The 1,145,044-nt window shown below is 35.9% G+C and overlaps 4 protein-coding genes and 1 long non-coding RNA gene across 10 annotated transcripts in view; 2 read left to right on the top strand and 3 right to left on the bottom strand.

The window, feature by feature from the left end:
* The first annotated feature begins 20,210 nt into the window (after positions 1-20,210).
* LOC150099832 (zinc finger BED domain-containing protein 5-like) lies at positions 20,211-21,136 on the top strand. Its single transcript, XM_090403499.1, has 2 exons — positions 20,211-20,384; positions 20,498-21,136. Exons 1-2 carry the CDS (start codon positions 20,211-20,213, stop codon positions 21,134-21,136), a joined length of 813 nt encoding a protein of 270 aa, XP_090259625.1.
* A 112,852-nt stretch (positions 21,137-133,988) lies between these two features.
* On the top strand, positions 133,989-138,319 carry LOC150099831 (uncharacterized). Its single transcript, XR_016549331.1, has 2 exons — positions 133,989-134,124; positions 138,073-138,319. It is a non-coding gene; the product is annotated as an uncharacterized LOC150099831 (long non-coding RNA).
* Positions 138,320-394,625: 256,306 nt separating this feature from the next.
* On the bottom strand, positions 394,626-445,318 carry LOC150099830 (RNA-binding protein MEX3B-like). Its single transcript, XM_090403599.1, has 2 exons — positions 444,959-445,318; positions 394,626-398,026 (listed from the first exon to the last, which is right to left on the bottom strand). The coding sequence occupies exons 1-2, from the start codon at positions 445,182-445,184 to the stop codon at positions 396,732-396,734; spliced, it is 1,521 nt and encodes a 506-aa protein (XP_090259725.1). The 5' UTR covers positions 445,185-445,318; the 3' UTR covers positions 394,626-396,731.
* An 86,962-nt stretch (positions 445,319-532,280) lies between these two features.
* Positions 532,281-1,112,819, bottom strand: Cog1 (conserved oligomeric Golgi complex subunit 1). Of its 6 annotated transcripts, XR_016549365.1 has the most exons (30): positions 1,112,499-1,112,819; positions 1,077,603-1,077,688; positions 1,058,274-1,058,318; positions 1,051,008-1,051,074; positions 1,038,293-1,038,396; positions 1,027,403-1,027,472; positions 1,014,406-1,014,591; positions 1,010,432-1,010,476; positions 994,910-994,996; positions 970,707-970,743; positions 933,728-933,835; positions 927,095-927,151; positions 910,624-910,689; positions 884,986-885,067; positions 866,170-866,275; positions 857,528-857,623; positions 842,904-842,995; positions 804,061-804,219; positions 795,828-796,022; positions 779,139-779,204; positions 751,486-751,630; positions 741,437-741,498; positions 705,009-705,102; positions 684,545-684,619; positions 645,015-645,091; positions 622,867-623,176; positions 602,886-603,095; positions 581,956-582,103; positions 534,708-534,915; positions 532,281-532,707 (listed from the first exon to the last, which is right to left on the bottom strand). XR_016549365.1 is itself a non-coding variant. In XM_090403917.1 (29 exons), exons 2-28 carry the CDS (start codon positions 1,077,683-1,077,685, stop codon positions 581,969-581,971), a joined length of 2,859 nt encoding a protein of 952 aa, XP_090260043.1. In that variant the 5' UTR covers positions 1,077,686-1,077,688; positions 1,112,499-1,112,819; the 3' UTR covers positions 532,281-532,707; positions 581,956-581,968. The 6 variants fall into 6 exon arrangements, 5 of the variants coding, with proteins under 5 accessions (XP_090260043.1, XP_090260045.1, XP_090260042.1 ...); XM_090403917.1 differs by lacking the exon at positions 534,708-534,915; XM_090403916.1 differs by lacking the exon at positions 532,281-532,707 and having other exon boundaries at positions 532,719-534,915.
* A 27,616-nt stretch (positions 1,112,820-1,140,435) lies between these two features.
* The window catches only part of LOC150099828 (U3 small nucleolar RNA-associated protein 15 homolog), a 191,377-nt gene continuing 186,768 nt past the window's right edge, over positions 1,140,436-1,145,044 (bottom strand). Inside the window, exon 13 of the mRNA XM_090404114.1 lies at positions 1,140,436-1,140,723. Coding sequence (XP_090260240.1) covers positions 1,140,497-1,140,723 — 227 coding nt within the window. The 3' untranslated portion in view covers positions 1,140,436-1,140,496. The remainder of the gene's footprint in view (positions 1,140,724-1,145,044) is intronic.

Below are 1,145,044 nucleotides of genomic sequence, written 5' to 3'. Positions count from 1 at the left end.
TCAGGTAAAAGTGTAGTTTGTTCCTAGCTTTTTGTATTTTCTTATCTATTGATATATGTGTTCACCGAGCCAGTTTTCCTGTTTGCAGTATGAAAATGCCCATGTTCCCGTGTAGAAATACTCTATCACTACTATCTGAGACCTGCTCACTCACCTTTATCTTACAAGCCCCGATAAAGAGTCTTCGCTTCTTAGATGTGATTCTAACCAAGTTTTTCCAACCGAAAGGCTTTGTCAATGCTTACTGAGCTACGGAGGCTCGCGAATGTTGGTGAGAATAATAATAACTGAATGTAACTAAGAGGTTTAACACTAAATGACAAGGGGGGAAAAAAAAAGAAAAGGAAAAAATTCTGGAGTGCTACTAGGTTTTTATGTACCTCCACGCTACGTTAATTAATTCGGGAATTCGTGGGCGACTTATAACTTCGTACAAAAATAACGTATGGATAAATTTTATAGCATAATTTATATTATATAACAATTTTAAATAATATTTTCAATATTAATATTTTAGAATTTGCCTATTGTTGCTAAAGAAAAAACAAAATCCGAATATTTATTTATAAAACTAACCTTCAAATAAAAGTGCAGGTGCTTTCTGGTTCCACCATACCACCCTATGAGATTGTTACACGTGAAAAATAAATATCCTTAATGCTGAAGGATGAACCTTAAATTGAAATCTGACAAAAGAGAGCCTTGTTGACACAGGCTAGGAGATACTACACAGCATTTATAGTGCCCTCTATAATGAACATTTGAGAGAGAACTACAAAGCACATGTACTGTGTGCTAAATTTTCACACAGAATACATGCAAAGATCTGCTTAAAAATCAACTCTTACTAAAATACCATTTAAGAAATTAAATTTATTTTGATGCTAAAAGATATGCGAAGTAGTAACGGAATTAATTAAGGGGTCATAAAAGGTCATAAAAGGCATCTTCTTTAGAAAACATATCAATGTTTTCTGAAGAAGATGCAGTTTTTGTGTGAAGAGTATATCAGTCAGTGGAATTATTACTTGACCTTTTTTTTCTTTTACCAATATTGCTTTTTCTCTCTCTGTTCCCATGTGTGTGTGTGGGGGGGGGGGGATGTCCATCTGGTGGTCTTGTCTACACCGTAGCGTGTATTTCAAGTTTTCTTTCTTTTGCTTTAAATACTTTTATTTTTAATTATTTTAGGAAAGATAGGAGGGGAGAATTTAATGGTATTTCTAATGTGGCGTCGATTATTGGAGTTGAATTTGGCATGCCAGAAAGTGAAATATAGAAACATTCAAATAAAAGTTCCCTGAGACGATTTCTAAAATTTAATTATTTTATTATTAAATTCAGGTTATAAACAGCAGGAATAGACAAATTTCAGATGAATATTGAAAATTGGAGATGATAATTTCATCTATTTGCTTCGTATATAATCATGCAACTAAGGTCAAATAAATTCTACAGACCGGTATTGGATGAAATAAATCCAATACCGGTCTGTAGGATTCCTGAACTGAATAACTGCTACAACAAATTTAGTATAGAAATTAGCAATAAAAACATATACTTCGAAAACAAACAGAAAAGTGACTACTATTACACAGTCGTTGTAACAGTTGTCATTGCTCAACTAAGGTCAAATAATATTCTATTTATTCTATATATAACAGAGTTGTACCTACAACAACAACCTGCTCGGTGTCTATCGGTGACTGGTAATAAAAAAAAAAAAAAAAAACACTTCCCTATTTCAAGACGAGAAGCTTTCTTGTAAATAACAGAAACGTCATTTCATGTAACCATGATGGTACAATGGAAATCGTACATCCTTAAAACTTTTTTTGCGATAATGACAAATTATAAGAAGACGGTATGTTAATAACATATTTACCAAAAAATGCGCTCATATTTTACAAAAAATATATAAAATAACTATATTTTGTAGTTATTAATTATTATACATTACATTAATATACAGCAGCAGAAAAGCAGTAATGATGATACTGACACTTCATTGTAAAAGTGGAAAAGAGTGTGACATATCTGGTCCGGCGGTTGAGGAAACGTTACTGTTAGAATCTGTCCTTAATCAGTGATACTTCCAGAAGTACACGTGACGTATTTTTAGAAGCAGGTCTTGGACACCAAACATCGATAAGGGAGCCACCAACCTGATTATATCCAGGCTTTGCAACGGTAGAAGACAAGCATCTTTGATGCATTCGTGAGCAAACTTTCGTACAGGCCATCAACTTATAAGCGTTAGAGTAAAACAGACTCCAAAACCTTCAAATGCATTCCCACTCCACTAGATTGGATGTCAGAGTGATCCCAGAGAGTTCCAGAAGAAACTACCTAAAATGGTCTGAGGGAATCAAAACATAGTACTGGATATATAGCAAAGAAACATATAGGCCCAATTAGAATTCCAAGAGATCCCTAGATATCAGAATCAACATGGGACCTGATCAAGAGGGGGAGGAGGAGAACGGAGAAACAAAGTGACACGTGGACTGAATAATAAGTGATTACATAGAGAAATCAGAAAACACATCTAGCAGGACAAAGACAAATATTATGCTCAGAAATGTGAACAGATAGAGTTCCATATGAGGAGGTACAATTGAAAATGAGTGATTGGATTAGTTCATAAGCTTAAGCACAATTTAAGCCCAAATTTAATGTTATCAAAGACAATAATAGGACAAATGTACAGCAGAGAGGATAAGGAAAATTTGAAAGAGACCCTATCTTAGGGAAACTGTATGTGGAACCGCCTCCACTTAAGCTCCAAGAAGCAGTCATGGAACTTGATAACAATACGACCACAGATGAAGTGGACTGAGTTAATTAAAACCACTGGAGAGGGTCGGATAAGTGTTTCATAGATTCATACTATTGTACAAGAAGACAGAGACGAAGGATTGCAAGATATATTAAACCATTAGTTTAATCACACATGCAGGCGATATTCTACTAAAGATTATTCTTAATAGGATTGAGGTCAGAGTCGAGGCTGTATTGCCAGAGGAACAAGCAGATTTCAGGAAAAACTAAGGTAACAATTATCATATCTTTGCTTTAGGCAGATCACTGAGAAGTATAGAGAGTTTAGACTTTATTTGGTAATGCGCTTTATAGATATTTCCTTGTACAATAATCAAGAAGCCATTTGGATTAAACTGTCTTCAGGTAGACAAGAGCAAGAATTATTCGGACATTAGGCAAGGATACCTCTTTCTCCTCACCTGTTTGAATCTATGCTGAGGGCATCCTGGATGCAGCACTGGATCAGTGGAAGATAGGAATCAGAATACATGGCAGATGACTCAGCAAAATGAAATGTGTCGGTGATGCAGTACTCCTATGTGACGACAGGAACGAGATGGGACGAGTCCTTGACAGAGTTGAGATCAGAAGAATAGAAAACTTAAACTCAATCCAAGTAAAACGAAGATCATGGTTCTTGAAGGAAGGCTGAACAGAAAAGATCCTGGGTGTGTTGGATCGAACAAATCGAACGCTTCCTATCAATCCTTTCAAGTGCTATACTTTTTTCAAGTATATAATATACTTGAAAAAATATCCTTTACAGTATAAATCCTATTCATACGTCAGGAGTCATATTTAAATGATTTGAAAACTACTCTTTGGAGACTGGCCAATCAAAAATATTGGTCTTTTTAAGGTAGAATATTTAGGCAAATTAAAGATTCTGTAAAATCAATATCAATATGGTGTGTTAAAATCGATTAGTATAGAAGCTTACGTAAAACCATTCTATATGCGTGTGTGCCAGAATGTCAATTATATCACAATATAAGTGGAGAAGATTAGTATTTGTTTTATGCATCTTTATACAAACACAACACACCATAGTTTGAAATTCTAAATCCATAACTGAATTGTTCATATTCGGTATCTATTTGGATAGTTTAGTAATTTTTAAAATTCTAATTTCTAAGTGAGAAGTTCAAGATTTTTCAAGAGAATGCTTCGACTTCTTTGTTTGTCCTCGTCTCCAAAAGAAAATCGTATAGATATGAAGTACAAATTAACGACGCAAACGTTTTCTTCATCCATTACTAGATGGAGCCACTATCAAATGTTTTCGCATCTCTGGTCTTTGACCCAGACAAGCGGTTATTGTCCTTCGAACTCCTGGAGGAGCGAAAATGCAATGATTCTTAACAGGTAATAAATGAATGAATTATAGCGAGATATAACACTGCTTCTTTTCAGAATTCTACTAGAAATAATGACCTCAGAAGAAAGCAAAATTGACTTTCTGACACTCATGCACATAGCATGGAATGGTTTCAGGTAAGCTTCTATACTAATCATGAGTCAGTTACAGGAATTTAAAATCGATTAGTATAGAAGCTTACGTAAAACTATTCCATGCTATGTGCATGTGTGCCAAAATGTCAATTATATCACAATATAAGTGGAGAAGTTTAGTATTTATTTGTTTTATGCATCTTTAAGGTTGTAGATATAGATATGAAAAGTAATTAATTCATTTATAAGATTCACAACTGCGATATTGCTGTTAATATAAAGTACATTCCATTGAAAGGTGTCAAACACAATATTTGTATAAATGTATAGCGCACGCAAACATCTATATGCATTTATACTACAAAATAAAGTCTGGGAAACATGTATTACGGGAATCGCTTCAAACGTTTTGCACACTGTGTTCCTGCTGTTCAACGAAACTTCACAAATCATCTGCATTCTTCCTTATCAAATGTTTTGACAAGTTTTTGACTTATTTAAACGGGTTTTTTTTTTCAGCAAACCTTTTCCGTTAATGTGCCTACTGATCTGCTTTCGTTGATCTTCTTACTTCAGCACAGACCTCATCAATGGTAGTAAAACGTTTCTCAGTAAGTGTCATTCCATCATCATGTCTGTTGATATGAAGGTGGAAACTTGCATCAACCCTTTGGCCATACTTGCGCCATGTGCAGTGCTCTTGAAATAACCATCGCAAAAAAAGCAGTTATTTGGCACTCTGTGTCGATGGTTCTGCTTGAAGCAAATTCTTGAAATTTGCTGGATTGCAATTTATTGCATTGCTGGAACCTTTTAGTTCCAGCAACAAAATAATGAAAGCATATTATAAAATAAAAAAGCAATGTAATATTTGTATTTATATTATGCATTATTATGTATTCGGGTTACAAAATTGGCCTATGGGAAGAAAAGGGAGGGGATATGAGAGAGACATAAGTTATTTAAAGATTATTATAGGATTGGCACATAAATATTTTTCAGTACATGATTAGTTAAGAAAGGGTTTAGTCAACAAGAGAGTGAGGGCTAGATTTTTCGCTCGGAGAGTGGAATAAGTGAAATGGATTATCAGATTCAGTTGTGAGTGCCGTGACGATGAATGAGTTCATGAGTTCAAAGAAAATTATGAGAGGTATTGTGAAAATGAAAGTTAGTATTTGATTTATTTCAGGAATGTCGATGGACCTCCGGTGATTAGACTACGAACTTCATGGAGGTGGCTATAAGAATTATAACTGATGAAAGTAGTTCACTACTGAACAGACTAAACATAGTGAAATAGGAAAAGTAAACCTTTCACTCGCCAAGATGGTCGCTAACCTTCGATAGAAGATAGCACAATAAGAAGAAGAAGAAACCTTTCACGTAAACGATTTAAAAAGAGGTCTTCCGTACTCATAATTTGGATGTGTTCTAACTGTGTACTAACACTGGTTACCTATCAAGTTACCTCTACTAAACAGCTACGTATATAGGCAGAGTTGATTCAACTTAATACTGATTTACCTTAATTAATTCATAAAGATCTTTCTAGATACATCGCCAACAAATTAGATTATCTATTTTAATATACAAACTGCATTTTGTAAATAAATAAAAATAAATTCACATCATTCCAAAAAAGCGACTGTAGTTTCCAGACAAATGAAGTTTTGAAAGAATACTCTGGCTGTATAATTATAAGAACAGAATTATACAGCGCCTTATAATATATTATTTATTTTTAAATACAGTACGGAATAGAGCAAGTGCCTAATTATTAGGATCAGGTCATGTCAGTATAATATCAATTTCTCACTGAGTTCAATAAACATAACACTCTCACTTTTCCAGTTATTTTTTTTCCTTTGCTGCTATGCAATTATAACCATTTATGACAATAATGGGTTGCGATATCAATATTCACAAAGTTTCGAATTTTTGTATTGATATGATCCTACGCCTGCCTAGCCGTAAAGTACAAAAATACTACTTCGGATTCATATGGAATTTCTGTGTTTCTGAATATCACAGCTTGGACAAACACCATGGAGTCTGCTTATCTCAAACTTTGATTCGATTCGTTCAAATGAAATCACATTTTGCATAATACATTTTTATATGAAATAAAAGTTAAAATTCCAGCAATCCAGTATGCATGTATATAAAATAATAATTCCAGATATATTTTCTGGAGATACTTTCAAGAAATAGAAATTTGTTGCTCATCCCTAATAGCGATTTAGACCATAAGAGATAGTATAGAAATGAATAGAATAATTATTGGATAACTCCAGTTGAAAACCCTTGTGTTTTTGTTATCCAGGCGATTGTATATCCTGATTTTGTGTCATACCCCTGCACGTATGAGCGAAGTCCACGTTGTCCACGAAACCCAGCACTAGAGTATACTGTATTGTTAGTGGTGGGTTCAGATTCCGACAGACTAAATACATATTCCGCCCTAAAAAGAACGAGAACAATTTCGGCTCATTTTTTAAACAATTGTATTGGAATGAATATATTTTAAGCATGCAAACGAACTTCAGGGTTTATGCAGCTATTCTGTGTTTTAATAACAAACTGCATTATCCTCATACATTTCGATGAGTCTAAATCAGTCCTGATTTCGCTTTTTTACACAGGAATATATCACTAAAATATAATTTTCCGTTTAACATTATTTAATGCTTTAAAACGTGTTTGTTTCTTTAAAACTGAGAAGTTTAATAAGGCATATTTCTTTACGTTTGAAAATTAGCATAATTTTTCTAAACGAATAAAACAAAACTCAAACTGATTAAACCCACCTCCCTTTCTTACATTCTCCTTGTCCTAAAATGGCGCAGAATCTTAATGAATTGCAGGGTGTTCATTGTTTTTCAGCAGCGTTAATTGAACAGTTAAGAATTGTAGATGATAAGGCATGATGAATAGTGACATTTCCTCGACCAAGGCTATTTACACCTCTTCACAGGCCAGTGAAAGAGAGAAGCGTTTCTCCTTCCGCAGCTCCTGATAATTCCGTAAAGCCTGTATCGTCTCCATGCAGGTTTGCGATCAATGAAAGTCAGAGAACGTTGAACTCGCCATCATTACTACCGTATCTTGCTGGACATATTGCAGCATCACGCGAACGCACTGCTCCCCGTCGTCACATTATAGAAATTCTTATAAAATAATAAATAAATAAATAAAAACTTCAAATTCGGGAGAGAAATGACATATCTTTTGACTTTATATTGGAATGAAGGAAAACATACCCTCATTTTGTACGGACATATACGCATCCATGTCATGTTATAGTGATAAATAAAAAAAAAGGAAGCTAAATGGATGAAAAAGGGCATTTATAGAAAAATCAAGTAATCCCATGATAGATTATGTCAGTCGGAAAAAGAAAGGACACGATGTTATACATTATATGAGTTTGTAAGAAGAAGAATTATTGAATAGCGCTCTTTGCAAAGAGGTCAAATTCAAAAACCACTACTTCAGATACTTAGGTATGTACCCATTCAAATATTAAAATACTCAGATATTAAAAAACACAGCGACTTTGCTTCTTGCAATAAAGAATAAAAAAATTTGATGTAACGTTCATCAGGTGTTAATGCCACGGGTGGGGGAGAAGCATAGTGGAACTACTCGGAATTTCAATTGTATTAAAAGCGAATTGCTTTCTACAATGCTGTGAGAAATATTATATTCTTTTTGTTCAGACCGCCAACACAGATTTTTTTTAAGATGTTTCCACCTCTTAATGACGTTATCATATTGTTATCCATTTGATAATATCGAAAATTCATAATAACTTAAATAAATATTAATATATATTAGTAAAATCAGAGATATAAATATACAGAATTTCTTTCTGACCCTCTTCATTGGAACAGACGACACTATTTTTGAAGATTACAACTGCAAATTCAGACGAATCAGCCTGTGTTTAACTTTGTATAACTATAAATTTGTATAACTAATGACTAGAGTAGTAGGCAGGTACACTTTCAAATTTTCGAATCGTATGCAAAGGGTCACATAGTAGCACTGAACAGGATAAAAGTGTATGTGTGTGTGTGTGTAAATAAGGCCGCGCTGAGCGAATTGTGTTTGAAGGAAGCGCTTTTGGTGAAGGAATAAAGTTCCAAACTTGGATGTCTTGCAATATCTCAAAAACATCATCTAGACGATTTCACGCGGGAAAGAATTCTTGAAAAGCTTGAAGAATGCCGCAAAATTACTGATATTGCCATAGAGTTTGGAATCTCACATAGTCTGTATACAGGCTATGGATAGCGTTTCAAACCAATGGAATGTATTCCAGACGTTTGTTAAGAGGTCGCCCTCGCTCTACCACGGAGTAAGAAGAGAGATTTTTGGCTATAACAGCAAAACGTAATCGACGCACTAGGGCAGGTCAGCTCGTACGTCGGCTCCATTCAAGCACAAGTACGCCGATACTTGACAACTGTGGCAAGACGTCTGCGACAGGTAGGCCTATACGCCCGATGATAAGTAAACACCGTACACAGCTCATCATGGAGCACGTTTTCAGTGGTGTTATATCCATAAAAATTGGATAAGACGCCAGGGGAGTAATGTACTCTAAAAAACAAGAGTCGTTTTAGTCTTTCCTCCCGCTGTGGACGACACTTGATCTGTCGTGAAAGTAATACTGCTTACTATCGCGAGAGTATTCTTGAAAGGAATAGATAAGGCGGTGCTGGAGTCATGGTGTGAGGAGGCAGTATGCTTAATGGACGCACAAAGAAACAGGTAAACGATATTGTATCGAAGTTCTTTCAATGTTATGTTCGAGTGTTCCGTGGTGCAGTAGCTGAAGAGTTTATTTTTATGGATGACAATGCCACACCACATCATATACACAAGCAGTAAAGATACTTCTGGAGACCGAGGATATCAATAGAATCGAATGGTTAACATGCTCCGCAGATCTCAACCCTATAGAACACGTATGGGATGCAACAGAGAGATGCATTACAGCTCGAAATTCCTCTCCATTAAACAAACAAGGCATTATCCTTGTTCTGAAGGAGGAGGAATGGGCGCCAGTTTGCCTTAATAACTCTTGAATCACATGATGCTATAAGCACGGTATGATGTCGAGAGCTACATCGCACTTTAGGGTGGACATATTCCATAGTGAATGTTTCTGAGCATAGTTTTCTTTAAGCACCGTACATTAATAATATTTAAGTACGTCCTTAGAAAATCTGTAACTTTTGTTAAAACGTATTGTAGTTTAATTTGTTCGAAATTTATAACAGATATTTGTGTAATATAATTTATTAGTATGCTGGCTGTAGTCATGAAAATGTTTTCATATTCATGTAAAATTGGAGTTCGTGCTTGGCTTTTGGACATAGATGTATTTGAAAACTATCAGTTCATTATACTTATAAATGTTCATTTACATTATGATTTCATTGTAGTCTTATATGTGTGTGTGTGTGTGTGTGTGTGTGTGTGTGTGTGTGTGTGTGTGTGTGTGTGTGTGTGTGTGTGTGTGTGTGTGTGTGTGTGTGTGTGTGTGTGTGTGTGTGTGTGTGCGTGTGTGTGTATAAATAAGTTTTTTTACCTTGGGAATAATGTATCAATCCACTGAATCTCCTTCAGAGATTCTTTCAAAATAAAAACACCTTATAGCAACTTGCATAGGTAAAGTTGATAAGGCTCTGTATTACTAAAACCTTGGTATTTATAGGGTCTAACTACTCACTGAGGAGACCTCAAAAAAGGTTGAAACCGGTCTGGGTAGTGACCCCACTCATAATGTGTTGCAGTATACATCTCTTAGTGAAATGTGCTTTACATTATGGAAAATTCTAAGAATATTAGTAATCAGAGCTTTACCCACCTTTACAATGAGTTTCCCTGGTGTTGCACCAACTTTAGACTTGAACTACGTTCAGGCGCAAATTTAACTGTTTGCTTACTTGGAATTAGGAGTAAAATAACCAAGTATATAAAATTACTTCGTAACCCGTGTGTGTGTGTATATATATATATATATATATATATATATATATATATATATATATATATATATATATATATATATATATATATATATATATATATAACCGGTCCCGTGAACAGAAAGTTGATGTGCATGACTTTCAGTTACTCTTTTATTTTAAACTTGAATTTGTTTTCTTTGAAACATACAAATGCAATAAAGGAAACAGATTTGTTTCTGAAGCCCCTTATACATTTTTTGACGTATTCAGTTTAGAAGCACTTCATGGGAGTAGCCGAAAGCTGTTTGAACTTTCAACCACTCCAATGAGAATCGTGTGTGTGTGTGTGTGTGTGTGTGTGTGTGTGTGTGTGTGTGTGTGTGTGTGTGTGTGTGTGTGTGTGTGTGTGTGGACTCCATACCTCAGTCAGCATAGACGCAGTCCTTTGGTCGGAAAGACCCGCGTTCAATTCCCGCCCAAGACGTGAGGAACTTTTATCTGGTCTCTTTCGACTAAAGGTGAGTTAGCCGGTGTTATAAGGAGGTTTTGAGGGTTTTTTCTCCCGGTAACTCGAGTTTTTCATCCCTCAAAACAGTCAAACCGGTCCCGTGAACACCTCGGCTACAGTCATAAATTTACTTACGGCAAGGCAACGAAAAACCATCTTGCTTCATAATCATCTCCCTGGTATAGTAGTGTATTAATGCCCCACTAGCCATAAGGTTGAAGGGAGTAATATATATATATATATATATATATATATATATATATATATATATATATATATATATATATATATATATATATATATATATATATATATATAACGTGTGTGTGTGTGGATTTAGATGGCGTGAGGATATTTCTTCTTCGAGTTATCCTTTCATATTCATTCTTTCTTTTACTTGCAGCATATCGATAGAATTCTTGTGGGTTGTCTTTAGCACGCTGAGCCAGTTTCTTTCCATACTCAGACTTTGCTTTCCGTACAACAGTTGTCACTATTCTAGCCTACTGCTTATGACGTTCATAACGGACGTCATCCTTATGCACGCGGTATTCCTTCCAGATCGTCCTTTTCTTACGAATCGCTTGCTTAATAAGATTACACATCCATTTGACTCCTACTCTATTTATTCTTTGAACTCTCGGGACACATTCTGATACCGCATCTTCTAAGCGTTGTTTCAATGCTTCCCATGCACTGTCGATATTCTTTCCATCCAGCAACTGATCCCAATCCACTAAACTCAGCATACTCTTCAGTTGGTCATAGAAACTATATATATAGTTTACTATATTCGGAATGAAACTCTTTGATTCCGATCTTTGAGTTTCTCATTCAATTATATACTGCAAATATATATTTGCAGTATATAATTAAGGTTAAGGAAGTTTACTTCATAAGCTTCCGTTCGATCCTTATATATATTTTATTTTAATTTGTTTTAATTTGTAGGTCATTTTCATTCATTGGTTTCTAATGAACTTATATATATTTGCAGTATATAATTAAGGATGTTTACTTCATAAACTTCTATTTAGAAAGTAAGGTAGTTTAGAAAGGATCGAAACTACCGACTCGTAAGTTTATTATCTCCGGTCTATCGAAACATCTCCAAAACAACTATTTCTGAAACTCACAGTTTCTAATAAATGTTTGTAGGATAAATAGCCTAAAAATAAATACATCAATCATTGAATTACAAAAATTAGTGGCACTTTTTAATGTTAAGTCGAATTATTTTGTCAATAAAAATTTCCGATTATAACTAAAACGGAGTAAATGTTTACCAATCTTTTATTCTACGTATAAACACAAACGTTTTGTTAAATTTCATCCATCTAGAGCTGAGTTATATTTGCAATATATAATTTTGACAATATTTGTCCTTTTTGTATTTCTTCAGATGATTCGATTAAAGCAAATATTGGAATGACTCGCCGCTTTCTACAGGTTTAGAAGTTCTACAAAACTTGGAAGCCATTTATTTGGATAATACATGGTAGTATTTTATAGAATGTAACAAAATTTAACTGCGATGATGCTACAAATTTAAAAGTTTTCCAGATGCCAGTTTCAGAAGATATTTTATGCGGCTAAATATAAGAAAGTCACATCTAAACTCTTATCGTAACAGAAAAAAAAAGCAGCATCAGCTGGTTTCAAAAATATAATAGCAAAATTTCTTGGAGACAATAAAGATTTTAATTTCATAGTTGAATACTTCAAAAAATTTTAAAAATTTCTTGAAGAAAATTTTAACCTACAAGCTTTGTTTACAAAACTTGGAAGCCATTTATTAGGGAATTACATGGTGGTTTTTATAGAATGTAACGAAATTTAACTGCAACGATGATACAAATTTAAAAGTTTTCCAGATGCCAGTTTCAAAAGATATTTTCAGAAGAACTGGGCAATTTAAATTTACAGTATTTTTTTCTAACAATGTTGGCTTAGTGAACTTTGGCTCACTGCGCCAACATTTTATATTAGAAAGATTTTCAAATATAAAAGAAATTAGGAAAAAGTATTGTGGGAAGCTGGAACGTCAGACGACGGTGGATTCCTTTTTTTTTTTTTTAACTAATGAAAACTATTGGTGCATCACTTGAAGAATTTCTTCTAAACATTTCAAATAAATATTTACTTTATAAGTTTATAAAATATTATTCATTTTCTTTTGTTTTCGATTCGATTCATAATATTATTTAAAAAATGCTTAATTTGTCATTAAATTGAAATAATTAATTTTGAGAAAATATACGCCTTTTATGCGCTTTCCGTGGGTATGAAAAATCCTCGAGTACGTTAAGATAACATGCATCATGATTTCTTAATCTCTCTCTCTTCAATTAGATGAAAATTATTTTTGAAATCATAGCAAAACAATTGACAGAAATGATCGTATTAGATATTCGAATGCATATCTCATTCACGAGTTTTAATTTGTAGATCATTTTCATTCATTGGTTTCTACTGAACTGAAATGAGTTTCCAATGAAATGAAAATAGAAAAAATCAAGTATGTTTATATATTTGTAAAAACAAATATTCTGCAGCCATTTTTTCTGTTTATGTAAGTGACTGTTTGCAGCTTCATCATTTAAAAAATATGTAAGTACTATTACAGAATTTGTGTTCTGTATATTGTTGAGTGTCATAAATTTGAATTATAAATTTAAAGTTCAGGTATGTTCGATTTCGAGATATTCCAACGCTTCAAATTTTCATAGGTTTATTAACTTATATGTGGAGTAATTTTAACTTCCATTCCATAAACTCGCGGACCTTTTGTAAATTTATATGTACATCTAACTTTACTTTAAATGTACATGTAAAAATGAAATTAAATTCTCAATTCTGAAAGTTATTTCTAGGATTTTAACTGCGTTTAAGCTGCATCTTCATTAGTAATTTATTAAACGTTATTAAATCACATGACAGAACTTAATCTTGTGGTGTGTCATAAGACTCTTAGAGTTTTAAAAATACCATGCTGGAAATCAAGGTTAAACGATTTATTGAACTCTTTTTGATTTACTAAACTCTCCGTACTATAACTGCATCTCTAATCTTCAAACATGAAATCCATTCTCGCCTTCTCAACAGACCTTAACACAAATGTAGCATGCTCCTTCAGTTTTAATTCTGTAATCTCTTTGCCAAAACAGTTGATTATTCTAGAATTATACATATATCGAACCAATACACAAGAATCGGAAGAAACTATAGCACATCGGTACCGCGTATGTAGTCAACTGAAAAACAAAACATTTTTGACTCTTTTTTTTTTTTTTTTGAGAAGCAAGTTCGATGTGTTTGCAGTTGAACTGACAAGGGATGTCAGGCAGCTGCTTCTCCTGTTTCACAGGACTAATAGAAAGTGGAGGAATGAGAATTGCTTGTGTAGTGGGGAAGTGTTCATGGAAATTCTTATAGAAAAGAGAGGTCTGAAACAGTGCGTTCGTGAAACAGAGACTGATGTGTTAGTCAATGAGGTCAAATTGCTTTCCTCTGCCCCACCCCATACATGTGAACAGTATTTTAAGGATGAGTAGATTTGGGATTTTTATAGAGTTAGTGGCTGGGAGGGTGGATGGATGAAAGCGTCTTGAGCAGAAAAATCTATTTTTTTTTTCTGCTCAAGATATTTTAAAAACTAGAATTTATATAAAAAATTCTAGTCTTTTAAAGGTTGAGGAACTATTGATGTGATGCCTGGAAAAGTCAGAGGTAAATATCAGTCCAAGGAGAGAAATCTGATTGTATCCAGTGATTTCTGTGTTACTAAGAGTTAATCAGCTTAGACCCTTTTACGAGAGATAAGGGACAACTGCGTTTTGGTATCATTGAAGGCAACCAGGTTATTCTTATCACATTGAAATGGAATGAAAATTAATGTTTAAGGAACTAGTTGGAGATGATCTTGAAACTTAGAATGGCACTGCATTTGTCGAATGAGTAGAATGAACAGAGTGTACTAATATCAGCAAACTGCTGGTAAGATTAGTGGTGATTGAGAGTAGGTCACATATGCATAGAAGAGGATAAGTGGTAGAACAGATCTGAGGCTCTATTGCTTTGGGAGAGAGTTCTAAAAGAAGAATCCATCCAGATGACACACACAGTAAATGACCAGAAGAAAGATGGATAATCAAGTACATGGGTTGGCATATATAGACTTAAGGAAGACCTAAGTGTCTGCCATCAAGACTTGCAGTCTTGATGGCAGACACTATCAAAAGCTGAAGAAATGTCAGAACGAAGCACGTTTTTCCATCCTGTCTATGGCAGGTGTCGAGTAGTGAGTGTCCTAGAGAACAGCCGTGGATCCAGAGCGGCGGATTCCGTACTGATTAACTGGTAAGCCTCTAGTCAGCGGAGAAGTTGACTGTTGATGACCGTCTCGATTACTTTAAATAGGAGTGAAATGATAGTGATTGGTCGATAGTTTGACGGCAGGCTTTTATTTTCCTTTTTTGAAATAAGTTGAATGTATGCTTGATTCCACGCATTGAGACAGATGCTAGCTGAAGATTATAGAGGCGATACACTCATAGGACAGGTGTTACTTCAGAAACATAATATCTAAGTATATTTGAAGAGATGCTTTCGATACCAGAAGCCATTTCGTGTCTACGTTGTTAAGCAATTTTCTGTTGTCCTTTTGCCGAAACCCCACAGATGGCATATGATGCTCAATTTTTAGGTAATAGGCTATTTTGTCTTGTCATCTTTGCTGCAGGAGTTAAAGGAGAAGAGAGATGCCGGAAGGTCATGCTTTAGGTGCTGTAACAGTGAATGTGGGGGGAAGAGAGAGAGAGAGAGAGGTGGAAATGCATGTGAGCAGAAGTTACGAATGATGGTCTTTGCGACAGACCAGAAAGCACGTCTTCCGTTTGGACCGGAGGTGGGTTTTCTGTTGGTGTTATGAAGTCAGATTTGAATTTACTGATTGTTGTTTTGCATTTATTGCTACTTCAATGTAGGATGAGTATGAAAGTGAAGTTCGTATAACAAGCCACCTGTAGTAAGCAAGCCGATTTTTTTTTCAACCACTTTTGTTAAACCAAGGCTTGAAAAGTGAACGAGAAAGGGCGAGGCATGAAGCAAGTGTTTGGGTCAAAGGAGCAGTTGTCTAACCAAGAGTGAAAGTAAAAGTAGAAGTTCCTGATGTCGCACCTTATAGCTTTGTCTTAGAAAAAGACACGAGTGGGAGTGATTAATGGAGTTTAAAAGGAAACTTGTTCCAGATTGTGATATGACTAACAGAGAGGAGATGGGACGAGTTCGGTATATGTGGAAAGAGAACCGATTAACAAATGAGAAGGTATTGGGAGAGTGAAGAGAGTCATCGTGAGTTTGGGTTGGTTTGCACTAGATCATTGCTTATGGTAAATACTTCAGGCTTAGTCAAGGCAATCTTTCTACTTGGAAAAGTAGGAAGATCACCTCACTATTTATACAGTTGCAGTAAGTCGAGTGTCATGGATAGGAAGACAAGTGAAGAGATCAGAATGGTTTTTCACAATCTGGTGAGTGGTAAATATGACTATATATATATCTTCTTCTTCTTCCTAACATGGATTTCAGGCCAAGTGGCCTGTTCCAGTCTCATGACATCTCTTTCTTGGTCTTCCGGTTCTTCTTTTTCCACTTATTTTGTATTTATATAATATTTTTGGTAGTCTGCTGTTGTCCATTCAATTTAAATGTTCTAGCCATTTTTGTTCGTATTGTCTTATATAGTAGTTAGTTGGTTGTGTTTTCAGGGATTGTAAGATTTCTTCATTTGTTTTATGGTTCCACTTGGTATATCCAGCTGTTTTTCTGAGAAACTTCATTTCTGCTGTTTGAATTGGTTTTTCATCTTTCCTTTTTATAGTCCATGTTTCGCTTCCGTATAGTATAGCTGGTTTTGACAAGACATTATATAGTCTGGTTCTAGTGTATTTTTGTACTAGGGATGGCTTAAATATATTATTTATTATGCCATTTACTTTGACAAAGTTTGATATTTTGGTATCTATATCTTTTTCTTCTTCATATGATAAATCACATCCTAAGTATCTGAAAGTATTTACTTGTTCTAATATTTTATTATCTATCACTATTTTACTTCTTATTGGGTTTTCTCCTTTGAATGCCATTATTTGTGTTTTTTCTTTAGATATTGTCATATTATATTGTTTTAAGGTATCATTTAATGATTTTAATGATCTTTGTAAATCATCTTCTGATGTAGCTAATGCTATTTGATCATCTGCCAATAGTAGTGTATCTATCTTCATTTGTAGGGGTTTATTTGTACACTAAATGGGCTATACTGTTTCCAGATTGTTATATATATATATATATATATATATATATATATATATTGAAAAGCAGAGGTGAGAGGGTACATCCTTGTCGTACTCCTCTTGATATATCTTTCCATTCTGAGATGTGTTTCTAATTTAACTGCTATTATATTTTCTGTATATATTTCTTGAATGGATTGTAAAACTTGGTTTGGTATGTTTCAATCGGTTAATATTTTAAACAATTTTTGTCTACTAATTTCGTCAAAGGCTTTTTCATAATCAATAAAGGCCACGTGTGTTTCTTTTTGGAATTCTCTTCTCTATTAATAATTTTAAAGTAAAAATTGGATCCACGCAGGATCGGCGTTTTCAGAAACCATTTTGTTCTAGTAGTTTGCCCTCTATAATTGTGTTTAGTTTCTCTTTTAATATTCCTGCATATATTTATAGCCTGTTTTCAGCAGACTAATTCCTCTATAGTTATTGCAATCTTCTTTATTTCCTTTTTTACAGATTGGGATAACCGCTGCTTTTTTCCAATAGTTAGGAGTTTTTCCAGACATCCTAACCATATTAAAAATTTGAGAAATCTTTCATTAAATTTTTCATCTGAATGTATGTATAGTGTCTTCTCTTGGTGGTTTCCTATTTTTCATCTTTTTTATTGTATTTTTCAGTTTTAACATTGTGATATTTTCTATTAAGTCATTCTTTGTTTTATAAAATAGCTCACCCATTTTTCTAAATCTATTGTTTGTATTTTTATCTTTCTTTTATTTAAAGAAATATTCATGTATTTTATTACTTTATAGATTTTGGGTTGTGGCTTAAATAAATCCTTTTCTAGTTCTGTTATGAAATTGTTCCATCTCTCTCTCTATGTTTTTTCCTTACTTTTCGTTTTGAATTGCACTGTTTCTTTTATACTCTACTTCTGCTTCTATTGTTTTGGAATTTAGCCATTTCTAGTAACTCTCCTTTTTTGTTTTTATTATATTTTCTATTTCTTTGATCCAGTCTCGTAGTCCTCATTTTCTAATCCATTTGGGCTTTATTCTTAAGGTTTCTGTTGCTGCTTTTGTGAGAATTTGTTTCAAATTTTCCAATTCAACTTCTATGTACTTGATTCATGTGTGGTTTATGTTTTTAAATTTGTACATTTTTGATATTGTTATCTAACTTGAGGATCCTGTAATGAAGAAATTTTGTAGCTTGGCTGGTAAGAATTTTCAATTTTGTGTATTTTTAGCCACTTTGGTTTAAATCGAATTTTTGCTGATCCCACATAATGATCAGAGTTTAATTCAAAGCCTCGATATTCTCTTACGTCTAAAATTAACTCTGCTAATTTAAAATTTGCGATAACATAGTCAATTACTGATTTGTATCCTCTGGCTGACCAAGTATATTTATGTATTTACTTGTGTTTAAACAGTGAATTCATTATTCTCATATTATTATAAATGACAAAATCGCGCAGTCTCCGACCATTTTGATTACATGTATCTTCGCCAAATTTACCTATGTTTGTTTTATATTTTTTGTTTCCTATTCTGGCATTTAAATCTCTTGTTGGTAGTAAATAGTCAGTTTTGTTTGTTTCATCTATCTATCTATCCCAATGGCTTTAACAGGCCTTTAAGGCCCACAACCTTCCAAGCATGCTTGGATTTCGTAACCGAAATACGAGGATAGAATGGTCACTCCTATGCCTCAAGGTATTCTTGGCTGTATCCCTGTGTGTTCACGGGGCCGGTTTGTCTGCTTGCGGGATGAAAAACACCAGGTAAACTGGCGGAAAAAACCCTACTGCCCGCGCCCAAGACCGGCTAACTTGGCTATGGCTGAGGAAGATCCTTCAGCTCCTCACGTCTCCGACGGGAATCGAACCTAGGACACTCCTTCCCCAGGCATATGGTTGCGAAGCGCAAAGCCACTAGGCTAACCGCGCGGACTTGTTTCATCTATGGCATTCTGTAATTCTAATTCTTTATAAAATGTATTACTGTCTTCTTCTTTTTCCTCTTCTGATGCATATGCACTGAATATTGTTATGTGGCCTCTTAATGTCTTGAGTCTAATTTCTATTAGTCTTTAATTCAAATAGTCGTAATTATACAATATTGTTCTTTAGGTATTTATGTACCATAATCATTATACCTGCTTTTGCTCTTTCTTCTTTTTTTTATCCCACTGTAGATTTGTATATAGTTGTTTGTTTCTTTTGTATCTTTTTGTTTTTTTTTTGGTTTAGTTGTTTATCAAGTTCTTCTTCTTTGTGTGTAATGCTTCTCACATTCCATGTTGCAATCGTCATTATGCGTTCCTTTTTTTACAATTTCGTTTACCATTTCCTGAATTGTGGTCTTTTCCCTAATAGTCCGTCCGGCTTTTCTTTGGATGCAACTTGAAAGTATTTTGAATTTCTCTAGGGCAGCTTACTAACCTATCGGACTGCTACCTAACGTCTCTGGACAGGCAGATCTAACAGCATATATATATATATATATATATATATGTACACACACACACACATTGGTGAGCTAAAGGGGCTTGCACCCTTTTTTAAATTTTTCTCAAATTTGCGAGCCCCTTGTTCTTGTTTAATAATCTTGTAGAACTAGAAAATACCACCGTGGAATGTATATATGCTGCTATAATTTATAGTAGCATGTATAATACTTTAAATTCATATGGATTTTCTGATAACTATATAAAAAATCATTTCATTGCATTTTGTTCTGATGGAGCTAGTGCAGTGATTCTCAACCACTGTGCCGCGAGATTTTTAAGTGTGCCGCCACTGCGAATACCCATACATAAGCGGCGTCAAACAAGTGGTTCAATCAGTTCTACCTTCCTAGCGAAGACTGGCTGAACCAATGCGCATGGCTATTATGGGCATTGCTATTATAGTTCTGGCTACTGGCTAGCAAAGCTACATATTAGTTTAGTCTACTAGTCGCCCGCTTGATGTGTGCATATGGTTAGTTACTTATATATTCGTTTTCGTACGTGCAATACCACAATATTGTGTAGTCAGACTTAATTAAAACGGATTCAAAGGCAATATACAATATGTCGTTTTTAATAATTTTTTGGCAAAATTATTTTTATTTTCAATGAACCCCCTAAAATGGATAAATGGATAAAAAAAAAAGAAAGCTTAACGACGATAATGATGATGCTAGCGAGCCCAGTACAAGTAAAGATGTTTCCTCCGCCAAAAAATGTAATGTTCATCGTAAGTATAATGATGACTTCTTAAAATTTGGATTTACATCTACAATGGAAAATGATAAAACTGTTCCCGAGTGTGTATAGTTCCGAGCAAGCTCCAACGTCACCTGCTCACTAATCATCCTTCGCTAGCATCAAAAGACAAAGCCTACTTTCAAAATTCATTATCTGCAAGATCCAAACAATTAAAGATTTTTAAAAAGCAAATTAGTGTGTCTGAAAAAGCTCAGATAGCTTCTGATGAAGTGGCTGAATTAATTGCTCTCAAATTAAAATCTCATAATTTGGCTGAAGAAATTATATTACCTGCTTGTCGTAAAATTGTAAAAAGAATGATCGGTGAATCAACAGAAATTGATGTTTGTAAAATACCACTTTCAAATGACACAGTTCATCGCAGAATTATAGACTTGTCCCCAAATATTGAAGAAAATACTGCTAAAACTCTTGCAAATTCAAATTTTGCTTTACAAATCGACGAAACAAGTGATATTACGGGAAAAGCACATTTAATTGCATTCGTTCGATTCATTCACGAAAATGATATAATTAATCAATTTTCATGTCGTGAATTATCTGATTTCACAACAGGAAAACATATTTTCGATGAAATTAATTTTTATTTACAAGAAATTAAAATTTCGTGGGATTTGTGCATTGGCATTTGTACAGATGGTGCTCCGGCTATGCCAGGATCTATAAAAGGATTTGTAGTACATGTAAGAGAACATAATGCAGATATATTAGTTACCCATTGCTTTGCATCGGGAAACACTCATTACAAAACAATTACCATCAGAATTGAAAGTAGTGCTGGAACAATGTGTTAAAATGATTAATTATATAAAATCAAGACCATTAAAAAGTCGTCTGTTTAGTCAATTATGCCAGGCTATGGAGTCTAAATACGAATCATTGTTACTACACACGGAAGTCAGGTGGTTATCCAGAGGGTAAGTTTTTTCTCGCGTGCTTGAATTAAAAAACGAGATAAAGAGCCAAAGGCTTCAATTCGGCGACATAATGCACATATGAAGAGCCTTTGGCTCTTCATATAATTAATAATTTATTAGGACACCTTCTTGGCAATTCTCATAGTAGGGTATATGTAAGTTCTGTTTGCTACAAACTTGGTATTCCTAGGTCTACCTACTCACTGATGAGACCTCAATAAAGGTTCAAACCGGTCTGGATAGTGACCTTCTCTCTCTCTCTCTCATAATGTATAACAGTAATACAGCTCCTAGGAGCTAGGTTTCACATTATGCGGAAATATCAAGAATAGTGATCGGAACTTGCTCCACCCTTACCATGAGTTGCCTCAGTGTTGCACTCCTTAAAGGGTCAGTTGTAACACTATCCAGGTATTTCCTTACGCTTGGACTCGCCGAACTTTATATATTTACTATATTCGGCATGAAACTCTGAGTTTCTTATTCGGCTATGAAACAATATGGGATGTAATATCCCTTAACTTAAACGAGATAAAGATAATTTTTGAACAAGATAATAATGATTTTGTTGGATGACAAAATATAGTGTGCTAAGCTGGCTTACTTATCTGATATTTTTGTTATTTTTAATAACATAAATACGAGTTTGCAAGGACCGAAAGAAAATATTTTAAACTCAGCCGATAAATTGTTGAGATTTCAAAAAAAAAAATACTTTATGGAAGAATAAAGCACAAGGAGGTAGTTTAGAAAAGTTTGAGTCAGTTCCAAAAGATTGTTATGAAATAATTCATAAAATAGTTATTGATCATTTGACAATACTAGAGCAAAAAATTGTTCATTATTTTCCAAATTTTGAAATAAAAAAATTTGATTGGATTCGGAATCCATTTGTGATAAATGCCACATCGGTGTATGAACTAACTTTGAAAGAAGAAGAACTGATTTCTGTGTGTAATAACCGAGATTTAATTTCAAAACATTCAGAAGAATCAATTAATTCGTTCTGGATTAATCTTAGATACGATTATCCAACAATATCACAAAAACCTTTAAGTGTGTTATTACAATTTTCCACATCTTATTTGTGCGAATTCGGATTTTCGGCTTTGACCGATATAAAAACGAAAAAAGATCCAGACTTTTAAATCTGGATCACGAATGAGAGTAGTATTATCATTTATACGCCCAAATATAAATGAGGTTATCAAAAAAAACATGCTCAAATTTCGCATTAAATGTAATTTATCATTAAATAAACATTTTGTTTACTTTGTAATGCAATTTCATTTTATAGCAAATTATTATTGTATGCTATTTTTACAAAATATATTATAGGTACATGGATTAATTAACCAAATAAAATTCTTTTAAATTTATCTTATTGTTAGCGTTCCGTCAAATTTTAAAATTATTAAAAGTGTACCGTGACGAAAAAAAGGTTGAGAATCACTGAGCTAGCGTAATGTTAGGAAACAAATCAGGTGTCGCAATCAAACTTCTACAAAAATTTCCCAACCTTGTGATTTGGCATTGCGCTCATCGTTTACACTTAGCATTAGAAAAACATTAAAGAAATAAATCATTTTGAAATATTTATGGATAAATTATATGCTTTTTTTATCATCAATCACCAAAAATCAACGAGAATTAAATACGATTGCAAAAGACCTTCGTATCGAAATTTTAAAGATCGACCGTGTGTTTGAATCACGATGGGCAGCTTGCAGTTTATGAACGGCTCTTGCTGTGTGGAGAAATTACCCAGCTTTATTTTGCATCTAATGATATATATACTGTAACGGCTTTTTCAACCGACTTCTCAATTTGGAATTTTTAAAAGATCTAGCATTAATGATTGATATCCTACAGGAATTATCATATCTGTCAGAAGCTCTACAAAGTCGCAATATAAGTATTATAAGGGCTAAGTTAGGGTTTTTTTTCTTTTTTTTTCCATTTGCTCGAGCCCTTTGTTAAAATTTCCATAGCGCACCACTGTGTGTGTGTGTATATGTGTGTGTATATATATATATATATATATATATATATATATTACGTGACGCCCCAAGGAGTACAAAGACTCATCGAAGAAGTACACCTATTTTACAACTCTCCGTCTCTACCAACTACAGCGAAGGCATCATCTACACCAACGCCATCTGTGAAAATACTAGTGGTGCCCACCACTACTAGTATTTTCACAGAATCACAAACATCCATGCCCACGGTGGGATTAGAACCCGCAGCATTTTGGCTGGAGAGCGAATACGCTAACCACTCAGCCAACCAGGTCAGAAATATAATTATACTTATATCATTGCCTATCAAGGATGTAGGCCTAGAATGGCCTGTTCCAGCCTTAGAAGTCATCATTGAATCTTTTAAGAGGACGCCGTGGTTTTGTTTTTCCTAATGGCTTGTATTTTAAGGCCTGTTTTGGTAATCTTTCTGTTTTCATTCTTGAACATGTTCCATTTATGTTTATATTTATTATTATTTTTTAAACTTTCGGGGGACCCTGTAACCTCTAGAGAGCTCTTCCACTGGGTGGCGGATAGGGGAGCCCACCATATGGTGGGCTCCCCTATCCGCTATATTCCCTATATGCTGGGGTAGTCCGAATATACTGAATAAGGACTCGTGGACCCAACAGAGCCATAAGGGCAATCATATTGATTGTAAGGGAAGTGGCACTCCCATGATCCCCTAGCTGGATCTATCCTTATCAGCCAATTATTTTATGTCCCTTATGCTATTAGAGTACTCGAGTGCCATGGGTCTTTCTATTTCTGGCCTTATATCTATGTCCCCTCTATAAACCTCAACCATAATTGTACTCTATCCTACTATGATCTACTCTTTCCCCTTCAATATACCCTATTCCTCCTATGGGTTTTAATTTGGAAGAAGGCTAGTTCAAAAGCCTTAAGATAGTGGCCCTACCACTGGACTATCCATCGCCAGGCTAGTCACCTGACATGGAGAACATTATTTTACTTTTAAACTGACAGAAAAAGGTAATCGGAATGAATCTATTGAAAATGACCCTGAAATTGACAAGGTGATTATACTTACGATATTACAAAATGAGGGTAATTGTAACAATATAATCTTTAATAAATATTTGATTAATATTCGTTAGCAAAATTAATTCGCAGGCCACAATTTTACTTATCTACGCTGAAGTGTTCGTTTATTAAGAACAGTAAAGATAAACAGTGAGAGCATCCTCTACAGGGGAACGGTTCAATTACCAGCATACCGACAGATGCTTTAAAACAACACAGTTTATTATGTTAATATCGTAAATTAGCAATTTTTTATCTGAATATTATATGAATTATTATAATCCTCGAATGAATTCCACACTCCATTTGGAAATGATGTCTAAAACTGAGTATACACAAAAAACTTAATTCGAAATTTTTGAACTATTTGCTCAGATTTTTTCAGATAATGAACAAACCAATTGCTTTGGTTATGTATTTTCATTTTCATTATACTTAAGCAAATATGAGCGACTCACGTTGACGATCGTGAATGATAAGGTAAACGCCTCAAAATAGCACTCACATTCATATTTGATTTTATTACGTAACTCAGGTAATCTAAATTGATGATATAATTCATTGTTACATCTCTTTTCTAAAATCAAGAAGTTTTTAGAGAGAGAGAGAGTAATAATCTAGGCTTTTTTCCTAGTCACTAACATTTATAAAGACGGGACATGAGTACAACAGTAATCTTCTTCAACTTCCAAGTGCCGGCCTGGCTGGTGAAGTGGTTATCATCTTCGCTATCCAACTTACAGGCCACAGTCCGTATCCAAGTGTGGCATGGCTGCTGGTAAATGTCATTTAATGGAAAATGATTGTCATTGCTCGGTGAAAGACGATCAAATTTGTTTACTGAAATAGCTTGAAAAGTTCCAAGTTTGGTCTCTTTCTCGGATAACCTAACTCACCAGTACTAAATGTGTTACGTGCCTACAGCTTTTCTAGGTCTGCAATCGTCATAAAAAAATACAAAATTTCCGCCTCGAAAAATCAATTACAATCAGATGCCAAGTTATGTGAAATGGGTTAGTCCAAATAAGAAAATTAAGATGGAAATCAGAAATGTTCACATTTTTAACACATGGTCTGAGAACGAGAACAAACTAAAATATGAGGCAGCTGAGAAGCATTATACTAAAATCAGTAATATGAATCAAATTTAGTTGAAGAAAACATTAGTCATTGTTAGCTGGCAATAATATTCTACAGTTATTTATTCTTTTAATCTCTACTAGTTTCATATGCATTTAGTATACTTCAGGAGAGTGAAATCAAAAAAATTAAACTAATATTGCACTGATTGAGGTAAGCAACAAGAATATATGGAGCTGCGAGCCTGGCGTGTTCAGTGGGGCACCTGCATCGTGTGGTCCCCGAAAGGACTGTGAGAGGCCCGACCCCGATCAGGGAGACCGAGAAGGAGATGGGCAGATCAGGAGGAGGACCTGCAGGTTGTCGGGCTGGAGACCGAAACGTGGCGGACAGTCGCAGAGGACCGTGCCCAGTGGTGTCACGTGGTGCTTGAGGCCAAAAGTCCCCCCTGGCTAATAGCTCCTAGATAAGTAAGTAAGTAACAAGAATATGCAGAATATATACAAATTTCAAATATACAGACTATATTTGAAAGAAACTAACAATGCTGCGTGCACAAGCGATTCACATTGTATTCTAATACGAAGTCTGCATGCCCCAAGTGTTTGATCGAAGACGTGTGTTCATACCTGCTTTCTTGCTATATTGATCAAGGGTCTTTAAACATTTTAATGCTCTGACAAATAAATTTTAATCAACGTGGGCCATTACTGTACGTTGCCATAGTACACATTGATTTTGTCTCTGTTGTATAAGCTGTTAGTCCTGATATATGTTTCAAATTTCCTCTCCTAACCAGCCTGCTTGTCCTGTCAGCAAATTTCGACGAACATTTAAGTAGTCCAGGTTGTTTGAGTGATGAATGGAGAGGTTCTGGAAGTCGACGAAGACTTGAGACCTTGCTTCGGGAATAAAACCTCTTTCATTTCTTGTTGACGCAATATATTAAGGAGAGTGAGTGATAGAGAGCGACACCACTCCTCTGTATTGATTTCTGTTCACCTGTTTGTCTGAGGTGGCTCCTTTAGGATATTCTCACCATTTTCACCATTTTTCATTGCGACCATAATACTGAGGTATTCCTGTTCTCTGCTTCTTTTCTCCGCAATGTTGAAAATGTTATATGTTGCATCTAGCAAGGTTTTTATTATAACAATTATATGACGGATTGTAAGAGGAATTTGCATAGAGACATCTCCCATGTGGTAAGTTTCTTTAATTTTATTCGGTACTTCCAGGAAAATGGATAAAACGGCAGGGATCTGTTTTATAATTCGTTAAAAATCTTTACATATGAAGGTTGTTGGGACATAGTTTTATAGTTTTGCCGAACCGGGCATATGAAAGATTCAGATAATGGACAAAAAAATGGAAACACTGAGCTATCGGAATCGCGTTATCGGTGTCTACAATGCACCAAACACAGATGTAGTTGATTTGCAAATATACTCTGGACATTTCCTCGAGACTTGTGTATAAAGGCAAACGGAGGTCTACCACCGTTTATTGCATTTGAGAACGGAATTCAAAGAGGATCTCACCGACTTTGAAAAGGACGTGGTTGTTGAAGCCACTGGCAGGTGGTCACCAGAACAGCTGAAATTGCACATGTTAGTCGAGAAATCGTCTCTATTATGGCAGTCGACAGGACAAGCATCACCGGTGAAATGCAATAGTGGACGAAAGCGCTTACTGCAAGACAGAGAAGTTCGAGCGTTATTGCGTTGAGCAATTGTGAAAAATTCAACACCGGTTGTGAGAAACTCACGTCAACAAAAACTCTGCGCCGAGAACTACACTGGATATCATGTTCGGATTGCCTTACACAAGCCATTGATTACTCCTGTCAACGCACGTCGTTACGTCCAATGGCGTAAAGATTACAGGCAGTGGACTACACAACATGTTATATGGTCAGATGAATCGACGTTAAGATCTTTTGCTGCAAACGGATGAATACGTATGTGGCGTCAGCCGAAGGAAGCTTACCAGCCAGAGTGCTTGTTTGCAGCTGTGAAAAGTTTTGGTGGTTCTGTAATGGTCTCATGGCATGGTTTGGGTCCACTTGTATTGGAAGGTAAACTGGATGCTGCATATTATCTTCAATTATAAGTAATAATCTTCATCCCATATTGACACACTTTTCTCCTACGCAGCCAGCCACGTTTCAACAGGTTAATGATTCCATTAATCGAGAAAATGTGGTTGCCCACTGGATTGCCGAAAGTGACGGTTATGTGGGTGTCCTGTCTGCCATCCCAATCGCCAGACTTAAATCCTATAGAACAATTATGGGACATTTTGGAGCGAGCTCTCAGGCAACATTTCCCACCTCCAAAGAACAAAGCCGAATTAGTCCAGTTTCTCTCGTACGAATGGTATAAAATTCCTCCTGTTGAGTTCCAAGAACTGACAGAGTCTCTTCCCAGAAGAATACAAGCTGTACTAGACGCTCACGGCGAACCAATGCCATTTTAATCAAAACGTGTCAGAGTTTCCATTTTTTTTTTTTTTTTGTCTATTACCAGTACATCACTTATATAGCGTAGCCAAAATAATTCGTCGTAATGCTGACTCTGTTCTCCAAACGATTCCATAAGCAGGCTCGCTAAAAGGGAAAACGCCTCCTTTCTTCTCATAGAATGTGTTAAACATTACCATGGGTAGAATAAGGATTTTTTGTATTATTAATTTTTTTTGTATTTTTTTATTCAGTTGTTATCTGGTCAGGAAAGAAACCCTGTTTTATAGAACAAACGAGAACTTATTCAAGCCAGCTGACGCTACCAACAAGCGAGACGGTGGTCTCACACCATGCGATGAAATCCATCTACCACCTAAAGACCATCATATACATCAATGCACACGGCGGGATTGGAACTCACTACCTCTTGGTCGGAGAATAGAAACGCTAACCACTCACTCAATCACGCTGGATTGTTTGATGTAATGTGATAATCAGGCTTTCTCATTGGTCACAAGATTCTATTGTGAAATTCTTCGTTTTCTCAATAAAGTACTGGATGAAGTGTTTCTTACATAGGTGTCCAGCTTGACTATTAGTGCCACTAACAGCTATGCGAGAAAAGATAATTAGTCGAATATCTTGCATCTACTATGGCCCGGAGTATTTCTTGCTTGTCTTTTCTTTCGAAGGCAGTAAATTCTGAAAACTGACAGACTAGATGGAAGACGCTTCTTGATATTCAGAGATTACTTGACATGATCTTTTACTGTTGCTTGCAGGTGTGCCAAGTGGGAGTTATGGTCAAGTATGTAGGTGTTTGCATCCAATTCCCGCCTTATTTTTAGAAACTCCACTAACAAAAGGTACCTAAATGCAATGTTCTGCTACCATCAGTAAAAAAAAATATTATAAAAACTAGAGACCGTACATGGCTGAGTGAAGATGACATAGCCAGTGGGATTGAATGTGATGGGTATAGTGTGTTCAGGAGTGACAGGGAGAGTAAAATGAAATGGAAGGAAGAGTATTATTGATGATAGCTGATAAGCTGCAGCCAAGGAGTTGAATTGCAGGATAGAGAAAAGAGTACACTGGAGGCCATTTGGTGTGAGATTAAGGCTAGCAGAACAAAATATGCACTTGTTAAAGATACCAAGCTATTTTTAACCTGGTTTTACTCCATTTCCCAAGTAAGCAAACAGACAAACAAGTCAAGTTTGCGCCTGCAGGCGTTGCAAGTCTAGCTGACCCTGCACGTAGTGCAAGACCAAGGCAACTCATGGTAAAATTAGAATAAGCTCTGATCACTAATCTTAATATTTACCCTTAATGCAAAGCACATTTATTATACCCAAGGTAAAATACTTTCTACAAAATATACACTTGTTTGCTGCTATAGACCATGTGATGAAATAGATGGTGGAGACAGTATGCATAAGCAAATAGAAGAAATGAGTGGAAGGATGGTAATTATTATGGGAGATTACTATGGTAACAATTATTGGAAGGAGGAGAGGACACATGGAAGGAAAGAATTGGATTTTATGCGGTTATTAAGGGATAACTATCTGCGACAGCATGTAATAGAAAATACTAGGGGTCAGAGAGTGCTTGACCTAGTAATTGCATCTGAGGATTTGACTAACGAATAGGACCATATTGCCACCAATTGGTGAGAGTGATCACGGGGTCTTGATTTGGGAGGTGGCTAAAGATGTTGAATTTACAATTAAGACAGGGTACATGTGGAATTATCTGGCTGGTAAAGTATGACAAGCTTAGGAGTGTGCTTGGCTCAGTGCCATGGCATGTGAAACTGCAAGGGCTGGATGTTGATAGTGCATGGGAGGTGGTTAAGAAGTGTTTGCAGGAGGCAGTGGTTGACTGTATACAAAGAGTCCGAATAATAAATCAAGCAGGGGTTAAATGGATGAATAACACCATTAAGCTTGAGCTGCAAAAAAGAAACTGTGGAGGGAATTTATGGAGAAAGGTGACCTGCAGGCACATGAACGGTGACAAGTGTGGTAAGAAAAGCTAAAGCGGATTATGAAAGAACATTAGCAATGCAGGCTAAAGAGAATCCCAAACAGTTTTTTTCGATATGTTGCAAGTAAAAGAAAAAATGTATACGGCAGATTGATTTTAAAGAATGCCGATGGTAGGGAGGTAACCGAATCATTTGATATAGAAGGATTACTGAGTGAGCACTTTGCAAGAGTATATCATCCAGGTGGTGACATTGCAGAAATGGAAGAACCAACAGCTTATACGGGAATTGTGGTGAACGAAGTGGAGGTGAATAGTCTCTTACAAAACTTCAATGTCAATTCATATGCGGGATTGGATGGTATACCAGCTCGTGTCGTACGAGAAGCTGCTATAGAATTGTCAGTGCCTTTGACTATTTTGTTTAATTTGAGTCTCGGGTATGGGTTAGTCCCAAGGGGGTGGAAAGAGGGGAAAATAGTTCCACTGCATAAAGGAGGTTTCAAGACTGCTGTTGAAAATTACCGGCTGATCAGCATATCAGGAATTGTTGCCAAGGTGTTGAAGAAAAATAGTCAAGAGGAAAATACAAGATTGGATAGATAAAAATGGGATACTGTATGGGGGAGAGCATGGTTTTGTGAAGGGCAGATCATGCCTCAGTAACTTTCTCACGTTCTATAACACAGTGACGGCTGAACTGGATAAGGGTAACGGGTTTATAGTGATTCTACTGGACCTTGCTAAAGCCTTTGATAGGATACCACATGAAATTCTAATCAGTAAACTGCAGTATATGACAATGGATATAGGGTTGGTGAGATGGATAGGAAGGTGGTTGATGGAGAGATATCAGAGAGTGGTTTATTCAGGAGTAGAGTCCAAAAGACGGCCTGTGACTAGTGGTGTGCCGCAGGGTTCTGTTCTTGGAACAGTACTGTTTAATTTGTTCATTAACGATATAGGAAAGGATCTGAGAGGAAGTGTGCATCTGTTTGCGGATGATGCAAAGTTGGGTAGAGCAATAGTGAATGCTCAGGATGTCAAAATTTTGCAGGATGATTTGGATAGTTTGGAGGACTGGGCTAAGGCGAATAGATGTCAATTTAATGTGGAAAAATGTAAGGTTTTGCATTTTTGGGATGAAAAGATTAGCAGCAGTATATCACATTGGTAGAACTGTACTCCAGGAGATTGACGAGGCCAGGGATTTGAGAGTGTTGGTGGATATGCAGTTGACGTTTAGGGGACACATCGCAAAATGGCAAAATCAGCTCATCAAATCACTTGGTTGCTGAAAAACACTTTAACGAGCAGAGACAAACGGGTTATTGTTCTTCTGTATCGAGCCTTGATGAGACCCCATCTAGACTACTGTGCCCAGATATGAGCGCTAGGGTTTCTTCTTGATGGGGAGGAGGTGGAGCGGATCCAGAGACGTGTGACCAAGATAATAGCAGGACTATGGAATGAACCTTATGAGAACTGGTTGAAGATTTGTGGGCTGCAGAAATTGGTCGATAGGCGGAAAAGGGGCGATATGATTGAGACATTCAAATTACTGAAGGGTTTCTATAAGATTAATTCAGAAGATATTTTTGAGAATAGGACTGGTAGTGGGAGGATTAGGGGCCATCGAAGGAAGCTTGGTAACAGTGGTTAGCAAGGGTGTTAGCTAGGTTTTTTACTTGGAGAGTGGTAAATGAGTGGAATAAGCTGCCAGAGTGTTGTGGATGCCATGACTGTAAATGAGTTCATGGTGAAGTATGATAGATACTGTGTGAATGTTGAATAGTTGTTCTTGACATGATGTTGGACCTCCCTCAATGAGTCTAAGAACTCCTTGGAGAAGCCCGTAATAATAATAATAATAATATGACATTTTTAGCAGTAGGGAGAAAAGAATCCAAGTACTCGAATACCATAGACTTATACGTCCAAAATTGTTATAATGAAAAAAAAACCATCTCCCCGCTAGACAAACAGATGAATATAAAAGCATAGATAAAGTGGAGTGATATAGCTGAACTGGTTTTCTCTTCCAGTCGTTTCTGACCGTAGGTCACTTTGTAGGCATTGCCCAAAGTATTTCTGGTTAGATTTATACAGGATAGTTCACCATTGCTTACCCCCCCCCTCCCCAATTTTATCCAGTGTCGGGACCAGCATATGGCCGGGACTTATCATGACTGTAATCCATGTGTGTTCACGGGGCCGATTTGCCTGTTCTGGGGGATGAAAAAGTCGAGTTTCCGTCTGAAAAAAAATCCTACTTCTGTGTGAGACTGCTAACTCACCGAGCTACGGATGCTCGTGGTATAGCTGCCTGACATACAATTAGTTATTGCCAAGATTTAAAATATTTCCTCAGCAAGGTAGAAAAGGGATTTTCTTTCCACTATTAAGAAACTCTTCTTCTATCTCTAGTCTCCCCTTCCCCATTCGCTACTCCAAAAACAGTTCAGTTGTTGTGCACGCATATCGGGGAAACACTCTACTGCCACTCTGCTAGCAATCATAATACAATGCGAATTGCACACCACTATTACAGTGTTTCAAATATTCTGTATTACTGTTCCAGCTAACTAGATTGTTGCTTAACTTATTCAATGTAATAGTTGTTTTTTCTTTAATCTCTAAATAAAACTGAAATATCCAGAATATTCAACTCCAGATTCAGTGTTGTGCTCAAATGTTCCAACTTCAAAATCTACCATGACCAATGCTTTAAGCACTGATCTCCTTAACATTCTCTGCTGAGATATATTAGTCTTTCCTATCACACACAACCATAACTTCTTTAACATCCGAAAAATGTGTCCTTTTCCACTCAAAAATAGAAAAATATTTTTTAATCTGATAACCAGAATATATTTATTGATCTATTAGAAGGTATATATGTTTTCGAATTTACATTACCTATGGGCTTCAAAAAGTTTGGCCCCTTCTGCTCGATACTAAACTGGAATATCTCAACCTGTTAGATGCAGGGTTTCCCTCAAAATCTGGAGGAAACCTACTACCCCGACTCAGAAGAAGGATATCCACTTATATAATTAGTTAATTTTGTCAGCAACCTGTTAGACAATTGGGAGAATTAAGTTATGCTGTTACACAGGAGACAACGTCAATGTTTAAAATAGTCATTAAGCAGCCGTTCGTGTTCATCCAGTATGTTGGCTATCTAGCAGTCCATACTAACTACTTTAGAGAGAGTTTCCTATGAAAATATTCAAAGTCACATGGCTAACTTTAGGTATTCTCAAGCCAGAAATCAAAAATAAAATAATACCCATCTTAACTTACATCGTAAATCGAAGCCTGCTTACAAGAATCACTGAAAATTCAGAAACGTTTGTTCCAAAAAGGGCAAAATTATGATAATGATATAACCTTGAATATTAAAAATTTAATTTAGTTTTTAAGAAAAGATAAAATGATTTTTTATTATATTTCTTAAATGCACTACACTATGTGGTGATTATATAATATCATAGGCAGAGTGGAATTAAGTAAAATAGCATATTAATTTTAAAATCATTTCGTAACATTAAATTAAATAAGACAGTTAATTCTCTCTCTCTCTCTCTCTCTCTCTTTTTTCTAAAAGACTTTTAATTAAAAGAGTATGTTCACGTCATAAGAAATACGTCATCCGCATATGAAGAAACTAAAGTTAAATATGACAGCACGATAGCAAACTACATTTAAGTTCAGTTTCATCCGAATGATTTTTTTTATTTTCTGTGTTAGCGATGCTCTTTACCAAAATCTTATCAAATGAAAATTCTTTTACATTATAATCAAGGTATCCAAAACTCGAATACTGCCTTCTTTTCTTGCAGAATAATTCATTATATGATCATGACACTCATTTCAAGAGGGATTGCACTTCACTGAGTGTTTTTTATTTTCCTTTTCCACCTACCGTTTAGTGTTAAAAGTGATTTGCAAAATTTGTAAATTTTAAAGAAAAATATCTAAAAAATTATACCTAACTTTTATTTCCATTTAATTAAAATACTTTTTCTGTAGTCGAATTTCTTACCCGAATGCAGGGGTGCATTCGGGTAGGAAATATTATTGCTGCATTTGGAAAGCGAAGCGACCAGAATCCCCTCTGTCTCTTTTAGTCCATGAGGAATAAAGAGAACAATGTCGAGGTGGATTCCTCATGTTTTGTTGTTCTTTTTCTTCTTCATCTTCTATTTGAAGATAAAGAAAGAATTTCTAAACTAATATTAAATTCGAAACAAAGAAACTAAGAAATATCTTGTTTCTCGCTAGATCAAATGGCCAAAAGTTCTTACTCGATTTAATAAATAATAATAATAATAATCAGCAATTATTTGCGACAATGGATTAACTAGTTCTCTGGATATCGTTTCGGTTAATTAAATATGGAATTTGTTAATTCCGCACTACTCTTGCTCATAGGTAACATGTAAAATTTCACACAGGTGAAATTTTATTCGGATGTTAAAACCTTGAATAATATTTCAATAATGAAATGCTGTAAAATGTCTTATTTAGTATTGTATAATATTCAATAATAACCTTCATTAACCTTTATTTTGTATTATTGTTTACAACAATCACTGTTTTCTCATTTGTCAGCTGAACTTTTATGATTAGTAGCCCCTGTAAATGTCTCTTATGTTCATGCACGAAAGTCATGCAGCACAAACGAACGTGACAACGCCATGCTCATTTACGAGAGTGGGTAAAGAAGTAGGTCACGGTTTGCTTTCACAACTGAACTTTGCCTTGGTAAAGCGCCATCTGTTATTCGTTTAGGTAATGTTATACTGGAGTTCGTTAATACGTTTATTTTTTCATTTTTAATGATACGTTGCTTCTTCGTAGGATATTGGAAGAGGAACGATTCAGTTATGAGAAACTAGCTAGAAAATCTCTTTCATCCCATTTTCAATTTTCGCGCACCATTTTAAATATTTCTCTATTATGGACTACTTAATACCGCTGTAATTAACAGCTTTTTAAGAGGGAAGATGAAACACAAAAACGAAATACCGTCAATCAACATATGCCATTTGTTTTATATAAAAGATAAAATATATCAATAGACTACAGCGGAAGGTGTGCAAGAGTTAGTCGTGCAAACTGAAGATGCTGTACGCTTTATGCAGTGTATATATATATATATATATATATATATATATATATATATATATATATATACATATATATATATATGTGTGTGTGTGTGTGTGTGTGTGTGTGTGTGTGTGAAAAATTGATACTTTGAGGCAGTATTTAATAACTATTTAACAATTGCTAATAAGTAAACACAACAACAAAATAAAAAAAACGTTAAATATGATGCGATCATTTATGTTTTATTTTTCTTTCAAATGTTTCATTTTTTACAAAATTCTTGAAAATCAAAAAGAAAAAAAAATGACTAGGAAAAGCAACAACGGCCTCTATGCACCACAATTACCGCATCGCGAATTCCTGAGCAGGCGCGAGCATCGAGGCCAATGACACGAACACCAGATTTGGTTCATTGCCAAGATTTCAGCAGCTCTGTCAACGAGCGCTCTCTAACGGTCACTGTACTCTAGAGAACTCATCAATTACCCCCACCTACCTTGGTTGCACTAAGAATTGCAGCAAACAAATATAATAAACGATATATAAATCATTCTGTCGTCCTTCAAATTCGTTTGGTTATCGTTAATATTGTGCTGTAACGCAGTGTTACATGTTTATATTGCGTGCTTGACTACCTCACGAGACTAACAATTACTTAGGGGGCGTCTAATAATTATATGCTATTATCGCGTGCGTAACTATGCTTATGATGTTGGATAATGAATAGCACGTTGTGTTACATGTTGAAAACTATATCTCAGATTACATAAGAAGTTGGATAGAAATTGTCTGAAAATAAGATGTACGAGAATTATATAAAAAAGTAAAATCGAAAACTAGCTTAGCTCCATAACTTCTTCAGCATGTATTATTATTACTTTCATAAATAAATATTCACGTTAGCAGATGCTAAAGAAAAAAACAATTAGCTAAATAGCTAGCTGTGATGAAACACTGCAACTGACATTTGATTTATTCTCTACGTGTAGATAGAATACTTTTTTTAAAGTATAATAATTTTCGTTTCTTATATACGTAGACAAACTCTTTCTCAGTAAATCGCAGTAGAAATATTAATAAGCAAAGTGCAACTGTAGGTTCGAGGATGGAAAGCAGAAAAATAATACTGAATAGATTGAAATGATGGTTGGCAGAGAAGTGTAGTATTATTAAGGGAGAATCATATTATTTTGGTTAAATTTTTTATGAAAATCAAAGTCAGCAGGTAGCCATTTTTGCACTCTTCCTCATCTTTTCCAGACATGAAATAAATTGGATGATGGCGCTACAGTTTCTGTGAGCAACTGATAGCTCCTGTATCCAAGGAGAACTTATACATAGTAAGCAGCAGCATGTCGCTTCATTAACCAATTAACTAAAACTATCCAAATGCTTGCAGACAGTATTTCATGGGGCGAAGAATGCCGCACGTGCCGTAGCCTGCAAGCTCGTGACCGAGAGGTCTGCAGTCAAGCTGCCAGTCGATGATGCCGTCGGTCGTTGACCCAGTACATCCCTGGATGCTGCGGTCCTTGCTCCTTATTCGGCTCGATCGATCCACCGCGGACTTTCCTGCACATCACCAGCCTTGAATCTCGCTGTTCTGCGCGGGAGCTGGCAGCAGTTTTCGTGGCGTTCCACCAACTGTACGCCAGGTCAATAACCGAAAGAGAGGAGAATTTCTGCAGCCTGTTCGATACTTGCATTGATCTCGAACTCTCAAATTGAAAGTCTCGCACAAGAACTTTTGTTCTAGCTCTCGCCCTAAGTAGAAAAGAAAGAAAGTTTTGAAGACTTTGGCCACGAGAATCATCATTAAAGAAAGGTCAAGATCCATTTAAGGAAGGCGATCTCGCTGCTCAACGCATCAGTCAGAAGCAGCAAGTTTATCAATGGCGACTGAAAATATCTTAAAATAAGAGTTGTTAACATTAGAAAATAAACTCCTTTAGAGACACGGTGAGCAAAATCTTGCAAGCAAAAACGACTGAATCCACTATTAATTTCGATTTTCCCAGTTACTTCGCTTGACTTATTTCCATTAGTAGCTCAACAGCCATTTTTACCCTGCATTTCCTTCCTTCATTCAACACTGCATTCTTTTCTTACTTCCTTGAACACATCTCTACAGAAAGTTTCTTTGTCGATCATGTTCCTGCTTAATTTCATTTTTCTTTCTTTACTTACGATTCTCTTTTCATAAGTTGTCCTCCTGAATAGCAGTCCATCCAATTCTTTTCTATCCTCCTCCTTTTCTGTAATTCTTTCTTATTCATTCATCTCTAACCAATTAGTAAAAGACGAATTTTTATTTCTCTGTGATTTATTTGGCTATGTTCATTTAATGTATTGCTAACTGTTCCTTCCTTTTCTATTTCCCTTTAGTTTTTGTTTCGATTATTTCATTATCTGAAAAAGTATTCGTCTGATCGTCACAAAAATATCGAACAATTTTCTGTAAAACTGTTATTTTATTCTCTATTCCTTTTATTCAACTCTAGTTTAGTTAATTTCTTCTATTTTACTGCTTTTCATATATAATTACAGGGTAACCCTCGTATAACGCGGTACTTGTACAATGCGGTTTCGATATAACGCAGTCTAAAATTGTAGTAACCCTTGTTTAACGCAGTACTTATACAACACGGTTCCGATAAAAACACGGCCTACAAATTGTAGTAACCCTTTATCTTTTCATATGTTTTTCACTGCGCGACTTAAAAATCAAATTTTATCTTCGTTAAATTTGTGTCTGCCTGTATCCTGCATATAATTATAAGTAGCAAATTTATATCAGGGAAAAAATATCCTTTAGCACGCATGTACCTCGATTGCTTACCATATAAAACGTTTATTGTTGAAAATTGTCCTCGTTTCTGCCAGGAAAGTGCATTAAAAATCATGTGTGTTCATCTCAAGCTGAGCACTTTATTTTCTGGTGAGTTACATACAATATGTAATGCTTGCTTTTTTTTGTGTAAAAAATTATTTTTATAGTAATGGCCACAAACTGCAACGAAAGGTAAAAACCAACATTGAAAACAAAATGAATTTCTCTCGAAGAAAAATATTCAAAATCTTGGATCGGTTTAAAAATGGAGAAAAACCAGGAGTTTTTGCAGGGACTTTGAATTTAAATGAATCAACAATTCGAACAATCAAACAAAATGAACATAAAATCCGAGAAAGTGTTTATTACTGGGTCAACGATAAGTGCAAAGCGCGTTGCTCGTGTATGCAATACACGAGCAACTAATAGAAAAATATATTCTAATAGAAAAATATAAACTAATAGAAAAAAATATTCTAATAGAAAAATGGCGAAATTTCTAATGATTTCGCTAATGATATTTTGCACCTCAAAAGAAAATTCCTATGGATGGAAATCTTATTAAACAGAAAACTCTCAAAGTTTATAAACATTTATAGTGCAGACCAGGTGTTCAATGCGGATGAATCCGGGTTATATTGGAAAAAAGTGCAAAAACGTACCTATATTTCGAAAAATGAAAGATCAGCTGCTGGATTCAGAGTTTCCAAAGATAGAATTACTCTACTGTTTTGTAGTAATGCATCAGGTGATTACATGACAAAACCAGTGTTTATTAATCAATCCTCAGATCCTCGTGCTATGAAAGATTAAAATATGCACTATTTTATTTTGCCTAAAACATTTATGCATTATGTGCAATGTAGTTTAAGTACAAATTGTAATTTTTATACTTTTATACTATGTATTTGTTTCATAGTTTATATGTTTTCTTAACTTACATGAATTACCTGAATTAAATAAAAATAAATTTTTTGTTGGATAAGTCATTGTTGTTCATATAATTAAAAAAAAGATTTCGAAACACAACCCAACTTTTTCTATGTGATCTGAGACTCGCATAACGCGATTTATATAGCGTGGTATTTCTGCGGAACCTAACATTCGTGTTATACGAGGGTTACCTATATATATACATATACTTTTAAAGTCAATTCAGGTTTACAAACCGACATGAAAAGGATTACTCGAGAGGGTTTTTTAATCACAACTTTCATAAATGAATATTAAAATCAACTTAACCTATTTGATTGAGTTAATAGAGTTCCCACTTTCTAACTAGGCTATGGGTTCGAATTGCGCTTGTTTATGTAAATGCCACTCACAAAAGGTTGTAAACCTATAGTACATTAGTACAGTCGGTGACTGACTTTTTTTTATTAATTTTCTATTTATGATTTTTTTTTACTTTTTATTTATTTTTTCTCTGGAAACGATCCAGAAACCATGAGAACCAACACGAAACTTTATCAAGCTACTTCAAATCTCCAGTAAAGGGGGGGGGGGGCATTGTCGCCCACCGAGTGATAAAATTCGTTTCCTCTAACTAAGAGGCTAAAGCATCCATTTATAAATATAAATATTGTGCTTATATATGGATAAATAAATATATAAATTATAAATATTTATAAATGGATACTTTTGATAGGCCATTCGGTGAATATGGGTAATCCATCTGTATCGAATGGTGTACTAGTTTCCCCTAAAAGTAAACCTATCTTCCTATGAAATCAGATTCTCATTTATATAACGCGGCATTTCTGCGGAACCTAACATCAGCGTTATATATGCCCCCCACAGATTTAATCGGCTGTTGTTGCTTGATTTAAAAGTTGCCCCATTTCACTCATAATTAGTTCTATAATTTAGTATAGCGATGAACTAGGCAAAATTCACGAGTCAGGATCATTTCATTCGCTGATAGTATAGCTTATATCAAGCTCAATCGCTGCGTTCAATTGTATATCAACATAGATCCGATTTCTAACATCTATAACAATGTAAGGGGGAAAAAACTAGAATGTAGTGTTTAACATTAATTTCAGAAACAGTATTTAATGTTTTAAAATCACCTTACAATATTACTTTAAGAAATGAATGTAAATAGAGTAGAACACTCATAAAGTGTCCGCTTTAACAGAGCGATAGTCTGCTATCTCCTACTCATTACTCATTTGAAATGTCAAGTTTTTCAATGTTCAGTGCAGTCTTATTGGCAATCACATTTTGCGTGTATACGTCTTCGCGTTAACCCAGAAAGAATAGTCTAAAGGATAAAAGGGAAATTCTCCTCCCACAAATCCAACAGCTGGAACAGTAAGCTTCATTAATCGGAAATCTGTCGAAAAAATGCGGTATAGATTCACCACGTCGCGTCAGTGAAGGGGGATCCTTCGAAAGACTCTCTTTATAAAAGAATTAAGGTGTCTTTTTACTGAAAACTATCACTGAGCATGAATAGTTCGAATTAATTTCTCCACTAGTCCACATTATATTGTCCAGTGGCGGCCGGTGATAATCAAAATCAAAATATTAAAATTAATATTATAATTATATTAATATAATTTTTAAACTTTTTAATTATTAATATAAAGTTTATAAATTATAAACGAATAGTGTCGGAATCACTTGTAACGTGCAATGAGAAGCGCAAACGAATATTAGCAAGTCTAGCTGCTATTGGCCGAATGTGATAATTCCAACACTGCATTAGATCGCAGTGCATTTGTTTCGTAATCTAAAGCGTTTTGTATTGCATTTATATAATGTTGTAAGCATTGTTATTATTTATAAACGCAAACAAAATTTAAAAATTTAATTTTTTCCTTGGGGCTGCTGCAGTGTCGCAGTGCTTATGTACGAGCCGCCACTGGTATCGTCCTGATTGGAGAACATAAATCAACAAGGTGTGAATTTGAATCTCACTGTGACATGAATGCTTGTGAAAGAAATCGCCTGGTAACCCAAACCGGCCATGGAAATTCTTTTCAACTGTTGCACGAGGTTCAGTCCATAAAATGCTCATTATATTATTCACTCCATTTCTGGTAAATGTTGTTTCATTTTGTCAATAAAATGTACACATAACGATTTCAACTTCAAAGAAAAAAAAAAGAATTCACTTATAATATGGTTCTTCAAAGTGATGTGCTTCTTCCAAATGGCACAAATATAAACACTGTTTACTTGAAACAAATTACTATAATATTCTTAAAACCATCGTTTTGAGAACTAAAAGTTTCCAGGATTGCATTATACTACACGAAGCATGCAGTTTCGAAACTAATGATAAATGTGACGTTCAGACATACCGTGAAATTATCTAGTTTCCGGTAAAGTCAAGAAGAACTTATCTGATTGAGATAGGAAATATCCTTCTGTATTTCTAAACATTGGCTATTGATAATTTTTTAAAATCCCGTGAATGAAGTGGATGTTAGTGTAATCCTCGCTTGAAAACTTGTCTGGCATCTTTTTTATTGTTGTTTGGAATTGTGGCGGAAGCAGATAAAGGATAAAACAACGGATTATGTCTCTTCAGTGCATATATACTTATATATGTTCAGTGCATATATTCTAACCAGTTTTCCTTTTTAGTTGGATAAAAACTCGAGTTCAGTAGGGAAACCCTGCACCTTTCTATAAAAGCACATAGCCAGCTCAACACACAGCGAAACACTGTTTAAGAGTCCTGGGAAAGGTGGGAATAGCTGGACTACCGATCTCGACTATGTCTCGAACACGCACACAACAGGAAAGCGCTGCAGTTACTAGCAGTTAATTCGTAAAATGATGATTATCTCCTCCACACCTATGGAACCGGAGACATGTTGATAAAATTTGTCCATCTAATCGTACCCATTTTGTCATCATTTAAGAAATCAACCACCAAAGTTTCAGAATTCCTAGGAGAAATCTATCAACCTTGAAGATTTTTTTTTTGTAATTGATGGATTCCGACTAATTTATTTCCAGTGCTGTATTCATATTTTTTAGTCAAAATAACACCTTAAGAAAAATAATTATTAGACTTTGTTTTAATTTTACACTACTCAATCCAATTTAACTTTAAATGAAAATTTAAAAAAAAATAGGAAGAGATCTTTCTGCTATGTATTATATCTGTTATTTTCTTTTATATCTTCGTGTTTTATATCTGCGGTTATATTTTATATTTCTTCTACCCGTTATCTCATTGCCTTAAGTATTATACATAAATCCAACACTTTGAATGAACTGCTGTTGATAGATTATTCGGTAATTAAGGATGCCAAAAATAAATCGAATGAGTGGCAATAGCTACCTCCTAAGACTAACCCGACCTTCTGGAACCGAAACTTGCTCAGCTGTGGTTTGTTTCGTGCGGAAGCGGGGAGAGCCAGCACTCTAAGTTCCTGATCAAGTGTGGAACTGATATTTCCCTAAATGGTGGGAGCATTTGCAGATTAGTGTCATGTTAATACGAAGCCTGTTGATAAATTCCTAAAAGAGATTGCCTACGGATATCCACGCAAACTGTAACGCTGGAATTCTGATACTAACAATTTTTAGGATAATGAAATTGTTGTTCATCTGGTTGAGAAAATAAATGTTCAAGTGACGAAATATGACACTTTAAGAAAAATAGTTATCATTAACTCTTCCTGAAATGTTTGAAGACTATACAAATTGCACATACTAGAAAATTGGTACAAAATGTTTGAAAAAATGGTAGGTTGTTCTCAGTTATTACTTAAGCTATTATAATAATTGCAAGTTAACAGGGTTAACCTGCAATTATTATATGAACTCCCAATATCTATAGATTATTTTCATCTAAGAAAGACACATACACACGAGAGAGAGAGAAAGAAGAACAGAAAAGTTAAGAACATTTTCAATTGTTCGACAGAAAGCTGTCTTTCAAGAAAAGGCCTAATACCATAAATTGTGCAACATCGAGAGAGAGAGAGAAGTAGGATAACTGTAACTGATGATGTAACTATGTATCAATGAAATCTAAATGAGAAAATGAACTAAATGAACTGAACAGTAGCGATTTTATACAATATTGCGCTGTATTAGGAGTTTAGTCATAAAATTTGATAAGAACGGGATTATATAATTTTAGTTCTATATAATGATATAATTTTAATTATATAACGCAAGGTTCACATGCAGCTTCCCTCGCTTACATCATCCACCCCTGGACACGCGCCATAGAAAGGTGTGGAGAAACTTGTTAACATTTCCTTGGCATTTGACAGAATCTTGTCATAGAAAAGAAAGATTCCGAGGGAATTGCCATCTTGTACACTGCCGGTCCACATTCTTCAAGGAGGCGACAACCTAATCACTTGACTGCGTTATAAAAAAGATTCAAGACTAGATTCTTGGAATGATATCTAACCGTAACCTTCTCTGACACGAACACATCACTATAGGCAATTTGAGATAATGGGAGTCAACATCCTCAACTCCCAAAGAATTTAACATCCTCTTTTACTCTAGAAGTTTCATCTTTTCATCTGTCTGGAGCAGAAGAAGATGTTAAGGTGGTTTACCAAATACTTCTTTAAAAGTTCTTCATACTCTCCAAAAGGGAGAATTCGGCTAGTTGATGATCCCACTCTCACGGCCTCTCTGCTGTCGCTGTCTCACGGACAGTCGATTCCCGCATTTTATCTTTTCCATGGGCGCTTGCAACTGGAGTATCAGTCTTTTTTCCCATTTCTGCTAAATCTACAATACCATGAATAATAGCTACTAAACATTCCATCTTCGTCTGTTCCCTAGAATGGCCTTCCCATGAAGTGTTTTTTTTTTCTTTCCAAAACTGCGATCTCCGGCTCTTCCAAAATAATATCAAGTGATTCTTTCTCTCTTTCTGAATCTATATTCACAAATAGCATCAATTTACTAAAGGTTTTGCGACCCCTAATGTATACAATGATCAAAAAAAAAAAATCAGCTAACGCCTTTTTATTCCCGTATACGGGAGTAGGCGAGGCCATTTAGCCCTATCTAACTTTTGGAGACTGAGTGGGCAGTTCAATCTCCACTGGTACCCAATCAGAGACAGATGGCCCAAAGCTATCACTAATTAAGCGGTACGCAGTGAAGAGAGACGGCTCAAATGTGCCGCCATCTCGTGGTCCCTAACACAATATATTTAATGTCTGAAATAATGTGGGTTCTACGGTCGATTTTCTTGAGTTTACAGGACGAAAAACCCGAGTTTCCGGGAGGAAAAACCTGCTTGCCCGTGCCAGAGATCGACTAACTCGGGAACCGGTCGAAAAAAGGCTTAGAAAAATTTCCTCTAGTCGCCGACTAGACTCGAAATGAAGTCTTCCTTCGTGCGGCCAAGCGCGGTGGTGTGCAAACGCCACATCCACTGAGCTACACAGGCTCTATACAATGATATAAATATATAATATTAATTAAAATTACATGACTTTAGAACAGAGCTGCTTATAATCACTAAATCACTGTAATTAAAAAGTGTGGGTATATCACGAACACGTTTCAATATCTAGAAGTTTTTTTTCGTACGTTAAATCCATTGAACCATAATAATGAACTACTATAAAGGAAATATTAACATTTAATTATTTCTAAAATATGATGTTTAAATTAAATGCCAATGCTTGAAGCCAATGTACTTGCAATTATGGTTACTTGGTAACCATAATACAGTTAAAATTATCCATAATTAACTTGCAGATGGACTTGAGTATTAAGTATTTCTAAATGTGAACAGCCAACTTAATATTTTATGAGAAATTCCAAGTATTGGTATAAGACCGTTAACCGAGCAGAATATGGTTTAAATTTTTGAAGTTACTGTCGTTGCCAAACAGTTCTTGATAATTTGTTTAAAAATACCTTGAAGAAATATCCTTGAACCAAGAGTAATGGAATTCATGGATACCTCAAACATTGGGTAGGAGAGGAATTTCGTTGTCTCTGTATGAGACCGCAGTCTCACTTTATTGGAAGGCTGAAGTGACTTGGAAGAAAGTTCAGTGTTTCGCTTCTAGAATTATATTTAAAAAAAGAGAGTAATAGAAACAAATGAAAAATACTAGCCTGTCTGCAGTACTAATATAGTATAGGTTTACAGACTTTCGTGGATAGAATTAAAAAAAAAAAAACAATTGAACTAACAAAGTGCTCTCAAGAATGTAGCAAGAAAGTACTGACGTTCATTCCTACCAAGCCACATGCATTGAATTCACATAATTAATTCATTAATTCACGTATTTTAGTTTTATTTTTTAAAATCATTTCAAAATAAACAAAATGTATTTCATGTACTTTTATGTTTCTGAAATTGGAATTATATATTTTGTTACACTTAACTTTTTAACAAAAGGGCAAAGAAATTCCCGCAGTTATTAACTTTTTAACCATAAAAAAGGAATTCCTGTGGTCTCTTATCTGTCTCTCTTTTGCTCTGGAATTCTACAGGTCACTGAAAATTGATTCTAATTTATTAATTAGTACTGAGAATTGCCTGCTCATTCGGCCAGTTTACCTATACAGCTGGTCGTGAGAGAACATCGATATCTTCTTAATGAGCGCCTGTTTCTGAATGTCGTCCTTGTATTTATAAATGTCTGCGACCTAGTTATTTGGGGCCCACTGAGTGAACAGACGTGTGTGTGTGTTGATGTACTTGCTCCACAGAGTTTGGTCCACTATCGGGCTAGTGGTGAATTTACCATGACCTACATATGCGAAACGTCCCTTCTCTACTGCCAATATTATAAATAATATATGTATCGATTGATTCCATCTACACGGTCTTGGTATGTATAGCTTGTTACCATGTGACGTCATGTACGTTTTTAATGATTACTCTGCTTGCCTAAGTATGACTCATGGTTGGTAGCGGATGGGAATTGATTTCCTATTGGTATTTGCATAATGGTAATGGAAAGATTCAATTCGATTCTTGCATTGGAATAAAAAGTAAAGTGACTATCACAAAGGGAACAGTAGTTGAGTTCTTGCACCTGTCTCTGTATACGGTTAGATCAATCTTTTAAGACTAACTTCATTTAACTTAATAGTAATTTTAAGCATTATTTATGACATTATTACACGGTATCTCCAAATCAGTTTTCGTTCATAATGAAATATTACTAGGACAGTCGATGATATAAACATTCGGATATTTTTGAAATAGACCGTTCGCTGTGACTTCTGCGAGACAACTTGTTATATTAGTACGGTATAACGAGTTGTGGTTGGGTTAGAGGCTAAACAAACAAACCTCATATCCACAATTGCTTTGACATAGTCTTAATTGACCATTTAAGAAATGATTTTCTATCCCTGGTGCAGATTTTAAAGTGGAATCAATTAATTCCATTTTTTTTTATCGAATCCGCTCTTCTGAGATCGGTAGGTTTTGATTAATACTCAAGACCACGGTAACTAGTCAACTGTAAACATCAACTGTTCTTATTTACTAGAAAATTGACCAAATATATATTTGTGTGTCTGCACCCACCCAAGCAAAATTGATAACTGCAGTGCAACAGATAAAAGTTATGAAATGGATTTGAAACCATTATTAATTACGTTTAATAAAGAAAATCCACAGCTGCTCTATCCAGTAGGGAAGATTTCGGTTTCAATTTAATCGCGTAAGAAGTTAAATAGGATATACATGAGGTAATTTGAGATAATGGGAGTCAACATTTTCCATAATACTCCATTAGGTTATGTGAAGAGGAAAGAAAGTCGGATGTGACGTGAAAAAAAAAGGTGAAGATGTATGTGAAGCGATCGAACGCCTTGGACTGTACGGAAAGGTTAAATGTGAAATGTAATGAGTAGGGTGTGGTAAGAAAATATAACGTGACCCAGGGTCATATAACATCACGAGAGCATTATATAGCTAATAAGTTTCGAAAATTGCATCATGTTTATTATATTTTTGGATACTGGGGCTACTGAGCAGCATAGTCAGAAATGAGTGTGGAATTATACAGTAATTCCTCTTCATACTGCTAATTAGCTCAGGTAGTACTCGTATATATTCAAATCGCATACGAAGTAATATCATTCTTCTGCGAACGATGAAACAATTATGCTTGGAATATCCGTTCACTAATAATTTCTACCAAAACAATACAAAGTTTACTTTTTTTTTTATTTAAATAACTACTTTGAATACATATTCAGAAACCCACAGTAAAATATGACAGCAGGCATGCGCACTCAGGAATATTCATAAAAGATGCATCTAAGAATTCATAACGCTCGGTTACTTTCACACTTATTGGTGCGTTAACATAGGCTACTTGAAGATGTGCGAGTTATTGACGCTCAATTGTTATACCTGATATACGAGTAGATCATAGACTACGCCAATGATGGATGTGTTTCATTCATTACCATCGGGAGGCAAAATAGCGCAGGCGGAGTTGGGAGGAAGAAAAAGATTGTGTAAGGGCATACATGCGTATTTGCCTGATTGTTATTATTTATTGAGCGTTCTTTTATCATTTGTAAATATATATTTATGTCTCTTCGTCTGTGAATTTCTGCACGATCTCATGTAGATATATTTTTTATTCTTTAAAAATATTTGCTTGTTGATGGTTACTAAGGGTAATAGGAAATAAAACATTTCAAGTTGTTTAGTGAGAATTCTGGAAAAAGTCGTTGCAACCAGGATTTGTTGAAATGGACTGCAAGAAATCTTTTTTTCAGTATATTAATGTACTCGAGACAGTGTACATTATTTGGATATAATCATCAGCTATGTGATAATTTCCTCACATTACCAGTAAATTCCATGTGTAATACAATTTTTTTTAATATTCTCTAAGAATCAGTTTGAGATGCATTAGACCTTTGTTTGGGTCGACAAGACCACAGGAGATATTTAGTTTTTGGCAAACATAGTAAAATCAAAGATCTTATATCAGAATAGGAGGAGAGGAAAGGGCTTCCCAGTTCCGTTTGTTCAGAAGGTATATCTAAGTTCATCTTCTTCTTGCGATATCGTTTGCGACACAAATGTTGATGAGTAAATTTGACTTATCCTAACCACTGTATGGATATCCGCAGTCGCATGTGGTTAACATTGGGGACTGTTAATTAGTGATTCTTCAACAACACGTTTCCCCCTTGTTAATGGAAATAATTTCAAAAATACCTAATATCTTACTTTACTCTTTTTTACATACTTTTAGTAATCTTCAGTTTTAAGCACTAGAAATCATCATAAGGATGAAGTCAAGGTAAAATAAAATTTGCAACATTTACACAAAAATCATCTGCCACACAAAGCTCATTTATTAAAAATTGTATTTGCAGAAATTCATGGAAAGCATAAACATGCTAAATTGGTCATGTAACAACTTAAAAATTGGTTACATTAAATCATTTGAAACAAGAGCTCTCGCAAAACACTGGCAGTAAATTTGTGTGTGGATATTTACTGTACACAGACACACACATAATTGTTATGCGTGCTTGTGGCTTCGTTCATCCATTCGGTGTCATTTCCCTATTTTTCTCATTGATAAATTTTAGTTAGAAAGTAAATGGTTTCAGGAATCAACATTACTCAGAAGCCTGTATTAGCCAATCCACAAAACGTATAACATGAACCAGTACAATCAAATCATAATAGGTTTCATTGTACAGATGGTTTACCTCCTTGTGTAAAGCAGTCTAATCGAAGTGTTTAAGAAAGTCCACGACAATATTTACTTTTCTTATTTCAAGAACTCTTCAAAAAGTTTTAATATTAATATAAAAGTACTAGGGGGGCTTCCGGACTGGTAGACCGGTTCTCCTTGAATTCTGATGACTTAAAGTTTGAAAATTCGACACTCAGGGTAGCCCCTGAGTGTCAAGTCTTCAAAAGAGGGCTCCGCTCCTTGGGACCTACGGCGCCCCCCCCCCCCGAGTTCCGGACTGGTAGGCCGGTTCTCCTTGAATTCTGATGACTCGAATTTTGAAGACTAGAAAGTGGGTTCCACTCCCCTGGCGCCTACGGCGCCCCCCATTAAACATTGAATGGTATTCAATGTTTAATGCTCGTTGAACGAAACAAATACTACAATTGCATCACCCACTTGTGACGCTGTCACATTACAAAAAATTTGCGTATAGCTCAGCACTTGCTTTCTTCAGCAACCAGTAGAGACCTGACAGTCATTCAACGGCCATTTCATTTGCAACAACCCAATATTATCATAAGACGTCATAGCATTTGGCTGACAGTTGTAGACATTATCGACCAACGAATATGTAAGGAAAGAAAGCTTCAGCCAATACACCCAGGACAGGAGTAGTAACTAAAAGATGGTCAGAAAAGTGGTACGGCAATCTCTGCAGTCCAATGCGGAACCGACCACAGGAGCCCAGAGAGTTCGGGTAAGTAGCAGGACACCAACGAACTTGCTTCTCTCTGTCTCTATACATATAACGAACATCTTGAGTGTTCTGTAGAACTTTCTAAGTCTGTGATATGGGGAAATGATCACGATGCTCCCTTTTCGACTGGACGGCAAGTGTGGTTGTGAAAGATGCTCTAAATGTCTTATGCCTGAGTGCGTCACATGAACTGTGAAGCTTGATTTTGGAAGTGCGAAGGCGTTTCTCCTGGTATGAATTCGGATTCTTGGGTGTAATGTCTGGAATGATAAAGCCAGTGGATATGAAATAATTCAATATAGCGCACGAATTTGTGAATTTGCAGATGAAATTCACGAATTTTCATGTACAAACATTATATTAATTTTACATTTAATAGATAAAGAGAAAACTATATTCGCTTTGAAAGGAACATTCTAAGTTTGAGATAAATAATATCTAGAATTTTTTAACACTGCTATTGAAATGCGAACTAATGAAACATATGCAAACATCTGTGAACAATTTTGTTGCATTTTATTCTAAATCGCAAAGGATATTACTCTTTTCACCAGAACTGGTCATTTACGTTTATTATTTACTTCCAGGAAAGGTGTAAAGTAAGCTAACATCTTTTGTTATCAGCGTCTATTACAACGGCAACTGTATTTTGGAAACAAAACAAATACGTTTGTTCTTTCTATTAAGTGTGAGATTGTATAGTCGCAGGGTAGCGGTTAAACTCTTGACTGCGAGGTGGAATGAATAACCTTTAGTAACGCTGCTGACCATATGGCCTTCATCTATTGTTAACGTTTATCATCAGAGTCAGAAATACTATCCTTTTTCTTCTTCTTTCAGCTATCCCACTTTAGGGGAGAACTCGATTTCGCTTTTTTTTCTCATGACTGTTGTAAAAAACTTAAGAATGAGAAAGATAGATTTTGTCTCCATTTTTTATTGCAGTGCTGATGGCATGACATAGTCTATTGCTATTATGAATGATTCGTTCTAAGAATGAATTTCAGGTTTGGATGCGCCATGAAATGATAAATTACAATCGGTAACAACAAGAACGTTTTTACGAGGGGTTTTCACTGGAAGGTTCACTTTTAATGATAAAATAGTGTACGCCAGTTAACTACGAATACTATGTAGCTATAAGATAATATTGAATGTAAATTACCGTAATTTTATGGGAGAACGAAAGCTTTACGTACTTACCTATTTGTACAATTCTACTGACAAATATTTACTTTTATGAGAAAATTTGAATGCTCTCTTTCTTCTCTCTCCGTTTTAATGGACGTGATTTTTTGATGAAAGAGAGAGAGAGAAGCGGATGTGTGCTCTTTGTTCTTTATCTTGAGTAAGAGAATATTCTATTTTTATATTTTATTAACATATAAGTTGACTTTCTCAATGATAATTTTTTTCTAATATACTGCACCATAGTGTGAGGAACAAACAGCCATGGCACCCACCTTAATAAAATATATGACCTCCTTCCGTAGCGATGACTGCAGCAATCCTACGGGATATATTTTCAACAAGTGTACGATAGCAATCGAAGACAATTTTGGACCATTCTTCCTGTAACGAGGTCCTGGACTGTTTGTGGACGTCACTGCAGTTCATCCCAAAGATGTTCAATACGGAGATCAGAGTCTGTGGAGGACAGTCAAGTGTGGTGACATTCATCATGTCTATAAAGCACGCGTTCAATGTGTCTATAAGCAGTAAATGAAGTGATCGGATTTAAAAATAGGAAAAAATGGGATATGATAATATAAATGTTCACAAGCTAGATATTATAATTAACTATACGGTAAACTTCTTTGCACATATTATAAATAAATCTTTTGAACACGGGGAATTTATAGAACGCTTAAAGGTTACTTCAGTTCTTCCGTTATCTAAAGGAGATAACAAAAATGAAATTAGAAATTACCGACGAATATCAATATTATATGAAGTCTCAAAGGTTATTGAAATCTTAATAAAAATGATTAAATAACTACCTAATTCTATAACCTTTTCCCCATCTAATCAGTACGGTTTCAGATCCGGACTTAATAGAAAAAGCGGTATTGGAGTTTCTTAAAACAATTTATGGTAGTATGAATAAAGGAATGTATAGCAGCCCTTTTTCTTGATATGTCTAAGTTCGCCTATGTGCATCATGACTTACTCCTTTTGAATATGTCTAAATATGGCATTAGAGGCGTGCATTACAAATGATTGATTCAAACCTTACTTTAAACAGAAAACAATATATCAGATATGGAACCTTCCATAGTGCAACAAAAATAATAAAATACGGAGTCCAGCAAGGGTCGGTGCTAGGACCTATCCTATTTTTAATATATGTAAATGATCTGTTTAAGTACAAATTTGTTTTGGTAAAGTGATATCTTTTGCTGTCGATACTGCTTTAATATACACTGAAACGTGTATATTAAAGGATTTAGGTTGCAATAATGACCTTAAAATTAAAACTGATAAATCTTCTTCTTCTTCTTCCTAACATGGAATTTAGGCCATGTGGCCTGTTCCGGTCTCATGCCATCTCTTTCTTGGTCTTCTGATTTTTCTTTTTCCACTTATTTTGTATCTGTATAATATTTTTGGTAGTCTGCTGTTTAAAAAAAAACTGATAAATCTAAATACATATATTTCACCTTAAGTTAGATAAGGATATAACTATAACACGGCATGAAACAAATTGTACTGCTACTTAAAATTGCAACCGTAGTTTAATCAAAGAAACAAATTCAATAAAGTATTTGGGTCTTCATATTGACAGCAGAGTGAAACGGAACTCCCATATCACACTTTTAACAAACAAGTTGAGGTTCGTAATTAACAGAATACTTTATGTTAAAAATTTGTCAATTCGGCATTTTTAAGATGCCATTCATGCGTAAATTCTTCACTGCAATATGGTATCGTCTGTTGGGATGGAGATTGCTACAACAATCTGCTTCCTTTGATTCGAATACAGAATATAATAATCAGAGCCACAGCCATTACTAATACCTTCGAATAACATTGTTTTATTATAACTTATATTTATTATATAACTCATGGGACTAAATGATGTTGACTTATTTTAAACGCATATTATAGAAAATTACTCCAAATGTTATATATTATGTCTGAGTTATTTTCAGTATGTAATCGCGTGCCCTCATAGATATAGTCATTTAATTTTTAATGACTGTATCGCCTACATTGCATTTTGATAGTAACCAATATGGCTACTGCCCTTGATATATATATATATATATATATATATATGTTACTTTTTACTAATCTAGAAAGGGTTCTTGATGGAAGATTGAGGAAGGAGGTGGAGATTGCAAAGGAACAATTTGGCTTCATGCCTGGTAGATCAACAACAGATGCTATCTTTAGGTTACGGCAGATGATGGAAAAGTTACGAGAGAAACAACGGGAGCAACATCTGGCATTTATTGATCTGGAGAAAGCATACGATAGAGTGTCAAGGCAAGAAGTCTGGAGGTGTCTAAGGGAGAAGAAGATTCCGGAGAAATATGTCAGGTTGGTGCTGGAGATGTACAGAAATGTGAAGACAAGTGTTCGGACCTGTCTGGGACAGACAGAAAGTTTTCAAGTAACAGTTGGCTTGCATCAAGGGTCAGCATTAAGTCCGTTTCTGTTTAACATTGTGATGGAGGTGGTGACGGAGGAGGTGAGAGAAGATGCGCCTTGGACAATGTTGTATGCAGATGACATCCTGCTGTGTGAAGATTCAAGAGAAGAAGCGGGAACTAAACTGGAAAGATGGAGAAAAGTACTGGAAGAGAGAGGTGTGAGACTGAGTAGAAGTAAGACAGAGTATATGTGTTGCACAGTGGGCGGCGGCCAGGAGACAGATCTGGAGCTGGAAGGAAATGTCATCAGGAAGGTGAGGGACTTTAGATGCTTAGGTTCAACAGTAGAAGAAGATGAAGGGGCTGAGAATGAAGTAGGATGCAGGATACAAGCGGGCTGGAGGAAGATGGCTGGAGTGTTATGCGAGAGGGCGCCGATCAATCTGAAAGGCAAAATCTATAGGACAGTAGTGAGACCAGCTATGACGTATGCTATAGAAACTGTGACCCTGAGGGAAAATAACATCAATAGGATGGAAGTAGCCGAGATGAGAATGCTTAGGTGTATGTGCGGTGTACCTAGAAAGGATCGTCTGAGAAATGACTATGTGAGGGGAACAGTGAAAGTTACGATACAGGAGACAAGGTTGAGATGGTTTGGTCATGTGATGAGGAGTGAGGACGAATATGTGGGCAGAAGGGTCATGCAGATGGATGTGCAAGGAAGGAGGAAGCATGGACGGCCGAAGAAGGAATGGAAGGAGCTGGTAGAAGAGGAGTTGAGGATGAAGAACTTGGATGTGGTGACAACCCAAGACAGGAGGATGTGGAGGAGACTCATCATCTACAATGACCCCACTTAAGTGGGTGAAGCTGCAGAAGACTAATCTGTTATTATCACTTGTATTTTTCTAAATACTTGCTGCATCTGTTGTATTATATTTTCATTTGTAATCCTTATTCAGTGTTTTAATAATAATTACTACTTATAATACAATGTATTCTTGCAATCAGCTACAGCAGCAGCTTTATGACACGGTGCATTGTCTTGCTGAAAGAGACAATGGCCAGTTCAATAGAAACGCCACTTAGAAAGCATGCATTGTTCAGAATGTTCGAATACTTCTCGGAGCTCAATGTTCTTGGCACCACAAACAGAAGTCCGAGGCATAACTAGAAAAAACCATCACACCGCCATCCCCGAATTTTATAGGTTGGATTACCCGCTCTAATAACAGGCGTTCACCGGGCATCCACCATCCTTTCTTCTGCAAGGTAGAGGGTGTAACTTGATTCTTCGTTTCATAACACAGCAATCCAAGCTTCCATGTCCCAATGTACACGCTCATTGCACCTGAAGACAACGCTGCACGTCGGTTGGGAAAATGTAGGGCCTACCACGGAAACTCAAGTTGAGTTGTAAGCCTCGGTTCTGAATGTTTTTATGTAGATTCGCGTTCCAGTCGATGCCTGGAATGCCACATTTAACCTGTTGTCCGACGAATTGAGGTTTTTACGTATTTTTGTAGTACCCTACAGTCACGTTTGGTGAGTCGTCCATTGCGGTTAGCACCTATAGTTGAATTCCTACGTTTCCATCTCGGTATGGTATTATCACTGAATGTTGACCTGGGATGGCCCAATTTGTCAACAACTAGCCGAACAGATAGGCTTGCAATATGGAATCCTATCACAACGCCTCTTTCAAACTTTGTCAGTTCCCTTCTCGTAGTCATTTCACCCGGACACAGTTGCATTAACTTGGGAGAATCATGTTACTCCAATTTATACCGACTGTAAATGTGTTACATGACACGATGCACCTTGGCCATGGGGGTGTCCGTTGAGATCTTTTCAAGCAATGCATATATAATACTACTACTTTTTCATAACCGACGTTAGGAATTAAAGTTGAAAGAAGGATTTAATCATTAAACAAATGAAATATGTTTAGATGATGTACATCTCAAATTTTGACAGTTGATTATAGTTACGCTTTTATTAGACAATGAATCTGATTACGGGTGTTCAGAAATATGTAAACTCCGATGCTGCTATGACTGTAAGCAATTAAAATCATATCATGGATGTTACTCTCACCTCAGAGACACCATTCGAACTCATCTTTTTAAGCGAATGATATTTTCGCCTTAAAAATGTCCTGCAAAATGCATAAAATTCACATAATATAGAAGCAAGTAAAAACAAATTCCCTTTTGTGTTTCAATGATTTGATATTTTCATAGTAATTCATTCAGAACTTTGATTTCTAAAATATGGTTAAATAATACTATGAAGAGGTCCTCAAGGATCTCCCATCAATGACCAAATACAGTAGTGAAAAGTTGGAAGCATAGAAAACACAAGTGAAGCGTGAAAAGATCCATTCTGGGAATAACATAGATAAAAAATAATAACAAGTGAATAAGGAAACAAAGAAAGGTAATAGATTTTACAAAACTAAGAGGGGCAAATAAATGTCGCTGGATAGGACATGAGATGAAATTTCTGACGAAGATAACAGATAAGATGATACAATGAGATTAGAATATATATATAATGGACATTTAATGGCGTAGATGCACAAATCTGCTAAAATGGAAGAAATATCGTTTGCCTAACGGGAGGAAAAGAAAACGATGATGAATAGTAGAAGAGTAAAGACGATTTCCGTCTGGAACAATAATATATAAATAGAGAAATACATTTCAAAAGATCCTCTTCAACTCATCCGTCCCTTAGGAATCCGCTGTTAGGGGTCAGAATTAATGCAGCCGACTCGTCACAATAAAATACACGAATAAAGAAATAAAAGAAAATATAAAAATACAAACAATAGATTTAGAAAAATGGGTGACCTATTTCCAAAATCTCTGGACAGATGAGAACAATGAAATAAAATTTTATAAAACAAAGAATGATCTAATAGAAAATATCACAATGTTAGAACTGAAAAATATAATAAAGAAGATGAAAAATAGGAAAACACCAGGATAAGACAATTTAAATATAGAACTATACAAAAAAATGAAGATGAAAAATTTAATGAAAGACTTCTGAAAATTTTTAATATGGTTTGGATGTCCGGAAAAACCCCTAACTTTTGGAAAAAAGCACTGGTTATCCCAATCTATAAAAAAGGAAATAAAGACAATTGCAATAATTATAGGGGAATTAGCCTGCTGAATACAGGATATAAAATACATGCAGGAATATTAAAAGAGAAACTAAGCAGCATTGTAGAATGTCTTCTACAATGCTGCTTAGTTTCTCTTTAATAGAAAAGAGAATTACTAGAAGAACAAAATGGTTTCCGAAAAGGCCGATCCTGCATAGATCCAATTTTTACTTTAAAATTATTAATAGAAAAGAGAAGAGAATTTCAAAAAGAAACACACATGGCCTTCATTGATTATGAAAAAGCCTTTGACAAAATTAGTAGACAAAAATTGTTTAAAATATTAACCGATTGAAACATACCAAGCCAACTTTTACAATCTATTCAAGAAATATATACAGGAAATAAAATATCAGTTAAATTAGAACACATCTCAGAATGGAAAGATATATCAAGAGGAGTACAGCAAGGATGTACTCTCATCTCTGCTTTTCAATATATATATAAATGAAATATTAACAATCTGGAAACAGCATAACCCATTTGTTATACAAATGACCCCGCAAATGAAGATAGATACACTACTATTTGCAGAGATGAGAGATGATCAAATAGTATTAGCTACATCAGAAGATGACTTCCAAAGATCATTAAAATCATTAAATGATATCTCAAAGCAATATAATATGACAATATCTAAAGAAAAAACAAAAATAATTGCATTCAAAGGAGAAAACCCAATAAGAAGTAAAATAGTGATAGATAATAAAATATTAGAACAAGTAAACTCTTACAGATACTTGGAATGTAATCTATCATATGAAGAAGAAAAAGACATTAGATACCAAAATATCAAACTTTGTCCAAGTAAATGACATAATAAATAATATATTTAAACCATCCATAGTACAAAAACACACTAGAATCAGACTATATAACGCCTTGTCAAAACCAACTCAACTATACGGAAGCGAAACATGGACCATGAAAAGGAAAGATGAAAAACGAATTCAAACAGCAGAAATGAAGTTCCTCAGAAAAACAGCTTGATATACCAAGTGGGACCACAAAACAAATGAAGAAATCTTACAATCGCTGAAAATAAATCCAATTAATTACTACATAAGACAGTACGAACAAAAATGGCTAGAACATTTAAATCGAATGGACAACAGCAGACTACCAAAAATAGTATATAAATACAAAATAAGTGGAAAAATAAGAATCCTAAGACCAAGAAAGAGATAGCATGAATCCAGAACAGGCCACTTGGCCTAAATTCCATGTTAGGAAGAAGGAGAAGACTCGTCACTCCTCTACTGCATCCCCCTAAGGACAAGTATTTATGCCTGTAGATCTGAATGTTCACGGGACCAGTTTGCCTATTCTGAGAGAAAATCGAGTTTCCGGGAGAAAAAAACTCTGCATCACCGTATGAGACCGGATAACTCACCACTTGATTGAAAAGACATGATAGAGGTTCATCATGTCACAGACAGAATTCGAACTGAGTTACGGAGGCTCGATTTCAAAATATCGATCAATTGCTTAGCACCTGCTTATATGCCTTCATCCGATGAGTAGCTGATCATAACAGCTTTTGGGTGTTCTGAAAGGCACAGGAGAACGTTTAATTTACGATGGCAATAAAATATTTCGAATTCTATTTAACTTCTTCTTAAACCTTGTGTTTGGATCAATATTGTAGAAATAAAATTATCTAAAACTAACAAAAGTACCCCGAACTATAATTCAAGATATAAGATATAAATTTCAAGCTACAGAGGCAATAAATTTTAAGAGTACCTCTCTGCCAATTATTTAGCACCTGCTTAGTGGTTTCCTTCAAATGAATCACTGATCCTAAGGGATTTTGGGTGTTAAGCGTAGATCGTTTCGATGGCAATGTAAGATGCTGAATACTATTCAACAACCTCTTCCTCAACATTGTGTTTGGTTCAGCATTTTAGGGGGGGGGGATGAAAATATTCAAGAACCAGAATTCAAGTTATGACCAGTCTTTGAAGTAATTAAATCTTGTTCGTTTTAATTAAGAGCTAATAATAATAATCGTCAGTACTTAGAGGCTCTTAAGGCCCATGACCTACCCACCTTTTCGAAACCATAATTTTAGAATAAGTGGTTGATTAGTCTTATGCCTAAATATATAATCTTGTACGTAAATTACGTACAAGGTTACATATTTAGGCTGCTTTCTAGGCTGGTTTGTCTGGTTGCGGGATAAAAGATTCAAGCTTCTGGGAAGAAATCGCAACCTCCATATGTGACCAGCTAACTGGCCTTCAAAGTCTTGATAAAAATACTGTGTAATTACCATCACCACTATGAAACAGTAAAAATAATTGAAGAGAAGTGCCTTATTATTATGCAGTATGTACAACTTCATCTTTTGATGATATTGATATGTGTAAAGCATAATTACCTTTCCTGGTCATAATTTATATGTGCTTTCGTTATAATAATATTTACATAGTTGAGAATCACATAAATTGCTTTTATGTTTCATTTTTTGCAGACAATTGCACAACATATGTGGCTATCATTTTTTCTTTGCTTTGTAAATTGTCCAGACATCTGCACTGAATGGGAGTTTAATAATTCATAAGGGTCTCCATTGTAATTTGTTCGATATATAGTCGAGATTCAAATGCAAAAAAAAAAAAAAAAAACCTCAGTACGCTACTGCTTTTTTATTCACTGAATTCAAGTGGAAGGTTTGCGTATTTACTGTTCATATTTCTTAATACGATGCGACCTCAGAAGTAGCCATCTAACACTGACTCTCGAAGTATTTAATATGTCAGCATCCATTGCATTGGTCGTATAAGAAGAACGTTTACATTCTCTCAAAAACCACTTACACGAAAATTTACGAAGCCACCGAACTTTGAGAGCTCGGCAATCCTCGAGCTTTTAAAGTCGCGATTATACTACCGGCATTACCGTTGCCTTTTCCGCAATTCTCTTTTAAGTTCCGTATCTAAATATATATTTTCCATGCAGGCGCTGCCTGCCTTCACTGCTCGATCGATCGATCTCGGTGCTCCGGCCAGACACACCCTAGACGCGGCGGCAGCCAGCGTCTCTCTCTCGCTACTTTCCCCTACCTTCCCCTCCCCTGTTCGTCAGCCATTGCCTTGTACTCATACTATCCCACCTTACTCATCACTAGGAGACAAGTTTCATTCAACTGTTACACGAGGGCGCTCGAAACAAGCAGGCGTTACGTCGCTGAAGAAATACCATAAGAGTAATGAGAGCTTTTAATTTTGAGCGATGGCTGTAATTTATGTTTGCCTGTAGAGCAAAGGCCATTTCCATTCATTAACATGATAAGATCAAAGTTTTTATTGTTATTTTTGTCAGAGCTACAACACAGAAGGAATGTTTCTTCTTTGGATTGCGTCTTCTTTGATTTAAAAAATTTTTTTTTAATATTTTTTTTTATTGAACTTTCTAGAATAGGCATACAAAAATAAACCGATATAAAGGATGCAGATATATTTTTTAAAGATTGAAATGCTTCTTGGCTTAACGAGTTGCGCTAATTATTCGTTAGTTTTATTTGGATTTTGTGGAATTATTTCCAGTTTCCTTCTGTGCAGTGATTTGTGTATAAACATTACAAAAATAGAATTGAGTTTTACATGTTTTTATTAGTCTGGTAAGCAAAATGAGAGCTCAATTTCAAAACTTACTTTTGGTTTTATATACAAAAGCAGATGATACGTGAATCGCTGTTTAATGGAAAACTAAAAATAATCCATTACGCAAAGTTAAAAAAACGCAACCAGCAATATTTGGACAACTCATTAAACTAATAAGCATTTTAATAACTTTTAAGAATATAATTGTATCCTTTTATATCATCATCTTATTTTTGTATGTCTATTGCAGAAGATTCAATGTCAAAAATCTGGATTTTTTTCATTGAATAGTAGATAAGTTAGCTGGTCTTGAATGACGTTTTCTCTCGGAGATACTCTGGCTTTCCTCCACAAATGATACAAGCTGATCAGAAATCACGCTCAATTAACGGACACTTTTTCAACTCCTGTTATTTCCCTTCTAGTTTTAAAAAGAAAGAGTCCTTTTATTTATTAAAACCTAACTGAAAAAACAATTGAAGAATCGGTGCAAAAAAGGAGGCCGTCCATTTTATACCTTTTTTCATAAGAAGTTAAAAAAAACTAATTCCTGAACAAAATTTTTATTTTGTATGAATTTTTAATCGCATATTGTAATTTGGTTTAAAAACACATAAATTGTGTTTATTTAGACATTATTTACCAATTGCACAAAACAACAAAAACTTATGGAGCTGTCTCGTTTTTGTGTCGAATTTTGCATTAATCACTTTATATCTGTATATAAATTTACATAAAAAAGAACAGTTTTATGTAATTTTTATGTAATTATGTAAGTTTTATGTAAATTTTATTACAGTTTTCCTAAAAATCGATATTTATTGCTTAATTGAATGTAATATGAAAATATAGGAGCATAATATATTATTCATCTATCATGATTTCATCAGGATATTAAGAATCTTCTTATCTTTGGCATTTCAGATTATTACAACACGTCATGCAGTCCTCTTTGCAATATTTCGCGTTCATTGGCTTCTTTACAAATAAGTTTCTTACAGTTTTTTTCTTTGTTCTTCTTTACAACTTCTGTGTCACTTCCAGGCTTACTCTCAATTAATTCAGACATTTCAGCATTAGCACTGAAAACAGAAACCCTACTTGTAGTTGATACTAGGCAAAAATCAGAATCATTATCGGAATCAAAAGATTCATTTGATCCAACGTCATTCATGTGTATACCTTCGGTAGTTCACGCTTAACTAATAAGAAAGTGTAACACTTAAAGAAAAGCACGCTTTCAGTCACAAGAATTATGACAGTGTCATTACCTTTTTTGCCGGGTTCTGTCTCCCATGGGTAGATGGCGCCTCACTTTAATTTTATCTCCAGCTATTTATCGGTACAAAAACTTGGCAGCAGTTTGTCCGAAGTTCTCGGACATATGAATAACTTCAAATAGAAGAAAAGAGCATAACATTTGTCACCAACAATTTGTAAAAGAAATTATGAATATTCTTTATTGTTTTACATCCAGGCAGCAAAATAATGTTGGTCTTTGAAACAAAGTTAAGAAAGTAAGTAACCGAGAACTCTCTGATAATACAACTTTGACATGCTAGTAAAAGATGACGAACTCTCTCAAGAGTTCGTATATTTCGTCTTTTATTAGAGCTATTGATTACAGTTAAAGTGAGATTTCACTGGCCTGACAGCTGCTTCGAACTTTTTTGGCTCTAATTGAGCAAGATGGAATTCATCAGTTGAAAACAATTTTCAGGTTAGTGAAATCTTAGCCCTAATCAATAGCTCTAATAAGATGAATATGCAAGGCTCTTTATATTGAGTACTTTCAAACAAAATTTTTTTAAGTCCAAAAAAGTTTCAAATATTGCCACTTTTTACGTGAAAGATTATAAAAAGATTATATCAAAATATTTTCATGAAAGATTATAAAAATTTCATTCCGGATATTTAAACAAACGGATCCTTAGCACCCCCACTATATTGATATACTTAGGGAGGCTAAGGCAGATTAACCTGGAAACCATCTTTAGGGACGAAACATGGATATACACAGTTTTTTTTTTTTGTTGTTGTTTGTCTGTTTTGTTTTCAAAACAATTTCGGTCTCTAATAAGCAGGATGCGCTTTTCAGACAGGGCGACGAAGTATATCTGCTGCCTAGAAATTAATAGTAATAGAAATTTATTATCCTTTCATTAAATACATTTAAATACGTTTCGGCAAGGAATTAGCTCAAAACTGAATATTCCGCTAATTAATAGAATTTGGTATTTACTTATCCAAAGCTAGATTATTCAGTATATCCAGTTCTTCATTATAGTTCACGATATAAATAAATAAACCTCCTCAATGCAATAAAAAGTCTATACAGAGAAACAAAAATTTACATCAAATTTGCAGATGGAACATTATCAGAACCTATAACTATAAATAAATAAATAAATAAAGGAGTAAGATAAGGTTGTGGCTTATTCCCAATCCTATTCAACATTTATATAAACAGAATCCTAAAAACATGGAAAACAACTGTCAAATATGGAATTAAACTAACAAATAATATACAGCTAAATACAATATTTTATGAAGATGATGAGGTACTGATTTCAAATTCAGAAGATAAACTCCAAATTGCAACTAACCATTTAAATGCAATAGCAAAAAAAAAAAAATTAAATGAAAATCTCTGAAACAAAAACTATGGCAATGTGTGGACACACCATTCAAAAATTCAAAATTATGCTTAAAAATAAAATAATAGAACAAGTTACAGAATTCAAATACTTGGGAAATATAATCTCGCAATACAATACTGATTCACAATTGGAAGCCAGACTACAAATTTACAATAGAATGAATGGCATAATTAAAAAAAATTTGGAAAACAAATGACCAAAGAAACTCAATTAAGATTACATAATATGACCTCTAAACCATATCTCAAATTTGGAAATGAAACTTTGGTTCTAAAACGAAGAAACAAAGACTGGTAGCAGCTCAGATGAAGTTTCTAAGACCTCTCCTGTGACTCACTAGGTTAGATAAAAAGAAAAACACAGAAATAAGAGAACAATTAGATACAAAAAAACATCATACAAGAAATTGAAGAATATCAGCAAAATTGGCTACACCAGATAGAAAGGATGAATAACAATAGGATTCCCAAACTAGCATATAAATATAAACCTACAGGAAGAAGTGACCGCGGACGTCCAAGATCAACCTCATCTGCAGAGCAAGAACAGGACATAAAAAGCCTATACCTGCATTGCTCAGACGACGACGGAATAATTTGCTGTAAATATGCCAGCCTTGTTAACCGAATAGATAGCCTATTCACTCTCCAACCAACAGGCTTTGGATTGGAATCTGTCCATGAATTCGAATCCGCAGCCTTTGAAGTGCCTTGAAAATTTCAGATTATGTAAAAATACAAATAAAAATAGAAAAATCCTTAGCCCACAATTGTAGTAATGCACTACAGTAGGTTCCACTATTGTGAATGTCACAGTAAACATAAAAATGCGTTTATGCATTTAGAGATAAGCATTAATTCCAGTTATTTTACCGATATCCAGGAACTAAAAAAAAGTAAAATTCTTATTGGTAATAAATGCGCTCTTAAATGAATGCAACAATTTAACAATAATATAATATTAAAGGGAGTCATTCCTTTTTACTAGTAATGCGCACTTACCCCGACGATCTAGTTTATAAGAGGAAAGTTTATTTTTCCAGTTTTCTTTTATATGTATATATATAAAAGATCTCATTAAAGCTTTTCCATAGGATTTAGCAGAAGTATGACGATCATTCTCGCTTTTCGGAATTCCATTTTTGGAACTTAAAAATATAAAAACAATGTAAGCATATGAGGAATAGTTTTATTTATTTTTTTTGTTTTGTTTTTTTTTGTTTAGTCGCAAGAGTGCTAGATGATAAACTATTGCAGTATTTGGATCGTACGTATCAAAAAACTAAAAAAAAATGAATAGAATTTTTAATAATTATTTTTCCCATATTTTGGCATAGAAAATCCATCGGTGAAATTGAGATTTCAGACTAAAGAACAACTTCAGTCCTTTCCGTTAAAATACGTTCAAATTTCAAATTTGTAGGTGTTACTATATAGAAGCTTAGCATTATGCCATAGGATCTTGGGGCTAATGTTTTCAACTCCGTGTCCTGCATGTCCAGCATTATGACTTATTTAGTTCAATATAGGATTGGTGTTTGTTCAGAAATACGTTTTGGGACAGACTGACCTGTTTGTCCGAAATAGAATAAGTTGAATTTACATGGAATTTGATAGACTCCAGGTCTAGCACTGGTGACCACACAACTATTTATTCTTCCTATTATTTCTATCTTTCCATTATTCATTCTTTCACACTAATGACAGTTTAAGAAATTTAGGCCGTAATATTGGCATTTTTCTTTCATCTTAAATAAGTATTTTACTGTGAATATGCGTTATTTATTGTATGGATCATGCACAATTATCACTCTATCATAGCATATACTTACACTGAAGAAAGACCCAATCCGAAACGTATTATTAAAACGTTTTTAAATACAGCCAGTTGTTAACTGAGTGAATGAAATTATTTTAAACCTACCATATTAAATTTTATATGAAGTAATTTGCTGCCTGTAGAATTAGCATTTACTCTCAAATCCTCTATAATGACAAAATTGTATTTTTGCAAAAGGCTTAATATTTTCTACTATAATAAGAAGTGTAAACTGCCGAAATGTAATCATTAAACTTGTATTGTAAGACTTAGTTTAACAACAACCCGATACAGGACATCTTTTCCTTCTATGAAGAACATGATATAATACTTTTGCAAAATCATACCGAAAGTTGTTTGATATGTTTAAATTGCCAAGTACAACAATAACATACATCGATGTCTCCTCTCTTTTGCTTATTTTTTTATAGGGTGCATACTTTCTGGGGAAAAAACAGAGTCGTCAAGCAGAGATAAATTAATCAACTGGAACAAAGCACTTAAATGAAACTATATCTACAGAAGCACTTTTCAAGGAACTTCGACACATTAAATTCACATTTCTTTCTGGTTATAACTCGCAATTCATGGATAAGTGTATGAAAGAAATAGTAACACAGTATTTAAGACTGTTTAGACAAAAAAGAAACATTTCTAATGACATGAATAAATAATTTGTTTTTGTCAGGCATGTTCATAACTCTTTGAAGAGTTACGAACCAAGGGTTCGTAATCGCATCAAGGGTGCGAGAGTGATTTTCTATACGTTTTTACCTAAATTAATCTAACTTATACGAAGGTAGCCAATGTTATTCCTACAAACAGACAAACCTAAAGGTGAACGCACGCAACTTAGAGCATTAAATAACTTCATCTTATGGATGTTAACTATGTTCCTTCGTCACTGGGTTTTCTGATTTGTGGGAGGAAAAATTCTGCAACCTCTATCGAATATTAATGAATTCGGATTCAATTAAGAAGATCGAGAAATGAGCCTCTCATTCCCGAACCAAGTCGAACCCATGTGGTAGCAATATTATGAGCATGACTCATAAACAAAATCGTGTATTCCGGCCATTATAATGTCTGTTTATACCAGTATTGTTTTTTTCTAAAATATAATAGAGTAAAATGTTGGTGTGATGCGCATGGAAAGCTAATTTAATGTATATTGTTTTTATGACTAATTTATATCTGTAATGATTCGTTATTGGTTGTAAAATTAACCAGTAACGAATTTTCTCAGAATCAACCAACAATTTTAAAAAGATTATGTAATAATCCCTTTAAAATTTGATTTTAAATTTTAAAGAGATTGAACTAATGATTGTCATTTTTGCATTACTAAATTTGATGCAGAAATGAGCAAACCGAAATATGTTTGAGATATCCTCCCAAAATACTTCTCTTATAAAAAAAATCCGCTTAATGCCTTGGGTCTTCTATTATAACTTTAGTTTTTAATTATCTTAAAATTTAAATTTTAGTTATTAAGAATGAATAATAGAAAGATAGAAATTCGATTCAAAATTAAGCCAATGCAGTCAGTGAGTGATATTTGTTATTTGAATAACAAGCCAATTTATTTCTTCTTTTACAATGTAAACTTCAACTAAAGTTTTCACAATATTTATCAGTAATTTATTTTTAGTAATTTTCTTCCATTATTGCAAGGAAATTACTAAAAAATAACGTTCATTATTAAAGAACTGGTGATATTAAAAAGATCAACTCCTGACCTAGCCAAACCTCAATCATTCCCCATTCACGTGCCGTTTCTCTGTCAGTTATATTGCAGCCTACACAATTCGCCATTACTGTAATTAAAGGGGTTCATCAATAGTGCGCATTTTTAAATATTTGGCCTTGATATTTACGGGCAGGGGGCGTTACTAGCAAGGTTGCGTTATACCCATTCGTTTCCATAACTCAGGGGAATAACAGATAAATATTTCCAATATGGCTTCCACTTCCAGCAAGCCTCATCTGTGGTTGCTAAGAGCAACTACTTCCCCCATTCATTCCCCCTCCCTCGAGCGCACACTTTCAGCACGTGTCATGGTGCAACGGGGCAGAAACAGGTAGACATATTGATTGTACGTGATATTGTATGCTCGAGCTGCACTGAAAGGAGGCCATGTCCTTGTGCTATTGTATGGAGTGGGGAGAGTTTCGATTTTTTTCCTCCAGTTATATTTACACCCGTGAGGGCAATGAATTAGCATAACTCCCATACTTTCCTCTGTTTTTCTGTGGCTTGTTGCATTCATTTTTCTAGGTCAAGGACTCTTCCATGCCTCTAACGAAAGTGCCATTCCTATTATTTAAAAGATGAACTCGATATTAAACGTTTGCACCATTAAGATGTCTTCACGTGACTGTATTAAAATATCAAAATTTTAGTTCAGTTCGAATAATAAGTTCCTTCGAAAATTTCAGTTTTATGAGATGCTTATGAAACCATAACTCCTTCCTTTACGAGAACTGTTGACTCAATGTGTAGCCACACTTTAATAGACTTGACTTCACTATAAAAAAAGAACTAAATACTTTTAAAAAAGACAAAGTTATGAATTTACATTCGCAGTACAACAACATCTATTCCTGTTTGCAATGCCTCTTCATTATTGAGTACTGAACAAGCGTCTTCATTCTTCAATAATACCAAATCCGTCATTAAAACAGACTAAGATCAGACATGATTCTATCAATATATTTCTGAACTGTGAACCATTTGCGTATATTTAACTAGCAAAACCAAAACAGTAAAAAATATTCTTTGTTTATATGGATATTTGAACAGATGCAGTAAATCTGAAGATTATGGCATGTGTATGCTTATAAAGCAGATCAAATTAATCACTCAGATTATTTATAACAGATTTATAACTCATGTTCTGCGAACAGAACATGAATATTCAAACTGATTCGATTGCCCTTCGAATGGAAAAAGATATGAGTTTGATTCTTGTCGTGAAGAGAGAGGAATCTTTATATGGACTTTTTCACTAGAAGTTGAGTTAACCACTCTCATATGGAGGTAGCGGGTTTTTTCGCTCGGAAACTCTGACTTTTATATCTCGCATGCAGGCAAACTAGCAAGGGAACCCATTCAACTTAGAGACAAAAATACTATCAGTGGGAGGTACGGGCGTTCTATGTAGACGGTGAATAGTACTTTTGTAGGTGGAAGATTAAGTAGTGGAGTGCCTCCAACGATAAGCTTTAGACTCCTTGGAGATGTCCCAAAATAATAATGATTATGATAATAATATGATTTGTGGCTTGAACGATAAGCTAGATCAGAAATGCAACTGACAGTAAGTTTTATTCCATTTGTCATACTATCTTTGAACAGTATTAGTCAGTTATTTTGAAACCATTAGAATGCAGCAACAATACTTTAAACGAAGAGAGTGCTTATAATTACATTTTGATTAAACATTTTGATTAATTGTAATGAAAAAATAATAAAACAATGTTTAATTAAGTTGATTTTAATAGAAAAACAATACGATCCAAGCAACTAAGGCTATGAGGGCTGGCATTATGTCTGTTTGCATGGATTCTTTTGGCCTGTTTGGGTGCCTTGAGGAATAAAAAAAAAATTTCCTGGAGCGAAAAACATTACACCTGTGTATGTGACTAACTCGTCTTCTCTTCGTCACGTCCACTCTGTGGATAGTGGAGATCAAAACATTTTTATTGTAGCCTTGAATATTGCTTCTAAGGAAGATTATGTTTTATTTCAATGATTACGAAAAGAAGTAGAGCATGTTGTAACTAAACCCATTTGAAGAATTTTGCACATATTGAGGAAGTTTTCAATGATTCAGTTTATCAATAATAAATATCGGAGATTTTGTTTTATCCTCTCTTGGTCTTAACCTTGATGAAGATCAAGGGTTAAGACCAAGAGAGGAAATCAGGACTACGTTTGTTAGAATTTAGCCATATACATTTCCCGCCTGTTGGTAGGCAATGCATACGGCTAAATTCCGCCGTGGCCTGGATGTTTGAGATTGCCTTTAGTTAGAAGATGGATTTCACTGTCCAGTGTGATACCATCTCCCAGCACATTGTAGATGTGAAGTGGATTGAAAAGAGTTCCATGTTTTTCCCAAACAAGATTTCCTGACTATATAAAAATCAATAAAAATACAAAAATATATTAAATTAATGTAAAAAATAGGAAGCATTCCTTAGTACTTTTAAGTTTACAGAGAGCTTGCATGGTTGGTATCCACATAAACAAATATACATATGATATTCACATTGTTATGTGATTCCTATCCGCGTTTCGCGGGTCGCTAAATATGGAGTCCATGAGCTGTAAGATGACTGAGTTCCATAGTCATATAAAGTACCACTGCATTCACAATAATCCTCCTGATGAAAGCGAAAAAGATGAATCAAAATGAGTTAAATTAAGAAAAGGAATAATACGAAACTGAGAGAAAAACGCATGACAATTAAGTTCTGAAACACAGGCTGCTGTAATGCAAAAATGACAAACCAATTGAAACTGTTTAAAGTGAAGCTATTTCTCGCGATTATGAGGGTATCACTAATGATTCATTTTCGTTAAATTTCTCAACTGAAGGAAAGGATGGATGCCATGCTACGTTATTTACTGCAATTACATTATTACGTATTTCGAAAGATGAATTTATCTCAGTTACAATGACTTCCATATTTATTTGAACTGTGAACATCACTATCAAAAATCAACACATAAACAGGCAGTCACACGATATGCGTCATTTAATTATTTTTATATTAACAATAAATGAAAGACAGATTTAGTGAATCATCTCGTAAACACATTTAATCATCACTTATAGCAAACTCGTGATGGGTTGGTCCTTGAGATTATTATAATTAATTGGAATGCAAAGACAGACATTCCTAATTAAGATTACGAATATCTTTGCATTAGTAGGCATTCCACGTGCAGGCAAACAACGTTCTTTTGTCGTTCAAATAATTATACGGCTAATATTATGGAGGAAATTGAGATCTCAAAGGTTAGCTTAAAACGTGAAGTGGCATCAAAGAAAATATTATGTAGTAACTAAATACAGTACCAAATAATCACACCGCCATTTTTGCCTGGGTTTCAAATATAATTCAAGAAGTATTAAACTAAGAAGATGATTGCATCAGATAGAAATAAACATTACCGTTTCATAAACAGCTTTCCCCCCAGATGGTGTTATACACAATAAATCTAGAATCTTCAAAATAAAAGGAAAGCTAATGTGATCTGCGTGACAAAGTAACCTATCCACTAAGTTAACTTCAGTCACGAAGACTGCTGGTAATTGAAAATTAATCACACTTGTCTTATTCTTGAATATTTTTGGTTATTTAGTCAATGACTTTCTGAAACAACTTTTTTCCAGGAAAAACTAGCTGAACTAAATCATTTTATTAAGTCTATCAAGCAATGCAACTAGAACATCTGTTGATATTAGTTTTACTTTTATCTATTACATTTCAGACCGAATGCTTAAAGATACTACACATTTGTCAGTCTTTCATATAACATTCATGAAAAAGAAAATAATATCTCGATAAATATAATCTCTTCATCTCATCTTTCCGTTCAGATGTTAGAGTATTGCTACGATAGAGCAGAGTTTCAAATGCTATTTCATTGTCTGCTATACCTGTCTGGCAGCTTCGAGCTCTTCCAATTCACATTGGTTTCATACATTGACTTACAGCCTTAGCTACTTTTGCCGTAACAACAATTTATGTTCTTAGCTTCCTGCACGGGATTCCAACCCAGGTCCCGATTCGAACCAGTTCTAACCCAACTTGGAGCCTTTGTAGCTCCATCTTTAGCGATGGAGCTACAAGGACGCCAAATAAACAGCACGGAATAGAAAATAAAACGTGTTAAGAGTTGAATCGATATTTTAGTGTTAAAGATCCACTTGGTATAATTTTACGAAGAAATATAATGAAGCTACAATAATTTCTTCAAAATAGGAGTGCTCAGCTGTCTCTCTGGATTTCTTATTTGAAATTTGCATTTATAACAAAATTAATATGAATCAGAAAAATACCGAATTTGAAATAAACACGGAAGTACTGAATTGGCTAAGAAAAATTATCAATAACTAAAAATGTAAGGTTTCAGGAAATGTGTTAAAATATTTTATAGAAATTATTTCTTCCGTGAAGTGAGCAATCTTTACCCACATTTTAAACTTATGCTATGTATGCACTGTTCCACATGTCTCGTGGAATGAATGAGTTGCGTGTTGATGTGCATAACTGAACGTTCAGGCGCACGCAAGCATGCGAATGAACGGAAATTTTTTTTTTATTCATTATGGAAACTCGAGTCATAACAGTTATTCTATTATGCACACGACTCGAGAGGGAAAACGACAACGACCAATACCCCATAGGAAAGTTGTCTGTTTTTCAATTGTTTTAACCCTTCGCAGCAACTGTAGATCCACCAGTGTTTGGCATCGTCTCGTTAATGAGATTATTGCTTCCTTTCTAATGTCAACATAATTTCGCTTATCGCAGCAGGCAACCTCACCAACTTAAGGAGAAACTAATTTGCCGCTACCGTTTTAGCCTAAATCCAAACGAACTCGGAAGGCTGCAAGAATTTTTTTTTCTTTTTTGCACAAAGATGAATGAAGTCTCTTGCATTTCGTGTCTTTTCTATTTCTCTATAGCAACGTCCCGAATCGAAACACCATCTCAAAAGGCAGACCTACCTTCTGATGCATTATTGACTAGCCAGACCATTCCGACTACCGGTAGCTTCAGAAAACCTTCGTGCTCCATGTGTGTGGGTACGAGGGGATGATAAAGTTATTTGTAGTCTCATTAGTGTAACGTTCTTCATCGTCTGTGCACGTCCTTTCCTCCAACGTTCAGACTCCAGCAGTCTAGATGGGATGGCTCTCATCTCTGATGCTTTTGAAATGTTTTGTTTAGTTCATACATTGTTTTGACTCATGTAGGTGAAATAATGAATTACGTTCTATCATATAGTTCTGTATGATAGAAAAAACACGTAATATGCAAATACTTTAGTGTACTATACACACAAAATATTAGACAACATCCTTAACATGTTATATTGTGCAGCTTTACAGAAGCATCAAAAATACTGGGAAAATGTGTAATATAATATTTGAACACACCATTTAACAATTACAAGTCCGGCAACGATTTTGCTAGAAACAAGTGCAGTAAATTATGGGAAAATATTCTAATGAATTGATGAGCCGGTAGAGGTCAAAAATCTTTTCAATGCCTTTTTGATTTCATAAAAATGACAGTTATTTTATTACCATTTTTGAAAATGTATTTGCTTTTATCAGAGAACAGTTTTAGCGAAACTGTTCGCAGCTTTAATATATTTAAAAATTATTTAACTCCTTATCGGTATTTGTTGCTAATACTGCTACTTAAATAACATCTCTGTGGCAACGAACGATTGCCCAGAAAAGTAGGAAGAATGCGAGAAGAGGGAGATGACAGAACGCTTTTCGCGTATATAAGCGTCTGATGCGTGTATCCCTTGGTAACTCCTGCTCAGATTCCTGTCTGGCGTGGTGAATTTGTATGATTTCCCCCGAGCCTTTAAGTATAACAACGCAGACGAAAGAACAGGTAGTGCATTGCTTTATACTTCCGTAAACACGGGGAGTTTGAAGTACTTTGAGATCTTTCATCCGCTCAGTAATGATCGCGGTGTTTTCAGAATGTGAAAATACAACCATTTACTTAAGCATTTACACTGCAATCATCTGAAGACATTTCTTAAGTATTATTCGATATACTGAACTTTTTTTTCCATCAAGGGGTGTTTTTTGCTGCGTGCTTCACATGTATCAGATGAGAATTTTGTTCGTTCTTCGGAATATACAATACTTCATATTATAAACAGAGCATTTTGGGATCAGCAAATGAGCGATACCATTTTTATTATCCAGCCAAAAGGATAATGAACGGAAATACTACACCGAAACACAAATTATCCGTATCAACAATAATTGTAATATTTTTGGTGGGTTTAAAAGTAGGTTAAATTATCCAAACTTCGAAAACTGAATAAACACAAATTTGAATAACTCTGTGTGTAAATAACTTCTTTTAAGATTACAAGTTTCGTTTCATGATATTCTAAGTACATTTGTTCCATAGGATTAAAAGTTAACACGCAATTGTAGCAAGGAGATGATAAAACGAAATATATACATTTTTACTATTCAAGAATATCATTTTCGTGAGGTGATTTTTGTGGCACTATCGACAATAATTGTAAAAATAATAACTGTAATATTTTTGGTGGGTTTAACGTTATTTTTATGATATGATGTCGGATGCCATACATAAAACGTTACAACATCTAGAACACTTGACCTTTGTGGATTACGGGTTTGGGTACAAAAGAACCTACCTGATCACATTCGACCAAAGAAGGCTGTTCCAAAGAAATGTTTTATTAAGATTATCAATAGCATTTTAATACCAGGAGTGGGCTAATTATTAAAAAATTCGGAAACCATTCTATAAATATGACACTTTTCAACCTGAACCTTAGACTTTCCGATAAGCAGAATGGATGGTTTTTCTAAGGGCGATGGAATTCTTATAACACCTAAAGAATTTCACAAACATTCATACCACAATGGAATTAGACCCAATTATAACTTTTTTTTTATAATTGGGTCGCTATCTTCCTCTCAGATAGCTTATTTCGCGTCATGGGAAATGATTCCCTTTCCTCAGATTTCCCCATGTGCAGGCGTATCCTAGATGACCCGCTCTCATTGACTTCAGATCCTATCCATAGCTATGCTGATGACAGCACACTCCGCTTTTCCCTCTCACGACAAACCGTTTGGTGTCCAACCACTAAAAAGCCTTAAGGTTGTCCATAACAAATGCGTTGAACTCTGATTTCCTCACTGTTCTTCAATGGGTAGTGATAACCTTCTGAACTTCAACGATGATAAAGTACATTCCTGTATAATTTCCTGCAACAAAGATCTCGCACGTTTCCTCTTTTTTCGATAACACTCGGAATATCAAAACATGATCACATTTCTTTTCTTGGACTGATTTGCACCTCCGGCCATTACTGAAGCAAACTCATCTCAGCCATAGCATCTGGAGACGTCAAAAATATCGGTGTACTTTTACGCACAAGGCGCTACGTTTCACCTATAAATCACCAATTACCAGATCCGCCGGAACATGGAATATTGTTCACACATTTGGGGTAGTGCATACAAATCCTCACTAGAATTACTTGATTCTATTCAGAAAAGGGCATTCGAAATAACGCTACTCTCACAAAAGATAAGGCAAAATCTATTTTTGTCTTATTCCTTTTCTACAGGTAAGGTACTTTATGGTCAGTGGTCTGCAAAATTGGCCACTATCCTTCCTACAGTTTCTTCAAAAGTGTAAGAACAAGAGTAGCTGTTGGTAGATCCGTTTACAAACTCCTCCTCCTCTTTCATACCATCTATCTCTGTTCTCTGGAACAATCTCTTTCGCTCGCTCGTCTTCCCCAAAGACTATAATCTCCAACTATTTAAAAATATATCGACAAGTTTCTTATCATCATCATCATCTTTCCCACATTAGGTGCTGGTGTGTTCTAAGTATTGCGTCCTTTCGTTTACGGGTTATATATATATATATATATATATATATATATATATATATATATATATATATATATATATATATATATATATATATATATATAACCTATTGTGGAATGAACTGGTTTAGTTGTTTGGAATAACTGCTGAAGCAAGCGAAGCTAGTGTGATAACTGCTTGTATTCTCTTGCAGTTCTTCTGGTTTTTAAATAAAACCTTGAGACTTTTATTTTCAACCCAGTCGAGATCGCATTTTTAAACTCAAACGGCTCATAACCAGAACTAATGTTCAGATTATTGAAGGAGTCCAGTTTCGACTACAAAGAGAATTCATTGATTCATCCCCGAAACTCGACGAGAAAAGAAGTTCGGGTTGCAGAATAAGAATTGTAAACCGACCAATGAAGAGATAAAATATTCAGAAAATTATGTTAACAGAAGAGAAAACTTAAGTTTTGATTCAAATTACGTCAAGAATACGTGAAATCTACAATATACTTAGAAGGGCGATAATAAGTTGTTTGGACGCTTTAAAAGAATGACGAAGTTAATCAAAAATTGAGCTTAATCGTTAATGACATATCTACCATCTTGGTCGTGAGAGAGGTGAGAGCATTGACTGATATTTCACAAAGAAAGACGACTTCACTATTTGAATAAATGGATATCAGAAATTTAAAATTTAGAGATAGATTGGTGAAGATTTTAGGGTAAAGATTTAAGAGGCCGCTTATGGGTCAAAGCTAGATAACTGGAAAGAGATCTCCACAATAGCCTTTTAAGGAATGTGGAGGACTGATCGAGCATTTACCATAATATTCCACCTTTCGTGGTGCAACGCCGTCAATAGGTATTTACGTGGATACTGCGCGGTTAGCCTAGTGGCTTTGCGCTTCGCAACCATATGCCTGGGGAAGGAGTGTCCTATGTTCGATTCTCGTCGACGATGTGAGGAGCTTAGGGATCTTCCTCAGCCATAAGCAAGTTAGCCGGTCTTGGGCGTGGACGACAGGGTTTTTTCATCCCACAAGCAGGCAAACCGGCCCCGTGAACACACACGGGTTACAGTCAGGAATACTGACACAGCCATAGGCCTGATTCGTCAGCTATGCCAGTAACGAGCCCTGACAAAATTCGGGGTATTGAGATGGTGCCGTACCTTCCCGTAAAAGGAACTCACAGCTGATGTATCATCATACGAAACTAACTAACTACGTGGATACTGAACGAATGCGAATGGTATTGGATTTAGTCGATTAAATTATTCTTACTGGCTGAAACCAAACAAAATAATTATATAACTTGATGGAATTTCATGCTGGCTGAAGAGTTGCCTGGTTAAATAAGATCCCGCTGTCAAGGAACCAAGCATTATCAAAATAAGTGGAAAAGGAGTGGAGCTGTCAAGAGAATTAGATAAATATCACGTTGACATAATTGGTGAAACAAGAAACAAAAACAAGTGACATTCTTCTAAATCTTTTCGAATGGCGAGAAAATAGAGTGATGTGGACAAACATCGAAATGGAGAATTGGACAACGAGATATTGTGTCTGTAGTCCCTCAGAGGATTCGAGTAATAAAGAAAACGTTCATCCTTGGTGATCTAAACAGCAGGATGGAAAATGAATACTAGACATCTTAATATGTTTTGAAAAAAATATTTCAGAAAAGAGCACATGGTTTGCTGGATTCCTGTTCAAGATATGAACTGGTCTTTACTAATAACGTGAGAAAATAAAGACGTGCATAAAGTCACATAGGAAAAAGACATTACGTATGCTGTTGTTGACAGTGAAATCTTCACATTTGGGGATTTGTAATAGAAAGTTATTACCATTTCGTTTAGTTTTAGTTGGAGTAATGAAATGAACTTCATATCGAAAATAAAAAATACTGTATATACAAACGTTTTAAAAAGAATACAAGTCAAGGAGCGTTGGGAGGTGAGCTATAGACTCAAATATTAAAACATTATTCAAGGGAAAATGAAGGGGTTTAAAAACAAGAATCAGATCTTGGAGATTAAATAGCGGACATGAAATAAAATATTGATTGATACATCCAAGGCAGTAGTTGGTGAAGTCGTCTCCAAGGGTAAGAAAATCAAAACTTCAATAAACTCAAGCAAGAAGTTAAAGAGGGAGTTATAGAAAAGAAGAAGAAGAAAGAGTATCAAAAAATTGCTGGGCAAGGAAGTCATGTGCTTGCTCAAAGAGAACATGAGCTCAGAGGAAAAAAAAGCGAATCACTGTGTAAACCTAGCTAAGCATAATCAGAAGATATTGATAACAATAGAAAATAAATATTAGGAAGGTAGAAAAATATTCTGGAGGCCGTTAAAAAAGCTTAGAAATGAAGAAAAGAATATTGTAAAAGAAATCAGTGACGACAAAGATGACATGAAAAATCGAAGATCATGATATTCTAGATCTTTTTTTTATAATTCTTTTGAAAGAATGGTAGAAAACATTAAATAGGAATGTATATCAATACTTGAGTATTGATATACATTCCTATATCAAACACGAGTATATATCAATACTTGAGATAGAAAAGGCCATCAAACACTTGAAATGTGGAAAGACAGCTAGAGTAGATGATATTCGATCAGAAATGCTCAGACATGGAGGTATAAAAGTTTTACAGTGGCTGCACTGCATAATTCAGAGGACCTGGTCAGAAGGTTGAATTCCCGATGAATGAAATAGTTTTCAGAGTACCTGTTGTTATAGAAAAAGGTTAATGAAATAGAACGTGAGAAACACCGGAATTTCCGGACAGAGTGTTCCAAATATGTGTTATACAAGTGTACTTGAGAAGAAGCTATGAAAATTTATGCAAAATAAGTATGGAAAATAATGAACTAGATTCTGGTCAAACAGAGGTTTTCGTGGTCACATTTTCACTTTTAGACGGATAGTCGAGAAATCATGGTAATACAATATAAATGAAATACAAATGACATGTCGAAGTTTTGTAGATCTGGAAATAGCATATGACAAGGCGCTAAGAGAAAAGTTATTGGAAACATTTTGAAGAAAAAGAATCTTGAAGACTCGAAAAGGGGGGGGGGGGTTCCGTCCCTGGCGCCTAGGGTAGCCCCTGAGTGTCGAGTTCAAAGGGGGATCCGCCCCCTGGTGTTCCATTTACATTATTCAGGCAATATAGTCTATATTTGCGTTGTAAGTCAGCAGTATTATTACTGAAGGAAGTACATGAAAAGATGGTTTAATGCAAAATGAGAGAAGCGGCACATCATCTCCACTCTTATTCATCACCTATATCAATCGCATACATCACATATGAAAAAGTGGAATTAGGCGTGATATCAAAGTTGGAAATATTCAAGGCAACTCTTTACAAATTCGGTCTACAGGATTCCTTAACTAAACTGAACAGCTATTCTAATAAATTTGGTATGAAAATCAGCAATAAAAAAGAAACTATTAAAACAAACGTGAACATTGAAAACATAATCTGCATGAGAAATATACAGAGAAATTAAAACATGTCAACTATTTGAGCACAATTTAGCGAAGTTGGCAAATTAAATATGGAAGTATGGTGGGAGTCAACTGAATAAATTTATATGGAACTAGGGGGGGACTACGCCCCCTGGCGCCTACGGCACCCAACCCCCCGGGTTCCGGACTGGTAGTCCGGTTCTCCTTCAATTCTGATGACTCGAATTTTGAAGACTCGACACTCAGGGTAGCCCCTGAATTTCAAAACACGTGACATAAAAAGGCTTATAATTATATATAGGGTAGATAAGGGAAAAGTTAATAATAGCATCAAACTGGCATTACACAAAATTGTGATATGTGTATATACAGTATATATATATATATTTTTAAAACGTAGATTTAATATATAAAGATTTTAATGAGGGATTTTAATAGGAATAATACAACTAGTTTCGGCTTATAACAGCCTTCCTCAGGTATTCATAAAGGAAAAGAATAGTAATAAACATTGAAGTATCTAAAAAAACTGGAAATTACAGGTAAAAATTGCCACACATAATTGAAACATAAAAAACGTTGTATTTTTATGTATCAATTATATTATTCTCATTAAAATCTTTATAAGTTATCTAGGTTTTTAAGTCATTAAATCTATGTTTTAAAAATGTATCACAACAGCCGAGTAAAAGCCTATGATCATATATATATATATATATATATATATATATATATATATTATTGAAATTAGGATTTACTCGGGATGTATACATTTATAAAAATAAATTTAACTGACTGGAACCCGAGAAAGTATAACAAAAACCTTTAATAAATCACGACTAGTTTCATCGGTGCTCCGACTTCTTCAGGTGAGAAATAAAAAACATAAGATATAAAACTAACAAGGTAAAAAACATGGACTTTCCAGCTTAATAAAAAGCAGAATAGTAACAGTCATATTTGAATAGGTGACCGCGTGCGACAGCTAATTTTAGAGCACCAGTACTGGATTACTGCGCTATGGGAATCAGGCAAATTGTAGCTTAGATTGTTGTTCAAATGTGAAGGGTCCAGAACTATTTCTTTTGATTCCATAATTCTTCTTTCGAATTCATCCGTGCATATATATAAATTAGTAGTGCGTTCCCAGTCAACTTGATGCGGCTGTTCTTCAAGGTTAGGTTTGCCGAGAAGAGGACATGACTGGAAAGGGCGCTCGCTCGTGTTCTACTGTAAGAGATGTCACGTCTATGTTCCTCAAGACGAAGTTAAACAGATTTATCTGTCTGGCCAAAATAAGGTCGACCACAGTCGCACAAAACTTTATAAACACCAGGAAAATGCAGTTGGTTGTGTTTTGGATTTGGTCGACTCAAAAAAGAACGAAGTTTTGGCAGAGTAGTATAGTCGGTCTTTATGTTGAATTTCTTCAAAATCTTAGCTAGTTTTGGGGTAAGAGAGCTGATAAATGGTAACTGTATATGAGTGATAGGGTTGGAATCATCTTCTTGTCGAGGATGTTGGCGTGGTCTCAAACGTTTAGTGATGTTACGAGACGAATATCCATTATTTAAGAAGGTGTTTTTCAGGAAGTTAAGCTCTGTTTGAAGGTCTTCTTCTGTGGAAGTGAGACACCTTGCTCGATGGGCAAGGGTGGAGATGATGCCCAGTTTCTGAGGTGGGAAGTGATGAGAAGAACCATGCAAATATCTATCAGTTTAGGTGGTTTTTCGAAAAACTGAAAATTTAAGACAGTCAGGTAATCTGTTGATCTTTTGATCCAAGAAGGGGAGAATGTCGTTAATCTCTAGTTCTGATGTGAATTTAATGTTCTGATGTTGGTTATTTAAATGGTTTAGAAAGTTTTCAGTTCCTCTGAACTATGTCCCCAGATAACATCAATGTAGCGTAACCACAGTTTAGGTTTCAAAGTAGCTAAGGAAATAGCTTTCTCTTCAAAATCTTCTAGAAAAATGTTAGCTAAGAATGGGGATAGAGGGCTGCCCATAGCTAAACCGCTAGTTTGTTGGTATATTTTATCTTCGTAGCAGAAATACCCGGAATTGATGCAGTGAGTTAGAAAAGAAAAAATTTTTTTAGAAACCTTGTCCTTAAGAAGAGTCAGAACTTCATCTGTAGGTACATTCGTAAACAGAGATACGATGTCAAAACTCACCATTCTGTCAGAGTCTAAAAGATTCAAATTTTTTTATTTTTCAGATGAAATCTTCAGGGTTTTTGATGAAGGAGGAGGAATTGCCAACTAAATGTTTTAAAGAAGCTGCAAGATATTTAGACAGATTGTACGTAGGTGAGTCAATCCCTTCCACAATAGGTCTTAAAGGAGTGTCAGCCTTATAGATCTTAGGCAAGCCGTACAACCGAGGAATGAGGGGATGGAGAGAGCGGAGAGATAGTCTTGTGTGTCTAGGAAGTTCAGAAGTTGATTTCAGAAGATTGTTTGTACGGTTATGAAGTTCTCTTGCGGGATCACTTTCTAGCATAGAATACGTATTAAAATATAATAAGTTGTTAATCTTTGAATGGTAGTCAGCTTTGTCTAAGATTACAGTCGCATTCCCTTTATCAGCAGGTGAGATAATAATGTCATTGTTGTTACGAAGTTGGTGTATTGCTTTCCTTTCTGTCGGCGATAGATTATCTGTAGGACGACGACTGTTGTTTATGGTAAATATAGCATCGATCCTAAGTAGATTCGCCGTTTGTTTTGGTAATTGTGCAGCTGTCTTTTCAACTTTCGTAAGAAAGAGTTCTTTAGGAATGAAGGTCGGAGAAGGAACGAAGTTAAGGCCCTTTGAAAGCATACTAAGTTCTGCAGGAGAAAGTGTCAGATGATTTGTTATTCACAACATCTTTTAAATTTTGTGAGTTGATATGGGATTGGCGAGTTTGAGGAACTGCAAGACTTTCTAAACTATTTAAATAACCAACATCAGAACATTAAATTCACATCAGAACTAGAGATTAACGACATTCTCCCCTTCTTGGATCTAAAGATCAACAGATTACCTGACTGTCTTAAATTTTCAATTTTTCGAAAAACCACCAACACTGATAGATATTTGCATCTCCACCCTTGCCCATCGAGCAAGATGTCTCACTTCCACAGAAGAAGACCTTCAAACAGAGCCTAACTTCCTGAAAAACACCTTAAATAATGGATATTCGTCTCGTAACATCACTAAACGTTTGAGACCACGCCAACATCCTCGACAAGAAGATGATTCCAATCCTATCACTCATATACAGTTACCATTTATCAGCTCTCTTACCCCAAAACTAGCTAAGATTTTGAAGAAATTCAACATAAAGACCGACTATACTACTCTGCCGAAACTTCATTCTTTTCTGAGTCGACCAAAACCAAAACACAACCAACTGCATTTTCCTGGTGTTTATAATTTGTGCGACTGTGGTCGACCTTATTTTGGCCAGACAGATAAATCTGTTTCACTTCGTCTTGAGGAACGTAGACGTGACATCTCTTACAGTAGAACACGAGTGAGCGCCCTTTCCAGTCATGTCCTCTTCTCGGCAAACTCTAACCTTGAAGAACAGCCACATCAAGTTGACTGGGAACGCACTACTAATTTATATATATGCAAGGATGAATTCGTAAGAAGAATTATCGAATCAAAAGAAATAGTTCTGGACCCTTTACATTTGAACAACAATCTAAGCTACAATTTGCCTGATTCCCATAGCGCAGTAATTCAGTACTGGCCCTCTAAAATTAGCTGTCGCACATATTCAACTCATGCCAACGGTAGCACGCGGTCATCTATTCAAATATGACTGTTACTATTCTGCTTTTTATTAAGCTGCAAAGTCCATGTTTTTTACCTTGTTATTTTTATATCTTATGTTTTTCATTTCTCACCTGAAGATGTCGGAGCACCGATGAAACTAGTCGTGATGTATTAAAGATTTTTGTTATACTTTCTCGGGTTCTAGTCAGTTAAATTTATTTTTATAAATATATAAGGGTCAGGGCCAGCGCTCTCTCTAGCCATGTTCTCTTCTCTATCAACTCGGATGAAGGCCGCCAACACCTCGTAGACTGGCCACAAACTTCTAATATCCATGTGTGCTATGATGAACTTGAAAGAATATTGAATCTCGAGAAATATCGCTTGATTCATCTCATATTAATAACAGCCTTAGCTACAATATTTCTGATGCACATATTGCCACTGTCCAATACTGGCGCACTCGTGTCAGCTCACGCACGTAGTCAACTTCAGTTGGAACTTAAGCACGCATTCCTTTTTTTAAATGTACTTGTGTGTTTTATACTAGATCGGTTAATGTATTTTATCATGTCTCTGTTATTTTTTATTTAATTCTTTGCCTGTGATACCTGAAGAAGTTGAATTTTAACGAACCTAGTCGTATCTTAACATTAAACTTTTCTTTCTCGGTATAGAGTCATTTAAATTCATTTTTATATACATTATCTACCGAGTAAATTATGATAAAAAAATATATATATATATATATGAGAGAGAGAGCTGAGATCAACCGCCATAGATTAGAGATATGAGAGTTCTAAAAAAATAGTAATGAACAGATGGCATCACTGCCAGAATCGGTATTAAAATTAAGATATATTTGGAAGGAACCTGACATTGTTAGAATTCAAAAGTGTATGAGAAACAGCAATCTCAGGTAATGTGGTAACTTGAAAAAGGAGAAGAAAAGTTAGAAAAGAGCGTGTGTTTGGCTGAAGGATGGTAGGATTGGCAGAAAGGAAGACAGAAATCTTGGTGGATTGAGATAATAAGATGTGCCTTAGAAAACCGAAATGTAAGAGTAATAATATTGGAACCCTCACAGATAAGATTAATTTTGACGAAAATTATCGATAGGAAGTTAATAATGATGTAAACTTTTCATGTTGTACTATCGTAACACCCCTTGAGGGTACACATCATGAATTTGATCATGATGATGACAATGATACTGCGAAATGTCATCCAGAGATAAAGAGTCGAAAAATGCTAACAGAAAAGAAAATCTTCAAGCTTCAAGCTGTGTAAATTACGTAAATGATAGCTCATGTTTACAATATATTTAGGAGGGTGATAAAAGTTGTTCGGAAGCGTTAAAATAATCGCAAGTATGTAATCAACACTTTGAGTTAAATCGTTAATGAAAGCGCCTCTTCCAACTTGTCTGCAAACATGAATATTTGTAGTTATAAATTTTAACCAATGATTTTACTATTCGGAAACTTTCAGACAATCAAAGATAAGAAGACAGAAGACGAAATGAGAACACAGACTGAAATTTCAAGCAGAAAGAAGTTCACCTCGCTATTTGAACAGACGGATATTAGAGTCGAGATTCGGAGTGACGAAGATTCTAGTGTGGGTTGTGGAGTGCTTGAAGAATGGAAAGGGACAGCAACTGATTTGACTGAATTCACAAAGAAATTTTAGCTTGGTCACCCAATTGCTAAGTCACCCTTGGAATGTTCCAGCTCACGAATGTACGAATAACAGTACTCTTGTAGTAAAACGAATTCCACCGCAAAATAATTCGGGCAGTTAAACTCTACCATGGTTATCGCAGCTTATATGTCGGGTCTGAGTTAAAATGAACACCGTGGACGGAGAATCAGTTGTATTTTTTTGTTGAGACAGTCACCTATATTTCAGAAATTAATGCGATGTAAACTCCCTATTTTCTAGCTTTTTGTCACTTATGTAATGATAAGGAAACTGCATTATAACCGGATGCCCATTTACTTGGATATAATGATAGGCCAAGCACATCGTGGATTAAATTCCAAATAAGTCTTGCATACATATGAATGGAGGCATCGTGTTCTACTCTGAATTATGGAATACATTTTTTTTCCTGCAATCATATGTATTAGATTGAAGACGCGTGTTACATTTAATATCGCTGAATATATACTTGGATAAGATTTGCTTTGCTAGTCGATATATGATATTTAAGGCCTCTAAATAAACAAGATGATTGCAGAATCATGATACACCGAGTTTTAAAAATAATTTTTGACCTATTTAGAATTGTTTGAACCTTAGGTTCATGTTGCTTTTTTAAGGTACATATAAATATTCATAGCAGGTTTTCTGTTTAATGGCACATCCTACATAGCCAACCTTTTTGCCTACGTAGCTAAAAAGTGGTGTGTTTTGTAGGAAACTCCATTAAACAAAGCTTGTTATAAATATTTACGTGTGAGAAGCCATTTGTGTGAAAACGAAAATAATTCTCAGGTTAGAAAAAAAAATCGCAGACTAATAATTCATTATGGAAATTTATTTCAAGGAACCGTAGAGATGTTTTTGAAACTGAAACACCGTTTCCCAAGATTCACGTGAACATTTTCTTTGTTCTATTTCTGCATCCAGTTTTATTCTTTACAGTACTTACTTATCAGAAATATATGATGAGAAGAAAAATGAAGAACTTGGATTGGGATGTTGTGCACACTAATAAATTTAACCATGCTGCTTAAACATTTATACTTGCATAGAAACATCACAGAATACTGATCTTTAATGATCAAGTTACGCTGATAAATTTTATTTTTACAGTTGTAAAATTATCGGAGTCGTCTATCAAAACACATTTTAAAATTGGAACTGCATAAATAAACGTGTTATTGTGAACATTGTTAGGTGTTTTTAGTGAAAAGAGTTAAAAGGAAATAATAGAAGAGCTGCAATCAAATTCCCAGGATCATGGAAATTAAAATTAAGGAAATGTCTGTTGATTATAATTAGGTTTGAAGATATTCTCCGTTCTTTCGCCAAACAGATACTTATCTTTGTCAACACTTAATGATCTTGTATTTATTCATAACGATATTTTCATCAAAATTGCCTCACTGATGAAGAATCTGTTTTGTAGCTAAAGTTCTACACATCATCATCATCATCATCAAATTCCTGCCATGTACCCTCAAGGGGTGTACAGGATATGACAGTACTACATGAAAAAATTACATCATTACTAACTTCCTATCTACAATTTTCCTCCAAATCAGTCTGTTACTTGTCAAGACTCCTACATTATCAGATCTTATATTTCTATCGTCTAAGGCACTTTGTACCGTATCAATCCACCTATATCTTGGTCTTCCTCTGGGTCGTTTTCCTGCCAACCTGGCAGAGAACACTTGTTTCGCTAATCTTTCCTCTCCCATTCTATTTAAGTGACCATACCATCTGAGATTAGCTCTGCTAACGCATTCCTGGATGCTGACAATGTCAAGTTCTTTCCTAATATCCTCATTTTTAACATGATATTGCCATTGATGCCATCTGTTCACGCCTCTAATCTTTCTCAGGACTCTCATATCTGCGGTCTCTAGTCTTTGGTCAAGTGTTTTACTTCTGACCCAGCTCTCAGATCCATAAGTTAAAATTGGTTTGAACACAGTCTTGTATACAGCTAATTTAGTGTTCCGACTAATTTCTTTCTTATTCCATATGAATTTATTCAATTGACTTCCCACGATACCAGCTTTGCTGATTCTGTTGTCTATTTCTATATTTAGTTTACCATCTTCAGTAAAAATTGTGCCTAAGTAGCTGAAATGTTTTACTTGTTCCACAGGTTCTCCATTCACAACACAGTTGACATTTTCAATGATTCTGCCTATTTTCATTGTCTTTGTCTTTTTATTACTAACCTTCATACCATATCTATTACAACAGCTATTCAATTTAGTCAGAGAATCTTGCAGACTTGTAGCGGATTTATTTAGAAGTATAACATCATCCGCATAAAGCAAAGAACTGACATTAACATCTCCAATTTTGATATCAGGTTTAATACCACATTCCTTCATAATGTGATCCATATAGATAATGAATAACAGAGGGGATAATGTACATCCTTGTCTCACACCAGATTTAACATTAAACCATCTTCCTGTACTTCCTTCAATTCTAACTGCTGACTCACAACTCAAATAAAGACTAAGTATTGCTTGATATAATGCTCCATTGACACCATATAACTGCAGCGTATTGAATAGCTTCTCTCTTGGCACCTTGTCATATGCCTTTTCCAAATCGACAAAACTTAAATACAGATCTTTGTTATATTCCCATGCTTTCTCGACTATTTGTCGTAAAGTGAAGATCTGATCCTGACAGCCTCTATTTGGCCTGAATCCAGCTTGTTCTTCACCAAGCTTTTCTTCCACAATTCTTCTCAACCGTTTCTCAAGTATACTTGCATAGATCTTGCCAGGAACACTCAGTAGGGAAATACCTCTGTAATTCTCACATTCAGTTTTATTTCCCTTTTTATATATGGGTACTATGAGAGCTCTACTCCAATCATCAGGAATTTGTTCCTCTGTCCAGGCTTTCTGAACTATGCAGTGCAGCCACTGTAAGACTCTTATACCACCATACTTCAGCATTTCTGGTCGAATATCATCTACTCCTGCTGCCTTTCCACATTTCAAGCCTTTGATGGCTTTTTCTACTTCAAGTATGGATATGTATTCCTGACTGCATGCCTGGTCAGTGTTTTTTATCACTGTGCTGTCATCACTGCTTGTTTCGTTTAGCAGTTTTTCAAAGTAATTACTCCATACTTCAAGGATATCTTTTTCTCCTGTTTTCATTTCACCTTTATCATCTCTAATTCCTTTTACAGCACTCTTTCCTCCATTCCTAAGCTTCTTCAACAACCTCCAAAATATTTTACCACCTTCTTGATATTTATTTTCTATATTCTTGCCAAAGTCCTCCCATGACTTTTGTTTAGCTAGTTTTACACACTGTTTAGCTTTCTTACATTTGTCTCTGTATTCTGTAAGAGACAAAGCTGACTTATTTGCCAGGAACTTTTGATATGCTTTCTTCTTTTCCTTCACTGCCTCTTTAACTTCCTGTGTCCACCAGGGAGTTCTGATTTTTTTATCCTTGCACACAACCTCACCACATGCCTCTCTGGCAGAATCAATCAATGTTTCCTTCAGAGTTTGCCACTGAATCTCCAAGGTTTGATTCCTGTTCTCAAACACTTTCATTTTCTTTTCAATAATATTTCTGTATTTTAGTCTACAGTTCACATCTGAGAGCTGCTCAACTTTTATTCGCTTTAAAACTTTCTTACATGTTATTCTTTTCAATATGAAATTCAATTTTATCCTGCTCATGACTAAATAGTGATCACTTCCAATTTCAAATCCTCTGTACACTCTGGTGTCCTGCACCAGGGAGAAAACATCACTATCAACAATAACATAGTCAATGAGACTTTTCTTATTCCTAGCCTCTTCTCTCCATGTGAATTTGTGCACATTTTTATGTTGGAACATGGTGTTAGTAATAACCAGTCCATGTCCTGAGCAGAAATCCAACAGATATTTGCCATTATTATTAGCTTTGCTCTTTTCTCCAAATTTTCCCAAAATATTTTTGTATGTCTCACAATCATTTCCTACTCTGCTATTTAGATCCCCAACAAGGACCAACTTTTCCTTTTTCATTGTGTCAGTTGCTTTTTCTAAAGCCTCAAAAAATTCCTCCACTTCTACCTTAGTAGAACCTTCTGTGGGACCATAGGCACAAATAAGTCTCATTGTCCAGTTCCCCATTCTCATATTTGCCCACATTACTCTACTTGAGACTGACTGCCATTCAAGAAGATTAGCCTCGTATTTTGTGTTGAATACTATGGCTACTCCTTCTTTTCCTTGATTGTCATTGCCTGAATATAACATTTTGTATTTATGGCTCAGAAAGATCTCACCAGTTTTGGTCTTTTTTGTTTCAGTCACCCCTATTATGTCGATCTGGTACTTATCTAATTCCTCAGCTAGCTCCATTTCTTTGCCATTCAGGCTTCTTACGTTGATAGTACCGATCTTTAACTCTGGTGATGTTGAGTTGGGGTTTGTTTTCAGATTTGTTCCAGTAGCTGACTTTTCGCTGTTCGCCCTGGTTCCCTGGCGAAAACAACGGGGGCCTTGTTTAACCGGGCGACGCCCCAGCCGGCATGAAATTTTGTCATGTTGTACCATCATTTTTTATTTTGGTTTAACCAATAAGAATACAATTTGGTCGGCTAAATCCCAAATTGCCAGCCCATCCTCGTTCGTTCAGTATCAAAGTAGATACCCAACAGGGTGCACCACGAGAAGGTGAGGATTGGACATTAGGTCAGAAGCCCTGGTCGGTTCTCCGCATTCCTTTAAAGGCTATGTGGAGGTCTCCTCTCAGTTATACAGTTCTACACATTGGTTTTCCAAATTGAACTTTCGGTTTCATTTCAAAAATATATTTGCCAATTCACTCCTTTGTGCGACAGTTTACATATAAATACATGCCGCTTATGGTTCAGATTTTAAACAAAGCAGAAGTTCTATTACGATTTTCTACCCAATAATGTAAACGGGGAGTCTCTGTCGTCAGTAATCACGATGTCTTGTACGAAGACCTTTTCAACGGCGAGTTAGCCGGTTTAATAAGGAATGGCAAGTGTTTTTTTTTCATGATTTTTTATTCATACAATATTTTATCGAAATTGTCTTGCTGATAAATATTTTGTTGTAATCAAAGTTCGGTAGCATTTTTCCCCCCTGCAAATTCAACTTTTGGTTTCTTTTCAAAAAAAGTAGGTTTGCCAATTCAGTGGAGTGACGATTGAGCTACGGAGCTCTTGGAAAAGCCCAAGGTAACTATTTGAACTTTTCCGACAGCCCGTAGCTAAATTGCTAAAGAGAAATAGAAAGACTTCGTGAGTTTTTTCAACTGAAAGCGAATGTAATACGGAGGTGGTATGATTTTTTCCAGGAAACTTGGTTTTTCATCCCGAGAGATAGAAAAAAAAACGGCCAGAAAATATACGACACATTTCAGAGACATACTGACACTGTACATGTGATTAATACCCCCTCCCCTTGCACATAGCATTTATTAGGTTTCTACAAAGCCAAAGCTACTTGGTCATGACAGCAAATAAAAGTAACACGTCGAGGAAGTGAGAGCTTTGTTTTTTTCCCCTCCAGCAATTAGGCAAACCTGTCACGAGAGCAGACATAGCGACAGGTATAAAACACCAACCCAAACACAGCAGAGGAATGACAAGCGGGCTGCATTAAAATGCTACGAATTAATTTCATTTCATCGTTTCATCTCCCAGTGTGAGACTACCGCCCCTCCTTACTGAACGCCTGAAGTGGCTTGAAAAAAGTTCCATGTCTAGTCTCTAGAGCAGGGTTTCTGGAGTACGAATCTACTACGGGCTTACAAAAACCTTCAGTGAGTGAGATCCACGTTATGAAAAACTAGAGGGCTCAACCTTTTCTTGGATGTAAGAGAAAGAATGAGCAAAGGGAATGCAGTTATTTTGTAGAAATTGTGGATACAGTTAAGGGTAACTATTTTTTGAGGGGGGGAGGGATTTGAAGTTTGCATGTGGGTTTGAAGATTGGATGAGTTAAATCAATATTGTACCAAAGTTGATCGCAATCTGCATCATCGAAATCAAGTAATTTTGATCGACTCTTTCATTTTAAGAAACGAAATGCAATGGTCTTAAGATTATGTTGCATTTCAACCCTTCATATTAACTCTCGCCAAGTCAAAACTTGAGTGAATACCTTGCTTATCAGATGAGTGAGTGCACCATCTTTCTTCATTCGTTTCCACTGGAAAACGGCTACGCTTTTGAAGTCAGTGAAAATACAAATAGATTTTCGACATTTTAATCAACTTTATGTAAATATGAGCAAATATTATTTTGAAATTACTCTTAATATGGCACCTATAAATATTGAGCACTCTAAAGATTATCTTGGAGCAGGTTGAGGATTAATTAACGAAAGTGACTCATCACTGGGTAAAAACATCATAAAAAGATTGGCGGGATTCAGCTGAAGATCTTTCATTATTTGGCTTCTCGTTACAAGCTACAATGATAAAATAGTCTTACCTTCTTGTAAAGCTTTCTCCTTAGACAGTGTATAGCTTTCACAATTGCTCTTTATAGTATAAATAGCGGCTACAGTATACTTACGAGTATTCAATATACTATGGATGTCTGAAATAATTTTCAGACCAGCCATTGTATATTAAGTAACTGTATTGCGTATTTTCATGCGCAGTTTTTATTTTTATTTTCAAGTATATGTCTAAATATGTAGAAATTGGAGTTTTGATGCTTGTAAACGTGCGAAGAATCATTTGATCAAATAACTAAGAATATTATGACTAAAATAACGCCATCGTTTCTCTAACATTCCCACTTGGTAAGGCAGTTTATATTTTGGGACCTGATTTATCGCTGGAGAAAATCAATGTGCAGAAAAACCAATGATTACCTATCTTTTGGCTGTCAAAAATCAGTTTTTGTTCTTAACAATGGAATAAAAAAACTATCAGTTAAACCGATCTTCTTAGCTTGCTAAATTGCCACGAAGAAACACACACATACACACGTTATGTTATGTTATATTTAATGTACCTAAGGAATTGTGCCTGATAAGCAAACTGATTTCGTTTGGAACCTTTATAGAATTCTGAAAGAAATTGCGAACGTTCATTTTTCATTCTGCAACCTCACCCTGGATCATATCTAAGTAGCCTAACCGAAAACCCCTTTTCTTCAGCCAAACTTTTCCCAGCAATTCACTGACGCGGTTTTGTTTATAAAATATCAATAGAGGAAAGTGTTTTTATTCTCGTAATACTCTCGTAACCAGCTCTGGCGAGCAATTTAAGGCGCTTTCTCCTCATCCGGTTCCCTCCCAACGTTTCTAGAGATGAGCTCCAAGCTCACGGAAATCATAAATACGTTCGGATTAAATTACAACTCTCTGGTGTACGTGATCGTAGCTGCCGTCTGAAGTGTCGTTTTTCTGGGCTGAGCGCGACGCGATCGCAGACGCAATTACACCTGTCCTATCGATTCTAAACCGTCAGGCTGTGCGGCTAGCGGGACTGCTCCGTATTAGGCTAGCGAGATGTCTAACGGTCCTCGCTGCTGTTTGCTTTTCTCCATCACGTGTGCGGAGGAAACTAACGCCGGCTTAGTGGTGTTGTCCTCTCACTAGTAGGTGCGCGAGAGCGTAGTAGTACAAACAACAGTTATAACAATGAGTCAGAGAGGTCGCTGCACCGTTAATGAGACGAATGAGCCGAGTCCTCAGGTTTAAGGAAGTTTGGGAGAAAACAAAAAGTCATCTCCTGAAATCCTAAACGAATTCAATCTGGGAAACGTACATGAAAAAATGGTGAAATAAAATTTATTGCTCTTCACTTCAGGAGCTACGAAAGAGAGTGAGAGAAATAATTTGTTCTATGATTAAAGTTTTATATCAACCAGTGACAAATTTATTTGACAAGATTCGAAATGAACAACCAAGTGAAAATCAAAGAACCATGTACTGCTCTTGTCATCCGAAATTCTTGAAACAATTGAAATAATACTACAAGTCTTCCCATCATTTCGACTGTTCTCTGAAATACAAAAAAGCCAGAAGTACTAGTCGCTTACATAAATTTAAGATAGAAAAGGGGAAAAAAAAACAGAGAATGGCGAACAAAATGAATATGAAAGAAACATGTACTGTTTATTCTTGTTAAGAATTTCGTAATGATCTCCTGATGGCGATTATTACGAAATATAGAAAAATCATTGAATACGAACCATCATTGAAAAGAAACTTACAACTATCCAGTCTTTCGAAGCCTTTGTAGCTTAGTGCTTATCGATGATGATCTTGGGTTGGAAAGACCTTGGTTTGAATCCCGCCTAGGGATGGAATTCAACCTGTTTTTTTTTCAGTCTGAAGTTAGAATAATGTACGTAAAATTATCTCCTTCGTTACAGCAAATATATTGAGAAAAGAAAAATTCGTTAAGTTCAGTCTCCAAGCTCTGTTACACATTACAAATAATAACAAAACCACCTAGATATAATTATAGCTATCCTAAATTAATTATTTAATTGTACCTGAAATATGCTTCTCTATGTTACGAAGTTGCTTCAAGTACGTGCTGAGATTGAAGGGAATCAACTTCAAGAAATCAATATACAAACTTCTTCCGAGAGGGTGCGTTTCAACTGTGCGGTATTATTATTATTATTATTGAGAGAGAGAGACCTCCAGGGAGTCAGGGACTGATGGAGAGAGTCAACATATTACATGCACCAGCTATCATACTTATTCTTAATTCATTCACAGGCCCGGCCCGAGGCAAGGGCGAATGCCGCAGGCGGTAAAGTAAAAGGGCGGAAAACTTACAAAGAGTTAATGTTGCAATTATGCTGGTGGCAGAAAAAATGAATAATAATAATTGAATTGGATATACCATATATTTAAAAAATATTAAGTTTATATATACATATTTATAAAGATAATTATTTTATTCTAATTATATAAGCTCCATATAATTATTTTTATTTTAATAAACCCTGGGACTGAAACATTTAGATCCAATTTCGCTGAGAAACTTTGATTCTCTTATAAATAGAATTTTATTTAGTAATATTTTAATATAAAGAAATATGATATATTAATAAATAATATAAATATGGAACTTTTTGAAAAAATTAAAAATTTTTTTTTAAAACTATATTATAGTCGTATAAGGTGTTATTATCTAGAATTATAAATCGTTCCATGTCAGCAAAATTTTCTTATATGCCAGTTCGCTATCCCTGTATTGGCGTGTATTATATTATTAGCTTGCTGAATGAAATTTGTTACCTCCTATTTATGAAGGTAAGTTTGTAGTTAAATATGTGATTTATCTTAGTAAATGATTTTTTAAATAAATTATTCATTTCATTTTCTTTGTAGCTATAGCGGTGGTTGTTTTTAACTTTTTTATTTTATTTTACGAACTCTTGCATATATTTGAAATTGTGCCCATTGACTACTGGAGTTTTACGTTAATATTAAACAAGGTAATTTTTAATTTTACTTTGCTAACTTATTTGTTTTCTTAATGCAGCAAAATCAGATAAAAATGATTGTATAAAGGGGCGAGACTTGCAAATGACGATTCAATTCTAATTTTTTTACGTTGTTTTTGGCCAATACTTTATGAAAAAGAAATAAACTTTTTTATTATTTCAGAAACAGACAAAAATGACAGACCAGAGACAAAAAATATGAAAACCTTTTCTGGTCATCAATACAGAAAAAGACGAGGAGAACGAGAAGTTACTCGAACTCAACAAGAAGGTCAATTGCGGATTTTTTTTTTTAATTATCAGAAACAAGAGTCAGTGAAAGCGATGTTCCTATGGACTCTGACAATGAGTCTGAAAATTCGAATTTGTGTTTAGATAATAATCAGGCTCTTGATAAACATCCATTAGCTTCGACTAAAAATACAAATACCTCAACACTAAATTGCGAGCATTTTTGACTATCCAGCTTTATGGCCAATTCAATAATTGATATATTAGTAAAACGAGGTCCTCATGCTGAATCAAAAGAGAATATTTTCCACGCGATGAACATAATAGAAGTTTTCATGTATCGCATTATAACAGGATTTTGAGTAACGGAGAAGCCATTAAAAAAGGTCTTGGTTAATTTACTCAAGTTCAAAAAATGTAGTATCATGTTTCTGCTGCTGCAAATTATTTTCTAATATTCGAACTATGAACTTAATTTCAGTAGGAAATAACTATTGGAAACATATGTCCCAAGTTCTTCTTCTGGGCTACGAAAATTACCAAGAACATTTTTATAAGTTTTAAAAATGGATTGATTTGGAAAAGCGTTTAAAAAATAAAACTACAATTGATCAACATCAGCTAAAATTATTCAAAAAAGAACAAGAACACTGGATGTATGTTTTTAAACGCATAATATCGGTTATTAAATTTCTTGCAAAAGAAAACATTGCGTTCCGAGGAAGTTCAGATACTCTATATACAAATAATAGTGGAAAATGTTTGAAACTGATTGAATTATTCGCCGAATTTGACAGCGTATTACAAAAACATGTAGAACGCATAAAAACAATGAAATTCACGTTCATTATTTAGGGAAATGTATACAAAACGAAATCATTAATATATTGAGTAATGAAATTTAAAAACAATTGTATCTAAAAGAATGAATACTAAGTATTTTTCAATAATTGTCGATTGCACCACTGATATTTCGTGGCAGGAGCAAATGTCCTTAATTGTAAGATATGTTTCTATAAAAGAAAAAAAATGAAGAAACCAAAGATATTATACAAATAGAAGAAAGATTTCTAAATTTTATTAAAATTAATAATGCAACAGGAAGTGGTATGACTGAAGAAATTTTAAAATTATTAGAAGAAAAAAACTTAAATATTCAATATATTCGTGGTCAGGATATGACACCGGGTCAAATATGAAGGGGAAGAATGCAGGGAATACAAGCACTTTTAAGGAACAAAAATCCTAGAGCATTTTTTTGTTCCGTGTCGTATGTATTCCTTGAACTTGGTATTAAGCGATGCAGCAAGCTGCACTGTAGGTACGGTTTTATTTTTTGACATTATTCAATCAATTTATAATTTCTTTTCTTCATCGAGTCATCGATGGGAAGTTCTAAACCACGTCCAAATTTTTACTTTAAAACCTTTATGCACGACGAGTTGGGGAAAGTCGCGTTGAAGCTGCAAAAGCAATACGAAATCAAGTAAAAGAAATACATGAAGCTTTAATTTTCATCACAGAAGATGGCAGCTTAATTGGGCAACAAGGCATTAAAACAAAATTGGAAACTAGTTTGTTAGCAAACAAATTAATTCTTTCAAGTTTATATTTGGCACAGTTTGTTCACTTAGAATGTTTGGTATGACATTGACTTCACTTAGAATGTTTGGTATGACATTCTAAGTGAAGTCAATGCATCTAGCAAACAATTGCAAAATACCCCTTGCAATATTATTGAAGCCTTGAAATCATTAGATGTCACGAAAAAATTCTTGACGTCACACAGAAGAGAAAATAATTTTTTGAAAGTTAAACACCAAGCCCATAACTTTGCTCTAAATATTGGGTTAAATGCTAATTTCCCAACTAACGACAGCACACGAACTCAACGTGTAAAAACTCAATTTGATTATGTATGTACTGAGGAATCAATTACTAATTTTGAGCGACATTTTCACATTAATTTTTTAACGTAATTCTTGATTCAGCAATAAGATCAATTACTGAGAAATTTGAACAGCTAAATAAATATGAATCAATGTTTGGGTTTTTCTCTTTAACATTGGTAACTTAAAATTTGATAATGATACAGTAAAAAAAGTTTGTTTCGACTTAGAAATTGTTCTGTCCGATAGTGATCAAAAAGATATTTCAGCAATAGATTTATTAGATGAATTAAAAATATTGTCTCGGCGGATATCAAATAATTATTCTCCCAAAGAAGTATTAAATTATATTTGTGCAAATAACTCCATAAGTCTCTTTCCATCACTACGAATTCTTTTAACAATCCCGACTAACTACAGTTGCAAGTGCAGAGCGTAGGTTTTCTAAATTAAGACTTATTAAAAATTATTTGAGGTCCACAATGTCCCAAGAGAGATTAGATGGCTTAGCCACTTTATCTATTGAAAGTGACATAGCCGAGACATTAGATCTAGAAGAAGTAGTAAAGTCTTTTGCCGAAATTAAGGCCAGAAAGGTTTTTTAAATAATTAAAATTTTAATTCTTAATTTAGACTTTTTTATAATTGTTTTGTCATGTTTAATGTGATTTATGTAATATTTATAAATTGTGTTAAAATTATGTACTTCATATTATATAATAAACACAAAAACATTTAATTTATTTATTATTATTAATTTATTCACTATATATACTTTTTTATATATACATATACAATTTCGACCGAAGGACGGGAAAAAAATCTTGCACACTCACTCAAAAATTTGCTAGGGCCAGCGCTGTTCATACACACTGCTTGAACACACAACATCCAATTACAATCCATTCCAATCACGCACCACCCTATGAAAGAAAAATCTAGCCCTCATCCCCTCCCCTCTTAGCAGCATTCGTTCTCAGCTTCTAAAGATGCCCTCTTGTCCTTTCCCCACCTCCATAAATTGAAACATTCCATCAACGGAAATCCTGAATGACCCTTTCAAAAGTTTGTAATAGTTGGATTTTAATAGTTGCAATGATACACCCTATTATTATTATTATTATTATCGGAAAAACACTTTTTTAATTGAATACGCTTTTTTAACTTTTTTTAGACTGAATGATTGCTTACACTTGAATGCTTATACATATGTGCAACTTTACATGAATTGCTTGCTTGGTTTCAAGAGATTCTTACTGCGTTCAGGATATTTTTATAAATCACACTAAAGAACAATATTCAAAGAATCTTTCTGTTTGGCGAATAACTTTTCCTTGATCACAAAAAAAATGCAAGAATATGGAAGAGAAGTTATCGCTTCTCTTTCGTATATCCCACGGAAGAGACGCAATAACCGAGAACTAACTTATAAAAGGAATAAAAGAAAGTGGCACCGAAAAAGTGATCTAAAAAAGACCACCCTCTCTCATTAGAAGGAATCGAACCAAAGCTCCTGGTGAGTGACAGTAATGTTTTCATTTTCTTTCTGTGCAACTACTGGACTGGAGACGATAAACAGAACTGGATGAACCTCGAGGGTGTGTTTTAGTGGTCTTTACCACAATCCATATGTTCTGAAGAGATTCTTTTTATGGCTTAAGGGTAGAAAGCAAACGTCTTGATCGCTATTGAACAGACATTCATGTTCATACTATGAATTTTAGAATAATTTGACGTGAATTTGATAATGTCCTAAATTTCAATAGTTGTAACGATACGCCCTAAAAGGATGCATCGCGTTTAGAATAGGTGTTCTGACGATGTAAATGTTTTTCTAAGTAAACACACAATTTCAGAAATAGTAAAGAACTAAATGGTGCGTATGATTATTTAAATAAGGGAAAAAAATGTGAAGTTAACGACGAGAAATATCTTCCAAATCTCGAACAGTAAGCAAAAGAAAAGCGTTATTCGTTTGAGTAAATAAATCGAAGCTTAATCATTGTGGAACTAATATTCTTCATTGAACTATCGAGCATTCGTCCTACACTGCTCTATCAAAATATAAGCACCACCGAAAATAGAACAGTTTACTATTTTATACGTGAACAGTTGCACGAAGAATCATATGAGAAGTCTTGAAGCTGTCTGATAAGAAACCACTGAAATTTATACATTCTTTTATATTGCACAAATTACAAATAATTCGTAAAAATTTTAAATGTCTGTTTGTGTATGAAAAAATAGGACGCAAATCATTTCATGGATGTTTATGAAATTTGGCCGCGAAGAATTCGTGAAGAAAAAGTTTGAGCAGTACAGATCAAGTAATTAGCACGGTTTTATTAAAGAAATCATTAGGAAATTCTAGCTCAAAATCGGAGTGCATCTCAGATTTTTTGATTTAATTCATAATTTCAGTACCATCAATGAATCCAAGAATTCGTCGCTGTAGGCCACTCTACACCACGCGATCCACCGTCTACAGCACATGATCCGCAATTCAACACTCCGCAATCCACGCTCCTCATTGTGCCATCTGCCAGCATTTTGTATTAATTAGCTTATTAATATGCTTGAATAAGCTAATTAGTACATCAGTGTGTTAAATGCGTTTGTCAGCCCCCCGGGCACTTTCCGTGTTTTGCAGACGAAAAATCGATTTTTCGGGAGGATGAGGTGCGGTCACCTAACTCAGTTTTCAGTGAGAAAAAGGTGGTTTAATATTTGTTTTTTCAGTGGCTCTGAATTTAAATTAAATCTGAATTTAAATGCTCAGATATATGGCATGCATATCCTTGTAAAAGGTGAAAAAACGGAAATTAATTTTATGTTTTATAATTACATTTTTTCAGTAACTTCGTGTCTGAAATCCTCTTTCAAAAAATACGAAAACTAATTTCATATTGACTAATTCAGCTTGCTAGATAAAATAACTCTGTTCGAGAATACATTTTGCTAGGCACTGCGAATGGTAAACTGGAAGCTTTTCGGGGCTTTCTCAGTTGAATTCAATTTAATATAAAGATTCCTCTCGTCATGAAGAGAATCGAACTTATATATTTTCCAATGGAAGGGCACAATCAAAAAATCAAATGCTCCTTGTTCTTCCAACTGCGCTACGGAGGCGCTAACTCCATACAAGTCAACCCCCACACCACCTTCTATTAAATCGCAATTCTAACCTGGCATCAAAGTTATGTCAGTGATTCCTGACAATATTACTACTCTTATTTTATTAATTATTAGAGCAACACTCGACCAATTCACTGACTACTTTTAGGGGAATCATTGGTTTCTGAAACGCCGCTTCTTAGTTAAATATTGTCAGCTGGCCTGTTTTTATTCTAAGGAAATATTCAAATGGGCACAATATACTACATTTTTGAAATGCAATTAGTGATAGTAAAAAACAGAGAACTTTGTAAACAGCAAAAAATGTCCCCACACTCTTATTTTTCTTCCTCGTCCCTTTTCTGCAGAAGTAGATCGTATCATTCATCCAATTTCCAACCAACAAATAGTGTTGTTAGTTACGCTGCTGTGGGAATACTGAGAATTCAGCTTAACCGGACTAAATGAAGAGGAAGCGCTCATCCTCCAGACAACCTCTACAAATTACATTGCTTAACTGAATTTGACTAAATCTAGAATATGGCGTTTTCTGAACGTGTTTAAAATCCTTTTAAAAATTCAGCCAATCGGGATAAAAATGAAATGAATGGATTAGGATGATAGATTCCTATACCAATTATCGTTTGACTGATTTTGTCAAAATTTGGAATGATGTTGTTTCTTATATTACTAAAAATCACCAGAAAAATTTAGTCTAATCAAACTAAAGTGAAGAGGAACTTTTTAGATGTGGGGAAGCACCTATACAGACAATATTATCAAAAATGATTGAAATATAGTCGTTTGTTACATTGTTAAACTTTTCTACAATCTAAGTAAGCCAAAATAGAGAAAGCGGTTGTTGAGGAGGGTGACGAAATGGAGGCTTACATCAACATAAATCCCATTATTTAACCGATTTCGAAAGGACCAGTCATTTTTCTACTGATTTACTTACTTTATCTAGAAAAATAGCTAATAATAAAATGGCTTATATCTAATTAAATATCTTGTGCAAAAAATTATCCAAGTATTCGAGAAGGCAGAAAGATTGTCTGCAATTTTTGAAACCACTGCTCCAATTTTTTAGTCCAATTGATTTGAATTGCTCGTGAGATCTTAAGCATTATCATTAGCAGCTACTATTCCAAATCTGGTCGATATCGTTCGAATGGTGCAGTTCCCAACTTCTCTTCATTTTGTCCAATTAGGCTAAAATGCTCAGAGGAACAGAACATCCTCAGAAATAACTATCATTCCACATTTGGCAAAATCATTTGAACGATGCGACTTGTAGCGGGAGGTCTACGGAGATAGCGTCCCTAATATCCTCTTCATTTTAGAATCTAATCAAGTTGAATTTCTCAGGAAGGATGATTTTTTTTTTAAATTTTTCATTTTCAGATAATTGCTTTTGATTTCTCTCTCTCTCTTTGCTAATTGGTTTAACGCATATGTTTATGCAGACTGTTGAATAACTTTATAGAATAAAAGTGGCCCACCGATAATATTCACCACATAACTAGAGTTACAGTGGGTCGAAGTTCGGCTATGATGATTCCTGTAATAATAGTACACAGTGATTTGCTACCATACGTGCAGTCACTAATTCCGGAAAGTACTCAGTTACATAACCAAAGGTTCTAGGAAGTACTTAGACGCTAACTTTACTGTATTTTGATGCTTTAAATGGCAGAGCATGTGATGAGGTTATTTATCTCAGCTAAATAAACAGCGAAATTTACAACGACGCGCCTTTCACGGAGTTACAGATAGTATAACTATTTGCTCTAAAGTGGTCTCTGTAAGACTGGTTAGTACAGAGATTATTAGAGCATCTAGTAAGAGAGCCTTAGCTATTAAAAGGAGTCGATTTTAAGCAGCGCATTCTGAACAGTTGAATCGAGTCCTTTTTTCGAGTTGCAAATGATCCAAATAAGACACACTTGGAAGATTCGATTACCTTTGCAAATGTTACATCTTCCATGTACTACCTAAGACATAATTTATGTATGTGTGTGTTGTGCGTGCGAGAGAGAGAGAAGTGGTGCGAAACATACCATACAATAAAAATTGAAGCTTAATTCTAATTTTTCGTATTTTTGATTTTCTATTTTTTGGGGTCAACCCAAAAGTAAAGTCATTTGTACTTTTTTGGGCAGTCCCATCCCAATTATTTCATCACAATAAGGGAGAGGAAACAAACAATATTTGCATTCCATGTACTGGTTATATTTCATCTCCGTTCATAAATTGTACTACTGCATAGTTCATTTTAGCATATATCTATTATTTCGTGCTAGTCGGGAAATGTGGCGAGAAACAGCGTAAACATGGAAAAAAAAGACACAAAAATCAATGTTCTGAAACACAAAGCAATACGTGTCGTTAATGACAAATTTTCGTATCAAGGGAAATAATCAGACCGATTTCTAGTTCCATAAACTGTTCTTGGTATGCCTTCAAATAGCTCCTCTTACCATCAGTGTTACGCTTACCACAGGTTGAGCACCGCTATTACATAGGACGTCCTAACGATTTTTGCAGAGTTTAGCGTACTGCCATCTACGGCTCTTTCAAGGTCTTTCTCCATTGCTGGTTCTTATTGGTTGGTTTCTTTTGCAGTTAACGAACTCGGCGAAGGCTACGTATGACATAGAGGAAACTGATAGCTATATATAGAATTCCACTGCCAGTGTAGTTCTACTCCAGAATGCTTTTTGCGTGATTTCTGTAGAAGTGGTAAATCCGAAACAAGGATATTCGAAGGCCATTTAGGCTGGAATAGTTTTGATTTTATTATGTTTAGTCGCTTCTTGACATGCACACACACACACACGCACTTTGAAAACCAGTTCTTTTGTCGTTAGAGAGAGAGAGAGAGAAAGCAGATACGGTTGAATTGCGCAAAAAAATATGTGAAATGAAAAACAAGCAAAGAGTCGAGAACATATTTTGAAATTGCATGTTTTTACATCCTTATTTTTAATTTTCCACTTAATCTGCATTTCAAATCATGCATCTAACAGTATTTTTGTCCACATTTTAAAGAAGACAATTTCCGTTAAGAGATGGATTCACTAATTTGAATCACAATAAAGTAAGGAAAACTGCTTCATTAATAGCAACTCAAATTGAGAAGATGATTAAGGCGAAAGTAAAAGGCGTCACAACTAATTCGCTAACTTTCCCTTAAGGTCAATTAATGTTCATCGTCAGAGTGAAGAAAGAAAGCATTATCGACTGAACCCCATTCAAATCACATAATGAATTACGCTTAAATTAAAGTGTTTTTAATGGTTTGAACTGCAAATATTTCATTTCACAATAATATACACAATGCTTTAATTCTTAATTTTAGTAGCCCTCTGCATTACGTCTAATTTGAGAGGACATTGCTATCATTCGACTAAATGAAAGTTCACATCAACATAAATGCGATTTACCAATAACATAAAGAAAATGTTGACAACATTCAAGCTCACCTGAATACAAATTATAATAATTATAAGTTACTGAGTTCATTAATAAGTTATTGTTCTAATAAGAGATAACCTTCTTAAATAGAAAGGACAAGGAGGAAATAGGAAAATTGGGGATGCAAGTCTTACGGTAAACGTTTTTCATACTTAATTATATGTCATGGTAAAATTTGGAAAATTGACGCTTTTATTATTACTGTAAAATTTTAAAATTGATGTAATTAATTTCGTCATTTAAACAAAATAATTAAACAATTTAATCTTAAAAATGCGATATTGAATCAATTATATATTGTGTCATGAAATCTTCGTATAGAGTGAGACTTTCTTACAATAACTTTTACTGTACTGTAATTTGCTGCACTGTACAGCAACGAAGTGTTCAGAGAAAGTTCATTTACAGGGATAATGCTCGTAGTGTTATAAGCGACAACGATCATAGTGCCCTCTAGAGGATAAAACAAGTATTAAAACTTTAAACAGAGATTATAACGATAAATTAAAAAAAAAAGATTTTATTTATTTTAAAAATAAGTTATTTCAATTATTATAACGTCAAGGATAAAAACATCAAAATTGTTGTTTATGTTGTTAATTTCGAAATTCATGTAATCAACTAAATCTAATTCTGGCCCCTCTGATAAAACTGGAGGAAAAGTTTTTAATATGAATTTATCGTCATTTTATGTTATGAAATTCAAAGACCCAAATGAAGATAAAATGTGTTTCGTAACCTTCACAAAAGTTCATAAAAGCGAACGGTAGTGGTGGAAAAAACAAAAAAAAATCAGATGCGTTGCTTAAGTGCATAAATTCATGGTTGTTGTGCACAAGAAAAGAAGAATCGTTTCATTAGGCATATCCTTCAGATATATTACTGGTTATTATCTCACGAGATTCTATTAGGGAAACAGGGTGGAGTTCTTTTAATGGGAGGGCGTTTCCCGTGTAGTGCTCTTCTCATTTCGTCGCCAACTCGATCATACGCAAGTGCTATGCTTGCAGTTTATTTTTTGTACATTTTTTGAAGCATTTTAAAATGCTCATGCTTTCGTAGGTTTTGATTTCATAGCTCTAACAGAATAACTGCATTTAGTGTTCGTTTATGTGGGTGAAATATTTATCTTTAGTTTTTCACATGTCTATAAAAATAAATAAATGCGTCTATTTATGTATGTATTTAGGTAATTAATGCTCCAATTCCTGTTTGAAAATGTAAACTAATTGCACTTAAATTGAATATTTAAAAACCCCATTTAAGATTTTTATAGTGATATGACAATATTATTATAAAATCAATATTAATTAAAAATATCAAAATAACAAGAGTTCAATAAGAAACGTTTGGATGTCATCAAAGTTGTTAAATGTGGTTCGTTAAAATAACTCAAGTTCAAAGGTCTTTAAATGATTACTTCAGTAGCAGTTATCTTGTAAAATGAGAATCACTTCAATTAAAATCGGTGTTAGTTGGATTTGGAGGAGTGCAACAACAAGGAGAGTGTTATGACACATTGGCTGCTAGATAATAAATTACGAAACCTTTTCTTTGAAGATAATTTGCACCATTTATTTCATAATAAAATAATATTATTCGTTTCGTCGAAAAGGATAGAGAGAGAGGAGTTGTTTCAATTACAGCCGAAGTAACGAAGACCATGTCACTACTGTATTATGTGTTAATCGTATATAAAAACCATCTAACTTATCTTCAAATACGTAATGAGAGAGAGAATAAATAAATAAATACACAAAAGAGATTTCAGTATCCGAAAGAGTCATGGTTAGTTTATACTGCAGCTTCGATTTCATTCCATCGCCTGTATACTAATATCAAAAGGGAAACATATCAATGAACTTAATTGCATAAATACCTATCGTGGTTTCTTTCTCTCTCTCTCTCTCTCTCTCTCTGTCTCTCTGTGTGTGTCCGAAACTTATTTTCTAAAGAAACATAATAGTCTCTTTATGAATGAATGGAAGGAGGGTAGGAGGTAGGTTTGTGTAACGTATCGGATATATTCTTCAAACCTCTGATAATAAATAAAGCAGAGTACACTAAAATCTCGCAGCATGATTCAAGCTTATGCTTGGAAATATTTTCTACTGACTTTGGTTGGAAGGCTGGTTGGTCAAGTTATGCGAACTATCTAAATAACAACATTTAACTATATGTTTTGGCCATCCATGTTTCCTGTAATACTCCTGTGCGACACGAAGTCATTATCATTTGTTGCGCTACCACGTCATTTTACACAGTTTAACTCAGGAGATGCAAAAGGACGAAAATTCATCCTTAATAATGCGGTTCATAAAGTAACCACGGTTCTTTATGTATACGATGCTTGTGAACGTGCTCCACATACGAAACGGGAGCACGGCTGATGATGAAGCAGCATTTGTATCTATCCTTTGAACTTTTGCAAGCACAATAACTTGTTACAGAAGTTTTCCCTTCAGTAATTTGCAATCCTGGAATTGCTGCTGCTGAACTCTGAGGTTGCATTTTGATATTTGTGTCTGAAAACAATTTATTTTCTACAACGAAATCAAGTTATAGCAAAATACACTACAATATAATACTTTAAGATCGAGTGTGCTGTTTAGACATCTATGATTGTATGGGTATTCATATCTTAATAGCATGACGAAGATTTAAGATAGCCGTACGTAATATATTGACATATGCAACTGCGTATGATGATTTTACATGATCTTAACATAATTATATGCGCTTTATTATTATTATAGCTATATATATAAACTTTCTGATTAGACTGTTTAAGTGCAACCTTTTGATATAGTTGGCATGTCATATCTGGCAACGAGAAAATTGTCTTCAATGATGTTTACCAGCTCTGCTGAAACAACAAAATAGTCCTTGAAATGAAAATTCGAACAATTATTGATTCCAAACTGTTAAGGAGAATATCAATGGTCTGCTGATTTGTCGAGTAGACGGTGTAGCTGCACTCCAACACTGGATGTGTGTTCGAATCCTCCTACGGGCACAGATGTTTGTGAATATTTTTATTGGGTTGCAGATGAATTTCATCGTCCAGTTCGAGATCGTCACCCTCTTTTCGGAATATAATATCTTATTCATATGTGGTCTCTAGAGCAGACTTTCAGGATTATCTGACCTGTTAACCCAGCACGTACTAACGTGTTGTAGGTTTCGACAATTTGAAGGTGTTATTCACATAAAAATACATACTGGTATTTCTCTCTTTAGAGAACATACAAATGGACACATACTTGGTTTTCCCTTTCAGTCATTTCCGACCATAGGTCACTTTATAGTCATTGCCCACAAAGTATTCTTGGTGAGATTTTTACAGTGCAGGGTAGTTCACCACTGCTTTTCCTCCCCCCCCAATTTTTATCGGGCTCGGAAAAGGCATATGGATGGGACGTATTCATGACTGTAATTCATGTGTGTTCACGGGGAAGATTTGTCTGTTCTCCGGGACGAAAAACCCAAGTTTCCAAGTGACAAAACTCCCTACCTCCGCATGATACCGGCTAACTCACCTTTCGTCGAAAGAGACCAGATTAAGGTTCCTCACGTCACTGCCAGGAATTTAATTGAATTGAACCCAGGTCTTTCCGACCAAAGGGCTTCGCCTGTATTGACTGAGATACGGAGGCTCATAATAGACACATTCCATTTGTTTTTCTTGGAACAGAGAAAGCAAACATAAATAAAATCAGCATGCTTGTGTATTCAGACGAAACATTCTTGAATCTCTGGGAAGGAATGATCAACTCCGATCATTGTATTCAATCCCAATACCAATTGCAAGACTGGAAAAGAAATTACTTAAGAAAACTGTGCACTCGGTACACCAAAATGATGCTTAATTTATAGAAAGGATTATGTGGACTACTTCTTAACAGAAACCAGCGTATTTCTTCCGCAAAAAACACACGAATAACACCAAGTATTTTTCTCCACAGTAAGAATAACACTAGAGATATCTGCTCAAACGCAAGCCAAATGTATGGGTCAAAAATTATCATTTCAGTGCAATCTTCCCAGAAAGTTAACGAAGTAACCTTGGTCATTGGTCACTCATTGTTACTTATTCCGTTTAAGCCACATAACAAATCCATCCTTGGGAGCTAACATCGCTGATTAGACTAATCGACTAATTTGTATAAACAAATGCTTCCTCATCTTTTTATGAAAAAACTTTAATAAAACTAGTTTTATTAGGCTTTAACATGCATTTACTAACAATGCATAGTAACATATCAGAAAGCATATAATCCAAGACCTGGTAGCTGTCTCTCTCTCCAATGTTTCCATAGATCATCTTATGGCCGGGTTTTTCCTTAGAAAGAATATCTCTTGGGCTAGATATTCTAGTCTAGAATATCTGGACTATTTGCCTTCATCATGAACTCCTATAAGTTGGACTGGAGGTTTCGGATACAGTCCTAAGTTGTTCAAATGCAACATCATCTTCCAATAAATTCCAGTCCTCATTAGGCTCTAAGGATAGTAAGTGGGCTTTCCGTATAGCTTGTTTGCACATCTCGTCGAAACAAATGCCTCTGAATCTCTCTCCTTGTTAGCTGTCGCTTCATTAAGAAAGAAACAAAAAAAAATTAAATCTTTAGCATTCTAGAAAATGCAAGTGTTATTTTAGTAATTTTCCCTCCATGCCTCCTCCAATAAGCAGTGTGATGGTCTCGCACAGGGAGATGATTGGAGTGCGGAGGTATTATACAATTACATCCATCCGGCCGACAGTGCCATTCCACTTGGGTAAGTATTTCTACTTCAGGATGTGAACATCTCTAGAATTTATTCAGTACTCCGCTCGATCATATTAAATCGGTAGGACACGGAATTTAGATTATTTTCAAAAGTAACACTTTGTAGAGTTACTGATTTTTTGCCTTCCCATAGACAGAAAGTTTCAGCTAGAACTGATCATTCTGGAATTTCTTATGTCAGTTATCGGAAAACCTTTATAAAAGATCTATTTTCAACACTGCAAGAGTGCAAGGCTGTAGTAAAATATCGAGATAGAATCGAATCTCGTCAAGTCATCATCAATTCAGGTGAATGTAAAAAGTCTATCAATACCTGCATAGGGAGTCACTAATGATTGTACAAGCTAATGATTTGTCTAGACCACATCGAGCTCCAGACATTGAAAAACTGCATTCACGTCAAGTGAGTCATCGATACTGAGGTTTTCGACCACTGTTCGTTTCATTTGTAGGAACTTCGGAAAGACGCAGCATCCATTCTCTTGCTAAACTCATTGAAATAAATGCGATTTTAGAGACAAACGAATATTCTATGCTTTCCTTACAAACGTAGGGAAAGCACGCACAGAAAAGAAAGCAACTGCAGACAAAGGACTGAGACAGTGTGTGGTAGTTGTACGGTTGGCGCCACTGAGAAACGACGACTTACAATTAGGTTAAGAAATCAGTCGGTCTGAAGGCTAAGAGGTGGGGTGGTCTCTTTAGTTCGATTTCATTGCAAATTGCGGCCTGCGTTGTGTCGAGAAGTAAATGAAGGTAGACTTATTGTTTCCCTATACAATTATTGTTTCCCGCGTCCTACAGGGCATTCGAACCCAACTGTGAATGCATTCCCATCTATTAAAAATCAAGTATTGAAATGATCAGAGAAAAATCATAAAAAAGACGCATTTCATAATAGATCGTTTTGGCAATAGAAAGAGAGAGAGAGTTTACTTATTGTTTATTTCTAATTTCATACCACTTGGAATGATTATGTCTATGAGCAGCAAAAAAGTCATCAACCACATCGTATAAAGATAAAGGGATCTAAATTTATTGGAATAACACAAGTCTTCAAAGTTAGTCTTTATGATCATCACAAGGCTATGAAGTGAGTATATCACGTCAGTTTAATGCTCATATTTCAGCAGGAGCATCTTTTTTGCAGATAGTGAAACTTGAGGCTCCAATACTCCAGGAAAACTTGTCTTTGAAAAAAACTCACACGAACTCATAATTTTTCAAATCAGTCAATTATCCGGATTATAAATATTCGGAATGAACAGAAATACTTGTAAAGTACTTTAAAAAAAAGTAGGAGCTTATCTTAAGCTTTAGTTTGTCTTTATGTTTTATGTGGCAAATGTAAAATACTCCGTAAAGAGTTTAAAAACTTTACGGAGTATTTTAAAAAAATTTGTAAAACTCTACATAACACAAGGAAAGTTATGAATCGATTCTCAATTAACCGCAAAGTGAAGTAATAATTATTTGGAACAAAGAAAGTGAAACCTTAATGTTTTTAGAAGAGCTTGGTTAGAATAGATGACAAATTTTAGTAAGTCACTTTAGAATTCATAACGTTTGATTTTGTTTTTCTTAATTAAATTTTTTAATATAAGCATTAAATTATCTCCGAATTTCAGTTTTTAAGCAATGTAACATAAATTCGAAAAAAATGCGCTTAATAGTGTACATTTGAACAGTGTAGAAGTACTATTACGGAACACTGCTTTTACTGCTAAATTTACAGCTTCAACTTTTCGCTGAATTTTTTTATAAACTTCAAAGCAAGCTAAAATAATAAATCCGAGCTTTCACTGGCTTTAATGTGCAATTAAGAAATACATTTAAGAGGATAAGGAACACAAAACTTTAAATAACGATGGCATGTATTTCAGAAATGAATGACGAAAGTTTCTATACATTATTGGATAATATTAAAACTTACCGGAGGAGGGATGTTTTTTTTCCTGCTTTAAATAGAGAAAAAATACACAATCAGTTTTTCTTAATTTCTTCTCGAATTGGAAAATCTACATTATGAAGATATGAAAGTAAAACGTCTGACAGTATAAAGTTTGCTTTAAATGTCACACTACGCTTACGTATTAGAAAAGAGGACTTTTAAGAACATCCTAAAGACGAGAAGGGATTTTTTTTTTTTAATGTGGAAGAAGCGCAGGTGATGATTGACAATGAAAGTGTAGCTGCAATGGTTTCTCGATTATGGTACAACAGGAAAAACAAACACTAATAAGTATTATGAATACAACTAAGAAATCACCAGAATTAATGTAGTAAGATTTTTAAAGTATCTTTTATTGAAATTATTTTATATTAAATCAAATTGCGTCCTTATAGAGTTAAACACACCGCATATTATTATGTTCATTCTCGGTACTGTTAAGCTATTTATTTGGCCGGAAATCAATTTTCTACATTTTACACAAGCAAGTGCATTCAGTTCAAACAAATTTTGCTCCAGGTATTAGATTTCTGATTTGACGTATTCGATTACAAGACAAAAGACGTCCTGTCAGCATTTTAACTGAAGAACAGCTTTCTCATTCTTGAAGAGACATAACAAATGGAAATTATTTTATAAGTAGGCATCTTCGTTTTATATTTCTTTGTTATGTAACATATTTATATCATTCCTTTCCTCTTTCTTAAGAGTGGAAGAGAGCTCTTAACCCCGGCCTTCTCCCATATCTTATCATCAATGTCTTCTTCCTATTAATCCCACCCTCTCATATGATTTAAGTGGTTTAGGACCCTTTTTCTCTTTTCTCTAGACAACGCTCAACCCAGCTTAATCTAATTTTTTCCAGGTTAGGTGACATGCAGCACCCCATCCGTTTCCTTAAAATCTTATTTCTGAAGCGTTCGATTCTTCCTAGCCTTTTCATCTTTGGGATTTTATCATTCGTATTTGCTTCCTTTCCACAAGTTTTCTTTATAAGTTGCAGTCTATTTACTGTTTCGAATTTGTCATTTTCCTCATCCAGCTTTCAGTCTCTCCTCTACATATCCCTTGAATCAGTATTTTATCTGTAGCATGATATTTAATTATTCTAGAATGTGCCATTAGTTTTGATCTTTCGATTGTATTCTTTCATTCCAAATCATTATATCTCTTGCTTTTACTTGCTGTAATTTGGTACTTCATTTTTGTGGAAAGATAACCTGGTTGCACTTTTTACATTTACGCAAAAATGAAAATACCCTGGCTGATATTTTTTCTTTTGTAAGGAGAAAAAAATTCGAACTTGGGGAAGAATAAAATTTACTGCTTCAATATTAAACTAATTAGTAAAATTCGGACTTGTGATGAGTGGTAAAGCTGGTGAAAGTCTTGATCATTACGCAGAATGAATGCTCGCTTATACGTATACTTTTAGAACACATTCATACGCATTTCACTGATGTAACTCTAGTGATGTTATTTATTTCTGAAAAACTTGACACAAACTTGCTTTACAAGATTCTTGAAACTACAAAAACATTATAATTTGCCTTCAAACACTAATGTTGTACTTATTCTTTCACTTCGGGCACATTTAAAAAAAATGGATACCACACACAGCGGAAACTTTGCTAATCAAGTCCTAAGCGTCGTCTGCTTCTGTCACGACTTCAGCGCCTCCTCGCCAAAGTACACAGTTTTAAAGAGAATTCGCAAGTCTTTGTGACAAAAATCTTTACAGCTCCCTTTGGGGGAAGCACATCCGTCACAGGAGTGTCGATGTTGCATCTAAAAAAAAAAACTCAGGCGAGTAATTGACTCTAAAATACAAGAAATGAGGTGAGAGCTTTATGGTGCGATGCAGCTCCCACACACACAAAAAAAAAACTATATAATTATCATTAACTAAACATCAAGAAAATATATAATCATTATTAAGAAACAAGCCAATAGCATTAATTAATTATATCAGTTTTTAATCTGGAAAGGGCATCAGCGTTACCGTGACGACTACCCTTTCTATATGTAACAGTCAGATTATAACGTTGTAGGGCTAAAGCCCATCGGGACAACTTGGCACCATGAGGGGCACTTTTAGTTAGATAGGTCAGAGGGTTATGATCTGAAATTACCTGTATTTCAGCACCAAATACCCATGTGTCAAACTTTTTCAATGCCTCCAAGACGCAAAAAGCTTCCCTTTCAATGGTTGACCATTTCATTTGACAGGAATTTAGTTTCTTACTGAAGAAAGCAATGGGCAATTCTTTTCCTTGTTCGTTGTTTTGAGCTAAACATGCGCCAATTGCTGTTGCTGATGCATCCGTATACAACTGGAACGGCTTGTCGAGATCTGGAGTATGCAAAGAAGGCATTTTTATAAGCTCTTCCTTGAGTTTCGTAAAAGCTTCATCAGCATCAGTAGTCCAAGGAATGTTGTTTGGGACACTTTTCTTAGTCAGATTTGTCAGTGGTAATACAATTTGGGAGAATTGTGGTATGTAGTCACGGTAGTAGCTAGCCAGTCCAAGTAGACTTCTTACTTCCTTCTTTGTTGCTGGTGTCGCTAAACCTTTTATAACCTCGACCTTCTCTGGGTCTGGAGAATGTTGACCGGATCCAATCAAATGACCTAGGAACTTCACTTGATTTTTCCCGAATTCGCATTTTTCTAGGTTTACTGTTAAACCCACCTCTCTTAATATTTTGAAGACTTCATCTATGTGGGTGAGATGTTCAGACCATGTTTTAGAAAATATAGCCAAATCGTCGATATAAGATCGGCAGTATGCCTTATGAGGAGCTAGTGCTTTATCTAATGATTTCTGGAATGTGCTTCCAGCGTTCTTCATTCCAAACGGTAAGACATTCCATTGATAGTGACCAGAATGCGTCACGAATGCGGTGAAGGGCTTTGCTTCCTTTTCCATAGGGATTTGCCAATATCCCTTGGTGAGGTCAACTACAGTGATAAATCTTGCTTGTCCTACCTCAAATAATAAATCTCTAGCTATTTTCATTGGATAAGCATCTGGAATAGTAAAACTATTCAGCAATCTAAAGTCAATGCATAGTCTGACACTTCCATTTTTCTTAGCCACACAAACAACGGGATGAGCCCATTCACTGACACTTGGCTCAATGAGACCCATATCTAACAGTTCTTTGACTTGTCGATCTACTTCCTTTTGTAGAGTGATTGGCACCCTATAGGGTTTGAGTCTCTTAGGGGAACAGTTCTCTGTAACTTTGATGGAGTGTCCATCAACTTTGGCATGACCAGGTTTGGAACTAAAAACATCTGCATATTTCCGGAGGATGTCAAAAAGTTCTTGTTTTTGTTCTTCCGTCAAGAGAGCTTCCATATCCTCAAGGTGTTTCCTAATATCTTCAACTGATTTATTCATCTTGTCAGCAGGTGCATAGTGGAGTGTTCCGAAATCTTCATCTAGTTCGAAAACTAGACCGACATGATTAATTCTTTGAATATATGGTCGAAGCTTATTTATGTGGAGCTCCCTGATACTTCCATCCTTCATCTCAACCTTCGCAGAATGTGGTCTAGTAAGTTGGACGACTGTAGCAGGTCCTGTCCAAGTATTTAGAAGCTTATGAGAGGATGAAGGTAACAATACTAAAACCTTTTCACCACCCATGAAGGATTTTTCTTTGGAACGAAGATTATATCTGGAGGAGTATTGTTCTTGAGACCCTTTGGCATTCTCGGATGCAATTTCATGAGCTTTTCTTAGATTTTCAAGAAGCTCTTGTAAATAATTTTCAACCGAGCGAGAGGCAGCAGTTGGGATGACTCGTCCACCAGTCCAAATTTCTTTTAACAAAGATAAGGGGCCTGGAGGTAATCTTCCATATACCAACTGGAAAGGTGATAACCCAGTAGTGCTATGTGGTACTTCTCGGTATGCGAATAGAAGATAGGGAAGATGTAAATCCCAGTTTCTTCCATGTTCCTGTATATTCTTATTCATCATCTCTTTTAAAGTTCTGTTCCAACGTTCAACAGCGCCCATACTCTCAGGATGTCCTGGAGTGGAAAAACGTGGAGCTATGCCTAGCAGATCTTCAAAAGCTTGAGTGAGTTTAGATGTGAAATTCGTACCTTGGTCGGTACAGACCATTTTAGGAAATCCAGTCTGAGTAAATATCCTCATTTGAACGTTACATGTAGTTTTAGCACTTATTTCCTTGACAGGTATGGCTTCGGCCCATCTAGTGCATAAATCAACAGCACATATTATGAATCGATGTCCTCTTCCCGATGGGGGTTCTAACGGTCCGATACAATCCACGCTCCATACCTCAAACGGAGCTTCTGGTCTGACGATAGGTCGTATGGGGATTCTATCTCTATATGTAGCAGTCCTTCTCATTTGACATTCCTTGCAGCTTTCGCAATATTTTTTCACGTCTTGTTTAATGGTAGGCCAAAAGAATGAGTACTTGATTCGCTGACGGGTTTTCTTTTCGCCGAGATGGCCAGCAAGAGGGATTTCATGTGCCATCTTTAAGACATTCTCTCGTTTCACACGCGGTAGCACTACTTGTCTAATATTCTCGCCACAAATATGTTCATTATGAAGCAGAACCCCATTGTCAAACGCATAGGAATTTTTCTGTCTTTTTGCCCATTCAAAACACCTTCGAAGCGTCTCATCATCCTTTTGAAGTTTGCCGAATTCGAATTTTGTTTTTTCTGGTATACACTCATTTTCTTCACCTGGTGGGGACTCTATCGTACTTACTGCCAATGCTGTACTGGTTATTTTCGAAGGCATGTCTTCATCTTCATCATCTTCTGACCGTTTATCGCTTAAATCTTTTGATTTCAGAACCGGTGTCTCCCAATGATGACTACTCTCATGTAGCTCGACGCTTTCGACCAGCATTTCATAGGCAGAGGAGCTCAGTAGCAGATCGGTAACCAGTTTTCTTGAGACAGCACATGTGACTGGAACATTACCATGTAAATTATCATCAATTTTCATTTCAAAAATCCTTAAGGGTGTTATTTCATTTTCTCCGAAAGCAGAAGATATTTCTATCTTACTTTCTCCATCATGGGGCGTATCTGCCACTAAATCTTCGCGCACTACCGATATTTGCGCTCCCGTATCTATTATTCCATTTAAAACCCTACTTCCACATTTGATTTTGACCACCTTCAAATCATCTACATTTCGATCAATGTCCACTGATTTGGATACTGGAATGGAAATTTTGGCAGTCAACACACCTGATTTATCGTCATTCCCAGTGGTAGACGTTTGAACTAGGTTACTGTGTGCTGTAGTAGGAGTACCTTTTGATTGACTATTTTTCATACAAAACTTGGCAATATGACCTTCCCTTCTACAAGTAAAACAAGTTGGTTTGTAGTGAGGCTTGTATGAATCATCATTTCGCCACGGCTGGTACCATCTCGGTGGACTTTGAGAGGGAGATAACTTATTTTTGAATGTTCGCTCAGCAGGTGGAGTATAAGGTCTAAACTTTTCAGTAACCTTGTCCTTCGGAATAGCTCCGATGGGCTTCCTTGATGTACTACGAACACTGTCGTATTCGTCCAATCTGTCAGCTAACTTGGTTGGAGAAACGAATTTTGTCCAGTCGTCTAAGAGATGTTCTCTCACTTCATGTGGTACTTTCTTCTTCAGTTGATCCGTAATAATTAGATCTTTTAACCCTTCAAAATCCTTGATATCAAGGCCACCAATCCACTCTTCGAAATAATTAGTTATTTCATAACAGAAATCCCTCCAAGATTTTTCAGCAACCTTTTGGTGCATCACAAACTTTTTTCTGAAACTTTCAGGATTCAGTCTAAATCTCTTTAGTAGAATTGTTTTAATATATTCATAATCTGCGCAATTTTCTTCTGACTCTCTACCAATTAATTGGACAATCTCAAATGGTAACAAAGTCAAGAGACATGATATCCAGTCTTTAACATCTATTTTTGTTCTCTTAGCTTGTCTTTCAAACAGGGATAGGTATATCACAATGTCATCCTCTTGTAATCTAAACCTAGGCATTAGCTTAATTAGTTCAAGACAATATGGTTTATTGTCACTGGATACTGGAGTTGAGGTTGGTTGAACACGAGCTTCAATTTCCAGTTTCTTCAACTCGAACTCCATTTGTTCTCTTTTCTGTTGGGCCCCCAATTCATCTTTCCGGCATTGGGCTTCTAGTTCTTCCTTCCGCCGTTGAGCTTCTAATTCTTTCTTCATCAGTTCTTCCTCGAGTCTGGTACTAATAATCGTCTCCAACATCCCTTTAACAAATTCTTCTTCATAAAATTTACTTCCCGTAATAATCATTTTAAGATCTATCACTTTCATTTCAACAGTTGGCTTCTCTCCCAATTCTTCAGCCAATTTACGTAAATCTTCCTTTCTACCTTTGGTTAAATAAGTCATGGTGCTAAACAATAACTCTCTTTACTGATAAAAAAAAAATCACCCTAAAAAAAAGAATCAATTGCACTTTTTTTTTCTTTTTTTTTTTTTTTAAAAGCCCAAAAAGAGATGTATACATTTGGCGATTATGGGACTCATAATTAAATTCAACATATCATTTGTAAACATAGATAAATCTTACATTATCAGATAAAAACTTCAACTACACAATTTACTACACTTTCAAATACACAAATATATATATATATATATATGTGGATATATAAAAACAAAACAAAAAAATAATTCCGATTTTACACCTCTACTATATAATAACTGAAATCTCGAAACAGAACTATCAAAACAGTATGCAAAAATTAACTATGATAACACTGTCGTGTTCTTTCTCTGGCGAGAAATCACAAGTTCTGACTGTTCCAAGATGGAACTAACATGCAAAACAGGACAAATCGGTAACTGCAGAACAAAATAAATTTAAAATGAAAAAAAAAACAACTATTCTGAACTATCTGGGACGAAAATATAGCTTGAACACTGGCGTGTTTTTCATTTATCCAAACTGTTGTACTACTGTTCCAGGATGGAACAAAATTTGAATACTGACGTATTCTTTCTCTGGCGAGAAATCAAAACTACTACTGTTCCAGGATGGAACAAACTACGAACACTATTTTTTTTTTTTTTGTTTTGTATTAGAACAGACTTTCGCCCAAATAATCAAAAGAGAACTCTAAAACATGGGAGCATGCATTTACATAACGAATTGCTCTCACCTTGTAGATCCTGTCGACTGCGCCAGTAAAATTCGGACTTGTGATGAGTGGTAAAGCTGGTGAAAGTCTTGATCATTACGCAGAATGAATGCTCGCTTATACGTATACTTTTAGAACACATTCATACGCATTTCACTGATGTAACTCTAGTGATGTTATTTATTTCTGAAAAACTTGACACAAACTTGCTTTACAAGATTCTTGAAACTACAAAAACATTATAATTTGCCTTCAAACACTAATGTTGTACTTATTCTTTCACTTCGGGCACATTTAAAAAAAATGGATACCACACACAGCGGAAACTTTGCTAATCAAGTCCTAAGCGTCGTCTGCTTCTGTCACGACTGCAGCGCCTCCTCGCCAAAGTACACAGTTTTAAAGAGAATTCGCAAGTCTTTGTGACAAAAATCTTTACAATCTTTACATAATTCATTTTCATTTAAAAGCTTATAATAAAGGATTAGAACCCAAATAATATCTTGTATTATTTTGGACTCTTATCCATAATAAATAAATCTGCATTCGGGAAAACCCAGCTAACTGAATGAGATTAGCCGTTGTACAAATCAACTACAAGAAAGAACACATCTTAAACCCTTTAACCCCCCATGTTTCATCTGTGATAAGCAACTGATATAACCATCCAACTGATGGTTATATCAGTTGTTTTAAAATCATTTTTGTTCTAGGTGTTTATCAAAACTTTCCAGCCCCCCCCCCGTACAGGGTGATCAAAACTTAAGTATCCCTGTTTAATTTTCTTGTGAAGCGCCACCCAGTGATCCAAATGCTGCGAAACTTTGCAGGAATATATTACGTATCATGCGTAAGTGATATCTCTGAGGAAAAAAAAAAGTAGTTCCAAAATTCACCACCTGGGGCGCTGTGTGTGTGTGTGAATGAGAAAAGCGACATAGGCATAAAAAAACTTTTTTTTTTTCACTTCCATCATGCATTCATGATCTGTACTGTTCAATATAGTTTGTGGAGTACCCTTTCCGGTACACCACAAACTGCATCCTTTGCACAGCATGTTCAATGGCAGAACGCAGCTAGTCGGGACTGATGTTGCGCACATACTGTCTTTTAGCACTGACAAGTTATCAGGATGATCCCGATAAACCCGGTCTTTGAGAAATCCCCAGGACCAGAAGTCACAGGGGATTAGCTCAGGTAAACGAAACGAGCATGAGGCGGGAAACGCACGGCTGATTACTCTGGCTTCCGCGAAGAACCACCTGTAGGGATCGACCGATGTGCAGAGGGGTCCCATCCTGCATAAAAATGACTGACTCCATGCATTGGCACTGCTGTACACAACAAAACCGCTTATCATATCGCGGTATCACTCAGCAGTAACTGAGCAGGTCACAGGATCCGATTGGCGAATGTCCTCAAAGAAGAATGGTCAAATGATACACAAAAACAGCAACCTGGCAGTAACTTTGGGTTAATTCAAAAGAATTTGTTGGATTGCATGCTGATTTTACTTAGCCCATACAGCAATTGTCGGTATATTTACATCTTCGTTCAGGTGAAAGTGAGCCTGATCTCCCCACAAGATCATCCACGACAACGCAGCGTCCAACTTCACTTGAGCAAGGAATGTTAAAGGGAATGTCAGTCAACTCTCAAAGTCCTGCTCCTGTGTCAGGGTTATCTTGAATGGGTAGAAATGCAGAATCTTCCAGACAGTTGTGTAAGGCACATCCATTTGCACATCCATACAGCACAGGCACTGCAGGAACCAACGCTGTTATTCATGGCCTGCTCCACAACGACAGTAGCAGCAGCCTCATTCACTTGTTAACTGATTGGTTTGCGATCTCTACCAGGTCTAACTCCCAACGTTCCAGTTTCTCCAAAACGACTAATCATTCGTCGCAAAGCACAGAGATAGTGGACCTCCTCGACATGTATTCAGACGACGAAATTCGCGAAGTGCAGCAATAGCATTGCAATTGTTTAGGTAGTACAGCTTCACGAGCAAAGCACGTTGGGGAAAGGTTAGTGCCATCACTATGGGCGGTATTAACAATCAGAATGAAAAGAAAAATCCCGTGTCCATCTTTTTAAATCCTCCTGGCACCTGCCGAGTTGCAAATTGCATGCATTTGGTGTTTACAAAGCCCCTGATGGTGAAATTTGGAACTTTGTTTTCTCAGATATAGCTTCCGCATGACGCACAAAGTTTCGCAGCATTTGGGTCACTGAGTGATGCTCCACAAGGCCTTGAACAAGGATACTTTAATTTTGATCATCGTGTGTGTGTGTGTGTGTGTGCGTGCGCTCGCTTTTTTTTTTTTTTTTTTTTTTTTTTTACAGCAAATGGTCGTGTTAACGTTTTCCTTATTAAGTCAGCCATTCTGCAATTGTTTAGTTCAAGAAGTTCGGAAAAACAACAAAAAATGGTACAGACACTTGAATAATGCGTAATGTTCTTTAAAACATTATTCTCAAGGTGAAATATGATACAGAGATTACAGTGAATTCTGAGAGGTAAAACTGAAAGAAAGATATCTTCATGGCTGATCACTTTAGCCAGAAGTGCAACATTCCCAAATCGCTTCTCTTTCTTGGGCATCATTGCACCAAATTCAAGTATTTTATTAATACTAATACTTTAATAAATAATCAAACATTTTTCATATGACACCCACACTACATATTGATAGCTACAGAAATATACATTTTGGAATTCTAATTTGTTATTTATTTTGACATAGAGCTCTATTCTCCAAACTGTTGTTGTGAATTCTTCGTGACCAGATCATCCAGTTATCAGAAAGAAGGGAAAAATCCTGTTATTATCAATTAGTATATACCTAATAACTTCTGAAAAATTTGAATCTAGATCCCATAGGTAAAGCTTGTTGGTTACTTACTAACAGTTGTTAGATTAACCAACAAGCTTTACCGATAAAATATTTTCAAATCATAATAATCATCAAATCATAAAATATGTTTTTTGAGCTAAATTTATTTATCATTGCAAGAAACCGAAATGTTTGCAACACAAGAGGGAATGCACTACACTACATTCAGTTATCGTTTCTGATCGCTGGGGTAAAGCAAATAAACTTCGAAGGTGTTAAAGTGAGAGTGAGTATGGCAGATGTTAAATTGAGTATCCTACAATGCTGTACAGCTTATTCTCTCCACGCATGCACATAAGAAGTTTATGCTTAATAAATGTGAGATCATCTCATATATAAGGTGGTTATATATCAGTATCCTTCTCGTGACTATATACCGTAAATGATACATACTAAACTGATTCCTAAAAAATATTTTTAATGGCTTTGGATACGTGAAAAACAAAACAATTTATGCCAGATTTGTAATTTCAATACATTTACTGAAACAGAATGACACTGCATATGAATCTAGAACCTGTAGCTATAAAAGATCCCTTTTTCTAGGCGACATGTTTAAAATTTCATGGCAAGTAAATCTTACGTGAGCCCACAAAAACCTTCTCGCTGACTTCATGGTAAGGAAACGTCTTTGGAATTTCTAAGTTGAGATCTTCTGAGGAATCGAAACATTTGGAGCAGTTTAGATTGATTACAAGCGTAATTAACGATCATTCTTAGTTGTTCCTTATAGAAGGGATGACTGAATTTCTGCTGTGTATGTGATTTAACATTCGATTTACTCACCGAGTAAAGCAGTGTTGTCGCATAATAATGGTAATGGAAGTCATCTCCTTGTCGCGAAAACTCTGCTGTAGGGAAGAATTATACGATTCGGGTCATGTTCATTTGCTACTTCCACTACAAGACGCTTAATATACGACTGTGTTTACGTGAGGTTCGGAGACCACATATATCTCCGAAGAAATACTCGCAAATCAAGTCAACAATTTACATCTTAAATTCTGTTATCAAGAAAATTCTAAATTTATTCGCTTGTTGTTTCCGTTTATTCTGAACACATAAGCAAAAACACGTGAAATTTCTTTTCTTGTATTTAATAATTTTGTTATTATTAAAAAAAATAAACTGCAATGGTTCACGCTGTTTGATCTCTAGTTGTTGAAACCAAAGCAAACTTCCTCCGATCCCGCTGAATATTCATTATGACTAGTGGATATATTAAAAAATAATTTCTTAATTTACCGCAGTTTTAATCCTTCCTTTGAGGGCTTAACAAAAGGTTATTTTAGGTGAATTCTTCCCACTTAAGTTGTAAATAACCCTGCTTTCAGTAGCATTCAAATACACAGTCTATTGTTTAGTTTAGCGAGCGGAAGAGCTATCTGATCAGCTGACCGGGCCAGATTTAGTACAGTATGACATCCAACACAAATAATTATTACATTTTACACTAAATAGCAACTAATTTGCAAAAGAGTATATTAAAACATTAATACTAATTCACGTCTCGTTGCACACATCGTAGACAGAGAGACACTCCCGTCCAGTCGGAGTTACTGAACTAGATATTTTAACCGATATTTTCATGATTATATATAATAAATGTGCACCAGAGCTATTGCACAAAATTATCTCTCATGACAGTAATAAGTTCAGAATCGATTTCTTCTAGTTCATACTGTGTAATTTCGTGGCAATGTGACATCCTGGGCCTGATGTCTTCATTCTGGCAATCGTCTCAGAGATAGGATGATCACCACAGCCAAACTCTTCTGGGAAGATCATTCCTTAAAATAGTTCGACTGAGGTCTGAAGGCAATGGATTCCTCCCCCCCCCTCTCTCTAGCATTTCTCCTTCTCGAAGTAGATACAATTCGTGATTATTCAAAAGACTAGTTTAAATATAAAAATGACAAATCGTCATACAAAAATCCCATATCACTTCCTTACATTAAGCGTATGAAGAAGCGAAAAGGAAAGATTCTCAATAAACTATCAAAATGTCTTGGTTGTCTAGTACATATGCTTCTCCGCTAACCACAAACATCCCAGAGATTCAATTGTTCTTGAATGGAGAGGTTCACATACGTATGAATGGAAGTTTTCTGATGCAGAATGAGCAGCATGTGAGAAACGTCATAAAAAGAAATCGTATCTGGTATATCACATCATCATGGAATCGCACACTGTGAACCGGGGAGAGGAGAATTTAACAATTTTGGCTTATAATCACTACAATAACTAAATCAAATATGCTATTCCGAGTGGCAATTTCGAATATAAATTTGACTCCAAACGTAATGACTTTTGGTAAGAACTTTTGTAATTTTAACACCTTTTCACTTACCTAAAGGAGTGCACGCAACTTTTTTCAGTCTTAACAATTAACGATATCCCACTCACTCGTCACTGTTAACTGAGGTCATTTGTATTGACAATTAGTAAACTTAGGAGTAACGGTATTATGGCAGCATAATGTCGTGTTTCTTATCTTAACTAACTGGTATCGCTGTCTGAACTGTTTGGTGTTATTGTCTTAAGTTCTACTACTGACTGTTCTAAATAATGGAATTTAAAAGCCAAGTTTTTGAGGGAACCTCTACCTGCATGTGACATGCATCGATTAACTCTAGAACTGCGAAACTCACCAGGAGCTCCTTTTATGTTTTATAAGTATCTGGCGAATTAGTATAAATAATTATAATAAGATCACCAATCCTTCATACTGTTTTCAACGCCACCTTAAAGCAGTAGGTAGTAACGAAGTCTTTTGTTTGAAAATACCTGGGTTCAAACCCAGTTGTAGGATGAAGAGAATGTTTATTAAGGCTTTCAACTAGCAGCCAGCCAGTTACATACAGAAGTGGCAGTTTATGTCAAAATATTATCTTGGCGTATTATCCACGCAAACACAGACCGGAGGGGGAAATGCATGCAATTAACAAATCATACAGTCGAGTGAATGCATTGTCTTCATTCGTTCGCATAAACAATCAACCAATCATACAGCTTATTTTTAACTGGCAGATTGAGTTTCAGCATGTACATCTACCCGAGTTTAATGCATGATTTTGTTATTTTCTTTAATAACTCTAAATATTTCTATTAACAAACTTCTTGCGCGATGTTTCGCTAAGTATTTCAATTAACGTAGATAGCGAATATTCATTGCTTGGTTCCTTAATAATTCTGTTTGTTTCGGCCATTTCGCTGTATGTTTCGAGGATCCTACCATCATTTAGCATCATATAACAGTTCCGTCAAAAGAACTGGATTATTGCTTCGCTACTATCAGTGACATACAAGTAACGTTCCACAACGCCACACGAGGCTGACTTAACAATTTACACAAGGCAACTGACAAGAGAAATTGACTTTATGTGAACCCGTGCGTCTCCATGGAAACAGGACGTTGTCATTATTACATGCAGCCGCTGGAAAGAAACTGGTTTATAGATATTTAGTCGATAATGTCGATTAGTCCTCCGTATGAGTGATCGAATCCTCCTTGCAGAGTTCTTTCGTCTCGGGAAATAACATTTGATTTTCTAATCTCCAAGCAGCAATTTAAATGATAAAAAGAAAAAAATGTTTCAAGTGCAAGCACATCGGACGATAAGAGACGTGTGGGAATTGGGGTTATTACACTATATAGAAGCGAAACATTATTTCACATTCACTTCGTTTGCAGCAGTCAGTATTACCGATCACCTTTGTCACATCGGTTTCGAAGTTGTTGTAGACTAGTAATATAGTCTATTATTATTACTACAATGCCACTTAAAGGGAGAAACAGTGGGTGTGAGTTTGTTTGAATTGCATCTTACTCAACTCTGTTTTTCTTTCGCTAACTCAGACTTCTCTCTTAACACGGAAAAGGCATTTCTTGGCGATAGCTTCTCTACATTTGGAGTCTGACTACGTTCCTTTCTATTTGCTCGTCTCTTTTAATCCGCTAATCCTTACAGATATCTTCCATGTAGCTCACAGAGGCTAACGCAGCACCGCAGTTGCGTATCGATCACTTACTCACTTCACACTAGCTTTCATCCTCTTTCATCTTTCCTTCTCCTCCCCCGTTACCTTCAAGTAAGCATGCGGATGGTGTTGCATCCCAGTCTCCCCTGGAAGTTATTTGTCCCAGATGAGCACGAAATAATTTTAGTGGTGTATCTACGGGGAAATCGAACCAGAATGGAGATCTCCGTTTGGAGGATAACGGCGGCCCGGCTGTCGGGATGGCTTACCCTTGAACTGAATAAGTTGCATGTTCGCCCATACCTCAGTCTCGGCCTGCCTTTTCTCGTGAAACTTGCATCCAGAGCTAATACACAGAGGAGCAATGTGTACGTCCGGACAACAAGGTCGGGTGGGTGGTTTCTGCGAATTTATGTTCGTTTCGTCACTACGTGTCAGCAACGAGTATCAGAGTCGTGTGAAGGTCATTACATAATGGATATTTGCACTGCCTGCGGTTATGTCAATTTACGACTCTTGCTCACTTTCATTACACATCACCTTTTAATGTAGTCACCTTTTAAGTATTTCGTTGTAGAAATACGTCTAGGAATCAGCGAAAATAATATGCGCGCCGTGAGCTGGAATCAAGATCTGTGTGCCTCTGCTACAGACAGTGAACAGCAGTTGTCCACATGCAGTAGAAATCATTTTGTACCTATACTTTCTTAAAGATGAGATCGCCAACTTTCGTCCAACTGCCAGTATGTGAAACTCCACTGAAAAAGTGCCAAAGAAGAAAACTATTAACGCGTTGATATTAAGATTGATTAAAGTAAACTTCCAGGATGTCACTTTCCATCTAAGGAGGCTCCAGAGAGATGGAAAGATGGAAAGACTTAGATGGAATGACCAGAACAAATTCAGTCTAAAGTGCGAAGAATCATCATAAGGGCTTTTCATATTGAGGTGAATTAGCTAGCTTCATACAGCGGTGGAAGATTTTCCTTCGAAATTCCTTTTTTTTTTCATCCTGAAAACTGGTCAGAACACACGAATTTACAAAAATACACTTATAGGCATAAAACTACACATGCCGGCCACTGAATATGAAACCTTTATGCAGACATACGTGAACATCACTTACCCAGCGTATATGCGCCGTGTGGTTCGTCACATGTTCTAGGTAACTATTTGAGAATGCTGCTTGTCAGTAATCATCAGGAGTGTTGATCACAGTGGAAAAAACAAAGGATCTTTCAGAGTTCAGTAATCGGCTTATTGTAGACGCGAAAGTTATAATACAGTTCCGAGACATTCCGAGACCAAAAAGAATATTGTCTTCACCAAAGGGGATGGCAAGTCAATTACTGTCAGTTGTGTTCTCGGAATGGTTGGTCATACAGTACAAAAACATGTATCCGGTGTTAACCACCCTTAGACTGAAGATGAATTAATCTGGCCCTCTCTGAAAGTCTAGAAAATTCTGTACTTCTGAACGAAATTTCAAATCAGCGTTTTCAGTCAGTCAGTTCTGTGAAGCAAAGGGTACCTCTACACAATGTAAGCGAACGGATTTTAGATAGTCTCAACTGAAGAACAGGAAAGTTTTGTTATTGTTGATCGTCGCGTTTGCTTTTTCGAGTCAGAAAGGACCAACCACATATGATAATCCAAAGTATCATTTATATTCTTAGACTCAAATATCCTCTGAGGACAAATCCTGGAGAAAATTTGTAATCAAGTAACCAAAATATATATACATTTTTACAGATTGCTCATTTAATTAAAGAATACTCATTCTGACCTTGGAAGTTTATTTTCCACTTGGTTAGACTATAATAAATTTAGTTTAATCCTTTATCCAAGTGTAAACAAACAAAGCTTGCGCCTGAAGTATCATCAGGACTAAGGCAACTCATGGTGAAGGTGGACCAAGCTCTCATCATTCCTTGTCTCAGTATCTCCCATAATGCAAAACACATCACATCTCCTTGCAGAGATGTATAATACTATGCATTAAGGGAAGGGCCACTACCCAGACCGGTTTCGACCTTTATTGGGGTCTCGTCAGTGAGAGCCAGACACAGAAGTGGTGATACTAAGGCAATGGAGAGGTCACATTTACTTATATGAGCTGCCAAAAGGTGTACCACCTTATTATTAAAATACTCTGGATTTAGAGAAAGATTTGGAAGGTTATTTTCCACTTGGTTAGATTATAATAAATTTAGTTTAATCCTTTATCCAAGTGTAAGCAAACAAAGTTTGCGCCTGAAGTATCTTCAGGCACAAACTGAGACAAGAAGTGATGAGAGCTTATCACTGATAAAGGTCCACCTTTACTACGAGTTGCCTCAGTCCTGAAGATACTTCAGGCGCAAACTTTGTTTGCTTACGTTAAAGATACCACGCAATTTTAAACCTGGTTTTACTCCATTTTTTCCAAGTAAGCAAACAGACAAAATGTCAAGTTTGCGCCTGCAATTTATGCAAGACTAGCTGATCCCACAGGTAGTGCAAGACCAAGGCAACTCGTGGTAGACGTGGAGCAAGCTCTGATCACTAATCTTAATATTTACTCTTAATGCCAAAACACATCTCCAAGAAGGGGATGTATGATGTTTGTATTAAAGGCAAGGGGCCACTACCCAGACCGGTTTCGACCTTTATTGAGGTCACATCAGTGGGGAGCCAGGCTAGAAATACCAAGATTTATTTCTACATCTGTATCTCCTCCTGAGATTTTTATTTAATAAGGTTATAACACCTTATGGTAACTCGTTTTGGTAAAATACTTACAAGCTCTGCATTACTAAATCTTGGTATTTCTAGCCTGGCTCCCCACTGATGAGACCTCAATAAAGGTCGAAACCGGTCTGGGTAGTGGCCCCCTTGCCTTTAATACAAAACATCATACCTCCCCTTCTTGGAGATGTGTTTTGGCATTAAGGGTAAATATTAAGATTAGTGATCAGAGCTTGCTCCACGTCTACCACGAGTTGCTTGGTCTTCACTACCTGTGGGATCAGCTTGTCTTGCATAAATTGCAGGCGCAAACTTGACATTTTGTCTGTTTGCTTACTTGGAAAAAATGGAGTAAAACCAGGTTTAAAATTGCTTGGTATCTTTAACATAACTCTACCCAAGTTAAAAATACTTTCTACATTTGTTTGCTTACACTTGGATAAAGGATTAAACTAAATTTATTATACTCATTCTGACATAGTTGGCCAAGTGGTTAGCGTATCCACTCTCAGACCACTGACCAAGATTCGGTTCAAATCCCGCAGTGAGTATGGATGTTTATAAATGTATTATCCTTAACCCACCCTCGGCACTAAAGTGCACTTTAGGATTACAACCTTTCATGGGTGGAAGTCACATAAATACATGGAAAGATGTTTAATCATTATTCCGTCATTTTAACTCAACTACAACAATAGCTCATTGCATTTATTAAATGATGTTATTTGAATAAGCCTACACGTTTGCACGTAGCATTACCAACCATGCATACCAGGGAAGTCTGGAAAGTTAGGATAAACACCTAGAACAAAATGATATTAAAGCATCTGATATAACCATAAGAAAGAACATACTAGTAGCAGTTATGAAGGTAATTTATGTTCTTGTAATCTCCTATATATTCTTTCTTGTGGTTATATCAGTTGCTTTAATATCATTTTTGTTCTAAGTGTTTATCGGAACTTTGCAGACACCCCTCGTGAGAAATTGTCCTCAAGTTCAATTGTTTGCCATCTGATGCTCATCAGTAGTAGGGGAGCCACTAGTGACCAAATGCTTCCGGTGGGCGTGGCTTCTGGTAGCCACTTCTGACCAAATGCTTCCGGTGGGCGTGGCTTCCTGACGTCATTGTGAGCGACGTCATGAGTTTGGAATGTTATTAATTTCCCTGTGGGCATATATGTTAATGGCTTCAGTTCTTCTGTTTTGGTTCGCGTATGGGATTATGGGTGTTGATAGAGTTAAGGAATCGTGTCGTAATTGGTAATGGCTTCAGTTCTTGTGTTTTGGTTTGCGTATGGAATTATGGGTGATGGTTGAGATAAGGAATCGTGACGTGATTGGTTGATGACATCATTGTGTGCATGGCTTCATGGGTCTGGAATGTTTGGAATTTCCCTGTGGGCATATGTGTCACTGACTTCAGCTCGTGTTTTGGTTCTCGTATGGGATTATGGGTGATGGTAGAGATAAGGAATCGTGTCGTGATTGGTAATGGCTTCAGTTCTTGTGTTTTGGTTTGCGTATGGAATTGGGTGATGGTAGAGATAAGGATTTGTGTTGTGATTGGTGGTGCACTAGTGACCAGATCAAGATTAAGATAAGGAATCGTGACGTGAATGTTTGTTGTTATGAGATGTAGATAAGTGACGTCATTTGTTATTTGTAAATAAGTGACATTGTTTTGAATGGAAAGGGAAATATATTAGTGTATAAGTAATCGTGTTGTCATTGGTGGACACTTCTGACAAGATAAGATAAGGAATTGTGATGCGAATGTTTGTTGTTATTGAGTTTGGAATTTCGCAGGCCCCCCCCCTTCTGTCAGAAATATCATGTGGTGTTCTGGTTTGGCTATGGAATTGTGGGCGATGTTTTTGAGATAAGATATCTTGTAATTTTCCCAGAGTGACACACATCCGTCATTGTCGTCATGTTTTGTTTGGTTGTCTAATGATGGATGTACTAATTTCCAATACATTATGAGGTATTTCTTTCTTTCCTGTTAAAGGTGGGAATTCTTAGAGTAGAGTTGTGATGGTGTCCGTGTTTCAAGTTTTTCTGAATAATTTAATTATATATACTAATGTCACTCAAACATATAGTTTTTTTTTTCTTCTATAAATGGGTGTACTAATTTTCCAATACACTTTGGGGTATTTTTTTCCTATTAAAGCTTGGGAATTCTTAGAGTAAGTCGTGATGACGTCCGTTTTTCGATTTTTCTGAAATTAATTATACTTGTGTCCTTAAACACACATACACACACATTAGACATGAAAAGTCGTTAATACATCCATGTTGGTACTTTAATATGTATCCTATGATTATTCTTATGAAAAAAAAATATTCAGTATTAGAATTACGCTTACCAAACAACATGCGAGCAGTTGTTATGTTTAAGTTAAAAAAGTACTTACAGCTTTCCAGATGACTCTTCTAAATACGAATATTCCAAAATAGTTCAATTTTATATCCACAACACAAACACAAAAACCACAAAGAATGAAATTTCTGTAAATACTGTAACCTGAACTAGTTACATCGTCCTTTAGATTACAGACCGTAGATGCTGTGGTTTTGTCATTTGCAATATCCCCAGCGAGCGGTTTTCTTCAAAGGGGATGACATGAGTCACATCCTTAAATTGGGGTATTGTTCAAAAGGTAGCATTTCCTCAAGTTTGAATATTTCTCAAATAATTACATATGACTAAGGACTTAGTATCAAGATGTTTGAATAACACATATCCTAAAATTATTCATTCTTCGTTACTGTTGGAATTCATTGGTGTTGTAAATTAACGCTTACATTTAATTTTAATTTAGAGTACTATCCGATTGGTTGTCTGTATTAATTCTTTCCCACTGTTGCCCAACCTTGGTGGGAAGGTCTATGCGCTGTTTTGTTTAGGGTAAGTGTTATTTCCAGTTTCGAATTCCGATTGCTGTTAGAGTATGGAATTCAGACAAGTGAAATTTTTATTATTTTTTTCAAATTGATTCGTTATTTTCTGTATTTTACTTTTACAGGTCATATTCTAACAGAATAACTGAGCAGAATTAATAAATATATAAAGTATATGAGAATTTATTTTCCAACACTGTATATTTCTCATTAAGTCTTACCTTTAAGGTATCTATCTTATCCGGTCGCCTTTTGTTGTACGTAGGTGAGAAATCGTGTGTTTTGTTCTGAACTCTTGGTTTCCGTTGGGAAATTACTAATATAACTATTAATTTTACCTTCGATTCCTTGTGCTCTTAACCTCTTTCTGTAAGTAGAATTTATTTGCGAATTATTTTCCCACACTGTTAATTTTCATTAACCTTGTTTGTAGATAACTGAGTGAGTCATTTCCGATCAGTGGTCATCATTCTTTTCTTACCCGTATAGATATCGGTTACTTCAAAGGTAAAATTTTCTCAGGGATGTGTATTAGTCAACTTTCTGATGGGTAGCAAAGGTTCGTAATTTGACCTTGTGTGATCGTTGAGAACTAAGTTATTCATTGTCACATGATGTGATTTTTGGTTTTCCATTGGTTCTAATTTTTTTATAAATAGACTAAAGGGTCGCTCTTTGGTTCCAATTTGAGTTTCTAGTAGTAATTTTCTAGTAGTATTTATAACAGTTGTATGCATTCAGAAGATTATTATAGTTTCAAAATGAGTTTTCCTGGAGAAAAGGTAAGTTAATTTTGTCATTTTATAGCAATGTCATATGAATTTTAGTGACTACATTAGCGATTTTTGTCTATAAAGTTATAAGGTGGTTTTTGCAATGGAAAATAAAAATCATGTTCATGATATTCAATCTGTTTTGTGTTAAGTGAAATCCCATAAGGCATATATATATATATATATTTTTTTTTTTGATTGGGAAAAGATATTGAGTGTGGTTATTTAGTAATATTGTATTAGTGAAACCATTGTGTAGTACGAAATTGCTAAAAACATTATGATGAGTAATATTTAGTTTTATTTTTTGTTATTAGGATTTTTTGGGTAAAATTTTGAGGGGTGATATTTAGTAAAAGTGTGTTAGTGAAACTCTTATGTAGTATTGAAATTGCTAAAATCACCTTGAGTTTTTATTTCTAAACGATATTTCTGAAATCTAGAAAGTAAATATTATTTTTTTTTAATAGCGATCATCTGTTATTCGGTTCGTTGATGGTAATATATTCAATCATCAACCCATCATTGTAGAGGTTGATTTGACTAGAGAAAATGGTTGCGAAAGTGAACAAACCACAGGACGTGGTTCTAATTCTAATGTAACAATCGCTGGTGTGGCTGGAGGAAGTCGCGACCCTCCCCAAAATTTATATGATTCACATTCAGTTACTGGATGTGAAACTAAACTCTCTACTTCTACAACTATTGAACCCTCACTCTACAGGGACTTTTATACTGTTTCGGTGGCCCAATCACGTAAATCTATAAAGTATCAAACTCGACAATTGGAGTATCAAGTTCGATTTCGTGATCTGGAACTCTTTTCACCAGAGTGTGTTTTTGATATATTTCGAGATATGCTTAATGAGATCATTCAGCGTTTATCGGGTTCTGGAACTTTTTCTCACGTTCGGTTAGGCGTTAGTGCATCCAGTTTAGAAAGCAACATAAACTTACCGTTCATGTTGCTTTCTGAACTAACTATCCAAAGGATAGTTGATGCTTTTTATGCTGTCGCTCAATCAAAACGTGAGTTTCTTTTGGCAAATGATCTTGTGATCGATGTCGTACTTATCAATATCAGTAACAATGGTGGTGGCAGAACCAATGTTAAAAGATGAACGCTGCTTAGCCTGGATGAATTTATGAAAATCCAAAGAGCTGTTGTGGAAATTAACAACAAAGACAATCTTTGCATGGCCTGTGCACTTGTTCTGGGTGTTTCTGCACAAACTGAAGATGCCCAAACATACAGACAAGTGCGTTTAGATCGTAAAAAGTTACAAACAAAGAGGGCTTTAACTTTGCACAAAATTCCAGGGGTTCTGCTCATTTCTTGCAGTATTCCAGAAGCAGATCTCTTTCAAAAGCATTTGACTCCAGAATACCAAATCGTAATTTTTTCAGCAGATGCTGATTTTTCTGTGGTATTTCGGGGCCCAAATGCAAATAAACAGATCTGTCTTTTATACCACAACTCTCATTATGATTTAGTGCATAGTGTGCCAGCTCTGTTTGGGAATAACTATTATTGCCCCAGTTGCATAAAATCATTCAAAAATTCAATCAAATTGCAAATGCATAGATGCCAAAATGTGTGCATCCGCTGTCACACAAACGCCACTCATAGTGTGCGGGACCTTCTTTTGTGCAAATCATGCAAAGGTTTTTCTGAGGCAACGAATGTCTGAATTTGCATGTACAAAATAATATTTGTTCAAAAATCCATCGTTGCGGACAGTGTTTGGCTACTTTCTCTACAGATAAAAGCCACGTTTGTCCACCTGAAAATTTCTGCAACTACTGCAAATTAGTTCACGCAAAACAGAAATGCTTTGTACAAAAATCGGAGGTCTCAAATAAACAGGTTTCTATGGGTTTTTTTGAAACAGAAACTATAGCTAAAAATCATCGTCATGTACCAGTCTTATGTATAGGTGATTTTGGTAGTCACGAACGTGAGTTCTGGGGTGAAAACTGTGTGGGTCAGTTTCTAGATGAGCTGTTTTCTGTCAAGAATATCATGAAAAGAGATCGAGATGGTAAGGTCATTCAGACTGTCAAACCAAAATACGAAAATATTCGTGTGATTGCACACAATTTTCCTGGTTTTGACGGGTATTTTATTTTGGAATATCTTTTTTCAAAAAATTTCCAACCCCGTGTAGTGTTTGATGGTTCGAAGATACTTGCTATCTATTATGACTCTTTAAACATCATATTTCTTGATAGTTTTTCCTACATTAGTGTCGCTCTTAGGAAACTTCCAGCCATGTTCGATCTCCCAGAAGTTCGTAAGGGTTTCTTTCCTCATAAGTTTCACACATCCGATTCTCCGGATTATCGTGGAGTCATCCCCGAAAAATCATATTTCCAGCCAGAATTTATGAATAAAGAAACTCGTACAGAGTTCGAGACTTGGTACGAAAATCGGCTAGACACTGAATACAGTCTGAAAGCGGAACGTTTAGCTTATACGAAAGATGATGTGCGTGTTTTGCGAGACAGTTGCAACACTTTTCGCACTCTCTTCATACAGCTTAGTCAGATTGATCCCTTTCTCCATGACATTACAATTGCAGGAGTATGTTTGAGAGTATTTCTCCAAAAATTTTTGAAACCTAACACATTAGCCATACTTCCTGCTCAGGGTTACATAGGGGCAAACGTACAAAGTCGAAAGGCTTTGGCTTGGCTCAAATGGCAAGAACACCAGAACAACATAACCATACAACATGCACGTTCCGTGGGGGGGAAGTCCGCATCGGACCTTATTTTGTCGATGGGAAATGTGGAAGCATTTTATATGATTTCTACGGTTGCTTCTTCCATGGTTGTCAAAAGTGTTACAGACCAAATACATTCCAACCATACAGAAACACTGACATGATTTCCCTTTTTGAGCAAACGAAGGATCGCGAAAACTTCTTTCGTAGCAAAGGATTCGACGTTATCTCAATTTGAGAATGTCAGTTTAATGCAGAAATTTCTGAAAACACAGCCTTGAAAAACTTTATTGCTGCTCTTAATATTCCAGATCCTATATTACCTCATAGTGCTCTGCATGGTGGCAGAACTGACTACTACAAAATGTATCACAAAATTCAGTCAGAAGGGGAAGTTATTCGCTATTTGGACTTCAATAGCCTTTATCCATGGGTAATGAAATACCAGATATTTCCTATGGGGCATCCCGAAGTTATTATCGATAACTTCCCCTTCTGACTGAATTTTGTGATACATTTTGCATGGCAAATACCAAAGTATACCCCAGGAGAATAGTGGAAGCACCTACCGATCTCTTTTTACCGGTTTTGCCCATCACAGTTAACGAAAAATTAATCTTCCCCCTGTGTGGAAAGTGTGCCTCCGAAATGGCCCCATTATGCTCTCATACGGACCGATCATTTACAGGTTATTGGTGCAGTCCCGAATTAGATTTAACACGTTCTCGCGGTTATAAAGTTATTGAATTTTACGAGGTGTGGCATTTTTCTCAAAAATTTGAAGGGGAAGAAAACTTCTTTGCTCACTATATTGATACCTTTCTGAAGCTGAAACAAGAAGCATCTGGATGGCCTGAAGGTCAAAACCAACAGGCTTATCTGGACGAGTTTTTGCTAAGGGAAGGTGTTATGTTAAATAGTGAACACATTAGTAAAAACCCTGGTAAACGTTCACTTGCTAAGCTTTGTTTGAATTCTCTATGGGGAAGGCTTGGCATGAGAATGTTAAGAACTCAGACCCAGGTGATTTCCTCTTATGAAGACCTCGTAGAACTTTTTTTTAGATAACAGTAAAGTTATCCAAGATGCCAGGTTAGTTTCAGAAGAGCAGATGATGGTTGCCTACTCTCCTATTGAAGGCACTGAGCCTGAAAATAGGAAAGGGAATGCTGTCATCTCATTTGTAGCTGCCTACGGTAGGATAAAGTTATACGAGGTCATGGAACCTTTGCAAAGACGGCTTTTATACACAGATACTGATTCTGTCATTTTCATTGAAAAACCGGGCGATTACTCACCGTCCATTGGTCACTACCTTGGGGAGCTAGGTGACGAACTCGACGGTGACTTTATTACCACAGGCCCCAAATCTTATTCCTACAGAACGCGGGGGGGGGGGGGGGTAAGATTGTTACCAGATGCAAAGGCATTACTTTAAATTCTCGCGCGGCCACTGAGATTAATCGGGAATCTATGATTGCAGCAGTAAGGGGTGAGCCAATAAACATCCAAATTCCTGTACCATTTTCTGTCCACAGAGACAAATGGAGCTGTCAACTCAAAACGACCTCCGTAACAAAAAGATTTGGATACACTTTTGCGAAGCGCATAGTGTCAGACACATGCACTTTTCCCTATGGGTATTTTAAAGGATAATTCCTTACACTCCCATACCCCATAAGCAAAAGATGCCATCTATGGGACAGAAAACTAAACAACATTCTACCTGGTAGGTAAAAATCCATGGTTGTTTCCCAACACGATGATTTGCAGTGTCGCCCTTCTCTTGTACATTCTTTACATCAATGTTATTGTTACTATTATTCCAGAATAGCTTTTTTTCCTTAGAATTCAAAAAGAAAATTCGTCTTGGCATGATTACATGGTGACTGTGATAAAAAAAAAAAAAAAAAAAATTTGACAAGGAGATTTTTTTGATATTAAAACAAGTATCTATTTGTTTTTACATGATCTCTGATTATATAAAAACAATCACAGTCTTATTATGTTATCATTTTCAATATGTTCATACATCCATTTACATGTATAATTTCGGAAGCTACTCAGTCAGGAAAAACAACATTCGTGTTGTCTCTCATAGAACATTGTAATCAACTAATCAAACCACCACCGGAACGAATCGTTTACTGTTACAGTGAAAATCAAGATAAATTTAAAAAATTTACCAATATAGAATTCGTGAATGGTTTGAAGTTACCTGAATTTGATTCTAATGTGAGAAATTTACTCATAATCGATGATTTGGTTCACCAGGCTAAGGACAGCACGGAAATAGCTGATGTATTCATAAAAGGTTCACATCACCGTAACCTTAGTGTCATTCTACTGACACAAAATTTATTCTGTAAAGGTATACATTTTCGTACAATTTCTCTCAATAGCCATTATGTTATTGCTTTTAAAAATCCCCGAGACTCTGCAGCTTCCCAAGTATTTCCAGGACAAACGAACGTGTTAGTTCAGATTTATAAAGATGCAACACGCGAACCCCATTCATATTTAGTTTTAGACTTTCGACAGGAAACACCTGATATTTTACGCTTGAGGTCACGGATTTTGCCAGGAGAAGAACCCAATACAGTATTTATCCCTGAATGGCTGATAGACTCAAACGCTATGAATATCTCATCAAGTACTTATCTCATTCCTCTCCCAAACAAGCAAATGATGCTTTAAAACATTGCACCTCTAGCCAAATCACCACACTCTGTGAAATCTGCAAAATGTTTTATGTGGAAATATTCCACTACAAAAAAAACACAAGTCACGCCTACGAAGGAAAAAAATTATAAGACCACTAAGTAACAAATCGCTTCCCTTTATAACCAGAAGAAAATTGGTTTTACAGCACGGAGGAGCACTGTTCCCATTATTAGGCAGTATCATTGTTCCTTTATTGACTTCACTTATTAGAAAATGAATATGTTTAAAAAATTTACGCTTCTCCAATCACCAGAGGAGCGTGAATTGTACACACTCGATGACGAAATGAGTGCCATTTTAAAAATAAGAAATAAACATGCAGATGAAAAAGTAAAAGCATATTTAAATGTTCTGCAAAAGTATTTAGGGTTGAAAAACCAATTGGCTCACACAGAAGGAGAGCAACAGGAACATAGAATACCACGTCCAGAACCTTTACTGAACAAACCAAATACCCAGAACCATTCCCATCAACCATCAACGTCAGCCAGTCCCAGTGAAGAAAATGCTTCCACTCCAATCCCTCCCCGCAAGAGAGCTCGAAGAAGGAGTACCAAATTCATCTCTCTATCTCCCCGAAAGCTGCGTGGGAATAAGAAACTGGTTTGGAAAAAATGGTAAGTGAAAAAAACAATTTTTATTTTTTTTATTTTTTTTTTATTTTCAGTAAATGATCTGTAACAGCATTAGATACTACAATATCATTTAACCACAAATCCTTAGAATAACATTTGCTAATAATATTTTGCATAGAAAGACCACGACATCTCAATATTAAAAAATACACACAATGCAAACCACACGCGACAGATTCCTTAGCTTGTACAGCTACAGAATTATAATACCATTTATTAGTATTAATATTCAGAAAGTTAACAATATCGTTTTCGGGTGGACGACCGAAGCTATCGAAAAAATCACCGTGTTTGTCTTTAATATAGATAGCTTGCCAATGTTGTCCTGGCAACCAGGTCGGATCTGTGTTCACTACGCATCGACTGTTGTTTTCTGATCGGATATTGTGGCAATTCATCACGAGCACAAACTCCGAAACCCACTTTTCTCGTGCTGGGTTCTAACTCTAGTATGCTTACTAATTGTTCAGTGTTCATAGTCCAGTAACACAGAACGATTATTTGTATATTATTATTTGATAACGTACACTCAAATTCTGCATAAAGAACCACTGTGATGTTTTCAGGAAGAGGTTGAGCAAATTTAACTTCGAGTCGCACACTTCCTCTTCTTAACAGGCTGACATGGGGGGCAACGGCATTTTGATCTGGCGATAAGTATCCATAGAGAACGTTTCCCTTTACGTATTCTTCATAAGAAATGTCATTACCACAGTCTCTGTTCCATTTACCTAGTGATGTGAACAGTGACATGCAACATCTGCTGTAATGCCTTTCTTTGAAGTTCGGAGTCAAAGGTTGTGAGGGATACTGAATACCGTCAGCTGTCACTACAAGAAAATTCAGATTGAAATGATGAAAATTAAATGGATTTCTGTTGAAAGTGCCATTAAATCCATCACTAGCGACCAGTCCAATAATTAATCTAGATGGTATTTCACCTAGATACAGATTGTCTCGTGTGGCATCTGACATACCCTTGGGAATTGAAAAATAAGACACTTGCACACGATTGATGGGGTATATCATGTTTGACTTGTCTAACACAGACAGGTGAGCCAATTGAATCTTTGAATTTATTTTGACTTCGCGGACAAAAAATGTAGCCTCTTCAATTTGCACTTTAGCCTTAGAATCAGCATTTGCAGTCAGTAAACAAAATTCGGGAGAACTGCGAACCATACGAACACGAACAGTAACGTTATTGATCAAGTACCGGTCTTGATGCATGATGTCAGCGTGTATTCGCCCAAGCATCTCGACACTTTTCGATTGGTTAATTCGAGATTGTCGTCTACGCATCCCACATTCACTTTTGGTAAACATATCACTAACATTAGCCACATCATCTTTAACAAATAGTTCATTTGTCAGTTGACTGTTTTTAGCATCTCTGTCATAATTTAGTAGGTTTTCAATATAAGCCCTGTAAGGATACGTGTCTGATGCCACATTCACTAGTTTATCTTGGAGAAAAACGTCAATTTGACTGAACAGGAAATGGAAAAAATTATTCACAACACCAACTGAAGAATCTTCGATAGGTTTATTATCATTGTCAGTGATGCGCACACGAACACGTAGGTATGAGTTTCCCAAATCCAAGTATTCTTCAGATGTACCTGGTATGCAAAATTCCACTGGACCGCCACTGTCAGTACTGGATATTGGTTGGTAGGTAACATAAGAACTTCTTTCCACACACATGTTGACAGGAGGGTGGGAAAAAAGATCTAACTCTGACATCATATCCTCAGCAAAAGATGTCATCTCGCTTGCGTTTTTTAGTATTCGTTTTTTTCTTCTTGCTTCCTTGACCTCTCTGAAGTAATCGACTCTGAGCCTTTTCAGCAATGGTTTTCCCAGCTTCTGATGCTCTGTTTATAAAGGCTCGACGTACAGGTACCCCTTCCAATACATCTCCTATCATATGCTGACCGGCTTTTAAGGCTTGACGACCGACAAATTGAGCTGCAGGTTTTAAAAGTGGACTTAGAAAGGAGAAGGCACTTCTGAAAATGCTACCTAATCCGTACCACGCTGTATTGGGGGGGCCCGTAAACATTTGAGCCCCACCTGCCTGCAATGTGTAATATCTGAGATAATCAGTCATCCTTCACTTGTCGGAACTGTAATTTAACTATTGTCTTGCCACCACGAAAGTGGAACAATTCGCCGCTGTCAGAACGAATTTCAATGCTAATTGACTGAAATGTTTGTTTTCGTAACGGATAATAATCAGGTTGAGCAAAAACGAAGGAACACTTAGTGCTGCACTGAACAACTCGTAACAATGGTGCACATGTATCACCAACTATCTGTTCTTGTATTAAATCAGAATAAACAAAATATGCGGCTACACCCCTCTTTATATCAACTGGATATTTCCCTGTGATTGTACCTTTCAGTTTAACACCAATCTGATTAAAACCCAGTAGAAGGCCCAAACCTGCGGCCTCCTTGGGAAACAAAAGGTTGTAATCTTTTGGGACTGTCAGAGAAATAGTGTTGTTTGTATTCTTTTTTCCAGTAATCACAGAACTCACATAAAACATTGCTTGAAGAAGTTCAGAGGGTGAATTGTAACTGCCTTGGGGAATCTTGTACACTTTGTAAAATCCTTCTTTAGACTTTTCAAAAACTTTATTTCCTGCGATGTTGTTGTTCTCGATATTGACACCTCCCCCAATTGCACGTATCATATGAAACTCATCGTAACCGGAATCGATGTTATTAAATTCTCCCGGAAGATGAATTTCGGCAAGAGCAACTTCCCATTTACATTTAAGTCTGATCTTGTGTGGTAATTCCACTTGAAATTTCGTTTGCGTGTTTGTAGGAAACATTTTCATACTGGCATTACTGGGAAGGGTTAAGTAAAACATCTTCGCTACGAACCCAAGAATTATACGATGAGGGATAACCGAGCCACTTAACAAAATACTGAAGCTTTCTTTTCTGTTTGCGCTGCTTAAGTACTTGTTCGATTAGATACACATCTTCCGGAAGTTCATTGGGTATATTAGCCTTTTTCAGTTGAGGTTCATAGAAAGTTCCCTCCACTATCTCTCCGTTCCGACTGCGAACTCTATATACTACAGGGTTTCTATTAATAACCAGAGCAATAGTGAACAATTCTCGTGTCCAGTTACCCCAATACCCTTTTCTAAATTTGTGGGTATCATCACTTAAAACCACACTATCACCTACTTGAAATTTTGGTTTGGTAGTCTCCTCTTGGGTTCCGTACAAATATTTCCAAACACGATCCTCGTTGTGAAGGTTAACTTGGGAAGGAGCCATACCGATAGTGCGGTGTGGTGTGAGGTTATAAGTATGTACAAGGGTCGGCAATACATTTGTATAACTTTTACTTTGAGTATACGTCATCCACTTGTAGATCTTTGTTTTTTCTGCAATGGGTGCTTTCATTTCGCTCCTGGTCGTGTAGAAATGAATATTATGGTTCTTAAACCATGCACGAACTTTCTTGTTGCAAAACTCTTTTCCTTGATCAGTGTTTATGTAACATGGCACGTCCTCTTTAAAAATAGACTCGAAAGCATTAACAACATCGTCTGCTGATTTCTTCTTCAGTGTTCGAACCCACGCAAATCGGGAAAAACAATCAATGCATACAAGAAGGAAACACACACCCCCATTCTCTTTTACAAGGGATGACATATCTGCCAAATCACATTGAAAAGTGTGTAAAGGTGTCGGGACTTTGATTTGATTGCGTTTAAACTTTCTTCTAATGGGTTTATGTCACATAAGTAGGTTGTGTTGTTAACCAACTTTTCACGGTTTCATGTGGCAAATTTGTATGTTTCTGTAAAGCTTTGACACTTGAAAAACTAACTAATGTATTAGGATTATAGTAATCTGCTAACTTTTCCATTGCTATCAATGAATTTTTTTTCTTTGCAGGTGAAAATCAAGAACCATCGCAAAAGTGGCAGTTACTTGCTTTTATAGCAGTACTGCTAATATTAGTGACATCAGAAATTTCCATAATCATTTGGGAAGTGGTATCAAAATCAGGCAATCAAACTTGCCTCATCAAAGAAATGTTACGCCAAGAAAAACACCATTTGCATTGGTGATATATGTAAATTCCTATTTCTGCATATTGCATTGTAAATAATATCTGTGAAATAAATATGTAAACTTAAAAGAACAAAAGTGTCTTTGATGTGTTATGTATGTTTAAGTAAGAACACTTTTGAAATAACCGTGAATACACATACGATTTGTTTATTTATTTATTTATTGAATTTTAAGATCTTAATTTTAGACAAATCAAAATATTCGGATGAATTATGAATAAAATATGAACTTGATTAGAATATGTATATATGAAAAAATATGAAATATGAAAAAATAGAATATGAAAAAAAACGTATGTGTGTTTGAGTGACACCAGTATATAATTAATTATTCAGAAAACCTCGAAACACGGACAGGATCACAACTCTACTCTAAGAATTCCCTTTAACAGGAAAGAAAGAAAGAAATACCCCATAATGTATTGGAAATTAGTATATCCATCATTAGACAACCAAACAAAACATGACGACAATGACGGATGTGTGTCACCCTGGGAAAATTACAAGATATCTTATCTCAAAAACATCGCCCACAATTCCATAGCCAAACCAAAACACCACGTGATATTTCTGACAGAAGGGGGGCCCAGCGAAATTCCAAACTCAATAACAACAAACATTCGCGTCACGATTCCTTATCTTATCTTGATCTTGTCAGAAGTGTCCACCAATGACAACACGATTACTTATACACTAATATATTTCCCTTTCCATTCAAAACAATGTCACTTATTTACAAATAACAAATGACGTCACTTATCTACATCTCATAACAACAAACATTCACGTCACGATTCCTTATCTTATCTTGATCTGGTCACTAGTGCACCACCAATCACAACACGAATCCTTATCTCTACCATCACCCAATTCCATATGCGAACCAAAACACAAGAGCCGAAGCCAGTGACACATATGCCCACAGGGAAATCCCAAACATTCCAGACCCATGAAGCCATGCACACAATGACGTCATCAACCAATCACGTCACGATTCCTTATCTCAACCATCACCCATAATTCCATACGCGAACCAAAACACAAGAACTGAAGCCCACATATATGCCCACAGGGAAATTCCTAACATTCCAACTCATGACGTCACTCACAATGACGTCAGGAAGCCCCGCCCATCGGAAGCATTTGGTCAGAAGTGGCTACCAGAAGCCACGCCCACCGGAAGCATTTGGTCACTAGTGGCTCCCCTACTACTCTCGTCAAATGAAAAAAAAAAGTCAATTCCTAGGATATATAGAACTTGTGAAACCGTTTTTGCAGCACTGTGAAACGGATTTTGTGTTAATACATGCACAAGCAGAAATAAGTTTTCTAAACTCGTTTTCAACCAGATTTTCTGTTTTCTTTCTGACTCCAAAGTTTCAGAGATAGAAGGCACCCATACACGGGAAAAAAAAAAAAAAAAAAAAAAAAAAAACCTGAAGCCATCGTAGACAAGAAAACGAGACATTCCGAGACCTTTTATAACTTATAATTGACCTCTATAACCATTCTATTTATAACTTAATACTCGGCTTATTTATACTAACCTAAGGCTATTAGGTTAGTATTTTGACTATTAACAGCGTTTCTTTACTGGAGACAGGTTGTCTGTTTGGTACGATAAAAAATGAGAGAAACTCTGCAATCTCGGTATGAGTTAATGCTTGCTAGTTTGGTATAATAACTATAATGCACACAGTTTCCTATAAATTGAATAAGAAATTATAAACCACTTACCAAGTTAAGTTGCCAAATTTATCATAATATCTAGCCATACCATTTCTCTTTTTCCTGTCTGCTGGCATCTGCAGTCCAGAAATTCTTAATCTCACTTCATAATCTACATTTGACAATCCAAATATCATCTTTATAACACTCTCCGATGTATCTGAATTACTTCGGAAACCAGGAGACCAGACCTGCACACACTGGTCCAAGTGACGTCTTATCAATGCCTTGTAAAGATTGTTCTGCATCAACGGGCAAGACTACTGAAATGGTCATATCGCATCATACTTTTGAGATTATCTTACATGTAGTTCAAATGTGCATTATGAAAAAAAGTCTTCATTTTAAGATATGAAAATCCGAGTAAGTAATCAGCTTTTACTTAAAACACAAAGCATGGGAAGGAAGGAGAAGGAACGCTCTCGCTTATGAGGCTACAGTTAAGGAGAAGCGTTGCCCAAAACAAAAATTGTATTTGTTTTCCTCAGATAATATCACAGGCAGGAACCTGTGATATTATCTACTTGTAAGGCAGGAATCTACTTCATTGAGCTTAGAAGCTCAATGAAGTGAAATCCTTAACGGGAATCAGTATAATGCATTATACAATTCATTCTACTTGCTCTGTTGACTGGAAAATTTACTACTATCACCAATATCATCTACTGCGAAAAACCAATAGTTCGAAAATATACCATCTGGCATTGGAACCTTAAAAAAGAACGAATAAAGGTCAGCTATACGGGCACTTTGAAATAGTCCCGTATTATTTCTATAATTGCACTCACTATTAACCTCAAGATTACAGAGTTACCAGCGTGTTGTATTACATCTTATGCTCAAACTAAATACTGTATATGTTTTGGAACCTTAAAAAAGAACGAATAAAGGTCAGCTATACGGGCACTTTGAAATAGTCCCGTATTATTTCTATAATTGCACTCACTATTAACCTCAAGATTACAGAGTTACCAGCGTGTTGTATTACATCTTATGCTCAAACTAAATACTGTATATGTTCAGAAGATCTTCGAATAACAAATGGAACAGTTCAAAGGTGAAAAGAATGATTTATGTTTGATTTGAGGTATCTTTCTCAAAAATGTTATTTTGTCGTGTCGTATATTGTCCTTAACTTGACTTCCTAAAACTTAATTCATACTCTGATTTGAACTGATATTGCATTAAAGAGTTTCTGAAAGGAAAAATCTGCAGTCACGGTATTAAACTCCATTCAGCAGAAAACTTGCATCCCAGATGGAATTCGGTCCGTGTCTTTTCCAGCCATAGGGCATTCTAGGTTTCATTTTATATTCTGAAAAATCGAAGATCAATGAGGTTGAAAACAAATATGAATTCATCTATGGTTGGCTAAAGATTTTGGATTGCACGTGACCTCTGTTAAATACGTTCAGCCCTCTTAATCTCATCTAGTCGAGAATGAGACTTTTACTTTTTTTTTCATTGATGCAAAATTCTAGCTAGATTTTTATTCTTCCTCTGTTAACATTTTTCTCACTAAAAGATTTATTAATATAAAAATTGTTAGCTGTATTTTAAGTCATTTGAAGCGCAAAAGTTTTTATATTATCAAATTAAATCACAAAGCACTGAACAAAAATAAGCAAAGCATTTTGGGTCATCAAACAAAACGACAATTCAAATTGTTATTCTTCGAAAACCGTTTAGGCTACGGAAAACAAGACGCACCAACTCAAGATAACAAAATCATTAACAGCCTGGTATTACAAGTGACTAGTGTTCTTCCTTAGTTATCTATGCAAGATAACTATCAGACACTAATAGGAAAAGAGTTTAAAAAATTTTCCTATGACAATATAGAAAATATATGGAATCAAGGTAAAAAAATTGTTACAAGTACTGCAAGAAACATACTTAGTATAACATCAAGACCAAATCATGAATGAATAACCCCTGAAATTCTAAATACTTTAGAAGAAAAAAGAACAGCAAAGCATATATTAAATATAAAAAATACAGAAGAAAATAAACAACATTATAAGAATCTTAAAAACAAAATTGATAAAATGTGCATTTCTGCCAAAAATAACTGGTTGGAGGAAAAAGCAAAACTCTGCAAAGAAGCTAATAAAAGAAAGGATAATAAAACGGTATACAAAATTGTCAAAGAATTAACTAAGATTTATAAAGATAAACCATTAACAATGAAAGATAAAAACAATCTAGAAACTGGGTCAATACAAAATATAAAATGATTTGGAAGAACTGCTATGAAACATTATTTCAAAAAGAATATGAGGAGGAAAGTATAACAGAAAAGATGATATATGAAAAGGCACCACCCATAACTCCAGCAGAAATTATAAATACAATAAACCAAATGAAACTTTCAAAAGCTACGGGTAAAGATGAAATATCTATAGAACTATGGTGGAAAGGAAGCTATTAATTTCTTAATGAATTTATTTAATCAAATTCTTTATACTGGAGTAATCCCAACTGACTGGAAAACAGGAATTATTATATCAATTCACAAAAAAGGAGACAAAAGAATATGTGAAAATTATAGACCCATAACACTCTTAAGTCATAGTTATAAACTAATCATTCGAATTATACAAAAGAGAACACAGTTGCTTACAGAAAAAATCATAGAGGAAAACCAAGCAGGATTCAGGTCACATAGATCCACCATAGACCATATCTTCACCATTAATAATATAGCAAAAAAATATTGGGAATACAACCTGCCGATATACTGTTGTTTTATAAATTTTAAGCAAGCCATTGATTCAGTTAATAGAAACAAATTGATCACTAAAAAACATAAAAATGGATTCGGATATTTTAACATTTATTACAAATTATTATGGAGACACCAAAGCTTTTGTTAAAATGAACAACATTAAAACCGAGGATTTCAGAGTCGAGAAAGGTGTAATGCAGGGATGCCATCTCTCACCTCAACTCTTCATCATCTTCCTAGAAGAAGTCTATAAAACCATAGCTGATGAACTAGGTGTAAAAATCAATGGTACCAACATTAATCACATAAAATACGCGGATGATATCATTATTTTAGCAGATTCTAAACCACAGCTAGAAAAAACTATTAATATTTGAAATGACTCTTGTAAAACTCATGGTATGAAAATAAATCATCATAAAACAAAAATAATGAAGATAGGTAGAGAAGAAGAAAATAATTCTATAAATTTCGAAAATCATCTGCTGGAACAAGTTAATAAATATGTTTATCTTGGCAATCTTATATCTAGTAACCTCAACAATATGGAAACAGTAAAACACAGGCTAAACCTAGGTTGGACCAACATGAATAAACTAAACAAAATATGGAAAAATAAAAAAATCCCAACGAGTCTAAAATTAAAATTATATAAAACAATTATTATCCCAACGGCTACTTATGCTTCAGAAGCTTGGAGATTAATTCAACAACCAATCAAGAAACTTCAAGCATTTGAAATGAAATGCCTCAGAAAAATTAATAACACCCACTGGATGGTTCATAAGACTATGATCAAGTCAGAACAGATTTAAACTTCCCAGATAATATAATACACACAATCATTAAGCATCAACTGAGATGGTTTGGTCATATTCAGAGAATTGCCCCTCATAGATTCCCATATTTAGTTCTGAATGAAGAAAAAGACCTAGAGGCAGACCAAGAAGTACTTGGATAAAGTTGCTGAAAGAACATTCCTATCTACCCAGCTATAGAGTCATGAGTGAGATGGCTAAAGATCGCGATAAGTAGAGAACCTTTCTTCTTAGTGGACTCAACCCATTATCAAGTGGATGAGATGATGAGTGTTCTTCCTGGCACATTACCAGTGATGTTGACTACGGTCATGGCTATAAACCAGTTAGAAAATGGTTTGCGATTGTTAGTATTATTCGAACATGAACTAAAATATAGGTTGAGCATAAACACACACAATTTTGTGAATATATATGACCATACAAATTTACTGCAATGGGAACTTGCGCGCCCACACACACACACATTCGTCGTCATTCATTTGTTAGAAGTTTATCGATCCCACTCTAGTGGGAGGCACTACACGGGATTGGAATGTCCCTATCGATATCAAGAGTGGATAGTTTGTCACTCTTGAGGAATGGCAAGTCATATTTATCATTTCGTCACGGTCCGAAGGTCATACTAGGATGTATATCGGGGAGGAAAGAGCGACACGCCCTGCTACTACAAAGCTTGCATCGTCCGTACGTTCTGCTAGGTAAGTTGTGTGCGAGAACCATTTAGACACTCAGTACGATGCTGGTGGTTGGTTGAGTACATGGTATGGATTTCCCGGCAAATTAGCCTACAACTCAGGGAAAGAAATCCCGGTTAGGAAGTAAAATCAATACAGTCATTACGGGTTAGGACAATATTTGACATCAGTGTATAAGCTTGGGTGCATACTCTGCCAACAGCGAGAGATGGGAACAGGGAAAAAAAAAAATCACGGACCTAGCGCCCTCTAGTATAGATAAATCAAACTAAATGAAAATCTTGTTTCAGAAAATTGTAGAACTGTTACATTGTTAAACATGTTTCGAAAAACAAGGAGATGGAGAACATAATTGGGATAAAGTATTAGATGTAAACTCGTGTATCTATTACAGGCTCGCACTATTCGAAAAGACCATTCACAGTTCTAATATTCAAAAAAAAATTCTCGAATGAATTTTAATTTTAGAACAAAAATCGTAAGTTTAATATGAAATTGGGAAGTTGATGGAATGACACCCAGGAAAAAAAAAAAAAATTAGAACCAGATTTGATGCCATTCAGTAATATTAATTGTTGATCCATTCATCGATTGCATTTAGTTGAGCATCAAGCACTCTCAATGTCTGCAATTCAATTGAATAGATAGAAGACTAAAGAGAGAGATTGCAAGTTCTAGAGAGCCAGATCACCAGCTCTCTTTTCCAAAGTTTTTGTCTTCGTGAATTTTACTCTAGTTAGGAGGAATACATGTCAGTTCATTTGGCCTAGCTTTCAGATATGCAAACAACTACTGGACTGGGTATTTAATATCATCCAGTTTTTCTGTAAGTTCTGCCAAACGATAAAAAAAATTTACAAAACCAAACTTATCGGAAAAAAAACCGTTTAATTTTTTTTTTCGGGAGAACAAGATAGTTAGATACACACACAAAATAAACTGACTACCGATGAGGCGCTATCTACTCGGCCATTCAGGGAGAGTTGATGGCGCCTTTCTCCGCTCTGCATCTAACAAGCCGTGGGTTCGAATCCACTGACGCATGAATGTTAATGAAAGTTTTTATACAGAAAGTAATTTTTATCAGCCAGTGCGAGACTACAGGCCTCTCCCATAAGTACAAATAAGTAGGTACTTATGGGAGAGACCTGCAGCTTGTTTGAAAAAGTTTCATGTTTAGTCTCTAGAGAATGTTTTCGGATTATCTAACATTTATTCTTCACAATCACAGAGCTAAAATGTGCTATAAGGTTTCCGGCCCTCCATGGTGAGATTGGCATTTTAAAAAACGAGGGAAAACAATTAAAATTCACAAAAAATTGCGATGATCATTATTAGTCAACATGTTATCTCGCTTTACTCTCGTACACACCAAACTTTGGGATGCAAGAGTAAGTGAGAATTAGAATACTGAACAGCCCGAAATAACATATGAGACATGTTAGGTTGGCGATCCTCACTGCGAATGTCTGGAAGCATTAATATGAAAAATTCAAAGTTCCTTTAGCTATGAATGTCATACGTTGCAACAGAATGTGAAACAGAACTTCTGCTTCAAGGTTTTCGTGAGTCTAAATAGAGCTACAACCTTTCTTTCTTAGCAGTCTCACAAAATATTTATATCACATTGGATTATTGTCTTTTAAAAATAGACATTGCACATAGGTGTCGCCAGTTGTCATCGATTTCGTATCCACAAAGTCATGCATTGCATCTGCTTTCCTAGTGGTCCAACGGACCAATTCTCTTCACCAAATTAAAACAGGAGGTTCTCTCTTATTGGAGAGAAAGTCAGGAAAACAAATGACTCGAGAGTCTAACAGAGACATCTCCTTAAGTCTTTCTAGATATATTCGAGTAGCTCTGATCATGTTGCTAACCAAATGAGTTCTTTCAAATTTTCCGAAATCGGAGTAATCTTCATACAAATATGACAACAACTTACTAACGTTTCTTACTTAATAATCTCTATACTGATCCAATAAATCTCAATGAATAATTTAGAAGTTTAAAAGAAGAGTATCTCCAGCATATTCTGGATGTATCGGACTCTATAAACTGTATAGAGTCCGGTACACCCATACAGTTTCTACTTTCAAAAGTTGTATTTCAAAGTCACCTTGGAATATATTGCAAGCACATTTCCCAGGTTAGTAGTCTAGAGATGTTCTGTTTCTTCACAAGTAAAAGTACCCTTAGTTAAAAAATTATTCCACCAATATTCAATACTTTTTCCCCCCTAAATCTACGACTCATGCAGTAATGGATGACGTAAATAATTAGAGCAAATGTTCATATAATAACGAAACTACGAACAGGTTATTCTGTAGTACATGGTTTTGTTGTATTGCACTCAATGAACCCGAAGAATGTCCTTGAAAACTTCGAGTGATTGTCTTTATAGGAAGTGTCCTTCTCGAGAAAGTGTTCATTTTTGTCCCCTCAAACTGCAGATATTCTTATGGTCTTGTTTACGGACTTTATACAGAATCATTTGAAAAAAAAAATCAAGAGAGAAATTCACACTTTTGTTAAATATCAAACTGCAAAAGTAAACGAAATCTTGAAAATAATAATTCAAAAGTGGCTTCTCAGTTAACAGCAATGGTTAGCAAAGTGTACGACTGCGCGCACTTTCTGTGCGTGTTCAGAAGGCTATTGAGCTTGGCATCATGGCCTGCATGCTGGTGTCTCCGGAAAGCAACTACTGACTGCCACTCCCCGAGGGCATTAGTACCTAGTTACCTACAGCGATACTTGCTGTGACCTTTGTAGCTGAAGCACATGACGACAATAGGTCACGCTACTAGTCCGACTGTGTAATCATCTGGCATCCTGCTGCCGTTTGTCTAACTGTTGTGGAGTGTTTATGTCGGTTGCTATCAGAACACAGATCGAGACGGCTTCCTCCCTCCCCCGTTCTCCTGCTCTTTGTAGAACAGTTATTACGGAAATATGAATTTCAGTTTGGATGTTTTTCATGTCTGCTGGGGACTAAAGTAATATCTCAGAGATGCAGGAAGGATCAATCAGATTATGAAGTTTAGTGGCATTCTGATCATGATACGTTGTCAAAATACCGTTACTGATCACAATATGTTGGCAATAATGCCAACGACGTATTGTGATCAGTAACGGTATTTTTATTACAGTTCATATCACCCACTCACTAGCTAGCTATTAAGGAATTGTAATGAACAATACATCTGTTATAGAGTTATAAGAAGTCGTTTTTCTTTAATTTTCTTCCTATTTCTTTGTTCCTTACACTTTTTGCCCTATTTTAATTCCAGTTACACAATCTCAGAGATCTGTGCAATTTATCAAATATCGAAATAATTACCCGAAAGCAAAATAAGATTTTCCTTTCCCAGTCAGAAATAAAAATAGAGTGCCAGCAGTATATTTCTCATACTTAGTCTGAGCACAATGTATGTCAGTACCAGAAAAAAATCACAAGGAAGTTCATAATCTGCAGAGAAGTGACGTAATCTGTAAAACTTTAGTAAATGGCTGAAACTCAGCTACATTGAAATTTGCTGCCTACCTTCTTGAAGTAGACAAGTAGCCATATTAAGGCACATCAGAAGAATTTAACCTTCTTTTATTCCTGTTGGTGATCAACAGTATGTGAAGAAAGATTAAACCAAAGAAAGATATTTTATTGCGATGTTCTTTATTCCATTCTTTGCACATATATTTACACGTGACATATCTGGATCCAGTACGAGGCACGTTAAATATTTTTAAATACATTGTGATTGGATTCACTTGATAATGAAATGGGAAAATTGAAAATAATCTTTATTCTCTGGGGAAATTTAATCTCTGATAAAGAGGACGTTTAATTAGTGTTATTAGAATTAGATTCCCTTTTTCTGGAATTTGGATGGATTCGTATTATGAGATGGAAACTCAAGGTAAGAGGCACGTTTGTAAACTGCGTCGGTTCTCCTGTCGGTTTATCGAATACTGCTACTGGTAGTGTTAATCAGCATCATAACAAGTAATTGTCGCCATTAAGAGAATATATTTTCTGGCTGCGGATATTGTATGGTGGTTTATTTAGGGAGAAAGCTACCGACTTCGTACGAAACTGGTTAACTCACCTCCCTTTGAAAAGATATTACAAATAATCCTTATACAAGAAAAAAAAAATCTTACAAATTCCTTATACATCCTAGCTGGAATTCAACCCACTTTCCAAATAAACGAACATGCATCTTTCGCCTGAGCTACTGATAGTTCCACTAAGGCTTATCAGTATCAATACTAAAAGATAAAATGCCTAGTTACTTTATAAGTAGTGCTATATCTCATCATCTTCAAAGTAAGAAGACAACTGACTAAATGTCAGACATAATCTGGGAATGAATTCCAGAGAATATAAAATAAATGAGCTAATTTAAGGAATTAGCGTCTTTTGTCAAGGGACAGTTACTTAATAACCATCTAATGTTTTCTTGCGCAATTTTAAAAGTGTATTTTCATAAATTTCGCAGTATTTACAACCAGCGTTATGTTTTTAGCGCTGGTTATATTTATTGCCACTAACTTAGCATTCCTTCTCTCGAAATGTTATATTTTTCTCTTTGAAATATCGCATGCCGAATGGAAAAAAATTTCAACATATGCAAGTGATATTTCAGTCGCAACGTCTTTAGAGAGATCAGCTTGTGTGTATTATGGGAAACGTAAGGAAACTTCCTTTTATGTTTGTATTTTACTGTCTTCATATGAATTAGAGAACCGAATCTATTTCTCTTTGGAAAAAAAAAAAAGAATAAAATAAAAATGCAATTTTCTCTTTTCATGTTTTAAGCATGAAGGGATGTTTTTTCCCTTCATTAAAATTTCCAAGCAGCAATATAATAGTAAGCAGCGCGCCGAGCACAGACCTCTTCCATTCTTTCAGCAGGCTGTTTTGAAGCGAGCATTTGTCAGTAGGAAGTAGCGTTCTCTTACAAGGATGCAATGAACTCTGAGCGGAAGGATGGCGGAAACTGTTGACGATCGATCGAAACGCAGTCTGCTATCATCGCGACGAAATTCGAGGTATTTCCTAAGTTAGCTGCTGAAGTCGAGGGAGGAGAATTGCGAAGAAATGTGATTTGTATCATTTTTCTAGACAACTGCTGCGCATACGTTGAAACTGCATTGCAGTACATGCATTTCCTGAAACTCAGAATGTTTTATTTTTATTGCTATTTTTATTGTTGACACCTAAGAATCACATTACAGCCATGCATTTGCTGGGTGGTGGTTAATAAACTAAGTCACTTTGGAAATAAAATGGTTCCAAGAATATTGGAAGAATAAAAACAAAATTCCAGAATACACCCTACGCTTCGTAAAATTCTTTGTGTTTTCATAGCCGTCTTGAAATAAACATCGCCAACTGGATGAACAGTACTGCAGATTAGTCAACGTTTACATTATCTTATTATCACATAAATCCTTCCTAATGTTACATTTTCTTTTATTCCAAATTTTCGAAATGGTTTGGTGCAATGTAATTCCGCTAACTTGTTTGTATTTATTGCCACTAAGATAACGAACACGAAAAATTTCGAAGTGCGTGAGATAGTTTTGGCACACGATTTTACAATGCTGACATCGATGTTTGTTTAGTGTACAAGCATTTTTATAGTAAGCGAAATTACAGAAATACTCACAATAAGAAAACATATATTTAGGAAATATGTCGGCCATAATACAGTAAGCTGTTACCACTGTATTTCTTATTCAAAGAAATAACGATACCACTATCAATGAATGCGCAGAAATGTGGTGTATATATATACAGGGTGTTCGGGATAAATTTGACATATTTATAATTAATTATATTTTTCCGTAAGTTACATGTATTAACACACACTTCTCTTCATTTAAAAGTTTGGACCCTTCTTCATTCATATACAAGATGTCAGAAAAGATGGATAGCTGGAACCCACCTGAATCATGGAAGAGAATAACTTGTATCATGATGATTCGTGCCCGCCATCAAAATAAGGATATTACGACTGCTGCCCAATGCTCCCTGAATACAGTAAAAACAATCAGGCATGAACTAGAGACTTGCAATGGTGACTACGAGGATGTAGCAAGAAGAAAGATCCCTAGCAGACGATCTGATTGCGTTCGTACAGCAGAATTCCTCGCAAATCTGCAGGAACAGGTGTTGAAGAACCCTGGCATTGGAATTCGGGCTTTGTTCGTGGAGTTGCTAACTGTAGTCAAGCCCTGGATAACAAGGGTAGCCAATGGTAGGCCGTATGTATGGCAGCAGGATTCGGCCCCTTGCCACACCTCTGGGAAAAGTCAAAAATGGTTGTCTGAAAATTTCTACGACTTCACCAGTCCAAATGTTTGGCCTCCAAACTCCCCAGACCTTAACCCCATGGATTATTTTGTATGGGGCGCAGTTGAAAAAGACACCAATCGCACTTCCAGTAATACAAAAGCCCAGTTAATGGATAAAATTAAAACAGTTTTTGCGGCCCTTCCCAGGGAGACTGTAGCATCAGCTTGTTCGAGGTTCCGAAGCAGAATTGAAGCTGTGATCGATGCTAATGGTGGTTATTTTGAGTAAATCTTGTTGATAGTATTGTAATTAACTCTGCCTGTAATGTTTTTTTGTCAATTCATTAAATTTAATAGATACAAAGAAGATTTTCTTTTTTCTTACGAAACTGTCAAATTTATCCCGAACACCCTGTATATATATATATATATATATATGGAAACTTACCTAAATTATACGGTTACATAAAATAGCAGATTTGATTTTCTTGCAGTTTGCCAGTAAACTGTCATATGCATAACTTTTAATAAGGGATTGGCTTAACCAATACCAGACAACATAACCACAGATTTATTTGTGGATTTTATTGTAGGTACAAAAGGAATACGTCAAGTTGAAAACTATTTGATTTGAACAACAGATCTCCAGGCCTGTAGTCTAAAAGGCAGTCATTTTCTGATTGAATCAGAAAAGTTGAATCGCCAAGTCTTCTAGTTAACAAACTGCGCCACCTGTGTGAGTGAGAGAGAGAGAGAGAGGAGGGAGGAGAAGATTGCATCACAAAAAGCCATTACAACTACAGCTTCAAGAGAAACTATCACATTCGCTAACTTTTAGCAGACCCAACCTTACCAATGAATGCTGTGAAATAAGAAAAAGAAAACACTAAAGAAGCAAAAATATCGTATGCATTTTTCATTTTTTAAATGTTAAAAAAAACTGAGCACAATGGAATCGATATTGGTTAGATTGCCGACAACTGGTTCATTTCACTCGCGCATTACCACGATTGTAAAAAAATAGTCCGTTTGAGGTAGAATTCACTGCACTTAATAAATTAAATTATAATAAAGTCGATGTGGGACATTGCAAGAAATCATTTAATGTGAAAATAACTTTTGAGATCTTAACATATGCTGGTAATAAAATAAAGAATCCCGGAGCTCGCTCTTACACAAACATGTAAATTCACAAACCTTTGCAATGTTCCAGATTGAAACGAAGAAGCTAGATTTTTTCGCAATAATTAACTATCTAAGTCAAATAGCTAACGATTGCTAGTTTGATTTAAAATTCGTTTATTGTTACACTTGAAATCAAGATTCCGTTTTCTTCATATAAAATTACAGCAAACACAGCATGCAAGTTCCTGACTGAACTTAAAGAATATTTAAACTATTTTTCTTAGAAACTGCTCGGGCAGACTTTCTGTATTCTACCCATACAAGCACTATGCTGCATTTTCATCTTTACAAATAGAATAAAACTGTGCTTAGTTTCTGAGTAGAAAAGCTTCCTGCATACATTTCACGTCTCAGTTCTAGTGCATCATGAGTTTTTGATCTTTCCTGGATAACGTGAAGCGAAAATGCATTAGGTGCACTAAGTGATGCTTGTAGGACATTCGTAACTCACTCAGTTTGGACAAAATCCTTTGGTTACAAAGACCTAAGTTCGAATCCCGTCTAGGACACGATAAACCTTTATCACATCGCTTCAACTGAATGCTAATTAAATGGCCTGTTCCGGAGATGGCAGTTTTACATCCCCTGACCAGAGCAAGCGGCCAGGAGAACACATGCAATTTGTATTTAGACATCACTAAACACTTATCCCAAAATTATGGGATGCCAATCTTGACAGGTCACAGGCTTAACTACCATGGATTGTTATTATTAAATGGTGCCTGCATTAATGTAATAGGAGTTCCTTTTTTTTTCATAATAAAAACAGTGCTTAGTTACACAAGAACATAAAATTGATTAAAATTTGTAACTCTGCTGTTGTTATAACAAACGAAGAGGGGGGGGGGGGGAAGAACCAACTTTTCCATTTGAAATTTTGTGTTTTCCTACTGGTAGATAGACAGGTGAGTAAGAATAACATATCGTTAGAAATTGAGTTCAGACTTTTCTATTCTCTTTCATCGTATTTTACTTTTAAGTACAATTCTGCTTGAAATTTAGAAGCCACCTATAGGAATATTGAATGTTCAAAGTTTACACATTATAGCAAAATAATGTTTCTGACATATTCTGAATTAAATGCTTCTCACCCGATTAATAAAACAAATTCCATCTTATTGCCAGGGATTTTGGGGGAAAGTAGGTTACAAATGAGAGGGTGATATAGAAAGTGGGTTTTCTTAGACGTATGCAAATATTTGCAAGACCTTAATGTCTAATGAGGTCACTTTCATAAAGCAAAAATTGGGACACGAACCAGCACACACGTAAATCTCATCAAATCGTTCTGCTGAATCTCTCAAAAGATTTTGTTTGCCGTTTTCGTCAGCAATAATGTTTGTGCACATGTTTATGCTAGCTGTATAGTTCAGATTCACACTAACACTCTTGATCCTTCAGACCATTTCTTAACATGTCAAATTAAATTAAATCACCGAAATTCCATTAGGATTCCTAAATTGCGTAAATAGATTTAAGTACCAATACTGACCATTATTTTTAATTTGGCGCTAGTGGTTTTTAGATGACTAAGGAATTTGACGCAAATTACTACTGTCAAGTCGTATGATTCAAATTTATATATTCCTGTGAAAAGTTTCATCGCAGTCTTTACTGAAGGTTTTTGCTTAAATTTGTATAAATATTTTTTATGTTTTTAAATCGGTATTTTTAATTATTTTTGGATATTATGTTTATTAAGCGAGTTTCAAAATGCGAAAGCACTATTAGATTTTAGAAGAGATTCAGCAAAACGATTTGATGAGATTTTGTTCGTTTTTAAGTCCTTATCCATAACAAGACCAAAACTGCTCAAGTTTAATTGTCGTGATAACGTCGACATACAAGAATACTATTCCGAAATGGGCATCTTTCTAATATATTTTCTATGATCATTTCTTAAGTGGTTGAATTAATAACATTCGAAGGTTCATGATACTGTGTAAATGGGCTTTTTAGTTTATAGTTGTTTGTGTTGCTTTGTTTATTTTGTTTATAAAATGCATCGCCTACTTAAAGTATTCTAATGTGCATTTGCAGTTTATTCCCCACTTTCAAATGAAACGTCCGCAAATTTGGTTCTACGCTGTACTCAGCAATACAAAGAACATTCCCTGGAGGGAGGGAGTTGAAATATGAAACAAATGAACAAGAGAAAAAAAGGTTAAAAATGCCCCCAATTTAATTCTTTATTAGATATTTATTCAGTATTACGGAATAAAATTTGATAATCATTATATGCATATAGAACACTTTAAAAACCTCTAAATTTCATTCACATATTTACGGTATGTTTGAATGAGATACAGCGATCAGAAAGTTCTGTTAACCGTACCCCATAGCAAATATTTATGTATTTGTAGTTTGCGCTACCGTGTTAATTTGACGTTCCAATATGACCGTATTACTCGAAGTTCAACAACATGACTGCTTAAATTCAACAGCAAAATAGTAAAACACAACAAAATCAGAAAGTGTCAGCCAAAGTTAGTGATATGCAGTATATATCACGATTAAATAAATAATACAGAAATCTGCAGGAAATATCATTGTAAGAATTTTTTCCAACGTATTACATGGCTGTTAAGAGAGGGTTACCATGAATAAATAAAGGGAACAAATATGTGTTCCAAGAAATAGTGACGCTAAGCATTAGAATAGAATAAGAAGTTCTCTAAGAATTTCTTAGAAGAGGAAAGACGTAGCAGAAGATTTGAATTGAGAATGATGAAACTTCAGATTGTGTTAGTAACGCTTGAGGGATGAATGGAAGGACTTGTGGCAGTGCGGTACACACTTTGAGGAATGGAGACCAGTGCTAAGTGTATTCTTCGATCTTAGCACAACAAACTTCTCCTTTAGCTTCCTAGACGTGACTGAAAAGGAACTAAATATAAAATGGTTGAAAGGAATGTAATAAGAGTAGGAATGTTGAGAGCGATCATCTCTCCACATTACATGCATGTCTGAAGTCAAATCAGCAAAGAACGAATGCAAAATTATGAAATTTGGTTATTGAGAAATATTACCTTTATACATTATAGCATCTGAATAGCAGTTTAATCCATTGTGCACTCTGAAAATGTTTTATCCACTCTGTGATACTGCATTACATTACATTGTGCTGCTGTCTGAAACGAAGCTTAAAACTAACCTTTGTTGCAACATACTACAGTCTAATAAATAAAGATTCATCAGAATTAGGTACTGGTGAAACCTCTTTTATTAAAAGGCTTAATACCAAGCATAAAATTCTCTCTCGCTCTCTATTTTATTGAAATAAATCAGTTTCGCACTGAATTCCAATCCGATTATGGGCTTTGTTGTTTAGGAAATTTATTACGATTGTCCAAAATAAGAATTTTATTGACTCGTGTATTACCACCACTTAATAATGAAATATTAAATTAGTATACAGATCACTCATCAGAGCAGGATTTTTTTTACCTTGCAATCAGTTTGTTACCCGACATACCATTTTTGCTATAAGCTACTCACATAAAAGAACACTTCTGCTCAAGAATGTTCTCTGAATTCTGCCTATCTTTATATGCCTACTAATTATCTCTTACGAAGTTACGTCATGGTCTTTTTTCGTCTCCTGATTTTTGCCCATCTCATTAGTTCATTCCCTTTGGTCACCTCTCCTTGAATATCCAAATGGCTGAAATAGTACAGTGTATCATACTCAATAGAAGGGAACTTCGTACTAAGTGTGTTAATGTCGACTACAACAAAATTCTTGTTTACTTTTTTTTAGATATGTGGAGAGGGAGACTAAATCAAATGACAATAAATATCCCAAAGAAGCAAGACTTCGTTTCGTTTTCAGCAAGCTCCAATACTCTAAACTAAGGTAACTATAACAGCCATCAGAGAAGAGTTAAATTAAAGATAAAGAAAAATAATTTATTTTTGAAGGTTCATATTGAATATAATTAGATTCTCAATAGATTTATATATTCAGAACTTGCATGTATACCCACCTGTAGATCACACGACAACTATAGCTCCAAGAAAGAAAAGGAAGCAACAGTTGAAGTGTCATTGGGTCCCTAATGTCAATTAGACCTTACGAACCGGGAGGCGTTCCCCTGATAGCGTTATCGCGATTTTAACCCCGATTCCCTTACACCACTAGTTGTTTCTTGCGTGGTTTGTTATAGGCAATTAGACAACCATATCGTGTTCAGAGGGGGCCCAATGGATCAATGCAACAACATGGGAAGTGTAATGCATCCTCTAGGGGGATGGGGAGGGGAAGCTTAAGTACCCACTTTCGGAGGAAGGAAAGGGATGGGGGTAACGGATCACTGGTCAGGGAGTAAAGGATTAATTACGACCCAAGGTCCTTCCGCACAGATTTATTTGCAAGCTGTGACAGCAATACACACTTCCTCACCAGGCTACTGCATGCTGCGGTCAGTGCCGTCAAAGCAGTTACGATCTTACGTACACACACATTCAGCTAATAAATAAAGAAATGCTATCATTGGCTGTCACATCTGTAGCTCATGTTGCCATAACTCTTATGGCAAAGCAGCTTCAAGACTCTCTTACACAGCGTATTAAAGGGTGAAGTCTATTTATCCTTGTTTAGCATCCCTATACGTTTGATCAACCGAATACGGAGGTCAGTCAGAGTGCAAAATTTAATAACTGCTACATGGGGGAAAAATGAAGCCAGAGAATTTCATTGATCGGACTGACACAGATTCGTTTTTGGAAATATTGTACCAGATGATCAAAATGAAATTTAGCTTTTCTTTTGATTATAAAAGACTTGAAAATCAAATGCGTCATCGTAACATTAGGATATGGAATACAGTTTCAATAGATGTTTTCCCAATCTGCTGTTGAAGTCAGCGTTTAGAGTCACACCGGTTTCAATATTTTCTATTAATGTTCTCTTTTAAATAGTGAAGATGATTTCCGCTCATCATAACAGGTTAGCGAATAAAAAGCCTCCAAGTCCTAATGTAGTTATGGTGGTCGAACATATTTATTAAGATTAGGCTATACTCAATAAGAGGGAAGCTTTTTACCTTATTTCAGGTTTCTTCGGATCATCATTAGTAATTCACGGATTGTTTAAAAGTGTTAATTCCATAACAATTTTCAGGCCTGAAATATACCATTTAGGTTTTGTATAATTAGGGATAATAACATTTATCGGAAACATCGAAACATACCAGTGTATTTGACTCCAACACCGTATGTGTGTGTGTGTGGGAGCCTATTTATTCATTAACCCTAATTTTACACTCAAATTATGTTAGCATTAAAATCTTTGGTAGGGGAAGAAGTATAACTGAAAAATAAATCTCTCTGGTTCTGTGAAAATATTGACTTTTCCAAGATAAAGTTTCTCACCCATGGAGACATCAGTTGTTGTGAAGATAAGTACCATCATCGGAAGGAAAAGACAAAGACGAGTCGATACACGCGGTATTGATCTGCTGCTAACGTGTAAATGATACATCAATGTATCAAGTAGGCCGCTGAAAAGCTTTTCAGAGCATCGAACTATTAAAGAATGCGTAGTAGTAGTATCGTTTCTTACTGAGGAAAAAGGGGAAGATCGGCTGTTTTTCTGACGTATTTCATTCTTAACAACTAATTTGCCCGTTGCAATGAAAGCAAGCAATCCGTCAAATTCATAACCTAGTTTCAATGGATACTTAGCATATTAGTATTTTAAAGGAAGAAAAATTTCAGGGGAATATAAATATAAATGATGACCTATAGTTGTACTCAAGAAAAAGTGTACCATGCTAACCTTAGCATATTATTTTCTTACAATCCAAGGAATGTAAGAAATGGAGAAATTGCAGAGTAGATGAAAGATTGGATGATATGGTAGACCACCTGCGTACAAGATGATTGAGTTATTTTCCACAAATTACTTCGAGGACTCGATCTTTTCTTAAGAATATGTATTTGTCGTTTATTAATTATTATAATTAATGTTTCATTAGCCTTACAGCTGTTTCAAGCTGTGCTTCCTCGTTAGAGATAGACAAGCCCAATTGTTTCACATACTTGGTGTAAAATCATAATTGTTGCTTGTCATTAGTCTCACCTTCAGTGTTTAACTATTTTTCGTGTATTTTATAAAGTCGGACCACTGCAATGCAATCCACTTCGATGCTAGTGGTTATTTTAACCTAGGGAACATATCGAAGTCTGGATGGATCATGTTCAGGACTGTACTGGTGTGCGGAGGTACACTGCACCAGATACTTAAGATCAGATATTTCCGATGACAATGTCCTCGCACTGTCATGTAAATTGCGCGATATCTAACCCGAGTCGGTTTCTTCCCCCATTTCGCAGAACAGAAACGAGATCACATTTTTACTGACAGTTTAGCTTACAACTGATGGGGAGACAAAGTATTACATCATTGCACTTGGCCAAGCATGCACAGAATTCTCTTTTGAAATGACCTTCGAATTTAAAGGTATCATTTGGAAAGAAAATTAATGTAGAGTCGTGAAAGTGGGAAGAATAAAAAAAATCTTAATGAGTAATGTAGCGTGTAAGAGGAAGCCAAGTAAGTAGAGAATGCTGAAGGACATGCGCCCTTTCGATGATATTAGCACAATTTATCTGACAACTATTTATATACAATTTGCTCTTAGCTACCACGGTGATGAAAGCCTCACTCATGATATCTGGATTCAGAAGGAATTTAGCGTTCAGCTTACGAATTAATCAAGCGCTTAATAAGCCACCAGAAACATACCTTCGCAGTAGGGTGAAACGACTCTCGTGCAGGTATAGAGACGTACAGTAATTAATTGAAACATTACTGGGAGAAAGATACTGGAGCTGCAGTGCAATGACGCTAATATGGAGATTAATATTGAGATTGAGCTCGATAAACAACTAGGGACATATTAGCATCACTTTTCAAAAGAGTGGGAAGAAATTCTATAATTAAGTAGTTTCTCTATGCTTAATCTTACTTTTCATCTATGCAATCCGAAAGTAAACCTGTTCACTACAAAATCAGAAGATTAATGCCAAATATAAGTTACTTCAGGACTGCGAATAAACAAACAATTTATTCGCAGCCCTACATGTCTCTTAGAATACAGAAGTTTTTCCCAGCACAGAACGACGCAAGTCAAAAGAAAGAACAGAGAAGTGCAAACTTTATAGATAATTAGAGAGAATATTTGACCGTTAGAGGTTCAGCTCCTATAATATGAGGAGATTCATGTTATTGCTTTCCATATGCATACCCTAATATCATATGGCATAGTTTTATTTCCAGATATGAGGTTCCGCAGTTAGACATCTCTCTCATTCCACACACGCAGATTAATTCGTGTTTTGTGGAATATAAAACTAAGACATGCCTTGGTAGTAATACTAGTCAGCTTGTCTGTTTTTTTTTTTTCAAATCATTCTACGAAAAAAATAATTATATTTTTCGGTATATATTACCCTGAGTTGAAACACACTTGTAAAGTTCTCTGCATCCCAGGAGATTGGAATTCTAATCTTTCCAGCAACAGGATATGTTTGTTCTTTCAACTGTGCTACGAAGAAACATGAAAGATACAGAAGCATATGGACGTTGCACTTTTTTTATGAAAGCTGTACTTACAGTATTAATAATCTGTGAATGTGTATTTATTGTGGCTTTCACTCTTAAGATTGATGACTGATGATGAGAAATAATAATTTAGCAATTCAAGTAGAAGGAGTTTTGCAAAACAAAAAAAAATTAAATAATAATAATATACAAAGGTGTTTAAAAAAATGAAGTAACAAACACTATTGTGCGAAGTATTTTATTCTAACATAGATATTATGTAATGACACACAAGTCGACTATGGTAAGGATCACTTTTCTGTATAGTCGCCAACTTTTTTTGTGCATGTGACTTGCCGTATGACCTAAAGCATCTGTTCAGAAATCCGTGTCAAGTGTCTTTAACGATGAAACGACAATGTTTTACGTGGCTGTCCGTTGCAAATGGCTTACAAACAAGGTGGTCCAAAAAAGGCAGAATTCACCAGGTGAGTGCAAGATCAAAACTGTGCGATGGATAGTTCAGATTTGTTTTGGCGCGGATTTTTCTGTGGTCTGTGGCAAGGACGATGCTATGCATATCGTCCTGTGAGATATTAAACCCCCAGCCTATTATCACTAATTTTAATGAGTCTGGCTTCTTTGATCAAGTCATCTCTACTAGAAACATTTTTATCAGTGGTGGACTTCTGTTGAACATCTCCCATCATAAATGTCATTAGCAAAGATATGACATCAAATCTCTTTCCGTGACATGCTGGATATCAATGAATTTGCGTTACGGTGAACTTCTCATACAGAAATCGTATCACTTTGCGTTCTTCTGCATGTGGCATTATTTCCACTCATCCAGCCGTCTTGCAACTGGCGCAGCTGGACGCTTCGTCTACGTAATGCCATCACGTAGTTATACGAGGAAACTGATGATGTCAACTCACTTTACATATTTTCCCTTCCCTCGCCGAACGATACGCTTTCGTGTCCGATGTGTTTATTACCATCATTAAATGAGAGAGCATCAGCTAACAGTTATGACTGGTATTCCAAGACAACAACCAGTACCATAGAATAAAGGATAGACTATAAAATCCTAAATTAATTACCATTTCTGGGAACCATATTAAAACAGAACTAACGTTGAAGATATGTTAAAACATTTCAACAGAATTTCACCACATAGAACTAAACAAAAAAGAAAGACTGCAGATAAAAACACGAGAACTAATACACTGCAGGAAAATGAGAAAAATGCCCTAATAAATCAGTGCAACCCAAACTCAATACTTCAACATTTGTAGGAAAGAAGAAAAATTGTACATTACAAGAACTAAACAACGAATAGTACAGAAATGAAAATTTTATGAAAAGAAATGAAAATAGCTCATAAAAAATACCTTTTTATGAGCTATTAATGCAGTTGGTAAATAATATACTTGAACATACCCGATAACAAGCTTCCAAGACCGCATAATAATAACAGCAATCATTCGCTGGTATGACTGGCTGAGTGGATACACGAATGCGTGAATGTTCTTCGTAGTGATAGATGTTTTCGTCTCTCTCGGCTTGGGCTACCATCCCGCTTGTTGGTGGCTTGGAAAAGTATTATATTTGGCTTTGCGGTAGGATTCTGGGATTATAGAACACTTAGAAGGCTTTCTTTAGTCTTTCTTTTTTGTTTAGTTCTATGTGGTGAAATTCTGTTGAAATGTTTTAACATATCTATGAAATCCACAATTATTAGCTCATAAAAAGGAATGGAAAAAGGAATAAACTGAAAAAAAAAACCCAACTTCAGCATTTTTTCTGAATTTACAGAAAAGAAATGCTCTAGGCACAGTATTTAGACAAAGCATTTCATAATCCTTTTCTAAAGATATCTTCATTGTTATTGAGTGATTTTAAAGCAGTTTAAAGTGTAGATCACAAACAATTAGCAATCAATAAAAGCAATACCAGTTTCTTTCAGCTAAACTATAGAATTACCCACTGTAATCAAATCTGATTGGAGCAGTTTTGTTTATAATCCGTCGACTTCTGTGACCTGCAATTTGAGGTAAAATTAACACCTTTCCGAGTAACTCCAAATACATTGACCTTCGTTGCAGATTTTTTTAGATGAAATGAAAACTAATAAATTAAATTGGGATCTGCAAATATTGGCAACATGGTTTTGGATTCATCCAGAATCTTAAACCCAAATCCAACGCAGCCACCATCACTTCTCCATGTTCTTCTAAACTCTAAGAATATGAAGATGGTTCAACATCCATTTACTATCCACTTTTAAATCTACCAAACCAACTTTTCTTCTTTCATTCCGTCTACTTCTTTTTCCTAGCTGGTCAAGAGACTCATCAACAGATTCCTGCTTTCCCATTAATCTCTTGTCCAGACGGTAGTGATGTGCTATACGTTTCTCACTTTTCTCTCTCTCTCTCTCTCTGTGTGTGTGTGTGTGTGTGTGTGTGTGTGTGTGTGTGTGTGTGTGTGTGTGTGTGTGTTGATAAAAAATGCACGTTCACGCTAATAAATAATAATTACTAAGAAATAATGAAATATATGCATTTTGGAGACCATGTGGAGGCATCACGACAAATAATTACTATAAAAGTGATTTTTTGACAAATTCGATCACTAATTTTTCGACTTGATCATATTAATGAACTTGATTTTCATAACTTAATGTACGAATAAAAGATGGATCCAGAATATTTGCATTAAAACACTTTCTGCTCTCTGTCTGTTATTACTCATAAAAGACAGAGCATAGAAAATACCAATAAATTATTTGGGGATAAATCAGCGAGAGTGTGGATAATTAAGAATTATGAACATTTTAGATCTAATGATTACATTTTTATAACTATATATATTTTCTTTTTAATCATAAAGAAAAATTCACAATGTTTCTCTAAATAAAGGCAATGTGGATTAATATTGTTTGCCATCAGTTATCAATGCCTAGTGACCTGTTTTTTCGGAAATAAAAGTTCATTGGCTTCTTATCTGACAGGTAGATTGTAGAAATGACTTAAAAGATGGCTTCTTGCCAAATGATCTGTACTCTATCTCTCTAGTTTTTGGAGGCGACAGAAACTGAAGAGTGACAACACGAAGTGTTTTCATTTACATCATAGCCGACATACATGTAGTCAATCCAGGCTTTGTTTGAGATGCTGCGATACCGTGCAGTAGGTATTACAACCGTAACTAGAACGCGGAAGGAGGTTTTTCTGCACTAGGAAAGTGTGAAGAGTTGTTGCTATTGATGAAGCTCCAAGCAAACTGCTTTGTTTTATGTAAGAGAAACACACTTGCAAGCGAGAGTCGCACGAGGCGATGGGGCATAATGCCAGAAGGGTATCGCCAGAGCGAGTCGTACTTTTAAGAACAAAATACCGAGAGAAGGAGGAGCCATAACGACGACTGTGCCAAGAATGTAGGAATGTTAAAGGGGTAAATAGTGTCAGTGCGATGTACCAGGTGGGAAAAAAGTATTAACCCTCTCATGCATGAATTTTTATATTCATTTATAAAAAATTATGATGATACAGTACCATTTAATCTTACAGTATTACCCTGAATTCATTAATTTTGCTAAATTTGTGCCCTGTATATGTTAAAAATGATGTCCTCATCTGAAGACATCATTTTTATGCGTCCTCATAAGGCTCTTATGCATGAGAGGGTTAAATAAACACCACGGTACGCACTTTGTTGTGACTATTATAAGTAACTACCAAAACAGTAGTATTTACGGATATAATTTATTCAAAACATTTACTAAGACATTTGCCATATTTTTCTCCTAACGTCATCATCATAAGGAGCGCTTCTTGATGACTGAGGCTCACGGTGGCGATTCACCTCATTGGAAACTACCTTGCTTTCATAATAAGTAAATTACTGCATTTAAAAAAAGCGGTTATAAACTACCTATACCCTGGGGATATTTAATGCCATACATTTGAAAATTCCCTTATTTTGGATATACTTTCCTATCTGAAGTGTTTAAAAGTGGCTTGTTTCTTCTTTTATATGCGACGCATCTCTTGAAGAGACAAATTTTTCACTACTTGTGCGAGCATATTAGGTCCCGAAGGAAATAAAAACTCCCAAAACAATAATTTCCGAACTTTGATCGCTGAGGAATGGGGTTTTTAACCCTTACTCTCACCCGTTTTTTTTCTTTTTTTTTTCAGTTTACGTTCTCATAGCGTGCAGAAGATGCGACTCAGAAATTTTCTTTATCCTCCTCGCGATCACAAAATACATTGATTTTTATATTAATTTATTATACATTTTCCATATGACTAAGGATTTTATATACCTATAACAGAGCCTAAATCAGTTATAATAATATTAAACATATTTTCTCCACTTACTCATTAACCATCCATACAATTCTTGTCCGTTCAAGATGAGTTGAGTCTCCTGATTAGAGTTTTTAAACAAATTAATGTATTCAAGCTTGCGATTCTTCTGCTGCATCCCTCTAAAAGTAAATAAGTATTTCATATCTGTAGGCATGTTTTTCAGAAAACGGTTTGCCTATTTCAGGGATGAAAAACTAGAGATTCTCAGAGGAAAAATCCTTCACCTCTGCATGAGAAAACTCCTTCAGTTGAAAGCCTATCTTCGCATCCTAAACGGAATTCGAATCCAGGTCTTTCCAATTAAATTATTCATATACGTTACTAATGTACTATAAGTTGATCAACCAATCTCTCATGTATGGGCTCAACATAAAAAAAAATGAAGGGTTTGGTATTTACAGGCTGAGCTATGGAGGCTGTTTACTTATTAACATGTTGCTGTAACATATATTTCGCCTGTAATACAATCATCAGAATACATATTTACCTAGTCTCAACAACTCTTGCGTTACTCTTCTGCCTCGCAATAATAATAAGGAATGTACTATAGATATCGTAATGTTACGATCAACTACATTCTCACACGTTCCGTTCCCGACGTACGAATAACAAATGCAAAGTATTTGAAATGATTTGCTGCCATGACTTTGCCACTGGAATATCTCTGTCTAGAAAACCAAATATTCTGTTGTATGCTGTAAACCAATATCTTCATTATTAAATCAGTATTATATCAATGCTGAGAAATTTTCACGTCTTTGGCAAACATTAGTTAATGAATGATATTGTCCCAATCTCGACTTTTTCACGTCTTTGGCAAACATTAGTGAATGAATGATATTGTCCCAATCTCGACTTCCATAGCTCTATAAGAAGCGTTCCAATGAGCCAGCACTGCATCAAGGTGCAATCTTAAACAGGTAATAATAAGTTTGTAATTTAAAGGATAGTTCTTGCTACCCATGTTCTGAAAGATAGGAGTTAAATATAATAAGCAACTATCAGGAATCGCACCTTTTTCATTTCTAGCAGTTGGTCACCTTCACTTCCATAGTCACATGGGTACTCCTCATGGCAGCTGCCTTCGCATGACCTTGCCTGGATAATTCGCGCTTTGGTTTTTTTTTTTTTTTTTTTTAATTTTATCCAGCTCCTATACTCTCATATTACCTACCCCTCTCTCTCTCTCTCTCTCTCTCTCTCTCTCTCTCTCTCTCTCTCTCTGTGTGTGTGTTTTCCTGTCTGTACTAATCACAGCCTGGATGAAACATTTTAAGTATCTTTGATAGAAGACAGAAATGAATACAGAGAGAGAGATCTTCGAATTTGAACTTGCTGCTGTGAAGAAGTTTTGTCTGGTTCTAAAGAACCCCGTGCCTATTCTCAAGAGCGAGAGAAAAACAAGTCCTGACTCGTCGGATTCGAGGTGTATTTGTTTGAAAAACTTATTACGCCGTGTAAAATCTGACAAGTCTCTTGTAGTAGTATGTTGATGAATAGGAGGGGGCTACATCAAAAGAAACCATAATCTCGTTATTAGTAGATCTTTTATTTTCTTTTTGAAGTCAAGACTGATTTTGACATACTTATGGGCTGTATTTTAAGAAGACCACAGAAACGAGGCAGACGTGCATGATGAATTCGTAACTTCTCAAAAGTAGTGGCATCCCACGATTGTCCAATAATTTTTTTAATATTGATTTTACTTTTTGTTGGATCCCTACTGATAATACTGTATGTTGATCTATCTCTTAATGATATATTAATTTTACAATTATACATACTCGGTGGTATTCATGATAACAGATAAAGATGAAAGTGTGAACAGTTAAGCATGTATGCTAGTTCATAACAGACTACTTAACTGTTCATGCTTTCATCTCATTAACAACTAGAAGTAAATATGCATAATCATATTATAGCTGCTAGAATATGATTATGCGTATTTATTTCTGGTTGTTAATGAGAATATTCAAAGAAGGAAAATAACGAGCCAAGTTATAAAAGTAAGATCAACAGTTTGTTAGTGGCCTATGTACTGATTGATGTATCTAAGAAGAGGTGGATGGCAAAGAGTTTTCCGATGTTTACTATTTTAGGCATCTCGTTTCAAATATCTGGCTAGTGGGAAAGCTGAGTAGAATTAAATTTCTCTTTAGGTGTTAGATGAATTTATCTATCGGTTCAAAATCACCACTCTGATTATGGAGAACTGAAGTGGCTTGAAAAAGTTCCATGTTTGGTCTCTGGAGAAGAGTTTTCGGATTATCAGAGGCTATTAGAAGGCTTTTGCCTATCACTTAAGTACGTGGATGTAAGAATCCGACAAGCAGATTTCACAATACGGTTAACATCTTTTTTGCCGCATTACTTTTATGTATGAAAGTAGAAAAACTTGTCATGGTAGACTTTTTCATTCCAAGCTATGAGGACAGAGAAGTGCTTGCTCGTAAAATAATGTGAATAACAGAAGTCAGATTCTACATGACGAATGAAAGAAACGAATTATTCCTAAGAATTATAGTTTTCTTAACCATTGAGTGCATAGACATTCTATATAAAAATGTTTTAATACTGTTTTAGCTGTCTCTATAATAAACCAATCGCAATCCCTCCAGTGTTCAATATTACTGCATGGAAATTTTTAGTTTCGCAAAGCAGCTTCAGCAAATTTCATTTTGGTAAGAGGCCAGTAAATATAAAACTGGATTATGGCATTCATTCTGAATTTTCAGGGAGACATGCAATCATCTTAAAATCGGCTCTTATATTGACCTTGTTAATGGCTGTTACTATGCGTCGTTGGTATAGCATTTCAAATGGAGCTATGTTGTGAACATCAGATTGCGATGAGATGACTCGCTGTGATATATTTTAGGAATGAATTTGTATTAGAGCAAAATTTTGTTACTTCAGTTTACCACTGCCTTTTCTTTCTTATTAAACTTCCTTTAATTTATTTTTATTCAGTTTTTTAAGCAACAGTATTGATTGACTGGCACTTTTAGCAAATATTATTTAAATCGGAAAAATATTTCCTACTGATAAATTGCAAAATAAATAATTAAAAATCACACTCGACTATATAAAATATTCCTTATGGTAAGCGATATTTCAATTATTTGACAATTATTTGAAGATCTAAATTAGCTTGAAAAAGTTTCACAGTTCAGTTTATGAGTTATCTAATTCTTAGCTCACTCGGAGCACTAATGTACCATATATTTAGAACCTTTTATGGGCAAGAATCACATAAAAACGGTAATGAATAGAATATCCGTATTTATTAATTGAGCAAGCAAAACAAAAATTGCTACTACTTGAAATCTCGAATAAGACATATTTCATTATCATAATAAAATATTATTTTATAATATATTATAATAAAATATTATTATTGCTGTATTATCAGTAATAATGATAATATAATAATAAAATATTAAATTTTTTGTGACTGGATTCCTAAGCGCAGATATTTTATTTTAAATGACGACTTCGATTAACTCAGAAACGAAGTTCACAGACTGCAAATAACGCATAACATCTTACGCTTGGAGGATGCTTAAGATGTAAATGAACACGGCATTTTTCCTAGGGAAAATTGTTTCGAGTGGATGGCGTTCGAACATTAACAGACGCACGTGCGTCAAGTTAACTTACTATTGAAATAATTGTCCAAAGTCTTCCTTTGTGATGTTAACAAACGTTTCAACGATGTATCAGAAGTTTCATTATTCGATTTCAAAATTATTTAATTCCCTTGTTTAATCACTGATAAAAAATACTCTGCAATATAAAATCACCGACACTGTAGGTTTTTGTGATGGAAGTATAATGGCCATTTAAACTTAAATGGATCAAATCCCAGTAGAATATTAAATAACTTTAGCATGAAGGAAGCGAAAACAATTACTTACATCCATAGGTCTGATAAGATCAAGTGAGCAGAAGCAGCATTTAAATTATTCGCGGTTATATGAGAAGAATGCGCTTATAATAATTCGCTACCCGACCTGCTGTTCTCCCCCCCCCATGTATATCAATCAACTGAAAGCTCACAAACAAAATCCATTAATGTTGGAAGTCTGCTTCTTTCTTGTTCCTTATAATCAATCGAGAGTCCAAGTGCCACCAGTTTTCAGCATTGATTGGCCAACTTTCGAATAATTATAGGCGCTCCCGTAGGTGACAAACTCGTTGGAGTGCGTACATTAAAAGCTTCTGTAATTAATTATTCACGAGCAAGACACGAGGGAGATTTGATCACTTAGAAACACAGAAGACATTAACACTACGACCCACCTTTCGCCTCAGCCACACACGAATCTGTAGTGTGTCTCACGTTAATTTGATTAATTGCAGTCGGCTAGAGTCAGTTATGAGCAGGCCCGTAACAGGTAACGACAACAGTGACAAACACCCACTATTATCTGCTTTCTCTGATGCAGTCTCCATGATGTGCTCTGAATTACAATGAAACCAACTCCAAAGAAATCTTATTTTTTAACAACGAAAAGAAATGTTTAAAAAAAATTAAAGAAATTGGCAGAAATGAAATATTCAATATATATATATATATATATATATATATATATATATATATATATATATATATATATATATATATGAAGAAAGTCAATTGAAGAAAATAAATTTAAGAACGTCAGAAATGATTTTGGATGATATTCATTTCTTGCTTCTATTTTCTTTACTTAAACAGTGTCTCGAAACTGTAGGTACGCCCTGCACTGATTATAGCACAGATATCAACAGTAGATAATAATTTGCACACTAAAAAATTCCTAGGATCTTTTTGCAAGCTGTTTTCATTTTGATCTTCAGTGAGAATCCCGAGGCCGAATTTTGCTGACACTTACGGCATTCCCAAATCTTCTGTCAAAATATGCTGACAAGCGCCGTCTCTCTAATCGTAAGACGGTGCAGAATGGGTGAAATCGTCCTTTACAAAAAAAAAAAAAAAAACACCAACGATGAGGATTTCCGAAGCGTTTAAGTTGAAGTTTTAGCAGTGCAGAGATTTATACCAGTAAATGTGTCTAGATTATTATTTAAATATTGATTTTAAAGAAATTTTAAACAATCCCTCGAAATGCCTGTTTTTATTTTCATTAAAATCAGGCAACATCTAATTAGATGAAACTGTTATTTGAATCACGTGGATGACTTTCTGGTGCTGCTAATTCCTAATATTCTGCAGTGTGTTTTGTTTCTCGACACTGTTGTATGTTTTGTACTTGTAAATGCGTGCTTCCATAGCGCAGTCTCAAGATGTGATATTTAGCCTTCGTTTCGAAAGACTTGAATTTCAGATGGAACAATTTATGTTTTGCCAACATCACCCAAAAGTGTTTCTAGATGTTGGCATTTATTTCATGCTTTAACTGTAAAAATTCAGTTAGACATTATTCAAGCGAGAGATCAGTTACACCTGAAGTAGGCTGATAGAATAATTGCCAATAGAAATTTTCAACCCGAAAATTTCTATTCTGAAGCAAACATTTGTCACGATGATAGTGTCTGTCAAAATGCTACGTCTGTTGAAACAAATACTCCAACATTGCCATGAATGGATGTACATTGTAACAATAGAGAAGTGTTTATATTTTATATTGAATTTTTATTTTAATCAATAACACAAAGATGCGTGATTTTCGTTAATATTTTTTAAATTGTAAACTATCGGTTATCTGTCAACGAAGTATAACATAAGATAATCAAGATAAGATTTGAATAATAATCTTAAATATTGATACATTTCCTTATGGGGATTGAAAAACGTGCTTTTTTATTTGCTTTCTTGTTCTCTCTCCTCTTGTAACTATAACAATGAGAATTGCGTTGTGCGTAACAATGCACTTCGCTGTCGGCTACCTCAAGCGACCTAGACTGAGCAATACGCTTCACTGCAAGACACCGGGGGGCCAAGATAATGTTTTATTTCATCAGTGAACGAATGTCATCTTACGCAAAAATTCATATATTTATTTAAACCAATTCTTGGAAACTGCACCTTTACTTCACAGATGGTGCCGCCCTTTAAATTATTCTTAGGGAACGGGGAGATTTTTTCGCAAATGACACATTTTGAATGGCCATTATTCTATTAACCTACTTCAGGCGTAACTGATCTCCCGCTTGAATAATATGTAACTGAATTTCTTAGTGCGTACCAGCTGAATTATCTCGGAACTTTATGGAGAGATTGATGGTTGTCAACTACTACATGCAAGCGACTCCCTCGATGATAATATCGCTCTCGTTAATGTGACCAAGATTAAGATCCACTTTCTCTCTCGTATTGAATGAACGTAAAGTGTAGGTGGAGTAGATTTTTTGTAAACACTAAGTTACGACGCCCGAGCGTAGCGTGCCGTACTTCGCGATCTCTCTCATGCTGAATGAGTCACTGCGACCTTGAAGTGATGCATGGGTATCCGCATAAAGGGGAGGAGACATACTTACTTTTCCTTTGTTTCGCAGAAGTGTGAGAATTTTCTGGAAGTTACGGAACTCCAGACACCAGATGAAGGAGCTCTACATATCAGAGGTTTCATAACTTTCGAAGTTTCTTTTTTTTTTTTTAATGATGATCGAGGGAAAATAGCCACTGGGCTTCAAGGATGCTGCAGTAAATTGTTCGCTGGATGTTATTTTTGTGCGTAGAGATCCCGCCCTTTTCATAGGGAGGCCAAGGTCTACTGCAGCATGTTTTCAGTCAAGTGCTAATCTCTTATTGTGAAGAAAGCTCTTATGGCCCCTTATCTTACCCACTTGTCACCCTTAAAATGCTTCAGGGAACTTTGTAAGAAAAAAAAAGTGGAATTCATTCCCTATTTGGTAAGCATTGACGGGGTTTCGGAATAATTGCGAATTTAACGAACATTTACCAATCGACTTATTTTGACCCCCTTGATGGATTGTAGAATTATAAAATAATGTAAACTCATTTTTTGATTTCTAGACACTTTTTTTTTATTGTCTCCCACCCAGGAAGGGTTGTAAACCTATAGTATATTAGTACTTGGCGGGCTAAAAAAATTTTTTTCATTGTTTTATTTATTATATTTTTCTAATTTATTTTTACATAATCTGGAAACTCTGCTCTAGAAACCAAATGTGAAACTTTATGCTACTTCAGGCCTCCAGTCGTCCCACTGAGAGATGAAATTCATCTCCCACCTAAAGACAATCACAAACATTCATGCCCATGCCAGTATTTCAACCCACAGGTTGATGAACAGGTATGTTAAAAACTGGGCCAACCATTTGCACATAAAGTACACGTATTCTCCAATAAAATAATGAAATACATTTACATTCTTCCTAAGCTAGTCGGAAATCTTATACGTTTATGGGTTCATTTTTCTTTTTTGTTGTTCTCGCGTTACGAAAATTTCATTGAGATAGCAAAGAAACCGAATTAACCAATTAAAGTTCAGTTTCCTGTCTTCAGAATGCGAATGGAACTAGAATAACACGAGGTCGTCATTCGCAAGAAGATTAAAATGTTTATGCTGATCAATTACAGCTAGTATACTTCGTAATTTTCGAGGCGGAGGTGGAAAACCCATAAATTAAGTAGATGGATTTCAGATGAATCCGTTGAACTGTTTCCGAATGTGTTCTTAATGAAAAGTATTGTTTGATTTAGCGCCCTCTAACGATTACAAGTCTATCCAAGCAGAGTTTATTATATCTTTATTTACGCTGATGGCTGCGGGCAGGTCAGTAAACGATTTTTCAACAGTCGGCCAGAAAGGACTGTAATTAGCTCGTTTCCATCGAATTCCGATAGGTTAGCTTCGATAAAAGTCTCGCGCTATTTTCAGTGAGTGAATGTGATAGTCGGCTTTTATGTCTGTCTAGAAACAAAAGACTAAGCTCAATGCATTTTACAGCGAGATAACTCTTGACAACGCCATCTGTCTCGCTGAAGCTCAAGTTCGGAATGGTTTGGTCTGAGACAGAATCTTATTAAAAGGCTCGCGCGGCTGTACACAGGGAAGTTTTCGTTGTAATCACAGCCACCGAATGAACTCCGTCTCGCGAGACAACTCGTTTATAAAAGTTCTCTCGCAGCTGTTATGATCTCGTTTTCGCTGTTCATTGATCTGGAAGCAAATCAACTCATAAGATAGCGCCATTAGCATAAAGAAAATATAAGACATCCAACAACATGTTAAGCCAAATAACTGTGCACTTAGACGAAAAAATTTCTTATTCTTAGCCTTGAAAGATTTTATATTCAAGTTCGAATAAATAAGATGTTCAAAAAAAATTCCGCAAATTTGTATTTCCTCTATAGCTAAGCATAAATGAAACCGATTTAATGCACGTTTAGCTGTAAGAAGGAAGCAGCCAATTCAGTTATTTTCAAAATAAAGTACTGATCATACATATCATAGTAGACTAAGGCAGTTTGGAACAGACTTCGTTTGATGCCGAATAGTGAAGATTAACAAAGGAAACAATTGATGAGCTTGATTAGATCGAAGAAGATGAAGAGAATTTGTGATTGTAAAGTATATATCGAGAAGATTTTATAGTTTGTCGAAGTGTTGGGATTGTGTTCAAGCATGCAGATTCTATTGAGGGTGCAACTACATAAAAACAGAGCTTTCAGAAAGCAGTAAGCGTACCGCCGTGTGAGATTCTCCTTCAGATTTAGGTGGGAGATGAAATTCATCGCCTGGTGTCAGACCCCCCCTCTTATTGGAGGCCTGAAGTGGCTTGAAAAAGTTCTATGTTTAGTCTCTACAGCTGGGTTGCCGGACTATGTAAAAATAAATAAATATTACAAATAAATATAAAATCGATTAAACTGGAAAAAAAAATCCTTAGCTCTCACTCAACTCAAACCTATAGTACATTTGTATTATAGATTTGCTAATGACCTTTCGTGGATGGGAACCACATAAAGAAGAAAAAAATATATGAAAAATCCCTTATAAATGTTCAGAGATATTCTTATAACAATTCGAATGCACCAGAGATGATAACAGTACGAGAATAGCAATATCTTTGATCGGCAACCATCCTTCGCATCATGCGGGATATTAATAAGATACTTCTATTTATTAACCACGGATTAAACTATCATCCCCACACTATTCAAGTAGTACTCGCTTTTATAAGAGAGAGAATAATACGCGTATGTCTAATTTTCACAGGGTTGTTGTAGAAACAATATTAAAGAAATGATCGACTTTTATTTCTATCTATCTACTTTTCAGAAACACTCACATCTCTAAAGAGAACTTGCCTTTTTGCTCTGTTATTTCTTCCTTTCTTCACGTTATTACGGCTTTATTCTTTACAAAAGCAGAGGAATCATTTCATGTTCATGTCAGGATCTTGCTTTATGGAACAGCACATTACACGCAAGAAATAAAAGTTAAAATATCGTTTTATCCTAATATATCCATATCGTTATTTGATTAAGAACGTATTCCATTTTTATTTCCCGTAAAAACAGTAATATTAAGAAATAATAGACTGTCACATTTTTAATCGCATCAACAAAACTTAAATCAATCCAGCTACCTTCCTCAGAGGAGAGGACAACTGAAATTTTACATAAACTTCAAAATATGGCATTAAATTAAGTCTAGCACCTCTAATAAAAATGAAGAACCGATTACTGAAAGTCTTGTCTCGTGCTTCATGTGGCACCACTTCTCTATAAACTGATGTATCGACATAAATAATATGATGCAAAACCACTCGTTATTAAGCAGACCTGAAATTTCAAAAAGACACATGAGACGAATCACACTTAACACTCAGCTTTTCATTGATTTAAGGTCAACGAGTATTCTACTGTTAATCTAATGCCAAAAATTCTCCTCAATAAAGTAGTTGGATAACTTAATATTAAATCGTTTTTTCCTACATAGGTCAGCATCGCTAATGAACTAATCGGAAATGTTTCTTTCTGTTGATCACCATTTCATTGTTATTTTTTTTTACAAAAATTAAGGGCCTAGATTCCTATATTAATACAATGATGAGAGACTTTTCTATAGAAAAAGAGATGATTTGGAATTCATTAAGCTATCATATGAAATACAACACAACAATACAATACAACAAATAAATCTTAATTAAAAAATGAAAGTTCATCTTTAGAATAAATATCAATTTAGTTTGAGCGTATTCAAGATTAGATCACACGTGAAAAGGTCAAACATGAACTTATTCACAAATTCACTCTTTTATCTCGTTTTAATACTTTAAATATGGCGAGGATTATCATACATTTTCGTGTGTGATTTGTAATTATGCATATGAAATTTCGCTCAGTGGCTATGAATAAAACACTGTCGCAAATTATAAAAATATTCCTCAGACGATGTATTCGGTGCAAAAATGCAATTAATAGTAAACAGGGACCACTGAATACAAATAGGAAATAGCTTTCAGATTGTCCTCAGAAGCTCAACTAAGTTTGGGATGACTCGGCTTTCCAGAATTTAAAAACAAAAACTGTCGCCTTAAGAAGAATATTAATTGGTTGGATTAGTTCATGTATTTGTAAGATTCTCGAAGATTAAGCGAGTTTTGAAATCACTAATCTGTCCTTTATTACTCTGAATCATTCCAATAGGAACGCAGCTAATCAACTTAGAGACGAACTCTAGTGGTGTATGGGTGATGGGGAGAATGAAAATTATCTTTAGGAAAGCTCGTATAAATAATCCTATCCTAAACATTTGGGTACAGCAATCAGTGCTAACCCACGGACCAGAAACAAATACTAAATATAAATGCATGTTTCGTTATTATTAGGTATGAAAGTGGAGTCTCCACCCTTGTTCTCTGACGCTTACCAACCTCCCTCACTTCATCGCGTTCAGTGATGCAGCTTCACATATGGAAGGGATCGTTACCAGTTGTCATATTGAATAAGTAAATGAAGTGAATGATAGAAATAAAGTAATAATTTCGTATATACAATATTTTGAATGGTGTTAGCTTCCTCATCAGTGACATATCGGAAATGCCTCAGGGAATGCAATGCAAAGATTCTGGAAGAAGGGGGAGAGAGAATATTGGGAGAAATATCGTTGTAGCGAGTTTTTCATTACTTGGATTTTCATATTCTAAGAAAGATAAGAAAGCAAGGTTGTAAAATAAAATGAATATTATTTGTACATAATCAGAAATATATTTTTATATATGATTGTTTGTATTTCACCAATATAAAAACCGAAATTCCCAATTGTGCACTTTGATCTTCATTGGCCTTACTTCCATATCTGTAGAGGAGTCCTCCCAAGCATGATGGGAGGTCCTTGAATTTTTCGATACGTCATTGCTTCGTCTTAAAATCGAAAACTGAATCTTTATACTTGGCATGTGGTGACATAAAGCCACTAATTTATCATCACTAAACCATTTCTGTTGATCATTATAAAGATTGGTAGATTGCACAATCAAAAATTTAACACTGGAACTTACTGATTATCGCAAATTCCAATATGATGGGGAAACGGCTTAAGATTAAGTACAATGAAATCATTCTTTATATTTTATGTTCAAAGTTATCCTGGGCACAGCTACGATATTTTCTCTTTTTGTCATTTATAAGAATTCAATAACAACAGCGACAACAAAAAATAATTGATATCTGCTTAATGTACAGTTAAAGTTCCACTGCAAAGACTGTCGTTAACAGATGTTTCTGATAAGAAAAACAATAAAAATCGAATAGAACGAAGGAAAGAGATGAAAAAGAAATTAAACTAATGAAAGATCTATGTCATATTTAAACCTCGCCATGCTTGATTGCTTTTAGAATGATTTGTGCAAAGACTTAAGTAACTGTAAATTATGTAAATGCTTAAACACTGTATATCAGTAAGAGTTTCCAAATCTGTAAGAGTTCGCAAATGTTAACTATTCGGAGGGAATAAATAAGAGAATTTGCTTTATTTCTAATTCTGTATTTCAATAAATCCAGTTTTGTGATTATTCTAGCAATGTTATTTCGGACTCGAGATTGTGCTGAAATATTTAGTTTATTTCAGCACAATCTGAATAAGAATTTAGACTTTGTTTCGCAGAATAGTTTCCAATGATCGCACTGTTCTTCCAATTAATCAAATCTGGTTCGTTCTAAGTTATTCCTTCAGCAGGCATATTTGAGAAAGCTGAGGTTTGTAATAATAGAGGAGATGAGATAACCATCTTGGCTGTTTTGATAGTTCTAAGCATGTTTTAATACATTCATACCGGGTTATAACATTATTTGTATGTTGTGTTTATAATATTAACATACCATTTTTAAACTTTTTAAGGTTAACCCTCTCATGAATGAATTAATTTTTATACTCATTTATAAAAAATCTACTGTTGATACAATATCATTTAATCTTACACTATTACCATGAATTCATTAATTTTCTAAATGTGTGCCCTGTATATGTTAAAATGATGTGAGGACATCATTTCTATTTCACTGAGAGAAGACAAGTGTGCATGGAGTCCACAATATACATTAGGCAGAATAGCTTTCCTGCTTATATCTGGAAGCTCTTAAGTTACATTTTATTGGGTGGTAGGCACATGGAACCAAGTTTCAATCATCTGATTATTTCCCTCTTACATCACTCTCTGGTCTTTTCCAGAAAGAGAAAATGCTCCTACTCTAATCTTGATCGAGGAATGTGTAACGCACTCTTGACTGTGGCACCTTCGACATAAATTCCCTGTTATTTCTTCGTAAGCAAATAAACAGATACTAAAACAGCTCCATAACTGTCTCATTATTTGTTTTCTGGGTAGCTAATTTCGTACATAAACTTTCTACGAGTGTGTTAGGATACCACCATGGATTTTATAGGTGAAATCGTGGTAGTGGAGAAAGCGCAAAATCAATTTCCTCTGATTAGGGTTGAGCACAGGGTACACTGTTAGTCTCTAATTATCAAGGAGCCAAACCTAACTGAAACCTGTCAAGTTAAAAAGAACGTTAAGGGGGGGGGGGGAGTCCACGTTATAAATAACCTTATAAATGAAAAATAAAAAGTAAATGGAAATAAATGGAAAATAGTCTAAAATTAATTATTTCTGTAATTCATCTCCGTCCAGATCAAATTACAATACTCAGGTGTGCAGAAAAGTTCTGCTTCCTGATCAAACAAGCCGATGTGCTAAACTAAACATTAAATTAGATTTTCCTCAATGGAACATTACGTTTTGCAGTTGTTCCACCACAGATCTGTGAAATAAAGCAAAGAACGGTTTTATATAACAGTCTGTCTTGAGACAATCATGCAGTCTAGACATGGTTCAAGAAATATTCTCGCTTGTTTCAATGAAATATCTACCTTCGATCCAACGGAAAGAGGAGGAATCAGATATTATTTTTTGCATCCAATGGATGAGACCGCTAGCAGAATGGCTTAAATATGAAACGCATTGCATTTAAAATTGCAATTAATACACAAAAAATACAATAAACAGATTGGATCTCTCCTGTGACTTATCTTTGGGAACGTTTCTAGAATACCATTGCAGTAATTGTGGTGATTTCATTTGCATTAACCGTACAGTACCGTTCGGAATGCAAGTAAATATAAAATACTTCAAAAGAGGGACTGCATGGCTTACTTCGTCTCTTGCACTGATACTTCAACATGAAAAGTTTACATTATTAAACTTCCTAGTCACAGTTTTCTATCTGTCAGAACTCTAAAACTGTCATATCTCATAATTCGGCCTTTTAAGACATTAATCCTAACTGCATTAATCCACTTAGGCTTTTTTCGTTGGATCTTTTTCCTGCCATCACATACCTGTCTTGCTGACGTCTCGTCCCCAATTCTGTTTAAGTGGCCATACCTCCTGAGATTACGTATTCAAGCACACTTGCACATTTGTGAATGCTAACCATCTCAAATTGGTTTCTAATATTTTCACTTATAACATGTGCCAGTACTGATGCTATCTCGTCACTGCCTTAATTGTTCTCAGAACTTTCAACAGCGTCTGTAGTCTTTGATGAACTGTTTTATTTTGAACTCAAATCTCATATCCACAAGTTAAAATTGGTTCGAACACTGTCTTGTGTTAGTGTTTTGACTAATTTCTCTCTTCTTCTACATCCATTTATTCAGTTGATTACTCATCATACATTATTATGTTGTAATATTTCATTTCCCATCTTCACTAAAATATTGTGCCTAAATTGTAATAGCAGTTTCAGTTCAGGAATTCTGTACACCTTGTACTCGATTTATTAAATCTATTAAATGTTAACTATATTTATTAAATCGAGTATCGTCTGCATAATAGACCGAGTTAACAGTTCCGATTTTGCTATCAGTTTTAATGCCACTTTTCACCATGACGCGATAATCAGGAGATAATTCCTACAGATAATGGCAATAAAGATAATTTGATGTCAGGTGTACAACAAGGGAGCACACTATCTTCGTCTATCTCCTTTAATTCTAACTGACTATGTTTAAAGTGTGACTTAATACACTTTAAACATAGACTATGTATTTGCTCCATATTAACGTTACATATATATAACGCATTTTGTTCCATATAATATTTAAAACGTTATATATAATACCATATAATTGTACCGTTTTAAACAGATTTTTTTCTTGGCACCTTGTCACATGTCTTTTTCTATAAAACTTAAATGCGGCTCCTTACTATATTCCCATGGTTTCTCAACTATGTATCCTAAGATCTGATCCTGACAGCCCTATTCGACCCGAACCAGGGTTATTCAAGTTTCTCTCTTTTCCAATTTTTTTTTTTTTTTTTAGTTTCTCCAAGTATGCTGGAAAAATCATGCCTGGACACTCAGTAGGAAAATTTCTTCATTATTCTCACATTAGTTTTATTTCTCTCCTTTATACATAGGTGCAATTTCCAACCATCCGAATTTCAACTTTTTGACCATGTATTCCGAATCACGCAGTGCAGCTACAATAAAACCATTATACCTCCGTATTTGAGCATTTTTCTCGTTGAATATCAGCTAAATGAAGAACAGATGAAAATTGGCGCTTACAGTTATGTTTAAATTAATGGCAGTGATCCACGCTTAAAATTGTTAATCATTTAGCACTCTGCCTATTTAGGGGAGGGGCATATTCGGTTTAAAGTTTAAAATTCGACAATCAGGAGATAATTAAAATATTGAGATTTTTGTGTAAACCAGAAGAGATATTACATTGCGTCTGATCTGTACAGAAAAAAACTTTGTTTTGGTGGATATGATACAACTTTTCCTCACCATCCACACACACATAATCAGGTTTATTATAATCTTTATTTTGGTCCTAAGAGCTTTTCAGACTTCCAACCGTTTTAGTTTTTTTTTAAAAAAAACAACTTTTTTTTAGAAAGGAAAAAGCTACGATTCTTGGTAGTGAGGTTTTATTTATCATTTTTCTTCATGATATATTAACAATTCTGTTGGTTTTAGAAAATTACTACTCTGACATGGCGTATAAACTGACGTATAAACTCTCTCTCTCTGCTTTGCGAACGGCTTATGGCCAAAAAGAAGCTCATGGAGTATAAGCAAAACTATCTTATTAATTCTTATAAAATAGAGTTTACACTCGTCAACAGAATCAGAAAGGACCGATACTCATGAATCACTAAATGTTAGCAGCTTGTTGGACAAGCATCTGTGACTCAGTCGGTAAGGACGATGTCCTTTGAAGAAAAACCTTCATAAAGGCATTTCAGCTAAGGGTGAGTTAGCTGATGTCATGTGGGGGATTTTTTTTTCATGGGAAAAAAACAGACAAAACGGACCAGAGGACATGCAATTTAACATAATACACTATCCTCGTCACCTAAGTTAATTCTGTCGTAATTAAGTGGTAACAGTTTATAACGCACATACCTCTTTGTCTTATGTATAAGGTATATGTACATCTTTTCCTAGAAGCTAAGTTTTTAGTAAAGAATAAAGTTTCAAGTTAATTTGGCTATATCAGATTGTTGTAATCAGTGAAATTAGTGATAAAGTGTCTATACGACAAGTGAATTTTTAATATTTCTTTTAAGAGCATAAGCTGTTCGTAGTGTTAATCGATAGAAGCAGGTTGCACTCTATTACACTTTGGATTTTTGCCAACAGCTTTTAAGCTGTTGGCAAAAATGCAGTGGTAAACAACACGCCCTCCCTAACAGCCACTATACTGCAGAGGCAATAAAAACAAGTACTTTTATTATGCCAGTGAATAAGGCATGAGCAGTCTGTGTAATATATTTCTCAACAAATAGTGCAATTAGAGACAACTGGGATAAAAACGCACTAATTAATGAATCACATGTCCCCTCATACAGAAACTATGCTATATAGACTGAAACAAAACCATATGTTGCATGGGCAAACACAGTATCTAACTAAAAACTATTGTTATTAATTAGATGTGTGCGAGTTCTATTTCCCAAGGCAGCAATAAAATTCAACCGAACGTGTTAAAATTCCTAAGTGTTAAAACTAAGTAATATATATATATAATGAATGTTATGGCAGTTTCACATATGGAATTCGGTTGAAGAGAGTTAGTAGCATTTCAACTCAATTGTCAGTTATGCTTTTATCTTTCGGTTGCGCGATCTTTTGTTAATACCGCACCAATCATATGCACGTTTTAATAACCTGCCTTTTTAATAACGCGAAACAGACATTTGCTGTCTGTTTCGCGTTAGGCTTAATTACCGTAAAGGGAGAAAAGTCACAAAAGAGAAAAATGTTCCTGGTCCAGGGATTCCCTTATTCAGGTAATATTCACTAATTTCATGTTATCAGTCTGTGGTGTGCCAGTATCGGTAAGTGGTGATTATTTGATCTATTCTACGTTAAAAAATTTAACTCTGAGTGGATAAGTGGCTGATAAAAAATTAAAAAAAAAATCCCGCGAACAATCAGAAGAAGCAGAAACAGACTCAAAAAAAAAGGACAGTATTTCATATTTAACCAGAACAGCCCGCATCGTCTTCAGAACCAAACGTTAAGAGGCAAAAAAATGTAATATATGCATTTGATTTTTGCAATATTCGCTGTGTATGTTTTGTATTGAATATAAATACAATAAATATAATAATAATATATCTCTCTATTACGATTTTTTTTCGAGGGGGGGTGTGTGAAATATTTTAATTTTTGCAAAGGGGGCCCTGACATCCAGAAGTTTGGGAAGCACTGGTTTAGAGCATCTCACCCTATGATATGATGGAATAAAATAGACTAAAATAAAAGTATTTTCACCATTCTAAGCATATATATCAATAACATTATTATTTGACTTATTCCCTAAGGAGAAACAACAATCTTTCGCTTTTCTCAATGCATATCAGCTCGCACTTAAGTTATATGAAAAACAACAAAACATGCATTGTGCACTTGACACTAAGAGTGGTTGATCCTGGACGAAAATGTATGAAGAGCTATCGGAGGACAAAAGCAGAAATTCCGTATATTTGAATTTAAAAAAGAAAGGGGGTAAGCAGTTCTGAAGCGTCAGGGCGCATATGAACCGGTTGTTGCTTATCATTTCGTTAGCAGTTGACAAGAATAAGGATCCATCATATAATACAGCAAGTTAACTTAATATTACTTAAAATAGGTCTGTATTCGACAGATTAGCCACTGAAAAGCTGAAAAACCCATTCAATAGAACTGAAGCAGTAGTTACTGAGGGATATTTTTTAAATGACTCCCATCCATGAAAGGTTTCTGAAAACCTACTCTAGAGACAAAAAAAAAAAAAAAAAAAAAAAAAAGACTGAACAATTTTTAAGCCACAGATATTTCAGCCACAGAATTCGTTCTCATTTTTATGAGTGGTGTTGGAATTCGTCCAATCAGAAATTATATCCTTGAAAGAATATAACTTATTTTTGTCTTGTAAAAGTTCTTCCCTAAATCAAACATCGACACATATTTTGAGCAAGAGCAGCTTACTCCGTGATTTTTAGAATCGTATTGATACATTTATAATGCACGAGTTGTTTTGGAAATTAGTAGCAAAACTACTAATTTTGCTGATAAATAATAATACTGAATAAAAATGAATTAAACATTTATCTACCATAAAGGCAAAAAAATTCTTTAGAGTGTTCTATAATGAGGGTTAAGATTTCAGATACTTGCAAGAAACTGTGCAATGATGACTGAGCGTATTAGAAGGCATTTGTAGGAGTGTTTTGGAGTGGGACAAAAGAACGATAAAAATTGCAAAGAAAAATACTTCTGTGACATTTACTAAAATAAAGAGCCAAAAGGCTTCATTTCGGCGATGCAAAATTATAAAAATCAAGTGGATATTATAATTTTGCATCGCCGAACTGAAGCCTTTTGGCTCTTTATTTTAGTAAAGACTTTTACACACAGACCGAGAGTTCGCTTACGAAAAATACACCGCTCTGACATTTCAAGTTCCTTAGTATTGAAAGAAAGTTTTTGCCCTCTTAAGGTTTCTGCCTGGTCTCTGTAGAGAACCAACCAGTTTGAAACAGCTGTCAGCCAGTGAAATCTTATCAAAAATGAAATAATTAGAAAGCGAATATATGGACGCCTGGGCAGCGTTTATGTTTTCTAAATGGTCCCCGCTAGGGCAACTCGTAAATACTGGCGGGTGTATTCCCGTAAGCTCTCTGGTCAACTTACTCTTACGAAACTTTCATAGTTTCTACATTCGGCTTTGAAATAATGCTGGATCTAATATCCAGCTCGATTTTTCTAACTTCTGTGATATTTCATGTGAATACGATCCAGTACCACTGTTGATGAGACGATGTCAATTAACTACAGTAAATTTACTTTATTAGTGTATGTATGTATACGCACACACATACTCAAAATTAATTTACGTGGGATAATTTGTTTTATCTGCCAGTGCGCTCGCGCGCTTTCTCTGGTTTCGACTGCTTTTTCGAGTTTACTCTTCCTCGAAAGTTTCCAGAAAGAGTAAATCAAGAAACTTCTCTACGAACTACATAATTACTTTCTGTTCAAAGTCCTTTAAAATGATTCTGTTCTAATTATCAGGCTGCACTGATTATCAGGCGATAGAGATCTTGTTGAGACTGATGTCATACAGAATATCTGCAAGTCAATAAATGTGCACACGAAACCAGATTTTAAAATAATGCGCAGATGTTTTAGCGCGACACTTACTAGGAAAACTCGAGTGGACTATCTCTATTTTAAGAAATCTTAAATTTCTCGTCAAGCAAACGGAAGTTTTTCTTGGATTTTAACTGAAGATAAGTTCTGGAGGAAGTTGAGTGGCGCATTATCAACCCGCTGCACTAATCGAAATCTTATAACTAGAATCACAAAAAGTAGGGAATAATAATAATAGTTCATTTTTGTAGATAGAAAACTGCGTTAGTCTAAATTATGCTCTCATCAGGATACAGTTATGAATAATAACTCCGAATTTTGAATTTCTATCTGTTGTGGACAACGTGAAGTCGAGAGTTTTATGCCAAATTATAACTTCAGTGTCTACAAGAAACAACTGTCAACCAAGCGAATGCTTATATACGAAAAGGCTGTCTATAAATGTCAGAACTCGGAAATTACTTCTCTCAGTAATTTGCACACCATATATGCAATTTTTGCAAACAAAAGTCAAATTATGCAGTATAATCATCAAGTTTAAATAGAAGAGCAATTCATTCCAAAGTATTATAGATAAATATCCAGAGTTAATCACCATGGATTTAATTAAATAAAAACAACCAATCCCATATTTTCCCGGTCTTTCCTGTATTTTTTTCTATAACAAGATCGGGCTTACACTATACTTTTCCGCAATAGAACAGAGAGAAAAACAATTCAAAGTCCAATTCCTGCTGCATTCAAAACTTTGCTTTAAACTGGAACTGCTGATTGGCTGTTCAGTAACCAACACACTATCTGTTGATATTTTTCTTTAAACATTATTGTTAGAAAAATGAGCACTTTAAATTTCAATAACAGATGTTCAGTCCTAGTAAAAACAAGAAGAAATAACTGGGGAAGCAAATTATGCGTTCTGCTGCAGCTCCAGTGCTGACTTTTCCTTTATATAACTCGCTTTTCCCCTACTGACATCTATAACAGCGATCCGAGCTACAGTGCGCTGTGCTAACATGTGCACGCAGGCGCGCTACACTTCTAGTCTTATTGTTGCATCGTAACTTTCCATTAGAGTAACCAGCTGTTCACGCTTGGAAAGTTCTCACTGCCTTCGCGAACATCTGACTCTACGTACGCAAAACTTTGCGAGATACATTTTGTAGTTTGTCCCGATCGCTAACCGCTCGATTTTAGCATCTACTTAATTGGAGCTTCGCGGACGAACATGCCTTCTTTCTCCTGTTTACATCTCGCTGCAAGAATCGCAGTGTTCACGCAAGAAAGACGTCAGTACACCTTTTGCAAATAGTTCTGTCCGGAAAGCATCCTCCAAGACTACGCTCGACACTAGTGTGATTTCGAATTCTAAGAAAAATAAGGAAAGTGTAATGAACTCCTGCATTTGAGGAAGAGCAACGAGTCTTGTATAAAGGCAACGTTATAATGCAGGATATAAAGGCGCTAGAAGCATTAAATATTCATGTATTCCGGTTCCCATTAATTTGAGGAAGGTCGCTTTAGTATTAAAACTTCCTTTTATGTACAGATATGACAATGACATGTTGACAAAACCCTTCAGTAGCACTGCAGAAAGCTATTTACTGACAACAGGAATTCTTGATCTTTTCTAATAGCGAAGATCCGGCCGATAAGATGCACGAGTCCTGATATCCATTCACAATTGAATAGTGCTGTTGTACATGATGAAATGGAACTCTTAAAAGCTCTGTGTATAGAGAAGAGCAACTCCCCCCTTTTTTTCTCCCATTCTCTCTCTCTGTGTGTGCGTGTCTCTCTCTCTCTCTCGCCGGTAGTTAGAAATTTCACAGCAATTAAATCTAGTCCTGCATATCCCATCATTCAAAATCTTTTAATTCAGAGTATAACGAACTTGATTAGCCGCAGTTTATTTCTAAACAGACTAATCAGATTCAACTGCTTCCCTACAATGTCTTGAAGGACATCTGGCTCACACTTCAAGGTCCGTGTGCAGTGAAAATGACAATGCACGCAATGAAAATAGCGAAATTGCAACGTTTCAAAATAAATCTCCAGAAAAAGAAATCTTATTATAAATAATGAACTTTCTCCATGTTTTGTACTTCTTTATGATGAGAATTCTACAGGATGACAAACTGAACAGTGAAACGAAGAAAGGGCCTGCATTCTTTTCTTTGTGTGCTCTAATGCATTTCCTGAATCATATTCACCCGGTAATCGAGTTCAGTTCTAATGCTTCGTTACTGCTTCGAACCCTCCAAGTAACATTAAACAATTGGCTGATCTGTCTATGTAACCAGTCAGATTACTTTCTCGGCTATTTTTAATGTAGGTATTTGGGCGAAGACATTTGGTAACAGTATTATCATGGAATCGAATGAAAAATGGGTGCTGTAAAGTTACGAACTACTTTCAATAATATAAAAAGGCGTCAGGGAATTTTTTTTTTTTTTTTTTTACTTTTCATATCTCTCGTTCAAAAATGCATATTGAATTTATTGTCTGTAAATCAATCCTTGGCGGATGTCTTTGTTTCCATTTGAAAGAATTTTTCTAAGAAAAGAAACGATTCGCAAGTTTAATCTTTTTTTTTTTTTTTTTTTTTTGTTCAGCTCCACATAGCAAGCCGGGGTGCTTTGCATCTCATTTTTCACCGTAAGGTTTTCCTAGCTGTCTTTATGTACGTACTTCCGAAGCGAAGTCTCGAAGGATACGCAGCAATTACACTTCGATTGAAAATAGCTGAGTTAAAACTAGCTAACTCGCTTCTTTAGTTGTTCTCATCCCAGAACGGATGCAAACAACTAAAGAAACGAGTTAGCCAGTTCTATACAGGGATTGGAAGATTTTCCCCGAAGCTCTGCTTTCCCCTCCTCAGCAAAACACAAATCGACCTGAGGACACACAGTGAACTTCCAGTATTTTGGTCTCATACTCTCAGTCGCTTTACTCGTAATTCTAAATTCTAAACTAATTTTGTATGTGATCGTCGATGCTGATTTATTACATCTTTACTATCCTTAATTAATGTTATTTTTTTATGGCTCCCAATCACGAAAGGTTTTTGTGTAAATATTTTTTTCCATCAATTTTATATTTTTAATTTATTTTAACATACTCTGTAAGCTCCGCTCTAGAGACCAATCTTGGAACTTGTTCAAGTCACTTCACGCCTCCAATAAGCAGATGGTGGTCTCTCACACCGGAAATGCAATGCATCTAAAGGCGATCACAAGTTGCCATTTCGCCTCCGGGATTCGAAAAAGGAGCTTGTTGGTTTAAGAGCGGATACGCTAAACCACTCGGCCAATTAGACCGGCGAAATAATTTGCTATTATCGATTAAAATTAATTAAACTATTTTAAAGTTTTAAAATTTATTTATATGTAAGATACAAATCTAATTCTGTAATTGGAAAACAATACTTTTTTTTGTCTCCTGTCTAGCTTTTACTGGATCCCATTAGAAAAAGCCAGCATTTTAAATCACATTGTCAAAAGTCAAAAATTAAACTTCCGAAAGTCATATAATTTTCAAATTGAAAAAAAAAATATAATAATGCAATTTCGTCAATGGATATGATGGTCGCCCATCTAACAAGTCCCAACTGCAATAATAAATTTTTAATTGTGCTGAATTTAAGATGATTCTCAATTAGTACTTAGTGTAGCGATCAATGAACTAAAAATAGTGCAATGGTTATGAACCAACATTTCAAAAGTAAAAAATCGACAAAGTCATTCTAAATTTAGTCACAGAGAGGAATCCCTTCCTGTCTACCGAGAAGCCCATCAGGTTTGAGTCCAAGGTGACACCCATTTTCCAAAGATGGTCTTCACATTCGGAAAGCCGCATTTGTTTCTACCTACGAAGAGTTAACTGATGAATACAAACAGTTTGACCTCCCGATCCCCACTCTCTTTGTGTTCCTGATTACGATAACCCCTCCCCTCACTATCTTCCCCCCCCCAAAAAAAGAGTGTAAAGTCATCGCTTTCACGGACACAACAAAATATCCCCTCCTCACTCCCACCTCCGTGTTCATTACGACTACCAGAGAAGTGGTTAATCGCCTGTTTTAGCAGTTGAGGCACCCTCGTAACTCCCTGCAAGGGGCCCCTTACAGGGGTCGCCTTTCAAGGTGATTCTTCTGTCTCTTCCCTGCACGTGGAGTACAGGCCGTTTGACGGCGCACGATGGCACGTCCGCTTCTCTGACAGATAAAGAGTTCGTTGGAAGGCATCGAATGACGAACACGGGGAGCTTTTCCTCTCTGTATCATCCTGTAAAACGCGAGTATGTCATATTTAACATTGGTAACGTGATCGCCATGCGCTTTTCACTTTCCCCTCCCCTCTATCTCCGTTTCTATTTTAAATAGACGTGCCCCTTCCAGCATTAATAGAAAGATAGAGAGGGTTGTAGAATGCATTTTTTTCTCTTAGTAAGGCAGTTTAGTTTCAGGTGCGAATATTTTTAATCCTTAGCTAAATGAACACTAATCGCCTTCTTAAATCATTTACTAGCATTGCCAGAATGGAAAATAGACCAACCTTCAGCTCAATGTTCTTTTATAGCTTTACTGGATATACGGATGTTTACCGATGTTTTCCCCAAATTCGGCTACTTATGAGTATTGTACTTCAGTTTCAAAGTGATGCACTACATTACGCAGTCTCTCTTCTACACACACACACACGAAAGAGAGAGAGAGAGAGAGAAAATACAAAGTCTTTAGTGCATCGATGTCATGTGTAGACAAGCCAATTTTCTCAGGATTACCTTACTTGCCTCAATGCATTTTAAACTAACTGATTATGCATATAAATGTAAATATAGTATATTTCAGTTAGAGGGCCAAATTATAAAGGCGAATATACATGATTGGCCAGTTTATTAAGGATATCCATTTAACAGCACGTGGCTCCACTGATTTTTTTTAGAAACATCCCTGGAATGCTGGTATTCCAGAAACACTCCTTTAGGCATCATACCCAATAATGACACTGTCCCACCTCGATTCAATGATTTCAAATGGGATTTAAGATCTAATAGTTGAAAATGGGGGGGGGGGGAGAACCAGTCCCTTAGGATAAAATTACTATCGTATTCATAGCTATTCCTGAATGATGCATTTTGTTAACAAGATGACTTCTTATTCTATAGGAACTGTCAATCACATGCATTCAATAGTCAACCAACATGAATAAGTGTACTTGGTCTGCAATGTTTAAGGAAGCGACGGCACTCATCTCTTCTCTACCGATATCTAGGGATTTAAGAAATACCAGGAAAAGATGCCTAAAGACCATTACTCTACTGCCGTTGCTACAGCCCTTGAATTGTCACTAAATATAACGTATCCATGACTTCGTGTTGCTCTCGCCATACTGCTGTCTTTCCGTCAGAATGAAATAACAGGAATCGGTATTTCAGGCAACTTTAATCCAGTTCTCTGGAGTCCAAGTACCGATGTGTCACCCTAATAGCTTGTTATTGTTAGACAAACTCCAAAGATCATTTACTGTTAATTACCATTCAGGACAGGAGAAGCTCTCTCATAGTCCCAGGTTTCACAGCGGCTATGTAAATCAATCCTTCACAGAGGATTACAAACCTATCCTATATTTAGTATACACTGGTAAGGATTAGATAATTCGGGAACCTTGATCTAGAAACCAAACATAGTACTTCAGGCTTCCAATATAATAAGATGATGGTTCCATACCTGCCTACGATTTCACCAATACAACAAATCTAATTGGACTTGACATCCTCTCAGTAATGTCCAATAATCTACGTATATACACGAAGTCAAATTTATGTTTGTTTTTATCAGACCATTTTCGGTGTACTCCAGATGGCATTCGACCCAATTCTATCAGAGTAATAACTTTAAGCAGAACATCTGGTGGATTTCCCTAACATCTCCCATGCGAACAAGTCGGCCTTGCCCATTATCACACACATCCTTGAACACAAGTATTGCCTTACGTACAAATGTACGTTCTTTGATGATGACAAATGTCGACCGGTGCATGCCGTGTGTCATGAGTCACTTGTTACCGGTGTATTCCATTCAGTAAACGGATATGTGTGATATTTTGGCCAGTGGATATATCACACGTATACATCGATGAATTATGTATGGCTTATTAATAGTCCTTGTATACAAGCGAAGTCATCCTGGATGTGTTAGCGTTAGCACGATTTAGAGAATCATCCTGAATAACTTCAACTCGACTATTATAACCCTTTTAGAGGAGAATCATCACCACTGAGAGTATCTATTAAGGCAGTTGTGTAATGGTTCTCTTCAAAAGGACTGCAATAACAGTTCAACTGAAGTTCAGAGCATTGAAGAAAACTACGACCAAATGTTGGCCACTTCATATCAGTTAACATCATCAAGAAGAGGTTGGTACGAGAGTTCTCAATTAATTTCCAAAACGATTCTCGTCTGCATTTTATATGAATCCAACCCAAGAAATGGCTGAAAATCTGAACTAGGATTGGTGAGCTGAGGATTGCACAATTCGGAAATCCGTATTATCGCACCTTAATATTATGTTTCTAACCTCTAGTAGGATAAGAACTAATAAGGCGTACTTCATATTATACTGCAGCGGATCGAGATTATTATAATAATTATTAGCTTTTCCTTATTTTTTAAAAAGATTTTATCATATCGCTAACTTGGATTGAACAAAACACACACACACACACACACACACACACACACACACACACACACACACACAAAAAAAAAAAAAAACATTCACAGAACAAAATGAATGCGAACCAGAAATTTTTACAATTTCTAACAAACGGTAGATCAAGTAATCACAAACGCAAAGGACTCCCTATGAAATTAATTATTTGGTACATCAGTACCCATTAAGCATCTCTATAGGAGTGAAGTGTGATGGGTAATAAATTTGTCATTTGCTGCATTATGATGATTTGCGTGCCATTTCCAAGAAGTCTCTTAAGATAGACCAAATGAACACCAATGTGGGCAATCAGTTCAGCATACAGCACGCACCAGGAGCGGAAAATAATAAATATAGCAAGAGCTCGTCCCTGAAACATTTAAGCATTGATAAAGTGGTACAGTAAAAGCGTGTTATTTCACCCCAGCAGATTAGGAAAGGAACCAGGACGGCAGAATTGTTACTTGGGTCATACTGTTGATTGATGAATGCAAAAACTGTGTCAACAAAGCGCAGTTAAGACGTCTATATTTGATGTAGCCTGAACTTGATCTCCTTCGCTATTGAATGAAATAATTTTACGACAAATTCCAGTGAAACAAATGTGAAGAAGCCTCCATCGATCCATCTAAGCTAAAACTAATAATGGGTATTTACGTAGGAAAGAGAAAATTTAAATTATCGGGACTTATGCAATGTCTATTAATTGCTACAGGAACATCAATGCAGCTGTTATAATTCCCGTGTTGAATATACGTTCGCTTCGTGTGAATTAAACTGACATTTCATCTATGGAAAGATAATCCTAAACGGTTGACGAAATGAAAAAGGGAATTCCCCCCCCCCCCTCAGAATGAGGAAACATAATTTTCAAATACTGCACTTATTGAAAACTTACATAATATTGTTATGACCTTGTACGGCATTGTCTCGAAACATGAACTTTTATTCTTTGTGTTGCTCAAATAATTCGCGATATCTTTCAAGTTTAAATCTTTTATGGCCCTTTCTTGCCCAAGAAGTTTTCTGAACACCTTTTGTCCAAAACGGGATTGTATTAATTGAGTTTTATTATTTTTTTAATTAAAAGTAAGCAAACTTTGTCGTCCATCCCACCCAAAAAAAAATTCATTTTGTTTTTTAAGTTTGTCATCTTCAGTTTAAATTATTCAGCTCCAAGACTCATTTTAAATTCTGAGGAAAGATTGGGAAGATCGATACATACTGTTGAACAATATTCTCTATTAAACCTTTGTTGTGATACAGAATTCTCAGAAAAATCATTAGAAACAACTTGGATAAACAAAGAAAAGTGAGACATCCCGGACGAATGGAGCATTGTGATAAATTAAGAAATTCAATTGATCCAATCGTCAGACGGTACCGCTTCTATTTGCTGAAAATTTGTCTCCTTTGCTACTCAGAAATCGCAAAGCATTCAAAAGTTATTAACTAATCTCATCAGTATTCTTCAGTCCGCGCGCTTCGCAACCATATGACTGGGGAAGGAGTGTCCCAGGTTCGATTCCCGTCGACGACGTGAGGAATTTGAGGATCTTTCTCAGCCATAGCCAAGTTAGCCAATCTTGGGCAGCGCTGGGAGTAGGGTTTTTTCTGACAGTTTATCTGGCGTTTTTCATCCCGCAAGCAGGCAAACCGGCCCCGTGAACACACACGGATCTACAGTCATAAATACTTAACCCCCCATGCGGGGGCTCAACTCTCCCCAATAGGGACGTGGGAGAAAACTCCATACGAATAAATAAATCAGTATTCTTCAACAATGAGATAGATTAATTGAAATGGACGAGTATGGCAAAAATGCATGTTTAATTATAGAATATAATTTAATATTACTTTTATTATCAAAAGAGCAGTCTTTGTTTTTAAATTTAGAGATTTTTCCCTCTGGCATTCTTAACTGTAAAAATTTATTAATTTTTTTCTACTAATGTGATTTTCAGTCCTACTTTTCCCCATCAAGCCGAACTATTCTACTCACTCGTTACATCTGCTGTCCTAACAGAAGCCTGAATGCTATTGAAAAGACAATAGTGGTCCTCATTATTTTCTTTCATTTTCGTCTGCCCTCTCCCTTCTCAAATTCCTCGATCTCTCTCAAATGATTCCTACATTGTCCAACGACTTTTTAATAACTGTCCTCTCCTTCCGTTTAATACGTCTTACACTCCTATCTTCATTCTTTTTGCATGTTCGTAGATCTGATTAAAGTATCTGCAAAAATACGGGTGTAGGTAACGGTGGTGGCTGCTGCAGTATTCGTGTCATTTGAAATGAGGGAATTTCCGGCCCACAACACACCCTTTATTCTTATACAAAGAAACACATGAAGAGGAGACCAAATTTTATTTGTTGCTTGGAAGATGAGAGGTAGTTTTGAAACTCCCAAAAATAAAGTTCACGGTAATAGGAACTTAGTTTGATTATACTTCTAAGTTGTTACGAAAATTTTATTTGAATTTCGTTTACAGCTCGAATATGTTTACAGAATCATTCACTCGGGAAATCAGCGGAAATCAATTATTTGCCAACAGGATTACAAGAAGAAAATATCTGTCTAGACTGGGAAGGATTGACCGCGTATTTTGGACAATATTGTATGCTATTCAACCAAGAAAAGATAACACCAAATATCCTGTTACCTTTTGTCTGATGCTCGATACTGTATTATAGAGCGGAACAATTCCAAATAAAAATTGAAATATTGATAGAAATATATTGAAAAAAAAATCAATCATCCACAAGAATAGCCGAAAGAATGAAATTTTCAAATGGAAAAATGAGATTAAGATGAAACTCATGATAAATCAAGAGTTAGGAATTCTGCAGACGATCAAGCCATCAAATGGCGGTGATATCCGCTTACTTCAGATTGCTATCGACAAACCCACCTGGTATATGAATTCGGTCATGCAGAACTCTGACGAGTCTCGTGTTTCCACAAATACCGTTAAGGTGCTTTTCAAGACTTCTTGCACTGAAGGTTCCTTTGACGTAACTTCTTCCCCTCCCAATTCTATCAATTTCCCGCCGCTTCCTTTGTAAGAGATCGCCTCTAGTTACTACCACTTCATTTACTGGCCTTCCCGCCTCTCTCTCTCAAGAAGTATTTCATGCTTCACTCCTTCTTTTGTCTCCACTCTGTTCGAAGTCAGTTTTTCGGACCCCCATCCCCAGTTTCGGTGCCTTCTTCTATCTTTCAGGCCTATCGCCTAAGGCGACAACCTAGATAGACGGAAAAGGGGAAAACGGGAATTCTTGTTTGTTACATAGGCCAAAGCGCTCACGTGTGTGAAGGACACGTCAATTTGGGAGGAGGAGGAGATTGGGGGCCCTCACATGTCATCCTCAAGACTTCTCAAGGTCCTACAAAGCAGCAAGGTTTTTTTTTTCACATTGACTAAGCAATTACCTTCTGGAGTGTCTCCAGAGGAGATCCGTTAACGTAAATTGCGTTAGTCCTTTGTTGCTATGGAGATATGGGTGGGAACAGCAGCATAACTTGCGTACGTGAGAAAGATGTACTCGTTCTTCCTTAAACCAGAATAGAGATCTTTATGAACTTCACATCCCATCAGCAACTAAACAGCAAAATTCGCTACATTTTTGTTGCTCAAAAATGTCAGCATTACTAGATGCGGAGAAGGATACGGTACTTGGGGCATTAAGAAAGGTTACTAACTCTAAGTATTTAGGGGGGGGGGATGAGAAGTATAATCACGAAGTTAATAATTGCATATACTGAAAAACAGAATAAAAAATTCAACAGACATTTATCTGTAGACAAAAACTGGTGAAAATTCAATAATTTCTGAGAATATTTACGCTCCCACTTTCTCAGATTTGTACTGTGTCGGAGGATGCATGAATCCACACGTCAAATTCCGATACTTCATTACTGAAATAATTTGTCTTTCAATAGCTTTGATGTTTTCATGGTTGAGTTTTTAAGATTCCAACTCATTTCTTTGAAGATGTTGGATGTCTGATTGGTGTTGTCTGCGATTCCAAAGTAATCAACTTCGTGAAGCATCCCCTTTATTGACCTTGTCATGAATGCTCTCTTCTCTCATATCTGAATAAGGCGCCGTCATTCCGACATTCACCTTTTCTCTAATAGTCTTTTCTCTACTATTTCTTTACTCAAATTTTATCTTGCTACTTTGAATTAGCTGTCTCTGTTAGAGTTTACTCATCACTACCTACTATGAAATTGATATTTTTTTAATTTAAGCTCTTTCTTGTGTGTAAATCGAATGCGTTATTCAGTGCTCCAATAGCCGATTGGCAAGCATTAAGTGCCGATTGGAATATAAGTACACCAATTATAGCAGCAACTTGCTTTCATCGGTATTAATTTCTATATTGTTTGCATTGTGTATATCGAACGCGCATACAACATTTGACAGCACTGTCTCTATACATAAGGACACCAATTATGGCCGGAATTAACACCCCAATTCTGTTTGAACCACGCTTTATTTATTCATGATCAGGTGTCGTATTGGTTGTCGGATTTCGAAATTATGTCGCTTGTCGTTTCAATGCTGCCGTCATTAACACGCCTGTTTTACCAAAACAGAACGGAAAACCTATTTGCTGCTGTCACGCCCCTATAGAAATTCGTTGATGGCGGTCCGATTACTTCAGCTTATAACAGGATCAGTCAAAATAATCCGTAATTAAAACTGTGGATCGAAAGCAAAGATTACGGTTCGTGTTAAATGATTAGGTTTTAAAGATTAACAGATTGCTCTTCGTTAATACCAGTGGAATATTTCGTCATCTCAAGATTTATCCACTTTCCAGCATGTGACGCACCTCCAAGAATCAGTAGGCCTTTGGAAAACTGTTTCAGTGTCTTTATCGAACAGCGTATGCACTTCAGTCACTTGTACTACAGTATAAGCATTCGTTCGATGTTATTCCCTGTAAAATACTTGAGATAAACTGGGAAGTAGAAACTGTAGCTAAATGTCCCTCATGGTGAAACGTTCATACATAAGCGCAGTTTATCGCTTTACAAAAGAAAACCCAATGTTATCTCTTTTGTTAGCTGATGCTATAAAGTGAGATAATGTACTTTTAGAGCTTGAACAGCTATAAAAGAGCGAGGAAAAATAATATTATACATTATTTTCATAAAAGATGTAGCTTTGCTTGTTTTTATGGATTACTATAATGATGTGCTTAGCAATACTACGACAAAGGTATCACCGCAGAAACTGTTAATTGAAGACTGTCATTATAATACTGGCAATAATAAATCAGCCACCGTCACACAGTCTTGTTCAAGTACTTTTCCTACTTAACAAAACTCCTTAATAATCACAGGTCTAAACGGAGCTGTGAATATTAAAAGCCACTTTTGTTTTCATGCCCAACTGTTCTGGAATGAGTGTTCCGATTAGTTCGCTTTTGGAACAGATTGAAATATCATGTTGAGCAATGAACGAAGAATATGAATTTCTCTTTCTGTGGCGTACAAGCCTACAGAAAAATTTAATGGCGACAGATAGGGATTAAATTGCAATTTTTAACTTAATTTTCTTAGAGAGAATTATAAAAATAATAATTTTTATATATTTCTCGTTAAGCAAATAGATTCGTGATACAAAATCATATTCTGAACCCACTAAGCGGGTTCAGAGTATAATAAATAACTATGAAGATTTACATACTTTTCCTAACGAGTACCAATAGGCGCGAAACAGTGCTACTAGCTTTCTGAAACCAAAATGAAAACTAATAAATGGAATATATGCATCCTTCTGAAAGTGGCACTTGTAAGTACAATATTAAGAAACTTTCGGGTTTTTTTTTTCAATAAAGCATTTTAATTATATTACTGGAAAAATAAAGTCCACTTCTCTGGGTGCGTGTACTCTTTGTCATAATAATACTTCTTGGTTTTATATTGCTCTAATACAGAACTACGTTAGTACCACAAGAGTAATGCAGCCATATTTTTTCGGCTAATTCGAAAATGAGATGAAGTATGGAAAAAGGACCAATCAAAAAAAAAAGTTCCAAGAAATGGAGCTATATTAGGAGTGAGCAACAAATGCTTCTCTGAAAAGCTACTACTATTGTAGGGAGGGGAGGATATGTCCCTACATTCTACACCCTTCCACAGTTGTCGGAATGTAGCCGACCGATGCCGGTAAATGATCCGAAGCCAGAAACATCTGTGAGATCAACACACACGCACGCACTGTCTGTGAACAGAGCTACTTCATGTTAGACGGGTATTGACGTTAGGATAACTGCAGCTTATGAGTAGTGTTCCAACAAACAGGACGTAAGTGGCGGAGTCCATTAAACCTGTCTAGGGAGGCCTCCATTTCCATTGTGGTCATGCATTCCACCGCGGTAGGTCGACACAGGAAAATTAAATAAAAAGGGATACCGTGCGTAAATCGAATCCGAAATGTAGAAGAATTCGCTTGCTGATAATCAGGAGAAAACAATAATGGTATGCTTAAAGCATTTCTACAAAAGTACAAATGTTATTCCCCCCCCCAAAAAACAAGAATGCCGTCAATTGCATTTCTATATGTTGAGTGACCTAATTGCGTTCAAACGGCACTGACCAATTACAAGTAGTTGGTTTTCCATCCCCCTTCCCTCGTATTTTCGCTGTCACAGTTATGTAGGTAACAATGGAAAACAAGACTCACGAGTTTGTTCCCTTGGAGCTTCCACACGTGCCATCTTCAGTTTCAAGGTCTCGAGAGCACGAGTGAAACTGGGAAAAACAAGTTCGTAGACCTTGGACGTAGTGATCTAGTCTGGGTGTGCCACGATACGGGGTGATGTTCCTAAAATTACACATACGCACAGACACGTGAAAAAATAGTTAAGGAATATATATATATATACATATATATATATAAAAACCCACCAAACATCTGTCACGTAATGGTAGGAGCGTTTGCCTCACAGTCACAGTGCCGCTGAAGTTTCGTTGGATGAGGGGAAAAAAAAAATCGTAAACACACTCGCCTCCCACTGGTTTAGGGCTTTCAAACGAGTGTTGGTTTTTGCTGGTCTTTTAGTTGCGTATAATCTTCATATTTCTTTACTTTTTCCCCTTTTATTGCAGCCTGGAAATATGCAGCAGTGTACATTCCTGTCTTGTTAAAAATAAATTCTCAACTCCCAAAGATCTTAGGAATATGCCTCAGTTCAGTGCCAGTTACTGACTACAAATTTAGAAAGCGTTGACGAGCATTCCCTCTCACTACTGCATTCTCTTCGAGATGCTTCAGACTCTGTAGTGTCAAAGCTAATTAAAATTATTTACAAATTCGAGCAAGACTTATCTTGGATATGTGAACATGACAAAGACTCGTGACACAATAGTAGTAAAATAGTCTAGCTATGCGCAGAAACAGTTAACTTAGTTCGGTCAAACTGATAAGTGGATACAAAGGCTGGTTTGATATATCATACCTAATTTTAAGCATTTGAGAAATTAATTATTTTATTATTTCGCTTTCTCCATCATTTTCTTTCCCATTTAAATCCGATGGTTGCGATTTCATTAGGCAATCAAACACAAGACAATAAACGTGAACTAGAAAAGGTACGTCTAATCAAACAGGATCATAATTTCTTTCAAATGTCTTTCCTTCTAGTAATGTAAACGAGGTCATCACATTAATCGATGTCTTCAGTTAACCTCTCCGACTGACTTCACGTCTTTGTGTAACCTGGTTACAATGACACAGTCGTCCATTTCGCCCGCCACACCAATGATCTTAATCTGAAGCTCTTTGAGAAAAGCCATGCGCCCTGTTTATTCAACACTGTAATTATTCCTCAACGAATGACAAAAGGATAGCTTCAGCTATAGCCAAGAATGTATATTATTATCAAGACATTCAAGCCTACACTTCTAGCAAGTACATTTGTACTCTGTCAAAAAAAGAGCACTTAAATATTGCAGATATTTAGAAAAATCCAACGGCCTTTAAGATAAAACTTAAGGATAAAATAAGATAAAGTCGCAAACAGGGATAAATAGGACTTATTTCATCAAGTATTTATCTTCATTATTATATAATAGGAAAACCACAACACTCCTGGTGGGATAAATATCTGAGGAAAGTCGCTAACCTGAGAACCAGATTCAAGGAGACTTGTAAGTTCACAAGTAGAAGTGTGGACATTTTTTCTGAAAAATCTTTGACGTACAAAACCGAAATACTGAAACTGTCCTCTTATAGAGATCGAGAAAGAAGACCAAAGTTGTGTATTATATCAACGACGACTTTGAAATTATAGACAGAATAAAATGTGGGTTTGATATACACTGAAATTCTTGTTATGATATCAAACCTTTTCTAGAGCGTATACCATGTTGCTTGGTGAACCACAACTTTAATACTGCCCCCATGCCTTTTGAGAACGATAATAATGAGATGCATCCTGAAGTTTTTATTGTAATTTTTTCATGATAAATTATCATAAAAACCCATTTTCAAATATTATGGAACAACAAAGTTGTCTTCGAATCTGAGGAATGTTACACCGAAGATGAACCACTGTATTTAACCTCGATACTTGCAAGTTTAGTGATTTCTCAGTGCATTGAGATGGCCTAATTGACGATGCTCTTTCATGTGAAACATAAATAAATAATATTGCCATTCATAAAAGTTAGTTTCCCATTATTTCATTAACTAAATAAAAAGTTCAACTACTGCAACGAACGCAATATCCTGTCGCCCATTATTCTGAAAGATAGGTGAAAAACCATCAGAGTAATTTGATTTACTTCTACAACACCCTACTTCCGGATTTTCTAGCGTTGCTTAAGGTCAACAGTCACTCCACTTTTTAGTGGCCGCACTTTATTATACTTGAAGGCATTCGTCTTTAAAATTCCACGATTAGTTTATGTGTTTCTGGTAAAGGGTGTAACGTCTTTCAGGATTTTTTATAAAAGACTTCGGGAAAATTTCAGGTTTTATTCCTTGCAACCTATTTCAAGCTTTGAGGAAATTCAGTAACACAGACAACTAAAAGACGGTTGTTTTGATTACTGTTGCAACCGATGTGAAGATAATAACAAAACGACTTAAGATAATGTGTTCGAAAAGTAGTTGTACTTTCAATACTCCATGTTAAATACAAATATCACCTTATTTTAGATAGGAATAAAAACAAGTAAAACTTCTAATCTTAGCTTAATACGGAATTAACTTAAACTTTATATTTGCTGAGTAAGCCAACTTATCCTCTCATAAAGTCATAAATTCCTTGATTACTCAGCCTCTTTGATGCTCTGAATAATCGATACGTTCTTGTAGTGACTCTAACAAAAGGTTAAGTAACTTAATAATACCAATAGTTAAAATTCCTAACACTATTAATGAGTAGGACATCATTTGTCTTATGGACATTCCTACTCATATCCAAACCTGAGAATGTTTTTCAGGTTTAAATGCATTGCATTTATCCAGTAAACTGCACTGCTCCTTTTAGGAGAGAGAAATTCAACTGGTTGGTGTAAATACAATAGAAAATGGGTTAGGGCCTCCATCAAAAGGTGCATCAGTCATTAGAACACTCAAAATCAAAAGCAGTCAGGACTCTAAGCGCAGACACTGAAGTTTTGAAATATAAGAAACTAAAATTGAGATTACACATATGGCTTATTAAACCTCGATACACTGAGATCTGAGGAACGTAAGAACTAGGAGTTTTAGAAGCAATACCCCCGAGAAGGTTAAACTTGCAAAACTGGAGCAATAATAACAAATGACTGCAATCCAAAAAAATGAAACAAATACTTCCTTATTTTGAGGATGTAATATTGGATGACAACGGACAAACAAATTACAACACGTGATTATACGCACATGCAAATGATCTCGGTATAGAATGCGTGGATTAGGACATCCAGTTGACATTGCTTGGTCCCAATGGAATTCCAAAAGATGTTCTAAAGAGTCATCTGAAATATCAAGAACAGACAAAGAAGCAACTGTGATAATCTTGAACGGCATTTGAATTACTGTTGCTCAAAAGTGGAGGTTGCAGAGCCAGAATATGAGTTTAAGTGAGTGAAACTATGAGATTCCACTCATTTCCCCGTGGCTGTACGGAATTCTTCGACAGGATGAGACGAAAAGTATCCGTTCTTTGGATAGGTTCTTTAGATCTGGATCGCCAGATCTAAGTCCAATGCGACCTTTTCCTTGTGCAGAATTCTTAAAAGAGAATACGAACCGCCGATGTCTGTTTTCCTTATGAAAAAGTATGTAAGAAGAATTCAGTTATCACCTAGACGTTTATCGAGTAACCAAAGAAGATGTTGAACACTTGTAGATACAAGTTAGTGAAAGAGTTGTACGCATTTGTGAGAGCATGATTATCAAACTGCAGCTAAGGCGAATTAATGCGTTACCAAAACTCGGGTTAAATACTGGTTAACACTTTCATTGCCAAGCTGAAAATTGGAATTTCGTGTGGTGGCCAAATTTTTTTTATTTTTTTATTTAGTTAGCGACGTCAACGCGATAACGCGTGATCTGCCGTTTGGTGAGAACTCGCATCGCGCGATATCGCGTGATTGGCAATGAACGTGTTAAGTAGCAGCTTATATTGACCCACGCTCACACCAGTCAACAAGGACGGTGATGAAAAGCCAGAATTACACACAACGCGATCGAAACGACTTGCAAAATCAATAAGTTCAACGACAACGATTACAGCTATATTTATTTCTCTCGCAAATAGCTGAACTAATAAAAATCTGAAGAAATTTCTTGAAAAAATGGAAATGACTGATGAGATTTAATGCACTTATTAAATCATGTAAGGAGTGAAATGCAGCCGAGTAATTGTTGCTTATAAATGCAACCAGAAGGAGGATAACTATAGCTCAACTAGTTCTCTAGCCTTTATAATCAAAGTAGTTGCTAACGTGTTTGCATGATGGCTAAAACGAACGAATGGTGCATACTTTGAGTACATTTTGGAGAAGAGTATCGTAAAGAGCGAAAATCAAATTACCGATATGTAAGCTCGGAGGAAAAAAGCTGGAAATAAAATTCACGAATGAAGTTTGGGGAAACACTAAAAAACAGAAGTATTATAGGTATATTACGAAGTTAGGGGCTTGCCCCTAACATAATTCACTAAAATGTCTTATAGCTATGTTAATACTGATTTATTCTCCTCCTTAAGGCCAGTAAATGGTCATCGTTTGTTCTGACAGTTCCTACAGAACGTTACCGGTAGTGGACTTTTTTGGTGTTGTTTTTTTTACAACAGTTGCTTATCGGAAGTTAATTATCATCTAGTTAGGCTCAGATTGATATTTCTTTCAGCTTTTTCACAGCGAATGATATTTCACAACGAACAAATCTTTTACATTCATGGATAAAATACAGAAACAAAGTAAATATATCTTTCTGATTTCTTTTTGATGGCCGTGAATATTTACTTAATAAGCAGTATGCTCAGAAACTGTTATTCGATTGGTTTACTTAACCGAATAGTAAGATTTAATTTCAATGAAAGCTCTCCGACTGCTCTGTATCTCAAGATTTCCATCAGTCTTTTTGTTGCTGTTTTCATTTAGGAGCGTGTTATATTTGTACATAGCATGCAGTCAACACAATCCCTGAACCTGCGCTTCATTCACTATATCATCATGTAATAGCCTCAAAACAATAACGATCATTTACTAAAAAATTTATTTTTGCACTTCTTATTGGTTTGTTTAAGTTAATTACGCAGTTCCTTTTATTCAAAGAATGCTGTAACATAATAGAACTGTACTCGAAGATAATTCACAAGTTTACTTTGGAGTAAGCGTGTTAAAAATAGTGTAAAACTTTTAGTGGAACATCAAATATGATAAAAAATAAAATACATAAGTGGATTTCGTATTATATGAATATTAAAGATTATTAAATATTTATCACTTAAATACAATATTTTTTGAGTGTTTGTAAAAAAAAAATATTGTATTCGATTCACAGAATAAGAACACAAACAGTGTCAAAATGGGGCTGCCCTGAAGTTTAACGAAGAAAAATCGAAACATGTTATTAAGAAAAAGTAAACGATATTCGATTGCTTGCTAAAAATAGTGCCTATTTCCTTCTCAGCGGAATAATATTTAGATTATATACTCTCGTTAACAACAATTACCAACTACTCAGCCGCCTGGCATACGTAATTCGAATCTATTGTTACCAGGAAAAAATGCAGGTAGTTCTAATTTTTAGGCTTATCAGCAGTCGTAACATTATTATAATATGTATCAACATCCGGATGAGCAACATGAATTGAATTAAATATAAACTTTTGTTTATGCTAAAACATATCAAGTGTAACAATAACATCTTCCAGTATAGTTAACTATTGAAGACGTTAAACAACAAATCAAACAAGTCATGAATACGAAATATGGTAGAACAGCACAAATTTAAAATTATCTATTTAAAAGTTAATTTGGGTTAATATCTCTTAAATCGGAGAAATACATAAAATCATTCTTTTGTTGGCATAGAAAGACTCTTAATAATCATACGCATTTATGGGAGCCTCGATGAAGTGTAATTCCTTGCCATTTAAGACAGTAGCTCGAGTTTAAGTCATGGTCAGATAATCCTGGCATTCTTGAAAACGGATGTAATCGGTTCTTCAACGTCTCACTTCAGCAGTCCGACCAGTTTTTCCTCTAGTAATCATAATTGCATGAGCAAGAAATTCTCTGACTACAAAGGCATATTTTTGTCTTTTGTGGAAGGAAAAACAAAAGGCTACTTTCTTAACGAAGTACAATTATTGTTTTTTCTTTTTTACCTTAGGATAAGAACAATTTTATAACAAACGTTTTACATACGAGATGGTTATTCGATTTCACCTTCTAAACGATCTTTGTCTCCGATCTTTCTGTCAGAAACTTGCTAAATTCCGTGAGATAAGACCACCCATTCCTGTTTCCTCGATTTGTTCACAGATCTTTCCTCAGCTCATGCAGTAGGCTGAATGCATGACAATATATGTGACTTAAAATAATTCCCAGGGGACATATTTAAATATTCGAGAGTATTCTATTATAAAAATATAATCGTGAACAAATTATTTAATTAAATCAGCGTTTGCTATGGGTTAAAACATTATAAAAAAGAAAAATTGGAATATACCGCTATATTCGTCTTAAACCTTTTTTCTTAACGCTATTTGTTCACAATGCACTTCGCTAAAGCTAGAATTGTGCGTTATGGCACACTACTAACTTTCGCGGGAAATAAAACTTATGAAATTGTGAGCACACGAGTGTTTGTTCACAGATGGTGTAGATGTATGAAGGCCGACTGTCACTCTAAATCGCATATTTTTCCAAGGATTTTTGTTTTATTTCTGGAAATATTCTACAGTGTAATCCTTTTATTATGCTCTCTCTCTCCCTCCCTGCGACTTCATTTTAGGCATCCGTAACACGTTTTAGAGAAAACATTATAAATGCGAAAACAATGAATTACGAAAATAATGATGCAATAAAAATTAATTAAAAATTTTGCAGTGAATTTTTTTTTACTGATATAATTTATTATTTTAAGTAGAAAATTTAAAGACGACCTTTCTTTTTCTGAAGAAAGAAGGAACATTATGAACAAAAGGAAAACTTAAAAATCAGGTTCCCTCTCCTAAATTAAAAATAAAACAGTGGAATTAATTAAGATGAAGGTATTAAGGTTCAGCACTATCAGAAACAAAAAGTTAACGAATTGGCTGTTGTAAATAGAAACGGTGAAGTCAAGAGGTGCTGTTCAAAGTTCCTTATAAATAAAACACATAAAATAAGCATACTTTTGCTGTTAAAAATAATTTTAGATATGTTTGTCTTAGGTCTGGCAAACAACAAAAATGCAATTAAATACTCTTCATTGTACTCGATACTTCAGTAATTAAAAGAGTAATTTGGGTAATAAGGTCCACTATTCAATAGTATTTTAAATCAATTGGACATTTAATTGAGTAAACGTTATTTCTGTAAAGAAATCCTACTACAATAAACCTCCGCTTTTACGACCTAATCTATCGCTAATCGAGCCGTCATAAATAGAACCTCGATTTTCCATAGGCCCCAACATTCTTAGAAATACGAACCATATAATATTACACCAAAATGGCCGCCAAAGTAAAAAACGACACAGTAATAACAAAATGATAAACACATTTAATTACGCAAAAGTAAAAATATTACAGGATTTATTCTTTCGAGTTTCTTAAAATAATGTACAATATACAGGTAACCCTCGTGAATCGCGTTATGCGAGTCTCAGATCACATAAATTTAAGTTAAGAAAACATAAGCTATGAAACAAATATAGTATAAAAATTACAAATTGTACTTTAACTTCATTGCACATAATGCATAAATGTTTTAGGCAAAATAAAAGAGTGCATATTTTAATCTTTCATAGCAAGAGGATTTGAGGATTGGTTAATAGACACTGGTTTTTGTCATGTAATCACCTGATGCATTACTACAAAACAGTAGAGTAATTCTATCTTTGGAAACTTTGAATCCAGCAGCTGATCTTTCATTTTTCGAAATATAGGTGCGTTTTTGCACTTTTTTCCAATATAACCCGGATTCATCCGCATTGAACACCTGGTCTGCACTATAAATGTTTATAAACTTTGAGAGTGTTTTGTTTAATAAGATTTCCATCCATAGGAATTTTGTTTTGAGTGTAATCTTCTATCGAAATCATTAGAGATTTCTCCATTTTTCTATTAGAATATCGCGTACACGAGCAACGCGCTTTGCACTTATCGTTGACCCAGCAATAAACACTTTCTTTGATTTTATGTTCATTTTGTTTGATTGTTCGAATTGTTGATTCATTTAAATTCAAAGTCCCTGCAAAAACTCCTGGTTTTTCTCCATTTTTCAACCGATCCAAGATTTTGAATATTTTTCTTCGAGAGAAATTCATTTTGTTTTCAAAGTTGGTTTTTACCTTTCGTTGCAGTTTGTGGCCATTACTATAAAAATAATTTTTTACACAAAAAAGCAAGCATTACACATTTTATGTAACTCACCAGAAAATAAAGTGCTCAGCTTGAGATGAACACACTTATGATTTTTAATGCACTTTCCTGGCAGAAACGAGGACAATTTTCAACAATAAACATTTTATACGGTAAATAATTGAGGTACATGCATGCTAAAGGGTATTTCCCCTAATATAAATTCGCTACTTATAATTACATGCGGGATACAAGCAGACACAAATTTAACGAAGATAAAATTTGTCTTTAACACGTTCATTGCCAATCACGCGATATCGCGCGATGCGAGTTCTCACCAAACGGCCGATCAGGCGTTATTGCGTTGACGTCGCTAACTAAATAAAAAAAATAAAAAAAAAATTGGCCACCACACGAAATTCCAATTTTCAGCTTGGCAATGAAAGTGTTAAGTTCGCGCGACGAAAAACATATGAAAAGATAAAGGGTTAATACAATTTGTAGACAGCGTTTTTATCGGAACCGTGTTGTATAAGTACCGCGTTAAACAAGGGTTACTACAATTTTAGACCGCGTTGTATAAGTATCGCGTTATACGAGGGTTACCTGTATGTAGTTTCTTTGGAATTATCTTTTCTTGATAAATTTCGCCGCAGCATAACGAGGCATTCCTGACTGTGGCTAAATCTTTAGAACTCTCCTCCTTCCAAAATTCGGTTCATCTGTTTCCAGAATTTTCAGGCCAGAGTTAATGTTTTCAAAAACTTCTGTGAGCCTTTATAATGTAAAGGTATGATAAGATTCTTCAACTTCTTCTTAGATGGCCAATTCAAAGACTCGATCAACTTGCCCGACAGTTATCCTGCGACTTCATTCTAGGCATCCGTACACATTTTATGACTTCTAAAATGCTTATTTTTCGCCAAAACTCTGGGTCGTTAGACTAACTTCCGCACCGACTACCTTTATCAATTTTTCAAATGTTCGGCGAAGACAAGGAGGGCTGTACACTAACTCCCCTTATCACCTCTATAGTGATTCGAAGATACAGCGACTTTTTTTTTTTTGTGAAGTAAAACTTAGTTGTTGGATTAAAATAAACCATGTTGATTCAGTGATTAAAAATAATTCGTAATACTTGAAATGTTTTATTCTCAGTTGTACGCTGTGGTCTCAAATCAGTCGATAAAACTATCGTCGAAGGATATGCATCCCGATCGGCTCACTTTCGTGGCTCAATATTTCATTACGCTGGTAGAAAATTTACACCAGCATAAAAGTGTGTGTGTGGGTGGGGGGTGACCTGTATTCTTCACTATCAATAACACAGGATTCAATCAACACATAATGCTATTTAAAGTTCTTGTGGACCTTACGGTAATTACATCATGACAGATCGCAAAGTTATCTATAAAGGAAACTTAGTTGTTCAAGTCAACTACTTGAAGCATGCAACTCCCAAACTAAAATCACTCAAGTTTTTACAGTCAAGATACGTACTGCATGAGTCGCACGCAGAGATCTTTCTTTTTGCATTATTTACAATAAGAACCCAACGCCAGTGGTACTTATGTAGCCTAACCCGCAATCACATGCAGCAGATTTAATCGAGAGATGTAAGCTACGTTTATTTCGATAAATGGTGTGGCAAATTAGTTGAGCAGATCCGTCAAGCGGGTAACGTATTCCGTTCATATACTTTCATTGCTTGATTGCCACACGTTTTATGTGAAGCAATTTTCACGTGGTTTCTGGCATTTGCACCTGAAGCCCTCAATATCGCAGAAATTTCACTAAATGAATGGAAATAAATATTTATAGAACTGTTTTATAATCCGTGTAAGATGCAGTTTTTTTCCCCACTTTTCCAATAAGCCATAAAACTTGATTGAAAACACGATGGGATTACCAAAATTTTATTTTCATTATGAACGTATTCCAGGTTCCACTCACTGTTGTTCAATTGAACGTAAGCAGTATAAGGAAAATCAAACATGCACTTTACTTTTTTTTAATTTGAAGAGTGGCAAAAAATTTTTCTGCTATACGTATCATATTTTAAAATCTTTCCTCGCTATCGCCAAAAAACTACAAAACTATAATCTCTTTCTCCTCCGTGAAAATGCTACGTAATTTATGAATGAACCCAAACAAGAGAAAGAAAGTAAATTTCTACTGCTTGTTCTTGATATTCAAACATTTGTCAATTATACGTTTACTAGAACGTCATTTAAATTATCATGGATTAGAAATATGCATCTGAATCAATAAACATATCTGAAAAGAATTCTCATCAATTTTATATATATTTCAACCCCTACACATACAAAAAAGTTGTAAAAATCTACAGCACATCAGTATTCTGTGTGCATAAACTGTAAAAGAGAAAGAAGGAATTTGTCGATATGCTTCTTGAATGGCTGGAGTTTGGAATCCTTGAAGAGGACTTCTTTGGACAATCTTTCTTACACCGAGGTAGAAAGAGTGAAAAAAGGACAAAGAAATCTATCTTGGTAGATAATTACTGGTATTTTTTTAGGTTAAAATGGAGGATTGACTGTGATTTCGGAAGAAATGAAACGACAAAAACAGATCGTTTTGAGAAAGTGAGCGAAGTAGCTCTAAGAAAAAGGGGAGGTCATATTAATCGAATTACCCTCTTCTGTACAGAAGTACTCTGCGGCGATTTTTTTGTACGAAGATTATTCCAAATGCAAGTACAGTATTCCAAGATTAAGTGGATTGGGGATTTATGCAGGGTTAGGAGTTTTATAAGTTAGAAGTGGTGTCTTAAGAGGAAAAGAACACCAAGCTTTTTTGGAGATTGAGAAGGCTATGGATATGTCTGCTAGTAAAAGACTAAAGATGTAAATCGATCCAGGAAGTTGACTTTACCCAAAGATCTGGGTATTATAACAGGTAAGTCGAAGCGAGGCGAGATCTTTGAGAAAGAGCAGAAATGTATTTCGGTAGTAAACAGTATAGATTTTCCTTTATGCCATGGATATGTGATACTGTATAAGCAGGAATGCCTATAAAGTCAATAAAAGATAATCGTTAATTTCGAAGTAGAAATGGGAACTACCTCAATCAGAAGACTTCTGATGTTTTCTTTCGCTAGACATAAGGGTAATGCAGTGAAATATACTTGGTAGAGGGCGACAGTAGAGGGTAGAGATACCAACGAATGTGTATGTGTGAGTAAGGAAGATGGAAGGGCAAGATGATGATAGAGTCTTGATGGGGCTCTAACTTTCAACTGCAGCTTGAGTGGGAGGCAAGTTTTGTGGATTTGACTTTTTTGCAGTTAGATTTCGATTTGTCGAATATTTTTTATTTACTGTTCTGCAGAGTTGAGTGCAAAGTTAGTTTATAACTTGAGCTACCTTTGATGTGCGTGATTTTTCTTGCGGTGTCTTGGCACGCTTGTTGGAGAATGAAGCTTGAATGACGCGTGTGGCTGCTGAGTGTAATTGTGATTTGAAGGCCAATTTTAAGTATTTAGGTAGTTCATAAATTTGAATCTGAAAAACAGCAATAATAAACAAATCTAAGAAAGGAATATAAATTATGGTGACCACCCCATATTGCAGTATTGTATCACAAAATAACAAGAAATAGCAAGGCTGGGTGAGGAACGTTTAAGACTCATGGATGATGTTACGGTTTAAGTTAATAAGATGAGAGCTGTCGAGTAGAATGTATTGCTTGGGGATTTAGATTGCAGAAAATTAAACAGAGCTAAATAATCAAAGTGGTCGGAGTATCAAAATGTAGAGAGAAAAGCAACAAATTGATCAACGGAATGGAAATTTTGAGCCAGAGAAGATTAAAAAAAATTTTTTTCTTGATTTTTTTTTTTCATTCTCTAACATAAGATGTCAAATCTGACGAGTACACGAATACCCTGTGACGTATGGAATCATCCTTGGCATCGTTCCGATAGTTGAGATTGTTAGAAATAAGAGTTTGGGTTTGCCATCTGCAGTTAATAATTCGCTTCCATGTAATACACTGTACCCGTTTTACCGCTGCCCTGGGATTTAGTGTCCCTCGGTGGATTATAAATCATCTACTACAGCTTAGAGATCTGTTTGCTATTTCCTTCAAATATAACCTTCATAATTGAATTCTTCTTTATAGAGTTCAGGAAAAACTGATGGTTTTTCATTATAAAATTAAAAAATTTACTGAGTCTTCGCGAGATCTTAAAACGTGGGTGACAAAGTACTCTGTATATTAACTAATGTCAGGAAGCCTCTATTGAGAAACTGAAGTTATGTGCTCCTAATTCCATTGAGGTTTTCAATGATAATAATTACTTATACGTACATAGCTAATAGTGATCATTTATATCAGCCACTTATACTGAAAGATAAATGAAATTAAACCATTTACTCTGCTGCAACTAATGTTTACTCTCGAAAACTGAGAGAAAAGCCTTGGTTTCTAAATGATAGCTTTAGGCTTTTCCGATCTCACCCAAACGCACACCTTCCCTTTGGGCATCCACCCTCGCTACCCTCTGCATACTGTAGTTGGACTGCAGTAACTACTACGTGTAATATCCTACAGCAGTGTAGGATATCATATTATTATTTCACTCTCACCGACACAAAAGAGAAAGAAAGAAATCTGTATGTTATTACCACCCGGAAACCCCTCTCAGAGAAATTAGATGCGCCAGATGTTCAGCGTTTCCCGTGGATCGATTTTCCCGGATTTGCCCGTAAACGCGTTTTCCTGTCTTGTGGACGCTTTCGTGTTTGGAGTTAATTATAAAGAGCTGTAAAGTACCGGAAATGACGAAATTCTTTTTATGATATGAGTAAGCGAACCGGAAGGGACCTTTTGAAGCTAGCAGTAAGACTATATTGGTGACAAAGCCAAAATATTCCAGCAGTTAAAGTAAAACAGTTTACCTAACTGTTTTACCACCAATGAAAACACAGAAAGAGGGGGAAGAATTCAATTGGTGTAAATATTGAACAACTCATTATCAAACGAGTAGTTCAATATTTACACCAATTACATTGCCTTAGATAACTTTCACTTACATTTAATTGGATACCCAGTCATTACCTTTCTCACAACACGTCTATTTGCGTATGAAGAGTCAGTAAGCAATGGTAAGCAATCAAACATCAATTTCTCTCCAGCCAAATTAGTCTTTAGTACATTGCACTGCTGAGAGCTTAAAGAAATTGTGGATAAAGAATGGCATCTGAGAATTCAAGGGGCTTCTAGATTTGTAACTAGACATCTTAAACTCTTTTAAATAGATTATGAACTCATTTACCTCAAAAAAATAATCTTAAACCACATTTAATACCAAGACAGAGTTCATTCGACTCATTAAAACATTATAATTAAATTAAATAATATTTTTATTATACAATGAATCCGAGATATTTGAATAATATTCACTTTTTGAAAGTTATTGTTTAAAAGGAGAGAGGCTACTTTTGGCGTTATTTTAGCTGTGAGTGCTCGAAAAGAGGAAGGAACAAAAAAAAATCTAAAAGACAGCGTTATGCAGTTCATGAATGAGTCCATTCAAGAATTCAAGTGACAAGCACTGATATATGAAGCAGTTCACTAGCATGAGATAGGGATGTTATAGCATATTATCTCGAAGATCATTGGTTATCGAGCATGTGAAGCGATCGTACTTCTTTTAACGGATCGTTTCATTTGATTACAGTGACATCTATTGATCATCAGCATTTTCTCCAGATAAGCATAAGTTTACTCCAATAGCTGACGTCAAAGCGATTAATTAAAACAGTGCAGCGCATGAGACATTGCCTGGCTATAAATAGTGCGGACAGCTGTGCCTAACAGTTTTAGTAAACTGTTGCTGGAACAGCTAACATACAAAATGGATCCGTCAGAGGACAAAACTAAAATTTTGAAGTTAGTAATTAGATTCGAAAATGACTAAGTCAATTACTAAAGGGTTTGCCATTCTCTGTCTGTAGCAACTGGTTAAAAGAAAGCAACTAGTTGGGTGACATCGCCACGTATAATTGATGGGTTGGCTTAAGATTGCTGAAATTTTACAGTATTACCCTTATCTACTTCTTGGCTACCAAAAAGTTGCGGATAATCCGTTATTTAAGAACCACTAAAGGAAATTTTTCAAGACTTATCAAATATGTTATCACTACTTATGGTCAACTGAAGAAGACCTCGCTCAATTCATGTTTAAGGAGTCAGTGGAGTAAAAGCTCTTCTGAGAATATTTTCATTGCTTTCTGGGTGATATGAAAATATCGTTTATCAACTCATTATTAGGAAATACTTTTTTGGTTTAAATTAGGAAGAACAATATAGATGGCGTCAATTGCGTCATTTGGAATCGAATATATAAGGATCAAATGTTTATACTTCCACTGAGCTTTCAATGGTGTGTGAATCTGACTGCGATTTGGATCCAACATGTTAACCTTTCGTACTGTTTTCATTATCCGTTGGTACACATTTTTAACGAACTCTAACTTCTTGGCTACCTATAGGTGGCCAGAAGCTACAGAGATTCACCACTGATTATGCTATGTGATTAGAAAACGAATACGGCAGTCCAAAATTTTTACTACGTGACAAAGACGCGATCGTTAGATATACCTGTTTATACTATTTTGATTTTTTTATAACAAGAACTTCTAGAGAAATCCCCCCCTCCTTTATTTGTGCCTTAAAAATTGTAAAAGTATTATACCAAACTAGGAAAAAAGCATCAATTACTAAATTACATATTTTCTTTTTTTTTTCTTTTCAAATTCTTACTTTATAAAAACAAACAAAAAATTCTATATCTTTATGGATTGGAATTTTATATTTAACAGATTTTTTATTAAAACTTTTAGAAAATAATACTTTTAATCTCCATGGTATTCGAAGAACAAAAATTACTAACGAATATAAATAAGTAAATAAACAATGTCTCCATTTTTAAATAGTCTCACTGAGGTATACCAAAGTGACAATCATAATAGATGATTATTTAAAGAATAAAATATATTTTACTAAACGGATTTTAATTATATTAGCTGTGAGAAACAATTTATTGGTCCTTGAGATAATGGCCAACAGTGTATAGTCACACTTGTTCGTTTCCAGATATCTTGAAACGAACACACTGATATCTCGCCCCCTTCTCTGCTGGGCACTTTTGTCACCGCATGATCAATACACTATTAAGCCAATCTGGAAGCAATCTTAAAAGGAGTAGTTGTCATTAGTAGAAAATTGCTCCTTGATTTCTCTCAAATGCCCGTTTTCCCTCATTAGATAAACCTATACTCGATAAACTCTTAACTCGTTCCAGTCAGGTTTCACAGACGTTTACTTTATGTGAGATTCGAACTCACCAGTCCCCAGGCAGATAGATTTCATGAATATATTTGGTTGTATTAAAAATTGTATCTTGATTGCACATATTTTGTAATATATCAAGTCGCAGATGCTACAAACAAGACGTCCCCAGATCTTCCCGTGATCAAAACCCACCAATATCTTATGATTTGTACTGTGGAGAAAGGACGGACGCAAAACAGAAAATATATTCCACTTCTAGGATGCAGTTGCATTTTATTTCACTCACGCATGCTACTAATATGCTTTACATTTTTAAAGAGACGATCCGGGGAAAACACATTCATAGCACAAAAGCTAGTATTATATTCACTGTTTAGAGAAACTCTGCCGAAACAGGTCGACGGTGATTATTTATGGACTCAGGCTGGTTTGTCAATTACATGCTATGTTGTAGGACCGAACTAATAAACTTCTAACGTCACATCATTATTGGGATGCAGGCTCGCCACTGTTTACTACTTCTAATAACGCACATACTGGAAACCCCTTGAGATAACGCACATAAATCTCTCTTATAAGCTTCTTATGAAACATTATTAAAGAGCTCATCCAACCTCCTGTGAATGTGTCACCGCGTATCTTATTAACTGTAAAACTATTTTCTTTTACACGAGCTATATCTCTGAATTCTTCTCCACCAAAGAATTTCTTTTCCAAGGCTGTATAAAATTTTTCACTTATAAAAGTATTAAGTCATTCTCTGTATCTTTATATACGTGAAAAAATAAATCATATACTGTACTTTATTTCGGTCTAGAAGCGTCCATAGTTTCTTATTAAATCAGAGATCACATACTTTCAATTTCAAAAGGTAAGTTTTAAAATATACGAACATCGTTTGAATTTTTTTTTTTTCATAGAACGAACTGGTCATAGTAAGAAATCAGTTTTAAAAACATCCTTCCAAATGTACAAAGATAAATCAGCTATCCAAGACTTATGTCTGGTAGTGTTTATCGGACTTCGTGAAGTGTACGCCGGTGATTATTAGAATGTTCTTCCCCAAATCTTGGAAAACAGAGGCGGTTGTATGCAGCAGACTTTAAGAGAGAGATATTTGGGAGGTGATTGGAAATGGTGAGAGATATCTAAGATCATAGAATGTTAGTGTATGTCGTCAGTTGCGTGTGTGGTTGGTTGGGTAAACGCCATTCACCCACTCACTGTCATTTGACACTAAATAGTACCAAATGAGATGGTCTCTGATTTTACTCTTGTTCTTTGGCTGATTATTGCTTTTGTTCTTCTGATCCAACGAAATAATTTTTTTTGCCTGAATGAAAGCCTTTATTTCACTCTCCAAACATTGGTTTTCCAGAAAGTGTGTCAAGGCGATCCGAGACAAAATTTTGCATACCACAAGTTGCTGGAAACTGAAACCCCAGCTCCACGCTCAGGTTATCTCTGGTGGTAAGCAATGCTACAAAAAAGATAACCAGAAAATCTAAAGTAAGTCTGAAAGCTCCGGGTGCAAGAAACTTCCCTCTTACTCTAAGGGTGAATGCCATCTTGCTGGCAAGGTGATTAAGGTCAAATTCTGTCAAATACAACGTAGAAACCATCAATGAGCAACTTCTTCGCCATTTCCAACTTCTTCGACAACTTCAAGCCCACCACCTGCTTTGTGACTAAAACGGGAACTCCTTCACTCTCAAACCAGCAGACCCGCTTGCCAACAGCACTAATTTATGGATTCAATCTGTGAAAAGGTTGAGAGTGACTTCACGTGGTCGATCTAGACATCTCATTTTCGGAGCATCTAATCAGGTCTAACACAAGGGCCTTCTTACTAAATTACCCTCTTATGGTCATCCATCCACCCTTTGCAACTGGATAGCCAGTTTCCTCTCTGGTCATTCGCTACATGTCATGGATCCTTTCTTCAGATTTCCTTCAGTAGCAAATTAAATCCATTCTTTAGCTGATGACAGTGTACCATGCTTCTCTTTTTCATTTAACGAAGTTTGCAATGCTCAAATATCCCAAACCACAAGACCTTTAATAAACGGCGCCTCAACTGTTGATCTAGACATATTTCAATAAGATGAGTACAACTTTGACAAAGTCGTAGCATCCTATTGAAATATGGCTTTAATGCAACCAAAGTACTGTTCTGTCTCATTTCATATTATATACGATTACATCTCTCATCTTGAACTGAACTCAACCCTTTACTGGCATAAGACATCAGTTCCCAACCTCCTTTGTCTTGAGAAAAATTACGTGTCCTTTCCTCCTTATACATTATTTCTCATTTGTCCAATTTCGAATACTATATAAATTCCAAATCTTCCTTAGATTAGAATACTGTTCTCACATCCGGGGTATGCTGTATGTACAATCGTAAAACTTTTAAAGTTATTCAAAAGAAGTCAGTTCTCGTTAATTAACGTCCTGCCTCTCACAGAGTCACTTTCTCTATGAGAAAGAGCAAATGTGCTTGACTGGGCCATTTAACTTTCAATGGCGGCAAAAATTCGAACGCAATATCATAGAGGGAAAGATAAAATATGTACCAGATGTGGGAGGAAAGTAAAAAATGCCCATGGTGCGCTTCCTAACTCGGAGCTCTGCGAATAAATTTCAAACACTGTAGATACCTCTTTGTCAGGCCATGAAATTGGCGAAACAGTTTGACAAGTTTTTTTACTTCAGCGCCATCGTTGCCAATGTCAGCTGAATCTCAATGTAACTTCCAGCATTGTGGAATTCAATCTGTTGATCAACATTTGCCGTTCAGCTGCTGTTTAATATCTAGTTGATCACAAAGGATTCTATCTTTTGTTTTTCATCGGATATGTTATGTTTATGTTGAATGTTAAGAAATTTCATGAACTTCGCTCTCCCATATAAAAACGTTTTTCTTCCATTCTCGCAAATGCAAGTGCTTTTTTTTTCTTTTTGCTTGAATCAGAAATATTTATTAATAGCTCGATAGTTCCTGCTTTTATATGATGTATAGTGACCACCTACTAAATTGAAATACGACGCTACTCAGCTATAAATCTTGTTCGGAAGCATCAGTCCTCGAAGTACTGCTACTTCTTGAGTTGAGTGAAGTGAGTTAGTTTCACTTTGTGACCAAAGTGGAACTTACAATACAAATAATTTGCTGATTTGCTTATCCCCGTGTAATTATAACAAATTATCACGATCAATGCGACTAATTTCAAAAACTAATTTTTAGATGATACTCTTTGATAAGTAGTGGCTTCTCTCTAATCACTGACTTTAAATAAGATAGGTCTCTATAACATTGTATGTTTGTAACTCCGATCGCGTAGCATGACGTGCTTTGCAAGACAAACACGCAATCTCTTTGGTTAACAGAAAACGCACGAATAGAATAAAAAGGGTGGAATGGCGTTTCGGTGATATTTTAGTTCCTTACAAAGACCTTGGCTGATCTGAAAATAATTCCCGTTTGAATTTTCTTGGATGTTTGCATGCTTTAAACTGAAAAGCTATATTCAGAAACTGTCTTTTGTTCTAGGAAAAATTAGGACTACCATAAGAATGATGAAGTCCCAAAAATGAACGATAATGACAATCTATTAATCATTTTTAGAAGAAAATATATTTAATAAATGTATAATAATTAAGGTTTACAATCTTATTTTTAGTCTGTAGAAGAAGATGTTTCTGGATAACCGATTGAGTAACATCAGTTTCCAGAATGTAGCTACATTTTACTTCATGGTCTTAGAAAATTCACTTTCCCCTCCTCCCTTCTTTTCCTCAGTCGATATCTATGAAGCCTTTTGGCTAGAAAAACTTGGGTTCGAATTCTGCCTACGATGCAAAGAATCTTTATAAAAGTCCATTTTCTTCTGAAGGTAATTTAGCCAGTCTATGGAGTTGATAGGGTTTTTCCCTACCAGAAACTCAGGTTTTACATTCCACAAGATAGAAAAACCGGCAAGACACTGGCCTCATAGATGGCACGTGTATGTTTTGAAGCGTTAATGACATCTCAAGAAAAACAGATGTCTTCCTCCCCCCCTCTTCATTATCAAAAACTTGTCTTCAGGGACAGTTTATTATTTCAGATTAAATAACTGCGTTCGCAGGTTGTACTACTTGATCTTTACTTAATTGTATATAAACCATTGCCAGTGTACGCACAATTATGATTTCTGTAAATGAGCTAACATCAGGGGAAAGATTCAAGTGGGATGGTACAATACAAATCGTTCTTCGGCCTCGGGAAAGCAGAACTTAATATTGCGAATTTAAGTGAAATAACAATTTTGACTTAAAATTGTAATACAAATTAAATTCTTGAAATAAATGTTATTTATTAGTGAAATACTGAATTAACTTATATTAATAAAAAAAAAACTGCTAAAATGCTGTATACTCTCTCTCTCTCACCAGCATCTCCGCTGCCTGGCCTAGTAAAGTCTGAATCCTCCACCGACTGAAAAATAAACAATTTCTCAGGTATTCATAACGACTTAGAAGTGTTGGCAAAACCAACCGATTCCCAATTGCATTTTGAAATAATATTTTAGGCTTTGCACGACTAGTCATAGAAAAGCTATGGAGTGTCTCATATTGTGAAGTATTCCAGACAACTTTGCAAGTTGGATTACTTCGGTTCACTTAAGTTTGTGAAACCTCTTTTGACTTAGATCACTTTCTGCAGTGAGCATGCGAAAATTATTTATCTGATGTAGCCATTCAATTAGTTTCGTAATTTTACGCTTTGTACACTCTGATCTACAATAATTATAGTATTTTACAGGTTTTCTTAGCTTGAATTTTTAAATATACTTTTGATTTGTTTATAGATCGTGCGATCCCATCTACTAATATAAGATTTCGAAATCGCACATTTTAAACGACTGATTTTCCAAGATAAAGTGGATGAACTATTAATTGAACTTTATTTTGCTAAAGTTTTAACTTTTGAAGTTAGATTACAAATTTCTGAAATTAAGAAAATAAAATGTCTTTATCCGTAACAGTAACTTTTCTAGCTTCTTAACGATAGTCTACTCATGTAGTTAACTAATTTCTAATGTAAAGACAAAAATAGATTTTTGAAAGAGGACTTAGATAACATTTAAATTTTTAATTAAAATTAAACTTTAAACTATACTAAACTGCACTGAAAGTTAACAATGAAATTTTGAAACTAAAGGCACTACTGAATTCTCACGCGGGAAACTTGTTAAAATAGTTAACAAGTTTCCCGCGTATTCGGAATAGGGCATATTGGCTAAAAGAAAAGAACTCTTTTTTTCTCATCGAAAAAGTTCAAAGATCTAACCAGGATGTAAAAACAAAAAAACCCTCCACTTCAGGTATTAAACACCACCTTTCGTGTCTGGTTTCATCCATCGGTCGATTGCAACAAAGACAGTTATGATGGTGAGTGGCGTCGCTTCGACTGGAGTTAAAAGATCGCAGCGAGGGATTCTTGATGGGAAAATCAATACTTTCGATTTTTTTTTTTAATTTATAATCCTACCAAGTAACCAGTCCCTCTTTATGGAGAAAGGAAAATTCAACTGCAATTCAGCGACCAATATTTTAGAGTAATGAAGGTGCTGGCATTGACCTCCGGTTGTTACTTTCGTATGCAGACAGCAAAATCATACAGTTTTTGTAATAATTCCTTCTGCAATATGTTAAATCATGCAGAGATATTCAGGAACATTGCAGTTTCATACAAAAAAGGAGCTATTTAACTTTAGCTACAGCGCAAGTAAAGTGCTGAAATTGCGCTTATTGCGTAACATGATTTATTATTAAATGTATAATGCATCTTCAGCCTTGTATATGCAAGCAAAACCTACTGTTGTCAAGGTAGCATAACGTCACATTCGTATTAAAAACTGTTTATTATATGCAAAAACAAATTGTGTCAGTGGCATCTTAATAAGTACGACTCAAATTGTTACTATTAACGATTAATTTGCTGAATAAAATGCAAAGTATAACATCGACTGTTATACTTTGCATAAATTACTATAAAACAAAATACAGTTGCTAATATTTATATACTGCAGCAAGTATGTAGCGTTTGTCTTTATATATAAGTCAATATGCCTTAATTTAAATAAAATATTGTGGAAATAATCCGACAGGATCAAAATAGGCATGTTCCTTTTTTAATTTTGATCCTATTTTAATCTTTTCACACAGAATAAAAATTACATAAAACATATGGATACCCTGTATTCGTTTTCCACTCCGTTCACACTAAGGAAACATTGTCACAGTACATTTTAACAGTACTTAGTATTGGTTTAAGTGCAAAGGCCACAAGTCTCTTCGCAAAAACCAAACTATCAGTTCCGAGAGGAAATGGCTTATTCTGATCCTCTGTATGATGTCCACTGACCTGATATACCTGAATAGAAACTCACTACCGTAATACAATAGCATTATAGCATTATATGCATAGTAATGTCACTTTTAAGTATGTTTTTTCAGTTGTAGATTGACCTTCTGTAATGATGCCTTTTGATTGGAAAGATTTCAGTTCAAATCCCATCTAGGATGCAACGAACCTTTACAAAATCTAACTGAAGGTGTAGCCAATCTCATACGAAGATGCCAGAATATTTTCTCGCGGAAGGAGAACACGACAATCACTAAAATAGCACCCTGTTTCCACGCCATTAGTTGTTTGACGTATTTCCAACAAACGTAGACTATTCATCTTAGATATTGACTAATACTAAGGCATATAATTTAAATCTTTTAATACCATTCTGCATATTTTAAATATTCTAAAACTTTACATATCAATGAAAATTAAAACAGCTGTAGCGGATTGTCGTTGGTTGTGCCCAAATTGTGCCAGGTTTGCTAAGATTATGAGACACCTGCGCATTGTATGTCAGTTGAACGTATTTATAAAAGGTTTGATTGCCATCTAAGGGGGAGAAATGACAAAAGCATGAGTTGAATTAACATCAAAGATCATGTAATTCAACTTTTAAAAACGCACGGAATAAAATTCATCACGACCTTACCTTATCTTCAACTTGAAGGAATTCTTACTCTAATTAAAAACCGTACATTGCGCCACTCATTTTATATAACACAGGCGGCATTACAGTTACCAAGGTTCGTCCTTTAAGTAATCGTATTAAACCATACATAGAATGCTCCTGCAGCTGCCCCAAAAGATTTGCGGGCATTTTCCAAAGGCAAATACTCTCTTTGCTCATGCATAATAAATAACTGCGAAATCATTCAATCGCTATGAGAAAGAAAAGCAAAAAATATTTTTGTAATAAAATTTCGTTTCGTCATACTCCAACTACACGACCTCCGCTGACAAGTGAAACGCAGTAAATTAACATAAAACGGTAAAAATAAGAATTTCAGTCGGAACTTCTTAAGTATTCTACTTGTATATTGATACGTGTCTGCTCTAAACTAAATAACTAATAAATGTATTTTTTCTGTTCATATGTAGGTGGATTATGATGCAACTGTTGCATTTATTTTAATTAAATGTGATATCTTTACAGTCACAGTTCTTTTATCGACCGAATTTCTACATTACATGCAGTCCTGCTTTATAATGTAATGATGCAGTGATCTTTACCACTATTAATTCCACCCCCACATCAGTTTAGTATAAAAAATTCAAATATCTGAAATTTTGTTAGAAAAATTGGCATCGACTCTAAAAAATCAGATTACAATTCCTTACTAATTAAGCTATATGCACTAACAATTTAGTTTTTTAAATCGCTGAAGGGTGAAAGATGAGAAGTACACATCCCAAAGAAAACCTACTTCTTGAAGTAAAATTGGTAGAATGAGAAAGCAACTGTGGTTGAACATGCGCAATTTAAGCTACTAAATGCAACAACAGCACTGTGACCCGTTTCTTCTGCATTCAACCTTTCAAGGACTTAAACTCCCAGCATAACTTTGAAATTAAGTTTATAATTCTTCTATGCACGCACAGTAAAGCATTTTCCACATACTGTACATACATCCCATAGAAAAGAGATCAGAAAACCCATAACGGAACGGTGCCGTTTGTGGGTAAGTGGTAAGAGAGAAGAAAGGAATCTGATCACATGTTTCTTGAAAAGCTGGAATCAGTGGAAAAAAGGTATGAGAAAGGCTATCCAAAGAAAAGCGGTATATTGAATGAAGGACATCAGAAGTTGGTTCAATATACTTGAAGTTTATATATTTGTGGTGTTGTTACATTATTAGAAGGAGGCGGAGGAATGGTAGTTGCCACTTCGGTATAACTCTTCCCATTAAAGTGTCTGTATAAAAGACATAATGCAGAAACTGAGGTTCTATGGGAAAGTGCGTATGCGTGTATGTGTGTGAGAGAGAGAGACGAACTATTAATAAGGATTTCCTTGTGTATACATGCGGGAATTCTCATGAGGGTTTTTGGGTGTATCAACCCAAATGTGAGAACAAGATTCTAAGATCGGGCAGACTTGAAATTTATGAAGTGTTAGAAGTTAAATAGGAGAGAAGTACTGATTTGCACAAAAAAGAATTTCATTATTTTGAAGATAAGATTTGATTGATTATTTGAAGAAGCTATACAAGTGCCAGGATAAGGTGAATGTGAAAATCAACCCATGAAGGAAAACTGATTTTGACTGCAGTCGGAACATTATCAAAAGTAAGAGCTTTCTTCTGGGAAATAAGAGAGGCCTGCGTGTTTAATATAGTATTGAAATTCATCAGATTATCTTCATCCCACTCGGAAATGGTGAAGCAATCCATATTTAAGAGATTGGTTTAGAAGCTCTTAAAACTTTAATCATTTGAGTAATCAAAGATTTGTCGAATGAAGAAAAGGGATTGGGAGTACTCGTTAACAAATCTGCGGAGAGGATTTGAGGTTAGAGAGAGAAAGACAAAAGAAAGTCGTTGATATATATATATATAGAGAGAGAGACCGCAGGTGCGAGCGCAGAACTCTTAGGGTGTCCCAGGATTAATTTTGATACTGTCTTTGAATCTTCAATTTAATGTTTTAACAAGACCACAGGTGGCGCACTGGCCAGTTATTAATGCCATTAAGAATTTAACTAAGGCACTGCTATTGGTATTGCTGAAGAAACAAACTTTCACTCACCGTTTAAGACAACAGCAAGCTTCTTATAGTTGACTGAACGTCGACAGATATCGGAAATTAGGACACGGAGTCATCCAGCATTGTGATGCTCTATTAAAAAAAAAAACGGCAGTCACTGATTCATCGATACATTGTATATCAGAAAACATTAGAAAGAGAGAGAGCCGCAGAACTCGAAAAAAAAAAAAAAGAGAGTAAACTGACCTCCTAGTTAAGACTGTTTTAGTCTTAACTAGGAGGACACACTATCATTTCTTTTCAAGCAATAAAAACGAACTAAGAAAGACAAGAAAAAATTTAGGAACAAAATGGAGTTTTTCGGATTCTGACTTAATATAAAGTAGAAGACACGATGACGTCCATTTAGAATAAACACAAACAATTTTAGTTGACAGAGACTGGGATAAACAGACATTTGGAAGACAGCTAGATGGTTGTTTTGCATTAGCGACAACTGCAGAGATATGATTATACAGTTTAGTGAGTTCAAAGAAAATGCTTGGAACATGTAGTACAATAAAGATTTAAGAAAGTTTTATATTGATCCAGTCTAGTTCATATGCATTCACATGTTAGGATATAAGCGTAATCGCACGTGGGGCTCTAACTATCATTCAGGATTTATGCATTTGATTCCGGTTGTGTATTGAAATTTCGTCATACCAGAAATTTTGAAATTTCTGGGATGACGAAACTCTTACTGACTTAAGTGTTTCCTAGTTTGTTCACAGATAAGTAATCTTCTCTTTAACAAGCTGAAACCATCAAAACTGCCGATGGCTAATAGCCAAATAAAAGACTGTACAGAATGTTTTAAAATGGATCGGGAGCCACATAAATAATAGAAAAAAATTATGCATAAATATGCAGCATATAAATTTAGTTTCTTTTTAAAATTTTGAGCAAGCATTTTATATGTTTAGATATTTTTACTAATTAATGCATAGCCCTTCCCTCAAAAATGAACCAGTTTAAGAAAACATTCTAGTCTTTCATTGCTTAGAAATCCTGCATATTGCAAATTAGGCTCAAACACATTTAAACATCAAAAACATAATGGATTTTCATTACAGGGGAAAACGGCTAATTCCCTAGTATTGAGAATTGCTTCTGAAAACTTAAATACTAAAAACGAAACATGTGAATATTATGTTCTTTTAACTGTCATTTATCCTGAAATTAGAAAGTACGCTCTGACGTACCCATCCCACAACTATGACGCTCCAATCATTTTTTTTTTCTTGTGTGTGTCCCACTCACGAAAGCACATGCTGCTTTCGTACCGATATCCTCCCTCAATTCTTACATCTTATCTGAATCTTAAATTATTAATTCTGACTGATATGTTGTCAGTGTTTTCTATGAAGTGCTATTATTCTGCAAGATTTCTACGATGTGCAGGATGCCGTTCTTCCCAGCTCGGAGTAAGGAGGACTCATCCATCTCTGCAGATGTTAGGCTTAGCTTACCAAGGCCAAGTAACGTGACTTCATATAAACGTAATTAATGCTTTGACAGGGCAGTTAATCTTCTCTGCGTGATCTGCTACGAGTATATCCGTAAGTTGTGTGTATTCTCTGACTAATTTGTCTGTTTTTGCAGGGTGAAAAACCCTACCACCGTCGCATGAGACTGGATAAGTCATCTTAATGTGGAAAATCTTTATAAAGGTTCTTCGCTTCCTAGATAGGATTCGAAACTAGGCCTTAGCAACCGAAAAGTATTGTCGTTAATGACCGAACTTTGAGTTCGGTCATTAACCATACGTAAATAAACTGTCGAAATTGTTTTATTACGAATGTCAATATCATGATGTTCATGATTTGAAATAAATACAAGCATAATGCTCTCTCTCTCTCTCTCTCTCTCTCTCAAGAAGTTACTGAGAAATAATATTGTAATTTATCGGTAAATAATAAAAGACGTACATAAAACGTGGATAAACACATTTAATGTAATCAAAAATCTCTGAAATAACCGTGCTTAAAATTCTGTATTAAATCAAGCTAAATGAGTAAATTTACGTGTGTGTGTGTGTGTGTGTGTGTGTGTGTGTGTGTATGTATATATATATATATTACTTAGTGGCAGATTGAGAGGGAGATGTCTCTCTCTCTCAAGAAATTACTCCAAAATAATATTGTAATTTATCGGGAAATAACAAAAGAGAAAGAAAAAGAAGAAAAGACACCACTTGATATGACCATTTACAATGTTACACTAAAGATATTGATATCTATTCACACTTCTAAATCAGCTGCTTAATCTCTGTGATCTTGTTTTGGAAGAGAATCTTTGGAAATTGTGGGAGGGAGATTATTCAATTATCAAGCATACTATTAAGTAATGAATGCCCAGGGAGATGGATGATGGCCAAAACCAACTCGATATTACTATCATCTTGTCGTTAGCAATACTTGATGCACATACAGACTATCTTCGATCAAGTCACTGCATTGTGATAGGTTCGTAGGTGGAAATTCAAACGCAATCTGTGTGGCCATGGGTTATGTTCCGCTGCTCCCATCTTGAGTTTGCGGTTAATCAGCGACATCTCGCCTAGTTCCGATAACTTCTGCTGGAACACGCACTTTGTCCCAGTGTATCAAGATACGGAGGAGATACAACGAGAGATGAATGGCCGGATGAAAATTTTAAAGAAAGTGGCCGTGAACACAGTGTAGGCTTATCTTTACTCCTTTCACGGGTAGTTCTATCGTGATCTCGCGAGATTTCAGAATTATACACTGAAAGCGAAAAAAGAAAAGAATAAAACCATGTTATTAAAACTCAGAGAGGCACTTAAAAGCCAAAGCTAGATAACTAAGAGAAGACTTCAACGTAGCATTTTAAGGAATGCAGAGTGGCTGGAGCTTCTAAAATGTCCAATCCTTAGCTTCTTGTGATGCACTCCGTTAGTAGATATCTACCTGCATACCGAAAAAAAAGAGAATAGGCTGGGAATTTGGGATGTAGCCGACCATATTGGATTCTGTATTAGTTTAAACCAAAGATAATGGAGATGCAACAAGATTAAATGTCATGGCAGCTCACAGAAGTAGTTTTCGAGTTATTATAGATAATTTATTTATATTTAAATAAATAAATTAATTTAATAATGATGGCATCTACAGGATTCTTTTCCAGGACATGCACTAGTCATTACCATGTTCCACCATAAAAATGAGCACAAACTCATATGAAAAGAAACACAAAAGTCTCATTGAGTATGTTATTGTTGACAATGATATCAGCAGTAACATAGTCAATAAGACTTTTCTTATTTTTGTATATTCAACAGAATAACAGAGGACTTGAAACAGAAAGTGATCACTATTTTTGAGCAGGATAAAAATGAACTTCATACTGAAAATGAAAATTTATTTACCAAAGTTTTACAAAGAATAATGGCAAGCAGTTTTCAGAGGCGAACTGTAGACTCAAACATTTCTCAAGAAAAAATGAAAGAATTTGAAAACAAGAATCAAACCTTGGAGTCTCCTTTGCAGAACCTGAAGAAAACATTGATTGATTCAGTAAAGGGGTCTCTACGGAACGGAAAATTGGAGGCCATATTCGACCGAGGACGTTGAAAACGCAATTCTAGAAAAGATAAAAGCATGTTGATAGTTCCTATCAATAAAGTGGAATATGCTATATGAGAGAGAGAGGTAAAAAAAAAAGTGGAGCAACGTGTAAAAGGTAGCTAAACAAAAGTCATAGGGAAACGGAAGAATACCAAACTTAAATATCAGGAAAGTGGCAAAACGCACTGGAGGCTATTGAAAAAAACCATACAAGCTTAGTAATGGAGAAAAAGCATCCTGAAAAGAATCCCAGATGGTAATAGTTCCATTAAAGCAGGATATAGTCATTTGGGATTTCTACAATAATTACATTGAAATATTATTAAATGAAGTAGGCAAAGATACAACAGTTGTAGAAAATATGCATGAGGAAAGCAATCAAGGATACATATCAATGCATGAGGGAGAAACAGTGTAACGAGTCAAGTGTTTGTAGCTGGTATAAATTGGAGGAATATGACCCTCCCAAATTAGTGCAACTGTGTCTGGGGCGCTGCGAGAAGGCAACTGACGGAGTTTGAAAAAGTGTGTGATAGAATGCCATGTTGCAAGCCTGTCTGTTCATCAAAATGTTGACAAATTGGGCCATCCCGGGTCAACAATCAGTGATACCATACTGAGATGGAAGCGCAGGGAATCAACTACAAGCGCAGTGGACGACTCACCACACTCACCGAAGTAGGGTGCTACGAAGGAAAATATGCAAAACCTCCATCTGTCGGCCGATGCGTTGAACGCGGAGTTCAACGCATCGGCCGTTGGACTCCTGGGGGGAACGCAAATCTGCACGAAACCATTCAGAACCGAGGCTCAATACGGGTTTCCATGGTAGAACCACAATATTCAAGCTCCACATTACACGAACCAACATGAAACGTCGTCTGTAGTGGTGCAAAGAGCGTGTACAGTGGGATGTGGAAGCTTGGAAAGCTGGGTTATGGAGCGAAAAATCAGCTACACCCTCTACCTGGAAGATGGAAGGATGTGGCGGAAGCCCCGTGAACGTCTCTTACCAGAGTGCTTAACCCAACTATGAAATTCGGGTGTGGCAATGAGATGAGATGATCCTGTTTGTCCCGGTTTGGCTTCGGACCTCTGTTTGTGATGATGACACACACATTGAACTTCGAGAGGTATCTGAACATTCTGGATAATGCAATGCTTGTTACTTTGTGGAGTTTCTATAGAACTGACCATTGTCTCTTTCAGCAAGACAATGCACCGTGTCATAAGGCCACTGTTGTAACTGCACGGTTGGCTGACATGAATGCCACCACACTTGACTGGCCTCCACAGAGTCCTGAACTCAATTCTATTGAACATCTGTAGGATGAACTGGAGCGTCTGGTGAGGTCAAGGACGTCCACCCCACAACAGTCCAGGACCTCATTCCTACAGGAAAAGAATGGTCAAAAATTCCTATTGATCGCTATCGTACCCTTGTGGAAAGTATGCCCCGTACAATTGCTGCAGTCATTGCAGCGAAAAGAGGTCCTAACATCTTATTAAAGTGGACGGTATGGCTGTTTGTTCTTCAGGTGTCTGTTGACTTCTTTCCAATCAGTGTATTTGATCAGAAATGCATAAATACAAAAGGTGTGAATGTAAGTTTCACATCCTTTCTGAATTACGCAGTGACTGCTGTGCATAATTCAGGAAGCATGGTCAGAAAGGCGAATTCTATGTGATTGGAATATAGAGATCTCACAGTGCCCATCTATAAAAAGGGCATTACACATGGGTATTGAGTGTTCTTCGTAAGATTTATGCAAGAATACTTCAGAAAAGGCTAACAAAATTTGTGGATGAGAAACTATCTCAGGATCAAATTTTCACTTTATGGCAAATAATTAAAAAAGGTGGGATTATAACAAGGAGTATAACATATTTAGGTTTTGTGGAAAAAGGCATATGACAAGGAAAATCTGTTCAAAAGTCAAAAATTATATTCTCTAAACGGAACAGTATATCGAGCATTATATAGCCTATATTGAAGTTATGTTAGCGATCAGAATTGAAAGAAGTGCAGAAAGATAGCTTGGTGTACAATCAGGTGAAAGACTAGTGTAAACGACTTTCGAAAGAAAGTAGGATTAAACCAGACATCAAAGCTGGCGATGTTATCTCAGTTCTAGTACGCATATGATGCCGTATCTTAAATAAATCTAGTGAAAGTTTGCAGGATTCCTTAAGTAAATTAAATAACGAGTTTGGTATGAAAATCATCAATAAAAAGCGCTATGACAAATGACAGAAACACTGAAGATATCAATTGCATTTTGAATTGAAAAAAACTATGAAAAAAAAAAAGAGTAAAGCATTCCAGCTACTTTGAGACAGCTTTTAAAGGAGAGCAAATTATAAATAGAAATAGACAAAAGAATAAAGAAATCGTGGTGAGGAGTCGACTGAATAAATTTATGTGAAGTAAGAGAATTTATTCAATACACTAAGCTAGCTGTATACAACACAGTTTTCAAATCAGTTTAAGTTATGCACTTTTTAACTAGTGGCTGGTTTCAAAGTCCACAGATATGGGAGTTCAAGAAAAATTAGGGGGATGAATAGATCGCATCAAAGCAAACGCATGTCAAAAATTGGAACTTGACATTGTTTGCATTCAAGAATGTGTGAGCAGAGCTAAACTCGGGCTAATCTCAGTCACTTAAACAGAATGGAAGAGGAAGGATTAACAAAACGAGTGTTTGTTTATTTTTCCCAGGATGACAGGGAAAAGATTCAGAGGAAGATCTAGATGGATTTATGCAGTCAGAAGTACCTTCGAAAACCAAAATATAAGATCCGACAATATTGGAGCGTTTATAATAGATTTTTTGGAATGAAATTATCGATTGCAAGTTAATATTAATATAAACTTTCATGTAATGCTATCAGTGTCTTGAACACCCCTTAAAGGTGCATATCAAAAATTCGATGTAATTTTATTAGTCCAACTATAGTTTTTCAAAGCTACAAAAGATGTTTGTCATTCCCTTCTATTGTAATGGCTATTTATCCGATGATTGGCAGAGAAAGAGGCACAAAAAAAAAGAAGAAAAAAAGAATTAACAGATTAAAAGCAGTTATAGTTGCTCGCTATTTGATTTTTTTAATGTGTCATGATTTAAAAATGCCTATTAGTTGTTTTGACTTTGTGCGTAATGGTCTTTCGATTGCTTAAAAAAAAAAAAAATTACCCCCCAGTCTTGCGTGTTGAGGGGTAGCTTGTCGTGGCATACTTAAAATTCTAAATTGGCGCCATCTCTTTGAACAATTTTAATATTATCAGCTACTTCATATAGTTAATAATAAATGCTTGCTTCGCTGTTTTTTTTTTTTTTAATGTTTTACTTGTTTCAAGTATCTCGTCCGATAACATACGCGAATATAAAATGCTTGTAACCTTGAAATAATTCGTAGGCTGAAAGTAACACGTGACATGAGAAAACACTGCCACGCCTGACTTGGTGTGATGACATTTATCTTTCTCGGACATAGCTGTGAGACCCCATATTTACATCCACCACTGCTACAGTGATAAGAAATTCAGTTTGAATATAGCTAAGTTTCTTTTTACGTTTTTCTTCTCTTTGGAGAGTTTTAAAATTTTCCAATAAATTCCAGACATTATAAATACCAGTATTAACTTAGTATTAATGTGTGTGTGTGTGTATATATATATATATGTGTGTGTGTGTGTGTGTGTGTGTGTGTGTGTGTGTGTGTGTGTTACAGCGCGCGCGCACACACACAGGGCCCGTTGTGGTCATCATTTACCATGCTTGACAGATTTTATCGACTCTTTCCAAGCTAACAGAAGGAACCACCTCTGCGACGCCAACTGTCTGTTATTTTGGAAACAAATATAAAGGCGAAAGACCATTAATGATACAGTCGAAGTTAACGAAAATATTCTTGGAATGTGTCCAACAAATTCGTCTGACTGACAAACAAAGAAATTTGAGGAAGTAAATTTTAAGACGTACACAGGAAGCGCGTTGACATTTGAGGGAGGTGAGTGCAGGGTGTCATAATTACTGGTGCGTTTTGATTGCCTACTACTTATGCCGTCCACATAATGCTCTCTGCGGGATTGCATGTTGCGCCAGACCTCGGCTTCAGCACAGTGTCGTAATCGCCTCTCTAGGAGTATCTAAACACATGTCGCTAGAGCCTCATAAATGCTCTTTAACTACCCCTCCGAGTGAATGGTGGGGAAAGAACTAATTACATACTTGAGATTGACATAATAGAAATCAAGGCCAGTAGGACAGATACAAAGTATCGCGCATATTTACAACATGATCCGTTATATTCCTAAGCGTTTAAAATTACACATTTAAAACGCAGTAGCAATCTAGTTATTTGTGATTTTTTAAAGCAACCAAGCAGTTCCAATGGTGAAACGGGAAAAGCGCTCATTTACTACGCAGGTCGGTAGCAGTGCACACCTATTTTAATATCAATAGCTGAAGGTATGAAAAGAATAATAAACATTAAAGGATAATACTAATATAACAGAGTTTCCAGAGCTTTAAGACGATAACAAGGGTATGTGCGCGCTTACGTTTAACTACATAATGTGCTGTCCCTTGAGAAAATTTTGAGAAACTAAGGTAGAATAAGATCACTGAGTTTTAAACTGCGGTGATCTTGTTGCTCGTGACAGACGCGGTTAAATGAAAGAAGAATTATCATGGAGGATCCATTTTTACCGGTTCATAGACTTGTTCTTTCCTTTTATTCGTTATAAAGGTGATCTTGACTTTATAACATTTCTATTCAGTTCTGAGTTAGTTCGTTACCATTCTTGAGACTGCGCAATCAACAAAATACAAAACCTATATGCACCTACTGAAAATTCAGTTATGAAGAATAGAACTTTCTGACAATAAGAGTGCTGTACTGAACAGAGGATTCTTGTCCTCTTAGGTTTTTACCTGCAGCTCGAAAAAGCTGTCAGGTCACCGAAACATAATCAATGTACCAATAAAGGGCGAATACAGGAAAACCTCACTTAACTCGAATTCGATATGCACGATAATCAGTTGCGCGATTAAGTGAAATGATACTATTTCCCGCTTTAAGCGAGTGATTAATCAGTTAATGCAGTGGTTCTCAAACTTTTTACCTTTGAGCCCCACCTGACAAGAAAAAAGCAGTCAGCCCCCACCGCCGGTTTTATTTATCAAAATAGAAGTCATACTAAGGTTGACGTTTTATTCAATTTATTTTGTGTTTTCTACATACTTTTTAACAGTTTTTGACACAAAAGAATTCAAGTATCACAGGCCTACAATAAAAATTAGTTTTAACACTTGCAATTAACCAAAATATGTATTGAAATGAAACAATATTTAACTAACAAGTACAGTATTTAATTTTTTCTCTGTAAAAATAATCAAACATTTGATTATTTGACTAATGTGATGGATGGGCCTGCTTTTTAGAACAAAGTTTATCAAAACGTTGCGTAATATCAGAAATGGCCACTCTAAGTTCTTTAGCAATATTTAGTCTTGAACGATACTTCGACTTCATAGCTGCCAAAGCAGAAAAGCCTTTCTCGCATAAATAAGTTGTTGCGAAAGGAATAAGGATCTTCAATGCTTTTTGGCTCAAAGTTTTTCTTTCTGTATTTTTATTTGTTGTTATTTTTAAAACTGTTTTAGGGAAGTTAATTTTTTATCTGTAGGAAAGTATGCCGCGCCCCCTTTCAAGCTATTCGCCCCACAGTTTGAGAACCACTGAGTTAATGCGATTTTTTTTTACGTTAAGCGAAATTTTGTCGCCAATCTGCAGCGAGAAGCGGTACTTGTCAATGTGGCCAGTGACACTCAGCATGTTGACTCAAAGCTACCATCGCACGTGCGAACTTTGTTCTCTTGCTCACTTTTCCTTCATTGTGCTTTAATTTAGATACCTGTAAGGATTTATTATATTCAACCCCTGATATGGAACCCCTGAGTAATGAAGATGGGAGAAACTTGCTCGATTCCTTCAGAACAGTTAAGCGAGAATGATCTCCTTCAACAAGAAGAACAGCGTGCATATGAAGAAGATAAGGAGTGTAAACAAGAAGAGAATGGTAACTAAGAAGCTAACTGCAAAAGAACTTGAGCCAATTTTCAATCACATTGAGCATGCTAAGAAAATTTTGCTTGATGCTCCTGATATGGAACGAAGCTTCGAAGTCCGCCGAAATAAAGCGATCGCAAATTGCATTACAAGATGAAAAAGTCGAGCACGATTCAAACATCTTTACTTAATTTTTTTTTTTTTTTGTAAAAAAGTAGCTCAATCAAATGTTTAGACATTAAATAAAAATTGAAGCGATTGATTTTTATTAACTTTGATGATTTTATCATCTAATATAGCTTACAATTTTTTTCCAAATTTACACTAACTGATGGATGAATTATAACCATTCCTATTAGTTACTGTATTCGCTTAACGCGCATTAATTGATGGATTAATTAATCGCGTTAAGCGAGGTTTTCATGTATACCGGCTCCTGGGCAAAGTCAGTGTCTTAAATAGCGAAAGCCAAGCAATTTATATGACAACGTAGTTTATACTCCAACTCTCTGGTAAAATTCAAAACTTTTGTTTTCTGCATTCGGTTTTAAAATAATGACGAATATTTAACCTCATTATATAAAATTATGGATATTTTTCAAGCAATCAATCACTGAAGGCCAAGGCAGGACTTTTTTAAGGCTTCAACATATGCAATCAAGACCAAGTATGCAATTCTTCTGGACATGCTCTAAATTTTTAGCACATGATACGATGATCTCTTTTGATCTGACAAACTCGTTTGAAACGCAAGCATATCAATGAGTCCATTAATGAAAGTTCATATGAACTCATTAAGCATGCATGTTCTGTTTTATTGGATTCATTCTAAAACCCTGAAGACCCTTTTTTCTCGTCAACCACGTGCACGTAATACGCAAAATTTAACTTCGGAAAAATGCCATCATCGCCTCGCTAACGAATATTTCAGCGTCATCTCTTTACTCAGCTGTAATGAAATTGGCGAAGTCAGAAACCATTCGGTAAAATCCAAGTCTTCTAGTCTGCCTTTCAAGCTGAAACGAAACTTCCCATCTCAGATAACGCGATTTACTGAATCTAATAATTATTCGGATAATGCTAAGTGCGAGGAACAACTTGCTGTAAACCTGCTTAGTTTTATTCCTAAATGGACTGCACAGCGAAATGCAGAGCTGAATAAGAGTTGGATTTACGATAAGTCTGGAGATTTGGTTACTCCCGCTACCAAAGTAAGCCTTCCAAAAATGTAATTGTATAGCACCTGGCGAAACGCTCTTCGAAGATTGCTTTCTCCTCCTCCCAACACTTGCCTACTGGAAGGATGTCGTCGTTTATTGTTATATTGTGCATATACGCCTTTTCTACAAAAACCACATGATTCGTGATTCCATCCTTGTTAACCTGCTTTTATTTTTTTAAGAGTGAACAGATTAAATTGCAAATATAAATGCTCCCTTAAGTGCATCAATGGGACCGATTCGTTCGTGAATTATACTGTAAATTATCAGAACCTTTCAAATTAATTTCTTTGTTTCTACAGTAAAAACTGTAAAAAACAGTTTTTACTGTAAGTTTTTTACAGTAAGTTTTTTTACAGTTTTTACTTATCACACCTGGCTAGCAACACGCCCTTGGATTGTATCTCGTAGTCCATCAGAATATCCGGTTTAGTGGTGTATGCTTATTTTTCTGACATTTTTTATAATTAACTTTTTTTTTACTATTTGCTGCCAAAATGACAATTCTTAATTCGACTAGGGTATATCCTTTTTAGGAGGAAGAGGATCCAGACTGCTTGAACCTATCCTGCTTAAGGACGCAATGTGTTTGTTTGGCCTTGAAGTTTTTCTACTTTTAATCATTCCAATTTCCGATGATTGTAGTTTTTGAATACTTCGAATCTTCTTTAACTCCTTTATTTAAATAGCTTTAAGAGATGTTTAACTACTTAGATGGAGATTAGAGTCAGCTGTAGTTGGCCAGTTTATTAATGAACAAATCGAAACGATTGAAGAAACTACATATAAAGAATTAGAATTAGTTTCGAAGAGGAACGTTAAAAGACGACGCTCTGACAAGTAGCAGTTGTCAGTGAGATAGAAATTCTGTTAGAATTTTGTAATTAGAAGATTTAAATCTTATACATAATGCAAGGACCTACGCTAATGAAATGTATTTCGTTCTATTGAAAACTTAGGTTGTTGACCTCACTGAAGCCCGAGTCTTCAGTCGTGGACTTTGTCCTTCATGCAGTACATACTTGACAAAACCCTTTCGAGTTCTACAGCCTTTAAATGAAGAAATTATGTAATAAAAACCCACGAGTTTTATTCCACGCAGTAAAGAGACAGATTTTGACCTTTGTTTAATGGTTCTGTGAGGTAAGAAAGAGGCACGAAGTTTATATCCGTAGATCGCATTACTCCCACATAACACGTACCACTTAAAACAGTCGCGTGAGACTTAATAGACAAACAAAAGAACTGCTACGGTTGACAGTGCGCCAGACTATGCGATGTAACCGGTCAGGAACAGAGGTCAAATACCTAGGTCAGGTACTCCATGTGTCAACCGTTCACCTTGCAGCGACTACTTGCTTAGTAGGGAATCGATTTTCAATTGCGATTCTTCCGCTAGAAATTCTTAATGTTAACTTGGAGTACTTAATTTATATCTTCTCACAATCTCTAATTTTGAGGAATTTCATCTTTAAGTACTTGACAGAATTAACACATTGATATATTATCTCAAAGTTAAGGATATAAGTGAATAAACATATAAAAATAACACTTAAAACGTAAATATAGTCTTCAAACTAAAAATATAATCCACATAGGTAATATACACACACAACTTGAATCACGTGTTCTGTTTTATGTCCTTCACGATTAAATTGACGGAAATGCTACTTCTTTGTAGAATTTCTTTTACTTATTAACCTCAGTAACTTTTTTGGGGGGAAGGGGGGGGGTTTAAAGAAAACGCACGCGTACATATCGGTTCAGATTTAAGGAAGTGGCACTCTGGGGACCACCTGTCGGGAGTTTACCAGTGGACAATCAATGCAATGCGTATACTGGTTTCTTCCTCAGCTATTTGCCAGCGTAACTGACAAATTTTTTTTGCGCGTGCTCTCCCACCTGCTTGTTAGCGCGTGTCTCTCTCATCAGGCAAGCTTATTGCAGCTGCCTCGCTTCGGGCGCGCTACCAGACAACAGCTGCCGTATACCCCCCTAATACCACACCCCAGCCAGTTTGAACAAATGCCACCACGTAGCTGAATGATAATAAAAACTGCGACGGTTTGTGCACAAGAATGGAAATCCGTTATTAACGGAATTGCACCCCCACGCAAACCGACATGGGATGGTAGATTAGTATACAGAAATCGGATAGAAGGAAACGGTGTGCTGTGGCATAAAGAATGGTCAGAATTATTTTTAATGCTATGTTACATGTTCATTAATGTAAATTTGTAGGATTAAAAAAAAGAAAAATAAACGGATTTTTTCTGGAGGAAAGAATTAGGGAAATCTAGTTATCAAGTGATCAGTAGCGATAACAATTAAGGATGTCTATAAGACAAAAATATGTCTTTAATCTTTGCCGCGCGCGCACACACACACACACACAGTCTGTACAGCTATATCAGATAATTCGTATCGACAGCACTCAACGATGACAGATCTCTGTAGCAACAAAATAAAGATTAAAAAACAAAATGAAGAAATTTTAACAGCCAGTCATATCTCAAAAGGTCTATAGCGTAGATAAGATAAATATTGTCGGTGTTTGAAGACGCTGTATATACATGATCTCGAGTTTCTGATAGGAGAGATAGAAAAGCAATTGGGGGAGGTGGGAGGCAGAAGCGTGACATTGCACCAGAATAAACGAATGGAATCTTTTATGTTTTTTAGAATTTCTCTCAAAATGAATCATGGATGTGAAGCATTCCAAATGAGAAAGACGAAGTGGATATTATCTTCCTAGTATTGGTAAACTAGATGCTGGGAATTTTTTTAATTAATAAATTTAAGCCGAACAAAACTTTAATAAAAACGTACTCTTCTTAGATGGAAGATCACTATCCTTTTATTGGATCATTTTCGTCTAGATGGATGATGCACATAAGTGCACTAAAAAAAACACTATCCGTTTTAATTTTCAGGTAAAGGTCAGATTTTGTTGCATGAAGCTCTGCACAGAACATTATAAACCGAAACAATCAGAAACAATCACGCATTTAGTTCCACAGATAAATGGCGTGTAGGACATTTTCAGACTTGTGTTCCATTTGATAGTTGATGAACCAATGGAAAAAAAAGTCAGCGTCAAAAAAAAAAAATATCTGAGGGTTTAATGTATCCATTCTCCAACAAAGGGGCTGCAGGCTCGAATCCCGCAGTAGGCATGGATGCTTGTGATAGTCTTTAGATGAATTTCATCGGCCGGTGCAAGACCACTGCCTCCTCTTATTCCATGTTTGGTGTTTAGAGTAGGGTTTCCGCACTTGCCATAGAAAGAATCCAATAAATACTTCTGTTGAATTCTTTCCATAGCAAAAAAATTTTTTCACTAAAAAAAACAGAATAGCAAGGTAAAAAAACTACATTTGGACATCTGTGGCATACAAAAAGAAAACAAACTCAAAACAAGTTACGGTGATCATCTGGTGTTCGAATATTAGCTGAAACGTCACAGAAATTATTAGAATAACTATAAATAGTTATAAACAGATTAACATAATACAAAGAATGAAATGTTATAAGAAATCGAACTCCTCTCAGCGAGTCGTAATATAGCGAGTGCACTGAATATTTATTGACGGCACATTACTTCTGCCAACATCCGGTTTTATTCTCTCTTATATCTAACATCAGCTTCTGGTCGCGAGTACTTGAACTGTCTCCGTCTGCACATGGGACATTCTTCAATGTTATTCCCAAGAGGTGCAGGATCATGTAAGGTATCAAAATGTTTCTTTTCATAAAGCCAGAGCATTTTATGTTCCTCTTAAACAAATAGGATTTCTAGAACTCGGTACTACTACGAAAACAAAAAAGGTATGTCGACGTTGAATCACGAAAACTGCATTGCTTTTGCATTGAAGGTTTCGACTGCGAGGAATAAAGTTTATTAAATGAAAGACTAGATTGAAGATGAACAAAAAGTTTTCAAGCATTTTTGCCGGAATGAATGTAAAAAACAAATAGACAAATAAAATTTATAAATAACCAAGTTTCTTTATAAATGATGACAAGTCCGACGTAACTCATACTGCCGAAAATGTTTAACCCGTTTTCAATGGGGTTAAAGCAAACACTGCTGCTTGCTCAAATAACTCGCGGTTCAAGTTCTCCAATTAACTAGTGTTATAAACACAAATCTACTAATGATTCTACATTACGATGGGAACAATATCAACTTTAATGCAATTCTGTCTTCTTTTCTGCTAGAAAGACTTCACTTCATCTACTCTTGCCCTCCTTAATATCCAAATTAGGATATTAAGGAGGGCAGGAGTAGATGAAGGGCAACAATTTTCCTCTCAGGATATTACTTTTCACTTATCCAGGCTGCTAACCCTATGCAAATCTCAAATCAGCCAAACATTGTTGTTACTGTGTCGAATTACAGCCCCCCTCCCAAAAGCAACTAAGACTTATGAAGCCAGGGGTGTGTTTCGTAAATTGCATGTGTTGTTCTGACCAGTTTTGCAGAAGGAAAAAAATCCGAGTATCGATCTTCGTATGAGATCTGCTAACTCATTTCCAGATGAAAAAGTCAGCCTTGTTGGAGGTTCCTCACGTTCTGGACAGTTTTTGAACCCCCTAACTTTAGAATATTGTTCTCACAATGGGAGTGGCGTCTCAAAAATCCGTCTGAAGAATGTAATACAACTCAGAAGAAGGTAATTGGACCAAGTGATTTCATTTCTCTCTCTCTTTCACAGAGTTGAATCATATTTGTCGGCCGAGTGGTTAGCGTATCCGCTCTCCACCCAAAAGGCTACAGGTTCGAATCCCGCCGTGGGTATGGATGTTTGCGATTGTCTGTGGAAATGCTAGCGGTGGGCGGTAGATGGCGTTGGTGAAATTATAGTTGGTGGAGACAAGAGAGAGTTGTAGAATAGATGCCCTCCCTCGATGAGTCTTTGGACTCCCTGGAAGTGTCATCTAATAATCATAATAATTCCTAGATATTCCGTTTCTACCTTAAAGTATTTTCATGTGCGCTATTCTGCTGAACTGGCTTTCATTATTCCTCCACTTTCCTGCAAAAACAAGCGATAGTTGTTTCCTTGGCTGATTAGATAACACATCCACTCTCCAATCAACAGGCAGTACGTTCGAATCCCACAGCGACATGGATATTTGAAAGTCTTTATATGGTAGACGATTTTCTTCGCCGATGTGAGCCCACCACTCTGCTACCAGAGGTCTGAAGTGACTTGAAAGGTTCCATGTTTTGGCTCTAGAGAAAGGTAATAGGATTAACCCACCCACAGTACTAAATGTGCGATAGATTTGCATCCGCTCGTCGGTATGATTTCGCATTTGTCCTTCTCGCTTCATTCTATGTTTTTAGAATAGCCTTTTCGCATCGACTTCCCCTAAAAACTGCAATATCTAAAAGTAAAACATAATGTATTATTTTTTGTTGTTACCCATTTTCTCACACAAGGGGCACTGATACTGCAATCTAGTTTTCAGTAGTTAATATATATAAAAAAATAAGTAAAAGAAAATACAGTAAAATAAAAACGATTCGAAACCATTTGCGTTCAGCATGTTTATTTTTTAATTGTTCATTCGTTTTTGCTCTTTACATTTGTTCATCATGCATAACCGAATTAATGTTTATTTTTTTTTCCCTGCAAATGGAGAACACAGTAACACATTTGAAGCTTATGGTTTGGAATATATATGACAAATGGGATACTAGGCTTTTAAATTTTTCTGTAATTACAGGGAAAAAACTACAATCTGAATAGTACACTGCTTGGAAAGAAGTGAATGGACACCCCCATAAGCACGATGCATCGTGTCATGAAGCTGCATTTCATGACACGATGTGTCTGGGTGAAATGACTGCAATATGGGAACTCACGGAGTTTGAAAGAAGCTGTGTGATAGGATGCCACGTTGCAGGCCTATCTGTTTGTTAACTGTTGCCAAACTAGGCCATTCCAGGTCAACAATCAATGATACCATACAGAGATGGAAGTGCACGGAGTCAACTGCAAGGAGTACCTCAGTGGACGACTCGCCACACTTGCCGAACATAATCGTGGGGTACTACAAAGGAAAATACGTGAACACCGCCATTCGTCGGCCTACATGTTGAATGTGGCGTTCCGGGCATCGACTGGAACACGAATCTACACAAAAACATTCAGAACCGATGTTCACAACATTGATTTCCATAGTAGGACAGCAATATACAAGCAGCACATTACCTGAACCAACATGTAGTCGTCTTCAATGGTACAAAGGGCGTGTACAGTGGAACGTGGAAAGCTTGGAATGCTGTTTTATGCAGTGACGAATCACGTTATATCCTCTACCAAGCAGATGGACGGGTGCGACAGATGCCTGTTGAACGTCGCTTACTATGAATTTCGAAAGTAGCGGTGTGATGGTATTGTTCTTCATGGTTTGGCCTCTGACCTCTGTGGTACCATGAACCACCCATTACAGAAGTATGCTTACGACACGGTGCATTGTTTTGCTGAAAGAGACAGTGATCAGTTCCGTAGAAACGCTACAAAGTGGATTTGTGGATCACCACACTTGACTAACCTCCACATAGCCCTGATCGAACATCTGGGGGATGAACTGGAGAGTTGGGTGAAGTCAAGGGACATTCTCCCCACAACAGCCCAGGACCTCGTTGCATGACTACAGAAAGAATGGTCCAAAATTCCCATTGATCGCTATCGTACGCTTCTCGAAAGTATGCCGCATCGAACTGCTGCAGATATCGCAGCGAAAGGAAATTCTACACTCACTCTAATAACATGTAGAATCAACGGACACTGTGTTGTCCGTTGATTTCTTTCCAAGCAGTGTATTTAGCGACTCATACTGTTTGAAAATTTCACGAAATTTTGCACAGCAGTTTTCAGTGGAAAATATTAAAATAAGTGTGTATATTGAGTCGAGAGACTATAATTATATATATATATATATATATATATATATATATATATATATATATATATATATATATTTTTTTTTTTTTTTTTTTTTATTTATTTATTATTTTTTTTTTTTATGTGACTACCTCCCACCTAAGGAGAGTTGTTAAACTTATCTATAGTATCATTACCACATCGATACCACAGATTTATCATTATCATCTTTGGCGAATTTTCGATCATAATGTATTACATTTGTAACTTTTTTCGTAGATTTTGTAGATCTTTTTAGAAAGTGTAAAACTTAAACTTTAGCTATTCTAAGAGAATATCAAGTATGTCTTCTCTTAAAACAACTTCTTCGTACGCCACCTCTGTGGCAGGTATATAATTTCGCATTATGACAATATTTCTTATATTCAGCACTGGATATCTAGTCATTTGCATGTATCTGTATGCATAGATATTTCAAGATGTGGCGAAGTGCGTGAGTAAAGTAAACACAACCGAATGTATTCTTCCTACCTGCTCTGTAAAACAGCATCAATTTTATTACGTCATGGTAAGATTCCACTTCGTATCACAAGAAAAAATTTCAAAATTGCAAATAAGATCATTAGAATGTCAGTAAGGCTAATCTGCTATAAAAATAACGAAAGTATTCCAATTAGCGAACAAGTTGAATATGTTGAAGTTATTTAATTAGGTCTCTAATTAAGATAGAAACTTACGAAGACCAACAACCTCAGCAATTATTATCTATACGATTACTTCACAACCTTTGTGTTATGCAATCCAATGAAGTTTCCGTAAAATGTGACATTTTGTGTCTTTCGGAAATTAACATATTTGAATTAAATAAATCTAGCGAATGAACAAAAAAAAAATAAAGTAGACTTTCCAGTATCTTAATTTTTCCGATAAGAAAAATTGTTAATTCCTCAGTATCTACAAATCGACTTCACATAATTAATTTCCCACTCAGGCGCACAGTATATTTTAGGAGGTTAAATGACAAATCTTCTGGTGTACATATACAAGGTCATATATATGAAGTACTCAAAAAAAGTCGGTTATATAAGAACATAATGGGCTCCATATTAACATTTTTCTCAAACTGCTGTGTAACTAATTACTCTTAAAATACGCTAATTATTTCTCTACCCTTAGCTGAAAATTGTGCGAAATAACTGAGTAGAAGCAGTTGAGACACAACATGAGAAGGCGGCGAGATAATAATAGTATTCTAGCAAACAAGTGTCAGGAGTGGAGGAATTAATTATTCCTGAAGTATAATGTGGTTTGTGTCCTTCACTATCAGTTATCCGATCGCCTCATTCGAAGTTGACACTGATGACGCCATGCACCTCATGTCCAGAAGCGGTGTTATCCTCCTAAAAGGTGGGATAAATAAAAAAAAAAGGGCAAGAGAGTGAATGGAATGAGTAACTAAATCACAATTGGAAAAGCAGGCAAAAAGTATCCCATCACCTGAATAAGACTCCGTCAATGAGCACCATAAATCTGGCACAACACGTCCATTAAGTGAGCACCAAGAAGCACCCTTCAGGCTAGGGACACACACAAGACATTTACAACCTCCTCACTTTTTGGGTTCTCACCTTACATGGAAGTTGTCAGCAGTTGTCCACTGACTGTTAAGATGTTTCCAAAGTACGTCAACAACACCACACCACAGTACACCAAAGCAGGAGCAGGACGAGGTCATAGGATGAAAAGCGAACAACCCAAGGGAGGTTACCTGCTCCCTGAGGCCGTTTATTGTTAAATGACACGGCACTAAAGTCACAATACATGCCAAGACTACTCTGGTGATCTCCGAGAGATCGTCAAACGAATAAAATGTACGGAAAGGCAATAACAAACGATAATGACCCCAAGAAAATAAAGAGAAGTAACCTACAGAGAGACCTGGGATGCTAAAAGTGACGTAAGAGGCTTTTAAAAGTATCGGACGAATGCGCCGATCTCCTTTAATGTGCGTAGGTTTTATTGAATTGGAAAAGTGCAAGGACAAACGAAGGATATAAACTTATCTGAACTTTGCCAAAAATAAAAATAAAATGTAAATAAATAAATGCTTAATTAAAAATAGCGTTCGGAATTTGGTCTAAATTATTACAATTTATGTAACCACTAATAATAACTCCACTGCTGTAATCAGAGGTTGAATCACTCTTGTAACAAAAATTGATTTGCCAGTGTGATATTTTGAAGAACGTGATATATATATAAATATATATATATATATATATATAGTGAAAGTGAAATACAGAATGAGAAAAATATTTTCTCATGCTGTACACACACAAACTCTCTTATGCGTGAACTTCTTTGGAATTTATTTTGACTTATTTCAGACAATATTACAAAGTTATGGTCTTTCAGTGATGCCAAAAATGAAAGACACTTTTCAGATGGATAAGAATCTGGCGGGAACATCGTGAGACCAAATATCTCAATAGTTCAGAAGGTGAAGCTCAAATTTCTGCGAAAAAACTTCATCGAGGAACACCTAGCTTCAGAATGTACTAAGAAATTTTCCTGAAGTTCTTGACAGGTGTTTTAAATCTAAATTTTTCCGTCCAGTGATTATATGTCGTTTCTTCCATCTGCGCTATGAAGATTCCAAAGAACAGCATTGACTATTGCATTTCCCGTCGATCTCGGATGTTAAGAAAACTTCTATTTGGTTTATTTGGATTTACGGCCGAAGCAACTTAGTGTTATGCCTGTTAATTGCGTGTGTTCTAATGGCCGGTTTGCCTGCTTTGCGGGATGAAAAACCCAGTTTCCGGGAGGGAAAACCCTGCCACCTCTATATGAAATCGGCTAATTCACCTTCAGTTGAAAAGCTCTGATCAAGGTTCTTCGCCTTCTAGACGGGATTCCAACCGAAAGGCATCGCCGAAAGGGACTGAGCTAGGGAGGCTCGAAAACCTCTGTACACAAAAGTTGATGGAATGAGAGGAGGAAATTTTTGGAGATTCCATAAATCCTTATCCTGGATGGATAGATTAAGAATTTCAACGAAATCATCACATCACTTATACTGACAATACCAGGTTACTTAACGGGATACAACGTTTTGTCGGTAGAGTCATGTCTCTAGAATCAAACAGAAAAATGATCGAGTTCACCATTTTGAAATTAAACTCCATGAAGAAATGTGCGAGTCAAGTACACTAAAATATGCATAACGTTTAACGCATGTACAAACAAAATTACTGGTTATTATATTTTGCAGCTTGTTAGAATGCAATCTTCAGAAGGAGAGAGAAGAATAAAGAGGGCTAAGAAACTGAAAAATATTATATGCAATAGACAGCATCTCATATCTATGAAAACCTCGTGCTATTTTCAAACCAGTTAAAAACAATCATCCTTTCCGTCTATCACCAACGCCAGATTACTTCCCCTATCCTTATCTAGTTTATCACGTGCCCTTTTCATTCGTTCTGATTTGGCCCAACTGACGACTAATGTAGCATCGCATCCAGTGCCACGGACACCAGTCACATACCACTGGAATCAAATGAAGATACTTCAAAGGTCAATTTAGATTTGATGGGTTTTTCCTCTTCTCTCTTTTTTTTTTTTTTTTTTTAAGAGAGTCTTTGAAACACCGCGTCACGTCTAAACTGTAATCGTTCGGACTATGCGAATATAAAAAATTTTGGCAACTGGTTACCATAAACAATCGCCACATACAATGATAATTTACCATTATATGATTATAAATAATATTTATAATAATTTACCGTGGGGAAGTTATACCAGAAAATTTCATGCCATGTTTTGTTATCTTAAAATAAATAAAACCTCATTTTGGTAGATTTCGCTGTCAGTCTTTTGAACTCAAATGGCGTGTCTCCTGTCCACCAACACTCGAAATCTAAACACAGGACGCGTAAACTATCACCTTTAGAATGATGTTTCGCCGTTTCTTAGCAAACTGTTACGATCCCCGTGTACTCAGCGGCGAAATTCAAATTCCACATTTTCTTTTACATGTGTTAAAGCAGTTCTCCATTTTTTTTTTTATTATTCGTAGTCACTGCGCATGAGGTGATATGTCATGCGCAGTGATAAAAATTAAATGATATTAACCCATATTTTTAAAAGTCTAAACTGATTTTTTCTTTAATTTGCAGGAAAAAAAATAATCCTAAACTTCAAAAAGTTAGACTTGTTTTGACGGTTGTAAACAGTACAATTCATCATCATCTTGTGAACCATAGAGTTCGAAGTTCGTCATTAGTTTTCGTTAATGGAGTGCTTGTGAATGACCCAACTGCCGACTGTTTGGCGACCTTGAGAATCAACAATGGAATGGTTCGGTGAAAACTGACGCAGGGGCAGCACTGATTGCATTAATGCAAAAAAAAGCATTGGATAGTTCGCGATTCACCAGCAACAAAATAAGCCTGCATCAGCTAAACAAATGATGAAAATTCTGTACTGATTCAATTTCTTCGTTACTTAGAAAAACACATTTTTGAACATTTTCATTGTTCTTGAAAATGAGGCAGGGATTTGTAAATCCAGCAGCTGGAATGTGTACATAAAGCATACTCTGTTAGAGGTTCTCTTGTAATTAGTGTTTTTTCTTTCCTGAAAAAATGGATGAAAGGAAAAGCCAGTCCTGTTGATCAAGTGATGAGTCACTGCTGCTGCAGCACAAGGAATTCCAGTGGGTGCGTAAGAACTGGTTTTAAGAGACAAATAAAAAATAATAAAAACCCTTTAACCATCAATTACGTTAGCATTGAAAGAATACTCTTCCAATACTTCAAATGGAATACTCTTCTATTTGAATACTCTCCTAGATTTAAATAAAGTTAATAATAAATTCAAAGTTATCTATCCACAGAACGAACAGATGTGGAAAATAATGTTCTGTTGATATGAAACTGTTTTGTTGGCATGAAACGCTTTGAGTTTCTTATTCGGCTAAGAAACAATATGGGATGTAATATCCCTTAACTTAAATAAGTTCATGTCGCCGAATTGAAGCCTTTGGCTCTTCATTATAATTAGTAATTTAATAGGACACCCCTTGGCAATTCTCATAGTAGGATATGTAAGTTCTGTTCGCTACAAACTTGGTATTAACTAGGTCTACCTACTCACTGATGAGACCTCAAAAAAGGTCGAAACCGGTCTGGGTAGTGACCTTCTCTCATAATGTTGAACAATAATACAGCTCCTAGGAGTTAAGTTCACATTATGGGTAAATATCAAGAATAGTGATCGGAGCTTGCTCCACCCTTTCTATGAGTTGCCTCAGCTTGCACTACCTTCAAGGGTTAGTTGCTGCTCTATCCAGGTATTTGCTTACGCTTGGAATCGCCGAACTTTATTTATATTTATATAGTTTCTATATTCGGCATGAAACTCTGAATTTCTTATTCGGCTAAGAAACAATATGGGATGTAATATCCCTTAACTTAAATAAGTTCATGTCGCCGAATTGAAGCCTTTGGCTCTTCATTATAATTAGTAGTTTTGTTGATATTTTCATTCCGTCATCGTCGAAAGGTAACAGCGGGATTCTTGTAAATGTTCTGTAATAGAGGATTTTCACGCAAAAGTGAAGTTCCTTTGGAGGTAAAATTTAACTTAGTGCTGAGCTAAGATCAACTAACTAGTCCTAAAAATAGAGGCTCATTAAGTAATTAATGAATCCAAAAACCACTAATAAAATAAGTGGAACATTTATTTTATTAGAGCCTGAAAGATGAAGTACTACTCATCATGTTCCTATACAAAAACTGTTTACTACAATATTTGTCTTACTCGCAAAATTATTGCATTTAATTCACTCACACAGTTTGGAAATTAAGATTTCTGCTTGTTTATTCTGTGGAAAATCCAAATTGTAACTTAAAATTTCTGTTTAATTTAAATGACATTCACGAATAATATTAAGGGACGCTGTGAATGATGGTTTAAATGTCAGCTACGTTTTATTACATTTGTAGTTGTTAAAATTGGACTAAAGCAAACAATGTTATTAGTGCTGGACTGTAAATTATATAAAATTATTTGGACAATATTTCACGTTCCTTTTAAAATCTTACTTCCTATTAAAGTGGTCTGTCATGCTTGGAATACGCGAGTTTGGAAAAAGACACTGGCTTTACACTAACAGTAGATCCTGTATTCTAATATCACAATTTAGACAATTATTTGGACAATATTTCACGCTCCTTTTCACATTGCTATGTGGCGCGTAAGACATGTTTTTTTTTTTAATTTTTCATTATGAGAATAAGATATTTTGCTGCCTGAAATCTTGAAGACATTAAAAGTTATGTTGCACATATCGCAATCATGTCGAAGTAGACGGAAACAGGCAGGCAAAGGAAAGAGTAGAAAATAATGGAACTTTCATTTGCTTAATACGCTCATTGAATTGCAATGAAGACAATACAAGAATGGACTCAGCGATAAACGTTACTAATCAGAATCTTTATCACGAGGCACGTGTTGCCACGTCAACAAAAATGAGGATTAAAAAATAAACCGAACCAATAGAATCGAAGAGAAATCCTTTCCTGTTAATGTTCTGAATAAAAATGCTTAAATACTTGGAAGATGTTTGATAATTTGAATTTCTCTAATCTGATAAAAGAAAAGGTTGGTATTGCCTGTACTAACATTGATTACTTCCGTCCTAGAAAAAAATTGCAGTTCCGTTATGGTAGAAGCAATCGTATTGCCCTTCCCACACCAGTTACACGCTGCTTGCTTCCTGCGATGAATTGCAGTGACCCACATTAAGAGACAAAACTTGCCTTGACTAAGGGATTTAAATCTAGTTCGTATATACATAAATAAAGTGCTATCAGATTGTTATAATATTTACAAAACGTTCATCATGCAAGCAAACTCAGCGATGTATGTTCTACACGTTAAAACAATTCCAAGAACTGAAATGTTTGATCTTTTTCAATCATTATTTTTTGCATTTCTGATTCCACAATCAGATTACATAAACGTTTAACCTTTAATGCTGTCTCATTTAAGAAGCAATTCAGGAAAATTTAATTTGGCTTTTCTTAAGTTGTCTTCCAGTGAAAAAGGCAACTTCATTGAAAACAGATCGATCACTAGCGCCACAAGACTGATTCTATTGTTTTAACAAGAAAATCGAAGACGCTTCCACAACCGCACTTTGATTACTCTAGTGGTGTACCTTTACATCATGGCCACCGGAGAAGCCGTTCGTAAATTAATCTTCAGAAGACTCCGAAGATTCCACATCTAATGTGTGATACTCTTGAATTCAAAGTTTGAGTTAATTGATCAATGAAGTAGAAAATACGACGGACTTGTTATTGTTATCTGCTTATTATGTTCCAATTTCGGTTCTGAAACTCTTAATTTTTTTCAGTAATTAGATTTCCATTTAGATTTTTTCTCGTTCCTTAAAAATTGGCATTTTTTTTTTTTTTTTTTTTTTTTTTTTTTTTTTTAAGTACAAAATGTTCGGAGCTGCTCACTTGCCGATCCCTATAATTTGTATTACAGCTTGTTAGAAATCAATCTTCCAATTGGCATGCTTTAAGAGGATAAGTTAGGATAGTCATAATTTATTAAAAATTCATCATCCATTCTCCTCCATCTAAGACGAGAATGGATACCTTCTGTAGTTTCAGTGTATTCAAACCACTGCGTTTTATATATACAATCCAGCATTGCCACGAATACGCTACCTCCATCTTTTGATCGCTAAAAAAATGACAGCTTTGAAATTAAATTTTAAGCAGTCTAAAAGGATAAATATAGGATCTGAAAACTTTATATGAAGTGTTTTTTTGCAATTTAGCCTAGAGGATAAGCGTTGTCATCACCGCAATCTTCTTAATGCGATCTTCAACCTTAACTGCGAATCACTGCTGACTTATTTTCCTAACGTTCAAGGACTGGTTCTTGTAAATCCCGAAAAGCCTGTACATTTGAACATTGCGATTCGAACTTTTTCTTTCCTAATTAATATAAAACGTAATTAGTTGTTTGAAATTCGCATCCTGTAATGACGCAATCACCTAAACGTAAAGTGTGGATAGACTATTGGTTGTGGATAACTTCATAGACAAAACAGAGAATATTTTGCTGTTGATTTTTTTCTTCGTCGATCGTCACCCTCTTGCTGTCAAAGACAATTGCATAGTTCTTGCTGGATGTTCTCATCTCTCACTGATATAGATCTATTGCTCTGATCATTCTTCGTCAATGACACTTTTTGGGCTGTCAAACTATATTTCAACAATGGGGATTAGCGTGATGACAACTCAAATCAAGATGTGTCTGTGTTTTGTCTTCATTGGTAGAGAATATTCTAAAAAATATATATTTTAGGGCTTTTTGTCTTGTGGTCTAAAATGATAAGATGAACAGTTATAACAGAAGTCGAAGTATTTAACGAACTCATACGACTAGGCTTAACTTAGTCATATGAAATGCATTCTGGTTGGTAGCGAGGTCAGCGTATCTGCTCAGGCTGCTGGTTCGAATCCCACCGTGGTCATGGATATTTGCGATTCATATTGGCATGATTAAGTCCATGTTTAGTCTCTAGATGAGGACTTATGGACTACGCAAAAAAATACAATGTATGTATATTAATAACATTTATAGAACGTGTGCACTAGACATTTAAATAACTTTTCACGGCTTACACATGTAACAAATATTATATAGAATTTATTCAAAACCTCCAGTACATTTCCAACGTTACGTGGACATCCTCAGAATGATAAACCGCTAACTTATTCAAAAGATGAATCAAAATAATGAGTCATAAATCATGCGTGTATTAGCTCGTGTTTCAGCTGCAGATGAAGTATATGATGTTACACTATAAGAGTTCAAAGGAGCAATTGTAGTAATTTGCATAGATAAAATATTTAAAATAATTATTAATTAAAACTTATTAATAGATCGTGACTCATTATTTTGATTCATCATTTGAATGTAGTTAACGGTCTATTTATCTGGCGATGTCCACGTAACGTTGGATGAAATATATGGGAGGTTTTGAATAAATTCTATACAATTTTTGTTACATGTGTAAGCGGTGAAAGTTATTTAAAAATGTATGTATACATAAAATTAATAAAAAAGAGAAAAATCCTTAGACCGCCATAGTTCTGCAAAAACCTTTCTTCGGAGGATTCACATAACATATATTTTTAAAATACTGCGATCGCAGTGTCATGGAGTATTATTAATGAGTATAATAACTTGTTTGGAGGGTGCTACAGACTTTAAAATAAGTCGCTGCTCTGTTTCATGCGAAAATATGTAACGGATAGTTTATTTTGCCTTACAACGGGGTCAGGTTCATATAAGAGTACGTGGCAAATAAAAACGAAAATATTAACTCAGTAACAATAAAACCAACTTTAATATTTCCTCAAGTATTGTGTTCCTGAAGATAAAGAATCTGCAGATACTGCAGTTCAGAAGTAGCAGGAAGTAAAAATACAATAAACGGTGCCACACCTGCAGGAAACAGAGGAAGTAGGGAAGAATGAGAGAAAGAGAGGGAGGGATGTGCATTCAGGGTTACGACCGGACTTTGGGGTCGTCTGACATATGTTTCCTCAGGGGGAAGGTGAAGGTCATGTTCATGTTTATCTAGACCAAGGAGAAGTGTATCCTGTACTGGCCACAAACTAAAAAAAAACCTTGGGGGGGGGGGGATGTTTCTGGTAGATCCGCCTTATATTTTCGAAATTATACAGCATATGAAAATTATTAAGGCATAGGTCTAAATATTGTATAGTGAGTGTGGCAGTGAACCCAAAGGGTTCGAAGTCTACAACGAAAATATCAGTCACCGTTGATATGACGAACACATCTAAAACCATGTTCATTTGCAGGATTTGGGGGAGATAAGAAAAAAAAACGATTAAAGATTACAATAACGGGCACGTCGCCTACTTCAAGGGGGGGGGGGGAGAAATTCGAGAAACCACATCAAATTGCTTAAATTCCTCACACACAGTTCACTGTGACTTGTAAAAAGTGTAAATTAAATATCAAAAATAAAAAAGTGCAGCAAGTTATCTATTTAAGCAATTCGGATAACTTAAAATTGATCTGCAACAGCACAAGATCGAACTTGTTGTAATTATAGTTAATAGAATGTAGACTAATCAAAAACTTTCAGATCGTCATAATCTTCAAAATGTGATGATCTACGAATGAAATGAAGTACTTTAAAGCTCTCTGGAAGAACAGACTACAAATATCAACTTTGCTTTTAAAATGCTGAGTGAAAGGTGAATAAGGAAACAGAAATTAAGCATTTTTCAAATTATTATTATCAATTTCTTTATGTTTCATTTATTTCAATTCCGTCAGGAAATTTTATATGAATCAGAAAGACTTACAGTAAGATTCCCGGAAATTACAAAGCTCTCAAGAAGGGAAGTTATGTTGTATATCGCACTATGGAGTAGGTGGTCTAAATGAAGCCATTAATTTATGCAAGTCCTAACATGAAAGTGTCGCATCCAGGAAGCAATATAACGATCACCTTACGTTTCTAAACATTTGACGTAAATGTCAATGTTGGAACTTTGCTTGAAATGTTAATTTTACCGTTTAAATAGCATAGGAACTTGTCAGAAAATGGTTATTAGCTTTTCTGGAAGACAAATCACGCTTCAAACTTTGCTTCGTTTGCAGAAGGCATTTTACAATTCATTATTCGAAAAATTATTTTTTCTTTTTAAAAATCTTTTAATTCATCCCTGGTATTTGCCACCATATAACAGATTTAGTGTGCCCTGCTAATTTTAGTTAGCAGTGACTTGGTATGAAAGTAGATTTTGCAATGAACACCTTTGTTATGGCAACTGTTATATGGTTTACTGTATCGCATGGCATCCATTTCAGAAAATCAGTAATAAAGACAGAATAAGTTGATGAAGTTTCAGCAAAAACAGCTTCAATAAATGAGTCAAAATCACAGAGCTTCACTGTCTCAAGACGAGACGAATCAAACCAGAGGTTTCATCTTTCCTTCGATTGCTGAACTATTTTATTAGTGTTTCTTTCTCAATGCACGCATTTCTCTGTGTATATTAGAATTGCAAATGCTGGATGTTCTGAATTAAGTATGCAATTTGAATCGAAGTTGATTTTCTTAAAGGACTTTTATGTTTGTTATCCACAACTACTTAAACAGCTTATAGTAATTAAGACTTTGAGAAAGGTGCGTACTCTATCAGATCGAAATAAGGTTCAGCTTGTTCATTTTGAGTGAAACGGACACAAAACTGACCTTTCTTATATTTCCTACACATCAGCGGTTGCTTGCAGTACGGTGGTGACCGTTGGCTCTAAACATAGTTGTGAATGACACAGTAAGAAAAAACTTGATCTGATACTGTGGAGCACTAATTTATTATCGTTCAGATATATGATGCTCGACAATAAAGTAACGAGAATGATTTGATTTTTTTCATCTTTATTAGTTGGGAAGCTTGGTTTGAATTTCGTTTACTCGAAAGGAACATTTATATAGGACTTTCTTTTAATAAAGAAAAAAACTGAAAGTGGCCAGAGATACGCTGATAGCTTTAAATCAAGTTTCAAGACAATCCACTCAAGACAGAACACAGATGACAGTTCTTATGACCACCCTTTGATGGGAAATGTGTTGATCAGGAAGCATAATTTGATTGGAGCTTCTTATATATTCAGTTGGGTTTCAAGACGAATAAAACTTATCATAAAGTAAAGAATCACTTCGTACGAATATAACGGAGCCACTCTGGTTGAACGGATTGTGATTGAGTTTTATTTTAGATCCTTATCAACAATATATTTATTTGTGGTTTAAATCGAAAAAGAATTTCATCCCATCCTTGCATGGTTTGGCTCAATTAGCTTCTCATGGCCAAGTAAGTGGGCATCTTAGAAGTCTATCATAGAGGAGTTAATACTACTTACATAGCCTGCAATGTTCCGTGTGTTTTTCCAGATGAAAAAAGAAAAACCTTCCACCATTCACTTGAAAAGCCCCGATAAAGGTTCTTCACTTTCTAGACAGGATTCGAAGTCGTAAGAACCGAAGAGTGTTGTCGATACCGACTGAGCTACGGAAGCTCTAATACTTTATTATGTTTATCACAACTTATGTATTTTTAAATAATCTGGATATCATGCTCGAGTCTCGAACATAGAACTTTTTCAAGCCTCTACATAAGAGGCAGCCGTCTCAGACTGACAATCAGAAGCGCACTCAAGATTTAATCTTGGGAAGGGCCCGAGTTGAGTAGACGCTTTCAGAATACACACTACGCGTACGACCTATGTCTGAGCATCTGTAATGATGCTCAGAAGTAGTATAAGTATTCATAAGTAGTATAGAATTAGAAGCCACGACACAACATAAAAAAAAAAGTTTTAATTAGAAAAAGATTTTTGGAATATTTTCTAGTGTTTTTTCTTTTTTCTTTGGGATTTTAACTCGCACCCTGTTGATTAGAGAACGTCTACATCCTACCAACCAGGATTAATAACATAAATATGCGAAAAAAAGTATAATATTTGGAATAATTTCTATCTATCTAACTGACGTTTGGTGTGGAATTGCATAATTAAAAATGACATCACTCTGCAAGAATGACAAGCTTGCACTCCGACTCATCTATAGGAGTGCAAGTTCTGTTTATTTGCATAGTGGCTTTTAAACGAAGTCTCTCGTGGTTATTATCATCAATAAATAACTTATAATTCGTAATATGAGTAAATAAATAAAAAAAAATCTATGCGACTAAATTTATTTATTCATTTGAAATGCAATGATATCGAACGTATCTCTTATTTACCAGCAGAGTATACCTTATATGTGAAAGTGTTATTCAGAGTGAGATCGCGGTCGAAAAGAATAACTGGTTAAAAGACAGTAAAACTTATTAATTAGGAACTGCTATAAAATCTTGTGATAGTTATAGAGTTTAAAAAATTAGTAATCTTTCGAAAATTCCATCAAGCATATCTCATCATCCGGATGAGACAGACCTAAACAATTTTCGACTTTAAAAATTAAGTACAATTATGAGATTTAATAAAAGGAATATTGTGAGATTAAACAGATTGATTAATTTTAATTTGTTTATTGTCGATTCTCTCAACAGCTTTGAGATGATAGCCTGTAGCGAGTTGGCGTGCTACCGCTAGTGTTCCTCTGTTTAACTACAAATAATGGCAACGGGAGGTCATAAAATGTATACACAGTTCTAGTTCCCATTCAATGACTTCGGATAGCCATGAAATACGTGGACAATGGGGTTAAAGAAGGTTTCGCAAATTACTGAAGTTTGTCTAACCTAGAGTTGTTAAACGATTGGTTTAAGTCTCTATTTTCGGGTGTCCCTAAACCCCTGATTTATTAGCAGGGTTGGAACACGTTTTCCAACCTGATCACAAACAGGATACGTTTGGCCGAAAAGTCCGCAGTTCTTAACGGTTGTGCAGGTCACGTAACCTATCTTAGTCTAATCAATTGTTCAGCGTGCTCGAGCCAAACAAGCCGAGAACAAACAATCCACAAGTACAACGAACTGAGGACTGGATGACGGCCGAGGAATTGTCGTTTGTTCCAACGCCGATGGCAGGCGTCCCGTAGAGATTGGAAGCAGCAACTGCACGTGTCTCCCACACCTCCCAGAAATAGACCCCAGAGGCGTGAGTCATTTCCCCGGATAACAGCAGCCTCGACGTCATGAACGTCGGAGTAAACAAAGTGACCTAGTGCTGCTGTTGTATTTACTCCTCAGCTCATTTACGGACGCGCTACCGCGACCCAAAAAAGAACGTCGGGTTTTCTGCAGGGCGTACAGCTGTTATTATTAGGGAATCTCTCTCTCTCTCTCTCTCTCTCTCTCTCTCTCTCTCTCTCATCGTCGTTCGCGTCCCATTCGTAGACTGTTGCTTCCCGCTTTCTTGTTGGCGATGTACAAATCGTAAAGCGGTCTTTGTCTCACTCCCCATTTTGAATGTTTTATTGCTGTGCTTTTTAGAGGAACACAGGACATTAGATGCGCATAATTAGCAGCTGACCATGGCTTACTTACATGGCATTTTTATAGTGGGATGATTTGTATCCATGTCATCGACCAAGCCCTTTTTACTTGTTATAATTTGGATTTGTGAGCCTTTGAATGCGAAGAACGTTTATCAGGGCTTTTAAACGAGAGATGAGTTAGCCAGTCTCCCCCCCCCCCCCCCCACAGGAAACTCAGGTTTTTCACCCCTCAGAAAAGGCAAACCGGCCAGTAGAATGCACGCAATGTACAGACAAGTATACTTAGAGGCATAGGGCTAACCACATAATGCTCATATTACGATTAGGAAATCCAAGAATACTTGGAAGACCACGGCAACCTGTTACAGTCATCACTGATGGATGGATAGATAGTCTTTAGATAAGTTACAAAGCAGATCCACTGCGAGAAAGACAGAAAAAAGAAGATGACACGCGAGTTATCAAAAAAGATAGGAGTTCTAAAAAATTTAAAACGGTTGCATGGAAATCAAAACATTACACGGAATCCAAAGCAAAAAGTTACCGTTCGCACATTAAACAAGAATTACCACTTACAGATGGCTAATAAAAATACGATCGGATGTTGTATCGATGATCAACAGAATTGACAAAAATCAAAGCCGTGTTGCTTTCTTTTATGCTCAATGTGTGTTAAAACATGACTGTCCAAATTAAGGTAAAGCTATTATCATATTTTAATGCCTGATATCTCAACCAAACTGCTTTGTGAAAAATAACATTATCTTTCAATTCTAATTCTGTTTCATTCTCTTTCTAGACTTTCAAATAAGAGTTTGCTGTGTGGCCAAAGTCCCCTAGAACAGAAATATCAGCAACCATCGTAAGGCATAAAATTTCATCAAAATGCTGTTGGGCTATCTTGGACAGACTGCCCTCATCCTTCAATTTTTGGAATGCGATTTAAAAAAGGGGAGAGATCTGATCTCTTTCTTCCATTCCCTCGCACGTCTCCCAATGACTACCAGTTGCCCTACAAAAAATCTTTAAATTTCTTAATTTTTCTGCTGCGATAGGAGATTTTATGGTTTGCATCACACTCATGTTCAGCTTGTGTTATTCTTGGTCGAGATTATTTCAGGGAAATGAGCAACCATTACAGATGGGGACTTTTTATTTCATTTAAGGAGGAAGCAACATTCCAGGGACTTATTTATGAACCTCATCACTCAGAGAAGGTAGCACTTACTGCTCTTGGTATTCAACAACAGCAATACAAATCTCGGAATTAGAGTAATTTTATGTCCTGTCCCATCAATTCGCCTTAAGGGACACGCGTAATAGAACTACACAGTACTGCTATAGTTTAAGTAAGATGTAACATTCCTTAAAACATTACTCTAGCTCATTGTAAAGCAAAGATTTAATGGTTCTGATAAACATTCAAGGACAGTTTCAAAACGTTTAAGAATTAGATCTGGAACTCCTCAATAAAGTGTGTGTTCCATTAACTGTGGTGAATCGATTTTTTCATTAATAAATATTTCTCTAGAAAAAGATACTCAAAAATAAATGTTATACAAAATCGGTAAAATATCTTCTTTAGAAATACTAGTAAACCGCAGTGTTGTGAGTTTTTACTTTTTTTTTAATCCATCTTGTTAAAGTTATATTCTGTAATGAGTAATCATAGATAATTCTGGAAAAAAAAACAACATCTTCAATACCATTAGTCCAAAATGTATTTATGATCATTGTGTAGCTAAGGATGATGTGCATATTCGGCGTAAATATCAGTGTTTTGATATTCAAGAAATTCGAAAGATGAAAAGGTTTTTTAAATATATTTTTGTTCCAATATTTGTTTTAATACAGCATACGGGTATGGGTGTGTACGATTTCTAAGAATCACACTAGTATTTAAATTTATTGAAAAAATTAGGATACAAGCAAAGTAAATGTGTGTTTGGAATGCAAAGTTTCTTATTGGTTTTTTTAACCTTTAATAAGAAAGATATGATAACAATGATAAGGAGAGCACATTGTACGTTTTAGTTCAGTGTGATCTCCGTGATGGTTTCACGTGTGCCAAGATGACATACATGAAACCGGTAATTCGGATCTTTTAAATATACCGTCTCTATTTCTGTCTTTTTAATTATGGAGTGTGTGCATCTCACAAGCGAAGTCATGTGATGTATACTTTATCCTTCAGCTACTGGCTTTTTTTTTTTTGTCCTCTTCGTGTCTAGTGGCACATAAGGCTTAGATCCTTCTTTTCTGCTGCTTCTGTCTGGCTCTCTCATCCTTTTGATAATCCTATAGGGAAAACAATCTATGGACGTAAGATCGCGACTAAGACAGGAGCGAGGAAATTTTTTTTTTCTGTTGAGTCACCAATGCGGAAAACACTGGGGACATTCAGAGTCATCTAGCGTCTTAGACTTCCGTTTTTCAACACTGCCATGTTTTGTGGTTTTTGTTAATTGATTATATCACCAGGTAGATTTAGCCTGATAGATATATCTTAATTCTGCGTATTTTAAACACACTGAGCTTCATATTACACAGCCAATCGGTATTTTGACGCCTACTGATTAATATGGGTTGTAGTGTATCTGCATAAAACAGTACGATGAGTTAACAATATCGTAACTGTTCTCCTACTCAAAAATTTACAGTAGTTTGATTTTTTTTTTCTGTTGAGTCACCAATGCGGAAAACACTGGGGACATTCAGAGTCATCTAGCGTCTTAGACTTCCGTTTTTCAACACTGCCATGTTTTGTGGTTTTTGTTAATTGATTATATCACCAGGTAGATTTAGCCTGATAGATATATCTTAATTCTGCGTATTTTAAACACACTGAGCTTCATATTACACAGCCAATCGGTATTTTGACGCCTACTGATTAATATGGGTTGTAGTGTATCTGCATAAAACAGTACGATGAGTTAACAATATCGTAACTGTTCTCCTACTCAAAAATTTACAGTAGTTTGAAAACCTCTTTCCTTTAAAATATCAGCCTTCTTTTGTGGAAAGCACGCATACTTCCAGAAGTAAAATAAAAACGACCAGCAGAGATAAAGATTGTTTTTTAATAGTTGAAGTTCTTAGAATGCTATAGCGAATATGAAATTGCACTGAGATTATGTGATAGGAATATACCTGAATGTGCTGAGGGCTACTTCAATCTGTTGTTCATGCTTTCTCACAGGAGAATGAATCGGATCACTCTCCCATTCGCAAGAAGAAATGTTAATGACTTCAGTAGTAGTAATAATCGCTCTTAGCCCTAATATTTTCTTGAATTACCAGAAAATTGCTGGTGTAACAGATTCTTCCTAAAACATTTGGAAATGGAAATTTGCCTCCTCAACAAAAAAAAAAAAAATGCTAAATTTGGATGAGATCACACAAAGTTACTTGTAGCTGTTGAATATTTTCTTGTACAATTCATTGTACTGAGATTTTTTATTTTGGAAAACCTAATCTAGAGAAAAATGTTTCGAAGGCAGAAATTATGTATTTCGTAAACAGCGACCAGTTCTAAAACAAATTATGGCGTCGAGAACTCCAAACACGAATTTGTATATTCTGGGAGAAATGAATGCCCCTGGCCTAAGAAACAAAGCTCTTGTTGTGCCACCTCAAATTAGACTACTTGATGGTAATTGCAGCCGCAGACAGTGAAATTTACACCAGACAAGACTTATTACAACCAGTAAAACATTTCAGCTGAATTCTTGTTCCTTAACAGTAACGAATATTTAATGAAAGCAACACGAAAAAAACAAGCTCATATGAGTCCACTAAGTTGTTTGAGGCATAGCAAAAAAGGTTTAATGTAAACTAGAAAAAGAAAAGTGTAAAGAAAATGACTTATTCCAAATAAGAATAGCAATGCAACACTCAGTATTTCATTATGTCAGTCGAGAAACAAACTAACTATTCTTGCAGTGTCTGTAGGTTTTGCCTCAGAGCTGATGGATAACATTTGGTATTCTCGAATTCGTGTTTCTGAGAAATTGAAGATTATTACGCTCAGATTAAATACATTTTCTCTGTAAGAATAGGTCTTTAAAAATTATTAAAAATTAACTGCTTCATTTCTGGTAACCCAGGATAAGACACCAATTTACATTTAAATATGTGGAAATGCGAGTATTGCATACATCCTTAAATGTTTTGTTCAAGTTTATATTCTTAACTTCAACACGAATCTTCAAAAAGGTACTTGTGAAACTGATGAATAACAACACAAGAAAGATTTATTAATAATAAGAAATAATCATAAAATACACGCAATATTTAGGCATGAACATAACAGTCCTAAATGTTGGGTGTATTTTATGATAATTTTTTATCATTACAAAACCACTTTTTAGTGTTTGTGTCTTGTTTCGGAACATACTACTAAAATATTTAAGTTGAAAGAGAAAAGTGGTAGAACTTTAGAAAAATAAGATGAATTTTGGAAGATGAAATTTAAGACATTTAACAGACTAAAATATCGACCGATTTTTGAACTCTGTTCTGAAAAAAAAAAAAAAAAAAAAAAAAAAAAAAACTCATTGAAGTAATGAAAATTTCTTTGATCAGAAAACAGCCCTGGACGATTTTTTAAAAATGATTTGAAGAATTAAAAAAAGCGACAAACACTTTGTTGGATAAAGTACAAAGAAGCGTTATCTGAATGTCTTATTAAAAAGTTTAAGTAATGGGTCTTTGTGAGCTCAATATACTAAGGAAACAGAACTATACAGAACGCATATACGAAGAAAGCAAGAAACACAACTTGAAACCATATCTTCGCAACTTCCTAATTTGATGTTTCTCTAATACCGAATTCTTGGTAGATTTTCCTTCTTTTTGTGTGAGTTAGAGCTGTAATGCCGAGGGTCAGTTCGGTGTGTCAAAATGAATGATTATTAGGATGATGTGTGACCAAAGCAGCCCCACTTTCCTTGTGTAACACTATCTGCCGATTCTCATTCCTTCCCAGCGATTCCACGAACTAAATCGCAAAGCATTGCGAACCGTGAAAGCGAACGAAGATTTCCAAATTAATCAGGACTTTAATGAATGGGCACTCGATGAAGAAACAAAACGAATTGACATGTTAATAGGTGCGTCCTGTTCTGTTCTTTTCAACTAGACAAATTAATTCCATTAAACAATTTTCCTGCGAATGTTTTTTGCTGCAGACCTGACATTGTGTTCTTCGTTGTTTTTAGAATCAGTGCATCGTCCTCCTTTCATTCCCAAGAGCTAATTTTCTATAAGATTCATTCAAATTTCTTTTTCCGACGACACAATTTTCCTTTGTGTGCGTTTTGTTTAGCCATCTTTGAAGTATAAACTCTTCTTTTTCATAAGCGCGCGCACGCACGCACTATATGGCTGACTTTCCAGACGCTGTCGTATCGTTAATAGCCAGTACCAGTTCCTATGGCAACCGTCACAACCCCGACGTCTAGGTCAAAGGATCATCGGCACCCTAACATAACATGGACCCTATAGAAGGTGTGTGTGCGTGCGTGTGTGAGAGAGAGAAAGAAAGAAAATAATAATAAATAAAATGTGCTAAGACGGCGTACAGCAGTGCAGGCACGGGATAATTTACACGGCAGCTATCTTCTTTGTTTTAAGGAATGTCTGCAATATTTAATGGGGGAGGGGGGAGGAGAATCCAGACGCTTCGGCATGCAGGTGTTAATAGCGGCCACATATTTCAAATCGCGCGTATCGAAGTCGGTTGGAATCTAAAATTCGGTAATTTGCAAATACGTTGCGGTGATTTTATCCAGCACACCTGACAGTTCTATTTGAATAATTACCAGGATGTGAAAATGATATGTAGATGAGATAACATGATAATCTTCCCATTGATAAAATATTCAGTATGCATGAACTTCATTTATAAAATGTCAAATAAATATCACTTATTTAATACTGGAATTTGATCGTAAATCAAGCAAATGGAGAACTTCGTTCATTTCTAATTAAATTGAACTCGATTGTAGCCTTAAAGACTGACACCGTTGAGAACAAACAATGCAGTAAATTAAGGTCTGAATGCCACTCCGGGTAACGATGACCTCTAATTTCGAGGCAATCGAACTGCTGAAGTTGAAAAAAAAAAAAAAAAAATCGGAATCAGTTTGCGAAAGTTAACACTTTTCAGTGTTAACTTTTGCAAAGCGATTCAGATGATGGGGAAAAAAAAAAAAAAACAACATTTGATAAAAATGAAGAGACCCCCAAAAAAATTATAAAGTTGCAATAAACATCTGATGACTATCCAATTTCAAAATGTAAAAACCTTAAAGAAATGGCATACAGATTCTAATCATAGAATTCTATCAGCAAAAATAAATCTTAAATTCTAAACAGCCGTCGATAGAAAAAGACCGCTAAGACTTGACACGTCAAATTTAAAAATTCCAACATACAAATTATGTTTCGTGAAAAAATAATTATAAAATTAATTCTCGTAAACACAGAAGAATTTGGTGAAAAGGAAAAAATGCAGTACTAGACGCAATAAGACAAACATTACAAGAAAAAAACTAACAATTACTTGTTCATTACTGAAATAATAGAGATGTGTGCCATCAAAAGGAAAACGTTTTACTCGGAGCACACATGAATTGCTAGAAAACAAGCGGTTGAAAAATAAAATTAAATCTAAATGTAGAGAAGCCAAATAAAATTGAATAAATCGAAAACTATCCATCATTATACAAAATTAATATATAGTACAATAAAAGAAGCTTCAAAAACACAAAAGCTTACACCACTAAAATGGAACATAAGAGGCAATCGAACTGCTGAAGTTTAAAAAAAAAACTCGGAATCGCTTTGCGAAAGTCAGCACTTTTCAGTGTTAACTTCTGCAAAGCGATTCAGATGATAAAAAAACATTTGGTAAAAATGAAGATACCCAAGAAATATTAAAGATAGAAATCAGACAAATGAAAACAGATGAAGCTTCTGGTGGAGATGAAATGCTAAATCCAAAAAAAAAACATGTTTGAACATGTCAGAAATTTAAATGACTTTGTCTGCCATTAGAATGGCTGGAAAACTATTGTTCGTAATAGTCTCAATCGAATGAAAAAGATTATGAATAAACATCTGAGATCCGCCAAACCGATTCTCTTTGTACTCCATTGGGCTTGAATGCAGGATACTCGCTCGCGCACAAACACGCACTCATTTCTCAGTTCTATCTTCTTGACAGATACCATCGCATCAAGCCACAGCAGCGAGGAACGAACTTATCATTAGCGGATGTCAGTATGATGTACACACCGTGTCCCTCTACTGTTGTTAGGTCGCGATCTAAAAATAGAGAAACCGTAATTGATAGGTTAGCATAGAGATATTAATCCCCCTCTACAACGAGTATCCAGGTGATGCAGCTGGTATTAACTGCAGGGTATTCTGTCTCGAAGTCCATAATGATGAAATTAGTTCGAGTTAATGCACACAACCAAAGCTGTGAATTGATTTTAAAATGAAAATGACAACAAGATGCGCTTCATCTTTGTAATTTTATTTGTCAAGCTAAGCTACCCATACTGCTTTCAGTTTTCACGAGTGGCGTATAAAATAAAGCAGAATAAAACACAAGTCTCAATGACGTGGTTTCTGAAAGAAAATGGAGTTGGATTACAACATATTAGCATTTGAAAAAACGCCGCGTTCATTCTACAGCACAGAAGGATGGAGAAACATTTGAAATTTAGTCAAAATATTCAAAATTTGTCCATACAAATAAAAGTATAAAATTTTAAATGACATAGAAAAATTTAGGACTAAATATTTAATAAAAATCAAAATGCATTTATAAAAACTGTTTAGTTATGAGAACTAATGAATTTCAAATGAAGTTCCAAGCCTGAAAAAATCTTTCGCCCACATATGTCAGCTATTTAATATGGACTATAATCTGAACTTTAGTCGGGGAGGGAGGAGTTCTTGGACTCTTTGATCGAGTTTATCATAAAAAGAGTAATTCATAAAGCATTTATATGATCAGGAGCAACGATGTGCCATCCGATGTGATTGGTGATGACATATAAACATAGCCTGAATAAGGTGTACTTTATTGCCCACAAAAGCAGTGCGATTTTGCATCAGCTTATGAAACGACTATTATAATTTAAACTAAATTTCTCTCTCTCTCACACACACACACACACACACACAGTAGCCCCGTAAAAGCAATGGTTTCAACAGAAGATGAGGTAGTTGATCTCATATGGAGGTGGCAGAACTTTTGCTCCTGGAAACCCGAGTATTTCATTTCGAAAAAGTGGACAAAAACCAACCAAATGAAACCACTCGTTCAACAGACAACACACTAGCCCCATATCTTTAGTTGCTTCAGCTAAAACCAACCTCCTCCCACTCCCATTCCTTAGAATTTATGGTTTGGAAAACTGTTTCACAACACGACGTCCATTATTTCACTAACCCACAAAGTATGCGCGTGTGTACAGACGGAATGTGTTTCTGGCTTTGCACATTTTCTCACTCAACAGCGCCCTCTCCCCTGACTGCCTGTGGGAATGGTGTGATCGAAACAGTTGATATTGGGCTATAAATTCCACGGCTCGGATCCCTCGTAACATATAGTTTAGTGCGTGTCCTCACTTCACCGTATCTCCTCCTAATATCAAGCAAACCACTCATAACATTGCCCTGTGTCAAGAGACGCCATCTGATAAATGCGAGACTTATTAGGATACTTCCCAATGATCGTGTATGAAATAAGCACAGTAACTGTTAATACATTCTAAATTAAGAATGTTAAGCTCGCTTCACGCAATCAAAAATGCAAATTAAATACAAGCCCTTTCAGTCTGATAATATTACACGGCATATTTCATTTTAACTGATTTATTTGTTATTAGTTCTGTTTCGAATATATTAACGATGTAACACAACATAAGCTAAAAAGATTATTACTTTTTAAATCCACTGAGCGTTTATTCAGAATTTATGTAAGTATTCTTGAGATGGAACAGAAGTTCTATACAAGACTTATGTAGCAGCTTAGGAGCAGATTCTAGAGTCGGGCTCACAATATCATTTCTAAGTCACTGTTTAAAGGGACCACAAAATGACTTGATCATTACATTATATATTATATTAGACAATATATTATATTCTTATTAAATGGATAAGAATCCTATTTTATTTTATTTTATATATTTTATAGCCAGTAAGTGAAACTCAAGATCGTGAACTACGATCTAAGGGTTTCAATGCCGAAAAAACTATCGGCGAAGGCAATTCGAAGCAAAGGTGGAGCAAGCTCCCTCACTATTCTTGATATTCTCTCATAATGTAAAACACAGCTCCTAGGAGATGTATTATTGTTTTACATTACGAGGAGAGGTCACTATACAGACCGGTTTCAACCCTTTTTGAGGTCTCATCAGTGAGTAGATAGACCTAGGAAAATATCAAACATAACATAACATCATTGGCCAGAAGGGTGAAGCAAGATGCTTTTATTCCCCGTTGTCTGATAAGGAGGATGAATTGAAGGAAAGATTTATGAGCTGAGAGCTCGCCCTGGGGGGCACGGAGATCAGTCATTGTTGCAAGTATTTAGGATGGCTTTTGGCCTCTTGTATTTGAAGAGGTCAGTCTCTTCATAGTCTGCTGCTTGTTTAACTAGATCGTTGGGGTGAGTAGAGATCTTTGAGAAAAATTTTTCTGCTGTAGTTAATAGGAAGGAGTAGATGTAAGGGATGTTCGTATCTCTATGCAGTTGCACGTTCCTTACGAACCACGGTGCGTCCAATATCATGCGTAAACACCTATTTTGCACTCTCTGCAGTCTGAGGATGTTGGAGTTGGATGTGTGGCTCCAGGCTGGAGAGGCATATGTCAACATTGGGCGGATCGTCAACAGGTAGAGGAGCACTTTGATTCTGGTATTTCTTTTTCTATTTATTAGAGGGTAAAGTTGTGCAATAGTTTTAGATGCTTTCGTACATAAGGCTTTGGTGTGTGGGTTGAACGTTAATCTTTTGTCCAGAATTACTCCAAGATATTTTGTTTCTGTTTGCCAGGGGATTTTGGTGTTGAAAAGATAAAGGTCCCCCATGGGAGTTGCCATTCTTCTGGTGAAAAGTATTGCTACACTCTTCTGGGGATTCACTTGTAATCTCCATTTGGAGAACCAATGTTCTAGTTGTAGTAGGTTTTCTTGCAACTTTTTAGTGACAAGATGAGGTCGTAGAGATCTGGCAAGAACTGCTGTGTCGTCCGCATAAAGTGCTAAGATGGATGACATTGGGTTGTGCGGGATGTCTGCCATATATATTGAGAATAAGATCGGAGCCAATAGGGAACCTTGAGGAACTCCCGCAGAGATCCGTCGCTGACTTGAAACTGTACCATTTATTTTGACTTGTATGTGTCTGTCCTGGAGGTAAGATTTAATTAGGTGGACGATACTTGATGGTATACCTGCTGAAATGAGTTTGTGTAGCAGTCCCAAGTGCCATATCTTGTCAAAAGCTTTCGCTATGTCAAGGAAGACTGCTCCGGTGTGCTGGTGCCAATTGTATCCGGTGGTGATATACTCAATTATCCTATAAATTTGTTGAGTAGTACTGTGATGTTGTCTGAATCCAAATTGTTCCTTAGGAATGATATTTAACTCATTTACTGAGGCATGGAGTTTAGAGAGAATGATTTTTTCAGCAATTTTGCCTAAGTTTGAGATTAGGCTGATGGGTCGATAGCTTTCAGGCAGGTGTGGATCTTTACCTGGTTTATGCACTGGGACTACATCTGCGACTTTCCAATAGCTGGGGAAATAGTTAAATCGGAACATGGCGTTGATTATGGTGGTGAGATGTACAACAGCTCTTCGGGGCAGCAGTTTTATTACTCTATTTGTTATGCCATCTGGGCCAGGGGCTTTTTTATTCTTTAGCTTCTTTAGAATTTCATAGATTTCCGCTGGTGAGGTGTTTGGAGGTATGTTGTTGCTGGTATCGGTGACTTTCAGTGCATGTCTGACATGGAGGTGGATTTTATAGACATGTTTGAAATCCAAGTTATCATATGTAGGGCTACATTGTTTTTCTAGGTTCTTTGCTATCTCTTCAGCTTTTTCTGCGTCCGTGTGTACTAGTCCCATGTCTGACTTGAGTGGGGGAAGAGATTTGCTTTTGTTTCTGAGACTTCTTAATATGTTCCAGATGGAGTGATCGCCAGGTGATACAGAGGCTAGTTTGGCTTCCCAAGTTTTGTTCCTATAAGCTTTAAGTGCTTCTCTAACTTCATTGTTCAGTTTGTTGAGAATCCCCTTATCCTGAGGTGCACAGGTGTTGTGGTACCTTTTCCTTGCTTTGTTTTTGTTCCTAATTAGATCCATGATGTCTTCTGGGAGTCTGTTTGGCTTAAAAGTGGTTTTGGTAGAGGTGACAACCTTTATGGCTGAGGTGATTTGCTGAGTCAGACGTTTGACAGCATTTTCAATTTCTTTTATGGAGCTGATGTGAGGGACAGGTCCAATATGTTCTGATAGTACTTCTGGAAGTTTTTTCCATAAGATAAAGGAGTGGGGAGGAGGCAGCAGTTGTTCTTGCTTACCCAGCTGGAGCAGGATTGGGTTATGATCAGATGTCAGCTCGTTTAAAGAGACTAGGCTATACTGTAGTTTAATATTTTGTAATATAGCAATATCAAGTATGTCAGCTGTATCATACGTACTGTGATGGGTTGGTTCTGCAGGGCCTGCCACCACTGCATAATTTGAACTGGAGTAGCTAAAGAGTGTGTAGCCATTTCTGTTTGTAGTTTTACTGTTCCATGATGGGTGTTTTGCGTTTAGATCACCGGCAATGATGATTTGATCATTATTGCCTAGGACGGCATCTAGATCTGAATATAATAGATTCTTTGATGGAGGGTTGTAAGCTGCATAAAGTGTTAGTTTCCCAGTTGAAGTAGTGGGTACTACTATTCCTGTGAGCTCTAGATTTTTAGTTGAGGGGCTAGTTACAGAGTGGTGATCGATGTGGTTTTTTATGAAAATGGCGGTGCCTCCTCCTCTGTAGTTTATTCTATCATTTCTGTGGAGAAGGTATCCTCTAACTTTGGGGTTGTCTGCTGGTCTTAAGTGGGATTCGTTTATTAAGATGATGTCTGGGTTATATCTTTGTGCAAACTCTTGGAGTTCCAGAATCTTGTTTTTAAGTCCATTAGCATTCCAAGCAATGATCTGTAGGGAAACTGGAGTGCTTTTATTTTTATACATTTATGAGAGCTACTAGGATGGATTGGGTTTCTTGCAGAAATCTTTTTCTGGAGTCCGATGTGGGGTTAGATTTGCTGAAATCTTGCAGCATATTTGCAAGGGAGTTTGTGATGACTGCTGCTAAATTTGGGTTGTATTGCTCCTGAGTGGTTTTTGTTGAGCGGACTACTTCTGCATAGGACTTTGTCTGCCGATTGAGGTTTGCTTCGATCCGGGCTTCTGGTTGCGGCATTTGGTTTTGTATCGTGTTTTGTCGACCTCTGGAGGGTTGAGGAGTTGGAGCTACTGCTGCTGGTTTTTGTAGATAAGTAAAGCTTAGTGAAAAGAACTTACATACCTTCACTATACGAATGCCATAAAGGTGTGCTTGTATTTTGTAATTAAAATGAAAAGCCAAAAGGCTAGTTCTCTGGCAAATTAATAGTTATTAAATGGATAAGAATCCTATTTTATTTTATAGCCAGTAAGTGAAACTCAAGATCGTGAACTACGATCTAAGGGTTTCAATGCCGAAAAAACTATTTAATAACTATTAAATTGCCAGAAAACTAGCCTTTTGGCTTTTCATTTTAATTACAAAATACAAGCACACCTTTATGGCATTCGTATAGTGAAGGTATGTAAGTTCTTTTCACTAAGCTTTGATATTTTCCTAGGTCTACCTACTCACTGATGAGACCTCAAAAAGGGTTGAAACCGGTCTGTATAGTGACCTCTCCTCGTAATGTAAAACAATAATACATCTCCTAGGAGCTGTGTTTTACATTATGAGAGAATATCAAGAATAGTGAGGGAGCTTGCTCCACCTTTGCTTCGAATTGCCTTCGCCGATAGTTTTTTCGGCATTGAAACCCTTAGATCGTAGTTCACGATCTTGAGTTTCACTTACTGGCTATAAAATAAAATAGGATTCTTATCCATTTAATAACTATTAAATTGCCAGAAAACTAGCCTTTTGGCTTTTCATTTTAATTATATTATATTCTTGTTTTAATCCGTGATCCAAGCGTAAGCAAACAAAATTTGTGTGAGAAGTATCTTCACGACTAGGCCACTTGTATATGGAATGATTTCACATCAAATTGTTTTAGTTATCTCATGATGAAGAGGACGCTTCTTTTCGAAGGAAGTGTCCATTGCAAACATTATGAGAAATACTTCAAGCGCAAACCTTTGTTTGCTTACGCTTGGGTAAAAGATTAAAGCAATATAATTTCTTGTCTAGTATGATCTACTTTGTAACTAAAAATAAAAATAAAACCTCAATACAACTATCTCTCGACTATTGCTGACTCGAAAAGTCTGTCGCCGATAAAGAAAAAAAATGTGAGATGGGAAGTAAATTAATTTTGAGAGACATTTGAGATACACGAGATAATTTTCTAGTGAGCAATTTTTGGTTTTGCATCGACTATTATATAAAATACCTTCTGAATTACAGAAACGAATTGGTACCCATTCTCCTTTACCTCGAATTATCAAAACATTATCGAAGTAAATTTATGAATGTCAAAAAACCTCTAAGTTTTTTTTTAGTCTTTCTATAAATATTTTAGAAAGGCTATGTAGTAATTAACCTCTACGTAAGAAATCTTAGTATTTTTTAATGACAGTCTCACCCACGAAATGTTGAAACCCTATATCACATTAGTACATTGGGTGTGCTAAGGGTGATAATTGGACTCTGCTCTGCGACCCCACCAAACACGGTACGTTTTTCAATCCACTTTAGGTCCTCAGTAAGCAAAATGGTACCTCACTCTAGGTGATGAAGTGTATATAAGATGTGGGGGAGGGGATCGGAGAGAGGCGCTGCTCCGAAGACAGATGACATTAGCCACTAAAGGTCTCTAGGGAGAAAGCTGGTGGCATTTCCCCCGGACGATAAAGGTCATCTACTACCTGAATGTATGAATGAAAGAGAAATCTAGCCACATACTGGTTAAGGCTTTCAGCATTCTTTTCATGCAGAAAAACCTATTTTTTCGCAAATGAACTACCGAAACTGAACGGTAATATATAAAAATAGGAAATTAAGTAATTTCAACAAAACCAATAAAATGTGTACTTGTATTTCGACTATTAAGTAATTCCATTGTTTTTATCATGTATTTAGTTTCATTTTTCGTTAAAATCAGTCCGATAAAAACTTTTTGCGCAGTTTAACTTTTTGTTTTTATTATTTCTAAAGAGCAATTAGACTCGGCAATTTTGCAGAATTTAATAATGCTGCCTACAACTTATGATAGCTTCTCTATTATCAGTTGATAACATCCTTTATTGATAAGAAGCTGTTATCAAGTAGTACTAGAAGTGGGCCTACCTCCCTCAGTTATATAAGTAAAAAAGAAAGGAGGCACAGACCTGAATGAGGTGAACCAGCAATCATATTCGTGTCCAAATTTTCTCAGATTGACTTTTCATTAATAAGTTATTGATTTTTATTTATTGCATTTCCTGATATGTTAATAAAAAAAATTTAACGCCTTTTATCCCCATAATGAAAAGAACTTTTAGCTCTAATGCGATTTCTCTTCTTGGAATAACTCTACTGACTTCCCTCGTGTATTTTCTAACGAGGGAAATATATTAACATATTCCACTCTCCACTAAAGTTTCTACCCTTCCACAACTTCTCTTGTATGAAATTACTATAAAATGATTTCTGGGAATCGGCAGCCGGTCCCGATCATTAGTAGCACGTGATAATTGATTCACAATTACTGATGATTCTGAAGAGATTACCTCAGGCAACCGTTGCCATCTCCTGTTCCTAAACTGGTATTATTGCCCAAAATACTGAATTATGAGGTAGATTTTTTATGAGCAACAGGGTTAAAACCTGAGTTTAATGGAGGTTAAAAACCTGCTTGCATGGTTAAAATCCATGTAGATTTCGAAATTGAAATATTCGAAAGGCATTGATATACTCAAAAGGATAAAGTAAGAAATATTTTCGATTCAGCATGGATGTAACAAGCGGGATGATAAATCTGTTGCACTTTGACTTTTTAAGTACATTATGCAAAATATGTAACAGTAATATGTAACACTGTTTTGAAATTAAAAAATATTTTTATTTGTAAACTGTTCTCAAAATTATTTTAATGAAAATAAAAAAACTGAATCTTTTATAATGAAAATAATCAAACGTAGTAGTTTTCTAACAGAAATGCATGGAATTTTATAAATAAAAATCATGAAGTCTAGTTTTCTATTACAAAATAAACGGTTTCTTATGATCTAAATTCTTGGCAGGCGCCTTCAAATAAGTTTACATTTCTTATCTCTGGCAATAAGATTATTCACACGATGCGTAACTATCATAAAATCTGTTACGATCATATAACCCAGATTAAGGAAGAAAAAAAGAAAGTCATATTTTAAAAGTAAATAAGATTTTGTTCTCCTCATCCATATCTATTGAGCAACTTGGGCAAAAATAGTTACCGAATTTAATATTCTTAAAATGGATTTGATGTGATGTTTCTTTACTCAAGGTGGTGATTACGCTGTGTGATCCTAAAAGAATCAAGAAATAATATCTTTGATGCATTTTATCAGAATAAAATAAAAATATCATTGCTCTATGAAGTGTTTTAAACTAATAGTTAAGCTGAATGTTTTTATTATGAGATTAGTCCTCCCCCCCCCCTTTCTATGACTACGTCGGATCACTCTTAAACATCTATTCGGTATTATATTGGCCGAATATCGGCTGCACCTTTTCATGCTAACTGCTTCGTAAGTCTTCTGTTATTGAAACGATTTTTGCAGCTGAAGGATTTCTTTCAGTTTATGCATGCACGTCTTTTTCTTCAATTTATTTTATTCCAAAAGGTGCCGTGAGCAATTCCATATCTCACTGTTACCATTTATGGCTAGCGGAAAAGAACATCGTCTTGTGAATCGATCATTTCCTGTCCAACTTCGACCTTTCTGGACGTTCAACTTAACGATTGTTTTAAACAAAAAAAAAAAAAGAAATGGAGATAAAAAGAATGCGCAGACAAGCAAGAATTTCTTAAGATTCATATTTATGCTGCATTGTGCCAAAAGTTGCCGAGAGGTTTCAATTTATTTACTCTGATTATTAATGTTTGTTGTTGTTAAGGATTTGAGAACTCGTTGTGTGTCATCTATCATTTCAAGAATGTATCTTAGTCTTAGTAGTTCGTTGTTCAGAGAGGGACACAATTATTTGCTTACTATCTCAAAGAGATCTGTCAAAAATACAGAAGAAAGCGACCTCTATCCATGGTGATTGCAAGTTTAACGTTTCTCTAAAATGGAGAATAATATTCCATATTAGTAACGTCGTCTGCATGGCGGATGAGTTGTTTTTCTGGCGATTTGGAATGTGTTCAGAGGATTTCATTTATCTAGATAGCCTCTAGTTTGTGCAAGACAAGATAAAGGATTCTTATGCACAGACTTGTGATATATTTTACGCAATCTAGATGCGTGCGCTACAGAAATTCGACTGCTCTGACGCTTTGAATTTGTTATGGAATGTATTTTGTTTACAGCACACGAAATTCAAATACCCAAGCAATTTATTAAGAGTGGATTTTTTTTCCCCTCTTCATTATTTACCACGTGGTTTAATGTACATTTTTACTGTGAAATCTGCATGCGCTCAGTCAGATATTCTCTCCCTCAAAAAGGAGTATACAATAACTAATACAGTTTTCCATGATACTCAAACGCAAAATACTCGTACTCAACAAAAACAGAACTGAATTTAAAATTCGAAAATGGAAGTGTATTGCATGAGATACTGCCAGTACAGACACGAGCTTAGCAGCAACATCATTTAAGGAATCATTCTCTCCTAACTAATTGGCTCACTCGGGGAGGGATTATCTTTTAGATGCCTGCACACGAGGCAATGTGCAGAAGCGCGATTTCGCTGCATTCGAATCGCACTACTACGGAACTCGAGCTCACACATACACACAATACTGTCGCGATGGAACAATCTTTTGATGTAAAGTCTTCGTTCCCTGTTACAGTGCATTCATTCCGATTTAGAGGTGAACGACACGTGCCGAGGTTATTCGGTGCATGCAGGGATCATTAAACGGTGCTGCCCCGATCGATAACGGCGAGTGTACACAGGAGTCTGCTTGCAGAGCGGCCTCTACGTTCGTATTGAATTTTATGTGGCTCACGTGAGCAGCGGTGTGAAGTGCATTCGTCCGTCATGCGCCGATGCAGGTTTGCATATTTTCACAATATGTTTGCAAGGAATACGGCACTAAATCCAGTTGAGCGAATGATACACGGATGACCCCATGCGATTGGTCATTCGCACTGGTCCCCGTGGCATAACAGTAGCAATGAATTACCTATGATTAACTGGATAGATAATTTATTACACTGCTCATAATGAAACGCACTGACTGATTCTGAACTATCGTAAACAACTGCGGCTTATAATTTTACGATTTCTACGGCGCAATCCTGGTTAGATGTTGCGTTAAATGAAGTTCACATGTTGCGGATCTGCGCATAGCTAATACGATATTTACTGAATTACTCATAACCGAGCATAACTGTGGAATTCCATGCATGTTCTGTAGTAATGTTTGTGAAACACTGAGATGACAGCCAATACATTAGAAAACAACGTAAGATGCAGGAAAGAATGAGATTTAATTACAAAATTTTGTGAAGTGTCAGAGAAAAATAGCATCTCTTAATGTAGTCTTAAAACTCTGACATTATAACCCTAAATAATCCTCTATTTTGGATTCAAAGAGACGAAAGTACACAGCATTAAGCAGATAACGAACAAAAAAAAAATGCTTTGATGTTAATAAGGAAGCAAATGTTAGGTGTTGAATTCATTCCAGTGTGTTCTTTTATGTGGAAAAAAGTCTTTTTCTTGGCCAACACCAAAAGCATTTGTGCGCTAGGAAAGTAAGAATAATAAAGCTATCAGATATTAGAAGAAAGGGATTCTACTTGCTATAACAGGTTCGTAATTAAAGTGAGAATCCATGTGGGCATCAGGTTGTGGTGCAGAGGTTACAGACGCAACTTTGCCACTTGTTTTCAGAAATTTAAGTCCGCGGGGTTAGCCTAGTGGCTTTGCATTTCGCAACTATATGCCGTGTATGGAGTGTCCTAGGTTCGATTCCCGTAGCCTAAGTGCGGAGCCAAAGGATCTGCCATAGCCAAGTTAGCCGATCTTGGGAGTAGACAGCAGGGTTTTTTTCCGCCAGTTTATCTGGGGTTTTCCATCCCGCAAGCAGGCAAACCAGCCCCGCGAACACACAGGGATACAGCCAGGAATACTTAGAGGCATAGGGGTGACCATCCTATCCTCGTACTTTGGTTACGAAATCGAAGCATGCATGGAAGGTTGTGGGTCTTAAAGGCCTGTTAAAGCCATTGATTAGGATTTCAGAAACTTAAGGCATTCTTCTACGAGAAGCATAAAATTCGTATCATTTCGGTCTTTGTAATTGGTTTATTTCCATAGTATTCCAAAATTCCAAAATAAAATTCCAAAATCACGAATTACTTAGGATCCGTCCAGGAAACTAAGTTTTTCATCCTTCAAAACAAACAAGCCGGCCCAGTAGAACACACGCAATTAATAGACAACACATTGGCTTCGACCTTAGTTATTCCATAATTCATAACACTCCAATTCGTAATCCATAACACTCCAGAGATTGAGGTTTATTTACCGAGCAAGAGTGGCTAATCGATTAATACTTTGATAAGATAATCTCCCTGTTTAAACACCGATCATAAGTGGAATGAATACGATAGTTCCTATCTAAACACTGAATTTTCAATGAGGAAAAAAAAGTATCCCAATTCCAGCACAGTTTTACTTTTATGCGTTATACCAGTGACACAGCGAGTTGCATGCCCGTATATCTACAGATGCAGTGCTTTTTCCTCCTATTTCGGATACGGAAAAAAATCTTAACGATTCCACAAGAGTAGACATTGGAACGACTGCTCCTCCTCGTGTGCATACACCACACCTTTGATAGCCGTGTTTATTTAGTTCTGCTTAAAACATTTTGCAAACATCTGTCCGCACACTTTCACTTTTAGATTCCCCCACTAACCTCGGTACACAGCGGTTTTGCCAAAAAACGAACACGTGCTGGAAAGGGATCACACTAGCGCCATCTTGACGCCAGAAGTAATTAGTAGTAGAAGAGCTGTTCAAAGCTACCATAGAAACCTAGAAAACTGGTTCAGGGCCAGCAGTCTATGTGTCTACACGCGATTGTCATGCCAGGTTTTGTAAAGTCATATTTTTCCACTTGCTGCGTCGCTCACACTCTCTCTGCAGTGACAGAAAAGTAAGTCGTTCCGTATGAATTGGCCAGGTGTTGCTAACCGCCGCTTGTTTCGCCTCCCACTCGATCACGGCTTCATTGGCCATGAAGGGAGAAAGTGATGTGCCAACGTCATTGAGGCAAATAATTGTGTTCCATAGTTTTGGGGGAAATGTCAGGAATTTCCGAAAAAGGAACGAGGAAATATGCTGCATTGGGGATCTGCGTTTCGGTGTTATCAGGCCAACTCAGTGTTCAAAGCATGTCGAGGAAGAGACTGTGCCTCCGCTCACTTCGTTGGTTTAGTAACACACAGCCGGGAACTGTTTTGTGTTTCTGTTTGCCCGTGGGTAAAAATTATTTCTTAAGAATTTCCTGAAATGCGATTAAGTTTACGTTGCTTTCTTTAAGAGTGAGGATTTGTAAAGACATCTTAAAGAAAGTTAATTCGTTTCATAGTGGTGGAATGTGTTTGTTTTGCAAAGTTATATAACGAAATCAAAATTAACTCCAGATACAACACGACTATGAAATTTTAATAAATAAAAAAAAAGCCTGCGTGGTTTGGCCTAGTGGACAACGTGTCTTCTCTCTCCAACGAATCGGCTGTGGGCATGGATGACTTGTGAATGTCCTTAGGGGAGATGAATTTTATCTCCCGGTGTGACATCACTGTCCTGCCTATTCAAGTCTTTAAGGGACTTGCAGAAGTTCCGCGTAGAGATTCCGTATTATGTGAAAAACAAACTATGTGTTTAGAAATTTTAATGGATGGAAGTCATGAAAAACTTATTCAGATTGCGACAGCTAGAATGAGGTAATGCTGAGATGGAAGAGTAGATAGATATTGAGAGAGAAAAAAAAATCAACTATTGTTAAGTCAAGATCTATTAGCTTCATTAACGCTATTACAAAATAAGTGGATTCTAAATTTATTTTTGATATAATTAACAAAATCACAGCTGTGATATAGACAAGTTGGTTCACCCTAATAACTCTACAGACAGTTAAGTTTGCTGAGTGATCATCTACATGCAATACTATAGTTTAAAAAAATCCAATTGGTAGTTGAATGGCAAATGCGTTTCTTGATGATTCTAAATAAATTAAACTATCATGTACAAAAGCTAATTTCTTTATCATATTCCAGCAAAAAAAGGAAGCGAAGACTTGGAAATAACTGACGACGAAGTAGGACAGAGTTAAATTGAATGCCTGAAACCCATCTTAACCTGATAGTATTAATTAAGATTAATTTAGTGTAAGAATTTAATATTTCCAATATATTTAGTAATGATAATTATAAACGTATGCTGTGGCAAAATTCTCTACCATCCTTTATGAGGCTTAGTGACTTGTTATGCCCATGTATCTTGGCTCCTTAGAAAAGTAATTTGGGTAATAACAGGATGGTGGAACTTTTTTTCCATAATGCGATATGGCTTGTAATGTGCGTGTTCTCTAATCGGTATTTCTGCTTTACCCACTACTTCGTATAAAGCTTTTATACAATTCCAGCCTTCGCATACGTATCGGCTAGAACTGTGTCAGAAGCAAATAAGAAACGTTTACAAGAGCTTTTGAGCCCAAGGTTGGCTGTGGTTAGCATACACGCTCTCCAACCAACAGGTTGTGGGTTCGTTTTAATGCCGTCATAGACATGGATATTGTTGTTGAGTCTTCAGGTAGGAGACGAATTTTTACCGGTGTGAGACAATCACATTTGTTTAGAGTTGGAATCAAATAGTGTGGCTAGTCGGTTTCATAAGGCAGTGTAAGGTATATAAATGAACATAACATGTAAACAGATCAGATCTTTTACAGACACAGACTTACTTAATTGTTATCTTGTAATCTGAAGGATTTCGATGAATCATTATATGAGATATTTTCAACTGGATGTTAGATAGTCTCATATGGAGGTGGAAGGAATCACCAGCAAAACATACCACAACACACACACAGTATATTTGGCCTGAAAGTCTTATTTGCTTCTTCTGATACAATTCCAGCCGATATCAATGCGAAGTTCATATTCAACGGTAGTTTCAATTTCTAACGTTCCTGCGACAGCTGGAAATATTGTGGTATTTATCTTGGCAGTAGTAATTACTTTCTTTGGAATTCCTAAAAACTAATGAGGTATCGCTTCAATACAATATGTAGGAAATGAATTTAATGAAAGGATTCTCTCCCCACCCCAAGATCTTTCTTTTTCTTTCGCTTTGTTGAAGAAGTAGTCAACTTTTTCTCTTAAACCTAAAATCCCATGATTTTTTTTTTTTTTTTTCGGATTAGCACATAAAGTACAGTTGCGAAGTTCGTGTGCTTCCTCAACTGACATCACCGAGCAGGCACGTTTGTTTCACGACTGTTTTCGGAAATGAATGAATTTATAAACGCACTCTCTCTCTCTCCTTTCAGGAAAACACTGCGGGAAAACACCTACAGAAAATCACTACATTAAAGCTGATCCAAGTGCTTCCTAGTGTCTGACCAGACAGCACGAGGAAGAACTTCAGAATTACTTCCTACACTGAAGTTCTTACCGTAATTGAAGCCGTTTGGGAATTCAAAGAGCCGTCCAAGTACTTTAGGCAGTTGAATCTTAGTCATGCGCTGTTCTCGTTTAACTTTCCTAATTTAGTGGCAGGTAGAAACAATTCCCAACTGGTAACTCAACGAAAATAGCGATATAATATATATATATATTTTACAAAAAAGTTAGGATACATCCAGATTACCTATAAACATAAGCAAAAAACATTGCTAACACATTCTTCCATAAGGAACTTCACTGTTTCTTTTTTAATCAGTTTGTTTTAGCATAGTGCCCATCATTCTTAACGTCAGCCTTGGCGCCATATTGTCAGATTTTCACTAAACGATATTTTGGCATGTATTGTCACAGAAAGTAAAAAAAAACAAAAAAAACCCCGTAAAGTCAGGGGACTGCAATCTGAACAAAAGATAATGTGTCTTGTGATAATTAAGATAATTCGCAACCCAATTGGTTGATGAATGTCTAGGCACTCACAATTACTTGAAGCGACCAAACAATTGTGACACCTTTGAAGCAATTACTTAATTAGCAATTGCAGAAAAGGCTATAAAAATATGTAAATTGTATTTTAGGAGATATTGTTTGAAGAGTGTGCCTTCCGGATGATATTCTTTGCCCTTACGTCAATTTAACTGCTGGAAAACGATTTCAGTAATGTGTTATGGTGGTGAAAAACAGCCAGTCCAGTATTATCTCCAGCAGAATAAATCAGATTAAAGCAATAACAGAAGCAGCAGCAATAACATTACGATACTAATCACTTACAGGAATCAATGTTTAATTATTCTTCAAAATAAACCTTCAATGGCAGAAACGATAGACACACTTTGTCCACTCATTCTGCCACTGCGGGAAGGTTTATCGAAAGCAGATTTGGGGATGGCCAAAACTATCTTTGTCGAATTTCGTTTAATGGCTTCGATCAAATCATAGTCCCTCTCAGAATGTTTCTGCTTCAGAAACCAATGGAAGTATTCCATAGCTAAATCCGATTAACGTGGTGGCGCTTTTACTTTATGGTCTCCATTTTTTGTCCAAACAAACAAAACAGGCACAAGAGAACTTTATTTTACAAGATTTCAGCTTCTGCTCAGATCTTGTAAAATTGAGTGGTATGGCCCTCTGAAAATTCTGTCTCACCCTTAATTTTCAATCATTTAGACAAAATTGCGCACACTTTTTGTAATATCAATACCACACACACAAGACCTATAACATAAGCGCTGTGTGTGGCAAATAGTTAGGGAGAAAGAAGGAATCTCTTCGAATGGCATCCATTTGGGAAGAGGTACGGGGAAGACTGATTCAAAGAATAGCGGTAGATGGAATGAAGGAAAGGATGAGAAGATAATTGCATAAGTCTGAATTAAACTGTGTACATATGTTGTCCAGCGGCTACTTTCGGTTCTTCGTTCTTTAAATTGGGAGAACCTCTCCAACCTGTGTAATCTTCATATTAACCTCTCTCTCTATGCTATATTCAGCAAATCACATGCTTCCCCAGTCGATCTGTAATTTTAAAACAAACACATTACTTCGTACTTTGGACAGCGTAAAATTTTCAGTGTAGATTTTTTTTTTTTTTTTAATGACAATCCCACCACAACAAGTTGCCAATCTACACCAAAGTATAATTAGAACCGTAGATGGATCTATTTGATGGATGATCGGGAAACCTTGTTTTACAGCCAATCACAGGACTCTTCAAACCTCGCAAAGCCTTCAAAGAAGTAAGATGAGTCTAACACAAATCATGCTGTACAGCGACCTATAACTTTGAACTTGCTGACAGGTTCGTTTTACACAGTCGTAATAATAGGTATTCAAGGTTGACACAGAAATAAACGTGCAATTCTCAGAGTTTTGAATCGGTCAGGTATATCCAAATCCCATACACTAAAAGAGCGAGCCAAGTACTGAGGCAGCAGATGGTTGGTGGCTGTTATGGTACTGCTGGAATCTTACTTTCTCAGTATTAGGCTGACTTCTTTACACAATGAGTTGACACCTTTTTTGTTTAGACGAATAGGTTAAACTGTGAAGGAATAAATTGCCGAAATCGGTTAAATGATGCGACCTACACTTTAAGAAACAACCGCGGCGTATATCGATTAAACTGTTCCACCTGTAGAGATGACCAGAGAAGAAAAACAACTCCTTTTAAAAATGCTCTTTTATTAATTGGATCAAAGCTTCAAATGTCTCGTTAAACACCTCTGTTGAATAAAAGGGACAGCTCGATGTCTTCAACTGACAACCGAAATAATAGTTCGAATTATGATCATAATGATGCTTGTAATAATAGTTAGTGGCTGACTAGCTACAGTACTGCCTAGGTTAAGTCTCCGTGATTGTTTATGAATTTCTTATAAGGAGATGAACCAACAATGCAGAATGCATAGAAATTAAGTTGCGTTCTAGAAGCTTTTTTTGTAATCTCCAAAATGATATCAGTTAAAGTGGAGGCTATGATGAGAGTCTGTTTTCAATGCATATTTCACGTCATATGGCATGAAAATTTTGAGATTCCAGGAAGGGTTGTTCCTGGAATCTAGAATTCATCTATTTCTAACCAAGGGATACATAATTGTTTCATTCGGAGAAACATTATCTCAATACATTCGAGACTTATGGGCGAGATCTTTAACCTGTGATGTACTCGTAGATCAATTATATTTCTTCGCACTGATGATGAATGTCTTTCTGAAAAACGCTTTCAGCGTGCTTTTAAGGGATCACGTGCAATCCTAAAGACTGCAGAACTCTGCTGAGGGGTAGAACTTCAATGGATCTCTTCTTTGTCACGAGGACAAACAAGAGATCCATTGAAGTATCAAGGACGCACCGATTGTGTTCGTTAGATACTCATGCTCCACTTATATGAATTAAAGGCATAAATTCACAGTACAAAATTTCAAATGCATAAATTGGTGTACTGAAAATACATATTCCTATTGGTGAGGAATGTTTAAAGAAATTATCAAGTTTCCGCATTAGTTGATTGGGATCATTGTTGTATTACTAATTGCGATCAGGTATTACACTTATCTCTGATCACAGAAATCACAAGTGGGAAAATTTATTAATGCCCCAGCGGAACGTTGTTATCGGATTCAGCACAGATCGAAGATTGGCAATGCTTATCACAAAGAATTGCAGCCAATACTTTTGAGTTAAGGAAGACTGAAGCCATTTTAGAAAGTAAATGTTTACTCAAATTTAATTTTAGTTTACAAAATGTTTCAAATAAACTGTTTTTTAGAGATGAGGCAGGTTTAGAACGAAGACAAATGATTCCTCCCAATGTCATGATTATCAGATATACTGTTCACTAATAGCAAGTTTCAACAAATCAAACTGGGCTTTTTGTTTTCATTTGTTTCAACAAATCAAACAAATCCTTGATGTAAGTCGTTCACCTCATGCTGGCTGCTCGCTATCTCTTATCGATTATCCTTGTGATTCAAATTTTTCTCTATCTCCCTGGAATTTGTGGATAAAACAGGAAGAGTTGTTCCTGGAGTCTAGAATTCAGCTATTTCTAACCAAGGGATATATAACTGTTTCATTCGGAGAAACATTATTCCAATAAATTCGAGACTGGAACATTGACAGTGAAACTAAGGTAGCTGTAGGAATATTAACTGTTCATTATTTCTTCTCAAGGTTCCTAAAATAGCCTTGACTCGTTTCGCAACCTATTCGTCAATGATTAAGATATGTCGAAAAGTTAACCATCAAATTGATCAAGATCATCGAGAAATTATTTGAGTGACTGTAAAACCTTTCCAGTACACAATTAGAAATCTACAATTCAAGTTTCGAGCTATTCAAAGTTTCATGTCTTTTAGGAAGCACTTGAAGTAAGCAACATGAGTGACATTTATTGCTGAACAGATCAGACAGCACATGCGTCTTTTTCTTTAAAGATAAATGTTCAAATTCATCTTGGAAAATTAAACATTCTCGGTGAACAAAAACGTCATTGAATGAATATCCACAGAACTAAGGCAATATAAAAATTTAACGTTTTTATATATTTTACTTAAATTTAAGTAGCTTGAATATGAATAAGAAAAATTTTCAATTACAAATGCTTGAAAGCAAAAATGCCATCGTGGCATATCATGCTGGGTTGTTCTATAAGCTGACGGTGGAACTCCAAGAAATGCAGAATACATTGAAAGAAGTGTTTACAGTCAGAGAGATTGGCGACCTGGGAATTCATATAAATTTTTAAGAAATGTAAGCTGGATATTAAGAAATAAAAGCGCTTCTCTAAGAGCAATTCAGAAGTAATATGAAAGTGGAATTAAGTAACTATGGCAACAAACAAGGAACGGATGCTTGTCGGAAAGGACAATAAATGTGAACTCGAAGCTTGGGAAATAAGGATTGAAATTAATTGCACACAATATGCACATGAACATAAACTATGCATAAGAACTAAGCCGCGATAGTTGGATAACACACTTTGGAAATTTAAATGTCACTGTTATTCATTCGGCACTTTTTAATTGGGATCGTATGAAATTACATTCAGTAATAAATGCTACAATTTCAAATTGTAGCATAATCCTAAATAAGTTCTCATTAACTGTAACATTTTACTGAAGTGGGGGACTATCTTACAATCCGACATTGCAAATACTGCATTCAAAAAGCCCATCCAAAACTTGGTAAGTATCAAGCCACTCAAGTATTAGCGGTAATCAACGACAGAGAATCTTTTGGATCTGTTGTCAAGGAAACATGGGACAAATTCGTTGACTAATTTAGATTACGCCAATGCAACTGAAGCTAAGGCTACGACGTCACTGTACTTGGTCTGAACTGTGTGTTCTGTTGCTAGTTTGTATGTTATGCGAAATGGAAAAAATAAACCGAATATTCTTGGAAGAATCTCCTTATTAGCCTTGCCACCACTGTATAAGACCACGTGGCTATTAAACAATTGACAGCCAGCTTTCTTGGTACAGCTATACACAACAATGCAATCCCTAGAATCCCATTATGCGTCAACTTGTTTTATTTATAATACCGCCAGTCTCACCAACGGCCAATTCCGCCAGGAAACAACACTAAACTACAGCGATCAAAAATGACCACCGAGCTGGTGAGCTGGTGTTGAAGTCTGGAAGTAAGGTCGCTGTTCCAATAAATTCTTATTTCAGTTATACACTCATGAGTCAAAACATAATATTACCACTTACCTACTAGCGTGTTGGGCCTCCTCTGGTCGAGACAACCACTAGACCAAAGGTTTCTAAGGTATTTAGGACCAACTAGATAGAATAAGGTCCGGTCCCGAAAGTCAGCAAACCAGAAACACTAGTTCTCAGGACATGACAGTTGGTAATCTTGCAGGCCGGTAAACGTAGTGTCTAGAGATTTTTTTTATTTTATTTTATTTTTTTTTTTTTTTTACCGCACTTGCTTCTTTAAATAATTGACCACTAATATGGTTCCAAAGTACTGACAATCTTATGTAAACGCTTACTCTGTTTACATACTTCAGGATGATTATTTACTCTTCTCGTGGGTGAATATTTCCAGCAACATCACGAACCACGTCATGATGCTTACCAGAAACTTAAGGCTGTTTAGCTAGTCTGTTTGCTATGTCCACCTGAACCCCACTAAACATAGAGGGAACACCATAGAACAAATAACAAAAACGCACTCAACAATAAATTCAATGCATTTTGCTGCTCTGTCGGGTTTTTGAAAGATAAAGTGTAGCCACAGAAATTAGGTTGATGTAGCTAATAAAGTGATCGACTTGATTACATGCATAATTTGGCTAGAAATCATGCCGATTGCTGGATGGCAATGTAGATGCTTCTCACACTTGAATGAACATCGGGAGATATCCATTAATCACATGCTTGACAGATTTTAATGACTTAAGGTTCCTTCTAATCCCATAAGACTATTACAAGATAGTCTAAATATGTAAAGCTACGATCCAGATCACTTTACGACACTACACTCGATCACCTAATTTCCCTCTGAGTTATCTTTTAAACAACCCTCTGCAATTATTAATCTGGATGATATTTTATAGATGAGCTGAAGTTAGAAGGAAAGCTTTGTCATGCCTCTCACTTAATTTTTTTCAATTTGCTACGCACAAGCGTTAAAGATCTTTTTAAGCACGCCAAACGCGACAGATCCGATAACTAATGCTTAAGAATGTCTGTACGTGATCGGCAAAGAGAATTAAAGACATCAACTGCCTACAAATACACCATGCGAACATTCCAAAACGTCGATGTCAACACAAATGAATGGTCACTGTTAACGGATACCAGTTAGCCTCAGAAAACCCAGGAGTGAGGAGAAAAACAAAACCCGCTTGCTACAAATAATTTTCTCCGTAGCCACTCCACGCAACATCTTTGTCAGTAGCGGCTTAACTTCGTTTAAATAGTTGCTCTCGAACACACTGGTGCATCAAAACGAATAAAGTGGCATTCATGGCGAGAATTCGGGAGCTCGTGGAGAGTTAATTACCCAACGTACGGGCAAAGTTCCATTTTTAGTAGAAATAAAAACCCTCTAAATTAAACCGTATTAATTTTCGCGAATCACAGGCATCAAAACACAGCAAGCTGCCGTGGTTAACGGTAATGAGCAAACAATTTAATTTTCCAGCAGGCCTCAAGGATCTCGCGCAGCTAATCACGATGGTTCTGCCAGTAACAGTGACGAGGGAATGTAGGGAAAGCAAAATTAATTTACGGAACACAATTACTTAGGTTAGGAAACGGATTGGAGGGATATCAATGGCTAGTGATGCTTGCTCGGCGACTTTGCTTGTAACATCTCTTCTGTCCAAAGTACTGACAACTGATTATGCGTAAGATCGATCCCGACCCCGCACACACCTCCTTCCTTACGGCCTCTGTTGAGAAGCTTGCGAGCATGACGCGATTCAAAAGCTCAACAGTTTGCATCACTGGACTGCTTTGTCATTAGGCGAACTAAAACGATTGACAAATGTCAACGAAGAATCTGAAAAGCAAACAGCAGATACATGTTGACGCAGTACACAGAGTTAAATGAATATCAAATAACTCAGAACAGAAGACATCGCAATCGTTTCGAAATGGCATAGAAATTCTAAGCTTATTCCTGGACCAGCACTTTTATCCTCTCTGTACATTGATTAGTGATCATTAGGAGTAACTATGCATTTATTAGAAAACTTAAATTTAAAGAAGCATTTAGAATCAAAATGTTCTAAATTTGGGAATGAAATTATCCATACCTTATATCCAAATAGATTTTTCCTATTTGGCTGTAACGTGTGTTGATAAATAAATTATAACTAATTATTCATTTCGCCTAAGTGCATTCATGATCTCGAGATATTTATAGCTATTTTAAGTGAAAGGGCACAGGATAAAGTGAAAGACCACAGCTTAAAACAGCAGTAAGATGATTCTCAAGAACTGTGAATGAAGTATTTCTTACATGACATCAAGATGTTCATAGATCGGAAGAACATGAATCTGAGGTTGATTGGCTTTATCATAAAGAGTATAACGCGGAAGATGATTTTATGGGACTTGCTTTAATAGTTTCGTAATTATATAATGAAATTCTAGAGTGCTCTATTTCAAGAGACTTTTCATAAACTAGACATTCTCAGATGCAAGAGCGATCGAACACGCATACAATTTCCATAACAATTTCATTTGCTAGATCTCGTTAGATAGTGCATAATCTTGTTGGCTCACACATAACTATTGTCGACTATTATTTTCAATCGAGGATTACAGAACTGTTTCCTAATACTATGTTATCAATATGGTATTAAGTAGACAGTTTGGCTGACTACAGTACCCCACTTCAGCATCACACTTTAGTCACTGTCTACTTGTCCTTACGCAACGACTGTATTTCATGTCCGCCCACCGATCCTTATCCATGAATTATTAGGTTTAATTTAATAATTTCTAATTCATTACAGGTAAAAATTGTAATTAGACAAGCCTTATAGAAAATTACTCTTAATCAGCAGTATCGTATAACCCACCAACTAAGCCATCGCTTCTATAGCCAACGACCAATGCTAGTCCGATGTTATCTCTCACAGTTCTTTGTACTCTACTTAGCCACCATTCTCATTCCTTTTGCGCACAAGTAATCCTTATGGCATTTAGTGTCCGTCTTTGGTTATCTCCCGAGTGTACTCATTGTCCGGAGGTGGCTGGCTTAGACTTGGAATATCTTTTCTTTCCAGAAGGTTATAGCGCTTCCTGCAGCTCTACATTCATGCAATTCTGATTTTCACATTTTTTTTTTAATTTCCATAAAGCTTATTATTTTTCGCTACTTTAATTTATTCACTAATAACTGCACCAACGATTCTGACCCCTTCCTCAGGCAAAATCTGGAGGTGGTCACTCGATATTTCAAAACAGTGTTATTTCTTGCAGTAATCTTTCTATCCAGTCTATTCAGCGGTAACTTCATCTGTCGCACGAAGTTAAGTTTTAGATTCTTTTGGAATGGAAATTATTTCTATAATGTTCCATTCGGAGACGAATTAGTCAACTTCAGGAAGTTGGTTCCAGAAAATTCTAGAGAAATTCAAAACATTCCTACAGAACAGATGGATAACACGTGACCAAAGTTACCTTTGAGCTTGATCGAATAGATTCGAACTGAATTCTTCAACTGGTAGGAATACAGCCTGTCTTAACAACGAAATGTTTCACATCAATCGTACACGAGAGAATCAAATCAGTCACTGAATAATTTTTCTGAAGAAAGCCAATCGATTTTTTTTTTTTTTTTTTTTTTTTTTTAACGAACTTTCGCCTGTTTCACTACCACTCTAGTATTACAGAGTCGCCAATCCAACATGCGAGCACTACATTTACTAATCTGTACCTTGTGTGTCATTCCATATCCAGACATGTTTTTACTTTTTAACATGTTTACGATTTTTCACAATGCTTATCGTTTCACAATCCGGAACTATGCCCTTGTCATGGTGCTGCTATTTATAGCTTCACCCTGACCTTTGCGTTTCTTCATACACTGTGTCGTTCTCAAAGAACAGGTGACGTTTTTCTTTTTATCTGTCAGGCTGCTCCCTTTTTACTAAGGAATTCGACGAGTTGTATCATAAACGTCTAATATGAATATTTTCCGTTTCAAGTTACATAAAAAATTGTTTTTAGGTCAAAAGACAGAAGAAACAATGGTTGATTTCTTTGCCGTCTGTCGCCATCTCCTCTCTCTTTTTTGTAAGTATCGAGTCTACCCGGCAAACAGACCAGTTCGGTTGTTTTGGTTAGCACAAAAGGCCATTTTGCCACAATGTATCTCTGCATTGTGTAGGTCGGTTTGTTTCTTTGTAATGCAGATAAAGAAAAGCCGAAATTTTCGAAGAAATGCCTATGACCTTTTACCGGGTGGGTTCTCATAGGGAGAAAATTCGTGGAGATGTCATTGCAAGGAGAATGAGAATCTAAAGACAGGGATTTCGAAGAGGTATGCTTGCTACTTAGAGGAGAATGAACTTTCTGAATCTAAAAAAATTCTGCTAAATATTACGTGTGCAACAGGATGATGTGTAAAAATGTGAATCACGTCTATTCCTTTAATGCGAATCTTGTCCACGAAAGGATGTACGTCTATCGATATAAGCACGACGGTAGTTTCACACCGAACGACAAAAGTCATCTCCCACCTAAAAACGTTCATAATCATCATGCCACAGTGGAAGTCGAGCCCACACCTGTCGGTTAGAGATCGCATGCCTTCATGCTGCTTCCCTACGCTTTCTTTCCAGGTCTAGCAGCACTGCTACGTAGTTACCGATCAGTTGTGATTCAATTGCGACCATAGGTGATGAAATGGTGATTGCGACAGGTGATGAAAAGTCAGCAGCATTTTCCTCTTGTCCTATCCATCCTCTCCCGCTGAACACACTCTTTTTATTTTAAAAGATGCTTCATCAACACGTATTCTGCTATTCTTCACATGCTTCTGTTGACACATTTAACTGCATATCATTTAAGTGTGTCATTTCAGTTCAATTCAACAGCTGACCTTGGATAATAAAATACAAACTTTAATATTTCTTTGCTTTTATTGAGAAGAGCAGTAAGTAAACGATATATTTCAGACAACGGCGAAAATTTGAAGCAGCAAGTGTTCAACACACTTCGCGCAACATTAAAACTTTAAGAACATCCTTGCTTACGTGCAGTTTTGCCGAGGATTGTTTAAAGTTTTGAACAATGTCAATGTATTAAATTCATTGATGCTGATCTCCTGAAGAGCCCTTGCATCTTACCAGTAACGCGAACCAGCAGAACATTCGTCACCTCACCATCGCTTATTACGATAACGCCGATGTAACGGTTAATTCCGACCAGTCTGTTAAAATGGCAGGAAACGTTTTTCGAGGCGAAGATTTAACAGCCAAACATTTAATGGAGAAACAATTTGATTTCAACAAGAAGAGGATGGGTCCATACAGCACGCAACAGTAATTCAGAGAATGTTCCTAAATGCTATTTCCCGCGTTGGGAACATCGCTCTCCCCCAATCCACCACATCGCCTGACTTAAGTGAGTTAAATTTTTCCTTTGGGGATCCAAAGAAAAGGTTTATGCAACGAGGCTTCGCAGCGTTGCCAAATTAAAGAAATGAATCGAGAATAAACAAACAGATTAAATCTAGATTACGAAAGAGTGTTCAACCTAATGGCAATCACTTAAATGATTTAATGTTTTAAGATATTCTTTCTATTAGACTGCGTCGATTCTTGAAAAAATAGGTCTGATATTATTGAGAAAAACAATATAAGAAAATGATATAATCAACAGAGAACAATGGAGCTCCTTCATAAATGAAATCGATTAGAAGAATAATTACAATCTATGGAACAATACACTGTTTGCATGTTTCTATGAATTGCAGAGGAAATTCATAGAAACACGCAAAACAGTGTGTGAATTGCCGAGGAAATTTTTCTCATCCCAAAATTACTTAGCCACTTCGGTTTACTCTAAACTGCTGAAAATATCCATGGACGCTAGTATTATTTTATTGAATTATACGAGATAATTGCATGAGAAATCCTTATTAGAAAGAAGTTATTCTGTATAATGCGAATAATGTGGAGGCACCAATATTAAATTCAGTACGGTCAGTTTCCAAAATGCAATGATATCAACTTGACTTGAAAGTCTCATCTATAGAAATAGATCGTAAAACTTTTTTTTTTTTTAGTATTTGAATCAGTCTCTTCATCTGTTAATAAAAGCTGCAGCATTTCGCAGGTTCTGTAACCTAACACGCAACTGTGAATGATAAGTCAAAAAATAGTCTTACAATGGATGGCTTAAAATATCATCCGGAGCATTATTAGAGTAACTCAATTGGCCTCTCACTTGGATGTACTTCACAAAACACTATTAATGCTCGTATTTTAGTACCCAGTTATCTCATTGCCGATGAGTATGTGCGTGTATAAACGAATTACACGCTATAAATGGCTTGCTTGTTACGCCATCGGATTATCTCGCGACGATATAAATGGAACTGCTCCATATTAAGCACATACGTAAAAATTTCAATTAAAAATTTGCAATCAAGGATTTCCACCGTGCATACGAAAATAATGAATATACATTTTATTAAACTGGAAAAAAAGATTTAACGAATTAAAAAAATATGAAAAATAATAAATCTTAATTAGCAACTTTAACCTCCTAACTTTGCTAAATAAGATAACATTAGAATCTAAAAATATGCATTAAATTCTTACTCAGATCACAAACCACCAGTAACGGTTTACAAAGACTTCCGTTTTCGTGAACATCGCTAGAAGCTATACGGTTATTTTTTTATTAAATCTGCAACATTTCACACTTTATATTCCTTTTCTCACGCCCCTCACTTTGGCTCGTCTTGTAATAAGTTTCTGGAAACCTCAATTAACGCAAGCAACGACTACTTCAAATTTCGTCGAAATCAGCTGAACGATGCAACATGTACAAATGTCTGAAGGGCAGGTATCATTGTACAATCCCCTTTTTGATTTTGTTAAAATATAGATAGTAATTAACATAAAAATCAGCTAATATTTACAACCTCAGTAGCTACATACGGACGACTTGCACCATCAAGTATTCTTTTACTGCTTATTTTGTTAGGTTTTTTTTTTTTAATGTTGCCACTGTACCTTATTGTGCTTTCGTTGAAATATGCGGTAGCTTACTTGTTTACTGATCTCTGCGGTTTCGAAATAAGAGTGAAAGACCAAAGAGTTTTGTTTCAATGTAAAACTAGTAACAGATCGAAGAAAAATTGTTACAGAGATCTTTGATCTGTTGCTAAACAGCTACCATAGGCAGAATTCATCAACACCCAAATAAGACAAGCAAGTTCGGTCAATGAGTTTAAGAGAGAGAGAATTGGATAAAATAAAACGCTCTCATGAAAGGAGCTATAACAAGCTCATTCAGAGCAAACTTTTACACCTTATAAATGCTGTAAGTAGAAATACCTTACTAGACATTTTTTACTTACAGCATTTGTGAAAATCGCAGTAGGTTTTACAATCTGTATGGCCGAGGCAGTCTGTTTTTCTTCGACTTACATGAATGAGTTACACATCAGGTATTCATTCCTAAAGACCAAAATTTCAACTAACGGTATTTGTACGCCGGTTCCCCCTCCCCCACCCCAAATAAAAAGTATTTTCCATCCAGTATGCTGCAGATTCGAACTCTGCTGTGGCACGAATGTTGTATATCAACTTTATACGAGAAGGTTGCAAAGCTAGCGCATCAACGCCGTGCATGAACAAGGGACGAAGCAGTCATCTATTGACGTGCTTCTTTGAAAGGAAAGGTTGTAACAAAGAAAATATTTTTTTTTTTAAGTTTTAAACTCTGTTTTCAGTCTCACCCAAAACTATTTTGATCGAAATCCATTTGAGTATTGGGGAGTGGTTAGAACTGCTTGAGATGCAACTAAGACTATGAGACCAGTATAGCAGCGTCTGTTAAATGCTCGTATTTCTTGAGCGAAATGCATTAAACGATGTGACATGTAGGTACGCCCTGGAAGAAAATACTCTTTGTACGACTGCGTTTCAGTACGTTTTGCTGAAATTTTCAGAAGTCCTTAAAATAACTAGGAAATAATTATTCCAAATTTTGTTTTAATCAGTTGAGCGATGTGAAGTGTTGCAGATAAGGCAGAACAGAGAAATGAAATTTCCGACATTTAAGTGCTCGAGCGATTCAATATTTGTATTTCATCAGCGAATGTTTAAAGTTGTGGTCTCTTACCTCGTTAAAAAAAAAACGATCCATAATATCAAACCTGTGTCTGTCAATGATTCTTGTAATAAGAGTAATCAATGTGTTCTCTGTGTCTCCTGTACATCTGGAAAGACCTGGATTGAAATCGTCGTTTAGGACATGAAGAATTATTATAAAGGACTATACAAGCAAAGATGACCTCAATTTATATACGGACTGAGTAAGTCATGACAGGATTTTTACTCCAGAAAACGTTTTCATCCCACAAGATAGGCAAGCTTGCCAGAGAACATACACACTCTTTTCATAGCCTTAGTTGACTCAATTGCGATCCCGACTCTCTCACGCCCTACGCTATTTGGCTAAAGAGTCATTGCCATGACTACTGACAAGAAAAATACGCGGTTTGTGGTCAGGAAATTTCCCAACTAACCTCCAGTTGAAATGACACTGCTGTTAATATAAAGTTCCTCCTTCAAAGTAAAGGCAGAATAGCGGTAACATCGATTTTCGCTTGATCAAAAAATAGCAACGTCAAAGAATGATGTTCGTGCATCTAATTACGTTTTAAACTAGAAAAAAAACTTCCGCTGAAATTTAAATTTTCTTATATTTGCCTTTGAGATGTCTTGCTTTTGGTGAGGAAACAATCATCAGAATATGCGATTGGTTTTAAAATGCTCAGAGTTCAAATGTGAACCGTAGAAGTGTTTAGAAGTGTTTGCAGAGAAAGCAGACCAGAGAAACGTCATCTCTGACGTTTAAGTGCGCGATTCAAAAAGGAGCGAATGCCGATTCATTCATGGAATTATCTGAAACGTATATCAAAGGATCAAACCAACATTTCTATTCAGTAATCCAACTTAGTTCATTTATAAACAATCTCTTTTTCATTATTTGATGTCAGTTGATCTTTTTTGTACTTGGTTTCCAATATCTAAATTTAATTACCTTTTAAAAGTACTCTATTAATATGTTTATTCTGTCAAATTTTGTTTTAATTATTTTTCTTATATTTGCATTTCACAAGTGCATTCATCAGTTGTACGTTTCATGTTTCTATTCTTATTTCGCATGCGCCAATTAATATTTCTCAGACGACTAATTTATGGATTCTTAATTGCCACATATCTGTTGGAATCTAAATAATTGCCTTTGGGGTCACCTTCATTTTCTGCAAGTAATACTCCAAGTAATGTAGTTTCAGCAAATAATACTACATTACTTAAATTTAGGGGATATTTAATCCCACATAGTTTTAAAACCGAATAAGAAACTCAAAGATTGGAATCAGAGAGTTTCTTGCCGAATATAGTAAACTATAAAGTATCGGCGACACTAGCGTTAGCCAATGCAAGTGATCCTAGTACGTAGTACAATACCGGACGACTCGTTGCAAAGGTAGGGGAATCTTTGAGTTTCTTATTCGGTTTTAAAACTATGTGGGATTTAATATCCCCTAAATTTAAGTAATGTTTTCATTGCCGAAATGAAGCTTATTAGCTCTTTATACTTAAGTAATACTACATTATTTGCATATCGAACCAAATTTATAATTTTAAGGCCATTTCATTTGTTTCTTAAGTTTGTTATTTCATTCATGTTAAACAAAGATGGACTTCAAAATCGCCTCGTCTTTCATTATAAGAATTTTCACTAGTTGTATAGCGATATTTTATTCATTTTATTAATTTTTTGTGCATATATCTTTGACTGTTTCAATAATTTGCAGTGGTATAATTCTTGTTGCTATTTTCAGATTCAATCGAAATCGTCCTCTAAGTCAATGAAAAACACAAATAAAATTTGATAAAAATTTATCAAATTTTTTCAATTAGTTCGTTTTGATTTTAGGAAAGAATGTTCAAACTTCCAGTCCTCAATAAGTTCCGTTTCCAATGTCGTTTTCGCTGTTTAAACCCGCCTGGACAGCCCGGTTATATAAGCAGGTTGCTAGCCTTGCCTGCGAGATCTCTTGCTTTAGCTAGGCATGCTGGTGCGGCCTCATATCTAGGATGCTCATTTTGGTAGCATTTGCACCAGTACGCATCGTCCGTCCACTCCCTCGCTGCGTTGAGGTCACAAGTAGAATTGAGAGAAACAGAAGAGATGTATTGAGAAGTACAGGCGAAGACGGACTGGAGGGTGATTTCTCTTCGACTACAATGATCCTGCTCACTCTTTGTCCGTACAGAAATTTCCCACTAAAACGAACACGGCTGTTTTTCGTACCCTTCTTATTTCACAGATCGTATCCTTATACCTGCAACTATTTTTGTTTCAAAAACTGAAATGACTGAAGGAAAGATTATGTATAAAACATTACTATCATCGTATACGTCATTCCGTGTTAACAAAATTTAACAATTGCATCAATGTTTGAATAATCTTTAATTCATGCCTTTTTATAGCTGATTCACAATTGAATTTCGAAATGAATATCATCAAATATCATTTGCGAGTAGAGATTTGCAATTTTATAATAAATTCATATTTAGAAGACCATTTGTACTAAATAATGCTTTTAACGAGAGTGAGAAATTATCTTTAAATGCTAATTTTGCAGCTGTTTTATCATTACTGTTCGCGAATTTTTGACTCTACATTTATTACGAAATACATTGCAATATATTCTTGGTTTCTAAAATAAAATTTTCACCATTAAAAAAAAATACGAGTGCGCAAAACATCGGAAAGAGTTTATTTTGAAAGTGATACTAATTTAAAATTGTTAGTTTATCGGACTTTTTCAGGGGATTTTTTTTTCTCTTCACACATCGTATATACAGGGTGGGAGCTGGGGGGAGAGAGAGAGAGAGAGAAAGAGGGAAAAAAAGAGGGAAAAAGCGTAATTATTGATACTTTAAAGGGTAACAATGAACTACTGCGAATTAAAATCTAGAAAAAAAAGAGTAGAAAAAAAAATTGTGTGAACAACCTAATCAAAGAGCGACGCCGGAAAAGTTTACAATAAAACAAAGAAGATCGGTTTCACACGACAAAAGAAAACGCTACGCCACTAAATAGAGAGGGGGAAAAAAGAAAAAAGAAAGAAAAGTCATAAAAATAGATGCTCAAAGCCAACCTGTTAGTGTGTATGTCGACGCAGACAACAAAGCCACACACAGCAGAACAGCTGGTCTCAAACCAGTTCTTCGCCACCTCTTTCTGCCCCGTCTCGCGTCAGCCTCGTTGTGAGGCCCTCTCTAATATGACCTTGGCATGCTCCCCTTCAGATCCCTAACCTTCGTAACTAGGCGGTCTCGTGACTCCGCCTGTAAGCACGGGGAAGGAAGGAAGGAAGGAGGGAGACGTCCTTGATCTTGTGTTTAAAAGATTCTTCGCGTTTTCTTGTTCTCTCCCTGCTTATTTATTTTGTTGTTCTTTTGGCTATTCTTTTATTGTCATTAGCTCCTCCTCTGCAAGCCGATGTAGTTGATCATCTTTCTTATTAAATAAACACGCTACAGCGAACTCCACAGCACGTTTGATTGAACTTTTGATTAGCGCAACGATTATTCAAAAATGCGTTCAAGTTAAGAAAGAGAAGTGCTGGACAAACCGACTTTTTTAAATCGTCTTAAGACAAAGCATAAGTGTGTCTGTTGGTTCATCAAACTGGAGGGTATTTCATACGCAAAATTTTCTTTCCACTAAATCAAGAAATTCCAATTACGATTTATTCAAGACCTTTAAATGCATTTAGGGATAAATGCGCCCTTAAATTTTATTATTCGTACTGCGTATCTTCTCATTCCGACAACAGATTTTACGACGGAGATTTTCTCATAGAAGCTGCAGCAACACAATTGTCAAGCGTGTCTGGCTTCCAATGAGGAGTCAACATCGACCTAGAACTTTGACATGAGATAAGGCGATAGGGAAACGAACGATAATTCAGCTTCCTTTGATGTGAACCTTGGGCTGGATTGGTTCGTCGCGTGTCGCTAAAGGACGAGTTACTTGAACTGGATGTCACATCGGCATGGCCCCGAAGTTCTTTTAATTCCGTTATGACGTCATCCTGTAATACATTTCTTATTTCTAAGAATTTGTTCTTTGTGTATCGCGCTTGTGCTGAGATATTCGTCTGCGCCAAGCAAGTACTAAAAGATAAAATGTTTTGATTACTAACAAGAACTAACAATGGACAAAAAAAGTAAAGCAAATTACAGTCTGTTGAACTCATGCAACGTAATTGGTTCGTATTTTTTAGCAATCACGATTACCAAGAATGTTCCAAAATAGTTGATTCATAAATTCAAACGCGAACATACAAAAAATTGGCGAAACAATTTTTAAGTGATAATTAGAATAAGAAACGTTTTTGTTAGGGTTAAAAAACCCTAACAAAATCATAATATCTTTTATTACGATTTATTCAAGACCTTTAAATGTCTTGAATAAATCCGATATTGACACTATATTTGGTTCATTTAGAAATAAATTTCGTTTGCTATAGTACTATTTTAATGGAAAGTCTGCTTTGCGTTTAACGTAACTTGGTGTAAATTGTTGTTTCAGCTATTTATGACTTACTTACAACTGACTTTCTAGCAGAAACAAAAAAACTAGACATCTCACTGGAATATTCTTTTCATACTGTAAGGATCAGATGGATGCCGCATCAGTAATAAATCATATGTTCCTAAAATGACGGCAGTTTGTGTCCACTTCGAATACAAATGTTTTTACATCAAAAAGGAATCCAGTAATGCACTTGGCACATCTTATGCTGTTAAGTGATCTTGAAAAAATCTCACATTCACTGCAGTAGCGAATTAAGTGAATATATGTTAAACGTTAGCACAGGAATTATTTAATTACTCTCAGGCGTGTAGTTTATTCTAATATTAAACAAATGACATATCCAGAGATGTATTGAAAGACATCCTAAAGACAACAAGAAAATCCGAAAATTAGAGTAAAACGCACTTTTACACGAAGGATTTTATTCTGACATAATGCCCATATGATACCTAAATCATACAGATTTCGTACAAAATAAAAACATGTTTATGTATTTATCCCACATTCAGAGAAGAAATCAGTGGCAGTTTGTCTTGAAATAGGATGCAAGAGCATGTTTCACATTGCTCTAAATTGCACATCGAGCAATTGAGCATCGTGTAATCCAGAAACGCTTTGAGATCCAGCATAAACTAACTTTACAGTAGTACTCAAGATGATGACAAACAATACTGCGACTCTACTAAATGAGATATTCTCATGGGCAGTATCTCTTAGTTTAATATGTCAGGTTTCTGTGATTTAAGTTATATAGCAGATATTACGATCCAATTAGTGAGTTTCACCCGTCAGTTGTAAAGCACGTGACAACAATTATAATTCTTATTTCCATTCATAATGTTACCCAAGCATGAGCAAACATAAGTTTCTGCGTGAAATGTCTTCATGTAAGGTATTTCACAATGCATAGTACACTTCCTTCTCAGGGAGTATACAATGCCATACATTACAGCGAATTACTGCTCAGAACGGTTTCGATCTTTATTGGAAGTTTCACCAGTGGAAGCTAGACTAAAGTGATGAGAATAACAGCAATTAAAGAAGTCTTATTTCTCTTCTAGACTATTATATGAGAAATGTTACACTGCTATACTCTTGTCGGATATAATCACTTTGATAACAAATTGGAGAAAAAGCTCTCTACAACTGCCCTAAATCCAGAGCACTAGTATAGTGGGACACCGAGATAACTGTCGGTGTCACCACAGGGTTGGCTTCCGCTGATGAGAGTTCACTAGAAGCCAAAACCGATCTAGGAAGTGATTCTTACCATTATGGAAGACCTTGTACACTCACAAGAAATGGATTCTTTTATGTGATACATCGAACAACTTATGAAATGGTTACTTGCTCTCTCTATATGAGTAGGGTAGTCTTGAAGATACTCAAGGCCAAATTTTATCTGCTTACTTCAACATAGATAAAAATAATTTCTTGTCAAGTATAATACTATCCTCCTCGATGGGTGTATACTTAGGCTCTCAGATCGCTCTTTGCCTTCGCCATCTGTCCTCTGCAAGCAAAGGCATTACACCAAACTTGACTCGGTTTCCATTGACATCAATTTTTTTTCCATATATTTCTACTCGAGCGGCAATAATTTCCACCATTAACATGCAAACCCGAACCAAGCTGCATATCTTCACATTTCTAATAACTCGTGTTGCCGTCTTGTAACTTATGGTGACTCCAACTTCCATATGAGGAAACATACCATGCAGAAAACCTCTTCTATTCAGATCTCCCCTAGCGAACGATGTGCGGTTTACCTTCTCATTTGAAACAACGTACTTGATGTATATTGGTAATGTTTACAGGCATGACAGTTCTGCATTTAAAACTGCTGAAGCAGAAATCACATCCAAAGTAAATCATTTACAGATTCGTGTCTCTTCTGTAAATGGCATTATTGTTCAAGATGCTGTAGATACATATGCGTTATCCTTCCATAAATCACCTTCAAATGTAATTACATTCAAATAAGTTGCCGAAAGATTCTTTTAATTATTGATTTAACGTAGGGCGAGATGAGTTTCTGATGTCCATAATTGTTTATTTACTTCCATAGTGTTGCATCCAGTATATATACACGCTGATGCCATCTACAGATCGCGTGCGATAAAGAAAATCAATATCGAGAATTTCGCATCCCCCACCGTCAATATTTCATTATATAAATATCTAATATCGATTGCAGGCGGATATCGATATTAATAATACGCGTATATCCTCTATGAGCATAACATGGATTGATTGGATCACGCATGTTGCTACCGACCGAACTGAACACATGATTTATGTACTTGAGAGTGCATTTATGGATCATATACACGTGAATTAACGATGATCTCTAAATAGGCTAGTTTGATAGATCAGATGACCCAGGAATCTAAGGAGACGAGACGAGTGTATTACGCGTATATTTGACAATTTTATTATTTATTTATTTCTATAAATTCAACTGCATAAAACGGATTTGTTGAGGATCGGTTAGTAATGATTTATCACTATGCACAGGACATCAGAATTTTCTTTCAAGTCTTCTCAGATCTGAAATCCTCAGGCAGATCAAAATTTACCTGAATGTTATCAAATGTATGGAAAGGAAAATGTACATTTTAAATAAATGATAAATTAATTTGAATAAAGTACGATTCTTCGATAACTATGTATACATCACTCGAGTAATCCTATCAAAATACCACATTCGCATTTAGAATTTACTATGATTACTTCACGCCAAAGTCGGGATCCGAATTATCTAGTGAAACAGAACTCAACAGCGGGAAGACAGTAATTCTAAAAATGCCTTCCAAGTAGAAACACACACACACAGTATTTATTTCCAGTCGAATCCAAAAATACAACTTGAGCCATGATATATTTGCTTTCTATTGACGACTGACCTTGAAACTAAAACGTTTTATAAACCTCGTGAATCGTAAACAGCACACACCACACACAGCACGAAATGAGTGCAGATGGTAATATGTAAAACGAATAATAAGAAATAATCGTCGCCTTTGTTCTCGTGATCATAACAAAATCAATAAGCAAGAATGAAAAGAATGAAATACAAATGAGTAAGAATGGAAGTCGACCGATGGTTTGTGGAAATGTTGAAAACTCTTGAGAAACGTATAACTACCCATCATATTAATAAAGTAATACATAAATTCCGTAATTAGGGTGTTGCTTATTATAATAGATTGGACGTAAAAAGAAAGTAACTCGATAAAATTAGCACGCCACCTTCAAAGTGACATAATAGTACAAAAGGAGTGGCAGAACTACGTCACAATCTCCACGCTTCACTCAGCGATCAACAATCCCTGACAAGCACTTGAGAAAGTGGTCTAGAATGTACCATCTTCCTTTCACCCGATTTCGCTGTCTCGGTGAGCAAGCATTCTTCCAGCGCACGAGGTGAGGCAAAACAAAGAGAAACATATGACTCCTTTCACTCGAGATGCTACTTCTTCGGAGAAACCGGTTGCTGTGTGGCTCAGGCGCTCGTGCACAGCCAACAAGAACACACGACTGCTTAAAGTCGAAAACTGCAGAACTTGACAGGAAACGAGGAGGGGAAAGGGACAGCATGGGTTGGAATCCACCGCCCACCCTTTCACCCTTTACGGCTGACCCATTTCACTTGACATGTCGTCGGCCCTGGTGGCACACTTCGTAGCCGTCCGTCAGCTCGGAACGTGACGTCTGCGTCCGGTTTGGCGACGGACAGAAAAAACTCGTTTCAGCACTTAATGGGTGATTATGCGGCGCGCGCATGCATTCCGTTGAGGACTGAGGGTCAAGGTGAAGGGAGTGTTCGTTCACTCGAAGTCATTAACCAGCATCGCAGAGAGAAAGTTGCCGGTCGCCTTCATTCACACGTGGCGAAACACACGTGGTTTTAAAGGGATGGGTAAACGGCAGGTAGTGAACTCGGCTTCGGTTTTATTTGTGGAACGAAGCAATAGAATGTAATGCGACGGGGGGGAAAATCGAGCTCTCTTTGTTTTACCTTAATGGAGTTATTTCCGCCGTTTCCTCCCCACTTCCCTCCCGTTAGCGATGTGGCATTTGGAACTAAGTGCCGTGGCAACGAAGGATCCCACCGTACTCAAGGACGACGCAACTGCAGTATGACCGAGGAGAACCAGGATGCTCAACTCGTTTAACGGACTCTTCCCCCCACCCTTCCCCTGCCCTCCCTTTTCATAACATTCGCCTTTGTGATGCGGTCTTTGAAGGAAGGAATGTCTGGTGAGAAGACACGCCTTCTTAGGATCGGGAAAGGTCGAATCCTGGACGACTGTGCGTTCGTTAGTCAGATGGCACGAGGCAGAATATCCGGTTATTGAACGGAGACATTATCGAACAAGTCATTTATATGGATGCGTACATATTGGTAAGACACACAGAGAGAGAGGGGGGGGGTGAAAGATTCTCTGCGTTGCATTCCTTCATGGTAAGTACCAAGTGTGACCAAACAATTCCACAAGATTTTAGTAAATAAATAGATAAGATCACGGGGGCATTCTTGAATAAATTCTTGCCAACACCTGCAAGATCTCGGCACTCGAAAGAATGTTCCTGCTGCCTTTAAGGAGCTTCTCTGAAGATTTCGATCAAAGGAGAAGAGTATTACTTATGCTCTAATTTGAAAACATTTCCAGAAGTGATTTTCGGGTCACCTTACAAATCTGATTGAAGTAAAAATACATAAAAGTGTGTAGAAGATTAAATTTCGAGTGATTGCTTCCTCCAAACCAAAAAGAGTACTTCAATGATAACTTTAGAAAGTATTCCCCACAGTGCGTGCTGCACTAGAAACAGTATTTACGAATATATCATATTATAAAATATGATGTGTGAGTAGTGCTGTGTTCTCAGTTACACTTTTACAAATATCATTCTCAGCTAGCCTATAGAGATTTTTTTTAAAAAATTATTGTTAAAAGGGACTAACTTCTTTCTATATTTGATTTTATAAATCATTAACATTTGGTGTGTACATCGCTAGAAAATAGTCGAAGACCAATTTTATCCTGAAGTTCCAGAAGTGTTTCCGAATCCGCTTGTACTCACCTAATTTTCTGGCTATCTGAGAATCATGGAGTAACAGACTCGGAAAAATTCAGCGGATGCCTTGTTTACCAAATCTTGTATCATCTATCACGCGAAGAAAGATCCTTTATAAAAGGGATTTACAACTGAAGGTGAGTCAGATGGCAGGGTTTTCCCTCCCGGAAACTAGGTCTGTCGTCCAGCTGGTAACATTAGAGGATGGCTGCTGGACAGATATCAAAAAGTGGTATAAGAAGGATCAGAAGCGAGGCGAAAACAGGTGACTACTGGTGTGCCGCAAGGTTCAGTGCTGGGACCATTCCTGTTTAATTTGTACATAAATGATATAAGAAATAACCTAAAAGGAATATTCAGTCGGTTGCTGATGATGAGAAATTAGGAGAGTAATAGTTGATCAAAGCGATGTGGAGAGCTTGCAGGACGACTTAAATGCTGTCAGTATGGACAAAAGTTAATGGGTATCAGTTTAATGTGGAGAAATGTAAAGTTACGCATTTTGGGATAAATAGATTACAAGCTGTGTACCACATTGATGGACCTCTACTCCAGGAAATAGACGAAACTAAAGCTAGAGATGGTGGTGGATAGGTGTTTAAAGTTCAGGGGACATATTGCTAAGGTTGCGCATGAGATTACTTGGCTGTTCAAGAACACACTAACAAGTAGAGATAAAGAAGTTATTCCTTTTTATAAGGTGTTGATACGTCTACATCTGGATTACAGTGCGTAGGTCTGGTCTCTTGGGGATGAAAAGGCGGTGGAGAAGATTCAGAGGCGAGCGACCAAGATGGTGAGTGGTATGTAGAAGGTTCCCTACGATGGTAGATCGAGGATGTGTGGATTGCAGAAATTGGTTGATAGGAGAAAAAAAAAAAGAGGGGATGTGATAGAAACATTTAAGTTGCTTAAACGGTTTTATGGGATTGATATATGGGAAATGTTTCAAGCACTTGACTGGAGGGGCCAGAACAAGATGTCATCCCTGAAAGTTGAATAAAGGTGTAGTTAGTAAGGGTGTGAGGACTCGATTTTTTGCTTGGAGAGTGGAATGGGTTGCCAGAGTCATTTGTGAGTGCTTTGTCTGTTAATGGGTTCAAGGAGAGGGATAATTGATTGTGTGGATAGTTGGTTTCCTGCGATGAGTCTATGGACTCCATGGAATTGCCTGTACAATAATAATAATCATAATAATAATAATAATATTCGTTCCATAAGATGATGGTGTCGAATGGCCGTGATGGAATCCCAGTCTTCGTATCACGAGCTAAATAATGATTGTTGCTGTTGCAAGAGATGTTTCAGAGTTGCAATTATACTGGACTAAACCTAAAGGATGTTTCTACCCCTTCATCTATAAACAGCGATTTTTTTTCTTTTGGATTTAATCTCGCAGTTTACAGCATTTCGCAGTGGTCCAATTGAATGAAGAAGTCAATATAACAGATATCCTTTAAGTACTGTGACATAATTTCATCTGAATCTCACTAATGAAAGAAGGAAATAGAAAATAACCGTATTTTTCACCTGCACTTGCTAATACAGATAATATTACCGCCTGTATCTTTATATTAACCATAGCCGTTATCCAGCACTGCACAATATACATTTTGCTGTTATGATACCAGGCTGTTTGGTTTCTTGCGAACCTGAGGACACGCAAGGACTTATGCTACTCAAATGGCCAGTGTTTTAATTTCTGCATATTCAGATATCGGATTAGGATCCCACACGGCCACTCTGACTCGCTGCTCTTGATAATCGAGGGAATGGTATTTCCGCTCGTAACCAACAGGCTGGATTCAAATACATGTTTATGGAGGTCATTGCTAATAAATGATTTTTTTGGTCCTATACAAGACCACCATCTTGCTTAATGGAGGCCTGGGGCGTCTTGATAAAGACCATATTCAGTCTAGAACATGGTATACCGAAAAGCTATAAATGTTGTTGTTGGTTGGAATTATCACAAAAAAATAAAAAATAGGATGGTCTATCAAATGCACTTGTATAAAGTGCTCATCCATTAAAAAAAAAAGTTAGACGACTTAGTTATATACGATTTGAGGCGCAGTTCTGTACATCACTTCTACCCCCCCCCCACACACACATTTCACACACCCTCGCACTCACAGAATTCGCGACATCCTCACGAAGAAGCACCTATTCTAGCTGTGTTTATGTCTACAATTATGCAAGTTTTTCGCGATATTTTGATAGAAGTCCTGCTCCATTATTACTCCTCCTCCAAATCGAGTGCAAATGCTGAGGAAGAACCTGCTTATGAACTTCATATTACTCAATAAAAATTACTCATTGATGGAGTTCAGTGTCGTGAAATCTCTAACAATTAGGTTAAAATAGCCATACTCATCAACAATATTAATCAGTTGGATCCTTTATTATTCAATAATATTAAAAATATGAAGTAAGCCATACTTTGTTTTACTCGTTACAACTAAACTGAAGTAAAATGAATTATAGAAACTATATAACCTTTAAATGCTTATCACGACCTTTGACCTCTATCTAGGAAAGCAAAATCTCGTTTTAGTAATAAGGGAATAAATTAATGTTTCGCTTATTGCTGCAAAGAAATATTTTGTTAAAAAGAGGTGTGAAGGCCTTCTCAGCACGCACATAACACATTCCCCGAATAAATTATATGCTATGAAATCAGATAAAAATAAACGTAGCATTCTTTAAATATGCTTTGCTACTTCCATGCTGCAGAAATGTCGCTGTGACATTCAGAACACAGCAGGTAACAGTCACTGGAGGTGAACTGGCTCTGCTAAGTCTGCATCGCGGTCTCTGACACCGGATCGATACCGTCATACGGAACTATTCCTACTTAGAGGTAATCCGAAACAGAGAATTGGATTGTTCTTTATATCGAGCAAAGCCTTCTATCTCATCACGATGTACGACAGATTATACACGAAGAAGCACCCATTCTAGCTGTGTTTGTGTCTGCAATTCTGAATATTCTCGGAAAAGTACTCGTGCGATGGGTTAGGGCGTGTCGCATCAAAAAGAACGACACCGTACGTTCCTTATTCTGAAAGGTCTCGCCTTCGTCACAGTAATCTCTTAGAGAATTCACTAAGATGATTCACCTTCGTGAAGATGCAAAAACAGTTTTTGCTAACTCTATAATCAGCAAAACTTATTATTCAAAATATTGAATTTTTACTTCACTGGTCGTGCTTAGTTGCAAGAGTAAAAGCGATGGCTTGAATGTAGCTTCCGGTTGTTTTCATATCCTTGAAAAAAACAAAAAAGGATATCTCTCTCTGCCTCTAAAGATGTATACGAACATCTCAAAATCGAAAGTCATGGAAAAGGGGCAAATGATGAAACTAACCTGGATATCAAGCACTTCCTCGTTCTTATTAAAAAATAATCCGGAATCCACTATCAGACTTTTGCTTCTTTAATTAGGTCGTTCATTTTTATTAGTTTCGTTTTTTTTTTTTCCGGAGGAAGACAGTGAACAACCTTTCGGACAGAGGGGGATGCTCTCTCTCTCTTCCCCTTCAACACACACAAAAAATAGTTTGGCAAAAATAGCTAGGGCAAGTTGGAGACTACCAGATAGCATGCAAGAATATTCTAATAAGGAATAAGAAACACGCAAGAAGCTTCTAGCTTTTCAATTTCTCCTCAGTACGCATGCGTTGTTAAGAGCGAATTTATTAAGCAATCATGCAGAGAAAATGCATGTTGTGCGTGGAGCTCATTACCAAACTCGTTTCGTGGATTTAAACGTTTATCGGCTATTTTAATTACGAGCTTAGGTACACAGGCAATTATTCTCTTTTCTGTGAATTTCGTTAATCAAAGAGGTTAAAAAAAGATAAGAAACCTTAAATGAAGACTATATTCCAGATTGGACAGCTTACTATACTGTTCGAGAATTAAATTGTTTTACCAAAAAACATCAGATGTACTCATCTCATTACTGAAAAAGGATTCATTCGTGTGCATATGAAAAACACCTCAGTGTTAACTTAAACAGCCTTTATTTCAACTCTTAATATTACCACCACTGTTATATGAACATACATAAGCATTTAGATTAGTAAAATGTCTGAGAATTTAATAAAACAATAAATAAATAAAAATATCTCTCTCCCTTTAATTTAAAAATTTAAGGGAGAGAGAAAAGTCAGTTTTACACTAATAAAAAGGCTATGATGATAAAAGAAACTATGTTGGCTATATTGAACGACTGGATAAGGCTTCCCGCTCTCCACTCCACAATATATGGATTGGAATCCTGCTGAGGGCATTGATGTTTGTGATAGTTTTAGGTGGGAGATGCCATTCGTCACCCAGTGTATGACAATTATCACTACCCTATTTACTGGAAGGATGAAGTGGCGTCAAAAGTTCCATATATGGACTGGAATAGGATTTTAGGATCGTCTTATCAGACACCGTACTCATCAGAAAGTAGTATAGGTTTACTACTTCATTGGGTTCTATTCACGTAAAAAAAAAAAAAAAGTCTTCATATTTCAATAGGCGATTTCCAAAGAAGTTTCTGAAGTTAAAGTTCATGTATTCTCTATCATTGCGACGAAAGGTCATTGTATGTTACCCTTGTCTCGATGTGAACCCCCGTCAGCGTGGTTCTTAAAACACATCACCCGAAGAATTATTTTGTAACTACGCCAGAAGGATGTGTTTGGATGTTGATCCGTAGTGCAGCTGATATGTCATCTGTAGTTTTATTGAGTGCATACTTAAGCACACTAACGTTTACTGTTATGCGAGTTAAATGTCAAAAGGTATAGTATAGTTATCGTGTAATTATTAAATTATTAATACAGCAATCCCTCGATTAATGCGCCTCCGATTAGTGCGTCATTTTTTTTGATACCCAAATTCGATTAGTGCGCCTATATACATCTTAAAAATGAATGTTACAGATTTAAAAAATTTTCTATCTACGCATATTTTTATGGCTAACTATTTTAAAAAATCACTCGCCAGAATGAAATAATTTAGTCACTGATTTAAAACATTTTAGGAAGTTATTTTTTAATGGCATACTACACTATTTCCATAACAGCATGTGTTTCTAAATTTACTGCCAAAATTTATTTCGTCTTCTATTTACATAGCATTTTGATGATCACATCTCGTGCCTCCTTTGAAATTGTTATCCTTACTTTTTTTTATTTTAAAGTATTTTCCCAAGCTTTAATCATAAGTAAAAGAATTAGTGTACAAAAAAGTGGAAGTGTGAAAATGATTCGAAAAGTATCTAATTGGAAGAATATCTTGAAATAATAAAGAAAATGAACAAGGCTAGTCCAGAGCAAAGATACGAAAAGAACACGAAAATTGGTGAATGAACTATAAGAGCAATTTTAAGCAAAGCTACTGAATACAAAGAGAAAGATAAGACTGCTTCAAGTTCATCAAAGTATTATAATGATTGAATTAAAGAGACTTCTTTCTACGTGGATCGAAACCAAAAACGGATCCCGCTAAGCACTGACTTCACAAAATCAAACACATTAAGTCTCTTTGAAACCTTGGAAGAAATGGCTATCAATGATAAAAAGAACAATTCTACGCTAATGTTCGGTGGTTTGAGCGTTTCAAAAAAGAGAAAGAGCCTACATAATGTTCTAATCTCATGCGAAGTTGCAAATGCAGATAAGGAGGTGGCTGCTATTTATCCAGAGATTTTAAAGAAATCTATGGAAGAAAGGGGGGCTATTGTGACCAATAAATATTTAATGTCGATGACACGGACCCTGTTTTTGGAAGCGAATGCCCTCCAAGACTTTTCTGGCCAAATCAGAGAAATCTCCGCCTGGTTGTAGAGTCGCAAAGTCGAATGAAATTAGTGCTAGCAATATGCGAGTCGTTTGGAAGCACATTCTTCCACATTGTGCAAATGATTTTAGAATCTTTTCAAATGAATCTAAGTTGATTAAACCTCATTCTGAGAAATTGAGCAGGTCGTACATTGGGAAGATCCTGAAGACTATGAAGAAAATTTAATCACTGACAAGCCAAAAGAGAATTCACAGAAACAATTTGAAAATATTCTTCGTACAATTGAAGTTTTTAAGCAGCAGTGTTTAGAGGCTGATCCTGATGAAGAGTAAAATTTGCAGAAGTAGTAGAAGAGGCAATAGGGTCATACCGTCAGTTGTACGAGAAAAAACAAAAACAGAATACCCGCCAAACTACGCGTTAGCTCAATTCTTTATTAAAAAGTTGAATAATAAATTTATATTCCAAATATGTTTTATTGTCTTTCAGCTTCATGATTTTCTTTTAACTAGACCCTGAGATATACCCTAATTCTTTTATTAAAAAAAAAATAATAATAATAAAGGCCAAAAAAATAATTTGAGGAACAAATTATATTTTTTCCTATAGGTTAGATTTTATTAGATTCGATTAATGCGCCTGTTTTAAAGAACGCATTAGGCCCATTAATCGAGGGATTGCTGTATATTTTAATTTACATGGAAATATCAACTCGTCTGATCCTTGCGTCCGAAAAGCGACTTCGATTTTCAAGAACAGTTGTGATATTTTTGTCAACAAAAAACTGTTCATTCATAATGAATAATTTAAAAAATTACATATTTATTTAATATCGGATAAAAGTCCCTACCAGACGAGAAACCGGTTCCTAGAAATAAACAAAAGTATGACGCTCGCTTTCTACAGTATTGCCATATGCAAAAGGACAATCCCCGCTGGAGATAGCATTTCACTTTCTATTAGAACATATTTTAAGGTTTCATTCACTATACACCTGCTGCAGGAAACAGAATCTCATTGGTAAACAAACTGAAACGAAAATTAACCGATTGTTTTACAAATACATATTTTTTTTTATCAAGTATGAAGTATTCATTCTCGGTTGTTCCTATTTTACGAAAATAAAAAGAGCCCAGAAATATTCTTTATTGGCTTTTAATGAAATATTGGATAATATAGATCTACATATAAAAGTTGAAAGAAGTAGAGGGACACCAGCATAATTTACGATAAACCATACTACGTATATTCCTCCCCACAGGAGCCCGATATTGCTATCTCTATACTATCGGTGTCACCTAGAGAAGAACACTTTCAGACTTCGAAAGCGATGTTATCATAGGATACGCCCTCAATGACTTGTTCATTCGTGACACTGCTGAAAAACCACCCAAAATCAACTGTAAAAATGTGATGAGGCCCATCTTCGTCAAGGAAAAGTCACAGAATGACCGTTGTTGGTCGCAAGAGAGTAAAACACTGCTCAGAAGGGGGGGGGGGGGGGTTCATAACAGTTTGATGTGGAAAAGATCAACCAGATGTTAAGCCTGCAAGGTTCAGGTTAGTAGTAGGACACAACTTAAAGACATGTAAAGTTTTGATTTCTACTTGAGAAGAGCTGCACTTGAGTCAAACATTACCTATGACAATGAATAACGCAGATAAACATAATAAACATTGCGACAACCCAGTGACTTCGAAATTGATTTGAAGGAAGAGAGAATCACGCTACAATCTCTACTGATGAGGTGGGCAACTACAGGTGAAACACATGCCTAAGATTACCTAATGACCAATGTTATCTTCTGAACAGTGAAGTTTGGTAGCAGAAGGAAACCTCTCTGGTCAAATAGTGAGACAATTCCGGGAAAATGATGGTGAAAACATCGGCTAGTCTGTATAGAGAACAGATATTGTCTTATGGGATGAAGTGGAACGTTGGTGAAGGGCAAGACCAGTAAGTCCAATAACTGCACACGGATTCTTGGATATGATGAATGGTCCAAAATTCGGGATCGTTATCAAAAATTGTTAGACAGTGTGCTGCCTACAAGGGTGAAAAGATTGATTAGGGCTACAAGAGGATCCACGTGCTTCATAGAAAATTTATTAAAATTAATGACAAATCACGTGCCGCTAAAACTACGGTGAGAAAAGAACAAGAATACATCTGAATGTATCATCACAATGTAATAAATTCCTTAGAAAAGTAAATTTTCAGATTGAAACGCTTCCCTTTAAAATGTTTAAATTAACAAAGATTTGAAGTTGTTAATTATCATAAAATTAAACATACGAATCGAATCCACTTATATTAACATGAATAACTGCAGTAATTATGAAGGTTGCAAAAATAATATGAAGTAGGGATATAAGGACCGAACTTCTCTCTCAGAAAACTTGAACGGATATCCCCAGACTATTAATGCTTATGTCTTGAGTACATAATTCAGAAGTCGATTTTGGCATTGGACTGAATCTAAGAATTTGATAATGAATTTTTCGTCCGTTAAACTGGAAGCCGATTAATTTAGAAGGTCGGTTAGTGTTTGTTTATTTTTTGGTCATTTTTGGATTTATAGCCAAAGCAAGTAAGGCTAGAAGACCACTTTTCTAGGTTTGTAAATTACTTATGTTCCGGCCGGTTTGCCTGTTTTGCGGTAGAAATAAAACCCTTCCACTAGCGACAGATACTGCTTTCAGTTGCTTGTGAGAATCTAGTTTGAAATTTTGTCGAGGATACGAAGAATGTCCGTTCAAGTTTTTCAATGGAGGCTGAGATAGCTAATCTGAAATGGAACAAGAACGCCCTCCCTCTAAGGGACTTTTTTTTCCCCGTAAAACATGTTGAACATAAAATCGACTGATGATGCTGTTTATTATTCCGGTTCGAAATGCTTATTTCGAATAAATAGATATTTATCTAATAATAATGAAGAGCCAAAGCCATAGGCTTCAATTCGGCGACATGAACTTATTTAAGTTAAGGGATATTATATCCCATATTGTTTCTTAGCCGAATAAGAAACTCAAAAGAGTTTCATGCCGAATATAGAAACTATATAAAGTTCGGCGATTCCAAGCCTAAGCAAATACCTGGATAGTGCAACACCTGACCCTTGAAGGTAGTACAAGCTGAGGCAACTCATGTAAAGGGTGAAGCAAGCTCCGATCACTATTCTTGATATTTACCGGTCTGGGTAGTGACCTTCTCTCATAATGTTGAACAGAAATACAGCTCCTAGGAGTTAAGTTCACATTATGGGTAAATATCAAGAATAGTGATCGGAGCTTGCTCCACCCTTTACATGAGTTGCCTCAGCTTGCACTACCTTCAAGCGTCAGGTGCTGCACTATCCAGGTATTTGCTTACGCTTGGAATCGCCGAACTTTATATAGTTTCTATATTCGGCATGAAACTCTGGAGTTTCTTATTCGGCTAAGAAACAATATGGGATATAATATTCCTTAACTTAAATAAGATATTTAAGTATTTAAAAAAAAGACGCATTAGTCGAAGAAGAGTGTCGAGAGTGCCGGTTACAGGACGTGAATATATCAACTTTGATAAGTTTTGCACCTGAAGCTAACTGATGTTTAAAGTTCAAGCATCATTAATAGTAATTATAATTATATTTTGACAGGAAAAAGGACGTAAAAAATTTCGAATTCGATCTTTTGCGCTTTTATTTTCTGATCTTAGCATTACTTTAAAAAAAAAAAACTTACTGTTTGTCCTGCTGTCTGTTGACTATTTCGCACAATGCAGTTCGCAAATCACTTACACCAAATGCATAAAATAGCTTCTTTGTATCAATTGCTCAATAAACGACAATTTAAATAAACCCTACAAAAAATAATAAATAGCATTTATTACATATTATACACGATTATCTGTTCGAATATCGTTCTTCCGATGAAATCGAAGTCGAAAAAACCAACATCTTGCCTACGCAATCATGTAAAGAGGCTTAAGTCCCGTGCAACCCCACACGATCACTTGTATTGCTTCGACCTCAATCTCTTGACAGATCTACCACACACGAACCCCTTTTTCCCCGCGAGGGAGGGAGCAATAGTGCAGGGAATTTGTCTGGTGGGTTCACTTCTAACAGCGCTATTGTGGCGTTTTATTGACCCCATCATTGTCGGAAGGCTGTTGAATGCCAGTTGATACATCCTTATGGTGTGTTAAGGGTTGTGTTAGGAGATGAAGGGGTGTGATATGTCCCGATAAAGACCATCGTTCTTCGATTATGTACTACGACTGGAGTGAGATGACTTTTTCAACACTGATGGGGGAAGATAGGACAGTATGGGGCCGCTTGATGGGATTTCCTTTCTTTAGGTCCTTCACATCCTGGGGGGTTGCAGTACAGCAAGCCCTCCTTCAGCGCAGTAAGTTACTTAGAAGCCGCACTTATTGAATTAATACTTATAATGCATCCAATAATATGCCGAATGAAATTATCCTAACCGAAATCATGCTTCCTAGAGAGCAATCATAACATTTCAAACCAGCTACCAGGTGACGCCAGAGTTATGTACAGTATTTGATATTTCTCACATGAAACTCTCGACAGCTGAGTTAAGAGGTCAGTTCCACTTGTCGCCAGTTGCTGAACCTTTAATGAAAGGGCTTTTAACTGCTCTTCATCCATGGATGTCTCTCTTTCTATCTCTAGATCAAATTCACTTTGTTGCTTTAATCAGAAACTGATGACATCTTGGAAGATGTCACTATTTCTTCCAAACCCTTTTTCCAAAAAAATAAGTTCAATCCCTAATTTGATTCTTGGAATGAATATTATAAATATCCCAAATTATATTTTCATATTTAATAGATATTTCTTTCTTGATATGAGCCCTCACGTTAACTATCATATATTATTGGTATACCAATATATATTATTGGTAGTTATGTACTATGGAAATGAGCATCAACTCCGAATATATGTGGGCATTACAACAGTGAGGTTTGCATTTGCTAATGGTTACACTATGTAATGTCTCCTGAGATAGCAGAGCTATGTTCAACTCCGGGAGAGAGGAATATTTGGAGAAGGGGCATATCTACACTAGATCTGTTATATTATATTAGTTATATTATAAAATAGCGTATCAATCACTCCTTTGAAGCGTTTATGAATTCCATTAACTTCTGGAAAGTGAGGACCCAATATTGCATTCGAGAGATTTCTAAAGATGCGCCATCAGTTTTTGCATTCTGTTGCAAAAGATTCCATACAAACTTTATCTCTTATTATTGCAATTGGGATAATCTTTTCAGATAATCCTAACACTGAACAAGGAAAGCGTGGCAAACTGTATTGTAATTAAGCATAACAATACTACTGTTTGCTTTTCCGGTATTACTCTTATTTCTCGGAGTTCGGGTCGCAGTGAGACAATTCTTGGTCATTATAATTTTTTTAAAGTCATTATGGTGAGCTTCTTCCAAATACAAAACAAAACAGAAAAGGTTTCGGAAATTGAACTAGTATTAAGGGCAAGGAAAGGGGGAGTAGAATCATTAAGGAGTATATTAAGTACAATTGAAATGCAGTGCCTGAGGCAATATGCAATGACTGGCTTGCAGTCGATGACATTGCAGTTCCCCGATTATCACGTCTCTGAAGATAATAACCAAAAAAAAAGCTTCGAGACACACACACGACGCTGCCTGATCTTTTACTACACTCGTGTTAAAGCTTTACAGATCATTTGATTTACTTCCTGAACCGTATTTGCTCCCTCGTGAGTAATTCTGAAGTTTCTGAATAATAATGATGAAGATGAACAGAATTTCACTAAGTATTAAAATACTTCCCTAATTCTTTAGAGACGTAATACAACTAAGATGTAACCGGGTTGTCATCATTTATATCGTGTATAAATCATTAATGCTAATAGTGGCATCTGCCTGTTGGTTTTTGCGCAAAAACAAATGATTGCGAGATAAAACGATTTAATAGGGAAAAAAGTTATTTCAACTGAGGCTCACGCAATGTTTGTCTTTTCTTTATGTTATTAGTGCCGCAGTGTTAAGTTGAAGAGCGCTCTTGCTCAACCTTCAAAAGTAAAGTAAAGACGCGGTATACCTCTCGCTGCATCACACGGGTAAAGTCATTAACGAAGCGATATGACCCCGTCTAACATTACCGCACACTTTGCAAAGTCACTAGCATCGTTGGTGACATTCGATTCCACAACTGTGATTTTGAAATTTTTTCCTGTGTGAAACTGCGTTGGAGTAAAATACAAGCCAAGGAAAAGTAGAAGTGACCTTCAGTCCGCTAAATAAACAAATGTATTTCCAAATGACACTGTTAGCGGATAAGTTCCTTAATAAAAGTAATAAACCTACTTTCTTCAGACATAACTTGCAGCTGCTTAGTCTTATCCGGTTACCAGCAAGCGTGTTATTTGCCTTTGATGAAGCGGAGAAAAAATAAAATCAAAATCCTGTTGCCCACTACCACCAGATTCGAAACAAATGATGACCGTGATAAACACTAACACAAGTTGTGTTTTTTTACCCGACGTCACGGACAGGTCACGAATCAAGACACACCAGAGACGTTGCATAAAGATCGCGAAGTTTGGCATTTCTCAACACATTTACTAAACGAAGGCGTTAGAGCAGACGAATTATTACAAAATGAAAATAGGGTGCGCTTCCTGACCGAGTTCCTGCCTTCCTATTGGCTAACAGTGTTGAGTGAAAGGGATTCAGGAAAACAACGTTTTGAGGCTGTCATTTTGAAGACAGTTACATGTTTTTACTACTTAATTAATGAGAAAACACGATGTAAGTTAAAATTCGACTCCTTAAACATAAGTTATCCGAAGGGAACATTTTTATAACCAAATCATTCACCCGAAATCCTCTTCACTATTGTTGGGTTACCATACGTCAGTATTTAATAGGGACAGTTTGTATGTTAAATGCATGTCCGTACCGTATTTCGGTAAAATAAAAATGTCTTTTTTTTTTATTTTATTTTTTTTTATAAAATATAACAGGAAAAATAAAATAACACAAAAACGATTTTCGCAGGAATTTCGTTACATAGAAATAAGGGAATCAGCTGATCCAGTTTCTGCACGTATGTCCCTTTCTCTGCAGTTTCAGCTGTATTCGCTGTTGTGCACGGCCGTATTGTGAATATTCAGATAAAATACGTTACTTTGGCAATTCATCCAATTTTATAGGTATTTAAAATAATCCGTGATGTCAAAAGTTACGTCAAAAGAAAAACTTCATAAAAGAAAGGGTCATTTTAATACAGAATTAAAAAATGAAGTTAAATTTCTGAAGTTAGAACTAGAGAATGAAGAGAGTCATATTGTATCTTGTTCTTTCTCCAACAGTAAGTTTTCCGGTTTTTTCTTTTTCTTTTTTCCTCTCCGTATTTTGCTTGCAAGAAATATGGTAACCCTACTATTGTGCAATACATGAACAAGGACAACGGAATTTGCTTCCTGTAAAACGGACCAACTGGCTAGTGAACAAATGCTGCCCGCTGACAACACATGATACAATCAATTGCCTTGACCCCAATGACCTCAAATCCAATCTTCCTTCATCGTATTTGCTTCCCTGGTCGACCGAGTGGACAACATTTCTGAATTCGTCGTCCAGTGTGAGAACACTATTCTTTCTTCTTTTTTTTTTTTTTTTTGAATGCTTGAAACGTTATGTTTGATCTCGTGTATGGAATTTTCGAATTCTTTTTACCCTTAGCCTACGCATAGCACTAAATGTACTCTAGGTTAGCAACCTTTCGTAGGTTACAAGGAAAACTAAACAAATAATGAAAGAATAGCAATCGGAAATTATTGAAATTTTTATCCCATTTGAATTTTTTCTGAGTTAGATTTTTCTTTCCCGTTGCATATGCTGTCGTTACTACTCCAATGAAATTCAACAGAACTTTGTTGTTCTTTTCTCAAACATCCTGTAGTCGGACCACACACACAACGACTTCATTTCCTTCAGTGATCAGCTTTTCACAGCATAAAACACACCTGGTTCCACTATACACAATAATCTTACCTAATTAACACAAGAAATCTCCAGAAGTTCCGAGAAACCTAACCACTGTTTTAATATCGATTTTTCTTAATAGGTTACCCTTTCATTCGCGATACTCTCATCAGTAGCCTTTGCTGTTATTGGTCTCCTCCCCCCCCCCAGTAAATCATGTAATAACTTGGTATACAGATCTCTTCTCTAGAGAAGATGTTTCTCATGGTCATCATCTCCTGGATATATATTTCTCGCTTGCCATCAGACATGTTGTGGACTCGCGTATGTGTGCGTGTTCGTTTGGACGAAATCCTCCAACATTATCATTCCACTACCATAACGATTGCATTTCAGAATATTACCAGCTCCTTTGTCAATAGTCGAACATTATGCTCCTGAAATTCAACAATACTTTAGTCTTTGTTGCCTCCGGAACAAATATCTTTGAATATGCAACATTTTTGTCCCATTTAGTATCCTCCCAAGCACTCGTGTCAAACTGGCGAGCCATGGATTTGCTCTAATGTCAGTGTGCTATAAGCTTTCGCCAGGGATCTCGTTATTCTAATTCAAACTTAAAAACATACGTAAAATGAAGCATACGGTTGCAGTGCAAGTAATGGATTCCATTTGGATATACAGGTAGGCAATGCTACCATTCGGCTTATTTCATACATTCCTTTAGGGAAAAATAAACTATGAAATTCTACAAAACAAGTCTCGAAGAAGTGACTGATGAATAAGCTTTGACACAGTTTCTAGAAGAATCTAACTACATTTAAGATATCTAAGAAAAAGTTTAATTGGCTTCAACCAAAGTAAAAGTATCAGACAAAAAAATACCGGAAGTTCTTTGACATGTGATATCGCTCATTTAGAAAGTACCGGCTAAGAGTAATTTTTCATATCTTCAAACTAGTCGAATGGCTCGTAAGTGGGCTGTCACTGTCATCAATAGTTGTTGATATTAAGTGGTTATCAGTGCTTTCTCACATAATCAATCACCTTCAAGTGCTTTTTCTTTTTTATACATAATTTCTGAAGCACAGTACTAGTACTCGACTTGACTTTCTGATTAACCCTTAATGCTGAACAGTAGAATGTCTGTTCTTCCTCCCTCTTGTGGTTTAGTGTCTTGACTACCCTGTTACGGTCTTTTCTCCCGACCTTGTCTGCTCTTTGATAGTATTTCACTTCACACTATTGAGCTGCTGAGAGGGCGACCGTCTCATTTGAATGACAGCAGTTCTCACTAAATAGATATTTCCGATTATAGAACCTCTGTTGCTTATGATTTGATGGACAGCTGAGAAATCAAACCTACTTACATGTTTATAACGTTCATAATTATTTAAACCCTAAAGTTTGCTTTTGAATACCCAGGCACACGCAAGCCGTTTGCAACGTCGTTGTTACACCCATGTGACGATGTCAGCACGCCTTTTGAGTAGTACACAAGTTGACCGTTCACTCAACAGTAGTTTAAAAAGAAACAGTAAACCCTCGATTAATGCGTCCCCAATTAGTGCGTCATTTTTTTTCGATACCCAAATTCGATTAGTGCACCTATATACATCTTAAAAATGAATGCTACAGATTTTAAACATTTTCTATGGCTAACTATTTTAAAAAATCACTCACCAGGATGAAATAATTTAGTTATTGATTTAAAACATTTTACAAAGTTATTTTTTAATGGCATACTACACTACTTCCATGTACGCTATGTTCCAAATTTTTATGCCGTCTGCTAATTACATAGCATTTTCCTGATCATATCTCATACCTCCTTCGCAATTATTTTAATTTTGAAGTATTTTCCCAACCTTTCATTATGAGTAAAAGAATTGGTGAGCAAAAAAGTGAAAATGTAAAAAATGATTCGAAAAGTAAAGTAATCTCATTGGAAGAAAAACTTGAAATAATAAAGAAAGTGAACAAGGCGAGTCCAGAACAAAGATAAGACAAGAACACAAAAATGGGTGAATCAACTATAAGAGTAATTTTAAGCAACGTTGCTGAATACAAAGTATTATAACGATTGAATTAGAGAGACTTTTTTTGTACACGGATCGAAGATTGTAACCAAAAACAAATCCTGCTAAGAACTGACCTTATTAAATCAAAAGCATTAAGTCTCTTTGCAACCTTGAAAGAAAGGGGTATCAATGATAGAAAACAATAATTCCACGTTAGTGCCGCGTGGTTTGAGAAATAGTCTACATAATGTTCTAATCACAGGCGAAGCTGCAAGTGCCGATAAGGAGGTGGCCGCAAATTATCCAGAGATTTGAAGAAAATTGTATAAGATGAAGGGCTACTGTGACTAACAAATATTTAATGTCAATGAAACTAGCCATTTTTTTTTGAAAGCCAATGCCTTCCAAGACTTTTCTGGCTAAATCAGAGAAATCTCAGCCTGGTTATAAAGTCGAATGAAATTACTGCTAGCAATATGCGATCCATTTGGAAGCACATATTCTTCCACATCGTGCAAATGAATTTAGAGGATTTTCAAATGAATCTAAGTTAATTAAATCTCATTCTGAGAAACTGAGTGAATCTGACCTGCTAAATTTAGATGCACAGCGGGAAGATCCTGAAGAAAATTTAATCACCGACAAGCTCAAAGAGATTTCACAGAAACAAATTTAAAATATTTTTCGTGCAACCGAAACTTTTAAGTAGCAATGCTTAGAGACTGGCCCTTGTGAAGAGAGAAGCAGAAAAATTTGCAGAAGAGGCAATTGTATGAAAAAAAAAGAAACAGAATGCTCGCCAGAATAAATAGATTGATATTTTGAATATGTTTTATTGTCTTTCAGCTACTTGGTTCTGAGACATACCCTAATTCTTTTATTATAAAAAAATCAAGGGTAAAAAAAAAATTTGAGGAACGAATTGTACTTTTTTCCATAGGTTATTATACTCGATTAGTGCGTTTTCGATTAATGCGCCTGTTTTAAAGAACGCATTAGGCTCACTAATCGAGGGATTGCTGTATTTGCATTACGTAGTGGGTACTATGAACTGATTGTCTTTTTCTGGTCAGCATTTCCAATTTTAGAACAAAATCTAAATACTGAGGAATATTATCAGAACATCTCTTGTAACCGATGAAGTGTCTTAACAAATAGTCAAGACCTTCAGGACACAAATCAATTTTCAGAAAATCAATAAGCAGAATTCGAATACAGTCGGCTGGATCGCCATTCGGGAAGCGAAGGAATTCATAGAGCTTTTCAAGAAAAGGCGAGTCGCATACTAGCGGAAAGGATTTTAAAAATATATCAGCCAGAGAACATAGAAGTAATATTAGGGATAACGCTCTCGTCATAGCTGCCTCGGAATAATTCTAAATTCAGCATTTTTAACTAGACTCGAACTGTGGATAGTCTTTTTAAAGAAGAAGGCTGTTCTTACCCACAGACGACGCTCAGTAAAGAGATGACTAATTATAAAAATACTATTAGCGGTTTAGAAAGAATCATCCATTTGTCATGGCAAATATTCTAGTGCTTGTTAAGCTTCAATACAAATGAAACATGAACGTCTTATATATTTTTTTCATATCCGTTCCCTCACCTTCACTTATCTTCTTGGGGGATGAGTAATTCATCCCAACGTACTCCTGCAGAACTTGAAGTCACACGAACTGACTATTTCTATTTCGCGAAACTGCTGTTATCTCATACATAGAAAAGTGGACTATCCGAAGCTCATCATATCTCTAACACCTACGCATATACTTTTTTTTTTAATGCCTAGAGTTACTTTCGCTCTATCACCGTCTCGCGTGACCGCATCCTCTGCCCTTTTTACCTACCGGTCACTTACACTGTCGTAACGAGAATTGCACGCCACACTATTAGCGTTTGTTTTTTTCGAAACATTACGTCATATTAAGTGCTATCCGTCGATGATCCGGTCGGTAGCTCTGGCGTAGGTACGAAACTTCTAATAGATTCCCACGAATATTTCGTCCCCACAGCTGATACAAAGGATGTTGGTCTTACGGCTCGGTTATGTTTCCTTAGGTTAGTGAAAGCTTCATATTTCCCCATCTCTCTCTCTCTCTCTCTCCTCCGTTCAGCTCTGCAAAATTCATAGATGCATTCTGCGTATGCAAGTTCGCAGAAATAAAATGGGGGGAAAAAAACGTATTACCAAGTATACCAGAATGTGCCTTTTTGTTGTTTTGTTTAAACAAAAATTTATCCATATTTGATAAGTTTATAGCTTTTTTTAAATATCGTATTTATTAAATAATATTTACTAGTTTTTTTAATTCATAATTATTACATTTTGAAAAGTGTCCATTCCCGTTACTGTACAGTTGCTTATGAAAAAACAGCACTAGAGTACTGGCATAAGAAACGGAATGGGTATTTACAATTAACCGTGCTTTCAAAGAGCGATCAGATCTGGAATTGCACTCTTATGACATCGAAAGCAAATACGAATATCGCTAAAAAAAAAAAAAATGAAATAAAACGAGCAGCAAGGTAAGCTGAAGCCCAAAAAATCGGGTGTTGCTGTGTCGGAGCACGGCCGGAGGTGTTTGTTTTACGTGAATACATCTCGGTAGACAAAATACATCCAAGTTTCTGGCGAAAGTCAAAACAAGTGTAACCCAGCGTGGTCGCCGTGGTCTGAACGTAAGTGAGATTAAACTCGCGTTCCATAAAGTCCTGCAGTGATCAGTTTTGTCACATCAACATTGAAGTCACCGGTGATTATGATGGGCGTATGCAGGTCTGGGTCGATACTGGAGATTATTTTCTTTATGCTTTTCAAGAATTGCAGCAGGGATTGATAGATACAACATTCTATCGCTGATGATGAAGCGTCTGGTTGAATGTACACAGCTCCGCGGACAAATTTAGATACACCGTTGATCGTTACTTCGTCCAGGCATATATCTCCAACTGATGGTTCTTCGAATCTAAGCTTACGACAGACATCAATGGTAATGACACGTTGACAATCGGTGAAGCTGTTGAGGTTTCTGTATATGGAGACTCCGGCGGTGCGTTCGGACGATGAAGTTGACGGTTAATGCGTCGCTTTTCTGTGGCTGTATTCTTACATGCTTTAAGTTCGAAACCAGATACATTCACAGATGTGGCATCATCCATCCAGGTTTCATTGATGACCAAGTAGTCAGATCTGTTCATAATGGACTCAGTTTCAATATCTTCGGCGTGCTCCACCAAACTCTGTGCGTTGATCGCCGAGACAAGTAAGACTCCCCATCGTGAGTTTTCGCCGTTGTCATGATCATCATCTACGTTTAATATCTAGACCTCCTCTGTGATCGCAGCAGTCGACGATCGTCGACCACAGAAATTGCCAATTCGCTTAACCAGCGTCGGCAAGTGGTGTTTCTTCATTCTCTCGCATCTCCCTGACAGTGGGTGCTGAATTGCCGTAACCGTAATAAAATTTAATCGTCTCTCTCGTTAGTCAAATATAGCCCGTCGATAAAAGTGACTCTGCTCAGTGCAACGTACACCAGTTGATTTTGTTGAGACTTGTCGTACTGAAAGAAGACTCGATCGAAAGTGCCTCCTTGCGACTCGTTATGGCACAAGCGGGCTCGCCGACCTCCAACGCTCTTCCATTGTGACCGATATTCCGAAATCCACATCCATTTCGTTCAATCCATCTTCCGAAGTGGTGGCATAGTCGCTTACGTCATTTACATCCATGGATTCGTGAGCCACCGCCGAAGTGCTGGCGCCGTCAGCTGCACCGCTTCCAATTTCTTTCGCTCCCGATACTTTCTTATTCGTTCCGACCCAGATTGAGATATTATTGGAAAGCTGAAGAGCTGCTCTTTCCGTCGTATGCGTTCGGCGTATTTCTGACTGGCTTTCCGGCGAGTATAGGCGGTCATTGTGAAATTTCTAAATTTTTTTTCAACTTCAATCCACATTTTCTTCACCAACACTGTATTAAAATTTAAGAATTATGCATTAAATCGATAGATCTCAACGAGAGCTGTTGATTGTCACTAAAATGAGCGTTGTACCACGGGAGAGTGCAAAGTTATACTGAGTGGAAGTTTCTGAGGCGCGGCGGATCGTACACAAAATGGCGGGGTCCTCACTGCCACCCGCGGGCGCTATCTGGAGGACACTGACTAATCTTTATTCTCTCAGCTATCGAATGATATAAGTTTGGTTTGGCTACTTTTAATATGTTAGAAATTATTAAACCAAACCTTATCGAATGATTTCGTTACACTCAACTTTTCGTCCCGTACCCCCTAGTACTGTTTTTGAATTTAAAGACGAATTCACGTCAAAGTCTCCAATTATAGATGAGTGCACTGGAAAGATTCGCACAACATTTCCCAATAACAAAACAAAACAAACTGAAAACAAAAGAAACAAACTGAAAAATATTACACATTTTCAGTTTTTTTTTTTTTTTGTAAATTAAGTCTACAGTGATATTTTAGGAAGAAAATCTACTTCATACTTATTATATTCACAGAAAAAAAAAACGTAACCTCGAAGAATAGTCAACAGTAGCAAAACTAGCTACTAGAGATGAAATAGCAAACGTGGAGAGTGTTTTAACTCCTAACATCTGTGATGAACCTCCTGAGACTTTTTGAACGGAAAACTTACTATAATTCTCACCCAGAAATATGGGGGAAATGAAGAGATACCCTCAGAATTGGGAGAATCACTAATCCTACCATATATATATATATATATATATAAAAAAACAATGAATGTGAAAAGTGGGATATCGCTTCAGGCTACAACATTTTATCTAATATTTTACTAAAATGAACCTTACCACATGCCGACAAAAATATTGGCGAATATCAAAACAGATTTAGAAGAAATAAATGCGTACTGATCAGATGTTTACACTAAGACAGACACCAGAGAAAAATGGGAATATAATCATTAGGTTCATATTTTATTTATAGATTTTAGAAAAGCATATGATAGCATTTGTAGAAAAAACTTTGGAAGAATTAGATAAACCAGGAATACTTCGTAAGATAAGATTAATTAAAATTTTCATCACTAACAACCGAGGATATTTTGGCTAATGGAATTAGATCAACCTCTTGATATTAATACTGGATTGAAGCAAGGAGATGCCCTTTCGCCCATTCTTTTTAACTTAGCTTTAGAAAAATGTATTGGAGAAACTGCAAAAGTAATATCAGAATATGCAGATGAATGATATATGCCTTGTTGGAGAAAGTGCTGAAGACATTAGAATAACATTAAGAAAAGTTAAAACTTCTGCTGAAAAACTAGGAGTACAAATCAACCAGGAAAAAACAATATTTACCAATTTACCATCGACAACATGAAACTCAAAAATGCCACTTTCTTCGAATATCTAGAAACAAATTACTAGAGATTATAAAATTAGTACAGAAATACAATGAAACTGGAATACGTGCATCTATAATACGTTCCCAATAAATCTTATCGTTTGCTACATCATTTATTAACTTCTAAAATTCTATTAAGCGGATTTAAAAAAATAAGAACTATACGATTCAATCATCAGGCCTATTGTTTTATATGGAGCAGAAACCTGGAGCATAACTGACCAAGATGATAAAGCTTTGCAAACCTTCAGAAGAAGCTTTGGATAACACAACACGTGAATAGAGAAAACAATCAAGAGCTGTGTGAACTTTATATACCTTTACTTCCATCTGATGAAATCAGAGTTTGCAGACTGAGATGACTTGGACATATGGAAAGAATGGGTGCGAAGAGAGAATAACTAAGCAGGTTCAAGATGAGGCCTGATGGAAAATGACTGAGAAGAAGACCATGGCAAAGAACTCAAGACAAAAAAGGAATGGAACAAATTGGTGCTTGCAGCAAAGAACCTTAGAGGTTTAACAAGCTTAAAAAAGAACCGTGAAGATTCATTCTTTTTAATGTTATATTTGAGATCTTGCAATCTTCCGCGAATCTTAAAGCATTAAAAGAAATTTGTAAAAAATCAAATATTTAAGTTAGATAACAAATTATGTTGCTATTGCTTTTTGTATACTATAAAATTGAAGAAAAATCATAATTATGTACAGATTAATGTTTTTTTATAAACAGGAATGTCATTCAAAAGCTCTCCCCACATAAAATAGTTTCGTTTGAACTGTTTAAGACGGATATGAAGACGTAATGCTTCGATGTCACCATGACAAGTTTTTTGCGTCTACCAGGTGGCACATGGTAGAGTAAGCCATGTGTTTGTTTGCAGTAGCTGTCCATAGGTTGCTGATAAGATGATCTAATCTCGTTTTGTGTTGAAGATTCAGTGTACTCCACAAATGCAAGCAGACACATCAGGTGTGTGTGTGTGTGTGTGTGTGTGTGTGTTTCATACCACGGAAGTTTACGAGTAGTTCTTCTGGAGATTAAAAAAAGGAGAGAAAATGAAATAAAACAACAGCCATCGCTAAAATATTGCTTAAGCATTTATTACATAAAGGAGTAATTTTATTTATTTCAAAAACAAAAGACGAGTATTCGTTCATATCTGCATTTTCCTCTACAATACTGGTGAAGTATTTCAAGTTCTGATTTATCATATTTGATCTAATGAAGAATATATGTACGCAAAGAATTTTTCCTTTCGCTTTTTCCCTTTTACTTGTCACTCAAGCCAAATACTTAATTATATATATTTTTTTCATCTGTTGACCTGGATGCCTCATCCACACTGCTTTAGGAATGAATCTATCCACTAAATGCGCACATAATTTTGTGCAAATTTGAAATGCAATTTATAAAGAGAAGGGGGAAGGTAAGTCGTTTCTCTGTTGCTTTCACTGAGTTTTAACGTGATAAAAAAAAGTACGTCTTTTACATAAACCTGTTACTCAAATGAACAATCAAACATAAAGCTGCCCACCCACTTAATGGAAGATAGAGAATGGGGCTTAATTTGCAAGATTTTTGTGCCGAATTCGGAACAGAACAGCGAGTTTTAAAATATAAAAAAGACAATGTTTAAGTTTCTCGGTACTCCATAAGAAAAATCACATCGCCAGTGAAGAATTTACACTGACAATCATAAAAAATGATGTAATTTCGAGTCTTCTAAATAATTATTGTAATCATAACAATAGCAAATGATTTATCTCATTTTTAGAAATAGACTGATGAGAATGAATTGTCTGCTATCCAAAGGATTTGAGAAGAACTGCAAAAGATCTTCTAATACGACTTGAAGGTTCTTTTCATCTTGTGTTTTCATCTCATAATACAAGATAGAAATGGATCCGTTTTTCAATCTCAACTTCCCTTTGCGTTTAGGCTAAATGGTCTGAACGGCCAAGGAATTTTTCTCCATAGAAACCAAACTATGACAGGGATGGTTAATCCTCGCTACATTGCAGACTATGTCTATCAATCAAGCGTATTCTTTGGCCAGTTTGTCTTGAGGATGAAAATCATGCGACTTCCGTATAAGACTAACTTCTAACTTAGCTTCACAGTTGAAGAAAACAAGAAATAAAGTTTCTTTGCGATTCGAAAGGATTCGAAAAGAAAACCTGAGAATACCGCGAAATAAGACCTAAAATCACAACTACACTGTAAACTGTCAATCTGGAACAGTCCGCTAAACACGAGTGGCCTACACAAACTCGAGTCTCTTCAGTTCAATGTTTTCAAACCAATGTCTTAAAGATCTTAGCAGTACGATGTAGAAACGATCGACCACACTAGTGCAAAGAACATCATGACCGTAGAGCGTTGGAAATCCCTTTATACTCTTAACGATAGAATACGTGAAGCATGAAGAGGATCTGGGGAACCTCTTATGCCTCAGTGATCATCCCAAACGTGCAGTTTGGTGGAGGAGATGTGATGGTCTGGAGAAGTTTTTCTTGGTAACAGGGGCGGAACGTTCGTTGTGGTAACTGGAAGAATGAACGCCGAAGGGTATGCAACTTGTGGATAAAACAGTGCTTTCTACATAATGGTAATTTCAAGGGGCAGACCCATTCGCCTTAGCACGACAATTCACCATACTTCAAGTTGTGTGGCATATTTTGAGGAAAACGACGTGGAACAATTTGACTGGTGCAGTCCAAATCTCAGTCCAATAGAAAACGGGTTCGTATAAGACTAATTCGCCGAACAAAAGGCACTTGGTTCATTATCACAACGATGGAAAGTGTAATTTGGTGCAAAAGAAGTTCCATCTGTTAGGTATGTTATATCTGTGCGCGCGCAATTTATATTCCTCTGAAATATAGCACTGTCCCACTACTTGTTTCAACATTGTGATTATAGATGTATGAGTCATTCAGAAATTTGAATACTTATGTTCTGCAAAAACGAGAGTTCTAAACTTAAACTAAATCATTTCAATCTGCAGTAATTTGATGAGAAATGAAAGGCACTCAAACCAAAGACCTTTTCTCACTCTTTAAGTACCCACCGTCAGTGTTCCATTAGATGTTATTGGTTGCTCGTTTTTGTTGATAGTAGAAGAACTCTACAAGATCATCCATTTACTAGGCATGGTCTAACCTCTATTTTGAGAATGTAAAATCTGCAGTATCCGTGTTAGTTCCGTATGTGACCACTAACATGTATTCAAAGAAGACACTTCATAAAAGTTCCCCGCATCTTAAATGAGAAGCGAATCCGCGTAGTTTCAACGAAAGAAATGTCACATCGGCCACGCTACTTGGGTCCAAGAAGGTGGTAAAATACTTGAACAAGAATATCTGGTGTCAACAATCAGGCCGTGCTCAAAATCACAAAAAGTCATATTTCCCTTCATTATCACGATAAACTGATCTACAGTACTTCACAATGTATGACCCTTTTTAGCAAAATGGAGAATCGCGTTGATTCATTGAGGAGTTTAGTTCAACTGTCCACTCCGTATATGCTATATTATGCCCTTATTATATTCTTGTTTTCATATTTTTGCTTATTTCTTCACAGTTTAGATAATATTCAATAAAAAGTATTAGTCTGAAGATTATTTTCATGATAATTTACCCATGAAAAAAACACGAAAATTATATATTTTTGATTTGCAGTCTTCCTTTCTGTACAGGAAATCAAAGTTTCTATTATAACAATATTAAAAATTCATAATAAAATTTTAATTATTAATAGTCTGTGGTATGCAATTATCGTTAATTTTGTGCCCTAGACAAATACCGAGTCATTTTCATTATGCAGAATGAAAATCATTAAATTATTTCATATGTAAATTCCTCAGAACAGGCAAATCAGTCAGAAGAATTGAACAGACAGAATTCGCTAGCATTCACAACCTTCGTTGCTCCACTGAAACGCGCACAGAATATTGCAAGCGCTCGTCTGTCTGCGATAAAAAAAAATGCAGAATATCTCTTTTTTTTTTTTTCATAACTTGAACCTGGATTTATGAAGTATATCAGACTAACACACGATTATTAATAAAATCATTTTTATAACCACATAATTTCAATTATTGTGGAACGCTCTCTAATACTTCTTCAGTTTCACTATGTTACGAAGTTGTACAGCCTGTACTTGTACAAAATAAGGAATTTCTCACTCAGAGTACTTTGTAACAAAAATATTATTTTATTATCAAGTGCGAGTATTTCGTAATCAGATATTCTTGCTTACAGCTAATTGGCAATAACTTCAGGACATAATAATTCTGTTAGTTTTTACAAATGTCTATCAAAACACATGACTACAACGCAATCTTTTCTCCCTATTTTCTAAAAAAAATCTTTATTTAAAACGAAATTATACGATGACATTAAAGATGTCCAAACAAGCATAACTGAGAATTAATTTTTAGAAACTGAAGTTCTTAAATTACTTTGGAAAGTTGACATCACTGATATTTTTTATCTTCATATATTAAAAGATGTTATGGTAATCAAGTCTTGTTCCAGATACTGCTCAATAGCTACCAGTAAGCTGCAAAGTGAAGCACCGTGTTTGAAGGATTGCAATGGAGCGAGTAATGGAGCAGAACTTCAGTACTGCGAGCGTGATCATCTGCATTTGCTGTAATTTCAACTGAAGCAAAAAGGAACTGGGCAACAGTGTGGTGATAGATCGTTTCGTAGGAGTAAAAGCACCAACAAAATGTGCTTTATAAATAGGACCATGGAACACAGCTGTATGCACCGAACTTCAAACATTTATAATGGAATCACACACAGTTGACAGATGCGAATAATAACTAGTCGTTCTAACAAGTTTCGGAGAAATAAAAATTACGTTTTTTACATTTCTTTTTAATTCTTCCCTGATTGAAACTTCATTCTATGTTGGAGGTTTAGAAAAGATATTTTCATCTCGTCTAATTATAGACTATTTAGAGTGTGCTTCAGTGTTATCTTTATCCTACTACGAAAAGAACTGCACAGGATATACTAATATGTTATTAATCAAACTAATGATTTAGTTTACAACGATGCGTTTGGATCCCTAATCGTTGATGCTTATTCATTTTTCCTCAACACCGGAATAACTCGTCAAAGCAGTTCTGTGAATGGCTGATATTATCATCTTCTATTGTTTCCTCAACATCTTATCTCATTTTCGGTTTTTTTTCTTTCTTATATCGTGACCCTCGTGAGTCATTTGAAATGGAACTAGCCTGAACGTTGTAAAATTTATTTAGGCAGAGATTTTTTCTTAGTTTGGAAGTCCTCAACAAAAGGAGTGATGTAATGAACTTTTTTTTTTCGCTCTTAATGAAACAAGCGATATAATGAGCCATTCTCCGCATTTGTCTGTAATTTGACAAACGCTTCGTAGAGATTACTCAACTATATGTATCCGTGATTTTTTATGATTTATTTATTGAAATATGAAATTGCGTAATGATTAGATTTTGTTTTCTTTTAAAAAGGAGATTTTTCAATATTTAATTTTAAAAGGAGATTTTTCAATATTTAAAATCTTCCCTCATTTATTTTATTCCAAAATCTCGTTCAAACCACTTTAAGCCGTTAATATTTTATGCAGATATAGATACTATCAGGAATATTACTTTGATTTTTTTCTGCTAGTCATACGACGATTATATATTTTTGATTTGCAGTCTTCCTTGCTTTACAGTAAATCAAAGTTTCTATTGTAACAACATTAAAAATGAATATTTCGTGGCTAACCGCTGCTGGCTTTAACTGACTGGTATTTCTGTAAAATTTCTTTAATTCCGTATTAGTTAATTTTGTTGTGATTCTGACTTACGAAAGGTTGTAAGCTTAGAGTTCATTAACACCTAAAGATTTATTTTAATTTTATTAATTTCATAGGGTTTTAATTCAATTTTTACCTAGTCTGGAAGCCCTGCTCTAGAGGCTAAACATGGCACTTTTTCAAGTCACTTCAGGCCTTCAATAAACGGGGGGGGGGGGGGGTCTCACACCATGCAATGAAATTAATCTTTCATCTAAAAGGCAATCAGACAAACAATTTTTTTCATGGTTAATTTTCGAATCTTTAATACTCATCTGGATTAATCTTTCATCTCCAGTTTGGATTCTACGATATGAAATCATCTTTAGACAACTTGCTCAAGATACCAGAATTTCGAAACTCAGAAGTCACTGGCAAATGAAATTTTGATTTAGATTTGCCGCAGTTGACATGTTGTTCAAGCTCTCTTTAAAGAAACTCCGAAATTAGCCTAACAAAGACAGGCTTAAAAATACTAGTCTTGTCATAAATTATAAGAATCTGTTCCCTATTGTATGTCGATCTCTTCGTGTTTACGGTTCACGCACACCATATATGGAATTTCTTGGTTAGGTGAAATCAAATCATTACATTTTTTTTTTTTAAAGTTAGTCACATAACTTAAGTTTTGGAAGCTTTTTTAACTTCCAAACAGGTTGGTCGTTTAAAAAAAATGCCACCGGATGACATCATGACGTAAGCTACTGATAGTTTTAAACTGTCATTCGTCCGAGACGCAAAAGAAATTGCGCTACAAATCCCTCTGTTGGCATTGCAAGGGCCTCTTTTTTTTTTAGTTTTTTTTTTTTTTTTTTTTTTTTTTTTTTTTTTTTTTTAATAGTACTACGGATAGATTCTCTTTTGTGACGTCATCCGCACGTGTGCACAGGGGCCTCACAGCTCTCCCACACTGAATTGGCTATTGAACTAGTGTACAGTTTCAGCAGCGCCCTTAGCTTCCCGCGTGTGGCGCAACATTCATTTAAATGAAAGAGACAAGTTTTAAAAAAATGCGAGAAAAACTCGCAGGAAAGTTGTAAATGGCGGATTAAGAAACAACGTATTTACAACTAGGTTTAGGTCAATTACATTTTGCTTAAATGGCTAAAGTAATTGATTATATTGGCGTATTAAGCTATTTTAACAGTTATTTGCTATAATCTCGACTTTCGAAAGAATAAAACTTGATGCTTTAGTTAATAAGCTATTAATATTTTTAATTCTTCCAAAATTTAAGTTAATCACACTAACATACACATACACCTACAATTTCGTTGAATTCGTTCTAAAAAATTATGCAGCAACTTTATGAGGACTTTTCAGGTGAAGAGTTAGCCAAAAATTAAAAAAAGGTAGCCAGAAATATATTCCTCTATACATTTTTTTTGTTTGTTTAATCAAAAAAAAGTTTTAGATGTTACAACGTCATCTTACGACAAAATCTAATTAGTGGAAGGTTAATATTTTACTTATATTGTGAACATGAGCTTATATTCTAAAATTAAATGCTAAAAATAAAAATCGAGTGACATGTAAGAGGAGAAAGTGTTTTCGAAGAGCTATGAATTTTATGATTTATAAATCAAATTAAAAGCAAGAAAATTACTCAAACTCATAAAATTATAGCATGTCGGGATTTTGAGGAAGGCGGAAAGAACTGTTTTCGCACAACTTGTCAAGGGTGTTCCATTGTCTGTAGTGCAACAGTCTGTAATGCCAACTTCCTTCCGTCTATCTTTTCAGGATGTGTTATACCCCCCGCCCCCTTCCGACTGTCTCGATGACTTCTGTGATTCAACAGAATTCTCCGATGGCCGACATCGAACAGATTTCGCAAACCTTTGTAGAAATCATCGATCTTTCCCTTTCTGCAACAGTTTTGTTTCAGATTTCTGCTATATTCATCACTCCATACCATAAAAAAAGAAACGAATGTTAAAATGATCTGAGAGGATAAAAAATTGCGATTCATTCCAGCTCTTAATGTAATGTTTAAATTATTTTAATGCAGTTAAAAATAAATAGCATGTGGATATCGCATGATTTAATATTGCGGTCATCCTTAACTAAAGTGATTCGTTATTCGCCAAGAAAATTTTATCAGTTGATAATGAATCCAATGAACTTATCAGTTCATTGGATTCATTATCACAACTGCACGCGAAACGTGACAGGGACTGACGCAATCTTTATTGAAATGTTGAAACGATCAACTGTTGAAATGATCAACAGTTAAAACAATTTCGTTTTAACTGTTGATCATTTGGTGCCAAGCATGATCCTAAACCAAAATTCAGATGGTCTGACACATCTCAAAAAAAGGCCCACTGCACGTTTACCAAATTTCGTTAAAATTCAGCCAGAGTGGCACTGTTTTATCGCAAGACGGCGATTTACATCATAGTTAACAAACGCACCCAAAAATAAGGTGAAGTTAATCAAGTATAGATCAATTCCAGTAAGCTCGTTTCTATTTCATATCTTCCTTCGTAGGATCGTACAAATCACTACGTTCGTCACTATATTTTCGTGTTTCTACATTCAAAATGCAGGTTCTTGTTTTTACTGTCTTTCAGCTACTGATTCGTGTAAATTTTGGACAATATGAAAAGCATAGAATAAAAGGTGATAAAATGAGTGCGAGCCCACGATACATTATTTCTGGAATAAAAATTGCACCATTTACTGTAGGATTACTCTCTGAAATGGTATTTGTATATAATATATCACTTTCGAAAATGCAATAAGCTATCTCGAGCAGTGGTAGAAAGAGGAGTCACTCCATAAGAAGTTAAAAAGTATTCTGAATTTTCAGCTAAATAACAAAAGCAAATTTTATTTTATCAATAAAATAAATGTTTAGAAAATCTCGATCTTCTTTACCTCCGTAAAAGAGAAATTCTAATCCTGTTTACAACAGAATTGGAACCCCATAACTCAGTCGGTAATGAAAATCCTTTGGTCTGGAAAGATCTGGGCTAGATTCCCAGTTGTCCAGTCTAGGACGCTCCAGCAACCTTATGAGGACTTTTCAGTTGAAAAAGAGCTAGCCAAAAATTAAGGTAGCCAGAAATACATTTTTCGTTTTATTTATTTATTTATTTATTTATTTTATCATAATGCTATTCGCGCGTGAAACTGAGCTTTCTAATAGTTTAAAATTTTAATGACTACTGCTGATTTAGAAAACATGAATATATTTTCAAACAGAGGTTTATTGAACTTCAAAATTAGCACGTATGCTGCGCATGCTTCCATTAGGCAAATTATGATAACTTCCTAAGTGTTCAGATTAATCACCATTATATGTTCGATTTCGGTCACAGACTACAGGATTTTTTTGCATCGATCTTTAGCAGTAGGCAATTTGGGTTTTTTTTCCCTCCAACCACAGAAACTCGAATCATGTAACTCGGAAATATTCAGTATTAGTATACATACATATAGTTAAGCATAGCCGCGTCTTATCTACCACTACCTCGTGAATAAAACTCAACTTCATCGAACGGTGACTGACTGCCTACCAGTTTCCAAAAAGCGGTTAAAACAGTTCTACATTTGGGGAACTATTGGAAGATATATTTTTTTTATAGATAATCTCATTCAGTACAGTATACCTTATAAACGTAAAAATTTAGTAATGTAAGCAGACTGACGGTTACATAAACCAAGAACTTTGCTCTGAAGTTGCAGGCCTCCAAAATAAGCAGGATATTAGTCTCGCACATGGCGATGAAACTAAAAATATCAATAAATCTCTTGGAAAGCAACAATTTCCAATATGTGCTTTACATAACGAAACGGCTCTTGAAAAGGTAATTAAAGCGCCTATTGAAAAGATTCATATTCCTTTCTAAACGTATACAAAAAACCATTGCAGTGCTGTGCAATTTCAGTAGCACTCTGAAACATGGGCTCCCTAATACACATATCTGTTTTGCTTATTTATGCATTAGATATAGACATCATAAAATTATTGCATAAGTTTCACATGAACTAAGACGGCAAAATTGCTTTAGATATTTCCAAATGTATGCTTTCTTTATTAACAGAGCTTTTGTAGCGTGCCACACATGACGGACGCAGTTTCTTACTTTGAGATCTTTTTCCCAAGAGGAGAAAAATCTCATTCTAAAATTACTAGGATTCTACATGGAATCTTGATTCAAACTCCCCTCTTCTTAAGAAGCTTCCTTGTCTGATAATTTATGAATGCTCAGACGAATGTTCACTTAACGCAAATACAGAAAAGTTACTAACAGAACAAATATTGAAAGATGTAGAAACAAGTAAAGGATATCACTCCTCATGATAAAGAAAATTTTGAATGCATTTACTCCAGAAATGAAAGAAATGGCATGTGTGAGAGGCATGTTGCCAGTCTATAACTTCTCTTCACTGCATGAAGGATGGGGGAAAATATTTCCAGTCTCTTTCTCTCTCCAAAAATGCAAACGCAGAAATAGGACACGCCAGTAGACATTTTAAGTAAGATCAGAAAAGCAGAGTCCTTCCTCCAAATCAAAATAAAAATACAAGATCTAGCCACATAAAATCGCTCACGTTAAGGAGAAGCTCACGAGAAAGCTAAGCATAAAGACCAAGTTCAAGGTAATAAGCCCAAAGAAAAGTATCTTCGCTAATCTCCAAAGTATCATTCATGTCCTAAATTTTCTAACAGAAGAGCCAGCGACCAAAGTTTATCTAAGGAAAAGTGGCTGATTCTAAGGATAAAGTAAAAAGTTTGACAGCTAAGTGGATTTAAAAAAAAAAAAAAATGAAGTCTCCTGAATATAAGAATGAGGAACATTCTAAATCATCTCGACAAACGCAAAGTTCCTTCAGGATCACTGGACTCAATTGGATACATCCGATGTCCGAGATTAGAAAAGCTGTTATAAGAACTTTTACTGAACCTCTTCAGAGACGGACTCCCTTGTACTGCTAATGATAAACCACTATGTACCAGTTTTTAGTACGTGGAGTTTGTTCGCTTCGCTACATTATTGTATTCTTAAAGATGTTAAATACAAAATAATACACTTTCTGCTAATTTGACAGCGTCCTGGTTAAGAATTTCTGAAAGTATAAAAGATCAAAGAGTAATTTGGGAAAACAGATACTCGCTGCAAGATAGGGTTTTGGTTGAGTCCTACGAGTCCAGCATGTTATGTTTACTAATTGCGGGTGCGCGCTCTTCTGGCCGGTTTGTCATTCTGCAGGATAACCCTCTTAATAAGTAACATACCTATTAAGGCGCTACAGCCTACAGAAGGTACAGTAGACTAGGACCGAATTAGAACCTTTCTGAGATTCTAACATAGCCCTAACGCGTTAATGGAAGATAATATGATCTCTAGATCATATGAATAATATCCAGTTCTTTTTCTTTCTTTTTGTCTTCTATAATTGTGAAATATTTTCTAATTGATGTGGCATTTAGGCAGATTGAAGATGCCACGCAGATCATACTTGTTCAGTGTCATTAGTAAAATATTTCTAAAACTGCGAAAATTTTCAGTTTCTTAAGAAATCAGAAACAAGCTACTAAATGGGGATAAATTTTATTACTTGCAATCTAATTGGTAAAAGATTGCATTTTAGTGATACCAGATATCCGTTGGCTTCTTAATAATTAATGACAAATTAATTAATGACAAATCTTGAACTTCAATGGTACGATGAAAATAATAGTCACATGAATGCTCAAGCAGAAACGTGAAACCATTTCAAATTCCTTCTCGAGAAACTTCCCCTGCTGATTAAATAGACATTCAGTAAAGATGTTTAACTAATATAAAGTTGAAGATGATGGCTTTACAAGCGATTCATCGTGTATCTTTCGATTTGCAATGCCTGAAAAACTAGCATACAGTGTCAAGCATAGAAACGCATGTGAGACGATGTAAAAAGAGCGTCCTAATTCGGTTGCGTAATCATTATTTTGGAAACATCCGCTAAAGATTTGTTAGATGGATCCGACTACCATTTAATTTATAATTTGTAGAATCCTTCCAATTACATGCAACTCCCATTGTTTCATATTGCTGGTCAATATCCAATTTTCTGTAGGCGATTTCATTTCTATAGTTGCTGACCCTGGTTGGCCAAGTGGTTAGCGCAACCGACAAGTCGCGGGTTCGAATCCTGCTATGAGCAGGGATGTTTGTGATCGTCTTTATATGAGAGATGGATTTCATCTTCCGGTGTGAGGCTACCACCCCGCTTATTGGAGACCTGAAGTGGCTTGAAAAAGTTCACTGTTTGACCCCTAGACGGTTGCCGGACTATGTAAAAATAAATAAAAAATTACAAGTATACACACACACACACAAAATTGTTAAAAATATAAAATCAAATCCTTATCCTACCCACTATACAAAATCTACTATAGGTTTATAATCACGCATAAACACAAAAAAAAAAGTTAATAACGTTACTTTGATTCTGGAATTCAGTTGATAAGCTGGTAATTAAGCGTCCTTTCATTACCTGCATAACTCAACATAAGACAACAAATCTTTAATCTCTACTTTGAGAAGACCCAATTATTCTTAGGCCTTTTCCATATAAAAATCACGAATCTTGCCGATTGCTTCCAGACAAGCCAGTGTCTTCCTGTAATACGAAGTGATTTTGATTGAGTTCTTGAGAAAAAAGACTGAACATCGCATGAGAACTACAGATATGTCTGGCTGACATAAGACAGTGCAGAACCATCCGAGAGATAAAGGTTGAAAAGAGAGATATGAAAGACCGTTGAGATACCCAGACTGTCCTGTAATCTAAATCAATAATCTCTAAACCCATCACTTGGGGAGGCGTAAAAAGATAGTACTAAATCAGTTGTCGTTATGCAAGTCACTAATTGGCACTAAGAACGAAGGGAATCTACAACTGACTTCCTTGTAAACTTAGCTTCATTGGCCAAGAATTAATTCAATTAATTAATTGAAGTTGGGGTTAGTTATTTAAAATTACAGCAGAAGCAGCTAAGACTATGCGGCAGCGTATTATGCCTGTAAACTGCGTGTGTATTCTTCTGACCGATTTGCCTGCTTTGGTGTGCAATGAAGGCTTCCCGGAAGAAAAACTAATTTCCAAAGGAGAATGAGTTAAGGGATTTTATATGAGTGAAAACAAATCGTAAAGATTTTTCATCTTTGACCAGCGTTTCCCAAACTTTTCCGACGACGGAACATTTCACAAATACTGAAATTTTCACGAAACACCTTGGTTATTTTGCAATGTATTAATTAATTTCTGATTTTTATTATTAATTAATTGATCATTAATTAAACAAACATCATTAAATTAATTTGTGCTGATTTTCATAACATATCCCATTCTGATCACCAAAAATTTATATTATAAGTACTTACGAGTGAATGTAGACTTTTTCTCCTGTGTGCTGATAGTTTTCCCTTCCTTTTGTACATCTTGCAGATCGCTTTGTAGGCTGGTGGTGGATGACTCACTATCTGTTGCGTCACAAACACCTTCAAATAACGATTTCTTAATACCAAAATTAAACAAAGTCCCTTGTCTCTTATTGATATTAAAATTTAAATCTGTAGGCCTATTACTTTTAAAAAATCACGGCACTACGGTTTCGAAACTTTCACCCTACATTACGAACTTGCGAAGAAAGTGTTCAGTATTACTAGATTTGAGAACCGGATACAGACTATCTTGATGTTCAATTTTAGTGGAAAAATTTTCTTTATACTTCCTTGCTGATTGGTCATTAACATTTGCAACACAGATGTTATTTCTTTCAGTTTTGAGAACAGAGGATACATACGCCGTCCATTGTTGTAATCGGCTTGCAGTCAATTTTTATGACCGATCATAAACAGCGGTGTTCCCTTTCCCAAATGCCGAAGGGTTTCGATCTGTGAAAATTAACGATAATTCATGAATACTTCCGCATTTAAAAATACAAGGCTTGGTCACTAACATTTGCTACACAGATGTTATTAGGACGTTCTGGGTCTAAGCTTTTCGACATATTCATAAATATTATTTACCTCGGAATATTTCCACTATAAAATATTTATTCATGAAAAATGCTTAGAAAACTAAAATGACAAATTCCAGGAGACCTTCTCGAGGAACACAGTTTGGGCAACCCTGTCTTAGACTACACTGGTATCCAAAACCTAAGGACGAACACTATTTCTGAAGATTACAGCAGCAAATTCAGACGAATCAGCTTGAGGAAATTTGTATAATTGGCGATTTCGAATCGCGCGCAAAGGGATCACGTGGTAGCAGTCATCAGCATAAAATGTTCTGCTAAGCAAACTGTGTTTGAAGGAAGCTCTTTTCGTGAAGGATAAAGTTGGAAACTTAGATGTCTTGTCTCAAAAGACAAGACATCTATGACTTCATGCGGTGAAAAAATTATTGGAAAGCTTGAAGAAGGCCGCAGAATTACTGATATTGCAACAGAGTTTGAAATCTCAACTTTATATCCAGTATCTGGGCAGCGTTTCAAACGAATGGAATGCGTATCGGATGTTTGCTAAGAGGGTACCCTCGCTCTACCACAGAGCATGAATTCCGATTTTTGGTTATAATACCAAAACGTAAATCGACGTACTATAGCAGATCAGCTCCATTCAAGCAGTTTTGAGGATATTTCGACAAACTGTGGCAAGACGCCACGTAGGCCTATACGCATGAAGGCCTGTAGTCTGCGTCCGTTTATACACAGCTGATTTTAGAGCACATTTTCAGTGTTGTTGTATCCATAAAATTTGGACAAGACGCCAGTGGGCTAATGCACTCTTTACAAATGAGAATCGTTTTAGTCTTTCCTCCGATTCTAGGCGACACTTGATCTGGCATGGAAGTGGTACTGCTTACCATCGAGAGAATGTTTTTGAAAGGGATACTGTACTGAAGTCATGGTGTGTGTTGGGGGGGGGGGCATTATGCTTAATGGACACACCGAGATACAAGTGCTGGAAAAGGGGCCTATGACTGGTGAACGATGGATGACAGTGCCACACGGCATCGTACACGAGCAGCGGTGATACTTCTGGAGACCGAAGATACTAATCGAATCGAGTGGCCAGCACGCTTCCCAGATCTCAATCTCATAGAACGCATTTGGGACGCAATAGGGAGATGCATTGCTGCTGGAAATTCTCCTCTAGAAAACAAACAAGATCGTATCCTTGCTCTGAAGGAGGTGCGGGCGAGTATGCCTCAAGAACTCCTGAATCACTTGGTGCGACGTTGTGAGAGCTGCGTCGAAGTTCGGTATGGACATTTTCCATAATGAAATCTCTCCACATAACCAAGGAATTAATGTACAGTGCTTACAGAAAACTATGTCCTTAGGAAATTTATAACGTTTCCCAAAAACGTATTGCAATTTAATTTGTACGAAATTTACAATGTGTAATATAATTTATTAGTATGCTGGCAAAAAAATTATCTCCACATTTGGCTTAATCGTGAAAAATGTTTCATATACAGGTAAAAATGTAGTTCGTCCTTAAGTTTTATTTTTCATTGAACAAATGTTAAGCATTACGCCTGTAGCGTTAGAATCGTGGCAGTATTTTAATAAGATATCAGACAATCTTGTAAATGGTTTTCATTGTTTAGCTAGTGAAAACATAAATTTCTTTATGAAGATGAAATGTCACTGATTATTCAGGATTCTTGTTTCCCTTAGTCTGAACCGTCCTGATCAGTAAAACTTTGGACTTCTTTCTAAAACCTTCACTTAAAAGGTCTAAATAAATCTTTAAATGCTGCTTCAGCCTTCCATCTTAGTAATAACTAAGGAAAGGAGACTCTTAGTATAAATTATTGATTAAAAAAAAAGTATATAAGTTAAACATGAATCTCTCCTGTCCAGGTTATTCTTAGTATATCTTGGCTATCGTAGCCCATCAAATCAAAAGAAAAGCGAACTTCAGTAAATTTACTCAGCGATGAAAGAACAACGAATTACCGTGTTACCGATATCCGAGCAGGTGCTCTTGTACTGATCGGCTGGATATTGCTCATATCCAGGCTTGCCTCATTTTAATCAGAATAGTCACGGGATCAAAAAGTCCAACAAACGGACTGCCATTCTACCAGATATTAGTTGATAGTGTGACCTCGAGTAAAATTTGATAATACTGAACAATCCATCTCCACAGCATCATGATATCGTTTCCTAAGTATTCCGTTATCTGAAGACATGTAGACTAAAATGGTTCTGTTTTCCCAAATAAACATCTAATTATCCTCTAGAAAATAATCTTATTATGCGATTGATGTCCCAGCTCATCTACTTGAGAAAATTATCGTTCGCTGCACTTGTTTGCTTTCCACTTTTCACACCCATGCCAAATCCTAGAAATCGTGAGTCGCAACGTTGATGAATGCTCTTTCTCAATGGATTTCCATTAAACGACACTAAAACACATCTTGCATTCCCAAACAGAATTTCCTGTTTGGGAATGCAAAACCCAAATATGTGATATATAACTACTTATTTACCTGACAAATCTCGAAGCTTATCGGAAAATGTTTTTTTGACGCATTAAAAATAAATTAATCTATCTTCCACAACACCGCTACCTTGAAAAACAAAATCTCCAAACAATCGTGAAGATCGCAAAGACAGCAAAAAAAAGTCTTTGGAATATGTTTAGTCCATTTCCTCTGATATTTGAAACCGGTCATCAAACCTTACAAGTATCTGCGTGACCGAAGTGGTGAAATTTAGACATTATTCTTGAATAGTTACTTCTAAATCCCGCTCAAAAACGCGTGAGGAAGGCGGGGAAGGGGGTGTTTAATAACATTACGCTGGTATTGATTATGTACGACTGAAAAGAATTTTGTAATCGTTGCTTTCTGCATTAGCAGAAAATAGTTTCGAAAATACATCAGTATCATTTAAGCTATTCTAAGATCGGTTATTATTCTTTAAGTTTTGAAAGATTTGTCAACTTTCACTTCCGTTGGTTTGATTTGCAGAGGCTGGGCATGAAGATTTTCTTATTTTCCTTTCTGAGATGTAGTTTCTGAATCTAAAGTGGAGTGATTTCCATTTGAAAGACTACACATGACAACTTCTCAGGAGTTACGCACAGAAAAGCTTTAATACTTCTGGCGTTTTACAATTTTAGAAAACTTATGTTCGAAAGCTGGCTGGATCGTTTTAGGTGCTTTTGCAAGCGAACAGAATCTACTTTGTCATGTCTGACTGCATGAAAACTCGAGAATGAATGAACCGATTTTGATGAAACATAATATTTCAAGACCGAACACAAAATCAAAAAACACATTTTTGCTGCTCGAGTCACGCGTGAGATACTTATCTCTGGCGCAAAATTCATGTTTTTTTTGTGTGTATGTGTGTATTAAGTAGCACTCATTAAGAAACATTTTTTTCTTCACACGCCTGTAGCGTTAGAATCAACGCACATTTAACATTTTTGTGTGTGCGTATGCATGGCATTTTTTTTTTCTCTTTGTGAATCTCACGAATGAAAGGTTGGGCAAAAGCACATTACGTATTTTTGATAGGCTAAGAAAATCCAGAAACTACTCTAGAGGACAAAACGGAGAGCTACGAAAATTGTCTGCCACCTGAAGACCACAAAAATCCATGTTATAGTGAGATTCGAACCCACTGTTTATTGGATGGAAAACGAACGCATTCCCATCCGATCAAGCAAGTCGGATTTTTACGAAATGTTCCACCTTCACGTGTAAAATAAAAATTGAAGTTTATCAGTTTTTGATGCAGTAACTAGTTGAACAGACTGAATATATTTTATATGTAGGAAGCAAATAATGCTATTTTATGAAATTCAGGACAGACCATTCAATTTATTTTACTGCGAATTCTTAGCATCGTCTTAGTAACATTACTGACAAGTATATTTATCTAAACCACATAGATAAAATATTTACTCCTTTCCTACAGAGAAAATAAAAGAAATAAATATAAATTTATACCTTTATTAAATCAGTAAAAACACGAATTAGAACAGTGATTATTCTTTTCAACTACGACATCTGCGATACATACTCCGAACAACAAAAGTGGGTTAATATGTTATGAACAAATAGATTGCATTTCTAAACTTAAGAGGAGGTTAGGTCTATCATTAATAATCGGAATTCATATAAACCAACAAAAATCCCACGTGATTCGAATTCATGGCTCGTTAACTTGACAATAGAGACGTTATTTATTCCGCTTTGAAGACAGAAAAATATTTGGTTTTCTTATTCCTTCTATGTGATGACGGACAACCATTTTTATGATCTGTGTGTCTTTCATCTGTTTAAGGAACTAATGGTGTTTCAGACAGAGCTCTTGTCTGTCGAAAGTGACGTTTACACCTATTTACATGTACATTATAACCAATGAAATTGTTTATTATGTAACATACTTTCATTCAACATCTGTAATTCTTTCAGTTTATAAAGAATTCTCGGACTGCCAACAGGTTATAAAGTTCAGAAACACCAGAAATCAATGCCTACAACTTTCAAAAATTGATAATTATGACTTATGTACTCAGCGGAGAATGACGAAAGTTACAGAAGAGCCTAAAAAGACGAAATCTAAACATTAATATTGATTAAGCAGAAGATTGAGCACGTTGCATAGGCTGGGTGATGTGGTAAGAATCGTCTAGGGGGGGGGGGGGGAAGGAATTTATTCGTATGGAGTTTCCTCCCTTTTTCTTCCCCGTCCCTATTGGGGCGAGTTGAGCCCCCTCATGGGGGGTTAAGTATTTATGGCTGTAGATCCGTGTGTTCACGGCTCGGTTTGCCTGCTTGCGGGATGAAAAACCGCAGATAAACTGAGGGGGAAACCCTGCTGTCCACGCTCAAGACCGGCTAACTTGAGGAAGATCCTTAAGCTCCTCACGGCGGCGACTGGGAATCGAACCTAGGACACTCCTTCTCCAGGCATATGGTTGCGAAGCGCATAGCCACTAGGCTAACCGCGGACAGAGAAGGAATGATATGCAGTAAATAAATTCGGAGATGAAGGGAGAATTCAACTGCTATCTTATGTGGAGAAGGGGAATCGGACAGAAAGTCGAGGTAGAAAGAGAAAATATGAAAATAATGCGAAACACGGACATAAAAATTTAAAGAGACAAGCACCATTTAAATAGAAACTATATAATAGAACATTCACAGTTGGCCTGAAAGATGTTATTTTTTTAAATTAATGATAACTTCAGTGTTCCAAGAGGAACATTGAGAGAAACTAGTGTATAATACGAAAAAAAAAAAAAAAATTCAATATCTTCATCGCCTCTGGATTCTTTCAACAAGAAGACATTCGTCTTAGCATACAACGGGAATAAAAAAATATATGTCTTCAGAAGTAAAGGACATCAAAGAAGGGGACAGAGAAATGATCTGTTTGTTAAAGAAAACAAAGAGAATGAATATGAACAGGGATGGGATGTAATTAAACGGCCAGAAAAAAGTTCGTTTTTTTTCCATGCTAATTATTATCTAATGACTAGTTGATTGTATGGATTGTATTTCAATATTACTAAACAAGAATTGTAAAAACATTTTAAAAAATGGTCAGTTGTCCTGCTAAATAGCATTTCTCAGAATTCGTGTTCCTCTTTCGTACTCTTTTGAAACAAGAACCTTTTGACAGCCATAACTATCCCGAATTCACTTCAAGAAGGATATTGTATGTTATTAGTTCTTTCCCCAAGAGGATGCAGATCAACGGAATCGAATAAACTGATGTTTGAGTTTTTACCAATGGAAAAGTCATTCTAATTCTGAGAATTGGTTTTCTTCATTTCGAAAATTCTTTAGTCAATATTCTGGACTAGTTTGAAATGACAGAACTCTTAAGAGGTTGGACGAATTGGCAGTTTTTGTAAATTTAGGCTTATAAAAACTTGGCTTTTTTTTTTTTTTTTTTTTTTAATGTGGACCACACTCACGACAGGTTGTAAACCTGTCGTACATTAAACCAGTGTGTGGGTACCTGCTGAATTGTAAGTAATTTGTGTATATATTACAACAAATTATAAAGAGAAAAATTACAATCTACAAAAGTAGCTACCATAAAGAGCAATAAATTATATATACACACACATATACACACACACACACACAGGATGTTCCAGAATTAGCTATCTATTTCAGTGAAATAGGACGAATCTTTTAAAAACTCATTTATTACTGTTTTTCATGTTTACTATGTGTTATAAATGTAAAAATGTCTAAATTACTTAAGAATTTTATTTTCGTCTCCTTTCAAGATTATCCAAATCGAACAGCAAGGTGTGCAGCATTTCTGGATGAGATCTAAAAAAGGTTTATTGGATAACATCATATTCAGTGATGCGGCGACTTTCCACACGTGTTTTTTTTTTTTTTTTTTGTCATTTTTAGTCAATCGACGGAATTGTCGTATGTGGTCCAGTGAAAAACCATCTGAAGTCATAGAATTGCAAAAGACTCTCCTAAAGTTATGTGGCTTGGAATGACTAAATCCAAAAGTTACCGTCTATTCTTTTGGGAAGCATCTGTGACAGGTACCGTATACCTTCATAAGCTTCACAGTTTCTCCAACCACAGTTTCTTGATGATGCCATTCTTGATAATGTTATGTTTCAACAAGATCGAGCACCATGTCATTAAGCACTTTTATTTATTTATTCGTATGGAGTTTCCTCCCTTCCCTATTGGGGCGAGTTGAGCCCCCCCTCATGGGAGGTTAAGTATTCATGGCTGTAGATCCGTGTGTGTTCACGGGGACGGTTTGCCTGCTTGCGGGATGAAAAACGGCAGATAAACTGGCGGAAAAAACCCTACTTCCCTCGCCCAAGAACTTTGTTATGATCCTCAAATTCCTCATGTCTTCGACGGGTATCGAACCTGGGACACTCCTTCCCCAGTCACATGGTTGTTTTGCGCACAGCCACTAGGCTAACCGCGCGGACATTAAGCACTAATTGTCCAAGAATGCCTCAACAGACGCTTTCCGAATCGGTGGATTGGACGTGGAGGACCTCGAAAGTGCAGACATAATTCCTGATAACTTCGAGATGTGTTTCGCAATGATAAGGATAGATTTGAAATTTGCAGGGATACAGTTGAAAGTTTTGAATAAAGATTTGACTTATGATTTATAAATCTGTTTTTGTATCATAATTAGGTAATAAACATGAAATTATGTCAGTTTAATAGATTTGCCCGATTACATAGAAATAGATAGCTAATTCTGGGACACCCTGTATTTTGCTCTTAAAAAAAATTGCCGTTATAATTTCCTTTGTTGAATATGCGACTAATTTTTGTAGATTAGAGCTCTGTTCTAACTCAATTAAATATTACAAAATTATTAGTTATATCAAATAATAATTCAAATAAAAATTGGTTTTATAGCTAATAATAACTACAATCCATAATTTTTTAGTAATACGTGCTATGGCAGATGATTGATTTTGACCTGAAATACTTGATCGGACTCCGCGGTCTGAACGACGGTAAGAAAAAAAAAATTATCAAAGCTTTAATACTGTTTAAATGTAAGAAGGTAATCACAAGAAAAGAAAAAACAGTTCCCAATTGAGGAGAGCGAATGCTCCAAATTCAATGCCTCTTCCCGACTACTACTACAGTGAATGGTCTAGATCAGGCATGGGCAACCTTTCCTAGTTCGGGGGCCAAATTATGATCGCATAGAATTTTCGAGGTTTTCGTCCGTTATTCTTGTCCGAATTTTTGATTTATTGTATTTTATCATCGAAAAAAAACTCTTCACACATATGTGCTGCCGAAAAGACAAATGATTTTTCTTGAAAAGGCGCGTAAATTTGTGTATTTTTCTTCCACCAAATTAAATTTATAAAAATCCGTCAAAGCAATGTTGTTAAATGGTGATTTAAGCACATCCGCCTGAAGCTCAATAAGTTCCATCTGTAAGTTTTCTGGCACATTATTTACATCAGCATCTATCGGACGAGCAAATATAGCGAATGCGGAGTGTTTGAAGTCGGCCAACCTTGCCAAATTGCTCTATTAGTGCCTTCAGTTCATCTCCATAACAATTATAAGGGATATTTTTATGAGTTGCTAGAGTAGGAAAATGATAACTTTTAGCTCTTATCTGACTTTCCAACAATCTTAGTTTATTACAAAAAGCTTTGACATGTCCATGCAGTTCATGAACCAATTGTCCTTGTTTTTGCAATTTAAGATTCAGTTCGTTTTAGGTATCCGGTGACATCTACAAGGAATGCTAAATCACACACCCACTCATCATCTTTTACTTGGTTAATTGCGTTTTCCTTTATGTCCATAAAATCTGCAATGTCACAGATCATAAAATCGTTTTAACATTTTATCTTTACACTTCACAATAATGTGACACATCTTCATAATTCGAAAATAGGTCTGCCAAATACTCCTTAAATTGGCAGTGATTAAGTGCACATGACTTAATAATGAGTTAATACTGGCCACTACAACTTCCATAACATTTGTGAATTTAATCGATTTTGCACACAGATTTTGTTGGTGGATAATGCAGTGAAAATTTGTTAAATTTTCCGGATGGATCTGTAGTTCTATTGCTCTTTCATGTACTATTCCAGTAAATCCCTTCTGAGCACCAACCATTGCAGGGGCTCCATCAGTGCATATGCCAGATAGTGAACGCCCAAATCTCTCGAAGACTATTTTGACTGTTACAAATATATCTCCACCGGTAGTTGTTCCTTTTAACGGCCGAAGCGCCAATAATTCTTCTGTGATGTTGAAATCCGCATCAACTCCTCGAATAAATATTGCTAGTTGTGCTGTATCGGAGGCATCGGTGCTGTCATCCAAAGCAATTGAAAATGCTTCCAATCTAGCAATCTTCTCTTTTAAACTTTTTTTTATATCATCAGCCATAATTTCTATCCGTCGGACAACAGTACGTCTCGACAAACGAATATTCTCTTAGTATTTTTTCTTTTCAGGACGTATTATACTTGCTACATCCATCAGACATTCTTTGATAAATTCTGCTTCACCAAATGACTTAGAATGCTTAGCGATTTTTTCGCTTACCACAAAGCTGGCCTTGACAATGCTGTGATACTACGTTCTTTGCTTGTTGAACATTTGCTGCTGGGTATCCAAGTTCTTCTTCGACTTCTGTATTTCATCTTTTCGTAGTTGTCCACCAATTTTTGGGTGATCCGCATGTCTCGAAGTAAAGTGTCTCTTTAAGTTGTATTCTTTGTTGACGGATATGGATTCGTTGCACAGCAAACATACGGGCAAACCCTGTGTGTTTTGCGCAAGTCATATGACGTCAGCTTAATGTGACTTAGTAGAACACACCATGTTTTCTCCCACCATGAATCACATAAACTTCGCTGAAATAGATTAGGGCCGGATCAAAAGTAGAGAACCGGATCCGGCCTGCGGGCAGGGGTTGCCCATATGTGGCCTAGATGATGAATGCATCACTACCCTTTAATCTCTGGCTCAAAATTAAGAAAACAAGAAACAATACTTGAAATGTTCAAGTCAATGCTATTAAACACATAACACACAATAAATTTCTGTTTTTAAAATGAAAAAAATGAAGTTAGAAATGCCTTAAAATTTGAACTTTCGTAAATTGTATTTAATATCAGTTATCTTAGTCAAAAGGTCCTCGAAATGCTTTGTCATCTTCTTACAGTTCTAAGTCTACAAGACTAAACATATTTCTAATACATACAATAAAACAAGTCTGGTCGTTTAGTGGTAGAGCATATTTTTGTGTATTGCCAATAAATGAGCGCTGAAGCTCCAGTTATAGTAATTATACAACTATTTTATACAACCATTCGGCCATTTTGGCGGAAAGCCAAAAGGATGCGGGTTCGAATCCTGCTGTGGGCATGGATGTTTGTTATTGTCTGTAGAAATACTAGTGGTGGTTGGCAGTAGATGTCGTTAGCGTAGTTGCGGTTAGTTGTAGTGAGTGGTGGTGAGAGAGAGAGAGAGAGAGAGAGAGAGAGAGTTGTAGAGTAGGTGCTCTCACTCGATGAGTCCTTGGACTGCCTGGAGGTGTCGTGTAATAATAATAGTCAAAAATCCGATCACTTGACGAGATTAGAACCCACGTATTTTCCAAACAACAGACACTTGTGTGGTTTATTATGTGCAGTGGAGTAAGTATAACAGGGGAAAAAAAATTATGGAGTACTGCCTGTTCTTGATTCCCTAGAAAACGTAATTTGTATTTAGTAACTACTGAGTCATCTAAAAATAATAATAATAATGAGATTCGAAATGGGAATTTCACAAGTGTGAAATTGTCAATGTGGATGTTCGATTATTTGTTTACTGTCTAAAGAAATATGATGCAAAAAAGATGAGATCCTTTCTTGTTATTTTAGTTATATCTTTACCGGTACTTTTCCTCGTTATTGTCTGAGTATTTTCGAGTCGGCTTGTTAGTTAAAGAGGTATTTTCCAATCACTAGGGAGTGCTATCACACTGACTATACAGTGAGACTGGATGGCGAAAGAAGTGTTTCCAAAAGAATCTTCTCACAGACTATTATCCCCCCCCCTCACAAAAGCACACCATTTCTTGACTGAACTAAAAACGATGCCCATTTAAGGAGCGTTTGATTTCGCAGTTTATTATTTCATCTGACTTACTGTTATTACATATTGAGTAGAAATTAAATTACAGTTAAAGCGGCTTAATAAATGACCATGCATTCTTTGTTACTCCCAAAGACCGTCCTCGTAAAAGAGGATTATTAACAATAACACAGGCTTTGTTTTAAATTTCCATACACGGTACTAATGTACTATAAGTTGGCCAACCAATCTCTCGTTCATGGATCTAACTTAAATATACGCCATTAAATTCATAAAGAAATTGAATCTAAATCAGTAAAAATTATAGCGAATGTAAAGCTCAACATTCGGTAAAGAAATGCACGTGACTTTTTTTTTTTTTTTATTATTATTATTATTATTATTATTCAACACTATAGTGAGAGATCGGGGAGAACGGAGGCAAGCAGCAAGAATATGTTGGGCTAAACACAACTTTACTGCGAGATGACAATCTAGAAACGAGTGGGTTAAAAGGACCTTAATAATCTAAAATTATTAAATACACAGACAGTTTATTCAAAGTTATGTATAATAAATAACCTTTTAAAATGACAAAAAAAATCTAAATAACTTGATACTAGTATCAGAACAGGCAAATACCGAATAAAAACAAAACTTTTCTCTTTGTAAGCGTAAAAATAAATGCGGATATTTTGTCAAATTTTTTAATAAGATTAAACCGCTTTCGACTTCGTTCATACAATAACCTCAGCAACTAGGAAATGAAACAGAACTTAGGCATTCGCAAGTTGAATATTTTCAGATCCGAGTTATTTATTCAAGCTCGGGAGATCGGCTACCTTTCTTCTTGAAAACAGAAACCTGTATTATATTTCAATGTACCATTCGATAGGATATTTTGTATCAGAAGTAAAGCGATTCGAGTGGTTAAGTATTTATTGGCTCTCTGAATAAGATATTTGAGGTCGATATCTCGCCGACTGTTGTTTACTAAGAGCAAACTGACCACCAGTTCCTACAGCGCACAAGGAAATATCCAGGAAGCCCTGTACCGAGGACGTACGTCATACTTCCTGCACACTTGCGAAACGCCCAACATTTGATTAGTACCTTTAAGAAATACGTAAAACTGGTTGCCAATTTTAAGAAACATCGGATTCCTTCTTTACTTGTCCCATAAATCTCTTAAAAGCAGAAAACATCAGAGCGCTTCTTTAAATAGATTATAAGATGCCTGTTTAATTAGTCACTTATCGTACAGAAGGACTAGTTAAGAACTGCTAACGTGTAGGCGATATGGTCATTCACTTGGTAAACACGAGGCGACTTATTTACATCAAATTACTCGCCTCGTTTCAGTTTAAATTTTTTATGATTAATGATTTTTTGGCTTCACTATTAAAGAGAAGTATTAGGGTAAGAGTACTCAATATTATTTCAGTAATAGATTTTTTTTTTTTTTAATATCATTTCATTAAATTGGATGAATTTCATCGCTCAATTTAAAACCACCATTTTGGCGACGGAAGGTCTGAAGTGGCTAACCAAACAGTACCATGTTGATCGCTAGCGCACCTTCATTGATAGATCAAATCAAGATACACTGACCTAATCCAAGTTTCACAGAGCGTAGGCCTGAAATTTGAAAGGTTAGACTATCAAGCATGTACCAGCTTAAGATCTCTGAATTTATCAAATTGGTTCGAGGAAGGAACTGATGCATTCCTGCGATTGTACTTTACTTTGCGTATATTAGGCCATGTGACCTCTTACTTTATTCTATTCTTCCGTATTTTACCACTCCTAGCTTTGGAATATATATATATCTTATCTTCGCACACATTTCTTCTGTTTTCTTTTTAAAATGTACGTGCTGATAATGTCTTTCTTGCATGTTTATTTTACTCTTCCATAATTTCTGCCTTCATTTTTTTTTCTTTTTTTGTAATGCGAGCACATCCATGTAGTTGGAATAAATCTCATTTCAGAATGCTTTGTTTTGCTTTCTGAGTGCCCGAGCAACACTTCAGACGAGAGTAAGTGTTGAGTGACATAAGTTCTTATTCTTGCATACGTAAGAAAAGTGTTTTTTTTTTTTTTTTTTTTTTAATTAACCAGTCTTCTTAAATTCCTGATATTTTATTAAAAGTAATTATTTTGATAAGAATATTTCGTTTTTGTGTTAGCTAAGAAGTATCCCAAATATTCTTAAAGCCTCTCATTTGTTTTATCATGACGCGATCAAGGCGATCGCATTTCTAAAAAAAAAAAAACAGCATTTTGGTTTTGTCTTTTGAGATTTCCAAACTCAAATTGTGTTTAAAAATCAAAGCTCTTCTTCAATGGTTGAAAAAATAAATTTATCATCTGCGAATAATACGGTATCCATATTGGAATTGATTTCATCGAAATAGCATACGGAATGTCAACATATTATCGAATGCACACGTTGCCGACAAAGTGTGATTTGCTGATTGCGCATTGTGGCGAAATCGGAAAATACAAGTCATTCCGCATATGTTCTTTTGAAAGCGAGGGTTTTAACTCCAAAATCATTTCGTGACCAAAACTCCGTTATATGGCACATTCACAGCTAAAAATGACCCCATATCGCTTCGAAGATGCGTTAAAACTTTCAGGTAAGCATGCCTCCTTCCTTCCTCAGGAGCAAGTCTCTTTCAGAAAATTCTTGAACAAATACAGGTTTGTTCAAGAATTAGAACATTTACTGATTATAAATAGAAATAACATGACTTTGTGGCCACCCTGTACATACTGCAGATATTTACTCTAAATTTATTTTCTGTATTTCTTCAAGTCCGCTTTCAGTAATTAGCCCTTCTTAATTTATTGTATAAATAAACGGTTGCTTTGCAACTTTTTTTTTTTTTTTTTTTTTTTGCAAAAATCAACATTCTCGACTTATCATTCCTGTTTCTTTGGTAAAAAGAGTTAGCTGTTCTAACGTTTTATTTTATTCAAATTTTTCATTGGTTAAACACATCTAACTCCTTGTCTCTCTATATAATAAAATAGTTTTGTTTACTTGATGCCGTAGGTCAGACTATGCGATGTTATGATACCGATTTTTCATAAAAACAATAGATTTCCTTGCGTCTATCAGGTAGCATGGCAGAATGAATGCATCATCAACAAGGAATATGCTCTACAAAAGATTCTATTATTCTTCCAAATGTTCCGTTTAATTCCATTTACAACACAAAATACGAGACAGCTTTTTTAAGAATGGAAAAGCGACACCTAGCTGTCGTCACTCGTCTGAACTATTTATAGAATATAGAACTAACGATACCAGGAGACCGGTTGTTTTTAACTGTAGCTTAAAGTCTGTTTGACTGAAAAAATGGGGAGGGGGGGGGGGAGAAAACCTCTGCAAATAGGAGACCACCATAAAGAAGTTATGACCCTTGATTTCCAAACGCGGAAAGACACATTCGATACATCCAGATTGTCCTTTACTAAAGACAAAGTTCCCAATAGAAGTTACTGTACTAGGGTCTCTTCCTTTCTACTTTAATCTCCTAGATTGGATACTTTCTGACATAATGCTTCTCTGAGGCACGTCCACAGTTGGGGAACGTCCCAAGGAGTTACATTTAATGACTTGGGGAAAACGAGAAAAATTTAAGATATCATTTTGGTGAAAAGGAGGAAAGTTTCAGATACAGTACATATAAGGGTGAGCAATGCCAAATATGATATGAGAAATAAAATATATAAATTAATTGATGTAAGTCGTTTAATACTTACAGCCGGTTGTCTATTACATGCAGTAAATTAGGAATAATGGATCCACTTTTAATGGGAGTAAAAACGTAAGGCCAAAAGGTATCAGGTCTTAAGTAGTAAAGAAAGCAAGCCAAAATCAAGGAAATGTGACGATTATGTTTATTGCTTCGTTTCTCATGTTTAGCGATGAGGAATGATCTCAGTGATAGATAATCCTTCAGTAACACTTAGCATGAAGCCTAACAATCTAAGAAAATCGTCTTCCTACGAAAGATTTTTAAGATATTTAAAAAAAAGAAATTGAGGATTTTTCTTTCAAAAATTAAAATCCCATCAAAAGTTATTTTAACACGGTATGAATTAGTTTAGTGTAACGCAATCATACAATATTTTATAATCAAATAAGATTAGAATCCACATTCTCATTACGATTAAATTTAATTATAAAAGCAGATGACGGAAATCAAGAAGGTTTGGGAACTTTTCATGCAAAGACAAAAAACTCGCATTGCTTTATATTTAAATATGCCATTGTTATAATAGGATTTACACGCCAATACAATCATTTAAGGAAAATAAAATTTTTTTTAAAAAAAAAGGTAGTCCGCGGATCACTCGGTATTCAGGACCAGAAAGCATACTCGAGTGACCATTGGCAGCCATGTTCCTGTAGGACAAAGACTTCACTCAGAAATCGCCAAACAACGTGCGTTGGAAATTGAGTTTATGTCTGCTTTACATTCCAAAAAATGTATAAATTGCTATTTTCTAGGAGAGGAAATTTCGGAGTTGTCCAAAATATAAACGAATCACCACCTCCTGAGATAACTAACTCGGACTGCGTCGATTTATTTGTCGGTTGGCAAGTCAACCAAGTACGTCACGGATTGCATTACTAAGGAATACAGTTGCATGCAGGCTCTCTGTTGTAAACTAAGATCGTAATAATGGATGCTTTACTTACAAATGATTTCATTTCTTATTTATAAGCCAATTCTGAAGCACATTTTATTGCCTGTTCATTAAAGGCCGTATGATGAAAATAAAGAAATTCGAATGAGACGACTCGTTACTTTATCAACTCCAATGGGAGATGAAGTAACAGAAAAAAAAAAGTATAAATGTCAAAATTCTGGGCCGATATATAACTCGAGAGATTTGATATAAAAAAAATAGCATTTTATTTAACAAAGTCAAGAAATGAAAGTAAAAGCGCTGCCGAAGCGCACATCGAGGCCAGTCGTCTCTATTCCTAGTGACGTATTAATCGACCCCACGCGAGACGGATGTGACACACTACGAGAGGAACTATTACAGTCGTACGTCTACTCGGATAATAACTAAAGGATCTGGCGATAGAGGGAGGAAGGGCAGTGAACGCCACTAGCTCATGAGCTAGCTAAGGCGCGGTAGTCGGTGACCTTCTCATGCTGAAGGACGTAACTTGCGGCACGGGCGAACAATGCCCTCGCGCAATTTCACGTGGCTAGTCGGATATAAACAGAAAGGACTTTGCTTCTCACGCCTTGTTCTTACTGCACTGAAGATGGTCATGCGAACGTAAGCGTTTGAGGTGTACGAAATGTATCTTACTAATTGGTCGGCGAGTTCCTCCGCACACGTGAGTCTCGTAGAGACGAAGGTTAAATTAAGCGAAATCGCAGCCTTTTGAATCAATGCACTCTGGTACCGATGAGAATTTGCTGATAATCTCACTTTCCCTGGAGTATTTAACGGCGGTAGCAGCGAGAATCGAACGAGATCCGGGAGAAGTTCTAAATAGTCTCTAACCGTACTTGGCAAGTTGCCAAGTAGGGTGCTATGCATGGGAGTTGTGGCCAAGGTTTTATACCGCTACTCGTGTTGAACAACCATGGACGGAATAAAGATTCGTGTCGCCTTACAGAACGCACAAGCAAAGCATTCCCATAATATTACGAGAATTAAACATGAGTCATCACACGAGAAAGAATTCCAGTTCTAATTCTTAGTGCCCTAGACGTAAATCTTCTCTGGATGCTTGGAAAAAATTTCGTAGACAGCAGTCATGACCTGTGAAATAACCTGCATCTTTCACGTCAGCTTTGTAAGCCATTTGATGTAGCGTTTCCAATCCAAACCATACATTGCGGACTGGTAAAAGATCTAAATTCTCTGCCGCAGACCGTTAAATTATATATATTATATTAATTATAAATATGTAATTGTCGGAATTATGAAATTAAAAAAATAATATTCAATCGTTTTTAGTATTGAAATATTTATCACCTAACATTATGAGACATATTTGAAGATTAATACCATGTCAAAAATATGCAACTTACTTGAATAAAAACTGTAGAAAAAATCAGTTTGATTGTAGTTGCTCTTTTTCAGCTTTTATTTTATTTATTTGGTTATGCCCGACAAATTAAACACGGACAATTTACGAGACCTGTTTTCATGCGAGACGTATAGCAGGGCGGACACCAACCATCTCTGCGCCGATTAAATTGTCAATGTAAAAAAGTTCCACGTTTGTAAAAAAAAAAAAAAAAAAAGCAGTAGGAAACTAGTTGCATTGTCATTCCACGGCTTCGGTCTTTTTCAGTTACTCCAAATTGCGTTTATATTTATGAAATTAAAATACTAATTGTAATCATATTTATGATAAGGCCGTACACGTTTTAATTTTTCAATGTCCGATTAGTTTAATGATTTACAACAAAAATAAATAAATAAAATAAACAGAATCCTTGAATCGAAACCAATCGCAAAGGATTAGTTATCCGCAAGTCTCCTGACTGCAAATCATCTTCAACTGGACAGCAATCATCAAGTCTTCGAGGAACTGTTCTCAATCATTCACTAATAATGCTGCAGAACTTAAAAAGATACCACCTTCTGACCAGTAGTTCAGGTAAGCGGTACCTATTCAGAAACACTGGCAGCATCATTGGTGTTGGACAAATTTGACTTCCACGTCACGAATATTTTGACGCTTGGACGCTCATGTCTTCTATATGGAACGCGCTAGGGCAACTCGTAGATGTCGGCGAGTGTATTCCCGTAAGCTCTCTGGTCAAATTTTTTTACTCAACTTTAATAGCTTTTACATTCGGCTTTGAAATAATGCTGGATTTAATATCCACTTGATTTTTTATAATTTTGCATCGCCGAACTGAAGCCTTTTTGGCTTTTTATTTTAATAATAAAAAAAAAGTCATTTCCATTTAAACATGGATTCTGCAGAAAGTTTTTACAAGATACTAAATGACGGAGCTAAGCTCTCAAATACGGCGGTGAAGTAAAGAGATCCAAGTCCAGGATAAAGCCTTCTCTTTTATGAGGATTACTGAAGCCGATCCTACCAGGTTTTTATATTCACAAACTATGGTGCAACAAATTATATTAGGTTTTGGAACTTCTCTCCAGTTCTGTCCCTTTATTTGTGTGTATACGTGAAAATGTAATATTCTTGCAAGAAACGACAGAATTTTTCATGAACATGCCCACAATACCAAGCTAAATGGTCGGGGGAGTAAACAAGATCTCGCTAAGAGAAATTATTCAAAATTTAGACAATGTAACTGAGAAAAAGAAGGGGGAAATGCCCACTAATTCTTGTTAACTTCCCTTATAAGTCGAGCGGAGCATTGTATATATACTACTAAAAGTTACGTCTGCCGTCGTATTTAATGCTTTTCAATAAAATTAGAAGAGCGATTATCACTTCAAAGCTTGAAGATGAGGCTCAAGTCAACGATTTCCTCCACATTCTGATTGGCCGTTCTTGAAAAGTAACAGTTACTTTATAGCCCTAACAATTCTTTTCAATTCGGTTCTTTAAATGATATTTTGAATGAAATATTTTCCCATTCCTAGTGTGAAGTGCAATGACATGCATGTTCTCTGAAACCAAAAGATAACATTTAAATCTTACTTTTAAAGCAAATTACACTTGATTGCCTCATATCCCTAAATAACGCCTTTATCTAGTTTGTTTTCGGAAGAACAATCCGTGCTTTACCACTTCCTTCCCTATTGTGGACAAATGCGAATAATGCAACATTGAAAACTATTTTTATTGTATTTTTTTTGTTCAGACGGGTTTTGGTTTTTCGGTTAAATTATGGTTTCATGCACTTTCGTGCGTTTTGCGAAATGTACCGAACTTGATATTACAACTCGCAGCATCGCATTTCTTGCGTATTCATTAACATTGCATGGATTTCTTCCGTTTGCCTTTCAGAGTTGCTCGAGATGTGGCAGTGACGCAATGAGAACGATTTCACTGTGCGAGTTGCAGAGTGTGGGGTTGCTGGGTGACGAGAAATTTCTACTTGAGACTTGCAGTTGAGTGGATCAGTCTACTGTGAACCGTCATTATATATTCAATGTTGTTGCAAATATACGTGATCATAATTTAGATCACTGAATTAACATTGAACTGCTTTTTGAAACTTGGAGTTTTAAATTGGCACGAATTGAAACTGAAGCAACTGAGATGGTGAATGAAGCGAATACATTATGTCTGTTAACGGAACTACAGCTAGGCCACCTCCTATCTCGGCAGTTCGGCTGGTAAAAACGATACCGTTAATCTTTGTACAGTTTAAGACGAAGTTCGTCAAGTGTAATACCACCGCCAAGCTCAAAAGACCTGAAATAGCTTGAAAAAGTTCCATATTAGTCTAGAATAGAGAAAACTGGATTATCTAAAGGCTCCCCAAGGGTAAAAATGGGTTAGTGGAAAGAAGTAAACGGACACCATCATGGGCAAGGTGCATCGTGCCATGTAATGTCACGTGTTTAACCTGTATAAATTGGAGGAATATGACGCTCCCAAATCAGTTTCAAACCTTTTCAAAGAATTAATCATATGCAAAATTTTTCAAATTTTTTTGTCCTATTATTACAAGATTTATGTCTTTTCTTCTCTTGGTACCAGTGGTACAGATAACAATGGCGACTATAAATATGTGCAAACACCGTAGCAAAAGTGGGATGTGTATTATGAGTACACTGTTGCTGTAATTATACAAATTCAGTTCTCTGAGCGACCTTGCGAAATACTAGTGCTATTTCAGTGAGACATCTGAAGGGTGTTTTATCGTAGGACGTTGGGATGCATTAATATGTAATTGTGTGCATTGGATCACAAGATGCGCATCTCTATTCTCTACAACTAGCTTTTATAGACGAAGCCCGTAACCTAACACTGTCGCGAACCGCAACTTGTTGCAGTTCGTTGTTCTGCTACGTTTGTTCGGCAAGTGTATATACAACTTTTGCATATCTACGAATGCGATGAGTGGTCGGAAAAGGTTTCTCATGACCGTGATGACCGCAGAGCGTTTAAGTGTGTGTGTGAGAGATGTTGGTTTTGCAAGTAAAATGCGCTTATCCTGTTGTTTTATCATTTCTATCTAAACTTCTCCAGTAAAGCAACTTTATACGTATATCTTAATGCTCCAATCATAACATAGCTGCTGCCTTGACGGTAACGTCCTTCAATAATTTATCTCAAATCGAATTCTTCCTTCATAGGAAAGGAAAGATGAAGGCGTACTACAAATTTTTCGATATTCTCCCCGGCGCCACAAGCTTTCAGTGGTTCTTTCGTAGCGTTCATTAGATGCCTGTTGAGCGCCTTCCTATTGCCTCCCATTGTGGTTTCTCAGAGTGGCAATTACTCCTCTCTAAAGACGTGGTGGGCAATTGCAAATCAGAATTGTCCTCCTAGCCAATTAGGTACTCTACCGGCCCATATAAAAGTCATATTTATATGTGGAGACACTCTGTGGATAGTTACTGACGACCAGACTTGAATGCACAAGGTCGTACAATGAATAATAATCTAAAAATAATTACTCTATTATATAATAAACCGGCAATACAGTACATAGTAAAAGAACTGAAGTTTAGGGTATTGAACAAAAAATCGTAATGCATAAAACTTAAAAAGGAACGAGATATTTCCGAGTTTTAAGAATTCAAAATTTTTAATTTAATTCCAGTGCTCTTGAAAATTTGTCATGAGGAGAAGAAAGGGTGAGGAATTAATGATTTTTTTTTTTTTTTTTTTGCTCATTCATAGTCCATTTTAGTTCAACTTGAATCTTGGTTCAATTGTACTTCAAAAATAAGTTGATTCTTACAGATGTTTCGCATTTGGTGTTGTATCAACTTTTATCTCAGTTACGGTCAATGATAGTTGAAAATACATGAAAGTAAAACTAAATCTACAGAATTACTTTTACCTCTCAATATCACGTTTGTGAAATTTAGTTGTTTTCTGATTTCATTAACATAAAAAATTCTTGATTTAGCAAAATATTACGGTTTAGTACGTATTTCGCTAACTTGAAGGATGATAGCATACAAAGAAAGAAACTGTATGCAGTTGTGTCAACCACTAATTCAGTCCAAGAAAAAGAGTTAAGAACCGTATATGCTATAGATTTTAAAAGAACTGTATGCTAATTGGGAGACTTTTCTGATTATTATTACCATGTCTCCAAAACTGTTTAAGATGCAGCGATGCTTTTCAAATAGAGTACAAACCGAATACTGAAGAAGCAAATTTAGGCATCGTACAACAACTGTGTGTGTAGTTAAATATTTTCTAGGAACTCGATTCTAGGGAAAAAAAAACTGAATTTTATATCTTTGGATTTTTTTTTTCTTAAATTCTTGGAGTGTCTGTCATTTCTCTTCTAAGTTTGAAACACTGTCAAACACTTTCAGATGTAGTTACTTGAAGTGTAATACAAGCGATAGAAGTTCACTCCAAGATTGGAAGAGTATAAAAAAAGAGTGAAGTCCAAGTATCCTTAAGAGTAATTAAATTTAAATGAAAACGTCCCGAAAACAAAAGAAACAATGTGACAAACAGTACTATCAAAATTGAAATCTTATTAAATAAGAAAAACTCCAAAATACAATTTCCATAAAAAAAAAAAAGGAGGATAAAATCCCCTCAAATTTGCTGATACGAATTTGATCACCAAATACGAAAGGATTTTTTTAAAAAGTCATTCGGCGGTGTCTGCAGCTTTGTTTTACACGACCTGGCAGCAACAGTTTTTTTTTTTTTTTAGATAAGGGGAAAAAAAAAAAAGGCATAGCTCAGAAAATGTACACGCAGGTGAAATTTTTGAAGCTCTTATTAGCACACACTATATTACAACGTATTTCCGTATAAACTCTAGAAAAGAAGAGTTCTCTAGAACTCCTCTAAAAGACAACAATAATTGGATCAAGTCCTAATTACAGTCCAGCAATAATCTATCAGTATAACCGTATCGCATCAATATAGTATGTCCCTTCGTACCAGTGTCTCGTTCTTGATAGAACCTTTCGCCATGCAGAAAGATGGAATCCTTCCGAATGACGGAATATTCTTATGCAGAGGAACAATAAAAAGGCATTAAGGAAAACTTATCATTTCCTTAATGCATCCTCTTAAAAGATATTCAAACAACTGCTTGGTATCCTTTTTTACGCAAACGAGGATCCGATCCCTTTTAATTTGTAAATAAATATATTTCGTAACCTTTATTAAAAAAAAAAAAAAAAATCGCCTACGCGTTCGTTGTAAATTCTCTACACACAATTGAAAAAGGTTGGTCCGTTTACAAAATTTACTTATTTTTGACGAAGATTTTTTTTTTTAATTGAAACGTAGGTCCTATGGTTTCCTGAAAAACTGTTATATCGATTAAGTCACGGATAAACTACACAAACAGAAATGCACGTTTAGACTCGCGCACATAGATCTTCATTTATAACAAGAGTAGATAAACCCTTTTATTGACTCCTCACATGATTAACGGTTGGAAAATTTACAGCTTCTAATAGTAATTCCTATAATTCACAATATCCATACAATCTTGGAGGCGTTTTAGCTTAAAATTAATGACTGGATCATAAAACGCTTGCATCAGATAATAGTGATGTTTAACTGTAAAGAACTTGTAATTAAATGGAGTAGAAGCTTCCTGTTACCACATGGAAATGGATATTAAATCTACACTCAGTTGTATGGGGTAAACAAAAAACACTTACAGACGAACTGCTTCGTCTCATCTCTTTCGAAAATAGCAAGATTAAGCAAATCTTCTTATTTATACACCAATTACCTTCGACTGATCTCTTGGGTTAGTATTTTTTGGGTCCTTGAATCCAATCAAAATTCCTCTCGTTTCATTCATTATATAAAAAATAGTACATTAACATAATATGCCATAAGAAAACCTTTTGGTATTCAACGTTTTTGTAAGAAAAATATTCAGTTCAATGTTCTTACTGAACTGAAAAATATTCATTTCAATTCTTATAAGTTCCATTTTGCTTACGAACTACGAAATGAAATCCTTCCAAAAGCTGTCTAGAACTAGAAACAAGACATTTAGACTACCCTGTGTTACCGAATAGTCTATGGAAGTGTTGATTGCCTGGGTTCGATAGTCTTCGTATTACTAGAGAATAACATTAAGTGGTTAAAAAAAAGAGTTAACCGGTATGCGGTTACTTACTTCATGAGTTACCGAGTGGAGGATAGCGCTTCTGCTGTGTAAACAAAGAAAATCCAAAGAAAAATAATTCCGTTATTTACGTCCAGTGTTAACCTGCGTCAGTGAAACATGGTCATCAACAAAGGGAGATACCGTATTCACTCGAATATAACTCACCCTGAAGTACATCTCGCACCCCTGATTTTACTTTACAAAAAAAGTTTAAAACCTTAAAAAATAGACAGTGAATGTTGTCAGTTTCAGACATTTTGGAATTCGGTTGAAGAGAGAATCAGCATTTCAACTCATCAATCGTCGACTTGCCTTTATTGTTGAATCGAGTGATCTTTTGTTAATACAATACCTGTCATGTGAGACAGGAAGTAGCGATAACGAATAGAAGATTCTTGATAAGTCATACCTGTTTTCAGCATTTTTTAAATCATGGTGATTTCATGATTTCGAAATGGTAAAAGGTCAAGCAATAATGAAACTGTTGGTTTTGATTTTATTACAGAAGCATTGTTGCTCCACGTGAAGGTGAGCAGCCAATCGCATAAATAATGTTGATAATTAAAATACATTCATTTTAAAATAATATGAGCAATTATAAAGTATAATGAATACTCATTTTAATTATAAACGTCAATTTCTTTTTTTCCTGAAAAACTTTAGTTTCCGAAAATCTGGGCATATATCTCGCACCACGATTTTTTCACTTTGATTTTGGGGAAAAAATTGCGATAATAGAAAACTTATTACATTTCGTATATTGAAAAATATTAAACAATTTTTAGCCATCCTACAATCAAAATATCGAACTTTCACAGACAGAATGAAAAGCTATGAAATATGTTTCGAAAAGTACAACATTCTATCATTTATAAGTAATAAGAGAACTAAATGGTTTGGAGGGCAGATGATGATGATCATCATGCGTATCAAGGATTTAGGCCTAGCATGGCCTGTTCCGGCCTTAGAAGTCATCGTTGAATCGTTTAAGAGGACGTCCTGTTTTGTTTTGTTTTTTCCAATTGCTTGTACTTTAAGTCTTGTTTTGGTAATCTTTCTGTTTTCATTCTTTGAACGTGTTCATTTATGTTTATATTTTTTAATTTTTTCTATTACTGGTTCTTGGTTTAATTCTTTCATAATTTCTTTATTTCTTTTGTGATCAAATAGGGTATACTTTGCAGTTTTTCTCATAAACTTCATTTCTGATGTTATTAATCTTTGTCTTTTTGTTTTATTGTCCAGATTTTGCTTCCATACATTAAGACTGGTAGGGCTAATGTATTGAATACTTTAGTCTGGGTTGTTTTTGAACTAGGTTTGGTTTAAATATAGAGTTAATTACACCTGTTATTTTTAAATATTTTGCAATTTTTACGTTTATATCTTTTTCATATGTGATCATACATCCTAGGTAGTTAACAAGATCTTAGAACAGGTGAATTCATTTATTTATCTATTACTACTTTAGTTCTTGCTGGATCTTGTCCTTTAAAGGCCATAGTTTTTGATTTTTCTGTTGATATTATCATACCATAATCTTTGGCTATCTCATTTAGATCTAAAATAGCTTTCTGTAGTTTATCTTCAGAATTTGTAATTATTATTTGGTCGTCGGCAAAAAGGAGAGTGTTTAAGTTCACAGTAGGAGAAAGTTTAATACCTTCATGTAAATTTTTATTCCATTTTATTATTATTTCATTTAAGTAGACATTAAAAAGAGTTGCTGAGAGGGAACATCCCTGTCGGACCCCATGTGTTTATCTCTCTCGTATATGAGAGTCATGATTTAATCTTATTTGTATATTTTCATATATACTTGATACTTTTTAGGATATTATTTGGTATTTGTCTTTCTTTTAATATGTTAAATAATATGTTTCTTTTAACTTTGTCAAATGCTTTTTCAAAGTCATAAATGCAATATGTGTTTCTAAATTATATTCTCTTCTTTTCTCTATTATTAATTTTAGGCAGAAGGCTGGGTCTAAACATGATCGTCCTTTTCTAAATCCATTCTGTACTTCTAAAATAAAGTTTTCGGAATATTTCATTAGTTTGCTATTTAAGATTCTGTTATATATTTTGTAACAGGAATTTAGTATACTGATACCTCTATAGTTTTTAGGGTCATCTCTATTACTTTTTTTAAAGATAGGAATCAATTGCTTTTTTTCCCATTCTATTGGGGGGGATACCAGTTGAATAAATTTTATTTAAAAATAAGAGAGTCTTTCTTTGAATCTTGTTCCTGCGTATTTTTATAGTACTGAACCTAGCTTATCTTCTCCAGGTGATTTTCCGTTTCTTGTTTAGTTATTTCCTTTTCATTAATTGTTTGCCAGTTGTCTTTTTTAAAATATTTATCTGTCCACAATATGCGAGTAATTTGGAAATTCTTCTAATTTCAATTCGGTGTTTAATTTTATATTTTCTTTGCTATCTGCATTTAAGTGTTTAAAAATCTTATATACATTGGGTCTTATTTTATATACATCATGTTCTAAATTAGAAACAAATTTGTTCCATGATTCTCTATGTCTTTTTCTGACTTCTCTTTTAGCTATGGCTCTTATTCTATTTCATCTTCTAATCTTTTGCTGCTTAACCATTTGTGATAGGCTTCTTTTTTCTTTGATTATATCATCCCAGATCTTCAGTTTTTTCCTTTTATTGAATTTTTTGGTCTTTCCTATGCTTTCATTTACTAATGCATTTAGTATCGTTTTTATATTAAGCCTTTCTATTTCTTCATTTTGTTTTATTTTATCTAGATATTGGTTAATTCTTTGTTCATATAGCCATTGTACATTTGCGTCATTCAATAGTCTAGTTTTATAAACAAACGTTTCAATTTTTCTTTCTGTTCTTGTTACCATTTAGGTGGTAATCTTAATTTTATTTTAAGAAGGAAGTGGTCACTGCTTATTTCATATCATCTGTGAACTCTAACATCCAGTGAAAATTTTGATGTCTTTTCATTTAATATAAAATAATCTAATATTAATTTCCATCCTCTTGCTGCCCAAGTATATTTATGTATGTCTTTATGTTTATAGAAATAATCCATTATTTTTAGGTTATTTTAAACTACAAAGTCAATCAATTTTTTACCATTCCTGTTTAGAGTATGTTCTCCATGTATTCCTATATTATTATTAATTTTCGTGTTTCCAATTCTTGCATTTAAGTCTCCTGCTAAAATTACGTAATCATTTTTATTTATATTATTATAGATGTTTTGTAGCTGATTATAAAAATCAATATTATCCTTCTCTTCCTTCTTCTGGGCATATAAACCAATTATTGTTAAATAGCCTCTATCTATTTTTATTCTAGCTTCTATTATTCTTTCATTCCATAATTTATAATATTTTAACTGTTTTGAAAGGGAGTTATGAATCCAAATCATGACTCCTGCTTGTGCTCTTTGGTCTCTGTCGACTCCACTGTATATCACAATACAATTTTCGATTCTCATAGTTCCTTTTAATTTCTTTTTGGTTCAGTGATTACTGCTATTTTAAAATTTCTTTCATTTAATAGTTGGTCTAATTCTATTTCTTTATATGCTATTCCTCTTACATTCCAGTTTGCTATGTGTATTATATTTTGTTGTTTCCAATTTTGTTTAACCTTTTCCATTCCAGGGTCGTTTTCCATAGATTCAATCCGATTATCTTTTTCTGTCAGCTTACAAGTAGAATTATGTTCTCCATGTCAGGGGACTAGCCTGACGAGGGAATAGTTCAGTGGTAGGGCTGCTACCTCAAGGCTTCTGAACTAGCCTTCTTCCGAATTTAAACCCATAGGAGGAATAGGGTATATTGAAAGGGGGAAAGAGTAGATTATAGAAGAATTATAGCAAGATTTATAGAGAGGGCATAGTTGCAAGGCCAGAAATGAAAAGCCTCCATGGCCCTCGAGTACTCTAATAGCATAAGGGTCATAAAATAAGAAGAGTTGGCTGATAAGGCCTTACAGGAAAGATTAAAGTAAGTGGATCTTCCTCAAAGTAGAAGAGGATAGATCCAGACAGGGGTCTATGGGAGTGCCACTTCCCTTACAATCAATATGATTGCCCCTTATGGCCCTGTTGGTCCATGAGTCCTTGTTCAGTATATTCGGAAAACCCCACCATACACGGTGGGCTCTCCTATCCGCAACCCAGGGGAAGCGCTCTCTAGGGGTTACAGGGTCCCCCCGAGAGTAGATTCTTGATAAGTCATACCTGTTTTCAGTATTTTTTAAATCATGGTGATTTCAAAATGATAAAAGACAAGCAATAATGAAACTGTTGGTTTTAATTTAATTACATAAGCATCGTCGCTCAAATATATCGCGTGAAGGTGAGCAGCCGATTGCGTAAATAACGTTGATAATTAAAATACATTCAATTTCAGGGCAGATGATCAATTTACTAAATGATATTTACAAGAGAAAGAAATATCCTGGGCGAGATGGGTGGGTTTGATAACGAAAGATCGAAGATAACTGGATGAACACTTACTTCAGAAGCTCTCGATTCACGGCCTTACAGTAAATTTGATCAATCTCTTCCTCAAATTATTTCGTTCTTGTAAAGATTAGTCTTGAGCAGCTTTTTGTTGCCTTTAACAGCTGTGGAAACGTCGCGTATTACGTGTTGGAAAAGTCATTTTGTTAGCGAAATCAGTTCAAGGATTCATAATTAGCACGGTAGTCGTCACACACAGAGGAAAAATCATTGTGGGGAGGTAGGTTGCAATCGGAGAACTGGAATACCCTCCCTTTATCGCTCAATCTGTTTGGACGTGATTTTATTTGATGTCAACATCTGAATCACTGCTGGCCGCTCAGTGAAATTTTCAAAGGAAACCGCCTTTTGCTTTTTTGAAGGCATCTTTATATAAGTCATTTTAACAGATCTGTAGAGCTAGTGTAAATGACTGCGATTCCATTCTTTGTGAAAACTTCGATAGGAAGGAAATAATAGTATTTCTAAAATTATTCGATGCTATTCTTTGTTAATAATAGTGAAAATTTTGAAACGTTAGATTTTTGAGGCGATGTTGTTACTCCCGATTATAATCCAGGGCAGCATTCTGCTTTGGATGAATCAACACGAAACCTAAATTTTGAGCCATCTGAAGAAGGTTCCCTTCAGATTGAAGGAGTATTTTAATATGTAGTTAGAAATTTATTTGTTCATTAAAAAAAAAAAAAGGAGTAAAATTGGAATTTCGAAGCAAAGATCATTTGAATTTCAACTTTCTGAAATAGTGATCCAGTTGTTCATGGTTACTGACTCCCATCTCGAAGAACTGACTTTTTGTAGCAGGCGTAAGTGAACTGTCGAATTGGCTAAAGCACAATTAAGCGAATGTATCAGAAATTGCATACAGCCTGACCATCTATCGGCTTTTGCAGGGGCAAAAATTTGCTACTTCCATATCAGACTAATTAGTTCAACTTATAAAAAAACGTTTGTGTCTAAACAGGATTGCGATACTGGTCTTATCAACCAAATGGTACATTTAGCCGACCTAATTGGATAAGTAGTTAGCATATCTGCTCTCCGACCAACAGGCTGTGGGTTTGACTCGCATTGTGGACATCAACGTTTTGTGAAATGCCCTTAAGTGTGAGACCACTATGTGGCTCAAATGGAGGTCTGAAATGGGTAGGGAAAAAAAAGTTCCATGTTCGGTCTCTGAAGCAGCGTTGCTGAATTATTCAACCACTGACTCACGCACACACCCACTAAATCTCTAACACCGCACTAATTAGAATAACAGCTTTTAGTGAATGCGATTCATGTTATAGACAAACATGTGGCATTCTTCTTTCGACTGTGTTACGATTTTTTTTTAATCGGCTCTCTCTCTTAGTTCGTGTGTGTGTATATACATACACACACACGATAGTTGTCATTTGTAACATTTGAAAGATAGCTACTGAAATTTTGGTTTACAAGATGAGAATCACTAATGGAAAATTATTATTACAGGAGTACTTGGACTTAAGAAAAAGCAAGGTTGCTTTTCCTTACGTACTGAGTTCAGGCAATAAATTAAAAAAAAATTTCACATTCTACTATTGACTAAGAGTGGATACAAGAAATGTTCCATTTATTTCTCATCGGCATAATTCAATATTGTGTGCGAAATTTTTTTTCATAAAATCCACCATACAAATTATTTTTCATGTGAATTTTATGCGTGGTATATTTAATTTATAAAGGGGGAGAAACTCCACAAGGATTTTCTCATGTGCAGGTATTAGAATACGACCAAATATCGATACTGATGTTCCTGACGTGTAACTTCAGTAACATAACTGAAACCGCATCCCTCAGTAATGTCACATATTAAAAGAGTTACAATACATACACACAGGAGATTAGGATGTTTAAAGGCCTTTTGTTTCAAGCAGTTTAATGCGGTGTGCAAAGAATGTAAATCTCGATTATCTGAGGACCTTTTCCACGCGTCAGAAATTCAAGTCCTATTACAGATGAAATCCACTTTTGATTTCACATGAAAAATTTTATGAAAAATATCGAGCCTCCCATTTTATACTACTCCGTGCACTTCCAAGTCAACATACGTTGAGTTCCGTCAGCTGACAAAAAGTGAAGGGGCGATTGCATGTCAGAGCTCGCTTTAAAGTGTTCTGAGTGCAGTACTGTATTTGATTTCCGCTAGTTATTCCGACCTGGGTGGATTCTATCTTGCTCACTGTATACACTTAGGCAGTAATATGATATCTGACGATTCAGTAATTGTTTGCAATTGGTAGAAAGTTGGAAACAACCTTCCTAAAAGTTTTTCGAAGAGCCCAATTCCTAATACTAAGAAATGCCAGAAAATAAAAATTCCGTATGCTAGCAGAATATTAAATCTAATTAAATATCCCCCTGAACAGAAAATCAAACTAACTTGAGTTTAAGTGGGGCACAGAAATTCTCCTTGGAACAGGAGTCAATTTATTAGTTCTTTAGATTTCCCTATGATATGGAAAGAAGTTGATAATTCCTTTCGTTAAATGTTATTGTAATCATAATTTCAAAAAAGTTTTCGATTCTCGAACTGTCAAATCTAAAAATTCTTGATGCATTTTTTTAAATCGCTCACTGAAAATTGTAAAATTTGTCTAGATAGCAAGCATTTCTTTGAACGAATAAATGCTTGTTCTCAAGCCTTTGAACGAAGGGATATGTTCCATACTGATACAATGAATAAACCAAATATTAACTGAGCTACCTGGAAGATTTTAGGAAAGCAAGAAAATTTTACAGCCAATTTGGTTAAAAAAAAATTTTCATTATGTAACTAAATTATTTTTAAACTAAAATATGTGGTGGTAAGACTTTTTCGTCCGGAAACTTGGTGTCATCATCCCTAAAAAAAAAAAAAAAAGCAAACCAGACAGAAGAATAACACCACACTTGCTTCGTAGCCTTAGCTGTAATTGAAAACAACTCAATCGTTTTGCGGGGGGAGGGGAGAGGAATCCATTTCATTTCTATTTAAAGGAATTGAAGATAAATATTTTGCTACGGTTTTCTTGTCTTATTATATAACAGCAAAAAATAAGATCTATTAAGTGTAACTAATAATATAATACTCATCGGTTAATTTAAACAGTTGAAATATATTGGTTAAAAACGAAATTCGTCTCCAGTTTGAACAATTGATCATTCGTTAAAAATGAAAAGGGATTTATTATCTCATGAAAGAATACAACCAATGTATTGAATAATTCACAACCGCGAATTCCCGGATGGCATATTGTTTTGGGGAGAAAAAATTAACTGCAGCTTCAAATTTTGAATACTACAAGTATTCTTTCTGCTTCTAAACTTAATAATTTCCATTAAAGGATTAAAATATATAACCAAACGCTTACGTCAAGATGTTGACAATACTAAATTCGCATATGCTACACATTTTTACATTTAACTCGTTTGTATTTCTCGATTGTTTTTCCTACAACTTTCTCCGTGTATTTTGAACTGCTACTGTCGTTAAGAATGCAGTAAAGAAAAACAGGATGTCCCGAACTCAACACAATAAGCATCGTTAACCTATTATCATTCTGTGAAACTTTGACATTAGAAGTTCAGCTACTTCCGGAGCTTCAGGTGATTAACCTGGCTTGTCAACCTTTACATATTCCTATACAGCTCATTATGGATTAAGTGTGCAAAATCCTGCGACGACACTGTCGCTCTTAGCGTTTGGTTAGCTGAGCTGGGGGAAAGAGATTTTTTTTTTTTCTTCTGTCATCATCAATACTTTCGCCGTCTACGCTACGAGGAACTTTACGTTCACTCGGTTAACAGACAGACTACTACGCTGCAGTTTGAAAACAGGTCAGCAAACGTGCGTCACTGCAACCAATCGAAGAGAAATGGAAGTTCCCATTATGCCAGAGGGTATGAACCAGTTAAAATGCTAAATGGCGATTGAAACGAACACAGCGGCGAGAGCAAAAGTGCATTTGCGATTATTTCTTAATTTCCGTAAATATGTTGGGACTCTGGTTTTTTGATGTTTACATTTTCATGGATTTAATAGATGTTTGTAATATATAAATAAATTATGAATTTTTTTATCCGACTTCGTGCTAACTATGGAAGCACACATCCTGATAACCATGAAGCTTCTCTGTAAGAAAAATCTTGCTTTTCCCTCCTCCCCTCTCAGCAGTAATAAAAAGTAATTTCTGTGTTATTAATTTTTGCTGACTAAATGAAGCCTTTTAGTACAAGTCATCAAACGAAAGAAATGAAAACCTTCAATAACTTTGTGATGTAAAAGAATAGCGAGATAAAGCACCATTCAAGATAGCAGTGTGTTATGAGTCCAACAACCTTTCCAGTTTGGGATAGCCATAAAATACCTTTAATTACACTTTATTAATATTAGCTCAGTGACATATACATAATGACTGAATGAGGGATGTAGATGTATATTACATATACTAGGGGGGATACCCCCCCCCTTCTTTCCCCAGCCTCCAGTGCTTTATGTTTATGGTTCTTCAAAGAATTAGAAAGTAGGTGTACATTTAACAGTGAATGCCGAAAAAAGGTATATGAAATGTGGTTTAGAAAAGACCTTGAAAAGCCTAACTAGTAAAATCAGCACAGGAGATGGGGCTAAAAATAATCAAACAACCAAATTAATGATTGATACCAGGCAGAATTTGTATTTTTAAATAACTTGCAAAACTTAGATTAGAATGCGAGTGTGTATGAATTTAGTAAAATCAGAATAAATATGAATATTTATTCTGATTTTACTAAAGCACAAAAAAGGTACTAGAGAACAGTGGCGGATCCAGAGGGGGGAAAGGGGCCCTGGACCCCTTTCCCTAGAAAAATTTCCAAAAATCTTTTCCTAATTGTTTTTTTTAATTTTTTTTTTTATTAATGTTGTGTCGTGTCTTCTATTTCTATACTTCTTATGAATTAGGGGTCACATAAGGTGAGAATATTCCTTAATATTCCTAGTAAGTAGTGCTCGGGCGGACCGAGCGGTTGGGGCCGTATCTCACTTATCTTCCCGCTAAACAACTAAGGCAATGAACAGGGGCAACTTCAGAAGGCGACAAAATAGTGCTTACATAGGGGCGGCATATACTCTAACACCGCTTGCACTGGTGCATTAAGTTGATCCTTTAACACATCCATTTCACAACTGTGATCCGAAATATATCATTATCCGTTAAGTCAGCCCTTTCCTTCAAGACTAAACTGATCTGCATTTTTCAGTAGGTGATGTCAAGAAATGTTGCCGAATATCCTACATGGATGCCATTTCGATGCTAATTAGTTTCCCTACAAAAATTCTGTTTCAGACCATCCCTCGTATAAAGTAACTTAATTATTTTAGAAAAGATAATTATTGCATACTATGATCACCTTCTTCAAGTAAACGAACTTGATAAAAATACAAAATCAGCAAGCCCTACTCCAGTTCAGTAAATTATACAACTGCAGGAAGGACTTTCACAGGGCTTTTTTCAAGGAAGGTCAAAAGTTACCCAGTTCAGAATAGATACAACAATAGCTGAAAATCTGCTCGTACAATTGCCACATGATGTGCAACAAATAAAAGGATGTTTTAATGATATCTGATAGTAATACTTGGTAGTGAGGCGAGAATTGTTCAAGAAGTCTACTCGTTAAGGGCAATCGTCTAACTTTGAATCGAGTTAGATCTCTAACCTGAATTCAAACTTAAGACATCATTCGGCAATTAGTGCGAATTGGCTTTTATTTATTTTTCATTTATTCAATATAAAGTTCTTCCGTTGTTAATTGAAAATATTAACTGTTAACATTCACCTGATTTTTTTTTTTTCAATGATAACGTAATAGTAGGTTTTACTACCACAAAACCGTGAGTTCAACCGCTTTTTCGCCCCTGTTTATTAAACCTAAGAAAAGCTAATAGCTTTTGATTGTAAGCAGAATTGGTCAAATACGAGGGTACCTACTGAGAAGTGATGATCACCAATTTCTTCAAAATTCTGACATTCTTATACATTCTAAAAGAAAAAGAATAACTTTTTGCAATTGGATGAAACATGGGGATTAAAGAGTTCTATGATATGTTCTTTCTTGTAGTTATATCAGTTGCTTTAATATCAATTTTGTTCTAGGTGTTTATCTGAACTTTTCAACTCCCTCCCCCTCGTATAGGAGAGGAATTATTGCACGAATCCCCTTATTCAAAGTCTCCAATTTTATATCATATCAAACTGCTGTCTGAAGGATAGTTATTTCCGATATTTTCCTTTGAGAAACTCTCACTTTCTTTGTGTGGCGACAGCAAGTAGGTTCAGGGAGGGGAAAATATTTACCTTAATTAGTATTAACTTGGAAGGAAACCTGGGCAAAGCAGGCTACTTCGCAAGACATTTTAAATGTCACCCTTCTTAGCGATAACAACATTAAACAAGGAGGTCAGCACCCTTGTGATAAGAAATTTTACCATTAGTATATATATATTTTTTTTTTTTTTTTTTTTTTTTCACTTGGTATACTTGCACACTTCAAACTGCTCCCCTTTTTGTGTTCTGTAAACACTGGCAATAAAAAAAAAAAAGAAAAAACTTCCTAACAGGTGTTTCTTGGTTAATCATCTCGTGGATGCATCAGATATTTTATTACCTGACCACTTTCCTTCTCCCCTATTTTTATAAACCCTAAATATAAGCCCAGCTGTTTTCGAGCCTGGGACTACAATCAACGAATCTGAAAAATTACGTTTTTTTTAAAATATGATAACTGGACTTGAACTTACCTTTCACACTTAAGCATACTGATATACTTGTGTCACAGTCTTCTTGCGCTACTATCCCACCTTTCTTCACTCGAGTATCATCACATCCGAAGGGAACTCGGAACTTCCTGTTTAACAGTGCAGCGAAATTCAAAAAAGGCGTCGAGTCCATCGTTACAATAAGCTTTTGTATCACATGAAACATGTTTCTATTGGTTCACACCTCGACTCCATATACAGCATGCACTGCTGTGAATAATAATGTTGATTATAATCAATAACACTGCAACATACATAATCGTTTCAGTGTCTTATTTCCTCCCTTTCTGGTCAGACTATCGCTTCCGTATGTTCATGTTACACACATTATAACATGTAATGGGTTAATCCCGCAGACAAATAACGCCAAATACTTGCACATATTAAAAAAAAAAAAAAAGAAAGAAAGAAAGAAAACGAATAAAAAAAAATGGCCATTCTGCTGCAAAACTAAACGAGTCAAAAATACATATACGTTCCATATGAGACCTATAAATCAGTATTTCAAAACAGACAACGAAGGTGGGATAAGGGGAAGAATACACGCTCTAGCACAAAACAGCAAACTTTCAAAAAGGGGTGTCTCACTGCGGAACGATAGGAAATGCTGGAACATCTCTCGATAAGACGACGTGCGTGATATGAAAAAAGACGTGGCATCAATAGAAATTACGAAACTGCTTTTCGTTACGTTCACAGACGCTTTCTCTAATTTGCAAGAAGACAAAGAATTACAGATGAGTGTGAGGTAGCTTTGTGAGGTAACTCTTGTTATTTTTTGATCAAAATATACAAGTAGATAAACAATTCTATTCCTCCAGCAATCTCCATTTTATGTGCAGGAAATAAAAAATTGGGAATGTCCGGGGAAAAACTTCTCTTGAAAAAGATTGTACTTCTCTTGAAAAGTGCAATAGTTGGATGCCCGAGTGGAAAGCATATCCACTCTCTCTCTCTCTCTCTCTCTCTCTCTCTCTCCATCAAATGATGCGGGTTCTAATCTCACCTCGGTCACTGGTGTTTGGGAATGTCTTTAGCTGTGAATGATTTTCACTGTCTAGCTTACTGAAGATCTGAAATGACTTTCAGTTTTGCTCTCTACAGAAGAGTTTATATTGATACATTGCAGTACATCAATACTGGTATCATGGATGGTACCAATATTGATTTACTGTAGGTTTACAACCTTTCTTTGACTGAATTTAAATAAGAAAAAGGTAAAACAAGAATGTTGTGTGATTAGATTACGCAAAATATAAAGCCTACAACGCTATGGGAATGATCTACTATGTAAATTAAGTACGATTTGCAGACGGAAAAATAGTCCAGACGGAAAAACAAAACAGAAATATCGAAGAATCTAGAAGGAAAAAATCCTGCCACATCCGACACAGGTCGATCCCATCCCTTTCTAACCAAAGGTTGTCAGTGCTGCCGACTGCGTTACAGAAAAGATGTCTAAAGAAGGATGTAAAAAAATTTCATTTTAATCACAAACATACCAACATACGGCTAATTATATTGTTTGTTCCGTAAACGCGATGGCGAAGTGTGACTTTTCACTATAAAACTCATCAGGCGGATTGGCTCATCACACTCTCACAAAAAAAAAAAGCATCATTTGCTTGCAGTTAAGTAAAGTAATCGATGAGAGTCAGGGGGGTATTAATAAAGAACACCTTTCTCCCAACTTAACAATAACAACAACTTAAACTGTACATATTTGGTCTGAAGTATTAAAATAAAGCACTTTTATTGTTAAAAGACCAGAAGATAATTGATAAAATATACAAAAAGCCAACAAGTTTCACTAGCCACTGTCTAGCATTTTCAAGGCTGAACTGGTGTGAAAACAAATGCATTAAGTTACATGTAAAACATACACTTTAGTAACTGTTAGGCCGTTACATTTGATCATTCGTGTTTGATGGCGTGCATGTGTTCGAATGCTTCAGTCAGAAGCCGGTACATGACCACGCGTTGTGTAGTTTTTTGCATATTGTAGTTCTGTTGAACTGAGAGAGATGATGAGATTTTTCCATATGTCTTTAAGAATAATACCTTGATTTCTATTTAAATTATTGCCTGTGCGTAGTACCACCGCTGCTTCTTTTAAAGTTTTGTGTCTGTAGTCATTCTCGATGTAAGGCATAGAACTGTTTTTACAATCTATAACGTGATTTGATGTTGAGAAATGATGAGCTAAACCAGATGTGATGATTCTATTATGATTGGCATCCCCCACATGTTCCTTCTGTCTTATTTCAAAACTTCTAGAAGTCTGACCAATGTAAGAAAGGCCACACGTGCATGGAATTTCATATACTCCAGGACATTTGAAGAAAGATACCTCATCTTTGGGTGATCTTAAGATTTGTCTGATCATAGTAGTTGGTTTAAAAATCACTCTGATGTTATGAGCTTTTAACATTCTCGCCAATTTTGTGGAAACTGAATTAATATATGGAATGACAGCTGTGGACATATATTGGGGCACCGTAACCCGTTGTTGGTGGTTGTCTTTAAATAGCAATTTGTTTAAAATGTTAGAAGGGTATCCATTCAGAGATAGAGTGATTAGCTATTAGTGACAGTTCTCTCTGTACATCTACTTCTTTTGAAATAGACCTTAAGGCTCTATTACGGAGCATATGAATGATGCTGTGTTTTTGTGATCTATAATGGTTGGACGAATAATGTAGATATCTACCTGTATCTGTGGGTTTCTTGTAAATGGAGAGTTGGAAATTGTTATCTTCTTTCTTCACGAGGATGTCAAGAAAAGGAAGTTCTTTGTTCTTCTCTAGTTCTATAGTGAATTTGATCTTATTGTGTAGTGAGGTGATTTTGTTCAGAAACACAGTTCCACTTACCAAGTCTTAGACAAAAATCCCGTCATGAGTAATCATCTGGAGACCGACGCTCTTATCCGCAATATGACCGGTTGGTCGGATGAACTTAAAAAACAACTTAAATCCTTACATCCTATTACTCCACGCCTTTATGGGACTCTCAAGATTCACAAAGAAAACGTACCTCTTCGTCCAATAGTTGATGGAAGATCCTCACCTACGTACTTACTAGCAAAGAATCTGGCAAAATTAATGAAAGGAACAATTAGACACACAGAGACCTACATTAAAAACTCTCAACAATTTGTAGAAAAAATCAAGAGTATTAAAATATCAGAAACGGACATAATGGCTAGTCTTGATGTAGTGTCCTTATTCACTAATGTACCGATCGTAGAGGTAGTCAACATTCTGAAAGATCTTTTCCCTCAAGACATCACACAGTTGTTTCATCATTGCCTGAAATCAAATTTCTTCAAATTTAACAACACTGTATACAAACAATCAGAAGGTCTAGCCATGGGTAGCCCCCCCTGTCACCACCATGTGCAGACCTGTTTATGGAAAATCTTGAAAAGGATATTCTTTCCACCATTTTATCAAAACCATAAATTTGGTGGAGATATGTCGATGACGTGTTCGTCATCTGGAAGGATACCATGGAAAACCTTCTCGTGTTTCTGAACAAAATCAACTCACTACACAATAAGATCAAATTCACTATAGAATTAGAGAAGAACAAAGAACTTCCTTTTCTTGACATCCTCGTGAAGAAAGAAGATAACAATTTCCAACTCTCCATTTACAAGAAACCCACAGATACAGGTAGATATCTACATTATTCGTCCAGCCATCATAGATCACAAAAACACAGCATCATTCACATGCTCCGTAATAGAGCCTTAAGGTATATTTCAAAAGAAGTAGATGTACAGAGAGAACTGTCACCAATAGCTAATCACTCTATCTCTGAATGGATACCCTTTTAACATTTTAAACAAATTGCTATTTAAAGACAACCACCAACAACGGGTTACGGTGCCCCAATATATGTCCACAGCTGTCATTCCATATATTAATTCAGTTTCCACAAAATTGGCGAGAATGTTGAAAGCTCATAACATCAGAGTGATTTTTAAACCAACTACCATGATCAGACAAATCTTAAGATCACCCAAAGATGAGGTATCTTTCTTCAAATGTCCTGGAGTATATGAAATTCCATGCACGTGTGGCCTTTCTTACATTGGTCAGACTTCTAGAAGTTTTGAAATAAGACAGAAGGAACATGTGGGGGATGCCAATCATAATAGAATCATCACATCTGGTTTAGCTCATCATTTCTCAACATCAAATCACGTTATAGATTGGAAAAACAGTTCTATGCCTTACATCGAGAATGACTACAGACACAGAACTCTAAAAGAAGCAGCGGTGGTACTACGCACAGGCAATAATTTAAATAGAAATCAAGGTATTATTCTTAAAGACATATGGAAAAATCTCATCATCTCTCTCAGTTCAACAGAACTACAATATGCAAAAAAACTACACAACGCGTGGTCATGTACCGGCTTCTGACTGAAGCATTCGAACGCATGCACGCCATCAAACACGAATGATCAAATGTAACGTCCTAACAGTTACTAAAGTGTATGTTTTACATGTAACTTAATGCATTTGTTTTCACACCAGTTCAGCCTTGAAAATGCTAGACAGTGGCTAGTGAAACTTGTTGGCTTTTTGTATATTTTATCAATTATCTTCTGGTCTTTTAACAATAAAAGTGCTTTATTTTAATAACAACAACTAAAAAACCTAAAATTGATCAACAAATACACCGTATTGCAAAATTTACCAGGCATAATAAGGGGTATATACATATGAGTGCTAATCGACTGTACAATACTATTGTGTATAGTAATAAATAGACCACTACCAGCAATGTGCTACCTCTGGGTGTCTCAATCAACAATCGCTTCATCAGCTTGCAACAAATGGAACATCCAAAGATCAGCTGTGGCTGGCATTATAAAAATGGAAACATAACAGTGGGAAAAAAATCAAACTACATAAACGGAGATGGAAAAATAGGAGAATGGTGAAAATAGTTGTGCGTTTCTTCATTCATAGATCACTGAATTCTCTCAACCGTGTTTCCAGAACATTCAAAGTTGTAGACGTTTTTTCTAGAACATTAATTCTGCATCAAACTCCTACAACACATCCCTAACAATGCTCGGTTCGACTTTCTTGGTGTCTACACCACGTTAGTTATTGGTCTCCGTAATCCACACAATGGACAATTGAAAGGATGGTTCATTGTCTCGGAAGGAATGATAACGTTATTTACGGTTATTTACCAGAGTGTAGCATGCTGTTAAACATAGGTATAGTGGTGGAGGGCGAATGCTTCAACTGGTCTGACATAAGTCCTCTTGTCGCACGGTAAGAAGAAATGAACACTGAACGGCGTATTGAATTGTGGATGATGCTGTGCTGTGGCACATTTATGGAAATGACCCAGCTAAGGATCAATATAATAACGTACTATGTCGATAATGACGTGTTCTGGTGAAAAATGGAAGTGCAAAGGACTGGGATTTACGATCCAAACTATCTGGAGCACTTTTAAAAAGTAGTAGCATATTGGTTAACGGTGAAGTCAAATTCACTACACGGACTGCTTATTTTTAACGGAGTGAGCTAAGTCTGTTTATTGACAATTGGTGAAAATACTGCCTAGAAGAGTGGCCTCTATAATCGCATCCCAAGATTAGCCAAAATAAAGTGTTGAGACATTCGAATGTCCAATAATTTTTGCAACATAACTTACTCAAAACTTACCCATAACTTATCATTTATTGGAAGTTTAGTCACTTGAGAAGAAAGCCGGAATGAAACGAGAAACTGATTCCCCAATGCCTATTTTGATTTATATTTATTTTTGTTTTTAAAAATAATGATAAGAATAAGAAGATAAGTTAAATAACATAGTGTTAGATGTATGATCTAGAACTTCATGCTGGAGTTGACAGAACTTAGAATACATAAAACAGTTTAATTTCCAACTTGAAAATTAAAACGTGTAAATATAATTTAAAATATGTATTTACACGTGATGAAACGTCACAAATTTCGCACTTACTTTATTACTATGTAAACTGCCTATCTGGGGTGATGAATCTTTTTGCTGTCTGACGGCAAAACTTTCCACAAAAATACGCAAAAATGCCAAGAGCGGTGCAGTAGTTCTTGATGTGTCCAGTAACTAGCTTGTATTTACTGGATGCTGACGAGATTGCTTGACAGCTCTCCAGTTAGATTTGCATTGGACCGATTTGTTCGAACCAATGCTTGTTTGGAGCAATACGAGAAACCGTCGTGTCATCTATATGATTGTATTGTAGATCTTAATGCATTTAATGCCAGTTGTAGCAGGAAAAATAACAAAAGAAAAAATTATGGTTTCATCGATACAATAATTATCATTTAAACTTGCATTTTCAGAACTGGTTCTGAAAATGCAAGTTTTCAAAATGCAAGGGACTTTTTATTTAAAGGTAAAGTAGCCGATCTCATATGAATGTGGCAGAGTTTTTTCTTTCCTATGTAGTTTGTAATGCTGCAAGACAGACAAATCAACAGAAGAACTCAATTAACACACAGATGCACTGGTCTTATACCTTTAGTTGTACACATTCACAACAGCAAATACAGAATAATACTACATATTGCAGCTGAACCATTTCGCTTTTATGCACGAATAATCCTTATTTCTACAACTCAAACATCATCTAGACGCACCTTAACTAGTGAAAGTTGACTGCGTAAGAAATAATGAAGTTGAGAATTATTGTTAACGATTCCATTACATTCTCAACTGTTTCCACCCTCATACAAAATGCTATTAAACCTCACTGGTCGATGTCCACAGAGTGATAAATAATATTTGATACAATAACACCATTCTGTTTGTGCTAACCCCAAAGAACTCTGATTTTATTTACATCATATTCGAATATTTAAAAGAACACCGGCTCGGTATACAAAAACTGTAATCTTAATATAAAAAATTAAAACAAAAATAATACCTCAAAAAATTAAATATAATTTTTATAAAGTTTCACTACCCAATAACTGATAGCTCCTTTGGAGCCTAACCGTTGAAACTAATATAGAACAGTTGAACACACGTGTTGCAAACTAATCGTTTGTCATCCACCATCTCGTTGTCTTATTAAGTTATTATTGGATAATCAAAGTCTGTAGCAGTTTGAGATATGATCAGATACTTCTGTGTGTCGTACGAAATTAATCTTTGTTCCTGCCGAATGAACTATATGAACGGATCACTTCAGTCTATTCTTTAATACATGCCCATAAGAAATTCTCTTATCGTGACGCATTAAAAAACTGAAAAGCAAAGACTATATTACTGTATAGTAAGAATCTATACGATATCGTTGCTGCATTTCGCTTCATGTTGTGATCAGTAGTAAAATTACATGAGGTTAATCCTGATTTATCTTTCCCGGATAAATCAGGACTAACCTCATCCTAAAATACTATGAATATTTCTGGATAGGTTTATGAGCTGCTGCTCATTTATGAGTTTTGCTCTTTCAAGAACGAGGCGATACAGTCCGCCAATGTTAAGGAAGGGAAATGAGAGTCTCTGTATTGGATATCAATATTTGAGCGTAGAGGATGATTTGCGTCTAGAAGTTTATGAACCGAATCGAATTTTTTAGAAAATCGTTGAGGATAAATTGGTGGAATAATAAGTCTAGTTCTTACTTCCTTTTATTATCGTCTCTTAGGATGTCAACTGCTCTGTTCTTGAAAGTATTGATAATGCCAAACTTCAGTAGGATGGCGAAAGAATCTGGAATGAAGTGTGCAGATTTACGATAGATCTCTAAAAAGACTTCAATTTATTTTATTATAATAAAGACATCCAAAAAATAGATACTTTAAGCCATTTTCCTTAGCTCACTGCTAAATTATTTTTACCTGACTAGAAAAATATTCTCCAAATTTCGCCTCTGTGTATACGTCCACTTCCTGTAATGTCTTCCTGAGAGTCATTCAAAGTCCCATGCATGTTATACCAACGCAAAGAAAATATAGCACTTTGCTATTCATCGTTATTAATTATCTGGTTTTGAATAACTCCGTTATAAATCTTGTTAATACGGAGGCAACCATTTCACATAAAAATATTGAAATAAAAAGATAAATTAACTAAAATTATATCTTATCTTTCTCGAGCCCAGTTTATTTACAAGCAATTTTATCTGTATTTTGATAAATCAGAAAGAACATACAATCTGATTACTGATTACTGGGGGGGGGGGAACTAATTTTAGATATTTAGCATTCAATGTTATTTAAATTTCAAACTGGTATCGACAAAAGTTATAAAATGAAATCAGTAGCGGATGCCTTTCACCATCGCCATGCAGTGCATTTTTAGCATACTAAACACAAAGGAATATTTTTAATTTTACTTAGTACTGTATTTATTTCTATGTACTTATGTACTCTGTGGTCGATTTTGTTCAGTTACAGGTTAAAAACATCAGCTTGTTCAGGAGAGAAATCCTACTTAGCCAAAGAGTGATGGTTTCATATATCAAGAATCCCTACTTCCTCTCGTCAGATGCAACCAAACAAACACGATATATTTCCAGACCACTTCATGCCTCCAAAAAGCAGATTGATAGACACATCATGCAACAAGAATCGACTATCACCTAAAATGCTCACATTTTACACATGTCTTTCGGTCTGTAATATATACAAATGCTTCATTTTTTTGTGACTTTCGTCCACGTAAAGCTGTTAGCCTATAGTGCATAAGTATTAATACGTGGGTGGATTAAAGGTCAAATAATCCGATAACTGTTGTCTAGAGACCAAACATGGAACTCCAAACATGTCACCTCATTACAGTCACAAACGAAACTGCCAATCGAAAACTGTGAGTGAAATATATATTAAGACAATAAGGCATTCAAGTTTGGCCAAAACAGAATTTTACAAAAATCTTTTCCATAAATGGGATCCCAACCTGTATCCTTTGCTAAACAGCCATTGCTTTTACAAATCAGCTACACATTTAGAACACGTACTGAACAGTCTCGAAATGTAAAAGAAGCAACTTTAAATTATCTCTTAGAGAAGTGTACGAATTTTATTAATTTCGATTTGTAAAAATTAGAATATAAACTTAAAACCGAACCCCTGTTTCCATCATATCAGAAGTGCATGCGAAATTTACTCGCAATGTTTAAAGTGTTCCTCAAAGTCGCCCAATTTATATACAATCATCAGTAGTTTCTCTGATTAAGAATCAACAAGCATACTAGAATTCCATTTGCCCAAGTTAGTCGTTCAAGGCATGAAATGTGCTAATGAAATGGTTCTCCACTAACAGCACCTGAGTAGGAGGTAAAAAATACAAATGGAAATGCAGAAAGTGTATCTTTAATGAGATGTTGCATCCTATTGCTTTGTATGCCTGTAAGCATGTCTTCTACGAGATATCTGTAACTGTCACTTTTAACAAACCGTACGATGGCTTTTACCAGTAAAGCTTTAAAAAATTTCCATGCTATAGTATCATTTGAAATACGAAAGAAAGACCTATCCTTCACAAGAGTACCAATTTTGAATCAATAAAAACTAACTTCTTTAATTTTTTTCCCACTTTATTCTTGTGAACTTGTTCTATCAATGTCGAAAATCATTTTGATATCTGAATACATTTTTCATTAAAAAGAACTTATTATGGAGCTGCACAATATAAGCGTTTCCTGGTTCCACAAGGAAAGAATTAAAGTGTTTTTCTGCCATTATTCTGCACTCTATCGAAAACTGGCCATTCTTTACCAATCATAATGGCATTCGACTGTCCCTCGCATAAAAATTATTTCTTGGTGGTTAATTTCATATCCATCAAAAGCGTTATCACTTTGAGTAACCGTAGACGCTTTAAAATGTATTTAACAACCGTTAAGTAACGATTGTTACATAATAAACAAAAGCAAGAATATTGTCCGATTATAAGGAAAATAATAATAAACGTGTTCGACGGTCTTTAATATTTAAGTCTTCCTCCAAAGCCTTAAACGTAGGAGTCGTTTTATGTGGGATCACCGACTAAACTAATGACCGACATAACTAAACTAATGGATTTTGTTCTCACTTGCGAATGCACCTAGAATTCTTTTCTTACACATTAAAAATAATAATTAATTAAATAATATTTATGGTAGTTTCACTCACGAAAGGACTTACACGACCCACCCAGGTAGATTGCGTAACCATAATTTTAGCTGATAATGCAGTTAGTCTTATGCCTAAATATATATTTTAGTGTGTTAATTGCCTGTCTTCTCCTGGCCACGTTTCCGGGATAAAAAAACCTGAGTTTCTGGGAGGGAAAACTCTACTAGTTCTGCATGACTGCCTAACTCACCTTCAGTTGAAAAGTTCCCCTCCCCCCGCCTCAAAGGTTCTTTTTCATCCTACAGGGGATTCGAACAGGCAGGGCTGGCTCTACCGACGGTGCAAAACGTGCATTTTGCACACGGGGCGACAAGTTTTTTTTTTTTTTTTGGGGGGGGGGGGGGAGAACGTCAAAATTGCATTTACTCTGCGTTTGGCGAGTATACTCGCCAAATGCAGAGTAAACTTCGCTTGAATATACTTCGCTTGATTTTAATTACCCATGCAGATGCACAGTTTCAGAACAAAATTCCACCGTCAAAGGGTTAATCGTCTCTCTCTCTCTCTCTTTCTGTAAAAAATATAGTTTACGATCATTTTTCATTAACTTATGAATTTTCATTAGCCAATGCTACTATTTAGAATTTATGAGCAGACATGTTGAAGCTTAGCTTAACATCATGGCTTTTAAGACGTCATTAAAAGAGTTTTTTATTGGGAAGGGACGGAAAAATATGCTATTGCACGGGCCACAAAATTCCTAGGGTCAGCCCTGCGAACAGGATCTTTCCAACCAAAAGCTTCGTCGAAACCAACTGAGCTACGGAGGCTCATTGGGGAGATGAGGTTTATATTATCAGGACCCCACTCTAGAGATCAAATATTTTTAAGCCAATTTAGACTTGCAGTAAGCAGCGCAGTCTCACACAGGGAACGATGAAAACCATCTATCTAAATATAAAGTGTAAAATAATATGTTATTATAAAAGATCAATATGTATTAAAATATATATTATAATCATTGTTTATTCGCGAACCTGAAATGCTATGTTGGCATTCAAACAAACTAAATGCTACAGAATAGGATCGCTAGCCTTTATTCCCATAGTCCGCTATGTCTGTTACCTGCGGGTGTTCTCTAGACGATCTGAGTGTTATGCGTGATGAAGAACCTTAGATTCCAGAGAGCAAACACTTCGCAGGCCTTATGAGATCGGTTAATGCACCTTAAAAACTCTCATGAAGATTCCTGGTGTCATTTTTTTAAGGTCTCAGGTTTGTCCGCTTTTTAAGGACTTTACAAAGCCATTTTGTCATTTTCTTTGGGAAAATACTAGACTAGGAAATAATTATTTACATTTTAAGACAGTGCTATTTTAAAAGTGGATTTTCATTTATTTTTATTTTTTTTCCCAACAGAGAAAGTAAGAAAATCCTCAGTGAATCAAGCTAAACTCGATTCATTGTGTAAAAATATAGCAGAATAATACAATATTATGCTTAATAACATTTAGCGAGAGCACAGTATTTTAATTATTTTAAATACTGGTGAATTTATTTGGAGATAACGTGTTCACTATTTTTTAATGTGAATCCCACCCACCGAAGACTGTAAACCTTTTGCAACATGGGTGAATTAAAGGACTCTTAGAGAGCAAACATGGAACTTTCATTTAGCCATAAGAGGCTCCAATAAGAAAAGTGATGATGTCACACACACACCAGCGACGAAAATTGTCTCTGCCACCTAAAAGTATTTGCAAACATCATTGTCACGGTGGGATTGAAATCCACAGTTAGATTATTAGAAACAGACGCGCTGTCCAACTCTACCAAATTCCGACGAGGACGGGATGCAAGCCCAATGGATTTTCAGTCAATCGCTTGAACATGGATTTTAAATTCTCAGGTATTTGCATGACTTCCGTAAGTCGTTTCATTTTCTCTAATACGACGGTATGAGATGAGATGAGATTTTTGCATGACTTCCGTAAGTCGTTTCATTTTCTCTAATACGACGGTATGAGATGAGATGAGATTAATTTTTGAAAGAGAACTCTGCTGTCTCGTTTCTCTTTTACTGCTGATTTCAATTGCAACAAACAGAAATCGTAAAATGTTAGGTAAGAAAAGTAATGTCATCTAAGAAGTATGATGAGAATGTTGTACTTCATCGCAGTAGAATCCTGATCCGAATATGCTACTGTGGGCAAAATTGTGCTGGTCCCCCCCCCCCCCCAATGCAATGCACTTTCGTGTGGATCGATCTAAAAATTCAGAGTATTACTATTTGTTGCTTTTGATTTAATATTTAAAAACATTTTGGTTTCACGTCTACGACTTTTTTTGGTGCATACTGTACTTGCAAAAACAGTGAGTATTTACAAATGTTTACAATTTTACAATCGCACCTAGAACACGAGGCTACTTTTTTCCTTTTTTTTTTTTTTGTTAAAGATATTACTACTACACACACAAACTGTATAGCTGCAAACTTTATAATAATCAATACAGTGTGCAGACAGGGGTTAAAAGAAAAGTGACCTGTTGACAGTCTTTTTGAACTAGTGTTTGTAGACTTTAAGGAATACTTCATGAGGAAGGCTGTTCGACAGAACAGAGGTAGATGAAATGAAAGATGCATGGAAGTAGTAGCAGCTTTGATGAATCAACAATTCAACTGTAAGAAGATGTTGCGCTGTTGCTCCTGTACCCTTTGTAGAAATGATGGGTTATGATGGATGCTAGTTCTGCTGAACAGAGCCCATAGAAATATCTGTAGAAAATACACAATGAGGAAACTGATCGTCTGTGAGACAGTGTACTGGCAAAATGATCTCATTTAGCCCAACTGTCCTCTTCTGAAGGGCATCAAGAATTTTTAGAGGTTTTATGTGCACCAGCCAAAATGTGAAAGAAGAGATTCCAAGGTTGGGCAGAATTGTGATTCGTATAGAGTTACACATACAAGCGACTAAATTAGAAACCTTCATGCAGGTATAGGCAAACGTCATTTACGCAGCTCATATGCAAAATACTTGGTCACGTGTGTCACCACGTATTCTAGGCATTTTTTAAGAATATTGTTGATCAGTAATCGTCAATTTTGTCGATCATAATGGGAAAACATGGGATCTTTCGGAGTTCAATAAAGGGTTTATTGTGGAGGCCCGTCTAGCTACAGGCGATTTTGAAACACAGCAGAGCGGACTGGTTTCTCAAAAGGTGAGATATCCGGAGTTTTAATCATTGATTAAAATAACCCACATTGCTTGTCTAAGAGGCATAACTATGGTCCTAAGGAACGAGATCGCCGTCGTCTGAGAAGGCTTGTACGGAAAAATAGAATTCCGGTGTGCAGCAATTGACCAAATCATTTAATGAAGACTGTTCCTGCCCATATCTTATCGAACTATGCGCAGGAATTGAAAAGGATCGGTATGAGCAGTCGCATGCCTATATGGAAAGCACTGATTTCTGCGAAGAACCAGAAACTTCGTCTAGAGTGGAATCAGGAACACCGTGACTGAACACTGGAAAAAATCATGTGGTCCGACGAGTCACAGTACAGCTTGTTCTGTACTGATGGCAAGCAGAGAGTTTGGCGGGAGCCGCATGAAGCTAAGAACCCAGTTTACCTTGCAAATACACCTCAAGGTTCTGGAGATGGTGTCATGGTGTTGGGCCTGTTCTGTTGGTAGAACCGGTCCCCCTATTGCTGGCAAGTCGAGTGCCCTCCAAGGAATATTTGAACATTGTTGCCGATCAAAACCATCCTGAAATGTTTACTTTTAATCCAACAGGTGACGCTGGTTTCATGGACGACAATACTTCAGTCCATCAGCAAGAATTGGTCAGCGAGCAGACAGTGACTTCGATCATCTTCCCAGGCCACCACAAATCCCGGATCTGAACCCCATTGAAAATGTGACGTTATTAAGACAGATCGGGAGCAGAGTTCCTCTTCCATCAAATCTGAGTCAGTTAAGGACCCTGGTGAACGCCTGGTCTTGTAGGAGTAGATGCAATCGAACACCTTGTGGAATCTATGCCAAACCGTATATGTTCTGTAATTCCGGCTAAAGGAGGTTCAACATAAAAGTTTCTAATTCAGTGGTCGGTATGTGTAGTAGCTGGACAAATGAAATGTAAAGTTCTAGCGAAAAAGAATTCCAAGTTTCTTTGAATCCGAGGATGCTATACAAGTGATGCGGTTATGCTAGGAAAGGCTAGGAGTAAGAGTCAGTTCGAGGAGAGAGAGAGAGATCTGATCTAGACTGTTAATAAAAAAATTAAAAAAAAACTCCGTTTTGGGGACATTGAAGGTAACTGGATTGTTATTGTTCCATGTAGGATGATGTGGAGTTCAGTATGCAGAGCACTGATAGCAAATGAACTTATATGAGTAGAAGAAATGGAGAGTGCTATCATCAGCAAAACTTTCAGTGATAGACGATTGTTTATGTATGTGAGGAGGAGGAGGGTGGGTAAAATAATAGCATCCTGAGTAATACAAGCATTAATAGGAAAACCTGAATAGAAAACACCCTCTGGAAATCATGCAGTGGAGTATCCGAATGAAAATTGACAATCCAATTAAAAAGGGTGGAAGGAAGCCATATGATATGATAGCAATTTTCTGGATTTCTCTCAATGGCAAATCCTGTCACATGCATTAGAAATGTCAATTGCAACAGAAAGGGATTCTCCGTAAAACTTTCCGTAGCATGTGCCCTCAGGCGAGTGACGTAGGTGAGGAAATCTATTGCAGATCTTGACTAGCAGAATCCATACTGGTGGTGATTGAGTTGACAGTTTTCCAGGGTACTGAAGAAGTTGACCATTGATGATATCTTCTCCATTACTTTAGACAGCATTGGTGTGAAAAGGTCGATGATTTGATAATAGATACTTGATTCCTTCTTTGGTATAGCTGCATATGGATTTGCTTCCATACTGTGGGGTGGATGCCAGTTTGGTATGATACAGTCTAAAGATGATAAAGAACAGATGTTGATGCAGGAGCACATTGCTTGAGCGCAATTAGTAAGATACCTATCATCAAGACATGAAGCATTTTTGGTATCCAGGTCGATCAGGTTTTCCTGATGTTTTTTCTGTTTGAAGACTACAGGAATCACATGAATGCAAATTCCAAGTAAGATTGGAAGCCATTAACCTTGGTAATCTATTCATGAAAATAATGATACTAGGGGACAGCTTTATCTTTACGTGATGTTACAATCTTCTTTCTCTCTTTCACCTTCTGGGTGAAAGAAAAGAAGAAGCACAAGTTGGCAAATACTTGCATCCACATTATGGGGGTGGATGCCAGTTGAGTATGATACAGTCTAAAGATGATAAAATTTGCTCCAATAATTTTTGCACATGACTAGAAGCACGACTGCCACTGGCACAAACGGCTACATTTCTACAATTTGACCTTTCAGAGTCAGTCTTACATCGTTAATGAGTGTTTACAAGTTAATCATAGCAAAAGAAAAGGGAGTTTTTGTCTCAAGCTATTTCTCTGTGACTTCCCCCGCTTTCTTCCTTTGTTGGACCTCTCTGACACACTTCTCAGGGCGGTCTTGAAAAACTGTCGTTTGGATAGGCCGCGGAATTTTGAACAGATTGGGGAATGAAGACTCTCCTTCTAATATGGATAATTCCTGTCACATGATCACAAGTAACAGGATCTGAAAAATGGAAGCATTAGTCTAACTGTGGATAGGAGAAGTGAAAGTCTAGGAGATTTTCCCAGTTGGCTTTGAAGTGTCAAAGGATATGAGATTGTAACTAGTTGATTAGGTATTTTCCACTGGAGATGAGACTTAAACGAGAGGTTATGATTTCAATTACCAAGCGGGGAGGCCATCTCGTTTATCTGGAAGAAGAATTGGTTAAGAAATGATCCAGAGTGCTGGGAGAGTGGGGTGCAGTTTTCTTTATATCATTACTTTAGCAGTTAGATCAGCATCTCTTCCAGCTTGGTCATTGGAATTGAAAAATGGAAACCAGTTGAATTTCCAGTAGGGAAGATCGTGCCAAAAAAGATTTATGCCAGGCGTGATATGGCACGTAAAGACAGTAAACTTCAACATTACTATTTATTAACGTGCTAAACAAATCACAAGATAGCGGGAATGTTTTGCAACTGAAATCATTTCCTAATTAAAGATCCGTGGTCATCATATTTTGGTATGACGTTCTGTGGTACCTTGAACAATTGTATTTTTAACATCAAATTACTTTTTTATAGGAGCTGCTTGGTTTGATCATTTTCCTGTTGGGAGGTGATGCAATAAGTCAATGCACTAACTGAGAAAAGGGAAAAAAAACAATCTAACAGTTTATTAGATTGTTTTTTCTAGTTATATTAGAGTTATGTTAGAACTAGCTATGTTAGAGCTGTTTTTCTGGTTATATCGAAAAGTTGAGAGCTGTGCTGTGCAAATTTTTGAGATAGTTTAGAATCAGTGGTGCGACATGAATTCATCTGTGAATCTATAAGTCGTGTTCTCACTGTAGATTTTGAAAACCAGCAGAAGGTGTAGCATAACTTATCATAAGGAGTCAAGGTCAATCCTGCATAGCAGTGTACTAAATTTGAGATATTTCATCCAATTCACAAAAATCACAAGGTTAATACAGTCGGGTAATCACTTCATTGTCAAATACATAAATGGACAGCGCTGTTTGTATACTTTTTACACAACAGTATTCGAAATTTTTATGCCTATAGTTTTTCGGTATATATATGAAACTCATAGATTCGTAGTTCTCGATCTTAGAGTTTTGCTTACTGGCAGTTGAACAACAAGGGATTTATATCCCCTTAATTATTATTAAGGATACCAGAAAAATAGCAGTTTGGCTTTCAATTTAAGTATTCGAAATTTGTTTGGAAACGATTGATCTATACGCCTCTGATGGATTTTATTACTATAAAGGATGCATTACTCGAAGAAAGTTTTCTATATCTTAAAAGCAAAGTCTACCGAAATCCACATTGTTTATTCAGTTACTTCATAAACAGTTAATGTTTTTTAAGAAAAAAATGTTTTTCTTAGGGTTATTTTAAACTGGGCGTTTTGCTAATGGAACGTATAGTGGGTTGGATTTTCTGTTCGTTACGAAACTACAAGCTGCGAACTCGAGGATTGCATGTTAATGTTTTTATGTTTGCAATTTCAGGCGTAATAATCTGTGATATATTGTCGACATTTAAATAGAAAAGTGTGCATTTTATATGTTATGAACAGAATGTTGAGCCTTTGCTTTAATATCGATACGTGTTGAGATTCGTTTTGCTATGATGAGCAAGTTTGTCCCTGTGTTCGCCGCCATTTAATAGACTGTCCTCCCGGTCAAGTAGATTCTGATGAAATTTGGATCTTTGATAAAATTTACCCAACCACTTAGATTTTAGTTAGCTTGTGATTATTGTTGTTGTGAAAATAAAGACTGTTTATGCCCGTTGTTATGTTTTGCGCAACGTTATAGGCTAGTCACGTGCTCTGTCGGCTGTTATAATTTAACAAGTTTTTGCAGTGATGAAAATCTATTGATTCTGTTAGGAAACTCAACAAAACGCATTGCAAATCAGCGTTATAATAGGACTAAGGAATCTATATGTTTTATAATCCCCTAGATATTTCAATATTTATATTCTCGCTCACGATTCATACTTAAATCTCAAATGTTTCTTTTTAAGGATGTCTAAAAAAAAAAGATGATCTTTCTGCCTCAAAGCTTTCTCAAAATACACAAATCGACCATTCATTTTTTTTTTTTTTTGACGAAAAAAGCGTTATCCATTAAACAAAAACCACCTGGTTCATTGTTCATTGAAACTGAAGTCAGATTAATGTTTATGTCTATAAATGTTATATAACAGAGTTGCATGGAATTTTGTGACAAACGGAAACTCTTAAACACTGGTAATAATTTCTATTTCATTATTTTTGTTAAAACAAAAATAAAAGAAACAAATTTACTACCAGATACACAAAAATAAAGTTGGAATTAAGTCTTGATAATTAATAACAGCAGATGTAAGTCCTCTAAAAGTACAGTTTACCAATTGCAAGCCATTACTCAGTATAGATGATACAAAATAATTTAGAATATTTTATCGTTACCTCCCCACCGCTTTTAGAGCAACCAGATAATAGTGATGTTTCTGCACGAGTTACTGCTTGTGTAGGTAAGGTCGTATGTCAATGTAATGTTTCACTCGGTAGTTGAGCAATGGAAAATCACCATGTTGTAAAGATACCTCTCATTCCGTAATGGTATAAAATCAAGAACGTGTATGCATTAAACTTTGTATAAATAAATGAGATGATGAGGTTGTTAACACATTTAAAATACAGAGAAGTAGCTTTACGGTACTTATTACACACAGAAGGAACCTATCCGCAACGGATATCTCTTAACTCAAAAAGCAGATTGAGTACTGAGAAGCTAGTATTGAGTTTTTCACTTTTAATCATCGATAAATAACTAATAGAATTGTGACAGAGGTTCTAATTAGGCCGGGGAAAATTCAGTGCGGTTAATGTTTTGATTGTGAAGCTATAAGTATTCAACTAATACAATAAGTTGAGATTCCCACTTTACACACACACACACACGCGCGCGTCTTTATTAGTATACAGGTAACCCTCGTATAACGGCGATGTTAGATTCCATCGAAAAGCCACGTTATTTAAATCGCGTTATGAGACTTAGATCACATTGAAAAGTGGGGTTATGTTCATAAATCGTTTTTTATAATTATATAAACAACAATGACATACCCAACAAAAAAAATATTTTTTATTTAATTCAGGTAATTCATGTAAGTTAAGAAAACATAAACTATGAAACAAATGCATAATGTAAAATTATAAAAAATACAAATTGTACGTAAGCTTCATTGCAAATAATGCATAAATGTTTTAGGCAAAATAAAATAAATTGCATATTTTAATCGTCATCACTGTCTTCAAAACGAACATTTCGTAGATGTTCTTTACTTACGAGTGGCCTGATGTCGTCATCATTTGAAATCTCTTGGACATCATTTGTATCATTCTCATACATACTTCGGCTGCTTTAGTTATCAAGTCAGTAAATAAGACCTTGCTTACCACTATGCTGAAAATATTTATTAAGTTCATAATGTGGAGCTAAACAAATATCCGATTGTTTCGTGAATATTCCGGAGGGCTCCATTGACGGATCATCATCCATAAAATACTTCCTAACTTTCTTGCCAAGTCCAATCCTTCTGCTAATTTCTTTAAACTGGATTGTTTAACGGATTCATCACAATCAGAATCTTCGGCAGAAGTTTCCTTGCCATTTGGTTCGACGTCATCTATTAATTGTACCAGTTCCTCCTCATTTAAATCTATTTCCTAATCAATTAATTCACCAATTTCGATTTCAACTATATCGCAAAAGCCCTATAAGTGGCCATTCCTACAAAAATAAATTTTTTACATAAAAAAAAGCATTATATATTGTATATAAAAATAAAGTGCTCAGCTTGAGAATAACACATTTATGATTTTTAATGCACTTTCCTGGCAGAAAACGAAGACAATTTTCAACAATAAACATTTTATATGGTAAACAATTGACGTACATGCGTGCTAAAGGATCCTCTAATATAAATTCGCTACTTATAACTACATGCGCGATACGGGCTGACGCAAATTTAACGAAGATAAAATTTGATTTTTAAGTCGCGCGGTGAAAAATATTTGAAAGGATAAAGGGTTACTACAATCTGTAGACCGTATTTTTATCGAAACCGCGTTGTTTAAGTATCGCGTTGAACAAGGGTTACTCCAATTTGTAGACCGCGTTATATCGAAACCGCGTGGTATAAGTACAACGTTATACGAGGGTTACCTGTATTTTTAAAAGGTCCCAGTGCACCGCCAGGCAGTGGTTTTCTTCAATGGCGGGTAGGTGAGATATCAGTAGCAGCATATGTCGAAAGTTTAGAAATGACCGTCGTCAGACCAGGGTCGATGACAAATTGCATTTTTCTATTAGAGCAAAAAAGCTCCATGCTGAAATAAATAAGCTTCTACAATGCTAAAGCCTAAAATTAGTACCCCTATTACGATATCTCACGTTTTACGCTTTAGTATCTATAGTAAAAGCTGGATGCATGCTTAGATGCAGGATCTCATGCGAAATACGATAATGAAATACATTAGAATGGTTAATGTTAATGAGTAATCAAAACATTGTTTAGAAAAAAACAGATTTCTCACACCTGTCCTCATTACATATACAAGCTGCAAATACAAGGAAATATTGTAGTTTTTTTTTAACCAATCATAAGATGCTAGTTTTGAAAATATGCATCATCTTCAATGTAACTTCACAAGCTTAAGAATAATTTAATACACACTGACGTAACATTGAATTGTGACCAACCATCCGCATTAACAGAGAGAACATATCCAATCAATCATAAAGAAAGTGTAACACCGTACGCCAGTACAATGCACAGTTGCATAGCTGCGCATACGCAACTTCACAATAGAACATTAATGTTCAATGATGGGGAAAAGATAACAAGATGACAGAGTTCGAAAAGGGCATAATAGTTTAGTGCCTCCATCAGGAATAACTTGTTGGTTATCCAAACCTGTGAACAAAATAACGCCAGACAAGCAAAATATCCCCCCCCCCCAGACAAAAATATAAACAGAGAATTCCAGTGGTGAGCCAAGAGTGCCTTGTATTGTGTAATCGACAGGTGATGTTGCTACATTAGCCACTGGAATACATAAACAATATTCTAGATGCACCAGATATGGATTTCCAGAACTGAAGTCCTATCAGATCCCTTCTCCTTGCTAAACTGCCGTGGTCATCATTGTGCCATTTAAATACTGAAGGAGTGGAAGAGACGTACTGATCCGAGTGACTGCCTCTAGTACAACAGCAATAAAACGAGTTAGTGCATCCTCCATGTTTTCCCACTGTCCAGGTGCAATGAGGAATTTTGCTGGTCACAATTACAATTCTTGCTACGTATAGACCAGCGTGGTAAAGGGACAGCTCACAGCATGCACTCTGTCATATTGCACTTCTTAGAGAGAGTCGTACAGGACGATAATACACGTCACCTTTTCCACACTGTTAGAAAATAGTTCGACTAACACAGAAAACATCACCCATTTGATTCCAGGAATTTTACAAGACCTCAAACAAAACTAAATAACTCACCACCCTAGCGCAATTGGAAGAATGACGGTACGTTGCGCCTTTCGATTGGAAAACGCCTAGACTCGATTCCCGTCGTGACGGAAGGAATCTTTATATGGATTTTTTCAGTTATCCGATTTCATATGGAGGTAGCAGGGCTTTTCTCCCAGAAACTCGGGTTTTTCATCTTGCATACTGACAAATCGGTCCTTCAGGATACACGCAATTTACAGACAAAAAAATACTAGTGGTGGTGGTGGGCAGTAGATGGCGTCGATGTAGTGGTGGAGACGGAGAGTAGTAGTAGTGTAGGTATCCTCCTTCGATGAGCCTTCAGACTCCTTGCAGGTGTCACGAAATAATAACTGGAATGTTCTAGAAAGTGTTGCAAGGGACTATGGGATGCCTTGCTTGGATACAAATCCATACAATTAGGAGACATCTACATGTACAGGCTATTATCCGTGCGAAAAAAGGCCAAGCACAATATTAAATTTCTGGTCATAATTTAATGTTATGGCAGTGTATATGTGTGAGATTTCTGATTCGGATTATCAGTATAAATTGTATACAAAATAATGATCACCACCAGATCTCCAAGATCCTATGGAATGTCGTTGCTCTATCGAACACAATGCTGCTTAAACTTATTTCCATTTCAGTCATTGCATTGCACTCATAAATCAAGCAAAGAAATCTGTTCCATATATATATAAATATATATACATGTTAGTTTCTGGAGATTTGACTCGAATATGAATATGCAAAATTACTCCTATCCACGGAGCTGTAGATGACATTTCTTCATCTGTCTTCATACCAAACATTCTGAAATTTGTCAGTCATTCCTTGAACTATATTCAAGGTCTCCTTCCCTCTGAAAATAAATCAGCATCCAGTAACTAACATCCGTTTGATCAAGACTTTAATACAGTAGCTGTAACTTATTTTCATGCCAATGTCCTTCTCATTATTACGATAATCTGTACTGTACTTACAATACTCGCACTGTAGTTCCAAACTGCACACCCAGGTTCCTTATTTCTTCTACCTTCCTCAATATTCCCACCAACTGAATACACAACATCCATCCTTCCGTTCTAAATTTCAAAACATCAGCTTTGTAATAGTGAATTGCATGTAGCCCACTTATATACATTCTATTCAAAATTATGGACTGAAAGCGATCTGGCAAGCCGCATCGCTTTCAGTCCATAATTCTTCATACTGAATGACCATTTAAATCTCTTCCCATATCATTAACATATAATTTAAATAGTAATGACTAAAATAATTTGTGGCATGGTACTACTAGACTTTCCTCTTCCAATATACTGCACCATCACACACAACTTGCTGTTACCTAGATGGTTAACTCACTAATCCGTGATCCAAATGCATTTGTCCCAATTTCAATTTACTTGCAATCTATGTTTTGAAAACCCTTTGAGAATCCACTATATCTGCACCCCTTTGTAAAATACCATGTCAGTCTGTTGTTAAATTACTGAATTGCGAAAACACGACCATCTCAATAAACCCATGCAATCGCATAGAGAATCCAGCTGTAATCAACTTAATCCTGGAAGTGAAGTCCTCTCTAACCTAGCAACTTCAAATTATTCTTGTAGCAAAACTTCTTACCCCTTTTGAAGTGTACCATTTATCATCCTTCCACCCCTTATTGACTTTTCATTTTTGGGAGGTAACAACTATGTAACCTTCCTGAAACACTGGTTTAAAATACCTGTCCATATGGCCTCGTTTTATTAATATATATTTTACTTATATCTCTTCAGAGACGGACTGGCTCGGCAGGCTATCGAGAATTTTCCAGTGGGCCGAAGTGCGAATGGGCCTAAATATATGCTATGATGTTTTATTTTTATTTAAAAAAAAATATATATATTATATATATATTATTACACACATACATACATACACAGGGGTGCAAAAATAGATATACAGGTTTTATTATGGGAAAAAACATGTTGATGATTACAAAGTAAAGATTTATACAACAGCGTTAATAAGTCACAAGGATCACATACAATTGCAATTCTCTTAAGTGCTCAAATTGTCGACCGTCAGTATTTACACTTTCCTGTAGTCCGGTTTCTACACACTATGACAGAGTTCTGCCATCAATTTCTTGGCATGCCTCTCTTATGAATTGAATCATGTAATCAACAGTGCGCGGTTTTCTTGAAAATGCTTTATCTTTGATAACACCCCAAAAGAAGTCCATTAGGGATCGTGGTGGCCATTCAACTAGCCCTCGTCCACATATGGGGTAATTCTTGGTCAAAAAAACCCTGCATGGTTACAGCATAGCGGGGAGGATCCCCATCTTGCTGCAGTCGTAATTGAGGTATGAGTGTCCTTCAGCATGTTAAGATACAGGTGTAAAAGATTCACAACTGTATACCTACTTCTGCACCCCACCCCCCGTATATACTTAATTATTGATCACTGTTATTTAAAAGAATGTGGGCCGCGCCGCTGTCAAATAATTTCCCTATTTTGTTCGCCATTCCGCCGACGTATTGCTGGCTAGTCTCTCCTTTTCCTCACTCAAACTTCGTACGATATCATAATCACCATAACCAGTAAAAAAATATCCCAATTATTTGCTTCTTAAATACCCGGATTATTTCTATACTGAACCCACGTCAGTGCATTTATATTAGTACCATGAGTGGATTAACCGTTAAATAATCTGGAGACCCTAGTCTACAGATCAAGCCTCCAAATAATCAAGGTGGTGGAGGTCTCACACTAGGCAATGACACTCACCGATCACCTAGATATGCACAAAACATGTCTAGAATTCGATTCGCAACCACGATGTCCGCCAGAGAGCGAATATGCCAATAACCTGACCAATCAGGTATCACCATTCATCCATTACCCTTATCCTATGTAGCCTATTAACCTTTGGAATGCATTCATTGGTGTTATTAAATATTCCTTCACCAGTGACTAAACAAGTACGATCTTAACTTTCCATAATCATCTCCCTGGTGGTTACTACAATTCAATGTAGTATCTGTCGTATATCTTTATGTTCAATCCATATTCTCACCAAAACCAACGCACTTCCACAAATTATGATTATTTATAAATTTCAACAAATCTGACTTTTAATCTTAAATTTTATACAATTAAAGAAATTAAATCTGGGTTAAAAGCATGGCAAGCTTTACATTTGATTTCATGTATAATTCGCCATACTCAACTGTTAGTTTTGAATTTTATATTTTGCTGAATCAAATCTTTTACATGTAATTTGCACACGTTTTTCCTCCCATTACTGCAATATCTGATATAAGAGAACAGGTAAGATGCCTTCTTACCTGTTACAGTAAATGATTAAGTATTTATCTTGATATTTTATAATCAATTAACGAAAAACACTTTTGATCCGTGTTTCCTCAATAAACAAAGCCTAATTGAGGTTCACACCATAAGACTAACTCTGTTTTCATCCTAATTCGAATAGAGCTAGCAAAAAAAGATAAGAGAAAATGCACATCTAGGCTACTTGTGAAGAAGAAAAAAAAAATATCAAAAATTTATCGAAATAAGAATGATTACTATTAAATTCACGATATTCTGTTGGATCGCACATATAATTTTTCAATGTTTGGACACCCCCTGCCCTCGAAAATATCCATGCAATTCACGTGACAAATAGATATCCCCACTGTTAAAGGAAAAAAACGGATGATCGTGTAATTTTCAACCTCAATAATTTCGTTGGCTTTTCACATTAATGCTCTGGTCTGCATAATTACACAGTGACCACTATAATATGAGTAACGCATCCCTTTCAGATGTACATATCCCCCCCTCTTTGAACGTTCTATTAGCTAAATGTAGCTCACTGACCTAGTGAGTTTGAATTGGTGTACCACGAGCGTGAGAATCTTGAATGATTTTCGTCATCCAGCGAAACCCCATCACTTAGCTTAATTGAGGTGTGAATAAGCTTAAAAAAGTACAACGTTGAGCATGTAGGGAAGGGTTCTTTAATCAAACCATAAATATATGATTTTATGATTTACAGCCTTTCGTGAGTAGGATTCACTATAAGAAATAAAAAGAAAAAACTTCTTATGTGCTAATTCAGTTTATAGATCCTCAAGCTAGATGGAGGTCTAAAATCAACTGGTGCGTTATCATCTACATTCGAAAGACTCACGCACATACATGACAGTGAGATTCCAAACCTATTTTTTTGCAAGCAATGATGTTATTAGAAATAGTTGTAGGCGTTTTTTTTTGGACATTGATGTAGAGCTGTTCGTGTAAGTGTACATCCAAACATGCCCTTGCAGTAGTGAAGCGAAATATTTTAGTTGGAACCTTGAATACACTCAAAGGCATAAAAATATTGGTTCCGGCATGAATTATTTCTATGCCTTGTAAGACCATAGAAACAAGTATGGAAATAATTGAGGAGCTGTTTCTTGTTCTGTGATACAGTAATTATTACAGTAAATGAACTTGGGTGTTTTAAGTACGTTTCGCCAAATGCATAAGTATTTGGGAACGGATTTTTTACTGAAATTTCGTGTTTGCGATAGGCAGAAAAACTTGTCCAGCCATCAACAATTTCTGTTTCAACCGAACCGGTTGGGTTAAATTTTGGTAAAGCATTTCGCAATTTCAAAATAACAATTTCGATCTGACTTTCTGGATTTGCGGTGGTCGCACAACTAGAAATGAAATTCATCTCCACTCAAAGAAATCACAAACATTCATGCCCACAGGATTCGAACCCGCAGCCCATTGGTTGGACAGGGTAAGTTAACCATTGGGAAAACAGTCCGGTTTGGTCTGAGTTCCTCTAAAGAGGGAAGTAGTGTTTCCGGTCGCTCGGTCTGAATATCATGAGAATAAGGAAAGGCGGATGTTGTAAGGTTATGACACTACTACGGTCAGTATTAGGGATATGTTTGTAGGTGATATCGTGCAGCCTTCTAGGTCTCTTTCGCATAGTGAATTGTTAAACACAACAATTCCATCCTTAATACTCAATGCGACGAACAAAAAAAAAAAAAAAAAAAAAAAAAAATCCACTTTCCTCTTAAGGGAAAGCCAGACCAGTAATTCCCAACTCTGAGCATTCTCCGTTTTTAACCCTTCTTTCCTTCATATTCTATCCGCGAGCTCTCACTGTCCATTTATATTAATATTAAAATAATCCTTTTACTTGCGGGAAGATGTGTTTTTAATCTTGCAAGACAGACAAACAGGTCAGAGGAACAAAGTTAATTAACAGACATAATACACTGGCCTTAAGTCTTGGTTGCTTCAGTAGTAATTCAATACCACCCAAAATTTCTTTTAGCTGAACTATGTCATCAATGATGCCTAAGCACAGGACTAAGAATACCATGCGTATGGGTAAAACGAATAATAGGTGCTTACGCATTTTGCGAAACAAACCTAAAATGTTCCGACCGTATGATTTCGAAGTGTTCAAGTATTTGTTGTTTACAGCAAAGTTATTATTCCTTTATTAAACATATCGTTAACTGTTTATCTGATGTCGGAGTACGTGACACATTAATTGTGCGTTTTTAAGACTAAGATAGCTAGCTAGCGTGTTAATATCCATTTTTTAAATTTCAGTAATTCAAATAATAATCCGAAAACGTATTCTTGAAAACAGTTTTTTAAATAATTCCACCCTGAAAAGTAACAAAAATATTTCTAGAATCCCCTTCTCCCTCGTCACAAAATGACATCTCGCCAAAAAACATTTTGTAATTTATCAATAATTCCAAGTGCAAATATTCTAAGTGAATAATATATCAAAAAAGAATAATATAAAGGCAGAATATTTGATTTGTTAATTAATGAAAAAGCAAGAAATAAAAGAATATAATCAAGATCTTACTCACCTGTTAATCTACCCAAAAGCATTTACAATTTCGGAGCGAGCTGCTTGAGTAGCAAACTGGACAATCAGTTACCTCAGAGCTGTCGGTATACAGCTAATCAAAATCTCATCAATGAAAATTAAAGTTGATTCTATGAATATTAATCATGATGTTTCCCTGAGAAGAAACCTTTATGTAAGCATTCCAAAATATAATGAATGGTTTTGTGACAGTGAATTATATTTCGAATGTGTAAATGTGAAGACCACTGTGAAATGACTTGACACAAAACGACGATCAAGATACTTTATAAACTTTATTTCTAGTGAATCCCTGTTCACAAGTCAAAAATAAAATATTAGCAAACGTGAAAAAATTAACATCTTATTTTAAGTACGCAAATTCACACCAGAGATAGTTATTTGAAATCCAAAATACATTTTGTTCGGGGATATTTAAAACTTGAATAATAAAATATATGGGGGGAATAATTTCGGCATGGAACTCTGCAATTTGCTTTGGAGAGAAAGTACGTGACCGTAAACAAACCAATGACACAACTCCTTCGGTAGAGCAAACAACACATTGAGCCATGTAATATTCTGTAATATTACATTCTGTAATAAGCTTTCTCAAAGAACTCTGATACTTGACAACATTCATACTAATAAATTCATATACTTTGTAACAGGCCATGCATGCACCCATCTAGCACATACGTTAAAAACTGATGGCTTGAAATTTGACTAAGATGGAAAAAGGGGAGGGGGGGGATATAGTTACTACATGTGTATTGGCCACAAACAGATCCTGTGTCCTAGTAAGGCAACATTATGTTAGCAAACCTTTATAAACCTTAGCAATACTGATTATATATATATATATATATACATATATATATATATGCTTTATATATAGGCATATATACATATATACGCATATAACATGTAAGTTATTATATAGCCATATATGCATATATAAATATATATATATATAGATATATGTATATAACACATACATTGTAAAATTGTGAGCATTAAATATCATTCTGTGCCCCTTTATTGAAAAACAAGAAAATTGATTCCTAACATATTGGCATATCGTTAGGCCTAAGATTATACATCTAATACAAGCTTATAATTTGGATATAGTCATTGGACTTGTAAAGTCGTAACATTACATTCTCATATAGGTCTAAACCTCTATACTTACAGTTCATAGAGAAAGTTATAGGATAATGAATTGCATATTATGGGGCTGGCGACTTACAGCCTCCTTATTGCGCATGCGTACGTAACGGTAAAACGGACATGTACAAATAACAGTAACAAAACACACATATTACATACGCAACATATACGCACAGTTTTGACAAGGGGGGGGGGGTATTACAGGGGTAAAGCAGGTGATAGAGAACAATATTTGAAAAATAAAAACTATGGCATAACAAAAAACAGAAAAAGAAGAGAAACAAATGAGGCAAGCAGTGTGCATAGGTTTCGCATGTAACAACAAGGGGACGGGGAGGAGAAATACGAGACATAAAAAATAAAAATGGAAGACTACAATGAAATATAATGGCAACGATATTCCGTTGCGTCTTCAATAGCTGAAAATATAACAATCGACCTCTGAATAATAAAAATGTATTAAGCCTTTCGGCATTTAAAATAAAAAAACCATCACTCTATAACTGTTATATATTCTTACCTACATATACAGAATCACATAAATATATTAAAATAGGAATACTAAACAATAAAAATAAAATAGCATTACTAACCTTATTATTCATTGTGCAACTTGTGTCTCTTGCTAGCACACTATGATAGATCACAAAAAACTTGAGTATGCCGCAAGCGACTATAAAATCTTGGAGGGGAGATAAAATACTCATAAAAGTGGTAAACCCACGGATTTAGGACCTTGCAGATGTTCTTTCAATGGCAACCAAACTGTGTGCAGGTTTACAATTAAAAACTACTACGATATATTCTTTCACTGGATTACAATTCCAGATAATAAGTAATACTTTACTTTCTTAAATACAAATCTTACATTAAAGAATATAAACTTTATTAATTATTATTAATATTTATTACTTTTTAATACTTACTCTCTTAGATATTTAATGAGATTGTGAGGGTAAAGGGGAAATGGGGAAATATATATATATATATATATTATATTTATATATATATATTTGAGTTCTTTCTACTCCTACAGCAAGCCAAATCTCTCTGATGAAGGCTAACTCGAAACGCGTGTAAAGTGATAATGAATCCTCGGAAAACTCACCACATGGGGATGAATCATTTAAAAAAGACGAGTGAAAAAAATTGGCTAACGCTTGTGTAAAGTCAGTCATTACTTTAGTCCTATTTATTAGGCTTAGCGTTAAGTTTAGGAGTAGATTCGTATGGCCTGGGATGCAGGCTGGCGACAGATGGGGCATTCCGAGTCGGGTTTTTCACAAATGCGATTGGCACACTCCAAGCAAAACATGTTGTGACCACACGGCACAAGTGCCGCGACAACTTCACTTTCGTAACAAACGATACAGTCGCGTTTCGGCTTTCTCCCCGATGTCAGCGACTCCGTGGGACTACTTGCGACGCTGCCCGATCCTCCACTGGAACTGGTGGGAAATGTAGTAATGAGTACCCCATTTGTCGCGACGGCGTTTCCGTTTGGCAGTGGGGTAAAAGAAGGGAGAGACGACAACCCATTTGTCAATGGGTCACTACGGATCCGTCGTGCAGGTGGGTGTTCTCCAAGTACTGTTTCTGTCAGGGAGCCTGTGAGACTGTTACTGCGACGTGGTAACGTTGCGAGCGTGGTATTGGTGGATGTGCCACAGAATGGTGTGGCTGCGCTCCTGGAAGTTCCAAATTCGGGCCATGCCGACGTGGGAGGGGGTACAACAGGGGGGTCAAATGTCGGAGATTCGCCAAGCCCTTCATCGACATCATAAAGACCGAAGCCATTTGTGAAGCCGTTCGTGAACACTGGAGCTGCAGTATACAAGTCTGTTAGTTTAGCCGTCCCGTTGGACGTGGTGGGTGGGAAAGTAAAGACATTTTCTTGTGAGGTTGGTGGCGTTATGATGTTATTGCTATCTCGTGGAAAGGGACCAAATGCTGAGTTTACTTCTGATTTGTAAAGATTGTTCACGAAACCATTTGCGGCATTCATGTTTCCTGTGAAAGTCTGGTCAACACCGTTGGTGTGGAAGTCATTGTCCTCCACCGACTCAATAATGCCACCTGTTCTCATTGCAATATGGGCTTCGATTTCCTTTCGCGCGTTCTCCACATTTTCTGGTAACCCTGTAACTTCGAAAATTGGCTCCTTATCTCTACTTGGTGTGACGATGTATGTGTTCGTCTGCTGCTGAATCCGTTTTATTGTAGCACCTTTAGGTCCCACGACCAGTCCGACGACTCGATATGGAACACGGACTTGGATTGTCGTCTGTCCAGGAATGTTTGAGTTCGGGCCTGGGACCAGAGAACCGTTCATATTGTTTTTACGTTGAGCCCTGATTTGGCTGAAATGTTCAGCCGCTGAGAGTATTTCCCGCTTGGCGGCGCTGACGTCTTCTTTCCTGCCGGTAACTACGAAGACAGGTTCCTCACCTCGGACTGGAGTCTTGATATAGGTGTTGGTTTTCGCCCTAAGGGCTTTGATTTTGCAACCTGTAAAATATAAACATACAAAGCACTTAATCATAAATGACATGAATGATTACAAACATGTTATAACTGAAATAGTCCTAGTTATAAATTTGGAAACAATCAAGAAAGCATCTTAATACTGTTACATAACGTTAGCAGGATATACAACAAACATCATGCACAGATAAATCTCACACAGTGAAGAGGAAATGCATAGGGAAAAAATAAATCAAAATAACCGATGTCTGAGAATTACAAATAAAAAACATTCTGATATAATCTGAGGAGAATAATTATTTCCCCAGCAATTCCATTTGAGATCATACGATACACACACACACACAAGTAGAATTGTGATATTGTGACTACAATCAAACACGACTCTTGGCATGCAGTCGGACGCAACTATGATCTTTATATATTTAGCAGATAGGAATGCAATTCGTCTAGTTGGCCCGAGTGGTTAACCTACCCGCTCTCCAACCAACAGGCTGTAGGTTGAAATCCTGCCATGGGTATGGTTCTTTGTGATTGTACTTAGTGGAAGATGAATTTTATGGTCCGGTGTGAAACCACCTCACCGCTTATTTGGAAGCCCGAAGTGGCTAGAAAAAATTCCATGTTTGGAATTTTTTCTAGACATGATTCTTGAACATGTGTGCGAAAATAAATTACACATATAAGGCAGTGCTTCCCAAACTTATGGATGTAAAGGCCCCCTTTGGAAAAATTTAAATATTTCATTTCAATTTAAATATTTCACCGAAAAAAAATCGTAATACAGACATATATTATCATATTTATTATATTTATATTCAAGATTTTGCGTTTATAAGCTTTTTTTGTGCTTTTTATGAATACCTTTGAAATGAAACTTATATGAAGAGCATATATTTACTAATATTCATTAAGCGCCGAAATGCGCACGAAGCAAAATTTCTGAACCAACACCAATGTGTGATTTTTTCCATTAAAATATAAAAAATAACAAAAAAGAAATAATTAATAATAAAAAATTAAATACGCTTCTTTTAAGATTAAAAAATCTACTTAGTCTTAAAACATTTTAAATGTGTTTTCATTATTTCACGGCCCCCAGTTTGGGAAGCGCTGATATAAGGGACGGGGAATAATAATAAATCAATCACTGGCTAGCTCACGATACAACCGTGCTATACAACGTACGTAGATGGATGTGACAAAAAAAAAAAAAAATCGAATAAAAAAATATCCATCCATTGTAAGAAGTGCAACATTTCAACATAACAGAAAAACTAAAAAAAAACGCCAATAATGATAACATCGACTATGGAAGTAATTTGGCAGATGGAGTTTTTTTTTTATATTTTTTACAGGTATCATGGTTAGTTCATCATAATATGAAAATTTACCGAAGCACGCACATAAAGAATTAAATATGTACTTCGAATCTTTCATCCTGGCAAAGCTGATAAAGAAAGACAAAGACAATTAAAGTTAATTAATTTTCATGGATCCCCATTTTAGTTCTTTCAGAAAGCTTAAGATGTCATCGCTGTAGACAATAAAAGATGCCAAGGAGTACGCGTAATAAGGAAAATAATACTCGTGTTTTATTTTATGTATTGACTAACATGACAATTGAAATATACTGAAAGTAACAAACGTTAAAAAAAATCAAAAGGTCCTTGTTTGCTACATAATAGCACAGTCGGTAAAGTCATGTATTTAGGTTACTTAGCCACCATATAACAATGAAGTCAGAAAGATGACGATCGATCTCTCTCTCACACACATAGTGAATAATGTGGGCAAGTGGATAAGAGGAAATAAGAACCAAATGCTTGAACAGCTGGAGGTCGTAATCCTTGGGAGAAAAAGGGTGTAAGAAACACTGTTCAACAGGACAAAGGTTTCAGACAGATTTCAGAAGAGGACAAGAAGTTATTTAGCAGGTTTGAAGTTGAACAGGAAATGATTATTACCAGCAGCTACATATGAGTGTTTTTACAGACCTAGAAAAACGTAGAGGAATAATGAAACCAATTCAGTGGAACACATGCGTATGGAGTTGTCTAACGGTCATTTCTATAAATTTTTATAAAGCGGAGCCGCCTGGGCAGCATCTCCGCTCTCCAACCAGTAAGTCATAGGTTCGAATTCCACTGCGAGCATGGATATTTGCGAATGTTTTTAGGTGGGAGATGAACTTCATAGTACGCAGTGAGATCACAATTCTACTTAGTAAATGCCAGACATGACTTAAAAAGTTCGGTGTTTGTCTCTAGAACAGGATTACTGGAGTTTTTGGCTCATCCACGGTACTAACATAAGATCATTTTACAACCTGAGTGGAATTCACATAAAAAGTGAATACAATTTGCTTGTTCGGTATTTTTACTAGCGTTTCAATACGACTTTGCTACCGTGTTGCCGATTATCAGAGTTCAAGGTTTCACAGCTTAATATGTTTCAATCGTGCAGACTTCGCTTATTTAAAAGTACTTGGTATTTGCATTTGAGCATATTTAAGTGTCAATTCGATGTCATTTAACAGCGTAACCGAATAGTCCAGTTCACAGTTTGTTCCACTATGATGGAGTTATATTCCTTTTTTTTTCCCGTCAGTATACGATCAGATCCCCCCCCCCTCTTCCACCAAATTAAATTAAGGGAAATTAACAGTCTAAACACAGGGTTGCTAGGAAATCATTCGGCATTTAAAAATAACTAACTGTATCACACAGCTTTTATGAAAAGAAGTGCGTAACAGCGGGACGGTTCTCGTCCCGCTGTTACGTCTCAAGAGTTATTTATATACAATAAGTAGCCACTAATCAATTTATTTTCTCTTCTCGCATCCTCCACGGTAGGTGCAAGACGATAGTATAATGAAAATGAAAACAATTGCATTAATAAATGTAACTGTTAATGTAATGTAAATAAACTAAGATTATAAAAAACTTAGTTATAACAATTACATTAAGTTCAGTTTCGCATTATAAGTAGGTTACAAAAGTCCTCCATAATTTCTAAGACGTATTCACACATTTCTAACAGAAACACGAATGGCTGGTGCACAAGCACTGTTACGTCCGGACGATGGCCAGCAACTACTGTACATCTGTCGCATTATATCCGCGGTCTCATAAGCACGATAGTTTAGGTCGGCGATAGTAAAACTTGGCAGACTGCCAGTCCAAATTTCTATTCTCCTGTCTACTCACATCGACTGCACATAAAAAACAGGATATTTAAGTTGTGCAGCAACGCAAAAGGGTAACCGGTACTTCTGAGCGACCTCTTGTGGCAACAGAGAAGTGTTTCCACCAAATATGTTTTATTCTTTAGGATTGCACTTGTGTACTTGGTCTCACTTCATATGCAAGATTGTAACATTATATATAGTATAATCGAAAGTTATATGCTCCAATGTGAAATTATTTAAATTAGGTTATTAACCCTGAAAGTCATCGATTTAAGTACGATCAGTTTTTCCAAAAAAACTCCACTTCTTCCATTTTTCTAAAAGCAAATATTATATGAAATATATACAAAACATCATTTACTGAATCTACTATACGTTCTTCAATACTTCTAGATTAAACTACTTAAATATTTAAACTTAATGATTAAACTATTTAATGCTACCTTAGCATTAAAGAAAACCAGGTTCTCTTTTATTCCACGTTACTTTATTTCATTGATGCAGCTTCCTGAAATCCGCCAAGATTTCTAATACTCCTCATCAGAATTGGCCTTCAGTAATTTCCCCTACTTTTTTCTCTAACTGCTCAACACATTTGCAAACCAAGACTGCTTGAAAGAGTGGATAGCGTTTACGCCCAAGTTGGGGATTTGAATACCATTATAGCATGGATGTCTGGGAAAGTCACTTTTTTGGGGGAGGGGGGGGGAATACTATCCGTGTGAGACAATCGTCCTACTTATTACAGAAGTAATAAGTTAGCAGGGAAAGCGGATTAACCCCTGATCCATTCACGGTATTAAATGTAAGAGATGCCCTCCTCTCTCTTATTTGACCGAGAGAGAGTTTCAGATCTTTAGCAAAGCAACTACGAATTAATAATAAAAAAATCCATTATTGCATTTTAGTTCACTAAGGGGAAAGGCGACAGTTCTTATAAGCCAAACGTTTTTAAAAAAATAAAAAAAATCGGTAGACACAGACTATACCTCTCAACACTGCATACATTGGATATGTATCCTCCAGGAGCATATAGGATACTATTACGGTACTACATGAAAAGTTTACATTATTTCTAATTTCCTATCAACAATTTTCTTACAAATTTCTTGGGAGTCAGTCACAGGAATCTAATATTGTCAATTCTCACTGCATCAGTATTCGTGTTATTCCCCTGGGTCTTTTCCTATCATCCTGGTGCCAAACAACTGTTTTACTACCCTCTCCTTTCTCATTCTCTTTCAGTGACCATACCGCTACCTGAGATGAGCTTTCATCGCACATTCCTGATTGCCAACAATATCAAGTTCCTTCCTAATACCATTTTAATGTGATTCTACTATCGATGCCCATCTGTCCATTCTCCTAATGTTTCTTAGAACTCTCTTATCTGTAATCTTCTCTAGTCTTTGATCAACCGTTTTCTTTGCTCTCTTTTTTTCCCCAACCCAACTTTCAGATCCATAAGATGAAACTGGTTTGAAGACTGCTTTGTATACTGCTATTTAGTGTTTTGACTAATTTCTCTCTTATTCCATATAAATTTATTCAGCTTACACCCTACCATATCAGCCTTATTTATTCGGTTGTCTACTTCCACATTTCATTTGCTATTTTCACTAACAATTATGCCTAAAGAGCTGAAATGTTGTACTTGTTCTATACATTTCTCAACGCAGGATGTAGCTGATATTTTCAATGATGGTGCCTATTTTCAGTCTTTTATTGCCGAATTTCATACCAAATTTGTCAACAGTCATTCAATTTAATTAAGGAATCAAATCCTGAAGCTTTGTACTGGATTTATTTGAGTATAACCTCTGTTATACTCTAGAGGGAAAAACTCGAGTTTCCCTCCTGAAACTCAGGTTTTTCGTCCATCAGAACAGGCAAACCGGTCCCGTGAACATACAGATCTACAGCCATAAAATACTGGCCCTTACGGGATGCACTAGAGAAAGGACATGCCGGCTGCATTAATTCGTCGTGATCCCTAATCAGGGGGACTCTACCCATCCTGAGGGTCGGACGGGTTGAAGAAGAAGATAACGTCTGAGATTAACACCTCCAATTCTGATATTAGATTTAATGCCACTTTCCTTCATGTGATTCATACAGGTGATGAATAGAGTGGAGATAATGTGCCCTCTTGTCTCACACTTGATTTAAGATCAAACCATCTTCCTGGATCTCCAATTCTAACTGCTGACTTACAACTCAAATATAGACTTAAGTATTGCTTGATATAATGTCCCATTTACACCATATAACTGGAGTAACTGAACAGCTTTTCTCTTGGCACCTTGTCACGTGCCTTTTCGAGATCTACAAACCTTAAGCATATATCCTTGTTATGATCCCAGTTTCTCAACTATTTGTCTTAAAGTGAATATCTGATACTGGCAACTGCTGTCTGGCTACTCAGCTTGTTGTTCTCCTAGTTCTCTTCCTCATTTTTTTCTTAGCTTCTTCTCAAATATGCATGCATAAATCTTACCTAGAAGTGCTAATGAGTATATTGCATACTTATTTCTATGTATATATATCTTTGTGTGTGTGTGTGTGTGTGTGTGTGTGTGTGTGTGTGCGCGCGCGATTGATTTTTCCACATTTTTAAATAAATAAATGAAATTTCTTGTAACTGGTGACTAGAATCAAGCCTGTAATTATATTTCTTCTGCAACGGTAGTTTCATGCAAGTAACAAAGAGGCTACGCAGGCATTCCGTTAAATTAATCATATTTTAAGTATGGGAAATCTAAATTTCAAAGTGATCATTAAAAAAAAAATCTAATTCATAATTCGAATGCTCTCGTTTATTCAGAATGAACTATAAATGGGCAGTGTTTATCAAGTTATTGTAATCAGGAGTTATAGCTGGTGACTAGAATAGTGAGTCCATAACAGCCACATGAATGTGTGACATTTAACAACTTGAAGCGGTTTCCATAAACGATGCCATCCTCCCTCTGGGACGGTAAATGAGAGCTGGACTGTGCTCGCTCTCAACTACTCCCAGATGTGCAATTTTTAAAGATAAGTTCATTTATATTTTGATCGTTTCAAAAGAGAAATAATATCCACGCACTTAATTATTATACTCAAAAATCATAAAATGAATCAGTAATCAGATTATGTTCACATTCAACAATTTTTTACATTGTAAATGAAAAATTTTAAGACTCACAAATGACATTTCAAATCTGAACAATTCAATTTATCCTCCTAAGAAAATGCTGGTTTAAGTGTAATTAATTTTACATAGTAACTTTATCGACGGCCTGGCTGGATGAGTGGAGAGCATCTACGCTCTCCACTCATCCAGCTAATCAATCACACTAATCAACAAGTCGTGGGTTCGAATCCCACTACGGACACGGATGTTTGTGAATGTCTTCAGGTGAGAGATAAAATTCATCTCCTGGTGTAAAACCATCACCTGCTTACTGGAGAGAAGTGGTTTGAAAAAGTACCATATTAGTTTCCATAGCAGGGTTTCGGAGTTATGTAAAAATAACTGAAAATATTAAAATAATAATAATAAAACTGCATAAAAACCCCATATATTATCATTCTCAGAGAATCGGGCGTATTACGACATACATAAAATCCAGCATCCAAGTTAGTTCAGGTTCTACTTTCGTTTATTCAGAGTGAACTATAAATGAACAGCGCTTATCAGAAGTTATGGTAGAGTCGATATCAGTGGTCTGTTGACTTCACAGCAATTACTAAGGCAAATGATGTGAAGTCAACAGCCTTTATATACAAGTCGCCCAGTCGTGAAGATACTTCACTCGCAAATTTTGCTTACGCTTGGGTAATGGATTAAACAAGACTATAATTTCTTGTCTCGTATTATTTAGTTCAGATAAGATGATATGCGGCCATTTCTTTGACCATCATCGAATGATAATGAAAATAACTTTCATTTACAATGAAATAATTATGGAAAATAGTGGGGATCTTAACCAAAGACTAACTTTTGAGTAGAGGTTTCTGTTCATGTCTTGGATCTAAATGAGGATAAATAAAATGTAGTTGAAGTATATTAACAGTGATGATAAAAACAACTGCTCATATATCAATATTATTGTTCCATGCACTTATTAACGGCTGTTGGTCCTACGTTTTTTTTTAATGATGTATCTGATTCAGTGTCCCCTTTAATTCTGTATCTTAAGTCTCTCCCTCTCTCGCTCATGATTACTATGAATGTTAGACCAAATTAGCAATAAAGCCTAAAAATCAGGAAAAAAAAAAACTGAAATATATTTCCACCCATTATTAAAGGTAGCAAGCAACTTAACATTAATCGAAATTCAGACATTTTTAGTCAGTGCTCTAAATACCTGGAATATTTTGAATCATCATAATCATCAGGTAAAATTCTAAACGATACCACAATCAGAGAAAAGTATGATTGAGAGGTGAAAGCTGGGACATTTCTGGAAGTTTGAAACATTGGATATAATGTCTGGATATGCAGTAAGTGGCCAAAATAGTTGTGAACTACCTATGCGACTGCAATGACCAAACATGAGGTAGATTGCCAGAAGGGCTTCTGTGCTAATCCGTAGTGGTTATAACTTAAAACGAAAGCTGGAGTCGAGGTGGATTGGGTTTTGAATGAAGAATAAAGCCACTAAGGATATGCAAATTCGGGCCGGTTTGCCTGTTTTTCAGGGAAAAAAAAGTTCACGAACAGAGGATTTAACAGAAAGGCATGGGTGTTTACGATTAGTAAGACCCATGTTTGCATGGGTCTTACTAAATCTTTGTGGAAAGGGCACTGCGACCCTACCATTTCTTCTTCTAGCAGAAGGCTTCACTCCCAAACTCAATGAAGTACAGAAGTGACCATAAGGCGTTAAAATGACTTTACATGACTTAACTTCCACACTCAGTAGCAAAATAGAGAACTATATACAATATTTTGCGTGTGTGTGTGTGTGTGTGTGTGATTGCTACTGCTGCCTTACCATCACTATTACTAGTAAATCGCTAAGAATGGTAGAGCTACAAGATTAAATCAGATGGGAAAAAATCGACATTTCTTTATGAAAAAATATGTACATTATGACATATAAAACATTGAAATTTATTTATAAGAGTTCTGCATAGAACTATAGCATGCTGGAAAACGCTGAGTTCATTTTGGTAAGCTTAATTTTTCATCCCTAGCAGTTTCATGTTAACTATCAAGGTTATTCTCTAAACAAACAAACAACAACAACAACAACAATAAAAAAAAGGCTCATTCAGCCAACAACATGAAAATAAACTAATATCAGAGGTAACACAAGTTAATTTGTTTGCATAACAGAATTTTGAAGGGTTTATCAAACCGAATTTTTTGGCCCTCGTCTTAGTTACGAATAATTTGATAATGTTCAACTAGAATATTAAAATAATAACAATGGTAATAGAAGTTATCGTTTTATCCTTAGGAGGAGGGAGAAAAAGAGAATCAGTGCGCCATCCGGATGCTAGAGAAACTCCAGGCCAGTGACACCAGTGCCAAGCCCCCCCCTCCCCCCGCTGCTTTCACGCCGTTCCCTGCTTATGTGACAAACTTCTGTTCCCCAATAACAAATTAATTTAAAATTATCAGAAGTCTATGAGAAATAACGTCTAATATATTGTTATTATATTTCGAATTAAATCATTTACACAACCAGTATCATATCTTTTCACTATTTAATATACTAAACGCATGGAATATTGCTTTCTCCAGTCAGCAGAAACACATTAGACAATACATTTAATACACAACAAATATATCTAGCAATGACCAGTATAAACTGTTTCTTTCTTATACCAATTTATATGCAACAATTTTCTTATTAAAAAAAAAGTACATTATACACAATAGAAGAACTGCATGTGAATGTCAAAAGCAAGTTTTGTTGATTTATTTTGCGAATTGTATTTACTGGGAGTTATTAAGATGCGAAAGAACTGGATCGACCGGTTATTGTTTTGTGGTTTCTCAGTTGCTAACATTCACAGCGCGGATATATTTATAGCAGTTAACTACAGGATGTACAAGTTTATTGCTAATTGGCTCAAAGTAGTGGCGCCTTTCATTTTTTAATAGAGATTATATTTATTAATAACACAACAACAGCAATGATACCCTGCTTGCTTATCTATCAAGTAGCATAATAATGTAAGAGTACGAGGAAATGAGTCATCTATGTAGATGCTTATAAACAAACTGTGGCAATGAATACAAATTCTCATGAATCTAATATACAGTGGTTATACAGTTATTATGGTCATCCTTAAATGACGTCATTTTTTGTGGACTGTCACAGTGTCACATTGCTCCAAACCTAACTCCTCAATGTCGCATGAAAAAATTTAAAATAAAAATTAAGCCAATATTGCAAATATCTGAAGTTTGCCTTTTCTTTAACAATTTCAGCATAAATCTATATTTCTTCATGTCGTCATTTTTGTGTGTGTTTCAGCATTTTGTATATTAAGATATTGTGTTCCTAATCTGAATTTTTTTTTTTTAAATTCTAAGAAAATATTTCTACTTCTTTGTGACGTAGCAGTACCCCCCCCCCCCCAAATACACGAAACGCGAAGAATGTGATATCGTGTTTGGGATCCATACAGACTTCACATTTCTCGCCTGTCTACATCACTACTAAAAAATAGCAAACACTTTTCAAATATGAAGCTTTTTAAACAATACAGAAAATAATCCTGGTATTTATTTATGAATCATAATTTATCCGTAGCTTAGTAGACAGCAACCGCAAAATCTACTGCGATCGAATTATGCGTAACGCATGTTGCACAGTATGTTTCTGATGGCGAACGTTTCACACTAATTTTTCCAGTAGTTATTCTAACATGGTAATGATACTGCTGAAACATCTTAATTGTGTGTACGTAGATTAAACAACTAGTGAATTTTCTGTAAGTGCAAACGAGAGTGAGAAAAGCAAGCTCCTCAGAAGCGATACGGCGTAGTTTTCCACCTCACATACGGCACGCGAGGTTAAATTAGGACAAGGACAAGGTCAACCAGGCTGCTGCACTGCTAAGATATCTAGAGTTGCTCTGCAAGAGTAGTCTTCATCCGATGTCACTAGAATAAGCGCACTTCTCAATATCAGTAATATTTATATAAATGATTCCCAACAAAGTAATGCGATCGTGAATTAACTCAAGTGAGGTTGTCACTAACTGAAAAGTTAAAAAATTGTCTAACTGAAATCACAGCGGTGATTTCGGTTAATTTCAAAAATGATAATTAAAGAAACCAAAAAATAATTCACTCGATGCAATACATTTAATGTGGGTTAAACGCATAAGATTATTTACATTTTCGTCAATATTCATTAACGAATAAAACGTAAGATTTTAAATCCCAAATTAGCACTAATCCGTATATACCTTCTAGCAACTGAACTAGGAAGTGACCAGTGCTATATGATCCTCTAAAGCTAAACAGTAATAAAGACCTGGAATCAGCAAATTAACAGGTAAAAGGTGAACTAAGTGCAAAATATTAGTCTTCATTAAAAGGAAATCTGCAAAGCATTTTAGAAAAGTATCATAACTCAGAACAGTTTTGTACAATTTTTAAAAAGCGAAAATAATAAGATAGCCAATATTGTCTACACTTTTGCAACTTTCCTTTTGACCACACGAGTCAAGACTCATCGAGGGAAATTAATAATAATATAAACGAAGAAGCCAGTAATATAATAACTGGCATGTCTTTAGTGAACAGACTGCTATCTCTATTTCCTAAAGTGAACCACCAATGATACCATGCTAACTAAAAACCTAAACTTACTTTCCTCGGAAGAAGTGTTTCTATAACAAACGCTGCGGGTAGAGGAAATACAGTGCAGGTGCAGCAACTGCATTGCCATAGCTGTCATCTAACCGAAAAACTGACTCTTTTATAAGGATCTAATCGCTACTGAGATTTCAAACGAGTCAGTTTTTCATTCAGTATAGAAATCTCAAAATAACAAGTTTCGAACACTGAATTCATAAACAATTCAGAAGTTCTTATGCATTGAATTTTCATTCTTCTTTTAAAGTTGCACCAAAAACGATAGAAGTATATGCAGAAAATAGTCATTAAAAATAAGAGAAATCCTTTTGGAATATTCAGTAGCATTACGAAACAGAGGTCATATTTATACATAGCTATGCCTGCATGCCTAACTATGAACGAGTTCAAGACTGAGAAAATACTTTTTAAAGGAATGAAAAAAAAAAAAATACCGGTAAATGAAATTAAAGTGGCTCTGAAGATAATGAAAGCAGTGATATTCAGCAGTCAACCCAGCTTAAGTCATATAAAGGTAAGTTTATTAACCTGCAACATTCCCTCACAATACATCATCTGGCTTTAGTGTTTCAGCCTAGTCAAGACTGAAACATATTTCCAACTAAAACGCGAGCAAGACTTAGAAGAAATCCCCCAATCTGCAATTTCAGATTCGTTCCTCGTTGTCACAAATATCAAGAGTTATTCCAACCCTCGTACAGAAACACTAAGTGTAATGAATGGATAAAAAAAAGAAGAAATTTAACGGTAGACTGTATCTAACGTCTACATTTAAAGTATATGAAAGGGAAGTTGTTCTAAAGAACAGCAGCAGTATAAGAGATGAACAAAGAAAATATGTTCTATGAGTTTCGAGCTGAAATGTTAATGTACACTGGCTGATCCGTGGACGTGTTCAAACAAAGAAGGAAGTGTGAGAATTATTGACCGATTCTGATGCACAGCGACCATCAGAAAATGTATGCAGCAGAAAGTGTACGCCTTTAGAGTGAATAAGAGAGAAATTAAATCAATCTAATTTCACTCTTCTTCACCGAATCAAGAATTTTTAGAAACCTCATAAAGGAACCATCCAGACATAAGGATAGTCAGACGGATGTGTGATATGTCCACTGAAGAGGTATTGAAAGAGGCCTGTACCTAAAAAGGAAACTCTCTAGGGAAACGAATCCATAGATTAGCAATTTAAACTATATAATCTGGCTCGTTTTCTCCCTGTCGACTGCTAATTCATTGCTTTCTGCTTTTAATGAAGTACAAAGAACCTGTCCAGTTGTGCAACATCGTTTTGCACCAACAGTTATAAGAAATGGAACGTAACATAACATAACGTAACATAATCACTGTCTCAAATTCCTTCATATCTGGATCTGCTTCAAGTTTGAATCGTCTTGACTCCGGTCGGTATGATGTTGAAGATCGTTTTGCTTGTATCAATATTAATGTTTTTCTCTATCAGCATTCTTTTATGGCAAAGTAAAAAAGTTCACACAAACACATCCATATTCGAATGATGATGCCTTATGTAGGAGTACCGCCAAGACTAAGTTTCTATTCGTCATTTGACTTTTACAACGATGCTAGTATACTGCACTGCATCATGACATGCACCGCTTCAAAACCAAACACGAATGTTGGTTAATATTTTGGACTTGTAAAACGTACTCGATGCACAACACTCATCACGCATTACCGTGTTTTTACGTGACCAAGCAACAAATCTGTGCAGACACATCATATAGTGAGGGAGGATTTTGATCGGAGCTCATATTTAATTAGTATGATAGGAACATGGCAATACAATTTCACAAGAATTTTATTAATCTTAGACATAACTATAAGCTCAAGAAGCAGAAGGGGGAACATGCGAAGAACTGAATTCCATTCGGTTTGTTCCAGCAGTCCATTATTTTACTCACGATCTGCTGCTTTGTTTCAACTACACAAGAATCTGTAGTCCATTCAAACTGTGAGTGGACTACTGGTTAAAAAAAAAAAATCTAGAAGCTATCTTTTACAAGCCACTTCCAGTCTCCAATAAGCAGGATGGCGATTGCACTTCGTACGATATGGAACGTACCTTTCACCAGAAAATGGTGAAATCTGTACTGATTTTAATTCAAATGGGTAGAGAACAGGGTCCCCATTTGATCCAAAGCATGCTTCTTTTCAAGTTATGTTCAAGTAGCTGTTTTTCATTCAAAGCTAATTAAACCTAATAAAATACCGAGTACTTACGTTATGCTCACTAAGCGCGACACACACACACACAAATAAATAAAAACCGAAAATAATCAGAGGGGTGGAAATAAGAAAACGCAGACGAGTAGTAAACTGAAACCTGAAATTTGAGTTTCATATATATATATATATATATATATATAGAGAGAGAGAGAGAGAGAGAGAGAGAGAGAGAGAGATGAATTTGTCGATTGGAGAAGGAAATGAACATGGATAAGGTTGGAACTAAAGCGATACAGCGAATCTAGAAGGTGTGAGGAAATTTTTCTTTTCTGTATGATTAATCCATTCCTCTTTGCTTGTCTTTACATGGTTTTTTTAAGGTGGGTTGAAATTGAAGGCCAGGGAATGTATAATAATGGATTCTTTACTAAACTATACACATCAAAAAACTCCTCTGCAAAACTGTGGTCTTGCCAGCACCCTCGCAAAATAATGGTAGAAAAATTATTTGCTGACTGGAAGCTTCCTAAAACAGTACCTTTAGGTTCGGTCCAGTATGCTGTTTTCAGCAATATGCTATCTTCAAATTTCGTTAAAAATCCCTTTTACCCCCCCCCCCCAATCAATCAATATTAATAAAAAGTATTGTAACCTACATAACATTCACCGATATCACACGACACCATCTTTACTTATGTTTATTGATATTCATTCATGAGATCCTAAAAGTTAGAAAGGCATCTCTATATCAAATTTCATCTAGTCAGTGACACTATATGGCCATACGGTGCTCGCTTGATTATCTTCTTTGGAAAGGATGCTATATTTTAATTCTCCCCTGAAATCCCTTAATTTTTTATTTAAAAAAAATAAGCCCATTACAGTAAAAACTGTAATAAAGAAATTTATACACCCCTATACACAACCGTAGTGCGGTAGACGTCTGCAGATAGCATACACACGCTCTCAGACCACAGATTTGAATCCCGCCATAGACATGGATTCTGTGAGTGTCGTCAGTTGGAAGATGAATTTCATAGCTCGGTGAGACTGCAGTCCTGTTTAATGGAAGCCTAAAGTGGCTTGAAAAAGTTTCATGTTTGGTCTCTAAAGCAGGATTTCCGGATTTTTTTTTTTAATATATAAAAATATTGTATTCATTAGTAAATATCAAATGTGGTCAACTTCTATAGAAACAATGGTTTGGTAATCGCCCACGGTGGTCATTTTGTCAAGAAATTTCATTAGGTGAAAAGATATTAATATCTTGAATGGCAATGGAAAGGTGCTGAATAACAGAAGAAACCCTAACCAAATTGGTGTCTCAACTCAGAGAAAGGTTATCATCAATACTGGTGGGCGGTTTTTTTAATTTTAATTTTTATTTATTTTTTTAAAGCGCGTTTTGATCTGATCAACGAGCGTTAACAAAGCGGTAGGGATGATTTGCCGAGAAGTAACTGAACAAATTTGGGTCATATTGTTCATAAGATCATATAGTTCAGCATCATACTAGCATTGGCTGGTAACTATAATAGAAAAGCCGGTTGGAGTTATAAATAACTAGAAAGAGAGAGTAAGTGAATATAAATGGTTAGTTAGTTATTTAGATTAACTGAAAGCAAAGTGAATGTACTGTCTGTACACTGCATGTATTTTCTAACGGTCTCTATGTTATTCCACATTAAAAAATGGAGGAAAAACTCATTAAGCATACATGCCCGCGGAGGTGCTAAAAATGAATTGGACAGAACCGTGAAAAGAAACTGCCAAAGGAAATAGAAAGATTAAGATTGCATTATTTTAGAACATATGGAAAAGCAGTCGGATTATCAATTCGACTGTAAAATCTGTCTTCATTTTCCGGATCTGTTATGAAATTAGCTCTATTTGGATGGCTGGTAACAATCCCAAAGTTTAATTCAGCACAACTCTTTCACCTAAAACACAATATGTTTCACTCATAAGTTTGAGTCTGTAAGATTTTTCTGTGGAGGAACCATCTCTTCTGTGCCGCTGTTAAACGATTTAAAAATATTAAAATTCGCAATTAATTGTTTTGTTTCTTTTATCGAACATGCCGATATGTTTAAATGGGGCCAGTCATAAATAAATAATTAAATTCATATAGATGCAGATGCTATATCCAAACACGTATTTCACTAACACTTGGAGATAAAAGTGTGTGGAGAAAAGTGGGGGGGGGGGGGGGGCTTAGCCAGTTATCTCATTTATTTAGCTCATACGCAGTGTGATGAATGCAGTATTTGTGCATGATGGAAACTCCGGATTGAACACACTGAAAGGAAACTAGAATTAATAATAATAATAAGAAAAAATAGTAGTGATGTATTTGTGAAGAAATACTTTAAAGTGTTATACTTCAAATCAAATGAAGTATTACACACTTATTTCACTTCGTACTACCGCTGTAATGGACAATAATAAAATAAAACAATATGAAAAACAAAAAATAAAGTAATTAAATACGCTTAGTATGAGAGTACTACTCCTCTATACAAATATTCTAAAATAATTTTAAAAATTGGCTTTTTTTAAAATCCCAAATTAGCCATGCTAATTTGTATTTAAAAAAATGCTAAAAGCCTTAAGAAAACGCGCATTTGGTAGAATAACGAGAGTAAAGAATGGAATTACTCGATTTTCAATAAGAATTCTTTCAGTAAAACGACCAGCCGGCATTTAACTTTCCAAAGATGGCAAGCAGCAAGACGAACAGACGCCAAAATGCGATCGATACTGATGAACGGAACTCACTCGACGTACGTCGTAGAACATTTCAGTCGCCTTCGTTCCGAATGACGTTTTGACTCCGGTACCACGTGGTTGTCGCGTGTTTTAACGTAAAATAGCTTGATTTTGCTACCCACAACCTTTCCAAATAGAAAAACCCTCGGGAATATTTTCAACAACTTTCATGTATTAACGATATATGAGTGGCTGGTAAGATATCAGCATATGTATAAAAAAAAAAAAAAATGAATATGCAATTTCTGAGAATATTAGGCAGCATTTAAGTTATTTCTTTTTAAAAAAGAACTGTCAGCGTAGCAGTTGTTTTTAGGTATTTCGCAAAATTATCGAGCACCAACTAGGTTCGTAATGTCTATCCATAAGTGCTGCTTATATAATAACTGGACAAAATTTATTAAAATCTAGTATTCAGAATCCTTACAAATATTTGTCGACATCTCAATTCTCGTTTTTAACCTGGACTATTTACAAACCTGTCAAATCACAGCCGGTAAACATAAAAAGGTGGCACTGTTTCTTTTTCCAAAACAGGTAAACTAGGGAAAAGGCAATTAACAGACGTAATATACTGGCCTCAGCTGTTGGCTGAAAGGAATTCAGTGAAATTTGGTATTTAGACATCTAAATTAGTCAAATATCAGCAGTAAGTAAACAAGAAAGGAAATAATTGTAGATAGTCGTAGAAAAATGTGCGTTTCTTAATAACATTCCTGTACAGTGAAACCATTCTATCACAAATGAGCCTTTCATCGCTGACATTTGTACTGCAAACAAAATTTTGTTTTTGCCTAATTTTTATTATTAAAATGATCTCACGGAAACCAGAATTCCAGAGAATCGACAAATACTCCAAAACGCGGAATTGTTAATATCATTTCATCATATTATTAAATTTCACGCAGAGCGGAATTACAACTGTGGGATCTCGGATTCAAATTTTATTCACTGTTATACATTTTGCAAAATAAATTTCTCAACGGAAAATGTCCCAAGAATACACGACATATGTATTCTTGGGACCACTAATGAAATGGTATTTTTATATAAGTTTTGGCTTGTTTACAAATATGGGAATGATTATCAGATAAACACTTAAAGAAGTTGGTGCGGAAATATTATACACAATTTATAAAATTTACAAAAAACAGTGTTAAGATCTCACCAGTTAATGAACAGACCATAAGAGAACTGAGACATAAAGCTTCTCAAGACAACTGGTGATTTAGCAAATAACGAGAAACGTAAACGGAGTGATCCTGTAGTTAAATACGAGGAAAGGTAAAAAAAAAAAAAAAAAAAAAAAAAAAAAAAAAGGAAATGAAACAAGTAAGCCAAATTATATTCAGTGGATAGAACGATTTTTTCACTGTAAAAAACGTCTAAATCAGAGTACCGAGTTCAGTCCAAGAAATTCACTATTCTGTCTTATCCCTACTTCTTTCTCTCCAAAAGCTTACCTGCGTAGAAAGGACAAGAAACAAGTCCAGAAACTGCAACAGGTAACTTCTCTGCAAGTATCCATTAACATATAAGCAACAGAATATGGTATAGTATAGTGAATAAGGTTAAATTATTAATAACGAATATGCTCATCACATGCCCATGATGGGAGTTGCTTCTACCATGAGTGTCATGAATGTGAAGTAACTGATGTCGGATTAGTCAAACAAAATTCTTGTATTCAACAAATTCTTAATCTTACAGTTTAAGTGAACAATTTCTCATATTTGAAAAACTGCATCACGATAGTACATTAAGTGGCCATACAGTCTGCGAACTCCATGAAATGGAATACAATAGTCGTTACTCATCTGTTACAGCAAACGTCGACAACAATACGAAACATTTCTGGGTGTGAGAAGAATGCTGGTCTACAAGAGAGGGAAGGAAGGTAACTGATTAGTTGGTATCGTAATGTGTATACGAAATCAATAACATCGCCTTTAAAGCGATACAAGTGAACTTTGTCTGCCTTCAAAGTCAAAATTTCAGGTGCAAGTTATCTTCAAGGATGGCCCACAACATTTTTTTATTTTTATTTTATATGCACATTCATAAACTTGCACAGAAAACTCCCCAACAACTATTAAGCAATAATAACTCCCCTGTTTAAAACAACTTATTAAAATATGAATAATGTTGTTTTAATATCTATTCTAATATCGTTAGTTTATTACCCCCTACTGAACTGTAAATGGAAAGTTTAAATGACCTCCTAAACAAATAAAAAAACAGCATTCAAGCGTGATTACAAACATAAGTCATCAAGTCCATCCTCGTGAGACTGATGAGTCATGAGCAAGCAATATACCCCTCGAGTCTGACTCCAGGATATATTTAATATATTAACATCTTAGCTTCTGCAGTGATACATACGGCCAAGGAGTTAATTTTATGAAAAGTTTTTCTTAGCAGTGCAAAAACCAAAATTTCTCGAATTTAATTTATTATTTTTATTTTAGTAAATTTAGAAGATGATCAATTACACGTAAATATCTGTCTTTGTATTCATTGTAAATAAAGGTTTTCTTAATATTCCATTTTTAGTGTCAAAGTATATTGTTTCATATGCTAAAAAAGTAAAATAACTTTTTCAGAGTTCAATATAAAGATCTGAAGGTCTAAACTAGAAACTTTCTAACAAATTAAACAACAGTTAAGGTTTAAGGTAATGTCGGCTATTAATGTACGTATTTTTATAGCGTACGATCCTTTCGTAGACTACATTCTATACTATATAAACGAGCTTTCATTTTATTGAAAACAAATGCGCGACTGTGCGTAATGAATAATCCATTGTAGAAAAAAGATTAGGGTATTTTTTAGGTTAAAAAAATTACTGTTATGCAAAATGTCCACAAAACTATAACTCCACCATCCTTCCCAACTTACTTTAGGGAACAGCTCTTATATCGAAATCTGAATCAACAGGAAGATGATGATACTTATGCATTTTGACTTCTCATCCAACATGAATGGCAATCCTTGGTTGAGAAAGCAGACATTAATTATATATTTATAAAACTTTAACTATAGTTATTATCATTTTTACTTATTAATTATTTATTATTAAACACAATGAAGGAAAAATTCTGCAGAGGAACATGCTAAGATAATGATTACCAAGTATGTCAAAGAACAGGCTGCCGGTTTGAATCTTCTGTGGCACTGGTGCTTATGAACGTTTCTATGTGGTTTAATTATTTCCATTATCCGATACAAGACCACCATCAACCCTGCTTAGTAGAAGCCTCAAATGACTTGCAAAGTACCATGACTGTACTTTAGAGCAAGTTTCCAGATAACTGATCATCTGGGCTCACCTATGGCACTAAAGTTTTCAACTTTTTTTTTTTTTTAGGGTAGTATTGTCATAAAAAAAATCAAACCGGATGGGATATTATTGCTTAATGTAACTGCCGACGACGATATGCAACTTTTCTGTTAAACGCTCGGAAGCCAAATTATCAGCAGGGTCTTTCCACGATTCTCAATGTTCATTCAGACTAGCGTTTTTAATTTTTTTATATAAAAAATCATCCTTTTATAAAAATGTCAGCATGACATTTTTATAAAAGGATAATTCTCTAAGTTTTTAGCTTACAGAATATATTTTTATATAAAATTTACTAATAATTGTATTGCTAAAAGAAAAACATAACCCGAAACCCAATGTTGTCATGCCATCATGCCACACCTGAAAGCTTTTCATGAAATAACCAACGATAGGTTCACGGAACATAAAAAGTTTTAAATAAATAATTTCGGGTTGCTTAATTTGAAACCTGCTGCTAGACAAATATTTTACACTACATATAAACAAGTTTTTATACTTAAGTCTTACCCACCTTATTCTAAAACTATTGTTAGGAAAAGCAAGGATATTTGGCAGGTCGTGGGCCTTAAAGAGCCTTAAGTATCATGAATTAGTATTTATTATAAACAAGTTTTAGATTGAAACGTTCTCTCACTTATGAAATAGCTCACACTAGAATTATTTCATTCGAGAAATAAGCAATTTGCATCGGTGTAATAAGTCAATAATCATCCAATATTTTTTTTGGGGGGGGGGGGGTCAGTCATTTGTGAGGCAGTCGAAATTAATTATCAGACTATAAAATTAATACAAACCTCTTATTCCAGGGTCAGTTCCGAAAACTGTGTTTGCGCGTGCTATCATTCCAAAAGAAATAAAATCATACCAATCTGGCACTGAACTCATCACCAGTGGCATTTGAATATGTCACTGATGATTACAGGCACAGTAATCATCAGGGGCATATTTAAAGTTTAACGAGGGCTGTGCCTTTCCTCATAATAAAGAGTTAGCAACTGCTTAGCTACACGACGCCATATATCATATTACGATATTTTCCCTCTCTGTGCACAAGTTTCAAAAGCAGCGGAAATTTTAATATCTATTTTATAATATAAAATAATACCCAATTTTATTTAATAAAATTATTACAATTATTAATATTAATAATATAATTTAGACACCTATTTATAGAGAGTAAATAGTGGAGAAAGTGCAGAATCTGGTAAGTAGAAATGCTAACCAGAAAAAGGAACAATAGCTACGAAGACCGAATGAATTCGAAAGGATTTTATATGATATACAGGATTAGGTTTCATAGCATAGTAGGTAGGGAGAGAACCAGAAGTCATTCTAGGAAGTTAAGAATGAAGTCAGCAAGGGAGTGAGGAGAGCACACAACTAGAATGCACTATCTGGTCAAAAATAACAGCACATCTGCTCATTCCAACTCTCACTCTAATATGAAATGTATTAATATGGAGTTGGTCCACCGTTTGCTGCTACAACAGTCTTTAATCTTCTGGGAAGGCTTTCCCACAAAATTTGGTATACTGTTGGGTAATTACCCTTCCATTCTTCCAGAAGAGCATTGGTGAGGTTGGTCACTAATGGTAGGCGGTTCGGCCTGGCTCGCAATCAGCATTCAATTCATCCTATATAGGTGTTCGATTGAATTCAGATCAGGATTCTGAGCAGGCACCAAGTTCTTCAACACCCATTTCATCCCACCATTCATGCAGAGACCGCGCTTTGTGGACAGTAGCACCGTCATGTTGATACAGGAAAGAGCCTTCAAACTGGTACCGTAAGGCTCGATGAAGACAATTGTATATAATGTCATTATAGGCCTAAGCGCTAAGATTTCCCGTCAATGGAACTAAAGGGCCCAGTCCAAACTCACGAAAAACAGCCTCAGACCACGCTTAGCCCAAATGAATTGTACAAACTTCACAGTTGGCACACAATTGGGCAGGAAGCATTTTGCAAACCAAGACTCGTCCGTCTTATGGCCAGATGGTGAAGCGTGATTTAATCACTCCACAGAACGCACTTCCACTGATCCAGTCCAATGGCGACAAGCTCTACAGTCCTCCACCTGACGCCGCTCTTGTTGATGTTAAGTCTGCATCCGAGGCCATGAAAACCCATGTTCTTCAGAAGCCAACGAAAACTGTGGAGCGCTGGCAATGCTTCCAAGCATTTCGGAACTCGGTAACTAGTGTTTCAATCGAGGAAAGGCGATTTTTTCGCCTCACGAGCACTCTGCACGCCCACTGTGATTTGTGGCTTACTCGACCGTGATTGTGTTGTTGCTCCTAAGCGTTTCCACTTCACATCGGAACAGAAGCAGCAGGGCAGAAATTTCCCGAACCGATTTGTTGCATAGGTGACATCCTATGATAGTGCCATGTCGAAAGTCACTAAGCTCTTCTCATTTTACTATTAATCTTTGTCTATGAAGAGTGTAAAACAGTGCGCTTTCTTTTATATGAGTCATGGCTCATATAAAACCTTTATGAGCCATGGCTGTGATGTATATAGCTATATCCGATACTAGGAAGAGATGTTTGGATATTCGGATCAGACAGTGTACATCGCAGAGAAAGTGTTTTCTTTTTCTTAAATCCCACCAATGGAAGATTATAAACTGTCGTGCGCTGTGGTTGGTTTTCAGTAAGCAGGATGGTGGCTTAACACCGGTTGAAGATAACTTAGCACCTAAAGACTCTTCATAAAGAAGCTAGTGTGATTAGAACCACAGCTGCTGTTGACTGCAGAAAGAGAGAACATCTTATCCACTCTGTCAATCATCCCCGCTAGTGCATTATCGAAGAACGAATTTAATGAGATGTATATTAGCAATTTTGAGAAGAGCTCTACCACTTCATGGAGGTACATCATTAATATAACGAGTACAGTTATTTATCTTAACACCTCAGTTTATTATACATTACTCATCTGTTCGCAGAACGTTTAAAAGCTAGACGATATTATACCCAATATCTAGAACGGAATTTTTTTGCTTAATACGCAGTACTATTTTAGATTGGCCGAAATTTAATTACTTCATTTAATTATTTATTACTGTGCAAGGAAATTCAAACAGGATATATCTGAACTACATAGCTGACCATTATGGAATAAAGTTATTGAAACCTGATCCTGTTTTGGAAAAAAAAAAAAATAGTAAGCAGGCAATAGATGCGGAGTGACATGATGCGATATGAGAAACTTTTCAACGTAGTCAAAATTTCTTCGCAGGACAAATTCCCAAGTTGCATAAGTTACAGAGAGAACAGCGTCTCCGCTCACCAACACACAAGCTGTAGGATCAAATCTAACTGTGAAATGAATATCTCTAAATGCTTCTAGGTAGATGATGAATTCATTGCACGGTTTGAGGCCACAAACTGTTAATTGGAGGCCTGAAGTGACTTGAAATCGCATCACGTATGGTTTCCGCTTTATGCATCAATAAAAAACGGTAGCGCTGGAAATGTTCTTATTTATTGCAGATTGATGATGTCAAGGTATTCTGAATAAAGTATAAATTTGCCTACTTTGATGAGCCATTCTTTACGTGCTTCTGATTAGATGCATAATCATTTAAATCTGAGGAAGTGAAAATTCACTTTATAATAGAAAATCGAACATTTGGCGCATCCTGATTTTGTATTATGCGAGTTTTGCGATCCCTCCAAGAAAAGTAATAAATCTCCAGCAGATTAGGGTTGCAGGTGTGGTAAGAAACGGAAAATCCGCAATTGTTTTAGAGATTGAACATGGCAATTTTTCAAGCCTCTTGTGGTTAGTGACAAAAATTCTACATTTTGAGTAATAATTATTATCATTTCTTTATATTCTCTATCAGTAGTAACACATGCGTGTCCTTTTTAAAGATGCAGTGAAAAACATGGCCCATACTAAATTTCAAGGAATGTTAAATGCATACTATTGTTTACTTCTTTTTATTATAAAAGTATTATTTCATAACCTTTTTTTTCCCTTTTCTGGAGAACGTTAAATTGTAGTTTAATATTCTTCACATAAACATATGCTTCCTAGGCTCATTTGCTCTAGACATTAATTCACCTCAGACTAAAAACTAAGCTTATACAAATCCAAACTACATCCATTGCGTGAAATACTACTCTCACATTTGAGGATTCCTTTAAGCATTACCTAAAATTCTCAACAAAAAAAACTCCGATAGATATGAAAATCCTGGTTCTGAAGCAAAGAATCTTCCCAAGCGCTTTTCAATACGAAGGTAACTGTTTTCATACGAAAGCGACAGGACCCACAACGGCAAATCGGCACAAGAATACGCAGTTATACACATAAATCTTATAGCCTAGCCTCAACTGTATTAGTAATTATAATCTAAATCTCCTGCCATATTATAATCAATACGGCAAAACAAAAGGAGTGTTTAATGGTGCATAAAATTTGAATCCGCGATTCGTAAGACCTGCAGGATTTAAGTTGGGCGTTTTTAGGTTCACTGTCTCCTAGATTCTCAACATAGAAACCGCGCTTTTTTTTTTTTTTTTTGAGCATATTATCACTGAAACTGACAGACAAACCAATTCATTTAGCAACGAATTCATTACTATTATGAACAAAAAGATGGAAGAGGGAAGTTTTCTCAACAAAATGCATTTTCATCAAAGCAACATTCCGCACTTCGACAAATGTAAACATAAACTCATCGAATTTGGAGTTCCAGTTTATGCGTTGAAAGTCTTTGTTGAATATGAATATCGTGAGAGATTCATCAAAAGTGAATCCGGACTTTATAAATGAAGATGAGTTAGCTGGTTTCATAAGGGGATGGTTTTTTTTTTTTTTTTTTTTTAATTCCCGGAAACTCGGGTTTTTCACCCCGCAAAATAAACAGACATATGTTTTAGCCGTCTAGCATAGCAATAACATCCAAAGTGAATGCGTGATGTACAAGAGAAAACAATAAATAGGGGAGAATGTCCTGATATTTCCCAGCGCAACAATTTAACATGTTTTAGCCGTACGCAAAAGCGATAACATCCGAAGTGAATGTGTGATGTACAAAGAAAATAATAGGGAAGAATGTCCTGATATTTCCTGGAGAGACGAAGTTTACCCCCCCCCCCCCTCAGAATTTTGGAAAAGCTGGATGTCTGTTTCCCAAATCGGTCGTTGGGTAAAAAGGATTAATTTCCTGGCCGCTTCGTAATTTCAATCTTGCACAGGTGTAATGCATAAAAATAACTTGAATACAAGATTCAAAAACAGAATTTTTACAATAAATGTTTCCGTTTCTAATACCGATCGTTTTCGGAAATACAATATATGTAGGGAATAGGTAGTAGTAAATTTTAAGGCCTTTAAGATACTATCTAAATGACAGCAGCTTGATATCTTATATATATAACTATGGGTTTTGTATTTTATTTAGTATAACGGTTGTTAATGTAGTAACAAGAAAGATTATTTTGAGAGATGGTTTTCTTGTGAGATAGCATGAAAATCTGATATGGTGATAATATTCGAAATTTTTAATCGCCAAAAATTAAGTCTTACATCAAACCAACATTTTTAACAGAACATTTAAATTAAAATTCACGTAAAGAAAAATGACATTTATAAGAAGATGCACCATTATTTTTATGACGCACAAATGCTGTCATTTGTGATCATATAAAAATGAATGTCCTCGTATATTTCCTAGAGTTCCTTCTTTAATGAAATATGAAAACTAATCCTTGCTATTTGAATATGAAAAGTCATACTTAACTAAAATTTCTTATTTCCATAAAAAAAAAATAAATAAAACGAGTTATTAAAAAATGTTACAATACTAGGTGATGGAAAATTGTTTTATCGTTCAGTGTCGTACGCTTCTTTTGTAGGGCTCAATGCCTAAAACCACGTGATTCCAGGGCAAGTTTGCGCTGCTTCTAAAGCGTTGTTTATAATTCTGTGGGAATTGAGCTATAAGATTCACTCGATGTTTCACCTGTAATGGTTGGGGATTGGCAGGTTTTTTTTTTAATTACATCAATTAAAAAAGAGTTCATCAAATGACCATAAAATTGAATCAGCAGAGAGATGTTATTGAATGTTCGCTACGGGTTGTTCCACAAAATTACCTATTTATGTCCCAAAAGCTTGTTTTGCAAAGATTCTTTCATTTTAGTAAATAAGTCAAAGAACAGCAACTAATTCAACATTTCTCAGTTATGGTTCCCAATCTCTGCAAAACAGGCAAATCGGCCAGAATACACATCTTATAGCCTTAACTGCTTCGGACACAAATTCAAACTACAATCAGAACAGTTGCCACCGTATGATTTCGTAAGATACCAAGATATTATATACTTGGTTTTAATCCTTTTCCCAAGGAAGCTATATATATATATATATATATATATATACAGAAAAAAAAAAAAATCCTTAGCCCACCTACTCATGCTGCTAAATGCGCTATAAATTTACAACTTTTCGTGAGTGAGAATCACAAAACACAAAAGAGAAACATGAGAAATTTTGTGAATCTGACCGTGTATGGACAGGGAGTGTTTCAGCATGTTTAAAGGAGTGGCGGAATGACGAAGGTCAGTTCAGTGAAACAGAGTTCATAAAAATAAGTAAAACAGAATGTCGGTGAAAACCTAGCGTGCGAGAGAGATAGATCAGTTAAGCACACCATCCTCCTCTGACATTTCGTACAGAAGGTTAACTAAGGTTGGATAATCTAGTTTTCTTGTTGAGGCCAAACACTGTTTTTTTTTTTTTTTTAAGTCATTTAAAATCTCCATTGAGATCATCACTCTTGTGTTGATCTCAATCCTGAAGACAAAATTCACCTACCACTCGAGTATTCGCAAATATTTTATAATATGTTGTTAAATTACATTATTGATTAAAAACATGAACACGTTCTTACAAAATTCAACAAAATACCCGAATGAAAAATTCATTCATTAATAATATTAAAGTTTAAAATATAATATTTAAATGAAAAAAAAATTAATTGACGTGAAAGTCAAATCTTCACACCTCTTTTAGCTTGTTTAATGATAGGGAGTTCCATGTTCAAATAAGTACATTTTTATTTATTTATTTATTTTCTTTTGTTTGAAATGAATTCACTACAATCACTTTATTTTGGTGGGCCTCATAATTGGATAAACTCAACAATTCACGCACCAGTCCCAAAACGCTCACGCCTATATGTTCTCTTGCATCCCTTTTTTTAACTAAATTTTAATTTTTTTAATTTGCTACGCGAATGTTAATCTTGCAATGTGGCATAATATGAGGCAAACTCACTTTCTCTCAGAGTTATGGAAAGAAAAAAAAAAAAACCTACAGCTAAGAGGCCAGTGTATTAGATCAGTTAACTGCAGATATTCTTTTGGCTGGTTTGTTTTGCAGGATGAAAAAGGTTTCGACCGCTGAGACTGGCTAACTCACTTTCCACTAAAAAAAGTCTATAAAGGTTCTTCGGGTGAGTCCAACTCAGGTCTTTCTAATCACACGGCAGCTTATAGAAACTGAGCTACACAGGGACCCACAATCTGTGCACCTTCTTAAACTGGATTCAGTGCTTTAATCACAAACGCATAATTGTCGCTGACAGACATTATCAAATTTCACTCGTTTAAACTGAAAATAATAATGCATTAAAAATAAAAATTAAAACATCCAAGCGTCTCGGAAAATCCAGGTCAAGCAGATAAGTTTTTATTGCGTTAAAAAAATAATAATAATAATAATAATAACGATAACATGAACTTAGTAGTAAGTGATATAACAGTATGCAGTCACCCACTATATTGGGATAAATCAGATAACATGAAGATTTAAGGGTCAATAAAAAAATAATAAAATAAAATACAAAGACTAGATTCACCAAATATCAAAAACAAATACATAAAATCTGACTTTCGGAAGCTTTAACCTGTAATCGTTAACAAACGACTTTCACTAGTATATATATTATTTTCAATCTTAGAGTGTAATCGTATCTGCATATAAAGTTCCTAGATCTCAGCATCGTTCATATGCAATAACAATTTCTGCAGAAATTACTGACGAAAAATCAAACTAGTGACAATAAATGAACAGTTTCTCACGCTTTCTTGACATTGCGCTCTCTAGTGCTTGTGTTATCGAAATACTATATCAACTTTGGAAGAGAGTCAACTACTATTTGGACACACTTATAAACACAGCATTTCTGATGTGTTACTTCTGAAACGATGTTTTAACAAAACTATGCATGAACGATCAGGGTGGATAACATGCAAAAGCATAAAAACACGAATACCACTAGAAGTATAGATGGTTTCAAAAATAAAAATACTAGAGGGCGCTAATCAAGGCCCTTTAATACCTCTGCTGCGTTTAGTCCGTCCATGAGTTAGAAAAGTTCAAAGTGGGGTAAAAGCGATTAAATGTTGATTTATCTTATTAAATTATCATACATTATCCATATTCACCAATGTAAGGCAGAAGCCAACATACCAACAGTGTTTGCTTGATTGTTTAAAACGAAGCAAAGTAGTTCAATTTCATGGCAACGGTTTCGCAGATAACAAATATTAAAATTACAGGTACAGCTGCTTTTGAAAGAAACAATCTGACATGCAACAGTTAAGTATCAAATAGATAGTTTTTCATCAACGTAATTTATATGAAGATAAGCTGTTTACTAGCATTAAGTTATTTATAAAGCCAGGTACAAATGGTTAATTTAAAATCAAGGTTATTAGGTTTATATCACTTCATTATTCAAAAATAAACTTACATTATACAAATCCCCAATTTTTTTCAAGGACTTGCAGACAACCTGGGACATTATTTCTGTCAAGAAAACTGGTCATGATCAGCAGCAACCTATGTAGCAGCTGAAATTTCCTTTAAATGACAGTTTTCTATTACTTGCAAGCAGAATACTAAATTAATTTATCCATTTCTAAGATTAAGATCTTAATCTTAGAAATTAAGGTTATAGATTAAGGCATTACATTAATCATTGGTAAATAACTCCAAATAGAGAAGTTAAGGCAATAAATTACAGGTCGTTTCTTCTGTTTAATGAAATGATCCTCATAATCTTGAGGAGATACATAATTTTTAATAGTAAAAATTTAATATAATTTGATACTGTGTGAACACTTCTGTAAATCATAGATACAAGTTTACTTTTTTAAATTATTTTTCGCATAAAAATTCTCATTAAAGCAAGTCAGTTTGAAGACTTTTCAAGTGAATATTAGCCTGTTTTGTATGAAGGTAGCAAGGTTTTCCTACAAAAAATTTGGATTTCTCATCCTTCAAGAACAGGCAAATTAGCAGAGAACACAAGCAGTTAATAGACATAAATAATAAGCTTATCTCCAATTAGACCCTGTATTCATCACACATAGTGTATGCCACTGTTAAGAGAGAGAAGCTAGCATTACTTTCCTAGACTGCAGCATTTCTTTTCAAACTGATGAAAATGGACTCATTGGCCTTTGAACTGTGATTCGGTTATATCCCAAGTTAAAATCCTGTCATGAAATCATGTGTCATTTTTCTTCAACAGCAGCTGAGTGACAGTTACACAGAAGAAGAAACTTTTCTCCTTACTATAAAAGATAAACTTACCTATGAAACCCATGCAATAGTCAGACCAAGGTCATCTCTCATGGTCTAAGCCACCTTCAGAATTAATCCTAACCAATCCAAGCAAAGCTGTGTTTAAAATCACAGGACTTCATAGTTTGTCACATTTCTCTCATACTAAATTACAGCAGATAAAATTACAGATGTTTCATTTTATATGATATGCTATTTTTGTTCACTTATCTGTATTAATCGCAAAGCAGTAACGTATGTATAGTATATACTAAAATGAATACCCTCCCCCATCTCCTAGTCATGCTTAGCCAGTTCTATTTGCCAGATGAAGGCACTTTTGCCAATTCCTGCTTAATGCATAATCATAACGACACATACTTAGCTCCGCCCCAGGCAGCACTTTGAACCTTATGAACTTTTACAGTTAATTCTAAAATACAGTCTCAAGAACTCATTTCCAAACATTGTAATACTACTGTGAATTTTCCTCACAATTGCTGTAAGTGTTGCTAGAGGAGTTTTTCTAAATTAAAATTAAGAATTACATTACTATGAAATAGACTTCACCAATGTCAGTGATGACTTTGCTAACAGAAAAGCAAGAAAAATAACATTTTAGAATGTTGGAATTTAAGTTTTACTTCAAAAATAAACATAGTGTTTTAATTTTTTTCCCTATATGTCTCTACTTTTTATAGTATTTTTTGTGTGTATTGAGAGGGGTGGCAAACTCAAGGACTGCTCTGGGCAGCAAAAGAGGAATTTTTGGGGAATTATCCAATATCCAATGGGGAATTTTTAATAGGAAGAGAGCTAATTTTAAGTCATTCCATCACACAAATGTTTTCTGCTGATTTGTAATGACATTTTGATCCTCTAATAGCAAGCTGAATCCAAAGTAATGTATTAAAAACAAGAAACACATATTAGGGATATAAGGAATATTTATAAGGGCCGCTAGTGTAGGTAACAGATGCTTAATTCTAGGAACTTGGTCTTCACAAAAGTCAAACTGACTTTTTTGACCTTGGCTATAATTCCAACCAACCCACTCCTACACCTTTAGCAGATTTTGGTTTTTATTTGATGCTGAACTTCTTGTAAGTAAAGGAATTAATTTCAGTACTACCAAAAGTGACTCAAATGTTTTTTTTTTGTTAGGCAGGCAGGCTAAGAATTTTTCTATTTTATGTTAATTTCATATATATAACCCAGAAACCCCTGTTCTAGAGACCACACATGAAACTTATAAAGCATAATATACTTTACAAGAAATTATATTCTTATTTCACACAAGCATAACCAAAATTATGTATGTGAAATGTTTTTGACTATGCTACTTATATATAGATAACTAATAAATATATAGTGCATCTATAGTGCAATTGGAAGACTGATGGAATTGCATTTTACAATTGGAAAAGACATGAGTCTGAGTCTCACATAATGAGAGGAATCTTTATATGGCCTTTCCATTGGAAAGTGACTTAGCTAATCTCATACCAAAGTAGCATTTTTTTTTTTTATCCTAGCTACTCTGTTTTTCAAAATATGTAGCTGGTGATGTATAGATAGAGGATCAAATACTGCAGACAGTAGGTTACTCAATCATGGTCTTGAGTGCCCATGATAAGTCATTTGTCTGCTTGGAGATGTCACATAATAATATCTGACTTCACATCAAGTTGCTCTCATATATATCCCAAGTTTTTAATGACTCAACAAAGTTTATTAGACACATATTCACAAGACTGATAATTTTACAAAATGTCATATCTCGCAACAGAAAACTTGTTTGCATGCATGCATTCACAGACAGCATAATCATGAAAATATCTCGTGCACGAACTTTTGTTTACTTATTATTCAGTTAAATAATTATGAAAAACAGAAGTCAAGTATAATATACTTTAACTGAGTGCAAAAAAATAGTCATGTAATAATATGGAGATGCAACATTTTATTTTTATGAAGGAAATATGATTTCTTCCATCAAAAGAGTGTAGATCAACAGGTCTAACTTCAACTAATGAGACCATAGTAAAAGTCCAAACTGATCTGGATAGTTTGGACTTTTACCCCACCATAATGTATGGAATTTATACATGTCCAAGAAAGGAATTATTTTGCATTATGGGATAAAAAAAGAGCAACTTGATATAAGAAGCATAGTCATAAAGATAGTAATATCAGACTTCCATGGAGTCAGTTTCATTCCCATGCAGGGAACCTGCTCCTCACTCCTTCATTCACACTCTCCTTATAGTTTCCAGGGATGGCCTCTTGTTCTATCCCTCTCCCATTCTATGAAAAATTTCTTTCATGTTAATCTGGAAACAACCCTTGACCATTATATGTCTCAATCATATATCCCATATCCTCCTATTTATGAGACATTGCAAATTGCATTCCCTCAATCTGTCTTCTTACTCCACATTCCATGTAAACCTTCTCAGGATCCTTTCTAATCCATCCTCATCACCATGAAAACTAAGTGATCAAATACGTGCACAATAATCCATGTGAGACCTAGTCAAGGCCTTATACAATGAAATCATAACCCCTATTTCTGCATGCTAAGGTCTTCCACACAATTGTCATTATCCAATGTAACAACTTCACAACTTGTACAATGTGGCCCCTGAAATTCAGGCCCTTGTCCACCACCACTTCCAGGTTTCTAACCTCCTTCAAAGTTTCCCTACCAAGTGTATATGTCTACATTCTATCACTGCTTACCAAATTTCAAACTCTACACCAAGCATGTCAAACTCAAAGGCTAACACGGGCCAAATAAATGTTTTCTCTCTGACACTTGGCATCTCTTCTCTGCTATTATCTTTCCTACTTCGGGGGAAATCTTGTTCACAGTGATTACTTTCAAAACTGATCCAAGGTGAATGTCAGTAATTCTGGATCTGACAGGAGACTTATTTCCCTTCATAATTGCAAATAACTGCTCACACACCGATAAGTACTTCCAAACATGGATATAATTTCATATGCGAATTTGAGTATTTTTAAACCTGGCAGGTAAATATTTGTAAAATCCAGGCATGCCAACTTCACTGAATTTTGCCTTCAAATCTGAATCGCACTGGATCTCAATTACCTCCATTTGCATTTGATTAGGTACTGATTCAATATTTATTGAAAAAAATCAAAGAAAACTTGTCTTCCAAAATTTTTAAATCTGCAAACCTTGTTTCAAATTCAGTTCTAAGGCTTACAATTTTTTCTGCGTATTTTTGATACGATGCAGTTTCACTTAAACTTGATTTGTTCATGTTGCATGTCTGAAAGTGCGTTAAATCTTCATTTTTCAACTGCTTTTCCCAAAGAACTAGTTTACATTTGAATGCCTTAACTTGGTCACACAGGTTCATAATGATCTGATCTTTTCCTTGCAATTTTAAATTTAAATCATATAAGTGTTTTGTTATATCAACCATGAAGGATAAATCTTGCTACCACACTGTGTCAAATAACAGACTTGTGTCTTGATTTTTAGTTATTAAGAACTGATATATTTCTTCTTTCAAGTCCCAGAATTGTTTAAGAATCTTGGAGCAGGATAGCCAACGTACCTCAGTATAGTAGGACAAACCAGAATATACTGACTAATTCACTTAAGAAAGCAGAGAACTGTCACTGATTTAAGCCTCAAGATTTTATGAAATTAATGATTTTTTGATAGATGTCAACACATTTTCCATGTTTATTACTTTCGCGCATAATACTTCTTGATGTATAATGCAATGCGTATGATGAATCTTGGATCCATCATAAATTTCACTTTTTTTTTTTTTTTTTTTTTTTTCAGTAATGCCACGAAACCATTTTTTTCCGGTCATAGAAGGAGCTCCATCTGTAGCTACAGAAGTTAATTTTGACGGAGGTAGATTGTATTTTTGCAGAAGTTCAAAAACACAATTAAATATATCTTGTCCTGTACTAGTGTTATGCATTGGTACTAGTTCCAATAATTCCTCAAAAATGTCGAAATCTGTGTCGCAAGAATGAAGAAATACAGCTAATTGAGCTACGCCCCAATGTTCATACTCTCGTCACAGGCAATGGAAAAAGCTTCGAAACTAGATGATTTTGCTTTGATCTGAACACTTTTGTCAGCCAAATCAATAATTATTTCCGCAACTGTATTTCAAGACAAAGAGATTGTTTGAAAAGCCTTCATATTTTCAGGACAAATAATTTCTGCAGCTTTAATTAGACATTCCTTAATGAAATCACCTTCAGTAAAAGGTTTCGAGTGTTTAGCTATCAACTCCGACAAGATATTATCATATTTTGATTTATGTTGCATAACTTTGTTACACTGATAACATATTTTGCAGATTATTTTATTTTTTACTTCACAGCAAAAATACTCCAATTCCCACTTTTCTTGGCAATTTTTTGTTTATTGCTATCACTTAGTTTCGATAGAGACATGCTGAATATTTTAATAAAAACTGATTTTTTTTCTTGAACGTCAACTTACCAGACACTAAATAACTGCACAAATTAATAAGCATAACATAAATAAACTTATTTTTCTTGTTCACCGAAAGCGAAATATTTCCTGTTACGCACACCAAACAAGACTGATGACTAGACGTAGCATTGGCACATGATAGTAGGTATATAATCGGCTGGTAGAAATAGTGGGGGAAATGCATGCAACATGGCTATATGTAGTAATCACTCTCATTGGCAAACATTTGGCTGGGCCGCAAAAAATTCGTCTCAGGCCACGAGTTTGACACCCATTCCCTTCCCTACACTCTGCAACATTGTTCTCCCAAATTTTACATCTGCTCATCAGTTAAACCTGTCCCAATATTATGAATATACAAGCTGAACAACAATAGCTCCAATATGGACTCCTGTGGCACACCAATAGTGACATTTCTCTTTCATGATACTCTCTTCCTTCTGATACCTGTCTGACAGCTAATCACCAACTGAACTTGCCCGTCTGTTATCCAATCCCATTTGTTTCAATTATTTAACAGCTCGTCATATGGTAGTCTATCAAAAGCTTCTACAAAATCTATGTATAAGTATACTACAGTATATGCACCTCCCTTTACTAAACCCCCATGCTGATAATCACAGAGTACTGCTGCTATCATGTTTAAAAATAAATAAAACTGTACTGTGTGTTACTGCACTATAAAATGGGAGAATAATCACCCAAATATTCCTCCACAATCACATCTTCATTACCTTCCCTATGTGAAGGACCAGGCTGCGGCTCTTCTGGGTGTAACCTTTCTTTTTTGTCCGATGTGCTTTGCTTATTCCTCTCCTTCTTTTCATCATAAATTTGTCTAAAGCAAGCAAATGCATCATGTACTTTCCTTTCTACTAATAAGTAGTGTTCAACATTGGGGTCCATGTCTTCAACCATTTTGAGAACATTTCTGTAAGACCCTTCACTGTGAATTGTTTAACTACCACTCCTTGTTTCTCTTTTTCATCTTCCTTTTCTCGTTCTTCCTCTTCTGCAATACATTGTTCCTCCAGTTCTTCATTGGTCAACTCTTCAGGGGCACTTCCTAAGAGTTGAACTATGTCATCATCATTCACTTCGAGATTCAGGTTGTTTGCTAGGCCCACTATTTCTTCATTCAATTTACAAAGGTCTTAATTTTTTTCAAACCTTCCAAAATCGTGCACAAACCTTTTTAATGTCTTTTTCCATATGCCACTCATACATTGAGAAATCACTTCATCCCAAACTACAGCAATATTTTTAATAGCATGATAAACATTGAAGGCTTTCCAGAATTGCATGAGTCTAGTTGTTTCCTTCATTAGCAGAAATGGCTAGTGAAAAAGTTCTCCGTAGACTCCCCAATCCATCAGTTGGATCAATGAAGTAGTGTTTGGAGGGAGAAACATGACCTTGAACTTGGTGAAGATCACCGATATAAGACGGATGACCTGGAGCATTATCTAGAATTAATAAAATTTTAAATTCTACATTTTCTTTCCATTTCACTCACATAACAGTTGATTAAGGCATCCATAACTCTTATTTCTGCTAATGAACTGGAAGAGTATGCTTCTTAATGTGTTTGAAGGTTCGTGGATTCCCACTGTGCCATATCACAAATAGTTTGTTTATATCCAGCCACATTATCTCCTAACAGAATCCTAATATGGTCTTTAACACGTTCATTGCCAATCACGCGATGCGAGTTCTCACCAAACAGCCGATCACACGTTATCGTGTGGACGTCGTTAACTAAATAAAAAAAATTTAAAAAAAGTTGGCCACCACACGAAATTCCAATTTTCAGCTTGGCAATGAAAGTGTTAAGAGCTTTGAAACCAGGCATACATTTTAGCTTTTAGTGGATGAATGTCTGCTCGGACATTTTTTTTTTTTCAAAAACAAGGTCTCATCCATATTAAATATTTGCTGTGGGAAATAACTTTCCTCTGTAATAATTTTATCCAATTTCTCCACAAACTCCTTGGCAGCCTTCTCATCGGAACTTGCAGATTCACCATATATTTTCACATTATGCATTGCAAGATGCTGCTTGAATCTCATGAACTAATCGGAAGAAGCATTGAATTCGTAGTCGTAATCGGGTCCTACTTTCTCCTTGAACATGTTGAAGAGTCTTAGTAGTTATGATCATGGTGCTAAGAGGTATGTGCTTTTCGTTTAGGTCCCCTATGCATGATGGAAGTAGCTTTTCCAATCACTGATAGGACCTTGTTGTTGCTTCGTCACTATAGTTGAACTGCAACTTCGTTTCAAGATCAATTGCCCACCTCTTTTTCTGTGATTCTTCACTGGTTTTTGAACTGGGCAAAACATTTAACGATGAATACACAAATAACATTTTTCAAACACAATCAACAGAGGAACTGTTGAAGCCAAGTGCCTACTGCCAAGGGATTTTGCCATTGCATTGCTGCTAAATAAAAACCTTTTTACTTTATGCTTGCTTGTGTCTTGTTCGAAAGTACAGTCGAAAATGTTGTTCATTCCATTATGGGCTCACGGATGTAAGTCGAGGGATGACTGTATTTTTTTTATGATATTCTATGATAAGTATTGAATATAAATTTCAGAGAAAACATGAGAAAGAAACAAAATGGAGAAAAATGTATGCTTTGTGTGTAAACAGTTAAAAGACTGCATTTGTAAAGAAAGTGTCCTATCTGATCAGGATCAAGTGCCACAAGTATGCATGGAAATGCAACATTGACTACTTAAAGGAGGCTATATATTTTGCTGTAACTAACCACCACCCTACACAATGAACACCTGGGCATTAGCAGCAAAAAGTACAGTCGAAAATGTTGTTCATTCCATTATGGGCTCACGGATGTAAGTCGAGGGATGACTGTATTTTTTTTATGATATTCTATGATAAGTATTGAATATAAATTTCAGAGAAAACATGAGAAAGAAACAAAATGGAGAAAAATGTATGCTTTGTGTGTAAACAGTTAAAAGACTGCATTTGTAAAGAAAGTGTCCTATCTGATCAGGATCAAGTGCCACAAGTATGCATGGAAATGCAACATTGACTACTTAAAGGAGGCTATATATTTTGCTGTAACTAACCACCACCCTACACAATGAACACCTGGGCATTAGCAGCATTTCTGGATTATCTAGCTATTAGCCTACCCATAGTACTAGTGTACTATTGGTCAACAACCTTCTATGAGTATGATAGACAAAAATTAATTTTCAAAAAGAATTAAAAAACCAGAAAAGAGATGGGCACCAGAACAGCCTACTCTGGATAAGCTTGAGTTTATAACACTTGCCTTTTAAGTATACACCTTTCACATCTTGTGTCACTAAAAATCTAAATTATAAACAATTTTTTTTCTCAATTCTCATGCCTTTTATTAGTAGAATTTCATTTCTGTGCATTCTGGATGAGGACGGTATCTTCACTCCCCTTTGGACACAAGCCATGGAAAAGTATGGAGAAATTCAAGCAGTCACTCTTTATATTTCCAAAGCCTTATGACCTTATAAAGCTAACATCTTGATATTCCTCCTTCCCTCTGTGAATAGACTGGCAGCTTCTGCTCTGGTCATACACTAGGGGTCATGGTGGATAGTTCCTTTTTAGATTTTTCAGTCAATGGTGATATTCCCCAGGGTTTTATGTTTTCACCTACATTCTTCCTCCTATACATCAATGATCTCTCTGACATTCAATGCTATTCATAGTTTTGTTGACAACAGTACTCTCCACTCCTCTTTCTCATTTTCTGAACTTTGTAATGCTTAAAGATCTTCAATCACTGCCTTAAACATGATCTCCTTGCTATTCTTGGGGAGAATAACCTAGTGAACTTTAATGCCACTAAAACCAGTCTTATTGACAGAAAGACCTGCCTCACTATCTTTCACTTTCAACAATATTGTTTGTCAATTACAACTAATTTCTCTTCTTGAGTTAATACTTAAATGTCTGAAGCATATCTCTGCCCTTGTCTTCTACCACCAAACTGTGCAGCCTGCACAGTCTCAGTTTAGCCTCATAATCAACATTGTATAGTCTTGATATAATTTTTGTTATCTCTGTACACTCTCCAAGGTTACTTCATCCCCTTCATATCCCAGTGATTAGAACTAAGCACATCAATCTAGATGTGGTCTGATCAGAGCTTTATACAATGGGACTACCACCCTTTTATCTCTGGAGTTCTCCTCAATATTGCAGCAATTCTCTGATATGTCTTCACAGCCTTTGCAATATATTCTTGGAACTTCAAATTTCTATCTACAATCACCCCAAGATTCCTTGCTTCCTTTACCTCCAGTATAACTTCAAGTGAGTATGAAGTATCTCATCAGTGGATCCCACATTCCAAAACCTTACATTTAGTTGTATTAAATGGACATCCCCATTCATTTGTCTGTCTTATTCAAATTCTCTTGAAAAGTATTACTAATAACCCTCCCAAGATTCATATAATCTGCAAACAAATACCTCCCTGTAGTCCCATTGACATAAAGACTGAATAGTAACAGTCCCAGTACTGAATCTTGTGGAACTTCATCTGTAACCTTCCTTCTCTCTGACATTGTTATCCCATATACAACTCTGTTACCAGACAGCCAATTACTAATCCAATTCACTAACCTGATATCAAAATCCATATGTTGCAACATAAAAACAAACTTATGGTGGTGCCCTGTCAAATGCCTTGGCACAATCCTAAAAATGGCAGTGTATACCTTACTCTCAACCAATGCTCTTGTTACCCTATTGTAAAAAAAGTAACCAGATTACTAAAACACAAGCACCCCTTAACAAATCCATGCCAGCTGGCATAAATAATAATGCCTTCATCTGAATGACTTCTTACCAACTGTTTAAACAAGCCGTAGTTTGATACCTTCATTCTGTCACAACCTTTATGCAATGGCACTATCTTATCCTCATATTCTCCAGGAACTTGTCCCATTGCAAGACTTTCATTAAACAGCTAAGTTAATGGCACAGTCATTCCCTTAAAACACTTGTGCAATTTCATCTAGTTCCTCTGCTTTACTGACATATATAAACATACTGAGTAATACCTTCACTTCTAATGCTTCATCCTCTTCCTTACTCCTCCAAGAAAGGCCCTGCTATATACCTAGGTGGGACACACTAATAAAGTGATCATTAAATAGCTCAACTATGTCATTTGCTCTAGTCCTATATCCACCCAGTCATTTTTCCTCTTATCGACCACATAATAAAGAAATTCATTGGAATTCTTGGATTGCAGTGGTAGTTTTGTGTCATATTCTAATTTTTCTCCTATACTAGTCACCTTCTTAGATTGAGCATTATAGTCCTCATGAAACTGTTCTTCACCTCTCTCTATATATGCTTTCCATAATCTCTTTTTCACATGCAATTCCTGTTTAATTTCTTTAGTCATACATTTGACTGCAAATCACTTCATCTTCTCCCTTCCAGGTACATAACCTACCATTGTCAACGTATCTGCACGCACTACTGACCTCTCTTCCTTCAATTTCTTTTATTCATTATATTACTGCAAGCTATGACAGTTGCCTGCCTGCCTGCCTTATAATTCTACATAAATTCCTTCTACCTGAGCATATAAGGCTGAGGCTATGCATAAAGGATAATTAGGATGTGATTCTCAAAAGGTCCCAAATGTAAGCTTATTATTATTATATAATAATGTGCTTACAGTATTATTGCATTAATATGTAATAATTAAGTACAGGATTTAATTATTATAACTATACATCCAAGAATTCAGAAACTGTTGGTTGCCAGCTAATTTTTTTAACCACTAAGATTCTTTCATACACAGGAATTAACAAATTGGATAGGCAAAAGTCAGTTCTAAGTTGCAAATGTATCTTTTGCTCCTTTTAAAAACCCATTTCTAGCAATACAGTCATTTTCTTTGCACAAATATTTTTGTAGACTTGCTGCAATTTGTATCATAAATTGCAGCAGTTCCACATCACTTCCACAGTATCACTGGGAAAGGAAGTATGTGTGTGGGGGGAGATGAAACTTAAAATGAGTGTTATTTAGTAGTAAGTGAGTGTTATTCTTATCAAGTGGGGTTTAATGTTCATAAATTAAATACCAATTGAAGTTGGGTTTTCTTAAATTAATTCTAACCACCCAACTTGTTTTCCAAGCAATATATCATATTACATACTCCATCACTGAGATTAATCTGAAGAGCAAACAGATGTTAACACATTATAACTCTATAGTATGAAGGTTAGTTTATTTAATGGGATGAAAAACTAAGAAATATTCTAGTTTCAGAAAATATCCTACATCTACAAAAACTTAGATAAAATCACAACTTTCTTTGAGGTTTCTTTAAAAGTCAATTTGATTATTTGGCATTGCAATTCTCACTGTAAACCACTGCTTACTTTGACACATCTGCCTTCATTTTTTATTAGTTATAGCAAGTGATGACCTGCAGCCAATAAAATGTTGCTAAAAATGATACTATAAATGAGGTGGAAAAAAATGTTGTGTACAAAATAAACTCCAAATACAAAATATATGAAATTCTTACAACTGGCTGACCTTGGTTGGCTGTGTGGTTAGAATATCTGGTCTCCCACCAACAGGCTATTGGTTTAAATCCCACCATCAGCATGGATATTTTTAATTAGCTTTAAGTGGGAGATGAATTTCATTGCCCAATGTGAGACCACTGCCCAAATTATTAGAAACCTTAAGTGGCTTAAACTTTCATATCTGGTCTCTGGAGCAAGATTTCTGAATTATGTAAAAAATAATATACATAATTAATGAAATGGGGGGAAAAAAATCCTTAGTTCACACAGTACTAATGTACTACACGTATACAACCTTTCATGGGTATAGTCATAAAAAAGTTTCTACAATTGGTGGGTTGATGTTTGTGTCAAGATTTTGGAAAATGGAAAATAATCTAAACTAATGTAAAAATTTGGTATCTGCTTGTACTTCTGAGCAGGCATAATAATTTTATAATGGCTTTATAACTAAAAGGTAAAAAATTTGACTGTTTCCAATGTGCAACAATGTCACATTCGGAGGTGTGTGCGTGATGAAATTTTTTGTTTTTATGGAATGGCAGACGTGCACTATTAAAGAAAATGTAAATGAGAAAAAGTCACAGAAATTACATACTGTGTTATACCTCTTAAATCATAACTTTCTACATGGAACCAGTTAAGAATTTGACATCCTTCACTGGTTATAGCTACTGCACCCCTGAATTTCTATTATGGAGTTACATTAATGGAAACAGCTATGAACACTGTGTGAAATGGAACTCAATAAATCATACAAAGTTGGAGAGATGGAGATCCCAATTATGCCCAAGATAAATGAATACAAAAAAATAGTGTGGAATGTTGTCTATAATTAGCCATAAGCAATTTTGCATCAGATTCACTGGGCAAATGAATTAATGATCTCTTTGCATTGGACTTTCAAATATCCAGAACTAAAACATAACTGTAATCCCCTCCCCATTTCATTTAATACTCAAGTAGTTTTCTATGATTGTAATATATTTAAAATCAGCATGCAAAGGATTTTGTATACTGACCATGCAAGAGGGTAAAAAGAAAGCTATAACACACTGATGCAATGTTTAGGGTTGATGGTTAAGGAGGACCCTACTGATGTTTTTCAGACAGCTGGAGGCTTTAGTCTTGAGTAGCATGTAAGGAAGGACATGTAGATAGAATGAAACATAACAAGAAGTTTGCCCATCTCGTTTAAAAATAAACTGAATAGTGGGTGACCAGCAGCTGTTTGTGCTTTTACTGGCTTAAAAGAAAGTAAAAGAATAATGAAAGTTAGTTCATTAGAATGATACCTGCAAAAGAATGGAGTGTATTTATTAGTAATGTGCTCTAGGGTGGATAAGATTCAAGATCTAGTGATTTTCACTTGCACTTGTACCACTGTACAAAACCTTGATTAGATCATTGCTTAATTACTGTACATATCTGATTATTTGGATTGAAATGACATAATTTAGAAGTCATTTTAATCTTGCTTAGTGAACAAGGAGTACATAAAAAGTTAAATGCGTTTCAGATGGGATATGAAACATTCGGAAAAATGTCTATGTATTATGCAGCAATCACACATTCCCAAGGTTGACCAGGTAGGTAGCTTAAAATATGGACAGCAGCCAACGTTCCTTGAAAGCTGGTTACTCCATCTTGCTATCAGACACTAGAGAATATATTTGGAGATGAAAGCAACTACTAGAAATCCCAATAGTGTTTCCATGACAGACTGCTGCATGCTGAATTTTCAGAGCTGAAGCCTTTGTTAATGACAGTGAACATGGATTATCAATTGACACCAAGTCACACAGAATGGAGTGCAGAACAACAGTCCAATGGCTGTAGTGTCTGAGGTCTTCCAGTTTTATGATAATAGCTGCTTTTCAACATAATGTGTTGTCAATGCTTACAACAGTGATTGTATGAATGTGGTTTGAAGAGAATAACACTGCAGATTCAGCACTCTATAACCCAGAGTGCTGAAGTTGATAAGCCATGTGTAGGATGAAGTGGGACATGGCTCTCATTAGTGGCTTTTAAGAGTAGGGCAGAATACTACCAATTTTTACAAGAAATTCCACAGTACATTAAAGGCTGCTGTTATAATAAAAGAAAACCATTACATTAATTACTGTCAATAAAGGCTTTTTGCATATAACTCGCATAGGTCTCATAACTTTTGGCAGGACTATTTTTGTTACTGGTCAAGTGTGGCTTTCTGTGATGGTGCTGATGAAACATGGAAGTCAATAATACTAATAATCTTTTAAAACGATGTTATTTAGCACTGTACAGGGGGGGGAAACCCAATTTTGATATTTGGCAATACAAATCTCAGTCAGCCTTTATATGAATACACCCCACATAGGAGAATCAGGTGTCGCCCATTTCAGGAATATGAAGATTTCAACTAACAACTCCTTAAAGGATTAAAATTACTTCAAATGCTATTAGTTTAACCTAATTGATCCCAAGGCCTCAAACATCTCAAAGGTCTATTGCAAGAGGTGAAGGGGAAAGAAGAGGGTTAAAGCTTGTTGTTATCACACTAAAAGGTTTCTAGTGACATATTATTTTATATATGTAAAAACATCAGAATAAGATTTGACATCATAAATCTCTATAAAAGTCAATTTAGCATCACTTACAAGCTGTCAAGTTCATGATATCTATCTATCAATCTATATATATAAAATTCAACAGAGACATGGAATATACAAAATCTATACCACAGAGACCAGTCATTCTTGCAGGAACAAGTTCCATGGTTAACTTAGCTTATCATGGTATATATACACACCAAACTTTTATACCAGCCCACAAACTTACTGACAAGGGCTTTACCCCTGATACTTAAGTAACTTTTTTAATGCAGATCTAACTATATGAATTATTGTGAACCAAGGGTATTAGTAAAATACTATAAGTGTAAAAATCTTTCATGATTTGTATCATCTGCATTAAAAAAGTTAGTGTTTGAAGATATAGTTTTAAAGGTAAAGTCCTTGGTTGTAGAAGTCTGTGGGTTAGTATAAATTTGCCATACACAAGCAGCTGGTCTAGATGACTGTCTCTAGTTTAGAGGTGAATTCCTTTTTCATTCAAAGTTAAAAGCTGTCCCCAGGAGTCTTCATCAGACAAACTATTTGCAAGCAGTAAGAATTATATGTGCAACATTATTATTATTAATAAAAAAAAATTGATGGCATGCCCTCATAGCATTACTCACATTCACTAAAGTTAAATAACATTGTTTTTCTACTTTTCATTCCATTTGAACGAGTGTACATTTCCATTCACCTTCTTGTTTTCCATGTTTTTGGTCCCTGTGATTTTCATAAGCTTATGGACTAAAATACAAGTTTAGAATGTTTCAAACATTTTGAATATGAATAGCTGATTTCACCAAATAAACATGAAAAAATATACTGTAGGATATTCATCTTGTCATGTTATATCGGACAAGTAAAACTCAGTTACTTTCCATGCCACCAAAACACAGGTTTGCCTTTCCTTTTGCAAAAAGTATCTCTACTCTCTTTCCTCAGTAATACACAAATCACAAGAGAGAATCAGATATATCTCTCTCTCTCTCCCTGGATTGAGATTTACTCCAGCCTTTCCTGCCAAAAACACATCTCATCAGTAGCTTCCTGATTACCTAAAAACTAGGCATTCTTTTCCTCTTGTGTTTGGTCCTCTTTTCCTGTTTTGGGTTGTGCAACTAAAGCCTCTCTAAAAGTTCTCAAAATTCTCTGTTGAAAGGAGAACTATTTTGGCTAATAGATGATCCCTTCCTCAAAGACTCACTTCAACCTGTCTGACAGATGCAATGTTTCAGCTCTATCTCTGTTAGAGGTACTTCCATTGTTACTGCTCCAGTGAACCAGCAACCATCGCATTCCTACACTTTCTGTTACTACAAGAGCAGAAACTTCCCAACATCTCTTTTCAGTATAACTGCACATATGTCAAACCTGATTCTCCTCCTCCTCTAACTTATTCCATCTACCTGTGTCCTATGAAATAGCCTTCTCATAGCGTGTTTCCCAACAATTACTATTCATGAAAAATGTCAACAGATTTATTCTTTCTCAATCCTCACATGCACCCCACATATGGTACAAATGTGCTATAGGTTTTTCTAACTTACGTATATGGGATAAATATAAAAAGTCATTCTTCAAATACAAATATTAGAACTAAATAATTACACCACTGTAGTTAATATCCACTTTGTCAGCCACATTTCATGATAGTAGTTAAGTTCTTTTATGTTGTCCATTCAACTCTTTTGCAGTTTCCCCCCTCTTTTCATTCCCTCAATCTTCTCCAACATAACTACCTTTGCCAATGATTCATGTGCTAACATGATATGTCCATAGTACATCTTATGTTTAGCGATCATCGTCTCCAAGGAGCATTCCATCTTTATACTCTCTAAAACCATCTTATTATTTGCACTCCATGGGATTCTTAATAGTCGTCCTCCATGCCCATAATTCAAATGAATCAGTTTGCTTTCTGTCTGTCTTCTTAATAATCCAGCTTTCACATCTATATACTACTGAAAATAACATTGTCAAAGCAATCTTACACCTGTCTTTCATAATTTTTGTCAAGTTTAACATAGCTTTTTCTTCCCATGACTAACCTTCTTTTAACCTCATTTTCACATTTACCATAATTTCTGATTCTGGACCCCAGTAAATCATAACTTTCAATGATCTCTATTTTATCTCTCTATTATAAATTCATTTAAATTGCCAGAAGCCATAACTTGTTTATTGCTGATGTTTTAAGCTTGGCTTTGTTACTTTCCCTCTTAACAAATAGAATCAACTGCTTCTGCTATGGGAGGTTGTATCATCTGTCTTAAATGGTTTATTTTTCTGCCACCAATCTTAATTCAGCTGTATGTCTAAGTTGTCTTGTCAGATGTCATCTCCTTCCAGGAAGTTGACTACCATGAGCTTCCACCATGTATGGTTTTGTGCTTTTCTTTTACATTCTTCATAAGTCTAAGTTAGCTATTTTCATAATATATTCACTATAAATATTAAAAAGATAGGGTGACAGTATACAATCCTGCTGAATCCCTTTTTCCACTTGGACGCTTTCTCCAAAGCCTGTTATTATTGAAGCTTCTTGGTTGTCATATAGCTCTTATCAAGAGAATCTGATATTCCCAGATCACAATCCACAGTATTGTGATTCATTCAATAATAAGCTTTCTTATAATCAAGAAGGCCTCAGTATTTGAAGAGGTAAAATAAGCTCAATATTCTCAAGACTACTAAACATGAGAATTTTTTATTTCAGTTCAGGGAGGAAAAAAAGGATTCAATGTGTTATGTTGTGGGAAAACATGATATCCACTAGTAGTGCTATGCTCCCTACAACCACTATTTCCTAAAATAGTGTAATACAGTATTGTAATTCTTTAAAAGATAAACTGATTAATAACATTTTACAAGCATTGTAAATAAAAAAAAAGTTTTAGGACCAAGTGTTCAGAGGTATACATATATATGTGAACAATGAAGATGGGTTAAAACAGTCATGTATGTAGATTTGTATCCCCCCCTTCCATTAATGAAATGGAATAAGTGCTGTTCTTATAATAAACAAAATGGATTTTTTTATGGGATGAAAAGTTTCACAACCTAGTAATACGGTTTCATTATACTGAAGAAAAATGAATTACCAGTAAAACATAGGTGAACCAGTAAATGGATGTTTGCTTATGGGGAGGGGAAAGAAAATGCTTGTAGGAGACTAAATTTTGAATTCTGCATAGTGGTTTGTTAATGCTTGCTATACCCTCTCAAACCGGTACTAAAATATATTTTGACTAGCAATGGTTTACATGATTTCTCAATATATATTTCGCGTTGAACTGGGACCAAGTGATTTATTTCACTTGGAAATGGAAGTGTATATATCTATATACACTTGGCAAGAAGAAGGCAATGAATATCACTGTTTTTGACAAATATGGAAGTGCTGTTCTTAAGTTCACTAACTTTTATAACTTTAATCATCAACTCAGTCACTGTCAAGGATGCACTGTACTGTTAAATCCGTAATGGAGATTATCAATCAGGGAGTTATAAATTTATTATATATATACTTGATATATATAAAGTATATATTTGATACTGAGGTGTATCAAATACCATTAAATGAGTCATCACTAACACAAACATATCCCGATGAGTCTCAACTGTGAAAGGGACAAAATAAAATCAAGACAGATATCATCATATACACATTTCGCATCATGGTAGGATCCAATTAAGATTTAATAATTATAACACAGCAAGCAAGTTTATTGACGCGTCTCAGGAGTACTTTATAACGTTCTGCAAGCAACCGCTTAAAAATTAAACAAAAACACAGTAAAGAATTCTCTCGATTTGCTAAACCGGTCTTTGATATTCCAAGTTTTAAATTTAATCAATAAAAGTTCCGTATAACATGAAATGTTAAACCATTTCATGACTTCGGGGGACCACCGTTTCAAGCACTAATTTTGGGTTGGAACACACGTATTAATAAATTAATTCGAAATATGTAAGAAACATTAATGATATAATATAATACAACATATAATAAAAAGGTATATAAAGAATTACAATTGATACGATAGTCTCCATTATGAATTTGAGTGTGCATAATAAAAGAAAAACACACGGACGCGTTAACTATTTCTTAGACAGTAAACTTCGATTTACACCTCACTACTCCTAATAAGGATATAAGAATTATAATAACAGCTATAACGGGTGAATATTTATCCATTCCCGAAAGTTTGTGGTCACGCTAGCCGGCAACCGCACCGGATGTCACCGCAAACAAAGAGAGGCATGGCGCGTCAGACGCGTTTCACCAGTTCCCGGGGAAACAAAGAACTGAAATATCTTTGACCCCGTCATTTCACATCAGTAAGTAAAATAAGGTGACTTCATCATGATCCTTACCCTGTCTTCCTACAATTTCTGCCACGTGTTCTGAACTCGGGACAGGAACACATTCTGTGGTGTTTTGACTCTTTTTGCTCCTGGATTCACCTTCAAACGTGCTGGTAATGTTGTCGTTTTCGTTGTTCAGTCCGAGCATCGACAGTTCAAGAGCTAATTGTAGCGCTCTTTGGTCTTCTAAAGCACCACCGCTACGATCCATATCAGGGAAAAGACTAGCAGGCATCACAGAGAATAGGGACAAATACACAGAGACAGAAATTAATATAAAAATAAAGATAAACTTTAAAAATTTGACAAGCTAGCTACTCGCACAACTCAAGCCGTGCCGCAACCAGCACAGCACCAACCGCACTGCTCCAAAATACCTTCCTGCCCGGGCAATACTAACCCTGACGTCACCCCCATCTCTTTCTCTATCTCTCTGTTTCTCTCTCGTGCACTGACTTGGGTGGAACCTCAAGCGCAGCGTAGAAACCATCTCTTATAGGTCATTGGGTAGTTTTACACATAGGCGGGTCAGACAGGATGACGTTATTTGATTGACATACTTCGTGACAGTTATTGGCCGAGATTACTCAGTACTAAGGATATGCCGTGTTCCTCGTATGTTTGATAACTTTCGTCGAGTCATATTTTTTCTGTACATATTTCCATTAATGGCAGGTTATTTTCTCAAATGTATTTAAATTTTATGATAAATAATAATTTAATAGATTAAGGGTGTTTAAATGCTCAATATAAAATCATCTTCATCTGGAAAAGATGACCCTACACCATTTGGAAATGAACTTGCCCAAATATATCTCACGCCTTCGAAGAGAAGATGTACAAATCTGTTACTATTCATATAAATACCAAGAAGGTTATCATTAAAAAAAAAAGACTGTAGTAACGTTGGCAAAGTTTCGAGTTCAGATCACACTAATGCTATAAAATGGAATAGGCTGGATTTATTTTCACTACACTTTGTTTTGCGAACTATCACATTTTTGCGCCAACTGTCATGCTTTTACCGCCTTTTTTTAGTCCAACCCTCCAACGATTAGCGTGCGCAGAAAGTTCGCGGCCGAACCATTCAAATAAATGCTCGCATTTTTGTTTGTTTTGAAATTTGTAATAGTAATCGAAGGGAACCGTTCGTGCAGTTGATATTGAAAGTATTTCGTAACTTGTCAAATAACTCATTTCAGCGGGAAAATTTATTAATTCGAATTGTTCAAATTTGATGAGACTACAGATTACACTGATCATCCACAAATACCAAACCTGATAAATATTCAAGATAAAAGTTGATATATATATAAAATTTGAAAATCGATAATTTAAAAATTCAAATGCTTAGTATAGCATTTGATCCAAAAATTACCATATTTACACAGATATAGCCAATATAAATATGGTATCATCGTAATTTCAAAATTATTATTACTAAAATCTGAAAGCCACTCATTTGAGGGGATATTATGGACGATCATTTTTTCCTTATATAATATATAATTTACATCGGAATATATATATACACACACACACATGTGTAAAGAGTTTTTACAGCTGAGTTATTACTAAGTATATTGTACTTGAGAGGAAATTATATTGTTTTAATTCTTTATCCAAGCGGTTGTTTAGGTTTAAAACAAGAATATAATTTCTTGTAAAGCATAATATGCATTTATGACATTACATATGAGATCTCTGTTTCTTCTTTCTTGCGGTTGCTTATTACTGATATTTCCCTCGATGAGTCTTGACTCTAGCAGGTGTTTGTATAATAATAATATTGTGTGTATTATGATGTTATATATGCGAACTTCATTGGAGAATTTTATATAAACGCGCCCTTTAAATTATCAGGGCGCGTTAATTTTAGAGAGCCTCAAGCTGAACTTTTTCGTTGTATAACTCCATGGTAAAAATGGCCATTCGTTCCTTGGCGATTACTGGGACCGGGGGACACCATGTTTAAATGATATATATCTTTATAAACATTTTATTTCTGCGTCAGTTTACAACATACGGGTTTTTACGCCACTTAACTAGGTGAGTTAATTAACAGGAAGCGGAATATTTTTTTTATAAGATATTTGTTTTAACTATCATAACAGCTCGTAGTGACGAAATAAAAAATTTGAGATGAATTATCTGTCACTTTACTCCACGATGAGTACTGATTCCATGGAATCACATATAATAAATTTCGTCTTTCAGCAAAGGAGAAGCGGGTAAAAGATTTTTCTTAAAAAAAAATAAATTATTCTTCTAGTTCTAATAGCCATTTCCGGTTATAGGCTTCCCCCATTTGCTTCTATGTTTCTGTTGAAAGAATCCGGATGCCAACATTCCCCAGCCATCTACGCTTTTATTATTATGGGCTACATCTACTTCATGGAGTCCTTTGACTCATCGAGGGAGGCCCCTAAACATCATGCAAAACACAATCCAACATTTGAACAGTATCTATCATGCTTTGCTTTGAACTGATTCACAGTCATTGCACTCACAACAGACTCTGACAACCTATTCCGCTCATTAACCACTCTCCAAGCAAAAAAACCTAGTTCTAACATCTTTGCTGACTACACTCTTGCTCAGTTTCCCACCACCAGACCTGTTCTGAAAAATTTCCTCTGTATTAGTCTTGTAAAAACCCAGTAATTTGTATGTCCCAATCATATCATCCCCTTTTCCATCTGTCAACCAGTTTCTGACTCACAAATTTTATGAAACACCTGTCATTTTTCATCTGTGTGATATGCCCTGTCCAGTTCCATTTTAAAATCTCTTCTCCTCTATCAAACACTTGTTTCTTTTCTTTTATATAGTCTCTGATATGGCCCTATCTGGATTATTATGCTCAGATTTGGTCATCTGGGTTTCTTAGTAATGTGGAGTTGGTTGAGAGGATTCAGAGTCAGGTAACTAATCCTTTATCCAGGTATCACCTGGTGATACCATAGTATCACCACCTCTGGGTCTGGCTCCTGCTGATGAAACCTCAATAAAGGTCGAAACCAGTCTGGGTAGTGGCCCTTCCCTTAATGCATAGTATTATACATCTCTGCAAGGAGATGTGCTTTGCATTATGGGAGATACTAAAATAAGTGATGAGAGCTTAGTCCACCTTTACCACGAGTTGCCTCAGTTCTGAAGATAATTCAGGCGCAAACTTTGTTTGCTTACACTTGAATAAAGGATTAAACTAAATTTATTATAGTCTAACCAAGTGAAAAAAAAAACTTCCAACCAAGGCAGATAACTAAGATGGTTTCAGGCCTGTGGAATGTTCCATATGAAGACAGCTTGAAGATTTATGGGTTACAAAAATTGGCAGATAGAAGGAAGAGAGGCATGATAGAAACATTCAAGTTACTGAAAGGGTTTTATAGAATGGAAGAAATTATTCACTATATGACAGGTGGGATATAACAAAAGGTCATCATTGAACGTCAAATAATGTCATTTTGAGAAAAAGTCAAAAAGACGTTTAGGAAAATAAATTAAAACACTGTTTATTTTAGTTATAAATATAGTTGTTAAAAACTAATTATTAAGTAATAAAAATTACTTAAGTTAACATAAATAAAAGAATTGTTGAAAAATAAAATTGTCTCACTTAAAAAGTGACACCCAGGGTGGGCTGCTCCTCCCTTGCTACGCCAATGCCTGCCGTGGGTGTTGTTTATCAGCAAATCAGTTTAAGGAGAGGTATGATGGGTACTATGTGAATACTGGTTACTTTTGCCTCCCATTGTGAAATTCTGATTGGATTGTGGATGGTATGATTGGTATATTGGGAACTATGCTATGGGCTTCCCGCAATGAGTCTTTTGACCCCATGGAGATATCCTTCAACAATAATAATAATCTTCTTTATTTTATCTTGTTGTCTGATATTTAGCATTTGCTGTCTAAATTATATTCTCAGTTCTTCCTCATATTGTGCAGTATTTATTTGGTTACTGGACATGTCTCTGATCTGTATATTATTATTATTATTACTACCCCAAGACCTCCTGGAGTTAAAGACTCATCTGGGAGGTCCTTTGGCTCTATTTTCAAATTTTGTTTTTACTACACAGGAGATTTTTTCAGTTTGCTTAAGCTGCCAGCCTAGCTGAATTCTTTTATTTCTTCATAAATGCTTCTTTTGGGGTGGGTTTTAGGATTTTTTTCCAGTAGCTGATTTTTCACTGTTTGCCCTGGATCCCTGGCGAAAACAATGGGGGAGGGGGGCCTTGTTTAACCGGGTGATGCCCCAGCCGGCATGAAACTCTGTCGTGTTGTACCATCATTTTGTATTTCTATTATAGCCCTCTTTTTTCTTGCCTTCGTAACCTACAGACCTTCAATATATCCTTGGAAGGAGTATCCACAGAGCTGTCATATTCTTGATCACTCACCTTTAGATCCTCTCCACCACTTCCTCATCTCCAAGGTGACCAGAGAACTGCGCACAATGATCTAGATAAACCTTAAATAAGAATAACAACATATTATAACTAGGTGAAACATTGGCTCAAAAGTTTGGCTCTATTTTCAAATTTTGTTTTTACTACACAGGGGATTTTTTCAGTTTGCCTAAGCTGCCAGCCTAGCTGAATTCTTTTATTTCTTCATAAATGCTTCTTTTCTCCTAATGTAAAAGTTCTTCCAAGGTATACATATTTTTATGCTTGCTCTGTTTTATTACCAACTGTTGTTGTTCATTCTTCTGTTTATCTAGTTTTCTTTAACATTTGTCATTATTTTAGTTTTTTCATATTTTATATATAAAACGTCTTTGTTATTATTACATCACATCTCCAGGGAGTTCAAAGACTCATTATTATTATTGTTAATGGTATCTCCATGTTCATCTATCCATTTTCATGTGTACCATATGTCCAGCCCAGCACTGGTGCACCCAGGGAGGGGGGGCCAAGGGGCCCTGGCCCCCTCAAAAGAAAAAGGGGAAAAACACTAGAAAAATTTCCAAAAATCTTTTCCTAATTAAAATTCATTGTTTTTTTTTTAATTTATATTGTGTCGTGTCTTCTATTTCTATGCTACTTGTGAATTAGCGGTATAGCACTCAGGAATCCTGGCCGCTGTGAACGCAAGGCAAACAAAGTAGTGCTTGGGCTCTACTTTGTTTGCCCGATCCGGACCAGAGGAGATCACGGGTATCATGTATAACACAAAGGCTTCTGGGAATGATGCAGAGGACATTGATGTGTAGGAGTAGGGAGATTCTTGTTCATTGTATATAAGGCTTTGATTAGAAATTGGGTGACCAAATCTGGGCACAGAAATTGTGCCCAGATTTGGTCACCTGGTTTTCAGAAGGATGAAGAGATGTTGGAAAGGGTCCAAAGGCGATTGACTAAGGTAGTTTCTCACCCCTGGAATGTCGAGTATGAGGAAAGATTGAGAAGATGTAATTTACAGAGTCTGGTGAATAGGAGGAAGGAAGAGGGGAGATATGATAGAGACCTACAAGTTGGTAAGGGGTTGTTATAGGATTAATGGTGGAGAAGTTCTACAGAGAATAGTGGGAGATCGGGGGAGAACCAGAGGTTATCCCTGGAAACTGTGTGAGTAGGGAGTGAGAGGCAGGTTTTTTTCATGCAGAGTTGTAAATGATTGGAATGCCTTGCCAGAGAGTGTGGTGTCTGCAAGGAGTTTGAATGTGTTCAAGGCATGGTATGATGAGCTGTGTGTGTGATAAAAGGGCCTCCCAGATGAGTCTTTGACTCCATGAGGTCTTGGGGTAATAATAATAATCATTTTATCAGAGGATGTAATTGTGAATGGGGTTTCACTTTCCTCCAGTTGGTGAGAATGATCACAAAGTGATCACCTGGGTTGTGGCTAGCCATATGCAGACTTCTGTGAGGAAAGGATATATGTAGAATTATAAGGCTGGTGATTATAACATGCTTAGGAGACAGCCCCAAGCTATAGCATGGAATGAAGAGTTGAGTGGTAAGGAAATAAATGGTGCTTGGGAAATGACAAAGAAATACATAACAGCATCAATGTGTGCATGTATTCTTAAGGCTGACTAAGGTAGGTGCAAAATGGATGAATGAGGGGGCTTAAGCATGAAATCTGGAAAAATACTTTGGAAACAGTACAGGATGATAATAATCAGTTACAAGAAGAGTATAAAGAACAAGCCAAGAGAGTGACTCAGTTAGTTAGGAAAAGAAAAGTGCAGGTATGAGCAGAAATTGGCAAATCAGGCAAAGAAAAATCCTCATTTTTTAGATATGTGGCATGTAGAAGGAAGCAACATAAGATTTTCAGGTGATATCCTCACAGGATGTGGTTATGAATGAGGTATTAACACTGTTGGTGCAAGTGATCAAGAGGTACTGATTTGGAAAGTAGTCAAATAGGAGAAGATCATTGTCAAGAAGGTATATATGCAAAACTATAAAACAGGTAATTATGAGAAGCTCTGTAGTCATCTAGCATCAATACACTTGGTTGATGTATTGATCACTTTGTCCTACCACAGTTTCTCATCCTTATATCCACCTGTCCTTCCATAACCTACTTCTTTTTTTGATAATCATCTAAGTTCTGCTTTTGCGTATTCTTTCTCTCCTCTCATTCTCCGACACCAAAACCATTCAAATGTAGCCCACCTGTTTTAATGAACTCTAAGTTCTCTTGAAAATCTTCATTCTTATTTTTTAGTAGCTATCTGAAATTATTGGCTCTCGGAGGTGAGGGAATGGCAAAAGTTCTTAAGGTCTCTGAAGGATCCATCTATGACTTGTAAGAAATCCAAAACCGATAGTTTTTCAACAGACTGGATTATATAGAAATGTCAGTTTTTTTCTAGCTTTATAGAATTATTGAGAAATTGCAGTGCTGCTACTTATTATTATTAAAACCAAGACAATATTGTTGTTATTATTATTATCATCATCAACAGATCTCCATGGAGTCAAGAGACTCATTACTGGAGGTCCCACTCTCACCTACACAGCTGATCATACCTTGCCTTAAATGCATTCACTGTTCTTGCACTCGCCACTCTCTCAAACAATGCATTCCAATCACCCACCATGCAAAAAATGTACTCCTCACCCCCTTGCTCACACACCCGCCTTACATAGCTTCCAGGATTGGCTTCTAGTTTTCCCCATCTCCAGATATTCTAGTCTTGTAGCTTTAGCTGCCTTGGCCATAATTTCAGCTCATAGCACTTGATACTCCCTTTGGCAGTTGTTCCATTCACTTAACACAAGACATTATATGCTTGTTAACTTCACTTTTGTTTAGCCTTCCAGAATTGACCTTTTCTTTGCTGTATTGAAAAACTTCTTCTTGCCTATAGTATAAAGTAAAAACAAAGCTTTATTCTACAGATCACCTTACATATTAGATATTTTTTGGCTACAAAAGTGACAATTCTCAACTTTCAAAAAAAAAAAATTAATATCAGTCAATAAAAACACATGGGAACACTGTCAATGTTCACCACCCTTACATCATTACCTCTAAGGTTTGGCAGCTTCATAACATCAGTATGCATGCAAAACTTTCCACCTATCAGAACATCATAAATCACTGATACTGTATATGAATAGTGTGCACTGCAACTTCCCCATGTTCTGAAGACAATTATTCCAAAAGGATTTCATTTTGCTCCATAAACTGATTTGTTCACCCTCCATCTCTTTATCATATTATTATTCAGGACCTCCATGGTGTCACGAGACTCACTGTGAGAGGGCCCATTTTAACACAGTTTATCATATCATTCTTTAAACACATTCACTGTTTGTGCTCTCACTACCTTATCAGTCAATGCATTCCATGGTCTAGCTACCCTCAAAGCAAAAAAACAAACTCCTTACCTTCTTACTTATCACTTCCATTCATAACTTCCAGGGATAGCCCATTGTTCTTCCTCTTTCTTCTTGATCTACCATATTAAAGAGCTCCCCAGTGTCGCTCTACTAACTACTCCTCAAAAGTTTAAACGTCTCAGTCATATACCTCTCTTTCTATTGACCAAACTCTGCAGTCAGCATGCCCTCAGTCTGTCCTCATAATTAACATTGTGCAGTCCTGATTAGGTAGACATATGGAGAATGTACGGGCAAGTATCAGGAGGTTATCGAGAAGAGTGAAAGATAGAAACAGTATTATTATTATTATTACATAACACCTCCAGGAAATCCAGACTCATCGAGGGAGGGCACCTACTCTACAACTCTCCATCTCCACCATTCAATCCACCAACTATAACTAACCACAACTACACCAATGCCATCTACCCCACCACCACTTCCACAGACAATCACAAACATCCATGCCCACAGCAGGATTCAAACCCACAGCTTTTTGGCTGGAGAGGGGGGATACGCTAACCACGTGGCCAGGCTGGCATATTGGGAATGGGTGTCTGTTGTGTTGAAAGTGTGTTGCAGACAGGGTCGTCACCAGATTAGATTGTGCCCTGAGGCAAACAATTAAACATCACCCCTGATGGATTATAAGACAAAAATATAAGAAAATCTCCAATTGCTATTTCATTTTTATTACAAGAGAAAGATTAATGCAAAACGATTATATAATAATATTAATTAATTGTTTGCTCTATGGCGATATTGCACAATAAAACTGTTTATAAGCTCTTCTAAATTTAAATTATAAGATATGTCTGCCTCTATCAATATAGTTGCTATACCAACCAATCTTTCTTGGGTCATTGCTGTTCGCAAATAATTTTTAATCAGTTTAAGCTTAAATCGCTCTCTGCACTTGCTACGCTAACAGGAATTGTTAGCTTAGCAACAGCACCTACTGCAATATGGCTGAACAAGCGCCCTTATTAAGCTGCCCCATGAGGGAAGCTGCCTCTATGCTACACCCTGTCGATGGTACTGGTTGCAGAAGTATAACAATGATGAGTTGAGATGGAGAGCAAGAATCATGAATAGCGTGCTGGCAGAGCTGTGTTAGGAGAAGGGAGTGTAATTTGTGGATGTGTGGCATGTATTTGAGAGAAGAATGGAATTATACAGAAGTTACAGATTGCATTTTGAATGGCTTTGGAGTTAGTGAACTAGAGAAACTGCTGCTAGATGGAAGCATAGTATGTGTGATGCAAGCATTGTGTCATGAGATCAGAAGTAAGAGGTGAAATGAAAGATCAGGAGAGTGGAATGGAAGAGGATGAAATGCTTGGCAATGGAAATAGTAGTGGTGGTGTAAGAGATGAGAGAGAATAGGAATGCAAGAGTAACAGGGAATTGGGGGAGCCTAGGTAGACAGGCATGCAGCATAGTGAGAGTGGATGGTAAGTTGTGATAAAGGTGATTGGGCAAGAGCAGGTATGGTGAGAAAATCATAACCAACAAGTGATTTGAGAAGGACTTGTTTTTCAGATCCTAAAAGGTGAACTGCCTTGTTTATTTAGAAATACCTGGTGTAATGCCAGGATGGGTTTAATTGGTGATATATAACTTTTTACAGATGATGAGGAATCAAGCAGATGTGGCCTTACAGGAGTACTTGAATGGATTGTATGAGTGGGCAACAGTATGGAACTGTCAGTTCAGTGTTGCAAAGTGCAAGGTTCTGAAATTTGGTAGGCAACAATGGGATGCAATATATACACTTAGCAGGAAATTTTTAGAGGAAGTTGAGGAGACGAGACTTTGAAGTGGTGGTGTACAAGGATCTGAAGTTCAGAGGTCACATTGGATAATGGTAGTGATGCAGAGGACCTTAATATGTGTAAATAAAGAAGTTCTGGTTCCATTGTATAAGGCCTTGATCAGGCTTCCTGTGGATTGTTGTGCACAACACTCCTGGTCTCCTGATTTTTCATGGTGATGAGGATATATTGGAAAAGGTCTAGAGAAAACTAAAGTGGTAACTGGTCTTTGGGATGTAGGATATGAGGACAGATTGAGGGAATGCAATTGGCAATGTCTCATAGATATGGGGATATGATTGAGACATATAATGGTTAGGGGTTGTTTCCAGATTAACATGAAAGAAATGTTTCATAGAATAGGAGAGGGATAGAACAAGCGGTCATCCCTGGAAACTATAAGGAGGGTGTGAATGACGAGAGGGGATATGATAGAGCTGGTAAATTTAAGTCATTTAAGCTGGTAAAGGGTTGTTACTGAGTTAATATGGAAGAAAGTTTTTGTAGAATGCGTTGGGGGTAGAACAAATGGACAACCATGGAAGCTCTATAAGGAGGATGTGAGCAGCAGCATAAGGAACTAGTTCTTTGCATGGAGAGTGGTTGATGAGTGGAATGCATTGCCTGACATCATGGTGAATGCAGATATATTGGATGAGTTTAAAGCATGGTTTGTGATGGGCTTTGTGTGCAACAGTGCATGCTCCTCCTGTGATGATTCTTTGACTCTGGAGGTCTGGTGTTAATAATATAATTTTTGTTATCTGCCTTTGCACCCTCTCCAATGTTAATTTATCCCATTCAAAATTCTGGTGACCAAATCTTAGTAAAGTAATTCAGATGTGGTCTGATCAGGGCTTTATACAATGTAATCACAACCCTTATCTCTGCTGGTCAGCATCCTTCTCAGTATTGCAGCAATCCTCTGGGTTACTTTCCATTAATCAATCCCAAACTTCAAGACCTTGCATTCATTTGCAATAAATCGATTGACACCACTATTTCTCATCTGTCCAGCTTATTCAAATTCTCTTGAAGGGCTACCACATCAGCACTATTACTAATAACCCTTTCCAGCTTCACATCATCTGCAAACACCAAATATCTCCCTGCAGTCTATTAACAGCGTCATTGATATAGATGTTAAACAACACGAGTCTCAATACTGGTCCCTGGGGGACCCCATTTGTAACTTTCTACATCCTTGATACTGCTCCCTCATACACAAATCTCTATCAGACAGCCAGTCCAATTCACTAACCTGATATCTAAACCCATATATTGTAACTTAAATATCATCTTATCATGTGGCACCCTGTCAAATTCCTCTGTAAATTCCAAAGAAAATGGCAGTATATGCCTTTCTTCATCAACTGCTCTTGTTATTCTATTAAAAAATGTAATTATATTACTAAAACAAGAGTGCCCCTTAACAATATGCTGGCTTTCACAGACCTCACTAATTCCTCCAAAATTTTACTGAAGAAACACAAACTGGTCTGTAGTTTGACACTTCCATTCTGTTACCACCCTTATTCATTGGCACTTTTATACTCCTTCCATTTCTTGGACACCTTTCCCATTGCCAGACTGTCAACTCAACAGGGCTGTCAGTTTCTTAGCACATTCTCTTAAAACAAAAATCCTATCCAGTTCCATTGCTTTATTGATATTCAGAGTACTTAATATTTTAACACTTTCTTCTTGCACTTCCAAACCTTTAACCCTCCTCGTCCCTCTAGTAATAAAATCTTCTTTTCCAAGATGAAATACCCCAATAAACTGATCATTAATCAACTCCACTGTCTTTTGCATCATCATTCTATTCCCATTTTCATATAACATCATTCTTCCACAATCATTTCTCTTCTTACTGGCCACATAATGAAAGAGTTCCTTCAGGGCTAATCTTTTCTTATATTCAAGTTTTGCCTTTCTTGCCATGGTAGTCCCTTTTCTGGCTTGAGCTTTATATTCCTCATGCAAAATTGTTCTCTATCCCTCTCCTTATACTTTTTCCATGATCTTTTTTTTTTCATCTGTGCACTTTCCGTTTCATGTCATTAGTCATCCACTTTACACCAAATTGTGTTCTGTTTTTCACTTGAGGTATACAACTTGCCATTGCTGCAAATAATAATATTATTATTATTATTCAGGCCTCCATGGAGTCAAAAGACTCATCGTGGGAGGTCCTTCCTAAGAACATAAAGTCTGTCAAGACTCATCGAGGGGAGGTTCCCCCTAAGAAACACAAAGTCTATCATACCACTCCTTAAACTCATTGACCGTTCTTGCCCTCACCACTCTATCAGGCAATGCATTCCACGGCTCAACCACCCTCCATGCAAAGAAACCACTCCTCACCCTCTTGCTCACAGTTTCCTTTCATAACTTCCAGGGATGGCCTCTTGTCATCACTCCTTCCCACTATTCAACCAAGTGAAAGAACTCCCCAGTGTCAACCCTGTAACCATCTCTCAACAGTTTAAAAGTCTCAATCATATCACCTCTCCTTCTTCTATCTGCCAAACTCTGCAGTCCACATTCCCTCAGCCGATTCTCATAACTATCCTTGTACAGTCCTGAGACCATCTTTGTCATCCGTCTTTGTATCTTTTCCACAGTTAATTTATCCCCTTCAAATCCTGGGAACCAAATCTGAAAACAATAACCCAAGTGTGGTCTGATCAGAGACTTATACAACGGAATGATAACCCTCTTATCTCTGCAGGTCAGTGTCCTTCTCATAATTGCAGCATCCTCTGTGTTACCTTCACCACCTTTGCAATACGTCTCCTAAACTTCAGGTTTCTATCAATCATCAACCCCAGATCTCTTGTCTCCCCAACTTCCTCCAGTATAACTCCTCCCATAGAGTATGCAGCATCCCATCGATGTTTCCCAAACCTCAAGACCTTACATTCTGCTGCATTAAAGTGACACCCCCATTCATTTGCCCATCTATCTAGCTTATTCAAATCCTCTTGCAGGGCTACCACATCTGCACTATTACTAATAATCCTTCCCAGCTTCGCATCATCTGCAAACAACTGAATATCCCCTTGCAATCCACTGGCAATGTCATTGATATAAAGGTTAAACAATATAGGTCCTAGTACTGAGCCCTGTGGGACCCCACTTGTAACCTTCTGTCTCCTTGAAACTGCTCCACCATACACAACTCTCTGATACCTATCAGACAGCCAATCCTGAATCCAGTTGACCAATCTGACATCCACACCCATGTGTTGCAACTTAAATATCAGCTTATCATGTGGCACCCTGGAAAATGCCTTTGCTAAGTCTAAGAAAATTGCAGTATATGACTTTCCCTCATCTAATGTTCTTGTAACTTTATTATAAAAGGCTAGCATATTGCTAAAACAAGAGCGCCCTTTCACAAATCCATGTTGACTCTCACAGATAACATTACCCTCATCTGCCCAGTGCTGTATACGGTCCCTCACTACTTTCTCCAAGATCTTAACAACTACTGATGACACACAGACTGGTCTATAATTAGACACTTCCAGTCTGTTACCACCCTTATGCAATGGCACTATCTTATTTTCCTTCCATTCCCTGGGCACCTTTGCCGAAGCCAGACTTTCATTGAAAAGCCAGGTTAAAGGCACTGTCAGTTCCCTAGCACATTCTCTCAAAACTCGTGGTGAAATACCATCCAGTCCCAAAGCTTTATTGACATCCAGAGTTCTCAGTATCTGAATCACACTCTCCTCCTGTACCTCTAAACCTTGAACCTGCCCTATCCCTCTAGCATTAAAACTGACTCCTCCAGAATGAAATACTCCAATAAAGTGGTCATTGAACAATTCCACTATGTCCTCTGCATCAGTCACTCTATTCCCATTTTTATCCCACAATATCATTCTTCCACAGTCATTTCTCCTCCTACTGGCCACATAGCTAAAAAATTTCCTAGGATTTTCATTGGATCTTAGGGCCAATCTCCTCTCATATTCCAGTTTCGCTTTCCTTACCACACTAGTCACTCTTCTGGCCTGTGTCTTATATTCTTCACGCATCCTCTCTTCACCTGTCTCCTTATCTCTCTTCCATAGCCTCTTTTTCACATGCAATTCCTGTTTAATATTGTTTGTCATCCACTTTACTCCAAATTGTGTCCTCTTCTTCACTCGTAGTATACAACTTACCATTGCTGCTAACAAATATTCTTTCACAATTTCCCATGTGCTAACGATATCCCGGCCTTCCAATTCCTCCCTCCATGAAACTTCCCGAAGTTGACGTCTAAGACTATTATAATCATTTGCATTATAATTCCACATAAGTTCCCATCTCTTTGATACTCCTGCATGTCTATTCATTTTCCAAGTCAAAACCATATGGTCACTCTCTCCAACTGGTGGGAGAGATGGAGAGATATCATCTCAGTTATTATCAACTCTTCTGATGCTATAACCAAATCTAAAACTCTTGAACCTCTTGTTCCCTCTGTTACATGTTGCCTAAGACATTTGTCCCTCAAGAATTCTAGAAATTCCATTCCACTATTGCTACATGCATCTTCCTCTCTCCAATTTATACTACTGTAGTTAAAATCTCCCATAACAATCATTCTTCTTGCACTTGCCATACTTAGCTGTCTAAACATCTCCTGATCCCCATCCTCCGTGCTCCTGGGTCTGTAGCAACACCCCACTAAATATCCTGTCTTGCCTACCTCTACCTCACACCATATGCTCTCAAAATCATTTGTCTCACTTCCTTCCAAAGCCTCCACTCTTAGAGGACATAGTTAAAATCTCCCATAACAATCATTCTTCTTGCACTTGCCATACTTAGCTGTCTAAACATCTCCTGATCCCCATCCTCCGTGCTCCTGGGTCTGTAGCAACACCCCACTAAATATCCTGTCTTGCCTACCTCTACCTCACACCATATGCTCTCAAAATCATTTGTCTCACTTCCTTCCAAAGCCTCCACTCTTAGAGGACATAGGTCATCACTTATCATAAGCAGTACCCCACCACCATGCTTTCCCCTCCTATCCTGACGAAAAATGCTATACCCAGCGACTTCTATTCCTGTTATTATATCCCCTTCTGTCAACCACGTCTCAGTGATCCCAATAATTTTTGGCCAGGCTGATGCTATCTGCGCCACCAATTCCTCTCCCTTATTCCGGATACTCCTGGCATTAGCATAAAGCATATAAATGCCATTGTTTCTATACCCAGTATTATCCCTTTTCTAGACTCCACTGGGCTCAGTGTTACCTGACATCGTCTCCCTTCTCCCAAGTATCCATTCCCACAAGAGGCCACCCCTGCTATCATCCTCCCTGGGACACACTGACTCGTTCAGATCAGCAATCTCTCCAGATGCCTATGTCCTTCCTCATTCAAATGTAAACGGTCTCTCGCATACAATTCCTCTCTTTCCTCAAACGCACTACAAGCATCCACATATACCAGTCCTCTCTTGTCACACATTCTTGCTATTATGCCATTCAATATCACCACTCTTCTGCTCAGCTCATCATTATCATACCTAGGCAACACATACACTATTTTTCCTCTCTGTCTTCTTCCGTACAGTCTCAAGCAAAAACCTCATATCTCTCGCTGCCCGACTTACGTTACCACTCAAGTCATTCGTTCATACCATCACAATCATCTCATCCACCCTTTCACCTCTCTTAATTGCCATAGCCACCCTTTCTATTGTTCCTCCTGGCAAACACTCCTCACGCATCCTATCTTGAACACCACGGATCATTGAGTCACCATACATTATACCTCTTATCATTCCCTCTCTCCTATTGTTTCCATTCTCTCCTCTTCTTTCATTCCCATAGGTCTCTCTCATTCCCTCTCCTCTACTGCTATTCTCTCTTCTAGCATTCCCATACCTCTCTCTCCTACTGTTTCCATTCTCTCCTCTTCTAGCACTCTCATACATCTCTCTTATTCCCTCTCTCCTACTGTTTCCATTTTCTCCACTTCTAGCACTTCCATATCCCTCTCTCATTCTGTCTCTCCTACTGTTTCCATCCTCTCGTCTTCTAGCATTCCCATACCTCTCTCTCATTCCATCTCTCCTACCGTTTCCATTCTCTACTCTTCTAGCACTTCCATATCTCTCTCCCATTCTGTCTCTCTTACTGTTTCCATCCTTGCGTCTGCTAGCATTCCCATACCTCTCTCTCATTCCCTCTCTTCTACTGTTTCCATTCTCTCCTCTTCTAGCACCCCCATACCTCTCACTCATACTCTCTAAATTCTCTCTCTCTCCTACTCTGATTCTCCTTGCATTTATCTCTTCCATTCTCCTAATCTTATCTTTCATAATTCTGCTCTCATTCACATGACATTCCACCTCCTCTTTCAACTCATCTATCTCCCTCTGCAGGTCAGTCACTCTTAATCTAAATTCACTCTCCCAAACGAAACCATCTCCTAAACTTTCACATTCACTCACACCTTCCATACTATCAACTATTATTTTCTCATTCATATATATCTTTTTTTCATTCTCTCCTATCACACTCTTCCTACATTCATTCCCTGTTCCTGGAGCAACAAAGTCGGATATCGATATTTCTAATGTACTTATTTCCTCCAACTGCCTGCATTTTGCACATATACGCTCTCCGCTCTCTTTCACAAGCCACATATCTAATTCCTGAGATGCATACGTGCCACAAGTACTGCATGCCACAAAGTCCCTTATGATATTGCTAATAACTGAGTTCTTAAATGGCGGAGGACTTGGCGATACGCCACTTGCGACTGCTGCTGAATCCGTCATCATTCCTTACTGCCGAGTAACGTAATCGTTAATTATTCAATTAATAAATTCCGTTACATAAATAGAAAAAAAAGTACAAACAATTACAAGTAAAACAAAACATTTAAGTACACTAAATAAAATGAAATATAACTAAATACAGTAATGAAAACTTAGCTTCGTTTTGTCTTCCACCGTTATGCATTCGATTCCATATTTCTTCATTAGTTCCCATATCTCCCCCTTCCAATTCTTTCATCCATGGAACTGCCCCAAGCTGATTTCTAAGATTATAATAATCGCCTGCCTTATAATTCCACCAATTCTTTTTTCTTGATACTTCTGTATGTCTATTCATCCTCCAAGTCAAGAGTGGTCACTCTCTCCAACTGGGAACAGGGATGACCTTTCAGTTATAATCCAGTCCTCTAATGTCAGGATCAAATTCAAAACTCTTGAGCCTCATGTTCCTTCTATTATATGTTGCTTGAGGCATTTGTACCTCAATAATTGCAGAAATTCTATTCCCTTACTGCTACATGCTGTTTTCTCTTTCCAATTTATAATACTTCTACAGTTAAAATCTCCTATTTTGAAGTTCAGAACATTTGATCCCTGCATGCTTTGTAATACAAAGCAGACAAATAGTGTACTATCCTCAGCAAAACTGTTGATAAGATTTTGGTTACTCTGAGAGAAGGGAATGTATAGAAAGTTAAGCTTAGGTAAAAGTACAGGGCCATTGGGTTATGCAAGCATTATCAGGAAATCTAAAGACAGAAAACCAGTCACAATGATAAAAGGCAGAGAGGAAAGAAAGCATAACTGTAAATAAATTTACTTATATTAAACAAGTGTTTTTTTTTTTAAGTAAAACTTGCACAAGTTAGTAAATAGATGATTGATTGGAATGAGTTGGGTGTATGGCAAAGAGACTTTCTGTGATGCGTCTTTGATTCCATGAGATGGTAATAATAATAATGATGAAACATGTAGCCTTTTGGTTCTTTATTTTAGTAAATGCAGTTTTTATTTCTGCAAAAATTTTTGATGAAGCATTAAGGCTATCTTTTCTGAACAACAATGTGAACAGAATGTTTAAATTTAAGTACAACCACCATAAAGTACATGATATAATTGTTACATTACAAGTTGTGAGCAAAGGTTAACATGAAATAGGATAAATGAGTACTATAAATATGTTATAAAATAATGGATAATATATATTTAAAGAAAAAAAACTAACCTTGTCATTGGTTGTTTAATGAAATCATTTTCCAAAATAGCGCAATTGGAGAAACGATGGTACATTTTGTCCTTTGATTGGAAAAGGCCTGATTTCAATTCTCGTCGTCATGAAAGGAATCTTCATATAGGTTTTTTCCTCTCAGGTTTTTCATCCTGCATACAGACAAATCGACCTTGAGAACACACATAATTTACAGACAAAAAATACCAGAGGACGGTGGTCAGTAGATGGTAGTGGCGGTTCAGTATGGTTGGTAATCGTGGTGGAGACAGAGCTGTAGAAATAGGTGCCCTCCCTTGATGAATCCTTAGACTCCTTGGAGGTGTCGCATAACAATAATAATAATAAAAAATAAAGAAAAAACTCGTTTATTTTCCATCGAGGGAATGCACTTACTTCTACAACTCTCCATCTCCACCACTTCATCTGCCAACCTGCTGAACTGCCACTAATATCATCTACACCAACACCATCTACTGTCCACCACCACTAGTATTTTTTGTATGTAAAATGCATGTGTTCTCAAGGCTGATTAGTCTATATGCAGGATGAAAAATTTAAGTTTCTGGGAGAAAAAACCATGCTACCTCCACATGAGATTGACTAACTCACCTTCAACTGAAAAAGCCCATATAAAGATTCCTCTCATTGCGATGAGAATCGAACTCTGGCCTTTTCCAGTTGAAGGGCACACCATACCATTGTTCTTCCAATTCTGCTATGGAGTCTTCAGAATTAGAGGTAAAAGAATTAGAGGTGTATCAAGTGTGGATTAGATGTTAATAAGGCCATGGGAATGGATGATATATCACTATGTATTTTTAAGGAATGTATGAAACAGTTAGTTACACCCTTGAAGTTATATAATGGAAATGGAAGAAGTTTCAACCAGTTTTTATAGACCAGTCTGTGTGTTCGCAGTTGTGGTCAAAGTGTTGGAGAAACTGGCAAGTAATAGAATACAGGATTGGATTAATGGACATAGGATTCTCTATGATGGTCAGTGTGTGTGTTTATGAAAGACAGGTCTTGTTTTAGCAATCTGCTTACATTTTATAAGTTATCCACTTACTGTTTATTTGTTAATGATGTTTCAAGTGGATTAACTAGAAATCATACAATGTTTGCTGATGATACAAAGTTAGGTAGAATTATCAGGATTATTGCTGATGTTAATTCTCTACAAGAAGATTTCAATAGACTTAGCTTGAACAGACGAGTGGGGATTATAGTTTTAATATTAATAAATGCAAGGTGCTACATTTTGGGGGTGCAGAGATGTAAGGCTATACTGAAGAGTTTTTGCAAGTGTTGCAAAAACTTCACATCATATTGAAACACTATGAGAAATACGTTAACATGTAGGGTTAAGGAGGTTGTGGTGGTGCATCTGTATAAGGCATTGTTCAAACCACACATGGGCTGTTGTGCTCAGATTTGATCACCTAGTTTTCATTTGGATCCTCTAGTGTTTACACTCATGTGTAAACACTAGAGGATCCAAAGATTAATGACCAAAGTAATATTGGGACTCTGGACTGTTGGTTATTTAGAGCAGTTCAGGGAATGTAGATTACAGAGTTTGGCAGATAAGAGAAAAATATGAGATATGATAGAAGCCTTCAAGTTACAGGATTTTTCCAGATTAATACAGAAGGAATTATAAAAGAAGTGGATGGGAAAAACAAGCCATCTATGGAAGTTGTATAATGATGTGGCAAAGAAGAGTGAGGAGTGGATTTTTTACAGATAAGAACACTTTACCAGGGTGCATTGTGATTGAAGGGAGAGGAAATGATTTCAAGGTTCAATGTGATAGACATGTTGCTGGTTGAGTGGACCTCCCACGATGAGTACTGACTCCATGTAGGTTATTGTAAGTCCACTTGTACACTATTTAAGTCTTCTTGTAAGGCTCCTTATATGTGCTCTAATTTTGCATCATCTGTAAACAGTTGCACAACAGTGACCTATAACATCCCGCAAGACACCACTAGTGACTGTCCTGTTCTGGGATACTCCACCCCGTACACAACTTGCTGATACTTAACTACCAGTCATCTTCCCAACTCGTTCATCTAGTATCAAGTCTCATCTGTTCCAGTTTAGTTTCCACCTTCTATCTAAGTATACCAGTGTATGTGCATCTTACCTTATCCAATGCATTTGTTGTTTTCAACCCACTTCTCTATCTTAGTGCTCACCAATCTCTCCTTAAATGCAACTTCAAATATACAGATTGGTCTATAATTTGTAGCCTTATCTCACCACCTTTATGAAGAACAATTTTTACCTTTCTTCTAGTAAGACATTAAGCAGGTATGCAAAGGCTTACACTAACTTACTTAACTACCTGGGGTGTTCTCTTAAGAACATTCCAGGTAGTAAGTGTACGATGTGATGATGATGATATGTCATCCGGTCCCATTGCGTTATTGACATCAAGCTTAACTCCTCATATGCCGGCCTGGCTGGCCAAGTAGTTACTGTATCTGCTCTCCAGCCAAAAGGCTGCGGGTTTGAATCCTGCCATGGGCATGGATGTTTGTGATTGCCTGTGAAAATACTAGTGGTGGCTCTGGTGGGAGATAGATGCCGTTGGTATAGTTGCGGTTCGTTGGTGGATTGAGTTATGGAGACAGAGCTGTAGAGTGGGTACCCTCCCTCGATGAGTCTTTGGACTCCCTGGAGGTGTCAAGTAATAATAATAATATACCTCTTGCTCACGTACCAGAAAGCCATCTTTTCCCACTCAGAGAGAGTGAATTCACGAGAAGTTCAAATGTCAAGGATACTTCAGCTTCTCATGATTTCTTCACACATTGATGAAGATGAAACCCTGATAAATTATTCACTGAATAAATAATTTGATTATGTTCTCAGCAGCAGTTACTAATGTACCATTTACATCCATTAACATCATCTTAACATACTTCTTTCTACTGGCCACATGTTGAAAAACTCTGGGATTTTTCTTGGCCTGATTTGCTAATTTCTGCTCAGACTGCACTTATGCTATCCTGGCCAACTGAGTCACCCTTCTAGCTTGCTCTTTATACATTTGTGCAACTGAATATTATCATGAATATTACTATTATTCGTCTTGTGCAGCAGAGCCTATGTATTTTGGTGGAAGTGGCATTTGCATTTACAGCACTAAGCCTCTCAAAAAAAAAAAAAAAAAAAAAAGAGAGACAAAGTTTAATTCTAGTGCTGAACAGAGGAACCTTTTCTAAGCTAATCTTCAACTGGTTCCTAAGTTAGTCTTTGGCATAAGCAAGCAAATTTTTTTTTCTCCCAGGAACTTTTTTTTTGTCCTGTAAGCTCAAGAAAATCGACCATAGAACGTACAGCGTTTCAGACAATAACATATTGTGATACTTTTATGCCATCTCTTAATTGCATGACACTTAAAATTAGTGAGTTTTGGACCAGTTATCTCTGATTGGTTATCAATGGCAATTGAACTGACAACTCAGTCTGCAAAAGCTAGATTGGATTAAAACAGCCTCATCCTACTCCCTGCAAGGAGAATAAAAGGAGTTAGTGGATAATAAAAATCTTGTGCTGTCTCCACATTACCTTTTTCTCCAGATTTCATCTCAATCTCTTCATTCATCCCCTTTACAGCTACCTTATTCAGCCTTTAGACTTTGTGAATACATTCACACATTGATGCTGTTGAATATCTCTTGGTGAGTACTAAAATTACATTATCTCCTTCTTGCTTAACTCCTCATTCCATGCTACAGCTCTAAACTGTCTCCTAAACTTTTTATAGTCACTGGCCTTGTGGTTCTGTATACATCGTTTTTTCACAGAAGTCTTCATATGGCTGACCACCACTCAGGTGATTACTCTTGCCAGCTGGAGGGAAATGCAATACACCACTTACAATCATATCCTCTGATATCTAAGACTTTCAATTCACTTTATGCAGACATAATTCTTATGCTATTATAGCATCCCCCCACTTTTGTCTTTTCTATCCTCATGAAAAAAAATTGTATTCTTCCATTTCTTCAGGTGATCACCTTCATCCAACCATGTTTCATCACTTATTCCAACAATTTTGGGCAAATAAACTCAAACAGTGAAACAATTTCACCTTATTTTTGATGATCCAGGCATTTGTAAATAAACACACCAGTTCATTTTAGGTCTATAACCAGTCCTACCCATGGCTCTTGTTGGTTGTGAATTCCCTGCACCTTGCTTGTGACCAATTGCCTCTACTACTACAACAGACAAAAGAATTCTGTGCTGCTGATTCTTCAAAACTTTTAAATTCCATCACTTCCTGAATTTGTTATGTTATAAAAGTGTTATGTCAATGATATTTTTTCCATCAAGAATGCCTTTCAATAAGAACTTCAAGAATTTCTACTTAAATAGCCTTTGTCCTCACCACAGTATCCAGTTTGTCAGAAATGGAATCTATTAAATGTAATTGCTATAGTGGAATCTAATAAATTGAATATTAGAGGAATGTCGAGCATTTCCAAGCAAGAAAATAGTAGTAAAGAGAGGTTTTAATTAGAAGTAAGCTGATATGGATAGTTGGTATGATTCACTCGGCTTAAATTGGATAAATCTCTTAATGTTTTCAAACCTTTGAGAACATTAAGAACACAATTGGCTGGATATTTCTTCCCCAAAACTCAGATTATTAATCCTGCAATCAGGCAAACTGTTTAGGAGAACTAACCACTTCATCTAAAATGATCATTACAGAAACCAATCTGGTTAGGTTATTATTATTATTACCCCAAGACCTCATGGAGTCAAAGATTCATCTGGGAGGTCCTTTTATCACACATACACATCTCATCATACCATTTCTTAAACACACTCAAACTCCTTGCGGACACCACACTCTCAGGCAAGGCAAGGCATTCCAATCATTCACAACTCTGCACGAAAAAAACCTGTCTCTCACTTCCCTACTCACACCCTCTTTATGCAGTTTCCAGGGATGACCTCTGGTTCCCACCTGATCTCCCACTATTCTCTGTAGAACTTCTCCACCATTGATCCTATAACAACCCCTTACCAACTTGTAGGTCTCTATCATATCTCCCCTCTTCCTTCCTCCTATTCACCAGACTCTGTAAATTACATGTTCTCAATCTTTCCTCATACTTGACATTCCAGGGGTCAGAAACTACCTTAGTCAATCGCCTTTGGACCCTTTCCAACATCTCTTCATCCTTCTGACAACCCGGTGACCAAATCTGGGCACAATAGTCCATGTGTGGCCTAATCAAAGCCTTATACAATGGAACAAGAATCTCCCTACTCCTACACGTCAATGTCCTCTGCATCATTCCCAGAAGCCTTTGTGTTGTCTTCACAATTTTGGCGATGTGTCCCCTAAATTTCAGATCCTTATCCACTATCACCCCAGATCTCTTATTTCTTCCACCTCCAACAATATATCCTCACCAAGCATAAATTCTGCATCCCATCTTTGTTTTCCAAATTTTAAAACCTTACATTTTGCAAAATTGAACTCACATCCCCATTTCCATGCCCAATCACTCAATTTATTCAAGTCTTCTTATAAGGCCACAACATCTTCACTACTCTTCATGGTTCATTCGAACTTTGCATCATCTGCAAACAACTGAATATCTCCATCCAAATCTTCACCTACGTTAATATACAAGTTAAACAGTAATGGCCCTAAAACAGATCCCTGAGGCACTCCATTAGTGACTTTCCTTTTCCTGGATATCGCATCCCCATACACAACTTGTTGATACCTATCAGATAACCAGTCTCCAATCCAATGCACTAACTAATCTAATATCCAACTCCATCTGCTCTAGTTTGACTGTCAACTTATCATGAGGCACTCTATCAAAAGCCTTTGCAAAATCCAAGTATATTACTGTATATCCTTCTCCTCTGTCCAAGGAAGCAGTCACTTTATTGTAATAATAAGTAGATTACTATAACATGACTTCCCTTTAGCAAATCCATGCTGTCCATCAAAGATAATACCATTGTTGTCAACCCAACTCTGGATCCTAGTTCTCACAAGCTTCTCCAACAACTTAACCACATCACCTGAAACACAGTTATGAGCTGTAGACGTCTCTAAGTGCCATTGATCGTTATGTTTTTTATTATTATTATTGTTATTATTATCATTAAGAGATTTGTGCAGTCTAAAGTGTGATGGGAGTTGATAGTGTTTCATTTGTGATATTAGCAATGATATAATAGCAAAAGTGTGGAAGAGTGTCTTAAAATGCATAGATATTTGGTGTGTATTTGATTATAGAAGAGAGCATTCACATAGGAAAGGATGCATGCATTGAGAGAGAGAGATTGCTGTTTCCTCAGCATGTTATTCAAGACAGAAAGTACCATATTTGCAGGGGCGAATGCTGGTCTTGAAATTCACGCTTGCTCTTGTTATCATTCAAGGAGTGAGAGTTGTGATTGAAGTCTGATTAGTGGAATAATGAATTACTGACCATTTAAAACTATATATTTAGAAATTTATGTACATTTAATCATGCAAATACAACATTCATTTTACAAATGATATTCTTTTTCAATTTAGCTACTTGAATACAAATTCTACCCTACAGTTCTTCTTTATGAACTAGTCAATAACATCGTCATAAAAAGTTGGTTGTAACTTAATTTTCCCAAGCAACACGCACACTTGTAAAGGCTGGCTGAAGCTTACTGGCTAGAGCTACTTTGACTGCGTATGGTCTATGTTTAAGACAACGTGAAGGGAGCTGAAATGGCTGTGTACATGCATGAAATCCCAGTGCTGCAGCGAGGACCTGGAAGCTCCTACAACCAAGCAAGCCAAGGTAGCTTTGACTAGACAAGCAAGCATCAGCCTTCGATACACAATGCAAAGCTCAATTATTGCCGCACAAGCTTAAGACGTCGTCTGTCTACAAAAATAAAAGCCTAAATGGAATGCTTATAAATACATGCATTTATTAACAAATATTACTTCTTTCTCAATTAATGAGCTTGTGCAGCAAGCATGGAGAATTCGCCCCTGCATATTTGGCTTCTAGAGTAGAGTTTCCAGAATATCTACTCTTTACTCCTCCCATGGTAATAATGAACTATAGCCTTTTATGGGTGGGAGCAACATAAAATGTGTTGAGGCAAGAAAACTTCAGTTGTCAGTGTGAAAAGTAGTAGGGATTGTCTCTTGAGGAACTATAGGATGTTCCATAGTATATCACAGGGCAAAGTGGAGACTGAGGAGACCCAGTGATATATGATAATGGGAATAATGATAATACATTGCTTTTTGTGCACACATGCGAGGAGTATCAAGATGTATTAGTGAGAGATAATTGACAAGAGATGACATCCTGTCAGGAATAGCATTTAGAAGTATAGGTACAAAGAACAGAATGGTGAATTGTTAAACCATGAGAGAAATGGCAGTGGTGGCCTTGAGTGAGTGAGTGGGTGGGTGGGTGGGTGGTGTTAAGTAGACATGGGCAGAATGTTTAGTGGGATCTTTGCTATATGCTCATGAACAAAAAGGGTGATGAAGTGCTTGGCAAATTAACATGTGCAGAACAATGTTATGTGAAGATTTCAGTTACATATGTATACAAGGAACTATACTATACACTATATGGAAATAATGAAAGCTCAATGTGCGTGTGTAGGCACGTAATTAAATTAATGGGAAATAATGTTTCAGAAAAAAGAGGTAGTTGGAGTGGAAATAGAAGAAAAAGTTGGTTCACCAAGTTTGAAGTTGAAATACTTGAAGTAGAGAAATAGTGGTGACCAGTCTAATGGAGCAGTGCCCATGGAAAAAACAAAACAAAACATAAAAAAGGCTTAATACAGAAACAGAACATCCATAAGAAGTTGCTGGAGGGAGTCTTTGAGAGAATAGGGGTGGCCATCTATTAAGCAGATTGTCCTCTTCGGTAGATAACATCAAACATTCTTAGGGAGGTTTATGTGAACTATCCCAGATGTGAGAATTGTATTTCATAGGCTGGTCAAATCCAAGATTTATATAGTATTTGAAGTTTTATATATGTGAGAAGTAGTATCTTGAATGGAAGAGAACACAATGTGTTTTTTCTTAAGGTGAAGAGACTATGGATGCAATGTGCCAGGAAAGGCTAGAGGTGAAAGCCAGCCAGAAATGCGAAATCTGATTTTGAAGTGACATCAGAATATTATCCAAAATAGGAGAGTGAAGTGAGGTCTTTCTTACAAAAAAAAAGACTGTTTTAGTAGCATTGAAGTTAATTTTCATGATTATCCCCATTGTAAAAAATTAATTATTATAATAATAATATGGGTATCTCCATGGAGTTCAGAGACTCATCATGGGAGACCACACTTAACTTTTTTTATAGATACAAAACCTATCATACCTCTAACACTCCTTAAACTCATTCACTGTCAGAGCACTAACAACTAATTCTGGCAATCCATTATATTCATTCACTACTCTATGCAAAAAATCTAGTTTACACATCCTTACTAACCACAATATTTCACAACATCCATGGATGACTCTACTTCTCTATTTGTAGTGTATTGAAAAATTTCCCGTGCGTCAATCTTACAAAACCTTTTTAATAAAACTTAGGAAAGGATTTCTAAAGGATTAGAAATCCTTTGGATATGATAGAAAAAAGTTTCTATCATATTCAAAATTTTCCACCTAACAACTAAATTTTTCAACCCAACACACCTTCAATTTATCCTCATTGGGAATATTCCACAGACCTGTCACCTGATTGCTCAGTCATCTCTGAATCCTCTCCACCACTTCCTGATTCCGAAGAAGCTGGGTGACCAAATCTGTGTACCAAATCAAGATGCAGCCGAATCATAGCTTTCAAGAGAAATAATAAACTCCCTATCTTTACTTGTTAGCATTATTTCAACATCCAAGTAATCTTGCTCTATCTTTTGAGTAATTTGAGTAATCTTATGCAATTATCAAAGTACCATCAAATTGATACACAGTATGTAACCTTGTCAACCTGAAGTGCATAACATACATTTTGCAACATTAAATTGATGATCATCCTATAGGATATCTATATTACCTTTATTAACTATTGCTCTGCCCACTTTTACATCATCAGCAAACAACTGAATATCTCCCTTTTAAAATTTTCCCTATATCATTGATATACAAATAAGAGTAGCAACCCTTCTGTAGAACACTGAGGCATTTAACTAGTCAATATCATTCTAGATTTCATTCAGTCATAAACAGTCATCCATGCTACCAGCTTCATATCCATTCCAATTTGCTCCAACTTTTGGAACAGTTTTCTGTGTGGTATTCTATCAATTGCCTTTGCACAGAGGTGTAGCTAGGGAGGAGCAGAGGGGACGGTCTGCCCCGGGCGGCACTTTGAACCTTTTTGAACTTTTACAGTTAACTCTAAAATAAAGTCTCGAGAACTCATTTCCAAATATTGTAATACTACTGCGAATTTTCCTCACAATTGCTGTAAGTGTTACTAGTTGAGAGGAGTTTTTCTAAATAAAATAGATTAAGAATTACCTACATTATTATGAAATAGACTTCACCAATATCATTGACAATTTTGCTAACAGAAAAGCAAGAAAAATAACATTTAAAATGTTGAAATTAAAGTTTTACTTCAAAATGTTGTAATTTATTTCCCTATACATCATTTTGATTTTTGTAGTATTTTTGGTGTATATTGAGAGGAGCGGCAAAAGCTCTAGCTACACCACTGCCTTTCAAAAGTTATTATTATTATTGTTCCGGGCAACTCCAAGGAGTCGACAGAGGCCCTAACATCATGTCAAGAACAACTATTCGACATTGACACAGTATCTATCATACCTTGCCTTGAACTCATTCACGGTCGTAGCACCCACAACAGACTCTGGAAGCTTATTCTACTCATTCACCACTCTCCAAGTAAAAAACCTAGCTCTAACACCCTTGTCAACCACGCTCTTGCCCAGCTTCCATGCATGGCCCCTAGTCCTCCCATCACCAGTCATATTTTCAAAAATATCTTCTGCATCAATCTTATAGAAGCTCTTCAGTAATTTGAATGTCTCAATCATATCACCCCTCCTTCGCCTATCGTCCAATCTCTGCAACCCACAAATCTTCAACCTACTCTCATAATGTTCATTCCACAGACCTGCTATCATCTTGGTCACTCGTCTCTGGATCCTCTCCACTTCCTCCCCATCACGAAGAAACCCTGGTGCCCATAACTGGGCACAGTAGTCCAGATGGGGTCTTATCGAGGCTCGATACAGAGGAACAACAACTTGTTTGTCTCTGTATGTTAAAGTATTTTTCAGAAGCCAAGTGATTTGATGAGCTGATTTAGTCACTTTTGCAATGTGCCCCCTAAACTTCAATTCCCTATCCACCAACACTCCCAAATCCCTGGCCTCATCAATCTCCTGGAGTACGGTTCCACCAATGCGATATACTGCTGCTATTCTTTTCATCCCAAAGTGCATAACCTTACACTTTGGCACATTAAATTGACATCCATTTTTCCTAGCCCAGTCCTCCAAACTATCCAAATCATCCTGTAAAATTTTGACATCCTGTGCACTCATAATTGCTCTACCCAACTTTGCATCATCAGCAAACAAGTGAACACTTCCTCTCAAATCCTTTCCTATATCATTGATGAACAAATTGAAAAGCAGTGGTCCAAGAACAGAGCCCTGCGGCACACCACTAGTCACAAGCCGTCTTTTAGACTCCACTCCTGAATAAACCACTCTCTGGCATCTCTCCTTCAACCACCATCCTACCCATCTCACCAACCCTATATCTATCCCCATCTGCTCCAGTTTACTGATTAGGGTTCCATGTGGTATCCTGTCAAAGGCCTTGGCACGGTCCAGTAGTATCACTGTAAACCCATTACCCCTATCCAGTTCAGCCGTCACTGTGTTATAAAATGTGAGCAAGTTACTGAGGCATGATCTACCCTTCACAAAACCATGTTGTCCCCCATACAATATCCCATTTTCATCTATCCAATCCTGTATTCTTTTCTTGACTAATTTCGCTAAGACCTTGACGATGATTCCTGATATGCTAATTGGTCGGTAATTTACAACAGCAGTCTTGGAACCGCCTTTATGCAGTGGAACTATTTTCCCCCTCTTTTCACCCCCTCGGGACTAACCCAGACCCGAGACTCAAATTAAACAAAATGGTCAAGGGTACTGACAATTCTTTAGCTGCTTCTCGTACGACACGAGCTTTGGACAACTTTGAAGCTCGAACCATGTGAACATTGCAGTGATTGTCAAATAAAGAAGAGGAACAGAATGTTTACCATCTTCAGCAAAATTATGAATGGGATTTGAGTTAGTGAAAGGCCATTGATATATGTATGCAGATGAACTTATTGATAAAATTACAGGATACTGCATTGATAGAGAAGTCTGAAGGGAGAAAATCATCTGCCATCACTCTCTCTCTCTCTCGCGCACACAGTGAATGACCAGAAAGGAAACTTGGGCAGATCATAAGATGATAGTTGGTAAGCCTCTATGCCAGTCAAATGCTCTGGAAATGTCAAGAATGACATTTCCAGATCTTGACTACTGTGCACAGATCTGTTCACATGGGTTTCTTGGGAATGAGAAGGAGGTGAGGAAGGAATCCATAAAGTTGCCCATGTAATAATTATAAGGGCCACATGAGTTTCTTTACATCTTTTCATGGCCTCTGTCCAAAGGTAAGTAAGCTTGGCAGGAAGAACAAGGTTAGTGGAATCAATATTACTGATCACTAATTAATCATCTCCAGGTAGTGAAAAAGTGAACTGTTGATCACTTTCTTCATCTTATCGAGTAAATTATAATAGACAAAAAAAAATTTCATACACAATATATTTTTTTTTTAATTATTCTCTGTCCAACTTTCAGCAAACAAACTTTGTGTGAAGTACACAACTGGCCACTTAATTAGAAACCTTTATGCAGATGTACACAAATGTCACTTGTGTAGCATATATGCAAAATACTAGGTTACATGTTCTAGGCAACTACTGTATTTAAGTATGCTGCTGGTCAGTAATCATGAATAGTGCTGATCACAATGGGAAAAACAAAGGATCTTTCACAGTTCAAAAAAGGACTTATTGGGGTGCCTGTCTGGCTGGAGTCATGATTTTGAAAACAGCAGAGCTGACTGGTTTCTCAAAAGGTGAGATATCCTGTGTGTTTAATCAGTAGAAAAGTAATCCACATTGCTTATATATACAGAAACAAGGTGTACACTGTACACCTTGTTCTGTATTGATGGTACGCAGAGAGTTGAGCAGGAACCCCATGAGGCAATGAACTTAGCTTGCCTTGTAAACACAACTCAAGGTTCTGGAGGTGGTGTGGAGCATATTCTATTAATACAGAATGGTTCCCCTGACACTGCATGGAAGGTTGGGTGTCCAAGGAATATCTGAACATTGTTGCCAGTCGAGTCCATCCTGCAAGTTGACGTTTTATCCAGTAGGTGACAATTTTATGAATGACAATGCTACTATACATCTGAACCCCATTGAAAATGTATGGAATATGTAAGAAAAACATCTGGGAGCAAAATCTTCATCTGTCAAATCTTAACTAGTTAAAGGAGTTCTGATGAACTTCTGGTATGTTGTAGACATAGATGCAATCCAACACCAGAATTGATACCAAATTGCATATGTGCTGCAATTTGGACTTAAAGGAGGTCCAATACAGTATTAAATAAAAGTTTATAACTAATTTAAGTTAAGGGATATTACATCCCATATTGTTTCTTAGCTGAATAAGAAACTCAAAGAGTTTCATGCCAAATATAGAAACTATATAAAGTTCGGCGATTCCAAGTGTAAGCAAATACCTGGATAGTGCAACACTTGACCCATTTGGTAGTTCAAACTGAGGCAACTCATAGTAAGGGTGGTGCAAGCTCCGATCACTCTTCTTGGTATTTACCCATAATGTGAACTTAGCTCCTAAGAGCTGTATTACTGTTCTACATTATGACAGAAGGTCACTACCCAGACCGGTTATGGGTAAATACCAAGAATAGTGATTGGAGCTTGCACCACCCTTACTATGAGTTGCCTCAGTTTGCACTACCAAATGGGTCAGGTGTTGCACTATCTGCAGCATACGAGGCAATGGACATATTCAAGCATAGAAGACCAAACGCTGTATTAACCTCCTATAGCGACGCATAATCTCCATGCCCATTCAGGGCGAGCAAACTGCTCATAAATTTTACCCTCACTGTAACCATAACAAATAGCGGGGAATATGAAAAGCATCTTGCTTCACCCCTAAAGACATAAATGTCAATTGTCTCGTTTTTAGTACCCCCCCCCTTTTTTCCCCAACAGTTCTGGAGGTTCTGTTATTAAGGAACTAGTTATTTTCACTCTCGCTATGGTATATACTATATAGCAGGGAAACCTCCCTTTCCTTTGATTGCGGCATTCTTATAGCGAGTAAAAACTCTCGGGTTCGAGGTTAACACGAAAATTGATAAAAGGACGCTCGCGAAAGTCCTGATAGATTGCGTGGGGTCGGAAAACATTTTCGGATTCACTCCTTACAGGTGGGGGACGATTTCAGATCGTCGTCAAAAATGAAGGAACGCGATCTAAATTCTGTCAAGAAGTTCAGTGTGCCGGGGAAAAACATCCTTCCATGGTGGGGAGTATCCTCAAGACCATTAAAATAGATAGATTTCCCCTAGAATATTTGGAGAAAGGAGATGAAATGATAAAAAAAGTACTTCTCCAAATGGGGAAGGAACAGAGAAGTAACAATATCCGACGACATGGACATCCCAGAGTGGAAGTCAGGGGAGGTTTTCATCTCCATGGAGATGAAAACACCTGTCCCCAACTTCGTTTTTTTTTAGGATCAGTCGGGGTAATGGTTAATTACCCTGGTGTAAAGAAGCAATGCTTCAGGTGTGGCGCCTTCACCTACCTTGGGGCAGACTGCCCTAGACTTGAGTGCAAAAATTGCCTTAAAGCAAGCCATGCGTTAGAACAATGCGAATCAGCTTGCCTTAAATGTGGCATGGATCACAAAGTAGACACCTCCCCATCCAGAAACCAGGCAGAAAGGATGGGAGGTGCTATCACGCCAGCCACAGCAACCAGCAGTAAATATTAATGACAGAACGGTAAGACTTCCCAACCCTGAAGGCTGCATATAACACAATAGCAACAGGGAATCAAAAACGCAATAAGAAGGAAGCGCCCGTAACTAAGAATGCAGAAATGACAAGCAAAGAAAGAACAGAGGAAGAAGAAACAGCCAAGGATCAAGCCACCACCCCAGAATCTGCAGTGGAAGAAATAAAGGAACACAACCAATAAGAAACTACCACTTTAGATACAGAGAAGGAATACGAAGCAGAGGAAGAATGCGAAACGGAGGAAGAAATGGAAACTACTAAAGAAGCAGGTACACAAAAGCGGTCACGAAGCCCTGAAGAAGGGAACATTAAAAAATCAAAACCAGGTAACACAACCTCATCGGAAAAATCAGAAGCTGATGAAATGGAGACCAAAACAACAATACAGGAAGAGGCTGAAGAATTTTCTGTAGAAGAAATCAAACTAGTTATGGGTGAAAATATGTTTAAAAATAGGACTGCAATAATAAAGAAATGGAGTGAACTCATCGAATCCGCAGACAGTGTATTCTTAACAATGCGCAGAGAAGATGGGCCAACGTTCCGCCTTCGGAAAGGAATTTTAAGTGTGAAATGGAAGGATATCTATATCGAGGACATAGCCACGGCCGTGCCCAACCAGGTAACGGGTCATTTGGGCCTGACAGAGGTCGAGAGTAAGTACTTCTGCAGAACTTTGAGAAAGTTAACAGAGTCAGAGATCAAAGAAGACACTGAGTGGTTTGGACGTAAATACTTCCAAAGGTTACGACAGCCAGGAAAGTTGAGTTGGTTCACGCAGGAGGAGTTAGGGGGGAAAATTATAATTTTGTTTCGCCTGCCCCAACAGGTTTATGATTATTAGTCCACAAAGGAGGGGGTAGACCTGAGAACCCGAGCTGCGAAGGTTTACATCGAGGCGGTACAGCTCCTTACGGGCTGCATCACTCGGGCCAGGTTCTTTCCCCCACTGTCAATCGCTTTTTATTTTGGGAGTTTTCATTTAAAGTTGCATTGATTTCTTTCAAAGTCATATCATGTTTCTTTTCCTCAAACCAACTCCAGAATTAATAAATAATTTTTTTTAAATTTTATTTTCCTTTTTTTTTTTTAAAGTTTATTTCAGATATGTTACAGTGTAAACTGCAAAGAACAGACGTCAGGAGATTTTATCTCCCCTCAGTTGCCCTTCAAAAGAATGTATCCCTTTAATTCGGCACTAAGCTAATTAGTCAAGTTCCAAAATTCAGTCCTATATAATTTAAGTTTAACATGTTCATTGCCAATCACGCGATATATATCGCGCGATGCGAGTTCTCACCAAACGGCCGATCACGCGTTATCGCGTGGACATCACTAACTAAATGAAAAAAATTAAAAAAATTTGGCCACCACGAAATTCCAATTTTCAGCTTGGCAATGAACGATACGCGTGATGCGAGATCCCACCAAACGGCCGATCACGCGTTATCGCGTGGACGTCACTAACTAAATAAAAAAAAAATTGGCCATTACACGAAATTCCAATTTTCAGCTTGGCAATGAAAGTGTTAAATTGTCTTTCCGTTTATCTTTCTTGTAGGAACAAGAGACGTCTACAGACACCTGGTTTAATTTAATCTAAGTCACGTCTTTTTTATATAGAGCAATAGGTGTTAGGAGATGACATCTTCAGACACCTGGTTTAATCTAGGGTAAAGCTATGGGGTAAAGTAAAGTAAGTTTAGAGTTTTTTTTTTTTTTTTTAGAACAGGTAAGAAGAGATGACATGTACGGACCGTTTAGTCACAATCTCTTGGTTGCATAGCTAAACAGGTTGACTGAGGCCTCTTTATTATCTCTTACTATCATACTCTACCTTTCTTTAACTTCCCCTATTACTACCTGCTGACCCTCAGTAATCTTTATACTCCAAAGACCGATGAAAGACATGAACTCCCATTCTACCTTCTCACTGATGAGGTCACTACTCACTGTAGTGACCTTCTCTCATAATGTAGAACAGTAATACAGCTCCCAGGAGCTAAGTTCACATTATGGGTAAATACCAAGAATAGTGATCGGAGCTTTCTCCACCCTTTACATGAGTTGCCTCAGTTTGCACTACCAAATGGGTCAGGTGTTGCACTATCCAGGTATTTGCTTACGCTTGTAATCGCCGAACTTTGTATAGTTTCTATATTCGGCATGAAACTCTTTGAGTTTCTTATTCGTCTAAGAAACAATATGGGATGTAATATCCCTTAACTTAAATAAGTTCATGTCGCCGAATTGAAGCCTTTGTCTCTTCATATAATTAATAGTTTATAACTAATTTATTGGCCAGTATGGGTATCTTTCCAATTAAACTACTTGTGTCTGGAGGCTGTTGACTTCAGATTATTTTTCTTAGAATCCCATAATGCAAAGCACACCTGCTTTCACTTCATAGTAAATCAACTGATGCGAGATACTTAACACACAAGCTTTGTTTGCTTATTCTTTGGTTTAGGATTCAAATAAGAATATAGTTTTTTGTTTATTATAATTTACTTGATAGCCATGCAAAAAACTTTCTAGTGCATTACATCCTTCATCCACTTGGGTTCTGACTAGTTTGCGACTAGTTAGATTTAATGACTAGTTTGCATGATAACCTGTGCATAAAGTCATTTGCGATTATGGCCCTCCTTCTAAACTCTTCTCTGTCATACTGCGGCAACAGACGCACTATCCTAACTCTGTCACTCTTTTCTTTCGCTACCTCTAATAATTCCTTCACGTCCTCTCTCATTTCAAATCATTCGGTCTTGGAGAAAGTAGTCAAGGAAAAAATACAGGAATGGATTGATGAAAATGAGGTACTGTATGGGAGACAACATGGTTTTGTGAAGGGGAGATCATGCTTCAGTAACTTGCTCAGGTTTTATAACACAGTGACGGCTGAACTGGATAAGGGTAATGGGTTTACAGTGATACTGCTGGACCTGGCTAAGGCCTTTGACAGGATACCACATGGAAGTCTAATCCGTAGACTGCAATATATGGGAATGAATATAGGGTTGGTGAGATCGATAGGAGGGTGGTTGATGGACAGATACCAGAGAGGAGTTTACTCAGGAGTAGAGTCCAAAAGACAGCCTATGACTAGTGGTGTGTTGCAGGGTTCTGTTCTTGGACCACTGCTGTTTAATTTGTTCATTAATGATATAGGAAAGGATCTGAGAGGAACAGTTCATTTGTTCGCTGATGATGCTAAGTTGAGTAGGGCAATAGTGAATGCAGAAGATGTCAAAATTTTGCAGGTTGATTTGGATAGATTGGTGGTCTGGGCTAAGGAGAATGGATGTCAATTTAATGTGGAAAAATGTAAGGTTATGCATTTTGGGGTGAAAAGATTAGCAGCAGTATACCACATTGGTGGAACTGTACTCCAGGAGATTGATGAGGCCAGGGACTTAGGAGTGTTGGTGGATAAGGAGTTGAAGTTTAGGGGCACATCGCAAAAGTGGCTAAATCAGCTCATCAGATCACTTGGATGCTGAAGAATACTTTGACGAGCAGAGACAAGCAAGTTATTGTTCCTCTGTATCGAGCCTTGATAAGACCCCATCTAGATTACTGTGCCCAGATCTGGTCACCTAGGTTTCTTCTTGATGGGGAGGAGGTTGAGAGGATCCAGAGGCGAGTGACGAAGATGATAGCAGGTCTATGGAATGAACCTTATGAAAACAGGTTGAAGATTTGTGGGTTGCAGAAATTGGTTGATAGGTGGAAAAGGGGAGATATGATTGAGACATTCAAATTGCTGAAGGGTTTCTATAGGATTAATTCAGAGGATATTTTTGAGAACAGGAGTGGTAGGAGGACTAGGGGACATCCGTGGAAGCTGGGCAAGAGTGTGGTTAGTAAGGGTGTTAGAGCTGGGTTTTTTACTTTTAGAGTGGTGAATGAGTGGAATAAGCCGCCTGAGTCTTTTGTGGGTGATGTGACAGTGAATGAGTTCAAGGTAAAGTATGATAGATACTGCGCGAATGTCAAATAGTTGTGATGGACATGATGTTTAGGGCCTCCCTCGATGAGTCCAAGGACTCCTTGGAGTCGCCAATAATAATAATAATAATTTGTTGAATGAAATATCTCTGTGTGCCAGACTAGCTAATAGGTTGATGATGAAACTTCCTGTGCATAAAGTGTGTGCTGGAAAACATATTAATGCAGTTCAAAGCCCTTTACACGTTTGCTTCTTAAAAATTCATCATAAATACTTTAAGTATAAAATAATAGTCAAATAATAAAAGTAATAAAAAGGAATAGTATTAGTCCAGAATTATTTATTGACTAACTTAACCTGAGTTCTAGGAGAGATCAGTAGCCATTATTTGACAGTGGACACTAATGAAGTAATCCTGATGTAATGCTATTCATCCTTTCCACTTAAAAGTTAAGATTTTTAAAATAAAATCACCCACTGTTTTTCAATGAGTTAATTCAGTAGCAGAACATTACTGAATAATGGCTCTGCCTATATTCATAGTTTGTCTTTTTTATTGCTGATTTTCTTATCAATTTTTTTACAATTATTCAATTTAGGCAGAATCACGAAGACATGCAATGAATTTGAATGTGACATCACTCCATAAAGTAAAGAGGTGAGTTTCATATTTACAATTTTGATGTTTAAATCTACTTAATGATGGGAATTGATACAATATGTGTATACACCAGTGGTGGGCAAACTGCGGCTCCCAAAGCTACTCTGTGCCACTCCCGAGACAATATTGGTTTTCATTGCCATTTTTTCTATACTTTATATTAATATCTATAGTAGTATAGTATGTACCAATATTTTATTTTGTAAATGCTTTAAAGATAAGTAAAAAACATATTTTGAAACTTTAAATTTTTAGCTTTTAAATGGTACCGGTCAAAAGGGTTGTTAACTTGGATTTTATTATCGTATTTGGTTGGTAAAAAGTGTTTAGACATTCCATGGCCTGTGTCGCTCCCGCCAAAATTAGTTCCAAAAGTGACCACAATGATCGCTGCATTACCCACCGCCTCTGTTGCCTGGACTCTGCGTCATCGCTCTTCATGCATTACACACAAGTTACCCGCTTGTGGTGGTATCGGAACATAACTAGTGTAGTATAGATAAGCAATTTTCTTATTAATAAATACTTAAGATCAGTGGTGTAGCTAGAGCTTTTGTCGCACGGGGCGGTCCCTGAGTTTGCCGCCCCTCGCAATACACGCCAAAAATACTACAAAAAGTCAAAACGACGTACAGGGAAATAAATTAAAATACTATGTTTATTTTTGAAGTAAAACTTTAATTTCAACGTTCTAAAATACTATTTTGTTGCTTTTCTGTTAGCAAAATCGTCGATGACTTTGGCGAAGTCTATTTCATAGTAATGTAGGTAATTCTTAATCAGTTTTATTTAGAAAAAATCCCTCTCACAACTAGCAACACTTACAGTGAATTGTGAGGAAAATTCGCAGCAGTATTACAATATTTTGAACTGAGATCTCGAGACTGTATTTTAGAATTAACTGCAAAAGTTCAAAAAGGTTCAAAGTGCCCGGGGTGAACCGCACCCCCCCTCCCCCCAGCTACGCCTCTGCTTAAGATTGATTTTAGTCAAAGTTATAGAACCCTTGTTTATAATGACTGAGCAACAGAAGTAGTATAAAACGGAAATACGAACAAGAAAAGAATTTTTAACCAACAATGGGAGAACGATTTTGCCTGTTAAGGGTGAAAACGTTCTGTGTCTTATCTGTCATATACCCATCAGCCACTTTAAATCCAGTAATTTAATGCGCCACCATGAATGTAATCATAAAACGTTTGCAGCTGAATTTTCAAAGAGATCTGGCAACAAAGAAATTTGAGCACTTTTCCACCTTAAATTAAGAATAACTGCTTTCCTGATACTGAAATTAAACACAGCAAACTGAAACAATACGAAGGAAACTTAGAAACACTTTATAATGATTTTGAGAATAGGTTTGAGAAACTAAAAAAGTTCTCAGCTAAGCTAACGCGTTTTTTTTATTCCCATATAGGGAGTAGGTGAGGCCGTTTTAGCCCTATCTAACTTTTGGAGACTGAGTGGGCAGTTCAATCTCCACTGGTACACAATCAGAGATAGCTGGCCCAAGGTTATCACTAATTAACGACATGCAGTGAAGAGCGACGGCTCAACAAGTGCCGCCATCTCGTGGTCCTTAACACAATATATTTAATGTCTGAAATAATGTGGGTTCTACAGTCGATTTTCTTGAGTTTACGGGACGAAAATCCCGCGTTTCAGGGAGAAAAATCCCGCTTGCCGGTGCCAGAGATCGACTAACTCGGGAACCGGTCGTAAAAGGGCTTAGAAAAATTTCCTCTAGTCGCCAATTAGATTCGAAAGCAAGTCTTCCTTCGTGCGGTCAAGCGCCATGGTGTGGAAACGCCACATCCACTGAGCTACACAGGCGCATTACTAAAAAAAAGTTAAAGCCATATTTTGAATTTCTTGTGAATCTTTTTGTGATTGATATCATGAACGATGGATGTCGCACCTTTTACCGCATGTGTTGCTTCAATATAGCTTATTGAGCTGCAGGAAGATGTGGGTTTGAAGCTAGTACATAAAAGCTCATCTGTGACTGACTTTTGGAAACAAATCCCAGGAGTAAAGTATCCCAATTTTCAGAAAATTGGCTTCCGAATACTCTGTTTTTGGGACAACTTACTGCTGTGAATCTCTCTTCTGTCTAATCAAATTTGTCAAGTCAAAACATAACATCGTGCTATCCTCATTAACAGTTACCTCACTGAGCTTCTTAGAACAGCTTTGACATCCTACCAGCCAGATTTTAAACTATTAACTGCACAAATGAAGACTCAAACAAAGCCTTCAACGAGTAGAGATTAAACATATCCTTCTTTGGTAAGTTATTTATAAATACAATTTTAAAATATTTTCTGCGGCTCTTGAATATTTAAAAATGTATTATATGTGGCTCTTATTACCGAAGAACTTGCCCACTTCTGGTATACATTAAGTGAAGGAAAAGCACATCAGTGGGTCTTCCGTGCACTCTTACGATGAGGGTGGTCTGAAAAGTTCTCAACCTAACAATGAAAAATCGAATTTATAATTTCAAAAAAAATTTTTTTCCAACATAATCTCCCTTAAGACTAATACATTTATTCCAGGGATGCTCCAGTGCCATTATCCTGGCCCTGTAGTGGTTCTCAGTAAGATCTGCAAAATACCCCTGCACAGATGCAATCACCTCTTGATTCGAAGAAAAACGCTGACCAGCGAGGAAGAGTTTTAGTTTTGGGAAGAGATAGAAGTCAGAGGGAGCCAAATCTGGGGGAATAGGGTGGATGTTCCAAAAATTCATAGTGCAGATCCCTTAATTTTCCCATTGACAAAACACCTTTGTGGGCAGGTGCATTGCCCTGATGAAAGATGATTTTTTTTCTTCTGCAAACCGGATATTTTCTCACGAATTTTTTCGTTGTCTCATTAAAAGATCGGAATAATATTCCCCTGTTATTGTTTTACCGTTTTCAAGATAATAAAACTAAATGCTTTAGCAACTCAAAACACCGATGCCATGACCTTTCCTGCTGATAGAACCGACTTTGTCTTCTTTGGCGCTGAACAACCGGCTTCTATCCACTGTTTTGACTGCTGTTTGGATTCTGGTGTGTAATGGTGAATCCAAGTCTCATCCATAGTAATAAATCGATGCACAAGATCAGTTTTTTTCCCTCCTTAAAACGCTCCAAGCACTGTTCAGAGATTTTCATGTGAGTGCGTTTTTGATTTGCTGATAGCAATTGCAGCACCCATCTTGTGCAGAGCTTTTTCATTTGTAATTCTTCATGCAAAATATATCCTACACATTCTTTTGAAATGCCTATGGTCCCAGCAATTTCACACACTTTGACTTGCTGGTCATCCAACTATATCGTGCACTTGATCAATGATTTCTGGTGCTGTGTCACGACACTTGGACTGTGGACATCCTTCACGTGGATCATCTTCCAGGCTGGTGCAGCCACGTTTAAACTCGGCAGCCCATTTCTTAATTGTCGAAAACATCGGAGAATAGTGCCCATAAACTTTTATGAACTTCGAATGAATTTCTTTTGGCGTTAAACCTTTTATAAAGAATTTTATCCATTTCAAGGGATACAGACAACACTTCTGCTTCAGACAGCTGTATAAAACAAATTATTTGATACAATGACTTGCAACTTCACTTGGATGCTTTTGAGAGATGTACCAACCTAGAAAAAAATCTTCCGATTGTGTTGCCATCTATGGTCGAGCCGAGAACGTTTCAGACCACCCTGGTATCTTACACCAGATTTTACTTCAAATGATGTTACTGTCTTTTTATACTAGCTGCAGACATAAAGTTCAATATAGGCTGTTACCCTTTGTACCGTTTTCCATTTCTACTGTATAACTAACATTTTGAGCAGTTTTCATTGGTATTTTATAAACCTCATTGCAAAGTATGAAACTTAAACATAATCTTTATTTATAATGTGTCTATCTACCATGAAACTATTAATATTAATGATGCGGGAACCTATTGTTCCCGCATCATTGTGATCCAAAGTAATGGAGAAGTCATATAGTTAAATTCTTCAACAACAGGAGAACTGTTAACTAATTAATGACTTATGGTATGAATTTTGACAATCAAGATCCATTTCAGATCTTCCTATATCACCATCTTCGGGACGTATACCATGAAAATCTAATTCTCAGCTCTGGCAAAGTTCCAAGTGGGAATGGAAAGAGGGTAAGATAGTTCCATTACATAAAGGTGGCTTTAAGACGAGAATAGCAAATTACAGACCGATTAATATCTCTGTAGTGGTGGTTAAAATATTGGGAAACGTGGTTAAAAAGGTAAAATTTGAGAATGGGTGAATAGGAATATGATACTCTATATGGGTACTGGCTTTGTAAAAAGTAGGTCATTCCTCAGCAATTTATTCGCATTTCATAATAAGGTGACAGCAGAATTGGGTAAAGGAAATGTCCCATGATACTGCTGGACTTTGTAATGGCATTTGACAGAATACTCCATGGAAAACTATTACCTAAGTTAGAGCAATGGAATGGATATGAGGGTGATGTATAGTGGAGTGGAATCGAGGCGAATGAAGGTAACTAGTGAACTTCCCCAGGACTTGATACTAGGATCACGAGTTAATTTGTCCATTAATGATATAGCAGAAGATTAGAAGGGGGGGATATTCAGTTGGCCAATGATGCAAAATTAGGGAGGGCAATAGTTGATAAAGGTGATGTAGATGTCCTACAGAATGATTTAAATAAATTGGCAGTGAGGGCAAAGAACAGTGGTTGTCTTAATGTAAAATGTAAGGTAATGAACTTCGAGATGAAAAGATTAAACACGTTGTATCATATTGATGCTACTAGTTTACAGAAAATTGATGAGGCTAGGGATCTGGGAGTGATGTGATGCTGGATAGATTTAAATTCAAAGGACATATTGCAAGAGTTGGAATAACTCAGAAGATTACTTGGATGCTGGAGAACATATTGACAAAGATAAGGAAGTTATTATCCATGTTTATTAAGCTACGATTCGCCACGTGTTAATTGCTGTGAACAGATTTCGTTACATTCTTGGGGACCAGGAGATGGTGAAGAGGATTCAGAGACTAGTGACCAAGCTGGTCACTAGTCTCTATACTATAAGATTGAGAGTGCATAAGTTGCAGAGTTCAGCTGACAGGAGGAGAAGAGGGGACATGATAGAAATTTATGTTACTAAAGCGATATTATTATTATTATTTGACACCTCTAGGGAGTACAAGACTCATCGAAGGAGGACACCTGCTCTACAACTCTGTAGAGCAGGTGTCCTCCTTCTGGTCGCCACCACTCAATCTACTAACTGACCGCTTCTACACCAACGCCACCTATCGCCGACCACCACCACTACTATTTCCACAGACAATCACAAATATTCATCCCCACGGCGGAATTCGAACTCGCAACCCTTTGGCTGGAGAGCGGATATGCTAACCACTCGGCCAGCCAGGCTGGCTGACCAAGTTGTAAGCTATACTATAAGATTGACACAAGAAAATTTTCAGTGCATGGGGAGTAGAGGGAAAACAAGGGACCCCACTTGGAAGTTGTATAAGAGTAGTTAGTAAGGATGTGTGGACTAGGAGGTTCTTTGCTTATAGAGTGGATTGCCAGAGGTGGTTGTGAGCGCCTCCAGTGAATAGGTTTATGGAGATGGTATTGTGTTAATGGATAGAGTGGGCCTCCCGCGATGAGTCTTTCGACTTCATTGAATGCCATATAAATAATAGTTTTGAAAAACCTGTACTGTTTCGACGATTTTAATAGGATTTGGCATCGATGGCTTTCACACAAATTGCCAATTTATGGTTCTCAGGTTGCTCACTGAGTGTGAAGATGGAGAATATTCTGTTATCAGATTTTCTGGCAGTGCAGGTGTTCCTGGGGCTCTGTTATGTCACCCCATCCTCTATCTCATATACATAGTCTTCTTCAGTTTTTGCTGACGATAGCACCTCTTATTTATATGATAAATCTTCAGCTTCCAGATTATCTATAATAAATGCCCTAAGACACTGATCTCTGCACCAACTTTCACCGGAATGAGAACGACCTAGCTACCATCTATTCTTCCGAAATAGTTCCATAAGAAAATAAATAAATAAATAAATAATAATAAAACAACTGAATTCTGCTGTGCTCTTTAATAATGTTTAGTTTAATATTCAAGAGCTTGCTTCTCGTACTGACACTTTCTCCTAGCGGTTACTGGCGTACAAATCTCATCCCCCTCCCAACCTGCTCTCATATTTCGGATGATAATACAGGTAAAATCTCTAAAAATTCCTGATGCTATTCAGAAGAAGGCAGTTCATCTAATTGACTACCATTCTTTCACAGACTCTCTTCAGCCACAATCTAATAACGGCCAATTTCCGCACTGTTCAGCAGCATAAAGCTTTCCATTTCTGTTAAACCTGCAGCAGCAGCATAAGCCTGCCCGCCATCCTTTTATAGTCGAAGTGTTGACTCACTAAACTTGTTACTCCGATTCATCTTACATTCCGTCTGAGTTCTGGGAAGTATTTCCCAACCTAGAACTTACAGCTCTTTAAGAAGTATGCGCAACAAATTACTTTGTTCATAACCCCAGCCTACATACAGCATTTGTTTGCTATAGGCCATAAAGGTTTTGTGTGTGGAAGTAATATTTAAAAAAAAAAAATGCCGATAATTTCTGGATAATTAGTTGTCCTTGAAAAACTCGAATAACTGTGATCTCTCACAAGTACCCCCCTAAATACTTGTGAAATATTTGCAAACCTTATCTGGAGCATTCCAGATTTGTGAAGCGTCCCTCTGTAATATCTCTTTTTATAGTAAATCTTTGTGAACTACTCCAGTTATCTAACATTCAACTTTATGACCAAGCTTTCCTGAAATAGGCAGTGCAGGAACGGAAAACGTTTAGATTGCATATTTGAGTACTTTGATCGAATATTATCTACTTCATATTTTTGACCTTTTTTTGTGACTAACACTGCTCATACTGAATTCCTCTTCCCTCACTACTTGTCTCATTTAACAATCTTTCCAAATAAGGATACTACAAACATCCAGAGTATCCTTACGTTTTTATCTTACCTTTATCTTCTGATACCTGTTGCAGTACTCGCTTTTATTTTTCCTCTTCCTATATCCTCCAATGACTTTTGTATAGCTACCTTTTTATACATTCTATAAAGCTATTTAACTTTGAATCATTTTAAAAATTTAGTACATATTTTTCTTTTCAACATAATATTTTTAGAGGAGGGTGTATAGTCCTGTTGAAATAACACTTGCTTCCATAAACACGAGGCTACCCAATGAAAGACCAATGTATTCTACTTGCTAACCAGAAGAAATTTTTCTAGGACTTTCTTTTGTCTGGTCCAGAATTGCTCGATCTTTGGCACAGACAAATACGGTATCCTCCTGGAAACTGTTTTTTTTTTTTTTTTTAATCCCGCATCAAAAATCAGCTGCAGAACTTATACTGTTACAAACATTAATATACGAGTATTATGGTCTGGGACAACAAAATGGCGGCAGTTATCTCTTTCTCTCTCTCTCTCCCCTGAAAGCCTTGGTTCATTGATAACTTGCGCTTACTATTAGTGAAGGCCGAAGAATGAAGATACACTTCTATCTTCAAAACATAGTGCTAAAACTGCCTACTCTCTTTGGAGAATTGGCGTTAGTGTTTATTTATTTTCTTTAAATTTTACCTTACGCCAAACTGATCAACCATGTCATATTTCATACCATTTTTTGTTGTTTTTAATGTTATTATTATCATCATCATCTGAAACCTCCAAAGAGTCAAGAACTCATCGAGGGAGATCATAAATCACCCAAACAGGTATCATGCCTTTCCCTTAAATTCATTAACACTAGATGCCCTCACTATCACTAAAGACAAACTATTCCACTCACTCACTGCTCTGTAAGAGAAAAATCTAGCTCTTACTCCATTTCTTGGCTGCGAACAAATTTAACTTCCGTAGATGACTCCACGTTCCGTTCCCCCTTCCATATAACGAAAATTTCATCAGACGATAAACTATAACATCCATTCAAAAATTTATAGACCTCTATCATATCATGTCACCCATCTTTCTCATAGTCTGCAATCCACATGCTGGCACTCTGTCCTCATAATTTAAATCCAGTAATCCGGATATAATTTTTGTAACTCTTCTTTGCACCCTTTCCACAACTTCTTTATCCCATTGTAACTCCGAAGACTATATCTGCACACAATAATCCAGGTGTGGTCCATGGCCTTAAAAGAAGCAAAATGGCTTCCTTATCCTTACATGTCAAGGCTCGCTTCAACATCGCAATTATCCTCTGAGTTGTATTTGCAATTTTGCAATGTGACCTTTGAATTTCAAATTCCTATCCACCATTACGCCAAGAATCCTAACCTTAGTTTCTTGTAGCATAACCCCACTAATATAACATTCCGCTGGAAATCTCATCACCCTAAAGTGCATAAGTTTACACTAACATTAAACTGACGGCCGTTTTTCAAATTATTTTTGAATTATATCTTCCCAGTGAAAATAATAATTATCAACAATTACATAGTCAACAATGCTTTTCTTCTCTTGAGAACACATTTCTTGTATCTCTCTCTCCATGGGAATGTATTCACAATAGTATATTCGAACAGTGTGTTAGTAGTAATGCGTAGTCAATGCCCTGAACAGAAATCCAACAAATGCCATTATCTTTAATTTTTTTCCCCCTCCAGATATTCCAAAAGATTTCTATATATATTTAGTATTCATTTCCCATTCTGTTGTTCAGATCTCGAACATGACCATTTTTCCTTTCGTTGGCATTCTTTCTAATAATTCGAGTATTCATTTTTCTTCATTATTGGAACTGTTCGTAGTAATTAATAAGTAATTATCTTTCCAATTTTAAACTCTGCCCACATTACTCTCCTTCAAACTGAATCCTATTTAGGTTTGTCTTCGTGTTTTTTCACTATCAAATATTAGTTATCCCTTTCATTTGCTGATCATTACTGCAAGATAACATTTTATAGTTATTATATAACAGGATATCACTTATTCTTCGTTTTAGGAAAAAGTAATGCAGACAGGGCACTTCTGTAACACAGTTCTGGTGGTTATGTATGTTAATTCATTGTTTCCCCTGTTCGAGTAATTAAAGAGGTGTGTTTAGTTTAAATTTTAAGCGTCTCCATAATTCAATTGGAAGAACAACGTTCTGTTCCTCTTCTAATTGCCTAATGTTCAGGACATTTTCTACCAAAAGTTTGTCCCAAAATTTTAAAATCAACAAATCAAAACGCGAAGATCTTCCCTAAGGTACGTGTAAAAATATCTTTAAGGTTATCACATTTTTAATATATGGCTGAAAATATATATAATCCATGTTTTAATATTTAATCACAGGAATAACCAGTGTTTCCACATCATGGGTGCCCCTTAGAATATAGGCAAATTTGCTGTATTATATTGATATGCATTTTAGAGGAGTAACATGAAACTTTAAGACTGATGGTATTTATCCCCTTTAAAATAGGAAGCCTGTGTAGCTCAGTGGATGTGGCGTTTGCATACCACGGCGCTTGGCCGCACGAAGGAAGACTTGGTTTCGAGTCTAGTCGGCGACTAGAGGAAATTTTTCTAAGCCTTTTTTCGACCGGTTCCCGAGTTAATCGATCTCTGGCACGGGCAAGCGGGTTTTTCCTCCCGGAAACTCGGGTTTTTCGTCTCGGAAACTCAAGAAAATCGACCGTAGAACCCACATTAATTCAGACATTAAATATATTGTGTTAGGGACCACGAGATGGCGGCACATTTGAGACGTCTCTCTTCACTGGGTGCCTCTTAATTGGTGATAGCTTTGGGCCATCTATCTCTGATTGGTACCAGTGGAGATTGAACTGCCCACTCAGTCTCCAAAAGTTAGATAGGGCTAAATGGCCTCGCCTACTCCCGTATACGGGAATAAAATGGCGTTAGCTGATTTTTTTGAAAATAGGAAGCGATTTCCATTTAATTTTGAGCAGGATATAGTGTAGCTCAGTGGAAGTGGCATTAGCATCTTCTGCACTAGGCCGCCCGAAGGTAGACTTTAGTTCGTCTAGTCACCGACTGCAGGAACTTTTCTAAGCCTGTCTTTGACTGGTTCCCGAGTTAGTCGATTTCTGACACAGGCAAGCGGGTTTTTTCTCCTGGAAACTGGGATTTTTTTTTCATCCCATCAACTCAAGAAAATCGGCCGGAATCCACTTTAATTCAGACAATAACATATTCTAGAATGCTTTTACTTGGATATACTATATGTTAAAGATACCAAGCAATTTTATAAACTTGGTTTTAATCCTTTTTTTCCCAAGTAAGCAAACAAGCAAGTAAGTCAAATGTGTGCCTAAGTATTTTCAGGTTTCAGGCAACTCGTGGTAAAGGTGGAATAAGAATTGATCACTTTCCTTAATATTTATGGAAACGCAAAGCACATCTCCTTATAGACATGTATGATGCTATGCATTAAGGGAAGGGCCACTACCCAGATTGGTTTCAACCTTTATTCAGATCTCGTCAGTGGGAGCCAGACCTTGAGAGCAAACAAGCAAGTAAGTCAAGTTTGCACCTGAAATATTTTCAGGTCGGAGACAACTCGTGGTAAAGGTTGAATAAGCTCTGATCACTTTCCTTAGTATCTCCCATAATGTAAAGCACATCTCCTTGCAGACATGTATGATGCTATGAATTAAGAGAAGGGTCACTACCCAGATCGGTTTCGACCTTGATCGAGGTCTCGTCAGTGGGAACCAGACCTTGAGATACCAAGGTTGAAGTAATGCAGAACTTATAAACTTTACCTATACAAGTTGCCACGAGGTGCTTTGACCCTATTAAATAACAAAAATCTCAGGATGAGAGAAAGACGAAATATGGCCCTTCCCTTCATGCATAGCATCATACATCTCCACAAGGAGATGTGCTTTGCATTATGGGAGATGCTAAGGAAAGTGATCAGATCTTATTCCACCTTTAACATGTCCGCAAGGAGATGTGCTTTGCATTATGAGAGATACTAAGGAAAGTGATCAGAGCTTAATTCAACCTTTACTACGAGTTGCCTCAGACTGGAAAATACTTCAGGTGCAAACTTGACTTACTTACTTGGGGAAAAAATCATTAAAACCAAGTTTATAAAATTGTAAAAAAAAAACTTTCTACATCTTTCTCTCATTCTGAGATTTTTATTTAATAAGGTCAAAGCACCTTGTGGCAACTTGTATAGGTAAAATTTATAAGTTCGGCATTACTTCAACCTTGGCATCTCAAGGTCTGGTTCCCACTGACGAGACCTCGATCAAGGTCGAAACCGATCTGCGTAGTGACCCTTCTCTTAATTCATAACATCATACATGTCTTCAAGGAAATGTACTTTACATTATGGGAGATACAAAGCACCTTGTGGCAACTTGTATAGGTAAAATTTATAAGTTCGGCATTACTTCAACCTTGGCATCTCAAGGTCTGGTTCCCACTGACGAGACCTCGATCAAGGTCGAAACCGATCTGCGTAGTGACCCTTCTCTTAATTCATAACATCATACATGTCTTCAAGGAAATGTACTTTACATTATGGGAGATACTAAGGAAAGTGATCAGAGCTTATTCAACCTTTACCACGAGTTGTCCCCGACCTGAAAATACTTCAGGTGCAAACTTGACTTGCTTGTTTGCTTACTTGGGAAAAAATGATTAAAACCAAGTTTATAAAATTGCTTGGTATCTTTAAAAAATAACATATTGTGCTAGGGTTAGGCACCAAGAAAATGGCAGCACTTGATTGCCGGTCTCTTCACTAATTATTGATATTCACGGGCCAGCTATCTCTGATTGGCTACTGGTGGAGATTGAACTGCCCACTCAGTCTCCAAAAGCTAGATAGGGTTAAAAGGCCTTGCCTACTCCCTATAAAGGAATAAAAGGCATTAGATTATTATTATTAAAAATAAGTATTGAAAAAAATTGCAGAAATTTAAAAAAATAACCAAAGTAGGGTGGCATTTAGAGGTAAATTGCATGTTTAAATATACAGTATGATTGGAGGGAAGGGTTAAAAAAAATTGAAAACAAGAACCAAACCTTTAAGACTCGCTTGAAGAGTTTGAATTAAATGTCTACTGAATCATGTGGGGAGAGAAGTAATGTAATTGTTTTTATGGACAGAAAAATCGAAAAGACAATGAGATTAGATTATATTCAAACAGATATGCTTGATTGTAGAAGTATAAACTTTTGCAGTAGATATGGAATAACTCAAGGTTTTGTATTAAGGCCACTATATTTGAATTTGTACACTAATAAGGGAGTGGTTTTCGAACATTTTAAGCAGTTTCCCTAGTCTTGGTTTAAAAAAAAAATATCGTGTCCCTGCACTTTTTATAAAAGAAAAGTAACCTATAATTTTCTCAGCATGTATATCTTTCTAGTAAAAGATGTTGTTATATTTTTTATGATTCTAGTACACAGTTACATTTAACCAAATTAAAATAAAATTGCACACAAAGACATTTATTTTAAAAATTACAACTTTTAAATTTAAAAAAATAAATAAAAATAAAATAAATCAGCTAACGTCTGTTTTTTTATTCCCTTATAGGGAGTAGGCGAAGCCTTTACCCTATCTAGCTTTTGGAGACTGAGTGGGAAGTTCTCTAACTTATTAAATTAATGACCACCTTCTTAGCTTCGTATTAGGCAATTGCTTGCCTGTATCATTTTCAATGGTTTAAAAAGTCTTCTGCCCATCTCCTCCTGGGTGTTCCTTTGATTTATATTAAAAATAACATTTTATATAAAATATAAAATTTTATATTAAATATATAAAATTTATAAATATTATATTATATATAATATTTATAAATTGTCTTCCAGCATGATTCAGCAGTATAATATATTTTATATTATATATATAAAAGTTTATATTAATGATGATAAAAAAATATTTGATGACATGCTAGACGCGTTCATAAGTAGATTTTGTTTTTAAATGTGCAGTATTGTTAATGCTATATTGAAATAAGTGGATTAATAGCTAGTGCATGTGGGAATTTTTCAAAAAATAAACTATTGACTACTGCTTTTTCCTCACAGAAAGGGTTTCTCACCACCCTGCCCCCAGGGTGGTGAGAAATCCCACAGTTTGTCTTTTTCTTCCTTTCCAGGCTTATAGGCCAAGTGGCCTGTTCCGGACTCAGTTCCATCTTTTTAAGGGTCTTCCTGTGCATTGAGTACCTTTTGGGTGGTAATTTAGAATTTGTTTAGGTATTTTGCTTCTATTCATTCTTAGTATGTGTTCTTTCCATTTTTCTCTATAGCAAATAACTGTTTCATTTAGGGAGGTTGTAATTCCAAGTTTTTTTCTGATTTCGCTGCTTTTCATTTTGTCCATTATTGTGACTCCTTCAGTTCTGCGCAGAAGATTCAGTTCTTCTCTCATCTGCTTTTTTTATTTTACATATCTCACTGCCATAAAGTAAGGTTGGTTTAGCTACTGTATTGTAGATTCTTATTCGTGTGTATTTTTGTACATAATTGGCTTTAAAATTTTTATTTTAATGCCTGCTTCTTTTAAAAAGTTTGATATCTTTGGTTCTATATCAGCTTCATTTTAATATGACATTTTGCAACCTAAATATTTGAATGTATTTACTTGCTCTATTATTTTGTTGTTTATTCCTATTTTGCTTCTTATTGGATTAGCACCTTTGAAGGCCATGACTTTTGTTTTGTCGGTTGATATTTCCATACCATATGTTTTTATCAGATTATTTAGACTCCATAATGATTTTTGTAGTTCATCTTCATTATTTCCAAGGATTATTTGGTCATCAGCAAAAAGAAGAGTAGCTAATCTGGTGTTACGGTTTATCTTGAATCCTCCTTCATTAGTTATCTTCCATTCTTTTATGATTTTATCTATGTATATATTAAGTAAAATTGGTGAGAGATGGCAACCCTGATGTACTCCTCAATTTATTGGTTTCCAGCTTGATGTTGAATTATTGTACTTCACAGATATTTTATCTTGATATATATTATATAAGGCTCTAAAGAGTTGGTTTGGTATTTCATATTCTTCTAGCATTTCCCATAGTTTTTCTCTGATAATTTTATCAAATGCTTTGGTGTAATCTATAAAAGCTGTGTGTGTTTCTATGTTTGTTTATTTCTCTGTGTTTTTCAATTAATAATTTTAACGTAAATGCAGAGTCTATGCAAGACCTGCCTTTTCTGAATCCATTTTATTCTATTAATTTTGGATCTACTATACGTTTAAGTTTATATGCTGAGATTTTTGCATACACTTTATAACAGGTACTAAGTAAGCTGATTCCACGATAATTGTTACAATCAGATTTGTGTCCTTTTTTGTAGATGGGAATAACTATTGCTTTGGTCCAATCTTGTGGGCATTTTCCTTCTTTCCAGATCATATTATAACCTGAGTGAGAATTCAAGTCCTGTATATTTGATAAGTTCCAAGTTTATATTGTCTTCTCCTGGAGCCTTTCCTATTCTGCTTTGGTTTAATGCTTCTGTTAATTCTTCTAGAGTGATGTTTTCCAAGTTATCAGAGATGTTTACAAAGGGTAGTTTTCTGTTTTGAATGTTTTCATCATACCATAGATCTTGGTAGTAATTTTGCCATGTTTCTATTTTAATGGTATTAATATCTGCTTTTTCTCTAGTTTCATTGCTTAGATCTTTGAGGATTTTATATGCATTAGGTCTTTTGAGCATACAGTCTCTCTCTCTAATTTTGTTACAAAATTGTTCCATCTGTTTCTGTTTATTCTCCTGCATGCTGCTTTTGCTATTGCTTTTTTTCTGCTGTTCGATTTTTGATTCTATTGTTTTTAGGTTGAGCCAGTTTTTATATGCTTTTTTCTTTTCTTCAATAATGCATTTAATTTCATCATCCCAGTCCCTAAGGCCTCTTTTTCTTTTCCACTTTTTCTTTGTTCCTAAATTTTCTTTTGCAGCTTTTGTCATTATGGTTTTTAGGTTTGACCATTCTTCTTCTATGTTCTGATTTTTTTTGTACTTGTCATCCAGTTCTTTATTCTTTTTTGGTACAGGTCTTGAATACTACTGTCATCCAAAAGTCTAACTTTGAAAGATTCAAAATTTCTATTTTCCTTATGCTTTTTTGTTGTTTTCCATCTTGGTTCCCATTTTATTTTTCCAATTAAAAGGTAATGATCTGATTATATTTCAGATCCTCTGTATACTCTTGTATCTATTATCATTTCTGACATTTTGATATTGCTGATTATGTAATCAATAATGCTTCTTGTGTCTCTTGCTTCCCAGGTGTATCTGTGGATGTCTTTGTGTTTGAAGGTGTTCATTATTTTAAGGTTATTGCTTATAGTAAAATCTCTTAATCTATTTCCATTTCTATTACAGTTAAGCCTAACATTTCTATTACAGTTAAGCCATATAAACCAAACATAGGACCTCCGATAGGTCCTATGTTTGGTTTATATGGTTCATTGCCAATTATTGTGTTGAGATCTCCTATTACCAAAATGTGATCCTTAGGATTGGTCTTATGTTCTGCAGTTGGATGTAGGTTTTCTGAGTCCTCTTTTCCTTCTTCAGGTGCATAAGTTCCAGTTACTGTCATATAGCCTCTGTCTATTTTAATTCTCATTTCTATTATTCTGTCGCTCCAAAAGTTGTAATGGATTATATTGTTTTTAAGAGATTTATGTAGAAAGATCATTACACCAGATTTAGCTCTCTTCTGCTTTTATCCCACTGTATATATAGATATAATTTTCAGTTTCGTCTGTTCCTCTCTGCTTTTTTATAGATTCTGTAATTACTGCTATTTTTACATTTCTTTCTTCTAGTGCTTGGTCCAGTTCATGATTTTGTGGTGGATACTTCTCACATTCCAGGTGGCTATATTCCAATAGGTGTATTTCTGCCTTTTTTTTTTTTGTTTTCGGTAATTTTCTTCTCGAATCCTTATTCCAAGCCGGTTCGTTACCAAAAATGTTTGTCCGTTTACTACCTTCATGAGTTTTTTTAGTGGGTTAAAAGTTTGACTGAGAGGATTACTGGCCATCTGCAGTCTAGCTTGGTGATGGGGTTGCCATCTTGAGGCCTTCAAGCTTGCCTTAAGTGGTAGGAGAGATTTTTAAAGAGAAGATAGAGATAGAATAGAGATAGAAATAGAATGACACATAGCCCTCGATTACTCTAATAGCATTAGGGTCGTGAGTTACAAGAGTTGGGCGAGGAATGCCATATAGGAAAGATTAAAGAGCAAGGGGCCTACCTCAAAGAAGAGGGAAGAGAGAGAATAGATCCAGCTAGGGGACCATGGGAAAGTCACTTCCCTTGCTATCAAGATGATAGCCCCTTGTTGGTCCACGAGTCCTTATTCAACATATTCGGACCACCCTGCCATATCTGGTGGGCTCCCCGATCCGCCACCCAGGGGACGCGCTCTCTAGAGGTTACAGAGGCTTCTGAGAGCCCACAGTTTGTAAACCAGTGATATAGGGAACTGTTTAAGCATGGGGGAGAGTAGTAGTTGCTAAAGGAAGTGCAAAATTCTGCAGGATGATTTAAATAAATTAGCAGAGTAGGAGAATGATAATGGTTCTAAATTTAAAGCTACAAAATGAAAGGTTATATACTTCTGAATGAAAAGATTACATTATGTGTACTACATTGATGGTACTATATTGCATGACATCTAGGAGGCTACGGATCTGGGAGTGATGGTGGGTAGAGTTAAAGTTCAGTAGGCATATGGCAAAAGTTGGCGATAAAGCTCGAAGGATTACTTAAATAAAAATTATTTAAGTAATTATTAATTCCTAAAGAAACAAGACTACGTTTCTTTAGGAGAAACATAGTCTTGTTTCTCCTAAAGATTAGGAGAAACAAGACTATGATTCAGCCAGTAGTGTGATTTGGTTACCTGGGTTTCTTGGAAATGAGGAGGTAGTAGAGAGGATTCAAAGAGGTGTGCGGAATGCTTCATTCTGAGGATAAACTGAAGGTCTATGAGTTGCAAGTCTAGACAGCAGGTGGAAAAAACAGGGCATGATAAACTTGTTACGATAACATTGACAGAACAAATTTTTAATACATAACAAGTAGAGAAAGAGCTACGAGGTCGCCCCTTGAAGTTGTGTACGAGTGTGCTAACTAGACTTTTTGCTTAGAGTGGTGAATGACTGGAATGGATTTCCTGGAAACCCATTTGATAGGTAATGATTAGTAATGAATGAATAATGATAGGTAATGAATAATAGTTAAGTGTGAGTCTCCGGTGATGAATCCTCTGACTCATCACTGGATACACCCATATCAGCTAATGCCTTTTAATCCCATATAGGGAGTAGGCGAGGCCATTTTAGCCCCATCTAACTTTTTGGAGACTGAGTGAACAGTTCATTCCACTGAAAGCCAATCAGAGATAGCTGGCCCAAGGCTATCAACTATTAACACGCAGTAAAGAGATGGCTAACAAGTACTGCCATTTCATGGTTCCTAACCCTAACACAATATATATTTGTTTAATGTCTGAAAATAGTGTGGGTTCGACGGTCGATTTTCTTGAGTTTACGGGACGAAAAACCCGAGTTTCCGCGAGGAAAAACCTGCTTGCCTGTGCCAGAGATCGACTAACTCGGGAACTGGTCTATAAAAGGCTTAGAAAATGTTTCTCTAGTCGGCGACTAGATTTGAACCCGTCTTCATTCGTGCGGTCAAGTGTCGTGGAGTGCAAACGCCACTTCCACTTAGTTACACAGGCTCATATAATATAATAATAAATTTCAATAACTACTGTAAAGAATTTCATATGAATATCAGCACTAACAACGAAGAAAAAAAAGCTGGGACCTGCAGAACCACTAAAGTTTAAATGCAATTTCCACATACCTTGGTAAAAAGTTTATTAGTGGGGTCCGGTCCCAAAATATTTCCAAAAAATATTTATTATTTAATTTTATATATATTTTTTTAAGTTTGCATTTTTCAGTTTGGAAACATATAATATGTAGAATGATATCGTTAAAAGCCAATTGAATAAGTTCATATGGAATAACATAACTAACCAAAATGTGAAATTAGCAGTGTACAGAATGGTTCGTAAAGAAATTATTATGAATGAATGTTTGGCTAGGAGTACTCCAGGTAACCAAGGAAGACAGATATACAACTAAAAAAAATTACAGGAACGAATCGGTGACATCAACGGCAAAATCAAATCAGATGAGTATATTAGAAAAGAACTTGATATCCTTTTCATTCCAGAAGGTGAGTAAAGGTGATCTCAGGTGCTATGGTCACTTAAACAAAATGGAAGGGAAACGGTTGCCAAAGTACTGTATATGTTTCTAACCGTTCTGTCCACTTTAAGGTCTAGATAATAGATAAGAATCTAAAACCAAGATCTCGGTAAATTAATGCAGCTAATAATACCTTGGAAGAAAGAAATGCAAGACCTGCAGGGCGTCGGGAAAAAGTTATTAGTGGGGTCCCAAAATGTTTGCAAAAAAAAAAGAATTTCTTTTATCTAAAAATAATAATTTTATTAAACATAATTTACAAACATTAAATACATAGTCATATTCTAAAATATTTCCCGAATTAATACATCTCTGAAACATCAAAAATTCTATTATCAAATTTTATTAGAAATTTAAAAGTGCCAGGCCCCTCAAAGCGGGGTCTCGGTTTGAGGCCCGAAAAACTGATGTCTGGGCCAGCTCTGAAGACCGGACAAATAGCAGATTAATGTAGAAGAAAACTGTTAATAGAAGCTAGTAATAATGTAAATTCAATTATGGTATATCGGTTGTAATTAGGATGTAATCATCCATTACTTAATACGAGGATGGTCTGAAACGTTCTCGCCCTAACAGAGAAAAAACGAATTTATAATTTCAGAATTATTTTTCAATATAATCTCCCTTAAGATTAATACATTTATTCCAGCGTCATTAGCCTGCAAAATACCTCTCTACAACTGCTATGGAACCTACTTTGTCTTTTTTGGCTGAACAACCGGCTTCTGTCCACTGTTTTGGACAGAAGCCGGTTGTGTTGTTTGGATTGTGGTGTAATGGGGAATCCACGTCTCATCATCGATTTAGTAATAAATCGATGAACAAAATCAGTTTTATTCTCTTTAAAACGCTCCAAGCACTGTTCAGAGATTTTCATGCGAGTGCATTTTTGATTTGCTGTGAACAAGCGTGACACCCATCTTGCGCAAAGCTTTTTCATTTGCAATTCTTCATGCAAAATATATCCTACACGTTCTTTTAAAATGCCTATAGTCTTAGCAATTATACACACTTTGACTCGCCGGTCATCCAATACCATATCGTGCACTTGATCAACGATTTCTGGTTTTGTTACACGTTTTTGGAAGTCCTTCACGTGGATCATCATCAAGGTGGTACGGCCATGTTTAAACTCGGCAGCCCATTTCTTAATTGTCGAAAACGTAGGATAAAAGTGCCATAAACTTTTATGAACTTCGAATGAATTTCGTTTGGCGTTAAACCTTCTTTTAAAAACAGACTTTTGTAACCGCACGATACTCAATTTTATCCGTTTCAAGGGATACAGACAACACTTTTGCTTCAGACAGCTGTATAAAACGAACTACTTGATAGAATAACATTATAAATATTATAATAAAACAAATTACTTGCAATTTCACATGGATGCTTATGTCAGATGTACGAACTTTAAAAAAATATTGCAGATAGTGTTGCCATCTATGGTTGAGGCCAAAAACCTTTCCGACCACCCTCGTATATACATTATGTGACTGTCAAAACAGTCGATCCCAATATTCTGATAAAAGAGTAAATAATTTTGTACTTGTCTCGTGGTAGCTTCATGATGCAGTGTGTAACAGAAGGATTGAGATTTGATTCTAGCCAAGGAGTGAAAAAAATTGTTCTGTCTCCCCTTTCTCTTTTTGTGTATAAAATTTGATGTTTATCCAAACCAATCAAAACTTGATAATAATATACGATTATTTACAATTAGGAATATCTTTATCAAGCACACTCCAGAATGACAACGATGAAAGATCTAGGATTGCTGCTTATCAATCTGCAGTCCACGTAGTCCATTTGGGGAAAACAGGATGCAAGTTATTTTGTTTTTCCTTGTGATTTTTTCCATTTGGCTCTTTTTATTTATTTTACTAATCTTTTAACAAGAAGGCCAGCATAGCTCAGTGGAAGCCACGTTTGCATCCTTAGGACTAGGCCTCCCGAAGAAAGAGCAAGGTTGTTCATTTCAGTGTTAGTCGTCGACTAGAGGAACTTTTTCCAAGTCTTCGACCGTTTCCCGAGTTAGTCGATCTCTTTCACCAGCAAGTAATTTTTTTTTTTTTCTTGTACTATTTCAGACAAAAACCTATCGTGTTAGGAACCACGAGATGGCTACACCTGTTTGCCAGTTTCTCCACTGGATGTCACTTAGAAATTAGTAATAGTGTTGGATTATCTCTGATTGGCTGCTGGTGGCGCCACTTATTGAGTCTTCAAAAGTTAGTGCTACAACGGTCTCGCCTACTCCCGATAAGGGAATAAAAGTCGTTAGCGGTTATTTTAACAAGGAGTAAAAAACGCTCTGTTAGCATGGCAATCTCTGTACCGCATGAAATTAAGGGCAAACAATGGTAATAGAATTCTGCACTTTTCTCTGTTAGTCTTTGTTTAGCTAAACATGGTTAGGAAGCCATTTATCTTATAAATCAAATTTGTACAGGTGATAGGCATTTGGTAAGCGTATCTGATATCAAACATTCCTATGATCAGAAACCTCCCTCTCACTATTCCAAGAGAAAAACTATGGCTACAAACATATTTACAAATTTAATTAGTTAGATGGATTTCTCTTATATAAAGATCTGAAAGTTTGAATAGAACTGACGTGAAACTACGTAATTTCTGCAAATAAGTTCTAGAAAGAAACGGCTGTCCTCCTCCATAGGAGATAAATCTTAACACGTCATGAATGTGAGATATCAAGGGTAGCCTATGCTGTTAGAGCTACAACGAAACATGCATGGTAGATTTGTATCTCTACTTCTCATGTATGGCCTTATGTAATGTAGAAAATCTCCCCAATTTACAGATGTATACTCCATATTACTTTTCATCTTCCAAAGCCCTCTCAAACTATGGTTACAGATAAGGTCTGGTCATAATAACTTATAAGGTTAATTTCTGAGTTTGTCACATTTTTTCTTTCCTATAAAATGCTTTGTTAACAATGACTGCGCATGAAAACGTCCGCCTATTTTACAGTATTTTATTGCAGTCTTTCATCTCAGACATTCATCAGATTCCCTCAGGAATGGGAAACGCAGTAATTTTTTTCCGTTTCCATCTAAGACATGGGATGCAAATTAATGCTGCTTACAACCAGTGCCGTAACGAGGCAGGTTAAACGGGTGCACAGGATCTGAAATTGGGTATATAAAAAAAAATCAGTATTATATTTTCATTTTCAAATTTTAAATTTTGCCGCCATGATGGGGAGGGGAGTGATTCCGTAACGTTTTTGGTTCGAGTTAAAATTAACCGATCTATTTCTATCGTTGTTTTTTTTTTCCCCAGAAAAAGGGAGGCCAAAAATAAAATCGTGCACAGGGCCCATTGAAAAGCTAATGACGGCACTGTCTACACACAGTGTTTCATATGGCGATGCAAGTAAATGTTACAGAAGTAATTAAGTAAAAACAGAAACTTGTATTTTGGTTGTTTCAGGGACTTTTGCAGTTCGAGAGCCTCCGTAGCTCAGTCAGTATAGACGAAGCCCTTTGGTCGGAAAGGGCTGTGTTCGATTCCCGTTCATGATGTGAGGAACCTTTATCTGATCTCTTTCGACTAAAGGTGAGTTAGCCACAGTGGTGCACTCAGGATTTAATCTTGGAGGGGGCCGAGTTGAGTAGACGATTTGAGAATACACACTACGCATCGCATACGACCGAGCATCTGCAAGATCGCTAATTCATAAGTAGTACAGAAATAAAAGACACAACATAAATTAAAAAAAAAAAAAAAAAAATTTGGAAATTTTTCTAGTGTTTTTTTTTTCATTTTTTTTGGGGGGGGATGCCAGGGTCCCCTGACTCCCCCTTCTGGATGCGCCGCTGGTTGGCCAGTCTCATAAGGTAGTAAAGTTTTTTTTTTCTCCCGTGAACACACGCTGCTACATTCAAATATACTCCCCCTCCCACCATCCCAACGGCAGACTCGGCGACAGGCCGGTTCGGAAGTTGTAATAACAAAATCAAATGCAACACGTGGACCCTGCATTGGAAGCGGGATAAACGCGCAGAGGAGAAAGTAGTACTAATGATTCAAATTAAATTCAAAATAATTGGTAAGGTAAAACTAAAAGCGTACTTCTTTCTTCATGATTATTTTTGAATATCACTAAAATATTCTCATTCCTCGATATGTAAACTAATTCAGGTAGCAAGGCATCGAAATTGTTTAGCTTTGAAAATAAAAAATAAAATGCTCTAACCCCTTTTATTCTCTGAATGGAGTACGCAGACTATATAATTAGCTTTTAAAGACAAGTGGTCAGTTAGTCTCCATCTCTCAGCCTTCACTGATCAATGAAACAAAACTTTCAGCAGAAGAGTATGACCAGCTGCTACCGCCATGTCGTTGCCTTAAACCCTAACCCTTCCATTATTTTCTTTAATGTTGAGTTCTATTGTCATTTTTCGAGATGTAGTATTAAAAAGCCAGTTTTCCCAGCCAAAAAAAAAAAAAAAAAACTTACATCAAAGATTGACTAATTCAGAAACCAGCCGAAGAAAGGCCTAGAAAAAGATTCTTCAATCGGCAACTAGAATGGAACCTATAATGGTCTTCTGGCAGCCTAGTGCTGTATTACCATATGCCATAGCCATAAAAATTAAAAAAAAAAAATATGCCTTTTAATTCCAAAGGAATTACACAAAACAAATTTAGCACTACACACTAGGCAACTCCTATAGATAGGAGGAGTTGTGTAGTGGTCCAAAACACCATTATTGTCTGGAACAGTGCGAATCCAGTGATTGATTTTATTTTCGAGTTGCGGAATTAAGAAACCGATTTCTGGAAACAACAACAAAAAAAACACGAACTGTTTGCCAGTGCCTGACATTGGCTAACTCTGAAATCGGTTGAAAGACAGAAAATGTTCTAGTCAGTAACTAGAAACAACAACAAAAGAAAAGTATCCAAGTTTTACATTCAAAGTTTACATACTTTGCTAGGCCTTTTATCACCGGTTTCCCAAGTTAATTGATCTTTGTCAGGCAAGTACAATTTTAAGTCTGCGACTTAAGATCTCCAATTCAGATTAATTAAGATCTCCATTTGAGATATGTAGTATTAGGAATCACGAGCTGGCAGTATCTCCTTCCCAAATGCTTTTGAAAATCATTAGCTTCGGGACAGCTGTCAGTTACAGCTAAAGGATAAAGATTGGCTGCACAACTGGATTTAACCACCTTACCGGCCATTATGGATGAAATACGCATCCTCATACGTTTCGTATCCATCATATATTTCAATGTAATATCAATGGTATTACAATTTTAATATGCACTTCGCATCCAGGATAACCTTGACCGGTAGCGTGGTTAAAGCTGGGGCTAAACAGCCTTGCCCACTTCTTTTGGATTATAATAGTAGTTAGCAGATTCATTTTTAATCAAAGTTGAGCAGCTTTCAGAAGTATACTGACTCAAATCTAGGAATATTATTAGACAAAAAGAGTTTGAATACCAAAACCAAATCTTCAAGACTTGCTGGGTAAAATGTATAAGAGATAGTATCTATACAGAGAATTCATACGACTGCTTGGAGAAGAATATAGAAGAAAAATATTTTTATTTTCGCCAAACTGAAGTTTTTTGCAAAGACAGAAAAGACAGAAAAATTCGAACCTTATGGGTAACCCAATAAATTTATGAAGCAAAAAGTTCATAGAAATTTAGTGAGCATGAAGCATTGAGAATAGTGGTTATTAAAAATTCTAACACTTTCTACTTCCAAAATTAACAGTTGAAATTCTTATCTAGTTTGATATTACTGATCGTTGGGCCCAATACTGTTGTGATTTAAAGACGAACAAGACGTTTTGGTCATAAACCCTATATATAATTGTCTGAAAGATTAATTTTTGCGGTCGGGTTGACTTTCTAGGACAAGAAAATCTTACTTGCCTGTGCAGATGCTCAGCTATCTTGGAAATCAGCCAAATAAACAGTCCTAGAAAACATTCTACCAGTCGAAGACTAAAACTACATTAGCTTCCATAAATCAAGGAACAAAGAAAGATCATGAATTTTCATGCACTTCTGTGAAAAGCAGTATTATATGAGATGTGTAAGAAACACCCACAATAACTGTAATGAATAGTTTAAATTCAGCAACAAACAGTGGCGCACCCAGAGGGGGGCCAAGGGGCCCGGGAACCCCCAAAGAAAAGGAAAAAAACACTAGAAAAATTTCCAAAAATCTTTTCCTAATTAAAATTCTTTTTTTTTATTTATGTTGTGTGCTACTTATGAATTAGCGATCACTGCAGATGCTCAGTTATAGGTCGTATGCGATGTGTAGTGTGTATTCGCAAAACGTCTACTCAACTCGGCCCCCTCCAAGATTAAATCCTGAGTGCATCACTAGCAACAAATGGGTATATGAAGACAATTACCAAAAACAAGAAGTCAAAATCAGATTGTCAAAGTGCCTCAATAAGGAATGCAATTATCCCTCACAACGATGTTTCATACTGTTTATAATAGCGTCCAGGAGCTCAGCCGGTAATGTCTATCGCTACTGGAAAGCTGTCCTAAATCCCTCGAGGTTTTTTCAGGGAGGGGTGGGGTTAATGGCCAGCAAGTCCATATAGAGCATCCCAGACATCCTCAATAGGATAAAGGTCAACAAACCTGCCTGTCCAGTCCATATTTGCGATAGTCTCTTCTTGAAGATATCCGTGAACCAGCTTCGCTCGATGAAGACAAGCATTTATATATGAGAACATTTAACCTTGTAGAATAAATGTCTCCCTTATCGCACCTACATAGGGGTCCAAAATCTTGTCTCTATAAGTTGCAGCATTCATGGATCTGGGAGAAAAAAACAAGCTGGTGTATCCACCCAACCACATGACTCTCACATAAGTGTCCCTTTCACAAATGTTATAGGGATGATAACGTGTCACTGGTTCTCTTCAAATCAAGGTTGCGAGTTTTAAGCACACGTGGTATCACTTTGTAGAGAAGTTCAGACCCTCTGTAAACAATACTGACCTCCCATTGGTCTAGGGTCCACTTCAAACGTTTTCTCCTAAGGAGTGGGCATAGTGGCAGGCAAAGTCACCTTCCTGAAGCCTTCTGCGCACAGTTGAGGCATATACTAATGTTTTTGTAGCATAGTCCGATTCGTAGTTGATTCGGGATGGCACTCCTGTTTCAATGAGAAGGTAATTGAAGATATTGGAATTGGTTTCACAGTCTGTGAACCACAGAACGCCTCACATCCAACCACTGGCTACTACCACCTGAATTTGGTTTGGCTTACAGTCTTACGATGGCATACCATCTGAATTCACTGGTTAAATGCTCTTAGTCATATCCAATAAATTTGCTATCATGAAATGCCTTGTTCTCCCTCCAAAACGCCTGCTTTTATACTGTGGCCTATTTGCATACACATTTGTATATGATAATCAGACTCAGTGTCAACTGTTTTATATATAATCTACATGGCATTATGGAAGTAGTTGTTACTTCGTGACTATAACTTTCCACAGTGAACAGTTTTTGTAATGTCCATAACTTGCATCTTCAAGTAGAATAAAAATCTTGAGTCCATATCAGTGTTGTAGAAGCAGTATATTCATAATGTGTTTCTGCTTCATGCATTAATAAATATCAATCTATTGTCAATATAAAAATATATTAAAATACATTCCTTCCAGTGTTCTCATAGCATATGATTATAAACCACAATTTAGCATTGAAAGTTTGCTATTTTTTTTCTTCTGGTTCCTGAGTTTGTCTATCATTAGTCCTATCCTAAATTACGCTCACGTGTAAACCTACACATTTTATCGTGTAGGCATTTGGAACCGAAATCCTACGGAATAGGTTACTTCTTATCCCTGGAGATTGTAGAAGCTTGTGGTCATGGGGGCTAGTTTGCCTGTTCTGGGGGACTAAGAACCCGAGTTTCCGGGTGAAAAACTCCCTGCCTTCGTATGAGACCGGCTAACTCACCTTTAGTCGAAAGAGATCATTAGTACAGGCTAAGTATTTTTTTTTCCTTCTCAGGAACTCAGGCAATAATACATAGTTATGGACAACAGTATGGCAACAGTCTTCTGCCATACTCTCTTCTCTATTGAAATTCCTGATATCCTTTCGCTTATAATGATGCGTTAAGGTGGAATTAGCTGCCTTGTGATCTAAAAAAAAAAAAAAAAAAAATAGAGACCAAATATTCACTTTTATTCCCTTTTGGTATAAAAGGTGTTAGAGGATTTTTAAGAAAAAAAATGTGTTTCTTTTTTTGCCGCTCCCATTCACAAACGGTTGATGGGAGTCACCTAAACAAATTACATTAATAGAATGAATGGGCTAAGGATTGTTTCCATAGTATTGACTTTTCTTAATTTTTTGTTTATCTGATCCAGAAACTAGACATAGGACTTTGTTAAACCATTCCAGGCCTCCAGTAAGCAGGGCAGTAGTCTCACACCATGAGATAAAATTTATTCTTTACCTAAAGGCAACCATAAAGACCCATGTCTATGACGGAATTCGAAACCGCAGCTGTTGGTTGGAGACCAAGTATACTAACCATTCAGCCAACCAACCCAGCACATTGTCATTTTAGTGTTTTCTAAATTAAGTACAGCACCTCACGTGGACTACCAAATTAATGAATTAACAACAGGTAGCGAGTAAAGAAATGTGTGTACTTTTAGATAATGATTAAAAAAAAATCTCCTAATGTTTCTCCCTAGCCTGATTTTTCCGAGTGGTTAGCTTATTTGCTCGCTAATGCTTACTCAACACATAGTATCAATTCTGCTTTATTATAGGTTCATAGTTTTCGTAGGTGGGACTCGCATAAAAAAAAAAAAAGTAGGCAGTATGAAAGCTTGTCTACTGCCCCCCCCCCCCCCGAGTTACTTGGCAATATGCGTCTTAAAATTCCATACAGTTTAACATAAGAAAAGTATATCAAACAGGAGTATATACATAAATAAATCCTATAGCACATGTAGCTCCTTTAACCCTAACTTCTGAAGGATAGCTGGTTTCAAGCCTTGCATTAACAGTGGCCTATCAATGAATCAAGGGGTTTCAGGAGGGAGCGTAGAGCACTATCGCCACATGGTGGCCCTAAATACACATCAATAAACTATTTTTTGTTCGAAAAAAAAACATGCAATGGAACAGTGGCAAACTTAAACTTCGAAGTCATTTTATGAAATGCTATGTCCTGATTTTCCGTGGTTCATCACCTTTCTTCAGTCCACTGCTGGACGAATGTCCCTCCGTGTTTCACAGGCCAAAATAGAAGTTGTACATCTCTCCACCATAAAAGTCCATAACATCTTGTTATCCCGCCTTACCATCTTACCACTTTTCTACCTTGTTTCTAACAACCAGTTCTTACTACCCATTCTGTTATCTTTATCCATCCGTTGTGAGATGAACAAAGAGAACCTTCATAGTTAATGAAATAATAAGAAAAAATATGACACTTTTATACCTCTGATATATATATACATATATATATATATATATATACACACACACACACACAGGAGTAGTTTCTTGGGCTGAAACACACATTCAAGAACACCAGTGGCGGCCCGTACATAAGCACTGCGACACTGCAGTACCCCTAAGGAAAAAATTTAAAAAATAAATTTTGTTTGTGTTTATAAATGATAACAATGCTTACAACATTATATAAATGCAATATAACATGTTAAAGGTTACAGCTTATATTTCTACATTGATTAAATAGTTAATAATTGGAATGTTCTTTTAACACTTCAGATTACAAAACAAATGCACTGCGATCTAACTCCGATATTCGTTTGCGCTTGTCATTGCACGTTACGTCATTAGATCACTGCCGTCTGGGCAATGTATCTTATTATTGTGCACTTTATTTCTGTGAGATATGAAACGTTTATTATTGGTGTGTGGTGAACTATTTTTTGTAAATCTTTTTTATTTGTTTACATAATTATTTATTTATTATGGATATAAGGCTGAATTATGATGAGTGTCACCATTAAAAATATGAAAATATTTTTTCAATTATCGTTACATGAAACAAATGCACTGCGATCTAACGCCGATATTCGTTTGAGCTTGTCATTGCACGTTACGTCATTAGATACAATGCCGTCTGGGCAGTGTATCTTATTATTGCGCGCGTTATTTCTGTGAGATATGAAACGTTTATTACTGGTGCGTGAACTATTTTTTCTAAATCTTTTTTATTTTGTTAAAATAACATATAATTATTTATTTATTATAGATACAAGGCTGAATTATGATGAGTGTCATTGTTAAAAATATGAAAAGAATTTTTTTTCAATTATCGTTACACGAAACAAATACACTGCAATCTAAAGCCGATATTCGTTTGCGCTTGTCATTGCTATTGATACGAAACTTTTATTATTGGTGTTTGTTCGAGGTGAGGATGAAATATTTTTAATAAAGCAATTTTTTAATATGTAAATTTATTTAGTAATAAATTCGTTACTGATTAGGAAAATTTTATTTTATTTTTTTTATAATAATCCCAACACCACCGCCTCCGAAACCATAAAACACAGCTTCATGAAAGACGCAAAACCTATCCAACAACTAGCAAACGACTTTAACCAATACTTTGCAGATTCCATCCAAGAACTGCACAGAAATATTCCCCCAATCACAAAACGAGACCCTCCACTTAGACCACAATCAAAACAGACATTATGGTTCCCAACCATAAAAGAAGCAGAAGGTTAGAGGACGCTGTGTAGGCATACAAACGGTTGCCTGGTTGTATCGCTGGTCCAGTTTTTATACTTTAATGTGGTTCAAACTCCTGTTGTTAATTTAAGTGTCACAAAGTAACTCTTCTTGTCACGCTGAAGACAGTGATATATAATTCATCGAAATCGGCCAAGTGAAACCCAAATTTTGAGTGTGCTGAAAATTGAGCAGAGTTCACCGGTGTCACTAACGAGCATAGAACAAAGGACGTCGCCATCTTTACAGTTGTTTAAGGGAAGAAAGGTGAGCCATGAAGTGCAACAAGTGCATGAAGGAATTAACGTCCGACGGAAGTCATATAACCTGCAGGAAATGCCTTAGGAATCTTCACTTTACATGTTCCGGATTCTCAGAAACAACATGGCAACACAAATCCAATGCCAAGCGAGAAGAATGGAAATGCCTATACTGCAGAGAGGACAAAGAAACGCAGCAACCCACGACGCAACTGATTACGCCAGAGGTAGAAGCGGACGATGAACTGAACAGACAAAAAAAAATACCGGTGAGTCTTATAATTTGAGTTCCGTAAATTTATTACTAGAAAAAGGTTTAGAAAATATAAAAGCCAGCTTGATAGGTCTTGTCCAAGAACTATTTGATAAACAGAATAAAGAAATAACAAAAAAAATAGCGAATATGAAGAGGTTGTTAAATTTAATAATTCAAAAGCCGAAGACGTCTTACAAACGATTAAAGACATTAAAACCAGCATTAACTGACAGGCAGCACAAATTGATAAAAGACACATCGGAACTCCGTCAAGAATTTAATTCCCTGAAACTACAATACGAAGTTTTAAACCAACAACAACATACAGAAGACCTTGTCATAAACTGAATCCACAGAAAATCTCAGAGACATAGTTTTAAAGTTAGGCCATGTAATTGACATCCCCCTAGAGCATAATGATATTCAGAGACCATAAATCAGTTTCCCAGGAAGAACAAAAAACAAGGCTCGCCACGACCTGCACCAGTCATAGTTCGTCTGACAAGCAAGGCTACAAGAAACAATTTCATAAAAGCCAGCAGACTGAAAAAAAACAGTAGTTAAGGATTTAAATGCATCGCAAGCCAATACGCCAATCTTTCTATGTGAGTATTTAACACCTTTCAATCAGAATCTTTTGAACCAAGCAAGAAAAAAGTATCAATTTTTATGGATCAAAGACGGCAAAATATTCTTCAGAAAGTCACAGACTTCAAAGTCTATACAAATAAAAAGCTCGGAAGATATAGATAGGTTGCCAGAGTGAAACAAAAGACTCCAACTTAGTTCAATAGGATCTCAACACAACAAAAATGAATGTGATATATAATTACAAGCGATTCGAAAGTATAATTACATCAGTAATTGTACTTTCGAATCGCTTGATGCATGGAAACAACACACAGTACAAGCGAGAGGTCTCTCAATCTTGCATCAGAAGCATCCGAAAACATTGGTTATAGTTACAGGCTTATCTGAGGAATTACACTGATATTGATTCTTACAGAAGTATCCATAACTAATGACGAAGCGACTGCTTTCCAAATTCCAGGCTTCCAACAACATAATCATGCTGCCAAACAAAAAGAGGAGGTGGAATATTAATATTTATCAAACAAAAATTAATAGCAAAAGTAACAGCCTATCAGTTTGAGCATGCTGAAACCCTTTGCCTCGAAATCACCAATAGACAGCATCCCATAATACTAAATGCTATTTACAGGTCACCAAACCTAAACATGATAAAATTCTTGCACGAACTCAATTGCTGGCTTTCAAGCCAAGAAATATGCTCAACTGAATACCTAATGATAATTGGCGACATAAACATAAATATTGCAAACGAAAACCAGAACAACACTGTACAATACCTAGACATGCTATACATGTATAATCTAATACCAACAATAACATCGTGTACTAGAGAAGAAATATTCGGAAATACTATCACTGCCTCCTGTCTAGATCATATAAACGGCCGAGCACCACCAAACAGTTACACTGCATCAGTCATAAAGTGCAAAGTAGCAGACCATTACTTCACCGCTCTAAACCTGCACACCAAGACAATATCCATGCAATGTCCCACAGAAGAAAAGCAACAGAAAACAATAATAGACGAAGAAATAGTCAACCACGAAATAAGAAAAACAGACTGGGAACACCTGGCATCAGATATCTTATACAACAACATTAAACTCACACTGGAGGAAATATATAAGAAAGCTACAAAGAAAGTCAGAATTCGTACAAAAACAACACAAAATCCTTGGATAACACAAAACTTAATCCTAGAAATACACAGAAAGGACGCTTTATGGAAAGAATTAAAGCGATATCCAAATAACACAACTTTAAAAACTGAATATAAGATACCAAGGAATCGCCTTATAACACAAATCAGAAATGCAAAAAGAAGCTACTACAGAGACAAACTAACCTCTGCACAAAACAACCTGAAACAAACCAGGCATCTGATCAATGAGATGGTAGATTTTGTTCCCAACACCACCGCCTCCGAAACCATAAAACACAGCTTCATGAAAGACGCAAAACCTATCCAACAACTAGCAAATGACTTTAACCAATACTTTGCAGACTCCATCCAAGAACTGCACAGAAATATTCCCCCATCACAAAACGAGACCCTCCACTTGGACCACAATCAAAACAGACATTATGGTTCCCAACCATAAAAGAAGCAGACTTCTCTCTGCAATACATCAAACCAAACAACCGCCCAGGAATTGATGGTATCGGACCTAAAGATATAAAGCAGCATGCAACTAGTTTGTCCTATCCTACTAAAATTAATAAATAAAATATAAATATTTAAAACAGGACAGATACCAAGTATGCTAAAGCCCGCCATAATCACACCCGTATACAAACATGGAAAAAGAAATTTAATCAGCAATTACAGACCCATAGCAACATCTCTCTTGGAAGACTTTACAGACGTAATTAATACCGCCTTAGACAAAAACAAAATTGCCATGGTAGTATTTATTGATCTAACTAAAGCATTCGATACACTTACACATCAAACTTTGTTAGAAAAGCTGAGGCATGTTGGAATAGACGGGCCTCTTCACAGGTGGCTTACAAACTACCTTCAAAATGGAAAGCATATCACACGTATCGGGTCAAACCGAAGCAGAGAGTTACCAGTAACCTGTGGAGTATCACAGGGAGCTGTAGTCTTCCCAACTCTATTCAACATTTACACGCACGATATTAATCAGCTACCACTCAAAGGTAAGATAGTCCAATATGCAGACGATACAGCAATAATATCCATCCATAAGAACGCAAGCATAGCCCAAACAAATATGCAACATGACATAAATCTGATCATAGACTGGCTCACGGAAAACTCCATATACCTAAACTCAGAAAAGACAAAATTAATGATATTCAGAAATCCACTGACTCGACCAGTTGCTAACAAATATATAACCATCCACAATTCACTTTCCAACATAAAAAACACACAGAACAGCAAAACCACTACAATCACTCAGGTTGAAATAATACGATACCTTGGAATTTACTTCGATGCAGATATGAACTGGAATAGCCACATAAACAATCTACACAACAAACTCCGAACAATAAGTACCAAACTCTACAAGTTAAAAGACAGTTCCCATACGCCTAAAAACACTAATATACAAAGCACTATGCCAAAATATACTAAGATACGCTATAACAACGTATGCTTTCTGTGCACCCTACAAATTAAATAGATTAATGTCGCTTTAGTACATAATGATAAAAGTGATCTTTTGGGAACAAAGAGAAAATAACGACCTTATACACTGCAATGTCAGAACACAAAATACTGACACAAAATATTTATGTCACTATGCAGCTTTGCTAAAACATTATTTCGATGCCAACTACAGGACAGTCAGAAATACATAGCGTATAACAAGACCTCAGACTACTAATTATATCACACATAAATACAATAATCACTACAGAAAGGCCACGCGAAACTTCTACATCCCAGACATGATAAACAAATTACCTGGATGTGTTGAATACAGAAACCTTACAAACTACAATTGCCTGAAAAGAGCTCTAAGGACATACTATGAACAAGAAACACGCACCCAAAATACCATACAAACTTAATGAAACAACATATTCGTTCAGGCCTCCAGTTCAGCGACGCATCAATACATTCCAAGTTAGTGTGTGTGTGTGTGTGTGTGAGCGCGCGCGCAAATTTCTCAATCATAGATTTCGTAGCTTCCCAACACAGCAAAAAAAAAAAAACCAACTGGTGTCATCCTCAGATAAGCTTACATATAAGCTTCGAGGATGAAAGCAGAGAAATTAGTTCTCACCAAGATGTATCACATGTAAACCAAAGTATGTAATGTATTATATGTAAACAAATGTATGTCATGTAAATCTCATATGTAATCAAATGTATGTAATAACTAACAAAACTATGCAATAGACTGATTATATCCATTGATATTGTATATATAGTGTAAAATTGCAAAGAAATATATGTAATAATCATCATTATGAATATTATAATAATATATGTTGTAAACAGTTATTTTAAAAAAAACTATGTACGAGAAAATATTTGCTATGCATAATTGTCTTCATATAATGTATGCAATTTATCTGAGAAATAATAAAATGTTAAAAAAAAAAATATATATATATATATATATATATATATATATATGCAGCACCCCCACTTCAAACCCAGCTCTGTGCTCTAGTTATTGCATTGTGCATAGGGCTAGTTCTATGAAATCTCATTGAAAAGTAATTGTCTACTTTTACACTTCTTTCCTTTTGATGCAGAATGTTATAATAAAAATTCTGTGTAGAAAACGTTAATGAATTATGAATCTGAAAACAATTATTTCAGTTTAAAAGCAAAAAATCCCCATAAAAGTAACAAGTAAAATATTAAATTACATACATACCTTTTAAAAATGTATTTTTCTGTTTAAATTTGTCTCACTATAAATTTACAATTCACACTTCAATGGCTCACTAGCCACAGAGGGCAAACTAACCGGTCACTGTTCACAAATCAGAAAAAGTCTAAACATGAATAAGTGAATTTATGACATAATTTAAAAAAAAAAAAACTTATGGAGAGAGAGAGTATTACAGGAATAAATATGGTTTGAAGGAGAAGCAAATCGTCTCGTAAAATTTGTTGCTCAAGTGTATTTCACTGGTTTGTGTATATTTTGCTCCGTTTTCCAAGAATTTTATTTATTTTTACTGAAACTCAGTAAACATAACATCCGATCATTATCATCCACACTTTCAGGAATCCTAAATTCATTAGTTTTTTTTTTTTTTTAGTATCAGCGGTTCTTCTGTCTTATCAATCTCACATATGCTGGTATTTTGTTGTAGATCAATGTCTCATAACACAGAACATTCATTTTTATTCAGGCAATAGATATTTTTTACTGTCTGTTATTTCCTAAGACTAGAATAAAAATGTCTCTATATACCATTAAAAAACTTTGCGACCTCAACAGATACTGCACAAGCAAAAGAAAAAACAATTAGCATTTTTCTCCTAATATCCACTTTCAAATTTTCACTTCCAGAAAACATGCGTAACAACTGTTTATAATATACATCAGATACGAAAAGCGCATATCTCATGACAGGTGACAACGTTCAATTGGATTGGTTGCCACAATAACCAATCACAGACAGATGCTAGGTGCCGAGTGAGCTCAAAATTTTTGCTCACCTAGCCACGCCTTCTCAGCGGTTTAAAAATACTACAATGATAAGAATTTGACCCACTGCATCCTCTTTACATATTTTCAAAGGTGTATGTATTTTGAAAGCACACCCAGGCTATTAACGCGAATGTGAAGCAATGTTTACGCATCGAAAAGTGCACTCTTCATGAAATACTAATCCTTCATTATCCTCATGAATAGGGCAATGAAGTATTAGTATATTGTGTTTATATTTAGGAATTAGGCAAAGTCTGCAAACAATTAGGGGAGCCTTTAATGGGAATAAGCAAAAATATATATCGGTGATAATGATATTTCGTGGATGAGCACCGCACACCTGGAACATTCGCCCCTGACTTGTAATGAAATTTATTTGAAAATTAGTGTATCTCCAAAACACAGGGATGCCCTGTATATTGTCTGAACCTGTTCCACACAGTCTATTTTTTCTTGAATTGTGGGGGAAAAACTTAGTCCGCAGGAGAAAAAAAAATCATAATTACCTACTGACTAGTCAGACTTTTCCTGATATATGTGTGGACTGTTATACAAATAAATATGAAACAAAACTAGTTATACTCTCAAATGGCCTTCAAGATAAAGAAGTGTAATAAATCAGCCATGCAGAAGCTACAATAAATTTAAAATTGTTTCACATCATACAGGAGCTCGTGAAAAAAAGCATTAAAGTAATAAGCAGGGGTATGGTTTTGAGAGAGAATTTATCAAACCATGTTTTGGTTAAAAGTTTAAGAAGGGGCTCTTACACCTCCTTGTTAAGCGTTTACTGTTATTTAACATCACTTGTTATTAAAGAAGCTGATTTGGAAATACGACTTGCAAAAATGTATTTGATTTCATAATCATAATAACAATAATCAGCTAACGTCCATTATAGGAAGTAGGTATGGTCATTTTACCCCAATCTAACTTTTGGAGACTAAGAAGGCAGTTCATTTTCCACTGGTAGCAATCAGAGATAGTTGGCCCAAGACTACCACCAGGGCTGGTCCGAGAGTATCTGATACCCCTAGGCAAAGAAAATTTAGGCACCCCTATGCATTGTCTCTCTCTATATATTTTGTCATACTCACACAAACCCCGAAGTCTTCGCGCACTTAGGCGATTACCTAGGTTCACCTAATGATAAAACTGGCCCTGACTTCCACTAATTTTAAATGGCATCCAATGAAGAGACTGGTAGACAAGTCTTGCCATCTTGTGATTCCTAACCCTAGCATGATATGTTTATTATCTGAAATAGTGTAGGTTCTACAGTCAATTTTCTTGAGTTTATGGCATGAAACACTAGTTTCTTGGTTTTTTAGAAAAATGCACTTGCCTTTGCCATAGAACAACTAATTCGGGAACCGGTCAAAAAAAAAAAAAAAAAAAAAAAAGGCTGAGGTTCCTCCAGTCGGCAACTAGACTTGAACGTAAATCTGTCTTCGGATGGCCTAGCGCTGAGGATGCAAATGCCTTTTCCACTGAGCCACACAGGTCTTCCTACAAAATTAAAATCCAAAATTTGTGTTGAATTGAGAAAATCGTTTTCAAGAAATGGGATAGAATAATAAGATGCTTCTTTTCCTTATTAAAAAAAGTTGATAATGATAATATATTACTAAGACGACTTCTGTGATGGTTTTAATAGCGCAAGGACACCAAAAGTCATACTTCACCATATCAAAGGTAAGACGATCACAAATATCCATGCCTGCAGCAGGATTTAAACCCGTGACCGGTTGGAGAGTGGGAACCCTAACCAGGCTAGTGACAACTTCACAATAGCCAAAAAATACATATCCCAGTATAGCACAAAAACATCTTGATGTGAAAAAATTGGTAACGAGTATCAGTAGTGTAACAACAATGCTACACATCGTCATCGGTTGGAAATTATTGGCAGTGTTTCTTTTAGTGGTTGAAAGATAAAAATTACTGGGTGTAAGATCGAGACCTCTTAACCGACGCTAATGTGGTATAGCTTTATCATACGGGAGCTGGCAAGCGGCATTACTCCACTGACGTGCACTTATCTGAAAATGCGTTTGGAACGTTTTCTTCTTTACTAGTAGCCTGTTTTGAACTGCTTTTACAGGAAAATGTGTCAGTTAGCATTGATTGGTATGACTGTACAACACTCACGTGATAACACGAGAAAGATTATTATATAAATATATTTTACTAGTGTAAAATGTAATGGGCTATTGACTTGTTTTTTTCGAAATGATAGAGAATTAATATGCCATTAAAAATAAATTTTCTCTTCAGTTTAGGCTTTACAAAAAAAAAAAAAAAGGCTTGCGTAATTCGTAGATGGTGTTACTAGAGCAAGAAAACGTTCTAGCAGGCCGCCAACACACAATGAGGGAGATCGACAAGTTGCCTCTAAATGTTCGAGCATCCGGCGCGTCATCATTGGCGTACCTTGCAGTGTCTGGAAAATGCTGTGGGGACATGTGTCAGCACTAGACTAGAACTGTCCTCAGAGTTGCATGCCTCAGGTTACCATAGCAATTTGCTACACATCATTGGACTGGTGTCTTTTACGCTGTTTCTGGACCTTAGATGATTGGAAAAGGTTTTTGTGGAGTCCAGATCCAAACACTTCGTGTGTGGACGCGCCTGAAACCATGACATGTGACGCTATCTGGAATACTTAAGCAGCGACTCTTGCGTGTTTCAGCACAATGCTCCATGCCATATTGTACTGCGTATCCGAGACTTGTTTCCACATAACGTTGATGTGTTGGGCAAGCCGACTAAGAGTCCAGACCTAAATCCCATTGAACATCTTTGGGACGAATTAGAATGCTGGATTGGCTCCAGACCACAGAGGTTACCATCAGCTGTGAGGGCGACTTTGCGCGAGGATAGGAAGAATGTTCCTGTTGCGACGTATCATTCCCTGAATGATAGTTGCTGTCATTCATGTCAAAGGTTACTCCTACTCGGTACTAGAAATGTAACTTTTTTTTTTTGAACCACAACTAAGTGTCCAAATACTTTTGTCAATATAGTGTATATTTTTAATTGACTAACCATTTAATACGATTGTTAAGGGGGAATTAAGTTATTACATGTGGCAACTCATTCCTCTCAAAAATCATGTGACCATTCCAGACTAAGCTTCACGCGGTAGCGAGACAACGCACATTCCCCAGCGTTCAGCGATTGATTTTATGTACCGCTATTATGCTTACGTGTTGAGATGTAGTGTGTGGTAAAACACTATGCATATTATTATATTGAAATTAAATGAATTATGCAGACCCTTTTAATTGAATTTTAATACATCGTATTTTAAATGATACTCGAAAATTTATTAGGTAAAGTGTATTTACTAAAAAAAATTCTCTCGAGGCCCATACTTTTAGAAAGGCTGTAAAAATATAGCCACCTGTGGCCATATTTAAAACATCTACATATTTTAAAGCTTCGACAAAATCCAGTATTATAACAAACTTGGTTTCGGAGATTTATTGGATTAATTTTTTGAAGTTCGATTTAGTGAAAAACCCACGTTTTCACTGACAAATTTTTGATTAGTTCTTCAGTGTAATATTTACAACACAGTTTGCGGTGAATATGAGAAGGGTCATTGAAAAAAAAAAAAAAAAAAAAAACGGCTATCCAAGATATTTAGTAATATGCAAATACATCCAGATGACGAAACTAGGCATCTCAAACACGCTGGTAGTAATGAGGCTAAGTACTTAAAAATATGAGGCCTTGGGCATATCAGAGGTTTTGTGCGTTCTCCGCTGTCTTCTCCATCATAATTCTTCGAATCTAAGTCTGTCGGGAATGATTTTCAGTTAAAAATGCTGGTTTATAACTGCAGCTTTAAATAATTAAACCTCAAGATAATTATCATTCATAGAAATGGATAGCGAGCCGGTTCATCTTCATTATGAAAAAAAAAACGACTCTACTTTCAAGTACCGTATTATGCACATATATTCAAGTGTGCATAATACGGTTATGCACACTGCACGGATTACCAGATCTGGTTGATTCGCTGAGATAAATTACTTTTTAATGCAAACATTTTACATCATTTTATATGCTCCTGTATAAAATGCATGGTACGCTTTTTTAAACTTCGATATACTGTAATTCTTGATGTTGTTCTTCAGAAGGTAGTTTTCGACGGCAATAAGGAAGTCTGAGTCTACTGAAAGGCTATTGGACTGTACAAACAAACGTGAGTTGAGCACCGGTAGATACAAACACCGGATGCCAGGTGTTACCAGTCCCCAGAAATTATCGATTCCATCTCTTCGTTGTCGGTACTTTGCCCTCCCGATCAATACACGTTCACCTACACTCACATAAGGAAGAACGAGTGATGTTGGGTAAAACGAACGACGCACACAAGCAGACGAACGAGAGACTAAGAAGCCAGACTGCAGAGTTCGTCCACTCTTTCGGCATTTTATGCAACACCATGACCTCGCTTACTAGAGTAACAGCACGGCACAATCCGTTTAGGTGCAGAAGTGCTCACACGGTCAAACACTTGTGGCGCTGAAAACACGCTGGTTGCGAATGAAATATGTAACGTCTTCTCTCTATCTATCTATCTATATATATATATATATATATATATATATATATATATATAGATAGATAGAGAGAGAGATGATGAAAGCAACGAACACCGGCTGCAGAGAAGAAATTAATACACACACACACCATACTGAGTCCTTGGACCTGTCACTTTGTAATAATAATGCTCACCATGAAAGGTTGTAAACCTAAAGTACTGTGGATGGGTTAAAGATTTTATTATTATTATTTTTTTTTATACAGTTCTAATATATATTCTGCAAGGAACAGCATGGGTTTGCTAAAGGAAGGTCATGTTTTAGCAATTTGCTCATATTTTATAACAATTTTACTGCTGCATTGGATAAAGGGAAGGAATGGATACACTATGATAATGTTAGATTTTTTTCTAAGGCGTCTGATACCACACGAAAGGCTCTTGCATAAACTGGAGAATACGGGATTGGAATATAAACTTTTAACGTGGATTAGGGGATGGTTGACAGACAGATACCAAAAAGTGGTATACAGTGGGTGCGAATGCCAGATTTAAGGTGACCAGTGGGTACCTCAGGGTTCAGTCCTTGTGCCATTATTGCTCTATCTGTACATTAATGACATCAGGCAGGCAGGTGATGTGAAGATAGGCAGGGTAATCAGGGATGATACTAATATTCAGCAATTGCAAAATGATTTGAATAGACTGGAAATTTGGGCAAACAAAAATGGCTATCAGTTTAATGTTAGTAAGTGTAAAGTTATGCACTTCGGCATGGTTAGAGTTCCAGCAGCATATTATATTAGCAGGGTTATGCTACAAGAAACTGAAGAAGTAAGCGATCTTGGCAGATAGGAATTTAAAGTTCACATAGCAAAAGTTGCAAATACAACTCAGAGGATAATTGCAATGTTGAAGCGAACCTAGAGATATAAGGATATGGAAGTCATTTTGCCTCTTTATAAGGCTTTCATAAGACCACACCTGAATTATTGTGTGCAGATTTGTTCTCCCGAGTTCCAAGGGAATAAAGAAGCTGTGGAAAAGGTGCAAAAATTATATCTGCATTATGAGGACAGATTGCAAGTATGTGGATTGCAGACTCTGGTTAACAGGAGAAAGAGGGGTGATATGATAGTGGTCTATAAACTTTTGAATGGGTGTTATAGGATATCAACTAATGAAATTTTTTGTTATATGGAAGGTGGGGGAGAGAACACGCAGGCATGGAAGTTAAGGGAAGGTATGATACCTCCCTTGATGTCTCATATAATAATAATATATATTACATCTTTTTTTTTTTTTTACATTAATTATATACATGTGAATCCTAACTACGAAAGGCTGTAAACCTATCATGCATTAGTACCATGGGTTTGAGTTAAATACTAAGAAAAGTCCTATTGTAGAAATGAAACATGGAATCCTTCATGCCACTTGAGGCTTCAATAAGCAGGGTAAACTCACACCAGGAGATGACAATTCTTCTTCCACCAAGACACATTCACAAGCATTCATGCCTGTAGCAGGATGTGAAACTCACAACCAACTGGTTGAGGAGTGAAGATGCTATTCACTCAACTTGCTAGGCCGACTAATATTACACACTAATTAGAGCAAAAGAATTTGAAGAGAACATGTATGGGAAACGTTCAGAATAACATCCCCTCGTATTTGCTAATACTGTATAATTGCAACTTAAACTTTTTGAGACTGCAGAACCCTACATAAAAATATTTTTTTCACAGAACCCATGTTTTAAAAATCGATACATTATCAGAAAGGAAATTATGGCAATGAACAGTTACATGCAAAATATTTTAATCAAGAAAGCATTTGGTACATAATATTACAAATAAAGTAATATAAGTGATCTAGAAGTCAGTCAACTCAATTATTAAAAAAAAAAAAGCCCACTAAATGTTATTCAATAATTAGATCACTTGGTGGTAGTGTAAGCTCTTTGGCTGTGTCAACAATAGTACCACTTATTTTGTCCTTTTATCAAAAGAAATTACCTTCATTTACCAACTCGAATTGGTAAATAAATTTAATACATAATTACAGTGATATTAAGGCTTTCAACACACTCTATTAACTGATGAATCACTTCCCAAAGCTGTGACAGAGATCATTTGCAAGATATTTTCCACAATCAGCAAAAGTGTCTTTACCTCTCCAGAAATTGTCGTGATATATTAATTTGACTAATTTTATTTACTCATTAATGCTGAATAACGAGAAAAAAGTATTTGATCTTTGAAATGATCAATTCTAGCATAAAGAAAGAAAGGCTGCCAGAAGAAAGAGTGTTCTAAGTTCATCTAGTCGGAAACTAGAATCTCACTTTTTTTCCTAAGCCTTTTTACTATTGGTTCCTGAGTTGGTCAATCTCTGGCATGGGCAGGGTTTTTAGACCACAGAACTCACAATTTTCAGGCAATATATAGGGTTAGGGACCATAAGATGGCAATTTAAAACTGATAGATTGGAACAGCTATCTGGGATTGACTGTTCCCTAGTTTACTGAAGTTAGATGGAATTGATTGTCTTTGTTTACTCCTTTTGAGGAAGTGAAAGGTGTTAGCTGATTTATTTTCATTATTTTTTTTTTAATCCTAAGGAGACTTAAGCATTTATAATTATCTTTATAGCTATGCATACCTAGCTTTTTTTTTTTTTTTTTTTTTAAAGGCTAAAAGTTCCTTTTGGCAGCTGCAATCTGAATGAAAGAATTATATGGTATCTGATAATTCTAAATTAACTGATGCACTTGGAGTATTTGGTTCGAATTAATTCTGAAATGCTATCACGAATTCATTCTCAGGAAGAGGACCAGCTCTACACATCAGCAAAGAAAGTAATTGGAAAATTTTCCACTTGGTTATGCTATAAATTAAAGATGCCAAGAAATTATATATTTGGTTTAATTCCTTTATCCAAGTGTAAGCAAACAAGTTTGCACCTGAACTATTTTCAGGACTGGGCCAACTCATATATAGAAGCTGATGACTTCACATCACTTGCCTTAGTATCCCATAATGCTATGCATTATGGGCAGGATTGGCTCCCACTGATGAGACCTCAATAAAGGTTGAAACCAGTCTGGGTAGTGACCCTTATCGTAATGCACAGCATTATGCATATATATCTGTGAGGATATGTGCTTACAGACATACAGGTAACCCTTGTATAACGCGGATGTTACGTTCGATAAAAATGGTGCGCTATATAAATCGTGTTATGCGAGAATCAGATCACATAGAAAAAGCAGAGTTAGGTTCCAAAATCGTTTTTTTTTTTTAAAGATTATATAAACAATGACATATCCAACAAAAATATATTTTTATTTAATTCATGTAAGTTAAGAAAGCAAACTATGAAACATAGTATAAAATTATAAATTGTGCGTAAACTTCATTGCATATAATGCATAAATGTTTTAGGCAAAATAAAATGACGCGCATATTTTAATCGTCATCACTGTCTTCATAAATGTAGTGGTTGAGACAGCTGTAGGTGTCCTCCCGCGATGAGTCTTCGGACTCCTTGGAGGTGTCAGGAATAATAATAATAAATAACATTTCGTAGATGTTCTTTATTTACGAGTGCCCGGATCGTCATCACTTGGACATCATTTGTGTAAATCTCATTGCATACTTCGGCTGGTTTAGTTATCAAGAAGTCAGTAATAATACCATGTTTACCACTATGCTGCAATTTTTTTTATTAAGTTCATAATACGGAACTAAACAAATATCCAATTGTCTCGTGAATTTTCCAGAGCGCTCCATTGAGAGATCATTATCCATAAAATAACTTTCTTGCCGAGTCCAATCCTTCTACTAATTTCTTTAAACTGAATTCTTTAACGGATTCATCACAATCAGAATCTTTGGCAGAACTTTCCCCGCCATTTGGTTCGACGTCATTTATTAATTGTACCAGTTCCATCTCATTTAAATCTATTGATCCAATTAATTCACTATTGAAAAGATTGGAGCACTTATGAAGAAGTTCGCGAAGGTTGAGTCTCATGTGTTGATTGAAACCGAATGTATCTTCAGTCTTCTTCAATTGTTACCTTGGTAGTTTGCAGTGGGAGGGTTTATCCCTATTAACAAATGCGTATATCGCAAAAGTGCTCTAAGTGGCCATTACTATAAAAATATTTTTTTTACATAAAAAAAAAAAAGCATTACATATTGTATGTAACTCACCAAAAAATAAAGTGCTCAGCTTGAGATTAACACACTGATTTTTAATGTGCTTTCCTGGCAAAAAACGAAGACAATTTTCAACAATAAACACTTTATATGGTAAGCAATTGATGTACATGCGTGCTAAAGGATATTTCCTCTAATATAAATTCGCTACTTATAACTACATGCACGATACGGACTGAAGCAAATTTAACAAAGATAAAATTTGATTTTTAAGTCACGCGGTGAAAAATATTTGAAAGGATAAAGGGTTACTACAATCTGTAAACCGTGTTTTTATCGGAAGTGTGTTCAACAAGGGTTACTACAATTTATAGACAGCATTATACGAGGGTTACCTGTATATGTAAGGATATGTGCTTTGCATTATGGGATAATAAGGCAAGTGATGTGAAGTCATCAGCTTCTATATACGAGTCGCCCCAGCCTGAAAATACTTCAGGCACAAACTTGTTTGCTTGCTTGCACTTGGATAAAGGATTAAACCAAGTATATAATTTCTTGGTATCTTGAATTTAATTTACCAGTAAAGAAAGTACACAGTTGGGATAGCATTCCATCAATATAAAAAAAAAAAAAAAAATTTCTCTGACATCTTCAAGGACTGTAATTATATGAAAATTAAAATGATTGCATTAGTAGAGAAAGCATTTATTTCATGAAACTTTTCCTACTAATAAAAGTTGGGGGAGAGGGAACTAGTCATTAACTACTCATTGGTTGTAGTATATTACTGTAGGTATTGTAGTATATTGGTTGTAGTATATTATATGGATATAGGGTTGGTAAGATGGATAGGTGGGTGGTTGATGGAGAGATATCAAAGAGTAGTTTATTCAGGAGTAGAGTCCAAAAGACGGCCTGTGACTAGTGGTGTGCTGCAGGGTTCTGTTCCTGGACCACTGCTATTTAATCTGTTCATTAACGATATAGGGAAGGATCTAAGTGGTGACCTGCAGGCACACGAATGGTATAAAGTGCAGGCCAGAAGGGTAACGAGTGTGGTAAAAAAAGCAAAAGTGGATTATGAAAGGAAACTAACTATGCAAGCAAAAGAGAATCCCAAACAGTTCTTTCAATATACTGCAAGCAAGAAAAAACTGTACACGGCAAAATGATTTTAAGGAATGACGATGCTAAGGAGGTCACTGAATCAGTCGATATAGTGGAGTTACTGAGCGCGCACTTTGCAAAAGTATATCATCCAGGTGGTGACATTGAAGAAATGAAGGAACAATTAGTTTATAGGAATTGTGATGAATGAAGTGGAGGTGAATAGTCTATTACAGAACCTTAATGTGAATACATCTTTGGGATTGGATGGTATACCGGCACGGGTCTTGCGTGAAGCAGCTAAGGAATTATCAGTGCCCTTGACCATGTTGTTTAATCTGAGTCTCGGGTCTGGTTTAGTCCCGAAGGTGTGGAAAGAGGGGAAAATAGTTTCACTGCATAAAGGAGGATCCAAGACTACGGCTGCAAATTACCGACCAATCAGCATATCGGGAGTCGTTGTCAAGGTCTTGGAGAAAGTAGTCAAGGGAAAAAATACAGGAATGGATTGATGAAAATGAGATACTGTACAGGGGACAGCATGGCTTTGTGAAGGGTAGATCATGCCTCAGTAACTTGCTCAAGTTTTATAACAAGGTGACGGCTGAACTGGATAAGGGTAATGGGTTTACAGTGATACTGCTGGACCTGGCAAAGGCGTTTGACAGGATACCACATGAAATTCTAATCCGTAAACTACAACATATGGGAATGGATATAGAGTTGGTGAGATGGATAGGTGGGTGGTTGATGGAGAGATATCAAAGAGTAGTTTATTCAGGAGTAGAGTCCAAAAGACGGCCTGTGACTAGTGGTGTGCTGCAGCGTTCTGTTCTTGGACCACTGCTGTTTAATCTGTTCATTAACAATATATGGGAAGGATCTAAGTGGAACAGTTCATTTGTTCACTGATGATACAAAGTTGGGTAGGGCGATGGTGAATGCAGAAGATGTCAAAATCTTGCAGGATGACTTGGATAGATTGTAGTTGTGGGCTAAGGAGAATGGATATGAATTTAATGTGATAAAATGTAAGGTTATGCATTTTGGGGTGAAAAGATTAGCAGCAGTATACCACATTGGTGGAACTGTACTCCAGGAGATTGATGAGGCCAGGGACTTGGGAGTGTTAGTGGATAGGGAGAAGACGTTTAGGGGGCACATTGCAAAAGTAGCTAAATCAGCTCATCAACTCATTTGGTAGTTGAAACATACCTTGACGAGCAGAGACAAGCATGTTATTGTACCTCTGATAAGACCTCATCTCGACTACTGTGCCCAGATTTGGTCACCTCGGTTCCTTCTTGATGGGGAGGAGGTGGAGAGGATCCAGAGGCGAGTGACTAAGATGATAGCAGGTCTATGGAATGAACCATATGAGAACAGGTTGAAGATTTGTGGGTTGCAGAACTTAGTTGATAGGCGAAAAAGGGGGGATATGATTGAGACATTCAAATTGCTAAAGGGTTTCTATAGGACTAATTCAAAGGATATTTTTGAGATCAGGACTGGTGGTGGGAGAACTAGGGGACACCTATGGAAGCTGGGCAAGAGTGTGGTTAGCAGGGGTGTTAGAGCTGGGATCTTTACTTTTAGAGTGGTAAATGAGTGGAATAAGCTGCCAGAGTCTGTTGTGGGTGCTATGACGGTGAGTGAGTTCAAGGCAAGGTATGATAGATACTGTGAGAATGTCGTATAGTTGTGTGGACATGATGTTTAGGGCCTCCCTCGATGAGTCTAAGGACTCCCTGGAGTCGCCCGAGATAATAATAATAATAATAATATTAAGCACTTATTTAAATAGTTTACATAATCAGATCTCCATAATACAGCAATAAAAGACCCAAGTTTCAATCTTGTCCAGCAAAGATGAGATCTTTAAATGGGGTAGTAGAGCTATCCCTGAGCAAACTTAATTTTTACATACTGAGAGACATTATCAGACATCTCCATGGAGCCTGAGCTTACTGCAAAAGGTCATTATACACTCTGTCACCTATACACTAAATAGCATTTGTTTGTTCTATAGCTAATTTGGCTTTTATGGGAGACAAAACATCTGAGTTTCTGTGGAAGAACCCTCTACTACCTCTTCTTCAATTGAAAAGCCCATATGTGAAGATTCCTCTTGTCATGAAGAGAACTGATTTTGGGTGTTTTCCAAATTAAAGAACATGTCCCATATAGAGATACAACTATTATGATGTTACTTCATGTGCTCATGCTTGGGTAAATTTAAGACAGGATGTTAATTTACTCTGTAGCAAGTGAAAAACCTTACTACAAGGTTTTCTCCCTCATCCAGAGTATTTTTTATAATATCGTGATGGACCATTTTCCTGCTTGTACATGGAAACAAAACTACAATTAATTTAATTCTCAGTATCTACATGGGTCTAGCTCCCAGTGATGATATCTCAATATCATCATTGGGAGCTAACACTTCCCATGCATAGCAATATCCAAAGGAAGTGTGCTGTGCATTATGAGATACTAAGGTAATTGGATGTCTGCTCCACAGAAGTAGCCTATCATGATATTACTGCACATGCTTGGGTAAACAATACAAACAAGAATATAATTTATTGTTAAGTATAATTTATTTCGTAACCAAGCAAAAGAAACTTGCTGCATATTTTCACTTTACTTGTCCATCTGTATACACATTATTCCTGAACTCTGGTTGGACAGATTTATTGAAATAGTGTATTTCGAATTAGCACAAGTTTTTCATGACATCTCCATAATGAATCACATGAACATATTCTTATGCCCATGTGGTTCCATTTTAGTTTCAGTTGGATCATTTTAATGGAAAAATTATTCCAACTCATATTAAGAATTTTGCATTGACCAAATGAAATTTAATAAAATCTGCTGAGTTGTTTTAATCACTCCATTTATAGGAGCAAAATTAAATCTAGATTGTTTTGTTAGCTTTTGCATTTCATAAATGTGCCATAACTTTTACACATGCTTATTTGATTTATATAAAAGCACCACTACTTAATACAGTCTTTAAATAGTGTAAACGTGTCAACATACATCATGATTGTTCTTGCAAAAATTCAACTCTAAACAATTTTAAACTGTACTATATATAATGCTTGCCTGGTTAAGTGAGTAAACAGCATCTGTCTCCAACTAATAGTATATCGATTCAAATTTCTTTATGAAAATCTTGGTGGTAAATTTTTCTTGCTTCATGTGAGACCACTGTGTTTATTAGAACCCCAAAGCTTCCTAAAAATACTTAATCCAATACAAAAGGAAACAGTTTGATTGATCAATACCTATTTCTCACAAACTTACTCTATTCTATTCAACACAAATGTTCAGTTTCTTCTACATGCATTTTCCTCTTCAAATACTCTCATAGACAGTGCTCATCAAAATTAGCATCAGTAATTCCTCTGCTCTTTTCTAAATCTATTTATTTTCTAAAGAAATAGCAGTTATTAAATGTTTCTTCACGGTTAAACTTTTTCTTCCTTTCATCCATTTTTTTTGGGGGGGGGGCATTCTTCCTTATGTATTTCCTGAAGTCTTCAAATCCAATATAAGTTTTTCTTTCTTTCTTCTCATCTTTCTTTCCAACTGATGTACTGTTGGGTGAACACCCTTTTATACCATAAAACAGTTCATAGCATTATTAAAAAATACTACATGACAAGAAACACTTTATTATTGACAATGAGTAATATTATTTTCCATAACAAACAAGCATAGTCCATCAGATCTATATGAAAGTTTGGATGAGTAACACTTTACAAGCTCATACTCTTTCCATAAGAAATTTGTTCTTACATCATGCTGAACTGCTTTTCCAATGAACAAGTGAAAGTGAAGCATGCTCAGCAAGTCCAGACCATTTTAGTTCAGCTATATGATTTGTGTTCTTTGCAACAAATCATGGTTGATCAAATGGATAGCATATCCATTCTCCCACCACAAGCTGTGGAATCAAATCCAATGGGCATAATCGGCATAGATGATTTTTGGTAGAGGCATGAGACTACAATTCTGCTTATAAGAGGACTGAAATGCCTTGCAAATGTTCTATGTTTGGTTTCTGTTTTCTGGATTTATTCTTTTGCAGGTAGGATTCACATATGAAGACATGCTGCAAAAAGGAACAAGCTTGAAAACTGAGTTAAGTTACACTATGTGTGTGTGTATAAATTGCTGAATAGATTGTTGTACGAATAAGGCAACTCCATTAAACCAGTGCAAAGTTATGATTATGATACTTGCACCCTACAACTTTCGCAACTAATATTCATGTTTTCTTCTAAATATTTGATTATAATTTTCATAAAACTGTTTTTTTTTTATACATATTCCCATATAGTAATAAACAGTTCTATCAACACTGTTACTTATTTTTAATTATTTACTTTAGACTAGCATATTTTTACAAAATTTGGTGCAAAAAGGGGAGAGCTCCAAATTTTGAAAATTCATCCAAATCTGAGGAAAAGAGATTTTATCTTAATAATAGTGTTCAAATGTGTATTCATATGTATATGTTGGCAAAATATTTCAAGTAACAATCTAAAAACATTTTTTGGAATAGTTTTTACTTAATTTCCAAAAGTTGATAAAAGTGGAGCTGCCCTTTCTTGCAGCAAAGTCTTCATATAAGAGAAATAGAACTTACCCCGAACTGGAATAGTAAGATAGATAAGGTGGTAAAAGGCATCTGATAAACACCACGGATTTATACAAATAATTTTAATTTTTTATATAATGATCCCACATATGAAAGGTCAATATAAACAGTGCTATGTGTGAGTAAGCGATTAAAGAGAGAGAAGTCATCTTTTTTCTGCTGTAAGCTTGTTGTATTTCCAATACTTCAATGCAGGCAGTATGTCTATAATTTTTTTTAATCTACTAACTGGTCTCTTCATATTTGGTTTCCAGTCTCTTGCTAATTTAGTCTTTTTGGGTTTATTCTATTAACATGGTGATTCTATTCTTGTCTCTTTTTTCCATGTTTATGGATTATAACTGACATTCTTCATTTTTTACTTTACAAATTTTGTTTTTATTAACTATTTATCTTAATAATTTAATATGTTTCTTAAAGAGCTGGGAATTATACTTGGTGTAGGAAAAACAATATGGGGAAGAATTATTATTTTAATGGCTAATATAGCCTACTTTTGTTTAGGAGTGCCCTTTTTTTTTTTACGTCATTGGCTCTTTACCCAAATTCTAGGATATTACTGAAGTGTTATAAAACTAATATATGAAGAATAAAAATAGGGGAAAATTTGGACATACCTTTTTTGGATGTTGTTTTCTGTCTCCTTATTCCAACGATGTGCCTTCATATGCTGTTAAGCTGTTAAAGGAAGGGTTTTTTTTGGGGGGGGAAGTGTGGGGATTATTTGAAAAAACCTGGGTTTTTTTATATATGTATAATAATATTATTACAGGGGTACAGAGCATTTGGGAGGGGAGGGGTGTGAGAAGGATCTGAAGATAGAAATTTTTTTTTGAGGGAAGAAGAGAGATTTAAGTGAAACAGTCAGGGGTGGGAGTAACGGGATGTGAGCCGTTTTGACAACCGTCGTCTTCGGAACTCGTGGGGGAAGTGGATGCTATGTTATGTTGGTTAGATGTTTGTCTTTTGTCTGCAACTCTTACCAATATTTCCTGTAATTTTGGATGGCCCATATGTGCACTTAAAACATTCCTTGTGCTAGTTTCTAGTCTTAGACTCAGTGCATGTGCGTTAGATAGTTTGATTGCAAAGCTTAGCAGTGTTGCTATTTATAATACATTTGTCCAGTCACTTAAATTTAAAAAAATTTGCATTATTTTTCACTTTAACTTCGTTAGTGAAATTTTGAGGGTTTAATGCACTAAAATTGCTAATGTAATATTTCTCATGTTAATGTTGCTTTTTTTTTTTTTTTTTGTCTAGCTATAACCTTTAAAACTGCAAGCACTAAAATCTGTGTATAGATAAATACCCACTGTTTGCATGAAACATGCCTCTGCAACTTGATGTTAGCATCAGTTTTCCCACGTGGTGCAAGCTGAAAGTAACTAATTAGAATGTATTAAGGTGGGATGGGTTAGAGTAATATTGGAATGGACATACTGGAGAAATTACTAAATAAAATAAGTGACAAGTATGATTTATCACATAATTTATTTATATGTACGTTCAAAAATTGACTGTAAATTAGAAATTCTGAAAGCAAAAGTTTTGTGCATGCAGTTACTAAGTGTATGTACACAGCTTAGAGGGAACTTTGCTTATTGCCCTGTGATTTTGTCATGCTCTTCTGAAGCACTCCTCTTATCTTCATACAAAACTCTCATCATCTACTATTTCATACTAACACTCATTCAACCTTCTTGCTTTTTATTTCCAACAAACCTTGCTGACGCCCCCCCCCCATCCCGTTTGTCGTTCAATTCTCCCCTCACCTCTGGCACTCAGTCTAAAACACTTACTATATATGCTTTTGCCAGTCTATTACTACAGCTTACAACTTTTGTCCAAGTTCTAGGCATTATATGGGCCATAATACTGAAAAGGAAATAAAATGTAAATAATGTGAACTTAATACATAGCATAGAAGTAACAAAAATTTTGTAAATTTTACCAATACTGAAGAGAGGGTAGGAGTCAAAAAATATACAAGTTGAATGTAATTAAAGTTCATATTTTGAAAGGCTGTAACTGGGTTAGGTTAGATTAGGTTAAAACTACTCAGCAGAAAGATTAAATATTTAACATAATGATGGGTGCAGCAATGGAATTTTATTTTGTGCAAAAACCAACGTTTGTTCTAAAACTTGCTACTAGGGTGATATATGCACTGCAATGCATGTATGATACTCCTGGTATGCAGTGAAACACTGTGACTAAGATTTATGCAAATGACAACAGTCCCCAATGATGTATATTTTGAAAGAAGGTTCTATAAAAGCAGATAACTGCAGAATGTGTCAGTTAATTACCTGTGAGCAAACAATCTGTTAAAGCAACATCACCATTACCAAAGGATTGCACACTTCTCATGAAGTTGTTTTACCAAAATAACAGCTGTGCCTTGAAAGCATTGCAAAGGTTCAGAAACATTCAAGGGATTAAAAATGGGTCCTATCACTGCAACTAGTTTACACAAAATAATGCTAAAAGTTGAAGAGACAGGTTCTTTAGATGTCAAACCTGGCAGAGAACAGAAGCTCATAGAAGTAGCCATAGTGCTAGAGGAAGAAAAGATGGCAAATGTCGTAAGAAGCAACAGCGCATGGCGTACTGCACACGGTGTTTAGACAAACTTGTAAGTACAGTTCACAAAGTTGCTGTTATCCTTACAAGTCCCATGTTCAGCAATTGCTTAATGCTGACCACAGTGCACAAGAAACATTTGCCCTGCAGGGTTTTGCTCAGACTGAACTGGACAATAACTGGCCATGGAACATTTTTGGAGTAACAAAGCTTACTTCCATTTGCACAGTGCTGTCAAAATGCACAACTGCAGAATTTGGGCAGCTGCAAATCCACATGTCGTGCGACAGACTCTGCTTCATTCTCCGAAGGTCACAGTTTGGCGTGGTTTTACAGTGGAACTCATTATCAGACCTTTCTAGGAACTCGTTCCTGCTAGTCTCATTACTTGCACTGTCAAAGGTCAGTGCTGTGCATCTCTCTCAATCAGGTGATTCCAACACTTCAACAGCATCAGTGCTTGGATTCAACAGTTTTTTATGCAGGATGGTGCCCCACCTCGCATCACCACCCCTGTCAAGTGGTTGCTTCAGACACATTTTACCAAGGACAGAATCATCAACTGCCATTTTCATACAACATGGCCAGCATACTTGACAGATCTGAACATCTATTGTGGATACATAGCCAACTTAGTGGACCTCAAGACCAGCATTACATGCTACATTCACATTTTGAATGAAACTCTACATTCTGTGGTTGAGCATGCAATTTTAAGATTTCAGTATGTTGCTAACAATGGAAGACAGCATATCAAGCATGTTGTTGTGTAACCACACAACATGCCCTACATTTTGTGATGTTTTGACTAACCCACTACAATATTGCAATGCCAAGAGAACACATACAATTGACAGACAAAAAATACATTATAACCAATAGCTTCAGGTTGGCCCATATGGGGCTCACGGCCACTGTATCATCATACACTAATTAATTGCCTGTGGATGAGAGACAGCTTGATGCAACCATGTTTGTTGAGATGGGGTAGTTTGTGAGATTAAAGCTAAGGCTTAAACACAAATTCTACCATACAGAGAAAAAAATTTTTTGTAATTGTTATCAATCTTAATTGCAAAATGTACAAAAATGTTTTCTATACTGTGTAGTGCCATGACAGCAGCATTATAATTGGTTTTAAATTGGGTTTAAAGAATTCCTCACAGAACTGAGCTTACGTAATTGTAATATTAGCACCTATTACTTTTGAATAATCTTATTGGAATTGAGAAATCAATGAAATGTTTTTTTAAATAAATCAGCAGTTCACTGATAAATATTTTCTTCCTTACTTGCATGGAAACAAGACATTTTTTTTTTCTTATTGTTTAGCAAACCAGTCCAAGCACTTTTTATTATGAAGTAGTTCAGTTTCTCTGTATGTAACATTACTTCTATTAATATATCATACACCGTGCATAAAAGGCAACAGGTCAGTTGAATTTATAAATTATTTTCATTGCTTTCACCAGAATTTTTCACTGTAGAGTTGGGACTGACCTATTAAATAAAAAGAATTGAAAACATTTTTAAGTTAAAAATGCAGAAAAATATAAATCAAAAGAAACTTCTTAATAATATTGCAAATCTACAGCTTTACAATAAGACATTTCAGTTATCTGACTTCCACTATAACCAAGGAATGATGGATACTCAGTCATCATTCGATACAGTGGTTTCTACTTAATACAGGTTAAATTAAGGAAGGCTATGGAATTATTACTTGATGCACATAATAATCAGTGAAAATTTTTGGTTGCTTACTAGGATTATGAAAACTGTTTGTGTGTTCGTTTTAACCATGAGTTTCATATTGTCGGTCTCTCCATTATAAAATGGCATCAAAAACCTATTTGCCAAGGTTGTTATTTTAATATGTTACATAATTACTTGGTTAAATTCTTTAATTAAATTCTTATTCCTTAATTTCATGAAAATAAAGTGATGATATTTTATATTTAACATTTGGATTGTATTTTATTGAATGAAAATCAGTCAGGTTGGTAAAATATTAAAAAAAACTTTGGTAGATAATCATCACTGGTGTCATCATCTTCATGATGGCAGTTGATAATCAACCAATATAAAATTCTTGTAATTCATATTATGAGAATACGCAAGAGACTGGCAGTGCCTTTGATCAGAATGTTGAAGTCTTATGTCTCGTGGATGATACCAAGGAAGTGGAAAAAGATTAAAGAGGATCCAAGACATAACTATTAAATTATCACCCAATTAACATCTCAACAGTGATTGCCAAGGTATTGTAGAGGTTGGTTAAGAACAAAATTCAGGAATGGGTGGATTGGAATAGGATGCTGTATGGGGAATAGCATAGTGCCATTAAAGGTAGGTCATGCCTAAGTAATTTACTCACTTATTATGATAAACTGACAGCTGTGTTGTATAAAGGGAACAGCTACACAAAGATTGCTGGACTTCATAAAGGCATTTGACAGGATGCTGCATAGAACTCAGCTAAATAAACTAGAGCGAGTGAGTATGGATATGAAGCTGATGATGTAGACAAGATGGCTAATGGATGGACATCAGAGAATAAGTTTTTGGAGCAGTCCAGTCCAGAAGAGGTATGTAACAAGCAGTATGCCTAAGGCTTTGTACTCAGGCACTGCTATTTAATTTGTACAATGATGATATAAGAAATAATTTCAGGAATATTTAGTTGTTTACTGAGGATGCAAAACTCAGAAAAGCAATATTTAATAAAGATAATATAGAGACACCTTTGCAGGAAGATTTAAACAGACAGTATGGACAAAAGAGAATGCCAGTTTAATGTGGCAAAGCACATGCACTTTGGGATGAAAAGAATATATACAAAAGAATTAGTATACAGCTGTGTACTAACTAATGGAATAGAGCTGAAAGAAATTAATGAGGTCAGGAATTTAGAAGTGTTGGTGGATGAGTTCAGAGGACAAAGTGCCAAAATGGACTGCATGGTTATCAAAGAACACACTGACAAGCACAGATGGAGTTATATAAAAGCTTCATAAAGAAGCTCTGATATAGTTCCATCTCAACTATCTGCACACATATTTAGTTATAGGTTTTATGTAGGTGATGATCAAGATGGTGGTGGATCCATGGAATACGCCTTATGAGAAGAGATGGAAGATTTAAGGTTTAGTGTTTATGATTGAAAATTTACAGAAATCGTCATGTTAATATGTGGAAAAAAGGGGAGATATGGTAGACACATATCAGATGAAGAGGAAACTAAGGTTATTTCTAGAAATTGATGAGTGTGGTTAGCAAGAACATGAAGATTAGATTCTTTGCCTAGAGAATGAGTTGCCAGAGTCAATTTTAAGTACTGTATTATGAATGATATGTTTGGGCTTCTCACAATGGGTCTGTAGATAGACTCCAAGAAGATGCCCATAGAGTAAAAATAACTTTATTTCCAACTAGTCTATTGTTTGTTAGATCTGTGATTTGATCAGTTCTTACATTATAATCTTCTCCAAGGGACACTGCTAACTGCACCTTTATGATGGCCTTGCTCTGGTCCTTTCTGCTGCTATTTTTGCAGGAAATATCAAAAGAAATCCAACCATGGTCCATTCTGCACCATTTATTTTTAACATGGCTCCACTAGTGAGATTAGCTATTCATTCCCTTATTCTCCCCCCCCCCCCACACACACCTCTTATATGTGTGGTCTACAGTCTTTGATTAACCATCATTATTGTAGACTAATATTCCTTCTAATTTTTGCCTGCATATATACACGTGAAAAACATTTTGTGTGTAAGTTTCCAGTCTTGGACTTAATGTGTGCAGAAGCTTGTGCTCACAATAGTAGTGAAAGTCACAAGCTACAAAAACTCTTAATTTGCTATGCCTCATATTGGTAACAACATATTTGTTAAAATAATTTGTACATTGTGTGCTAAATATTTCTATGACTGCAACCTAAATACTTACTCCTTCGGCTGCTTACATACTGCAACATACATGTGTTATTTATAAACAAATTGTCACATTTCTCCAGGTACTCCAGTTCTTTTTTGCTTTTATTTCGACATTGACATTTTGAAGGTTTAATGCACTAATGTAATACTTCTCATATTAATGTTGTCCTTTTTTCATCTAGCTATAACCTGTAAATTGCAAGCACTACACTAATTCGCTTAAATTCACACATCTACAAAAATCCATCACCATTTGCATGAGTTCAAGTGGCTGTACTGTTTAGACAATAAAAAATTATGCCTTCTGCAACTTGCTAGTGCCACTTCACCCATACAACAGAGGGTAAAAGTAACTAATTAGAGTGCATTAAGCTGAAATGGGTTAGAGTAATAATGGAGTGGAGACATTGGAGAAATTACTGGCTATAAATTAAGAACTGAAAGAAAAAAAATTTGTGCTTTCCCCTTTGACTACTGTGCATGTGATGCATGCACACAGTGAACATCATTCCATATCTACATGGAGTCGCAAGGCTCATCTTGAGAGGCCCATCTTAAAACATACAAGTCTATCACAAAACTCTTTAAACTTGTTCAATATTCATTCTTTCACTAACCTATCAGGTAATGCAATCTATAGCAACCACCCTCCATGCAAAAATTAAATTTCTCACCTTCACTTTCTTTCATAACTTCCAGGTATGGCACACTTGTCCTTTCCTTTGTTCTACCGCATAAAAGATCTCCCAGTGTCAATTCTGTGATTACCTCCAAACAGTTTAAATCTCAATCATTTTGACAGAATACAGCATAGAAGACTGTTGCATAAATTGGATAATATGGGTTTGGATTATAAACTATTACCACGGATAAGAGGAATGGCAGACTGACATATCAAAAAAGTGTATACAGGGGATGTGAATCTGCAAAATTTAAGGTAACCAGTGGTGTACCAGAAGGATCAGTCCTTGGTCCACTGTTATTCAATCTGTACATTAATGACATTGGGAAGGATTTGACAGGCAACATAGTTATTTGTTGATAATGCAAAGATAGGTAGGATAACCAGGAATGCAGCTGATATGCAATACTTGCAGAATGATTTGAATAGGCTGGAATTGTGTGCATGGGAAAATGGATGTTAGATCAATGTCAGTAAATGTAAAGTCACTTTGGCGTGATTAGATATACAATGTCGTATTATACCGGTGGGATTATGTTAGAAGAAATTGATCAGATTAGGGATCTTGGAGTGTTAGTAGATAGGAAGTTGAAGTTCAGGGGCCATGTAACAAAACTTGTAAATACATCTTAAAAGATAACTACAATGCTGAAATGAACTTTGACATGAAAAGATGCCTCTTTACAAAGCCTTGTTAAGATCTCACTTGGACTATTGTGTGTAGGTTTGGTCTCCTGGTTTCTGTTGTGATTCTGATGCAGTGGAGAGTGTGAAAAGGAGAGTGTTAAAAATGATATCAGGATTGTGGAATACTGATTATGAAGACAGATTAAAAATTTGTAGACTGCAGACACTAGCCAACAGAAGAGGGGTGATATGATTGGGACTTACAAACTTTTGAAAGGGTTATAGGGGATTTCATTTGATGGAGGGTGGGGAAAGGACACCTACATCCTGGAGTTATTAAGTGATCACTTATCATGTTGTTTATTATTTTAACGGTATAATAGAACACAGAAACTAAGTAAATAATTAATTTATTAACTTGATGCTGATATTTCGCTGGTATTATAACCAGCATCTTCAGAGCACAAAAACACTTTGTCACAATACGCGAGACTAAAACAACATGGTGTACATTAACAAAATTGTAGCAGCAACACAAAGACTAGAGTCCTGATTTTGGCGCCCTCTATCTGAAAAAAAAAAAAAAAAAAAAAAAAAACACGATATCATATATTGCTAGAGTCCTAGAAAAGTGCTAGTTTTTCCTTAATATGACTGTCTCCCAGATCTTCGGCAAGTTAATACAGCCATATTTGTTGAGATTTGGGGTGTGTTTTAGGGCTTCTGTCGCCTCTAAGAACAATCTCTCTGATTTATATGGGTTTCTGTGTAGTACTTTTGTGTTTTTCCAGTTGATCCTGTGTGCAGGGGTATCCAGAGCATGGTCTGCTAGGCCCGACTTCCCATAATGATATTTCCGGACGTATCGTTTATGTTCGCTGATGCGGATATTCACAGTTCTTCCTGTTTGACCGTAGTAGGCTTGATTGCATGAGCAGGGTACTTGGTAGACTCCTGGATGTGATAAAGGAGGAATGCTGTCCTTGGGTGAGCGGATGAGGGTGGCTAATTTGCTACATGGTCTGAATGTAGTGCGTAGTTTATGTTTAATGAGAATTCTTGAGATCTTTTCGGATGTGCCTTTAATGTAAGGGATGGTGACTGTTTTGTTGTAGTTCTCTGTGGTGGATGGTGGGAGGGGTTTCTTAGGAGTGTTTAGTATTTTGTTTATTTTTTGTGGATTGTAGCCGTTGGCCAAGAAGGTGTGGCGTAAGTGAGTCAGTTCAGCAGTAAGAGCCTTGTCATTTGAACAGATTGCTCTCGCTCTATGGGTTAGCGTTTTTAATATGCCATATTGTTGAGAAGGATGATGGTGTGATTGTTTGTGTAAGTATCTGCCTGTATGTGTGGGTTTTCTGAAAATTGAAAATGATAAGGAACCATCTGGGAGACGTGTGATGAGTGTATCCAGGAAGGGCAGACAGTTGTTGGCTTCCGGTTCCATAGTAAAGTGGATTTTTGGGTGTTGGCTATTTAAATGTGCTAAGAATGTTTTCAATGTCTCAGGGCCATTGTGGCCAAATGGCAAGCACATCATCAACATAGCGTAGCCAAAGTGTTGGTTTGAGAGTGGCTGTATTGATTGCTTGTTTTTCCAGGTGTTCTATGTAAAAGTTGGCTAGGGGGGGAGAAAGGGGGGAGCCCATGGCTGTCCCATCAATTTGTTTGTATATTTTCCCTTTCCATGTGAAATATCCTGCATGTATTGTGAATTTGAATAGTTCAAATATATCGGGGGGGAAGTGTGACTTCAGTAGATTGAGGGTTTCTATTAGTGGTACATTTGTGAATAGTGAAGTGATGTCAAAGCTTACTATTAAGTCTGAGCTTTTTAGGGTGAGGTGTTGTAAGATGCTTTTTAGGTGTGCTGAATTTTTGATAAAGGAGGGAGAATTGTTAGTGAGAGTGGCTAGTAGCTTTGCTAAATGTCTAGCCAGTTTGTATGTGGGACTATTTATACTGTCCACAATTGGGCGTAGGGGTGTGCCTGGTTTGTGAATTTTTGGTGATCCATAGATTCTCGGTGTTCTAACATGGAAGGGTTTGAGTTTGTTAACTGTGCAATGGAATTAGCACAATCATATACAACCATCAGCGCATTACGAGAATCACTGCATAATATTCTAAATACGGAACTTTGGCAGATCTTAGAGAACATCACCGACGCAACGGCAAAAAAAGAATTCGACAGAGTCAAAAACTGGCACCAAAAGAAGTTCGAAAATCTACAACAACGGAACACCATACAACGACCGCAATTACAACAAGACCTCGTCATTGTGAATCTATCGTCACTCACCTTAAGCAAAGAAGCCACAACTGCTTTAAGTCGAGGGCACAACTTTGCCATAACTCCCAAGCAAGTTCCAAAAGCCGAAATAATGGCATCCATCAAACGAGGAATTTACGACCTGCCTCCAACAATAGCTAACAACATACGTTTAGATGTGGCCAACATCCTAATCAAGTCCAAGCCTCCAAAAAGTAATATCCCACATAAGGAATTCATTGCTATAAAAGAGCTACACAACAACAGCCAGATTACCATAACAAAAGCAGACAAAGGAAATGCAACCGTGGTGATGGACACAACTGAATATGAAAACAAAATGCACACACTATTACAAGATCAGTCAACATACAAAATTATAGATCGCAATCCCACCAACACACAAAAGAATAAGGCACGAAAATTATTAAAAAAAAGTCACTTCCTGGCCCAAAGACACAGTTAACAAACTCAAACCCTTCCATGTTAGAACACCGAGAATCTATGGATCACCAAAAATTCACAAACCAGGCACACCCCTACGCCCAATTGTGGACAGTATAAATAGTCCCACATACAAACTGGCTAGACATTTAGCAAAGCTACTAGCCACTCTCACTAACAATTCTCCCTCCTTTATCAAAAATTCAGCACACCTAAAAAGCATCTTACAACACCTCACCCTAAAAAGCTCAGACTTAATAGTAAGCTTTGACATCACTTCACTATTCACAAATGTACCACTAATAGAAACCCTCAATCTACTGAAGTCACACTTCCCCCCCGATATATTTGAACTATTCAAATTCACAATACATGCAGGATATTTCACATGGAAAGGGAAAATATACAAACAAATTGATGGGACAGCCATGGGCTCCCCCCCTAGCCAACTTTTACATAGAACACCTGGAAAAACAAGCAATCAATACAGCCACTCTCAAACCAACACTTTGGCTACGCTATGTTGATGATGTGCTTGCCATTTGGCCACATGGCCCTGAGACATTGAAAACATTCTTAGCACATTTAAATAGCCAACACCCAAAAATCCACTTTACTATGGAACCGGAAGCCAACAACTGTCTGCCCTTCCTGGATACACTCATCACACGTCTCCCAGATGGTTCCTTATCATTTTCAATTTTCAGAAAACCCACACATACAGGCAGATACTTACACAAACAATCACACCATCATCCTTCTCAACAATATGGCATATTAAAAACGCTAACCCATAGAGCGAGAGCAATCTGTTCAAATGACAAGGCTCTTACTGCTGAACTGACTCACTTACGCCACACCTTCTTGGCCAACGGCTACAATCCACAAAAAATAAACAAAATACTAAACACTCCTAAGAAACCCCTCCCACCATCCACCACAGAGAACTACAACAAAACAGTCACCATCCCTTACATTAAAGGCACATCCGAAAAGATCTCAAGAATTCTCATTAAACATAAACTACGCACTACATTCAGACCATGTAGCAAATTAGCCACCCTCATCCGCTCACCCAAGGACAGCATTCCTCCTTTATCACATCCAGGAGTCTACCAAGTACCCTGCTCATGCAATCAAGCCTACTACGGTCAAACAGGAAGAACTGTGAATATCCGCATCAGCGAACATAAACGATACGTCCGGAAATATCATTATGGGAAGTCGGGCCTAGCAGACCATGCTCTGGATACCCCTGCACACAGGATCAACTGGAAAAACACAAAAGTACTACACAGAAACCCATATAAATCAGAGAGATTGTTCTTAGAGGCGACAGAAGCCCTAAAACACACCCCAAATCTCAACAAATATGGCTGTATTAACTTGCCGAAGATCTGGGAGACAGTCATATTAAGGAAAAACTAGCACTTTTCTAGGACTCTAGCAATATATGATATCGTGTTTTTTTTTTTTTTTTTTTTTTTCAGATAGAGGGCGCCAAAATCAGGACTCTAGTCTTTGTGTTGCTGCTACAATTTTGTTAATGTACACCATGTTGTTTTAGTCTCGCGTATTGTGACAAAGTGTTTTTGTGCTCTGAAGATGCTGGTTATAATACCAGCGAAATATCAGCATCAAGTTAATAAATTAATTATTTACTTAGTTTCTGTGTTCTATTATACCGTTAAAATAATAAACAACATGTTCGACGAACACATAAGTCTGTCCACACGTTTAAGGATTGATCACTTATCATACAGATGGAAATATTGTAAAGAGAGATGTGATAGAAACTAACTGATTTAGTATGAGGCTATGCAAAGGAAACACAATATATAAAAGTGATAGAGTGATTATGATTAAACTGAAAGCAATGCCTGTGGACATAATGATTATACAGATATATATGCCCACAAGTGACTATGATGAAAATGAAGTAGAAAAGATAATGGAAGAAGACTGAACAGAACTAAAGGTTGTACCATCTGGATGGGAGACTGGAATGCCTTGGTAGGTGAAAAGGTAGAGAAGGGAATAACAGGAAGATATGGCCTTGGAAAAAGGAATGAGAGAGGTGAAAGACTTATAGAGTTTTGTAAAAGATACAAACTAATTATTGGTAATACTTGGTTCAAACTTCCAAAGAGAAGAAGATTCTCTTCTTCTCTTTGGAAGTTTGATATCTGTGTGATATCTCCTGGCATTTTCTCCTGGAAAATGCAAGGAGATATCGCAAGATACTAGATTGATTATATGTTAATACAAAACAGGTATAGAAACAATGTAAAAAGGATATCAACATATCCAGGAACTGATATTGACTCAGACCATAATTTACTTGTTACAGAATTCAGAATACAAAGGTAAAAGAAAGAAACGGTGGAACCTAGAAAAACTCAAAGGAGATGCAAGTAAGAAATTCAGAGAAGAACTGGAGAATAAAATAAGAAACAAAAGATATACCTGAAGAGACCACCATTGATGTTAATGCAAAATGGAATCATATATATACCTGACTGCCATAATAAAGACAAAAGTAGAAAAAACTAAAAAATGTGCGATTGGCAGAGGTGTAAGACAAGGATGCTGCCTGTCACCAATGCTCTTCAATATATTTGCAGAAGAAATGATAAAAGAAACATTTGATGAAGAGAAAAGAAGAATCACTATTGGAGGAAGAACAATACAAAATATTAGATTTGCAGATGATTAAGCAATATTAGTTAATACTGAAGATGAACTACAGCATCTGATGCAAAAATTTGAAAGTATATGCAAGAAATATGGTACGAAAATTAACACAAAGAAAACAAAACTGATGAGAGTCTCTCCAGGAAACCAGGAAGTGTTAAGGTGATGATAAACGGAGAAAGTGTAGAGCAAGTAAGACAATGCAAATACTATTTTAATAGTATTTGTATATAATACAAAGTAAAATGGAAAATGTGACATGGAAATAAAAGACAGAATTAACAAAGGAAAATATGCATTTCGTAGCAAGAAAAATTTGTTTATTAATAAAATGAATAAAAATTTAAAGAAAAGGCTTATTAAGTGTTATATTTGGAGTATGACCTTATATGGGTCAGAAACATGGACAGGGAAGAAAAAAGCTAAAATGTTGGAGGCATTTGAAATGTGGTTATGGAGAAGAATGGAGAAAATAAAGTGGACTGAAAAAATTACCAATGAAGTACAAAGAGTTGAAGAAGAAAGGAATTTACTAGACCATAAAACAAAGGAAGCATAATTGGATAGGACATGTATTAAGAGGAGACAGCCTACTGAAAAGAATGATAGAAGGGAAAATTGAAGGAAAGTGATCAAGAGGAAGTAGAGATGACTAATGATACTTGATATAATCTTCGATGAGTCTGTCGACTCCTTGGAGTTGCCCAAAATAATAATAACATTAATAATGGGCACAAGAGGATATCAAGAAATGAAGGAGGAAGCAAGAGACAGAGGAAATTGGAGGAAGAGAATTTGGTGAGATACCATTGGACCTGTCAAATTGTCAAATGTCTCAAATTACAAATTCTGAAGATAACTTACAGAAAGCTATTTTAAATCTAAATGAGATATCCAAAGATTATGGTATGATAATATCAACGGAAAAATCAAAAACTATGGCCTTTAAAGGACAAGATCCAGCAAGAACTAAAATAGTAATAGATAAGATCTTAGAACAGGTGAATTCATTTAACTACCTAGGATGTATGATCACATATGAAAATGAAAAAGATATAAACGTAAAAATTGCAAAATATTTAAAAATAACAGGTGTAATTAACTCTATATTTAAACCAAACCTAGTTCAAAAACAAACCAGGCTAAAAGTATACAATAAATTAGCCTTACCGGTCTTAACGTATGGAAGCGAAATCTGGACAATAAAACAAAAAGACAAACAAAGATTAACAACAGCAGAAATGAAGTTTATGAGAAAAACTGCAAATTATACCCTATTTGATCACAAGAGAAATGAAGATATTATGAAGGGGTTAAACCAAGAGCCAGTGATAGAGAAAATTGAAAAATATAAACATGGGTGGATGGAACGCGTTCAAAGAGTGAAGGCGGAAAGATTGCCAAAACAAGCCATTAGGAAAAAGAAAACCAGGACGTCCTCTTAAACGATTCAACGATGACTTCTAAGGCTGGAACAGGCCATGCTAGGCCTAAATCCTTGATACGTATGATGATGATGACCATTGGACCTGTCAAGAGACAGAACATGATGATGCAAAGGAAATGGCACTGTCTCTGACTAGGCTGTTTAATTTGGAAGAAGCAAAATAGTTCCAGTGCATAAAGGAACAAAATAAAGGTAGTGAATTGTTGACAAATCAGTATCTTGGGAGTAGCAAGCAGTAAATATATTGGAGAAGTTGGTCAAAGATAAAATTCAGGAATGGATGGATAACAATGATAATATAAAAGAGTAAGTCATGCCAGTAATATTCTACTCACTTTCTACAGTACAGTGACAGAGGGAATGGCTACATAATGATACTTTTGGACTTTGTACTTCACCTGTCTTCAGGGGAAGACAGGTGAAGTACAATGCACTGCAGGACTCTGTGTGTTTGGTCATCATTATTTAATTTGTACATTAATGGAAAAAGGAAATGATTTGAAAGGAAATATTCACTTGTTTGCTGATGATGAAAAATTGGGTAGAGTATTAGTCAGTGGCGGCCCGTGAAGTTTTAAGTGGGGGTGCTGCCTATACAAAATTTAAAAAAAATCATTCTTTTTTCCCAATTAGTAATCAATTTATTAATAAATAAATCTGTAGATTTACTTAAATATAAAGAGCTAATAAGCTTCATTTCGGCGATATAAATATTATTTAAATTAAGGGGATATTAAATCCCACATTGTTTTAAAACCGAATAAGAAACTCAAAGATTGGAATCAGAGAGTTTCTTGCGAATATAGTAAACTATAAAGTATCGGCGAACACTGGCATGAGCAAATGCAAGTGACCCTAGTACGTAGTACAATACCGGACAACTCGCAGCAAAGGTAGTAAAGTTCTGATCACTATTCTTATGTGTTTTTACATTATGGGAAATACCTTTCCTAGGAAATGTATGCTGTTATTACATTATGGTGGGAGGTCACTACCCAGACCGGTTTCAGCCTTTTTTGAGGCTTCATCAGTGAGTAGCTAGACCAAATTAATACCAAAGTGTATAGTGAAAAGAACTCGTATAGCAGAGTATATAAGTTCTTTTCGCTATACACTTTGGTATTAATTTGGTCTAGCTACTCACTGATGAAGCCTCAAAAAAGGCTGAAACCGGTCTGGGTAGTGACCTCCCACCGTAATGTAATAACAGCATACATTTCCTAGGAAATGTGTTTTCACATTATGGGAAATACCTAAGAATAGCGATCAGAACTTTACCACCTTTGCTGTGATTTGTCCGATATTGTACTACGTACTAGGGTCACTTGCATTAGCTCACGCTAGTGATCGCCAATACTTTATAGTTTACTATATTCGGCTTGAAACTCTCTGATTCCAATCTTTGAGTTTCTTATTCGGTTTTAAAACAATGTGGGATTTAATATCTGTAGATTTATTTATTAATAAATTGATTACTGATTAGGAAAAAAAGAATTTTTTTTAAATTATTTTGTATAGGCAGCACCCCCCACTTAAAACTTCACAGGCCGTCACTAGTATTAGTTAAATAACATGTAACTAAAGGGCTTGTGAAATGATTTAAATAGGCTGAGAGTAATATGAGCAAAGGATAATGGATGCCAGTTTAATTTGGGAAAGTGTACAAGGTATGCATTTTGAGATGAAATGATTGCATGCTGCACACTACATTGATGGAACTATATTGTGGAAACTATTGAAGCAGAGATAAGCACTTAGTGTTCCAGTTTTTGTAGAATGATGAATGAGTGGAATGGGTTGCTATAGTTTGTTATGAGCATTATCTTGGTGAATGTGCTCAAAAAGATGCATGCCAAGTATTGTGTAGACAATATGATCTTCAGACTTCATGCACATGTCATTGCACAGACATGTGCATGAACAATTTGCTCACTGTGTGGTTATAATAAAGTGACTGCAAAATTGGATAATGGAAATGTATACCATATTTCTTTTGGATTTTGCAAAGGTATCTGACAGCATTCCACAATGAAGAAGATATTATACAAACATAAAGGGATGGGTATGCAAAATAGGCTTGTGGCTGACTGAACAGGTATCATAGAGTAATATGTGCAGAGTCTGAAAGAAGGAAGGGGCATTGAAGTATCATTGGGTTCTGCATTTGGGCCACTGTTTAATTTGTATATTAACGGTACTGGGATTAGTCTGGATAGTAATATACAATTAAGTGCAATATTGAAGGGAATAAAGAATTTATTCTTCCCCAGCCAGCAAAGGTTGGTAGAGCCTCTGCTACTAATGGCTCAACAAAAAGTTAAGCAAGTTTGAGCGCGGTTAGTAGTTGAAAGGGATTCAATCGTTCGATGCTGTTAGCACACTCTCCCTCGATGAGTCTTTGGACTCCCTGAGGTGTCACATAATAATAATAATGTGTGACTTTGATAAGACCAATACTGACTGTGCTCAAATATAACAATTTAGGTTTGGGGAGACAAACTGAAAAGACCTGCTATAGGATATCTGGGCAATGGCATGAGAGGAGTATAGAAATATGCAAGAAGGTAAGGGAGATCTTACAGTAAAACTTAAAATGAGATTTTAAAGTTTTACAGCTCATGGGAGGTAGGGGAGAGCACTAGTTCATCCTTGGAAACTAAGTAATGGTGTGGTTAGGAAGCATACTGAGATCCAGGTGGAGGAATGGGCTATCAGTGGATTGTGGTGCATCTTTAGTGAATGTTTTGAAAGAAAGATATGATAGGTATTTGGGCATTGTGTGATCTGGAAAAGTTGCTCTCTCTCGAGTCCTTAACTACTTGTAGGATAATGCATAATAATACTTCCTGTTTTGTTGTTTAAGACTCCAGCAAGAACCAACTTTTTCTTTATATCAGTTGCTCTCTCTAACTCAATTTTCTGTACTTTCTTTTTTTTTTTTTGGATCCTTCTATGTAACCATTGTACACATTCTCCAATTTTGCATTTTGAAATTCCCACATGAACTACTTGAAAATATCTGATTTATTTAAGTCTATCTCCGTTTTGAATAATATAGCTTATCCCTGATCTACTGAATGAATTATGTTATGTAGTTCATCATCATCATTTATTCCTTTGTTATCTCCATCTATTTACCACTATTCTAGTAACTGACCTTTCACTGTTCACCCTGTTTTGAGGGTGAACAGTGGGCTAACGAAACCAGTTGGCATCTTATATAACATGGCAATGCTTCAGCTAGTACAGTAACTAATAATGTTGTACCATTATAATGTATACATTGTTTTCAGCCTGTATGGAATATAATTTGGTCAGCACCTGATTCATTCAACATCCAATAGAGTATCTTAAAATGGAGTGCACCATGAAAGATGAGGACCGGACATTAGGATATGGAAGTTCCTGTTGGCTGTCTTTATTCCTTATTGGTTATGTGTAATGCTCTTTCTGGATATCTAAGTTTGGTCCTTAAGTAACAAATAGACAATTACTGATTAACCAAGTGGAGCTTCCATAGCTCAGTCAGTATAGATGAAGCTTTTTGGTCGGAAAGACATGGGTTCGATTCCCATCAGTGACGTGAGGAACCTATATCTGGTTTCTTTCAGCTAAAGGTGAGTTAACCGGTCTCATACAGAGGTGGAGGGTTTTCTCCTGGTAACTCAGGTTTCTCATCCCTCAAAACAGGCAAACCGGTCCTGTGAACACACACGGCTACAGTCATAAAAAATATACTACAGCAAGGAAGGCAATGGGAAACCACCTTGCTCATAATCATTTCCCTAGTATGGTAGCATATAGCTACCCCCACCAGCCGTATGGCTGAGGGAATAGAATAGACTACCAAGTATTAATCATGTTCAGTAAATTATTACGGATGTGGTAAACCATGATTTTGCCAAAAGAGTGAATAGGGCGTGAATCTGCAAGATTCCAGGTAACCAGTGCTGTGCCTCAAGGATCACTCCTTGGTCCATTGTTATTCAATCTGTGCATTAATAACATTAGGAAGGATTCGACATACAGCTATTTGCTGATGATACAAAGATAGATATGGTAATCAGGAGTGCTGCAGACATGCAGTATGATTTGAATAGGATGGAATTGTGAAAATGGCTGTCATTTCAATGCTAATAAAAGTAAGGTCATGCACTTTTGTGGGATTATGCAAGAAGAAACTGATCAGGCTAGAGATCTTGGAGTTTTAGTAGACAGGAAGTTGAAGTTCAAGGGTCATATAGCAAAAATTGTAAATATAATTCACAGAATACTGGCAAAGTTGAAACAAACCTTGACATGTAAAGATAAGGAAGTGATTTTGCCTCCTTATATGGCCTTGATAAGACCTCGCTTATACTATTGCACACAGGTCTTGTTTCCGTGGTGATTCTGATACAATGGAGAAAGTGCAAAGGAGTGTGTCAGAAATGATATCAAGATTGTGAAATACTGATTGTGAAGACAGACTGAGAATTTGTATGCTACAGACACTGGCAAACAGCAGTGATATGATTGAGACTCAGGGCCGCTGAGAGGGGGTGACATCTAAGACTTTTGTCACAGGGACCAACCATCGGGCCCACGTATCACATAACTGTGTTTATAATGCATGGTTTTAATTCTCATAATAATACAACAATGATAAAGAATAATGGCATATCGAGAATGATACTATGTTTTGTTTTAGACAGACGGCTACGCTCTTTAGCTCGCCGTGAGCGTCCAGAAGATACTGATTCTCTCGGTGTGGATCGCTGTAGTTATAGCAGGTGATGACATCAATAGGCGTTCGTGCAGTTGTTGCAGTCAGCTGTGCTAGCTAGTAATTGCATTCGCAGTAATGTTCCCTGCCAGAACGCTTCGCTCTTGTTAGTATTTTGATAGACGAAGGTTTTGTGATTGTTTGTAAAGTGTGCAACTGTATAGTGTAGGTCGTGCACTAAAAAAATAAAAGTAAGTATTCTTATTAAAATTATATTTTTAATAATAAAAATTTAACCAACAGAAATGTATCATCATAAATCTGGAAATCAAAAATGAAAGGAGAAAAGGGATTGTGAGAAGGCAAAAGAAGATTTAAAAAACAAGCATTTATTGTTTTTATTGATGTAAGATTAAACGGCCTAGCTTTGTTATCAATAGAGCATGACCTGGCAATGAAAATTGATTATGACGAGATGATTAAAGATTGCTAACCATAAAGTGAGGAAGTGGATAGGGCAATAAATATTTAAAAATTCTCTTTTTATTTAATGTTTGTATTTTGTATGGTATGTAATGTATCGAATTTTGAATTTATTGTACACTTTTTTAAAATAAATGTTTAATACGACTTTATTTATTAAACAAAAGTGGACTTTTTTAAGTGGGGCCCGAAAATTTCTCTCGGTTCGGTGGCCCTGTTGAGACTTACAAACTTTTGAAACGGTTATACAGAATTTCAAAATCAGGTATAATAGCTGGTGGAAATAGTAAGGCCTCCCTAAATTAAATTTTATAAACAAATGTTTTGGGAGAAAAATGCACTCATTAAAATTTACAGAAATTTTAATCAATGAGTGGAGGACAGGTGATTATTATGGGGGGAGATTTCAACTATGGGAACATAATAGATGGGAAGGAGGAGAGGACACACGGGAGGAAGAAAATGGATTTTATGCAGTTACTAAGGGACAATTACCTAAGATGTCATGCGATGGAATTTAAATTCCATCGTATGATAGCGTTAGAGAGTGCATGATCTAGTAATTGCATCTGAGAATTTGTCTATAACGAATATGACCATGTTGCCTCCAATTGGTGAGAGTGATCATATGGTCTTGACCTGGGAGAGGGCTAAAGCGTGGAATTAAAGGGCTGGTAAATATGAAAATCTTGGGAAATTACTTAGATCAGTGCCATAGCATGTGAAACTTCAAGGGCTGGATGTTGATAGTGCATGAGAAGTGGTAAAGAAGTGTTTGAGGGAGGTGATGGCAAACTGCATACCTAGAGTCAGGAAAGTAAATCAAGTGGGAGTTAAATGCATGAATAACACCATCAAGCTGGAGTTGTAAAAAAAAAGAAACTGTGGAGGAAATTTAAGGAGAAAGGTGACATGCAGGCACACGAACAGTACAAGACACAGGCTAGAAAAGTAATTAGTGTGGTAATTTGCTACATCAGTCTTGGAGCCTCCTTTATACAATGGAACTAATTTCTCTTGTTTCCACTCCCTTGGGACTAACCCAGAGCTCAATCTTAGATTAAACCACATAGTCAAGGGCAATGACAATTCCCTCACCACTTCACATAAAACTTGAGCTGGTATACCATCCAATCAACAGCTGTATTCACATTAAGGTTCTGTAATATGCTATACACCTCCATTTCATTTACCTCAGTTCCCATATAAGCCTTTGGCTCTCTCTCGTTCCTGCAATATCACCACCTGGATGATATACTCTTGTGAAGTGTTCACTTAGTAATTCTACTATTTCGATTGATTCAGTTACTTCCCTACCATCACCATTCATTACAATCATTCTGTAATATACTTTCTTTCTTTTACTTGCAGCATATCGAAAGAATTGTTTGGGATTACCTTTAGCCTGTCTTGTGCCTGCTGGTCACCTTTCTCTTTAAATTCCCTCCACAATTGTTTCTATTTTTGTAGCTCCAGCTTAATGATGATATTCATCCATTTAACTCCCACTTGATTTACTCTCCTGACTGTAGGTATGCAGTCATCTGCCATTACCTCCCTCAAACACTTCTTTACCACTTCTCATGCACTATCAACATCTAACCCTTGAAGTATCACATGCCATGGCACTGATCCAAGCAATCTCCCAAGATTTTCATACTTACCAACCATGTAATTCCACATATACCCCATCATAACTGAAAATTCCACACATTTAGCCACCTCCCAGGTCACACTCTCAATGTGGTCATATTTGTTATAGACAAATTTTCAGATGCAATTACTAGATAGTGCAATCTCAAACCCTTAGTAACTGCATAAAATTCATTTTTTTCTTCCAATGTGTCCTCTCCTCCTTCCAATCTATTATGTTTCCATAGGAAAGATAGACTTCTATTTGGGTTTGTAGGTCAGATTTATTACAACTAAGTTATACCAACTAGTTTTGCCAACTATAGCTGTTGGCTTCATCAGGGTAAAGATATATAGATGTAAAACCACTTAAACGCTAAAACTATTACACTAAAACTGTAAAAGAACCAAATATAATTGCATTTTTACAAAAAACAGAAGAAAACATACATCACACGCATAGAGCGTGTATGATTTCACTTGTTGTTATGTAGGAACGTTCTATAATTTGTAGCAAAATTCAATTCTGGCAAGTTCAAAGATCTAATGAGGATCTTCCAGATCTCAAGCAGAATTAATACTTGGTTTCTATTTAGGTGTTGTTTTGAACGAATAACTGTTGTGGCTTCTTTTATCATTCGGGAGCAGAAATCCTCCTCTAAGTAGGGCATGGAGCTTCTGTCCCATTCTATGGTATGGTTTGTCCTAGAGAAATGAAAGGCTAACCCTGATTTGTCTTCTCTATTATTGTTTACATCTCCTATGTGTTCCTTTTTCCTGATTTCAAAACTTCTATTAGTCTGGCCAATATAGTTCAAACCAATACCGATCTTCTGGCAAGCCTGGACGTTACATCTTTATTCACTAACATTCCAGTAGAGAAAGTAATCGACATTTTAAGAAGCCTCTTCCCCCAAGACATTACTTCTCTGTTCCATCATTCTTTAAAATCCAACTTTTTCCTATGGAATAAAACTATTTATCAACAAGTATCAGGCCTTGCAATGGAAAGCCCTCTTTCACCACCTTGTGCAGATCTCTTTGTGGAGAAATTTGAGAGTAAAATTTTATCTCAACTAGACCCTAAAGCTGCAGTGTGGCAGAGATATGTGAATGACATTTTTATTGTTTGGAAAGACACTAAATTGATCCACAAGATACTTTTCTGTGACCCCCCACAAAGACAACCTGAAGATATACATTATGATTCCACTATCGTAATTCTGTATATGGGGACAGTTTCCAATAAGATTGCCAGACTCCTCAAGCCACATGGAATACGAGTGGCTTTTAAACCTTCAACGACCATCTGCCAACTCTTAAGATCTCCAAAAGACAGTCATCCTTTTTACAAATATGCCAGAGTCTACAATATCCCATGCTCATGCGGTTTGAACTACATTGGCCAGACTTCTAGAAGTTTTGAAATCAGGAAAAAGGAACACATAGGAGATGTAAACAATAATAGAGAAGATAAATTGGGGTTAGCCTTTCATTTCTCTAGGACAAACCATACCATAGAATGGGACAGAAGCTCCATGCCCTACTTAGAGGATTTCCACTCCCGAATGATAAAAGAAGTCACAACAGTTATTCGTTCAAAACAAAACCTAAATAGAAACCAAGGATTAATTCTGCCTGAGATCTAGAAGATCCTCATTAGATCTTTGAACTTGCCAGAATTGAATTTTGCTACAAATTATAGAATGTTCCTACATAACAACAAGTAAAATCATACACGCTCTATGCATGTGATGTATGCATTCTTCTGTTATTTGTAAAAATACAGTTATATTTGGTTCTTTTACAGTTTTGGCGTTTAAGTGGTTTTACATCTATATATCTTTACCCTGACGAAGCCAACAGCTATAGTTGGCGAAACTAGTTGGTATAACTTAGTTGTAATAAATCTGACCTACAAACCCAAATAGAAGTCTATCTTTCTTATAGTTCTTGTGATCAAAAATAACTTTCATCATTATGAATCCCCCATAATAATTACCTGTCTCCACTCATTGAGTCTATTTGCCAATGTATACTATTTCCATCCTCTGGTCTATAGCAGCAGCGAACTGTATATTTTTTTTTGCTGGCCTCAATCTCACACCAGATAGCCTCAAATGGGCTATTTTCACTGGCATGCAAGTTGAACTTCTCTCTTTGGTTACAATTGATCAGCTATCATCAATAACACTCCTTCCCCATTCTTTTTTCTCTATCCTCCCTGAACACAATATACCCTTCACATTCTATCCACTAACTATGTCATCTTCTGTTAGCCATGTCTCACTAATGCCAATAATTCCTCCTGCTTGTTCTGAATACTTCTGGCATTAGTGTGCATAAAGTGCAAACGCTGCTTAGGCACACCTCTATCCTGATGCTTTATACTGTCTATCTCATTCTGGTTTTGTTACCAGTGGAACTAACTTAGGCATATTATCCACATTCTCACACTCAACTGCCTCACTGATGTCTGCATATCCACTCAACAGCTTCCCTGATTCTGCACATCCACTTTCACTTCATTCAACAACACTTTTTCCGGTCTCCAAACACCAAATTCATTCAGATGTAAACCATCCTTCTATAATTCCTTTTGCCTATCAAACTCACTCCACACTACTCCTCCTGCCATAACCTATGCATTGAGTCATTCACTATTATGGCCCTCCTCAGTTCTATTCTGTCATACCATTTCAACAGACTCGCTATCTGAACTCTCACTCTTTTCTTTTGCCACATTCAGTAATTCTTTCATCAGGCAATACAATCATCTCTTTTTGTGCTCTAATCTAATAGCCTCACTAACATCATTAATTTTTGCATCCAGAAAGCAAGATTTTGTCCATCTCTCATCGATCACACCTTTTATAATTGAATTGCTGTACAAGACTCACTCCCTACTTTTTCTTTCTTTCTGTTATCAGCTGATCCAGTTGCCAGACATTTCTGCTTTTGCTCCAGCTCTGCCCTGTGCATCACTCTGTGTAATGAAGCTATCTTCTTCATTACATCCAACTCTTCATTCTTTATATCAGTCAAACTATTCTTTCATTCAACACTTTTATTCTCTCTCTCTCAATCCTATCTGCCGTTACTTCACACACATTTTCAAGTGTATTCTGAGTTCCATATCACAACCTGAAACACACTTTTAATCCTTGCTTTCATAGCATTTTTGGCACACTTTCCCACCACTATTGCTTTCAAACCAAATGCCATTTGCCTTCAGTAATGCATAAATTTTGCAGACATTGCAAAATTTACCAAGTCTCTTTGGTTAAATTCTTTAAAGAATGATGCCTTGGATGCCATTGTTCTGCTTCACATTGGTGCTATGCTATGTAATTTGCCATGTAAAATTAACAATATTTAAAACAAAACTTTTAACTTGAAACTAATTAACTCCACAAACAGTCTACTTCTAACAATGTTTTAACTAATAATGTTATTTGCTGGCCTGGTTGGCCGAGTAGTTAGCGTATCTGCTCTCCAGCCAAAAGGCTATGGGTTCAAATCCTGCCATGGGCATGGATGTTTGCGATTGTATGTGAAAATACTGGTGGTGGTGGGCAGCAGTAGATGGCATTGGTGTAGATGATGCAGTTCAATGTAGTTGGTGAATTGAATGATGGAGACGGAGAGTTGTAGAGAAGTTGCCCTCCCTCGATGAGTCCTTGGACTCCTTGGAGGCGTCACATAATAATAATAATTTTTTAAAAAACTAAACAACTTAGCTTTCGGAGCTCTCCAAACACAATCGCATTCTTCGATAAAAAAGGGTAAATAAAATTTATGCTTTTGCTAAATATAATAACTGTCAAATATTCAAGTATAGGGATGAGAGGCTTCAATTTGACAGTCCGTATATTCTGGCGTATAAGTCGATTTTTCAGCATTGAAAAAAAGTACTAAATTTTTAGGTCAACTTATACATGGGTCAAACAATGATTGCTTTCCAAGAAAAAACTAGTACGTATCATACTCTGTTAAATTTATTAGCACTATACAAAAAGGGTAAATAAGTAAAAATATTAAAGAAATAGTTTTACTTTCTTTCAATTCTACTGTTCTACTCCCGATCATGTCAAACATAACTGGAGTTTCATCCATATTTCCGATTTGAGACAATAAATAATTTTTTTGCTTTCTTTTAATTATAAATCTTTGAAAACTTAAGAACTTATCATCCAAATCCTCAGCTTCTGTGTGATTTTTGTTTTTAGTCAAAGTACTAAATTTTTCCTTTCCATAAACCGGCTACACCACTCACTGTAGCTTTGAAGTTTTTGCTGTCCTTCTTATTTGCTTTGCCCCACTTCAAAGCAAATAAACGAATATTATTTCTCGTTATAATGAGTCCATTTTGGCGATTTTCTCGAACCCAATCTGCAACATTATTTTCCAGAATAGGCCACTTACAAATTCCTTTCCATAATGTGCACTTACTTTTTGGCATTTTCATTATTAAAGTTTCATTTTTTTCTCCAATCGCGAACTAGTTTTTCGTTTACTCTGAACTGATATGCTGCAACACAGTATTTTCTTTCGCAAATTTAATCACTTTGTACTTAAAACTTGCATCATATTTCATTCTTTTAAAAGGAGCCACTGCACTTTAGTTCACTATTGGTCAACTGATCAATATGAAATAAAATTTCTTTTGTCGACTAGGTATTTTATATCTTTTGCGAAAACAAAGAATGGAAGGACTAAAAAGGCAGTTATGATCCTAGTGGTTGACGCCTGTATAAAAATTTTACTTAAAAACTGTCATAATTTTTATTTTTAAAGAAATTTTTCAAGTCAACTTATACGACGAGTATACTATAAAAACTCAAACAAACTCAAAATATTCCAATATCGACTTATACGCCGGAATATATAGTAAGTGAAATACTGAAATGGAGAATATTATGGCTCCATCCATATTTATAGCAAGATATAGAAATAAGCTTAAAAGTTTAAAAAATTTTCTACAGATTATGTGCTCCCTAGGAAATTTTAAACTTAGAATTTCCTAGGGAGGTACATTTGGTTATAAAATACAAATGGGTTGATAATATCCTCTTTTTTTTTTCTTTTTTTCTTCTTATTTTTGAAAAATGTAATCCTCTCAGCTATATACTTTAATATCTTATTATACACTTCCGAGAATTCACTTATGATTAATTTAACTTTCTGGCAGCATTGCTATAAAACCGAAGGAAAGTAATTGTGTTATTTCTGTTGTGAGAATTAAAATTCTTGAGGGTTTATTCTTACAAGCTCTCTGGTCAATTTTCAGAAACTTGCAGTTTATTTTTTCTTCAGCTGTGAAATAAGGATAGATATTTTGTCTTATTTCTATTTGTAACTCTTAAGATTTTCAAGCTTTGACTTTGATGACAGTCAACAGCTAAAACCAAAAACTCTGTATAAAGGATTTTTACAGAGTTTTTGGGAGTACTCTGCATCTGGTTTCTTCTTTGAAAAAAAAAACACTTTTGATGAATATGCTGCTAGGTACTGCCAACAGAAATTTTCTCTGAGAAATAATGCAAAACAGGTTTACTCCTTTCCTTTAACTTTCTTTTTTGAATAGTTGAGTATGGCATGCTATCCAATGCAATTATTTTGCATAGTTGTTATCTACATCCATCCTATATTTTATTTATCTATCTTTTAGATTTTGTGGTTTAATATTTCAGTTTCATTGTTTAGTTTTACCAATTTATTGCAAATTTGCATTTTTACATAAGTAATCAGAGATGTATACTTCCTTTTTCTCTGTGTCACCCAGATATTTTGAATCTGCATCATCATCTTCTTTGAGTGCATCTCCTATCGGAGGTCGGCGACCATCTTGGCAAATTTTGTGCGATTCTCAGCTACTCTGAGCAGTCTCTGAGTTCATACCAGTCCACTGTCTGATGTCCACCAGCCAAGATTTTCTTTGTCTTCCTTGTCCTCTTCTTCCATTTATCTTCCCTTTTATAATCAATTGAAGTATCTTATATTTTTCATTATGAAGTAGGTGACCAAGATATACAGTTTTCCTTCTCTTTATGGTATCTAAAAGTTCACGTGATTTCCCCATTTGTTCCAGTACTTTCTGATTGGACATTTTTGCTGTCCATGGGATTTTTAACATTTGTCTGTATAACCACATCTTGAAGGTGTCAAGTCTTTCATAACACAGGCAAGAAAAAATACCTAAACCACACGACAAACCTTTGTGTGCAGTCAATATATGTGGTGATTCTTGAGAATGCAAGAATCACCACATAGAACTACACTTGCAAAATAATCTGAATAGGCTGGAATTGTGGACAAGTGAAATGGATGCCAGTTCAGTGTTAGGAAATGTAACATTATACACCTGGTGTGATCAGATTTCCAATGGCATATTACATTGGATTCATTCTGGAATGATGAAGCTAGGGATCTTAGAGTTTCAATGGATAGGAAGTTGAAGTTCAGGGACCAATTGCAAATACAATTCAGAGGATAACTGCAATGGTGAAATGAACACTGAATGCAAGGATAAGAAAGTCATTTGGCCTCATACAGGGTCTTGATATGACCTTACCTGGATTGTTGTGCACAAGCTCTGGTGCACAAAGATGATATTGAGATTATTATGACAGATTGAGAGTATGCAGGCATGGATAAACAGGAAATGGGATGATAAGATATAGAACTACAAATTTCTGAAATTGTTGTATAGGATACTTATAGCTATAATTTTTCAATTTAAGATGCAAAGATGATAAGGAGCATCCATCTGAGAGAAAAATCAAATGAAAGTTAGATTTTTCTCTTAGAGTAACTGGAATGGCTTATCTTTGGAAGTAGTGAGTGCAAGTAGTATGAATGAATTCATGAAAAGGTATGACAGTGTCTGTAAGCGATGTCCTTAAATTAATCACTAACTCCCTGCTACCACCTTTTATTCCCCAAAGGAACAATTTCTGAATTATGGGAAAGACAGTATTTGTAGTTCTTTGCATATTTCTATATTTGTAGTTCTTTGTATACTTGTGTTCCTTATTACTATAAATATAGATCAAATTTCATGATTTCTCTTTACGTTATTATATAATACTATACCAAATATTTTGTGTTTTCTTTCCAGTTAATGAAAACATCGGCGACGTCACAAAACGAGTCATTTCATGTTATGGGACAGATGCTTTGTGAGAAGGAAGGGTGGGGGTGAAGAATGGAGAGCATAATGCTTTGAAATTTTAAAATCTGCTTGCCTTAAAATTAAAAAAAAAATATATATATAAATAATAAAATCAGCACTTATAAATGATTTTGTTATGGTGTATTACAATATATGAAATAAATATTACACCATATTACATCTTTCTACTGTTTATCTGGCTGCTTTGGGAAGGAAATTTGCGTTGCTGATAACTGAAGCACAATAAAATGGTGCTTTCTCAGAAGTCAGCTAGCATACAGAGGGTGGATAAATTGAAGGGTTGTTGTTTTGAAGGTCAGATAAATGGTACATTACTGCATATACTAAAACATCTATAGTGTAATCTAAATTATACATTCTAAACTGACAAATTAGAAATTTTATGTATGTTAAACCATAGGCAAAAACTTTCCATAGGGAGTTAATTATGCATTAACAAAACACTGATATATGTTTCTTGTTGAAAACTGATTCCTCCCACCCACACACACTCAGAGAAAAGAAACATCTTACCAAACTTATCTTAAAATTCACGCGATAAGACAAAAGGAACAATGATATAGTAGCAATAACTGAGATGAAAAAGATGGGATCTCATATTCTGGAAGATTGTGATCGTCTCTGGAGTTCCAGAAGTCTCATATGGGCTTCATCTGGAGTTGCAATTTGGATTAAAAAAACAAAAAATGGAAAAACAAAATTTCAGATTATACTTAGGTATCAGATAGAAATAATCAAAGTTAGAATGCAAATTATGAATCAAACATTCAATATTTTTGGAATTTATGTACCAGTAGATGAAAAAGAGGAAGTGACAGAAGAATTTTACGGAAAACTTCAGGATGAAAACATTGACAAAACAAATAAAAATGAAGTAACAATCTTGACTGGAGATTTCAACGCTAGAATGGGAAGTAACCCAATAACAGGATGCATTGGATCAGAGGGAGAATCAGTAATCAATAACAATGGAATTTTATTAAGACTTCTGCATATATAACAATCTAAAAACCAGCAATACTTTCTTCAGGCATAAAAATATACATAAGTACACATGGGAAGCAAGAGGAACTAAATCAATAATAGATTACTTTCTTAATAACAGCATCTAAACTATATGCAAATATCTTAAAGAATTACATTATTATTAACTAAATAATATCAAGGATACAAGGGTTTTTAGAGGGAGTGAAACTGATAGGGATCACATGTTAGTTGAAAGCAGATTTGAATTCATAAGTTGATTATGAATTCAAATCTGCGTTGATTCTTTATCCTTCAAAAGGATAAAGAATCAACGTCGTAATAAACAGTTTAAAAATCACCTTTCACATTCCTAGAACAGGAGTGTTAGAAACTTATAAAAGCAGAATAAGAAATAAAGCCAACCACAAACAATATTGAAACTACTAGAATAATATAAAGGAAACCATACTAAAAGCAGCAGAAAAAAGTTTAGGTTATAAATCAAGGAAAAACAAAAAATGGAACGATGACTTAAAGGAATTAATTGAAAGGAAAAAACAGGCTTTTCAAATATATCTGCAGAGCAAAAACACTGCCCGCTATATACAATATAAGAAACTACAGGCTGAAGTCAGAAAGCTTTCCGATGCAGAGAAGATTGGAGTAAATATGTTGAACCATTAGAGCAGGATATCACTGGACCACAAAGAACAGGTTTTAAAATTTTCAGGCAACTATAAACAGCAGAAAATGACCAATTAAGGAATAATCTAATTTCCAAAGAAGAATGGATAGAACACTATAAAATATTATTATTATGGTTATTATTATGACACACCTCCAGGGAGTCCAAAGACTCATTGAGGGAGGGCACTTACTCTACAACTCTGTCTCCACCCAATTCTCCAACTACAATCATCATTTACACCAACACTATCTACCACCCACAACCACCACTAGTATTTTCACAGACAATCACAAACATCCTGCAGCATTCTGGCTGGTGAGAAGATATGCTAACCACTTGGCCGACCATGCCGGCATCTATGGAATAAAAAACAAGAAATAGAAAAAGCCTGGGCCTGGATGGAATATGTGTTGAGTGCTTTAAATATGCAGACAAAAGCTTAAAAGAAAACCTACTTAAACTCTTCAATAATATCTGGAAATATCAAAAGATCCCAAAAGAATGGGAAACTGGAGAAGTAATAAATAACGTCCCAAGGACAAATGTGGAAATTACAGAGGCATTATATTTGTAATAACAGCATCTAAACTATATGCAAATATGTTAAGGAACTGACTAATTAAATATACAGAAAATTATTTAGAAGAACAGTGTGGTTTTAGAAGAGGGAGAGGATGCACAGATTCCTCTTTCACAATGCAACAGATCATAGAAAAAATAAAAGAATTTAACCTGCCCACTTTCCTAATTACAGAGGTATTTTTCTACTGAGTGTTCCTGGTAAGATTTACGCAAGTATACTTGAGAAACCATTGAGAAGGATTGTGGAAAAAAAGCTTGGTGAAGAACAAGCTGGATTCAGACCAAACAGAGGCTGTCAGGATCAGATCTTCACTTTACGACAAATAGTTGAGAAAGCATGGGAATATAACAAAGATCTATACTCAAGTTTTGTCGATCTGGAAAAGGCATATGACAAGGTGCCAAGAGAGAAGCTATTCAAAACACTACAGTTATATGGTGTTAATGGGGCATTATATCAAGCAATACTTAGTCTTTATTTGAGTTGTAAGTCAGCAGTTAGAATTGAAGGAAGTATAGGAAGATGGTTTAATGTTAAATCTGGTGTCAGACAAGAATGTACATTATCCCCTCTGTTATTCAACTATGAAAGAAAGTGGTATTAAACCTGATAGCGGAATTGGAGATGTTAATGTCAGCTCTTTGCTTTATGCAGATGATGTTGATGAAATCTGCTACAAGTCTGCAAGATTCCCTGACTAAATTGAATAACTGTTGTAATAGATATGGTATGAAGGTCAGCAATAACAAGACAAAGACAATGAAAATAGGAAGAAGCATTGAAAACATCAACTGCAATTTGAATGGAGAACCTACAGAATAAGTTTGTTCTGTAGGTTCATTGTAAATTAAATATGGAAATAGACGACAGAATCAACAAAGCTGGTATGGTAGGAAGTCAACTGAATAAATTTATATGGAATAAGAGAGAAATTAGTCAAAACACTAAATTAGCTGTATACAAGACAGTGTTCAAACCAATTTTAACTTTTGGATCTAAGGAGCTAGGTCAAAAGTAAAACACTTGACCAAAGGCTAGAGACTGCAGTTATGAGAGTCCTGAGAAAGATTAGGGGGCATGAACAGATGGCATCAATGGCAATATCATATTAAAAATGAGGATATTAGGAAAGAACTTGACATTGTTAGCATCCAGGAATGTGTTAGCAGAGCTAATCTCAAGTGGTATGGTCACTTAAACAGAATGGGCAAGGAAAATTAGCAAAATAAGTGTTCTCTGCCAAGTTTTCAGGAAAAAGAACCCAGAGGAAGACCAAGATATAGATGGGTTGATATGGTAAAAAGTTCCTTAGAAGATAGAAATATAAGATCTGATAATGTTGGAGTCATGACAGGTAACAGGCTGATTTGGAGGAAAATTGTAGATAGGAAGTTAGCAATGATGTAAAATTTTCATGAAGTACTATCATATCCTATACACCCCTTGAGGATGCATGGCAGGTGATTTGATGATGATGATTTGCAGATGGAACATTAACTATAAATAAAGGAGTAAGACAAGGTTGTGGCTTATCCCCAATTCTATTCAACATTTATATAAACAGAATCCTAAAAGAATTGAAAACAACTGCCAAAGATGGAATTAAACTAACAAATAATATACAGCTTAGTGCAATACTTTATGCAATGATCAAGTACTAATTTCAAATTCGGAAGATAAACTCCAAATTGTAACTAACCATCTAAATGAAATAGCAAAAGAAATTTTAAATGAAAATCTCTGAAACAAAAATAAAAGCTAATGGCAGTGTGTGGAAACATCATTCAAAAAGTCAAAATTGAGCTTAACAATAACATAATAGAACAAGTTACAAAATTCAATTACCTAGGAAATATAATCTCATAATACAATACAGATTCACAATTGGAAGCAAGACCAGAAATTTACAACAGAATGAATGGCATAATTAAAAGAAATTTTGGAAAATACATGGCTAAAGAAACTCAATTAAGATTACAGGATTCGAACCTGGAGCCTTTTGGCTGCAGGTTTGAATCCTGCCATGGGAACGAATGCTTTGAATGTCTCTGAAAATACTAGTCGTGGTGGTGGTGGACGGTAGATGACGTTGGTGTAGTTGGTGGTTTGATGAGTGGTGGAGACAAAGTTGTAGAATAGGTGCCCTCCCTCGGTGAGTCTGTGGACTCCCTGGAAGTGTCACAAATAATAATCATAAATAATATGACCTCTAAACCATCTCTCAAATTTGGAAGTGAAACTTGGATTCTAAAACAAAGAAACAAACAATGACTGGAAGCAGCACAGATGAAGTTTCTAAGACCTCTCCTGGGACTCACTAGGTTAGATACAAAAAATGTCATATAAGAAATAGAAGAATACCAGCAAAATTGGCTACACCAGTGCTTCCCAAACTTCTGGATGTCAGGGCCCCCTTTGCAAAAATTAAAATATTTCACGCCCCCCCCCCTCGAAAAAAAAATCGTAATAGAGATATATTATTATAATATTTATTGTATTTATATTCAATACAAAACATACACAGCGAATACTGCAAAAATGAAATGCATATATTACATTTTTTTGCCTCTTACCGTTTGGTTCTGAAGACTATGCGGGCTGTTCTGGTAAAATATGAAATACTGTACTGTCCTTTTTTTTTTTAGTCTGTTTCTGCTTCTTCTGATTGTTCACGGGATTTTTTATTTTTTTATTTTTTATCAACCACTTATCCATCTCAGGGTTAAATTTTTTAACGTAGAATAGATCAAATAATATCACCACTTACCAATACTGGCACACCACAGACTGATAACATGGAATTAGTGAATATTAACTGAATAAGGGAATCCCTCGGACCAGGAACATTTTTCACTTTTGTGACTTTTCTCCTTTTACGGTAATTAAGCCTAATGCCAAACAGACAGCAAAGGCAATCTGTTTATTAAAACGTGCATATGATTGGTGCGGTATTAACAAAAGATCGCGCAACTGAAAGATAAAAGCATAGCTGACAATTGAGTTGAAATGCTAACTCTCTTCAACCGAATTCCATATGTGAAACTGCCATAACATTCATTATATACATATATTACTTAGTTTTAACACTTTTACGAATTTTAACACGTTCGGTTGAATTTTATTGCTGCCTTGGGAAATCGAACTCACATACATCTAATTAATAACAATAGTTTTTAGTTAGATACTGTGTTTGCCCATGCAACATATGGTTTTGTTTCAGTCTATATAGCATAGTTTCTGTATAAGGGGACATGTGATTCATTAATTAGTGTGTTTTTATCCCAGTTGTCTCTAATTGCACTATTTGTTGAGAAATATATTACACAGACTCCTCATACCTTATTCACTGGCATAATAAAAGTACTTATTTTTATTGCCTCTGCAGTATAGTGGCTCTTAGGGAGGGCATGTTGTTTACCACTGCAAGCGAGTTACTATATCCCCACATGAACTTGTTTAAGCTTTTTTTCATGTGTGAAGTATATGCGAAACTTTTATTGGTAACAGAAAACTAGCTCGGATGACAGTGATAATATAAAACGAGTTTTGATATGTATATAAAGTCAATATCAACAGTCCCTGATTACGAACGCGTTATGAAAGGGACAGGAAGATTTGGAGCTTCCCTGGAGAGCATTCAAAGTAAATACAATTAACCACTGCTTTGAAATGAAACATATGAATAAGCAATATTTACTAATATTCGTTAAGCGCTGAAATACGCAGGAAGCAAAGTTTGTGAACCAACACCAATGTGTGAATTTTTCCATTAAAATATAAAAAATAACAAAAAAGAAATAATAAATAATAAAAGTTAAATACGTTTCTTTTAAAATAAAAAAAATCTACTTAGTCTTAAAACATTTTAAATTTGTTTTCATTATTTCACGGCCCCCTTCAACAAAACCTATGGCCCCCAAGGGGGACGCGGCCCATAGTTTGGGAAGCGCTGGGCTACACCACATAGAAAAGAATGAACAACAATAGGATTCTTAAACTAGCACTAGAATATAAACCCACAGGAAGAAGAGACCGTGAATGTCCAAGATTAAGATGGAAAGTCCACCTCATCCAGAGAAGGAACAGGACATAAAATGCCTATACCTAATAATAAAATTAGTTTAATCCTTTATCAAAGTGTGAACAAACAAAGTTTGCGCCTGAAAGTATCTTCAGGACTGGGGTAAGGTGGTACAACACCAGGGAAACTCGTTGCAAAGGTGGAGCAAGATACCAACACTCCTATCTCGGTATCTCCTATAATGCAAAACACATCTCCTTGCGGATATGTCTAATGTTATGCATTAAGGGAAGGGCCACTACCCAGACTAGTTTCGACCTTTATTGAGGTCTCTTCAGTGGGAGCCAACTAGTCTGGGTATTGGTAGCTTGCTCCACCTTTGCAACGAGTTGCCCTGGTGTTGTACCACCTTACCCCAGTCCTGAAGATACTTTCAGGTGCAAACTTTGTTTGCTCACACTTGGATAAAGGATTAAACTAATTTTATTATACTCTAACCAAGTGAAAAATAAACTTTCAACATCTTTCTCTAAATCCAGAGTAATTTATTAAAAAAAAGGTGGCACACCATTTGGCAACTCCTATAGGTGGAGATGACCTGCTAATGCTTCTGCCTGGTGTCTCCACTTGGGCCTGGCTCCCACTGAAGAGACCTCAATAAAGGTCGAAACTAGTCTGGGTAGTGGCCCTTCCCTTAATGCATAACATTAGACATATCCACAAGGAGATGTGTTTTGCATTATAGGAGATACTGAGATAGGAGTGTTGGTAGCTTTCTCCACCTTTGCAACGAGTTGCCCTGGTGTTGTACCACCTTACCCCAGTCCTAAAGATACTTTCAGGCGCAAACTTTGTTTGCTCACACTTGGATAAAGGATTAAACTAATTTTATTATACTCTAACCAAGTGAAAAATAAACTTTCAACATCTTTCAATGCCTATACCTAAATTTGTTCAGACGACGACAGACACAAAAGGATGAATATAATTTATTAAAAGGCCATATATTTCAATCTGAAAAGTACTGGTCATCTTTAGTGGCATTAGGTACTAGAATATAAGGTAGAACTAGAACAATAGAACAAAAGCAAAATCTGAGGAAAATTGGTATCATCAGCTAGAACTGGCTGGGTTAAGTAATTTATGATTAGTATCTCCAGGGATGTTGCTTGCAATTAATGCCTATGTTACATTATTTAGAACAAAGTTATATATAACGAATCAAATTAACATTTATTTGTATATGTATTTCATTTCGCAAATCAAAAAATGTCCTACCTGTCATATACGTGAAAATCAAAGCAGTTGCTTTGCTATTAATTTATGTAACAATTTCAGCCTATTCAAATCATTCTGCAAGTACTGCATATTAGATGCATTCTGCATCATCATCAACAAGCAGATGTATTGTCACCCATCAAATCCTTTCCAATGTTATTAATGTAAAGATCAAAATAACAACGAACCAAGGACTGATCCCTAGGGTACACCACTCATCACCTTAAATTTTGCAGCCTCACACATTCCATTCTGATATCCATTCAGTCAGTCATCCTCTTATCAACACTAATAATTTATAATCCAAAACCCTATCCTTGAACTAATGCAACAACTTTCATGCTGCATCCTGGTCTAACTAATATTATAATAAAATGTGAACAAGTTGCTCAAACATGACATTTCTTTAGTAAATACATGCTGCTCTTTGCAACGTATAGACTCACTGTCCACCCACTTTTTGTATGTAAGCTCTTACTAACATTTCCAAAATGCAAAATCTTCATCACCACTCCAGAGATACTGATAGGTTGATAGACACACCACTTTTTGCACCACCCTTGTGCAAATGAATTATCATACATTCTTTCAACTCCTGTGGAATCTTACCTGTGCTGAGACTCAAATTATACAGCCATTCAGATGAACATGCTTTTAGCATCTGTGCTCAAATCCTATCAACCTCTCCTGCAAAATTCTTATTCAGTTCATGCAACAGCTCCAGTACCAACTTCTCATACACCTGAGTAGCAGTAGCATTAATCTACATGTTGCAGGTTGATAATTTTTAACAAAGTGGGCACCCATTGGTTGAACAATCTCTTCTGCATCTGCCATCCACATAGAGTTTGCATTCAGTGTGGTCATTCTGGTTGTCTTTAGCTTGCAGGAAACAGTTTCTTTTCAAGCAATACTTGTCATGTCATCCTTATGTATACAGTATTCCTTCCACAATCTTTTTTCTTAAATATCTCTTCCTTACTAAGATATACATCCAATTCACTCCTACTTTTATAATCAATATAAAAATCACTAGAGTAGTTTAATATAATGGTAGCTAACATTTCCATGACATGCTGGGATTGAGAGAAGAAAAATTGCCCCTATCTCATTTGAATCCACAATTCATAGAATTGCATCTCTTGTTTACACCTTCAAAATTTACTGTCTGTGAAATAATGTTATGCTAAAGTTACACCGTTATGGACTATGTTATGCCCCCCCCCCCTCACACACACACACCACCACCACCTTCATGCATGGATAACACAGTTCAATCTTGGTTTTGATGAAACTGCCTTACAATTAATTTTTCAGTGAAATTTCTCTATACCAACTTGAATATATTCAAGATTTCTGCACACAATGTTAATATTTTTTACTGTATTTTAATAGCAACTTCTCAATTTTCTATTCATAATCATGAAGTAATTTAACCTTTACCTGTCTGCTGAACTGGCACTTGGGGATCAGGTGGCACAGAAAAAAAAATCAATTCTCAGCGTGATGATCTGTTAGTTTAAACAAGCCTGTAGTCTGTAACTACTCAATGTTTCTACAATAAAAGTGTGATATAGTGGCGATCTATGCATATACTACATTGGTATAGTATGGTTTTTGCAATTTCCAGTGCCTTAGAGAATGATCTCCTTACCATTCTCCAGTATGATGAAGTCAAGCTAGTGAACTTTCATTCTGTTTCTGCAATGTTGCCAAAATGCAGTCCTGTCTTATTTTCAAGAAAGATCCTGCCTGACCTCTGTTTATTATTATTATTATTGTTGTTCCGGGCAACTCCAAGGAGTCGACAGACTAATCGAGGGAGGCCCTAACATCATGTCAAGAACAACTATTCGACATTCACACAGTATCTATCATACCTTGCCTTGAACTCATTCACGGTCATAGCACCCACAACAGACTCTGGAAGCTTATTCCACTCATTCACTACTCTCCAAGTAAAAAACCTAGCTCTAACACCCTTGTCAACCATGCTCTTGCCCAGCTTCCATTCATGGCCCCTAGTCCTCCCACCACCAGTCATATTTTCAAAAATATCTTCTGGATCAATCTTATAGAAACCCTTCAGTAATTTGAATGTCTCAATCATATCACCTCTCCCTCGCCTATCGAACAATTTCTGCAACCCACAAATCTTCGACCTATTCTCATAAGGTTCATTCCACAGACCTGCTATCATCTTGGTCACTCGTCTCTGGATCCTCTCCACTTCCTCCCCATCACGAAGAAACCCTAGTGCCCATAACTGGGCACAGAAGTCCAGATGGGGTCTTATCAAGGCTCGATACAGAGGAACAACAACTTGTTTGTCTCTGCATGTTAAAGTATTTTTCAGAAGCCAAGTGATTTGGTGAGCTGTTTTAGTCACTTTTGCAATGTGCCCCCTCAACTTCAATTCCCTATCCACCAATACTCCAAAATCCCTGGCCTCATCAATCTCCTGGAGTACGGTTCCACCAATGCGATATACTGCTGCTATTCTTTTCACCCCAAAGTGCATAACTTTACACTTTGGCACAATAAATTGACATCCATTTTTCCTAGCCCAGTCTTCCAAACTATCCAAATCATCCTGTAAAATTTTGACATCCTGTGCACGCATAATTGCTCTACGCAACTTTGCATCATCAGCAAACAAGTGAACACTTCCTCTCAAATCCTTTCCTATATCATTGATGAACAAATTGAAAAGCAGTAGTCCAAGAACAGAGCCCTGTGGCAGCAGTAACAAGCAGTACCAAGCAAATAACAAGCCGTCTTTTAGACTCCACTCCTGCATAAACCACTCTGGTATCTCTCCTTCAACCATCCTCCTATCCATCTCACCAACCATATATCTATTCCCATCTGTTCCAGTTTACTGATTAGGGTTCTATGTGGTATCCTATCAAAAGCCTTGGCAAGGTCCAGTTCAGCCGTCACTGTGTTATAAAACGTGAGCAAATTACTGAGGTATGATCTACCCTTCACAAAACCATGTTGTCCCCCATACAATATCCCATTTTCATCTATCCAATCCTGTATTCTTTTCTTGACTAATTTCTCTAAGACCTTGACAATGATTCCTGATATGCTAATCGGTCAGTAATTTACAACAGCAGTCTTGGAACCACCTTTATGCAGTGGAACTATTTTTTCCCTATCTTTCCACCCCCTCAGGCCTAAATCAGACCCGAGACTCAAATTAAACAAAATGGTCAGGAGTACTGACAATTTTTCAGCTGCTTCTCGTACAACATGAGCTGGTATACCAACCAATTCCACAGATGTATTGACATTGAGGTTATGCAATAGACTACTCATCTCCACTTCATTTATCACAATTCCCGTATAATCTACTGGTTCATTCGTTTCTGCAATGTCACCACCTGGATGATATATTCTTGCAAAGTGCTCACTCAGTAACTCAACTATATCAACTGATTCAGTTACCTCCCTACCATCGGCATTCTTTAAAATCATTCTGCCATGTACATTTTACCTTTTACTTGCTACATATCGAAAAAACTGTTTAGGCTTCAATTTAGCCTGCATGGCCACTGTTCTTTTGTAATCCTTTTTTGCTTTTCTTACCACACTCGTTACCCTTCTGGCCTGCGCTTTATACCATTCGTGTGGCTGTCGGTCACCTTTCTCCTTAAATTCCCTCCATAGTTGTTTCTTTTTTTGCAGCTCAAGCTTAATGGTGTTATTCATCCATTTAACCACTAGTTGATTTATTATTCGGACTCTAGGAATACAGTCAGCCATTGCTTCATGCAATCACTTCTTAACTACCTCCCATGCACTATCGACTTCTAGTCCTTGCAGTTATACATGCCATGGCACTGAACCAATCAAACTCCTAAGCTTGTCATACTTTCCAGCCCGATAATTCCACATGTACCCTGTCTTAATTGAAAATTCTACACCTTTAGCCACTTCCCAAGTCAAGACCCTATGATCACTCTCACCGATTGGTGGCAATGTGGTCATATTTGTTACAGCCAAATCCTCAGATGAAATTACTAGGTCAAGCACTCTCTGACCCATAGTATTTTCCATTACATGCTGTTGCAGATAGTTATCTCTTAATAACCGCATAAAATCCAATTCCTTCCTCCCGTGTGTCCTCTCCTCACTCCAATCAATGCAACCATAGTTGAAATCTCCTATAAATCTCCTTGGCTGCAGCTCATCAGCTATCATCAACAATACTCCTCCCTCCACTTTATTCTCCCTGTCATTCCTGAACACACTATACCCATCATATTCAATCCCACTAGCTATATCATCTACAGTCAGCCATGTTTCACTAATACCAATAACTTGTGGTCTGGAAGTGCCACCCATGGCCAAAAACTCTTCCTTCTTGTTCCTAATACTCCTAGCATTAGTGTACATGAATTTAAGACCCCCATTAGCCCCAACCCTACCTTGATGCCTTATATTAACTATCCCACTCTGATTTGTTGTCCTTATTTGCTCGGGCATATTATATTCATTCTTGCATTCAACTGCCTCCCTAAGGACCGTATATCTACTCCCCCCCCTTTTAATAAATCTAGTTTCCCTGAATTTGCACATCCACCACATTCAGCAACACTTTCTCAAGTCTTCTTACACCGTAACCATTCAAATGCAAGCCATCCATCTTATATAGATCCTTTCGCCCATCAAACTCACTCCACATGTCCACAAATTCCACACCACTCGTCATACATAACCCACGCATAAAGTCATTCGCAATTATGGCCCTCCTTTTAAACATTTCACTGTCATACCGTGGCAAAACACTAATCATTCTAACTCTCTCACTCTTCTCTTTTACTACCTCAAACAATTCATTCAGGTCTTCTATCATTTCCATTTTGTCTCCTTTCAAATCATTCGTACCTGCCACAACAATCATTTCTTTCACCCTTTCCTTTTGCTCTCTAATAGACTCAGTTACATCCTTTATGGTCGTACCAGGTTGGTACGATTTTGTCAAATACTCTTCTATCACACCTCGTACTAACGAGTCTCCATACAGCACTCGTCCTTCATTTTGTTCATGTTCACACTCATACGTCTATTTTTCCTGTCATACTTTTTATTATTGGCTGGTTCATTCAGTCGACTTTTGCTCATTCGCTCTAGCTGCTGTTTTGCCCTTTGTTTCGCACCATTCAACAACGCGATCTCACTCATTGCGTTTATCTCATCTTTTTTATTCTCAGTAAAACCATTAATACTATCATTCACACGTTCTACATTCACACTCTTACAATTCTCTGGTACAACCTTGCCGTTTCTTGTCATATCCCTATTTTCTTCGTTCTGAAGTTTGACAAAAATATCACACTCACAATCCGAAATACTCTTCAATTTCTCATTCTCCCTACATTTTCTACACACATTCACTCCTTTATTATCATCTAACCACACTCCAAACACCCTCCGCAAAGCATACCTTTTGCAGCTAGTACACTGAATCATCTCTTTTATACTACCGTTCTTTGATAATAATGGCGAACCATCATTACTGGCTGCCATTTTCCTTCGTACTGGAGCCATACTTACTTGCAACGTATTTTATCAAATTATAACACACCAAAAACACACAAAAAGATGCACTAAGAGATGCAAGGCAAACAAAACTACGCAACATTAAACAAATTTATCAACGATAACTGAAAATAATACTTATCTTATCCGGAGCTTTCACAAACACCATACACTACGAATCCCTCTAGCGGTGACAGCCCCAATAAAATTTGTTATAAAGACACACAAAATACTCTAAAAACACGAAAATCGTTCTAATATACTATAAAACCAATTTTCTAAGAACAAACACACAAAAAAAACACCAAAAATCACCAATTTTACACGAGCGCTAAATTACACCGACCACTCACCATATAACCTCGAACCCAACTGAGCGTTAATACTCAGTTGGGTATTAACGTAATTATGAGTGTTAATACTCAGATTTCACTTCATTATCCTTTGTTTCTTGAAAATGTTATGCAGGCTGTAAATGACCCATCCATATCCTGAAGATTCTCAGGCTATCAATCTTGCTAACATGACGGAAATTAAGAATGTCACGCCCAACATCAAAGATTTATTAGTCAATTCTGATGTATCTTCCTTCTGTTTCAATCATGACATGATTCTTCTTTTACATGAAAATTTCCAGTCACTATCATGACTGCTTTTGCCTACATACTTGGTTCTAGTTATTTCATGTAGCAAAATAACTTTAGAAAGAAATGCTGGCTTGGCTGGCCAGGTGGTTAGCATATCTGCTCTTCAGCCAAAAGGCTGCGGGTTTGAATCTTGCCGTTGGCATGGATGTTTGTGATTGTCTCTGGAAGTACTAGTAGTGGTGGTTGGCGATAGATGGCATTGTTGTAGTTTGTTGTAGTTGGTGGATTGAGTGGTAGAGACAGATTCATAGAGCAGGTGCCCTCTCTCAATGAGTCTTTGGCTCCCTGGAGGTGTCAAATACTAAAAAAAAAAGAGAAAAAAAAAAGAAGATATATATATAGTCATAGGCTTGCCATTTTCACTCATAGCTAGCTTTTATTATTATTATTATTATTAGCATCTGATCTCAACAGAATCAAAGGACTCATTGTGGGAGGTTAATATTTTCTCATGCAAAAAGATTGAACAGTGCCTTAAACACATTCATAGTTTCTGCACTCACCACACTTTCAGGCAATGCATTCCACTCACCAATCACTCTCCACAAAGAACCTTCTTCTCACTCCTCTGCTCACACCCTCCTTATACAGCTTCCAGGGATAGCCTGTAGTTCTACCTTTGCCTCTCTCTCAACTCTATGAAAAATCTCCTCTGCATTAATCTGGTAATAACCCCTCATGAACTTAACTTCTTAATCATACTCTCTCCTTCTCTTCTATTCACAAGGCTCTGTAAGATGCATGCCTTGAATCTCTCCTTATATCAACATTTCATAAACCTGCACTGACTTTGTAAATATTACCTGAACCTGCCCCCCAATACACTGTCATTCCCCTGAAGATGACCAGGTGACAAAATCTACACACGGTAGTCCATATGTGGCATGATCAATGCCTTGTACAAGTGGACACATAACAATTTTGCTTCTGCACGTCAATGTCCGTAATTAACATAATCCTTTGTGATGTTCTAACAATAAGCAATAAACATTTACAAAATGTTTATTGTTTTTTTTTTGTTTGTTTATTGTTCATTTACAATAAATGATAGCCCTTTCATTTAACTTTGGTTTCTCTAAAAAGCACGATTCGACATGAGTATGACAGATAGCAAACTGGAAGTAGTAGATGATTTGTCACATAGTCTATGTCACATAGTCACACCCACCTTTGGCCGAGAACACAATTTATATCATGTGTTAAAATCCACAAATGAATTTATTATTATTATTATTTAGGCCTCCATGAAGTCAAAAGACTCATCGCAGGAGGTCCTTCCTAGGAAACACAAAGTCTATCATACCACTCCTTAAACTCATTGACCGTTCTCACTCTCACTACTCTATCAGGCAATGCATTCCATGGTTCAACCACCCTCCACACAAGGAAACCACTCCTTGCTCACAGTTTCCTTTTATAACTTCCAGGGATGGCCCCTTGTCATCACTCCTTCCCTCTTTCAATCAAGCGAAAGAACTCCCCAGTGTCAACCTTGTAACCACCTCACAACAGTTTAAAAGTCTCAATCATATCACCTCTCCTTCTTCTATCCATCAAACTCTGCAGTCCACATTCCCTCAGCCGATTCTCATAACTAACATTGCACAGTCCTGAAACCATCTTTGTTATCCGCATTTGTACCCTTTCCACAGTTAATTTATAACTTTCAAATCCTGAGGTCCAAATCTGAGAACAATAGTTTAAATGTGCGTGGATAGGCTTATGTGTTCGTCAGGCATGTTATGATAGGTTTCACGGTAGAAAAGAACACAGATGGTTAAGCAAATAACTATTTATTAACTTAAGGCTAATATTTCGCTGGTCTTATATCCAGCATCTTCAGAGCACACAACACAAAGTTTGTTACAAAGGCAAGACAACCACAATCCGGTGTAACACAGTGGGGACAGTATAAGTGATTGCAGCGTGCAACACCAGACTAAAGTCCTAATATGGCGCCATCTAGGTAAAAAAAAAAAAAAAAAAAAAAAAAAAAAAAATTCAAGTTTTGAAATAGTAGTCCAAATGATAAAAAATAAAAGTAATAGATATTAATTTGGTCTTAGGATGACTGTCTCCCAAATCTTTGGTAGATTTATACAGCCATACTTGTTAAGGTTTGGGGTATGTTTCAAGGCTTCTGTTGATTCCAGGAACAACCTCTCTGACTTGTAGAAGCTTCTGTGCATTACTTTTGTTTCTTTCCAATTGATCCTGTGTGCAGGGGTATCCAGAGCATGGTCTGCCAGACCCGACTTACCATAGCGAAAGTGTCGGATATATTTTTTGTGTTCACTGAGGCGGATGTCCACACTTCTTCCTGTCTGTCCGTAGTAGGCTTGATGGCAAGAACAGGGCACTTCATAGACACCAGGATGTGATAAAGGAGTGCATTTGTCCTTGGGTGAACGGATGAGAGTTGCTAATTTTTTATAAGGTTTAAATACTGTGCGTACTTGGTGTTTGTTAAGCACCCTAGATATCTTTTCAGATGTGCCTTTAATGTATGGGATGGTGATTGTTTTGTTGTAGTCTTCTGTGGTAGATAGAGGGGATTTATGGGTAGCATTTAGTATGTTATCTATTTTACGCGGATTATAACCATTGTTTAAGAAGGTTTGATGTAGGTGAGAAAGTTCAGCAGTGAGAGCACTGTTATTGGAACAGATTGCTCTAGCTCTATGGGTTAGTGTTTTTAAGATACCATATTGTTGAGAAGGGTGATGGTGTGATTGTTTGTGTAAGTATCTCCCTGTATGTGTGGGTTTTCTGTAAACAGAAAATGATAAGGTACCTTCTGGAAGACGTGTGATCAGTGTGTCCAAGAAAGGCAGGCAGTCATTGGCTTCTAGTTCCATTGTAAAGTGGATATTAGGATGCTGGCTATTTAGGTGCGCTAAAAATGTATTCAATGTGTCTGGGCCATGTGGCCAAATGGCAAACACATCGTCAACACAGCGTAGCCAGAGGCTAGGTTTGAGAGTGGCTGTGTTGATAGCTAATTTTTCCAGATGTTATATGTAGAAGTTGGCTAAGGGGAGAGAAAGAGGTGAACCCATAGCTGTCCCATCTAACTGTTTGCATATTTTCCTTTTCCATGTAAAATAACCTGCCTGTACTGTGAATTTAAATAGCTGGGATATATCTGGGGGAAATTGTGAATTTAGTAAGTTAAGTGCTTCAATCAGTGGTACATTAGTGAATAATGAGGTGATATCAAAACTCACCATTAGGTCTGAACTATTTAAGGTGTGGTTTTCTAAAATACTTTTTAGGTGGGTACAATTTTTAACAAAAGAGGGAGAATTGTTTGTGTGAGTGGTTAGTAATTTTGCTAAATGTTTGGCTAGTTTATATGTGGGACTGTTTATACTATCTACAATAGGACGTAAAGGTGTACCTTGTTTGTGTATTTTTGGAGCACCATATATTCTGGGTGCTTTAACGTGTATGGGTTTAAGTTTTTTGACAATTTCTTTAGGCCAGGAAGTGATTTTGTTCAGTAACTTGCACACCTTATTCTTTTGCGAGATGGTGGGATCTCGATCTATGATTTGATATGTAGACCGGTCTTGGAGCAGTGCATGCATTTTACTTTCATATTCTGTTGTATCCATAACTATAGTGGCGTTTCCTTTGTCTGATTTGGTTATTGTAATGTGGTTATTATTGCGTAGTTCTTTTTGAGCTATTATTTCTTTATGCAGGATGTTATTTTTGGGAGGCTTAGAATGGATAAGGATATTGGCCACGTCTAACCTAATATTATTGGCTATGGCTGGAGGCAAGTCGTAAATCCCACTCTCATCCGTTCACCCAAGGACAAATGCACTCCTTTATCACATCCTGGTGTCTATGAAGTGCCCTGTTCTTGCCATCAAGCCTACTACGGACAGACAGGAAGAAATGTGGACATCCGCCTCAGTGAACATAAAAAATATATCCGACACTTTCGCTATGGTAAGTCGGGTCTGGCAGACCATGCTCTGGATACCCCTGCACACAGGATCAATTGGAAAGAAACAAAAGTAATGCACAGAAGCTTCTACAAGTCAGAGAGGTTGTTCCTGGAATCAACAGAAGCCTTGAAACATACCCCAAACCTTAACAAGTATGGCTGTATAAATCTACCAAAGATTTGGGAGACAGTCATCCTAAGACCAAATTAATATCTATTACTTTTATTTTTTATCATTTGGACTACTATTTCAAAACTTGAAATTTTTTTTTTTTTTTTACCTAGATGGCGCCATATTAGGACTTTAGTCTGGTGTTGCACGCTGCAATCACTTATACTGTCCCCACTGTGTTACACCGGATTGTGGTTGTCTTGCCTTTGTAACAAACTTTGTGTTGTGTGCTCTGAAGATGCTGGATATAAGACCAGCGAAATATTAGCCTTAAGTTAATAAATAGTTATTTGCTTAACCATCTGTGCTCTTTTATACCGTGAAACCTATCATAACAGTTTAAATGTGGTCTGATCAAGGTCTTATACAATGGAATGATAACTCTTATCTCTGCAGTTCAGCGTCCTTCTCATTATTGTAGCAATCCTCTGTGTTAACTTAACCACCTTTGCAATATGTCCCCTGAATTTCAGGTTTCTATCAATGATCAACCCTAGATCTCTTGTCTCCCCTACTTCCTCCAGTATAGCTCCTCCAATAGAGTAAGCAGCATCCCATCGATGTGTTCCAAACCTCAAGACCTTACATTTTGATGCATTAAATCGACACCCCCATTCATTTGCCCATCTGTCTAGCTTATTCAAATCCTCTTACAGGGCTAACACATTTGCATTATTACTAATAACCCTTCCCAGCTTCACATCATGTGCAAACAATTAAATATTCCACTGACAATTCACTGATATAAAGGTTAAACAATATAATTCCCAGTACTGAGCCCTTTGGGACCCCACTTTTAACCCTCTGCCTCCTTGAAACTATCCCACCATACACAACCTTCTGATACCTATCGAACAGCCAATCCTGAATCCAGTTGATCAACCTGACATCCAAACCCATGTGCTGCAATTTAAATATCAGCTTACTATGTGGCACCCTGTCAAATGCCTTCACTAAATCTAAGAAAATGGCAGTATATGCCTTTCTCTTATCTACTGCTCTTGTAACTTTATTATAAAAGGCTAGCATATTACTAAAACAAGAGCACCTCTTCACAAATCCATGTTGACTCTCACAGTTAACATTACCCTCATTTGCACAATGCTATATACGGTCCCTAACTAATTTCTCCAAGATCTTAACAACTACTGATGACACACAAACTGGCCTATAATTAGACATTTCCAGTCTGCTACCACCCTTATGCAATGGCACTATCTTACCTTCCTTCCATTTGGACACCTTTCCCATAGCCAGACTTTCATTGAAAAGCCAGGTCAAAGGAGCTGTCAGTTCTTTAGCACATTCTCTCAAAACTGGTGTTTTGAGACTGAAAACCGATGCAGAGAACATTTTGTTCTCTGCATCAGTCACTCTATTCCCATTTTTATCCCACAATGTCATTCTTCCACAATCATTTCTTCTCCTACTGGCCACATTGCCAAAAAATTCCCTAGGATTTTCTTTGGATCTTAGGGCCAATCTCTTCTCATATTCCAGTTTCGCCTTCCTTACGATACTAGTCACTCTCCTGGCCTGTGTCTTATATTCTTCATGCATCTGCTCTTCACCTGTCTCCTTATCTCTTCCATAGCTTCTTTGTCACATGCGGTTCCTGTTTAATATTGTTTTTCATCCACTTTACACTAAATTGTGTCCTCTTCTTCACTTGTGGAATACAGCTTACTATCGCTGCTAACGAATATTCCTTCACAATTTCCCAAGCACTAATGATATCCTGGCCCTCCAATTCCTCCCTCCATGAAACTTCCCGAAGTTGATGTCTAAGACTATTATAATCACCTGCCTTATAATTCCACATAAGTTCCCGTCTCTTTGATACTCCTGCATGTCTATTAACTACATGGTCACTCTCTCCAACTGGTGGGAGAGATGTCACCTCAGTTATTATCAACTCTTCTGATGCCATGACCAAATCCAAAACTCTTGAACTTCTTGTTCCCCTCTATTGCATGTTGCCTAAAACATTTGTCCCTCAAGAATTCTAGAAATTCTATTTCCTTATTACTATATGCATCTTCCTCTCCCCAATTTATACTGCTGTAGTTAAAATCTCCCATAACAATCACTCTTCTTGCACTTGCAAAGGTCAACTGTCTAAACATCTCTGGTCCCCACTCTCTGTGCTCCTTGGTTTGTAGCAACACCCCATTAAATATTCTGTCTTGCCCACCTCTACCTCACACCATATGCTTTCAAAATCATTAGTGTCACTGCCTTCCAAAGCCTCCACTCTTAGAGGACATGTCGTCACTTATCATGAGCAGTACTCCACCACCATGCTTTCCCTTTCTATTCTGCCAAAAAATGCTGTACCCTGCTACTTCTATTCCTGTTATTCTATCCTCTTCTGTCAGCCATGTCTCAGTGATCCCAATAATCTTTGGCCAGGCTGATGCTATCAGCACCACCAATTCCTCTCCTTTACTCCTGGCATTAGTATAAAGCATAAAAATGCCACTATTTCTATACCCAATATTATCCCCCTCTAGACTCCACTGGGTTCAGCGCTACCTGATGTCTCCCTTCTCCCAAGTACCCTTTCCAACAAGAGGTCACCCCTGCTACCATTCACCCTGGACATTCTAGTCTCCCTGCACTGACACACCAACTCATTCAGAACAGCAATCTCTCTCCAGATGCCTACGTCCTTCCTCATTCAAATGCAAGCGGTCTCTCGCATACAATTCCTCTCTGTCCTCAAATGCTCTCCAAGCATCCACGTATTTCAACCTCTCTTCTGACACATTCTAGCTATTATGTTATTCAATATTACTGCTCTTCTGCTCAGCTTGTCACTATCTTTCCTCTCTGCATCTTCTTTCATACAACCTCAAGCAAGAATCTCATATCTCTCGCTGCCCAATTTACATTACTCAAGTTATTTGTTCCTACTATCACAATCATCTCATCTGCCCTTTCACCCCCCCCCCCCTCATTGCCATAGCCACACTTTCTATCTTTCCTCCAGGCAAACACTCCTCACGCATCCTATCTTGCACACCATGGATCATTGAGTCCCTATACATTACACCTCTTAGCACCCAGTTCCTCGATTGCTCACCTGCATCCCTCACTCTCTCTCTCTCTCTCCTCTAACACTTTCTCTTTGTGCTCCCATACTCACCTGCCTTCCTGACATCACTCTATCCCTGGTTCCAGTGCTCCCTCACATTCTTCTCATTCCCTCTCTCCTACTGTTTCCATCCTCTCCTCTTATATCATTCCCTCTCTTCCACTTATCCTATTCTCTCCTCTTCTATCATACCCATAACTCTCTCTCATTCCCTCTCCTCTACTATTCCCATTCTCTCCTTTTCTACCATTCCCATAACTCTCTCTCGCTCTTACTCTGATTTGCCTTGCATTTGTCTCTTCCATTCACCTAATCTCATCTTTCACACTTCCCATCTCATTCCCTAGACATTCCACCTACTCTTTCAGCTCATCTATCTCTCTCTCTCTCTCTCTCTCTCTCTCTCTCTCTCTCTCTCTCTGCAAGTCAGCCTCTTGTATTTGCTATTCATCCTCCCAACTGAGACTATCTCCGAAAACTTCACAATCATTCAACCTTTCCATACTCCCCACTCCCATTATTTTATTCATATTTCTCTCACAATTCTCTCCCTCTATCATACCAGTCATCTCTCTACATGGAGAATATCCTGCCTCTGACTCAACGAGGTCAGTTTGGTCATCTCTAACTCACCAAGTTCCTCCCATTGCCTGCATATTGTGCATATACGTATTTCTTCTTCTCTCACCTACCACATGTACAACCGCTGGGACGCATGCATTCCACAAGTCCCGCATGCTACAAAATCCCGTATTATATCACACAAAATGGAGTCCTTAAATGGGGGAGGACTCGGTGATACGCCATTTGCAATTTTAACTGCCGCTGTCACCATTATTCAAAATAGTGTCGAGGAATTATTACAACTAAACGGTAAATAAGTATAAGGGAGTATAACTATATAAGTAAAAGTACAAACAAAATACAAACAAAACATTTAAGTATACTAAATATAAATAAAATAAAACTAAATAATGAAAACTTATGTTATCTTCATCTTGTCTTCCACCGTTATCCGAATCCGATCCTGTGTTCTCGGTAACCAAAATACACAATATAGTGACAACAACTAACTCCAAAAACAACCACTGAAGGACACTTGTATTACAGAAAAATGACTTAGCACAAATCTCGACAGAAATCACACTATTCACCGATTAAAAAACACTTTTTTCAGCACAGCTCAAATTCCCTGCAACATTCTCCGGCAACTCTAGTGCCCTCAAATGCTGTAACCAAAATGCTTTAAAAAAATTTTTTTATAATGGTTAAGGCCTTTCATGAGAATTCTCTTCCCCCCCTTCCTTTGTGAATATTACAGATGTTTATCCACCAGCAGGGAAGGAAACAGTAGTATAGGATATGAGAAATCAAAATACTGATGGTTTTTACAATTACAAACAACCTCAAGGCTAACTTTGGTTATATAAATAAATTATAAAACTTAACAAATTCACTTCTTACCTGAAACAGCAAATCAGGTACTTCCAAACCAACTATTACTCATAGCAGTCATGCGATCATAGAAAGAAGCAGATTTCAAAACAGTGCTAGGGCTACTAGTAACAGCAAGATTAGGGCTGGAGCTGTGAGTAGATTTCAGTGGGGAATCCTGAGTTAGCATTCCAGACAAAGGAAGGTGGTTACTATGACAGCTTGGAATGGCATATTTATATTCAAATGTTATTTTAAAAAAAATGCATATTCTAATCAATAGCATGCAACATTTTTAGTTGTTAGTAAACAACTACTTCAGTTACCAGGCATTTTGGATGCAGTGTGCTGATATATATTTAGAAGTGTTATATTAAATAAGTTGTAATATTATTTCAATATTAATATAAGCTATATTAAATAAGGGTCATAAAAGGTTGAAGATATGTAAAACATAGCCTCTCTCGATCAAATGCCAACCCCACCATTTTGTTGCACAACCTGTTCTTGACAAGGGTCTTGGGCAACCAATTATTGCTAGTAAAAGTATAACATCATAAGCTAAAGAAAATGCCAAACTATTTCTCTTATGTGTTTAAATGTGAAGGAAGACAAGTCCAGAGCCTTGCAACTGAACTACTCATTGCCAGGCAAATAATCTGAACATGTGAAAATTTTACCTTACTTTTAAAAGTAAGATAAAATTTTCCCATGAAAAACATTCAGATGGACTTTTAGGCAAAATAATCCGGGAATGGATACAGCATAAGGAAATTGGAAACAACAACATATAAAGAATACTGTGACATGGAATGTAAGAGGAAAAGCTTATAAAGAATTAGAATTAGAATATTAAATACAGGACAATTTAAAGGTACAATAATTACTGAAAAAAAGAAGAAATTAAAAGGAATGAGGGTAACAGAGCTTTGGTAAAATCACAAGCAGACATGATTTGGTTCATGAATCTATTTCAAAACAGATAAATTACTACTTGGAATGAAAGAATAATATAAGTCAGATTAAAAATAAACAGGGCCTGCTTAACAGTAACTGGATTATATACTCCAGAAGAGAGGAGAGAAGATAAGATGGATAGCATTGAATATTATGAACAGTTATAAAACAATAATAAGATAAACAAATATGACTGTTATTAGCAGGTTTAAATGCAAAAATACTGCTATATAGAGGCTAATGACTTTACATCAATTCCCTTAGTATCCCATATAACCAAGCATAACCCGAGTATAACCAGTAAAAAAAAATTTCAGCTAGCTGTATATTTTAGTAATAAAGTGTGACACCTTTTGATTACTTGTATATGGGAAATATGACTTCTGCATTACTTCAACCTAGGTATCTCTTCCAGGCCTGGTTCTCACTGATGAGACCTCAATAAAAGTCAAAACTGGTCTGGGCAGTGGTCCCTATCATAATGCATAGTATTATACATGTTCATAAGGATATGTGCTTTGCATTATGAATACTAGGGCAACTGATGTGAGCCATTAGCCTAATGAAATTAGGCTAAAGGCTCGTGTATTTAACTTCATGAGCAAACTTTATTTGTTTACACTTGGATAAAGGATAAAACCAAGAATATAATTTCTTGGCATCTTTAACTTATAGTATAACCAAGTGAAAAAACTTTCAACAATTCCTCCAATCTATACTGGCTACAAACACAATTCATTACATGGCACAATGCACCTTGCCAATGGGAAGGGGGGGGGGTGTCCTTTGATTTCTTTCCAAGCAGTGTATATTAGCAGTGGTTCATGTACAAGAAGTGGAACTTTAAGAAAAGAAGGCATCATGGATGATTTTAATTATGACCAATGCTGTTTAGCTTGTATGTTAATGATACTGGGAAAGGTTTTGATGATGATATGCAGATGTTTGCAGAATATGCAAATTTAGGAAGAATTATGAGGAATTCAGCAGAATATGAATTCAGATGTATTCTTTCAAGAAGATGTGAATAAACTGGCTGAATGGGAAATAAGTGGGGTTACCAGCTCAACAGTGCAAAGTGTAGAATTTTAAAATTTGGGAAGCATAGATAGAATGCACATTATGAAATTGGTGGGGATATCTCTCTCTCTCTCACTCTCTAGCATAAATTCCTTCAATCAAGTTTTACATAAACAGTCATGGTTCTCAAGTATTTAAACAACGATTTTAATGCCTTATTTGTTTCCCGCTCTCAGGTGGCTTGGCGTCCCCTTTCTCCCCAACATCTGGCATGCCCTAGCCATATAGTTGTGTCCACTTTTTTCCAACAGACGATCTCGATGTTCTCCTCAGTCCCCTTTTATTTCACGTTCTCCAGGACCTTGCACGAAGGGTTGAAAACCCCTGAAGAATTCGGCGCGACTCCTTGATCTTCTGTTAAGACTGACCTGTTCTTTCTTCTCCTGGTGTGCTACAAAATCCGATTAGTCAGACACCGTAACTTCATGTGATCCGTGCCGACCCCTTTTAAGAACGACCTTGACAGTTGGCATATACAGAGACCGTAAACAAAGGTTTTCAAAGCACTTAATTAAAACAAAGATATATAGTTTCTAGTGACACAGCATTTTCCTTTGTTACTAACTTTAACCTTTCTTGTTTACTACAATTTTGGGCAGGTTATGTTTTCCTTAGGATTATTTACATTCTTTTATACACTGTTATTTTTTACAACACAAACTTTTTATATGTGACCTCTGTAAAAATCGATGTAAAGCGTTTGTAAAAATTTTAAGCTAATCGAATTTTACAGAGGCCCACCACCCCTTCATGAAAAAATTTTAAGCTGTGAATGTGGATGAAAATTTTTTTCTTTACAGAGTTTCTCAGTCGAGTTTTGTGCATTCTCTGAGTCGGACAGTACTTAGGTTTGTCATCTATTTTTTAAGCAGGGGAATGCAGTCAGTCTGATCTGTGGGCTTTCTCTGGCACAACTGATATTGTGACTCATGTTTGTCATCACGTCTCGTGTATTTAACCCCTTTATGATACCCTGCTCTCTTTCTATTTTCTCCCATTGCCTGGGCAGTGACTTTTACTACTACTTCTCTCTATAATGTTTACTTCTATCACATTTTTGACATTCTTTATTGTAGCCTCTGTATCTTCCATCTCATTTGCTACCCTGACACTCAAGATGTGAAAGGTTTCTCCCCCCTTTTTCTTGTTGAGTATCTCTAACAGTTTTGGGATCAGACAAAGAATTTTCCTTGTCTTTCTGATATCAAAATTTCTATTTTCCTTTGCTCCCTCCCCCTTTTTTTTTTAACTGGGAACAGTTGTTTCGTGTGTTATTCTCACCAGTTTTTCTGTCAGGGCAACGTTTCTGGGCATCTTTCTTCCGGGCAACCTGCTTAATCCCCATTATGGAAATTTCTTTTGTAGAGAAACTGCAGGAGAACCCGTGTTTCTCTAAAAAGTCAGTTCCAAGTAATACCTTTTCTGTAGCTCTAGAGATTTCTGAGAGAATTAATAACTCTGGTGAGACAGTCAACTCAAAACCAGGCAGCCACATGTTTACTTTCAATTTCTCCGAGGCGTGAACAGAGGGTTTCGCAAAGTAATACAGTCGGGCACTTGGGATTTCAGCTTCCTGAATAAAGAATAATCACTGAAACTTGGGAACCGGTGTGTAGTAAAACTTTGCAATGTAGCCCTCTTATTTTTCCTTGTATCACTGTCACAGATCCTTCATGGTGATTCCTAGTGCTTCTTCGCATTTTCTTTGCTCTCCATGTGTGATGGTGGCGAGTTTTTTCCATATTAGATTCCCAATGCATATTTCTATCTGAGTTCCTCCTACTGCTAAAGCAATGTCTGGCAATGTGCCCAAATTTATTGCATCTGTAGCACTAACGTACTTCTCTCCTGTTTTCCCTTTTAGTACACTCTCATTCAGGGTCCAGTTGTTCCTTGGAGGTTTTCACCTTGAACTCCCCTAACTGGTTTAGAATGGAGTCAAGTCTTTTCATTAAGAGTTGTTGCAATTTCTCTACCTCCCTTTTGATTATAGAGTGTAGTTCCTTCATGTCAATGGATTCAGCGATTGTCAGTCCGTTGTGGTCTACGTTGTTTATTTCTGTGTATTACTTTTTTCTTTAAGATTACCTGGATTTTTCTCTCTCTTAACCTCACTCTTTGGATCTGACACTTCTATAATGCTGTGTATCTGGCTGGCACTAGATGAGGGGTGAAGATTGCCTAGCCTTTCCTCTTTTTCTTTTATTGCCAGATAGCATAATTATTTATCTTTCTTTTTTATATGGTCTCTTTGAATTCCTCTTTTACTCCAAACCTGAATTGGTTAAAGACTGCCCAATCAAGATGGCTCTTTTCATCACTGGATATGCTCAAGCTATTAGCTAAAGTTAGCAGCCTATTATAATAATCTGTGATAGATTCTTTCTTCTCTTGTCTGCATTTTTGCAGCCTCCAGAGGTTCGAACCTACACTTCTAACCTTGGAAAATTGAGATATCAGAGTATCCTTGAATTTATTGTATTCCATGTCTCTCAGTATAGGAAAGGAATACAAAAAATTCTTGGCCCTGTCAATCAATTTATTCCTTAATATGATTAGAAGCTGGAAGTCTGACCAGTTGCTGAAGTTCCTTAGCTCCTCTACAAACTTGAAGAAGGACAACACACCATCGTGGTCCTCGCCAGAGAATTGTGGGATGATGGGGTGAGGATTCGCTGTTCTAAAAAATCGTCTATCCTCATTGTGTTACTGCTGGTGGCTTCTAAATGAAGGCTGTCTGCATTCAAAAGTTTTTAAAACTTTTCTTACAATTTAATTATTTATACACTTTCTATTTATACTTAGTTGCCTGATCTTTTTACAAAACTGTTCAATCCACTATTATTTATTTTAATTACTGTGGATTTTATTCTGTCGGCTGCCAACTATAATAAGGTGAGGGGGTTGTATTAACTACTGGGGTATTAATAATTAGCTGTAATATAGTGTGGTATTAATGCTGCTGCGGCATTGTAATATTTTAATTGTTCTCTATTATTACTACTAATTCTGTTTCTATCTTACGTCCCCTTAGTGACTTATTCTTTCATACAAAATTTATCCACCTTTCGCACTATTTGTCATATGTCTATGAGTACTGCAAAATTTATTTGTTAGACTGTGCCACCAGTAATCTTTTCCACCAGTAAAATTTTCCTTTGTTACTAACTTTAACCTTTCTTGTTTACAACAATTTTGGGCACGTTATGTTTTCCTTAGGATTATTTACATTCTTTTATACACTGTTATTTTTTTCAACACAAACGTTTTAGATGTGACCTCTGTAAAAATCGATGTAAAGCGCTTGTAAAAATTTTTAGCTACATCAAATTTTGCACATTAACTGACTGAGCCATGGAAGCTCATGCAAGAAGAGTGAGTGCAGGTTCCATGAAGCAAATTAGTATGAGAATGGTAAAAATTAAAGCATGCCAAATGTAGTTTCACAGGTCTCAAACAGAAATGGAATAGTTATAAGGACACCATTATTTGGTATTAGGTGTCTAGAGACAGCTTTGTTCACCAAGCATGCTGAAGTGCAAATTCAGGAAAACTTAAGTGATTAGGGTGGAAGCAGATAAATGCATGAGAAGGCACCCACAGATGTGTGAGAATGACCAGCAAGTGTAGAATCTAGTCTCTCAAGCAAAATTATTGAATGTAGAGGTAGTCAAATTGAGATAGTTGGGAGCCTAAAGGGATGCTACAGTTTCTATATACAAATGCCAGAAGTATCAGGAACAAGAGGGAGGAGTTTTGGCATTGGTTAGTGCAACCTTGCTATTAGTTATAGGCGTTAGTGAGACTAGGCTAACAGCAGATGTTACAGGGATATAATGCGATGGGTTTAGTATTTTCAGGTGGAAGGATTACTGCTGATGATAGCAGATGAATTGCAGCCAAAAAGAACAGGAGACAGGTGGGAAGGTAGCTATTCATTTGAAGCTGTCTGGTGTGAGATCAAGTCCAATAAGACAAAATATATGGTTGGTTGCTGCTATAGGCCAGGGGTCTCCAATGATGATCTGGAAAGCATGCATAGGCAAATTAGTACGAGTACAGGTCGAGTGATTATTATGGAGATATAAATTAGAAGCAAGAGATTTCACATGGCAGGCAGGAAATGAAATTTATACACCTATTGAGAGATAATTACTTGAGGCAACATGTGATGGAGGGTATTGGACCTGGTCATAGGATCAGAAGAGCTATCTGTAACTAAGGTGGTCACATTGTCTCCAATTGGCAAAAGTGATCATGCAGTCTTGACTTGGGAGATTGTAAATCATCATCGTCATGTAGCTTCCTCAATGCGAGGGTGGAGCACCATATCCTTCCAGTCCTCTCTGTTGGCAGCTCTTCTTTTTTGTTTCAGCATAGTCACATGATCCTATATCATCAAACTAAGTCCTTTTTTTACCTCTTGATCCTCTTCCTCATAATCTTTCCTTCTAAAACTGTTAGTGTCCTCTGTCCTGCTGATCCCCCTCACTCAATATATGTCCTGCCAGTCTCATCTTTCTCTGGATCATCAGTGAAACGATGATCCAGATTTCTGAGTCTGGATCATTGCAATAAAAATTTCTGTGTTTTCATTCTCTGTAGTACCTCTGCATTTGTCACATGCTCTGTCCATGAGATTTTCAGGGCTCTTCTGTAGCACCACATTTCGAAGTCCTCTATCTGTTGTCTTACTCGCTTCTTGAATACCCAGGTCTCACTTCCATATGTGAAAATTGGCCAAACCAATGTTCTTATCATTCTCTTCTTTGTAGCTATACCCGCAGAACTTTTGAGCAGATCTTTAGTTTACCAGAAGGCATCTTTAGCTATGGCAGTTCTTATTTTTATTTCTTTATCTTTTTTTCCATTTGCAATAAAGTAGGTACCTAATTATTTGTATTCTGTTGTATGCTCAATTTTTATATTGTTTATGAATATTTCTCCACTCAGCCGGCTTGGTTGGCGAAGTGGTTAGCGTGTCTGCTCTCCAGCCAAGAGACTGTGGGTTCGAATCCTGCCATGGGCATGGATGTTTGTGATTGTCCTACAAACTTTGTGTGGAAAAGGAATCTGTGACCCTACCACTTATTCTAGCAGAAGACATCATTGCCAAAACCATGTGAGGTACGGCAGTGACCATACGGCGTCTACAGATGTCAAGTGTGAAACAATTTTTTTTTTTTAATGAATATCTTCTGGCTCGGATCTATTTTCTTTTGAAACTCACAAATTTGGTCTTTTTGGCATTTAAATGTGCAAAAATCTTTACCTTCTTCAATTAGTAGGTGCAGTAATTTGATTAATTTGTTTCTGTTGTCTGCAATTAGAATGGTATCATCAGCATATCGAAGACTGTTGTATTTTATGCCATTGATACTGATTCCTATATTTTGTTTTTCAGTCTTTTTCATCAATGTCTCACTGTAAATATTAAATAGATTTGGTGAAATGATGCAGCCCTGCCTAACTCCTGTTTTTATTTTCACTTCATAAGTTTTAGAGTTAAACAGCTGCATTATTTGTTTGGAGTAAATCATTTTTATAAGTTTATGTCCTAATTTACGCTCAAGCGTAGACCTACACTTTTTACTGTGTAGGCATTGGGAACCGAAATTCTACGGAATAGGTTGGTGACTCCTTATTCCTGGAGGTATCATATGTCTGTAGAGGCGCATGTTCATGGGGCCAGGAGGGAAAACTCCAAATAAACTGGGAAGAAAAACCCTGCAGTCCACACCCAAGACTGACTAACTTGGCTATGTCTGAGAAAGATCCTAGGTTCCTCACGTCAGTGACGAGAATCGAATGCAGGATACTCCTTTCCCAGGCATATGGTTGCGAAGCACATAGCCACTCAGCTAACCGTGTGGACATAAGTTTATGCACATCTTCTTTTTCTAGACTATCAAACAGTTTATTGTGTTTTACTGAATCAAAGGCTTTCTGAAAGTCTATGAAGCATATGTATATGTTCCTGTTCCTTTCAAGTGATCTTTCTAGTAATATTTTTAGTTCCAAGATAGCATTAATGGTTCCCATTCCTTTTCTGAAGCCTTTTTGTTGTTCACTTAGTTTACCAATTAAGGCTCTTTCAATTTCTTTTTATCATTTTAACAGTGGTTAAAATGATTTTTAGATGCATGTGAGATTAGGCTCACAATTCTATAATCCTCACACTTTTGGGCATTATTTTTCTTTGGAATTGGTATGTAGAGCGATGTTGTAAAAGATTCAGGTAATTCTATCGTTTTATAGATGTGCTGAATGTCCACTAAGTAAGTGTTATTGCAACCAGTCAAAGCTTTCAGCAGTTCTGCAGGAATATTATCAGACCCAGGTGATTTATTATTAGGAAGATTCTTGATTATGTGTTGTATCTCATTTCTTGTAGGTAGAGTGGTATCTGTTGCTGCACATAACTTAAGGTGTCGTAAATCGTCGATCATATTCTCTTCATCATCATAGAGATTTGATAAATATTCTGCCCATCTCTCATTTATCTTTTCATCATTATCAATGATTATGTTTCCATCTTTGTCCTTGATGTTGTTAGACTATGTGTGTTTTGCTTTTCCATTAAGTTCTTTCACTTTCAGCAATGCTTCTCTGGTTTTGTTCTTTTTGTTTTGTAACATATCAAAGACTGTTGTATTTTATACCATTGATACTGATTCCTATATTTTATTTTTCAGTTTTTTTCTATCTTTGTGCAATGGTTATTTATCCATTCTTCTTTCAATCTCCTGCATAATTGTTTGATTCTCTTATCCATTGATTTATATCTTAATCTTTCTTCTTCATTTGTTCTTCTTTCATTGATAACGTAAATTACTTCTTGCATAATTATTATTATTATTATTATTAGACACCTCTAGGGAGTCCAAAGACTCATCAAGGGAGGGCACCTACTCTACAACTCTGTCTCTGCCACTCAATCCACCAACTGACCGCAACTACACCAACGCCATCTACCGCCGCCCACCATCACTAGCATTTCCAAGGACAATCACAAACATCCATGCCCACGGCGGGATTTGAACCCGCAGCCTTTTAGCTGGAGAACGGATACGCTAACCACTCAGCCACCCGTGGTTTTTTTCTTTCTTTCTTTCTTCATGTTTACTGATGTGGTTCTTAGCAGAAGTTATGATAGATAGCTGGTTGTAGTTTGTTCCATTGAGAAGGTTCACTTTCATTTAACTATGCAGCCAGTAGTTCTGAAACATTTTCATTAAATTTTGATTTTACTGTTGCATTTTGTAGCATCTGTAAATCCCATTTATGGGTTTGTTTCCTTTTAATTTTTATTGATTTCAGATGAATATTTATCATCATTACAACTAGTCTATGATCAGATCCACAGCCAGTACTTGGCATGACCTTTAAGTTCCATGTTCCACTGAAGTAACACTTACTGATCACAATATAGTCAAACTTATTTTCCTATCTTCCATCAGCACTTTCCCAGGTGTATCTTGCTGTTGGTTTTTGTTCAAAATAAGTTAGTTATGATGATGAGATTGTGTTTGTTATAGAAATCAACTAATTTTTGTCCTCTCTCATTCCGAATTCCAAGTCCAAATGGCCCCACATGTGCAGATGTTCTCTCTGATCCAACTTTTGCATTCCAGTCACCCATAACAAATAACTCGATTTTTCTTGCCTCCAGCTACCTTTATACACCACTCTATTTCATCATACATATTATCAGCATCTACTTCTTCATTCTGTTCTGTAGGAGCACATATCTGAATGATAAGCATATCTCTGGGCTTGGCATTCACTAGAATTGCAATTAACTCTGATTTTTTAATTACATTAGGGACTTTGTTACTAATTTTCTTCTTCACAATGAACACTACACCTCTCCTTGATATTTCTACACCCGAAGTATACAATTTATATGTCTTATCATTTGGAAGTTTTGACTCAAAGTCCGATGAATCCTTCCAAAAGGTTTCACTTATTCCCAATATACCAATATTCAGTCTTTCTATTTCTCTCATCATATTAGCTAATTTCCCAGGTTTATTCAAATCTCTTACATTCCAAGTAGCAATCTTCAAGCAATTTCTGAATTGAGCTTCTTTATAACAGTCATTGATTGATGATGCTGCAGGTTCTGCTACATCACCCTGACACCACTGCTCTGGGCATACTGACACCACCTGGGCTTTATTTCTCTTCTAAACAGAAGAGAAATTGGACCTAGCCAGGAGGCCTACAAAGTAGTGCCATCAACCATCCCCCTCATCCACCAAGGATGGGATGCCCCGATGCACTGTGACAGCCCAGCGACTGGCTGGGCTGTCACAGGAAGGAAATGAAATTTATATGCCTATTGAGAAATAATCACTTGAGGCAGCATGTGATGCAGGGGATTCAAGCTCCAAGAGTATAGGATCTGAAGAGCTATCTGTAACTAAGGTGGCTGCACTGTTTCCAATTGGTAAAAGTGACCATGCGGTCTTGATGTGGAAGATTATAAAACATGAGGAATATTCTGTCAAGAAGGGGTATATGTATGGAACTACAAGGTAGGTTATTATGACAAGCTTAGGAGGAAGCTTAAATCTGTGACATGGCATAAAACTGCAAGGGGGAGGATGTAACATCCTTCCCTTGTGTAATAGTGCATGGGAGACAGTTAAGAGGCATCTAGAAACAATATTAAATTGTATGCACAAGGTTAGGAGGGTTAATCAAGTAGGCATTAGATGGATGAGTAATATCATTAAGCATGAGCTGCAGAAAAAGAAAATGCTGTGGAGTATTTTCTTTTTATAAGAAGAAAGGTGACGAGCAAACTAATGAACAGTACAAGAGTCAAGCAAGAAAGGAGACCAGTATTGTAAGGAAGGCAAAATCAGATTACGAGAAGAAACTAGCTGAGCAGGCCAAAGGAAATCCCAAAGAGCTGTTTCACTATATGGTAAGTAGGTAAGAGGAAGAATGACTATGAAAGAATAACCTTAATGAGTGCTTATGGTGAGTAGTCTGTGGAACATTCCCTATGAAGGTGTATGGACTACAGAAGTTGGTTAACAGGCAAAAAACAAGGGATATGAAAGAAACATTTAAGTTACTTAAAGTATTCATAGGACTGATAGGACTGAAGTTGAGTAGAAGTGTGGTTAGTAGATGTGTGAGGACTAGATTTATCTCTTGGAGAGTTGTGAATTGATGGAATGGGTTGCCAGAGTCAGTTGTTAGCACTTTTTATGTTAATGGATTCAAGGAGAGATATGACAGATAGTATGGATAGTTTGAGTATACAACAATAAGTTTTAGACTCCATGGACATACCCATACAATATTCATTATCAGATCATCAAATTCCTGACATGTATAGGATATGATAATACATGAAAAACTTACATCATAACTAACTTCTTATCTACAATTTTCCTACAAATGAATCTGTTACCTGTCAAAACTACATTATCAGATCTTATATTTCTATCTTCTAAGGCACTCTTTACCATATCAATCCATCTATATCTTGATCTTCCTCTGGGTCTTTTTCCTGAAAACTTGACAGAGAACACTTTTTTTGCTAATTTTCCTTGCCCATTTTATTTAAGTGACCATACCACTTGAGATTAGCTCTGCTAACACATTGCTGAATGCCAACAATGTCAAGTTCTTTCCTAATATCCTCTTTTTTAATATGATATTACCATTGATTATTAAATACTTAAGGAATTGACAGCGTATACTAGAAATATAAATTAAATCAAACTTTAATATATACTTTCCAATATTTCGGTAACGTCAAGTTGCTATCTTCATGGGAGCTTAAGATAAAGACACGTGTATGCAAGTACTACACAACAGCAAATAAGAAACGAAGCAAGGAAGCTACAGTTTTCCTAAAGTCCTGATGGTGCCCCCCCCCCCCTAGCAGGCAATATTAGGTGTTCTTGGCCTTTGGGCTGAAGTTCTCCTGATGTATGCTTCCCAAATTTGGGGAAGTTTCATGCATCCAAATTTGTTGAGGTTTGGCATGTTCCTAAGGGCTGAGGCTGATTCCATGAATAGTCTTTCATATTTGAACTTGCTACGGTGTATTACTGTGGCTTTCTTCCACCTCATTCTGTGGCGAATATCCAGAGCATGGTCTGCAAGCCCAGAGTGGCTATACTGGTAAAATCGGACGTAGATTCAGTTCACAATGAACTCAGGCTATTTCGTTTGGCAGGAAAAATTCTACAAACAGATAGAGGGGACAGCCATGGGTTCACCACTTTCCCCACTCTTGGCCAACTTCTTTATGAAGACTTTTGAAGAGAAAGCCTTAAACTGTGCCCCACAAAAACCTACCATATGGCTTCGCTACGTTGATGATGTGTTCGCTATTTGGTCAAAGGGCTTGGATATACTCCTCTCCTTCTTAACACACTTAAACAACCAACACCTCAGAATCAAGTTCACCCTGGAAAAAGTGGAAAACAATAGCCTCCCCTTCCTAGACACACTAGTCACCCGCCAACCTGATGGAACCTTGGTTTTCTAGAAAACCAAGGTTCCATCAGGTTGGCGGGTGACTAGTGTGTCTAGGAAGGCCAAAGGTTCAAGTTTATAGAAAACCCACCCATACAGGCAAATACATTCACCAACAATTCTCCCCCCCCCACAACAATATGGAGTTATTAAGACACTATTCAACAGGGCTAAACTAATCTGTTCAAATGACAAAGCCTTAACCACTCAACTAAATCACATCCTTAACACTTTCTCAGCCAATAACATCTGAGGCACCTCGGAAAAAATCACCAAAATCCTAAAAAAATATGACTTGACCTCTTGTTACAGATCATATAGAAAATTGGCATCCCTTATCTGCTCCACTAAAGACCAACCACTTCCCCTAGACCTACCTGGTGTATACCAGGTTCATTGCAGCTGTAAATTGTCCTATCTTGGCCAAACAGGCAAGACAGCAAATATTAGAATCTCAGAACACAAGGACTACATCCAATTTCACCAGTACAGCCACTCTGGGCTTGCAGACCATGCTCTGGATACTCACCACAGAATAAGGTGGAAGAAAGCCACAGTAATATACCGCAGCAAGTTTAAATATGAAAGACTATTCATGGAATCAGCCTCAGCCCTTAGGAACACCAAACCCCAACAAATATGCATGAGACTTCCCCAAATTTGGGAAACATACATCAGGAGAACTTCAGCCCAAAGGCCAAGAACATCTAATATAGCCCGCTAGGGGCACCATCAGGACTTTAGGAAAACTGTAGCTTCCTTGCTTCGTTTCTCATTTGCTGCTGTGTAGTACTTGGGTGCACGTGTCTTTATCTTAAGTTTCCATGAAGATGGCAACGTGACGTTGCCGAAATATTGGAAAGTATATATTAAAGTTCAATTTAATTTATATTTCTAGTATACACTGTCAATTCCTTAAGTATTTAATAATCATGTTTAACCAGTATATAAGACTTTCTACAAGAAAGATATTACCATTGATGCCATCTGTTCATGCTCTTACTCTTTCTCAGGTCTCTCACATCTGTGGTCTTTGGTGAAGTGTTTTATTTCTAACCCAGTTCTCAGATCCATAAGTTCAAATTGGTTTGAACACAGTCTTGTGTATAGCTAATTTTGTATTTTGACTAATTTCACTCTTATTCCATATACATTTATTCAGTTGACTTCCTACCATACCAGCTTTGTTGATTCTGTTGTCTATTTCCATATTTATTGTACCATATTCACTAAAAATTGTGCCTAGGTAGCTGAAATGTTTTACTTGTTCTATAGGTTCTCCATTCACAATGCAGTTGATATTTTCAATGCTTCTGCCTATTTTCATCATCTTTGTCTTTTTATTGCTGACCTTCATACCATATCTATTACAACAGTTATTCAATTTATTCAAGGAATCTTGCAGACTCGTACCATATTTATTTAGAAGTATAACATCATCTGCATAAAGTAAAGAGCTGATATTAACATCTCCAATTTTGATATCACTTTCCTTCATAATGTGATCCATATAAAACAGAGAGATAATGTGCATCCTTGTCTCACACTTGATTTAAAATCAAACCATCTTCCTGGATCTCCAATTCGAACTGCTGACTTACAACTCAAATATAGACAAAGTATTGCTTGATATAATGACCCATTGACACCATATATAGCATTTTGAATAGCTTTTCTCTTGGCACCTTGTCAGATGCCTTTTCTAGATCTACAAGACTTAAATACAGATCTTTGTTATAATCCCATGATTTCTCAACTATTTGTTGTAAAGTGAAAATCTGATCATGACAACTTCTACTTGGCCTGAATGATGCTTGCTCTTCACCAAGCTTCCCTTCCGCAATCCTTCTCAACCATTTCTCAAGTATATTTGCAAAAATCTTACCAGGAACACTCAGTAGGGAAATACCTCTGTAATTCTCACATTGTTTTATTTTGCTTTTTATATATGGGTACTATGAGAGCACTACTCCAATCATTTGGAATTCATCTCTCTGTTCAGGCTTTATGAACTATGCAGTGCAGCCACTGTAGGACTTTTATACCTCCATACTTGGGATTTCTGCTCAAATATCACTCCAGCTGCCTTTTCACATTTCAGGCTTTTGATGGCTTTTTCTACTTCAAGTATGGATATGTATTTTCCTGATTTCATACATGCTGAGCATTTTGTGCTGTCACTGCTTGTTTCATTTAGCAATTTTTCAAAGTAATTACTCCATACATCAAGGATATCTTTTTCTCCAGTTTTCATGCCACCTTTATCATCTCTAATTCCTTTTACAGCACTCTTTCTTCCATTTCTGAGCTTTTTCAACAGTCTCTGGAATATCTTGCCACCTTCCTGATATTTATTTTCTATGTTCTTGCCAGTCTTCTCATGAATTTTGTTTAGCTAGTATTACACAGTGTTTAGCTTTCTGACATTTGTCTCTGTATTTTCCTATCCTCACCTCTCCAAGGTTTGGCTCCTGTTCTCAAACTTTCATTTTTTCTTGAATAATGTTTGTTATTTTAGTCGACAGTTCATATATGAGAGCTGCTCAACTTTTATTTGCTTTAAAACTTTCTTCCATGTTCTTCTTTTCAATATAATTTTATCCTGCTCAAGACTAATTGTGATCAATTTCAAATCCTCTATACATTCTAGTGTCCTAGACCAGTGAGAAAACATCACTATCAACAATCACAACAATCGATGAGTCTTTTGTTATTCCATGCCTCTACTCTCCATGTGAATTTGTACACATTTTTATGTTGGAACAGTGTGTTAGTAATAACCAGTCCATGTGCTGAGCAGAAATCCAACAGTTATTTGGCATTATTATTAGCTTTGCTCTTTTCTCCAAATTTTCCCAAAATATTTTTGTATATCTGACGATCATTTCCTACTCTGCTATTTAGATCACCAACAAGGATCAACTTTTCCTTATTCATTGTCTCAGCTGCTTTCTCCAAAGCCTCAAAAAATTCCTCCACTTCTATCTTAGTAGATTCTTCTATGGGACCATAGAAGGGACCAATGGGACCATTCTGATATTTGCCCACATCACTGTACTCGACATTGCCTGCCATCCAAGAAGATTAGCCTTGTATTTAGTTGAATACTGTAGCTACTCCTTTTCCCTGATTGTTAATGCCTGAATATAACATTTCGTCCAAAAGATATATTTCGGTGATTACACCACATTTTTTATTATTCAGTTATACAAAATACTGAAATAATAGTTCCCGACAAGTTTCGTAAATTGTAGGATTTACATCTTCAGGGGGTAAATAGTATAACTTAAAGTTTAAACAAGAGAATTAATAAATACAAATCATAACCGTCTGGCTATTCATATACTCAAATAACAGAATGCAGATATAAAACGTTATTGACGTTAAACAATACTGGATGATGTCACGTGTTCTTGTTCTCGTTCGTACAGTCTGAGCTCAGATTGAGGTAGATTTTTTATTAGAGCTGACCATACTTGATGGAGAATTAAACCTTGATTTTTATTGCATTGGGTTGGGTTTTTTAGCATATTAGCAGCTTCTTTAAATTTTCTTATATAACTGTTGTTTTCTATGTATGACATCGTTGTTTTTTGCTGGTTACATTGTGTCCAGTGGAAGTGGTATGGAAAGCAAGACCCGTTTTTTGTTCTCTTTTGTATCGTACATCTTTTTGGTGTTCAGCCAGGCGTATTTCTCCAGATCTTCCTGTCTGTCCTACGTAGCAAATCCTGCAAGAGCAATGGATTTTGTAGACTCCTGGTTTTTTAAGAGGATGATGAGGTGGTTTTGGTGGATGTAGGCATCTTGAGATTTTTTCCATAGGAAAGAAGGCTACTTTTATGTTGTGTTTGTTCATTAATTTGGCTAGCTTATCTGTAACATTTTTGATATAAGGAAGCGAGATTGCGTTTTTGTAATTCTGTTTTATCGTGTTGTTAGTTGGAGGCATTTTAAGGATTCTCTTGATGGTTTTTGTTTCATATCCATTCTGTTGGAGGATCTGTATTAAGTATTTTATTTCTTCATTAAATCTTTCTTGTGTGCTGGATATATTGTATGGTTTGTCTCAAAGAGTCTTAATTAAGCTTATTTTTTGTGAAGGATGGTGGTGAGAGGTTGGATTTAGAAATCTTATAGTGTTTATCGGCTTCCTATATACTGAGAAGGAGAGTTCACATTCTTCATTAAGTTCTAATAGAATATCCAGAAAAGGAAGTTTTTTATTTTCTTCTTGTTCTAAAGTGAATTTTATGGTGTTGTTCAAATTGTTGAGATAATCTTTGAAATTGATAATTTCATCTGTTGTTCCATTGAATATGATGAAAATATCGTCCACATAGTGTAGCCATATTTTTGGTTTTTTATGGTAATTCTTAAGAGCATTGTTTTCAAATTTTCCATAAATAGGTTTGCTAATACCGGTGATAATGATGAACCCATGGCCAAACCTTCTTTTTGTTCCCAGATTCTGTCTTGATAGGTGAAAAAAAGGGGTTGTTTATTCAATGTTTAAAAAGATTTAAGATGTCCAGAGGGAAGAGGTCTTCTAGGAGATTCAAAATTTCTTGTCTCAGGACGTTTGTAAACAAGCTGATAATTTCTAGATTTGCTAAGATGTCTGTTGGACCAATATGTATATCTTTCACTTTTTCTATGAAATGTTTACTATTTTTTATGAAGGAAGATGTTTTTCCTATATGTTGTGAGATCATGTCGGTGAGGTATTTCGCCAAGTTGGAAGTCGGTCAATCTCTTCCATCTACTATTGGTCTTAAAGGTATATCTGTCTTCTGGATCTTTGGAACACCATATATTCTTGGTATCAAAGGATGTTTTGATTGTAAGTATTTTTTAAGTTCTTCCGTTCAGAGAGGACTTTTTTTTATTAGATCATTTGTTTTTTTGTGTGTATGCCAAGTCGAGTCTCTGTCTAAGGGTTTGTAGGTGTTTGTATCTTCCAGGAGACTTTTCATTTTGTTATCATATTCTGTAGCATTTAAAACAACAGTTGCGTTGCCTTTATCCGCTTTGATTATGACAATATTTTTGTCATCCTTTAACTTTTTAAGGCAAGAGTATTCATTATAAGGTAGATTCCTACGAGGTAATTTTAATAGTAAAGCTGTACTTTCTATATGGATAAGATCTGCCATGTTGTCCGATAGATTTCTAATTTCTTTTTCTATTTGTGCTATGATTTTTGGTAGGAACCATGGGGTTAAGGCGAAGTTAAAACCTTTAAGTAAAAGGTTATTCTCTTCTTTTGTTAGGACTCTCGAAGAAAGGTTAATAACTACTTTTGAATGATCTAGTTGTTTTTTTATGTATTTCCTTCTTCTGAAGGAGTAAGTTGAACTTATGAATTAATGTATGTTTCTTTGATGTTGAAAGTTTATTTTTCACTTGGTTAGAGTATAATAAAATTAGTTTAATCCTTTATCCAAGTGTGAGCAAACAAAGTTTGCACCTGAAAGTATCTTCAGGACTGGGGTAAGGTGGTACAACACCAGGACAACTCGTTGCAAAGGTGGAGAAAGCTACCAACACTCCTATCTCAGTATCTCCTATAATGCAAAACACATCTCCTTGCGGATGTGTCTAATGTTATGCATTAAGGGAAGGGCCACTACCCAGACTAGTTTCGACATTTATTGAGGTCTCTTCAGTGGGAGCCAGGCCCAAGTGGAGATACCAGGCAGAAGCATTAGCAGGTCATCTTTGTTTGCTCACACTTGGATAAAGGATTAAACTAATTTTATTATGTATGTTTCTTCTGTTCTGAGATGCTACAGAATATGATAACAAAATGAAAATTAAAACTCTTCGAGACAGAGCATACAATATCTCCAGCACACAAGAAAGATGTAATGAAGAACTAAAATACTTAACACAAATCCTCCAACAGAATGGATATGAAACAAAAACCATCAAGAGAATCCTTAAAATGCCTCCAACTAACAACACAATAAAACAGGATTACAAAAACGCAATCTCGCTTCCTTATATCAAAAATGTTACAGATAAGCTAGCCAAATTAATGAACAAACACAACATAAAAGTAGCCTTCCTTCCTATGGAAAAAATCTCAAGATTCCTACATCCACCAAAACCACCTCATCATCCTCTTAAAAAACCAGGAGTCTACAAAATCCATTGCTCTTGCAGGATTTGCTACATAGGACAGACAGGAAGATCTGGAGAAATACACATGGCTGAACACCAAAAAGACATACGATACAAAAGAGAACAAAAAACGGGTCTTGCTTTCCATACCACTTCCACTGGACACGATGTACTCTGGCAAAAAAACAACGATGTCATACATAGAAAACAACAGTTATATAAGAAAATTTAAAGAAGCTGTTAATATGCTAAAAAACCCAACCCAATGCAATAAAAATCAAGGTTTAATTCTCCATCAAGTGTGGTCAGCTCTAATAAAAAATCTACCTCAATCTGAGCTCAGACTGTACGAACGAGAACAAGAACACGTGACATCGCCCAGTATTGTTCAACGTCAATAACATTTTATATCTGCATTCTGTTATTTGAGTTTATGAATAGCCAGATGGTTATGATTTGTATTTATTAATTTTCTTGTTTAAACTTTAAGTTATACTATTTACCTCCTGAAGATGTAAATCCTATGATTTATGAAACTTGTCGGGAACTATTATTTCAGTATTTTGTATAACTGAATAATAAAAAATGTGGTGTAATCACCGAAATATATCTTTTGAGCTAATTAGCCACAGAAGTCTACGCCTGCAATAACATTTTGTGTTTATTGCTCAGAAAGATCTCACCAGTTTTTGTCTTTTTTGTTTCAGTCACTCATATTATGTCAATCTGGTACTTATCCAATTCCTCAGCTAGCTCCATTTCTCTGCAATTAAGAATTCTTATGTTGATAGTACGGATCTTGAACTCTGTTGATGTTGAGTTGGGATGTGTTTCAGGATTTGTTCCAGTAGCTGACTTTTTGCTGTTTGCCATGGTTCACTGGCGAAAACAACAGGGGTCTTGTTTAACCAGGTGATGCATCATCTGGCATGAAATTCTGTTGTACTATCTTAAATTGTGGTTTAAGCCCATAAGAATACAATTTGGTAGACTAAATCTCAAATTGCCAGCCCATCCTCATTTGTTCAGTATCCAGGTTGATACCTAACAATGTGCACCATGAGAAGGTGAGGATGGACATTAGGTCAGAAGCCCTTGTCAGTTCTTCGCATTCCTTTAAAGGCTACATGGAGGTCTCCTCTCAGTTATACAGCTTTGATCCTTAGCCCCCCCCCCCATACAATAACAATACTATTATTATTATTATTATTATTTGACACCTCCAGGGAGTCCAAAGACTCATCGAGGGAGAGTGTGCCAACAGCATTGAACGATTGGTCCCCTTCCAACAACTAACCACACTCCAACTTACTTAACTGAGCCATTAGTAGCAGAGGCTCTACCAATCGACCAACCTTTGCCGGCAAAACTTTTGTCAGAAGTGGGATTCGAACCCACGCCCGGAGAACCGGACTGCTACTGCAGTTTGTGTTGATGATGTTAGAGGAATCAGGAGTTATAGTTTTGTTTTTCACATAACTTTATTGAAAATATGACTATATTGTGTAAGAGTGCAGTTTTTTTGTTTACAAATCTAGTAAGACTAGATTTTTGCTTTGAGTATGTTAAATGAGTGGAATAGGTTGCCAGAGAATGAATAAGCATAGATATGGTGGATGCTATGCAAGCTACGGTAGACCTCCCACAATAAGTCTTTGGACTCCATAATAATAATAGGTATAATTTTGAAGATAAAAGAATAGCACACGTACATGACAGAAAGATTGGTAACACAAATATGGAGTTATGAGTGTTGTTCAGCACAGTGTAATTGAAGTGCTTAGCTAGGTTTTAAAAAATGTGTATGTATAATAATAATAATACTGATGAGCAGTGCTAATATTTGAATTAGTCCTTCATAAGCAATGTTAAGCAACACTGCTTGTCAAGATTAATTCTGTTTTTACCGTTTTACTGTATCTTATTAGCAGTCCAGTATAACAGTGCAGCAGAACCTTTGTAGCTCAGTAAGTATAGATAAAGCTGTTTGGGTGGCAAGACCTGGGTTCGATTCCCCTTGGTGATGTGAGGAACCTTTATCTGGTCTCTTTTGACAAAAAGGGAGTTATTTCTCATACGGAGGTAGGGGGTTTTGAAAGGGAAAGACTACCACCACCATAACAGTGCAGCATGAAGTGGAAAGGTCATTCCCCTTTCACCATTGTACTACATTTTTTAAGTAATGCCACCTATTTCCTTGTATTTTTTGAGTAAGACAACACAGAACCTCAGATAACCATAATAGACATTTAACAGCAAACTATATTCCTATTAATAACATGGAGAATTACCTTTGTTGATACCATAGTTAACTCATCACCTCCTGATATCTCCCTAGTGGATGGTGATGTTCTATCTGACACAGGAAGAAGATGGAAGCGCCCAATTACTGAGGAAAGAGGCATTATGTTGTATTTATCTGTATGGCCAGATGGGAGTGTATTACGAGATCCAGCCATGTGAGTCAGGCGATCAGGAGAACCTAATAATCCCAGCAGAAACTAACAGGCAAACAAAACACTTATTTGCATAATACTTATATAATAGTATATACAATTTTCAGTTTTCTTTATGTTCCTTCTAAATTTATGTAACTTATAAGAGAATTATAAAATGGTAGAAAAGTTCAATATTAACCACATAACCACAAACATAACCACAATACTAAATAGGATTAAACGGAGCACATAACTTTGTCATGTGAATTTTTTAAATGATTTATCTAAAGAAATTTTTTCCTGATCATTTTCAACAAGTAATTCTTGTTTAAAAGAGGGGTTTCATTCCTTAATTAGACTCTTCATTTAAATCTTTATTATTTAAGTGTATCAAAGCAGATGGATAACAGATTGACTTTAAATTAAAGATACCAAGAAATTATATTCTTGGTTTAATCCTTTTTACAAGTATAAGCAAACAACGTTGCATATGAAGTAGCTTCACAACTGGTCGTTAGCTTTGTATATAGAAGTTAATGACTTCACATCACTTGCCTTAGTATCGCATAATGCAAAAAGCATTATGGAATAGAAAGGGTCACTACCCACATCGGTTTCAACCAGTTTGAAAGGTTGAAACCAATCTGGTTAATGACCCTTCCCATAATGCATAGCATTATACATGTCCGCAAGGCATGTACACATAATTTCTTGGCATATTTAATTTATAGTATAACCAAGTGGAAAAACTTTCAAAAACTGATTCACTTGTTTTTACATATATTAAAACAGAAAGTACACAAAACAAATTAGATGCAGATTTAATGAAAATTAACAACAGACATTTGTAATGAATATTTTGCAGTACATCAGTGTGGAAGAAACAAGCAATTTCAATAAGACAAAATACAAAGTAAATAAATAAGAATGAATAAAAAGGAAATAAGTACCATGATCCAGAAGGATAATGTCAAACAGCAATTGTTTTTAATATTTAGTAAGATTGAGAATCTCCTAAACTTTCTAAGATAGAGAGGAGTCATTCTGATTTACAATCAGATAATGTAACTTTTATAGTGGTCTGCATGGCATAATTCAGAAGGCATGGTTAGAAGGTCGAATTCTAGATGACAGGAGAAGAGCTCTAATAGTTTCAGCCTATAAAAAGGAGAATAAAGATCTCTACTTCGTGTTCAATGTAAGATTTATGCAAGCATACCTGAGAAGATGCTAAGAAAAATAGCAGAAGAAAAACTTGGAGAAGAACAAGCTGGATTCAGGCCAAATAGAGATTGTCAAGATGACTTTCAATTCATAAGAAATAGTGTGTAGGTGGTCTAGTTGATTAGGGATTTCTTTTTGGCAAAACAAAGGTCATACTGCACCAAACCAAGGGTTACAGCAGTACTCGAAGTAATCACCAGTAAATATGTAAATATCATGGATATTACGTTATGGACATTGATACATGGATATTATGTTATGTACAAAAAGCATGTTTAAAAAATTCATCATCATCAAATTCCTCATATGTATCCTCAGGGGTGTAGGGGATAATTACAATAGTATTACACAAAAAAGTTACACCGTTACTAATTTCTGAAAACAATTTTCCTCCAAATTAATCTATTATCTGTCAGGACTCTGATATTATTAGATCTTCTATTACTATATTTTAAGGCACTTTTTAGTGTAACAATCCATCTTCATCTTCCTATGTTTGGTTTTTTCCTGCCAACCTGGCAAAACTTTTTGCTAATCTTTCTTCCCCCATTCTGTTTAAGTGACCATGCCACCTGAGATTAGCTCTACCAACACATTCCTGAATGCTAACAATGGCAAGTTATGATTATTATTAGGTAACTACCATGTAGTCAATACTCTCATCTTGTGAAGCCTACTCAACCAACAAGTCTATCATAATGATCCTTGAAGCCATTCACACTACCCACACTCAGGCAATGCATTCCACTCACTAACAACCTGTCCACATAAAAAATCTACTCCTCACACCCTTCTTCAGAAGAAGGAGAAATAATTTCCACAAGCTTCTGATGCCAAATGAATTCAAATGTAGGCCATCCCTCTAATATAAGTCTTTTCTGCCATTAAACACACACTCCACACATCTAAAAACTTGTATCCATTTCTTTTACACAGCCTGTGTGTGAAATCATTTGCTATCATCGCCCTCCTTCTTAACTCAGTACTGTCATATCTGGGTAGCAATCCCACAATTTTTACTTTCCCACATTTCTTTCTCACTTTTTCCACCAGACCTTTCATATCTTCTCTCACACTATATTTTGTCACTACTTAAATTATTAGTATCTATCAGAACTACCATCTCTTTTACTTTTCTTTTTTGGTTTTCAATTACGTTTGTCATATTTTTAATTTTTGCCCCCAGGAAACTAGAAGTGGTGACTCCTTCAGCAAGCGCAAATTTTAAGATTGAGTCACCATATCACATCACCTCATTTTTTTCTTAGATTTTAACTGACTTACCTTATTGTTATTAACATTATGATTACCAAGTTCAGTACTTTCCTGCCTGTTCTTGTTCTGATTCTTTTTTCTTATCCAAAGTTTATTCAAAAGTTTTTCCAATTCTCAGGTCGATTTTCTAATAATTTCTTTTAATCAAGATATTTCTAATCTAATGAGGAGAGCATCTCATGATGCTCTCCTCAGTAGTAACAACTTGAGCTTTAGACCTGCTTTGTTGTGATGAGTTTTTGGTGAGTTTTTTAATAATCAAAGGTGTTTGTATAAATTAATTAATATTAAATATTTAAAACCTCATACAGGGTCAAAGCTATATAACTGAGAGGAGACCTCCACATAGCCTTTAAAGGAATCCAGAGAACCGATCAGGGCTTCTGACATAATCCAATCCTCACTTTCTCGTGGTGCACCCTGTTAGGTATTTACCTAGATACTGAATGAACGAGGATGGGCTGGCAGTTTGGGATTTAGCCGACCAAATTGTATTCTTATTGGCTTAAACCAAAATACAAAATGATGGTACAACATGACAGAATTTCATGCCCGCTGGGGCATTGCCCAGTTAAACAAGGCCCCCTCATTGTTTTCACCAGGGAACCAGGACAAACACTGAAAAGTCAGCTACTGGAACAAATCCTCCTAAAACCCACCCCAACTCAACATCACCAGAGTTCAAGATACTATCAACATAAGAAACCTGAATGGCAAAAAATGGAGCTAGCTTATGAATTAGATAAGTACCAGATTGACATAATAGGGGTGACTGGGCAAAAACTGATGAGATCTTTCTGAACAATAAATACAAAATGTTATATTCAGGAAATGACAATCAAGGAAAAGAAGCAGTAGCCACAGTATTCAACACAAAATACAAGGCTAATCTTCTTGAATGGCAGGCAGTCACAAGTAGAGTGATGTGGGCAAATATCAGAAGGAAATTGGACAATGAGAATTATTTGTGCCTTTGGTCCCACAGAAGGTTCTACTAATGTAAAAGTGGAGGAATTTTTTGAGGCTCTAGAGAAAGCTACTGACACAATGAAAAAGGAAAAGTTGGTCCTTGTTGGGGATCTAAATAGCAGAGAAGGAAGTGATTGTCAGACATACAAAAATGTTTTGGTAAAATTTGGAGAAAAGAGCAAAGCTAATAATAATGGCAAATACCTGTTGGATTTCTGCTCAGGACATGGACTGGTTATTACTAACACAATGTTCCAACATAAAAATGTGCACAAATTCACATGGAGAGAAGAGGCAAGGAATGAGAAAAGTCTCACTGACTATGTTATTGTTGACAATGATGTTTTCTACCTGGTGCAGGACACCAGAGTGTACAGAGGATTTGAAATTGGAAGTGATCACCATTTAGTCTTGAGCAGGATAAAATCGAATATCATACTGAAAACAAGAACATATAAGAAAGTTTTAAAGTGAATAAAAGTTGAGCAGCTCTCAGATGTGAACTGTAGACTAAAATACACAAATATTATTGAAGAAAAAATGAAAAGAGTTTGAGAACAGGAACCAAACCTTGGAGATTCAGTGGCAAGCCTTGAAGAAATCACTGATTGATTCAGCCAGAGAGGCATGTGTTAAAGTTGTCTGTAAGGATAGAAAAATCAAAACACTATGGTGGACACAGGAAGTTAAAGAGGCAGTGAAAGAAAAGAAGAAAGCATATCAAAAGTTTCTGGCAAATAAGTCAGCTTTTGCTCTTAGAGAATACAGAGACAAATGTAACAAAGCTAAACATTGTGTAAAACTAGCTAAACAAAATCATGGGAGGACTTTGGTAAGAACATGGAAAATAAATATCAAGAAGGTGGCAAGATATTCTGGAGGTTGTTGAAGAAGCTCAGAAATGGAGGAAAGAGTGCTGTAAAAGGAATTAGAGATGATAAAGGTAACATGAAAACAGGAGAAAAAGATATCCTTGAAGTATGGAGTAATTACTTCGAAAAATTGCTAAATGAAATAAACAGTGATGACAGCACAGTAGTAAAAAACACTCAACAGACATGCAATCAGGAATATATTATTATTATCTAAAGACCCCATGGAGTCACAGACTCATTTGTCATACATGCAGCTCATCATACTGCACCTTAAAGACACTCAAATTCTCTGCAGACACCACACTCTCAGGCAAGTCATTCTAATCATTCATAAATCTGCATGAAAAAAACCTGCTTCTTACTCCCCTGCTCACACCCTCCTTATACAGCTTCCAGGGATGACCTCTGGTTCTCCCCTGATCTCCCACTGTTTTCTTTAAAACCTCTCCAGCATTGATCCTATAACAATTTCTTACTAACTTGTAGGTCTCTATCATATCACCACTCTTCCTCCTATCCACTAGACTCTGTAAATTGCATCTTCTCAACCTTTCCTCATAATCAACATTTCAGAGATCAGAAACTATTTTAGTCAGTCACCTCTGGATCTTTCAAATATCTTTTCATCATTTTTAAATATATGTGCAAAGTAGTCCATATGTTGCCTAATCAGAGCCTTATACAATGGAAACAGAAACTCCTTCCTTCTACAAGTCAATGTCCTCCAAATCATTCCCAGAATTCGTTGTGTTGTCCTCACAATTTTGGTAATGCATCCTCTAAATTTTAGATCCTTATACACCATCACCCTCAAGATCTCTTATTTCCTCTACCTCCAACAATATAACCTCGCATAAGTATAAATTCTGCATCCCATCTTTGTTTCCAAAATTTAAAAACCTTATATTTTTCAACATTGAACTCGCATCCCCATTCCCATACTCATTCACTCAATTTATTCAAGTCTTCTTGTAAGGCCAGAACATCTGCTCTACTCCTCACAGTTCATCCTAACTTTGTATTATCTGCAAAAAACTGAATATCCCCATCCAAATCTTCCTCAATATCATTAACATTGAGGTTAACCAGCAATGCCCTAAAACAGATCCCTGCGACACCACTAGTGACTTTACTCTTCTAAGGTACTGCTCCACAACACAACTTGTTGATATCCATCAGAGAGCCAATTTCCAATCCAACGCACTAGTCTAATATCCAACCCAATCTGCTGTAGTTTGACTATCAACTTATATAGTCATCTATCAAAAGCCTTTGAAAAGTCTAAATATACTACTACTATCCATTTCCCACGACCAATGCTGACACCTTATAGTAATAAATAAGTTACTAAAACATTATCTCCCTTTTGTAAATCCATGCTTTCCATCAAAGATAATCCAATTGTTGACTACATAATTCTTGTTTCTTATTTTCATCAACTTTTTCAACACTTTAACTACAACATCTCAAACAGAGATTGGCCTATAATTTGATGCTTAAGCTCTGTCACCTCCTTTATGAAGTGGTACAATCTTGTCTTCATTCTTATTAATATCAATTAATGAGAAAGAAGGCAAGATTGTGGAAAAAGGCATTATGGATATATAGGCAATATATCCATACTTGAAGTAGAAAAAGCCATCAAAAGCCTGAAATCTGGAAAGGCAACAGGAATAGATGATATTCAACCAGATATGCTCAAGTATGGAGGTATAAAAGTCTTACAGTGGCTGCATTGCATAGTGTTAAATCTTAAATGAAAGGTTTAATTTGTCATAAAACATTTCATTTGGGATATAACTAGGATACCAAAATTTCCCAAAGAAGTACTTGTATATGGGTATAAATGAAACTGTAAATAACGTATTAGTCCTTTGTTTTGTATATTCTTCTAAAATTTTTTTATATTGTTAACTGTCCTGTGAATAAAAGACAAGAATCGAAATTTAGTGAGAATTGTAATGGAACGGGAAAAGTTAGATCAAAGTTCACAGTGAAATAATCGGCTTAAAGACATAACCCGAGGCAGTAACGTATGCAAGGTCCGAGGTGCGTGTGAGATATCCACGGCAAAAACGTAACGAGGAGAAGATAGTACAAAGTGCAAAAGGCTTAAGGGCTGTGCAGAATCAGTGACATAGTAGGGAAAGCAGCTACGCGAGGATACAAGAAGTTAGGCGCCACGAGCTCGGGACTCTTTTTTGCTTCTTCTCCTTTTGGCTTTCGGGTATCGGTGGAAGTCGTTCAAGCGGTCGGGAAGAACGATAGTCAGCTGCGGCTATGCGGTGAGGTAGCAATCCAGTCCAGGCATAACAACGGTGCAGCTAGACTGTCAGCGAGGACCGAAGTTTCATGCCAAACCACGAGGACCTATCCAGGCAGAGTAGTTTCGCCCACATCGGCAAGAAGGTGATTCGTGAATGTAATCACTAGCTGGTCGTATCCGAAGACAATGGACCGTAGAATGAAAAGACTAGCCACGTGAATTCAGCAAATTGATCGAGGAGACGCCAGCGTGATCTGAATGGTCGATAATGTAAAACCTTTCTAGTTACATTGTATTCTGAACAAAGCTAGAGTGTAGAAAAGTGCTGGTATATTATGTGATAGGACTTATTAACTGGTAGCAGGACTCTAGTATTTAATCCACTATCTAATTGTTGTAATTCTAGAGGTGTGCTGTAGTAGAGTTTGATATTGAATTGTTGAGGCATGTCATAGACAAATAGCCTTAGAATGAATGTAATAATCTCTTGCATAATGTGTAAAATGAATGACAGTAGGACATCTTAGATTGATATTGTCTTTTAATGTGAGGTGTTGATTGTGGTGAGATTTTGTCTAGTTAAATAGCATTACATGCAAGTGTAACTCAGCTTATTTACGTGTAATTTTGATAATTGTATAACGTACTAAAGAATGAATAAACATTCATGTTTTCTTTACCATATAAAATTGCCTAATCTCTGAAATCAATGCACCGCTCATTAAGATTAGGACCTGCATGAATTCAAATGCAGGGGGGATTAGCCACGACTGTATTTAGAACAAGGTCATTAAGGGGTTTGAAATTGGGTATATTAATAGCTAAATTCCAGAGTCATAGGTTAGTCTGGTTGTTAACTCTCAGACAAGGAGACTTCTCTTGTATAGGAAATAAGATGGTGCAGCTTTAACAAACAAATTTTTCTTAATTCTAAAAAGGAGTTAATTCCAGATTTGCATCCAAGGAAATTTGACTCAAGCCCTAGACATTCTCTTTGTTTGCTGAGATTTGCACACATATCCAATAGAAGGAGCGGCCACAGAAAGGATAGAATTTAGCTAAAGCAGATTGTAGTAGTGATAGAGGGGCTTAAGAAGGACAGAACACTATAAAAGCAAGAATTAAAGTAATTAATAAAAGGAGAGTTAAGACCAATATAATTAATAAGATACATATATAACAATATTGAAAGTTTATTTTTCACTTGATCAGACTATAATAAATTTAGTTTAATCCTTTATCCAAGTGTATGCAAACAAAGTTTGCACCTGAAAGTATCTTCAGGACTAGGGTAAAGTGGTACAACACTGGGCAACTCGTTGCGAAGGTGGAGCAAGCTACCAACACTCCTGTCTCAGTATCTCCCATAATGCAAAACACATCTCCTTGCGGATATGTATAATGTTATGCATTAAGGGAAAGGCCACTACCTAGACTAGTTTCGACCTTTATTGAGGTCTCTTCAGTGAGAGTCAGGCCCAAGGGGAGATACCAAGGCAGAAGCATTAGCAAGGTCATCTCCTCCTATACGAGCTGCCAAATGGTGTGCCACCCTTTTTTTAATAAATTACTCTGGATTTAGAGAAAGATGTTGAAAGTTTATTTTTCACTTGGTTAGAGTATAATAAAATTAGTTTAATCCTTTACTCAAGTGTGTACAAACGAAGTTTGCACCTGAAAGTATCTTCAGGACTGGGGTAAAGTGGTACAACAACGGGCAACTCCTTGCAAAGGGTGTTGTACCACTTTACCCCAGTCCTGAAGATACTTTCAGGCGCAAACTTTGTTTGCACACACTTGGATAAAGGATTAAACTAAATTTATTATAGTCTGACAAAGTGAAAAATAAACTTTCAACATCTTTCTCTAAATCCAGAGTAATTTAATAAAAAGGTGGCACACCGTTTGGCAGCTCACATATAGGAGGAGATGACCTTGCTAATGCTTCTGCCTGGCTCTCACTGAAGAGACCTCAATAAAGGTCGAAACTAATCTGGGTAATGGCTCTTCCCTTAATGCATAAAATTATACATATCCGCAAGGAGATGTGTTTTGCATTATGGGAGATACTGAGACAGGAGTGTTGGTATCTTGCTCCACCTTTGCAAGGAGTTGCCCAGTGTTGTACCACTTTACCCCAGTCCTGAAGATACTTTCAGGCGCAAACTTTGTTTGCACACACTTGGATAAAGGATTAAACTAAATTTATTATATATAACAATAGTTCAGAAGGACTGGACAGAGGGACAAATTCCAGATGATTGGAGTAGAGCTCTCATAGTACCCATATATAAAAAGGAAAATAAAACTCAATGTGAGAATTACAGAGGTATTTGTCTACTGAGTGTTCCTGGTAAGATGTATGCAAGCAAACTTGAAAAACGGTTGAGAAGAATTGTGGAGGAGAAGCTTGGTGAAGAACAAGCTGGATTCAGGCTAAATACAGGCTGTCAGGATCAGATTTTCACTTCACGACAGGTAGTTGAGAAATCATGGGAATATAACAAAGATCTGGAAAAGGCATATGACAAGGTGCCAAGAGAGAAGCTATTCGAAACGCTACAGTTATATGGTGTCAATGGGGCATTATATCAAGCAATACTTAGTCTTTATTTGAGTTGTAAGTCAGCAGTTAGAATAGAAAGAAGTACAGGAAGGTGGTTTAATGTTAAATCTGGTGTCAGACAAGGATGTACATTATCTCTCTGTTATTCATTATCTATATGGATCACATCATGAAGAAAATTGGTATTAAGCCTGATACCAAAATTGGAGATGTTAATATCAGCTCTTTGTTTTATGTGGATGATGTTATACTTCTAAATAAATCCGCTACAAATCTGTAAGATTCCCACTAAAGTGAATAACTGTTGTAATAGATACGGTATGAAGATCAGCATTAAAAAGACAAAGACAATGAAAATAGGCAGAAACATTGAAAATATCAACTGCATTGTGAATGGAGAACCTATAGAACAAGTAAAACATTTCAGCTACTTAGGCACATTTTTTAGTGAAGATGGTAAATTAAATATGGAAATAGACAACAGAATCAACAAAGCTAGTATGGTAGGAAGTCAAGTGAATAAATTTATATGGAATAAGAGAGAAATTAGCCAAAACATTAAATTAGCTGTATACAAGACAGTATTCAAGCCAATTTTAACTTATGGATCTGAGAGCTGGATCAGAAGTAAAACTCTTGACCAAAGACCAAATATGAGAGTTCTGAGAAAGATTAGAGGCATAAACAGATGTCATCAATGGCAATATCATATTAAAAATGAGGATATTAGGAAAGAACTTGGCATTTTCAGTATCCAGGAATGTGTTAGCAGAGCTAATCTCAAGTAGTATGGTCACTTAAATAGAATGGGAGAGGAAAGATTAGATTAGCAAAACAAGTGTTCTCTGTTAGGTTGGCAGGAAAAAGACCCAGAGGAAGACCAAGATATAAGTGGATTGATACAGTAAAAAGTGTCATAGAAGATAGAAATATAAGATCTGATAATGTTGGAGTCTTGATAGGTAACAGACTGATTTGGAGGAAAATTGTAGATAGGAAGTTAGTAATAATGTATGTTTTCACGACGTAGTACTATAATATCCTGTACACCTCTTGGGGGTATATATCAGGAATTTGATGATGATGATGATGATGATGATGATGATGAAAACCCCATGCATTTTGTCATAGTCTGATAAGATCCACCTAATGGTATATTAGGTGGATCTTAAACACCAAAAAGATTAGCACACAATTCATTCATATATCAAGTGAAGCTAGTACCAGAACATAATGAATGTTGAGATGTGTGTCCATCGTTCACACAACAGTGTGTCATCAGCCTTCAGTAAATTTGAATGTGCAAATGACTGTGACCTATTTTCAGCCTAGAAACAACTTCCTCTCTTCTGTTTCTATGTTGACTGAACTGCCAATGCTTAATTTTAGGCTTAATTTGGATTCTCCATCAAAATTTACATCATGTTTTATTAAAACAATTGATGATGGCTCTTTTTTTGCTGTAGTAACATGAATGACAGCATGTGATGAGTTCCCCCTTTAGTAAATTTATATACAAATATATATATAATAATGAAAATAACTATGGGCTTTAATAAATTTAGTTTAATCCTTTATCCAAGTGTGAGCAAACAAAGTTTGCGCCTGAAAATATCTTCAGGACTGGGGTAAGGTAGTACAACACTGGGAAACTCGTAGCAAAGGTGGACCAAGCTAATATCACTCCTATCTCAGTATCTCCCATAATGCAAAACACATCTCCTTGCGATATGTATAATGTTATGCATTAAGGCTTGGTCCACCTTTGCTACAAGTTGCCCGGTATTGTACTACCTTACCCCAGTCCTGAAGATATTTTCAGGTACAAACTTTGTTTGCTCACACTTGGATAAAGGATTAAACTTAATTTATTATAGTCTGACCAAGTGAAAAATAAATTTTCAACATCTTTCTCTAAATCCAGAGTAATTTAATAAAAAGGTGACACACCTTTTGGCAACTCCTATAGGTAAAGATGACCTCGCTATTGCTTCTGCCTGGTATCTCCACTTCTGGGCCTGGCTCCCACTGAAGAAACCTCAATAAAGGTCGACCCTTAATGCATAACATTATACATATCCACAAGGAGATGTGTTTTGCATTATGGGAGATACTGAGATAGGAGTGATGTTAGCTTGCTCCACCTTTGCTAAGAGTTTCCCGGTGTTGTATTACCTTACCCCCAGTCCTGGAGATATTTTCAGGTGCAAACTTTGTTTGCTCACACCTGGATAAAGGATTAAACTAAATTTATTATAGTCTAACCAAGTGAAAAACAAACTTTCAACTGTGAACTTTGTAGAATGCCTTTATTTTATTATAAAGGCATTCTATAAAGAAACAGATAATTCAAATGCGAGTTAGTGATTCCATGTCTGAGAATACTGCAACTTCAGATTCAGTTTGTTAATCGACTGAGTTATCAATGAAGGAAAAATTTCACTTGGAAATAAAGAAAAAACTGAAGTAGTCAGTGAAACTTCAACTCAAAAAAAAAAAAAAGCTAAAATTCTAGACTATCTGATCAAAAAAATATCCAGATGCCTGCTCATCCCTTTGCTGCTGTAACAGTTTTAATTTTCTGGGAAGGCTTTCCACTAGATTTTGGTGTGTTGAAGCAGTAATTCCTTCCTTTCTTCCAGAAGAGCATTAGTGAGGTCAGGCAGTTCAGCCTGGCTCACAATTGGCATTCCAATTCATCCTACAGGTGTTCAATGGGATTGAGATAAGGATTCTATGCTGCTCAGTAAAGTTCTTTGACACCCACAAACTTCATGAAATCATTCCCGCACAGATCTTGCTTAGGTTTGGGGCCCAGCGTTGGGTTAATACAGGAAAGGGACTTCACCAAACTGCTGCCAAAAAGTTAGTACATTCTAGACAGTTCTGTCTAGAATCTCATTATAGACTGCCCTATCACTGGATTAGGGGTTTAGTCCAAACCATGAACCCTCCTCCACCAAACTTCACAGTTGCCATAACCCTTGGGCACATTGCGTTCTCTTGGTATCCACCAAACCAGACTTGTCCATCAGATTGCCAGATGATGAAGCGTGATTCATCACTGGGATGCATTTTCATTGGTCCAGAGTCCATTAGTGGTGAGCTTTACACCATTCACCCAATACTTCTCACTGCTCTTGCTGATGTTACGCTTTTGTGTGGCTGTGCAGCCACAGAACCCCATGTTCTTCAGTTCCCAGTAAACAGCTATGGTGCTGGCAGAGGCATTTGGGAACTTGGTGGTGAGTGTTCGATAGGTGATTTTTTGCACTGCATGCTTGAAGGTTCTGCTTAGTGATCTGCATGGCCTACCGGGTTGTAATTGTGCTGTTGTTGCTTCTAGGCATTTACACTTCACAGAGCAGAAATTTCCTGAACCTGAATCAAGTTGCTGCAAAGGTAGCATCTTATGATAGTGCCATGTTGAAAGTATCCAAGCTCTTCAGAACAGGTCACTTTATTGTCGATGTTTGTTTAAGAAGATTGTAAGACTGTATGCTTCTTTTTACTCCTGCAAAAGCCGTAGTTGTGATGTACAGCTATATTCACTATTATGAAGAGAATACACAGATATTTTTGATCAGATAGTGTAATACAAGAAAGGAACAGATGTATTTTTAAGAAGAAAAAGATAAAAAGAAAATATTTAAAACTATTTAAAATTTGATTTCCTAATGACAAGTTGCAAAATTCGACAAGAAGCAAAAGAACAATGGCATATAGAGAAATGTATAGAAATAGAAGATTTAACAAAGACTGGGAGATATTAAAGGGATAAAAATCCTATGTTGTTATATAGCCAGTAAGTGAAACTCAAGATCGAGAACTACGATCTATGATTTTCAATGCCGAAAAACTATCGGCGAAGGCAATTCGAAGCAAAGGTGGAGCAAGCTCCCTCACTATTCTTGATATTCTCTCATAATGTAAAACACAGCTCCTAGGAGATGTAATACTGTCATTACATTATGAGGAGAGGTCACTACCCAGACCGGTTTCAACCTTTTTTGAGGTCTCATCAGTGAGTAGGTAGACCTGAGACCTCAAAAAAGGTTGAAACCGGTCTGGGTAGTGACCTCTCCTCATAATGTAATGACAGTATTACATCTCCTAGGAGCTGTGTTTTACATTATGAGAGAATATCAAGAATAGTGAGGGATCTTGCTCCACCTTTGCTTCGAATTGCCTTCGCTGATAGTTTTTTGGCATTGAAACTCATAGATCGTAGTTCTCGATCTTGAGTTTCACTTACTGACTATATAACAACATAGAATTTTTATCCCTTTAATATCTATTAAGTTGCCAGAAAACTAGCCTTTTGGCTTTTCATTTTAATTACAAAGACTGGGAGAATCGATAAGGCTTATAACATTATAAAAGGAATAAGCCAACAAAACAAGACAAGAAGCACAATTATCAAAAATAAACAGGGGAACAAAATTATATATAAGGAAGAAATTTCAGAAAGATGGAAGGAGTACTTAGAAGATCTTTATAGTGGAAAAGATCCAGATGCCAAGGCAATAGAAGATGAAACTGGGCACTAAATGAATTGTCGGTTGATAACGTCCTCTCAAAATTAATAAAATATTCAGGAAACATAACTAAGTCATACCTTTTCAAGATCATAAAAGATATATATGAAACAGGGATCATTCTCAAAGACTTTACACAATGCTCTATCATACCCATTCCTAAATAAATAAGCTTAATATCATATGCTTCGAATATAATACTAAAAATTATACAAAAAAGACTAACAAAGAAGGCTGAAGAGTATATTTCCTGAATCCAAACTGATCATTGCCAATGATCAGTTTGGATTCAGGAAACTACACGGAACAAGAGAAGCAATTCTAGCTCTAAGAACAGTTATCGAAAAAAGATTTGAAAAGAATCAAAATACTCTGATAGTCTTTCTTGACTTGGAGAAAGCCTTCGATAATATTGACTGGAACCAAATATTTCACCTCCTAAAAACAATAAAAGTAGACTGGAGAGATAGAAGGCCCATATTTAATCTTTATAAGTACCAAGAAGCCCTAATAGAATCAGCCAGCAATAAAACAGAAACCGCAATAGCAAGAATATGTAGAAGTGTAAGACAGGGTTGCTCTCTTTCACCCATACTGTTTAATCTCTACAGTAAAGATGCAATAAATAAATTCAAAGAACTAATAGAAACAGGAATTAAGATAAATGGAATTGAAATTAACTGGCTATGGTTTGCAGATGACATAGCAGTTATAGCTGATAACAAAGATAAACTGAAATCCACCCTGACAAAGATGGAGAAAATTTTCACACAGTACAGCCTAAAAATTAATTATAAGAAAGCAAAACTATTAATTACAAGTAAAACAAATCAGATCCAATGAAAATAAACCTGGAAATAAATAACCCAATACAATAGGTATCCTCCTTTAAATATCTTGGAATTCTTATCACAAAAGATGGAAGAAACCAATCAGATATTAAAGCATGAATAATCTTGGCCAAAAAGGCATTCTAGACTAGAAGAAACATTTTCACCAGTAAAGGACTCAGCATCCAGCTCAAAAAAAGGCTAGTGAAAGCATAAATATGGAGCATTGCATTATATAGCTGTGAGACATGGACACTAATAAAACATCAAAAAGTTGAAGACATTTGACCTTTTTCATCATCTTTCTCCATTGCTGGAGAAAGATGATGAAAATTAGTTGGACAGAAAGAAAAGTAATGAAGAAGTTCTAAATATAGTTCATGAAGAGCAGCCACTAATAAATCTCATCAATAAGAAAAGAAAAAGCCTAACTGGACACTATCTGAGGCATGGAGAGACTGATTACAGAAATAATGGAGGGGACTGTACAAGGAAAGAGACCACGAGGCAGACAAAGAATTTTACATATAAATAACATAATGATGCTACCAGTGCTAAGAGTTATGAAGAGATAAAAAGGAGGTCACAAGACAGGATGTCATGACGTGCCACTATAACTAACCAATCTTTGGATTAATGCACCACAGAAGAAGAAATGACAAGTTGATCAATAATTGTCCAATCTGAGAGAACATTTGCCATTGCTGGATTGATTTGCACAAAAACTAGCCACAGCCTTGATAAGCTATGTTTTCTATGCAATCACTTTAATAAAAAAGAACACAATTAAAAAAAGCATATGTTGAGTTATACATGTTTGTTTTCCTTTTTTTAAAGTTACTATTTATGCTTTTAAATAAAAATTTTATTCATTTATAATTTATAGATATAATATTAATATTATATATTTTCTTTAGAATAAAATATTTTTTTTTTCTTGTGTTTTATGTCTCAATAAAATTCTTTTAATTATTGATTGTCTATCAATATAATTTTTTTTTGAAAAAATTAAAGATGAAAATGCAGAAAAAAAAAAAAACTACTAGTGGTAGTGGGCAGTAGATGGTGCTGGTGTAGATGATGATGGTAGTGCCAGTTTGCTGTGGTTGGTAGAATAAATGGAGACAGAGAGTTATAGAGTAGGTGCCCTCCCTCGATGAGTCTTTGAATTCCTTGGAAGTGTCACATAATAATAAAAGTTTAACTTATGTGAAATAAATTTATTAGCTGTAAAATTATTATTTTTTTTAACTATGTCAGCTTACATATCTATATTATAGCAGAGAAGTTTTTTTGGAAATGTAAGAAATTGCTGGTAATTTGCCATTAAATCAGTATCAGTATTATGAAATGTTTTACCAAATCACCAGTAATTGAACAAGAGTAAATTTGAAATCACCATTCACAATTTCCATATAAAAAGCCACTTCCACCTCTTTTACATCTCCTTTAATCATCCCAGGCTCTGCCATTCTTTTGAACTGCTAAACTACAGAAACTTATGCCTACAATCTGCAGTTTATATTTTCATATGTCCAGGTCAAATTTAATAATATTATCTCTGAGATTGACAATGGCTGAGAGTGAGGCCATAACATCCTTAAAATGGCAAAACAACACTTATAGGGCATAGCACATAACACATACTATCAATATGTGTTACTTTCCGAGTATATGGGGGTCATTAATTTAATTTATTCATTGTGAATAGTTTCACTAGGTAGAATGCTACTTTAATGTTGCAACATATGATAAATGTACAACCTTTTGCAGGTAGAATTCATGAAAAACATTCTTCTTAGAGAGAAGATATATCACTAGTGATTGCTTCTATAGAGTATTTGTGATCCCAATTTTCTATAGTGGTGGTGTATGAAAATAACTATGAGAATGAAAATATTTTTCTGGATTTTCTTTTTATCAACACACCCAGAAATGCCAATATTGCTCTATATGTTTATCCCATATACCTGTAGCATTCTGAACAGTTTTCTCTTAGCACCTTCATATGCTTTTTTCATTATCTACAAAACTCAACTACAGATCTTTTTTGTTACATTCCCATGATTTCTCTCTATTTGTCATAAAGTGAAAATCTGATCTTGACAACATCAATTTGGCCAAACTAGCTTGTTATCCTCAAAGTTTCTCTTCCTCAATTTTTCTTCGTCTCCTCTCAAATATGCTTGCATAAATTTTACCAGAACTAAATATTAGTAATATTAGTAACTAAATATTAAATGGAAACCATGAGCTCTGAGCTCTACTCTAATTATCCAGAATTCAATCTCGTGACCAGGCTTTCTGAATCATTTCAGGTCAAATATCATCCGTTCTGGCTGTCTTTCCACATTTTAAGCTTTTTGATAGCTTTTTCTACCTCAAGTACAAACAGTGGTAAAATATTTTCTACCACTGTTCTCTCACTGCTTATTTCACTTAACAATCGTTCAAACTCCAAATTACTAGAATATCTTTAGTTTTCATGCCAGCATTATTTCTGATTCCTTTAAGTACCATTCCCTCCATTTTAAAGCTTTTCAAAAAATTTTTTAACCTTAGAACATTTGCCACATTCCTAATATTTGTCTTCTTTATATTTACCAGTCTTTCCATGACTTTTGTTTAGCTAATTTTACACATAGCTTAGCTTTATATATATATATATATATATATATATTTTTTTTTTCCCTATATTCTCTTAGGGCATTTGCCAATATACCTCTTAAGAACTTTCAATATGCTTTCTTTTTTAGGACTGCCTCTTTAGCTTCTTGAAACTACCATGGAGTTCTGATTTTTCTATCCTTGAAGACTATGCCACATACCTTGCAAGCTGATGTTTATGTAAATGTTTTATTCAGAGTTTACAACAGCAATTCCAATGCTTGGTTCTTGAATTCGAAGTCTCATTTTTTTCTTGAATAATATTTGCATAACTGAGTTGAGTTCACCTATAAAAACTGCACAGCTTTAATTCTTTTTAAAACTTTCCTACATGTATTTCTTTTCAATATAATATTCATTTTAATTCTACATTTTTTAAAATTAAGTGATGACCATTTCCAATTTCAAATCCTCTATATACCGAGTGTGAATATATCACTATCAGAGATAATATAATTTATGAGATATTTCCTTTTTAATGAGTCTTCTCTCTCTCTATGTGAATTTGTGCTCAACTTTATGTTGAAACACAAAACTAGTCATGTTAGTGATGGCTAGTCTTGTGTGTTTAATAGAAATCCAGCAGCACTTACCATCATTATTAACTTTGCCCTTTTCTCCACCCCCCATCTCCAATTTCTGTATACCTGGAATTCATTTCCTACTCTGCTCTTTTAGATCTCCAACAAGGACCAGGTTTCCCATTTTCTTTATGTCAGCTGCCTTCTCTAATGACTTGAAAAATTCCTCCACTTCTTCCTTAGATGAATCTACAATGGGACCATAGGCACAAATAAGTTTCATTACTATTCTAGTCATTTCAACCTAATAACAAACAGTATCAAAATATTTGCATATACTACAATTTTCAACTCCTACTGTTAGTGAACACAGTTCCTCTGCTGTCATTAACAGTACTTCTTTTCCCTTGTCAAATTCCTATCCTTTCTGGAAGATGCTAGCTCTTCATTTCTGTTCTGTATATCATTCTCAGACAATCAAGTTTCTCTTAAACCAATTCTTTTTCTTTGGACATACTCAAACTTATCCCCTTGATTTCTGATACACTTTACATCAGTACACAAGCATAACAATCTTGTTCTTTTTGAGGATATTCCACCAACGCCATCACTTTTTATCCTAGTTGCTACAGTACATTTCTCTCTGCTCTGAAAACTCCCTTTCCCTGGTCCTGACTCATTTTTCTATTCATATCCCTGTCATCTCCACTATTATCCATTCCATCACTCTGCTTCCTGCCATAATCTCTTCTTCATCCTGTCCTTCCACAACCTACTTCACAATCTCTCTGATCATAAGTTCCACTGACCTTTATTTCTATTCTGTGCACTTTCAACAAATAATAGTTGCTCCAAATCTCAAACATCAAAATCTATTCAAATGCCATCCATCAACTTAAACCACTCCACTTTCCTCTCCAGATTTATTTTATACATACACCAACTAAATACAACTCAGTCATCTTGCATCCATTATCTCTACTAGTGATGGTGGTGGTGAGCATTAGATGGCATTGGTGTGATTGCAGTTAGTTGTAGTTGGTGGATTTGAGTGGTGGAGACAGAGAGATGTAGATTAGGTGTCCTCCCTCGATGAGTCTTTGGACTCCCTGGAGGTGTCATGTAATAATAAGAATAAATCTCCACTTTCCTTCTCAACTATTATCATATCTGGGTAGCATGCTAACCACTTTCATGACACTATTATATTTTACTTCCTGCAACAAATTCCTGAAATTGCTTCACACATTCTTTTTTTTACCATTCAATTTATTTGTGCCCACAAATACCACCAATTCTGATGTCTGTTCCTTCTTTTCATGCAAAACAAGTTATTTACCTCAACGTGCCAGATGAAAAACATGTTTTATATACTCTGTTGTTCATCACGCCACTAATGATAATCCCTATATGATGCTTCACAATCATCCTTTGATAATTAATTCATGCTATTAATCTCCCCCATCCCAATCACATCAACCAACAGCTTCTTTAGAAATTAATTTCATCCTTCAGATGCTTCATTTCTGTCTGCATTTTTCTGCCTATTCTTGGCAATATTATCCCCCTTTTTGGAATGCTCTAGTCTGTCATTGCACTTTTTACACTCTAATACTTTCTTTCTTTCATTCACCCCAACAGTCCATAAACCTTTGACATTTTTTGATGAAGATGTAACAATTATCACAATTTTTACCTTGGATTTTTCTCAGTGCATACACTGAGTATATTGTTGTGCATATGAATTTTCTCAGTGTATACACTGAGAAAAATCCAACATTCACCAATAAAATTAAGATAACAAACATCACAAAAGAATACTTATATTCAACCTGAAAAACATTATTATAAGAAGAAAAAAAAAGCTGTGCCATACAATATCTCACCACACCATCATAAGAGTAAAACACACAGTAAATGGATAATTACACAAAGCATGGCTGGAATGAAAACAAATATAGTTTTTCTACTACTCTGAGGCCTGCATATATAATACTATTAGCAAACTAAGGAATAATTTAAATGCAACTAATGGAAAATGGGGGTCATAGGCATGTGTGTGTGTGTGTGTATAACTTATACATAAGATGTGTAATAACTTACCGAAGATCTGTGCAGAGCTTGTCGTAGATTTCTTTGTAGAGGAGCAGTGAATACATCTAAATCAAATGGATCTATCTGGCTTTCCAGCTGAGAAATGATGTGTCGGGCTTGTTGGCTTAGTGGATTACTTGAACTATCTTTAGGTCCCATCAAACCTACAATAAACTGAAGGTCAAACAGCAGCTGTAGAGCTCTGGTTTGAAGAAGATGGGAATTGTAACGGCTTTCATCTTGCCATGCTTTTACAGCCTTGTCATAAAGTGTTAGAAGTTTAGCAAAGAGATGAAGTGTCATTTCCTGCCTCACTGACCTCCAAGAAATTAAAAAATAAAATAAAAATAAAAAAGTTAGAATTTCTCATTTTTAAAATAACTGCTTTTCTTCTGATTTTACCTCGCTACAAGCATTATTCTTTGCATGTGCTTAAATTTTGCAAAATTTCAAATGCACTTTCAGCTCACATTGACAATAAATTAAAGATGCAAGAGGCGCATTGCATTATGGGATACTAAGGCAATCGATATGAAGTTATTAGCCTCTATATATAAGTGTGCTATTAGCCTCTATATATAAACTTGGGAGAAACCACACTCCTACCAGGCACATCCCCTGGATGGAGGATGGGGGAAACCCAAATGGGTTGCTCTGAATAAAGAATAAAGAGCCGTGGACCAAAGGATGTAGCAGAGGCATGGCAAGCTGGCTACATTATTATGCCAGTAACTTTCATGAGCAGGAGAAAGTCTACAAACCGAGATAGTGCTACTGCATACAGGACAACCGACGCGCCTACTCAAAGACCACATAGAGTAGGTGAGAAATCGGCAATGTGGTCAGCCAAGGATGTGAAATATGTAGCCACCCTCAACATAAGATCACTATACCGAAGTGGAAAATTACAATGTCCAGGAAAATTTAAAAAGACCGAAATGGAGTATTTTAGGTTTATCAGAGACACATTGGTGCAGAGATGGATTCATGGATTTACCAGAAGGAAGACTGTACTTCTCAGGAAGAAAAAGATAACATACACAGAGGAGTTGCATTACTAATTGAAAAGAAACTTACACACTCAGTAATTGAAATAAACCCAGTGTCTCCTACAATAATAACAGCCAAACTTCAAGCAAAAGAAAAAGGTCAAACAATTAAAATAATAAAAATATATGCACCAGACAGTAACCATTCAGAGGAAGAAATAGAAAATTTCTATGAAGAATTACAACAGGAAATAGATAATCCCAAAAATAGAGAACTCATGATAGTGATGGGAGATTTTAATGCTAAAATAGGACAGTTCACAGCAGACAAAAAAGATGTGATGAGAATTTGGACACGGAGAGCTTAACGACAGAGGAGAACAATTACTCCACTTCTGTAAAGCAAACGATCTAATGATTACAAACACATTGTTCTATCAACGCCCTAATAATAAATATACATGGACATCCCCAGATGGTAATATAAAAAACTACATAGACTATATCATCATAAACAAACAATGGAAAAGATCAGTAAATAATGTACGAACATTAAGAAGTTTTGATTTTGACACTGACCATGAAATATTAACTGCCAAAGTGAAGATAAAATTCAACAGGAAAAATAATATCAGAAAAGAAGAAAACATCAACCTATCAAAACTAAAAGATAGCTCAAGCAGAAGTCGATTTTTAGAACAGATGTGCTTGAAATTAAAACCCTCCATCTTCCAGAACAGCGGAAAATACTGGGAAGAAGGAAAAGAAACAGTGTTATCAATTGCAAAAGACACTCTAGGTTCCAAACCCAAAATAAACAAACAGTGGATAACCCAAGAAATCATAACTACCATAGAAGAGAAAAGAGAGGCCAAGACGCTTGTGAACCAACAAAACAATGAAGAGAATAGAGAAAAATACAGAGCACTAAAAAATAAAGTTGATAACCTATGCAAAAAAGCCAAAGAAAAATGGTTAGAAGAAAAAGCTAAGAAATGCCAAGAAGCATACCAACAAAACAACCTAAAAGTCTTCCATGATACTGTAAGAGAAATTACAAAGGGATTCTCAGCAAAAGCAGTAACAATGATAAACAACAAGATGACTGAAACCGGAAATATTGAATATATAAGAAAAATCTGGTCAAACCATTTTAAGACTATCTTCCACCAAGGAAACAAAACTACAATGCCAACAATAGAAGAAAATAATGATCACCCAAAATGTTACAAGAAGTTAGATACGCAATAAAACAGATGAAAAACAATAAAGCACCAAGCATTGATACTATACCTACTGAACTGTGGTCATATGGAGGCAGCATATCAATAGAATATTTAACAACCCTATTCAATAAAATACTACAAACAGGAAAGATCCCAGATGACTGGAGAACTGGAAAGATCATCCCAATATACAAGAACGGAGACAAAAGAGACTGCAGAAATTACAGACCAATCAATTTACTCCCTCACACCTATAAAATATTCATAAGAATTATACAAAATAGATTAAAAAACACCTATGAAGAAATGATAGGCATAGAACAAGCTGGTTTCCGAAAAAACTATTCAACCATAGACAAAATTTTCACATTGCACCGACTAGCAGAGCTCAGCTAGGAAGACCATAAAGAACTATATTGTTATTTTGTGGACTTTAAACAAGCTTTCGATAACATCAACAGAGAAATCCTTCTTAAAATTCTACTAGAAAAAGCAATAGACAAATATATAATACAGTTTCTGATAAAATATTACTCTAAGACAAATGCAATAATTAAAAAGGACACACTCACAACAGACCCATACAGATCCAAAAAGGAGTAATGCAAGGATGCCCATTAGCCCCATGCCTATTCAACATATATCGAGAAGTTGTAAAGAAGGCAATAGACAATGAGCCTGGAATCAATGTCAATGGTTTAAACATAAATAATATCAACTATGCAGATGATCTCGTCCTTCTTGCAAGAACCCCAAATGAACTACAAAAGTTGATCAACAAGCTAAACGAAACCTGCAAAACATATGACATGACAATAAATATACAAAAGACAAAAGTGATGAAAATAGGGAGGAACAGAACTACCATCTCAGCCACCCTAAACGGAGAACAAATAGACAACTTCATATACCTTGGATCAAAACTAACAGAAACAATAGATGAACTCAAAACAATCAAACAGAGAATAGCAATAGGATGGACCACCATGGGAAAATTACAGAAAATCTGGAAAACAAACAAGATATCTAAGCAAGCCAAAATCAAATTATATGAAGCAATAATTATACCAACAGTCATCTATGGAGCAGAAGCGTGGACAGTTAAAAAAAAGAGAGGAGAAAAAACTGCTGGCATTTGAAATGAAATGCTTAAGTAAAATAAATAGAACAAGTTGGATAGAAAAGAAAACAAACATCACAGTCAGACATCACAGTTTTATACAAGAACTATTGTATAAAAAGACAATAATAGAAAAAATTAGAAAACAACAACTAAGATGGTTTGGACACGCTGTACGCATGGACGCAGACAGACTTCCTAACATCCTAATCAATACTTTTCCAACTGAAAAAAAGAAGACCCGGAAGACCAAGAATTACCTGGCTGAAATTAATAAATAACATCTCGGGATGCAGAACATATAAGGAACTTTTTTCGAACAACAAGGAATAGAGAAGACTGGAAGATTCTGCTCAAGAGAAGACTCAACCCGTCTTAGACAGAAGAGAAGTAGAAGAAGATATATAAGTATCCCAATCATTAAGTGACTTCACGTGCAAACTTTGTTTGCCTACACTTGGATAAAGGATGAAATCAAGAATATAATTTCTTGGCATATTTAATTTATAGAATAACCAATAAAAAAGAAACTTTCAACAGCTCATATTGACAGTTACAATCATCAGCTGTATAAAATGCTGGCCTGGTTGGCTGAGTGGTTAGCATATATGCTCACCAGCCTAAAGGCTGTGGATTCGAATCTCACCATGGGCCGGAATGTTTGCGAATGTCTGTGAAAATACTAGTGGTAGTGGTGGTTGGCAGTAGATGGCATTGATGTAGATGATGATGATTAGTTGGAGAATTGGGTGGAGATAGAGTTGTAGAGTAGGTGCCCTCCCTCAATGAGTCTTTGGACTCCCTGGAGGTATCACATAATAATAAAATATACTTTGATTATTTTTAAGACTAAATATTTACAGCAGGATGCATAATGCATAAACAGTGAACATTACACTCTAAACAATTCCATATTAAAATATGCAATCCACACACAAACACACTTTTTTAATGCAAATCCCACCAAAGAAAAATTGTAAATCCACAGAACTGTCGTTCTATAAATTTACACAATGTGGTAAACTATTTATTTGGAAATCTTGCTTCAGAGCAAAAACAAAGAAATTTATAAGCCACTTCATTACACCTATAAGCAGGCTGATGGTCTCACTGGGTAATGAAATTCATCTACCACCTATGAATACATTCATAAGCATCTGTGCTTGTGTTGAATTCAAATGAATATCATAGCTGGTTTGCCAAGTAGATAGCATGTCTACCTGTCAACCAGTAGGCATATAATAAGGATTAAAGAGAATAAAAATGAAGGTTATCAAGTGATTGCAGGAAAATCAATCAGTTTAATTAATTAACATTAATTTTGAGATCAGTAATCATTTGGAGACTACCACAGGAAATGAAAAAAAAAAAAATGTTATGTTAGACACATTTAGTCAAGTGGTATTCGCTCAGTATTAGCAATCTACCTTTGCAGTTTTTATTTATTTTTCAGAATTAGTGTAACTGTTAGTCAATTTGTTCTAGAATAAGTATTATATTAAGTGTACTAAGAATGAGAAAATTAATTTGTGGTATGAGGAGCAACTCTTTATAAAAAAAAATGACTGATCTGTATCTATAATTTTTTTAAAGGAATTAAATTATACTATTATTATTCTACCCATAAACACAAGGAAATCACATTTATGAGTCAAGCAAAGAATACATCAACTGTATTCTCAATGAAAAACCTACAGAGCACGTAGATATTTCAGCTATTTAGTTGAGTACATTTTCTGTGAAGATGGCAAACTAAATATGGAAATCAATAATAGAATAAGCAAAAATGGTATTGTGGGTAATCTAGTTGAACAAACTTAATTGGAATAAGCCAGAATTTTATCAAAACACTAACTAGAAATGTACAAGAAGGTGTTGAAACAATTTTAAACTTGTGGATCTGAGAGTTGGATCAGAAATAAAGTAGTTGATCAGACTAGAAAAACAGAGTTTTGAGAAAAATTAGGTAAAGTAACAAATGGCATCATATTAAAAATGAAGATATATTAAGTATATAAAGCACTTCCATAGCATAAATGGAAGAACTAGGGTACAAATGCACCCATTAATTGGAAAAAGACTTCAGTTTGATTCTCATCATGATGAGAGGAATCTTTATATGGGATTTTTTCAAGTGAAGGTGAATTAGCTGATCTCATATATGGAGGCAGCAGTTTTTTTTTTTTTTTTGCCCAGAAACTCAGATTTTTCATCCTGCATACAGGCAAATCAAGCATGAGAATACACACAATTTGGGACAAAATATATATTGGTGGTGGTAGATAGTAGATGGTATTTGTGCTGTGTAGTTGGAGGTGTCACATAATAATACCAGATATTCTCTCTCCTGAAATGAAGAGAGAGAGAAATAAAATAAATTATGAATATAAGGAGAATTTCAGTTCAGAGTGCAAACATCAATAATTTATGATTTGCAGATGACAATCATTACTTATAGTATAAACCAAAAGTAGACAGAACAGTGGTGAAGTGAAGTGAAGAAGTAAAGAGATATGGGTTGATAACGAACATCAAAATAATATATAAAATGATGCTAATCAGAGAGAAGAGGATGATAAAAGCAAATAAAGGTCAACAGGCATGAGCTGGAAGAAGTTAGTAGCTTTGCATACCTAGGGAGCTACATTGCTCATGATTTATACTGTAAAAAAGAGATGCAATCCTGAATAAGAAAAGCAAAATTAAATCTTCAGGCATTGACCAAGATAGGGAAAAGTAAATCTGTGCCACAAAGTTGAGACTGTTGTAAATGGTCCCATATTCACAAGTACTCTACAGTTGTGAGAAACTGAAAAATGGGTAAGAGTCAAAGACTCGGACAAACAATATTGGCATTTGAACGAACATTTTATAGTAAGTTTCTAAGAATCAGATGGCTGCAAAAGGTAATGCATGAAGAACTACAGAAAAGTAAACTGCAAAGAGAATCAAATGCACAAAATAATTTAGAGGGAAACTTCACACTTTGGACATATCTATAGGATGGATAACTGCAGAAAGATCAAAACGTTGATGTTGAGTACAATGGATGATATGAACAGAAGATGGTGGCCAAGACAAGAGTGGGTAAACGATGTGGAAAGAGTTTGCAAGATTGGAGTCACTGTCAAGGGACAGGGGGAGAATGGAATATTGGTGAAAAATGGATGGGACACCAACAGGCATCACACCCATGGGCACTGATGATGATGATGGAGGAAAAAAAACTTTAATGATAGCATGAGCTTACTTTTTCAAAATCAGATTTCACCTTCTCACAATGATTAATGCTCTCCTAGCTTGCTCATCAGCACTCTTCTCATGATACTGAATATACAACATTCTTTTTACAAGTCAATCCAGCTCCCGTCTCCAAATGGTGAATTCTGGAACCTGAGCAACCAAGTGGAAGATTGCATCCTAACCCCAGTGGGATGCTGGGTCAGGTGCAAATGAGAGAAGGGAGACTCAGGGCAAGTTTGGAGGTCCTAAGGTAGCAGCCCCACCACCAAACTAGGCTGCGGATGGCTGGTGACCAACCCATATGAATCTTTTCTTACTCCAGTGTCTCAAGAAAGAAGTAACTGGACTGTCACTGTGGAAACCAACTCAGGCAGGTTAACAGATATGAGCAGGATAAGGAAAGGGGGGAAAATGAAAATAAACAAGAATATCTGGAATGTTGCTACTTGGAATGTCAGAAGTATCCAACACAAATATCATGATCTAGACAAAACCTTAATAGAAAGAAATATCAAATTAGCAGTACAATGATAAAATGATAAAAATGATAAAACAAAACAATGATAAAACAAAAAAGGCTCAGATGAAACAGATAATTACATCTATATCTACAGTGGAGTCAAAAAGGAAGAAAGAGCAAAAGCAGGAGTAATAATTTTTATTCACAAATCAATTTTAAAAAATATCACACATTACAAATACTGGAGTGAGAGAATTCTAAAATTAAGATTACAAATAAGCCATAGCTTCCTGACTATTATTGGTGTCTATGCCCCAGAGGAAAAGAATAAGACAGCAATGCTTTTTATTCAGATTTACAAAAAATAAAAGATAAAACAAACACAAATGATTATCTATTAATAATGGGAGATTTTAATGCCAGAGTAGGGAACATTCCACTAGGTACAAATATAGGAACAAATGGTGAAACAACTTGCAATTATAAATGGATACAGACTTAGGGATTTTTCTGAATATAATAACTTAAAAATTACTACACTTTTTTCAAACATAAAGAATGCCACTTGGGAAAAACTAAAAGAAATCTCCAGGAATCTTTCAGAGTTCAAATCTTGGATGAAAAAAAAGGTATCAACTACTTTATTCACAAAGAATAAATGGAAAAGTAGAGGAAATAAAAGAAAATGATGATATAGAAATAAAATGGAATAATTTTTTAAAAAATATCAATAAATGCAGCAACAGAATGCCTTGAAACAAAAAAGTAAATGGAAGAGGAGAAAGAGAATAAGAAACTGGGATGAAAACATTAAAACAATAATTAAAGATAAGAAAGAATATAAACAATGGATAAACACAAAATCACTGGAAGCAAAAATTAATTATAAATACAAAAGAGCAATAGCAAAAAAGCATGTTGAAAAAAGAATAGAGAAACATGGGATAACTTCATAGCAAAATTGGTAAGAGATCTTAGAGTGAAGAGACCAAATACATACAGAATTCTAAGGAATATAAATAAGGAGGTAAAAGAAAAAGTGAAACTTGAAATAAGCAAGGAGAAAACCTGGCTGAACTTCTTCCAAAACTTATGGCAAGATAGTAACCAATCTAAAACTGACATAATGCTTACTACTAACTATACAGTGGAAGAAATAACATTACAAGAAATCCAACAAGCAATATAGCAAAGAAAATCAGGAAAATCCCCTGGAGAAGAAGGAATGAATATAAAACTTATAAAATATGCAGGCAATCTATTCATCAAATGACTTTTAAAATTATCTAACTATTTAGCAGCAAGGAAAATCCTAGAAAGTTGGAATAAGGCAATTATCATCCCAATATATAAAAAAAAGCAATAAGTGCAACTGTGAAAACTACAGAGGAATAAATATTCTAAATACTGGTTAGTTAAATATATTAAATATAAATATAAAATATATATAACCAGTATTTAATATAAGTTATGAATATTAACTTCAAAACTTAACTAGTCATATGTAGAAGATAAACTTTGTGAAGAAGATAATAGCTTTAATAAAGGATGATCGTGCATTGATCCAGCTTTTACATTAAAAATCTTAATGGAAAAACATTATGAACACAACATAGAAACACATACACAGCATTTGTAGGCTACAAGGAAGCATTTGACAGAGTTTTAAAGAACAAACTATGGACCATACTCAAGAAAAATCAATATTTGCCTTAAACATAAGTGCAAAAAAATTTGCAATGCAAATATCAACAGACAAAACAAAAAAACATAGTTTTTAAAGGACCATTTCCAGTCAGAAGTGAAATCATGATTAAAAATAAAATTTTAGAACAAATTAACCACTTCAAATACCTTGGATATACTGTATCATATACAAAAGAAGCTGACATTGACATCAAAATTTCAAATTTTCTAAAAATAACAGGAATGATCAGTAATATTTTCAAACCTAACCAAGTTCAAAAGCATACAAGAATAAGAGTTTATAAAGTTCTGGCAAGATCTTCTCTACTATATGGAAGTGAATTATGGACCATAAAAACTGCAGAAGAAAAAAGAATAGAAACTGGAGAAATGAAATTCCTGCGAAGGACAGCAAGCTATACTCTCTGGGAGAAAAGAAGAAGCACAGAAGTATGTAAAGAACTAAAAATAGACTCATTATTGGGCAAAGTATATGCATACTGAAAGAAGTGGATTGAACATATCGAAGAGAGTTCAAGACTACCCCAACAAATACTCTGATACCACCCAGTTGGAGGATATAGAAGTCAGGGACAACCAAGGAAAAGACAGAAAGAGACCAGAACAGGCCACTGGGCCTAAATCCCTGAAAGGATGATGATGACGATGATGACCTTCCTCACAATGATTAATGCTCTCCTAGCCTGCTCCATCATCATTCTTCTCATGATATTGACTTCTCATGGTAGAGAACCCACAACATTCTCTTTCTATGCAGGCTTTGGCTTTACAGTGTCATTCATCCATTTGACTTCCATATGAATAATCCTTATAACTCTAAGGATGTAGTCAGATATAATTTTCTTCAGATGCCAACTGTTTCCACGGCACCATGCAATTTCTCATGCCAAGTCACTGCCTCAAGCTGTCTTCTCAAATATTACAATCACTTGCCCTTACAATTTCATATGTCCTTTCTTAGTCAACATCTCTTCATAAATCATGAATTGACACTTCTCAATATCAAAACTGAACATAAGAAATATCTAGAAAATACATGTCATTAAAAATATTACCATTTTCAATCATACATTTATGAATCAGGATATTTGTTCTACAGTAGCAAAAATTAACTTTAGTAGCAGATTGGATGTGGAGGCAGATATGAGACTGAAACCATCACTATATTCTTAAATAACTATCACGTTGAAAATGAAGGATGTCAAAGGATTTTTACTGAAATGAAGTGAGGAATGTTATTAAAGAATGGACTTTTTTAAACTTCATTTTACACACACACACACACACACACACACATATTCTCTAAAAAAATATCAGTTGAAATTATGACTGTCAAAGAATTGTTACTGAAATGAAGTGAACAATGTTATTACTGCACATGGATATGTTTCTTTTTAGATACATATATAACATATGTAAGAATATACAATATTGAAAAAAAAAATTTTTTTTGTATGACTAACAACCTTTGTTGCTGATACCAGTTATAGATTTGGTTTAATCCTTTATCCAAGTGTAAGCAAACAAAGTTTGTGCCTGAAGTATTTTCAGGATGGACAACTCATGGTAAAGGTGGTTTAAGTTCTGATCACTTGCCTTAGTATCCCATAATGCATAGCACATATCCTTATGGATATGTATAATGCTATGCATTATGGAAAGGGTCACTACCCAGACAGATTTCGACCTTTATAGAGGTCTCGTCAATGGGAGTCAGACCCAGAGGTGGTGATACTAAGGTGTAAGTAATGCAGAAGTCATATCACCATATACCAGTTGCCAAAAGTGTCAACACCTTATTATTAAAATTCTCTGGATTAGAGATAGTTGATGGAAGTTTATTCACTTGGCTATGCTATCAATTATATATTTGGTTCAATCCTTTATCCATATCACATATCCTTATGGGTATGTATAATGCTATGCATTATGGGATACTAAAGCAATTGATCAGAACTTATACCACCTTTACCACGAGTTGTCCCAGTCCTGAAAATACTTCAGGCGCAAACTTTGTTTGCTTACACTTGGATAAAGGATTAAAACAAATATATAATTGGTAGCATAGCCAAGTGAAAAAACTTCCATCAACTTTTTTGTTGATATGTAACATGCATAAATACAACATATAATGAGCCACTCACCTGCATACTTGAGGGAAGGGGTTTCTGTGAAAAACATAGTAACTGAAACTAATAATTAAATTTAAAGGAAAGAGAAATAATTAAACAGGTTTAATCATTCTGATATTTCATATCTGTCATAGAGATACCTTCAGGAATAAAATATTAAAATTGCAAGAAACCAAACCAAAACACATGCAACAATAATAATAAGTGGAAGAATTTACTTTTTTTTTAGCCTCAAGTCCTATGAGGGATGCCCTCTATAGATGCTGTTGGGCAGGAGGCCTAAGAATTAAAGTTTCCCAAATCTTGGAAAGTTGAACACAACGATATTTAGGTTAGGCTGTTTTCTTTTCTTTTTTTTAATTTCTTGTTGATTCTGATTCCTTTCAAGTTTGCATCTGCTTTGATGAAGCATAGTAGCTTTTTTCCATCTGACCTTGTGCGAGGTATCCAAGGCAAGGTCAGCTAAACTTGACTGACCGTAGTTGTGGATTGATTGATTTTTTTTTTATGGCTCAAAGACATCAAAGGTCACACTGTACTAGGACACAGGTCTCAGTAGTGTATGTGGTAATTGGCTAGTAGGACAATCACAAACATTCACACCCTTGGTGGGATTCGAACCTCACAGCCTCTTCACTGGAGAGCAGATACGCTAACCACACAGCCAACTTGGCTGGCATAGTTGTGGAGATGGATATATTTCTTGTGTGCACCAAGGCATGTTAGCAGATAAGTTGCAAGAACAAGGAAAGCCAGCTTGAAATTAAGGTTTGAAAGAAGTGCAGAGATTATATCTCTAAGTGTCTGGGTATTTTTTCTAAGGTGCCCTAGATACAGGGAATAGTAATAGCATTACTGTAGTCTCTAAGTTGAACAGAATAGGATGAACAGCTAATTTGCTGATTTATCATTTTGGTATTGTAACCATTAGACAGGAAGGTCTTGTGAATAAAGGCAAGTTCAGCTATAAGGAAAGCCTGGGTAGAACAGAGGTTGAAGGCTCTGTTGACAAGGATTTTGATGACACCACATTGTTGAAAGGTAGGGATGACAGGAAAGTTTATTTATCTCCCTATGAGAGTAGGTTTTCTGTAAACAGAGAAAAAAAGAAAAGGTGCCAATGGACAGCAGTATGATTTAGAGGTGCTAGAAAAGGTAGGCTATTGTTATTTTCTTTTTCTATAGTGAACTGGATTCTGGCTAGCTGTTGAGAAGAAGGAAAGAGTCCAATGCATCTGAGCCAGGTGGTGTCAAATAGAGAACATATGATTAATATATCTTAGCCAAATAGAAGGTCTGAGAATGGCATATTTTTTAAAATACTCCACACAGAAATTGGCTAGAGGAGAGAAGAACACGTGGATGTACTATCTGTCTATATGAGGTGGCCTTCCAAGAGCATGGATGGCAAAATTAAAGAGATCAATAATGTCTGGGGGAGGAGGCATTTTTCAGTAAATTTAAAGCATCAGAAAGGATATTTGTTAATAGAGAGGTGACATCAAAACTCACCATATCATTATTATTTCATAACTAAATTTTGGATTAAAGATTTGAAATGAGTGGAATTTTTTATATGAGATGAAGTGTGGCCAGTAAGTGGAAAATTAAATATCTAATTGTTTGGCTAATTTAACTATGGAACAGAGAGGGTAATTAAATTTTTGAATTTTAGGTAATCTGTAAATCTGAAGTGGGGAGGGGTTGTTTTTTTTTTAACAACTTCAGGAAGCCAAGAAATGAGTTTTTTTAGAAGTATTTTTATTGCCTTTATTGCATTGCCCTTGTCAGCTTTAGTAATGATTATGTTATTGTCTTTGCAGAATTTACATGGAGCTGGCTGTTAGCAAGATCTCCTTTAGGAGGCAATGCTTGTGAAGGTTGTTAGCTACGTCAATCCTGATGTTGTTGGCAATATTCTGAGGCAAGTTGCAGACACTGTGCTCTTGATGAGGTGCTACTTCAAAGTTGTAACCAAGGCTAAGGACATTAATAGCAGTGTCAAGTCTTTTTGACAAAAGGTTAATGATAACTTGAAGTGGCTGACTCTGTGACTGAGAAAAAGATCTGCACAGATTGTTATATTTTTTTAATATGTTTATTTTATGAAATTCTTTGCAGGCAGATTTATTTGAAATAAGTTCAGAGTTGAGAACAGAAGAGAGTTCAGCTTGGAGAGACCTAATAACTGTGTTAATAGCAGATAACTTAGTATACGTGGTGGTCATTTATTCTCAAAGCCAAGCAAAGTTCATCTGTAGATAAGAAGAGATATAAAGTCCGTAGATATGGAGAGGTGAGTGAAATTTTATTTTAAACTTGACACAGGTGGGTATAATTCAGTGTTCCTGTATCTGTTTATGAAGTTAGCCAATTAAGTTTCCTGGATAAATGTAGTTACCACTTACAGTATACTGTTTAGCTTTGTGTGCTATGTCAATGCCATGCAAAATTAATAAATGTATATTTAGGCTTAGGTGCTGGCTTGCACTCAATTAAATTTAATGGAATGAATGCATCATTGAGAAATAACTAAGCAATAGGTTACTCATTCCAATATTTCGTTTCTGAGAAATATTCAGGAATAAATTAAAATTGTAACAACACACAAAAATGCACACAGCAGTAAGTAGAAGAAATTAAGACTATTTTAAACCGAAAGTGCTGATAAAGAAATATATCTGCCACCCTATGGTCCGTCAGGTCTAGCTAACCATGTCTTCGATACTTTGCATGGGATCAGATAAAGAAAAAAAGTACTGCACAGCAAATACAAACCTAATTTTAGAATCAGCAGCAGATTTTTTTTTAAAAAAAAGTCTAATCTAAATACATATGGTTATGTTAACTTCCTAAGATTTGGAAACTAATTATTAAGCCTCCTGCCCAACATCACCCATAGAGGGCATTCCTCACAGGACTTCAGGCTTAAAACAATCTAATTTTCTTAAAGTTATTGTTGTGTGTGTGTGTTTAAAAGTGCCTGTGTGGTTCAGTGGAGATGTCATGTGCCTTCCATGGTACTAAATTACCCAAAGAGAGCATTGTAAATTTTCTCTAGTTGCTGACTAGAGAAACTTTTATGAAGCCTTTTTTTGACCAGTTCCTGAGTTAGTCAATCTCTGGCACGGGCAAGTGGGTTTTTTCTATTGTAAACTCAGATTTTTCATCCTATAAACTCAGGAAAATCGACCATAGAACTCGCACTATTTTCAGAACGGTAAACGTAGTGTCTTGGGGGAGACCACACTCCTACCAGGCACGTCCCCCGGGTGGCAGATGGGGGAAATCCAAATGAGTTGCTCTGAATAAAGAATAAAGAGCCATGGACCAAAGGGTGTAGCAGAGGCATGGCAAGCTGGCTACATTATTATGCCAGTAACTTTCATGAGCAGGAGAAAGTCTGCAAATCGAGATAGTGCTACTGTGTACGGGACAACCGACGTGCCTACTCGAAGACCACATAGAGTAGGTGAAAAATCAGCAATGTGGTCAGCCAAGGATGTGAAATATGTAGCCACCCTCAACATAAGATCACTATACCGACCTGGAAAATTTCAATTAGTACAGGAAAATTTAAAAAGACTGAAATGGAGTATTTTAGGTTTATCAGAGACACATTGGTGCGGAGATGAATTCATGGATTTACCAGAAGGAAGACTGTACTTCTCAGGAAGAAAAGATAACATACACAGAGAAGGAGTTGCATTATTAATTGAAAAGAAACTTACACACTCAGTAATTGAAATAAACCCAGTGTCTCCTAGAATAATAACAGCCAAACTTCAAGCAAAAGAAAAAGGTCAAACAATTAAAATAATCAAAACATATGCACCAGACAGTAACCATTCAGAGGAAGAAATAGAAAATTTCTATGAAGAACTACAACAGGAAATAGATAATCCCAAAAATAGAGAACTCATGATAGTGATGGGAGATTTTAATGCTAAAATAGGACAGTTCACAGCAGACAAAAAAGATGTGATGAGAATTTGGACACGGAGAGCTTAACGACAGAGGAGAACAATTACTCCACTTCTGTAAAGCAAACGATCTAATGATTACAAACACATTGTTCTATCAACGCCCTAATAATAAATATACATGGACATCCCCAGATGGTAATATAAAAAACTACATAGACTATATCATCATAAACAAACAATGGAAAAGATCAGTAAATAATGTACGAACATTAAGAAGTTTTGATTTTGACACTGACCATGAAATATTAACTGCCAAAGTGAAGATAAAATTCAACAGGAAAAATAATATCAGAAAAGAAGAAAACATCAACCTATCAAAACTAAAAGATAGCTCAAGCAGAAGTCGATTTTTAGAACAGATGTGCTTGAAATTAAAACCCTCCATCTTCCAGAACAGCGGAAAATACTGGGAAGAAGGAAAAGAAACAGTGTTATCAATTGCAAAAGACACTCTAGGTTCCAAACCCAAAATAAACAAACAGTGGATAACCCAAGAAATCATAACTACCATAGAAGAGAAAAGAGAGGCCAAGACGCTTGTGAACCAACAAAACAATGAAGAGAATAGAGAAAAATACAGAGCACTAAAAAATAAAGTTGATAACCTATGCAAAAAAGCCAAAGAAAAATGGTTAGAAGAAAAAGCTAAGAAATGCCAAGAAGCATACCAACAAAACAACCTAAAAGTCTTCCATGATACTGTAAGAGAAATTACAAAGGGATTCTCAGCAAAAGCAGTAACAATGATAAACAACAAGATGACTGAAACCGGAAATATTGAATATATAAGAAAAATCTGGTCAAACCATTTTAAGACTATCTTCCACCAAGGAAACAAAACTACAATGCCAACAATAGAAGAAAATAATGATCACCCAAAATGTTACAAGAAGTTAGATACGCAATAAAACAGATGAAAAACAATAAAGCACCAAGCATTGATACTATACCTACTGAACTGTGGTCATATGGAGGCAGCATATCAATAGAATATTTAACAACCCTATTCAATAAAATACTACAAACAGGAAAGATCCCAGATGACTGGAGAACTGGAAAGATCATCCCAATATACAAGAACGGAGACAAAAGAGACTGCAGAAATTACAGACCAATCAATTTACTCCCTCACACCTATAAAATATTCATAAGAATTATACAAAATAGATTAAAAAACACCTATGAAGAAATGATAGGCATAGAACAAGCTGGTTTCCGAAAAAACTATTCAACCATAGACAAAATTTTCACATTGCACCGACTAGCAGAGCTCAGCTAGGAAGACCATAAAGAACTATATTGTTATTTTGTGGACTTTAAACAAGCTTTCGATAACATCAACAGAGAAATCCTTCTTAAAATTCTACTAGAAAAAGCAATAGACAAATATATAATACAGTTTCTGATAAAATATTACACAAAGACAAATGCAATAATTAAAAAGGACACACTCACAACAGACCCATACAGATCCAAAAAGGAGTAATGCAAGGATGCCCATTAGCTCCATGCCTATTCAACATATATCGAGAAGTTGTAAAGAAGGCAATAGACAATGAGCCTGGAATCAATGTCAATGGTTTAAACATAAATAATATCAAATATGCAGATGATCTCGTCCTTCTTGCAAGAACCCCAAATGAACTACAAAAGTTGATCAACAAGCTAAACGAAACCTGTAAAACATATGACATGACAATAAATATACAAAAGACAAAAGTGATGAAAATAGGGAGGAACAGAACTACCATCTCAGCCACCCTAAACGGAGAACAAATAGACAACTTCATATACCTTGGATCAAAACTAACAGAAACAATAGATGAACTCAAAACAATCAAACAGAGAATAGCAATAGGATGGACCACCATGGGAAAATTACAGAAAATCTGGAAAACAAACAAGATATGTAAGCAAGCCAAAATCAAATTATATGAAGCAATAATTATACCAACAGTCATCTATGGAGCAGAAGCATGGACAGTTAAAAAAAAAGAGAGGAGAAAAAACTGCTGGCATTTGAAATGAAATGCTTAAGAAAAATAAATAGAACAAGTTGGATAGAAAAGAAAACAAACATCACAGTCAGACATCACAGTTTTATACAAGAACTATTGTATAAAAAGACATTAATAGAAAAAATTAGAAAACAACAACCGAGATGGTTTGGACACACTGTACGCATGGACGCAGACAGACTTCCTAACGTCCTAATCAATACTTTTCCAACTGAAAAAAGAAGACCCGGAAGACCAAGAATTACCTGGCTGAAATTAATAAAGAACATCTCAGGATGCAGAACATATAAGGAACTTTTTCGAACAACAAGGAATAGAGAAGACTGGAAGATCCTGCTCAAGAGAAGACTCAACCCGTCTTAGACGGAAGAGAAGAAGAAGAAGAAACATAGTGTTAGGATTAGGGAACACAAGATAGCAATAGTTGTCAGTCGCCTCTCTTCACCGGCCAGCATGTATAATTAGTGATAGTCTTGGGCCAGCCATCTCTGATTAGCTACTGGTGGAGATAGAACTGCCTCCTCAGTCTCCAAAAGTTAGATAGGGCTAAAGAGGCCACCTACTCCCTATGCATGAATAAAAAGTGTTAGCTGATTTTGTTAATAACAATTTTAATATTGTATTCCTGAAGATGTCTCTGACAGAAAAATATCAGAATGATTAAACATGTTATTCAGTTATTTCTCTCTGCTGTATTCATTGCACTAAATTTAATTATTTGTGTAAACCAACATCTAAGTCTAAATACAAGTATCTAAAAAAGTGTAATGACAGTGAAAAAAAGTCTGAAAATTCTTTGTCTAGAAAACAGTCAAATTGTAAATATGCATTTCATCAAGAAAAACAAGCATGGCACACTCACTCACACATACATAGTGCTAACTGTGGATCAGGAACTAGAGTAAATATCTCAGTCTTGATCAAATAATGGTGCTGGTTGGTTGTAACAATTCTTACCGTAGTGTCGACTATCTTTGGTTTTATCTCTGGTTAAAGTAACAGTGGGGATTTCAGGATGAGAGAGAGAGAGAGAGAGAGGGGTGGAAGTGCAGGATAGCAAAAACTGAGTCCAATGGCCTTAGCGAGGGACCAGAAGGCACACCTTCCATTTAGACAGAAGGCAAGTTTTTTGCTGTTGGCCTTTATGAAATCAGATTTGGATCTGCAGATGACTGATTTGCATATGTTGCATGCTTTGGTATAGGCAGAGTATGAAGCTGGAATTTTGAAGCGAGCCACATGCAGTTAGCTAATTTTTTTTCTTCAACTGCTTTCATACACTTTCAGTTAAACCAGGGCTTGGAAAGTGGATGAGGATTATGGGTTGAATTGGGGATGAAGGTCTTCATTACAGTGAGAATAATTTCTGTAACTCATTCGTATCAGGTGTTAGAGTGAGATGAGTGGAAACAATAGTTTCCACTCATCTGACTCTAGCCCACTAAGGAAAGGAACATAAATTCAGGAAGTCATCCCAATTGATACTCCTTTGTAGTGCCAAAGAATGCGAGGTTGGGAATGGTTGGAGGAGGGATGTTCTGTGAGCGAGAGGATACCTGTACAAGATTGTGGTCTGTGTTGCCAAGAGGAAAGGTAAACTCTACAATGTGAAGAGGTCTGAATGAGTTATCAGTGTTTGGAGACCAATAAATGCAAAATTGAATGTTACTAAATGGGGCAAGTAAACCTTAAGCCAGAAAAGGTCAAAAGCAGGGGATTCTAAATTAGCTATTCTCTGGCAGGTTAGGTCAGATTTCGGAAAGGAAGTGAAAAGAATTGTGAAGTGTATAATTTGGGCATTGGATGTGGAGAGTAGTAAATGTAGCGGCAATCTGGATTTCTGGATGTATGAAATGTTAATGCTTTTGCTTCTTTAGCAACAGAGTGGAAAACGTAAGACTTATATTTTAGACTCCATGCTGATTACAACTTTTCTAGCATCCTCACCCCAAGCTGGTTCTCAGGTTAGCTGAGACTGAGATCTGTGTGAGAAGTGCAGGTATGTACGGTGAGTTTTTTCTCCCTCAATTCCAAATAACTGACCATGGAACTTCCACTATTTCAGACAGTAATATCACACTATGGGTTCAGGAATAGAAGATGGTTGTAGTAGTCTGCCATATTATTACTTTGGTCACAACATCTTGAACTTATTGGTAGTGCTGAACTCAGCTACTGTCAATGACAAAGGGTGGAAACAGACTCTATACTGATTTTGAAAAGTTTAGATGAAATAGTTATGCCTGCTCACTCAGGGATTATAAGCCATTAACAGTTTTATATTAACTTTCAGAAAATTTCATAATCTTCTGATGTTTCATTTAAGTTACATCTTTTGTTTATCTCCAACATGGACAATATAAGTAGATGTTATGTAAACTAGGGCCACAATGGGGTGATGTGCAACACACAACCTCTCCCTATCAAGTCAGCCTCACCTTCTCATTGCAAGTATTCCCATTGCTTAGGGATGCTTTGCTAGCTGGAAGAAATGCCAACTAGACCTACTAGGTGGTAAATTACTTTCATTTGCCATTAAAATACCACCACCTTGCTTATTAAGGACCTGAAGTGGATGTTGCCATATTTGGTTCCTGGAGGTTCCCCTCCCCTCCCAACCTTCCACATGCAGTGTTAGTGATATCCATCAAGGGTGTACCAAACATACCAAAGAGATCCAGGAAAAGTTAATATTGTTACTTTCTTCCTATCCTCAGTAGTCCATTATCTGTCAGAACACAAATACAGCCAGATCTTAGATAACAACTATCATCTAAGGCACTTCATACTACTACATTAATCCATCTAGATTCTAGTGCTAATGCTATAAAAAATTTAGTATGAAAATCAGATTAAAATTGCCAATACCATAAAGAACAGGAACATGGAAAACATTGGGATATACTTTCAATGAAGAACTTCTAGAAAAGGCAAAATGTTTCAGCTATTCAGGAGCATTTTCTAGTGAAGACGGTAAAATTAGATATGGAAATAGACAATGAAATAAGCAAAGCTGGTATGCACTTGGTCACCTAAATAAATTTATATGGAATATGGGAAATCAGTCAAAATACTAAAGCAGCTGGAGGAAGTGTTCAAACTAATTTTGACTTACAGGTCTGAATGTTGGGTTCAAAATAAAAACTAATTCAAAGATTAGAAGCAACAGATATGAGTTCTCACAAAAATTAGAGAGGGAACAGATGGCATCAGTGGTAGAATCATATTAATGAAGACATCCGGAAGAAACTTGACATTGTTAATATTCAGGAATGTGTGAGAAATTCTGATGTACAATGGTATGGTCAGCAGAGTTAGTGTTTAATGCCTGGATGGCCATAAAAAGATCCAGCAGAAGACCAAGATCTTAGTGGATTGATGTACATAAGGATTTAAGAAGACAACTCTCTTAGCATAAAGATCTGACAAAATTAACTTGCAGGAAATTTGACAGGTAGTTAGTAATAAATGTAAACTTCTTAGATAATATTATCATAATATCCTGTACACCCCCTTGAGATACATATCAGGAATGTGATGATAATGATTATATAGCTGGGATTCTAACAGCAAAAATCAACACTTCTGATTTGTGTTAATTTTACAAATTGTGTCAATTTCAAAATTCCCAAAAAGTTTTGAGAAGAGATAAAAGTCAGAGGGAGCCAAATCTGGGGAAATAGGGTAGATGTTCCAACAATTCATAGTGCAGATCCCTTAATTTTCCCATTGCCAAAACACCTTTGTGGGCAGGTGCATTGTCCTGATGAAAGATGATTTTTTTCTTCTGCAAACCGGGTCTTTTCTCATGAATTTTTTCGTCTAGTCTGGTTAAAAGATTGGAATAATATTCCCCGGTTATTGTTTTACCCTTTTCAAGATAATTAATAAACAAAATGCCTTTAGCATCCTAAAACACCAATGCCCTGACCTTTCCTGCTTATGGAACCGACTTGTCTTCTTTGGCGCCGAACAACCGGCTTTTGTCCACTGTTTTGACTGCTGTTTGGATTCTGGTGTGTAATGGTGAATCCAAGTCTCATCCATAGTAATAAATTGATGCACAAAATCAGTTTTATTCTTGTTAAAATGTTCCAAGCACTATTCAGAGATTTTCATGCAAGTGCATTTTTGATCTGTGGGGCACCCATCTTGCGCAAAGCTTTTTCATTTGCATATCTTCATGCAAAATATATCCTACACATTCTTTTGAATTACACTTTTTGGACGTCCCTCACTTGGATCATCTTCAAGGCTGGTACGGCTAAGTTTAAACTCAGCAGCTCATTTCTTAATTGTCGAAAAACAAATTCGAAGTTCATAAACTTTTATGAACTTAATGAATTTCTTTTGGTGTTAAACCTTTTACAAAGAATTTTATAACTGCGCGATACTCAATTTTATCCATTTCAAGAGATACAGACAATGCTTTTGCTTCAGACTGCTGTATAAAACAAACTACTTGATAGAATAACTTGCAATTTCACATGGCAGATGCACCAACTTAGAAAAAATATCTCTTGCCAAAAGTGTTGCCATCTATGGTCGAGACCGAGAACTTTTCAGACCACCCTCTTATGTGTGTGTATGACAGTGATGATTTTCTTAATTTTTTTTTTGATCATGTGTTTACTTTTTCTTATTGTATCACACTTCAGAATCATAATAAAAAATATATGTAAATAAATATAAATAATATATATAAAAAAAAAATCAGCTAACACCTTTTTGTTCTCGTATAGGGAGTAGGCGAGGCCATTTTTTTTAGCCCTATCTAACTTTTGGAGACTGAGTGGGCAATTCAATCTCCACTGGTAGCCAATCAGAGATAGCTGGCTGAAGGCTATCACTAATTAATCGGCACACAGTGAAGAAGGCAGCTAATAAGTGCCACCATCTGGTGGTCCCCAACCCTAACACAATATTTTTAATGTCTGAAAATAGTGTGGGTTCGACGGCCGATTTTCTTTAGTTTATGGGACGAAAAACCCGAGTTTCCAGGAGGAAAAACCTCTAGCCCGTGCCAGAGATTGACTAACTCTGGAACCGGTCGAGAAAAGGCTTAGAAAAAGTTCCTCTAGTCGGCAACTAGATTCGAATGCCTTTCGTCGTGTGGTGAAGCGCTGTAGAGTGCAAACAAACGGCACTTCTACTGAGCTACACACGCTAATATGAATAGTTTAATCATTCATCAATGAAATATTCTTTTAAAAATAAATTCTGAACCAAGTCTTGTATTTTTGTGTGTAACAGATAATACTTAAAATAAAACCTACCTCCTGATTGCATGACCTCCCCCTTGATTGATTTCAGAACAAATATCAAATAAAGCATTGTGCAGAGATGAGGAAACCTATAAATTAATAATATGCAATAAAGAGGCAACAGATACCAAATTAAAAAAAAATTAAAATTAAATTAATAAAATACAAGGCATATGTCATATATAAAAATTAACAGTAACAATATTAATTCACATATTCTTTATTCATATGTGAATTAATAAAGAATATGGCAGCACTGCACTCTTACCATAAATTATTGCTAGTGATCAACTAAGAGAAAATCATAGTTATGCAGAAAGAGACTAGAGACACACCAATTAGAAACATAAGAATGTTACAGGTAGATGGAGCACAGTGGGGAGGAGGGGGGGGATTAAGAATTCAAAAAGTCTCAGCTGGGTTAAGTATTTATCAAGTATTTATTAAGCACTAGATTTTTCATTTATTGAACAGGGATAGGAGCGTATATTCTGACAATGAAACTTGAAAGATGGTTATAGTGAGTGGAACACTCACTATAACCATCATTACCAGGTTACATAGTGAATGTTACTCTCCTAAATATATATTTCATTTTTAGGCTTGTTTCCTTCTGTCCATAGTGAGGCAATGTTCTGGAACCAGTCTATACTATACAGCAAGCAGCATAAAATTATAAAAACAAGTATTCAAGCTTCTTCGTGTTTTCTGTTAGTCTTCTTTTATAACAGTTCTCAAAGATTTCCTTTGGGAGACTTCTTTCTTTTAGGGTTACACAGTGGTCAGCATTCATAGTGAAGAATTTATGGAGACAAAAACACACTTGTTGGAGTAATTACTCTACTTCTAATTAAGAAAATAATACTTGATGTTTTGATTTCTGTATTGAGGTAATCATCAGGAAAACATACATATGTACAAGACACAAGCTATATGACACAAAAGTAAGAAAAATTTAAATACTTTGTTAATAATCATTTACCCTAGCCTGACCTCTGGTGAAAAAAAAAAACTTTAAATAAAAATAAAATAGAAATATTACTAAATAAAATAGATACAAAATTAAAAATTAATTCACAAAATAAAATAACTTTATATATATATATCAGTATCCTGCTTTAAGCATGTGATTAATCTGTTAATGTGATTTTTTACGTTATGCAAAATTTTTTGTTGCCAATCTGCACTGAGCAGTGGCACTTGTCAATGTAGCAGCCAGTGGGAAGTGGCTAGCGATACTTGGCAGTTGATTCAAAGCTATCATCGCAAGTGCACATGCAATCTCTGTTCTCTTGCTCAATTACTTTTCCTTCATTTTGCTTTAATTTAGATACCTATACGGCTTTATTATATTCAACCCCTGATACAGAAAAGAGAACGACTGATAAAGAGAGTGGCAGTAATAAAAAGAGAAGAAAAATAATTACGTTACAGGAAAAGCTGGAAGTCATTAAGAAACATGAAAGTGGCGCTTGTAATACGATTGTTCTAGATCTGGGATATAGCTAGTCTACAGTTCAGACTATATTAAACAAGAGCAAAGAATTCAAAGAAGGAGAAAAAGTTGCTACTGCTTCTTTAAGCATGCAGATCACCTGAAATAGAGGACATTTAATCATTGGGACGGAATGTCTTCTATCACTCTGGATTGATGATTGTAACCAAAAAAGAATACCTATTAGTACAGGGAATATTCAGGCAAAAGTTCTCGATATTTTTACCTCATTGAAAGAGACCAAATTTCAAGAGGAATGCAAAAGCTTTACTGTGAGTTTAGGATGGTTTGACCATTTTAAAACCGAGCTGGCCTGCACAACGTAAGAATAACTTGGGAATCTGCTATTGCTGATAAAGATTCTGCAGCCAAGTTTCCTGAAGAATTGCAAAGGAGGGTGATTATGACGATTGTCAAATATTCAATCAATGAAACTGGTCTGTTTTGGAAGCATATGCTGACAAAAACTTTCCTAGCTATATATATATATATATATAACTAAAGCATCTCAACTAGGATACAAAGTATCTAAAGATTGTACACTTTTATTAGGAGGCAATGCAGAAGGCGACTTTAAACTCAACCCTATGTTAGTTTATCATGTGCAAAATCCAAGATCTAGCATTATTGAAGAAATCAGCACAATTGGAAAAGAACTTGGATTTAATGAACCGGATAATGAAGACGTGAGAAACTTGCTCGATTCCCATTCAGAACAGTTAAGCAAGAATGATCTCCTTCAACTAGAAGAACAATATGCATATGAAGAAGATAAGGAGTGTGAACAAAAAGAGAATGTTACGATACCTAAGAAGCTACTGCAACAGAACATGAGCTAGTTTACAATCACACTGAGCATGCTAAGGAAATTTTGTTCGATGCTGATCCTGATATGGAACAAAGCTTCGAAGTCCACCAAAATCTTTGATAAAGCGGTCACCAGGTATCGCAAATTGCATGACAAGATGAAAAAGTCGAGCACTGTTCAAACATCTTAACTTAATTTTTTTTTCGTAAATTCATAGATCAATCAAACATTTAGACATTAAATAAAAATTTAGGCAATTGATTTTTAACTTCGATGATTTTATCCTCTAATATAGCTTATACTGTAAATTTTTTTTCAAAATATCTCCGAACTTATCTGAAAATATCTTCGAACTTGTCTGACCGATGTGGGAATTCTCGCCTTCAATATGGTGGTAACGTTCCCTTGAGTGGGGACTATTCCAGCCTCACTTACAATATGTCCCAGGTATAAAACCTCTTTCATGAATAACTTGCATTTAGAGCATTTCAATGAAAGATGCGCTTTGTCCAGCCTATCTAACCCCCCTAAGAGAATCTGTTTATTTGAATTTAGGTCTGGAGAGTAGACCGACAGGTAATCTTGGAAACACGTGACTCCCCTCCCTAGCATGTCTGAGAGAACAGTGTTCATTAGACACTAAAAGATCATGGATGAGTTCCTGGCTCCCTGAGGAAGTCGACAGAGCTGATACTTCTGCCATCGAGTCATAAAGGCAAAGTACTGACTGTCTTCTTTCCTAAGAGGGATCTGGAAATAGCCTGAGTTCAGGTCTAATTTCGAGAAGAATTTTGCTCCCTCAAGACTTAGTAATAATTCCTCGATGTTGCAAAGAGGGAAGTCAATGGGTTTTGTGACCTTGTTAACCTCACGCAGGTCTAAAACAAATCTTAACCCTCTATCAGGCTTCTAAACTAATATAAAAGGGCTGTTCCATATGGAGTTTGACCTCTCTATGATTCCGGCTCTTTCATAATCCTGTAACAAGGTTTGAAGTCTATCTAGGTATTTAAGGGGGGTTTGGTACTGCTTAATGTGCACGGGTGAGTCGGTCGTGATTTGGGTGGAATGTTCTACTTTGTCTCCATGCATGACAATGAGCTAATGTCCTCTGTGAAGACTCGAGGGTATTGTTTGAACATCCCCTGAATAAATTCCCCTATTCCTACTTTATCTTGTTCAGATTCTGGAGAGCTGGTGTCGAGCAGCAACTTCCTTTTCCTGTCACTTAATTCTTCTCTGGGGCTTACCATCTCTATTTCTAGTGTGTCACATTCTCTCTTTTCATTCCCTCTTTTAAACATTGGGTGATATTTCACCCCACATATAGAAATAGTTCCTGTAGCAAAATCACACACGAAATTGTGTTTTTCCAGGAAGTCCAGAACCAAAATTACTTGGTCACTGGTGTCAGCTATTTCCAGAAGGATAAGGAGTTCATGGGAGAATTTTACCGGAAAACAGGGTATGTAGAATTTGACCATTATTTTTTTTATTGTAACTCAACTTTTGCAATTCCAGTAATTTTTACTGGATTTTGCAGTTGGGTAGTGTTATAAGGGAAGTAATTTATGAACTTATTTACTAGGGATAGGGGAATGACCGATATATGAGCTCCAGTGTCTAGTAGTATTTGACACGGAACTTCTTCAACTAGACCTTGTACAAGTGACAAGGGTAGTCGTCCTTTAACTTCTGCCACTGCCACATTTTGCATCCTGTAAAATTCATGATTCAAAGTATCTGGCTTGTGGCTAGTGACATTCGGGGCCTTAATAATTGTCCCTTCGCTTCTACAATCCATTTTGAATTTAGGATTCCCTAGCAATTCGGAATTAGTCACCTTGGGTGGACTTGATTTGGGTGCTTCGCTCTCTTTTCCTCTGTCTCTCTCTGCTGATCCCTTATTCTGGCCTCTTTGTGCAATGGCACCATATCGCCCTTATTGAGCTTCTGACAAATATTCTTATTGTCATGAATATAGTCTGAGAGGCAATTTAGGGTAGATAGAGGTGGCAATTGTGCACAATAGTCTTGCATTAACATTTGTCTCATTGAAGCATTCGGATTCATCTCTTCTAGTATCCTTTCTCTTTTCTTGGCCAATTCATATCACCCTTCTAAAATATTGGCTTTCTTCTTGTATATTACCTCCCTTAATTTTTCATGCAACCCCAACCTAAATTGTTGGAATGTGATCCATTCCAGGTGAGGTCTTTCTTCTGGGGAAATTCTTATGGACCTAGCAATGGTCACTATCCTATTTAAATAGTTAGTTACTTTTTCTTTGTTGTCTTGTACACAATTATAAAGCTGTCTTAAAGCTAGATTGGACTCTTTTTGTAGGAAAATTCTGAGATTAATGATTCCTTAAATTTTTGTGGTCCAGTGTTTCTTTGAGAATTGGGGAAGAATATAGGAAGTTCTTCGCTTTTCCTACTAACTTACTCCTAAGTGAAATTAGTAACTGAAAGACAGACCAATTTGCCAATTTTCTTAGTTCTTTGACATAGGTAAAAAATTCCAATACGTCATCGGTTTCCTCCCCAGAGAATTGTGGGAAGACTTGCTGTGGATTCACTGTTCTGAAAAATTCAGTATCATCCATGCTTGTACTTGATGATAGTGCCATATTGATATATCAGTTACAATTTTCACAATATCCAAGTTCCAACAATTATTAGGCTTGCCTGATTTACTCTATGACCTGCTCACTTTGATTTATTTAATTTTTGTACTTTAGGTCTATAAATCAAATCCTGTCGAACTGTGACGTAAAATTTTGATCTCTTATTCTTTGTTTGTAAAATGTTTGTCTGGATACGTTTGTACTTATTGTTCTTAACTCAAATACTTTAATTAACTTCTCTTATTTTGCCTTACTTTAATTGTCAATTTTACTCTATATTTCAATCAATCTCAATATTTTCTCAGGACCGTTATTCACTCTTAAGAACGATGCAAGTGGTTAGAAGACAAAGGGATTGCTAATGGACAATACCAATTCCTTTGTTTCAATACTGGATCTGATTCCTTTTTTGGATTCAGGGGAAATTTCTATTATACTGCGCCACCCTGAATACTAGATTAACAAAGAGTGCAAAATCAAGGAACCAGAACACAGTTTAGCACACTATCTTAATTCACTATAACTTATTTTGCAGTTGTAGTTTCCCTATTAATTTATCTCCCGCCATGGTCCGAATTTAATGAGAAAGTGCAATAGAAAAAAAAATCGGGCAAGTCATCAATTAAACTTAAAGAAAAAACATTTAATTTCAATTCAGACATCTTACACTTTATGAACATACACTGATATATTAATCCACTAATTCTAAAGGATGAGCATAGTTATTCAAGCTCTCTACTTTTATCATAGCATGCAAAAAAAAAAAAAAAAAAAAAACACCAATTCTAGTAAACAAATTCTATTTTAAGATCAATCATGCTCTTCTGTACACTTCAATACTAAAGGATATTCACTTATTGAATCACAAAGTTAGCTCCACGTGCTTTTGCACTAATTCCTTCACTAAAATCTCATAATTACTCTACTTTAAAAGAAAACAATCTCTAAAGTCCTTCCTATAGTTACAAACTTTCTTCTTAAACACAGTTACTTATTAATACATAGACCGTACATTACCAACTGCTGGGGAACTATTTGGCCATCACACACATCATGACTGGACATTCGTTCTCGACTCCTGGTTCATTCTATCTTATCTGTAATATTCTACAGAGGGTCCGGACTGGACTTATCTCCACCGCCGAAAGTAAGTGCACGTCGTTCTCTGGTCAACTGGCTCAACATGGTTTAGTTATCTCCGGGGAAATTGGAGGCTTCCTTCTACTGGGCTGATCGCTGACCGGCAAACTTTCATGGATATCACGGCATGCTCCCTTAGTCTTTGTCTTGATGACCTCGTTGAAAATGGGAGACGAGAAGGTGCCACAAGGAGGTTCCAAAACACAAGAGCAAGTGAGCTTCCGCTAGGCGCTGCTACGCTTTTTAAATCGCATGCCATCCTTCCTTTCTACGTCATCGCTTTTCTCCTCCCCATTTTCCGTGCCACCCTACGTCTCCCCCTAGCGTGCTCTTCGGTGTATGTGTGTGTGTGTGGGGGGGGGGGAACTGCGTGCTTATCTAACTTGATGCATGCGTACTTGTAGCACGTGTTTAGATTCTGGCCATTTGTACTTAATCCGATTATTGTTTCTTCCAGCAATTTAAAAGTATTTACACAAAAGTAGCAAAGTTTAAACCATAAACAATTTACAATATTTACATCATAACATGAAGTAATGAAAATATCCTCAATTTAGTAATGTTTCTGGTAAGTTACAAGTAATTAGCACATCCGATATGTCAATATATGTTTCAAAATGCAAATCCATGTTAAGTCTGAAGGAAACGTGAATTAATTTAATTTTAGTTTCATTCAGAACTTAACAATCATCTGCTGTTAGCCAAATCTTACTAATGCCTATAACTTGTGGCGAGGTTGCGCTAACCAATGCTAGAAAACTCCTCTCTTTTGTTCCTGATACTTCTGGCATTAGTATATAAAAAACTGCAGCATCCTTTTAGGCCCCCAATCCACTTTACTTCCTGAACTTACTACCCTATTCAATATTTTTGCTTGACAGACTAGATTCCGCACTTGGTCATTCTTGTCATTCTCACACTCACTCGCTTCATGGGTGCCTTCACACAAACTCACTTGCTTCCATCCTAATTGCACTTCAGCATGCTCGGCAAGTTGAATGAATGTGTGCAAGATCCCTTATTCTACCTTCAAGCACATACAGTAACAACGTTAATTTTTTTTTCTTCAATCAACAAATGGTAAATAGCATAACAGCTATTTTAATACTTTCTGCTTGTCACAAAGTGCAATATTTTTATACTGAGTATTTGTTTGGCATAAAGAACTGTATTTCCATGATAAAGAACTAAGTTATGTTCTTGTCATCAAATAATTTTAAAAGGATGCAGATAAGCATAAAATAATTTTTGTACTCTTATAAATTATTAAATTTATTACTTATTAAATCTCACTGAATGCTATTATGCTTGTCTGAAAACTGTGTGCTCTAATTTGTCTCCAAAAAGAAATAAAAATTGGGAATAATTATAACAAGAAATGCAAGTGAATTCAAAGAAAGTTGTGGTCTAAGGAAGATCAATTCCTATTTATATAAGTAAATAACTGAAAAAAAAATATGTGTATGCATGCATGCACTAGGTTTTTTTTTTTTTTTTTTTTTTGTAAAGAGTGGTTTGTGCTATTGTAGTGGTAATTTATTCATGGGAAGAATGAGTAATGAAAGATGTTTACTACTTGATCAGATTTACATTTTGGTGTGTGTATGTTAACATGTACTTTTTTTATAATAAAAAAAAAAAAAAAAAAAGACAAGCCTTATAAACTCATAGAGCCTTACATGCTCATCTGAAGCAGACTTTTACAAACATCCATACACGTGGTGGAATTTGAACACCACAACCTGTCAATTGGAGAATGGGTGTTCTTGCCACTTGGCCAACCAGGTCAGCTACTGCTTGGATTATATGGATAAGTTGAGAGTGTATAAATCAGATGGCAGGAGAGGATTATGTGTGAAGAACAATATGAATTTGCAGACGTAATGGCAGTTTGAATTGCCAAAAATGAGGATAAAAGCAATAGTACAAAAGTATTGTAGCAGTAAATGAAAGTGTATTAAGAGCAGTGAATGCATATAAGCAGTTTGTGAGACAAATACCACCATGATAACCAAAGATCTGAAGTAGCTTCAAAAAGTTCCATGTCAGTCTTCAGAGCATGATTTCTGGATTACATAACCATCAAACCCAACCAGGCACTCAGGTTTAACCTTTCATTAGGAGGTGGGACTGGGAGGTGAAATAATAACAGGATTGATGTCCATATCCTTTTCTCAATAGAATCAACATGTTTTGATGATGACCCAGAAGAGAAAACATCAAGAGGTGGAGAGACATAATATCTAAAAAACAATTTCTCTGAAAATCAATTCCATTAAGAAAAATCCCACCAGAATTCTTCACCCAAGATCACACACTTGAAAAGATGCGCTAAGAATTACCTAAGAGACCAATAGCTCATAAGTGATTGAAAGATGGAAATCTGAAAGGAAAATTGTAACAGATATAGCTTTTGTTACTAATATCTCCTGGTTGAATATTCCTCAAAATTTTACTTTTGGTCTAAATCCTTTATATTACACTACAACTGATCCTTTACACTCTGCAAGAAGTCTCATGTGATTACAGAAATGAATGCTCCAGTGTCAAAAAATACCTTGCATGGCATGCCAGCTATTGAAGCAATTACTAAATTCAAATGTTCAACATCACAAACATTTCATGTGGTCAAAGATCTTCTGTGTAGTACTTTCATGTTTAATGGAAGAGGTTTCTCTTGAAAAATCTGAGTGATTGATTATATTTTGTGTAAACAGAATTTTGAATCACATTAAAATATGATTTAGTAGTATTATGACTTAATCTACTGCCATTGCAATTATCTCTATCCTTGTGAGATTTATTATGGCAAAATCTAGAAGTGTGGTCCTATTTACCACAGTTGTAGCAACCAGTTTTCTTTTATAAAAACAGAGGAATTCTTATAAGTGAAGTATCACTATGAAGATTTCTGAATTAAAATTTCTTCTCTTCTAAAGTCTCTTTCAACTTTCAGATCCTTAACAATAAAGTAAACTGCTCTATCAATCTATTTAATTTAGAAATCTTTTATCAATTTTAGCACTGAATTCTTCTTGTAATCATTTTGTTCAGTTCCTGAACAAAATACTTTGGTACCAAAATCCATATAGCTTAGCGGTATGAGGTTCAACTAAAGCTGAAATCCTTAACTGAAGAAAGATTCATATTTGTAATAAAGCCTCCTTACTTCGAGTCAATTCTAATGACTGTGCAATATTCAATACTTAAACCATATACAGACCTCCTAAGTTCTGTTTTCAGTTTATTTCTAAACTAAAAAAAATATAACTATCAATAAAATCTGTATCCTCTTCATCTGCTTAAAAGTGTATGGAAACTAGTCAGTCTATCATAGTATTGAGATAGTTTTCTTAAGATTCTGAGTATAAGCATTAATTTTCTATAGGTTAAATCCTAAATCTTTCCGAAATATTAACACAATTTTCTTAATAAATTTAGTTTAATCCTTTATCCAAGTGTAAGCAAACAAAGTTTGTGCCTGAACTATCTTCAGGACTGAGGCAACTCATGGTAAAGGTGGACCAAGCTCTCATCAATACTTGTCTTAGTATCTCCCATAGTACAAAGCACATCTCCTTGCAGACATGTATAATGCTAGCATTAAGGGAAGGGCCACTACCCAGACTGGTTTCAACCTTTATTGAATGTTCCAGTACAGGTCAAACTCCAAAAACTCAGCATTGTTCACCTCAGTAACAGGCTCACAATGCCACTGAGAAGAACTCTCAGTGTTGGCTCTACCCCATGGCAGGCTCACCCCACCACCGAGCAGAGCCGCTCATTTGCTCATATGTCATCTGAGGGGTAACAGCAACAGCTGTGCCTCAATTAACTTCATGGGCTACAGCATTGCCATTCATTACCCCCCCCCCCCCCCCACACACACACAGGACCTGGGTGACAGCAACAGCCGAGCCTCAGTTAAACTTTATGGGCTACAGCATTGCCATTCATCACCCAAGCTTCCAACCGGTTTCGATCTTTATTGAATGTTCAAGTACAGGTCAAACTCCAAAAACTCAGCATTGTTCCCATCAATAACAGGCTTACCCTGCCACTGAGAAGAACTCTCAGCGTTGGCTCTGCCCCATGGCAGGCTCACCCCACTACTGAGCAGAGACGCTCATTTGCTCATATGTCATCTGAAGGGTAACAGCAACAGCCGTACCTCAGTTAACTTCATGGGCTACAGCATTCATTACCCCCCCCCCCAGGACCTGGATGACAGCAACAGCCAAGCCTTAGTTAAAACTTCATGGGCTACAGCATTGCCATTCATCACCCAAGCTTCCAACCAGTTTCGACCATTTATTGAAGTCTTGTCAGTGGGAGCCAGACCCAGAGGTGATGATACTAAGGTGGAAGCAATGGAGAAGTTATCTTTACCTATATGAGTTGCCAAAAGGTGTCTCACCTTATTATTAACTTACTCTGGATTTAGAGGAAGATGTTGGAAGTTTTTTCCCACTTGGTTAGATGTATTTATATCTAACCAAGTGGAAAAATTTAGGATTAATAAATTTAGGATTAAACTAAATTTGACAGAATGGAGGTATCAAACTATCGACCTGTTTGTACTTCTGTAGTTATTAAGATTTTGGAGAAATTGGCAATAACTTGTATATAGAATTCAGCAGATGAGAGCAATATTATTTATGCAGGCCAGCATGAATTTGTTAAAAAGTGCACTTGTTTTAGTAACCTTTTACAACAAATGACCAACAATAGTGGATGAGAGTAAGGCATACACTGTCATTTTCTTGAGGGATTTGACTGAGTGTGACACAATTTGATTTCTAAGTTGTAACATATGTTGAGACATATGAAATGGATTGAGAACTGGCTCTCTGACAGATATTAGAGAGTTGTATATAAGTGAGCAGCAACAGGGAGTGGGAAAGCTATAATTGGAGTAATACAGGGTTCGGTACTGGGACCATTATTATTATTATATTATTATTATTAAGAGAGACCTCCAAGGAGTCAGGGACTCATCCAGCGAGGCTACATACACGCACCAGCTATTATACTTATTCTTGAATTCATTCGAACCGCTTACACACACAACATCCAATGACAATCCCAATCATTCATGCACCACTCTATGAGAGAAAAATGTAGCTCTCATTCCTTCTTAGTGGCATCCATTCAGAGCTTCCAAGGATGTCCTCTAGTCCTTTTCCCACTCTCCATAAAATGAAAAATTCCATCAACTGAAATCATGTATGACCATTTCAGCAGTTCGTAAGTCTCAATCATATCACCCCTCTTTCTTCTGTTTGCTAGTGTCAGCAGTGTACAAATTCTCAGTCTGTCTAGATAATCAGCATTCCACAATCCTAATATGATTTTTGAGACACTCCTTTGCACTCTACTATATCAGAATCACAACAGAAACCAGACCAGACATGTGCACAATAGTCCAAGTGAGGTCTTAACAAAGCCCTGTAAAGAGGCAAAATGACACCCTTATCTTTACATGTTAAAGTTCATTTCAGCATTGCATTTATTTTTTGAGTTGTATTTGCAATCTTTGCCACATGCCCCTAAACTTCCACTTCCTATCTACTAACACTCCAAGATCCTTAGCCTGATTAATATAATACGACATTAGATATCTAATGACACCAAAGTGCATACTTTACATTTACTGACACTGAATTGACATCCATTTTCCCATGCCCACAATTCTAGCCTATTCAAATCATTTGCAAATACTGCATATCAGCAGCATTCCTGATTACCCTACCCATCTTGGCCTCAACAGCAAATAGCTGTATATCACCTTCAAATCCTTCTCAATAATGTACAGATTGAATAACAGTGGACTAAAGACTGATCCTTGTGGTACACCACTGGTTACTTTAAATCTTGCACTCACATCCCCAGTATACCATTTTGATATCTGTCAGTCATCATCACGAACCATGGGCTCATTGCCCGTTGGTGTCCGATGCCTCCTTCACTATCTTCTTCCACCTTTCTTTGTCATGCATAGTGTCGCAGTTTCTTGTGCACCCATTTCACTTCTTCCTTTATGTCGGCTATCCATTCTCTGTATGGTCTACCTCTTCTGTTTACACCATCCATAATACCAAACATAAATGTCTTTATCTTCTGGTCCTCACTCATTCTACAGATGTGTCCAAATAATTGCAGCTTCCATTTTATTATCTTCTGCATTAGATTCTTCTTTGGTGAAGATATAGCTCTTCATTTGTGATTTTCTGTACCCATCCTATTCTTAGAATCTTCCTGTAGCAAGTTCTTTCAAATGCCAAAATTCTTTTTCTTGATTCCTTATTTATTATCCATGTTTCAGATCCGTACAGTACACTGCTAAACATGCATGTTTCCAGTACTTTTAGTTTTGTTTGCAGGCTGATCACTTTACTTTAACAGATGTTATCCATGGCCTTCAGATTTGTTCTTCCTTTAAGTCATTTTACTTCCCAAATATCGAATTGTTCTACATTTTCTATATCAATTCCATCCATTTGTATCTTTTGTTTCCTGTTCTTCCCATCGAATACCATTGTCTTTGTTTTTTCCAAGTTCATAACAAGTCCAAATCTCTCCCCTTCCTCATTTAACAGTTCCAGTGTTTTTTGTAGTTCTCTTTCGTCTTCTTCAATAATAACAATTTCATCTGCAAATCTCAGATTTTTAATTCTCATTCCGTGTACAGATATTCCTTTTGCATCTTCCTTCAGTTTTTCCATTGCACTTTCTAAATTTGCGATGAAAATCCTTGGTGATATTGGGTCCCCCGTCTAGTACCTCTGCTTGTTCTAAACCATTTCCCCAAATCATCACCTATTCTAACTGCTGCAACTGCATTCTGATAAACATCTTTTAATATAGCTATTAGTTTTTTATCAATTCTATAGGTTTCCAGAACTGCTAATGTCACTTTCTGGTCAATACTGTCAAATGCTTTCTGAAAATCAACAAATCAAGTATATATGTTTTTATTTTTTCTTCTAGCTTTCTCTGCTATTAACTGCATTGTCAAAATCTGTTGAATTGTAGTTCTATCTTTCCTAAATCCTGCTTGCTTGTCTGCAAGGTATGCTTCCAATTGTGTTCTCAATCTTTCTGTCAATATCATCATCACTTTACCAAGGTGACTTGTCAAGGCAATTGTTCTATAATTTTTACATTCTAGCTTATTTCTTTTCTTGTATAATATCACTAATATTGATTTCACCCACTCCTCGGGCATTTTCCCTTCTTTCCACATCATATTACATAGTTGGTGCATTTCTGTAACCATAGTTTCACCATATTCAATCATTTCTCCAGTGATGTTATCGTTACCAGGACTCTTGTTGTGTTTTAGCCGTCCTATTGTTTTTTTCTACCTCTCCTCTTAAAATTTCCATATCATGTTCATTACCTGGTGGTGATATCTTCAATTCTTCAGTCAGTTTCGCAATGCTATCTATATCTAGTTTTTCTTCATATAACTCACTACAGTATCTTGTCCACTGCTGTACAATTTTTTCTTTATTCATCAATACTTTGCCTTTTTCATCTTTAATTGTGTCTGTTTTGGTTGCCATTTTCTATTAATGGTTCTGATCATTTTATATACCTCCCTTGTTTTATGCTTTCCATAGTACTGTTCTATATTGTTGCATTGGGCTTCTAACTATTTCATCTTATTCATTCTGACTGCTTTTTTCACCTCATTACACTTTCTTCTATATTGCTCCTCTATTTGTTCTGATGTATCCCTTCTTATCTTCAACATTCTTTTCTCCTGTACTAACTTCTTGTCTAATCCATTTCTTCTTGATCTTCTCTTCTTCTGGTACTGTTTCTTCAGCTGCATCTTCTATCGCCTTGATTACTCTTTTCACTCGTAGGTTTGAGTTTTTTTCTTTCTTCACGCTTTTAAGTTTCTCTTCTAACACTGTTCTGTACCTTCTTCCTATTTCTGCTTCCCTTATTCTTGCTGTATCTCTTATATTCTGATGTTGGGGTTGATATTTTTTTTTTAATTTCAACTTGATGTTTGCAATCACTAAACTATGGTCCGAGTCTATATCCACTCCTTGGAAAGTTCGACACTGCTGTACTGTACTGATGTTATCCATCTTCTTTTAGTCGTAATCATATCAGTCATTTGATCCCCATGTCCATTTTATACACTCCTTTGTTTGCTTACACTTGGATAAAGGATTAAACTAAATTTATTATAGTCTAACCAAGTGGAAAAAATTTCCAACATCTTTCTCTAAATCCAGAGTAATTTAATAATAAGGTGGGACACCTTTTGGCAACTCGTATGGGTAAAGATGACGTCTCCATTGCTTCCACTTTAGTATCACCACCTCTAGGTCTGGCTCCCACTGACGAGACCTCAATAAAGGTCAAAACCGGTTGGAAGCTTGGATGATGAATGGCAATGCCCATGAAGTTTTAACTGAGGCTCAGCTGTTGCTGTCACCCAGGTCCTGGGAGGGGGGGGGAGTAATGAAAGGCAATACTGTAGCCCATGCAGTTAACTGAGGAATAGCTGTTGCTGTTTCCCCTCAGATGACATATGAGCAGCTCTGCTCAATGGTGGGGTGAGTCTGCCACGGGGTAGAGCCAACGCTGAGAGTTCTTCTCAGTGGCAGGGTAAGCCTGTTACTGATGGGAACAACGCTGAATTTTTGGAGTTTGACCTATACTGGAACATTCAATAAAGGTCGAAACCGGTCTTGGTAGTGGTCCTTCCTTTAATGTATAGCATTATACGTGTCCACAAGGAGATATGCTTCGTATTATGGGAGATACTAAGACAAATAGTGATGACAGCTTGGTCTACTTTTACCACGAGTTTACTCAGTCCTGAAGATACTTTAGGCACAAACTTTATTTGCTTACACTTGGATAAAGGATTAAACTGAATTTATTATAGTCAAACCAAGTGAAAAAAATCTTCCAACAATTTTCTTAAAAGTAAAATAGTCATGCATTTCTCTAGTACTTTAAGATTTTTGCACAAAAGACAGCCATTTCCTGTAATTTTGACTGTAGTATTATGAGGAGTTGCTTATCAGACCATCTTTCTAAATTTTTGTTACTTCAGCTAAGCTAAAGAAAGCATTATCATTTTCAAAATGATCTCCACTAAAATCCTGTATAAATAGTACCAAGTTTATACATTTTATAAATTCTTCATTTTGCATGCAAACCACAGTCACCACTTGCAGTAGCTATATTAATTATTTAAGCAAAATACAAAATTCAAAAATTATTATGTAAAGAAAAGCAATATATGTATATATGCGTTTTCAATTAAATTATACTGCAGCAATTGTTAATATATTCAACAACTCACGCAGTAATCAAGATTTAGTACCATTTTAAGGAACTTGAATAAGGAATCCACAGAAAACATCCATTTATTTCCTTATATTTATTTTCTTTACAACTCTCCATTCTTCTGTATCTGTTCCTTTAATTCAATGCGTCTCTCTTCTCTTTCTAACAATCAAAAGAATCAAACAGACAATAGAAAACTTAGCTAATCTTGTTCTGGGAACTCAAAATACATGTTCCTCATCCTTAAGTTCTTTAAGGAAAAACAGTATCAATATATTTCCTTGCACATCATTACTAAAGAAATTGACAACTCGCACCTGAAATTTCAACACAAGCCTTACTTCACACATATTCAGTTTCTCTTTAAAGCAGATATCGAAAACATTAAGATTCAATCCAGTAATGGAACAGAATACAACTATTTTGGAATATTCCTGTGTTTTGTCCATAAATACAGAGAATAGCCTTTCTTCCCAATCTTCAATTAAAATAAATCACAACATTGGAAGATACATTAAGGAACTTAAATAAGGAATCCATAGGAAACAACCATTCATTCAATCATGCTATTAAAAAATCCAACATCTTCTAACTCTTGGTTCCCTCTTTCACATGCTGTTTTAGGTAATTATCACTTAGCAGCTGTATATACTTCATTTCCATTCCTGTATTGTATCTTTTCCTACCTTCAATCTATGCCCTCATAGTTGAAGCCCCCTCCACAATTGTTCAGCCTTCACTCATTACGCTGCCAATGCATGCCATCCATATCGTGTGTGCACGGGAGGGGGATATGAATGCCACGCAACTAACAATATATTTTGTTCTGATGGCCTCAAATGAACCATCTCCTTAGATCTAAAATCTTGCTTAGTTTCTATATATACGAGAGTGGTTCTGAGGGTCGGAAAAGTTCTCGGCCTAACAATGAAAAAACAAATGTATAATTTCAAAACTATTTTTATTTTTCAACGTAATCTCCCTTAAGACTAATACATTTATTCCACCGATGTTCCAAAGCCATTATCCCAGCCTTGTAGTGGTTCTCAGTAAGATCTGCAAAATACCTCTACAGCTGTGATCAACTCTTGATTTGAAGAAAAATGCTGACCAGCGAGGAAGAGTTTTAGTTTTGAGAAGAGATAGAAGTCAGAGGCAGCCAAATCTGTGGAATAGGGTGGATGTTCCAACAATTCATAGTGCAGGTCCATTAATTTTCCCATTGCCAAAACACCTTTGTGGGCAGGTGCATTGTCCAGATGAAATATGATTTTTTTCTTCTGCAAACCAGATCTTTTCTCACGAATTTTTTCATCTAGTCTGGTTAAAAGATCAGAATAATATTCTCCAGTTATTGTTTTACCCTTTTCAAGATAATTAATAAACAAAATGCCTTTAGCATCCCAAAATGCCGATGCCATGATCTTTCCTGCTGATGGAACCGACTTTGTCTTCTTTGGCAGTGAACAACTGGCATCTGTACACTGTTTTGACTGCTATTTGGATTCTGGTGTAATGGTTAATCCAAGTTTCATTCATAGCAATAAATCAATGCATAAAATCAGTTTTATTCTTGTTAAAACGCTCCAAGTACTGTTCAGAGATTTTCATGCGAGTACATTTTTGAACTGCTGTGAGCAAGCGTGGCACCCATCTTATGCAAAGCTTTTTCATATACAATCCTTCATGCAAAATATATCCTACAAGTTCTTTTGAGATGCCTATAGTCTCAGCAATTTCACGCACTTTGACTCACCAGTCATCCAATACCATATTGTGCACTTGATCAATGATTTCTGGTGTTGTTACACTAGGACGTCCTTCATGTGGATCATCTTCAAGGCTGGTATGGCCACGTTTAAACTCAGCAGCCCATTTCTTAATTGTTGAAAACAAAGGAGAAGAGTTCCCATAAACTTTTATGAACTTCGAATGAATTTCTTTTGGCATTAAACCTTCTTTTACAAAGAATTTTATAACTGCATGATCACTTAATTTTATCCATTTCAAGGAGTACAGACAACACTTTCACTTTTGCTTCAGACAGCTGTATAAAACAAACTACTTGATAGAATGACTTACAATTTCACATGGATGCTTATGATAGCTGTACCAACTTAGAAAAAAAAATCTTACCAATAGTGTTTCCATCTATGGTCGAGGCCAAGAACTTTTCAGACCTTATATATATATATATATATATATATATATATATATATATACAGTGCTGGCGCTAGGGTCTTTGTCACCTGCATGCAATTTCTATCTAAGAGCCCCTGTAACGATCCGGTCGTGTGTGGTTCTTTTACGACAATAAAAATTTAAATTATTTGAAATTTCTTAAATAAATTTTGACAGAACAGCCACACGTTGGTTCGCTAAATGTAACGAACCAGGGGTGTTGACTAGGCAGGATAATCGTTAAAAACCCAAATATTCAAAAAATTCTCAAAAGTTAAAGCAAATTTTGATAAAGCCACTTCACTTTAATCGTTGAATATAATGATACAGGGATTATAGCCTTCTCACCGACCTGAATCACTAAAAATTAAAATTAATTTTAATTAAAGTTAAAATTTATTTGAACTAAAATTTAAAATATTCTTGCATTACAAGTTACTAAATTCTTAGTAACTTGTAAAAATTTCTTAATAATTTTATAAGTGAAACTATCTTTTAGGAAAATAAAAGAACTCAAGATAGATGAGAAAATAAGAAAATAATTCAGAAATAATTAGAACATTTAATATAAGTATTCAAAAAATACAATGTTTACAGAATAACAGAAAATTAATTAAATTACATAAATATACTTGAAATTTTTTTAAATTAAAATTTTAGGGTTCTTGATCACAGAATTAGAAATAATGGTCTTAATGTCTAATTCCGCACATATATCATTTTCAATAGCTATTAATGCCAAACTAACAAGCCTTTTTTTTTTTTTGTGACATACTTGTTCTTAAGTAGGTTTTAATCAATTTCAACTTGGAAAAGGAATGTTCATCGTTCTCTACAGTAACAGGGAAGGTTGACAGTATTCTTAAAGCAATTGAAAAGTTAGGGAAAGATAAATTATTGGACACAATAAAATTAAGAATATCGAAAGGGTTTTGAATATTTAAATTATCCTTCCGAAAAACATCCCAGAAAGCACATAACTCGTCATATTGTTCTATTGCATTTACGACTTTACTGTCGCCGTCCTTCAAGAGAATCTCTAAATCGTAACAATTTTTTTCGTAAATCTTCGTTATTAATTTGTAGTAATCTATACAAGAAATTGAAATTATCATAATATGTTTTTGTTCAAAACGTCCTATTTACGAACACATTGCAAAGTCTAGAAGTGTATAAAACACATTCACTCTAAATTTATGTTCTGGCGATTGTGGCGTTTCGTCATGATGCTCATAGTCAAATTGTCGTGTCTACTTTCATCATCGTACTTCCGTACCAGTTTTAAATTCTTGTTCTCCATCCACCTCTTCACTCAGTTCTTTTGCTGTTTTCAGAACTTCTTTAAAATTTGTATGTGATCGATACTCTTGTAAGAATATTTTTAAGTTTTCGATAGATTCTAAAGCAAGTGTAATATTCATATTTTTGTCTTGAAGCATTTTACTCACAGCATTTTATTCTGTTAAGTAAATCACACCAAGTTATAAGAGAGCAAATAAATTTGTAGTCCTTTATTTTAGCACATAATTTTTTTGCTTCATACTGAGTTCCTTTATTAAAATTTTCATTATTTAAAATTTCAAAAAGTGCATCATAAATTTCTTCTAACTGATATCGTAGAGGACGGATTGCATTAATTTTACTTTCCCATCGTGTTTCTGATGGCCGTTTCAATGTCAAATTTTTTACGAACTTTAAAAGGATTGCCCAACGTTTGTGAGAAAATGAAAAGAAATTGTATATTTCTTGAATAATTGCAAAGAAACTAATTGTATCTGCATTCACTTTGGCTGCATCGTTAATGATTAAATTTAGAGTATGAGCAGCACATGGCACGTAAAAAGCTCTAGGATTTTTGTTCAAAAGCCAATTTTGGAGCCATTATTTTTTCCCTTTCATATTTGCCCCATTGTCATATCCTTGACCTCGCATGTCTTCAATGGGAATGTTCCATTTTACCAGTTGTTCCATTATTGTTGCACATAAACCACATCCTGTGGAATATGATATATCTACAAAACCTAAAGTTTTTCCAGATCTTGACAATTCCATTGTCACAGGAAAGAAAGCGAATAATAATGGTCATTTGTTCTGTTTTATTTGCATCAGGTAAGCAGTCTAAAATAATAGAATAATAGATTTTCGAATTGATAATAAAATTGTATCCCTGATTGCGTTACTTAAAGTTTCCAATATTTCATTTTGACTGTCTTTACTCAAATAGTGTACTCTATTATTTCGTTGTAGGGCCCCTTTCAACATGATTTTCCATAATGGGATCAAACTTCGCAAACAGTTTTACTAATTTTAAAAAATTGCTGTTGTTTCTTTCATATAATTTATCAGATGATTCGCGAAAAGCTAAATTTTGGCTACCAAGGAATTTCATAATTTCAATGAAACATTCTAAAACACTCGATCATTGTTTCTTTTCCATTTAATACATGCTTTGAGTCTGGCAATCAATAGTAGTTTTGTTTTTTAAATTTTTATTGAGTTCCTTCCATTTTAAGAAATTTTTCATGTGAGTTAAACTAGTCTCATGTCTATGATGCAAAGTTGTACTTACATTTCTCCAATCGTTATAACCTTCTACAAGACTACTTGATTCAGTAGGTGCGAAACGTTTGCAACAAAAGCAAAAAACAGAATTTAAAGTTCCGGAATAAATGAGCCATGTTCTTGGCATGAGATCCCTGTTTTCCTTTTTTTCTATTATAATATGGCACCAAATTTACGACCATATGCATCTCTGGGATATATTAATTTTTCTTTTGAACAGGCCCCATTTCAATTAAAACAATTCGTAATTTTTCATTAATATTTCCCCATTCACCTGGATCTTCTAAATTTACAGAGACTAACAATGTGTTAGTGTCGTGGTCAACTACAACTAAATCATATCCTGTTTTTCACTTAAATCATGAGTCTTGTTGTCTTGTTCAATAGTACTTTCATGCACACTGGATGATGTGCATGGTTCATCAACTCTGATTTCTGATATATCGAGTTGGTTACAATCTGCATCAGAATATTTTAATAAATTTCTCAAGAGCCCCAGTTTGTTTATTAATATCTGCTTCTTTCGCAGCTTGATGCTTATGATTTTGTGCACTGATAACTTTTTAAAAATTTTTGATTCCATTTCTATTTTATACCCACAAGAAATTATTACACAACACGACACAGAGACAAAATAATAGTCCGCACTGCACTACTGTCCGTAGGCTCTTGTTGCTAGGTAACCAGTCATATGATATGACTTTTACCTAGCAACAAATGTTTTGTATGAAAATTCGTTTCTGTGCATAAAACTATTCACCGTTTCACTTTAGATAGACACAACATTCTGCAGGCAAGCACTTAGCCTGCTCTCACTGCAAAATTGTAAACATACAATTTATATACAATTTTTTTTTATTTTTATTCGGTGTATCCGGCCTTATTTATTTTAATATTGATCATTCTAAGAATTTTTTGTTTTTATGATAAAAATTTTGTTTCTTAAAAATGAACTTATGAATCGTACCCCGGCAGTGGCACCTGCATGCACTGAATGCCCACGTCCATTGGCCCCGTATATATATATATATATATATATATATATATATATATATATATGGAAAACCCATTCACAATAGGTTGGTCAAAGCTATAGTGTGCTAGTACATGGATGGGTAATAAGAAACTATTCACATCTGACTTGAAAAGTTGTGTTCGTATTCCTTGAGAAATACATGTGGTAGAAGACTGTAGATAAATGAACAGGAGAAATTTGTTCTATTAGTTTGAACTTGAACTGTAAGTTGGTTATCTGCTACACATGTTTGGATTGATTTGCAAGAGGATGAGAGAATTACTGCTGCCAATTCTGATGAACAGTGACCATAGAAGTATTTATACAAGATGCAAGCTGTGGAGACTGAATGGCTGTGCAAAAGCATGTGGGTGTGTTAGTGGGTGAGAGAGAGGGATCGTCAATCAATCTAACTGCTCTTTTCTGTATAGAATCCAGTATTTTCAGGCAGCTGTTAGGGCACCACTCCAGATATGAGAGCATTATTCAATGGTAAGGTGGATATGTATAGGGTTAGGAGCTGTTTGGAGTTAAAGTAACACCTCAAAAAACAGAAAGCCTAATTTTTTGGATGCAGAGGAGGCAACATTTGTGGCAAGAGAGAGAGATTTGAGGTTAGAGTTATTCCGAGAAGGCAAATCTCATCTTAAATAGAGTTGAGTACTGTCAAGGGTAAGATTGGAAGAATAGGGTTCTTTTTTTTGTGAGAAATAATGCAGAGCTATGTTTTACTAACATTGAAGTTGAGAATGTTATGCAAACCCCATTGATGAATGTTTTGAAAATTGGAATTCAAGGTAGTAGAGGTCAGAGTTCTGGAGGTTATGGTGATTTGTGCAATGTGCTTTCATCATCAAAACTGTGTACTGGAGTGGTAGTCAGCTGGACTAGATTGTTCATATATAGAAGAAAAAGGGTGGGCAAGAGAACAGAGCCTTGTGGAACTCCAGCATTAGTCATACAGATAAAAGGTAAGGTGCCATCCACCATCACTCGAAGTGAGTGCTCAGCCAGAAGTTGGCTACCCAATTGCAGAAGTCAGGGGACAGACTGAATGATGGAGTTTTCTTAATAGACATAGCTGCAAAACTCGGTCAAAAGCCTTGGAGATATCAAGAGCAACCACTTAAGATTTGCCGCACCTTTCCATGGCATTTGTCCAGAGATGGGTAACATAGATTAGCAGATCCCCTGTTGATTGACAGTGATGGTAAATCCATGCTGTCAGTCATTTACTAGATGAGAGTCTCCAAGGTAGTGTAGGAATTCATTGTTGATGGTTCTTTCCATTTCCTTAGAAAGAAATGAGGTGGGAGAAATTGGATGGTAGTTTGAAAGTAAAGATCTGTTACCCTTCTTAGGAATATGTTGTATATGAGGTAGTTTCCAGACTGCAGGATAGATACCAGTGGAAAAAGAAAGGCGTAAATAGATGACAAAACGTGGGAGTCAACTCTGGAGCACAGACCTATAGAACATCCCTCCAGGATGCCATCAGGGGCAGGAGATTTTTTGGGATCCAGTCTGAGCAACAATTTTCTGATCTCTTTCTGGCAAAAGGTCAAAATTCAGCAGCATTTGAGTATTGAGTGTTCAGAATATTGGGGGAAATTTACATGATCAGCTATGAAAGAACTGGAGAAGTAAGAAGCCAGGAGGTTGGCTTTTTCTATGAGTGATGATGCAATAGTACCATCTGGGTGTAACACTAGGGTAATAGTTGTCGAAGTTCCTCATCTATCATCAGTAATACCCCTCCTCCTGTCCCTTTTGTTTATCCTGAAAATACAGTACTTCTTACATTCTATTCCAGTAACTGTATCATCTTCTGTCAATCAGGTCTCGATGATGCCACTTTTTGGCCAAGCAGAGCTATCCAATGCCAAAAAATCCCCTGCCCCCTTTATTTCTGATACTTCTTCCATTTGAGTACATCCATTTCACATTTCAACATTCTCTTAGGCTTCCTTGTATAATGTCCTTACCAACTCATGCAGATTTGAAACTTAGGGAAATTATGCCTGTTGGCATAATTTCCCCATGATGGCCTGAATATTACAGGCTATCATCAATGGTGACAACAATTAATTACAAAGTATGTGAACAATAGATTGATTTGAAAAAGTAAGAGATGAGTGATATTAAGCATAAAACAACGCAATGGTGTAACTGAGGAAATATTAATTATTAATTAGCTATTAAAAAAAACTTTAATCATGTGTGATTAGATTAAGACTTTCTCATGTCTTAGAGCAGTGGTTCTCAAATGGTGCGCCCTGTGGTATTCCAGAGAAATATGTGTCCAGATATAAAAATAAATATAGTTACCCTATTATACCTTTTCATTACGGATATAGCGCTCTTTTTTGTCAACACATCATTATTATGTTAATTAACAGCGGTTTTTCTTGCAAAGAGAACAAGAATATGGTTTATTCTTGTTGTGTATATTACTTATTTTAAAAGTGTTGGAAGTGGATGTTATGTGCATATTACTTATTTTCAGATAAATATACCCAAATAAAATGGATAGATTTCTCAAAAAGAAGCGTGATATTGAAGAATCAGATTCTGGAAGTGAGCAAAAGTTAAGTGCAAGTAAGAAAGCAAAATCACGGCCTACTCACAAATATAATGAAAGTTATTTAAGCTTTGGTTTCACTTGGACCGGAAGTGAAGATCATCCTTTGCTGCTATGTTTAGTATGTGGATGTAAAATGGCAAATGAATCATTGCTTCCTAGTAAATTGAGTAAACATTTTAAAACTATACACTCTAATTTACAAGATAAATCTGTAAGTTTTTTCAAGAGATTGTCTGAACAGCAAACAAAAGCGACAAATTCTTTTAAAAGTATAATGACTGTTTCTGATAAAGCTCAAATCGCTTCTTATCAAGTCTCAGAACTGATAGCAAAAAATATGAAAGATCATACTTTAAGTGAGTCACTTATTTTGCCTGCATGCAGAAAAATGGTCATGCCAATGCTAGGAAATGAAGCAGCAATGAAAATAAGCAAGATTCCTCTGTCCAATGATACAGTTCACAGGCTTATTATAGAAATCTCTTCTGATATCGAGAAAAATGTATGCAGTAATAAACTTCAGTATTCAAATTTTGCATTGCAAGGTTGATGAGTCAACAGACATTACCAACAAGGCGCAACTCTTAGCATTCGTCTGTTTTATTAATGAAGATCAAATAGTAAATCAGTTTATTTTTTACAAAGAATTAAGTGTGTCTACAAAAGGTGAGAACGTTTTTAACATTTTGAATAGCTATCTTGATAAATGGCAGTTAACATGGAAGTCGTGTGTAGGCATTTGTACAGATGGAGCCCCTTCCATGGTAAGCTCTGTTAAGGGCCTTACATCTTTTGTAAAAAAACAAAATGAGAATGTTATCGTAACTCACTGCTTTCTTCATAATGTTATATTACTTTTCTTTTTTCTTTATGGTATTATTCTTATTACTTCTTTGTTAATCTTATCTCTTATTCTCGTATATCCTTCCCTTTTAAAACATCCTATACTTATTCCGTTCTCTACTTAATTCTTTCCCCCTTTTAAATATGCAGTCCTTTGGCCTCTCTATAGTTTAACCGCATGTAGGTTACTTAGTGTTTAGGGCCTTGTCCTTGTGTGGGATGTGACCATTAACACATCTTCTGAGACAGTCCACCCAATAAGCATTGACAAATTTATATTATAACTGCAACAGCCAATACCGAGGATAGATGGGACTCTTACCCAGGATGGCTCTCTCAGAATGATACACAATAATTAAACTATAATATAATCTAATCTCTGTTCACTAAATTCTTACATGCAGTCGTGGCCTGCTTTGTTTAATCATACACGTGGTTTCTTCCCGCTAGGTTCATCAATATTTTTATGAGTGGCTGTTTGAATTCATATACTAAAACAAATCAGGCAGGTACTAAGGAACATGTTTATTAAATAAAGAAATCATAGAAGTAAGCATTACTACTAATTAATCTGAATTATTCTCAAGTAAGATCCTTGGTTCAATACTATTATACAAAACATATAAACAAACTTGCTTAGACTACCTCTATAAGTAACTTAACATTATCTCATTAACACCTATCACACTTTCTACATTTACATGGTCATTAGTTATATCATTTTACACATTACTACTAATTCATACAGAATAAACATGGCCTTGCTAGGCAGACAATTCTCAAACAAAATGGGCCTGTGCCAAGTTGTAGACAGTTCTTAAAGTTCCATAAAATGAGTCTACTTCACAAAATGTTCTTAGGGAAACACACTATTTCTTAACTAGAAAATATAACACAAAAGTCCACCCAAATCATTTCAGGGATGGTAAAGTCTACTTTACCATCCCTGAAATGATACTCTGTCTTTCTTCTTGCCTTGTCTGGGCATCAAGGCTTCTTCATTCTGCTTTTCGTCTGATCACCTCTGATAAACTATACGGCCAGATTCTTTGGCGGGAAGGGCGATATGGCTCATGAGCATAGCCAGAACGGACGGCATCTACTTGGTTCTTCCGTCGCACGACATCGCTCAGCTATCCTAGTCTTAGGAAATAGCTAGGCCCTTTTCAAACACTGCGACAGACAAACCAATGCCTTCCATGGCCAGCCAGGAACTTCTCTGTTGGTGCGGACTAGACCTAAGTCCGAGAGGTCAGGAAACAGGAACCCAAAAAAAGCCTCGAGTGTGGGTTTGCTTGACCTTTTTGTTTTCTTTCTCTTCTCAGCGTTTCTCGGCTATCGCGATGCCTGCCAATGCGGTCACGTGGGTTTACGTCATGGCGTCCAGCTCCCTCTATCACATCGCACGTGCGCTTGTTGTGTTTTTCTTGGAAAGCGCTCTAGTTTCTCTTTCCTATAACTACTTTCCCCCCCTTTTGGTATACGTAACAGAAAACGGTTAAAGGTGACCCTTGGACTCTGGCTTACAGGCTTTGCTACTTTATAATACATGAAATGGGGTTCTTAAATAAATTTAACAGCTTTAATTAATTTCTTTATCTGACCCACATGCATTACAGGTTAGGTCTTACAATTTTTCTTTCATCTGTTATACAATTTCTTGCTCCTAATCTAGAGTTATATACATAAATTTACCTTTCCAGTCTATAGCCAACATGCCACATTCTCTGCCTATGTTTAACTAAAGTTGTGTCCTGAATAATTCATGTTAAAACCTTTCTTAGTTTATTCAGGACACAACAATAGCGAGGCCTTCATGGCAAAAACATTGGGAGAAAAATTAAGAGAAGTTTTAGATCAAGTTCTTCAGATGGCAAACTTTATTAAAACAAGACCTGTCAAATCGCATTTATTCGAAAAGCTTTGTATCGATATGGATTCATATCGATACATATCAACACAGACGGCTGCTTTTACACACTGAGGTGAGGTGGCTGTCAAGGGGGAAAGTACTTATCCGTGTACACAAGCTACGACAAGAACTTCTTGCATTTTTTGAAGAGATGAAAGAATTACATTTTTGTAACCTCCTTCGGTGCGAATTTTGGATTGCCAGGTTACAGTATTTGGCCGATATATTTCAACAGCTCAATATTTTGAATACTAGCATGCAAGGGAAAGATGAAAATATTCTCACATCCACTGACAAAATGAAAGTGTTTCAGAGAAAACTACAGATTTGGAAAAGAAAAGCTGTTGAAGGTAATTTGGAAATGTTTCCATTGGTAAGTAACACTTGCATAAATGAAACAACTTCCAATAATAGTTGAACATTTAACAAGTATCAAAGAAAAATTGAGTTCTTATTTTCCATAAGAACTCAATCAAGTTTCTAATCCAATCGTATTTAACAATACGATTGGATTAGAAACCCATTTATGGAAACTTAAAGTGATTTTGGTTTAACATTAACAGAAGAAGAAGAACTGGCAGCTATATCCACTGATTGTGGATTGATGATTAAACATAAGGAATTGTCTCTTGAAGCCTTTTGGATTTCTATAAAAGAAGAATATGTGTCAATATCATTTCGATTTCAGTAGGACAGATGAAACTTCCAGAAAGTTTATTAGCATCCTAGCCATTTGATCATCCCCCAGAGGATTATTAGACACATTTGACTGCATCCCTAATACCTCTATAATTCTGCTGATTTTGAGCTTCCAATTTCTCACTGAACAACACTTTCTCCAAACATCTAACTCTAAAACCATTGAAACGTAGTCTGTCAAACAAGTCCTATCATCCATCAAACTGATTTCATATATCTAAAAACTACATACCATCCTCCTGCACAATTTTCTCATTGAACTCCTTAGCAATCATGGCCGTTTTCTCAAGTCACTCCTAACACACTAAGGCAGTAACTCTTTCATATCTTCTCTCAATGCATATTTCTTATCTTTCAAATCATTTGATTCCTGCCAAGAAAATCAACTGTTTAACATCTCTATGCAAGCTAATAACTTCATTGACGTCTTTTCCCCTGGGTAACATGCTTTTGTCACATTCTCATAACTTCTTATCATGCATCCAATACCTATCCAATATCTTTCCTTATGAAACCAAATTATTTTTACAATTTTTTTTTCGGGGGGGGGGGAGGTGTTACTGTTGTATAGGTGTTAAATGCATACTTCGTCAAAGTTAATGATTAACATAAAATGCAAAGAGGTTAGCATTTTATGTTAACAAGTAATCTTGACTATATGCAAAACTAAATGCAATGCTACTGCAGCAATTGTATTCTAGGTTTTTAGGTATTTGAGAGGAAAACCTGGAGTAAAACCAAATCACTACCTCAGGACTGGATGAGAGAAAAATGACTGGCAGTAAGAGATAACATGAGCATACAGATAACATGAGGTTCTCAGTTCCACCTTGAATAGGCTGGCCTGGGATTTCTCATTTTAATTTCCTTCTTATTAATTTTTATAGATCAGAACATGACAGTACCAATATGTTCAAAGCTGGTTATATATCAATCAGTCCATTCTTATCTCAGTTGTACTTCTTCTTCTCCTCTCTTCCATCATCTATGTGGATGATGATGAGGCCGAATGAACTCTTTCTACTTCTGTCTGTCCCAGGAGAGTCCAAACAATTCTGTCCAGTTTGGTGTCGCTTGTTGTGATTTGGTTTTCAGGTCCTCTTTTATTTTGTCTATCCATCTAATTCTGGGCTGTCCTTTGGATCCTTTACCTTCTATCGTTGTATTCAGGGCTTTAGATGGTAGTCTTTCTGTTCCCATTCTGGTCACATGGCCAAACCATCGCAGTTTTTTCCCTTGGATTTTGTCTATTATTGTTATTTCTTGTTTTAGTCTTAGTTTCTTAGTCGATCCAGCAGAGTTGTACAATAACATTAATTGTCAATAAACATCAAATTCCTGATATGTACCCTCAAACAGTGTACAGGATAATATGATAGTACTGAATGAAAAACTAACTTCCTATCGATAATTTTCCTATGAAATAATCTGTTCCAGGAGTTTAATACTGTCAGATCTTATATTTCGGCCTTCTAAGGCAGTGCTTCCCAAACTTATGGATGTAAAGGCCCCCTTTGGAAAAATTAAAATATTTCTCGGTCCCCATCAAAAATCTTAATACAGACATATATTATTATAATATTTATTGTATTTATATGCTATGTGTGTTATCAGAGCAGTTGTCCTGCACCGCAAGCATATTTCTTTCTTGCGCATTGCCTGCACCTGTGTACAATAGCAATAAAACATTAATTTAAAGCGCAAAAAACTTCGCTGTTTTAAATGAGCACAAGATTTTGCATTTGTAAGTGTTTTTTTTGTTTTTGTTGTTGTTGCTTCTTATCAATACCTTTGAAATGAAACTTATATGAATCAGCATATATTTACTAATATTCATTAAGCGCCGAAATACGCAGGAAGTAAAGTTTGTGAACCAACACCAATGTGTGATTTTTTTCAATTAAAATATAAAAAATAACAAAAAAGAAATAATAAATCCTTTCTTTTAGGCTTGCACGGTGATCCGAATGCATTTTTGGAAATTATGGAGACAACTACCGTGTTTGAATAAAAACTTTAGTTTAATTTTACTAAAATTTACAATTTGACGTTTCAACCTTTATGTCAAGGTCATCTTCTGGAGCATACAAATATACACAAGAAACAAGCTATACTACAATCAGACTGGTTCGTTAAAGACACTGACCAACTGCTACCACAATTGTTGGCCTGACCTCTGGTGAAAAAAAAAAAAAATAAAATAAAAATAAATAAATAAAAAAAAATAAAATTAAAAAAAAAAAAAAATTTATACATCAATGCTCGAGTCCTATTATTTGTGTTGTCTACTATATACATATATTGACATCATTCCAGCCAGTTGGAGTGGAATGGTTTCTAATACTAGCGGATTGGCTAGAGTCCTGACTTATGTTGAATCTTTCATATTAGGTTGGCTGAATGTGTGCCATCCGGATCCTTGGAATTTTCATACCATCTTTATTGTTGATATTTGGGTGGTTTATCAGGATTTCGAAATCCTGATAAACCACCTAAAAAAAAATATAAATTTTTTTTTAATTTTTTTTTTATTTTTATTTTTTTTCACCAGAGGTCAGGCCAACAATTGTGGTAGCGGTTGGTCAGTGTCTTTAACGAACCAGTCTGATTGTAGTATAGCTTGTTTCTTGTGTATATTTGTACGCTCCAGAAGATGACCTCGACATAAAGGTCGAAACGTCAAATTGTAAATTTTAGTAAAATTAAACTAAAGTTTTTATTCAAACACGGTAGTTGTCTCCATAATTTCCAAAAATGCAATAAATAATAAAAATTACATACATTTCTTTTAAGATAAAAAAAATCTACTTAGTCTTAAAACATTTTAAATTTGTTTTCATTATTTCACGGCCCCCCTCAACAAAACTAATGGTCCCCCCCAAGCATGGCCCACAATTTGGGAGGCGCTGTTCTAAGGCAAAAATACAAAATGATGGTACAAACATTATAGAACTGTCAATAAAAACACAATGCTATAATAGCAATACCGATAGTTCAACAATATTAGTGATCTTGAAACCAATTCCCTTTCATCAGTATTAAGTGCCATTAAAAAATTTAATAATCATTAGAAGTACGGGTGCTAATTTACTTAATTTCTTTAATTCACTTAACTTATTTTTCAAAATTTACAATAATCAGTGATAAAAATTATTGTTAACAAACAATACCAATGTATTCAAAAGCTATTCATTTTAAGCACTGCCATACTTCAATTTATTATTAATTATTATTATTGCACCCTCCATGGAGTCAGCAGACTCAATGTGAGAGTCATTGTGTCGTCATTCAGATGATAACATAATTGCCTAGGTGGTAGATGTCTTATCGCCCAGTGAAATATCACCACCCTTGATTATTAGAGACCTGAAGTGGCTACAACCATGTTTGATCGCTAGAACAAGAGTTCCAGTTTCTTCCCCCCCCCCCCCCCAACTCTTCCCACATGCAATGAGAGTGATACCCTCAAAGACATACAAATCTCACTGTAGGGGACCCAGACCCTCCCCACCATTCGAGGGGTACAGCAGTAAAACAGCAGGCTGGCCATTGGATAGCACATGGGACCAAACCAGGTAGTAACGAACCTGGACACTTCACGATCAGCTAGCAAAAAATCCAGCAGTCAACATATTTTGCAGTTCGTGACTGGAGGAAAACCAGATACTGTGGCTACAGGAGGAACTGTCGCGGCCACGTAATGGACAACAGACTGAGTTCCCTCTGTGTGAGTGATATGTTTGAGAGTCTGTCACTGCATCCCCACTTTTTCTATATCTCGTCATCAAATATAATGGACCTTAATAAATTAAAGACTTAATTCTATATGTTAGTCAAGTAAATATTAGTTTAATATCCAACGTTTCACTGACTAATATCTGTCCAGTATTTTCAAAGGAATACACTGGTAAGCAATAGAAAGTAACAAAAACTAGGAAACTAACTAACAATTCTAAAAATTATATAAAGTTATTACTGTGCATGATACAATGATATAATACGCGTGTCGCAAGCACAACGTTTTTATTTGTTGAGATATTTAATGTAATTTTCATGAAAGTTCATTTCTTTTTGGTTAAATGATCTGATTAGAGTTTTCCATATATCTGGTAAGATTAGGCCTTGATTCTTATTTAAGTTACCTGTTGAACGGGCGACTGTAGCAGCTTCTTTAAATGTAATAATATCAGAGTAACCTTGAAACCTATTGCGACCATTCAAAAGTTTATAAGTTCACCGAAAGATAGCCATCCTTTCTACAAATACTCTGGAGTTTAAGCATCCTTGTTCTTGTGGTTTTAATTACATCGGACAGACATCTAGAAGTTTTGATACAAGAAAGAAAGAACACATAGGCTATGTAAGGAATAACAGACAGGATATATCAGGCCTTTTTTCATACTTTGCCTCTACCAACCATAATATTGAATGGGATATGAGTCATATGCCCTACACAGAAGACAACTACCATTCCAGAACATTTAAAGAAGCTGCTACAGTCACCCGTTCAACAGGTAACTTAAATAAGAATCAAGGCCTAATCTTACCAGATATATGGAATACTCTAATCAGATCATTTAACCAAAAAGAAATGAACTTTCATGAAAATTACATTAAATATCTCAACAAATAAAACATTGCACTTGCGACACGCGCATTATATCATTGTATCACGCACAGTGATAACTTTATATAACTTTTAGAATTGTCAGTTAGTTTCCTATTTTTTGTTACTTTCTATTGCTTACCAGTGTATTCCTTTGAAAACGCTGACAGATATCATTCAGTGAAACGTTGGATATTAAACTAATATTTACTTGACTAACATACAGAATTAAGTCTTTAATTTATTAATACTAGTAGTCAAGAAAAAGGTCATAATAATGGACCTTGTTCAATAATTCCACTATATCCTTTGCGATGGTCACTCTGCTGTCATGAGTACCTGCCAGTGTCAACCTGTCAAAATTATTCTTTCTCTTGCTTGCCATGGAAAGGCTGAGTGATTGTGAAGTTTTTGGAGATGGTCTCAATTGGGAGGATGAATGACAAACAAGAGTGGCTGACTTGCAGAGAGAGAGAGAGAGAGAGATGAGCTGAAAGAGCAGGTGGAATGTCTAGGGAATGAGATGAGAAGTGTGAAAGATGAGATTAGGCGAATGGAAGAGATGAATGCAAGGAGAATCAGAGTAGGAGTGAGAGAGAATTATGGGAATGATAGAAGAGGAGAGAATAGGAACAGTAGAAGAGAGGGAATGAGAGAGAGTTATGCAAATGATAGAAGAGGAGAGAATAGGATCAGTGGAAGAGAGGGAATGAGAGAGAGTTATAGGAATGATAGAAGAGGAGAGGAGAAAATGGTGACAGTAGAGAGAGGAAATGAGAAGAATGTGAGGGCATGCTGGAACCAGGGATAGAGTGATGTCAGGAAGGCAGGTAAGTAGGGGAACACAGAAAGAAAGTGTTAGAGGAGAGAGAGTGAGGGATGCAGTGGAGCAATTGAAGAACAGGGTGGTGAGAGGTGTAATGTATAGGGACTCAACGATCCATAGTGTGCAAGATAGGAGGGGTGAGGAATGTTTGTCTAGAGGAATGACAGAAAGTGTGACTATGGCAATTAAGAGGGGTGTAAGGGTGGATGAGATGATTGTGTGGTAGGAACGAATGATTTGAGAGGCAATGTAAATTGGGCAGTGAGAGATATGAAATTCTTGCTTGAGGTTGTACAAAAGAAAACACAGAAAGAAAAGATAGTGTGTGTGTTGCCTAGGTATGATAGTGATGAGCTCAGCAGTAGAGCAGTAATATTGAATAACATAATAGCTAAAATGTGTCAGGAGAGAGGATTGGAATATGTGGATGCTTAGAGGGTGTTTGAGGACAGAAAGGAATTGTATGCAAGCGACCGCTAGCATTTGAATGAGGAAGGACATAGGCATCTGGAGAGATTGCTGTTCTGAACGAGTCAGTGTGTCAATGCAGGGAAACTAGAATACCCATGGTGGATATTAGCATGGATGGCCTCTTGTGGGAATGGGTACTTGGGAGAAGAGGGACGACATCAGGTAACGCTGAGCCTAGTGGAGTCCAGAGGGGATAATGCTAGGTATAGAAATAATCTACCCCATGTACTGATGATAACTGACTACAGAGCTTCCTATAATCACCCACTTTATACTTCCACATATATGCATTTATGGCAGTAACCTTTTCATGTTTCACCACTTCTCAAACAAGTACCTCGTGTTCACTCTCACCAACTGGCAGCAGTGCCAACATCTCATTACAGTACTTTAGGTGTGTGTACGTTGTATGCAACTGCTTAAGGATTTCTGTCGCTAGTACTATGCTGCTCAATTTAGTTAAGGAATCCTAATATAAGGAGAGGGTTAGCGAGGAGCCGACCACCCCTCCTGTAAAAACCCGTTGGTTATGAAATAAGCACCACAGAAGCCTCGGATTTCGGACGTCTTTGCGACGATGATTATTAATCGTTTTGGGACCTGGAATATATGTAGTTTGGTGAAAGAAGGAGCTCTTTTTAATGTGACGAATGTCTTACGACAGTATAAAATTCGGCTTTGTGCTGTACAAGAGGCGCGATGGCTGGGACATGGCTCAACTCGCAATCAGGGGTACACGCTATGCTATAGTGGTGACGACAGAGGACAAAAAGTACTCAGAACTGCATTTTTAGTTAGTGATAAATTTTTGTGTAATATTTTAGATTTTAAACCTGTGAACAATCGGCTGTGTACTATTATAGTTAAGGGGACGTTTTCAAAATGTGTCTATTGTGAACTGTGATGCGCCTACTGAAGAGAGCTCGGAGGAAGCTAAAGATTGTTTCTACGAAGTGCTTGAGCGTACTTGTGCTAAACTACCGTCCTATGACGTCAAGCTAGTAGTGGGAGATTTCAACGCAAAGCTGAGGAGAGAGCGTGTGTGGCACCCTTTCGTGGGTAGTGAGAGCCTATATGAGGAGTGCAATGATAACGGGATCCAACTTGGGAGTTTTGCCGCCGCTACGGGATGCTTTGTAAAGAGCACTATGTTTGTGCATAAAGACGTCCACAAGCAGACCTGAAGATCGCATGACTGCAGAAAAGCTAACCAAATAGACCATGTACTAGTGTATCGACGTCACCACAGCTCCATCTCGGATGTGAGAAGTTTCAGAGGAGCAGATGGCAATAGCAACCACTATCTGGTAGCCTACGATTTCAGGCATAGAATTGTGGTCCAGAAGCCCGCATGTCCTACCATACGATCGGAATGGGACCTGGACAAGTTGAAAACAGTGGAAGGCAAGCTGGCTTTCCATTTAGAGTTCCAGAATCGTTTTGGGGAGTTACAGGAGGAAGAGGATGATCTGGATGGGGTGTGGGACACCATCAAAAATACGGTCGCATTAGCTGCCTCGAGAACTGTGGGAAAGAGGAGGAGAAAAGCATGGTTTAATAGAGAGTGTGAAGAAGCTGTAGCGAAACGAAGGGAAGCACTATTGAAACTACCTAGTGGATAGCAGGAAGAAAGCTGCATATGAGAGGGTGAGAAGAGTGGTGAATACATGTCTATGCAGGGAAAAGCAGACATATCTTAATGAGAAAGTGGCTAGTATAGAGAGAAATAAGGTGACAAATAATGGATGGGAAATGTACCGGATGATCAAAGCCATGCGAGGTGCCCAGACACAAGCGGCAACCATAAGAGATGAGAGTGGAAATCTATTAACAAACTCAATCTCGCTCGGTGGCGTAGATATTTCGCGAACTTGCTGAATGTCAATGCTGGAACATCAATATCGGAGGATTATACTCCTTATCTAACTGCTGAACCATTTATTGAAGAGCCGACATTTAGTGAGATTACTTGTGCTATCTGCATGCTGAAAAATAATAAGGCTCCAGGAGTGGACTGCATACTGGCGGAGCTCCTGAAGAATGGTGGGGACGTCCAGCTGGAGCAGCTGCACCAGCTCATCTTGATGATCTGGCGAGAAGAATGGCTGCTGGACGAGTGGAAGGAGTCGCTGATCACCCCAGTATATAAGAAAGGAGATAAGGCTCAATGCGGCAACTATAGGGGTATCTTACTGCTGTCGACTGGCTACAAGGTGCTGTCTAACATCATGCTAATGCGCCTCACACCATATGCAGAAGTGTGCCTTGGTGACTACCAGACGGGCTCCAGGAGGAACCGTTCTACAGTAGACCAACTCTTCATGTTGCGCCAAGTTTTTGAAAAGTGCTGGGAATATAACCGGGAAGTTCATAATATTTTCATAGACTTTTCTAAAGCCTATGACTCGATAATACACCCAAAAATATGGCAAGTGTTAGAAGAGCTGGGAATTCCTCAAAAACTCCGAAAAATGGTGCAGGTGTGCATAGATGGTTCGAGAGCAAGAGTGAAAGCAGAAGGTGCCTGTCGGATCCGTTTCAAGTACAGACCGGTGTGAAGCAGGGTGATGGGCTTTCTCTGATTCTCTTCAATCTAGTGTTGGAAAAAGTAATTAGAAACACACAGCAAGTGGCAGGGTGGAGTCGACATGGAGTGCAAGTTAGGATTCTTAGCTACACGGACGACCTGAACGTCATGGCATATCAACGAGACAATGCAGTAGCATTGGTTACTGCTATTGAAGAAGCTGCAGAAGAAGTTGGCCTGAAGATAAATGCAGAGAAGACAAAATACCTTTTTATGAGTCGCCATGCTGCTCAAGATCCAGAGGGAGCTGCACATTTTGAGAGGGTGAAGGTATTTAGGTATTTGGGTTCTTTCGTGACTGAAGACAACAACAAACTTGAGGCTGATGTCCAGAGTCAGGTAAACGTTGCAAGTGTGGCCTATTATCAGGTGTGTCCCCTTTTTGCCTCGCGCTTGCTGTCTTGGACTACAAAGGTGGGACTATACAAGACTTTGATCAGGCCTGTTCTCCTCTAATGGTGCTGAAGCATGGAATCTCACAGCGAGACAAGCCAATCACCTGAGAGTATTCGAAAACAAGATGCTACGACGTATCTATGGAGGGGTCATGGCAGACAGAGTCTGGAGGAGGCAGGCCAATGCTGCCATACATGCTTTATACAACTCGGCAGACGTCTTGATGGAGCTGCGAGCCCTGTGTCTTCAGTGGCTGGGGCACTCATATGGGCCCAAAAGAACTGTGAGGCAAGTGTGGGAGACCTGACCCCCGATCAGGGAGTCTGCAGGCAGTCAGGCTGCAGACCAGAACATGGCGAACAGTCGCAGAGGACCGTACCCAGTGGCGACATGTGGTGCTCGAGGCCAAAAGTCTCCCCCCCCCCCCCAGGCTGATAGTGCCTGGCTAATGTAATGTAATGCATAGAAACAGTGGCATTTTTATGCTTTATACTAATGTCAGGAATATCCGGAATAAAGGAGAGAAATTGGTGGCGCTGATAGCATCAGTCTGGCCAAAGATTATTGGGATCACTGAGACGTGGTTGACAGAAGAGGATAGAACAACAGGAATAGAAGTAGCAGGGCATAGCATTTTTTGGCAGGATAGGAAGGGAAAGCGTGGTGGTGAAGTACTGCTTATGATAAGTTACGACTTATGTCCTCTAAAAGTGGAGGCTTTGGAAGGCAGTAACACTAATGATTTTGAAAGCATATGGTGTGAGGTAGAGATAGGCAAGATGGAATATTTAGTGGGGTGTTGCTACAAACCAAGGAACACAGAGGGTAGGGACCAGGAGATGTTTAGACAGTTGAACTTGGCAAGTGCAAAAAGAATAATTTTTATGCAAAATTTTAACTACAGCAGTATAAATTGGGGAGAGGAAGATGCATGTAGCAATAAGGAAATGGAATTTCTAGAATTCTTGAGGGACAAATCTCTTAGGCAACATGCAATACAGGGGAACAAGAAGTTCAAGAGTTTTGGATTTGGTCATGGCATCACACCCTTGGCATACAGTTATACATTGCTTGTGTCAGTACTGGCTTGATTTGTGATTTGTGAATTTCCATGCACTGTCATCATCTTTTCTGCTCAGCTCATCTACCCCATGTACTGATGATAACTGACTACAGAGTTTCCTATAATCACCCACTTTATACTTCCACATATATCCATTTTTGGCAGTAACCTTTTCATGTTTCACCACTTCTCAAACAAGTACCTCGTGTTCACTCTCACCAACTGGCAGCAGTGCCAACATCTCATTAACTACATCATGTGAAGTTATCACCAAATCCAAAATTTTAAAGCCTCTAGTTGCTTCAGTTATGTGCTGCTTAAGATATTTATCTCTCAGAAATTCAGCAAACTCACTCACCTTGTTTCTGTGTGTGCACTATCAACTTCCACCTTTGTGGACACAATTCTTCTGCAATCATTAACAGCACTCCCCCTGCTTTTCACATTCCTTTTGAAAAATTATATATCCTTCCATTTCTATTCCCGACATCACATCCTTCTCAGACAACCACATTTTACTTATTCCAATTATCTTTGGGCATACTGACTCAATCAATGTAACAAACTAAGTTCTCTTGTTTTTAAACCTTCTTTACATTTGTGTAAAAACATAACAATCCCTGTGTCTTTAAGGCCATTCTACCAGCATCAACATGCTCCATTCTAGCTGCTGTACAATACCTCTCTCTTCGGTCTGACCATTTCTATTTCCCTGATCCTGATTTCCATTCCTACATCTCTCATCCTCCCCTTTATGCACTCCATCACCTTGTACTGCTGCGACCACATCGTCCATCTTCCTGCTGTCATACAATCTGTTTTGTTGTGCTATCTTGCTTCATAAGTAGACTCTGATCATTTACTGCATTAACTTCTTTACTCTGTGCCTTCTAAGAATAACTGTCTTTCTAAATGTCCAACAGCAAACTCATTCAAATGTTATACATCAACTTTAAACCATTCCAATTTTCCTTCAAATTCACTGCATAGATTTACAAACAACTTCCTTTGCCTCACGCAACTCAGACATCTTACTATTCATTATTTCTGCTCTCCTCCTCAATTCACTATTGTCATATCTGGGCAACATGCTAATGACTTTTTCACCAACACTATTATCCTTTACCTGCTGTACCAACTTCCTAAGTCTCTATCGACATTCTTTTTTCCTCCAACTAAGTCACTTGTGCCCACAACTACCACTAATTTTGAATGCCTGATCTTTCCTTTTCTGCAACGCATCAGTTATTTATTTCATTGCTCCACTAGGAAAGCACGTTTTGTGCAATTTATTAGTCAGCACACACACCTCTAATGATCAAGTCCCCATGCAATGATATATCACTATCCTTTGACTCTTTCCTTATAATACTAACATACTAACTTCCTCTTCAGCCAATCTCTTCTTTAGATGGTTAATATCCTCTTCCAGATGTTTCATTTCACTTTTCATTTTCACTCTTGCATAAGCTCTTCTACTACAGTCCTGACTCTTGCTCTTATTTCTAATTGCTATAATCTATCAGGACACTTTTCACAGAAGTTAATGCTTTCCTTTTTTTTGTTTACCAAAACAGCCCACAAATCCTTTGCATATTTCAGTGCATACATAGCAATTTTTGCAATGTATCCATTGCGAAAAATCCAAGGAAGAACTTATCTTTGTCATACCAAAGCTTTCCATGCAGCAATGTGCATTTCTTTACAGACGCAATTTTCAGAGGCAAAAGCAGTAAAAATATACAAGTATCAAAACACAAGTATCAAATGAAGGACACTTGTATCCAGATTGAAAAAATGCAGCACAATTTACGATAAAAGACACACTATACACTAATTAAAAAACTACTTTAGCACAGCTCAAATCTACTACTACGTTCACTCATGACACTTATCTATGATTTGACAAGATACAAAAGATTCAAATGGAAAGGATAAGTTCAATGTTGAGCAAAAGGAATATTCACAACTTTCGTAACCACCTAATTTTTTTTTTTTTTTCATTCAATATAGGTTTTTTTTTTCATTCAATAAAGTGCTAGCATTAATTGAAATGTTTACATTTCAATTAATGACTGAAGAAAGATAAAAACAGTATAGATAATATCTACATGCTGCTTCAATCATAATTTTTAAAACGGAATTTTTCTTCAAGAAATATTCTATCAAGAATTTAATAGAAAGGAAAAGAAGTGCAGTAGTAGAAATTAGGTAGAAACAACTTGGTTTTGTTTTTCTAGAATGTTAAAAACAAAAACTCCTCCAACTTCACATTTCGAAATGGTTAAGACCACAACAGTTCAAACAGTTGCAAACATTGTTCAAAGATTGATGACAAACAATAAATGACTTGTGATATTCAGTCATGAATTATACATAATAATCAATAAACTTATCAACTTACATTCAGAGGGACACAGATAGTAGACTGTACAGGACCCTCTTCAGATTCTTCTAGAATTTCAACACTATCCCACTGCTGAAAGTATGCAAAACAATACATTTAAAATAATAAAATAATGAAGATAAAAATCTCTCTTTTAATTTTATTTCCCTCAGCACAAAACTCACATCTTAAAAGTAAAATAAATGTTACTTTAAATGAAAGATGCAGTTAGGTTTTGGCCTGAATCATTTGCTTCATTATGGCAAATGTTTCGTGTTCTTAGAATATGGTGTGTATCAATCAATTAAATTCATAAATGAATAAATAAATAGAAATAAAGTGCTTGATCAAAGATTAGAGACCACAGATATGAGAGCAGGTGATATAAGAGGGGTGATTAAGGATCAGAGCTGTATAACTGAGAGGAGACCTCCACATAGCCTTTAAAAGAATGCAGAGAACCAACCAGGGCTTCTGATCTAATGTCCAATCCTCACCTTCTCGTGGTGCACCCTGTTAGGTATTTACCTACATATTGAATGAATGAGGATGGACTGGCAAATTTGGGATTTAGCCGACCAAACTGTAATCTTACTGGCTTAAACCACAAATAAAATTATAGTACAACCTAACAGAATTTCATGCCCGCTGGAGCGCTTCCCGGTTAAACAAGACCCCCCCCCTTTGTTTTTGTAAAGGAACCAGAGCAAACAGCAAAAAGTCAGCTACTGGAACAAATCCTGAAACACACATGCCCCAATTCAACATCACCAAAGTTCAAGATCAGTATATCAACATAAGAAGCCTGAATGGCAAAGAAATGGAGCTGGCTGAGGAATTGGCTAAGTACCAGATTGACATAATAGGGGTGAAAGAAAGAAAAAAAAAAAAAAAACTGGTGAGATCTTTCTGAGCAATAAAAGTAAAATGTTATATTCAGGCAATAACAATCAGGGAAAAGGAGTAACTATAGTATTCAACACTAAATACGAGGCCAATCTTCTTGAATGGCAGACAATATCAAGTAGAGTGATGTGGGCAAATATCAGAATGGGGAACTGGACAATGAGATTTATTTTTGCCTATGGTACCACACAAGGTTCTACTAAGGTAGAAGTGGAGGAATTTTTTCTGACACAATGAAAAAAGAAAAGTTAGTCCTTGTTGGGGAAAAAAACAGTAGAGCAGGAAATGATTGTCAGACATACAGAAATATTTTGGGAAAATTTGGAGAAAAGAGCAAAGCTAATTATAATGACTCATTATAATTATAATGAGCAAATGAGGATAAAGAAGGCAAATTAAGTTGTTCCTAGAGTCCTAAAGGTGCTCCCTAGCAGGCTAAATTGGGTTGCCTTAGCTGTTGGGCTGATGTTCTTACGATGCAAGCTTCCCAAATACCTGTTGGATTTCTGCTCAGGACATGGACTGGTTATTACTAACACAATGTTCCAACATAAAAATGTGCATAAATTCACATGGAGAGAAGAGGCAAGGAATAATAAAAGTCTCAGTGACTATGTGACTGTCGATAGTGATGTTTTCTTACTGGTCCAGGACACTAGAATGTACAGAGGATTTGAAATTGCAAGTGATCACTCATTAGTCTTGAGCAGGATAAAAGTGAATTTCATATTGAAAAGAAGAACATGTAAGAAAGTTTTAAAGCAAATGAAAGTTGAGCAGCTCTCAGATGTGAACTGTTGACTAAAATACACAAACATCATTCAAGAAAAAATGAAAGAGTTTGAGAACAGGAACAAAACCTTGGAGATTCACTGGCAAGCACTGAAGAAAGCATTGTTTGATTCAGCCAGAGGCATGTGGTGACACTGAGTGCAAGGATAGAAAAATCAGAACTCCAAGGAAAAGAAGAAAGCATATTGAAAGTTCCTGGCTAATAAGTCAGCTTATGCTGTTAGAGAATACAGAAACAAATGTAAGAAAGCTAAACACTGTGTAAAAGTAGCTAAACAAAAGTCATGGGAAGACTGGCAAGAACATACAAAATAAATATCAGGAAGGTGTCAAAATATTCTGAAGGTTGTTGAAGAAGCTCAGAAATGGAGGAAAGAGTGTTCTAAAAGGAATAAAAGATGATAAAGGCAACATGAAAACTGGAAAAAAAAGATATCCTTGATGTATGGAGTAATTACCTTTGAAAAATTGCTATATGAAACAAGCACTGACAGTACAGTGGTAAAAAAACACTCAACAGGCATACAATCAGAAATACATATTCATATTTGAAGTAGGGAAAAAACCATCGAAAGCCTAAAATGTGGAAAGGCAGCTGGAGTGGATGATATTCGATCAGAAATGATCAAGTATAAAAGTCTTGCAGTGGCTGCACTGCATAGTTCAGATCTGGACTGAGGGATGAATTCTAGATGGCTGGAGTAGAGCTCTCATAGTATAAAAAGGGAAATAAAACTGACTGTGAGAACTACAGGGGTATTTCTGTACTGAGTGTTTTCCTGGTAAGATTTATGCAAATATACTTGAAACAGCTGAGAAGGCTTGTGGAAGGGAAGCTTGGTGGAGAAAAAGCTGATTCAGACTAAACAGAGGTTGTCAGGATCAGATTTTCACTTTATGACAAATAGTTGAGAAATCATGGGAATATAACAAAGATCTGTATTTAAGTTAAATAAAACATTAACAAGTAAAACAAGTAGATATGGAAAAGGCATATGACAAGGTGCCAAGAAAGAAGCTATTCAAAATGCTACAGTTGTATGGTGTCAGTGGGGCTTTATATCAAGCAATACTTAGTCTTTATTTGAGTTGTAAGTCAGCAGCTAGAATTGAAAGAAGTACAGGAAGATGGGTTGATATTAAATCTGGCATCAGACAAGGATGTACATTATCCCCTCTGTTATTCATTATCTATATGGACTGCATTATGAAGGAAAGTGGTATTAAACCTGATATTAAAACTAAAGATGTTAATCTCAGCTCTTTACTTTATGCACATGATTTTATACTTTTAAAAAAATCCAGTGCGACTCTGCAAGATTCCCTGACTAAATTGAATAACTGTTGTAATAATAGTATGAAGATCAGCAATAAAAGGACAATGAAAATAGGCAAAAACATTGAAAATATCAACTGCATCGTGAATGGAGAACCTATAAAACAAGTAAAACATTTCAGCTACTTGGCATGATTTTTAGTGAAGATGGTAAATTATTTATGGAAATGGACAACATAATCAACAAAGCTGTTATGATAGGAAGTCAAGTGAATAAATTTATATGGAATAAGAGAGAAATTAGTCAAAACACTAAATTAGCTGTATAAAAGACAGTGTTCAAACCAATTTTAACTTATGGATCTGAGAGCTGGGTTAGAAATAAAACACTTGACCAAAGACTAGAGACCACAGATATGAGATTCCTGAGAAAGATTAGAGGTGTGAACAGATGGCATCAATGGCAATATCATATTAAAAATGAGGATATTAGGAAAGAACTTGATATTGTTAGCATTCAGGAATGTGTTAGCAGAGCTAATCTCAGGTGGTATGGTCACTTAAACAGAATGAGAGAGGAAAGATTAGCAAAACCAGTGTTCTCTGTCAGGTTGGCAGAAAAAAGACCCAGAGGAAGACCAAGATATAGGTGGATTGATACAGTAAAAAGTGTCTTAGAAGACAGAAATATATGATCTGATAATGCTGGAGTCTTGACAGATATCAGATTGATTTGGAGGAAAATTGTTGGTAGGAAGTTAGTAATGATGCAAGTTCTTCATGTAGTACTATCATAATATCCTGTACATCCCTTGAGGATACATGGCGGCAGGAATTTGATTGTGATGATGATGAGATATGAGAGTTCCGAGAAAAATTAGAGGAGTGAACTGATAGCATAAATGGCACAATCATGTCAAAAATAAAGACATTAGGAAGCAACTTAACATTGTTAACATTCAAGGATGTGTATTAGCAGAACTAATCTACGGTGGTATTGGTCACTTAAACTGAATGGGAGAAGAAGGATTAGCTAAACAGGTATTTGATACCAAGAGGGCAAGAAAAGACCTAGAGGAAGACCAAGGCCTAGGTGAATTGATTCAGTCCAAAGTGCCTTAGAAGAATGAAGTGTTAGAAATGATAATATTGGAGTGCTCACAAGTAAGAGACTAAATCTGGAGGGAAATTGTTGATAGAAGATTAATAATAACACAAACTTAATCATGTCGTGCTGTCATAGTAGCCTGAATACCCCTTGAGGATACATATCAGGAAAATGATAATGATTAAATTCAGAATTTCTGAAGCAACTATTTATTGTTATCACCAAACTTTCATGACATCAAAAGACTTAACATGGGAGGTCTTAACAATTTAATGCAATGCTCATCAACTAATACATTAAACTTGTTTACTATTTCTGCATTCTCTGGCAATGCATTCTACCTACTGACCACTCTCTGAGAGGGAAAAATAACCGCTTTTCAGTTATACAATTTCCCAGAATAGTCTTTTGCTTCTTCCCTATTTCCCTCCACTCTATAAAAAAAAAAATCATTTCTGCATTAATTTGATAAAAATTAATCACTAACTTATGTTTCAATCATATCATTACACGGTCTCTTTCAATTCACAAAGCTCTGCAGATCATTTCATTAATCAGTCCTCATAACAAACAACATTCAGAGACCTGAAACTACCACAGTCACTATTCCCTGGACCCTTTTCAAAATCTTAATCAATGCGAAAATCAGATGACCAAATCCGTGTGCAATAGTCTCAATGCAGCCTAATCAAAACTAGGTACCATGTATAGCAAGATCATAACTTCTTGTAGATAAACTTATATGTCGGTTACACATGACTAAATTTTTCAGGAAATGACAATGTATACTAAAATATTCATTAAAAAAATTGCCAATGTTACATTGCCATCTTCTGGGAACATAAAACTATGATATGTGCACGCAGGCACTAACAATGAGCAAATGAGGCTGAAGAAAGCAAATGAAGTTGGTCCTAGAGTCCTAAAGGTGCCCCCTAGCAGGCTAAATTGGGTTGTCTTGGCTGTTGGGCTGATGTTCTTAGGATGCAAGTTTCCCAAATTTGTTGAGGTTTGGGAAGTTTTTTTAGAGCTGAGACTGATTCCAGGAATAATCTTTCATATTTATATTTGCTGTGGTGTAGTAAAGTGGCTTTCTTCCAGCATATTCTGTGGTGGGTATCTAGTGCATGGTCAGCAAGTCCTGGGTAATGGTGAAACCGGACGTAGTCTTTGTGTTCAGATATCCTGATATTAGCTGTCCTGCCCCTTTGCCCATAGTAGGACAGTTTACAACTGCAAGGGACCTGGTATACTCCAGGTAGGTCTAGGGAAAGTGGCTGGTCTTTGATGGAGAGGATAATGGATGCCATATAAGAAATTGGCATCCCTTATCCACTCCACTAAAGCTCTAAAAAACTTCCCAAACCTCAACAAATTTGGGTGCATGAGACTACCCCAAATTTGGGAAGCTTGCATCCTAAGACCATCAGCCCAACAGCCAAGACAACCCAATTTAGCCCACTGAAGGCACCTTTAGGACTCTAGGACTAACTTCGGTTGCCTTCTTCAGCCTCATTTGCTTGTTGTTAGTGCCTGCATGCACATATAGTTTTATATTCCCAGAAGATGACAATGTAACACTGCCGAAATATAGGAAGGTTTTTTAATTAAATTAAAAAACCTTCCTTTTTTTAATTAATATTTTAGTATGCGTTGTCATTTCCTGAAAAATTTAAAGTCAAGATCATAACTTCTATTTCTATATGTAAATGTCTTCATTATCACTGCTGCGTTGTCTTCATAATTCTCACAGCATAAGCACTAAATTTCAGGTCCTTGTCTAATCATTCCCAAGTCCCTTATTTCCTTCATTATGTCCAAAAAAATTCTACCAATACACAGAACCTCTCCAAGAATGAACTGCATATCTATTTACATATCCAGCTTATCCTAGTCACAGCATCAGCTTCACTCTTCATCTCTCTCTCTCTGTCCAACTCATTTTCAAACAGGTGAATATCCCCATTTAAACTTCTCTCACTATCATTAACTCTCATCCAACCCACTAATCTACTATTCATCTCTACTTATTAGAGGCCTAAAATAACTTGAAAAAGTTCAGTGTTTGGTTTCCACAAGCAGGCATCCCTATTATCTACCAACGTAATGGGGTACTATCACAGGCTAACAGCCTTTTTTATGTGTGTGTGGGGGGGAGGGGAGGAATCAACATAAAAAAACAACAACGACATAATTTATCATTTATGATAAATTATGTCATTAAAATCTGTAAATGATCTCTGCAAAATTCAGATATTAATGTATATGCATACCTTCCCCTGCCTCCTTGTTCAATACATTGATCACCCTGTCGTAATAGGTAAGTAAATTACAAAAAGCGTAACATTCTCTAAACAAACCCTTGTGCACCTTTATTTGAGAATTCTTCTATTATCAATCACCTCCTCTATATTAGCACTTAGCAACTGAGGTATCAAACTGGAGACTAACCTGCACTTTGAAACCCCAGTCTTGATACAGTCTGTCTATTCTATCTGTCTCTCTCCTCCTTTTGTGCAGCAAAACAATATTACCTTTCTTCCACTTTTATGGAAACTCTTTTGGCAAAGCCCTCGTTAAGTATATCAAGGGTACCATTAATTCCCTGTAACATTACCTTAAAACACAAGAAAATAAGTCACATATTAATTCTTTGAATAACTGATACTAACTCAGTAGCATTCACTCCACCACCACACCACATTTTCAATTAGATTTTGTATGACGATTTGTAAATACTAGTGATCATTGATAAATTTACATTTTTCACTAATTACATGAGTTAAATTAACTTTATTATTTTATATTGATCCCATACATAAGAGGACAAAGAACCTATAAGCACATCAGTGCCATGCATGGAGTGCAGATGAGGAGAAAGAAGTTTACTGATATTTTTTTTTGAAGAGTTTCAGGTTGTAGTTGTTTGGGAATACAGAGCTTCATGAGGAAGGCTGTTCTTCCAGAGGACGGAGGTACGTGAAATAAAAAAGAATGAGGAGAAGCATGTTAATTGTCTTTTTCTGTGCACTGTATCATTCCTCTACTTTCTGCTGCTCTTGTTTTAACATACCCAACAAAAAGTGAAGGAATAATGGTTGCCAGCTGAGTAGAGCAGTTGGCCATGGAAGTACCTGCAGAAACAAATAGACACAATGCTGAAACATTGCATCTGTGCAATAAAGGTAAAAGTGAGTATGTAAGGGAGGGATCACCTATAAGCATCAAGAATTTTTAGAGAGGTTTTAAGCACACCATTCCATAAATGCGAGCAGTATTCTAAGGATGGTAGATTTATGATTTGTGTAGAGTTAGTAGCTGGGTGGGTGTAAAACAACATTTGGAGCAGAAGAGAATGCCTAGTTTTTTGGTTGCTGAGGAAGCTATTGATTTGATGTGTTTATGCCAGAAGAGGCTGGAAATAAATGTTAGTCCTAGCAGAAAGATCTGAACCTGTCTGATGATTTGAATATGACTTAGGGTAAAGGTTGATCAGCTGAGATCCTTTTGTGAGAAAAAAGACAAGATTGCATTTTGTGGCACTGAAGGCAATTAGATTGTCATTGCCTCATTGAAGATCAGTGTTTAAGGCACTAGTTAAAGATAATCTGGAAGCTTGGGATATCTGATCACTGCAAGTTTTATCAAATGAATAGGACAAATGAGGAACTATCACCAGCAAAACTGTGGATAGGATTAGTGGTGACTGAAAGCAGGCAATTTGTGTATAGTAAAAAGAGGGTAGGTGATAGCACAGAGCCCTAAGGCATTCCTGCATTGGCAGCAAAGCTTGAACTGGTTTTTATCCTATCCCTCAGCTGCATTGGTTGACTTTATGTTGAATCAGGGCTTTCAAAGTGGACAAGAATTTTTTAGTAAAATGGGGAATGAAAGCCTTCATTGCCAGTGAGGTTAATTTCTTCAATGCACTCAGAGCAGGAATTTGGGTCAGAGGAACAGAAGCAATAGTCAGACCATGGAAAGGCAAATCAAAATTCCAGAGGTCATCTCACTTGTATCTGAGTACATTTATTATTACATTAACATTCTTTTCTGCCAGGGAAGATTACCTATCTAGCACTTCCATAAACCACCTATCTCAAGTCCACATATATATTCTTTTCATACAAACGTATTTATATGGCTGGAAACTAACCAGGTAATTACTTAATGGCCACATTTCCAATGGGAGGCACATTCCACACCTCATTCATGGATCTTCTTCTTCTTCTCCCTTCCATCATCTATGTGGATGATGATGAGGCCAAATGAACTCTTTCCACTTCTGCCTGTCCCTGGAGAGTCCAAACGATTCTGTTCAGTTTGGTGTAACTTGTTGTGATTTAGTTTTCCAGGTCCTCTTTTATTTTGTCTATCCATCTAATTCTGGGCCGTCCTTTGGATCTTTTACCTTCCATCGTTGTATTCAGGCTTTAGTTGGTAATCTTTCTGTTCCTATTTTGGTCACATGATAAAAACCATCACAGTCTTCTTTCTTTTGTATGAATCCCACTTTTGTATGAATTTTGGCTATTATTGTTATTTCTTGTTTTAGTCGTTTCCTTATGTCTTTGTTTCTTAGTCTATCCAGCAGAGATACTGCAAGTAATCTTCTCAGCCAACCCATTTCAGTAGTTAATAATTTTTTCTCTTCAGCCTTTTTGAGATTCCAGCATTCACTTCCATTGAGGAGTATTGGGAGGACCATTGTCTCATAGATTCTTACTTTTGTTACTTGCTTGATATCTCATGACTTCCATATTTTATTAAGTCGTCCAAAAGTTTGGGATGCTTGACTCTTTCGTCTGTTTATATCTTTTGTAATTTCACCATTGTACTCAATTACTCCTCCGAGGTAGGCTAAGCTTTCTACCTGCTCTAGATTCTTACTATCAATTTCAATTTTCAGAGTGGTGTTTCTTTTTCCTATTTGCATAGATTTTGTATTGTCTATATTTATGTTTAATCCAAATTTTATACATTCTTCCTTTATTTTATCAGAAATTCATTGTAGATCTTTTTCCGTACTTGCAAGTAATGCAATGGTCGTCTGCAAATTTTAAATTTGTTATAGTTTTCCCATATATTTTGATTCTGGAGTCTTCTTTGTTTAAGCCCTTACCGGTTGCTTCTTCCAGTGTAAGACTGAACAGGTCTGGTGAAAGACTGCATCCCTGCCTTACTCCGCTCTCTGTATGAAACCAGTTGGTTAAGATGTCCTCCACTCAATACTGCACTTTCAGGTTTCTCATATAGATTCTTTATTATTCATCATCATCATCATCATCAAATTCCTGCCATGTACCCTCAAGGGGTGTACAGGATATGATAGTACTACATGAAAAAAAAAATTACATCATTATTAATTTCCTATCTACAATTTTCCTCCAAATCAGCCTGTTACTTGTCATCACTCCAACATTATCAGATCTTATATTTCTATCGTCTAAGGCACTTTGTACCGTATCAATCCACCTATATCTTGGTCTTCCTCTGGGTCGTTTTGCTGCCAACCTGGCAGAGAACACTTGTTTTGCTAATCTTTCCTCGCCCATTCTGTTTAAGTGACCATACCACCTGAGATTAGCTCTGCTAACGCATTCCTGGATGCTGACAATGCCAAGTTCTTTCCTAATATCCTCGTTTTTAATATGATACTGCCATTGATGCCATCTGTTCACGCCTCTAATCTTTCTCAGGACTCTCATATCTGCGGTCTCTAGTCTTTGGTCAAGTGTTTCACTTCTGACCCAGCTGTCGGATCCATAAGTTAAAACTGGTTTGAACACCGTCTTGTATACAGCTAATTTAGTGTTCCGACTAATTTCTCTCTTATTCCATATGAATTGTTCAATTGACTTCCTACCATACCAGCTTTGCTGATTCTGTTGTCCATTTCCATATTTAATTTACCATCTTCACTAAAAATCGTGCCTAAGTAGCTGAAATGTTTTACTTGTTCCACAGGTTCTCCATTCACAACACAGTTGACATTTTCAATGATTCTGCCTATTTTCATTGTCTTTGTCTTTTTATTGCTGACCTTCATACCATATCTATTACAACAGCTGTTCAATTTAGTCAGAGAATCTTGCAGACTTGTAGCGGATTTATTTAGAAGTATAACATCATCTGCATAAAGCAAAGAGCTGACATTAACATCTCCATTGATATCATGTTTAATACCACTTTCCTTCATAATGTGATCCATATGGATAATGAATAACAGAGGGGACAATGTACATCCTTGTCTCACACCAGATTTAACATTAAACCACCTTCCTGTACTTCCTTCTATTCTAACTGCTGACTTACAACTCAAATAAAGACTAGGCATTGCTTGATATAATGCCCCATTGACACCATATAACTGCAGCGTATTGAATAGCTTCTCTCTTGGCACCTTGTCATATGCCTTTTCCAGATCGACAAAACTTAAATACAGATCTTTGTTATATTCCCATGCTTTCTCGACTATTTGTCGTAAAGTGAAGATCTGATCCTGACAGCCTCTATTTGGCCTGAATCCAGCTTGTTCTTCACCAAGCTTTTCTTCCACAATTCTTCTCAACCGTTTCTCAAGTATACTTGCATAGATCTTGCCAGGAACACTCAGTAGGGAAATACCTCTGTAATTCTCACATTCAGTTTTATTTCCCTTTTTATATATGGGTACTATGAGAGCTCTACTCCAATCATCGGGAATTCGTCCCTCTGTCCAGGCTTTCTGAACTATGCAGTGCAGCCACTGTAAGACTCTTATACCACCATACTTCAGCATTTCTGGTCGAATATCATCTACTCCTGCTGCCTTTCCACATTTCAAGCCTTTGATGGCTTTTTCTACTTCAAGTATGGATATGTATTCCTGACTGCATGCCTGGTCAATGTCTTTTACCACTGTGCTGACATCACTGCTTGTTTCATTTAGCAGTTTTTCAAAGTAATTACTCCATACTTCAAGGATATCTTTTTCTCCCGTTTTCATGTCACCTTTATCATCTCTAATTCCTTTTATAGCACTCTTTCCTCCATTCTTAAGCTTCTTCAACAACCTCCAGAATATTTTGCCACCTTCTTGATATTTATTTTCTATATTCTTGCCAAAGTCCTCCCATGACTTTTGTTTAGCTAGTTTTACACAGTGTTTAGCATTCTTGCATTTGTCTCTATATTCTCTAAGAGCACAAGCTGACTTATTTGACAGGAACTTTTGGTATGCTTTCTTCTTTTCCTTCACTGCCTCTTTAACTTCCTGTGTCCACCAGGGAGTTCTGATTTTTTTATCCTTATAGACAACTTCACCACATGCCTCTCTGGCTGAATCAATCAATGTTTTCTTCAGAGTTTGCCACTGAATCTCCAAGGTTTGATTCCTGTTCTCAAACTCTTTCATTTTTTCTTCAATAATCTTTGTGTATTTTAGTCTACAGCTCACATCTGAGAGCTTCTCAACTTTTATTCGCTTTAAAACTTTCTTACACGTTATTCTTTTCAATATGAAATTCAATTTTATCCTGCTCAAGACTAAATAGTGATCACTTCCAATTTCAAATCCTCTGTACACTCTGGTGTCCTGCACCAGGGAGAAAACATCACTATCAACAATAATATAGTCAATGAGACTTTTCTTATTCCTTGCCTCTTCTCTCCATGTGAATTTGTGCACATTTTTATGTTGGAACATGGTGTTAGTAATAACCAGTCCATGTCCTGAGCAGAAATCCAACAGATATTTTCCATTATTATTAGCTTTGCACTTTTCTCCAAATTTTCCCAAAATATTTTTGTATGTCTCGCAATCATTTCCTACTCTGCTATTTAGATCCCCAACAAGGACCAACTTTTCATTTTTCATTGTGTCAGTTGCTTTTTCTAAAGCCTCAAAAAATTCCTCCACTTCTACCTTAGTGGAAACTTCTGTGGGACCATAGGCACAAATAAGTCTCATTGTCCAGTTCCCCATTCTCATATTTGTCCACATTACTCTACTTGAGACTGACTGCCATTCAAGAAGATTAGCCTCGTATTTTGTGTTGAATACTATGGTTACTCCTTAATTTCCTTGATTGTCATTGCCTGAATATAACATTTTGTATTTATTGCTCAGAAAGATCTCACCAGTTTTGGTCTTTTTTGTTTCAGTCACCCCTATTATGTCGATCTGGTACTTATCTAATTCCTCAGCTAGCTCCATTTCTTTGCCATTCAGGCTTCTTACGTTGATAGTACCGATCTTCAACTCTGGTGATGTTGAGTTGGGGTTTATTTTCAGATTTGTTCCAGTAGCTGACTTTTCGCTGTTCGCCCTGGTTCCCTGGCGAAAACAACGAGGGCCTTGTTTAACCGGGCGACGCCCCAGCCGGCATGAAATTTTGTCATGTTGTACCATCATTCTATATTTTGGTTTAACCAATAAGAATACAATTTGGTCGGCTAAATCCCAAATTGCCAGCCCATTCTCGTCCGTTCAGTATCCAAGTAGATACCCAACAGGGTGCACCACGAGAAGGTGAGGATTGGACATTAGGTCAGAAGCCCTGGTCGGTTCTCCGCATTCCTTTAAAGGCTATGTGGAGGTCTCCTCTCAGTTATACAGCTTTGACCCTTAAGCACCCCCTGTATGAAACCAGTTGGTTAAGATGTCCTCCACTCAATACTGCACTTTCAGGTTTCTCATATAGATTCTTTATTATTCTTATGGTTTTATTGGGAATTCCAAATTCTTTCATAGTTTATCATAGTTCTCTTCTACGGATTGAATCAAATGCCTGACGAAAGTCTATGAAATTTATATAGCAACTTTGGTTGTACTCTAGTGTCTTTTTTATTAGCTGTCTTAAGGTGAATAGTTGATCAATTCTGCTTCGTCCTGGTCTGAACCCTGCTTGTTCCTCTCCTAATGTTAGTTCTATATATAGCTTAATTTGTTTTTGGAGTACTTTCGTAATCTTACTTGGAATACTGAAGAGGCTAATGCCTCTGTAATTATTGCATTCTGGTTTATCTCCTTTTTTGTATATAGGAGTTAAAAATGATTTGATCCAATCAGTAGGCACTGCTTCGTTTTTGTAGATCCTTTCAAATAATGTTTTTAATGGTTCCAAAAGTTGTTCCTTTCCTGCTTTTAAGAATCCTGCATGTATTTGATAAATACCAGGTGCTTTCCTAGTTTTAAGTTTATCTATGCTGTGTGCTATTATTTCTTTGGTAAAAATATTTGTTTCCTCTTCCATTTCAGTGGTTGGAATAGTAATATCTTGAGAGCTGTTTTTATTAAATAAGTTTCTAAAGTATTCTTTCCATCTGGCCATTCATTTTGCTTTACTTTCAATTAGTTGTCCCTCTTTGTTTTTTTTGATCATTATCATTTTTGTTGTCTGTGTCTTGCTAATTTGGTCTATTTGTTTATATAATCCATGAAGGTTATTTTCTTTTGACAGAGTTTCTGCCATTTTGCATTTTTCTTCTAACCAGTTATTCTTGTCTTTTTAACCAGTTTTCTAATTTCTCTGGCTAATCTATTATATTCATTTCTGTTATAGTTCTGTTTTAATTTCATGCTTTTTCTTTGATCGCTTAACCTTTTTACTTCATTCGAGATCCAATCCTTTTTGCTTCCTCTTTCTGTGTAATCCATTGTATTTTCTGCTGATTTTAATATTATTTCCTTTAATTTGCACCAATGTTCTTCGATGTTTATATTCTGTTTTGGTAGTTCCTTCAGCTTTTTATCTAGTTCTAGTTGATATTTTCTTAGAATGTTGTTGTCTTATAGTTTTTTACATTCAGTCTCTTTTTGACTCTAAAAGTGCTTTCAGATTTTAATTTTATGCTTAAGTTTGCTAATACTAGGTTATGGTCTGATCCATAATCTGCAACAAAGGATCTGCAATTTAGGATACTTGATTTACATCTTTGGTTAACAATAATATAGTCTTATCATATTCTTGGTTTGTCTGTCTGATGATATCCATGTCCATATTTTGGGGGGTTTTGGTTGTTTAAAGAGAGTGTTGGATATTGTCAGTCTATTATTTGAGCAGAAGTTTAGCAGTCTTTTGCCATGTTCATTGCATTCTCCATACTCTGATTACTCTTGGCCAGGCATCCCAGTCTTTGCCTACTTTTGCATTTAAGTCCCCCATTATAATTAGGAGATGTCTGCTATACTGCTTTTTGCAAATCTGTATAGAACTCCTCAATGTCTTCTTCTGATGATGTTGAAGTAGATGAGTATACTTGAATAATAGTAAGTGATCCAATTGATGTTTTAAATCTTGCTTTACCCTAGGTGAGATATCAACAATTCATCTGGTATAATCAATGGTCCTTCTGTAAAAACTTGATGTTAAAAAAAATAATAAAATCTCCAGCACATAGATTTTTACTGTAGGAACACACCTTAAAAACCTTGTATATAATGTATCTATGTTTTGTATGTTTAAACTTTGTATAAAGATCAAAATAAGCCCAAAGGGAATTAACTCGCTCATTGTTTAAGAGCAGAAGTAGAATGTTTGAAACCAAGGGTAGTGTCTGTAAGTCGGCAGTTCCTTTAGAAACATACCGACGAGTCCTGTAGCAGGTGTCCTTCAAGATCAGTATTGAAAAGGGACGGCCTCCATCAGTCAGAAAGTCCCGTAGGCCACGTAGCCAGATTAAGGACATCATAGGGGAAGAATAGGATTTGTCGGCGAATGTTCGAGAACCGCCAGTCACGTGCTGTTGTACAGGGTTCTCGTAACTACGCACAAGACATGTATGAGGACATTTGGGGTCCAATAAACATAACCCAAAGTGCAAGGGTATTGAGAATATAAGGCTTGGAATTTTGTTGAGATGGGCTTCCTGTTTTCATCTTGTGTGATATGTCCACAGGAGGTCGAGAAGGAGAGGTGTCGATTAGTTCCGGAGGGGAGAGATGGGAGTCCGCCCACGAAGGGAGTCCGAAGCCAAGGATAAACTGGAGGTTACAGTCTAAGGGGAAATCTTGCCATATTGGTTCAAGCCTTGCCGCTCTGTTTGAGTACGTGCATGCCCACCAACCTACGCAGTTCCTCGCCGGTCAGTTCAAGACACCGGAGGAAACCTATCCAGTATCCCGATGGCTGACACAATCCCCCAATAGTGCCCTGTGACTCCTATCAAGGAAAAGAAGAAAACATGAAACGGAGAAGAACCCCTGAAGTCCCAGAAAAGAAAAGGAAAAGAAACAAGGAGGGAAGGCGTATGCAAGACAGTCAGAGACCCACGTGAGTCTGAATGTTAATTATTTTATGTTTGTGATTTAAGAGAATTCCCCTCAAGGAACTGCTGAACTATTTAATATAGAAAAATAGTGGTTTAAGATACATGAAATGCTCAGATTTGTGAAAAAATTATTGAGTTTAACGTGAGCGTAGTTAATTTCCCTAAGAAAGATTGGGCTAATTAAGATTTCCTTTGATTAATGTGTTTTAATTAATTGCTTATTATCACATCATAGAGCTGTTTTAATCAAAGGGAATGAAATATGCCAATGTGATTATCAGTCAATTAACTAAGTCTTTATGATGAGAATCTAAGAGTCAATGTGTGTGGTGCATGGTTGATGACTAATTACGACTGTTAATGCATACCTAGAAATTTCTTGTTCTGTGTGAATAATATTTAGTATTTGTGATATAGAATGCATTATCTGAGATTTTAATTAGAGAAAAAATAAGAGAGTTCACTAAGTAATGTGTGTTAATTTAATTGCTTATTATCACATCACGGAGCTGTTCTAATCAAAGGGAATGAAATATGCCAATGCGATTATCAGTCAATTAACTAAGTCTTTAAGATGAGAATCTAAGAGTCATAATGTGTGTGTGTGTGTAGTGCATGGTTGATAACTAATTACGATTGTTAATGCACACCTAGAAATTTCTTGTTCTGTGTGAATGATATTTAGTATTTGTGATATAGAATGCATTATCTGAGATTTTAATTAGAGAAAAAAAAATAAGAGAGTTCACTAAGTATTACATTTGAGTAATTATTCAAGATTAATGAATTTCTTGTATGAATGAAGTTTTGAATTCATGTATTGTATAGTAATTATTAGATCAGTAATTAAATTTTGTTTGTATATTAGTACATAATGGTTTGGTCTCATTTTCTTGTCTTTTGCAATGCACTGATTCAAAAAATAAACTTGGATCTGTAAAGTGGGAACATATTATTGGAATTCAGTTTAAGAGAGTTAGCATTTCAACTCAATTGTCAGCTTGCTTTTTGCATGATTTCCGAAAAATATATAAATACTGGAGTTAACTCACAACACATTTTGTCTAAGTATTACTTAGCACTTCTGAAGATATAATTGAGCCTTGGTTGAAGGAGGAAAACCTTCAACAATAAAAATCAATAAACAACAAGCAATTGGTTGAAATGTGGTCATGTGGATAACACATGTTCACTTCAAATCTGACAAAACAGTAAGGGAAGGTGGAAGCAATAAAACCATATTGTTTTTCACTTCACCCCTCTTTTATTACTTGTCATTCTGCCGCTACAAATTAAAAAAAAAACACTATTTTTTTGATGTATTCATTTTATTTTAATAATTTTTACTTACTTATTCAATTTTAATTTGTTTTGTTTGGATAATTAAAATATATAGATTTATTTGGTTAATTTAAGCCTGTGGACCACCTGTCCCATCGTCGCAGACCATAGGTGGTCCGTGGACCATAGGTTGAGAAACACTGCTATAGGATTCTCTCACCTTATATGACCCCTAATTCATAAGCATTTTTGAAATAGAAGACATGACACAACATAAATAAAAAATGAATTTTAATTAGGAAAAGTATTTTGGAAAATTTTCTAGTGTTTTTTAACTTTTTCTTTTTTGGGGGGACCAGGGCCCCTTGGCCCTCTCCCTGGGTGCGCCACTGTCTCTCTCTCCTGTTCTTAAATATTTCCTCTTACTACCTCAGAGCTCTCATTCAACCATTAATTTACTCTCCAAATGGCTCACAACAAACCCATTCATGCAATTCATCACTCTTGTATGACTCCATCCATTCCTCTAAATAAACCCTACATACAAACTGTACTCCATTCTATTCATGCAGTTCTACCAACATACCATTCATCTTCTCTGTCTACAATTTTGTGACTGTCATACTTGAACAGCACATATCCAAGCTTTCTCTTTGCACTATTATCTTTCACTCTCAGCAATAATCTTCCGATATTCACCCTAACATTCTACCCCCCCCCCAAAAAAAAAAAAAAAAAAACCTTTGTTCCTACAACTACCATTAACTCACCTACTCAGGCACTTCTCATATTCAGAGTGGCACATTGCTCCACAGTGACACTCTGATCATTCATTATCTTTTTCTCCTAGCTCTCACTTGATTCTTTGAACTCTTCCATTTCTTTTCACTATTTTTTTTTTTATGTGGTTCCCAATCATAAAAGGTTTTATGTCTATAGTACATTAATACCCTGAATGAAATATGGAATCCAAGCATGGAACTTTTTCAAACCAGATAATGAAATTCATCTCCCACCTAAAGACAATCACAACATCCATGCCCATAGCAGGATTAGAACCTGTGACCTGTTGGTTCAGACAATCAAGCTGACAATGATATTATTTTATGTCCTAACTTTAGTATCTGTGATTTTAATTCTTGGATATTTATAGAGAAGTGTAATAAATGATTCTAGTTAATTTCATGAACATTTAATTAATTGTTGAGAAATCATGGGAATTTAACAAGGATCTATATTTAAGTTTTGTAGATCTGAAAAAGACATATGACAAGGTGCCAAGAGAAAAGCTGTTCAAAATGCTACAAGTGTTATATGGTGTAAATGGGACATTATATCAAGCAATATTTAGCTGTCTTTACTACATCCTTATCTGGTTTCTAATTTTGTGAACTATTCACTTCCACAGAAAAGAGAGGATGGAATGCTGTTGATGATACAAAAGGAGTTGTATCCAAGCAAAGTAGAGATGTAAGAAGAAAATAGCAGCAGAGTTTTTGAGGCAGTATGATGTGAGGTAGATGTGGACAGAATGAAATACTTGGATACTACTATACACCTGGTAATGTGGAGAGCAGAAGAAATGAAGTGAATAAGCATATTAGGCCAGGAAAATAGGAAAAAGTGATCATTATGGGTGATTTTAATTATGATAATATGGATTGGGATGATGAGATAGTATCCAGAAGTAAAGAATTTGAATTTTTAAGGGCAACTACAATACCTTAGGCAGTATGTAACAGAGGACATGCAAAAAACAAGGGTCTTGGATTTAATCATCTCATTATAAATAAGATGTCAAATCTTCTGGCTGGCAACTGTGACTATGAAGGAGTTACTTGGGTGGTTGTTGTATGAGGACTCCTGTGAGGATATATCTAATTGCAAGCCTGGTAATTATGAAAAGTTCAGGAGGCAGCTTACAAGAACTATCCAGCAAAAGCAATGTCTAAATTTATTCCAAGGGTCTTATACGAAAGGATTAAACATACCATCTGGAGGAGGAAGGCATTATGGAGGCAGCATAAAATGAATGGTAATAATTAGTTGCATGAGGAGGACAAAGAACAAATAAGAAAGGTGGCTTGGTTGGTATGGATAGTAAAAATGAAGTATGAGCAGCAGTTAGCTAATGGAGAAAAAAAAACTCGAGGGAGTTCTTTCGATATATATCACTGCAAATATATGATATATAACACAGCTGAGATATTAAATGAACAGTTCATAAAAGGTATTTCATCCTTGTGAATGCGACAACGAGCAGAATTTGAGTGCAGTGTAAGCAAGCAGGAGGCATGTGGGGGGAAACTGAGTAAATGACGTTAGTAAGGCTATGGTGATATATCTTGATGGACTTGATATATCACTGTGTGTTTTGAGGAGAATGTGCCTGGGAGATGACATTTGCCTTGACATATTTGTTTAACACGAGTCTTCTTACACTGGGCAAAGGAGTGGAAGGAAGGTAAGGCTGTACTACTTTATAAGGGAGGTGACAAGACTCAAGCCTCAAATTATATGCCAATCTATGTCTGGTGTTGTGGTAAGTGTTGGAGAGGTCAGTGAGGACTAAGATACAGAATTGGGGTGACAACAATGGCATTTTCTTTGATGGGCAGTATGGATTTGCTAAAGGAAGATCAGGTTTTAGTAATCTGGTTGACAGGTGCACTGAACAAGGGGAATGCATACATAGTGGTATATGTAGATTTTGAAAAGGCTTTTGATAAATTGTCACATGACAAACTGATAGTTAAACTGTAACAGACGAGGTTGGGTAATGTGTGGGATGAAGACTGGCTATATGATATGTATTAGCAAGTTGTGTATCAGAGATATTCAGCTGTTGTAGCTTTAGAAGAGGACTTTGCAAAGTGTAAAGTTTTAAAATTTGGAAAACAAAGATGGGATGCAGAGCATCCAACTGGTGGGGATATATTGGAGGAAATAAGAGATTGATAAGGACTAAAATTTAGAGTACACATTCCTAAAATTGTGAGGATAGCACAAATTCTGACAATGATGAAGAGGACACTGACTGTAAGGAGGTTGTGGCTTCATTGTATGAGGCCTTGAATAGACTACATATGGACTACTACTGTCCACAGTTCTAGTTTCAAACAGTTTGAAAATCACTTGGTTTTAAGGATGAAGAGATAATGGAAAGGATTTAGAGGCAATTGACTAAAGTGGCTTCTGATCTGTGAAGTGCTGAGCATGAGGAATGGTTGAAAAAATGCAATTTGCAGTGTCCAGTGAACAAGAACAGGAGGGATATGATAGAGACATAAGTTGGCAACATTGAAGAGATTTTTTCATAGAAGGGTAAGAACAGAGGCCATCCTTGGAAATAAGAAAACCGAAGTAATTATGTCATATAGAAGGTACAGTAATGTCTTCATTTCATTTCAGTTAATTTTAGTCTTAAATTTATTGTCAGCATACTCCCGATTATGTATTAAGTAGTAGCAAAAAAAAAAAAAAAAGGTAGACTATATAGGATGTTCCATTAAGGAAGGTGTGAGCAAGGGAGTGAGTGGTCAATGATTGAAATGCATTATCTGAGAGCACAATGACTGCAAAGAACATGAATGCATTAAAAGCACAATATGGTGAGCTGTGTGAGAGAGGGACTTAGTAATAATAAAATAACATGTTTTCTAAGATTAAAACTGACCAATTTTTTTTAGCAATCCTCATAATAAGACAAGATGAACATTAATTAAATTATTCTATTAAGTAGAGATGCAAATAACATCACATTTTTTGATATCATATAAAAAGGATAGATCATTTTTAAAAAAAGTTTTGTGCACCAAAACAAATATCTAAGAATTTAAAAGGTGACAATTAGTATTTCCACATACCAATAAAATTTTCAAAAGCGATGTGATAGAAGGATCATTTAAAATCTGCTCCAGCTTGAACATACAGTTTTCTATAAGATGATCTGTCCACATTCTAAAATGAAAATAATGAAATAATTTTAATAAATAATAATAAGCATTTACTAAAATAATTAAAATCAGTCCTCATTCTAATATTAAAATAATGAAATAAACAGATATAGATATTAAAAATTCTTTATATTGCTATTAGAATTATCTGAACCTCAGATTCATGTTATTCCTTTGAAGTACTTTTGATACTAATGTAAATATAACAAGCTTTGTTTAGTGGAGAGTCCTACAGAGCCTCCCTTTTTTGGCTACTACTTAATATATCATTAGGGTAACAAGAATTTCAAATATTTAAAAAAGAAAGGGGGTGTTCGGAAGCCTGATAACGACTTTACTTGCGTAATATAAGTAAATGAAAAATGACTTGCTTATATTACAAAAATGTACATTTATTTATATACATAAGTTAATTTTAGAGTGATGTTTTCTTAATAGAAGAAACAGAAGTAATTATGTCATATAGAAAATAGTAATGTCTTCATTTCATTTTAGTTAATTTTAGCCTTAATTTTTTCAGCAGCATATCCCAATTATGTATTAAGTAGTACATAATTAAAAAAATTAAAAAGTAAAAAATAAAAAAGGTAGGCTATATAGGATGTTCCATTAAATATCTCACACAAAGTCATCCCGTAGCTTAGTTGGTACAGATGAAGCCCTTTGGTAGGAAAGACCTGGGTTCAATATTCCTGTCCACAATGTGAGGAACCTTTATCTGGTCTCTTTCGACTAGAGGTGAGTTAGATGGTATTTTTCACACAAAAAAAACTCAGGTTTTTCATCTCTCAGAACAGGCAAATCGGCCTATGAACAAACACAGATCTACAGTCATAAAATACATACTTAATCCCTCACTAGGAGGGATCAACCTGTTCTATGAGACGGTTGAGGAATGGAGGAAACCCTATATGAATAAATAAAATAAATAAAAAAATGCAAAACTGTGTAGGAGTTTAATTCAGAATACTTGTAAATCTTTAGACTGCAATTAAAAATTTGAATGAAACCTATGTCCATAATCCACACATATCGACTCCAAATAAAAGAGGCTGATTATCTTTCTATTTCTAACTCATAAGTAAGGTATAGATTATACAAAAGTTACTTCTGGATTGCTTATGGCATTGTGGAAAAAACATGAGACGGAATCAAAAACACATGTAACACGAGTATTGCTACAAGGTCATATTTCTATGCTAAAGAAGCATAAAAATTTGACTTTGGCAGTACTATCACAGCCCAAAAACCAGCTGGCTTTAAGGTTTTTTTGTTTGCAAGGATTTTCGTGCATCATGTCTAATGTCACCATCAGAAAACAAAGACTCTGAATCAGTATAAGTTTTGTATAAAGCTGGGGAAAAGTCCATTAAAATAGATGAAATATTGTGAATGGCTTATAGGGATGATGCTCTGTTCAAGTACAAAGGTTTTGACTATGCAGCTTAAAGAGGTCAGAGAAGATGTAGCAAATACCCTTGAAGTGGAACTGAAAAATAATCTCCAATCCCAAATTAATGGAAAAGTGCACAGTGAATGAGGAATCAATAAGATCAATAATTACCATTAACTTAAAGAAAAATTTGCATGAAGTTTGTTCTAAACTGTTGCAAGATTAAGAAAACCTCAGATGACTGGTTGCTTGTAAAGATTTTGTTCAAACAAAATAGGAAAAAATAGGTGACGTGAACCTGATTTCTAAACAGTGTAATTACCAATAGCAAGAGGTGGTGCTTGTGCTTCTGGTTTGATTCTGTGAGCAAATTACAAAGTGCATAATGATAGTTACCTAGCTGACAAAGGTCAAGAAAAAAAAAAGGCAACTGCTTGCAGAAATTGTGTATCAAACTCATGCTGAGAACATTTTTCATTCACAAAGGGATAACCAAATCAGGAATTTGTCCTATACTCAGACAGTGAAATGTCTGTTGGTGAGAAACAAGCATATGTAACAAATATAGAAATGGCTGGTTTGCAGCTGTTGAATGATAATGAGCCTGCTCACACAGTCATCACTAGCTCTCAACTAGAATACAGTGCTCATCCACCCTCCTTACTCTCACTTGGCTCCAGCAGACTACTACTCTGTGATTCCCATGATGAAAGCGAGATTGAATGGATGATGATTTCATAGAAATTATGACATTCAGAAGAATGTGACAGAATAAAACCCACAGATGAGTTTTCCAAGACTTTCTTAAGCCCACAGCATGTGAATACTGACAAGGGTATTAATGCTCTTTGGGAATCATCCATATTTGGCTGAATTAATCTGATTATATTTTTTCTGCACTGTGTATGTAGGTACCAGTGCCAAAACTGAATTTTTTTTTTTTCATTAGTGTGAATCTTTTTTTTATGATTTTTTCTTATTTCTTGAAAAGAAAGAGAGATGCCATTGAACATGCCAATGGCAGATGTTTAAGAAAACTCAAGGTAGATGAGTTTTCCAAGTCTTTCAAAACATGTATGGACGCTGACAAGGGTAGTTGTTTCCTGTGGGAAACAACTACCCTTGACTGTATGAGGTGGGATATTTTATAGGATATCATGCAAGAATCAGGAATACTAAATCATCTAGTAACCCTCATAAAGAACTTATATCAACGAAATCAAACACCAGTAAGAATTGAAAACTCAGTGTCCCCTGCATTCCAATTTGAAAAAGGATCAAGACAAGGATGCATACTCTCACCATTACTATTCAACCTTTACAGCAAAACTATAATGAAACGATCTCTAGAAAAGTGGAATGGAGGCATTAAATTAGGTGGCCGAACAATCACTAATCTACGATATGCAGATGACACAGTGATAATAGCAACAAATGAACAGAAATTAAAATCCATCCTAAATCAATTAGATTGGGAAAGCTTAAGCCATGTAATAAATTTAGTTTAATCCTTTATCCAAGTGTGAGCAAACAAAGTTTGTGCCTGAAAATATCTTCAGGACTGAATATGGTGTTGTACTACCTTACCCCAGTAAGGTAGTACAACACCAGGCAACTCGTAGCAAAGGTAGACCAAGCTAACATCACTCCTATCCCAGTATTTCCCATAATGCAAAATACATCTCCTTGCAGATATGTATAATGTTATGCATTAAGGGATTGGCCACTACTCAGACTAGTTTCGACCTTTACTGAGGTCTCTTCAGTGGGAGCCAGGCCCAGTGGTGGAGATACCAGGCAGAAGCATTAGCGAGGTCACCTTTACCTATAGGAGTTGCCAAAAGGTGTGCCACCTTTTTTATTAAATTACTCTGGATTTAGAGAAAGATGTTGAAAGTTTATTTTTCACTTGGTTAGACTATAATAAATTTAGTTTAATCCTTTATCCAAGTGTGAGCAAACAAAGTTTGCACCTGAAAATATCTTCAGGACTGAATATGGTGTTGTACTACCTAACTGGGCATTAAGTTAGAATTGTATGAACTATTGGAAGAAATGTTTGATGTTAAATCAGGTGTGAGACAAGGGTGTACATTATCTCCACTGATATTTATAATCCATATGGATCACATTATGAAGGAAAGTGGTATTAAACCTGATATCAAAATTCAAGACATTAATCTTTATGCAATTGTTGAAAGTTTTTCATTTGCTTATAAATTAAATTAAAGACAATTAAGGAAATAAAGAAAATTAAGGCAACTGCAATTCATGTGAAGTCATTAGTCTCTACAAGCAGCTATGTTGTGAAAATACTTCGTGTGCAAAATTTCCCTACACTTAGATAAAAGATTAAACAAGTATATAATTTCTTGGTATCTTTAATGCATGTAGATAGCTTCCAGTATTGATAAAAAGTTTAATAAAATAAACAAATATAACCCTACAAGTTCCGTAAGTCATCAAACTTACACCAGGGGCACTAATAAAAGTTATACACACAAAAAAAAGACTAGATATAAATACAAATTAGATGTTATCAGAACTTCACAACTGGTAGATACACATAAGGAACCAGCACAGAAGCATTAAATTCTACAAAAAAATGGAATTAATCCTGGAAAAAAATTCCCCAGAAGGATATAATAATTTTATTAGGTGATTTCAATGTAAAAATTGGAAAAGAAGAAATTTATAAAAAAAAGAAATATTGGAAACCAAAGCCTTCGATGAAGAGACAAATTAATGGAGAAAGATTAATTAATCTGGCCACATCCAGAAATTTCATAATAAGCAGCACCATGTTCATGAGGAAGAATATACACAAACAAGCATGGAAATCTGTTGGTCGTACATTAAATCAAATAGACCACATCATAATAAATAAAAGGCATAGAAATTGCATTCTGAATATCCACCTCAGAGGAGCTGAGTGCGATAGTGACCATTTTCTAGTTGGTGCCACACTTAAGATTAAAATAAACAGTAAATATTTTTCAGCACATGCAAATCAACTGAGATACAGTATTAACAAACTAGATATAACAGAAGAGAGAGAGAGAGAAGAAAATATGAGTGTGAATTAAAACAGAAATTGAAAAATATACAACTGGAAGAGAATGAAAATATTGAAAACATCTGGAATCATATCAAGAATAGAATAAAAGTAGCAGCAGAAAACACAATTGGAATTCAAACTAAAATACAGCATAAAAATGGTTCAATGAAGAATGTGAATGGGCAGTAAAGAAACAGAAAAAAAGATAGAAGCACTTGGCTTAATAACCCAGCTGATATTCATGCCACTCTGAGGTAAAAAGAGAGCAGCAAGGAAGCCAATACAATAATAAGAAAAGATTTTTTTTTTTTTTTTTTTTTTTTTTTTGTGAACAGATTGAAGAAATCCAGAAATACTTTACATTAAATAATCCTAGAAAAAATTTCCATTAATCCCAAAACCAAAAAAGATCAAACATGTTTTCACATATGAAAACAACAGAAATCAACAATAGCAATGGACAAACACTAGACTCTAGAAATGAAACACAAAACAGGTGGAGAGAGTACTTTAACAAACTCTTAAATTGTGATGAGCCTACTGTGTCTTTCAAACAGAATATTTATCATACTTGTCACTCAGAAATAATTAAACTTTTCTTAGCTGAGGTAGAGGAAAGTATAAAGCTGCTCAAAAACAATAACACACCAGGTACTGATGGAATAGTGGTCAAACTCATTAAATATGGGGATACTGAATTAACCACTCATATACATAAGCTGGTAAATTTAATATGGGAAAAAGAAGACACCCAAAAAAGGGAAAGAATCGCTAATCGTTCCAGTTTATAAAAAGAGAAACAAATATGAATGTGAAAATTGCAAGGGAATATTGCCTACTATCAGCAGGCTACAAAATTTTATCTAATATTATACTAAAAAGTATCTTACCTTATGCTGAAGAAAATATTGATGAATATCAAGCAAGATTCTGAAGAAATAGCTCAACAGTTGACCAAATATTTACACTTAAAGAGATACTAGAGAAAAAAAAAAAAGGGGGGGGGGGAAGGGAAACAATCTGCAAGTTCATATTTTATTTGTAGACTTCAGAAAAACATATGATAGCATTCATAAAGAAGGACTTTGAGGATACATGAACTAGGAATACCTCATAAGGTAATTTGTCTAATCAAAATTTGCACCACTGACAGACGAAGCATAGTATTAGCAAATTCAATTAGGTCTGAACCTTTTGAAATATTAAGGCGGGATTGAGAAAAGGAGATGCCCTTTCACCCATCTTTTTAATTTAGCACTGGAAAAATGCATTCGAGAAACTGTAAAAGGTAACAAAAAGAATAGTAATATTAGGATATACAGATGTATGTGCCTTGTTGGAGAAAATGCTAAAGATATTAAAAAAACATTTAGAAAACTCAAAATTGCTGCTGAAAAACTAGGATTACAAATTAACAAGGATAAAACAATATTTAAATGCATGCAGAGTTCATAATCAAAGGGCAAATGGACATTTCACCATTGATAACCTGAAATTTAAAAGTGCCATCTCCTTCAGATATCTTGGAACATTGATTACTCAAGATAATAAAATAATACAGAAATAAAAGTTAGAAGGCATTTCACCAATAGATCTTATCATTCACTACATCATTTTGATTCACAGTGGCTTGATTTTTAATGAAAGCAGACCAAACACGATGTAGGATCAAGTCTCGATTTCTGTGCGGGGATCCTTAGCATTTCAGAGGCTTCCTTAAACTTTCTTGTAAAACAGTTATGATCAATATGATACATTTTTTGTTTGGTGCCAAACTCCCTGTGTTAGTTGTAATGGATGCCAAACCTGATTTATGCTGCTATGTTGGATCTGGTTTGCCCATTGGTCTTACTGCCCACCCAGCTAATTAATGTTGTGAATTGACATGGCTAAATAATGAACACGAATGGAAAAATTACTTAAGACATTTTTTAATTAATAGTGATGAGAAATCGAACCGGAGAGTCTCGATACTCATGAGACCAGCTCAATTTCTTGCATTGCAAGCCAATCTCGAGAGCTTTGGATATTCACTTTGTGAAATGAATTTTGCTGAATGTGAAAGGGGTTTCTCTGCATTAAAAAGGATAAAAACCTGTATGAAGAATCGCATCAGTCAGAACACTCTAAATAATCTGATGCTGATTTCACTGCAGGGACCAGATCCAACAAATTTTAATTACGAAAAAGCTGCTGACAACTAGGCTTCTAAGAAGAAGAGAAGAATTAATGTATAGCATTTTAAGCTGTGAGCATTACAAGGTTTTTCATTACTTAATGAGAAAATATGAAAAATCCCAGTCTTGTTTGTTATAATTACTATATAAAATATTATCCTTGTTTCAAGTAATTTCTAATAAAATTACTATTTTAATTTGTTATGAAAAAGGGTCTTTCTTAATTCATTCAAATTTTTGTACACCTGGCTAATGCTTCATTCCACCCGGCTGGTTAAAATTTCTGGGAAGAGCACTGTGCTGTCTTCTTTTTTTGATGTCTTTTATCTGTTCAGGCTATTGATCTTCCCTGACCTTCCCATCCAGCCCGCACAACAAATGCCACAAGAGAAACGAATCTCATAAATACTGTTTTTTTTCATGCAATGGAATGATCTGCCGGTTTTTTGTGGATGTAAAAAAAACCTGGAGATTTTATACAATGGTAAAAAAGTCACTTTAACATAGTTTGTTTTATACAGCTGTCTGAAGCAAAAGTGTCTGTATCCCTTGAAATGGATAAAATTGAGTATTGTGCGGTTATAAAATTCTTTGTAAAAGAAGGGTTAACGGCAAAAGAAATTCATTCGAAGTTCATAAAAGTTTATGGGCACTTTTATTCTTCGTTTTTGACAAATTTTGAGTTCAAACGTGGGCGTAACAGCTTGAAGATGATCCATGTGAAGGACGTCCAAAAACATGTAACGACACCAGAAATCATTGATCATGTGCACGATATGATATTGGACGAGTCAAAGTGCGTGAAATTGCTGAGACTATAGGCATTTCAAAAGAACATGTAGGATGTATTTTGCATGAAGAATTGCATGTGAAAAAGCTTTGAGCAAAATGAGTGCTGCACTTGCTCACAGCAGATCAAAAACACACTCGCATGAAAATCTGTGAACAGTGCTTGGAGCGTTTTAACAAGAATAAAACTGATTTTGTGCATCGATTTATTACTATGGATGAGACTTGGATTCACCATTACACACCAGAATCCAAACAGCAGTCAAAACAGTGGACAAAAGCCGGATTTTCAGCACCAAAGAAGACAAAGTCGGTTCCATCAGCAGGAAAGGTCATGGCATCAGTGTTTTGGGATGCTAAAGGCATTTCGTTTATTAATTATCTTCAAAAGGGTAAAACAATAACCAGAGAATATTATTCCGATCTTTTAACCAGACTAGATGAAAAATTTAGTGACAAATGACCCAATTTGCAGAAGAAAAAAAATCATCTTTCATCAGGACAATGCACCTGCCCACAAAGGTGTTTTGGCAATGGGAAAATTAAGGGATCTGCACTATGAATTGTTGGCGCTCCTCTAACTTCTATCTCTTCCCAAAACTGAAACTCTTCCTCGCTGGTCAGTGTTTTTCTTCGAATCAAGAGGTGATTGCAGCTGTAGAGGGGTATTTTGCAGATCTTACTGAGAACCACTACAGAGACGGGATAATGGTGCTGGAGTATCGCTGGAATAAATGTATTAGTCTTAAGGGAGATTATGTTGAAAAATAAAAATTATTTTGAAATTATAAATTCATTTTTTCATTGTTAGGCCGAGAACTTTTCAAATCACCCTCGTATATAGCAAGTATTAAGTAGATAACTGGATTGGGTAAAGGTGAAATGGATGAATAATGAAATCAAGCAAGATGAGTTGAAAAAGAATATATTACAGAGATGGTACAAGACACTTGGTGGCAATCAGATCCACGAAGAGTATGAAGTGCAGGCTAGGAAGGTAATAATCATAGTAAAGAAAAAAATTTTGCAGTACGAGAGGAGATTGGCTGGTCAGACCATGGTTAATTCAAGGGAATTCTTACACTATATGGCAAACGAGGAAAAATAATTATGGTAGGTTGACACTGGTGGACAGTTATGGCAACAGAGTGACTGTTACAAAGGATATAGTGGAATTACTGAATGAGCACTTCATCAGCATATATCATACTGGTGTAAGTATGATGAAAGTATGATGTAAGAGGAGAAAATAGTTCCACTGCATAAAGGAGGCTCCAAGACTGCTGTTGTAAATTACCGACCGATTAGCATATCAGGAATTGTTGTCAAGGTCTTGGAGAAATTAGTCAAGAGAAGAATACAGGACTGGATAGATGAAAATGGGATACTGTATGGGGGACAACATGGTTTTGTGAAGGGTAGATCATGCCTCAGTAACTTGCTCACGTTTTATAACACAGTGACGGCTGAACTGGATAAGGGTAATGGGTTTACAGTGATTCTACTGGACCTTGCCAAGGCCTTTGACAGGATACCACATGTTACTCTAATCAGTAAACTGGAGCAGATGGGGATGGATATAGGGTTGGTGAGATGGATAGGAGGGTGGTTGATGGAGAGATACCAGAGAGTGGTTTATTCAGGAGTGGAGTCCAAAAGACGGCTTGTGACTAGTGGTGTGCTGCAGGGTTCTGTTCTTGGACCACTACTTTTCAATTTGTTCATTAATGAAATAGGAAAGGATCTGAGAGGAAATGTTCACTTGTTTGCTGATGATGCAAAGTTGGGTAGAGCAATTGTGAGTGCACATAATGTCAAAATTTTGCAGGATGATTTGGATAATTTGGAGGACTGGGCTAGGGAAAATGGATGTCCGTTTAATGTGGCAAAGTGTAAGGTTATGCATTTTGGAGTGAAAAGATTAGCAGCAGTATATCACACTGGTGGAACCGTACTCCAGGAGACTGATGAGACCAGGGATTTGGGAGTGTTGGTGGATAGGAAGTTGAAGTTTAGGGGGCACACTGCAAAAGTGGCCAAAACAGCTCATCAAATCACTTGGTTATAAAAGGGAAGATAAATGGAAGAAGAGGACAAGGAAGATGAAGAAAATCTTGGCTGGCAGATATCAGACAGTGGACTGGTATGAACTCTTAGAGACTGCTCAGAATAGCTGAGAATCGCTCAAAATTTGCCAAGGTGGTCGCCGACCTCCGATAGGAGATGGCACTCAAAGAAGACTGCAAAAGTGGCCAAAACAGCTCATCAAATCACTTGGTTGCTGAAACAACGGACAAATCAGTGGAAGAGGATTTGTATCCCAACAGTGAAATGTGCGGAAGAATCTTCAGAGGAGCAGAACTCTATAAATAACCCGGGCTCAGCTGGCTCCGGCTGTCAGTACCCGGTTAGGGCCCCTACCTAGGGTTACAAGGAAAAATAAAGGATTCAATCCTCTGACAAAGGGAAGCAGCTTTGTCAGTACTGACACAAGGTTGAAGTCTCATGATGACGGTAAAGCTTGTGATTAGAAAATTGCAGATGGCAATACAGTTTATTGTGTACGTCTGTAATACTGCAGAGCAGAAAGCAAATGGAGAAACTACTGCTCTATTCTCTCTCCAGACTAACCACCATGGCGAGCAAATCTACACAAATGGCCCCGAGTTACCGGTCCCTTAAATGGGACAGGGGTGCGAAGAATCCCCAGGCTCAACATGGTGCGCTCAGTAAAACTAGGAACCTGGAATGTCAGAACCTTGTATGAAGCAGGTAAGCTAAGAAATGCTATCCAAGAAATGAAAAGACTTGAAATTGGAATTTTAGGAATGAGTGAAGTTAGGTGGCCAGAATCAGGCAAAACTCAAGTCAATGACATGACAATGTATCATTCTGGAAGTTGTGAAAACAACCATCAAAACGGAGTTGGAATAATAATAAACAAAGATATCAATAAGTCACTGTTGAGCTTCATCCCTTACTCAGATAGGATGATGTTATTAAAACTGAAAGGACAACCACTAGATGTTAATCTTATACAAGTCTATGCCCCTACTGCTGACAAGAGTGATACCGAGATTGAAGAATTTTATGATCAATTAAAAGAACTAATAAAAAACACAAAAAAGCATGATATTAACATAGTCATGGGTGATTTCAATGCTAAAGTTGGGAAAGGTAGAAGTGGAGATGTAGTTGGCAAACATGGACTGGGCACAAGAAATGAGAGAGGTGACCGTCTTTTTCAATTCGGCCAGGAAGAGGAGCTAATAATCACAAACACATGGTTTAAGCTACCACCTCGAAGATTGTATACTTGGCAATCACCACAGAATAATAATGGGAATATAGTCAGAAACCAAATTGATTACTTACTAATTAATCAACAATTTCGAAGTTCTATAAAGAGTACAAAAACCTATCCTAGTGCAGATATTGCTTCTGATCATAACCTACTGGTGGCAGAGTTACAACTTAGACTGAAAGCTATGCTTAAGAAACATCAACAAAAAAGGTTTGATTTGGGAAAATTAAAAAACACAGAGATAAGAAGCAAATTGAGTCAAGATCTGAATCAAGAGCTAGCACTTATCAAGAATGATGACATCATGAGGGTTGATGAATCGTGGGACAAATTGAAATCTGTCTTCATAGAGAAATGTACCAATACCTTATGTCCTAATAGAGCAGTAAAAAAGAAAGACTGGATGACTGATGAAATTCTTTCTCTCATGGATCAACGCAGATCATATAAAAATCATAATCCAACAAAATACACAAAGGTTCAGAAAATTATTAAACACAAGATCAAAAAAGCAAAAGAAATCTGGATGAATGAAAAATGTAAAGAAATAGAAATTCTACAGGAAAAACATGACAATTTTAATCTACACAAAAAGATGAAAGAGACCACAGGTATATATAAGAAAAAACAATTCTCTATCCTTCGAAACAAAAAGGGAGAAATTATATCCAAAAAGGATGACAAAATACAAGAATGGGTGAAATATATAGACGAACTCTTTACTGATAACAGACAGAATCCAGAAAATACTTATGAACATATGGAAGGTCCATGCATTCTAAAATCAGAGTTAGAATGTGCATTAAACTCAGCTAAAAATGGTAAAGCCCTAGGACCAGATAGAATACCAGCAGAAATAGTAAAGTTATTAGAAGGTGACAATATTAACATATTAGTAAAGCTATTTAATAAGATCTACGATACAGGCATAATCCCTCAAGACTGGTTGCAGTCGACCTTCATCATGCTACCTAAAAAAGTAAATGCGAAAACTTGTAATGACTATAGAATGATCAGCCTAATGAGTCACATTCTCAAAATGTTTCTGAAAATAATTCAAAAAAGAATATACAGAAAATGTGAAGACACCATCAGTGATACCCAATTCGACTTTAGAAACGGCTTGGGAACAAGAGAGGCCCTTTTCTGTTCTCAGATCTTATTTCAAAAATGTATTGACCAAAACAAGGTAATATTCGTTTGCTTCATCGACTTCAAGAAAGCATTTGACAAAGTCCAACATGCTAAAATGATTGTACTATTAAAAATAATTGGATTAGATGGTAAAGACATCAGGATCATTGAAAACTTATATTGGAACCAAAAGGCATCTGTTCAAGTTGATGACATTATTACAGACTCCATTAACATCAAACGAGGAGTAAGGCAAGGATGTGTGCTGTCACCTCTTCTTTTTAACATCTACTCAGAAGCCATATTTCAAAAAGTCTTGGAAGGAAGAAAGGAAGGGATCAGTGTAAATGGTGAAACCATCAGTAACATCCGATATGCTGATGATACAGCTCTTCTGGCTGACAATATTCAGGATCTTCAAAATCTTTTGGAACTAATAAATGCAGAGAGTGAAAAAATGGGATTAAAAATAAATATCACCAAAACTAAATTCATGGTCATAAGTAAGAAACCAATTCTTAATTTAGCACTTTCTTTAAATAGGAAACAAATAGAAAGAGTGGCAAAGTTTAAATATCTTGGGTGCTGGTTAAATGAAGATTGCAACCCAGAAATGGAAATAAAAGTTAGAATTGAAATGGCAAGAAAAAATTTTCTCTTGATGAAATCAACACTGTGTAACCGCAGTTTAAACTTAGAGCTTAAAGTACGCATGGTTAAATGCTATGTATGGTCTGTACTGCTGTACGGTGCAGAAACTTGGACCTTGAAGACAACATCAATAAAAAGACTTGAAGCCTTTGAGATGTGGTTATACAGACGAATGTTAAAAATCCCATGGACAGCAAAAACATCCAATCAGGAAGTACTGGAACAAATGGGGAAATCACGTGAGCTTTTAGATACCATAAAAAGAAGGAAAACTGCATATCTTGGTCACCTACTTCGTAATGAAAAATATAAGATACTTCAATTGATTATAAAAGGGAAGATAAATGGAAGAAGAGGACAAGGAAGACGAAGAAAATCTTGGCTGGCAGATATCAGACAGTGGACTGGTATGAACTCTGAGAGACTGCTCAGAATAGCTGAGAATCACTCAAAATTTGCCAAGGTGGTCACTGATCTCCGATAGGAGATAGCACTCAAAGAAGACTGCAAAAGTGGCCAAAACAGCTCATCAAATCACTTGGTTGCTGAAAAATACTTTAACAAGCAGAGACAAACAAGTTAATGTTCCTCTATATCGAGCCTTAATAAGACCCCATCAAGACTACTGTGCCCAGATATGGGTGCCAGGGTTTCTTCTTGATGGGGAGGAGGTGGAGAGGATCCAGAGATGAGTGACTAAGATGATGGCAGGTCTGCGGAATGAACCTTTTGAGAACAAGTTGAAGATTTGTGGGTTGCAAAAATTGGTGATAGGCAGAAAAGGGGTGATATGATTGAAACATTCAAATTACTGAAGGGTTTCTATAGGATTAATCCAGATGATATTTTTGAGAATAGGATTGGTGGTGGGAGGACTAGGGGCCATACATGGAAGCTGGGCAAGAGTGTGGTTAGCAGGGGTGTTAGAACTAGGTTTTTTACTTGGATAGTGGTGAATGAGTGGAATAAGCTGCCAGAGTTTGTTGTGGGTGCTATGACCATGAATGAGTTCAAGGTGAGGTATGATAGATACTGTGTGAATGTCGAATAGTTGCTCTTGACATGATGTTGGGGCCTCCCTCGATGAGTCTGTCGACTCCTTAGAGTTGCCCGAGATGATAATAATAATAATAATGATATACGCTGATGAATGTAGGTTAGTATGTAGGTCTTTCAATATTCCAGTATCAAATGGAGAAACCATATCGGAGAAATGGTTTCTCCATTTGTCCGATACTACATGCTTGCATTTTAGGAAGATATCTCTAATAGATGAATCCAGCCAGACTAGATGATCAGTAGTAGAATGATATTTTCAGAAGCCAGATTGTTTTCTAGAAAAAAGGTTGTTTCTCTCTAAAAATCATGAAAGACTAGTGTTACTATTTTTTTTTCCTTTTTCTTTTTGCAGAATCTCACACAAGCAGCTGGTCAGAGTAATTGAGGATTTTTGGATCCTTCAATGGCTTAGGAAAGACAATAATAATTGTCTTTTGCCAGGTTTCTGGAAATATATTGCCACATTGCTGATGTTAATCTGGATTTGTTGGAAGGGGGGATATAGTTGCCAACAAATTTTACAACAGAAAATTCTGTTGTAGAATTTGTTTTTCTTAATTGCTATGCTTTTGGGCAAGGAACTTGGGGAGATAAGTTGTTGCTGATGTTTTAGTAAAATCTGCAGCCATTATGTTCTAGGATGGAGAACTGATGGACAGTGTATTTGCCTTTCATATTCTGGATTTTTCCCCATACTTCTTTTCTGTTGGTGGATCTAGTTATAGAAGATTTATATTGGATCCAGGATTTCTTCTGGGTCTGACAATGGATATATCTTTCTCAAGAACATTCGAAAGCCATCAGGTATTAGGTTCTTTGTTGTGAGGGTATCTCAAGAAAATGCCCCACTGCATTCTTCTGGGCTTCTTTAGCTGCTGTGCAATCATCAGTCTGCATTGGCTTAGGAAAATGTGACAACTGACTATTGTTTAAGGAATAGCAGTTGTGAATGCTTCTATATGCTCTGTTATATGAATGTTCACTGCATTACTGATGGGAGATGAACTGACCATTGCAGAATCAAATTCAGCTAATGAGGGATAGGTGGACCAGTCAGCTTGCTCAATCTTCCAACACGATACAGACAAATTGGCCATGAAAAAACACACAATTTACCAACAATAAATACTGGTGGTGGACAGTAGGCAGTTGTGTGATAATGAAGATGATGGTAGTGGTGTTCTGTGTAGTTGGTGGAGACAGAGAGTTATAGAGCGCTGTTGTAATAGAGTGCTGTTCCTCAATGAGTCTTTGGAGGTGTATAATAATGATAATATCTGTGATATAGTACATGGTTGCCCATGCAGAAATGTGGATATCACAGGAAAGTGACCACTCCCAAACAGGTCTTCATCAATTTTTCCACATAAACAATGAAAAACCAGAGGATGAGTAGATAGTTAAGTCATTGTCATGCCTGACGACAATCTTAAACATAGGAAGCAACATAGTCTTCCATATGCCTTTTGAACATTTACTCAATAACTCTTCCTCTCGTGTTTTTTTGGGCACTATCCCACAGAATGTTGCATCCTTTTAGATCCCCCATTAAAAGTATGGGGGAGGGGAGCATTAACTGTGATATGACATCACGAAGGTCATCTTGAGAAATATCTGCAGGAGGAGGAAAGTAGATAAAGCATACTGTTATATTTCTGACTGAAAGTCAGATAGCAACTGTTTCTATGCTGATGTAAATCTGGATTTGTTGGAAGGGGGGATATAGTTGCCAACAATGATGGTGACTCCTCTGTGGGCAGGTCCATCCTCTGTCCTGTCCTTACTAAGAGCCAGATCACTCATTTTCAGGTATATTTCCTGCAGGCTGAAGCATACTATTTTATAATTCTGAAAGAGAACCTTGATGTCATTATGCTTGGTCTGAATCCACACAGAATATTGGTGCAAATTAAAGGAAATAATATTAAATTTGGAAGAAAAAAACAATAGGTTACACAGAAAGAGGAAGTAACAAAGATTGGATCTCTTCTTCTTCTAATCTCTTGTGCTTTTAAGCATTGAGATTTTGCCAAAGAGATTTCCATGCCGTCCTGTCCAAGGCTTGTTGTTTTGCTTCTTTCCAGTTAATTCCCTTCTTTTCCAATTTTTCTTTAATTTCCTTTTGCCAACCTTCCCTGGGTCTGCCTATGTTTCTTTTTCCTATTTTCTGGCTTTCTTCCATTCGATTAAGATGCCCAAACCACCTCATTTGGGCTTGTGTTATGAACTGGTTAAGAGGTGCAACTTGAAGGCTGTCTCTTATAGTTTGATTTCTTATTTGGTCTAGTCTTGTTTTTGTGCCACTTTCCTAGTTTCCTGTTGTTAAACACCAAGACTTGCAACTGTATGTTAAATGTTGGTAGAAACACTGAACGGTATACTGCCATTTTGGTATTCTGGATGACTTCTTTCTTATCTAGAAGTGGGCCTTTCATTGCATAGAATAGCTTTGTTCCCCCAGTTATCCTGCTGTTAATTTCTGTGTCTAGTCTACCATCTTCTTGTATATATGATCTCAAGTATTTAAAGGAGTGGACTTGTTCCAGTTGATGGTTTTCTATTTTTATTATGTGTTTTGGTTGGTTTCTAGACATGATCATTGTTTTAGTTTTATTTATATTTATGGTCATATTCCTTTTATTTGTTTCTTCATACCAAATGTTGATGTCGTACTGCAGATCTTCAGCTGTATTTGCTAGAATCACTAAATCATCTGCAAAAGCCATGTGTGAAATCCTGGTTTCTTTCAGTTTCCTGTATCCTAGGTGGAATTTTTTTGTTTTTGTTTGGCATGCCTTTAAAATTTCATCCATAATTATGATGAAGAGAAGAGGGCTGAGGATACAGCCTTGTCTCACTCCTACATTTATTTCAAATTCTTTTGATCTATTATTACAGGTTCTAATATACTGCTCAATCTTTGGGACTAGGAGAAGAACAAGAAATTACATAATTTCTGTTACTTTTGTAGAGGCTTTATATGGCTGCTATTAAGTGATCTTGTATCTCGTTTTTCTTTAATGTTTTTCATATTAAGTGTCTGGGAACTCGGTCAAAGACCTTTTCAAAATCTATAAAACATGCATGTAGTTTTTTTCCATATTCCAATGTTTTCTCTGATATTTGTCTAAGACTGAAGATAAGATCCTGCATGCTTCTATTTTTTTGAAAGCCATATTGCATTTTGTCCAGTGTATCCTCTATTTGGTTCCTGAGCCTCTCTTCTAAAATACGGGCATACCATTTTGCTGGAACGCTTACAAGCGAAATTCCTCTATGGTTTTCACATTTACAGTTGTCTCCTCTCTTAAATATAGGGATTATTATTGCTATTTCCCAGTCTTTGGGAATAATTTTCTTTTTTCCATGCAAAATTGAATAGATGTAAAAGAAATTTTATGGCTTTCATCGTTCCTAAATTCTTTACCATTTCTGGTGTTATTTGGTCATGACCTGCTGATTTGCCCAGTTTTATTTTATTTATTGCTGCTAACAGTTCATTTGCATGAATTTCCTCACTTTGATCTTCTGTTTTGCTTGCATATCTTGCTCTTAGGGGTTTCCATCTTTCCTAATGTCTTCGGAATTTGTGAGCAACTTTCTATCCTTATTTTTGATAAACTTTATGGGGCATTCTTTCTCTGACCTCATTCTGCTTAAAACATTATAGAAGAGTTTCTGGTTTCCTTTAAAATTTTGTTCTAAAGTATGTCCGAGTTCTTCCCAGCATTTTCTTTTCTCTTCTTTCACTAAGGTTTTAACTTTATTTCTTTGGTTGTTGTATGCTTCTCTATCAACCTATAGCTTTGATGTTATATATTTTTGTTGTTATATATTAGCGAATCTATTCGACTGCAAAAACAGAGGGTGAAAGAGATGATAATCGTGGCAGGAACGAATGATTTGAAAGAGGACAAAATGGAAATGATAGAGGATGTGAGGGAGTTGTTTGAGGTAGCAAAGGAGAAGAGTGAGAGAGTTAGGATGGTGAGTATCTTACCGTGGTATGACAGCGAAGTGTTTAGAAGGAGGGCCATAATTGCCAATGACTTTATGCGTGGGTTATGCATGGAGAGTGGTGTGGAATTTGTGGATGTGTGGAATGAGTTCGATGGGCAAAAGGACTTATATAAGATGGATGGGTTACATTTGAATGGAGTTGGTGTACGGAGACTTGAAAGAGTGTTGATGAATGATGTGGAAGTGGATGTACAGACTCAGGGAAACTAGATTTATTAAGAGGGGGGAGTAGATATGCAGACTTTAGGGGGGGCAGTTAAGTGTATGAATGAGTATATTATGCCCGGGTGAGTACGACGGACAACAAATCAGAATGGGATAGTTAGTATAAGGCATCAAAGTAGGGATGGGACAAATGGGCTTCTGCGATTCATGTACACTAATACCAGGAGTATTAGGAACAAGAAGGAAGAGTTTTTGGCCATGGTTGGCACTTCCAGGCCACAGGTTGTCGGTATTAGTGAAACATGGCTGACAGAAAATGATAAAGCTAGTGGGATTGAATGCGATGGGTATAGCGTGTTCAGGAGAGACAGGGTGAATAAAAAGGGGGGAGGAGTGTTATTGATGATAGCTGATGAGCTTCAGCCAAGGAGTACAGAAGTTGAACTGCAGGATGGGGAAAAAAGCACATTTGAGGCTGTTTGGTGTGAGATAGAATCTAGCAGAACAAAATATACAATTGGGTGCTGCTATAGACCGGGTGATGGAGTGGATGGTGGGGACAGTATGCATAAGCAAATAGAAGAAATGAGTGGAAGGAGGGTAATTATTATGGGTGATTTCAATTATGGTAACATTGACTGGAAAGAGGAGAGGGCACATGGGAGGAAGGAATTGGATTTTATGCAGTTATTAAGGGACAACTATCTACGGCAACATGTATTGGAAAATACCAGGGGGCAGAGAGTGCTGGACCTAGTAATTGCAACTGAGAATGTAGCTGTAACGAACATGACCACGTTGCCACCAATTGGTGAGAGTGACCATAAGGTCATGACTTGGGAGGTGGCTAAAGGAGTCGAATTTACAATTAAGACTGGGTACATGTGGAATTACCGGGCTGGTAAGTATGACAAGCTTAGGTGTGTGCTTGGCTCAATGCCATGGCATGTAAAACTGCAAGGGCTGGATGTTGATAGTGCATGGGAGGTGGTTAAGAACTGTTTGCAGGAGGCAATGGTTGAATGTATACCAAGAGTCCGAATAATAAATCAAGTAGGGGTTAAATGGATGAATAACACTATTAAGCTTGAGCTGCAAAAAAAGAAACAATTGTGGAGGGAATTTAAGGAGAAGGGTGACCATCAGGTGCAGAAACAGTATAAAGCTCAGGCCAGGATGGTAACAAGGGTGGTAAGAAAAGCAAAAGCAGATTACGAAAGGAAATTGGCCATGCAGGCTAAAGAGAATCCGAAACAGTTTTTTCAATATGTTGCAAGTAAAAGGAAAAATGCTCATGGTAGAATGATCTTAATAAATGCTGAGGGTAGGGAGGTAACCGAATCAGTCGATGTTGTGGAATTATTGAGCGAGCACTTTGCAAGAGTATATCACCCAGGTGGTGACTTTGCAGAAATGGAAGAACCAACAGCTTATACTGGAATTGTAATGAATGAAGTAGAGGTAACTAGTCTATTACAGAACCTCAATGTCAATACATCTGTGGGATTGGATGGTATACCAGCTCGTGTCGTACGTGAAGCGGCCAAAGAATTGTCAGTGCCCTTGACCATTTTGTTTAATTTGAGCCTCAGGACTGGGTCAGTCCCAAGGGGGTGGAAAGAGGGGAAAATAGTTCCACTGCACAAAGGTGGTTCCAAGGCTGCTGTTGAAAATTACCGGCCAATCAGCATAACAGGAATCATTATCAAGGTCTTAGAGAAAATAGTCAAGAGGAAAATACAAGATTGGATAGAAGAAAATGGGATACTGTATCGGGGACAGCATGGTTTTGTGAAGGGTAGCTCATGCCTCAGTAACTTGCTCACGTATTATAACACAGTGACGGCTGAACTGGATAAGGGTAATATGTTTACAGTGATTCTACTGGACCTTGCTAAGGCCTTTGACAGGATACCACATGGAATTCTAATCAGTAAATTGCAGCATATGGGAATGGACATAGGGTTGGTGAGATGGATAGGAGGGTGGTTGACGGAGAGATATCAGAGAGTGGTTTACTCAGGAGTAGAGTCCACAAGACGGCCTGTGACTAGTGGTGTGCCACAAGGATCTGTTCTTGGACCACTGCTGTTTAATTTGTTCATAAATGATATAGGAAAGGATCTGAGAGGAACAGTTCATTTGTTTGCGGATGATGCGAAGTTGGGTAGGGCAATAGTGAATGCAGATGACGTCAAAATTTTGCAGGATGATTTGGATAGATTGGAGGTCTGGGCTAGGGAGAATGGATGTCAATTTAATGTGGCAAAATGTAAGGTTATGCATTTTGGGGTGAAAAGATTGGAGGCAGTTTACTGCATTGGTGGAACCGTGCTCCAGGAAATTGATGAGGCACGAGATTTAGGAGTGTTGGTAGATAAGGAATTGAAATTTAGGGGACACATTGCAAAAGTGGCCAAATCAGCTCATCAAATCACTTGGTTGCTGAAGAATACGTTGACAAGCAGAGACAAGCAGGTTATTGTTCCTCTGTATCGAGCCTTGATAAGACCCCATCTCGACTACTGTGCTCAGATTTGGTCACCTAAGTTTCTTCTTGATGGGAAGGAGGTGGAGAGGATCCAGAGGCGAGTGACCAAGATGATAGCAGGTCTGTGGAATGAATCGTATGAGAACAGGTTGAGGATTTGTGGGTTGCAAAAATTGGTTGATAGGCAGAGGAGGGGAGATATGATTGAGACATTCAAATTACTGAAGGGTTTCTATAAAATTAATTCAGAAGATATTTTTAAGAACAGGGCTGGTTGTGGGAGGACTAGGGGACATCCATGGAAACTGGGTAAAAGTGTGGTCAGTAAAGGTGTTAGAGCTGGGTTCTTTACTTTTAGAGTAGTGAATGAGTGGAATGTGCTCTCTGAGTCTGTGGTGGATGATGTGACAGTGAATGAGTTTAAGGCGAGGTATGATAGATACTGTATGAATGTCGAATAGTTGTGATGAATATGATTTAGGGCCTCCCTCGATGAGTGTAATGACTCCCTGGAGTTGCCCGTAATAATAGTAATAATAATAATAATAATAGTAATATATCTCTTCCACAATTGCTTTTTCTTTTTAATTTCTTCTTTTAGTTCTTCAGTCCACCAAGGTGTTTTATGTTTCTTCTGTTTATTATTTAAGGATACAATACACCACAAATTCCTTTGCTTGTTTCTAGAAGAAGTGTTTTGAATCTGTAACCATAGGCTTTCTATATTTGGTCTTCATATATCTCTTTTTCTATTTCTTTCATCTTCTCTTCCTTTTATACTCAATTGTTGTTTCTTCTTTCTTTAGTTTGTAGTTCTTTATCTTAACATTTATTTCCTTGCTACTTTTTCTACATTTTTCAACTTTTCTTTTATGGATTGTTTCCAATACTAATAAGTAGTGGTCACTGCCTATTTCAGGACCTCTATAGACTCTTGCATTTTTTATATACTTCCAGTACGATCTGCTTATGATGGCATAGTCAATTATAGATTTTTCATTTCTGTTGGGCTCTACCCTGGTAAACTTATGGATTTCTTTATGCTTGAACATAGTATTCGCTATTACTAAATTATTTGTAAGGCAAATATTTATTATTCTTTCTCCGTTATTATTCTGGGTTACTTCTCCTTGTGATCCCAACACTTGTTTCGTTTCATCATCTACTTGATTCTCTACCCAGCCATTAAGGGCTCCGAGTAGTATAATATACCCTTGAACTTCTTCAATTGTTTTTTGTAAGAGTTCGAAGAATTCATCTTTAATTTCTTTATTAGCATTATCATTTGGGCCATATGTAACAATCACAGTGAATACTTGGTTATCTGATTTAAAATCTATAGTGATTGTCAACAACCTTTCATTTATTAGTTGCCATTTAGTAATATATTCTTTGAGATCTGGTTTAATTATGCAAGCTACCCCTTGTTTTCCCCATTCTCTTGGGTTTACCTCTGAATAGAAAAGTATATGTCCATCTTTCATTTTCTGGCAACCTTGACCTTTCTTTTTTGTTTCTGTGACTGCTAGCAGATCCAATCTTGATTTTTTAAATTCATCTATTAATTCGTTTTCTTTTCCATGTAAGCTTTTAATGTTCCATGTTCCGTATCTCATGTATCTCTTTCCTCGTTTTGTCATTAACCATTTAGGCAGTTCAGCTATTTCTTTGTTGTTTCTTTTAATATGAGATATTTTAAGGTGTGTAGGGGGATTAGCCTTCAGCGCCCAAGTCTGGTGGTGGGGGCTGCCACCTTTAAGGCACCCAAACCGACCTATGAGAGAAGTGCTATCCTGTTGGTCCACGGAGGTATTTTATTTCCCTCCTACCCTTCATAGTAAACTATGATGAGCATTCCCCGATCCGCCACCAGGGGATGTGCCCGATGGGGGTTACAGGTGTCCCCACACGGGAAGATTGGATCTCGAATGAAGTAAAAAGGTTAAGCGATCAAAGGAAAAGCATAAAACTAATGCTTTTCCTTTAATCTATAACAGAACTATAACAGAAATGAATATAACAGATTAACCAGAGAAATTAGAAAACTAGTTAAAAGAGACAAGAATAACTGGTTAGAAGAAAAATGAAAAATGGCAGAAAAGCTATCAAAAAAAATAACCTTCATGGATTATATAAACAAATAGACCAAATTAGTAAGACACGGACAACAAAAATTATAATGATCAAAAACAAAGAGGGACAACTAATTGAAAGTAAAACAAAAAGAATGGCCAGACAGGAAGAATACTTCAAAGATTTATATAATAAAAACAGCTCCCAGGATATTACAATTCGAGCCAATGAAATGGAAGAGGAAACAAATATCTTTACCAAAGAAATAATAGCACACAGCACAGAAAAACTCAAAACTACGAAAGCACCTGGCATTGATCAAATACATGCAGAATACTTAAAAGCAGGAAAAGAACAACTTTTGGAACCATTAAAAACATTATTTGAAAGGATCTACAAAAACGAAGCAGTGACTACTGATTGGACCAAATCAGTCATAACTCCTATATACAAAAAAGGAGATAAAACAGAATGCAATAATTACAGAGGCATTAGCCTCCTCAGTATTCCAAGTACGGTTTTTACGAAAGTACTCCAAAAACAAATTAAACCACATATAGAACTGGCACTAGGAGAAGAACAAGCCAGTTTCAGACCAGGGCGAAGCACAATTGATCAACTAATCACCTTAAGACAGCTAATAGAAAAGACACTAGAATACAACCAAAGTTGCTACATAAATTTCATAGACTTTTGTCAGGCATTTGATTCAATCCGTAGAAGAGAACTATTGAAAACTATGGAAGAATTTGGAATTCCCAACAAAACCATAAGAATAATAAAGAATCTGTATGAGAAATCTGAAAGTGCAGTACGAATGGGGGACATCTTAACCAACTGGTTCCACACAGAGAGCGGAGTAAGACAGGGATGCAATCTGTCACCAGACCTGTTCAATCTTACACTGGAAGATGCAACCAATAAGGCCTTAAACTACATATGGGCAAACCCCGGCCCGGATCCAGCCCTAATCTATTTCAGTGAAGTTTGTCTGATTCATGATGGAAGAAAACATGGTGTTGTAAAAACTCGATGTAACGGGAAAATAATAAAAAAAACTCTGGTGCATCGATTTTTACAGTAGGAACACACCTTAAAAACCTTGTATAAAGTGTATCTATGTTTCTTATGTTCAAATTTTGTATAAACACCAAAATAAGCCCAAAGAGAATTGACTCGCTCATTGTTTAGAGGCAAAAGTACGATGTTGAAACCAAAAGTAATATGTATGAGTCGGCAGTTTCAAAAGAAACTGCCGACTCATACATATTACTTTTGGTTTCACCTGTAATATTAAGAGCGCAGCATGCATCAATCGTAAAGTCTCATAGACCAAAGCCAGATTAAGGACATCTAAGGAGAAGAATAGATTTGTCAGCGAATGTTCGAGAACTGCCAGTCTCGTGATGTTGTCTGGGGTTCTCGTAACTACGCGCAAGACATGTACAGGGACATTTGGGATCCAATAGCCTTGAAAAAAAGTGCAGGGGCAATAAGAGATATAAGGCTCAGAGTTATGTTAAGAAGGGCTTCCTATTTTCATCTTGCCTGATCTACCCATGAGAAGTCGAGGAGGAGAGGTGCTGTAAGTCCGGAGGGGAAAGATGGTGTCCGTCCACCTGAGGCAGTTTTCCAGTGCGAAGCGAAGGATAATCTGGAGGTCAATCTAAGGAGAAATCTTGCCGTGTGAATCCAAGCCTTGCCACTCCATTCGAGTACATCCATGCCCACCGTCATACGCAGTTTCCTCACCAGTCAAATTCCAGACACCGGAAGAACCTATCCAGTATCCCGCTAGCTGAAGTGACTCCTCATCGGTGCCCTGAAACTCTTGTGAAGGAAGGGAAAGAAGTAAAAACCCGGAACAGAGACGAGACCCCTGAAGCACCGGAAGAAAATAACAAACAAGGAGGGAAGACGTATGCAAAACAGTCAGAGACCCACGTGAGTCTGTAATGTTCATTTTCTTAATGTATGTGATTTTAGATAATTCCCCCAAAGAACTGATTAGCATAAAAAAAAAAGGTAGCAATTTTTCTTATGTGCATGAGTCACCCATAGATCTTTGCTAAACCGTAAACAAGCCAAACGTGAGCATAGTAAATTTACTTAAGATGAAATTGGGTTAATTTGAAATTCTTTTAATCTTTGTATGTGCTGAATTAATTTCTTGTTGAAATGTTTAACTTAGAAGGGATGAAAGTATGCCAGTATAACTGCCACCCATATAACTAAGCCTTTAAAGTTAAGAGTGAGAGCTTAGGAGTTATACGATGTGCGTGTGGTGCATGCTAGAAGATTAATTACTGTTGCTATGCGCGCCTAAATATTTCCTTGTTATGTGTGAAGAATTTTTAGTAATTGTGAAGTGGAATGTACTAAATTGAGTTTAACTGAGAATATATATATGAAAGTCCTTTGAATATCGTGCTTGAATACTTGTTTAAGAATAAGGATTTCTTTTGTGAATGAAGCTTTAATTACTTGCACTGTATATAATTTTTTGACCTGTTATTAAATGTTGATTGTTTTATATACAGTTTAATCTATCGCAATGCACTGATCCTAAATAAAATCGGACCTGTAAGGTGGGAACCCAGAAGTTATTAATGATTTGAGAAGCTTAATAGAAAATTTTTGGCCATGACTGCAAACTGTGGCTAAGTTATGATATGAGTAAATTCTTTGTTCAGCGAGGGTATTAATGCTTTCTTGTGTCATAAGGGGAACTTCTGAGGTGCAGTCAAAATAATTCAAATAAATATCTAGAGATCCCAGACACGGGGAAGAATACTTAAAGTAGAACAAAGATAGAATTAGAGATTGATATAAGCATAGTGATAAAAGTGATTTACAAAGTATTACAAAGATTTACAAACATTGCAACAAACGACCATTACCACCAAGAAAATATTACAGTGTGTTCTACTAACTCACATTAAGCTGACGTCATATGACTTGAGCAAAACACATTATGGTTTCTCCAACCAAGGTCTCTTTCTCACTTTGGCTAGCGGCGTGTGAACGTGTTACAACGTGTCAGTTCGGTACTTGCATTGGTGTTGTGCTTTGTTCAGTGCCTGCATTGATGCTATGTTCGGTTCTGTTCAGTGCCTGCGGTGTAGAAGACAGTTTTGTTTTGACAGTTCTGAATATCGCTTATAAATTTCAGACAAAGTCAGGGATTATTGCAAAAAAAAGTAGATGCAGAGAATCATCAATTTCAAGACAACTGGACGGAGGATTATTATTTTATTCGGAATAAAGGTTTGCCTGTATGTTTGCTGTGCAATGAATCCGTATCCGTCAACAAAGAATACAACTTGAAGAGACACTTTACTTTGAGACATGCAGATCACCCAAAAATTGATGGACAACTACGAAAAGATGAAATACAGAAGTTGAAGAACTTGGATACCCAGCAGCAAATGTTCAAGAAGCAAAGCATGCAGCACCACAGCATTGTCAAAGCTAGCTTTGTGGTAAGCGAAAAAATCGCTAAGCATTCTAAGTCATTTGGTGAAGGAAAATTTATCAAAGAATGTCTATTAGATGTTGAAAGTATAATACGTCCTGAAATGAAAAAAAAGACTTCGAGAATATTCGTTTGTCAAGACGTACTGTTGTCTGACGGATAGAAATTATGGCTGATGATATCAAAACAAGTTTAAAAGAGAAGATTGCTAGATTGGAAGCATTTTCAATTGCATTGGATGACAGCACTGATGCCTCCGATATAGCAAAACTAGCAATATTTATTCGAGGAGTTGATGCGGATTTCAACATCACAGAAGAATTATTGGCGCTTCAGCTGTTAAAAGGAACAACTACCGGTGAAGATATATTCGAAACAGTCAACACAGTCTTCGAGAGATTTCAGCTTAAATGGAGTTCACTATCTGGCATATTCACTGATGGAGCCCCTGCAATGGTTGGTGCACAGAAGAGATTTATTGGAATAGTTCATGAAAGAGCAATAGAACTACAGATCCATCTGGAAAATTTAACAAATTTTCACTGCATTATCCACCAACAAAATCTGTGTGCAAAATCGATTAAATTCACAAATGTTATGGAAGTTGTAGTAGCCAGTATTAACTTTATTAAGTCACGTGCACTTAATCACTGCCAATTTAAGAAGCATTTGGCAGACCTATTTTCGGATTATGAAGATGTGTCTTATTATTGTGAAGTGAGGTGGTTGAGTGAAGGTAAAATGTTAAAACGATTTTATGATCTGTGACATTGCAGATTTTATGGACATAAAAGGAAACCCAATTAACCAAGTAAAAGATGATGAGTGAGTGTGTGATTTAGCATTCCTTGTAGATGTTACCGGATGCCTAAACGAACTGAATCTTAAATTGCAAAAACAAGGACAATTGGTTCATGAACTGCATGGACATGTCAAAGCTTTTTGTAATAAACTAAGATTGTGGAAAGTCAGATAAGAGTTATTAATTATTATCATTTTCCTACTCTAGCAACTCATAAAAATATCCCTTATAATTGTTATGGAGATGAACTGAAGGCACTAATAGAGCAATTTGATACAAGGTTTGCCGACTTCAAAAACAAAGATTCCACGTTTGCTATATTTGCTCGTCCGATGGATGCTGATGTAAATAATATGCCAGAAAACTTACAGATAAAACTTATTAAGCATCGGGCGGATTTAGTGCTAAAATCATAATTTAACAACATTGCTTTGATGGATTTTTATAAATTTTATTTGGTGGAAGAAAAATATACAAATTTACGTGCCTTTTCAAGAAAAATCATTTGTCTTTTCGGCAGCACATATACATGTGAATAGTTTTTTTTGAGGATGAAATACAATAAATCAAAAATTCCGACAAGAATAACGGACGAAAACCTTGAAAATTCTATGCGATTATCCTTTAGTAATATTAACGTCAATATTGATAGTCTCGTAGTTGAAGTACAAGGCCAATCTTATTATGTCATTCATTATATTATAAATAAATGAAATATGAAACAGCAACTTGTTTTAATTCATTTAATATTAATTTATTTTATTTAATAATTTGGTCCGGCCCTTGACTCAGAGACAGAATGATAATTTGGCCCCTGAACTAGGAAAGGTTACCCATGCCTACCTTAAACAATGAACACTATGGAATCAAAATATATGGGGAAAATGTGACAAATTTAAAATATGCAGACGACATTGCATTACTTGCAAGCACAGAAGAAAATCTACACTGAATTTCTGATAAAATAAAGTATGAGTGTATAAAATCTCGATTAAACATAAATATAGACAAAACAAAAATTATGCAAATAGGAAAAAGAAGCACCAATCTGAAAATTGAAATTGATAGTAAGAATCTAGAGCAGGTAAAAAACTTCACCTACCTTGGAGGAGTTATTGAGTACAATGGTGAAATTATAAAAGATATAAACAGACGAATCAGTCAAGCATCCCAAACTTTTGGACGACTTCATAAAATATGGAAATCAAGAGACATCAGACAAGTAACAAAAGAATCTATGAAACAATGGTCCTCCCAATACTCCCCTATGGAAGTGAATGCTGGAATCTCAAAAAGGCTGAAGAGAAAAAATTATTAGTTACTGAAATGGGTTTGCTAAAAAGATTACTTGGAGTATCTCTGCTGGATCGACTAAGAAATGAAGATATAAGGAAACGACTAAAACAAGAAATAACAATAATAGACAAAATCCAAGAAAGAAGACTGCGATGGTTTGGCCATATGACCAGAATGGGAACAGAAAGAATACCATTTAAAGCCCTAAATACAACGATTGAAGGTAAAAGATCCAAAGGACGGCCCAGAATTTGATGGATAGACAAAATAAAAGAGGACCTGAAAACCAAATCACGACAAGCGACACCAAACTGGACAGAATTGTTCGGACTCTCCCGGGACAGACAGAAGTGGAAAGAGTTCATTCAGCCTCATCATCATCCATATAGATGATGGAAGAGAGAAGAAGAAGAAGACGGGATTAAGTATGTATGACTGTAGCCTGCATGTTCATGGGGCCGGTTTGTCTGCTTGCGGGATGAAAAACCCTGCTGTCCACGCCCAAGACCGGCTAACTTGGCCATGGCTAAGAAAGATCCTTAAGCTCCTCAAGTCGTTGACAGGAATCGAACCTAGAACACTCCTTCCCCAGGCATACGGTTGCAAAGCGCATAGCCACTAGGCTAACCGTGTGGACAAGGGGTGCAGTGGTATTCTTGTTATCTATTGACATGCCATTATTTTTTAATAAGAGAATTTTCATGTTATGCAACCATTTTTGGCATATCAGGAGTCAGTCCATAGCAATCCTGACAGGGCCATTAGGAACTGCCCATGTTGCTGAAGCAGAGGTCAAAATAGTGCAAGACTACCAGGATCCTCTTTTCCAGATGTCCACAAGTCAGTCACAATTCCCAGCAAACACAGTGGCAAGGCATTGGATCCCAGTGACAGTGGTATGGATGACAGGATAGTAATAAAGACTCAGGGAAAAAGTAAAGCAAAGAATACAAGGATAAAAGTATAAAAGGAGAATAAGAATGAAAAGGGCTAGTACTATCAATGGGAAGTTCCCTTCACCACAAACAAGTTCATCACATGGAGGGAGTTTATAGATAGAATAGAAAGGAAACTTCTTTAACAGTCAGAGAATTATTTATGACAGTGCACAAACATCAAAGGAAAATAATTTACTCATTCATTCATCAGTGGTTCTAACAGGCACTTAAGCACCCACAACCATCCAGCTATTCTTGGATTTCTAAACTGTAATAATTCAAGGATAAGGTGGTTAAGCCCTATGCCTCCTAGAGTGTCCTATGTCTGTAGGACATAGGACAAACCTGAATTTCAGGGTGAAAAAAAAAACATCCCCTTTCGTATGAAACTGGCTAACTCACCTTTAGTCGAAAGAGACCAGATAAAGGTTCCTCACATCATGGAAGGGAATCAAACCCGTCTTTCCAACCAAAGGGCTTCATCTATACCAACTGAGCTATAGAGTAAAAATAATTTACTGAACCTGCCAATATTCTGCTGGATTTCTAACGAGAATCTTCAGAGCACAAATTACAACTGTGGTAATACAGCACTCTTAAATTGTAACTGAAAAGGAACTAACGTCATAACCAGGTGTCATCTAGAGGCCAGAAGTTAATTCAAAGGAGTGAGGTTAAATGTGGTCAAATATCCTTCTTGATCTTATTAAGTCATATTTCCCCTCTGACATATTTGAATTAATCAAATTCACCATTTATTCAGGTTATTTTTCACAGAAAGGAGAAATACACAAACAGCTAGATGGGACTGCATTTTTCTGATATACATATATATATATATATATATATATATATAAACATATCAGCCTAATCCATTATGGAGAAAGGCCTTTCTGATCATACACTAAAACCCTTCCACAGAATTGACTGGAAAGGCACTCAACTCTTACCCACCACATATGGTATGAAATCAATTTGATTTCATACCATATGTGGTGTGAAACCATTATTATATGATGATAAGTTTAACCACACATTAAACAACCAAATCAACTTTGGTTGAAACACTCATAAAACAACCAACAGAAATGATGGGCTAAAAATCTCCAAGTTTTGGAGAACATATTATAACACTGACAAAAAGCTCAGATAACCTCTATTACCTCAATGATTTTTGCAACAAAAAAAAAAGAAAAATTAACATCGATAATGGCAACACAAAAGTAAAAACATTTTCGAAAGGCAACAGAAAATGCTAATGCCACCAGCCCCCCCCCCTTTTTTTTTCTAATATATAAGACAGTATGAGTGTGTGTGTGCGCACTTGCACGTATATATAAGGTATAAATAAGAATAACCAGATGTCATAAATAAGAATATTCTGATTGGCTGATAGAATTAATTATTAACCTTACTAGTTTTTTAAATCTAAATTTTATGTTAACTATTCTTTCAATTTATTTTTATTATTTATTTATTATTATTTTTTTCTTTATTTTACCACAAATGGTCATGCTAGACAAGTTATGTAGTTAACTACAATATGAATATGTTGCAATTTGCTATAACATAGCAATTGTATATGGATGTTTAATGTTGAAACAAATTATTAAAACTTTTATCTCAAATGGTTCTTGACTTTGTAAATCATATATAATGTTTTCAATTTATACTGTTCATTTTATTCTAAAATTTAGACTATTTAAAGATTTTAATAAAACCTATCTGATGTGTCATAGCCATATGGCCCAATAGCAAACATGCAGCAAATATAATGCAACAATCAGGAAGACTGCTCTAGAAATCCACTCACCTGTTCGCCACAGGCAAGTAAAACAGAGACAAGACAATTCTAAATGCATTCAAAATATTTTTCTTGCATAATATAATTTTCTTGCCAGCCTGGTTGGCCGAGTGGTTAGCATATCTACTTTCCAGTCAAAAGGCTGCGGGTTTGAATCCCGCAGTGGGCATGGATGTTTGTGATTGTCTGTGGAAATATCGGTGGTGGTGGTCAGGAGTAGATGCTGTTGGTGTAGTCAGTTGGTGGAGATAGAGTTGTAGAGTAGGTGCCTTCCCTCGATGAATCTATGGACTCCCTGGATGCGTCAAATAATAATAATGATGATGATAATAATAATTTACACTTTTTCCCCCTTAGAAATCTTACTGACAATTTTATCATGGGTGACTCCCAACATTTCATTAGAGAAGTTTTAGTAAAGAAATAAAACTTCTGGATCTGAAATCCTTAATTTCAACACTAAAGCATTCTCTCTGAAAGAATTGACATAACAGTTGCAATTTTAGTTGCCGGTTTTCCATAAAAGTCATAATGTAAGCTAATAATTTTCACTTTCTTCTCTCTTTTATCTCCTTTAAGGTTTAGAACTATTTTTCTTTCTATATTAAAGACTGTTCATTTTTATCATAGTAATTAAAATCTCAACCAGCTGTATCAATTCCACAACATCTGTTCTCTCATTGTAATAAATTTTAAATGTTTTTCTTTCTATATGAAAGACTTAACAAATATCCACTTTCAAGTTTCAGAAATCTTCCATTTCTATCACAACAGTATTACAGGGTTCTTTTCACTTCATGCATGCTCCACTATGCAATATACTTCCGGTTTTCATTTCAGTCATGAAATAAGAAAAAATGAGTGCCACTACATGTTATAGTTATGCTGCTTTACTTAAAAACAATAGATCTCACACACTTCAAGTGTGCGAAATATATACATTTTTCATATCACATATGCATTTAGATTAACTTGCAGTTATCATTTTCAATAAATAAATTTTTAATCAAATCAATGCATTAATGTAGTTCAATATTAAACTAACACATATATACAGCATGCACGACATATGACATATGTAATGGACAATATCTTTTTTTTTTTTTTTTAAATAATCGAACAATATAATTTCATCAACAAAATAAACCATTATAAACAATTACAATCATTATAAACATAAAAATTAAAATTGGCACAATCTAAATATTGCAGTGCATCTATGTATCTTATTCTTCAAACATCTTTAACCCTGAAGTAGGTATATGCAATTGTAATAGAGTATTGTCCTGATTTTCACAGTTCAGATTGCAAACTAGTTTAGTGTAATTAAATGTGTGAACATTTTTACATAATGCAGATTTTTTTAATTCTGTTATTTAAAAAATGAAATATCTTGCAAAGACAAGTCAGAGTGGATCATCTGACTGAGTGCATTGTGAAAAGTTGGAGTCTGGCTCCAAATTGAGTGTCACCCATTTTCTTATTTTCATTAATTTTATATTTTGTTTTTCCTGTTAAATTATTGTTCATGGATAATTTATATAAATTCAGACTTCATTATGAATAATAAAGGAAAGAAGACACAAACTGAGTTGTGATGAGCTGTGTTTAAAAGAAAGCCTATTTCTGTATAATTATATGTAACGTATAGAGAATTAGAGAATGTATTGCTTTGTTTTGTCAACATAACATTCCTCCTCCCTTTTTTTTTAACAACACCTATAACAACATTTATATAAAGTTATCATTTTCAATAAATAAATTTTTAATCAAATCAATGCATTAATGTAGTTCAATATTAACACGTTTGCTGCCACGCTACTCAGTCATAGTTTGTTCCCGCACGCCAAGCGCTTTTCGCGTCTTCAAGGTCACTACGAGTAATCTCGTAGCCGGCTTATCAGACAGAATTTTGTTTCATACGCCAACTACGAGTATTCTCGTATCACTCCCATCTTCAAGGTCACTACGAGTAATCTCGAGGAAAAGTGTTTTAAAATGTACCATTCTTAATTTGAATAAATTGTTTTTTTTTTATTTTACTAAGTGCTTTTTTATTTCATTGATTGGTTTTTATTTTTATTGATTTTACTAGTTTAAATTGATATACAAATTACGTGTTATACGACGGATTAACTCACGCTTGGCATACGAGGTTGGTAATCAACATACGAGTATACTCGTAGTTGGCTTGTGAAGCTCATATACGAACTACGAGTATACTCGTAGTTGGCATCTGAGGCACATACACAATATACAATATTTTAGTCGAAATTATTTCTCTTCTACCAAGCCCCCAGACATGCTCTCCGCATTATTCAGAATCCAAGGGTCCAAATTAAGGTAATTATACAAAGGGATAACTCGTGTTTGGCATAGGAGGTCGGTAAATCGACATACGAGTATACTCGTAGTTGGCTTGTGAAGCTCATATACGAACTACGAGTATACTCGTAGTTGGCAGCGAACGTGTTAAAATGATACCTTGGGTGTGTAAACTTTTTTCTTGCTAGTAGATATAAGTTGTATTTCTGGAGCCCCAATGTACAAGACTGGAGCTTCTTCCTTAAGTTACTTCAGAAAAAAGTTAGAGAGGAGTAAAAATGGAGAGTGCATAACCATGTCTTTAATCTGAAGACAAATTTTTTTTTTATGCCATGCAAAATAATCTATCTATAAAATAAGTAGACAAGATACCCTGCCATTGTAAACTTGCCTATTATGGACAGCAGCCTGGCAGGTTTGCAGAAAAACACTATAGATATATATTTACAAATTAATGAAAGAACAGACCATGTAATCAACACCTTTTTTGTTGAGAGTTTATTTTTCACTTGGTTAGACTATAATAAGTTTAGTTTAATCCTTTATCCAAGTATGAGCAAACAAAGTTTGCGCCTGAAAGTATCTTCAGGACTAGGGTAAGGTAGTACAACACCGGGCAACTCGTTGAAAGGTGAAGAAAGCTCTCATCACTCCTATCTCAGTATCTCCCATAATGCAAAGCACATCTCCTTACGGATATGTGTAACGCTATGCATTAAAGCAAGGGCCACTACCCATACCAGTTTCGACCTTTATTGAGGTCTCGTCAGTGGGAGCCAGGCCCAGTAGTGGAGACACCAAGGCAGAAGCAATGAGAGGTCATCCCAACCTATAGGAGTTGCCAAAGGATGTACAACCTTATTATTAAATTACTCCGATTCAGAGAAAGATGTTGAGAGTTTATTTTTCACTTGGTTAGACTATAATAAGTTTAGTTTAATCCTTTATCCAAGTGTGAGCAAACAAAGTTTGCGCCTGAAAGTATCTTCAGGACTGGGGTAAGGTAGTACAACACCGGGCAACTCGTTGCAAAGGTGGAGAAAGCTCTCATCACTCCTATCTCAGTATCTCCCATAATGCAAAGCACATCTCCTTGCGGATATGTGTAATGCTATGCATTAAGGCAAGGGTCATTACCCATACCGGTTTTGACCTTTATTGAGGTCTCGTCAGTGGTAGGTTGGGATGACCTCTCATTGCTTCTGCCTTGGTGCCTCCACTACTGGGCCTGGCTCCCACTGACGAGACCTCAATAAAGGTCGAAACCGGTATGGGTAGTGGTCCTTGCCTTAATGCATAGCATTACACATATCTGCAAGGAGATGTGCTTTGCATTATGGGAGATATTGAGATAGGAGTGATGAGAGCTTTCTCCACCTTTGCAACGAGTTGCCTGGTGTTGTACTACCTTACCCCAGTCCTAAAGATACTTTCAGGCGCAAACTATGTTTGCTCACACTAGGATAAAGGATTAAACTAAACTTATTATAATCAACACCCTTCATGAAGTAAGACGGAGAAGAAAACATTATCTTAAAAAGATGTCACTTCAGAAGTAACAGATTATTTTGGGAATCAAAATAATCAAGTCTACAGAACAAGTAAATTTTATTGAAAAAAACTGCCACAGGTTTGAGATGGCCATTCTCTGCCAAAAAAAAAGTAAAAAAATAAAAATAAAATAAAGTAAATAACAGAAAAACTGGCCACCTCCACAAGGCAGAGTCAAGATACTACAATACTAGCTTGAATATTTTATTTTGCACTCTTATTCAATTCCACACTGTGTGCCTTTGCAACCACACTTTGCTTATCCTAACCTTGATAGTGCCTTAATAGCTGTGTAACTGAAGTTGTGATATCCTTGCAGTTTTAGTAATGCAACACCCTAACCTTCAGGTGCTTGTCAACTATCACAATATGATCCCTCATCAATTCTATCTCCTAAATTTCTCATCAACTATATATCCTCCAACTTATTCTTGCCTACCAAATTCCATCTCAACTCACCTGCTCACTCACACAACTTATACAATACCTTATGAAATTCATTATCTTAAAAAATGGAACCATTACCTCTTTGCTTCAACCTTTAAATAAAATATTCCAACTAACTGAATACTATGTATCCCATCCTTGCCTACTAAATTTCATAACCTTACATCTTGTAATTAGCATCACCACTCACACAGTGTATTCAGAACCTCCTATAAAGCCACAAGATCTGCTTTATTTCTTAGTTCTTTCCAAATTTTCATTATCTGCAAATAACTGTATATCTCCAGTCAAATCTGTCTTAATATCATTAACATCTACTGTATGTTAAAGAGTAATGGCCAAAAGCAAAACCCTACAGAGTAGTGACTTCTCTCTTCTGGGATACTGCTTCCCCCCCCAAAAAAAATGGAAAGTCAACTTTTTATCTTCAAAAGCCAAACCAAAATACAAACCAAAGAATGAAAACAATGTTCAAATATTACTACAGGCTATACCATGAAGCACACCTGAAAACGAGGTTACCATTATTAATTTCCAAGAAAATGAAAGCAAATTATTTTTCTCTGAATGCGCTGCAATCAGATACAGAAAAAGAACTTATCTAATCTTGGTATCACAGCAACTAAATAAGATAAATTATCCCTGTTTGAGTTCAAAACAAGTTTTCACTTTCTACTATCTGATTCCAATCTCTCTGAAAAAGCCAGTACACCATCATATCCTTGCTTGTCATGTACTACTAGAGAGTTTCAATTCTTTGTCTTTTAAATACACAATTTTTGATATATTTTATTTTAGGTTTTATGTTATTTTCTGTATTTATATATCATCTTTGTCTTTTATCTTATTCATTGGTTCCACATTATTTATAGCCCCATACTATTTTTGATGCCATTGTCAAATTCAGTACTAAATGTTAACATCTTTATCTTCAAAATCAGGTATGTTCTGTCATTCTTTTTAATAAAAAAAACATTAGCAATTATTTCATTTGTAGTAATTTAAACAATAACCTATTAACACATGTTGGATAGGGGAAAGCTCCATCACATTTAAATCAGCACAGCTATTCTTTTTCTATGCAACAGCTTAATTTTTTTTTTCTACATGATTCTCACAAAAGGTTGTAAGCCTATGTATCTATTAGTACTGTGATAGGCTATAAAGTAAATAAGTTACAAAAACATTATTAAGCATATGTGTTTATTTTGGAAAGGTGCTCTTGATAGAATACTTCATAACAAAAGATGCAGATAATTTCATTTTTATAAATCAAAACTCTCGTTAAAGATTTAGTTGCATAATTTCAAAGAGTTGCATGAATGTTTTATCTGATTAAATTAAATAAATGACTCATAAAGAAAGGAAAAAATGAATTTAACCTACTTCATTGCAAAATCACTTTGTTGAAGGATTTCTGTTTTCATAGTCTCCCATCCAGGATCTTCCTGAAAATTGATTTGAAATATCACTGAAAATCATACACACATATAAAAAGACATTTATAGTCAGATACATGCAAATTTTATCAATAATGATAAAGCCTCCTTGTTTATGAAATATAGGAAAGGGAACTGCTTTAGTTATATTAGCAATTCAGAAAGATGTCATTCCAAGATTTGATAATAACAGCCCATGAAGTTAAAGAAGAAATTATAAAAACTTGATGAAAAACAAAATCAAATTACAGCCATGTAGGTTTCTAACCCCCTCCCCCACTTTAGATGCAATTCACAAAATGCATATGCACCTTTATATGAGGTTTTTTTTTATTTATTAATTTTTATTTGTTTCATTAGTGATACAATCAAGTTATTCTAAGATTAAGAGTCATCAGATTTTATTCATATTTAGTATTCTTAGAATTATATTTCATATTTGAAAAAATTTGTCCAGTCATTCCAATTATTCAATCTATTTATAATAAATTTAGTTAATTTATTATAAATCTAAGTGTGAGCAAACAAAGTTTGTGCCTGAAAATATCTTCAGGACTGAAGCAAGGTGGTGCAACTGTTGGCAACTTGGAGCTAAAAGATGGACCAAGCTCTCATCACTCCTTGTCTCAGTATCTCCCACCATGCAAAGAACATGTCCTTGTGGACATGTATAATGTTATGCATCGTGGGAAGGGCCACTACCCAGATTGGTTTCGACCTTTATTGAGGTCTCGTCAGTGGAAGGCAGACCCAGAGGTGGTGACACTGAGGCAGAAGCAATGGAGAGGTCATATTTACCTATATGAGTTGCCAACTGGTGTACCACCTTATTATTAAATTACTCTGGATTTCGAGAAATTCCAAAGATGTTGGAAGTTTATTTTGCACTTGGTTAGAATATAATAAATTTAGTTTAATCCTTTATCCAAGTGTGAGCAATAAAAGTTTGCACCTGAAAATATCTTCAAGACTGAAGCAAGGTGGTGCAACTGTTGGCAACTCAGAGCAAAGGTGGACCAAGCTCTCATCACTCCTTGTCTCAGTATCTCCCACTATGTCAAAGCACATGTCCTTGCAGACATGTATAATGCTATGCATTGAAGGAAGGGCCACTACCCAGACCGGTTTCGACAGTGGGAGGCAGACCCAGAGATGGTGACAGTAAGGCAGAAGCAATGGAGAGGTCATATTTACCTATATCACCCAGACCCAGAGGTGTCACCACCTCTGGGTCTGGGGTCTACCTCCCACTGGCGAGACCTCAATAAAGGTAGAAACCAGTCTGGGTAGCAGCCCTTCCCCAAATGCATAGCATTATACATGTCTGCAAGGACATGTGCTTTGCATGGTGGGAGATACTGAGACAAGGAGTGATGAGAGCTTGGTCCAACAGTTGCACCACCTTGCTTCAGTCCTGAAGATATTTTCAGGCGCAAACTTTGTTTGCTCACACTTGGATAAAGGATTAAACTAAATTTATTATATTATAGTCTAACCAAGTGCAAAATAAACTTCCCCATCAATCTATTTATAGGAGCACAAATTAACAAAAAAATATTTATTACAATAGAAAACTTAATAAAATTTAGAACAGATTCAAAAATATGTTAATGACAAAGATTTCCAAAAATAACTAACACTGGGTTTATAGGTTGAAATAGTTATTAAATTATTATTATTACTCGTGAAACTCCCAAGGAGCCCAAGGACTCATCGTAGGAGGACACCTACTGTACAACTCTCCATCTCCACCACTACACTGAACCTCTACTACACTACCAATCAACTACATCAGCATCATCTACTGCCCACCACCACCACAACAAGTATTTTTTGTCTGCAAGTTGCATGTGTTCTGAAGGGTCGATTTGTCTGTATGCGGGATGAAAAATCCGAGTTTCTGGGAGAAAAAACTCTGCTACCTCTGTATGAGATCGGCTAACTCGCCTTCATTTGAAAAAGTCCATATAAAGATTCCTCCCGTCATGATGAGAATCAAACTTAGGCCTTTTCTAATCAAAGGGCACAATGTACCCTTTGATTAGAAAAGGGTACATTGCGCCCTTTGATTAGGAAAAAAAAAAAGGCGCAATGTACCATCGTTCTTCCAATTGTGCTACGGAGGCAAATTTTTGTCACAATGACTGACACAATTGTAAGCATTAATCCCTTCTGAAATCACAACTCTCTTCGGTAAAATTTCTCACTACCATCGTTACTGATGCTTTTACAGCAAACATTAAACCTACTAATTTCATCACATATGCTAGTGGATTCATCTGGGTTAGGAAGAACAAACAAATATACAATAAGCAGTAAATATGAATCATTACATTATTAAAAACCAAATATGTAGAAAGCATTACACAAATATAAAAGCAAAAACAGAAAAAAGTGGGGCATGGAAGCTGGCATGGGTCAGTCATTGTTCAGCAGGTGTGTGCACAATAGTTTGCAGAAAAATTAAAGTCCAATCTGTTAAAAGATCTCATAAAATCTTTCCACATAAAATCGTTCCTTGGTTTCTGTTGAGAGTACCTTGTGAATGGATCAACATTGTAGCTTCTTTGATGTTGAGGACATCAAGACTGAAGCTGTCTATGTAAAGCATGGAGCTCTTTTCCCATTCAATATTGTGGTGACTTGGAGAAATGGAATGTCAGGCCTGAGCGGTTTTCTCTATTGTTATTGACATCTCTAATATGCTCCTTTTGCCTTATTTCTAAACTTCTAGATGTTTGCCTTATGTAAGTAAGGTATATGTTATCTCTCTTAACATATACTGTAAGTCCACTCATACAGATAATTTTCTGCATTTCTCTTTGTTGCACCGTATATCACAAAAATTAGGTATTGCACATATACTGAAAAAAACAACAATAACAGCACAATCTTTATTATAAGAGACAAAGGAACACTAAAAGAAGAATTACATTCTCTTCTCCAACTATTGGTCAGCTATGGATATTCTAAAAAACTGGTGCAAAGAATAATATTCTCTACTCCCTCTCCACACCAGATCCATTACATTCACTATAGAGCCTAGGTTTCCATTCCTTATATTGGCAAACTTTCTCTAAAAATTGCCAATCTCCTGAAATCTCACGACATAAGAGTAGCCTTCAAATCCATATGACTGCACGAACTCTGCTATACTCACCTAAGGACCACAACCCTTTCTATAAATATCCTGGCATTTATAATATTCCTGTTCTTGTGGCCTTACACAAAGTTTAGAAATAAGGCAAAACAAGCATATTGGAGACATCAATAACAACAGAGAAGACAGCTCAGGGATGGCATTCCATTTCTCCCACACTCACCACAATATTGAATGGGACAAGAGCTCCATGCCTTACACAGAAGACAACTTCAGTGCCCACAACATCAAAGAGGCTATGATGATGATCCACTCACCAAGTCCTCTCAGCATAAACCAAGGAATGATTTTATGGGACAATTGGAAGTCATTTATGAAATCTTTTAACACATTGGACTTTAATTTTTCTGCAAACTATCATGCATACCTACTGAACAATGACTGACCCATGCCAGCTTCCATGCTCCATGTGTTTCTGTTTTTACTTTTATTTTTGAGTAACAGTTCCTACATATTTGGTTTTTAGTTATGTAATGATTCATATTTACTGCTTATTGTATATCTGTTTGTTCTTCCTAACCCAGACAGCCACTATCATATGTGGCAAAACTAGTAAGTTTAATTAAATAACTATTACAACCTATAAACCCAGTGTTAGTTATTTTTGTTATATTCATTTTTGTTCAAAAAATTCAACATACTTAGCAAAAATTTCCATTTTACAACGTGCCCTTTGCTCTTTACAATCTATATCCTTACAGATAAAATAACCATAATTACTTTGAACACAATTAACCGTGCCAATCTGCCAAAGCATAGTATTCATGTCTTTCTGGGAGCTCCCTGTAGCAATCAACAATTATGTTTTGTCATGCTGACCTCTATCTCATCTAGATATTGAATAACTCATTTCCCTCAGCCTGAAGTTCCTCCTCCTTAATTTCTACTTCTGCAGGGTTGCTCACTTCATCTGATATAATCAGCAATACTCCCTCCCCCAATCCCATTCCCTTTATCTTCCCTGAAAATACAATATCGCTTACATTCTAAACCTATTAATATATCATCCTCTGTTAATCAAGTCATACTAATGTTGATAGTTTCTGGCCAAGGTGAAATGACAAATACCAAAAACTCCTCACCCTTATTCCTGATTTTCTGGCATTTGTGTACACAAATGTCAAGAAAAGCAGGATTCAAATTTGTGTACACAAATATGAAGGTCGAAATGTTGGAAAATTAAAGTAATTATCCCTAACACGGTTGTAGTCTCCATAATTTGTCTGAAATAATGCTGATCACCATGTAACACTAAAGGAAAGGATTCATCATGCTGTGATCAAACACACATCGTGTGTGTTTGATCACAGCATGATGAATAGGGCTTACTCTACAACTACATGATAGGGCTTACTCTACAACTCTCTGTCTCCACCACTCAATGCATCAACTACAACGAACTGCAATTACACCAACGCCATCTACTGCCAACCACCATCACTAGTATATATATATATATATATCTGAAAATGCAGAAAAATAATTTCTTGCTTATTGTAATTTCTTGTTTATTGTTATTGTTTATTTCAGCTTATTGTTCTCAGATGAAAATATATTTTCATATAAAAAACATGAAACATATACTATATATATTAGTTTTACACTTTCAGGCAGTAGAGAATTCATTGAGGGAGACCAAACATCACTCACACCAGCTTTCATACCTTCTCTTAAACTCGTTTACAATTTACATTAGATGCACTCACTACTTCAGACAAACTGTTCCACTTATTAACAGTTCTGTGAGAGAAAAAAGCTAGGTCTAACCCCTCTTCTCTTAATCGCACACAAAAACTTCCACAGATGTACCCTTGCACTCTTCTGCCTACCATATAAGGAAAAATTTTATCAAACGATGTTCTATAATTCTATTTCAAAAGACCTCTATATTGCCCCTCTTTCTCCTGTCTAGCAATGTCTGCAGTTCACATACTCAATAATACATACATGACTTATTTTTCATGGTATTAACAACACCACAAACACTTTTAACAACAAAGATGTTTTATTAACGCTTATATTTCGCTGATTTTCAACTCAGCATCATCAGAGCACAACACACATGTAAACACGATAGTGAGTGAGTGAAACAATATAATTGCAAAAGACAAAAGATCTAAAGTCCTATTTTTTGGCGCCCTCTAACGAGAGAAAAAAAAAAACAGCAGTTATTCAGGAGTTTTTCTTAGGATAACCGTCTCCCAAATTTTTGGCAAATTAATGCAACCATATTTGTTAAGGTTGGGAGAATTCTTCAAAGCCATTGCTGACTCAAAAAATAATCTTTCAGATCTATAACGACTCCTAAATAGCATGTTCGTTTTCCTCTATCTAATCCTGTGTGAAGGAGTGTCCAAAGCGTGGTCTGCCAGTCCCGACTTGCCATAGTAATAGTAGCGAATGTATCTTTCGTGTTCTTCCAGGCGGATGTTCGCTGATCTTCCTGTTTGCCCATAATAGGCCAAATCACAGTCACACGGAACTTCATACACTCCTGGGTGTGCTAAAGGGTGAAGTTTATCCTTAGGCGAGTGGATCAGAGTTGCCAGCTTGACATGAGGTTTGAAAGTGGTGCAAAGGCCATGTTTCAACAATACTTTGGCTATCTTTTCCGATGTACCTCTGATATAGGGAATAGAAATGGTCATGTTGTATTCTTGTGTATTAGGGGAGGGCAGAGTAATGGGCCTATGTAGTATTTTATCTATTTTGTATGGATTGTAGCCGTTGGCTAAGAAGAACGTATGGCACAGGTATTGGAGTTCAGTGGTCAGAGCTGTATCGTTAGAACAAATGGCTCTGGCTCTGTGTGTAAGTGTTTTTAAAATGCCATACTGTTGGACTGGATGATGATGTGATTGTTTATGTAGGTATCATCCTGTGTGTGTAGGCTTTCTGTAAATAGAAAAAGATAGTGCACCATCTGAAAGGCAGGTGACTAATGTGTCAAGAAATGGTAAACAGTTATTTGATTCTTTTTCTACTGTGAAGTGAATTTTGGGGTGTTGGCTGTTTAGGTAGGTGACAAAAGCATCCAAAGTGTCTTGTCCATGGGGCCAGATGGCAAACACATCATCTACATAGCGTAACCACACTTGTGGCTTGTATGTAGCTGTGGTAAGTACTCATAGGCACTATCCAACATCATTGGATAAACATACAGATTAAACAACAATGGTCCAAGGACCGATCCCTTGGGTACACCACTGGTCGCCTTAAATCTAGCAAATATGCACCTCCATATACCACTTTCTGAAATCTATCTGCCAGTCACCCACTTATTATAGTTTCCAATCCCACATTCTCAGTTTATGCAACAACCTTTCATGTGGTATCGTAAAGTCCAACAGCATGATAGTGCATATTCCCTTTATCTAACTCAGCCATAGCATTATAAAAATGAGGAAAGTGCTGAGACATACCCTCCATCTAGTAAACCCATACTGTTCCTTGCAAAGTATAGCTTTTTTGTTCACCCATTTCTTTATGCAAATTCATACCAACTTCTCTAAATCTTCTCCACCACTCCAGAGATAATGACAGGTCGATAGTTAGATGCAACAGTCTTTGCCCAACCTTTGTGAAATGGAATTATCATGCATTCTTTCCATTCCTGTGGGATCTTTCCTTCAGCATATGTGCATCTGTTTCTGATACAAACGTACTGTGTGCAATCAGTAAAGTTATTCTTCTACTTGCAACATAATGATAAAATTTTTCTGTCGTCTTTAGCCTGCATAGCCAATTTTTTTTCATATTCAAACTTTGCTTTCCATACTATAAATGTAACTTTTCTAGCCTGTGCTTTATATATTTCATAACTACTCTCACTCATACTCATGATATTCCTTCCATAGCATCATCTTCTTACAGATCTTTTGCTTATTGCTTAATTAGATTGCACATCCATTTTATTCCCATCCTATTTGTTTTTAGAACTCCAGTATCACATTCAGATTACTGCATCATTTAAGCATCTTTCACAGATTTCATGCACTGCTGATATTCCTGGAACCAAAGATAGTATCCTCCAGAGTTTCTCATAATTTCCAGCTTTGTATTTCAGCATATATCCTGTTGTGATAGGTACATCCACATATTTGGTGACTTCCAAGGTTAGAATGGCATGATCACGCCTCTCCAACTGGTGGCAAAAGTCACATCATTAACTGAGATATCTTCTGACACTATGATCAAAATTAATACTCTCTGACCTCAAGTTCCTACTTTCACATTGAGAAAGTTGTCTGGCAAAAGCTTAATAAATTTTCCTTCATTCTTATAAGTTTTTCTCGGCTACTCAATTAATATTCAGATAGTTTAAGTCATCCATAATAGTTCTTCATTTAGTACTCATCAGGGTAATTTTGTGATGCGCTTCTTCATTCCTAGCAAATGAATTGCCAGATCTATAGCAGCACTACCATCTCTTACTTTTGTTTTTCTGATACCCTTGTCACATTCTTTATTTTAACTCCCTGGAAGCTCAATGTAGTGATTCCATTGTCAAGTGCCAATTTAACTATTGAATCAGTGTACATATGACACCTTTTTTCTTATATTTTAATTGCCTTACCTTGTTATTATTCTCTAATGCTATGATTCATCCCAAAGATATGAGAGTTCTGTGAAAAAATTAGGAGAGTGAACAAATGTCATTGTTGGCATAATCATATTAAAAATTAAGAATATTGAGAAGAAATTTGATATTGTTGGTATTCAGAAATGTGCAAGACAAGAGCTAATGTTAAGGCAGCATAGTTATTTAAATAGAATGAGAGAAGAACGATTAGCAAAACAGGTATTTTTTTTTGCAGGATGGCAGGAAAAAAAGAAAAAAATACAGGAAGACCAAGGGTTAGGTGTACTGATATAGTAAGAAGTGCCTTAGAAGACTGAAATAAAAAAAATCTGATGATATTGGAATTCTAATAGGCAACAAATGAATTTGGATGAAAATTGCTGATAGGAAGCTATAACTTTCATGCAACATTACCATAATATTCTGCACATTCCCTGAGAGTATATCTCAAGCATTTCATGATGACAAAAAGTGCCTACCATCACACAAGAATCCAAGTCAGGTTTTTTCCAATCAAAGGCTGCAACATCCTACTGTTCATCTGTTCATCTAATTTGTTAAAGAGTTACATCTGGTGATATGGCTTGTAAAATGAATCAATGAAAGTTGATTTTTTTTTTTTTTTTTTTTTTTTTACAATCTAATTCAGAGATTTTACTTTTAATTATCATAACAAACAATAATATATATGAAGATGTATCTGCAAGTATACTTTACCTATCATACAGAAGAAATATATACTGCTTATTAAGCATGTTAATAGCATAATAAAATAGATTGGAAAACAGTATTCATCTCAATTCCAAAAAAAATCAGATCCCAGAGATTGTGAGATTTATAGAACCATCGCTTTAATTAATTTCAAATGCAAGTAAAGTTATGCTGAGAGTGATCCAACAAAGGTTGGAGCCATATGTGAATAGAGAAATACCACAAGAACAGGTAGGCTTTAGGAGAGATAGAGGATCTAGAGACCAAATAGCAAACAAGAGATGGAGTATGGAAAGAACGAGAATGCTGAAAGTAAGTATTCATCTGTTTTATTGATTATAGGAAGGTTTTTGACTGCATGGATCACAACAGACTGTGGGTTGTAATGAGATCAATGGGAACCTGAACATCTAATTCTCTTGAAAAGAGAGCTGTATGACAACCAAGAAGCTTCAGTAAAAACAGACAGTATTCAAGTGGGAAAAAGGGGTGCAGCAGGGATGTATACTGTCACCCTACCTTTTCAATATTTATAGTGAATATATAAGAATGACTGATTTAGACAAAGATTTAGTTGGCATTAAGATGATGGCAGAAAAATAAATAATTTAAGATATGCAGATGATACAACCCTCATAGCAGAAACTAAGGAAGATCTGGAGCAGTTGATTCTATTGGTTAAGACGGAAAGTAACAGAGCCAGACTTAATTTAAACATGAACAAAATAAAAGTGATGACTTCTGGCAATTTAAATGAATTTATAATAGAGGAAGATAAAACAGAAATAATTGAAGGTTATGATTTACTGGAGTCCAGAATCAGAAATGATGGTAAATGTTGAAGATAAAATTAAAAGAAGGATAGTCATGGGAAAAAAAAGCAATGTTAAACCTGACAAAAATTATGAAAGATAGAGGTGTGAGTAAGGGCATGAAAGTTAGAATTGTCAAAGCAATGGTATTCCCACTAGTGAAGTATGGGTGTGAAAGCTGGATTATTAAGAAGAAAGACAAAAAGTGAATTGATTCATTTGAATTATGGGTATGGAGTAGACTATTAAGAATCCCATGGACTGCAATCTCATAGAATGACCAATAAGAAGGTTTTAGAGAATAAAAAGACAGAATGCTCCTTGGAGACAATGATCACTAAACAGAAGTTGATGTACTTTGGACATATTATGCGAGCTGATGAATCATTAGAAAAGGCAGTTATGTTGGAGAAGATTGAGATAATGAGAAAAGAGGAAGACCACAAAAGAGTTGGATGGACAACATAAAAGAACTTACCAACTAACTTACAATTACTGAAAGAAAGGACAAGAGGCCAAGTGGGATGGAGAGCCTTTGTTCACAGGATCACCAAGAGTTGAAAACAACTAGATGGCACATAACAACAATGACAGCATAATACATGTTACTCAAATAACTGAAGTAATTACTTTGATATTATGGTAAGTGTTTATTATAACAGAAATAAATGAATATAAAGTGCTCTGTTATATTATCCTAATATGAGATGAATATAAATATCTAAGCATACTTTTATCATGCTGATATGTCCATAGGGAATTAATGTTCTTCTATGAGGTTGTTCTGGGGACATATTAAAACTTACAAAAACACATTCTTTAAGGTGAGGGCACAGCTCTGTCAGTGCACGACACAAATGGCCTAAAAATACAGCCCTAGAAAGAGGAGGGAAAAAAAATACAATATGGTATATCAAAAATTGTTCTTATCAGCTAAATTTTCAGATGTATGACAAAACTGAGCAATAATAATAACATATTTGTATATTTCCTTCCCAGCTCATGCTCTCTCTCTCTCTCTCTCTCTCTCTCTCTCTGTGTGTGTGTGTGTGTAAAACTATGTATATCAATAAATTTATATGATTGGGTAGCCTCAAGTATAGATATGCCAATTTTCTTCCTCTATAGCAATGCAAAGAATAACCAATTGAAAAGTTGTCAAAGATATTTGGAATAATCTAAATTAATAATATAATGTGTTGTAGATTACATGTATAGATAACTTTTTATAAACAACTTTATTTTACTATGCTGAGCTATAACAGCTTTCATCGTAATAAATATCTCACTTACCTAATACTCATTATTACTTATTGACTGTGGGGAAAAAATATATATATATATACATCCTTTCTTTTAGGCTTGCATGGTGATTCGAATGCATTTTTGAAAATTATGGAGACAACTACCATGTTTGAATAAAAACTTTAGTTTAATATAACTAAAATCTACAATTCGACGTTTTGACCTTTATGTCAAGGTCATCTTCTGGAGCATACAAATATACACAAGAAACAAGCTATACTACAACCAAACTGGTTCGTTAAAGACACTGACTAACTGTTACCACAATTGTTGGCTGGCATGACCTCTGTTGAAAAAAAATAAAATAAAAAATAAAAATTTAAAAATAAAAAATTATACATCAACGCTAGAGTCCTATTATTTGTGTTGTCTACTATATACATATATTGACATCATTCCAGCCAGTTGGAGTTGGATGGTTTCTAATACTAGCAGATTGGCTAGAGTCCTGACTTATGTTGAATCTTTCATATTAGGTAGGGATGGCACACATTCAGCCTACCTAATATGAAAGATTCAACATAAGTCAGGACTCTAGCCAATCTGCTAGTATTAGAAACCATCCCACTCCAACTGGCTGGAATGATGTTAATATATGTATATAGTAGACAACACAAATAATAGGACTCTAGCGTTGATGTATAATTTTTTATTTTTAAATTTTTTTTTTTTTCCACCAGAGGTCAGGCCAGCCAACAATTGTGGTAACAGTTGGGCAGTGTCTTTAACGAACCAGTTTGATTGTAGTATAGCTTGTTTCTTGTGTATATTTGTACGCTCCAGAAGACGACCTTGACATAAAGGTCTAAACGTCGAATTGCAGATTTTAGTTATATTAAACTAAAGTTTTTATTCAAACACGGTAGTTGTCTCCATAATTTTCAAAAATGCATATATATATACACATACACACACACACACTGTACTTACAAATTATTACAAATAAAAGCTGATAAAAACATAACTTGCAGCATTTTACTTTATTTAGAGCTAACAATAGTATTATATTATTAATGGAAAGTTTCTGATCAATTATAAACATCCACTCTCCTAAATGAAAGTCATAGGGCATTACCTACTGAGATGATTCGGTTGCTAATTACAAGAAAATGGATGCAATTAAAACTATGGAAAAACTTTTGCCTATAAAGAAGATAATGTTCTGGATGGGAATGACAGTCAGATGTCAAGGAAAATGTCCAGGTGCTGTTACTCGGGAAAAAATATCCAAATCCACAGTTGCCACATATGTTGAAGAAACGGAAGGTGCCTAAAATAATAATACTGACAGGAGCTGATATGTCTTGAGAAGGCTGCTTTCCTTATCTCAATATCAGACACAGAGAATTTGTGGGTTTGGAGGTGTAAGAAGTCATAAGCCATTTCTTTAGAATTTCAATACCATGTAGAGAGCTGCATGCCCCTAAACATGCAATATAAATGATGAGCACCACCACATACAATCATCAAAACCCAGAATTACCATTCCTATCAGAACCCAAAATGGCAACCACTGTCCACCTCAACTGCCCACACATCTTACACAATTCTTTCCTACAAGGGTGGCACTTGTGCATTCATCAGAACTGATATACCATGTCAGAGATTACAAAATCTCAAATCCCACCCCCCCTAGTTTGATCTGCTTTGGCTCAAATTTTCTCTACCAAACCAACCTGCCACTTTCATTCACTATTTCTATCACATTCAAAACTGTGTTAACTCTGACATCTTCAACACTCTCTCTCTAAAGATTGATTCTTTTTACAGTCAAAATATCCTAACAGTGAGGTCATCCTTCTAGGGGACTTCAATGTCCAGAACTCGAATTGGCTTAACTTCTTCAGTTTCACTGATTAAGCAGACAGGGATACTTGGGTGTTTGCCATTAGCAATGACCACACACAATCTCCTAGGAAGAGATCAACACACTTTATCTCTTCCTAACAAGCTCTCTTTTCGAGTATACTGTGGATGCCAGTTCTCCTTTTGGTAACTTTTGGCTACTTCCTCTATACTGGTACACTATGCTAAATTATGGATTAAGCCACCACTTTTTGCTGTATTAAAACTATCTATATGAATTTGTTCAATGATGATGATGATGTTATAAATAGAAATTCTTTGATATAGTTTTTTTTTTCCTACAAGATGTCAGGCCAGTAGAATAACCGTTGATCAAACTGTCACTTTAACATACTGTTTGAAATATAATATAGCTTGTCTTCATATATACACCTCTGAATCAAAAAATTAGAACAATAAAACAAAATGTGTTGAATGATTTGCAATTCTAATTTATTGAATAGAAAATTATTACCAAATATGAATTAGCATCATCTAAATCTATGTACTTTGCAGATTATATAACCATGTAAACAAAAAAAAAAGTAACATAAATTATAAGAAAACTGTTATGTGAAAACATTTTTTTCAATTATTTGACATTCAAATTAATGACTCATTCTGACCACTTTTTCTGACCAAGTTTACAGTTACGCATTTTAGAGTGAGAGTTTTGTAGGCAGAATATTACATTAATGGGAATTTAGAGCAAGAAGTCAAATGAAACAAGAGACTTCGGTGTTATAGAGAAATAATACAGCATTAAAGTTAAGAGGCCAGTTTTTTCCCCCATATGCCCCGCCCGCATGAAAGGGTGTAAACCTATACTAAACTAGTACCATGCACAGACCAAGAATTTTTTTAAAATATTTTTGTATTTTTTATTTATTTTTATTTATAATCCAAAAACCCTGCTCTAGAGATCGAACATATATGAGATAGTGATTTCACAAAGTGGAGATGAAATTCATTTCACATTTCAAAAATACACATTCATGCCAATGACAAAATTTAATCCCACCACCTACTGATTGGAGAGAAAGTAAGTTAAATGCTCAGCTAACCAGGTCAACAAAAAAAAATGTGGACTGCTTCATGATTTTTATTATCATCAAATCAACCTCCATGGAGTCAGCAGACTCATTGTAGGAGATCCATTAAACCAACAACATATTTATTATATTGAATCTTAATCTCCTTGTCCTTTCTTTTAGGCTTACACAGTGATCCGAATGCGTTTTTGAAAATTATGGAGACAACTACAGTGTTTGAATAAAAACTTTAGTTTAATATAACTAAAATCCACATTTGACGTTTCGACCTTTATGTCAAGGTCATCTTCTGGAGCATACAACTATACACAGGAAACAAGCTATACTAGAATAAAACTGGTTTGTTAGACACTGACCAACCGCTACAACAATTGTTGGCCTGACCTCTGGTGGGAAAAAACCTTGACATAAAGGTCGAAACATCGAATGTAGATTTTAGTTATATTAAACTAAAGTTTATATTCAAACACGTAGTTGTCTCCATAATTTTCAAAAATTAATCTCCTTGTCATACCTAGTATTTACAGAGCATTTTAGTAAAACTGTGATTGCTCATCTCTGGACTTTTTACAATGTTTTCACATTACAATGAAAACTAGCACAACTAGTCATATCTGACCACAGTGAACGTGTGACCAATTCTTTATACCACATATGGGCAACCATCGACCCGTGGGCCGGATCCGGCCCTCTACTTCTTTTGATCCGGCCTAATCTATTTCAGCAAAGTTTGTCTGATTCATGGTGGGAGAAAACATGGTGTATTGCACATTAAGCTGACGTCATATGACTTGTGCAAAACACACTATGTTTTCTCCAACCAAGGCTCTTTCTCACTTTAACTAGCGGCATGTGTGAACGTTTTACAACATGTCAGTTCGGTACTTGCATTGGTGTTGTGCTTTGTTTCATGCCTGCACTGATGTTGTGTTCTGTTCAGTGCCTGCGGTGTAGAAGACAGTTTTGTTTCACAGTTCTGAATATTGCTTATAAATTTGGGATTATGTCAGGGATTATTGCAAAAAAAAAGAAAAGTAGATGCAGAGAATCATCAATTTCAAGACAATTGGACGGAGGATTATTATTTTAATCGGAATAAAGGTTTCCTGTATGTTTTCTGTGCAATGAATCCGTAATCCGTTAACAAAGAATACAACTTGAAGAGACACTTTACTTCGAGACATGCAGATCACTCAAAAATTGATGGAGAACTACGAAAAGATAAAATACAGAAGTTGAAGACTTTGGATACCCAGCAGCCAATGTTCAACAAGCAAAGAAAGTAGCATCACAGCATTGTCAAGGCCAGCTTTGTGGTAAGCGAAAAAATCGCTAAGCATTCTAAGTCATTTGGTGAAGGAAAATTTATCAAAGAATGTCTGCTGGATGTTGCAAGTATAATATGTCCTGAAAAGAAAAAAAGACTTCGAGTATATTCGTTTGTCGAGACGTACTATTGTCCGATGGATAGAAATTATGGCTGATGATAACAAAAAAAGTTTAAAAGAGAAGATTGGTAGATTGAAAGCATTTTCAATTGCTTTGGATGACAGCAACAATGCCTCCAATACAGCACAACTTGCAATATTTATTCGAGGAGTTGATGCGGATTTCAACATCACAGAAGAATTATTGGTGCTTCAGCTGTTAAAAGGAACAACTTCCGGTGAAGATATATTCGAAACAGTCAACACAGTCTTCGAGAGATTTCGGCTTAAATGGAGTTCACTATCTGCAATGCCCCTGCAATGGTTGGTGCACAGAAGAGATTTATTGGAATAGTTCATGAAAGAGCAATAGAACTACAGATCCATTCGAAAAATTTAACAAATTTTCACTGCATTATCCACCAACAAAATCTATGTGCAAAATCGATTAAATTCACAAATGTTATGGAAGATGTAGTAGCCAGTATTAACTTTATTAAGTCACGTGCACTTAATCACTGCCAATTTAAGAAGCATTTGGTAGACCTATTTTCGGATTATGAAGATGTGTCTTATTATTGTGAAGTGAGGTGGTTGAGTGAAGGTAAAATGTTAAAACGATTTTATGATCTGTGACATTGCAGATTTTATGGACATAAAAGGAAACCCAATTAACCAAGTAAAAGATGATGAGTGGGTGTGTGATTTAGCATTCCTTGTAGATGTCACCGGATGCCTAAACGAACTGAATCTTAAATTGCAAAAACAAGGACAATTGGTTCATGAACTGCATGGACAAGTCAAAGCTTTTTGTAATAAACTAAGATTGTGGAAAGTCAGATAAGAGTTATTAATTATTATCATTTTCCTACTCTAGCAACTCATAAAAATATCCCTTATAATTGTTATGGAGATGAACTGAAGGCACTAATAGAGCAATTTGATACAAGGTTTGCCGACTTCAAAAACAAAGATTCCACGTTTGCTATATTTGCTCGTCCAATGGATGCTGATGTAAATAATGTGCCAGAAAACTTACAGATGGAACTTATTGAGCTTCAGGCGGATTTAGTGCTAAAATCACAATTTAACAACACTGCTTTGACAGATTTTTATAAATTTTATTTGGTGAAAAAAAAATATACAAATTTACGTGCCTTTTCAAGAAAAATCATTTGTGTTTTCGGCAGCACATATATGTGTGAACGTTTTTTTTTTGAGGATGAAATACAATAAATCAAAAATGCAGACAAGAATAACGGACGAAAACCTCGAAAATTCTATGTGATTATCCTTAAGTAATATAAAGGTCAATATTGATAGTCTCGTAGTTGAAGTACAAGGCCAATCTTCACATTAAATTATGTCATTCATTATATTATAAAATTTATGTAGAGCTTTGCATTATATTATAAATAAATGAAATATGAAGTAGCAACTTGTTTTAATTCATCTAATATTAATTTATTTTATTTAATAATCTGGTCAGGCCTGGACTCGGAGACAAAATGATAATTTGGCCCCCGAACTAGGAAAGGTTGCCCATGCCTGCTTTATACAGTGGCACAACCACCTCCTTATTCCTACTTATCAATGTAATCCTTATCATTGCAGCAATGTGATGTGCAGTATTTGCAACAATTGCAATGTGCCCTCTAAACTTCAGCTCACTGTCAACCATCACCACCAGATCTTGAATCTCACAGCCAATACAGCACACAGCCTTACATCTCAGCACTATCAAGTGTTACATAAAAACTACAACCCAAATCATTTGTATAAGCAAAAAGTCTATTCAAATCTTCCTGGGAATTAACCTCAGCAATGCTCTTTATATTTCTCCACAACTCTGTATTATCAGCAAAGCCAATTTTATTTTATTTTATTTTTTATTGATCCATACATGAGAGGTCCAAGGAACCTACAATCATATCAGTGTGGTGTGTAGGGTTCAGGTTGGGACTGAGAAAGAGAGAAGTTTATTGAATACTTATTTTTGGAATACTTCATGAGGAAGGATGTTCCAAAGGACAGAAGTGGATGAAATAAAAGAGGAAGAGGAGTTGAAGGCTTAGTGCATTTTCAGTTGCACAGTAAAAGAATGCTGAGCAGCTGCTGCTGCTCTTGTATTAACAGATGCAACAAGCCCAGTTCAGTGGAGCAATGCCCATTGAAGTACCTGTAAAATAGGATAGTGATGAAACATTGCATCTCGTATCGAATTGCTCTCCTCTGTGTCAAGAATTTTTAGGGAAGTTTTAGGTGCACTATCCCACATGTGTGAACAGTATTCTAAGCAGGGGTGGATTTGGGATTTGGATATAGGTAAGTCAATCTACCCTCCAACTTGTTCTCTAATGATTGAGAAAGTGACATTCCAATTATAAATGGCAGAAGAAAGATCAAAAGACAGCAATTTTATTAAATGTATTGGAAAAGTTAAGTGCAACACAAGTTTCTCAAAACCTTTCTGTGGTATGTTTGAAAGTGAGTGATTGTAAATGAGGAGATTTCTTGTGGACATCGACGGCAGAATCCATGTTGGTGGTCACTGATTAGTTGAGTTTTCCAAGTGCTAAAAAGTTGACTATGGATAACCTTTTCCAATACTTTGAACAGCAATAAGTTGATAATTTAATGATAACACTTACCCTCTCTCTCTCTTTTTTTGGGAATCAGCTGCATATGGGCTTGCTTCCATGCTGTGGGGTAGATGCTAGCTAAGCATAACATAGTGAAGAGATGATCAAGGAAGGCATTAGTTCAATAGCACATTGAGCTATTGAACTAATGCTTGAGCACAATTGGTGGGATGCTTTATTGATATCTAAGCTACTCAAGATTCTTCTGATGACTTTCTGGTAGAAGGATGCAGGAGGCATGTGATGCAATGTTTCAGGTAAAGCTGGAGGTAATTTATTTATTATATATTACATATATATATATTATTATGTAACACCTCCAGGGAGTCCAAAGACTCATCGAGGGAGGGCACCTACTCTACAGCTAACTGCAACTACACCAACGCCATCTATTGCCCACCACTAGTATTTCCACACACAATCACAAATTTTGGCTGGAAAGTGGATATGCTCACCACTCGGCCAACCAGGCCAGTGCTTTAGTTTAGTAATCTTTGATAATTTACTTTAGTGATCTGTACCGGTAAAGGATATATATATATATATATACAGAAGGCCTTCAATTCAGTGTGGCATAATGCACTATGGAGAATAATAAACCAGTATGGAATAGATAAAATAGTGCACCTAATTAAAGTTCTCTACATTCCTTAGAAATGTTAATAGAAATCAATAGCAACTACAGCAAGTCTTTCAAAATGGAAAGAGGTATGCATCAAGCCTGCATACTTTTGCTGATGCTTTTTAATCTTTATTTGGAACATAAAATAAACTTAGTCTTGGAAAACAATGGTAATGGAATTACAGTTGGTGGAAGAAAAAAAAAAAATCAGTAATCTCAGGTTTGCCGATGACATTGACGTAATAGCAGAAAAGACAGCAGATGAATGATACATAATGAAGCAAAGAAGGTCAAGAAGAGGAGATTAAAATTTAAAGCATCCTCTGACAAGGAATATCAGATTGTGCCAAAGCAAAATTTACCAGCCTTGTGGCAAAAGGAATGAAATAGAGATAATCTGTACAGTTAAGAGAGAGATTGTGGTTGTTGTGAGAGTTTGGTGAAAAATAGGAGATTAGGTTTGAATATCTGTAGGTGATGGTGCACTCGTTTATGTTGGTATTTATGCCACAAATGTTGGTGGAGTGCATATGAAATTTCTTTAAATTTATTATTATTATTATTATTATTATGTGACATCTCCAGGGAGTCCAAAGACTCATCGAGGAAGAGTGTGGCAACAGCATCAAACAACTGATCCCCTTCCAACTACTAACTGTGCTCAAACTGGAGTGAATGATATTTCATTCTGTTCTTTTAGTGGAATGTACTAAGAAATTGTAATGTCATTTAATGAAAATTGTGCAACAAAAAATTTCCCAAACAAGGGAACTTTCTAGTTGCACAATTAGAATGCATAAGAATAGAGATAAAACTGAGGCATGAGACTGCAATCCAGAGTATATTTCTACTGTGGCTGTCAAGATTTTGGATAAATTACACTTCATATACAGAATTAGACAGATAAAGTTAGATAAGACAGATAGGCTGATCTCCATAACATTATTTATGAAGATCAGCATAGATTTGTTAAGGGAGACTCGTTTCAATAATCGAGTCATTTGTGATAAAAAGAAAAAGTGTATTTGATGAGGGAAATGCATATCTTGTAATTTTAATCTTTAAAAAACATCTGATAAACCACCACATGACAAGTTGATATTTAAGTTGTAAAATAGGAGTTCAAATATCAGAACTAGTGGATTAGACTTTTAAATATCTGTGGGTGACATAACTTATATCACCCACCTCTGAAAATGTATCACAGAAAGGCTTGAAGAAATCTTTGCTGTTGTACTTGACATTTAGAAGGCATCTGATTCAGTCTGGCATAGAGGATTGTTCAGCAGTCATCCTATGGTTTCCATCCTTTGTAACTGGATAACAGTTTTTTCTCGTTGTTCACTGCATGTCATGGATGGACTTCAAATTCAAAACATGTATCAAGCACTATCATCTGACCTCTTTCTCCAATATGTCCATTCTCACTTGAACTCAATCCACAGTTTTGCTAACGATACTATGTTACATTCCTCTATTTATCTGACAAGCTCTGTAGTGCAAGCTTCAAGATCTAAAACATTTTTTTCATGACATGAGGTAAATCTAGTTACTTTCAATGTTTATTCAATGTTTATCTTGTTGTACTCGATCCTGGTTTCTGGAGAGCTTCCAATTTTTAAGATGTTAAATAATTCATTTTGTTTAGTTATTTAACTGGCAAGTTCCTGGTGAACCTTTGTGTAGTTTGAAATAACTTTTCTCCTGTAGCACTTTGGGATACTTTTCTTTGCTGCATTTAGGATAGTATTCTTCCAAGTTATATAGTCTTTGTCTAAGTCATCATGGTATGTGTGATCTTTCAGCATTTTACTTACTTCATCCTTGTATTTCTCCCAATTTGCCTTCTGGAAGTTCCAGTGATATTTGCTTTTTTGGATGGGTCTAGTCATTGGGTCCAGTTGGGTTCAGATTGATTAATATTGGAGTATGGTCGCTTCCTACTGGTTCCAAAATAAACCAAATAGCTTTGTTGTGAAGATCAGGAGACAATGCAGTGATATCTAGGGCATCTTCTGTACCATAAGAATGAGACAGATAAGTAGGTTCTCCACTGTAGAGTTATTAGTCCTGTTTCATCTAAGAAATTACTCAGGTTTTCTCCTATTGGATTTATTTCCTCAGAACCCCATAACAGGTGTTTGCTATTCATGTCTCCTAAGATAATGGAGTTTTCTTCAATGAGATGGGATAGGTTGGAAAGATTTGGTCCAGGTTTGTCAGGAGGATGATTACAATTGAATATGTTTAATGGCTTTTTACTTGGTTCCAGTATTTGGATTCCTTGTATTTCAGTTCCTTCTGATACTATGTCTAACTCAACAACTTTATATGACAAGTTTCGGATTAGTGTCAGAAGCCCTCCTCCATTTTGGTCCATAGACCTATCTTGTCATATGATTTCATAGTTTTTAATGTTTAGTTTGTTGGTTTATCGAAGTTTGGTTTCCTGGATGCAGATGCATCATGTTTGTCAGCTAGTAGTAATAGTTCTATTGTGACCCATTCTTGTTTAATTATATATTTCCCTTATATTTTACTTTCCTTTACATATCTTATCCCTTTTCTCTGCGTATCGTCACTTCCATACTAGAAATCTAAGCTCTTGCTCCTCTTAGTATCCTAAAACATTTATTTAAGTTAAGGGATATTACATCCCATATTGTTTCTTAGCCGAATAAGAAACTCAAAGAGTTTCATGCCGAATATAGAAACTATATAAAGTTCGGCGATTCCAAGCGTAAGCAAATACCTGGATAGTGCAACACCTGACCCATTTGGTAGTGCAAATTGAGGCAACTCATAGTAAGGGTGAAGCAAGCTCTGATCACTATTCTTGGTATTTACCCATAATGTGAACTTAGCTCCTAGGAGCTGTATTACTGTGCATGAAACTTTTTGAGTTTCTTATTCGGCTAAGAAACAATATGGGATGTAATATCCCTTAACTTAAATAAGTTCATGTCGCCAAATTGAAGCCTTTGGCTCTTCATATAATTAGTAATTTATTAGGACATCCTCTTGGCAATTCTCATAGACGGGATGCAAGTTCTGTTCGCTACAAACTTGGTATTATATGAAGAGCCAAAGGCTTCAATTTGGTGACATGAACTTAATTAAGTTAAGGGATATTACATCCCATATTGTTTCTTAGCCGAATAAGAAACTCAAAGAGTTTCTTATTTGGCTAAGAAATAATATGGGATGTGTAGTGCCCTTCTCTCATAACGTAGAACAGTAATACAGCTCCTAAGAGCTAAGTTCACATTATGGGTAAATACTAAGAATAGTGATCAGATCTTGCTCCACCTTTATTATGAGTTGCCTCAATCTGCACTACCAAATGGATCAGGTGTTGCACTATCCAGGTATTTGCTTACGCTTGGAATCGCCAAACTTTATATAGTTTCTATATTCGGCATGAAACTCTTTGAGTTTCTTATTCGGCTAAGAAACAATATGGGATGTAATATCCCTTAACTTAATTAAGTTCATGTCACCAAATTGAAGCCTTTGGCTCTTCATATAATTACTAAAACATTTATTTTTTAAAGCTGTGCCATTTAGGACACTTAGTTTATAAAGAAATTTAAAACAAGAAGCAATTCCTAAATAAGTCTAGAAGTGAAATAATCATGCAGTCATAACCTTGACCTCGTAACTTAACTTTTCTCTCCCCCCCCCCCCCCGAGGTTCGTATGTTATAATAAGCGGTGCATCGAATGGCAATCTCAGACAACTGAATATTTGATAAGCAAAAGTTTATTAAACTCATAAATACAATACAATACATTAAATTCTAAAAACTCCAATTCAATACTAAATTAATACAATGTTAATAAGTCTAGCAAAATACAAAAAATGAAAATCTCACACTAGCACATGGGATAAACTGTTATGCCTCCACAAAGACTCTACACCCACAAGATAAAGGGGCTTTCCCATCTATGATTAAGTTGGCTTAAATCTCTCACCCGTTTAAGCACAATAATATGACACAATAATTCAATTAGACAATTGGATTATACACATTAATTTACAAGAGTTATGTGGGCTTAGCGATTCCGTTGCTACAATGAACGCCCGTTCAATTCTTTTGACCATTCTCAGTTAAGGGTAAATCACATATATACTAATATCCATACACATTATCGCTCATTCAGTAACACTGATAAACTAGTTCCCTCTTTCTGTATACTATTAAGTGAGCTAAAGTCCTAGTTCAACTCTCATTCCAGTCCTTCAAATTCCTTAGTAATACAAACTACAATTACAGCCTACAACTACAATCAAATTAACAGAATTAACATAAAATCTTTCACAATACCATTTGATGAAGCTCTTCTACTAGACATTATTGTCTGCAATTCCTGAAGAATTATTCCTTCTGTAGTGGGACATATTTGGGATACTTTGGATCATGAGGGCCATCTCGATTACAGCATATCAGGCTTCTTCTAAGAAAACACGATCTATCTGCTGTTCTGCAGTCATCAGATTTGCCATAAGGATATCCACAATTATTCTATTGATGATCTCCTTCCTTTAGACCAGGGTTGGCTTAGTATACAGTAAATACCTTTCTTCCCGACCATGTAGTGGCCTTTGTTCTCGATGGTAGGAAAACGAGACCTATATCCCACTTACTAATATTCCATGTCATGGCGGACGGAGGGGGACTCCTGACCATCACTCAGGAAACTCATAAGGTAACCTCCAAACGAAAACTGGCAAAAGACCTCATGGTGGTGGTGGTGGTGGTGGGGGTTCCTAACCCTTTTATATTATCACCCTACCGGCACCTCCTGGAATTAATTTTTTGTTTATCGTAACCTGTTAGGGCGGCATCTCCCTGCAGAAACTTCTACCTTTGGTGGGCCATGTGCACGCGACTGACCCGCGACAGTGTCTAAATTGGGGACCGTGACCTTGGGCTTGGTTCTAGTTAATCCTATGAGTTCTAGCTCTTGGTTCTACTTTGGTTCTAGTTAATCCTATGAGTCAGCTTTATCAAACTCTATCAGCTCACCCAATTTTTCTAAGAATTAGCATAACTTACAATCTCTTGTTTTAAGTGCATAACAAGCAAGCCTTTTACATGCAAAACTTTTATAACTAAATACTGTAAATTAATTATCTTATTTTTCTAATATTATACAATCAATGTTCTTATACTAGCTAACAATTATTCTTTTCAATATATTTATTTCATTTATACCTAGATGCAAGCACTATTTTCTCATTAAGGTTTCTACTTGTTAAATTGTGATCAAGTAAATTCTCTTATGAAGTTTACAAGGATCACAAATTTAACAGTTCATTTAGTTACTTAAATATAAAGAGCCAATAGGCTTCATTTCGGCGATATAAACATTATTCAAATTAAGGGGATATTAAATCCCACGTTGTTTTAAAACCGAATAGGAAACTCAAAGATTGGAATCAGAGAGTTTCATGCCAAATATAGTAAACTAGAAAAGTATCGGCGGTTACTAGCGTGAGCTAATGCAAGTAGTCCTAGTACGTAGCACAATCTCAGGCAACTCGTTGCAAAGGTGGGGAAAGTTCTGATCGCTAATCTTGGTATTTTCCATAATGTAAAAACACATTTCCTAGGAAACGTATGCTGTTATTACATTATGGTGGGAGGTCACTACCCAGACTGGTTTCAGCCTTTCTTGAGGCTTCATCAGTGAGTAACTAGACCAAATAGATACCAAAGGGTATAGCGAAAAGAACTTATATACTCAGCTATACGAGTTGACAAACAGGTGCAACCATTAAGTTACTTAAGTTACTGATGAAGCCTCAAAAAAGGCTGAAACCGGTTAACACAGCACTGCAATATTTGGACAAACAAAACCCGATGGAGTTTATATTTTTCATAGATTCCTTAGCAGCCCTTCAAGCTATTAAGAACTGCTACACTTGCCATCAAGAAATACTTAGAGACATAGCAAAAAACATAAACTACGTAAGGATTCCGAAATAATCTTCCAATGGATCCCATCCCATGTGAGATTAAAGGGAAATGAAACTGCAGATGAAGTAGCAAAAATGGCCGCAACATCAAGTGATACCACAGATTTCAATCTTTTTAAAACCACCCAAAAAGAAAACATAAAAAGAACAATTCTTCAGGACATGACTCACCACTGGTACTCAGCAGAAAATCCAGGAGCTACCATCAACTCCAAGTTTAATCGCAGTGCCACTATCATGATCTCTCACCTCAAGACCGGCCACACAAGACCAATGAAGTTTAGCAATAGCATAAAAGTCTTCCCTACCTGCAAAATCTGTAACACCGAGGAAGCATCACCAATGCATTTGCTAAACTGTATGAATATTTCCAAATGTGAACTCTATAACAACCCACAAAAGGTGCTGTATAAAATACATGAACTTGACCTCTATGATCTGGTGTAATAATACCATGGTATAATAATAATAATAATAATAATAAAACTTTCAATGTTAACAAAACCAAATCCCATATTTTTTCTTGAATTGGTTTCTCCCTTTAATTTGAGCAAGTGCTGTACATATTTTAATTTAGGTTTCATTTTAGGTTATGAGTTAATAAAACCCATAACAGGTTTTGGGTTTGATTCTACAGTGTTAAAACCGTGGGTGGGCTAAAGAAGTTTGTTGCTTTCTGGAGTGTCAGGCAAATGCATTTTTTTTGTTTGCAATAGGCGATATGAGGTATGAAATTTCAGATGTGTTGTCACATTGGGAGGTTTCTAAAGATGACCCTTGGGGATATGTAAAGATAATAATTATTATTTACTGAAAAATGATCATCATCAAATTCCCTTGTACCCTCAAGGGGTGTACAGGAATTATAGTACTACATGAAAAACTTACATCATTACAGGTATCCCTTGATTAACACAATTAATTAATCTCCAATGTTACTGCGTATATCAATATCATGTTAATCAAATATAATAATAATCAATGGTAAAAATTGCATTTCGTCCATGATCAATTACTGATTAATTCGTTTTATATGGTACTCTTTTAGGAAAGATAAAAAATGAATGCAAAGTAAATGTTTAATAACTGCTTGTACCTACATTAATTACTGCAATTTAGGATGAATTAAAATCCATCCTAAATCAATTAGAATGGAAAAGCATAAGCCATGGTTTACGAATAAATCAAGATAAAACCAAAATAATGATTTTAAACAACGTAGAAGAGATAGATATAGAAGAAATTGAAATTGCTGACCAGTTCAACTACCTTGGAGTGATAATAACAAAAAAAGATGGATGTACAAAAGAGATAAGAAGAAGAATAGCACTAGCTAAGAAAGCGATGACTGATTTAACCAAGATCTGGAAAAACAAGCACATCTCCAAAAAGACGAAAATTAAGCTTGTAGAAACCTTAGTTTTTATGATCTTTCTCTATGCTTCTGAGTCTTGGACAATGACAAAAGATGACAAAAGAAGAATTGAGGTATTCGAGATCTGGTGCTGGAGAAGATTGTTAAGAGTGTCTTGGACAGAAAAACAAACAAACAAAAGTATCCTAGAAGAAATGAATATCGACACAAAACTGATAAACATAATTGAAAGGAGAATACTGCACTATTTTGGACACATATGTAGAAGGGAAGGCAACTGCATAGAAAAAGTAATCATCCAGGGTAAACCATGTGGGAAAAGAAAAAGAGGACCCCCTTCCCCCACGAACAGGTGGATTGACCAAATATCAAGAATCACTGGACTTAAACTAGAACAAGCAATAAGAGAAGCACAGGAGAGAAAGAAATGGTGAACATTTGAACAGGTTTAGTTTTTTCCCTATCAGCATAAATTCTATGATAAGCAAAATGACTCTCTAGACCAAGGCAAAGCATTCTTCGATTAACATCTGGATCCATATCCATTACTTGCTGCCTACGTGAGTCTAAACTGTGAAATATTCCATCCAGTTCTTTGATTGTTATCTCCTTTGGAACCTCATCTTCATATTCCATTTATTTGTTGTCTTCATATGAGCATTGTTGTTCAATTTCAAGAAGATCATTGTCACTGAAATCTTTTGAATTAAATCCAATAATTCTTTAACATCTTCTGCATCAAAACCAAGGTCTTCACCAATTGCAACAATTTCTTCATCCACATTGTTCACAGGATTCTGTAAACCACCTAAGTCATTAGCGCATTCTGCAAACTGTTTTTCCAAACAGCTCTCATGCAGCTAGAAGACACTTGCTCCCACAAATCATGAATATTTTCAACTGCGTGTTTAATGTTAAAATTTTTCCAAAATTCTTGGAGCGTAATCACATTTCCTTCCATTGTTGTTTCCACTGCCTTTGAGAATGTCTTTTTAAGAAAATAGGCTTTGAAAGTTGCAATGATGCCCATGTTCATGGGTTGTAGCAATGGTGTCGTATTTGGTGGAATTTTGGTACATTTAAAGGCACATTAATTAAAACTCTTGCCACATATATAAAGGGATTGTCGCAATTAATTTTGCTGCATTAATCAAATCCCACGTTAAGCAAGGGATACCTGTACTAATTTCTCATCTACAATTTTCTTCCAAATCAATCTGTTACTTGTCAAGACTGCAATATTATTGAAAAATTTTAATTAAATTAGCATTCATATTCTATACAGTCAAAGTAATAACTGAAACAGCTCATTATATCCCTACTCTAACATTATGGAATTGTTAAAGTGGACCTGTCATACTTCATTTAAGACTCACTGTGTAAAGGCATTTTAACACCCATGTCCTTTGGCAGTGCATTACCCTTTACCTGAACCCCAAAATGCATAAACACAAACATATTTCATGCAAAACATCTACACCCTGAATTCAGAGAGTAACTTAAGTTTTTCTGATACCCTATGAAATTTCTCCCCCATTGAACCAAATTTTCATTTACTTTTGCTAATGACTACATACTCCATATCACTTTTTTCCTCCTATTTGCCAATTTTACAATATACCCATCCTAAAAACGATCATTAGGTCCATACACACACACTTTTTTTTTTTTTTTGAAAATAACCAATTAATTGGGATTTATTGTCATTTCATATAAAAACAGAATACCAACATCGTTTACTACCTATCAAGCAGAATCTTCTTAAGAAAATATTAATATTACTTCTCTGTAAGAAAAAAATTTATCCCTTTCTTAAACATACCCAAACTTAACTTCACAAATAATGCCTCCATATCCTCTCCTCACCTTTCATATAAAAAATTTCATCAAACTGATATGATTTAACACCATTTTTAGTGTTTATAGCCTTCACCATATCACCTTTCTCCTGCAGTCCACATAATCTAAATCTGTACTCATAGCCTGCATTCTATAATCCTGATATCATCTTTGTTACTCTTCTTTGCATCCTTTTGTAAGCATTTTTGAACTAAGAAGACCAAATCTGCACAGAGTAGTCAAAGTGCAGTTATATCAAGGTTATATATAAGGATAAGGAAGTTTGCCTCTTTAAGGCAAACTTCCTTATCCTTACATGTCAGTGTTCAATTCAACATCACAATTATCCACTGAGTTGTATTTGCAGTTTTTGCTATATGACCTTTAAACTTCAAGTTCATATCCACAATAACTTCAAACTCCCTAGCCTCATCAATTTCTTCAAGCATAATCCCCACCAATATATGTTGTTGGAAATCTCATCATGCCAAGGTGCATTACTTTATGTTTACTGACACTGAATTGACAACCATTATTATTTGTCTGCAGTTCCTTAATCAAAACATTAAGTGCTCTATTTCATGCATCCCTCATTGCCCTGCTTGTCATTCCATTAAATATATATAAATGAACATCTCCTGACAAGTCTTTCCAAATTTCCAGGTTGAACAACATACATCAACATACAAAATAAATGACTTAGGTCCAACAGTATCATAATGTATCCATTACCTTCATGCAATTGAGCCATAACATTATTATAAAATTTGAGCAAACTGTTCAGATATGACTTCCTTTAAGTAATGCTGTTCCTTGTAAAGTGCAGCTTGTCTATTAACCCATTTCTGCATGCAGTTCTTACTAGTTTCTCTAAAATCTTCAAAATGAATCCGGAGATACTGATTGGTCGATAGCTGGACACAACAGTCTTTGCACCACCTTTGTGCAATGGTGTACAAAATATATCAAGGACCTAACCAGTTCAGTTGAAGCCTGAACATCCTTTTAGCATATGTGCTAATATCCCATCTGTCTCTATTGCTGAATTCTTATCTAAATTATGCAACAGTTCTAGAAACTCTTTCTTGTGCTTTTATCTTTTTAATGTAGTGGGAGCACTGTGCATAATGTTACATAAATAAGGTTGAAAGATCTTAGTAAAGTGAGTACTCATTATTTGAACAATTGCATTGCATCTGCTTCTGATAAAAGAGTACCATCTGCAGTCACTAAAGTTATTCTTCCACACTCATTCTTTCTTTTACTTACAACATAACAATAAAATTCTTTTAGACTGCCATAAGCAATTTATTTTCATACTCTGATGTAACTTTCAGTACTACTACTCAATTCTCTATCCTGCATTTCATATATTTCATAATTCCTCTCATCTTCATATGGATCTCTTGCTTAATAAGGTTGTACATTGATTTTGCTCTCATCCTATTTGTTCTTTAGAGACACCTTCAGATACCACATTATTTAAGTATCTTTTCAAAGCATCACATACACTGCTGATATACTTCCCATTCACTGGAAAATATATATGGTTTATTCTATGTTCACTCATAGCATATCATAGGAATGAACATAGTATTCACCTGAGTTTGTCATAATTTCCAGCTTTTTAGTTCAGCATGCAACCTGTCATAATTGGAACATTTCATATTTTTAGCTACTTCATAGGTCAGTGCAGCATAATCACTATCACTTACTGGTATGAAAACAATCACAACTTTAAGTGAGACCCCCCCCCCACCAGTGATGCTATGATTAAATCTAACACTCTCTGGTCTCAAAATGCTTCTTTTACGTGCTGCTTGAGAAAGTTGTGTTCTGCTGCTTAAGAAAGTTGTGTTGCAACAGCTCAAGAAATTCTCCTTCGTTCTTTTCATGAGTTTCTGCTGCTACCTAATCACTGTTTGAATAATTTTAAGCCACTCATAATGATTACTCATTTAGTATCCATCGGGGTAATTCAGCAATGCATTTCACCATCCCCAGCAACTGAACTACCAGGTGTATAACAAAATCTCAGGATATACTTCACTCTGTTAGTCTCCATTTCACACTAGATAACCCCAAACTCACTGCTACATTATTAACTTGACTTTCTATCCTAAGTGGTTAGATGATTTGAGTCCAATCATCTAATATTAGTAGCATCCTCTTCTATCTTTTCTGTCCTTTCTGAAATTACTATACCCTCTATACTCTATTCCAGTTACATCTGACTGTGAGAACCAGGTTTTACTAATGTCAACAATCTTAAGCACCAAAATTCATCAAGAACAAAGAGATTGAGTTCTTGATGCTTCTGACAAATCCTCACAATTTCAATACAAATTCTATACCGTTTAGAAAGTGAGGATGCTATGCATTCAGACAACCAGACCAGCGAGGTATTATTTATATCAGATAGGTTGATTACAATATGCAAAAAACAAATCCATTTCCAAAAACTAGGCATCATATCAACACTAGGAGAACAAGCTTGCATAAAGAAATCACCAGTGATCTCAAATTTCTGGCAACATTCCAGAAGAATACTTAAGACAAAAGAACTATTACCAGACTTTTGCTGCATCCACAAACCAACCATGAAATTAATAACAGCAAAATAAGAGGATATGTCTATCTCCCTTTCCCATGTATCAGCTCCACTATTACACCTAATTTAGTAAAAATTCTCAAGAAATATAAAATCAGAGTCACATTCATTCCTCTAACTACAATTACAATCCTTGGTTCATCTATAAATCGAAACACAGCTGCTTGAAGCACTCAATGTTTATCACCTTTGGTCTGATTGCAAAGTCCCAAATTATGGACAAAGAGAATAATTCATCGAACAACACAGAGCACATTAAATAAATACAGGTCTCAGCTCTATCTGGTCAGGTAATCAATTCTGCAAATCCAAATGACAGCCAGTCTATTAGGCATGTACTAAAGTGGATGGGGGGGGGGTCTTACTTAGAAAGATGTTATAAGACTAAAAGAAAGATATTGGAATCAATGGAAATAATACTCAACCCTAACCATGTGAATATAAATGTCAGCTACAATTTATCAAACTGCTATTCAACTATGTGTAAACAAGAACATAACAATACCATACTTAACAATACTAATGTGTCTAGAATAGTTTCAAACTACAGCAATCCATTTTTAGCATGACAGCAGTTACTATATTCTTAACTTTAGCACTTCTGTAGCACAACTAAAAGAACAACAGGACCATGTCCTATAATTGAAAAAAAAATCTCAGTTCAATTCATAATGAGAGGAACCTTATATGGTGTTTCGTAACTGGTGAGTTAGCAGGAATTTTCTCCTAGTGTTTCATTCCACATACAAGCACACAGGTCATAGAATACACAACTAATAAACAAAAATACTGTATACTCCTGATAATGACTATGAGATAAAGCTTGGTATGTGAGTGTTATTTTATGTTAAAGTATAATAAGTGCTTTAACAAGAGTTTTTCATCATAATTCTATATAATGAAAGCTGTTTCGCACTGCTCATTGACAAGCAGTGTGAAAACTGTTTCACACTGCTTGTCAATGATTGATGGAATAGTTTAGAACAGGGGGTCGGCAACCGGCAGCCCAAACGTGCATTTTTGGCAGCACATAAAACGTTGACCATACTTACATGGCATGTGTCCTGTATGTTGAATTATTTAAATAATCCATTTTATAATATGAATAATAAATGAAAAATAATTTCATACCTATACTTCGTGATATCTCTCCCATGCAATTTGGAGATACCAACAAAATGAAACTTTTGCTGGTATTTACAAATGGAATTTTCAACAAGACTTGTGAATTTTCATAAAAATAGCATTGAAATGCGATTATGTTTGAATGCTTTTAATGTTGACATTTTTTTTTTTCTGAGTCCGGAACACCAATCATATCCTCTCCATCCAAAAAACAGCGGCTTGTATCGCCTTGTCATTGACCGTCAGAATGTCATCCGTAGAGCACACATCGATTAGATCTGGGCAACATAAAAGATGTTTGTCAGTTTGGACGTCTCTGCAGTCACAGCTGTTATCATCTGCATAACCCCATTTCATCAGGTTATTTCTGCATCTGGACACTCCCACTCTAAGACAGTTGGAGTGTCCAGATGCAGAAGTGGACACTCCCACTCTAAGATGGTTCAGAGTCCTCCAGGTGCTATAGGGTAGGTGATATCCCTTGGTTAACTCTTCCTTAATTATGGGGGCTTCTTGAAGTTGAACCAATTCCCTCCATAGAACAAGGCATTGCTCAATGCTTACCAAAAAAAAAAAAAAATTGAAGAATTAATCAGTTTCGCAAAGATGATAATCGCACATACATTTGCAAATAAGCATTTTCTGCCATGAGTTTTAGAAAAAATAAAATTTCTTCTCGACTGGCTGATGAACATTTGCATACTTCAATTCAAATTTGCACCTCAGGTTATAAAGTGGATCTAGATAATCTGGCTAAGGGAAAACAATCACAAAAGTCACATCAAGCAGGGAGACATATGTACATATTGTGATGGATACACTATATTACTTTGTTTTTACGTGATAATAATTTTTCATTGTGTTTCATTTTCATGCTTGTTTCATATCTTGTACTTTAAATATTTCTGTGTTTTTTAATATTGACATAACAAAAATTGATAACTTAAGTATTTTTTTTTCATTCACTATTTTCTCTTAAATAAACGCTTGTGGCCTGATTATTAAAAATAAAAGTTAAATGTGGCCTGCGAGTCTGAAAAGGTTGCCGATCCCTGGTTTAGAATAAAAATACAAGATTTAATTAGCAATTTCCAAACATCTTGTAAAATTAGACACTCTTATCCAGAGTCCATGTAAGCAGATTGTTCACTAAATTCTTTAAAATAATATGCTAACAAATTTTCTTCTAAATAAAGCCTATCAAAAGTGTGGTTTAGTTCATGAAATGGTTGAGAGATGTGACGTCCTGATTTTTCTCCTCTTATAAGCCACATTACTATGATGTTCAATCTTTCAGACTTCATAATTTCAGCCAGGTTTCCTTATGTAGGATCTGTTACAGGAGCAGTAGATTTTATAATGAACTGAGTATTTTTTTAAAAAAAGATTAAACTGAAATTATTAGATTATAGATTGTTATGAAGCTCCACATCTATTGTAAAATCAAACAAATTCAAGCATTATCTGGTCAAAAGAGGAAATCTGTTATTTCATAATATGTTCTTATATGCTCCAGCACTGATTAAATGACAAATGTACTTTATGATGACAATCTCTCAAATGCAACCTATGTCTTTTAAGTAGTCTACACTAAGGCAACTTGTGAATGCCAGTGAGTGTTTTCGCATAAGCTCTCTGGAAAAATAAAAAGAGGGCCTTTTTTTTTTTTGTTTGAGAAAAAAGGCCCATAAATTTTCCTGCAAGAAATGGCACAAAACATGTTCACATTTGGTTTCTTTCATGTTCAAGATTTGCATATGGATGTTCTCTCCCCACATATTCTCACACTGCAATGATTCGCTTCACCATTTAAGCAAAAAGTTGATTCATCAGAAAAAATGAGCTATGCTATAAAGGCACTGTCCTTCATGTCATCCAACATTTTTATACAAAAGTCTAACCTTTTTTCTTTGTCCCCAGGATGTAGTGCCTGCATTAACTGAAACTTCTAGCCTTTAATATGCAATCATTTCCTGAGAACATGCAATACCACTATTTGAAGAATTCTTAATTACTTGCTTGCACAGCTTGTGGATTTTCTTGGGCTGCACATGAATGTTTGCCAGATTCTTTCAACATTAACTTTGGAAACACGTGGATGACCTGGACTTTCTCCTTTACAGATGCATTCTGCTCTTTGAAATTTTTTGTGACATGAGTAAATCTGCTTATGACAAGGAGGTCCTTTCTTAAATCGAGGGCAGAATTTATGTTGAACAATGATTACTAAATTACATTTTGCAAATTTGATAATGCACAAATGATTTCTTCTGTGGAGACGCCATTTTTGTTAACTCTTTTAGCAAGTGACTGAAGGATCTGCTTGTTTCAAGCACTTACAGCATGCACTAAAAGCAAGAACCTGGTACTAGAATGTGGAGAAAAGTAAACTCTCATAGTTTTTCTATCAGGCGATGTATAACACGTGTTTGTATCATTGGAAATAAAAATTTCGCAAATAAGTATAACCTGCTCCTTCATTTTGAATAATCTGTATTTTCCTTTCAAAAGTCATAAAATATAATTTCATAGCCAAATATCTTCATATAAAAATGGAGTAATTTTTGATCATCTTAGCTTATTACTGCACACTTCATGTACATGTTTTAGTCAACAGATACATGTTGTAACTGGTAGGGTGGTTAATTCTAGCTAACTATGATATCAACATATTAGAAAATAACATGCTTAAAATTGGTGTGGGATAGTAGTTCCTCCAATCTTTCCTTAAACTGGCAATAATTGTTGGAGGGAGAGAGAGCCCCACTAACTAGGCCATAATGTTGTTATATATCTGAGGGCACTTATATTTGAAAAAGCATAAAGACGACATCTATAATACTCTACTTCTGGCAAGAAAAGATGTTCAACAGGAGTGAGAGATTCTTCACCTGTCATGTTAATGAATAATAAGATCTTATATCAATGTTATGCTATTTTCACAACTTTCCAAGGTCTCCTAAAGCTAATACACTAATTAAAAATTGGTGATTATGAGAAGCTCGAGAGATAGCTTGCAACTGTAGCATTGAATGAGGAGTTAGGTGGAAAAGAGATCAATGCTGTTTGGGTGATATTCAAGAACTACCTAGTAGAAGCAATGTCTAAATGTATTCCAAAGGTCAGAAGGTTAAATAAGGTAAGTATGAAATGGATAAATGAAGAGATTAAAAATGCAGTACAGAGAAAAAAGCATAATCAATTCCATGAGGAATACAAAGAGCAGGCAAGGAGGGTGACTCGGTTGGTAAGGGTAGTAAAAGTTAAGTTCAGTCAGAGCAGCAGTCAGCTAATGAAGAAAAAAAAAAAAAAACTCTTATTGAGTTCTTTTGATATGTAACAAGCAAAAAAAAGAATGATTATGGTAGGATGACATTCACCAGAGAAAATGGTATAAAGACAACTGCTGCAGACAATATAATTGAGATATTTAATGAGCAGTTCATAAATGTCTTTCATCCTTGTGAATGTGATAACATGGAGTTTGAAAACAGTGGATAATGAGGAGAAGAGACTGACTGTGAGTGAGGAAGAAGTATATAGGGAACTTGATATTAATAAGGCTGTGAGACTTGACGATATATGGAACAAGAGAGATATGGAATAAGGCAGAAATTAGTCAAAACGCTAAATTAGCTGTATACAAGACAGTGTTCAAACCAATTTTAACTTATGGATCTGAGCGCTGGGTTAGAAATAAAACACTTGACCAAAGACCGCAGATATGAGAGTCCTGAGAAAGATTAGGGATGTGAACAGATGACATCAATGGCAATATCATATTAAAAACAAGGATATTAGGAAAAAACTTGAGATTGTTAGCATCCAGGAATGTGTTAGCAGAACAGAATGGGAGAGGAAAGATTAGCAAAACAAATGTTCTCCCAGGTTTGTAGGAAAAAGACCCAGAGGAAGACTAAGATATAGGTGGAATGACACAGTAAAAAGTGCTTCAGAAGACAGAAATATAAGATCTGATAATGTTGGAGTCTTGACAGGTAACAGATTGATTTAGAGGAAAATTGTAGATAGGAAGTTAGTATTGATGTAAGTTTCATGTAGTACTATCATATCATGCACACCCCTTGAGGGTATATATCAGGAATTTGATGATGATGTGTATGGGGATCAATATCCCAGAAGAGGAAAGTCACTAGTGGTGTGTCTGGGATCTGTTTTAGGGTCAATACTGTTTAACCTATATGTTAATCATATTAGAGAAGATTTTAATGGGGATATGCAGTTTTTCACAGATGATGCAAAGTTTGGAAGAACTATGCAGAGTAGAGCAGATGTTGTAGCCTTACAAGAAGATGAATAGATCGAGTGAATGGGCATGGGAGTGGAGATACCAGTTCAATGGTGTGAATTGTAAATTTTAAAATTTGGAAAACAAAGATGGGATGTGGAATTTACTGTTGGTGGGAATATATTGTTATAGGTGGAGGAAATAGAGATCTTGGGATAATGGCAGATAAGAGTCTAAAATTTAGATTACATATTGCCAAAATTGTGGGGACAACACAATGAAATTATGGCAAAATGATGTGGAGGACACTGTCTTGTAGAAGTAATGAGATTCTAGTTCCATTGTATAAGGCTCTGATTAGGCCACATATGGACTACTGTGCACAGATTTGGTCACCTGGTGACCAAATCAAAAGGATGAAGAGATGTTGGAAAGTGTCCAGAGGCAACTAAGCTAGTTTCTGATCTCTGGAATGCTAAATATGAGGAAAGGTTGAGAAGATGCAACTTACAGAGTCTAGTGGATAGGAGGAAGAAGGTTGATATGATAGAGATGTACAAGTTGGTAAGGGTGTTGTTATAGAATTAACTTTGAAGAGGTTTTTCATGAAATGGTGGAAGAGGTCAGTGAGATCGAGTTTTTTGCACAGATAGCTGTGAATGATTGGAATGCATTGCCTGAGAGCATGGTGCATGCATAGAATTTGAATGTGTTTAAGGCATGGTATGATAAGCTGTGTGTATGATAAAAGGGACCTCCTAGATGAGTCCATGGGGGTCTTAGGATAATATCCAAGGAAGTGAATATCCTAAGGGTGGGCCTTAAAAGGGAGAAGAAAATCAAGTTTAATCATGCATGTGACATCACTCATTTCATGAACTGAGCTACATTTATAATGAAGACAACTGTCTAACATATTCAGTGAGATTATCTACACATATATGCAATTAGGGCATTGCAGAATATGCTTAATAACAGCTGCCTTGGTGTAATTCCTAAAATCCTGAATCTATGCAATCTATTTGGCTGGCTGAGAGGATAAGAATATTTACTCTCCAACCAAAGAGCCCTTGGTCTGAATCCCACCACTGACATGATGGTCATGAATATCTTTAGGGCAAATGAATTTTAATTTCATCACGCAGAGTTAGATCATTGCTGTTTATTGGAGGACTAAATAGGTTTGAAAGAGTGCATGTTTGGTCCTCTATCAACAGGAATTCAGGTTTCATGTAATGTTTAAAAATAATGTTAGATCCTGCAGTACTTTGGATCTGAAGTATTCCAACAATAAATGCATAAAGAGGATCCATTATTAGTTATGTACTGCATCACAATAATTAATCTTCTTTGCATTTGCTTAATATTCCTACTCACCTGTTAATATTACAACACAGGTATTAAGACTAAGTGCTAGTTTAAACTCATAATTAAGTTTATTGAAATATACAGCACAGAGAAATGATTACTCCAACCTTGAAAACTGCTTAGAACTGGAGTCAAAATATTGTAATATTTTGTCTCCTTTTACTTGTTGTGCCGTGAGAATCTAATTAACTCTCATGGTAATATGTGTAGCAAATACATAATAAATATGAGTAATTCTGACCTATCCTACTGCTATGCTAAGCACTGTATAAATTCCCAAATCCACCCAAACCAAGAATAATGTTCTCACAATTGGGCAGTGCACCATAAACCATCCTAAAAAGTCATGTTGTTCCCTATTCAGTAACAGATGAATCCCCTCCTTCATATATTCACTTTACTTTCTAATAGACTTTTTTTTTTTTTTTTATGCTTTATGTATTTTCTGTTAGGTGTTTTCATAGTAGTTGTATGATGAAAGTTGGTACAGATCAAGATATATGATCAAGAACATGTATCTTCCTTAAGTCAGGAAGCCAATTAAAGTACTTTACACAGAAAAATGTTCTAGCTTAGAGATAGTGAATATAAGTATGCTTCTCTTTGGAATCAGATTATCATCCCAATGCAAGGGTATATATACACCTGATAGCTATCGTTCTGCTTAATTTGCAAATTCCTACACTATATTACTCTTCAAAAGAATACAGTTTTGTTAGATGTTATGTTACAATACTGAATTGATTTTGTAGAATCAAATCAAATCTACAATCAAATTTTTGTAAAATCAGCAAACTGATTTTGTAAAATGGACATCTAGTTGTGGAAGTTCTGAGGAAGAATATAATGGAAAGTCATTCAAGTGTTATTCTACTTATGTTAATGAATTTTATTATTACTATTATTTATACTAATAAAAAAAAATTCTAAATTCAAACCTACCATACAATTACACTTGATTCATCAGCAGCACAGCTCTCAAGTCTTCCTTGAACATATTTTAAGTATCTGTAAACAATGTCTGCAGCTTTAAAAAACCTTAATTATATAGCTGATAGTATCAAAGTTCTGTAATTTTTATGAATAATGCAAAAACTTCAAAAGTCAGTATTAATAATTCTAATGTGAAAAAAATTTTAAACAATAAAAATTTATTTCCAAAGAACTACATTTTTTGTATAAAATTCATGGTGTGAAGTTAATGTTTCTTCCTGTATTTTTATTCAGACTATGAAAAGAAGTTATTAATCAAACTAAAAGGAAAAAATCCTTTATCATATTATCCCTTACTATACTGAATTTAAGTGAACTGGTTTTAAGGACTATAAGAGATTACTGGCTATATTTGTAACCATCTTACACAGACAGTTAGCTCATCAGAATCGCAGGGTAGTTTTCCCAAATCCAAGAAATTCTTTGGATTTTCTAGGAGTTGGGGAAAAAAAAATGAAAACTGCTTTTTGCAGTGCTCTTCATAGTCTTTCCTTTCCGAAGATGTCAAAAAGAATAAGCAGATGACTCATGGAAGATAGGAAAAAAATATTTACATACTTAATAACAGATGTCATTCGTGCTTACATTTGCTAGGGGAAAAGCAGCATTTTTCCCTAGCAAATGTTTTCTTACTTTGCCATGAAAATCAGGAGCATACTTAAAAAAAAAGAAAAAAAAAAGGGAGGAATGAAACTAAACTATTGGTAATGTTTTTGTTCTTACTTTTGAGGAATATGGGTATTGGAACCTATCTATTGCACGATCTATGAAGAGAAGGAGTTGTACCTTACCTGCTCTTTATTTTCCAGATTATGTCTAAAACAAAACTGTAATTAACTTGCTGAAGCACAAGCTCTCCAAGAAATTTTTTAAATTACTGTGGTTGAGGCATCTGCAGAAAGTGTCCCTTGCCTTCAAGCCAACTCCACCTTGTAATAGGAGAGTGATGCCCTATTACAGGGTGAAGATTTGACTTATTTAATTTCATTTCTGGTACAGGAGAGCAAAGTATTTTTTCTTTCTTGTAGATTTGATTTCTTCTACTGTAACTCCTTTTTTTAAAGGAGTTATAGCAGAAGAAATTAAACTGGTTTTATATATAAGACTTTTCATTTAAAACATTCTTAAATTATAAGCTATAAAATAAACTGCAACAAGACTGACTGTAATAGCAGTTTCTCACCTTAATTTAAAAATGCTTTAGGATTTTCAATAAACACAACCTCAGAGCCACAATTAAAACTTCTGTAGAAAGGATAAAAACAGCCAGTCTGCTATAAAGGATAAATGTACATTCAGCTTTTCCTACTGTATGCATTTTCCATACTGAAACAACATTCTTGTTTTAGACAGTATCTATATAACTGAATGAAGAGAAGCTGTGTCTGGCAAATATTCTAGAATGTTTATTATTATTATTATTACATGACACCTCCTGGGAGTCCAAAGACTCATCGAAGGAGGGCACCTACTCCACAACTCTCAGTCTCCAGAATGAACTGATCTACTTTCATCATCTACACCAATGCCATCTACCACCGGCCACCACTAGCATTTTCACAGACAACCACAAACATCCATGCCCACAGTGGGATTAGAACCCGCAGCCTTTTGGCTGGAGAGCAGATATGCTAACCACTCGGCCAACCAGGCTGGCATGTTTGGTAAGAAAAAAAAAAAAAAACTTAAAGTAGTAACTTTATCTATTAAGAAGATGAGGGTGCATATAAAGGTGATCAAAAAAAAGAATTTCCCAATTTATTTTTGGATAATGACCTGTAAATTACAGAATTAAAATAAAAACTGCATATCTAAAACTTAAAAGGTTCCAATATTAGTTATCTCCAGATATATGCTCCTACTCAGAGAAAAAGAGATGAAGAGTTCCATAAGACGGTATAAAAAGATATATGGAAAACTTAAAAACAAAATTTTGATTCAAAGGAAGAAGACTATCCCCAATAATGAGTAGCTTTGAACTTGTTGATATGAATAACAGATGCAAGGCTAACTGAGTTTTATGAGCAAAATAATCTGATTAAAAAAAAATAATAATTACCTTTTTTCAGCAACCAGAAAGCAAGCTGAGTATACAAGGATGATCAGAAAAGTTCTTGGCATCCAACATAGAAAGCAACACTATCAGCAAGATTTTTTTTTTTAAGTTGGTACATCTGTCATAAGCATCCATGTGAAATTGCAAGTCATTCTGTCGAGAAGTTTGTTTTATACAACTCTCTGAAGCAAAAGTGTTGTCTGTATCCCTTGAAATGGATAAAATTGAGTATCATGCAGTTATAAAATTCTTTGTAAAAGAAATTCATTTGAAGTTCATAAAAGTTTATGGGCACTCTTCTCCTTCGTTTTCAACATTTAAGAAATGGGCTGCCGAGTTTAAACATGGTCGTACCAGCCCTGAAGATGATCCACGTGAAGGACATCCAAAAAGTGTAACAACATCAGAAATCATTGACCAAGTGCACGATATGATATTGGATGACTGGTGAGTCAAAGTGCATGAAATTGCTGAGACTATAGGCATTTCAAAAGAACATGTAAGATATATTTTGCATGAAGAATTGCATATAAAAAAGCTTTGTGCAAGATGGGTGCCACGTTTGCTCACAGCAGATCAAAAATGCACTTGCATGAAAATCTCTGAACAGTGCTTGGAGCGTTTTAAAAAGAATAGAACTGATTTTGTGCTTTGATTTATTACCGTGGATGAGACTTGGATTCACCGGAATCCAAACAGCAGTCAAAACAGTGAACAGAAGCCAGTTGTTCAGCGCTAAAGAAAATAAAGTCAGTTCCATCAGCAGGAAAGGTCATGACATTGGTGTTTTGGGATGCTAAAGGCATTTTGTTTATTAATTATCTTGAAAAGGGTAAAACAATAACCAGGGAATATTATTCAATCTTTTAAGTAGATTAGACAAAAAAATTCGTGAGAAAAGATCCAGTTTGCAGAAGAAAATAATCATCTTTCATCAGGACAATGCACCTGCCCAGAAAAGTGTTTTGGCAATGGGAAAATTAAGGGATCTGCACTATGAATTGTCAGAGCATCCATCCTATTCCCCAGATTTGGCTCCCTCTGACTTCAATCTCTTCCCAAAAATAAAACTCTTCCTCGCTGGTCAGCGTTTTTCTTTGAATCAAGAGGTGATTGCAGCTGTAGAGGGGTATTTTGCAGATCTTACTGCGAACCACTACAGGGATGGGATAATGGCACTGGAGCATCACTGGAATAAATGTATTAGTCATAAAGGAGATTATTTGAAAAATAAAAATAATTGTGAAATTATAAATTTGTTTTTTCATTGTTAGGTAGAGAATTTTTCAGACCACCTTTGTATATATATGGGAAAGCCCAAATACAAAACCAGATCAATCATAAAATGATCAGGGGAAAAAAATGAAATACTATTGTGCAAAAATATTCAGGAGCAGATATAGATTTACACCATACTCCATTTCTTTCCAAATTAAATGAAATACTGAAAAAAAGCAGATATAGATTTGCACCATACTCCATTTCTTTCCCAATTAAATGTAATACTGAAAAAAAACACAAGTGCAGAAATTAAGAAACTCATCTCTGAATTCCAACTACTAAGAATAACTGAACTAGAAATAAGCATGTTTTTTTTTTAAACACATCAAAAAGTTTCATTTAGAAAAATGAAATGCAAAATAATAACAAACAAAAGATAAAAAAAGAATGAAAAAATTTCAAGGATACTGTTAAAGATGCAATGCGACCTATAGCCCCCTTCCCCCCCACAAAAAAAAACTCATCAGAGAAGAAAACACTTGATTAACTAAAGTATAATTCATCTTCAGCTTCAACATTTCATCTGTCACAAATGGGATGTATTATAAATTGTTACAGCACCCACAGACAGTAAGTGGAAGATATTAAACTAGAAACTCAAAAACTTAAGAGAGGCACTCCTCTTATAGGTAATAGTAGCCAGCCTTGGCTACTGGCCAAGAGGTCTGTAAATTGCTGTTTCTAAATCTTAGAAAGCTTCACACAACCATATTTAAACATTAAGATTTTTTTTTTTTTTAAGTCTGCTGTTTATTTAAAAAGATTTACAAGTTTGTATTTGCCGTGGTGAAGCACAGTATTTTTTTTTCCTATAGAAAGCATGACTAGTGGGTTACAAAGTTTCCTGACAAGAAATTATACTCTTGTTTAATCCTTTATTCAAGCAAAAGCAAACAAAGTTTGCATGTGAATATCTTCACTACTGGTCTACTTGTATATACAGGTTATTCAGTTCATATCAGTTGCTTCAGTCTCATAATTCAAAAATAATATGGGAAGATTAACTACCCACCCAATTATGGAATGCAAGAGAGCCTGACAGCATTAGAAGAAAGAAAAGACAAATTCTCAACATCTATATTCCAAAGTATTTTAGTAAGAAGGTGTAACACCTTTTGACTACTTGTATATGGAAATATGACTTCTGCATTACTTCAACCTTGGTAATGCTTCTGGGTTGGCTCCCACTGATGAGACCTCAATAAAGACTGAAATCAGTCTGAATAGCAGCCCTTCCCATAATGCATAACATTATACATGTCTATAAGGATATGTGATTTGCATTATGGGATACTAAGGCAATTGATGTGAAGACATTAGCCTCTATATACAAGTAGTCCAGTTGTAAAGTGACTTCACATGCAAACTTTGTTTGATTACACTTGGATAAAGGATAAAACCAGGAATATAATTTCTTGGCATTTTTAATTTAATGAAGAAAAGACAGCTAGATAGTAGGAGAGATAGAAAAACACCTCAGATCCTTTATAGCATAACGTAGTCCCTAAGACTATATTATGATAAATAGTATAAAAATTATGATTTTTTTCCTTTTTCACCAGTTTCATGCAACTGAAAAACAAAACAAAACAAAAAAACAGTTGAAACTAAAATCCAGAGACGACTGGTACCCAGGCAGGTGGTGACAGAGGAGGTGAGAGACGACACGCCTTGGACAATGTTGTATGCAGATGACATTTTGCTGTGTGCAGATTCAAGAGAAGAAGTGGCAGCTAAACTGGAAAGATGGAGGAAAGTACTGGAAGAGAGAGGTATGGGACTGAGCAGAAGTAAGACAGAGTATATGTGTTTCAAAGTGGATGGCAGCCAGGAGACAGATCTGGAGCTGGAAGGAAATGTCACCAGGAAGGTGAGGGACTTTAAATACTTAGGTTCAACAGTAGAAGAAGATGGAGGGGCTGAGAAGGAAGTGGGATGCAGGATACAAGCAGGTTGGAGGAACTGGAGAGAGATGGCTGGAGTGCTATGCGATAAGAAGGTGCTGATCAATCTGAAAGGCAAAATCTATAGGACAGTAGTGAGGCCAGCTATGACATATGCTATGGAAACTGTGGCCCTGAGGAAAAATAACATCAGCAGGATGGAGGTAGCAGAGATGAGAATGCTTAGGTGGATGTGCAGTGTGACCAGAAAGGATCATCTGTGAAATGACTATGTGAAGGGAACAGTGAAAGTTACGAACTTAGAAGCGAAGATGCAGGAAGCAAGGTTGATATGGTTTGGTCATGTGATGAGGAAGGAGGACGAATATGTGGGAAGAAAGGTCATGCAGATGGATGTGCAAGGAAGGAGGAGGCGTGGGCGGCCAAAGAAGAGATGGAGGGAGCTGGTAGAAGAGGACTTGAGGATGAAGAACTTGGATGTGGTGACAGCCCAAGACAGTAGGATGTGGAGGAGACTCATTATTAAACAGCGACCCCACTTAAGTGAGACAAGCTGCAGAAGAAGAAGAATTATAAAAATCACAATTCCATAAAACTATTGTTGACAGGTGGGGATATTGCAAAAAAACGAACCTGTTCTACTTTATTGAGATCTCATCAGAAGGAGCTAGACTCAGAGAGATATCAAGGTTAAATTAATGGAATTCATATTTTCTATATCAAGTATTTATATTATATTATATTCTTATTTATAATGGTATATCACCATATTATTAAATGTCCATATCAAAGATAATTGTAGAAAGTTTTACCACTGGGTTCCAAAATATATTATACTTGACAAGAAATTATATTATAAGTTAAGGGGATAAAAATCCCTTATTGTTTTTCAGTCTTACAGTTTTTCAGAGGTCTCATCAGTGAGTAGGTCTAGCTACTCACTGATGAGACCTCAAAAAAAAAGGTTGAAACTGGTCTGGGTAGTGACCTCTCCTCATAATGAAAAAGTACTACATCTCTTAAGAGCTGTGTGTTTTACATTATGAGAAAATATCAAGAACAGTGAGGGAGCTTGCTCCACCTTTGCAACAAGTTGCCGTGGTATGGCACTACCAAGTGGTCACTTACGCCTGGATATGCTGACAGTTCGTCGGCATGAAACGTTACAGATCGTAGTTTTCGATCTTAGTTTCGCTTACTGGCTGAAAAACAATAAGGAATTTTTATCCCCTTAACTTATATCAACCTCGCCAGAAAAAAATAGCCGTTTGGCTTTTCATCAAGAAATTATATTGTTTGAATCCTATAATGAAGCATAAGAAACAAAGTTATTGATGAGCCCTCACGATGATGGTTGAAACCATCTGGGTAGCGACTCTTCCCATAATATTTTTCAATTATGGGCCTAAAGCAATATGTCTCTATATACAAGTAGACCAGTAATGAAGATATTCACATGGAAACTTTGCTTTTGCTTGAGTAAAGGATTAAAACAAGAATATAATTTCTTGTCAAATAACTTTGCAACACAACAGTCAAACTTTCTACAAGAAAAAAATTTCTTTGCTTCCCCACAGCAAATAAAACTTCAACTTAAGTCTTTTTCTTTTCTTTTTTTCTGAATAAGTAGCATACTTAAAAAACAACAACAACCAAATCTTAATATTTAAATATGGTTGTGTGAAGCTTCTTAAGTTTTGGAAACAATTTAATTTATAGACCTCCTGGCCAATAGCCAAGGCTGGCTACCATTACCTATAAGAGGAGTGCCCCTCTTAAGTCTTTGGGCTTCTAGTTTAACATCTACCGACTTATTGTTTGTGTGTGTGTGTGTGTGCTATCTTCTTCTTCTTCATGTAGCTTCTTCAATGAGAGGGCGCAGCACTATGTCCTTCCAGTTCTCTCTGTTGGTGGCTTTCCTTTTTGTTTCTGCATAGTCATGTGATCCTGTCCATGATCTTATATCTTCAAGCCATGTCCTTCGTTTTTTTGCCTCTTGATCCTTTTCCCATAATTTTTCCTTCTAAAACTATTAGTATCCTCTGTCCTGCTGAACCTCTCAGTCTACCAATTTCATCTTTCTCTGGATTATTTCCTGTAATAAAGATCTATGTGTTCTCATTCTCTGTCAGACACCTGTATTTGTCACATGTTCTGTCCATGAGATTTTTAGAGCTCTCCTATAGCACCACATTTCAAAGGCCATTATCTGTTGTCTTACTCTCTTCTTGAATATCCAGATCTCACTTCCATATGTGAAAACTGGCCACACTAATGTTCTTATCATTCTTTTCTTTGTCTCAATACCCACAGAACTTCTGAGCAGATCTTTATTTTTCCAGAAGGCATCTTTATCTATGGCTGTTCTTATTTTTATAGTGTATCTCAAATGATGTTTCTGTAACAGATGAAATACTGGAATCAGCTGAAGATGAGCCACATATTTTCATTTATCTCAACCCAACAATATAAGCAACAGATGTGAGGTCAAAAACTCTATACACAGGTAGACTAGCTATGAAGAAATTTCATGCATCAACTTTATATTTGGGTAAAAGATCCAAGCATATAAAATTGTATATAAGCATATATAAAGAATATAATTTTATGTTAAGTATAACAGTTTTTCTCATCTGATTCTGTGCAAGGTATAAAAGCATGGTCAGCTAGATTTAATTGACCACAGTTGTGACAGTGGACATATTTCTCAACTTCTTCAAGATGAATGTTTGCAGATCCTCTGGTCTGTCCATAATACTACAGGTTGCAAGAATATGTAATCTTATACACACACCAGGAATAGAGCAGGATGGGAAATGATCTTTAGGTAAATGGATGTGACAGTCAACTTCATGAGGAATTTCATTTAGAATTCTTATCTTGACTCTTAAGTGCTCTGATTGGCTGTTCCCACTCTTCTATAAAAAAAAAAATAATAATAAAACAAAATAAAATATATTATTTTTATTATTATCTGAGACCTCCAAGGTGTCAAGGACTCATCGAGGGAGGCTGTAATATATATATATATATATATATATTTTTTTTTTTTCTTTTTTTTTTTTCTTGAGATATGATTGGATGACCAAAATAGATGACATAGTTGAGCTATTTAATGATCACTTTATTAGAATGTTCCATTCTGGTACTGCAGGCTTTATTCCTAGAAGAATAATGAGTGATGAAATATTAGAAGTAAATGTAGAGAACGTATTCCGAATATGGAGTACACTAAATGTCAATATGACAGGGGGACAAGATAGAATTTCACCACGGGTTTTAAGGGATTGCGCTATGGAGCTGACTGTGCCATCAACTTAGATGTCTAATAAAAGTCTTGCAACTGAAAAGGTTCCTTTTCAGTTTCAAGATGTGTGATGATGACGACATCAACATTGTCGTCATCATCATGAACCATGGGCTCACTGCCCGTTGGTGTCCAATGCTTCCTTCACTATCTTCTTCAACCTTTCTTTGTCCAATGCACAGTTTCTGTGCACCCATTCCACTTCTTCCTTTAGGTCGTCCATTCTCTGTATGGTTTACCTCTTCTGTTTACACCATCTATAATACCAAATGTAAATGTCTTTATCTTCTGGTCCTCACTCATTCTATAGATGTGTCCAAATAATTGCAGCTTCTGTTTTATTATCTTCTGCATTAGATTCTCTTTTGGTTGTATCTTACGATAGAGCTTTTCATTTGTGATTTTCTGTACCCATCCTGTTCTTAGAATCTTCCTGTAGCAAGTTCTTTCAAATGCCAAAATTCCTTTTCTTAATTCCTTATTTATTACCCATGTTTCAGATCCATACAGTACACAGCTACAGATGCATGTTTCCAGTACTTTTAGTTTTGTTTGCAGGCTGATCACTTTACTTTTCCAGATGTTATCCATGGTCTTCAGATTTGTTCTTCCCTTTGCAATCCTGATCTTTATATTTCTTTTTTATAGTCCAAATCACACGTCATTTTACTTCCCAAATATGTGAATTGTTATACATTTTCTATATCAATTCCATCCACTTGTATCTTTTGTTTCATGTTCTTCTCACCAAATACCATTGTCTTCGTTTTTTTCCAAGTTCATAACAAGTCCAAATCTCTTCCATTCCTCATTTAACAGTTTCAGTGTTTTTTGCAGTTCTCTTTCATCTTCTTCAATAATAACAATGTCATCTGCAAATCTCAGATTGTTAATTCTCATTCCATATACAGATATTCCCTTTGCATCTTCCTTCAGTTTGTCCATTGCTCTTTCTAAATGTGCGATGAAAATGCTTGGTGATATTGGGTCCCCCTGTCTAGTATCTCTGCTTGTTCTAAACCATTTCCCCAAATCATCACCTATTCTAACTGCTGCAACTGCATTCTGATAAACATCTTTTAATATTGCTATTAGTTTTTTATCAAATCCATAGGATTCCAGAACTACTATTGTCACGTTCTGGTTAATACTGTCAAATGCTTTCTGAAAATCAACAAATCAAGTATATATGTTTTGGTTTTTTCTTTTAGCTTTCTCTGCTATTAACCGCATTGTCAAAATCTGTTGAATTGTAGTTCTATCCTTACTAAATCCTGCTTGCTTGTCTGCAAGGTATGCTTCCAATTGTGTTCTCAATCTTTCTATCAATATCATCATCATTTTACCAAGGTGACTTGTCAAGGCAATTGTTCTATAATTTTTACATTCTAGCTTATTTCTTTTCTTGTATAATATCACTAATATCGATTTCACCCACTCCTCTGGCATTTTCTTTTCTTTCCATATCATACTACATAGTTGGTGCATTTCTGTAACCCTACTTTCGCCACCATATTTAATCATTTCTTGTTGTGTTTTAGCCACCCTATTGCTTTTTCTACCTCTCCTCTTAAAATGTCCATATCATGCTCATTACTTGGTGGTGATATCTGCTTCAATTCTTCAGTCGGTTTCCCAATGCTATCTAAATCTAGTTTTTTTTCATATAACTCTCTACAGTATCTTATCTAACACTGTACAATTTTTTCTTTATTCATCAATACTTTGCCTTTTTTCATTTTTAATTGTGGTCTGTTTTGGTTTCCACTTTCTATTAATGGTTCTAATCATTTTGTATACCTCCCTTGTTTTATGTTCTCCATAGTACTATTCCATTGAATTGTAGTTCTATCCTTACTAAATCCTGCTTGCTTGTCTGCAAGGTATGCTTCCAATTGTGTTCTCCATAATCATTGCATTGAGCTTCTAACCATTTCATCTTATCCATTCTTACCACTTTTTTAAGTTAAGGTACATCCCATATTGTTTCTTAGCCGAATAAGAAACTCAAAGAGTTTCATGCCGAATATAGAAATTTTTTATAAAGTTCGGTGATTCCAAGGGCAAGCAAATACCTGGATAGTGCAACTGACCCATTTGGTAGTGCAACACATTAAGCAACTCATAGTAAGGGTGGAGCAAGATCCGATCACACTGAAGCCTTTGGCTCTTCATATAATTAGTAATTTATTAGGACACCTTCTTGGCAATTCTCATAGTAGGGTATGTAATTCTGTTTGCTACAAACTTGGTATTAACTAGGTCTACCTACTCACTGATGAGATCTCGATAAAGGTTGAAACCGGTCTGGGTAGTGACCTTCTCTCATAATGTAGAACAGTAATACAGCTCCTAGGAGCTAAGTTCACATTATGGGAAAAATACCGAGAATAGTGATCGGAGCTTGCTCCACCATTACTATGAGTTGCCTCAGTGTTGCACTACCAAATGAGTCAGTTGCACTATCCAGGTATTTGCTTACGCTTGGAATTGCCGAACTTTATATAGTTTCTATATTCGGCATGAAACTCTTTGAGTTTCTTATTCGGCTAAGAAACAATATGAGATGTAATATCCCTTAACTTAAATAAGTCATGTCGCCGAATTGAAGCCTTTGGCTCTTCATATAATTAGCATTCTTACTGCTTTTTTTCACCACTTTCTTCTATATTGCTCCTCTATTTGTTCTGATGTATTCCTTCTTATCTTCAACATTCTTTTCTCCTGTACTAACTTCAGTGTTTCTTGTCTAATCCATTTCTTCTTGATCTTCTCTTCTTCTGGCACTGTTTCTTCAACTGCATCTTCTGTTGCCTTCATTACTCTTTTCACTCTTAGATTGATTTTTTTTTCTTTCTCCACACTTTTAAGTTTCTCTTCTAACACTGGTCTGTACCTTCTTCCTATTTCTGCTCCACTTATTTTTGCTGTATCTCTTCATTTTTGATAATGGGATTTATATTTATTTTTTATTTTTTATTTCAACTTGATGTTTGCAATCACTAAATTATGGTCTGAGTCTATATCTGCTCCTTGAAAAGTTCGACACTGCTGTACAGATGTTATCCATTTTCTTTTAATTGTAATCATATCAATCATGTTCTTGGTTTTCCCATCATTTGATCGCTGCATCCATTTTCTACACTCCTTTTGATGGAATCTTGTATTACAGATCATCTCGTGGTCTACAGCAAATTGTAACATTTTTTCATCTCGTTTATTTCTTTCTCCGAAATCATATTTTCCCATGACTCTTTCCCAACCATCATTATCTATTCCGACTTTGGCATTCCAATCTCCTTCAATAATTAGCACATCTTGCTTTGATATTATTTCTATTGTCTCTGTCAGATCTTTGTAGAATAAGTCAATATCTCATCTGTGCTGTCAGATGTGAGTGCATATTATCTGGACTACAGATATGTTAAATGGTTTTGCCTGAAATCTTGCTACTATGATTTGTTCATTGACTGGTTTGTAGCTCTTTTGTTAAGAAGGAAGCCAACTCCTGCTTTGTGCTTGGTGTCATGCCCTGACCTTACTTATAAATGGATATTAAAGATAAATGGATGTGATATTACTTCACATCCGTTTATCTTTCCTGATGATGTCCATCGCATCTCTGCCAATCCTAGTATATCACAAACCGATATCTCTTCATTTCCTCATGAAGCAATTCTAATTTTCCTGACATCTAAAGTGTCTGCACATTCCATGTTCCTACTGATAATAGTTCTGTTAGTTTCAGTTTCTGTTTCCTTTCGGTATCTCACTTTTCGATCCAACCCCAATCGCTCGATTGGTATTGCAGGCCTTGTTGATCTGGACGACATCCAAGCCGGCATGTTTTAGTTCATTATTATTCATTATTCATTATTATGTGACACCTCCAGGGAGTCTAAAGATTCATCGAGGGAGAGTGTGCCAACAGCATCGAATGATTGAACCCCTTCCAACTACTAACCATGCTCAAACTTGCTTAACTTTTTGCTAGCCATTAGTAGCAGAGGCTCTACCAATCAACCAATCTTTGCTGGCATACAAAACCCATAATCTACAATTTATGCAACAGTCTTCCATGTCTATTCTGTCAAAAGCCTTAGCAAAATCCAAAAGTATCGTGGTGTATCCATTCCCCTTGTCTAGTTCAATGGTAACATTATTAACATATAATAGCAATAACATATAATAATAATAAATAATATAATTACTGTTCAATATTTATATTAATGACATTGCCACAGCACTGCAGGAGATATTCAATTGTTTGTAGAGGATGTGAAGCTTAGGAGGGTTATTAGAAGAGCCTAAACAGTGCTGATGTTTAGGCTCTTCAAGAGGATTTAAATAAACTGGAAAGGTGGGCAAATGAATGGGAATTCAGTTTTAAAATTTGGGATCCACAAATGGGATGCTTCATATTCACTTGGCAGAGTTACACTGGAAGTAGAGGATGCAAGGGATCTTGGTGTGATTGTAGATAAAAATTTGAAGTTCAGAGGACATAGTGCAAAGGCTGTGCAGCTGTCTCAGAGAATTACTACAATATTAAGAAGGATGTTGACCAGGGGAGATAAAAGGTAGTGGTCCCACAAAGCTTCAATTACAATACATCTGGATTTCTGTGCTCAGATCTAGTTACTAGGATTTGAAGGGGATGAAGTAACATTGGAGAAAGTGCAAAGACAGATAACAAAAATGATATCAGGACTGTATAACGTTGATTATGAGGATAGACTGAGGATATGCACACTGCAGTTTGGTGGATAGAAGGCAAAGGGGGAAGGGGATATGATTAATAGTGTTAATACTGTCATATTAACACTATCGAGGTTTTTCACATGGCAGAACAAGGGAAAGGAGCATGGAAAAGGGGCCATCTCTGGAAGTTGCAAAAGAGTGGTGGAAAGTAAAAAGGATAAGTAAGTTTTTTTTGGATGGAGAGCGGTAGGAGCATGGAATGCATTGCCTGAGAGGGTGATAAATGTGCAGACTGTGGATGATTTTAAGGAGTGGTACAATAGGCTTTGTAGTGGCTAGTGTTGACCTCCCGCAATGAGTCTTGTGACTCCATGGAGATCAAGAAAATAATATCTGCTGTCAGTCAGTTCTGCTGACAATGCCTTGGGCACCTTTCCTAGAATCAGCAGAAGATTTAAAAAAGCAACCGACTCTTAAAAATACAGTTACATGAAACTTTCTAAGGTTTGGGAAAAAGTGATTCTTAGACCTCATACACAACACCCATAGCTGCTACCAGCTAGCCACAGAGAATACCTCTCCTAGGTTTTCAGGCTTCTAATCTGAGTTTCCATTTATTGTTTGTGTGTTATTACAATTTTGTATTGTATTCCAGATGATGTCACAAAGACAAGAGATGAAGTATTAGGATCATTAAACGTATTATTTTTTCATTGTGCTGTTTTCATTTTATTAAACTCAAAGATAAGCTTAACACGTTCACTGCCAACTACAAGTATACTTGTAGTTGGTATATGAACCTCACAAGCCAACTACAAATATACTCACATGTCGATTATCGTGCAGCTACGAGATTACTCGTACTGACCTTGAAGGAGTGAAAGTGCTTGGTGTGCGATAACAAACTATGCCCAAGGAGCAAGGCAGCAAACATGTTAAACCAGCACCTAAGTCTCAATACATTAAAGTATATATTAAATTTGTTCAGTGAAAGAAGACAATAAAAAAAATAAGCTTCAATAGAAATCTTTAAACAAAATCATAAGGAAAATATATGCAGAATGGCCAAAGAAACCTAGCTGCTTATTAATAATAATTGAAAAAAAAAAGAGAATTAATAACTATTAAATTAGAAGGATTGAGACTTTCAAGATGCAGACATACAGAAGAGCACTGAAGATTTCATGGGTCCAAAAGAGGAGAAATAAAGTTTTGGAGATGATATTATAAAATGGACATAATAAAGAACATACAGATGTTCTTTATTATACATTTACATACATTACATAGATCATACTGTGAGGAATGAAAATCTTCAAGAAGTAAAATAAGGAACTCAAGGGTATACTAAAACATAAATGACAAACACAAAAAAAGGAGTTATTCACAGAACTTTTCAATCAAGAATAAGTATGGCAAAATGTTGTTTGAAACCGAAGAAATTAAGGAAAAGTTTTCAGAATACATTTCGTATCTTTTCAGAGATAAGGGGAGAAAAATAATCTTGAGGATCATTCCAATCTGATAATAACCAAAATAACTATTCCTTTTAGCACTGAACAGGCATTATGTCAAGCTGCCATTCATATAGTAATTTCCTAGAAGAAAGTGGAACAGAACTAAGGAACTATCTTAAACACATATACAAAAGGAATGCATTCCTAATAAACTCAGAAATTCCATCTTTATAAATATCCCAAAATAGACTGAGGCAGTTGACTATACAGATTACAGGCTAATAAGCCTAATGAGTCATATAACAAAATTACTATTAAAAAATATACTGTAAGAATAACATGAAAAATGGCATATGAAATAAAGGACATCCAAAGGGGATTTATGAAAAATAGAAGAATAGAGAGTCTTCAGTATCAGAATGATAATAGAAAGAAACTTGGAAATGAAGAAAGGTATTTGTTTTAGATTATAACGAACCATTCATTTTATAGTATTCGCCCAAATAAACTAATAGAAACATTAATGCATAAGAGAACATTGACTATACAGATTACAGGCTAATAAGCCTAATGAGTCATATAACAAAATTACTATTAAAAAATATACTGTAAGAATAACATGAAAAATGGCATATGAAATAAAGGACATCCAAAGGGGATTTATGAAAAATAGAAGAATAGAGAGTCTTCAGTATCAGAATGATAATAGAAAGAAACTTGGAAATGAAAAAAGATATTTGTTTTAGATTATAACGAACCATTCATATTATAGTATTCGCCCAAATAAACCAATAGAAACATTAATGCATAAGAGAACATTGAATAATAACAAGACATATACACACAAACCAAACTACAAACATAAAAATCAACAATGAACTGTCAGAAACTTTCCACATATAAAAAAGGCATTAGACAGGGTTGTGTTTTCTACTCTTCTGTTCAACCTATATAGTGAAGAAATTTTTAAAAATATAGGAGAATTGGAGGAAATAAAAATGGGAGGAAGAAATAGCAGTAATCATTATGCAGATGATACCATATTAATTTTGTAAGACTTTCTCTCTCTCTCTTTCTCTGAGAGAGAAAGATTTGCTAAAATTAATAGTGCAAATAAATATACAAAGTAATAAATATGGCTTTATATTAATTCAAAAAAAAAAAAACAACAACCTGAAGGTATGATAGTATGCAGAGAAAAACATACCTTGAAGCTGAAAATCAAAATAGAAAACCAAAAACAAGTTAACTGTTACACTTATTTAGGATATTTAATTACAGAGGATGTAAAATGCAAGAGAGAGAGAGATTAGGGGAAGATCAGAAATTGCAAAATCAACTAACATCAAGAGAAGTAAGCTAATACAAATATCAAGCAAACAAAAAAAAAAACAGAATTAATAACTATTAAATGTTAGAAGGATTGAGACTTTCAAGATGTGGACAAGAAGAGCACTAAAGATTTCATGGGTCCAAAAGTAGAGAAATAAAGTTTTGGAGATGATATTATAAAATGGACATAATAAAGAACATACAGATATTCTTTATTATACATTTATATACATTATATAGATCATACTGTGAGGAATGAAAATCTTCAAAAAAGTTTTATTAGAAGGAAGAATTGAGTGAAAAAAGGAAGAGAATGACACATGATTTTAAAACAAAGAACTGGCTGGTCCAGAACTATGTAGCGAACAAAAGAATAGTCCCAAGATAACTCAATATATGGAAATCCATAGTGCCAACATCCTGGATGGAGACAACATTAATAGGACAAAATAGTAGAAATAACAAATATAATCTTAAGTTAACAACAAAAACCTTAATATAGAGAGCATAATTAATAACACTGTTTATTATAAATATTCTAAGAAGGAAGAATGTGTTTAATAATTTAAAACAATTTAAAGGATAATAATACATACTTACCCTTTAATTTTTTCTTCCACAATATGTTTTAAATGATTATGTATCGAATAAGCATCACTAGCAATATCTACATATTCCAAATGAGATGTCACATGAATTAAATCACTTTCACTTTCTTGTCTTTCTTTTTCAGTTGTGAAATGAGATATGTCTTCTAATAAGGAACTGAGCTCAGCATCCAGCTTTCTGCAAATCCTACATAAGTATTAATTTAAATTATGTTTTGAGCTAAAGCATTCAAAAATATGATCAAACTCTACTAAACATGTAGGAAATGTACACATCCATAATCTATAAATTTGTGGTCAAATGACAAAATCAAACTACCAATAAATTCAACAATTTTTTTTTTAAATGGTAATTCCATACACAACAGGTTGCATAGCCTATGGTATCTAAAGTAGAATGGAAAGAAAGCTGAGGAGAGAGAAGAAACTTCTTAACATCAGATCTGGAGGTCTGCAGATTATGCACTCAGTGAAATACATATGAACAGACACTATTCTAAAAAACAGTAGTAGCAGAAGGAATGAAGTAGGGAAAGTTTTCCCTCCCCTCCCCACCAGCTGCAGCTGCTACGCTACATAATTTGACAGATTGAGAGTCATGTAAACACATATTTATTCTCAAGCATGCACTGTGAAAACTGTATAAATCCCAAATCTACTTGTTCTTACATTTGTGGTGAACCAAAAACTACCTAAAAATTTTGTATGCTGCCCAAAAGGAAGCAGTTCAGTTAACTGGTGACAAACTCTCAAGAACACACTCCACGTGTTTTCTAACAGACAATCTGTTTCCTGCCTTATCTATAGATATTTCCATGTGAGCTACTCTACAAATGGAATTCATTCCTGTGAATAGTAGTTTGCCATACAAAGTCTCACCCCATATACACAATGCTATGCTAAAGAAAGATCACTACAGCAAACTCCAGTCGGCTTCCTAGGAGTCTGCTATGGCAAAAATCAATTGTAGAACTCAACACTTTATAATTTTAATTGGCATCACCTCTTCAAATAGTTCAATGTTGAGGACTCATGTTTAGGAATCTTATAAGAAAAATAACTAAATAAACACTAATATGTAACACAGTATCTGGAGTTCTTGTATATCTGATAGCCACTGAATATAAAAGCACTATAAATTAGGTCTATATCCTACTTTTATTATAACAAAGCATTGCAAGGATGTAGTTAAATCTCTCTATTCCTTGCAGTTCTCAACTCTTGCAGATACGTAAACAACATAAGCAAGAACTGCCAAATTTCATTAGTTTCCTCTTATAAAGCAGTAAGCATAAATGATTTGTAACATCTCACATAATCCAAAAGAAATTCTTGCAGATTTTACTTAAAAGGAAACAGCTATGTCACTAAATCTGATAAACAACTTATGTTAATCATATCTTAAATTTAACACAACGAGGGTCCTGTTCTTCTCAGCAACCTAGAAATTTCATAACCAAACTCTGCAAAAATAGGATATGCATTTGATGGATTCTCCATGCCCAGAAACTCCAAATAAACCCTTGGAGATTTTATTTAAATAGTAAGAATTACAAATGCCAAAACTGTAACACAACTTCCTCTTTTTATTAATAGCAAAGTGATAAGTATTCATTTGGGCCCTCTCATTATTTTTTCACTCGCACTCACATGATTGTAAACTGTGGGTAGGCTGGGATTTTTATATATATATATATACAGCACAGGTGCTAAAAGAGTGTTCAGCTGAACTAGATATTCCTTTGACTAGGCTATATAATTTGAGTCTCAAAACAGGGAAGATTCTGCAGGAATGGAAAGAATGTATGGTAATCCCATTGACCAAGGGTGGTGCAAAGACCAAATGTATCTAACTATCGACCAATATTGACCAATATCTCAGGAGTGGTGGTGAATATTTTGGAAAAATTGGTTAGGGCTTGTATTCAGAAATGGGTTGACTAATGATTGAGACTTTTAAACTGTTGAGAGGCAGTCATAGGGTTGACACTGGGGAGTTCCTTCACTTGGTGGAACAGTAGTGGGAAGGAGCAATGACAAGGGGCCATCCCTGGAAGTTAAAAGGAAGCTGTGAGCAAGAGGGTGAGGGGTGGTTTCTTTGCATGGAGGGTGGTTGAACTGTGGAATGCATTGCTTAATAGAGTGATGAGAGCAAGAAATGTCAATGAGTGGTATGATAAACTTTGTGTTTCCTGGTAAGGACTTCCCACAATGAGTCTCTTGACTCCAGGGAGGCCTGAATAATAATAATAATAATAATAATAATAAGGGAAGTCACTGTCTAGACAAGAGGAATGGATACATCATGATATTTTTGGATTTTGCTAAGGCTTTTGACAGAATATAGCATGGAAAACTGACACACAAATTGGAGAGTATGGGTTTGGATTATAAAATATTAGTGTGAATAACAAGATGGCTGACTGATATATCAAACAGTGGTATACGGGAGATGTGAGTCTGCAACATTTAAGGTAACTAGTGGTGTACCACAATGATCAGTCCTTGGTCCACTGTTATTCAATCTGTATATTAATGATATTGGGAAAGATTTGATAGGACATACAGCTATTTGCTGATAATAAAGAGATAAGTAGGGTAATCAGGAATGCTGTAGATATGCAGGAGTTGCAAGAATGATTTGAATTGGCTGGAATTGTGGGCTTGGGAAAATGGATGTCAGTAAATGTAAAGTCATGCACTTTGATACGATTAGATATCCAATGTAATATTCTATTGGTGGGATTATATTAGAAGAAACTAATCAGACTAGGTTTCTTGGAGTGTTAGTAGATTGCAAGTTGAAGTTCAGCAGCCATGTAGCAAAGATTGCAAATACAACTCAAAATATAACTGCAATGCTGAAACAAGCTTTAACATGGAAAGATAAGCATTTTGCCTCTTTACAAGGCCTTGATAAGATGAACTTAGACAATTGTCTGATCTCCTGGTTTCTGTTGATTCTGATACAGTGGAGAGAGTGCAAAGGAGAGTGTTAAAAATTATATCAGGATTGAAGACAGATTGAGAATTGGTCAACTGCAGACACTAGCAAAACAGAAGAAAGAGGGGGGGGGGTGATACGATTTAGACTTACAAACTTCTGAAAGGGCCACACAGGATTTCAGTTGATGGAATTTTTCATTTTATAAAGGGTGGGAAAAGGACCAGAGGACATCCTTGGAAGCCGAGAATGAAGGCCATTAAGAAGTGGGTGAGGGCAAGAAGTGTGAATGAATTCACGAAAAAGTATGATAGCTGGTGTGTGTAGTATGTGGCCTTCCTTGATGAATCCCTGGAGGTCTCTCTTAATATTAACAACAACATTTTTTTTTTAAATTTTATTATAGTGCTAATAGGTAGTGCATTTACACACACATTCATAACTTAAAAGCACTGGGTCTTCTAGCATTAAATACAAGATATCTGCAAAGGCAGAAGCTAACATCTTAATCAGACTAAAAAAAAGGCAAATATTGCTCTGAAGCATCAGAACACAAGTTTCTCAACAATCCTTAAGTTCGTTAAGGGAAAGAGCAGCAACAAATTTTTTTTTGCTCACAATAATCCAAGAAAATCAATCAACTCATACCTGTTTATCCAACATATGCCTTACTTCTCTACCATAATCAATTACTACTTATAAGTACCAAAAATCTCAACAGTACTTCATAAAATTCAGCTATCCAGCACTGAAGAAGAAAACAACATATATGAAATGTTCCAATGTGTTTACTTGACAACTGTCAGCTCCACAAACAACAAATAGCTTTTTATCTAATTCCAAAAAATCGAACAGTGAAGATATATGAACCTCTGAATAGGAACTTGAACAAATAATGAATCAACAAAACATAGCCATTCATTCTTTATATTTTTTCTTATTTATTAAAAGGAATTATTTACTCTCCTTTATATTCTTTCATTTGTTCCCATTCTTTTTGTCTCTCCCTCTCCACATAAAATATATCTTCTCTCACATGTTCATCAGCTGTTCGATTCCTATTAGTCATGCATACACTGTATTCTCTCAAATTGCAACTGCATGAAATGACGTTAGACAGCCCGGTATGACAAATATCGAAGGAAAGTTTTCATTAATGGCAGGCTGAATACATTTACTTGCGGTGCGATGAAGCTTCTTTTCTACTTGATAAGTTCATTGCCCTCAGTATAAAAAACATCCACAGATATTTTAAATCCAATGGAGTAGAAAGGTATGTACATCTTGTTGATTCTTCACTGCTGCTGAATGACAGGCTGTTTCCACTGATAACTTGAACCATGAGGTGCAGTTAGGCCTTAATGGCCTTACTAGTCAACTGATATTATGTTGGAGGTTTAATGGATTTTTTACAACACTCAAAAAGAATTAAAATAGAATTTAATACTTCCTATATTTTGTCCTAGTCACTAGGACATCTACGGGGATTACAAAGACAATTAATGTAACATGCACACAAAAACTTACAATACTAAGCCCAACCACGTGGGTGACAATAAAGTCCTATCTAGGTGGGGCGCCCTCTAAGGGCAGTAGTAGGTGGCCTGGAATGTAAGGTGGGACCTCTGGTGATGACTGTTTCCCAAATCTTCGGAAGCTTAATGCAACCGTATTTGTTAAGATTTGGTTGGTTTCTAAGAAAAGTCTCTCTTTCTTGAATTTGCTGTGGTGGAGCATGGTGGTTTTCTTCCATGATACTCTGTGGGTGGTGTCCAAAACATGGTCAGCCAAGCCTGAATGGCCATAGTTGTGTTTAACGATGTATGACTTGTGTTCCTCCAGGCAGATGGATGCTGATCTGCCTGTCTGTCCAAAGTACGCAAGCTTACAGGAACAGGGTACTTTGTAAACTCCAGGCAGAGAGAGAGGAGGGAGCTTATCTTTCGTAGAACGGATAAGGGTAGCCAGTTTGTGGTAGGGCTTATATGCTGTGTGTAGGTTATACTTTTTTAGTATCTTGGCTATTTTTTCCGAAGTGCCACGGATGTAGGGTATGGTGATGGCATTTTTAAATTCTTGTTGATGAGAGGGACGGGGACTGGGGGAGGAATTGATTATTTTTTTGATGCTGTGTTCACTGTAGCCATTGGAGAGGAAAGTTCTGTGTATGTGGTTAAGCTCAGTAGTGAGGGCAGTTCCACTGGAACAAAGATTGTGGGCTCTCTTGGTAAGGATTTTAATGATGCCATATTGTGAGGGGTGGTGGTGGGAGAGTTTGTGAATGTATCTGCCTGTGTGGGTTTTTTGTATACAGTGAAGGCAAGTGTATCATTAGGCAGGCGCGTGACTAAGGTGTCTAGGAAGGGTAAACAATTGTTCTTTTCCTTTTCCATAGTAAACTGGATTCTTGGATGTAGGCTATTGAGATGACCGAGGAAGGAGTCTAATGTGTCTGGGCCATGAGGCCAAATAGAGAACACATCATCTACATATCTTAGCCACATAGAAGGTTTGAGTGGGGCTGAGTCTATGGCTCGTTTTTCGAAATCTTCCATATAGAAATTGGCAAGGGGGGGGTGAGAGGGGGAAGCCCATGGCGGTTCCCTCTATCTGCTTGTAGATTTTGTTATTCCAAGAGAAATACCCAGAGTTGATGGCGAAGGAAAAGAGATCTAAGATGTCAGAGGGAAAAACGTTTTCTAAGAGAGATAAAGTGTCAGTTAAGGGAATATTGGTAAACAAGGAGGAGATATCAAAGCTTACTAATATGTCTGTATTATTCAAGGTTAAATTTTCTGTGAGGGCTTTAAAGTGGGTCGAGTTTTTTATATAGGAAGCTGAATTTCCAGTGAGGGGGGACAGAGAGTTGGCCAGCTGTTTAGACAGTCTGTAACAAGGTGCACTGGTGGCATCTACTATAGGCCTGAGTGGGGAATTAGGTTTGTGGATTTTTGGTAAACCATATATTCGGGGGGGACGGGAGCGGAAAGGTTTAAGTTTTTTCGTGACGTCGGGAGGCCAGGAGGTTACTTTTTTAAGTAAGATTTTTAATTTCTTAACTTGCGTTTTTGTGGGTCGTGTTCTAGCGGGATGTAGGTAGCGCGATCGCGGAGGATAATGTTCATTTTACGATTGTATTCGCTGGTATTAAGGACAACTGTGGCATTACCTTTATCCGCTCTGGTGATGACGATACTTTTTTCTTTGCGTAGTTTCTGGAGAGATGCGTTGGGAATAAGATAAGTTACTTTTTGGAGGCGAAGAGTGAATGATGATGTTGGCTACGTCGAGTCTGATGTTGTTGGCTACCTCCGACGGTAAGCGACTGATCCCCTGTTCAACGTTAACCATTACATCGAGCACTGGCACTTCTTTCGGGGCGACGGCAAAATTACGGCCGAGGTAAAGGGCGCTGATGGCATCATCGTTGAGCCTTTTGGACGAGAGGTTTATTACTGTAATAAACCCGTTTTTGTGAGTGAACAAGCGTATATCAAGAATGTATGATGCTGTCCGGACTTCATACTTCAGTAAGAATTTTAATTGATTTTATTTATAAATTTTTTGCAAAATTAATTCAGCACATGGGACAATGTCAGTAGAATATAAAGTCAGCAGTTAAAGGGTTAATAAGGTTGCACATCCATTTCATTCTTGTCCTATTTGTTCTTTAAACTTTAGAGACATATTCAAATACCACATTATTAAAGCAGCTTTTCAAAGATTCCTGTGCAGTGCTGATAGCCTTCTCATTCAGAAAATGATACCATGAGACTGAACATAGTCTTCTTCCAACTTTGTAGTTCAGCATGTAACCTGTCTGGATTAGAACATTCATATATTTAGCTATTTCCAAGGTTCACCCTCACCTATTGGTGACAAAAGTCACATCCTTAAGTGACACTCCTTCTGACACTATGATCAAATTAACACTCTTTGGCATCAAGATGCTTCTTTCACATTCTACTTGAGAAAGTTGTCTTGCAAGAGTTCAATTCTTGAGTTTTCTCTGCTACTCAGTCAATGTTTGGAGAATAAGTCACACATAATGATTACTTATTTAGTATCCCTCAAGGTAATCGAATGATGCATTTCATTATACCCAGCGAATGACGTGCCAGATCTATAGCAACACTCTACTATAATGTTACATCCAGACGGCCTCCACTTCACACTAAATAGCCTTAAACTTACTACTACATGGGACATTATTATTAGTATTGTTCTTATCTTTCTGGTTGCCATTTACAAAAGATAAATAGCCACTCTCTCCCTATGTGGTGTTTATCAGGATCAGTGTGAGTGCTTGCACTTGTACTTTGGGCAAATAGGTTGGTCAGTCAAAAAACCACTATGAGAGCACTGTTTTATATCAACAACAATGAACCTGAAAATTCTGACCTTGCTCAGAAAGGAGTGGACACTGTTTCACAATTTCCTCTGGTCCAAATGGTGCTGGTTTAGGTTTGAGCAGTTATTTAAATAAAGTGCTGAAGCATTTTCACACCATTGTCCAAACTTAAACCAGATTGACTGCCTATCCATTGTCAAGATTTGGGAGGGTCTTATCCTCGTAAATGGCAATGGCAAAAACAACCAACCATGATTCTGAGGAATTGTTAATGAACATGAGGGTGGAACATGCACGTGATAGCTTTGCATTAACCAATAATGGAACTATACACACTCTAGATCATGTTGTGAACATCAATGAAAAAATTAAAAAGCATATGATCTTTCATACTGTATACACAGAAGTTTAAAATATATGGTATGAGCATTATCCTAAATAGATATATTCAAAGATAATCACTATTAATTTCAATTTGAAATATGAAAACAATCATGCCAATTTCTTAGTCTTTCCTGATTAGTCAGAACAGTTTATGCTGTTTTTATTGTATTTCATAAGCATGCATATTCAGTAAAATATCTTTTATATCACAAAATGCACTGTATTACAAAAACGTGGTAAACCAACAAAATTCAAATAGGAAGCTTAGCAGTATAAAAAAATTAATTAATTAATATTCATAGCTTATTTCAATGGTATTAACAACACCAAACAAACTAATTTATAAAAAAGATATATTTATTAACTGGCTTATATTTCTTTGTGCTCTGAAGATGCTGGTTTGAAATTCAGAAAATATAAACCAGTTAATAAACACTGTTTTTATAAATTAGTTTGTTTGGTGTTGTTAATACTGATAAAATAAGTTATGAATAATGTTCAACACCTAAGCTTTTCTATTAGATTAAATTAATAAATAATACTTACGCCTGAATTTTTGGTGTGTAGCCATGGGCTTTCATTGCTAAAGTACCACTTTCCCACAGTGCTCTTTGATGGTAAGGTATCCAGCCAACTTTTGAACTGAGGTCAATGGAAGTTTCATTCCAAACATAGGAAGTAACATCTTTTTCTATACAAATTTGCCTTAAAGAAATTATCATTATTTCTTTTTGTGGTAATATTTACAGTAATGAGAGTCAGTAAAAGAAATTCAACAAAACCTTAATCTGTTTTCAAATGACAAGCATTCTCTAATTTTTTTTTATAGAAAGAATAAAAAATGTAAATGAAAACCAATCGAATTCGCCTGCCTATAATATAAAAATTGTGTAAAAATTAATACTTTTTTGTAATAGAAATGATTATCAACTGAACTTCTGTGCAATGTCACATAAGTACACCCCCCACACACACACACACATCACCTTCAGCACCTCCACAGCATATTTATGTAGGAAAATTAAAGATGGAAACTTAAACTTGCACAAAATAAATTCATTAACTATAAAATTTTTGCTATATATCATTGGTATCCTCAGTACATTAATAAAGAAACAACATAAAATTACAACAAAATAATCATTTTATTGTAATTTTATATTGCAATCAGGGATAGCTCGTGCATAGGCACTGCGGAACTGCAGTACCCCCAATTTTTCTCGATATATAAATATATTTATTAATTTATTTATATTTGCTTGTAATATTTAATTTTATCATCAACAATCCTATACAATTCTCTTATTTTGTATAAAAAATAATAAAAATCCATCTTGTAGCATTTAGGAGGGTGGAAGATGCTAGCAGCACTGTGTTTACCACAGTGTCATATTACTATGCATGCAAGCATATGCATGTCATAGTGAGATGCGAGCTATTAGCATAATGCGGCATGTCCATCGTGCAGTTTCACTGTTGTTTATATGCAGTAGTAGAGTGTTCATAGTACTTATTGTGTTTACTCCATCTCTTTAAATATCTGGACATTAAAGACAAAACATTTGTTATAGTTTTTATTTTAGAACATTATTGGGGTTATTGACCTCAGAAATGCAGGGTATTCTTACACTAAACATTCAGTACCTGCTAAATTATTTAACAAGGATAAATTAGCTAATTTTAAGAATAAATTGCCTACAGAAGAAATAAAATTGACCCCTGAAGCATATGCCATGATCAACAAAGAAAAACTAGAAACTAAACATCGAGTATTCTACAGTAGACCCGACATGCATGATTATTGTAAATTAATTGACTTTTAAGTAATTTTGAATTATAACAAACAGTATAATTTTATCGATAATAAACAATATTTTTTCATGTTTAATTTTTACCATAATTTTGATATTTGATCCAAACACGTATATACTGTACTTACAGTGTGTATGTATATTTCGAAAGTTGCAGCACCCCACGATTTCAAGCCACAAGCCGCCACTGATTGCAATTATAAGCACCATTAGGAAAACAGAAGGTCAGTAAATTTCCCAATTAGAAAAATAAATAAATATATATATATATATATATATATATATATGTAGATTTGGTCATCAGGTTGGTTTTCATGTTGACAAAGATCCAGAGAAGATTCACAAAGGTGGGCTGTGGTCTTTGGAATGTGGAGCATGAGGACAGACTGAGAAAATATAAGTTACAAAGCCTCATGAACAGGAGGAAGGGGGGGGGGGAGATATGATTTAGACATATAAGGTAGTCAGGTTTTACATGGAAGAGATTTTTCATAGAATGGGAGGGGGGGTAGAACAAGAGGCCATCACTGGAAACTGTATAAGGAGGGTGTGAACAGAGGAGTGGGCTCTTTGCATGGGGAGTGGTTGGTGAGTGGAATGCATTGCCTGAGTGTGCTGTGAATGTAGACACACTGAATCAGTTTAAGGCACAGTTGGATGAGCACTTGGTGCAATAGTGTGTACTTCCCACAATGAATGTCTCTGGCTCCATGGAGGTCAGATATTAATAATAATCAGGAATTTGCATAAAAATTATATAGTATTTCCCATAAAATATGTTTAAATTCACAACTCTATATAAGTGTTCTATAAAAATTTACTTCTATGTAACAGTGTAGTTTTCTTCCAAAAAAACTGTTTAGTTGATATGGCATGTTCTGCAGGGCATACTGTTCTAGTGTATGGTACTGAATGTCAAATTTATATTCTACAAGACAGATGGCTGCAGATCTTAAATAATTCTTTTTTTTAAGGTTACACAGTGGTCAGCATTCATAGAGAAGATTTATGGAGATACAACACACGTGTTAGAATAATTACTTTACTTATCATTAAGAAAGTAACATTCGATGTTTCGACCTCTGAATTGAGGTCATCATCTAGGGTAAATGTTGGTTAATCATTTACCCTTGCCTGACCTCTGGTGGGGAAAAGACACTTGTCATGTCTTCCCTCAGGTTGCCTCTCCTTCACAGTCTACTGCAAATCTACACACACATAGGCCAATACATACATAAAAATTCATACCTCCATCCAAAACAAAAACTAGGAGTCGTCATCACCCTCAAACACAGAGCCCTAATAATTTGCTCTGATGAACAAGCTCTGAACCAAGAATTTGAAATTATTAACCAAACATTTGTAAAAAAAAATGGCGACAATAAAATAAAAAAAAAAAGCTCAGAAGATCCTCCATAAAAATGTCATTAAAAGCAAAAAAGGTTACAAGAATGCCATAGCCATACCATACATTAGGAGCATTTCAGAAAAAATTGTTAGAACCCTACTTAAATACAATATTAAGACAACCTTCAAACCCCCAGCAAAATTAAGAAATCTACTTAGCTCTTCCATACCTTGCCCACCTAGGGATCTACAAAATTCAATGTACCTGTAATCTACCTCATATAGAGAAAACAGAATGCACTAATTAGAAAAGATGAACACAAACACCACATTAAATGCCTCTACTATGGTAAAACAGGCCTGTCAGATCACACACTCCAAACATGTCACAGAATTGACTGGAAAGGCACCAAGTCCCTGCACTGCATCCAATCCTGGTTTGAAAGAAAATTTAAAGAGGCCTGTGAAATGCTGAAACATCATCCAAATCTGAACAAGAATGATCGATTAATTATTCCAAGAATTTGAAGGACCCATCTTCAACCCGTATAGCATCCAGAAGAACAACCCCAAACAGAAGAAAATCTTAATACTAGAGGACTTTAGAAATTGTTTAACACATTCGCTGCCATGCTACTTCAGCATAGTCTGTTCCCGTATGCCACGCAATTTCACTTCTTCAAGGTCAGTAAGGTAATCTCGTTGCCGGCGGTCAGCGCCATACGAGTATACTCATAGTTGGCTTGTGCAGAGCATATACCATCTATGAGAATACACAGTTTTGATGCTGGCTCCACAAGCCAAGCATTTTCACTTCTTCAAGGTCAGTACGTTAATCTCGTTGCCGGCGGTAAGCATCATATGAGTATACTCGTAGCTGGCTTGTGTAGCTGGTTTACCAACTACGAGTATACTCGTAGTTGGCAGCAAACGTATTAATGTAGTTCCCCCCCATCAGAGGTCAAGCTAGGATAAATGATTACCCAACACTTAGATTCATCTTACCTTTGTATAATGTAGCGTCATGTAGCTTGTATCCTGTACATGTTTTCCGGATGATGACTTCAATACAGAGGTTGAAATATCGAATGTTTCTTTCTTAATAAGTAAAGTAATTATTCTAACAGGTGTGTGTGTTGTCTCTCCATAAATTCTTCACTATGAAAGATCTTACATAAGATCTGTGCCAATGATAAGGATGCTTTCTAGTCCCTCATAAAAGCTGCTAGGTGCAAATTTTCTATCTATGCTTCCATCTCTTTCCCACCCAAATGGTATCATTCCAACATCACCTGAAGCTAAGGCTGACATCCTGGTATCATTCTTCTCATCTAACCTCTTACACAGATAATAAAGGCAAATCACCTCCTCCTTTACTTGGAACTTTGTATCACATACTTCCTGTAGCCTCCTGCAAGAAGGCATTAGAAGAATCTTGAACAGCCTGGATACTAAGAAGGCTTCTGATAGAATCCCACCAAGTGCACTCAAGAGATGAGTGCACCTGGTGGAATGCTCCTGAACTAACACCTGTCTCTATCACTATACACTATATTTCACTCAGCTGGCATCCATCATACAGCACAGAAGCAAGACAATCTTCTTCTTCTGCAGCTTGTCCCACTTAAGTGGGGTCACTATTAATGATGAGTCTCCTCCACATCCTCCTGTCTTGGGCTGTCACCACATCCAACTTCTTCATCCTCAAGTCCTCTTCTACCTGCTCCCTCCATCTCTTCTTTGGCCGCCCACGCCTCCTCCTTCCTTGCACATCCATCTGCATGACCTTTCTTCCCACATATCCATCCTCCCTCCTCATCACATGACCAAACCATCTCAATCTTGCTTCCTGTATCTTCGCTCCTAAGTTCGTAACTATCACTGTTCCCCTCACATAGTCATTTCTCAGATGATCCTTTCTGGTCATACCGCACATCCACCTAAGCATTCTTATCTCTGTTATTTTTCCTCAGGGCCACAGTTTCCATAGCATATGTCATAGTTGGCCTCACTACTGTCTTATAGAATTTGCCTTTCAGATTGATCGGCACCCTCTTATCACATAGCACTCCAGCTATCTTTCTCCAGTTCCTCCAACCTGCTTGTATCCTGCATTCCACTTCTTTCTCAGCCCCTCCATCTTCTTCCACTGTTGAACCTAAGTATCTAAAGTCCCTCACCTTCCTGATGACATTTCCTTCTGGCTCCAGATCTGTCTCCTGGCTGCTATCCACTTTGCAACACACATACTCTGCCTTACTTCTGCTCATTCTCATACCTCTCTTCCAGTACTTTCCTCCATCTTTCCAACTTACCTGCCACTTCTTCTCTTGAATCTGCACCCAGCAAGATGTCATTTACATACAACATTGCCCAAGGCACATCTTCTCTCACCTCCTCCATCACAATATTAAACAGACACGGACTTAATGCTGACCTTGATGCAATCCAACTGTTACTTGAAAACTTTCTATCTGTCCCAGACAGCTCCGAACTCGTCTTCACATCACTGTACATCTCCTGCACCAACCTGACATATTTCTCCAATACCTTTTTCTCCCTCAGACACCTCCAGACTTCTTGTCTTGGCACTCTATCGTATGCTTTCTCCAGATCAATAAACACCAGATGTAGCTCTCGTTGTTTCTCTCGAAACTTTTCCATAATCTGCTGTAACCCAAAGACAGTATCTGTTGTTGATCTACCAGGCATGAAGCCAAATTGTTCCTTCGCAATCTCCACCTCCTTCCTCAATCTTCCATCAAGAACCCTTTCTAGGGTTTTCATTGTGTGTGACATCAACTTTATTCCTCTGTAATTCTTACAGTCTTGTGCACCCCCTTTACCCTTGTAGATGGAGACAAGAGTACTTTCCTTCCATTCCTCGGGTATATTTTCCTGTTGGCCAACTTTCATGAACAGGTCCCACAGCAGGTCAATTCCCTCTTCCCCCAGTGCCTTCCATGCCTCCACTGGAATCTTGTCTGGGCCCCCACCGATTTTCGATTCTTCATCCTCTTTATGCCCCCCCCCTTCACTTCCACTCTGCTGATATTCTGCACCATCCCTCTCAAAAGGCTGCCCATCTTCTCTGTGAGTCCTCACATTTTCCTCATTCAAAAGTCCCTCAAAGTATATTCTCCATCTGTTTCTTATGTCCGCATCCCTCCATAATACTCTTCCATCAACATCTTTGATCTGCCTCACATGTAAGATGTCCTTAGCTGCTTTATTTCTACATTTTGCTAGTTGGTAAATTTTTCTCTGTCCTTTTGTAGCTAATTGATCATACAGATCTTGATATGTCATGGCCTTCGCCTGCACACAACTCTCTTGGCCTCTTGCTTTCTCTCTCTGTACACCTCTCTGTCCTCTTCCACTCTTGATTCATCCCACTTCTGCTTTGCCTTCCTCTTAGATGTCACTGCTTCTTGTACATTATTATTCCACCACCAACACTCCTTCTGCTCTCTAATCTTTCCTTCTAAACGATTCCTCACACTCTCTTCTTTTAAGCGAAACCACTTAATTGTCTTCAACCCATGGCTTCCAGAGGTTTTCCTCCTTTTTTGCTAGTGTCTACAGTCTACAAATTTTCAATCTGTCTTCATAATCAGTATTCCACATATTATTTTTAACACTCTCCTTTGTACTCTCTCACAGAAGCAAGTCAACATACAGCCAAATTAAAAAAAAGGGTGATAGGTATCTACAATGAAACAATTTTTATATAATGAAACCTGTGATGAATTCATCACTAAAAACACATGCATAACCACAGTGATTAGTTTTAATACGTAAATATTTCATCCCAAGTATCTTGGGACATCCTCAGTATAGTAATTCAAGCAATACTAGGAATAACATACAGTTAGGGCGCATGATTACAATGGAATCTTATGCATGCAGTAACATGTTATAGAAGTAAATTTAAAAAAAAAAAAAAACATATATAAAGAGACTATTTTACACAATTTTGGATGACAATTTCCCATATTTTAGGAATAGTAAGAACGTCCTTGCGGTTTAAATTTGGTCTGTGTAGTAGGGCTTCAGCACTTTCTTTATATAGACCTTCATGTTTAAATAAAGATCTATGTAAAAGTTTCGACTTTCCCCAATGGATTCTATGATTTGGGTTTTCAACTCCATGTTCAGAGAGAGAAGATTTCTGCGGCTTGAAAAGACGAATATGGTCTTGATGTTCCAAGATGCGTTTCTGAACAGATCTACCTGTCTGACCAAAGTAAGACAAATTGCAGGAGCATGGGATCTCATAAACGCCAGGTAACATCAGAGGTGAGAATTTGTCTTAGAAGACGGTAACAAGTTATAGATCTGGTTGATGGATTTGTAAGTAGTGGCAAAATTATATTTCTTTATAATTTTTGAAAGACGTTCAGAGATACCTTTGACATAAGGTATGGGAATCCTATGGACTTCTTCTTGTCTAGGTTGATGTGTGGGTAAGTGACTGATGATTTTTTTGAGTTGTTTCAAGATTATACCCTTTTAGAATGACTGTATTTTTGATTATTTCTAGTTCTTGGTTTAGAGATTCTTCAGAGGAGCAGAATTTTTGCGCTCTGGAAACTAGTGATTTAACACGTTCGCTGCCACACTCCTCAGGCATAGTTTGTTCCCGTACGCCAAGCCCTTTTTGCGTCTTCAAGGTCACTATGAGTAATCTTGTAGCCGGCTTATCAGACAGAATTTTGTTTCATACGCCAACTACGAGTAATCTCGTACTGATGAGTCAATGGTGTTGTGGTGCAATAGACTGGCATTTTGGCAATACATAAAAAACAAAAAACATAAATATGGTGTGAAATTCTATGAAGTATACGAATCGAATGGATTGGTGATAAAAATAAAAATTTATACAGGAAAATCAGAATCCTCTTTAGCGAAAATGGGTCACGCATATGATATTGTATTCCACTTGATGGAAGAATATTTAGACAGGTGCGATGTATTGTATAAGGACAATTTTTATAATTCTGTAGCTCTGACGGAAACGCTTACCGAAAGAAAATCGTACGTGTGTGGAACGCTGATAAATTTTAGGAAAAACAATCCACCAGATGTTATTCAGAAGAAACTAAAGAAAGGGGAATTTGTCTGGCAATGAAGAGGTCCTGTTGTAGTCAGCAAATGGAAGGATAAGAGGGAAGTTCTTTCGATTTCAAATATGCACATTTTTGGAATGGTTGAAATGCAAAATCGGAATGGTAAATTTCAATTAAAACCAAACATCGTTAGGGATTATAATTTGGGGATGTCAGGCACCGATCTTTCTGATCAAATGCTTTCTTACTATTCCACCTTACGAAAAACAATTAGATGGCCAAAGAAATTGGCAATACGCATTTTTGAGGTATACATTCAAAATGCGTATAAATTTTATAACATGATTACTGGAAATGCAATGAGTGCGTTAAAATTTAGAGATCAATTATCTCAGTTTTTGTTGGAATGGATGAGCTTACACAATCAGAGAATATCAGGAGGAATTGGAATTTTCATTATGTTGAAATTTTACCACCAAGAGAAAAAAAGAATCGCCCAACAAAGCCATGCCGGTGTGTACACAAAACAAACGATCACGCGAAACATTCTCATTGCCCTGTTTGCCAGGAAAAACCACCATTATGCGTGGAAAATTGTTTTAAAATGTACATTCTTAATTTGAATCAATTGTTTTTTTATTTTATTGATTGGTTTTTATTTATATTGATTTTATTAGTTTTAAATTGATTTACAAATTATGTGTTATACTATGGATTAACTCACGCTTGGCATAGGAGGTTGGTAATCGACATACGAGTATATTCATAGTTGGCTTCTTCTGAGACACATATATAATATTTTAGTTGAAATTATTTCCCTTCTACCAAGCCCCCAGACGTGCTCTCTACTTTATTCAGAATCCAAGAGTCCAAATTAAGGTAAATATATTAAGGGTTAACTCGTGTTTGACATAGGAGGTCGGTAAATCGACATACGAGTATACTCATAGTTGGCTTGTGAAGCTCATATACGAACTACGAGTATACTCATAGTTGGCAGCAAACGTGTTAATGATGCCAAATTTCTAAGATGGATGATGAGCGGAAGAATTGTGAATATAGCGACCTGAAAATGTACGCTTGTGATAGACAGATGTGGCGATGGAACAATCTTCTTTTCTTTGAATGTGTAAATCCAGAAAGGAGATGCTCTGTGGAGATTCTTTTCTAGCGTAAAGTTGATGCGAGGGTGAAGAAGATTTATTTTGTCTAGAAACAAGTGTAATTCATGTTCGGGATGATCCCAGACTGCAAAGACGTCGTCGACATATTGTAACCAAATTTACTGAATAAGAAGCAGAATTATCAAGATCTACGTTAAATCAAGATCTACTACAATTGATTATAAATCATCATCATCATCATCATCATGCGTATCAAGGATTCAGGCCTAGCATGGCCTGTTCTGGCCATAGAAATCATCATTGAATCGTTTAAGAGGACGTCCTGGTTTTCTTTTCCTAATGGCTTGTACTTTAAGGCTTGTTTTGATAATCTTTCTGTTTTCATTCTCGAAATGAGGTTCCTTCGAGGGGTTGTGGGGCTGACAAGACTCGACAGAGTCAGAAGCTCTGCAATTCAGGAAACCCTCAATACTCAACTGCTGCTTCTCCGTGTTGAGGGATCACAGTTACCTTAGTACGGGCACTTGGTCAGAATGCCACATGAGAGGCTCCCTCAGCAGGCCCTCTTTGCCAAGCCAGAGGGTGGGAGGCCACGTGGAGGGCCAAGGACTCGCTACATAGATTATACCCAAAACCTTAGGTGGACACGTTTGGGAATCCCACCAGAACATCTGAGCTTGGTGGCAGTGGATCATGATCATTGGAAGTTCCTCTTGCAGCTGTTGCCCCCACAACCCAATTAGGAAAGAAGAATTAGAAGATGTATGTATAAGAGTCTTTCTTTGAATCTTGTTCCTGCGTATTTATAGAGTTCTGAACCTAGTGTATCTTCTCCAGGTGATTTTCCATTTCTTGTTTCTTTCAGGGGCTGATTTCTAATTCTTCTTTAGTTATTTCCTTTTCATTTTCGTTAATTGTTTGCCAGCTGTCTTTTTTAAAACATTTGTCTGTCCACAATTCTGTGTAGTAATTTAGAAATTCTTGTAATTTCAATTCAGTGTTTAATTTTATGTTTTCTTTGGTATCTGCATTTAAGTGTTTCAAAATCTTATATACATTGGGTCTTATTTTATATAAATCATGTTCTAAATTAGAAACAAATTTGTTCCATGATTCCCTGTGTCTTTTTCTGACTTCTCTTTTAGATATGGCTCTTATTCTTTTATAATCTATTTCGTTATCTAATCTTTTACTGCTTAACCATTTGTAATAGGCTTCTTTTTTCTTTTGATTATATATTATAAGTGTCGTTATAAATGTATTATAAGTATTATAAGATAATTGATTATAAGTGTCTCAAAAAATTCGGGGATAAAAGCAATATTAATCTACATAATAAATACCTTAACTTACTAAATCGTTCTAAGAAGATCACTAACAAATTACCAATTGAAAAATGGGTAGTCAACTTATTTAACTGTCCACTAACAACAGACGAATTAAATGTTCTAGCAAGAGGTCATAAATTTGCAATTTCACCTAAATGTTTCTAATATTTAGATTTCATACATAACATAGAGAGAAATATCGGCCATGTTTCAATTATTGAAGCCAACAGACTTCGTTTCAAGGTAGCAAAAATAATCTATGATGCCAAACCTTCACACTTAAATATCCCACCATCAGAATTGAAAGCGCTTACCTCCTTAAAACGTAATAAAAACATAACCATCACCAGATCTGACAAAGGAATACCAATTCATATGATCGGAAAATGAATTTACTGCTCCGAGATCGTAATACTTACGCCAAACTGGATTATGATCCTACAAAACGTCAACTCAGGAAATTAAATAAGTTACTTGATGAATCCTCCTTAGATGAAGAAACAACTAAAAAATTCAAGACATACCATGCTAGACCTCCTAGAATTTATGGTTTACCTAAGCTTCACAATGTTCCACTCAGACCCGTCATAGATTCTATTGGCAGCCCGACTTACAAGTTATCAAGATTCTTATCTAACCTTCTCCGTCCTCACATAGGCCACTCAGCCTCTTCTATCAAAAATTCCACAGTTTCACGCAAAAATAAAAGACATTCAACTGTCTTTTATTAAGTCCTCCTGACTTGTTAATTAGGTTCGACATTGTCTCCCTCTTCACTAACATTCCCCATTAAAGAAACAGTAGAATTATTAACTCAAAAATTTCCATCTGATATAGTCGAATTATTCAAATTTGTTATTGCATCCGGTTCACTTGAAAAGGTAAAATTTACAAGCAAGAAAATGGACAGCAATGGGGTCTCCTTTATCACCAAACTTAGCAAACCTGTTTCTAGAAAAGGTGGAAGAAAAATCTTCACTTTTGAACCCAAACCAAAAACTTGGTTACGATATGTCGATGACCTTTGCAGTCTGGGATCATCCCGAACATGAATTACACCTGTTTTTGACAAAACAAACCTTCTTCACCATTGCATCAACTTTATGCTAGAAAAAGAATATTGACAGGGTATCTCTCTTTTTTCCTTTCTTTTCATCAGAAATTTGGTATCATTGAATCACTAGTTACCACAGCACACAAATTCTGCTCCTCTGAAGAATCTCTAAACCAAGAACTAGAAATAATCAAAAATACAGCCATACTAAATGGATATAATCTTAAAACAACTCAAAAAAATCATCAATCACTTCCCCACACATCCACCTAGACAAGAAGAAGTCCATAGGATTCCCATACCTTATGTCAAAGGCATCTCTGAACGTCTTTCAAAAATTATAAAGAAATATAATTTTGCCACTACTTACAAACCCATCAACCAGATCTATAACTTGTTACCGTCTTCTAAGACAAATTCTCACCTCTGATGTTACCTGGCGTTTATGAGATCCCATGCTCCTGCAATTTGTCTTACTTTGGACAGACAGGTAGATCTGTTCAGAAATGCATCTTGGAACATCAAGACCACATTCGTCTTTTCAAGCCACAGAAATCTTGTCTCTCTCAACACGGAGTTGAAAACTAAAACCATAGGATCCATTGGGAAAAGTCTAAACTTTTACATAGATCTTTATTAAAACATAAAGGTCTATATAAAGAAAGTGCTGAAGCCCTACTACACAGACCAAATTTAAACCGCAAGGACGTTCTTACTATTCCTAAAGTATGGGAAATTGTCATCCAAAATTGTGTAAAATAGTCTCTTTATATATGTTTTTTTTTTTAATTTACTTCTATAACACGTTACTGCACGCATATTGAGATTCCATTGTAATCATGCACCCTGACTGTATGTTATTCCTAGTATTGCTTGAATTACTGTACTGAGGATGTCCCAAGATAGTTGGGATGAAATATTTACGTATTAAAACTAATCACTGTGGTTATGTGTGTGTTTTTAGTAATGAAACTATTGACCTATTGCTCTAAACATTGGTGCAGTCTAAATTAACGGAGAAAGTCATCAATAGTAAACTCTTTCAAGACTTTTAAGTCTGTCAACTAATCAGCGACTACCAACATGGATTTCACCAATCAAAGTCCACAGTAAATCTTCTGGCCTGCATCAACAGCCTCAACCATGTGCCATGCAGAGGTTTGGAGAAATCTCTGCTGTTGTTACATTTGACATTTCCAAGGCATCTGGATAGGCATTGGCATCAAGGGCTTCTCAGCAAATTGCTATCTTATGGTCTGCCCTCCTCCTTTTGTGACTGGATTGTCAGTTTTCTCTCAGGTCATTACTTTGTGTAATAGTGGAAAGTGTTCTATTTTCCTGTTAATGCAGGTGTTCCTCAGGGTTCTGTTATATTACTCACCTATTCTTCATATATAAATGACCTGCTCTCACTGACCTCAAATCCTATTCAGTTTTGCTGCTGATAGCACACTGCACTTATCTCACTCATATGATAAGCCCTGCAAGTGCTCAAATATCTCATGCTTCAAGATCACCTATAATAAGCGCAAAAAGAGGCAATATGACAGAGATGTTTAAGTTAGTCAGGGAATTTTATCAGATTAATCCAGAAGGGATTGTAAACACAATAGAAGGCAAGAGGGAAAGAACCAGAGGCCCTCCCTGGAAGTTATGTAAGAGTGTGGTGAAGAGGGGTGTGTGGAGTAGATTTTCTAGATGAAGAAATATCAGTGAATGGAATGCATTACCAGAATATGTTGTTAACACGTTCGCTGCCACGCTACTTTGGCATGGTCTGTTCCCCTACGCCGAGCAGTTTTACTTCTTCAAGGTCAGTACGATAATCTCGTTACCGGAGGTAAACGTCCTACGAGTATACTCGTAGTTGGCTTGTACAGAGCATATACGGTCTATGAGAATACACAGTTTTGAAGCTAGCCCCACAAGCCAAGCATTTTCACTTCTTCAAGGTCACTACAATAATCTCGTTCCCGGCGGTAAGCGTCCTACGAGTATACTCGTAGCTGGCTTGTGAAGCAGGTTTACCCACTACGAGTATACTCGTAGTTGGCAGCGAATGTGTTAATGCAGGGATTATTAAGGATTTTAAGATTCAGTATAATGGATATGTTGTCAGCTGAATGAATCTCTCATAATGAGTCTGCCAGCTCCATGGAGAGTATTAATAATAAGATAAGATACTTGAGGGAAATTTATTATTATAATTATTAAGAGAGAGACCTCCAGGGATTCAGAGACTCATCGAGGGAGGCCACATATTACACACCAGCTATCATACTTATTCTTGAACTCATTCACACTGCTTGCACTCACAACATCCAAAAGCAATCCATTCCAATCATGCACCACCCTCTGAGAGAAAAATCTAGCCCTCACCCACTTCTTAGCGACCTTCATTCTTGGCTTCCAAGGATGCTCTCTTGTCCTTTCCCCACCCTTCATAAATTGAAATCCTGTATGACCCTTTCAGGTTTGTAAGTCTCAATCATATCACCCCTCTTTCTCCTGTTTGCTAGTATCTACAGTCCACAAATTTTCAATCTGTCTTCATAATCAGTATTCCACAAATCATTTTTAACACTCTCCTTTGTACTCTCTCTCTATATATTAGAATCCCAACGGAAACTAGGAGACCAGATCTGCGCACAATAGTCCAAGTGAGGTCTTATCAAGGCCGTGTAAAGAAGCAAAATGACATCCTCATCTTTACATGTGAACGTTCGTTTCAGAATTGCAATTATCTTTTCAGTTGTATTTGCTATTTTTGCTACATGGTCCCTGAACTTCAACTTCCTATCTACTAACACTCCAAGATCATCAGTTTCTTCATCAGTTTCTTCTAGCATAATCTCACCGATATAATATGACACTGGATATCTAATCATGCTGAAGTGAATGACTACATTTTCTGACACCAATTTTCCCCTGCCCATAATTCCAGTCTATTCAAATCATTCTGCAAGTACTGCATATCAGCAGTATTCCTGATAACTCTACCTATCTTTGCATCATCAGCAAATAGCTATACATCGCTTGTCAAATCCTTTCCAATATCATTAATGTACAGATTGAATAACAGTAGACCAAGCACTGATCCTTGTGGTATACCACGTGTTACCTTAAATCTTGCAGACTCACATCCCCCGTATACCACTTTTTGATATCTCTCAGTCAACCATCCTCTGATCCATGCTAATATTCTATAACCCAAACCCATTTTCTCCAATTTATGCAACAGTCAAACACTGTATTCTGTCAAAAGCCTTAGCAAAATCCAAAAGTATCATGGTGTATCCATTCTCTTTGTCTAGTTCAATGGTAACATTGCCATAGAATGTGAGCAAGTTGCTAAAATATGACCTTCCCTTAATAAACCCACGTTGTTCATTGCAAAGTAGAGATTCACTGTCAACCTCACTGAATGCAAGCCCTAACCAATTTTTCTAAAATCTTCACCATCACTCCTGAGATACTAATTGGTCGACAGTTGGATGCATCGGTCTTTGCACCACCCTTGTGCAATGGAATTACCATACATTACTTCCATTCCTGCAGAATCTTCCCTGTTCAGAGACTCATATTAACACACATGCTGATGTCCCATCAGTCCCTATTGCTGAATTCTTATTCAGTTTGTACAAAAGCTCTAATACCTCATCCTCATACACCTGTGTTTCTTCATCCAGTGAATAGGTAGTAGTGAGCTCAATGTTGCATACACAAGGTTGATAGCTTTTAACAAAATGGGCACTCATTAGTTGAACAACTTCTTCTGAATCTGTAACCCTCCTGCCATCTGGATTTAGAAGAGTTATTTTTTCATATTCATTCTTTCTTTTACTTGCAGCATATCGATAGAATTCTTATGGGTTGCTTTAGCATGCAGAGCCAGTTTCTTTTCATACTCAGACTTTGCTATCTGTACAACACTTGTGACATTCTAGTCTGCTGCTTATAACGTTCATAACAGAAATCATCTTTATGCACATAGTATTCCTTCCACATCATCCTTTTTTTTTTTTTTTACGAATCTCTTGCTTAATAAGATTACACATCTATTTGACTCCTACCTTATTTATTCTTCGAACTCTCAGGACACATTCTGATAATGCATCAAAATAATTTATGTGTTATTTAAATACTTCTCATGCACTGTCGATATTCTTTCCATCCAGCAACCGGTCCCATTCCACTGAACTCAGTATATTCCTCAGTCGGTCATAATTTCCTGCTTTGTAGTTCAGCATGTAACCTTTTCTGATTGGAACCTTCAAAAATTTAGTCACTTCCAAGTGAGTGCAGTATGATCACTGTCACCAACTAGAGGCAGAATAGTTGTCTTTAACTGAAATGCCCCCTGACATTATAATCAAATCTAACACTCTTTGACCTCGAGTTCCTTTTGTCACATGCTACTTGAGAAAGCATGTGACATTGAGCTGTCCTGCAACAGCTCAATAAATGCATTTTCATTCTTATCATGAGATTCTACTGCTACCCAATCAATATGTGGATAATTAAAGTCTTCCATTATGATTACTCTTTTCGTGCTCATCTTTTCTATTTTGTGATGCATTTCTTCATTACTAACAACTGATCCACCAAGTCTGTAACAACACCCCACTATGTAATTGATCTTGTTAGATTCCACCTCACACCAGGTGGCTTCAAACTCACTGCCACTTGAAATATTGTTAGTTGAAATATTGTACTACAATCATAGGTCTCAACTCTTAATTTTATTCAAGTCATTCGATATCATTAGCAGCACGCCCCCTACTCTCCTATCCTCTCTATCCTTCCTAAAATTATTGTACCCTTGACACTTGATACCAGTTAGTATGTCTGATTCTGATAGCCAGGTCTCACTAATACCTACAATCTGAGGTTGCAACATACTGACTAAGGCAACAAACTCTACCACTTTGTTTCTGATACTCCTAGCATTCGTGTACAGGCATAATAATCTACCTGTTTTTTTCTTTTGTATAGTCTTGTCTGAAGTGTGCCACACATTTGGACAACTTGCAGATCTCTATTATTCTCTAATGCCTTATACATGTAGATATCTTAGCACACATTTTATGATGGGTGAATCGAATGAACACAAAGCCGAAATCGTTCTCTCCTTGTCAACATTTCCATGACAAAGCCCATTCATGTCATTAACACAGTTATAAAAGTTATATATACACAGTCATCCCTCGACTTACATCGGGGTTCGATTCCATCAGGCAGGACATAAGTCAATACATTAAATCAACAGAGTTATAGGGGTTAGGGACTTAACAGTAATAAGTATACTGTCATTTTAATTTTTAAATCTTATTATAAAACTGTACTGTGCATTACTGCCACTATAAAACAGGAGAATAATCACTCAAATCTTTCTCCACAATCACATCTTCATTACCTTCCCTATGTGAAGGACCAGGCTGTGCCTCTTCTGGTGTAACCTTTGTTTTTTTGATGAAAATGTCAGATGTGCTTTGCTTATTCCTCTTCTTCTTTTCATCATAAATTTGTTTATAGCAAGCAAACACATCATATACTTTCCTTTCTACTAATAAGTAGCATTCAACATTGGGGTCCATGTCTTCAACCATTTTGAGAACATCGCTAACTGCAGAGAACATGTCTGCAAGACCTTCACTGCAAATTGTTTAACTACCTCTCCTTGTTTCTCTTTTTCCTCTTCCTTTTCTCATTCTTCCTCTTCTGCAACACATTGTTCCTCCAGTTCGACCAATTCTTCGTCAGTCAACTCTTCAGGAGCACTTTCTATGAGTTGAACTAAGTCGTCATCATTCACTACGAGATTCAGGTTGTTTGCTAGGCGCACTATTTCTTCACTCAATTGACAAAGGTCTTCATTTTTTTCAAAACTTCCAAAATTGTGCACAAACGTTTTTAATGTCTTTATCCATATGCCACTTATACATTGAGAGATTACTTCATCCCAAACTACTGCAATATTTTTAATAGCATGATAAATATTGAATACTTTCCAGAATTGCACGAGAGTCTGGTCGTTTCCTTCATTAGCAGAAATGGCTTGTAAAAAAGTCCTCCGTACGTAATAAACCGTAAACACTATTAGAACTCTCTGATCCATCAGTTGGATCAATGAAATATTGTTTGGAGCTGGAAACATGACCTCGAACTAGGTGAAGATCACTGATATAAGACGGATGACCTGGAGCATTATCTAGAATTAATAAAATTTTAAATTCTATATTTTATTTCACACAATAGCTTTCCATTTCACTTGCATAACAGTTGATTAAGGCATGCTTCCTAATGTTTTTTGAAGGCTAGTCGATTCTCACTGTGCCATATCACAAATGGTTTCAGTTTATATCCAGCCACATGACCCCCTAACAGAATCATAATGCGGTCTTTAAGAGCTTTGAAACCAGGCATATATTTTAGCTTTTTGTGGATGAATTGTCTGCTCAAGCATTTTTTTCTAAAACAAGGTTTCACCCATATTAAATATTTGCTGTGGCAAATAATTTTCCTCCGTAATCATTTTATCCAATTTCGACACACAAACTCCTTGGCAGCTTTCTCATCGGCACTTGCAGAATCACCATATATTTTCACATTATGCAGTGCAAAATGCTTCTTGAATCTCATGAACCAACCAAAAGAAGCGTTGAATTCACAGTCGTAATCGGGTCCTGCTTTCTCCTTCAACATGCTGAAGAGACAGTGCCTTAGTAGTTATGGCCAAAGTGCTAAGAGGGGCATGAGCTTTTCGTTCATATTCCTCTATCCATGATGCAAGTAGATTTCCAATCATTGATAGAACCTTGTCATTACTTCGTCACTATCATTGAACTTGTAACTTCGTTTCAAGATCAATTGCTTGCCTCTTTTTCTGTGAATCTTCACTAGGGTTTTTGATTGGGCGTGTAGGGGGCCATGTTGCACAAAATACCATAAAATATTTAACAATAAATACACATATAACCTATTTCTCAAACACAAAATCAACATAGGAACTGTTGAAGCCAAGTGCCAGCTGCTGCTGAATGCACCGTTGCCACTGCATTGTTGCTAAATAAAAACCTTTTTACTTTATGCTTGCTTGCATCTTGTTCGAAAGTATAGTCAAAAATGTTATTTATTCCATTATGGGATCACGGACGTATCTTCAAAAGGACGTAACTTGAATGGATGTAAGTCGAGGGATGACTGTGTGTATATATATATATATATATATATATATATATATACACACACAGTCATCCCTCGACTTACATCCATTAATATTAACATATATATATATATCATATTTCTTGATGTACACTTGTATGTTGCATACAGGATTACTATGGCAATACTACATAATTAAGTTTACATTATTATTATTATTAAATTGAATAACAGCTGTAAAAAGTTTGGCATGAACATTAGCAAAAAAAAGAAAAACGATGAAAATAGGCAGGAATACAGAAAAGTTCAGCTGCATTCTGAGTGGAGAGCCTATAGAACAAGTAAAATATTTCAGCTACTTCACACCACCAAAATAGCAATATAAAAGGCAGCGTTCAAACCAGTTTTAAGTTATAGATCTGAGAATTGGGTTAGAAATAAGGCACATGATCAAAAATTAGAGACAACATATATGAGAGTTCTTAAAAAAAATTAGGGGTCTGAACAGATGGCATCAATGGCAGAATCATATTAAAAATGAAGACATGAGGAAGGAATTTGCCATTGTTTGCATTCAAGAATGTATGAGTTGGGCTAATATAATGTGGTATGGCTACTTAAACAGAATGGGAGAGGAAAGATTAGCAATACAGGTGTTTGATGCCAAGATGGCAGGAAAACGTTAGACAACAGTCTAGATCAGTGATGGCGAACCTTTTTTTCCAGGCTTATCAAACATCTTTTTTTTTTTTTTAATATTGACGTTGTTGATGTGCCACTTCCATACATGCATTATAAATTTAACTACATAATCATAGATGGTGACTTATACATATCATATTAGGCTATTTATTTAATAGGACATTGATATAAAATCTGTGAATTCATATTATACAATTAATTTAATAAAGTGAAATTACAAACTTACATTACATTTAATGACTTTTCTGTTGCTGAGTACTGGTAGAAAGTTGCTTTATAGAAGGGCTATAGTGTGTACATTTTAATGCTTGTGTAGCATTAAAATGTACACACTGAGTTCTGCCTGTGTGGCAGCGCTCAAATCATTGCTCAATCTATTTCTCCCTTTCAATTTTAATTAATTAAGTAGTAATAATTAATAAGAACTAACAATTACTTGAAATGAATTATACACCAGCAACTCAAATTACTTAAGTGGCAGACCATGCAAGACTACCACTACTTCTTTCAGCAGGGTTGCCAGATTTATTACCGGTACATTCATAGCGACCTTGTTACGTTTTACTCTCTATCATGCTACTAAATAGCAGCTATTTAGTAGGTTTTGTTGCGACGTCATCGCAAGTTATTATTTGCATTATTTAACAAAATTTACTGAATTTATTGCAACTATAAAAAATGCTTTCATTATTTACTCAGATAAATTCAATATTTAATGCTGCGAATTATATTTTCTGTTAAAATGGTTTTAAATGTTTAGAACTTGTATTACTCAGTCAAGAGACTTGGAATGCATGCATGAACGAATTTCACACAGAAGTCAAATGAAAACTTTAAGTTTATGATATATAAAGCACGTATTTATAAGTTTGTATCGTATAATATTGATAATAATTTTTATACTTTTTTATAATATCATATGACTATGCAGAAATTATAATGATTAAGAAAATTAACTATAAAATATAATTCTTTCAATGAACCGAAACCTATCTTCGCCTTAATTGAGAGCTATCTTACATGATTTATCACAGTTTTTCATCAGAATACCAATATCTTTCAGCATCCAAGGTGTGTCACCCGAAACCCTCAAGTGTGTCAGTGCTGACACGCGTGTCAGAGGTTCGCCATCACTGGTCTAGATGGATTGATTCAGAAATGCCTTAGAACAAAATGTTAGATATGACAATATTGACATGCTGGCAAGTAACAGACTGATTTGGAGGAAATTTTTTTTTTCAAAATTTATAATAAGGCAAAGTTAGTCATGTAGTGCTTTCATAATAGCCTGAATCTTTCTGATAGGTACCCCTTAAAGGTACCTATCAGAAAATTGATGATTATGATTATTAATACTAGCTTCCTATCAATAATTTTATTCTAAATTAATATTTTATTTTTCAGGGCACCTATAGGTCTCTATCCTGCCATTAACACCCATTTTTGTTAATCTTTTTTTTCTCCCTATTTTAATCTCATTTCTGGTCATATTATCTTTAGATTAGCTCTTATTGCAAAGATTAGAACAGATGGGGTCTGTTCTGAATGCAAATAACAGAAAGATTCTTTCTATCCTCTCCATTTTTAATATGATTCTGCCACTGATGCCATCTGTTCACTCTCTTAATTTTTCTCTGAACTCTCAACTCTGTGGTCTCTAGTCACCTAACTGATTTATTTCCATAATAAATTTAGTTTAATCCTTTATCCCAATGTGAGCAAACAAAGTTTGCGCCTGAAAATATCTTCAGGACTGAATATAGTGTTGTGCTATCTTACCTGGGTAAGTAGTGCAACACCAGGGCAACTCATAGCAAAGGTGAAGCAAGCTACCAACACTCCTATCCCAGTATCTCCCATAATGCAAAACACATCTCCTTGTGGATATGTATACTGTTATGCATTAACGGATTGGCCACTACCCAGACTAGTTTCGACCTTTATTGAGGTCTCTTCAGTGGGAGCCAGACCCAGAGTTGGAGATACCAGGCAGAAGCAGTAGCAAGTCATCTTTACCTATAGAAGTTGCCAAGAGGTTTACCACCTTTTTTTTTATTAAATTACTCTGGATTTAGAGAAAGATGTTGAAAGTTTATATTTTTCACTAGGTTAGACTATAATAAATTTAGTTTAATCCTTTATCCCAGTGTGAGCAAACAAAGTTTGCGCCTGAAAATATCTTCAGGACTGAATATAGTGTTGTACTATCTTACCTGGGTAAGTAGTGCAACACCAGGGCAACTCATAGCAAAGGTGGAGCAAGCTACCAATTGGTAGCTTGCTTCACCTTTGCTACAAGTCTAACCTAGTGAAAAATAAACTTTCAACATGATTTATTTCCAATCCAACTATTAGATCAGTTGGTTAAAACCAGTTTGAATTCAGAGCTACTTTACTGTTGGCTAATATCTCTCAGATTCCATATAAATTTATTTGATAGGCTTCTCAGCATCGGTGATTATACCTTATACTTGTGTTACAGATTCTTCACTCAGATTACATTGATGTCTTCCATATTCTTGCCAATTTTAAGAATTTGTTCTTTTGATAATTTTCACACCAGAATTTGTTACGGGAGTTACATCTCAGATCTAGAAGGCTTGCAAATTAATTTAGGAGCATCGTAGAGTATAATATTATTTGCATAAAAGAGCGGAGTTTGATATTTCAACTTTGACACCAAGTTTACTTCCACTTTCCTGCATAATGTAATATATGCATATGATGAACAACAGCAGAAATAGTAATCACTGTTATCTTGCATTCCATTTTTCACATTAAAACAATTTCTCTCTTATAAGTTTATATGGAATAATAAACTTCTTCACAGTTGACTTCCTACCACACAAGCTTTGCTAATTCTCTTGCTTATTTCCATATTTAATTTGACATCTTCATTAAAAATTATGCCTAAATAACTGAAATGTTTTACTTATTCTGCAGATTTTCCATTCAGGATGCAGATGTTTTCAGTGTTATTCAATTTATGGAATCCTGTAGGCTTGTACTGGATTTATTTAGGAGAATAACGCCATCTACAGATAGCAAAGAGACAAGGTCAACATCTCCAATTTAGATATTAGTTTAATAGTAATTTCCTTCTAATATAATAAATACAGATGATGAATAACAGTGGAGATAATGTGTATCCTTGTCTCACACCTCATTTAACATCGAAGTATCTTCCTATACTGCCTTTGATACTAACTGCTGGCATAAAACTTAAACACAGAGTATGTATTGCTTTGTATAATGTTGAATAGCTTTTCTCTGGACACCTTGTTGAAAGTTTTTTCACTTGGTTATACAAGGGATTGGCCTTAATGTCTTCAAACCACATTCTTCTGGGTCTACCTCTCCCTCTTTTTCCATCTAGTTTCCCTTCTAATATCAATTTTCTGAATGCCTTCTTGTCTAGTAAGATGTCCAAAATATTTAAGTTTTCATTCTTTAATGATTTTCATTAATGTTCTTTTCATTTTTGCTTTCTTCAAAACATCTTCATTGTTTTTCGTTTTCCCTGTCCATGATATCTTCAGCATTCTATTGATGGTCAATTTTTCGAAAGTTAATTTTTTCTCTGCTTCTTTATTTAGCGTCCAAGTTTCACTGTTGTAGAGCAGGCTTGACCAGATATAGTATTCTATTAATCTTTTTCTTTTGTCTATGTTGATGTCTCTGGATGTTTGACAGTTTTCATATCAATAAAAGCTTTTCTTGCTATCTCTATTCTTCTTTTTATTTCTTTAAGTGAATTTCCTCTGTCTGTCTACTTTTCTATCTACCTACAAATCTATCTACATTTCTCCCAAATATATAAAAGACACATACTCTTTTAAGATGTGCCAAACACTTCGGTGGTTTATCCCAGTTTTTTTGGGCCAACTGGTACAGTACATCGCCAATCAAGCAATTAGGAGTCCAGAACAACCTCAGCATGTTCATCTGAAATGGCAGGTCATCCTGCATGGTGATTATTATCCAAGTGATCTTGTCCAGCACAAAATGCACTGATCCATCTAGTGACAGTGCTGTACTAAAGCTGATGTTCCATCAGCTTCCCTAAGGCCACAATAACAGTCGCTCAAAGTTTTACCTGATGCAACCTGGACCTTAATCCAGGATTATTGTTCTAATCTTGTGAACATACCATAGAGAAACATGAAAAATTCCACACAAGGATATTTGTTGGAATGTGCCATGTCACCTTGTACACACACACACACACACACACACACACATTCGTATGCAGATTTACTCAGTTTAACAACATGTTTATTAATTTAATTTAAATGACTTAAACACCAAGATAATAAAGAATAAGGTTTAATGAGGACACTAGTTTCATTGGTAATCCAACTTCTTCAGGTGTCCAAGTGCAAAGAAATATGCAAAATAATCTGACAGAAACATTACATATTAAAACCAACAGATCTACTAAAAACTGTAGTACAGTTTAAAATGGGGTCTGCGCTACAGTTCCAGCTGAATGTTTACGCGTGCGTGAGATATCGCGAGAACGCCAGCACTGGACAGCAGAGCTATACGAATCTGGCAAATTGTAGCTAAGGCTGATATTCATGTGAGTTGAATCGACGTTGAATCGACGTTGACTCAAGAATATGTCTTTCAAGTTCATTATAACATTTGTGAATATTAGAAGTTTGAGACCAGTTTATTTTATGTTGGCGGCCTTCATCAGAGTTTATAGAGAACAAGATGTGGCTGGCGAGAGCGCTGGCTTGGATTCTGTTATAGGATATGTCTCTTTTGTGCTCTTCAACACGAAGAAGGATAGATTTATCAGTCTGTCCGTAGTAAGGTGTTCAACAATTACAAAGAATTTTGTATACTCCTGGGAACTGAAGATGGTGATGTTTTTCTTTAGGTTGACTAAGGATAGAACGGAGTTTAGATAAAATAGAGAAACATATTTTGATGTTGAACTTTTTTTAAATTTTAGCCAGTTTGGAGGAGAGGAAACTAATGAAAGGCAAGGAGATGTAAGCTCTGGGGGTAGTAGAATCTTCATTAGTTTGTTGACGACGGTGAAAAAGAAGTTTCTCAATATGTTTTGAAGTAAAACCATTATTAAGAAAGGTCCTTTTAAGGAAATTAAGTTCATTTTGAAGTTCTACGTTGTCTGATAATAAGGATCTGGCCTGATGTGCAAGGGTGGAAATAATGAATTTCTGTGGAGGGTAGTGGTGAGAGGATGCATGAAGGTATCTGTCTATATGTGTTGGCTTCCTAAAGATTGAAATTTTAATATTATCCGAGCACCTGGTTAGTTTTATGTCTAAAAATGGAAGACAATTGTTAACTTCTAGCTCATAGGTGAATTTGATCTTGTGATGAAAGTTATTTAGATGATCCAAAAAACTTTGAGGTTATCTAGGCCGTGTTCCCATATAAGAAAAACATCATCAATATTACGGAGCCAGAGCCAGATTTTAGGTTTTAGTGTGGCCGAACAAATCGCTTTTTCTTCCAAGTCTTCAAGAAATATATTAGCTAGTACTGAAGAAAGCGGACTACCCATAGCTAGTCCAGAGTTTTGTTCCTTGAATCTAAAGTAGCCTGAGTTTACACAGTGGGAAAGTAAGGCAAAGAACGTATTTGATAATTTGCTCTTGAGAAGAGTGCGCACCTCCTGGGTTAGAACATCTGTGAAAAGCGACACTACGTCGAAGCTTGCCATCAAATCTGATTTGTTAAGTTTAAGGTCTTTGATCTTAGAAAGAAAGTCTGCTGAATTCTTTATGTGAGAAGAGGATTTGCCTATAAGGTGTTTTAAGAAAGAGGCGAGATATTTCGATAAGTTTTATGTCAGTGAGTTGATGCCTTCAACTATTGGTCATAAGGGAGTATGGATTTTGTGAATCTTAGGAAGGTCATATAACAGTGGGATTAAAGGATGAATGGATCTGAGCAAAAGGCAGATGTTCCTTGGTAATTCTGAAGTTGATTTTAGAAGAATGTTGGTCCTGTTATGAGCTTAATAGTGACCCCGCAAGAGAGTTTCATAACAGGACCAACAATCTTCTAAAATCTTCTAAACAGTGGGATTAAAGGATGAATGGATCTGAGCGAAAGGCAGATGTTCCTTGGTAATTCCAAAGTTGATTTTAGAAGAATGTTGGTCCTGTTATGAGCTTAACAGTGACCCCGCAAGAGAGTTTCATAACAGGACCAACAATCTTCTAAAATCAACTTTGGAATTACCAAGGAACATCCGCCTTTTGCTCAGATTCCTTCATCCTTTAATCCTACAGTTATATGACCTTCCTAAGATTAACAAAATCCATACTCCCTTAAGACCAATAGTTGAAGGCATCAACTCACCGACATAAAACTTATCGAAATATCTCGCCTCTTCCTTAAAACACCTTACAGGCAAATCCTCTTCTCACATAAAGAATTCAGCAGACTTTCTTTCTAAGATCAAAGACCTTAAACTTAACAAATCAGATTTGATGGCAAGCTTCGACGTAGTGTCGCTTTTCACAAATGTTCCAACCCAGGAGGGGCTCACTCTTCTCAAGAGCAAATTATCAAAGAAGTTCTTCGCCTTACTTTCCCACTGTGTTTACTCGGGCTACTTTAGATTCGAGGACAAGATCTTTAAACAAAACTCCAAAGGAGCTATGAGTAGTCCGCTTTCCCTGGTACTAGCTAACATATTTCTCGAAGATTTGGAAGAAAAGGCGATTTGTTCGGCCACATTAAAATCTGGCTCGTTATATTGATGATGTTTTTCTTATATGGGAACACGGCCTAGATAACCTCAAAGTTTTTTTGGATTATCTAAATAATTTTCATTGCAAGATCAAATTCACCTATGAGCTAGAAGTTAACAATTGTCTGCCTTTTTTAGACATAAAACTAACCAGCAGCTCTGATAATATTAAAATTTCAATCTTTAGGAAGCCAACACATACAGACAGATACCTTCATGCATCCTCTCACCACTACCCTCCACAGAAATTTGGCATTATTTCCACCCTTGCACATCAGGCCAGATCCTTATTATCAGACGACATAGAACTTCAAAATGAACTTAATTTCCTTAAAAGGATCATTCTTAATAATGGTTTTACTTCAAAACATATTGAGAAACTTCTTTTTCATTGTCGTCAACAAACTAATGAAGATTCTACTACCCCAGAGTTTACATCTTGCCTTTCATTAGTTCCCTCTCCCCCAAATTGGCTAAAATTTTAAAAAAGTTCAACATCAAAACATGTTTCTCTACTTTACCTAAACTCCATTCTATCCTTAGTCAACCTAAAGAAAAACATCACCATCTTCAGTTCCCAGGAGTATACAAAATTATTTGTAATTGTTGAAAACCTTACTATGGACAGACTGATAAATCTATCCTTCTCCGTGTTGAAGAGCACAAAAGAGACACATCCTATAACAGAATCTGAGCCAGGCTCTCGCCAGCCACGTCTTGTTCTCTATAAACTGTGATAAAGGCTAGCAACATCAAATAGACTGGTCTCAAACTTCTAATATTCACAAATGTTATGATGAACTTGAAAGACGTATTCTTGAGTCAAAAGAAATTACCCTCGATTCAACCCACATGAATAGCAGCCCTTAGCTACAGTTTGCCAGATTCACATAGCTCTGCTGTTCAGTGCTGGCGTTCTCGCAATACCTCATGTACGCGTAAACATTCAGCTGAAACTGTAGTGTGGAATACGATTTAAACTGTACTACAGTTTTTAGTAGATCTGTTGTTGTTAATATGTAATGTTTCTGTTGGATTATTTTGCATATTTCTTTGTACTTTGACACCTGAAGAAGTTGGATTACTAACGAAACTAGTAGTGTCCTCATTAAACCTTATTCTTTATTATCTCGGTGTTTAAGTAATTTAAATTAAATTAATATATATATATATATATATATATATACAGTGCTTCTATCTGTCATGAGTAATAACATTTGAATTACCAACTACTTCTCCTGACTGTGTTGCCACTACTTTATTTATAACTCTTGTATATTAATTAAGTGAAAAAACTTTCAACAACTAGCCTTAATCCAGAGTCTACTCTGGATTAAGGCTAGTTGTTGGAAGTCATATATAATCCCATATATGACTTCTTAATCCAGAAGTTATATTTGAGAAATATATGACTTCTATATTACTTTAACCTAGGTATCCCTTCTGTGTCTGGTTCCCACCAATGAGACCTCAATTAAGGTAAACCGTTGTGGGTAGTGGCTTATTCCATAATGCACACTTAAAAAGATGTGTGCTTTGCATCATCAGATACTAAGGCAATTAATGTGAAGTCATTAGCCTCTATATACGTGAAGATATTAAATGCACAAACTCTGTTTTGTTTACACTTGAATAAAGGATTAAACAAAATGATTTCTTGGCATCTGTAATTTACTCTGGACACCTTGACATATGCCTTGCAGATCCTTGTTATATTTTTATGATTTCTCAATTTGCCTTAAAAGTGAAAATCTGATCTCAATAACTTCTGTCTGAGCTGAATTCAGTGTAATCTCCAACTTTCCTTACACAATTTTTTTTTTAGCCTTTACTAAAGTACGATTACACAAATCTTACCAGAAACACTCAGAAGGGAAATTGCTCTGTAACTGTTACATAGTACAATTTACAAAAAGGGAAATAAAACTATGTGAGATAAACTGGAATCATCTCGAGTTCGACTATCAGATAAGGACTTCGGAATTTTGCAGTATGGCCAATATAAAACTTTTATACCTCCATATTTGAGTGTTTTCCAATCAAATATATCTACCTAGCTTCCTTTTCACATTTCAGGTTTGTGAGCTTTTTCTACCTCAAGAATGGTTATGTACTCTGAACACTGTTCTTGAATATTTTCTACCACTTTCCCATTGCAGCTTGTTTTTCATTTAGATTCAAGGCAATCACTCAACACATCTAAAATACATTTATTTTCTGTTGTCATATCACTTTTATAGTGCTCTTTCCTTCATTTCTAAGCTTTTATCAATAGCATCAAGAATATTTTGCCAACCTTCCTGATATTTATTTTCTGGGTTCTTAATAAAGTCTTCCTAGGCGTTTGCTTTTTGTTTTCGGTTTTGCTTAGCTAGTTTCACATGATTCACTTTTATAGATTTTTCTCTGTATGCTCTTAGAACATATAAAAATATAAATCAAATAAATCAACTACACCCTTTATTCCCTTATAGGGAGTAGGCAAGGCCTTTATGCCCTATCTAGCTTTCAGAGACTGAGTGGGCAGTTCAATCTCCACCAGTAGCCAATCAGAGATAACTGGCCCGAGTCTATCACTAATTATAGGCAGCCACTGATGAAGAGACTGTCAAACAAGTGCTGCCATTTCTTGGTACCTAACCCTAAGAGGACATGTTACTGTCTGAAATAATGTGGGTACTACGATCGATTTTCTTGAGTTTAAGGGACAAAAAGCCTAAGTTTCCAGGAGGAAAAAACCCACTTGCCCGTGCCAGAGATCAACTAACTTGGGAACTGGTCAAAGATAGGCTTAGAAAAAGTTCTTCCAGTCACCGACTAAACTTGAACATAAGACAGAGGATGCAAGAGCCACTTCCACTGAACTACACAGGCTTTAGAACATATGACTCAACTGCTATGAACTTTTCATACATTTTCTGTTTTCTTTGAATGGCCATTTAACTTCCTGAGTCTATAGTGTAATTTTGATTTTTCTGTCTTAGCAGACAACATCACCACATGTTCTTCTTTATGAATCAATGAATGAACGGCACTGAATCTGAAAGGTTTGGTTCTTGTTTTCGAACTCTTCTTTCTTTCTTTTTTTTTTTTGAATACTATTTGGGTATTTGAGTCTACAGTTCACCTCCAAAAGCTGCTCAACTTTGATTCTTCTGAGAATTTTCTTATGCTTTTCTTTTCAGTATGATACTGAAAAGTATGAATTTTATCCTGTTCAGAACTAAATAGTGACCACTTCCTATTTCAAATCCTCTGTGTACTCATGTCTTGAACTAGTGGGAAGATATCATTAGTAACGACTCCACACCCTGAACAGAAATCTAGCAGGTACTTACCATTATAATTAGCTTTGCTCTTTGTTCCAAATTTTACCAAAGACATTTCTATATGGCTAGTAATCATTTATGACTATTGTGTCCAACAATGACCAACTTTTCCTTTTTCTTCGTCAACTGCATTTTCTAATGCTTGGAAAAATATCTTCGTTTTTTTATTTAGTAGAACTTTATGTGGGACTACAGGCACAAATAAATCTCATTGTCCAATAACCCGGGGTTTCCCAAAGTGGGTTCTGCAGAGCCCTAGGGCTCCACAACTGAAATTCTAGGACTTTGTGAATCTTGTTTACAAACATTCACTTTTTTTTTTTAATTAATGAATCAATGATACGATAAGTTATGTCCATCATACCAGACTTTGAAAACTCTGCAGTTCAAAACAACAACTGCACTTAGTCATTAAAATGAACTTAAATTTTTTAAATTTATGGAGCACTAAATTGTGAGTATTGATTTCTTGCTTTTTTTCATGTTTATTTTAAAGATTGAGTTGTGAGGGCTCTGCAAAAATATTTTGCTTGCTTTAGGGCTCCATTTTAGAAAGAAGTTTGGGAAAACCTGCAATAACCAATTCTCATTGCCCACATCACTGCTTGATATTCAAGAAGATTAATTCTTGTGTTTAGCACCAAATACAATAGCTACCACCTTTTTTCTCTCTAATCATTATTGTCTGAATATAACATCTTATATTTCTTGCTTAGAAGAATTAATTTCACCTGTTTTTGTCTTCTTTGTTTCAGTAACACCTATTGTTTCACTCTGGTACTTATCCAATTCTTCTGCTAGTTCCATTTCTTTTCCCACTGATGCTTCTTATATTGATGGTGCCAATAGAGCTCTGCTGATGTTGAGTTGAAGATAATGTAGTTATTGACTTTTCGTGTTCATCCCAGTTTCCTGACAAAAACATGTAACTTGTTTAGCTAGGCAACACCCTAGCTGGCAGAAAGTTCTTTCATATTGCATCATCATTTGGTTCAAGCAAATAAGAATACAATTTGGGTGTTGGGAGAAGGGGGAAGGGCAAAAAAACCAACTGCTAGCCCATCATGACAAGATGAGGGTTGGACATTAGGTCAGAAGCCCTGGTCAGTTCTCTACATTCCTGAAATGCTGTGTGTGTGTGGGGGGGGGGGGGGATCTCCTTCCAGATACCCAAGCAACCCAAGTATAATTGGACTGCTTATTATCTCACCTTATTATTAAATTACTCTGTATTAGATAAATTTATTATAGTCTAACCAAGTGAAAAAAAAAAAACTTCCAAAATCTTTCTCTAATCCAGAGTAATTTAATAATAAGATGAGACACCGTTTGGCAACTCGTATAGGTAAATATGACTTCTCCATTACTTCCACCTTAGTATCAACACCTCTAGGTCTGGCTCCCACTGACGGGACCTCTATAAAGGTCGAAACCGGTCTGGGTAGTGGGCTTTCCCTTAATGCATAGCATTATACATATCTACAAGGAGATGTGCTTTGCATTATGGGAGATACTAAGACAAGTGATGAGAGCATAGTTCACCTTTACCACAAGTTGCCTCAGTCCAGAAGATACTTCAGGCGCAAACAAAGTTTGCTTACACTTGGATAAAGGATTAAACTAAATTTATTATAGTCTAACCAAGTGATGAAAAAAAACTTCCCCCATTCAGAACAGTTAAGCGAGAATGATCTTCTTCAACTAGAAGAACAGCATGCATATGAAGATGACGATGATAAGGAGTGCGAACAAGAAGAGAATATTATGACTAAGAACATAACTGCAAAAGAAAAGAACCTGAGCTAGTTTTCAATCATATTGATTATGCTAATGAAATTTTGTTAATGCTGATCCTGATATGGAACAAAGCTTCGAAGTCTGCCGAATTCTTGAAAAAGCGATCGCCAGCTATCACAAATTGCATGACAAGATGAAAAATTCAAGCATGATCCTAGCATCTTTACTTAATTTTTTTTTTTTTTTTTCTTTGTAAAAAAGTAAAATCTCAATCAAACTCAATCAAATGTTTAGACATTAAATAAAAATTTAAGCAATTGACTTTTATTAACTTTGATGATTTTATCCTCTAATATAGCTTATACTATAATTTTTTTCCAAATTTACACTAACTGATTGATGAATTATGATTATTCCTATTGTTTATTGTATTCGCTTAACACGATTTCACTTAGTGCACTTTAATTGTTGGATTAATTAATTGCATTAAGCGAGGTTTTTCTTTATATTGGTTAGATGCATCAGAGATTGGCTCTCTGAATGATACCAGCAGGTTGTGTATGTATAATGGAACAGTGTCTCTAAAGGAGTGTGCCCAAGGGATCAGTTCTTGGGTCCCTGCTGTTTAACTTGTTTGTAAATGGTATATCATGCAGAATGACTGGGAATCTTTAATTGTTTGCTGATTATGCAAAGTCGGGAAGAATCATAAGTAACAGCTGATGTGAATTCCCTTCAGGAAGATTTGAAGAGACTTTACTTGGACAAAGGAGTGGGGGTTATAGTGTTAATATTAATAAGTGTAGTGTTGCATTTTGGAGTGCAGAAATATAAGGCCGTGTACTATATCAATGATGCTGTACTGCAGGAAGCAGATGAAATTAGAGATTTGGGAGTGATAGCTGACAGTAGACTCAAGTTTGGATGGCATATTGCTAGTGTTGCAAAGACTTTATATAAGCACTTGTCAGACTACACTTGGACTATTGTGCTCAAATTTCTTCACGTGGATTTTAGTGTGATGTGGAAACATTGGAGAGGATCCAGAGACGAGATACTAAGACAATATCAGGACTTTGGAATGTTGGTTATGGAGAGAGGTTGTAAAAATGTGGATTGCAGAGTTTGGTGGATACAAGGAAAAGAGGTGATATGATAAAAACAGTTAAGTTAGTGAGAGGATTTTATTGGATTAATCCAGATTGGATTATAAAAATATTAGAAAGGAATAGGTGAAAAACCAAGGTCATCCCTGGAAGTTATGTAAGAGGTATATGGTGAAGAGGGGTGTAAGGAGTAGATTTTTACATGGAGAATGCGAACAGAACGCATTACCAAAATGTGTTGTTGATGCAAGGAGTGTTAAGTATTTTAAGATTTGGTATGATAAATATGTTGTCAGTTGAATGAACCTCCGACAATGAGTATGCAATAACAATAATACTTCCTCCAGATAATGGATAGAGACAGTGAAGTGCTTGAGTTGAACTTAATTATATCCATCGATGTCCCCAAATAACCAAAGAAATGGGTTTAAAAGCTATTTCAGCAGAGATTTTTTTTTTTTTAATGCAAAAGTGTACTCGAAAGCACTTAATCTTAATAAGGATGCTGTTTTTAAATTGTCCAAGGTAACTCAAGTCAAGTAGTGAAAAATTTATGGAATTTGCAGACTTGTAGATTTAGTTATGAGAATAACATCGACTACATAAAGAGTTGATATTAAACACTTCCAATTTTGATATCAGTTTTAATGTCACTTTCCTTCTTAATGTGATTCATATAGATGAAGAGGAACAGTGGAAATAGTGGTTGCTTCCTTATCTTACATCTGATTTTAAGTCAAACCATTTTGATTCAAGTTTTTATCACTTGGTTATACTATAAATTAAAGATGCCAAGAAAATATATTCTTGGTTTCATCCTTTATCCAAATGTAAGCAAACAAATTTTGCTCATGAAGTAAATTCATGACTGGGCTACTTGTACATAGAGACTAATGATTTCCCATCAATTGCCTTAGTATCCCATAATGCAATGCACATATCCTAACAGACATGTATAATGCTATGCATTATGGGAAGAGCCACTACCAAGACCAGTTTTTCCAAAGATGATTTTATAGCTTATCTAATCCTAAGTCTATTCACAGTACTGCTTCCATTGCATTACAGGTAATTACTGAAGCACTACAATAATCAGCTTACCTATATTCTCAATATGTCGCTTGAATGGAAATAAGTTTTCATTATTATTATTACATGCAACGTGAAGGATTCCTTAGACTCATTGAGGAAGATCCTAAACATCATGTCAAGAACTATTCAACATTTGCACAGTATCTATCATACATATTATATTATTATCATACCTATAATATTATTATTATTATTATTACAGGCAACCTTAGGATTCCTTAGACTCATCGAGAAAGACCCTAAACATCATGTCAAGAACTATTCAACATTTGCACAGTATCTATCATACTTTGCTTTGAACTTATTCAGACATGACACCCACAACAGACTCTGGCAACCTATTCCACTCATTCACTACTCTCCAAGCAATAAAACCTAGTTCTAACATCCTTGCTAAATACACTCTTACTCAGTTTCCATGGATGGCCGCTAGTTCTCCCACCACCACACCTGTTCTGAAAAATTTCCTCTGAATTAATCTTATAAAAACCCCTCAGAAATTTTTATGTCTCAATCCTATCACCCCCTTTTCCCTCTTATCAACCAGTTTCCATAACCGGCTGTTAGATCCTGAATGAAGGAATCTTGCAAAGAAATCATTCATTCAGAATCTAACATACTAAACTACACAGACAAAGAGAAATACCTGCACATCAGCTGAAATTAAAGTGAAACTTCTTCACATATGTATAAAATTGCATTAATTTTATGTACCATGTATTTAATCTATTGTGGTCATATTAAGATCAAATTAGAGAATGTCTTAAAAGAGGAATAATTTAACTTATTTTAAACCTCATTTAAGCTGTATAGAATGACTGTGAGTCATGAGATAGATATTAAGTAACAATTCATAGAAGGTATACAACTACACACGTCCAGCGTAATGCCGGCGGCAATAGCTTATGCGGAAGGCAAGTCGATGTGAATTCTGTGAATACAAGAGCATAACAGCAAAGGGGAGAGCAAGGGATGAACTCAAGGGGAGAAAAGATATAGGTCGTGTGCAAAAGGGGACTCCGAAAAAGGGGATGAGCGCATTGGGGTGCTCTCTTGTCTTATCGTTTTCCTGGTTTGGAAGTTGGCTGGTGGTTTCGAGTGAGGGGGATGAAGCGTCAGTGCTATGATGTCGGACAGTGAGTTTTCCTGAGAATGCTGTAGGATTCTATGCAGAGATGAAGGTGAAATTTCCAGCCTAGCAGAATCGAGCCCTCGCAGAGAAGTCCCATTGAAAGGAATACAGATGTTTCCTGAGACATGAAAATCGAGTCTGTGATCGGCAGTAATTATGAAGATAGAATAGCCGCTATGCTGCCATGAGGACAGCCAATAAACAAGAGGTAACCAGATGTACACATGGTGCTGAAAGACGTTGGAAAAAGTTCAGTAAAGTAGAATTACTCTATTTCTGTTTAGAATTCGATAGAAGAGAGAAAATTATTTGTGAATGTAAATTATGAACATTATTCTAAAGAACTTTGTGGACAGACTCTAATTAATTAGTTAGCCTCCTTTGAGAACAAGAAGAATTGTTGGAAGAGAGCTTTTGTGTTGTATATGATTGATTTAACATAACGAGATTAGGATTGTAGATTTATAGTAACTGAATAACATTAGAGTGTTTGTTATACTATCTTATGAATTGCTTGCGGAAACGAATGTTAGCTTAATATCATATCATTTGCTATCTAACCCAATTGTAAGTTACTGTATTTTGCATGCTTTATAACCTTTGATTTAATTTAGAGTATGTTAATCTCTTAACTCGATCTTCCTTATTTAGCACTGAAACTAAAATTTAATGTATGAATTTCTTTAGTGTATTTTGCTTTGATATTCCAATAAACATGTTTTATTTACCTAAACCTGAGTCATGCCTGATTCCGATTCTGATTTACCACTTATAAAAATAGAACCTGTTTTGGTGGGAAGGAATTAGAATGTATATATAAATATAGATTTAGGTCACGACTACAGTCTGAATCTATACAGCCGTGTTAAAGTAAACCATTGTGTAAGAACATCTCAGAATCTAGTATTGTCTCCCTGAGCAAGGATCTTTTCTGCTATAGGATACTGGCTGGCACAGCATAATATAAATTTGCCAGTATCCGAAGAGGAAACAATCCTAGTAAGTAGATTAGCGATTGAAAGATAGAATAGGAAGATATAAATCAGCAAAATATAGAGGAAGCAACGACATAACACCGCCAATCTTCAACATGTTCTCGTGAGGTTCATTCCATACATCTGCTACCATTTTAGTCGCTCACCTCTGGATCCTCTCCACCTCCTTCCCATCACCAGAAATGCTATGACCAAATCCAAAACTCCTGAACCTCTTGTTCCCTCTATTACATGTTGCCTAAGACATTTATCTCTCAAGAATTCTAGAAATTCCATTCCCTTATTACTACATGCATTTTCCTCTTCCCAATTTATACTGATGTAGTTAAAATTTCCCATAACAATCATTCTTTCTGCACTGCCTAAACATCTCCTGCTCCTCACCCTCTGTGCTCCTTGGCTTGTAGCAATGCTCCACTAAATATCCTGTCTTGCCCACCTCTACCTCATACCATGCTTTCAAAACCATTAGTGTCACTGCCTTCCAAAGCCTCCACTCTTAGAGGACATAAATCCTCCCTTATCACAAGCAGTACTCCACCAACATGTTTTCCCTTCCTATCCTGCCAAAAAATGCTATACCCTGCTACATCTATTCCTGTTATTATATCATCTTCTGTCAACCATGTCTCAGAGATCCCAATAATCTTTGGCCAAGCTGATGCTATCAGTGCAACCAATTCATCTCCTTTATTCCAGATACTCCTGGCATCATTATAAAAGCATAAAAATGTTACTGTTTCTATACCGATCATTACCCTCTCCAGACTCCACTGGATTCAATGTTATTTGATGTCGTTCCCCTTTCCCTCAGGCACCCATTCCCACAAGAGGCCACCCCTGCTACCATCCACCTTGGGAATTCTAGTTTCCCTGCATTGACACAACGACTCATTCAGAAAACAGCAATCCCTCCAGATGCCAGCATTCTTTCTCATTCAAATGCAAGTGGTCTCTTGCATACAGTTCCTTTCTGTCCTCAAATGCCCTTCAAGCATCCACATATTCCAATCCTCTCTTCTGACTCATTCTGGCTATCATGCTATTCATTATTACTGCTCTCTGCTCAGCTCGTCATTATCATACCTGGGTAACACACACACACTATCTTTCCTCTCTGTGTTTTCTTCTATACAACCTAAAGCATGAATCTCAGATCTCTCGCCACCCAATTTACACTGCCTCTCAAGTCATTCGTGCCCACCATCACAATCATTTCATCCACCCTTTCATCCCCACTTAATTACATAGCCACACTTTCTATTGTTCCTGTAGGCAAACACTCCTCTGGCATCCTATCTTGCATACCATGGATTATTGAGTCTCCATACATCACACCTCTTACCACTCTGTTCCTTGATTGCTCACCAGCATCCCTCACTCTCTCTCTCTGATTCCAGCACTCCCTTGCATTCCTTTCATTCCCTCTCTCCGACTATTTCTATTCTCTCCTCTTCTATCATTCTCATAACTCTCTCTCATTCCCTCTCTTCCACTGCTTCTGTTCTCTCCTCTTCTATCATTCACATAAATCTCTCATTCCCACTCTTCTACTGTTTCTATTCCCTTCTCTTTTATCATTTCCATAACTCTCTCTCTCATTCCCTCTCTTCTGTTTCTATTCTCTCCTCTTCTATCATTCCCATAAATCTCTCTCACTCCTACTCTGATTCACCTAGCATTCATCTCTTCCATTCGCCTAATCTCATCTTTCATACTTCTAATCTCATTCCCAAGATATTATACCTCCTCTTTCAGCTCATCTATCTCTCTCTGCAAGTTAGTCACTTTTGCTCGCAATTCATTCTCCCAATCAAGACCACCATCTCATTCAAACAATCATTCAAGCCTTCCACAGAACCCACTCTTATTTTTTCATTCAAATTTTGCTCATTATTCTTACCCTCTATCACATCACTCATCTCTCTAGGTTGAGATTCTCTTTTCCCTGATGCAACAAGGTCAGTTATGGTAATATCTAACTCAATAAGTTCCTCCCATTGCCTATATTTTGAGCATATATGCACTCCCCGCTTCTTCCACCTGTCATATATCCAACTGCCAGGATGCATACATACTGCAAGCTGCAAATACCACATGCCACAAAATCCTGTAGTATCTTACACAAAATACAGTCCTTAAATGGGAGAGGACTTGGTGATACACCATTTGTAATTGGAGCTGCAGCTGCCACCATCAATCAAATAATGCCGAGGAACTACTACAACTAAACACTAAACGCTCTACTATACTATGTTATACACCCTACTGTAAGCTAATTTACTAATGTGATATTGTAAATATAAACTATATTTAACTATACTAAATAACGAAAACTTATCTTCTTCTCTTTCACTGCAGATGCGTCCGACTCTGACCTCACCTTCTCGGTAACCCAAAAATAACACAATATAAACAACAACTAAACTCCAAAAGCACCACCACTAAAGGACATTTGTATTACTGAAAAAAATGTAGCATAATTCGCAAACAGTAGTCACACTATACACCATTTAAAAACACTCCTTTTTTTTAGCACAGCTCAAATCCACCGCCATGTTATTTGGCGACTCTAATGCCACCCTCATTAATGTATATTAATAAAATTTAATAATTATTGAGAAAAGGCATAACATAATTTAAGTAAAATTTATTATTGTTATTATTGTTCCGGGCAACTCCAAGGAGTCGACAGACTCATCGAGGGAGGCCCTAACATCATGTCAAGAACAACTATTCGACATTGACACAGTATCTATCATACCTTGCCTTGAACTTATTCACGGTCGTAGCACCCACAAAAGACTCTGGAAGCTTATTCCACTCATTCACCACTCTCCAAGTAAAAAACCTAGCTCTAACACCCTTGTCAACCATGCTCTTGCCCAGCTTCCATGCATGGCCCCTAGTCCTCAACCACCAGTCATATTTTCAAAAATATCTTCTGGATCTATCTTGTAGAAACCCTTCAGTAATTTGAATGTCTCAATCATATCACCCCTCCTTCGCCTATTGTCCAATCTCTGCAACCCACAAATCTTCAACCTATTCTCATAAGGTTCATTCCACAGACCTTCTATCATCTTGGTCACTCATCTCTGGATCCTCTCCACTTCCTCCCCATCACGAAGAAACCCTGGTGCCCATAACTTGGCACAGTAGTCCAGATTGGGTCTTATCAAGGCTCGATACAGAGGAACAACAACTTGTTTGTCTCTGCATGTTAAAGTATTTTTCAGAAGCCAAGTGATTTGATGAGCTGATTTAGTCACTTTTGCAATGTGCCCCCTAAACTTCAACTCCCTATCCACTAACACTCCCAAATCCCTGGCCTCATCAATCTCCTGGAGTACGGTTCCACCAATGCGATATACTGCTGCTATTCTTTTCACCCCAAAGTGCAAAACCTTACACTTTGCCACATTAAACTAACATCCATTTTTCCTAGCCCAGTCCTCCAAACTATCCAAATCATCCTGTAACATTTTGACATCCTGTGCACTTACAATTGCTCTACCCAACTTTGCATCATCAGCAAACAAGTGAACACTTCCTCTCAAATCCTTTCCTATATCATTGATGAACAATTTAATTTAATTTATATATAATATAATTTAATAGAATATAATTTAAGATGTTTAAAAGAATTTTAATTCTTACTTGTCTCCATTATCCAAAATGTTTATTAGACTTTCTGTCGTCATTGACTGGCAATTTGACATAGCACAATCCAGCTGACTGCTTACAACTGACTGCTCAGGAAAATAGGATACATTTTTTACTATGAGATAATTAACTTAATAGTTATTCATATACATGAGCATTAATTAAAAAAAATGGCATATCTTATTAAGTATTATTTTGATATCACTTTCCAAATATAATTTACAAGGCCAAAATACACATTACATCTTCCTAATCAAATAAATTTCTCTTTAATAAGGAACCTAAAATGAACCTATTTGAATTTGAAAATTTGATAATGTAATTATAATAACTGCTTTCCTTCATGGTTACACGGTGATCAGCATTCATTATTAAAAATGATGGAAACAGCTACTGTCATCATCATTATAAAATTTCTGCCATGTACCCTCAAGGGGTGTACAGGAAATGATAGTACTACATGAAAAATTTACATCATTACTAACTTTACTTGTCAAGATTCTAACATTATCAGATTTCATGTTTCTATATTCTAAGGCACTGTTTACCGTATCAATCCACCTATATCTTGGTCTTCCTCTGGGTCATCTTCCTGCCAATCCGGCAGAGAACACGTGTTTTGCTAATCTTTCCTCGCCCATTCTGATCAAGTGACCATACCACCTGAGATTAGCTCTGCTAACGCATTCCTGGATCCTGACAAGGTCAAGTTCTTTCCTAATATCCTGTTTTTAACATGATATTGCAATTGATGCCATCTGTTCATGCCTCTAATCTTTCTCAGAAATCTCATATGTGCTGTCTCCACTCTTTGGTCAAGTGTTTTACTTCTGACCCAGCTCTCAGATCCATAAGTTAAAATGTTTGAACACTGTCTTGTATTTCTGCCTAAGTAGCAGAAATGTTTAACTTGTTCCACAGGTTCTCCATTCACAATGCAGTTGACATTTTCAATGCTTCTGCCTATTTTCATTGTCTTTTGTCTTGTTATTCTGAAGTATAACATCATCCACAAAAAGCAAAGTGCAGACATTAACATTTCCAAATTTGATATCAGGTTTAATACCACTTTCCTTCATAATGTGATCTATATAAATAATGAATAACAGAGGGGATAAAGTACATTCTTGTCTGACACCAGATTTAACATTAAACCATCTTCCTGTACTTCCTTCAATTCTAACTACTGACTTACAACTCAAATAAAGATGAAGTATTGCTTGATATAATGCCCCATTGAAACCATATAACTGTAGCATTTTGAATAGCTTCTCTCTTGGCACCTTGTCCTATGCTTTTCCAGATCTACAAAACTTAAATACACATCTTTGTTATATTCCCATGCTTTCTCGACTATTTGTCGTAAAGTGAAGATCTGATCGTGACAGCCTCTATTTGGCCTTAATCCAGCTTGTTCTTCACCCAGCTTTTCTTCCACAATTCTTCTCAACTGTTTCTCAAGTATACTTGCATAAATCTTACCAGGAACACTCAGTATGGAAATACCTCTGTAATTCTCACATTCAGTTTCATTTCCCTTTTTATATATGAGAACTATGAGAGCTCTACTCCAATCATTGGGAATTCGTCCTTTTGTCCAGGCCTTTTGAACTATGCAGTGCAGCCACTGCAAGACTTTTATACCACCATACTTCAGCATTGCAGGTCAAATATCATCTACTCCTGCTGCCTTTCCACATTTCAAGCCTTTGATGGCTTTTGCTACTTCAAGTATAAATATGTATTCCTGACTGTATGCCTGTTGAGTGTTTTTTTACCACCGTGCAAACACTGCTTGTTCAATTAAGCAATTTTTCGAAGTAATTACTCCATACTTCAAGGATATCTTTTTCTTCAGTTTTCATGTCACCTTTATCATCTCTAATTCCTTTTACAACACTCTTTCCTCCATTTCTAAGCTTCTTCAACAACCTCAAGAATATCTTGCTCTTCCCATGACTTTTGTTTAGCTTTCTTACATTTGTCTCTGTATTCTCTAAGAGCACTAGCTGACTTATTTGCCAGTGCTCTTATCACTGGCAAATAAGAAAGCACATCAAAATATAACTTTTGATATGCTTTCTTCTTTTCCTTCACTGCCTCTTTAACCTCCTGTGTCCACCATGGAGTTCTGATTTTTTTATCCTTGCAGACAACCTCACCACATGCCTCTCTGGCAGAATCAATCAATGTTTTCTTCAGAGTTTGCCACTGAATCTCTAAGGTTTCATTCCTGTTCTGAAACACTTTCATTTTTTTTCTTCAATAACCTTTCTGTATTTTAGTTCTACAGTTCACATCTGAGAGCTGCTCAACTTTTATTCACTTTAAAACTTTCTTACATGTTATTCTTTTCAAAATGAAATTCAATTTCATCCTGCTCAAGACCAAATAGTGATCACTTTCAATTTCAAATTCTCTGTACACTCTGGTGTTCTGCACCAGGGAGAAAACATCACTATCAACAATAACATAGTCAATGAGACTTTTCTTATTCCTTGCCTCTTCTCTCCATGTGAATTTGTGCACATTTTTATGTTGAAACATTGTTTTATTAATAACCAGTCCATGTCCTGAGCAGACATCCAACAGGTAATTGCCATTATTATAAGCTTTGCTCTTTTCTAAAAATTTTCCCCAAATATTTTTGTATGTCTGCCAATCATTTCCTACTCTGCTATTTAGATCTCCAACAAGGACCAACTTTTCCTTTTTCATTGTGTCAGTTCCTATCTCTAAAGCCTCAAAAAACTCCTTCACTTCTACCTTAGTAGAAATAGGACCATCGGCACAAATAAGTCTCATTGTCCAGTTCCCCCATTCTCATATTTGCCCACATCACTCTACTTAAGACTGCCTGCCATTCAAGAAGATTAGCCTCATATTTAGTGTTGAATACTATGGCTATGCCATCTTTTCCTCGATTGTCATTGCCTGAGTATAACATTTTGTATTTATTGCTCAGAAAGATCTCACCAGTTTTTGTCTTTTTTGTTTCAGTCACCCCTATTATGTCAATCTGATACTTACCTAATTCCTCAGCTAGCTCCATTTCTTTGCCATTCAGTCTTCTTATGTTGATAGTACCGATCTTTAACTCTGGTGATGTTGACTTGGGGTGTGTTTTCAGATTGGTTCCAATAGCTGACTTTTTGCTGTTTGCCCTGGTTCCATGGTGAAAACAACGGGGACCTTGTTTAACCAGGCAACACCCCAGCCGGCATGAAATTCTGTCATGTTGTACCATCATTTTGTATTTTGATTTAAACCAATAAGAATATAATTTGGTCAGCTAAATCCCAAATTGCCAGCCCATCCTTGTTTGTTCAGTATTTAGGTAGATTTAGGTAGACCCATGAGAAGGTGAGGATTGGACATTATGTCAAGTCCTGGTCGGTTCTCTGCATTCCTTTAAAGGCTATGTGGAGGTCTCCTCTCAGTTATACAGCTTTGACCCTTAACCACCCCAAACAACTACTGTGTGATAGTAAAATTTCACTTTAATATAAACCAAAATAATTACTTGATGTTTCAACCTTCATTGTCAAGGTCATCATCTGGAGTATGTATACATACATATATATATATACACAAAGCAAGAAACTATATTGTATGCTAAAGTTACAGAAATTTGGTCAACCATTAATATCTGGTGAAAGTTTTCCCCCTTGGGTAAAGGATTAAACCAAGAATATAATTTATATCTTTAATTTATAGTGTATAATTAGCATCTTTAATTTATAATATTAACTAACTGGAAAAACTTCCAACAACAATCTCTAATTCAGAGTATTTTAATAATAAGGTCTGACACTTTTGACTTCTTGTATATGAAAATATGACTTTTGCATTACTTTAACCTTGGTATCATCTTTGGGTCTGGCTTCCACTGATGAGGCCTCAATAAAGGGTGAAACCGGTCTGGGTAGTGACCCTTCCCATAATGCATAGCATTATATACATGTATATAAGGATATGTACTTTACGTTATAGGATACTACGGCAAGTGATGCAAAGTCATTAGCTTCTATATACGAGTTGCCCACTCCTGAAAATAGTTCAGATGCAAACTTTGTTTGCTTACACTTAGATAAAGGATTAAACCAAGAATATAATTTCTTGGCATCTTTAATTTATAGTATAACCAAAAAACTTTCAACAACTTTCCCCTTTGTTGTTTTTTACTTTGATATATTTTACTAGTGCTAGTAATTGTTCCACCCTCCACTTCCTTCTCATTTGTCAGATGACCAGTTGAGTCCTCTATGAATAAAAAATGTTTGCCATCTGGTCTGGTCACAATTATCAAGTTTCTTTCGGAAACTTGATAATTGTGACCTCTCCTTTAAAGACTGTAATCAGGTTCTTTTTAGTCTGCCATTTGATTGTCTTCCTCCAATGATTCCATCCAAGGCTATATTCAAAGTAATCTCATCCAAACCCCTTAATTGCAGTTAAGAATTATATCTATGATATCTTTTGCATAGCTTAATTTGTATTTCAATTGCTCATTTTGTTTTGTGTTCTGACCAGTGAGTGTTATTTATTTTTATTAAGAATTTCATTTTGAATGTTCCAATTTTATGCATTTCTTTCTGCCTGAGTCTTCATGTCTCAGCTCCACAGGTATAATAATGGTTTCATAGAGTATTGGTCTACAGTTTTTTTGAAATGCTGCTATATTTCCATATTAATATCAAGTCTTCTCAATTCCCCATATAGCAATTGCTCACTTACAGTCAGTCTCTCCTCCTCATCATCCACTGCTCTCAAACTCTCCATGATGTCACATTCACAAGAATGAAAAACCTTTATGAACTGCTCATTAAATATCTCAACTATATCCTCTGCAGCAGTTGTCCATTACCATTTTCTCCAATCAATGTCATTCTTCATTAATCATTCTTTTTTCATTAATCATTATTCATTAATCATGATTTTTTTTTTTTTTTTTTTTTTTTGGCTTCATTAGCTAACTGCTGCTCATATTTCACTTTTGCTACCCTTTACAAACCATCACGCTCCTTGCCTGTTCTCTGTAATCCTCATGGAAAAATATATAGATGCATGCTCCCAAAGTGAAATACACAATTAATTACTTCTCTTGTGAACTGTTCAAAAGTAATATCTTTTTCCTCTGTATTGCATGCTTAATCTCTTCATTCATCCATTTCACACCTACCTTATTTAACCTTCTGACCCTTGGAATACTTTAGACATTGCTTCTACTAAACAGTTCTTGAATATCAGCCAAGTTTCATTGATCTCCTTTCCAGCCAACTCCTCATTCCATGCTACACCTGCAAACTGTCTCTTGAGCTTCTCATAATCACAAGCATTGTAGTTCCACATATACTCTTTCCTTACAGAAGTCCTCACACTGCTGGCATTCACCCAGGTAATCATTTCATGTTCACTCTCACCAAATGGAGGATGGTGAGAGTGGCCATATCTCTCTCACCATCACCATGGTCACTATTATTCCTAAATATTTAAGAATAATTAGGAATAATAGTTATTTTAAACTAATATTAATGGTTAACTATTAACATTAAAAAGTAATAGGAAAATTTAGTCATGAAGAGATGAATGAGACTTTAATTTTTGTAAAATAAATCAATTGTTAATCACAAATACCTTATTCTACCACAGGCCATAATACAAATGCACCTGGACATCACCAAACAATGAAATCAAAAATCAAAAAAAGATTGACATGGATACAGTCCATGAACTACTATCAGCCAAACTAAAAATCAGTTTCAAATGAAAGAAAATAAACCATCAAAAACAAAAGATGATAGACATCTAAAAATTCAATGATACCTTGACCAGATCTAACTATCAAAGAACATTGAAAGGAAAATTATATAATCTTGCTTGAGATACAGTCTTGGAGTCTGGGAAAAAAGGTAAAGAAATTATTAAAAAAACAGCAACAAAACACCCAGGCTACCAGACAAGAGTAAATATAGATTGACTCACACCAGAGGTTTTGGACTTATGGGAGAGAAAAAGAATATCCAAAACTAACCCCTCAAAAGAAGACAATGAAGAAAATAGAATATAATACAAAAATTTGAAAAAAGAAATAGACAAAAAATGCAGATTAGCAAAAATCACATATTTAGAAGAAAGAGCAGGAATATGTGAAGAAGCATACAAAAAAACATGACCCCAAGACCACTTATGGAATAGTTAAAGAGATAACTAGAGATAACTAGAAATAGTACTCATCCAACCCAGTTTCAATATTTTAAAGAGATGGAACCACATCAAGTAGCAGTGAAACAATAAAAGAAATATGGACTAATCATTTTAAAGAAACATTCACAGCTGAAGAAACCATAGATCAAGACGCTTTCAATCCAGAAAAAACTAATGAAGAAAAGACATCCTAAATGAAGAAATACATAGAGCAATCAAACAAATGAAAAATGATAAAGCACCAGACATAGATAACATTCAAAAAGAACTTCTGGAAAAGGGAGAGAAAGCATAATAAATTATCTAAGGAAACTGTTCAATAAAATACTAAAGAAAGGAAATTTATCAACAGAATGGAGAACAGGCCAGATCATACCCATCCACAAAAAAGGAGATCAGATCCTGCATTAACTATAGACCTATCACCCTTCTAAGCCACTGCTATAAAATATTCATCAGAATTCTTCAAAACAGAGTTAAACATTCCTATTAAGAACAGACAGAAAAAGAGCAAATGGGGTTTAGAAATAGGAGAAGTACAACAGATGCAATTTTCATATTAAACAGATTAGCAGATCTTATGAGAGACAAAAATAAAAAACTCTACTGTTTTATTGACTTCAAACAAGCTTTTGACTCAATAAACAGAAGCAAACTCATTAAAATTCTAGAAAAACAGAGGGTTTGACAAATACATATTAAATTGTATCAAGAATTACTATTCAGAAACACAAGCAATAGTGAAGTACAAAAACACAGAAACAGATCAAATAAAGTTAAAAAAGGAGTTATGCAAGGCTGCCCATTGTCACTATATTAATTCAACCTGTACCTAAAAGAAGTAGTAGATGAAGGACTATAGATGTGTGAAGGCATAACTGTAAATGGAAGAAATATAAGACATTTAAAATATGCTGATGACATAGTTATCACTACAGGCAGCCAAGAAAAATTAGAAAATATCCTTACCAAGCTGCAAACAAGTAACAAATATGGTATGAAAATCAATTTTAGTACAACAAAACTAATGGTAACAGGAAGAAAAAGGGAAGCAATCCAAATAGGAAACAATAATATAGAACAAGTAAAGCAATTAAATTACCTAGGATCAACGATCACTGAAGATCTAGACTATTTCGAAACCATAAAATACAGAATTGATAATGGATGAATAACAATGGACAGACTACAAAAAATACGGAACAATAAAAGATTAAGCAAACAACTCAAATTAAAGATATATAAAACAATGATAATTCCCACAAATGAAAAATGATAAAGCACCAGATATAGATAACATTCAAAAAGAACTTCTGGAAAAGGGAGAGAAAGCATAATAAATTATCTAAGGAAACTGTTCAACAAAATACTAAAGAAAGGAAATTTATCAACAGAATGGAGAACAGGCCAGATCATACCCATCCACAAAAAAGGAGATCAAAAAGAAATGGATAAACTCAATGCTTTTGAAATAAAATGCCTAAGAAAAATTAATAGAACAAACTGGATGGACAGAAAGACAAATGAAAAAGTCAGAGAAGAACTTAACTTTAAAGAAACAATAATTACAGCACTAAAAAAGAGCCAACTAAGCTGGTTTGGACATGTTTCAAGAATGAACCCAGAAAGACTAACAAACATATTATTAAATGGCAGAATTGAAGCACAGCTCAGCAGAGGAAGCCCAAGGAAGAAATGAATTGAGAACATTAAAGAAAGCACCCACTTAAACTACATAACAGAACTTCATAAAAAGACAGCAGACAGAAAGAAATGGCAAAAATTCATCTTTGAGGAACTCAACCCGCCATGAGTGGAAGAGAAGAAGAATAACTATTAATATATTCCTATTAACTATCAACTATATCTGCCATTTAATAATATGCTTGGTAGTCTTTCTGGGTTCATTCTTGAAACATGTCCAAACCAGCTTAGTTGGCTCTTTTTTAGTGCTGTAATTATTGTTTTTTTAAAATTAAGTTCTTCTCTGACTTTTTCATTTGTCTTTCTGTCCGTCCAGTTTGTTCTATTGATTTTTCTTAGGCATTTTATTTCAAAAGCATTGAGTTTATCCATTTCTTTTTTTCTTAAAACCCAGCATTCTGAGCCATTAACTATTCTATTTATAGTTAGAGTAGTTATTAGGAAGAATAAAATATTTAAGAAAAGTTAGGGAGAAAGGACACAATATTTAAGAATATTTATTCTTCTAACCATTCACTATTTTTCTGTTCTGCGCATTTAGAATTCATCCATATCACCCATCCATATGCGATATATTTTTTTTATCTGAATTAATTCAGAAGGTGGGGTATTTCAGTTATTGAATACATATGTGTTTTGAATATCACTGCACTTTCTTTTCCTGCATAGTAAAGATTAAGATCATAGATGCACTTCTGAGTAATTATATTGAAGAAAATGATAATAAAATTACATAAATTCAGTGGTGAGCTATGGAAATTTTAACAAAGGGCTCGCTTCATCGAGCAAAAAAACAAATTCCAATCAAAAAGTATGAGAGGACAATCAACCTAAAGGATATCATTTTTAAACAAATATTTGCACACTATCAACTGTATTAATCTTACATAAGAAAAACATTTTTTAACTATCAAAATATAATAAGAATGAAAGCTTTTATAAAACATTTGATTGGCTATGATTTTTTACCATACGATTGGCTATCAGAAGGGTAAAGATAGTGCATGTGCTTATTTTATTTTCAAACTTGGTTGCATTCGTTATAGAGGAGTTGAAACAATAATTCCAAATAATCTATACACTGCAGAATAGACTCGTTTTTGTTAGGTTACCATATGAGTTTGTCGCTTAATATGTTTCAAAAAAATTTTTTTAAAAAATAAAAATAAATAAAAAAGTAAACTAGAAGAACAAGGGGCTTGCAAATTTGAAAAAAATTTAACAAAGGGCTCGTGCGAGCCCACCGCAAGCCCCTTATAGCTCACCACTGCATAAATCCTATCATCAGCATAAGCAAAATTGCCATCTGGGTCTGCATTACTAGTCTTTTACCTTTTCCTCAAATAATAGTATTTTATGACACTTTTCCTGTCCCGTCAGGTGTCTTCTCAATCTAGGAGATTGACTACCATGTGTCTCCACCATGTCCTATTCTGCGCCTCTCTGCTGCATTCCTCATATGAGAGATAGGTCCAGTCTTCTATATTTTTCATCCACTCCAGTCTTTCCCTCAACAGTTCCTTCGAGAAGTACCCTTTGTAGGCAGTAATGTCTCAGAATATGTTCAAAATATCTGACTTTTCTCTTTTTATTTCTTTCATCAGGCTCCTGTTTACGCCTGCCATCTCTAGTACCTCTTCATTTGTCTTTCTATGATATTCTCATAATTCTTCGCAGCATCCACATTTCAAAGGCCTCCAGTTTTTTCACACTCAGATTGGAGAATGTCCATGATGTCTCTACTACATATAATAATGTAGACCATATGTAGACTACATATAATAATGCAGACCATATGTAGCATTTGGAGATTCTTAGTCTTGTTTTCAGATTTAATTCTCTAGAAGTTAGTAGATTTTTCATCCTGTTGGAAGGTGACCTTGCAATTTCAATCCTTTTTCTAATTCCATCTTCTGTCCTGCCATTCTCTGTGATCAAGTGTCCGAGGTATATATTATACAAAAATTTGAAAAAAGAAATAGACAAAAAATGCAGATTAGCAAATATGTATTTTTGCACCTGTTCTAATTTATTTCCTTTTATATTGATGCATATTTTTGGTATTTTCTTTTCTCTTGAAATTATCATGATTTTTGTCTTTTTAAAGTTGAAACTGAGGCTATACTGTTCGCTATACTTGAGGGTTTCATCTATAAGAGTTTTGAGGTCATATTTGTTTTCAGCTAGAAGAACCGTGTCATCTGCATATCTTAGGTTATTAATATTTCTGCCCCCTACAGTGATTCCTTTGAGGTTACTAATTTTATTAAATATTTCTTCTGTGTACAGGATAAAGAGAATTGGAGAAAAGAAACAGCCTTGTCTCACACCTTTCTGAACTGGGAATTCTTCTGAGGTCGCTGTATTTATTCTCAAAGATGCAGTCTGTTCCCAGTAAAGATTAGTTAATAGCCTAATGTCTTTTATATCTTTGCCTATTTTTGAAAGGATTTCAATTAATTGTTCATGTTGGACATTGTCGAAGGCCCTTTTGTAATCTATGAAGCAGAGGTACACATCTTTTTGTTTTTCTAGATATCTTTCTATGATGGTTCTGACATTGAAAATATCTTCTCTTGTACCTACATTTTCCTTGAAGCCACTTTGTGTATCATTTATTTCTATGTTTATTTTTCTTTTATTTCTTTCAAGAATAACGTATAGGAGGACTTTTGATACTTGACTGATGAGGCTGATTGTCCTGAACTCTTCACATCTTGTAGCTTTTGTTTTTTTGGGAATTGGAATGAAAATTGAGTGATTAATATCTTTGGGTAGAAATCCAGTCTCGTATATTTTATTGCATAATTTTGTTAGAAATTTCAGTCCTGCTTCATCGAGAACCCTCAACCATTCTGCCAAAATGTCATCTATTCCTGCAGCTTTATGTGGTTTAAGTTTTCTGATGGCATTTTCAACTTCACAGAGTAAAATGGATGGTCCTTCTAAATCAGTCTGTTCAGGAATATAATTTCTTTGTTGTTCATATAATTTTCTTGTGTATTCAATCTATCTTTCCATGATTTCTTTTTTATCCATTAGAATATGGTCTCTTGAGTCTCTAATGACACTTGCATGGTTTGCTGTATTTGTCAAAAATAAACTGTAATCAGAAATATCATGTCGTTAACAACTGACTAGATAGCATACCTTCTCCCACCAATGAGCTGTGGATTCGAAACTCGCAACTGGTATGGATGTTTGTAATGTTTTTAGGTAAGGGATGAATTTCATTGTCTGATGTCAGACCATAGCACTGCTTTTTGGAGGACTGAAATGGCTTAAGTGGTTTCCAAGTTTGGTCTCTAAGAGTAGGTTCCCAGACCAGGTTAAAATGAATAAAAATTAGAAAGAAAAGTAAATAAAATAACGACAATGCTAAAATAAAAACATTCCCTAGCAAGCCCATTGTTGTACAGCTATAGTACATGTCAGTAGTAGCCATAAAAATACATACCACCCCCCCCCCCCCAAAAAAAATAGTGGAATATCATGCAACATAGCTGCGCTTTGTTTTTCTTCCCAAAAGGTGATTCATCACATTAAAGGTAAAAAGCAACCACTTCAGATAATTTATAAGTTTTTGATAATAAGAAAAGTGATTATTACGAATTAGAAATTTTGTGAGGTTTGGGATAATTACTGCATCCACCTATAAAAGAAATATCAGCATTTTTGTTTATAATTATTCAAAAGAATGGAACTGGAAATTTCTGACTTAAACTAGTTATAACTTGCAGCTCTTTAGTGTGACTTCTGAGAATTGTATCACCTTAAAGATCACAATTGTGATAAATAATCTCATCTAAGTTTCAGCCTGGTGATTGTTAGGATTATCTTCTAGTATAGTTAAGGATTACTGTCTAGTAACCAGAAAGGATTATTATATATATTATTAAAGATCTCAGATTTCAGAAATGGCAACAATCAGCTGTTGAAATAATCGAAACTTATTTTTAGTAGATAAAAGAAAACTGCAAACAATATTATATACGAAAAGATAACATGAAATCCATTTTTATTTACTTTTTGTTGTAATTTTTCTTCATTTTAACCTGGTCCAAAAATTCTGCTCTAGAGACCAAACATGAAAGCTGCTCAAACTACTTCAGGCCGCCAATAAGCAGTGCTGCGGTCTCACATCAGATGATGAAATTCATTTCTCACCTAAAAACCATTACAAACATCCACGCCCATTGTGAGTTTCGAATCCACAGTTCATTGGTGGGAGAGGGTACGCTATCTAGTCGGTTGTTAACAATATATTTCTGATTACAGTTTATTTTTGAATGGTTCACAAGAGAAGAAATTAATTACATCTCATCTGTTGAATTAGTTCAAATAAAATGTGTGTGTGCACACATGCATGCATGTATATCACATCTGGATGGGTGTCTAAATGTGCAGAAAAATAGTGAACGATTCGCAGAATAAATATTTTTAAATATGATGCCATTTCTTCCTAAACCACCCTATTCCAGTTTTATAAACATTAATATTCCATCAACAGAAACTGTAGTATCTAAATAAGAAAGAATATTTACAACTTTTTAAGACGAAACAGAAATTAGGAAACTCTCCAATATTACTTTCATATATAAAATATTACTTTCACTTATAAGAATAAAAATATTATGAAAATCTAATTAAAATCTAAATAAACTATATTTTGTAAAATTTATCTTGCACTACATTTACTTTTCATATATCAGTATCAATGCAATATCGTTTCAATTTTGTAGTGAATAACGTTTTCAGCAAATTTTTTCTACTATGAATATTTTGCAACATGAATTTGTCCAGGATGAATAGTTCGTGCCATGAATTTTCCTGTAATGAATTGTCTGTGAACCCAACCTTTCACAATGGAACTGCCTTGACTTACATTACTTAAAACATGCATGCATGCATGCATACATACATACTACATACGAGGGTGATCTGAAAAGTTCTCGGCCTCGACCATAGATGGCAATACTATCGGCAAGAATTCTTTTTCTAAGTTGGTACAACTGTCATAAGCATCAATGTGAAATTGCAAGTCATTCTACCAAGTAGTTTGTTTTATACAGCTGTCTGAAGCAAAAATGTTGTCTGTATCCCTTGAAATGGATAAAATTGAGTATCAAGTGGTTATAAAATTCTTTGTAAAAAATTTAATGCCAAAAGAAATCCATTTGAAGTTCTTAAAGTTTATGGGCATTCTTCTCCTTCATTTTCAGCAATTAAGAAATAGGCTGCCGAGTTTAAACATTGCCGTACCAGCCTTGAAGATGATCTATGTGAAGGACGTCCAAAAAGTGTAACGGCGAGTCAAAGTGAATGAAATTGCTGGGACTATAGGCATTTCAAAAGAACATGTAGGATATATTTTACATGAAGAATTGCAAATGAAAAAGCTTTGTGCAAGATGGGTGCCGCACTTGCTCACAGCAGATCAAAAACGTACTCACATGAAAATCTCTGAACAGTGTTTGAAGTGTTTTAATAAGAATAAAACTGATTTTGTGCGTCGATTTATTACTATGGATTAGACTTGGATTCACCATTATACACCAGAATCTAAACAGTAGTCAAAACAGTGGAACAGAAGCCGGTTGTTTAGTGCCAAAGAACACAAAGTCGGTTCCATCAGCAGGACAGATCATGGTATTGGTGTTTTGGGATGCTAAAGGCATTTTGTTTATTAATTATCTTCCCACCTGCAATGAACTCGGTCTTCTTTGTGTATATATTACAAGATGCACTTTACAAATTTATGTTTCTATCATATCTCCTCACTTCTGTTAGTTACATTCTGAAGACCACATTCCTTCATTTTATTTTAATAAACACAATTTAATAGATTATGTATCATCTTGGTCATCCTCTGATGGATTTTATTAGGTGCCTCCTCATTTCCTCTGAACTTAGTGAATCATATATGAGCACAGCAGTCAATGTGGTTATATCAAAGTCTTGTGCAGAGCAAAAATAACTTCTTTATTCCTACAAGTTAATGATCTCCTCAGAATTATAGTTATTTGAAGTGACGACTTAACCATCTTAGCAATATAGTTTATAAACTTTAACCCCCTTCATCATCAGCTTCAGGTCTCTAGCTTCACTGAGCACTAACAAATTACCATTAAAATTCTTAACCCTGCACTTTGCAATACTGAAGTCATTCATTGTTATTTGCTCATGGAATCAATTTGTTTCAGATCAACATGAAAGGATTCTCTATTAGAAATGTCCAATATCACTATTTCTTTTGCATCATCATCAAATAGTAGTATACAAATAATTATATATTACTATCCAAGACCAACCCCCAATAATCATTAATATTCAAGTGCAACTATCACACATGTCTGTGATACCTGTCAGTCACCCTCCTAAACATATCACAAATTTATTTTGCATTTACATCCCTCTGAGTAAGACAATCTCCGATGTGGAATTCTACAAATGTCTTTGCAAAATCCAAAAGTACTGTCTATTCTCCTTAACCAACTGTGCAGTCACACTGCCATAATTACTAACTTTTAATCATAGCCAGACATCATGAAATAAAAGATCAAGCTACGCCCAAATGTAATTGACTGCAGAACTAAAGTGCTTCTGATTTTGAATTAAATCAGTTCAAATTATGACATCAATACAAATCATTCAGATAACTGTGAAATCACTATATCACAAAAAAAGAAAACGTTTTAAATACTTACTTTTATTCTCTCGGCAAATACATCCCTCAGAAAAACATCCCAGACTAACAGCTTTCGTTTTAAGAGGCGAAGACAAATTTTATCCCAATCAGTAACCTAAAAAGTATTGCCATAAAAGAATGACAATAAACCAAGAAATTGTGCAATATATTAACACTAGATATTTGCTATCTCAAATAAAACAATACAGACTGCAAACTATACAGTTCATCTAATTATTTATTTGATAAAGCTGGATTAGTAAGCTTAATATTTAATGGAGTATTATTAGGAAATGTTTCTTTAAACTACTTTAAAATAAATATGATTATAACATATGTTACATTTGAATGTTTATGTTAAGAAGACTGATTTGAAAAATTGAATCACAGATATATGTGTAAAGATTATAAAAAAAAGATGCCTACCTGAAACAAAGTAAGGATAATCTTTATTAATTTTTTATGGCTATTTTTCTTATTTTTCTTTAGGAGTATCTAGGGGGGGGGTAGAAATGTATAGATAGAAAAATGTGGGAGCTAGAATTGCAGAAAAAAGGTGAAAGAAAATTTTTGGGGAAAGGATAGAATATGATGAATCAAGATTAGGAGTAATCAATTAGGATTAGGTAATGAAGATTATTTATAGGATAATCTTTATCTGTTTTAGTTCTTCTATTTAGAATTATATGTTATGGAGAAAAACATAAGAGTGCAAGCTGAGGAGAATTCAGTTAAAAAGAAGAACAATTATGAATTTTGTTAATTTGAAAATGAGTATAATAAAATTTGCTGCTAATATAAATATCTCATCTCATCACATCTTCCTTTTACTCTCTTTTACCTTGTGGGGTTGAAGGTTTATTAATCATCGGACCTCAAACGATTCACAGGATAAGGTGGTCAGTCCTACACCCCAGTGTCTCCTATGACCTGTAGTGTTGAGTTTTCAAGGCCGGTTTGCCTGCTTTGCGGAATGAAAAACCCCTAGGATAAACTGGGGGAAAAAACCCTACTGTCCATGCCTAAGACAGGCTAACTTGGCTATGGCTGAGGAAGATCTTTAAGGTCATGTCACTGATGGGAATCGAACTTAGGACACTCCTTCCCTAGGCATATGGTTCTGAAGTGCACAGCCACTAGGCTAACAGTGCGGAAAATATAAATATTATTATTACAGGCTGCTCCAAGGATTCCTTGGACTCATCGAGAGAGATCCTAAGCATGTCAAGAACTATCCAACACACTGCGAACCCATTCACAGTCATGGCATCCACAACAGAACCCACCAAACCACTCCACCCACTCACAAAAGCATAAAAACCAGCCACAACAACCTTGCACTCCCACTTTCCATGGATAATCCCCAGTTATGGTAGAATAAAAATTGTGAAAAGATAAATTAGTGATTTTTTTTTGTCTGTTTTATTGTGTTTTTTCCTTGGAAAATTAGTGTATTGTAGTGTATTAGTGTACATTTTCATGTTTTTAGAGTATTTAGTATCTTCATAAATACTAAATACTCTAATAACATGAAAGTATTTAGTATTTATTTAGTATCTTTATAACATTTTTATTGTGATATTGTTGGCATGGCGCCAACAGCGAACAATGGCGGTGAAGACCACGTTGTCCGGCAATTTGAATTTATGGGATTTTATTCTCTCTGTGTGTGTGTGTGAGAGAGAGAGAGAGAGAGAAATGTATTCACTGAGAAAATTAAAGAATATGTGGAAGGAAACTGAAACTGGAGAGAGAGTTTGTATTAAGTGTTTCAAAAGTGTCTGTTAGGTGATGAGAACACAACAAATACTGACGATAAGATGGAAAATGATGTTAATTTCAAACATGCAGCTGTGAAAATAGAGAAGAACGAAATGGATATTAATAAAGAAATTGCGCTCTTACATGTTATTCTTCATAGGGACAGTGTGAAAATGAAAAATTACAGAAGCAACAAGAGTTAAGTAGGACTGAAAAAAGAAAGAAGTAGGTGATCCGAAGGAATAATAAAGACCGGCCAAACAAACAAGAAAACAAATTAAGGAGAAAATTATGTATGGAGATTCAATGATCAGGGGAGTACTTAACGAAAGTGTGAAAAAATCATATTTGGTGTAAAAATTCGTGATATCAGCCAAGTCATCCAGATAAAAAAAAGGTAAGTCAAATTCTTGGTATAAATGATTTGAGAGGTGAGAAAGTATTCCATGAGGGAGTATGTAAAGGAGTTGTTAAAATAGGCAAAACTGAAGAGCAAGAAGGTGAAGGTTGTAAATCTCTACCATGTTATGATAGAAGAGAACTGAGGAGGTGGTTTGATAGCCAATGAGTCTATATGTAGATTGTGCAAAAGGAAATTTGTGGATTTGTGGTCTCTGTTTGATGGAAAGAAGGCTTTGAAGAAGGCTCCAAAGTTCAATAATGTGAACCTAAATAGAAATGTTTACCTCAGCCTTTATTTCAGGAAGTAATTCTATTAAACACCTTTATCACTGTTGTTAATTTATTTTTTAATTATTATTATTATTAATAACCAACTGAACACCAACTGCATAAGCTTATTGCCGAAGGATTGAAAAATGTGCTCATCTCGCTTGTCCATGACAATGAGAAATTTTAGCTGACGAGTAAAAACAAAATCAGAAGAGTTTTGATTTAATCAGTTTTATTTACATAATACTGATTGTGTTTTAATTTTTTTTTATATCATGCATAGTTTTTTTGTATGCTTAACTTACTTATCACATTTACTGGCAAAATGTAGGTGATTTACAAATGCCTGTTTTTGTCCGGTACCACTAATTTTGTCATAATGAAATCCTACCATTGAGACAATAAGATGCACATGCATTATTTTATCATTAGAGCGTGCTCAGTTATACCACACCACGAAGTAACCAATCAATCATGATGCAACAATCTAAAACACACAATAGTCAGTAGCTTATTTCTTAGCCGATGACAGAATAAGCAGAATTTGATCATTAATAGTGGATGTTAAAACTTAAAAAGTTGAGAAAGTAGTATTTATTTTCCCAAAATACTTCTTTATATTGATTTTTACCTAAATGGTTTTTTGAGTGTTTTCAGAGTGTCCACCACATCATGTCATATCACTGGCCCTGTCCATCTCGCAACATTTCAGAACCAATCAAAAATTCAGATACACTAATATCATCATTATATGTGTTGACCTATGAATTTTTATGATAATGAATGTATTCAGGTTTGTTTATAATGGCAAAGAACAAATTGCTTTTCTTTCCATTCAACACATTTGGTTTAGAAGCAAAAATGTAGCAAGAAAACAGGATATTAATAAAAAAATAATAAATGGTCTTATATCATAGAGAGGGCGCTAGTGAGCCAAGCGCTGCAGATGTGATTTGAAGAGCTCCTGATTCAGATAAGTTTTACTAGGAATAATTAAGTATATATGAGTAGCTGTTTGAGTAAGAGCGGCTGCAAACGTTGTACGCTACCGGTATTATTAATGTGGGGGATTTTTCTTGCCTAAACTAATTACGAAATCGTTATTATTAGACCTAGTAACCTGCAGAGAGAAAAAAATTGGCGGTGGCATTGTCATTCCATGATTTTAATTTAGATTTCAGTCGTTTCGTTAAGTGTGAGGTCTGTTATATGTATTCCTTCGATTACATAAATAATTTATGGATGTTTAGTGCAGATGGAAGAAGGGTGTGTGCAAAGTGCCTGAACGAGGAACTGATGAATGCAAATATGAAATTGATGACAGAAAGTGTTAGTACCGATTGTGTCGTGAGTGCACGTTTGAAAGAGAAGGATAGTGAGAAAGAGAGGCGAAAAAATGTTAAAAAATCAAGACAAAAGAAAAAGAGCAATTTGAAAACTGTAATGGATGTTAAAAGGGACGAAAGTGAGGCGGAAAGAAACGAAATTGAGAGAACGAATGAAAGTAGAAATGTCGTGATGCAGAAATCGCAAGTGAAAAAAATCGAAAGAATAAATGATAGCGAAAAAAGAATGAATGATGGCGAACGTTGGATGCATGTGGGACCAAAAGTACTGAAACAAAGAATGATGAATGACAGTAAAAGTGAGAAGAATGATAGCGAAAGTTGGAAGCATGTTAGTCCGAAAGTACGGAAACAAAGAAAGATAAATGAGAGTGAACGTGAGAAGAATGATAGTGAAAGTTGGATGTATGTTGGACCGAAAGTACAGAAACAAAGAAGGATGAATAAGAGGGAAAGTGAGAAGAGGGGATCGAGAGTTAGAAAGTTAGAAAGATTTAATGATAGATATTCGGAAGGTGAATTGGATTAGATGAGGCAAGAAATGAAATGGATGCGGAATGAAATTAAGAGAATTCAGGTCAAAACTATTAAAATAAATCATGATGGCATGAAAGAGTTAACGAAAGATGAGCGAGTGGCGTTGCATGGCGACTCCATTATTAAAGGTGTGCTAGAGGATAAAATGCACAAGGTATGTTTTCCAGGCGGTAAAATGAGTAGAGTGATTGAGGCATTGGATATGAGGCGGGAGCGAGCAAAAGAGTTAATTGTATTAATTGGTACAAATGATTTGAGAGAGAACAAAGAGCATGTCAAAATGAATGTCAGGAGACTGCTTGGAAAGATAAAAGAGAATAGTGTGACAGGAAGGGTAGTCAGTGTGTTGCCTAGGTATGATTGTGGTGAAATGAGGCGGAGAGCAAGGATTATGAATGATATTCTGGCTGAAATGTGTGAGGAGATGGGAGTACAGTTTGTTAATGTGTGGAATGAGTTTGAGGGACGAAGTGAGCTGTATGGGAGTGATGGACTGCATTTGAGTGGTTATGGTGTGAGTCGCTTGGAGAGACTGCTGCTGGAAGGTAGAGAAGTGAATAGAGAGAATGAATCAGATCGAGAGGGGAGTGATGTGGAAGAGCAGGAGAGTAAGACAGGAGAGATTGAAGAAGTGGAAATGAATGGGGAAGTGGGTGGTATGAGTATAGAAAAGGAGAGAATGGGTGTGCAAGAGGAGCAGGGAAACGGGGAGGCTCAGGGTGGACAGGGGTACACAGCGTGAGAAAGGTGGATGCTCCAAGAGGAGGTGAGAGCATGTGTAGGCAGGAAAGAAATGGGATGACCAGGGATCAAGAGGAAACAGATGGAATTGCAAAGGGTTCTAAAATGAAGAAGCAGAAAGGGAAATGGCCCCAGTCCAGCATAGAGAGATCACATCGAGTGAGTGATATCAGTGGAACTAGCTGTAGATCCAGAAATGAGCTGTTGTGTTTGTATACCAATGCTAGAAGTATAAGAAACAAGATGGATGAAATGGTTGCACTAATTGCGTCTGTGCACCCAAAGATTGTCGGAATAAGTGAGACATGGTTAGACGAGGACAACATCCTGACAGGAATAGAGATGGAAAGGTATGATGTGTTTCGTGAGGACAGAAGGGGTAAAAAGGGAGGGGGAGTGCTTTGATGATAGAGAAAGAGTTATGTCCATACAAGGTAGAGATGCAAGAGGGAAATAGGGCCAGTGGTTCTGAGGCAGTATGGTGTGAGATAGAGGTGAATAGAATCAAATACTTGGTGGGATGTTGTTATAGACCTGGTAATGTGGATGGTGGTGATAGTGAAATGTATAGTTAAATAAGCCAAGCAAATAAGAAAAGGGTGATCGTTATGGGTGATTTTAATTATGGCAATATAGACTGGAATGAAGAGATAGCAACTGGAAGTAAAGAAAATGAGTTTCTTTAGTTTTTGAAGGATAACTACCTCAGACAGTATGTAACAGAGGGCACACGAGGATTAAGGGTCTTGGATTTGGTCATCTCATTGGAGGATGTAATTATAAATGAGGTGTCAAATCATCCACTAATTGGTGAAAGTGACCATGAGGTGATTACCTGGGTGGTTGTCAGCAGTGCAAGGACCCCTGTGAAAAAAGGGTATATGTGGAACTACAAGGGGGGTGATTATGAAGAGCTCAGGAGACAGCTTGCAGGTGTAGCATGGAATGAGGAGTTAGCTGGAAAAGAGATCAATGCAGCTTGGGGGATTTTCAAAAACTATTTAGTAGATGCAATGTCTAAATGTACACCACGGGTGAGAAGGTTAAATAAGGTAGGTGTGAGATGGATGAATAAACAGATTAAGCATGCGATACAGAGAAAAAGGGCATTGTGGAGGCAGCATAAGAGAAGTGGAAGTAACCAATTTCATGAGGTCTACAAAGACCAGGCAAGGAGGGTGACTTGGTTGGTGAGAGTAGCTAAAGAGAGGTATGAACAGCAGTTAGCTAATGAAGCCAAAAAGAATCCTAGGGAGTTCTTTCGATATGTAGCCAGCAAAAGAAAGAATGATTATGGAAGGATGACATTGATTGGAGGAAATGGTATAAAGACAGCTGTTGCAGAATGTGTGGTGGAGATACTTAATGAGCAGTTCATAAAGATCTTTCAATGTTGTGAATGTGACTTCATGGAGAGATTGAGAGCAGTTGAGGATGGGGAGGAGAGACTGACTGTAAGTGAGCAAGAGGTGTTTGGGGAGTTGAGTAAACTAGATTTAAATAAGGCTGTGGGACTTGATAATATATCACCACGTATTCTGAAGGAATGTGCTAGAGAGTTGACACCTGCCTTGACATATTTTTTTAATACGAGTCTTGCACTTGGTCAAGTTCCTAAAGAGTGGAAGGAGGGCAAGATTGTGCCACTTCATAAAGGAAGTGATAGAACTCAAGCATCAAACTATAGGCCTATCTCTGTGTCATGTGTTCTGGTTAAGTTGTTGGAAAGCTTGTGAGAACTAGGATCCAGAGTTGGGTTGACAACAATAGTATAATCTTTGATGGACAGCATGGATTTGCTAAAGGGAGGTCATGTTTTAGTAATCTACTTACTTATTACAATAAAGTGACTGCTTCCTTGGACAGAGGAGAAGGATACACAGTAATATACTTGGATTTCGCAAAAGCTTTTGATAGAGTACCTCATGATAAGTTGACAGTCAAACTAGAGCAGATGGGGTTGGATATTAGATTAGTGCATTGGATTGGAGACTGGATATCTGATAGGTATTAACAAGTTGTGTATGGGGGTGCAATATCCAGGAAAAGGAAAGTCACTAGTGGAGTGCCTCAGGAGTCTGTTTTAGGGACATTACTATTTAACTTGTATATTAATGATATTGGCGAAGATTTGGATGGAGATATCCAGTTGTTTGCAGATGATGCAAAGTTGGGACAAACCATAAAAAGTAGTGAAGATGTTGTGGCCTTGCAAGAAGACTTGAATAAATTGAGTGATTGGGCAAGCAAATGGGGATGTGAGTTCAATGTTGCAAAATGTAAGGTTTTAAAATTTGGAAAACAAAGATGGGATGCAGAATTTATGCTTGGTGAGAATATATTGTTAGAAGTAGAGGAAATAAGAGATCTGGGGGTGATAGTGGATAAGGATCTAAAATTTAGGGGACAAATCGCCAAAATTGTGAAGACAACACAAAGACTTTTGGGAATGATGCGGAGGACACTGACGTGTAGAAGTAGGGAGATTTTTGTTCCATTGTATAAGGCTTTAATTAGGCCACACATGGACTATTGTGCCCAGATTTGGTCACCGGGTTTTCAGAAGGATAAAGAGATGTTGGAAAGGGTCCAAAGGCGACTGACTAAGGTAGTTTCTGACCTCTGGAATGTTGAGTATGAGGAAAGATTGAGAAGATGTAATTTGCAGAGTCTAGTGGAGAGAAGGAAGAGGGGGAGATATGATAGAGACCTACAAGTTGGTAAGGGGTTGTTATAAGATCAATGGTGGAGAAGTTCTGCAGAGGATAGTGGGAGATCAGGGGAGAACCAGAGGTCATCCCTGGAAACTGTATAAAGAGGGTGTGAGTAGGGGAGTGAGAGGCAGGTTTTTTTCGTGCAGAGTTGTGAATGATTGGAATGCCTTGCCTGAGAGTGTGGTGTCTGCAACGAGTTTGAGTGTGTGTTTAAGACACGGTATGATGAGATGTGTGTGTGATAAAAGGACCTCCCAGATGAGTCTTTGACTTCATGAGGACTTGTTTAATAATAATAATAATAATAATCATTTATACAATGCATGATTTATTCTTTTTTTTTCATAGACTAAGAAACACACTAATATGCAAGCAGTTAACAATTATTTCAACAGTGGTAGTTATAGAGGTTAAAAATTAGCCATAGCATTATAAATTGACCTTTTTTTCCCCCAAAAGTCACATATTTAATCCCAAAAGCTTATTTGGGATTAAACATGTGAACTATGATATATTAGGTGACTGTGGTAGAGAGCACACCTAGGCTAACATCTCATTAGTGAGATATTTGCCTGACTGGTGAGCTAGCACAAAATTTGTCAAGCCTTGTCAATGCCTGTAATATCATGTAAATCAACATTGTGTTATTTACTGTACAGAAGCACTTATTCTACTTTTCTTTCTTTTTTTTTTTAGCATAACTTATCAGTGCATAAAAAACAGCCTTCAAAAATTCTGAATGTATGATGAATACAGCCTATTCTGATAGGTTGAAAACTTTGCTTCTTATAAATATTATGTTAGTTTTCCATTTTACTTCTATTAGCATCTATTTAGTAATTATAATAATAATAAAAAACACTAATCTATCATTTTGATGAACAATTTACCTGAAACAACTGACATGCAACAGCTTCTCTAATGATGGCTAATCCTTTTGCAGTACTAACATACTGAAGTAGCTCTTGAAGGCACCAACGGCTGTTGACACCAACCCTATAAGAAATATAAAAATATTTAACTAATAAAAACATAAAGCCAGATATCAAGCATGTTTAACATGGAAAAAAATAAAACACTACCTTGGAGAGTTTAAATGAAGTAGGATAAACATCAAAAGAAATGCGACTGTGCAAATTAAAACAAATGCTTTCCTTTATGAAATGTTTAAGTAAAAACACCTTATATTTGCAATAAGCAACTATAGTATTGCATTATGATCAAAATTATCCCATTATTACAGTCTTTCCAGAGGGATCTACTTGAGGTAAGCTACAATCTTGCTTTATAATATGACATTATACTGCCAATGATCAACTGCTACTGTTCACAGAAGTTTGATTTTATGTGGCCCTACCCATGAAAGGTTTTATTTTGAAACCTTTCATGGGTAGGAGTCATTGTTTTTACCTGGCCCAGAAACACTAATCTAGAAACCAAACGTAGAACATTTTGGCATAAAAAGTTAAATTCAGCAAGTCCTGCATGAAGTAAATCCCTTCTTGAAGCCTTTGCTGATATTAAAATGTTGGCCACATCTAACCTGTATAAACATGTATCTATTCAATTTGGAAGGGAAGGCTGTAGATGCGTCAATCTATTTTTGTCATGATTAAAAGATTGGGCACTTTCTTTGGCGCTGAAGTGTAGTTGCAGTCAAGGTTGAGGACACTGACATAATAACATGAGTAATAACATCAAAGCATCTATAACACTGTTATAGATGCTTTGACAATGTTATAATAACAGCATCTACATTGGAAGTGCTACAGCATGTAAAGCATGCACTTTCGATACCTATAAATTCAGATTAGCAAGATTCCTGAATAATCTTGCATTCTTCAAATACTGTTACAACTTAGACATTATTCCAAATTGTGTAAAAATTAAGGCCAAGTTTGTCCAAAAGTTCTTGGTATATACTGTCACACTAGCTTCATTTTTTATGTGAAAGCAAATCAAAACTATCTGCACTACATCGAATGCCATGTTCAATACACCAAACTCTGAATGATCCTCTCAAATATCTGATACTTCAGCAAAGAAAGAATTTTAAAAAAATCAAGGCACTACATCCAACTATTCAATAATTTAGCCAAGAAGATAGAAAACTGTAATTTACTTCTAGAATAAACTATAATTCACTCATTTTCCTTTCAGCTCAAGAAAAGAAGTTATCAGTGCTCCCAGCCTTGGTCATAACTACACCATTGGTCCAAAGAAAAATACATAGTCTATATAATACATAATGTAAGGAGAGATATAGCCATTTAAAACCAGCAAATCCTCTGAAAAAGGAATTTATCCCACGTGGAACTTGTCAAACTTAAAAAGATACCCCCAAAAAGCAGATTACCAACAAAGACAAAAGCAGGGTAATGCTACTGTAGTACATGACTGGTCTGAAAAGGATCAAAAAATGCCGATCTTATTCAGAGATCAATCTAAGCACTGCTTAATTGATGAGTGAAAAACCTAGTGGAAGTGTGAGATTTCTTTTGGATCTGAGAGAAATCAATAAAGTCACAAACCCATTGATTTCCCTTTATGCAAAATTAAAAAGTTATTAATTGGTTTAGAAATAAATTAAAGATACCAAGAAATTATATACTTGGTTTAATCCTTTAGCCAGAGTAAGCAAGCAAAGTTTGCACCTGAAGTATTTTCAGGACTGGGGCAACTCATGGTAAAGGTGGTATGACTTCACGTCACTTGAGTTAGTATCCCATAATGCAAAGCATATCTCCTTGTGGACATGTATAATACTATGCATTATGGGAAGGGTCACTACCCTGACCGGTTTTGAGCTTTATTGAGGTCTCATCAGTGGGAGCCAGACCCAGAGGCGCCAAGGTCGAAGTAATGCAGAAGTCGTATTTTTCATATACGAGTTGCCAAAAGGTGTCATACCTTATTATTAAAATACTCTGGATTAGAGATAGTTAATTGTTGAAAATTTTTCCACTTGGTTATACTATAAATTAAAGATATGAAGAAATTATATACTTGGATTAATCCTTTATCCACATGTAAGCAAACAAAGTTTGCGTCAGTATTTTCAGGACTAGGGCAACTCATGGTAAAGCTGGTATGACTTCACACCATTAAGGCAAGTGATGTGTAGTCATATCACCTTTACCATGAGTTGCCTCAGTTCTGAAAATACTTCAGGTGCAAACTTTGTTTGCACCTGAAGTATTTACATTTGGATAAAGGATTAAACCAAGTATATAATTTTGTTGAAAGTTATTCACTTGGTTATATTATAAATTAAACATACTAAGGAATTATATTATATCATAATATTAGACCACGTAAGACACACAGAAATCAGGAAGAAGTCTGGACTCAAAGATGTAATAAAAGCAATCTACAACAGCAAAGTACAACGGCAGGACATCTTGCCATAATGAGACACAACAGATGGATAGTCAGAGTAACAAATTGGTATCCGAGAGATACCAAAAGGAAACCTGGAAGACCAGCCTTAAGGTGGGAAGACTCAATGATCAAGAAAGTTGGAAGAAAATGGAGAAGAAACGCCCAAGACAGGAATAGTTGGACTCTTTACAACCTGCGGTCATGGACAAATCCTGACTGAAATCACAGGTCCATCAAGGTAATCAAAATAAGGAATTATATAGAGGTTGAAACCGGTCTGGGTAGTGACCCTTCCCATAATGCATAGCATTATACATGTCTGCAAGGAGATGTGCTTTGCATTATGAGATACTAAAGCAAGTGATGTGAAGTGATACCACCTTTGCCACGAATTGCCCCAGTCCTGAAAGATACTTCAGGCGCAAACTTTGTTTGCATACACTTGGATAATGGATTATACCAAGTATATATAATTCCTTGATATCTTTAATTTATAATATAACAAGTGAAAAACTTTCAACAACTATCTATCTCTAATCCAGTGTATTTTAATAATAAGGTGACACTTTTTGGCAACTCATATAGGAAAATATGACTTCTGCATTACTTCAACCTTGGTATCTCACCTCTGGATCTGGCTCCCACTGATGAGACCTCAATAAAGATTGAAACCAGTCTGGGTAGTGACCCTTCCTAATGTTTTAATACATATCCACAGGAGATGTGTTTTGCATTAGGATACTAAGGCAAGTGATGTGAAGTCATACCACCTTTACCACGAGTTTCCCCAGTCGTGGAAATATTTCAGGCGCAAACTTTGTTTGCTTACACTTGGATAAAGGATTAAACCAAGTATATAGTCATCCCCTGACTTACATAATATGCGACTTACGTAAATTCGCAGTTACGTAATAAATTGCAAAAATTACAATTACTTGTGCATATGAACATGTTTGCGTCTTTGACATCCATTGCAGTATGCAACGACATAATGTTAACTAGACTCGGCATTCACAGCAAATGTAACGAATAGTAACAGGAAGTGACAAGTTACCGGTAAACGGCGAGAGCAGCAGAGGGCAAGTGCGCAAAAGCCGTAACATTCAAACTAAAACCTACCAATTAGAAATAAGGACTCCGTAAACAATTCCTCCTTTCCCCAACCCGTCAGTAGTCCATGCCTCGTGCGGGTTTAGTCACTTGTTTATCACCGTTAGTGTTCGTTGTTTATTTACCCTTAAAATGGATTCGAAACGCAAAACTGAATGTGCTGGTAATAAATCTAAAAAACAAAGGTCTGCAATTACTTTGGAAGAAAAGTTGAAAATAATTCGTACGTATGAAGATGGGAAAATTATATCAACAATAGCTCGGGATATAAACCGACCTATTTCGACAGTGAATACGATAGTGAAGGATAAAGTTTGCATTGTTGAAAGCATGAAAGGTGCGGTAATGCTGAGCCCGATTTCTGGGCCCGATTTCAGAGAGCTAAATTAGCTGTCACAAGACATTTTTTTATTTGAAAAGTGTTATTTCAATTTGTTTTTATACTCTTTTATATATTTTTCATACTTTTATAGTTTATATCTGAGTAAATACTGCTGCATGATCTTTCATTTATAAAATAATACTGTGTAAATAATATACATATCTGTATATGTACATACATATAATAATAATAAATATTGCAGTTTCTTACGAAGTTACACTTAAGCAATTTAAAAATTCGACTTACGTAAAACTCAAGTTACATAAAGGTTTACGGAACGCATTACTTATGTAACTCAGGGGATGACTATAATTTCTTGGTATCTTTAATTTGTAGTATAACCAAGTGAAACTTTCAACAAGTGGTTTAGAAATAGCAGAGTACTTCACTACACTAGAGCTGAACTCTGGCTATTTCCAGATTCCTTTAAAGAAGGTGGATAGAAAATACTTTGTCTTCACCAATATATATATAGCAGAAGTACCAATTATGTTATCTTCCTCAAGGAGCTAGAAACTCAACTATATCTTTACAGTCCCTAATGAATTCTGTTTTATCAGATATGCTAGGTAAAGAAGTTATTTGTCTTCAAGATGAATTGCTTATCTACTCAAAGGACCTAACATCTCACAGAAATATATTATTGAAAGTTCTTTCTAGATTAGATACAGATATATTCTCACTGAAGTGTTCAAAATGTCAGTTTAAAACAGACTGAATATTTATTCTTTGGAATATGGAGTACAACGACAGATTGAGAGAATATAAGTTACAAAGCCTCATGAACAGGTGGAAGGAAGGGGGATATGATTGAGAGACATAAGCTAGTCAAGGGTTGTTTTCGGGTCAACATAGAAGAGATTTTTCATAGAGTGGGAGTGGGGAGGGTTTGAAGAAGAGGCCATCACTGGAAACTGTATTAAGGAGGGTGTGAGGAGTGGGTTCTTTGTAAGGAGAGTGGTTGAGTGGAATGCATTTCCTGAGTGTGTTATGGGTGTAGACATATTGAATCAGTTTAAAGCATGATTGGATGAGCATTGTGTGGAATAGTGTGTACCTCCCATGATGAGTCTCTGACCATGGAGGTCAAATGTTAATAATAATAATAATAATTTATGTTTTAATCTATCTAATCTGATGATTTGCTAGTAAAGCAGGAATAATTTCTATTCAATGTAATATAAATGCCAAACCATCTACTAGGATAAACAAGTTAAATAAAATTAAGAGTAATATGCCTAATTGTCAAAATTGGGAATAACCTCTTATAGTTGAAGTGCAGAAAGAAGATCAGATTTTGAAAAATGTGTATAAAAAAGTTCAAAAGGATGAATCTGTTCCTGATGAATTTTCATTTCTTCAAATGTTCTATTTAGATGAGGATAGTTTGCTTTTATCAAGGCAAATTGAAAAGGGTAAAATAAAAGTGGGAATTTTAGTTTGTTATAATGAAAGCTTGGATTTTGATATTATGCAGCAGTTTTGAAGTAGTAATACTTTCCCTACAGTTTATCATTTGAAACATGTATAGCAGCGTGCATAAAAATGAAATTTTATTTTCAAAATTTTCATAATAGAATTAAAATTGTATTTCACCTTTGATGGCTAACCTCCCTCCCCAAATTATCACACACACACAAAAATAGGTAACATATGTTCACTTTCTTTTTGTTTGAATTCATTCTTTTTCCAAAGTAATTGTACCAGATAACTTTTAGTATTCTGATACCAAAATTAAATTGTGATTATCATAAATTAGGAAATTTTTTACATTTTCTCATTAATATTATTTCCTGATAATTATAAATAATTAAATTATGTGATATTGAGAAAATTAATCTTTAAAAAACAGTGTCATCCCACAAAAGCAATATCAGAATAAAATATTTTGAATATCTGCAAAAAATCAACGAGGACTTTTTAGTGTCTACTGGATGTGTTCTTTTCTCACTTTCTCAATAATATTTGTTTACTTACAGCCTGTTACTAGAGCAGAAAGGAATATTAACAGCATATCTAAGATGCAATTCATTTCTGAGATGGCAAGTAGTACCAACAGTAGCATCAGTTTTGAAGTACTGATACTTTCCTGTTTAGTGATGATCACCCATCTTCTGCATGAAGACATGTCTAAACTACACACAAAATTGCTATCTTCATAGCCAGAAAAATTTTCCTCATCAACATCAGTAGAGTAAGAACTACTTGAAAGGCAAAGGCTCTAATTTTCTTCATCTCCAGAACTTTTCTTTTTTCATCTCCCCACAAACAAAATTCATGCATAAGCGCTGTGCTGTGTTGTGTACTGAATAAACTAAGAAAGGTTTTAGCATGAATTATTCAGGACACAACTTTAGTTAAACATAGGCAGAGAATGTGGCATGTTGGCTATAGACTGGAAAGATAAATTTATGTATATAACTCTAGATTAGGAGCAAGAAATTGTATAACAGATGAAAGAAAAATTGTAAGACCTAACCTGTAATGCATGTGGGTCAGATAAAGAAATTAATTAAAGCTGTTAAATTTATTTAAGAACCCCATTTCATGTATTATAAAGTAGCAAAGCCTGTAAGCCAGAGTCCAAGGGTCACCTTTAACCGTCCTCTGTTACGTATACCAAAAGGGGGAAGGTAGTTATAGGAAAGAGAAACTAGAGCGCTTTCCAAGAAAAACACAACAAGCGCACATGCGATGTGATAGAGGGAGCTGGACGCCATGACGTAAACCCACGTGACCGCGTTGGCAGGCATCGTGATAGCCGAGAAACATCAAGAAGAGAAAGAAAACAAAAAGGTCAAGCAAACCCCACTCGAGGCTTTTTTTGGGTTCCTGTTTCCTGACCTCTAGGACATAGGTCTAGTCTGCACCGACGGAGAAGTTCCTGGCTGGCCATGGAAGGCATTGGTTCGTCTGTCGCAGCGTTTGAAAAGGGCCTAGCTATTTCCTAAGACTAGGATAGCTGAGCGATGTCGTGCGATGGAAGAACCAAGTAGATGCCGTCCGTTCTGGCTAAGCTCCTGAGCCATATCGCCCTTCCCGCCGAAGAATCTGGCCGTATAGTTTATCGAAGGTGATCAGACGACAAGCAGAATGAAGAAGCCTTGATGCCCAGACAAGGCAAGAAGAAAGACAGAGTATCATTTCGTGGACGGTAAAGTAGACTTTTGTGTTATATTTTCCAGTTAAGAAAGAGTGTGTTTGAACATTTTGTGAAGTGGACTCATTTTATGGAACTTTAAGAACTGTCTACAACTTGGCACAGGCCCATTTTGTTTGAGAATTGTCTGCCTAGCAAGGCCATGTTTATTCTGTATGAATTAGTAGTAATGTGTAAAATGATATGACTAATGACCACGTGAATGTAGAAAGTGTGATAGGTGTTAATGAGATAATGTTAAGTTACTTATAGAGGTGGTCTAAGTAAGTTTGTTTATATGTTTTGTATAATAGTATTGAACCGAGGATCTTACTTGAGAATAATTCAGATTAATTAGTAGTAATGCTTACTTGTATGATTTCTTTATTTAATAAACATGTTCCTTAGTACCTGCCTGATCTGTTTTAGTATATGAATTCAAACAGCCACTCATAAAAATATTGACGAACCTAGCGGGAAGAAACCACGTTTATGATTAAACAAAGCGGGCCACGACTGCATGTAAGAATTTAGTGAACAGAGATTAGATTATATTATAGTTTTAATTATTGTGTATCATTCTGAGAGAGCCACCCTGGGTACGAGTCTCATCTATCCTCGGTATTGGCTGGCGCAGTTATAAAAAAGATTTGTCAATGCTTATTGGGTGGACTGTCTCAGAAGATGTGTTAATGGTCACGTCCCACACACGGACAAGGCCCTAAACACTAAGTAACCTACACGCGGTTAAACTATAGAGAGGCCAAAGGACTGCATATTTAAAAAGGGGAAAGAATTAAGTAGAGAACGGAATAAGTATAGGATGTTTTAAAAGGGAAGGCTATACAAGAATAAGAGATAAGATTAACAAAGAAGTAATAAGAATAATAAAATAAACAGTTAAGAAAGAATATAACAGCTGCACCTTATGCCATTCAAAAGTAGATTGAAATGTAAGCAGTATATTCCCCAAAAAAGGGAAGCAAAGTATGCGGTAAAAAAAGAAAAGTTCTGGAGATGAAGAAAATTAGAGCCTTTGCCTTTCAAGTAGCTCTTACTCTACTGATGTTGATGAGGGAAATTTTTCTAGATGTGAAGATAGTGATTTTGCATGTTAAACTACATGTCACTAAACACATACCAGCTTGTCCACAGTTTCCAATTCATAGGTAAGCCAGAAACTACTGAAGACATAGCAACATTTTAGGCTTCTTCTGTCTATTCCTAGATGATGATATTCTTTCCTTCATAGTGGAACAGACTTACCTTTATGCTTGCCAACAACATCAGCAAGTTGAGTACGGTCTGCATTCTCGTCATACACTTTGGAGCCCAAGAGATATCAACATGCCACTTACATTTAAAACGCTTTTGACTGTACAAGGTATTGTGAAAAAGCCCACTCTTGAAATGTATTTCTACATGGCAATGTTTCATGATGTTATGACTGAAAAACAATTCAGCCTCTTTGTAAAATATTTGCATTTTCAAAATAATGAGCAACATGATCATGCAGCACATCTTTGCCCAGTCTTCAACAAAATTTATGATTGTTATGTTGAATTTTTTCTTGACAATTATTCATAAGACTATTACACTTTTTTATAAAATCTTTATCAAGTAGCTTTATTTTTATCCTCCTACATGTTTCGCCAATCTGTTTCTATTGGCATCCTCAGGGAATACAAATCAGTAAGCACAAAATGAAGGTTACAGACTAGGTTATAACCGATGGTTCTAAATCATACAAAAATTGGTATTGTGCGTGACAATGTGCGTGTCTCGTTAACGTGATTTATTCGTGATGACTCATGACGTAATTGTTATGAAAGTTCATTTCTTTGATATTTAATGATCTGATAAAAGTTTTCCAAATTTCTGGTAAAATTAGACCTTGATTCTTGTTTAGGTTTTCAGTTTTACGGACGACTGTAGCTGCTTCTTTAAAGGTTCTTGAATGGTAGTTATCTTCTATGTATGGCATAAGGCTCTTATCCCACTCAATGTAATGGTTAGTAGAGGCAAAGTGGCATGAAAGGCCTGAAATGTCTTGTCTGTTATTTCTGACATATCCTATGTGTTCTTTCTTTCTCGTTTCGAAGCTTCTAGATGTCTGACCTACGTAACTAATACCACATGAGCAAGGAATATTATATACTCCAGAGTATTTGTAGAATGGGTGAGGATCTTTCGGTGATCTTAAAAATTTCCGAATAGTATTGATTGGTTTGAATGCCACTCTGATCTTGTATGGTTTTAAAAGTTAGCTAATTTTTTGGAAAGGTTGTTGACAAAAGGAATTGTAATTGTACTGATGTATTGGACGTCATCACGTTGTCGATGTGGTATATCAGTAAATAGAATCTTGTTATAGAGTCTTTTAGGGTAACCATTTAAAGAAAGTTCTCTGGATATTGTGGTTAATTCCGTTAGTAGGTCATCCTTGTCTGTCGTATACTGTATAGCTCTTTTCTTGAGACTATGGATAATGCTAAGTTTCTGAGCTATGTGATGAGCTGAGTTGAAATGGAGGTAACGTCCAGTATTTGTAGGTTTTCTGTATACAGATAGGTTGATACTATTATTGGATTGTTTCTTTATTAAAATGTCAAGGAATGGCAGTTTTTTATCTTTTTCCATTTCTAATGTGAATTTGATGGTATTGTGGAAACTATTGATTTGGTTGAGGTAATTCATTAGTTCTTCTTTTGTATGATCCCAAATGATAAAGATGTCATCTACATATCTGTACCAAATTTTCGGTTTTGGAAAGATCTGGGTTAAGATTTTTTTCTCTAGATCTTCCATGAATAAGTCAGCACAAGGAGGTGAGAGGGGGCTACCCATAGCTAATCCAGTGAGTTGTTTGTATATCGTTTCTTGCCAAATGAAATAGTTAGAAGTTAAACAGTGATTGAACAAAGTAGTGATGTTTCTTGGGAACAATTTGTCTAAGATGTTGATGACTTCAACCACTGGAATGTTAGTAAACAGAGATGTGATGTCCAGGCTTGCTAGTATATCCTCTTCAAAAATAGGGATGTTTTTTATTTTATCTATAAAATGTTTTGAGTTTTTAATATAAGTATCCGAGAAGTGAATGTGTTGTTGTAAAATCTTCGCAAGATACTTGGATAGTTGGTAAGTGGGAGAATAGGAGTAAGTGGGTGCATACCTAGATTGTATGGCCTTCCAAAAATTCACAAAGAAGGTATACCATTACGTCCAATAGGTGATGGAATCTATTTCAACTCAGTCCTTAGCATTATCCATAGTCTCAAGAAAAGAGCTATACAGTATACGACAGACAAGGATGATCTACTAACGGAATTAACCACAATATCCAGAGAACTTTCTTTAAATGGTTACCCTAAAAGACTCTATAACAAGATTCTATTTACTGATATACCACATCGACAACGTGATGACGTCCAATACATCAGTACAATTACAATTCCTTTTGTCAACAACCTTTTCAAAAAATTAGCTAACTTTTAAAACCATACAAGATCAGAGTGGCATTCAAACCAATCAATACTATTCGGAAATTTTTAAGATCACCGAAAGATCCTCACCCATTCTACAAATACTCTGGAGTATATAATATTCCTTGCTCATGTGGTATTAGTTACGTAGGTCAGACATCTAGAAGCTTCGAAACGAGAAAGAAAGAACACATAGGATATGTCAGAAATAACAGACAAGACATTTCAGGCCTTTCATGCCACTTTGCCTCTACTAACCATCACATTGAGTGGGATAAGAGCCTTATGCCATACATAGAAGATAACTACCATTCAAGAACCTTTAAAGAAGCAGCTACAGTCGTCCGTAAAACTGAAAACCTAAACAAGAATTAAGGTCTAATTTTACAGAAATTTGGAAAACTTTTATCAGATCATTAAATATCAAAGAAATGAACTTTCATAACAATTACGTCATGAGTCATCACGAATAAATCACGTTAACGAGACACGCACATTGTCACGCACAATACCAATTTTTGTATGATTTAGAACCATCGGTTATAACCTAGTCTGTAACCTTCATTTTGTGCTTACTGATTTGTATTCCCTGAGGATGCCAATAGAAACAGATTGGCGAAACATGTAGGAGGATAAAAATAAAGCTACTTGATAAAGATTTTATAAAAAAGTGTAATAGTCTTAAAAATTTATGATTTTCTACTATCATTTGGAAAAGCTTAGTAAATTCACTATGTTCAGCAGAACTCAATTTTGCGAAAAATTATAAAACGCGATCTAAAAACAATGACTAAGTCTCCACGGTCCATGCTGTTAATGTCATGCATCATTTCAATTTTAATTAATTTTACGGAAAGTTTTTTACTTTTGACAGTAAAATATATGTTAAAGATGCCAAACTATTTTAAACCTGGTTTTACTCCATTTCCCAAGTAAGCAAACAGACAAATAAGTCAAGTTTGCACCTGCACGTATTGCAAGTCTAGGTGACCTGCAAAGTAGCGCAAGTGAAGGCAACTCGTGGTAAAGGTGGAATAAGCTCTGATCACTATTCTTAATATTTACCCTTAATGCAAAGCTCATCTACTTGAGATGTATGATGCTATGCATTAAAGGCAAGGGGCCACTACCCAGACCAGTTTCGACATTTACTGAGGTCTTATCAGTGGGAGCCAGGCTTAGAAATACCAAGGTTAAGTAATACAGAGCTTATAAGTATTTTACCAAAACAAGTTACCATAAGGTGCTTTGACCTTATTAAATAAAAATCTCAGAATAAGAGATAGATGTAGAAAGTTTTTTACCTTGGGTATAATATATGTTAAAGATGCCAAGCCATTTTAAACCTGATTTTACTCCATTTCCCAAGTAAGCAAACAGACAAATAAGTCAAGTTTGTACCTGAACGTATTGCAAGTCTATGTGACAAGCAAAGTAGTGCAAGCAAAGGCAACATGTCCTGTCAGGTGTCTTCTCCCTCAAGGAGACTGACTACCATGTGTCTCCACCATGTCCTATTCCTGCACCTCTCTGCTGCATTTCTCATATGAGAGATAGGCCCAGTTTTCTATATTTTTCATCCACTCCAGTCTTTGTCTTCCTCTCTTTCTCTCAACAGTTCCTTTGAGAAGTGTCCTTTGTAGGCAGTTATGTCTCAGAATATGTCCAAAATATCTGACTTTTCTCTTTTTAATTTCTTTCATCAGGCTCCTGTTTACGCCTGCCATCTCTAGTACCTCTTCATTTTGAGAATTATGAGAATATCATGTCTTTCCATGATATTCTCATAATTCTTCGCAGCATCCACATTTCAAAGGCCTCCAGTTTTTTCACACTCAGATTGGAGAGTGTCCATGATGTCTCTACTATATATAATAATGTAGACCATATGTAGCATTTGGAGATTCTTAGTCTTGTTTTCAGATTTAATTCTCTAGATGTTAGTAGATTTTTCATCCTGTTGGAAGGTGACCTTGCAATTTCAATCCTTTTTCTAATTCCATCTTCTGTCCTGCCATTCTCTGTGATCAAGTGTCCGAGGTATATGTATTTTTGCACCTGTTCTAATTTATTTCCTTTTATATTGATGCATATTTTTGGTATTTTGTTTTCTCTTGAAATTATCATGATTCTTGTCTTTTTAAAGTTGAAACTGAGGCTATACTTTGTTGTTTTAAGGATACTTGCGACATAAGACTGAATGATATAATCATGTAAAAATGATATAATCACGAAATATTTGGTTAAATAAATATCTTTCTTGTGATTACGTGATTATATCATTGAGGCTATACTGTTCGCTATACTTGAGGGTTTCATCTATAAGAGTTTTGAGGTCATATTTGTTTTCAGCTAGAAGAACCGTGTCATCTGCATATCTTAGGTTATTAATATTTCTGCCCACTACAGTGATTCCTTTGAGATTACTAATTTTATTAAATATTTCTTCTGTGTACAGGTTAAAGAGAATTGGAGAAAAGACACAGCCTTGTCTCACACCTTTCTGAACTGGGAATTCTTCTGAGGTCGCACTATTTATTCTCAAAGATGCAGTCTGTTCCCAGTAAAGATTAGTTAATAGCCTAATGTCTTTTATATCTTTGCCTATTTTTGAAAGGATTTCAATTAATTGTTCATGTTGGACATTGTCGAAGGCCCTTTTGTAATCTATGAAGCAGAGGTACACATCTTTTTGTTTTTCTAGATATCTTTCTATGATGGTTCTGACATTAAAAATACCTTCTCTTGTACCTACATTTTCCTTGAAGCCACTTTGTGTATCATTTATTTCTATGTTTATTTTTCTTTTATTTCTTTCAAGAATAACGTAGGAGGACTTTTGATACTTGACTGATGAGGCTGATTGTCCTGAACTCTTCACATCTTGTAGCTTTTATTTTTTTTGGGAATTGGAATGAAAATTGAGTGATTAATATCTCATCATCATCATCAAATTCCTGCCATGTACCCTCAAGGGGTGTACAGGATATGACAGTACTACATGAAAAAATTACATCATTACTAATTTCCTATCTACAATTTTCCTCCAAATCAGTCTGTTACTTGTCAAGACTCCAACATTATCAGATCTTATATTTCTATCATCTAAGGCACTTTGTACCGTATCAATCCACCTATATCTTGGTCTTCCTCTGGGTCGTTTTCCTGCCAACCTGGCAGAGAACACTTGTTTTGCTAATCTTTCCTCTCCCATTCTATTTAAGTGACCATACCATCTGAGATTAGCTCTGCTAACGCATTCCTGGATGCTGACAATGTCAAGTTCTTTCCTAATATCCTCATTTTTAATATGATATTGCCATTGATGCCATCTGTTCATGCCTCTAATCTTTCTCAGGACTCTCATATCTGCGGTCTCTAGTCTTTGGTCAAGTGTTTTACTTCTGACCCAGCTCTCAGATCCATAAGTTAAAATTGGTTTGAACACAGTCTTGTATAAAGCTAATTTAGTGTTCCGACTAATTTCTTTCTTATTCCATATGAATTTATTCAATTGACTACCCACAATACCAGCTTTGCTGATTCTGTTGTCTATTTCTATATTTAGTTTACCATCTACAGTAAAAATTGTGCCTAAGTAGCTGAAATGTTTTACTTGTTCCACAGGTTCTCCATTCACAACACAGTTGACATTTTCAATGATTCTGTCTATTTTCATTGTCTTTGTCTTTTTATTGCTGACCTTCATACCATATCTATTACAACAGCTATTCAATTTAGTCAGAGAATCTTGCAGACTTGTAGCGGATTTATTTAGAAGTATAACATCATCAGCATAAAGCAAAGAGCTGACATTAACATCTCCAATTTTGATATCAGGTTTAATACCACATTCTTTCATAATGTGATCCATATAGATAATGAATAACAGAGGGGATAATGTACATCCTTGTCTCACACCAGATTTAACATTAAACCATCTTCCTGTACTTCCTTCAATTCTAACTGCTGACTCACAACTCAAATAAAGACTAAGTATTGCTTGATATAATGCCCCATTGACACCATATAACTGCAGCGTATTGAATAGCTTCTCTCTTGGCACCTTGTCATATGCCTTTTCCAAATCGACAAAACTTAAATACAGATCTTTGTTATATTCCCATGCTTTCTCGACTATTTGTCGTAAAGTGAAGATCTGATCCTGACAGCCTCTATTTGGCCTGAATCCAGCTTGTTCTTCACCAAGCTTTTCTTCCACAATTCTTCTCAACCGTTTCTCAAGTATACTTGCATAGATCTTGCCAGGAACACTCAGTAGGGAAATACCTCTGTAATTCTCACATTCAGTTTTATTTCCCTTTTTATATATGAGAACTATGAGAGCTCTACTCCAATCATCGGGAATTCGTCCCTCTGTCCAGGCTTTCTGAACTATGCAGTGCAGCCACTGTAAGACTCTTATACCACCATACTTCAGCATTTCTGGTCGAATATCATCTACTCCTGCTGCCTTTCCATATTTCAAGCCTTTGATGGCTTTTTCTACTTCAAGTATGGATATGTATTCCTGACTGCATGCCTGGTCAGTGTTTTTTATCACTGTGCTGTCATCACTGCTTGTTTCATTTAGCAGTTTTTCAAAGTAATTACTCCATACTTCAAGGATATCTTTTTCTCCTGTTTTCATTTCACCTTTATCATCTCTAATTCCTTTTACAGCACTCTTTCCTCCATTCCTAAGCTTCTTCAACAACCTCCAGAATATTTTGCCACCTTCTTGATATTTATTTTCTATATTCTTGCCAAAGTCCTCCCATGACTTTTGTTTAGCTAGTTTTACACACTGTTTAGCTTTCTTACATTTGTCTCTGTATTCTGTAAGAGTAAAAGCTGACTTATTTGCCAGGAACTTTTGATATGCTTTCTTCTTTTCCTTCACTGCCTCTTTAACTTCCTGTGTCCACCAGGGAGTTCTGATTTTTTTATCTTTGCACACAACCTCACCACATGCCTCTCTGGCAGAATCAATCAATGTTTCCTTCAGAGTTTGCCACTGAATCTCCAAGGTTTGATTCCTGTTCTCAAACTCTTTCATTTTCTTTTCAATAATATTTCTGTATTTTAGTCTACAGTTTACATCTGAGAGCATATGAAATTCAATTTTATCCTGCTCAAGACTAAATAGTGATCACTTCCAATTTCAAATCCTCTGTACACTCTGGTGTCCTGCACCAGGGAGAAAACATCACTATCAACAATAACATAGTCAATGAGACTTTTCTTATTCCTAGCCTCTTCTCTCCATGTGAATTTGTGCACATTTTTATGTTGGAACATGGTGTTAGTAATAACCAGTCCATGTCCTGAGCAGAAATCCAACAGATATTTGCCATTATTATTATCTGATTAATATCTTTGGGTAGAAATCCAGTCTCGTATATTTTATTGCATAATTTTGTTAGAAATTTCAGTCCTGCTTCATCGAGTCCTCAACCATTCTGCCAAGATGTTATCTATTCCTGCAGCTTTAAGTTCTCTGACAGCATTTTCAACTTACAGAGTAAAATGGATGGTCCTTCTAAATCAGTCTGTTCAGGAATATAATTTCTTTGTTGTTCATATAATTTTCTTGTGTATTCAATTCATCTTTCCATGATTTCTTTTTTATCCATTAGAATATGGTCTCTTGAGTCTCTAATGACACTTGCATGGTTTGCTGTATTTGTTCTGCTTGTCATTTCTCTGATCTTTTCATGCATTTCTCTGCTTCTGTGTTTTCTATCAAGGTTTTCTACAGCTATACATTTATATTTAATCCATTCCTCTTTGGCTTTCCTGCATTCTTTTTTTATTTATTTATTCATGCTTTTATATTCAGGTTTGTTCTTTAAATTTTTTCTTTGTTCCATCAAAGTCAGTATTTTTTCATTCATCTAAGGTTTATTCCTTTTCCTTTTTAATTGTGGTAGTGTATTTTTGGCTGCTTCATTGATGCTATTCTTAAATGTTTGCCAGTTCATGTTAAATGATGAGACCTCAATAAAGGTCGAAACTGATCTGGGTAGTGGCCCCACGTTCATTGCCAATCACGCGATATCGTGTGATGCGAGTTCTCACCAAACGGCCGATCACACGTTATCGCGTGGACGTCGCTATCAAGTAAAAAAAATTTGGCCACCACACGAAATTCCAATTTTCAGCTTGGTAATGAACGTGTTAATGCATAGCATCATACTCTCCTCAAGGAGATGTATGATGACATATGCTATGGGCTTTGCATTAAGGGTAAATATTAAGAATAGTGATCAGAGCTTATTCCACCTTTACCACGAGTTGCCTTGACTTGCATTACTTTGCAGGTCACCTAGACTTGCAATACGTGCAGGCGCAAACTTGATTTATTTGTCTGTTTGCTTACTTGGGAAATGGAGTAAAACCAGGTTTAAAATAGCTTGGCATCTTTAACATAATTTTACTGTCGTTACTGCATTCTTTTTTTAGCATTTAATGTTAGTGTACCCATTTCTTGTCCTGAAGAAGCCAGACAGCCTAAAGTTGGAGAAAATTTTAGACGATTGTATACAAATATTTATAAAGAATCATGGTCCAATAATAAATCCAAATAAAATGTCTCATATTTAGTATAAAAGGACCAAATATTAGCAGTGAAAAAAAAAAAAAAAAAAAAAAAATTTCTTTAATTGTGTCATGCCCCAGACAGCATGAAATTCTATCATGTTGTAAACTCATTTTTGTATAAGCCAATTTGGTATAATATTATTATACGGGCACCTCCATGGAGTCCAAAGACTCACTGCTAGAGACCCAATCTATCTACACAATCTATTATACCTCTCCTTAAGCCCATTAATATACAAAGTACTCACAACTATCTCTAGCAAGCCATTCCACTCATTCATAACTCTCCAAGCAAAAAATCTAGTCCTCACACCCTACTAACCACACCTTTATTCAACTTCCAGGGATGACTCCTTTTTCTGTTCTCTCTAGCCAAGTGCTGAAACATTTCCCCTGTATCTATCCTATAAAACCCTTTAAGGAATATAAATGTTTCTATCATATCCCCTCTTTTACTCCTATTAACCAACTTCTGCAATCCACACACCATCAATCCATCCCAATAGGGAACATTCCACAGGCCACTCACCTCTGAATCCTCTCCACTGCCTTCTCATCCCCAAGAAACCCAGGAGACCAGACCTGAGCACAGTAATCCAGATGTGGGCATATCAAGGCCTTATAAATAGGAATAACAACTTCCTTATCTCTACTTGTTAATGAGTTCTTCAATAGCCAAGTAATCTTATGTGCTACCTTAGCAACATGTCCTGTAAACTTTAACTCTGTCTACCACCACCCCAAAATCTCTAGCTTCTTCTATTTCCTAGAGTACAGTGCAATGAATGTGATATATGACTTATAATCTATTTATTTGAAAAATGCATAACTTTACATTTCTCGACATTAAACAGACACCCATTAACTTTTGCCAATACTGACAGCCTATTTAAATCGTCCTGCAAGCTCTCCACATCATCTTGATAAACTATTACTCTACCTAATTTCACATTATCAGTAAACAACTGAATATTTCCTTTCAGGTTATTTCCTATATCATTTATGTACAATTTTAGTATAAACCAATATGAATACAATTTGGTCAATTAAATCCAAACTGCCAGCCCATCCTTGTTCATTCAGTATCCAGGTAGATATATACTTATGGGATGCACCACGAGAAGATGAGAATTGGACATTAGATCAGAAGCAGCAGTCAGTTATCTGCATTCCTTAAAAGGCTACATGGTGGTCTCCTAATTTTCCTGCTTAAGTCATCCCTTTAAAAAAAAAAAAAAAAAAAAAAAACTGTGGTAAATATGAGGAAATGGAACATATACTGAAGTTCTGCAGACACTACAGGAAAAATAAAAATAACTAAACATTGCATATAGATTTTCCATTGTTTGTAATGGAATGTGTCCTGGAAAGGTTAAAAACAGAAACAGTAATTTCTGTCTATACCACCTAACTAAACAAACTATAACATAAATATGTCTTAAAATTACCTGTGCATAACTGTTTCACATTCTTAATGAATTCATTTAATTCTTCCCTTTTTTTTTGCTTTGTTAATACTATTTAAGCACTGGAAACATAACAAATTGTTAGTTATTATTAATTATAATTACATTATATTAATAACGTAAAGGAAATGGTCACTTACTTTTCAAGCCATGCCTCACAAGATTTATGAATCTCATCTATGTGAATTGGTATAGGTTTTGTTTTAAGAACAGGTTTAAAGTCTAAACCAAGAGAAATATTTCATATAAAAAACTAAATACACAATTCAAAATAATAAATCACATTATAAAGTAATTATAAAAATTAAAAAAAAACTGGATATGTTAGTTAAACATATCTCATTATACAAATATTGTACTTATTTCTACTATTATTACCAGACCTGGAGGCCACTTAACCCCACACCAGCTGTTATATTTTTTCCTGAATTCATTCACACTGTCTGCACTTAACACTTCCAGAGGTAGAGCCATTCCAATTATGAACTGCTCTGTGAGAGCAAAATATAGCTTCCATTTCTTCTGGACTGCATTCATTCTCAATTTCCATATATAGCCACTGTAGTTCCCACTTTATCCGCATCACCTTTGAAACTAGGAGACCAGATCTATGCAAAATAGCCCAAGTGAGGGCATAACAAGGCCTTGTAAATTGGCAAAATAACTTCCTTATCCTTACAGGATACCCTATCCCTATCAATGTTTGTTAGAACATTGCAATCAAGTTTGTAGTTGTTAACTTCCTATCGATTAAAACTCCAAGATCCCTAGCCTGATCAGTTTCTTCTAGAATACTACTACTAACATAATATGCGATTGGATGTTTCATCATACCAAAGTGCATAACTTTATATTTACTAGCACTGAACTGACAGCCATTTTTCACATGCCCACAATTCCAGTCTATTCAAATCATTCTACGAGTGCTGCATGTCAGTCACGTTCCTGATTACTTTGCCATCTTTGCATCGTCAGCAAATACTCATATGCTTACTTTTAAATTTTTCCCAATATCATTAATGTAAAGATTGAATAACAGACCAAGGACTGAAGTGTGTAAATCTTAAAGACTCATCCCCCCAAACATACACCACATTTTGATATGCCAGTAAGCAACCATCTTACTCAAGTTAGTCTACAATCAAATCCCCATATCTTCCAATTTATATAATGGCCTTCCATGTTGTATCCTCTCAAAAGCCTTGGTAAAGTCCAAAAGTATCATTGTATATCCATCCCCCTCCCCTTGTACTAACTCAACCATATCATCATAAATTGTAAACAAGTTATCCACACATGTCCTTTAGTAAACTTATGCTGTTCATTGCAAAGTATAAAGTCTCTGTCAATACACTTTTGTATAAAAGCACACCAACTTTTCCAAAATCTTCAATACTCTGTAGATACTGATAGGTTGACAGATACATCCATCTTTGCACCATTCTTGTGCAATGGGATACCCAAATTCTTTGAACAGAGAAGACTCCACATGAGGAGAATCTTCCCTGTGCTGAGACTCATATTATACAGCCAGGTCAAAAGCCCAGTTAGTTCATGTGAACATTCTTTTAGCATTTGTGCTTATACCCCATCAATCCTATTCATCATCACAAACCATGGGCACACTACCTGTTGGTGTCTGATGCCTCCTTCACTGTCTTCTTCTACCTATCTTTGTCCAGTGCACAGTGTTGCAGTTTCTGTAAACCCATTCCACACCAGTCCTTTATGTTGTCTATCCATTCTCTGTATGGTCTACCTATTCTGTTTACACCTTCTGTCCAAAAAGAAACTGAACTTTTGATAGAAAATAAAACACAGGCCAATTATAATTATTCATATCATTTATTTCAATCAATATACTCTCCCTCAGCTTTAATACAGCATTTGTCACAGTCAATTAATTCATTAAATGAATTTTTTATATCGGTTTTTGGGATACTGTTGAGGGTCGTGATTACTGCCGCTTGAACATTTTCAATGGTGTTGTATCGCTTTCCTTTCATTGGCAAATGAAGATGAGGGAGGGAGAAACAAGTCACAGGGTGCTAAATTAGGTGAAGACGGTGAGTGATCCAACACACAGACTTGGTTTTTGCTCAAAAACTGTCTCACAATATTCAAACGATGAGATGGTGCCTTATCGTGCAAAAGTGATCAGCTGCCTGCATAATGATATTCATGCCGTATGCGACGAATTCTCGCTATCAATCGCTTCAAAACTTAGAGATAAAACTCACCATTGACCTTTTGGCCAGGTGGAATGAATTCTTTGTGGATAATGCCCTTGGAATCGTAGAAAGAAATCAGCATTGTCTTTACTTTTGGTTTCTCCAAGTGACTTTTTTTTGGATGCCCCTCTTCTGGTGGTCTCAGCACTCTGGGCTTTGTTTCAGGCACATACTCAAAACACCACATTTTGTCATCAGTAACAATTGTCTCAAGGAAGTTTGAGTCCTTACGAGCAGTTTTAAGGATGTCCTTGCAGTGTTCAATTCAATACATTTTTTGGTCATCGGTCAACTTGTGGGGAACAAATCGTGAATTCAATTTACGAATCAATCTCACAGATGATTTCAGGTTTTCTTTGATGAAATCACACTTTTTGGATGTTAACTTCACTCAGTCCAGTTTTTGGACAGCCCGGCTTTTCGTCGTCCTCAAGCATCTCACAACCACTTTGAAATCACATAAACCACTCGTAAACTTGAGTACTGGATAAGTATTCATCACCACATGCTTTTTGAAGCATTTGATGCGATTTGTTAAACTTTTACCAAGTTTAACACAAAAGTCGATTGCAGCTCTCTGTTTGAAATTCATTTTCCGACTGTTCGTCAAAACACACTTTCACTCTTGGCACTATAACTTGGCTTCTAATGAAACAAATGTCATAAACAGTTGACATAACACTAATGAAGGTTGCTGATTTTGACAACCAAAAGATACAACAGGTGGCACCACTAGTTTCTTCTATTTTCGAAAAGTTCGGTTTCTTTTTGGACCGAGGGTGTACACCATCCATAATACCAAACATGAATGTCTTTATCTTCCAATCCTCGTTCGTTCTGGATGTGTCCAAATAATTGCAGTTTCCATTATATAATATGCATTAAATTCTTCTTTAGAAGAATTTAATGCATATTAATGCTCTATAATATGCATTAAATTCTTCTTTGGAAGAATTTAATGCATATTATAGAGCTCCTCATTTGTGATTTTCTGTACCCATCCTATTCTTAGAATCTTCCTGTAACACATTCTTTCAAATGCCAAAATTCTTTTTCTTAATTCCTTATTTATTACTGCATTTCAGATCCACACAGTACACTGCTAAAGATACGTTTCTAGTACTTTTAGTTTTGTTTGCAGGCTGATCACTTTACTTTTCCAGATGTTATCCATGGCCTTCAGATTTGTTCTTCCTTTTATAAAATTGATGTTTATTTCTGTTTTATAGTCCAAGTCATATGTCATTTTACTTACCAAATATGTGAATTATTCTGCACTTTCTATATCAATTCCATCAACTTATATGTTTTGTTTCATGGTCTTCTCACCAAATATCATTATCTTTGTTTTTTTTTCCAAGTTCATAACAAGTCCAAATCTCTTCCCTTCCTCATTTAACAGTTTCAATGTTTTTTTTGTAGTTCTTTTTTGTCTTCTTAAATAATAACAATGTCATCTGCAAATCTCAGATTGTTAATTCTCATCCCTGTGTACTGATATTCCTTATGCTTCCTTCATTGTGTACACTGCTCTTTCTAAATGTGCGATAAAAATGCTTCATGAAATTGGGCTCCCCTGTCTAGTACCTCTGTTTGTTCCAAACCATTTCCCCAAACCTCACCTATTCAATCTGCTGCCATTGTATTCTTAAAACATCTTTTAATATGGGTATTAGTTTTTTGTCAATTACATAGGATTCTAGCACTGCTAATGTCACTTTCTGATCAATGCTGTCAAATGCCTTCTGAAAATCAAGAAAGCAAGTGCATGTGTTTTTGTTTTTTCTCCTAGCTTTCTCTGCTATTAACTGCATTGTCAAAATCTGTTGAATTATACTTCTGTCTTTCCTTAATCCTGCTTGCTCATCTGCAAGGTATGCTTCCAATTGTGTTCTCAATCTTTCTGTCAATGTCATCATCACCATACCAAGTTTACTTGTCAAAGCAATTTTTCTATAATTTTTACATTCTAGCTTATTTCGTTTCTTGTATAATGTCACTAATATCAATTTCACCCACTCCTCTGACATTTTCTCTTCCTTCCATACTGCATTACATAGTTGGTGCATATCTGTAACCATACTTAATCATTTCCCCAGTGATGTCATCATTACCAGAACGCTTGTTGTGTTTTAGCCATCCTATTGCTTTTTCTACCTCTGCTCTTAAAATGCCCATGTCGTACTCATTAACTGGTGGTGATATCTACTTCAATTAGTTTCCTAACTCCATCTAAATCTAGTTTTTCTTCATATAGCTCACTACAGTATCTTGTCCACAATTGTACAATTTTATCTTTATTCATCAATACTTTGCCTTTTTCATCTTTAATTGCGATCTGTTTTGGTGCCACCTTCTATTAATGGTTCAAATCATTTTGTACACCTCCCTAAGTTTTGTGCTCTTACTGCATCGAGCTTCTAACCATTTCATCTTATCCATTCTGAATGAATAGATAAGATTCTGAATGAACTGCTTTTATTCACCTCATTACACTTTCTTCTATACTGTTCCTCTATTTGTTCTGATGTATCCGTTCTTATCCTCAACATTTTCTTCTCCTGTATTAACTTTAGTGTTTCCTGTCTAATCCACTTCTTGATTTTCTCTTCTTCTGTTTCTTCAGCTGCATCTTCATTACTCATTTCACTCTTAGATTCGAATCTTTTTCCTTTTCCACACTTTCTAGTTTTTCTTCTATAACAATGTTCTGTATCTTCTTCATATTTTTACTTCACTTATTCTCGCTGTATCTCTTTGTTTCTGATGATGGGATTTATATTTTCTTTTTAATTTCAATTTGTTTGCAATCACTAAGCCAGGGTTTCTCAAACTTTTTCTATGACGGAACACTTCACAAATCCTGAAATGTTTATGGAACACCTTGGTTATTTTATAATGTATAATTAATAATTAATTGGTAATTTAGCTTATTTCATTGTTAATTAATATTTGTTAATTAATAATTAACAATTGGCAATTATTAATTAATTAATTATAAATTAATAATTAATTACACATCAATTAAACCATTATTAAATTAATTTGTACTGATTTTCTTTGACATATCTCATTCTGATCACTAAAAATTTATAATATTATTATAAGTACTTACGAGTGAATGCAGACTTTTTCTCCTGTGTGCTGTTTTGTAGGTTAGGTTTACTCATTTATTACTTAGATTTACTCATTTATTTTATAAATAAAATAAATGAGTAAATCTAAGCGTTAAGAAAAAACAATCATTTATTGTCAAATGTTAATTAGTAAAAACAAAACACATAAAAATAGTAAAACGTATATTGCAAATTAAGTTCTTAATGACTTTGATGTTTTTGGGTCTTTGAATTACAAATTCGTTTGATATCAGGCACAATATTAGAAAGTTGAATTCTCATATTTGGTGTAGCGTCGAATCTGTTCCTGGACTTTGATTTGGTTGCAGCATAATATGAAAATCCTGCCTCACATAAATATGTCATTGTAAAAAGAAGTAAAACAAGAATAGTTAGTTTTGACACGCTTGTCCAGAAATCATTTATTTGCAGTTCCTTGTATTTTTGTTTTAAATCAGAGTCCCTAATTAAGTCAATTAGATTTTCATAGTCACTTGCGCTGAAGCCTGCTGGCTTAGCCGTCACTGTAAATGGATTCAGAACCCAGTAATTATCCTCACTGGATTTTGGAAAATATTGCAAAAGGGTTGATTGCAAGTCATGCAAGTGTTCTAAAATTACGTTAGATACTTCTTCATTTACTTTAGAATTTATTTCAGTCAAAAATTCATGCAAGGCGGGAAAACAATTAAAACTTATAAATTTTATCTATTGTATTAAAAATTGTAATATTCTTTCCTTGTAATGATAAGTTAATTTCATTGCACTTTGTAAAAATATCTGCCGGATACGCAAGACTCATCAACCATGAATAATTCCTTAATAATTCAATAAAATTTTGTCCTAAATTATGTGACATCAAGAAGACCATTAACTCACTACTAAGTTCAAAAAGCCTCAATAATGCTTTTGCTCTGGATAGCCATCTCACTTCAGTATGTAATAAAAGTGCGTTATGTGCAGTACCCATTTCATTGCACAAAATTTTAAATAATCCGAATTGAAGTGGTCGAGATTTTACATAGTTGATCATTTTTACGGCTTCATCCAAAATAGTTTTTAAAAATGTAGGAATTATTTTTGTTACTAGTGCTTGTCTATGCAAAACACAATGACTTTTGGTGGCTCTTGTAGCTACTTGCAGGATACGTGTTACAACTCCCTTCATTTTTCCTACCATTGCTTGAGCAGCATCTGTACAAATATCAATACACTTCTCCCAACCGATTTCCTGTTTTGTAATATAATTATTAATACAGTTGAATATATCTTCCCTGGTAGTTTTTTCTTGTAGATATTCACACATTAGTAAATCTTCTTTAATACTTTTATCAAATATGTAACGAACAAACACTAGTAATACAGAGAGTCCTGCGACATCTGTAGATTCATCCATTTGCAATGAATATTCACTGCAAGTCTAAGTCGATGAATTAGCTCTTTTTCTATGTCAGCAGAAAGATCTTTGATGCGGCGTGAAACAGTATCATTTGATAATTGTACTGCATCTATTTTTTTAGCAACCTGCTCGTTTAACATGAATGATACAATGTCTTTCACACAAGGCTTAATGAGCGTCTCACCAATTATGAGCTTCACCATGAAGTGCAATGCGGTAACTCACGCGAAAAGACGCCTCTGTTGCATTTTCAGTTGTAGCAATTGTAGCCATTTAAAGTTTAGATTTTTCTAGCGAGTCACGTCGTCTCTTAAAAAAATGTATATGTTTTCCTTTGTAATCAGTGTATTTCATTTCGAAGTGCCTACGAAATTTAGCTGGAGCCAAAGAACTGTTTACTAGTATTTTATTACACAAAACATCAGGAGCATGTGTATTGCCAATACACGTAAATACATAATTTAAATAACTTTCATGGTACTTCCATTTTGGTCTGTTCTTAGATGACTCTTGTTCTTTAATATTAGCGTTTGAAGAAACCACAGTTTGCAATTCCATATCTTCTCCAATCATACGAATAGATGTGTCAGCAGAAGTACTTGCTCCTCCTTTCGTTAAAGTTCCTGTCTTTAAACAAGAATCCATGGGTATTTTTTCAATAATATTGAAATTCCAATATTTGTCAGAGCTATAATAAAAACAAATAGAATTGTGTTGTAAAGGTAACTTTAGTATGAAAAACAATAAGATTATAAATAAGAAATGTCGAATAATATAAAAGTAAATGAATAATGCAAAATAGTAAAAAAAAGACTGCAACAGACAAAAGTAAATTTGAATTGTAACAATACTTGTAAGAAAAGTACTAAACCATATCAAATAATGTAAAAGCAATTGTAATAAGAATGATTTGATAAAATGTTCAGTAACAAAAATTAAACAGTTCGAAATAAATCAGATATTAATTATAAAATTAATTAAAAGAGTAAGAAGAATTCTTTTTTTTTTTAAAGTCGCCTCGCCTACTCCCTATATACGGGAATAAAAAGGCGTTAGCAGAATTTTTTTTTTTTCCGAGGGCCCGGTCCCAAGAAATTTACTCGTAAATACCTTTCCAAATTTTTTTAAAGTCCATACAACATAAGTATTAATAATTAATTATGGCATAATCATAATAGTATACTTATGTATACGGTGTGGCATGTTGACAAATATAAATTACATTTAAATTAGTTATCAATCACTGGACTAATGAAATGTTGTAGCATGTCGTAGTTTCTTCAGGCAAACATCATTAAATTAATTTGTGCTGATTTTCATTGACATATCCCATTCTGATCACCAAATACATTTATAATATTATTATAAGTACTTACGAGTGAATGCAGACTTTTTCTCCTGTGTGCTGGTAGTTTTCCCCTCCTTTTGTACATCCTGGAGATCTTTGTAGGCTTGAGGTGGATGACTCACTGCATGTTCCATCACAAACACCTTCAATAAGAGATTTCTTAATACCAAAATTAAACAAAGTGCCTTGTCTCTTATTCATATTAATTTTAACTCTGTATTCCTATTGCTTTTAAAAAAATCACAGCACTCTGGTTTCAGAACAAGCACTTACATACTGCAATATGAACTTGCGAAGAAAGTATTCAGTAGTAATAGATTTGAGAACCGGATACAGACTACCTTGATCTTCAATATGAGTGGAAAAATTTTCTTTATACTTCCTTGCTGAATGGTCACTGATATTTGCAACGCAGATGTTATTTCGTTAAGTTTTGAGAACATGCTGCCCATTGTTGTAATTGGCTTGCAGGCAATTTTTATGATCAGTCATAAACGCTGGTATTCTCTTTCCCGATTGTTGAAAGATTTCAATGTGTGAAAATTAACAATAATTCATGAATACTTCCATGTTTAAAAATATGCTGCTTGGTCACTGACATTTGCAACACAGATGTCATTTCCTTCAGTTTTGAGAACAGAAGATATGACACCAATTGTTGTAATGGGCTTGCAGGCAATTTTTATGACCCATCATAAACAGCGGTCTTCCCTTTCCCAAATGTTGAAAGGTTTCGATGTGTGAAAATTAACGATACACAGATGTCATTAGGTGTTCTGGGTCTGAGCCTTTCGACATATTCACTAATATTATTCTCCTCAGAATATTTTTACTATAAAATATTTATTCATGAAAAATGCTTAGAAAACTAAAATGACAAATTTCAGAACTTCTCGCGGAACACTAGTGTTCTGCAGAACACAGTTTGAGAAACCCTGCACTAAGCTATGATCTGAATCTATATCTTCTCCTTGAAAAGTTTGACACTGCTATACTGATGTTATCCATCTTCTTTTAATCATAATCATATTGATCATGTTTTTGGTTTTCTCATCATTTGATTGCCATGTCTATTTTCTTTTGCTGGAATCATGTGTTACAGACCATCATCTCGTGGTCCGCAGCAAATTCTAAAATTTTCTCATGTCGTTCATTTCTTTCTCTAAAATTATATTTTCCCATGCTTTCCCAACCATTGTTTTCTATTCCAGTCTCTAGAATAGAAAATTATGGAAGGAGACTGGAATTGACATTTAGTATATATTTAGTATGTGTATATATATATATATATATATATGTTAAAAATACCAAGCTATTTTAAACCTGGTTTAAAATAGGTATTTGTAGGCCGGCAAAGGTTGGTTGATTGGTAGAGCCTCTGCTACTAATGGCTCAGTTAAGTAAGTTTGAGCGCGGTTAGTAGTTGGAAGGGGGACAATCGTTCGATGCTGTTGGCACATTCTCCCTCGATGAGTCTTTGGACTCCCTGGAGATGTCAAATAATAATAATATATATGTTAAAAATACCAAGCTATTTTAAACCTGGTTTAAAATAGGTATTTGTAGGTACTGGGTATTTTTAACATTTATTATACCCAAGGTAAAATACTTTATATATATATATATATATATATATATACAGGGTGTTCGGGATAAATTTGACAGTTTCGTAAGGAAAAAGAAAATCTTCTTTGTATCTATTAAATTTAATGAATTGACAAAAAAACATTACAGGCAGAGTTAATTACAATACTATCAACAAGATTTACTCAAAATAACCACCATTAGCATCGATCACAGCTTCAATTCTGCTTCGGAACCTCGAACAAGCTGATGCTACAGTCTCCCTGGGAAGGGCCACAAAAACTGTTTTAATTTTATCCATTAACTGGGCTTTTGTATTACTGGAAGTGCGATTGGTGTCTTTTTCAACTGCGCCCCATACAAAATAATCCATGGGGTTAAGGTCTGAGGAGTTTGGAGGCCAAACATTTGGACTGGTGAAGTCGTAGAAATTTTCAGACAACCATTTTTGACTTTTCCCAGAGGTGTGGCAAGGGGCCGAATCCTGCTGCCATACATACGGCCTACCATTGGCTACCCTTGTTATCCAGGGCTTGACTACAGTTAGCAACTCCACGAACAAAGCCCGAATTCCAATGCCAGGGTTCTTCAACACCTGTTCCTGCAGATTTGCGAGGAATTCTGCTGTACGAACGCAATCAGATCGTCTGCTAGGGATCTTTCTTCTTGCTACATCCTCGTAGTCACCATTGCAAGTCTCTAGTTCATGCCTGATTGTTTTTACTGTATTCAGGGAGCATTGGGCAGCAGTCGTAATATCCTTATTTTGATGGCGGGCACGAATCATCATGATACAAGTTATTCTCTTCCATGATTCAGGTGGGTTCCAGCTATCCATCCTTTCTGACATCTTGTATGTGAATGAAGAAGGGTCCAAACTTTTAAATGAAGAGAAGTGTGTGTTAATACATGTAACTTACGGAAAAATATAATTAATTATAAATATGTCAAATTTATCCCGAACACCCTGTATATAAAGTATTTTACTTTGGCCATATATATAATATATATATATGGCCTCAAGGGCTCGCTTTAGTGAGTACGGGAGTGGCGAACCCGAGATACCTGATGCTGGACCATACCTTATTTCATGTAATATACATCTGTTATATTATCTATAGGATGGTCCCTACTCTTATTTCTTTCTATCCTTTTCTTCTTTCTTGTTCTTCCCCCCCCACCCAATGCTATTAATTATAATCGAAGGCTAGGGGTGATTCTTTCAATGTTTCTACTTTTCTCATCTCTTCATGCATAGAAGGCAATGGGAAACCACTATGCTTCTACTTTTTCCCTAGTTTGGATGAGCAGTAAAGATCAAAATGATGAGCAATGCACAGCTCAGGATGGGTCCCCTGGGTCCGGAACTGCGCAATTGGCTACCAGGGAGGTCACTTGTTCCCGTATGGATATGGACCAGATTGCATGTCAGTCATATGAATCTTCTTTACTTTCTGAGAGGTTCTTTGGGACACCTGACAAGAACTATATTACAAGGGAAAGTTGAAGGGAAGAGAAGACGTGGAAGACCAACTAGAGAGTGGTTTAATGACATCGTGGAATGGAATGGTTTAAGAATGATGGAAGCGACAGACAGAGAGAAATGGAGAAGAGCTGCTCATCTGCTGCAGCCCTCTTGCTAGAGGATGCTACCGGACGACGACGACGATATATATATATATTTGGTATTGTTTCTATTGTTTCTGTCAGATCTTTGTAAAATAAATCAATATCCTCATCTGTGCTGTCAGATGTGGGTGCATATATCTGGATCAACCCCTACTGCTGAATGCTTATTCAGCTTATGTAACAGCTCTAGTACTTCCTACTCATTCACCTGAATTTATCTAGTGTAGATGCAGCAATGGACTCCATGTTGCAGACACTAAGATGACAGCTCTTAGTAAAATGCCAACTCATTAGATGAACAATATCTTCTGTATCTGCCACCAACATACCATCCACATTAGTAGAGTTATTTTTTCACATTTATTCTTTCTTTTAGTTGTAGCATAATTATGGAATTCTTTTGGATTGTCTAGCCTATAGAGCCAGTTTCTTTTCACACACAGCTTTCCAAACAACACTTTTAACTTTTATGGCCCACAGCTTATAATTTTCATATCTTGTACAGAAAAATAGATGGTATTCATTCTGCATCAGCTTTTCTTGAGAATCTCTTATAAAAGGTTCTCAAGAAGATAATGTTATGCTTCTGCAATTAATAAGACTGCACATCCATTTTGCTCCTACTCTATTTATTCTTTGAACTCATGGACACATTACAATAATGTACCATTTAAATTTTTTCTAATTTGAGCTTTCTTGGCTGCTGTGCATCCTGCATTATGCCAAGCTATAGAGAAAGGAGGAAACTAACTCAACATTTCAGGTTATGCAGCAGCTTTCATTACACACAATGTGATGCAATCTGCTGCCTTGACAAGGAGCAGAATTTGATTCTTCAACAGTTAGCTCCCATCAGCTTGATCTATTTTCTGTCTCATGATATGAATGGAGTCATGGTTGTTCATGTAAAAGAGTGAATATTATAGGAAAGTGATTGATTGTTTCCATAAATGTTACTTCCTACTTCCCATTTAAGAAGTGGAGAGAGGGAAATATTTACACACCTTTGAATTTTCGAGTAGGGGAATTCAAAGAGGGTGTTACTTCTTGCAATGAAGAGGTCACTGCTGTCAAGAATTTGTTGACAACCAACCCTCTGATATATATGCAGCAACCTACAATGTTAGGGGACCATTTAAATCACCTATAGGCAGTACAAGTAACAGTAGGTCAACAAGGTCATCATCAAAATCATTGCTAGGATATCACTGCTCTATGTTAGAAATGAATGCGATTTACTTCTTCCTCTTCTTCTGCAGCTACTCCCACTTAAGTGGGGTCACTGTATGATGAGTCTCCTTCACATCCTCCTGTCTTGGGCTGTCACCACATCCAAGTTCTTCATCCTCAAATCCTCTTTTTACTGAAATGGGATATTATTAACTACAAAGATAGCAAACTCCTCTGTGGGCAGGTACAGTACTTATGGATGATAGCAACACACCCTAATGCAGACCCTCACCAGATTTCAAATGCCTCTTGCAAAGAAGTATACAAGGCTATGCTTCTGCAAGAATACTTTAATATTATCAGTGTTTTAATAGAATTTGCAACATCTCTATTCTAAGAGTATGCAAATTATAAGTTTGGCAGTTTGCTACTGGTTTTTGATTTTATGAGATTCTGCTTTCTCTGGATTTTTCCTTTTTTGAAGAAGCTGTGGACAGTAAGCATCCATGTCTCCTCTAATGGAAAATGCTGAACATTGGTCCAAGAAGCTTTGAATTTTAACAATTTTGGATATAGAAGTATCACTTTTTTCTGATGGGACATTTAGATACTTCTATAGTAAAATGCTTTTTTACTAAAAAGCATTTTTTAGTAAAAAAAAAATGATATTTAGCACCACTTGTATAGCTGTGGTGCTAAATATCATTTTTTTTTTTTACTAAAAAATGCAGATTAATTGTCTCTCTTAATACTTTTTTTTACTTTATTTCCTTAGGATAAGAGGATTTGCATTAGATGTAGCTGCAGAAAACTTCATCTTCACCTCTTCATATGAAATATTCTGCACTGTTTTAATCTTTACGATCTCATCCTTCAAACCTCTGACAAGTTTGGGAGCAAACTGGATGTTTTCCTTTTGAGTTCACACATTTAGCATTTTGCATGTGCACTGTTTTTTTTTGCCAAGCTCTTTACTTCTAAAGATGGCAGATACAAGAGGCAGGCATAGCCTGTTTTAGAGGCTAAAGATTATTGGGGGGGGGGGGGGTGCTAAATTTAAGGATGACATTTCTAGTTACCTTTCTTTTGTGAACTCTCCTTATAGATACCAATTCTTGATCCTTCAATTCAAAGCAAATCTCCTTTCTGGGAACTTCAAGAAGATTTCACTTTAATATTACTCTTGAAATTTTTTTTTTTCTTCATTCAGTAGGGGATACCAGTAATTGGTATTTCCCCAATATATGTTGCCTGAATAGAATTTCTTTATAAACTTTTGCAAATCCTTCCAATTTCCAAAACCCTTGCAAATCCTTCTAGATAAAGAATAGCAGTTTTAATTTTCAAATAAGATTTTATTTTGTTGAATTCTGTTTGAAAAATAAATTGTGTGTGCAATTGTCTTTTCCAAACTCGTTACTTTCACACTGATTTTGGAAAAGATATCTGCTGTTTTGGTTTCTAGGTGTGGTTGGGGATCTTGTGAAAATCCTGATAAAGTCGAATCAGTGCTGTATCAGTATCCTTCAGTAATGTTTGGAGACACACATAAGTGCCCAACAGCCATCTAGCACCTATGAACAGAATATAGAATCTATAGCAGATAGGAATAGAGCAGAAGAACAAGATAGCATAATTCCAAAAACTCCAAAGCAAAAACAGAGTAGAAATATAAATCAATTTATAACCAATAGTAGATGGAGAGAAGGACAATGAACAGAAATAACAAGACTACGGAGAATTAAGCTAACCAGTAGCAATTGATATGTACTTTTGCATATGTAGGTGTTTAATAATCACTTTTATTATTGAAATTTTGCTCATCCTCTTGTTCTTTCTCACACCAGATGTCAGGCTATGGTCAATGGATGACCAGCACAGTTATGCTGTAGCTCACTAAAGTTTATTGTGATGTAGCTAATGTTCTATCCCATATCTGATATATGAGATCACCTCACACACGCACACATTCCTGATGATGTGATGACTTCATAAAGTCAAGGGTTACTTTATTTCAGTTTTGAAGTAAATGCTTTAACAGGGAGTTTGTTCTCATATTAAATCATGAAAGCTTGAGATAACTTCTGCAGATAGCCCACTATACAAAATGTAATCATAATCATTGTGATTATGCTTAAACACAACACATCTGCAGCCAAAGCTAAAAAAAGCCATATGAATCTAATTCACATCTATAACCAGATCAGCAAACCTGAAAAATAAAGGGCAGATATTCCACCCACTTTTCACTGATCATGAGATTGTCAGTGCATGGGGTTGCATACACAAAGACAACTGCAGATACTCTTAGAAAAGTTCTGCCCAAACAGCATCAAAACCACACGTCTTCTCCATATGTTTCGGTGGAGCAATGTTAGATAGGACAGGCAGCCAGAAAAGAGGGGTGCTTCTCACTGTCCCATTAATTGTGCACATGGTAGAGTTTATCTGGGTGTCTATAATGTTAGTGTGTGCACTTCTTTCTCAGACAGGGGCACAAAATTCTGCTGCAGAAAATGTGAAGGCTAGTGCAGATGACCTTAGAACTTCTGCACCACAATCCCAGGTTGTTCCAGCAAGCCTTGAATTTTTTTTAATTTTTTTTTTTTATGTTGGGCCCATATACAGGAGGTTGGCTGGTCAACCTATAGTACGTAAGTACCGTATATGGGTGGTGGGTTGCGAAAGGAGAAACTTGTTTACATTTGATTTGAATGCCTGTATGTTGTATTCCTTGGGAAATATGTCTGGGGGAAGACTATTCCACAGTACTGCAGTAGCAGGGATGAATGAGGAGGAAAAGAAACTTGTTCTGTGGGTTTCAAGGTGTACTGTGAAAGGATGTTGGGCAGCAGCTGTACATGTTCCAATGGACTTAGTACAGGGTGGGGGAATTATTGATGCTATTTCAGATGAACATTTCCCATGGAAATATTTATAGAATATACAGATTGTAGAGACCAAGCTTCTATGAGGGATAGGTCATTTATTAGTCTTATTTGCTCTCCTCTGTATTGAGTCAAGCATTTTGAGGGATCTTTTTGGAGCCCCACTCCAGATGTGAGAGCAGTATTCGAGAGCTAGGGGGGGGGGGGGATTTGTGACTTGTATAGTGTTAACAGCTGTTTAGAGGTGAAGTAGCGTCTTGAGCGAAAGAGAAAACCTAGTTTTTGGAAGCTGAGGATGCAATGGTTGTGATGTCTTTATGCCAGGAGAGGCTTGATGTCAAGGTAATTCCGAGAAGAGAAATTTCATCTTGTCTGAGAATTTGAGTGTTATCGAAAACAATGCTGGGGGAAAATGGTTCTTTTTTTGTGAGAAATAAGACAACTGGGTTTTACTAGTATTGAAGTTGACAAGGTTATCTGAGCCCCATTGGCAGATGGCTTGGAGGTCGGAATTAAGGGCAGTGGTGGTTGATGTTCTGTGGGTTGAGGTGAGTTGTGTAGAATAGGGTTTGTCAAATGAAAGGGAGGAATGTAATGTGCTGTCATCTGCAAAACTGTGTATTGGGTTAGAGGTCAAGTGAAGTAGGTCACTGATATATAGAAGGAAGAGGGTCAGTGAGAGAACTGAACCTTGTGGGACCTCAGCATTAGTTGGATGGTGAGAGGATAAGGAGCCATCTACCATCACACATAGTGTGCGTCCAGACAGGAAGCTGGCAATCCATCTGCAGAAGTCCTGCAGATTGATTGCCAGTCCTGGGGCAGTCCAAATGATGGGAGTTTGCTTAGTAAGCTTTTGTGCCAGACTCGGTCAAAGGCTTTGGAGATATCAAGTGCAACTACTTGGGATTCACCGAATTTCTCCATGGTGTTTGTCCAGCGATGAGTGATGTATGAGAGTAGATCTCTTGTTGAACAGCTTTGACGGAATCCGTACTGGTGGTCGCTTAATAGCCGGTACCTTCAAGGTAGATTAGGAATTCAGAGTTGATGACCTTCTCCATTACTTTAGACAGAACTGAAGTGAGTGAGATAGAGCAGTAGTTAGATGGCAGTGATTTGTCACCCTTTTTAGGAATGGAGTAAATATAGGCCAGTTTCCAGGTTTTGGGATATATATACCAGTGGAGTAAGAGAGTGTGTGTACAGGTGACATAGGATAGGAGTCAGTTCCGATGCACAGACCTTTAGGATAATCAAAGGAATGTGGTCAGGGCAGGAGACTTTTTTTGTGCCTAATTTAGACAACAGGTTTGTGATGTTTTTTTGGCAAAAGGATACAAGGGGAATTGTATGTTGGGCAGTTGGAATGACTGGAGGTCATTTGCCATTGTCAGTTAAGTGTGCATTGGAGGCAAGGTGTGATGCCAGGAGATTAGCTTTTTCTATGGGTGATGTTGCAATTGAGCCATCTGGGTATGACAGAGGTGGGAATAGTGTAGGACAAAAGTTACGGCCAACTGCCTTGGCAAGAGACCAAAAGGTACAACTGCCGTTTGGACAGGCTGCAAGTTTCCTGCTTTTGGCCCATTCAAATTCTGTTTTGGAAGTATTGATAGTTTTCTTGCATTTGTTTCGGGCTTCCGTATAGGCATTGAATGAAGATGGGGTTCTTGATTTGAGCCAGTTGCGGTATGCCTGATTTTTCATTTGTACAGCCTTGGCACATTTTTTGGAGAACCAGAGTTTAGTTAGGGGACGGCAGGTCTGAGTAATGTGGGGAATATATGTTTTCATGCCAGTGAGGATCACTTTGGTGATGCATTCAGTGCATATTTGGACTGGAAGACTGGAAACAATAGTCTAACCATGGGAATGAAGAATAGCAGTCTCAGAGACTGTTCCATTTGGCAGTGTTATAATGCCAAACTACTCTTGTGTGGGAGTGACTGTGTAAGCTTTGTTGCATGGGGGAGGAGATGAGCACTAAATTGTGGTCAGAATTGCCCAGACAGCTCACTACACTCACCGTATATTTGGAGGGGTCATTAGTAAGGAAGAGAACTAGGGTATTTGGGGAGTGGTTTGGGCTATCTGGTATTCTGGTCGGTTTTTGAACAATTTGTGTGAGGTCGTTAGTGACTGCAAATTTTTCAGCATCTCTGCCTGCAGGATCTGTATAACTGAAAGAGGAAAGCCAATTGGTGTTAGGAATGTTGAAATCACCCAGGAGGATGATTTTGCTGTTAGGAGAGTGGGACTGGAGAAAATCAACTTTTAAGGAGAGGAAATGAAAGAGCTCAGAGTGATTGGTGGTATTAGGAGAGCGATAGAGACAGCAGTGAATTTGACTGAGTAGGGGAGGGATATCTTCAGCCAAAGAAAGTCGAAGTTGGGCGATTCTAAGTTAGTTGCTCTCTGGCAGGGTATGTTCAGAGCAGATATATGCACAGATGCCACCCTTCACTGTTTCAATTTTTAGTTTGCAAAATTAGCAATTACAAAATTTCAATTTTGCAAAAGCTATTCCTCTCCTAATCTCTCTTTTTGGTATTTTACTTTAATTAACTTTGGGATATATTACTCTGCTTACTATCATAACTAGTTTCTTGGAATGTAAAAAGCCCATATTTTTTACTCTATATATTTATTTCCTCTATTAACTTCATATCTTCATATAAAGTCTTCATATCTCTCTCTCTCTCTCAATCAATACATAACATTTATATTTCATCCTCTTATATTTACTTCCTCCAGTTTGATACTTTCAAAAAATTTCTTCCCCATGCAAATTGAACTGAACAGGAGAAAGCACACAACCTCAAGTAACACCTTCATTGTTGATTTTAATGTTTGTACTTTGGTACCAATATATGTTGAAGCCTGTGTAGCCCAGTGGAACTGCTGTTTGCACTCTGCAGTGCTCAACTGCAATAAAGAAGACTTGGGTTCAAATCTAGTCACCGACTAGAGAAACATTTTCTAAGCCTTTGAGTCTATCTGGTGTGGAGGTTAACAGAATTAAATATACGGTGGGGTGTTGCTACAGTGGAGGCTCAGTTGGAGGGGACGAAGAAATGCATCACCAATTTAGCCTTATGTGTACCAAACGAATGATTCATTATGGGTGTTAATTTTCCAAGCATTGATTGGGTAGAAGAGAAAGCTCATGATAAGAAAGAAGAGGAATTTAATTGAAATGTTATAAGACAACTTTCACAAGCATTTCTGTAATAATTTATCTACAAGAAGAACTTTCTCAAGCAGCATGTGAAAGAAGGAACTCCAAGTCAGAGAGTATTGGATTTGCTCATAGCATAAGAAGGGGGTCTCTGTTAAGAATATGGCTATTTTAAAAGAAATTAGTGACAGTGATTATCCTGTACTTTCTTGAAAAGTATCTGACTGTATTGATGCTCCAATTAGAAAAGGTTACATGTTGAACTACAAAGCTGGATATTATGATCAACTTATGAGAATACTATCTTTGGTCCCCATGGTATCAGTTAAATAGAAATATGTCAGCAATGCATGGAAATCTTTGAAAAAGTGATTAAATGAGACAGTATCTGAATGTATACCTAGTGTTTGAAGAATAAACAGGTTGGGAGTGATGTGGATGTGCAACATTATTAAGCAAGAGTTCCATAAGAAGAAGATGTGGAAAGAATATCATGAGAATAACAGTGAGAGGAGTTATGAAATATATAAAGCTCAGGCCAGAAAAGTAAAGAAAAGTAACGAGTATTGTGCAGAAAGTTAAATTGGAGTATGAAAAGAAATTGGCCATGCAAGCTAGAGCAATCCAAAAGAATTTTATCATTATGCCATAAGCAAAAGAAAGAATGAATGTGAAAGAATAACTTTATTAAATGCAGACGGTACTTGAGTATCGGAAGCTAATGAGTGCTCACTTTGCTAAGATATGTCAACCAGGTGTATGTAACATGGTGCTGTTAAATCTTGAATGAAGAGATATTTTATTCGGGATTTAACAAATTTTAACACACCAATAAGGATATACAGTGGTATCTCGCTAATCCGAACTAATAAAAACCGTGCTTGTTCGGATTAGCGAAAAGTTCAAATTAGCGAATTTCTCCCCAAGAGACAACAATAACTAGCGTTTAAGACAAAAATAATCAGATTCTAATAGTATATCAATTTAATTCTGTAAATAAATTAACTGATAGAAAAAGCCACTGTACTGTAATATAAAACAAAAAAAAATAATAATAATACGGTACACAAGTTTATTTTAGTAAAAAATTTAATTTGTATGTACCTGTATTGTTGAGGATTCTGATTTAATAAAATTGCATAGTTCAGTACATAACTTAATTTAGGTAAAAAATATCACTTTCTTGTACACAACACAAAAAAGTTTCACAAAATAGCACAAAAAAAGTTTTTTTTTATTTCTTTGTAAACAAAAGTCCCTGATTTTCTTTTGCTTCTTTGAAACTAAACGTTTTTCGAATGCTTCTTCTCGGAGCTGCATTAGCAACAAAATTTTGTGCAATGGCTTATCATTCTGCTTAGTCCATTCTATACACATATTAAAACTGTCAACTGCCTCTTCATGTTTTACTTTTTTTTCTTCGAGTTCTTCATCGTCATCATCGTCTTCTAATTCATTCTGTAGTGTCATATTTATAATTTCATCATGTGATTTGATTTCGAATTCACTTTCGGTTCTATCTGTAATCCATTCTGCAACATCTGTTTGTGAATTTCAACATCTGGATTTATATTTTTAACCAAATTATGCACGTTTTGAATTTCCTCTTTTTGTGTATATTTGTGATTCATGCCGAAAATACAGTACGTACTGTACAGTATAAAAAAGCAAACGTGAATACACAATAAATCAAAATAGTCCTCCAGTATAACCATACAATTGACAGTATGAAAAAAATACTGTACCATAATAATAATAATAAAATAATTATTAATTAAAAATAATAGTACACAAAATAATAATACGTAATAAATAAAACTTTTTTCTTTCAAACCGCATTTCGGATTACTGGAGGGTTCGGACTAAAGAGGTTCGGATTAGCGAGATACCACTGTACTTGTATATAAGTAGAATTGTAAATTACTGGAAAGCCTTAAAGATATTGTATCTTGACACTGAATGATTCTATGTAAAGGAATATTACCTATTACTGGAAAGCCTTAATATTGTATCTTGACATTGAATGATGCTTTGTAAAGGAATATTACCTATTACTGGAAAGCCTTAAAGATAATGTATCTTGACATTGAATGATTCTATTAAAGGAATATTACTTATTACTGGAAAGCCTTAAAGATATTGTATCTTGACATTGAATGATTCTATGTAAAGGAATATTACCTATCTTTATATGCTTAACAAGGGAAGAATAATTTGTGAAATATATGTTAGCGTGTAAAATTATGAGTTCAAGGTACGAGAGCGAGATACTCGGATTAGCAGCAGAGCCTACGACAGTAACGTACGCACAGTGCATGCGTGAGCTTCCCAGAAGACACTAAGAGAGAAGAACGGAACTGCGTGCAGAAGAATGGTGATGAGTGAAAAGGTGTGACGCAGAAGGGGTGACACTAAAGGTGCAATATAAAAATGCTTGGCTCCCCATTCGAGGACTTTTTTTCTTGGATTCCAGTTCTTACTCATGCTCTCCTGTTTGGCATCAGCGCCAGTCACTCGAGGGCCCCAGCTCGAGTTGTTCCCTGAGATGTGTAGGTGAACCCGGACAACGGAATGATGTCTCGATGGAGATAAGTGGCAAAGTAGTGAGCCAGGTGTGGGCATTTCATCAGATAACAGAGGAAATCTACGCAAGCTGACTGTCATGCTAGACCACGCAGCCCAACTTAAGCAGAGCTGTTTCTAGTCCACATCGGAGAGGATAAATCACGATAGCAAGCTCCAAACCAGGGCCAGGTGAGATGACCATCAAGATAAAGAATAAGTGAGCTGAAAAGGGAATTGAAGATTGAGGGACAGACCAGAAGAAGTCTTAAAGATCCAGTAATGTACAAACCTTAGTCTCTTTTGTTGTGGAAGAAAGAATTATTGTATAATAATGAACAGGAACATTCATTAGTAGAGCTCATATTATGTAAGAGGCAGGACTTTAGTATTTAGTCTAATAGCAAAGTGTTACAGCTCCAGGAGCATAGTCTAATGTATTGTGAATATCGATTATGTGTAGTATGTTATAGTATAATCGTAAGCGAAGTTAATTAAATTAATGCATGGAAGGAATTGTAGATCAAAGAATACTATGGGACAATTAATTGATTTGATAGCAATGTCTCATGACAAGATTCAGCCATATAAATTATAATTTGTTATATTAAGTTCTGTAACTTAAGAAAGGGATTATCTTAGCTGAGTGTATATTTGGTGAAAATGTATTGCATAAGTTTTAATAAATGAACCTTTGTACTTTTTACCTAACTAGTTGCCTGATAAATGAATCCAATGCACCACTTATTAATTAGAACCTGAGCGGAATTTAATGGTTTAACGGAGACCACGACTGCAGACTAGAATTGGTACATTATGTTGGAGGTTTAATGGATTTTTTACAACACTCAAAAAGAATTAAATTAGAATTTAATACTTCCTATATTTCGTCCTAGTCACTAGGACATCTACGGGGATTACAAAAACAATTAATGTAACATGCACACAAAAACTTACAATACTAAGCCCAACCACGTGGGTGACACTAAAGTCCTATCTAGGTGGAGCGCCCTCTAAGGGCGGTAGTAGGTGGCCTGGAATGTAAGGTGGGACCTCTGGTGATGACTGTTTCCCAAATCTTCGGAAGCTTAATGCAACCGTATTTGTTAAGATTTGGTTGGTTTCTGAGAGCTGCTGCTGCTGCTTCTAAGAAAAGTCTCTCTTTCTTGAATTTGCTGTGGTGGAGCATGATGGTTTTCTTCCATGATACTCTGTGGGTGGTGTCCAAAACATGGTCAGCCAAGCCTGAATGGCCATAGTTGTGTTTAACGATGTACGACTTGTGTTCCTCCAGGCAGATGGATGCTGATCTGCCTGTCTGTCCAAAGTATGCAAGCTTACAGGAACAGGGTACTTTGTAAACTCCAGGCAGAGAGAGAGGAGGGAGCTGATCTTTCGTAGAACGGATAAGGGTAGCAAGTTTGCGGTAGGGCTTATATGCTGTGTGTAGGTTATACTTTTTTAGTATCTTGGCTATTTTTTCCGAAGTGCCTCGGATGTAGGGTATGGTGATGGCATTTTTAAAATCTTGTTGACGAGAGGGACAGGGAATGGGGGAAGGAATTGATTATTTTTTTGATACTGTGTTTGCTGTATTAAATTCTAATTTAATTCTTTTTGAGTGTTGTAAAAAATCCATTAAACCTCCAACATAATGTCCTCACAGCACTTAAGCCTCTACACAAGAAGACTAGAGTTGGTACAGGAAATTTAGCTAATTTGAACTAAGTATTTTAATAGAACGATTAATCGTGTGACTGTCTGAGAGTTAGCTCCTTGATTAAGAAGCTTTTCTAATCTAAGGGTTCTGGATGGCGCAGCAATAACAAATAAATTTTTCAGAACCTAACGAGAAGGTAACTCCGGATATTTGTAACAAGGGAATTGGCTCTAGCCAAAGACAATCCCCTTGTTGATCTAATTCACACACGTGATCAATCTAAGTGACGGTCACAGAGCACAAAGGAGATTAAGTACTGAGTAGGCATACAAAGAGAGGTACAAGTAGTGTTTCCATTACAACTAAAGAAGTACAATTTAAGAATAATTACAGAACAAGAATTCAGATATCACAAGTGCACAATGTAGACAATACTAAAGAAAACATAAGAAACACAATACAAGGCAATACTAAAGAAAACATAAGAAATACATGTAACAGTGCACAGTGCTACTGTTACATTGGATGAAGAGTTAGAGGTTCATAAAAATGAAAAGCTTTTGCATGCCCTGGATAAGAATTTGTCTACAGGGACAGATGGAGTATTAGCCTGTTTGCTAAAGGAATGTTCAGTCGAAATGGCTTCGCCTTTCACATGTTTCTATGAATCTCAGCTCAGGAATGATACCACAAGAATGGAAGGAATGTATGATAGTTCCATTGTACAAGGGTGGTGCAAAAACTGATGTATCTGACTACCAACCCATCAGTATCTCTCTCGTGTGGTAGTGAAGATTTTAGAGAAGTTGGTAAGAGCTCGCATACAGAAATGGGTAGACAAAACAAGCTATTCTCTGCAAGGAGCAGCATGGATTTACTAAAGGAAGGTCATGTTTTAGCAATTTGCTCATATTTTATAGCAGTATCATAGCCAAGTTGGATAGAGGGAATAGATACACTATGATAATGTTGGATTTTTCTAAGGCATTTGATAGGATACCACACGAAAGGCTGTTGCATAAACTGGAGAATATGGGATTAGAATATAAACGCTTGACTTGGATCAGGGAATGGTTGACAGACATCAAAAAGTGCTATATAGTTGGTGTGAACCTGCCAGATTTAAGGTGACCAGTGGCATACCTCAGGGTTCAGTCCTTGGGCCATTACTTGGTACATTAATGACATTAGGCAGGATCTAACATCAGATGTGCAACTGTTTGCCAATGATGTGAAGATAGGCAGGGATTGATATGGTACAAAGTGCCTTAGATGATAGAAATATAAGATTTGATAATGTTGGGGTCTTGACAAGTAACACACTGATTTGGAGGAAAATTGTAAATAGGAAGTTAGTAATGATGCGAGTTTGTCATGTAGTACTATCATATCCTGTACCCCCCCCCCCCTTTGAGGGTACATGTCAGGAATTTGATGATGATGATGATGATTTACTAGTTGATGCTAAGGAACGGCAATGGGTAGCCTGGCAATGGGTAATCCCCTTTCACCTTCTTGTGCTGACCTATTTATGGAGGATCTTGAAAATAAAATTCTATCTCAAATAAATCCTAAACCAATAATTTGGTGGAGATATGAAGAACATATCTTCATTGTATGGAACCACAACAAAGATGACCTAATTGATTTTCTCAATATAATCAACTCCTTTCACCATTCTATTAAATTTACTCTAGACTTGGAAAAAGACAAACAACTACCTTTCTTAGACATCTTAATTAAGAAGCAAGTGAATGGCCTCATGAACCTATCAGTCTACAGGAAACCTAAGAATACAGGACGTTATCTACACTTCAGCTCCTCACACCACATTTCTCACAAACTCAGCATAGTACACATACTAATGAAAAGATCTGTCCGCATTACAACCGATGAAAAGGACCTCCAAGATGAATTAACATTGATATCTAATAACCTCGCCTTGAATGGCTACTCACGAAGACTTGTCAACAAAATCCTTTTCTCTGAGCCACTACAAAGAGAATGAGAACACGCTCAATATATTACAACAATCGGCATTCCATATGTGAGCAGTATCTCTAACAAGCTCGCTAATCTCCTCAAACCACACAAAATAAGAGTGACATTCAAACCTATAGAAACAATTCACAAACTACTATGATCTCCAAAAGATACCCATCCTTTCTATAAGTATGCTAGAGTCCAGAATATCCCATGCTCGTGTGGTTCAAGTTACATCAGCCAGACTTCGAGAAGCCTCGAGATTAGACAGAAGGAACACATTGGTTATGTTAAAAACAACAGACAAACATATCAGGCCTGTCATCACATTTCCCATAACAAACCACATCATTGGGTGGGACAAAAGTTGTACCCCTTACACAGAAGAAGACCACCACTCTCGAATGCTTAAAGAAGCAGCCACAGTCGCACACACTACAGATAACCTCAACAGGAACCAAATTTTAATACTTCCAGAGATATGGAAAACCCTAATTAGATCTCTGAACACACAAGAAATGAACTTTAATGTTAACTATAGAACGTTCCTTAGCAACAACTAGTAAATCATGTACACGCGATAAGTGTATTATTCACGTTCAATGCTATTTTAGTTTGTAACTATAATTTTTAGAATTTACAGTTAAGATCTATTTTGGGATATGTTTTAACCTCAGTGCTTGTACCCTGACGATGTCAACAGCTTAAGTTTGGTGAAACTAGTCGGTATTAAAAATACTTATCCGTTTACACTTGATCAATGTTCCCAAATAGTTATTTACATTAGTTCTGTGATCAAGAAAATACTCGCTCATTAATCAATCAATAATCTTTAGTTAAATTAGCTGATTTATATATCAAAACAAGCTTTATTTTGAGCCTTATTACAATGAACTATTCCAACTATTTTAATGATTCTTTGGGATTACCTGAAGTAAGAAACAGTATAATCTTCAGCTAGTTTTAAATATAAAAACAAAAATGCTTCTATCATAATAAATGATAGTGAACAATTATGACTGCGTACCTTTCAGGATTTGCGGAAGATATCTTAAGGCAGGATAGGTTTCAAAATCGAGCGGGCAGAGTAAACCTAAAACAAAACAATAATAAATAAAATTATGACATAAAAGAAAAGCAACGGAAGAGAGACATGAGTTTTTTTACATACTGTATTAATGTACTGATTAGCAACTTTATGATGGTAAGCTATCCATGTAATTTAAGCTTAGTTCTCATGGACTATTATAAATTTATATAATCATGTTTTATGATATTATTAGGAAAAACATTAAGTGGACAGTGAAAGACAATATTATAAGCAATTAATCAAAATAAAAGATAAAGACATATTCCTAGAGAGATATATGGCAGCCAGACCACAGGATGCTCACTTTTATCTAGAAAGGTGATAAAATGTTGAAGACTCCATTATGGCAGCGCCATGATGGAGTCTTCAACAGAGCTCCCTGGTTGAAAAGACCTGAGTTTGAATCCCATCTAGGACATCAGGAACTTTTATCAGGGATTTTCACTCAAAGGCAAGTTAGTCAGTCTCATGTAAAGGTGGAGGGTTTTTCCTCCCAGAAACTTTGGTTTTTCATCCCTCAAAACAAGCAAACCAACTCCGTGAACACACAAATCTATGAAGATTTGTGTGTTCACGGAGGTGAGCCTCCAATTTTTGCCAAATGCAAGATGGCAGAAATTGGAGGCTCACCATTTTATCTTTCTACTGCACGCTATGGATCTTAGGTCCATAATGTGCAGTAATCTAGAGATTCATAATAGTTAACCTCCTGGATGGAGATGACACTTGACAGGACAGAAGACCAGTTCCATGATGATCATTATCGCAGTCTTTCAAGAAAAGCAAAGTTATAATATGTTTCCTAAAATAAACAACTATAGCCTAAAATGAATAAGAGATAAGAGAATTTTAACATATAATAAAACACATACAGTGATTTATCTGCTACAGGAATCCTCTTATTTGTTATGTGTGTTTAACTCCATATAGCATTCTATGGAGTTAAACAAGACATTCTAGTCTATTAGAAGAATACATTTTGCTGTTAATGGTATGTTAACTGGGCAGTCCAGATGACAAGACTGGAATTTAAAACAGTTACACAAGAAAGTTAACAGTGCATTAAAAACAACCAGCAAGATAATACATATTATATTTTCACATAAAGAACTTTACACAAATTTGCAGTTTTCTGATTATCATATCTCAAAACTTAGTTAAGATATATAAATAACATACAGCATTTTTAAAATTCTCTGCTTCAAGATAACAACAGTGAAATTTACTTCAAAATAATAAGCACAGTTTACTACTGAAAAAAAAGCACAGATTATTTTGGAACATCTTTGTTACTTTTTTTTTTTTCCCCATACACTCCAGTTCAGACATCCCAAAAGAGTTTTGATAGATCAGAAACACTTAATTTCTAGAATACAATTTCTCTACCTGTTAAAGAAATGTTTAAAAAATACTGATCATTAGGAACTGGGATGAATTATGCACTTAAAAGGAACTTCAGACATCCTTAGGTAATATTCTATAAGCTATAAAGACTCGAAATTTGAAACTCTACTTCTCCACAATACCTTGATATGCCTTCAGAAAAAAAATTCTTTAAAAAATAATGACCCAAAAAGGAAGAAGCCAGGTACACATACACATGTTTTTTACAGCTAAGCTTCAAGTATTTCCAATTATGCATTAAATAAATATTAGCCATTTCAATTAACAAAGTAGCAGATGGATGGATTAAGCGCTACCCTTTAATACATGTAGCGATATATGTAATTTTAAGAAGGTAGATGAAATGTGTGTAATTCTGTAAATGTTTGTCAGAAGAGCATGATGTATAATCATCCCTCGACTTAAGTCCGTTTGAGTTATGTCCTTTCAAAGATACGTCTGTGATCCCATAAGGGAATAAATAAAATTTTCAGTTATATACAGAGGACCTGTTGTTTCGGAAAAAAATGCCCGAGTGGACATTCATCCACAAAAAGCTGAAATCCATACCTAGTTTCAAAGCACTGTGACTATAACTGTTAAGGCACTAAGTCTCTTCAACATGTTGAAGGAGAAAGCAGGACCTGATTATGACTACAAATTCAACGCTTCTTCCGGTTGGTTCATGAGATTAAAGCAGAGTTTTGCGCTACATAATGTGAAAATCTATGGGAATCTGCAAGTGCTAAGAAGGATGCCAAGGAGTTTGTGGAAAAATCGGATAAAATTATTACAGAGGAAAATTATTTGCCACAGCAATTTAATATGGATGAGATGTCGTTATTTCGGAAAAAAATGCCCAAGCGGACATTCATCCACAAAAAGCTGAAATCCATACCTAGTTTCAAAGCTCTTAATGCCCGCATTACGATTCTGTTACGGGTAATGTGGCTAGATATAAACTGAAACCATTTGTGATATGGCACAGTGAGAAGCCACGAATCTTCAAACACATTAGGAAGTATACTCCCAGTTCATTATTGGAGCAATAAAGTCGTGGATGAAAATTGATTTGAGGGTGCCTTAATCAACCGTTATGCGAGTGAAATAAAAAGCTACTGCGTGAAAGAAAATGCAGAATTTAAAATTTTATTAATTCTAGATAACACTCCAGGTCATCCGTCTCGTAATTCTCATAGCAGTGATCTTCAAGTTCATGTTTCTCCCTCCAAACACTACTTTATTAATCGAACCGATGGATCAGGGACTTCTTCCAGTGTTTAAGGCTTATTATCTATGGACAACTTTTTCACAAGCCATTTCTGCCACTGAAGGAAATGGCCAGACTCTCATGCAATTCTGGAAAACATTCAATAATTATCATGCTATTAAAAATATTGCTGTGGCTTGGGATGACGTGACCTCTCAATGTATGAGTGACATATGAAAAAAGACATTATAAAGGTTTGTGCATGATTTTTCGAAGTTTGTAATAGTGGGCCTAGCAAACAATTTGAATCTTGAAGTGAATGATGACGACATAATTCAACTTATAGAAAGTTCCCCTGAAGAGTTGACCAACGAACTGGAGGAACATTTGCAGAAGAGGAAACACGAGAAAAGGAAGAAGGAAAAGAGAAACAAGTAGAGGTAGTTAAACAATTCACAGTGAAGGGTCTTGCAGAAATGTTCTCTGTAGTTAGTGATGTTCTCATAATGGTTGAAGACATGGACCCCAATGTTGAATGCTACGTATTAGTAGAAACTAAAGTACATGATGCATTTGCTTGCTTTGAACAAATTTATGATGAAAAGAAGAGGAGGAATAAACAAAGCACATCGGAATAGTAGCAGTAACACACACAGTACAGTTTTATAATAAGGTTTAAAAATTAAAATGACAGTATACTTATTACAGTTAAGTCCCTAACCCCTATAACTCTGTTGATTTAATATATCAACTTACGTCCAATTCGACTTATGTCCTGCCGGATGGAACGGAACCCAGACATAAGTCGAGGGATGACTGTATTAAGGTCCTAATTGTTTCAGCTTTTTGACTACGATGGTGGTGAAATTTAGCATGGATTGTGTGACCTGTATGACTCTTCTTCCCATGAGACATAAAACTGTGATGGTCCTACTGTATAAAGCTTTGATCAGATCAGATCTGGATTTCTGTGCTCAGATCTTGTCACTGGGATTTGAAGGGGATGAAGTAACCTTGAAGAGGATGCAGAGACAGATAACAAAAATATATCAGGACTGTACAACGTTGATTACGAGGATAGACTCAGGGCATGAAGACTGCAAAGTTTGGTGAACAGAGACAAGGTGGGGAGGGGAGATATCATCATGATATTTAAGCTGTTGAATGGTTATTATCATGTTAATGGTGAAGAGATTTTTCATATGGTAGAAAAAGGGGAAGGAGCAAGAACAAGGGGCCATCCCTGGAAGTTGCGGAAAGGAGTGGTAAGTAAAAGGATAAGAAGTAAGATTTTTTACATGGAGAGTGGTAGGAACAGTGCTAGTGGTGGTGGGCGGTAGATGGCGTTGGTGTAGTTGGTGGAGACAAAGAGCTGTAGAGTAGGTGTCCTCCCTCAATGAGTCTTTGGGCTCCCCGGAGGTGTCATGTAATAATAATAATTAAATGGAATACAATGCCTGAGAGGGTGGTGAACATGCAGACAGTGGTGAGTTTAAGGATTGGTATGGTGGATTTTGTGTTAACCTCCCATGATGAGTCTTGCAACTTAATGGAAGTCAGGAAAATAATAATAACTGTAAACTGTAGGCTGCTATCTAGTTGATGGAGAATTAGTATATCTCAAAAGGCTATTTGGTTATCTACTTCTTTTCTAAGAAGTAGATAATGTGAACTGGATAATAGGATGGAGTGCATTCATTTTGGAAATTTTTGTCCTTATTATGGACAAACTGAAAGATCTGCTTATGAAGCAGATCTGATATGAGCCTGAAACATTATGAAGACCATAATGGTCTTCATAATGTTTCAGGCTCATGATATTTAATACAAGTCTTGTATTAAATATCATAATCCTGACTTGCTGAGCGTGCAATCTACACTAAGCACAGAGTTCACCGGAACAAGACAAGAATCTTTCACAAAAGTCAATTTCTTATAGAATATCTTTATAAAGAAATGTAAGAAACATTACTCCATTGTCCTAACTTAAATAGATCCAAAGGTCTACATCTATCCCCTTTATGGGAGATAGTACTTTTTAACTCTGCTAATCTTTGCTAATTTACACACACACACACACACTTTTCCCTTCTTACATTACATTAGCTACTAAGATTGCACTATCTGCCATTCCATTTATTATAATGAAAATGCTATGAAACACTGGTGAAAATTCTACAAATAAGTCTGTTTTAATGCAAGTTTTTTTTTTCCCATGTATATACTTTATTATTATTGTTGTTGAATCAAAATGTTAAAGCTAGCAGGAAAACCATCTGTAAGAAAGAATGTTTAATCCTGTCATCATAAATAGAATTTAGCTTGATGTAATTTATAATTTTTTTTTTCACTAGAGGTCATGCCAGTAGAATAACATGTGATCAAATCATTATTTCTCTAGCTTACAGTTAATAATGTAATTCAGCTTGTATTGTATATTTATGTATGCTCCAGATGATGATCTTGATACGAAGATCAAAACATCGGGATAATAAAAAAGTTTTTTAACATAAAATGTTTTAATGAATGCTGATCACCGTGTAACACTAAAAGAAAGGATAACTAAGAATGTAATTTCTTGGCATTTTTAATTTATAGTATAAGTAAGTGAAAAAAACTTTCAACATCTATCTCAAATCCAGAATATTTTAGAAATAAGGTGTGCCACCTTTTGGCTACTTGTATATGAAAATATGACTTCTGCATTACTTCAACCTTGGTATCACTTCTGGGTCTGGCTCTCACTGATGCGATCTCATTAAAGGTTGAACGATAATCTTGTCTGCTCAGTTGTACATAATAAATATTACAGACATCACAGAAGCTGAAGAAAAGCAATTATATAGTAAGCCTGTGAAATTTTTTTGGTCCAGTCAATACCAAGAAGTTAAAAAAGAATTTCTTCAACTATCAAAAAAGCATGGAGGATTTGGGCTTCCAGTCTTAAAATTCTGCTATTTAAGCAATGCAGCATCAAAAAATCAATAAAATATTGCAGACCTTCTCCTGTACTACCTGGTTTTTCATCTTCTGTTTGGAGTAAATGATTATAAAGGTCCAAAAGCTGAGATTGTTCCTGAATACCACAACACCCTGCGATTAACTAAGACTGCTACAACACTCTGGCAATGACATTCTTTCTATTAAAAAAAAAGAGTAAAATTTGGTATAAAGAAATCTTTAATCTCTTTCGCCACGAACATCCACAGTTGGATACTTACAACAATACTTTTGTTTCATAACTTATGAAACCAATCATAACTTATGAATTACAAGGATACCCTAACAGGAGGGATCTTGCTTGGAGAATTGCATATTGCCACGTTCCAGTCAATATCATCAAATGGAGGTATTTTAACTTTGGAGATCCAATCTGTGACATCTGTTACCAACTAGAAACAGTAGCGCATGCATTCTACAGCTGCCCTCTTTCCCTGTATATTTGGAATAGATTATGTAACATGTTGGGCATTTCATTAATTATGACAGAACAGGTTATTTTTTTGCAGCACCCACCACCTGTAAGCAATGGGAAGAGAATTTTGAATTTTATAATTAATGAATTAAAATACTAATTAGGGAAGGTTAGAAAGAAACATGGATTTGAAAACCAGCAATATGACATCCAAATGCTTTATAATATTGTATTGTGGAAATTTTATTGTTCAGTCAGACTTTTTATATTTAGAAAGAAGCATTCTAGGAGATATTAAATTCTTGCCTAGATGGTGTAGACCACCCACATTATGCAATATTCACCAGGGGGGAAATAAAATTCTGTCTATTCTTGCTATGAGAGTTTTTTTAAATAGTTCAATCTTCTTAATTCAGCGTGGTCTTAAAGTCAATTGCAGGGATGACTTGAGAGTAATCCCAGGCAGAGAAGGCCAACTCAAGGCGTTTAAACTTAGATAAGGCTAGCCACCTGGGGTAACAGTAATCTTTGCACTTTCATTTCAATTGGTCTTTTGGTTGTTTGTCTATATGAGATTAGTGAAAAAGGAAAACTGTAGCCTTTGGCTATATGATGATATAAAAGAACTGAGCCCTTTTCTCTCTCTCATACTATCTATCTTTCTTTCTCCTAATACTAGTCCTTACAGACATATTATATATATCTGTAAGGATATGTGTTGTTGCATTACAGGATACTAAGGCAATTAATTGATGTGAAGTCATCAATTTATTACCAATGATTTTATGTTGCCTCCATAATGCCTTTTTTCTCTGTAATAACATTAAGACATTGCTTCTACTAGATCTTAAATATCACCCAAGCAGCATTGATCTCCTTTCCACGTAACTCCTTGTTCCTTGCTACAGCTGCAGTTGTCTCCTGAGCTTCTCATAATCACCAGCTTGTAGTTACACATATACCCTTTCCTCACATGACTAACAACAACAACCTAGGTGATCCTTCATGATCACCCTCACCAAATGGAGGAAGATTTGATACCTATTTATAATAACATCCTCTGATGAGGATGTTATAAATGTTACAAGCTGAAGGAGTTATCCCTCAAAAATTTGAAATTGATTTTCTTCATTTCCAGTAGTTATCTCATCATTATCCGGCCTGGTTGGCCAAGTGGTTAGCTAATCCGCTCTCCGGCCAAAGGCCACAGGTTCGAATCCCGGCATGGGCATGGATGTTTGTGATTGTCTGTGAAAATACTAGTGATGGTGGTCTGGGGTAGACAGCATTGGTGTAGATGATGAAGATAGTTGCGGGTGGTGGAGACGGAAACTCGTAGCGTAGATGCCCTCCCTCGATGAGTCTTTGGACTCCCTGGAGGTGTTACATAATAATAATAATTCCAATCTATACAGCCATAATTAAAATCACCCATAATGATCACCAATACAACCTTTTGCTATTCGCTTATACATATCATGGTCAATACCCTCCACATTACCAAGTATAGCAATGTAGCAACATCCAACTACATATTTCATTTTATTCACCTCAATCTCACACCATACTGCCTGAAATCGATTGCCACTATTCTGCCCTTGCATCTCTACCTTGTACGGACCTAACTATTTTTCTATCACCAATAGCAGTTCATCTCCCTTTTTTTTACCCTTTCTATCGTCACAAAAAACATCATGCCCTTCCCTCTCTATTCCTGTGTCAGGATGCCATCCTCATCCAACCATGTGTCACTTATTCCAACAATTTTTGGGTGAACGAACTCAATGAATGCAACAATTTCAATTGTACATACAACTCATTCCTAGATTTATAACAAGTTTCATTGCTACTACTCATTTGATGTGATTTCTCCATATTTTCATTGAACCATTTCTTTTTCTCCTTGCCCATCCCATAACCTTCTTCAAATCCAACTGTTTTTTCTACACCTGAGGCCATTCCCTTCTTGTCTACACACACATTCACTTGCATCCTTTGAGAATCAATCTTTCTCACAGTTTCCCTGTTTCTTTTGTATACTTGTTCTACCATTCACTACACTCATGCTACCTACTTCTCCATCCATGTGCCACTTCTCTCCTTTCTTACTCTCCCACTCTTTCACATTGCTTCTTTCTTGAACAGATTCATTCTCTGTATTCATACTCTTCCTTCCAGCATCAGTCTCTCCAAATGAGAGACTTTACACCAAAACCATTCATATGCGGTCCATCACTCTTATGCAGTTCAATTCATCCTTCAAACTCATTCCACACATTACCAAACTGCATTCCTTTCTCTTCACACATTTCAGCTGACATATTATTCATAATCCTTGCGCTCTACCTCATCTCATGACTATCATACCTAGGCAACACACTTACCTTTCCTATCACACTATTATCTTTTATCCTTCCCAACAACCTCCTGATAACCAATCTTACATTCTCCTCATTTCAAGTCAAGTAATTTGATCCTACTGCCAACTCTTTTGCTTGTTTGCTTACTCCTCATACCCAACTTCTCAATCACTATTCATTTTGCCTTACAGGAAACAAACTTTGTGTATCTTCTCATTTACCACACCTCAAATAATTGAATCCCAGAACAATGCCACTCACAAGTCTTTCATTACCTCTTTCATACCAACATCATTTGTTCGAGTCTCCTTCACTTCTCAATACATATCCACAATTCTCTTCATTTCACTCCATGTTCGCTTCATCGTTTACCTCATCTATGGTAAGAGATGAAGAAAATTTGCCAAATCACCAACTCAGCTTTTAAATATTGCATAATTTTTTCACAATCATTCACTATTGCTATCTTATCATTAGCATCACAAGTTTGTTTGCCGTCAACCCAACCTTCCACCTTACCATTAACTGAACTCTGTTTTTCAACATCACTATTGTATTATCGTCAATTGAACTCTTTTCCTCAGTATCACTTTCACACACTTTCTGCACATTTGCACAATGCTCCTCAACTATCATTTCAGTTACAACACCATGTTCCCTACTCATATTTAAAAAAAAAAGCTTCATGATTCTATAGAATATCACACTTCCTACATACTGCACTCCTTTCTCTTATTTAGCCACTCCACATAAATGTGGAAGGAAATGTATATGGAAGTTTCAAAAAATTTCTCTTAAACGGTTAGTTAAAAATTTACAAGTATTGTTTTTCTCTGTTTTTACTTTGTAGTGTCTGAAAATTGAGAATGGTTATATGCAGATGCAAAAAAAGAACTTTCCATGACACTTTAAGGCTTTACACAAACATTCAGCAGAACTGTTCATTATGTCTGACCTGTCACAATCTCATCATCATCAAATTATTGACATGTACCCTCAAGGGGTGTACAGGATATGATAGTACTACATGAAAAATTTGCATCATTACTAACTTCCTATCTACAATTTTCCTCCAAATCAGTCGGTTACTTGTCAAGACACCAACATTATCAGATCTTATATTTCTATCGTCTAAGGCACTTTGTACCGTATCAATCCACCTATATCTTGGTCTTCCTCTGGGTCATTTTCCTGCCAACCTGGCAGAGAACACTTGTTTTGCTAATCTTTCCTCGCCCATTCTGTTTAAATGACCATACCACCTCAGATTAGCTCTGCTAACGCATTCCTGGATGCTGACAATGTCTAGTTCTTTCCTAATATCCTCGTTTTTAATATGATATTGCCACTGATGCCATCTGTTCACGCCTCTAATCTTTCTCAGGACTCTCATATCTGCGGTCTCTAGTCTTTGGTCAAGTGTTTTACTTCTGACCAAGCTCTCAGATCCATAAGTTAAAACTGGTTTGAACACTGTCTTGTATACAGCTAATTTAGTGTTCTGACTAATTTCTCTCTTATTCCATATGAATTTATTCAATTGACTTCCTACCATACCAGCTTTGTTGATTCTGTTGTCTATTTCCATATTTAATTTACCATCTTCACTAAAAATTGTGCCTAAGTAGTTGAAATGTTTTACTTGTTCCACAGGTTCCCCGTTCACAACACAGTTATTTTCAACAATTCTACCTATTTTCATTGTCTTTGTCTTTTTAATACTGACCTTCATACCATATCTATTACAACAGTTATTCAATTTAGTCAGGGACTCTTGCAAACTTGTAGTGGATTTATTTAGAAGTATAACATCGTCTGCATAAAGCAAAGAACATACATTAACATCTCCAATTCTGATATCATGTTTAATACCACTTTCCTTCATAATGTGATCCATATAGATAATGAATAACAGAGGGGATAATGTACATCCTTGTCTCACACCAGATTTAACATTAAACCATCTTCCTGTACTTCCTTCAATTCTACCTGTGACTTGCAACTGAAATAAAGATTAAGTATTGCTTGATATAATGCCCCATTGACACCATATAACTGTAACATATTGAATAGCTTCTCTCTTGGCACTTTGTCATATGCCTTTTCCAGATCGACAAAACTTAAATACAGATCTTTGTTATATTCCCATGCTTTCTCAACTATTTGTCATAAAGTGAAGATCTGATCTTGACAGCCTCTATTTGGCCTGAATCCAGCTTGTTCTTCACCAAGCTTTTCTTCCACAATTCTTCTCAACCGTTTCTCAAGTATACTGGCATAAATCTTGCCAGGAACACTCAGTAGGGAAATACCTCTGTAATTGTCACATTCAGTGTTATTTCCCTTTTTATATATGGGTACTATGAGAGCTCTAGTCCAATCATAAGGAATTCATCCCTCTGTCCAGGCCTTCTGAACTATGCAGTGCAGCCATTGCAAGACTTTTATACCACCATACTTCAGCATTTCTGGTCGAACATCATCTACTCCTGCTTCCTTTCCACATTTCAAGGCTTTTATGGTTTTTTTCTACTTCAAGTATGGATATGTATTCCTGACTGCATGGCTGGTCAGTGTTTTTTACCACTGTGCTATCACTGCTTGTTTCATTTAGCATTTTTTCAAAGTAATTACTCCACATGTCAAGGATATCTTTTTCTCCTGTTTTCATCTCACCTTTATCATCTCTAACTCCTTTTACAGCACTCTTTCCTCCATTTCTCAGCTTCTTCAACAACCTCCAGAATATCTTATCACCTTCTTGATATTGCCAAAGTCCTCCCATGACTTTTGTTTAGCTAGTTTTACACAGTGTTTAGCTTCCTTACATTTGTCTCTGTATTCTCTAAGAGCACAAGATGACTTATTTGCCAGGAACTTTTGATATGATTTCTTCTTTTCCTTCACTGCTTCTTTAACTTCCTGTGTCCACCATGGAGTTCTGATTTTTCTATCCTTGCACACAACCTCACCACATGCCTCTCTGGCTGAATCAATCAGGTTTTCTTCAAGGCTTGCCACTGAATCTCCAAGGTTTGATTCCTGTTCTCAAACTCTTTCATTTTCTTTTCAATAATATTTCTGTATTTTAGTCTACAGTTCACATCTGAGAGCTGCTCAACTTTTATTCGCTTTAAAACTTTCTTACATGTTATTCTTTTCAATATCACTTTTTCCTGATGATTTCATTCATTTTTTATAACTTGCAGTCAGCATACACACTTCCTACTATTTTATTATTATTATATTTATTATCCCCCTGGGAAATCACAGACTGTGACAACTAGCTGGGAAATTTCTTCTACATATATCAGTAGAAATGTTTTTTCCCCTCCAGATAGCAGATGTAGACAGAGAAGTGCTTGAGTTGAATTATATTCATAAGAGATGTCACCACATGCTTACAAAGCTTAAATGTGTTTAAAAGTTGTAGAGATTTTTTTAATGCTAAAGCATGATCAAGAACACTCAAGCCCATCAAGGATGCCATTTTAAAAAACTTACCATAACCCACTTTTACAAAAAGATATACTCATGAAAATTAAAACTACCCTACTCATCAGAAATATGATATCACAAACCTGTATCATTAAGCAAAAACAATCTGCAATGGAAAAGATAGATGTAGTCTGCATTCAATCTATCCTCATAGGAAGAATTCCATATACTTGTCACCTTCTTTGTTACTTGCCTCTGAATTATCTCCATCAACTTCCGCATCCCTAAGAAGACAAGGTGATCACATGCAAATGTCTAAATCTGGTCATATCCAATCTAAAGAATATAACTGATTAATGACAGATGGAAGCACCTTCATCCACTAGTTATAGCATCTCTGTACTCAAAATGTTATTCATCATTACCTGCCAGATGCTGCATCTGAATTCATTACATAACTATTCATATGCAAAATTTGCCATATCAAAAGATATTTAATCATCCTTCTTCCTTTTACCTCCAAAAGAACTAGTCTTCTTTCTTTCTATATACACAAAATTCACCTCAAGTCCTTTCCAGAAGTCTTCAGGATTCTTTGTTCCTGAAATTTAAATTATTATCACCATTATTAACTGAGTACCCTGATAACTGATGGAATTCAGAGATGCACACTCACACTAAGAATTATTTACAAAATGTTTATTGTTGATCACTCATTTACATCACTCTCAGTAACAAAAATTTATCCTCAGATACTGGCTAACAACTTGAAAGTTTATTTTTCACTTGGTTAGAGTATAATAAATTTAGTTTAATCCTTTATCCAAGTGTGAGCAAACAAAGTTTGCGTCTGAAAGTATCTTCAGGACTGAGGGTGTTGTACCACCTTACCCCAGTCCTGAAGATACTTTCAGGTGCAAACTTTGTTTGCTCACATTTGGATAAAGGATTAAACTAAATTTATTATATGGCTAACAACTTGATTTTAAAGGATGCTAGAGACACACACATTAAGCATTATTTACAAAATGCATAGTGTAGATCATCTATCCCCAGAACAATCCATTCAACTCATTTTCATCACTATACAGTGAAAAAATCTAGTTATAAGTCCTTTCTAACAGAACTCAACTATCAAGGATTGCCTCTGTTCTTTCTACCTACTGTTACATAATAAAAAATTTCTTCTGCATATGTCTTATGAAACTCCTTTAATAATTTATAATTTTTTTTTCATTATACAGTTTCTCTTCTAACAATTAATTTTTGTAACTGAAACATCTATCTATCTATCCTCACAGGAAACATTTCATATACCTATCATCTTCTTGATCACTTGCCTTTGAATCTTATCCACCAACTTACACATCCCTAAGAAGCCAAATGATCAAATCTGTCATGGTCCAAATCTAGCCATATCCAACCCTTATAAAGATGGATAACTTCTTTATCCCTACTTGTCAGTATGTTTCATAACAATTCTTTGTGCTATTTTGTGAATAAGTGCACAAAAAGAACAAAGGTAAAGCACAATTATTCCCTCAAACCCCTAGCCTCGTTAATTTCTTGGTAGTGCAATCCCATACACAAACCCAAAAGGATGCATACTTTGCATTATGAGATACTAAGGCAATTACTGGGAACGCATTTGCCTCTTTATACAAGTAGACTTTATACATAAAGATACTTCACGTAAAAACTTTGTTTACTTCCACTTGGATAAAGGATCAAGCAAGAATATAATTTCTTAACAAGTTTAATTGCATTTATAACAAAGTGTATGCTAAATGGCTTAATCTCTTGAAATTTTCCCACCAATGCAAAAGTATACTAGGACTCACACGTTTCTTCCTATACATATATACATAAATAATTCTGTTGATAATGTCAAATTCTACTTACATTTTTGCTAATGACAGTAGGACCATTCCTCTTCTACATCTGAAAATCTTTGTAGTGCTTAAACATTCCATGCTTCAAGATCCTCCATACCTATCAAACTATGCAAAGACAGTTTTGCACTTCAATGCCACTAAAACAGTCCTCTTATTTCTCTCAAGAAAAATCATTTCACTTTTCCTTACATTGGAAGATAACAAGATTAACAAGTAAAATAACTTTTATATTTTCGAATGCCTCTAACAAATTTGGTCTATTTTTCTTCTCAAGACACTACTTTTTTGTACGACTAACATTGTACATCCAAACTACCTTATAGGATAGTGTTTTGACATTTGGGGTAAAGCACTAAAAAAAACCTCACTAAAAATTCTCAATGATATCCATAAGAGGACAAATATAAATGGAGGTTTTGAAGAGCTGGAGGTTGTAGCCCCTTGGAGAATTTATTATACTTTATGGGGAAGGCTGTTCCACAGAAATGAGGTTACAAAATAAAATATATATATGGGAGTATCAAATTTGGTGCATCAGCAGTTTAACTGTAAAAGGATGTTGTGCAGCTTGCTTATGTTACTGCAAGTTTAGCAGAAATAGAGTAGAGGAAGGAAAGCAGTTCTGCTAAACAGTGCCCATGGAAATATCTGAAGAAGAAGCAAAGCAGAAACTGACCATCTCTAACACAGTAGCTAAAAAGAGTCTGTGTTAGAGAGTTTGTAAATCAACCAAAGAGCATCAAGAAATTTTAGAGATGCTTTACGGGCCTTATCTGAAACGTGAAAGCAATATTCCCAGATTGGGCAGATGAAACGAGTATCATCTTGAGCAGAAAATGCCAAGTGTTTTAAGAGTTAAGGATAGTACAGAAGTGATATGATTAAATTAGGAATGCTAGTATAATCACATCACAATTTACATCTTAAAGTATACTAGGAGTAAGAACCTCTTGGAATAGAGAGTGAGAGAGAGAGAGATCTATTCTTGAATTTAAGTTGAACATTATCTCATTATCCACAGTAAGGAGAAAAGAACTATGATCTTTTTATTGCAAGAAAAAAAGAAAAAAAAACTATTTTTTTGGAAGTAATGGATATGACCAGGGGTGGCTCATGCGTAGGTGCTGCAGTTCTGCAGTGCCTACACACGATATATAAATATATTTATTAATTTATTTATATTTGCTTGTAGTATTTAATTTTATCATCAACAATCCTATACAATTCTCTTATTTTGTATAAAAAATAATAAAAATTCATCTGGTAGCACTTAGGAGAGCAAAGGATGCTAGCAGCACTGTGTTTACCATAGTGTCATATTGCTACGCACGCAAGTATATGCATGTCATAGTGAGATGTGAGCTATTAGCATAATGCAGCACTGTCTGTCGCGCAGTTCCACTGTTGTTTATATGCAGTTTGCACCAGTAGAGTGTTCGTAGTGCTTATTGTGTTTATTCCGTCTCTTTAAATATTTGGACATTACAATTAAAGGATTTAATTGTAATGTCCAAAAATTGTAAGTCCATTCCTTTAATTGGAATTAATTGGAATTAAAGGAATGGATTTTATTTTTAAGTAATTTTGAATTATACTAATCTGTATAATTTTATCGATAATAAACAATATTTTTTCATGAAGCAAAAAAAGAAGAATATATTTTATTTTCAAATAATTTTGAATTATACCAAACTGCATAATTTTATCGATAATAAAAAATATTGTTTCATGTTTAATTTTTTTTTTTTAATTTTTACCATAATTTTGATATTTTATCCAAACACGTATACATACACACTGTACTTACAGTGTGTATGTATATTTCGAAAGTTGCAGCACCCCCACGATTTCAAGCCACAAGCCGCCACTGGATATGACTAGGTTGTTATTGCTCTGTTGAAGGATGGCATGAAGATTAGCAGTTAAGGTACTTATTGTAGATAATCTTGAAGCTTGAGATGTTTGAGCATACTGCAAGGTTTGTCACATGAGTAGGACGAGCGAAGAGTACTTTCATCAACAAAACTGCAGAGAAGATCTGAGATCACTGAGAGAAGCATTTAACATATTGAGATTAATTTATTTGGACAACTATGCCTACAAACTCGCTTCCAATTAGAGAAAGGACATTTTGATAAGACTAATCTTGATCTGTTTACAACCATACCCACCTACAATTCTCTCTCTCTCTAGTTACTATATAACTTTCTATGCTATATCTCTCTCACTGCTTTGACTACACTCATTTCACTCATCCACTGATAAGCAGTGTTGCTTAACACACTCAGGTATGTTAATTTGTGTGTGAATACATGTACACAAAAAAATGTTTCACTGAGCTTCACCAAGACTTGTTATAATAAAACTACTATTCTACTACATTCATGATTCCATATTTGCATTCTTAATCCTTTTGTCATGCATACATACTTGTGTTGTTATTCCATCTTTCAAATTATACTGATAAATGCCTACAATACATTTGGTGAAAATCCTATAAATAACACATTATATTTACATAAGTAATCTGTATTTATTATTGTTCAATTTACATCTAAAAATATCCTTGTTTCATAAGAAAGAAAACACACACACACACACACACACACACATATATATATGTATATATATAAACAGGGACAAATTAATAAACAAAAAAGTGCAAAATATTTGCATTGTACAAATGTTAATCAAACACTTATTATACCTGAGTATTCTTTAGTCACCTTATTTAACATGTGGACCAAAAGATTTGTTCCTTCTTCTGCAAAGAAATTAAAAAAAACATCACTAGTTCATCACAGCTGTTATTCAACTCAATTCAGACTTGATCAGAACAAATGCAATAACCTGAAAATCAAACATACGAGGGTGGTCTGAAAAGTTCTCGATCTCGACCATAGATGGCAACACCATCGGAAAGTTTTTTTTTTCAAAGTTGGTACATCTGTCATACATCCATGTGAAATTGCAATTCATTCTATCAAGCAGTTTGTTTTATACAGCTGTGTGAAGCAAAAGTGTCGTCTGTATCCCTTGAAATGGATAACATTGAGTATCGAGTGGTTATAAAATTCTTTGTAAAAGAAGGTTTAATCCTCATCATCATGCATATCAAGGATTTAGGTCTAGCATAGCCTGTTCCGGCCTAGAAGTAATCGTTGAATCGTTTAAGGTTTTCTTTTTCCTAATGGCTTGTACTTTAAGGCTTGTTTTGGTAATCTTTCTGTTTTCATTCTTTGAATGTGTTCCATCCATTTATGTTTATATTTTTTAATTTTTTCTATTACTGGTTCTTGGTTTAATTCTTTCATAATTTCTTTGTTTCTTTTGTGATCAAATAGGGTATACTTTGCAGTTTTTCTCATTAACTTCATTTCTGCTGTTGTTAATTTTTGTTTGTCTTTTTGTTTTATTGTCCGGATTTCGCTTCCATACATTATGACTGATAGGGCTAATGTATTGAATACTTTTAGTCTGGTTTGTTTTTGAACTAGGTTTGGTTTAAATATAGAGTTAATTACACCTGTTATTTTTAAATATTTTGCAATTTTTATGTTTATATCTTTTTCATATGTGATCATACATCCTAGGTAATTAAATGAATTCACCTGACTAAGATCTTGTTATCTACTACTATTTTTGTTCTTGCTGGATTTTGATCTTGTCCTTTAAAGGCCATAGTTTTTGATTTTTCTGTTGATATTATCATACCATAATCTTTGGATATCTCATTTAGATCTAAAATAGCTTTCTGTAGTTTATCTTCAGAATTTGTAATTATTATTTGGTCATCGGCAAAGAGGATAGTGTTTAAGTTTACTGTAGAAGAATGTTTAATTCCTTGATGTAAATTTTTATTCCATTTTATTATTATTTCATTTAAGTAGATATTAAAAAGAGTTGCTGAGAGGGGACATCCCTGTCGGACCCCTAGGTTTATCTCTCTCGTATATGAAAGCTCATGATTTAATCTTATTTGTATTTGATTATTTTCATATATACTTGTGATAACTTTTAGGATATTATTTGGTATTTGTCTTTCTTTTAATATGTTAAATAATATGTTTCTTTTAACTTTGTCAAATACTTTTTCAAAGTCAATAAATGCAATATGTGTTTCTAAATTGTATTCATTTGTTTTCTCTGTTATTAATTTTGGGCAAAAGGCCGGGTCTATGTATGATCGTCCTTTTCTAAATCCATTCTGTACTTCTAAAATAAAGTTTTCGGAATATTTCATTGCTATTTAAGATTCTGCTATATATTTTGTAACAGGAATTTAGTATACTGATACCTCTGTAGTTTTTATGGTCATCTCTATTACCTTTTTTAAAGTCAGGAATCAAAATTGCTTTTTTCCATTCTATTCGGGGGATACCAGTTGAATAAATTTTATTTTTTATTTAAATAAAAGAAGGTTTAATGTCAAAAGAAATTGATTCAAAGTTCATAAAAGTTTATGGGCACTCTTCTCCTTCTGTTTTCAACAATTAAGAAATGGGTTGTCAAGTTTAAACAGCCGTACCAGCAGTGGTGAGCTATGGAAATTTTAATGAAGGGCTCACATCATTGAGCAAAAAAAAAAAAAAAAACACTACACCAACGGCATCTATCGCCCACTGCCACCATTAGTATTTCCAGAGACAATCACAAACATCCATTCCCACAGTGGGATGTTTGTGAACGGTAATGGATGTTCGCGGGATGTTTATAAATAAAATAAATTTGTTTTGTTTGCAACAGAAGTTTTTATGACAAACAATCTATAAATAATACATAAATATTATCTAAACACAATAATATCGAAATACGTTATATTTCTCTTATGTTTTTATACTTCAAGTGATAATCAAGTACCAATCAAGGGACATTATTTTATAGTCCTATTTATTTATATGTGAATTCTTATTTGTAAAATGGTAGTAACAGTAACTATAATATTTTATTTAATAAAATCACTTTCGGAACTATGAGACGATTTTACATGAAAAAATAAATAAATAACTCACTCTCTGGTGCACATTTAACTAGAAAAAACTCTCTCCTTTACAGGTTAACATTTACAAATAATTACTTCAAGGAAATACTTATGACAACAGCTGCCACACCTTATTTCCTCGTTCACATCTCATGTTCTTCTAGGAGGATCTATAGCTGAGCGATGATTTTCTAGAAACGGTTTGACATAGGGATTCAGATTAAATTCATTCAAGGGTTTCCCATTTATACATATTGTCACCACCACCATCACCATCATCAAATTCCTGCCATGTACCCTCAAGGGGTGTACAGGATATAACAGTACTACATGAAAAAAATTACATCATTACTAACTTCCTATCTACAATTTTCTTGGTCTTCCTCTGGGTCGTTTTCCTGCCAACCTGGCAGAGAACACTTGTTATGCTAATCTTTCCTCTCCCATTCTATTTAAGTGACCATACCACCTGAGATTAGCTCTGCTAACGCATTCCTGGATGCTGACAATGTCAAGTTCTTTCCTAATATCCTCATTTTTAATATGATATTGCCATTGATGCCATCTGTTCACGCCTCTAATCTTTCTCAGGACTCTCATATCTGCGGTCTCTAGTCTTTGGTCAAGTGTTTTACTTCTGACCCAGCTCTCAGATCCATAAGTTAAAACTGGTTTGAACACTGTCTTATATACAGCTAATTTAGTGTTCCGACTAATTTCTCTCTTATTCCATATGAATTTATTCAATTGACTTCCCACCATACCAGCTTTGCTGATTCTGTTGTCTATTTCTGTATTTAATTTACCATCTTCAGTAAAAATCGTGCCTAAGTAGCTGAAATGTTTTACTTGTTCCACAGGTTCTCCATTCACAACACAGTTGACATTTTCAATGATTCTGCCTATTTTCATTGTCTTTGTCTTATTATTGCTGACCTTCATACCATATCTATTACAACAGTTATTCAATTTAGTCAGAGAATCTTGCAGACTTGTTGCGGATTTATTTAGAAGTATAACATCATCCGCATAAAGCAAACAGCTGACATTAACATCTCCAATTTTGATATCATGTTTAATACCACTTTCCTTCATAATGTGATCCATATAGATAATGAATAACAGAGGGGATAATGTACATCCTTGTCTCACACCAGATTTAACATTAAACCATCTTCCTGTACTTCCTTCAATTCTAACTGCTGACTTGCAACTCAAATAAAGACTAAGTATTGCTTGATATAATGCCCAATTGACACCATATAACTGTAGCGTATTGAATAGCTTCTCTCTTGGCACCTTGTCATATGCCTTTTCCAAATCGACAAAACTTAAATACAGATCTTTGTTATATTCCCATGCTTTCTCGACTATTTGTCGTAAAGTGAAGATCTGATCCTGACAGCCTCTATTTGGCCTGAATCCAGCTTGTTCTTCACCAAACTTTTCTTCCACAATTCTTCTCAACCGTTTCTCAAGTATACTTGCATAGATCTTGCCAGGAACACTCAGTAGGGAAATACCTCTATAATTCTCACATTCAGTTTTATTTCCCTTTTTTATATATGGGTACTATGAGAGCTCTACTCCACTCATCGGGAATTTGTCCCTCTGTCCAGGCTTTCTGAACTATGCAGTGCAGCCACTGTAAGACTTTTATACCACCATACTTCAGCATTTCTGGTCGAATATCATCTACTCCTGCTGCCTTTCCACATTTCAAGCCTTTGATGGCTTTTTCTACTTCAAGTATGGATATGTATTCCTGACTGCATGCCTGGTCAGTGCTTTTTATCACTGTGCTGTCTTTCTTATATTTATTATATTAATTGTATTCTTATTGGTTAAATAAGAATACAATTAATATAAATTGTATAATTTATATTAATAAAATAAAAATTTATTTTATAAATTTTGGTACATATTGATATTTTGGTACAAAATGATGGTACATATTGTCATTAAATCCGAAATATGTTATAGTGAGAGAAGATCTCTTCGTCGTTATGTTGTTATTCATCATACTGAAAGCTCGTTCGGCTTTAGCACTGCAAACTGCAATTGTTGCCATAATCACTTTGGCTTTTTTTGCCGTGCTGGGAATTTCGTTTTGTAACATTCCGGTCATGGATACTAATATAAAACATTCTAACCAGCCAATAAACAAAAATAAATACATGTATAGATATAGTTAAATTACTCATGCATGACTTGGCTATTAACATAATAGGTTGGATATAGAAAAAAAAAGTGATGTATACAGTCTGAGACTGGACTAAGAAATTTATCTCCCACCAAAAGCAATCACCAACATCAATTCACCCTAAAATTCAAATCCATAGCCTGCTGGTTGGAAAGTAAATACTTTAACTACTGAGCCAACAGGATCAACAGGCAAACTCCCATGATTTTGCAATTACTTTTCTTAAAGTGAAAATCAATGCTGATGATTCCTATTTGGCTTGAATCCAACTTTTTTTTTCTCAAAGCATCCCTCTCAAATTATCCTCTGTTAAAAATTAAATAGCAGTGCCAGTAAAGATCCCCACAATATACTAATATAGTTCGTCCACCGATTAGAGATCCCTCGACACTTCTGTGCATGTCAGAAAAAGGAGAATCCATTCCTATAATAGGGTAATCATTCCGTATTGTGGGACGAGTTGTTTATTATTACAGGTGGGAAAATTAACTTCTCTTTTAAGATTATTGTATTTAACTATGTTGCTTGTATAACAGTTGGAAAATTTTACATATAAAGCATGTGATTTCGTGTGTTGGCGACCAATTCGTACGTCCTTCATTTCTTTCTCCCCTTCAGCATGAATAGACTATTCTTGGCAAGACGCCAACCAGAAACCTACAAACGGTGGGCGAACTATAGTCACTTGTATTCTCCTGAATCCAAGTCTGTCATATACTACTTGTTGATGTCTATCCATCAGCCACCCTCTTGTCCAAGTCATGAGGTTCCTATCTATTCCCTGTTGCTCCAATTTACATAATATTAAACTTTTATATATATAAACATGAATCTACTTGATTACAGAAAGTGCACTAATTACTGAGGAAAGTCTTGCACTTCATGAAGCCATGCTGCTTCTACAATATATGGTATGGTATATAGGAATAGTGAACAGGAATATACTATATTCCTGTCCACCCATTCTACACTCTGCTTTTAATCAATTTTTCCAATACCAAAAGAGAAATCTGATCCTCTCTGGCGATTTGTGTAGTAATGAGGAAAAAAGATAAGTTGAGCTCCCTTTTACAAGAGAAAAGGCAAGAATGCATTTTGGTGGCACTGAAGGTGAGCAGGTTACCCTTGCACCACTGAAAAACAAACATCAACCAAGAATTTTGCTAATGACAGCACTCTCTACTCATGTGACAAACCTTTCACTGTTCCAAGACCTCAAGCTCCAAGTTCTTTTACAACTAGGGCTTTGAGCACTAATCTCCAATATCATTCTTCATATGGGATAATGACTACCTAGTCACCTTTAGTGCCTCTCACTTACATTCTCAGATTCCAAAAATGGCATCCTTTTTTGCTCAAGATGTTACTTTTCATTTCTCCAGCAACTAACTCTGTTCAAATTCAAAACACCTTGAATACTGTTCTCACATGTGAGGTGATACATTAAAAACCTCAAAAAAAAATTCTTGATTCAAACTACCCAAAAGAGAAGCTTCAAGTTCTTTTACAACTAGGCTTTGAACACCAATCTCCAATATCATTCTTCAAATGGGATAATGACTACCTAGTCACCTTTAGTGCCTCTCACTTACATTCTCAGATTCCAAAAATTGCATCCTTTTTTTTTTTGCTCAAGATGTTACTTTTCATTTCTCCAGCTACTAACTCTGTTCAAATTCAAAACACCTTGAATACTGTTCTCACATGTGAGATGATACATCAAAAATCTCTAAAAAAAATTCTTGATTCAAACTATCCAAAAGAGGGTAGTTCACCTAACTGATGCAGCCTCTTTCAAAGACTTTCTCTCCAGCTCAGATTATCAATTTCTGCACTGCATCTTTTCTACACACATTTCTATATGTACTTTTCAGCAGAATAAGCCCATCATTCCTATCATCCCCCACACTCAACAGACTTCTGACCTCTGTCCACACCACACTGATTTACTACAGGTTTTGTAGTCTCTTGGGTGTCAGGAGTAATATAAAAATAAACAATGCATGTGATAATAAAATATTACAGAATACAAAAATATTAAAATTAGATGCCAATGTAAAATCAAATGGATTTTAAACATAAAATCTTCAAAACCTATGAAGAAATCTTATTACTTGAATGTTGATGTAGTTCACTAATAAAAAAAGAAACCAAACCTTCTGTTCCTTCTGAATTTGTCTCTGAATAAAAAATGTCATGAACCAAGCGTAATGTAGCAAGAACTAATGTCACCAGCTCACAAACCTGAGTTTTTGAACTAGATGCTAAAAGAAACATGAATTTTTCCAAATTAGTTCAAGACAATATATAAAGGTATACATAAGATATAACTAAACTCATTAACATTTTTAGAAAAAACATTAACGAGTTTCTTATATCTTATGTATAAGAAAGTTTCTTTCTTAATTTATATACTATGATTACAATAAATACTTCTTAACCAATACAAAATATTCTTTTGAATAATAGCTAAATAAATTAGCAAAATATTTTATTGCACAAAAACAGATGATACATGAAAGAAAATTTTTCACATCACATGAATAATCTGAATAATGCTATGCTTTTTTTTTATATTCTGCATATTATCTTTTTTGTTCATCAATGAAATTCTTTATATATTAATCTAAAAATTATAATTATGAATTATAAATAAAATAATTGTTTTATTTCTATGTTATTATAAATAATTATACAATGGGATGTATGAGGTACACCAGACTGCCTCTCCTACTCAACTACCAACTTCTCAAAATATATCCCTATACAATATATATATACACACAAAAACACAAGATAAAAGGGGTATCGTTTCTGGGGAAAATTCCCATGCCACTTCTCTTAAACACTATTATTATAATTATGGCTATTATAGCCTGTTTTTGTTTAGGAGCGTCCCTTATTTTAAATACATTGGCTATAATTACTCAAAAGAGGGTATATATATTTTAGGGCATTATGGGTGAGTATAGAAGGCAATTACAGCAGAAAAAATCTCTAAAAAAAATTCTTGATTCAAACTACCCAAAAGAGGGTAGTTTGAATCAAGTAGTTCTTATGTATACCTTCACCTAACTGATGAAGCCTCTTTCAAAGACTTTCTCCAGCTCAGATTATAGATTATCAATTTCTGCACTGCATCTTTTCAACACACATTTCTACATGTACTTTTCAGCAGAATGAGCATCCATCATTTCTATCCCCCCCCCCACACACACACACCCCAATTCTACAATAACAGCTACTCAATCTATTTTCCCTGGAATTGTTAACCTTTAAAATTTTTAATTTTTTTAAATTTTAAATTTTTCCACCTTTTTCATTCTGCTATAACTGCCTGCTATACTCACCCATAATGCCCTAAAATATATATATCCTCTTTTGAGTAATTATAGCCAATGTATTTAAAATAAGGGACACTCCTAAACAAAAACAGGCTATAATAGCCGTAATTATAATAACAAGGTAAAAGTATTATTTATTAAATATACCGCCATATATTTCAGTCTGAAATTAACAGACCATCATCAGTGGCTTAAAAAACAATTGTTACAAGATAGAATGCAAACAATTGATTTATATGAAATAGAATGAGCCAATAGCACTATGCTTCAACTGAAGAAAAGCTTAATCATAACAGTGTAAAAATAAATTGCATGTATATAACTTATAATATCATACTCAACAGATCGATAGATGTAGTATCTAGTTGGTTTCTTAAAACCTTATATCTTTATAAAATACCACTCTTGGTTCAATAGTAATTGCAAAAAAAAAAAAAAAAAACTTTCCATATTTTTAATAAGGATAGGCAGTCAATCCGATTCAAGTTAGGGCAGTGAAGATTTTTCTCTAAAAACAAGAACAAAATATACCCCATTTTCACAAATGAGGTTCTGCTGGCTAGGTCACAGAAGCATAACTGTTTCATCATATATTGGAAAAAATGCTGGTCAAGAGACTGTAAGACAGCCCTTCCATCACTGGACTTCTCAGCTAGTCACTGTTTGGTAGGACATTTAAATTGCTTTCAAGTCTCAAAAGGAACTAAAACAGCTGGATTGAAAGGTTAAAGTGAAAGCTATGAATCAGGTTAGGTATATGAAATGGAAACAAGAATATAGTCAACACTGATACTTGGAATGTCCAAGGCATAGATCACAAGATGAACTCAAAGAAAAAAAACATGCAAGGTGCAGTAATATCCGAAACCAAGATAAAGTTGTCTCAAAACTGATTAATAATTATATACAATTTCACAGTGGTGTAAGAAGTCATGAGAGAACTAAAGCAAGAGTAGCACTGATAGTACACAGCACCCTAGAAAAGAAAGTAGTTCATTATATTTATTGGAATGAATGACTAATAAAAATCATGATTAAGTTACAATGAGGATACCCAGCTGTCATTAGAGTACATGCACCACATACATGGAGTACATACATTGAAGTAGAAGCGAAAGAGTAGAAAGAAAATAATGAAAGATTTTACTCCCTCTGGCAAGAAATAACAAAAATAGTAATAAGTGACTATGTGACAGGAAGACTTAAATGCTAGAATGACAATCGTCAAATTAATTCAGCCATTAGTATGTGTGGTGAGCAAACAGTTAACTGAAATAGGAGAAGACTCATTGATTATGCAGTTTATGATAATGTTCCAATTTGATTTTCTCCACGATGGCTGAAAATAATGAAAGCAAAAACAAAAGAAGAATGCTTCAAAATCAGCCTCTTAAAAGACCCCAGTATCAAATGACTTTTTCATCAACACTTAAGTTAGCAGAAGATACAAATCAGTGAAAAAAAATCAAAGAAGAAGAAAAGTTAAACATGTGGTATATTAAAACAGACAGCATTTGAAAGCTTAGGCAAAGAGAAGACACAACATTATAAAAGAGATCTTAGCCAGTGGGATGAGGATATCTCTAAGATTATAGAAAATAAAAAAATGATATAAAGACTTATCCACCAGATCAATTGAAGATAAGATAGAATATAATATTCTTTCTATAATAGAAAGAAAGGCATAACTAAAAGAGAAGGAAAAGACATAGAGAGTTGGAATAATTTGTTATCCAATTTAAAGAGAATTAACAAAATTAAATCATTAACTTATAAAAATTTAAATAATCTGAATCAAGAAACAAAGAAGAATGTGAGAAACAGTGTGATTGATAAAACTACATGGCTACAGTATTTTCAGGATTTATGATCAGGTACTATAAAAGTGGTAGGAGGGAAAATGAAATCTCCATGAACCAACAAGCAACAGCAGCATCTGATCCATAGAGGGTGGCTGCAAATAGTGTCTGTTCCCTGTGTCAGGGGCACAGGGAACAGACACAACATGCCGGCTGGGATGTCACCCAGATAAACATGGTCTGCATACCCAACTGAGCAATCAGGATTGAATCAACAAGTTAGCTGAGTGGTAGGAAGTTGGAATGTCTGTACTTTATGGGTTCCTGGAAAGCTAACTTTACATTACAAGGAGATGGAGTAATACTAATGTGACTTCCTTGCATTAACCCTCTCATGCATAAGGGCCTCATATGAGGACACACATATTTTCCATCATAATAATTATTCATTCATAATTTAGTGCTACTGTATGCATGTAGTCCTCAACTGGGGAGACCAACGTGTTCTTAGAAACCACACCATATGGCAGGAGTTTCAACAGAGTTACAGGAATACCAATCTCTCTCTGCAGTGCATGGTGGAATCAAGGAGGAAGTGAAAAGCTGCTGTTTTGTTGATTTGAATTTGGTGATTTTATGAGTTTTCTTGAAAGGCTAGTATGGTTTTATATATTGTTATACCTTGTAGATCAAGTGTGAATATTTAATTTGTTCATGTTTATTACCATATTCATAAAACGAACTTGAAAACACAACACCTGTCCTCACATGAGGACAGGTGTTTTCAACAGGTGTTATGTCTCTATTCATCATGAACGTTATTTTCTTGATCATAAATTAGTAAATAATAATATTTTTTGGTTTACCGATCAAGTGTTGATCAATTTTATTAACTGAACCAACTAGTTTCGCCACACTTATCTGTTGGCATCTTCAGGGCTTACATAGAGGTTTAAACAAGCTCACAATTATGCGTAACTACAAACTGACAAGAATAACTGTAAAAAACTGACTAGAATAATTACAAATAAAATAGTATCGAACGTGAGTGAAACACGTATCGCGTGTACAAGATCAGCTAGCTGTTGCTGAGGAACTTTCTGTAGTTTGTATTAAAGTTCATTTCTTCCATTTTTAAGGTTCTGATTAGGGTTTTCCATATCTCTGGGAGTATTAGGCCTTGATTTCTGTTAAGGTTGACAGTAGAACGGGCGACTGTGGCTGCCTCTTTGAAAATTCTTGAATGGTAATCTTCCTCTATGTAAGGGGAACAGCTTTTGTCCCACTCGATGACAATTAACAGGCTTGGCAATGGGGAGCCCACTCTCACTTTCATGTGCTGACCTCTTTATGGAAGACTTAGAAAACAAAATCTTATCGCAAATTTTTCCTAAACCTAAAATTTGGTTTAGACATGTGAACGATATCTTCATCATATGGAACAATAACAAAGATGACATATATGATTTTCTCAAAAAGATCAATGCCTTCCATCATTCTATTAAATTCACTCTGGAACTTGAAAGAGAAAAACAACTACCGTTTTTAGACATCTTAATCAAAAAACAAATTGACGGCAGTATAAATCTATCAGTGTACAGAAAACCGACCAATATAGGTCGCTACCTACATTTCAACTCCTCCCACCACATCTCACATAAACTTAGCATTGTACACATGTTAAATAAAAGAGCGATTCGCATCACAATGGACAACAAGACCCTTCAAGATGAGTTAAAATTTATTTCCAACAATTTGTACTTGAATGGATATCCAAGAAGACTAGTCAATAAAATCCTTTTCTCTGAACCACCACAACGAGAACAATAAGATATTCAATATATAAAAACGATTGCAATTCCGTTTGTAAGTGGCATCTCCAACAAGCTCGCCAATCTCCTCAAACAACATAAAATAAGAGTAACATTCAAACCAATAAAATCTATTAGTAAACTACTAAGATCTCCAAAAGACAACCATCCTTTCTACAAATATGCTGGAGTTTATAATATTCCATGCTCATGTGGCTCTAGTTACATCGGACAGACTTCAAGAAGCCTCGAAATCAGGAAAAAGGAGCACATTGGCTATGTCAAAAACAACAGACAGAACATTTCTGGCCTATCGTCTCTTTTCTCTACAACTAACCATGTCATCGAGTGGGACAAAAGCTGTTCCCCTTACATAGAGGAAGATTACCATTCAAGAATTTTCAAAGAGGCAGCTACAGTCGCCCGTTCTACTGTCAACCTTAACAGAAATCAAGGCCTAATACTCCCAGAGATATGGAAAACCCTAATCAGAACCTTAAAAAAGGAAGAAATGAACTTTAATACAAACTACAGAAAGTTCCTCAGCAACAGCTAGCTGATCTTGTACACGTGATACGTGTTTCACTCACGTTCGATACTATTTTATTTGTAATTATTCTAGTCAGTTTTTTACAGTTATTCTTTTCAGTTTACAGTTACGCATAATTGTGAGATTGTTTAAACCTCTATGTAAGCCCTGAAGATGCCAACAGATAAGTGTGGCGAAACTAGTTGGTTCAGTTAATAAAATTGATCAACACTTGATTGGTAAACCAAAAAATATTATTATTTAGGTGTTATGTCTGTAACGTAATCCATGCGGCAATTAGTTTGAGGTTAGAAAGTTCTTGTACAATATTTTTATAACTTTATTTATTTTATTTTTGCAAACATAAATGAATAGTAAGTGTGCTAATTGGCATTATCATCTCTTTTACAGATGGATAACCAAAAGTCAGGTCCATCAGGCATAAAAAAGGCCTATTACCACAAGAGACTTACTGAAGAGGAGATTGCAAAATACAGATGTTGCTGTCAAATGCCATTGCAGAGACAACAAGTGTGGTTTAGTGAGAAATATAATCCCTTTGCTGGTACTGAGCCATGGTTTAGAGGAAAACACCAAGTAAATATTCACGGAGAGAGCCCTGTAGATTATTTTTCACAGCTGTTTCCAGATGAATTGATGGATGAAATTGTGAAACAAACTAATCTGTATGCATGCCATAAAGGCAAAGATAATTTAGCACTTACTGTGACTGAACTCAAAATTTACCTTGGAATTGTACTTGTCATGACATACATAAAATACCCACGTGTAAAGCAGTATTGGTCTTCTGAACATGGACTGTGCATGGATGTTATAGCTGATGCCATGTCAGTGAACAGATGGGAGGACATAAGGTGATATTTGCATTTTGTTGATTCAGACACAATACCTACCAACAATAAAAACAAAGCAATACGTATAAGACCAGTGCTGCAAAAGTTTCATGAAACATTCCATGCTGCTGTCAGCCCAGAAGAATTTTAGAGTGTAGATGAGATGATGATTCCATTCAAGGAATGTTCACAACTCAAACAATACTTATCTAAGAAACCAAAAAAATGGGATTTCAAAATGAGGGTGAGGGCAGGCATTTCAGGCTAAGTATATTGTTTTGATCTTTATGTAGGTGCAGATCCTGGAAGACAAAATTCAGACTCATTTAGTGCAAGTGAAAATGTAGTACTTATGCTTTGTCGTGATCTTGCTGGTAAGAACTTCAAGGTATACACAGACAACTTCTTCACGAGCATACCCCTAATTAAGAAACTAAAGGAAGATGATATTTATTATGTGGGTACATGCAGAAGAAATCGACTTCAAGGTGCTGATAAGAAACTGAAAAATGAAAAGGATTTACAGAAGATGGGACGAAGAAATATGTCAGTTACCACGTCCTCTGATGGCATTACTATCACTAGATGGGTTGATAACTCAGTAGTACATGTGGTATTGTAGCTATTTAAGAAAGGAGCCTGTCAGTGTATATCAGACGTTCAGCCAGAAAGAAAAAAAGTATGTTGAAATTCCACTATCTCGCTTTGTGGCTTTGTATCGAAATTATACCAAGAAAAAACGATGGTATATGAGAATTTTTTACCATATGTTGAATGTACTTGTTTGTAATGCACTGATCATTTGGAAATGGGAAGAAAAATTGGATTTGTTGGGATTCAAATCAAGAGTGGCAACTGCTTTGATATATCAAGGTTTAGCTCAGCTAGCTACAGAGAAGCAAAGATGCCCTTCAAGTCAAACACCACCAGCACTAAAGAAACACAAAACTCACTCTGTGTCACATGAGAAACATTTTGACAGCAGTGGACACTTCCCAAAGAAGACAACAGGTGCTAATGCCAATCGTTGCGGAGATGTACACTGCAAGAGTAAAACAAGATACATCTGTGGTAGATGTGAGGTTCCAATCTGTCAGGAATGTTTTCAGTCTTTCCATACAAAATGAGGCAAAGAGAATAAGATTGTTCTTGATTTACATAGCTCTACTGCAAATTCTAATTGTTCTACTTTTTTGTATGTACTAAGTAATCCAAATGTTGATCATTCATGCAGTGTTTCAGCAAAATATAAATTGTTTATAATCTGTTTTGTCATACTTGTAATGTCTTTCAATGAAAATAAATTCCTTAGTCTAAGTCATTTTCAGAAATATGTCTGTAGTCTGTTGGCGTTAGTGCATGATGTCCTCCGATGAGGGCATCATGAGAATGGGAAAGAATAACAGGAAAATATGAATATGGAGAAAGCAATGAAAGAGGAGAAAGTATGCTCGAATTTGTCTTGAAGCATAACATGGTAATTTGTAACATGGATTTCCATCAAAAAAGATTGCAGGAAGTGGACTTATTGGTCAAATGGTCACCAGATGGAAGAACTAAGAATGTGCTAGACATAATACTCATAAACAAGAGATGGGCCACATTAGTTCTGCAATGTCGAACATTTCAAGGAGCAGACATAGAATTTGATCATAGCTTAGTGATTGTTAATATCAGGTTGCAACTTAAGTGACAAGAGTAAAAGCACAATTTCAGGGTCAGAAATATGAGGACAATGAGTGAAAAAATTACAGGGAAAGTGTATAGGAAAGTGCTATACACTTTTCTATACAGGAAGAAAAAATAAGGAAGAACTGAAATCCGTTACAGATTTCAGTTCTTCCTTGCAGATACAACGAAGTGGTGCCTGCAATCAATAAAGCAATGGAACAAACAGTTCAAGAAACAAAAAAGCCAAAGTTGATCTCACAGGAAGCATTAAAGATAATTCAAGATAAAAAAAAAGCTTTAAAGATTAGGGTGGAGAGAGGGAGAGAGAGAGAGAGAGATCTGGAAATGGATGAACAGTACAGAGCAAAATGTAATGAAGTGAAGAAGGCGGTTAGGTTAGGAGAGACAAATTTGTCTCTCCTAACTGAACAGTGTGAGGATATCAATAAATACAAGAGAAGTATATAAGATGATCAAAAACATCAACAAGAAATGGAGTCCAATGCAGAACCATAAATAATGAAAATGGTGAAATCTTGATGAACGCAGAAAAAATGAGAAAGAGATGGACAAGATACTGCTCACAGTTATATAAGACACAGGGAGATGAGTTCCAAAAGAAGCTAATTAATGAACTGAGGGAAATATCATCACCACCAAGCAAAGATGGAGAAACAGATATACTGAGGGATGAGGTTGTAAAGGCAGTAAAACATCTGAAAATCCCTGGGAATGATGAGATCAATGGAGAGATGTTGAAATATGGTGGTGAGGTGAAAATAGACTAGTGGCGGCTTGTACATAAGCACTGCGACACTGCAGAACCCCCAAAGGAAAAAATGAAAAAATTAAATTTGGTTTGTGTTTATAAATAATGACAAAGCTTAGAACATTATATAAATGCAATACAACATGTTAAAGGTTACAACTTATGTTTTGACATTGATTGAATAGTTAATAATTGGAATTGTTCAATTAATGCTTTAGATTACGACACAAATGCACTGCGATCTAACGCAGTGTCGGAATTATCACATTCGGCTAACTGCAGCTAATCTCGCCGATATTCATTTGCGCTTCTCATTGCACGTTACAAGCGATTCCGACACTGCTCGTTTGGGCAGTGTATCTTATGCTTGCTTGTGCATTATTTCTGTGAGATACAAAACTTTTATTATTGGTGCGTGTTCGTGGTGAGGGCGAACTATTTTTTGTAAATCTTATTTTATTTTGTTAAAATAACATAATTATTTATTTATTATAGATACAAGACTAAATTATGATGAGTGTCACTGTTGAAAATATGAAAAGAATTATATTTTTTCAATTATCGTTACACAAAACAAATGCACTGCGATCTAATGCGGTATCAGAATTATCATGTTTGGCCAATTGCAGCTAATCTTGCCATATTCATTTGCGCTTGTGATTGCACGTTACAAGTGATTCCGACACTGCTCGTTTGGGCAGTGTATCATACGAAACTTTTATTATTGGTGTTTGTTCGTGGTGAGGGTGAAATATTTTTAATAAAGCAACTTTTTAATATGTAAATTTATTTATTAATAAATTGGTTACTGATTAGGAAAAAAAAAATTTTTTTTTAAATTTATTTTGTGTATGCAGCACCCCCACTTAAACTTTTCACCGGTCACCAATGAAATAGTCTAACTGTATTCTTTTTATAACATGGAATGGGAGGAATGCAAAACACCAAAAGAATAGAATACTATTCACAAAAAAAGTAAGCAAAATGGACTGCAAAAATTACAGAACAATAGTTCTAACAAGTCATGTAGGGAAAATACTTATGATATCGGCCTGGCTGGCCGAGTAGTTGGTGTATCCCCTCTCCAGCCAAAAGGCTGCAGGTTCAAATCCTGTCGTGGACATGGATGTTTGGGATCGTCTGTGAAAATACTAGTGGTGGCGCTGATGAGCGATAGATGCCATTGGTATAGTTGCGGTTCATTGGTGGATTGAGTGATGGAGACAGAGCTGTAGAGTAGGTGCCCTCCCTCGATGAGTCTTTGGACTCCCTGGAGGTGTGAAGTAATAATAACAATAATAATTAACAGAAAGAATAAGGAAACTAATGAGAAGAAAATCTGGAGGATGAGAAAGCAGGATTTAGAAGCACACCAAATATTAATGTTAAGATTAATTATGGGGAAAGTGCTACATCAAAATAAAAATGTTTATGCCTGTTTTGTTGACTTTCAGAAAGCATTTGAGAGTACAGATCAGAAAGTGCCATGAACGTACTCAAATCTTATAGAGTGGACAAAAACTTGATATGTCTCTTGCAGAACATCAATGACAATGCAGAGGCTGCTGTGAGAAACTGTAGAGAAATAGGAAGATGGTTCTGGACAACAAGAGGTATGAGACAAGGAGACCCAATATTCCCCAGCATCTTTATCATGCTTTTAGAAAAAACAATGAATGTCAAAAGATAATACAAGGTGATCCAAAAGTCACACACACACACACCATAAAACAAACTTGAATTTTTCAATATTGGTGATAAATTTTATATAACTAAATTGCTACAAACAAAGCTTATAATCATATCTTTACAAAGGCAAAAATAAATAACATTACTAAAGCAAATGTTCAAAATGGTTGCCTTGTTCGTGAATGCAGGCATCTGATCTTTTTACCAAATTGGAGGCAACCCTTCAAAGCATGGAACTAATGACTGCTCTGATTTCTTCGGTGATGTTCATCTTCAGTTCATCAATTGTGTGAAAATTATTTTTATGAACCTTACCATTCAGGTAACACCATAAGAAGAAATCTGAAGGTGACCAATCTGGCAACCTTGGGAGCCAAAGTCTTTTAGAAATCAGTCTGTCACTCACCAAAAAAAACTCTTGCAAAAATTGCACTGTGTCATTTGATGTATGGCAAGTGGCACCATGAAAGCAGCAATCACGTTCTTCAATCACAAGGAGCCAAGAATTGGGTGATAATGTCTTGGTACAATGCACTGTTCTCAAAGAAAATGGATCCGACAATGCGACTATTGATGTATTCACTTAGGTGGAACCACACTTCATCACTAAAGAAAACATAGTCCAACTCATGAACTCCATTTTCTTCAACACATGATCGAAACCACAGAACACAACACATTTTTCCTCATCCAGTGGCTTCAATTCCTGAACCGAGTGAATACAGTATGGACAAAGCTTTAATTTAAATCCAGCAGTACAGACAAAAATCGTTACAGCATATAAATAGAATGGACAGGACCAGGATACCTTGAAAGGTTCTTAGATATACCCCTAGAGGATGGAAACTACCAGAAAGATCAGCCAAGAGACCACAATAGGCTTGAGACAACATGTTGAGCAACCTCGAGGACAAAACTGTAAAGACTACTAGGCCTACTACTGGACAAGATGATGATGATTATGATAATTCCATATAATTATCATATTATCATATATGCAATTTAATTACATACGAGAGACATCCAGAAAGTAATTTCCAATGGGCTGTCAGAGAAACAAAAATATGCTTACAAAAAAAAATTTATTGGAAATTAAAATAGACATCTTTCACTACTTTCTACATAATTTCCACCATTGTTCAGGCACTTATCATAACGGAGCACCAAGAGTTGTATACCTTCATCGTAGAAGGTTGCTGCCTGTGATGCAAACCACATATTGACTGCTTTCTTGACCTCGTCGTCATCTTGAAACCGCCGGCCACCAAGGAAAGATTTCAGATGTTTGAATAGGTGAAAGTTGCTTGGTGCGAAGTCAGGACTATATGGGGGATGATGGAATTGTTCCCAGCTGAAGCTGGCAAGAAGTTGTTGTGTTATGCCGGGAGTGTGTGGGTGGGCGTTATCGTGAATCAAAACAATGCCCCAAAACATAAGCATGCCATGCTGTTTATTCTGGATAGCACGACACAGTTTCTCAAGGGTTTGGCAGTACATACTCATATTGATTGTGGAGTCTTGACCCAATTATTATAAACACACACCAAGAAGTGTACACACTGCAAGAATGTCTGAAAATAGCACCAACGCCTTGCTAAGGAATCAACAAACTCAGCACACATGCACACCATTGCGATCGCAGTGCTACAGTGAAAATATTTAAAAATGGAACTTACTTTCTGGACATCCCTCATATAATTACAAGATTACAATTACATATAGTTATACTCTGAGGTTTTCAAGTATTAAAAACATTTTTAGAAGTTGGACAGCACCTCCGTGGTGCAGTTGGAAGAATGATGGGACACCATACTCAAGTGGAAAAGAAGACATGAGTTTGATTCTCATCATGATGCAAGGATCCTTTATATGGGCTTTTTTTTTTTTTTTTAACAGAAGGTGAATTAACTGAACTCATGCAGAGTTAGCAGGCTTTTTTGGCTTCCAGAAAGTTAGGTTTTTCTTCTCACATACATGCCAATTAGCCAGAGAACACATCATTACCAGAGAAAAAATATTATAAGTGGGTGACAGCATAGTGAACAGATAGAGGCAACTAGTAGACAAGAGGTTGCATGGCATGCTCTCTTGCAATGAGTCCTTCAAAATATCACATAATATGAAACAAACTGAAATTAATTTGTTTCTATAAGCTATAGTACTTACTCTTAGTACTGCAAATGGGCTATAGCTTTTTTTTTTCAAGCCACTTCAGACCTCCAATAAACAGCATTGTGGTTTCACATCAGGAGATGAAATTCATCTATCACCTAAAGACATTCACAAAGTATTCAAGTCCACGGTGATATTTGAACTCACAGTCTATTTGTTGGAGAGCTGATGGGCTATCACTAAGTCAGCACATAGGCATGTTAATCTTTTCCATCACAGGCTTAAAAATACCTTAACTGCCAGTCATCAATAGTTTCTAACTTTCAACAGATCAGATACTGCTGCATGTTATACTTTTGATGTCCATGCATCATATTCTAGACATGTTAGTAGTAAAGGAATTATCCATTCCTCGATGAGTCCAAGGTGGACACAATTAACAGGCATAATACTCTGGCCAAATTCCAAACAATTAAGAGCCAACCAACCCATGGTGGAAGACAAGAATGACAAATTAAATTTACTAATTATCATTAAGTGATCTGTAGCTTTTTTTGTAACAGAACATCTAACAGAAATTCATCATCAATAAGACATTCATATTCCTGATTGTTATACAAAGGCACAATGGCATTGTACCAACCATTATGAGAGATTCAATTCTTTACATCTACTGTTGATGATGTCACTTCAATATTTTTTTTCACACTTAGTAAGAAGAGAATTCTGAAAAACTTTAAAATACAGAGGAGAGTCCATCATACAAACCTCCTACTTGCAGTTTTCCCACATGCTATGTGCTAAAGCCTTTCCAGCACACCGAAATGATACTAGAGAGAAAGAGATGCAACATAAGTAACATACTAACCCATTATTCTGATATGAATATATGGTGAGATGTAGTTGTAGCACACACTGCTGATAATACAAAATAAGTCAAAACAAGCACTGCACTGAAGTTACATTACCTAGAGTAGATGGAGATAATTCAATCTCTTGTGGCTTTCATGCAGACTAAGTCATGAAATCAGTTGGGACAGCATCATACTATTACTACTATTACTACAATTACTGGAAATATCTTTACCTTGAGCTGATTTAGCAAAAAGCAACCATTAATCTTTCATTTTATCTTTTTCATTTTCAAATTTTAACCATCATTCATCATTCTATGAATGATGGTTAAAATTTAAGCTCAATCTGATCATTTACAGATTAAGGAATGAAGTATATGGTTTGCTTAACAATACATATCAATAATGCAAAACAACATACATGGATGTTAAAACACAAAGTTCACTAGTACTTATAACAACTAGTCAAACTAGAACTGTAATCTACATTAGAATGTTTGTACATGATGCCAGTATATCTTTATGTATTTAGTTTCATATTTCATTAATAATTTCTGATTATTATTTTTTCAATTTTTCTTCTTTCTTCTCTTCTCTTCTTGCTAATTTCCCTCAATGCTATTAGAGTATTCGAGGGCTACAGGTGAATCTTTCCTACTTTATTGTTGCATTTCATCGTATGTAGCCATCAAAGGGGGCAAGCTAGTCCCAATAGGTACCGGTCCCAAGCCAGAATAAATGGTGAGGGCTGATATCAGGAAGGGCATCCGGTCGTAAAACTTCATTGTATCTCTAACTAATAAGTCAAATGAGTCAAAAAAGATACAAGGGCTAGGACATACCCCTTAGGCAATGAGCAACTACATCGCCCTACAGCTGCGAGAAGTGGATGAGGGCTACTACACTGGGGCAGATGCAGTTAAAGAAGCAAGCACAGCAGGCAGAGAGAATGTTGTGAGTGGGACCATTGAATGTTGGAAGCATGACTGGAAGGGGGAAGGGAGGTGGCAGACATGATGAGGAAGAGGAAGTTGGACATTTTATGTGTGCAGGAGACAATGTGGAAGGAGGAAAAGGTGGAGGAACTGGGAGATGGGTATAAATTGTTCTACTCCCAGGTGAATAAAGAGGGAGGAAATGGTGTCGAAATTGTGATGTGTGGCAGAATGACGGGCGAAGTACTGGAAGTGAGTAGGAGGAATGACAGGATGAAACTGGGTATCGGAGAAGAGCAAGTGATTGTCTTATGTGCATACACCCCTCAAGTTGGCTGTACAGCAGAGGAGAAAGATGAGTTCTGGAACGTGTTAGATGAAAAAAAATGAGGGAATTGAAGAAAATGAGATGGTTGTTGTCAGAGGAGACTTGAATGGACACATAGGAAGACAGAATAGGGACCGCAAAAGGGTGCATGGCAGCCACGGAGATGGAACGATGAACCAAGAAGGAGCAAGGACTGTGAACTTCACAGTAGCGTTTGATCTGGCAATTGTGAACTTATTTTCTGCAAGAGGGAAGAACATTTAGAAGTGGGAACAACAGTTCACGGATTGACTACATCTTGACTAGAAGAAAACATCTTAAGGAAGTAACAAATTGTAAGGTAATCCCAACAGATATTTTAAAGTCCAGGCACAGCAACACCGGTTGCTGTGCATGGACTTTAAAATAAGGTTGAATATAAGAACCTTTGGAAGCCATGGGATGAAGACAATTAAGCGGTTTTGCTTAAAAGAAGAGTGTGAAGAACCTTTTTAAGGAGAGGGTGTTAAAGAGGATTTTGGCTAGAAAGTGTACATGATTGGTAGAGACATAATTCAAAAGCAATTCTGAGCTGTGCAATTGAGGTGCTTAGTGAAACATCTGGAAAGATTAGAGAGCAGAAGGAGGGTTGATGGTGGAATAATAATGTGCAAGAAGTAGTGAAGGCTAAGAAGGAGGTAAAGAAGAATTGGGACGAGTCAAGAGAGAAAGCGAGAAGGCAAGAGAATTGTAGCAAGATCTTTATGATCAATTAGAAATGAAGGAAGGACAGAGAAAAATTAATTGGCTTGCAAAATGTAGAAATAAAGCATCAAAGGACATTTTACATGTGAAACAGATCAAAGACTCCAAAGGAGGAATAATAAGGAGGGATGTGGCTGTATGAAACAGATGAAAACTATACATTGAAAGGCTTTTGAACAAGGAAAATGTGAGGACTCACAGAGAAGATGGACAGCCTTATGAGGGGATGGTGAAGAACATCAGTGCAGTGGAAGTTGAGGAGGCTGTAAAGATTGGAAAAATGGAAAATAGGTGGATCCTGACAGGATCCCACTGGAGGCATGGAAGGCACTGAGGGAAGAGGACATTGGCCTGCTGTGGGATCTGTTTATAAAAGTTTGCCAACAGGAAAAAATGCCCGAGGAGTGGAGGAAAAGTACTCTTAACCCTATTTACAAGGGTAAAAGGGATGCACAAGACTGTAAGAATTACAGAGGAATAAAGTTGATGTCCCATACAAGGAAAATCCTAGAAAGGGTTCTTGATGGAAGACTGAAGGAGGAGGTGGAGATTGCAAAGGAGCAGTTTGGCTTCATGCCTGGTTAATAAACGATGGATGCTATCTTTGGGTTACGGCAGATGATGGAAAAGTTTTGAGAGAAACAACAAGAGATACATCTGATGTTTATTGATCTGGAGAAAGTGTACGATAGAGTACCAAGGCAAAAAGTCTGGAGGTTTCTGAGGGAGAAGGTACCAGAGAAATATGTCAGGTTTGTGCAGGAGATGTACAGAAATATGAAGACAAGAGTTTGGACCTGCCTGTGAGACAGAATGCTTTCAAACAGTTGGTTTGCATCAAGGGTCAGCATTAATTCCATTCCTGTTTAATATTGTGATGGAAATGGTGACAGAAGAGCCTCCAACAATGCTGTATGTAGATGACACCGTGTTGTGTGCAGAATCAAGAGAAGCAGCAGGTAAACTGAAAAGATGGAGGAGAATACTGGGAGAGAGGTATGAGGCTGAGCAGAATTAAGACAGAGTACATGTATTGCAAAGTGGATGGCAGCCAAGAGACAGAACTGGAATTGGAAGGAAATGTCATCAGGTTAGCGACTTTCAATACTTAGGTTCAACAGTGAAAGAGGATGGAGAGGCTGAGAAGGAAGTGGGATAGAGGATACAAGCTGGATGGAGGAACTAGAAAGAGGTGGCTGGAGTGCTATGTGATAAGAGGGTGCCAGTCAATCTAAAGGGAAAAATCTACAGGACAGTGGTGAGACCAACTATGACATATGCTATGGAAACGGTAGCCCCGAGGAAAAATAACAGCAGGATGGAGCTAGCAGAGATGAGAATGCTTAGGTGGATGTGGTGTGACCAGAAAGGATCATCTGAGAAATGACTACTTAAGGGGAACAGTGAAAGTTATGAACTTAAGAGCGAAGATATAGGAAGCAAGATTGAGATGTTTGGTCATGTGACGAGGAGGGAGGATGAGTATGTGGGAAGAAAGGTCATGCAGATGGATGTGCAGGGGAGAAGGAACTGAGGATGAAGAACTTGGATGTGGTTGCAGCCCAACACAAATGATGTGGAGGATACTCATTAGAAACAGTGACCTTACTTAAGTGGGATAAGTTGCAGAAGATTTTTTCAATTTTTAATTATTTGCTAATTAAAGAAATTTTCTTATTTCTTAACAGTATTGATATTACCAGTACTTGCAACACCCCTGCCAGTCAATTTGTAACTTAAAAATGTAATTATATCTGAATGTTTGTACAACCAACATTCTATTGCATTTTATTATTAACACCAGACCTCAACTGAGTCATAAGACCAATCATGTCGTCACACACAAAGCTTATCAAGCCATATTTTACACTCATTTTGTCCAAATTCATGATATTCTCTGGCTATGCATTCCAAAAAAACCTTTCCTCACATGCCTTATACAGATTCCAGGGCTGTTTTTTTTTTTAAATACCAGTCTTCCATTCTGTGAAAAAAAGTTTCCACATAATGTTTCCACAAATGAAGGAACCATTAGTTCCTTCATTTGAGGAATAGTGATGAATGAAGTGGAGGTGACTAGTCTATTACAGAACCTTAATGTGAACACATCTGTGGGATTGGATGGTATACCGGCACGGGTCTTGCATGAAGCAGCTAAAGAATTATCAGTGCCCTTGACCATGTTGTTTAATATGAGTCTCAAGTCTGGCTTAGTCCCAAAGGTGTGGAAAGAGGGGAAAATAGTTTCACTGCATAAAGAAGGATCCAAGACTACAGTTGCAAATTACCGACCGATCAGCATATCAGGAGTCGTTGTCAAGGTCTTAGAGAAAGTAGTCAAAGGAAAAATGCAGGAATGGATTGATGAAAACGAGATACTGTATACAGGGGACAGCATGGCTTTGTGAAGGGTAGATCATGCTTCAGTAACTTGCTCAAGTTTTATAACAAGGTGACGGCTGAACTGGATAAGGGAAATGGGTTTATAGTGATACTGCTGGACCTGGCAAAGGCGTTTGACAGGATACCACATGGAATACTAATCAGTAAACTACAACATATGGGAATGGATATAGGGTTGGTGAGGTGGATAGGTGGTTGGTTGATGGAGAGATATCAAAGAGTAGTTTATTCAGGAGTAGAGTCCAAAAGATGGCCTGTGACTAGTGGTGTGCCGCAGGGTTCTGTTCTTGGACCACTGCTGTTTAATCTGTTCATTAACGATATAGGGAAGGATCTAAGTGGAACAATTCATTTGTTCGCTGATGATGAAAAGTTGGGTAGAGCAATAGTGAATGCAGAAGATGTCAAAGTCTTGCAGGATGACTTAGATAGATTGGAGTTCTGGGCTAAGGAGAATGGATGTCAATTTAATGTGACAAAATGTAAGGTTATGCATTTTGGGGTGAAAAGATTAGCAGCAGTATACCACATTGGTGGAACTGTACTCCAAGAGATTGATGAGGCCAGGGACTTGGGAGTGTTGGTGGATAGGGAGATGAAGTTTAGGGGGCACACTGCAAAAGTAGCTAAATCAGCTCATCAACTCACTTGGTTGTTGAAAAATACCTTGACGAGCAGAGACAAGCAAGTTATTGTACCTCTGTACCGAGCCTTGATAAGACCTCATCTCGACTACTGTGCCCAGATTTGGTCACCTCGGTTCCTTCTTGATGGGGAGGAGGTGGAGAGGATCCAGAGGCGAGTGACTAAGATGATAACAGGTCTATGGAATGAACCATATGAGAACAGGTTGAAGATTTGTGGGTTGCAGAAACTAGTTGATAGGCAAAAAAGGGGAGATATGATTGAGACATTCAAATTGCTAAAGGGATTCTATAGGATTAATTCAGAGGATATTTTTGAGATCAGGACTGGTGGTGGGAGAACTAGGGGACACCTATGGAAGCTGGGCAAGAGTGTAGCTAGCAGGGGTGTTAGAGCTGGGTTCTTTACTTTTAGAGTGGTAAATGAGTGGAATAAGCTGCCAGAGTCTGTTGTGGGTGCTATGACGGTGAACGAGTTCAAGACAAGGTATGATAGATACTGTGAGAATGTAATCGCATAGTTGGGTGGACATGATGTTTAGGGCCTCCCTCGATGAGTCTAAGGACTCCTGGAGTCGCCCGAAATAATAATAATAATAATAACATAATCCCTTAACTTATATGTCTCACCCCCTTCACCTTCTCATGAAGCTTTACAAATTGTATTCTCTTAATCTGATTTGTCTTCATACTCTCATATCCAAAAGACTAGATCCTATTTTAGTCAATCTTCTCTGGCCCCTTTTCTAATACATCTTCATCCCAAAGAAAACCAGATGACCAAATCTTTGAACAATAATCCATGAGATGCTTTATCAAAGCCTTATACAATGAAAGCATAACTTCTATTTGTGCAAGTCAAGTTCCTCTGCATCATTGCTATAATCTGATGTCATGACTTGACAACTTGTGCAAAGTGACCACTCAACTTCAGGTCCCTGTCCACCACCTCTCTCATTTCCTATACCTCCTTCAAAATTTCCCCACCAAATATGTATGATGTATTGCATCATCACCTACTGGAAACTTAAACTTTTGAACAATGACTCACTTGCCTACTCACATAATTTATTCACATTCTCTTGTAAAGCCACAACATTTTACTTGACTCTCACAGGTAACCCAATTTTGCATCATCTGCAAACAGTTGCATATCTCCAGTTAAACAAACCCATTCCAGTATGATATATACATGATGCACAGGCTGTGCATGGCAACTTGGTTATGATGATTATAGAGGTAACTATATAAAAACACTTGGTACCAGGACCCTGGAGAAATTATTTATTGGTATGGGACCTTATACAGTCAGGGAAATTAGATCATGATGGAAGGAATAGCGAGAATCTATATGCAAGATTAACACAGATTCTCAAACATGTTAATGTTATGAATATATTAAATCATAAAAGTGAGTATGATGAAAGGATGATTGTGTGTTCATCTGGTTTGAATTTATTAAGTATAGGCAAGGATGTCAGTATAAGTGAAACATTAAATTTGAATAGAGATCAGAAGGTTGTGTAACATGATTATGATGCCTGTAGAGGTAACTATATGAAAACACATAGAGATAACTTACATCTGTACAACACTAATGCCAGGAATATAAAAAACAAAGAGGTTGATGTTTGATCCCTTGAATACCCTGAGAATTGTTGGCATTAGTGAGACCTAGCTCTTGGAAGGGTATATTACTATGCATTATGGAAAGAGTCGCTACCCAAGACTAGCTTCAACATTTACTGAGATCTCATCAGTGGGAGTCAGACCCAGAAACGATACTATGGTTGAATGAATGCAGATGTCATATATTTCCCATATACAAGTAGTATAAAGGTGTATCACATTATTATCTTGACAAGTTCAATTTCTAATCAAATTGAAAAACTTTCTACGAGTACCTCTGATCCAGAACTATTTAATAATAAGGATGAAATAAGGTCTCAATTATGTTTTGTTTTAATTTGGAAAATGCTAACCAGGTTCATTCTTAGGAAATGCTATTACAGATCTCAGACTCAAGTATTCAAATCAGTTCAAAGAAACCTTATCTTTAACAATAATAGCGGAAGTCAGAAAATTACTCTTACGTTTATCAATATAAATAATTCATCATCATCAAATTCCTGCCATGTACCCTCAAGGGGTGTACAGGATATGATAGTACTACATGAAAAATTTACATCATTACTAACTTTCTATCTACAATTTTCCTCCAAATCAGTCTGTTACCTGTCAAGACTCCAACATTATCAGATCTTATATTTCTATCGTCCAAGGCACTTTGTACAGTATCAATCCACCTATATCTAGGTCTTCCTCTGGGTCGTTTTCCTGCCAACCTGGCAGAGAACACTTGTTTTGCTAATCTTTCCTCGCCCATTCTGTTTAAGTGACCATACCACCTGAGATTAGCTCTGCTAACGCATTCCTGGATGCTGACAATGTCAAGGTCTTTCCTAATATTCTTGTTTTTAATATGATATTGCCATTGATGCCATCTGTTCACGCCTCTAATCCTTCTCAGGACGCTCATACCTGCGTTCTCTAGTCTTCGGTTAAGAGTTTTACTTCTGACCCAGCTCTCAGATCCATAAGTTAAAGTTGGTTTGAACACTGTCTTGTATACAGCTAATTTAGTCATACGACTAATTTCTTTCTTATTCCATATGAATTTATTCAATTGACTTCCTACCATACCAGCTTTGTTGATTCTATTGGCTATTTCCATATTTAATTTACCATCTTCACTAAAAATCGTGCCTAAGTAGCTGAAATGTTTTACTTGTTCTACAGGTTCTCCGTTCACAATACAGTTGACATTTTCAATGATTCTGCCTATTTTCATTGTCTTTGCCTTTTTATTGCTAACTTTCATACCATATCTATTACAACAGTTATTTAAATTAGTCAAGGAATCTTGAAGACTTGTAGCAGATTTATTTAGAAGTATAACATCGTCCGCATAAAGCAAAGAGCTGACATTAACATTTCCAATTTTGATATCATGTTTAATACCACTTTCCTTCATAATGTGATCCATATAGATAATGAATAACAGAGGGGTTAATGTAGATCCTTGTTTTACACCAGATTTAACATTAACCACCTCACCGGCCATTATGGATCAAATACGCATTCTCGTATGTTTCGTATCGTTCATCATATATTTCAATGTAATATCAATGATATTACAATTTTAATATGCACTTCGCATCCATGATAAACTTGATGTCTATAGACGTCTTGGCCAGTAGCATGGTTAAACCATCTTCCTGTACTTCCTGCAATTCTAACTACTGACTTACAACTCAAATAAAAACAAAGTATTGCTTGATATAATGCCCTATTGACACCATATAACTGTAGCATATTGAATAGCTTCTCTCTTGGCACCTTGTCATATGCCTTTTCCAGATCAACAAAACTTAAATCTAGATCTTTGTTATATTCCCATGCTTTCTCAACTAATTACTCAATACTTCAAGGATATCTTTTTCTGCCGTTTTCATGTCACCTTTATCATCTCTAACTCCTTTTACAGCTCTTTCCTCCATTTTAGGCTTCTTCAACAACTTCCAGAATATCTTACCACCTTTTGATATTTATTTTCTATGTTCTTGCCAAAGTCCTCCGATAACTTTTGTTTAGCAAGTTTTACACAGTGTTTAGCTTTCTTACATTTGTCTCTGTACTCTCTAAGAGCACAAGCTGACTTATTTGCGAGGAACATTTGATATGCTTTCTTCATTTCCTTCACTGCCTCTTTAACTTCCTGTGTCCACTATGGAGTTCTGATTTTTCTATCCTTGCAGACCTCACCACATGCCTCTCTAGCTGAATTAATCAGGGTTTTCTTCAAGGCTTGCCACTGAATCTACAAGTTTTGGGTCCTGTTCTGAAACTCTTTCATTTTTCCTTCAATAAGCTTTGTGTATTTTAGTCTACAGTTCACATCTGAGAGCTGCTCAACTTTTATTCTCTTTAAAAAATTTTTACATGTTATTCATTTCAATATGAAATTCAATTTTATCCTGCTCAAGACTAAATAGTGATCACTTCCAATTTCAAATCCTCTGTACACTCTGGTGTCCTGCACCAGGGAGAAAACATGACTATTAACAATAACATAATCAATGAGACTTTTCTCATTGACTATGTTATAGACTTATTCCTTGCATCTTCTCTCCATGTGAATTTGTGCACATTTTTATGTTGGAACATGGTGTTAGTAATAACTAGTCCCTGTCCTGAGCAGAAATCCAACAGGTATTTGCCATTATTATTAGCTTTGCTCTTTTCTCCAAATTTTCCCAAAATATTTTTGTATGTCTGACAATCATTTCCTACTCTGCTATTTAGATCCCCAACAAGGACCAACTTTTCCTTTTCATTGTGTCAGTTGCTTTTTCTAAAGCATCAAAAAATTCCTCCACTTCTACCTTAGTAGAACCTTCTGTGGTTCTACACTGCCTGCCATTCAAGAAGATTAGCCACGTATTTTGTGTTGAATATTATGGCTACTCCTTCTTTTCCTTGATTGTCATTGCCTGAATATATCATTTTGTATTTATTGCTCAGAAAGATCTCACCAGTTTTGGGTTTCAGTCACCCCCATTACTCGATCTGGTACTCATCTAATTCCTCAGCTAGCTCCATTTCTTTGCCATTCAGGCTTCTTATGTTGATAGTACCGATCTTTAACTGTGGTGATGTTGAGTTGGGGCGTGTTTTCAGATTTGTTCCAGTAGCTAACTTTTCGCTGTTCACCCTGGTTCCCTGGTGAAAACAATGTGGCCTTGTTTAACCAGGCGATGCCCCAGCCGGCATGAAATTTTGTCATGTTGTACCATCATTTTGTATATTGGTTTAAGCCAATAAGAATACAATTTGGTCGGCTAAATCCCAAATTGCCAGCCCATCCTCGTTCATTCAGTATCCAGGTAGATACCCAACAGGGTGCACCACGAGAAGGTAAAGATTGGACATTAGGTCAGACACCCTGGTCGGTTCTCCATATTCCTTTAAATGCTATGTGGAGTTCTCCTCTCAGTTATATAGCTTTGACCCTTAAGCACCCCTATTGACAATGATTATATAAACAATTCATACAAAATATACATGTCATTAAGCATGAATTAATAAGTCACTTCCACAAACTCTCTCTCTCTCAATTTAAACTGTACAGCGAATAAAAGTGACTGTGCATTGAGATCAACTAGTCTAATACCTGCACTCAAGTTCCTAGGAGCATTAATTTTTTAATTGTTAATGGATTAATGTTATGTTATTTTTTAGTTCCTTAATAAACTAAGCAAAGCAGTTAAAATTGTATCAATCTTTGTATTGAATTAATTATTATTATTATTATTATTACATGACACCTCCAGGAGTCCAAAAACTCAACGAAGGAGGGCACCTACTCCACAACTCTTCATCTCAATCACTCAATCAACCAACTACATTCATCATCTACACCAACGCCATCTACAGCCGACCTCCACCACTAGTATTTTCACAGACAATCACAAACATCCATGCCCATGGCGGGATTCGAACCTGCAGCCTTTTGGCTGGAGAGCGGATATGCTAGCCACTCGGCCAACCAGGCCGGCAATTAGTTTAAAGCTGATTGATTAGACATACATTACACTTTCAACGAGAATTCCACTGAAGAAACAAAAGTCCTGCCTTTCAGTAGTAGATGAGAGAATATTTATAAAACAGAAACTACTACGCCCATGCAATATGAAGATTAAGGTTTTTGCATAACACAATTGAGACCAGATTAATTTTCCTTCTGTTCCAATCAATAATATCAATAATATCTTGAAAAATAGCAGAATATATCAACTGCCATTAACAGCCCATATGTACATCCATGCACTTAATAAAATTTTCATTTTATTCCTTAAATTTATGGAAATTCTGGATCCATATTATTCTATAACTTTGAATTTTCTTCTACACATCTCTTTCTCTCTATACACGTTCTGCTCTCTCTCTCTGTTAACCTTCTCCATAGCTAACCATGAAGAATTGCATGATGTCACACGAATTGCATCAATTACATCTAGGTTCTTCATTCTATGCTTGCTAACATCACTGTCAATATTTACCTTTGTCTACGAGTTGATAACTTCAACTAAAGTATGTCATTCACATTATGATTCAGTACTTTCTTGTGAGAAGTGTCTAAAATTCCTTAGTGCACTAAGGAAGTTTCAGTTTTCAGTTTCAGTTTCATAACTGCTCTGCTAGGGTATCAGAAATGACAGCTAGCATCAATCACAATGCAACACTAATTTAATTTAGATTCTTTCTTGGCAACTGTCATATTTTCAATATTGTACAACACATACACATTACATTAAAATAATTACAAATAATTAAAGCAACATACATTTTACTTGAATAATTATTCAAGAAATACACATAATCACACTGTCAACATCCTATTCCTCTCCCCTCTTCTGGATGTCTACAGTTCATACATGGTAAACAAAGTAGCGCAGTGTAGGATCCTGATGACAGTTTGAAGAAGAAAAGAGAGGAAAACAGACTAGTACCATCACTGGAATGTTTCCTCCATCAAAATCATGTGCCTTACATGAAGTGTCCCCTAATATAATCTTGTGATTTATTTATAGTGAATATAATGGGTATTTTGTACAACTGTGATAAAAGATTGACTGGCCTGTAATTATTGATATAATTTCTGCTGTCCTTTTTTATATAAGATAATCAGTGATTTATGCCACTGAAGTGAATTTTTTCTGTTGTTAAAATACCATTAAACATATCTAAATATGACTTTATGAAACCATGAACTTCCTAATTTTGTGTGTTCTGCTAACAAACTGTCTTCTCCAAGACTTTTATTACTCTTTGTTGCCTAGAAGACTTTCCAAAATTCTACCTATAGGATCTATCCATTTCCTGCCTGTATATAGAGTTCTATTAAAAAAAAATCACTACATATTTCCATTATTTTTTTTTTGATGTACAGAAAAAATTTTACTGATGTACAGATTCCTTGCTTATTTTTCAGTTCTGGAATCTTTTTTTTTTTCATGTAATCCTCATTTGATAATGTTCTATAATTTTCAGAGATTTTTTTGTTTTCTATTATTATGTTTTGACTGACTATATTAGGATTAAATTCTGTTAGATGTATAAGGCAGTTCCAGTCAATGATGGCAATCTTGCAGAGTGATATTTGAGATGGATTGCAGTGCTTTCATAAAAAAAAAAAAAAAAAACTGAATGTTTTTTTCTGAATATCACATGGAAATTACTGCTTCCATATTATTTTTCTCCATCTTTCACAAAAGAGCAGGATAAAAAGGAGAGCAATTTTTTTTTTCTACTAAAAAGCACGGAATGATATTCACGTGGAAAACAGAATTCTTTATTTAGCAACAAACTGTTGTCATTGATACAGCCTCAGTCAATGAATTCCATACAGCTTTATGAAAAAAAGCAATTAAATAAGATTATTACCGAGGTCTATCCAGTTAGTGTTGCTAACAGACAGTAAGATTGCTGAGCATATTGTAATAGAGAACCCTAATAAAGGTTAATGGCAGTAGCCTCTGCTGTTAATGGGCAACTCCAACAGCAAATGTACCCCTGCCTATCCTTATGAGGAAGGTAGAATCCTCATCAAGTTTTAAATGTTTCTTGCTAGTACAAACTCCTGATAAAAGTAATCAGAGGTGAATGCCTTTATCCATCCCAATTTCTCTTTGAGGTGGATACTGCCAAATCTAACTTTGAATTATTCTGCAGAAACACAGATGTACAAATGGTTTTTGAGAGGAGTTGGTATAAAGGGAATACTTTCTTTAACGATGTGCTCTTGTTGGTATTTGCTCAATTTTCAGGAACTTTTTTTGGTAAAATTATTTGGTTGGGCATTTGTATATGCTCTAAAGCAAATGAGATAATAATAATGGACTAGAAGAAAATAAGGATCACATTTGAGTCCATTTGGACGTGTCTTTGATTATGATCTTCTCAGTGTATGAGAACTTTCAATTGATATTATTATTACGTGACACCTGCACGGAGTCCAAAGACTCATCAAGGGAGAGCATCCACTCTACAACTCTCTGTCTCCACCACTCAATCCACCAACTAAAACTAACCGCAACTACACTGCCACCACCACCACCAGCACTTTCACAGACAATCACAAACATCCATGCCAACAGCAGGATTCGAACCCGCAGCCTTTTGGCTGGAGAGCGGATATGCTAACCACTCGGCCAACCAGGCCAGCATATTGCCACATATTCTGTGGTATTAGTTTCATCATCATTTAATAAGAGAGAGAGAGAGAGAGAGATGTTCTAATATTTTCATCTTTTGAACCTCCTTTATATCCCTTCCACTGCTGGCATGTCAGGGAGTGAGCGGGAGATGGCAGAACCACAACAAGCAACCTGAGAAATCCATTATTTCTTTGCTTTAAAGCAATAAACAAATTGGGATGTAGAACCTGAGAGGAATATGAAATCAGCAGGTGTTTATTATTATTATTATTATTTATTTTTTACTGATAGTGGAGGGGGATTAGGTGTGCCACAGATAAGGACAATATTCCATGTTGGTACAAAGTTATAATCCCATACAAGATCTACTTTACAGCTGTCAATTCTTGATCTTTCAACTCATGTCATATGTTGTCTAGAACATCAAAGAGATGCCACTCCGCTAGTACTTTTTTTTTTAGAAAAAGTCGGTTTTATAAAGTTACCTTAGCCTTATATCTTCACCCAAATGATAACGTATGGAGTAGTTCTGAACAGCATTTTTTAAAAAAGATTTTTACACTCCAACTCTTCTGGATAATGACAATTAACCAAATGGCCATTCGCTTGTAGAATGAATAGTTAGGAAGGATGGCAAATTCTCTGATTCAGATGGTTTTTGTTAAATTCATAGGTTCTTGATATGGCTGAGACTGTTAGAGTTTCTGAGGAAAATCAAGAAGAAGAAGAAGAACAGAGGAGTTTGTAGTTTCATACAACATACCAGTGCCAATGAGAACAAGCCTTCATCACGTCCCTAAATCATGGAGTAAACTTACTGTGGCGTTCACCTGTGCAAGCAAGCTAGCTAAATCAGTGATCCTGGCCAAGCCATCCAAAGATTATCCATCTTGCTGAAGCAGCAAACCAACAAGTTCATCTTTCTAGTTGTCTATATTAGTCACATCTCAAAACAAACACAATGGCAGAGTATAGAATAGTAATAATGGTTATCTGGAAAACAGGAAAGCAAAGCAGACTCGGTAACAGAAAGAATCAGAAAATAAAAAACGAATACTAATAGGAAGAACTACAAAGGCTAACAATTATATTGGTGTCACTTCCACCAAGAACTGCTTTCTTACATATGCATTATGCTCATTATAAGGAACTAGCATTATTGTTGAAGAAATTGTTTAAAATTAACTCAAATATACTACACACAAGAAGAAGAAGAATGCATTAATGTCATGCCACATTAAAATTTATGATTTTTTTTACAGCAAACAAGTAATTTTACCATAGAAAATACTAAATTTAGGAGAGGACGATCATACAATAAATTTCAGCTTAGACTGAAATAAATAAGCTCTTCTGAGAACAACTCCATAGAAGACTTGGGAGATAAATCACTGATGTAAGAAAATTCTAAGTATGAATAATGTCTAGAACTAGAAACATCAAAAGCTTTTCAAATGAAGGTGACCTAGCTGGTCTTATACAGGGATGGCAGGTTTTTAACACCTGGAAAATTAAATTTAGACTTTTTTTCCTTCTGCCAAACAAACCAGTTAGAAAACACATGTGCAGTGTCAGATATAGACTATGAGAAGATTATCTATCCTACCTAGTAAGAATTAGACTTTTGATAGCCAAATCATTTAGCATAATGCACCTTTGGAACTAATATAAAAAGATACAATAAAAAGGAAATGTACAGTGAAATTAGCCAGGCAAATAAGAAAAGGGTGATCATTATCTGTGATTTAATTATGATAATACACTGGAATGAAAAGATAGCATCTACAGGCAAAGAGGTTGATGAATTTCTGGAGTTTTTGTGAGACAGCTACCTTAGGCAGTTAACAGAGGGCATGTGGATCAAGGATTTTGGGGTTGATCACCTCATCAGAAGATATTATAAAATGAGATGTCAACTCTTCCTGCAGTCTAAATGTAACCATGAAGTGATCACTTGAATAGTGGTCAACCACATGAAGGTTTCTGTGAAAAAGGGTTATATCAGGAACTAATTAAAGCTGGCAATTATGTCAAACAATGAAGATAACTTGCAGCTATATCACAGAATGAAGAATTGTTTGGGAAGGAGATCAATGCTGCTTGGGTCCTGCTCAGGAACAAAGAGCAGGTGAGAAAGGTACTTTGCAAGGGTAGCAAAAGTGTAGTACAATTGTCTTGTCAGATGTCATCTTCCAGGAGGTTGACTACCATGAGCTTCCACCATGTACAGTTTTGTGCTTCTCTTTTGCATTCTTCATAGGACAAAAAGTTCCAGTCCTTAATATTTCCCATCCAATCTGTTCTTTGTCTTCCTCTTCTTCTTTTTCCTTGTATCATTCCTTCTAGAAGTGTATTTTTTTAGGGATTCATGCCTTAGTATGTGACCAAAGTAGGTGGTTTTCCTTTTCTTAATGGTTTTCAACAGATTCCTGTCTTCTCCAATCATCTCTAATATTTCAAAATTAGTTTTTTTGGCAGTCCATGGGACTCTAAGAATTCTTCTGAGGATCCACATCTCAAAGGCTTTTAGTTTATTTTCATAATATTTTGAAACTGTCCAGATTTCTGCTCCATATAGCAGTGTTGACCACATGTAGCATTTGGACAGCCTAATTCTTGTTTTTGTATGAATTTCCCTTGAGGTCAGAATGTTTTTCATGCTAATGAAGGTTGATCTAGCAATTTCTATTCTTCTTAATATTTCCTTATCACACTTTCCATTCTCTGTAATTAGTTGACCCAAATATATATAACTCTCTACTTGATCTAAAATATTTTCTCTGATCCTAATATTTATATCAGGTATTTTCCCATTTTCTCTTGTTAGCAGCATGGTTTTAGTATTTTTGAAGTTAAAATTAAGTCCATATTTTTCACTTAGCTTCAGCATCTCTTCTAGTAGGTTTTGAAGATCTTTTTTATTTTCAGCTAACAGTACTGTATCATCTGCATATCTTAAGTTGTTTATATTCCTGCCTCCTATACTGACTCCTTTAAATTCTTCTAATTGCTGGAAGATATTTTCAGTATAGAGGTTAAACAATATAGGAGAAAGAACACAGCCTTGTCTGACACCCTTCTTTACTGGGAATTCCTCCGAGATTTCTTCTGATATTTTTATCGAGGCAGTTTGCTCCCAATATAGATTTATCAGTAATCTGGTATCTTTACCATCTACTCCTAAATTTCTGATGCATTTGATTAGTTGTTCATGTTGTATATTGTCAAAGGCCTTTGTGTGGTCAATAAAACATAAGTAGACTTCTTTCTGCTTCTCCAGATATCTTTCTATAATAGTTCTAATGTTGAAGAGTCCCTCTCTAGTTCCTTTATTTTCCTGGAAACAAGATTATGTTTCATTAATTTCCATTTTGATTTTATATTTATTTCTTTCTAGGATGATATATAACATAACTTTTGCTATCTGACTGATCAGACTGAGTGTTCTGTATTCTTCACATTTGATTGTCTTCGATTTTCTAGGTATTAGCAGGAACATTGAGTGCTTGAAATCTTTTGGCAGGTGTCCAGTTTCGTATATTTTTTACATATGCCAGTCAGTGATCTTATAGCCTTATCATCTAAAGCCTTTAGATATTCTGCCATAATTCCATCCATTCCTGGAGCTTTTCCTGGTCTCAGTTTCATAATGACTTTTCCATGTGTAAAGTGTTCTAGGAGAGTGACTAAATAAAGTATTTGCTATTACCAGATTGTTTTCTTCACAGAACTGTATTAATCTTAGATTTCTATGTCCCAGGTCCTGGTTTTCCATGTAGGAAGAGATCTTTTCTGAGCCTACTTTAGCATTTAGATCTCCCATAACGATAGTTGTCATCTGATTTAGGGTTGTTAAGTGCATTTTCAATGCCTTCATAGAAACATTCTACATCTTCATCTGAGTAATCAGAAGTAGGTGCATATATTTGGACAATAAAAATATTAAAAGATTGAGCTGTAATTTTTAATGGAATTATCCTGTCACTTATGGGCCAAAATCCAAGTAAGGATAGTGCAATCTTATTTTTTAGTACAAATGCTACTCCATTCTTATGACTGTCTCCACATGAGTATATAATTGAATGGCTTTCTGTTTATTTTTCCACTATTAGTCCATTTGACTTCATTGATACCAGCAATATCAATTTTCATTGCTTCAAGTTCTTGTTTTACTGCCTTTTTTATGCCCTCTTTAAATTTCTGACATCTATCCTCAATCTCATCTTTAGGGTAAGGATACTTGGTGAAATCAGGAACATTAAGAGCAGTGGACTGTACCAGTTCCTTTAAAAATTTATCTTGTATTTCTTGATTTTTAAGGGAGCCAAGATCATATTTTTCTATGTTTATAGGTTTCGTTGTTTTCTTTAATTTTATTGCTGCTTAATGACCACAGGGTTGTGGTCTGATCCAATATCAACTCCTGGGTATGTTTTGGATTGTAAGATGTTATTCCGGAATCTTTTTTTTAATCATTATATAGTCAAATTGGTTCCTACAGCTGTCTCTGGGACTTTTGGCTAATTGTACTACAATTAGCATTTAGTTAATGGCACCAAAAAGAACCTCAGAGAATTCTTTCAACATGTGGTCAGTAGAAGAAAGAATGATTATAGAAGAATGTTACTTGGTGGTGAAAATGGTAGAATGATAATCATGGTAGTTAATAGCTGAGAAATATCTCAACTATTTCCTCCATCACCATCATTCTACCATTTTCACCACCCAGTAACATTCTTCCATAATAAATTAGCAATTCATAAAGATATTTCATCTTCATGCAAGTGACATCCAGAACTTGAGTGAACTGGGAAGAGAAAGGAGGCACTGATGGTGAGCGAACGATGGGTATATGAGGAACTGAGTAAACTTGATGGGAATTAGGATGTAAGACTTGATGATATATCACTCCATATTTTGGGAAAATGTTCCAGAAAGTAAGCAACAGCACTGATGTAACTTTTTAACAAGTCTTAGATTGGTCCAAGTTCCAAAGGAGCAAAAAGAAGGCAGAACTGTTCCCCTTCGTAATGGAGGTAATAAGACTAAGGCTTTGAATTATAGGTAAACTGGTGTTTCTAGAGTTGTAGTTAAAGTGACAGTAAGGTTAGTTCAGCATTTTCTTTGATGGAGAGCATGGGTTTGCTAAGGAAAGATCATGTTTTAGCAATCTATTACTTATTATTATAAGGTGACAAATGCATTGGACAAAGGAGATGCATACACAGTGGTATATTTAGATTAGACTCTCCAAAGACCTTTGATAAATTGCCACATAAGCTTATAATTAAACTGGTTCAGATGGGATCAGCTAATAGATTAGCATTGTTGCGACGTTTTCTTATAATATTTATCTCTCTACTTATTTGTTATAATATATTTGTACTCTAATCGTTTAGATTAACTTCTATTGTTTTATATCTTTCCTTTATCCTACCAGCTACACCATTTATGTTGAGACTTTTTCTTATCTTGTTTGCTTTTTCTTTACTTAATTAGTTATTTACATCCTATCTTTCTCAAATTCAAAACTCGTCTAACACTGTACCTTAATTATACACATTTATCCCTTATAATTTAAACTCTACAATCAAATATTCTCTCCTTCAGTGCTTTGCAATCCTATTGGCCTCTCTATGTCCTAAACAAACAATCTGAAGAAGTTCACCCTATAAGTATTAACACATTTATATTTATGCTGCGCCAGCTAATACCTAGGTAGAAAAGATTCTTGTTCAGGGCGACTCCTTTAGAGAGTTAATGATTATTTGATCAAGCATAAATTTATCTCCCCCTCGCTTGTCCTTTTCTTTCTTACAGTCGCGGCTTACTTATTGCATTAGTATTCATGGGTTTATCCCGCTTGGTTCGTTGTTATTTTTATGAGCGGTAGTTTTGAATTCATATAATATAGGCAGATCAGGCAAGTACATGAATGAAACAATTTAATTAGCTTTAAGGTGATACACTGTAATACATTTCAAAACAGGATAATATGGTTGCACTCAACTCAGATCAAAAGCTCTAATTAACTTGTACTTATCACACATACTAAATCTTAATAATCTTAAATACAATTCATAGATTATCATTAAGCCATTCGGATACACGTGCCTATCAGTGAACACATCACAATTACACTTTTAGTTTAACATGATCTTGTATCTATTCGGCCTCTTGGGCAAACAATTCTTAACACTGTCTCGGACACGTATCTAGTTGTAGGCTACTCTTACAGTTCTTTAAGTTCAGTCCAATTTAAACGTTCACACAGGAAATTCACTCTCTTCTTACAACTGGAATTAGTATTTCAAAAATCTACATTACCATTTCTGTCCTTGAACTCTTAAAACTTGTTCCCGCATTGTCTAATCATCAAGGCCTTCAAATGTAATCGCTTTGGAGGATATCTTCCGTAGATCTGTGCGAGTAGAATCTCCGAGGGAAACATGGGAGGTGGCACGGTAACGTCACCTTGAATGGACAGCTCAATTTAGTCCCTCTGTTGTACGACAACATCACAGCTATCCTAGAACATGGACATAGCTGGGCCCAATACGAACGCTACGACGGACGAACTAAGTGCCTTCCGCGACTGGTCAGGGACTTCCCTCCTATGACGAGCAGGACCACTCTGAGAGATCAGGAATCCAGGAAAAAAAAAGATTCCGAATCTTCATGCAAGGCCTTTTTGTTTCATTTTCTCCTCTCGTTAAATCTCGATATTTGTGACACGTGCCAACTCGGTCACGTGTGTCCACGTCAATCTCATTAGCTCCCTCTATTAATTTTTCACACATCTGTCTGCCTTCTATTCCTGGAAGACGCTTAGGTTTCCCTTTCCAATACTTTCATAATGCAGGACAGTAAAAGTGACCTTTGAACCCTGACTCACAGGCTTTACTATTTCAGTGCAAGAGGCTGGTTTTCCAAATGGATTTTTGCCAGCTTACATGGATTTCTATTATCAGGCCCACACTTAATACAGATTATATTTAAACACTTTATACAATTTTATACAATTCCTTAAACTTTATCTTGACTTGTGTTCACAAACAATTTATTTTTTCTATTGCCAACGTTCCATGTTCTCTGCCTGAGTAGAATTAATGATGTGACCTGAATATTTTAATATAAACCTTTTTAATGCTTATTCAGGACACAACAGCATGCTGGATTTGAGACTGCTTGTCTGAAAGGTATCAGCAAATTATGTATGGGGAGAGGGGTAATATCCCTAAAAAAAAGGAGGTCACTAGTGTGCTTCAAGAATCTGTTTTGGGGATGGTTTTTGAATAGTGATATGCAGTAATCTGTAGATGATGATGCAAAGTTGGGAAGAACTATGAGGAGTAGAGTAAATGTAACTTTGCAAGACAACTTGAATAGACTAGCTGAATTAGCAAATGAGTGGGGTTATCAGTTCAATGTTGCGAAGTGGAGATTTTAAAAAAAAGTTATGATCAGTAATTGATTTTATGTTTCACTGATTTGTGTTTAATTTCCCCAAACCTATTAAAAACCACATAGGTTATTTCCAGGTTAGGTATTCATATCACAAGTATCATCTAAGTATCTCTGGTTTCTTTATTAATATGTTCATCTACTATGAAAACAATATTAGTCTTCCCCAAAACATTAAAACTCATATATGACATTCACTTATCTTTATCTCTAAAACAAAACAAGACAAATTGTAATACAAAAGAAACAATGTTTAATTAAATAACTATACAAACATCATTATTTACATAAAGAAAATTGTAAGAGAATACACTCACTCTCTCTCTCTGACTCACTCGAGATTTAAATTCAGAAATTAAAAAAATACCAACAACAAACAAACAAAGGAAACAAATTCCTTTACCAATTCTTTCTTTTAAGGTTACATGATGGTCAGCATTCATAGTGAAGAATTCATGGAGATAATAACACATGTATTGGAGTAATTACTTTAAATTATGAAAATAACACGCCGTTTCGACCTCTGTATTGAGTTCATTATCAGGAAACACAACATATGTACAGTACACAAGCTACATGACACAACAACAAAGTAAGATAAATCTAAATGCACTGTTAATCATTTATCCTAGCCTGACCTCTGGTGAAAAAAATAATAAAATAAAACAATAATAATAATAAATAAATATACACAAATATAAATAATTTTTTATACATATAGCTATAATGCCATACAGATGATTAAAAAAATCTAAATAAATAAAAATAAAGTTTTATAGCAGAACTACATTAAAAGGAAATTCCTTTAGCAATTCTCTGTAGGATTAAAGTATAGCTTTTTGCCACAGTAAGTAAATAGGAAACAAATTCCTTTAATAATCTTCTCTAGGATTTAACAACCATTGCAATTTAATACAATCAGTTGAAATAAAGAATCTTCTCACTCTAGCCCAAAGTTAGAACTCTTTATAAAATAAGGAACACAACCTGCCTCTAAAGCTTGAGTACAATAGCATGATAAATATTCCTCAGGAATATTTATCTTGCTCCAGAAAGTTACACATGAAGAGAATATACATCAGAGCAAACTGTTTGCCCTACAGTTCTCTAAACACAATCTTCAATACATGCATTCAGTAATACACACATTATTACACTGTTCAGTAAAAAAAAAAAAAAACTTTCCAGTTGAGATAAAAGGTACAGTCTTAATTTCATTCTTTGACAGGAATGAAATGCAGGGTTATAATAAACAAACAATAGACATACCTTGTGCTGGAACTTGCTTTCTCTGAACTTGAGCCACTGTTATTCCTTACAACAAACTATATCTGAGACCTTCTTCTAGATTATCATCTGGTGGTTGTACATCATTTGAAAGAAATGAATGCCTTTAAATAAATCTATTGGTCTTTGAATATATTCCTATTACCCTTTCTTTTGTCAAAATGGCCACCTGTAATCATGTTACTTAGCCATAACAAAACAATATTCAGGGCCTTCTTCTAGATCACCTTCTGGTGGATGCACACCAAATGAAAGACATAACTACCTTCAGATAAATCTATGGGTATTACAATACATTCCTATAACTTTTTCTCCCTTCAACTATGGTTACAAATGTCAACTATCATAAGGAACACTGTTTAGAAGAAAAAAATGCAACTTTCCATTTGAGATAAATGTTACACATTACACCATGAGTTTCTTCCTCTCCTTACTGTTTCTTTTCTACTCTGTGCAATGTAAGTGTTAACTTCAAACTGCCATTATTTGCTAAGTGCAGTGCAGGTACATGAACTCAGTATATTTTTGAATTCACATGTTTGTCTTCACTGCCATTATGTAATGTTACTGAAGTTAGAAATGTATTATAACATAAACTAAAGTTACAATCCATTTTAACATCTTACAAAACGAAATACATAATTTATTCTTTATGGAGAAAAAAACAAGTGAATTGAATTGCATTGCATTATAATCCTAAATTAAATTCCACATCAGAGAATTAAAGAAACTATTACATTATGGTAAATGGAAGAGGAGAGGGGGGTGGGAATATGTTTAATATAATCCCATTTCTTTTATCAACACTACCCAATGCATTAGTCACCTAATAAAAAAAAAAATAGAAATGTGATGTATCTGAATGAAACTCATCAGATACTCCACAGAAGCAATAAATGCAGAGTATATAATTAGTGAAGAGATGAGGGATTTGGGGATGATGGTGGGCAAGGAATTTTGAAGTTTTTGAGGGCTAAAATTGTGAGGAATGCATAGTGAATTGTGACAATGATGCAGAAGACACTGACATGTAGAAGCAAGGATGTTCTCTTGTATACAATTAGAACAATCTTGCTTCTACATGATAAGGCATTCATTTAGCTACATATGGACTATTACCCAGATATGGTCACTTTGTTTTCCAAAGAATGAAAAAATGTCAGAAAGAGTCCATTTGACTAAGACGACTAAGTATGAGGACAAATTTAAGTAATGAAATTAGCAGAGTCTGGTGGATAAAATGAGTGGAGTGAGAGGAGGATGGGGCTATGTTTGAGACATCAGCTGGTAAGGAGTTAATACCAGATCAATGTGGATGATGTTTTTCTTAAAATGGGACAGGAGGCAGGAGGTGACAAAAGGTCATCCCTGGAAGCTGTAAAGAAAGTGTGAGTCGAGTAGATGTTTTGCATGGTAAGTCATGGATGGTTGGAATGCAATGCTGAGAGTGTGCTTAGTATGGAGACAGTGAATGCACTTAAGGAACAGTATGATGAACTGTGTGTGCGACAGTGAGACCTCTTACGATGAGCCTTTGGACCCCAAGGAGATGTGGTGATAATAATACTTTAGAGATAATTTATATTCAATTATATAATAATTAAATCATTTTAACTTACAATACTTCTCTGGTTGAAATATATTCTGCACTGCCATCTAAAAAAAATAAAATAAAAAAAAATAAAAAAAACAGCAGAAATTTAACAAAAGAAATCACTAATATACAGACAGTTCCCACTTTACAAGCTTACTTTTTCTGGATTTGCGAATTCTTTTTTTTTTTTTCATGTATCACGTATCAACAAAATAGAAAATATGAACATTAATTGTAATAAATGCTAAATGTTCATAAACATGGCATTTCAAACTATGCATGAAGCTGCACAGTATAGTTACTTTGAGTATATTCGTTTCTTCAGGCAGATGAGAGTGTCTGACTCAACTCACATAACATAAAGCAGTTACCATGCTGATGTTAAAAAGAGTGGGTGCATTGATTTTCATTTTTGTTGTCTCATTTCATATTTATCCCCTTTATTAATGCGTACAAAGTCAAAAACAGAGTAACACCATGGAAAGTAATGTTAATAAGTGAAGAGGAATAACACTGGAAACAAAATATGAGATCATACACAAACATGCAGCTGGAATGACTTAATTTCTGTCTTGTGTGAAATTTTGCTCAAACACTTCAACAGTGTGTAAAATTTTAAAGGATAAAGAAAAATATATGGAGGAAATTAGAAACACATAATCCATGCAAGTCTACATGATTATGTACTAAAGAAGTTGGAAGCATTATTCTTCAAATGGAGAAATTTTTAACTACATGGATAGCTACATAACTATGATCAAATTTCATTGTTGAGACCATAACCCTCATTTTTAACGTCATGTCTATGGGAAATAAATTCCTGATTTACAAGTTTGTTTTAGGAGCATGTGCTAGTAATGAATTAGTTCATAAAGCCAGAAACTACCTGTACTATTTCAGGACTCTTTAAATTGAATAACTGTAACAATATATCAGTATGAATTTGTTACTGAAGTTACATGGTATGAATTCATCAATAAAAGACCAAATTTCATTCAATGGTAAACCTATAGAAGCGGTAACTTACAAAAATGACAAAAATTAAACATTAAAATAGATAACAGAATAAAGCAAGATGAGTTGAATAAATTTATTTGGAATAATAAGGAAATTAGCCAAATCTCCAAAATAACAGCATAAAAGACAGCATCCTAATCAATTACGATGCTATTAGGCAACTGATAGATATGAATGATGGATTAGAAATGAAACAACTCATCAGAGACTGGAGACTATGAATATAACAGTTCTGAGGAAAATTAGCACAGCGATCAAGAAGTTAATTCATCAAGAATTAAATATAAAAAAAAAGACCTAGAAGAAGTGCAAGATCTAGGTGGATAGATGCATGAGAAGCACCTTAAAAAAACTATCAGAAGTAATGACATCACCATGATATACAGGAGTGCTTAAGGGCAAAAGCTATATAGCTGAGAGGAGACCTACACAGAGCCTTTAAAGGAATGCGGAGAACTGATCAGGGCTTCTGACCTAATGTCCAATCCTCAACTTCTTGTGGTGCACCCTGTTATCTACCTAGATACTGAATGAACATGGATGGGCTGGTAATTTGGGATTTAGCCAACCAAATTGTATTCTTAATGGCTTAAACCAAAATAAAAAATGATGGTAACATGACAAAATTCCATGCTGGCTGGGACGTTGCCCGGTTAAACAAGGCCCCTGTTGTTTTCACCAGGGAACCAGGGCAAACAGCGAAAAGTCAGCTACTGGAACAAATCCTAAAACCCACCCCAACTCAACATCACCAGAGTTCAAGATCAGTACTATCAACATAAGAAGCCTGCATGGCAAAGAAATGGAGCTAGCTGAGGAATTGGATAAGTACAGATCGACATAATGAGTAAAACAAAAAAGGCAAAAACAGATGACATCTTTCTGAGCAATAAATACAAAATGTTATATTCAGACAATGACAATCAAAGAAAAGAAGGAGTAGCCATAGTATTCAACACTAAATACGAGGATAACCTTCTTGAATGGCAGGCAGTCTTAAGTAAAGTTATGTGGGCAAATATGAGAATGAGGAAACTGGAAACTGGACAATGAGACATATTTGTGCCTATGGTCCCACAGAAGGTTCTACTATGGTAGAAGTGGAGGAATTTTTTTAGGCCTTGGAAAAAGCAACTGACACAATGAAAAAGGAAAAGTTGGTCCTTGTCGGGGATCTAAATAGCAGAGTAGGAAATGATTATCAGACATACAAAAATATTTTGGGAAAATTTGGAGAAAAGAGCAAAGCTAATAATAATGGCAAATACCTGTAGGATTTCTGCTCAGGTCATGGACTGGTTATTACTAACACAATGCTCCAACATAAACATGTGCACAAATTCACACAATAGAGGCAAGGAATAAGAAAAGTGTCATCGACTATGTTATTGTTGATAGTGATGTTTTCTCTCTAGTGCAGGACACCAGAGTGTACAGAGGATTTGAAATTGGAAGTGATCACCATTTAGTCTTGAGCAGGATAAAATTGAATTTTATATTGAAAAGAATAACATGTAAGAAAGTTTTAAAGCGAATAAAAGTTGAGCAGCTCTCAGATGTGAACTATAAACTGTAAAAAAATACACAAACGTGGTTAAAGAAAAAATGAAAGAGTTTGAGAACAGCAACCAACCTTGGAGATTCCGTGGCAACCCCTGAAGAAAACACTGATTGATTCAGCCAGAGAGGCATGTGGTGAGGCTGTCTGCAAGGATAGAAAAATCAGAACCCCATGGTGGACACAGGGAATTAAAAAGGCAGTGAAAGAAAAGAAGAAAGCATATCAAATGTTCCGGCAAATAAGTCAGCTTGTGCTCTTAGAGAATACAGAGACAAATGTAAGAAAGCTAAACGCTGTGTAAAACTAGCTAAACGTTAAAGTAGACTAGCTAAAGGTTAAAGAAAAAATGAAAGAGTTTGAGAACAGCAACCAACCTTGGAGATTCCGTGGCAACCCCTGAAGAAAACACTGATTGATTCAGCCAGGATAGCAAGGATAGAAAAATCAGAACCCCATGGTGGACACAGGGAATTAAAAAGGCAGTGAAAGAAAAGAAGAAAGCATATCAAATGTTCCGGCAAATAAGTCAGCTTGTGCTCTTAGAGAATACAGAGACAAATGTAAGAAAGCTAAACGCTGTGTAAAACTAGCTAAACGAAAATCATAGGAGGACTTTGGTAAGAACATAGAATATAAATATCAAGAAGGTTGCAAGATATTCTGGAGATTATTGAAGAAGCTCAGAAATGGAGGAAAGAGTGTTGAAAGAAATTAGAGATGATAAAGGTGATTGAAAACAAATAAGATATCCTTGAAGTATGAGGAAATTATTTCGAAAAATTGCTAAATGAAACAAGCAGTGATGACGGCACAGTGGTAAAAAACACTGACCAGGCATGCAGTCAGGAATACATATCCATCTTGAAGTAGAAAAAGCCATCAAAAGCTTAAATGTGGAAACACAGCAAGAGGAGTAGATGATATTTGACCAGAAATGCTCAACTATGGAGGTATAAAGTCTTATAGTGGCTGCACTGCATAGCTCAGAAGAAATGGACAGAGGGATGAATTCCAGATAATTGGAGTAGAGCTCTCATAGTACCCATGTATAAAAAGGGAAATAAAACTGAATGTGAGAATTACAGAGGTATTTATCTACTAAGTGTTCCTGATAAGATTTATGCGACTATACTTGAGAAATGGTTGAGAAGGATTGTGGAAGAAAAGCTTGGTGAAGAACAAGCTGGTTTCAGGCTAAATAGAGGCTTTAAGTTACAGATTTTCACTTTATGACAGATAGCTGAGAAATCATGGGAATATAACAAAGATCTGTATTTAAGTTCTGTAGATCTGGAAAAGGCATATGACAAGGTGCCAAGAGAGAAGCTATTCAATATGCTGCTGTTATATGGTGTCAATGGGGCATTATATCAAGCAATACTTCGTCTTTATTTGAGTTGTAAGTCAGCAGTTAGAATTGAAGGAAATAGATGAAGGTGGTTTAATGTTAAATCAGTGTCAGACAAGGATGTACATTATCCCGCTGTTATTTATTATTTTTATGGATCACATTATGAAGGAAAGTGGTATTAAACATGATATCAAAATTGTAGATGCTAATCTTAGCTCTCTGCTTTATGCAGATGAGGTTATACTTCTAAATAAATCTGCTACAAGTCTGCAAGAATCCCTGACTAAATTGAATAACTGTTGTAATAGATATGGTATGAAGTTCAGTATTAAAAAGACAAAGACAATAAAAATAGGCAGAAAAACTGAAAATATCAACTGCATTGTGAATGGAGAACCTACAGAACGAGTACAGCATTTCAGCTACTTAGGCACGATTTTTTTAGTGAAGGTGGTAAATTAAATATGAAAATAGACAACAGAATCAACAAAGCTGTTAGGGTAGGAAGTCAACTGAATAAATTTTTATGGAATAAGAGAGAAATTAGCCAAAACACTAAATTAGCTGTATACAAGACAGTATTCAAGCGAATTTTAACTTAGGGATCTGGATCAGAAGTAAAACACCTGACCAAAGATGAGAGTCCTGAGAAGGATTAGGAGCATAAATAGATGGCATCAATGGCAATATCATATTAAAAATAAGGATATCAGGAAAGAACTTGACAGTCAGCATCTAGGAATGCACTAGCAGAGCTAATCTCAAGTGGTATGGTCACTTAAATAGAATAGAAGAGGAAAGATTAGCAAAACAAATGTTCTCTGCCAGGTTGGCAGAAAAAGACCCACAGGAAGACCAAGATATATGTTGATTGATACAGTAAAAAGTTCCTTAGAAGACATTAATATAAGATCTGATGATGTTGGAGTCTTGACAGACAACTGATTTATTTGGAGGAAAATTGTAGATGTTGTTGTCTTGTCGTTTGAAGAGTCTTAGATGTTTCCGTGTGCTCCTTGAACTGCTTTGACTATGTCGATGATTTCGTTTGTATAGAGCTGTTGTTCAAGATTAGGATCTATTTCGTGCAAGGCTGCTGTAATTGCTGGTAAAGATGTGAGTGTATATATTTGGGCAGTTGTTGCAGTTTCTATATGTTCTCGTATCATCTGTATTGATCTTCATTCCTCTATAATGTCCTGTTCATAGTGTTGCTATCATGGTGGAGGTCTTTCTGTCAGCATTGATTTCGGGAATTTGATGTTGTATCACTAATTTCAGTGGAATTAGTTTAGCTTTTTCTAGTGCGTTAGCATCAGCAAGTTTCTTGGTTGAGTTCTTTGGCCTCATTTGCTAATTTATCAGCTGCTTCAGCTTGTAATCAATGCCTACATGAGCAGAAATCCATTGTAAAATGCAACTTTTTTTCTAAACACTTCAGTTGATTTAAGAGTTTATGGGTGTCTTGTGTGAGCTTGGTATTGCCATTTTTGATTGCCTCCATAGCTGATCTTGAGTCACTGTAAATTATAATTCCCTAGGATTGTTGAGAAGATGATAATTTTAAGTAGGCTTCAGGTGCTTTATTTATTGCGTAAAGTTCGCTGGTAAAATTGGAAGTGATTCTCCTAGATCCAACTTTTATTGAAAGTTTTTCACCTTTTGGGAGTAGAAGGAGAACACCAGCACCTCCATTAATCATACTGGTGTTTGACAATCCATCGGTATAACAAATAACCTGTTTGGAGGATGAAAGAAGGTTGATAGTATTTAGGCCTTTTTCTTTGAGCATTTCTTTTGGTTCTTTTTTTGTACAGAGTTTGGTCAAGTTTAGATTTATGGAGGTATTTGAAGGTAAAGGACTGGAAAATAGAGGTTCTTTATGTGAGCATTTAGCTGATCAAGACCTATTTCCTTCCTGATAGTGTCATCATATTGTAAAGTTGATGATCTGTGAAGTCTGCATTTTTGATTCCAATGTTCATAAGTTTTTAGGGAGATATGATCGCTTTGGTAGCTTCTGATATTAATTATGAATTTTATGGTGGCAAATTTTCGTCTGTCTACCAGCAGATCGAGCCCACATTCCTGTTGGGCTCTGATTTTGTTAGTGGATGAGACTGCACCAATGATAATCTTGGATGCTTTTGCTTATATTTTGTCTAATTTTTCCTTTACTGATGAGGCCGAAGGGGACCAGATAGGTGCTGCATATTCCACTATTGGCCTTATTAGTAGTGTAATGTAAGTAGTTTTGAAGATTTTTAGTTTTGTGCCCCAATTTGTTCCACAGAGCCTTTTCAGTATATTTAATTTTTTAGGGCTCTGTTGGAAGTGTTAAAGATGTGTTGTGCAAAACGTAATTCTTGATCAAGCGTAACACCAAGGTATTTTGGATTTGTGACTTTTTCAATTAGCTTGTTATTGATCATGACTTTGGGATTGTAGGAATGTCTATTTTTTCTGTCTGTATACTAAAGGTGCTTAGTTTTGTTTTGTCTGGGTTGATTTTGAGTTTAAGTTCATGTGACCATTTTTCTAATCTTCTCATGGATTTGTTTAGAATCTCCTCTGATTCTTTGATTTTAACACTAGTGTGACAGATGGCTATATCATCTGCATAGCAAGCTACTTTTGTGGCTTCTGTAAGGTAGGGATGAATGTTATTGACATATAAAAGCAATAGTAAGGGACTGAGTACTGAGCCCTGGGGAACACCAGCCCAGGTTCTCCGCTCTCTTGATATTGCTGCATTGATTCTGACTTTGATCTTTCTTCCTCTAATGAAATCAGCAACCCAGATTAAAGCATTTCCTCTAATTCCAATATCATGTACTGTTTGTATTAATTTTTTGATCCAAACACGATCGAAAGCAGCAGTCATATCAAGGAATATGGCAGTTGTCTTTTTTGTTGGTTTTTCCTGAAATGAGTCCATTATTGTTTGGCAAAAGTGGAATAAATGATCTGTCGTCAAATGGCAGGCTCTATAGGCAGTTTGGTAGTAGTTGATTTTCTTATTTTTTGTCAGCCAGTGCATAAGCCTGGAGTGTATGATTCTTTCAGTAATTTTACAGAGTATATTAGTTAATGCGATAGGTCTATAGCTTTTTTTGTCAGGTTTCAGGATGGGTACAATAACTGATTTTTTCCATTTTTTTGGAATTTTGCCTGTTCGCCAAGAGGTATTGAGAATGTCCAGAAGTTGTTCTTTGGCATTTTTGCCAGGGTGTTTCACCATATGACCAAAGATAAGATCATTACCAGGAGATTTATTAGGTGCAGTTTTCTCGATTGATGAATTTAGTTCACTTAGTGTAAATTCTTCAGAGAAGGTGTCATTAGTTTGGTATGTTCTTGCTTGTTTTAGTATTTTACTTGTGAGTTTATCGAGGGTCTTGTCCTCTCTGTTATACTGAAGTTTGGAGTGGTTTGAATAAGTTTTTGCAAGTGCATTTGCAATTTCTTGATCTGTAATTGCTTGTTTCCCAGCATTTATATGAAGTTTGCTTTCTGTTGATTCTCTTTTTTGATATTGTCGTCTAGGATTCTAATAATGCTCCAGTGTTGGCTGTCTTTTCTTGGATCGAGGTTATTGCAAAGTTCTGCCCATTTCTCTTGTTTGCACATCCAAATTTCCTGTTCTATTTTGTGTGTTATGTCCATTAATTTCTTTCTGTATTCATCAGTTTTATTAATTCTGAATTGTTCGTTGATATTGTCTCTTTCTGTAATCATTGAATCAATATTGTGATCTTTCCAGTATGGTATCCAGGTATTTTTCCATTTGCCTCTTCGTATTGCTGCTTGGCAGCTTTACTGAAGTGTGAAGTAAGGATTTGTAATTTTCTGTCAAGGTTTCCAGAGACAGGTTCATCTTGACAGAGGCTATCCAAGATTTGAGTAAACCTTGTCCAATCAGCTTTTCTGAAGTTCCACGTCCTTTTGATTTCCTGTTCTTAATCAATCTTGAAGTTTAGTGTTGTTATTACAGGTCTGTGATCACTGATGGCATTTCCCAAAATTTTCCATTGTGCACTTGATGCAATGCCATAATTAATAGCTGTGATGTCAACAGCAAAATCAGTTCCTGTAGTTTTAGAGAGATAGGTGCTCTGCTCATTGTTAATTGTTGAGAGTTCCAAATCTGTAAAGAGGTGTTCCAATTGTTGACCTTTATGGTCTAAATAGGGGAAGCCCCACGTTGGGCTTTTTGCATTTAGGTCACCAAGTATAATGGCTGCATCAGTTGGAGATTCGCTTAGCTTTTCAATGATGTCTGTATCAATATTTGTATCATCAGGGTGGTAGACATTTGTGATTGAAATAGAATGGTTTGGTAGGTGTATTTCAACAGCTAGAGCTTCCGTCGAACTGTAATTATTTAAATATTAATTTAGAGTGATTTCTTTGATGCTGTTTTAAGGATACTTGTGACATAAGATTGAATGATATCTGCACGTAAACACAAGAAAGATATTTAATTAACCAAATATTTCGGTCTGGAAATAGCAGACCATCCTCAGTGGTATTACAAGAACAGTTTTAAAAAAATACAAGCTAGAATACTAACAACAGATCGTTAAAAATAGAACACGCCACGTGATGTTATATCACTAAGTACGAAACAGAATATTTTGAAGTAGAGACATGATTGGAAAAAAAAATAATACTAATGAGTAACCTTAATTAGACTTTCCCAGATTTTTGATATAGATATACAGTCATTACGATTCAGGTTGGGATGATGGAGCAAGGCCTCCACGCTTTCTTTGAACAAACATTCGAACCTATAACGGGATCTGTAAGAGGCGAGTCCTGGACCAAAAGATGCTGTGGTCAGTTTCAATCCCGTGCTGAGCCAATCCAGACTTTTCAGGTTTGTTGTGAAGAATGGAGGATTGATGTTCTTGGATTCTTTTCAAGAGAACGTCCAGTCTGTCCAAAATAGGAGAGATCACAGTTGCAAGGAATTTGATAAACTCCAGGAAGAGATAAAGTTGAGCGTTTGTCTTTAGGAGAAGGAAAGTGAGAAGACAATTTGTAGGTGAATACATAGCTGTTAAATCATATTTCTTTAAAATTCTTGCGATAGGTTCTGAAATACCAGAGATATAAGGAATAGGCACTCGACGTATTGAAACTTTGTTGTTTTGTGGAGGATTATAAGAAGTGAAAAGATGTTGAGTACTTTTTTCAGAAAAGCCATTGAATTTCATGTGTTGTTGGATAGTAGAAAGTTCTTTCTATAGATAATCAAAAGTAGAACAATTAGTTTTGGCTCTTCTGATGAGGCATTTTATAATTCCTGTTTTTTGACATGGATGATAGGCTGATTCTTTAAGAATATAACGACCTGTGAACGTTGGTTTCCTGTATACTGTAGTTGTAAGAATATTTGAAGGTGACCGGATGAGGAGAACGTCTAAAAAAGAAGATAACTGGTTGTTTTCTTCTATTTCCATAGTAAACTTTATATGATAATGCAAGGAATTAATACTGTTTAAAAAATAAGTTAAAGAGTTTTTGCTGTGAGGTCAAATAGTAAAGATGTCATCTATATAATCTTACCCAAAAAGATGGTTGAGGGAAAATAGATGAGAAGAGGGCTTTTTCTAAATGTTCTAAATAAAAGTTGGCTAAAGCAGGAGAAAGAGGACTTCCCATGGCCATTCCTTATACTTGGCTGTAAAATTTATTTTGACATAAGAAATATCCAGAATGTATTACAAAATCGAATAGTTTTATAATGTCTTAGGAAAGATGTCAGCAAGTAATTTTAAAGTTTCCTTGAGAGGTACATTGGCATATAAAAATTCTATATCAAAGCTAACTATAAGATCTGAGGTTGTAATGAGACATTTTTTAATTTTTCTAAGAAATCTGAGGAGTTTTTTAAAAAAGAATCAGAGTTGCCAATGTAAAATTTCAATAATTTAGCTAGATATTTGGCTATACGGTAAGTAGGAGAATCAATACAATCTACTATTGGATGAAGAGGAAAGTCAATCTTATGGATTTTTGGAAGACCATAAAATCTAGGAGTCTTGCAAAATCAGTTTTAAGTCTTTCAATTGTGTCTTTATATAAACTGATGACTTCATCTAAGAGAGAATTTAATTTCTTTAGTTGTCTGTTGGTTGGATTATAATCAATTTCTTGATATGTGGAGTGATCTCGAAGCAAAAGAGAAAGTTTTCTTCTGTAATTTGCTGAGTCCATAACTACTGTTGCTTTTCCCTTGTCAGCTTTGGTGATAATGAGGTGATTATTTTTTCTCAAGGAATGTAAAGATTTCATTTCAGAAGGAGATATGTTGGAAGGAGGAAGTTTGGCCTTAAGTAGAGAAGAAGCGACGTCTAGGCGAAGAGCATTAGCTTTATCACTAGTTAGATGATTGAGATTCCATTCAATGTTAACTAGAAAATCTAGATATGGTATCTTATTAGGAACAATAGAAAAATCATGTTCTTTTGACAGGATGAGGGTTGGCCAGACTGGACGTTCTCTTGAAAAAATAATCCAAGAACATCAATCCTCCATTCTTCAAAACAAACCTGAAAAGTCTGGATTGGCTCAACATGGGATTGAAACTGACCACAGCATCTTTTGGTCCAGGACTCGCCTCATACATAGATCCCGTTATAGGTTTGAACGTTTGTTCAAAGAAAGCGTGGAGGCCTTGCTCCATCATCCCAACCTGAATCATAATGACTGTATATCTATATCAAAAATGTGGGAAAGTCTAATTAAGATTACTCATTATTATTTTATTTTTTTTTCAATCATGTCTCTACTTCAAAATATTCCGTTTCATACTTAGTGATATAACATCATGCGCTGTGTTCTATTTTTAATGATCTATTGTTAGTATTCTAGCTTGTATTTTTTTAAAACTGTTCTTGTAATACCACTGAGGATGGTCTGCTATTTCCAGACCAAAATATTTAGTTAATTAAATATCTTTCTTGTGTTTACGTGCATATATCATTCTTTGAATTTGATTTCTGGGGTCTTCAAAAGCAGTGCTTCCCAAACTTCTAGATGTCAGGGCCCCCTTTGCAAAAATTAAAATATTTCATGGCCCCCCTCGAAAAAAAATCGTAATAGAGAGAGATATTATAATATTTATTGTAGTTATATTCAATACAAAACATACACTGCGAATATTGCAAAAATCAAATGCAAATATTACATTTTTTGCCTCTTACCGTTTGGTTCTGAAGACGATGCGGCCTGTTCTGGTAAAATATGAAATACTGTCCTTTTTTCTTTTTTTTTTGAGTCTGTTTCTGCTTCTTCTGATTGTTCGCAGGAATTTTTTTTATTTTTTATCAGCCACTTATCCATCTCAGGGTTATATTTTTTAATGTAGAATAGATCAAATAATATTACCACTTACCGATACTGGCATACCACAGACTGATAACATGAAATTAGTGAATATTACCTGAATAAGGAAATTCCTGGACCAGGAACATTATTTTTTTTTTTTTGTGACTTTTCTCCCTTTAAATGTAATTAAGCCTAAAGCGAAACAGACAGCAAAGGCAGGTTATTAAAACGTGCATATGATTGGTGCGGTATTAACAAAAGATCGCGCAACCGAAAGATAAAAGCATAGCTGACAATTGAGTTGAAATGCTAACTCTCTTCAACCGAATTCCATATGTGAAACTGCCATAACATTCATTTTATATATATATATATATATATATATATATTACTTAGTTTTAACACTTTTATGAATTTTAACATGTTCGGTTGAATTTTATTGCTGCCTTGGGAAATCGAACTCACACAATTCTAATTAATAACAATAGTTTTTAGTTAGATACTGTGTTTGCCCATGCAACATATGGTTTTGTTTCAGTCTATACAGCATAGTTTCTGTATGAGGGGACATGTGATTCATTAATTAGTGTGTTTTTATCCCAGTTGTCTCTAATTGCACTATTTGTTGAGAAATATATTACACAGACTCCTCACACCTTATTCACTGGCATAATAAAAGTACTTGTTTTTATTGCCTCTGCAGTATAGTGGCTGTTAGGGAGGGCGTGTTGTTTACCACTGCAAGCGAATTACTATCTCCCAACATGAGCTTGTTTAAGCTTTTTTTCATGTGTGAAGTATATGCGAAACTTTTATTGGTAACAGAAAACTAGCTCGGATGACAGTGATAATATAAAATGAGTTTTGATATGTATATAAAGTCAATATCAACAGTCCTGATTACGAACGCATGATGAAAGGGAAAGGAAGATTTGGAGCTTCCCTGGAGAGCATTCGAAGTAAATACAATTAACCACTGCTTTGAAATGAAACATATGAATAAGCAATATTTACTAATATTCATTAAGCATCGAAATACGCAGGAAGCAAAGTTTGTGAACCAACACCAATGTGTGAATTTTTCCATTAAAATATAAAAAATAACAAAAAAGAAATAATAAATAATAAAAGTTAAATACATTTCATTTAAAATAAAAAAAATCTACTTAGTCTTAAAACAGTTTAAATTTGTTTTCATTATTTCACGGCCCCCTCAACAAAACCTATGGCCCCCAAGGGGGCCGCGGCCCACAGTTTGGGAAGTGCTGTTCAAAAGGATAGCAAGCACTTTTGAAGCCCCCTGCTCTTTCCTCTCTATCCTTCCTAAGACATGTATATCCTTTTATGCTGAAGTTCAGAGTTTTGTTCAGTTTTGTTTTGAAAATTGTAGATAGGAAGTTAGTAATAATGTAATTTTTCATGTAGTACTACCATAGTATCCTGTACACCCCCCCCCCCTTGAGGGTATATATCAGGAATTTGATGATGATGACATTGCCAGATTAATTTGGAAATAAATTACAGAAAACACAGTCATCATCATCATCATGCTTGTCAAGGTTTTAGGTCTAGAGTTGACTGTTCCGGCCTTAGAAGTCATCACTGAATCTCTTAAGAGGATGTCTTAGTTTTCTTTTTCCCAATGGCTGGTAATTTAAGGCTTGTTTGGATAATCTTTCTGTTTTCATTCTTTCAATGTGTTCCATCCATTGATGTCATCATCATCATCAACAAATTCCTGCCATGTACCCTCAAGGGGTGTACAGGATATGATAGTACTACATGAAACAAAAATTACATCATTACTAACTTCCTATCTACAATTTTCCTCCAAATCAGTCTGTTACTTGTCAAGACTCCAACATTATCAGATCTTATATTTCTATTATCCAAGGCACTTTGTACCGTATCAATCCACCTATATCTTGGTCTTCCTCTGGGTCGTTTTCCTGCCAACCTGGCAGAGAACACTTGTTTTGCTAATCTTTCTTCGCCCATTCTGTTTAATCCATTTATGTTTATATTTTTAAATTTTCTATTACTGATTCCTGGTTTAATTCTTTCATAATTTCTTCATTTCTTTTGTGATCAAATAGAGTATAATTGCAGTTTTTCTCATACATTTCATTTCTGCTGTTATTAATCTTTGTCTTTTTGTTTTATTGTCCAGATTTCACTTCCATACAATAGGACTGGTAAGGCTAATGTATTGTATCCTTTTAGTCTGGTTTGTTTTTGAACTAGGTTAGGTTTAAATATAGAGTAATTACACCTGTTATTTTTAATTTTTAGGTTTATGTTTTTTTCATTTTCCACTAAAAACACATTAATAATGAAAACTTATGTCAGGAAAGGAAGATTAAAACAAAGAAAAAAAAATTAAACATTCAAACTTCACACAGTAATGAATTCAGAATCATTTAATATATTATGCAGAATATATTACAACAGCCTACAAAACCAGCTAGATAGGATGTGCCAAAATGCACAAGTAGATTGGTTGAATGACAACAGACAAATGTAGAGAAGCCTATTTAAGTCACAACTCCAAATGTCTCTACTCTACAGTTAAAGAGATAACCAAAGACTACATTCCTTCACTATTCACCATGACAGATTCTCAAGACAAGGTAAATAGAAATATTAGAGAAATTGAACACAGCTGGTACGATTACTTTTCTAATATAAATTAAAGATGCCAAAAAATTATATTCATGGTTTAATCCTTTATCCAAGTGCAAGCAAACAAAGTTTGCACCTGAAGTAACTTCAGGATTGTGCAACTCATATATAGATTCTAATGACTTCGTATCATGAGAAGAGGGTCACTACCCAGACATTTGACCTTTATTGAGGTCTCATCAGCAGGAACCAGACCCAGAAGTGATACCAAGGTTGAAGTAATGCACAAGTCATATTTCCATATATGAGTAGCCAAAAGGTGTCAATCCTTATTACTAAAATACTCTGAATTAGAGATAGATGTTGGAATACTAAGGTAAGTAATGTGAAGTCATTATACTCTATATATGAGTTGCCCAGTCCTGAAGTTACTTGAGTCCCAAACTTTGGTTGCACTTGGATAAAGGATTAAACCAACAATATAATTTCTTAGCATCTTTAATTTATAGTATAACTAAGTGGAACAACTTCCAACTTCTCTAATATCTTAAAAGAAGAAAGCTTTCACCCATATATACCAAACAGTGAAAAAGATACAGCAACCATAATCCTAGAGGAAATTGTAACAATGTAACTCTATAATAATGGTGGATCTGATCTAATTATTTCCACAATCCTTTCAATAATATTCTTTTCATAGGGACTATCCCAAATGATTAGAAATAGGCAAAATCTTGCCAAGCATGAAAAAGGTGAGATTCAAAAATGTAATAATTATAGACCAATTACTCTTCTTTGCCACTCTTACAAAATCATTGGAAAAATAATACAGAATCATTAAAATATTTACAAATGGTTAATAAAAGAAGAACAAGCTACCACTTTAGAAAAAAAAAAGTCAACAATTGACCATATCTTTACTCTTCATAGTTTGACTGAAACCAACCTTTATTGCTGTTTTGTGGATTTTAAACAAGTTTTTAATTTATCAATAGAGAAAAACTGAGAGGTAAGAAGTGCAAAATCAGGAAAACTAGAAGTACTGGGGAGGAAGTCACATGCAGGTTCAATTGCCCCTGAGGTGTGTGTGTGGGGGTGGAAATGATTGCGTAATGCTGCAGATGTAGTTTTGCACGTTTCAAATCTGAAGGAGTTGGTAATGACATTACACAAGGGTATACGTGGGTGCATGGGAACATTGTACATGCACTGGTCAGTTCAACTTGGCAAAAAATTATCAGTATCGGTGAGACCTCGTTGACAGAAAATAACAGACAAAACATAAGCATACTGTATAGAATAGAACGGGAGGTGGGGTATTGCTGTTGATAACTGAACTTCAACAAAAACATAATTAGGTTTGAAGGAGATTGTTCATTTGAGGCTATCATTTGAGGTTATCTTTCACATCAGATGTGAAATAGAGATAAATAGAACAAAATATATTGTAGGTTGCTATTGCAGTAGACCAGAGGATCCACAGGAATATGTAGATGCCATGCATCAGAAGATTAGTGCAAATGAGTGCAATTATTATAGGGGGACTTCAACTATGTGGATATAGATTAGAGGGAAGAAAGGACACGTGGTAAAATGGAATTTATACAGTTATTGAAGGATAATTATCTAAAACAGCATGTGATGGAAGAGACTGGGGATTTGAATATGCTGGACCCAGTAATAGCATCAGAAGATGTATCCATAAAAAAAGTAGACACTCTGCCTCTGAGTGGGGAAAGTGACCACACAGTCTTATTCTGAGAGGTTGCTAAATGTGGAATTCTCACACAAGAACACAAACGGTTTACGTTGAACTACAAAGCTGGTAATTATAACAGACTTAGGAGGCAACTTGGAGTAAGCTTAAGAAGCTACAAGGAAAGAATATCAGTAGTGCATAAGAAGTGGTCAGTAACTGTTTGAGAGTATCGAATGCTAGCCAGAGTAAGGAGGATAAACTGAGTGAGGGTTACGTGGATGAGTAGCAATATAAAGCAGGCACTGCAAAAACATTATGGAAGGAATATAAAGAAAAAGATGATAACCATACTTGTAAGCAGTACAAAGTGAAGGCAAAGAGGGGTGCCTAATATGTGGTAAGAAATGTTAAATCGTATAATGAAAAAAAAAAAAAAAAAAAATTGGCAAAGCAGGTCAAAGTAAATCCGAGAGTTTTTTTTCACTATGTAGTGAGTAAGAGGAAGAATGATTATGGAAAGATAACTTTAATCAATTCTGATGGTGGGAAGGTGACAAACAGAAGAAATAGTTGAGTTACTAAGTGATCACTTTTGCAAAGGTGTATCATCCAGGTAAATACTTTGCAGTTGCTCATGTGACTGAGACAGATGTGAGAACTGAAGCAGATGAACAGGAGGCACTCAGCAAGTTAAAAAAAAAAAAAAAAGAAGTGAATAGCAGTGGGACTAGATGGCATGTTGGCCTGTGTGTGACGAGAGTGCACTAAAGAAATGACAGTGCCTCTAACAAAATTGTTTACTCTTCTGACAACCTTCCAAAGAAGTGGAAAGAGGGTATGATAGCTCCGTTACATAAAGGTGGTGCCAAAACAAGTGGCAAATTACAAACCAATTAGTATCTCATGAGTGGTCATTAAATTACTGGAAAAGTTGAATTTAGAAAAATGAGGTGCTTAGTGTGGTGTTTCAAGGCATTGTATAATTTGTATATTTATGATACAGGAAATAATTGAAGATGGAATACTCAGTTACTTGCTGATGATGCAAAACTGAGAGCAATAGCTGATAAAGGCGATGTAGATATCCTGCAGGATGATTTAAATTAATTGGCATTGTGGGAAAAGGAAAATTGGTATCAATTATCAATTTAATGATGCAAAATGTATGATTATGCATGTCAGATTGAAAATATTACATACCATGTAACACACTGGTGGTTCTCGATTGCTAGAAACTGATGAAGCTAATGATTAGGAGGTAAAGGTGGACAGAGAATTGAAGTTCATAGGGCTTATTTCAAAAGTTGGCAAAATAGCTCAAAGGATTACTTAGATTGAAAAGCATGCTAACAAGTAAAAAAACTCAGAGGTTGTTATCCCTCTTTATAAGGTCACATTACATTTGGTCACCTGGGTTTTTTGATCATGAGGTGGTGGAGAAGTTCCAGAGATGAGTAACCAAGCTTGTGAAATGCTCTCTATGAGGAGAGATGGAAGATGTGTTGCAAAGTTTAGGCGATGGGGTTGAAAAGATGGAACATGAGAGAAACTTAAGTCACTACAGGGAGATTCTATAAGATCGACAGAAGGAAATTTTTCAATACATGACAAATAAAGAGAGACAGAGAACTTAGTCACACTTTAATGTTGTGTAAGAGTGTGCAGACTAAATTGCTGGGAGATTGCTCTTCTGAACGAGTCAGTGTTCAATGCAGGACAACTAGAATGCCTAAGGTGGATGGTAGCAGAGGTAGCCTCTTGTGGGAAAGGGTACTTGGGAGAAGGGGGACGACATCACGTAATGCTGAGCCCAGTGGAGTCTAGAGGGGATAATGCTGGGTATAGAAATAGTAGCATTTTTATGCTTTATACTACTAATGCCAGGAGTATCCGGAATAAAGGAGAGGAATTGGTGGTGCTGATAGCATCAGCCTGGCTAAAGATTATTGGGATCACTGAGACGGGTATAGCATTTTTCGGCAGGATAGGAAGGAAAGCGTGGTGGTGGAGTACTACTTATGATAAGTGACGACTTATGTCCTCTAAGAGTGGAGGCTTTGGAAGGCAGTGACACTAATGATTTTGAAAGCATATGGTGTGAGGTAGAGATAAACAAGACGGGATATTTAGTGAGGTGTTGCTACAAACCAAGGAGCACAGAGGGTGGGGACCAGGAGATGTTTAGACAGTTGAGCTTGGCAAGTGCAAGAAGAATGATTGTTATGGAAGATTTTAACTACAGCAGTATAAATTTGGGAGAGGAAGATGCATGTAGCAATAAGGGAATAGAGTTTCCAGAATTCTTGAGGAACAAATGTCTTAGGGAACGTGTAATAGAAGGAACAAGAGGTTCAAGAGTTTTGAATTTGGTCATAGCATCAGAAGAGATGATAATAACTAAGATGACGTCTCTCTCACCAGTTGGAGAGAGTGACCATGTGGTTTTGATTTGGAGGATGAATAGGCATGCAGGACTATCAAAGAGATGGGAACATATGTTGAATTATAAGGCAGGTGATTATAATAGTCTTGGACATCAACTTTCGCAGTTTCATGGAGGAAGGAATTGGAAGGCCGGGATATCATTAATGCGTGGGAAATTGTGAAGGAATATTTGTTAGCAGCGTGGAATAACAGTAAGCTGTATTCCACAAGTGAAGAAGAGGATACAATTTAGTGTAAAGTGGATAAAAACAATATTAAACAGGAACCACATGTGAAAAAGAGACTATGGAAGAGATATAAGGAGACAGGTGAAGAGCAGATGCATGAAGAATATAAGACACAGGCCAGGAGAGTGACTAGTATGGTAAGGAAGGCAAAACTGGAATATGAGAAGAGATTGGCCTTAAGATCCAAGAAAATCCTAGGGAATTTTTTAGCTATGTTGCCAATAGAAGGAGAAATGATTGTGGGATAAAAATGGGAATAGAGTGACTGATGCAGAGGACATAGTGGAATTGTTCAATGAACACTTTATTGGTGCATTTTATCCTGGAGGAGTAAATTTTAATACTAGAGGGATATGGCAGGTTCAAGGTTTAGAGGTGCAGGAGGAGAGTGTGTTCCAAATACTGAGTACTCTGGATGTCAGTAAAGCTGTGGAACTGGATGGTATTTCACCACGAGTTTTGAGAGAATGTGCTAAAGGAACTATCAGTTCTTTAGCACATTCTCTTGTTTTAGTAATATGCTAGCCTTTTATAATAAAGTTACAAGAGCAGTAGATGAGGGAAAGGCATATACTACCATTTTCTTGGATTTAGAGAAGACATTTGACAGGGTTCCACATGATAAGCTGATATTTAAGTTGCCGCACATGGATTTGGATTTCAGGTTGGTCAACTGGATTCAGGATTGGCTGTCAGATAGATATCAGAGAGTTGCGTATGGTGGGGCAGTTTTAAGGAGGCAGAGGGTTACAAGTGGGGTCCCACAGGGCTCAGTACAGGGACCTATATTGTTTAACCATTATATCAATTACATTGTCAGTGGATTGCAGGGGGATATTCAGTTGTTTGCGGATGATGTGAAGCTGGGAAGTGTTATTAATAATAGTGCAGATGTGGTAGTCCTGCAGGAGGATTTGAATAAGCTCGACAGATGGGAAAATGAATGGGGGTATCGGTTTAATGCAGCAAAATGTAAGGTCTTGAGGTTTGGGACACATCGATGGGACGCTGCATACTCTATTGAAGGAGCTATACTGGAGGAAGTAGGGGAGACAAGAGATCTGGGGTTGATGATTGATAGAAATCAGAAATTCAGGAGGCATATTGCAAAGGTGGTGAAGGTAACACAGAGGATTGCTGCAATAATGAGAAGGACGACTATTGTTCTCAGATTTAGTCCCCAGGATTTGAAAGGGATAAATTAACTGTGGAAAGGGAGGCAGATAACAAAGACAGTTTCAGGACTGCAGAGTTTGGTGGATAGAAGGAGAGGTGATATGATTGAGACTTTTAAACTGTTGAGAGGTGGTTACAGGGTTGACACTGGGGAGTTCTTTCCCTTGGTTGAACAGCAGGAAGGAGTGATGACAAAGGGCCATCCCTGGAAGTTACAAAAGGAAACTGTGAGCAAGAGGGTGAGGAGTGGTTTCTTTGCTTGGAGGGTGGTTGAACCATGGAATGCATTGCCTGATAGAGTGGTGAGAGCGAGAATGGTCAATGAGTTTAAGAAGTGGTATGATAGACTTTGTGTTTCCTAGGAGGGACCTCCCACGTTGAGTTATGTTTATGATGAGATAGACTTGCGTTTTCTAAGAAGGATCTCCTACAATGAGTCTTTTGACTCCTTGGAGGCCTAAATAATAATAATAATAAGATAAAAGAAGTAATCCATCTCTGACGCTAGAGTAAAAATTGAAAAGTTTGTTAAGAAGTCTGAATGAAGATGAGACAAAATCTTTTTCGAACTCTTGTAATGCACTCACCAAAAGTCATTGATGTAGGAAGTAAAAGCTCTTTTTACATTAGAGCAGTTAAGCATAGCAGGCATTTCATGCTAAAAGAATGTAGCAGTTTGCCAAGTACACAGTGAGGGGGGAAGAATGGGTCTGCCCAAGACCATATCTATCTCTTTATGTAATAAATGTTCACTATAGCAAACACCACTATGGTGAAATTAAGAACTATAAGAAACTACTGAAAAGATACAGGAAAAATCTTGAGATCCTCACTTAAATATCCCTGCTTCTTCCTATTCAAAGTCAAAGATTTGCACATAAATTCTTTGGAAAACATAATTCTTTAAAAAAAGAATTATGCATAATGTGCATAATTCTTTTTTTTTTTTTAATAAATATCCCCAAACGCTCTGAAAATATAATCAAATTATTCACATCTGTAATATGTTGAGGCTTTAGCCTGAACATATGACAGATGTGATATAGATGCACGTCATTATGCCATCTACTCCAGCTGCCATTTCAGGTTTCTGATAGTTTTCTATTTCTAGTAATGAAATGTACTCATGAATACATTCCTCCTGGAAATTTGCTATAACAGTTTTGTTGGTAGTCAATTAATAATTTTTTAAGATAATTACTCTACACATTCAGAATATCTTCAGTTTACAGATCACCTATAAGAATCTCTATAGCTCAGTCAGTAACAACATCCTTGAATGGGAAGGCATAGGTTCAAATCCCATCTAGAATGCAAAGAACCTTTATAAGGTTAGAAATATATACATGTTAGCACAAGAATAATGTTTAATTTGCCAAATATGTCAGTCTGAATATTACAGACCATCTTCAGTGGCTACATAGGAATAGTTTTTAAAAAACAAAGTGGAATACAAACAATTGATCATTCATACATAGAGCGAGCCGCGTGATGTCATATCGCTAAGTATTAGAAGAGTAAACATTTTTAAAACATAATTAAAGATAATAATTCAAAAATTCATATAATGATCTTAAATAACATTAGACTGATAAAAAAAAAATAAAATAAAATAATAATAATTTAATGTGTTATCCTGATTAAACTCCCAAATTTTTGATATGGATATACGGTCATTACGATTCATTTTGATATACGGACGTTGAAGTAAGGCCTCTACACTTTCTTTAAATAAACGTTCAAATTTGTAGTGACATCCGTGTAGGAGGAGAGTATTGGACCAAAGGATGTTGTGGTTCGTTTTTAATCCATGCTGAGCTAATCCAGATTGCTCAGGTTTGTTGTGTTGAATTGATGACTGATGCTGTTGAATTCTTTTTTCTATGGAACGTCCAGTTTGTCCAAAGTAAGAAAGATTACAATTACAAGGAACTTGATACACACCAGGTAGAGACAAGGTTGAGCATTTATCTTTAGATGAAGGAAAATGGTTGGATATTTTGTTAATAGGTGTATAAGTGGCTGTTAGATCATATTTCTTTAAAATTCTTGAAATTGATTCTGAAATCCCGGAAATGTAAGGAATTGGAACTCAATGTATTGAATCTTGGTTGTTCTGTGTTGGTTTGTAAGAATCGAAAAGATGTTGTGTACTCTTTTTGGAGAAGCCATTTAGTTTCATGTGATGTTTGATAGTCAAAAGTTCCTTCTGTAATAAATGAGAAGTTGAACAGTTAGTTTTGGCTCGTCGGAGTAAACATTTTGTGACTCCTGTTTTTGACAAGGGTGATGAGCAGATTCTTTGAGAATATAACGACCTGTGAAAGTTGGTTTTCTGTAAACTGTTGTTATAAGAATACGAGAAGGTGAACGGATGAGAAGGATGTCTAAAAAGGATAACTTGTCGTCTTTTTCAATTTCCATGGTAAACTTTATATGAGGATGTAAGGAATTGATACTGCTTAAAAAGGAAGGTAAGGAGTCTCTGTCGTGAGGCCATACAGCAAAGATGTCGTCTATATATCTATTCCTTACATCCTCGTATAAAGTTCATTTTATTATATTATTATCAAAAATAATAATAAAATAAAATAATTAAATATAATACACAGACCTCACAGTATTAGTTGCTTTGGATGTAATTCAAAACCACCTGTTCCTTAGTCTACCTTTATTATCTTTTATTCCTGTTAAAGTATCTCTTTTTCCATTTCTAGGTTAGTAGCTCTAAAACAAACTACTGTTTCATGAGTTTTATCTTTATTTTATTTAACTACTGACTTCTGTTTAGCTTCTTTCATGCCTAACTTACCAGCCAGTAACTATCTATGTGATTCTTTCAACTTCTTGCATCCATCATTAATGATGTCTTACTTTCCCATTCCTGAAAACAGCTTCACCACATGCTAAATTCGACCAGTTTTTTTTTTTTTCTTCCATGATTTTACCAATTTGTCTTTAAGGTTTGGTTCTTGTTTTCACAACCCCTCGTTTTTACCCAAATAATATTTGTATATCTGTCTGCAGTTCAACATCTGAAAGTTTTTTAATCTCTGATTCTTTAACGAACTTTAGTACAAATTTTCTTTTCAATGATATTCATTTCTATCTTATTAAACACTACGTGCTGGTTACTTCTTACTTCAAATCTCCCTATACACACTAGGTACAGATAGGGAGACTAATACTGAACAAAAACTTTCCATGAACATTGAAATTGTTATTTCTTTTATAAAATCTAAATCACATTTTTATGTCCATGTTAGGAAGAAAAGGCAGCCTATACACTGTTTGGAAAGAAGTCAACAGACACCCCATGGACAAATGCGCATTGTGCCATGTAACAAATCACGCATTTGTAGCTGGTATAAATTGGAGGAATATGATGCTTCCAAGTCAGTGCAACTGCGTCCAGGTGAAATGGCTGCGAGAAGGGAACTAACTGAATTTAAAAGAGGCATTGTGATAGAATGCCATGTTGCAAGCCTACCTGCTAGGCAAATTGGGCCATCCCAGGTCAACAATCAGTGATGCCATAAATGGAAGTGCAGGGAGTCAATATTGCAAGTGCTACTCACAGTAAATGACCCACTGCACTCACCAAATGTGACTGTAGGGTGCTAGGAAGGATAATAAGTAAAAACACCATTTGTCAGCCACAACGTTGAATGCAGAGTTCTGGGCATTGACTGGAACATGAATCTACACAAAAACATTCAGAACAGAGACTCATGGTAGGACTGCAACATGCAAGACCCACATTACTCAAATCAACATGCAGCATCGTCTCCAGTGGTGCAAAGCAGTGGGACATGGAAACTTGCAAAGCTGTGCTATGGAGTGACAAATCACGTTACATCCTCTGCCGAGCAGATGGATGGGTGTGCATGTAGCAGATGCCCAGTGAAAGTCTCTTACCAGAGTGCATGCTGCCAACTATGAAATTTGGAGGTGGCAGTGTGATGGTAGGATTCCATTTATCCTGGTTTGGCCTTTTACCTCTATTTGTGGTGCGAAGAACACTGAACTTTGAGAGGTATCTGAACATTCTAAATGATACAATGCTTCCTACTTTGTGATTTTTCTAAAGAATTGACTTATCCCATAAGGCTGCTGCTATAACTGTAGAGATTGTGGCCATGAATGTCACCATACATGACTGGCCTCCACAGAGCCCTACTGAACATCTGTGGTATGAACTGGAGCATCGGGTGAGGTCAAGGGACCTCATTACAAGCCTACAGGAAAAATTGTCCAAAATTCACAATGATCAATATCATACATTTGTGGAAGGTATGCCCTGCAGGATTGCTGCAATCATCATAACAAAAGGAGGTCCTACATCTTGTTAAGGTGGACACCATGACCGTTTGTCATGGTGTCCACCTTAACAAGATGGGTGCTTGATAATTATAAGAAATTTATTGCAATAAAAGAAAATATAATCACAGTAAAGATGTATAGGTCTGGTAACAGTTCCTGTGTTTAGAGGAACTCTGAGGAACAAATAGTCATGACATCTTTCCAAGCAGTTTATACAGACATATATTCCTTCTGGCCTATGTTTATTTGCATTAGATAGGGTGAAAATAGAATTTTGAAAATGTTTTTGCATATACAACTGTTCTTTATTAAGTAAATTTCAGTTTCTATATTTTCAATGAAGTACATACAATGATAAAGCAAATAAAGTGTGATATGAAATCAATTGTTGCATGCTGAAAAAACAGAAGACAAATTATTCATTTTTATTACAAAATTTCATTTAATCATCAAAGCATATAAAAAATAGTACCATTCTTGTTTCCAGAAATTCCTGAAACACCTCTTCAGGTGAAGAATCACTTAGTAACACAAGGCAGCATAAAATTTCAGTTATTTTCTAAAAAAAAAAAAAAAAAAAAATATATATATATATATATATATATATATATACAGGGTGTTCGGGATAAATTTGACAGTTTCGTAAGGAAAAAGAAAATCTTCTTTGTATCTATTAAATTTAATGAATTGACAAAAAAACATTACAGGCAGAGTTAATTACAATACTATCAACAAGATTTACTCAAAATAACCACCATTAGCATCGATCACAGCTTCAATTCTGCTTCGGAACCTCGAACAAGCTGATGCTACAGTCTCCCTGGGAAGGGCCGCAAAAACTGTTTTAATTTTATCCATTAACTGGGCTTTTGTATTACTGGAAGTGCGATTGGTGTCTTTTTCAACTGCGCCCCATACAAAATAATCCATGGGGTTAAGGTCTGGGGAGTTTGGAGGCCAAACATTTGGACTGGTGAAGTCGTAGAAATTTTCAGACAACCATTTTTGACTTTTCCCAGAGGTGTGGCAAGGGGCCGAATCCTGCTGCCATACATACGGCCTACCATTGGCTACCCTTGTTATCCAGGGCTTGACTACAGTTAGCAACTCCACGAACAAAGCCCGAATTCCAATGCCAGGGTTCTTCAACACCTGTTCCTGCAGATTTGCGAGGAATTCTGCTGTACGAACGCAATCAGATCGTCTGCTAGGGATCTTTCTTCTTGCTACATCCTCGTAGTCACCATTGCAAGTCTCTAGTTCATGCCTGATTGTTTTTACTGTATTCAGGGAGCATTGGGCAGCAGTCGTAATATCCTTATTTTGATGGCGGGCACGAATCATCATGATACAAGTTATTCTCTTCCATGATTCAGGTGGGTTCCAGCTATCCATCCTTTCTGACATCTTGTATATGAATGAAGAAGGGTCCAAACTTTTAAATGAAGAGAAGTGTGTGTTAATACATGTAACTTACGGAAAAATATAATTAATTATAAATATGTCAAATTTATCCCGAACACCCTGTATATATATATATATATATATAAGTGAGGAAACAACAGAAGAAGCATACATGCTTACATCATTTATACATTATTTGAAAGTTCAAAATGAGTATATCTAGTGCTATGAAAATTACTGTTAAAAATTCTGAAAAAAATCACTTTTGCATTTGAAAACCCATAATATCCCATTAAGTATTATAGTTGGAGAGATAATTATAAGAAATTCATTTAATTAAAAGAAAATATAACCACAGTAAAGATGTATAGGTCTGGTAGCAGTTCCTGTGTTTAGAGAGCTCTGAATGCTAAGTTATTTTAGAAAAACTAATGACATTAGTAGAAATTGTATTAGAAGTAGATTATAGTGTGGTGTTAATTAGACTTAAGTTAAAAGTGACTTTAAATATAAGTTATTTTGTACAGTAAGTTACACAGCATAGCACATAGCACTAATGCAAAGCAAAACAATGTCATCCAAAGAATCATTGTTCAAAGAATTCCCGAGAGAGACTTCAATCAGTGAAATGTCTGAAATGTATTCATTACCAAAGGTGAATGGAATTTAGTTTGAAAGCAAGAGTGGTGAGACATTGTGCTGAAAATATTATGAAAGTGAGCATCAGAAATGGAAGTCAGATCAGGAGATTGAAGCAATAGATGGAACAGAGGATAAATGTGTGAAAATGTGCAAATGGTGTAGCAAATGATAGGACCAAGAGAGGAGTAAAAGTGACATAATAGAGAGAGAGAGAGAGATAGTAAAAGTGACAATCAAAACAATAGTAGTATGATAGATATGAAGAATGAAAAGTTGGCCATAGTGAGGGAGATAGTGAAGTTATGTGGAATATAACACACAGGATGAAGATGAGTTAGAGTGAATGCAGAAACTTCTTTTAGTGAGTGGCTCAGCTGAGAACAGAAAGAAAGAGGAAGATGAGAAAATAGAAAGGAATGCTTGATCAAGAAAGAAAGAAAAATTAAGGGAAAAGAGAGAGTCTCGTATGGTGATTCTATTATAAGAGGCGTGCTTGATCAGAGAGTCAAGAAATCTTGATTCCTGATGCAAAGATTAATGATGTTCGCGAGGCTATTAGAATGCAAAAGGATAAAGTGAAAGTTGTTTTGGCTGGACTGAATGATTTGAAAAAAGAAAAGTATGGTATCAGGAAGGACATGGAACAGTGACAAAGTATCAAAAGAACAGCGTGAGACAGTTATGATAGTGAGTCTGTTGCCAGATATGACAGTTAAGTTGAAAAGGAAAACCATGATAGTGAATGAGTCAATGCATAGATTGTGCAGGAAGAATTAATGTGGAGTCTGTGGATGTGTAAAATGAATTGTAGTGAATGTGTAAAGTGGCTAACTTAGACAAAGACCCAGCTAGAATTAAGACTGGTGGCAGAAAAATAAATAATTTCTCAATTTCATAGCAGAAATAAAGGAAGATCTGGAGCAGTTCATTCTATTGGTTAAGAGGGAAAGCTACAAAAGCCAGGCCTAATTTCAACATCAGCAACACAAATGTGATGGTTTCTGGCAATTTGATGTATTAAAAAATAATTATGCTTGATATATTTCCAGCTCACACTTGCTTTCACTTTTTAATTGACTGTTGCAGTTATCTTGTATTCTGTTTTATTTATATCATCATCATAATGATCAACAGATATAGACCTTTTGATCCATTCCATCTCATTTTTAATCTAATAACCTGTTTTGAGGTCTACCCAGCCTTCTCTTCCCAACTGGTTTATTTAATTATTTAGGATATCAGATGTTGGCCATTCGGTTTACATGTTCTATTCAAGTTTATTTATGCTTATTTAGTTTTACTTTTAATTTTATTTTTAGTTCTTTTAAAATATTTTCATTTTATTTATTGTCTAATATGTATTTTGCAGTTCTCATAAATCTTATTTCACTTGTTTTTATTCTTTATCTTGTTTATTCGTTGCCTAAATTTCGATGCATATAATAACATAGGTAATACTAAAGTATTGTATATTTTTAAGTATATTTCTTTTTGTACGAGATTCGGATTGACAGTTCTATTTGTCAGGCACATAACTCATAAAAATTTTGAAGTTTTTAATTTGATGTCTTTTTCTCCTTCATATGATCAGGAACAAGAGGGAGAAGTTTTTGACAATGGTTAGTGCAACCTCGCCTAAAGTTATAGGCATTAGTAAGACTTGACTAATAGTTACAGGGATAGAATGTCAAGGGTTTAGTATTTTCAGGAAAGATGGAGAAGATAGGATTGGGGGAGGAGTACTGCTGATGATAGCAGATGAATTGCAACCAAAAGGAATATGAGACAGGAGGGAGGGTCACTGTTCATTTGAAGCAATCTGGTATCAGATTAAGGCAGTAAGAAAAAACATACAGTTGGTTGTTATTACAGGCCAGGGAGTTCCACAGATGATCTGGAAGACATGCATTGCCAAATTAGTACAAGGAGTACAGGTCAAGTGATTATTATGGGGGACTTCAACTATGGAGATATAGACTGGAAGGAAGAAAGATCACATGGCAGAAAGGAAATAGAATTTATACATCTGCTGAGAGATAATTACTTAAGGCAGCATGTGATGGAGGGGACTAGGGGTGGGAGAGTACTGGACCTGGTCGTTGGATCAGAAGAGCTATCTGTAACCATGGTGGCCACATTGCTTCCGATTGGCAAAAGTGACCATATGATCTTGACTTGGGAGATTGTAAAACATGAAGAATATTCTGTGAAGAAGGGGTATATGTGGAACTCCATGGCAAGTGATTATGACAAGCATAGAAGGAAGCTTAATTTGTGGCATGGCATAAAATACTGCAAGGGAAAGATGCTAGTAGTACATGGAAGATAGTTAAGGATTATCTGGAGGAAGCAATATTAAATTGTAGGAGTTACATGGATGAGTAATATCATTAAGCATGAACTGCAGAAGAAGAACATGTTGTGAGCGGTATATAAGGAGAAAGGTGATCAGCATGGCAAGGAAGGCAAAATCAGATTATGAGAAGAATCTAGCAGAGCAGGCCAAAGGAAATCCCAAGTAGTTTTTTCATTATGTTGAAAGTAATAGGAAGAATGGCCATGAAAGATTAACTTTAATGAGTGATGATGGTCACGAGGTGACAGAAGCAGATAAAACAATCGCGTTATTGAGTGACCACTTTGTGGTCACTCAGTAACTCAGCAATTTAAGTTGCAAGGTCACTCAGCAATTTAAGTTGCAACATATAGGTCAGAATATTTGGATGTAACACTTCAAGTGAGATTACACAAGGATTTCTTCAACACTTTGTATGAACATTTTTTTGTGTCCACATTTCTTATTCTATCTTTCCTTGTTATCAACAAAACTGTCTGCAAAACTTCCATTGCTAGTATACTACTTAAGCAATTTTTTTTTAGTCTCCATGCCAATGCTACATAAGACAAAACAGGCAAAAAAGTAAATCCTGTTAAATGAAAGGTACACTTCAGTAAGTCAGCTAAATACACTGTTAAAAATAGCATTTTGCCCAGTAAAATGCCTCCTCGATATCTCCTGATCTAAACTTCCACATCACTAAAAAGTACACTTTCTAAATATTTAAAATTTTCACTACTCTTTAAGACTTGGACTTGTTCACTGAGTCTAATATCATTAATTCAAGCATTTTTTCTCTATGATTTATGATTTATGGCATTCCGAAGAAGACTATACTCTTCTTCGGAATGCCAAATCACCCGCAAACAGCTGTTCTCCCTTTCATGTGATTAACTATTAAAATGATTAACTATTAAAATGTGAATAATTATTAAAGATTACGCTACTCGGCAGTAAGGAATGATGGTGGATTCAGCAGCAGTCACAAGTGGCGTAACGCCAAGTCCTCCGCCATTTAAGAACTCAATTATTAGCAATATCATAAGGGACTTTGTGGCATGTATGGGTCTCGGGAATTACATATGTGGCTTGTTAAAGAGAGTGGAGAGCATATGTGCGCAAAATGCAGGCAGTTGGAGGAAATAAGTTCATTAGATATATCGATATCCGACTTTGTTGCTCCAGGAACGGGGAATGAATGTAGGAAGACAAGTAGTGTGATAGGAGAGAATGAGAAAATAATAGTTGATAGTGTGGAAGGTGTGAGTGACTGTGAAAGTTTAGGAGATGGTTTTGTTCGGGAGAGTGAATTTAGATTAAGAGTGACTGACCTGCAGAGGGAGATAGATGAGTTGAAAGAGGAGGTGGAATGTCTTGTGAATGAGAGCAGAAGTATGAAAGATAAGATTAGGAGAATGGAAGAGATAAATGCAAGGCGAATCAGAGTAGGAGAGAGTGAGAATTTAGGGAGTATGAGTGAGAGGTATGGGGGTGCTAGAAGAGGAGAGAATGGAAACAGTAGAAGAGAGGGAATGAGAGAGAGGTATGGGAATGCTAGCAGACGAGAGGATGGAAACAGTAGGAGAGACGGAATGAGAGAGAGATATGGAAGTGCTAGAAGAGGAGAGAATGGAAACGGTAGGAGAGATGGAATGAGAGAGAGGTATGGGAATGCTAGAAGACGAGAGGATGGAAACAGTAGTAGGAGAGACAGAATGAGAGAGGGATATGGAAGTGCTAGAAGTGGAGAAAATGGAAACAGTAGGAGAGAGGGAATGAGAGAGATGTATGGGAGTGCTAGAAGAGGAGAGAATGGAAACAGTAGAATAGAGAGGTATGGGAATGAAAGAAGAGGAGAGAATGGAAACAATAGGAGCGAGGGAATGGTAAGAGGTATAATGTATGGCGACTCAATGATCAGTGGTGTTCAAGATAGGATGCATGAGGAGTGTTTGCCAGGAGGAACAATAAAAAGGGTGGCTATGGCAATTAAGAGAGGTGAAAGGGTGGATGAGATGATTGTGATGGTAGGAACGAATGACTTGAGTGGTAATGTAAGTCGGGCAGCGAGAGATATGAGATTTTTGCTTGAGACTGTACGGAAGAAGACAGAGAGAGGAAAAATAGTGTGCATGTTGCCTAGGTATGATAATGATGAGCTGAGCAGAAGAGCGGGGATATTGAATGGCATAATAGCGAGAATGTGTGACAAGAGAGGACTGGTATATGTGGATGCTTGGAGTGCGTTTGAGGAAAGAGAGGAATTGTATGCGAGAGACCGTTTACATTTGAATGAGGAAGGACGTAGGCATCTGGAGAGATTGCTGTTCTGAACGGGTCAGTGTGTCCCAGGGAGGATGATAGCAGGGGTGGCCTCTTGTGGGAATGGATACTTGGGAGAAGGGAGACAATGTCAGGTAACACTGAGCCCAGTGGAGTTTAGAAGGGATAATGCTGGGTATAGAAACAATGGCATTTATATGCTTTATACTAATGCCAGGAGTATCCGGAATAAGGGAGAGGAATTGGTGGAGCAGATAGCATCAGCCTGGCCAAAAATTATTGCGATCACTGAGACGTGGTTGACAGAAGGGGATATAACAACGGGAATAGAAGTCGCTGGGTATAGCATTTTTCGTCAGGATAGGAGGGGAAAGCGTGATGGTGGGGTACTGCTTATGATAAGTGATGACCTATGTCCTCTGAGAGTGGAGAATTTGGAAGGAAGTGAGACAAATGATTTTGAGAGCGTATGGTGTGAGGTAGAGGTAGGCAAGACAGGATATTTAGTGGGGTGTTGCTACAGACCCAGGAGCACAGAGGATGGGGACCAGGAGATATGTAGACAGCTAAGTTTGGCAAGTGCAAGAAGAATGATTGTTATGGGAGATTTTAACTTCAGTAGTATAAATTGGAGAGAGGAAGATGCATGTAGCAATAGGGGAATGGAATTTCTAGAATTCTTGAGGGACAAATGTCTTAGGCAACATGTAACAGAGGGAACAAGAGGTTCAAAAGTTTTGGATTTGGTTATAGCATCAGAAGAGTTGATAATAACTGAGTTGACGTCTCTCCCACCAGTTGGAGAGAGTGACCATATGGTGTTGACTTGGAAAATGAATAGACGTGCAGGAGTATCAAAGAGACGGGAACTTATGTGGAATTATAAGACAGGTGATTATAATAGTCTTAGACGTCAACTTCGGGAAGTTTCATGGAGTGAGGAATTGGAAGGCCAGGATATCACTAGTGCGTGGGAATTGTGAAAGAATATTTGTTATCAGCAATGGTAAGTTGCATACCACGAGTGAAGAAGAGGACGCAATTTGGAGTAAAGTGGATGACAAACAATATTAAACAGGAATTGCATGCGAAAAAGAGGCTATGGAAGAGATATAAGGAGACAAGTGAAGATATGCATGAGAAATATAAGACACAGGCTAGAAGAGTGATTAGTGTGGTAAGGAGAGCGAAACTGGAATATGAGAGGAGATTGGCACTAAGATCCAAAGAAAATCCTAGGGAATTTTTTAGCTATGTGGCCAGTAGGAGGAGAAATGACTGTGGAAGAATGATATTGTGGGATAAAAATGGGAATAGAGTGACTGATGCAGAGGACATAGTGGAATTGTTCAATGAACACTTTATTGGAGTATTTCATCCTAGAGGAGTCAGTTTTAATGCTAGAGGGATAGGACTGGTTCGAGGTCTGGAGGTACAGGAGGAGAGTGTGTTTCAGATACTGAGTACTCTGGATGTCAGTAAAGCTGTGGGACTGGATGGTATTTCACCACGAGTTTTGAGAGAATGTGCTAGGGAACTGACAGTGCCTTTAACCTGGCTTTTCAATGAAAGTCTGGCTTTGGCAAAGGTGCCCAGGGAATGGAAGGAAGGTAAGATAGTGCCATTGCATAAGGGTGGTAACAGACTGGAAGTGTCAAATTATAGGCCAGTCTGTGTGTCATCAGTAGTTGTTAAGATCTTGGAGAAAGTAGTGAGGGACCGTATACAGCATTGGGCAGATGAGGGTAATGTTATCTGTGAGAATCAACATGGATTTGTGAAAGGACGCTCTTGTTTTAGCAATATGCTAGCCTTTTATAATAAAGTTACAAGAACATTAGATGAGGGAAAGGCATATACTGCAATTTTCTTAGACTTGGCGAAGGCATTTGACAGGGTGCCACATGATAAGCTGATATTTAAGTTGCAGCACATGGGTCTGGATGTCAGATTGGTCAACTGGATTCAGGATTGGCTGTCTGATAGGTATCAGAGAGTTGTGTATGGTGGAGCAGTTTCCAGGAGGCAGAGGGTTACAAGTGGGGTCCCACAGGGCTCAGTACTAGGACCTATATTGTTTAACCTTTATATCAATGACATAGCCAGTGGATTGCAGGGGGATATTCAGTTGTTTGCGGATGATGCGAAGCTGGGAAGGATTATTAGTAATAGTGCAGATGTGGTAGCCCTGCAAGAGGATTTAAATAAGCTAGATAGATGTGCAAATGAATGGGGGTGTCAGTTTAATGCAGCAAAATGTAAGGTCTTGAAGTTTGGGAAACATCGATGGGATGCTGCATACTCTATGGGAGGAGTTATACTGGAGGAAGTAGGGGAGACAAGAGATCTGGGGTTGATGATTGATAGAAACCTGAAGTTTAGGGGACATATTGCATAGGTGGTGAAGGTAACACAGAGGATTGCTGCTATTATGAGAAGGACACTGACCTGCAGAGATAAGAGGGTTATCATTCCATTGTATAAGTCTCTGATCAAACCACACTTGGACTATTGTTCTCAGATTTGGTCCCCAGGATTTGAAGGGGATAAATTAACTGTGGAAAGGATACAAAGACGGATGACAAAGATGGTTTCAGGACTGTACAAGGATAGTTATGAGGATCGGCTGAGAGAATGTGGACTGCAGAGTTTGGTGGATAGAAGAAGGAGAGGTGATATGATTGAGACTTTTAAACTGTTGAGAGGTGGTTACAGGGTTAACACTGGGGAGTTCTTTCGCTTGGTTGAACAGCGGGAAGGAGTGATGACAAGAGGCCATCCCTGGAAGTTACGAAAGGAAACTGTGAGCAAGAGGGTAAGGAGTGGTTTCTTTGTGTGGAGGGTGGTTGAGCCGTGGAATGCATTGCCTGATGGAGTGGTGGGAGCGAGACCGGTAAGTGTGAGTTTAAAGAGTGGTATGATAGACTTTGTGTTTCTCGGGGGGGGGACCTCCCCTCGATGATTCTTGACAGACTTTACGTCTTAGGAAGGACCTCCCTCGATGAGTCTTTTGACTCCTTGGAGGCCTGAATAATAATAATAATAATAATAACTGTATCTAGGATATTGATCATCACCATAATGAGCAACAGAGATAAGATACTTCCTTGTAACAATCCAATGTTAAGTGTAAACCACTTTGAAATACCAAATGTAGTCTTCACACAGCTATTACATTGAACATACACATTCTTGATTATAACTATTTCATCTTTTTCTATACCTATCTTTAAGAAACTTTTCATGGGTTTTTTTCCCTAATTCTCAATATCTCTCTATTTTTCCTGACAACAAAAATCAAATGAACTGATTTTTCTCTCTCACCCCTTTTTCTAAACCAACTGCTGCTCTTTCTCTTTATTTTAATCCTGATTCTTAATGCCATTATCCTAAATAAATCTTTGTACAGTAAGATATGAACATTTATGAACAGATCCAAACAAGATATGATATGAACAGATCCATACAGGTCAGTATGGATGGGAATTTTGTTTTAGTAATCTGGTTTCCTTTTATAACAGAGTAACAAGAGCAGTAGATGAGGGTAAGGCATGTTTTTTTTTTCCTCATCCTAAAGTGAAACAACAATGGAACAATAATCTCCTTGATCCAATCATCAGGTATCACCCTTCTTTCTCCACATCATTCTAAAGATCTCACACAACCATTTCAATCCTGACCTGTCAGAAGGCCTGATCATTTAATCAGACTAATCATCCACTTATTCTCTGTTTTTCTTAATGATTCTACAAACCCTGCAAATGCTATTTCCCTATTATCTCTCTCTTATCTCAATATTAATTCCAGTTTATTCCATTATGGCTTTCATCTTTGTTTAACAGATTTCTGAAATAATTCTGCCATATCATCCGAATCTCTCTTCTAGCAATCATAAAATTTCCATTTATTAAAATTTCTGGTCCTGTGTTGCTTCTTCTATTCCTCTTTAATCCATATAACATTTCTAGTCCATGTACAATATCATCTTCGAACTTAATGTGTAAATTCAACAGGGCATTTTATTTTTCTTCTTTAGTTATTTTTTGCATGGCTCTTTTTCTGATTATAAACAATTCTATCATCATTTGATCTAGTTTTTATGAACTTCTGAATACTTTTTTAATGCCTTTTTAACTCTCTCATTCCAACAGTATTTCTTTCTTTTCCTTTTCTACTTCCACACACCTCTTCTGATTTTCATGTCATTACATCTCAAATTTTTTTCATCAGAGATTCGAATTCTTGCTTTGTTTCAATTTCCACAGCTTCAGCTTTCTACCTCTTTTTTATTTCCAAGATTTATTTTCCATATATACCTTAAAAATAGTCATACAAAACCTATAATCTACATCAAAGTAACAACTTTGGCAACAACAACAATAATGGCAAAACTTTGATGTCCATAACTTCCCTGCTCCATTTTACAGCAGCTGCACTATATAATTTAGAAGGCCTGGTCAACAGGTTGAATACCATATGACTGGAGTAACTATCATAGTACCTATCTATGAAATGGGAAATAAAACAATGAGAATTAGAGGAATTTCCCTGAGTGTTCCATGCAATGTATATGCATGCATATTTGAGGGAAAAAAAAGAAAAATTGTGGAAAAGAAACATGGTTAGGAACAAACTAGGTCAAATGGGATTTTCAGAATCAGATTTTCACTATAATTTGAAAATCTCAACTTATCAAATTGAAATATCATAGGAATATGGCAAGGATGAGAGGTAATTGTGAAAAGTTGTCCGTAACTATCTCTGGATCTACAGTATCTAAAAATAAGATGATACGTCTTTTTTTACTACTTGTATATGGAAAGCATGACTTATACATTAAATTGATCACGGTGTCTTCTTTGGTATGGCTCACAGTGATAAAGTGATAAGCTTTAGCACTGTGATAAAGTCTTATCACAGTGATAAGACTTAAAAAAATAAAAAATCATAACCGGTCTCAGTTGTGACCCTTCTCATGTTTCTTGCATTACAGGATATTAAGTAATGTAGCTGATCTGAAGTCGGCAACCTCTAGATGCAAGAAGACTAGTCGTGAAGTAACTTCGCGACTAGTCTTCTGCTTACATTTGGGTAGTATAAGGATGAAAACTAGAATATAATTTCTTGCCAACAGACACTGTTGGCAAGAAAAATTTCTACATTATTATCATTAAATTTCTACATCATTATCATTAAATTTCTACATCATTATCATTAAATTCCTATTATGAACCCTCAGAGGGTGTACACAATATTATGACAATGCTAAGTGAAAAGGTTACATAATTACCTTCTTATTAACCACTTTGATCCAAATTAATCTGTTTTCTCTCATGACACCAATATTATCAGATATATTCTGAAATATAATATCTAGGGGTCGTTCACAGGAATGGGGAGAACTGTCTGGTGCTTCTGAACTAATGTCCAATCCTCACTTTCATGTAGTGCACCCTGTTAGTAGGTATCTACAGTACTGAATGAATGAGGATGGGCTGGCAATCTGTGACTTAGCCGACCAAATTGTACTGGCTTAAACCACAAATGCATATATGATGATACAACATATTTCATGCCAGCTGGGAGATTGCCCAGTTAAACAGGGCTCACGCTGTTTTCGTTAGAGAACCAGGGCGAACAGTGAAAAGTCAGCTACTGGAACAAGCTCCAACTGAACATCTAGAAGAAGAATAAACTCAACATAAGAACTGAAGATAGAAACCATCAATATAAGGAGTATTAATGGAAAGGAAATCAAACTTGCAGAAGAATTGGAAAAGTACCACATGGGCATAATTGGCACTACTAAGACAAAGAAGACAAAAACAGATGAGGTCTTACTAAATAATAAGTACAGGATGTTATTTTCAGGCAATAATGATCAAGGAAAGGAAGGAGTAGTGAGAGCATTCAACACCAAACATGTAAAACTTCTTGATTGGAGTGCATGGTCTGACAGGTCTGTTTTACCATAGTGGAGGTATTTAATGTGGAATTTGTGTTCATCTTTTCTAATTGGGATGGTGCATCCTTAAAGATACAGTTAAAGGTACATTGAATTTTGTAAAACCCCTGGGTGAGCAAGGTATGAAAGAGGATCTTTGGAAGAGCTAAGTAAGTTTCTTAAATTTGCCAGGGGTTTCAAGGTTGTCTTAATATTGCATTTGAGTTCTTTTTTTTTTTTTTTTTTTTTTTTTTTTTTGAAATGCCCCTAATGTATGGTATGGCTATGCATTCTTAATTTTTTTTTGCTTTTAATGGCATTTTTATGGAGGATCTTGTGAACTTTATTTACAAATGTTTGGTTAAAAATTTCAAATTCTTGGTTTAGAGCTTGTTCACTCGTGCAAATTGTTAGGGATCTGTGTTTGAGGGTGCTGATGACTTCTAGTTTTTGTCTTGGATGGTGGTATGAATTTTTATGTATGTACTGGTCTGTGTGCAGGTTTGTGGTAGACAGTAAAGAAGAGGCAGCCTGAGGGAAGATGTGTGACAAGTACATCTAGAAAAGAAAGAGAGTTGTTTTCGATCTTGATGGTGAATCAGATATGTTTGTGTTGTTTGTTCAGGTGGCTTAGGAATGTTTAATATTTCGCAGTTGTGGGACCAAATGGTGAAAATATCATCAACATATCTGAGCTAGACTTTGGGCTTCAGGCTGGCTAAATCTAGAGCTTGTTGCTCAAAGTCTTCCATGTAAAAGTTAGCTATTGGAGAAAGTGGTGAGCCCATGGCCATACCTTCTTTTTATAGGTAAAAATTATTCTGCCATGCAAAATACCCAGAGCAGAGTACATGGACAAAGAGGGCAGTGGTATCAGGCTGAAATATGTTCTGTAACAGAAGAATAGTATCATTGATCAGGACATTAGTCTCTCTTCCTTTTCTAGACATACTTGTCGCACGTCTTACCTCAGGCTGCTTCTCCTTCACAGTCTGCCTCAAACCTACACACAGGCCAATTCATACATAAAAATTCGTACCACCATCCAAGACAAAAACTAGAAGTCATCAGCACCCTCAAACATAGATCCCTAACAATTTGTACCAATGAACAAACTCCGAACCAAGAATTTGAAATTGTTAATTAAACATTAGTAAAAAAAATGGCTACAATAAAATTTTTAAAAAAAATTCATAAAATCCACCATAAAAATGCCATTAAAAGCAAAAAAGATTACAAGAATGCCATATCATACATTAGGGGCATTTTAAAAAAAAAAAAAAAAAAAAAGAACACTACTTAAATACAATTTTAAGAGACAACCTTCAAACTCCTTGCAAAATTAAGAAATTTACTTAGCTCTTCCAAAGATCCTCTTCTATACCTAGCCCACCCAGAGGTTTACAAAATTCAATGTACCTGTAACCTACCTTACATAGGGAAAACAGGACGCACCATCCCAATTAGAAAAGATGAACACAAGCACCATATTAAATACCTCTATGGTAAAACAGGTCTGTCAGATCACTAATTCCAAACATGTCACAGAATTGACCAGAACCCACCCAAACCTGGTTTGAAAGAAAATTCAAAGAAGCCTGGTGAAATGCTGAAACTTCATTCAAATCTGAACAAAAATGATAGATTAATTATTCCAAGAATTTGGAGGACCCATCTTCAACCTGTATCGCATCCAGAATAACCCCACACAGAAGAAAATCTTAATACGAGAGGACTTTAGAAATTGTTTAATGCAAGTCTTTTTTGTTGTTTTTTTTCCACTAGAGGTGAGGATAGGGTAAATGATTAACAAACATTTTGATTCATCTTACTTTGTATAGTATAGTGTCATGTAGCTTGTATCCTGTACATATGTATGTTTTCCTGATGATGACCCCAATACAGAGGTCAAAACATCGAATGTTACTTTCTTAATGATAAGTAAAGTAATTATTCTAACGTGCTATGTCTCCATAAATTCCTCATTATGAATGCTCACCACCGCGTAACCTTAAAAGAAAGAAATACATACCCACAATAGGATTCTAACCCACAGCCTGGTAGGAGAGCAGATATGCTAAGTGCTCGGTCAACCAGACCAGCATCAGCTTATTCACACAGACACACCTATTTTTTATCTTTCTAGTCCTCTGCACATTCTGTCATGACATTTTCAATCTATTAAAACATCTCCCATCCCTCTCTATTAAATTCCATAGGGCCCATGAAGAATGCACTAAAATCATCATATTGTAATGCCTTATTCAAAAATTAACATTCAAATGGAAAACAACAAAGAAAAAACTGCAAGGGGAGGGGGGAAACTGGAGGAAGGGAGCAGCTCTTTTCATTAGAGACTTAACCTCTATAAATTTTACTCGTAAATTATAAGTGTTTTCTTGTTTACTGGAGTCCTGAAATGATCCTAAAAAATGAAGTCAATATTTATAACATGGGAGTCCCAAATGATCTTACTCCTGTTACTAATCTACAACAGTTTTCATATCGACATGGATGGGATTGTCAAGGGGAGAAAAATTTCTTATGCACATAAATAATATAGGTATGGGATAGGAATTTTGTACAGTACACAGCTTCCTTTCAGACAGATATGCATAAGAATCAGTTTGAACAACAACCAAGCTGGCATGGATTTTATCAAAATAGAGTTAGGATGAATAAGTGAGGTAACATGAAATGATATTTAACTATGTTTTATTGTCTAGTTTCAAAACAATAAAATTCTTAGTTTCCTTTCAGGTTCCCAGTCTAACTATACCTCTATACATACAGAGTATAATTTGACTACTTACACAATACATACATGGAGATGCAAACACTAGGTGGAAGAATTATCTTCCAATGCAAGATGTAATGAAATCTTTCACATCTGTCACCATGACAACATAATTCTTTGATATGAATAAAACCTGATATAGAAACAATTTTGGAGAATAGAATGTGATATCATTTGTGCTGGTATATCAAGCTAAAATAGTACTGCTACTACAGAACTTTAGTAGTATTTTTTAACAGTTCATTATAGTGTACCATAATAGTTCACTAATGTTGGAATAATTTAGATACAAAATAATGTGAAAGAACCCTGAATCTGTTGAAAGTTTATTTTTCACTAGGTTAGACTATAATAAATTTAGTTTAATCCTTTATCCCAGTTTGCTACGAGTTGCCTGGTGTTGTACTACTTACCCAGGTAAGATAGTACAACACCACTATATTCAGTCCTGAAGATATTTTCAGGCACAAACTTTGTTTGCTCTCACTGGGATAAAGGATTAAACTAAATTTATTATAACCCTGTATCTGTTTTTATAACTATAATTTACAAACATATATAACATTATTGAATTTAATAAGCTGACCTGATTATTAACATCATCCAGAGATTTCAAGGTCTTCTGACAATTCTACATAAAAAAATAATCATATCACGACTTGTATATTATATGTATTAACATAATGTATAACTCTGCAATTATGTATATTCACACACTTAACACCTTCTCAAGACATACACATCAACACATTCTAAACTTAACAGATGAAAGAAGAAAACACAAAACCTTACCAAATGAAGAAAGCCAGGGAAAATATAAATTAAAAAATATAATAAATAGAAAATGTAAAGAAACAACAGAACAATGGTATACAGAGAAGTGCAAAGACATATAGGATTTAACCAAAAATCATTATATAAAGCATATCTACTCTATCATATAAAATGATAAACCTTTTTTGTAACTTTGTGTCACGTTTTTTGTCAAGTTATTCGAAACATTTTGAAACTCAAGGTTACCCTGAGTGTCGAATCTTCAAAATTCGAGTCATCAGAATTCAAGGAGAACAGGCCTACCAGTCCGGAACTTGGGGGTTTGGGAGGCATAGCCTCCTGGGTGGAACCCCCCTTTCAAGTCTTCAAAATTCGAGTCATCAGAATTGAAGGAACTGGTAGGCCAGTTTGGCATACTGTCCGGACCACTCGGGGGGTTGGGTGCCATAGGTGCCGGGGGGAGGCAGATACCCTCTTTCAAGTTTTCAAAATTCGAGGCATCAGAATTTCAAGAACCGGCCTACCAGTCAGGAACTCGGGGGGGGCATAGGTGCCAGGGGGAAGGTGGAAATCCCCTTTCGAGTTTTCAAAATTCGAGTCATCAGAATTCAAGAACCTACCTACCAGTCAGGAACTCGGGAAGGGGGGCATAGGTGCCAGGTGGAAATCCCCTTTCGAGTTTTCAAAATTCGATTCATCAGAATTCAAGGAGAACCGGCCTACCAGTCTGGAACTCGAGGGGGGGGGGGGGGGGGGGCTTTTCAGTCTTCAAAATTCAAGTGATCAGAATTGAAGGAGAACCGGACTACCAGTCCAGAACTCGGGGGGGGGGGGGGGGGGAGTCGCCGGGGCCCCCCTTTCGAGTCTTCAAAATTCGAGTCATGAAGGAGAACCGGCCTACCAGTTCGGAACTCGGGGGGGGCATACCAGTCTGGAACTCAGGGGATTGGGCACCATATGCTCCAGGGGGGTGGGTGGAACCCCTCTTTCGAGTCTTCAAAATTACAGTCATTAGAATTCAAGGAGAACCGGCCTACCAGTCCGGAACTCGGGAGGGTTGGGCGCCGTAGGTGTCGGAGCCCCCTTAGTAATATTATAAAAGGGGTGAGCCAGCAAAACAAAACAAGAAGTACAATTATAAAAAATAAACATGGGCACATTCTAATAGATAAGGAAGAAATTTATTAAAGATGTAAGGGGTACTTAGAAGAACCCTATAATGCAGATAATCTATATGATGAGGCTATAGAAAATAAAACAAAACTAGATGGGGAAAAAATTGACCCACGCATATTAAAAGATAAATTTGAATACTTGCTAAATGAATTGTCTACTAACAAGATACCAGGTGTTGACAACATTCCTTCAGAATTAATAAAACATTCAGGAAATAACTGTCGTACCTATTCAAGATCCTAAGGGATATACACACACACATACACACACACGTTCATAGAAACCACATCACCTTACATAAATACAGTTTTTAGTAGTTAAATGGTCATTTTCACTGGTTTATCATTAGATATTTCATTGCACTGTATCATCTATTATTCCCACAGGTTTCCATTTAACATAATAGTTGCTGCTATTGCATCAGAATTTTTTTATGTTATAGACAGCAAGAACTAGTTTTTGCATTTTCATGCTGAGATCACTATGGCTAGTTACATGCAGTTAACACCCTGCAGTAACATTGTGATTCAAGATTTGAATAGAGAAGGCTATTCCTCCTGTGAAATGACTAAAATGACTAAAAAGTCATTATTCTTCCCAGCCCTGTTTCAGTTCTCCAGACAATGCACGATAATTTTGAAGAGCTACTGTGATACAGCTACTGTCGAAAGTGAAGGAAACCAGATCTGAAAGGAAGAAAGCCACTGTCTACACCATGCAAAGATGGAGTGCTAAAATAGCTCTGCCTCAAAATTACCATGCATTGTCCAGAGAACTGAAACAGGACTGGGAAGAATAAATGGGAGTTGTGGCAAGCTCTACAACTGTCAGGAGAAAACTCATTCGACAGGGACTGACAGCCAGGTACCCCAAAAAGAAACTCTTGTTAACCAAAAAATAAGATTGGGTCAATTAAATTGACCCAATTTCATTTTTTGTGCAAAGAGGTGCCAAATGGACTACTGATCAGTGGAAAAGAGTAATTTTTCTGACAAGAAAAAGTTTAAACTGAAGGATGCCAACAGTAGACAGACAGTTTGAAGATGATCAGGGGAAAATTCAACCCTGACTGTAAACAGTCAAATTCTCAGCCAGTCAGGATCTGGGGTTGCATGTGTATCATGGTGTTGGTCACTTGCATTTCACGAAAGGTTCAATGAATGCACAAGTGTACCAGAAAATTTTAAAAGAATTGCTGCCTACTATCAGAGCCCACTTTACTGTAACAGCAAACTTCATCTTTCAGGATGCACTGCCCCTTGTCATAGGGCAGAAAGTGTAAGTATTACTTTCACAGACAATCACAAACATCTGGTTTGTGATTGTCTGTGAAACATTTAGCGCATCCGCTCTCCAGCCAAAAGACTGGAGAGCGGATACACTAACCACTTGGCCAACATGTTTCTGATTATTAGGTCATTTTGGTTGCAAAAGTCCAACAGTTGTTCTCCTCTGTCTTTGATTTGTACTAGTCCATATGGTCCTATATCTTTGCTTATCCTTGTCTTCCCAATCTTTGCACTTAAGTCACCCATCACAATTATACGCTTGTCTTTCTTTCCTCCATATTCTTCTATTGTTTCACTTATTTGTTCATAAAATCCTTCTACTTCTTTGTCTGGGTCTGTGCTGGTTGGTGCATACACTTGCATGATGATGAGGTCTTTAGGGTGTGATTTTACAAGTATAGAGATTACATGCTCTGATTTCCTGTATATTGAGATTACGGATTTTTCTAGTTCTTTTTTCAAAATACAGGCTACACCTTTCCCTGTTTTGTTCTCCTGATGTGATATGATGATGTACTGTTTTCCATTTGAGAGTCATGTATCAAATTGGTCTGCACTTCTCCAAAGAGTTTCTTCTATTCCTAAGATATTGATTCCCGTTCTCTCCATTTCTTTACACACATTCGCCAGTTTCCCAGCTTAATTCATTCCACTAACATTCCAGATGGCAATCCTCATGAGGTTGTCTTTTCCTGAAGTAGCAATATTCACACATACAAGCTGACAGCTGATCACACTGATGGCAAGAGTCAGATCACATGGCATACTTCTTTTGCTTCTGTGTCTATCCATAATATAATTATTAGAATACAAAACTGAAAAGATAGTGTTTTGATAAAGGATTTTGATGAAAACTGATTTTTGTCCGTTCACAGTGAAATATAAAAAAAAAATGATCCTTCTATTTGAGAGAAGCTAATGTCAAAAACATATTTAAATATTACATTGCAAAAAAGCTAAAATTTTGATACTCTTTAGATTTTTGCTCATTCACACATTAGTATTAGATGTAGCCAGAGATCTTTAGCTTACAAAACTGGTAAACTGATTTTAATCTAAGAACCTACCAACTATTATTCATGAATAACTCAATCCCACAGCAGATGAAAAAGAAAGAGCAAAAAAATACAATTCATAATATGTTCAGTCCTCTGGGATTTTAATTAACTGTGATCTCCAATATATTTATATATTATAGATTGTTAATTTTATCCAACATAGAGATTGCTTTTAATTTTCAGAGTAAATATCTTAAAAATAACATTTTAATAAATTTCTAATAAAAGAATAATTCAGAATTACAATTAAAACTGGACATTACCTCAAACAAAACTTTCTGGAACTGATTTACGGTTGTCCACTGATGTGCAATTATTGGAAATGAATGACTTAATGGAGTACCTTTTAAATGAACAGAACTAAGTACAAGAGAAATATGAGTTTGACGTGCAAGAAGATACATCATAGTTGCACTCAGATAGTCATCACCCTCCAATGCTCCCCAAATCTATAAAGAAAATAATACTTATAAACAAAAACACCATTTAAAAGAGTATAACTTTTATTGTTTTTTTCCATGTTAGCATTTCAAAAGAGATCTGTCATTCATACTACTTTAAATATGCTGCTTCGTTATGTTCTAATAAGTGATAAGTAATTTTTGTTAACATCAAAATGATAACAAACAATGACTGCAAAGTATTTCAGGAACATGCTAATAACTCAAATTAATCTAGCTATTTGGAGGAAAAAAACTATATACTAACAACAATCAAAATTAAGTTATCGTGATTTTTGTTTAAAATGCCTGAATCAAAACAGCAAAATAAAGTTAATTAAATCTAAGTATAGGTGATATAATAATTACTTAATGAGAGTATCTATAACAATGTTTTGATAATCATATTAGTATCTTCTACCACATTACATGAAGCACTGGAAAATAAAATATGCAGTTACCATAACCAGGGATATTAATCAAACGCTAATTTGCTGTTGAATGTTCTTCAATGTTTAATGACATCAACATCATTGGCATCACTGATAAATAAGTAGACTGATCCGTGCAACTGCTAGTGAGTCTGAAGAGATGACTGATTATGCTAATGCATTTCCAGAATGCATTGATGACTGAGGAGCATTTGCCCGTGCAATCTAATTCTCTTATTTGTCTTTTCTCACACCATGTGGTTTCAAAATACTGCAGATCACTATTCTAACTGATCAAGAGCCCAAACTTCCAGTTGTTTATGTCATGTTATATTTGTACATTTCTTTGCAATTCACATATAGATTATCCTTGGACCTCTTTACCTTTACTGCCCCTTGTTCTCTGTTCCCCCCCCCCCTTCACAGTACCAAAAAAGATCTGTTTTGGAAAGCCAGTAAGTGGTATACAGATGATATGAGCAATCCAGCAATGTTGGCAACATATAATCATTAATTCAATACTCAGACAATTTGCTTCAAACAAAACACTGATGACAATGACCTCAAAATTTAGTGGAAAGACCACTGGCCTTCCCACTGAATCTGGAAGATTCTTTGAATACAGCCCTGATAACAGTTTACCAGGTGTTTAGGCACCTGTAGTATGCAGTTCAAGTTTCACAACCAACAGCAAAGAAAGGCAATAACCCTAAAACAGAAGTCTGGTTGCAGCAAGTCCATCAAAGACTAAATATCCCAAAGTGGACTAATACATTTCAACTAACTTGATTTCCTCATCAATGTCAACATTGATGAGGAAATTGAGATAGGACAAGTCATCACTCAGACGCAGTTCATATTTTTCAAAGGTTTTTGTCATACCTTTCATACATTCATAGGCTTCTTTGAAAATGTCCACAACAATCTGAAGTCTATTCTCAGAATCAGAGAAAATGACTGTCACCAGCATACTGAAGTTCCACAAGTAACATTTTGGTTGTTTTTAAGGTTAAAAAGTTTCTCCTTCATCCTCTACAACTTATTTCAACAGCTAGAGAAGGAGCGTATATATAAAAAACACTGATGCTAAGACATACCTTTGCTGTATATCTGTTTTTAAGTTGAATGAGTCTCCCAAACTGTGCTATCAAACTTGCTAACATGTTTTAATGTAGCAGTAATCTCAAAACAGAAATGAATTTTGGTGGTGTCCCAAACAGCCATTGATCAGGCAATAAAAATTCATATTTTTATTGATTTTTAGGGACACAAAACACACGTGTTGAAAATATTATTTTACTGATTAATAATAAAATAATAACTTTACGTTTCGACCCCTGTATTGAGGTCATCTTCAGAAGGATACATGTGCATAAGAAACAAGTTACATGCTGTTGCACTCTATACAGGTAAGGTACATCTATGTTGTTAACTAATCTTTTTTGTTTAGCCTGCCCTCTAGTGATTAAAAAATAAATAAATAAATAAATAAAAAACTTTTAGTCTGGTTTGTTTTTGAACTAGGTTTGGTTTAAAAATAGAGTTAATTACACCTGTCATTTTTAAATATTTTGCAATTTTTATGTTTATATCTTTTTCATTTTCATAAGTGATCATACATCCTAGGTAGTTAAATGAATTCACCTGTTCTAAGATCTTGTTATCTATTACTATCTTAGTTTGTGCTGGATCTTGTCCTTTAAAGACTATAGTTTTTGATTTTTCTGTTGATATTATCATACCATTATCTTTGGCTATCTCATTTAGATCTAAAATAGCTTTCTGTAAGTTGTCTTCAGAATTTGTAATTATTATTTCGTTATTGGCAAAAAGGAGAGTGTTTAAGTTCACAGTAGGAGAAAGTTTAATACCTTGATGGAAATTTTTATTCCATTTTATTATTATTTCATTTCGGTAAATATTAAAAAGAGTTGCTGAGAGGGGACATCCCTGTAGGACCCCTTGGTTTATCTCTCGTATATGATAGCTCATGATTTAATCTTATTTGTATTTGATTATTTTCATATATACTTCTGGTAGCTTTTAGGATATTATTTGATATTTGTCTTTCTTTTAATATGTTAAATAAAATACTAATTTTAAATAAGTCAAATGCTTTTTCAAAGTCAATAAAAGCAATATGTGTTTCTAAATTGTATTCTCTTCTTTTCTCAATTATTAATTTTAGCCAAAAGGCCAGGTCTATGTATGATCATCCGTTTCTAAATCCATTCTGTACTTCTAAAATAAAGTTTTTGGAATATTTCATTACTTTGCTATTAAAAATTCTGCTATATATTTTGTAACCGGAATTTAGTATACTTATACCTCTAGAGTTTTTAGGGTCATCTCTACTACCTTTTTTAAAGATAGGAATCATAATTGCTTTTTTCCATTCTATTGGGGTGGTTACCAATTGAATAAATTTTATTTAAAAATAATAGGAGTCTTTCTTTGAATCTTGTTCCTGCATATTTATATAGTTCTGAACCTAGCTTAACTCCGACATTGCCAGTCCCAAGCATGGATGAGAAAAGAGGAGAGTTGTACTTGTAGCTAGTAACCATAATATGGAAAGAACATATTGCTACAAAAACCTTAACCATTGCTGGAAAACCAAGAGGGAGAAGTACTGGGGAAAAGAAGCAAGCCAGTGAAAGCCCCATTGGGGAAGCTGACAGGCAGAAAACTCCAAGAAAAAACCTCTTTAGCTGAAAACTTTTAACCAAAATTGGATGCTGGAATATTAGGACTTTGTACGAAAGTGGAAAAGCTAACTTACTAACCAGAGAAATGGAAATACTAGGTAAACAAGACAAGATGGAATGGTAGCAGAGAAATACAACTAACAACAAACAAATACATTTATATTCTGGAAACCAGAATGAAGATGACACACATAGCAAAGGTGTTCTTTGATGCTAAAGAACAGATACTAGAAGAGCACTAATTGAATGGAAACCAGTTTCTGAAAGAATCATCAAAGCTAGATTTAAAACTAAATACAGAAATGTGACTATAATAAACATATATGGACCAACAAAGAATGCAAAAACAGAAGAGAAAGAAGACTTCTAATACATGCTGCAAAAAGAAGTAGATGAAGTCAAAAGTAAAGATATGCTTTTAATTATAGGTAACATGAATGCAAAAGTAGGAAATAGTAAGGAAATGGGATATGAACGAATAATGGGGAAAAAAAAGTTTAGGAAACTGTAACGAAAATGGGGAAATCCTAAAAGACTTTTGCACTTTCAATGATATGATCATAGGAGAAACCATATTTAAACATAAAGACATCCATAAACAGACTTGGATATCACCAGATAAGAAATCCAAAAACCAAATAGACCATATTTTAATACACAGACCTTGGAGAACCTCTTTGATGGATGTAAGAGTTTGGAGAGGTGCAGATGCCTTTACAGACCACTTATTATTAATCAAAAATAAAAACGAAACTAAGAAAAATATTTGAAGACAAGAACCAAAGAATTAAATACAATATATCCAAACTGAAACACAAGGATACAAAAGACAAATATAAAATAACATTAAGGAATAAATATGGAAGCCTTGTAGAACAACATAAGGAAATAGACATTGAAGAGAACTGGGAAAAAATAAAGAATATATTTAATAGTACCGCCAAAGAAGTTCTGGGAAGGCAGAGTAGGAATTAAAACAATGGATCTCTGAAGAAAGGAAAGCTTTATGGAATACACTAATGCAAAGTACAGAAGAAAACAAAAGAAATAGGATAAATGAAAGATACAGGCTTAAAAACGGACGGGTAAAAAAAAGTGCAAGGAAAGATAAAAGAGTTTTCCTGGAGGAAATGTGTAAAGAGACTGAAGAAGCAGCAAGTAAATTTGACTCAAAGAGGTTGTTTGAGATAACAAGAAAGCTAGCTGGGAAGAATTTCAAAAGAGAAGGGCCTGTAAAAAATAAACAACGAAAATTACTCACAAATGAAGCAGACAGAAAAAAGATGGGTAGAACATTTTCAAGAAATTTTAAATGGAGAAATAGAAAACCTAGAACAAGAAATACCAGAAACACCAGAAGAAAAAGAAATACTTAAAATAAATACAGGAACAATAATTAAACTAGAAATAACTCATGCGGTAAAGAAAATAAAAAAACAATAAAGCAGCTGGGGGTGACAATATACAGGCTGAACTACTTAAAGCAGATATAAACACTACTGTTGAAATGCTACACCTGCTATTTAATCAAATATGAGAAAAGGAGTAATTGTTGAACAGTCAATAGAGTGGCTATTGACTGTTCAATAGTTATTGTTATATTTATGATTTTCCTCAGAAAATCATAAATATAACAAAGAAAACTCATAAAAAATCCAAAATCCAAATAGTAAATGATGGCCAACTATCAGAACCATTTGCAACAAACACAGGAGTAAGACAAGGATGTATACTCTCCCCGACCATCTTTCTGATTGTCATTGACTGGGTGATGAGGAAAACATCTGAAGAAAGAATTGGCATTCAATGGGGATGGTCAAATAAAATCAGTGACCTGGATTTTGCAAACGATATATGCCTTTTGGCACAAAAACATCAACACCTCCAAAAGAAAATAGATCTTTTAAACCAGGAAGCAAATAAATGTGGACTGAAAATAAATCATAACAAGACCAAAGTAATGAAGATAAACTCCAAACAAGAATTAGTCTTTGAAATACTAGGAAAAACACTTGAACAGGTAGATCAGTGATCAGTGCTGATCACTGATCCCAGGTAGATAACTTTATCTACCTGGGATCAGTGATCAGCACACAAGGAGGAACCAAACAGGACATACAAAATAGAATCCAGAAAGCACAGATTGCATTCAATATGATGAAGAAAATTTGGGGGTCCAAAGAAATAAAATTAAAAACCAAAATTAGGCTCTTCAACACTAACGTTAAACCAGTTTTACTATATGGAGCTGAAACATGGTCACTAACAAAGGAAAACATAAATAAAATACAGGTCTACATAAACAACTGCTTGAGGAAGATACTAGGAATATACTGGCCAAATAAAATAACAAACATAGAACTTTGGGAGAGAACAGGTCAAACCAGCATCAGAAATGAAATCACTAAAAGAAAATGGAACTGATAGGTCACACAATCAGGAACCCAGATAAAGAAATAGCAAAAATTGCACTAGAATGGAATCCCCAAGGCAAGAGGAAAAGCGGCAGACCCAGGATAACATGGAGAAGAGAACTAGAAATAGAGGCAAGGCAGCTGGGACGTTCCTGGAAAGAGATCAAAAAAGAAGCATTGAACAGAGTCAGATGAAAATCAATGGTTGAGGCGATATGCTCTGCAGGGAGCAAAGAAGATAGATAAAGGTAAGGTAAGATAAGGAACCTAGCCTATCTTCTCCAGGTGATTTTCCTTTTCTTGTAGGCTGATTTCTAATTCTTCTTTAGTTATTTCCTTTTCATTTTCATTAAATGTTTGCCAGTTGTCTTTTTTAAAATATTTATCTGTACACAATTCTGTGTAGAAATTCTTCTAATTTCAATTCGGTGTTTAATTTTATGTTATCTTTAGTATCTGCATTTAAGTGTTTCAAAATCTTATATACATTGGGTCTTATTTTATATAAATCATGTTCTAAATTAGAAACAAATTTGTTCCATGATTCTCTATGTCTTTTTCTGACTTCTCTTTTAGCTATAGTTCTTATTCTTTTATATTCTATTTCATCTTCTAATCTTTTACTGCTTAACCATTTATGATAGGCTTCTTTTTTCATTTTGATTATTTCTTTGATTGTATCATCCCATATCTTTAGTTTTTCTTTTATTGAATTTTTTGGTCTTTCCTAAGCTTTCATTTGTTACTGCATTTAGTATCGTTTTTATATTAAGCCATTCTATTTCTATTTCTTCATTTTATCTAGATATTGGTTAATTTTTTGTTCATATAGCAATGTATATTTGTGTCATTTAATAGTCTAGTTTTATAAACAAATGTTTTAAATTTTCTTTCTGTTCTTGTTACTTGTAGCCATTTAGGTGGTAATCTTAATTTTATTTTAACGAGGAAGTGGTCACTGCTTATTTCTCATCCTCTGTGAACTCTAACATCTAACAAAAACTTTGATGTCTTTTCATTTAAGATAAAATAATCTAATATTGATTTCCATCCTCTTGCTGCCCAAGTATATTTATGTATGTCTTTATGTTTATAGAAAGAATTCATTACTTTTAGGTGATTATAAACTACAAAGTCGATCAATTTTTTACCATTCCTGTTTAGTAGAGTATGTTTTCCATATATTCCTATATTATTATTAATTTTCGTGTTTCCAATTCTTGCATTTAAGTCTCCTGCTAAATTATGTAATCATTTTTATTTATTTTATTATATATGTTTTGTAGCTGATTATAAAAATCAATATTATCCTACTTTTCCCTCTTCTGGGGCATATAAACCAATTATTGTTAAATAGCCTCTATCTATTTTTATTCTAGCTTCTATTATTCTTTCATTCCATAATTTATAATATTTTAACTGTTTTGAAAGGGAGTTACGAATCCAAATCATGACTCCTGCTTGTGCTCTTTGGTCTCTGTCGACTCCACTGTATGTCACATTAAAATTTTCGTTTCTCATGGTTCCTTTTAATTTCTTTTTTGTTTAAGTGACTACTGCTATTTTAAAATTTCTTTCATTTAATATTTGGTCTAATTCTGTTTCTTTATATGCTATTCCTCTTACATTCCAGTTTGCTATATGTATTATATTTTGTTGTTTCCATTTACATTTTACCTTTTCCATTCCAGGGTCATTATCCATAGATTCACTCAGATTACCTTTTTCTGTCAGTTTAAAAGTAGAATTATGTTCTCCATGTCAGGTGACTAGCCTGACGATGGAATAGTTCAGTGGTAAGGCTTTTGAACTAGCTTTCTTCCAAATTTAAACCCATAGGAGGAATAGGGTATATTGAAGGAGAAAGAGTAGAATTATAGTAATGGTTTACAGAGGTGATATAGTTGTAAGGCCAGAAATGGAAAGACCCCATGGCTCTCGAGTACTCTAATAGCATAAGGGTCATTAAATAAGAAGAGTTGGCTGATAAGGCCTTATAGGAAAGATTAAAGTGAGTGGATCTGTATGTTCCTCACCTTAATAAAACGTAAGACCTTTTGCTACAATGACTGCAGTAATCCTACAGATCATACTTTCCACAAGTGTATGATAGAGATCAATGGGAGTTTTCGACCATTCTTCTTGTCCTGGACTGTTGTGGGGCAGATGTCCCTTTAACCTCACCTGACCCTCTAGTTCATCCCATAATATTCAGAAAGGATGACAATGAGTAATGTTCATGCTCACAAACCACGCAGTTACAGCAGCAGTCTTATGACATGGTGCACTGTCATGGCCATATGTGAACTTCCTTTGTAGCACTTATTTTATTGTTTTTGCTAATTCATTCACTCTGCCTTATCTCTTAAATTCCTTAGAATACAATGCTGAAAGTCCTCAATTAATATACACTGCTTGGAAAGAAGCCAAAGGATATCATAGTGTAAGGAACAAACGGCCATGGCATCCATCTTAGTAAGATTTAGAGCTTCCTTTTGCTGTGATGACTGCAGAAATCCTAAGGTACTTACTTTCCACATGCTGATAGCAATCAATGGGAATATTGGACCATATTCCTGCAGGCATAATGAGTTCCTGGAATGTCATAGGGAGGATGTCCATTGACCTCTCGCGAAGCTCCACTAAATCCCACAGATGTTCAGTAGGGTTGAGTTCAGAGCTCCGTGCAGGCCAGTCAAGTGTGGTGATGTTCATGTCCACAAAGCATGCAGTTACATCAGCACCCTTATGACACAGCGCATTGTCTTGCTGAAAGAGACAATGGTCACTTCTGTAGAAACGCCAAAAAGCAGGAAGCAGTACATTGTCCAGAATGTTCAGATACCTCTTGGAGTTCAATGTTCGTGGCACCAAAAAGAGAGGTCAGAGTCCAAACCAGGAAAAAACAGGAACATGCTATCACACCATCACCTCTGAATTTCATAGCTGGGGTTGCACACTCTGGTAAGAGACATTCCATAGACATCTACCACACCTATATCTATCCACGTGCTTGGTAGAGGGTGTAGTGTGATTCGTTGCTCCAAAACACAGTTTTCCCTACTTTCACATCCCACTGTACATGCTCTTTGCATCACTGAAGATGACACTGCACATTGGTTCAGGTAATGTGAGGCTTGCATATTGCATTTGTACCATGAAAACCTATGTTGTGAGCCTTGTTTCTAAATGGTTTTTAAGCAGATTCCTGTTCCAGTATATGCCCAGAACTCCGCATTCGATATATCAGCCAATGAATGGTAGTTTTACATATTATCCTTTGTATCACCCAATGGTCACATTCAGTGAGTGTGATGGGTAATCTACTATAATGAAAATTATCTGCAGTGCACTTGCAGCTGACTCCTTGCATCATCTCGGTATGGTATCACGGATCGTTGACCTTGGATGGCCCAATATGTCGTTAATTTCCCAAAAAACAGACATGACAGCATGGCACCTTATAACAATGTCTCTATCAAACTCATATCAAGCTAGCAGTTTAAAAAATAGTGTTTTCAAACTAATTTCAGCATATGGATCTGAAAGTTATATTAGAAATAAAACATTCAACCAAAAACTGGAAAACAGAGATATGAGAGCTCAGAGTTAATTTAAGGAAACAACATCTGCCATTCCCTAAATTTAAGTCTTAATTAATTAAATTGAACATTAAATTAATTTCTCTTAATTTTTCTCATTCACTATGGCATCAGTGACAAATTAAAAAAAAAAAAAGTCAGTTCTGCTCTCACAGCAATTTCACCTGGAAACAGTTGCACTCACTTGAGAGCATCATATTCCTCCAATTTATACCAGCTACAAACACGACTCATTGCATGGCACAGTGCACCTTGCCTGTGAAGGTGTCTGTTGGCTTCTTTCCAAAAGTAGTGTGTGTGTCTCTCTCTCACACCAGGAAATGAAATTCAACTCCCACCTAAAGATAATTGCAAACATCCATGCCCACAACATATGATCCGAACTCAAAGGCCTCTGAGTGGATAATGGGTGCATTAAGCACTCGGTCAACCATCCTGCAAAAAAAAAAAAATACTGATATGCTATTTATAAAATTAAATTAAACACTTAACAGGATCCTCCTTTGTTCTTGACCAAACACTGCACCAATGTGTTATAAGTTTTGCAACCATATATATATATATAGATATATATGTTAAAGATACCAAGCTATTTTAAATATAAACCTGGTTTTTTACTCCATTTCCCAAGTAAGCAAACAGACAAGTCAGTCAAATTTGCGCCTGCAAGTGTTGCAAGTCTAGCTGACCCTGCACATAGTGCAAGTCAAGGCAACTCGTGGTAAAGGAAGAATAAGCTCTGATCACTATTCTTAATATTTACCCTTAATGCAAAGCACATCTCCTGGAGGAGATGTATGATGTTATGTATTAAAGACAAGGGGCCACTACCCATACTGGTTTCGACCTTTATTGAGGTCTCATCAGTGGGAGCCAAGCTAAGAAATACTAAGTTTTAAGTAATGCAGAGCTTATAAATATTTTACCAAAACAAGCTACCATAAGGTGCTTTGACCTTATTAAATAAAATCTCAGGATGAGAGATAGATGTAGAAAGTTTTTTCAGGTTTATATTTAAAATAGCTTGGTATCTTTAATATATATTATACCCAAGGTAAAAAACTTTCTACATCTATCTTTCATCCTGAGATTTTTATTTAATAAGGTCAAAGCACCTTATGGTAGCTTGTTTTGGTAAAATATTTATAAGCTCTGCATTACTTAAAACTTAGTATTTCTTAGCCAGGCTCCCACTGACGAGACCTCAATAAAGGTCGAAACCGGTATGGATAGCGGTCCCTTGCCTTTAATACATAGCATCATACATCTCCTCCAGGAGATGTGCTTTGCATTAAGGGTAAATATTAAGAATAGTGATCAGAGCTTATTCTTCTTTTACCACGAGTTGCCTTGACTTGCACTACGTGCAGGGTCAGCTAGACTTGCAACACTCGCAGGCGAAATTTGACTGACTTGTCTATTTGCTTACTTGGGAAATGGAGTAAAAACCAGGTTTATATTTAAAATAGCTTGGGTATCTTTAACATATATTATACCCAAGGTAAAAAACTTTCTACATATACATATATATATATGTAGAAAGTTTAAATATTAAATATTAAAAGAATGTTAAACTCACCAAGACGCCTGAATCAATAAAAGTCTCTATATTTAGAAAGCCAACACACACGGACAGATATTTGCATGCGTCCTCACACCATCCAGCGCAAAAGTTGGGTATTATATCAACTCTTGCGAATCATGCAAGATCTGTACTGTCAGATGAAGAACTAAAAAAAGAACTACAACATCTTAAATGGATCTTTAAAAGCAATGGCTACTCTTTAAAAAGAATCAACAAACAGTTATCCCACCGTCAGCGTAGCAACGTAGAGACACTGAATGACTCCAAAGGTTATATCTCCTTGCCATATATCAGCACACTATCCAAAAAACTGAGTAGAATCTTAAAGAAATTCAACATACAAACGTGCTTCTCGACTCTTCCAAAAATAAGATCAAGTTTCACTAACTATAAACAATCTCACAACCTTCTACAATTTCCAGGTGTATACAAAGTCACATGTGAGTGCGGAAAACCTTACTATGGCCAAACGGAGAAATCTATTCTCCTACGTCTCGAGGAGCACCAGAGAGACATTGCTTATAAGAGAACCAGACCAACTGCCCTGTCAGGCCATGTGCTGTTTTCAATAAACACGAACAACGAAAGCAGCCAACATGAAGTAAATTGGACAACAACTTCAAACCTACACATTTACCATGATGAGGTAGAACGCTGCATTGTAGAGTCAAAAGAAATCACCTTGGACCCTCTTCATATGAACAATAATCTCAGCTATAATTTGCCTGACTCTTTCAGCTCTACTATCAGATACTGGAGATCGCGTGGTTCCACACACGCACAAGTATACAACAATAGAACTTTAACACGGACTATAGCTCAAGTTCATAATAACTGTAATTTACAGTCAAATATCATAACTTTATAATTGTATAGCTTTAGAGTGTCTCAATGTTTATTTCAGTGTCTTTTAATATCTTTCTATGTTCTTAACGCCTGATGAAGTCAATCTCGACGAAACATGTTGCGTTTTCAAATAAATCCCAATTTATTATAATTCTCGGGTTTATAGTCAGTTTATATTAAAAATGAACATATCCCAACCCCGAGTTAATAGTAGTAGTCATATATATATATATATATATATATATATATATATGGTTGCATTTTTTTTTTTTTTAGCAATTATTTATTCTTTAAAGTCTTTGCTGTACTTCCTATTTTGTCCAAAAACACAAAAATGCCCACAGTTTGATTTCAACTTTTGATTTAGATCTATATTTTTCCAACCTTTTATAGCAGTTGTAAATTTTCTGTGTGTTCATCATTCTGAACATACATTCAAAATATGATATTTATTAATGGCTATGTATAAATATAATAAAATCATGCATAAGTTATTAATCCTTAGTCCCTGCAATCCATGATGTGTTTGCACGTCAATCAAAAAATGGATGCAAAGTGAACTGAAACTCAAATAACATGAATATATAAAATATATATTTAATCCATACAGGTGAATGAGTGGTTAATAGATATCTTACTTTTATTAACTTATGTTATTTATTACACTTGATATCACAGTTGTTGACATTCATTGTTTATTAATACTCGTGGAAAGGCTTAGACGTTGGTTATACATTCCTACTAAATAGCTTAAGGAAATTACAACGTACAATAGAATATACATTCAAATAAATTTTAATACACTTCCAATATTTCGGCAATGTCACGTTGCCATTATCACAGGAACTTAAATACAAGACACGTGCATGCAAGCACAACAAACAGTAAATGAGGAACGAACCAAAATTTGGGAAACTTACATCATAAAAAATCCTTCAGCCCAATCAGCCAAGAATACCAACACTGCCCACTAGGGGGCACCATCAGGACTTTTAGGAGAAAGAATAGCTTCCTGGTTCGTTCCTCATTTACTGTGTGTTGTGCTTGCGTGCACGTGTCTTGTATTTAAGTTACTGTGATAATGGCAACGTGAAGTTACCGAAATATTGGAAGTGTATCAAAATTTATTTTAATGTATATTCTATTGGACGTTGTAATTTCCTTAAGCTATTTAGTAATAACATTGTTTATTAAATAAATCTATTTAATAAAAATGAACATAATTTTTACTAACCTTTGAGGGGGTATCCATTAAAAGCTTTAACTCAGCAGCAAGGGAATAGAATGCCTCAGCTGTTTCCCTTCTGTAACAACACAACTCTTCATATTCATTTTTATCATTTATAAATAATCTTAAAGGTAGAAAGGATGGAAATAATTTCTACCTAAAAATAATTTCTCACCTAAAACAAAAAATCTTCATGGCTTAATATGCCATGCATTAGGACATGAGGTTACATACATACATAACCGGTTGATATAAAAAGTCCATGTCTGTTCTTTGATAAGTGAGAATTTTTTTAATCAACAAGGGACAAAAAAAATTAGGAAGTTCAGTTTATCAGTTTTATTTAAGAAATGCTAACTTTCTATCACATTTTATATCATAAATAGTTTTAATTTTTTACCTTACACATTGCACCTGTCAAGACATAATTGTCATTATCATGTAATCAACAAATAAATAATCAACAAAACTGTTATTACAAAAGCCTGTTTTGTTGATTATCGACCAATAAAAGGCTAGAATATGCAAGCATTGTTATCTTTAAAGCAATAAAGCTTACATAAAAGTAACTGACAATCACCTAACTATACTGCAAACAACAATTAGCCTATAATAAGTTTAGTTTAATCCTTTATCCAAGTGTGAGCAAACAAAGTTTGCGCCTGAAAGTATCTTCAGGACTGGGGTAAATTAGTGCAACACCATAAACTCTCAACAATTAGCCTATTTTGTATCCAGTAATTAATAATACAAAAAACTGAAAAGAATAATGGCAGTTTTTATTTCGCCAAAATATATAATTTCTCTATACTGATTTGAAAAACATAACCAAAATATTTTTTTATTGTTTTCTCAGTTGCTGCTGAATCATAAAATTACTGGTTTGTTTGTTTTGGGTTTAATGGTGTGATGACATCCATGGTCAAACTGCATTAGCACAGATTAGTACACAAGGTAATAAGGAGAACTAACAGGCATAAAAATCAGTTTATAAAAACAAATGTAAAAGGTATGTAGAAACAAATGTAAAAATGTGCATAAAGGTAAGTGTGGAAAATTTAAAAAGCATTCATAAAAAAACATGCCGTTAAAAGCTTATATACACTCACTAAAGTACATAATGCACACATTTCTACATTATCATCATCAAATTCCTAACATGTATCTTCAAGCGGTGTACAGGATATGATAGCACTACATGAAAAATTTACATCATTACTAACTTCCTATCTACAGTTTTCCTCCAAATCAATCTTTTGCCTGTCAAGACTCCAACATTATCAGATTTTATATTTCTATCTTCTAAGGCACATTTTACTGTATTAATCCACCATATCTTGTTTTCCTCTGGGTCTTTTTCCTGCCAACATGGCAGAGAACACTTGTTTTGCTAATATTTCCTCTCTCATTCTTAAGTGACCATATCACCTGAGATGAGCTCTGCTAACACTTTCCTGGATGCTAACAATGTTAAGTTCTTTCCTAATAGCCTTGTTTTTATATTATATTGCCATTGATACCATCCGTTCATGCCCCTAATCTTTCTCAGACTCTCTTATCTGCAGTCTCTAGTCTTTGGTCAAGTGTTTTACTTCTAACCCAGCTCTCAGATCCATAATTTAAAATTGGTTTCAATACTGTCTTGCATACAGCTAATTTAGTGTTCCGACTAATTTCTCTCTTATTCCATAAAAATTTATTCAGTTAACTTCCTACCATAACAGCTTTGTTGATTCTGTTGCCTATTTCCATATTTAATTTACCATCTTCACTAAAAATCGTGCCTAAGTAGCTGAAATGCTGTACTTGTTCTGTAGGTTCTCCATTCACAATGCAGTTGATATTTTCAGTTTTTCTGCCTATTTTTATTGTCTTTGTCTTTTTAATGCTGACCTTCATACGATATCTATTACAACAGTTATTCAATTTAGCTAGGGAATCTTGCAGACTTGTAGCAGATGTATTTAGAAGTATAACATCATCTGCATAAAGCAAAGAGCTGAGATTAGCATCTCCAATTTTGATATCAGTTTTAATACCACTTTCCTTCATCATGCAATCCATATAGATAATGAATAACAGAGGGGATACTGTACATCCTTGTCTGACACCAGATTTAACATTAAACCATCTTCCTGTACTATCTTCAATTCTAACTGCTGACTTACAACTCAAATAAAGACTAAGTATTGCTTGATATAAAGCTCCATTGATGCCATATAACTGTAGTGTATTGAATAGCATTTCTCCTGGCACTTTGTCATATACCTTTTCCAGATCTACGAAACTTAAATACAGATCTTTGTTATTTACTAATTTAATAAGCCAAAAGGCTATTTTACCGGCGAATACGTTAATTGACATATTCATTATAGACGAATATGTTAATTGGCATATTAACATATTCGCCTGTAAAATAGCCTTTCGGCTTATTAAATTAGTAATTAACATTAAATATAGGAGTACACCACTTCGGCAATTCAATAGTAGAGGTATGTAAGTTCATGTTCACTTAAAACTTTGATATTCCAGGTCTACCTACTCACTGATGAGACCTTAAAAAAGGTTGAAACTGGTCTGGGTAGTGACCTCTTCTCATAATGTAAAACAATATATATACATCTCTTAGGAGCTGGCTTTTACATTATGAGAGAATATTTAAGTTAGTGAGGGATCTTGCTCCACCTTTGCATGGAGTTGCCCTGGTGTTGTACTGCCCAAGTGATCATTTACACTTGGGCCTGCCGATAGTTTTTTCGGCATGAAACTCTATGGATTTCGATCCTAGTTTCGTACCCGGCAATTAAAACATAAAGGGATTTACCATTCCCCTTTCTAGATCTTTGTTATATTCCCATGATTTCTCAACTATTTGTCGTAAAGTGAAAATATGATCCTGAGAGCCACTATTTGGCCTGAATACAGCTTGTTCTTCACCAAGTTTCTCCTCCACAATCCTTTGCAACTGTTTCTCAAGTATACTTGCATAAATCTTACCAGGAACACTCAGTAGAGAAATACCTCTGTAAGTCTCACATTCAGTTTTCTTTCCCTTTTTATATATGGGTACTATTAGAGCTCTATTCCAATCATCGGGAATTCGTCCCTCTGTCCAGGCTTTCTGAACTATGCAGTGCAGCCACTGTAAGACTTTTATACCTCCATACTTGAGCATTTCTGGTCGAATATCATCTACTTCTGCTGCCTTTCCACATTTCAAGCCTTTGATGGCTTTTTCTACTTCAAGTATGGATATATATTCCTGACTGTATGCCTGGTCAGTGTTTTTTACCAGTGTGCTATGACTGCTTGTTTCATTTAGCAATTTTTCGAAGTACTTACTCCATACTTAAAGGATATCTTTTTCTCCTGTTTTCATGTCACCTTTATCTTCTCTAATTCCTTTTACAGCACTCTTTCCTCCATTTCTGAGCCTCTTCAACAACCTCCAGAATATCTTGCCACCTTCTTGATATTTATTTTCTATGTTCTTACCAAAGTCTTCGAATGACTTTTGTTTAGCTAGTTTTACACAGTGTTTAGCTTTCTTACATTTGTCTCTGTATTCTCTAAGAGCACAAGCTGACTTATTTGCCAGGAACTTTTGATATGCTTTCCTCTTTTCCTTCACTGACTCTTTAACTTCCTGTATTCACCATGAAGTTCTGATTTTTCTATCCACGCAGACAACATGACCACGTGCCTCTCTGGCAGAATCAATGTTTTCTGTAGGTCTTGCCACTGAATCTCTAAGGTTTGGTTCTTGTTCTGAACTCTTTCATTTTTCCTTCGATAATGTTTATGTATTTTAGTCTACAGTTCACATCTGAGAGCTAATCAACTTTTATTCACTTTAAAACTTTCTTACATGTTCTTCTTTTCAATATGAAATTCAGTATTATCCTGCTTAACACTTAATGGTGATCACTTCCAATTTCAAATCTTCTTTACACTCTAGTGTCCTGCAGCAGGGAGAAAACATCATCACTATCAACAATAACATAATCAATGAGACTTTTCTTATTCCTTGCCTCTTCTCTCCATGTAAATTTGTTTGCATGTTTATGCTGAAACATTGTGTTAGTAATAACCAGTCCATGTCTTGAGCAGAAATCCAACAGGTGTTGGCCATTATTATTAGCTTTGTTCTTTTCTCCAAATTTTCCCAAAATATTTTTGTATGTCTGACAATCATTTCCTACTCTGCTATTTAGATTCCCAACAAGGACCAACTTTTCATTTTTCATTTGTGTCAGCTGCTTTCTCTAAAGTCTCAAAAAATTCATTCCTCCATTTCTACCTTAGGAAAACGTTCTACAGGGTGTTCGGGATAAATTTGACAGTTTCGTAAGGAAAAAGAAAATCTTCTTTGTATCTATTAAATTTAATGAATTGACAAAAAAACATTACAGGCAGAGTTAATTACAATACTATCAACAAGATTTACTCAAAATAACCACCATTAGCATCGATCACAGCTTCAATTCTGCTTCGGAACCTCGAACAAGCTGATGCTACAGTCTCCCTGGGAAGGGCCACAAAAACTGTTTTAATTTTATCCATTAACTGGGCTTTTGTATTACTGGAAGTGCGATTGGTGTCTTTTTCAACTGCGCCCCATACAAAATAATCCATGGGGTTAAGGTCTGGGGAGTTTGGAGGCCAAACATTTGGACTGGTGAAGTCGTAGAAATTTTCAGACAACCATTTTTGACTTTTCCCAGAGGTGTGGCAAGGGGCCGAATCCTGCTGCCATACATACGGCCTACCATTGGCTACCCTTGTTATCCAGGGCTTGACTACAGTTAGCAACTCCACGAACAAAGCCCGAATTCCAATGCCAGGGTTCTTCAACACCTGTTCCTGCAGATTTGCGAGGAATTCTGCTGTACGAACGCAATCAGATCGTCTGCTAGGGATCTTTCTTCTTGCTACATCCTCGTAGTCACCATTGCAAGTCTCTAGTTCATGCCTGATTGTTTTTACTGTATTCAGGGAGCATTGGGCAGCAGTCGTAATATCCTTATTTTGATGGCGGGCACGAATCATCATGATACAAGTTATTCTCTTCCATGATTCAGGTGGGTTCCAGCTATCCATCCTTTCTGACATCTTGTATATGAATGAAGAAGGGTCCAAACTTTTAAATGAAGAGAAGTGTGTGTTGATACATGTAACTTACGGAAAAATATAATTAATTATAAATATGTCAAATTTATCCCGAACACCCTGTATGTGACCATAGGCACAAATAAGTCTTATTGTCCAGTTCCCCATTCTGATATTTGCCCACATCACTCTACTTGAGACTGCCTGCCATTCAAGAAGATTAGCCTCATATTTAGTGTTGAATACTATGGCTACTCCTTTTCCTTGATTGTCATTGCCTGAATATGACATTTTGTATTTATTGCTCAGAAAGATCTCACCAGTTTTTGTCTTTTTTGTTTCAGTCACTCCTATTATGATGATCTGGTACTTATCCAGTTCCTTAGCTAGCTCCATTTCTTTGCCATTTAGGCATCTGATGTTGATAGTACTTGAAGAACTGTGGCAATTTTGAGTTGAAGTGTGTTTTAGACTTTGTTCCAGTAGCTGACTTTTTGCTGTTTGCCCCGATTCCTGGCGAAAATAACAGGGTCTTGTTTAACTGGGCGATGTCCCAACCAGCATGAAATTCTGTCATGTTGTACCATCATTTTATATTGTGGTTTAAGCCAATAAGAATGCAATTTGGTCAGATAAATCCCAAATTGCAGCCCATCCTCGTTTGTTCAGTATCCAGGTAGATATACCTAACAAAATACACCACAAGAAGGTGAGGATTGGACATTAGGTCAGAAGCTTGGTCAGTTCTTTGCATTCCTTTAACGAATATGTGGAGGTCTCCTCTCTATTATACACCTCTGACCCTTAAGCATATTTATACATTGTCAATATATACATTGATATTCATGACTTATTTTTCACGGTATTAACAACACCACAAACACTTTTATCAACAAAGATGTTTTATTAACGCTAATATTTCGCTGATTTTCAAATTAGCATCATCAGAGCACAACACACATGTAAACGCGACAGTGAGTGAGTGAAACAATATAATTGCAGTTATCCAGGAGTTTTTCTTAGGATAACCGTCTCCCAAATTTTTGGCAAATTAATGCAACTATATTTGTTAAGGTTGGGAGAATTCTTCAAAGCCATTGCTGACTCAAAAAATAATCTTTCAGATCTATAATGACTCCTAAATAGCACATTTGTTTTCCTCCATCTAATCCTGTGTGAAGGAATGTCCAAAGCGTGGTCTGCCAGTCCCGACTTGCCATAGTAATAGTAGCGAATGCATCTTTCATGTTCTTCCAGGCGGATGTTCACTGATCTTCCTGTTTGCCCATAATAGGCCAAGTCACAGTCACATGGAACTTCATACACTCCTGGGTGTGCTAAAGGGTGAAGTTTATCCTTTGGAGAGCGGATCAGAGTTGCCAGCTTGACATGGGGTTTGAAGGTGGTGCAAAGGCCATGTTTCAACAAACATGTTTTGCACCACCTTCAAACCTCAAAAAACCCCACTTTTTTTTTTTTTTTTTTTTTTTTTTTTTTTTTTTTTATGTTGAGCACATATTTCAGATGAACATTTTCCACGGAAATATTTGTAGAAAACACATAGTGCAGAGAGACCGATCGTCTGTGTAAAAGTAGGGGGAGTGAGTTTGGTATGAGATGGGTCATTAATAAGTCTGGTTGCTCTCCTCTGTATTGAGTCAAGCATTTTGAGGGAGTGTTTTTTTTTTTGGGGGGTGGGTGCCCACCCCCATATGTGGGAACGATATTCAATAGTTGGGTAGATTTGTGATTTGTATAAGGTTAACAGCTGTTCAGGGGTGAAGTAATGCCTTGAGCAAAAGAGAAATCCTAGTTTTTTAGAAGCTGAGGATGCAATGGTTGTATGTGTTTATGCCAGGAGAGGCTTGATGTCAAAATAATTCCAAGAAGAGAAATCTCAGATTGTCTGGAAATTTGGGTGTTGTCAAAAATAATACTGGAGGAAATGGTTCTTTTTTTATGAGAAATGAGACAGAGTTTTATTTGATATTCAGATATTTATTTGATATTTGATATTCAGATAACCTAGTCATTGAAATTGATTACATTATCTGAACCCCATTGGAGGATGACTTGGAGGTCTGAAATGAGTGCAGTGGTGGTTGCTGTTCTGTAGGTTTAGGTGAATTGTGTGGAGTAAGGTTTATCAAAAGAAAGGGAGGAGTGCAATGTGCTGTCGTCTGCAAAATTGTGTATTGGGTTGAAGGTAAGCTGAAGTAGGTCATTGATATATAGTAGGATATATCAATATATGGTTGGTGAGAGGACAGAACCTTGAGGGACCCCGGCGTAAGTTGAATGGTGAGAGGATAGGGAGCCATCCACCACCACACAGTGTGCTTCCAGACAGAAAGCTGGAAATCCAACTACAGAGGTCTTGAGATAGAACAAACGATGGGAGTTTGCTTAGTAAGTGCTGCCAGACCAGGTCAAAAGCCTTGGAGATATCAAGTCCAACTGCTTGAGATTTTCCAAACTTCTCCATGGCATTTGTCCAGAGATGTGTGACATATGTGAGCAGATCTCCTATTGATTGGCAGCGATGGAATCCATACTGGTGGTATTTTATTAGATGGGTAGCTTCAAGGTAGTGCAGGAGTTGGGAATTGATTTTTTTCCATTACTTTAGATAGGACTGAGGTAAGTGAGATGGGGCAGTAGTCGGACGGCAGTGACTTGTCACCCTTCTTGGGAATGGGTTGAATATAGGCCAATTTCCAGGCTGTGGGATAGATACCGGTGGAGTAAGACAGTATATATAAGCAACACAGGACAGGAGACAGTTCTGGTGTGCACACCTTCAGGACAATTGAAGGAATGCCATCAGGGCCAGGAAACTTTTTTGTGTCTAATTTGGACAGTATTTTGCTGATCTCTTTCTGGCAAAAGGAAATAGTGGGCATTGTACGTTGGGTATCTGGAATGGTTGGGGGACATTTGCCATTGTCAATTATGCATGCATTGGAAGCAAAGTGTGAGGCCAGGAGATTGGCCTTTTCTGTAGGTGATGATTGCAGGAGTGTCCTGAGGCACTCCTGCATTGGTGGCAAAGCTTAATAGAGGGTATCATCCACCATGAAATGCAATGAATAACCAGAAAGGGAGCTGGCTATCCAGTTACACAGGATATGAGGAAGACGGAAAGAAGGCAGCTTACAAAGCAGGCACTGATACCAAACACAAGATTAGAAGCACTGGAAACATCAAGGGCTACACATTTCTTGCGACTCCTTAACTATGGGGATATTAAAATTTTACAGTGGCTACATTTTCAAAAAGAAAAAGTTGGATTCAGCTGAAACAGAGGTTGTCAGGATCAGATTTTCACTTTATGACAAACAGATGAGAAATCTTCGGAATATAACAAATATCCATATTTAAGGTTTGTAGATCTGGAAAAAGCATATGAGAAGGTGCCAAGAGGAAAGCTCTTCAAAACACTACAGTTTTATAGTTTAAATGGGATATTATATTGAGCAATGCATAGTCTTTATTTAAGCAAAGTCAGCAGTTAGTATGGAAGGAGATAGAGGAAGATAGTTTGATGTTAAATCAATTGTCCAACAAGGGTGTACATCATCTCCACTGTTATTCATTATCTATATAGAGCACATTATGAAGTAGTATTAAACCTGATATCAAAATTGATGATGTTAATCTCAGCTCTTTATTTTATGCAGATGTTACACTTCTAAATAAATCCAACACAAATCTGCAATATTCTCTGACTAAACTGAATAACTGAATGCAGAACCTATAAAAAGAGTAAAACGTTTCACATATTTAGGCACAATTTTTAGTGAAGATGTGAAATTAAATATGAAATACACAACAGAATCAACAAAGCCAGTATGGTAGGAAGTCAGCTGAATAAATTTATATGCAATAAAAGAGAAATTAGTCAAAACATTAAATTTGCTGTATACAAGATAGTGTTCAAACCAATTTTAACTTATAAATCAAAGAGCTGGGCTAAAAATAAAACACTTGACCAAAGACCACAGATATGAAAGTTCTGAGAAAGTTTAGTGGAGTGAACAGACTGCATCAATGGCAGTATCATATTAAAATTTAGGATATTAGAAAAAACTTGCATTGTTGGCATTCAAGAATGTGTTAGCAGAACTAATCTCAGGTGGTATGGTCACTTAAACAGAATGGAAGAGGAAAGTTTAGCAAAAGTGTCCTTTGGTAAGAAAAAGACCTGGAGGAAAAACCACGATGGATGTAAGTGGATTGATACAGTAAAAAAGTGCCTTAGAAGACAAAAATATAAGATCTGATAATGTTGGAGTATTGACAGATAAGAGATTAATTTAGAGGAAAATTGTCTATCAGCGATTGGTAATGATGTAACTTTTTCATGTGGTACTAAATATTCTGTATGCTGTATTCTGTATTGGGGTGTGATTTCAGATTCGTTCCAGTAGCTGACTTTTCGCTGTTTGCCCTGGTTCCCTGGCAAAAATAATGGGGGCCTTGTTTAACCGGGTGACGCCCCAGTCGGCATGAAATTTTGTCATGTTGTACCATCATTTTGTATATTGATTTAAGCCAATAAGAATACAATTTGGTCGGGCTAAATCCCAAATTTCCAGCCCATCCTCGTTCGTTCAGTATCTAGGTAGATACCCAACAGGGTGCACCACGAGAAGGTGAGGATTGGACATTAGGTCATAAGCCCTGGTCGGTTCCCCACATTCCTTTAAAGGCTATGTGGAGGTCTCCTCTCAGTTATACAGCTTTGACCCTTAAGCACCCCAGTAGCCGAAATCATTATTATTATTATTATTATTGAGACACCTCTAAACAGTTCAAGAACTCATTGAGGGAGGGGCTCTTTACTCTATTCCAAATCTGTCTTTCCTACTCAATTCTCCAACCACACACAATGATGCTACTACCACTTATCACCACCCAACAACAGTATTTTTTGTCTATAGAATGTGTGTGTTCTCATAGCCGATTTACCTGTATCTGAGATGAAAAACTCTTTTTTTCTCAAATGGGAGAAAAAAAAACCCTACCTCCATATGAGATCAGCTAACTCGCCTTCAATTTGACCTTGTCAGAAAATATGGATTTAGTTTGCAGAAATTTGCCAATAGAGCTGGTGTGTTTTGAAGACAGAAATGAACATCACACTGAGGGCAAAAATAAAACTACATATGGTCTTATTGTCATCTTACTCTGTGACCTCAAATTGCTTGAAAAAGTTCCATAGATGCCTACAGAGCGGTACTCCTGGGTAATATAACCTCATTCCATCCATGGTACTAATAGTACTATAGATGTACAAATTTTTGAGGATCAAGGTCACATAAGAAAAAAAGCATAATTAACTGTCCCATTATAGCATCAGCCAATCATGATGTATATTTATATCTATCAAAACATGGATGTAAAGTGTTCATTAGAATTACAATGCAAAATTACATTACATTACAAAATTACAATTAAAATTAAATATTCCACTGAAATAACATGGATATATACAGTGAAAGATGGTTGAATATTTCATCCACATGGATGTCTGGGTGCTTAATGACATTTATATTAAACTAATTTACTAATTTACTTGAATATGACAGATTAGTAAGCCTAACATGTTAGGGAGAAGGTAAGATTTATCACCTTCATGATAATCACTTCACCAGAATGGTGAAATATTTAATTTGAAGAGAAAACTTTAAATTAATTTTAACTCAACCAATCATAAAAGTAGTTTATTAAATGCAATTTTTAAAAATGACTCAAAAAAAGGTATATAAAGAAACTTAAGCAAACCTTTCTGTTACTTTCTTCTGAACAGCTTGCAGAAGCCCCGATCTCATGCTACCTTTTTGAAGTTTTGCACAGTGTTCTTGCATTGTTTTAATGTGCAATGTTACCTACAAACAAAAGTTTCAACTTCATTTCATATATCAAACATTCATTTTATTATTTGTATTGTGTGCAGTGCAGTGCAAGTGTATGAAACTTCACTCTGCAAACCAAACTAACAGAAGTGGCTTTATGTCAATAGATCAAGAAAAGTGAGCAGTAAAATTTCAAAATTTTGAAAGGACACCACTAACTTTGTGTAAGGATAGCCCACCACCTAATATTTACAGTGAACAACTCCTGAAAACCAACTGCTTGAAAAGCATTTCAGTTTTTCTGTATATTTCTTCTGTTATGAATAAATGGAAATAGATGAAAGGCATTTAAATACAGTAATCCCTCAAAAAGCCACAGAAGGAGAGCATTTGTTGGTCAAGTAACTAAAGGCTGGATAACTGAAGATAGAACACTGTACCAAAAAGACATTTGGCACACTATATAGAGATCAATTAAGTGAAGGTGTGAATGATGGGTCTATATTCGTATTGTAAACGTTTCTATATATTTGTCTCTTTATTTTATTTTTACTACTTTATTATGTCGTTGGCTGTTGCGCTGTAGTAAACTCTTAAGTGTTCTCTATTACTACTACTATTTCTATCTTAATTATTATCCTCTATCCTTGCTATCTTCTTATTCTATCTTATGTCCCCCTTTAGTGACTAACTCTTTCATAAAAAGTTTTATCTGCCTTTTGCACTATTTGTTGTATGCCTATGAGTACTGGAAAATTTATTTGTTAGACTATGCCACCAGTAGTCTTTTCTTGGCATAAGACTCAGTAATGCAGCTGGTAGATCTCTCTCTCTCTCTCTCTCTCTCTCTCACACTCTCTAGCATAAATTCCTTCAATCAAGTTTTACATAAACAGTCGTGGTTCTCAAATATTTAAACTACGCTTTTAATGCCTTATTTGTTTCCCGTTCTCAGGTCCGCATTTATTTGGGAACAGTACATTGTAAATTAAAAGATCAGGCGGCACTCTGTTGTCATATAATCAAAACACATTTATTTACATTAATACAATAATACAATAATTAAATGATAGGGAGGTTACTCTCTCTACCTATCTCTACCTGTCCATTAGATTTTTTGCATAAAGAAACAAAACTTTCCTTTTCAATACTAAATAACTTTACAGTACAATTACTCATTTACTTCTCTGCTTATTAAATCAATTTATTGAAACTCTAGTTTACTCTCAAAGAGGTTATTGTACACCACTTATTAACAAAAATCAGAAGACTCTCTTATAGATACTGCTTATTTCTAATACCTTATATCTTAACAGTTCATCTAAATTATTTCTCCTATATTACATAAAAGAAACATGGAAAAAAATTGGAATGAACTCACATATGCTCTGTTTTCTGGATTGCACACTTATTCAAGGATTTTTCACTAGACTTTCTTCCGTCTCAGGTCTTAGATTTTCTCTCTGCAGTGTCTTGTTACACCTGTGCCTCATCAAGGATTTTCGGCGGGGCTTCGGAATGCCGATCCTGGGCTTCGGATGAGGGGATCCAACACGTGGAACTTACGCAGTCTCATTCAGAAAGCAATGCATTCTCCTCTGGGTGCTGAAGTCTGCTCCTCGATTATTAGCTTCCGGTAATCTTCCACAGCTAAATCCAAGATCGAAACAGCTTAAGGTGGATCGGCGTCCCTTTCTCCCCAATCTGGCATAGTCATGTCCACTTTTTTCTGACTGCCGATATTGATGTTCTCCTCAATCCTTTTTTATTTCACATTCTCCGGAACCTTGCACGAAGGGTTGAGGCCCTGAAGAATTCGGCGCGACTCCTTGATATTCTGTTTAGGCCAACCCATTCTTTCTTCTCCTGGTGTACTAAACAAATTTGATTAGTCAGACACTGGAACTTCGTGTGATCCGTGCCGACCCCTTTTAAGAACGACCTTGGCGGTTGGCACATACAGAGCATGTAAACAAAGGTTTTCAAAGCACTTAGTTAAAACAAAGATATATAGTTTCTAGTGACACAGCATTTTCCTTTGTTACTAACTCTAATCATTGCTTGTTTACTACATCTTTGGGCAGGTTATATTTTCCTTAGGATTATGTACAAATTTTATTTTTACAACACAAACTTTTTAAATGTGACCTCTGTAAAAATCGATGTAAAGCACGTGTAAAAATTTTAAGCTACATCGAATTTTACAGAAGGTTTGTTCATCTGAAAGTTGGATAATTAAGAGATCAGTGTATGTCAAAATACAAAATAATAACCTGACCTTTCTTCATTAGTACTTAAAATCTCTTTATCTTTCCCAGGCAAATTATTTAGATGTTAATCCAATTTTGCTTTCCCAGTAAAATAATTTACAAATATTTTGTCTTACATATCATAAGACATCAGTGAGAGCAAAGAACAATGGTAAGGAATTCGAATGATAAAACAGTACAGTGCAAGTGGGAAAATTTGAATCCCTCTGTACAAGTAGTTGTGCATTTGTTAAGTTAAAACTATTGGCCTGAAATGATAGAATTTATTTAATAGAACTGAATGTAACATTTGGAATAATAAGACAATCATTACGATTCAGGTTTGCCAATGAAGTAGAGCTTCACCACTTTCTTTAAATAGCCTTTCATATCTGTACACAGATCTCTGTAAAATCTCCATGTTTTCCAATAGATCCTATCATTTGGATTTTCAATCCCATGCTTTTTTGCAGTTTGATAAGCCAGATATGATCTTGATGTTCAGAAAATATGTTTGTAGACTGAGCTTCCTCTTTGTGTGTAGTATGACAGATTGTATGAATACAGGACTTGGTATACTCCAGGTAGCATCATTGTTGAGAGTTTGTCTTTTGAAGAGAGCAACAGATCATGAATTTGGTTAATGGGTTTGAAAGTAGTGATAAGTTGCTATTTTTTTCCATAATCTTTGCAACTCATTCCGAGGTGCCTTTTGATGTAAGATATGGAAGTCTTGTGTAATTCTACTTCTCCTAGATGTTGTCTTGGAGTAGTGTTACCTATTTTTTTGTGTTGTTCTTGGACTGAATCCATTTAGTAGAGCTGTTTGTCACTTATCACTACCTTCAAACCAATTAACCAAATTCATAATTTAACCTCTCCTAAGAAACTCAACAATGATGCTACCTGAATTTTACCAAGTCTTGTGTTCATGCAGTTTGTTATAGTACAGGCAAACAGGTCGACAAACATATTTCTGAACATCAAGATCATATCCAGCTTATCAAACTGTAGAAATTGCAAAAGGAAAGCTTGTTTTTACAATCTGTGGGAGCACTCAGAAATCAACCAAATTTCAATAAATATGGATGCATAAAACTTGCCAAAATTTGGGAAACAATAATTGTTAGTGGTCCCAATTTACATCCTAGGCTACCTACAAACATTCATAAAGGGCGCACCTCCTAGATAGGACTTTAGAGTCACCCACATGTTTCATGTCATATTGTGATGTCTTTGTGTGCATTACAAAAGTTATCTGTAATCCTGAAGATGTCTCAGTGACAGAGAAAATATTAGAAGCATTAAAATTAGATTTTAATCCTTTTAGCGCTGCAAATATTCCATTAAACCTCCAACATGATGTCCTCCCAATTGTATTGCTTATTATTACACCATAATAAGCAATACAATTTAACCACAGGAGGACTCAAATTGCAACTCCTCTCTATAGATACCATTCTCGTATTTGGGGTGATGTTCCTGAACTCCTTAAGCATTCTTGCAATTAGAATTATGTACTTACTTCTCACCAAATAACTCCATTCTGTCACACAAAGTTTCTGCTATGCATGTTCCATAAATATTTCCATCGTACCTGTTTATCAGAAGTAGCATCACAAATTCCCTCATTCTCTTCTAGAGCTGCTAAGATATTACTATCCATCATTAAATTGCACACCAAATCCAAATGCACAGTCAACCTCTTTATACATCATTCTGTAAAACTATTCCCTTTCCTATGTATAGGCATATTCTAAATTGTATAATCTACAGGCGTTGAAATACAATGCTAAAATAATTAAATACTCGCATGTGTGGTACAGTAAAAAATAATATTTATTTTACAAAAATTTTGTCTTACATATTGTAAGACATTATCAGTAAGAGGTGAAGAACAACAGTAAGGAATTTGAACAATAAAACAGTACAGTGCATGTGCCAAATCTGAATCCCTCTGTACAAGTAGTTGTGCATTTTTTAAGTGGAAACTATTAGACAGAAATGATTAATTATTATGATACAATCTATTTAACACAATTCAGCATAACAATTTCCCAAACTTTCGGGATGGCATGGCAGTCGTTATGAGTAAGGTTTTGTCTATGTAGTAGAGCTTCAGTACTTTCTTTGTTCTTTGAATAGCCTTACAAAATTTTACATAGAACTGTGTAAAAGCTTTGTAAAATTAATAGTTTTACTGTGCTACACATGTGAATGTTTATTTATGGAAACTCCACAGGTCTCACTATACAAGAAAGTAATGTTAAAAGGTTTCTTCCTAACCTTCAACTATCCATGATGATGCTAGTATAGATAATTTTTCAATGACCTTTAAGTATTTATTTAATAAGTGCATGTTATCTGCCCAAATAACATATCAATTATTACATATGCTGATCACACACACACGACAGGTTGAAGGACCTATAAGCACATCAGTGCCATATCTGAGGGGCAGGTGAGGAGTCAGAAGTTTATTGATTTTCTTTAAGAGAGTTGCAAGTTGTAGCTGCAGTTTGGAAACACGTCTTGCAGTATACCATTTCAGAAGATGGAAGTAAATGGAAGAAAAGCAGATTTGATGTGTTTGCAGTTGCACAGTAAAAGGATGGTGGGGAGCTGCTGCTCTTGTATTAAGATATGCAACAGAAAGTGGAGGAATGTTGGTTGTCAGTTCAGTGGAGCAATGACCATTGAAGTACTTGTAGAACAGACACAGAGCTGAAACACTCCGTCTATGGGATAGTGGTCAAATGAATCTGTAAGAGAGGGATCATCAGTGAGCAAAATTGCTCTCCTCTGGACAGCATTAAGAATTTTTAGAGAAGTTTTTTTAGTTGCTCCACCCCAAACGTGAGTGGTATTCTAAGCATGGGCAGATTTCGGATGTGTATACCGATTCCTCTCCTACAGATTCACTTCAATCTCTATCCCACAGATGGAGTGTTTCAGCTCTGTGTCTGTTCTACAAGTACTTCAATGGTCATTAAGTGCAGTGCTTAAGGGTCAAAGCTGTATAACTGAGAGGAGACCATAACATAGCCTTTAAAGGAATGCAGAGAACCAGCAAGGTCTTCTGACCTAATGTCCAAACCTCACCTTTTCGTGGTGCACCCTCTTAGGTAACTACCTGGATACCGAATGAATGAGGCTGGGCTGGCAATTTGGGATTTAGCTGACCAAATTGCATTCTTATTGGCTTAAACCACAAATAAAATTATAGTACAACATAAAAGAATTTCATACCAGCTGGGGCATTGCCCAGTTAAACAAGATCCCCCCCTCCCCTTTTGTTGTTTACACCAGGGAACCAGAGTGAACAGCAAAAAGTCAGCTACTGGAGCAAATCCAGAAACACACCCCAACTCAACATCATCAGAGTTCGAGATCAACATAAGAAGTCTGAATGGCAAAGAAATGGAGCTGGCTAAGGAATTGGATAAGTATCAGATCAATATAATAGGGGTGACTGAAACAAAAAGACAAAAATTGGTGAGATCTTTCTAAACAATAAATGCAAAATGTTATATTCAGCAAATAACAATCATGAAAAAGAAGGAGTAAGTATGGTATTCAACACTAAATATGAGGATAATCTTCTTGAATGACAGGCTATATCAAGTAAAGTGATGTGGGCAAATATCAAAATTGAGAACTGTACAATGAGACTGGACAACTCCTACTAAAGTAGAAGTGGAGGAATTTTTTGAGGTTCTGGAGAAACACAATGAAAAACGAAGAGTTGGTGCTTGTTGTGAATCTAAATAGCAGAGTAGGAAATGACTGCCAGACATACAAAAATATTTGAGAAAATTTGGAGAAAAGAGCAAAGCTAATAATAATGGCAAATACCTGTTGGATTTCTGCTCAAGACATGGACTAGTTATTACTAATACAATATTACAACATAAAAATGTGCATAAATTAACATGGAGAGAAGAGGCAAGGAATAAGAAGAGTCTCACTGATTATGTTATTGATGATAGTGATAGTTTCTTACTAATGCAGGACACTAGAATGTACAGAGTATTTCAAATTGGAAGTGATCACCATTTAGTCTTCAGCAGGATAAAATACAATTTCATATTGAAAAGAAGAACAGGGTTTTTTCTCCCGGAAACTCGGGTTTTTCATCCCGCATACATACAAATCGGCCCTTCAGAACACACGCAATTTACAGACAAAAATTACTAGTTGTGGTGGTGTTGGAGGTGGGCAGTAGATGGCGTTGATTCGTAGTAGAGGTAAGGTGTAGAGATAGTTGAAGATGTCCTCCCGCGATGAGTCTTCGGACTCCTTGGAGGTATCAGGAATAATAATAATAATAATGTAAGAAAGTTTTAAAGAGAATAAAAGTTGAGCAGTTGTCAGGTGTGAACTGTAGACTAAAATACACAAACATTATTCAAGAAAAAATGAGCTACAGAACAGGAAACAAACCTTGGAGATTCACTGGCAAGCCCTGAAGAAAACATTCATTGATTCAGCCAGAGAGGGATGAATAAATAAATATCAGGAAGGTGGCAAAATATTCTGGAGGCTGTTGAAAAAATTCAGAAATGAAGGAAAGAGTGCTGTAAAAGGAATTAAAGAATATAAAGGTGGCATGAAAATTGGAGAAAAAGATATCCTTGAAGTACGGAGTAATTACTTCGAAAAATTGCTAAATGAAACAAGCAGTGACAGCAAAGTGGTAAAAAACGCTCAACAGGCATGCAATCAGGAATACATATCCATACTTGAAATAGAAAAAGTCATTAAAAGCCTGAAATGTGGAAAGGCAGCAGAAGTAGATGATATTCTACCAGAAATGCTCAAATATGGAGGTATAAAAGTCGTCCAGGGGCTGCACTGCATAGTTCAGAAGACCTGGACAGAGAGACGAATTCCAGTTGAATGTAGTAGAGCTCTCATAGTACTCATATACAAAAAAAAAAGGGAAATAAAACTGAATGTGAGAATTAAAGAGGTATTTCCTTACTGAGTGTTCCTGGTAAGATTTATGCAAATATACTTGAAGAACAGCTGAAAAGGCTTGTGGAAGAACAAGTTGGATTCAGGCTAAATAGAGAGGCTGTCAGAATCAGATTTTCACTTTACAACAAATAGTTGAGAAATCATGAGAATATAACAAAGATCTGTATTTAAGTTCTGTAGATCTGGAAAAGGCATATGACAAGGTGCCAAGAGAGAAGCTATTCGAAATGCTACAGTTGCATTGTGTTAGTATGGCTTTATATCAAGCAATACTTAGTCTTTATTTGAGTTTTAAGTCAGCAGTTAGAATTGAAGGAAGTACAGGAAGATGGTTTGATATTAAATCTGGCATCACACAAGGATGTACATTATCCCCTCTGTTATTCATTATCTATAATTATCGCATTATGAAGGAAAGCAGTATTAAACCTGACATCAAAACTGGAGATGTTAATCTCAACTCTTTACTTTATGTACATGATTTTATACTTTTAAATAAATCCAGTGCAAGTCTGCAAGATTCACTGACTAAACTGAATAACTGTTGTAATAGATATCGTATGAAGGTCAGCATTAAAAAGACAAAGACAATGAAAATAGGCAGAATAACTGAAAATATCAACTGCATTGTGAATGGAGAACCTATAGAACAAGTAAAACATTTCAGCTACTTAGGCATGCTTTTTAGTGAAGATGGTAAATTACATATGGAAATAGACAACAGAATCAACAAAGCTGTTATGGTAGGAAGTCAAGTGAATAAATTAATATGGAATAAGAGAGAAATTAGTCAAAATATTTAGCTGTATACAAGACAGTGTTCAAACCAATTTTAACTTATGGATCTAAGAGCTGGGTTAGAAATAAAACACTTGACCAAAAACTAGACACCACAAATATGAGAGTCCAGAGAAAGATTAGGGGTGAGAACAGATGGCATCAATGGCAAAATCATATTATAAATGACAATATTAGGAAAGAATGTGAAGCTGTTAGCATCCAGGAATGTGTTAGCAGAGCTAATCTCAGATGGTATGATCACTTAAACAGAATGGGAGAGGAAAGATTATCAAAACAAGTGTTCTCTGTCAGGTTGGCAGGAAAAAGACCCAGAGGAAAACAAGATATAGGTGGATTGATACAGTAAAAAGTGCCTTACAAGACAGAAATATAAGATCTGATAGTGTTGGAGTCTGACAGATAATAACACATTGATTTGGTGGAAAATTGTTGATAGGGGGTTACTAATGATGTAAGTTCTTCATGTAGTACTATCATAACATCCTGTACACTCCTTGAGGGTAGATGTCAGGAATATGATGATGATAAATGAAACAAGCAGTGACAGCAAAGCGATAAAAAACGCTCAACAGGCATGCAATCAGGAATACATATCCATACTTGAAGTAGAAAAAGCCATCAAAAGCCTGAAATGTGGCAAGGCAGCAGAAGTAGATGATATTCTACCAGAAATGCTCAAGTATGGAGGTATTGTAAAGAGTTCGTTGGGTGTAAAATAGCTTCTTGAACAAAAGAGAATACCTAGTATTTTAGATACTGAGGAAGCTGTTGTTGTGATGTGTTTGCCAGGAGAGGTTCGAAGTGAATATTAGCCCAAGCAGAGTGATCTGATCTTGTATGGTGATTTGTTTATTACTGAGGATAATTGAATGTGAGCTGATTTTTTTTTTTATGTGAGAAAATGGAAAGACTATGTTTTGGTGGCAATAAACATGACCAGATTATAAACATGACCAGGCAATAAACATGTCTTCGACCCATTGAAGGATAGTATACATAGACCAGCATTTTAAGCACTAGTTGTAGATAATATTGATGCTTGGGATATCAGAACACTGTATGGTTTGTCAAATGAGTAGGATGAATGGAGAGTACTATCGTCTGCAAAGCTGTGGGCAGAATTGGTGGTCATTGACATTATATCATTTATGTACAATAGAAAGAGGGTAGCTGTTAGCACAGAGCCCCTGAGATAGTTCAACATCGATGGTGAAAAAGAGAAAGGGAGCCCTTGAACAACCAGAAAGGAAGCTAAAAAACTAATTATGAATAGTTGCAGGTAGACAAAAGGATGACAGTTCAACAGGCTCAATTCCAGACACAATCAAAAGCTCTGGAAATGTCAAGAGCAATAGCACAAGTTTCACTCAACTTTTCAATTGCACATACCAGTGGTAGGTGATGTATACTAAGAAGCCAATGGATCTTGAATCGCAGAATCCATACTGAAGATCAATGATTAACTAATGGGCCTCTAGGTAGTAGAGAAGTTGACTATAGATTACTTTCTCTATTATTATGACGAGGACTCAGGTGATGGCAATTGGTCAGTAGTTTAACAGTAGACTTCTGTCTTCCTTTTTTTGGAATAGGCCGGATATTTTTTTAACATTGCTCCTACCTATGAAAGGTTATTTGCAAACCTATAGTGCATTTGTTACTGTAGGCAGGCTAGGAATTTTTTTTCTATTTTTTAATAAATTTTATATATTTTTTGTATTTTTTAACTATTTTTTACATAGTCTGGAAACTCTGCTTTAGAGACCAATCATGGAACTTTTTCAAGCCATTTTAGGTCTCCGATAAGCAGGGTGGTGTCACACTGGGTAATGAATATGAGATTGCTTAAACATGGGATAAGTACCAGCTATGTATAATAGATTGTAGAGAAGACACAGAATAGGTGTTAGCTCTGGCTGCACATCTGAAAATGAATGGAGAGATACTATCAGGACCAGGAGACTTCAGTAATTTTCTGATGTCTTTTTATTGAAAAGCTACAGTAGGCATATGGTGCTTGGAGTTTGAGGAAAAAAGTGATACTAAGAGGTCAGCTTTATCTTTGGGTGAAGTAACAGCAGTGATATTAGGATGAGAGAGGTTGACAGGTGAGCAGAAGTTGGTCCAACAGCCTTAGCAAGGGATTGAAATGCACAGCTTCCATTTGGACAGAAGGCAAGTTTTCTGCTGTTGGTCTTTAACACGTTCGCTGCCACGCTACTTAGTCATAGTTTGTTCCCGCCAAGCGCTTTCGCGTCTTCAAGGTCACTACGAGTAATCTCGTATCACTTATATATTACATTGCTGACGCCAGTGTTCATTGCATCTAGTTCAGTTTTAGTTTCTAGTCTCTAAGAACCTTCAATTTCGCCATGCCCAGTAAAAGAAAACTTACTGATATAGAAGTAGAAGCTTAAAATTTAGAGATCAATTTATCTCAATTTTTGTTGGAATGGATGAACTTACAGCATCAGAGAATATCAGGAGGAATCGGGATTTTCATTATTTGGAAATTTTACCACCAACAGAAAAAAAGAATCACCCGACAAAGCCATGCCTGTACAAGAAACAAACGTAGACGCGAAACATGTTATTATTGTCCTGTTTGCCAGGAAAAACCACCATTGTGCATGGAAAATTGTTTTAAAATGTACCATTCTTAATTTGAATAAATTGTTTTTTTTTTATATTTTACTGAGTGCTTTTTTATTTCATTGATTGGTTTTTATTTTTATTGATTTTAATAGTTTTAAATTGATTTACAAATTACGTGTTATACTATGGATTACCTCGTGCTTGGCATAGGAGGTTGGTAATCGACATACGCGTATACTCGTAGTTGGCTTGTGAAGCTCATATACGAACTACGAGTATACTCGTAGTTGGCATCTGAGGCACATACACAATATACTATATTTTAGTTGAAATTATTTCCCTTCTACCAAGCCCCCAGACATGCTCTCTGCTTTATTCAGAATCCGAGGGTCCAAATTAAGGTAATTATACAAAGGGATAACTCGTGTTTGGCATAGGAGGTCGGTAAATCGACATACGAGTATACTCGTAGTTGGCTTGTGAAGCTCATATACGAACTACGAGTATACTTGTAGTTGGCAGCGAACGTGTTAAGGAAATCAGATTTGGATCTGATGATGATTGCTATACATTTGTTGCATGCTTTGGTAATAGGCAAAGTATGAAGCTGGAGTTCTTGATGCAAGCCACCTGCAGTAAATTGAAATTTTTTTTCTTCATTTGGTTTGATACACTTTCTGTTGAACCAGAGCATGGAAAATGGATGAAAATTCTGAGTAGAATGGGGGGTGAAAGTCTTCAATGCCAGTGAAGATAATTGCTGTGACTTATTCAGAGCAAGTGTTAGGGTCTGATAAGCTGAAGAAATAGTCTGACCATGGAAAGGAGAAGTTCCAAAGGCCATCCCATTTGGCACTTTTGCAGTGCCAGAGGATGTGAATTTGTGGTCTGGTACAAGTTTGTGGTCTGAGTTGCTGAGAGGAGAGGTGACCTCTAAGGTGTATATGGAGGGCGAACTGCTTACAAATTGGGTATTGGGTAAGTGAAGGTTGCCCTCATGTAAGCATTATTCATTTGCTTACAAGAAGATTCATGTAAGCAGATGAATAATTTGCATTAGGTCATTGCTTATGGCAAAGATTTCTACCTCACTGTCCAGATTGGTCAGTGGCGTTAGAAAAAGGAAGCCAGGTGGAATTATGGAGGTTGAGGTAGCCTATGAAGATGACCTCACTGCACTATTTGGATGATTTCATTGTAGATGGTTGAGCTTCATGGAGAGGAATGTGAAGAGATCTGAGTAGTTACTGGAGTTTGGAGAATGGTAAATGCAGCAGATAAATATTACTAGATGGGGCAAGGAAATCTTGAACCAGTGGAGGTCGAAAGCAGGGGATTCTATATTAGCCACTCTCTGGCATGCAATGTCTTATCGCCACCCTTGTGATGAAAGAAATTGCGTAGTGTGTAATTTGAATATTGGAGGTGGACAGTGGTGGATGTAGATGCTATTTGGGTTTCTGTCAAGAGCAGGTAGTCTGGTCTGCATGACTGTAAGTGATGGTGAATGTCATTTATGTTGATTTTAATGCTACTACAAATATTAGTGAAGATTAACGAGGCGATTCTGGCATGGTTTTTATGTAGTGAATGGTTGCAATGTGACTTTTTAATGGAATGAGTTTATGAAGGCAATTCCTTTTTGTTGCAGTGTCACCATCACTGTTCTGTAGAGATTCTGAGATTCTGAAATCTCTGGCTTTGATAAATTAAAACCATCTCGATAAAGTCATTTGTGTTTATTTAAATTTCTTTAGAAACCATAAGAAAAAAGTTAAATTTGAAACTAGAAAACTTTAAAATGCTAGATATAAGCATTTGGATTCAGGTTTCAAGTTATCATTTCTAATAATATGAATAATTAATTAAGTTTCCTATTTTAAAGTAGTTTACTTCTTGTTTTACATAAATACTCATCACAGTAAAGCAATTTAAGTCATAATGTAATACTTCACAATAAAAGTGTATTAAAATAAAATAACAAGTAGAGAGAAAAATCACGTATGGAATCAATCTCACTTTTGATGCAGTAGTCTTCATTTCTGTAATAGTATCAGCTGCATCCATTAAGTCACGATACCTTTCCCTTGAAAAAAAAAATCACATATTTATTTATTTACACATACACCTTCAGTGAATGCACCAGAAAACTTAGTACTGAGAACCAATAAAAAAATTGAGGTATACTCAGTTTGTTGTGCACTTTATTCAAGTATGATAATATACTTTACCTGAAAAATTATATTGTCTTCATTCAAATTTTGCCCTGCTATAAACAAAGCTAAAAGCTGTCCTGAGGTATAATCATGCCAACTACAGGCATAATTTACCAACTTGGTTGGCCCAAATGGATAGCATCTCTGTTCTCTAATCAAGGTGTCTGCTCACACTGACAAACACCTGTGTCACAGTGGAAATCCGAACTACCTGGAAAACCAGGTTGGCAAAATTCAGCATGCAGTTATGCATAAAAACAGACAATTTTAATTATAATGAAGAGCCAAAGGCTTCAATTCAGCAACATGAACTTATTTAAGTTAAGGGATATTATATCCCATATTGTTTCTTAGATGAATAAGAAACTCAAAGAGTTTCATGCCGAATATAGAAACTATATAAAGTTCGGCGATTCCAAGCGTAAGCAAATACCTGGATAGTGCAGCAACTGACCCTTGAAGGTAGTGCAAGCTGAGGCAACTCATGTAAAAGGTGGAGCAAGCTCCGATCACTATTCTTGATATTTACCCATAATGTGACCTTAACTCCTAGGAGCTATATTATTGTTCAACATTATGAGAGAAGGTCACTACCCAGACCGGTTTCGACCTTTTTTGATGTCTCATCAGTGAGTAGGTAGACCATGTTAATACCAAGTCCTTATAGTCCTTATAAGGACTGGCTTAAAGGGGCGAAGCAAGAATGCTTTTCATATTCCCCGTTATCTGTAGAGGACAGTGTAGGGATAAGGTGCTAATGAGCTATTAAAGCTCTGATCATGGCAGGAGGGTAACAGCAACAGCCGAACCTCAGTTAAAACTTCATTGGTACAGCATTGCCATCCATTACCCTCCAAGGGTATTGGATTGTCTTCGAACCATGTTAATACCAAGTTTGTATGAAACAGAACTTATGTACCTTTAATGAGAATTGCCAAGTGGTGTCCTATTAAAGTATTAATTATAATGAAGAGCCAAAGGCTTCAATTCGGCGACATGAACTTATTTAAGTTAAGGGATATTATATCCCATATTGTTTCTTAGCCGAATAAGAAACGCAAAGAGTTTCATGCCGAATATAGAAACAATAATACAGCTCCTAGGAGTTAAGTTCACATTATGGGTAAATATCAAGAATAGTGATCGGAGCTTGCTCCACCTTGTACATGAGTTGCCTCAGTTTGCACTACCTTCAAGGGTCAGTTGCTGCACTATCCAGGTATTTGCTTACGCTTGGAATCACCGAACTTTATATAGTTTCTATATTCGGAATGAAACTCTTTGAGTTTCTTATTCGGCTAAGAAACAATATGGGATATAATATCCCTTAATTTAAATAAGACAATTTTAACCTTGGTGCACTCAAGAGTATTATATATTATTGTTATTATTATTAATACATGACACCTCCAGGGAGTCCACAGACTCATCGTAAGAGAGGGCACCTACTCTACAGCTTTCTCTCTCTCTACCACTCAAATCCACCAACTAACTGCAACTACACCAACGCCATCTACTGTCCACCACCACTAGTATTTCCACAAACAATCACAAATATCCATGCCCACGGTGGGATTCGAACCTGCAGTCTTTTGGGTGGAGAGCAGATACGCTAAACACACAGCCAAGCTGGCAGGCATTATACATTATAGGTTACAATATATACATTATTATTACAACCTTTCATGGGTAGGATTGAAAAGAAGAATGCTATGTTACAAGTTGTCAGAAGTACCCTATACCAATAACATAATACCCTATATACCTGAAACATTCTTCACAAAGATAAGTAAATCTTTTAAACACATCTATGCATATAGAAACCACTTACCTCAGCTAAAATGTATTTCTTAGAAAAATCTTAAATAGATATTATTATTCCATGGCAACCTTCTGAGTTTTATAGCATTGAAGCAGAAAATTTTTTAATACTCAATTTTCAGGATGAAAACCGAGTATTAAAAAATATCCTGTTTCAGTCCTAAAAATCCTTTTAGTAAATTAAACGGTTCTATCATATCTCCTCTTTCCCATCTATCAGCCAATTTCTGCAATCCACAAGAACTCAATTCATTGCAAGGAGTTCCAAAGGTCACTTACTTCTTAGTCAATCATCTCTAGATCCTCTTCACTACCTCGTCCCCAAGAAATCAAGTTGACCAGACCTCATCATCATCATCAAATTCCTGCCATGTACCCTCAAGGGGTGTAGAGGATATGACAGTACTACATGAAAAAATTACATCATTACTAACTTCCTATCTACAATTTTCCTCCAAATCAGTCTGTTACTTGTCAAGACTCCAACATTATCAGATCTTATATTTCTATCGTCTAAGGCACTTTGTACCGTATCAATCCACCTATATCTTGGTCTTCCTCTGGGTCGTTTTCCTGCCAACCTGGCAGAGAACACTTGTTTTGCTAATCTTTCCTCTCCCATTCTATTTAAGTGACCATACCATCTGAGATTAGCTCTGCTAACGCATTCCTGGATGCTGACAATGTCAAGTTCTTTCCTAATATCCTCATTTTTAATATGATATTGCCATTGATGCCATCTGTTCACGCCTCTAATCTTTCTCAGGACTCTCATATCTGAGGTCTCTAGTCTTTGGTCAAGTGTTTTACTTCTGACCCAGCTCTCAGATCCATAAGTTAAAATTGCTTTGAACACAGTCTTGTATACAGCTAATTTAGTGTTCCGACTAATTTCTTTCTTATTCCATATGAATTTATTCAATTGACTTCCCACGATACCAGCTTTGCTGATTCTGTTGTCTATTTCTATATTTAGTTTACCATCTTCAGTAAAAATTGTGCCTAAGTAGCTGAAATGTTTTACTTGTTCAACAGGTTCTCCATTCACAACACAGCTGACATTTTCAATGATTCTGCCTATTTTCATTGTCTTTGTCTTTTTATTGCTGACCTTCATACCATATCTATTACAACAGCTATTCAATTTAGTCAGAGAATCTTGCAGACTTGTAGCGGATTTATTTAGAAGTATAACATCATCCGCATAAAGCAAAGAGCTGACATTAACATCTCCAATTTTGATATCATGTTTAATACCACATTCCTTCATAATGTGATCCATATAGATAATGAATAACAGAGGGGATAATGTACATCCTTGTCTCACACCAGATTTAACATTAAACCATCTTCCTGTACTTCCTTCAATTCTAACTGCTGACTCACAACTCAAATAAAGACTAAGTATTGCTTGATATAATGCCCCATTGACACCATATAACTGCAGCGTATTGAATAGATTCTCTCTTGGCACCTTGTCATATGCCTTTTCCAAATCGACAAAACTTAAATACAGATCTTTGTTATATTCCCATGCTTTCTCGACTATTTGTCGTAAAGTGAAGATCTGATCCTGACAGCCTCTATTTGGCCTGAATCCAGCTTGTTCTTCACCAAGCTTTTCTTCCACAATTCTTCTCAACCGTTTCTCAAGTATACTTGCATAGATCTTGCCAGGAACACTCAGTAGGGAAATACCTCTGTAATTCTCACATTCAGTTTTATTTTCCTTTTTATATATGGGTACTATCAGAGCTCTACTCCAATCATCGGGAATTCGTCCCTCTGTCCAGGCTTTCTGAACTATGCAGTGCAACCACTGTAAGACTCTTATACCACCATACTTCAGCATTTCTGGTCGAATATCATCTACTCCTGCTGCCTTTCCACATTTCAAGCGCCTTTGATGGCTTTTTCTACTTCAAATATAGATATGTATTCCTGACTGCATGCCTGGTCAGTGTTTTTTATCACTGTGCTGTCATCGCTGCTTGTTTCATTTAGCAGTTTTTCAAAGTAATTACTCCATACTTCAAGGATATCTTTTTCTCCTGTTTTCATTTCACCTTTATCATCTCTAATTCCTTTTACAGCACTCTTTCCTCCATTCCTAAGCTTCTTCAACAACCTCCAGAATATTTTGCCACCTTCTTGATATTTATTTTCTATATTCTTGCCAAAGTCCTCCCATGACTTTTGTTTAGCTAGTTTTACACACTGTTTAGCTTTCTTACATTTGTCTCTGTATTCTGTAAGAGTAAAAGCTGACTTATTTGCCAGGAACTTTTGATATGCTTTCTTCTTTTCCTTCACTGCCTCTTTAACTTCCTGTGTCCACCAGGGAGTTCTGATTTTTTTATCTTTGCACACAACCTCACCACATGCCTCTCTGGCAGAATCAATCAATGTTTCCTTCAGAGTTTGACACTGAATCTCCAAGGTTTGATTCCTGTTCTCAAACTCTTTCATTTTCTTTTCAATAATATTTCTGTATTTTAGTCTACAGTTTACATCTGAGAGCTGCTCAACTTTTATTCGCTTTAAAACTTTCTTACATGTTATTCTTTTCAATATGAAATTCAATTTTATCCTGCTCAAGACTAAATAGTGATCACTTCCAATTTCAAATCCTCTGTACACTCTGGTGTCCTGCACCAGGGAGAAAACATCACTATCAACAATAACATAGTCAATGAGACTTTTCTTATTCCTAGCCTCTTCTCTCCATGTGAATTTGTGCACATTTTAATGTTGGAACATGGTGTTAGTAATAACCAGTCCATGTCCTGAGCAGAAATCCAACAGATATTTGCCATTATTATTAGCTTTGCTCTTTTCTCCAAATTTTCCCAAAATATTTTTGTATGTCTCACAATCATTTCCTACTCTACTATTTAGATCCCCAACAAGGACCAACTTTTCCTTTTTCATTGTGTCAGTTGCTTTTTCTAAAGCCTCAAAAAATTCCTCCACTTCTACCTTAGTAGAACCTTCTGTGGGACCATAAGCACAAATAAGTCTCATTGTCCAGTTCCCCATTCTCATATTTGCCCACATTACTCTACTTGAGACTGACTGCCATTCAAGAAGATTAGCCTCGTATTTTGTGTTGAATACTATGGCTACTCCTTCTTTTCCTTGATTGTTATTGCCTGAATATAACATTTTGTATTTATTGCTCAGAAAGATCTCACCAGTTTTGGTCTTTTTTGTTTCAGTCACCCCTATTATGTCGATCTGGTACTTATCTAATTCCTCAGCTAGCTCCATTTCTTTGCCATTCAGGCTTCTTACGTTGATAGTACCGATCTTTAACTCTGGTGATGTTGAGTTGGGGTTTGTTTTCAGATTTGTTCCAGTAGCTGACTTTTCGCTGTTCGCCCTGGTTCCCTGGCGAAAACAACAGGGGCCTTGTTTAACCGGGCGACGCCCCAGGCGGCATGAAATTTTGTCATGTTGTACCATTATTTTTTATTTTGGTTTAACCAATAAGAATACAATTTGGTCGGCTAAATCCCAAATTGCCAGCCCATCCTCGTTCGTTCAGTATCAAAGTAGATACCCAACAGGGTGCACCACGAGAAGGTGAGGATTGGACATTAGGTCAGAAGCCCTGGTCGGTTCTCTGCATTCCTTTAAAGGCTATGTGGAGGTCTCCTCTCAGTTATACAGCTTTGACCCTTAAGCACCCCTACCAGACCTGTTGACCAGACCTGTGCATACTAATGCAAGATGTGGCCATATCAAAGTATTCTAGAATAAGAATGATAACTTCTTTATCTTGGCATGTTAAGGTAAGTAACATGCAAAATCCGATAACATTCAGAAAGTTACCATGCAATAATAATATCTATTTAAAATTTTTAAAATCAAAAGTTCCTGGCAAATAAGTCAGCTTTTGCTCTTAAAGAATACAGAGACAAATGTAAGAAAGCAAAACACTGTGTAAAACTAGCTAAACAAAAGTCATGGGAGGAATTTGGAAAAACATAGAAAATAAATATCAAGAAGGTGGTAAGATGTTCTGGAGGTTGTTGAAGAAGCTTAGAAATGGAAGAAAGAGTGCTGTAAAAGGAGTTAGAGATGATAAAGGTGACATGAAAACAGGAGAAAAAGATATCCTTCATGTATGGAGTAATTACTTTGAAAAACTGCTAAAAGAAACAAGCAGTGATGATAGCACAGTGGTAAAGAACACTGACCATGCAAGCAGTCAGAAATACATATCCATAGCCATCAAAGGCGTGAAATGTGGAAAGGCAGCAGGAGTAGATGATATTCGACCAGAAATACTCAAGTATGGTGGTATAAAAGTCTTAGAGTGGCTGCACTGCATAGTTCAGAAAGCCTGGACAGAGGGACGAATTCCCAATGATTGGAGTAGAGCTCTCATAGTACCCATATATAAAAAGGGAAATAAAACTGAATGTGAAAATTACAGAGGTATTTCCCTACTGAGTGTTCCTGGCAAGATCTATGCAAGTATACTTGAGAAACGGTTGAGAAGAATTGTGGAAGAAAAGCTTGGTGAAGAACAAGCTGGATTCAGGCCAAATAGAGGCTGTCAGGATCAGATCTTCACTTTACGACAAACAGTTGAGAAAGCATGTGGGAATATAACAAAGATCTGTATTTAAGTTTTGTTGACCTGGAAAAGGCATATGACAAGGTTCCAAGAGAGAAGCTATTCAATATGCTACAGTTGTATGGTGTCAATGGGGCATTATATCAAGCAATACTTAGTCTTTATTTGAGTTGTAAGTCAGCAGTCAGAATTGAAGGAAGTTCAGGAAGATGGTTTAATGTTAAATCTGGTGTGAGACAAGGATGTACATTATCCCCTCTGTTATTCATTATCTATGAATAACACAATTCTGCTGTATCTATGAAAATACAGCAGAATTGGAAAGATGCTAAGCTACCCAGCATCTCTCCAATTCTATGGGGATGGCAAATATCTTGCATATAAATATCAAATGGGAAACAATTTTAAATATCAATTGAAAAAGAGCTCATACTTTAGCCAATTTATGAATAAAAATAATTTGGCAAATTATTTTTACTACAAAGTGGACCCAGAGATATTTCTCAGATGATAAGATATACAATGTCAAATATCTTGGTCAGTCCTGATAAAAAAAATAATAAATAAATAAAAAACACTAAGAAAAATTTTGACTAACAAGAAACTGAAACTGTTCAAATGGTTATTTTAAAAAATATGTATATGCAGACATACAATACATACCCTACTAACTGTCTCAGATCTTCTTTCTTCCTTTCAATGTCATTTCTAGTGTTAAAAAAAAAATCCATAAATGATATAACATTTTTATAAGAAAAGAGGAATTTTCAACTATTAAGAAAATCTTTTAAATAGGACACATCATTCAAAAATATACATGTGACAAGTTGATAATTATATGACTGAATATAATTATAAAAAGAGACACATTTTGCAATAGCATTTTTTCTATAGTGGCATGGCACCATTCATTACCAAAGAATTGAAACCAGAGCAATTTGCAATATATATATATATAAAAAAGGAAATTAAATGACTTTATACCGAGAATGACAAATTTATTGTTAAGATACAACTAGTTTCGTTGAAATACAACTTCTTCAGGTATCATTGGTAAAGAGTAAAATAAAAATAACAGACACATGAAAAAATACATTAACAGATCTAGTATAAAACAAGTACATTTAAAAGGAATGCGTGCTAGACTTCCAACTGAAGTTGATTACGTACATGAGCTGGTATTAGTGCGCCAGTATTGGACAGTGGCAATGTGCGCATCAGAAATGTTATAGCTAAGGCTGTTATTAATATGAGATGAATCAAGTGATATTTCTTTAGATTCAATTATTCTTCTTTCCAGTTCATCATAGCACATATGGATATTACAGGTGTTTTGCCAATCAACGATGTGTTGGCGGCCATCATCTGGGTTGACAGAGAAGAGAACGTGGCTAGAGAGAGCGCTGGCTCTGGTTCTGTTGTAAGAAATGTCTCTTTGATGTTCCTCCATGTGTAAAAGGATGGATTTAGAAGTTTGGCCGTAATATGGCTTGCCACAACACACAAAATTTTATAGACTCCTGGATACTGAGTAGGAAGATGTTTCATTTTAGGTCTACTTAGTATGGAGCGAAGTTTAGGGAATGTAGTGAAGCAAGTTTCATCAGAAAATCAATTTCACCTGTGAACTAGAATCTGATGAATGCCTTCCCTTTCTGGACTTAAAACTTACGAGATGCGCTGAGAACATCAAAATCTCCATTTTTAGAAAACCCACTCACACAGACAGATACCTTCATGCTTCTTCCCATCACTACTCTCCACAAAAGCTTGGTATTATTTCAACCCTGGCACATCATGCCAGATCTTTATTAACAGATGAAACAGAAATTGAATATGAACTCAATTTTCTTAAAAAGTTTTTCATTAACAATGGATTCTCTCTTAAAAAGATTAATAAAATTCTCTCTGTCCACCACTCAACTGCTCTTGAAGATTCTTCTCCACCAAGAGGTTTTATTTCGTTACCATACATCAGCTCTCTCTCTCCCCCCGAAACTGGCAAAAATGCTTCAGAAATTCAACATTAGAACTTGCTTCACTACGTTCTCTAAACTTCGCTCCATACTAAGTAGACCTAAAATGAAACATCTTCCTACTCAGTATCCAGGAGTCTAAAATTTTGTGTGATTGTGCTCTCTCTAGCCACGTTCTCTTCTCCGTCAACACAGATGATGGCTGCCAATACATCGTTGATTGGCAAAAAACCTGTAATATCCATGTGTGCTATGATGAACAGGAAAGAAGAATAATTGAATCTAAAGAAATATCACTTGATTCATCTTAATAACAGCCTTAGCTATAACATTTCTGATGCACACATTGCCACTGTCCAATACTGGCGCACTAATACCAGCTCACGCACGTAATCAACTTCAGTTGGAACTCTAGCACGCATTCCTTTTAAATGTACTATATATATATATATATATATATATATATATATACGAGGGCTGTTTCAATAAGTAATAAGACTAATTTTACTGTTGCGAAACCACTCATCACAATATTAATTTCTGTGGTATAAAGAAATATTGCTGTCTGTATTAACAAAAGAGGTTGATAGATGGCGTATACAGGCTGATGTGCCAGAGTGTCACGTGACTAAATGCAAGCTTGTTTCGGCACGCCTACGAGCTGCGATCAGTCATCGAAATGGAAGTATCCTTGAAACAGTATTATGCGATTATATTTTGTGCGCGTTTGCAAAAATCGGCATCAGACACTTTTAACATGATACGTGAAGCTTTCCACAATGAAGCAATGTCGAGTTCAAGTGTTTTTCGCTGGCATAAAACATTTAAGGAAGGAAGGCAAAATGTGGAAGATCTTGAACGTGAGGGAAGACCTTCAACATCCATCACAGAGACAATGATCAACACAGCAGCGATTATCATCAAGGAGGATCGCAGAATTACAGTACGCCAGCTGCATGTTTTCCTGAATATTTCTGTGGAAGTGTTCACTCAATCATGGCTGAACATTTGGGACTGAAAAGTGTTTCCACCCGATGGATTCCCAAACTCCTGACATCGGAACAAATGCAGCAGAGTGGGTGTGCACAGAATGGAAAGAAAGACTAGAACAAGACGACGACAACTTCTTAAAATGCATCATTACATCAGATGAAGCTTGGTTGTGTCACTATGACCCTACAATGAAACAACAAAGCAGTGAATGAAAGCATCTGTCTTCGCCTACACCCAAGAAAGCAAAAACTGTAAAATCGGCTGGTAAAGTTATAACCATAATGTTTTTTTGACTATGAAGGCATTGTTTACCACCACGCTGTAGAACCCGGGAATACTGTAAACGGCTCATACTATGTGGATGTTTTACGGACAATGGTACAGCACGTCAAAAGGAAGCATCCATTGCTGAAGAATGGCTTCTTATTGCCCAACGATAATGCAAGGCCACATATTGCTGGTTGTGTAGTGGTACATATATATATATATATATATATATATATATATATATTCTCATTTTAAAAATTTAATGGAATTTACAACTGTGTTAAAAAAACTTTTTTATTATCCCGACGTTTCGATCTTTACATCAAGATCATCATCTGGAGCGTACATAAGTATACAGAACAAGCTGAGTTACATCATTAACTGTAAGCTAGAAAAACAATGATTTGATCACATGTTATTCTACTGGCATGACATCTGGTGAAAAAAAAAAAAAATAAATAAATAAAAATAAAAGGGGTGCTTAAGGGTCAAAGCTGTATAACTGAGAGGAGACCTCCACATAGCCTTTAAAGGAATGCGGAGAACCGACCAGGGCTTCTGACCTAATGTCCAATCCTCACCTTCTCGTGGTGAACCCTGTTGGGTATCTACTTGGATCCTGAACGGACGAGGATGGGCTGGCAATTTGGGATTTAGCTGACCAAATTGTATTCTTATTGGTTAAACCAAAATAAAAAATGATGGTACAACATGACAAAATTTCATGCCGGCTGGGGCGTCGCCCGGTTAAACAAGGCCCCCCCACTGTTTTCGCCAGGGAACCAGGGCGAACAGCGAGAAGTCAGCTACTGGAACAAATCTGAAAACAAACCCCAACTCAACATCACCAGAGTTAAAGATCGGTACCAACGTAGAAGCCTGAATGGCAAAGAAATGGAGCTAGCTGAGGAATTAGATAAGTACCAGATCGACATAATAGGGGTGACTGAAACAAAAAAGACCAAAACTGGTGAGATCTTTCTGAGCAATAAATACAAAATGTTATATTCAGGCAATAACAATCAAGGAAAAGAAGGAGTAGCCATAGTATTCAACACAAAATACGAGGCTAATCTTCTTGAATGGCAGTCAGTCTCAAGTAGAGTAATGTGGGCAAATATGAGAATGGGGAACTGGACAATGAGACTTATTTGTGCCTATGGTCCCACAGAAGGTTCTACTAAGGTAGAAGTGGAGGAATTTTTTGAGGCTTTAGAAAAAGCAACTGACAATGAAAAAGGAAAAGTTGGTCCTTGTTGGGGATCTAAATAGTAGAGTAGGAAATGATTGTGAGACATACAAAAATATTTTGGGAAAATTTGGAGAAAAGAGCAAAGCTAATAATAATGGCAAATATCTGTTGGATTTCTGCTCAGGACATGGACTGGTTATTACTAACACCATGTTCCAACATAAAAATGTGCACAAATTCACATGGAGAGAAGAGGCTAGGAATAAGAAAAGTCTCATTGACTATGTTATTGTTGATAGTGATATTTTCTCCCTGGTGCAGGACACCAGAGTGTACAGAGGATTTGAAATTGGAAGTGATCACTATTTAGTCTTGAGCAGGATAAAATTGAATTTCATTTTGAAAAGAATAACATGTAAGAAAGTTTTAAAGCGAATAAAAGTTGAGCAGCTCTCAGATGTAAACTGTAGACTAAAATACAGAAATATTATTGAAAAGAAAATGAAAGAGTTTGAGAACAGGAATCAAACCTTGGAGATTCAGTGGCAAACTGAAGGAAACATTGATTGATTCTGCCAGAGAGGCATGTGGTGAGGTTGTGTGCAAAGATAAAAAAATCAGAACTCCCTGGTGGACACAGGAAGTTAAAGAGGCAGTGAAGGAAAAGAAGAAAGCATATCAAAAGTTCCTGGCAAATAAGTCAGCTTTTACTCTTAAAGAATACAGAGACAAATGTAAGAAAGCTAAACAGTGTGTAAAACTAGCTAAACAAAAGTCATGGGAGGACTTTGGCAAGAATATAGAAAATAAATATCAAGAAGGTGGCAAAATATTCTGGAGGTTGTTGAAGAAGCTTAGGAATGGAGGAAAAAGTGCTGTAAAAGGAATTAGAGATGATAAAGGTGAAATGAAAACAGGAGAAAAAGATATCCTTGAAGTATGGAGTAATTACTTTGAAAAACTGCTAAATGAAACAAGCAGTGATGACAGCACAGTGATAAAAAACACTGACCAGGCATGCAGTCAGGAATACATATCCATACTTGAAGTAGAAAAAGCCATCAAAGGCTTGAAATGTGGAAAGGCAGCATTTCTGGTCGAATATCATAGATGATATTCGACCAGAAATGCTGAAGTATGGTGGTATAAGAGTCTTACAGTGGCTGCACTGCATAGTTCAGAAAGCCTGGACAGAGGGACGAATTCCCGATGATTGGAGTAGAGCTCTCATAGTACCCATATATAAAAAGGGAAATAAAACTGAATGTGAGAATTACAGAGGTATTTCCCTACTGAGTGTTCCTGGCAAGATCTATGCAAGTATACTTGAGAAACGGTTGAGAAGAATTGTGGAAGAAAAGCTTGGTGAAGAACAAGCTGGATTCAGGCCAAATAGAGGCTGTCAGGATCAGATCTTCACTTTACGACAAATAGTCGAGAAAGCATGGGAATATAACAAAGATCTGTATTTAAGTTTTGTCGATTTGGAAAAGGCATATGACAAGGTGCCAAGAGAGAAGCTATTCAATACGCTGCAGTTATATGGTGTCAATGGGGCATTATATCAAGCAATACTTAGTCTTTATTTCAGTTGTGAGTCAGCAGTTAGAATTGAAGGAAGTACAGGAAGATGGTTTAATGTTAAATCTGGTGTGAGACAAGGATGTACATTATCCCCTCTGTTATTCATTATCTATATGGATCACATTATGAATGTGGTATTAAACCTGATATCAAAATTGGAGATGTTAATGTCAGCTCTTTGCTTTATGCGGATGATGTTATACTTCTAAATAAATCCGCTACAAGTCTGCAAGATTCTCTGACTAAATTGAATAGCTGTTGTAATAGATATGGTATGAAGGTCAGCAATAAAAAGACAAAGACAATGAAAATAGGCAGAATCATTGAAAATGTCAGCTGTGTTGTGAATGGAGAACCTGTGGAACAAGTAAAACATTTCAGCTACTTAGGCACAATTTTTACTGAAGATGGTAAACTAAATATAGAAATAGACAACAGAATCAGCACTGGTATCGTGGGAAGTCAATTGAATAAATTCATATGGAATAAGAAAGAAATTAGTCGGAACACTAAATTAGCTGTATACAAGACTGTGTTCAAAGCAATTTTAACTTATGGATCTGATAGCTGGGTCAGAAGTAAAACACTTGACCAAAGACTAGAGACCGCAGATATGAGAGTCCTGAGAAAGATTAGAGGCGTGAACAGATGGCATCAATGGCAATATCATATTAAAAATGAGGATATTAGGAAAGAACTTGACATTGTCAGCATCCAGGAATGCGTTAGCAGAGCTAATCTCAGATGGTATGGTCACTTAAATAGAATGGGAGAGGAAAGATTAGCAAAACAAGTGTTCTCTGCCAGGTTGGCAGAAATACGACCCAGAGGAAGACCAAGATATAGGTGGATTGATACGGTACAAAGTGCCTTAGACGATAGAAATACAAGATCTGATAATGTTGGAGTCTTGACAAGTAACAGACTGATTTGGAGGAAAATTGTAGATAGGAAGTTAGTAATGATGTAATTTTTTCATGTAGTACTGTCATATCCTGTACACCCCTTGAGGGTACATGGCAGGAATTTGATGATAATGATGATATATTTTTTAAAGGAATTGAATGACATAAACCGAGAGAAAATGAAAAAGGTTTAATAGTATTACATGACTAGTTTCGACTTTTTACAGCCTTCTTTAGGTGTTTTTTTTATAAAAGAAAAGAAAAAACATTAAACATTGAGGATAAAAACTGTGAACAGCACAGGAAAGTCACTACACATATTTAACGTTAAAACGTTGTAGTTAACGTATTCAAAGCTGTTCCCTTCGTTGGCCATTGTTGGGTGAGTACATGCATATAGCATCTCGTGAGCGCCAGTATTTGATCACAGCAGAATGACAATCTAGGAGGTTATAGCTTAAATTATTATTTAAATGTACAGGGTTGAGGATGATTTCTCTAGATTCTACAATTTTTCTCTCCAATTCGTCATGGCAATGGAAAATGTTGTTAGATCTATCCCAAAGGATTGTATGACTATGGTTTTCATCATCAGAATCGTCATCAGAACACATGCTAGCTCTGGATCTAGCATGTGTTCTCTTCTAAGCGATGTCCCTCCTGTGCTCCTCCATACGCAATTCAATAGACTTATCCATCTGACCAAAGTAAGGAATGTCACAGTCACACCATATCTCATACACACTGGGATATTTTAGATTGTGATGGCTAGGCTTTGGACGGCTCACTAGAGAGCAGATCTTAGGAAGGAGAATAAATAAAGTTCTAATGTTATATTTTTTGAGAACCTTGGCTAATTTTTGAGAAACTGAGCTTATGTATGGTATAGATATATTGCCTTCAACATTATTCATTTCTTCAGTATGGCGACTAGGAGGATTAAAAAGGAATTTTTTAGGAATTTTTTGAGAATAACCATTCCGTCTGAAAGTAGATCTTAGAAAATTAATTTCTTTATGAAGTTCATCTGGGTCATCAAGAAGAGAGTGAGCTCTATGTCCCAAAGTAGAAATAATTCCAAGTTTCTGAGTAGGGAAATGATGGGACTGACTATGGAGATATATATTGGTGTGTGTAGGTTTTCTGTACATCGAAATTTTAAGTTTTTCAGAAGAACGAGTCAGTTTCACGTCCAGGAAAGGCAGGGAACCATTAGTTTCAAACTCAGCCATGAATTGGATATTCAGGTGTTGACTATTGAGATGTTCAAGAAAAATCCAGGAGAGAATCACGTCCATGGCTTAAAATTTCGATGTACAGAAAACCTACACACACCAATAGATATCTCCATAGTCAGTCCCATCATTTCCCTCCTCAGAAACTTGGTATTATTTCTACTTTAGGACATAGTGCTCGCTCTCTTCTTGACGACCCAGGTGAACTTCATAAAGAAATCAATTTTCTTAGATCTACTTTCAGACGGAACGGTTATTCTCAAAAAATTCCTAAAAAATTCCTTTTTAATCCTCCTAGTCGCCATACTGAAGAAATGAATAATGTTAAAGGATATATCTATACCATACATAAGCTCAGTTTCTCAAAAATTAGCCAAGGTTCTCAAAAAATATAACACTAAAACTTTATTTACTCTGCTTCCTAAGATCCGTTCTCCAGTGAGCCGTCCAAAGCCTAACCATCACAATCTAAAATATCTCGGTGTGTATAAGATATGGTGCGACTACGACATCCTTTACTTTAGCCAGACGGATAAGTCTATTGAATTGCATATGGAGGAGCACAGGAGGGACATCGCTTACAAGAGAACACATGCCAGTGCTTTATCCAGCCATATCCTTTTTTCGGCCGATTCTGATGATGAAAACAATAGTCATACAATCCTTTGGGATAGATCTAACAACATTTTCCATTGCCATGACGAACTGGAGAGAAAAATTGTAGAATCTAGAGAAATCATCCTCAACCCTGTACATTTAAATAATAATTTAAGCTATAACCTCCTAGACTGTCATTCTGCTGTGATCAAATACTGGCGCTCACAAGACGCTATACACATGCACTCACCCAACAATGTGGCCAACGAAGAAACAGCTTTGAATACGTTAACTACAAGGTTTTCACGTTAAATATGTATAGTGACTTTCCTGTGCTGTTCACAGTTTTTATCCTCGATGTTTAATGTTTTTTCTTTTCTTTCATAAAAACACCTGAAGAAGGCTGTAAAAAGCTGAAACTAGTCGTGTGATTCTATTAAATCTTTTTCCTTTTCTCTCAGTTTATGTCATTCAATTCTTTTAAAAAATATGTTTAACAACCAAGTAAATGAACCTCCACATTGTGTGTGTGTGTGTGTGTGTGTGTGTGTGTGTGTGTGTGTGTGTGCGCGCGTGCGTGCGCGCGGGTGGGCGTGGTAAACATTTTTTGTTCTGCCTGAGCTAGTCATAAAGTGCATGACAACTCAATTAATTCTAATAGTGATCCTAGATAAAACATTTCATTAAATTCATGGGTTTTTTCAATTGAGGGTGAGTTAGCTGATCTCATGTGTAGGTAGCAAGGTTTTTTCTTTCCAGAAACTCAGGTTTTTCATCCCACATAGAAAAATCAGCCATGAGAACACATGCAATTTACGGACAACAAATACTGGTAACGTGCGTGCGTATCTAGAGGAATTATTTTGAATCACTCTGCAAATGAATTCCAATTATAAAGAAAAAATTATGATCACTGCAGATTGTTTTTCCATAAAATAAGAATTATAATTTGAAAAAAAATTAAAATTAGAATTACAAAAAATTGGAATAAGTAAATAAATTTTGGAATTAACCACTTCCATGGTGCAACTGGAAGAACATATATTGAACCCTTTGAATATATTGAATATATGAGCAATATATTGAACCCTTTGAATGAATAAGGCTTAAGTTCAATTCTCGTCATAACGAGAGGAATCTATACATGGGTTTTTTTAATTGAGAGTGAGTTAGCTGATCTCAGGTTTTTTTCTTCTGGAAACTCAGGTTTTTCATCCCTAAGAAAAAATCACATAGAAAAATCAGCCATGAGAACACATGCAATTTATGGAAAACATTTTCTGTACTTGGTGGATTAAATGGTGGAAACAGAAAGTTGTTGAGAAGAATGCCCTCCCTCGATGAAGATGTCACGTAATAATAATAGACTTTCATTAATCAGTCTTGAACACAGGACCAAAATACAAATTGTGTTAATATGCTCTTTTTAACTGCACAAATAGAATATAGTTTGAAATTATTCAGAGATGCATTTTCGATGGATGATATTTATAGCACTTCTTCACAAGAATTCCCATCATGTTTTGGCATTATGTTGCTGAAGAACTATCAATGGTGGTACTTATGTAAAAATAGGACCAGTGCATCATAAGTTGCATGTTCATGAAATATAAACCCATTTTTTGGCTTACATACTCCAGGCATTAATGTTATTTTGCCTAACTTTGCCGCTACAAATGGTTCAAATGAAAATTAAACCTGAAGCACTTCGACAAATTTTAAGAGATCCTAAATACCAGATTTCATTAATTCAAATGATTGCAAAAGATCAGGTGAATGGCAGAGAAAAGAGAAGAAGAAAAAAACTAGATCCCTGGTGAAAAAATTAATTTTGTCAGTGAGGATATATCATAATGCAAAGAAAAAGTAAAATAGTTTACTGTTCCGACAGGCCCTAATGAACTGAAAGGTGAAAAGTATGGTAAGAGAAAAGATATGAACAAATTATTGGGAAAAAAACAGAGGATAAGGGCTATGATAAAGGTGAGTTAAGAAGGGCCATAATTGCAAATGGGCTGATGTGTAAGTTGTGCAGAAAATATGGTATGTAGCATGTAGACCACTGGACTGAATTTGATGGATGGAATGACATATATAAGGCTGATGGATTGCACTTAAATGAATCTAGAGTTGAGTGTCTCAAAAATTCTTCTGTGAGCAAGTAGAAATTCAAAGTTAGGAAAAGTAGAGTTAGCAGGGGAGAAGTATGGGGGGGGGGGGGCACCAGGAAACAAGTCGGTGTAAAAATGACCAAAAAAAAATGCTGAATCTAGTCACTTAGGTACAAGTTTCTGCAATTACCAATGCCAGAAGCATCAAGAATATGAGAGGTGTTTTACCATTGGTTGGGCAATCTCTCACCAAAAGTTACTGCCACTAGTGAGATTTGGTTGACAGCAGAGATGTAGTTACTGGAAGAGAATGTCAGGTGTATACATCTTCAGGGAAGATAAGAGAATAGGATGGGGGGTATGTTGATGCTAGCAAATGAAATGCCAAAAAGACTAGGTCACCACCATAAACACAATGTGGGAGTAGTGCATTTGAGTCAATCTGTTGGGATAGAGGTCACACAAAATATATAGTTGGTTGTTGCTAAAGGCTGGGGGATGCAAGGGAAGATGTGTATGATATGCATCAGCAAATTATCACAATGAATGCAGACCAAGTAATTATTATGGGAGTGTCAACTATAGGGACACAGACTGGAAAGAGAAAAGATGACACAGAAAAAGAAATGGAATTTATTCACTTACTACAAGAATTACTTAAAATAGCATAGGACAGAGAAAACACAATTTGAGAGAGCTGGATCTGGGGATAACATCAGAGGATCCATCCTTAACCAAGGCAGGCACACTACTAACAGGAAAAGGTAGTCCTAAGAAGATCCAAATGTGGAATTCCCAATTACAAATGGGTAGATTGAAACTACAGGGCAGCTAATTATGAAAAGCATAGGAGGTAGCTCAAAGCAATGTCATAACATGAGAATATGCAAGGTAAGGATATAGAAGTGCATGGGAGATAATTAACACCCTACCAATCATGACGTCTATAGACGTCATGGTCAGTAGGGTTTATTCAGCAAAAGCTGAATACAATTCTGTAACACCTATTGAATACCATGGATAAAAAGTGCAATTTGGTCTATTTCATCCACCATGGCCGGTATAGAAGTTAAGAGGCATGTGAAGGATGCCAATCTTCTCTGTTGGTGGCTTTCCTTTTTGTTTCTGCATAGCCATGTGATCCTGTCCATGATCTTCAAGCCATGTCCTTCGTTTTTTGCCTCTTGATCCTTCTCCCACAAATTTTCCTTCTAAAACTGTTAGTATCCTCTGTCCTGCTGAACCTCTCACTACACATGTCCTACCATCTCATCTTTCTCTGGATCATTACCTGTAATAAAGATCTCTGTGTTCTCATTCTCTGTAGGACATCTGTATTTGTCACATATTCTGACCATGAGATTTTCAAAGCTCTCCTATAGCACCACATTTCAAAGGCACATCTGTTGCCTTACTCTCTTCTTGAATATCCAGGTCTCACTTCCATATGTGAAAACTGGCCACACTAATGTTCTTATCATTCTTTTCTTTGTCTCAATACTCACAGAACTTCTGAGCAGATCTTTATTTTTGCAGAATGCATCTTTAGCCATAGCTGTTCTTATTTTTATTTCTTTATCTTGATTTCCATCTGTAGTAAAGTAGGTGCTTAAATATTTGTATTCTGTTGTATGTTCAATTTTCACATTGTTTATGAATATTTCTGGCTCGGATCTATTTTCTTATGAAAAGCATAGGAGGTAGCTCAAAGCAATGTCATAACATGAGAATATGCAAGGTAAGGATATTAGAAGTTGTTCAATTTTCACATTGTTTATGAATATTTCTGGCTCGGATCTATTTTCTTTTGAGATTTTCATAAATTTGGTATTTTTTGCATTTATATCTAATCCTAATTCTTTACCTTCTTCAATTAGTAGCTGCAGTAATTTGATTAATTTGTTTCTATTTTCTGCTATTAGAATGGTATCATCAGTACATCTAATATTGTTGTATTTTATACCATTTTTCCTATTTTTTGTTTTTCAATCTTTTTCATCACTGTTTCACTATAGATATTAAATAGATTTGGTGAAAGGATACAACCTTGTCTAACTCCTCTTTTTATTTTCACTACAGAAGTCTCAGAGTTAAACAGCTACATTTTCTGTTTGGTGTAAATCATTTTTATAATCTTAAGTACATGATCTTCTATGTGTAATTTATCTAATATATTGAACATTTTATTATTTCAAAAGCCTTATTATTTTATTATTTCAAAAGCTTTCTGTAAGTCTAGGAAGCATATGTTAAATGTTCCTATTCTTTCAAGTGATCTTTCTATCAGTATTTTTAGTTCCAGGATAGTATTAATGGTTCCCATTCTGATTCTGAAGCCTTTCTGTTGTTCACTCAATTCACTAATTAAGGCTCTTTCAATTTATTTGTTAACAATGGTTAAAATAATTTTAGATGTATGGGATATTAGGCTCACAGTTCTGTAATCCTCGCAATTTTGTGCATTATTTTTCTTTGGAATTGGTATGCAGATAGATGTTGTAAAAACTTCAGGCAATTCTATTGTTTTATAGATGTCCTGAATGAATTCCACTAAATAGTTATTATTGCCAGTCAAAACTTTCAGCAGCTCAGCCGGGATATTATCACATACAGGGAATTTATTATTAGGAAGATTCTTAATTACGTGTTCTATCTCATTTCTTATGTCAGCAAAGTGGTATCTGTTGTTACATTTAACTTAAGGTGTCGTGAATAATCTAACATGTTACCATTATCATCATACAGATCTGATAACTAATCCACCCATCTTCCATTTATCTTTTCCTTATCAATGATTGTTTCACCTTTGTGCCTGGTGTTATTAGACTGTTTATGTTTTGCTTTTCCATTACGTTCTTTCACTTTCAGGAATGCTTCTCTGGTTTTGTTCCTATTTTGTAATTCTTCTATCTCGGTGTACTGCCTATTTATCCAGTTTTCTTTCAATCTTCTGCATAACTGTTTGATTCTTTTATCCAATGTTTTATATCTTAATCTTTCTTGATCTTAATGAATAGTATCATTAAGCAGGGAGAAGGGATGTACACAAGTATATCAACAAAAATCTCAAAGAATTCTTCATGGAAGAATCCTTAATAAGTGCTGATGACTGTGGGAGGGGGCAGAAGCACACAAACCAGTTGCATTACTTGGATGCTCTTGAAAAGGGTACTGAATACCCTTTTCAAGAGCATCCAAGTGATTAACATAATTGCAGTGATAGATAAGACAGGAGATTACTAACTATTATAATAACGGAATTAACTCACGTCAATTATTCTTTATTCGTAGAATTTTCACCTGAGTATCACAGGCATCATCAGTACAGGTACAAGGCTAATTAAACAATAATTATTATATTCACAAAGTGCCAACTAAGTAGCTAATGTTAAATTTCCTAAATTTATTTAATTATTATTTTTAAAAATTTTTTAAATTATTTAATTTTTTTAATTATTTAAATTTTATTATTTCGTTATTTAATTATTCAATTATAATAATTTAATTTTTTTTATAATTAAATATATATATGTGTGTATACAATTATATGATAGGAAAGATTTGCTGCTTTATAAAGTACTATCTCCCACAAGGGGAAAGACGTACACCATCGCATCTGTTTAGGTTAGGGGAGTGAAGTAACGTTTCATAAGTTTCTTTGTATAGCCGTTCCATTAGGAACCGACTTTTGTGAATGACTTTTGTTTTGTTCCACTTAACTCTATGTCTGGTGTTGACGCATGTTCTGTAATTCCAGACTGTTTGGGTTCAAGGTACTGGATATACGATTGGTGTTCTTCTAACCGGACCCTGAGCAGATCTTCCTGTTTGTCAGAAATATGATAACCCACACGAGCAGGGACTCTGATAGACACCTGGATAGCTGAGATGTGGGAGCTTGTCCTTTGGAGACATTAGGAATGTGGAGATTTTTCTGATGGGTCGAAAAGCTACACAGATATTTAGTGGTTTTAGCACCTTAGCTATGCATTCACTAACCCCTTGTACATAGGGGATAGGTATACATGTAGGTTCTTCTGTACTTGAAGAGGATGCTGGAGCACGACTACTTAAAGCTCTTTTTATGAAGGACTTCTTATAGCCATTGGATATGAAGGAGAAATTAACATACTGTAATTCTTTTTGTAAAAGTTCTTCTGAAGAACAAAAGGAGTGGGCTCTATGAACTAGTGTTTTTATAGTACCTGCCTTTTGACTAGGATGGTGATGTGATTCAGCATGGATGTACTGGCCTGTATGAGCCTCTTTCCTGAAGACTGCGAATTGTAGATAACCATCTGGTTGGCAAAGAATCAAGAGGTCTAGAAAGGCTAACTGCTTATTTACTCTTCTACTTCTGGGTGAACTGGATCCTTGGATGTCTATTGTTCACTGGGTATCTACAGATGCCGTATGGTCACTCCGATGCTCGATGATATTCCACACCAGGCCTCGCCATGTAGTCCTGTTGTTTGCTTTTCTGACAGCCTCAACTCTCTGAAGATCAGTCACTCCACACATGCCATCCATCCATTTGATTGATGGTCTACCCCTGCCTCTTTTTCCAGGAACTTTACCTTCTATTACTGTTCTGAGAAGTCCTCCTTCCATCCTTTCTATGTGTCCAAAATATTTTAACTTTCTTCTGTCAATATCCTTAAGGAGCCTTAAAGTTCTACTAATCTTTTCTAACACCCATTCATTTGTACGCCTTTCAGTATATGATATCCTCAACATCCTTCTGTAACACCACATCTCAAAAGCAGATATCCGTTTCTTATCTGACTTCTTTAGGCTCCAAGTCTTGCATCCATAAGTCGCTGTTGGAAAAACAACTGCATCTAAAATCCTCAACTTTGTTCCCATGGAGATAGATCCATCCTTCCAGATTTTAGACAGGTCTCTGACTCTTGTTTTAGCCATTCCTAACCTTTTTCTGACATCTTCTGAACAGCAATTCTTCACATTAATAATGGATCCCAGGTACTCAAACTTGCTGACGTCCTCAATTCTTTCTCCATTAAGATACACTTGTTTCTCAAGAGCTTCTCTGTTTGTTTTTCCTTTGAGAACCATGATCTTTGTCTTGCTAGAATTGAGTTGAAGTCCTCTGTTATTACTGATCTTGTTAACTTTGTCAAGAATTAGTCCTAGTTCTTCCATGTCATTACAAAGGATTACTGTATCATCAGCGTACCTCAGATTACTGATCAATCTACCTCCTATCGTAATTCCTGTCCTGAGCTCATCCAATGCTTCACGCATGATGTCCTCTGCATATATACTAAACATCCTTGTCTAACTCCTTTTACAACTTGAAGCCAGTCGGTCAATCCAACACCTGTTCTTACTGTGGCTTCTTGCTCCTTATAAAAGTTGGCTATCAACCTGATAGTGTGTTGAGGAAAACCCATTCTTTTCATTACTTCCCACAGTTTCACATGCTAAACACAGTCAAAAGCTTTAGAGTAGTCTAAGAAACACATTACCAGAGGGAGTCTGAATTCTTTATATTTTTCTATGATCTGTCTAAGACAAAGGATCTGATCTCTGGTGCCCCTACCTTTCCTAAAACCTGTTTGTTCCTCGGGCATCTCTGCCTCAACTTTGGCCTCAATCCTATTTAGCATGATCTTTAATAACATTTTGCTTGCATGAGATATCAAACTAATAGTTCTATAATTCTTGCATGCCTCCTGATCACCTTAATTGTGTAGTGGTATGAAAACTGACTTCTTCCAGTCTCTAGGCCATGATCCTGTCTCCCATATCCTTGTAATCAATCTATGAAACACTCTTATTCCTCCATCCCCTGTGGTCTTAATTAACTCTGCTGGGATTTCATCTGCACCTGGGGCCTTATTGCTGTTGAGCTGCTTAACTGCTCTTTCAACTTCATGCCTAAGTGGAGGAGGTTCCAAATCAAAATTTTCTTGGTGTGAGGACTCCACATTTTCTTTATCCACTCTGCTGTACAGTTCCTCACAGTATTCTTTCCATCTGTTTTTGGTTTCCAACTCTTCTGTTAGTAATGATCCATTCCTATCTTTGATGGCATTCAATTTAGGCTTCAACTTGTGCTTTAAGTCACGAACTAAATAAAACATCCTTTTATAATTATGCCTTCTCATCTGGAACTCTATTTCTTCACATTTATTAGTATAGAACTTTTCCTTGTCCTGCTTGATGGCTCTTCTGATTTCTCTATGTAATCTCTTGTATTCTTCGGTCCCTGTGTCTCTTTGTTTTTCCAACTGCCTTCTTTTGATTAGTTCCCATATTGAATCTGATATCCATGGGTCTCTTGGTTTTCTTATTGGGCCAAGATATGTCTTCACTGTATCCTGTATTATCATCTTGACTCCTTCCCAAAGCATTTCTGGTGAGATTTCCTCATTGGTCTCCAAAAAATCATCCAGCCGAGTTGATGTTTCTTCTGTAAATCCGCTAGGAATTACTCTAACATCCAATCTAGTGGAATGTGCCTGACATGGAAGTTTTCGGAGTCTTAGTCTTACTTTGGCTTTTACTAGCTGATGGTCTGTACCACAATCTGCTCCAGGACAAGTATGCACATCAGAGATGCTTGTCTTCCACCGCTGGAGAGCCAGGTAATGTAATCAATCTGGTATTGGATTGTAATCAATCTGGTGCCTTGCCCTATCAATGTTAGATGTCCAAGTATAGGTCTGTCGTGGATGTTTCTGGAAGCAGGTATTGGTAATAACTAATCTGTTAGTAGGGCAAATTCCAACAGTCTTTCACCATGGGTGTTACGTTCACCCAGACCAAACATGCCACACTCCGGCCTGACTCTCATACTCTTTCCCACTTTTGCATTTAAGTCTCCTAAGATGTACAGTATGTCTCACCTTGGTAGGCAGTCCAAAACAGTTTGTAAGTTTTCATAGAATTCTTCACTCTCTTCTTCAGGCCTATCTGTGTGGGGTACATAAACTACCACAATTGATACATTGGTAGACTGAGCCTTAAGTCTAATGGAGAGTATTCTATCATTAATGGGGTTATAAACAAGAAGGCTTCTTGCTTGAGCTGTCTTCAGTATCACAGCTACCCCATGATGTTTTGAGTCACCACCTGAGTAAATAACTAGCTTACCATCCTGTCTTTTGAAGTGACCTTCTCCATTCCATCTGGTCTCTGTAATTCCCAGGATGTCAATTTTATACCTATCCATCTCTTTACAGACAATCTCAAGAGTAGTACCCATCTGTAAACCCCGGACATTCCATGTGCCTATGTAAAATTAATGCACTTCATCCTTGGATGAAGTGGATTAATTTTTGAGAGAAACTGTTGTAGTTCTTCTGAGGTGACCTTCCATATGGCAAAAATGTTGTCCACATATCTGAACCAAATGTTAGGTCTGGGTGTAATGTTGTCAAAGATGCGCTGCTCGAAATGCTCCATGAAGTAGTTGGCAATAGCAGGAGATATTGGATTACCCATTGCTGTCACTTCAATTTGTTGGTATAACTGGTTTTTGAAGGAAAAATAACCGGACTGTATTACAAATTCAAATAATTTGACAATGTCTGGAGGAAATTCTAATTCTTGGTGTAGTAATTCTATACTATCCACCAACGGAACATTCGTAAATAGTGAAACAACATCTAGACTAATCATAATCTCTGAATCGTCTAGATGCAGATCGGAAATTGATGCCTGTGATACTCAGGTGAAAATTCTACGAGTAAAGAATAATTGACGTGAGTTAATTCCATTATTATAATAGTTAGTAATATGTCTACTCACGGTATTTCCTCACTGAAACTTAAGACAGGATATGACGTCGGAATAGAGGAATTCCCAGATGATGAATTAGAAATACTTATATTATAGAACCTCAATGCAAATATGGTTGTGGGATTAGATGTTATTTCAATTAGCCCACATATTACGAGAAACTGCAAAGATGTGAACTGGCACTGCTTTTGATGCTAGACTGTTTAACCTAAGCCTCAGCTCTGGTCAAGTCCCAAGAGAGTGGCAGGAGACAAAAGAAGCCAAGATAGCAAATTATAAACCAATATAGAAAACTAAGTGTAAACAAAGATCTAACAGTTGGAATTACCAAGAAGAAGCCTGACATCTACAGTATATTTTAAGAGAGCTAGTTAAGATAAGGTCCAAGCTATTGGGAGAATGATTAGAATTATATGGCATTATGGTTGGTAGATGGACAACTTGTGTTTATATCACTAACAACAAGTATTCAACATCTGTTCCAGTCTGATCTGTGATAGTGGGGAAGAGAAGCTAGTTTGAATTATGAACATTGAAGTATTCAAGGAAGATGAACACGTTGTTTCAATAATTATTATTTTGGAATTAAGGTTGAAACAACTAAGGATATGATGCAGGGTATTATGTCTGTTAACTCTTAATCTTCTGGCTAGTTTGGCTGTTCTGAAAGAAAAAAAATCCAAGTTCCTAAGAGGAAAAAATCCTGCCACCTTTATAAAAGTTTTATGCTGACTACACTGCATAGCCGAACTGGTTGGCCGGGTGGTTAGTGTATTTGCTCTCCAGCCGAAAGGCTGCAGGTTCAAATCCCATCATGGGCATGGATTTTGTGATTGTCTGTGGAAATATTAGTGGTGGTGGTGGTCAGCAGTAGATGGCATTGGTGTGGACGATGAAGGTAGTTGCAGTTGGTGGAGACAGGGGTATAGAGTGGGTGCCCTCCCTTGATGAGTCTTTGGACTCCATGGAGGTGTTACATAATAATTCAGACAGCATGCCTAGATGATGATCAACAAGGTCATTACCAAAGGTGCACTGACTTGCAATACTTTATATTGCAATTCTCAGAATTATTAATGATCTGCCATTCATTTTCCAACAAAATATACGATATGAAAAAAAAGGAGAGGAGATTGGGAATAAATTATAATGATCTACCATTTGTCCGACTTCAAAAAATCCTTCAATTAACTAACTCATGACTTACAGCAGAGCACCATATAATTGTAATTCACTTACCCTTCAACAGCAAATTGCATTCCTTAATAAATAGATAAATGGTAGATTATTCTATTTCAAATATGACTACACTAAAGTTTCAATGATAAATAAGGGAGTATCAAGGATATTAATATTAAATCTTACCTTAGTTTCTTCTCAATTTCTTGTATTTCTTTGATAGTATGTTGCTCAAAGAGCAAATTACTTCCCAAATCTCCGAGTCTCATTATCTGAAGGAGTGAAAAAATAAACTGGATTATGTTACATTAAAAACCAATGCATTTAAAAATTGAACAACTAAACAATCTTCCTAAAACTCTAAAGAGAGATTACTAAAATAAAGAGACAAAAGGCTTCAGTTCAGCGATGTAAAATTATATAAGTCAAGTGGATAGTAGATCCAGCATTATTTCAAAGCCAAATGTAGAAACTATGAAAGTTTTATAAGATAAGTTGACCAAAGAGCTTAAGGGAATACATTTCCCAGAATTCATGAGTTGCTTTAGTATGGACCACACAGAAGACATAGGTGCTGCTCAAGGTGAAACCTCTATAAAGAAAGGTTTCACCTGGGAAACTAAAAGCAAAATTTAATCGCACAGCAGTTATTTCAATGCCATCCACTGACGATAAATACTTGAATATATATTCCACTGCTAAGCTTTTCGTGTTTCCAAGTTTAGCAGGAAATTATGATCATCATTATGAGATCTCCATGGAGTCCAAAGAATGAGCATGAGAGGTCCTGCTATCACACATACAGTTCATCACATCTTGTCTAAAATGCATTCACTGTCTCAACACTCACTGCATTCTCAAGCTATTCATTCCAATCACCCACCATTCACCATGAAAAAACCTACTTCTCACACTATCTGCTGAAACCTTCTTTATACAGCTTCCAGGGATGGCCTCCTGTCCTCCTGTCTCACTCCATTCTATGAAAAACTTCAACATTGATCTGATAATAACCCCTTATCAGCTCAGATGCCTCAATCATATCCTGCACTCCTCACTATCAGACTCTGCAAATTGCATTCCTTCAATCTGTACTAATACTCATCATTCGAGACCACAAACCACTTTGCTCTCATATCTGGACCCTTTCCAGAACTCTTCATCCTTTTGAAAACATGGCAGCCAAATCTATGCACAATAATCTATATGCAGCCTGATAAAAGCTTGAACCATAGCATGCATCCTTCTACACATCAGTGTCCCCTGCATCTCTAAGATCCCTCCCCACCAATCATATACTCTGCATCCCATCTTTTCTTCCAAAATTTTAAAACCCTTACATTCTGCAACAGTGAACTAATTAACTCCACTCATTTTCCCATTCAGCCAGTCTATTCGAGTCCTCTTGCAAGATTACAACATCTGCTCTATTCCTCACACTTCTGAACTCTCCATCTGCAAAATAACAGCAGAACCATTCAAACCTTTCCCAATATCATTGACATGCAAGTTAAACAGCAAAAGTCAGAAAACACATGCTTGGGGCATACCACTAGTGCCTTCCTTTTCTTGGATATCACCGAAATCAAACCACAACTCCAGACACACAGATTGGCTTATAATTCAAAGCCTTAGTTTTATCACGTTCCTTATGAAGGGAAAAGAATTTTGCACTCTTCCCAATTCTTTGGAACTTGCACCTTTTTAACGAGTCTTAGATTGGGCTAACAATGTTGCTGTTAACTCCTGGGAACATTCCCTCAAAACACATGGTGATACATCATCAAACCTTACAGCCTTCTTCACATCAAGTTCACTCAAATTTCATGAGAATAAAATACCTTTATGAATTGCTCATTTAAGGTCTCTTACACTATGTCCTCTGCAGTGGTTATCATTCTACCATTTTCACCAACAAGTAACATCCTTCCATAATCATTTTCTTCTATCTACATATCGAAAAAACTTTCTTGAATTATTTTCAGCTTCAGGAACTAAATGCTGCTCTTACTGCACTTTTGCTAATGAGTCACCTTTCTTACCTGCTCTTTGTATTCTTTATGCAATTGATTATTGCCACTCATTCTGTGCTGCCTCCATAATGTCTTCTTCAAGATTGCCTCCTCACCCTCTTCAGTCATCCATTTTTTTACCTCCTGACCCTTGAAATACAACATTCAGAATAGCCTCCATCATAGTTCTTGAGTAAGGGCCCCAAGCAGCAAAGATCTCCTTCCCATCCAATTCCTCATTCTAATATGGAACTACAAGGCATGAGGCATAAAATATGACTGATTATGACAAATGCCTTATACTGCCACATATATCCCTTTCTCATAGAAGTTCTCATATGGCTGGCCACCATTCTATCACTTCATAGTCATTTTCACCAAGTAAAGGAAGATTTGACATCTCATTTATAATAGCATCTAATGAAATGATCAAATTCAAAATCCTCAATCCTCTTTTGCCCTTGTTACATACTGCCTAAGGCAGTTGTCCCTTAAAAATTTGTACAATTCATTCGCTTTGCATCCAGATGTCATCTCTTCATTCCAACCAAGGACCCTATACTTTTCCATGTTGCCACTACATTACCAGGTGTATAACACCCAACTAAATATTTCATGCTGTCCTCCTCTACCTCACACCATGCTGCCTTGAAATCACTAATACTATATGTCCCTTGCATCTCCACTTGAGTAAATATAACTCATCTGCTACAATCAGCAGCACTCCTTTTTCTTCCCTGTCTGTCTTATGAAAAACATCACAAACTTCTATCTCTATTCCCGTCAGGATGTCATCCTCATACAATCACATCTCACTTACTTCAACAATTTTTGGGCAACAAGGCCGATCAATGCAACAATCTCATTCCTTTTATTTCAGATACTCCTGGCATTTGTATAATATAACTCATTTCAGGCTCTATAACAAGTCCCATGGACACTGCTGCACAGATGTCTCCTGTGCCCCCACCCCAGCCGTTCCACTCTATCCTACCAGACCTTCACCAGATCCATACTTCTCCCCTTCCCCATTCCCCAGGCAGTCTCATCCTTTCGAATTTTCCACTCCTGCATTCATTTCTAAATCCAGGACGCATGTTTGTGTCCTCATACTGTGTCTCTCTGTCCTCCATTTCCCTCTTGCATTCCTGCTTTCATTCCCTTCATTCACTCTCAAATCATTTGTTACCTGTTTCACATGACCATCTTTCATTCCATCTCACTCTTCCATGTAAATCTATAATTCTCTCATTTCACTCTGCATACAGTTCATCTCTGACCTCATATTCACCAATTCCACTTTCATGTCTTTAATCACTTTCTCATTGCTATTCGCACTCACTACATGCCAGCTGTACTCTCCTTTTCAATGTCTTTCATGCCTTTCTTTAAGGATTAAACCAAAAATATAATTTCTTGGCAGCTTTAATTTATAGTACAACCAAGTGAAAAAATTTTCAACATCTATCTCTAATCCAAAGTATTTTAGTAATAAGGTGTAACACCTTTTGACTACTTGTATATGTAAATAAGACTTCTGCATTACTTCAATCTTGGTATCACTTCTGTGTTGGCTCCCACTGATGAGACCTCAATATAGGTTAAAATCCATTCTAGGTAGTGACTCCCATAAGACATAGCATCATACATGTCCATATGTGTTTTGCATTATGGGATACTAAGGCAAGTGATGTGAAGTCACTAGCCTCTATATACAAGTGGTCCGGTTATGAAGTTACTTCACGTGCAAACTTCATTTGTTTACACTTGGGTAAACAAAGAATATAATTTCTTGGCAGCTTTAATTTATAGTACAACCAAGTGAAAAAACTTTCAACATGTTTTAATAGCAACTGATATGCTTTCTAAATACTTCTCAGTTTCTAAGAAGTACTTAGAAATTAAAAAGAAGTAGAAGTACTGAAGAAACTAAGTAACTGTTAATAATATTTAATGATTAGAAGAGAATTTATTTTAACATATGTGCCTCAATTATAATAAGGTAAGAACAGGCATTTCTTCATATCACATATAAGTAATGTTTTCTGTCTGATGAATATTCTTTAGACTACTAGATGGCAGGACTATTTTGCTTCTGTAAGTTCTTGCTCATTAAAACTGAAAGGATGACTGAGAAAAACAATATATTTAGCTGCTCTACTTAATTCACTACAAGAACAAAGATTGTTGAAAATTTACTTAATGTTGCTTAGCGTACAGTTTGATGGGTTACTCTGATGTTATTTCTTGGCATATATGTTTCTCTACAATTTGCTTAATATTAGTTGAGCTGAAAACATGACCATATTTATTTGTCACGAGGATGGTCTGAAAAGTTCGGAGCCTAACAATGAAAAAACAAATTTATAATTTCAAAATTTTTTCTATTTTTCAACATAATCTCCCTTAAGACTAATACAGTTATTTCAGTGATGCTCCAGTGGCATTATCCCATCCCTGTAGTGGTTCTCAGTAAGATCTACAAAATACCCCTCTACAGCTATCCTCTTGATTCGAAGAAAAACGCTGACTAGCGAGGAAGAGTTTTAGTTTTGGGAAGAGAGAGAAGTTAGAGGGAGCCAAATCTGGGAAATAGGGTAGATGCTCCAACAATTCATAGTGCAGATTCCTTAATTTTCCCATTGCCAAAACACCTTTGTGGGTAGGTTCATTGTCCTGATGAAAGATGATTTTTTTTCTTCTGCAAACTGGGTCTTCTCACGAATTTTTCCATCTAGTCTGGTTAAAAGATTGGAATAATATTCCCCGGTTACTGTTTTACCCTTTTTCGAGATAATTAAGAAACAAAATGCCTTTAGCATCCCAAAACACTGATGCCATGACCTTTTCTGCTGATGGAACCGACTATGTCTTCTTTGGCACTCAACAGCCGGCTTCTGTCCACTGTTTTGACTGCTATTTGGATTTGATGTGTAATGGTGAATCCAAGTCTCATCCATAGTAATAAATTGACACACAAAATCAGTTTTATTCTTGTTCTTTATAACCACACAATACTCAATTTTATCCATTTCAAGGGATACAAACAACACTTTTACTTCAGACAGCTGTATAAAACAAACTACTTGATAGAATGATTTGCAATTTCACATGGATGCTTATGACAGATATACCAACTTAGAAAAAAAAAATCTTGCCAATAGTGTTGCCATCTATGATTGAGGCCGAGAACTTTTCGGACCCCCCTCATATAGTTTAATGTGAAAGAAAGTATGTAGGAGTAAATTATTAATTTACAGTTTAACCTTTGCCCATACTGCTAGTCAATTTAAGTCTTCCTGTAGGATCTCTGCGTTATCTTCATTTACCATTGCTCCTCTCAGTTTAGCATATCAGCAAACAACAGAATATTGCCTGTCACATAATTTCCTGTATCACTGGGCCATCAACCATCCTCTAATCCAAATCACCATATTCATCCCCATTTGCTCCTATTTATGCAACAGAGCTCTATGTTGAATCCTGTCAAATTCCTTTGCAAACTCTAGCAATATCATTGACTAGTCATTTCCCTTATCCAACTCCAATGTCACTTTATTATAAAAAAAAGTAAGCAAATTAATAAGGCAAGACATACCTCTTCAAAAACTATGTCATCATATTCCTATCCACAAAGTCCTGAATGTTATCTGTCTCCAATACCTTAACCACCATTCCTGAGATGCTGATTGGCCTATAATTTGCTACTTCTGTCTTGGAGCTTCATAATTAGTTTTGGCCTTCCTTGCCATACAGTTTGCCCTTTTTGCCTATGCCTTGTACTGCTCATGGGCATGCTGAACTTTCTGTCTGCAACTCCTACTTAATGATATTATTTATCCATTCAACTGCTACATGAATTAGCCTTCTGTCTCTGGTATACATTCTGATGCTGCTTTCTTCAAATACTCCTTGATCACATCGTATATCTCCCTTTCAAATTATTATGGCATTGCACTACTGAAAGCTGACTTCCCAGCTTGTCATAATCACCTGCTTTACTTACTTACTTACTGTCCTCTTCCGTCGTGGACAGGTTGAGTCTTCCATGTTTCCACAACAACCTCCAGGAGTCTCGGTTTCTTGCATGGCTGGTGAGCTGTCTATATGTTTGTAATCCAGAGCTGACCTTTATTGTTGTTATCCATTTAGTTCTTGGTCTTCCTTTTTTTTCTTTTTTCTTTTATTCTTGCATACAGAGCAAGGTTCAGTAGTCTCATTCTCTCAACATGTCAGTACCACTGAAGTTGTCTTCTTTTGATCTTTTCGATTAATGAGTCTGTATATTTTAGGTCTTGTCTTACAGTTTCATTTGTTTTCTTTTCTGTCCATTTTGTTTTATTTATTTTTCTGAGACATTTCATCTCGAAAGCCTCTAGTTTTAGTATCTCTGTCTTTATGAGTGTCCAAGTTTTTGAAGCATATAGTACAGTGGGTATTATAATTGTTATATAATTTTATTTTTAGAGGTTTGGAGATTTTATTATTTTTCCAGATTTTACCTAGCTTATTAAATAATGACCATGCAGTCGATATTCTATGTTTAATAGTGGTCATGGTATCTAGGTGTTCTGTTATTGGTGTTCCTAAATAGTTGAATTGTTTGAATAGGTGAAATAATTCAATTGTTGATCTATTCAAGGAGATGTTTAGTTTTTCTTCGTTTTTTCCAATTATCAAGATTTTTGTTTTTCCTGTATTTATGGTCATGCTATATTCTTTAGCTGTATTGTTTAGTTTGGTCATTAGGTTCACCATTTTTTCTTTTGTGTCTGCTATCATTACAATGTCATCTGCTTATTTTATGTTATTAAGGTCATAACCATTTAGGTTGATCCCTTTTTCTTCTTCCAAGGCTTGGTTAACCATATCCTCTAGGAAGATGTTAAAAAAGTACGGGGAGATGGGACATCCTTGGGCTACTCCTTTACTGATGTTTATTTTATCCGTTGTTATATTATTGAATTTAATTATTGCTTCTGTGAGACTATAATATTTTTCTAAGAAGTTTAGGGTATCTTCATCGATTTGTTTCTGTTTTAATATTCTTAATAAGGTTACTCTGTTTATTGAGTTGAATGCCTGTTTAAAATCTATGAAACAGTAATAGATATTTTTGTTATGTTCCCAGTATAATTCTGCTAGTCTTTGTATTATGAAGATCTGATCCAATGTGGAGCGATTCTTTCTGAAGCCTGCCTGTTCTTCACTAAGAATGATCTCATATGTGCTCTTTATTCTGTTCTGTAAGACTCTTTTGTAAGCATGGCTGAGTAATGTGATTGGTCTGTAGTTTTTACAATTTTTCTTATCACCATTCTTGTAAATTTCACCAGCTTTATAATTCCATATATAGCCCTTCTTACAGAATATTCTTCAAGTTTGGCAAGCTCACAGGTCAAAATTACATGACCCATTTCCCCAAATGGTGTTCAGATAACCTCGTCAATTTCAATGCTAATAAAACCCAATTCTGTCTTATTTCTCACAAAAAAATTATTATTATTTGTGACACCTCTAAGGAGTCCAAAGACTCATTGAGAGAGGGCACCTATTCTACAGCTCTCCATCTCCACCACTTCCATCAGTCTCCATCATCTATACCAATGCCATCTACTGCCCATCACTGCCACCAAAACATACAGGGTTCCTGTGTGGTCCTGTGGAAATGGTGTTTGTTTTGACAGCAGCCAAGCAACCTGAAGGACTCATAGATTCAATTCCAAGCTGCCAACTAGAGGAATGTTTTATGATGACTTTTCTCTGGAAGGCTCCCGAGTCAGTCGATTTCTAACAGGCAAGTACAATTTTTCTCTCCTGACAACTCACGTTTTTAACTTCACTACTCAAAAATCAACCATTTTTGAGAAGTGATTACTTCTCAAAAATGGTTACCATAAGTGATTACATTTATGGCAGTCATTACTTGCCATATTCTCTCTCTCTCTCCCCTGAAGAAACTTGAACACTGATAGCTTGGGATCAGCATCAGTGAAAAGCTGAAAATTTTAGAACATTTTAAAATTAAATTTTAAACCAAAAAATAAAAGAGGAAAAAATACTCAGTATCATCCTCCAGTACTATAAAAATACTATGGCACCAATAAAATTTGAAGCAGTTGAAACTTCAGAAATACCAGAGGAGAGAGGTGTCATAAAGTCCATAGAAAACATGGGAATTACTGTGAATGGACAAAATTTACATCATTATTATTATTCAGGCCTCCATGGAGTCAAAAGACTCATCATGGGAGGTCTTTCCTAAAAAACACAAAGTCTATCAAGACTCATCGTGGGAGGTCCCTCCTAGGAAACACAAAGTCTATCATACCACTCCTTAAACTCATTGACCATTCTTGCTCTCACCACTTTATCAGGCAATGCATTCCATGGTTCAACAACCCTCCATGCAAAGAAACAATTCCTCACCCTCTTGCGAACAGCCTCCTTTCGTAACTTCCAGGGATGGCACCCTGTTATTACTCCTTCCCACCATTCCACCAAGTGAAAGAACTCTCCAGTGTTTACCCTGTAACTGCCTCTCGACAGTTTAAAAGTCTCGATCATATCACCTCTCCTTCTTCTATCCACCAAACTCTGCAGTCCACATTCCCTCAGTCGATCCTCATAACTAACATTGTACAGTCCTGAAACCATCTTTGTTATCTGCCTTGGTACCCTTTCCACAGTTAATTTATCCCCTTCAAATCCTGGGAACCAAATCTGAGAACAATAGTCTAAGTGTGGTCTGATCAGAGTCTTATATAACAAAATGATAACTTTTATCTCTGCAGGTCAGTGTCCTCATTATTGCAGCAATCCTCTGTGTTACCTTCACCATCTCTGCAATATGCCCCCTAAATTTCAGGTTTCTATCAATCATCAACCCCAGATCTCTTGTCTCCACTACTTCCTCCAGTATAGCGCCTCCAATAGAGCATGCAGCGTCCCATCGATGTGTCACAAACCTCAAGACCTTACATTAAAAGACTTGCATTAAACTGACACTCCCTATTCATTTGCCAATCTGTCTAGCTTATTCAAATCCTCTTGCAGGGCCATCACATCTGCACTATTACTAATAACCCTTCCCAGCTTCGCATCATCTGCAAACAACTGAATATCCCCCTGCAATCCACTGACAATGTCATTGATATAAAGGTTAAACAATATAGGGCCCAGTATATAGAGCCTTGTAGGACCCCACTTGTAACCCTCTGCCTCCTTGAAACTGCCCCACCAAACACAACTCTCTGATACCTATCGGACAGCCAATCCTGAATCCATTTGACCAACTTGACATCCAAAGAACTATTTCCTCCCAGTATTAATTTTGATAACACCCAAATTTCCAGACAAGATGAGATTTCTCTTCTTGGAATTACCCTGGCATAAACACATCACAACCAAAGAATCCTCAGCTTCTAAAAAAACTAGGATTTATCTTTAGCTCAAGATGTTGCTTTACCTCTGAACAGCTGTTAACCTTATACAAATCACAAATTCGTCCAGCTATTGAATACTGCTCTCACATTTGGAGTGAGGCCCCTAAAAACTCCCTCAAAATGCTTGACTCAATACAAAGGACAGCAAGCAGACTTATTAATGATCCATCTCTTACAAACTCACTCCTCCCACTTTTGCACAGACGTTTGGTTTCTATAATATGCGTATTCTATAAATATTTCCATGGGAAATGTTCATCTGAAATAGCATCAACAATACCCCGATGTACTCATTGGAACATGTGCAGCTGCTGCTGAAACATCCCTTCACAGTGCACCTTGAAACTAACTGAACAAGTTTCTTTTCCTCTGCCTTCTCCCTGATGTGTTTCCCAAGGAATACAATATAGTCTTTTAAACCAAATATAAACAAGTTCTCCTTTCCCAACCCACTACCCATACAAGGTACTAATGTGTTACAGGTTGATCAACCAAACTCTTGTGTATGGGCCCAACATAAAAAATAGGCAGCATAGCCAGATTGGTTACTGTTAAGTTCTCTGATGTTATGATCAGATCCAGCACTGTCAAACCTTGTGTCCCTGCCATAACATGCTACCTCAGACAATTATCTCTCAAAAGGTATATAAATTCCATTTCTGTCCCTCCTTTTGACCATTCCTCTTGTCAAACTATGTCCCAATAATTGAAATCTCTCACAATAATTACTCAACCCACACTGATCATGCTAATTTACCAATGCATGTTATCTACATTCTCCCTTACATCCCGTTCCAGATTACAGCAATAACTAATTACATATTTAGTCCTGTTGCAGCCATCTCACACCAAATAGCTATCATCAGCAAAGACCCTATTGTACTATAATTACTGTAAATAATGCTTGATTAAATTATTTGAATATACTAGGAGTAATTTCTGATATCAGCTATTAAAAATAAGGTTTCTTTGTACTGAGATGAATAAAACTAAGTCTGAGAAAAATAACAGCATTTCCTAAGGACAAACCTAGTTAGCATTTTGACATTCAAAATAGGTGAATACATCAAAATAGGAAAATTATCATATCTTTACTGGGTAATTGCATATTTCTTGGGAGATGGAGAATATATATAGTATATCACAGAGGTAAATGGAGTTTGAGGAATAATAATTATCCTATATCTATTATTATGTAATAATAATAGATATAATAGATATAGGAATACTGATAAAAGTGACTAGTGGCACAAGGTTCCATGCTACAACCACTACTAATTTATTTGCACATAAATGATATAGGACAGGAACCCTTGGCACGAATGCCAAATGTGACACACCATTGACTTTTTTCTAGCATACAACCCAGGGCTCACCTTAAAAAATAATAAAATAAATAAATACATATCCAACATCTTCACTGAGTTGTATATTTTAACTTAATAGAATGCAATTTTATTAAGTAGAGCGATAACAAATAAAAATGCAATAAAGAAACAAACACTATCAACTCTTTTAGCAATAAGAAAATGAAACAAACATCCTATTTTCAAGCCATCTATCTCCACGACATACAGACATACAAGTTCTGTCCCATTCAGTTGTTGCATCATTCATGGCAGCCAGATATGCTATGACTCATTTACCATCATTTTATACATTTTTTCTTGTTTTGTTTCATAAAGAATTTATCAGTTTTCTAAAGTGTGTATATATATGTGGATTTGGATTTAATTAAATCGTAAGTCATTAAAATATGGATTGGAAGTATTTATTGTCAATTAATATGTTTAATTTATTAGATATAAATGCAAATTTTCTTTACATTGCTATAAACATAAGTTATTGTTAAAGCTATGTGAAATGTATCGTCAATATTCAGAATTATTAAGTGTTACCTGCACGTGATCAGATGGCATGCGTATCCTTCTCTTTCATTTGCATGTGTAGGTAGGCTTATAATTGTACTAATTTTTAGTTTGCTTAAACTTGGTAGGGGTATGCAGAGAGTGATTACGATGAGATTTTCTGAGTCAAAATTATCATTTTTGTCAGTGTCCATATGTGCTACAGTACATTACATTTTTAATAACAATACATTTTTACACCTCATGATCCGATTTTCATTAAAATTGGAAGCTGTATGAAGAAATATACAATTATATTTTGTATGTACCTTGTGGTCATACAACCTTGGTCATTCAGTTGTAATTTACTTTTTTCCTTTTGCTATATTCCCTTCTTGACTTCCTTTCTTTCTTGCTCCTTTTTTTTTCTATTCATAGTTATGATATATATATATAAATATACAATTATCATATGTTTATATTTTCTTCCTGCCGTTTGTAGATTGTACAGATGTCACAACCACCAGCAATGAAACATACACATTCAAATGAAGAGGACATTAGAGAATTTAAAGAATACTGGACTGAAAAATATGCTATGATTAGGAAAGATAATAAAGCATTATGCATTTTATGTTCCGAATCAGTTGTTTGTAGGACTTCTGTAAAGAGACATTTTGAAACTGTTCATAAGAACTTAAGCAATAAAAGAGAGCAAGAACAAAGAATAATTTCTCATGAACTGAGCAAGACAAACAAAACATCCAATACTTCGATGAAATTTATTTCAGGTAGGTGAAATTTATTGCTGCTAGTTTTCAGGTTTCAAAGGTTATTGCCCAACATGGAAACCAATCAGTGATGAGGAGAATATTAAAGAAGCATAGCTAGAATATGCTCCTTTCCTTTTTGACAATCTTTCAGAAAAGGTAAAAATTATTCAGCACATTAAAGATTTGTCTGAAAAGTAGTAGAATGAGCAGAATTTGTCTGAAAATGATTAAATTATTTGGATAATTAGTTAAGGATAGGATACTTAAGTTGGAAAGGAATACAGCAGATCAAGTAAAAGATTTGGCTTCATGTAAGTTCTTTCTATTTGTGTTGATGAGAGTATAGACATTACATCATCAGCGCCTAGCTGATGATGTAATGTCAAAGATTGCTAGCCTATAGCAATCTTTGCTGAATTGTGTAGGGTTGACAAAGTACACAAAGCAAAGTAGTTATGAACAGATTATCTATTCGGCAAATTAATATTTCAACAGTGGTATCTGTCACAACAGATGGTGCAAATTGGTAAGGAAGCAGGATTTGTAAATCTGTTTGCAAAACATGTTGGTTATCTACTGATAGGTTTTCATTGCATCATACATGAGGAGACTTTATGTGCAAAAGCTGGCCTAATGGAACCTAAAGTGATGCAAACAGTAACCAAGGTTGTTAATTACATTTCTGCATGTGCTTTGAATAAAAGACAATTTCAGGATCTATTGAATGAGGTGGAATTGGTGTACAACGGACTAGTAATATAGAACAATGTTCGTTGGCTTAGTCAAGGTCTTGTTCTGAAACGATTTGTTGAATACCTGAATGAGATAAATCTCTTTTTGACTAATAAATAAGCGTCTTATAAAGAAATGTATGGAAACATATGGGTTTGTAAACTGATGTTATTTGCAGATTTTTTGTGAACATTTAAATGACTTGAACCTTAAACTACAGGACTCTGGTAAGACTCTTGATGTCATATTTGATGATATAAAGGCATTTGAAATGAAACTAGGAGTTTTTAAGAGGTATGTAGACAGTGAGAGATTCAGATATTTTCTAAACCTAAAGAAATACATCAATGATCTCCAAAAGGATGAACAAACAGCCCGCCAATGTCTTCAAAAGCTATTTTTAAACATCACTGTGCGAACTGTTGAGCAGATCTCCCTAAGATTTGTTAAGTTCAGAGAATTAGAAGAGACTGCAAAATTCATTAAGTTTCCAGACACTATAAAACTGAATGAATTAAACTTGCAGATGCTTTCATTGATAAATATGGATGATTTTGAAATGCAATTGATTGATTTTCAAAGTAGCTCAGTTTGGAGGGAGAAATCTGTTGACTTGGAAAATATTAAAAAGGACGATTAGAGATGGGAGTAACAGAGAGAAGTGTGGAAAACAAGATACTAAGAACTTGGAATACTATTCCAGGAACTTTTCTATGTTTAAAAATCCTCACAACAGCATTACTCTCCATTTTTGCATCTACATATTCTTGTGAATCATTGTTCTCAGTGATGAACTGTGTTAAGTCTCGTAATAGGAGTAGCCTTACAGATGAAACTAGTATTTCATGCATAATATTATTATTATTATTATCCAGGCCTCCATGGAGTCAAAAGACTCATCGTGAGAGGTCATTTTTAGGAAACACAAAGTTTATCATACCACTCCTTGAACCCATTGACCGTTTCTGCTCCAACCACTCTCTCAGGCAATGCATTCCAAGGTTCAACCACCCTTAACGCAAAGAAACCACTCCTCACCCTCTTGGGCACAGCCTCCTTTCATAACTTCCAGGGATGGCCTCTTGTCATCACTCCTTCCCGCTGTTCCACCAAGTGAAAGAACTCGCCAATGTTTACCCTGTAACTACCTTTCAACAGTTTAAAAGTCTCGATCATATCACCTCTCCTTCTTCTATCTACCAAACTCTGCAGTCCACATTCCCTCAGTCGATCCTCATAATTCATATTGTAAGTCCTGAAACCATCTTTGTTATCTGCCTCTGTACCCTTTCCACAGTCAATTTATCCCCTTCAAATCCTGGGGACCAAATCTGAGAACAATAGTCTAAGTGTAGTCCGATCAGGGCCTTATATAACTCTTATATCTCGACAGGTTACAAAATATAAACCTAATATAAATTATCTGTCATCGGTGATGCAGCAGCAGAAGTCTCATTGATGCTAAATAAATAAATAAAACATCCATTATTTTTCTTTCTCTAGTTTTCATTTGGTGTTTTCTACTAAAAAATTGTGAAAATGAACTTCTGTTTAATATATTATGTAGGTAAAATAACATTTTATTTTATCTGTAATTTTTATGTATTATCATAAGGGTTTAATTCTCATGGAAAGGCTTAGACGTTGGTTATGCATTTTTACTAAATAGCTTAAGGAAATTACAACGTATACTAGGATATACATTAAAATAAATTTTAATATACTTCCAATATTTTGGCAGCGTCACGTTGCCATTTTCACAGGAACTTAAAAACAAGGGAAACATAAGGGATTAAGAATTAATAAAAGAATCTTTCACTTTATTTTCTTTTATTGTGCTTTAGTCAAGTAAAGATAATGAGATTGTGCACTGTAATATATTGGAAAAACTTGAAAAAACTTATCTCTGATTGATCTTTATAAAAAAAACAAAAAATTCAGAATTATTATTATTATGTGACACCTCCAGGGAGTCCAAAGACTCATAGAGGGAGAGTGTGCCAACAGCATCGAATAATTGATCCCTTCCAACTACTAACTTCACTCAAACTTGCTTAACTTTTTGTGAGCCATTAGTAACAGAGGCTCTACCAATCGACCAATTATTGTTTATTCTTTTGCTAATGTTAAAAATTACATCTTTAAACTGTGTGGCTGTATATGGCAGCTAGAATTACACTTAAATGCAAATAAAAAATAGCCATACTATCAACAGGGTAGAAGGACTTTTAAGTAAAAATTCCATCACTAATTTTTACATTCATTCAATCTTACGACTTACAATAATCACTCTTACAATATTCTTTGATTTTACCCCTCTAGTGTGATTTTTGATTATTTGAAAAGGTTCTCCCAATATTTAAAAGACATGAAATAATAACATGTTTCCCAAAATTTCAGTTGGCAGGTGAGAAAATTTTGCATCAAAGATTTAGTGATTTTGGCATGCACACTTAAAAAGGTTGCCCACCCCTGATATAGGAAATAATCTGAATAGAAATATTCAGCTATTTGCTGATGATGCAAGTTATAGTACGCCCACAGATTCGAGACCCTTCGACACTTCTGCACATGTCATAAAAGGGTAATCAATCCATCTTCTGGGATGAGTTTGTTTATTATTACAGGTCGGAAAATTTAGCTTTTCTTTTACGAGCATTGTAGTTTTTAAACTAATACAGCGACAGACAAGAAAGCACATGATTTCGCATGTTGGCGACCAATTCGTACATCCTTCATTTCTTTCACCCCCTTCAGCATGAATGGACTATTCTTGGCAGAAAGCCAAACGGAGCTCCAGATACTGTATTCCCTATCAGAGGGAGAACATGCACTTGGTCTGTTAATGGGTTCAAGAAAAGGTATAATAGATTGTGTGGATAAGTATAGATCTCCCATGATGAGTCTTTGGACTCCGTGGTGGTGCCCATACAATAATAATAATGATGATGATGCACAGAGGTTTTTTTATACAAATGTCACAAGCATGATATATGAAGGGAGTGAACTGATAGTATCAGCCTGTCCAAAGATTACTGGAATCAGTGAAAAGTCATTAACAGAAGCCAATGTCCTAACAGAAATAGAATGGTATAGCATATTTGGGCAGAAGAGGAAGAATAAACAGATTGGATGAAATTTATGATAAGTGATGTGTTGCAGGATGATTAAAATAGGCTGTTAGTGTAGACAAAAGAGAATAGATGTTGGTTTAATGTGGAGAAATGTGAAATTATGCATTTTGGGATAAACTGATTACAATCTGTGTACCACATTGATGGTACTGTACTCCCTATCAGAGAGAGAATATGAAAAGAAATGGCACAAATGATTTTGAAAGTGTGAGGTAGAGGTGGACAGGATAGGATATTTAGTAAGATGTTGCTATAGACAGGGAACAAAGGATGATGGGAAAATATTCAGGCAGATAAGTTTGTGCAAAGAGAGTGATCATTATGCAAGATTTTAACTAGAGAAGTATATATATCAGGTAGAGGAAACAAACAATAGTAAGGAAATGGTATTTCTGGAATTTTTGAAGGACAAACATATCAGGCAGCAAGTAGTAGAAGAAACACAAGGATCAACAGTTTTTAGATTTGATCCTAACATAAGATCTGATCATAACTGAGATGTCATCCTTTACCCCATTTGGTGATAAAGACTAGTCTTGACATGGAGAATGAACAGACATGCAGAAGTATCTGAGGAAAAGGAATTTATGTGGAATATGACAGGTAACTAAAATAATATTAGAAATCAGCTAGAGACAGTTTCATGAAGAGAAGAATTGAAAGGAAGAAATATCAGCAGTGCATGGGAACTAGTTAAATATTTATCAGTGGCAAATTGTATTCCTCAAGAGAAAAAGATAACATGTAAAGTGGATAACTAATGACATCAAACAAGAACTGCAGATGAAGAGGTTATAGAAAAAGTATAGAGAGGGTGGAGCATAGTTGTATGAAAAATATGACTCAAGCCAGGAAAGTGACTAGTATAATAAGGAAGACAAAAATAGAATATGAGAAGAAAGTGGCATTGCAATCCAAGGAAAATATGAAGAAATTTTTTCATTATGTGATCAGTAGGAGAAGAAATTACTGTGAATGAACGAGCGAGCCTATTTGATGGAAATGAGAGGCAAGTGCCGCACGGTTAGCCTAGAGGCTTTGCGCTTCGCAACCATATTCCTGGGGAAGGAGTGTCCTAGGTTCGATTCCCGTCGGAGACGTGAGGAGCTGAAGGATCTTCCTCAGTCGTAGCCAAGTTAGCCGGTCTTGAGCACGGGCAGTAGGGTTTTTTCCGCCAGTTTATCTGGTGTTTTTCATCCCGCAAGCAGGCAAACCGGCCCCGTGAACACACAGGGATACAGCCAAGAATACCTTGAGGCATAGGAGTGACCATTCTATCCTCGTATTTCGGTTACGAAATCCAAGCATGCTTGGAAAGTTGTGGGCCTTAAAGGCCTGTTAAAGCCATCGGGATAGATAGAGAGGCAAGTGACCAAGATGATAACTTTATGGGCTATTTCATCTGGGATAAGTTAATATTTAAGTTGCAATATACAGGTTTAGATATGAGGTTAGTAAACTGGAATGGAAGTAGGCTGTCTCACAGATACTACTGTTTTGTATGGTGGAGCTATATCAAGGAAAAAGAAGGACTCAAGTGGAGTTCCACAAGGCTCATTACTTGTACCTTTGCTGTTTAATCTTTAACTGTCACTGAATTGCAGACAGATATAATGTGAATGAAGAGTTATTAGTAATAGATGTGGTCCTTCAGGAGGATTTGAATAAGTTAGAAAGGTAAGCAAATGAATGGGGATATCAATTTAATGCAACTAAATGTAAGTCTTGAAATTTGAGATTCAAATTGCTTTAAAAAAAAATAATAATAATAAAATAGAGCAAAAAAATACTTTCACCATGTACATCTAGAATACATTAATAGTATAGGTAGGCTAAAGATTTTTTTTTATTAATTAATTTATTTTATTGATCTTTTACATAATCCAGGAACCCTGCTCCAATGACCAAACACAAGTTCTTTAAGAACTTTTCAAGCCACTTCAAGCCTGCACATTCTATTGGTGGAAATTATACTAGATGAAATGGAGGTGGTAACAGATCTTGATGTGATGCCTGACAGAAATTTGAAGTCTAAGGGACATATTGCAAAAATGGTAAAGATAACCCAGAGGACTGCTGTAATACAGAAAAGGGCACTAACAAGAAGAGATAAAAGTTGTGATTCCAATGTACACATTTGGATTACTGTATTCAAATCTGGCCACCAGGATTGCAAAAGGAATGAAGTAACCTGAAAGTGGCAGATAACAGAAATGATATTAAGACCATATAATGTTGATTATAAGGACAGACTGAAAGCATGCAAACTTCTGAGTTGGGTGGATAATAAGACAAAGGGATGATGTGACAAACATTTGAAGTGTTAAGAAGTATTCAGAGGATTGACACCGATGAGATGTTTTGTATAACAAAACAAGGAAGACACAAAGAACCATCCCTAAAGATGCAAAAGGAAATGGTGAGTAAAAGAGTGAGAAGTACTTTTTTTGCATGGAGGGTGGTTGGACCACAGAATACATTGCCGATAGTGCAGATGGTGAAAAAGTTTAAGGAATAATATGACAGACTGATGTATAGGAGGGGGCACAATGAGTGATTTGACTCCATGGAGGTCCTGAATAATAATAATACTGCAGTGTAATGGGTAGCATCTTCTGAATCATCTCTCAAACTCAAACCTGGCCATCAAATCTGAATACTGTGCAAAGTTTAATAATATGATTATTAACAAACCTACATAGAGTCAAGAGAGGTAACTACTAGAAACAATTATCATATTATATCCCAAATGTATTCATTTTCTTCAGCAACATATTCTCACCCACCACTCTTCAGGTAAAAATATCTATTCCTCACTCCTCTGTTTAAAACACATATACAACCATTGTAAACTAGAGATATTAGAGAGGATGAAATCTAGCATGTGTCTGGTCACCTCCATGATAAATGAGCATGCGTGCAGTAATGATTATGTAATGCCGAATGGGATTTCACAGGTTTCAAATTTAAATGGGTTGGTAGTGACATTACATAAGGGTAACTGTGGGTAGAAAGGGACAGTGAAATGCATATACACAAATGCAATAAATATCAAGAATAAGAATGAGGAGTTTTTGGCATTGGTAAGCTTAACTTTGTCAAATTATAGGCATCACTGAGACTGGTTCACTGAAAATGATATAGTTATAGGGACAGAATGTAAAGGGCATTGTATTTTCAGGGAGGATAGAAGGAGATGGTTCATTTGAGACTACCTGGTGTGAAATAGAGCAAATAGGACAAAGTACATTATTGGGTGCTGCTATAGACCAAGGGGGGGGGGGGGTCCACAGGAAGATGTAAATGACATGAACTGGCAAATCAGCACAATGAGTGTGGGCCGAATAATTATCATGGGAAACTAACTATGGGGAACATCGATTGGGGGGAGAAAAGGGAGCATAGCAAGATGAAAGTGGAATTTATAGTTATTAATGGATAATTACATGAAACAACATTTTATTCTGATAATAGCATCAGAAGATATATCCATAACCAAGGTAGACACTCTCTGCCTCCAAATGACCATGCGGTCTTGTTCTGGGAAGTTGCCAAACACATGGATTTCTCTGTCAAGAAGGGGTTTGTGTTCAATTATAAGTCTGGTGATTATGACAGACTCAGGAGTCATATTGGAACAGCACCATGGCTTGAGAAGCTACAAGGAAGGAATGTCAGTAGTGCATGGCAAGTGGTCAGAGATTGCTTGAGGGTAGCAGTATCAGACTGCATACCCAAGGTCAGGAAGATAAACCAAGTTGGAATTAAGTAGATGAGTACAGATATAAAGCAAGAGCTGCAAAAAAGACAAGATTGTGGAGGAAATATAAAGAAAAAAGTGCTTACTTATGAGTGCAAGCAAGAAGGGGTGACTAGTATGGAAAGGAAGGCCAAATCACACTATGAGAGAGAATTAGCCAAACATGCCAGAGTAAACCCAAAAGACTTTTTTCATTATGTAGCAAGTAAGAGGAAAAATGACTATGGTAGAATGATTTAAACAATGCTCATGGTAGGAAGATGAATGAACCAAAAGAAATAGTTGCGTTGCTGAGTGATCATTTTCCAAAAGTGTAGTATCAACCAGGTGGTGATTTTACAGTTGCTATGTTACAGAGATGCATATCAACACTGAGGTACATGAACAGGAAGTATTCAGCATATTAAAAAATATGAATGTGAACACAGCAGTGGGACTGGATGGCATATCAGCCCATGCACTACATAAATGTGCAAAAGAATTGGAATTGCCTCTGGCAAAGTTGTTCAATCTAAGTCTCATTTCTGGCAGGGTTCCAAGGGAGTGAAAAGAGGGAAATATAATACCATTGCATAAAGGTGGCTCCAAGACAGAGGTAGCAAACTACAAACTAATATATCGGGAGTGGTTGTTAAAGTAATGGAAAGTTGGTGAAAGGTAAAATACAACAGTAGGAGGATAAGGATGCAATACTCTATAGTGGGCAGCACGGCTTTGTAAAGGTAGGTCCTGTTTTTGTAACTTATTCATTTTATAATAAAGTGACAGCGGAATTGGATAAAGGTAATGGCAACACCATGATACTACTCAACTTTACCAAGGCATTTGACAGAATACCACATGGAAAACTATTACAAAAACTGGACAGGATGGAAATGGATATGAAGCTAGTAGCATAGTAGGGAGATGGCCGATGGACAGATACCAGAGAGTAGTATATGGTGGAGTGGAGTCTAGGAGAATGATTGTGACTAGTGGAGTACCTCAGGGTTTGGAACGAGGGCCACTACTCTTTAATTTGTATATCAATGACATAGGGAAAGATTTATAAGAGGATATTCAGTTGTTTGTTGAATATGCAAAACTGGGGAGAGTAATTGTTGATAAAGGTGATGTAGATATACCGCAGGATGATTTATATAAAATGGCATTGTGGACAAAGGATAATGACTGTCAATTTAATGTTGCATAATGTAAGGTTATGCACTTTGGGTTGAAAAGGCTATATATGGTGTATAATATTGATGGTATTGGTTTGCAGGGAATTGATGAAGCTAGGGCTTGGAGATAATGGTGGACAAAGAGTTAAAAGTTCAGAGAACATATTGCAAAAGTTGGTAAAATAGCTCGACAAATTACTAGGATGTTGAAAAACACACTAACAAGTAAAGATAAGGAAGTTATTATGAAATCAAATCAATAACCTCAGACTATTGCCAACCTGGTTGGCCGAGTAGTTAGCACATCTGCTCTCCAGTCAAAATGCTGCGGGTTCGAATCCCATCCTGGACATGGATGTTTGTGATTGTCTGTGAAAATACTAGTGGTGGTGGTGGTGGTGGACGGTAGATGGCATTGGTGTAGATGATGATTGTAGTTGCAGTTCGCTGTAGTTGGTAAATTAAGTGGTGGAAACAGAGCTGTAGAGTAGGTGCCCTTCCTCGATGAGTCTTTGAATTCCCTGGAGGTATCATGTAATAATAATAATATGCTTTCAGAAAAGGATTGAGAGACTATCATGGGACTAAACAATGTTGACCTTTATTTTAAACGTATATTAAAAGAGATCACTATAACTTACGTATCATGTCCAATTATGATTCTAATATATTAACAAGTGTTCTGTTAGCCTTCATACATAGCCAATGGATTTTGCAGTGACTGTATCAAGCTAATTTAATTTTCTAGTAACCAGTATGGCTAGCCCTTAGTTTATTATTATTATTATTATTGTTATTATTATTCAGGCCTCCATGGAGTCAAAAGACTCATCGTGGGAAGTCCTTCCTAAGAAATATAAAGTCTATCAAGACTCATCGAGGGGAGGCCCCCCGTAAGAAACACAAACTCTATCATACCACTCATTGACCGTTCTCACTCTCACCACTCCATCAGGCAATGCATTCCATGGTTTAACCATCCTCCATGCAAAGAAACCACTCCTCACCCTCTTGCTCACAGTTTCCTTTCGTAACTTCCAGGATGTCATGGCCTCAGTTACACACATAAAAGAAATTGTAAAAACTCACTAACTTATTTTAACATATTTATAAACTACAAAAACTATGTGATAATGTATTTTATTCTATTTGTATATATAAGGAAAATATTTTTATTTGTCTATAACAAAATGATCAGCCAAAAATAAATGTAAAAACCAACAGAACATATGATAGTAATACTTGAATTGTATATTTATAAATATTATGTATACATAGTGAGAATAACAAACTTAATAAAATGCAAGACTATGTAGGTCTAGAGTAAATAACTGTAGACCTACATGTTACTTGACTGAAAATAACCCACACTGTGGTTATGTATAGTAAATAAATGTGAATAATCTGAAACTTATTATCATTATCCTTCTTCATACTGCTATGATTCACCACATCTTGACTACTGTGCACAGATTTGGTCACCTGGGTTTCTTGGGAACTAGGAGGTGGTTGAAAAGATTCATAGATGGTGACAGGTATGTAGAATACTACATACCAGGATAGGTTGAAGATTTGTGGGCTACAAAGTTTGCTTGATTGGCAGAAAAGAGGGGACATGACAGAAACTTTTAATATATTAAAGAGGTTTTATAAAATTGATGCAAGTGAAATTTTTCAATATATAACAAATAGAGAACTAGGGGCCATTCTTGGAAGTTGTGTAAGAGTGTGGTTAGTAGGGATATGTAAACCAGATTTTTTGCGTAAGTGGAATGGATTGCCAGAACTGGTTGTGAGTTCCCTGACAATGAATGGATGTGTGTGTATGATGGTTGATTGACTTGGGTCTCTGGACTCCATGGAGATGCCATAAATAATAATAATAACCTCCATGGATAGCTTTGGTAAATGGAAGAAATAGGTTAACAGGAAGTTAGTAATAATGTGAACTTAATTATACAGAGTTATACAATAGGTGTCCTCCCACGATGAGTCTTTGGACTCCTTGGAGGTCTCACGAAAATAATAATAATAATAATAATATAGTATTATTCTAGTATAGTATACCCTATTTCTGTGGAAATTCTATGGAAAATAATAATAATAATGGAAATTCCAAGCTGAAGCTCCCTGCTAATGAAAGCCATGAAATTATCCCTACATGTAAACAAATGTATAAAAATTCCTCACATCGGTGTTAAAAGGAGGGTCCGAAAAGTGGTGCCATCTTCGCCTTACCATAGATGGCACTTCAGGCAGCAAGAGATTTTTTTTTTTTTCTAAGTTGGTACATCTGTCATAAGCATCCATGTGAAATTGCAAGTCATTCTATGAAGTAGTTTGTTTTATACAGCTGTCTGAAGTGAAAGTGTTGTCTGCATCTGTTGAAATGGATAAAATCGAGTATTCTGCGGTTATAAAATTCTTTGTAAAGGAAGGTTTAACGCCAAAAGAAATTCATTCGAAGTTCATAAAAGTTTATGGGCACTCTTCTCTTTCATTTTCGACAATTAAGAAATGGGCTGCCAAGTTTAAACATGGCCATACCAGCCTTGAAGATGATCCACGTGAAGGACGTCAAAAAGTGTAACAACACCCCACCCATTAATCATTGATCAAGTGCATGATATGGTATTAGATGACCAGCGAGTCAAAGTGCGTGAAATTGCTGAGACTATAAGCATTTCAAAAGAACATGTAGGATATATTTTGAATGAAGAATTGCAAATGAAAAAGCTTTGTGCAAGATGGGTGCCATGCTTGCTCACAGCAGATCAAACACGCACTTGCATGAAAATCTCTCGACAGTGCTTGGAGCATTTTAACAAGAATAAAACTGATTCATATTGTGCATTTGTGCATTAATTTATTACTATGGATGAGACTTGGATTCACCATTGCACACCAGAATCCAAACAGCAGTCAAAACAGTGGCTTCTATCCACTGTTTTGACTTAATTATCTTGAAAAGGGTAAAACAATAACCAGGGAATATTATTACGATCTTTTAACCAGACTAGATGGAAAAATTTGTGAGAAAAGATCCGGTTTGCAGAAGAAAAAAATCATCTTTCATCAGGACAATGCACCTACCCACAAAGGTGTTTTGGCAATGGGAAAATTAAGGGATTTGCACTATGAATTGTTGGAACATCTACCCTATTCCCCAGATTTGGCTCCCTCTGACTTTTATCTCTTCCCAAAACTAAAACTCTTCCTTGCTGGTCAGCATTTTTCTTCGAATCAAGAGGTGATTACAGCTGTAGAGGGGTATTTTGCAGATCTTACTGAGAACCACTACAGGAATGGGATAATGGCATTGGAGCATCACTGGAATAAATGTATTAGTCTTAAGGGAGATTATATTGAAAAATAAAAATAACTTTGAAATTATAAATTCGTTTTTTCATTGTTAGGCCGAGAATTTTTCAGGCCACCCTTGTATTTTCAAGGATAAGCTATCAAAGCTCCGAATCCCAAAGGCATTTTTTTTTTAAACTACTAGATTTTTTTCTCGTTCTCTGTTTTACTATCTTTTCAACTATATTATCTGATGTTATTACTGACTTGTAACTTCAGAATGCCATAAATGTTTATCTTGCAACCAGAAATTTTTTATATTGGAACCTGACTTTCAAATTTCTCAAATTCACATCATTATCTATTATCTATGATTCTATGAATACTGCTCAAGTTTCCTGCATCTGTTATACTTATTTCTTCTTGATAAGGAATCCAGCTAACATGATTCACTACCTCCGAAGTATCCAAAAAGTTTCATTTTTTTAATGACTTGATCCCAATGAAAGGCTGGAAACCTATAATTTACATTTTTCTTGAAAATAAAATTAAAATCCAAAAACAAGTATTTCTCTTGAAAAATCCATGTGCATTACTTTCTATTTAATAATAATAATAATAATAATACAAGCAGACAGTTATTTTGCAAACAGGATAGATTTTAAAATCTCAGTCAGACCGTACTTTTCTTCAGCTGACTTACACTTCTAACACAAACACACTACATCCACCATCTCCAAAAACTCTTCAATATCCATCAAAAATGTCCCTGCATCTGATGGTGTTCCAAACATCTCCCTTAGAATGTCTGTTGATATCCAGGAGTAAATCTGCTTAATAGATTAACCCTCTCCCCTTCACCTTCACAGATTATCCCCAATTACTTTGTCATAGGATGCCTTATCTTGCATTATGCCCTTTCCATAAGTATTTTCATGGCTCCACTTGCCCACCATTCCTTCATTTTCTTCTAAACGTATAAAAACGTGAGCAGCTACTGATCAACACAATACACAGTTCAGCTCCAAATTCATCAAAGCCAATCTCTCTCTCTCTTTTATTCCATCCACTTTTTTGATACACCTTTCCCATACTGTTTTCCCCCAGAAATGACCTCCAGCTACTGAAGAAACTTAGATGCCTTCTTTCTCCCTGACCACTTCCTTTTTTTTCCCTAATCATACACACAAAGAATTCTTGTATCATAGGTTCTGTAACTGTTTTATATAGGATTGATTGAAAATAAAAAAAAAATGACATAGTATCTCATTATCATGTATATTCTTCAGCTGGTTTGCCTATTTTGAAGAAGAGAAAAGTTCAAGTTTTAGAAGGCACTCTTAAAGGTTCCTCACATTCTAAGCAGGATTTGGTTCTAGATCCTTCCCATTAAATGATAACACTGTTCTGCCAGTTACTTTCTTTTTTTGTATGTTAGGAATGAATACACAGATATATTATTGCCATACCGTTAGTGCATTCCCTCTCCATCCATTCAACCAACAGTGAGTTTGAATCCCATAACTGACCACAGGAATTTTGTGAATGTCTTTAGATGCCAGCAAGATAGATGGTGTGAGACCACCACCTTGCTTTTTCAGGCCTGAAAAGCTCCTGTTTTTTCAGTTTTGGTTTCTCAAGCACAGTTTCCAGATTACTTATCTGGAAACTTCAGGCTAATGGTCTTTTGTGTATGATATTCACATTAAAAAAGGAGAGGAATAGAGAATGACATTCGGCTTTAAATGCATTCCACAATTTAAAAAATATGGTATTATCATATATGACAATATTAATAACATAGTACTTTTAAAAGCAATTAATATCATATGGTATTAATTGTATCCAATTCAGACATCGAGTTTTTAAGTAAATATTTTGCAATTCAACTGAATAAAGGATATAAGGTTCAAACTAGAAAACTGGCTAGAAAAACAGTAAGAGTTCAGGGAAATCCCAAGGAGTTCTTTCATTATGTGGCCAACAGGAGGTGAAATGATTATGGAAGAATGAACTTGGCAGATAAAGGTGGCTGGTTAACTGTGCAAACAAAGTGGTCAAGTTAATTTAATGATATCTGTTCATTCTGGCAAAACAAGTTTTATTTCTAGAGGGAACATCTGAAGGATAAAAAAAAAGCAATTAAATCAACTAAATAAATGGCTGCAAAAGAACAATGTGCTTCAATTATTAAGTATTCTGGATATCAACAATGGGAAGTAGAGTTCGATGAGATTTCATGCATGCTTTTTAAAGGAATATGCTAAAGAAATTTCATTCCACTGACAAATGGCTATATAACATTTTCACTGCTAAGCTCAAGAATTTTTCAGGCAGTTTAAAAGGGGCATCTTGCTGAACTCGAGTATTATCAAGAGCACACTTTTGGATTCCACTAAAACAATTTTTACAGACATTTGAATTTTGCTGGCATATGCTAATAACTATTATGAATATAATTCAGTTCATCACAAGCAATTTTGTATGTTATCTTGTATGTTTGTATGTTATTTTGTATTTCACTATCCCTGAGTCTTCCCAGGGATAGTGAAAAAATAGCAACATGTGTGCAAGCTGAAAATTGCATGAAATAATCAGGAAAGAGACATAGGCAAACCAATCACTCTCCTGAATGTCTGCATAAGGGATTGAAGTGGTGCAGAAAGTTTTTTTTTTTTTTTAAATACTGTGCATAAGTTCTAAATTCTCAGATGCTGTACAAAATAAAAACTGGAAAAAATACACCTGCAGATTTTCAAATAACTCTCATAAGAGGAATATTCAAAACTTCCATACAGCAAGAGCAATCAGTAAAATAGGATGAGCATCATATGGTAATGACCAACACCTCAGATTGAAATGAACATACAGAAATGGATGTATACAATTACTAAAGGATAATTACCTGAAACAGCATGTCTTGGAGGGGACCTGACGTTTGGGAGAGCTTTATCTGGTAACAGCGCACCAGAAGATGTATCCATAACAATGATTGGCAAATTGCCTCAGATTGGGGAAAGTGACCACACCATACAGTCTTGTTCTGGAAGGTTGCTAAACACATGGAATTCTCTATCAGAAAAGGATTTATACAGAACTACAAAGCTGGTAATTATGAAAGACTTAGAAGGCATCTTGGAGCAGTGCTATAGCTTAAAAACCTATAAAGAAAGAGAGAATGTCGGAGCATGAGAAGTGATCAGGGATTGTTTGAGAGAAGCAGTATGACTACATATCCAGGGACAAGAGGATAAACCAAGTGGGGGTTAAGTGCATGAGCAGCAATACAGAGTAGGAATGGCAAAAAAAAATAAAAAATAATAATACATTATGGAAAAATAAAGTAAAGGTGATCAGAATAATCATAAGCAGTACAAAGTGCAGGCAAGAAGGTTGACTAGTGTATGGTAAGAAAGGCAAAATCATATTATGAAAGAAAATTAGCTAAGTAAGCCAAAGTAAATCCAAGAGTTTTTTGCCACCACGTAACAAATGAAGAATGATTCTTCTTTCATTACGCATTATTCCCGCTTCCTATGCAGGGTCCGTGTGTTACTTAGATGCAACTTCTTGTTAGTACCACTCCCAACGACCTGTCGCTTGGAGGGGGGGATATATTTTTGACTGTAAGAGCGTATGTTCACGGGGCCAGTTTGCCTGCTTGCAGAATGAAAAACATCAGATAAACTGGCAGAAAAAACCCTACTGCCTGCGTCCAAGACCGGCTAACTTGGCAATGCCTATGGAAGATCCTCAAATTCCTCACGTCTTCAATCGAACCTGGGACACTCCTTCCCGAGGCATATGGTTGCGAAGTGCAAAGCCACTAGGCTAATGGTACGGACAAAATGAAGAATGATTATGAAAGGATAATTTAATCAATGCCAACTGTAGAAAAGTGATAAAAGAAGAACAGTTGAGTTACTGGATGCTCACTATGCAAGAATGTATCATCCAGGTGAAGATTCTTCAGTTGTTGATGTGACTGATGTCAGAACTGAAGCAGATAAACTATAGATAATCAGCACATAAAAACATCAATGTGAATGCAGCAGTGAGACTGGATGGCATGGCAGTCCATGTGCTACAGAATGTGCAAGAGAACTGGCAATGGTGCTAATGAAGTTGTTTAATCTAAATCTCAACATAGAGGTCTATTCCCATCACTCCAACTTTGTATTTTATCTCTTATCATCCTTACTGGCAGAAAAATCGGAATGCCTATGACAAAGTTGTTTAATACAGGTCTCGTTCACCCATCCCCTTACTCCATGGGTTAACAAGAATGTGCAGAAGAACTGGGAGTGCCTCTGGTGAACTTGTTTAATCAAGGTCTCAGCTCTGGCAAGCAAGTGGAAAGAAGACGCTTACTATTCTACTACTTACTACCTTATCAAACACTTTGCAAAATCTAGAAAAACTGACATATAAACTTCTCTTCTAATACATTTATCACCCTATTATTATTATTATCAACATACCTCGATGGAATCAAGAGACTCATTGTGGGAGGTCCACTCTTGCATGAACAGCTTATCGTACCTAGACTTAAATGCATTCACTGTGTCTACACTCACCACACTCTCAAGTAATGCATTTCAATCACCCACCACTCTCCATGCAAAAAAATCTACTTCTAACCCCCTTGCTCACACCCACCTTATACAGGTTCCAGGAATGGCCTCTAGTTCTCCATGTCACCAGATATTCTATAAAAATCTTATCCACATTAATCTGGTAATTACTCCTTACCAACGTATATGTCTTGTTCATGTCCCCCACCCCTTACTTCTATCTATCTACTAAGTTCTGTAATTTGCATTCTCTCATCATAATAATCTGTCCTCATATTCCACAACCCAGAGATCAGAAACTGACTTAGTCAATCATCCCTGAACCCTCTCTAATAACTCATCATCCTTTGAAAACCAAGCAACCAAATCTGTGCACAGTAATCCATGTGCCAGATCAGAACTTGTACAATGGAATCATAACATTCGGTGTTCTCTGCATCATTTCCATGATGTGTTTGTTCTCACAATTTTAGCAAAATGTTCATGGAAAAGTCCCTATCTACCATCACCACCAAATCTTTCATCTCCTCTAAAATATCCCACCAATCCTATACTCTGCATCCCATCTTTGCTTCCCAAAATTTAAAACCTTCCACTTTGCTATGATAAATTGACATCCCCACTGAGACAGTCTATTTAGGTCCTCTTGCAAAGCTACAACATCTGCTCTACCTTCTCATAACTCCCCAGCTCTGCATCATCTGCAAACTGTATATCACCATTTAAGCCCTTTCCAATGTCATTTACATACAAATTAAACAACAATGGTTCTAAAACAGATCCCTGAGGTACACTGACTTTCATCTCCTGGGAGATCGCTCCACCCATACACAACCTGCTGATACCTATCAGACAGCCAATCTCCAATCCAACGCACTAATCAACTATCCAACCCCATCTGTTCCAATTTAACTACTAGTTCAACATATGGCAATCAATCAAAAGCCTTTGCAAAATGTAAATATACTAATGTATATGCATCCCCTTGTCCAATGTATTCATCACCTTGTTATAAGTAAGCAAGCAAGCAAATTACTAAAACACGATCTTCCTTTAGCAAACCAAAGCCGTTCAAGTCCATTAAGGAGAATTCTGGTGCTGTCAACACAGTTCCAGTTCTAAATCCTTGTTCTCACTAGCTCCTCCAGACAACCTGATTGGCCTATAATTCAAAGCCTTAGTCTTATATGTGAAGTGGAATAATTCTGCCATCTTTGCACTCCATTGGAACTTGGGCTAATCTAAGACTATGTTAAAAACGTAAGCTAAAGTTGGTAATAACTCTCTAGAACATCCCACTACTCTGAAATTCTGCACTATATTACATTCACAAGGATGAAATATTTCAATGAACTGCTCATTAAACACCTCTACTATATCCTCCTCGGTGTTTATTATTCTCCCATTATCACTGATAAACATCATCTTCCCATAATCATTTTGCTTTCTACTGGCTAGATATTGAAAAAACTCCCTAAGATTTCCTTTAGTCTCATTTCATAACTGCTGCTCATACTGCACTTTTGCTACCCTTAGCAAGCGAGTTACCTTTCTTGCTTGCTCTTTGTACTCCTCATGCAACTGATTATCACACTTTGTGCCACTCCACAATGCCTTTTATTCTTCCAGATTGCATGCTTCACTTCTTCAGCCATCCATCTAATAAACAAGCTTAGGTGTTGAATGTTATTCATAAATTTTATGAGTTCAGTCATTCATTTTACACCTACCTTATTAATCTACTGACCTTTGGACAGAGACAATCACTCAGTCATTGTCTCTGTCAGATACTTCCTGAATAGAGACCAAGAAGCACTGATTTCCTTCTCATCCAATTCCTCTATCCATGCCATTGCTGCAAATTGCCTCTGAGTTTGTCATAATCACCTGTCTTATAGTTTCATAAGGAACTTCTTATAGTTACAATTCCAAAATCCTTTCTCATAAGCATCCTGATGTGGCTGGCCACCACCCAAGTGATCACTTCATGGACACTTTCACAAAATGGAGGAAGACGTGACACTTCATTTTATTATTATTATTAAGAGAGACCTCCAGGGAGTCTGGGACTCATCAAGGGAAGCAACATACTACACACGCCAGCTATCATACTTATTCTTGAATTCATTCACACTATTTGCACTCACAACATCCAATGGCAATCATGTACCACCCTATGAGAGAAAAATCTAGGCCTTGATCCCTTCTTAGTGGCATTCATTCTCAGCTTCCAAGGATGCCCTCTTATCCTTTCTTCTTCCTCCATAAATTGAAAAATTCCATCAATTGAAATCCTCTATGACCCTTTCAGAAGTTTGTAAGTCTCAATCATATCACCCTCTTTCTCCTGTTTGCTAGTGTTTGCAGTTTGCAAATTCTCAATCTATCTTCATAATCAGTATTCCACAATCCTGATATAATTTTTAACACTCTCCTTTGCACTCTCTCTCTCTCTCCACTATATCAGAATCACAACAGAAACCAGGAGATCAGATCTGTGCACAATTGTCCAAGTAAGGTCTCATCAAGGCCTAGTAAAGAGGCAAAATGACATCCTTATCTTTACATGTGAATGTTCGTTTCAGCATTGCAATTATCTGTTGAGTTGTATTTGCAATCTTTGCTACATGGTCCCCGAACTTCAACTTGCTCTCTACTAATACTCCAAGATCCCTAGCCTCATCAGTTTCTTCTAGCATAATCCCACCGATATAATACGCCATTGGATATCTAATCATGCCGAAGTAAATGACTTTACATTTACTGACATCCATTTTCCCATGCCCACAATTCCAGCCTATTCAAATCATTCTGCAAGTACTGCATATCAGCAGCATTCCTGATTACCCTACCTATCTTTGCATCATCAGCAAACAGCTGTATGTCGCTTGTCAAACCCTTCCCAATATCATTAATGTACAGATTGAATAACAGTAGACCAAGCACTAATCATTGTGGTACACCACTGGTTACCTTAAATCTTGCGGACTCATATCTCCCATATACCACTTTTTGATATCTGTCAGTCAGCCATCCTCTTAGCCACACTAATATTCTATAATCCAAAACCCATATTCTCCAATTTATGCAACAGTCTAGCATGCTGTATTCTGTCAAAAGCCTTAGCAAAATACAAAAGTATCATGGTATATCCATTCCCCTTGACTAGTTCAATGGTAATATTGTTATAGAATGTCAGCAAGTTGCTAAAACATGACCTTACCGTAGTAAACCTATGTTGCTCATTGCAAAGTAGAAATTCATTGTCAACCCTTTTCTGAATATGAGCTCTAATCAATTATTCCAAAATCTTGGTCAATAGTTAGATACATCTGTCTCTGCACTGCCCTTAGTTGATGCACCACCATTACTTGAACAACCTCTTTTGTATCTGTAATCCTCCAGCCATCTGCAACTAGAAGAGTTATTCTTTCATATTCTTTCTTTCTTTTACTTGCAGCATATCAATAGAATTCTTGTGGGTCATCCTTAGCATGCAGAGCCAGTTTCTTTTCATACTCAGACTGCTTTCGTACAACAGTTGTAACTATTCTAGCCTGCTGCTTATAATTTTCATAACAGACATCATACTTATGCAAATGGTATTCCTTCCACATCATCCTTTTCTTATGAATCTCTTGCTCATTAAGATTATACGTCTATTTGACTCCTACCCTATTTATTCTTTGAACTCTTGGGACACATTCTTATATTGCATCATTTAAGTATTGTTTAAATGCTTCGCATGCACTGTTGATAATTTTCCCATTCAGCAACTGATCCCATTCCAGTAAACTCCTCAGTCGGTCATAATTTCCTGCTTTGTAGTTCAGCATGTAACCTTTTCTGAATGGAACATTCATAAACTTAGTCACTTCCCAAGTGAGCACCACATGATCATTGTCACCAACCAGAGGCAGAATAGTTATGTCTTTAACTGAAACACACTCTGACACTATAATCATATTAACACTCTTTGACCTCGAGTTTCTTCTGTCACGTGCTGCTTGAGGAAGTTGTCCTGCAACAGTTCAATAAATTCATTTTCATTCTTCTCATGAGATTCTACCACTACCCAATCAATATTTGGATAATTAAAGTCTCCCATTATGATTATTCTTTTCGCATTCATGTTTTCTATTTGGTGATGTTTCTTCATCACTAGCAACCAATCCACCAGGTCTGTAACAACAATATCAACAATATCTCTTCTGATGAGATAATCAAATTCAAGACCCATAATCCATGTGTGGCCTGTTATGTACTGCTTAAGGTAGTCGTCCATCAAAACTCAAGAAATTCATTCTCTTTGGTTCGTGATACTGTCTCCTCATTCCAGTCTATATTACCGTAACTGAGATTGCCAAAATTAATCACCCTTATCTTATTGGCCAGACCTGCCTAAATATTTCCTTCTCACTACCTTCCACATTACCAGGTCTACAGCAACATCTACCAAACATTTCATCCTGTCCACCTCCACTTCACACCATACTGCTTCAAAACCACTTTCAGTATTTGTTCCTTGCATCTCCATCCCAGATGGGCACAACACCTCTGCTATCATCAACAGCACTCCTCTTCCCTTTTTTGCCTTGTCTGTCTTCATGAAAGACTACACATCCCTCAACCTCTATTCCTGTCAGAATGTCATCCTTGTTCAACCATATCTCACTTATAGTAGCAATTTTGGGGCAAATAACCTCTTTCAATGCTACAATTTCATTCCCCTTGTTTCAAATACATCTAGCATTTGCAAACATATACACCACCACCACATTTCTGTTTCTATAACAAGTCTCACTGATCCCACTTCTCGGATATGACTCCTCCATCCTCGTCCATTCCTGTCTATCATCATTGATATTAAACCTCTCTCTCTCCAGGCTTAAATGTTAGCTCCACATCCTTGACTATTTTAATCCTTCCTTGTACATGCACTCATCTATTCCTGAAACCATCATCAAACACTACTAACGCAGGGTCTCCCTGTCCAACCTGTGTTCCTTCCCTCTCTCGCTCTCATTCTCTGCACTATTTGCAAACTTGCCTACGCTGGATTCTCATCAATCGAACTATGTATTCTCTCTTATCATCCTTACTAACACCTTCACCACCACTCCCCAACATGTCAGTCCATGTGTTAACAAAAAACATGAAGAATTTGCAGTGCCTCAGATGAAGTTATGTAATCTAGGTTCTCAGCTCTGGCAAGGGTCCAAGGGAGGGGAAAATAAAGGTAAAGGAAGTTTTCCGAAACAGAGGTTTTGAATTACAGTTAGTATGTTGGGAGCGGTGGTTCAGCTATTGAAGAAGTTGGTTAAAGATATGACACAGGAATGGGGATAAGAATAATACAATATAGTGCAGTGAACAGCACAACTTTGTAAAATATAAGTCCTAACCTAGTCATTTACTCATATTTTATAATGAAGTGACAGCAGAAATGGATTAAGGAAATTGTTAGACTATGATACTACCAGATTTCCAACAGTCTAATAATACAGCATGGAAAATTATAAGTTTGAGAAAATGGGACAAGATAGAATATGAAGCTGATGATATGGCCTGGGGGATGATAAATAAACACCGAAGTATTACATGGTAAAGTGGAATCTAAGAAAATAAGGGCGATTAGCAGATTGCCTGAAGGCTCTGTATTAGGAACACTATTCTTTAATATATAAATTAATGATTTATAATATATAAAGGAAATGATTAATGATATATAAAGGAAATGATTTAAGGAGGGTATTCAGATGTTTCCTGATGATGCAAAACTGGGGAAAGCAATAGCTGATAAAGGTAATGTAGATATTCTGCAGGGTGAATTTACGATTGCCAATGCGAGCAAAGGATAACTTGTCAATTTAATGTTACAAAATGCATGATTATGCACTTCAGATTGAAAACATTACATACCATGTACGCATTAACAGTACTAGATTCTTTCAGTGATGCCATGGAAAGAACATAATCTGCTGAGTTTGATGGATCAGAGGAAGTGGAAGATAAGGCTGAAATATTCAAGATGTTGGATGTGCATCTAAGATCAACAATTAGAGACTTTCAAGAAGCCAGAACAAGGGTCAATTCCTGGCAGATAAGTGATGAAAAAGTGTCCTGGCATGGAGAGTGGTGAACACACAGAATGAATTACCTGAAACTCTTGTGGACATATATGTGTGTAGGCCATACCTTCTGCAGTTAGCCTTTTATCTGGGATGAGATTTTGTAATAATAATGTCTGTTAAAGGATACAGGGACAATTACCAACTGTAAATACATATTTATTATATATTATATATCAACATTCCAAAGATCACTATTTGATGTTTAAATTACCTTTTAAATTTATCTTGGAGTTAATTAACTTTAAATTAAGTTACACTATCAACAAAAAAAAAGCAATACCAGAAGTAACTTATTATTTAAAAACAGTATAATTGTACTAAAAATGCTTTTTTTTTCTTTTTCTTTTTTTTTTTTCATTGGGAAGAAAAACTTTCCCAGAAATCCCTCATTAATATAAATTATCCCGTTTATCCTTTCCGAAATAAAAACCTCACTGGCCGGAACTCAGAAACAGAAGACAGCGATGCTTAGATACCAGTTTTAAAATCTACGGCACATAGTCATTGTAGTCAAAAACGTGCAACAAACCAACTTATAACACGTACAGAATATAAACAACACATGCAAACTACCTTACGTACACCTAGTGCTGCAATCTAGCGGAAAAAGATAACACTCTCAGACATATAACTCAATTGTAATATGCAGAGTGATTATAATTAAAGTTGACATTTCGAAATGCTATAAATGGGTAACTATTCAACATGACGACATGTGCGGAATGGAATTTTATTTTGCGTAAAAACTAATGTTAGTTCTAAACGTTGCCAATTGGGCAATACTTGACGCTGCAATATCGTAGTGGGTAATTCAAAACGTCACAAAACGTAGAATTCACACGGCGCGTTGTGTAAGCACATAATAACGTGTTCAACATGCTGTCCTCCGTTGTCGGCAACGTGCTGAAATCGCAAAATCGTTCAGCTCAACTGAACGATTTTGCGATTTCAGCGACTACAGAACGTAGAATTTCATTCGAAATTATATGTCTATTGCATGTAAAACGGGTTTTGAGGTCCACTAAGATGAACCTGGCTGGAGTTCAGATCCGGCGAGCGCGCTGACCACTTTTAAGAAAATAGAGACTGATGATTCTGTCCTCGGTAAAATGTGTCTAAGAGGGTTGGCGATGTGAGGAGGGGCACCATCCTGCATAAAAACTGCTGAATCCACGCACTGAAGCAGTTGATGTGTCGGAATCATCTGATTGGCAAACAGAAATGCATATCGCTAACCATTAACAGTGTAGGTAACGAAACCAGCAGGACCGAGCTCCTCAAAAAAGAAAGGTCCGATAATGAATTCCGCTGTAAAACCACACCAAACGCTAACCTTCGGGGATTGAAGCGGAGTCTGTCGCACGACGTGTTTTCCCAAATTCTGCAGTTGTGTGCGTATTCACAGCACCGTCCATATGGAAGTGAGCATCGTCAGTCCAGAAAATGTCCCATGGCCAGTCGTTGTCCCGTACATTCCGAGCAAGAAACTAAAACGCAAATGTTTCTTGCGCACCCCAATCAGGATTAAGCAATTGTTGAATGTGGGAAATGTTGTAAGGATAACAGTGTAGAATGTGCCTCACAACTTGGTGAACCATGCCTATGGATTTGTCTTAAGACCGTGCAATACACCGTGCACTGCTGCTTCCAACGACATTTGCCATCTAAAGAACCGGTCTTTTCAAATTTCCGGATTATTTTGTGTAAACCAGTTGCAGTCATAGGACCCGTTTTTAATTCCTTCAATGTTCTGAACTTTCGCAATGCTGTCAAGACACAGCTGTTATTTTAGTAAAACAACTTCACGAGAACGTTTGATAATGGTGATATTGTGCTTTAACACGTTGTCTCCTCACAGGCAGTGAACTGATGATTTCTGCAGCTACCTGCTTTTATTGAAGATCCTTTCGAAACATACGTCATTGGAAACATTTGTTATTTGCTAAATGGTACGGTCGCAGCATTTCACTTCATACCAGGAGTATCGTACGAAATTTATATCGACAATTTACGGAACGACCAATGTGTAGAAGGAACTCATCCTGTATGAAAATGATCGAATTCAAATACAGTCGCTACTATATCTGGGGCACAAGAAATTTCTTTTGCATCAAATCCATGAATTTGCCGTTTACAGTGCCCCTAATGGTGACTTTAGAATTACTTTTTTTCTGAGATATCGCTTCCTCATGACGCACAATGTATTTCTGAAAAGCTTCGAAGTATTTGAATCACTAGATGACATTCCACAAGGTCTTAAACAGGTATGCTTTAATTTTGAGACTGTATATTTGTTATCATATAGGGCGGCCTGGTAGTGAATTATGGAAATTATTATTATTATTTGTCACCTCCAGGGAGTCCGAAGACTCATCGAGGGAGGGCATCTACTCTACAGCTGTGCTTCCACCACTCACAATCCACCAACTGACCGCAACTACACCAACACCATCTACCGCCGACCACCACCACCACCATTCGTATTTCCACAGACAATCATAAACATCCAGGCCCATGTATTCCTGCAAAGTTTGGCAGTATTTCGATCACTGAGTGACGCTCCACAAGTCCTTAAACAGGGTTACTTTAATTTTTGATCACCTTGTAGTTAATGGAATAGAATGTGAATGAGCATTTACAGGAACAATAGAGAAGATAGGATTGTGAACAAAAGACTGTTGATGATAACAAATCAGTTGCAGCCAAAAAGAGTAGAATATCAGGAAGATCTATTACTGTTCAGCAATATTTTGAGGAAATCTAATGGGAAAGAAGTCAAGAAGACAAATATAGAGTTAGCTGCTACAGCAGGTCCGAGAACAATGTGAAGTACATGCAAATGTAAAGCAATGTAATTACTTTACATTACAAAAAATTACATTACAATGTAATTACAAAAAATCAGCAAATGTAAAGTAATGTAATTACTCGTATATATAAATGTAATTACTCGACCTGCGCTCATATTATTAATGAGCGCAGGCCGAGTAATTATTGTGGAGGATTTCAGCTGTAGAGACATACATTTGGAAAGAATTATAACGAGGGAGGAAAACTCACCTAAAAACTTTAGTAGCGTAGAATTTTTGCCTATCATATGCATTGTCAGTACAAGGTAATAAAATGGCAATTAAACATTAACAGACAATTCTAAAATTCGCCATCTGTCACACATTTCTTTATAAAGCCATTCTATGAAGAAATGACTTTTATGAAAAAATTGTCTTGATCCAATATAATCCATGTTTAGTGTCGATATCATGCTCTGCAAGTCCAGACTGTTCAGACTCATAGTATTTATAGTATTTAATATGAAATGTTTAATTCTAGCCGAATAAAATTAATCTTCGTGTTTGTCCGAAATAAAATAACCAACGAGAGCAAGGGATCTTTTAGATGCCTAGATAAATGCGAGGTGGAAGCTTGTCCTTAGGAGCAGCAAGAAAGGTGTAGTTTTTTTCTGAAGGAGCGAAAGGCAATAAAAATATTCAGTGATTTTAAAACTTTACTTTCGCTTTGCGATCATTACTGCCTTTTACATAAGGATAGCAATATGAGTTATTTCTTCTGTATTTGAACAGGTAGAGATACCACAACTGTTAAAAGCTTTCTTGATGAAGGAATCCCTAAAACTATTAGATAAAAAAAAGGTGGAATTAATATATTGTAGTTCTTTCAGTAACAGTCTGAAGAACATAAAGAATAGGCACGATGTACTAATGTTTTAACAGTTTCAACATTTTGACTAGGATAATGATGAGATTCAGCATGGATATAAGGGCCTATATGAGACTACTTCCGAAAAATTGAAAAATATAGGCTCCATCTGGTTGACAAAGAGAGCTAACTGCTTATATACTTCTTCTTCTTTTCTAAGGTGAATTTAGGAAATTATTGACCTTTTATAGTTATCTTGCATTAGCTGCTTAGGTGCGCTTTTTAGAATTGTCTGTTAATGTTTAATTGCCATTTTATGATCGTGTACTGACGATACTTATGACATTTAAGCGAAATTCTATGCTAATAAAGTTTTTTATGTGAGTTTTCCTCCGATGTTATAATTCTTCTCAGTATGCCTACTCACGGTATTTCACTATTGAACTTACACTAGAAGGAGGAAAGATCACGTGACCGGAAGGATATCGTATTAATACACCTGCATGTAATAAGAGTGTATTAATACGATATCCTTCCGGTCACGTGCTCTTTTCTCCTCTTTACTAGAAAGCAACTTGTTTGTAATCGAACAACAAGCATGTTTTAAAATGGTGTTAGTTCAATAGTATTCTATTTCTAGAATAAGAACAGAGTTAAAAAAAAAAAATGAAAAATGAATATTAATATTAATATTACATGCAGGTGTGTTACTACACATGTATGGATGGGAAGAGGAACGCTTCTCTTGAGTTATAAATTTTTTTGAAAAGCATGGTTTGAAGGGTTTTACAATATCTGCAAGTGAACAAACACGAAAACCTGAAGTGTTCTTCAGAGCATAAACATACATATCCATAAGCATTTCATTATCTTGTGTCTGGAAGGCCTGCGTAGCTCAGTGGAAGTGGTGCTTGAAATGTCATGTAACGGATCCCCTGTTGGAGACTATGAGAAGTAATTCACAATATGAATGAATTACTTGTAGCAAATGGTAACACCCTTAAGGAGGTTAAAGCATATGCAAACATATGATAAATATAGCTTAGTGGAAGTGGCGCTTGCGTCCTCTGCGTTTGGCCGCTTGAAGTTAGACCTAAGTTCTAGTCTAGTTGCTGACTGGAGGAACTTTTTCTAAGCCTATTTTCGACCGGTTCCAGAGATAGTCGATCTCTGGCACAGACAAGCGGGTTTTTCCTCCCGAAAACTCGGGTTGTTCGTCCCATAAACTAAACTCAAGAAAATCGACCGTAGTACCCACATTATTTCAGATAGTGACATATCTTATTAGGGTTAGGTACCAAGAGATGGCAGCACTTGTTTGCTGGCCTCTTCATCGGCAGCTGCTATAATTAGTGATAGACATGGGCAAGCTATCTCTGATTGGCTACTGGTGGAGATTGAACTGCCCGCTCAGTCTCCAAAAGCTAGATAGGGTATAAAGGCCTCGCCTGCTCCCTATTAGGGAATAAAAGGCGTTAGTTGATTTTTTTATATGATATATCTATTTTGCTGTTCTGTATTTATTTTTATTTGTATAATAACAATAATACAATGATATTAAGAGTTAAACCTGAATGTAACTAATTGAAATGTCATGTAACTGATCCCTGTTAAAGACTTTGAGAAGTAAATTCACAAAATGAATTGCTTGTAACAAATAGTAATACAGCACCTCTTAGGAGGTTAAAACAAATGTAAATATATGATGTATATATCTACTTATGTGTTTATTTTTACTACTATGTATTTATTTGTTATTGATCTGATAACAGTAATACAAAGGTATTAAAAGTTAAACCTGAATGTAATCTGTATATATATATCTATTTATGATGTAAATATTTTACTACTATGTATTTACTTGTTACGGTTTTAATAAAATATACTTAGTGGAAGTGGCGCTTGCATCCTCTGCGCTTGGTCGCTCGAAGTTTGACTTAAGTTCAAGTCTAGTCGCCGACTGTAAGAACTTTTTCTAAGCCTTTCTTCGACCGGTTCCCGAGTTAGTCGATCTCTGTCACGGACAAGCCGATTTTTCCTCCGGAAACTCGGGTTTTTCATCCCATAAATTCAAGAAATTTGACCGTAATACCTACATTATTTCAAACAGTGACATCTTGTTAGGGTTAGGTACCAAGAGATGGCAGCACTTGTTTTCCAGCCTCTTCATTGGTGGCTGTTATAATTAGTGATAGACATGGGCAATATCTCTGATTGGCTACCGGTGGAGATTGAACTGCCCAATTGGTCTCCAAAAGCTAGATATGGTATAAAGGCTTCACCTACTCCCTATAAGGGAATAAAAGGCGTTAGCTGATTTTTTTATGTGTGTGTGTGTGAGAGAGAGAGAGAGAGAGAGAGAGAGCCTGTGTAGCTCAGTGGATGTGGAGTTTGCACACCACGGCGCTTGGCCGCACGAAGGAAGACTTGGTTTCGAGTCTAGTCGGTGACTAGAGGAAATTTTTCTAAGCCTTTTTTCGACCGGTTTCCGAGTTAGTCGATCTCTGGCATGGGCAAGCGGGTTTTTCCTCCCGGAAACTCGGGTTTTTCGTCCCGTAAACTCAAGAAAATCGACCGTAGAACCCACATTACTTCAGACATTAAATATATTGTGTTAGGGTTAGGCACCACGAGATGGCGGCACATTTGAGCCGTCTCTCTTCACTGTGTACCGCTTAATTAGTGATAGCCTTGGGCCATCTATCTCTGATTGTTACCAATGGAGATTGAAATGCCCACTCAGTCTCCAAAAAGTTAGATAGGCTAAATGGCCTCACCTACTCCCCGTATACGGGAATAAAAAGGCGTTAGCTGATTTTTTTTGATATTTACTTCTTATATAATTACTTGATGCAATAGTATATATTTTTCATTTGAAAAGGAAGAACATAAGAAAGAGAAAACGATTTTAAAATAATAATTTAATAATAACAATGATTATAATTTTTGATTTTTCTTTTGTAATGATGACGAAAACCTCCGGAAAATTTGTGGTCGAAAAATATTGTTACTAATAAATAACAATAATAATAAACACTTACTCATGTTAGCTTATTCAAATAATTCCATTCTATATTTATATTATTATTATTAAATTACTGCTTTATTAAATTATTATTATTTTATATTATTTTTATTATCTTCATTATTATTAAATTAAGCCTATCTTCGACCGGTTCCCGAGTTAGTCGATCTCTGGCACAGGAAAGCGGGTTTTTTCCTCCCGGAAACTCGGGTTTTTCGTCCCCTAAAACTCAAGAAAATCGACCGTAGTACCCACATTATTTCAGACAGTGACATATCTTGTTAGGGTTAGGTACCAAGAGATGGCAGTAATTGTGTTTGCGAGCCTCTTCATCGGTGGCTGCTATAATTAGTGATTGACATGGGCCAGCTATCTCTGATTGGCTACCGGTGGAGATTGAACTGCCCACTCAGTCTCCAAAAGCTGGATAGGGTATAAAGGCCTCTCCTACTCCTATTAAGGAAGAAAAGGCATTAGTTGATTGATATTAAATTACTGCTTTCTAATATGATATATTATGGTGTTGAATAGTAGGTGGCGTTGGTGTAGATGAAGTAATAATAGAAGTGTAGAAGAAATAATAATAATATTTACATCATAATCTCCTTCAAATTTCGAGCATCATTTCTTTTCTTAAGAAACGGAATATATAATAAAAAACTTTTTTATCAGAAAATATTTATCGTATATATTTATCAGTATATATGACATGCGAGCTGAAGAATCTTCCTCAGCCATAGCCAAGTTAGATGGTCTAGGGCGTGGACAATAGGGTTTCCCACAGTTTATTCTGGGAGTTTTCATCCCCAAAATAATCAAACCGGACCCGTGAACACACACGATATACTGTAGTATATCGATATTTTTGGAGGCGGTTGAACTCTATTAACGAGGAATTAGGCATATATACATATGTGTGTATATCTACTCTATAATATAAAATGATTAGCCCATTTTTGTAACGTTTTTGTGTCACTTTTTTTGTCAAGTTATTTGAAACGTTTTGAAACTCAGGGCTACCCTGAGTGTTGAGTCATCAGAATTCAAGGAGAAAAGGCATACCAGTCTGGAACTCAGGGGATTGGGCGCCATATGCGCCAGGGGGGGTGGCGGAACCCCTCTTTCGAGTCTTCAAAATTACAGTCATCAGAATTCAAGGAGAACTGGCCTACCAGTCCCGAACTCGGGAGGGTTGGGTGCCGTATGCGCCGGGGTAAGCAAGGAACCCCCTTTCGAGTCTTCAAAATTACAGTCATCAGAATTCAAGGAGAACCGGCCTACTCAGTCCGGAACTCGGGGGGGGGGGCGCCGTATGCGCCGGGGTGGGGGAGGAACCTCTTTCGAGTCTTGAGTCATCAGAATTCAAAGAATACTGGCCTACAAGTCCGGAACTCGGGGGGGGGGGGCGCTGTAGGTGGACTTGACTTATTTGTCTGTTTGCTTACTTGGGAAATGGAATAAAAACCAGGTTTAAAAGAGCTTGGTGCCCAAGGTAAAAAAATCTCTCATCCCGAGATTTTTATTTAATAAGGTCAAAGCACCTTCTGGTAACTTGTTTTTGTAAAATACTTATAAGCTCTGTATTACTTAACTTCGGTATTTCTAAGCCTGACTCCCATGAGACCTCAATAAATGATGAGACCTCAATAAAGTTCGAATGCGGGTATTATATAATATGCATTTCGCAATTTGATTAAATAAATATTACGTTCACACTAAAGAAATATTTCAGATATTGCATGATGCCCATATTGCTTGTTGGTCATGGAAGAAGAAACCACATGGAAAAAGAATTAAGCACAAAATATAAAAATATTACAAGGGAAATTATTGTAATTTAGGTCAGTTTTTTTTTTCTCAAATCAACTTGCCCAAGGGGAATGTAGCTTTATTCATAATATCTGGTCATTTTAATAATTAATCAATATATATCAGGCTATGCCGCCGTTTTAGTCATTATTTATAATGGCCGGGCATTATGAATAATAACCTTGTCACTTGGCCCATAATATATATATATATATATATACATTTTCAAGGCACTTTTCCTAATTGGGTTGTGGAGCAACAGCTGCAAGAGGAAGTTTCGATGGTCACGATCCTCTGCTACCAAGCTCAGGTGTTATGGTGGGATTCCCAAATGTGTCCACCCAAGGTTTTGGATATAATCTATTCAGCGACCCCTTGACTTTCCACGTGGCCTCCCACCCTCTGGCTTGGCAAAGGGGGCCTGCTGAGGGAGCCTCTCTTGTGACATTCTGACAAGGTGCCTGTACCAACATAACTGTGATCTCTCAACACGGAGAAGCAGCGGTTGAGTATTGAGGGTTTCCCGAATTGCAGCGCTTCTGACTCTGTCCTGCCTTGCCAGTCCCGCAACTCCTCGAAGGAACCTCATTTCAGCCGCTTGGATTCATGTATGAATTCTTTCCGTCATTACCCAAACTCTCGTGACCATAGGTGAGGACGGGGACATAGATTGTATTGAAGACAGCCAGCTTTGACTTCTGGCTTAACTCCCGCTTCAATACTACCAAATGGCCAAGCTCCCACAATATTGAGCTTGCTAAACCAATTTGAGTATCTAGCTCTATGTCCCATTTTCCATGATTCGTGAATACCCAAGGTATTTAAACTTCTCAACCTACCATCCCATGTAGAGTGCACTGGGATGGTTGTCTTGAGACCACAAATGTTTCAATTTTGGCCACACTGATCTTCACTCCGGCATCTGCACAAACAGCTATCCTCCAGCAGAACCTATCCAGGGTCTGCTGGAGGTCCTCTGTGATAGAGATAATCAGAACTAGGTCATCTGCAAAAAGCAGATGTCCAATGCTACATCTTCCAATTCTGACACACTCACTGCCTTGGCTGTGCCTATCAATCCAGTCCATAAATATCATGAAAAGAAGGGGTGACAGAACACACCCTTCGCAGAGGCCAACAGAGACTGAAAGGTTCAGACTTTGTGCTGTTTACCCTGACACAAAACTCTGGGCATTCATACAGGGATTTGATGGCAGCTAATAGTTGGCCATCCACTCCATAATCCTGTACTACTTGCCAAAGCTTATCCCGAGGAACCCGATCATATGCCTTCTCCAAGTCCACAAAACATGTGTAGACATTCTTGGCATATTCCCAATATTTCTCAAAGACTTCCTTAAAATGAAGATTTGGTCAGTTGTGCTTCTACCAGGAAGAAAGCCACATTGTAATTCCAGGAACTTTGACTCAACTATGCTCCTGCAGCGTCTTTCCAAGCACCTAGCATACACTTTCCCAGGCAGGCTGAGCAGAGAGAGATGCCACGATAGTTACTGCAATCCTTCTGGTCTCCCTTCTTGAAGACTGGAATTATAATGCCTCTCTGCCACTGCTTTGGTGCTAGCCCAGATATCCAAGCAGCCTGACACATTCGAGTCAGCCAGAGAATCCCGTCTAGATTTAAGACTTTTAGCATTGCAGGCCAAATTTCATCATCGCCAAGAGCCTTGCTGGATTTTAGCGATTTTATTGGTAAATGGACCTCTTCTGCTGTGAGACTAGTCATTGCCCCGAACTGTACCACATGGATGTCCACAACTGCTGGGCCACCCGGGTTAAGAAGGCTATCAAAGTATTCCCTCCATCTGTGGAGGATATCCTTCTCGGTTGTTAAAAGTGCACCATCAGAGGCCTTAAATGCCCTTGCTGTGCACGATTTTCTCCCTCAAAGGCGGCAGATGGTCTGCCAAAATACTTTGTTTGCATTTGCATAGGATGAGTCTAATCTTTCTCCAAAGGATTCCCAAGCTGCTGCTGAGGCAGTAAAGACATGCTTTGCTGCATTTACTGCCTCAGCAACAGCTCTTTGTGCCTCAGCATACCGCAAACGCATCTCAGGTGACCTGACCCTAAGCCATGTTAGGTAGGACTCCTTTTTTGCTGGGACAGTTTTATGGATTTCTTGGTTCCACCAAGGTGTTCTTTTCTCACTGCCCGTTGAAACGCCGAGTCTCTTTCTGCCACAGCATGAGAATGCAGAGACAATGACAGCTGTTCTGAACAGCTTTCACTCCTCCTCAACATCTGCAGTATGTTTGGGAATCTCTTTGAACCTGAAGGAAATGTCATCTGCAAAATTCTTCCTCACAGCCTCATTTTCCAATGCTTCCCATTTAACGCGGTATAACTGCTTAGGCCTACCAGCGTTGCATCTGGTTTCTGAAGCCGTAGAGTCTACGGCTTCAGAAACCAGATGGGTGGACACATTTGGGAATCCCACCATAACACCTGAGCTTGGTAGCAGAGGATCGTGACCATCGGAAGTTCCTCTTGCAGCTGTTGCTCCACAACCCAATTAGGAAAGGTGCCTTGAAGATGTATGTATGTGTATATATATATATATATATATATATATATATTATGGGCCAAGTGACAAGGTTATTATTCATAATGCCCGGCCATTATAAATAATGACTAAAACGAAAATGACCAGATATTATGAATAAAGCTACATTCCCCTTGGGCAAGTTGATTTGAGAAGAAAAAAAAAAACTGACCTAAATTACAATAATTTCCCTTGTAATATTTTTATATTTTGTGCTTAATTCTTTTTCCATGTGGTTTCTTCTTCCATGACCAACAAGCAATATGGGCATCATACAATATCTGAAATATTTCTTTAGTTTGAACGTAATATTTATTTAATCAAATTGCCAAATGCATATTATATAATACCCGTATATGATTTGGTTAAGTTAAGGGATATTACATCCCATATCGTTTCTTAGCCGAATAAGAAACTCAAAGAGTTTCATGCTGAATATAGTAGAAACTATATAAAGTTCGGCGATTCCAAGCGTAAGCAAATACCTGGATACTGCAGCAACTGACCCTTAAGGTAGTGCAAGCTGAGGCAACTCATGTCTAAGGTGGAGCAAGCTCCGATCACTATTCTTGATATTTACCCATAATGTGAACTTAGCTCCTAGGAGCTGTATTACTGTTCTACATTAAAAGAGAAGGCCATTACCCAGACCGGTTTCAACCTTTATTGAGGTCTCATCAGTGAGTAGGTAGACCTAGTTAATATCAAGTTTGTAGCGAACAGAACTTACAACCCTTCTATGAGTATTGCCGAGAGGTGTCCTAGTAAATTATTAGATATATGAAGAGCCAAAGGCTTCAATTCAGGGATATATGACTTGCTTGAGTTAAGAATAGCGATCGGAGCTTGCTTCACCTTAGACATGAGTTGCCTCAGCTTGCGGTACCTTTAGGGTCAGTTGCTGCAGTATCCAGGTATTTGCTTACGCTTGGAATCGCCGAACTTTATATAGTTTCTACTATATTCGGCATGAAACTCTTTGAGTTTCTTATTCGGCTAAGAAACGATATGGCATGTAATATCCCTTAACTTAAACAAGCCATACGTCGCCGAATTGATGCCTTTGGCTCTTCATATATCTAATAATTTATTAGGACACCTCTCAGCAATACTCATAGAAGGGTTGTAAGTTCTGTTCGCTACAAACTTGATATTATTAACTAGGTCTACCTACTCACTGATGAGACCCCAATGAGAGTAGAAACCGGTGCGGGGCGGATCTGGCTTTGAGAGGCTCCACTTGGAGGTAGGTTTTTGCCTGTCTCTGAGTGGGGCCACCACTGAGATTATGGCTCTGCTTGGTGGTGGGGTGAGCCTGCCACTGGGTAGAGCCAATGCTGAGAAGTTCTCGGTGACGGGGTGCGCCAGTCTTCGAGTGGAACAACGCTGAGTTGGGCGATCTTTTGGGATCGTCTTATTTTTAGAGCCCGCTTCACGTGTACATAAGGTTGAAACCGGTCTGGGTAGTGACCTCTCATAATGTAGAACAGAAATACAGCTCCTAGGAGCTAAGTTCACATTATGGGTAAATATCAAGAATAGTGATCAGAGCTTGCTCCACCTTAGACGTGAGTTGCCTCAGCTTGTGGTACCTTTAGGGTCAGTTGCTGCAGTATCCAGGTATTTGCTTACGCTTGGAATCGCCGAACTTTATATAGTTCTACTATATTCGGCATGAAACTCTTTGAGTTTCTTATTCGGCTAAGAAACGATATGGGATGTAATATCCCTTAACTTAAACAAGTCATATGTCGCCGAATTGAAGCCTTTGGCTCTTCATATATCGAATACCCGTATATGATATTTATATGTTACAGGCCAAGTCACTTTGGTTGTTAACTCTTTCACTTTTTCTATCATTGTCAAATATGCTGATTTTGTAAAAATTTGAGTGACCTGTTCAAAGTTCCCTTCTTGTCTCCCGACATAAAGAAATCAGAAGAATCTCTTCTCCCCCAACCGCTACTGCTGAAAAGGTATCATTATCACAATTAATGGAATCTGCAAAAAAGTTCCTTTTATTGTTCGTGTATTTGGAACTGCTCAAAGGTATCATTATTATTATATTGACCCGTCAATATGATAACTCTTTCTTCTTTATATGATGAAATTATGATTCCTTATGAAATTATGATAACGTTACTTTTTTTACAGTGCCATATTTTGTTTGTTATTATAAATAATGCCCGTATTAATAATTTCGTCCATAATACATATATTTTGAGTTTCCGGGTGAAAAGACCATTTATCTCCGTATGAGACCGGCTAACTCACCTTTAGTCAGCAGATAAAAGTTCCCGACTTTATAGACGGGAATCCATCCCAGGTCTTTCCGATCATAGGTGTATACCAACTGAGCTACAGAGGCTCTATTCTACTCCTTGGAACATCACTTGCTTTTGAAGTACAAAATTTTCTAACTAATCGATGAAGGCTTGATACATTATATTACCCTTCTATTATTAACTTCAGAGTTCTTCTGTATCCTTGTAAATAAACATGTATATAAAAACTTTCCCGAGATTAGAGAACTTTACTCAGTAATTTTATTCTTTCCAGCTCTCCTTCGTTGCTTGCCTACTCTTTGCTCTAGCGTTCCTGTTACTCAGCGACGGCTGTCTAAAAATAAATACGCATAATAAAAATAACGCGCATGCTCCTTACTGAGATTCAACGTGTAACTCAAGTGACATGGATGCAGTTAATATAGTGCTTACACTCACACTCATGCAGCAATAGTGATATACGAACATTGCTGTAAACAAACATATAAATAATACACATACATTTCTGTGCTGTTTCCTAAGGATTAAAACCACGACAAGCAAGTTTACTACTCAATTTCATTTGAGTCTCCTTTAATATCGCCAGGGCTTAACCATGTGGTAGCTCCTGTAATACTAATGTATAATATAATATTGGACTAAATGCAAATATATTTTTAGATTATTTTATCATATAAAAAATCGTATTCCTTAACGCAGTTATTTTTAAAGTGAAACAGCGAAATTTAGAATTTTTTTTTTTTAAAGAAGTAAATAAATGAAGGTAGCTTGTGTAAGTCAGTGACAGTGACGTTTGCACCTAAAGCGCTGAGCCTCTCGAAGAAAGACTTAAATTCAATTCTAATCGCTGACTAGAACTTTCTTCTAAGCCATTCTTTAACCAGTTCCCTTGTAATCTCTATTACAGTCAATCGGATTTTCGTCCTGTGAACTCAAGAAAACTGACCATAGAACTCAGTTTCAGCTAATAAATAGCGTTAGGATAAAGGACCACGAGATGGCGCACTTATAACGTGTCTCTTCACTAGATGCTGTTTGTAATTAGTGTTATTATTATTCCTGATACCTCCAAGTTAGATCAGGTATCTCTAACCACTGGTGGAAATTGAATTTCTCCATCAGTCTCCAAAAGTGAGGAAGCACTAAAAGCCTTGCCTACTCCCTACAGGGGAATAAAAAGAGTTGACAGATGTATTTTACTTTAAAAATAGAAAATCAACTGGATTTGATAGTATACACTAGTGGCGAAAATTGTGGAAACCTTTTGGGAAAAGTGTATTTTTGAGGTTTGATTTTTTTTGACTTTTTATTTGGTGTAATACCATAAAATTATATATCAATCAATGGAAAGATAATTTAATCAAGAATGTAATGCAACAAAGTTGGTTCAATTATCTGTATTCTATGAAAAGTTATAGCCAAATAATCAGAAAAAAGCACAACTTGCTTAGGTTGATATGAAGTAGCTTTCCTTCATTTGAATTAGCCAATGAGCATGAATGTTTAGAAAGCCGACCAGGTGTCATCTTGTTATGGCAATGAGCCAATAAGGTCACAGTAGGATTCATCTATTGATGTCATGTATTGGAGCTGAGAGGAGGACATTTGTCAGTGTTATGTGACTGCTATCGAGTTGGTTGTTTTTTTTTTACGTTCTTTCATTTTGTGAACTTGTAAAATGTAATAAAATTAAAGAAATGGTGCAAACTAGTCACCCACAAAGGGATGTAAAATAGTACTATTAAGTGAACAAGGCTACAGTTATGAAGAAATTAGAAGAAAAATTGGTGGAAACTTAACCAAAGGTGGCATTTCTAAATTTTTAAAGTATGAGGAAACTCAGTCGCTAAAAAACCAGACTGGTAAAGTTGCACAACAGCAAGTGATGATAGAAGAATTGAGAGACTGTGACTACGTGACAGAAGAAAATCATCTGAGTGTATACAAGATGAAATGGCACAATACAATGCAAGGGCTGTTCAGGAATTTGGTCTAAATGCCAGAATTCCACAAAAAAGCCATTTTTCTCTCTCAAACAAAGGTTGAAAAGATTAAGCTGGGCTAAAACATATGTTAACTGGACAGCTGAACAATGGAACAGTGTTATTTGGAGTGATGAGACGAAAATCGTTTGGTTTGGTAGGGATTGCATAAAATATGCAAGGAGAATCGGAGATTTGCATCCTGATTGCATTACACCTACCATGAAACACCCACTTAGTGTTATGATCTGGGGTTGTATGACAACAAAATGTGTGGGAGCAGAATTTCATGATTGATGGGAATATAAATGCCCAAAAATACATAAATGAAATACTTCAGCCCAAACTGAAGCCTTCTGCACGTGATCTTTTCCAAGTTAATGAAGCATTCATATTTCAACAGGATTCAGCTCCATGTCATGTTGCTGCTGATAATCATCTTCCACTGCTGGAATGGCCTGGGAATAGCCCAGACCTTAACCCAATCGAAAATCTATGGAGCCAACTAAAGAAACTTGTTAGTCAGATGCAACCCAGCAATAAAACCCAATTAAAGAAGCATAATTCAATCTTGGTTTCACATCATAACAGCTGCAGAACTAATAAACTTGATTCACTCCATGGGAAGATGTCGTAAGGCCATAATTAACGCTAAAGGTTACCTAACTTAGTATTAACTTGCATTAGAATTTTTGTATATCTCATTTTTTCTGTTTCACTTTTCTTCTTTATAACTGATGTTCTAATAAAAAAAAATCCTTCATAAAATTTATTGCATTACTTTCTTGATTATCTTATCATAATTTTATGGTATTACTCCAAAAAAAAGTGGTTATGAGCCATCAAACCTCAAAAATACACTTTTTCCAAAAGGTTTCCACAATTTTGGCCACTAGTGTAGATACGAAGCTTTAGGAATATAGTACCGAATATTTACTTCATCATCATTAAAGTTAATAGTTATTTGAGAAAATGTGAGGTACCATCAGATTGTTCGAAAGCTAATGATCTATATTGAGATGAAATGAGATAGAGATGTCTGTTTAAATTACAGAGGAATAAGTTTATTAAGTATAGGTTACAAAATACAGTAAAATTTTTCATAAAACAAATATTGTAGACAATCTGCTCTCAGAATAAAATGTTTTCAGAAATTATTGAAAAAATTTGGACACTCATTTGGCTTTTATAGATTATGAGAAAGCTATAAATAAAATACTTATTTTTACAGGTACTCCACAGAACTCACTGCTGGAGACACACGCTATCCACTAACACAATACCTATCATATATCTCCTTAAACTTATTCACTGTTTAGGCACTGACAACCACCTCTAGCAACTCATTCGCCACTCTCAAGTAGGGAGAAAACAAGTGTGACCTTGTTTTCTCCCTACTTCCCATGCATCGAAAAATTTATTTCGCGCCAATATTAAAGAATCCTTTTAGCAACTTATAAGTTTCAATCATATCCCCTCTACTCCACCTGTCTCTGCAACTCACACACCTTCAATCTGTGCCCATAGGGAACATTTCACAGTCCTGTCATGAGCTTAGTCACTCATTTGAATCCTCTCCACCACTCCTGGTCCCCTAGGAATGCAGGTGGCTAAATCCACACACAGTAGTCAGGCAACATGTGGCTGAAACATAGCCTTATATAGAGGGTTAATAACCTCCCTATCTTAATTGTCAATGTGTTCCTCACCATCCAATAATCCTCTGAGCTATTTTGCCAACTCTTGCAATATGTCCTCTGAATTTAAAATCTATATCCACCATCGCCCCCATATCAATAGACTCATCAATTTCCTGTAATGTAGTACCAGTAAAACTGGGATGTAGTTTTACTGGTACTACATTACACTACATTACTCCAACTCTGTTAAATATATATATATTTAACAGAGGGTTCTAGTCACTATAATTATTAATTCTAAATGTATACATCTGGAGTCAACTCTAGTAACAACATATATATATATATATTCATCAAATTATTAAAATATGAGTAACAGCAATAAAACAAAATATCCAATTAACCAGACTGTTATGAATACAATGCTGTATGCAGATGATGGTCAAAAATAAGCCAACAATACAATTTAAAAATTTTGCAAAAGAAAACAAATGTTGTGCATTTAAAGGTCAAGATCATACTAGATCAAAAATAGTCACAGAAGATAAAATAACAGAACAGGTTACAGAGTAATTATTTAGGTTGCATAATAGCATATCAAAAAGACAAAGATGAAAAACTAAAGAAATTCTGTGCAGCAATTAAAAAGACAGTGAATAATAATAAAAAAATGGTTACTCCACACATGGTTCAGAAATATGAACATACGGATTCCAGGATATCTCTACAAGTTGAAGCACATATAAGTTAGTATATGTATGCATCCAACAAGATATAAAACCACCCATCATGCTACCTCCACCATAAGTGTTCCTTTCACATACATGAGAGGAATGACGTATCCCTGGTTTTCTCCAGATCGGATCACACCTAGTATTGCTTTATATATAGAAAATTAGGATTTGCCTGTACACAATGCAAATTGCACTGGTCTTTGATCCAGTTGATGTGGGGCCTGATCCATTTCAAACGTTCTGTACTGCTGCATGACTATAGGGGCAAGCAGATTACTGGTTGCCTATCATATTGACCACTGTGGTCAAATTGTAGCTGATTCAGAGCAGCACTCCTATTTTGGTGGGCAAGATAATTAGATATTGGTCAACCGCAGTTGTAGCCTTTCATCACTGTATCTCCTGGATGCTGTTTGACTGATGGAATTGATTCTACAGTCTATGAACCATGGAATGATTCACATGGAACCACCCAGCTACCTCTGCCTGACTTTTGCCAGCCTCTAGTCTTACAATGGCTCACCACCAGAATTCATAAGATCCAAGAATTTTGCTATTGCAAAATGTCTTGTTCTCATTGCAGACATGAAATGGAAAACTACTCCAAAATAGTCAGTTATGTCACAATCATTCACATATGATAATCAGACTCAGCATCAATCACTTTTTACATAATGCACTTGACATTCATGCACCCTCTCAACACTGAGGTTATATTTTTCACTCTGTTACTTAATTTATGGAAACCAGTGTAGCTAATGCATGAGCTTTAAGAGATTTAGAAAAGAAATGGCCAATGTGGTTGACCAAATAGTTAGAGGATCTGTTTTCGAACCAACAGAGGTGGTTTGAATTCACACTAAAGTACTAGGGGTTTACTACCTTTTGTAGAGAATTATAAAGAAAAAAAAAAAAGATCAATATCAATTCTTCTGAGCAGCGTTCATGAAAATATGTATCTGTAGAAAATGCAAACAGAAACTGAACATTTGTGTACAGGAGGAGAGTGGCGTAAATTAGCAAGAGATTAACAATTAATTAATACAATTGTTTTTTGTGCACTAAGTATTTTTACAGAGCTGATCTGGCCAACCCAAATGTGAGAAACAGTAACCAATGGTTGACATTTTAGTGATTATCTCTTCTTGGGATAACCCCAACCTACATTCTTTCTTGATAATAAAAATCATCTCATGAGTATTATATCATAAAAAAATAAGAATTAAAAAAATCAAATACATCCATCCAAACTCATTTTCATGTGATGCATTGAAAAATCCTTCACTCATTATAAGAGATGTTAAGTTGATTAATGACATCATCCATTCACATATATTCTTCTGTTGTACAGATATTTCCATGGTCACTGACATCAGTAATTCTCCAATCTTATTTAAATCTGTTAAGATATGCAGTGGTTACCTGCCACCCCTTTACTATTAATTTTCAAACTCAGAGAATTCCCCCCCTCCCTTATTCTTCCTAATGCTACCTTTGAAACAACTTCCACTTAGGTCTGCAAATCCAATATTAAGAAGTTCCTATTCTCTTTTCAGTTTTCTGCTCTTCCACACAGCAAGTATAATATAGGAAGAACAACCTCTCAAGTGGAATTGACATAGAAACCTTTCATAAAGATTACAAATACACAAAAATATTTGCAAATTTATATAAAAACTGTTTATTAATATTTACATCAATCTTATGTACAGCATATACATAACAGTATAATATATATATTTATATACAATGAATGATTATTTGAGTTATTAAATCTTGGGACATACACAATGAATTATGTGTATGTCCATAACATTTCAAATAAACCGATTCAGTTCTGTGTATCTACAGTATCAAATCTTTAAAGAAACATACAAAATAATGATTTATGAAATATGGTGTTAGATATAGGCATATAGTAGTAAAAAAGCAAAATATAAAGCTAGTACATTTAGTTCCAAGACAGGCCTTCACAACTAATTACAACATATAGCATAAAGAATAGAAGCAACTAGCGAGTACAAATCTGATACGTTAGTTGATAAGCATTTGTTTTTGTACCACACAACATACTGAAAGAACTTTCTGATGACAGTAGAATAACTGTTTGCTCTTAAAAGTAAAGCCAATGCATTTCTTTCCAAAAACAGTGTTTTTCCTTTTCAATAAACATCAGCATTTTATCAAGTCAAAGCATTGGAATACAACTTACACAGAACAAACAATTTTTTTCAATGATGCAATGCACTACTTATTATAAATTAATGAAATGAACTGATGGGGGAAGGGAGGGGGGTTTGCTGTACCTAATGTTTATTAGACGGGCTGCTGAAACACAAAATACACAACCCAAAGAATAAAAAAAAGGTTTCATACTTCATAACTTATTCATATAGTAACAGAAGAGCTAAAGGTGCCAGAGCACCTGCCCCAAACACTACGATTTTAAATTTAAAAGGTCAGCATATCCTAACTATCTTTCTTGGAGAGATTTGTTAGGATATACTGACCAATCAAAAGACTCCCAACACCAAACTTATTTCATGATTTATAACAATAATACAATAAACTTTCTTTTAAAAAAAAAAACTGAAATATTAAAACATCACTTGCTAAATATATATTTTTTTCTCCCAGCAGAAAGAGTGAAAAGAATTCTAAACATGCATTTCTTCAATGACCAGTTTGTTTCCCAGCCAACTCAGGTTTACTTGAAAATATATACAAAAAACATTCCAAGAAAAGGAATATGTCCTCTTCCAAGTGTGACAGAGCCATAAACAGTAAATTAAATGCACTGACAAAGAAACTCATTCCACAAAACACAGGGGTTTGTCTTTCTATATTACAAAAGGTATACATATGTTAATATAAATCATGGACCTGCAAATTCTTTTTTTCTTCTGTACACTTAACTAATTTTGAAGTGCAAAATAATGTTATCTAATTAGAATTTCTATCTTAAAAATTTATGCTTACAATTCAGTTTTCAAAGACCTTTGTTAATATGCCCAACTCTTATTTATCCAGAAAAAAAAGCTAATGTGAAATGATAGTGAGAGCAATGCAAAGATAGCATTCACAAAATATTTATAATTTTATGAATAAAGTGGCCTTCATTACTAGAGTTCCACTTGTGTTTTATGTGAAAGAAAAGCTAAATGCATTCTTTAAATATCTCATTCTAAGCATACCGATAATTGCTCCCATGTTTCTGTTACCACTTGTTTCATTGTATCCTAACAGTTACATTCATGAGTTTTAAGGGTTGAACAATTAACCTGCAAGGTATGAACAGCAGTGTCCAATGAGTTTACCTAGCCAAATGCAAATTATGTTACTACATTGTTGCTAATGCATGAATAAGAAAAAGTAATAATTATACAATTTGTTGTAAATATTAGAAAAAAATAATAATCTCAAGTTATTATGTGACTACTTGGTTTAGCATAGAATATAGTGACATGTTACTATAGCCAACATGTCAATGTTGGCAGCAACAAGAATGAGTTCTATTTGAGGTATGTCTGCAATTATCTCAACAAGCAATTTAAATGCCAGAAGGTATGTGTTTTTCCTACTTATCTATAATTTATGGAAGGATAATGCTAGCGAATACTGACACTAGGGAATTGCATAGTATTAAGATGAAGATAATGCAGTGGCAAGTATGATAGGGATGAGGACAAGGACAGGCAGATGAACTGGAGGTGTACAGGATATCAAGACATTTCAATGTGAATATAGCCATGAGACCAGATGAGATACAGCTCCTATGTTATGGGAAAGTGCAACAGAAATTAGAGTGTCATAACCAGTCTGTTTATTTTAAGCCTCATCAGTGGCAGAGTGCCAAGGGAGTAGAAAAAGGGTGGGAATACAATTACATAAAGGAGGCACCAAGAATGAGGTAGCCAATTACAGAACCATTTGTATCTCAGAAGCAATGGCTAGGAATATAACATGCTATGGGGGACAGCATCGCATTGTGATAGAGAGATCTTGTCTCAATAATTTACTGCCTTTCTACAAATAAGGTTTTAATATGACCATATCTGAATTATCAAACAGAGATTTGGTTGCCAGGGTTTCCTTGAGTAAGTGGTGGAGAGGATTCAGAGGCAAGTGATCAAAATGGTGATCAGTTTTCAGAGTGCTCCAGAATATACTGAAAGTGTGAAAATTAGGTTTACCTAATAGACAGCAACTAAAGGAATTTTAGAGAGCAGATCAGTGGTGGGATTCAGCCGGTTCGCACCAGTTCAGCAGAACTGATACCTACTTTTTTGTTGAGTTTGGCAAACCAGTTGTTAAATGGCACTTGTAATCAGGGTTCTCTTTAAGGTGGGTGCATTGGCAGCAGCCCAATGTGGAAATCACAAATTTACATTCCTTACTCTTTTTTAACATTAATCTGCACAACAGCATTAAGCGCCCATAGTAATGTTCATTCCATCCATAGGCAAAAAAAAATTAGACGGAACTATGCTTGTAATATTTCTTTATTCATTTCATAAAACTCATTATTCCATTGATGAAATACTACATTTTTATTCCCTCGCGTTTGTTACTTCAGTAAAAACATATAACGCTGTCATTTGTTTCAGCTTTGTGTTACACCCAAAATTCCCATGAGATATGAGTGCGCTGGTGTTCCTTGATCGGTAAAACCAATAGGAAGCTAGGACACAATGAACCAATAGAAATATAGATTTCAGGGGTTATCTTATCGCCCATTTTGGAAGCCATGGAAAAACTTGTGATAAAAACGCAGTTTTTATCACAACTTTCCCATGACAAACAGGCTTGTCGTACACATTATTATATCGTATTTAATCTGCATAGCCTATGCCATTTATTAATTAAAAAGAAAGCTTCATTTAGTATCGATAAAATGAAGAAATGTATGTTCTGACTGATGTTTATCAATAGTATCAGCACAGTGTTTTTATAAAAGTTTATGATATGACCACACGTAGACAGAACCAGTAAAAATATTCAAATATATAAGCACATCTCTGCTCCAGCTCTATAATATATTAAAATAAAACATATTTAAAATTTTTTTGCAGTAGCCTTAAAAGGATGAAAAGGCAACAAAGTTTGACAGATTTTTTCAATAAGAAACCAAAATCGGAATCTGTTGTATCAGAATTGGCCTTGGATGGCACAAAACAGTCACAAGCACAACCACTCCAACTTGAAGAAAGCAGCACATCAATTATTGAAATAAAAAACGATAACTCCAAAATTGAAAATAATCTTCCTGAATGCTGGACAGTGCAACAATATAACAATTTAAAAAAAAATGACGGACTGGTAATTTCTAACAAAAAGTTAGGTTGCAAACATTGTGCAAAAATGACTTTATAAAAGAGAACAGTGTTCATGTCAAAAGAAAGAAATGTTTTCAGATTTAGGCATCAGGGGTTTTCAGAAACATGTACCATGTTCTATGAAGACCAACTCTACTCTCTTGAAAACAGACCAATGCATATGAATGATAACTGAAAAGAAGAACAATTTGCTGAGTGGAATTATTGGTCTGGATGACAGAGGTAAGCATAGCAATCACTGTGAAAATTGATTTCACAGTGAAATAAAGACTGCACAGTCATCTTAATTCAATTCCCCTGAATGGACAGGCATTATTGTATGAGGGAGGCCAACAGAGAATGCATCAAAGAAAGTCAGTCATTAGCAGATCATCATAAGAACTATCTCAGGGCTGCAAATTACTAAATGTATTCAATACAGAGTTCAATGCTGCATCCTTTCAATACAAAAAAAAAAAAAAAAAAAGAAGAAGCATGTTAAGAACATATAAATTTCTCAAATGCTCCTGAAGAAGAAAAAAGAAAAGCTACAAGTAAATATAAGAAGCATTTACTTGAAAGGAAACTTTCATATAAAGAAAATGGCAAGAGAAACTGAATGCAATTGCATACGATGATAATGGCTTTCAGCTATATGACCTACAAACTGTATTTGCAGCATCCAATCAGTGACACTTACAGTTTTCATTACATTTTAATGCATATAATTTCCACTCTAACATTTACTACAATTTCTCAATAAGACCAAAGTATGACATCATACCAACAAAATTCAAAGCTGCATTTCAGATTACATCAAAAATGTGGATAGTAAAGCCAGAAAAATTTGACAATTTTTTATTCCAAAAATTGCTGTAGTCCGAGAGGAAAAAAATCAAATCATACTAGCTGTGGCTATTAAATAACAAGACAAGGTGCACTGTGAATCATGTACTCGTAGCAGTGGGATGTGCCTGTGCCGTGAATGACCTTGAAGGTTCTAGAAGCAATTCAGATAAGCACTGTTTGCTGCTGCTCGTAGTTAGTCTGTAGGCAGTTATAAAAGAAAACACATGAAGTCGCTTTGCTGGAATAATGTGTAACATTAAACTTGAGCAGTGCATTAATCTCAAATCCCTTGTGAAATTGAAGATCATCACATGTGATGAGAAGTGGATTTTCCAGTACGATCCAGAAACAAAGAGACAATAGATGCACGAAAATTCCCACGTCACTGAGAATGAAAAAAGCAAGAATGAGCAAGTCAAAACTGAAGGCAATGCTGATCATTTTTTATTTTATTTTTATATCAATGCCGTGGTAATGGTTGAATGAGTACCAGAGGGTCAGACAGTTAACCAACATTATTACCTTGAGGTTCTGGCCAAGCTAAGAGAACAACGCTTGGATTCTCCATCAGGACAATGCTCCAGCCCACAGTGCACTGTCTGTAAAGCGGAATCTGGCTGATAAGATCCCAGTGTTGGTCCATCCACCTTACTTGCCAGACTTAGCTCCATGTGACTTTTAACTTTTTCCAAAGTTGAAATCCACATTGAAGGGCATCCATTTTCAGTCAGTGGATGAGGTAAAGGAGAAAACGGCAGTGCTACTGAAGCAGATAACACCTGATAACTTGCAGCACTGCTTCCAACAATGGAAAATTCGTATGCAGCAGTGTACAGATATAGGAGGGGAATATGTTGTAGAGGATAACAATTAAGTTGTACAATTGTAATAATAAACCACATTTTTGCAACCAGTCTCATTATTTAATATCCACACCTTGTAGTCTTGATATATTTGTAAGTTGCAGAGAAATACTCCAACTCCATTACTCAAAAATTTTTCATCAGAGAGGACGCTCAAAATAAAAATAACTGAAGAGGCATTCTACAGGTCACAGAAATCCAGACCAATATTTACACCATGGCAGTGCGTCATACTGATTCTCTAAGCAAAAAAGAAAGCATAACTTAATCACAGTACCAAACCACGAATCTTTCTATGATCATAAAGATTTGTCTGTCAAAATGTACACTGCTTGGAAAAAAGTCAGCAGACACCTCCACAGGCAAGGTGCATCAAGCCATGTAATTAATCATATGTTTGCAGACAGTTTAAATTGAAGGAATGTGATGCTCCCACACCAAACTATGTCAGAGTGAAATGCCTGTGAGAAGGGAACTGATGGAGTCTGAAAGAGGCATTGTGATAGGATGCCATGTTGCAGGCTTATCTGTTTAGCAAACTGTTGATAAACTGGGCAATCCTAGGTCAATAATCAGAGATACCATACCGAGATGGAAGCACAGGGAATCAGCTGCAAGTGGTACCTGCAGTGGACAACCCACCACACTTACTGAACATGACCATAGGGTGCTACACAGGATAATATGTAAAAACTGTCATTTGTGGATGATACATTGAATGTGGAGTTCCAAGCATTTAGTGGAACATGAATCTGTACAAAACACATTCACAACCGAGGCTCACAACATTGGTTTCCATGGTAGGACTGCAATATGCAGGACCCACGTTATCTGAACCAACATGCAGTATCATCATCAGTGGTACAAAAAGCATGTAGAGTGGGATGTAGACCCTTGGAAATCTGTGTTATGGAGCGACGAAACTCTACAGCCCGTACCAAGCAGATGGACAGGTGTGCCCAGTGAACATCTCTTACCAGCGTGCATAACTCCAATTATGAAATTTGGAGATGGTGGTATGGTATGATCATGTTTTTCCTGGTTTGGTTTCCAACTTCTGATTTTGGTGACATGGTACATTGTGTTGCTGAAAGAGACAATGGTCAGTTCCATAGAAATGCCACAAAGTAGAAAGCATTGCATTGTCCAGAACGTTCAGATACCACTCTTTAGTTCAATATTCATGGCACAAATTATTCATGCAGTTGCAGAAGCAGCCTTAGTGGACATGAATGTCACTATACTTGATTGGCCTCCACAGAGACCTAATCTCAACCCTACTGAACATCTGTGAAATGAACTGGAGCATTGGGTGAGGTCAAGGGACATCTGCCCCACAACAGTCCAGGACCTCTTTACATTCCTACCAGAAAAATGGTCTAAAATTCCCATTGATCACAATCATACACTTGTGGAAAGTATGCTCCATAGTATTGCTGTAGTCATTGCAGTGAAAGAAGGCCCTAAATCTTAAGGAGGGCACCATGGCTGTTTGTTCTTCACACTATGGTGTCCATTGATTTCTTTCCAAGCAGCGTGTGGCTCCAGTACTTTCACTTAAAAAAAAAAAGTTAAAATTTCTTATCTTGACAACATTCATGTAGAAAAAAGTCAGCATCAAAATTTTTTTTATAAATATAGTTATGTTGATGAATTAATTAACCTAAGCTAGAAACATCATCGTACAATCTAAAATTAGGACTTCCCACAAAGAAGAAAAGATCAAAAGTTACTTGAGGAGAAAAAAAAATCCTGCCACAACACAATCTGTTCTAATTATTATAACTGTCTATAATTTTTTATGGATTATTTTCTCACATCATTTTTATAATAACTTACAATAAAATAAATTACCTGAAGTTAAAATTTCTTCATGTTTACATCACAAACTTAATAATTTCTTTAAGGGAAAGGGAAACAAGCTATCCAAAATAGGGTTAAAAATGTATTCTGTAAAGTGTTGTTTTTCACATGACATGGATAAACTTTTTTTTTTTTTTGAAAAATAGAGGGCTCTTTGATCTAATAAATAGAACTGGAGAGGAGAATAAACACATTGCTTCATGATACATATAATAGCTCTCTTTAGAAAATAATTTTTTTCAGTTGTGTTGGTGTTCTAGAGAATCAATGAAATATTAAAGATCAGCTGTTACAACTTTTGACAAATGAAAAACATGGACCTTTCTCAAGATCCAATAAGCAGGATAGTTGTTTCAAAATGGGTAATAAAATCCATTGCCCACCTGAAGACCAACACAAACGTCCATGCGCATAGTGAGATTAAAATCCATAGCCTGTTGGATGGAGCCAAAAAATTTGCAGTCACAAGGATTCAATTTTATGGCTTCTAAACAAAATTCAACTGCTTCTTCATAGCAACCTACACTTGCTATTTCACTGATTCTTTGGTCAAGTGTTTTACTTCTGACCCAGCTCTCAGATCTATAAGTTAAAATTGGTTTGAACACTGTCTTGTATACAGCTAATTTAGTGTTCTGACTAATTTCTCTCTTATTCCATATGAATTTATTCAATTGACTTCCTACCATACCAGCTTTGTTGATTCTGTTGTCTATTTTCCAGGCTTATAGGCCAAGTGGCCTGTTCTGGACTCAATTCCATCTTTTTAAGGGTCTTCCTCTGCATCGAGTACCTTTTGGGTGGTAATTTAGAATTTGTTTAGGTATTCTGCTTCTATTCATTCTTAGTATGTGTTCTTTCCATTTTTCTCTATAGCAAATAACTGTTTCATTTAGGGAGGTTGTAATTCCAAGTTTTTTTCCGATTTTGCTGCTTTTCATTTTGTCCTACTTGCTGACTGTAAAATGTGAGAATTAATTTCGCTACTCAATTTTGTGAGCACTCTGCAGGACTGGTGCTCCAGGTGTAGATGCTTGAATATTTGATTAGAATGTTAAAATTCATCATGAGTACATCTTGATGACAATGAATTAAGAGAATTCTGTATATTTCTATAATGATTAATAATGACTTCAGTTTGTTGTCTAGAGAAATCCCTTATACATGGTACTGTTATAATAGGTTAGGAACAGTTTCAGATAGCATGAGAATGTTAAATAAAGCTACCCACTTATTACAGTCAGCAAAAGGTTATTTTCTAAGGGATCAAGCTCTTGCAGTTAAAAGGACAGAAGATGATACTTCATTCCAAATCTGCTGACAAATGTGAAGATGCAGTACAAGAATTCACAAACTTTTTTTTTTTTTATCCTACAGAAATATTTACATATATCTTCATCAAAACCAAAGACTGCAGGGACTGTGCCTTTAATTTACACAATATAATTACTACCAGTTGCTAGTTATTTTATGTAACAAAAGGTCTGAGATGTTTGTAGTACTTGTGTAAAAAATAATTTAATAATGTTTTCAGGATACAAAAATACTCTCTACACATGGTGACTGCAACCTTGCCCAGATTCATTTAATTATTTGTAATTAAATAAAAACATTTAAGAAGTTATATATTCTGTGCTTCTTGAGAAGGAACTAAATGTGTGTTATCTTGATGAGAGCCACTTGATAGGAAAAACTTTCTGTTAGAAAGTGCAACTGTCTGAATTGCTTTCATCATTCCCAAAATTTCCAGTTTTTTTTGTTGATTTTTGCGTAAGACATTCAGGCTTTTGGACAGTGGATGGAAACATTTCTGCATAGTAGGATCTTCAAAGTAAGGAGCATAGAGATCTGGGAAAAAAAAGATAAAAAGTTATTGAGCATTATTTAGTCTTTTAACCATAATAAATGTATATAGCACTTAATTTCAGATGCTACACTTTAATATTCCTCGAAGTGTATGAGTAACACACTATGATGAAATAAATAGTGGGATCCCCACATTTTAGAATGGACATACCAAAGTGTATATCTACAACTATAGTGGCTCACATGGACTATAAGGAAAGCATATACTCCCCACTACCGCTTTCTAGTGTCAACTATACTGTCACTGGCAGCAGCTGGATAAGAACTCGTGAAATTTGGAAGAATGTGTTCACAGGATGCCACATCGGTGTCTTATCTATTCATGACAGCAGTAAAAGATCATTGCTCCAAATCAACTATAGGCAGCATTAGTATCTGATGGACAAGTGAGGGTACCACTTCAAGGAAAGAACCCCATCCCCCTTTCTGCACAAAAAAAAAAAGGAAGCTAACAACAAGGAAATAAAAAAAAGGCACAAAGAAGTAGGGCATGAATATCTCAGAGGTTCAATGTGAAAATGATCAACTAGGAGTTCAAAAAACACTACGGGGCAAGAATGGTGCATGTTCCATATAGTTATTTTTTTATTATTTTATAAGGAGTTTATTATTTATTAATTTAATCAGCTAACGCCCTTTTTTATTCCCGTATATGGGGAGTAGGCGAGGCCATTTTAGCCCTATCTAACTTTTGGAGATTGAGTGGGCAGTTCAATCTCCACTGGTACCAATCAGAGATAGATGGCCGAAGGCTATCACTAATTAAGCAGTACACAGTGAAGAGAGACGGCTCAGATGTGCCGCCATCTCGTGGTCCCTAACACAATATATTTAATGTCTGAAATAATGTGGGTTCTACAGTCGATTTTCTTGAGTTTACAGGACGAAAAACCTGCTTGCCCGTGCCAGAGATCGACTAACTTGGGAACCAGTCGAAAAAAGGCTTAGAAAAATTTCCTCTAGTCGCCGACTAGACTCAAAACCAAGTCTTCCTTCATGCAGCCAAGCACCGTGGTATGCAAACGCCACATCCACTGAGCTACACAGGCTCTTATTGAGTTTATTGTTTATTATTTAATCTAGCTTTGAAGACCAGGTCTCATATCCCATGCCTAAAGCTATGAAGACTGGAATCTCTTTTATGTGTTCTGCTTTATTCAACATTTCTTTACCTGACTGTTGCTTTTACTTGCTGCTTTTATTGCTCTCTTGATTCTGCTATCCTATACCAATCTCCTTGAATAATCTGTCTCTGAAACCTGATCAAATACAATCTTCCTTGGAAATTTTAACATAAAAAATTCTGACCAGCTTTTTCTTACTTTACAAACTAAGCTGGAAGATAATCTGAATTGTATGGTATCAGTAATGATCTAAGAAAAAACTGTTAACCTACCAGAATTCTAGATAATCCCATCTTTCTCCCAACACCCAGGACCCTCAGTTTGCCCTCCAAATATATCAATGACAATAACTCTCTCCTCTTGGAAATTCTAATCCTAACCTTGTCCATGCTTCTTTTTCTACAGATTGTCATTCTCCGATATACTCTCAGCCTCATATCATATGGCAACTACAACTGGGATGACCTTCAGTATCTCTATGCTGTGATTTAATAAATTCTTCTTGATGATGTGGATGAGTGCCTTTATTTACTATTCCACTCAAAATTCCTGATCTGTATCCAAAGCTAGAAATGTAGCATACAATAAATGGCTCAAGTTAAAGAATCCAACCTCTCAACCAGCATACACTACAACCCATAACAAAAAAACCTTAGCAAGTCTAAAGCTGATTTTGTAAGGGACAAATGCACTATGCTTGCCTACTGCTCATATGGTAATCGAGCCTTCTGGCAAAAATTTTGGTCCTACTATGTTTCCACCATTCTCTATTTCTCACATCCTGATGGAATAATGGCAACATTTTCTAAAGATAAGACAGATCTCTTGGTATTATTCTCCTCCTCCAACTCTTGTTTACACAACAAGCAAATCACCCCTACTATTTCACAAATTTCCCTTGACATGCCTCCCATGATCTTTTGACAGGAGGACAACAGAAAACTCATAACCTTGATACTAATAAGTTCTCAAGCCCAGATGGTATTCCTCCAGTTATATTAAGAGTTTGTGCTCCAGAATTAATTCCCATCCTACTTATCTGGCTTCTAACCAACAACCTAGAATCACCCGACTTGAACCTTTTCTTTTGGTTGAAAATCTGCCTTCTACACTTAGTGAAATTCATTTGCTGTCTCTATTGCTCCCCAAATGCCACCAGCCACTGAGGTCTTTAACTTCCGCTATTTAAACATTGATTTTCTCCAGTCCCACTTCCCTAACAGCAAAATCATCCTCCTATGATATTTTAATGTCCACACCACCAACTGGCTTTCCTCCTCAGTTGTACAGATCTAGCAGGTAGAGATACTGAAACATTTGCCATCACTAAAGACCTTAAACAAACTGTTCACATGCCAGTGAGAATACAGGTAACCCGAAACACTCAACAAACACCCTAGATATCTTCCTCACCAGTGACCCTTCCAAATACACAGTGAATGTAGTGGGGGCCCTAGTAATTCTGATCACAATCTAGTGCTTGTCTCCTTTCCCATGCAACAATGCTTCCACAGCCATGCCCATAAAATAGTTTGGCATAATAACAGTGCCAAGTGGGACAGCCTCCATGACTTTCATGCTCATTTGAATGGCTGGACTGCTGTTTTGGCCTTCTAACCCAACATATGCACCGAAGTAATCCTTACTGCCATGGAAACATACGTTCCCCACACTACTCCAAATTGCTGTCCTCTAAGTCCTTGTTCTCCAAAAAATGTGCCAAGGCTGTGCAAATAAAAAAAATCAGGCATACCACAACTGGCTTACATGAAGAACTCCATCCTCCTTTAGCTCAAGCCAGAAATAGTTGCAAGAAAACTATCAATAATTCCAAAACAGAATATGAAAGAGCAAAAAAGCAGAAAACTTGCAGTCTGTCCAAATCAGCTGAGTGTTTTGGTCTTCTTCTAAAGCAATTGGTCGTAACTTTTGCCCAACACTATTCCCCACATGGCTCTATTGCATCATCACCCACAGAAAAGCCAAAAGGCAAAGGTTTCACACTTTGCCTCCAAAGCATGCATAACTAACCATGGTAAACGTTCCCCAAACATTCCAGATATCCAATATACAATGCCTCCTATATCCTTTTGCCAGAAAGAGATCAGAACAATATTGTCCAAAGACAAAAAGAAAAAAAAAAGGTTTCTGGCCCTGATGGCATTCCTCCAATTGTCCTGAAGGTTTGTGCACCAAAACTGATTCCCACCCTATGTTGCCTATATATACTCTCTTACTCCACTGGTATTTATCTCACAGCCTGGAAATTGTACATGTTCCACTCATTCCCAAGAAGGGTGACAAATCACTGCCATAAGTAACCCCCAAAATTACTGCTGGACTCACCTCAGTCCTGTCTAAAATAATGCAGAGAGAGCCATCAATTCCCAACTCCTACACTACCTCAAAGGCACCTGGCCAATAAATGATCACCAGTATGGATTCCATTGCCACTGATCAACAGAAGAACTACTCACACAAAACAGAAGCCTTGAAACATACTCCAAACCTTAACAAGCATGGCTGTATAAATCTACCAAAGATTTGGGAGACAGTCATCCTAAGACCAAATTAATATTTATTATTTTTATCATTTGGACTACTATTTTAAAACTTTGAATTTTTTTATTTTATTTTAACCTAGATGGCGCCATATTAGGACTTTAGTCTTGTGTTGCACGCTGCAATCACTTATACTGTCCCCACTGTTACACTGGATTGTGGTTGTCTTGCCCTTGTAACAAACTTTGTGTTGTGTGCTCTGAAGATGCTGGATATAATACCAGCGAAATATTAGCTTTTAAGTTAATAAATAGTTATTTTCTTAACCATCTGTGTTCTTTTTATACCGTGAAACCTATTACAACATGTCTGACGAACACATAAGCCTATCTACGCGTACTCACACATATCACTATCTCTGGACAAATATCATGGAGAAGTTTGGTGAATCTCAAGTGGTTGCACTTGATATCTCCAAAGCTTTTGACCATGTCTGGCACAAAAGTTTACTAAACAAACTCCCATCATTTGATCTGCATCAGGACTTCTGCAGTTGGAATGCTAGCTTTCTGTCTGGATGCAGACTATGTGTGATGGTGGATGGTTACTTATCCTCTCACCATTCAACTAATGCTGGGGTTCAACAAGGTTCTGTTCTCTCACCAACCATCTTTCTT

Source organism: Typopeltis vanoorti, chromosome 14, assembly GCF_054136105.1.
Source record: "Typopeltis vanoorti isolate ZY-2024b chromosome 14, IOZ_Tvanoo_1.0, whole genome shotgun sequence".
In the NCBI taxonomy this organism is placed as follows: domain Eukaryota; kingdom Metazoa; phylum Arthropoda; class Arachnida; order Uropygi; family Thelyphonidae; genus Typopeltis; species Typopeltis vanoorti.
The sequence above is the reverse complement of the archived record's forward strand: the minus strand, read 5'-3'. Positions and strand labels throughout refer to the sequence as shown.

Coding starts and splice junctions, on each gene's coding strand:
- LOC150099832 (XM_090403499.1), top strand. CDS start 20,211: ATGGATAAAAAAAAAAGAAAGCTTAACGACGATAATGATGATGCTAGC. Junction 20,385..20,497: donor ATAAAACTGTTCCCGAGTGT/GTATAGTTCCGA, acceptor AAACAATTAAAG/ATTTTTAAAAAGCAAATTAG.
- LOC150099830 (XM_090403599.1), bottom strand. CDS start 445,184: ATGCCTGCTAGTCTTTTCCCTGATATGGATCGTAGCGGTGGTGCTTTA. Junction 398,027..444,958: donor AGAAATTGTAGGAAGACAGG/GTAAGGATCATG, acceptor TATATTTTACAG/GTTGCAAAATCAAAGCCCTT.
- Cog1 (XM_090403917.1), bottom strand. CDS start 1,077,685: ATGAGACTCGGAGATTTGGGAAGTAATTTGCTCTTTGAGCAACATACT. Junction 1,051,075..1,058,273: donor GATCTGAGACAGTTAGTAGG/GTATGTATTGTA, acceptor TTTTTTTTCAAG/GGAAAGGTATCGTGACTTAA. Junction 751,631..779,138: donor GAATCAAGTGTAATTGTATG/GTAGGTTTGAAT, acceptor TCCTCTTTCTAG/GGCTGTATTTTTAGGCCATT.